Below are 1,153,433 nucleotides of genomic sequence, written 5' to 3'. Positions count from 1 at the left end.
GAATGGATAAAGAAGATGTGGTACATGTATACTATGGAATACTACTCAGCCATAAAAAAAGAATGAAATAATGTCATTTGCAGCAACATGGATGCAGCTAGAGATTATCATACAAAGTGAAGTAAGTCAGACAGAGAAAGACAAATACCATATGATATCACTTATATGTGGAATCTAAAATATGACACAAATGAACCTATCTACAAAACAGAAACTGACTCATAGACATAGAGAACGGTCTTGTGGTTGCCAAGGGGGAGGGGGGAGGGAGACTGATGGACTGGGAGTTTGGGGTTGGTAGATGCAAACTATTACATTTAGAATGGATAAACAACAAGGTCTTAATGTATAGCACAGGGAACTATATCCAATCCTGTGGGATAAACCATAATGGAAAGAATAAAAAAAAGAATGTCTATATGTGTATAACTGAGTCACTTTGCTGTACAGCAGAGATTGGCCCAACATCGTAAATCAACTATACTTCAATAAAGAAAAAAGAAGCATACATATGAACACATTGCTAGCACCCCTTCCAGTGCCTTAGAGAAGCCTGAACAAATGAGGAGCTCAGAATGTTTTTTTGTCACTTGGAATTTTGAAGTCATTCAGATTTAGACGGATCTCTGTCACATGCTACTCTTGTGCATCTATAAAAAGGAAAACATAACAGAAATAAATTCGTTAAGGCATTTCTAAGGAAATAACATATGACAGCTGTCACCCGGTTGATGGAGATTGTAAGACTTTCCTAATTTCAGAGAAATGCGAAAAAGAAAAAGACTCAGTAACACATGGACAATCACCACCCTGCTTAAGAAATGGAACAATTCCCAACACTGCTGAAGCTCTGGGATGTACACCACTCCCCTTTCCCCCTAGAAAGAACCTCTAACCTGCATGCTGTGTTGTTCATTGCTCCTTGTTTTTCTCTTCAGTTATTGCAAATATGTACAATATGTTGCTTGGTCTTGAAGTTCTGTATAAATGGAACTATATCATATGGATTCTTTTCATGTGCTTTATGAACTCAACACTATTTGAGATTCATCGATGCTAATATGCATAGCACATTCATTTCATTGTTTTCACTGTATTGTATAATATCCCACTATATGCTTATACCAGAATTTACCAATTTTTCTGTTGATGGACATTTGGGCTGTGTTTGCTATTGCGAGTTATTTTGCTGCACACGATTTCAGTAGTTTCCTGGAATATGTGTATGTAAGTAAGGTATATACCTAGGAATGGAGTTGCTAAGTCAGATGATGATAGACTTTCCTGTCCTGATTGCCAACAAAAGCTGCTGCACCCCCTCCTACCTTCCCTGATGCGGTATGAGTCCTGTCCTTGCTTAGTCTGTAGACTCTGTGGACTGGACCAAATGTCTGTATTTGGGGATCTACAGGGGGTAGGACAGTGAAAAAGAGGGGACAGATGTGTCTTAGGTTGCTTGGCTGCCATATCAAAATACAATAGACCGAGTGGCTTACAAAATAGACATTTATTTTCTCACAGTCTAGAGGCTGGAATGTCCAACACCAAGGTGCCTATGGATTCAGTTCCTAGGGAAGGCCCTCTTCTTGGCATGCAGTCAGGCAGTCACCTTCTTGCTGTGTCTTCACATGGTGGAGAGAGCACGTGCTCTCTTCACCCTCTAATTTTATAAAGACACTAATCCTATGGGATCAGGGCCCCACCCTTATGGCAGCATTTAACCTTAATTACTTCCATAAAGGCCCTGTTTCCAAATACAGTCACATTAGGGGTTGGGGCTTCAATATATAAATTTGGGGAGGGGAGGAACACAATTCAGTACATCACAGGATAGTACCTCCCAGACCACAGACTGTGACTTTCAGCCATAGCTCTGGGGAAACAAAAGTGACAGCAATTCAGGCAGGATGGAGCATTCCTACTGGCTCTGTGGGCTCTGGTGTGACGCGGGGCTCCACTTGGTTGGAGATCAGGGTCTCAGGCTTCAGCTTTGCTGACATGAGAGTGTCTACACTGAGGTCACTGCTAGGCTGTGGGACATCCAAACAGAAGGCAACAGTTCATTCCGAGATTGTGTGATGGTCTTTTCATTTATTTAAATGTCAGTAAGGAGAGTTGGAGTCTGCTCCCTGGACACCTGTTTAATAGACATCAAAGTGCAATGTCTCATTGGTCTCAGGTGGTCTGGACCTCACAACCTCCAGCACTGCCCCCTCGGCTGCCTCCAGGGTGGCTGCCTCCAGGGTGGCCTCCATGCTGCTCCCTTCCGTAACCTCAGATACAATGTCCACCATCCACCTGTCTACCATGTGTTTCGTAATAGGGCTGGATTTGAAGTTCCTGGCTGTAGAACCAGTTGTAGGTCAGCACCCACACTTATGAGATGTCCTGGACTCCTCAGGGTGGGGCTGGTGCTCTTGTGAGGGGAAGGGAGGAGCTGAGCCTGCCACCTCTGGGGCTGCTCTGGTCTTGTTCTTTTCTTGTCATCTCTCGTGGCTCCACGTCTGGGTCACAACAGGCTGGAGGATGATCTTTCGAGTCGCTTGTCCCCCACTGCCCTGCAGCAACTTACACCCATCAGATAGGGGTTGGGATTTCTCATGCGGACAGGTACGTCCTTCTTGGCCATTCTTCCCATCCAGGCCTCAGCATCGGGCTGGGATACTGCAGCCTTCATCCTGCAAGCATGCATCACGGAGTCCCCTTATGGACCTTTAGCTGTTTCCTCGCTGGCGGGCCCTGCTCCCGGAGTCATCACTCATGTCACCCTCTGGGCAGAGACCGGCAGCCCCTGCTGACGAACTGGAAGCATCTTCTGAGGACGAAGTTTGCAGCACCACTGTGGCCACGTGGGCTTGGCTTCCTCCTTGCTGTCTGCCCTCCCATGGCTGCGTTTCTCTGTCCTGGGGCTACAGACTCGATTGCTTCCACACACACGTGCACCGCGCCTGCTGCAGGGTCTGCGGCCAACCCTTTAGATTTCGTGACGGCAGAGCAGATGGGCTCAAGGGAATCCACTGGGCCTTCCATGAACAGTGTATGGGAGGCATGTTGGATTTGAATCCCTGTGACATTACCGGAAGTGGGGGGCTGGGACAACTCAGGGACCACGGGAGCGCTCCTGATACCTGGTGGATCCTGATCCCCTTTTCCCTGGAACTTTGGCCCTGGGGTCTTCCCATCCTCTGCCGCAGACACAGGCATAACCACTGGCGTCCCCAGCCAGGGTGGCCTGGGAGCTGCTGTGACCCTCCGCTTGTGGCTTCGGGAAATATAGGAGTTTGTGCCAATCAGCGAAGAGGCATCCCATACATCTGAAGGGAGAGACAGCCAGTGGCAAGTGTCAGACGTAGGTCCTGCATATCTTAATAATGGACAGAGAGCCTCACAGACTTCGAGGGAGGTAGCCTGGTCCGCAGTCTCTCCCTCTGGGGCCTGCCCACGTACAGTGTGCTCGTCACAGCCTGGGTCTCGTCAGGCAGCAGCGTGACCTTAAGCAGCAGTTTTGTGGGCTGATGGCTGTGACGCCCAGAGGCATCCTTCGCATAGGCCTGTCCACGTCAGTCACTTCTCTCTTTCTGGGCAGGATCGGGGGTGTCTCTCACACATACTTAAAAACTTCACGGTCTCCCGTGTACCGTTGTGGCCGATTTGCTCCCTGAGGTCTTGAACAAGCCCACTGTGTGGCAGCCACGGGGTGTGTAATAAAATAAGATTCAAGTCTCATGGTCATCTTTTTTCCAAGACAGATGGGCCTCTGGTGTTTGATGCCCCCGGGGTGGAGGGGCCTCAAACCCAGTCCTGGGGAGGGGAGTGACTTTACCTGCCTGTCTCCTCTGGGACCTGTCCCCTGCCACCTGGCCACATTTATCCTCTGCAGCCCTTCGTGACCTGTCACAGTCACAAGCCCCTTTGTCCTTGATCCCCAGCACCCCCGTCTCAGGCAAAGGGCTCCCATCCACCGTATTTCTTGTGCAAATCTTTAGAACGGCATTCAGCAGCTTTCTCCTCCGTCTCCTTAGCTTAGCAATGACTGTCACGCAGTGAATTCTTTGGGGTTTTTTTTGGCCAGGCCGCTTGGCATGTGGGATCTTAGTTCCCCAACCAGGTATCGAACCTGAGCCCCCTTGCATTGGAAGCTCGGAGTCTTAACCACGGGAGTCCTGGGTTGGCCTTTCTACCAGTGGCTGCCTATTCCCCCGCTCCCTTCTGGGGTAGGTGTTTATGACCCCTCGATAAATGATGAATGAACATAATAAAACAGAGCGGCCAGTCCTGAAATTAAATACATTGTATGGATTTCCAAACAGGCAAGTACAAGAAAAATCCCTTCAGGAAGCCCAAGCACCCGTAGATAGAAATGTACCAAAAATCTGCGTTAACAAAACAAAACAATAACAACAAAAAAAAAAATGTGACTCGCACCTAGACATACTTCACGGAGGATTCTCCTTGGATATGTGACCACATAGGATATTACCATGCCTCGGCATGGGTATTTTCTGAGCAAAATGCCTGGTATTAATGACTCCTCAGATTGCTGGAAAAGCTGCAGCTGGCATTAAAATTTGGTGACTGTGAGTCTTTGCCTTATAGGACCCTGAATATAGGAATGGTGTTATTAGTCCATTGTTCTTTCTCTTCCTAGAAGAAATAGATGAGTAGATTCACATGGTGAGCTAATCTCAAAATTTCCTTTTTTTCGAAGACAAAGGCCTGCATAGGAAGATTCACCTGAGTGCTTAAAAGAGCAATTTGAATGAGCTATCATTAAACCTGGGACTCCACAACTGCTACCAAATAATTTGGAAATTTCCTCTTCCAAACATTATTTCTATTTGATCTTTAGGCAGCCATTTTCCCAAGATTGGCCAGTGTGTGATTTCTCAGTGAAAAACAGCACTCAATTCCCCTTCTTTTCTTTCCATTGCCTCTCGTTCCCTGCTTACACGTCTTAAAAAGAAAAAAGAAAAAAAAGGAGAATGTGTTGATGTGTTATCACAGGAGATGATTGCATGGCTGCCAGCCTCTATCAGTTGTGAGACTGGCCGGAAGTTCAGATGATTCAGAGATGGTAGATACAGGAAAAACTAGGTGCTGAGATGGTGTCTACAGTGGAAGCATTTAGAAGTTTTTGGAACCTTGAGGATTATTGAACCCAGTGAGGTATATATTGTGAAAGAAACTTTAGGGGAAAATTCTGGTAACCATGACCATGGGGAGAGCTGTCTTCCCGGTCTTCCCAGAAGGCTATAGCTATTGGATTTCAACAACAATTTTCTAGGAAAAGAAGCAAAATGAAAAGATAGAACAGCTTTTTTTTTTTTCCTCATTCATTACCAGAGAAATGCAAATCAAAACTACAATGAGTTATCACGTCACACGGGTCAGAATGGCCATCATCAAAAAATCTACAAACAATAAATGATGGAGAGGGTGTGGAGAAAAGGGAACCTTCCTACACTGTTGGTGGGAATGTATATTGGTACAGCAACTATGGAGAACAGTATGGAGGTTCCTTAAAAAACTAAAAATAGAGCTACCATATGATCCAGCAATCCCACTCCTGGGCATATATCCAGAGAAAACCATAATTTGAAAAATACATGCGCCCCAATATTCATTGAAGCACTATTTACAATAGTCAGGACATGGAAGCAACCTAAATGTCCATCAACAGAGGAATGGATAAAGAAGATGTGGTACTTATATATATACACAATGGAATATTACTCAGCCATTAAAAAGAATGATATAATGCCATTTGCAGCAACATGGATGGACCTAGAGATTATCACACCAAGTGAAGTAAGTCAGACAGAGAAAGACAAATACCATGTGATATTGCTCATATGTGGAATCTAAAAAAAGGGTACAAATGAACTTATCTACAAAACGGAAATAGAGTTACACGTGTAGAAAAGAAACTTATGGTTACCAGGGGGGAAGGGGAAGGGAGGGATAAATTGGGAGATTGGGATTGACATAGAACAGCTTTTGATAGAACAATATTTCAGCTTCTCCAGGTTTCAGGAGTGTTCACTAATCTTGGTGTAAATAAAAATTCCCTGGAGAGTGTTAAAAATGCAGATTCCAGGTCCCACGCCCAGAGATTCTGGTTCCGTAGGTAAGGGGTAGAGTTTTGGATAACGCTTTCAGGTGATCCTGAAACTGGTGGTGCTTAGACCACAGTTTGTGAAATCCGACCTCAGTGTTTCATTGGGGCTCTACATGGCCTTGAGGAATGGCAGCCATGATGATGAGCATTTTCCATGTCTTTATATAATGTAAAATAGAAAAAGCAGGCACCAAATGGAAATATAGTATTTCTAAAACATCTCCATAAAATGAATCGCCATAAAAATGAAATTAGACGCATTCCGCAGTCAGAATATCATCAGACTCCCGGTGGGTGGTCCTGACATTTGTCCTCCTAACCCATTCCCTACCTGCAGAGCTCTGCTGTGGGCTGCAGGGGATTGAGACCTGCAGACAAACTGCTCCCACCCCTTCCCAGCTGGCTGCCTCACCTGCGGTTCTGATCCTGGGAAGGAAGCGCAGTGGGAGGAGTAGGTGGGGGAGGGGAGACGCTCCTGTTTCCGGATGCTCTGGGCGGGCGCTCCTTCATTGAAGCGACCTCTGCACCCTTCCTCACCCCCAGAGATGTCTCTCCAGGGTTTTAGTACCGGCCCAGGTGGCCTCACCTGGGCTGTTCCAATACTCCGTGGGGCCTCCCCAGCAGGGAGCAAGCTCCTGGGTTCTGACAGCACCACCCTCCCCCCACTCCTTTTGTTCCCCTAGCCCTGGGCATGGTGGGTGATTTCTGCACTTACTAATCTCTGCAATATCTCACCTTCTCCTCTGTGGCTCCTTTAGTTCTATCAGCACTTTAGAACTAGTTTTCTATATTAAATCCCATCCATCTGAAATATCTAGTACAGTTTGTTTTTTCCTGACTGGATCCTAACACAGTGAAATTACGGCCATTTCTTTTCTCCACTGTTTACATTTTCTTTAATATGTCTGAATTACTTTTTTTAATAACAGTTTTATTGAGCTATAAGTCACATACCATAAATACATCATTTTAAAGTATACAATTCAGTAGTTTTTAGTATATTTATAATGCTGTGCAACCATCACCGCTATCCAATTCCAGAACATTTTCATCACCTCAGAAAACCCCACACCTATTAGCACTCATTCCCCATTCATCCTTTTTCTCAGACCCTGGGAACCATTAATCTACTTTCTGTCTTGGTGGATTTGCCTATTCTGGACATTTAATATAAATGGAATCATACATATGTGGCTTTCTGTGTCTGGTGTCTTTCACTTAGCATGTAATGTTTCCAGGTTCATCCATGTTGTAGCATGTATCACTACTTCATTCCTTTTTAAGGCTGAATAAAATTCTATCATAAATATATTATCTTTTGTTTATTCATTCATAAGTTGACAGATATTTCTGTTGTTTACACTTTTTGGCTACTATGATAGAAATCAGGGAGCAGCCCTGTGACCATCTTGTATGCTTTCGGGGCACCGTAGGTCCCTTAGAATCAAAAGAATTACAGGACTTTTTTTGTGATTGGAAAAGTTGAAAAACAAAAAATTTAATAAATTTTCTCTAAAGGAAACTCATAAAGTTCCCTTGAATTTACCATTTCATTAAAACACTTACCCTATGAGTTGGTGTCTTTTAAATGTTATCAGCAATTCTAAATAGAATAGATTTACTCAACTAAACTTTATTCATGGGCATTTGGGGCATTTTCTCTTTAGATATTGCTTCTCTATCCTTGTGCCTGTGTCTTTATTGCCTGCTTGCCAGTAGCCCCAGAGCCTGGGATCATGCTTCTTGCTGAGTTTGGTGGAACACTTGCTGTTATAAACATTTTTGTGAAAGTTTTTGTGTGAATGTGTTTTCAATTCTCTTGGGTGGAATTGTCTAGGAGTGTAATTGCTGGATCATATGGTAACTCTATGTTTAACTTTTTGAAGAACTTACAGTTTTCTAACCCTGCTGCACCATTTCATATTCCCACCAGCAGTGTATAAGGGTTCCAATTTATCCACATCTTCACCAACACTTGTCTATTTGATTATAGCCATCCTAGGGTGTGTAAAGTGGTATTTCATTGTAGTTTTGATTTGCATTTTCTCAGTGACTAATGATGCTGAGTATCTTTTCATGTGCTTATTAGCCATATATATGCATCTTTTTTGAACAACGTCTATTGAAATTCTTTGCTCATTTTTAATTGGGTTATTTGTCTTTTTATTATTGAATTGTAGGGGTTCTATATATAGTCTAATACCACTCCCTTATCAGGTATATGATTTGCAAAAATTTTCTCCCATTCTCTGGGTTGTCTTTTCACTTTCTGGATAGTGTCTTTTGAAGCAAAAAATGTAAAAATTTTAATGATGTTCAGTTTATCTAATTTTTCTTTTCTTGCTTGTGCTTTAGATGTCATGTCTAAGAAACCCTTGTCCAATCCAAAGTCACAAAGATTTACATCTATGTTTTCTTCTAAGAGTTTTATAGCTTTAGTTCTTACATTTAGGTCTATAATTCATTTTGAGTTAATTTTTGTTATAGTATGAGAAAGGAGTCCAACTTCATTCTTCTGCGTGTGGATATCTAGCTATCCCAGCACCATTTTTAAAATATTATTTTATTTATTTATTGGCCATGGGGTTTGTGGGATCTTAGTTCCCCAACCAGGGATTGAACCTGGGCCCTCGGTAGTGAGAGCTTGGAGTCCTAAAAACTGGACCACCAGGGGATTCCCCCAGCACCATTTGTTGAAATGACTATTCTTTCTCCATTAAATTGTTTTGGCATCCTTGTCAAAAATCATATGGCCATAAATGTGAGAGTTTATTTCTGGACTCTCAATTCTATACATCTATGCATATGCCAGCAGTACAGTGTCTGGATAGATAATCTGAATAGGCCTATATTTATTAAATAAATTAAATCAATAACTATAACCTTCCAAAACTTTTCAAAAGAAAGATCCAGGCCCAGATGGGTTCACTGGTGAATTCTACAAAATATTTAAGGAAGAAATTATACCAATTCTCTAGAATCTTTTCCAGAAAATAGAAGCAGAGAGAATACCTCCTCATTCTATGAGCACATCATTATCTTAATACCAAAACCAGACAAAAACATTACAAGAAAGGGAAACTACATTTCAGTATGTCTCATGAATATAGATGTAAGAATTCTCAACAAAATAGTATCAAATTGAATCCAACAATGTGTAAAAATAATTGCACATGATGACCAAGTGGGATTTATTCCAGGCATGCAAACCTAGTCCCTTAATTGATTAGAAAATCAATTAATGTAATCCATCACATTAACAAATAAAAAAGAAAAAGTATATCATGATATCAATAGATGCAGAAAAAGCATTTAACAAAATCTAACACCCGTTCATGATAAAAACTCTTAGCAAACAAGGAATAAGAGGGTAAGTTCCTCCACTTTACAAAGAACATCCACGAAAAGCCACCAGCTAACACCATACCTAATGGTGAAAAACTAGATTCTTTCCCAATAAGATCAGGAACAAGGCAAGGATGCCCACTCTCACCACTTCTATTCAACATCCTACCAAAAGTCCTAGCTAATGCAACAAAATAAGAAAGTCAGCAGACTTTTCTGTAGAAAATGAAAAGCTGATTCTAAAATTCAAATGGAAATGCATATTTTATGCATTTCATGGAATAGCCAAAACAACTTTGAAAAAGAAGAGCAAAGTTAGAATACTAACATTACGTGACTTCAACACTTAATATTAAGGTACAGTAATTAATGCAGTGTGATGCAATTCAGTAGAGAAAGGATGATTGGATATCCATATGCAAAAAAGAATAAGAATGTAGATCTATATCTCACACCCAAAACCAAAATTAACTCAAAATGGATCATTGGCTTAAATATATAACCTAAAATTTTAAAAACTTCTGGAAGAAAACCTAGGACAAAATCTGTGATTTTGTGTTAAGCAACAAGCTCTTATATTCAACACCAAAAACAGGATCTACAAAGGAAAAAATGATACACTAGAAATCATCAAAATTAAGAATTTCTGTTCTTTAGAAGTTACTGTTAAGAGAATGAAAAGATAAACCACAGACTGGGAGAAAATATTTGCAAAATTGTGCATCTGATAAAGGACTTGTATCTGGAATATGTAAAGAACTCTCAAAACTCATTAAGAAAACAAACAACCCAGTGAAAGAATGGGCCAAAAATCTTCACCAAAAAAGATACAAGGATGACAAATAAGCACACATAAGACACTCCAGCAAAAACCACAGTTAAAAGATAGAGAAGATGAAAAGGCAGAGGGCTATGTACCAGATGAAGGAACAAGAAAAAACCCCAGAAAAACAACTAAATGAAGTGGAGATAGGCAACCTTCCAGAAAAAGAATTCAGAATAATGATAGTGAAGATGATCCAGGACCTCGGAATAAGAATGGAGGCAAAGATTGAGAAGATGCAAGAAATGATTAACAAAGACCTAGAAGAATTAAAGAACAAACAAACAGAGATGACCAATACAATAACTGAAATGAAAACTACACTAGAAGGAATCAATAGCAGAATAACTGAGGCAGAAGAACGGATAAGTGACCTGGAAGACAGAATGGTGGAATTCACTGCTGCGGAACAGACTAAAGAAAAAAGAATGAAAAGAAATGAAGACAGCCTAAGAGACCTCTGGGACAACATTAAACGCAACAACATTCGCATTATAGGGGTCCCAGAAGGAGAAGAGAGAGAGGAAGGACCAGAGAAAATATTTGAAGAGATTATAGTCGAAAACTTCCCTAACATGGGAAAGGAAATAGCCACCCAAGTCCAGGAAGCGCAGAGAGTCCCATACAGAATAAACCCAAGGAGAAACACGCCGAGACACATAGTAATCAAAGTGGCAAAAATTAAAGACAAAGAAAAATTATTGAAAGCAGCAAGGGAAAAATGACAAATAACATACAAGGGAACTCCCATAAGGTTAACAGCTGATTTCTCAGCAGAAACTCTGCAAGTCAGAAGGGAGTGGCATGATATACTTAAAGTGATGAAAGGGAAGAACCTACAACCAAGATTACTCTACCCAGCAAGGATCTCATTTAGATTTGATGGAGAAATCAAAAGCTTTACAGACAAGCAAAAGCTAAGAGAATTCAGCACCACCAAACCAGCTCTACAACAAATGCTAAAGGAACTTCTCTAAGTGGGAAACACAAGAGAAGAAAAGGACCTACAAAAACAAACCCAACACAATTAAGAAAATGGTCATAGGAACATACATATCGATAATTACCTTAAACGTGAATGGATTAAATGCCCCAACCAAAAGACATAGACTGGCTGAATGGATACAAAAACAAGACCCATATATATGCTGTCTACAAGAGACCCACTTTAGACCTAGGGACACATACAGACTGAAAGTGAGGGGATGGAAAAAGATATTCCATGCAAATGGAAATCAAAAGAAAGCTGGAGTAGCTATACTCATATCAGATAAAATAGACTTTAAAATAAAGAATGTTACAAGAGACAAGGAAGGACACTACATAATGATCCAGGGATCAATCCAAGAAGAAGATATAACAATTATAAATATATATGCACCCAACATAGGAGCACCTCAATACATAAGGCAACTGCTAACAGCTATAAAAGAGGAAATCGACAGTAACACAATAATAGTGGGGGACTTTAACACTTCACTTACACCAATGGACAGATCATCCAAAATGAAAATAAATAAGGAAACAGAAGCTTTAAATGACACAATAGACCAGATAGATTTAATTGATATATATAGGACATTCCATCCAAAAACAGCAGATTACACGTTCTTCTCAAGTGCGCACAGAACATTCTCCAGGATAGATCACATCTTGGGTCACAAATCAAGCCTCAGTAAATTTAAGAAAATTGAAATCATATCAAGCATCTTTTCTGACCACAACGCGATGAGATTAGAAATGAATTACAGGGAAAAAAACGTAAAAAAGACAAACACATGGAGGCTAAACAATACGTTACTAAATAACCAAGAGATCACTGAAGAAATCAAAGAGGAAATAAAAAAATACCTAGAGTCAAATGACAATGAAAACACGACGACCCAAAACCTATGGAATGCAGCAAAAGCGGTTCTAAGAGGGAAGTTTATAGCTATACAAGCCTACCTAAAGAAACAAGAAAAATCTCAAGTAAACAATCTAGCCTTACACCTAAAGAAACTAGAGAAAGAAGAACAAACAAAACCCAAAGTTAGCAGAAGGAAAGAAATCATAAAGATCAGAGCAGAAATAAATGAAATAGAAACAAAGAAAACAATAGCAAAGATCAATAAAACTAAAAGTTGGTTCTTTGAGAAGACAAACAAAATTGATAAGCCATTAGCCAGACTCATCAAGAAAAAGAGGGAGAGGACTCAAATCAATAAAATCAGAAATGAAAAAGGAGAAGTTACAACAGACACCGCAGAAATACAAAGCATCCTAAGAGACTACCACAAGCAACTCTATGCCAATAAAATGGACAACCTGGAAGAAATGGACAAATTCTTAGAAAGGTATAACCTTCCAAGACTGAACCAGGAAGAAACAGAAAATATGAACAGACCAATCACAAGTCATGAAATTGAAACTGTGATTAAAAATCTTCCAACAAACAAAAGTCCAGGACCAGATGGCTTCACAGGTGAATTCTATCAAACATTTAGAGAAGAGCTAACACCCATCCTTCTCAAACTCTTCCAAAAAATTGCAGAGGAAGGAACACTCCCAAACTCATTCTATGAGGCCACCATCACCCTGATACCAAAACCAGACAAAGACACTACAAAAAAAGAAAATTACAGACCAATATCACTCATGAATATAGATGCAAAAATCCTCAACAAAATACTAGCAAACAGAATCCAACAACACATTAAAAGGATCATACACCACGATCAAGTGGGATTTATCCCAGGGATGCAAGGATTCTTCAATATACGCAAATCAATCAATGTGATACACCATATTAACAAATTGAAGAATAAAAACCATATGATCATCTCAATAGATGCAGAAAAAGCTTTTGACAAAATTCAACACCCATTTCTGATAAAAACTCTCCAGAAAGTGGGCATAGAGGGAACCTACCTCAACATAATAAAGGCCATATATGACAAACCCACAGCAAACATCATTCTCAATGGTGAAAAACTGAAAGCATTTCCTCTAAGATCAGGAACGTGACAAGGATGTCCACTCTCACCACTATTATTCAACATAGTTCTGGAAGTCCTAGCCACGGCAATCAGAGAAGAAAAAGAAATAAAAGGAATACAAATTGGAAAAGAAGAAGTAAAACTGTCACTGTTTGCGGATGACATGATACTATACATAGCGAATCCTAAAACTGCCACCAGAAAACTGCTAGAGCTAATTAATGAATATGGTAAAGTTGCAGGATACAAAATTAATGCACAGAAATCTCTTGCATTCCTATACACTAATGATGAAAAATCTGAAAGAGAAATTATGGAAACACTCCCATTTACCATTGCAACAAAAAGAATAAAATACCTAGGAATAAACCTACCTAGGGAGACAAAAGACCTGTATGCAGAAAACTATAAGACACTGATGAAAGAAATTAAAGATGATACCAACAGATGGAGAGATATACCATGTTCTTGGATTGGAAGAATCAACATTGTGAAAATGAGTATACTACCCAAAGCAATCTACAGATTCAATGCAATCCCTATCAAATTACCAATGGCATTTTTTACGGAGCTAGAACAAATCATCTTAAAATTTGTATGGAGACACAAAAGACCCCGAATAGCCAAAGCAGTCTTGAGGCAAAAAAATGGAGCTGGAGGAATCAGACTCCCTGACTTCAGACTATACTACAAAGCTACAGGAATCAAGACAATATGGTACTGGCACAAAAACAGAAACATAGATCAATGGAACAAGATAGAAAGCCCAGAGATTAACCCACGCACCTATGGTCAACTAATCTATGACAAAGGAGGCAAAGATATACAATGGAGAAAAGACAGTCTCTTCAATAAGTGGTGCTGGGAAAACTGGACAGCTACATGTAAAAGAATGAAATTAGAATACTCCCTAACACCATACACAAAAATAAACTCAAAATGGATTAGAGACCTAAATATAAGACTGGACACTATAAAACTCTTAGAGGAAAACATAGGAAGAACACTCTTTGACATAAATCACAGCAAGATCTTTTTTGATCCACCTCCTAGAGTAATGGAAATAAAAACAAAAATAAACAAGTGGGACCTAATGAAACTTCAAAGCTTTTGCACAGCAAAGGAAACCATAAACAAGACGAAAAGACAACCCTCAGAATGGGAGAAAATATTTGCAAATGAATCAACGGACAAAGGATTAATCTCCAAAATACATAAAGAGCTCATTCAGCTCAATATCAAAGAAACAAACACCCCAATCCAAAAATGGGCAGAAGACCTAAATAGACATTTCTCCAAAGAAGACATACAGACGGCCACAAAGCACATGAAAAGATGCTCAACATCACTAATTATTAGAGAAATGCAAATCAAAACTACAATGAGGTATCACCTCACTCCTGTTAGAATGGGCATCATCAGAAAATCTACAAACAACAAATGCTGGAGAGGGTGTGGAGAAAAGGGAACCCTCTTGCACTGTTGGTGGGAATGTAAATTGATACAGCCACTATGGAGAACAATATGGAGGTTCCTTAAAAAACTAAAAATAGAATTACCATATGACCCAGCAATCTCACTACTGGGCATATACCCAGAGAAAACCGTAATTCAAAAAGACACATGCACCCGAATGTTCATTGCAGCACTATTTACAATAGCCAGCCAGGTCATGGAAGCAACCTAAATGCCCATCAGCAGACGAATGGATAAAGAAGTTGTAGTACATATATACAATGGAATATTACTCAGCCATAAAAAGGAACGAAATTGAGTCATTTGTTGAGACGTGGATGGATCTAGAGACTGTCATACAGAGTGAAGTAAGTCAGAAAGAGAAAAACAAATATCGTATATTAATGCATGTATGTGGAACCTAGAAAAATGGTACAGATGAGCCAGTTTGCAGGGCAGAAGTTGAGACACAGATGTAGAGAATGGACATATGGACACCAAGGGGGGAAAACTGCGGTGAGGTAGGGATGGTGGTGTGCTGAATTGGGCGATTGGGATTGACATGTATACACTGATGTGTATAAAATTGATGCCTAATAAGAACCTGCAGTATAAAAAAACAAACAAAACAACTAATACTAAACTTTCATTGGGTTATTTGTATGGAAATATGTTAATATAAATGTTTCAGACATTACATGAAATTTCTAAAAATCTTAGATTTATATATGTATGGAAATATGTATGGAAATATGTTAATATAAATGTTTCAGACATTACATGAAATTTCTAAAAATCTTAAAAAAAAAAAAAAAAGACACTCCATGTTATTACTCACTAAGGCAGTGAAAATTAAACCATCTAAACCAGTACCTACCTGTAGAGTGACTAAATTTTAAAAGGCTGACCACACCAAGTGTAGACAAGGATGTGAAGAAATTGGATTTCTCATATACTTTTGATGGAAATGTAAAATGGTGCAACCACTTTGGAAAAACACTTCAGCAGTTTCTTAGAAAGTTAAATATCCATCTATCTACCATATGACCTAGCTCTTCCAGTTCTAGGTATTTATCTAAGAGACAAAAAAAAAAAAAAAAAGCATAGGTCCATACAATGATTTGTATACAAATGCTTACAGCAGCTTTATTTTAAATGGCCCCAAACTAGAAACAACCCAAATGTCCATCAAAAAGGAAATAAACAAATAGTTGTATATCCATATGATGGAATTCTACTCAGAAACGAAAGGGATGAACTATTGTTATGTACAACCACATGGATGAATCTCAAGACAATTATGTTTTGAAAGCAGCCAGACCAAAAAAGAATACATAATGTATGATTGTAACTGAGCAGGACCCTATGGGGCCTTCCCAGGACAGGCCCGCTCCCATATCCTCTGCTTTTCCTGGAGGCTAAGGACTGATAATGTGAACTCCTGTGACACCACCCTGTTACCTCACCATCAGCCAGTTAGAGGATTGTGCACGAGCTGATCACATACCCTGCAAGCCCCCTCCCTCACCTTGCCTTTAACAATGTTTTGCTGAAACCCTTCGGGAAACTCGGGGCTTTTTAGGGCATGAGCCACCCATCTCCTTGCATGGCCCTGCAATAAACCTTTCTCTGCTCCAAACTCCAGTGTTTTGGTGTGTTTGGCCTCACTGTGCATCGGGCACACGAACTTGCGCTAACCTGATTCTATTATATAAAATCCTTGAAGATGCAATGTAATCTGTAATGACAGACAGCCTATCTGTTGTGCCTGCAATGGGAAGGTTGTAGAGAGGGGCAAAAGGGATGGATTGTGAGGAAACTTTGGGGTGAAGGGTGTGGTCATGATTTTGATTGTGGTGATGGTTTCACTGGTGCATCCCTATGTCAAAATGTATCCAATTGTACATTTAGATGTGTAGTTTATTGTATGTCAATTATCTGTTTTCAACATTGTATCTCAATAAATCTGACTGTGTTAAAATGTTCTCAGGTCATGGTTGGCGGGTCCATGCTTTCTTTCTGAAGAATGGCTGTGCCGACAGAGGAGCTGGAGCTGCATGTTGCGGGGTTCTCCTCATGCAACTGCCAAGTCCTGCCTAGTCTACCTTCTGAGTTCTTCTGGAACCCCTCTCGCACACCTCAGCATTTCTACTGTCTAGACCCCAATCCAAGCCATCATTATCTCCCTCCTAGATTCCTGAGCAGTCTCCTATGCAATTACTCTAATCTCACTCTCCTCCAATCGATTCTGCATATTGAATTCTTCCTAACACGAAAATTTGATCATTCTCCTATTTAAACCTGTCAATAACCTCTCACCGACTTCTGAATGGAACACATACCCTTTCACAGACCCTACAAGGTTCTGTGGCCAGAAATCCTCACTTCTCTTTATCATGGTGGCTTCTTCGGTCTCTCCAGTACTGCATTCCAGCTACCCATCTGGAATTTGGGGGTTCTTCCCTTCTGGAGGCTTCTCTTTTGCTTCAAATCACACACTTGGGCTCCCTCTGTGCCAAAGAGCTCTGGGAATAATCTGCCACCTCAGCCCAGGTGTGACAATAATCACTTTCCTGGTTTTCCTTTCCCACAATGGTTCTCAATAGTGCCAGACCCGCACCCCTTAGGTTAACAGATATTATGTATGTTCTCTTTCTTATTCTGAAATTCGTTGAAAGATAACATAATTACAAACAATAATTTAAAAATATCAGCATAGTGTCTTAACTATAAAGTAGAATAATCCATTTTCAATATGTGAGTCCTTCAGTATGGCTACACTAGAACATATAATCAAGTAGTCAGGCGATTGTACCAAATTCTAATGAAAAACATTCATTTTTCTTTATTTCTAACATTTGAAAATAAGAGCTAAGTAAATATATTTGTCTATACACAAGTAGAATCACTGCAATTACACAGATATTAATATTGACTAATAGGTATGTTGCCATGGTAACTGAAATATTATGGGCAGAGTGATGATTTTCTAAAATGGTGAACAATTAGGCAAAATTCCAATCAAAACAAAGTACAATCTTCCCTCGATTTTAAAGATAATTGACCTTCTAGAAAATTTATTGTAGTCCTAGAAAAATTCACTTCAAACTGGACAAAAATTTATGCTTAAATTTAAGCAGGTTTTACAGCTACAGGAAAGTCCTACGTTCCTCAACTCCACCCATGGGTGCCATCTGGACTCCTCTCCCCATCTAGTCAGTGAAGTGACCAAAAAATTCTGACTCATTTCTGAGACGTCCCCTAGGGGCTGTCCCTGCCCTCCTTGGAAACTATTGCCTTGTCAAGCTGATACATTCAAAATCAGCTTCACTAATCCTAAGGTCAACAAAAAGGACATTTCTTAAAATGTATGAAAATACTAAGAAAGATGTGGTATTTTCCAAAGCACAGCATCCTTATGTCCTTGGTACAATTTTCCCCAAAACAAACAACCTCCCCCTTTCTTCTACCCACAGGGAAAAGGCTTGTGCTGCATCAATGTTATCAAACTACTTCAAGCAAACAATGATCATGGCTTGTACATAAGAATTAACCCATGGGAAAAGCTAACTCATCTCTACCAGTTTTCTCAACTGTAAAATGGGGGCAAGGACTCCTAAGTTTGTTATAAACAGTCCATGATTTAAATGGTATTATTTTGTTATTTTTTTATTGCTGAGTAATATTCCATTGCATATATGTACCACATCTTCTTTATCCGTTCATCTGTTGATGGACATTTAGGTTGTTTCCGTGTCCTGGCTATTGTAAATAGTGCTGCAATGAACATTGGGGTGCATGTATCTTTTTGAATTATGGTTCTCTCCGGGTATATGCCAGGAGTGGGATTGCTGGGTCACATGGTAGTTCTATTTTTAGTTTTTTAAGGAACCTCCATACTGTTCTCCATAGTGGTTGTACCAATTTACATTCCCACCAACAGTGTAAAAAAAAAAAAGGGTACAAATGAACTTATTTACAAAACGTAAGTAGAGTCACGGATGTAGAAAACAAACTTATGGTTAAAGGGGATGGGGGGTAGGGATAAATTGGGAGATTGGGATTGACATATATACACTACTATATGTAAAATAGATAACTAATAAGAGCCTACTGTATACCACAGGGAACTCTACTCAATAATCTGTGATGGCCTATATGGGAAAAGAATCTAAAAAAAAAAAAAAGAAAAAAGAAAAACGAAAAAAAAGAGTCCATGATTTAATACGTGTAAACTCAGAACAGTGCCAGCACATGGTGGAGGCTCAGTGTGGGCCATCTGTATGATGCCATATTGTAGGGCTTATAGTACCATAAAATAAGGTGAGCTCTTCTTAAACTCAAAGTGGAACATCTCGTGGAAAGTTCTTGGCCTCCCCTTGTCTGACAGGCTTCAAGGGACTGTCTAGAGTCACCTGCTCCAGATAAGATGCCCACTCACCCACAGCTCACCCCAAACTCAAGCAGGACCTAAACTGGCCCAAGAGCTCCACTCCCTGAACCCCTACTCTTATCTTTCACTCAAATATCTCCACTCCAACCATTTCTGACCCATCGACCTGCCTCCTGTTTCTCAGGCTGCTCAAGCTGGAAGGAGGGAGAGAGGGGTTTCACGACCTTTCATCCTGATCTCTCTAGACCCCCCCCCATTTCATCAGACCTGCACCCCACATTCCAGCACTAGCTATATCCCATCCCTTGCCCACATCAGGCCTGGACCGTAGCAGCTAAACATGGCTGTAGAAACACACACAACCAATCCGACATGTCTTGCTTTAAATGTATGACCACACACTTCCTGTGGGTTCCCAGTACTTGATTTCCCTTGTCTATTCATGCTCTCTCTGTCCTAGAGAACAAATTCACACCTTCTCTCTTCTCAAAATCCCAATGCCTTCTCCCTCTCCCCAGCCTGAGAAGATGATTTTGCATTTATTACACCAAGAAAAGCAACCAGGGGCTTCCCTGGTGGCGCAGTGGTTGGGAATCTGCCTGCCAATGCAGGGGACACGGGTTCGAGCCCTGGTCCGGGAAGATCCCACATGCTGCGGAGCAACTGGGCCCGTGAGCCACAACTACTGAGCCTGCGCGTCTGGAGCCTGTGCTCCGCAACAAGAGAGGCCGCGATAGTGAGAGGCCCGCGCACCGCGATGAAGAGTGGCCCCCGCTTGCCGCAACTAGAGAAAGCCCTCGCACAGAAACGAAGACCCAACACAGCCATAAATAAAAACAAAAATAAAAAAAAAAAAAGAAAAGCAACCAGAAGAGAACCTCCCGGGCTCCCGCTGCCAGCGCCATCCATCCACATACACATGGACCCATCATCTCTGCTGTCTTCCTGCCTTGAGATCGTCCTGTCCCAGCTCCCGTGAAAGGGAAGCACCCGCTGTGTGTGGAGTCGCCGCCATCTTTTGTCCACAGCTGGACTTTGTTCCAGCCATCGTTCCTCCTCCCACTCCTGTGCCCACTGTAGACCTCTCCCTCCACAGTGGGGCATTCTCATCAACACATGACAGGCTGACATCTTTCCAATGTCAAAGACAAAGACCCTTCCGTGACCCCACATTGCCCTCCAGCTATAGAAACCTTCTTCAGAGCCGCTCTCCAGCGAAACTCCTAGAGGACTCTATTCATTGTCTCCACCCCCTCCCTCCCATTCGGTTCAACTCACTTCAGTCAGGCTTTTGTTCACCCATTAAATAGGCTTTTGTTGAGGTCACCCTTGACCCCAACTGGAAAATCCAACAGCTCATTCTCTGTGTACTTCTTCCTCTGTTCTCAGTAGATTTGATTGGTTGCTTGCTCCCGCCTCTGGAAACCCTTTCTTGGCTTGGCTACCCCGACCCCCAGGCTCTCCTGATGCTCCCCCCTCACTGGCTGCTCCTATTCAGTCCTCTTGCTGGATCCTTCTCTCTTCCTAAACTCTAAGCTTGGGATTTCACCAGGACTCGGTTCTCAGCTCTCTTCTCTACACTCTCTTCTTGGGTGATCTCAGCTGATGCATGGTTATAACACAAATGCCATATGTCTGTTGAAGTTTTTGGATATGAAACTCTGCCCTTGGACTCTCCTCTGAATCCAGGCTCATGGACCCATGGCCTGGATTCTCAAATCTAACATGAACTAGCCCAGAAGTCTGGCTACCCCACCCCCAGTCTTCCCCTCCAGTGTTCTTATCCTGGTAGCCCTGGGTCCAGCCCCGATGCTTCCACGTCCCTCATATCCCGCGTGGGATCCAGCGTTACATCCTGTCATCCCCTCTCCCCTCCCATCAAGCCACCTTCATGCTCTTCCAGATGCAGCAATGAGCAATGGCCTCATGGACCTCCTCCCTATTCCACTCCTCACTCCATGGTCCATTCTCCCCAGAGAAGAAAGGCTCTTGTCCAACGAGGATGTCAGATCATGTTATTTCTGTCAACCTTCCTGTGGCTCCACCTCATGGTATAGACCAGGCCCCAGAGTCTCCATGTGTTCAGGCCCCTCCCCGACCACCCAGCCGCTCCCCCTTCCTTACGCTCCAGCCACACTGGCCTCTTGCTGGTCTGCGAAAGTGCCAAGCACGATTCTGTCCGGGCTTCTGCATCTGCTGTTTCCTCTGCCTGGAAACCTGGCCCCAGATCTCTGTGGGGGTCACTTCCTCACGTCTTTTGCTCTTGGCTCAGACAGCTCCCCAGAGAAGACTCCTCCGTGGCTCTTTCTAAAGGAAGCAGCCTCCCCCTCCACGTCACTCCTGACCCCCCTTTTCTTGTCTTCATAGAACTTACCTGCCACTGTGATTTGTCGTTCTGTAGGTAATGACGGTCCGTTGTTCCCTGTGTCCCTGAAGCCTAGAGCGGTACTTGGCACGTCACGCTGGTGGAGGATGGGCATCCAAAGTGCCAGTAGCTTTCAAGCTTGGCTGTAGCATGGAAGCCTTTCTCCACTGTCCCACCAAGGCCGCGGATCTGGTTGAGTGGGCTGTGAAGAGCCTCTCAGCTCAGCTCAGCCTTCTCCCGACGCGGCCTCGCTCCTCTCCCCGCCTAAGCCTGGGATCCTGCCTCGCCCAGCTGAAAAGCCTGCAGGAGGCTCTCCTCTGCCTTCTAAGCAGGATGAAATCTGAAAACCCCACACCTGCATTGCCCACTGGTTCTGAAACCCCTTTAAGAGAGGCGCTTCCCCTTCTCCTTTCCTCTCCCCCTGATTTGGTGGCTCATCCTAGGTTCTTGGGGCCACTTCATCTAATTTGCTTACCTTTTCCTCAAAGTCTAACTAAGTTGTATTTGCGAATTCAGTAAAAATAAAGAAACCCCACAAACGGCAATCTCTCTCTCTCTCTCTCTCTCTCTTTCAAATCAGTGTAAGAAATGACACCTGGGGCTTCCCTGGTGGTGCAGTGGTTAGGAATCTGCCTGCCAATGCAGGGGACATGGGTTCAAGCCCTGGTCCGGGAAGATCCCACATGCCGCGGAGCAACTAAGCCCGTGTGCCACAACTACTGAGCCTGCGCTCTAGAGCCCGCGAGCCACAACTACTGAAGCCCGCGTGCCTAGAGCCCGTGCTCCGCAACAAGAGGAGCCACTGCAATGAGAAGCCCGCGCACCACAACGAAGAGTAGCCCCTGCTCACTGCAACTAGAGAAAGCCCACGCACAGCAATGAAGACCCAATGCCGCCAAAAATAAATAAATAAAACAAATAAAATAAAATAAAAAAAAAAAAAGAAATGACACCTACTTCGTTTTTTCCAGGTCAAATTCCATCTGACTTCCGGGTAGAGGGACTTCGACCTCTTTCCTGCACTTGCCCTCCTCAGGTTGGAGGAGAATCCTGAGAGCAGCCGCCGGGGGCCCAGTCCGCAGACCACGGTGGTCATTGTCGTCCTTCTGCTACATGACATTCCTGGTGACCTTGCCCTTCCCGTAGGACAGGTGCTGATGCCCGGCAGAGAGGTCCGCAAACTGACCACAGGTCGGTCCCTGAAATCTCACGGCTGCTTGCAACCCCACAGAGCTATTCTCTGGGGTCTCAGCAGGCAGCCCTCAGCCCTGCTGCATCTGGACACCATGAGCAGTCTCCACGACTCCTGGCATCCACAGCTCAGCATCCCCTTCCCAAGCCCGGGGAAGTTGCCCCTGCACCCCACCCCGGCGCAGTCTCCAGCTTGCAAACTCAGGGTCCCCACCTCTCCTTATTAGCTCCCGCTTCCCAACCAAATATTACCGACCAGGGTTCTCGGCCTCCTTAATCAATAGAAATTGACTAGAGGCCAGACAAGAAATTCAGGCAAGGCTTTACTGGGGCCCCTGCTGCAGCAGCGGGGGCAGCGAGAACAAGCAACAGGGTCCCTGGCTTGCTCCCCTTGCTTGCTCGCTCCCTGAGGGGGGGGGGGCGAGCTTGTTCCTTAATGGGCTGAGGGTAGGGGTGTGTCCAGGCATCTGGCTGGAGGGGTTGGCTGAGGTGGTCTGCCCATCCCTTAGGTGGTGTTGAGTGCAGGGGGCACACGCAGTACCCTGCTTTTGCTCCCGACCCCCTGCTTTTGCTCTGGGGCTCTTCAAAAGTGGTAGTTTGGTTTTTTGGTCTCTTTATATCTTTTGCCCAGAATTTGCCCTAACTGTGCATGCATGCAGCTATTTTTAGTCCCATAGAGTTTCCTTGTATCTTGTAGCTCAAGGAGAGGTGTGTCCAGGTGCAAGCACTGCAGCACTGCAGCAAAGGGTCCCAGGTCCCAGTCTGTCTCACAAACACCACCTGTAGGTTGTCTTTGGTGGAGTTCCTGAAACAGAAAGAAACTGTACCCACTCCCTCCAACGCACCACGGAAAAATTGTACCCAGAACATAGAACACAAACTCAGTTGCCTTCCTGGTGTGTAGAAGTAAAAATTATTTTGAATCTCTTAAAGAATTAATATCTTACCAGATTTTTATTTTAAAAATTATTATTTATTATAAAAAATACTTGTTACATTTTAAAATGTAGACAATATAGAAGAATATGTAGAGAAAAGTAACTTTCCCTCCTCTCCCCTATTCCCTAGACATTAACTGCAAGTAACAGTTTTTTGCATACCTTACATAATGTTTACAATGCAGAGATGAGTGCATATTGTTTAAAGGTAAACCAAGGCACGCTAAAGTTTTCAAGAGTTTCTTTGAGCATATTTCCATTCAAACTGAACAGCACCAGATTTACAGTGGTTAGGAGCGCTCCACCAACAGGAGGAAGGGGAGAGGATTTTATGGAGATGATGCAGAAGCAAAGCAAAGCAAAGCAATTATTTGACTGGCGATAGCTTAAGCAGTTGCCTTGTTTGGGAAAGCCTAGCTGGCTGTTTCTTACTGGTGGTACTTAAGTCGTATTTTCTCAGATTCGAGTGCGTTGATTCTTAGGTTGTGGTTTGCTTACGTAAGCTACCAAGGCATTGGAGCCACCTCAGTCCAATGGCTTAGCTATTGTAGCAAATAAACATGCATGTATCGTAACACACCCGCACACATACTTTAAGGCTTTCTTCACATAACAACAACATGGGTAACTGAGGTTCTCTCAGAAACCCAGGGATCCCTCACCCACCCAGCACCCATCCCTCCCTGATACATACATAATTCTATCCCCTGTCTGGAGCCAGAACACCTGGGGACATATTCCAGCTCAAAAGCTCACTGCCATTGTAAGCTTGGGCAAGCTACTTAGCTTCTCTGGTTCCTCATCAGTAAAATGGGTACAAAAATAATAGTAGCTGCCTCATAAGGGCACTGTTGAGTATTGAATAAATGCTTAGGACTGTCTTTGGCACTTAATAATTCTCTAAGTGTTAGCTGCTTTAATTATTATTTGGATGATTTCCTACCTCTCACCTTATCCTCAAAAGATAGATTTCAAAGATACACTCAACCAATACAATGGAAAATAAGTAAATGAGAAACTGCAGACTAAGGGAATATGAGTGGTAGGGAAATACAAAGAAGCCAGGAGTTGTGTTATTATTTAAAACATACACTGCAGCATCTTACCTAGTTGCCAAAGGCCATTGTTGACGACTTGACTCTGAGCTTCCTAGAAAACAAGGGAAATCCCATCAATTTCAAGATTCACAATGTCTCTAAGGAAAAAACAAGCTATTTGATCAGGGGGAAAATTGACTTCTCTTTGTTTTCAGAGCTAAGAACGATTGCTATGTGATTTAAATTTTCATTTTTCTCCTAGAAAGACTTCAGGGAATGGTGGTGGGGAGAGAATCAGACTGAATTCTGATTCTGATTCTGTTATTTAATTTGTTAAATATTTAACTTAAACTTTTTTGTATTGAAATATAGTTGACTTACAATGTTGTATTAGTTTCAGGTGTACAGCAAAGTGATTCAGTTTTACATACATATATACCCATAATACATACATATTTTTTACAGATTTGTTTCCCTTATAAGTTGTTACAAAATATTGAGTAGAGTTGCCTGTGCTGTACAGTAGGTTCTTGTCAGTTATCTATTTTATATATAGTCCTGTGTATATGTTAATCCCAAACTCCTAATTTATTCCTCCTCCACCCCTCCCCATGTCAATTTAAGTCATACTTTTTTCCTACTGTTTAAAATAAATCCATGTGCAGTTCTCAAGCAAACCTTGGGACCATTGATGTTATATTGGTTAAGAGAAGGCCAGTCTTAGGCTGAGCCTGGCGACCCCATGTTAGGTCTTTAGCAATCAGGCCAAGTATTGATACCTGTGGAAAGACTAGGACTGTGAAAAATCCTAAGTGGCCTGATTACTGAATTCAGGGACTTATTCCTGGCAGGAGACAGGACCATGCACTGCCTAGTAAAGGGAGTTAAAAGGAAAGGAGGACGGACTTCCCTGGCAGTCCAGTGGTTAGGTCTCCACGCTTCCCGTGCAGGGGGCACAGATTCAATCCCTGGTCAGGGAATTAAGACACATGGCGCAGCCAAAAAAAAAAAAGGAAAGGAGGAGAGCAGGGAACAGTGAAGGGTCTGATGTACCTGAGAGTCTGGGTCTGCAGTGGGAAGTGGGAGGTCCTCAGGAAAGGCCTGCCTTGCAGTACCGTTGTGAGAACTTAGCTCTTAGCTTGAGGCCAGCATTTAGGTAAGAATGGTTGAGGTAGGAACCAATAAGCTATTATCTATTTTTCAAACAGCCTGGCGGAAAATGCATCCGAAATTCACCAAAACATCACAGTTCTTTACTTTTATAGGATGTCACAGATTACATACCACAACACTTCTGACAAAAAATTTGTGCGCCAGGTGTTGCCGAAACTCAGCCTCCGTTCACTGGTGCCGACTAGAAATGTGGAGACAGAATTTGGGGTGAAGTAGAAAAGAAGAGCTTTATTGCTTTGCCAGGCAAAGGGGGCCACAGCAGGCTCACGCCCTCAGAACTGCGTATCCCACCCTGGAAGGGGTAGTGAGGAGTCTTATAGCGTTCAAGGAGCAGGGCGTGGTCAGCTCGTGGACACTCTTCTGATTGGCTGGTGGTGAGGTAATCAGGAGTCGGCATCATCAACCTTCTGGTTCCAACCGGTCTGAGGTCTCCGAGCTTGTGGGCAGCAGACAGTTAACATCTTCCACCTGGTAGGGGTTTCACAATCTGCAAAACAGCTCAAGGAACAGGGCTCAGAATATTCTCTATAGTCCTTGAGGAGGAACTAAAGGTCCTTGACTTTAATGGCTAAAGTATTATTATTTTGTCTTGCTTGACTGTTTTCCTTTCTTTCTGCATTTTCTCACTTCTCTGATTAAATTTATTCTTTGAATAAAGTTTTTCTACAGACAAAAGGCAGGCGGAGGACATGGATGGAGGTCTATTCTGGGAAGGCCTCGGAGGGTCCTGCTTGGTTGTAACAAACCGTTCTTGGTCAATCAAACATCCAAAAGAAAAAAGAAAACCCAACCAGGGGTGGGATAAGGAGGGTGGGAGGGAGATGCAAGAGGGAGGGGATATGGGGATATACATATAGATGTAGCTGATTCACTTTGTTATACAGCAGAAACTAACACACCATTGTAAAGCAATTATACTCCAATAAAGATGTTAGAAAAAAAAACAACAACAACAACCAAACGAAAACCAAACAACCAAACTCATAGAAAAAGAGATTTGTGGTTACCAGAGTTGGGGGGTGGGAGTGGGAATTGGATGAAGGGGGTCAAAAGGTACAAACTTCCAGTTATAAGATAAATAAGTACTAGTGATGTAATGTACAACATGATTAATATAACGAACACTGCTGTATGTTTTGTTTCTTTTTATTTATAAATATCTCTTTGAGACCCTGCTTTCCATTATTTTGTGTATATATGCAGAAGTGGCCTTGCTGGGTCATGTGGCAATTCTATGTTTAATTCTTTGAGGACTTGGTATACTGTTTTCTTTTTTTTTTAATTTATTTTTTTATATTTTATTTATTTATTTTTGGCTGCGTTGGGTCTGTTGCTGCGTGCGGGCTTTCTCTAGTTGCAGTGAGCAGGGGCTACTCTTCGTTGAGGTGCGCAGGCTTCTCATTGTGGTGGCTTCTCTTCGTTGCAGAGCACGGGCTCTAGGCGAGCGGGCTTCAGTAGTTGTGGCACATGGGCTCAGTAGTTGTGGCGCACGGGCTTATTTGCTCTGCGGCGTGTGGGATCTTCCCGGACCAGGGCTGGAACCCGTGTCCCCTGCACTGGCAGGCAGATTCTCAACCACTGTGCCACCAGGGAAGTCCCTGTTGTATTTATATATGAATATTGTTTAGAGAGTAAATTCTAAAAGTTCTCTTCACAAGGGAAAAGCTTTTTTTCTCTTTCTTTTGTTTTGTACCTATGAGATGATGGATGTTCACCAAACTTACTGTGACAATTATTTCATGATGTACGTAAGTCAAATCATTATGCTGGACACATAATTGACATACGGTGCTGTATGTCAATTTTATCTCAAACTGGTAGAAAAAATTTGGAGGAGTGAACGATGAATGTAGTTCATCTGGTAAAAGAACCCCTTCAAAGCGGGGGAGTCACAAAGAGGAAAAATAATAGTAGGAACATTGTTGTAGAAAGTAACTGGGATATACTGGTTTGAAGTTGAGCCTCCTGTTGGTGAAGCACCTGGATTGGAGATTTCACACGTCCATGAGAGTGGTGGTCTTCACGATTGAAGTCCTCTGACTTCTAAGTTGATTGAGAGAAAACAGGCATTTATCTTCCTCAAAGTTTCCATTCATAAGGTGCAATTTCTCTCCTTGAATTCAACTAGCTTAATAAGTCAGGTTTATCTGACATGAATGTTAGCACTTGTCGAAATTGGTGACTTCATTGAGGAGGTAATGCCTCCCATGTGTCCTCACTTGATTCTTACTGTGTCTCTGCAAAGTAGGTAGGTATTTATCATATTCTGGGCAAGAGGAAATAATCAGAACTTAAGAAATGTGTGCAAGCTCACACCGTTGGAAAATGAAGGAACGCATGTCTTCCCTAACAGCTGAGAAGTGAGGGCTGGAAGGAGTGTGGACATCTGGGGCTCAGTGATTCTGCCCTGGGAAGAATGCAGACTTCGGTGAGGAAAGACCCCGTCGTGGGTGGAATCCCCAATTATAAACTATCTCAGTGGATCCCAACCGTTTTGAGTACGAGAACATCTCCCTAAAATGAGATTCTGCCAATCCTCTAGCACAGTGAAGATGTAACTGAGGAGATGTCAAATAATCAGGAGTTACTATGACCTCATTACCACTCCTGGAGGAATCTGATTTTTAATATACCTGTATACATTCACAGTGAGTGTCCTGAACGTATTATTTGATGTATGTGGCCACAATGCTTAGAGGCTGGGGCCACAGTTTTTTTATTTTGCTTTCAAAGATTCCACAGACTCCCGCCTTATACCTGCCATGGACCACGTTCCAAATCTCACAGGCTGTAAACCTTTAGGGTGGGAATGAAAGCTTTGGGGGGAAAGAGATGTTAAATGGTTGGTGTAGAAAAGTAGGAACTGTGGGGTCTTGAGGAGCCAGCCTTGGCAAAGACCCCAGACAGCCTTTGAGCCCATATTCAGCCATTGCCACGCCTCACCTTCCCTGCTGACCGAGCTTGTTTGTGCCAACACCCAAATGAGTCATTTGTTCTCATTCTTTATATCACACCACGATGTCGGCACAGCACCCTTCTGTTTATTCAACACTCATGTGAACTCGGTGGTATTATTTCTGTTTTATAGACAAGGAAACAAGATCAGATCAGGAGACAAGGCCAAGCCATTAAATGGCACAACGGGGACTTGAACACATGCCTTATCTGCTACCCTTACCCCTCTTTCATGACCCCATAGCTGACTCAACACCAGGTGAGTAAGAAATGCTGTATTTTGATTCTTTGATTCTCAAACATATCAAGAAGCTACAACTTTTGAAAAGTTTGATAGAATAGTCTGGGAAATACTGATGTCAATTTGCAAAAATATCTAAGCTCTGAAATAATCCCCCCTTCCTTCCTAACCTCATGCATTTTTTTTTCTTATCTCTGGTAGCTGAGTGATTATGTTGGCCAAAACAACAAGAGGATTTTTTAAACGAATGTGCTCCCCAAGAGCTCTCAGTCTTCCACAGTGGATTTGCAGTTTCCTTTGGGCCAGTTGCAAGCCCTTGAAAAATGGGAACTACACTTATAGAACTGGCTGTTTGTCTTCCATTTGCCAGGCAGCAGTGATAGACTGTCTAGCTGCCAAATTTCTGGATCTGTCTGCAATTGCTGCTCATGAGAGCAAGAAAGCTCAGATCGTGCCCTGCCACATCCAACTAGGAACTCTAGTGGATGAGGATTTGAATAAACTCTTTCAAGCCGTGACCATCTGTGAGGGGTAAGGTGATACCCAACACCCATCCCAAGCTACTTCCCCAAAACATGCAGCCAAAACCTCATGACAATCTTCCATCTTTCCAGTGGTCCTCTAGTAGAAGGTTGAAAAGAGTCTGGCCCTACTTGGAACATTTTTATAAGGCACTTACCACCTTATAAATAATAATTATTACTATTATAATTATTATAATATTATAAATTATAATATAACTATAATATAAATAATTATTATAATATTATAAATAATAATTTTTAATATCATTAAATGACTGAAGTTTATATTATGTTACAATAAAAGTTGTTGCACAGTTTTTCTCAAGTCCAGGGAAATCTGAAATTGAATGTTCAGCCTCAGAGAAGATTTTTCAGGGTCATGCTGAGAGACCAGTTCTTTCCAGAAGAGACCAGTTCTTTCCAGAGGTGGTCTAAAGGGCTGCAGGGTGGCCTGGCTCCAAGCACTTCCCTGCCCTTCCCTTTCAGATCTTTCTTTGGGGGGTGTGTTTGCCGCAGGACTTACGTACCTTGCTGGTAAAGTCCACTGCAGAAGCTCCCAAATCCTGCAGGGATATATATGGCTGCAGGCTTTCAAAGAACGGTCCCCAACCAGCAGTATCAGTGCCATCTGGGAACTCGTTCGAAATGCAAATTCCACGCCCACCGAATCAGAAATTATTTTAACAAGCCCACCAGGGGATTCTGACGCACACCAGGGTGAGAACCACTGCTTTAGACACATCATATGCTCAGAGTCTCCACTTTCACTCCCTTCAAGCCTACATTCAGGAAAAGATCTCATGAACTTTCTCTCAAGTGGAAACTGATTAATCATCCCTTCCTCCAGAAGTATCTGCCTTTGACAACAGTAGCTAATGCTTGTTGAGTTCAAGGCACCAGGAGTGCTTTCTGTGTGCTAATTTCTTTCATCCTCACAACAATCTACAAAGGTTCTATTAGCCCATTCTACAGATGAGAAAACTGAAGCACAGAGATATTTAGTAACTTGCTGAAGGTCACACAGCTATTAAGTAGCCTAGCTGGGATTTGAACCCCACCAGTCTGGCTCCACAGCCCATATGCTTAACCTCCACCCTACTTGGCCTCTATTTTTTTTTTAATTTATAGAATTGAATTAGAAATTCTCCACAACATGTACACATCCTTGACATAATAAAATTGATTTCATTGTGCTTTCAAAATTACTGAATATTTTGACCTGCCAGTTTAAGGGTATTGAACACGGTTTTGATGTCTGAGAAAATTTGATTTAAATATAGCTCTGATTTGAAGGGAGAACAATGACAGAAATCACTGGAATGAATTTCTGACCAAGACATTCCACGTGTCAATCAATGGTGGGGAGGTGATTGGGGGAGGGGCACTTCTTTGCCTGCTGAAATCTCTCAAAATATACGGCTGTCTTTTCCTGATCTCAGCCTGGCTATGTGACAACACTTAGAAAAAACAAAACTAGCATTTGAGTGGTTACTCTACAGCAGGCATTTTCACTTCATTTCTTGTTTGATCTTCATAGCAACTCAGTAGAACAGATATTATTAGCTCCAGTTTTCCAAATGAAAAACTGAGATTGCCAGAGTTTAAGTAACCTAATCCAGTTACACAGTTAGCAAGTGACTGAAGCCAAGGGTCTTGATGCACAGCTTTTTTTGTTCTTTGAAAAATGATTGAATTGTGATTCAAATCTTGTTGCAACCCTCTTCTTGCTAGGAAGGTTGCTACACCCTTTTGTGGTGTCACCATCAATGATTATGGTCTGGGGAGGATTCTTCCCCACTTGTCTTACCTGTCCCATTCATGACCAAGGTCCCAGGATCCTGGCATCACCCATGTGAGATGATGATTGAATGTGAAGTGTGTGTTCAAGAGGATGCTAACTGATGCCCAGGTGTGTCACCTTAGCCTCTGGAAGCATCCCGGCAGAGGCGCTAACAAAGGCAATGATCCCAGGGGTTAGAAATAAGAATCTTTGGGACTTCCCTGGCAGCCCAGTGGTTAAAACTTCCACTGCAGGGGGCACAGGTTCGATCCCTGTCAGGGAACTAAGATCCTGCATGCTGCTCGATGTGGCCAAAGTAAATAAATAAATGAGAATCTTTGCCTGGAGCAGCCCTAGTGGGTTTCAGTGCACAAAGGTTGTCTGCTTTTCACTCAGTCAATGCAAGCAGGAGGCTCCCGGTGATGAAATTGTGTCCTGGTTGAAATGTTTTCCTTTGGGAACCAAGTCTGTGGCTTCCTTAGTTCTGGTAACAGATATGCTTTTAGTTGGTACAAACATTAATTTGAAAATTAAAAATAGAAGATTTCAAAGCAATGCGTGACAATATTAACGGTTTTCCTTGGGTGGTAGGCAAACAGGAAACTCTTTATTTACATTTCTGTACTTTGCAAGTTTCATGTAATGAACACATACTGTTCTCATAGTGAGAAGTGACGTATGACAAGTTGAAGATGCCGGTAAGAGGTACATTACTGCTGGACCGTCAGGGACCATCAAGCCCAAGAAACGTCTCCATCTGTGAACTCAGCACCTGGAGGTCATCTTCCCTAAGGCATTCTCATAGTGCTCGCCCAGAGTTCTTCTAGAAGCGTCAAGGTGACACACTTCAGAACCCTATTTCATTAATAAGTCTTTTTCAGCTAAGTCAGCTCCCAAGGCTGTGAGTGGTGACTGGATTTTGCCAAGAACTGGAATCAAAGTGGGCAAATACTGCCCCAGGCACCCTCCACTGCTCTTCCTTTAAAAGATGGAGGGTTTTCTAAAACCCTTACCTTCGCCTCTGCCTGCGGGTACAGCCATCCCACCTGCCAACCCCCCAGGGCCCTGCCCCCCGAGATTGACAGGGTGACCCTGTCTCTGGGAACCAGCTCTATGCTCTGCAACCCCTCAGCTCCAGAGAATGTGAAAACACTCCTGACAGAAGAGACCAGAGTCTGCTCCGTGTTTCTAACAAGGCTGCAGGCTTGTGGCTCACCCTGGAATAAGGAGACCAGAGGTCCGAAGTCTGTTGAGATCCTGATGCAGGGGAAGTGGTGACAGCAAAATGCTGTGTCAAGCAGCATCTCAGAGGCAAGGGAGGCTCCCGACGGGCCCCAGAGCATCTCTCCAGTTTGCTTCATTGGTGGAGGCAGCAGAAGGGAGGGAATTCAGATGTGTCCAGTTGCTGGGGAGGGCTACCAGTGTTTGTTATCTATTCCCTGGCAGACAGAGGAAGGAAACCGGCTGAGCTGGAGGCCTGGATTTTGTTTTTTGTTTTTTGGCCACGCTGCGTGGCATGTGGGACCTTAGTTCCCTGACTTTGGAAACACGGAGTGTAAACCACTGGACCACCGGGGAAGCCCCAGGAGACCTGGTTTCTACAAACTACTGGCGCCACAGTACTCCCGAAAGCCCTGCCGTCGTTACTGACCTGAATCACTCCCCTCAGGGAGAAGCAGTGAAGCCCATGACTGAGGATGTGAAAGGGAAGGCTGGGCGGGGCACAAGAATGCACCTTCACCTGTGTCTTGTGGGGACCCGATTAAGGTCCCACCCGATGCCTTTGCATCCTCTTGCACCTGCAGCGTCATGTTATGGTATCTCCCTGAGCCTACCTCCTTAGGCTGGTAGCTCCCTGATGACAGGATTGTTTATCTCTTTGTTCCCTGTCGGCTCAAATGTTTTTGAAGGACTCTTGCCTGACCTTGTCGATTTCTTTCCTCTAGTCACTTTCTACAAGTCATGTCCCTTTGTGTCCAGAAGGAGCCAGGAGCCAAGAGGAACAAAGCCTCCCAAGCAGGTCGGTATTTCCCACGGCCGCATCCATGGCCACCTGGAGAGGGGCAGGATACTCAGAGTGGACGTGGTGGCGTCTGGCTACATGGCCGCCAAACTGCCCTACCCCTCGGCCCTCATGCCGGAGCTGGCCAGCAACAGGGCTCTGCAAGCCAAGAAGAGCAGGGCGACCAGTGCCCAAGATCAGGTCCAATCCCATCCAGCGGGCTGTGCACAGCCAGAAGGAGCTCAGCAGGACGTGGGCCTTCACGTCCATCACCAGGACGGTGTCCTCCTTCCCCAGCTCATTCCCCACAGACTGATGGAGAAATCAAAGGTCCGGACCTAGGAGTTGTGATTCGGGGGTGATCACACTCTTGGCCATGTTCAGTGTCATACAGCCCCTGTCTCAACGTAGGGTATATGCTATGTTGCAAATGACCATCACTGCACTTTAGAATGTATTTTAGTTACAGGTATGTTTAGATTGAACCTAAGTGGTTACGTATTAGGCACATCCTGTGAGATAATAAACAGGGCAGAAAGATCACTGTGTGCATGCAAGACCAAGAGTCCAAGGATGTCTTGTCCTATTAAGTCATGATTATTCATGCTGGTTATTCAAACTGGGGTAATGGTGGTGGTTACCATGTGTTCCTCTGGAGGAGGCGGCTGGGAAGGGATTGTCTGTCAAAGACCATCTGGACTTGGCCTCCGAACCCTCAAGAGCTGACAGTCGCCTGCATGCTTGCAATGCCTCAATCATTGCCATTACCACCATCTGATATAGGATGTGTAGCCATTTTTCAATTTTGTATGGAACTTGTTTTTTTCTTAATTAAAAAAATTTTATTGAAGTATAGTTGCTTTACAATGCTGTGTTAATGTCTGCTGTACAGCAAAATGATTCAGTTATACATATATATATACATTCTTTTTCATATTCTTTTCCATTATGGTTTATCACAGGATATTGAATAGAGTTCCCTGTGCTCTACAGTAGGACCTTGTTGTTTATCCATTCTATATATAGTAGTTTGCTTCTGCTAATCCCAAACTCCCAAACCGTCTCTCTCCAATCCCCCCCTTGGCAACCACAAGTCTGTTCTCTATGTCTGTGAGTCTGCTTCTGTTTCGTAGATAAGTTCATTTGTGTCATATTTCATATTCCACGTGTAAGTGATATCATATGATATTTGTCTTTCTGTTTCTGACTTACTTCACTTAGTATGATAATCTCTAGGTCCATCCATGTTGCTGCAAATGGTGTTATTTCATTCTTTTTTATGGCTGAGTAATATTCCATGGTATATATGTACCACATCTTCTTTATCCATTCATATATCAATGGACATTTAGATTGCTTCCATGTCTTGGCTATTTTTTCTTTTTTGGCCGCACAACACAGCATGTGGGATCTTAGTTCCCCAACCCGGAATTGAACCTGTGCCCCCTGCAGTGGAAGCACGGAGTCTTTTTTTTTTTTTTTAATTTTTATTTATTTATTTATTATTTTTGGCGGTGTTGGGTCTTCGTTTCTGTGCGAGGGCTTTCTCTAGTTGCGGCGAGTGGGGGTCACTCTTCATCGCGGTGCGCGGGCCTCTCACTATCGCGGCCTCTCTTGTTGCAGAGCACAGGCTCCAGACACGCAGGCTCAGTAGTTGTGGCTCACGGGTCTAGTTGCTCCGCGGCATGTGGGATCTTCCCAGACCAGGGCTCGAACCTGTGTCCCCTGCATTGGCAGGCAGATTCTCAACCGCTGCGCCACCAGGGAAGCCCCCAAGCATGGAGTCTTAACCTCTGGACCACCTGGGAAGTCCCCATGTCTTCGCTATTGTGAATAGTGCTATGAACATAGGGATGCATGTATCTTTTCGAATTATAGTTTTGTCCAGAACTTGGTTTTTAAAGATTTTTCAAATATATAATAAATATGACATGATTTATAAAGACAGCAACCATGTGAAATAGTAGGTATTTTCCTTTTATTGGGTTACTGCTCAACGTCTCACAGTTGAGGACAAAAGATGGGGGGTTGGAAGGAAGACCACATCAAGGTCTTCCGAAACAAAGTCCAGGGTTATTCTTACCAGTGATTCTGTCACTGAAGTTCTCTGTGAAATCTGTTATTGGCTCAAATTTATATAAGAAAAGAGGCAGGGCTTGTCTGGGTTTGTTTTTTGTTTTTTGTTTTTGGAATCTATTAGAATTCATTTTATAATAATAAACGCAGGCTCCTTTGTTGTGTCAGATGATTTTTGAAGCCTCACAAGTATGTGCAAGTCCATTATTGAGCCCCGGGAAATGAGTGACTTAGAATATCAAGATGAGTCATGGTAGGATGGAGGGAAAGAAGGTAAAGATTCAGAAATTGTTACTGTAAGTCAGCCTCAAAATACGGTTCGGATTTTCCCACATTCAACTCCTTGTCCCCAGGATGGATCCTCATTAACTGACTCCTCTAGATCCCCAAGGACTCACTGTCCTCAGGGGATGGACAAGCAGTGCTGGGTCCTCACTGCTCCCTGCGCAGTGATCGTTCTGGTGGAAGGGCAGTGGGCCTGCTCCTGTTGTCTAGGGATTGGCTCTTGAAGCCCAGACAAAGGCCAGAGAGAAGTAAACTCCTCTTGTTCTAAAGAGCTGATCAGTTCGGATCAGACACCTCCCTTGGACTTTCTAAGCTGTGGGTTACCTGCCTTTGCATTTTATTAACTAGTTAGCTGTCTGCTGACACAGTAGACAAGCAGGTTTGCCCCTGTGCCACCCTGAGCAGGGAATTGGAACAGCCTGCATTGCCATCATTCGGTTGCCAAGGAAACACAAGTTTTCCGGGAGTCTAGAAATAGCCAGGCATGGACCCCCATACCTGATGCACTCAAAGAGGGCTGGGTGTCTGGTGAGGGGTCTCTGGCACTTAAGAGGGACTGAGGCTTCTGCTGAGGTGAAGAGACCAGCTCCCAGGGAGCTGTGCAGAAACGCTGCTCACCACAGACCCCCGAGGAGCTCACGTGGGTACCCTTTCTGGAAGAGCCCCAGACCAGGAACTTGTGGCAAGAAAAGCAGCAGAGGACACCAAATTCTGGTCATCAGGCAAAAAGAAGTTTCCCCTTCTTCCTCCATTGTCATTGCCAAACCCGACACAGAAGGGGTGAGGGGCTGTTAAAGGGGAAGGGGTGCTAGTCCAGAGGCAGGACACCTTCCCTGCTTCCCCAATGCACCTCCTCACCCCCGCGCTGGGTACAGAAAGGTGTTATGGGCTGTACTGTGTACCCCCCAAATTCGTATGTTGAAATCCTAATGCCCAGTACCGCAGAATGTGACTGTATTTGAAGACGTAATTAAGAGGTGATCATGTATGACGAGCATCCTTATAAGAAGAGGGTGTTAGGACACAGATACGAGAGGAAGGCCACGTGACAAATCAGGGAGAAGACGAGCCAAGGAGAGCAGCCTCGGAAGAAACCAATCCTGCCAGCTCCTTGATGTCAGACTTCTAGCCCACACTACTGTGAGAAGACAAATTTCTGTTGTGTAAGCCCCCCAGTCTGGGGCACTTTGCTATGGCAGCCCTAGCAAATGAATACAGAGGGCATGAGATTTAAATTAGATAGGCCAGTTGGAATAGACTGGACTTAAATAACTCAGTATATCTAGAAAACATATGAGAGCTGCCTGCTCAGAGATAGGAAAAGGGAATTTGAAAGGGCACAGTTAAAATCAGTAGTTGGGGGACTTCCCTGGTGATCCAGTGGTTAAGACTTCGCCTTCCAATGCAGGGGCTGCAGGTTCAATCTTTGGTCAGGGAGCTAAGATCCCACATGCCTCACGGCCAAAAAACCAAAACAGAAAACAGAAGCAATAATGTAACAAATTCAATACAGACTTTAAAAATGGTCCACATCAAAAAAAAAAATCTTAAAAAAAAAAATTACTCCCCTTTGGCTTTCCTTCCCACAAACACTCCCCACTCTTCTTCACCTGCTTCAGGTCAAGGTGAGTTTTCCCTGGGAAGGTGACAAATGGTAGCTCTTCCCTCAACCACCCCTCCTCCGAGCCTGCAGACATATGGTCTACCAGCCGGCTGCCCAGAGCCCTAGCATCTCTGCAGCTGCTGTGCAGTGAAACCTCTTCTTCTGGACTCTGCTTGATTACAGCAGCCCTCTAAGTTCCATTTCACCAATGTCTGGAAGGCAAAGAATAAGGCTATAAATAAAATAGGTCCTACTGCCTCTTCTTCAGGGTTTCTATTGGTTGTGACTTAATCTCTTGAGGCAAATTGATGGTTTTAATATTAAACTGAAATACCAAGAGTCAACAAAGAGATCATAGAATTGAGCAAAAAAAATAAACCTTTCCAGAAGAGGTATTTTTCCAGCTCTTTGGATGGGGTTTGTTTGGCCCAGGAAAATTTGTTTCTTTCAGGTATTGAGGTAGACAAGATAAATACCTTTATAAAGACTAAGAAAGCCAGAGAGTCTAAACATGGTTGGGGTTTCTTTTGTTGTTTTTCTTTTATTTTTTGTTTTTTTTGGCCACGTTGTGTGGCATGCAGGATCTTAGTTCCCCGCAGTGGAAGTGCAGAACGCTAACCACTGGACCACCAGGGAATTCCCTAAATGTGTTGAATTGGAAAAGAATCTGAAACTCCAAGCAGAGGTTGGGTAGGGTCCCTGCTTAGCCTCCCCCAATTCATCCAGATCCCTCCTTGGCCCCGAATCAGGAATAGCTCTGGCATTCCTTGGCCATGATGAACTCTTGCTTCACTCTGATCTTGCGCTAGGTATACCATCTATACCTAACAAGTCAGGGGCTGAGGGGGTAGCGGTTGTAGCTTTGTAACTTCATGTGCAGCTCAACCTTGTACCCTCATCCCATCTCACTCTTTTTTTTTTTTTCCAGTTCAGTCTAACTTTAATTAAAAACCATCAGTCTTTTAACAACATTCACAAACATTAACTGTCCCAGCACTAGAGGAAAACATAATGGTGACAAGATATTCTAGATGGAGGGACCCTGGGTAGAAGGTGTGATCAAATCATAAATGGCACCATCAATGTATGGAAGGCATGTAATAAGGTCTAAAGGGAAATATCTTATTAATTAAATCATGTATAAATAATGCCTTGATATTGCATTATGATCTGATGCTTTTAATCACTTCAAATGTAGGTTAAAGTGTGATTTTTTAATTATAAAAATAAATCCTACTCAGGACATTTTAAAGGCAGCTAGGATACTCTTCATAATAGATCTAAAAATCACTCTACTTAGGTGTCTAACTTATTTGGTACATTCACTGTTTGTCTTTCATCTTTCATCATTGACTTGAAAGTTGTTTTCTTTCTTCTTATTTTAACCATATTATCCTAAAGGCCCAAAGTTTCAAACTAAAGGACTGATGTAAACAATTTCACGTGTGGTTGGGCAACTCGTTCTGTGAAGACCCAATGCCTTTAAAATATAAAGTGAGGAAAACAATCTCACTCTTGACCCCAGCCAAGGGCTGATTCCGTGTCCCTGGGAGACAGCCCATGGTGGTGAAGAACTGTAGACATTGGAGCCAGTTAAACCTGGGTTTGAATTCTGACTCTGGCATTTAGCGAAAGACCTAGGGGCCAGCACCTCTATCTCACCAGCTGGACCTGCGCGCAGCCCAGTGTCTCATGGAAGTGGGCTAGCTCACCTCATCTTTTGTGGCAGGGTCTACGGAGGGGTCTTAAAATATTCTGTTTCAGAAAATAGGCTTGAGACTTATGGCAAAGGCTTATGAAGGTGAAAATAAAAACCTAATCCTAGAAGTGGGATGTCTAAATGACATTTTAAAAGGAGGACTCTTAAATTTGATGAGAAGCTTGAGAGCCTTCAAAGAGAGAAGGCTGAGTGCAGTGTAGGTTCATGGCATGTATCGTCGGGGCCCCTCCATGCATCCACGCCCCTCAAATATCATTTATAGAGGAGGCACCTGAGAAGGTAAAGGCCTGAGCCTCATAGTTTCTTGAGGAGTCTGGGCTTGGTATGTGGGATCTTTTTTGTTTGTTAGTTTTTTAATTTTATTGAAGCATAGTTGATTTACAATGTTATGTTAACTTCTGCTGTACAGCAAAGTGATTCAGTTATACATATATGTGTGTATATATACATTATATATATATATATATATATATATATATATATATATATATATATATATATATATATATACATTCTTTTTCATATTCTTTTCCATCATGGACTATCACAGGATATTGAATAGAGTTCCCTGTGCTATACAGTAGGACCTTGTGGTTTATCCATCCTGTATATACTAGTTTGCATCTGCTAATCCCAAACTCCCAGTCTATCCCTCCCCTACCCCCTCTCCCCTCTTGGCAACCACAAGTCTGTTCTCTATGTCTGTGACCCTGTTTCTGTTTCATAGATATATTCATTTGTGTCCTATTTTAGATTCCACACATATGTGATATCATATGGTATTTGTCTTTCTCTTTCTGACTTACTTAGCTTAGTATGATAATCTCTAGGTCCATCCATATTGCTGCAGATGGCATTATTTCAGTCTTTTTTTTGGCTGAGTAATATTCCATTGTGTATATATATATATATATATATATATGTATATATGTATATATGTGTGTATATATATATATATATATATATATACATATATACACATATATATATACACACCACATCTTCTTTACCCATTCATCTGTTGGTGGACATTTAGGTTGTTTCCATGTCTTGGCTATTGTAAATAGTGCTGCCATGAACATAGGGGTGTGTGTGTCTTTTCAGATTATAGTTTTGTCTGGATATACGCCCAGGAGTGGGATTGCTGGATCATATTGGAGTTGGTATACATCAACTTAATGCTGTAACTTCAAGCCCTTGGTCAGCAATATAGGAGCAGCTTCCATAGGGCAAGTCCCTTTGGTACCATTTGTGTAACAAAACTCATCTTTGAGATATAATTAGAGCCAACACTCCCTGAGTGCTCACTAGGTACCATCATGCTAAGCCCCTTATGTGGACCATCTCCTCAGTCATCTCAAAAACGACGTGAAGGTGCTGTTATTTTACCATGAAAGTGACCAGCCCACCGTCCCCCAGCCAGAAAGCGGAGTCAGGATCTGAAGCCAGCCAGGCTTCTCCCGGGCTTGTTCTCTCAATGCTCGACAATAACGAGATTGTCGGAACATGATAAAACAACACCAAAACCAGCACATTTTAATCATACATACCCTATTACTTAAAAAATATACCCGATAAGAAATAAGAAATGAAAATATTGTGTCAATGCTACTCTATTTTTTACACAACTGAATATTCTAGTGAATAGAGAGCAAGAGAATTCTCTTTAAATACTGTTCACAGAAAGAAATTTGATGTGTGTTCAAAATAAATGCTCAGTTGCCTCATCTGATCCAGACTCCCTTTGCCGCTGAATTCTGAAAAGAAAAAAGAAAAATGTACAGGTCAGATTGAATCATTATCAGGATGGAGATGAGGCCCAGGGTCATGTTATTATATAACATATTTTAAAATACCTCAATTTGGCATGTCATAAATGCCCATAATTGGTACTCATAAGATGTGTTGCTGTAACTGATCAGGCCATTAGGTCAGCGTGAGAGCTGTGGCCTCAGGGAACATCTTTCCCAGTTTGGCCAGGGCAGCTACGCTCGCCAGCATCTGGACAGCTCTCTCAGGCACCTTGGGCTGCCAGGGCCCCAGTCGCTGCCAGTTGGTCCAGGGGCTCCAGGAGGGAGGCTGGGATGCCTCTGAAGGACAGTGGCTTCATGTCCCTGAGACCACATCAACATGAGAGACAGAGGAGGCCAGAGCTGCCCGTGTGCAGGGACTTGAACTGCCACGGGCCAGAAGCCAAGAAATCTCCCCAGATTTCACCCCCTGGTCTCAGAGCCCCATTGAATGGAGGGAGCAGCCTGGCCTGGTTCCCACTATAGAGAACTTCTCCCCGCCAAGCACGCCAGGGTGGATTTTGCCCCATCACAAGGGCCAGGTGAGAAGTCACAAAAGCTGTGGAGCTTCTGTCCTCTCACAGCCACTGCTGGAGACAACACACCTGCAAAGAGCTGGCATGAAGCAGAGGCTGCATTGTTTGGGACAGTGCCAGGCTGCAGTGGGGTCTCTGTGATGCTGAGAGCAGGAAAGGGAGGGGGCAGAGGAGCCCCTTAGGGGTTTCACATGGCCCCCCTTTCTTGGAACTATCACCCCTCTGGCTGCCTCTCACTCCCCCACGTCAGACAGATAACATTTGTTTGGAGGAGAAGAGCTGCAATGAGGCTGACCTTGGACGATCCTACCAGGTGCTAAGGTCAAGGTTCCTTCCATTCCTTGGCTGAAAAAAAAAAAAAAAGGAGCAGCTTACAGTACTGAGACCAAACTGCCTAAAATCTGTTTCTTGGTTCCAGATCCTTTCCCTACGCCCTAAGGCTCTGTTCTCCTAACTGAGGCATTAGCAGCTTCCCTGCGGGCTCACCTGGGGAGCCCCAGTCACTGCTACTCTGTGGATCCTCTGGGGTAGTGCTCCAGGACCCTTGCTGCTCCTATGGCCCTGACACTGTCCCTCACCCCACCACTCCACCCCTTAGCCTCTGTTTATGTGGCAGGACGATCCCCAAACAGCGCATCACAGGACCTCTCACTCTAAAGACATCATGGAGACCCACTGTTTCTGCAAGTACTTTCCAGAAAACAACCACTAGTAGGGCATGCAGATTTAAAAGGTGTACTTGGGATGTCATGGGGGTTTGGGAAAAGTATGACTGAGCCAAGTTAAACAGGTTGTTTCCTGCAGGACATGGTATGCTCTGTAAAGCTCGGAGAGTGTCAGGTGCAGTGTTTTCGATCGTATTTGATCTTTGCAGAGCATCTCCTCTTAGCACCGATGACCACAGAATGCAGATGGAGAGCACACGTCTAGTCTGATTCGCACGTTTTTCTGATGCAAACACTGAAGATCTAGGGGGTGAAACAGCTAGGGAGTGGTAGATCAAGAATTAAAAGATCATCTGTGACTCTGTGACCTTTGCAAGAAGCTCCAAGTTCCCTGGGGAAAAGGACGCCTAGACTCCTATTTCCACTGTGATCTGAGGCCGTGCGTCCCCGACCTTCAGGCTCTGGAACACGGACTCCGACTTTGGTTGGCCTGCGCGTCTGTCCATCAGCAGGACTCCCGCCTCCCGCCCCTGAGCTCCTCCCAGAGCCCTGGTGTGCGCAGCCTGTGTCCAGCTGGACCTTTTCCTTTCCAAGCATCGAGTCATCCCCTAAGTAAGGGTGAGAAAGTTCCCCTAATGATTCACCAGTTCGCCATGGGGGCCTGGCTGGGCTCATTCTGCAGTAACTCCATAATTGGAGCGGTAGGAGAGAATCGGGGTGAAAAACAGAGAAGCGGAAATATGCTTTACCCTGAAAAGGAAAAGTGGTCTTTCCAAGGTGGCAGTGCGATCCTGCAATATAAAAACACAAACCATTCTGCAACCACGCTGTGCCGAAGATCTTTCAAAGATGTCTATGGTAGTGGTTTTCAAAGTGTGGTCCCCAGACCCAAAACATCAGCGACACCTGGGAACTTGTTAGACATGCAAAATCTCAGGTGCCCACTGAATCTCTGGGGTTGGGGCCCAGCCATCTGAATTTTAACAAGGTCCCAGGTGTTTACGGTGCACGGTCAACTTGGGGAAGCACAGATGCGGCACCCCTCCCCAAGTTTGCACAACTGGCCTGTGGGCCTCTGAGCCAGAAAGCAAATCTCCAGGTGCAGATGGACCCAGGTGACGCATCTGTAAGAACGGAGACGAAATAGTACCGTCCAAGGGCATCGCTCCATGATTCCTTTCTGCTCCAGGACAAGCCCAGGCAAACCCAAAATTAGATGCTCAGCCTCAGAGAATTTTAGGGCATAGTGTGAGACCAGTTCTTTCCAGAAGTGATCTAAAGGGGCTGCAAGGTGGCCTGGCTCCAAGCACTCCCCCCGTCCTTCTCTCTTGAGAAGTAGATCTTTTTTGGGGGGTGGTGCTTGCTCAGGGCTGACATACCTTCTTGGTAAAATCCTCTGCAGCAGCACCGGAATCCTGTGAAGGAATGAGGCCCAGGTTCATTTAATAGGAAACTCATCCCCGAGGCTTGCAGTGTACTGTGATCCTGCCCCTCCCTGATTCCATTCTAAGGTAGCCGGAAGTCAGATGCAAAATGCCTTCCAAGAAAACAGCTAACCATGCAGCCAATTACAATTTTCTGTTCAGGAAGGCAAGTGTGTTTTCTTGGTTGGGTTACCCTTAGGGTCCAGGACAATGTTAAACTTGCTTGTTCTTCCCAACAGCCTCGACTTGAAATTGACTCCTGGTCTAGGCAGATGTCCAAGGATATGCCATTTCAGCTTCTTCAGCTCATCTTTGCTTGTGGATCTGGCCCAATGATGGAGGCAGACTCAACCTGGAAGTCTGACATCAGTATCCAGGCAAACTGTGGCCTGTGCTTAGGATGACCAATGGGTTTCTCAGGAAGTGAGCGATTTTCTGGGGTCTTGGCATTTTCAGAGCTAAACCCAGGAACGTCCTGGGCAAACTGGAATGAGTTGTTCACCCTACTTGGACTCACAGTGTCCAAAACATTGTGTTTGTTTCTTTGTTTTGCTACCACGCAACAAAACCTTGATGGACATTTTGAACAGGTTCAGCTATTATTGAAACTAGTCATTTCTAAACTTAAATTTTTTTAATTAAAATTTGTCTTGTTTTTTTAATTTAATTTTAATTTTATGTTAGAGTATCGTTGATTGACAATGTTGTGTTAGTTTCAGAGCTTTTTTTTTTTTTTTTTTGAGAAACAAAGCTCTGCGATAAGAATAAAAAGGCAGGTGGGACAATGGGAAGCAGAGTATATGATCAAGGCAAGTGTCTACGTCACGAGGAGGAAGAGGAAGGGCCAGGGAAAGTGAAAAAACAACACAAAAACTAAAATGGAAAAAGATGAAGAGCGCAGACGAGGAGACGATGGTCACGGAGTTGGACCACAGCCCCTCTCCCCCATTCCCTGCCCTGCAGCCACTGTGTGGAGCTTGTACGAGGAGAAAACACCAGTGAGCCCCAAGGGGACAACAGGCATTCACCATTTAAGTGAACTTTTAGTGGCGTAAAAATATGGTGGAAGGAAAAAGTACATACGCGCTGCCGAAATCTTTTCATCCTTTGGTTGGCGAGCTTGGCAGCCAGACGCATTAGAGAACGCACAGGAGGAAACTGCGGCAAAGAGGCGGTGAGGGTCAGACAGCGCCGGGCCCAGGCCCAGGGCTATGTGCATTCCTGTCTGCTCACCCCCTTACAAATGGGTTTAATTTTCAGAGTAAAATCCATTTCCGAGCCTAAGCCTGAAATTTTATGATTTCAATAAAGAACCGCTTGCCTTGCTAGCACATTTCATTCCAACACACCACTTAAAAATATTCCCTTAGGGTAAAACAGACTTGTGTCGGCATTAATCCCAAACATTCAGTCCTTCTAGTGTGGAGTGCATCGCCTCAAAGAAGCATCTCCATGAAGATCCTCTCTGGCTCCCCAGGTGTGCTCTCCTTATCTAAGGGGCGAGGTGGAAGGGCAGCATGCATAACCACCGCCCCCATGCATTTTATTTTCCTGTAGGTCTCATCCGTGACTGCCCTCACACACTCAGGCATACATACCCTGTCTCATCTAGGCCTGTGAATCCTCCCTGAGTATATTGGCTCAGAGTAAAAGTTAATTCGTGTCACAGACACGGAGTTTATCTCTTCCCTTCCATTTTCTTTTCTTTTTTTTTTTCTTTTTTAGGCTACAAAGAATTTTTTTTTTATTGAACTATATTTGATTTACAATGTTGTATTAATTTCTGCTGTATACCAAAGTGACAATTATACACATATATATTCTTTTTTTCGTATTCTTTTCCATTATGGTTTATCACAGGATATTGAATATAGTTCCCTGTGCTCTACGGTAGGACCTTGTTGTTTATCCATTCTAATAAATGTAATAGTTTGCATCTGCCAACCCCAAACTCCCACTCCATCCTTCCCCCCTCCCCACACCCCTTGGCAACCACAAGTCTGTTCTCTATGTCTGTGAGTCAGCTTCTGTTTTGTAGATAGGTTCATTTGTGCCATATTTTAGACTCCACATATAAATGATATCATGTGGTATTTGTCTTTCTCTTTTCCCTTCCATTTTTGACCCTTCTCTACTTGCAGTGCCCATGGCCTGTCTTGATACTATTCGCATCCTTACCTGATCCCCACTACTAAATCTATACTACTCTTGTGTCTTTGCCTCAAAGGGAAAAACATTTTGCTTGGTACTTGTTTATTTTAAGGATCTTTCTGAAGACTTGGAAAGCCTTGACTATATAAATAAGTGACTTTCTAATAGTAGAATTTCAATCATTGTGACTGGATTGAAATTCTACTAAAAATTCTATTCTATGACCTTCCCAATATTCTCCAAATCATACCCTGCAGAAATTCACTTCAACAATCTGTTCCTGAGGGTAACTCCAATTTATAATAAGAAAGTTAGAGGTGATGCTTTTTATTCCCACAGCACATACACACTGTGACAGTGACGAAAGATGCACACCCACGGATCACTATTGGGAATGTGGTACTTCACACTTCACAAAGCACTTTTCAGAATTTAAATCACAGAAGGTAATATGGAGCAATGTAAATAGAGCTCAGTCTTTACCAGGCTTCTTGTACATCTGTTTAAGTGCATAATAAAAAGTTATTTCTTACTAATTTTTCCTTTTCTGTATTTATTCTCTAGCTTTTCAGATCTGTCAACCTCCCCCAACCTCTTCCCCAGAGAGGGAGAGAGAGAATCCCTGCAGCCCCAGGAAAAAGCACCTAGAAAGCTATTACCCAGAGTTTCTGGAAGGCCCCTGTTTTTCTACTTATCTGCATATATTAAATGGGAAAGGACAAAGGCGTGCAGAGGAGAGTGACTTTTACAGAAAGATGATTACGATAAAATACTGACCCCAGTTTTAACTGGATGCGTCGGCTCCTGAGTTCTGGAGTAATGAAATAAAAACTAAATAAGAGAAAAAAAAGGTTGATTTTAATTCTAAGCGTCACTTGCTGTAAATGTGGTAGTTGCATGCTCTTGTTACTAGCCTGGTGGTACTCACCCTTTTGTATATGTCTTGATTATCCTGGAAAGAAAATGATGAGGGTAAGTCACATGGAATTTTACTGGGGCAGGTTTCCAGTAGAAGTTACACCGGGGACCTTCCTGATTTACCTGAATATTACGAAATAAATTGGCATTCTAAAAAGAAATCCATTATACAAACTTAATAAGACTATAGTTGATGCAGAATCTTGCTAAAAGGAAAGTTGCCAGCAATATCATTATTTTAAAACTTAATCTTATTTTACCTTTTCAATCTTCAGGGGAAAAACACACTCTATGATGCATTGAAGCAATACCCTAATCAATTCCCAGATAGCCATCTAACTAAGAGGTGGGATAAAATAATGACTGCAACTTTTAATTTGCTGCTGGGCATACCCTATAATTCAGTTGTTTTAGGGTTGGTTCATACTGACCAAATTTTTTCCCTAAAAGCTTTCTACATGAATCTTCACTGTTCTTGCAGGAAGTCCAGCTTTTAATTTCTAAATCCTTGTTAGAACACCACCCTGTTCTGTCTGCATGGATGACAGCCCAGGAAAAGCTATATTGGCAGTATATCCTACTCAAAGAGGTACTGTGAATGATGTTGTAAATATCTGGTTACTATTGATCTCATCTCATTTACATCTAAACATTGTTGAATCAGCTCAAACTCCAATCAAGACAGAAATGAAAGTTGTTAGTAACAACTAATTTTGTTGCTGGGGGTACATCTTCCTGCAGACTTTGGGGAAGGTTTCTGCAGTAACCAATACTTACGTATTCTCTCTTTCTCTCTCTGTTATGCATGTACATGTACACACGTGCATATGGGCACACACACACACACACACACACAAAATAATGAACCAAAATTACTCATAGCAGAGGCTCAGTGGACATTAACTTTCTGTTTCCTTATGATCACCATTTCTAAATCAGCAGAAAGTATTTACTATTTTTACAACTTCCGGTCTCTTTGTCAGCATCTGTTCACAGAAGTGTGTGTGTGTGTTTGTGTGTGTGTGTGTGTGTGTGTGTGTTCTGGACACCTATTGGGCAAATATTTTTGTTATCATGTTCATCAACTTTATACCATTACTTTTCAAGCCAAAAAACCAAAAAATAACAAGGAATTTGAAGATGATTTTCCAGGTGATGAACACCAACTCTCAAGATTTCATATGCACCTTCCTTGCTTTATGTTTTTTTCTTTTTAGAGAAAAAAATATTTTAAAAATTTTATCTATCTGTCTTGGAGACTACTTCCCCAACTAGAATATAAGTTCCATGAGAGCAGGTAGTTTGGTCTGTTTGGGTCACTACTGTATCCCCACGTGACATGTAATTTTATGTATATATGTGATTATGCATATGATATGTATATGTGATTATGATCATTGTAAGAATGCAGATGAACTACCAATATTTTATGGTCATTTGTATTTAGGAGATTCACTCGTTATTTCCTAAAACTGTATTCTTACACACACACTTACACATACACACAGAATTCTCCTGTAGGTAGCAAAAGAGTGTGCTTATTTACAGATATCAATTATGGTGTAAGCAGGTGCACTGTTATAAATAAAAGAATTACCATATGTATATTAATATTTTTACCTTAGGTTGTCTAGAAAGAGTTGCCCAATATGCCAGCTGCTAAAAAATGAGGAAAATGAATCAAAGATAAGTACAAATTCCTTAATCAATAGAATTAAAATTAAAATTAAATTCTAAAGTTGTCTCATTTATGAACGTTGCATTATCTTCTCACACAGTGGCCATGAATTTCAACACAACTCCCAAGATGACTTAAATGAAGCCATGAAAATGAAAACAGTGAGTTTCTGCTGCAGCCAAGAATCTGATCTTAAAATAGTTTTAAGTGAACATTATCCACATGATAGTTTCAAGGCTAAGGCTAAATAAAAATCTCACATTACTGAACAGTGGTGTACCTCAAGCTTCACAATATCCAAGCCATCTGGAGGATCAGCTAAAGGTCGAGGAAATCCTATTGTGAGAAATCATAAAAATCTCTATTAGGAGAAAAGAGGTTGTAGCGTTAACTTTTATTTTTTTTAATATTTATTTATTTATTTATTTATTTATTTATTGGCTGCATCGGGTCTTAGTTGCAGCACGTGGGCTCCTCTGTAGTTGTGGTGCGTGGGCTTAGTTGCCCTGCAGCGTGTGGGATCTTAGTTGCCCGACCAGGGATCAAACCGGTGTCCCCTGCATTGCAAGATGCATTCTTAACCACTGGACCACCAGGAAAGTCCAGCATTAACTTTTAAATCTTTACCATGAAAAGCATACAGCGATTCTATTAATACCATGTTGTTAGAAGGATTGTTAAAGAAAACACTCCTCTACCTACCACTAGCAAATCTGAGATTTGTACCAAAGTTAATTAAATATTGCATGGTTTTTATTTACCAGGAGTTAGCAGCACAAGAGTTAGCAAGTTAGGAGAGAGGGAAAAAATTACCTAGGTAACAACTTAATTTGTATTTTTGAAATGGATCAGGGCCCTATGGTCCTTGCCCCCTCATGGCCTCCTCCTGCCTTTTGTCTGTAGAAAAACTTTAGCCAAAAGATAAGTTTAATCCGAGAAGTGAGAAAATGCAGAAACAAAAGAAAACAGCCCAAAAAGACTAAATAAAAATAGTTTAGTCATTAAGCAAAGTCAAGGACCTTTAGTTCCTTCTCAAAGGCTATAGGTAATATTCTGAGCCATATCCTGTGAGCTGTCTTGTAGATACTAAAACCTCCATCAGGTGGAAGAAGTTAACTACATGATGACCAGACTGTAGCCATGACATAAGCTGCCACAATTCTGAGAACTGGCCTCAAGGAAATGGGAACAACCTAACCCGAGAACTGAAGATTAACTATACTTAAAACAATCAAGATGATGCTGGTCAGACCACCACATGACCAATTTCAAGATGACTGTCAGAGCTGACCGTACTGTTTCTGCAAGTAGCCCCCTCCCTCCATCTATAAAAGCTCTTGCCCACTGATTGTCGGGAGGGGGCTGGGGAGTCGGCCTTTGGACAGGCCTTTGTCCACCCTCCCCGCTCTATTGCCAGCACCTGAAATAAAGGAAGCTTTCCTTTCCACCAACCTTGCCTCTGTATTGGCTTTTGAGTGGTGAGCAGCTGGACCCCACTTTTGGTAACATTTTGATGGAATATATAAGGACAGGCTATCAAGAGATGGTGTCAATAAGTATATGCATCAGAGTCACTCTTGGAACTTTTAAGAAATATGGATACCTGTCTCTCTGCTTCATCAGACTCTTCAGGAATAGGGATATGGGGAAGGTTGCTGCTGGCGTGCAGCTGAACCCCATACCAGTCAACTTTTATCTGACCTAGATGAAGTCTTCATCTCATTTGCATGTCACACAACACTTGGAGGAAAAGCTAATACTGCAACTGAAAGAATCAACTGGATGTGTCAGAACTAAGAAGATGAAATTAAATGGGATAAATATAAGACCCTGACTTTAGATTTTAAAAATCTGAGGGAATATCTGGCTCAAGAGTAGTATTTTTTTAAAAAAATACTGAGTGATATTTTGCTCCCTGCAGTCTCACTATGAGCCAAGGAAAAGCTGAGGCAATCTTGTGCTGGATTCAAAAAATAGTGTCCCAACCTTGAAAGGTAATAGTTCTACTTGAAATGATAGGATTTGTTGTGAGTTAAAGGAACTGAGCACAGTTTTCTTTGGCAAAGGGAAAAATTAGGAAGTGTGGGTTAACTGCCATCAACTATTTTGAGAACGGTCGTAAGAAATATTAATCTTATTCTGTATATACCTAAAGGGCAGAACTAGGGCTAGTGGTTAGAAGTTGCATGTGATCAGATTTCAGCTCAGTGTAAAGAAGTTTGTGATGATTGGAGCTGTTCAAAAATGAAAAGAAATTCAAACCAATCTTATAAGGAATTATTAAGAGGTTCTGTGCTAACAATACAATGATAAATACCGTAGGGACCTTATCCTCAGGGAACAGAAAATTAAATCGGAAAAAGAGGGACGTGGATATAAATATATAGACAGGTAAATAAAAGGTAGTAAGACATTTCCAAAACAAGATTCTATTGGAAACCAGGGGAGGCAGCTACTGGCTGACTTTGGCTGGTAGTGAGTTGGGTGTCACTGAAAGTAATCAACTAGGGAAATCATAGAGGTGATCCCTGCTCTCCTGAGAGTTTAAACTGGATGACCTCCACGTTTCCTTGCAATGCCCAGGCTTTGTGATTACACTACAGGACATGGCAAAACAAGCATGCTATTTGAAATATATTTTCTGTTTGAATATATTTTCAAAGATTTTCTACTCCCTGAAACCAAAATTCTAATGGAAAATTCTAAAATTTTGAAATAATCTGTGTTTCCATCTGGAGCTTCTACCACATCCTGCATCATATAGCGAGCTACCTGGAGATGGGTAACAAATTTCGACTAGGGACCCCATACCCAACCCCTGTTCCCTACAAAAGCACTGATTCTCAGAATTTGGTGAAGAGACACCCACGTCCGGTCAGCACCTCGGACAGCGCCCAAGTCTTGGAAGACAGGGGGCCTCAGCTGCGCTCCCTGGGACTCTCCCCCCGCCGCCCAACCCCCTCACCTTCCCCGCCAGGCCCACAGGAGAAGCTAGGAGAAGATTCCCTTTCCCTGTGCTCGCTCCCACACCGCCCTTCTCCAACTGTTGCTCAATCCTCAGTCTTTGGGACTTGTAAGCTCGTCTCTGCTCTCATCTCTTCAGAATTCCAGGAGCATAAATGGCTAACACGTTGGAGTCGTCCCCCGACTCACATTCCTCACAATTTCAGCGGCACATCCTGGGGCCAGCCTTGGGACAGGAGCTGTTTAAAGGCAGTTCCACAGGGGAAAGTAACCTCCTTTGGTAAAAGGCTGCGGCATCTAGCTCTGTCCATCCTCTCTGATGGAAGCCATTTCCAAAGGGTAGAAATGAGGGTAGGTGAGGGAATCAAGCTAGACTCCCTCCAGGAGTGCCCTGAAAGGTCAAGATCTGTCCCAGTCTTCCTTAGAGCTCAGGCCAGCTGGGGTCTGTTGAAGGGGTCCCCTTACCTGAGGAGGGAATCTGTAGTAGGCAGAAGCAATAAATGGCCAAGATGGACGGGAATTGGGCAAGAAGATGTTTCATCTTCAAAGTGCGGTTTCTCCTTGCTGGCCACAGATGTGTTCTGCTGGGACAGGAGTTGAGCATTTCCCGAAGTTCCACAGGCAGAGACAACACTCGGCCCTGCGTCTGGCCAGCCCAGTGGAGAAGGTGCCTTTATTTGCAACGCCCTGAAGCCCATTGACTGAGCACCAATCAGCTTTGCGCAGGAGGACTCGGCTTTTCTCATAAATGTCACTCTGGGCCCTTATTTGTAGAATTATATCCTCCTGGTGTAGGCATTGTAGAGTCACCTTTTTCAACCCAGCAATAAAAATAAAAACTGGAGAGTCATAATTGTTATTCTATAGTGGTTTCACAAACATTTTTCTGACTCAAAAAAAGGCTTTTTTTCTTTTTTTAATCAAATCACTGGATATAAATCTGTAAACTCTTGGATGATGAAGTCTTGTTTTATAAGAAGCTGTTTATTCTCCACCATTAACAAAGGATGTTTTATAGTCTTTGGTGCATCTGAGAACAAAATCTGGAGTCCTGGATATAACATTAGAAGAAATTCAGAAGTTCAGTTAAGGTTTTTAAAAAATTAATTATGGTTAGAAATTAGACTTCTTATGGTTTCTCCAGATTCATTTCTATGAACAAGTTAAATATTTCAAATTTAATCAGTATTCAAGAAAATATGACAGTGTTTAATAGTAATAACAAAATTACTCCATCTACTGAGGTCCTATTTAGGATTTCACATAGGTTACTTCATGTAATTTTGCAGAAAACTCATAAGGAATGTATTTCTTTCCTAATTTTATGAATGGAGAAATTGAGGCTGGGAGAGATTAAGGAACTTGCCAAAGCCACCAAGCCATCAAGGATGCAGAGAAGGGATTTGGACCCAAGGTCACATCAGTAAGAGTGTGGGATTTTAGTTGATATGTTAATTTTTTCTAAAAAGAGCCTCCTTAAGATTGGATATGAGATAGAAAGAAGAAGGAAAAAGAATGAAGTCAGCTGTCTTGCAAAAAGTGTAACATATACAGCATATGCGTAATAGCTTTAGGATTTTTTCCACCATGCATATCTTTAATTTTTGCCTTTAAGGATTAGGAGAATAATTTTTGGTGGAAGTTGCTCAGAATGGGCTATTTATTTATGACTTAAAATGTGGTATTTTGCCAAAAAATTTCTAATTCATAACAGAGTGAGAAGGTACTGTCTGCAAGCAGAGGGGAGAGGTCTCACCAGAAACAATCTTACTGGGACCTTGATCTCAGACTTCCAGAATCCAAACTAGGAGAAAAGAAATTTCTGTTGTTCAAGCCACCCAGTCTGTGGTCTTTTGTTATGACAGCCCAACCAGACTAACACAAACACAGGGATTCTTAGCTAATTCAGTACAAAAAAAAAAAAAAAAAAGAAATACAAAGTAAAAGGTGGAAACTCTCATTGCTTAAAATGATACAATTATCTATCCCCCAAAATCCAAAGGAATCAACTGACAAATTATCAGAATGAATAAAAGTTACAAAACAGCCAGATTTAAAGAAAACTATTTTCAGGAATAATTTTCTTAGACACGAGCAAAAGCAAATTGAAAAATGTTTATTAGAAAATGTAAATAGCTTTAAAAACTATGAAATATTGAGAACTAAACCAAAGGATAAATATGGACTATATTAAAAAACAAAAGTACAGAACTTTACCAAAGGACATAAAAGAATATGTGAATAAATGAAAAGGTACATCATGATCCTAGACAACATTCACTGTTGTTAAAGTTTCAACTAATGGCAAATTCACCTATAAAGTCAGGATAATCCTTACTAAATTTCCAAAATGACTTTTCATAGAGTTTTAAGACTGATTCTGAAATTAATTTGGGAGAGAAAATATTCTAGAATATGCAAGAAATTTCTTTTAAAAAGAATGATACTTTGTTAATGTAAAAATGTACTATAAAGCAATAGTAATTATGTTGTAGTAGTCATTTTGTTATTGATCCACCAACAGGCAAATAGATCAATGGAAAGAAATAGAGTCTTGAAGCAGACCAGTTTAATACAGAGTCAAGGTGGTATTTCAAATCAGTGCAAAAATAATGAACTACTCAGTAAATGGTGGTTAGGACAACTGGCTATCCATCTGGAAAAAATTCCCTATTTCACACTATAAGTTAAAATAAATTCCAGAGGATTAATGAATTAAATCTAACACACACACACACACACACACACACACACACACACACACACGCACACACTTATATAAAATGCTATATTAGGGAAAAAAAGAGAGTAAATAATTGATTGGAAATTGCTCTTGAGCAAACCCCAGAATAGGGGAGGCTCTACAGTGGAGCTGGATTTGACCGGGATTTAAAAGACAAGTGGAGTTTGCGGAGCAGAGCAGGTAGGTAAGGGCGGTATGAAAGGTACAAAGGTGAGAAAGTGTCAGAGAAAAGTGAAGTTTGGTGCTTCCAGAGATGGGGGACAGAAGTGTGGCTGATAGCTGGAATGGGAGGAGAGATCGGTGTGGCATCTTTTGGGAGGTTGTTGAGACTACAACAAAGATGATGGAGAAGCAGAATGAAGGGCTCAGTGGAAACAGGTTGTCAGTCTGCAGACTCGTAGTGAGCATAGTCAATGAGTCATTTTTATCCGCTTACTCTCCCCATCTGCAAACGCAGCTGCCTACCACCAGACGGCAATCCTCTGATGTTAGAACTTGGCCCCCTCCTGCGGGAAGGGAAGTGAGAAGGGAGAAGAGCACACTGGCTAGCGACTGGGCCGGCGTGGAAAGCTGCGCTGGAAGAGCCTGCTATGCCGATCGGGAGTGGGATGTATTGTGTCAGAATCAGGACGTCCTCAAGGTCTGAAAGCAGGGATGGTGGGATCTGAAGGTGCAGGCATCCTCAGGTGAAAAATAGTAAGGGCCAGACCCCACAGTCTTACCGAGAACAGAGAAGAGGGGGTGGATTCAGACATTTGAACTGGAGAATTGGCAGGAGTTGGGGATGATTGGAGGCTGAAGGAAAGGAAGGAGCTGGAGAGGCCTCCAAGGGGTGAGGTCTTCAACGCAGAGCAGAGCGGCAGCCTTGACTGAGGCTTGGGATGCGGGCTTGGAGGGAGGGCGGTGGGTTGCTGTGTTGGTTACGTGCCTGCGGAGGATACAAACAGAGGGGTCCAGGATGTAGCTGGAAACGAGTGCCTTGTGCTTTAGAAAGAGACTGAACTGTGTGGATTGAATCATCGGGAGCACAGGTGTAGCGGCTGCAATCACTAGAAAAGACGTCGCTTTGGGAGAATGAATGGAGTAAAGGAACCTGAGAGCAGTGGCGAGACATGGGGAATACAAGTGCTCAAGGGCAGGGGCGGAACAGAAGCCAAAAGGGGGTCCAGCGGGAACTGCCAGGGAGAGAGGGACGGTGGATTTAGCATCTAGGATGCCGTGGGTGCGCAGTGTCGTCAGGGGCTGGGGTGGGCATGCGCAGACGCAGAGACCGCAGAGGAGCGCGTGCAGACCAGCCTTCCAAGGACGGAAGGTGAGAGGGCTGCGCACGAGGAAAGCTCCGTAATAAATGAAGGGTGAAGGAGATGGGGACATGCAGGTCGGCAGAGCAGAGGAATTGGTAGAGACAGGGAGATGAAAGGAAATTGAGGAGCCAAAGTCAGGGAGTCATCCAAGGGGACAGAGTCACAAGCCAGGAGGAGGGATCAGTCTCTCACCTCTGAAACAGGAGGGAAGGAGATAAAGGCACACACAGGGCTGGAGGTGTGGGAAGGAATTCGAGCCAGGTCATGTAAAGAAGAGGCTAAGGTACCTAGCTGGAGGCTGGTGGGAAGAAGCAGGAAGTTAGGGCAATTTAGAGGCAAGACCTCACACGCTCCATATTCCCTTTGTTAAATTCTCTTTCCACTTTTTCCTGCTCCATATTTTAAATTTTTAAATATTTTCATAAGACAGGCCTGCTTTATTCTTCACAGTGCTAAGTAATGGAATCCAAGCCCTGACATAATAGATCCTTCTAATTGCTCGTAAGAGAACTCTCAGCTGAAGAAGAAAATGTATCCCTCTCTAACTGAAACAAACTTAACAAGATGAAAACTCAGAGAAATGTTCTTCTACATCATGTAATCATGCTCATCCGTGTTGTTTCTAACACAAGCATCATAAAATATCGGAACTTCAGAGATTGTTGCTACGGCTTCTGCAAATCAGTGTAGCTTCTGTGAAAGTGGTGATCCTAATTGGTCTTGTTTAAAAATGTGTTGCTCTGTTTCACCCCATTTGAGATCTGTTTTCTGAAAGGCATATATATTTGTGAGTCTTTAAGTCAAAAGAGGGCCAGGGGCACTTTGGTCATCTTCCATCTGTGCCAAGGTAAAATAATAACAATGAACCAAACCCTATGATTTTTTTTGTTATCGTAAACAAAGAATTTGAAAGAAAAACTCATGTAAGTTAATGGTAATAGATGCTTGAGAAGCCAGCTGGGAAATGAAAAAGAAATGGCTACGGTCAGAGGGAAGTTTCGAATGGTCATTATGGACAGTCTTCGTGATTGTGGGCTGTTCTTCATGGTTCTGCACAGGCCAAGGAGCAGGAGAGGAAGGTTCTGGAAACTCAAGGAGGTGAGGGGGCTCTGGAACTGAAGGACCTCAGACCTTTGCTGGAGAGTCAGGCCACCTCCAAGAGCCATTTCCTGGACACCAGCTGAGGAAAACCAGCCCCAGGGGAGATTCCTGCCCCCCTGACTGTCTTTGGGAGCCTTTAGCAAGGCTGCCTGGTGCACAGACTGCACTGCTGCCACCTTTGTTTGCAGAGACCAGCTGCCTATCCACCTCGATAAGCTGTCCCTTTTGAGTCACTTTCCCATAGCTGAGAGAAGTTAAACACCCTCCTTGGAAACAGATGTGATCATTAGCTCCGTGGGAACTAAGTGCTATCGTGGTTTGTAACTTCTGAGGGCACATGGGTCTCTCCGGGTATGTGAGGGAAGCCATACATCCTCATCTCTGAAAAATTCACAGCACATCTGGATGCCCAATTTTCATACCATTTCAGGGGTCAGGCACATGGTTCTTTCCACAGTCCTGTTTTTCTATTGTTGTCAAAGTATAATTTACATATAATAAAATACACCCATATTAAGTGTATCCTTGAAGGAATTTTGATAAATATATACACCCAAATAGCCACCGTCAAAATCAAAATCTAGGGGACTTCCCTGGCAGTCCAGTGGTTAAGACTCCAAATTTCCACTGCAGGGGGCACGGGTTTGATCCCTGGTTGCGGAACTAAGATTCCACGTGTTGCGCAGCACGGCCAAAAAAAAAAAAAAAAGTGAAAAAAAAAATCAAAATCTGGAACATTTTCATCACCCCCAAAAGTTCCCTTATGTGACTTCGCAGTTGGTTCCCACACCAAGTCCCAGCCCTAGGCAAGCACTGACCTGTCCACCACTGCAGATTAGTTTTGCCTAATCTAGAATTTCATATAAATGGAATCGTACATTAGGTACTATTTGTGTCTGGCTTCTTCTGTTAAGCATTATCCATGTTGCATGTACCAGTGGTTCATTCCTTTTTATTCCTGAACAGTATTCTTTTGTGTGGATCTAGCACAATTTGTTTATCCATTTACCGTGTGTGTATGTGTGTGTGTGTGTGTGTGTCTATTTTATTATTATTTTTTAATTGAAGTGCAGTTGATTTACAATGTTTCAGGAGTACAGCAAAGTGATTCAGCTATACATGTATATATGTACATATATTCTTTTTCAGATTCTTTTCCATTATAGGCTATTACAAAATATTGACCATAGTTCCCTGTGCTATACAGTAGGTCCTTGTCTACCTATTTTATATGTAGTACTTTGTATCTGTTAATCCCCAATTCCCAATTTATCCCTCCCCACCTTCTCCCTTTGGTAACCATAAGTTTGTTTTCTCTGTCTTCCACAGTCCTTTTTCTTGAACCCCTACCACAAACAAGCACCCACCCTCAGGAGAGGGTTCCTCTGAATGTAGCCCCCAGACCATGTGCTTGAGAAACACCCGGGGTGTGCATGAAAAATACAGGTTCATGGGTCCCCTTCTAGACTCCCAGAATCAGGATTGCTGGGTGTGGCACACAGGACTCTGCACTGAAAACACACTTCACAGAGGGCTCCGCTGCCCTCTGAGTTTGAGAAGCTCTGCCTATGGATTCAGGGGCCCCGGGTTAAGAACCTCAGTTCAAACAAAAGTAGATGATTTCTGGGACTTCCCTGGTGGCACAGTGGTTAAGACTGCGCTCCCAATGCAGGGGGCCCAGGTTTGATCCTGGTCAGGGAACTAGATCCCACATGCATGCCACAACTAAGAGTTTGCATGCCACAACTAAGGAGCCCAGTTGCCACAACTAAGGAGCCCACCTGCCTGCCGCAACTAAGACCCAGTGCAACAAAATAAAGAAATAAGTAAATATTTTTAAAAAAATAGATGATTTCTCTTGTGTACTCAATAGCTCATTCTCAGCCAGTTTTGGGTTCAGAACACACAAAGGTATTTTTATATTGGTTCTGGAAAAATACTGACAAAGACAAATCTTACGCAGAAAATAAATAGATAATAGAGGACTCCCCAGAAGCTGCGTGGAATGCCTGGAGTGATCTGTGCCCCAGCCCGGCTCCATCACAGCTGCTAGCGTCCACATGATCTAAGCACAGCCATCTGCATGTGTAAAAATATCATTTGTGCACTAACCTAAGCAGCCCTGGTGGATAGGAAGTTTCGAGAAAGCTCTGATGACTAGAATTTGTCATTTAGAGAAGCAGAATGCAAACAACCCCTGAGCATTGCTGGCTGCCCTGCTCTGGGAAAGGCATCCTGGCCTTTCCATTTTATGACCCACTATGAATAATTCTCACAATGTTTCATCTCCCTATTACTCAGACGTCACAAGCTCATTTCTTTTCATCCCAAGGCCATATTTTAATACAATGTAGCAATGCTCCTCCTCCGGATTCTGTGTTTTTATTACCCATCATGACACCATGAGAGCGCTGAGGCATAGGTACACTACTGAGGAAGCAATTGGTGCACAGGAAATAGAACGGGGCTGTAACTACACATTTAGTCCTCCTCTGCTCATTTGAGTAACTTTCTTTTTGGAAAGTTTGCTGACCAATTCATGGAGTGACTCAGTTTTCTACAGGAGACAACTACAGAATTATTACAATTATAACTACCCAGCTGTAATATCTGACACCACCATGTTTATCAGAAGGCACACATCCAAGTCCTAAGCTGGTGTCATCCCATTAGGCAATTGTATAGAAAGGCTCTGGGTTGTGTTATGAATCTCTAAAACCTGGAATGTGTCAACAAAAAATAAGGATCTTTTTTTTTTTTTCACTTCATCTCTGAAGCTTTCAGACTTTGGACAAACCAAGATCAAGTTGGCCACTGTTTGACATTGTTTTACATGGACGCTATTAGTTATCATATTCACGGAGACCTTGGTCTTTAGGGGGCCCTCGGTGTGGGAGATGTTACCAATCATGGGGAAAGACGAGTCAACAAATGGAGCTGGGGCAACTGTGTTATCTCATGGCATCCAAATCTCAGGGAGGCCGACATAGAAATGGAATGGAAGGTACACATTGTACTGACATTTTTAAGGGATCTTGAAAGGTTGATGTGACTCCACCTACACTTTCAACCTCCAAGATGATATAAAAGGCAGGCTGTCTTGATTCTGCAGCCTCTGGCACTTTTCTTTCCCCACAGGGCTGCTGAGACCACCAAATATTCAGATGTACTTCCATGACAACAAAGGAAATTTTGGAGAAATATTTCCTTAGCTTCCTGTGATCTTTGCCCTGGTCATTGGTTGGCTCACAAGTAAGCGATAGAGAAAGTAACCCAAGCTAAGTGCAGGTCGTCATCCTCACCAGTCCTCGTGGCCATAACCAGCACTTGTAGTCTAGCTCAGCTTTCTATACGGAAAAAAATTAGATTTATACTTCTTCACACCATATAAAAATAAATTCCAGATGGGAGTGAGATTAGCTAAATGTGAAATTAGATAAATTTTTAAATTGAGAAATTTTAGAACAACTGGAAGAAAGTACACAATACTATTTTATTATTGGGGGAAAGGTGATTTCTTTATAAAGACAGCAGAAATCTCTAGAGAAGATATTGATGTATTATCATAAAAGTGTTAAACTTCTATACGATAAAATATGCTACAAACCAAGGTTAAAGACAAGCCACAATCAGAGAGAACATTTTTATGGCAGATGAAGAATTTATATACAAATATAAATTCATATATGCTATGAATTAATAATAGTTAACAATTAGACAGTGTTTACTATGTGCTGGGCACAGTTCTAAATATATATAAAGGCACATTATCCTAATAATCACCCTACAGCTATAAAGTAATCCTATTATTCATTTTTCATTCTACAGATGGGGAACCTTAGAATTGAAACAGCTTACTCAATATTACACAGCTGGTAAGGATCTGAGTCAAGACCCAGCAAAGGATATGAACAAGCAATTCAGAGAAGAAGAGATATAGTTGTTACCGACCTGGGTTCTCGGCCTCCCTAATCAATAGAAATTGATCAGAGCCTAGACAAGAAATTCAGGCAAGGCTTTATTGGGGTCCCTGCTGCAGCAGGGGGCAGTGAGAGCAAACAGCAGGTTCCCTTGCTGGCTCGATCCCTGATGGGGGGTGAGATTGTTCCTTATACGGGGTGAGGGTAGGGGTGTGTCCAGGGGTCGTGCCAGAGGGTTGGCTTAGGTGTTTTGCCCACCCCTTAGCTGGTGTTGTGTGCAGGGGGCATGCGCAGTACCCTGCTTTTGCTCCAGGCTGTTCAAAAGTGGCAGTTGGGTTTTTTGGTCTCTTTGTATCTTTTGTTCAGAATTTGCACCGACTGCGCATGCATGCAGTTATTTTTAGTCCCATAGAGTTTCTTTGTATTTTGTTGCTCAAGGAGAGGTGTGTCCAGGTGCAAGCATTGCAGCACTGCAGCAAAGGGTCCCAGGTCCCATGTCTCATAGTGACCAGTAGACTAGTTTGAGAGAAGTATGTATTAAAACAATTACACACCATTCACACACATAGGATTGTCGGAAATCTAAAAGTCTGACAATACTAATGTGGCAAAGAAGTGGTGGGCAGGTAAATTAGCACAACCCCTTTGCAAGCAATTCGGAATACCTAGTGAAGATGCTTGGAGTTGGGAGCCCAGGCAGTCAGTGTTGACGGTTCCTAAAGACTACACCGCTCCAGCCCCTCAATTTTTACTGTGGGACCCCTCTCACCTGCTATTGGATTGGGCAAGACCCTCCCCCATTTCAGTGGCGGCTTTCAAACTGGTCCTCTGTACAACTTCGGGTTTCTCCTGTTCTCCAGTTTTTCAGATGCTGCCTGGTTATCTGTCTGTTTCTGTACAGATGCTGTTAACCTATGGGTCTGTGGTTTTTCCCTGCCTACTTGTATTTTTGAGGTTTGTGGCAATGGCTCATCATCTGGTTTTGTTGTCAGTGTTGTCCATGGGTTTTGCTATCTAGTTGCTCTGTTTTTATGCTGATATTTTGAGAAACTGAAAAAACTGTGCTGCCACTACCACCTCCATATTCCTAGAATCTGTTTATGACATAAAGAACTAGAGGTAGCCTAAATGTCCAGCAAAGGGGATCTTTTTCATATACTATGGTACGCCTATAAAATGAAATAGCACGAAGCCATTACCAGTGATACTATGTAGCTCTCCATGTTGTAGCATGTATCAGTACTTCATTCCTTTTTTTTTTTTTTTTTTTTTTGCCAAGTCATATTCCACTGTATGAGCATGCTATATTTGGTTATTCATTCATCATTTGGTGGACAATTTGTGTTGTTTCTACACTTTGGCTATTATAAACAGCGATGTTGTGAACATTCGCATACAAGTTTTTGCATAGATGTATGTTTTTATTTCTCTTGGAATATATACCTGCTAGGTTGACATTTTGAGGAACTGGTAAGAAGTTTTCCAAAACGATTGTACAATTGTATATTCTCACCAGCAATGTGTGAGGGTTGCATTTCTCCACGATTGCCAACACTTGTTATTGTCTTTTTGATTCTAGCCACTCTAGTTGATGTGAGGTGGTATTTCACTGTGATTTTGATGTTCACTTCCCTAGTGATTAAATGATGTTAAGCATCTTTTCATGTGCTTACTGTCCATTTGCATATCTTCTTTGGAGAAACGTCTATTTAGATCCTTTGCCCATTTTTTTTTTAAATTAATTTATTTTTGGCTGTGTTGGGTCTTCGTTTCTGTGCGAGGGCTTTCTCTAGTTGTGGCGAGCGGGGGCCACCCTTCATCGCGGTGCACGGGCCTCTCACTATCGCAGCCTCTCTTGTTGCGGAGCACACGCTCCAGACGCGCAGGCTCAGTAGTTGTGGCTCACGGGCCCAGTTGCTCCACGGCATGTGGGATCTTCCCAGACCAGGGCTCGAACCCGTGTCCCCTGCATTGGCAGGCAGACTCTCAACCACTGCGCCACCAGGGAAGCCCCCTTTGCCCATTTTTAAACTGGGTTATTTGTCTTTTTGTTATGGAATTGTAAGGGTTCTGTATATATTCTAGATACTAGTCCCTTATTAGATATAGGACTTGCAAAAGTTTTTTCCCATTTTGTGGGTTGTCTTTTCACTTTTTTGATAGTATCCTTTGAAGCACAACATTTAAAGTTTTTGATGAAGTCCAATTTATCTATTTTTTTCTTTTGTTGCTTGTGCTCTGGGTGTCATATCTAAGAAACCATAGTCTCACTCAAGGTTACAAAGATTTATGCCTATTTTTCTGCTAGTTTTTTAGTTTTAGCTCTTGCAGTTAGATCTACAATCCATTTTGAGTTAATTTTTCAATATGATGTGATGGAAGTGTCTAAATTCATTCTTTGGCACATGGATATCAGTCATCTCAACACCATTTTTTGAAAAGACTATTCTGTTTTCATTTAATTATCTTAGCAACCTTGTGTTACTGAGTCCAGGCTCGTACTGCTCACTGCATGACAGGCCAATCGATGGAGAGTCCAGTTGTTGAGGCAAGGAATAGCAACTTTATTCGGAAAGCCAACAGACCAAGAGGATGGTGGGCTACTGTCCCAAAGAACCATCTTGCTCGGGTCTGGATGCTAGTTTCTTTTATAAAAGAAAGAGGGGAAGGTGAGGAGGTAAAGTAAAAAAGGCAACAAGTTGTTGCAAATATTTCCTGGTTCTGGCCAGACTCCGGAGGGGGTGTGTTAATTTCTTCTTTTCCACAGGTGGGCCTGGTCAGGATGTTTCCTGTGAACAAAGGAAAACAAAGATATTTTAGCTTAACCTTCAGACATGGGAGACAGGCTTCCTGGAGATGGGCCATTATGCATGCCTTAAGCTATAGGCAACATCCCTTTAGTGAATAACTTGTAGCAAAAGCAATAGAATACAAAGGTTAAAGAAACACGTCCAATATGGAGTCAGGGTTGTTCTTCCCTGTTACACTTGTTGGAAATCATAAACGTGAAGGTTTATTTTTGGACTCTCAATTCTATTCCATTGATCCATATGTCTATTCTTATGCTGGTACCACACTCTCTTCATTACTGTAGCTTTGTAGTAAGTTCTAAGATTGAGAAGTGTTATTCCTCCCTCTTTGATCTTATTTTTCAACATTGTCTTGGCTACTTTGAGTTTCTTGAATTTCCCTGTGAATTTTAGGGTCACATTGGCAATTTCTTCAAAGAAACCAGCTGGAATTTTGATGAGGATTGCAATGAATCTGTAGATCAATTTGGAGAGTACTGCCATCTTAATATTAAGTCTTTGGATACGGGAACATGGGATGTCTCTACATTTATTTAGGTGTTCTTTAATTTCTTTCAAAAATGTTTGTAGTTTTCAGAGCGTAAGTTTTGTACCTCTTTTGTTAAATTTATCTCCAGAATTTTATTCCTTTAGATGCTATTATAAATAGAATTGTTTTCTTAATTCCATTTTTGGATTGTTCATTGCTAGTTTATAAAAATACAATGATTTTTGTATTATATCCTGTAATTCTGTTCAACTAACTTATTAGTTCTTTTTAATAGAATCTGTAGGATTTTCTGTATGCAATATCATCTGAAAATAGAGATAGTTTTACTTCTTCCTTTCCAATATGGATAATTCATTTGTTTTCTCGCCTAACTGTCCTGCCTAGAACCTCCAGCAAAATGTTAGAAGTGATGAAAGTGGACATCCTTGTCTTGGTCCTGATCTCCGGGGAAAGCTTTCAGTCTTTTACCATCAAGTATGATATTATTTGTAGAGTTTTGTAGATGTCATTTATCAGGTCGAGGAAGTTTCCTTCTATTCCTAGTTTATTGCATGTATTTATCAATAAGGGGAGTTGAATTTTGTCAAATGCTTTTTCTGCTTCTATTTACTCATGTGATTTGTCCTTTGTATTCTATTGATATAGTGTAATACATTAATTGATTTTCAGATGTTAAAGCAACCTTCATCCCTGGGATACATCCCACTTGGTCATGTTGTATAATCCTTTATATATGTTACTGGATTCAATTTGCATGTATTTTGTTGAGGGATTTTGTGTCTTTTGTATACAAGATATGGGTCTGTAGTTTTCTTGTGATGTCTATGTCTAGCTTTGGTATCAGGGTAGTATTGGACTCATTGAATGAGTTGAGATGTGTTCCATCCTCTTCTATATTTTGCAAGAGTTTGTGAAGGATTCACATTAATTCTTCTTTAAATGTAGAATTCAACAGTGAAGTCACCTGGGCCTAGTCTTTTCTTTGTAGGAAGTTTTAAAATTACTAATTCAATCTCTTACTTGTTTGTTATAGGTCTATTCAGATTTTCTGTTTCTTCTTGAGTCAATTTTAGGTAGTTTGTGTTTCTCTAGGAATTTGTCCACTTGTCCAGGTTATCTAATTTGTTGGCATACAATTGTTCATAGTATTCATTTATAATCCTTTTTATTTTTGTAAGTTTGTAAGTAATATCCCCCTTTCCATTCTGATTTTAGTAATTTGACTCCTCTCTTTTTTTCTTGGTCAATCTAGAAAAAGATGTATCAATTTTGTTGATTTTTTCAAAGAGCCAATTTTTTGTTTTGTTATTTTCTCTATTGCTTTTCTATTTTTTCTTTCATTTATTACCACGCTAATCTTTATTATTTACTTCTTTTATTCTTGCTTTAAGTTTGCTGTTCTTTTTCTAGTTTCTTAAGGTGAAAGTTTAGGTTAAATTTGAGATCTTTTTTCTTTTTAATGTTCTCATTTATAGCAATAAATTTCTGAATATTCCATAGATCTGCAGATGTTGTGCTTTCATTTTCATTCATTTGTAAGTCTTTTCTAATTCCTTGTGATTTCTTCTTTGGTCCATTCATTATTTTAGGATTTTGTTGTTTAATTTAATATAGTGTATTTCCCAAGTTTCCTGCTGTTACTGATTTCTAATTTAATTCCATTGTGATTAGAGAACATACTTTCTATAATCTCAATCCTTTTAAATTTATCAAGGTTTGTTTTACAGCTTAGCATATAGCATATATATCCTAGAGAATGTTCTGTGTATCCTTGAGAAGGATGTAAGTTCTCCTGGTACTAGGTGACTGTTCTATAGATGTCTGTTAGGTCTGATTTTAACAGATGAGAAAAATGAGATTCAGATGGGATTATTGGATAATTCAGCGTCACATAGCTAGCTGACCACAAAGGTGGAACTTAGAGTTAGTCATGCGAAATTGCCATTCTTGAACATCAGAAACTATTGATTATCAGCTATCTCTTATAGTTCAACCTCAATGAACCTAAGTCTCCTGACTTTCAGTCCAGTGTTCTTATCACTAAACTAGAATATTGTATTAGAATAGGCTGTGCTGTATAAGGCATATGCCCTGAACTCTCCTTGGCTTAACACAATGAATGCTGATGTTTTGCTCATGTTATGCTATGTAGGTACTAAAACTTTCCTCCAGATGGTGACTCCATTCTGTGTGTCTGACTTCTGGAACACCCAGCACATGTCAGGGGAAGAAAACTTGAGGATCAAATGGCATGTTCTTAAGGGTGAACCCTATAGGTGGCTTAGATCAATTCTGTGTACCATTTACTGGCCAGAACCCAGTCACATGGCCCAAACCCAGGTTGTGTGGTCACCTTACTTCTGATATAATTTTCTATCCTTAGCCAATTACATTGGGAAGGTAGTCTAACCTGATAGTGGGATGTGTCTGTGGTCTCTTCCCATCTCATGAGTTCAGCACCTCTTTTGGTTTTCTCATTTTAATAATATTTCAAATATATTTCCAACAATTCAAAATGTAGATCTTAAAAATGCCCCCAACTTAAAATATGAAATAAATCCTTCTGGTAAATCTTTCCAAATGTGAAGCCCTATCATATTTTAGCTAATATAGGAGATATTATTAATAAGACAAAACAGCCCCCGACAAAAACCATAATAAACTCATCAGAGGTTTTCTGAGGGCTACTGCATGGAACCCAGCCTGTTTCACCTGGCTATCTCCTGGTACATAAGACTTTGAACTATACATCCAGCTATAAATTGGAAAGGGAAATCAACATAGGTGGATTTGTATAATCCCTGCCGCCAGCAGCATGTCTACTGAGAAGAGCCCTCTAATTAACTGGACATTTCACAGTTCTAGAACCACATAGAGATGCCTGGCTGGGACCACTACAGCTCATCTTAACCTTGACAAAATCTCATTTCAACCCTGGAAAGCATCTCCCCATATGCCCACCAAGGGAGCCAAATATAATTTTTCAGTGGGCTTCAGAAAAGGAGCTGGGGTATGCACACTGTGTATGCAATTTTCTGTTACCTTTACAGTCCAGGTAGCTGAGAAATGACTTCCAAAACTACTTCTTTTAAAGAAACTCCAAGGAAGCCTGTGAGGGGCTAGTGTCCTCTAGGGACTAGTGTCTACTTGTATATATTGAGATGTGAGTTCAGGAATGGGAGGGCCAGTATTGTGGGAACTGTCTCCTGCCCTGGCTGCTACGGGGAATGCAGGGGCCTCTCTGTGGCACACCTAGGAGTTGAGGAAGAAGGAAGCAAGAAGGAAAACAATGTCAATTTCTAGCACCAACACTAAAGACTCCAAGTCCATACATACTTACCCAAAATGAAGAACTGGAGAGAAATTTACACAATCTTAATACCACAGAATGCTTAGAGGAACTGGCAAATTCCTACTCTCATAGGATGATGGTTCTCCATATAACCCATACCCCCTGTAAGAGGTATCTAGGTTTCTCTAAATGTATCTATTGATTATTCCACCAGTTTGATTCAAACAGATGGAAATAGGTTTTGGTCAACTTGGTTGACCAACTTTGGTTAACTTCTGTCATTCCTCCAGCCTTGACTTTAAAGATATACATTTGGCAATTGTGGAGGCTAAAAGAATTTGGTATATTTTTCTTTTACTTTTAAGAATGAGTGTTTCTTTTAGAACAGCAGTTCTCAAACATTTTGATCTGAGGATCCATCAATACTCTTAAAAATGATCAATGAACCCAAAGAGCTTTTGTTCATCTGAATTATATCTCTCTATACAGACAATATTAGTAACTGAAACTGAGAAATTTAAAACATTTATTTATTAATTCATTGGAAAATAACAATATTCCTATTAAATGTTACTATAAATAACATATTTGAAGGAAAAATAGCTATATTTTCCAAAACAAAAATTCAGCATTACTTACCTTTTTCAAATCTCTTTAATGTCTTGCTTAATAGAAGGCAGCTGGATTCATATACTTTTTCTGCAGTCAATCTGTTGCAGTGTTATTTTGGTCAAAGAATATGAAGAAAATCCTTCCTTGTGCAGATAAGTAGAAAAGGAGGAAGTACTTCAATCATCTTTTCAGATAATTTTTGGTGTTTTTCTTTAATATTACACCCAAACTCAGCAAGTGGTAGTTTCTTAAAGTTTAGTACAACATAGAACCCAAAACCCTATCAATAACTTTTCATACGCTGTGATGTTAAAATTCATCAGCCTGGGGTGTTTCCAACAACCAACTCTAGGATTCTCCAGACACCAACTAAATGTCCTACAATTCTATTCTGATACCACCTGGAGTTACCATCAGTCTCCAAAGCTTTAACAAGGCTCCTCCCGCTGCAGATGCCAGTCACACATGTTGGTCCCCAGGTTACCACTCTTCCAGCTGACTTGACTACAGATCAGACTTCCCACGACTACCCTGTCCTCAGTTTTGATTTTGCTAGAACAGCTGACAGAACTCAGGAAAACAGTTTACTTGCTATGACCAATTTATTACAAAGGATACAACTGGGGAAGAGTCAGATGCAAGAGATGCACAGGGCAAGGTATGGGGGCTGGTACGTGTAGAGCTTCCAAGCCCTCTCCGCACGGTCACCCTCCCAACACCTCGATGTGCTTGCCAACTCAGAAGCTCTCCAAACCCTGTCATTTAGGTGTTTTATGGGGGTTTCATCACATAGTCATGATCGATTATTAACTCAATCTCCAGCCCCTGTCCTCTCCCCAGAGGTTGGGGGAGGTAAGGCTGAAAGTTCCAGGCTTCTAATCAAGGTTTGGTCTTTGTTGTGACCAGTCCTCATCCGAAGCTACCTAGGGGCCCACCCAAAGTCCCCTCATTAAACAAAAGATGCTCTTATCGACCAGGAAATTCCAAGGGATTTAGGAGTTTTGTGTCAAGAACCAGGAACAAAGGCCAAATATTAGAACAAAAGATGCTCCTATCACCTCTATTATTTGAGACATTTAAAAGGTTTTAGACTCTCTGTGTCAAGAACCAGGAAAAGGCCAAATATATATATTTTTATTGTGCCACAATTGGTCTATCAGTATACAATATCAAAAAAAAAAAATGCCCTTCAGCATCACCACTGATTTCATCAGAAAGATCTTTAAATATTGGGATGCTGTCAAACTCATAGTGGCAGATACAGGTTTTCCAACCAAAAGTTTGAATTTTCACTTGAAAACCTGAATTTTATCATCAGCGATAAAAACTATCAGTTGTTTTCCTTGCAGTGACAGGCTCATTTCATTCATTTTGGAGGAAACGTCTGCCAAATCCTCAAGTCTGTGTAATCACAGTTTGTCTGTCAGTTCTTCCTTCCAGTAAAAACGGTGTTCAATGAAAAAAAGCAGCTCAATGTTTTGCATTGCAAACCATGGCCCCAGAGCTTTGGTTCCGGAGAACCACCATACCTAGCAATACTTTTGTGCACTTTCCAACCCATTCCAAAAACTAGGGCTGCTTCAATCTTCAGTGGCACTTTTTGTTTGTGTGTTTGTTTTTACTGCATGTGCACGATGGTGATGAAAATACAATGACTACCAGTTCAGTCTTGTGCCACTGCCTGGATTCACGCTATGTGTCACCAGTTTTACCCACCATTTCTTTTGTACCATCAGAGCAAATGTCTAAATATTGAAGACAACTAGACATAGTAGCAACCTAAATGTCCATCAACAGTTGAATGGATAAAGAAGGTGTGGTATTTTATATATATATATATATATATACATATACGTGTGTATATATATATATACACACATGTATATGTGTGTATATATATATATACACGTATATGTGTATATATACACACACACACACAAACAGAATATTACTCAGTCATAAAAAAGAATGAAATAATGCCATTGGCAGTGATATAGATGGACCTAGAGATCATCATATTAAGTGAAGTCAGTAAGAGAAAGACAAATATCATTTACCACTTAGACATGTAATCTAAACAAAAAATGATATAAGTGAACTTATTTAACTCATTTACAAAACAGAAATAGAGTCACAGACTTCAAGAACGAACTTATGGTTGGGGGAAGGGTTGGGGGGAGAGATAGTTAGGGAGTTTGGGATTGACATGTACACACTGCTATATTTAAAATGGATAACCAACAAGGACCTACTATATAGCACAGGGAACTCTGCTCAATATTATGTACAATCTAAATGGGAAAAGAATTTGAAAAAGAATAGATACATGTGTATGTATAACTGAATCACCTTGCTGTACACCTGAAACTAACAAAACATTGTTAATCAACTATACTCCAATATAAAATTAAAAGGTAAAAAAACCCCAGAAATAGACTCATAGACATAGAAAACAAACTTCTGGGGGACTTCCCTGGTGGTGCAGTGGTTAAGAATCCTGCTGCCAGGGCAGGGGACACGGGTTTGAGCCCTGGGCCGGGAAGATCCCACGTGCTGCAGAGCAACTAAGCCAGTGAGCCACAACTACTGAGCCTGCGCTCTAGAGCCCGTGAGCCGCAACTACTGAGTCCGTGTGCCACAGCTACTGAAACCCGCGTGCCCAGAGCCCATGCTCCACAATAGGAGAGGCCACCACAACGACAAGCCAGAACACCGCAACGAAGAGTAGCCCCTGCTCGCCGCAACTAGAGAAAGCCCGCGCGCAGCAACGAAGACCCAACGCAGCCAAAAATAATTAAATTTAAAAATAAATAAATAAAAATAAAAATGTTTAAAAAAAAGAAAACAAACTTCTGGTTATCAAAGGGGATAGCAGCAGAGACATAAATTAGGAATTTGGGATTAACAAACTACTATATATGAAATAGATAAACAACAAGGACCCACTGTATAGCACAGGGAACTATAATCAATATCTTATAATAATCTGTAATGGGAAAGAATCTGAAAAAGAATATATATATTCAGGTATACATATATAACTGAATCACTTTGTTGTACACCTGAAACTAACACAAACTGGTAAATTAACTATACTTCAATTTTAAAAATGTTTTAAAAAATAGTGAAGACAACTAATGTTCTCGTGTTATTGTGAAAGTGGTTTTGACATCCACTAAACCACTAAAAGGATCCCCTAAAAGGATCTTGGAGATTTTCAGGGGTCCACAGATCACATTTTGAGAACTGCTATTTTAGAAACTATTCTGCTGGTATAAAGACTGAATACTAATACTTTCCTTAAGTTCATTTATAGAAACAAAAAGAAGAACTAGAATAATTTGGAAAAACCCCAACAAAAATATTCAGCTACCTTAGTCACCAATGTGTAAGCCCCTTGAAAGAACCGTATCTTTTAATATTTGAACAGCATCTTAGGAATGCAGTAAATAATAAATAATAATAATGAAAGTAGTTTATGTTTACTGTGATTTTAACTACTGGGGGAGAACTGTGCTATGTACTTCAAATGCATTATCTCCTTTATTCTTTAGTATCAAACTCTGGGGTGAATACTATATAATATCCCTATTTTATAGATGAGGAAATGGGAGCACAGAGAGACAAAAGAACTTGACGGGGTCACGAGCCTTTTGTGGTGGAATAAAGATTTGAACCCACAAGGTCTCATTCCCAGAGCTCGGACTCTTAAACTCTGCATATTATTCAGTGTCACATCTAAGTTCCAAATTTACTTGTTGTGCCCTTCTCGTGTACGTGTGTCCATTCAAACCCCCAGGGAGAAAGCAAATGTCTCTTGTCAACCATAGTGCCCCCAAGAAAGGGCTTAATAAATATCTGAATGTGTGATCAAAAGACGGAGTAAACGGCCCTTAAACCGCCTTGCCATCTTTAAGTCATGGTGCTTAGTAACCACGTTAAAAGTGAAATTCTGAAATGCTGAGCCCCACCGGTATTATATTCACGTCATTAAAGAGGAAACCAACAGGGTAGACCAAAAAAGAAAAAAAAAAAGCTGGTTTCTTGAAAACTTGACAAAAATTATATGTGTTCATGTGCATAAGTGTGTGTACACACGTATCTATATTACCTTGTTTGCTAAGTACATATATATTTAGGTAGTTAACAAACATGTAGGTTAGATCAAAACAAAACTAGTTCACGTTTTCTAGGGCAATAAAACCCCCATCACCTTTGGGAGTGACTCCACCCACTCTACCTTGACAAGGGGGTTACGTCCTCCAGACTGTCAGCCAAGGGTGGGTCTGTGGAAAGGGCCCTGTTGATAGCTCTGTTTTTACCAGGTAGGCTGATTAGGAATGCTGGGAGGTACCCCAAACTCAAGAATTTTGCCTTTTTCCAAGCTTGGATTTTTTTATTTTTCATTTTTCCAAGTTTGGGATTTTTTTTCGTTCTCAAACACCCAACCTGTTTCCTGGATGGAGACCTAGTGGGATTAGGTTTGGCCACAAGTCCCTCTGTCATTTCCCGGGATATAATTTGGTGGGCGTTTTTTTGGAGGGGTGTGGGTGGAAGAGAGGCTCAAGGACCGGGTGATCGGGTTCCTGGGGTCCTTTGGCTCCGCCCCCTCCCACCTCCCCTCGGTCCCGGCGGCGCGCACACGCGGGGGGTGGGGCGGGGGTGGTGGTGTACGGGCGGCGGGGACGCGCACAGCCGGCAGGCTGCGCGCACGGCGGGGACGGCGGCGGGGACGCGCACAGCCGCGCAGGGGCGCGCACGGCGCGGACGGGCGCTAGGGCCGCGTGGGGCGGCGGCGGCGGCCTCGCCCCCCGAGAGGGCGTCGCGCGCTCGCTTTCCTTCTTCCGGCGCTGCCGCCGCCGCCGCCGCCGCCACATCCCGGGCCGGGCGGGCGGCGGCGCCGAGGCCTCCGGGGGGGCGGGCCTCCAGCGCTCCCCGGACGCCGGGACCCCGCGCGCCTCGCCCCCAGGCCCGCGCCGAGCTTCGCCCCTGGGGCCGCGGAAGGGCCCGAGGACCGCGACAGGCTCCGGCTCCTCGGAGGGTGAGCTCGGGGAAGGGCGGGGGACGGGGGGTGAGCGTCACGTACTCCCGGACCCCGACTCCCACAACACCCCGGGTGGACGGGAAAACGGGGGGAAAACCGGCTTCTCTTTGCTAGCGACATCCCAGTGTGTTTTGGCGACTTGAGGGCCTCCCTATTTCGTGGGGTTAAAGAGGAGAACCTTCATCACGTTAATTATGCAATGAGGCGGCGTCCTTGCTGGGGATGCTGTGATCGTGGCATCATTGATATTCGGTGATCCATAGTTCATTTCTTTCATCCTTGCCTGAGAATTTGCATTTGTAATTGGAGGCGGAAAGAGGAAGAAAATGTTCCACTTGGGTGCAGGGAGCAGGCAGACAGAGGCTGGGGAAGAAGGACCATGTGCAGCTTCCCTAAGTGCCCAATTAAGCACGTCTCTGGCGGGTGGGAGGGGAAAGGATGGTTGGAAATGCGTGTGTCCTGCCAGGTAGGATCCCGGGTGCCCTCAGCTCAGATTTGGACAAAAGAGAGGCCTGTTAGAAGTTGGAGGTGGAGGCATAAATTTCTGCACTTCTGGCTGGGAAGATGAACCAGATCTTCCAAAAGCTGCCTTGTTATTTTCCACGTCTGCAAAAGGCAGGAAAGGGCCGGGCACTGAGTGCAAAGCAGCGCAGTCAGGTTCTGGTTAGCTGAGCGGGAGGACTGTCATAAAGGGGTTTTTTGTCTCAAACACCCCAAGTCTGGGGCCTTGGGCCATAAAGAGTTGGTTATTGGTCAGTTTTCACTGCCAGAGTGAGAAATGTCTCAGGTATTCTTAAAACCAGGCAGCTCCGTTTAGCTCCAGGCTTATTCACTCTTTTCATTCACTGGGTTAAGAGGAAGAGACACGAAGAGGGAAATGGTCTTCTCTCTTTTTTCCCATTATAATTAGGGCAAAGTCCATCTTGGGTCCAAATGGGAATTTCAAGATGGAAAGAAAAATCTTTCCATCTTTGCTTTTGACCCTCAAGGATAGAGTCTCCAAAAAATACCTAAGAGAAAAATTCTCTCCTTCCCTGGAATGGAAACTGGAGTTCTTGCAAAACTGAACAAAGAAAAGGAAGAATTAGTTACTATCCTGGGCAATTTGCAATTATATTCAGATCATTTTTCAAATACTTGAGGTTATACAGTAGAATAGAAACGGGGGAGAGAGGTGAATGCAGGACCTGAGAGATCCTAGAAGCCAAGAGAGTGTTTTGTCCTGATACAGGTCTGGAAGAATCTGCATCTTAATCTTTCCGTCTTTGTAACATGACATTGCTTTTCTTTTTAATATTGAGTTCATAAGAGTAAAGGGAAGCATAGCTAGACTGCTCCAAGCATCTCAGACAGCTCGGGCTCTATTGTGTTTTAAATGAGTTGGATGTTTATTTTGCCAGGTAACTCTATTAAATCTGTGATCTCTCTAATTCCATGAGTTTGGCTTGTTTCCAGTTATTCATTCACGATATGACATTTGGCTAGAATTTACCAGGGTGTTAAAGCTTGAAGAAATACAAAACCCAGTGAACATCTTGCATTGAAAGATTTGATCATCTTATACAGGAATCCTTTACCCAATATCAAACATATAAAACAGGTATAATAGGATCTGATTATTTTTGCTCCAAAAAGTATTTCATTTTTTCATACTAAGTTACAGGGAAGAATCTTTTAAATGGCTAGCCCTTTTGGTACGTTTAGAATATTTATTCATCTGCCAAGCCATCCAAAGATAACCCCCCTCTGTAAGAGACCTGGCGTGCGAAATATACTTGAAAAATCAAAGTGGTTAACTGTTTCCCAAGTATAAAGCAAGTTGTGTTCAGTAAGTTGATCTCATAACCTTTAATGGTGCTTATTTGTTTTCTTAATCGTCCCCTACAGAGACAGGAGGAGCCAGGAACCTCCAAGGCAAAGCAGATACTGCAAGGAAATGTGGACCAGGCCTGAGAAGGTACGGAAGGGAGGTTGTGGACACCTCACTAGTTATCTGAGATCCATGTCACATAGCATTCTCCTTTCTTGCTCATATGGAGATTTCCAGAAGCTTAAACTCGTAAATAGGAGCATGTACACGGATTCTTAGAAATGTTTTCTTAACCATGATCATGATAGGAGCACCCGCTTAGGCAGGGGGTTAGGTGAGCTGGGTACCTGCCGAGTGCAGTGCCTGGCTTGCAGCGACCCCCGAAGACGTGTTTGCTGTTCGTCACCATCACTCCTGAGAATCTGTCTTCACCTCCAGTTCATTCCCCAGCTGGCCAGAGTGAGGAGTGGCTTTCCATTCTGGTCACTAAAGGATGAGCAGTTATTCTGAGGTGGTCAATTGTAATGACGACGGCCAAGTAGACAAAGGAAATTTCTGAACTTAGATTGAGAGAAACCCTTACTGTGAATTTAAAGCTCACAGTGATTGTAATAAGACTTTATATATTTTATAAAGGCATACGCAGCATTTTATTTTCTTAAGTGGTGATTTAATAATTTTGTTGATTAGGGAACACATTTTAGTTCAAAATCGAAAGGGCTGGTGGTGGAGGGTCCCCGCTGCTCCAGCCTCAGCTGTCTCTTGTTTCCCTTCTCCCTGTCTGTCCTCCCAGGGTTACCGGGTCCTTGTGCATGACCAGATTCTTTTTGTGAAGTTTCCTTTGGTGTCTGGATAGGTTTTGAATGAATGTTTTAAAAACTGAACGCTGGGCAGGTGATCCTTTCCCCAGGGTACATGGGTGATGGAGGGCGGGGGTCCAGGAGTTTCCAACTCAGTAAAGGGCCCCTGGCAAGGCTCTTCATCTGGGCCACTCCCCCGCCGTCCTGCTCACTCTGCGCGGGAGATGCCAGCCTCCTTGCTGCTTTGGGGATTCTGGGACCAAGCTCTTTGCCAGGTGCTGCGTGATGAGTCCCCTCCCTCTGTTTGAGCATCTTCTCAACATCGTCTCCTCCGAGGTGCCCCTGCCTCCCTTACCCTCCTGTGTTATTAACCGTGTCACTTAGCGCCTGCGTGGTGTGATCCTAGGCGTTAATGGCTCTATCTGTTTATGGCCTGTCTGCCTCTATTAGAAACAAGCACCATGAGAGCAGGGCGGGTAGGTTGCTGTATCCCCAGAGCCAGGAACAGCTCCTGGCTCAGAATAAGCCCTTGGTAAATATGGCTGAACGGATGAATGACATTTGGGGAAAAGCTGTTTTTTGGTTTTTTAAATCTCCTCTCCTTTCTCTGTCTAGTTGTCTGTCCCTCTGTCTCCTTCACATGCAAGGAGTTGAATGGAGGTTAACTCCTCGGTTACCATTACCGATGTCCGCAGGGCCCCTCGTTTTGTTTACTTGTGGATGCCTTTTTAATTCCCTTTCCTCAGTCTCATTTCCTCTCGTCCACCCACATAAGAAATCACTGGAAAGGTCATCCTTTTCTTTCTTTGTGTTTCTGTAGAACGTGTATTTTTGGTTTCAGTGCTTGCGTTTTTAATTTACGTAAACGGCACTGTGTCATATATCTCATTCTATTTTTGCTGTATTTCCTTTGCACCACGGTTGTGAGATTTATCTGTGTGGTTGTGTGCACACTAGACCACGTCTAGGCCAATTGCTTTTAAAAAATTTTTAACTCTGTTTGAAACAGTTAAATGGGCTTATTTGCCACAGGAGGCGTGAATGTGCACAGTAAAAGGAGAACTAGGAGAAAAACAAGTGGAACTAGGCAGGTGGGAGTCAAACTCTTCTGCACAAATTCAGAAGGATTGTGCTCTTGGGTAACAACTCGAACACGGGCAGCTGAGCAAAACGGATGCTTTCAAAAAGCATCTTTTTGAAAGCGCAAGGGAGGCCGAATTTGCACCAAAAGTTGGTAATAGTACCAGAGTCACTGTTAGTCATTACAAACATGTCAAATGTGTGCTGTCTTCCTTACAGTTTAGAGAGAGAGAAGCAGCTTAGGATTTCTTGCATGGTTAGTGGTCTTCCTGCATACCTGACCCTGCTTTCCCCATATGTCCATCAGTTCTTTAACCACCGCTTCTGCCTTGTGGGTTTTCAAAGAGCCAACCTTCTGGCTTAGTTTCAGAGCCTGACGTCTTGGCAGGTGCAAATCCCACGTAACGATCAGGAGTAGGGAAGCTCTGCAAACCGCCAGGGTGCACGCTCAGGTTCACCCCTGTTAGCTGCAAGAGGCACGCTGGGAATTGTCTTGGCTCCTTGAACAAAGGAGAGTTAATTACAGAAAATGTCAGGCTCTTTAAAGGCTGTTTGTCACCTGGCTGCAGGGAGAGCAGTGGCCCTTCCAGAGCCGAGGAGGGAGGACCGTGGGTGCCAGGCCCCAGACTCTCTGCAGACGGAAACAGTGAGCCTCAAGGCTGTCGCCCGTGGACGGGAGGCAGACCCGTGGGGAATGTGCTCAAGGAAGCACTGCAGATGGCAGATGGCGGGCAGGCCGGGAGGCGCTGGGGCTACAGGAATTCGGAATGACTTTCTTTTTGTTGAAAAAAAAAATGGGGCAAATTTTCCTGAGCTTTCCAAGGTCAGCCCAAAATTCTACAGGGGCTGGTTACCTATAGATGGGAGGGCTGGAAAGGAGAGTAAATGGGAACAGTGATGGAGGTCTTTATTCTAATCAGGCCTCTTGAAGCTGTTTATTCAGAGCACATGTAATTCAGATCCTCAGTAGACAGTCTCAGTTGACAGACACCCTTTTGCTACGGGTTTTCCTTCTCATACTGTAAAGAGGTGGTGGGAAGACAGCTGTTAACGCTAAAAGGCCTAGAATCTGCATTTTACCGAGTTCCCCAGGGGGCAGCGGGGGCAGTAAAAGCTGAGGAGGCCTGGGGGCTGGACCAGCAAGCAGCTCAGCCTGGCCGCTCACTGGCATCCTGAGCAGAGCTTTTCAAACTCGCCCAGATTCAGCCTCACAGGTTTGCCTAGATCCTCCTCCACAGGTTTGCATTGTCTCTGCTCAGGTGTTCTTGGGGCCCAGGGTGTTGCTGTAGTTTTCAGAAGCTCCCCAGGTGGTTCCGATACACAGCCAGGACTGGGAGCCACTGCCCTAAACATAAGGTCGGACCCCTTAGCCGACGATCGCAGAGCAGAAACGCTGCCTGGCCAAGTGGACACACCCCTCCGTAGGATTCGTCAGAGCCTAGCCCGTCAGGTACTGTGGCTCTTACTGCTTCATTGGCTGGTTTTCAGAGACCTAGAGGGTGATGTGATGGGGAGCATTTAGCCCCTCTGCTTGGGCCCGATCGGAACACCACCTGCGGCCTGTGGAAGTGAGCCTGGGGCTGGGGCGTGGCTGAGCGGATCGCTGTGCTTGACACCTCTGACTCTGCTGCCAGAGAAGTAGTTTCAAGATGTAAGTCAGATCACCGTATCCCATCCTCGCTCGCCCCCAAGGCGACCGCTCCCCAGGGCCCAGCCTTGTCTGACCACGTCTGCCAGGGCTTCTCCCTGGCCGAGCTCGGGAAGCTTGTCCCTGCGCCTGGGCCCCCGTTTGTGCTGCTCTGCAGCCCGGTGCCTGGGTCTCCGCCCCTCACCCCGTAGGTCTCTGTGCCGCCCCTGCCCTCCCTCTGCCAGGTCGCGGCCCTTGTGCTTTCCTCTCACGGCACCGCGTCCTCTGCCTCATCGTCTTAGGTAGAGTCTTTGGTGGCTGTGGGTCCCCCCGGTAGCCTGCCAGCTCCACAAGGACAAGGAGCGTGTGTGTGTGCGTGTTGGGGGGTGGGTTGGGACTTGGTGCTGTGTCCCTGCGCCTGTTTTGTGGGATGAATGAGGACACCTTTTCGTGATGAGCTTGGTAGATGATCGTTTCTCGGTTATTGTGTCCTTCGAAATATATGCAGGTGCACGTCTCCTCGTGTGTGTGTGTGTGTGTGTGTGTGTGTGTGTGTGTGTATGTGTGTCGGATGTCGCAAGCGTAGAGATAGTGGCCCTGAGGGGTGGGGCTTGTGGAGGGGGCCCGGGCTTCAGTCTCACTGGTTCTGGTCAGCATGGGACTTGGAGAGCAAGTCCTGGTTCGTCTAAATTTTTAACCAGCTTTTACCTTGACAGCTTCTTCACTTGAGTCTGTGTATGATTTGTGTATTTTCTCATTATAGACCACGAGAAAAAATTAAGCGCTTAAAAACGGTCCATCTGTCCACCCGGCCCTACCACCGCATGTGCCCCCCTGAAAAGCATAATAAATAATGCAGTGTTTCCTCGCAGCCCGGGGGAAACTCGCCTCCCCTCTCCCCAGTCTGCCCTGCCTTCATCTGGGCTGGGACGACCAGCCTCCCAAACCCCTGCTGCTTCTATGAGAGGAGTCGTATTTGATGTAGTGAAAGTGTCATCACCCAGATGGAGGGTATCTGGGGAGGGAGGGGAGCAGGGCCAGGCAGGGGCTCCAGCTCATTTGTAACCCTTTATTTCCTTTAAAGACTCAAGTATGTACAGCAGAACTATTAGAACTGAGCATCTGAAAACAAGTATTTGTTATATTATTCTATGTTTTAAATATTAAATCATTTTAAAAACTGAATTAAAAACTAACTAGTGAAGACAGAGATGTATTTCCTAAACACTCAGATACATATTGCCTGTCCATTCACCACATTCTTTCCTGGCTGGAAAAGTATTCACCATCCTTTGCCCCATTTTACAAAGTGGTAAGGAAACTGCTGTTGGTGGTAGTCAGGTAGGAAAAAAATTAAACAGCAGAAATAAAAACACCTGGGTCCGCATATGTAGGTGGTATTTTCTGTATTTTATTGGTTTTTATTATAAAATGGATATATGCTTATTACAATAATGTTTTTAAAATACAGAATTGTACGAAGTAAAAAATGACTCCACTTATCCTCTCAAGATTTTATTCTGTGCATCACACATATGTATGTGTGTTTGCGTGTATATATAATCACATACATTCACATGTATATATATATAATTCTTTTTAACTAATAGGATCATACATTCGATTCTGCAACTTGCCCTTTTTTGTTTACTGATGTATCTTGATACTTTGGAGCTATGTAATTGGCTTACCGCCTTTCAGCATTGTTTTATCTAAAATTTAGAAAAAAATTTTTTTGGACTGCAGCATTATTTCTTTATCCCCTGGTCAGTAGATTGTAGACATAGAACAGTAGTTGTATGTCTATTCAAATGCATGTGAGCGCATGACTTATAAAATAATACAATTTTATTTTCAAGTAATAGTGAGGTCCTAGTAGCTTTGGGTTGTTTTCTAGTCTCAGTTAACGCATGTTAAATATATAAGCACTCACGTGGAGACTGGAGAAATACTTTGAGGTTGAACGGGGGCCTCATACTTTAGAGAGTTTGGACCCTGGGGTGGAGAGTTGGGCCAGGTGTCTTCTAAAGCACCTGCCAGCTCTCCTAAGTCTTCCTGGTAGTTTCTTGGTTGATGTCGTCATCCAGCAATAGCGAAGGTCACCTTGCGGTGCGCTGGGCACTGTGCTGGCCGGGGTGCTCCAGCACGAGCTCACGTGCCACCAGGGGAAGCAGAAGATTCAGGCTGTGGTGGGTGCCGGGAAGGAAGTGAAACTAGGTGAGGACGGAGGGCAAATCAGGGTGGCCAGCAGGGAGGGCTGAGCCTGCGTGTGCCATGGAGCGGGGGGAGCAGGCCCTGCCTGGCCTTTACGGGGCCCAGTGGTTGGTTGGTTGGTTGGTTGGTTTGGCTGCACCGCACGGCTTGTGGGATCTTAGTTCCTCGACCAGGGATTGAACCCGGACCCTGGCAGTGAAAGCGCCGAGTCCTAACCATTGGACCACCAGGGAATTCCCTCCGAGGCCCAGTGACTGGGAGAGCGCTCCACCCACTCCCCACCCCCTGCTACCCGAGCGCAGGCCCCCGCAGTGACCACCACAGGCTGTGTGGCCTGGGCGGGGACCGCAGCAGGGCACCGGGGTCATGGGCAGGCCTGAGTCTGGTCTGCACTCTAAGCGCTGGCCGTATACTCTGCTTCCCAAGAGCTTTTGGCAGGGGCTGGGGTTTACGCACGCGGAGCTTTCCCGATCTGCAGCCCCATCACAATCCCCACGTGTCCCGGGCACCGTCCCTGCGCGGCCCAGGCGGGCCGTGAAGAGGGTGAGAGGCCGGTGGATGCCTTGCAGACGCCCCCCATCTCCTGACCCCGATGCCGTGGCCAGGCTTGGAAGGGGAGAGGGCTCTCTGGATGTTTTAGTGCAGTAGGAGTTTAGCAGAAGTCACTTTAGAAGTGGAACGTTTTGGAAATAAAATTGCCATCTGGAAGAAGAAGCGGGCTGATACATTGTACATTGCAGCCGAGGTGCTTTGGCAGCCTCTGTCTCACAGGGGCCTCCCAACACACTGGTGGGTATGCAGGCAGCTGTTCTGTCTTAATCTAGTAGAGGGCCCAGAGAGCTCTTCTGTGACTAACCCCCAGACACCAACACGGAGAAGAAGGGACCAAATCCTGCCCCTGCCTCATCCCCGCTGCCGGGTGAAAGTAGCTGTTGCTTCTGACTTTAAATGAAAACCCAGGGTTAGGAAGGCAGGCGGAGCTTCACAATAGTGCAGGTCTCACTTTCCAAGCAGCCCAGAGGTAGAAATCCTGCCCCTAAGTCACCTGGCTTCCCGGAGGGCAGATGGTGGGAGCCGCATTTTCATGTCAGGCTGTTTATTCTTTGTCTTCCTACCTTTATCTGGAGGTGAACCAGCTCGGTGGGTAGACTCGAATTAGATCCCTTCAGAAGACTAGCTCGCATTGGAAAGATCGGATCCTTAAATCACAAAACCTCCCAAGTGCAGTGCTGAGCGCTGGCCTGATGCCTGGGTGGCGTCCAGGGGCGAGAAGCCCGGAGGTCGGCAAACCTGCCTGGGGAAAGCTGAGTGCCAGTGCCCGGGGCTCTTCTGTGCCCTGCCCTGCAGGGTAAGGTGTCTGTGTGAGGGGGGCAGCCCCCAGTGACTCCCCTGTGTCTGTGCTCACTCTGCCACAGCACAGTGTGAATCACAAGCCCCGGGCCACTCAGCACCGGGGCCTCTTCCTTAGCCTCAGTCTTCCCGAGAACTGGTGCACAGACACAGATGCCTCTGGGCACATCGTGTACCACCCGCCTGGTGCTTGTCCGCTTTCTCTTTACCCACTCCCCAGCCCACACTGGTCCCTCCGCCCCTCTGTTAGAAAAGGCCTGAAGCCGGGCTTCCTCAGTGACCGGTGGGGATGGACCCCGCCAAGTGTCCCCATCTCGGAAGACCCAGCTCAGCGGACTCGGCCCTGAGGGGCCCTGTGCCCTCTGGGCCGTCTGTGCCTCCCTTGTCTCTAGAAGAGAAAAGCTAGTAGCCTGGGCTGAGGGTCTGGCCTTTCTTTTCTTCTCCTCTTGGGCAGTTCACACTGTTAGGTGAATTTCTAGGTATGTGTCAGTTAAATAGGAAAGTCACCAAGGGTGCCGAGGGACTGACCAATTTCTGTTTATAGAGGGTCTGCTCCAGGCCAGGTGGTCCTTTTGGTGCAGTCTCTCATTTAATCCTCGTGACCATCCTGGAGGGAGGAGGGCCTTGTCTCAGGGACGGAAAGCCACAGCTTAGGGAGGGTAAGTGACTTGCTGAGTCCCAGAGCTAGCTAGCGGTGGGGCACTCCAGGGCTCCGCTTTGTGCCACGTGGCCCCAGACGAGGCGTGGCAGAAGGGGACAGGGAGACTGCAGAGACAGGCCAGCTGCTTCAGGCAGTTAGAGCGGGAGCGGTGTTCCCCTCATTGGGTAGTGTTGCCAGATAAAATGCAGGACACCCAGGTAAACTGGGAATTCAGAGAAACAGCAGATAGCTTTTTAAAGTATAAATGTGTCCCACGCAGTACTGGGGACATAGTTATACTAAATACTAAAAAATGATTTGCTTACCTGAAATTCGAACTTCACGGGGCACCCCGTGTTTTCATGTGTTTAATGTGGCAGCCCTACCAGGGGACCCCGGGAAACATGGTGCGCCTGCCGCGTGGAGACCTGAGAATGCAGGTGCCGGTGTGGGCTGGGCCGCGGGGGGAGCTCCCCGTCGCAGGCCGGAGAACCCCTTGCGGGAGGGAATGCAGGTCGCAGTGAGGGCCTCAGAGGCAAGGATCTGGCGTTGAGGCAGGAGGAAGGCCGACGCCCGGGCCCTCGTGAGTCCTGCCCGCCAGGTGCACGCAGGCTCCGAAACTGTCTGCCGTCAGCGCGCGTGCAACAGACCAGCTCCCTGCTGCCCGGGGTGGGGAGGGATGGACGGGCCCGACAGCCGGCGGACACCAACCCAGCCCAGCATGGCCTCTCTCTCCAAGTGGCTTGGTTTGGCTTCAGGAAGCCCCGTGTTAAAGGTGACACGAAGCACTTTTTTGTCTCTCTTGCAAAGAATCGAGTGCGACTTCCGGTTCTTCAGTGTCCCCTGCAGCAGAGTGTAACCGTGTGACCCGCTGAGGACCCAGGTGTCCCACGTCACTCCCGGACAGCGACAGCCTGAGAAACGCCCGCCCCCGAGGTTCCGCGCAGGCTCTGGCCGGCAAGTGGGCGGAGCCGGGACGCTCCGGGGTTCGTTTCTCGGGTTTCACAGATTCTCTACAGCTCAGTGGGTGTGGCCGCAGCTTGTCAGCGAGTCAGGATTTTAAACCCAGCCTGCTTGGAATCGCCTCAGGATGGCGTCTGCCCTCTGAGGATTACCCAAAGGTCCGGCCCGCGGCAGGCCCCCTCCTGCCCCGGCTTCCAGGCCCTGGCAGGTGCCAGATGCCAGGGACACAGTAGCCTGGGCCAGAAAGAGTCAACAGGCACCTCTGCAGAAGTGAAGTCTTATCACGTGTTCCAAGACCAAACAGAAATGGCTCCTTTCCGGTAAAGTGTTTTGAATTTTATTTAATTATCAACTTGATAAGTTGCTATTAATTAAAAATATGATGTTAAGTTAAATAATAAGTCAAAACACCCTCGGTATCAATAGAAAAATTTTCAGAAATATTTGTATTGAGGCTATTAACTGAAATTGCCCATTCTTTTATTACCTTCTATTTAATTGATTTATTTGTAAGCAGCAGGGCCATTTTGCTTGTGTTTTCCAGGAAGAATCACTGAATGGCTGACATTTGACAACATGCACCACCAGTGGCTTCTGTTGGCCACATGCTTTTGGGTGATTTTCATGTTCATGGTGGCCAGCAAGTTCATCACGCTGACCTTTAAGGACCCTGATGGTAGGTACACCTCCTCATGGAGTGGATTTTGGCGAATTCAGACCTTGCTGTGGTACTGTTCCTGGGTACCTGCTCGGATGAGTGGTGACGCAGAATCAAGTGACTCTGACCCAGAAGGGACTTGGAGGTCATGGCGTCCAAATCCTTGATGTTGCAGAGGTTCGGGAGAGGAGGTGGACGGGGATGAAGGGGTCTTTCCCCTCGCAGTCTGTGGGTTTGGGGACCAGCCCTGCTTGGTGTCGTTGAGAGATGCTGCCTGTGTGCCCGGTGATGCTGCCTGCTGGTGGCCACGTGTTTGAAGGTCACCTTCAGCGCCCCGGAAGGAAGGTGGTCTAAATATATGTGTGTTGGGTTGTCCTCGAGGATTTTTTTTAACTCCCCTTGACCTGATGTAGGCGTTCAGATGAGGACATATTAAGAGCACGCAACCCAGCCTCAGAAGAGCTGCGTCTAGTTCGTGCCCTTGCCCTTTGCTCACCAGGGCCTTAGTATTTTTTCTGTGGAATGGGCGTGCTCCCTGCTCTGACAGCTCCAAGCCCGACCTGGGCACCGTGAGGCCCTGTGAGTGACCTGTGAGGTGCTGGGCACGAGTGAGGAGCTGCAGGGACAGTCATCTTGAACCCTGAGGCCACTCCTTCAGGGGCAGCATGAGGCAAGGCGCACGGGAGATGCTGAAAAGGCTCGTGAGTGGCCTTAGTGTGGCCTGGCACCGCCATCCTGATAGGGAGGAAGCGCACAGCATCTTTGTCCTGCACGAGGCTTGCCATGTCCACCTGCAGGCGGTGGCCCTAGAGGAAGGGAAGTAGAAAAGGATCACACCAGTCGTTTTGCTGATTTACACCCGGGGGCTGCACAGCCCGTGCCGTTTGTGTGGCCAGCGGGCTCCGGGCCCTGCTCGTCCTGGAGAGCCCCCGGGGGTGTCCTCGGCTGTGCTGAGGCTGCCCAGTGCCCCACACCCCCTGCTTCCATCCTCCCCGTAGAGGGGCAAGGTTGGAAGGCAGATCTGCAGGCAGAAGAGAGAGGCGCTGAAATCAGCCCCCAGGGTGGTTCTCAGCGCCGCAGTTGCAGGTCAGTAACGTTATGGGGGTCCGGCTGGCTGTCATCTCAATCCTACCCTCATCTTCCAGGAGCCCGAGAGGCTTTCACAACCCGGGGAGGGTGGAGTCACAGCTGCAGGCATCTGGGGTGGCCAAGAGCATCACGGGGTGTCACGGCTAATCACGGTCACACGGGGGACCAGGGCCGCTGTCAGGACAGCACAGGCCAAGTCTGGGAAGGTTGTTGGAATTTGAGCTGAGGATCTCAGCCCAGCCGTTTGCTGCTGGGCTGCTCCCCACAACAGCTAATGTCACCGATAGTGGAGACCCCTTGTCAAGAGTCAGAGCAGTGGTTCTCGTCCCCAGGGCACTTTATAATCCCGTGGGGACTGTGTATACCTCCTGCTGCCCAGGCCCAGCAGAGACCAGGGGGCAGAATCTCTAGGCGGGGGGCCCAGGTGAGGACCACCAATGGGAACATGGCTGGGAAACTGCACAAGAAACAAAGCTGCAGAGAACATGAAATGGTGTCACTAAGTCTACACATTTCACTCGTGATTCCTTTAATGTCACCTCCTGGTAAGGGAGGCACTTGAAAGGCGAGCCATGAGGTTGAATTGTTTGTGGTTTATTTTATTGAAAAATGAGGAGTGTATGTAATATATTTTATATTCCACACAAAATAATTAAATAAGACGTGTGCCTCTGAGTTTGAATATGATCTGGCAGTAGGGCCTCTGAAGAGCACCTCGCATCTCAGGGGCATCTGATAAACGAGGTGTCGCTGCTGTGATGGGGCAGGTTTTATGCTGAGTGTTTTCAGAAAAGTGTAGAAGCTTGAGAAGGTTCGGGGAAGGGGAGCAGAAAGTGAATGGGTGGAAGGTGACCCTACAGAGAAGGCTGAGAGGCCTTAGGGTGTTAAAATCTGCAGAGAGGGTCTGCTGCTGCCCTAGGGGCTCTCACCAGGGTCTCACCAGTGGCTCCAGCCCCATGAGGCGCGTGGTGGTCCTCGTGCCCTTGGGCGTCCCGCGTAGTTGCTGGGGTCCGTGCGTGGGAGCGTGGTGGTGGGCCGCTCCTGGAGGGAACGTGAGAGCCAGAGCTCACCGGCCAGCTCCCCTTTCCCCCTCGGGCAGCACGGAGGAGCCGGTCTTCAGTGGGGATGCAGTCAGCCCTGCGTCATGCTGTGGACTGAGAGTGAGGACCCTACCCCTAACCCCTAACCCCTGACCCCTAACCCCAAACCCTAACCCTAACTCTTTGTTGTTGGGCTCAAACATAACCCAGCCTTTCTCGACCACACAGATCTTATCTAATTGTCCCCAAGTCCCTGGCTGCGATCATGAAGGTGGGTGTCTGCTGGCTGGGTTCGGGTGCAGGAAGCGAGCTCACATGTATGGCGTCTTGCTGGTCTGGGTGACTGAGCAGGGAGCGGCCCCCCCAGAAGTTCAGGCCTCAGTCCCCTGGAGCACTGTGGCTCAGGCTTCGGCTCCCCTCTGTCTTGAGAGGCAGCTCACCCCCGCAGTGGATCTCGGGCTCCTACAGGAAACCGAGGGAGGTTGGTCAATGTCTGGCCATGAGAGATTTCCTCATGTGGGAATCTATTTTACTCACGTTCAGTGTTTTTGCTTTGGAATCAGAAGCCCACTGTGAACTGCCATCACAAGGAAGTAACTAGCACACAGTGGTGTCCCGTGCGGGGAAGTTCCATCCCTGTAAGCGGGCGGCACATCCATGGTCTCAGTGTTCAGGGAGCTGGGTGCCCGCAGTGTCCACGGGCAGCTCCTTCCAGCGCTGTCCCCTGGGAAGTGGGCTCTGTTCCAGCAGCCAGTTCTCACCTACCTGTTCTTAGTGAGTTCCCTACCACCCAGTGGGTAGGAAGAGCACATTTGTCTTGAGCTGCTGTTTAAAGCCGTGTGTGCGTGCGTGCGTGCGTGTGTGTGTGTGTGTGTGTGTGTGAGAGAGAGAGAGAGAGAGAGTGATGGTCTCTCTTCGGCTCAGCAGTGAAGCCACAGTGAATCCTTCTTTAACAGATTTCAGTGTCGTTTTGAACTAGACTTTGTCATAGGGAAATAAATCCCATTCAGTGGTGGGAATTTGATGGCATGGTGTGTTGAGACTTGAACTCAGAATTGACATCCATGTGAATCTGGTGTGTATGCGTAGATACTGATTTTCTTCCTAATCTTGTGCCTCAGCTCAGCTGCCAGCCGCTTAAGGTCAAAACCTGTGACGCGATGTCTGCACGCCCCCTGCCCAGCGTGTGATGCAGTGGTGACCCTGGGCAGCTGGACACACAGGTTAGGGAGCTGAGGGGATGCAAGCCTGTCTAGAAAAACAAGGCAGTACTGCACGTGGCAAATTTAAAGACATTTTGTAAAACAAATACAATGATGTCTATAAGGAAAGCAGCTCATATGTTATGAAGACAGCTGATGGTACCTACTGAGCAGAATCCTTGGGCCTGAAGCTGGCGTCTCACCCCTGGGGGTCAGGGTGGGGTAGGGATCTGCTCTTTGATCACAGTGGTGACAGCGGCACCCGCTGAAAATACATGGTTGTCAGCAAAGCAGTGGAAAAGCAAAACCAGACCTAAGGTGTGCTGTCAGTTTTATTTGAATCTAGTTGAATTGGGTTCGAGGGGAGTTGGGGAGCAAATACCAGGATGTTCAAGGTAAAAAAAAAAAAAAGAAAAAGTTAAAACTTGGCGGACGAATGGCCAGCACGTGTGGCTGGAAGGTGAGCTGCCCCACAGCTCCCAGAGCCCGTTCTGGATGCTTCCGAGTGTGTGGAATCAGCGCTTTTCAGAAATTCACTGTTACGTCAGTTGTTTAGAATTCAGGCTGCGTTGTCCATCTAAAATGTCAGTAAGGAAGCTTAGGTTTCTGGGAACCCGTGCGGCCTGTGGAAGTGCTGCGCATCGCCGTGCTGGTCAGGGACGTTGGCACCTGAGGTGACCAGACAGGAGTGGGAGGTGCCATTTCCCTGAGCACGTTGGCGCTCGAAGGTGAGGCGGAGGCGGAGGAGGAGGTTGGACGCTGGCCTCTTGGCCCTCGGGGTGCGTTCTGGAGCCTTGGGGCCAAGGGCACTGCTGCCCCGTCTGTCTTCACACGGTGCATGGTGCCTCCCGTCCTCACGGCAGGTGCAGAGCAGCTCCTGTGCGCACCTGTGGTTAGGGCTGCATTTCAACTCAAACACAGGAAAAAGGAAAAAAGATTTCCGTGGGATTCACAGAGGTGTGCGGCCGAGATTTCTACTGGAGTCGGAGAGCTCAGAGGCATGAGAGATGGGTTATTATTATTATTATTATTATTATTTTAATTAATTAATTTTTTTGGCTGTGTTGTGTCTTCGTTTTTCTGTGCGAGGGCTTTCTCTAGTTGCGGCAAGCGGGAGCCACTCTTCATTGCGGTGCGCGGGCCTCTCACTACCGCGGCCTCTCTTGCTGCGGAGCACAGGCTCCAGACGCGCAGGCTCAGTAGCTGTGGCTCACGGGCCTAGTTGCTCCGCGGCATGTGGGATCTTCCCAGACCAGGGCTCGAACCCGTGTCCCCTGCGTTAGCAGGCAGATTCTCAACCACTGCGCCACCAGGGAAGCCGGTTATTATTATTGACGGGGCTCTGGGAGGATGGGTTTCTCCCCTCTGCACTGGGAGGACGTCAGGGTGGGGCTCGTTCGTGGCGGGGCTGGCTGGGGAGCGCGGGTGTTTTAACAGCCAGACTGAAGGCGGGGAGGTTGCAGTGGAGCCTGCGAAGTGTAGGTAGTAATGACCCCAGAGGAGTTGGTTTTGATGTTTCTAACAAAGTGAAATGTGCCTCTGCTTGTGCTTTTTTATGCTGATTTCTGTGCTTTGCTTTGATAACTACTTTTTTATTCAAATTATGTTTCTAGGCTGTGCAAAATTTTGAGAGCAGTGTTTCTTTGATTGTAGAGATCTGACAGTTATCTTCAAATTCTGCCCGAAGGTTTTCCCCCAAATCAGTTTGTTGTAAATGATTACTCTGGTCTAGCGTTTTGTAAGACTCCTCTAGTCTAATTTCAGTTCCCATAAATTTCAAAAATAATGTGTAAGCACTAACTTGACTGCTGACTTGGCTTTTTTTCCCTAATTAAACTTTTAATTTTGAGATTGTTGTAGAGTCATGTGCAGTTGTACATAAGAGAGTCCGATGTACCCTTTACTCTTTTGCCCCAGTGTAACACGTTGCAAAACCACAGTGCAGAGTCACAAGAAGGGTATTGCCAAGGATGCAGTCACGATGTACAACATCTCCATCACCACCAGGATCCCTGCAGTTGCCCTTCTGTAGCCACGCCCACCTCCCTCTCCCCATCCCCCATCCCCCACCCCTGCCCCCTCCCCCCTTGACAACCACTAATCTGTTCTTCTCTCCATCATTTTGTCCTTTCAAGAATGTTATATATGGTATATGACCTTTGGGGATTGGCCTTTTAAATTCAACATGGTCACCTGGAGATGCATCCAATTTATTGTGTGTATCAATAGTTTGTTCCTTTTTAGTGCTGAGCAGTATTCCATGGTACAGATGTACCAGTGTTTGATTAACCATTCACCTGTTGAAGGATAGCTGAGTTGTTTCAGTTTGGGGCTATCATAAATAAAACTGATGTGAACATTCGTGTATAGGTTTTTGTGACATAATTTTTCATTTCTCTGGGGTAAATGCCCAGGAATGCAATTGCTGGGTCATATTGTAGTTGAATGCTTAATTTTTGAAGAAACTGCTGCTTCTAGAGTTTCTGAGAGCTGCTGTACCATTTTATATTCCCACCAACCATGTATTAGTGATTCCTTTTTCTGCATCCTCACTAGCATTTGGAGTTTTCACTGTTTTTTGTTTTAGGCATTTTGATAGGTGTGCAGTGGTATCTCACTGTGGTCTTAATTTGCATTTGCCTGATGACTAATGACGTTGAACATCTTCTCATATGTTCCTTTTCCACCTCTAGATCCTCTTTGGTGAAATGTCTGTTCCTGTTTCGCTCATTTTCTAATGGGATTGTTTACGTTTTTTTTTTTTTACTGTTGCGATTTAAGAGCTCTTTACATATTCTAGATATGCCAGTCCTTGGTCAGACGTGTGGTTTGCAGGTAGCTTCTCCCAATCTGTAGCTTGTCTTTCCATCCTCGTCATAGGGTCTTTGCCGAGCAAAGGTTTTAAATTTCGATGAGATTCAGTTTATCAGTTTTTCCAAAGATTTACTCCTATGCTCTTTAAGACGTTTTATAGTTTTTTGTTTCACATTTAAGTGCTAATCTCGAATAAAGGGTGAGGTTTAGGGAAAGGCTCCTTCTTTGTCTGGGGGCATTCAGTTGCTCGGATACCATTTGTTGAAAAGATGCTTTTGCGCCTTGTCAGCTATCACTTGGGTGTGTTTGTGCGGGTCTCTTCCTGGGGCCTCTGGGCTGTGGCACTGATCGGAGTGTCTGCCCCTCCACGGGGAAGACGTTTTAACCTCTCTATGTCTCCTAGCCTACAGCGCTAAGCAGGAGTTTCTGTTCCTGACCACTGCGCCCGACGCGGGGAGGTCGCTGAGAGAGACGCACTTCCCTGAGGAGCTGAAGGTGGGCACAGCCAGGCCGCGGCACTGACCCCTCTGCCCATTCTTCCCTGGCGTCTCCCTCTCACCTGCTCACCCCTCCGGCCCCAGCGGGTCCCCCATCACAGGGAACAGCCTCCCCTCCCTCCCTGCCCTCGTCAGCTGGTTTCCACTTACTGTCGTGCTCGGCTTTAGAGTCGCTGCTTCTGCACCTTTCCGCTTGTTTTTAGTGTCTGGCCTGGGAGTCACGGTCGGTGGGCCTTGTGCATCGTGGGTGCTCTGGAGTGTTGACTGTGTTGAGTTCCCGCCCAGCCGAGAATGAGCTTTGTGATGGGTGGATTGGGGATGTTGGGCGAGTCGGGAGGAAACCGGGGGAAAAGATCTCTGCCCCCGAGTCCTGGGAATCCTGGAACTTGAGAGTTACGGGGCAGTGAGTCCAGCCTCCGGGCGGTGTGGATGAGAGCACTGAGGGTAGGAAAAAGGCTGATCATCCAGGGTCACGGGGGAGTTAGCAGCAGAGCCCAGGGCCGCTGACCTTCACCCCGTGCTCACCTTCCTTGACACTCTGACTCCAATTTCTCCCCAGGCTCCTTTTGCACGTAAATTCCTAATCGTTCCCCAGCCAAGGTGAGGGGCGCACTCCTGAGACCCCCTTCTCCCCCTGCTGACCCCTGTGCCGGGTCTGGATGGAAGGTTCAGGTTGCCCTCATGCAGGAAGAAATGAGGTGAGGAGAGCCAGCTCTAAAGATGTTTATCAGCCCAGAATTAAACTCAGAGAAGGGACAGTCCTGCCTGTGAGCTGCACGTAAGGTCAACAGAAAGAATCCAGCAAAGTCTAGACAGCACACACCTGTGTTTCTGGCATCACAGCCTTCCCCCCACAGTTCACGTGGATCTTCTCACCTGGTCTCATGACTCCTTAGAGCAGAACCAGTGCTGATGGGCTCCATCACCGGCTCACAGCAGCTAAACCGCTGGTACCACTGACCTGACTGCCAGACAGAGGCCCTCTCCGCACCTGAAGCCGCATGTCAGAGAAACATAATTGTGTGGTCAGCCCTGAGGAAGTGGAATCATGGTTCTGCCTTTTTAAAACCCATACTGAATGACCTAAGGTGTTTTCTTAAATGAATAAACCAGATACACCAATGTACCAGATGATCTTCAAAACGGCCACCGTCTGTGTAGACAGCGGTTTCTTAGGTACAGTCCACATTCTTACACTCAGGTTACATGGAGGGAGAGCGAGGGGGCAGAAGCTGGCCTTCCCTGAAATCGCTGAATGGAGGATATCCTGCCGTTGCCAGGAAATCATGGGCCATTGTGCCATCAGCACAGCGGCAGGCAGACAGCCCACCCGCCCCGCGGTTTGTCCAAGCTGAGGATGAGGAGACAGGGTCAGCCGTCTCTGGCTGCACTGTGGTCCAGCGCATCCACGTAGCCTGAACCCCGGGCCACCGCGGTGACTCATGCCGCCCTCCGTCCTGCTGCTTCTGTGGGGACAGCCCCCAGGCTCCGGCCTCCGTGAGTTAATGCCCGGCACGCCCAGTGCTGCTAATGAAGCCCTTGTGCCCGTTTTGTCTCCATTCCCTGCAGCTGACCGGGAAGGTGCTGCCGGGAGGGCGGCTCGTTCACCCCTTGGTCTATACGCAGCGGCTGGAGCTCGTCAGAAACGTGTGCAGGGAGGACACCCTGAGGAACCTCTCACACACCGCCGTCTCCAGGTTTGTCCTCGACCGGTTATTCGTCTGTGACAAGCACAAGATCCTCTTCTGCCAGACCCCCAAAGTGGGCAACACCCAGTGGAAGAAAGTGCTGATCGTGCTGAACGGTGCGTGCAGCGCCCGGCGGGGTCCGTCCTCGCGGGACCTCAGGGTCTGCGGGGAGGGTGGCCGGGGCCAGGGCGGGGGAGTCGGGGGGGGGGCGGCCGAGAGAGGAGCCCAGGGAGGGCCGGTGACTCACAGACAGTGTGCTGGCGTTTTTCCCGTTCGTGTCCACGTTAGAAGTTGGCGGGGTTCACCCAGGTGCTCCGCACCCACGGTCAGGGCCTCCTGGCTCCCCTGTCTCTGCCTGCCCGGTTGGTCCCGTTGCTTCTCTTCAGTCCCTGCATTGATTCTTACGAGTCACCCACTCTGTCCTGGGAGGTCAGGGCTCCACACTCACTGGGCCGTCCAGCAGCTGTCCTCACAGCTGCCCTCCTGTGCCGAGAAGGACCCGCACCCAGACACCGGTGGGTCTGGGGGCCTCCCCACCTGCAGTCGTCCCCGTCTTACACAGAGCATCCATATGCGGAGGTTTAATCCGCCCGCTTCAGGAAATGTGGTGTTTACTCGGGAACAAATTAGGTCATTGGAAAGCGCCCTCATGCACCACAGGCTTTGATTCCTCACCACTCTTTTCAGACACTGTGTTTGTTTAAACTCCGATTACCCTGAATTGACCCAAGATAATTATGGGCTCTGTCTTAAATTCAGCTTCAAAAGAAACATAGTTCCAATAGACAGCTGTGTGACTCCTGGATCAGGAATCAGACCTCGGAGCCCCATGGGACATGGCCCTGGGCTCTCCGTCCCCCAGCCCCCCAGGCCTGCTGCTGCTCTCAGAGGTGGTGTCAGGGTTGGCTGTCATTTGGCCTCTTCGCTGGTTCGTTGGGGAAGAAAAGGGAGACACCCGCCTCATCTTCTGGTTATAATCAATGCACTTCTTGAGTAATCAGACAGTATGTTGGATTTTTGACATTGGCAAATGAGCTTACAAATCAGATTTAAAACAACAAATGTACAAAAGTCTTACAGATGTGCTATCACTGTATGACGCATCAGACTTTGAAGAAGAAGAACCCGTTGATGAGGGCGGGATAGAAACGGGAGCGGTTCGCCAGGCCATATGATAGGAAAAGGACAGTCCCGGGGCTGCCTTCAGCTGTCCTTAGATGCACCTGCATGGCGACAGGTACCAGAGCAGGTCCAGGTGCAGATCCACAGAGCTGGCTCTTCTGTCGGCCCCTTGAGAACAGATGTGCATCTTGCTTGTTTTATAGCCATCCATCCACTGTACTTAGCACAGGGTTCTGGGTCGGGGCTTAAATATTCTGTGGAGGCTGTGATCACTGCTTAGATGGCCCAACAGAGATCCTTCCCTGCCAGACTCTGAGTTTAACATGGCAGGGTTAACACAAAGATGCACATGAAGGATTGCAGCGGCTTGGGTAGCACCCCAGCACAATGATGCTTTATTTCCATTTGTCTAAGTTGAGAAAAGAGTGAAGCACCTGCCCAACCCTCCAACCCTAGGATGGGCCCCCCAGGTTCCACTCTGCAGCCTGGACCAGGAGCTGTGGCTCTCGGTCCTGCCCTGCCTTCTCCTCAGACACTCCTTGTCCTCCTCTGAGCCGTGCTTCAAATACATCACATCACTCCCACAGCATCAGCCTGACTTGTCCAGCACCAAACATCTTGGCCGCTGCCAGTCTGGGATGCTGTGAGGTTACCTAGGAACCTCTTAGGCCCGGGCGATGTCACGCTGGGAGTGATGGGCCCGAGCCGGGGCTGCGGGCGTGAATCAGCAGTGTGTTGTTGTTTTGGTTTTTTTAAATTAATTTTTATTGGAGTATAGTTGCTTTACAATGTTGTGTTGGTTTCTACTGTAAAGCAAAATGAATTAGCTGTACGTATACATGTATCCCCTCTTTTTTGGATTTCCTTCCCATGTAGGTCACCACAGAGCACTGAGTACAGTTCCCTGTGCTATACAGCAGGTTCTCACTAGTTATCTATTTTATACGTAGTATCAATAGTGTCTGTATGTCAATCCCAATCTCCCAGTTCATCCCACCCACCCCCGCTTTCCCCCTTGGTGTCCATACATTTGATCTCTACCTCTGTGTCTTTATTTCTGCTAGCTGTGGGTTTCATGGTCCCAATTCTCTGGCAGTTTCCCCCAGTTCCAGAGCAGAGTCAGTACTGCAGGTTTTGGGCATTTTGCTTGCAGGCACTGATCTTTCTTTTGTGGCAGATTGAACCCGATTTAGGTGCTCGTTGCTGTAGCCGTTGCTCCCTCCCTCTCCCTCCTCCTAACTCGTCTGTTCCCTCCAGATGGCCTGTGGATCACCAGAAGCTTTCCTTCACTCTCATCCTGCCCGCAGAAGCAGTTGAAATTCAAAGACCTAAACGTGGATACTGGGATGGCCCGTGGGGAACGCGGGCCCGGGCTTCGAGACGGGCATCTGTCTTTAAAGGCCGCATCCCCAACACGCCCTCTCCCTGTTTGCCTCCCAGGAGCCTTTCCTTCCATCGAAGAGATCCCTGAAAGCGTGGTGCACGACCACGAGAAGAACGGCCTCCCGCGTCTCTCTTCCTTCAGCGATGCAGAAATTCAGAAGCGGTAGGAGCAGGGGTGGGGGATGCTGGTAAAACCCCCCAGGCTCGGCTCTGTACTTGGCGTGTTTCCCAGATGGCTCCAAGAGCTACTGGTTTGGGTTGGTGAGAGGCAGCCGGGCATACGCCCAGCGTTCAGTGCATTTAAATTCACGTCTTTGTGAGAACTTCTGAATGTCTTCTCCACCCTAACCTTCATGCAGGCCATTAAAATGAAGGTTGTGTAACTGTCTTATAGAAATGAGTGGTCGTTTTTGTTCTGCTCTGATTTTGTTAAGTTTTATGGAGTTCTTACTGAATATGACCTTCATTTCATAAGAAAGGGATTTAGGTTGCAGGGAAACCCCACTTCATTTTTCATTTTCTCCCAAGGTGTTACGCCTGCCTTCGCGGCAGCTGCCCCTGGGGGGTGGCAGGGTCGGCTGGACCCGGCAGAGGTGGAGAGAGACAGGCCTCACCAACCACAGCAAGAAGGGAGACTGGCATCGGGAAAATTCCTTAGCTGATTGGACAGTTGTCTTGGCAGCTGTGACATGGCCCCATAGATCGAGGTTTAAAAGGAACAGGTACATAATACGCTAGTCAGTGTCAGGGCACCGAATGATCTTTGACCTCCCTTGCTTTTCAGCTACTTGATTTTCATTGCTTCCGGCGTTGGTTACTCACTCTTGCCAACGTGTACAGCCTTAGAAGGCAGGTGTCAAATGCCAGGTCAGAGACCCTCCCGGGGGAGGGCGGTCCTGTCACCCCCCTCAGCAGCGATCCTGCGGGGCTTTGTGAGAGTAGACGCGCTGAGACCTGCAGCGCTGAGAGGGTCTGTGGCCTGGGTGAGCGCACGGAATCACAGCAGTGCCGTCGTCGCTCTGTCACTGTCGGTACAGGCCCTTCACGGGGGTGCCCCTGCGCCGCCACCCCCCCACTGGCAGCTCCCCCAGACCCCCTTCTGCCAGCTGGAGCCTGGAGCCTCACTCTGCCTTTCCTCTTCCCCCCCTACTCTGCCCCCCATTTTCCTTCCCCTGGAAATTTTGAATTGAGTTTTTAAAGATGTACCCTTAGAGTCATTCTCAGCCCTCGGCTGTTCCTAACTCAGTCAGGGTTCCTGCCCTTAACGGTTTTCTGCACAGGAACAAAACTTTTAAACATTCCTGAAGTTTCAAACTACTCAAGTGAAACAAAACATGGGTTAAATAGATGTCTTCACAGCAGCCCCGAGGGTGATGAGTACTGTGGTCTTGGACAGTTAAGGTCTCTGAGCCTCCATTTCCTCACCTGTAAAATGGGTTCATAACAGGATCTGCTTCCAAGGGTGGCTGTGCGGATTAAGTAAGAGCCACATGCAGTGCACTTGGCACAGGGCTCAGCCTGGTGGCTGCCACTGCTCCAGCCGTCACGCTTCACTCTTCCTCACAACCCACAGCCAGCACCACCAGCAGCATCAGGTTAACTTCTTCATCTTCATTTTTTTCCCTTAGCTTGAAGACATACTTCAAGTTTTTTATCGTAAGAGATCCCTTCGAGAGACTGATTTCTGCGTTTAAGGATAAGTTTGTTCACAACCCCCGCTTTGAGCCTTGGTACAGGCACGAGATTGCCCCTGGCATCATCAGGAAGTACAGGAGGAACCGAACGGAGACCAGGGGCATCCAGTTTGAGGACTTCGTGCGCTACCTGGGTGATCCGAACCATAGGTGGCTGGACCTTCAGTTTGGGGACCACATCATCCACTGGGTGACATACGTGGAACTGTGCGCACCCTGCGAGATCAAGTACAGCGTCATCGGTCACCACGAGACCCTGGAGGACGACGCCCCGTACATCTTGAAAGAGGCTGGCATAGACCACCTGGTGTCTTACCCCACCATCCCCCCGGGCATCACCGCGTATAACAGAACCAAAGTCGAGCACTACTTTCTGGGCATCAGCAAACGAGACATCCGGCGCCTCTATGCACGGTTTGAAGGGGACTTTAAACTCTTTGGGTATCAGAAGCCAGATTTTTTGCTAAACTAATGTGTAGGACTGTGAGTTCAAGTATCTTTGTTAGACCAGAGGCTAACCAGGTGGAGATCTGGGCACAGAAATGACACTTTGCTCTGTCACGCTCCCCCTGAACACTCCTCAGTTCCCGTGGACCTGGGTGTGCCTTGGCCAGTGAAGCTGGACCCTGACCGTTATGACCTAGTTTGGACAGAAGGTGCCCGGCGGGCCCTGCCCCCCTCCCCCCCCAGCCCCAGTGCCATCAGGCCTTTGCTCTCCTCAGAGGGGAAAGAGACTAAACATTTGCAGTCGCACAGACGGGAGGAAAAATCATACAGCCTCGAGTCACCTCCCTCGGTTGTCAGACGCCTGCAGCTCCCCCAGACGGTGGGGCGGTCCTGCCCGTCCCCAGGGGATTGTAGACACGGCACCCAGCGCTTTCAGGAGAGATGGAAGAGCCAGTGGTCTGCACACATCCCAGGGGCCGAGATAGGGTCAAATCTGAGTAATTACACCTCTGGGTTTCATCTTGGCGCCACTATAATCACAGAGGCAGACCCTTCTTTCCATGACTGTTTTGTTCTGAGAAGTTCAGGGATGACTCGAGGTCACTCTCAAGTAGTCCATCTCTTCAGAATACATGCCTGTATGCTGCCGGGCCAGACTTCCAGACCTCTGCCTGCCAAGTGATTATCTCATTCAGCCCAAGAGATCCAATTTTGGAAAGTGAGGGGAGTGTACATTTTTCCCACCTGAGGAAGGGAACATCTCTGGGGACCTTAAAGGGAGCCTGGGAAGAGGCAGAGCTGGCCGGGTGCTGGAGCTCAGGCTGCCCTGGACTTGGGCACGTCCACCCTGATGACTGTCTGCCTCTTGTCTCTGATGGTCCCGTGTGGATGGGCACGGGGGGGGTGCCCGTGGGCATGGGGGGGGGTCTCCACCTGTCTCCCCCAAGGCCAGGCCCTCCTGGGGGCCAAAGGCAAGCACAGGCAAACATGCCAGTATTGCCCAATCAGTGCAGCTTACACATTTCAGTCTCCTTGCGTCTCAGCAAAATGCGCACCACGGGACCCATTTCTGATGATGCCGTCGTCCTGGACTGTAAGTTGGATAATCAAGTTCACCAGCAATAAAATCCTGGGCCGAGGCAGCCCCAGTAACGCACCTTCCAGGCTCTGAGGAGCAGCCCACGGCTACCATTTCAGATGCCGTCCGACAGCGAGGCCCCTCGAGATACGGGAGAGTTTCCCCGCGAAAAGTCCCAAGCGCTCAGGCTGCACAGCGCCCAGGAGCCTGGCTTTTCCTCCAGGCAGCCTCCGCCGTCCCTTTCTCAGTGTGACTTCCTGAGTTTGTAAATGTGAAAGTAACATGAAATTAAAAAAATCAACAAACACGTGCCAACCTGACGTGGGCCGCGGTTCCAGGGCAGGTGCTGCGTGGACGCGACGTCCCCGAGGCCTGGCGACGGTGAGGGGCACGCGGGCCTGCGTGATGGCTGCAGGTGAGCCAGCGGTGGAGGAGCGGGGCTCACGTGCCCGCCCGCCACGCCGACGGAGGGGCAGCCTGCGTGGTGGCCTGTCACGCTCTGCTGACACGCAGAGGCTGCAGGATCAGTCGTTCTTCCGTCACGTTTTAGCAGAGTCTTGTTGAAATCATTCTGCACCTGATGCAGGAGTGTCTCTGTGGGGTGGAGCGGAGCTCATTCCCAGGGGAGACACCTGGCGGGGCAGGGGGAGGAGGAGACGGCAGCTAGAAAGGGCGACCCCGCAGGAAATGGGCAGGTGAGCACTCAGAAGTAGTGTCAGCCTGATTCAAAAAGAAACAGAAGAAGCAACTCTGCCTCCAAGAAGCGGTCTTAAGGCAGGGAGGGCAGTTCCTGAATTTGGAAGTTTAATAATATTAGGTTGACTTAATAGGCTTGTGTCTTAGGTCCCTTTTCTCTTACTGGATTTCTTTTCTTCTCACACATTTTAAGTTTCATGGGTCTTACGTTGGAAACCGTTAACAGTGAAATGCCCAGAGCCGAGGCGAGATTTGGTTTCCCTAGTGCTGAGTGCACACAGAGATGGCAGATCCCCACATGCCAGGGGCCCAGGTGGCTGTTTGGGGGGTGGGGGGGAGGGCGGGGAGGGGTCCCGGGAAAAAGAACCGCCGACCGGGGACAGGGTCCCAGAGGGTTACTGGGGGATGTTGGTTTCCCGTCCGCTCACACTCTACCCCTCACCACACCCCACCCCCACTTCCCCACTCATCCCCAGCTTAGCCCATTTAACTGGAACCTCCGGAAGCAGGTAACTGCAGAAAGCGGGACGAGAAGGGGAAAATGATCAAGATGCAGCCAAACTTTGGACAAAGAGCCTTGCCACCTCTTTGATGAAATTTAAATTGTTCTAGGTACTGCTGATGACAGATTTAATCAGTCGATCTAAGAAAGAAATGGAAAATTTTATTTGAGACAAATGGAGGATTATAACCCGGGAAGAGCCTCTCAGAAAACTCCGAGAGCTATTCTGCCCATTAGAAGTCAAAGCACAGTTAACATAAGTTTTTGGAGACAGAGGGCTATACATTAAATGATGTACTGTTGACAGTTTACACAATCCAGATCTTCAGGTACAAAGTGGTGGGTCCTTGTGACCCTTTGCAAGATTAAGAAAGAACGTTGTCATTTAAGGAGCTGTCTTGGTGGTGCTAGGAGAACGTTGCTCTTTATGGCTGAGCAGGTATTTCTGCCGATGGGGAGGTTTGGTCAGTGCCTAATGCAGAGACACAATGCACAGTAGAGGGTAGGGAAGAGGCCAAAGGGCAGAGAAGATTTTTCACGTTTAAGTTTTTCTTGTCTTGCCATAAAATGTGTTATTTCACAGTACCTCTTCCAAGCCCCTTGGACATGCCAAGCGCTGCATCCGTCAGGGTTCTGGGGTTCAGAGCTGAGCAGAACTGCGAGCTTGCGGCGGAGTAGAGGCTGGCAAGTGCTGAACCGGGCCGCCCAGGCCTGGGGGTGGCAGGTACACAGGAAGGACGGGGGAATTGCATGGTTGTTTCCTTGCCCTCAAGCCAATCTCCCTGTCAGTTTATTAGCAGTTATCTTGAAGCTGTCTAAACCAAGACTTGGACAGCAACATCACATCCATCATCTGTATTGTCCTCAAAACTGAGTTGACCTGGTAAGTCTTAACAGGCCTTTTTCAGTCTTATTTCCTATTGTCTGTAATCTGTAAACTCTCAATTGTTGTAACACTGCAAGGACCCAAAATTCTGGACTTTTCCTTTGTGCTTGCCAATTTCAACTAGCCAATCCTCTCTCTCCACCTCCCTCTCTCCCTCTCTCTCTCTCTCTCTCTTTCTCTTTGTCCCTCCCTCCCTCAGAAAGTAGAGAGGAACGGTCAATACATGCTTGCACTTTGCCTCTTTCCCCACAGTCTCTGTTTTCTCTTTATCACTCATATTATCGCAGGTAAGTTTCACTCAATACTGCACTGCAGCATCACATGAGTCTCAATCTTTCCAGCCCACAATATCTATTTTTTAGCCACCCAGCTCCTAACCAGTGAATATGAAATTTGAAAACCACAAATTTTAGGTTTCTGTAACTGCAGCTCCAATATCAGGATAACGATTTCTTTGTTAGATAGGGTAACGTCAGCTTCCCTAACAAACAAAAACCAAGGTTTCAGTGATTAAAGACAATAAAGTGATTATGTCTTGCACACATAACAATCCAGTGGTCTGTTCCTCGTAGGCAGAGAATTTTCCATCTTGTGGCTCCGTTATACCCAAAGGTCATATGGTCCTCTGCTTCCAGGAGGAGGGAGGACCACTGGGGGCATTATTATGAGCCAGTTGTGGAATTGGGACACATGTCTTTCACTGCATCCTTCTGGCACAGAGCAATTTCATGGGAGCTGGGAAATGTAATTCCTGGCTTGACAGACATTTCCTGGTGACAACTCCCAAATTCGTGGTGAATGTTGACAAATCCATAATAATCCTTATGGAAGTATAGTGCTTTACCATTTACAAAGCATTTCAATGTAAATAATGACATGAAGTAGGCCTAAAAGATTTATTATCACTATATCATAAAGGGAGAAATGGCTTCAGAGGAGTTAACTTGCTCAAGGTTGTACAGCTAGACTTCTGGTTTCAGGCCCAGTGTGTAAAAAGGGCTTGGAAGTTGTCGTTCCTATTGTTACAACAAGAAAAACGCTGAGAAAACTGAAAATCAACACCTTTCCTTAATACTCGTCAGAGAATCATGAGATGGGTGAAAACGGAGATTCTCAGCTGAGATCAGCTTACCTGTAGCAGAAACCACCAGAGCCGTGGACCGTAGGATCACTTACGTGGTAATCTTGACAAATTGCTGGAGGTTGAGTGTGAGCTACCAGGCATTCTTATGATGAAGAGTCGAGAAAAATCTCCTCCTGGCTCTGCAGATAGAGGAGAAAGGTAACCATTTTGAACTATGCCCAGAACACCCTCCATAACAAAGGGCTACTTGCTAGAGTGAAAGACTTCACCAGAGCCTTATCCCACATGAGAGATGGGCATTTACCCAATTCCAGCCCCCTCAAGCCTTCCTGTCTCACCTCAGGGGTAAAAAAAATAGAAACACCTGTAAAGGTGACAGCCTGGAGACACAGGCCCACTAAAAGACTGAGATTTAAGGCTACAATTGTAGAATGCCACCCCCTCCCCACGCCTTGCCTCCACAGCACCAGAAATCAAATACAATGACCGTGAGTTACAGCTGGGAGAGCTGCAAGGCACCGACTCTGTTTAAGGAGTAGTTCCTAGGGAAGCCCAGGGACAATAGAGGAGGTAGCAGCAAGGACCCTGGAGGAAGCTGGAGCCTCCAGCACCTATGGGTGCAGCAAACATTACCCACAGCCCAGCCGCTCACAGGTTAACATACATCCTAACACGAAAGGCCTTCTACCTCAGTTCCTATTACCTGATATACATTATGTCTGGATCTTAACCAAAAAATTGCAAGGCATGCTAAAAGACAAAAAAAAAAACAAACCAAAAACAACAACAATATGAAGAGCATCAGAACCAGACTCAGATATGACACAAATGTTGGAATTCTCAGGCAGGGAATTTAAAATAACCAATTAATATGTGGAGAGCTCTAATGGAAAAAGTAGACATCATGAAAGAACAGATAGGTAGTGTAAGCAGAGAGATGGAAACTCTAAGAAAAAAGGAAATGCTAGAAATCCACAGAAGTGTAACAGTGTAATGCCTCTGATGGCTTACCAGTAGACTGGGCACTACATATGAAGCAGTATAGTGTTATTTGAAGGTGGACTCAGATTAGTTATACATGTATATTGTAAACTTGAGGGCAACTGCTAAACAATATAAAAAGAAAATGTAATTGATATTCTAAGAGAAGAGATAAATCATAATCACATAAAAATGTTCAAAACCAGAGGAAAAAAAAGAACAAGCACAATGAATAGAAAAGCTACAAACATATTTATCCAACTGTATAAGTAATAACTATAAATGTGAATGGTCAAAATACACTAATTAAAAGACAGGGATTGCCAGAGTGGATAAAAAAACAAATACCCAGCTACATGTTGTGTACAATAAACCCACGTTGAGTATAAAGATTATACAACTAGCGAGTATCTGAACCAAGCAGACTCTAATGCTTTAACTTCAATCCACTTGTCCTCTTCCCACAGCACATGCCGTCAATGAATTACAGAGGCAAGTACAGTTTCTAGGAAAAGCGGAGCCTTCCCACACCTCCAACGTTTACGTCAAGGGGGATAAACTAGGCCCTCATTCTCCTGAAAAGTCCTTGAGGGCTTGCTGTGATTGCCAACAGAATAGTGGATTAAATAACCTAACTCCTGCTCCCCCTGCAAGGAAGCCTCAGGTCAGTTACCTATTATAGGAAAGAATGTTTTAAATGGATCTATCTCCTCATATCTCCTGCTCTCCTTCACCCCCTACAACTCACTCCCCTCCTCCCACCCAAGACCGAGTGACCCTCAAGGGCAGGGACTGTTTCCATTTATTCCCGTAGCTCCTGAGCCTGAACAAATACTTAATGAATGCTGCCTTGACTTAGCACAGTCATTCTGAGCATGGCGTTTTTCTACAGGAATGCTCGCTGACCCCCTTGGCTACCCATCTATTGCACGCCTGGCACCGCTGCAGCAGCGTTGGACCTCCCTCCTCCCCAGTTGCCAGCATTCACTGGGAGTCAGTCATGAACTAAGCTGCTTCTACGCCACCTCATCCCAAAGACCCATGAGCACCTTTTCTCCTTCCCGCCCTCCCCATCCCATAACGTGAGGACAGGGATGCTAAAAAAGGAACATGTCCACACACAAGCAAGCTGCCGATTTCTCAATGCATGTTCTTCTTGGCTATTTGTTACCTTCTTCCTTAGGAAAAGAACAATAACAATTTGCCCTTTCTTTCATCTCTTAAAATAACTTGAGTGTAAGATAGACTTTAGAGCCTTCTGTACATGATAGCAAAACTGACCTGTGAACATTTGACAGTTGAATTAGTATCAGGTGACACTGCTTTGGAAATAAGAATATGAGAATCTCATCTTGAGCCAGGCAGATCGGCTGCTCCACCTTAAGGTCCGGAGGCCCAGATGAGCTCCTGCAGGTCCAGAGGTTTAAGGAGGAGCGATAGATATACCTCTGAGCTGAACAGGAGGAGCCGGGCACAAGCAGGAAGAAGAAAGGAAGTAGGGCCTCCTGTTCCCACCCTTGTTCCTGGTAATGAGCTCCAGCTGCCTCAGATTAAAGTAGTGCTTTGTGGCTGGTGAGGATACCCCTTAAAAACCATTGCTCGGGGCTTCCCTGGTGGTGCAGTGGTTGAGAGTCTGCCTGCCAATGCAGGGGACACGGGTTCGAGCCCTGGTCTGGGAAGATCCCACATGCCACGAAGCAACTGGGCCCATGAGCCACAATTACTGAGCCTGCGCGTCTGGAGCCTGTGCTCTGCCACAAGAGAGGCCGCGATAGTGAGAGGCCCGCGCACCGCGATGAAGAGTGGCCCCCGCTTGCTGCAACTAGAGAAAGCCCTCTCACAGAAACGAAGACCCAACACACCCATAAAGAAAGAAAGTCTTTCAAAAAAAACCCAAAAAACCATTGCTCAAGGCCTTCACAGAAAACCCTGAAAATCCAGGTGCTGAGGAAGAGTATTCCTTTTACCTTCCTCCTACACCCCCGATACAAGAAATAGATTTGAACCCTTTGGTTCTCTTAGGTAGATACCTCAGCATAGAATTTCTGGGCCACAGATATTTTTTAATGAAAAAAAACCAATGTTATGACTTCAGGGAAGTTTCTAAAAGGCAAAAAAACTAGAACCAACCTCCATGTTACATAGAGAATATAAGTAAAGAGTTGGCCATAAGCAGACTACACTGCAAAATTATTTGGAAACTAGAAGGATGGTAGTAAAAATAGCAGCCATATATTCTCTAGTCTTCAGTTGGTTAGATATTAGGTAATTATGACCAAAAGCTGTAGTCTTCTGAGCCAGGGACCACCCCATAAAAAGGAGTGGTTACCCTGCCCAGACCAGGAGGGCTGGGAAACCCCAGGACATCAGGGGTTTTTTTCTGGAAAGAACTAGCAACCTGTTCCCTTCTCCCCCAGCATATCTGCATGAAACCTCATGATTCATTTTAATTTACTTTCTGATGTTTCACAATTTTGGCATTCCCGTTGATGGTGTCTCTCACTGATCTTAAAAATAGCCAAATATGAAAACACATAAAATTTTGGATAAATCGAAAGTGCTTTCTGAGGAGGGAAGTGTGGAGGACCTCTGACCTGAACTTCCAAGCGTAAGAAGATGGACAGGATGGCAGAAGTGAGAATACCCAGTTTACAGTTGGGAACATCAAAGGTGCACAAGTTAAGGGGGTCCTTGGGCCACTGCTGACTCATAAGCCGTCCGGTTGTAGCAGTTTCTCTGCCAGCTTTGTTCACCAATTTCCTCCAGGGGGCGCTGTCTCCTATTCTAGTGTCCGCTAAACCCAGGTTCCCTTTGTGTACACAGAGAAGCTCACTAAGGTGGTCTTAGAAGCTACAATGAAGACAGTTACAAAGCAGTACTCTTCTGAAATTAGGCCCAGGATGTACATGGTCATATTTTCTCTGCTGAAGAGCAGGTAGAGGATAGGAAATCAAACTAAGTCTACAGAGAGATTGCCAAAAATCTCTGAGCCAGGGAAATGGAAATTTTGTCTATTTTATTAAATCATAAGCTCTAAAAACAAATGGACAGCTTCCCTTCCAGGAGATAATTCTTAGTAAAAGACTGGAACCCCTTGCTTAGGTCTTTGTATGATGTCACCCAATTTTACTCTTGCTGGAACTTGCCTCTGTGATAGTTGGAGCGAATCCAGCCAACTCTGTATGCCTTGTTCTGGGGGGAATGGGGACCTGCTGTGGGCCCAGGGAGGCTGTTGTGTTTGCCAAGGGCTGTCCTCACCAGCAACTGTCAGCCTGAAAACACTCCCTGGGACTTTGGTGGGAGTTTCAGAGAAAGAAATCTTCTCTATTCCCGTCCAACAGCAACGAAACCCAGGTGAACAGCGTTCATTAGCACGTTCTCTATTCCACAACTGCTCAAACTTGCAGGTAAGTTAATTATTCTACAGAAAGGTTTTCCTGCTTAATATTCAGAAAATATAGTAAAATCAAGATATGCAGAAAAAGCTTTGGGTGCGACAGGTTTCTGTGTATGTGCATGCGTGTCTACCTGTACACACATACTGTTAACAAACAAAAATTTAACCGAGTAAAATTTAAAGGTCTAATTGTCTTTATTAAACGATTCATGAACTGGGTAGCATCCCATCTGGCAAGCAGAGAGGAGCTCTGAGGAGATGTACAAAATGGAAGGCTTTTATAAGCAAAAGGAGGAAAAGAGTGGATTGCTTCAGGCTTAGGTAAGCTACCTATGGGGGACAGAAGGGAGCTGTGTGGTAGATTCCCTCACTGGTGCTGACCAGAAATTTCCAAACTGACCAGTTAAGACAGGGGTCCCCAAACCCCGGGCCACGGAACGGTACCAGTCCATGGCCTGTTAGGAACCGGGCCGCACAGCAGGAGGTGAGCGGCGGGTGAGCAAGCGAAGCTTGATCTGTATTTACAGCCGCTCCCCATCACTCGCATTACCGCCTGAGCTCCGCCTCCTGTCAGCATTATGGTGAGTTGTATACTTATTTCATTATATATGACAATGTAATAATAATAGAAATAAAGTGCACAATAAATGTAATGCGCTTGAATCATCCCGAAACCATTCCCCCCCTCCCCCATACTTTCCATGGAAAAATTGTCTTCCGTGAAACTGGTCCCTGGTGCCAAAAAGGTTGGGGACCGTTGGGTTAAGACTATATTCCTGGAGGAGGTTGTAACTGCAATTAGGTTAGGTATTAAGTTTGGTTTGCTGATGTGGGGCTTAGCACAAGTGATTCCATGTTGTTGTTTCTTTGTAACAATACACAGTCCATTTATCTTTATCTATGTGTAACTTAGGTTGATTTCAGTAAGCCTACAGCTTCCATTCTTGGCAAACAGATACAAAATGTATGCTTTATTTCTATGTGACTCACTGGCATTCTCCTTACTTGAGAGCTTTGTGCTCCATACATTGATTTTTTTTGCTCCCGCCGTTATCATGTAGACGCTTCAGTGACAGCCTTCAACCCTTATCGCCTGAGATAATTGTCCTATGCAGGGAAGCCACAACATCCTGTTGATTCTGCCTTCCCCGTATTGATGGAAAATGTCATTTAAAATGTAGGTGGGATTCCGCATGTGAACGCAGTCACCTGGGGAGGCCTTGGTGGGTACAGTCCTTTACAACCACAAGTGAAGGGCAGGAATGTGTATAGTGGCAGAGCCTAAGAAATGGGTAGTAGGCTCCAAAAGAGCTATGAATGCAGATAATGCAGAATGGGTGGGGTTGTTTCATGTCCAGTTTCTTTTTAGCCTACTCACTTGTCTTTTCACCAGATGATTCTGGACAGTGGAAATCAACAGCTAGATGATATATGAAACTAAGTTATATATCTGAGGACTACTTTGTGAAGATTTACCAGGACATGGTGGAAAGGGTTTGTTGAGGGAAATTTCCATTGTAACGCTGCACATGCTCAGTTCAGGGAGTTCCAAGTGGAAAAAGGGCCACAGAGCTTTTGTCTGATCAATAGCCTCATTACCTGTCAGCCAGCAACTCCATTAACACTAATGATGGCTTGTTTCCGCTTTTGGCAACAAGTTCCAAGCTGGTAGAATGACTGATGGTCATTTTCTACAGAAATGCACACCATCGCCTGCCCACTGTGCATCTGTGTCACAGACGGCTGTAATGTTTCCCACAGTTTATCTTTATCCCCATGAATCCTGAAGAGTCTGTGCCTGATTTTTAAAAACTGTCTGACAAAGGCCAGTATATAGGCACAGGGATCAGTGATGTCTCCTACAGTTTCGCTTCACCATCCTGTAGGAATTCCTCATCCATCATTTACCTTGAATGCTTAGAGAGTCCTGCTCATTTGAGCATTACCATGTTTCCTCAATATAAGTGTAGTGTGAGTATAATTGTGAAAATAAGGGACAAGCATACTCAGTGCCCATCAAGGGCTGGCATCAGAGTCTATCAGTTAGTGTGGGGGTTTCCAAATCCAAAATATTTCGTTTTGGTTCCTTCCCTGTCTTGGAATATGATTAATTACCTCATCCTTGTGTGTTCCCTAGTTTTTTTCCTGTGGGAATAATAATATTGGGTGGGCCAAAAAGTGCCTTCGGTTTTTTTAAGTAAAAATAAAGGGCACATTTTTCATTTTCACCAAGAACTTTATTGAACAACGTATTCACCCTTTTGTTCCACTACCTTCTGCCATTTTTCAGGCAACTTCATAATTCCATCTTCCCAAAAGTTTTCATCTTTTTGAGCAAAGAACTGTTCCAGGTGCCTATTACAGTCTTCCAGGAAGTTGAAATTTTTTCCATTAAGAGAATTTTGTAAAGACCGAATTAAATGGGACTCCGAAGGTGCAATGTCTGGTGAATATGGCAGATGAATCAGAACTTCCCAGCCAAGCTGTGACAGTGTTTGCCTGGTCATCAAAGAAACATGCGGTCTTGCGTTATCCTGATGGAAGATTATGCATTTCCTGTTGACTAATTCTGGACGCTTTTCATCGAGTGCCGCTTTCAGTTGGTCTGATTGGGAGCAGTACTTGTTGGAATTAATCGTTTGGTTTTCCTGAAGGAGCTCGTAATAGAGGACTCCCTTCCAATCCCACCATATACATGACATCACCTTCTTTGGATGAAGACCAGCCTTTGGTGTGGTTGGTGGTGGTTCATTTCGCTTGCCCCACGATCTCTTCCGTTCCACATTGTTGTACAGTATCCACTTTTCATCGCCCGTCACAATTTGTTTTAAAAACGGAACGTTTTCATTACGTTTCAGTAGAGAATTGCTGCAGAAATACGGTCAAGAAGGTTTTTTTCACTTACGTGGAACCCAAACATCAAAGCGATTCACACAACAAGCTGGTGCAAATGATTTTCAGCGCTTGATTTGGACGTTCTGAGTATGTCGGCTATCTCCCGCGTGGTATAACGTTGACTGTTTTCAGTTATTGTTTCGATTTGATCGCCGTCAACGTCAACTGGTCAACCCGACCGTGGAGCATCGTCCAGCGAGAAATCTCCAGCACGAATCTTGCAAACCACTCTTGACACGTTCGATCAGCCACAGCACCTTCTCCATACGCTGCACAAGTCTTTTTGTGCATTTCAGTTGCGTTTTTGCCTTTCTTGAAATAATAAAGCATAATATGCCAAGAATGTTCCTTTTTTTCCTTCCATCTTCAATATTAAAATGGCTACACAAAAATTCACCAATTTTGATGTCTTTTCTTAAATGCACGCTGATATGACAGCTGGCACATTCAATCTAAGCAAAATTGTTTTGAATGAAGTTAAAGACAGCTAAGCGCGTCTAGAGTCATCTTACGGGAAAAAAACGAATGAACCTCTTGGCCCACCCAATACAAGCTACCAAGATGGGATGTTATGCTACAAAACCTACTGATGTGTCCTCAAATCTTAGGGTCCAGGAGGTGATACAGGCTAGAAATGTACTTAAGAGCAAAAAGACCTTAGATGCTTTAGTAAATAATAAAGCTCTAGAATTTAATAACGGAAGTAGAATATTTTGGTTTTATTTTTCACTTTGAGGTTGATAAATAAATACCACGAGACCTTCCAAACTACCATTACTCAGTGCCCCTGTCAGAAACAGAAGGATGCTTTGAATACAGCATTATCATTATTCTCATCATCATTACTATCAAAAAATAACCACTCTGGAGTGCTTGTTGTGGAGCGCGGGCTTTAGTAGTTGCAGCACACAGGCTCAGTGGTTGCAGCATGCGAGCCCTTAGAACACACAGGCTTTAGTAGTTGTGGCACATGGGCCCAGTAGTTGTGGCTCATGGGCTCTCGAGCGCAGGCTCAGTAGTTGTGCATGGACTTAGTTGCTCTGCGGCATGTGGGATCTTCCTGGATCCACATGTGGATTGAACCCGTGTCCCCTGCATTGGCAGGCAGAATCTCAACCACTGCGCCACCAGGGAAGTCCCTCTTCTCTCTTTTTATTATTGTCAGTCTCACTAGAGCTTTATCAATGTTAATAATTTTTTTTCAAAGAAACAGCTTTTGGTTTCATTGATTTTTCTCTATTGTTGTCTTATTTTCAATTTCATTGTCTTCTGCTCTGATCTTTATTGTTACCTTCTTTCTGCTTTCCTTGGAGTTATTTTGTTTTTCTTTTTCTAGCTTCTTGAGATAAGAACTTAGATAATTGATTCGAGAACTTTCCTTTTTCCTAATGTAAACATTTTAGTGCTATGAAAGTTCCTCTTGGCACTGCTTTCATTGCCCCCCACATATTTTGATATGTATTTTAATTTATATTCACTTCTAGGTATGTATTTTATATTTTCAGTTCTATATATGTATTTTAAATTTTCTGTGAGACTGCTTCTTTGACCTATCAATTATTTAGAAGTGTATTGTTTAATTTCCACATGTTTAGAAAATTTTCAGTTGTCTTTCTGTTACTGATTCGTGGTTGATTCCATTATGGTCAGAGAGTATATTCTGTATAATTCAATTTATTTTAAATTTGTCAAAGTTTGTTTTATGACTCAGGTTATGGTCTATCTTTGTGAATATTCATGGTTGCTTGAAAAAAATGTGCATTCTGCTGTTACTTGCTGGAGTGTTCTATATATATCAATTATATTTGTTGGTTGATTGTGTTGTTCAGATCATCTGTATCCTTGCTAATTTTAAGTCTAGTAGATGGAGGGAAAGGTTGAAGTCCCCAACCTGTGGATTTGTCAGTTTCTCCTTTTAGCTCAATACATTGCTGCTTCATGTATAATATTTCAAGGCTCTGTTGTTTGGTTGACACACTTTTAGGATTATTATGTCTTTTTGGTGAATTGATCTTTTTATCATTATATAATGCTTGTCTTGGTATCTAGTAATTTTCTATGCGTTAAGTCTACTTTATCACTTATTAATAAAGTCTGCTTTCTAAAAAACTAAATATTTAAATTAAAATAAGTAAATTTTAATAATTTAAATTTAATGACGGTAATGAAATGGGAGGTATCATTAAAACAAATTTTTAAATAATTTTAAACATTAAATTTTTACTTTTTAAATTAATGTTCACATGGTAGATATATTTTTTCCCCTTTATTCCTCAAGGATTATCTCATTAAATGCTGAGTTTGCAGTTGACTTTTTTTTTCTTTCATTGCTTGAAAATAGCCTCCATGGTATTAAATGAGATCCACTGCTATTTTAATTGGTGTTCACCTATAGGTGATGTTTCATTTATCTCTGGCTGCTTTCATGATTTTTTTTCTTTGATTTTAGTTTTCAGAAGTTTAATTATGACATATGTGGCCAGCAGAATGATGACCCCCCAAAGACGTCCAGGCTCTAAACTCCAGTACCTGTGAATATATTACCTTACACAGCAGAAGGGACTTTACAGATGTCATTAGGTTAAGGTCTCTGAAATGGGAAGATTATCTTGGTTCACATGGATGAGTGCAACCAGATTTTCCCAGCTATGCTCAGAGAGAGAGATGTGACACCTGAAGAAGGGTCAGAGAATTGTGACATTGCTGGCTTTGGGGATGGAAGAAGGGCCCATGAGCCAAGAAATGAGCAACCTCTAGAATCTGGAAAAGGCAGAGAACCACACTGTCCCCCAGAATCTCCAGAAAGGAATGCAGCCCTGCTGATTGTACTGGTCTTCTGATTTATAGAACTGTAAGGTAATAAATTTGTATTAAGTTTGTGGTGATTTGCTATGACAGCTATAAAAACTAATACAATGTCTCTTGACGCCATATTCTTTGGGTTCATTTTGTTTGGGGTTCATTCTGTGTCTTAAATCTATAGGATTGTATCTTTCACGAAACTGGCAAGTTTTCAGCCATTATTTCTTTGAGTATTCTTTCAGTCCCACTCTTTCTTTCTTATCTCTTTTTGGGACTCCAGTGATACAAATGTTAGATCTTTTGTTATTTATTACAATGCTGTCCATTCTTTTGAGAATGACACTGTCCATCCTTTTTCCTTTTAAGCCTCTTCTCTCTGTTGCTCAGATTGGGAGAATTTTATTGATCTGCCTTCAAATTCACTAATTTTATCCTCTGTCATTTGCACTATTGAGCCCACCCAGGAAGTTTTAAAAATTTCTGTTGCATTTTTCAGTTCTATAATATCCATTTGGTTCTTTTCAATAACTTCTATTTCATGACTGAGATTTTCTATTTTTTCATTTTTTTAAGAGAGTTTGTAATTGATGTTGAAGACCCTGTGTTAAGGCTGCTTTAAAATCCGTGCCAGATAATTCCACCCTCTAAATCATCTCGGTGTTGGTGTCAGTGGATTGAGGTTCAAGTTGAGATTTTCTTTGTTCTTTCTAGAACAGGTGATTTTTTAAAAATTGTATCCTCAGCATTTTGTCTGTTATTTTAGGAGATCCTGGCTCCTACTAAATCTTTTTTTTGGTGGGAAGCCACCCTGTTTATAGCATGCTGCATCTGACCTATATTTGTGGGCTGTGGTTCCAATAACAGTGTAATTTTCAGAAGCTTCTGGTGCTGTTTTCTTGACCTGAGTGTCTGGCATGCCACCTAAGACGCAGAAGCGGTCCCCCAGGCCCTCCATACTGCTGTCTGTCTCCTGGGGGAGGGAAGGCTCCAGCCCAGCAGAAAAGTAGGGCATTTCCCTTGTTTGCTTATTGTTTGCTGGGCTCCCAATCCATCCCCTTACTGGTGTTGCTGGGCTCACCTGATGGCCTTGTCGGATTGGCTCCCATTAGATGTGGGGGAAGAATTAGCCTACCTGGGCTACCTTCTGTTGCCGGGTCAGGGGTCAAAACATACCAGGTCCAGGCCACTGTCTTCTGGGATGTAAAACACCCCACCAAGTGCTGTTCTTCCCGTCCTGGGTTCCCAGACCAGTTTGTCTTCTTCTTACCACATTTGGAGTATCTCCTTTGGTTGCCTCTTGCATTATTTTCAGGATTTATAGTTGTGCTTAGTGGGTAGGCCCAGGGAAAGATGATTCTGCACCATCTTGTCGGGACTGCAAGGAGATAGTATAGTTTCAATTACAGCTTTTATTCCTTCTTTACAATGCAACAGTGTTTTTTTTTTTTTTTTTTACTACCATCTCTCCTTTTTGTTATTGTTGTTACATATTTAAATTAGACACATATTTTAAATTACACAAGATATTTTTATTTCAGTTCTGTCATATTATTGTACGTTCTATTTTTATTCATAAATCTTTACATAAAATTAAATCGCAATTCTTTTTCATGTTGATGTTTCAATAAGGAGCATTTTCCTGTATTTTTAGGAACAGATTTCAGTGTACAGGGTGGGGATGGACCAGGGTAGCTTTCCTAGCTTCATGGCTTCTTCCTCTGCTGTTACCAGGGAGTTATAAAAAACGACATCTGGCTCCTCTGACCCTTCCGTTTTTCAGTATTGCTGCCCCAGTTCCTACCAGCTCAATCTGAAGTTACTACTGGCAGTTGAACCATTGTCCTAGTAGAAGGGAGAATTTGGTAAAGGTGTAGGCCACTCTTCCATCTTCCCACTGCCCCTCGGTGTGACCCTGTGGCCTTTCTGCTCTCACACCAAATAGGAACCTGTAGACCTCCTCCCATTCTGCCTGTTGTGTTCAGACCCACTTGCAGAGGTTCCCACACAAGTTGGGGTCCATTGCTGGGATCTTCTCTTCCCTCCACATGGCTGCATATCTCATGTGGGACCTGTGAAGGTCCTACTGCTGGCAGATGGTTTGGTCTTCTTGTACATATTTGGGTCTTGTGGAATATCGAGTCACTTAGTCTTTTCTTCTGCTGATTTTTCTTTCTGTCCTGATTTTTCTGTCCATTTTTAGGAGGAGATATAATGGAAAGTTAGAAAATTATGACACCATCATGAGTTCACCCCAACTCCCTTATATTTTCTCCTCAAACTATATTCCTCCTGAACTTAGGCTTGAGTTGGAGTCCTTGACGCTGAGGATTCAAACCTTCCTCCTAGCTCTAGTCCTTCAGACATGGTATTTGTATCGGGCTTTCTAGAGCTTGAATGTGGCCTTTCCAAATAGACTTGATTTGCCCCTTATTCTGGATACTTCACTCATCCATGGAACCCAGCTCTGACAGTGGCCATCCTTTCCAAGGCCAACTTCCCTCTGAGACTCATAGAAGAGAATTCAACCATCAGAGAGCATTTTGTCTATCCTCATTGTTTTATAGATGAAAAACTTAGGCTTACATAAATTAGGGGAAATATCCAAAGTCTGATTTTCTGCAGCAGTATAAACTAATAGACTGGTTTATCTAATCTCTACAAGCAGCTTATGACAGAAAGTCCTGCCCTATTTCCCAATCAGCCTGAACAGAGCCACAGGATCCTCGTGAACATAATGTGCATGGCAGTCACTTCTAGAAGCTTCTGACACCAGTCCAGTGCTCTTCCTAAAACACACTCAGTTCCTGCTCTTAGCCATGGCAACAAATACACTTACCTTCCATCTACATACACCACAATGCTGCCTTGAGTTTTGTTTGTGGTTCACTATGATCCCTAGATCCTTTTCTCTTGTTATCTCAAATAGAAGGAAATTTCCAGTTGTATTTTATTTATTTATTCTATTTTTTATTTTTTTGGCCGTGGCTGTGAAAGCTCGGAATCCTAACCACTAGGCCACCAGGGAACTCCCCCCAGTTGTATTTTAGTTTTTCTTTCTCCTCCTTCTCTTCTTTTTTGTGTGTAATATCTTTCACTTTGTTCTCCAATACCTGTTACTTTTGTTTTCCTGAGCGTTTCTCCCCCGACCATTTTTTAACAATAAGGCAAAAGATTTAGACAAGGACTAATTTAAAACTATAAATGAGTACGAACTTGCCCACCAACATCTGTGAGTAGATCAGCATGTTTTTTTCCCCAAGGCATTTCATAAAATCTTTTTTTTTTAATTAATTAATTCATTTATTTTTGGCTGTGTTGGGTCTTCGTTGCTGCACACGGGCTTTCTCTAGTTGCAGCGAGCGGAGGCTGCTCTACGTTGTGGTGCGCGGGCTTCTCATTGCGGTGGCTTCTCTTGTTGCGGAGCATGGGCTCTAGGCACGCGGGCTTCAGTAGTTGTGGCTCGCGGGCTCTAGAGCGCAGGCTCAGTAGTTGTGGCGCACGGGCTTAGTTGCCCCGCGGCATGTGGGATCTTCCTGGGCCAGGGCTTGAACCTGTGTCCCCTGCATTGGCAGGCAGATTCTCAACCACTGCACCACCAGGGAAGTCCCCATAAAATCTTTTAACAGTATCTGCAGCATGATTTATATGGATCTGAGTGCTTTTGCTACCCACTTGTTTAGCCATAGTATTTATGAAATTGCACATCTTTATGCTTCAGAACCTCTTGTACTGACCATTCAATGGGAAGAGCTTTTTAATGTTATATTAATGCCTCATTCATTTGTAGCCCGTACCTTTCTTGCTCTCACTGCCATTGCACTACGTGCTACATGACTGGATATTCATTTCATTATAAATTTATATTATAAATTATAAATTATAAATTTCATTATAAATGAATGGAACCTGTAAATCTGTAGTAGTATCTGTATATCTGTAGTATCTGTAGTTATTGGAACCTATAAATCTGTAGGGTTATAAAACGTGCTATCTAAAAGTCTTACTTTGTAATCAAAACTTCTCTCAGCATCAGACTTCCTTTTATATGATCAGGTTAGCTGTGAAATATAATTGAGAGGAGTGTGACCTAGGCACCTTTGGGCTAGGAGAAGGCAAGGTCTGCATAGTAAACAAAATTGCAGAAAACGTATAAATACATGGAGAAGACCGATTTCAAAATCAGCTGGGAGAGATGATTCTCACGGTTGTTGTGGATCTTTCTGGCCAGTACAAGGGCCGGAATGGGTTCCTCGTCTTGGACCCATACACCAGAACTCCACCCAAAGACCTGAAAATGACTCCTCTCTAAAAGAGAACGTGTGATTCCACCGCAGGGGGAAGTTCACCCTGCAGCCTCCCCACGTCCAGGAGTGCAGCCCCTTAATCCAAGGTGCAGCCAACCCCAGGCCCTGCCAAGGCCAATGTCATCTGGGGTTGAGGAATGAGGGAATGAATGATACACTGCACTGACTCAGGTGCCAGAGAAGACAGGTGTTTTCCAACCATCCTGCTGATTCCCACAATACTCCTGGAGACACATACTGTGAGCCTCGTTTTATTGCATACTATCAACAAAGTTAAAGGTTTGAAACTGTTAAGGTTTAAGGTGGAACCAGAGTTCAAACTCAGGTCTTCTAATTCCTTATCTCAGACTCTTTTCATGATTCCTCTCTGATGGCATCTTCTCATCCATCCTCCCTGGTACCAAGGGGACAAAGAGCTAACCCCATAGTAATTTATACAACTATATAAGTCTTATAAGTATCATTTATTTTAACTTGCTCTTGTCCCCAGATGTTGCCTGGGTTTAGGGTTTTGTTTCTGGCTTTTGGCTTTTTTGCATAAATCCTTGGTTCACTCTGTTCATTCTTGTTCAGTTTGACCTTGTTTTAGGTGTGTCAGATGAGTGTTGCTGTTTTGAAGTTAGGATTATCCAGAGACCAGGATTTAGGCTTATTTAATCCGTCTCTAGGGCTTACTTGGGTTAGGTGGGCCACCCCACCGCTAAGAGGGACTTGCCCATGTCGAGTCAGAACCCCTGGCCTCGAGGGCGATCCAGTGCCTTCCCCTCCTTGCAGGTGGTGTAACTATATTCCCCTTCACTCCTCCAATTCGGTCTTGCTCATTCGGTCTCCTTTTCACTCCAGAGGAAATGTTGTCCCTGAATGCCCTCAGGTGCCTCTGGCAACTCCCTACTCTTCTGCTCTGGTTAAAATGCATGTTCTGGGTGGGGCCTGAGATCTTTCCTTCCTAATCAGCTCTGGGTGATGCCAGTACCGCCGGCCGTCAGAGCACCCTTTGAGCAGCAAGGTCTGGGAGCTGTGTCCTGCCCGCCCGCCACACAGCAGAGCCTACTCCCAATTATCCAAGTGACTAAGTGGAGGACAGCTAACCAAACGTCATGTGAAAACGAGACCCGAGTCAGCCCTTGATTATCCAGGGACAAATTAACTGTGACAGGTCCGGCAGGAACCTGGATCAGAGGGGCCGATTTCCCCAGCAGGTGCCCCTAATTAGGTTGATAATTAGGCAGCAGTTCATTAGAATGGGTTTCTGACATCACGGTCTGGAAGAAGCAAGCCAGCTGGCTGGGTGTGCAGCCCAGCGAATGGCACTTCTCCGCAGCAGAGGGATGGGGTGGGCGGGGCGAGACCTGAAGCCCAGCTAGCCCAGGCAGCTCTCAGAGGGAGCACTAACCAGGAAGGACAGAACTTACCAGGTCCTTCTGAGCCTCGACAAGAGATAATCTACATGTGGTCCCCAAACGATGCAGAGATGATGAAACTCAATAGAATGATCTTGAAGGTGGGCTTCTGAGGGACCCATGGTGACAAAATAAGAGCTCCTGCCATCTGGCCCTGGGGTGCTCACCCTCTGCTCGGCCCAGACTGTGTGCAGGGGTCAAGCCACTGACCCCTCCTATGGTCACACTGTGTAAACTGAGTGGCCTCTCCTAATCGGGAGCATCCACTGTGATGCCTTAAGTCCCTCTCAAACGGGATGGGATCTTCGTCGGCCTAACATTGCTAATCCTTTTATCTGGCCCTTTATACTCTATATAGCACTTCCACGTACACTAGCTTGTTTGATTCTGAGAACAGCTTTGGAGATTGGGTATTTTACTGGCCATTGCCTCATTTACAGATGAGGGAACTAAAGCCCCAGTTCACATAGTAACAGCCACAGTCAAGACTAGAATCCACGTCTCCTCATTCCCAGGCCAGTCACTGCCCACCACGTCGCATGGGTGGTCCACGGCTCTTGCTGTCCCCTGCAGGGCACTGGAAGAGTCTTCAACTGACCTTGCTGAACGAAGCTCCTGAGGAAAACTTAAAACACCAGTTTCTTTTCTTCTCTTTTGGAATGCCTGGGGGAAGAAACGCTGTTTGCTTTAGTAGTTTGGTAGTAGTTTAGTAGAGCACCCAAACAATGCAGATGACAAAAGCACCATAAAAATAGTTTCATAGGAGGTACATTTCAGGCCATAAAGTTGAACGGAGGGAGATCAGGGTCAAGGAACATTCCAACACCTGGAGGACCACAGGCCCCCACTACAAAGGGGGCTGCCAGTGCCCAAGTCTTAGAGATGAGTACAGAAGGCAGCAGGGCATGCATGGGGTTAAGAGCCGAGAACAACAGTACCAGTTGGCCTGGATTCAAATCTCAGCACTGACCTTTCCTGGGCCAAAACTCTCTCTGCCTCAGTTTCCTCATTTTTATTTTTACCGTAAAATAGGAGAAGAAAGGGGAAGGTTGGGAAACTACTGACTATTTTTAGCGGGGAGGGGCGTGCTCCTTTTTTTTTTTTTAAACATCTTTATCGGAGTACAGTTGCTTTACAATGTTCTGTTAGTTTCTGCTTTATAACAAAGTGAATCAGCTATATGTATACTTATATCCCCATATCCCCTCCCTCTTGCGTCTCCCTCCCACCCTCCCTATCCCACCCCTCTAGGTGGTCCCAAAGCACCGAGCTGAGCTCCCTGTGCTATGCGGCTGCTTCCCACTAGCTAGCTATTTTACATTTGGTAGTGTATATATGTCCATGCCACTCTCTCACTTTGTCCCAGCTTACCCTTCCCCCTCCCCGTGTCCTCAAGTCTATTCTCTATATCAGCATCTTTATTCCTGTCCTGCCCCCAGGTTCATCAGAACCATTTTTTTTTTAGATTCCATATATATGTGTTAGCATACGGTATTTGTTTTTCTCTTTCTGACTTACTTCACTCTGTATGACAGACTCTAGGTCCATCCACCTCACTACAAATAATTCAGTTAGGAAGAGAAAAAATTTATAAACCTGTACACATTCATTGAAAGTATGCACGTGTGTATGTAATTAATCTATACCCTTGTAACTTTTGGTGTTTCCACAATTCTAACTAGATGAAACTCATGATTGAAATGATGATTCCCCTTATGAAATGCCTATATTCACCCTTTGAATAAATACCATGTGTATTAATACATAAACTTTTTAGGGTGACAAATGAGCTTGCTTCCTGCTTGTTAATTAATCTAATCTAAATTAGATTGCCAATAATGCTATTTGCAGGAGATAATTTTTCTGTTCTGTTCTACATTTTGTTTTAATAACACTAACAGTAGAGAAACCATCTCACAGAGGAATGTTGATAAAATTTTTAACTTTAAAAATTTACATTTAAGCGAGCTTCCCTGGTGGCACAGTGGTTAAGAATCTGCCTGCCAATGCAGGGAACACGGGTTCGAGCCCTGGTCCAGGAAGATCCCCCATGCTGCGGAGCAACTAAGCCCGTGCGCCACAACTACTGAGCCTGCGATCTAAAGGCCAAGTGCCACAACTACTGAGTCCACGCACCAAAACTACTGAAGCCTGTGCGCCTAGAGCCCGTGCTCTCAACAAGAGAAGCCACTGCAATGAGAAGCCCGCACACTGCAACAAAGAGTAGCCCTCACTCGCCGCAACTAGACAAAGCCTGCGCGCAGCAACAAAGACCCAATGCAGCCAACAATAAATAAATAAAATAAATAAATTTTTTAAAAAACAATTAAAAAAATTTATATTTTAGGGACTTCCCTGGTGGCACAGTGGTTAAGAATCCGCCTGCCAATGCAGGGGACATGGGTTCAAGCCCTGGTCCGGGAAGATCCCACATGCCGCGGAGCAACTAAGCCCATGCGCCACAACTACTAAAGTTTGCATGCTCTAGGGCCTGCATGCTGCAACTACTGAGCCCATGTGCTGCAGCTACTGAAGCCCAAGCGCCTAGAGCCTGTACTCTGCAACAAGAGAAGCCACCACAATGAGAAGCCCATGCACTGCAACGAAGAGTAGCCCCCACTCGCCGCAACTAGAGAAAAGCCTGTGCGCAGCAACGAAGACCCAACGCAGCCAAAAACAAACAAACAAACAAACAAAATTACATTTTAAAAAACTTTCCATGAATCTAGAATGAAGCAAGTGGTATTGCACTATATTTGCAAAATTAATCTTCAATCCTTCATTGGTAGCCAGTTCCAACAATTTGCCCAGTAAAGTTATAGTTGAATTTTTCTTTTTATAAATTTATTTATTTATTTATTTTTGGCTGTGCTGGGTCTTCGTGGCTGTGCACGGCTTTCTCTAGTTGCAGTGAGCGGGGACTACTCTTCGTTGCGGTGCCTGGGCTTCTCATTGAGGTGGTTTTCTTGTTGCACAGCACACGCTCTAGGGTGCGTGGGCTTCAGTAGTTGTGGCACTCAGGCTCAGTAGCTGTGGCTCGCGGGCTCTAGAGCGCAGGCTCAGTAGTTGTGGCGCATGGGCTTAGTTGCTCCGCAGCATGTGGGATCTTCCCGGACCAGGGCTTGAACCCATGTCCCCTGCATTGGCAGGCGGATTCTTAACCACTGCACCACCAGGGAAGCCCCTATAGTTGAATTTAAATTACCTTTTGATGAAAGTAATTATTCCCACTTTTTGAATATCTTATAAGTTCTTTTGATGAAAAATTACATTCAAAGCATTATATCCAATGTGTAAAGTGTGTAATGGTAGCTTTTTACAGATGTGCAACATCAAGAACATTTCCTAAATAATTGATAATTGTGGTTAAGGCATGGAACACATCCCAACAATCTGTAGACACTCTCTTCCTCCAGGCTTTCTCCGCTCTGCCCTCAATCTTATCTGAAATTGATAAGATTGCTTGAGTGGAAGTATTAAGGTCATTAAAAATACAAAAGTATCAGACAGGGCTTCACTGGTGGCGCAGTGGTTGAGAATCTGCCTGCCAATGCAGGGGACACGGGTTCGAGCCCTGGTCTGGGAAGATCCCACATGCCGCAGAGCAACTAGGCCCGTGAGCCACAACTACTGAGCCTGCGCGTCTGGAGCCCGTGCTCCGCAACAAGAGAGGCCGCGATAGTGAGAGGCCCGTGCACCGTGATGAAGAGTGGCCCCCGCTTGCCGCAACTGGAGAAAGCCCTCGCACAGAAACGAAGACCCAACGCAGCCATAAATAAATAAATAAATAAATAATTTTTTTAAAAAAGTATCAGACAAATAAGCACAATTTACATATCTAAAAACTGGGATCCAACTGGCTTCTTAAAGAGTTTCAGCCCTCTGCATCTGCAGATTCCTCAACCAACTGTAGATGGAAGATATTCAAAAAAAAGAAATTCTACAACATTGTAAATCAACTATACTTCAACTAAAAGAAAAAAGAAAAAAAAGAAATTCTAGAAAGTTCCAAAAAGCAAAACTTGAATTTGCTTCGCACACTGGCAACTATTTACATAGCATTTACATCGTTTTTTAACAACTATTTACATAGTATTTACATTATAATAGGTATTATAAGTAATCTATAGATGATCTAAAATATATGGAGGATGTGCGTAGGTTATATGCAAATACCATAACATTTTATATAAGGGACTCGAGCATCTGCAGATTTCGGCATCCGAGGGGTGTCCTGGAACCAATCTCCTACTGATACAGAGGGACAACTATATTGCAGAAGCTCTAAGCGTTCATTCTGTAGTTCAAACATCTTCAGTAGAACTTTTCCCCTTGACATACCTCCATAGCCAATAATAGTTCTTTGTGATTAGCATTTGTATTTTCACATAATAAAGAGAATAATCTTAGGGACTTCCCTGGTGGCACAGTGGTTAAGACTCCACGCTCCCAATGCGGGGGGCCGGGGTTCGATCCCTGGTCAGAGAACTAGATCCCACAAGCATGCCGTAACGAAGAGTTCGCAAGCCACAACTAAGGAGTCCACCTGCCGCAACTAAGACCCGGTGCAACCAACCAAGCAAACAAAACAAATTTATTTAAAAAAATAAAGAGAATAATCTTGAATTAACACATTTGCGTTTACGCATTTTACAACTTTTGTGACGTCACTAATGACGCTTTAGTTTTTTTTCACAGCAAGAGTTTCTCGATGAAAGAAGCAGTGCGTTATTTTATATCCTGGCACGTGCTTCTTAATCTGGGTGACAATTTCAGGGTGTTTTCCTGTCATTGCACCTTTACTTTCAGATCACACTTTTTCAAGAATCTTTCCTATGAAATCCTTCCCTGTGTTACACTATTTGGAGCTAGCTGTGTTTGTCAGCAACAATGCTGAAATAAGGCATTCGCCTTCATTTGACCATCACGTTCAAATTATACTAAAAAATTGCCTTGTTGCTGATATTTGTGTATTCATCAAGTTGCAAGAAGCAGTGCTTTGCTAGTTTTATTTATTCTGTGAGTTAGTTTTCCATAACGTTTGCTACTTCCTGAATACTTGGAGCTGCATGTCATTCACCTACTTTTTTTTTAATTTTATTTTTTGGCATTTAAAAAAATTGAAGTATGGTTTATTTACAATGTTGTGTTAACTTCTGCTGTACAGCAAAGTAATTCAGTTATACATATATATATATTCTTTTCCATTATGGTTTATCACATATATTAAATATAGTTCACATATATTAAACGTACAGTAGGACCTTGTTTATCCAAGATTCATCTATTTTAAACAAACATCTTTGATACACATTTATATACTTTATTTCAAAGTGTTACTTTATAAGATGCACTTGAAGCACTAATGTTATATGTAACATATTAAACATTTCTTCTGTTAACTTTTTAATTCCATACTCATTCTTTCAAAGAGTTATTTTAGTTTGACTCTTACTTCTCTCTGGTTTACTCATAAATGCCAGTTAGGTTTTGATGACTTTCTTGCTCCGTAACCCAGCACATCACAAACAACAAAGCGGCCTTAGCCTTTTACCATCCGTCATGGCTGCAAACCCAAACTCGGCATGGGAGAAATCACGCTTCCAAGGAACACTAACAATTTTGGTCTTCACTTCTTAACATCACTTAGACCATCATCATTAGGTTTACCTCTGCAGCTGCATTCAGAAAATGTGTGTCTTTACTAGGAAAAAAAAAAAAGGCCAGTGAAGTTTTTTTTCCCATCTGTACATCAAGGTTTAAAATAAATAATAGAGATTTTACTTCTCTCTTTTACCTAACAATGGTCAATCATAGATTTAAAAAATTGACTTCTTGTAATGATTGTGAAACTGGCAAATTATAAAATAACATACGTTTTCTTAGAGTTTTATACACTTTTAGGACACATGTGGCAGATATCACACGTTGTGCTTTTATTCACACACTGCAGGAGCCACAGGCAGCTCACTGGGTGACCTTGACCACAACCCCTCCCGTCTGTACGCTGTTCCCTGAGAGACCCACGGCTCGGAAAGCCCAGACATGTCAAATTGTACTTACTTCAGTCTGTGGACTTACCTCATCATTGGCTGGTAACAAACCGTTGGAGGACCAGCATTTTCCGCTCTGGCACTTTGGGCAGCAATGCTGGGACACCCTGCTCTACTGTTGCACAGTACAGCCAGGTCCAGGGAGGGTGAATGGACAGCAGTTTGTGGCCCTTGGTTTCCAGAAAATACCGCATGGAGGTAACTACCAGAAAAGCAGGGTGGTCTAGGATGCCCAGGGTTATGGCTGCATAGATTTGCAAAGGAGCCTCTGTGTTTCCCAGCGGACTACTGAGCATGCTCGGTGGGGGGAGGGAGCACACAGAGGGGTCCTCCTGACTCAGTGTTTCCAAGCATCCACGTCCTCTGGGGGTTTCGACTGTTACACACAGTAAAATTCTATTTACTCTTAGGAATGTATTATTTAGTCCATTCCCATAGGGGACTATTGGGTTTTTTTTTTTTTAAAGTGATGTTGAAGTACAAAAAATTAATAAGAAGCTTTAAAATTTGTTTCAAGAGGAGCTGCATCAGATCAGTAAGCTGTATTCTCACCAAAATTCTAATAAAGAAAATCAAGAGGTCTAGTATTTCAAAAATCAATGTTAAAAAAGACAAAATAGAGTGACCGTTATCTCTAATTGGCCTTTCATTTACTGGGGGAATGGGAAGAGGGAAACTAGCTACATCTGTAACACTGTTTTTCAGATTAAGGTTCTAATAAAAAGCTGTCTGAAATTGTCTTACCTAGTTGTTTAATAACAAAACATAATTTATAAGCAAAAATCTGTTGATTTTTTTTTAAGGTACAAAATTAAAGAATTCCAGATATTTTGACATAAATGCAGTTTTTGAGTATTTGTATGCCCAAACATGGATTTGGGCTTTGGTTGGGTAATTTTGGAAAAGATCTAAGGAAGTGGGAATTCACTCTAGATTGGATCCTATCAGAAAGCAGGTGCAATTCTATGATTGGATATCCCAGTAAACCTTATTTATAAGGAGGGCAAATCAGAAGATAAAGCTGTACTTGGTAAAGAAGTAGTAGTCTTTCATTTTACTGGGAGAGGGTTAGGCTTAGGCTTAGGCTTAGGATTAGCTGAGAGAGGAAGATGGTTGATATTTTGTGGGTTGCACAGTGACCTTGTTTTTGTTTCACTTTATTGTGGGCTCAAGATGACTTTGTCTGATGTTGGTATTCTATGAGATTGTTTATTCCAACAGGAGAACAACATTAACAACATTAACTAATTGTGAGCATCAGGCCAGCTTTGTAATAATACTTAGGTCTCCCCAAGAGTGTCAGACCAGTTCCTGGAGGTAAGGCACTCCTTTGTTCTTTCTTGTTTTTTCTCTTATGGGTCATGATTTCGTTGTTATATTTGAGACCTATGTAATGAAGTTTCTCTCCCATGCATTTTCCCCCTAGAAGTTCTGTGGTTTTACTTATAAGTCCTTTTTGAGTTAATTTTCAATATGATGCCAGATATCGATCAAAGATTTTCTCTTCCTCCTCCTCCTCCTCCTTCTTTTTCTTTTGTATATAGATATCCAATTATTCCAGCATTGTTTGCTGAAAGTAAATATTATCCTTTCTCTGAATAGCCTTTGTAGAAAATCAACTGCCCATAGATATGTGTGGGTCGATTTTTGGAATCTTTATCCTATTCCATTGACCTACTTGTTTGACACAAAACCCACACTGTCTTGAAGGCTGTAGCTTTATAATGAATCTTAAAGACTTTGTTCTTTTTTCAAAGTTGTTTTTGTATATTTTAGATCCTGTGTATTTTCACGTGAATTTTAAAATCAGCTTGTGAATTTCTACAAAAAGCCATTCTGGGATTTTGATTGACATGGAGTTGAATCCATAGATCAATTTGGGGAGAATTGGCATCTTAACATTGAGTCTTTCAATCCTTGAACACAGTATATCTCTTCATTTGTTTAGGTCTCCTTTGATTTCTCTCAGTGGCGTTTTGTAGTTTTTAGTGTACATGTTTTACACATTTTTATGATATTATAAATGGTATAGTTTCTAAAATTTCAATTTCCACTTTGGCTACTATACAGAAATGCAATTATTCGTTCCATGGGCTAATTAGAGATATGTTATTTAATTTCTAAATAACTGAGGATTTTCTAAATAGTTTTCTGTTATTGATTCCTATTGTCAATCCACTGTGGTCAGAGAACATTGTTTGTATGACTTGATTTCTTGAATCCTTTTAAATGTATTGAGACTTGTTTTGTGGCTCAAATATGTATTGTAATATTGATAACTGTTCTGCATGCACTTGAAAAGAATGCATATTCTGCTGTTATTGGGTGGAATGTTCTACAAGTGTCAAATAGCTCAAGCTGATTGGTAGTAGTATTCAAGTCTTCTGTATCCTTATTGACTTTCAGTATATGTGTTCTATTGATTGTTGGGAGAAGGGTATTAAAATCTCTAAGTGTAATTGTGAATTTACCTATTCCCCCTTACTGTTCTATCAGTTTTTGAGCTTACCTATTTCCTTTTACTGTTCTATCGTTATTTTTCCCCGTACATTTTGAAGCTCCATTATTAGGTACATGCTTGTTTAGGATTGTTATGTCCTCTTGACCAATTGACCCCTTTATCATTATGAAATGGCCATCTTTTCTCCTAGTAATATTCTTGGCTATGAAATCTCCTTGGTCAGATATCAGTGTAGTCACTATCACCTTATTTTGATAAGGGTTAAGATGAAACAACTTTTTGTATCCTTTTACCTTTAACTTATTTGTATCTTCTTATTTAACTTTTACCTTTTACTTATATGTATCTTATTTTTGTTTTGGAAGCAGCGTATATTTGGACCTTCCTTTTATATACAATTTGACAATTTTGCCTTTTAATTATAGTGGTTAGACCATTAATATTTAATTAACATTGATTGATATGGTTGAGTTTCAATCTACCATCTTGCTATTTGTTTTCTATTCATCTCCTCTGTTTTTATTCCCCCTTCTCCTCTTTTTCTTCATTCTTTTGGGTTAATAGACTTTATTTTTGTAGAATAATTTCATTTATCTCCTTTGTTGGACATTCAACTATAAATATTGTGTTATCTACGTGGCTGCTTTAGGGTTTGGAGTATGTATCTTTAGCTCACTACAATATTCCTTCAAGTGACTACACTATCTCACATGCAGTATTAGAACTTTGTAGCCCTCTGTTTTTCCTCTACTGGCCTTTGTGCTATTTCTGTCACGCACTTTATTTCTGCATGTTATAAATCTCACAATACATTGATATTTTTACTTCACACACTTCTTGCTCTCAGCAGGCATACCTCCGATCAGCGTCTCCTTTCTGTTCTCTTGCTAGAAATTTGTCTAAAAGAACAAATAAGATCCGAGATCATAAGGTTTCATAGTCCTTAGTGTAGAGTCTGTTGCAACAATTTTAAGTATTCAAAAGCTGCCCCCCACCCCCCCGGCAGCTTCCCGGTTGTTGGTGGTGAATTTGTTGGATAAGCAACCTTCAAATCCAAGTGAATTGTTACTACATAAAGAGAGTAGATGAAAACCCAAAGAGTGATGAAAAAGAGAGTTTGGACCCATTCAGTAATGAGGAACAGATCAAAACCTAGTTTGACTACAACGGTTGTCAGTCAAAATAGAAAGCTGAGGAGAAAAATCATTCTTGGAAAGGTGGGAGGTGGCGGATGGAGGGGGTGGCAGGGGGATTTGCTCTGCATGTTTATCATGGGACTAGGAGGCTGGCCAAAGTTGTCTCCGTTTCCGTTTTACGAACTCAACTAAAATTTTCTCACCTCACTTAATGAGGCATTTCCCTTCTTCCAAGCCAGATTTGATGGGAGTATTTTATATTTTCTTTAGCCAGTTTTAGATGTAGAAAAACTTCACAAATTTAGAATGAAGACATTTCGACTTGAAATAATGAACAGTACAGATTTTGGAATACTATAATGCATTTTATTGCATTCAAATACATAGCATGAAACAGATGGCGGAGCACTAGGGAGAGAAGAGCAGGTTATGTGTAGTTTTTAACTCCCTCCTTCCAGCAACTTCTCTCTGTAGTACTGCACGGTAGGAGACAGTTTTAGAAATTCTATCTCTACTTTCCTATCAAGGACACAATACAATTTTCCATGTCTCAGATCCTTTCCAGTACTTAGTCTGGTATTTCCTCACATGCTGTGTTAAGAGTTCTGTCTAAATTAGAGCTCTAAAATGTCTCTAACATCTAGAGTTCCGTTAAGAGAAGCTTACTGATAATGGGATCCGATCAGCGCCCACTTCAGGCTTCCTGGTCATTTAACACAATTTCCTAAGTCAAAGCTAGGGTTACAGTGATGTGCTGGATAACGTTCCCTCAGTTCTCTCTGTCTCTTTCTCTTTCTCCAGTTATATTAAAAAATAATTGACATACATCATTATATAGGTTTAAGGCATACAGCATGATGGTTTGATTTACATATATTGTTGAAATGTTTACAATAGGTTCAGCTACCTTCCGTCTTTTCATATAGATGCAAGAAAGAAAGGAAAAAAAGAAAAAACAAATTTTCTCCTTGGATGAGAACTCTTAGGATTTGCTCTCTTAACAACTTTCCCGTATGTGGTACAGCAGTGTTAGCTATAGTCATCATGCTGCACCTTACATCCCTGGTACTTATTTATCGGTTCTCTTTTTAACCACAACCGCAGGTGAGCTTGGCCAGGCCTTGGAGCCAGGCTGGCACTCGGTGCGGGGAGAAGGGGGCACGGCGGGCCGAAGACACCTGCTCCAGGCGCGGGGGCGGCAGCGGACGGCCGAGGAGCTGCGCGGGGCGGGCAGAGAACGCGCGGGACGAGGGCGCGTGGAGACGAGCGCGCACGCAGACGCGCGCGCGGGGTCGCCCGGGGCGAGGAGGGAGAGGGTTTGCGGAGACGCCGAACAGGCAGAGGTCACCGCCTTCTCGCCTGCGGCCCGGCTGCCTAAGCCAGGGGAGCGAGGAGGGCGTTCCCCGCGGGCCGGGGCTCGGCCGCGCCCACCGTGCCCGCCCCGCCCCCGGCCGCCCACGCCGCGTGGGAGACGCGGCCCCACCCCGCGCCCGCCCCCGGCGGTGGTCGCGCAGCCCGCCGCGCACCGTCCACCCACAGACGCGCGTGGCTCTCGGCGAAGACGGCGCCGGTGCTGCAGCCGCTGGGCCCGGGCAGCGAGCATCCTCCCTTCTCCGTTCTTCCCTCCGGCCCTAGTCGCCGCAGCCCCGCGGTGATGAGCCCCGAGCCGGTCCCGCCGCCGCCCCCCTGTCTCGGCTGCGACTGCGGGGAGCCGCTCGCCCAGCGGGTGGAGAAGGGCGACGAGGCCTTCCGCGCGGGCGAGTACGAGACGGCGGCCGAGCTCTTCCGCTCCGCGCTGGCCGGCCTGGCGCGGCCCGACCGCGGCCTGTGCCTGCGGCTGGGGGACGCGCTGGCCCGCGCCGGCCGCCTCCCCGAGGCCCTGGGCGCGTTTCGCGGCGCCGCGCGGCTCGGGGCGCTGCGGCCCGACGAGCTGGGGGAGCTGGCGAGCGGCCTGGCGTGCGTCCCGGGCCCGCGCGAGCGGCGGCCGCCGGTGGGGAAGCCGGGCCGCGCCCCCGGGGAGGCGCCGAGCGGGGGGCCGTCGGCCTTGGTGCCCGCGGCGCCTCGGGACCTGCTGGACTGCCCGCGCTGCCAGCGGCTGCTGCACAAGCCGGTGACGCTGCCGTGCGGGCTCACGGTGTGCAGGCGCTGCGCTGAGCCGGGGCCGGGCCGGCCGCCGGCGCGCCGCGTCAACGTGGTGCTGAGCGGCCTGCTGGAGAAGTGCTTCCCGGCCGAGTGCCGGGCGCGCAGGCTGGCGGGCCAGGTGCGGAGCCTGCAGCGCCAGCAGCAGCCGGAGGCCGCGCTGCTCAGGTGCCACCAGGCCCTGGACCTCGGTAAGCGGGCGCGGGGGCTGGGCCGCCTACACGCTCGCCTGTTGAGGGGCAGGGCCGGGACGGGAGAGCTGGGTTCGGCCGGCGGGGCTCTTTTGCCGTCTGGAGGCGGTGAGGCGAAGAGTAGGGGCCAGTTGCACCTGCGGGCTGTCTTTTCCAGGACCTCCGTGGCCTTCCTGAGCCGCCCTGTGAGGCCAGGACTGCTTTTCACTCTATCTCAGCCGTATAGGAGTGGGAGGGTGGCCAAAGGTTTTCATTCGTCTTGTAGGGAAATGCAAATAGCTAACACCCTCGTGTGTTACAAGAAGGTAACACTCCCGGGCTATCACAAGAAGATAGCCTTGTGATGGGGCAGGGTTTGCTTCGGGGATTCTGCTGGTGCATCCAGGAAGGATGCTCTTACACTCCACTGTTTGGCCCTGACCTCCCTTCTCTCTCAAAGGCCATTAGATGTTGTAATGGTGTGATTAGCTTTTTAGATGGTTGTATACTAACTAGTAGTCTGGTTTATTTTATGTTATCTTTTAAACTAGAGTCTGTGACCAGCACCAAGCCGCTTCCCGCCCAACCACCACCTGTTAAGAATATATAATTTAAAGGAAGCCCAAACTTCGGTCCTGGTCATTGCGTTTGACTCTGAATGAGTATGCTCGATTGACAGTTGTTTGGGGTGGAGAATGTGTGGATGGAGGGTGATTTGTTTTCTGAATTCGCTGGTTTTGAAACAGGGTTGTGTGTGCATGACTTAAACCTCTAGTCAAGAAGACTTGGTTTAATGTTTTGTTACTAAGAGTCTTCTTGTGTGCTCTGGTCATTATGCATTTTATTGTAAACTAGGGTTAAGGTTTTCTCTTTTAGAAGGCACACCTGTATCCAAATTGGGAGAGTCTCTGCTGGAATAGAGCAGTTAAATTGTTGGTACCATATTTGAAACAACATATCTGTACTTTAACAGGCTGTGTATTTTTTAGTTTTCAATTATTTATGTATCAGTATATATGGTGTAGAGCCACACTATTCAGTAGAAATATTATGTAAGCCACATATGTAACTTTACTTTTTCTGTTAACCCATTTAAAAAAGGTGAAAAGTAGCAGGTGAAATTCATCTTAAAAATATTTTTAACTCTATACCTTTAAAATGTGATTTCAACATATATTTAATGTAAAAAAATCCAGATTTTACTTTCTCAGTAAATCTTCGAAATTCATTGTGTATTTTACATTTGCTGCCCACCCCGATTTGGATACTAAATTTTCATGAGAAGTACTTCCTCTATGTTTGGATGTCATAAAATTTAGAGTTGAAAAAGTGGATTCTCATGTTGGTGTCGTTCCAAAGTAACTTAAAAGTTATCCTCTAACTGAAGAGTATCCATTTTTAAAAATTCTATTAATTAAAATAAAAAATAACTCAGTTCCTTTGTTGCCCTAGACCTCTCTCTTGTTTTCACTAGCCGCATGTGTCCAATGGCTACTGTTGTAGACAGCACAAGTACAGAACCTTAAAAAACAATTGCTGGAAATGTAACAGATCACAATACCAACTCTTGGAGAAGATTTAGAAAATGAGGACTCTTGTGTGCTGCTGATGGGTCTGCATAGTTATACCCCTGGTACGTTGTTTGGCAGTATCTGAAAATGTTAATTATGACCTTTGGCCAAGCAGCTTCAATGAGGTACAAGCGTATGTGCACTGAAAAAATGTTTACAAGGGTGTACAAGAGTGTATATACATCATTAGAGATAGCCCTAAAGTAGAACTCAAAAGTCCAAAAAGAACAGAATGAATAAGTAAATATATTATGATGTCTTTATGGAATACTACATAGAAAGAAAATAAGCCAACTTCAGTTACGTACCACAGTGTGGTTGAATCACATACATAATGTTAAGTGAAAGCCGGACTCAAAAGCATTTTTAATACATGATTATATTTATCTGTAAGTCCAAACAGGCAAAATTACTGTGGCATGTTAGAAGCAAGTAAGGGCAGTGATTACCTTGGGGAAGAAAAAGGGGAATGTTATTGTGAGTAAGTGTGGGAGGGACCTGAGTGGTAGTGGTAATGTTCTGTTCCTTGACCTAGAAGATGGATGCACAGGTGTGTTCACTTTGTGACAATTCATTGTATTTTCCATTTATATGTTAGACCTCAATTTAAAAGTTTTAAGAACATGGATTATTGCAGTCAATTCATCATGAGAACTTCATTCAGTATATTCAGTATCCATTTTCCACTCAAAGATTGGAAAAGAAAGCCAAGTTTCCCTAGTTTAAAAATTTATAGAAAACATTTAACTTAGTAATAAATTAGCTCCCCAAAGAGGTTTTGTTATAGTAAAAAGGTTACAAATATTTGGATTTGGGAATGCCTGTGTTTAGACCCAGGGTGACACTTAGTTCTTTTGTGACCCTAGCCAAGGGTGGTAATCATTAATGCTGTTCCCCAAATATTTGTATCTTTATACCCTCTCCAAACAAGTACGATTGCATTCCTTGCCTGCTTGTGGTTGGGTAGAGCCATGTGACTAATTTTGGCCAATAAGTTGCGAGTGGAATTCAAAATAACTATGTTAAAACAGAAATAAACATGTGAAAAGATAACTCAATAGATAACTGTCTATTAAAAAGAACCAAATGGGTATTCTAGACCTGGAAAATACGGTATCTGAAGTTGAGAATTAGACGGATTCGAAAACAGGCTGGACACATCAGAAATCAGGATGGGAACACTCAGGAGCAAGTCGATAGACAATATCCAAGCTGAATCACAGAGGAAAAAAACAGAGCATAAGAGAAATGTGGGACACAGAGAAAAGTTCTAAAATTTGTGGAATACGAGCCCCCGAAGAGGAGAGAGGGAGAAGGGGCAAGTGAAATATTTGAAGGAAAAATGGCTGAGAATTTTCTAGATCTGATGGGAAACTTTAAGTCACTGAACCAAGAGGCTCAGTAAGCCCAACAGGATAAACACAAGCATTCACACAACAAACAAAACGTATCTAAGTATATTACAGTCCAGTTACTGAAAATCAAACATAAAGAGAAATTTAAAAGCACTTAGAGAAGGCAGGATATATTTCCTTCACAGGAGCCAGAATAAGACTGATAGCTGACTTTTCAACAAAATTATTAAAACTAGAAGATAGGGGCTTCCCTGGTGGCGCAGTGGTTGAGAGTCCGCCTGCCAACGCAGGGGACACGGGTTCGAGCCCTGGTCCGGGAAGATCCCACAGGCCGCGGAGCAGCTGGGCCCGTGAGCCACAACTACTGAGCCTGCGCGTCTGGAGCCTGCGCTCCGCAACAAGAGAGGCCGCGATAGTGGGAGGCCTGCGCACCGCGATGCAGAGTGGTCCCCGCTCGCCGCAACTAGAGAAAGCCCTCGCACAGAAACGAAGACCCAACACAGCCATCAATCAATAAATAAATAAACCCAAAAGTTAAAAAAAAAAACAAACAAAAAAAGACTCTGTAGAGGTTGTTGATGGAGAGCAATTAAAAAAAAAAACAAAAAAACTAGAAGATAATGGAGTAACATCTTGAAAGTGATGAAAGGGGGGGAAAAAAAAACCCTACCTGGCATTCTTTACCCAGATGAAAAATATCTGTCAGAAATGAAGCCAAAATTAAGATGCTTTAATCCGGGTAAATAATAGGAAAGATTTTTACTGCCATCACAGTTGCATGAAGTACTGAGGGGAATTCTTCAGGTTAAAGGAAAATGATGCGGCTGGTAGCATGGAACTAAAGGAAGGAATGAAGATCACTATACAGAGTAAATACATGAGTAAATATAAGAGGATATAGATTATTTCAAACTCTTTCCCTCTCCTCGGGACTTCCTGTTCTCTGACACATAACAATATTGAAATTAGGCCAATTAAGAACCCTAAAATGGCCTCTACGTGTTCAAGTGAAAGGACGAGTCATGCATCTCACTTTAAATCAGAAGCTAGAAATATTTAAGCTTAATGAGGAAAGCATGTTGAAAGCTGAGACAGGCCAAAAGCTTGGCCTCTTGTGCCAAACACCTAGCTAAGCTGTGAATGCAAAGGAAAAGTTCTTGAAGGATATTAAAAGAGCTACTTCAGTGAACACATGAATGATAAAAAAGCGAAACAGCCTTATTGCTGATAGGCAGAGCATTATAGTGGTCTGGATAGAACAAACCAGCCACGACGTTGCCTAAAGCCAAAGCCTAATCCAGAGCAAGGCCCTAACTCCTTTTAATTCTATGAAGACTGAGAGAGATGAGGAAGCTGCAGAAGAAAACTCTGAAGCTAGCAGAGTTTGGTTCATGAGGTTTAAGGAAAGAAGCTGTCTCCATAACATAAAAGTGCAAGGTGAAGTGTTGATGTAGAAGCTGCAGCAAGTTATCCAGAAGGTCTAGCCAAGATCATTAGTGAAGGTGGCTACACTAAACAACAGATTTTCAATGTAGGCGAAGTACCCTTCTATTAGAAGGAGATGCCATTTAGGACTTTCATAGCTAGAGAGGAGAAGTCAATGCCTATCTTCAAAGCTTTAAAGGACTGGCTGCCTCTCTTGTTAAGGGCTAATGCAGCTGGTGATTTTAAGTTGAATCCAGTGCTCCTTTACCATTCTGAAAATCCTAGGGCCCTTAAGAATTATGCTACATTTACTCTGCCTGTGGTCTATAAGTGAAACAACAAACTCTGGATGACAGCACATCTGTTTACAACATGGTTTACTGAATATTTTAAGCCCACTGTGGGTACCTACTGCTCAGAAAAAAGATTCCTTTCAGAATATTACTGCTCATTGACAATGCACCTGGTCACCCAAGAGCTCTGATGGAGATGTACAAAGAGATTAATGTTGTTTTCATGCCAGCTAACACAATACCCATTCTGCAGCCCAAGGATCAAGGAGTAATTTCAACTTTCAAGTCTTACTATTTAAGAAATACATTTCGTGAAGCTATAGCTGCCAGATAAAGTGACTCCTCTGATGGATCTGGGCAAAGGAAATTGAAAATCTTCTGGAAAGGACTCACGATTCTAGGTGCTGTTAAGAACATTCGCAATTCATGAGAAGAGGTACAAATGTCAACATTCACAGGAGTTTGGAAGAAGTTGACTCCAACCCTCATGGATGACTTTGAGGGGTTCAAGACTTCATGGAGGAAGTAACTGCAGGTGTGGAGACAGCAAGAGAACTAGAATTAGAAGTGGAACCAGAAGATGTGACTGAATTGCTGCCATCTCAGGATAAAACTAGTAGATGAGTTGCTTTTGCTTTTTAAGGATGAGCAAAGAAGGTGATTTCTTGATATGGAATCTACTCCTGGTGAAGATGCTGTGAAGATTGTTGATAACAAAGGACTTAGACTATTATGTAAACTTAATTTATGAAGCAGCAGCAGGGTTTGAGAAGATTGATGCCAATTTTGAAAGACATTCTGCTGTGGGTAAAATGCTGTCAAACAGCACTGCATGCTACCAAGAAATTGTTTATGAAAGGAGGAGTCAATCATTGTGGCATACTTCACTGTTGTTTTATTTTAAGAAATTGCCACGGACACCCCAGCTTTCAGCAGCCACCACCCTCATCAGCCAGCAGCCATCAACATCAAGGCAAGACCCTCCACCAGCAAAAAGATGATGACTTGCTTAAGGCTCAGATGATGGTTAGCATTTTTTTAACAGTAAAGTATTTTTAAATTAAGGTATACACATTGTTTTTTTTAGATATACTGCTCTTGCACACTTGATAGACTATAATATAGTGTAAACAAAACTCTTATGTGCTCTGGAAACCAAAAAAATGTGTGACTTGCTTTATTGTGATGGTCAGGAACTGAACCCACAACCTCACTGATGTATGCCTGTATGAAAAACTATGGGATGTCATTGCAACAATGCTTAGAGGGAAATTTATTGCTTTAAATGTCTCTACTACAAAAGGAAAGTTGAAAATCAGTGATCTCCAGGCTTCTATTTCAAGATACTAGAGGAAGAAAAGCAAATCGAATCCCAAGGAAGTTAGAAAGGAGGAAATAAAGGTGAGAGCAAACGTCAGTTGTAAGAAAGGAAAAATACAGTCCAATACTTCTTATGAGCATTGGTACGAAAATCCTAAACAAAATATTAGCAAATTGAATCTAGTGATAGACTTAACAATACATCATGATCAAGCAGAATGTTACTTTGTTTATTCATTGTAAATCAACCACATGTACAGAATAAAGGAGAAAAGTCATATGATCTGTGTTAAAATCAGGAAACTAGGAATAAAAGGCAACATTGTTAATATGTTAAAGAATGTCTATAGAAACCATCCTAATTAAATATTGAATGTTTCCCCATTCGCTAGGTGACAGGGTTCACTGTCATCACTGCCACTCAACATTGTACTGAGGATTCTAGTGCGTGTAATGAGGAGAAAATAAAAGAGCATCAAAACTGGAAAAATAAAACAGTTATTATTTGTAGATCGTGTGTGGGAGTACATAAAGACTCCAGAATAATATTTGGACTATTATAAATTATAAGTGAATTATCAAGAGTGTTGAATATTGGGTCAGTATAGAAAGACCAATGATAATTATAAATACTTAGTAAAAAACAAATAGAAAACAGAATTTGAAAACAACCCATTTATTGAACAAAAAATTTCTTGGAATAAATCCTGAAATATCTGAAGGATGTTCACAACCTCTACAACTGAAAATACAAAACATTTCTGGGAGAAATTAAAGTGGACTTAAATAAATGGAAAGATTTTATTTGCATGACTTGCAAGTCTCGGTATCAGTAAGATGTCTGTTCTCTACAGATTGAACTGTAGACTCAATGCAATTTCAATGTCTCAGCCAATGGTTTTGGTGGAAATTAATGAATGACCAAGGCAGTATTGAAGAAAAATAACAGAGCTGGAGAGTTTATGCTATAAAGTATCAAGACTTACCATAATGTTGCAGTGATTAAGAGTTGTATTGGCCCAAGGATAGACACACAGAAACTGACACTTGATTTACTACAAAGATGCCAGTGGAATTCACTGGGGAGAAAAGTATTTTAAATAGTCTGAGTCAGTTGCTTATTCATATGGAAAAAAAATGAACCTGGACACTTATCTCACCTCATACATTGAAATTACAATTAGATTTCTAAAAGAAATCATAGGAGAATATGAACTTGGGACAGGCAATTATTTCTTAAATAAGACACTAAAAGGATGATAAAAGAAAATATAAATTTGATTTGATTAAAATGAAGAACTTTTTGTTCCTTAGAGACCCCCTAAAAGAGTGAAAAGGTGGTGTGTATATGTAATATGTATCTTACTGAGAATGCAAATCCAGAATATTGAAGGAATGCCTATGGTTCAAAAACAAAGTCTGTCCAAATAATAGGCAAAGACTTCAACAGATGCTTTATAAAAGTAGCTCTCAAAAGGGCAATAAACATATGAAAGGGTGCCCAACATAATTAGTGATCAAATGCAAATCGAAAGTAAAATAAGATCTTTCTGTATACCCGCCAGAATGGTTAAAATGAAAGTTTAACCATTTACATGGTTAAACATTTACATAGTTTGGGCAAGTATTTGAAGGAATTGGAACTCTTATGTTGCTGATGGAAATGTCACTTGGTAGAAGTTAAATATGTTTGGGAGTACCTACTAAAGCTAAGCATATATACAACCTCTGACACAGTGTTTCCACTTCTGAGTATATACCGAATAGAAATGAATGTCATGTCCACCAGAAGACACATGCAAGAATGTGTCAGCTTTATTTATTTATTTATTGCTTCTCTTCTTCCATTTATTTTTGAGCAATTCCTCAATAAATTCTCAGTTTTATTAAGCTTAAGGCTTGATGCTTAGAAAATGTGTTGAGATCTATTTAAAATGTTTTAATAGGTTAAATTATGAAGTGCTGGCTTCATAAATGGGTTGTCAAATGCTAGAAGCCAGCAAAGAAAATAGTTTGATTCATTCAGTGTCTGGATGGGAAGTGAATTTTATTGCCTTTGGACTTCTGTAAAAGCAGCCTTTAGAATCTGAGGAGCGGAGGCTTAAATGCATTAGAAAAAGATTAAAAATAAATGTAATGAAATGTGTTTTTCACTCAGGAAACTCAACATCAATTGAGCTAACACAAAGTATAAGCAACAAAATAGTGAAAAAACAGAAAAATTAGTGAAACAGGAAAAATTGAGCTGGGTAACAAGTCAGAAGCTGGTTTATTATAAAACTGGTAAAACAGACACGTTTGGCAAGTGTGATGAAGACAAATGCAAAGCACAAGTAGCATCAAGAATGAAGAAAAGTATAACTGCAGATATAAATACAACAGATTTTAAAATCAATACGAAAAGAACAATTTTAAGGAAACTATAAATTATCAGAATTGATCCAGGAAGAAATAAAAGACTGATATGGACCAAAAACCATAAAAGAAATTGAACTCAGGGATTTTCTTCTGAACAAAGGCACTACTGTCAAGCAAGTTCTAACAAACTTTCAAGGAAGTTTAACTCCCATCTTATTTTATCTATAGCTCATAAAAAAAATTTGGAAAGATTTCCATCTCATTTTGTAGGGTTAGTATAATCTTGATACTGTAATCAGGTAACGCTTGCACAGGAACAAAATGTATAGGCTGGCCTTACATATGTACATAGATGCCCAAACCTTAATTAAATTTCTTAGTAATATTTTGAATCCAGCAGTGTAATAAGAGTTAAGGTCAGGAAGGAAGGCTTATCCAAGGAATGTAAGGATAATTCAACATTAGACAGATCTTTCAATGTGGTTCACTGTATTAACAGGGAGGAGATATACTTACATGTAATAGATGCTTAAAGAGCATTCTATGAAATTTAATACCCGCTTGTTTTAATGCCTTCGTAGGTATGTTTCCCAAGCTCAAACTGTACTTCCAGCAGTGGTTTTGTTTTGTTTGTCTTAGATTTCCAAAAGTCTCCAAGGAAGATTTCTGTATTTTAAAATGCATTCAACCATGCAATTGAGGCGCTTTCATCTAATATTCAGTTGAAAATGATTAATCTGCAGTTATATTTAGTGTATATTGACATACTAAAGGGGCAAATATCATGAGAAGAATCTAAAAGAATTCTATAAACACTTTCCAGGCAATGAAATGCTCAATTTAAAATTATATGCGTGTGGATTGACATCAGTATTCCATAGTACCTGTGTGCCTTTTCAAAGGTGAATATGTAAAATCTCATTACAGATCAGTAAAGGTGAACATTTTCAATCAATTTTGATGACAGGGAACACTGACTTTGAACCTGAATTGAGGAAAATGTTGTCTTCTCTAAGAGAATTCCTTTTTTCTAATTAGTAGACCTATACTACAAAAAAAGAACTAAATTATTATATTTTGAAGTTTGTCAATAAAAAAGGTGTAAAAATTTGTTTTCTCTCTTGTTATATAAATACCTGCATAATATCCTCAAGTTGACCTCTTTCCCTGCAAAGCCTAAAATATTTAATGTCTGGCCTTTTACAGAAAAAGTTGTTCATCTCTGCTCTAGCCAGTCAGTGTCTTTTTTAAAAATTCAGCTTTTTTTGTTTGGCTCCTCCATTCCTGCTGTTACTTTTCCCTTCTCCAACTTTTTTCCTTGTCATACCTTCTCTATGTTATACATTTGTAGCAATAACATAATACCTGTTCCCCATGCCTTGCCTGCACCTTTGACCAGTTAACTCTGTAATAAACAAAGAGGAGATGTGGTAGCCTTCGGAAAGTACTAAGTGGTTACTTTGAGAAAAAGGTCAAGATCAAGGATTTGGAGCAGGCCAAAAATGCGTCTTAAGTGGAGAGATGAGAACACATTTTAGGCGCCCAGAATTTTATCGGTGAACTAAAATGCACACTTCAGCCCTATTTCAAAGACCCTACAGTGAGTATGGGTAGAGTGAACTCTGTCCAGCGGCCTAAAAACATGGCCATGACCGTTCTGCTTTCTTGAGCTCTGGCTTTGTCACGTTTCCATGGTACCCTGCCTAGTCAACAACTTCATACACTGTCATCAGTTCATAGCGAGAGCACTGTTAGCTTCTGTGTAAGCTGTACTTAGGTCCTTAGTAGCATATGAGTACTGTAATTCTCAAGATCTCTTCCGTTTGAAGAATCTAGGGGAAAGGAAGATTTTTTTCCCTTTTTTTCCCACTTACCTGAACATATTATGGGTACGAATCTGCAGCCGCTCAGTTGCATAGAAAAACGAATTATGTTTTACTTTTCTGTTTTTAAGCGTGAATTTCCTTGTGTACTTTCAAGAAAATTATTCTAAATCTTTTCTTTTTAAATACCTAGTTATAACATTAAGATGATTCAGCATCTACTCAATGGAGATTATGTTGTAGCTAGTGTGTGTGTAGCAGTCTGTTTTTTCCTGGTGCGTTTTGAAATCTTACTCATTCTCTTTCTGATTTCCTGAGAAAAGCTATGCAAAATATACTTATCAAACTACTAAACTCTACATATGATTAGAGGAGGTGTTATTTATTTTACCTTTATGTTTGTTTTCTAATTTAATATTTTTAATGACTTAAAGATCATTTTTAAAAAATGCAGTCCGTTTTATTTATTTCCATTCCTCATGCCTTTCAGCTCCTGGTGATAATTCGTTATTGCTGCTGCGAGCAGAGTTGTATTTATCCATGAAGAACTATGAACAGGCTCTGCAGGATGCCAGTGCAGTTTGTCAGAATGAACCTCTCCTACCTAAGGTATTTGTATAGGTTGGCTTTGGAGATAATAAATGTAAATCTATGGGATTTTTAAAAATTCTATTGAAGTATAGTCGATTTACAGTGTTGTGGTAATTTCTGCCATCCAGCAAAGTGATTCAGTTATACGTATATACGTTCTTTTTCATATTCTTTTCCATTATGGTTTGTCACAGGATATTGAACATAGTTACCTGTGTATGGGATTTTCTGAAGAATAAAGTAAGATCATTGTGATTAGTACCTATGGACAGAGTACATTTCCCTCAAATTGTAGATAGTCTAAATGTAGCAATCCACTTCATAATAAACCAACTCAGTTTAAAAGACCAAGTTTCCAACTGGATCTGGATAGGAAACACTAATTTAGATTACTATTAGTAGATGATCAGCTGAATAATATGCCTTAGGCACTGAACAAATATATAAACAAACTAATAGAATTTTATGAATTGGTGAATAAAGAGGAAATGTTTAAAATTACAGTTTAAGTAGGAAGATACTATATTATTATTATAATCATAATAATAATGATTAGCAGTTGGGCCCTAATATGCATGGTGCATATAAATGGTGTTAGTAAAAGGGTGAATGTTTTGTATGTATTTATTTTGCAATAATTTTAATCTCTGTGTCTTGGTTGGAAAGGTCTAATATTACTTCCTCTAGTGACACGAAATAAGGTTTGCTAACCTAATAAGAGTAGCTTAAGTTGTCCTTGAAGAAGATTAAGGAGCCAAAGAATAAAAGTTGTAACTTTTTTCATGAATTTTTGAATTTTAAACCCCTTAAGAGATTTTAAAGTTTTAAAGAACTTGTGATGAGATTAATGCCTATAGCATTCTCTATTATCTAATAAAAATATTCTTTTCTCCTGCCGTATTGCTTTTTTAATCATCTTTGTTTCAGAAACACTGAAGAAACATTAACCCAGGTTAATAGGATGGATGTAGCTTGCCCTTCCTTTCTTCCTTCCATCCATCCATTCATCCAACCAGTCATCCTTTAAAACAAAATGTTTTAATATTAGATTGAGTATTAAGATGGGTGTGGGGATGAGTCCAAGAATGGGAAGCCAACGTTTGTTGGACCAAGCCCGGAAATTTATTTTGTTGCTTGTTTGCTTCACTAAATACATTTCCTACTCATATTTCTGATGCTTTTTCTCTGATCCTTTGATCTTTTATTCTTTTGAGGTAATTTCTATCAGTAGTGATTGAGCCTTAAGGGCTGTGAATTACAAGTCTAGTATTTCTGATTGACAGTAGACCTATGTTGCCCTTTGAAGCTAGATTCTTCTCCACGGTATTGATCTTTGTGCTAACAACCTGGCAGTGTGTGTCTGACAAAAGACAGACTTAATTACTACAAAGTTACATGTCAGGGAGGCAGCAAATGTATCTCTAGCCTTTGGGATTTTGCTTTTATTTTCAGGGTTTACTGTAAATCTGTGAATCTCAGTTCTTGATATGTGTCTAGTGAAGAACAGCTCCAGCAGAAATGCAACCTTGATAATCACTTTAAGATAGTAAAGGACAAAAGTTTATTTCCAGGTTACTATTGCAACTAAAGGAAGTGCCATTGGAAGGTGAATTCAGAGGACTGAAGGGAGAATGAAGTTGGCCAGCTGTGGTTAAGATGAGATGGAAGCTTCAGTTGGGGCTGGTGCAGCAGGTGTTTTACCCAAGCAAAACCATCCTTTCAAGCAAGCAGTTGTGGCTGATATTGAGTCCAAGCTTTTGGTGCAAATAGAGATGGGCCAGTACTAGCCAATGATTTGCCCATATCCATAAATATAACCCAGCAAATGATAAGTTGATGCAGCTGAATCCAGGAAAGTTAACTGCCTACTAAAACAAAACCCAGTAATCCTCAGAAGAATACAACAAAATGCAGAGTTGATACAGCATGTTATGTAAAATGTCCAGTGTTAACCAAAAATACTAGACATGCAAAGAAAGAGGAATTGTTGACTTTTACTCAGGATAAAAGATAGTCAGTAAAAACTGTCTTCCTGTGGGCCCGGAAGTTGCATTTAGCAGAAAAAGACTTCAAAGCAGCTATTATAAGTAAATTTAGAGAATTAAATGAAATTATGTCCAGAAAATTGAAGGAAAGTATGGTGTCTTTGAATTAATAGACAGTCCCAAGGGGGAAATTGAAACTATAAAAAATGGAAATTCTAGAGCTGAAAAATACAAATGGTGAAATAAAAAATTGCTATATAAGCTCAATAGCACATTACACACGGCAAAACAATCTGTGAAATTGAGGATAGAGTGATAGAAATTACACAATCCAAAGAACAGAAACACGAAAGTTTAAAGAAAAATGAATCTTAGAAACATATGGTACAATATATGTGTAATTGGAATCCCAGAAGGAGAAGCTAGAAAATGGCAGAAAAAATTTTGAAGAAATAAGGGCTGAAAGCTTTCCAAATTTAATAGAAAATGTTAATTTCATATCTAAGAAGCTTAATGACCCCAAAGCAAAATAAATACAAATAAATACACTCCCTGACACATCATGACTGCTGCTCATTAATCCAAAGATAAAAGGAAATTCTTGAAAGCACCAAGAGAAAAATGACATGAAGTGAGAAAAACGACATACAGGAAAATAATAAGATTGTTTATGACATATTATCAGAAACTGTGGAAGCCAGTTAACATTGGAATAGCATATTCAAAGTGCCAAAGAAAAAACCTTTCAACCAAGAAGTCTATATCCAGTAAAAATATATTTTTTATATGAAGCTGAAATAAAGACATTTTTAGGAAACATGTCTTTGTTGCCAGCAGATGTGTACTACAAGAAATGCTAAAGGAATTTTTCAAGTCTGAAGGAAAACAGTAAATTGTAACTCAAATATAACGGAAGTGATGAAGTGCACCACAAATAGACCAAAGCAAGAACCAGCTAACTACATGGTGTCTACCTACAGGAATCAATTTTAAATGCAAAGATACAGACTTAAAAGCCTGTAGAAATATACCCTCAGAGGGATTTCACCCCATGGGGAAAGGAGAACAGGAGGACCTCAGCAATCCTTGTCACCACTGTGCACCTCTGCAGCCTTTGCTTCCAAGGACGTTTACTGTCTTCACCAATCCTGAACCCAGATGATGGAGCTGCCCAGGATCCTTCCCCAGGGTCTCCTTCCCAGTGCTGGAGCTCTCACTGTGGTGAGACCTGCTTTCAGGAACCCAAGTTGCTGCTGTGCCCCACTCATGAGGGTTAGGGTGCCACAGGGCCTCACCACCTGTGGGAATCAGAGCTGCCTCTGTGCTGTGCCCTTCCCCCTGGGGCCTAAGTGAGTTAGGGACTATGCATCTGCTACTCTGCCATCACGGGACCATGAAGCTCTTGCTCTGTGCCCCGCCCCCTGGGTCCTCAGTTGGGACTTTGACTCTCTGTCACCAGACTGTGCAGCTGTTGCTCTGTGCTCCATCCCTTCCTCCTCAATTGGGACACCTCTGTGCCCTGTTATCCCTGGGCTTTGCTGCTGCTGCTGCATCTTGCCCCTTCTTGACCCCCTTAAATACAAATCACTGCAGGGAGACCCAGACCCCGGTTCCATGGGTGATGTACACACACTTGCACCTCAGATACTGACTCCATCATCACAGCAAGTGAGCCTGTGTCCCAGGCCACAGGGGCCACAGTAGTTCTGCGTGCCACTGAGCTCGTGACTCCTGCTCTGCTGCTGCTCTGAATGCAAGTGCCTCAGGCCTGGTACCACAGAGGGATCCCCTCAGCTAGAACATCCCCCCACACATAGAAAAGAAGAAGAGGAGGACCCCAGCAGCCCCAGCTGCCACTGCCATTGCAGATACCCATGGGATGCTGGCAGTCTCGTCTGCTGAGTGTCCCCACGGTCTTTGCCAGTGCTGAACTCAGCTGGCAGATCTGCATGGAGATGGTGCCAATGCACCCCTACCCAGTTGGTGCCCTCACAGCCAACTTTAGGTGAATGTGAGTTTAGATGATCCACTGAAGCCAGGTCATGCAGATGGAAAATCAATAAGGAAATAATAGACTTGAACTTGAATAAGGAATAATGGACTACTGGATCAAATGAATCTAGTAGACATATACAGAATATTCCATCAAACAGCAGCAAAATATATGTTCTCAAGGGCACACAACATTCTCCATGATAGATCATATGCTAGGTCACAAAGCAAGTCTTAATAATTTTAAGATGATTGGAATTTTATCCAGTATCTTTTCCAGACACAATGGTATGAAACTAGAAATACATAATAGGAAAGCTAGAAAAGTCACAAATACATAGGAATTAAACAACAGGCTTGTGAACAACCACTGAGTCAAAGAAGAAATCAAAAGGAAGATAAAAAAAAATCCAGAGACGAACCAAAGTGGAAGCACAGCATACCAAAATGTATGGGATGCAGCAAAAGCAGTTCTAACAAGGAAGTTTTAGCAATAAACTTTTACATTAAGAAAAAAGTAAGATCTAAAATAAACAACCTCAGGGACTTCCTTGGTGGCGCAGTGGTTAAGAATCTGCCTGCCGATGCATGAGACACGGGTTCGAGCCCTTGTCCAGGAAGATCCCACATGCCAAAGAGCAACTAAGCCCATGCACCACGACTACTGAGCCTGCGCTCTAGAGCCTGAGAGCCACAACTACTGAGCCTGCGTGCCACAACTACTGAAACCCGCATGCCTAGAGCCCATGCTTCTCAACAAGAGAAGCCACCGCAATGAAGAGTAGCCCCCGCTCACTGCAACTAGAGAAAGCCTGCATGCAGCAACAAAGACCCAACACAGCCAAAAATAAATAAATAAAAATAAATAAATAAAGATACTAATGCTTTAAAAAAATTTAAAAAAACAACAACCTTAAATCTCAAGAACCTAAAGAACAAACGAAGTTAGCAGAAGGAAGTAATAAAGATTAGAGCAGGAATAAATGAAATTGAGACAAGAAAGATAACATAAAAGATGAACAAAACTAAGATTTGGTTTCTTGAAAAGTTAAAATTGACATACCCTTAGCTAGACTAGGGAAAAAAGAGATGACTCAAATAAATAAAATTATGAGTAAAAGAGAAGACATTTGATACCACAAAAATACAAAGGTTCAAAGTGACTACTTTGAACATTTATAAACCAACAAATTAGATAATTTAGAAGAAAGAGGTAAATTCCTAGAAACATACAGCCTACCAAGTCTTGAATCAAGAAGTAATTAGAAAATCTGGAAAGACCAATAACAATCAAGGGGATTGAACCAGTAATGAAAAATCTCCCAGAACAGAAAATCCCAGAACCAGGTGGCTTCACTGATGAATTCTATCAATAATTTAAAGAAGAATTAATGCCAGTCCTTACCAAACTCTTCCAAAAATTGAGGAGGATGGAACACTTCCAAAGTCGTTTTATGAGGTTAGCATTACCCTGATACTGAAGCTAGACAAGGCCACTGCAAGAGAAGAAAAGTATAGGCCAATTATCTCTAATGAACGTAGATGCACAAATTCTCAACAAAATGCCAGCAAACCAAATTAAAGAGTTCACTAAAGGATCACTACAACATGATCAAGTGGGGTTTATCCTTAGGATGCAAGGATGGTTCAACATATGCAAATCAGGCAGTGTGGTACCCCACATAACAGAATGGAGGATAAAAATTATATGGTCATCTTAATAGATGCAGAAAAAGCATCTGACAAAATTCAGCCCCCTTTTATGATATAAACTCTCAACAAATTAAGTATAGAAGGAATGAACCTCAGCATAATAAAGGCTATATATGACAAGCTCACAGCCAAAATCATGTTCAGTGGTGAAAAGTTAGAAGCCTTTTCTCTGTGGTCAGGAGCAAGACAAGTATGCCCTCTCTTTTTTTAAATTAATTTATTTTTATTTTTGGCTGCATTGGGTCTTCGTTGCTGCATTGCATCCATAAACCAAAAACAAAATGCTGTTGGAAAATATTGACCCATATTGCATTTTGTTCATTTCTGTTGTGGGACTTTGTATATTACACTTTGTGTCTGTCCTGTCTGTGTGCTCCCACAAGACTGTATGCTCCTTGAAGACAGGAACATGGTAGTGACCTGTGATTACTGGGTGAGTGAAGGGTGGTAGACAGTTCTCTCTTAGCATGTCCCTTGGAACTGCTTTGGGCTCACATTCCAAGTGTGGACTCCTGTGTTCTGATTGTGTGTTGCACTTGTGGGACATTCAGGTTTGCCCAGTTTCGAAGGCAGTAGAGCTAGAGCCATCCTCGGTGGGTTTGTGTTTATTCTACTTAATGTGCAAATAAAACAGTTCCAGTGATTTTTTTTTTATTTCAGGGTTGTTTGTACAAAAGTATATCATCACACTGTTTTTTCAAATGTATATCTTTGGATGAATCCAGGGACATCACGTGAAAGCTCTGGCTCTTTCTGGACTGGGAAGAAGTAAGGAAGTGTTGAAGGAGTTTCTCTACTGCCTTGCTTTGAATCCTGAATGTAACTCAGTGAAGAAGGAAGTGCAGAAGGTGTGATTTCCTTTCAATGACTTTCTTCTTGAAGTCTTATTTTCAGCCTTTGTGTCCATGCTGAGTAACTGCTACATGTAAAATGAACAAGAAATGTAGTTCTGAATATTCATGACAGTGTGATTTAAAACACACAGTGGTAATGATGAGTTCATGCATTTGATAATGCAGCGTGTTTCATGAGACCGTGTACACATACCTCAATTCTGCTGAAATAATGACACACATTCGTGAGGCAGGGTAGATGTGTGCAGCTGGGGAGGCAAAGTGATTTATCCTAGAGTTTGTAATTCAAGGACTGTAGTTTGTGCAGAAGCCCTGTAAGAGACATCATGATATATGCAAAAGATATCAATTCAGCTACATAGGTTGACTTGAAATTTTCAGCGAAGCTTCACCAACACGGAGCAGAAACACCTGCTCTTTTATGCAAATCTTTAACCCAGTCTTATTGGAGGTCATCGAGTCACACTTGATGTAGGAACCTGCCCTATAAAAAAAAGCCTGTACACAGTAGGTACACAGTCTTAGCATTTCCGATGACGAGGAGTCCTTGTTTTTACATCAACGTTTCCATATTTTAACACTGTTTATTTTCAACTTGTATGGTACACTTACCCTGTAATTTCCACTCTACAGTTGAGTTTTAGTCTCTGGAGCAAGAGAAAAGTTTTTCCTCCTTAATTTAAACCGTCTTAGATATTAGAGAAGAGCTATCATCTTTGCCTTGACTAGTTCTTTGAACCTAACATCCTCTCCCCATAGAACAGGGTTGTCAGGTTTCCTCCTCTGACTGCCTTGCTGTATACCCCGAACTTTAGCCCCTACATCCAGTGGCTGCAGGTGGTGAACTTTTATCTTCCCTGTGTTCACTGGGAGTTTATTTTTAGCCTGATAAAATCACACTGTAGGCTTCTGTTAGAACTGTAGTTAGCCAGAATAGCCAGATTTTTTTTTTTAAATGAGAACTTTCTAGCAATATTTTTTATCCTTTTCTTGTGTAGTTGACTGGTCTTTGTTAATCCTGTTAAATTGTCACTCATTGGTTTTGATCACTGTTTCAACTCGTCAAAATAATATTGAATCTTGAGCTGGCTATTTTTAACGATTCCTGCCTGCTTTGTCTCACCTGCAACTTTCACAAGAATCGTAAAACATATGTTACCCCAACTGATGCTTACAACAGCATCATGAGAAGTTCAGCCCAAGCTCAGAGAGATGAAGCAGATTCACGAAGGTCCCAGGACCGGGATTTAGGTCTTGTGGATTCTTGCCTGTCTGGTGCTTTTGCATGCAGACATGATGTTTTCCCTCCAGCATTTTACGGGTGCTAGGTATCTTCTGTCACAGACGGCGCCAAACAGTGCCAGCCTCCTGATGCCCAAGAGATGTGGTACCCTCCCTGGCAGCCTCCTGCAGCTCTGCTGACCCCTCAGGGCCACTGCCGAGGACACTGACGTCCCTGCTGGGATGCTGGTCCTCACTGCCGCAGAGGTCGTGGGTTCTGGTGCACTCATCTGTCACCTGCAGCACAGTGGGTGGATTCTTTGTTGAGGTTTCAGTGACTCCTTTACACCTCTCTCTTTTTTTTTAATTTATTTATTTATTTTTGCTGTGTTGGGTCTTCGTTTCTGTGCGAGGGCTTTCTCTAGTTGCGCCGAGCGGGGGCCACTCTTCATCACGGTGCGCGGGCCTCTCACTATCGCGGCCTCTCTTGTTGCGGAGCACAGGCTCCAGAGGCGCAGGCTCAGTAGTTGTGGCTCACGGGCCCAGTTGCTCCGCGGCATGTGGGATCCTCCCAGACCAGGGCTCGAACCCGCCAGACCAGGACTCGAACCCGAATCCTCTACACCTCCCTTAAGCCCTTGGATTCAGCTGAGTCCATGCGGTTGGGCAGGACCATCGAGGGGCTGGCCGGCACTTCCCACCACCACCGAAAGCTGGTGAACCAGAATTGCGCCCCTTCACCTTCTCTTCCTCTGAAGTTCTTACTAGTTGACTCTTCTGGTGCTCTTGTAAGTTAAGCAGCCCTCTAGAACTATCTTAATCCTGTGGGTCATCACAGCTTAGGTTCAGTCTGGGACCCCCTGCAACCGATACACCCCACGTTTCTCTCTCATCCCTGAGACATTTAGGGGAGATTTTCTGTAGCAGATATGTAAGGACCAAACTGAAAGAAACTGCAATGCTCATATTTTGTAATTGGTAAGAGTAAGATGGACACGGACTGGGGACTAAAATGCTTAAGATGTTGACTGTGGTTTCAGAAACACTTGAATTTTAAAACATTGGCGGTTGGAATAGGGTAATTATTCTTGTCAATGTTTTAGGCCTGTTTGGCCTCAAAGTTTCCTCTGAGTCTTTCAGGTATATGATGTATTTTTCAAAAGTGTCTTAAAATACATATTTTTCTTCTTGGCAATTTTACAGGTAATGTGTGAGGTGTTTTTCCCTGCTTCAGAAAACGTGCCTCAGCATTTAACATCTTCCATCCAAAGCAGAATGTTGAACACAAGATTAACGGCTCAGTGTCAGAACCACGTAAACAGCCAGCCTCCTGTGGAGGGAGGTGGCAGTGCAGGGAGTTCTAAGGTGGGAAGTGCGTGTGTTTGTCAATATTATCTTGATTAAGCTTTATGTAATTTTGAACATTTACAAGTTACTCACACGGTTGCATTATGTTAGCTACAAGTACTTCTTAAGACCAGTTCTGGCTTCTCAACCTGAGAATTGACACTTTTAAAGGAATTTGATGGAAGTAATGAAAATCACTGAAGATTGAAAGAAACTTTTAGAACATCTCCAAACAACCCACAACATCAGGAGACTTGATATTATTTTGTCTTGGAGAAAAGATAGCAGAGGGATGGTTTGAATATATGAAGATTGGTGTTCAGTTGATCTGTTTCAGGAAGAAATTATCCTTATATTTTACCATGAAAAGTATAAAGTTCATCTTAGAAGTTAATAGATGAAACCAATTATGAGGGAAGAGTATATGCTCTCTTTTTTTCCAGAGATTTCTAAGAAAGGCTACTGCATGATTTTTTTTTCTCTGATGCTATGATCTCTTTAATATTCAAGATTCTTTTTTCCTACTTAACCAGAATCCATCTGAGAAACAGGATGTGTTTAGAAATACCAATTCTTCGGTGTTATATTTTATACTGGGCCTACACTGTGAAGAGGATAAGGAAGTGTTAGAAAGTTTTCTTCCAGCGGCGCTGAGCACTGGTTTAAAGAGACAGTTTCCGAATGATTTGGAGGATGCACATGATGTGAACGCCCCTGGAAAAATTCCCAAGAAAGGTCAGTGAGGCTATTTTGTCACGGAGTGTGTGACCCTAGAGTGATAGAATGTTGGGTGTTACTCAATATACTTTAGAAAAATTTTATATAGGTAGTTTAAAATTAATAATGAAATGAACATATCACCTTCAAGATTGTAGGACAGTTTAAATGTTTACCCCTACAAGCACTTCATAGTCAAGAATAGAGAAGATTTAGGTATAACTTTCACGTTTATTCATGCTTTACAGATAAATTATGGCTGTATACAGTCAGCCCTCAGTATCCACGGATTCAACCAACCACGGATCAAAAATATTCAGGAAAAAAAATTCCAGAAAGTGCCAAAAAGCAAAACTTGCTTTTGCCCTGTGTAGGAACGATTTATCAGTACATAGCATTTACATATATTATTATAAGTATTATAAGTAACCTAGAGATGATTTAATGTACAGGCACACCTCATTTTATTGTGCTTTGCAGATTTTTTTTTTTTTTTTTTTTACAAATTGAAGGTTTGTGGAAAACCTGTGTTGTCAGAAGATGGTTAGCACTTTTGGCAATAAATTATTTTCAGTTAACACATGTACATTGTTTTTTAGACATAATGCTAGTGCACACTTAATGGACTACAGTATAGCATAAACATAACTTTTATATGCACTGAGAAACCAAAAAAAAAATTTGTGTGGTGCAGTTTATTGCAATACTCACTTTATTGCAGTGTACTGGAACTGACCCTGCAATATCTCTGGGCAATGCCTGTACATGGGAAGATGTGCTTAGGTTATATGCAAATACCACACCATTTTACGTAAGGGACTCCAGCCTCAGGGGTCTTGGTATCTGTGGGGATCCTGGAGCCAGTCCCCACGGGGATATGGAGGGACAGCTGTACCTCAAATCCCATCCAGCATGGTTTGTTACATTGGTGTAACATACTTTATCCGGAGGAAATACAGTTACCGCATGCTCTTACCCAGATGTGCAAGTGTTAATTATAGCATTTAACTTTTTCAGAGGCTGATTCCTCACCCCAAAGGAATGTGAGCTCTAACGTAGGAGAAAGTGCAGAGCTCCTGATAGACGTGGCTGATTTTGAGTGTGCCCTTTGCATGAGGTAGGATGACATAGAATCTACGCAACTGTGAAGAATTCAGCCTTTCTGAATTTTGTATCCTAAACGTAACGGGCTTTTTATTGTCAGAGAAATTACATATATCTCGATAACAATTGATTTCTTTTCCAAAAATATGATGAAGGACGTTATAAACGGAAAATGGATATAAGTGATTTCTAGAATTCTTATAAAAAGGTTATTTGAAAATGTCTTCTGGACATTTCTTGCTGAAAACCCAGATGTTTTCTCCAGGTTGCTCTTTGAGCCTGTCACTACGCCCTGTGGACACACGTTTTGCCTAAAATGCCTCGAGCGCTGCCTGGACCATGCCCCACATTGTCCTTTGTGCAAAGAAAAACTCTCAGAAGTAAGTATTTCTTGGGAACTGACAATTCCTGGCACTTTTTTATTCGGTCTCCACCTACTTCCCCATCACATCCAGCTTTAATTCCTCAGTCCGTCAATGCCCTTTCCCAGTCCAGATCAAGTCAACTCTTTGCCTTTTGTGTGCGTCTGTATAAGTAGCATCGCAATGCTAGAGTAAACCCACAAAATAGGGAAGATTAAACTTCACTTTAAATTCATAATCTTAAATCTGAGACCCAAAACCTTATTAGTCATTCTTTTTTTTTTTAATAAATTTACTTATTCATTTATTTGTTTTTGGCTGCGTTGGGTCTTTGTTGCTGAGCGCAGGCTTTCTCTAGTGGCGGCGAGCGGGGGCTACTCTTCATTGCGGTGCGCGGGCTTCTCATTGTGGTGGCTTCTCTTGTTGCAGAGCACGGGCTCTAGGCGTGTGGGCTTCAGTAGTTGTGGCTCACGGGCTCAGTAGTTGTGGTGCACGGGCTTAGTTGCTCCAATTCATGTGGGATCTTCCCGGACCAGGGCTCGAACCCATATTGGCAGGTGTATTCTTAGCCATTGTGCCGCCAGAGAAGTCCTTATTAGTCATTCTTACTGTGCTTTTCTGGTAGCCTCAGCTTTTCACTCTCCAAGGTGGTTCTTTGATATCTCTCTTCTCTCCCACCACCTGCTACTCACTCTCCCTGACATTATGCTACTCATGGAAAGCGTATATGCTAGCAAAATGGGAATTGCCTCTTCCTTCCTCCAAGGGAACCCTTTCTTTTGCGCTTCTCTCATGGTGGGGGGGGGGGCGGGGAAGGGGGGCCAGGGACTCCCCTCCCCCTCCCCCTCCCCTCCCCTCCCCCTTCCCCTCCCTTCCCCTTCCCCCTCCCCTCCCCTCCCCTCCCCCTTCCCCTCCCTTCCCCTCCCCCTCCCCTCCCTTCCCCTCCCCCTCCCTCTCAGGGCCAACCCCCCTGCTCTCACCTCAGTCCCTTTTGTCTTCTGAGACCACTCCCTTCCCCCCACCTCCTTGTTGACCCTTGACTAGGAAGAGAGCTCCTCGTCCTTAAGAATTAATTACCATGTGGTATTATTTAACTTTTTCTTTTGTTCCAGTTGTTGGCAAGCAGAAATTTTCATATAACTACTCTGGCTGAAGAATTAATATTTCGATATTTGTCAGACGAACTGTCTGACAGAAAGAGAATTTATGATGAAGAAATGACGGAGCTTTCAAAGTAAGTCCCCGTGCTCCAGGTACTTGGTGTTGAGTTCAGGCTAAAGAAGAAAATCCTTGTTAATCTCACGGCTTTATCTCATTCTTTTCCCCTGCCTTTGGCAGAGAAATTAGCCTCCAAAAAAATTAATTGCAAAGAGTTTATGTGAATTTAATTGAAAAAGTTTGTAAGAAATATTTCAAAAGTGTGTTTTGACAATATTATATGGTTGCTTTTTGTATCTAAATAAGCAGTGCTGAATTTTTCAGAATTGAAAAGGCACAGGACATAGAAACAGAAGGGAAAAAGGGATTACCACTCAAAATAGGCTTGACAGTTATTTTTTCTCTTTTAAAGTGGTTTAAGTGTTGTGTTGTAGTGACCTGTAAGTATTGAGACCTTATCATTCTTCTACTCTTTTTTTATTTAGAACTCATTACCTTTGACTGCTTTCATCAGGAGTGTTTCTTATTTATTTTTCTTGAGATATAAGTGGCATCTCACGTTGTATTAGTTTCAGATGTACAACATAATGAGTTGATATTTGTGTATATTGTGAAACGATCACCACACTGAGTCTAGTTAACCTCTGTCTCCAGACATAGTTACAAAAATTTTTTTCTTGTGATGAGAGCTTTTGAAGATCTACTCTCTTGGCAACTTTTAAATATGCAGCACAGTGTTATTAACGATAGTCACCATGCTGCACCTTACATCCCTAGGACTTATTTATTTCATAACTGGAACCTTGTGCTGTTTGACCCCCTTCACCCACTTCACCTGCCCCCTCCTCTGGTAACCCTGTCTGTTCTCTGTATCTGTGAGCTTGGTTTTGTTTATTTTTAGATTCCACATATCAATGAGGCCCTACGGTGGTATTTGTCTTTCTCTGTCTGACTTATTTCACTTAGCACAGTGCCCTCAAGGTCATCAGAATGTTTTTATAGTGATCATAAGCGTGGTCTCATCAGATTAAATAAGAGGGCTTGGCAGGGAACCTGGGTCAGCTGAGAACTTTCTCAAGCTGTGGCCCTTGGCTTTCTTTTCCCACCTAAGCCAGAGGCAAACCTGAGGGTAAATGAGAGAGCTGAGGTTGGCTAGCTTTTGCTGTTTCACAGTGACTCTCACTCCCTTCTGTTTCTAACAGCTCCACCTCTAAGTTAACATTTCCCTCACCCTGCAGTCTGACCAGGGATGTGCCCATCTTCGTGTGTGCCATGGCCTTCCCCACCGTGCCCTGTCCGCTCCACGTCTTTGAGCCCCGCTATCGGCTTATGATAAGAAGATGCATGGAAACTGGTACCAAACGGTTTGGCATGTGTTTATCTGCTGAGCACGCAGGGTAAGAATTACCAGTGTTCAAAGAAAGGGTTCTAATTAAATGTATCGTTTGTCATTTTTCTTGAAGAACAACTTAAGGTGATGTTGAAAACCTCTAGTGGCTCCTGTTATGTAACAAAGTATAAGTTCAGGGCCATCCATGATGTGGTCCCACCCTTGGGTTCTAGCCTCATCTCCTACTCCTTTCTTTGGAACATCATACCTACTGGTCCATTGCCACATTATTCGCCCTTCTCTAAAAAAAAGTTCATGTTTTCATGCCTCCATGCTTCCCTCTGCCTGTAATTCTCTTCTAGCTCACCGTTATACAAACAAATCTGGTCCAACCTTTTAGGTCTAAAAATATTGTTACATCCTCCATGAAACCTTTATCCACACAGCCAGAAAACTTTCAGTCTTATAAGAACCCATGGTGCTTGGTTTTTTATCTCTTTTTGTTTTGCATCATTTTTCTAGGGAAGATGTTCCAAATCAGCAGGCAGCTCCCCTCCAAAGACTGCTCTGGGGACCCCGGGTCCTGCCCACGTCTTGGCTTCCTGATCCTCTAGGGCTTTGTCATTACCGCATGGTCCTGATGAGGTCATTACATCCAAATTCTAGCTGGTGGAAGAGGCCCTGGTGCTTGTAGGGGATCCTGGAGAAAAGGGGCCCATATCAGTCACTGCTGCTCACACCTCCGGCAGAGGAGGCTGGGAAATGTAGTCCATCCAGGTGCCCAGGAGGAAGGGGAGAATGGATGTTTAGGGCCATCTGCTAGTTTCCACCGTATATACCTAGGAACATATCTTTCTAAAGATGTATGTAGAACATTTATGGAGAAAATTCTACAACTTTATTGAAAGATATTCAAGAATGGATAGAGATACTGTGTTCATGGGTACATAGACTCAGTGTCATAGAGAGATGTTCTTTTTACCCCAGTTGGTCTATAAATCCAAAGTAGATCCGGTCAGCATCACAAGAGGGTTTTTCATGGAATTGCTCAAGCTGATTTTAGAATCATTATGTTAAAGACCAAGACCATGGTAGTTTTGAAAAACCAGCTGAGCAAGATGGGACAACATCCCTGCAATAAACTTACAAGTCCAAGTAAGTAGACCATTGAAACAGACTGTAGAGATAAGCAGATCCACTCATATTTGGACTCCAAATTTATATGTAATTTTGTGAGAAAAGGCAAAACTCCTCAATAAAAGGTAGTCAGACAATTAGTGGGTAGTCCAAATGGGAAAAAAAAATCTTTTCTCTGCCCTATACTATACACAAAAAATAACACATTTACATTCCCAATGTGAAATGTGAAAAACAAAATATTAAAACATTTAAGAGAGAATATTGGGAACTATCTTTACAACTGGGAACAGGGAGAGATTCTTTTCTTACACAAGATGCTGAGAGCATTAGCATAGAGGAAGAGATGAATAAATTTGAATTATTAAGATTTGATTCATCACAATCAACATAAGCAAAGTGAAAAAACAGTTTCGTAAGTTCCACTTCCACTGGGAACATGGAACATTCAGAAGAGATTTACTACAGGTAAGCTACTGAACCTAAGTTTCCTGAACCCGTCAAAGTGCAGGTTGCTCAGGGTAACCGAGGAGAGACAGGTCCTCCAGGGAGAGAGCAGACAGGAGCCCTGGCTCACTCATGGCCAAGCCCAGGAGAGGGGGAGAGTTCAGCCGATTTTTTGGACAAATTTCTAACGGCCTCATGTGGACAAACATGAGAGCCTCAGTCCCCTGGATGCTGCAGGGTTGGCAGCCGAGTTCCTGGCCACAGACCAGGCGAGATGTTTATCGCAGGAACAGGTTTTGCGGCTGAGACCGACTTTGGAGGAGCTGACATGTGAGCTGGGGCACCGAGGCCTCCTTTGAAGGGGCTCTTCAGGGGGCTCCGTGCGCACTGCAGCTGTGGATAAGACAGACCCTTAGGAAGGAGGGCGCTTTATTGGCGGTCCAGGCAGAGGTGTTAGAACTCTACACAGGTGTGTAACTTGGGCGTCCTCTCTCAGCATTAGTTTGGAGGTGTGTAGTGCAGTTGTTCATTCACTTTAGCGTCAAATACCCTTGGGTTCAGAGCTCGGCTCTGAATCTTCCTGTGGCCCTAGATCAGTTTAATTTTTCTGAGCCTCCGTGTTTCTGTGAGGCTTGGATGAATACGTATGATAAATTGCTCTGTGTAATGCTTGACACATCGTAGGCACGATCGAAACCATTGGACGTGGAAGACAGTTAGAACCGTGACTGGGGGTAGGGTCACGTGGGAGGCTTTTGGAGTGAGGATACGGTGTCCCGGGCAGTGTGTTGGGGACACGTGGAGGACGCATGTGGTGAAGGGAGGGACTGGTCAGGGAGGGCGAGAGTGCTGCGTCAGCGACAGGTCAGCTGGGGCGTGCCAGTGTCACGTGTGACTCCACTGGCCTCGTGTCAGTAGAACGGCAGGGTCTTGAGGTGTGATGGGGAGACAGGGAGATGAAGACAGTGCTTTTTTTTCTTTTTTAAAATTTATTTATTTATTTATTTTTGGCTGCATTGGGTCTTCGTTGCTGTGCGCGGGCTTTCTCTAGTTGCAGCGAGTGGGGGCTACTCTTCGTTGCAGTGCGCAGGCTTCTCATTGCGGTGGCTTCTCCTGTGGAGCGTGGGCTCTAGGCACACGGGCTTCAGTAGTTGTGGTACGTGGGCTCAGTAGTTGTGGCTCACGGGCTCTAGAGCACAGGCTCAGTAGTTGTGGCGCACGGGCTTAGTGGGATCTTCCCGGACCAGGGCCTGAACCCGTGCTCCCTGCATTGGCAGGCGGATTCCCAACCACTGCGCCACCAGGGAAGTCCCAAAGACGGTGCTTGTAGATGCCTTTCCGAGGCAGTTTGTTGGGGAGGGGAACAGCATGGGGGAGGGGAGCAGAGTCTGAGGGGCTGGACGTGGGGACAGTGCGCTAGTGCCCTGGCCAAGGGGGCTGAGGGGCCACATTTCAGGTCCACCTGTCCCCACCCCACTGGTTAGAAGGGCTGAGGCACAAGTGCCCCATCCCCGCCAGCCCTTCTCTTGCCATGTCGCACATCAGTGTGTTTCTCATCGGCTGCTGGTCTCTTGGAGGAAATAACCTTGCTGCTCCGGCGTGGAGATGCTCTTTGTTTCGTTTGGCTTGTTATTCCTTTAAGACCCAGGATTGCATCTGGGGAGAACTGAAGACCCTCCTGCATTTTTTTAAAATTAATTTATTTATTTATGGCTGTGTTGGGTCTTCGTTTCTGTGCGAGGGCTTTCTCTAGTTGCGGCAAGCGGGGGCCACTCTTCATCGCGGTGCGCGGGCCTCTCACTCTCGCGGCCTCTCTTGTTGCGGAGCACGGGCTCCAGATGCGCAGGCTCAGTAGTTGTGGCTCACGGGCCTAGTTGCTCTGCGGCATGTGGGACCCTCCCAGACCAGGGCTCGATCCCGCGTCCCCTGCATTGGCAGGCAGATTCTCAACCACTGCGCCACCAGGGAAGCCCCCCTCCTGCATTTTTAAAGTCAGGGTCGTTTCTCCCGCCTGTCCCGCCAGGATCTCAGAGTACGGCTGCATGCTGGAGATCAAGGACGTCAGGACGTTCCCCGACGGCAGCTCCGTCGTGGATGCCATTGGGATTAGCCGCTTCCGGGTTTTGAGCCACCGTCACAGAGACGGCTACAACACGGCAGACATTGAGTATCTGGAAGATGAAAAGGTGAGTAGTCACACCCACGGTGCCAGCTCTGTCCCCTTGCCAGCTGCTGTTTCTGGTCATCTGTGGGCACCGGGCCTCGTGGGGCAGAGGGCAGAGTGCAGCGAGGTGAGCTGTGAGGTCTTGGGCCCAGGGAGCTGAGTGTGAAGAAGACCGAGTGCGGTGGCTCTCAGGGTCCCTCTTCTATGCTGGTAACACATCTGATGAGAGGGTTTATTGACTATCATTGTGGATAATGACTTTTGGGGGTGTACGTATATATTTTAAAATGGTAGCTTAAATAGCTACAACATGAAATAATTTTAGTATTTTTTAAAAGAAAACTCTCCACTACATATGAATATTTGATTTGTATTATATAAATCAAATTGAGAATGGTCACGTGTGTTATAATCTGATTCCTCAGTTTACCCCAATTTTCATAAATGCTGTTGTTTTATAACCAGGAAGGACCTTAGTGCTTTATTCCCATTTTACAGATGAGAAAATTCTCTCCTAAGGCGGCTGAGCAACTGGCCGAAACTTGCACACAAGAGGCAATGATGAAGCCAGAACAAACCTGGGTCCCCTGGTCCTCAGCCCAGAGCTTCTCCTGCTCAGTGTCCCTACCTAGGACTGAGCCTTGCTGGGCAGTGAGAGGGGCCCTGGGCAGCAGGGCGCATCCGTCTGAAGCCTAAGGGCCTCCCCCTGGCATCAGGCTCAGGCCGTGAATGCACTGTCACTGTAACATATCTATTGGAGTATAATGTGGTGACATGGAATATAATTTTTAAAATGTTATAACTCTTTGACTTGGTAATTCTACTTCTGGGAAACTATCCTGAGGAAATGACAGCCCCTTCTCTCACACACACGCGCAAAACCACTTTTGCGTAAATACTTATATTACTTGTATTATTTTAAAATATATCTTACGTGAATGGATGAGTAAATTATGGCACATCTCCGATATAAGATTGCATGTACTCATTAAAAATGATTCATGTTAACATCGGGTATGTGCTTATATTAAGAGAAACATCTGGATGTTACAGACGGACAGACAGACAGGGTAGGTAGAGCTCCACTGTGTAAAAAAAGTGAAGATTTCTATGTTGAGCATATATCGTGTTTATAAAACACTAATGAATTACTGAAGTGTTAAATGCCGGGAATCCCCTCAGCAGACGTGGCCGCAGTCACTGTGTGATGGACACGCGTGTGATAATGAATTGTTGAAAAGGTTGTCTCTTCTCGTTGATCAGGTGGAAGGTCCAGAGTATGAAGAACTCACCGCACTGCACGATTCAGTTTATCAGCAGTCTGTGTCCTGGTTTGCTTCACTTCAGGATCACATGAAAGAACAGATTTTAAGCCATTTTGGGTTAATGCCCGACAGAGAACCTGAGCCTCAGGTATACTGTCCTTTCTTCTTTTATCATGCAGTTATTTCCTGCCATAATGTGCTGAGACACATTTTGCTGAGGGAAAACTTGGCAGTACCCGCTATGCTATTTACTCCATTATGGTCGCTTATGAACCAGTTCATTTATCAGCAGCCCAAAGAAGCACCTGGTATAGTAGCATGTGCCTTTTGGAGCAAAGGGATTAATGCTTTCTGCTTAATACTACATGAAGGTAATTTCTTTTCTCTCAGAAATCAGTTTATTCTGATCGGCTGTCAGCTTTTGTACTTCTCCCACCAACATGGGAAGATTTAGTAGTGATTTTAGTGTATTGGCAGGAACACTTTATGTTTTGCGTGTAAGATTGCCCTGCACCCAATGAACAGGCGTTGGATAAATGAAGAGAAAATCCCCTAACTCTTGTTAGATCGGAAGCTCTTCTAGCCCTCGATCCCATCATCGTGGGCTTTCTCCCTGCTCTCAGGAGTGCTCTCAGTGACCCTGGTTCTTTAAGTGATGAACGGGCTTCAGGTCTGTGAAGCACTTCTGAGTGCAGATGACTCCACTCCTCCACATTTGGGTGGCACAGCCAGGTGGGCATGGTGTGGGCTTGTGACTGAGAGTGTATGGTGCCTCCTACTGTGCCCGCTCACCTGTCCTGGAGAAAGGGGGGCAGGGCCAGGTCTCAGCAGGTTTAGGGTCAGATGAAATATCTTTTGTATCTTTTCCATCCATTTTTATGTTCTTTTTCTGTCTCTTGGGAGCTTCTGTCTTTTACCCCCACTTGAGTTCTGTCTCTTCCAAACCCAAGACAGTGCTTTCAGCCTCAACTCACCTCTGAGTCCTATCTCACCCTCCACTCTGTTATAACCCCTCCTCCTCCTCTGTTCTGTAGCCTGGTTTCAGAAAGCAAGGTGATTAGACTAACTTGATTGAGGTATGAATCATTCTTTTTTTCTAGGAGTTTTTGCTTATTAACCCAAATTAATCTCTAATTGTAACACATTGCATGATGGGAGTGGCTTAAAAACAACAGAAATTTTTTATTGTACAGTTCTGGAGGTCAGAAATCCGACACAGGTCTCACCAGGCTATGACCAAGGTGATGGCAAGACTTTATTCCTTCCTGGAGGCTCTAAAGGAGAATCCATTTCCTGACCTTTTCTGGCCTCGAAAGGCTGCAGCATTCCTTGCCTCTCACCCGTTTGTCCGTCTTCCAGGCCGGCAGCTTGCACCTCTGACCCCTCTTCCATAGTCTCATCTGCCCCTGACCACAGCCCAGAACAGCTCCCTGCTGGAAGGACCCTTGCGATGAGGCTGAGCCCACCGAGGTGGGAGAGATCCAGCCTAAGCTCTCCATCTCCAGGTCCCTGACTCACTCACACCTGCAGTGTCCCTTCTGCCGTGTAAGCTGCCATAGCCACGGGCTTCAGGAACTGGGGGGTGAACACCTTCAGGAGACCATTAGTCTTCCTACCACAGAGGATTTTAGGTCCTTTGTGGGAGATATTTTTACGCCAAGACCCTTCCCATTAATCATGCTACTCAGTTTCTCCCCACTCTGTAAGATGAGTAGGGAAAGGGAGGGTGTGAATCATACAGAAGGTTGTTTTGTCCAACACTTGTGCCTTCTTCCCTTGGAGAGGAGACGGGTGCCTTCCGCACAGTGACATGGGCTGCCCCGTGTACTTTGGCCTCCATGTTACTCCTAATCTCTCACCCTGAGCTATGGTGAGTCTAGAGCCGCCCTCCCTGGTTCCCAGTTTGGATTCTGAAGTCAAGATGTTAGCAGCAGGGCGCCTTGGATGTCTTGGTTCCAGTACCAGGACTATTGAGAACAACTTTGTGATCAACTTTTGCTTAGAGCTCATTCCAGAAGTGCCCGTTTGGTTATGTGAAATAAAGGCTATCAGGTAGCTTACTAGTTCATATATATGTATATGTATAATTAATAGTAACTATTAATAATATATAATTGATAGTAATTCCTTATATATATATTTAACAATAACTCATATATATAGATGTTTCATATAGAGGTACATTTGTCACTGACTGTATTATAAGGTTTATCTTACTATAACACTCAAACTTGTACACATACTGTTTGCTTTATAAACATTGTGCTGTATATAACGTATTTAAAACTTAAAGAACAGTAACAGAACATTGGAAAGTAGGGGTAAAAATGATAGTCTCCTTTTCTGGCTGGTCCTATGTTCTGAACTAGAGCTTTGAGAGAACAGGGGTGACTAATCCATAGCGTTTCCCTGTGGAAGATGCTTCTCTTGACACATTCTTACTTTTGTGAGTTTCCTCACATTTAAGTGTGTAACATGAAAGGAAGCTTTGTGTTTTGAGGGCTGAATGAATTGTGCAGTAGACCTCAAAGAGAAGTCGGCATTTAATTCTTGCCCACGTGCCTGTGGGTAAACAAAAGACAATTTGGGGGGAACAGGCTTGTACTGTAGGCGCTAATTTTGTGTTGCCCTTTGTTTTGCAGAGTAACCTTCGTGGTCCTGCCTGGTCCTGGTGGACCCTGGCAGTGCTGCCGTTGGAGCGGAAGGCTCAGCTGGCCATGCTCAGCATGATCTCGCTGAAGGAGCGTCTGCTCGCCATTCGGCGAATACTAGCCATCATCACGCGTAAGATGAGCAGTCGGCAAGAGGTGGTTAATAGCCGGGAGAGAAATAATTGATTTCCTCTCTCAGGGTTTCTGGAAGCCCTTGTCTTTTTATGAGGAGTTCCAGGCACGGACGAGTAACATCCATCCATCGTGCTTTGTAAAATGCTTGTTGATAGGGTTACAGAATGGAACACTTAGCACACGTTGACCCCTACTCAAAAGTTGCAAGTCTGTGCCTGGTGGAATCTGACTCTGTACGAGGTTAGCCTGAAATTTGAATGGATCCCACCTAAGAAAATCTCTCTGAACCAGATGCTTTTGGTGTGTAGTTCACTGACAACAGGGGACAGCCCAGATGATTGACAAGTGGTTTAGGTTTTGCAAGAAAGAAGACTCCCTTCCCAGTAAAGTGTCTTGCTCGTCCAGATGGGAACAGCATGCTTTGGAGGGAAATCACATTTTTATCTGGAAGCGTATTTCTCAGAGTATAGGCTAACCAAAAACGTGCTTAGGCTTTGTGTGTCACTGTGAAGTTGTCTGTGAGGTGGAGGGATCAAACAGTTGTCTAGTGGCAGGGCTGAAGTGAGTCCTTACCCAAGGAGTAGTATAGAACCGGTTAGAACTGTGTTTTTGTGTCCTGCAGTAGTTCAGATGTTGTAAATTGCATGTTTTAATTAAATGAATATCAAAATACAAGAAGGGTACCTTGGATGTAGAAAAATCTGAAAACATTATAGTTGATTTGAGGATATGTACTTACACACACACACACACACACACACACACACAAAACAAAGAATGAATAAAGGGAGCTAAAACTGTACATGCATTGGGATGTTCAGAATACAACCAGAGTAGTGCAAAGAACCCCTTGAAAACATAACCCTGTCTCATTAATTCAGTGGATGTGAAGCATTTAGGAAATGTCATCTTTCTACTCAGATTGGCATTAGAAACTAGGCCCATCAGTAAATTTGAGTTCACCATCCATCCACTAATATATGAAGACATTACAAAGCTGCTATGAAATGGGTATCTGTCTACTCCAGGAAAACACATCGGGACAGTATACAAGGAGAGGGAGGCAGGTATGGGATGTAAACATTTAGCAAGTTTTTCTCCAACCCCAACCTGAAAATTATCTTTGTTTGGTTTTTTTTTAATAAGTTTTACAATGATCAGACCAGATGTTGTCTATTAAAAAGCAGTGGTATAAATCCCAACCTCTAGTGCATATTGGTGATGTTAATTGGAATAACCATTTGAACCTGAGATACCGAATCGTTCTTGCTGGCCTAACAGCTGGTGCATTTCGTTGGCTTCTTGGTCTGTGAGGTGGATGTTCTTTTTTTTTTTTTGAAGCTCTCCATTTTTCCTCCCCTCCCCCACATCTTGTGGTTTTGGGTTTTTTTTTAATTAATTAATTAATTTACTCATTTTTGGATGTGTTGGGTCTTCGTTTCTGTGCGAGGGCTCTCTCTAGTTGCGGCAAGCGGGGGCCACTCTTCATCGCGGTGCACGGGCCTCTCACTATCGTGGCCTCTCTTGTTGCGGAGCACAGGCTCCAGACGCACAGGCTCAGTAGTTGTGGCTCACGGGCCCAGTTGCTCCGCGGCATGTGGGATCTTCCCAGACCAGGGCTCGAGCCCATGTCCCCTGCATCGGCAGGCAGACTCTCAACCGCTGCGCCACCAGGGAAGCCCGAGGTGGATGTTCTTAACGAAGAGATGATGAGAACCAGGCTAGAGAATAAATTGCAGCTTTAAGTTTTGCTTTACTTATTCAAGGTATGTGATGTTTTCGTTTTTTTAAATATATTTAATGATACTGAATGTTGGTTTGTCAATCCATCAAGCATTTTAATAGAAAGGCTTTATAATTGTGTTTGTTTTTACATTGTAGGAGTTTTCAGTAGCCAAAACTCAGTTTCATCGTGGGAATGAGCAAACACTATTCTTGTGTAACTTAGAGTCATAAAGAGAAAATTCGAATGTATTTTCCAGTCAGAAAATTTGAATGTATTTTCCAGTGCCTCTCATATTGTGAATCTCAAATCTCATTATGGTATAAAGGCAATTTGGCCAGGTGACTTCTAAAATATTTGATTAATTCATGCATTAACAGTAGTATTCATTACATCCTAACCTGATCATCTGAAAGGAAGCAAAACTGCATCTAGTGTGCCAGAGACCTTTGTTAGAAATGGTTAGTGACAGTGGTTATGCATTGACCATGCTCGGTCTTTCTCTTTTGGAAAAAATCTTTTTCTACCTTAAAACCGTATAATTGCTGTTCCCATGTGAGGGTGTCCAAATCACCACAGTGTGATCATGGTTTCTCCGGGAGCCTTCCTGAAATTAAGTTTCTGTGCTCAGAGTGTTAGGGCTTCCCCATAACAATTGGATGCTATTGCTTTCTAAACCTCACTCTTTAAATATCATAACTTGCATAGTTCTTGAATCATTAAGTTATCTCTTCCTGATGCTTTCTGCCCCTTTCTGAGTCCTCCTCATCCTGAGTGTTCTCGCGTAAAAGCCTGTTCAACAGTGATGATGCAGACGAGAGCAACAAAAGTTTTTATTGTTTCTGTTTTCTGACACCAGAGGGAATGGACCGTGCTCACGCCATGCTCTGCCCCGCATCACACGTCCGCATCCTGCAAAACAGGAGAGGTTGGTACTTCCTGAGCATTTAGATTACATTATTTATCATGAAGTCAAACGAAGGAAACAGTATCCCAAGTCATATTAGGAAGGAAGCTTCCTTTTAGAAAGTTAAAAAAAAAAAAAAGAAAGAAATCCCAGCTCCGGTTTGCTGTAAATGTAGCTAAAGCAGAACAGTCCCCTTTCCCCTCCCCCTTCCTACCTTTCTTCTGTGATAGAGATGTCATTTCTGAGGATTCCTCAGGAAATAATGTAATCTCTCGTGCAAAGTCAGAGCGTTCCAGTTTAATTTTACTGAAAGTGTTCTGACCCTAATGCTCTAGTTACATCAGAATAAAAACAGAATCTATTTAGAGTAATAACAGTGTAGGGGAGTCATTTTTCTTCTTTAAATTTAGCACTGGAAGTACAGTACACTCTGTTAGGTATTTTTCCGTTCACGCTCCTAAGTGGCTTGACTCCGAATTCCATCCCTGCCTGTGTCTTTGAAACGCAGCTGACATCCTGACAGGCAGTATTCTGAAAGCCCAGGAGATTTTGGGGGTATCTTGTTCCCTGTGTGTCCCTGTCTTCTGAATTGAAAGGATATTTTTGTAAGTTCCAAATTAGAACAGTTAAAATTTTTCAGGTTTATCCATGCAACCACCATAAGTTCTAGCCAATTCATGTGCCAAATTTTGGATGTGATCTCATTTTTATAACCAAAATAATGTCTTTTCTTAAACTGCTCCTCCCACCCAAACCAAGAAACCCCAAATGTTTAATAAGTTATATCTCAACTCTTAACATACGTCAGGTCTTACCACGGGACTTTCGAATCATCAAGGAACAAATTTATAGATGGTAAAATTGCTGTGACCCATATTATCATTTTGTCATAAAATTATTTGAAAATTGGCAGTTGATAAAATCAAAATACTCCATTGCCTGACCTAGCTGTATAGTCATTAGGATCTGTAAGCTGCTTTTAAAAATTATTCATCTGTTTTTTCTCCTTCCTTTCTTTTTTTATGTTTTCCCTCACCACTTAAATTACTGTTTAAAACTTCGATGCTGTCTTTCAAATAATAAAAAAAAAGAAATATCAAAGATATGAGGAAGAAAGATAGTAGCTCATTAGGAGGAAAATAAATGTGGGTGGTTTCTTTCTGTGTAAAGCATGAGGTTTTATTTTTCCCAGATATGCCTGTGGAGTCAAGTAGGGAGGTCCCTATCTCCCATTTTAACGTGGGTAGCAGTGGCAACTTGCAGAAAGAAGCTCTTTGTCTTTAGCACCATCCCTACTAAAAGGCCCTGTTCTGATTCTGTGGTTCACCAAAACCTAATTCCCAAGGAAGCTAGATTTGAATGGGTAGGGGGGTGTCTGTGCCAGCCACACAGGGGAAGAATTGAACCCTGAATGTTGCCAAGTATCACCTCCTCTCTACTAGGCCTAGATGCTTAAGTCTAAGCCGTTGACTTCAGTCTCCTAGAAGAAGGTTTTTTCACCCTTAAAATTGCTCACGTTAACTTCACCTATCACTTACCCACTGCTAAAAAAAATTACCAACATCTGCTGGATCCTATAAAGTAGCTTTTAGTAGTGGATCTTAGGTGTATATTCTAGTAGTGCATATTGGAATATTAGGATATTTCAGCAACATAAAATAAAGAAGAAATTACAGTGCCACCATTGTACTTGGCCACGTTGGGAACCGTATCTCTGATTTATGCCTGGGTCTTAATTTGTAACCGTGACTGAGTAACAGTACAGAGAGGTCCATGCCATTGAAAGAAGAGTTTACTGTTATTCACAGTTCTGTTAGAAATGAGAGGCATGGCACTCGGGGCCACTTGGGGAAGCACCCAGCGTCCGGAGGCAGAGACAGGAGTGAAGGGAAGGCATGGGGCATTGTATTTTGGCAAGAAAGGGGAAACAACACGGCTAGTTTGTATAATGTCGGTGGGCTGTGGGCTGCAGGGTGGTCTCTAGTTGTCTGGTACCGGCCCTGGGTGATTCGGGCAGAGGAATATTGCCTCTTGGAGGGTAAGAACCATCAGAGGAGGTGGCTCAGAGTGTGAGCGCTGGATTGTTGGTTTTTGTATGAAAGTCGTGCTCCCTTGTGAGCCCTTTGCTGTCTCTTAAGTATTGGCTACCCCAGGAGGGGCCATCTCTCCCCTGTCAGGGGGACCCCCAAGAAGTCAAAATATCATAAAAATATTTTTTAAAAACATGATTAATACAATTAGTCCTCATGTTTTGACATCACATTAAGGAAACTTGGGGTGATAACAGAGACAATGGAGACATTTAGAGAATAGGGCATAAGTTACCTTAAACAGCATAGAAAGCATTTTTTATGAGAGTAAAATAAAACACAGAGGAACACTGGTGAAGGTATAAGGAGTCCTTGAGGCCGGCTTATAATTAAGTTTCCCATTTATATGGCATTAGCCAAGATCACAGATCTGGAATTTTTTTTTGGGGGGGTGTTCTTTAATAATATTTTGGGAGAGTTGTAAAGTGTGTTAAAAGTATTAGTCTGATAATAATATCTTGGTGTATTTCTTGGGTCAAGATGGCAGGTCGAGCAGTTGTGCTATTGGAGGGTATGATCTGATGGTAATTTAGTAAAGTATATTAGCGGTTAGTGGTGTCAACCTTTTTGGAAAAAAAAAAAAAGATCAGTTCAGCCAGCAAAATTGAGCTTATTCATAAATAGCAGAGGAATTGCAATTTGGGACAAGCAAACTATGGTGAACCACAGGCAAGTTTGGAGAGCAAAGGCAGAGAGTGTTCCTTCATAGAGGAAAGGAGGAAGTTGGGAGGGATTTTTTTTTTTTGAAGTATTCTATTCTATTCTGTTTATTTATTTATGGCTGTGCTAGGTCTTAGTAGAGGCATGCGGGATCTTTAACTGCAGCATGCGGACTTCTTAGTTGAGGCATGCGGACTTCTTAGTTGTGGCATGCAGACTCTTAGTTGCGGCATGTGAACTCTTAGTTGCGGCATGCATGCAGGATCTAGTTCCCCGACGAGGGATCGAACCCGGGCCCCCTGCATTGGGAGTGTGGAGTCTTACCCACTGGACCATGAGGGGAGTCCCAGGAGAGGTTGCTTTGAGCAAAAGTTCATCAGTGGAAAATGAGAGTTTGCAGTGGTGGCGCCTTTTCATTGACTGCAAGCAAGGGCAGCTTGCTGTTGCCAGGCCAAGGGGGCAGTCTTCCTTCTTCCTGCAGTGCTGTTCAAGATGTGATCTTATGGATTCCTAATTCCAATTCTGAGTTAGGGTTCGTTAAAGCATTTTCACAGTGGTATGTGTGTGTAACTGAGGGAAAGGAGTGGTTATGGGGAGAGACACAGGGCAGGAGGTTCTGGTGGAAAGCTGGAGGGCAGTAGTAGGAGAAGGCAGTGGGGAGTGAGCGGTCCTCTCCTAGGGGCTTGAAGGGTTGACTTTGGTAAGACAGCAGATGCTTCCTGAGGAAAGTAATAATCGCCATTAATTTTTGGAATGGTGTACAAATGGTATTGATAGTAACATCTGCCAGATTTCCCTTTAGGCATGGGAGTGTAGGGGGCTATATGTGTTGGCAGAGAGTGAGGAATATATATACCAGGATTATGGGCTAAGCAGACAGCAAGCTGAGAAACATAATAGAATGCATAATTTTGAAGGAAGAAAAGCAAAAATGTCTTGTGTCCAATTTGTACCTTAGGAAAGGCAGTCCGTGGGCGGAGGTCTTAGTGTCCAGGGTGTAAAGTTGTCTCCAGTGGCAGACTTGTGGTCTGAGATGTCATCTGAGCAGTGAGATTCTGGGCCAGGGTGATGTCTAGGATGTGGGATTTGGTATCAGTTTTAAATGGATACCCAGTTGGGTTGATGTGGGTTTCAGCACTTGCTATGTTTGGTTGAAACAATGGCTTACTTAAAGAGTTTGCAAACCAGTGAAAGCTCCCAATTCAGTAGTAATAAGATTGACAGTGAGCAGAATGGTGTGCAGCTGTATCTGGCAGAGTTTTTGTTTTTGTTTTTTGGTGGAAGTTTATGTTTGGTTGGGTCCCATATCATATGAGTGGCTGCCTAGCATGTGGGAATGTCTGTGATTAATGGGTCCTATTAAAAAATAAAATTCAACTGAGTAAATTTGAAGACCTAATTGGCTTTATTAAATGATTCATGGATCAGACAGCATCTCCTCTAGCAAGCAGAGTGATACCCTGGGAAGTTATACAAAATGGAAGGCTTTTATTAAAAAAGAGGGTGGGATGAGGAATACATTAGCAAAAGAAAAATGAAAGTTCATTGGAGAAAAGTAAGGGTTCAGGGTGTTGACGGCTTCTCATTGGCTAACTTGCAGCATTTTCCATTGGCCGGGCTTGTCGCTAGGCAAGGAGAAAATCTCTTCCTGCTGGGGTAGTGGAGATGCAAGGTATGTCTCTTCCTGCTTGAGGTAATTGACAACGAGTGGTAGGGTGTGAGAGCTTCCTCTGCAGGCCTCCCCATCTTCCGATGTTGATTGACATTTTCTTTATTAATTTTCACATTTTCCCCTTTTTAACAAGATCTTTGTCCAGAAGCATTGCTAATCAAAAGTCAGGTTTTCTGAGTTCAGTAGCCTTCATCCCCTGATGCCAGGAAGGACCTCTCCTGAGTGTCATGTCCCATGTTAGATGGACAGTGTGTGGACTGGAAACCACTTCAGGCCCGTTTGAGTAACAAGGAAAGGTAGTAGGGAGAACTCTCGGGTGTTTCTTTTCCAAAGACTATATTTTGTCAAGGTCATAAGCATTGGAGATCATCTTGAAGTGCTGAGCTAGCAACACCTTATTAGGTGTGTCATTTTTAGGGACTGCTGCCTTTACTTGTTAAGCCAGGAGTAAGTCAGTTTTTTAGTGCCTGTGGGGAGAGAATCTCCTAGTTCAAAGAATTATTCTAAATGCCTTGCAAAGATGGATGCTGCTGGTGAGATTTCTTAGTGAGTAGGGACAAATATGATGTAGATAACCATATGACCATGGAGGTGAAGAAAGGACTTTATCTTTCCAGGCCATTGTCAGAGTAAGAAGAGAAAGAGGGTCTCATGTTCAGTTAAAGTGTGAAATATTGATCCATATTTTTGGGGCAGAGGCAGTCTACCTTGTTGACCTAAAACAATAAAACAGCCAGTTATTTTACCAGCAAAATGGGTTTATCGGGGATCAACAAAGAATTGCAATTTGGGACATGCAGTCTGTGGTGAACCACAGGCAAGTCTGGTGAACAAAGGGGCGGAACATTCTTTTATAGAGGAGAAGGGGGTGTTGGGAGGGGCTGTTATAAACAAAGAATCCACTGGAGGAACCTGGAGTTCGAGGTGTAATGGCTTTTCATTGGCTCAGTCATGACAGTGTCTCATTAGCTGGGTTATTGCCAAGGAAGGAGAAATTCTTCCTTCCTCCTGTTGGGTAGTAAAGTAGTCACCTTCCTGTTGGAGATGCAAGGCATGTCTCTTTCTGTTGGGTGTGCAATTGATGTCAAGTGGTAGGACATGAGAGCGCCCCCTTCTGGCGTCACTACTCCATTTTAAATGAGGTTTCTGTTTATTAATTTTCACATTTCCCCCTTTTGATCAAGATCTTTCTCTGAAAGCGTCACTGATCAAGACTCAGGTTTTTTCAGATTTAGTGTCCTTTTGTCCCTCGATGTCAGGAAGGACCTTTCCTGGGTGTTGTGACCCATGTCAGAGGAAAAGTGCACAGATTAGAAACCTATCAAGGTCATATTCAAGTAACAAGGAGGGGTAAGAAGGAGATCTCTTGGGCATTTCCCATCTAAAATTTGTATCTTAGAATAGTGATACAAGTGCGCCCTCAAAACTGAAAGAATTAAACAAGCTCTTTGGGAAGACACAGTGCAGGAATAAACATGAAGCAATAGCTAATGAACTTTTTGCAAAAATAGCAAAACTTCAAAGACTTTTTTTGTTGTTATCTCAGGAGAACTGTTTGGAACCAAGTGTTTTATCAGTAATACAGCCTGTAGGTTGCAAATTCAGAGACCATGAATTTGAATAAGAATAGTCCAGATGAAAGAGAGAGACTGTGAATCCTGAACTTTCTGATGGGGCTAGTCTGGACATCTTGGGAAAGCTGTCTTATCAGATGTCATCTGTTTCAATTCTGGGGAATGTTTACCTTCAAGTCACCAGGTGGTGTGCAGGTCCAGCCAGGGTTTGGTTCTTTTTTTAGATGTGTCATTTGAATCCAAGAGTCTGTTTTCTGGAGTTTTGGCAGTACCAGGGTTGGTTAGTGGTACCTGATACAGGCGTTTCCAGTGAAGTTGAAGAGAGCTTTTCCAGAGGTGTCTTTTTCAGTAGACAAAATCTCCAGGTTGCAAGGTGTTACGCTAAAGGTCCTTGTCTCCCTGGAGCACATTATGAAAAGATTGCTCTATCAGAACATGGTTGTTTTTTTTTGAACATCTTTATTGGATATTGGAGTATAATTGCTTTACAATGGTGTGTTAGTTTCTGCTGTATAACAAAGTGAATTAGCTATACATATACATATATCCCCATGTCTCCTCCCTCTTGCGTTTCCCTCCCACCCTCCCTATCCCACCCCTCTAGGTGGTCACACAGCACCAAGCTGATTTCCCTGTGCTTTGTGGCCGCTTCACACTAGCTATCTATTTTACATTTGGTAGTGTATATATGTCCGTGCCACTCTCTCACTTTGTCCCAGCTTGCCCTTCCCCCTCCCCATGTCCTCAAGTCCATTCTCTACATCTGCGTCTTTATTCCTGTCCTGCCCCTAGGTTCTTCAGAACCAGTTTTTTTTTTCTTTTTTTAGATTCCATATATATGTGTTAGCATACAGTATTGGTTTTTCTCTGTCTGACTTACTTCACTCTGTATGACAGACTGTAGATCCATCCACCTCAATACAAATAACTCAATTTCATTTCTCTTTATGGCTGAGTAATAGACCATTGTATAAATGTGCCAAATCTTCTTTATCCATTCATCTGTCGATGGACATTTAGGTTGGTTCCATGACCTGGCTATTGTAAACAGTGCTGCATTGAACATTGTGGTGCATGTCTCTTTTTGAATTATGGTTTTCTCAGGGTATATGCCCAGTAGTGGGATTGCTGGGTCATATCGTAGTTCTATTTTAGGTTTTCTAAGGAACCTCCATACTGTTCTCCATAGTGGCTGTATCAATTTACATTCCCACCAACAGTGCAAGAGAGTTCCCTTTTCTCCACACTCTCCAGCATTTATTGTTTGTAGATTTTTGATGATGGCCATTCTGACTGGTGTGAGGTGATACCTCATTGTAGTTTTGATTTGCATTTCTCTAGTGATTAGTGATGTTGAGCATCCTTTCATGTTTTTGTTGGCAATCTGTATATCTTCTTTGGTGAAATGTCTATTTAGGTCTTCTGCCCATTTTTGGATTGGGTTGTTTGTTTTTTTGATATTGAGCTGCATGAGCTGCTTGTATATTTTGGAGATTAATCATTTGTCATTTGCTTCATTTGCAAATATTTTCTCCCGTTCTGATGGTTGTCTTTTCGTCTTGTTTATGGTTTCCTTTGCTGTGCAAAAGCTTTTAAGTTTCATTAGGTCCCACTTGTTTATTTTTGTTTTTATTTCCATTTCTCTAGGAGGTGGGTCAAAAAGGATCTTGCTGTGATTTACATCGTAGAGTGTTCTGCCTATGTTTTCCTCTAAGAGTTTTATAGTGTCTGGCCTTACATTTAGGCCTTTAATCCATTTTGAGTTTATTTTTGTGTATGGTGTTAGGGAGTGTTCTAATTTCATACTTTTACATGTAGCTGTCCAGTTTTCCCAGCACCACTTATTGAAGAGGCTGTCTTTTGTCCATTGTATAATCTTGCCTCCTTTGTCAAAAGTAAGGTGACCGTATGTGCGTGGGTTTATCTCTCGGCTTTCTGTCCTGTTCTATTGATCTATATTTCTGTTTTTGTGCCAGTACCATACTGTCTTGATTACTGTAGCTTTTTAGTATTGTCTGAAGTCCGGGAGCCTGATTCCTCCAGCTCCGTTTATCTTTCTCAAGATTGCTTTGGCTATTCAGGGTCTTTTGTGTTTCCATACAAATAGTGAAATTTTTTGTTCCATTTCTGTGAAAAATGCCATTGGTAGTTTGATAGGGATTGCATTGAATCTGTACATTGCTTTGAGTAGTATAGTCATTTTCACAATGCTGATTCTTCCAATCCAAGAACATAGTATATCTCTCCATCTGTTTGTATTATCTTTTAATTTCTTTCATCAGTGTCTTATAGTTTTCTGCATACAGGTCTTTTGTCTCCTTAGGTAGGTTTATTCCTAGGTATTTTATTCTTTTTGTTGCAATGGTAAATGGGAGTGTTTCCTTAATTTCTCTTTCAGGTTTTTCATCATTAGTGTATAGGAATGCAAGAGATTTCTGTGCTTAATTTTGTATCCTGCTACTTTACCAAATTCACTGATTAGCTCTAGTAGTTTTCCGGTAGCATCTTTAGGATTCTCTATGTGTAGTATCATGTCATCTGCACATAGTGACAGCTTTACTTCCTCTTTTCCGATTTGGATTCCTTTTAGTTCTTTTTCTTCTCTGATTGCTGTGGCTAAAACTTCCAAAACTATGTTCAATAATGGTGAGAGTGGACAATCTTGTCTTGTTCCTTATCTTAGAGGAAATGGTTTCAGTTTTTCACCATTGAGAACGATGTTGGCTGTGGGTTTGTCATATATGGCCTTTATTATCTTGAGGTAATTTCCTTCTATGCCTACTTTCTGGAGGGTTTTTTTTATCATAAATAGGTGTTGAATTTTGTCGAAAGCTTTTTCTGCATCTATTGAGATGATCATATGGTTTTTCTCCTTCAATTTGTTAATATGCTTTATCACATTGATTGATTTGTGTATATTGAAGATTGCTTGCATTCCTGGGACAAACCCCACTTGATCATGGTATATGATCCTTTTAATGTGCTGTTGGATTCTGTTTGCTCGTATTTTGTTGAGGATTTTTGCATCTATGTTCATCAGTGATATTGGCCTGTAGTTTTCTTTCTTTGTGACATCTTTGTCTGGTTTTGGTATCAGGGGGATGGTGGCCTCGTAGAATGAGTTTGGGAGTGTTCCTCCCTCTGCTATATTCTGGAAGAGTTTGAGAAGGGTAAGTGTTAGCTCTTCTGTAAATGTTTGATAGAATTCGCCTGTGAAGCCATCTGGTCCTGGGCTTTTGTTTGTTGGAAGATTTTTAATCACAGTCTCAATTTCAGTGCTTGTGATTGGTCTGTTTATATTTTCTGTTTCTTCCTGGTTCAGTCTCAGAAGGTTGTGCTTTTCTAAGAATTTGTCTATTTCTTCCAGGTTGTCCATTTTATTGGCATATAGTTGCTTGTAGTAATCTCTCATGATCCTTTGTATTTCTGCAGTGTCAGTTGTTACTTCTTCTTTTTCATTTCTAATTCTGTGGATTTGAGTCTTCTCCCTTTTTTTTCCTGATGAGTCTGGCTAATGGTTTATCTATTTTGTTTATCTTCTCAAAGAACCAACTTTTAATTTTATTGATCTTTGCTCTCATTTCCTTCATTTCTTTTTCATTTATTTCTGATCTGATCTTTATGATTTCTTTCCTTCTGCTAACTTTGGGGTTTCTTGTTCTTCTTTCTCTAATTGCTTTAGGTGTAAGGTTAGGTTGTTTATTTGAGATGTTTCTTGTTTCTTGAGGTAGGATTGTATTGCTATAAACTTCCCTCTTAGAACTGCTTTTCCTGCATCCCATAGGTTTTGGGTTGTCGTGTTTTCATTGTCATTTGTTTCTAGGTATTTTTTTATTTCCTCTTTGATTTATTCAGTGGTCTCTTGGTTATTTAGTAGTGTATTGTTTAGCCTCCATGTGTTTGTATTTTTTTACAGTTTTTTTCCCTGTAATTGATATCTAGTCTCATAGCCTTGTGGTTGGAAAAGATACTTGATATGATTTTAATTTTCTTAAATTTTCCAAGGCTTGATTTGTGACCCAAGATGTGATCTATCCTGGAGAATGTTCCATGAGCACTTGAGAAGAAAGTGTATTATGTTGTTTTGGATGGAATGTCCTATAAATATCAATTAAGTCCATCTTGTCTAATGTGTCATTTAAAGCTTGTGTTTCCTTTATTTTCATTTTAGATGATCTGTCCATTGGTGAAAGTGGGGTGTTAAAGTCTCCTACTATTATTGTGTTACTATCGATTTCCCCTTTTATGGCTGTTAGCATTTGCGTTATGTATTGAGGTGCTCCTATGTTGGTTGCATATGTATTTACAATTGTTATATCTTCTTCTTGGATTGATCCCTTGATCATTACGTAATGTATTTCCTTGTCTCTTGTAACATTCTTTATTTTAAAGTCTATTTTGTCTGATATGAGAATTGCTACTTCAGCTTTCTTTTGATTTCCATTTGCATGGAATATCTTTTTCCATCCCCTCACTTTCAGTCTGTATGTGTGCCTAGGTCTGAAGTGAGTCTCTTGTAGGCAGCATGTATATGGGTCTTGTTTTTGTATCCATTCAGCCAGTTTATGTCTTTTGGTTGGAGCATTTAATCCATTTACATTTAAGGTAGTTATCGATATGTATGTTCCTATTACCATTTTCTTAATTGTTTTGGGTTTGTTATTGTAGATCTTTTCCTTCTCTTGTGTCTCCTGCCTAGAGAAGTTCCTTTAGCATTTGTTGTAAAGCTGGTTTGGTGGTGCTGAATTCTCTTAGCTTTTGCTTGTCTGTAAAGGTTTTAATTTCTCCTTCGAATCTGAATGAGATCCTTGCTGGGTAGAGTAATCTTTGTTGTAGGTTTTTCCCTTTCATCACTTTAAATATGTCCTGCCACTCCCCTCTGGCTTGCAGAGTTTCTGCTGAAAGATCAGCTGTTAACCGTGTGGGGATTCCCTTGTATGTTATTTGTTGTTTTTCCCTTGCTACTTTTAACATTGTTTCTTTGTATTTAGTTTTTGATAGTTTGATTAATATGTGTCTTGTTTCTCCTTGGATTTATCCTGTATGGGACTCTCTGTGCTTCCTGGACTTGATTGACTATTTCCATTCCCAAATTAGGGAATTTTTCAACTATAATCTCTTCAAATATTTTCTCAGTCCCTTTCTTTTTCTCTTCTCCTGGGACCCCTATAATTCGAACGTTGGTGCGTTTCATGTTGTCCCAGGGGTCTCTGAGACTGTCCTCAATTCTTTTCATTCTTTTTTCTGTATTCTGCTCTGTGGTAGTTATTTCCACTGTTTTATCTTCCAGGTCACTTATCCATTCTTCTGCCTCAGTTATTCTGCTACTGATTGCTTATAGAGAATTTTTTTTTTAATCATCACCTTTTTTGACCAGGATTCTTTATTTATTTATTTATTTATTTATTTATTTATTTATTTATGGCTGTGTTGGGTCTTCGTTTCTGTGCGAGGGCTTTCTCTAGTTGCAGCAAGTGGGGGCCACTCTTCATCGCAGTGCCCGGGCCTCTCATTATCGCGGCCTCTCTTGTTGTGGAGCACAGGCTCCAGACGCGCAGGCTCAGTAATTGTGGCTAACGGGCCTAGCTGCTCCGCAGCATGTGGAATCTTCCCAGACCAGGGCTCGAACCCATGTCCCCTGCATTGGCAGGCAGATTCTCAACCACTGTGCCACCAGGGAAGCCCTAGAGAATTTTTAATTTCATTTTTTGTGGTGTTATCATTGTTTGTTTGCTCTTTAGTTCTTCTAGGTCCTTGTTAAACGTTTCTTGTATTTTCTCCATTCTGTTTCCAAGATTTTGGATCATCTTTACTGTCATTACTCTGAATTCTTTTTCAGGTAGACTTCCTATTTCCTCTTCATTTGTTTGGTCTGTTGGGTTTTTGCCTTGCTCCTTCATCTGCTGTGTGTTTCTCTGTCTTCTCATTTTGCTTAACTTACTGTGTTTGGGGTCTCTTTCTCGCAGGCTGCAGGTTTGTAGTTCCCGTTGTTTTTGGTGTCTGCCCCCAGTGGCTAAGGGTTGGTTCAGTGGGTTGTGTAGGCTTCCTGGTGGAGGGGACTGGTGCCTGTGTTCTGGTGGATGAGGCTGGATCTTGTCTTTCTGGTGGGCACGTCCACGTCTGGTGGTGTATTTTGGGGTGTCTGTGGCCTTATTATGATTTTAGGCAGCCTCTCTGCTAATGGGTGGGGTTGTGTTCCTGTCTTGCTAGTTGTTTGGCGTAGGGTGTCCAGCACTGTAGCTTGCTAGTCGTTGAGTGGAGCTGGGTCTTAACGTTGAGATGGAGATCTCTGGGAGAGCTTTCACCGTTTGATATTACATGGAGCCGGGAGGTCCGAGAGGTCTCTGGTGGACCAGTGTCCTGAACTCGGCTCTCCCACCTCAGAGACACAGCCCTGACACCCGGCTAGAGCACCAAGACCCTGTCAGCCACACTGCTTAGGTCAGGATAGAACGTTAACTTCTCATAATTTTCCAAGTTCCTTATGTCACCTACTCTGTTTAAGGCACTGAGAAATTTTGGAAAGCACAAACTCCTGCCCCCAGTCATTTAGCATTTCTGCCAGCCTGATTATTTTTAATAGAAGAAATTAGGCCTTTACAATATTGACATATATGTCCTTTTAACAGCTGTGGATCAGAAGAGGCAGGGGCCAGTGCATTGGGTATCCTGTGACTGTCTCAAAGGGTGAGAGTTTATGAGTTGCCAAGGCGGTGGATCTGAGATTCAGAAGGACCAAAGGCGATGCTTTTGGCCAAGGTGTTTGGATGGTCTCTACAAATTTTGCCAAATGAGTTTTAATAGTGCTATTAGCACTTTCAACTAACCCTGAAGATTGAGAATGGTGAGCCCAGTGAAAATGTTGTAAAACTGGCCAGACAGCACAGACTTGTTGTAGCACTTGACCTGTAAGATGAATTCCTTCTATAATGAAGCTCGAGAGGGGGTCCCCAGGAAGGGATAATCTTTTATAACAAAATTTTAGCCTTAGAAGCAGTTGTATATCTACAAGGGAAAGCTTCACTCCGGTGAGAAAACATACAGACCATGATTAAAACATTTATATCTATGAGATGGGGGAAGCTGTATGAAATCCATTTGACAAACCTTGGATGGTCCATCAGGCAATTCAAAATGTCCAGGAGTAACGTGAACACGTTTCCCTGGATTGTATTTTGGACATGTGGGACAAGCAAGGTTGGTACGTCTTGTAGCTTTATTATTTTCCCACCAATATTAGTTCATGAGTGCTTTGTCACTGGACCAGTGGTTTAATGCATGTACAGTGGCAAGGAATGCTTATCGGCTATAGATCAAAATGTTTGTGGTTTTGCCTTTGACTAAAGAGTGAGAGTGTATAATTCAGCCTGTTGGGCCAAAGTAGCCAAAGGTAAAGGTGCTGTCTCAGTGACTTCAAGAGAAGTTGTAGTAGCAAATACAGCATGATATTCAACATGTTCATCTTTTAAATAGGAGCCATCAGTAAACCATGAAAAACCTGCACTGGTCAGAGGAGTCTCCTATAAGTTAATATGGAGAGTCAAAAGGTGGTCTTTCAGTGTTAAACAGTCATGAGGAGTTTCATCAGTGAAGAGGGGAGAAGAAAAACAGGATTGAGGTTATCACAACATGAAAGAGTTATGTGAGGAGCAGTTAGCAAAAGGATTTCATAGGTGTTATGAGAATTCAGGAGGGCTTCACTGCATGGGTACAGAGATGGTTAAAGGGGATCCCATGATTCTTTCTTTGGTGGCCTTAACCAGAAGGGCAGTGGCAGGAATGGCTCTGAGGAAAAGGGAATATCCCTGTGCTGTAAGTTACAGCTGTTGGCTATAATACCCTATCGGTTGATGACGGTCCCCATGTTTTTGGATGAGTACTTCAAGGCTGTTCTCTTCCTTCTCACCTACAAAGAGGGAAAAGGAAGCTGATATTGAGGATGTCCAAGGGTAGGTGGTCTCATTAAAGTTTTCTTAAAAGACTTCAAAGCTATGTCATGTTGATCTCCTCTAATGGTGGGATCAGGTTTGCTGCTTTTTAATAAAGCGTATAGAGGCTGGACCACAAGAGAGAAATTTGAAATCCAATTTTGATAGCAGCCAGCTAGCCCAAGAATACCTTGTTAATTGGTGTGGAGTTTTAGGCTTTGGGAAGTTCAGGATGCCATGACTCCTACCTGGATACAAATGTAGTCCTTGTTCTGAGATTGGGTGCCCAAAATATTGAAGTTGAGTTTGGGCAGACTGCAGTTTTTCTTTGGAGACTTTACGTCCCTTAAGCCAAAAGCTTCCACAGGTGGATGCTGTCCTCCTATGAAGAGGTTTGAGAAGGAGAGCCTAGAAACAAATCATCTATACAGTTGACCCTTGAACAGCATGGGTTTGAAGTGCCCGAGTCCACTTATATGTGGATTTTTTTTTTTTTTTATAAATTTATTTATTTATTTATTTTTGCTGTGTTGGGTCTTCGTTTCTGTGCGAGGGCTTTCTCCAGTTGCGGCAAGCGGGGGCCGCTCTTCATCGCGGTGCGCGGGCCTCTTCACTATCGCGGCCTCTCTCGTTGCGGAGCACAGGCTCCAGACGCGCAGGCTCAGTAGTTGTGGCTCACGGGCCCAGTTGCTCCGCGGCATGTGGGATCTTCCCAGACCAGGGCTCGAACCCGTGTCCCCTGCGTTGGCAGGCAGAGTCTCAACCACTGCGCCACCAGGGAAGCCCCTATGTGGATTTTTTTTTTTCAGTAAATACGCACTACAGTGCTACATAACCTGCAGGTGGTTGGATCCATTGACGTGGAACCATGGATATGAAGGGCTGACTGTAAAGTTCTACTCAGATTTTCAAGTGCATGGGGCGTCGGCATCCCTAGCCCCCGCGTTATTCAAGGGTCAACTGTATATCGTAACAGAGTAGAGCCTGCGGAAAACTTTATCTCACCCAAATCAGGTTTCAAGTATTTGTGAAAAGTAAGAGAGACTTTCTGTGAAACCCTGGAGCACTACTGTTCACGTGTATTATTGTCCTTCCTAGGTGAAGGCAGAAAGATAATTGGCTAGTTTTGTCAACTGAAATAACCAAAGTACACACTGCATAACTCAGTTAACAGTGAAAAAGTTTGCTTCCAGTGGAAATGGATGTCAGTTGTGCCTGAGGGTCCGGAACAACAGGGTTCGAGGGATAACAGTGTATTGCTTGGAGAACCTGGGTAAGCCTCTCTCCTTGGCCCTTGGGTTTTCTTACAGGCAAAATAGGAGTGTTATAGGGATCAATGCAAGGGATAATGAGGCCCTGAGCTTTGTAATCTTCTATTATGGGCTTTGTACTTTGAAGGGCTTCTTTACTTACAGGGTATTGACCAATTCCCTAGGGAAAAGTCCTGAGGGCTCTGTCTGAATCTTGATGGGAGGTACACTGTGGATTTTGTCAGTATGAGTTGGAGATTTTCCCTGTAAGTAAGGTGGTAGCTGATGCAGATGATCAGTCTTCAGAATCAGCTTCAGTGCCCTCAGAGACAGAGCAAATAAAAGATGCCTAAGGGTCATTTAATTCACCGGATTGGCTATTTTGATTTCAACCGTGTCAAGTTCTACAGTTATTTTCCCCTTTTGGGAGAAAGAAGTTTCAGGATGATCCTTTTCTAAGAAGTCTAGGCTTAATAAATGAATAGGGGCAGAGGGGCTAAGGCGAAAAGGATGAGTGTCTCTCAGAGAGCCTAAACAAAAGGGATTAGGTTCAGAGACAGGACCCTGTTGATGTTAGAGATCCCCACTATTTGGAGTTCAGGGACTGAAACTAGTTAGTTCATAGAGTGGGGAAGCCAATAGAGAAAATTTAAGAACCCAAGGTCTGCGATAACCAGCCAAACCTAGGAATTCACCGAGCTGTTGCTTAGTAGTGGGTCTAGGAAATCCTGTGTTAGCTGAATTCTTTTTGGCGATAGCTGAATCCTTCAGCGCTTAGACAGTGACCTAAGTAATGAACAGTGTCTGGAGATAATTGTAATTTTTCCTTAGAGACTTTGTGTCCTTTTCAGCTCACGGTTGAAGCAAATACAAGGAGTCTTTTGTGAATGCCTCTTGGGTAGCTGAGCACAGCAGGGGATCTTCTACATACCGTGAAAGGGTTGATTTCCCGGGAACTATAGGGCGCTTATGTCTTGGTGGAGCATTTGGGAGAAATAAGAAGGGGCCCCAGTGAGTCCTCGAGGCGTGAGTGTCCAGGTATATTGCTGATTGTTCCAAGTAAGGGCAGGTAGATATTGGCTTCTGGGGTCTAAGGGCTGTTGAAGAAGGCTGAACAGAGGTCTACGGCAGTGAAGCATTTCAAATCAGGTGGAACCTGTGACAGAGGGTTTTGGATTCAGGACAACTGGAAAAGGGGTTACCTGCAGTTGACCTTTGAACTTCATGGTCTGAACTGCGTGGGTTCACTTTTGTGTGGATTTTCTTTCAGTAAACAGTACTACAGTGCTACACGCTCTGGTTGGTTGCATCTGGGGAAGTGAAACCACGGATGCGGAGGGCGGACTGTGAAGGTATATGCAGATTTCAACTGCACAGGGGTTGGCGCCCCTAATGCCCACGTTGTTCAAGGGTCACCTGTATCTTACTAGTAACTCTCAGGGCATGGACAAATCGCCATCCCCGTCCATTAAGTTTCCAGACCAGTAAGATGGGCGTGTTGCAGGTCTGGTGCAGGGAATGGTTAGCTCCTGGTTGCTTAAGTCTTCTGCTTTGGCTGTACGGCCTTGTATGGTCTCAGGCTTCGATGGATATTGAGGTAACCTAGGGAGAGGTTTAGCTATATCTATCTGAACCTTTATATTAGGTTCCACACTTTTTATTCTTCCAATGTCAGTACTACAAGCAGCCCACAAATGTTTGGGTATGTCAGTTAAATTAGGGGACTTTTGTTGAACTTCTTTCTCTTCTCTGTCTCGGAAACACTACAAGGAACATAAAAGATCAGGTTCAGGTTGGTCAGGAAATTCTAAGGTGAGATTTCCATTGGAAGCAAAACATATTAAACCTTATGATTTGGAAAGGAGATTTCCAGCTGATAGAATGACGGGGGCTGGGTCGCATAGCACAAAGGACGTTTTTTCAGTAAAAGGTCCCAGGGTCATTTATACCAGTTGAGATAAAAATTCTCTGAACTTTATTAGATACCCCCACTATGGAAACCTCCTTTTTACTCCGAGGAATTTGTCGTCCTGTGAGGGTGGGATTTAAAGTAGAAAATGCAGCTCTGGTGTCAACTAAAATTTGGCACGTTTTCCCATTAATTTTAATTTTAGTTTCCCCTTGGAGGTTTATGGGAACTACTGGTAATAGTTTGAGGGCAATCTGTTTTTTTAGTGTCCCAGTTGATTACAGCTGTGACACCAGTCTTTGGACCAACATTTTTCAAAAATTGGACCCTTAGGGAACTGCAATGCAGGTGTTACTTTGCGTCTCTGGCCCTGGAGCTGTTGTATCTGTAAGGCTATTAGTTTGGTGGATTTCTGTTTGCATTGTTGCTCCAGGGTCCTTCCAAAGTGCTCAGCTGTAGTCACTGAGTTTAGACAGGCCTGTGGCCTCCCATCCTATTTCCTGCCTTCTTGTCAATCCATTAATCTCATGAGATAATCCATTTACAAAGAGGGCACCTAGAGCAGGCTGTCTGGGTTATTTATTGTATGGAACCCTGAATGCCAGAAAAGGAGAGCTTCCAGATGGGCTATAAAGTCTGCCACAGTTTTATCTTTCCTTTGTTTGCATGACTGGATAATAGACAAAATCAGTGCAGGCAGGGAAATTCTAGGAATGGCTTGTTAACGGGCAGTTGCTGTTTTGTGAGCCCTTTCTGGTTAAGGATCTCGAATATCATCCTTGGGGTTTTGCCATTTTGTTTCTTTTCTTTTCTTTTTTTGCTGCGCTGGGTCTTTGTTGTGGTGTGCAGGCTCTTGTTGAGGCGCGCAGGCTCTTCGTTGTGGTGTGTGGGCTTCTCTAGTTGTGGCACATGGGCTCTCTAGTTGTGTGCAGGCTCAGTAGTTGTGGCTCACGGGCTCAGTAGTTGTGGCGCATGGGCTTAGTTGCCCCACAGCATGTGGGGTCTTAGTTCCCCAACTAGGGATCGAATCCACATCCCCTGCATTGGAAGGAGGATTCTTAACAACTGGACCACTAGGGATGTCCCGCTGTTTTGTTTCTTGCCTCCATTTTGGGGGCTGCCCCAGGTCCTACCACTCGTGTACAAACCGATAAAGATCTGGCAGTCCAAGGTCACAGGCCCAGACAGTGACTCTAAATTGTTCAAAAAAACTTTCGGGGTTCCTCTCTAGGTTTAGAAAATTCTTTATAGTTCTTTGTTCAGTCTTAGACCAAGGGATGAAGGACGCCTGAGAGGGTTCATCTGCAACCTTGGGTAGTTTTATTTTAAATGGTAATTGTCTGGTAGTCTCTCTGTAGTGAAAAGGTATCTTAGACAGAAAGTTAGTAAAACGTGAGTACTCAGGTGAAAAAGGATGGGGGGGGGGCAGTGAGAGTCACATCAGTCGTCACGTCCGTCCTAGCATCTTTTGTGTTAGCTACCTTTTTTGTCTTTAATTTTTCCTTAGCCTTTTTTTTTTTTGGCTGTGTCGGGTCTTCATTGTGGCATGTGGGATCTTCATTGCGGCATGTGGGATCTTTCACTGAGGTGCATGGGCTTCTCTCTAGTTGTGGCGTGTGGGTTTTCTCTTCTCTAGTTGTGGCGCGTGGGCTCCAGGGCGCATGGGCTCTGTAGTTTGCAGCACGTGGGCTCTCTAGTTGAGGTGTGCGGGCTCAGTTGCCCTGTGGCATGTGGGATCCTAGTTTCCTGACCAGGGATCGAACCCATGTCCCCTGCATTGTAGGATGGATTCTTTACCACTGGACCACCAGGGAGGTCCCCGTTAGCCTTTTGTAATGAGTCTGTTAATGAAGCTATTTTGGAATCTTGAAGTGTTTTGTAATCTTATGCATAGCAATTAAAATAGGTATCCCATTCTGTCTGTCCAGTTTGGGATCCTTTGCTCTCCAATGTATTTCTTTGAACAATCTTGTCTAATTGGAGCATTCCCCATAATGGCCATTGTCATTCTAGGTTGTTTTTAGTAAAATTTTGCCAGCTTGTTAGATAATTGCAACTTCCAGGATTATGGTTGTTAAACATAAAATAATCAGGTGGTAGTATACTCAACTCCCTAGATATAAAGGATCCCCCCTCCCTTTTTTTAGCCAGGCCTTTGGGTTTCCTGGAGCCACGCGAATCTGGAAAGTGGGAAAAGGACTGAACTTGCAGGCCCCGAAGAATGGGGACAGGGACCTGTAGCTGCCACCAGCAGTTCCCGATGTGGAATCTGGGGACAGGGCTGAAGGTTTTGTGGTCTGAAGGGCTGGGGGCTTGGCCCTGAGCAGAACCATCTGCCAACTCAAGTGGCTGCAGGCAGAATCCTCTGCCAGTTCAAGCGGACCCGCCCTGTAAAGGAAAGCCAATTATCAGGAGCTTGAATGCAAGAAGACCCGAGCTCAACCAAGAGGAACTTAACCAGTGGTCCCCAGAAACAGTGAGATAGACAGTAAGCTCAAAGGGTTCATGGTTGCCAAGCTTGTGTTTCTAGGTGTCCCCAAATGCTGTCAGAAGCTCACTTCAATCCCACCACCGCCGCCATCTATGGTCGGGTGTAAGAGCTCCCTCTGCAGGCCTTCTCAACACCAGTTTTAGTTAAGGTTTCCCTTGTTAATTTCACACCTGGGTGCCAAGTCCCACATCAGAGGAGGTACACAGATTGGAAACCATGGAGGCCACATTTAAGTAACAGGGAAGGGGAAGAGGAAGAACGGAGGCATTTCCCACCTGAAGTCTCTATCTTACTAGAGTTGTAAGCTTTGGAGATCACCTTGAAGTACGGAGTCAGCATCACCTTATTGGGTACATCCTTTCTACAGAGGTTTGGCAGGCGCATCAGGTACAAAGCTTAAAAGGGATTATACAAAATAAGGTGAGGAGCAGAATAGTGACCCCGGGTTATATAATAGTGCTAAACTAGGAGCCCAAACCTGAAGGTAGCCAGCTAAAGAGATAAAAGGACCATGGATTGTCAGGTGAAATTTGTCTTAGCCAAAGTGCTTGTTCTCTAATTTTATGTCATTGGGTTTCTACTGCTCCAGAGGAATTTGTCTATGTGCAGCAGGTGGTGTTTGCTATCTCACACACACCTTCTCGTTCGACAAGCAGGTAACAAGGCTATGTGATTGACAAAACTACTTTAGCCAATGAGTGAAGTGATCATTGTTGAGTTTCTATTGCATTAGCAGTGAAATCGGCAAATTTTCCCAATTCCAGAGAGAGATTTCTAACGATTTGTTCCTAGACGTGAAAGCCCACAAAGGGATAAGTGCCCTTTGATGGAGGCAAATCCAGCATCATGTAGACGTACTGGGGTTTCCTGCTTAAGGCGGCGGTAATGAAGTTTTAATTGGGAAGATCAACGGGAGGCTTCTCATTTATTGTGATACTCATGGCGAGACTTAGAAATTCTAGTAAACATCAGCATCCAGCCCGCCAACTGTCTGAATACCTATAGGCCCCTTTAAGGCTTATTTGCCGCAGACAAAGATAGAACCTGGTGGTGCACACAAGACCCCTGCTAGGGTTTGATTATTAATAGTGCCATTTATTGGGATTATTTGGTTGGCCCTTTCAAGCCAAGGGTCAGGGGTGTTTGGGGAACAGTTAGGGAGAAACTGTCCTGTCCTGAGGACTTTGTTCTCGAAGGCCCTACAGAGGGGGATTGTTTTGCTATGGCAAGCAGACCTAAGGTAGTAGTGAGAACAGGGAACTATAAGTGGTATAGATACAATTAAGTGCATTGAATGTTACGGCAGAGGAGGGGTCAAAGCAAGGTACAAACCTGGCTGTAGAGGTTTGACTTGGTAAGAAATACCCAAAGGGCTGTGGGTATAGTTAACGGTCGCATTGGAGATGAAGGAAAAGTTTGCTACGGGGAAGGCTAAAGGGTCACGGCCATCATGGGCAGATTTGGGTTTCTGATGATAGACCCAACAGGCAGAAAGGTTTCCCCCTTTTGCTACGGGTTGGGTAATGGGAATGAGGGCATTGTTTCTCCGGGATAGAGAAGGAGTGTTCCCAGTAAGATTTTAGCTACTGAAGAGGCAGTAGCTTGTCTAAATGGAAAAGCTTCAGTCCAGTGGGAAAACATAAAAATCGTCACCAAGACACATTTGTATCATGAAGTAAGGGTATCTGAATGAAGTCCATTTGTCAAACCCCGAATGGCCCAATAGGCAATTTAAAGTGCCCAGAAGCAGTGAGGACAGGTTTCCCTGGATTGTATTTTGTGCAGGTGGGGCAGGCAAAGTGGGCACTTTCTGCAGCTTTGTTAATGTTTCCCCACCAGTATTGATTCATAAACGCCATCATTTTATCTCTAGACCAGTGGTTTAATGCATGTACAGCGATCAGTAGTGGGGATTTTACAATTTCCGGTGGGACCAGGTTTTTATTTGGTCCAAACCAGAGGTTTTTCTTCTTATCGTACCAATAGTCATTTGACTGCCAGTAATGTTTTTCCTTCTCTGGTCCTGATTGTTGGGTGTCTCTTGTCAGTTTCTCCAGACTGTCATCAGGAGATGAGTTCCCTTGGACTGTGACAGAGGTTTGACTTTTGGACTCTTTGAAGACAGCATTTGTGTGTGTGTGTGTGTGTGTGTGTGTGTGTAAATGTCAGCAAGGTGATTTCCTTTAGCTTCCAGAGTCAAGCTTAGAATGCCTGGGGACCTTAATAATAGCCAAAGCAGCAGATAAGAGTATGGCATCTAATAATTCCTGAACGTAAGGGCCGTCTTAAATTTGATCTCTGCTGGAAGTAAGGAAGCCATGTTGTCTCCATAACATTCCGAAATCGTGAGCCACTCCAAAGTTATATCTACTATTGGAATAAACTTTGAAAGTTTTGCGCTTGGCTAGGATACAGGCCCCTGTGAGTGTGTACAGTTTGGCTTGTTTGGCCGAAACAGCCAAAGGCAAAGGTGCTGCTTCAGTTACTTCAAAAGGAGTTGATATTGCATATCTTGCACAATATCTACCATTTTCATCTTTCCAATGAGAACTATCAGTGAACCATGAAAAGTCAACATTATCCAAAAGAGTTTTCTGTAAATCATCATGGGGGGTGAGAAGGTGATCTGTCAATATTAAGCAATCGTGAGGGTTTTTTCAGTAGAGGTGGGGAGAAGAGAAGCAGGGTTAAAGTTATTACAGCAGGTAAGAGTGATATATAAGGGACAGTTAACAGGAGAATTTCCTAGGAAGTGAGATGGTGTACTGAAAGATGTTGAGTATGATGAGAGTTAAGAGCTTTGACAGCATGTGGCCCAACATGGTTAAGGGTGATCTCATGACTGTTTCCTCAGTGGCCTTTGCAAGAAGGGCAGTAGCAGGTATAGCCCTGAGGCAGGGGAGGGGAGGTATCCCAGGCTATGGGATCTAGTTGTTGGCTGTAATATCCTGTGGGTTTGTGGTGATCCCCTTGCTCTTGGGTGAGTACCCCAAGGACATTCCCTTCTTTTTCATACAAAAAGGAAGAAAGGGAGTTGATCATTGGGATGTCCAAGGGAAGGGGGGTTATTAAACTTTAAGATTTGAAAAGTCATGCCATCTGAATCTTCCCAGAAGATAGGGTTAGGTTTAGTAGTTTTTAACAAGGCATATAAAGGTTGGGCCATAAGGGAAAAGTTTGGGATCCAGTTGCGACAATAGCTTGCCAATCCAGGAAAACCTTGCAGTTGGAGTTTGGTTTTGGGCGTTAGGACGTTCAGGGTGCCATAAAGCCTGTCTGGATCTAAATGCAGTCCTTGCTCTGAGATTAAATGTCCTAAATTTTGAACTTGTGTGAACAAATTGTAGTTTTTCCTTAGAGACTTTGTCACTTTTAGGCTAGGAGTTTAGCCAATAGATGCTGTGTCTTCTTGTGAGGAGACTTGTGAAGGAGAGCAGAGAGATAAGTCATCCACATGTTGTATTAAAGTGAAGCCTGCAGGGAACTTGATATCATCTAGATCAGCCTTTAAAGTTTGTGAGAAATCAGAAGGACTTTCAGTGAAACTCTGGGACATTACTATCCAGGTGTACTGCTGTCCCTCCCAAGTAAAGGTGAAAAGATATTGACTAGCTTTTTTTTTTAAATTTAATTATTTATTTATTTATTTTTGGCTGCGTTGGGTCTTTGTTGCTGCGCGTGGGCTTTCTCTAGTTGCGGCAAGCGGCGCGGGGCTACTCTTTTGTTGCGGTGCACGGGCTTCTCATTGCGGTGGCTTCTCTTGTTGTGGAGCATGGGCTCTAGGCACGTGGGCTTCAGTAGTTGTGGCACATGGGCTCAGTAGTTGTGGCGCATGGGCTTATTTGCTCCGAGGCATGTGGGATCATCCCGGACCAGGGCTCAAACCCACATCCCCTGCATTGGCAGGCAGAATCTTAATCACTGCACCACCAGGGAAGCCCTCTGACTAGCTTTATCTACTGGGATACTAAAGAAAAATAAAGCAAGCACTATATGAATCAATCACAGAAAAAAAATTGCTGTTAGTAGGGATGGTGGCTAATAACGTGTGGGAACTGGGGACAACAGTGTGGCAAGGGATGACAGTACTGTTTATGGCTCAGAGGTCCTGGACAAGCCTCCATCCGTGGCCATTTGGTTTCTTCACAGGTAAAGTAGGAGTGTTGCAGGGACTGGTGCAGGGGATAACAAGGCCCTGGGCCTTAGTCTCATATTATTGGATTAATGCCTTATTCACAGGATACTGATTAATTCTGGGGAGAGGTTTTGAGGGATCTATTTGGATATTAATAGGAGCTGCACTGTGGATTCTACCAGTATCAGTTGAGGATTTTGCCCATAAGGAGGGTGGTAGCTGATCCAATAGGGATATATGATTAGTGTCCTTGGAATTAGCTCTAGTGCCATCAGAGACAGAGCAAATAAAAGATGTTGAAGGGGTATTTGATTCACCTAGTTGGCTATTTTGGTTGCTTCTGTCAAGTTCTAGAATTATTTCCACCTTTTGAGAGAAGGATATTCCAGCAGGATATTTTTCTAAGAAGTCTTGGTCCAATAAATGAATAAGAGCAGAGGAGCTAAGGAGAAAAGAATGGGTATCTCATAGAGGGACTAAGAGAAGGGAATTTAGAGCTGGGAACTTGTTGAGATCTATTGGAGACACCCACTAATTGAACTTTTTAGAACTCTAAAGCAGGAGCTGTTCAATGGTGATGGAGTTGAGCACTGAGAGTGTAGCTCTGGTGTCAGTAAGGACAGGAAGATTCATTCCCAGCCTGGAGAGTGGTTTCTCCAAGTCAATCCCTCCCACGAAGGATTGGGAAAAGCCCCTGTAGTCTCTTGGGAGTCCTGTCACTGGGGATAGGAGGACATTGGAAAGGCTGGCGGGAGGGCTGAAGGTACCTGGAGTGCTTAAGCTTGGAGCAGTGTTTCTTCCAAGGTCCTGGCTTTTCACAGTAATGACAGAGACCCCTTGGAGGACATTTGGTCCTGTTCAAAACATCCCTTGAGACATTTGGTCCATGATTTGTTAAATAATACAAAACGTAAACTTTGTTAAAATTTTATTTATTTTTACTGTAATTCCTGATGAATTTTGGATTTCACATTTATTCTTGTTCTTCCTCGCCATGAAGTTCAGCGGGGCTATTCTTAAGTGGATGAGCACTTGCTGCTCTCATGTATACATCAGCCTGATTGTTGGCTTTATATTAGTTATATATGGTAACAGTTTTGATTATATGACTTTGATTTCGTTGGTATCATTATGAAGTTGGTGGCCATATTTGAGTGTGACCACCAAGAAGCTGGGTGATGACTTGTTCATTGCTTTGCTGTTCATCTTTTAAACTTGAGTAAATCTCCAAATTGAAGGCTGATGTACTACCATCAGCTTTTGAAATGTGCTTTGCCAGCCTTCCACTGCATTGTTCATCCTTTGATCACCATTCAGTCCTGATGTATAAACATTCCAGGTTTCTGGTGGAAATCCTGGAGCTGTGGTCTTCTGCCTCTGTCACACCTTCCACAGACACATACTCTTTCAACATAATCCATTCGGTCATTTTCTTCTGCATTCTCCACAGTGTACTCAAAAGTTCGCTTACATCTTCCAAAGTCATAAATGGAAGTCTCCAAACACAGGTGTGGCTTTCTGTTGTCCTATATTCCTGTGTTAGACCCAAAGAAGATATTTTTTACCACCGTGATTGTGAAAGTGAAACAAACATCCTTTTACTTCTGTAAAGGAGGCCGAAGGGTCTTCTGAGCTCTAGGAGACCCATCTGGAACCATTAACAGTCTTTGTTTGATGGTGAAGTACGCCTTTTGGCATTCTTCAGCCCAATCTAGAGGATCACTCTCTCTCCCTTTACAAAGGTTTGGCAGTGAGCCCCACATTAGGAATCCAGTCACAGAAGAATCCTGCCATACCCAGGAATCCCTGTAATTGTCTCTGAGTTGTTGGTATTACCACCCTCTACAAGGCTTCCCTTTGGTCCAGGAGCAAGGTCCTCTGTCCTTGAGATAATTCAAATCCGAAATATTTAGCATTGGATTGAGAGATTTGGGCCCTTTTCTTTGATATTTTGTATCCTCGATCAGCCAGGAAATGAAGAGACCAAATTGTGTTTTTGTCTGAAGCTTCTTTGGTTTTACTGGTAATCAAAATGTTACCTACATACTGGAGTAAGGTTCCCCCTGTAACTGTAGATCCCTTAGGTCTTGGCTAAGGCTTCCCCCAGAACGGTGGCGGCATCCTTGAATCCTGGGGGAAGCCACAGTCCAGCAATACTGCCATTTCAATTTGGTTCTCTAAGTCATCCCTCCCATTCAAAAGCAAGTAATTCCCGAGATTCAGAATTTAAGGGTGTGCAATAAAAGGCATCTTTTAGGTCCAAAACTGTAAACTAGCAAAAGTGCCCAGGTAAAATGGTAAGCAAGGTGTAGGGATTGGGTACCACTGGGTGAATGTCCTTGAGCACCTGACTTACTGCTCTCAGATCCTGTACAAAGTGATATTATTGGGTCCCCGGCTTCCGGGCCCGTAGGAAGGGGGTGTTGTATGGTGACTGGCAGGGGCAGATGAGGTTATATTCAAGGAAGGCAGATATTACTGGTTGGATTCCCTTTCTGTCCTGTTCCCTTAAGGGATGTTGTCTAAGTTTGGGATCTTAGACCCTGGGCGGAGTTTCACCTGTACAGGTGTTGCCGTCTTTACTCTTCCTGGCTGCCCATCCGCCCAAACGTCCGATTGATCTTACCCTTCTGCGGGGTCTCTTCAGGTGTTCCCAGAGCCTCCATCTTTCCCAGGTGTAGTAACGCCGCTTGAAGTGTGCAAGCTTGTTCCAGGGGTACCTTACTTTCCATCCTTTCTTGGGAGAAAGGGACTCTGGCATTTAGTTTAGTCAGGAGGTCCCATCCCAGCAGAGGTGTATTGCACACTCAGGCATGTATAGGAAACTATGCTTCAAACAGGTTTTTCCCATCTGACATTGCAGTGTTTTCTGGGCTTTTGGAGAGGTTCTCCAAAGACACCAGCGACAGGCACTGTCTCTGAGGAGGCTTTGGCCAGTTCAGAGTTTAGCACTGAGCAGGTAGCTCTGGTATCAACCAAAAAATCAACAAACTTATTTCCCACTGCCGTTTTTACGGGCTCCATATGGGAAATACCACTGGAGCCAGAGGTTCCTCAGGGAGCCCCTGGGCCCCATCATCTGGGGTGTCTGAAGGCCTGGGCGTCCCTTATTTCTCCAGTTCTGTGAGGACGTTCTTTTTCCTGTTTACGGTAGGCGCACTGACGGGGCCCCACAGTGGGGTGACTCTCTTGTTTTGATGCTGAGGCCCTGGGGACCTGACCTTAGGACGGGCTCCTTCTCGAGGTGGCCCTTGCTTGTCCTCAGGTCGTTCCTGGGCCGGTGCTTCAGCCAGGAGGGCAGCCTGTTGTTTCATCTTCCATTCTCCTTCTTTTCTTGGGCCTCATCTCGGCTGTTAAAAACCTCAAAAGCAATCTCAACTAAAGCTGACATAGGCATTCCGAGTACGCCATCCACCCTGTTTATTTATTTATTTATCTATTTATCTATTTATTTATTTGGCTGTGTTGGATCTTAGTTGCGGCACGCGGGCTCCTCGTTGCAGCGCGTGGGCCCTTCGTTGCAGCGTGTGGGCTCTTCGTTGCAGCACATGGGCTTCTCTCTAGTTGTGGTGCTCGGGCCCCAAAGCGCGTGGGCTCAGTAGTTGCGGCATGTGGGATCTTAATTCCCCGACCAGGGATTGAACCCACGTTGCCTGCATTGGAAGGCGGATTCTTAACCACTGGATCACCAGGGAAGTCCCACGCCATCCACTTTCTGCAGTTTTTTCTGGATGTCTGGAGCACTCTGGCTAATAAAAGTCATATTTTATTACCTTTGCTAGGATCTTCTGGATCTATATCAGTCAACTGCCTGTATGTCTCAAAGATTCTCCCCAGGAGTTCTGAAGGGTTTTTGTCGGGTTTGTGCCTCAGTTCCTGAACTTTGTTAAGGCACCCCTGCTTGGAAACCCCTGTCTGCAGTCCTAAGGTAATGAGGTCTCTGTAGTGGTCAAGCTTATTTCTGTCTCCAGGCTTGTTTGGATCCCATCCCTGTTCAGCGAGGGGGACAGCAAGGGCAGCTCCTGCCCTCACTGGCTTGCCTGGAGTGGCCTTGTGAATCCTGTCGGCCTCCTGTCTTGCCTTTCCCATGACCATTCTGCCTTCCTCAGAAGTGGAGCGTGTTAAGGAGGGTCTGAATATCTCCCCAGGTTGGCTTATAGGTAGCACAGCTGGGGGGAAAAGATGTTCCATTTTCTCGACGTCGTCCTGGTGTGCAGGCATATTATTCTTCCAGTTACGCAAGTCAGATATTGACAGCGGGGTGTGGAGGTGTACCAGGCCTTGAGGCTGGCCTGCTGTGTCAGTTCCTCCTATGGGCACTTGCTTTTTTTAAAATCTCTTCAGTGACCCTGTGAGTTAGTGATTATTATTTTTTTCTTTTTCTTTTTTAAAATTTATTTATTTATTTATTTTTGGCTGCATTGGGTCTTCGTTGCTGCGTGCAGGCTTTCTCTAGTTGCGTCAAGCGGGGGCTACTCTTGGTTGCGGTGCGCAGGCTTCTCATTGCGGTGGCTTCTTTTGTTGCAGAGCACGGGCTCTAGGCGCGCAGGCTTCAGTAATTGTGGCACGTGGCCTCAGTAGTTGTGGCTCGCGGGCTCTAGAGCACAGGCTCAGTAGTTGTGGTGCACGGGCTTAGTTGCTCTGTGGCATGTGGGATCTTCCCGGACCAGGGCTCGAACCCGTGTCCCCTGCATTGGCAGGCGGATTCTTGACCACTGCGCCACCAGGGAAGCCTCTCTTTTTCCTTGTCTCGCTCCAGCAGCACAGGGTTCTTTTAGGGTTTCTCCCATTGCACCATGACCATACATTTCTCTTGAATTACCTTATCTTGATATAACATGAAAGACTATACATAAGGAAACTGATGCCATTTTTCTTCCTTTTTTACAAAGTAAGTCTAACTGCAAGATGGCATTGTAGTTCAGAGATCCATTCTCAGGCCACTGCTCCCCCAGTTCTAGAGTATTGCAGCCAGGCAGTGTTACAAAAGAATATCGTCTTTTTCCTTTTCATAGGCTCATAACTGAAAGTGCCCCAGTTTTGGAGAATGCATCTCAACGGGCTGCATTTCGGTGTACCGTTTGCATTTCCCGTTTTAGGGGCTTTTTCCATCTGGCCACAACAAACAGAGGCTCTCTAAGAACCCTGACTGTGTGGTGTTTGCAGGAACTGTGCGTCACCGGTGCCTGGGTTCAGGCAAATATTGGCTTGAAACAAGGTGACTGCTTCACCATGAAAATGAAGGCCTGAAAAGATGTTGTTCCTTTAAAAGGGGACCCCCGTGAAACCATTACATGTCATGAGCAGATGCTCCAATACCCCTGTAAATTTCTTAGTCACTTGGGAACATCCCAAAGGATCAGAGGGAATGGTGCCTCTTTTCTTGGAATCAGAAAACCCTCATGAGGTGAATTCGTAGAGGGAGTTTTGTTACCAGATACAATGAGTCCGTCACATGGGGCGAGTAGCCAGTGAACACACCAAGTGTTTTTGATTAAAGCAGAAGCAGTTAATTACTTGTGACAAGTCAGGAGACAGGGAGATAGCTCTTAAAGCGCTGACTCCCCAAAGAGCTGGACCAAGGGAGTTTCAAGTCTGGGGAGCATGCATATTCATGAAAGGGTAGACGTGATCATTGTAATGAGGCAAAGGTTACTCTAGGTTGCCAAAAACTGTGAGCAAGTAGGTGGTTGGTTGTTTTTTGGTTGTTTGCACTGTTGTATCTTGTTGACTGGAATGCAGTGTAACCTTTTTGGAACATCTGGTGCCTGGAACTTTCTGCAACTTAATGGTTAGTTTCTGCAAAACAAAACTCACTTTGGTTTAACCCCATCCTTTCCCTACTGCTGCCTCACTAACAGTTTGTCGTGATCACTGAGAAACTCAGTCCCCAAATAGCCAATTCAGTTTAAACAAGTTAACAGTAATAGACGATAATACACATCACTCACTCACATTCACAAACCTCACTTCCAGACGAATTTGCTGAGTCAGATTCGAGACCAAATTTAAGCTAACAGTTTCCAGGAGTTTCTAGACCACATTCAAGTTTCCAAGTATCAAGAGCATCTCTGAGAATGATCCTTTCACTTCCTTTCTCTCCTGCCAGTGGGGTCTCCCCCTAATACCAGGGCCCTCCAGCAAGGGTCAATACCAGCGCCCTCTCACTGTTACCGAATCAAGTCGTACGGACCCCTGCTCGGGCCCTAGCCCGATCGAGGCCCTCTGCCTTGGCGGGGAAGGTGCTTTTTCCATTTGGGTTCGTGCAGCCAAAAATGAAACCCAAGGTGAGGTTGAAGCAGCACAAGCTTTATTCAATGGCCAGAGACTGGAGAAGCAGGAACTTAGTTCACAAGTCAACTTCTCACTTTAATGGTGAGTGGGATTTGCTTTCAAGGAAGAAGGGCAGTCGGGGGAGGAGTGAGACCAGTGCTGGGGAGCACTGTGTTAGTTTCCTAGGAAAGAGGCAGAGCTCTCCCGGAAATGGGGTGCCACCCCTTTATTGTTCTTTTCTGGTCTGTGGCTTCTGGTCTTGGCCACCGGTAGGTGTGTCATTTAGTACACTAATGTATCAAGAGTAAAATCAGCATAGAATGAGACTCAGGGTCTGTTGGAGGTCAGATTCATTGCCATCTTGGTTTCAGCTGGTTCTGTCTGGTTTTGTTTCTCTCTTCCTATAGCTTCCTTTCTTTGTGCCCAGACCCTGTGACTTAAAGATACATTAGTTCCTGTTCAAGGGAGGGGTTAGTGAGTTCCTCTTCAAGGGAGGGGTTGGTGGGTTTTGAGCAAGCGTCTGATGGCAACTCTGCTAACATAATGAGGAGAGAAAACAGGTTTCAGACCCCTGTACTGAGACACCCAGAAGAGATCTTTTTCCCGGGCCTTTCTTTCTGCAGAAGTGAACCTGCCATGTGCCAAAGGTTGTGGACACTGTGCCAGGGCAGAGGTTCTGAGGATGCGTCTTCTAGGCAAAGTCGCCTAGGCAGCTGCTGAGACAGGTTGTCTGGACCCCATTCCCGATGCAGGGCCAAGAAGCCATGAGCCATTGTCCAAACAGGATTTAGGGTCCCATCTGGGGTGCCAAAATTTGTATCCGAGTAAGTGGGCTCCTTGCCCGCTGCACAACAGAAAGACCAGATACTGAGGGGACAGTCTTTTGCAGAGAGAGCAGGCTTTACTGCAGGGCATCCAAGCAAGGAGACAGGAGGCAAAGGTCAGATCTGTCTCCTCGATCAGGTTTTGAGTGGGGTATCTATTGTGGACGTAGAGAGCAAGAGGGGGAGGGGGCTCGGAAAATGATTGGCAGGAAGTAAGGTGTAAGTGTCGAGAGTTCTCTACACAGGCACGACTGTCCTTCATGCCTGTTCATGGGTCACGTGTGCAATTGGGGGGGGGTCCATATGTTACCTGTGGTGAATTTTCAGCCAGTGACATCTAACGTTCACTGTCGGTCATTCTAGTTCCTCAGGGCGTCTGCTCACCCGGGCAATGCTCAGTTGAAGGGGCCCTTAGCAAGTTGTTTCCATTCCTGCAGTTTCCCTGGTACTCTGCCGGACAAGCTTGGGGGGCTCAGTAAATCGTTCTGTTTCCATTTTATGGGCCTTGTAAAATACAGGGTGTGGTTTCAGTGCCATCACTGAATAATGTGGTACTGGTACTTCAGTATTGAATATTGTCATAAATTGTATAAATAAGAATTCTTTCATCATCTTGAGCCCTGGAATTGTGCATAAGAAATTGTTTTCCACGTCTGGTTGTGTTATACTCCTCTGGAAATTCAATTCCATGCCACGAAGTTAGGTTTGGAAGTCGATGTCTGTTTTGAATTCTGTTTACTTACCTCGGTAATGAGTTTTGTTCTAACAGGCCCTCTCCATCATGAATGTCATGGGAGTTCTTCTAAGGATCTGCAATAGTGTTGCCCTTGGTTCTTCTTCTGCGTGTCATTTTAACCTATTCAGGGTTTTCCTTAGTTCCCCTCAACACCGACGTTGTGCTGGTGTTTTCCTGTCCCATCTTGAATGATTGTAGTGTTTTCTGAATCCTGAGGAGTTGTACAGACATTGCAGATTTTCCTCTCTTCACAGCGCTGGTACCTTTTACTCCCATCTCTGTTCAAGGAATGGAAATGATAGCAAAGATGTTGACAATGTAGCCTTGGCTTTTCTTTTCGCGAGTATTCTATTTCTGTAATATTCTGCTGAGAAATAAATATGTCATGTTACTAAGCAATAGAAGAAGGTTTTTTTTTTCCCCCCCTTTTATAGCTGTCTGACCAATGGTCATTGGTTTACTGGTAGAGGGAAGCCTTACTAATGTCTTAGGGATTTGACATCTGGGTTCAGCCGGGCTGGATCAGCCAGTCGATAGGTACCAGCCAAGGGTGTGGTGATCCATGCCAATTGGCAGATAAGTCTGGGAGTCACCTCTTCAAATAGCGGCGGATGCTTCTCGTGGGTCTGCCGTGATTGTATCTCTGTAACACATCGATTCAAGGGGAACATTATCCATTAACCCCGGGGACAAGATGGTTGTAGGGAGGTTGATTAGATGCCTGGTATCCCCCCCCCCATGACAGCTGTTACACCCAAACCCTTGGTAGTAGGAGAGCCACACCTGTTCTCACTCCTCCCAAACAGGTGAGATGCTCTATAAAGCGATCATGTCAGTGCGTTTGCTGCCTATTTTACGTAGTACTTTGACCAAGCTCCTCCTTTCAAGCTCCACCGTTACGGAGTGACCCAGCCACATCCACCCACTTGCCCAGTGACTTCCTAACTTATCGACTCATGTATCACGAGATCCCAGCCTCCACTTTTTGTCCTCTGTGCATTTCTCTAGCTGTAGGACTGGGCCTTGGTGGTCCCGCTCTTCTGCAAGACTCGAGTCCTGACCCCATGTGCTGTTACCAGCTAGGCAACCAGGGCAAGAAGGGTTATTATTGGCAATACAGCAACACACATTATTGGACCAGTAAAACACAAGAGTATTTTTATGTATTAATCCTGTAAACCAAAAGGATAAAGAAATGTTACTGGCTGTTTGAACCCAAGGACGTTTCCTAATAAGCCTGAATGTTTTTTGACAGGGCCAAATATCAAGGACCATTTGGTGGGGACCAGTTGTCTCAATGGATGTTTTGGACGGGACCAAATATCCACTAATCATATAATTTGTGATATAAACTTTTAGTATGTAAATTTTGGATTTCCAATTGGATCAAGTTGTGCACCTTTGTTTTAGTGTAGTTACATGTGTATATGTATTGGTGACCTTCAAAATAAAATAGTCAGTGATTTTTATCAGCAAAATTGGGTTTATTCAGTAGTTGATTTCTGGTAGGAGATGCAGTGTGCATCTTTCCCTGTTGGGGCCTGTAATTGATGGTTCTTTCTCCTTGATGATTCTTCTTTTGAGGTCTGTAATTGACAGTGCTTCCCGTAATTGATGTTGGAGTAGTACTGCACGAGCAGCCCTTCTGGCCTCCCGACTCCATTTTAGTGAGGTTTTACTTTTTAAATTTTCACTAAATCTATTTTTATTATATTTGCATTAAAATTATATATATATATATGTACACACATATATATACACACACGTATAGATAGATCTATTTAGTTACCTTTTATTTTCTCCCCTGTGTCTACAGGGATTTTTTTTTTCCTTTTAAAAATTTTTTTCTGTTTCAACCTTTTAGCCTCCTGAAGCCGAGGTTTTTAGTTTCTGTCTGATTGGAGGGAGAGTGGGGTGGAGAAGGAGCCTGGTGCCTTAGGCAGAAGCCTCTCCCTAGGACGGCCGCTGACTGTAGCATCATGTGTCCCCTTTACCCCTTCTTCTTTTAAATTTTTTCAGAATGGCTTGTATCTCTGGGCTGCTAAAAATGTTCCTTACTTTTTCTTTCTTTGTCCCTTGTCTGTCCATGACCCTTTCTTTTCTTTCTTTTTTTTTTTTTTTTTAAGTGGTTTGTGAAGTTTTGTGCTGGAGATTTCTTTTTTTAAATTTTATTTATTTATTTATTCATTTATGGCTGTGTTGGGTCTTCGTTTCTGTGTGAGGGCTTTCTCCAGTTGTGGCAAGCGGGGGCCACTCTTCATCGCGGTGCGCGGGCCTCTCACTATCGCGGCCTCTCTTGTTGCGGAGCACAGGCTCCAGACGCGCAGGCTCAGTAATTGTGGCTCACGGGCCTAGTTGCTCCGCGGCATGTGGGATCTTCCCAGACCAGGGCTCGAACCCGTGTTCCCTGCATTGGCACATTGGCAGGCAGGTTCTCAACCACTGCGCCACCAGGGAAGCCCCTTTCTTTTCTTTTCTCCTTTGGTGTTATAGCCTTGAGTGACCTCCTTCCTGGGGTGTCCCAGTCAGCCTCACAGGGCGTGGTCTTGATCCAGGAAAGCAGTGGTGACAGCATCCTGATTTGGGAGGATGCTTGTAGCACGTTCACAGGTAGCGACACCCACAATGCCCAGACACATCGGCCAGGAGATTTACCATCCCCTGTGAGCTGAGAAACTTCCTTGGGCCTTGGGGGATTGGGGACAAAGTACTCCTTCCCCGTATCCTTTTCTTTCTTTCTTTCTTGTTTTAAATTGAGTTATAGTTTACATAGAACACTGGACCTTGAGCTGCTGGTCTCGGCGGAAGGGGTCTCTTACATCCCGCGGGGTCAGGGACAAGTCGCGACGGCTGCAAGGCAGGCATCAGCAAAGAGCTTTGCCCTGGAGGCAACACTGAAGCCTTTAGGTGCCACAGTTTACTTCAGGAGGCCACCCGTCACTGTGTCACCCTTCAGCACACGGGGGACCAACACCTGGACCCTCTGCCGGGGACACCCTCTGAAAGGGCAGGCCAGTAGGGCCTGTCGCTCACAGGACGGTGGCGAGGGTGACTCGGGTGGGCTGTTGGCTCGGTCGATCAAGCTCAGATTCCAGCACAGACTGTCGGAGGAGGTCATTCCTCACTCCGTTTTGGGAGGAGGCTCTGCCTTGTTAGCCAGTTATCCTGGTCGCCCTCAGGGTCACCAGCCCGGAGACTAGGCTTTCGGGGTGGGGAATCAAACAGGACGCGTAGATCTTACTACATAATCCAGAAGGTGCCAGCGAGGGATTACAATTAACATCATCCTGGGCTACAGCACCTAAGAGTTAAGGGAGGACCACACAAGACTGCCCGCACTTCAGACACCAGCCACACTGCACTTCTGACCGACTGTCTACAAACTGGGGGGTTCTCATGACCTCCTCAGGTTCGACCATATGCTAGAACAACTCAGGGAACTCAGGAAAGCTCTCTACTTAGGGTCAGAGTTTATGCTACAGGATATGAAGTGGGACCAGTCGAAAGAAGAGACCCACAGGGCCAAGTCTGGGAGGGGCCCCAGCGCAGAGCTTGGAGGAGGCTCAAGCTTGAGAACCGCTGCTCTGGCCGGCTGAAACCCCTGCAGCGGGCTCGAAGGGCTAAGAAATGCAGCTTGTTTACTTTCTAAAGCAAACAGACCAACAGAATACCCCAGGACAGAGTAATGAGAAGTATGTTTCTGTGCTGAGTGGACAGGAAATAAACTGCGTACAATCTAGATTTTCTGGTGTCCCACTTCTGCCCCAAACACAGTGTATTGACTGTCTTGTCCCAAAGCCTCACATGTGGAGAATTAAAATAATTTTGGTGGAGAGGGAAAAAAAAGAGTAAGTGAGGACCACAGAGGGTGCAGACCTTTGAGGTCTACTTATAATTCAGGCTGGAAAACCATGGCAGCATATGGCAGACACAGCTGAGTTGTGGCCATGGAGGTGCCAACAGCCAGCTGGGCCTTCAGAGGCAGCGTGTGGGCTATTTGGTGAATCTGTTTAGTAAGTCTAGAGCAGTCACCCTGCTTGCTGTACCAACTGTGCTAAAATATACCCACAGGATTTTAATTTATGGAGGTGACTGAGTGACAGGGAGAGGCCGGTGCCATGCCACCCTGGGCCACAGGGAGAAACACCAGACCCAGTCAGGAGGCTGGAGTGAGGGGAGAGCGTGGGGCAGAGCCTCTATTGTAAAGCCAGGGGATGCAGCGAAGGACTGGCTAGTTTGGATAATGTCGGTGGGCTCTGGGCTGCAGGGTGGTCTCTAGTTGTCTGGTACCGGCCCTGGGTGATTCAGGCAGAGGAATATTGCCTCTTGGAGGGCAAGAGCCATCAGAGGAGGTGCTCAGAGCGTGGGCTCTGGATTGGTTGGTTTTCATGTGAAAGTCATGCTCCCTGGGGGGCCCTTTGCTGTCTCGGAGAACTGGCTGCTACCCCAGGAGGGGCCGTCTCTCCCCAGTCTGGGTGGTCCCCACGATGTCAAAATGTCCCAAAATACGAAAAAACATCATTAAGCAAGCTCATTGTAGCATTCTGGCTACAGCCTCTGTAAGAGGTGTGTACTCTGGAAATGAGTAGGTGTTTTCTGCAGGGGGTGGGCCTGCAGGCGCCCCGCGCTCTGTGGCTGCAGACCCACTGCTGCAGTCAGGCAGCAAAGGCACAGCTCCGCAGAGCAGGGGGCTCCCAGGCCTGTGACAGTCCCCAGGTAGGAAGATCGAGCCTAATCACAGCAGAAGACACTGAGGAAGTTGGCCTGGGACGTCAGGCTAAGTTGGCCTTCAGGACAAAAAGGGAGTTTGCGACTTGGATTATCTCTAACCTTTTACTTCCAGGGATCATTTTAAAACCTTGCATTGGGACCTTCGTTATTTCATATACTCTTCTAATTTGAATGGTTTGGTCACGTTTTTCGCTGGCGTATATTCTCTCTCACACTGCTTACCCACCCCTCCACCCCATACACACAATTGTCCATGGAACTCTGGAAAAAAAACAGGCCAGAGAGTTCTATTTTTGTATATTGCTCTTTCATGCTTGTAGAGGGTGGTGTCATTATAGCATCTTAATTTTATAGTTGGGAAATGATTTTACTAGTTAAGAATTTGATGTGTATTTTTTTTCTCTTTAATTAGAAGGGCAGGTGTGGACATAAGTCAATGGAGATAAACTTAAAAATCATGCTTTTTCCTATTTAGAGATAGGCAGTGTGTCATCACACTCATAGAATGTAGTTGATTCCTCTGGCCTTGCTTTTATTTCCTAAGTTCAAGTCAGGATTAAAGGTGTAATAACAAGATTTGGCATTTCTTGTTGCTTAAGTGAGGCCAAAACTTCAATGTTGTGATGTTTACTTTGTGTATTCTTGTACTGTTTGCTTTCTTTCCTTGGAATTGTATATCTAACGTTTGGTATTTGGAGTAAATAAAAGTGTTGTAAATGTTCTTTAATAAATAATTGCACACAAGTAATAGGGTAGAATGACTGGAAATTAGATCATTGTGTAGGATATTGTATCAATTTTCTGTGGCTGCTCTCCAACCAGTTACCACAAACTTGGTGGTGTTAAACAATAGAAATTTATTATTTTGAAGTTCTTGGGGTTAGAAGTCTGAGATCAAGGTGTCAGCAGGGCTGTGCTTTCTCCAAAGGCCCTATGGAAGAGTTCTTTCCTACCTCTTCTAGCTCCTGGTGGTAGCCAGCAGTCCTTGGCTTGTGGCAGCATAATTCCATCTTTGTCATCATGTGACTGCCTTCACTGCATGTATCTGTGTGTCCAAATCTCCCTCTTCTTGTATAAGGGCACCAATCGTTGGATTTAGGGCCAACCCTAATCCAGCGTGACCTCATCTTAACTTGATTACATCTGCAAAGACCCAGTTTCCAAAGAAGGTCACATTCACAGGTTCTGGTTGGACATGAATTTTGGAGGAACACTATCCAACCCAGTACAGATGTGGAATTACTCCACCTTAATTCAGGAGTAGAAAAATAAGGGAAGTCAGTGGCTTTGCCTTAAAAACAAAAATTACTTCTTAAAATCAGTTCTGTCCAAGGCAGATAAGATTTTATAGGAGCTGAAGCTTGTATAGCGGTTTTTTTTTTTTTTAGGGGTGGGGGTAATGCTTCTTAAGAAAAGGAATGTACAGACACATGAAAGAATGCTCAACATCATTAATCATTAGAGAAATGCAAATCAAAACTACAATGAGATATCATCTCACACCGGTCAGAATGGCCATCATCAAAAAATCTAGAAACAATAAATGCTGGAGAGGGTGTGGAGGAAAGGGAACACTCTTGCACTGTTGGTGGGAATGTAAATTGATACAGGCACTATGGAGAACAGTATGGAGGTTCCTGAAAAAACTACAAATAGAACTACCATACGACCCAGCAATCCCAATACTGGGCATATACCCTGAGAAAACCATAGGTCAAAAAGAGTCATGTACCAAAACGTTCATTGCAGCTCTATTTACAATAGCCAGGACATGGAAGCAACCTAAATGTCCATCGACAGATGAATGGATAAAGAAGATGTGGCACATATATACAATGGAATATTACTCAGCCATAAAAAGAAACGAAATTGAGTTATTTGTAGTGAGGTGGATGGACCTAGAGTCTGTCATACAGAGTGAAGTAAGTCAGAAAGAGAAAAACAAATACAGTATGCTAACACATATATATGGAATCCAAGGAAAAAAAAAAAAGGCCATGAAGAACCTAGTGGCAAGACGGGAATAAAGACACAGACCTACTAGAGAATGGACTTGAGGATATGGGGAGGGGGTGGGGTGAGATGTGACAGGGTAAGAGAGTGTCATGGACATATATACACTACCAAATGTAAAATAGATAACTAGTGGGAAGCAGCCGCATAGCACAGGGAGATCAGCTCGGTGCTTTGTGACCACCTAGAGGGGTGGGATGGGGAGGGTGGGAGGGAGGGAGATGCAAGAGGGAAGAGAAATGGGAACATATTGTATATGTATAACTGATTCACTTTGTTATAAAGCAGAAGCTAACACACCATTGTAAGGCAATTATACTTCAATAAAGATGTTTAAAAAAAAAAATTGATTTTGGTAGATATTAAATTACTAGAGTAATTAGAGTCTACTGGATACATTTAAATAATATGGCATTTTATTCTAAATATTAATAATTACAATATACCAGAAATTTCATTCTTTGCAAGTATTTAAACTTATGATAAAAAAGATGCTAAATTAAGATGTACAAAGGAATAAATAATTTTTAAATTTATGAAAATAAAAAAATAAAAAAGAAAGAAAAGGAATGTAAAATTCCAAATACAGAGTTAGGTATGAAAACGCATATTGATTTAGAATTTTTAAAGAAGTAAATTAAAAAGTTTTAAAGCTGGCATACCACACTCATCACAGAATACTGAAAGCTATTTTTATTAACTGACACCTTTATGATACTTTTCCTTCCTTTTTTTTTTTTTTGTTTGGTTGCATATGCTTTGATCACCTCCTCCTATGACAATTTTGTACTGTATTAGTTTCTTAAGAGATAATGATATTTAAATTCTGTCTCTAGCGTGGTTGTTGAAAAAAATTATAATTTCGAAGTTTCAGTTTTCACCAGTTGTTATTGGTAATGTCATTTAAATTGTTAGGATTGTTGTCAAATTTGGGAAAGCCTAAACTGAGATTCTTTTATATATGAGCTGTAAAATTCAGGCATTTTCCAAGATATCTCATATAGTGGTGACTAATCTTAAATCCTTCATCACTGTCCAGTAGAATTTTCTGTGCTGATGCAAATGTTGTATATTGGAGCTAATATGGTAGCCGCTAACCACAGGTGGTTATTGAGCACTTAAAGTGTGATGAGTGTGGCTAGGAAACGGAATTTTTTATTTAATTCCATTTTAACCCTTGGCTTTTCACCCAGAAACCTGCCCACTCCCAGCCCCGGGGCCAACCTCAGTGCCCTCTTGTGGGCCCCCCTCCAGGCCCAGTGACTGTGTCAGCAGACTAGCGCCTGAGCCAGTGAACTTGGTGAAACCATCTAAGGATGTGGAGGTATGAAAAAAATCTGTCTCCCTCACTCACCTGCGTGAGCTCAGAATGACTGTTGAATCAGCATGTTTAAGAAGGGAAAGGCATGTGGTTCTGGAGGCACACTCCTTTTTATGTTCTCGAGGCTTCTTTCAGCATGAGGTCCCATGTGTCAGTCAGGATAGACCACAATGCTACAGTAACAAGCACACCCCCAAATCTCTTGGTTTTCAGATGGTAAAGGTTTAATTTTTTACTTACATGACATATCTATGCATGGTGGGCACCAGGGATGCATGGCCCAGATCCCCTTCAGTGCGGGACTGGTGGCCTTCTGCTGGAAGAGTGTTTTGCTGTCAGCCCCTTCAGATGACACCTTACACCAAGTCTCATCCCTTCCCAGAGAAACTCACATTCAGTGGTTGATCAAAGTGATACCGTAAAGGGTATGGTCATTTCAGCCCAACATAGGACAACTCCGAAGGGTCCTTTTAGCTCCTGAGCTGCCTGTGAGCCCAGCTGAGGCTGCTGTTGCACCTGCAGTCTGGCTGGACTTCCCCCTTAGCGCATTCCCCCTTCCTGCCTGAGGTGTGAATCTCACAGGTGTTATTCCTAAGGGCACGCTTTAATAAATATCCTGCAGGATGAACGCTTGTCTTAGAATCTGCTTCCCTAGAGCCAACCTGCAGTGGTTTAATACCAGGAGTGGGCCAAGAAATCAAGTGGTAAAGTGGGGTTTTGGAGCTGGATTACTCATCACTTTCTGGCAGTAACTTCCCCATCACTGGCCAGAGGGCCTCTTGCATGAAGTCACCATCTAATGGTTAAAACTTGCACTGGTGGTGAACTGGTATGGTGTACTAGCAGAAGGAAATGCACTAGTTCATGCAGTGTGTCAGGCCTTTGAGAAATGCGTGTAAGTAGTTATAAGGACAGTGGAATTGGGTAGCTATTGCTAAGACTGATCGATGCTCTAGAAAAAGATAAAAAGCTATGAACAATTTATCACCAATCAAAAGCCCTGGGAAATTTTGAATACCCAGGTTCCCCTGAACCTTCTGAAGCTTAGAGATGATGTCAGGGCTCCTTCCTGTAGGGCGAACACCATGGGCCCCTCGGAATCTACCCCCACCTACCCTCCTGGTCACTAAGCTTATAACTGGGGTTAAATCACAATAAAACCCACGCATAGACGTTCTGAGCCTGATCAGGGGTAGGGGAGAGTGCTGTATCCCAAAGGAACGACAAGACCTCGCCCATGTGTACCAGCAGAAGGCAGAAGACTGTGCCTAGGGTGGGATTCTGTAGGTGCTTCATCAAAGGGATTGGAACGTAAAGTTGAGTAAGAGAGAGCTGGTTGGTGTGGGTGCAGTCTCTTGGGACTCCAGATCTAGTTAACACACTGGGAGGACTCCAGGAGATGGGAGAGTGCCCTGGTGAAAGGGGTACCAGAAACCCTAAAATCCAGCCCAGAGCTGCTGTGGGAAAGTGCATTGCAGAACCCAGCCCACTCATGGCCCTCGGGATTGGAGAATTCCAGAGCAAGAGAGGCCACGTGACAGACATAACCGCCAGAAGCAGGTGAGCCGTCACAGTGGAGGGAGGGACGCTGCTGACCCACACATGGTTACAAGGATGGTTATTACAGCAAAGTGTCCCTGGGCAGAATAGATGCACAGCCGCCAAGGGAGCTGCTCAGTCCGTACCACTCAAAGAAATCAAGGAGCTGTGACCAAGAGGTCAAGGGGAGTTACTCCAATAGAAAATTCACATTCCTTTGCCCAGTTTCCATATCCGAGTCCGTTTCAGACTCAGAACCCACTGCCTGAAGAAGAGACCAGCTCCCCAGGAGGAAGGGGACGGTCACACCATGGTAAGTGTCTCTTGGGCCTTCTGCAAAGGTCCCTTCAGCCAGTCGTTCAGCTAACAGTGCACCAGGGGAAGAGGAATATTTCACATTTCGAAGACTCTTGGACATAGGGTCCAGGTCTCTATTGTTATCCAGGCACATGAAACATCATCCTGGCACCCCCTTTAGAGTGGGGTGTGTGCAGTCCTGGTCAGGATCTAGCTGCCTCTGGGTCCATTGGTTCACAGACTCACCAGCCCTGGTGGTCATTTCGCTGGTCCCTGAATGTGTAATCAGAATAGGCCTACTTTAGGGTCTTTGGCCTGAGAGGTAAGAGCTGTCATAGTGGGGAGGGGCAAGCAGAAGCCTCTGAAACTATTCCCCCCTTCCTCAGCCAGATGGTGAATTGAAACAATACTGCATCCCAGTGGGATGGCAGAAGTTAGTGTTAAGTATCAAAAGGATGCAGAGATAGTGGTCCCACCATTTCCCCATTTAATTTACTAGTCTAGCCCTTGCAAAATCCCAGTGGATCCTGGAAAATGAGAGTAGATTCTCCTAAATTCAACTGAGCATTCAGCCGGGTCTCAGTCTGCCATACCAGATGTTATGTCTTTGCCAGGATATATTAACTTACTTGAGGCAAAGGGTGTACAGACATAGATTTAGCAAATGCATTTCCTATGAGAAAAGAGGCAGTTTGCATTCACATGAAATAAATACATACACTTATAGTTTTGTCCCAGGACTAATGTTGACCCTTCTGCCCACCGTCATAATATAGTCTGAAGAGATCTGGATCATCTGGAAGTTCTGCAGAGCATCTGATTAATCCACTGCACCACTTGATACCATCCTAACCAACCTGGATTAGCAAGAAGTGGCTAGTGCATGGAAGGCCCGGGTGGTAAAACATGCATTGCAGAGGGTGGGAGATAAACCCTACGAAGATTCAGGGCCTGCCACCTCAGTGAAGTTTTTCAGGGTCCAGTGGTGAGAGGCATGCAGGAGAAGGATATTCCACCTGAAGGAAAGGACGGATGATTGCATCTTGCACCTCCCACCATGAAGAAAGAAGCACAGCATCTCGTAAGCCTCTTCAGATTTGGGAGGCAGCATGTTACATGTCTGGGGATTCTGCTCCAACCCACATACGAGATAAAACAAAAAACTGCTGACTGGCGGCAGCCCAGGCTGTGGTACAAGGACCCCTGACATTTGGAGCATGTAACCTGGCAGATGTATCGTTGGTGGGAAAGGAGCTGTGTGCTTCTATGGGCAATCACAGCACATACCCCTTTGCCTCTGCAGAGCAAGACTATGCCTCTTCCACTTTTTTTTTAAAATTTTTATTTATTTATTTTTGGCTGTGTTGGGTCTTCGTTTCTGTGCGAGGGCTTTCTCTAGTTGCGGCAAGCGGGGGCCACTCTTCATCGCGGTGCGCGGGCCTCTCACTATCGCGGCCTCTCTTGTTGCGGAGCACAGGCTCCAGACGCGCAGGCTCAGTAGTTGTGGCTCACGGGCCCAGTTGCTCCGCGGCATGTGGGATCTTCCCGGACCAGGGCTCGAACCCGTGTCCCCTGCATTGGCAGGCAGATTCTCAACCACTGCGCCACCAGGGAAGCCCGCCTCTTCCACTTTTATAAAACACTCCTGGTACCCTACGGGGCCCTGGTAGAGACAGGACCCTTGACCATGGGACGTAAAGGGGCTATGCAGCCACAGATGCCCATGATGAGTTGGATTCTGACACCCCCCCCCACGACAAGGCTGGGTGGGCCCACAGGGTCCATTTTAAGATGGAAGTGGTATGTCTACAGTCTCTCATAAGCCAGAGCAGAGGGGCAGCAAACTACACAACTCGTGGCCCGAATCTCTATCATCCACTGTTCTTACTCCAGCGCAGCTCATCAGTTCCTTCCTGTGACTGGGAAGTTGTGTACGACCAGACGAAGGAGGAAGAAAAAGTCCAACTCTAGTTCATGGTCAGGTGGGCTTGGTACCTACGTGGAAGCTGAAAATAGATGGCAGCTGTATACACCCGCAATCAGGGGTGGTCCTGAAACGGTAACAAGGCAAAACATCACACTCTTAAATCTAAGCTCTGCAGGTTGAGACGTCTTGGTTCCCAAAGGTAGACTTGTGCCTGGGAACATGTGAGACTCATTGAATTACAAGCTGCCATCTTCATCTGGGCGTGTCAGAGTCACCAGCAAGCGGGAAGAGTCACCATCCTGATGGGGGTATTGGCCCCGAAGGACGAGGCAGGGCTGCTGCACGCTGGGAGGAGGGGCACATGTGTGAAACCCAGGTGATGCACACGGCTGCCACTTGGTCCTCTCGCTCAGTGTTGATGGTAAGTGAACAAGCAACGACTCCAGCCTGAGAAGGGCATGTAGACCGGCGTTCATACTTCTCAGAGGTGAGGTTCTGAGTCATCACATGGATTAAGCCACTGAGACCAGCAAAGGTGCTAGCTGAGGCGAGGGGAGCCTGGAACGGATGGTCCAGAAGGGAGATAATGTTATCAGCTGTGGCCTTGAGACCAGCAACAGAGGCATCCTATTAACCTCCTTTTAAGTGTCCCCCAGGAAGAGGAGGAGGCCCCGGGAATCTTGAAGGAGCTGCTTCCGGAACATATATGAAGAAGTGTGTCCAAGAGGCATAGATCGGTTTATTGATTATTTCCATCAACAACCTCAGAACTGAAAGATAATTTGTGGTAATTTGTGACAGAACAATAGGAAACTTGTACACTCCAGAAGGGCTGTTTTTCTAGGACCTGGACCACCCCCTTGCCAATCCTCTTCAGCAGGAGGGGGCAGTGACAGCTCTGTCATGAGAAAGAGAGGAACTCTCCCCCACCCCCGGTTCTTCAAACCAAACGTTGCCATGGAGATGCACAGTAGGCTTGACACTGTCAGGGGTCCCTGCTTCACGTGAAACCTCAGAAGCCGACTTTGGAAAACACAGCAAGTGACTGGCCATTGTTTCAGAAAGAAGAAGAAACTGAGAGGCAGCGTAGGAAACAGTAGCAAGTAATAGATTTATTCCTCTTGCAGCAGTAACATCAGACCAGGCTGTGAAGCTGTAGGTCAGATGCTGAGTGCTTGGGCCGTGGCTTCCCTAGGATGCCCACAACACGGGCAGCAGCACAGGAGAGCAGGTCGAGCTGTGTGTCCTCCTCCTCTGTTTCTTCACCACTTCAAGACAGTTTCAGAAATGCACTTTGAGGAAAGGTCTTATATCCAGTAAAACTCTGAGGAGCAAAGACAAGCAATTAGCGATTGGCATAAACACAGCCCTGGCAATAAGTAGCAGTAAGTAGCAGGACCCTTATAAGCTCAGCTTACAACTGAGGGCCACCAGATGGATGCTGTGGCTGCAGCCAGGGCCTTGGAGCCAGAGGAAGGGAGGGGGACGAGGTGGGGGGGGACACCCAGTTTGCACCAGAGCTGATTGTATGGTGCTTTCCTGTGCTTTCTGGCTGCCCACCTCTGGACACAGCTGGGTACACCCTCAACTCCAGCTGCCGTTCACATGAAAGGAGGCTCTGAGAGGCCCCCAGGTCCCTGCCGAGACTGAAACCAACATGAGAATAAAGCTACATCAAAGCAAAATGTAGCACCCAAGTAAGTTGTTACATTACAGGACTGTTTTTAACTCAAACGTGTGGCATTTTGAGCCGTATCTGTGCAAGTTAGTGAGGGGATGCTTGTGGAAGGCAGGGATGGGGGAGGGTTGGACTCTAGCAAGGACCTTCTCTAATTCAGTGGTTCTCAAGGTGTGGGCCTGGACCAGCAGCTTCACACTGCCATCTGGGAGCGTCACTCATCTCAGCTTAATTTACGTCCCCCAGCAGGAAGAGGGAAGGTTTTCTTCTCGCCCAGCAACAGCCTAGCCAATGAGAAACCACAGCAACGCCTAACTCTCGCTCTCCTCCAATGAACTTTCACTCAAAACAGCTCCTCCCAACTTCCCCCTTCTCTTCTATAAAAGAATGCTCCTCTCCTATGTCCCCCAGCCTTGCCCATGGTTCACGATAGTGTGCACGGCCTGAATTGCAATTCCTCTGCTATTCCCGAATAAACTCAATTTTGCCGCCGAAAACACATTGCGTGTACTCTCACTGGCATGTAGCCTAAACAATAAGATGTTTGCCCAAGTTGTTTTACAGGAACTCGGGGTCAGCTGTGTCTAGTTTGAGCTGAGCTGGTTGAGACCGGAGTGGACCACCAAGCCTCCAACTGGACGTGTGCGAGTGTCCACTCAGTGACCTTTTGGTGTCAGAGGGCCCCAAATTCCACCCTCAGATGTGCTAAACACCTCAATTTTCTAAACGTACAGAGGACTGTAGCGTAGTCACACCTGGGCGGAAGGATGGTTACTGCACCTTTTCCCAATCGCCTTTCCCCGTACCCCCAACGCCCCTCATGTCTCAGACCTGCCCCACTGCTTTATACTTTATCCCATAAGCACCCTTTGCTTTCGGGGCCTGTTCTCCCTTCTCCTCCCTTGGCTGCCTCGTGGATAAACCCTCTCTTTGTTGCAAACCTCCGGGTCTCACCGTTTGGGCTGGCTGCCTGTGGAGCAGGATGAACCTGGTTGGGTAACAGAACTGGGACCTGAAGACAGGACAGGTCTAACGCCAGAACCCATAGGCTGAGATGATGGAGCTCCTGAATGGTGCTGCTGTCTCAGCAACCTGTGTCAGCCTCCTGGATTTCAATTGTCTATACTTTTTATTTCCCTGCCCCGGGCTCTTCAAAGGCAGGGACCCAGTCTTAATTCATCTCCCCAGTATGTGCACAGAGCTCCACTTTAGGCTCTCCTAGATATTTGGTGTCTCAATGAATAAAGGAAGAAACAGAAGAACAGGAAAGGGAGGGGAGGACAGGATGGGGGGAATGTGGGAGGAACAAGTATTTTGGAGAAGTTCCTTCTAAAGGACGGGGTGTTTTGCGCCATCTGCGGTACTGCAAAGGACTGAGGCTCAGGGGTGTGAGCCGTGGGCAGGGCGCCCCATCAGGGGCTCAGCAGATCTTAGCTGAGATCCCAGGACAAATGGCTTCAGGAGAACAAAGCACAATCGCCCTTGCACAGGCATTAGTGGAGGAGCAGAGCGCTTCCATAGGCCCACTCTCGGCATTTCTCCTCCTCATCCGAAATTCTAGGCAGAGGTGGACTTCCGTTTATGGGAGAGGCAAGCGGGATAATTCTGGCTATAAATGCAGCTCCCTTCTCCCACTGATCTATATCATGTATGCCATAATTTCTGGTTGATCTTCGATGGGCAGCCTGTCACACACTCCAGTTTTAAATTCCTCTTTCCTTGAGCCATTTTGCCAACTAGTTAATACTTGAAAGTATCTTATGCTTAAAAATACTTGAGAGCTCCAGTCAAAGGAACCCTGGAGTGAGTTCTTTTATGAAGCCAAGAGCCTTTTTACAAAGCAAAAGGATTTTTCTGTTTTACACGTTTAAATGATTTTTTAAAAATTCTGACCCAACTGTACAAATAGTACAAGATGACGCTTTGATGGGATGTTAAACCGAAACAGCCCGGAGTCACGTGGAAGTTTCACCTGTGGCTATAAAGTCAGCAGCAGGTCAGAAAAAGGATGAAGGGTCTCCATGAAATGCACCCGGCAAACTTGCTTATTTTGAAACAGGCCGTTCTATTTAATGCTTCCCCACCATAGAAATGGCAGCAGTAGTCTCCTCCTCCTCAAAAAGTGTTTGGTGTTGTTTCTCTCTATTTACAATCAAGAATCGTTATAACTATGCCAAGGGAGCAGGTTTGAAAGGTAGCCCTTGGGGCAAAATACATGGCTGAGTCCTGTGATTCTTCCCCTTCGAGTGGTGCTAGAGTGTTAAGACCATGGAATTTGGAGTCAGATCTAGGTTCAGTTTTTGTTTCCATCACTCACTAGTTGTAGGGCAGGTAACAACCTCACTAAGCTTCATTTTTCTCACCTGTGAAATGGGAATAAGAAACTCTTATCTGTGGGGGAAAAAAAAAAAAAAAGAAACTCTTATCTGGCAGGATTGTTACGAGAATGGATGAGACAGTGCATGTAAACACAGCAAGCACTGAAGAAATAGAAGCTATTATCATCACCACTAGTTACAGATGAGGCTTCTTTCTTTTTTCTGCCTGGAACTCAGAAGCAATGGGTGGAGCTCTAGCAACCCCATTGGGATCATGATGTAACTTTGTGAATAGAAGTCATGCTTCAGGACTGATGAAGCAGAAGGCAGAAGAGTTGGGGTCTCAGATGACATCGTGGAGCCCTGGATCGTAGCAGTCCTGGGCCACCTACTTCTGAGGGACTTTAGGTTGTATGAGAGAAAACACCCCCTACCTTGTTTAAGCCATCACGACTTGACACATGTTAGTAGCAGCCGTATGCAACTCCTTGCCAGATGGCTTTAAGGAGAGACCTCCCAAAACGTGTGGCCCTCACTTTCATTTCTAAAATAAAGGAGGGGCTCAGATAAACCCTCTGGACTTTCCCCTCTCACATAACAGGCTCCTATTTCGACCTCCTGAGTCTGGGGGTTACACCAGAGCAGAGTTTCCTTGGCTTCACCTGTTTGCCTTGATCTTTTTGCTTAGTTGCAGCAGCCTGGTTTGGGGGTGGGGCAGGGGATGGGGAGGAATGGGGCAGGTGGAGGGGCCAGTAGAAGGGAGCAGAAGACCTGAGGTTAGCTCAAGATTAGATCAAGACCTTGAGGTCCTCATCAGCGTGTTGCTGTGCCCCCAACACTGCCTACAGGGGGGCGCCCTCAGCCCACTTCCTGAGCTAAGGGTTGTCATGGTCAGCATACCAGGAGGATATTTGTTCCCACAAGCTCAGCCGACCTCTTCCCAGTCAGAGCTGCTTCGGTTGCCTCTCCTCCTCAGCGGGATGAAAGCAAAACGTCTAACAAAAGACATCAGTCTCTCGTGATTTTTTTAAATGAGGAGCTACAGCAGCAAGCAGCCGTATTGGGAAATGGCCACAGGGGGTCGCTGCGCGCCCGCTAATGAAGGGATGGACGCCAGCCGGTGGGGAAGGGGAGACTTTCCAGGAGGGTTCGGATTTGAGGAAGGAGCTGCCCGTGGAAGGGATGGAAGATGTTCCTTTCTGCACAGCTGAGTCCCCCACTGCAGCCGAGAGGGAAGAGCCTTAGTGTTGTCTTTGACCCCGAAACCAGGCTTGCAGAATATTACTGTTATTGTTTTCATCGTTACAGGATTTTGGAATTCTCAGGTAATCTTTTCTGGCTCACAGCTGATGAAAGCTATAGATCCTCTCTCTAAAAAGGTCAAACACCCGCTACGACGATAAATCAAGGCCAAAGCCTGGGGCCCAGAGGGTCCTGGTGGTAAGTTAAGCGTCTAGCTCCCCTGGCTGGGTGGGTGGTAAGAGAACTTCAGGTTTGAATCCCACTCTGGCGGGGTGACCTGCTTTACTTATTGGGCACTTGCTTTGCTTACTTATAAAATGGGAACTCTGAGTTCCGCCTTGGTCGGGAGTTAATGTGGATACAGCACACGGAGGGCCGTCAGCAGGTGGCCACGTGCCTCCCAGGTTGGAAGCACAGGAAGGAGAGGCCTGGGGAGAAGCCAGTGGGGTGGGCTGGGATGTTGTTACCAAAAGTGGGGTCCAGCGGCTCGACGCGCAAAAGCCAATAAGGTGGCAAGGTTGGTGGAAAGGAAAGTTTGCTTTATTCCGGAGGCCGGCAACTGGGGATGGGGTGTGGAGGAGTCGGGGGAAAGGCCGACTCCCCCCACTGATAATCAGCGGGCAAGAGCTTTTATAGGCGGAGGGAGGGTGCTACATGCAGAAACGGCACAGTCAGCTCTGACAGTCATCTTGAAATTGGTCACGCGGTGGTCTGATCAGCGTCGTCATCTTGATTGTTTTAGGTACAGTTAGTCTTCAGTTCCAGGGTCGGTTTGTTCCCATTTCTTTGAGGCTGGTTCTCAGAATTGCGGCAGCTTGTGTCATGGCTACAGTCTGGTCATCATGTGGTTCACTTCTTCCACCTGGAAAGGGTTTTAGTATCTATAAGACAGCTCACAGGATATGGCTCAGAATATCATCCATAGCTTCTAAGGAGGAACTAAAGGTCCTTGACTTTGCTTAATGACTCAACTGTTATTTTTGTCTCGTTGGACTGTTTGCCTTTGTTTCTGCGCTTTCTCACTTCTCTAGTTAAACTCATTCTTTGGCTGAAGTTTTTCCACAGACAGAAGGCAGGCGGAGGACGTGGGCAAGGACCACGGAGTCCTGCTCCGTTTCAGTGTGAGCTTGGAGGTGTTTGCGCTTGGCCGGGAGAGGCAGGTGGAGCACACCCCAGATCTCAGGGGAGCTGGAGAGCTCTCTGGGTGGTGCGGATGCACGGGGTGTAGACCAGTGGCTCTCAAACTTTAATAAGCTCGAAAGCACTGAAGGCCATTGAAACACAGATCGCTGGGTCGGCGGACCCTGAATACCGTGCAGTTGTAACCAGCTCTTTCAGGATCCCCAGCAGGGTGCCTGGACTCGCTGCTTTTCAGTGGTTGGTCTGAAGGCAGGGATGAACTTCAGAATTTCTGGTCGGTTTGGAATTGTGCCTTAGGATGTGTCTGGCACACCGTCTTCCTGTTCCTTTATTTGTGTCCCCAAAAGATTTCATTTGACCAAAGGGTTCCCCGGCTTTAAAACATTGGAATATCATTGGTCTAAACCAATGGTTCTCAAAGTACGTTCCCCGGATCTGTGACATCAGCGTCACCTGGGAACTTGTCACACAGCCAATGTCTTGGGCCCCACCCCGGACCTGCAGATCAGAAACTTGGGTGGGAACCAGCAAGCTGGGGTTTAACAAGCCCCGCAGGTGATTCTGATGTGATTGAAAGCCTGAGAGCGCTGGTCTAAAGGAAGCGTGGGCCCGGTGCTCGGGCTTCGGCCATTCTCCCGTTGGCACATTTGCTCCTAGCATCCTTCTCCTTAGCGGCCCTTTCCTCTTTGGCATCCCCATCCCCTAGCTTTCTCACCTCCCCTCATCAGACTCCAGGTGTCTAAAGATGCTCGCCCCTCTCTCTGCTCCCTGAGCTGGCACCTTGCAGTAGATAGTGAAGGGCTCACCAAGTACACTAACTTCTACCGGTCCCATAAAGGGAGTAATGAAGTTTCTGCCCAGATTTCCACTTGCAAAAATGCATGCTTCCTTAAGAAAAAGAGAAAGTAAGAATCCCAGGGCCAGATGGGGATGCTGGGATATTTTGTGGCCTTTGGGCACCCCTCAGATGGCTAATGATGATGGTCACCACTGGTTGAGAGAGTACAATAGTGTTACTGAGTCCGAGCTCGTACTGCTTGCCGCACAACAGGCTGATAAATCAAGAGACGAGTTGCTGGGGCAAAGAATAGCGACTTTATTCGGAAAGCTGGCATGCTGAGAAGATGGTGGACTCCTACCCCTAAGAACCATCTTGCCTGAGTTAGCATTCAGTCTTCTTTTATACTAACGGGGAGACAGTAAAGTCAAACATTTCCTGGGTCCTGTCAGACTCCATAGGGGACCTGTTACTTTCTTCCATCCCGCAGTCATTCACAGGTGGGCCTGGTCAGGGTGTTTCCTGTGAGCTAAACAAAGGTATTTTTAGCTTAATGCTCATTACTTGGGAGGCAGGGTTCCCAGAGATGGACCATGATGTATAATTTAAGCTTATAAGCAACGTCCCTTTAGTGATTAACTTCTAGCAAAAGCAATAAAATACAAAGGTCAACGTAAAAGAAACACATCCAATATGGAGTCAGATTTATTCTTCCCTATTACAGTAGCAGCCTTTGCACCCAGCCAGGGTGACCCCTGCCCCACACTGCCCCCCCCCACCCCCCAGCTGTCTTCCCACCAGGCTGCTGGGTCCCTAGGAGACAGGGCTAATAGGACAGCTTGTTTGAACTGAGCAGGTCTACACCCCTTAAATTGTCGAGGCACTCCTATCGAGTGGGCATCCTCCCCAGATTCTCAGACTGAGGAAGGAGTCCATGTAAGTTCTGATTTTCCCTATTGCTTCAGGAGGCAGAAGCTGTGGCGAGTCAGATCAGGGGCTTGGCTGTTTCTCTTGGCATCAGACGGCTTCTTGGTTTCTTCTGTGACATAGGGATGAGAGCAGTACCTGTTTTCCAGATAAGGCACTCAGCACAGAACCAGGTGTCCTGCTATTACCATGGAAACCAGGAAGCCAGAGCATCCATCCTTCCTGGACAGCCTCGTGCGGGCACCCCACTCGGGGCCGTGGGTGCCCCCAGCCCAGGCAGAGCTCGGAGTCTCATCACCCCTTGGGGTCCTTGTCTGTGAGCAGAAGCCAAGGGAGGAAAGCCCCTCCGCTCCCCCGAGCAAGTCATAGTGGGTGGATGTTTCCAGCCTCCGCAGGCCTTGGGGTGGACCCTTCTGGAGCCCACCCTTGTCTCCCTGCGGCTGAGCTCGAGTGGGCAGTGGGTCCCTGGGCATGTGGGGCTGGGCCGCCGCTCACAGCTCAGCGTCACCTTACTTGGCTAAGCCCAGGAGGAAGCAGGCATCGGCCGTGGCACCTCCTGTGGACTCTGTCCAGTGACAGCCATCCTTCTGGCTTTGTGTCCTGGGATCTCAGGGCCGAGAAGCCTGGATGAGGGGGGAGGGGAGTGGCAGCCAAGGGTGGGGGGAGTTGAGTCACGGTTCTGTGCAGGGCGGGCCCTGACCACCCGGCATGATCCCAGGCCTTGGGGAGGGAGGCACTCTAGGTGCCTCCATCCACAATTTCATGTCATTCTGCCAGCAATCCAGGGGAAAGAGTGGGTGAAAATCAGTGACATCTGGGATCCCCAAAAGGCCATCCCTGGCTGCTGAGCTCCAGTCTGTGCAGCCTCGGGTGTTGCACCCTCCCTGCCAGCCACGTCCTTGACCTGGTGACACTGCAGGGGACATCCGATCAGCTGGTCCAGTGCAGAGCTTCTAGCGGGGGCAGAATGTCTCAGCTCCACTCTGGAGACAAAGCTCTGGTTTTGTTTGCACCGCCCACGTGGAGTGGAGGCCACTGGGCCTCTGTTTGCCCCTCTGGATCTATCTCTTTCATCCCCGGGGCCCAGAGTGGTGCCTCACCAGAACAATGTGGGGTGCCAACAGTCACCCCAGAGCCAGAGAAAGGCCACGCAGGCAGCAAGGAAGAGGGTGTTAGCCCCGCATCTGCACCAGAGCCGTCCTGGTTGTCTTCCCGGTTTCCCCAGCCTCACGGCCACGTGGGTGGAAGGACGTGTGAGAAGGAAAGGCAGCCTCTCTCCCTGCAGGGGAACTGGTCCTGGGCCCCTGCAGGCACAGTCAGCATGGGTCTAGGGGTAGAGGAGGGGGCGGGAGCACAGCCAGAGCTCCTGGAGGAGGGTGCAGGGTGTGCTTTTCTGGAATGTGCAATAGTTAATTTATCTAATCTATATTGGTGGCATTCGAGTTCTAATTTTTAGCTATCATCAACTACATGAAAAAATACCCCATACCTATACCTTTGTATATTTGTCCAATCACCTACTTAGGATAAATTCCCATTAAAATGGAAACCCCATGTGAAGAAGAGAGAGCCTTAAAAATCTTGGTCATCTTTTTATCTTCAGTGTCTATAGTATCTGGCATATAACACAATCTCAATATATATTTGTTGATTAAATAAAATTTTTTGAAGTGGAATTTTTTTTAAAAATAGCTCATATTTTGTGGGGTGATAGGGATTTAATGCATTTACTATTTGAAGTGCTTCACGTAGATGAGGGTAATTATTTTTTTTATAAATGTATTTATTTTTATGTATTTATTTTTGGCTGCATTGGGTCTTCGTGGCGGTGCGTGGGCTTCTCCCTGCGGTGGCTTCTCTTGTGGTGGAGCACGGGATCTAGGCGGGCAGGCTTCAGTAGTTGTGGCACACGGGCTTAGTTGCTCCGCGGCATGTGGGATCTTCCCGACCAGGGCTCGAACCCGTGTCCCCTGCATTGGCAGGTGGATTCTTAACCACTGTGCCACCAGGGAAGCCCCTGAAGTGGAATTTTTGGGTCAGAGAATATGCATATTTTATATTTTAACATACATTGTCAAATTGTATATAGAAAAATTATACAAATATAACCCCATCAACAGTATCTGGAGATACCTGTTTTTCTTTGCTCTTGCCAGCCCCATCCACCGGTGGACGGGACCCAGTGGATGCCAAGTTCTAACCGGTCCGATGAGGAGCCGGGGAGAGGATGGGAGATTCCTTCCTCCCCTGAGCCTAGAGAAAGGAGAGAGCCCCCCACCGGAGTACCCTGTGTGCAGTAGGTGCCCCATACACACTGGACCCACACTGCTCCCCTACCCATGGCCCCCGGGGCCTGGGTCAGCTTTTCCTGCTGGGTGGTTTCTCAGGACTCTGCTTCCTCTGGCCGTGAAAAGGTACCTGTCTTTAGCGTCAGTGTGTGTGTGCAGCAGCTCTCCTCAGTCGGGTCTCCTCAGATGCTCGGCCGGGAAGAGCTCACGTTAGAGCCGGGAGAGGAAGCGGGCTCAGCAGCCCCGGTGTAGACACAGGTTTGGAAGGACCTGGGCCCCAGGAGGTGTGGGAGCAGAAGGAATGCCTGTGCCTGGTGGAAGAAGTGGCACCCAGCCTCCTGGGTATCTGACCCATAGGAGTGTAGTTGATCCAGGAAAAGCAGGTTTTGCACACATTTTTGTGATCTGATGAATTTCTACCTTCAAAAGGCCCTAAATCTAAAACCCAAGATGCAATAAGAGAAAATAAGCCCCAACGCCACGGGAAGTGATTTTGAACTTATTCAGAATGTCCCCCTCCCCCGAGGAGCCTTCCCTGGTTTACCCCTCAGTACTTCCTTGCTCCCAGCTCCTCAGCCCCTCGGGCCACAGTCCCAGCCACACTCTAAGCTCACAGTGGCCACATCTAGGGTGCCGAGGACGGGCCTGAGCACTTTGCAGGTGCTTCCCCACAGGTGGGTGTGGTCGGTAGGAGGGGGCACCAGCCCTGAGAGGTTGTGCAACGGGAGTGGCTCAGCTCAGGATCTGAGCCCGTACGGCTGCCTTTTCCTTTTCTCATCTCTTCCCTGGCGTTCGCCTGTCAGGAGCTGTGAGGGTTAATTTCATGTGTCACTTTGGCTGGGTCATGTTGTCCAAACATTATTCTGGGTGAGTCACTGAGGGTGTTTCTGGACAAGATTAACATTTGATTGGTGGACGGTGAGTAGAGCAGGTGGCCCTCCATCCTGTGCGGGGGCCTCATCCAATCAGCTGCTGGCCCGAATAGAACAAAAGACGACCTTCCCGCAGTAAAAGAGACGCCTCTCACCTGAGGTCTTCAGACGAGAACATGCGCTCCTCCTGGTTCCATGCAGCTTCCAGCCTTTGGACTTGGCCTGGGACAGTGGGTCTGCAGATTTTAGTCGTGCCCACCTCCATGATCACGTGAGCCAGTTCTTCATAATAAACCTCTTTCTCTTTATATAGATACACATCCTATTCGTTCTGTTTCTCTGGAGAGCCCTGACTAATAGAGGAGCCTTTCGTAGATGCTATACTTTGGGCAGCCCAGGGCACTCAGTGTAGCACCCAACCCCTGGGGGCAACAAAAGCATTTTTGAAGCCAGGGGTCCCTGTGTAATGGACCCTCACCCCCGAGAAGGGCATTCGCTCCTCCCTGACCCCTGCGGGGCTGTGGGAGGAGGTATAGGCCCAGCGAGTGGGCAGGGTGGTGGGGTGAGCAGAGCCAGGACTGCAGGACAAGAGTGATTGACCAGCGTCAGGTCAAAGCAGAGAGAATGTCAGCCTGTGGCCCCCCAGTGGGCCCTAGACTGGATGCCAATCCTTGTCGCTTTTGGCCAAAGCAGAGGGCAGGCTGCGTGGCGTGGGACCCGGGGGAAGCAGCAGACCTGGGTGTCCCAAAGGTAAGTCCCAGCGTGCACCTGGGGGAGGGGGCCGGGGGCTGTAGGAGCCGTTCATCACAGAAGTAGCGACTTAGGTGATAATAAACAGCAGACTGATCTTTGTTTGGATTTTGTTATTGTTTTTAAATTCTCCGCAGACAGTGTACGTTTTATGGCTGGCACCAGGGCCGCCACTCCCACTACCCTTGGCGGGAAACCCTTAGACTATCAGGATCATTGAAGCAAAGTGTTTAGTTTGGTTGTTATTATTTTGGTTATTTTTAAAGCCTGGATTCTCTTGGCTGTAGGGAAACGTTCCCTTAGAACGACTGAAATACAATGTCAGCCCCAGTGCAAGTCCTGGGTAGTCCAGTGGTCATATTTTTAAAAAGTAGAAAGAAACAAGCAAAATAAATGTTAACAAAATACTTTATTTAACCTAATATGTTAATTCAATATGTAATCTGTAGAAAATTACGAATAAGTTATTTCACTTTTGTGTGTGTGTTTGTGTGTGTGTCTTTGAAATCCAGTGTGGATTTTAAACGCAGCACCCATCTCCGTTGGGACCCACCACCCTTCCTGGGCTCAATAGCCACGTGTGTGGTGTGGCTTCTAACGAGACAAGCCCTATAGCCTTGACCCATCGGTAAAATGAATCTCCATCAAGCTGGTGGCCACTCAGAACACCTTAGCACTAGATGTTCTGTTTGCTTGGTTTTGTTTTTTAATAGGATGCATGGATGTGCCATTTAGCTCTAAATATTGATAACACGTGGCCAATTTCCCCAGGGGAGCAAATTCTCCTTATTTCAAAAGCACAAACAGAACTCTGACCTCCTAAGGTGGAGTAGTAAATGCTGAGAGAAGGGGAGCTTTCTCTACTGTATCTCGATGTCCATAATCAAAAGGCAGGATTTTGCTCCCAGCAAAGTAGCATGAGCGGGAGGGGAGGGAAGAGGGGGAGGCCGGTGGAGGGGGTCTTATGGAGCCGGCCTTCCTCACCAATGGCTCGGCCGCTGGCAGGTGCCTCTCGGCTTTTCTACGTCTATGGTTGCACCGTTCAATTTTCAAGCACACACCGCTTCATTCTGCTAAAGGAACTGGCCTTAAGGTCGGCACTGGAACGAGGGCTTTAATAGATCCTTGGGGTTGAGGTTCTACAGGGATAAGCAGCGCTTTCACAAGATGGGTCCAAGCCAGCTGAGCCGCTGGGCAGCCGTGACACGTGACCTCAGGTCTCCTTCATAGCTAGAGGTGAGATCTGACCTCGTGGGACAACCGCCCCCTTGCCCCCCAAGACCCACATTCTGGAGAGCAAGGGCTCTGCTTGCTCAGCCCTCCCACCTGGAGGACCCTCCCATCTGAGGACCTGCCCTGACTCGGGGAGGACAGACGAGGTCAGCCGTGGAACCACGTGGCCAGAGTCCTCCCCACGGTTCTCTACCCTCCTGCCCAGGTGAAATATGAAAAGGGGGACACAAGAGTGTCCAGTAATCATTTTCCTGGCCACTTTGTGCCCCCCAAACCCTGGCCTGGGAATCTCCTTCTGAGATGTGGATAGAAGGCGGGAGTGGAGGTAGGATCCTGAGGGTCCCAGCTGGACTTCTCCCCCGAGGGTCCAGGTAGCACACCCTCACCCAGGTAGCCTCTGCGGGCAGGTGAATGAAGCCTGAGCTCCCACTCAGCCGACTCTGCTGATTGCTTCTCCATGGACCCTCTGCCACCACGATGCCCGCCCCTTACGTCTGGGCATCGTCACTTCATGGCAGCCCTGGAAGCAGCTGCAAACTGCCCGGAACCCTGGACCTGGGCGCGGGTGTTATATTCTTGAGGAAAGAGGCAGGTGAGGTTCAGATGATCACCCGATCAGGTAATCACACAGGATACATGCCTCTGTGCCTGGTTCTTCCACTCACTACAATCTGCGATTCATTCATGTCGTTCTGTGCCCAGGGCTTCCTGCCCTTTCAGTTGCTGGTGGTATTCCATTGTATGAATATATATATATGCGTTGAGGAATATACTTAAGATCAATGTACTTTGTGTAATTACTGTATTTGTATTTTCCTTCAGTGTAAAAAGTTTTAAAATGCACCCCAGGAATGTGTACCACCCTGTACAAAGTCTGGCAGCTGCACACAGCTGAAATGAGTTCTCACACTACTCTTTACTGTAAAACCTATATAGCCAATTGATTCACACAGACTTTTTAAAAAATTAATTAATTAATTTCTTTTTATTTTTGGCTGCGTTGGGTCTTCGTTGCTGCGCACGGGCTTTCTCTAGTGGCGGCGAGCAGGGGCTACTCTTCGTTGCGGTGCGTGGGCTTCTCATTGCGGTGGCTTCTCTTGTTGTGGAGCACGGGCTCTAGGCGCACGGGCTTCAGTAGTTGTGGCTCGCGGGCTCAGTAGTTGTGGCTCACGGGCTTCAGTAGTTGTGGCATGCGGGCTCTAGAGCACAGGCTCAGTAGTTGTGGCACACGGGCTTAGTTGCTCCGCGGCATGTGGGATATTCCCAGACCAGGGCTCAAACCCGTGTCCCCTGCATTGGCAGGCAGATTCTTAACCCCTGTGCCACCAGGGAAGCCCTCGCACAGACTTTTAAAAATGTTCTTCTAGAAGTCTTATACCCTTAGCCATCCTATGGTCAGATCTCAACAATGATTTGAGAAATGGAGTGGTTTCAGTGCTTTGCATGATTCTTGTTCTTGCTATTTTCTGTGTCTGTTTTCATCTTGCTTGCATTTACAAAGCTTAACTGATTACTCTGTCATTTGATATTTGAGGGATTAGGATCTGAAAAACAAATCTACATTGTTAGTGAAATTCATGAGACCATTTGAGGATTAACAAAACTTTCTGTTCGTGATTTTGTTATTTAAGTTTAGAAATGACATAGATTTTAAATTAAATACCTTATTTTTCAGTTTATACCTGTAACTTCAGTGCGATTTGCTATTTATTACAAAATCTGTTGTCGGTACTATCAGTCTTTATAATCTTATCCCCAAGAACAGGGTCGCAAAACCAGACCACAAAGAAATGGCGCGACACTCTCTCGTTTGGCAGAGAACTCAGTCGAATCACGTTGTAAATGACGAAAGCTTCACCATAAACGTCTATTGTTCATAAGACAGAGCGAACCAACGAAGATGTGAGTCACTCATCTGTCAATGATGTAAGCAAGTTCTTTGCCAAATTAGATAATAGTTTACAAATACTGGAAGAACATTTGCTCAGTTTTTGAGCTATTTGCAGTGTAATTGTTACAGGCATAGCACTCTTAAATTTAATCTGCATTATTAACATGTTCGCCGGTATGTTCTCAAGTCTAGACAAGCATCCAAATAATAAGTCAAGCCCTGGTGTGCAGTATTTGCCAATTTCCTTTGTGTAAATACTCCCGGCACAGTCTATTTCAAGCTACTGACATGTCGTCATAAAGAAGTGACACCTAGGCTCATTTTTGAAGGTCAAGTCTGGGTGAACTGGATGTCTGAAGGAGGGGATGTTCCAGGCAGAGGGAAAAGCATGAGAAAATGCATGGGGGCTCCAGTGGCGCCTGAAGGACCACGTGAGACCGTGGAAGACTTTGTCTACCCAGGAGAATTGATAGTAATGAGAGCTGATATTCGTTGAATGAACACACTGTGCCTGTTTCTGAGCTAGGCATCATCTCATTTCATCCTCCTCAGAATCCTATGAAATAGGACTTCGTATTACCCCCTTTTACACATTAGGAAACTGTATGGCTTAGAGCAGTTGAATGACGCACCTAAAGTCACACAGTAAATGGTAGAGCTGGGATTTGAACCTAGATTAGTCTGACGCCAGAACTCTACCTACAGCCTCTTAAAGGACTCTCCTTTCTTATGGAAATCCAGACAGAAAGTGACAAGGCCTGAGCCAAGGCTGGCTATGTGGGGCGAGAGAGAGGAGGGAAGCAGTAAAGTGGAGACTGGGACAAGATCTCATAAGCAGCTGGGTGTGGGAGGTGAGGAAATATGTCAATGGAACTTTTAACGTGAACAGTTGAGTGATTGTTGTTGCCATTAACCAAGGCAAGGAATAGACTAGAAGGAGGGGTTTGGACCAAGCGGGTTTGGATATGCCAAGTGGAAGGCAGGCTGAGGCATCCAGGTGGAGAATTCTAGGAGGCATCAGAGACACGGCCCTACTTGTGGTTGCCAAGGGGGAGGGGGGATGGGGGAGGATTGGAGTGGGAGTTTGGGGTTAGCAGATGCAAACTTTTACATATAGGATGGGTAAACAACAAGGTCCTACCGTAGAGCACAGGGACCTCTATTCAATATCCTGGGATAAACCATAATGGGAAAGAATATGAAAAAGAATATATATATGTATAACTGAATCACTTTGCCGTACACTAGAAACGAACACAATATTGTTTCCAATCAACTATGCTTCAATAAAATAAATTTTAAAAAAAAGAAACATGGTCCCGGACATCACGGGGGAACCTGGCCTGTTGGTCCAGGTGTGGACGTCATAAACCTGTGGGTGGTGGTCTCACCTGTGTGCATGTGAAATCAGTCAGCGGGGTGACAGCATTTGGCTTCAGTCAACCAGACACTAAGAGCCAACAGGGAAGGAGGGTCTTCATGTTTGGAGGTGTTCCCACTTGGTCAAGCGTTCCTGGAAGGCTGGTTTTGATTACTGCAGATTCTAGTCAATAGGAAGGAAGCAATCCTTCTAAAACTTGCTGCAATACCTTATTTTCAGAGATAAGCCATCTGTTACCTTCCACTGGGAGGCCCCGCTTGAATGGAGAGCCATCCCTGCAGACCCCAGGCTGGGGCTGCCCTGCCAGGACTAGACCAGGAAGCTGCTTTCCTGGAGACCCCATCCTGCTCTCTTTGGGTGAAGGAAGGCAGGGGGAACAGGGGACTTTTGACCCTGCTGACTGAGAAAAAGAGAGGCTGCCAATCCCTGAAAGCTCTCTGCTGGCCACGAAGCTCAGCGAGAAGAGCAGGTGTTTTCATTCACAGGAGAGTAAGAACCTGCTGTGGTGCCTGCAAGATGCAGATTCCTGGGTGCCTCCAAAAGTTCAGATTCACTAGGTCTGGGGCAGGGCTCAGGAATCTGCATTGTAATGACTCCCTGTATCAGGGTTCTCCTGTATCAGGAATTTTGACTAAATGTCTGGACACCCCATGGGCCAGGCAGGCTGGCATAAAATCATCCCTCACCTACCCCAGGTGAGGTGGGCTGAGGCCGGGCAGGCCTGAGAGGACCACGCTGGGAGCAGGGAAGATAGAAACCGGGAAGGAGTTTGAAGACAGGCCAGCTGAAAGCCAGGGAAGGGTCGCATCCTCAGAACCTTGGGGGGTTCAGAAAGGAGGGAGGCTCAGCTGTGTCAGGGAACCTGGGTCAGGCAGGGCTGCAGAGGACCTCGCCCACAGAAGGTCACTGAAGACCTGGGTCAGAGCAGCCTTTGTGGAGTGGTGGGCGGGCCGGCTGCGCTGGATGGAAGCTGGACCGAGGATGCGGAGGGGGCCAGCGGGTGGAGGTTGCACAGGCCAGCCGTGAAGGCGGGAGAGGCAAGGCAGAGGCTGGTTCCATCACCGTGCATCCATTGGAGGTGAGCCTGGGGCCCGGCTCCCCGGCTACGATGGGTGTGGGTCTCCCCTTTCTGCAGGTCTTGGGGACTCATTTTTCCTCCAACACCTCGGGGATCTGTCTTCTCCAGGCCTGGCTGCGGAGTGGGGTGTGGGCCCCCGGGCACTCTCTCCCTTCTGCTGACCCCAAAACATGTATGCAGGTCTCTTCTGCTTCCGAAACTGCTGTGAGAATCCCTGAGACAAGAGTCAGGGTTACAGAAAGCACAAATGTGGGCACTTTGCAAAGATTCCTAATTTTTGCAGGTTCTTGTAGTTCCTAACTGCTTCTGGGGATGGCAGGTGGAAAGGTGACAGGACCTAGGGCCAGGCTTTTGAAATGAAATGTTGCACAACACAGAAAAGTATCTAGAATATATTCCACACCATTGACCCCACTGGCAACTGTCTCAAATTCTAACAGGTTTCCATGTGTGATTCATATTTATTTATCTTTTTTTTAATTCTTTTTTCTTTTCTTTTTTTTTTCATATTTATTTTTAAGAAATGGGAAATGGTAAGAGATAGAGTAGACTTTTAAGTGCTGGTGTATCCTCCCTCCAAAGCCTGTGTGTGCACACGTGCATACAAACACAGATGCACACGCACACACACACGAGACAGCGAGCGCTAGGATCTCAACTCCTCTCGCCTGGCAGAATCCCCACCGTGCAGCCTCCCAGGACCATTGAATGCGGGGCTCCTTGGAGGAACTAAACAACTAAAAAGGAATCTCAGTCACTCACTTCATCCTTGAACTTGGGAACATCCTTTGCACTGTTTCCTGTTCCTCAGTAAAACAAAGTCATCTCAGTAAAACAAAGTCATCTTAACCGAGTCATCAAAGTCATCTTACCCGGGCCACCCTTCCCACTGTCCTGTCCATGCTGAGCTGCTGTGCTCACTCTACAGATGCTCTGTATTGCGTGACTGTGCCTTGGTTTACAGATCTGTCCCCCTCTGATATCCATTTAGGTTCTTTCCTAAATGAAAGCTCCAGTTCACATCGTTTACCAGCACTGGGCGTTGTGGGACATTTTCCATGTCAGGCAGTTGGATGTGATTGAAACACATCAGTCGAAATTGATTGAAATACGGTGCCTCATTGCGGGTTTTTTGCAACTCTGTCCTGGGAGTTTTTTAATTTTAATTTATGTTACTTTATTTTTTAAAAATTTTATTGGAGCACAGTTGATTTACAATGTTGTGTTAGTTTCAGGTGTACAGCAAGGTGAATCAGTTATACATATACATATACTCACTCTTTTTTAGATTCTTTTCCCATATAGGTCATTACAGAGTACTGAGTAGAGTTCCCTGTGCTATACAGTAGGTCCTTATTATCTATTTTATATATAGTAGTGTGTATATGTCAAACCCAGTCTCCCAATTTATCACTCCCCCCCTTTTCTCCCCTGGTAACCATAGATTGTTTTCTACATCTGTGACTCTGTTTCTGTTTTGTAAATAAGTTCATTTGTACCATTTTTTTAGATTCCACGCGTAAGCGATATCATACGATGTTTGTCCTTCTCTGACTTACTTCACTCAGTATGACAACCTCTAGGTCCATCCATGTTGCTGAAAATGGCATTATTTCATTCTTTTTAATGGCTGAGTAATATTCCATTGTATATATATATATATATGTACCACATCTTCTTTATCCATTCCTCTGTTGATGGACATTTAGGTTGCTTCCATGTCTTGGCTATTGTAAATAGTGCTGCAATGAACGTTGGGGTGTATGTATCTTTTCGAGTTAGAGTTTTCTCTGGACATGTGCCCAGGAGTGGGATTGCTGGATTATATGGTAGCTGTTTTTAGTTTTTTAAGGAACCTCCATAGTGTTCTCCATAGTGGCTGCACAATTTACATTCCCACCAACAGTGTAGGAGGGTTCCCTTTTCTTCACATCCTCTCCAGCATTTATTGTTTTTAGATTTTTTGATGATGGCCATTCTGACAGGTGTGAGGTGATACCTCACTATAGTTTAGATTTGCATTTCTCTAATGATTAGTGATGTTGAGCCATCTTTTCGATGGCTTTTTGGCCATTGATCCTGGAGTTTTAAAAATTTTTTATTGAAATATAGTTGATTTACAATGTTGTTAGTTTCAGGTTTACGGTAAAGCAATTCAGTTATACATGTATATATACATATATGCCTCACTGTGGTTTTAATTTGCATCCCCTGCTTCTGGCGAGGCTGAGGATCCTTTCTTATGTCATTGGTCATTCTGCTTTCTTGATAGGGTCGTTTCTTCATGTGAGACAGTGTCTGTGGACCATGTTTATATTCCCACTGCTGGGAAGGAGGGATTAAAGACACTGGCTGAGGGTGATGCAAAGGTCCTGGGGAAGCAAGAGGGGATGGGACCCAGACACGGGGATGATTAGACTCAGATTGGAGAGGGGACGGGTCCTCTGACAGGAAGGGAAGAAGGACTGACCATTCATCAGGTAGAGGTGGCTGATGGAATGTCGAGGAAGCTCATGCCGCAGGGCCTTTGGTTTCCCCATTGGGGTGGTGGCAGGCACGTGAGGGAGGCCGTGGGCCTGGAGAACGATGCTCTGGGGAACAAGTAACCAGACCGTGTAAGAGAACCATCAGGTGGCTTTGAAGGGCCTGTGGAGGGTTTGCCTGGACCAGCCCTTGGCCGTCGAGCACTCCTGGAGCACGTGCCAGCTGCCCTGGATGGGGGTGGTTGATCTGGGGGCTACCGGCTCTGACACGGAACAAACGAGGGTGTGACCACCAACTGGGATGGGGTGCTTTTAGGCTTTGAGGTGCATCTCTGCCCCTGACATGGTCTAGAGATGTTCAGGAATCTTCAAATGGCAACGTCTCACTGGCAGAATGACCCCAGCAAAGGGAACCTTCGGTGAAGGTGTGAACAAACTCAGTAGCCAGAGGAATTTGTTCAGTCACCTAGTCCTTTTACCGGAAATTATCTTCAGGCGTTCTAACAGTCCATGGCTAATCTTGACTTTAGTCACAGTAATTCCACTGAATAGTTGTGTTTTGAAAGTGAAAAGTTATATCCTCAGTTTGTGTTCATATCAAACTCCTGGTATTCATTTCCTGAATGGCTCCCATAACCAATCACCCTGAAATGGGTGGCCTGAAACAACGGGAATTTATTCTCTCATAATTCTGGAAACCAGAAGTCCAAAACTAAGGTGTCACGGGGCCGGGGTCCACCTGGAGGCCGTAGGAGGAAATCTCTTCTTTGCCTCTTCCAGCTTCTGGTGGGGTTGTCGGAGTTTCTTGATCCGTGGCTGTACCTCCATCTTCACGGGGCCTTCTCCTCTGTGTGTCTCTTATAAGACACTTGACATTGGATTTAGGGCCCCCTTAGGTAAACCAGGATGATCTCATCGTAAGGTCCTGAAATTAATTTATCTGCAAAGAACCTTTTTCTAAATAAGGTCACATTCACAGGTTCTGGGGATTACAATGTGGACATATCCTTGGCGGGGGGTGGGGGGGCACTCTACTACTTGCTCAGGCAAACCTTCTAGAAAGCAGATGAAACCTTGAGCATCTAAGATGTGTGGCTCAGAGACCCCTGCAGAGGAAGGGCCCTAGGGGTCCTGGAGCAGACCTCATCCAGGCCCATTGCACAGAGGAGAATACTGAGGCCCAGAGGGGAAGTGGCAAAGCCCAAGATAGACTGGCGAGACTTCCTCTCCTCAGACACAAATCCTTGTACCTAGACAACATCCCCTCACCCTTTCTGCAAACAGCAAACTTTGTTTGAATGTCTTCTCTTCAATCCAGAAGTCATGGCCATGAGCAGACTCAATGGTACTTACTCAGGGCAGAATATAGGGAGCAGTAACCTTTTGATTTTGGCTGAAGCTCTTAATGCTTCTTGGCTTGTGTAAATGACCGTCCTTTTCTTAAATTGATGCCTGGAATCCATATGATTTTTCTTAAGGAGCACAACTGATTTTAAATGTCACCTGTTGTAAACCTCCCTGGCTAACCTGCAGTATATTTCAGAACAAACGTTTATTTATCATTGTGAGGTTTTTGTGGAGGGAGATGGGGCGGGTGTGTGACAAGCTGGAGGAAGGGCCTGTGTTCGAAATCATCCCTGATCTTTTAACTATTAAACTGTGTGACCTGGGCCACTTAGCTAACCCCTCTGAAACTCTTCTTCTCCACCTATGAAACGGGTCGATGACCCCCCAGCGCTCAGAGTTGGCTTGAGGATTAGTGAAAAGTTGGTTGTGAAAGCACCTGGCACGTGGTTCCTACTCAACACATAACTCTGAGCTTTGCCTTTTAAAGGAAAGGTGCTTACAATCTAGAAAGGAAGGGGAGACACAGAACTTAAAGTAACAGCTAACACGTGTGTGAGACCCGGCTCCAAGCGCCTCACGTGTATTTACTCATTTCATCTTCTTAACGACCCTACGGGGCATGCGCTGTTACCACTCTCATTTCACAGAGGGGCAAAGGGAGGTTTAGTGCAGGGAAATGACCTGCCTGAGGTCGCAGAGCCCTCCACGCCAGAGCTGGGGTTTGCTGGGGTGAGAATCTTCCAGAGGCTTGATGCTGCCTCCCCAGATTTTCAGAAGGGATGTACCAAGGCAGGGGAAAGGAGTTCAGGGTGGATTTGCAGGTTCAGAGAGAGGGCACCTACGGCTGGAAACATGCAGAAGGGCTCCAGGACGCCGATGGCACTGAAAGGGTTGCGCTGGATTTGAACAGACGTGGGCTTCTCAGGTGTCTGCCCAGGGGGGCGGCCTGCTCTCCTCACCTCACAGCGGCTCGTCCAGAGCTTCGGGAAGGGCAGCCGGCCCCTCTCCAGCAGGGGTGGAGACACTGCAGGCTGGCCGGACTTCAGGGGCCAAGGAAACGCTGCTGACCTTCGAGTCTTCTTCCCCAGGTAGGGTGACAGTAGTTCTGGTCCAAATCGTTACACTCTAGGGTGTTGTTAACCATTCATCCAGGACAGGAGGTGTCAGCCAGGGCTGTCCCAGCAAACTGGGTCATGCAGTCACGCTGTCACTGAGCAGCCAGCTGCCTGGGCCTTCAGGACACATGCAACCAGCCCAGCACGGTCCCTGACGGGGTTCAGGGCGGGTTTGGGTGGTAGGGCTCAGGTAAAGGCGTCCTGACCAAACAGAACGTGAAAGGCAGGACCATCTCTCGAAGCCCCGGGGTGGGGGGAAGGGGATGGGGAGGGGGAGGAGCCAGCTAGAGACGGAAACATCTCACTTGCCTGGACACGCCTGGACCACACACCCTGCAGCCCCCGCTGCATTCTGGGAACAGAGAAGAAGCTTAAACTTCCCACCCAGAAGGGACTTTCTCGCTCATGAAAGGAAGACACCACTGGAGTTGTTATTTGAGTAACTTGGGCAAGAAAACACAGCGTCTGCTCCAGTCACTAGAATTACCCGGTCAAAAATAGCCTCGAGGGTGGTTTTTCTTCTTTTCCCCAAGCCAGCCTTTGAGAGGGTTTGTGGTGCGTCCCACGTAACCACGTGTCCCAGAACTCTCAGTCCCCCTTCTTATTCTCCCCGGGGAGCGGAGGGGCCCTGGGGGGAGATGGGGGCCCATGCCCAGACACCCCCCCTCCTTGTCCCGCCCCTGCAGGAGGCCCTGCCTGCAGGAGGGGATTACGACTCACCTGGTCCCTGAGGGGAGAAGCAGACACAAAGCAGGGCCCTAAGGATACGGGGTGAAGACAGGTTAATTGGGTTGGAACACAGGGAGGGGTTGCTGCCGGGCTGCACAGGCAGCTCGGGAGGGGCAACAAGGGGAATGAGGACGAACGTCCCCTCTCCCCGCCGGGGCCCTGGCCAGGGGTGCTGTGGAACCGGCCGCTGCCTCGGTGAAGGACTGCAGGCGGGCAGCGTCCCACAGCTGCAGGGTTTGCGAGGCGGAGGAGGAGCAAGACCAGGGACCCTGCAGTGACGACCCAGGCCTCCCCCTGCGTCCTCGCCCCCGGCTCCACGCCGTGTCACCCAGGCCTTCCGGGGACCACGCTGCGGTGTGGCTAACAGACAAGTGCCAAGCTTCTCTCCGGAGCAGAACCTACCCACTTACCAGTGGCATCCCACGAATTTGCTTTGCCTCCAAGGGAATAATTAACTAGTGTTCGTATGATATCAGAGAATTGCTAGTTATGGCGATGGCGAATGTAGCCATGCGGGAACTTGTGGAGCTATGGTTAGTGATGGCAGAGAAGGCAAATATTTGGCTGTTTGGTGCTGCACTCAGGTTCTCTGGAGGAGACGAGAGGTGAGGCTTGGCCCTGAGCCAGGCTTGGAGCCCCGGACCCAGGACTCTGCTCCCTCCTGCGAGTGTGGGGTGGGCTGGCAAGTTCAAGGCAGTATGAGGACCCAGGACAGCAGGGGGGCTCGTGTCACCGGGCCGACTGCCCCAGGGACTGGGTGTTGCCTGTTCCCACCCCAAGCTCACACACTCACACACTTACACATGTACACACACACACACACACTCATGCTCACATATTATCCTCGCACACACACCCATACATAATATCAAGTTTACACACCACATTCACACAGTTCATTCACAGACACACACTCACTCTCAATGACACACATACGCCTGGTCTCACGCACACTCTCACAATCCACACACACGGCTCTCACATGCTCACACACACTCCTGTATACACACACAACACACACACAAACACGCACAAACACACTTTAATCCCAATTAGAGCTCTCTTCTTGGTTCCAGAAAGAAGGTAGTCACGTTAGTGTCTTGGGCTCAGATGGCCTCGGCTTAGATCCTGAGCCCCCCTTATTACCTTGAGAGAATAAAGTCCTCACCTTCCACGTTCTCTGGGCTTGGAGAGGAGGACCAACCTCCAGGGGGCGACAGAGAGAACGTTAGCAGTGCCTGGCTTAGTAAATTCTGCTAAGATACTTCAACTTCAGCAAATGTTGGTGGAAACAGTACTTGCAAATGACTGCAAAGAAAAAAATGTCAAGTGAATGCATATCTTATCCGGTAAATAATGTGTGATGTGCAGAGGGTGCTGTGCGGTGTGGAGCCTCAGAAACCTGTGAGGAACCACATGCCCTGCTGCCGTCAGTGTACAAGGTGCTTCTCGTGTGCGCTCAGTGTTGGAAACCACTGTGAGTTTAGATCCAGAATTACAGATCCTGCTGCCCAACCAGGCACCCAGATCTTGGGTTCTAATACCAACCAGGCACCCAGATCTTGGGTTCTAATACCAACCTCAACTAAAAGGAACCAGGGCTTGTTGAAGAAGTGGTTGATTCCAGGGCTGGGGCAGGAAAGGTACAAGGTGAGACTGGAGCATCTTACAGTGTCAGAGAATAAGGGAGTGCTCCAAGAACACAGTGATGGGGGCAGGTCAAAGGGACAGAGGAGCCAAATGCAAGCACTCTCTGGTGGCGAAAGCTGGAACAATTTGAGCAATAAAATATTGGACTGTAAGCAGCATATAAAATAAATATCCATGAGTCCATTCTGACGTGAATAAATGATAAATAAATAAACAAACGGGGGATTACAGACAAGTGTCTCATACAGAAGAATTCCTAATAATTTATGTGCACACTTCTCTCTCAAGGAGGCAGAACATAACTCCCCAGTCCTTAAGTGTGGGCTACGCATAATGACTTCCAAAGAGTATGGTATGAAAAGAGGGGGAAAAGAGTAACTTTACAGTGGAGAAAGCTGGCAAACCCAGCCTCAGCCAGGTGGTCGAGGTCAGTAGCAACAGTAATAAGTCATGTACCCTTGATTGGTAACCACTTCTGGGGTCTTCCTCCCCAAAACCCATTACCCCAGTTTAACCATGAGAAAAATATCAAACAAACACAAAATGAAGGACAGTCCAAAAAATACCTGAACAGTAATCCTCAGACCTGCCAAAGTCATCAAAAACAAGGAAAGTCTGAGAAACTGTGGCAAGTCTAGAGAAACGTAAGGAGACATGATGACTAAAGATAACATGGTGTCATAGGTGGGATCCTGGGCCACACATTCTTTGCTCTTCCACTGAAATATGGAATTTAATTCTTCTCCCCTTGAATCTGAGCTAGCCTCATTTGACCTATAGAATGTGGTAGAAGTGACTCTCTGGGTCTTCTGAGCCTAGGTCCTCAGAAGCCTTTAATTTTCTCCCAGACCTTCCAGAACACTTGTTCAGGAGAAGGGCAGATGCCAAGTAAGAAGTCCAACCTCCCCAAGACCACCACGCTGTGAGGAAGCCCAAGCGAGCCTCGTGGATTAGAGTTGCAGTCAGTCCCCCGCTGTTCTGGCCAGCCCAGCAGATTCCAGACATGTGATTAAAGACTCCTTTTGATGGTTCCAGCTCCAGCCACTATCTGACTGTAACTGCATGAGAAACTCTAAGTGAGAACCACCTGTATGAGCCCAGTCAGCCCACAGAATTCCGAAAAATAACTGGGTACAGGGAGTGGCAGAGAGTTCCAGGCAGAGGAACAGCATGTGCAAAGTCCAAGACTGTTTCCTTAGACTTTCTTTAGAGAATGAGGCTTCTAAAAACAGCTTAGAACCAGCTCTTTGGACCAGATGTAGTACTTGGCCTCACACACTGGACAGATATAGAGGGATATTGAATCCATCCATGGACGGACTGGGGAGAGGGGTGATTCATACACCCCTTGAGACTGTAGCTAAGTTAGCTTGGGTTTGGGTGCATTACATTTCTCCTGGGATTTAAAAGGAGTCTGAGAACTCTTTCTAAGAACTGGGGTAGTGTTTTAGATTTTTAAAATGGTGTTTTCTAAGCCGACCATAATTATGCTGAGAACTAAAAAGACACACCCCTAGTTGGGTATAAAGTAGATTCTTTAAAAGAATCAAGGGAAACAATAGCATTTGGTTTAAGAAGTGTGGATTTTCCCCTTCTTCTATGTTGACTTAGTTTGTAAAAATAAGCATCTCCCCCTTGAGTTCTAAGAGTCTGTAGGGTTGGAATGCATTTGGTAAGACTAAATGTGAAATAAAAACCAAAACCTAGGAATTCCCTGGCGGTCCAATGGTTAGGACTCAGCGCTTCCACTGCAGGGGGCACAGGTTCATTCCCTGGTTGGGGAACTAAGATCCTGCAAGTGGCCGCATGGTGTGGCCAAAAAACAAACCAACCAACCAACCCCCAAATCCAGAGGAAGCTGAGAGAACTCTGGGGTCGCTGGCCTCTCCCTGGGTCCAGAGTGCATTAAAAGGCCCTGGCTGTGCATGAGCCTGTCCGGGGCCTGGGGGGTGAGGTTGAGGCCCCCAAGCCTCCCTGGAGCAAACGAATGAAGGTGGGTTTTGGACTGAGGCCCTCTGAGTACTCAGCCCCCTTGGTCTCCAGCTGGCGCTCTATAGCCACCATCCTCTTCTACCTTGGAAAGAGCCTGGTGACCGTCCCCGCCACCCCCCAGGCCTTCAGAGAGTCAGCCCCTACAGAGACACCCTCCGCCGACCCTCCCTCGCCAGGCAGTTAGGAAGCTCCACGTGGAGCTTTCTAGAAGTGAGAGGGAGATGGGGGTAGGAAAGCATCCCGCCTCCTTCAGGCCAGGTCCCTGACTGGGTTTTTCTCTTATTGAAGTAAAATAATTCACATCTTACGCTCTTCCTAGCCAACAGAACTAGAATATTTATAGAAGTGTCAGGCCTGTCCAGCTTTGCTTTCCGCTCCCCGCCCGTCCCATATTCTAACGCCTGCACAAGGCTGTCTCCAGAGCCAGAGGGGAGTGGCCGACCGCCTGGCGGATCCCCAGCTTTTGGATTCCCTTTTATCCCACCTCAAGTTGTTTCCAACAGGTCACATTCTCCTGGGCCCCAGAGGCCCACGTGCCACCAGGAGGGCTACCTCTGTCTCTTTGTAGCTCACAGGACTTTGGGCAGGAAGTACTGAGACAGTGAGTCCACAGTGCTGCCTGGAGGGGGGTGATCTGAGGACAAGAAGAGAGAGGACAGATTGTCCCTGCTCCCTGGGGGGAATCCCTCTTAGCTCAGACCCCAGCTGGGAAGCCACTCTTCTCTGCAAAGAGGCAGAGGATGAATCTGGAGTCTTGGCAACAGATCAGCTGGGGAGCAAGGGGTCTGAGACCAGGAGACCCAGTGGCCCAGGCTGTACAGGCTACAGGGGCACCACTGCGGGGCACTCCACACGGGGGGAGGCACTTTGCAGAGTCCCGGGGGGAACCAAGCCTTCTCTGCAGTCCCCCCAATAAAACCTCCGGGGCTGAGCTCTGAACCCGATCCTAGAAATGGTGTCCCAGTGCAAACTTTGCAGAACAGGCAAAGTCCAGAGAAGAGAAAATGCAGAAGCCGAGGGATCTGGCTCAGCACAGAGCAGAGACCGTCTCTTCTCCATGTGCCATTAAAAATGGTCTCACTTTTGGCGGTGCGGAGAATTGAAATTAATGTCAGAATCTGTTTCTATTACCTGGAGATAGTTTGGTGCGTTTATGCTCAAGTTAACTGTATGATAAATTGCCTTTTGTCCTCATTCTACAGCAAGGACCAGCTCTTCCTTTGATTGTCTTTATGGACCTTCATGTTCATGGAAGGTCTTCTGGGGTTTGTCACAAATATATTTCGGGTTCGGGTGCCCAGAGCACCAAAATGAGCCACAGTCATGCTTACAGAAGTTGTGTTAAGAAGTTGCCTTCCTGTCTGGTTCTCCAGCTAATCCACATGTGTAGTTGGAAGCGTTGAGAAGCAGCCTGTCTCCATTGGTTTCCTCACAAAGGACATCCTGAGACAAGGTCTGATGTGACTGGTTTATTCAGGGATAAATAAACAGACAAACAAACAGATAAATAAACTGGGTGGTCCCAGGGAGCAGACAGGGGAGAGACGTGTTATCCAGCTGGACACCGCAAAGGGTCACTGGATGTTGCTCCTTGGAGCTCTGAAGAATCTTCTGGAGTAAAGACGCAGAACCCTCTACCTGAGCATTGAAGTGGGGAGCACTGACTCCCCTGCCATCCTCACAGGTGTTAACTCTGCACTTGCGGGTGATGTGTGTGTGAGACATTTCCCCCGGGCATCGCATCTCACCATCAGAAGACCCGAAACGGGTGTGGTGAGACAGGAATCCAGGTGTTCACACCTGTGTGAAGCTGGTTGCAACCTGCAGCGACCTGGTCCCCAGGATAGTGGCTGAAACAAGAGGTGAGGCCGACAGGAGCTGAGGTGATGCACCAAAGGTGCCCCCCACCCAGGCGTGGCCCACGCGGCGTGGGGTCAATGGTTGGTACTCAGACCACGCTTCTCTGGAGAGAGCGTGTTGCACGTAAATGGAACTAGATGACCCTGTAGACCAGTCCACAAACAACTCAAGCCGCATCTGGATGCACTGCTCCGGGGAAAACAACCACACCATCAAGGCGCTCTCCGCGGAGGACGACAGAAAAACCATCACACTGAGGAAAATCGTGTTTGGGAAGTCCATCTTGAAAGCTAGTGCTTGAGGAAAACGGGTTTCCTTGGAGAAATCAGATGAGTAGTTAGAGGTTCATGGAGATTGAAAGGCACTTCTGGGTACTTTCCAGAGCTTTCGAAACATAGAGCATCGGAGTGTCATTGCACCTATCTCCACGGCAAAGGCGAGCATGTCTCTTCCCAGGTGGACCTGCATCCCCAGCACCACTTTTTTTCTTTAATTTATTTATTTATTTATTTTTGGCTGTGCTGGGTCTTTGTTGCTGTGCACAGGCTTTCTCTAGTTGCGGCGAGCGGGGGCTATTCTTCGTTGCGGTGTGCAGGCTTCTCATTGCGGTGGCTTCTCTTGTTGCGGACCATGGGCTCTAGTCACGTGGGCTTCAGTAGTTGCGGCACCTGGGCTCAGTAGTTGTGCCTTGTGGGCTCTAGAGCGCGGGCTCAGTAGTTGTGGCGCATGGGCTTAGTTGCTCCGCGGCATGTGGGATCTTCCTGGACCAGGGCTCGAACCCATGTCCCCTGCATTGGCAGGTGGATTCTTAGCCACTGCGCCATGAGGGAAGCCCCCCAGCACCACTTTTACATCATTCATCCCTAATTCTGGTTCACATTTGGCTCCCAAATGGAAGGGAAAGAAGGTTAGGAGGTGTGTACAGAGTTTCCTGGAGAAACTCCAATGAGTTTCAAGAGAATAAGGAAGAGCAAGAGGTTAGAGAGAATATGGGTGGGCGTGTGAGAGGGATTGTCTCTAGTGGAATTAACTCATTCTCTACACGTAAATGTTTACCATAAGTGCCCGGCATACAAACAAGTTCTGTTCCGAGAGCACGCTTGTAAGTCTAATTTGTTCATAAGTCCAACAGAGTTAGCCTAGGTACCCAACTAACACAATCGGCTATATAGTACTGTATTGTAATAGGTTGATAATACTTTTCACACAAATAATACATAAAAAGCAAACAGAAAATAAAGAAAACACTTTTAATCTTACAGTACAGTACCTTGAAAAGTACAGTACAGTACCAGCTACATCACCACTGCTTTTACGGTTGCTTCCAGACATCCTGGGCTTGAAATAAAGACACTGTACTACTGTACCCTATACAGTACTGTACAGTAAAGTACACCAAAGCACAACCACTTGTAGAAGATGAATGCACGTGACAGTGTACACCAGGCACGTGAACTAACTTATGTGACTGGACATGCGAACGCACGTTTGCATCTTTGAAAGCTCACAACTTGAAGGTTCATATGTAGGGGACTTCCTGTATTGGATACTTGAAGACAGAAGGACCATGGCGGGAGGCCGGGAGTGGGGGGAGGCACGTGCCTTATACTGACCGTCTTCTCAGCAGGAAGCAGGGCAGCATGAGGGAGCCAGCTGCGGCACTGCACTAGGGGATGCCGTGGACCCAGGAGGGCTGAGTGGCTGCCTGGCAGATGGAACCAGCACGGAGTGGGGATGGCGGGGGGCACGGGTAGGTACGGTTCATGCAAACGGAAACACGTGTTTCCTAGGGTGAAGGTGCAGGACATGGGGATCCCAAAGGTGAACAAACTTGCATTAAAAAAAAAAGTGTTTTGCTAATATCTCACTCCAATGCAGAAGAAGCTTCGAGTGTTTCCTGGAGTCTAGATGATAGCCCTGCAATGTTCTCGCAGGTAAAGATTTGTCTAAAATGCTCAGAGGAGGCTGTCATAGATTTTGATGCATATTTCATAGTTAGTTTCTGGCATACCGCTTGATCTCACGATCAGATTTATGAAAACGCAGTATTTATTGTACCATATCCATGTTTTAGTAAACGTGGTTACATTGCAAGGAAGAGAGAGGTCGTGGCCGCAGCCTCAGTGACCAAGCTGGAGCTGAGTGTCCAAGATGCAAGGATGGGACCCAATGTGGTTGGCCTGGCTCTGTCAATAATTGCCCTCTTGGGTTTGTAACCTTGGGGTCACCCTGCCTTGGGGAAGCCCCTGCGTCTTCTGACTCTGCAGGAAAAGAACAGCTCTCTCCCCTTTCCGCCCGGGCAGGCAGCAGACCAAACTGAGTATTAATAACACGTTCAGAGACGGGCCTCAATCTTATCTGAGCCCGAAAGGAGTCAGGCTCATTATGCTGTCTGCCACCCTCAACTTATCTAAGGAAACACACAGCACGGATTCATCCTTCAGTCCCAGCTCCCCAGCGAACCTTCGCTCCTTGGAAACCTGAGAACGTTTGCTTCAAACATGGCCCTCTGGGCCAGGCATCAGATGGGCTTGGCTCCCCCCTGACCTCCCCAAGTCTGGGAGGCGGGGGTCCCGGCAGCCGGAGTAACTCTACCCCTGCACAATCCAGCTTCTTTTCTTTTCCTGGACAAGATTTATAAGGCAGAGTGTAGTCTTACCACAGACATTCCCAGGAGAGGCCCTGAGCTCCTGCATCACGACGGCCCCGTTCAGCTCCCTGCAAGTTCACGTTAAGATGGGTTTTTAGATAAAGTGGGATTGATACTTAAGGCAAATCGAATTTGCACGTGGTTGAGAAACCACCTTCCACAAGTCGATGGATTGTGCTAACCCTTTCGAGGGAGGGGAACAGGGAGAGGGGTGCTTTGTCTACCCCCAGGCTTTGTGCAGGGGCAGGCATGGGCTTGGAGTCAGAAACAAACCAGATTGGAGTCCGGGCTACCTCCCTTGCTGGCTGTGTGACTTGGGGCCGGTTACTTAGCCTCTCTGTGCACAGCTTCCTTACCTGGATAAGGAGGGTGACCACAGCCTCACAGGGTTGTTGTGAGATAATGATTATGAAGCACAGTCCCGGGCACAGAGAAAGAGGTCATTACAGGTTAGCTATTATCACGAGGTCATTTCCTTAATCCATTTAAGCCACGGAGCCAACGGCTTTGCTGTTGTTGTTTGATACAGGGCATAATTGACGAGTGGCCAGTGTCCCCTGCAGAGAGGCCACCACCCAGGAAATGAGTGGAGGGACCGAGAATCAGACCCCGGGCTGTGACCCATTCCCACCTGATGCTACGTCCCAGTGGTCCAGGTACTTGCCGGCTAAGGATGTCGGGGATGACGGAGCGCTAAGCGACACCGAATAAGAAATTACATTGTGCACAATGCATGGTCCCTGCATTTGGGGGGGCTGGAGGCATTTCCACACAGGGGCCACAAATGCCATGGGTGCAGGTGTGTCCCCTTTCCACAGTGGGATGTGACAACGTGCTCCGTCTGTAGTGAATGCCCTTATATTTACCTGGCGATGTCAGTTCCAGACAGCCTGGGCCTGGCTGCCGATCTGAATAGTAATCAGCTTCTCATGTCTCCCTGTCTTTACGAGAAGCCAGGACACTAATAGCCTCCCCGGGGAGGGGCTGCAGCCTTGCCGAGTGAGCGTCTGCACCAACGCGCAGCCTCACGCGTCCTCATAGGCGGCAGCCGGGGATGAAAAGGATTTTTCAGCTAGGCTGACGGTTTCATTTAAAAAGCAAAATAGAGTAAACACTTGTTTCTGTTGGCCACAGCAGAGTGACGTTTGTACTTTCAAACAATTACTCAAAAGTACTTTCTAATGGAACCTCCATTTTATTTTGTTTGTTTTTAAAGTCTAAATGTTTCAAGTCTCTTGATTTGCCATTCGGTACCCCCAAGAAATCATGACCACAGCCCTATACCCCACTCGAGTCTTCTATACACAAATGGGGTTGCGTTGGAAGAGCCCCCTACGTGTGCAGGCACCCAGAGAAAGGACGTGGGCTGTTATAAGAATGGTTTTCTTTTAATGTTCTTGAAATTGGACCCAGCCATTCTTTCATTCGGTATTTACTTGCTCTGTGCACGGTTGGATGGACTGAGGTCCTGCCCTTGGGGGCTTCCATCCAAGGCAAGAGTCTGGAAGCTTCAGCCCAAGGATTGTTTGCGTCGTTCCTGCTGCCCAGACCGCGCTGTTCAGCCCTCCCTGTTGCCTCTGCAACCCCCACTCCAGGTTGTGCTGGGAATGCAAGGCAGGAGAGAAGGTGCAATGCCCAGCGAGGAGCTGGTAGCGGGTAGGTCCCCCTGTCCCCAACTCAGAAGCTTGGGCCTCCCTGTGGACGTCCAGCCTGCACCATGCCTGTCACCCAACCCCTGGGAGGACACAGATAATTGCTGGAGAGGTTTCCATTGCCACAGCTAAATTTATTCCATCAGAGTTTTTTCTTTGCTTAAGTCTAATTGGTGCAGTCATTATGTCAGAGTGAATGTTGTTATTTTAGTCAAAAGCGGTAAACTAGAGAAGACATTCTGTATTACAGCTTTCCTCCCCGTCCTAGGGCTAGGATCCTTAGGAAAGAGCCAACGAGACCTATGTCCTGTTGCCACCAACCCAGACCTTCCAGGGCCCTCAGAGAACAAATAGAAAACTGGCCTGCTGGGTTTGACCCAAATAATCTTAAACAAGGTGGTGAATCTCCATGTGTATAGACTACGTCTGTGTAGATAGAAAAAAATAGCTCTGCACTGCTTTCCTTCTAGGATGTGTTATCCTATCCTGCGGGATTCCTCACCCTCCAGGATGCTGGACACAATAACGGGGGAAGTGTGTGTGTTTGTTGAATGAATGAATGAATGAATATGCAGAGTCCATGCGTGTGACACTGTGCCATGTTGCATGAGGCAAATTGAAAACCACCTCTACCTCTGGTGAGCTCGTGTCCTGACTGTCTGTGGGTGTTGGGTGACAGTTACCAGTGATGAGAAAAAAACCCAAAATGGAATTCATGTTTATGCTTTCACCTAGCAAAATGCATATCAGATGACAGAAAAATCAGAATGTCTGTAGGTAAAATTACAGTGCAAAGTTTTATAAAGTCATCAAGGTAAATCCTATTTTGCAAAATTGCCACAAAATTGTGAATGTTCTCATGGCCCTAATTCAGAACACGTTCCTTAAACAAAGAACATCTTGGTTTGATTCCATTTGTTTTGAAGCCCATATTGTATGGATTTTTTCTTCAGTGTGTTATAGATATCTAAGGATAGTAAGTGAAAACTTAGATCATTTTTCAAATGCACAGATTTCCAGTCGACAGTTATACAGAGGACTAAAACACGTAATCAGCATGCATATAATCTAATTCTCCTCTAATATTTAGGACTTTATGCTTAGGGTATCCGCTCTCTGTTTTTTTGTGTGTGTGCATATTTACAATCTGTCAATTAAGACACAAATATCTCCTGCAGGTGACACAACACTGCCCTCGATATGTAGATGGTTCTTGGAAGGTTTCCTGAGAAGTGAGGGAAATATCACGGAAAGTCCATCATCCTATTTTAGGCTGAAAGCATGTAACTCTGACTTTGCTGTATTTTAATGTGTAGCCTTACACTGAGAACTGTGGTAAACAGTCCAGGTTTCTCTTTGTAGAATGTTGAAAATGAGCTGTTGTATTTGTTTGCTAGGACTGCCGGAACAAAGTACCACAAACAGGGTGGCTTAAACAACAGAAATGTGTTATCTCCCAGTCTGGAGGCTGGAGGTCCGAGATCAAGGTGTTGGCAGAGTTGCTTCCTTCTGGGGGGTGTGAGGGAAGGGTCTGCTCCAGGCCTCTCTACTTGGCTTGAAGATGGCCATCTTCATGTTCACATGGCCTTCCCCTTGTACCTGTGTCTGTGTTCAAATTTCCCCTTTTTATAAGGACACCAGTCATCTTGGATTAAGGCGCACTCTATTCTGCTATGACATCTTAATGAATTACATCAGCAATGATCATATTTCCAAATGAGCTCATATTCTGGCGTACTGGTGGTTAGGACTTTAACCTGTAAATTTGAGGGGGACACACTTCAACCTGTAACAGCTATGGAGGAGTCTGCCCCCCCATCCTCCTTCTCCCTGTTCCCCCCTCTGCCTCTTCCCAAGCCTGTCCCCAAGGGGGACTGAAACACCCTTAGAGACCTGTCCTTTTGCATCTTGGAGATGACTTGGTTTTCAGGGATCTCACCTGATTGCAGTCATGCCCAGGAGGGGTAGTGACATACCTATTTCAGTTAACTCTCTAGCACCGTGGACCTCCACCTGTGTGCCACAAATCTGCTCTGCCAAATTCCGATCAGTGCGTGAATTGTTACAGACCTTCAGCCTGTCACCCTCCCATGCTCAGAGACGTTGGATATGTGGGACCACAGATGGGGTGAGAGCTGGTGTACCTTGCAGCGAGTCAGAGACGAGAGGCAGGGTGTCGGGTCAGGCTGGCACGCTCCACTGCCGAGCGCGTGACAGCAACAGTCGGAGCTTGGAGCAGGGATGGTCCCACTCACACAGGGGATGCAGGGCCGAGACCTGAATGACCGCAGATGCTCTTTTAGGCAACGTGACATTGTAGGCGTGATGGCTTTGCAATTATTGCTGAGGTTTCTTATTGATTTTGGAATATCTTTTGAGGTTAACCTTCTAATGTATTCAAAAGGGCATCACAAACAGAGACAGAAGACAGCCTGCTTTTGGCATGTCAAGCTTTCTGTCTGGAAGGGACAGGAGACATCCCTGGAAAGAACTAAAGGCAAAAATGAAAGGCGGCAATATCAGAGGGAGGGGAGTTGGGCAGAGCTGGGTTTGAACCCTGCCCCCGTCTCTTTCTGGCTGGGTGACTTTGAACAAGCTGTCTGACCTTTCTGACCACCTGCTGGCCCCTCATCTGTTCAATGCACATCACAGTGCCTGCCTCGGGGAGCTCTCATGAGGGTCAGGGTGCCCACAAAATGCATTGTAATGGCTCCAGTATCGTTGGTGACTTCATCTTTCTCCCTGGGCCCAGCCCCGCCCGGCAGGAAAGGCATAAGCCCTGAAAGACTGTCTCAAGTTAACGCGATGGCTCGTCTTTGCCACAAAAGCTGCTCTCAGGGTGAGAATGGGCCTGGAACTGTCCCCCACCTGCCCCCTCTTTGCTCCCTGGGCTCCTGACCAGCTGCTGAGTTCTGCACGCACAGCCGGGACGGCGCAGCTTCCTGAGCAGCGGGGAGGCCTCGGGCAGGAAGGGGAAATGAGGGTGGCCACGGCTGCGCACACCTGGGCTGGATCAATGGCCACGTTGTGGAGCAGGCCCCCCGGGGCTCTGGGGCTGGGTGTCCGTCATCGCCTGTTGGGGCCCTGGTTTGTTTTTCGAACACTTGTTCATGTGATCTGCACCTCCAGTAACTCATCTGTAACTGCCCTCCCTCCCGACAGTCCCCGTCACCACTCGTGTTTTCTTCTTCCTGATACATTTCTCCCCGTCTGTCTGTCTGTCCGTCTGTCCGTCTCTTTCTGATTTTCTTCAGTCAAGTATAGATGGGGAAGCGGAGGCCTGGGATGAATGAAACTACTGGAGTGGGAAAGGCTACCTAGGTTATTCTAGGCTAACTCAGTGTTGGGTGGCCAGCTCTCACTGCCCCGGTCCTAGCAGATGTGATGGTGCCTGCCATGGCCAGCAGAAATCACTCACCTGTACTCCGCTTACCCACCCGCTGAGCCCAACTCAACCAGTCCTTAAAAAGGACACCTCATCCACCTGCAAGTTACAGATAAGAAAACCGAGACTTCAAGAGACTTAAAAATTCCTCACTCGAAACCCACAACCAACTGTAACTCTTGATGCGATGTGGAGCTCTAAATGAACCTGCCACGTGGCCTTGGCCGTACCTCCCCTTGTTTATTCTCACAGGAGATCCGTGTCCTGACGCCTCTGTGAAGTATCTCTTCATACGCTCAGGTGTTTACGAACGTCATGAATAACTCCTGCGAATATTCACTGGATGGAAATGTGTTTCAGAACAACACTAGGATGGGTCCTACCTTTGTTTTCATTTCTTTTTTAAAAATTTTTATTGAAGTATAGTTGATTTACAGTGTTGTGTTAATTTCTGCTGTACAGCAAAGCATGTCAATTATACATATATATTCTTCTTCATATTCTTTTCCATTATGGTTTATCACAGGATATCGAATCTAGTTCCCTGTGCTATACAGTAGGACCTTGTTGTTTATCTTTTTTTATTTTCTGATTAAATGATGCAAAGTTACTTAAAATTCCAAACCTTCCAGGAATGTACATCATTTCACTTCTAGAGATGCAGAGCCAAATATTGGTGCCTAATTCTCCACCTTCTTTTTTTGCACTGATATTAACTCTACTATTGTTGCTATTGATTATTTTGGATGTGGACTCATACCATAGAAGCTCCTCTGAGCTTGCATTTTTCACTTTCCACATCAAGACAAAGAGGTCTAACTCATTCTTAAGACATGTATAGTATTCCACCGTGTGAAGGTCCCAACGTTTATTTAATCTTCCTCAGAGTTCATCTGGGTTACTTCTATATTACAAAGCCACAAGGAACATTCTTGAGTCTTTGAGCACTTATAGAAGGGTTTTGGAGCCCTTAAATCTTAAAAGTAGAAATACCAGCTCAAAAGGTATGACCTTGAAACATTTCAGTAGATATTGCAAGTCAAAAAGGTGTACTGATTTACATGCTCACCAGCCACGGACCTGAGCATCCGTTTATTTCTTACACCCTCACCGATGCTGATTCTCAGTGGCCCATTTTTGGCTTCACCAATCTGATCAATGAAACAATATGTCATTGTAGTTTAATGTGCATGTTTTATCTCCTGAGGAAAGCTGTGCCAGTGGCTTCCCAGGCTTGGGCTGGTTCCTCCTCCTGGCCAGTCTGCTTCTCGACTCTTTTCTCACCCCTTTACGTTTATGTGATTGGGAAATGCCCACCAATTTTAGTGGGCACCTCAGCAGAGCCTAACCAGAAAGACAAACCAGCTTCAAAGTGGCATGGACATATATACACTACCAAACATAAAATAGATAGCTAGTGGGAAGCAGCCGCATAGCACAGGGAGAGCTGCTCGGTGCTTTGTGACCACCTAGAGGGGTGGGATAGGGATGGTGGGAGGGAGAGAGATGCAAGAGGGAAGAGATATGGGAACATATGTATATGTATAACTGATTCACTTTGTTATCAAGCAGAAACTAACACACCATTGTAAAGCAATTATACTCCAATAAAGATGTTAAAAATAAAAAATTCATGCCCTAAGTTCAGAGCAGAGATTGTGACGTTTAGACCTGAGGTACCAGCACACGATTCCAGCAAAGAGTCAGTGCACCGTCATCAAATCTCATCACCAAGACACTTTCTGGCTGTCTTGATATAACAGAATGATGGCAAAGGGGATGCCAGCACTCAAGGGTGGTTCTGTTTCATAGGAAGGTGGCTTTTCTCCAGCCAGTCAGGCAACCTTCTCGACAAGCTTTCAGAGGGTGATGTCCCACTGAAAGTCAGATTTTGGGGACAAAGGTGTGGCCATGGAGTCTCAGCCCTGCTACCTGCTGCCACCTCCATCCTTTCCGATCTGTTTCCCCTGTTTCCAGCGATTTCTCATCTCAGCCCAAGGCATGTGCTGGTTGATTGTTTCCTTTGTCGCTTACCTCCCCACTAAGATTGTAAAATTCTTGGGGGCAGAGACCAGATCTTATCCTCCTTTGCTGCCCACCCAACTCCAACAAGGCTCACCCGTGGTGGGCGTGGATGTGTCTGGTGCTGCCCTGGGTTTGAAGGGCTCCGGTGAGCACTGTCCAGATTCCCCAGGGGGTTTGACCGCTCCCCTTACCCCTCCTCCCCGCCCTGGCTCCAATTTAACCTCACCTAATGAGGCCTGGAAATGAGCCAGTTCCAGAAGTAGCCAGAAACCTGACTTGTCCAGGTGGCCCTCAGACCACCCCCAAAGCCAGCCTGGACCTCTGTCCCCAAGTGAAACTTCTCATAAAACATGTGCTATGTTTCTCCTCTCAGACACACGCTCCTGCAATTAACTTGTCACCACCATCCTCAACAGGGTCCCTGCCTGATGGAAGGCAAAACTATACCTACTCATGTACCCATAGCTGATTTTTTAAAAGAGAAAAATGCTTCCATTTGCAGCACTATGTATATTTCTTTAATTTCTGAAGATTAGTGTTTGAGTACCATGTTGCTTTCACAGTACTTGGCCTAAACGTAATCAAGCTTGCTTTAGGTAAGCGTCACACCTCCCAAGTGTGAATAATATAACTCATTCAACCCCACTTATAAAAAGAGGAAACATGCAAAGCTCATTAGAGGTTCTCAGGCATTCTCTCAGGAATTAATTGCCAGATTTTATACCCCATTAGAGCCTTTTCATCTCTCTTTAGGAGCCATTCCTAAAATCTAGACTTTATTAACACTTTTGGACACATTTGCTCTCTGACACCTTCTATGAAAGGAAAAATTCCTTTCCTTAAATTTTCCTACCTGCAGAAGAATATGGTGGATATAATATGAATGAAAACTTGCAGAGGGCTGTGATCTGGGAGGAGAGATTACGTTACAAATGACCAAAAAATGATTGAGGGGTCAGGAAATGGAATGGTCAGGCACGCTGGAATAACTCAGCCTGGGAAAGAAAGACACTGATGAGTGACTTAGAAAAAGAGAGCTAAGTTCTCTTCATTGTAAACCTTTCAAACTTTTAAAAATTGGTGAGCATTTCCATGCAGTTCTATGTATATTTTAAATTTCCCTTTGAAACTTCCTTTTTGACCAATGGATTTTTTAGAAATATATTGTTTAATTTCCAAGTGTTTAGAGATTTTCCTGCATTCTTTTTTTTTTTTTTTATAAAGTTACCATTTAAAAAAATTTATTTATTTTTGCTGCGTTGGGTCTTCGTTGCTGCGCACGGGCTTTCTCTAGTTGCGGTGTGCGGGCTTCTCATTGTGGTGGCTTCTCTTGTTGTGGAGCACGGGCTCTAGGCTTGCGGGCTTCAGTAGTTGTGGCACGTGGGCTCAGTAGTTGTGGCTCGCGGGCTCTAGAGCGCAGGTTCAGTAGTTGTGGTGCGCAGGCTTAGTTGCTCCGCGGCATGTGGGATCTTCCCAGACCAGGGATCTAACCTGTGTCCCCTGCTTTGGCAGGCGGACTCTCAACCACAGCGCCACCAGGGAAGTCCCTCCTGCATTCTTCATCTTACTGAGGTCTAAAAATTGATTCCATTATGGTCAGAGAACATAATCTTTATGATTTCAATGCCTTTACATTTTTTGAGATTGTTTTATGGCCTAGGATATGGTAGGTCTTGATGAATGTGTCATGAGCACTTACAAAAAAATGTATTCTGCCCTTGTGGGTGAAGTAATCTGTATGTGTCAATTAGGTCCTGTTGGTGGACTGCATTGTTTAGATCTTATCTATTCTTGCTGATTTTTTTTCTAGAAATTCTCTCAGGTGCTGAGAGGAGGCTGTTGAAGTCCCCAGCTATAACTGTGGATTTGTCTATTTTCCCTTCCAACTCTATTGTTTTGTTTCATGGATTTTTAGGCTCTGTTATTTGGTGTGTACCTACTTAGGAACATTATTTTTTCCTGGTGGATTGATCCTTTTATTATTATGTAATTCCCTCTTGACCCCTGGTGAATTTCTTTGCTCTAAAATCTACTTTATCAGATATTAATATAGCTACTTCTGCTTATGTATTATTAAAGTTTGCATGTTATACCTCTCTCAATACTTTTGCTTCCAACCTACCTATGTCACTGAATTTAGTGAGTTTCTTGTAAGTAGCATATAGTTGAAATTTTTTTTTAATTGAAGTATAGTTGATTTACAGTGTTCTGTTAATTTCTGCTGTACAGCAAAGTGATTCAGTTATGTATACATACATTGATTTTTTAAAAAATTCTTTTCCATTATGGTTTATCACAGGATATTAAATATAGTTCCCTGTGAGTTGAAACTTTTTTTACTCCCCTAAAGCAATCTCTGCCTTTTTAAAAATTGAAGTATATTTGACTTACAATGTTATATTTTAGGTGTACAACATAGTGATTCAGTATTTTCATAGATTATACTCCATTTAAAGTTATTATAAAATATTGGCTATACTCCCTATGCTGTACAATATATCTTTGTAGCTTATTTATTTTATACACAGTAGTTTTTACCTCTTAATCCTCTACCCCTATCCTGCCCATCCCCCCTTCCCTCTCCCCACTGATAACCACTAGTTAGTGTGTTCTCTGTGTCTTTTTCTGTTTTGTTATATTCATTCATTTGTTTTACTTTTTAGATTCCACATATAAGTGATAACATACAGTATTTGTCTTTCTCTGACATTTCACTAAGCATAATACCCTCTAGGTCCATCCATGTTGTTGCAAATAGCAGAATTTAATTCTTTTTCATAGCTGAGTAATATTCCATTGTGTGTGTGTGTGCGTGTGTGTGTGTGTGTATGTGTGTACACACACACACCCACACACATCTTTTTTATCCATTCGTCTGTTGATGGACACTTAGGTTGCTTCTATATCTTGCCTGTTGTAAATAGTGCTGCTAAGAACATTGGAGTCCATGTATCTTTTTCAATTAGTGTTTTCGTTTTCTTCAGATATGTACCCAGAGGTGGTATTGCTGGATCATATGATAGTTCTATTTTTAGTTTTTTGAGGAAACTTGGTACTGTTTTTGGAATAGAATAGCGGTTGTACCAATTTCCATTCACACCAACAGTGTACTAGGGTTTCTTTTTCTCCATATCCTCACCAACGTTTGTTATTTGCAGACTTTTTGATGATAGCAATTCTGACAGGTGTGAGGTGATATCTCATTGTGGTTTTGATTTGCATTTCTCTGATGATTAGCGATGCTGAACATCTTTTCATGTGCCTATTGGCCATCTGTATGTCTTATTTGGAAAAATAATTATTCAGCTCTTCTGCCCATTTTTTTTTTAAACAGGGAACATTTTTATTTATTTATTTTTACTTATTTTTTAAAACCTTGGTTTTATTTTTTTTTTAATTAATTAATTTTATTTATTTATGTTTGGCTGTGCTGCGTCTTCGTTGCTGCGTGCAGGCTTTCTCTCGTTGCAGCAAGCGGGGGCTACTCTTCGTTGCAGTGCACGGGCTTCTCCTTGTGGTGGCTTCTCTTGTAGTGGAGCATGGGCTCTAGGCACGTGGGCTCAGTAGTTGTGGCACGTGGGCTCAGTAGTTGTGGCTCACAGGCTCTAGAGCACAAGCTTAGTCGTTGTGGCGCACGGGCTTAGTTGCTCCGCGGCATGTGGGATCTTCCCGGACCAGGGATCGAACCTGTGTCCCCTGCATTAGCAGGTGGATTCCCAACCACTGCGCCACCAGGGAAGCCCTATTTTTTTTTTTATACAGCAGGTTCTTATTAGTTATCTATTCTATACATGTTAGCGTATATATGTCCATCCCAATCTCTCCCAGTTCATCCCACCACCACCCCACCACCCCCACTTTCCCCCCTTGGTGTCCATACATTTGTTCTCTACGTCTGTGTCTCTCTTTCTGCCGTGCAGACCGGTTCGTCTGTACCATTTTTCTAGATTCCACATATATGCGTTAATATATGATATTTGTTTTTCTCTTTCTGACTTATTTCACTCTGTATGACAGTCTCTAGGTCCAGGCACGTCTCTACAAACGACCCAGTTTTGTTCCTTTTTATGGCTGAGTAATATTCCATTGTATATATGTGCCACATCTTCTTTATCCATTTGTCTGTCAATGATTCTGCCCATTTTTTAATTTTTTTTTTTTAAATATTGAGTTATATGAGCTGTTTACGTGTTTTGGGTATTAGCCCCTTATTGATCCTATCATTTGCAAGTATTTTCTCCCATTCAGTAGTTTTTTTGTTTGTTTGTTTTGTTTTGTTGATAATTTCCTTTGCTGCACAAAACCTTTTAAATTTAATTATACTATTTATATTTAAACATTGATATGTTAGAGCTAAGTCTGCCATTTTATTATTTGTTTCTTTCCTGTGTTTCTCATTTGTCTGTTTCTTTTTCCTTGTCTTCCTACAGGAAAGACCCAAATTTTAGAATGCAATTTTTATTTGCTTTTAGTGTTTTTGAGTGTATCGCTTTGAATAACCTTTTTAGTGATTGCTCTGGCAGATGTGACTCACCACAGTCTACTCTTATCAGCGTTTTACCACTTGAAGGACCTTACTTCCACTGAAGTCCCTTCATCTCCCCACATTGACTTAAGCATCGGATGGTGTAATTTTTGTTTCCGTAGTTAAATACGATTTATGAAACTCATAAGGAAAAGGATAGTCTATTGTATGTACCCATAAATGTTCTCTTTCCATGGTTTCTTCCTTCCTGATGCTCCAAAATGCTTTCTTTTATTATTACCTTTCTGTCTGAAGAACTTGTTTTAGCCATTTGCTAAGGGTAGGTCTGCTAACTGCAGATTTTGTGTTTGTTGTCTGACAGTATGTTTATTTCCCCTTTATTCCTGAAGGACAGTTTTGCCAGATATAGAATTTGTGGATTAGCAGTTCTTTTCCTTCAGCTCTTGAAGAATATGCCACTTCCTTCTGATATCTCTGGTTTTAGGTGATGAGAAACCCACTGTCACACAAATCGGTGTCCTCCTATAGGTAATGTATCAGTTCCCTCTGACTGCTTTCAAGAGTTTGTTCTTCTTCTTTATTTTCAGAAGTCTGTTAATTATGATGTGTCTTGGCATGGATTTCGTTGGATTTATCATGTTTGGGATTCACTCAGCTTCTTGAATTTGCAGGTTCATGTCCTTTGCCACATTTGGGAAGTTTTCAGCTATTATTTCTTTGAATCCTCTTTCAGCCACAGTCTCTTTCTGTGTCCTCTGGGACTCTGATATAACAAATGTTGGATCTTTTGTTATTGTCACACAGGTCCTTGAAGCTCTATTTTTTGTGTTCTTTTGTTTTACTTCAGTTTGTTTTCTTTCTCTTCTTCAGACTGGGTGAAATCTATTAATAATTCCTCAAGTTTACAAATTCTGTCCTCTTCCATCTCCACTCTACTATTGAGCCCATCCAATACTTTTTAAAAAAAATTCCAGGTATTGGGTTTTTCAGTTCTACAGCTTCCCATTGGTTCTTTTTTTAAATATATATATATATATATATAACTTGTATTTCTTTGCTGAGATTTAACATTTTTTTTCATTTGTGTCAACAGAATTTGTAATTGATTGTTGAAGCATTTCTATAATGACTGCTTTAAAATCCTTGTCAAATAATCCCTATGTCTGATTCATTTCAGTATTGGCATTAGTGGATTGCCTTTTTTCACTTGAGTTGTGGTTTTTCTGCTTCTTGGTATGACTGGTGATTTTTTATTGTATCCTGGACATTTTAGCTATAATGTTAGCAGACTGTCTTTTTAGGTTGAGCACCCAGGCTACTTTTGTGAGCTATGGTTACAAAAACAATTACATTTCGCAGACTTCACGGTGCTATTTTGATTTGCTTGTTTTATCTGGTGCTGAGGCTCCCACCGGTCCTTCCTCATGCTGCCACAGCGGGTGGAGGGAATTCCTCTAGGCTGCTGCCTCTAGATGAGGGAAGGGACGCTGCAGGGCCTGGAAATAAAGAGTGATTCTTGTGCAGGATCCCCCGTGCCTTTGGGGGCAGAGAGCACTTCCTGGGACAGGTGCTTTTTGTGGCAGGTTCCCTCTTGCTGATTCCACCCTGCCACCTGCTGTCTCTTAAGCCTTTGTCAGGAGACAAAGAGGCTTCCTGGGCTCGGGACTTCCTATGGCAAGATCTGCCTTGCCTGGACTGTGCAGTCTCCTGGTGTCTCTCAGTGGAGGAGGAGGGTCTCAAGCCAGTAGGAAAGGAGAACACTTCCCTTTGCCATGTTTTTTCGGCAGGGTTCCTGATCCATCCCTTTTGGGGGCAGGACTCCTGTTCTATCCAGGGGAGGAATGAGCCTACCTGGGCTATTTTTTTTAAAATTTATTTTATTTTATTTATTTTTGGCTGCATTGGGTCTTCATTGCTGCATGCGGGTTTTCTCTAGTTGTGGTGAGCGGGGGCTGCTCTTCATTGCGGTGCGCGGGCCTCTCATTGTGGTGGCTTCTCTTGTTGCGGAACACGGGCTCTAGGCACGCGGGCTTCAGTAGTTGTGGCTCACGGGCTCTAGAGCGCAGGCTCAGTAGTTGTGGCGCACGGGCTTAGCTGCTCCATGGCATGTGGAACCTTCCGGGACCAGGGCTCGAACCCGTGTCCCCTTCGTTGACAGATGGATTCTTAACCACTGTGCCACAGGAAGCCCTACCTGGGCTATTTTCTATTGCAAAGTTGGGGGTTGGAAAATAAGGGAACTGTGTCACTTTCATCTCGTGGTGGAGGGTTGGAAAAAACAACACAGCCATGATGCCTTGTTGTTTCTCCAGTTTCAGCCTCTTTGTTTTCCTCTTTCCACCTCTCAGAGCTCTCCTTGGTTGCCTCTTACATTAAAGCAAAAATATTTGGGACTTAGTGCCAGACAAAGAGTTCTTAGACTTGACACCAAAAACACAATCCAGTTGGTAATTTGGGCCTCATCAAAATTAAAGCTTTTTGTTCTATGAAAGACCCTGTGAAGAGGATGAAAAGACAAGCTACAGACTGTAAGAAAAGTAATATTCTAAACCACATATCTGATGAAGCAATAGTATCTCAAAACTCAATAGTATCAACATTGTGAGAAGACAAGCCACAGCCTGGGAGAAAACATTTGCAAAAGTCACATCTGAGAAAGGACTGTTATTCAAAATATACAAATAACTCTTAAAACTCAACAAACAAACAACCCAAATAAAAATTGTCAAAGACCTGAACAGACACTTCACTAAAGAACACATACAGATGGCACAAAAGCATACTAAGAGATGCTTCACATCGTATGTCATTTGGGAATTGCAAATTAAAACACCAATGAGACACCACTACATACCTATTAGAATGGCCAAAATCCAAATCATTGTCAACACCAAATTCTGGTGAAAAGGTGGGATGACAGAATTCATTCATTGCTGGTGGGAATGCAAATGGTACAGCCACCTTGGAAGACAGTCTGAAAAAACTCAACATACTTTTACTCTATATTCCAGCAACCTTGCTCCTTGGGATTTACTCAAATGAATTGGAAACTTACGTCTGTACAAAAACCTGCACGTGGATGTTTATAGCAGCTTTATTCATAGTCACACAGACTTGGAAGCCACCAAGGTATACTTCAATAGGTGAATGGATAAATAAACTCTGATACAGCCAGACGATGGAATGTTATTCAGTGCAAAAAAGAAATGAGCTACCAAGTCATGAAAAGACATGAAGGATCCTTAATGCATATTACTAAGTGAAAGAAACCAATCTGAAAAGGCTACATGTATGATTCCAATTACATGACATTCTGGAAAAGGTGAAACTGTGGAGACACTAAAATGATTAGTGGTTGCCAGGGGTTAAGGGGGAGATAAGGATGAATAAACAGAACACAGAGAATTTTTAGGGCAGTAAAATTATTCTCTATTACACTACAATGGTCGGTACATGTCATTATACATGTGCCCAAACCTATAGAATACACAACACTGAGAGTGAACCTAATGTGAACTATGGGCTTTGGCTGGTGATGCATCAGTGTAGGTTCACGGGTGGTAGTAAATGTACCACCGTGGCGGGGCGTGTTGATAGTGGGGAGGCTGTGCATATGTGGGGACATGTACTTTCTGCTCAGTTTTGCTGTGAACCTAAAACTGCTCTGAAAATAAAGCCTATTTTGAGAAAAACCTCGACAGTAAAACAATAGCAACAACTCAATCAGAAAATGGGTGAAAGACACAAACGGACATTTCACCAAAAGGTATACAAGTGGCAAATAAACACATGAAAAGATGTTTAGCATCATTGACTTTAAGGAAAATGCAAATTAAAATGATTACAAACTGATCAGAATCGCTAAAATGAAAAAATAGTGACAGTACCCAGTGCTGGTATGGATGTGGAGAAACTAGATCACTCACACATTGCTGGTGAGGATGTAAAATGGTCCAGCCATTCTGGAACATCGTTTGGCAGTTTCTTATAAAACTCAACATGCAATTACCATACGACCAAGCAGTTGTGCTCTTGGGCATTTGTCCCAGATAAATGAAAACTGAAGTTCATAGAAGAAACTGCATAGATGTTTGTAGCAGCTTTATTTGTAATAGCCAAGAACTGGAAACAACCCAAATGTCCTTCAATGGTTAAACAAACTGTGGTGCATCCACGGCATTGGAATACTAGCCAGCAATAAATAGGATCCAAGAATTGACACATGCAGCTATTTGGATGAATCCCTTGGATGGATGGGTCTAGAGGGAATTATGCTGAGTGGAAAAAAAAGCCAATCCCCAAAGCTTACACACTATATAATTCCATTTATATAATTTTGTTGACATGAAAAAATATAGAAACGGAAAACAGGTTAGTGGTTGCTAGAGGTTAGGGACAGACGGGGTCAGGAGAAGGAAGTGGGTGTCTCTAAAAGGTGAACAGAGGGATCCTTGTGGTGAGGGACCCTTTCTGTGTCTTGATTGCAGTGGTGAAAGCATGAACCTACCCAGGCAATAAAATTGCATAGAACTCAACACACACACCCACACACACGAGTGCAAGTAAAACTGGGGTGATGTGAATAAGATCGGTGGATTGTGTCAACCTCGGTCGCTATGCCGGTTGTGGAGTTGTACTATAGTACTGCAAAACGTTACCGCCGGGGGACACTGGGTGAAGCTGTCTCTCTGAGTTATTCTGAATCTACAGCTATTTCAGAAGTTTCAAATTGTTTTTAAAAAAAGCCAGGGAGCCATTCGCTTCTTTGGATGAACTGAAACTCAGCCCTGCCTGTGCAGGAGCCCATGTGTGCAACAGAGGATAAAGCCTCTGGTTTAGGGTTTATGATTTGGGAGTTCCATGCGCCTAACCGGCAACTCTGCTGTCTCTCTTGAATCCTCCTGGGTTCCGAGCGGTAGGTGGTGAGGACACTAGATGCAGCCCCTCTTGGTCACTCCTCCTCCTCCAAGTACCACTGATTCCAACTCTCCGCACACACAGCTATGGTGCTAGTGAGACTTTCCCAAAAAGAGAGAACTTGTTAAAGGTGAGGTTTTCCTATAGGTAATACTTCCCTGTTGTTGTTTGTTTTGATGAGAAAAACAGATGCGTTGTGGTAAAAAATAGTTTATATATTAATATTCATTAATAGATATGAAATGTTAGGACTTATTAAAAATGCTAACAATTCTTTATGGTTAAAAATTAAGCATAAAGCCTCTAACATGATAAACTTGAATAATTGTGTGTAGTACTAATGGAGGTTAGCAGTAGGGAAGGCATAGTGAAATCTTTATGGTAAGTCCCCTACATACGAACCTTCAAGTTGCGAGCTTTCAAAGATGTGAACATGCGTTCGTGTGTCTAATCACGACGTAAGTTAGTTCACGTGTCTGGCGTACATTGTCACGTGCGTGCATCCTCTACAAGTGGTTGTGCTTTTGTGTACTTTACTGTGCAGTACTGTATAGAGTACAGTAGTACAGTATCTTTATTTCAAGCCCAGGATGTCCAGAAGCAACTATAAAAACAGCAGTGAGGTAGCTGGTACTACTGTACTTTTCAAGGTGCTGTACTGTCAGATTAAAGATGTTTTCTTTATTTTTTGTGTTTGTTTGCTTTTTATGTATTATTTGTGTGAAAAGTATTATAAACCTATTACAGTACAGTACTACGTAGCTGATTGTGTTAGTTGGGTACCTAGGCTAACTTTGTTGGACTTAGGAACAAATAGGACTTACAGATGCGCTCTCGGAACGGAACTCATTTGTATGTAGGGGACTTACTGTATTGTTATTTGTAACTTAGAAGAGCTCAGCCAAAGCATTATCTGATGAGAAGCTTAATTAAACCTTTGGAAATACAAATAGAAAATATCAAGACAGTAATTCTGTGCAGAAGTCAAAGTTCTCCCAGTTCCCAGAGGAACTCTGTGGACCTCTTGCACTCTTTATGTAGATAACCTGGTGTCTTCCCCAGGGCTGATTTTTTTAAAAAATTAGTATCATGTTATGTTATAAACATTTCTCCAAGACAGTAAAACCCTTAACATCATTTTAGTAGCTTTATAATATTCAGTGGGGTAGATATATCATCATTTTCTTAACCATGAGACATGTAAATTACCTGATATATATATATACACACACACATCATGGTACATATATATATACACATATCTCCATGGTATTTATTATTGTCTTATGTGATATTCCCAGCAGAATTACCAGAAGAAAAAGAATGAACATCTTGATGTAATATGATGCATTTTGGTCCAAAAAAATTTTTTTCCAAAGGTGTTGTGTAAATTTACATCCCCTAGAAGAGAGTTCACCACCAGAAAGCCTTTCTAGAATCTGGTGATGTACATTTAAAGAGAAACATGTGCTAATTTAATAACGGGAAAATGGTATCCCGTAGTTCTTTTAAATTGCTTTTTCTTGGTTGCTAGGTGGTAATACTTTCCCCCTGTGGGTCTGTTAACAATTTGAAGTCCTTTTTGAAAATTGTTCATGTCCTTTGAGTAATACCTATGAGTGATTCCATCAATTTTACTGACTATGTCAAATTCCATTGAGAAGTGAAACTGTAATTTACTTAATCATTTTTTTGCTATTGGACACATTGTTTCTGAATTCTACTCTTATAAACTAATTCTTTTATTCACATAGAAGATGTTAAAATGTGTTCTTTGTGTCAGTTACTGTTTATGTAGCAGTGAACCAGTCAGACAAAGGAATTTGCTTCCAAAGGGATTTGCTTTCCCCTGTAGGTAGGGGAGACAGACTCTAAACAGATAAGCATATGATATGTCAGTAGGACTGAAGTGCTAGGAAGGGTGAGGGGAGTAGAGGGGGTGGGTCGCTGGAGTCTATGCTATTTGACAGAGAGTGTTCAGAGAGGGTCTGACCAATAAAAGGCCAGGAAGAAGTAAGGGAGCAAGCCAGGCAGATATCTGGCAGAAAGTATTCTGGGCAGAGGGTAGAGCAAGTGCAAAGGCCCCGAGGCATGTATTAGAGAAAGGACCTGGAGGCCAGCATGGCTGATATGCAGCGAGTTAGGAGGAAATGAGGGGATATGAGGTCATAGTGATTGCCAGCAACCAGATGTTACTGTACGTGAGATGGAAAGTTAGTGCAAGACTTGGGGCATGTAAGTGGAAGGATACAGATGATTATGGCTTATATATATTTTAAAGGACCACTCTGGCTACTTGCATAGAGAATAGATTATAGAGGGGCACAAAGGGAAACAGGGAGAGACCAGCTGGGCCGTTGAAATATTCCTGGTAAGGTGATAGTGTAGGTGGTAAAAAAAAAAAAAAAAAAGGTTGGATTTTAGACATAGTCTGAAGAATTGGGTGGTGGGTTGAGTGTGCACGTGAGAGAAAGGAAGCCAAGGATGACTCAAAGGTTGTTTGGCTTAAAGTACCATTCATTTAGAATAGAAAAACGTCTGTCTGCCCCAGGGTTCTGTTTGGATGTAGTGAGTTTGAGATGATGCTTAGTCTGCAGGTGGATGTCACGTGGGCAGTTGACTATGAATCTGCCTCTCCTGGGAGAGGCCTGGGCTGGAGGTGTGAATTCCACGGTCATGAGCAATTAGGAGTAGTGAAACCTCATAGGGAGTGGGTGTAGAGAGAGAGGGCCAGAGATCTGAGAACTGAGCTCTGGGCACTCCAGGTTGGATTGGTAAAGAGGAACCAGCCAAAGAATCTGAAGAGGCGCCTTGAGGTAGGAGGAGAGAGGATGGTTCCTGGAAACCAGGTAAAGAAAGAGTTTCAAGGAAGACAAGGCGAGTAAGATGAGGGCTGGGAACTGAGAGCTGGGTTTGGTGTGGGGACGTCAGCAGAGACCTTAACTAGAGCTCTCAGTGGCGTGGTTAGAATGAAGTTGAGGATGGAGTGAACTGATCTTTTTAAAAGGAAAGGTAATCATTCTCCGGACATTGAATTTTGTTTATTTCTCTACTGGGGAAAAGAAGGAGAAAAAGTTTCCCTTGAAGCTGCCTAATCAACATGGTGGCCTTGGCTTCACTCAGCCAGTTAAACTGATCCAGAAGAAACTCTGTTACAGGGTCAACCAGGTCTTTAGGTACAAGTGGTAGCTGCTTGGGTGATGGGATGCCAAGCAGTGTGAAAGGTGTCCTTACTCAACCCCAATCCCTTCAGTGAACAAATAGAAAACTTCTGCCTTTGTGTAGCTTTGTGTAGCTCTCTAGCAGAGAGAAAGACCCTAATGGAATTCATACATAAAATGCAAAGAAAATAGAGGTTTTAGGGGGTAGGGATGGAGATTAAATTTTAAAGAGTAGTCAAGAACAACCTCACTGCTTGTTTTTTTTTTCCTTTTTTTTAAACTGAAGTGTAGTTGATTTATAATGTGTTAATTTCTGCTGTACAGCTAAGTGATTCACTTATACATATACACATTCTTTTTCATATTCTTTTCCATTATGGTTTATCACAGGATATTGAATAGAGTTCCCTGCGCTCTACGGTAGGACCTTGTTGTTTATCCATCCCATATATACTAGTTTGCATCTGCTAATCCCAGACTCCCCGTCCATCCCTCCCCCACCCACCCTCCCCCTTGGCAGCCACAAGGCTGAAAAGCAACCTCACTTCGAATGTGATGTTTGGGTGAATACCTGGAGACAGTAAAGGGGTGAACCTGTGACTCTCTAGGGGAAGACTGTTCCAGGCAGAGGGAAGAGCAAATGCACAGGTGTGTTTAAGGAGACTACTGACACGGAAGCAGGTGGACAGACAGAGTACAGATATGAGAGCAGAAAGACAGGTGAGAAGCCACATCAGGGAGGGCGTTATAGGTCACAGTAGAGACTGGCTTCTATTCTGAGTGAGAATGGAAGCTGTTGGACTAATTTTAGCAGAGGAGTGACATGATCTAACTCATGTTTTAACAAGAGCACTGTGGCCCTGGGGTGAGGGTAGACCATGGTGGGTGAGGTGGAAGCTGGGAGAGCAGCTGGAGGTCCTGGAGCCACCTAGGCACGAGGTGATGGTGGCCTGGTCCAGGAAGGAAGCTCCACAGCCGTTCACTCCCCTTGTGGGGTTCTCATTCAACCCTTGCAGACTCCTTGGAGGAGGCGACCTCGAATATACCTTAGAGACAAGGGGAGTCTGATTAATGGGAGCAGTTTGACAAGCTCTCCTCTCAGGAATAAGAGAACGAATGAAAAATAAGAGCCTATGGGTTCCATGCAGGAAGGAAGCCAATAACTGTGGTCCAAGAATGACTGTGAGAACTCGGTTGGATTTCTTGAGTCTATCCAGTTCTCCATATGTATTACTTTTGCACATTAATTCCATTTCTAGGTAATGGTCATCAATAACAATGAAAATGCCTCTCAGATACAGCAAGAAATGAAGTCTGGGAAACTAACTTCCTTGTAGCCAGGCGGAAGTGGAAAAGAAATCACAGGAAACTGGGTCCATAGTGGCAACTCTGAAGGACTCTGGTCCTATGGGGTGAGGGAGGTTGTTGTTGATAATAACTCTCCAGAGGCCTCTGAGCTATCCAAGAGATAGAGGAAGAGAAAACAAGAGCTGTTGGTTCTTTTTTTTTTGGATGCATTTCCTGGGGGCTGACTCTAAGAAGCCATGTAATGTCAGCCAGCCTTCTCTAGCTTTAGAGGAGAGCTACAGGCATCTCAGTTAACACCTGCCACATTTTGTGCTGGACCGCAGAATGATGGAGATTTACTTCCATCATGCTTTTGCTCACTCACAAGCCTGCATTTTGGACCAAATAGCTCAGGAAATTAAACTGGCTCAAGAAAAGTTTCTAGATGCTGCGGCCACAATCTCCTTGCTTGGAAGAAGAAAAAGGACTCAGCTACAAGTGTCAACTCTGTAACGTTTCTGAGATTGTTCACTTTACGGTGACTTGATTCTGTTAAGAGCTCCCTGTCGTGATCTGAACGCGGGTTGGAAAAGAATTTCCAGACACAAGGCAGAATGAAAAGAAGATAGAATTTATTAAAGGGAAGGGTCGCTGCCAGAACAGCGGGCCAACTTCCTGATAGCCAGGGAGAGTCGACCCTGAGCAAGGGTTACTGGTCTGTTTTTATAGCCAGGGAACAAAGGAACCTGCGAGTCATCTGCTGATTGGGCAGGGTATGTATACTTGCAGTGTGCAGAGCGTGAGAAGAACGGGACAAATACCTTTCTTTGTATGGGACGGGAAAGGGACAGGGCATGCTGCTTGGGAGGGCTCTGGGACATTGTAATGGTCGCAGAGTGACAGAGTGATAGAAGTCCTGTAACTCTTTGTTCCGGCAATGTTGGCCCTTTGAGTTTATCTTGTTCTTTGTTCTTGGAACACCACATTCCGCAGTTGAGAGAGAGAGAGAAAAAAAAAAAAATAGAAAATCTGAATAGACCTATAACAAGTAGAGAGATTGAATTAGTAATAATAATAATAAACACTGGGAAAAACCCAGTCCCAAATGGCTTCACTGGTGAATTCTACCAAACATTTGAAGAATTACAAGCTCTTTTAAAAAGCAGAAAAGGAGGGAACACTTCTCAACTCATCCTATGAGGGCTGTATAACCCTAATCCACAAATCAAAGACATGACAAGAAAAGAAAGCTATAGACCAATATGTCTTATGAATACAGACGTAAAAATCCTCAACAAAATACTAGCAAATCAAATCCAGGAACATATAAAATGGATTATACACCATGACCAAGTGGGGCTCAACCTAGGAATACAAGGTTGATTTATCATCCAAAATGTGATCGATGTAATACACCGTATTAATAGAATAAAAGACAAAACCCACGTGATCATGTCAGTAGAGGTGAGGAATACATTTGACAAAATTCAACACATCTATCATAAAAACATTCAACCAGAATTAGAAGGAAACGTCCTCAACCTGGTAAAGGGCGTCCACGAGAAACCTTCAGTGAACACCACACTTACAAGTAAGGCTGGATGCTCTCACCCTAAGATGGGAACAAGACGAGTCTGTCACTTTCACCACTTCTATTCAGCATTGTCCTGGAGGTTCTAGCCAGGGCAATTAGGCAAGAGAAAGAAATAAGAGGCATCAGACTGGAAAGGAAGAAGTAAAACATGTCTCTTTGCAGATGACGTGATGGTGTATATAGAAAACCCTAAGGAATCCACTCAAAGACCCAGGAAAGCCAATGGAGGAGTTCTGCAAGATTGCAGATAAAAGATCAAGATGTAAAAAGCAGTTATTTCTATACACTTGCAATGAACAACCGGAAAACAAAATTCAGAAAACAATACCATTTACAATAGCATCTGAAAGAAGAGCCTCCTACCATATTCTCGGCGTTTGGGTATTAACATCAAGGTGAGGAGCCTGGGTCAGGACTATCGCTGCAAGTGAGCCCAGGAAGGTGATTATTCCTGACAGGTTTGTGGAGGGGCAGGTTCAGAGATTGGTGAAAGTTACCTTGGGTTCTTGTGGAAAACGACTCCTTTCAGAGCACACCCCTGCCACACATGGGGCGTCCTTAACTATCCGCAAGCAGACAGGTTGTGGAGTCCCCAAAGCCAGTGTTTCCAATGACAAATAGGATTCCCTGTTGGTGGAATTTGGGGAATCCAATACACCTCCCTATCCCCAAATCAGCCCCTCACTTCCTCACTCATAGAACTTTGCAATTCAGATTAAAGTCTTGGTTCCTGCAAGAGACATTTACACTTTAGTATGAATGAATTAAAATCCATTTCATGCCATATGTGGAGATAAAAACAGAGATTGAATACCTCTCAGGACCAGAAGCTAAACTGGAAAGCCAATCATAATAAAAAAATAAATTAAAAAAAAAAAGAACTTTACTTTTTTTTTTTTTAAAGTCTTTATTGAATTTGTTACAATATTGCTTCTGTTTTATGTTTTGGTTTTTTGGCCGCACGCATGTGGGATCTTAGCTCCGTGACCAGGGATTGAACCTGCACCCCCTGCATTGAAGGCAAGGTCTTAACCACTGGACCGCCAGGGAAGTCCCAAAAAGAACTTTTCTTGATTCTCAGTGTCGACTTTCCCCCTTCTACTAGTGAAGCAAAAGTAGAGGAAGATGCCTTATCCTCGGATAAAGTTTTATAGTTGATAAAGCACATGCATGACCTTATTTGGTCTTTATAGTAAATAACTCATGAAGTAAGCATGAATGTGATGCCCATTTTTCAAGAGAAGCAAGTAGAACATAAAGATAAGGACCACCCCAGGCCACCCTGCTATTAGACGGCAGAGCCAGAATTTCAGCCTAGGTCTCTGAACTCCAAATCATGTGTTCTTTCAACTATGCTAATGTGGACGGAGCCTATTCTGTCCCCTTTTCCACAGACAGAGAGTTTAAATCTCAGCTAGTACCCTTTAAAGCGACACAATAATTCTTTACAAATAATTTCAAAAGAGTTTCTTAGATCAACTGAAAAATGAAGGGAAGAAAAATGACAAGCACTCTTTTTTATAAATTCATCACTACAATACTTCAGCTCATTTTTTTGCCCCCAAACACCCCATCCTGTAAAGGATACGTAGAAGTGCGGGGCCGTGAGCCTGTGTTTGAGAATTTACTGTTTTAATTCAGGCCCTTGATGCAGCAGCCATGTTCTGACAAATAAATCAAGGCGCGTTTCAGAATTGGCCCTTGCTGGGTGGGGGGAGGGAAGCTTTGATTGAATTACTATAAACCCTAGGAGAAATGCTAATGATGTTAGCATCCGTGAGGCTAGGAGTCAACAGGAATCTGCCTGGCCCAGGAGTACCTGTGTCAGTGGCCTGAAAGTGGGTCAGGGTTTTTTTTTGAAGATAAACATTCTTATATTTCCACGTTAAACGCTATGTAGGTCATTGCCTACCTAAGGGCTCTCCGTTGATATTGAAGCTGTGAGAATCAGAGTTTCTGTCACACAGGGGTTTGGTGGCTTACAAGTGGCTGCCTTTGTTGCAGGGGGAGGGGGGTGGGATGGAAGAGAAAGGAGGGAAGGGCAAACCTGTCCCAGGTCCTCCCCTGGGGGAGTGGCAGTCTTGGGAGATGCTCAGAGAAGTACAGACGCCCCCGCCAACCCACAGTGGGGCACTTTGGTAAAACAGGGACCTCCCAGGACTCTAGGAGGAAACACGAACCACACCCCCACGTCAGGAGGCCTTGGTCACATCCATCCTGTTCCTCTGGCTGGTAGGGGGCCTCCTGGGCCCAGGAGCAGGTCCCCAGGGAGCCTAGAGCGGTGTCCATCGAGTTTGGGGGTGCTGCTGAGGGATGACCCAGCGCTGTGTTTGTTCAGCCATGTGATTTGGCATCTCTGCGCCTCGGAGCCCTGAGGCGAAACCTGGAATCCTCCAACCTAGGTAGGACTCTGGCAGTGAGGACGCCAGAGGGGCTGAAGGATGTCACCGCCACACCTGCTCATTAGTCTTTCTGTGATCTTGGGGTTTCCCGCCTGCTTCTATTAAAACATTCCAGTTAGAGATTTCTTCTGGGAAAGAAAGGAATGTGTGTGTGTGCGTTACATTTTTATTGAAGCATCTGGATGTTTTTTAAAGATACACCTTAAAGGAGTCAGACTGCCAAGGAGTGGAAAAGAACAATCGTATAAAGTGGTTTTGGCCACGTGATGTCATTTCCCTGGGCCTCAATTTCTTCACCAGTAAAAGGAAGAAGGTTTAGGCTGGTTGATGGCATATCTGGGGGATTCCCTGAAGACCCTCTTCTGCGTAGGAAAGCCTGGGGCGTGAGGAGGGCACAGGGAGAATGGCCAAGACCTTGGCTGAGGCTGTGTGGATGATCACAGTGAGGGCTCTGCATCCAAGTGGGGCATCTGAACTCCCAGCTGCCAGGAGGGTATTTCACCAACACCATCTCCAAAGGGAGTGCTTGGTTCTCGGCACCTGATTGCCCTTCCCAGATAGTGCCCGGGACCCAGCTTTCAAAGTGAATATATCTAACACTGGTGAGCAGCAAGTCAGGGGGACCTGAGTTTGCATTCAGGCTCACCCACCGACTGTATGGGGACATCGGGCAACTTACTTAATTTCTCTGAGCATCTCAAAATCTCTTTATCAGTAAAACGGGAACAATGATTTTGTAGATCCTGCTTTACGGGTTTGTTGTGATGGTTAAGTTCATGGGAACGTTCTAAGCAGCAGGTCTGGTGTACAGAAGTTTTTGCGATGAATGATTATCACAAGAGTGACAGGCCTACATCTGGCACATCTTGACTTTGGCCCTGTATGAAGGTCACTGCCTTCAAATATCCGCAGGCCCGTTATATGGCAGAACCGTGAAAGCCCATCTGTATGGCTTCAGAGAAAGAATATGATCACGGGCTAGAGAATTCCTCAGCTGAGTGTTCGCTCAGCATGGGGAAGAAGTTATATCAACAGTGTTTAGTTGTGAAAAGCCCAGGAGGAGGAGGAGGACTCGTAGTCGAGAGAGCCATGGTGGACCATGAGGGACCAACCAGATCCCCGTCAAGACTTGCTCCCCCAGGTGCTGGAGTGCTGCTGAAGACGGGCCCTGGCTGTCAGCCCTCTTCTGGAATAACTGCTCAGTGCGGGGGTAAAAAGGCCCAGGTCTGTCCACTCACCTGGCTTGGGACACCTCTGAATGGTCCTGCCTGCTGCAGGGCCCCCGTGGGATTGGCCAAGGCCTTCACGGAGTCTGCAGTGCAGCCCGGCTTCTCACCTGGCTCAGTCCTGCTTCCTTCCCCTCCCTTTCCTTCCACAGAGGAGCACAGGGGAGCCCTGATGGAGGGGGTGGGATGGGAGGGAGTCAGACAAAAAGAGGAGGTTGGGGGCTTCCCTGGTGGCGCAGTGGTTGAGAATCTGCCTGCCAATGCAGGGGACACCGGTTCGAGCCCTGGTCCGGGAAGATCCCACATGCCACGGAGCAACTAGTCCCGTGAGCCACAACTACTGAGCCTGCGCGTCTGGAGCCTGTGCTCCGCAACAAGAGAGGCCGCGACGGTGAGAGGCCCGCGCACCGCGATGAAGAGTGGCCCCCGCTTGCCGCAACTAGAGAAAGCCCTCGCACAGAAACGAAGACCCAACACAGCCATAAAATAAATAAATAAATAAATAAATAAATAAGTAATGAAAAAAAAAATGCTACCCACGGTGTCACCGTTTAAAAAAAAAAAAAAAAAAAAAAAAGAGGAGGTTGGACTGAATGACCTTTGAGGCGTCCTGGGCCTGTGCTGTTAAGCCTGCACCTCACAGCCCCAGGGAGTCTGGGCTGCTCACTAATACGGCAGGTTCCTGAGCTCTCCCTTGGCCCCAGCTGGACCCACTGAACCAGACCCGCTGGACTTCATTTAGAACAAGCTCCAGAATGATCCTTCTAACCGCTGAGGGAGAACAACATCCTTAGAGGGTGGGCCTTGTCCTCTTGGCTCCAGCAACAGGTACAATAAGGCAAAAAGTTCCAAGTCATCTGAGGCCAGCGTGGGATTTGGTGGATGCTTTTCTGCATAAAGGAAGAGGACACAGACCAGCCTGGACATAGTAAGTCTTTCACAGGTGCACCCACCGCCTGTCTGCTCTCAGGCAAGCATGCCGTCCTCACACCCTCACAGTGAAATGACCTCCAGGTTAGAACGGTTTCGCTTTTCGTATTTCCCTCCAGACCTTTTACTCCAAATAGATTTTTTTTCGAAGAGATAATTTACATAGGTTCTACCAAAAAACATGGGGTTCAGAGATTATTTGCAACTTTCAAACGCAATTAGCAAAGGATGTTGATTCCCGTCCAAAGAAGGAAAACCTTCTAATCAACGATTAAATGTTTATAGGTCACCTTATTATTAATTTATTTCCTCAGGAACTCAGGAAAGCACCCAAATTTTATCGCCGAGTTAGTCATTCGGTTCTCAGCCTGGCCACACAAAGTAAGTATGAATCATATCAGTAACGTGTGCAGTGAAATTCGAATCTCGGTTTTACTGTTCTCTTAGTCTCCACTTGAGCTGGCCTCCAGCCTTGTACCCAAACACTTTCTCTCTGATCAGCCTTTGCGTCAACGGGACCATAGTCGGGGCGGCCTCAGAGAAAAGAGCGTGCTTTGGAGCTCACCGAGCTTCGTGGACGTCCCAGCTGCAGCACTGGGTAGCTCTGTGACCTCGGGCAAGCTGCTGCACCTCTCTGAGCCTCACCTCCCTCACCTGTAAAATACGGGTAAACCAACTCCTGCTCTGGCAGACGTCTTAACATCTCATGGGGCTTCTAGCATGGAAGCTCCTAGCATGTAAAGGGCTGCACAAATGGCGGCTATTTCCCATCTTCCAGCGGGATTAGCTGGCCCTGGGTACACAGCAGGCAGCTGGCTACATCTCCTGCTCACAACTGGAGGTACATTTAAACACCAAGAGCAGGGGGAGGATGGGGAGGGTGTGAAGATACTCACCACTTAGCCTGGGAGGCAGAAACAGAATGACAAATGACAGTGCAAGGAAGCAAACGCTAAGCACCAAATGAATGGCCAAGATGAGTATTCCAGGATCAACGTTCCGAAAGTACAAGACCTGGGAGGCGCAGTATGGCTTTCCACGATGGTGGTACCCAACCTCGGCTACACAGCAGCGTCATTTGAGGAACTGAAGCCAAGGGCCCATGCCTGAGTCCCGCTCCCAGGGCCTCTGATTTAATTGTCTTGGTGTAGAATCCAGACATCTGTACTTCCCGAGATTTTCCCCTTGATTCCAATGTGTGCCAGGTGGGGATTCTCTGTGCCAGGGAGCAAGGCCTGAAAAAGGCAGGACATGTTTACCCCAGACATTTGAACAGCGCTTTTTTGTTCTAGGCGCTTTCACCTACATGGTTTCAAGAGACCCAGGCAGGTGGGGGGACGGGGCGGAGTCAGAGCCAAGGCCAGAAGGACAGTGATGTTTCCATCCCCGAAGAATACGAGGGCTGCACTTGGGCTCCGTGCTCTGAACGCTGTCATTTCCCCCCGTAGCACTTCTTTCTTAAAGAGAAAAGGTTGTCCCTTCAAACACATAAATGGCCCATAGTAATGGCAGAAGTGCAGCCAAGTGTCTGGAGCTTGTGCAGTGCTCTTAACCAAGTCCAAGCTTGTACTGCTTGCTGAATGACAGGCCAGTAAATCGAGAGACGACTTGTTGGGACAAGGAATAGTGCCTTTATTCGGAAAGCCAGCACACTGAGAAGAGGGTGGACTCGTGTCCCAAAGAACCATCTTGCCTGAGTTAGAATTCAGGCTTCCTTTATGCTCAAAGGGGAGGGAGTAAACTCAAGCACTTCCTGGTTTTGGTCTGCCTCCAGAGGGGATGTGTTACTTTCTTCCTTCCTGCAGCCGTTCACAGGTGGACCTGGTCAGGATGTCTCCTGCAAGCTAAACAAAGGTATTTTAGCTTAATGCTCATTACCTGGGAGGCAGGCTTCCCAGAGATGGACCATTATGTATAATTTAAGCTTATAGGCAACGTCCCTTTAGTGATTAACTTAGAATACAAAGGTTCTTCCCTATTACAGTCTGAGGGCGCCCCCTCCCAAACAAGTGACACAAAACTACAACTACAAAAAAGTCTTAGGCTTTGTTGACTTTAGGCTAGATGGGCCACTGGGGTGGGGTACGTGTATAGTCTCTCATCTGGTTAACTAGCTGTGGCCAAGGTCCCATGGCTAGTAACCCGTAGAACTGGCACTGGAATCCAGGTCTAACCCCATAACCTCTCAGCTACTATTGGAAACCCTGGTGTCTGCCCTATCTAGATTCATTAAAATGTTCTTATTTGAGGGTATCCCTGGTGGCGCAGTGGTTAAGAATCCGCCTGCCAATGCAGAGGACACGGTTCAAGCCCTGGTCCGAGAAGATCCCACATGTGGTGGAGCAACTAAGCTCGTGCGCCACAACTACTGAGCCCTCGCGCTCTAGAGCCCACGAGCCACAACTGCTGAAGCCCACGTGCCTAGAGCCCTTGCTCCCAGCAAGAGAAGCCACCGCAATGAGAAGCCCGCGCACCACAACGAAGAGAAGCCACCGCAATGAGAAGCCCGCGCAGCACAACGAAGAGTAGCCCCCGCTCGCCGCAACTAGAGAAGGCCTGCATGCAGCAACGAAGACCCAAGGCAGCCAAAAAGAACAAAAAAACAAAAAAAAGTTCTTATTTGAGTGTTGGTCCCGTGGTGGAAATTATTGCTTGCTCACAGTATTTCATGTGAAGCTCCCCGAGCAGAGTCCTGAGTAGTAGATTCTATTTCCATCCCAGGTTCTGTCCCAGGCAGACGTGTTTCCCAGGACGGCTGCCAGGACCCTCCCCGCACAGGGCCAAGCCCCGTCTCCACGCTGAAGCCCTCCCTTAGAGAGCGGTCCAGGAAAAGGTCCACGTTGTGAGAGGGAGACCTCAGTGTGGCTTACTGCTGCCTTCGGCCAAGCCGGGACATTTACGGGCTGGCCCTGCCAGATAAGCTTCAGGGATTGAAAAAGCTGAGAACTGGAACTAAGTCCTTTCGGGGAGGCAAGAAGCCAATGAAGATGCTGCTGCTGGGGACGGGGGAGCCCGAGGCGCCGCCTGAAGAGCCCGCCCCGGGCTGGGGATGGGGGGAGAGGGAGTCCAGTGCGAGGGGGGCAGGGCCAGGGGGACGCCCCCTCCTCAGATCACAGGCTGCCCGGCCCCGCACCTCAGCCTTTCAGCCTGTGACACCCTTTGCGTCCCTGTGGAGCAGAATCTCCTGCTTCAGGGTCTGTGGGTCAGGAGGGCAGCCCCCGGCCCGCTCACTGCCACACCCTTCGTGTGACCTTCAGCGGTGCCGCTGAGCTCTTTTGCTCCAGGTGTTTCCACTGAAAAACGGGAGCTGCTTACAGCTTCCTTGCAGGGTGTTTGTGATGATGACAGAGGAAGCGTGCGAGAGACCGGGCCTGGAGAGAGGTCTCAGGAACGCGCAGCTACACTCGCAACTGGCTTTTTATCAGTAGAGAACGATAGGTCTTTACTACTTTTTAATGAGTAAGGAGTAAGACGGCTTACTCTTGCAGTGAGATAGACCCTGCAGACCTCAGGGTAGAGATGGGGACATTTGCCCCTCCCTGAATCCCCGCAGTCCCTAGAGCAGAGTGCCCTGAAGGTAGTCTCAATGGTCAAGAAAGAAAGGTTTACAGACTGGCTTGGAGCCAGGAGTGTGCATGCTCAGAGCTTGCAGTGCCTGGAGTGGGGGCTGACTTCACCGAGCATGTGTTGCTGCTGGCTTGTAGTGAAACCCGTGACCGTGATACCGGGAGTGGCCCCCGGTGTGGGCTGGGGCAGAAGACACACCTCCCAGGCCAAGCCACACTAGAGCAGTCACGGGTGAGGCTTGAGAAAACCTTCTCTGTTGAAAGGATTCTTGGGGCTTCCCTGGGGGTGCAGTGGTTAAGAATCCACCTGCCAATGCAGGGGACGTGGGTTCGAGCCCTGGTCCGGGAAGACCCCACATGCCTCGGAGCAACTAAGCCCGTGCGCCACAACTACTGAGCCCACGAGCCACAACTACTGAGCCCGCATGCTGCAACTAGTGAAGCCCGTGCTCCTAGAGCCTGTGCTCCACGACAAGAGAAGCCACCTCAATAAGAAGCCCGTGCACTGCAACGAAGAGTAGTCCCCGCTCGCTGCAACTAGAGAAAGCCCGCGCGCAGCCACGAAGACCCAACATCAGCCTAAATGAATAAATTAATTAATTAGTTAATTAAAGAGGGAAAAAAATTTTTTTAAAGAATTAAAAAAAAAAAAAAAAAAAAGGGAAAGGATTCTTTTTGGTACCTCATTACCGGTGGTTCTGCTGAGAGGTGTGTGACCTGCAGGGCTCGGAGCTGGGAGGGCCGGAGTCCAGGCCTGGCTCTGCTGCTGGCCAAGCGTGTGACCTGGAGATGGCACTCCCCTCACTGAGGTCCCAGAGGCCTCGTTAACTGAATGGAGGCGAGGCCTGGATGATCTCCAAGCTGCTCACGCACTGGATTTTACCTATTGCAAAAGTCCAGGAAAATGCATCTAATAAACTAACTTCAGTTCTATTATCAAACAATAAATGTAGTCAATGGATGGATAAATCAATCGACCAGGTATTTATAGAGGACCCGTTAAGGGTCTAGTGTGGCTCTAAACACTTCAGGGCAAGAGACAGGCTGCCTGCAGTGGGGCTCTTGGCCGCTAACCCTACAGCACCTCTAACCCTACAGTGGACATTGTTCCACCCACTGCAGTGGCCTCTCCAAGTTCTATTGCCCACATGTTTATTTGAAGGCCTGTCATGCACACTGATCTTGGTTTCTAAATGCCATTCTCCAATACAAGGAACCGGGGCCCCTGGGAAAAATGCCTGATTCCAGCGCTGAGGCAGGAAAGTACAAGATGGGCCTGGATCTCTTTGTTATGCCAGAAAGTAAGGAAGTGCACAAAGAATGATGGGGACGTGTTAAAAAGGACTCAGAAGTTAGGAGCCAGCATGAAAGTGTTCCCACTGACCAAGTCTGGGACAATTTGAACATCAAAATAAATAAGGACAGTCATAGATCTTAAACCACTAAAATAATAGGAATCCATGTGTCCACACTGACATACAAACACACATGCAAACATACTTAGGTACCCACACACATGCAGGAAGAGGGGAAGCAGAATGCCAGCTAATAAAAGTAAAAAGAATGATGGAATTGACAGAGCCACCAATTTGCAAAAATCCTGGCAACAGCTGAATCAGGCAAAGATCGTCAGTTTTTCTAAAATTATTGGGTGAAGATTTGGTGAAGAACAGGTTATAACAATAATTACAAAGGGAAAATTGGTAAATTTACTACAGATGAGAAACCTAGTAGACTCTACTTTCACCAAACGATTAGAGTTCACATCATCAATAACGGGACAAACTGACATCAGGCGCTGGTCCCCTGAGAAGAACAGCATCAATGTTAACACCTTATTGACCAGAGACGTATTAATAGGTCTTTTGCTACCTGAACGTTATTGATCGGAGACGTTTCAATACATTTTTAGAGACTGATACAATTAACATCACCGTGTGAAGTTGTTAGAGCTTAAAATTGATCAAGGTTCATTGTACAGCTTATGATTGTCGTTATCATTCACATTTTGCTCCATTAGGTTTTTGTTCCAACCTCGTGTATATGTAAAATTTTCAAAAATGATGCATCACAAAATTTTGAGTGAAGAATTTTTTGGTGAATTTTATGCAGATACTCTCTCTGGTTGTCCAAGCGGCATATATACTAGTGTCTCAGAAGATGATAGTTCTTCAGAATATAGTTCTGATTCAGACGATGTGAATATTAGACCAACAAAAAGACAAAAAAACCTTAGTGATTGATTCTGATATGGAAAGTGAAAATGAAACTCATGATGGTGGAGAACGCTCCTTTACTTCTACAGAAGAGTGAAGACAACATTTCATGAAAATTAGAAGCCTTCATAGGTGTGTCAGGTGTAACTATTGAATGTAATAACCCGCAAAGTGTTAGTGAAATAACAGAATTAATTTTTGGTAGTGACTTTTCTCGAATTGGTCACTTCTCAAACAAACTTGTATCACCACAGAATGAAAAATCATATAAAAAGTATGATAAGGCTTTAAAATGGACTGAGGTAACCAATAGTGACATGAAGAAGTTTCTTGGATTAATAATTTTGATGGGACAAATAAAGTCACACTGGAGGGACTTCCCTGGTGGCGCAGTGGTTGAGAGTCCGCCTGTCAATGCAGGGGACACAGGTTAGATCCCTGGTCTGGAAAGATCCCACATGCCGCGGAGCAACTAAGCCTGTGCACCACAACTACTGAGCCTGCATTCTAGAGCCCGCGAGCCACGACTACTGAGCGCACGTGCTGCAGCTACTGAAGCCTGCGTGCTCTAGAGCCCATGCTCTGCAACAAGAGAAGCCACTGCAATGAGGAGCCCGTGCACCACAACGAAGAGTAGCCCCCGCTCACCGCAACTAGAGAAAGCCCCTGCGCAGCAACGAAGACCCAATGCAGCCAGAAATAAATAAATAAATAAATAAATAAATAAATAAATAAATAAATAAATAAATAAATAAATGTATTAAAAGAAAGAAAGAAAGAAAGTCTCACTGTAAAGAATATTGGTCGACTGATCCCTGACTTGAAACCCCTGTCTTTCCAAAGATTATGACGAGAAGAAGGTTCGAACAAATAATGACATTTCTTCACTTTAACGGTAACTCCGAAACTCCACTTCCTGCAGACAGATTTCAAAAGTTAAACGTCTTTTGGATTATTTTCTACGAAAATTTCAATTGATCTATATACCCAAACAAGAGCTATCACTTGATGAGGCAATGATAAAGTGGAGAGGATGACTCAGACTCAAAATCTATAATCCCAGAAAACTTACAAAGTATGGAATTTTGGTCAGCATGGTTAGCAAAAGCGAAACTGGATATCTATGCAACCTTGAGATTTACACAGATGAAGGAAAGGAACTGCAAGAAACAATGTTATTGGTCCTACAACCTTATCTCGGTTCATGGCACCATATTTACCAAGACGATTATTACAACACCGTGTCCACATCTGAAATATTGTTGAAAAGTAAAACCAGAGTTTGTGGGACTCTAAGAGAGATCGTGGTCTACCAAACCAATTGAAGGAGAAATCTAAAAATCTACAGAGGGGAAAAATGACATTCTTACGGAAGGGAGAAGTGATTCTTCTTATATGGAAAGACAAGAGGCTAGTCCGCATGGTGACAACTATTCATGGCGCCTCCATAGCACCTACAGGAAAGGAAGACAGGAGGACTGGTCATCAGATAACTAAACCCACTTGCATATTAGAGTATAACAAACATATGAAAGGAGTTGATCAATGTGATCAATATCTGGCAAACTTCAACATCCTCTGGAAAACTCGAAAATGGTATAAGAAAGTGGGTTTCTATTTGAGTAACTGCAGTTTATTCAATGGGTTTAAATTTTATTATAGCCTTAATGCACAGAATAAAATGACTTACATGCAATTTTTGCTAGCAGTAGCTAGAGAATGGGTAAGTGACCATTCTGGGGAATGTAGTGGTAGTCCTGCACCTGGTCCTTCTTGTGGAGTTTCTAAAAGAGCCTCCCCACAAAGATCTACCTTGTCGATTATCAGGTAAAATAAAAGAACATATTCTAGGGGAATTAATACCCACAGGACTAAAAAAAGTGCTGCCAGAAAGTGTAGAGTCTGCTCTTTCCAGGGGAAAGCACAGTGAAACACGGTATGTTTGTAATAGATGTTCTGTTCCCCTGCACAGAGGTGCCTGCTATACTGCCTATCATGCTCTAACGTAATATTAGAATGCTTTAGTAAGACATGTACGAAGTTTCAAATAAATACATTAAGTGCAAAAGAAGTTGTTGATATTTACTCAAAAATATTCACTTTCATAACAAATCGCCGGCCACAGGCGTTAGTTTCTGCAGAAATCCCCCGGTCAATTATGTGTTAAATTTCCTCATTTTGGTAACTGTATGTTATGGCAGGAAGACACATAAGGTGTCCCCCATGAACCTCACCCCCCCTTGGTGTTCTCACCTTGTATGATCCTCTCCCTCTGAGACTGGGCAGGACCAGTGTCCTTTTTCTTTCTTTTTTTTAAATTGAGGTATAGTTGATTTATAATTTCAGTTCACTCACGCTGGGACCCAGCTTTGTCCATCAGTGAGCCGGCACTAGCCCCTGGGTCCCTGGGGGCTCTGCAGCCAGCCACCTGGCTCCACCCACCAGCAGCCAGCAGCCTTCCTACAAGGCAGAGCCTGACAATGACGAACTGGACCTGGGTGCCAGCCACACCTACCAGACCACACATAGTAGTCAGCCCGCCGCAACAGAAGGACCCACGCGGCCCACATAGGAGGTACCCCTAGAGCATATAGCTCTCGTGACCAGAGGGGAGCGTGCTGCTGGGACACATAGGACATCTCCTACAAAAGGCCACTTCTCCAAGGTCAGGAAATGTAACCAACCTACCACATACCTAGAAATAAAAATAGTTAATTAGGTAAAATGAGGCGACAGAGGAACATGCTTCAAACGACGGCACGAGATAAAACCCCAGAAGAAGAACAGAGTGAAGTGGAGATAAGCAACCTACCCAAGAAGAAGTTCAAGATAACAATCGTAAAGATGATCAAAGAACTTGGGAGAAGAACGGATGCCCAGAGTGAGAAGTTAGAAGTGTTTAACAAAGAGTTAGAAAATATAAAGACCTATGGCCTTTTTCTAACCCACAGAATATGGTAAAGAGGCTGGAAGGGCTTGATTACATATCCACCATGATGCGACTGCATCATGTAAAATTGTAGCCCCACCTCGCTGGAGTCTCTCAGGCTCTTGTCGGTTTCGAAGAAGCAAGCTGCTATGGTTTTGAAAAACATGCTTTTGACTTAATCATCTCCTATCCTTTCCTGCAGTTGAGGGAAGTTACTCTTATCCTGATCTCCTATTTTCTGACATGTTGAACTCGGGTTTGCCTTGACTCTCCATTTGTGTTCATGTGGGTCGTGGGTTGAAAAGTTCATCCGAGGCATCATGGTGCAACTGGAACACCTCGCTATTGCAGCATCCCCAATTCATTGTTTTTAAACTCATGATTTCTGTAAAGAGTCAGTTGGATTTTGCAGGGATTAGGCTACTTAGTGCCATGACCTGTAATTGCGGCGACGCATCAGGCCACCTACTGGCTCAAGTCTCCTGGGGGGAAGCCGTCCTCTGCCAGACTTGCTCTGCATGGCCCCAAACCCCAATCAGAGTATTTTGGATCATCTGTTGATGCAAATTTTGCTCTTGCCAGCTTCTAATATGAAAGCCACGTTGGGGAATTCTCTGGCGGTCCAGTGGTTAGGACTTGGCACTTTCACTGCCGTGGGCCTGGGTTCAGTCCCTGGTTGGGGAACTAAGATCCTGCAAGACACGCAGCGTGGCAAAAAAAAAAAAAAAAAAAAAAAAAAAAGCCATATTGGTAAGGTGATGACAGTAACAGCAGAGGTCTTTTGAAACAGCTGCGAAGTGAAAGTCTAAAGAGGAACCTTGTTATCATTGGAATTGAGGCAGAAGGGGCTGGAACCCAGCCTGGAGTTTCCTGACCAGTGAACAGAAGGTCATAGGCACACATCTGCCTCTCAGTAGGACGCGGTATAGTCAAATAACTTCGTGAAGATGGCAGCTGGGGAAGGAGAGACTCCGGAGAGCCAGAGGGGCCAGGATTTGTGGTAAATTAGCTCCCCCAGGATTACCTGTGCCTTGGCGTGTCCATCTGCAAATGGGCCTCTTTCCTAGAAAGGGAATAAAGATGGACCAAGGCGTTTGTGCTGTTCCCAGGTCATTCAGAGCAGAGAAAGCTGGGCGACGTGGCCCAGCCTCACCCCTGCTCTTTGGCCGGTGCCATGTCCACCCAGCAGCAGCTGTGGGTCTAGAACAGCAGGCCTTCAGGGTCCCCGAGAAAGGGTCATTGCCCTTTTAGCCCATTATGAGCCTATGGCTGGTCGTGCTTTTCTCATGGAAAGAATTCCTTTATTCCCGATGCCCCAGTGTTCTGATAACTTTCAGTACGTGGTCCTTTCTTTTCCTGGACAGACGATGGCATCATAACACTTCTGCAGGAAACAAAGCCCCAGCAGCATCTTCCCTTGTTTAATTGAATCCAACATTCTGGAAGGGCCTGAGGTTTTGCCTTTGAGTCCTGGGTGAAGCAGATGAATGCCATCCTTTCTGTGTTTTCTAAAAGAGAGACAGGAAAATCTTGCATTTATGCTAAGAAGTATTCCCACCTCATCGAAATTCAGGCTTGAACTATCCACCCTGAACACGTCCAGAAGCCCTTTCTCTAATTTTGGAAGCAGTGATCTCGGGAGAGAAGTTTTCCATCTGTCTCCTTATGACGCTAAGCTGTTAGTGCTGTTTATTATTTATTACATTTTCCACTTTATGTGAAACTCTGATTTTCTTTTTTGCTGGGTATTAAGAATTCAATCGGGTTGGTATAAAAATAGGGTTGGCATCCGCTCCTGCAGACTGATTTTTCGAATAGCATATTTCAGGGGAGGTTTGTATTTATTTATTCCCGAACTGCTTTCATTCTCAGCTGGTACTTGATGACTACTCTGGCTGTCTACACTCGTGCTGTGTCGTATCAGAGACGTCTGACTGACGAACGTGCTCAGTCAGCAGTAAAGAGATAGGTCTTCCAAGGCTCTGCACACGTGGCTGGGGGGCTGGGCTCTCTGCCCCCAGAGGGGAGAAGATGACACGGGCGCTTGGCCACATACAGATGAGTGGCAGGGCGGGGGGTCTCACGTTCACAGCAAACCCACAGCCTCAAAGGGGGCAGTCTGTGGCATGTGCTTTTAAAAACAAGCACATTGGGACTTCCCTCGCGGTCCAGTAGTTAAGACTTCGCTTTCCAATGCAGGGGGTACGGGTTTGATCCCTGGGCAGGGAGCTAAGATCTCACATGCCTTGAGGCCAAAAAAAAACAAAAAAAACCCCACCAAAACATAAAACAGAAGCAATATTGTAACAAATTCCATAAAGATTTTAAAAATGGTCCACACCAAAAAAATCTAAAAAAACAAACAAACACATTAACAGGCTAAACAACTGACTTTAGAGACGTCTCCTGGTCCTCCAGGGCAGCCAGGGCTGTGGCAATGATGTGTGCTATCAGATGAGGCTGCCCAGGCCAAGGTGGAGAAGGGAGATGTGTTTCTCAGACCTGGGGTCTCCAGCTGGCCAGCGCCCCAGAGGGGATCCTGTCCCTCCAGCCGGGTGGGGACACAGCTGAGAGCTGCCAGGGGTCCTGCACACCTCAGTCACACACTGACAGACAGCTCAGGAGCCGGAGGAAGGAACGGGAACCACGGTGCCAGCATTCTTGCAGTTAACGCTTTATTATTCACTCCCACAAACGAGGGAGTCCTCTCCGCCGCAATCCCTGGCCGCCCATCTCATGCTAGCAGAGGCTCAGGGGCGGTGAAATAGCCATCTCATGCTAGCAGAGGCTCAGGGGCGGTGAAATAGCTGTGAAGAAGGCTTATTTCATTGCAGCCGAGTTGAATCATTTTCCACCCAGCATCTTGTTTATAGAAATATCCTATCAGACACGGAAAGGAAAAGATTGGTATCTTTTGCGTCGTAATTAAAGTATCGTTTTTCTCCGTAAAACATTATCTAGATTATCCCCCCAAAAATTGTCATTTACAATAGTGAGTATAAATGTAACATTACCAGCGAAAATAGTATAGAAAACATTACTTACTGGACCATCTCCCCACAGTTCTTTTGATGTCCTAGTTGGAAATAAACAGACTTATCTTTGCTGTCATCCAATGCTGTCTTTAATTTAATGGAGATGTTTTAAGATAAAATCTCTATCCAATTCCATATTGTATCATATTAACACACACAATTAGTAATGCTTTATCCGTTATGAAGAAAGATGATGACTGCTTTTGAGCTAAATTACCTTTATTATGGTAGCACAGGCTGGAAACCACAAAATATTTACCCAGTGTATGTTCATTCTTATTTAATTTTAACACTGATTTTATCAACCAAATTAACCAATGAATTTTATTAAAGGGAACGTTATCATAGAAGAGCTTCCCATACTGCATTCCATCTGCTTTAATTTATATAATTTTGGTAGTTTCATTTCATTTTTAATTAAGAGGAACACGTGGGAAATTGAACATTGGGGTCTAATTTTAGCAGAATTTGGAATCGTTAGACCTATGTTCTTGTTAATATAAAGATTGTCAGCGTTGGGACTGCAGGGCCTGAGTCTGTTCACTTGAACCCTCACAAAGGATGTTCAATGAAAACGATGATGTGGTGATGGTGGACACATTGCTACAACCTTGAAACTCCGGAAGACAACCCATGGCGAGGAAAAATAAACTCACCATGGTGATTTTACACTGAAGGAAGCCAAGCAGTTCCTTTCTATACTTTAAGAAATACAACTTGCAGTATAAAGGAGGAGAATGTTAGGCATGAAACACCATACAATTCAGGTTGGGAGCGTGCATCCCAGCAATATGTAAACAAACCTTGCTTCCTTTGGCTCTGGAACTGCCCTGGGTCCCAGGATTCTCTGATTCTCCTTGTGGGTGTGTAGACAGATGGGAGAGATGGCAAGAAAAGAAGAGCTTGTATTGAGGAGTTTCTTGACCTTCTTGAGCTAGAATTTTCTTTCTTTCTTTTTTTGTAACCATTCCTTAAATTGAAGTATGGTTAATTTATGATGTTGTGTTAGTTTCAGGTGTACAGCAGAGTGATTCAGTTTTATACATACATACATATATATATATATACACACACATACACGTATATATTCTTTTTCATATTCTTTTCCATTATAGGTTATTACAAGGTATCTAATATAGTTCCCTGCACTATACAGTAGGTCCTTGTTGTTTACCTATTTTATATACAGTAGTGTGTATATGTTAATCCCAAACTCCTAATTTATCTCCCCTCCCGCCCCCACTACCCCCTTTGGTAACCATAAATTTGTTTTCTATGTCTGTCTGTTTCTTTTAAATTTATTTTATTGAAGTATAGTTGCTTTACAATGTTGTGTTAATTTCTGCTGTACAGCCAAGCAGTTACACGGTATATGTACAGTTATACATATATATATTCTTTTTCATATTCATTTCCATTATGGTTTATTACAGGATATTGAATATAGCTCCCTGTGCTCTATAGTACTAGGATCTTCTTAATCTAAACTTTCCTGACCATTCCCCCACCCCCCAAAAATATCAAGTGTAGTAGCAGCGTGTCAGTGGGAGTCAGTACATCCTGGGGGTAGCATTGCAATTGGAAGATACAAGCTCAAATCTTGGCGGACTTGAGAATTTGAATTATGCTAAATTTTTTATTTACTCTTTGGAAACCTCCTGGGAGACAGAACTTATGCCCACTTTAATTGCTTTCTTGGGGGGAAAACCAGAGTGATTGATCTGTTTGAGAGGTGCATCTTGGTGCAGAGTCAGTGAGCAGAGAGGTGGTGCCACTGGTGTCGTCGCAGCCACTTCACTTGTGCCCCAGTCCACAAGTGCTGGGGCAGGGCAGCTGGCTGTCTCAAAACTGCTTCACATGGATCTCATGGTAACTGTGCAAAAAAATAGGCCCCATACGATGGGCCAGGCCCTTGGCATTGGCCCAAACTGGCCAGTTCTACCACGAAAGTTTGTGGGTTTATGTAAGAATCACTCTCAGGGAGATTGTGATTAAAGTATATTAAAAAGAGTGTGTGTGCATTTCCCATCATTGGCATCTCATGTCCTATGGCTGAAAGGCTATTGATCAGGACACCTGGCTCCTTCTGTTCTCAATGTGGAAATCTTGTGTGACCTGGAGCAAGTCACTTGATTTCTCTAAGCCTTGGTTTCTTATCTATAAAACGGGGAAATACCTGCCTAATCCGTAAAGTGTAACAAATAACATGTGTTCAACTAATGCTCAGGATCCTCTAAAGAGAGTGAGAGAAGAACATTGTTTTTAAATAGTTAAAAACATTACACAGGCAAACTGTCACTGTCGTTATTTTCTTTCTACTGAAATCTGAGTTATTTTTCATTCCCACTAAGCCAAAAAAATCTGAACATATTACTGAAAAATAGGTTAGAAAATGTCCATGGATGAAAGGAAATGATTTCCAATTGCAAAAAACCCAAAAGGATGTCTCTGACAACCCAGGTCTAGCTTGGATGCTCAGGGCATTACTGATCTTATAAACATGAAAGTAACCAAAGGATATTTTATCAAATTGGAAACAAATAATTTGTATCTATGTTCTTGCCAATATTCAAGTAGCAATTTGCCAGTAGTAGTCGCAATAGTAGTGTCATTGTTTCCATTGAGTTATGATAGCCACTGAAAGCCAAGGTTGTAATGGACAGCCTTACAAAACTTTATAGCAGGCTTAAATAAAAGTAGAATGTATCAAAAGCATCTCTACACCTCACTTAAACTAGTACTTCCCAGCTATGGAAGTCTCATAAAATTCAGAACCTGGCAATTTATACTTAATCTCTATAAAGACCATGTGTTGGGGAGACCCACGCCCCCACCCCTGTGAGATGGCAACTAGACATCAATATTTTCTGCTGTATAAAATGGCTTGTCAGGAGTACACATATCAATTTGACCCCAAGGGAGAGGAGGTGAGAGCAAATCAACTAGAGTGAGCCATTTACATTCTTTATTTCTAAAGATGAATCCTCCATTTATTTTCATCTTCTAATCAGGCACTTGCCAAATATATATAAATCTAATTTTCTATCTCTGTAGCCTATGTGTCTCCTTACTTTGATAGGCCTTGTTTTTAGGAAGTAGCAGTGTTTTAAAATTACATATTAAACAGGAAAAAAAAATCAGTCTGCATATAATTAGTGAATATAAGCAGATTATTTGCAATCAACATCTACTTAATGCCTTATTACCCTAATGGAAGTTATTGTAAGTGATGATAAAATTGTCAGAAAGAAGTTATGCTAAGTGATGATAAAATTGGCATTATTAAGTAGTAAAAACCTTTTACCTTCTGCTTGGATTAAAAAAAAAGGAATCTCTATGCAAATTCATCCCTAATGAGAGACTCTGAAGGGCCCATTGATGGCCTTTGGGCCAATGAAGGTACTATGGATTGAATGATTGTGTCCCCACCCTCGCCCAAATTCATATGTTGAAGCCCTAATCCTCAATGTGATGGTATGTAGAAGTGGAGCCTTTGGTAGGGAATTGGGACATGAGGATGGAGACTTTGTGATGGGATTGGTGCCCTTGTAAGGAGAGACAGGAGAAAGATGATATCCTTCTCTTTTGCCATTGTGAGGACACAGCAAGAAGGTGGCCATCTGCAAGCCAGAGAAAGAGCCCTCATCAGGAAATGAATTGGCCGGCACCTTTATGGTGGACTTCCAGCCTCCAGAACTGTGAGAAATAATTGTCTGTTGTTTAAGCTGCTATTTGTTACAGTTTCCTGAGCTAAGACAGAAGGAAAGACAGCAGCTCTTACCCACAACCAGAGGAGATGTCGAAGGGCAGAGGTGAGACGGACAGGTGGAAAAGCTCTCATCCTGTTGTCGGAACACTTTGCTTGGCTTTGCCCACCTGGTGCCTTTCTCTCTGTTCCTAATCTGTGGGCTTTGCTGTTGATCTGTGACTCCCAGGCGTGATGTTGGGGAAGGAATCTGACATGAAATGATCATTCTATAGGCAGAAGTTAGACAAAAGCAATGGTGGGTGTGCACCCTGGGAAGGAGGGAGAGTCCTGGCCAGGAGAGAGGGCTTCCCTGCCTCCAGAGAGGAACCAGGAGTGGGCAACAACTGAGGAATTGCCCTTTCTGGGCCGGGTGACTCACTCACACCCATCTGGTACCCACGTGACTCCTTCGTCTCTTTTTATTAGCACTTACTGGATATACCGAAGGGGAAAATAAATAAATACGGATTTCTAAGTTAGTGTAACTGACTCTGGCTTCTCCCCTAAAAGCCCTGATGCTATCTTCATGTCAGCAGGAATGAGGTTGATGAGGCAGAAGCGAATGTGTTTTCAGGGATGAAAAGAACAGCAAGTCACTGGAGAAGGGCATGCGGGTGAGTCTTTGGCCTGCAGCTCCTGGCTTATGAGGCTCCTTAAAGAAGGAGCAGTATGTTTTGAAACATCTTCTGCACTAGGATATAATCTCTGGGGCCTGAGAGGTGCTCAGCAAGTCAATACTAGTGGGATAAAGGCATATGTGATGATCACTAGCACCCTGATTTGAAAAGAAGTGAGGAAACCAATTATCCCCCTACTTCCAAACTTCTCCTCTTTATATCACTCTTATTCCTGCCCCTATCTTTGGAGAGGCTGGCGTTTGGAAGCTCTGGTCATTTTCATTCTTTTTCCCCTGCCCATCACATTCCATTGGTTGGCAAATCTGGCCCTTTCTGATCTACAGTGCTCTTTTTATTTCCTCCCTGTGTCTGGCCCTCTGGCCTCATTAGCTACTCCAGCCTCCTTACAGGCCTCCCTGCCTCCACAATGTACCCCACAGTCCAGGCCAGATCCACCTCCCTCCCATACAGCTGCGATCACTTCCTCTCTGCTCAGGAGGTGGCAGAGGTTCCCTGATGTCTGCAGAATAAAGTCCAGGTTGCTCATGTGGGCACAGAGACCCTGCATTCTGAAGCTCAAACTCACTTCCTCAGCCTGGCCTTTTCTGGGTACATGACATTTTGGTGGGGCTTCTTTGAAGCCAGGGATATTTGGCATGGCTGTTTTAAAATATAGCTTTTATTACTATTCAGGTATGGGAGGCCAACAGATTAGGAGACCCACTGAAAAGATAGTTTGTTACTCACAGTTCCCAAGAGGAGGGGGCACGCCATGCCAGCCAGGGCCACAGGGGAAGCACCAGCGTGGGTCAGGAGGCAGAGAGAGGGAGGGGAGAATGTGGGCTGGGCGGGTAACAGTCTTTGCGGTGGTTCCTGCAGGAAGGAACAGACCAGGCAGGGAAAGCTGGGGAAGCAAGTTTAGGATTGACGAGTTTGAATAATTTCAGCAGGCTCTGGGACTTAGGGGCTGTCCCTCGTTGTCTGATACCCTGCCTTGGGGTGATTAGGGCAGGGGAGTAGTGGCCCTCAGTGTAAGAGCCTGAAGAGGAGGCAGTTGGAGTGTGGGATCTGGATGGGTTGGTTTGCATATGAAAGGCGAGCTCACAGGCTTTAGGAATTGGCAAGCCCTGGGGAGGGGCCTTCTCTCTCGACTTATCCACTCCCCAAGGTGTCAGAGCATCAGGAACACAGAAAATAAAAAACATAACTAATACAATGGTCTAACAAAGAACCCCAAATTATTAAGCTATTGCAAAATGCCTAGAATTGTCAGCCTCGCCCTGTTACTGGGCGGTTCCCGTTCCTAAGACCCACTCCAATGCAGAACTCCCCTCCATCCACTTCTACCCCCAGTTCCAGACTTACTCGTAATTTGCAGAACTCCCCTCCAATGCAGAACTCCCCTCCATCCATTTCTACCCCCAGTTCCAGACTTACTCGTAATTTGCTAGAAAATGCTCAACAACTGATGGGATGTTAGACTTGGCTTTTCCTGTTTGCTGCGCAGGGAATCACTGATCCTCACGTCGAGATACCCCACACCTCCATCTCTGCGCCGACAGCCACTTCTGTGTCTGAAAGCCTGTCGTGGTCCATTTCCTTCACAATTGGCTATTAAGAATCCAAACCAGTCATCTGTTCAGCTAGGTATTTGCCATTTGCCAATTCACAGTGCTTAAAATAGTCTTCCAAACTATTTTGTTAATTTTTAATGGGCTCTGTCTGTGCGCCCAGACGCCAGTTCCAGAGTGCACCCACTCTCCTCAGCCTCCTGATTATTGAAGAGCTTGGCCAAGCCCCCAAAGGCTTTTTTTCCAACCCATAGACTTTTACTCCAGCTTTAAAATAACATAAATTCCACCTGATTACTCACTTCCCTACTTTGTTCACACGTAGTCATTAATCAGTTTTATTAAAAATGATGACTGACCCAAGTTGCCATCACATGTGAAAATAGTTACCTTCAGGATTTGCTTGAGAAAATCCTCTTTGGAATATCTTAAAATTTTTGTTTTTTTAATGAACAAAATGATGAGAGTGGGAGATTGCCATTTCTCTTAACTTTTTCAAAATCTTTCTTAAAAGGGACGTATCACTCCATCTTCTTAATCTATTTTACTGCATTTTAGTAGCTTTTACAAAACTTCCTAAACACGTATATGAAACAGAGGTCAAGCATACTTATGACAAACTTTAATTAAAGTCTATTCTCTAATCTGACATTTAAGTGAATTAGTAGATATAAAAAATGTCTTTACGATTGAGTGTTCTCCCCAAAATCTCTTTTGTGACTCAGGTTGTAAAAAACTCTCAAACTATAATTTTGCTCCCTGCCGTTCATCGTGATGGTGATTTTAGTGCTCTCTGGATTTCTAGTCTGTGTATAGATGCGTATGTAGGAATAAAGGACATCCAACTTGGAGTAGTTAATTGCAGTTAATCCCATAGGACCCAATCATTGCACAAAACATGTGGCATCAGCTAATGTCGAATTTGCTTATTACTGAAGATAGTCAGTGTGGAACAGAGCTTGCTTGAGTGGATAATATTGATAATTTTGGACACGTGCTAAATATCTTACCTAGATTTTCTCATTTAATTTTCAGAATGACCCTATGAGGTAGCTACTCTGATGATCCCCTTTTGACAAATAAAAAGCTGAGCCAAGGCTAGGCGAGCCTGGGCACCTTGCCCAGCAACAGAGCCTGGTCCCCTGACTCTGCCTGGGACTGAGGGTCCCCTCCACTGGACCACCTCCCTCGCCACGTAGAGACTCAGTCACCCTCCTTTCCTCACTGCAGCCACATGCACGCTGGCCAGAGGGCACAGCTAACCATCACGATATGCCCTTGAAGAAAATAAAAGAATTCCTTACAAGATGCCCTGGAGATTTGAGGAATACGTGTTGGCAGCCCTATAGACCAGGGACTGCAGGACTTCAACTGTCTCCGTGTAGACTGGAAGCTCCCCGGGGGCAGGACCTGTGTGACTTTTCCTTTCATTATGCCCACCAGCCGTCAGCCTGGTGCTGGCCACATGGCAGCGCTCAGCTGAGCAAGACCTCGGCTTTGGGGACAGAGCTCCCGCCTGGGAGTTCACACGGGAGTCAGAATGTCCAGTTTTGACTCTTGGCTACTCTTTGCCGGGTGACGTTAGCCAAGTCCCCTAACCTCTTTGAATCTTAGCTTTCTCATCTCTAAAGATAGGGATGAAATCTGCTCCCTGTGGCAGTTGTGACAACAAGTGAGAAAATTATCGTGAAGGTGTTTTGTAAACTGTAATTACTACAAATATAAGCAATTTAGCAAGTTCCAGTTGAATTGTGACACACTTATGCCTTGGCTTTCCAGGCATCTTTGCCGTCCCAGGGACCCCAGTTTCTGAGTCCATTTTGGACAGATGCCCTGGGAAGGGTAGGAATAAAGGTGGGTATAGTTGGAATGTAGGAACTTCACTCCAAAGCTCCTCACAACCAAGTAATTCTGCTGGCCGTACTCCAAGGTGGCTGGAACCACAAACTCCAACATTAACTGTCATTGCTACGCAGCCCGTGCTGTCCACTTCTCATGACCAGATGACGCAAGTCCTGCTCTGATCCCCATGTAGTGGTGCAAGGACCAAAGCGCACAGAGGCTGGAGGGTCCCTCAAGGTCAAGGAGCAAGGAAGAGGCAGAGGCAGGCTGTTGACCAGTGCGTCTGACCACCCAGCTGTGGACGGCCTGTCTCTACTCTCTGAGAGCCTGAGAAGTTCTGTAGGGCTAGGAGAGCTGTGTATCCCGCCCGTGGGGCCGAGTTACGTGCGGGGTTTGGAATGTCACAGATGCTACTGGTCATTAAAAAGCACATCTTCCTCTGCACTCACGGGCTCCTCACAAGCCCTCACTTAAGTCAGCGGAACAGAGAGAAATGTCACTCTTTTCCTCTGACTGACCTTTCTGGAAGATGGATGGGTCCAGGCCAGGCCCTGGAAAGTTGATACCCTGGAGGTATTTGCGAGGGCAAGTGTCAGCGCCTCAGTGGACAGGGAAGGCTGGCCTGGCCCGAGAGAGGGGAGGGGAGGGAAGAGGGGGCTGGACGGGGTGGTGTTTGGTTTGGAGTTTTTTTGGTTTGTTTCTTCCTTTATTTATAAATTAAAGTATAGTTGATTTACAATGTTTCAGGTATAGAGCAAAGTGATTCAGATATATATATATATATATATATATATATATATAATATATATATATATATATATATAAAATATATATATAATATATATATATATTCTTTTTCAGATTCTTTCCGTTATAGGTTATTACAAGATATTGACTATAGTTCCCTGTGCTAAACAACAGGTCTGTGTTGATTATTTATTTTAGATATGGCAGGGTGTATATGTTAATCTCAAGCTCTTCATTTATCCCTCCCCACCTTTCCCGTTTGGTAACTGTAAGTTTGTTTTCGAAGTCCGTGAGTTTGTTTCTGTTTTGTAAATAAGGTCACTGGTATCATTTTTTAAGATTCCACGTGTAAGTGATATCATATGATATTTGTCTTTGTCTGTCTGGCTGACGTCACTTAGTATGATCATCTCTAGGTCCGTCCACGTTGCTGCGAATGGTTTTTGTTTTTTATTGAGGTGAAATTCACAGAACAGAAGATGACCCACTTCAGAGGGGCAGTTAGCGCATTCACAATGGTGTGCAACCATCGCCACCCTCTACTTCCAAAGCGTCTTCATCACCCCCAAGGGAGACCTTGTGGAGGAAGGTTTTGATGTCGTGAGCAGGGAAGTACACGATAGAACTCCCCAAACGCGTCCCAACCTCAGCCTCCAGGCGGGTTGGATTACGATGCTTTTGTGTAAGTGGATTCCAGTGGGGGACCCAAGAGGAGTCTGGGTCTGACCCCCCATCAGGGCAGAGGACGTGGGAGACACAGAGGGTAGGGTCCAGAGTGAGAGTGAATCTGGGGGTGTTCAGGAGTCAGCAGGGGGCTGCTGGGGACTCGGGAAGCCGAGGTTCCCTCAACTCCAAGGTTAGCGAGGCCGCAGCTGGCATCTGGGTTACATCAGCGATTTGCCGAAAAGGCAGCGCCTCAAACAGGCACAGAACATCTCTAGGACATAAAATGCCTTCCTCAGAGCTGTACCCACTGTACCTTGCATCACAGAAGCCACTGTGCTTCAGACAGCCGCCGTAAATTGTCCATGAAGCGGAGGCTTCTTTCCTATTGGCTCTGGAATCCTCTCCAAGGCGTGGCCCCATCTCTGGCTGTTTCTGCCTTGGCCTGATAATGGTGCAAAGCCAGCCAGAAGGGAAGAGGGGAGGGGAGCCTGGAGCTCCTGGCCCTGCTGGCAGTGGCCCCCTTGGGAAGCCAGGGTCTCCGGCTTCCTGGAGCCACAGACAGTACCAGCGACGGAGCAGCCGGCCTCCTTCCCCAGCCGGGCTGAGGCTGAGCCCCCGAGCCCCTCCCCCACTGCTCCTGCTGCCGGCCCCCCTCCCTCCTGTCTGGAGTCTCAGCCACATTTTTCATTTCCCTTCTGGTGCATTTCTGGTATTTCTTAGTTGCTTTACCGAAAAATCACTTTGAAGAACATCTCTATTCTTGAAAGCAAAGCATACCTATGTCCTCCTGAGCTCAAATTGTATTTTACTGAGGATTCCCTTATACTGTGATTATTTAATGGACAATCTGCCCTGCTGGGAACGGCAGCAAATATAACTATTGACAGGAAAGAAAAAAAAAAAAAAGATGCACTTTCTGAGACACATTTGGCAAAGTAAAGCCAGCTTCTTACAAGAAAAGAATGTAATGAATTTTTCTCTATTTTTAGTCATGCATAAATCCCTTTAATACGGTTGAGCTCAAAATTCCATATTTGTCTTGGTCTGAAGTGAAATCTACAGGATAAGCTTAAAGGACCGCGTATTTGTCCACCACTGTGTATTGAGGTTCCCCAAGTGGAGCACAGGTTTCCTGGACCCTGGGTGTCATGGTGATGCTGAAAACTCGGCCTCTTGTGTACCGGTGCTGAACTGAATCTCGGAGACAGAGTTTTGGGTGAAGTAGAAAAGAAGAGCTTTATTGCTTTGCCAGGCAAAGGGGGCCACAGCGGACTCATGCCTCTCAAAACTGTGTGTTCCAACCCGCGAGGATTTGGTGAGGAGTTTTATAGCAATGGTTCAAGGGTGGCCGGGCTCGCTGATAAGGACCAAGGTGTGTGCAGGGCCTGACCTCCTTTTATCTGGACTCAGGTGGTATCTTGAAGAACTTCCCTCTGGAACATCTTCCATTTGTTGGGGGTTTTAGTTCTGCAGAAGAGCTTAAAGATACTGTTATGCGTACCCCTGGAGGGGGACCCAGGACCCTGCCGCAAGGCTGCACTGTTGTCTTCTGACTGCTCCTCCCTTGTCTCTGCATCCCCTCCCTTCCCGGATGAGCAGCTGTTTGAAAGGCTTCTGTGCCCAGGAGCCCCACAGGGTTCTGCTCGGTTTCACTCGCAACCCTAGAACTGGGGCCCTCAAACTCAGGTAGGATGGGAAAGAAAGGGCTTTCCCTCAGCTTCCCTGGGAGCACACTGGATGGGGACAGAGTGCCCACGGAGGGCCTGGGAACACCAGTTTTGATGTCCAGTCAGCATGGATGGGAGGGGATGCCTTTGAACTTGGCCCCTAGGGCATTTAAATGAAGGCCCAAGCGGCAGGGGAGAGGAGGTGACTACTGAAATAAAAAATGAAGAGAAAGAAAAGCTGTAGTCCTAGGGTCACTGTAAGTCTCTAAGTCTCCTTATTGAAGGAGTTAAATTTTTTCTGTTAGTCACAGTTAGATGGCGAGTGCCTGCCTGACCCAAGGGGTGCGGCCCGGCTTACGTGGAGGGAAGGAGCGGGGCCTGACACTGATCATCAAAGGCGACTGAGTGGACTTCGCTAACAAGGGAAGTCAAGACCACGAAACCTAGAGCCGCGCAAGGGACACACGATATCGCTGGTCCCACAGGGGCCAGAGACACTGGGGCGGGGACAAGTGAACAAGGAGGAGGGGTGCTCCTGACTTAGGAGGTAGACGTCCCCGGAGGACACACGTGTGAGGGTGCACAACCCTGGCGGGACTCTGAAGGGACTGCGCGTGTGCATTGGGGGGGAGGCGGGAGTGGCCGCCTAAGGACCCAGGGGGCCGCACCCCCTCGACCACGCCTTCCCGGGGGCTGTGGTTTCAGAGCCTCACCCACACCTTCTTACATCAGGCAATCCCCCTGGAATGGAAGCCCAGCTTTGCAGCACAGGTTCCTGCAGTCCAGAGGACTCACCCGTCCTTACCACGTGCCAGCTCTAGTGGGTAACGTGTTCAGAACATCTCAGACCCTGGAGGTACAGGCATCACTGTCTAGGGAGTGCGCCCACAGCTCACCTCCTCTGACACCCACCAAACCCAAACCTGCTGCTGTCACTGCAGTGAATGCGCTGCTGCTGAACGGCCCCACCCTCTCCCCTCCCCTCCCCTCCAAGGACCAAACCAGACTGTAGCCCTGAGTGCTTGGCAAAGAGCCAGAAAGGCAGGCGAGTGGTACTGCGCTTTTGTATGATGCTCTGTGCTTCCTCAAGCGCCAGAACAAGTTCGCATTTGTTCCCTGTCGACCTTCAATGAGGCAATGAGGCAGAGGTGTTCATCTTTGTTTACTCACTGAGAAATCAAGCCACAAGAGGCTCAGCCACTTGCCGGGGGTCAAACGCCCTGAACTAGAGCACAGGCCCCCAACTCCCCCTCTGCCCACCCTAACCACTGGGATGTAGACATCCTGTTGGAATGATTTTAAAAATATCCTTTTGAAATGGACACATAACTCACTTTTTTTTTAAATCTCCATAAAGTTTAAGGTTACAACATACAGAGGACATTTTCCATGAGGCTGACCAGTATTGACAGCACAAATCAGTGGAGGGCTGGAAATCCATCAGCTTTCTGGGTCAAAACACTTAGTATAAGCTCCCATTAAAGCCTTTTGAAGAGGACCTTTGCTACCTTCCAGATCTTTAACTGCCTTTTGTCTCCTCCCTGAGCTTTAAGGTATAAGCAGCCCTACCCTGAGCTCCCTCCACTTGGTCGCCAGGTGTGTCTGCGATGGAGCCATTGCTGGGAACCTACACGACATCTGGCCTCTGGGTTTTCCTTAGGGAGACAACAAAATGCACAACTTTGTCTCGGTCTCATTTTTCAGCCAGATGTTTTGGTCCGTGTAGAGCAGACATGGAGTTTGAGAGATTTGTAACTGGATCACAGGGAAGAGTCTGCTCCAAAGATTTCATTCTAAACTTGCACAGTCCACCTCCATTTTTATTCCCTTAAGGGCAGAAATTGATTGCCTGCTCTTCTTCCTGTAATAGATGGAGGAACCTAATCCTTCACAAATGTTCCTTCTTTTATATGAGCAAAGAGAAGGACCAAGCAGAGCCAAATCTCACTTTTTAAGGGAATTAAAATTTGAGATGAGGACACTAAGGCAAGTTTTCTGTTTAATTCAGAGCTACAGGGAAATCTAGATTGATCACAGAAGTAATTTCCAACCTTCCCTATTGTATTGAAAACAAAACATGCTACAGACGCCATTGCCAACGCCTGAACTCCAGCTAATGTGTTTGGTAATTGAAGAAACAAAACAAAACCCCCCAAACTCCTGAGTATTTTTGTTTAGATTTTTATTCCCAAGGCCAGTTATTTAAGTGGAGAACTTCTGCCTTAGTGAATGACTGGGGTTTACAAAGGGTCGCTGACTCAGCAAACACATTTACCTGTGATAATAACTGCGAACAAGGCAGAAACATCCAGACATATAAAAATAATCAACAAATAACCAAACCAAAGAGACCAAGAACAGCAAAAAAAAAAACTAAAATAAATGAAACAAAATATCATGAAAACAATATTTTCCCTCCTGACTTTATCCTCAGCTCACAAGGGACCTCTTCTTGGAAAATCTCTGCACCAGGTGTTTTCTGTTTGCCCTCCATCCAGATCCCTTCTCTCTCCTCCTCTGCCCTGTTCTGTGCCCTGGGAGGCTGACCTCTGCAGAACATGTCGCCTGGCACCCTGCCCATGCAATTCCTGGTGAGATTCAGCCAATGAGAGAGACTGCCAGGAGGTTGGAGGGCAGGAGGAAGGAGAGAGAGTTCGGGGTATTTCGTCCTTACTTGCTCCATGTATTGGTGTTTCCTGAAAACTGGGTTCACCTCTTGGTGGGTGTCGAGCCAATAGACACAACCAATCCAAAGATGGGGAGAAGGAAGGATTTATTACTTGCGACAAGTAAGGAGAACACCGGGGATCTTTCCCAAAGCAGTGTCTGCCCTAACAGCAAAAATGGGAAAGTTTTAAGCTAAGGTACATGCATATTCATGAAGGGGCTTGAGCAGAGAACTCAACATAGAATTAGGGCAAAGGTCGACAGAGTCCAAACTTCAGTTGATTGAAGTCAAGAGGGTCAACATCATCCTTCCATCCTCCACCAGGGGATGGAGGGGGGCTTAGTTCTTGCAGAACTCAGAGACTGTATCCGATTGTTATGTATATTCCTTGAGCAGGAACTAGGACTCAGTTTTATTGCTGAACTATTGTTTCTTGACTGCTTTTCCTCTGTCCCTGTGTTCCCTCACTTCCCTTAAGATCATTGATTACTGAGTCCTGTTCAAGGGCAAGCATTGTAGTCAGGCTTAGGTCACAAAATGGCTTAGATCAAAATGGCTTTTCTTATGTCAAGAAAACTATGCCTGGTTCTTTTTCTCTGGAGACCCCCTGCCCTATCTGCTTACATTGGTGCCAGGTTTCTCCTTTTGAACAGGCCCCTAGAACTCCAGCTCTTCTTTGCTCCAATGGTACCATTTCCTCTTCTTGCCCCTCAGCCCTTGGAGAACAATGGCTTCCAGTGTTGCAACAACAGTGTTCCTGAACTCAGGTTTGGCTGCTCACTGCTTGAAAGCCAATACTCGAGAGACTGTGTTGGTTGGAAAGGAAAGGCTGCTTTATTCAGGAGGCTGGCAACCTGGGGAGAAGGTGGACTCGTGTCCAAAAACCAACTCTGAAGATTCTGCTCGACCATGAAAGTTTTTAAAGAGAGAATCATTTGGGGAGGGGGTCAGAGTCTTCATTCTCTTCCGCTGTGTGCAGACTTTCTTCTGATTGGCTGGTGGTGAGGTGACAGGGCAGTGCTCCAGGAATCTGGTGCTCAGCCAGAAGTTACCATCCTCCACCTGGGTGGGGGTCTTAGTTCCTATAGAAGAACTCAAAGGTATCGTTACGTATAGTCCTTGAGGAGGAACCAGGACCCTACCCCATCACTGCACTATTGTCCTTTGGCTGCTTTTCCCTTGTTTCTTATTCCCTCCCTTCCCTGGTAAGCAACTTTTGAATCTGTCCTTTGGAATTCAGGGAAGGTCAAGGAAGCTGAATAAAGCCTATTTCCTACAAACAAGAAAAGGGGGACACAGAATGGATTTGTACTAGGAGGGCCCCACAAGGTCCTGCTTTGTTTCAACAGACCCTTCTTTGTTTCTTTCCCTGCCCACAGCTCTGTGACTGGTCTCTTCACTAAACTCTTCAGTTGAACCGTCTGGCATGATTTCTGTTTCCTGCTGGGACCCAGACATAGATTCTCTGGACCGCTGAAGATTAATTAGTCAACTACACGCCAGGGCCCCTCTACCTTCTTCTCTGATACAATTTATCACCTCCACTGTAATCTTCATATTTCTGTTGGTTTCCCTGTTAGACTATGAGCTCACTGAGGTTCAAGGCTGACTTCTTTACCTCCCACCTCCAGCCCTGAGCACACTATCAGACCTAAAATGGGCAGTCAGTTGATACTGCTTGAATGAACATGTAATTGCAGGTTAAACAAATAGGGTCTAAATGCTCTTCTGAGACAAACACTAGGCTCTTTACTTTTCACTTTCATCTGTACGTTCATTAAGCACCTGCCGCTTGCCAGGCCCTGGGCCAGGTGATGGGGCCAGAACCATGAACAAGACAGACACACTCATGGCCTTTAAGGCAGTTCTAATCTAAGGGAGTATTGAGGGAGCCAACAGGAAGATGGGTGGTTACAATAGTGTGTGATAGTGCTTTGACTAGGGCAGGGAAGAGGGCTTTGTAAACATCCCCCCAAAAATCAATCCAAATTAGGAGTGGGCTGGCAGGGGAAGTCTAAGCCAAGACTGTCAACCTCAAATGGCTGCAGGGCCAAGCAGGCTAGAAAAATGAGTTAATCCAGCCAGGTGGGGGCTGAATGAACTAGAGAGAGCATGCCTTATTTACCTACAGTGGGCCACTGCCCTCGGCTTAAGTGAATGGTGTCCTGTGACCATGGGAGACCAGTGTCCCCAATTTTCAAGAACTATTAAAAAGCTGGGTTTTTATTTTTAAATGTCCAGAACTAATCCAAAAATATAAAAACACTAAGGGAAACAAACAAAATGTATCAGTAGACCAGATGCTGCCTGCTTCCCACTCCTGGCCTAAACTACTGCTCAAAAGAATGAGACAGAGTTAGCCAGGTAAAGTCTCTGTGTATGTGTGTGTGTGTGTGTGTGTGTGTGTGTGCACGTGTGTGCATATTGGGCCTGGGGGTAGGTGCTTCAGTGGAAAAATGGTTCCAGGTAAAAAGAACAGCATGAGAAGATACCCAAAACAAAGGCAGAGTCTGGCAGGCTGAGAAATTTAGTGTAGCTGAAGAAGAGAATGGGAGAGAGACATGGCAATGGATGAGGCTGGGTAGGCAGGGCCAGACGATGGAGGGTCTCATAGGCTTGGGGTGGTGGGCACTGCTGATTACCTTGCCACTAGCCATCCTTCTTTACTACTGGAATCTCTATGTTGTTTAGCTGCTAGGCAGCATGTGGTTGAGAGGAGAGACGCCCCTCCTTTCTTGCATATATCTTCTCTGCTCATGTGCATACCCCATTGGACTTTGCTTGTAAAACACGAGTTCAAAGAATTACTAAGAATTTAAAGATGGTGAGAGCAGAGCATTAAATCCCAAGCCTGGGATCCATTTGAGAGTAGGGTTCCAAGAGACCTCACAGCTGGCACCCATGAAGCAGCACGCCTGGAGCCCAGGGCCTCAGGCTGAGGTTCACAGCAAGGCGAGCTGGGTGCTAATGGGGAGCGGAGCCCAGGGGTAGGTCTCTAGGCGGCTACCTAGATTCTAATTATTGACTTAAGCAACTTTATAATTACATTTACAGCAAATTTATGTTTTTATGTACTTCTACCAATCTATATGTATTATATTTTCCAATTATAAAAATTTAAGTAAATGATGAAGATAAATTCACTGTGAGTCTAATGAATTTTCTAGATTTCCCTCTTCTGGGAACTTTCTCTTTGCTTCCATGATTGTTTTGGGTGTTTCTACCTTATCATTCCCTTCTCACTTCTCAGGAGTAATTCAGACTTTGAAGTCCCAGATGGCATACTTCTCCACGATCCTGCCCACAATAAGGAAACCCAGAGTAGTATTCAGGGATGAATTAAAGGGTTAACCTTTTCCAAAAGTGTTATGTCAAGACCAAGGAAGAAACATATCACACATCAGAGAGCACAACCAAATCTCTTCTGCATACAAGCAATGTCCATTCTGCCCCCTCATGGCCAAAAAAGACCCTCAGGGTTTCTTCCATAGAGGCCTTTTCTTTTTCAATGAAAGACCAGAAGAGCTCCCGCTCCTGGAATAACAGGATCCGCAGACACCCTAACCGCAGGATTGCGCATCTCCACCTCCCTCCCGCTGGTGTGAACCCGCTGTGCCTCCTCCAGCTGTTGGGACAGTACTATTATTTGTGCCCTGAGGGTCTAGGATGAAAAGGGCTCTCGTCTCATTGAATGGGTAGGCTGTGTATTCCTTGCCCACCTGAGTTGTGAAATGGTAATTTCCAAACGAGGGGGCTAGACTACAGCAGAGTCTTCATATCAAACGATCCATGTGCAAAACATAACATCGTTATTCACAAAAGCCGAAAAGCAACCAAAGGGTCCTTCCACAGAGGAATGACTGAACGAGATGTGGTCTATACATACGATGGACTGTTATTAAGCCCTAAACAGTAATGAAATTCTGACACGTGCTACAATGTGGATGAACTTTGAAGACATTACGCTAAGTGAAATAAGTCAGTCACAAGAGGACAAACACCGTACGAATCCACTTATACAAGATCCTAGAGTAGTCAAACTCAGAGAGACAGAAAGTTGAATAATGGGAGCTGTGGTTGGGCGGAAGTGGGGAGTTACTGTTTAATAGGTACAGAGGTTCAGGTGGGCAAGATGAAAAAGTTCTGGAGGTGGATGGTGATCACTGCACAACGATGTGAATGTGTACTTAAAAATGGTTAAAGTGGCAACATTCATTTATACTTACCATGATAAAAATCTATATCTCATTAAACCTATTTAAACTCTACTAATAATTATAAAATAATAATTTTAAGTGATAAGAAAGCATTTGGCCCGTGTTAATTGACAGCATTTTTCTTTGTCCTTTTTCAGTGGTATGTAAAATCATAGTAGATCTTTCAGTCACGGACATCCTAGATTTGTGAAATATGGCCATACGCCTTCCTTTACCTCCTCCCTCCATATAAGAAAGGCCCATTTGACAGGTTCAAACGGAACCTGTTTGAAGAGGAAAAGTTGTACCATCTTCACCTCTGATCAGTTGTTAGAATTTGTTCCGTGTCCAGCATTGTTCTAAAACCTGGGATTAGAGGCCTAATTCTTGACCTCAGTGAATATATAGCTTCTTGGTCAGGTAAAAATTATGTAGAATGCTTAGGAAGAATTGTGAGCGCTAGAGCAGGAGTTTTTTTTTTTTTAAGTGGTTCTTAGAGGCCAAGAAGTTAGGGGAGGAAACAATGCAAAGGGGCCAGAGGAAACTTCTTGGTGTGATGAGAATATTCTGTATGTTGTGACTGTGATTATGTGATTATAGTCAAAACTCATCAGATGGCGCATTGTATGTAAATTATACCTAAATAAATAAATAACCCAAAGAGAAGAAGGAAGGGAGGGAGGGAGGGAGGGAGGGAGGGAGGAAGGAAGGGAGGGAGGGAGGGAGGAAGGAAGGAAGGAAGGAAGGAAGGAAGGAAGGAAGGAAGGAAACAAACAAAGGATCTGGAGAGCAGAGTTCTTGGTCTAAACTCTGCACCGTGCAAGTCATTTTGCTTCTCTTGCCTCATCTGTGAAATGAGATACTTGAGTTAAAGCTCTGAGGTTCCTTATTACTTCTTTGCACCCTTGGAAATATAGAGACAAAATACAAAGTAAGGCAGCAAAGAATGGAGCAGAGCTAGTGCTTGTGCAAACCCCACCCCCGCCCCAGATGGGTCTCTTTTCTTCCTGGGCAGGCAGCTCAGCTACATTTCCCTGGCAGATAAGTAGGGCCAGGTGATTCTGGCTGAGGAAAGATGGTCAGAAACAACTAGGTGTGCCCCTCTCAGGCCCGCCCCTGGAACATCCAGTGGGATCCTCCACGCTCTTTGCCCTTCCATGCTGCCCTTGGAGGCCACGGGTTGAAGACAGCTGTGCCATGAGGAAAGGTCCTTCATTCCTGGGTCACCCTTCGGAGAAGTGCTGCCCGACCCACGTGGCCTGTGACATGGGCAAGAATTGCATCATCGTTGTTTTAGGCTGCTCAGATTTTGTTTTGTTTTGTTTATCTGAATAATTAGCCCACACTGAATAAAACAGAAAGCAAAGTATGAGTTCAATTCTTCAGATATAGGAAAGATCAGAGGAGAGATGGCTGAAGGCACAGACAAAATGGGAAAGGGTGACATTCCAGCCCTGGCAGGAGCATAAGGACGCAGAATTTGGAGATTTGGTTGTAGTTTGTTCTCAGAGCTGGAGAGAAACGTTCGATGTAATAATCCACCTCCTTGTCTTACTGCCCCAACACAGACCTAAAGACCTCCATCATCCAATAGTATCACCAGAAAATATGCAAATGACTCAGTGGATCTGGCAACATGGTAACAAATCGTCATCACCTTAAAGAAGCCAAGGCCACACACAGCCTGGGTGTATTCACTTTGCAGGAGTTAACAGCGCTCACCTGAGATCAATCTTCAATAATACAAGCCCGCAAACCCAGCCCTAGAAGAGGAGGTAAAGCGGACGAGGGTGGATGGGGTCTCAGAGGTGCGTCTTGGAGGGTTCCCCCAGGAAGGAGGTGAGGACGAACTCGTGGACCCCCACTTGGCAGTTAACAGGTCACAATAGTGCCGGGGAGGGGAAGCCACACCCACCAAGCCCTGCTGGGAGGTCCCACCACCCCAAAGCTGGGTCCCTGGGTTCATCCCGGGGCACCAGGTAGGATGTGGGTGAGGAGACAGAGAGGGAGGGAGGGAGGAGAAGAGGGAGGGAAAGCTAGTCAAGAAGAATTGACTTGACTTGGTAGAGGGAAACTTGTTAAGAATCCTAGGGGCAAAATCTCCCTAAGGGTTCAGAAGAAAATATCCAACAGGTCAGCTGGCCTCTTCTCTGTGACTAATTGAGCTCCTTGCATGAATAAAAAGGGTCAACATTCAGCCAGAAAGCAAAACAGGGTGTTGTTTCCCTTAATCTACATACAAGCCTCTGAATTCCTGCAGCCTCTGCGAGGGATTTCAGCTACAGAAGCAAGGCTTTTCGAGCACTTTATTGTAACCTCACGCCCAGAGACAACGGTGAGAAGGAACAACTCTTGCACAGGTGAGCAATGATTTGCAATGATTGGCGAGAGTGGAAAACGGAATAAGGGCGGTTGGGGCCAGGCTGTTGCATGGGGCTGGCAAACGGCTCCCTCGCTGGCTCCCTCGCTGGCTCCCAGCCCAGGGCCTTTGCACTTGCTATTCCCTTTGCCTCGAATACGTTTCCCCACACATGTTTGCAGGGACAGTTCTCTCCCTCCCTTCCACTCAAATGTTCCCTTCAAAAGGTCAGAGGTGGCCACCATTAGCAAAACAGCGCCTCCTCCTCACTCCCCCAGGAAACCCCATGTCCTTTTCTGCTTTAATCTTCCTTCAATGCATTATTTTCCCTGTCTGATGTTAAATTATATACTTATTTATCTGTCTCCTATGAGGGCATATCCTTTGTTGCATTTTCTGCTGTGTCCCCAGGGCCTAGGAGAGGTACCTGGGACATGGCAGGCTTCAACAAATACTTATTTGCTGAGCAATCTTGCTTGCTAACTCACAGCAGTAGCTAGCGGCCGCTGGGAGGGCTGTGCTGAGAAAGATTTGAGCATCGGCATATAGTAATCAACAATGACTGGTATTTTGCCCAGCGTGGGGAAGCAGAGCCAGAGGGTAGGTTGGCACCGCTGCTGCCTAGTATTGGGGTTGAAAACGGTGCTGGGTTTGTACTTTCCTAACGTATTAGCCAATAAGTCAGTATTCTGGGTTTATGGGTGGAACGAATGTCACAGTGAAGATCTGCTGGGGGAAGAGATTCCAGCTGGCAAGGCACACAGGTCAGGGCAGAGCGGGGCTGTCATGGGATTTAGCCTGGAGCTGGAAGGCTGTGGTCGCAGGAAGCCGGAGATCTGGGCGAGGGAGGCCCTGGGCATTTGGAGCAGGAGGAGGCTGCGTGGGGAGGCGGGGCTTGTTTGAGAAACTGCCCAGGGTCAGGGAAGGAAGCCTGAGACACAGAGGGGCTGGTCTATCCATTGCCACCCCCTGGTCTCTATGGCATCCTCACGTCCCCCAGAGCTGTCCCACCACCTTGCTGGTTCAGAGCAGAGCTATGAAGAGTTCACGAAAGAGGAGTGAGCAGGGAAGAAATAAGCCCACAGATGAATGTCACTAGACTATAGCCTTTTAACACTCCTTACATTTGGACTCCTTAAATACAGCAGGGTCACGGAGTATTCTTGTGTAGTCTCTCGGGTCCTTAAGCAAAACGACAAAAAGGAAACCTCCATCTCCTTTTTAGGTTGGTGAATTGGTCAAGCAATGTCAGGACTCTTTTTCATTGTTTTTTAATTTTTATTGGGGTAGAGTTGATTTACAATGTTGTGTTAGTTTCAGGTGTACAGCAAAGTGAATCAGTTATACATATACATATATCTGCTCTTTTTTAGATTCTATTCCCATATAGGCCATTACAGAGTACTCAGTTCCCTGTGCTATACAGTAGGTCCTTATTAGTTATCCATTTTATATATAGTAGTGTGTATATGTCATTCCCAATCTCCAAATTTATCCCTCGGCGCCCCCTTACCCCCTGGTAACCGTAAGTTTGTTTTCTGCCTCTGTAACTCTATTTCTGTTCTGTAGATAAGTTCATTTGTACCCTTTTTTTTAGATTCCACGTACAAGCGATACCATATTTCATCATATGTTTAATGCTAAGTTAACTGTGAGCTCTTAAGCAATTGTCCTCAGTGCCATGCCAGGCCCAGTACAATACTGCCGGTTTCCCAGGGCCAAGCTGCTCCCTCTCTGTCTCTCTCTCCAAAGCAAAATAAAAGAACATCACTGAGCATCTTGGAACCACATTGCCCAGTTTCTGGGATAGGACACAGAATCGATGGGCCCATCTTTATTTTTCCCTACAAGATGTGTTCTTGTGTAATAATCTCCTTCCCATTTCCTAGAGTGTCTTCCAGCAAACGATGGCAAACATAATATAAACACCACTTGCGGAAGAGATGGTCTTTTATTAGTTCTTAGAAAGGCCTTCATTTCCTTCCAGGCTCATCGCTCTAACTGGGAACCCGCTGATGGTGGGGAGTGAAGGAAATAGATCAGAACAGTAAACACCAGGTTTTCGAAATATGGTTATGCTTCTAATGGTAAAGTAATTATAAGCTGGGACCTTAAAGCATGCTTCCGTTTACCCCCAAGAAGAATTGTACTATTACAGCGTGATGCTAGATTAAGACTGGAGTTTTAAATGATTGAATTGTGTCTCTCTTGAAGTGGTGCCGCTTTGTCTCTAGAGATCGGGAGAAAATAAAATTTCATTTCATATTTAGAATATTTTTTACCTGAGGAGCTATTTGGACTTCATAACTGATTTCTCATGCGGAAGAGATGTGTAAACGTCAGGAAATTAGGCAGAGTTCCGTGTTAGTGATTGCCACTTGGGAGGATGTAATCAGCCACAACAACCAGAGTTTTGGTTCTGGTACACAGGTTCTTTTTACGCAAATGGAATTTTACACAAATGATCTCAAATCCCAGGCTATTCATTTCTCGATTGTTTATCGACTCACTCTTAAGCAAGAATTGAGTTCAAAAGCATCCTGGTTACAGACCATCCATACAGTCCGTGCCACCTGCATACCCCTTTCTGCCTGAGTGTGGCTTTGTTGATGCCCCTTGAGATGATCACCCATTAGGATTTATTTTTGCCAATCTACATGCCTCAGCCCAGACTGGGCAGATCATTAGCGGGTGTGAAGGGAGGCTCGGGGAATGAGTGCCCTCCAGCACTTGTCATGTCACTGTGTGACTGTTGCCTGGTCTGATAAAGCAGAAAGAGCAAGCAAGGGGTGTTTTCTCCTGCCAAGGACGCTGAACTCACAGAAAATGAGACAGCACACGGGGCCGAGGCAGTCAGATCTCACCAGAGAGACTGGGATAAATGTGTTTCCCCTGTTGCTCAAGGAAAAGATTCCAGCGGATAGCAGGGGGCCAAGGGACAGAGAAAGCTAAAGGCATGATGGGAATGACCCTCTGAGGCCGCATGGTGAAGAGGTGGGAGAGCCGATGGCAATCAACCAATTACTACGAAGACGTCCAAGGCGCTGGCTGTGCACACTGAGTTTTCGAATCTCTTGCAGAATGAAAGGCTAGCCCAGTGTGTACCGTCTGACAGATGCAGGTGGTACATGTGGGCGTCTTCTGGGCCTTGACTGATCTGTCCTCTCCCAGGCCTGCACCTGGAGAGCAACCCTGCAGGTCAGAAAGGTTGGACCTCCTGGAAGATTTCCACAATCCCTGGAGGCCTGTCCCTTCCAGGGGGAGTTCTCCCTCCACCCAGCTGTGCCTGCATTTCCCCTCAGTGGGCTAGGGGATCCCTTCGCCCCCTCTCCTCCACTCAACAACAAAGCAAGACCATCTCAGGATGCCTGGGAAGAAAGCCACTGCTTAATGAAAAAACAAGTGAGGGCCTCTCTACCTATCAGCAACTGTTGTTTGATAGTTATTAATGGATGCCAGAGACAACATGTAAAAGTTATCCTGGTGACTTTGTTAAAACAAAGTAAAATTGGTCAAAGTCCACAGAGGTACATTTATTCCTTTTAAATAGCATACTTTTAAGGATGACCAACCATCCTGGTTAGTTCCTGGCCAAACTGGGATGATTGGTCACCCTACTTCTAGTTAATATCACAGTAGCTGGTTAGGTTATTGAAAGATAAACTACTGAGTGTTTCAGACCTGGATAGCAAAAATCTAACAGGTGATTCACTCCCTTAGCTTTATCTACAAAAGTGAAAGCATTAAGAAAACCCAATGACTCGGGAGTCAGGAGCTTGAATCCTGGCACCCCACCTACAGACTGTATGAACTTGGGCAAGTTGTCACTCCTTCCCTCTGCGCCTCGGTTACTTTATAAAATGGAGATGTTAGAGCATATCTCGGCGGGTTATCTGAATTCAGTGAGCTAATACATGTGTGATATTGTGATTTATAAGAAGAAATATATATTTGGTCATCGTCCTTTTTCTGGCACAGAGATCCTAAGACCTTTGGAATTTCTTGTGATGCAAGCAATAAAGGTGTCTTTTGTTATGTTAATGAGGTACAATTTGGACTGAACCTAAGGATGGGGGCTCGTTACCAGGGGAGCCAACCCTGTGCTTGGAGTATTGGAACTTTCAGTCCCACTCCCTGGTCTCTGGGGAGGGGAGAGGGGCTGGAGGTTGAGTTCGGTCACCAATGGCCAGTGCGTTAATCAGTCATGCTTGTATAATGAAACCTCCATGAAAACCCACAAGGATGGGTTCGGAGAGGTTCTGGGTTGGTGAACACGTGGAGATGAGGGGAGAGAGTGGTCCCAGAGAGGGCATGCGAGCCCCGCACCCCTTCCCCATCCCTTGCCCTAGGGCATCTCTTCCCTCTGACTGTTCTGGAGTTACATCCTTTTATAATAAACTGGTGATCTAGTAAGTAAAATGGTTCTCCGAGTGCTGTGAGCTGCTCTAGCAAATTAGTCAGTCCCGAGGAGGCGTTTGTTGGAACCTCTGGCTTGCAGCCAGTCGGTCAGAAGCACAGGCGACAACCTGGGCCTGGGATGGGTGTCTGAAGTCGGGGTGGTCCTGTGAGACTGGGCCGTTAGCCTGTGGAACCTGAGGCCGTCTCCACGTAGATAGTGTCAGAATTGAGTTGAACTGAAGGATACCCAGCTGGTGTTCAGAGAATTGCTTGCTTGGTGGTGGTGGTGGGGAAACCCCGCCACACACACACACACACACACACACGCACACGCACACACACACACACACACACACACACACACACACAATGTTATACACCACACTCCTAGTGAGCTGTGGTCTCCAGCTCATCCCAGGGAGCGTGGCGGACTGTTTCCACCATTTCCACACGAATTTAAAGGTAGGCTTTTTCCTAGTGAATCTTTAGGAAGGAAAAAAAATGACACTTATAAAAGGTAATTATATGTGGTTTTCTTCACTGTCACATTACAAATATTAATTACATAAAAGATTATTTCAAATATCAAAACTTTGACGTGCACACTGGTCAGTTACTTTATTCAGCATATAATCAAAATTGCATTTTGTCTCTGAGACTTTACAGTTTACAGAATACTTCCTGACAGGTCATTTTATTTATTGAGGAACTTCTATGTGCAATTTGGTGCTGTGAGATTGTCAGACCTTGGAGAGAGAGCGAGAGTCAGGGGGCAGGGACAGGTGTGTGCTGAGGGGCACACAATGTGAAATATTTGGGGCCAGGCAGAGGCCAAGACATAGCGGCCGGAAGTGGAAGGGACAGAGGCTGACCTGGCTCAGGAAGTACAGCTGGTGGTCGGGCATCGTGGTGGGCTGGGTACAGTGGTTCTAGTTGTAGAAACAATTAGCTCTAAGTGACCAATCAGGCAGCCGAGGGGAAGCAGAGGGAGGCTGAGTCCTAGTTCCCAGACATTTGCCCACGGCGTCTAGAGCGGGAGATGTGGGCCCCTGTAGCCAAGGAGCTGGAGACGGAGGTGGTGAGAGGTAGGCAGGGTCTAAGAGCCAGGTGGGCTGGATCTCAGGGCAGGACACTAGTCATAAAGGGAAGCCAAGGATGGATAGGACCACAGAAAGAAGCTCTAGGCCAGATAGGAGGTAGGGGATGTGCAGGTTGGGTGGAGACCTCTGGTTCTTCAGGTCCTTGTCTGATTGGAAGGAAGGGAGATGCAAACGATGGCAATGGCATTGGGGCTGCAGTCCCATCTACCTTACCTCAGACCCAAGCATCCCCAGATTGGGGCAGGAAACTGTCAATCTATACATCAGTTAGGGACCTGTCAGGACACAGAGAGCACATGCAAACTGGGTAGCTGGATGATTTAATAAAGGAGCTATTTATAAAGATCTGTGCAGAGTATAGGGAAATCAACAGAAGCCAGAGCAGAAGTACTAGAAATAGTCAGTTCCACCCTTAAGCCTGAGCAGAACCCAGGGAAAGCAGTGTTATGTGGAAAGGGCTGCCTGATAGAATATGTGGCCTTCCATGGAGGGGTACACCCAAGCCAAGGCAACGCAGTATGCAGGGGGTTGGCAGGAAAATACCTCCACCTCACCCTTCTCCCACCTCCGATACCTTTTTGGTACCTCTCACTGGCCACATCAACCAGAAGGCAGAAGGCAGGTACGGCTGTTAGTGTAGTCTGTACAGGCCAGCCTCCCCGGGCACAGAGTGGGCAGAAGAAGGGTGCAGAGTAGATCTGGAGGGGCAATGGGAAGTAACCAGAAGACTTCACCCTCTTTGTCTCTTAGCTTCCTCACTGTTTTTTATTTGAGGAATAATTGGTATCCTCAACCAAGGGCACATATAGTCCTCTTGGTGATGGTATCAGGGCCAATTTAGCCACACTCCCTCCAAAATCAAAAGCATTAGCACAGCTAGTAAATTTCATATGAGGACAGAAAACAAGGGTAACAGCAATTCATCAACAGACGCACAGATGCTACAGTCCCCATTTTCGTAGCTGGTCACAGACCTAAGTTATAACATAGCTTTCTCCCCCCACCATGCATTCCATGTGCCCCCTTCCCTCTGCCAGCATCTTGGCTGGACGGCGGATGGGGGCAGCGTCGACAAGATCTTCATTTCTGCAAAATCTGATTCCTTGGTGGTCTTGCCTTGATCAGTTGACAGTTTCTCTTTTGTCCAGAGCTACTGGGCAAGTGAGGAGGACAAGGCACCGCAGGGCATCTCCTGGATTGCAGACATAATTCTTCTTGCCCCCGTTCTGTAGCGGTTACCCAACCTCCCTTTTGGTGATCAGAACCCCAGACAACACAGTGACCCCTTTCTTCTACTGGTTCAATGACAAGAGGAGGCCAAAACGACCAGAAGACCTTCCAACAGAGCAGAACCATGACTGTGGCCCCAGGGGAAGTCTTCCTCCCTTGAATACTATTAACTCTAAACCGTCTGGAACCAAAATTGTGGAAACAGAAAGTACAAATTCCTTCAGGTGTTGTCTGGTGTATCAGTGAGAGAAGCCACTTCTACCTCCAATCCTTGGTTTCCCAAATTCTGGAGGTGATGGTACCATATACTAGCAGCTGGTTTAAGGTTTATACTTCATCCTGAACGTGTCTGGGCCTTCAGCGGGCCATTGCACCATTCTATCAAGACAGCTCTAGCTAGGTAATGGGACATAGGGGAGACCAGTGAATTCTGGGCCATGATCCCATAGTCCCAATTTCTTTGCCCTGAAACGTGTCCTCTAGTTGTAGAACATCTTGTATGGGATACCACAATGTCAGATAAAATATTCTCTAGGGCCACAGATGGTGACACACACCTGAAGTGCTTCAAGTGAGGAAGCTAAATCTTTCCCTAGAACTACAAATGCCTGCCACTTCATGATATAGGTGGTTTAACACAATCAGTTTGCCGCCAAGGCTGATCCACTCTTAATACCCCACAGTCATTCCCTTTTCTCTTAAAGCCTCATTTTTTCCTAAGAAACCCAACTTTACTGCGTATCAGCTCAACTACAAATTGAGAACAAAGTCAGTCCATATGACTTTTTCAAACCAGACTTGAGACAGTGGAAGATAACATTGACCATTCTTGTATTTCTGCTGGTGTCCAGACGCTGGGGCTTGCCCTCACATCCCCATCCTGGTAGAACGATGGAACAGGCATGAAGACTCCCCACTCGGACGAGTCACCGTCTTGTGTGTCCTTTTGCAGTTCATGATCTTAAGGTTTCCCCAAGCCACCTGAGAGACTGAAGTAACTTGGCTCTGTTGAAGCCTGGAAATAAAAACGTCCTTGAGAAGCGTTTGTGAAATCTCTCTTACTGGAATGTGGATTAAAAAGACTTGCTGTGGTACGCTGCTAAATCTTTACAAATGTTTAAGATAAAGCGCAAATGAGAAAAACATGTTCAGTGAGTCTTTCTGGTTTGGGCTAAACTGTGTTCTTAATTCTCTTCTACTGAAATGTGTTATGATCAGGGAGAATGACCGCAGGCCAGATGGTGAAACCATTGTCCTTTTGTAGTTGGGGTGACTTCCCCTCGAAGCGCTATGCTGTTTCTTTCTGACTCGGTCTCATTTTCTCTCTCTCTCTCCCACCTCACTCATGACACAGAAGTCAATATTTGGGGTACTTTTATTTAGTAACATTACAGTGACCATGAGTCACTAACACAGTGTTTTGGACCACTGGCAAACTTTTTAGATGGAAGTGGAAACTTGGGTGGGCTAAGGTTCTTACTAATTAAGATAGCTGAAAAGAAACATAAAAAATGGCAATGAGAAGAAAGTAGATTGTGTGGGGAAAAAACTGGACTTCTATGATTTTGTAGTATTTTTTAAAAATTATTATTTATTTATTTATTTATTTTTGGCTGTGTTGGGTCTTTGTGTGCGAGGGCTTTCTCCAGTTGCGGCAAGCGGGGGCCACTCTTCATCGCAGTGCGCGGGCCTCTCACTATCGTGGCCTCTCTTGTTGCGGAGCACAGGCTCCAGACGCGAAGGCTCAGTAGTTGTGGCTCACGGGCCCAGTTGCTCCACGGCATGTGGGATCTTCCCAGACCAGGGCTCGAACCCGTGTCCCCTGCATTGGCAGGCATATTCTCAACCACTGCGCCACCAGGGAAGCCCTGTAGTATTTTTAAGTAAAATTATTCTGGAAGTATAACATACATACAGAAAATGATACAAATCATAAGTAGCTCAAGGAATTTTCCCCAAATGAATCATGTGTAACCACTACCCAGATCAAGAAACAATATTGCCACCCCCTCGGAAGCCCTATTTGTGTCTGCTTTCATCATTTTATTACTATTACCCCTAAGGGTAACCACTATCAAGGCTTTTATCCGCAGCAGTTTGTCTAGAATTATACGTATGCACACGTTTGTGAACTGGTTCTCTCACGCAAAATTGTGTTTGTGAAATGTATTCATGTTATTGCATGCAGAGTAACACATTCATTGCTAGTGGTCTGGAGCAGGGACAGGCAGATTACCCCATCCTGTCCTTGTATGGCCCACCAGCTAAGAATGGCTTTTGCATTTATAAAGAATCATAAAAAAACAAACAAACACACACACAAGAATATGCAGCAGAGACAACATGTGGCCTGTAAAACCTAAAATATTTACTCACTACCCCTTGACAGAGAAAGTTTGCTGAACCCTGCTGTAGAGAATTGTGTTGTGTGACTATACCACAATTTATTGTTTTATTCTACTGCCAAGGGGTATTTGGGTGGTTTTCAGTTTTTATCTATCATGAAGCGTGCAATGCTTGCATGTGCGTTTTGGTGTCTATGTGTACACATTTCTGTTGGGGATCTACCCAGAGGTAGAATTAGTGGAGTATAAGGTATGAAGATATTCAGTGTTAGTAAATACTGCCAAACAGTTGTACAAATTTACACACTCATCAGCAGTGATTGGGAATTCTAGTTGTTCCACATCCTTGCCAATACTTGGTGTCACCCATCTTTTTAATTTTGGTCATTTCAGTGTATGTGTAGTGGTATCTCCTTGTGGTTTTGGTTTGTATTCACCTGATGCCTCATGGCACACGTACTTTTTCATGTGTTTATTGAACATTTGCGTATTCCTTTTGTGACATAGCTGCTCACATGTTTTGTCCAAGGTTTGTCTGTATTTGTCTTATTGATTGGTAAGAGTATCAAATTATTTGTTAGATAGGATTGCAAATACCTTGTTCTACTCAGTGATTTGTACCTTAACTCCCCAATGGTATCCTTCGATGAACAGAAATTCTTGATTTTAATAGTCTAACTTACCAGTTTTCCTTTTTGGTCAGTGCTTTTTATATCCTATTTAAGAAGTCTTGGCCTACCCTCATGTCACACAGGTATTCTCCAATGTTTTCTTCTAGAAGTGTTATTGTTTACTTTTCACATTTAGATCTACAGTTCATCTAGAATAGGTTTCTTTGTATGGTGTGAGGTAGATGTCAAGATTCATTTTTGTCTCCTATAGTATCTAATTGGTCCAGCACTGCTTTTGGGAAAAAAAAGGATGATTTCTCTACTCTACTACAGTGTCACCTTCATCATGAATCAGTTGCAGTATATGTGCAGATCTGGTTTGCACTTACGAAGGTGTTTCGTAGGAATTCATCTATGGATGAGTAAGAACTTCAGCTTTCTCCTTTAAGAGTGTCTTGACACTTCTTGGCCCTTTCCGTTCCCATATAAATTCATTGAATTGAAGAGGAAAAATGAGATTTTTATAGTATAAAAAGCAAATATGATATATCCCTCCATTTATTTAGGTCCTCTTTAACTTCTCTGTATGCTATGTTGTAATTTTCAATGCAGAAGAATTACAGTTGACCCTTGAACAACACAGGTTTGAACTGCATGGGTCTACTTATTTGCAGATTCTTTTCAATAGTAAATACTACAGTGCTGCTTGGTCTGAGGTTGGTTGAATCCTCTCATGCAGAACCGCAGATTTGGAGCAACTGCTGATATAGGGGGCCGACTATATGTTATATGCAGATTTTGCACTGTTGAAATGACAAAATTATACAGTAGAAGGGAATAGTTGTTGCCAGAGGTTAGAGATAGGAGCAGGGGTTAGTAGTAAGGAGGAGGCAGCTGTGGGTATGTAAGGGTAACATGAGGGCTCTTTGCAATTGAACTGTTCTGTATCTTGATTGTGGTGGTGGTCATGGAAATCCACCCATGTGATGAAATCCCATAGAACTCAACACACACACACATGCACACATACACACAAACAAGTGCCTGTAAAACTTAAGAAATCTTAATAAGATCAGTAGATTGTATCAGTGTCAATTTCTCAGCTATGATCTTTACAATACACTAGTTAAACTTTTTTAGTAAAGGCATTGAGAATTTGGACAAAAATGAGGACAGTAGAGTGAGAAAGGAAGCAGTGTACGTAACACACAGATAACAAAGGATGATAACCTGGGAAAATTTTTTCTTAAAAATTTAACTAGAGCGTCGTCAGTTTTATTGATGTTCTCAAAAACTAGTTTTTTGTTTCATTAATATTTCCCTATTGTTTTTCTATTTCACTGATTTCTGCTTTGATCTTTATTATTTCCTTTCTTCTGATTACTTTAAGTTTCATTAGCTCCTCTTATTTTTGTTTCTTAAGGTTTAGTCTTTGAAAATTTTTTCTTTTCTAATATAGGTGTTCAGTGCTATAAATTTCCTTTTAAATATAGCTTTAGCTGCATCTCAAACATTTTTGATATGTTATGTTTTCATTTTCATTCAGTGCAAAATACTTTCTCATTTTGTGTATTTTTTCTGAGATCCGTAGGTTATTTGGAAATCTCTTATTAATTTCCAAATATTTGAGGATTTCCTAGGGATTTTTATTACTTATTTCTAATTTAATGCCATTCTAGAGAGCATACTTTGGATGACTTCATCCCTTTTTACATTATTGAGAATAGTTTTATGACCTGGAACATGGCTTATCTTGGTAAACGTTCCATGTGCTCTTGAAAAAAATATGCATTCTGCTGTTTTTGGGTGGAGTGTTCTTTGATGTAAATTAGGTCAGCTACATTGATAGGGTTGTTCAAATCTTCTGTATTAATTTTGATTCTCTGTATACTTGTTTTCTCAATTGTGAATAGATGGGTGGTGAAATCGTCTTCCATAATTGTGGATTTCTCTGTTTCTCCTTGCAGTTCTTTCAATTTTTACTTTATATATTTTGAAGATCTGTTTTAGAAACATAAATATTAGAATTGTATGTCCTTTTGATTAATTTATCTGTTTATCATTATAAGTGACCCTCTTGGTCCTTGGTAGTGTTTTTGCTCTGAAATTGACTCCATCTGATTTTAATATACCAATCCAAGCTTTCTTTTGACTAGTATTAGCATGGTTTATCCTTTTCCGTTCTTTTACTTTTAACCTCTTTGTGTCTTTACATTTCAATTAGATTCTTGTAAGCAACATATACTTGGGTCTTGATTTTTTTTCATCCCATTTGACAATCTTTGCCTTTTTAATTGAGGTGTTTAGGTGGTATACATACATCTTCTTTATCCATTCATCTGTTGATGGACACTTGGGTTGCCTCCATATCTTGGCAGTTGTAAATAATGCTGCTAGGAACACTGGGTTCAAATTAGTGGGGGTTTTTTTTGGATAAGTACCTAGCAGTGGAATTGATGGGTCATATGGTAGCTCTATTATTAGTTTTTTGAGAACCCTCCATACTGTTTTCCACAGTGGCTGCACCAATTTCCATTCCCACCAACAGTGTAGGAGGGTTCCCTTTTCTCCACATCCTCGCCAACATTTGTTGTTTGTTTTCTTTTTGATGATAGACATTCTATCACAGATGTGAGGCGATATCTCACTGTGATTTTGATTTGCATTTCCTTGCTGATTAGCAATGTTGGCCATCTGCCTTTCCTGGAAAAAAGTCTGTTCTGTTCTTCTGCCCATTTTTTAATTGAGTTCTTTGTTTTTTTGGTGCTGAGTTGTATGAGCTATTTATATATGTTGGATATTAATCCCTTATTGGTCATATCATTTGCAAATATTGATATTTTCTCCCATTCAGTAGGTTGTCTTTTCATTTTATTGATGATTTCCTTTGTTATGCAAAAGCCTTTTAGTTTAATTAGGTCCCATTTGTTTGGTTTTGCTTTTTTTTTCTTTTACTTTAGGAGATAGATTTTTTTTTTAATTGCTGTTATTTTTGTCAAAGAGTGTTCTACCTAAAATTTCAGTTATATTTTTAATTTCTAGAATTTCCCTTTAATATATTAGAATTTTCTATTGAAATTCTTCACCATATCATCTACTCTTACAAACTCATTCATCCTATATGTGAATGCGTATAGTAACTGAAATATCTTGATCACCTTTGTTTCTATTTTTATTGCCTATTTTTCTCTTGACCTTCTTTTATATATACTTGATGTTTTAATTAAATGTCAAACATCATGTATGAAAACTGAGGAGACTGAGGATTTTTGTTCTCCCTTCAGAGAGGATTAATGTTATCTCTGATAGATAGCTCAAATATGGGCAGTTTACCTTAATCCTTGGTTCAAAGCTATGTTATAGACTTTGCAAGACTGAATCTATATTTAATTCAAGACTACATTTAGTATGTACTCCAGACCCTCAGCTGAGAGCATGGGTGTTTACTAGAGCTTAGAGGGTGCCAGACTCACAATGTTTATCTTCCCAGATACACAAGACCACTAAAACCTCAGCATTATTTTCCAGCTGGTTTTGTAGAGGTTTCTGAGCCTTTTGTATTGCACAAATTAAGAATCAGGAAGTGCCTCAAGGGAAAAACTGCTATGGAGTGTCAGGCTCACTTTCCTGAACTTCTCTTCCTTCTACATACTGGGCCCTTCAAGTCTTGGCCACCTTGGCAACCCCAAACTCCTCTTTTGCCTTTGCATCCCTGTGAGATTAGCAAAACTCTTCTGGCTTATCTGATTCTTGAAAACCTTCTTCTGCCCAGTTCAACCTTACTCTCTCTGTATCAGGTATCAGCAAATGTCCTAAGAGGAAGAATGGAATGAAGATGGTTGCGTTCTCAATGGGTTTCCATTTTCTTGAGAGCTTTGGCCCCTCAGAGGCTGGCATTTGTCCCAGCATCTCCCTAGTGCCCTCAAACAAATTTACTGTGTATTTACTTTTCTACTTCTTTTCAGTTGAAGCATTCATCTACTACAAATCACTCCATCATAGCCTAGAGAGAAATACTCTCTGGGATTTTAATAAAAAACAAGTTTGAATTGTGCACATGCAGATGCCAAAGATTCTATACTATTTTTCATTTGACTCTAGTTGGTCACGCTTACTAGTACTAGTGTTCATGAGTCTTCTCATGATATTTTCTGTTGTGCTCATAGTAATGAAATAACTAATTGCGGTAGTAATAACAGTGGTGGTGTCAATGGAAGAGTAACGTTTTGAGATGTTAAACTTTCCAATATTTCCACCTTTTGCTTTTACCCCTTTTACAAAGAGTTTGTTCTGTGTCCATTGTCCCATGTGAAAATATGACAGAATGGAGAGTGAAGAGGCCTATGAGTCTCTGACTTCGGTGTTCCAAAAGCCTAGGCCTTTAGGACAACTTAGAGAATGTGTGGCCTCAACAAAACTCTTGAGAGAAACAGGGTGGAGAGAGTAGAGGTCTCGCTGCTCCAAGACAAGAACATAATTCCCCACAGTTGATGGTGATAGAAAGTGACGGGAGAGAGAGAGCCGTGGTATAGCAGATGCCATTGGTGCCCTGCCCCAACCCTCTGGCCCCAACTAACCACCTTAGAATATGCCCGTCTGTCATCCAACTGCCACGGCCTACACTTCTATGCCTGAGGATTTTCTCTGGCTCCCAAATCTCATTTTGCCTTCATCTTTGGCAGACTGAAAGTATCCAATGACTAGTATCTCCAGCAAACAACTTTCAACCAACGACAGATAGGAGTCGGTATATAAATACTCCAGTCCCCAACCTGACTTGTGTGTTCTACATGGGTTGCTATGTCATTTCGCCAGAAGGTTAAGTCCCAGTTAACCACAGTGGCTTGATAATTCCTTCTTCTGGCTGCTTCCCTTCCCTGTCTCTCTCCCCAACTCTCCTACTGGTGTTTTCTTCATCTCCCGAAGAAACCATTTGCACTAGAATCCTTATCTCGAGAGCCTACTTCTGGGGGACTCTAGCTAAGACAGGGCTTAGACTGGTGCAAATGCTCCAGGACCTGGTTCCCAGACAGTAGCCAGAGGGGACAACAGGACTCCAGAGATGAAAGGCCGAGGATTCAGGGGGACTGTGGGCCATGAGGCATGGTCAGCCTCGCAGAATGTTTGTTGAAGGAGCATTAAATTAAGAAGAATCTTCTGCACTAGTGAGTGGTCTGTTTCCTAGTTGGGTAGATAGTAGTAAGCTACGTTTTGAAAGTTAAGTAAATGACTCACCAGCTAAAAACAAGTACTTTTATCTGCAAGGGTAGCCTGGCCTAAGCTTTTTATCAGGATGAAGTGTTCTGTTCCTTTTGCCCTTATTTGCCCCGTATCAACCATCAGAATGTTCAAAAACAGGGAAATTATTCTGAATGTATAGAAGCAAATGGATTTTAGTGATTATTCTAGATGCCATTCATCTCAGATCTTCTGAAAGTTTTCAAAAAGGAGCCAGAAGTAATTCTGTTTTTCAGATTTGTCTTAAGTCATTCAAAGTCTGATACAAAATGGAGTGATTTCCCTCTTAATTCCCTGTCTAAAACTTCCATTTTGCTCATTAAACATTGTCAATCCAGTGAGATTATGAAACTGGTGATTCAGTTAAGGCTTGAAAACTTAGATATGGCCTCTTGGCTTCAAAATACCAGAAAACATTTCCTAGCAATTGAAATGTTCATGATTGCCAGCTGACTCAATACATTCACTCAGGCTGTATAGGTGGCATTTTTCTGCGTGTGTATATGTATACACAAATTTGTCCCCAATACACACACGTGTTCAGTTTACTCCTCACTCCATTTCTTCTCTCTTCAAAGTAGAAGGAGACTTTCTTCGGCATTCCTTTAGAAGGGAAACGGCAGGAGATCACAGTAACCCAGTACTAATCATCCAGATCACTCCAGTTATGACATAATACAGGAAACACAAGTTGTACAACTAGAAGATCCATAACAAGTTGAGCACCTTTAAAGCTTGTTATCAGTCAAACATTCCTCTTCACTTACCATCAGAATCTACTGAGTCAAGAAATCAACATGTTTTTGGTCAGCAAGACAGATATTTTTATTGGTCCCTCTATGTCCAATTTCTCTCTTCCCACTCTGTGTCCTGAGAAGCTGAATTCTATAAAGGTAATCAGTGGGCTCCCTTGCTCTCGGGATTCCATTTGGGTTTGGCTAGTGGGTGTCTCTGGTAGGAGACCAGAAGACGGTAGAAGAGTGATGTCAGGGTAATTAATCTCCAGGTCCCTCTCAGCTGGGTCACTGCAAATGGCTTGTGTCCTTCTACGTAAATCACCGCTCCTTCGAAACATCCCTGCCTGCCAGCTACAGATATGCTCCCTGGGTCACAGGAGGCGGTTTGAGGAATGGAGGAGGCTGGTAATGGCTTCCTGATGTTGCTAACCCAGATATCCTTCAGCATCCTTTACTGGTTTCCCCTAACCCTGTCCAACAACATTTTAAAACTTTTTTTTGTATTAAACTCTCCTCAATTATAGCATATGAGTGAGTATGCCATCTGTTTCCTGCGGGGACCAAGACTGATACAGTTTGTCCCTCCTCGTTTGTCAGACGTTAAGCAGAACAAGACAATGCAATGCCGTGGATTTGCGATGCAAGTCAATTGCAAAGTGAAATTATACATTTTGCAAAAGACGGTAAGATTTCATGAAGCAGATAAAAATGGTGTTGGAGAGCTCTTCGAATCACATGTAAAACTATTATCTAATGCAGTTTAGCAGAATTTCTCTAGTTAAAAATTGAAGAGAAAATCCACGCTTAGGCATTTCAAAAGAGAGTGATTTTAATGTCAAGGATTAAGAGAGGCATTAGGGGCTTCCCTGGTGGCGCAGTGGTTGAGAATCTGCCTGCCGATGCAGGGGACATGGGTTCGAGCCCTGGTCTGGGAGGATCCCACATGCCGCGGAGCAGCTAGGCCCGTGAGCCACAACTACTGAGCCTGCGCGTCTGGAGCCTGTGCTCCGCAACAAGAGAGGCCGCGATAGTGAGAGGCCCGTGCACCGCGATGAAGAGTGGCCCCCGCTTGCCACAACTAGAGAAAGCCCTCGCAGAGAAACGAAGACCCAACACAGTAAAAAAATAAATAAAATAAAATTAATAAAGAGAGGCATTAGGCAAACATATAAATCCTTTGCTGCTGCTGCTGTTGCTTCTTTTTTTTTTTTCGAGACACTTTCTTTATGCTTGTGTCATAAAACTATCTGACGTGAAGGATGTCCTTATATGCCATCCTACTCTTATTTTAGGAATATTGCACCCAAAAGCCACCTAAAGAATACTCAGTTTATTTCTTGTTTGTCTTAAGAATTAGCATGTAATTACAATTATAACCTACACTTTAATAAATGTAAGATAAACTTACTTTCATAATTTTTCACTTTATTTTTAAAGATTAAGTCATAGTCAAACTTCTTATCTCTCTACTGAGTATCAAGTTTTGGTCCCCAGTTGAAGTGGATTCACTCAAAGTGGCTTTTTCCCAATGACCTTTGGCTAAGAGGACCTTCTGAACGTCCTTGGAGGAACTGCCGAAGGCCACTGGGGGAGAAGAGACTGTCTGTTCCTTAGGAGATTTCTGAGGGCATCCCTTTGGATTTGGGGTTGGCCTCCGGAATCACACAGCTTGGGGTTCAGATTCCAGCTTCAACTCTGCTAGCCCTTTGGCCTTGGCCGGGCCCTCAGTCTTGGGAATCCCATCCCCAGTCACATCGTTGAAGCACTTAGCCCAGGTTTCTAGCACGGGGTAAACACTCAGTTACGATCAGCTCCCAGCAGAATTACTGAAATTATTGTGCAGTTAGTAGTTCTATTTAATAGGCTGCTCTGTTAAACATTATATCCGTTTACTAAAATTAAAACAGTAAATATTGCTTATGTTTCTACCAGTTTCAAAATGACAAGGTTTAGAGAATAAAAAAGGCAATGGAATTGAAACAGGATCTCTACCTTTCAAAGAAAAGAATCCATAATTTATATAGAAATATCAAAACAAGAGAAGTAGCAAGAAATATCAAAAAAGAGAAGCCTGAAAAATAACAGAAGAAAAGACAATTAAATTAATTAAGACAATAAAAGTAAATAGGGGAAAAATCCTTTTCTAAAGGGCAAATACCAGCTGAAACATAAACTCTAACTAAGCTACTAGACTCCTAATAGATAAATCAAAATGACAAAGAAATATAAAAATGAAAAGAATAAATAAAGACTCTCAGGAATATGCAAAACGTAAAGGATGCAGGGGGGACAGTATTTATAGTCATACAAAGTTAAATTCAATGTAAAATGCATTGTAATTATAATGAGAAATGGAATAATTTTATAAATTAGTATAAAGTATAATCAATAACAAAATGAAAGCAAGCAGGAACATTTATGTGCCCCCAAACATAGCGTCAAAATATAGAAAGCAAAATTGTAAGACAAAGAGTAACTAACAAACCCCAAATGCAGGGATATAGCAACACACGTGTATCAGCCAAGGGCCTACTGAGTATGAAAATAATAACCCCCTCTTAGCTTCCATACCTTAGAACAGAGTTTCCCAACCAACCAATAAGCACTCTTGGGCCATAGGACCTCGTAAGTCCTTAAGTTGTATAAGGAGCTTAGGGATGCTGAAAACTTCAGTTTGGTCACCCCCAGCCTTGCGCAGCTTTTCCTGGTACTTCTCAGAGAACTGCTTAAACAGACTGTCTGACCGCATGGCCTGCAGTCCCTGAGACCAGAGAGAGAGAGTAGGATAAGGGACATCCCTCTCTGCCGCTGCCGCCCAGTACACTGAGCTTGGCAAGGAAGTGTCTGCCACCTGGGCATCTGATTTGGTAGCCACCTGAAGAGAGGTTCCTGTCCTGGGGCAGGTAAGTCCAGGTAGGGGGACAGAGGGGCAAGTTACACAGCAAGCATGTGGCTGGGAGTTAGGGAGTTCGAGCTGGTACCTGGCCAAGCCTCAGGCCTACATCTCTGTCGTGTGATTTGGATGCTTTGTGGCAGGCAGCTGTGCCTGTCTTTTTAAAAAATTTTTATTGGAGTATAGTTGATTTACAATGTTGTGTTCATTTCAGGTGTACTGCAAAGTGATTCAGTTATACATACATATATATCTATATTTTTTCTGATTTTTTTTCCCTTATAGGTTTTTACAAAATATTGAGTAGAGTTCCCTGTGCTCTACAGCAGGTCCTTGTTGGTTATGTATTTTGTATATAGTAGTGTGTTTATATCCCAAACTCCTAATTTATCCCTCTCCCCAGCCCCCCGCCACCTTTTGGATATGCCTTTCAATGCTAGCAGCACCGTGACTCGTCTGACAATGTATGTGCAAACTGAAAATGAGAGTTTCCTCACTATTTAAAAATATTCCTATAAAGTTTCATTTGATACAAAAATCCATTTGCATTTCACAATTTATTTCACCAATACAACTTTCAGATGTAAGGTGTCAGATGCTTTAAATACCATTTTCACTGTTGTAGAAGTTTTTGTGGTTATTTATAAAGTTTAAATTTGTCTTACCTATAAAGGAAACTTGTGTCAATAGCAACAATGAAAGACTGACAGAAATTATTCTTTAAAAGTCTCGTTTAGGAATTATATGCCGCATAGAACAAGAGAATAAAAAAGAGTGTTTCATGAAAGTTAAAAAAAATGCAATGATTACACTTAACCAGTGGGAGAACTGATACTTCAGTATTTATTCTAAAATATTTTTTCCTAAAGTAATACTTCAAATATATGAGGCCAAGAATATATATACATATATATGTATACATATATATATATATATACACATATATATGTATGTATAACTGAATCACTGTGCTGTACACCTGAAACTGACATGACATTGTAAATCAACTATACTTCAATTTAAAAAATAAGTAAATAAATACAATTTTTTAAAGAAGAGAAAACAGAATAAAATGAATGAGATAGACCTACACAGAATATCAGTTAGCCTTCTGGATTGAAAGCTACATGCCTGCTTTGAAGCCAGGGACACCATTTAAAATTTATTTTGGTCATGCAGTGTAGTTAAACCTACATGGTATCAATTGAATGATTTTTTTTCCCACTGGCATGCTTTAGTAACATGTATGAAGTCTTCTCACTGTCCCATTCCTGTGCTTTCAGCATCTCATTTATATGCAAATTCTCGTGTATGCAACTTATTCTCTGGTAAACGGTGCCAGTGGATTGAGTGGCTCTGTAATTACGTTCCATCCCCATCTACCCTATTTGTTTCTTATTTTCTCCCTGCCACAGTCCCTGCTTCGTGTTCCAGTCATGAATTACTGAGCAGCTCCCGCAGCAATTTTTCTTGTGTGTGATGGGATGCATACCTCCCTCCCCTTGATCTGTTACCCATTTACCTGTACTTTCTAAACCCAATGCCTGAGACTTGTTCCTTCTTCCTTTTGATTGCTTCCTTTGTTATTTCCTTTTAATCTGGAAGTCTTTGGTTCTAATAGAGATAAGTCGTTCCACTAACTATCTTGGCCCCTTCCCTCTCCTCCCTCAGTGTGCTTTATGCGCTACTGAAATTTACTACTACCAGTAAAATGATTTTATATACGTGTGTGTGTTTGGGGCTGCTCAGGAAAATTTCATGTGGGATGGTCATGCCAGGAATAAACATTATGCTTACAGATTTACATATAAATATAAACACAATATGTAGACTTGTTTTTACACATACGTACAAAGGTATGTGAATAAAGTGTGTATGTGTGTGTGTGGAGAGTCTACATGGGCCCTGGAACAGTAATACTTGTGTTTGACCCCTAGATCTATCATTGATGATTTGTGTGACCTTGGGCAATTTCTTAAACTTCTCTACTTCATGTGCCACACTGGTAAAAACAAGGATAAGAATAGTATCTATTTCACAGGGTTTTTGGAGGATTAAATAAATAAATACATACAAAGTGCTTCTTGGGGCATTGTAAGCATAAATGCAATAAATGTCAGCTATTTTTCATTATCACACAGGACAAACAATAGATATAGACATACGCAAAGAGGTATCAATTAGATTAGATCCTTCTGTTCACTCAGCCAAAATTCACAGCACCTGCTGAGTGCAAGCGGCCTCGCTAGAGTGCTCAGAGGGGTGTGGAGATGGGGAAACTCTCACCTGTGCATCTGTGATCCTGCACAGTCCTCCTGGGTGAGGACCGAGACGAGCCTCCTCCCTCTGTACCTAGTCTCCATACCTAATCTGGCAACCTGGCGAAGGAGGCTGCCCACACCCACTGTGTGGTTGGGAATGATGGTAAAGCCCCAGCTGGCACTAACCAGCCCATCCTCACCCATTGACCACCTGAGCTGTTCCGTTTGCCCAGCAGGGAATTGCAGGATTCCCAGACACACCTTCGCATCCCACCTTCACGGAGAGGCTTCCTCATGCAGCCCCTCGTGGTCCAGCGCGTGCTGCCCTCATGGGCTTGTTTCCTGGTCCCGGCAGACAGGACCAGGCGTGTTTCCTGTGCTCTCGTTCACAACTGTGGGGCATCAGGATGTAGGATGCATCACTTCCCTGCAGGGAGGGCTCGAGAACTTTGCCAAGTACACAGGCAATTGGCTCAGGGGAACAACAGCTCCACAAACACAGCCCTTCCCCGGGGCAGAGGTAAAGCCCTAACTTTCTCCTCCTGGAGAAGCAGGGGGTGGTGGTGGTGGTGTTTGGGGTCGGGCATCCTGCCGCTGACCCGCTGGGTGCAGAGCATTTGCCCCATCTCTTCCGTCATCCTCGCTCATCACTTCCTGCTCCCAGCTCCAAACACACCCGGCAGTATCACTTTCACAAAGGGCTTTGCAGTTTGCAGCCTGCTTTGGAAACTGCCCCGTACTTATGGGAGGATGTGCCCTGTGCTTCCCAATTTATAGATGAGGAAACTGCAGCTCTGAGATATTATAACTTGCTCCAGGTTGCACAGGAGGGCAAGGTTAACACATGACAGAACTTGGGCTCATAATTGGTTTCACCCAGCTGCAGCGTAATGACCTTTTCATTCATGGACTCCCTCAAATCCTTATGGAGGACCTACGATGTGCCCAGGTCACGCAGAGACAGGCGTGGACAGGGCTGGCGCCACCCCAACCTTGCAAAGCCTCCAGCCTCCAGGAGAAGATGCACAACGAAGTAACTGACTGTAACTGAGTGTAATGGGTGTTGTAGCAGAAGAAGTACTTTCATTAAACGTGGTGCCAGGGACCTCCCTGGCCGTCCAGCGATTAGGACTCTGCCCTTTCACTGCTGAGGGCCTGGGTTCAATCTCTGGTGGGGGAACTAAGATCCCGCAAGCCGTACAGCACAGCTGGAAAAACAAACAAACAAACATCGTGCCAGATGTTTTACCAGAGGATGGAAATAAATCTGAATGAAGGCATCTGTGACTAGCCCCACCTCCAGGGACTTGTTTTTTGTGTTTTTTAAAAAATAATCATAATTATTATTTTTATTGATAGTTATCGATTTTTTATTTTATTATTTATCATTTTATTATTTTTTCCTTCTAGTTAATTTACAATGCTGTGTTAGTTTCTGGTGTATGGCAAAGTGATGCAGTTATACATATATGGGTATTCTTTTTCATATTCTTTTCCATTATAGTTTATTACAAGGCAGTGAATATAGTTCCCTGTGCTCTACAGTAGGTCCTTGTTGTTGGTCTATTTTATATATAGTAGTTTGGACTTGTTGCTGCTCACATCCCAGGCCCGGAGTGGGGATGTCTGTACGGGGAACACAGGGATGCTGGCCGAGAGGGGCAGGCAGTCTCCCCCCGGGTGCCCCCTGCCAGGGCTGGCACTTGGGGAGCTCATACAAAAGCACGGTGACAAGATACAGCCCAGAGCGTTCAGCACCCTGCCGGTGGTGGGTTATTGCTGGGTGGGCGAGCAGTGGGAAGTGAACGGAAAAGGGAATGAAGGAGGCCTGGCTGGGGATGTTCGCACAGACCCACCCTCAACAGCTGGCAGAAAATGCGTTCTCTGACCTGCTGCAAGTGTACACTAAAGGATTAACCTGTTCTTTGTGTTTTTTGTTTTTAATGAAGGGATTCTGCCTTATCAGGAGTAGGTCTCCTTGGTATGAAATTGATGCATTTTATAAGGAGTTTTCTGAATAGTAAGGTAAACAAACAAAATAGCCATAACGATAATCCCCACCACTTACCAAATACTCTTTACATCCTGTTCAGACACGATGTGGTTGAGTTTATGCCATCACTCTGTGTCGTGGGTGTTGCATAGATGAGGAAGCTGAAGTTAAGTTACGTGCTCAAGGGGCCAGAGCCAGTAAATGGCAGAGGCAGGATTCAAACCCAAGTCCTTCAGATGTCAGATCCCACCCTCTTAACCACCAAATTGCCCATCGTACCATCCAGCACAGAGGCAAATGCTACAGTGGCAGTGCACAGGCATAATGAATTCTGCCTCAGAGAGGAGTAACAAGGAAGGGTTTTTAGCATCCACGGGGTCTCGTCAGATAGCCATTGGAAAGAAAGACATCCCCCAAAGAGGAAATGACATGGGAAAGGACAGAGTGGTCTAGCGTAGCCTGGGTCCTCAGAAAATCACCAGTGGTTTGATGGTCCTGGGTAGTGAAGAAGGAGGTAAGTCATGAGAGTGGCAGAGATGGTGCCAGAAAGAGCAGAGACTACTGCATCAAGCACCTTTCCCACCCAGCAATGGGACTTGGGGATTTTCCTGGAAGGGATGGGGAGCCATTGAAGGGTGTGAGGTCTGGGAGGGGGGTGAGGAGAGTATCATGTTATCATTTTTGCAGTCTTGACAAAGAAAATGTGGAAGCAGTTGGGAATATACTCTGGAGCCTGTCCCCTGGGAGATGTGTCAGGCAGCCAGGTGTGTCCACCTGTCTGATCATACACCTTCCTTGGTGAAGAAATCGTCACAACATATTCCCAGTAGGTGTGTGATTATTCACAAATGATCACAGTACAATGTTATTCATGCATTATGTGCATTAAAACATGACTGTGGGGCTTCCCTGGTGGCGCAGTGGTTGAGAGTCTGCCTGCCAATGCAGGGGACATGGGTTCGAGCCCTGGTCTGGGAGGGTCCCACATGCCGCGGAGCGACTAGGCCCGTGAGCCACAATTACTGAGCCTGCGCATCTGGAGCCTGTGCTCCGCAACAAGAGAGGCCGCGATAGTGAGAGGCCCGCGCACCGCGATGAAGAGGGGCCCCCGCTTGCCGCAGCTAGAGAAAGCCCTCGCACAGAAACGAAGACCCAACACAGCCATAAATAAATAAATAAATAAATATATATTTTTTTTAAAAAAAAACAAAAAAACCATGACTGTGGTCAGTGCCACTGGGTGGTACCCGTCAAAATGGTTAATGGTAGATTTCATGTTGTGAGGCTTAACCTCATAAAAACAAACAAGTAAGTGTGAGTAGATATTCTAGTCTTCCCCTTCCACACCACAGCAAATTGCTTGCACATGGGGTGCACGTGTCCCTTTGATGTCGAGGTCTGGAGGAAGGGCATGGCTGTGGGAAAGGAAAAGAGAGAGAGGATTTGAGGTGTGGTTTAAGAGGTAGAATTGATAGAGCTCGATGTTTGGAGGTTGAGGAGTGTGTGGGAAAGGGCAGAAGGCAGAAAGATGCCTCATTTCTGGTTTGGATATAGGAAAAAAAAAATTTTCCCTTTTTTGGGGACTTGGTGTGGCCAGTCCTGGGATCATTTCCCAGGGGTTGGCATAGGATTGGGTGGGGAGTTTCTAGGCATGTCCAGAAGTGAATCCAGCCTGTGGGTATGGATGGATGGTCCTGTTTAGATGAGGAAACTGAGAGTCTAGTCTGAAAAAGCCTTACTAGCCAAGGGCCAAACAAGAGGTCAGAAGGAGGCAAACTCAGGAGTGGGAATCAAAGGGCAAGCTGGGAACAAGGCAGGAAGGGTTTCACAGGCCACATGGAAAGTGATGCAGGCCAGGGGAGGGGGGGTGTCTTCCCGACCAGGGTTTCATTCTGGACCATGGAACCTGATACCCAGGAGATGCCCGGGGGGAAGCAGCAGACACTTGGGAATAGATGGATGTGGGCTTGGGTAGCAGCATCTGGAGTGCAGAAGAGGCTGCTCGGGAGAACATGAGCCACTGGGCTGAGAACAGAGCCCTGGGGAAGATCAACATTTAAGATGCCGGCAGAGGAGTGGAAGCCTGACAATGAGAGAAATCACCTGACCAAAACCAGGAGAGTTCGGAGTCACAGGGCCAAGGGGAAATTTCCAGAAGGAAAGAAGTGGTCACAGGTGTCAAACACTACAGGGGGACAAATAAGACAGGAACTGAAAAAGTGTCCATTGGCTAAGCTCCCTGGTGACGTTAGCGAAAGTAATTCTGGAGATGAGTGGAGTGGGGAGGGGCAGCGGGGAGGCAAGGTCATGGAGCAGGGAGCCCTACTGGTGGATGGAGATGAGAAGGTAAAATCCCTTCAAGCAGAGCAGGCTTGGGTTGTCTGACTTCTCATCTAAGGCTCTTTCTCCTCTCCCAGTGCAGCTTGGCCCTAGAAAGTTCTAGAAGTCTTATTACAGTCCAGAGGCAGGATGAGGCTTTTGGTTCTGATCTCTTGGATTTCCAGGCAGTTTGGGAGAACCAGCAGAGTTTCGGACAAGTCAAGTAGCCCATCAAAGTCAGTGTACCTGATGATAAGAATATATTTAAGGGATTCAGAAACTTTCCTGGGATTCTTTTAAAGAGTTTGCACAGAGTTAGGGAGAGAAGCAGAGCAACAGAAAACTTCTCTTTGGCCTCCCTGACCACATTCTTCTGGTTTGTGTCAGGTGGTCCCCCAGAGTGGGGTGAAGGCCGCTGCTTCCAGCCTTCTGGTAGACCTCGCCCTGCTGCGGGTGAGAGGCGGCAAGCTGAGTGCCTGGTGGGGAAACGCCATTGGCTGGGTTAGTCACTCGCCTCCACACTTTCACATCCTCTATCAACACCTGCACACTTCAGTGGTGACCACACGCGCTCTTCCTGTTTATACGGAAAGTGCCATTCAGAAAGCTTGCCAGGGAGAAGGGAGCTGCACCCTCAGCCTCCAAAGAAAGACGTTGCACAACTTATTTGGGAGAGGAAGAAAAGGAGCCTGTGAGTTGAGAGGTAAGGTCAAGCCAAAGATCATCTGGGCCCTCCGGGCTGCCTTGGGTGGAAAAGAAGTGACCCTTCCTTTGTACCCTTCAGGGGGTGACTCAGAGGAGCCTGACCCAAGCTCCTCAGGGCCGGGCAATGGGGACTCTCAGTCTGCTCCACAGAGAGAACCCAGGCTCGGGTGAGTGGCCGGACCAATTGGGGAGGCAGATTTGGAAGGTGGTCCAGAAAGGTCACAGCATTCACGTGGGGATAGCTTGTAAAGAATGCACAACCCGGGTCTGAGCATGTGCACACACAGTTGCGATGGTGGCTGGCCCTGTAGGCCTCTCGAAGAGTGTGTCTGAACTCCATTTAGGCCATTGGCTACACCGCACATAAAGAGCCCATGATATATATGGTCACAGACTGGACCCCAGTGCATGGCTCCGGTGAGTGATCTCAGAGGCCTGGGCACAGGAAGGAGAGAGTATGCAGGGCTCACCCTGAGGCCACCGCCGCTCCTGCAGAAGTGGCTTAGGACACACGGCCTCCTCGTCGGCAGGGGCTGACAGCACTATTCGTATTCCTTGCACAGCACATTATGTCTGTATGTGTGTGTGCATGTGTGCACACACATCATGCACATATACATGCTACATTATGTGTATAGACAGGCATGCACACGTGATACATAAAGACCCATATATAATACAAAATAGCAATAGTGACCATATTTTTGAAACTAGAGAGTTAATGGTATGACAAGAGATTTTTTTTTTCCTAAAATGTGAATTCCTTGCTATTCAAGTTTTACAAATATAAAAGTGAAATCATATTTGGATATGTATTTTATAACCCTTTTTATTCAAAGGGGTGAAAGTCCCAGGGGATGGGAACTGTTCAGGTAGTCTGGGACCTGATATTGCAGCAAGAATTAACTAAAGGCCAGATGTTAACTCACACCCACATCAGCAAAGAGGTAGCAGTACGCTTATTCTTTGAGTCTTGAGTGTACACACTGAATCCTCAATTAAAAAAAAAACAAAAATTATGGTCTCCGCTTTTGCCCAAAGTATTGGCTCTTGGTGCAAAGTTAAGGAAGAGCGCCTTCCCTTACGTAAGGCTGTCAAGGTTTCCCATCTCACTGAAGTGAGATTATTAGAGTAAAAGTAGCACAAAGACTCAACATTCTGAGGTTTTGGTTTTGTTTCTGTCACTGCTGTTCCCTTGCTCTGGACGTTACCTGCACTTCGTGTTCAGATATGCCATGCATATTTTTATTTATTTTGCATTTGGAAAATGGAAAACATGTCCATTGCTTATTGGCTAGACCTCTAGGTTCAAGTCCCAACTCTAACACTTCCTGTGACTTTGGGCAAGTCACTACACCTGCATCTGGGGTTCCGGTATCTGTAAAATGGGTACAACAATAGTCTCTACCTCTTAAATTAGGGTTAGATGAGCTAATACATGTAAAGTGCTTAGAAGAGTGGTACATTGAAAGGGCCCCATAAGTGTTAGCGGCCATTATTATTGTTATTGTTGTCATCATTTTTTGTGCAATTAAGCTGTCAGATTTGAAGGGAAATGGTAGGAGGCAAAGATTAAAGGTGGGAAGTGGGGCTATGTAGATGGGTGTTGGGGAGACACATAAGAGGTCAGAGCCATGACACCAACATGCAGTCCTTTACGCTGCAGAGGTGTCGTGAACAGGAGATGGGAAAGGAGCAGGGGTGCCCCTGAGCTCTTACACATGTTGTACGTCCATGTGCACAGCAATCAAAGGCAGATACGTGTAACCGTGACATCCGAGTGATGGTAAATGGCCTGTGTTTAGTGCCTCTCATGTGGAAAGCATGTGCTCGCGTGTTACATGCCTTCTCTCGTGTCTTGCATCAGATCCCTTGTGTGATGGTGCCTATTTTAGAAGAAAGCTGAGAGCTGGTCTAAGCGTGCGGAGCTGGGGTCTAACTATCTCCAGACTCTGCTCCTAGCCCCTTGCGTCGCCTCTACAATCTGAGCTAAGTGGTAATGGAATGTGCCAGATGAGGAAGCTGAGTTTCAGGAAGTTAAGAAACAAGTTCAAAGTCACACTGAGAATTAAAGGTGTGGCGGGGAGCTGGATGCTGACCCCTGATTTCCAGACCCTCTATTCTGCTCTGCAGTTCAGAGGAAGAACCCCTAGGCTTGCACTCTGCCTCCTGAGGTTGACAGCCGTGGGACTCCTTCAATAAGTCACTTTATCTTCCACGCTTTGGTTTCTTTATCTGTAAAGTGGGTAAAATGAACTGCCCTACGTAGTTTACAAGGTTTTATGAGATTTCAGTGAAGCTACATATGCAAAATGCTATTATATTGAAGTCCAGTTGACTTACAGTGTTTCAGGTATACGGCAAAGTGATTCAGTTATCTGTCTATCTATCTATATTCTTTTTCGGATTCTTTTCTATTATAGCTAATCACAAGATATTGAATATAGTTTGCTGTGCTATACAGTAGATCCTTGTTGTTTATCTGTTTTATATATGGTAATGTGTGTCTGTTAATCCCAAACTTCTAATTTATCCCTCCCCCCTTTCCTCTCTGGTAACCATAAGTGGTTTTCTATGTACGTGAGTCTGTTTCTGTTTTGGAAATAAGTTCATTTGTATCATTTTTTTTTTAGATTCCACATATAAGTCTTATCATGATATTTGTCTTTCTCTGTCTCACTTACTTCACTTAGTATGATAACCTCTAGGTCCATCCATGTTGCTGCAAATGACATTATTTCATTTTCTTTATGGCTGAGTAGTATTCCATTGTATATATACCCCACATCCTCTTTATCCATTCCTCTGTTGATAGACACTTAGGTTGCTTCCATGCCTTGGCTATTGTAAATAGAGCTGCTATGAACATAGGGGTGCATGTATCTTTTCATATTAGAGTTTTCATCTTTTCTGGATATATGCCCAGGAGTGGGATTGCTGGATCATATGGTAATTCTATAGCTATTATATATTTCTGATTGTAAGAAATATGTAAGAAAAAATGTTGAAAGTGACTCTCAGTAAAGGCAAGTTAAAAAGGAAAGGAAAAGTACAAATGATGTTGGTTCTTCATGGCATGTCATTAAGGATGACTTAACTTATTCTTTCAAATGACTGCCTTGCACTGCCTGGTACTGATATTCTATAATTCGTTTAACCAGTCTCATATATGGAAAATTAGTTTATTTCCATTTTTAAATAGTCCAAATTAAACTGCAGTGATTGTTCTACAAATCCTTTAGTGCCATCATTTTGTCAGTGTTTTAAATTTTCACAAACCTGATAAGCAAATGGTGTTACCCCATTGGTTTTCTTTTCTTGATTATTAGTGAGTTGATTCCCAATGTTTTAAGACATAGCTTTGTAAAAGACTAAACACATTATCTCTCGTCTAGCAAACAGTCAAAATACGTGTTCCTTTTAAAGTGAAATAGTCCCATTTTTCTCATGATTAAAATACGAGCAGGTATTTGTGTACAAATATAATATAAACCTATTAAAAAGCACCTTGCACAAATATTTCTCTTTATAGCTTTTATCGGTGCTAAAATGGGGGGTTATCATGAATACAAGACAACCAGACTCCTGTAATAACTAATAAACATGACAATTTGATTTATCACTGTTCCTCTACTGTAGCCCATTGACAGATTTTTTTTCTTTCTGGAAAAATTACCAGGATTTAAAGCTCTATCATATGGCACTTAATTCCATCTACAATATGTTACCAATTAGATTCTGCTTAAACTACCATCAGCTGGCAGACCATGGAACGCGTTAAGTGGGATGACAGTCAGATAACTAGTAAGACACTTTGTAGCAGCTTTCTCATGGCCAAGGAGCAATGCTGAGACAATGGATAATAAGAGAGAATGGGCAAATAGAGCATTTTCTGTTCCCCATCCTGAAAAAAGAAAGTGTTTCAAGTTCTCCTAAAAACGTACAAGTTTGTGTTTGAGTTGATAGTTACATCAATTGCTATTTGCTACCCCTATTCTGCCCCTCCATTCTGCTGCCCCCTTTGATGATAAAAAGGCATTCTACTCCCTAATCCTAACATGGTGATGCCTAACCTCATCTCAGTGGTCCTGTCCCGTTTAGTGATGTGTTTTAAGATTTCACCTTTCTCCCAAGCCCTGGATGTTGACCACAGTAAGAGAGAATTCTTGTGAAGTGGAATGAGCCTCGTTTTCTTATTTTTCTCTGGGAATTTGGCCTCATCAGACCGTGCTCGTGTTGCAAGGGAAAGAAACCACATGGAGCTGTGCTGAACAAAAAGACCATCTTTTGGAACAATCTGGGGGGCTGACCAGGCTTAATGAGCAGCAAGCAAGGAGATATGAAGTCCAGGCAGCCAGAACCAGTAAGAACACCATTAAGCACCACAGCAGTGGAAATGGGGGCACAGGCTGGGCCACGTAATGTGGTCACCACTGTAACAGATATGACCTCAGCTGTTCCCACATTGGGGCATCACTTATGTAAAATACAGGATCCCAGAAAGAAGGGAGAGAGTGAAGAGCTGCGTCTAGGTCACGTGCCTGTCCCCAGGGAAAGGTCAGATCCATCCATGTGACTTCAAGCTATGCCTAGGGAGGCCTCCCCCAAAGGAAGACTGGAGCGGTAATAGGAAGGTGCGGACGGTTGGAAGGTGACGGCGAAAAGCGACGCGTGTCTTCCACATGGTTCCTGCCCAGCAGTCTCTGAGTGGAGGCTGGTTGGTTATCACTGGGAGAGATCAGCCTTTGATGGTTGTTTGTACAGATAGATGTACACAAGGGAGAATCAGGAAACTGAGCCCCCGCTGCTTCCTGAATCCTTGTCCTGGTCGCTTTGCTTCTGCAGCTGGGAGTAGAGTAGGAGACCAAGGGATTTTCCTAAGGACCCGAGCAAGAAGACGGACCTTCCTTGTAAATCAGAGGAATCGGTGCTGTCTCCATAGCTCCTACCCGTGTCGAGCATTTCAGGGTTGTTTTTTGAGTCCCCCAGTGTAGATATTACACACTCCTTTTACATACGGAGGACAGAGACTCCAAGAGGTTAAGTGACCTGCTCGCCTAGGTCATACAGTTAGACATGGGGCTCAAACCCAGGCTCCCCAGCTCTGAAACCTTCCACTCCAGCCGGCCTTAGGGCGACCCTGAGTCTACGCTGCACAGAAGCAGCACATGTGCTAATATTTGAATGAAATCATTTTCTTCCAGGACACCACTGTGTGTGTGTGTGTGTGTGCATGCCCCACACACACATAACCAGTAAGGATTCTAAGAGGAAAGTTAGGGGTTCAGAGGGAAAGCATCCCATATGTTATAACTTTGCCTGGGCTGTCCCTGTTTCTAAAGACCGTGACAATATTTTTTGAAGCAAAGATCAAAGGACATATGGTCTTGACTCAAGGGTTAACAAAGGGAAAAATATTTGAAATTGGGACTCTCTGGGACAATTTGAGATGTATGGCTACAATCACTCCCAGAGCACCTGGGAATCATGGAGTTCTTTGGGAAACACTTTGAAATACTAAAACATTAAATCCCATTCTCCAAACTAGGGATGATTTTATCAACAGAAATGGGGACAGTCTTATACATTGTCTCTATGATTCCAAAGCTGGGAGGCCTCATGCCCATGACAATAGCAAACGTATTGAAATCTGTTTGCATCACCTGTAAAATCATTAGAAATAATAAAAGAATTCTTCATACAAAAATGAATAGATTTCTTACAGCAAAAATAGCCAGTAAGAAGGGATATAATTCACAAAAGCCACTGCAATGTAAATATCTAGAAAAGAACTTAAGAGGAAACACATGAGACCTTTACGAAAAAAAAAAATCTACTTAGGGATGTAAAGCATGTAAATGGAAACACACCAAAAAAGAGGAGAAATATGTATATGTATAGCTGATTCATTTTGCTATACAGTAGAAACCAACACAACAATGTAAAGCAACTATACTCCCATAAAAATTAAATTAAAAAAATTTTTTAAATGGAAACACATGGCATATGGAAACTAGATAAGTAAATATGAATTCTCACCAACCTAATTTGTATGCAAAAAGTGTGTAAAATAAAATTTCCAATGCATTGGGCGGAGGGGAACTTGATAAAATTCCAATCGAAAATTCTAAAGAATAACAAGGATATTTTTGAAGAAAAGGTGGAGGCAGACATGGTGCTTGCCTTTTCAACTATGAAAGTTTCAGTGGTCATATCGTTCCAGATGGATAAACAGATGAATGGGAGAGAAGAGAAAGTACACACACACACACACATTCATGCACATGCAAATGTAGTGTGTGAAAAAAAGCACCTTTTGGAATCAGTAATAGCAAGAATGAGGGCCGTCATATCGAGAATGAATGGTCAGTCCTCATTTAGCTTGATTCTTCAGCAGCTTTGACACAGTAAACTCTTCCTTCCTTCTTGAAATACCTTCTTTTCTGCCTCCAGAACATGCTTCTCTTCCTTCTCATCCTATCTCACTGGTCTTCTGTTCAGGTTCCTTTTCCAACTCTTCCCTGTGTCTAGATGCTAGAGTGCCCAGGGCTCAGTCCGCCAGCATCTCTGCTCTATCTGCATTCACTGCCCAGGTGATCTGGTCCAGTATGACCACTGAAACACTAACGATGTACAGAATGACTTCTCCTAGCCTCGACCTGTTTTCTGACCAGACACCCCACTGTCCAACCCCACTCGGCATCTCCACTTGAATGTGTGTTCAGCCTCACAGTCTTAGCACGTCCAAAACAGAATTCCTGATTTCTCCAACTCCAGTTCTGCTCCTCCCGTGGTTTCCTCACATGTCAGCACAAGATCCCTTCATTCTTCCAGGGTCAGGCCAGCCCCCTGAAGCCATCCTTCACTTCTTTCTTTCACAGCCCACATCTAATCCATCAGTAGATCCCATTCACATGTCATTTGAAATATATCCAGAGTTGAATCCCTTCTCAGCACTCAACCTCCTGGGTCTCTCACCTGCTCTGCAAACTGGTCTCCTTCCCACATGCTCCTTCTTCATCCTGTTCTCGGCACAGACCCAGAGGCATTCTTGTAAAACTGGAGTCAAATCATATCATTGCTCAAAACCCTCCAATGGCCTCCTTACCTCAGTATTCCAGTTATTTATTGCTGCATAACCAAGTACCCCAAAATATGGTGGCTTAAAACAAACTTTCAGTTTTGCTCAAGATCCCATGGGTCAGTTTAGTTTTGGCGGGGCTGGAGGACCCCTTCTAAGGTGGCTTCTTCCCTCACATCCTGGCATCTTGTGACTGCTCATCTTCCAGGGCTCTCCATGTGGCTTGGACAGAATGCTGGTCTTGAGGTTTGTGCACTTCTTCCATTGTGATTGTCTCTAGGAGGCAGGAAGAGGAAGCTGCCACAAGAGGCAGGGGCTGGGACAGCATCCTTTCTGCTACATTTTGTTGGCCAAAGCAATCAGCAGGCCTGCCCAGATTCGAAGAGGTTGAGAGTCTCCTGACGGGGGCAGGGCAATGTCGTGATGCAGAAAAACACACGGGATGTTCCTGTGGCCATCTTTGGGAAACGCAGTCCGCTCTACTCAACCATTAGCAAAATCCAAAGTGCTTACCATGACCTGTCAGGTCCTACAGGGTCTGACTCCTGCCACCCCTCACTTCTAGTACCCTTTCCCCTCATTAGTGGTACGACTTCACCTAGCATGGCCTCTTTGCTATGATTTGAACAAACCAAGTGTAATCCCACCTCATGGTCTAGTGCCTGTGGTTCCCTCTGCCTGGCATGCCCTTCCCGGGGTGCACGGGTCACCTCTCACCTCCTTCAGGTCTCTACCCAAATGTTACAATGTCAGAGAGACCTTTCTTGACAACTCTTGACTAAGAAAGCCATTCCAACCCCTTCTTGTCCGTTGTATTTAGCACCATCTTACTATTAATTGCTTAGTTGTCATTATCTGCCGCTTCCCATTAGAATGTAATGTATCACGAGGACCTAGAAAAATGTCTATTCATTGAAGGTTCTGGATAAATATTTGTTGAATAAATGAATGATTGGACAAGTACCTTTTCATTAAATGATATTGGGACACTGTCTAACAGCTGGGGTGGTGGGGAGGAGAGGAAAGTTAGATGCATACCTAATACATTAAACCAAAATAAGTTCTAGAAAGATTTTAAAGTATTATAATAAACCTTGAAAATTCAGGTGAAGATTAAATAATCTTGGGGTGAGAAAGGTTTCTGTAAGCCTGATACTAAATAAATGAAGTATAAATAAAAACACAGATTTGACTCTGTCAAAAACACCACACAAACAATGAAAAGATGAACAGCAAACTTGGACAAATACTTCAATATAAAAATGAGCACAGACAATCCTTAATATAGAGAGAGCTCTGTCCAATAAATTCAGAAAAGGAAAATATATAAAAGCCTAATAAGCGTTTCAGAATAAAAATTCCACCAGCTGTGTGGTTGCAGGCAAGCTACCCAGTTCTGTAAAAGGGGAAGCCATGTGGATTCAATGAGCAAATATATGTACCTTTCTTAGAAAAGTGTCTGGCATATAATGGTGCTTAATAAACATTAGCTTTTAATATTATTATCTCCTAATGCCATGCATGACACATAGATGGGGTTTTAAATGTTCAGTCATTATTTCATCCGTCCATCTATCCATCCATCCATCCATCCATCCATTCATCCATCCATTCATCTACCCATTCATCCATTCATGCATTCATCCATTTGTTCATCCATCCATTCATCTATCCATCCATCCATCCATCCATCCATTAATTCCCTGGGGTGCAAGTGTTGCACCACTTCACAGGCTGCACTCTGCCTTCTTCCCACATTGACTCATAAATATAATGAAGAGAAGGTGCTGCAGGAGCCCTTTAATTCTTGAGAAATCTATTTAAAAAGGCAGCCTTTCCCAGAAAAACTTCTCTTACATCACATCAATAATACCAACCTGAAAATCATACTCATCTGAGTAGTTTAAGGGCTGAGAAAGCACTCAGGGACACACTGAAAGGACACTTCCTCAGTTTGGTGAACAGTGTAATGAAGTGTGGCCGTGGGGTCTGAGTTTCACAGGAGTGGTGGGCTGCCCTCTTCTTAAAGGAACAGGGATGTTGGGGAACAGAGTTGTCGAGTCCATCTTTTTGTTTTTTAAATAGCATGTTTACCATCTGGGGTCTGAGAAACTCTGGACTGAGAGCGTTGCTGTGAAATGGCTGGCCATTGATGGTATGAGCTTGTTAGTCAATCTTTCTTGTCGTCTGGCCTGCGGTTATATCTTTGTACTTCAGGAGATGCTAGACAATCTTTGTTTGGCAATAAAGAGTGAGCGCGTAGCCTTCTTGACTGGCAGACGCCCTTCTGCCCTCTCCACTTGGCACTTTTGCAGTCCTGACGGCGCCTCGGTCAGGTTGTCCTATGGGGCAGCACATGCTTGAGGAAGCTGCCAGCAGCCCAGCAATCTCATCACCCCAACTGCATCAGTGATTTTGCTTACACGCCTCCTAAAAGAGCTCCAGAAAACTCTGTACTCTGAGGCTTCCTAGAAATCACTATTTGAAACTATTGATGGGCAAGGCTTTTATTTCCGAGGTGATGAACACGCCACTCACTGTAAGAAGGTTTGTGTGGGCAGCCATCTGCACAGGGGCACATAGCCGAGTGTGTGATTAGGGGCTAAAATCCAGCCTACGCTCCGTTCGCCCGGAGGAAGGGACACCTTTCCTTCAGTTCTCACAGTGGCACCAGCATCTCACCAAGCCCTGCACCCATGGGGCTGGACCCTTAGGAGCAGGTGTCTCTCATGCATGTACCCAGGCCAGGCCTGGGTGAGGGCAGTGTTTGGTGTGGCAGCAGTCAGTGGTGCCAGGGAGGTGGGAACAGAGAGCTGGCATGGAGCCTTGCCCACACTGCAGGCTTGGGCACATCAGTTTTAGGAAGGATGACATCTGCAAACTGAGGATCTGACCATGGATTCCATTAACACTGAATGTATCGGTGAGCTTCTAGAAACTTCTTTGTGCGCCCTATCCAAGTTGGGAGACTACATCTTAATCACTCGTGCTACATGCTCTTAACTGACAGGGAGCTCCTGAAAGTGTAACGTCCACAATACGGCTCCCTTAGGACACAGATTCCGGCCAGTGACACATGGCCATGACCCACCTGCTCCTCATGGACAGCACAAGTCATAAGAGGCAGAACCACAAAGAGGCCAAGTGTAAAGGCTTTGATGAGTGTACAGTCTCGACTCAAATCCCAGCTGTACCTCCCAAAATAAAAGGATATTAATGATCACTCATCTTGTACTTTGCTGTATGACCGTGGGCAAATTACTTTCTTTTTATTCTTTCTAATTTCATTGGAATATAGTTGATTTACAATGTTGTGTAAGTTTCAGGTGTACAACAAAGTGATTCAGTTATACATATACATATATTCATTCTTTTTTATAGATTGTTTTCCCATATAGGTTATCACAGAGTATTGAGTAGAGTTCCCTTTGCTATACAGTAGGTCCTTGTTGATTATCTATCTCATATACAGTAGTGTGTGTATGTTCATCCCAAGCTCCTGATTTATCTCTCCCACCCACATTTCCACTTTGGTAACCATAAGTTTGTTTTCGACATCTGTAAGTCTGTTTCTGTTTTGTAAATAAGCTCATTTGTATCATTTTTAAAAATTAGATTGCACATATGGGTGATATCATATGATATTTGTTTTTCTCTCTGACTTACTTCACTCTGTATGACAGTCTCTAGGTCCATCCACGTCTCTACAAATGACCCAATTTCGTTCTTTTTATGGCTGAGTAATATTCCATTGTACATATGTACCACATCTTCTTTATCCATTCCTCTGTCAATGGACATTTAGGTTGCTTCCATGTCTTGGCTATTGTAAGTAGTGCTGCAACGAACATTGGGGTGCATGTATCTTTTCAGATTATGGTTTTCTCCAGATATATGTCCAGGAGTGGGCTTGCTGGATCATATGATAGTCCTGTTTTTAGTTTTTTAAGGAACCTCCATACTGTTCTCCATAGTGGTTGTACCAGTTTAAATTCCCACCAACAGTGTAGGAGGGTTCCCTTTTCTCCACACCCTCTCCAGCATTTATTTTTTGTAGACTTTTTGATGGTGGCCATTCTGACCGGCAAATGACTTTCCTTTCTGAGCCTCAGTCTATGCTTCAGTTAAAATAGGGATGATAACACATCTGGGTTTTTGTGAGGACTTAATGAGGTTGTATGCAACACATCAAGCACTCAGTAAAAAGCAGCTTTTTTATTATTTAGACACTGGACCCACATCAGCTTTAACATGTCTATTACTTGAAGAACAAGTAAACGAGACATGTTGGGAAGAGGATTCATTCCTCAGGTTGGTGGAGCATTTTGTGAATAACAATGGTAATTTTCTTAATGGCTCTGAGTAACCTGGAAAAGAGCATGCATCTAGCACAGGCCTTGTTGGTTTCCCGGAGAGTAAATTGCCCATTGGAATGGCCTGACCATTACTTGCTCATAATGTCAACTGTTTTAACATACACATCCACTTAGTGATAGCACATTTGCCAGGAAAACTACGAAGCTGATGTTTTTGCCTAAATAGCCAATCTTTTTTGGTCTTGAATAAAGTGTCAAATATATGATTTAGATTTTATGTTCAGCTGATTGTTTACATCAGAAAGCATCAATCCAGAGTAATTGGCAAGTGGGTACACATTTAAATGATATGATGATATCCCTGCCACATTTTCCTGTGATTTGAGGGGAGAAAATCATTAGGGATTCTTGTTTTAGAATCTCATCAAAATAGATCCTTTGAGTAGCTGCATAGCACAGGGAGATCCGCTCGGGGCTTTGTGACCACCTAGAGGGGTTGGATAGGGAGGGTGGGAGGGAGACGCAAGAGGGAGGGGATATGGGGATGTATGTAAATGTATAGCTGATTCACTTTGTTATACAGCAGAAACTAGCACACCATTGTAAAGCAGTTATACTCCAATAAAGATGTTAACTAAACCGAAGGATCTATTTTTTTTTTTAAGTGGTTGCCACTGCTCAGTTTGTCCATAGTGACACTGTAGCTGGAATCGGGGAGCTCTGACCCCTTAGCTTGTCTTCCGTTCAGCTGTTCTCTTTGCTGCCACAGCCCACACATTCCTGGCTGGACCAAGCAGACGAGCAGCTTGGGTTAGCCCAGGCGACAGATAGACTGGAGGTGCCTGACCATTGACCCCTGACCTCTGACCCAACTCCAGAAATGTGTCCATAGGAAGGATAAACAAATTAAATATCTCAGTGTTGAGACCTTAGAGGTCATCTCTTCTAACCATACTCTCCTTTTCCAACACATTGTGATAAGTAGCCATTCATTCTCTTTAACTACCTCTGACAATGGAAACCTCACAGCTCCTTGATACGGCCATTCCTTTTTTCCCAAAGAGTTTCAATTACTTGAAAATCCTTCCTTTCAAAGCAAAATCAGCCTCTTTGTAATTTTGGCCCTTGTTTCCCATTTTGCCTTCTGGTGTCACAGGGAATAGAGAAAAGAATATGAGATTGACTTAGGCAGACAGATCATAGTTCTCTGTATTCAAAGCATCCTTTGGGCCCAATAACAATAACCATCGTTTATTCATCTCCAGTGGCATGGGTTGGAAGAGGCAGGCTCTGGAAAACTCATTGCTTGAACTCCGAAATTAACCTTTCATAAGTGGGTCACTCTGGTTGTCCTTAACTAACCACTAAAAACATCGCAATCCTCTGGAGAGTTTTTCCCATGAGAGTGGGCAAGGGGAGGGGAGAGAGAGAGAGAATGAGTGAGAGAGAGAACTAGGGGTAGTATTGTTCGTACCTGTGATAAAGAGTCCCCAGCTGAGAACGTGAGCTAGCAAGAGAGGGTCAAAGATCTACCTGCTCCGTGACTGTTTGCTGACTAATGCTGACTCCTGCCTGAACTGCACCCCATCCTGAAAGTTCTCTACACCTCTGGGTAACTCACCAGCGTCAAGTTGGGAGCAGGGACCGCCTTGGGGCTGCTCCTGTCCGGCCTTGTTTATTCAGACGTTCAGAACATTTGTGCAGCGGGAGTGTAGTGCAACGGTTGAAGCTCAGAGTCAGGCCAAGTGGGTCCTGGGGTCAGGGAGTCAGAAAGAAGTGCCCACCAGAAATCAAAGACCCCCCCCACCCGCAGTGTGGTTCTGGCTCTGCACACCAACCAGCCGTGTGGCCCTGGGCAAGTGTCCTCAACCTTTCTGAACCTGGTATTCCTTACCCATCATCACTAAACACCTGGCTGGGTGCATCAGGTACTTTTTCTCTGACTTGATGAACTGTGATTGCAGACTTACCTCCTACAGAGGTTGGAGATGCAGCACTGGTGTGCCACCACCAGGATCGCCAGCAATATCCATATAATCTCCCAGAGCAGCCTGACAGCTCATTGAAGCAAATTTATATGCACCAGCACTGTTTTCATCTTTGACTTTAAACAACCTTAATTAATAATACTCTCCTTTCTCAGTGTGTCAACAGAACTCCACCTTTTCATTTGCAGAGAAATTAAATAAATATCAAAATAAAATATTCAATTATTGGAACCCAAAATGAGAAAATATAATTGATTTGAGAGGCTTTTGCTACAAAAATTCCCTGGGGCCACTGACTACATCTTATTTAAAAAAATAAAAATCACAGACATATATTTCTACATTTCTTATGTAATAATTTTGAGTTTCTCGGGGGGAAAATAGTATTATGGAAGGAGAAATAATTATGACAAGTGTTAAAGATTAGTGAGCCAGATTCCCCCGACGTGCAACCAACATCCTGGGAGTAAGTTAAGTGCCTTAGAAAGCACCGAGGAGCCTTGTCACTGAGTGAATTACGGCTTCAGTGCACTAACGAGGACGCTGGTGGATTGGAAGTGTTCATTCAGTTTCCCAGAGCACCAAGCCTAATCCCTGGGCAGCATTTGTGCTCTGTGAGAATCTGGATCTGTGTTCATCCACATCTATTTCTGTCTTCCAAGAATAGGCACTTCTTTAGGGTAGAGCTCACATCTGCACAGCGCTCCTTGGCGTCTGGCCCAGCCCCAGGCTCCGGAGAGCCCAGTAAACACGCCTCCAGCTTCTTGAATGGAGTGCCCTTTGCTGCTGATCAATGCCTTGACGGCCCTGGGACAGTTCCTCTGCCTCCCTGCTGAAACGGTTTCCCAGTGTCCTGACAAGTACCGTCACCTTGGTGATGAGGACATATAGCCATTTCCCTCAGCGTTCTCCGGTCATCTGGTTAGATGTCTGCAATAAGCACACAATGTATGGAATAAGTGGACCATATTCAATTCAGTTATCTAAAAGAGAAAACACTTTCTTCTTTGGTAGCTCAAAGTTATCAGATACTGAAAAGCAAATCCGCAAGCCGGGTCCCTTTCTGATAGGTCAAGAACAGAGCTATTTGGAAACTCTGGTCCCAAGTGCATGCCCAGAGCCAGAAGTTCCCAGCCTCACGGTGATAATGAAATACAGACAAGTCACATGTCATTTCTTGAGTAAATCCCAGCATCCTAAATGTGGCCGACAAAGCCCTCTTAGACTTGGGCCCTTCTCTTCCCCAGACTCACAGGGAACTTCCCTACCACACCCCACTCTGCCCCAGCCACTGGGGTCTTCCTTCTGCCTGAAACCTCACATGTGTTTCCCAGCCTGGAGCTCTCTTCCCTCACCTGACGGGATCTTGCTCAGGTTCCTCTTATTGGTCACGTCCCCCAGGAAACCACCGCTATGCACGGCCTGCTCCATTCTTCTGATAATTATTTTTACAATTATCATTTTGTTCATCAAATATCTGCTAACCATTCACTGTTGGGAAGGGACAGCCTCTGGCTCTCCCTCTCCCCACTTCCAGCACCACTTCCCAGAGTCACTTTCTTTTCCTTCACCATTTATCAAATAGGTGTGCCAGGTACTAGGTACCAAGGATACGACATCAGACAAATGAGACAGACAAGGACCCGATTCTAAGAGGTTGTTTCCATTTTCAATTCTTCTGCTTTTGCCTCCATATAGACAACATGATTATCACTCTATATTTTTCAGTTGAAGTATAGCTGATTTACAATGTTGTGTTAGTTTCAGGTGTACAGCAAAGTGATTCAGTTATATATACATATATATATATTTCAGATTCTTTTCCCTTACAGGTTATTACAAAACATTGAGTGTAGTTCCCTCTATGGTTAAAACTTATTAATAAAAGATATTATTTACAGGCTCCTCAATGTGAAAGGAGAGGATTTATCTCAATACCACCACCCCTCTCCTCCCAGAACACTGGACATATCCAGTGTTTGACATTTATATTATTATGTTTGTTCTTCCTGTGTTTATATTTGTAATTTGAAGTATTATACTAAATCTGTATTTCTCATTTCATCAACTTTTTTTTTTTTTAACGTTATTTATTTATTTATTTGTTTGTTCTTGGCTGTGTTAGGTCTTCGTTTCTGTGCGAGGGCTTTCTCTAGTTGCAGCGAGCGGGGGCCGCTCTTCATCGTGGCCATTTCATCCACTTTTGATGATATTATCTCTCTGATTCCTCACTTTAGAAAAAAGTGAAGGTGCCCCTGCCCTTTTCTCCACCTTCCACGTCCCACTTTGTGAGATAAACATTGACTGTACCCCTGGTCCTGTAGTTGCAGCCAAGTCTCCATGGCTCATCCATCCACTGACCAAGTCACTTAAAATAAGTCTAACGTCATAACCCCGGGGCCAGTCAAGAGAGGATGTTCCCAGAATCAAGGGTCAATGGATCTTCTCTCTCTTTGTTTTTATCCTCCAATATAGCCACACTTTAGTTTGCGTCATGTGTGAATTATGGTTTTATTATGCATTCAGCTGTATTATACATTCCTCACCCTACCACCGATCCCTGGAGTTTCCACTGATCCCTGGCTGCTGTTGTTTTTCTTGCATTATTTGCCCTTGTGGTTAATATTCCCAAGCCTGTCTTTTCTATTCAGTCCCCCTTTTCTCCCGGAGAACTCCATCCCTGATCTCCCCACCATCCTCCTGCTCAAATCTGTACTGTTTACCCTCCCTCTAAGCCTGCCGTGCAATTGCCATGTTGCAAATTTTTTCCACTGCTACCAGGGGTCTGGATTAGAGCCACAGACTCCTAGACCACACAATATCCTTCTTATTCTACCCTGTGTTTTTCTAGGTATATCTCCAAATACCTTTAAAGGAAAGGATGTATAGGAGATAAACTTTCTGAGATGTTTTTGTCTGAAAATATCATTGCTTTGCCTTCATGCTTGACTGATACCTGGCTGGGCATAGAAGCCTTTAGGTAAAGTTTCTTTGTATCTTTGGTACTCTGACACATCAAAGGTGTATCTAGGTATAGCTCTCTTTTCTTTAATTGTTCTGGGCATTCAGAAAGTTCTTTTAATTCTGAAGAATTTTGTCCTTAAGCTTTGGACAATTTTCTTCAACTATTTTTTTAATAATTTTTTCATCTCCAACCCTGTATGTGAAATCTTCTAGACTGATCTTCTCTCTCATAGTTTTTAAGTTTTTGTCTTTTTCTCCCTACATTCTAAGAGAGTAGAGAGAGTCTTTGGGCTTATTTTCTAGTCTTTCTTTAGTTAAAATTTTTTTCAACCAGTATTATCTTTTCAATCTGCAAATACTGTCTTTTATTCTCTAATTGTTTCTTTTTCTTAGCATTTTGTTCTCATTTTAAGGATATTATTATGTTTTCTCCAACATCTTCTTGGCATATTAATTAGAGTGTTTTTAATGTTGTCTTCTGTTCCCTAATTGTCTTTCCTTTTTCTAATTTTTCTGGGTCAGTTTTTGTTTCCTTTGGTCTTTCTTTTTTATATCACAGTTCTCCTTGTATTCCTGTTGATTCTTAGTTTTGCATTTCCATTTCAGGGAGAAGGAAAAAGTGTGTGTATTTCATGTGTTTATTGTCAGCAGGTCTATTTTCTGTCTGGATCTCTCTCCTTTAAAACCGTGAGTGGGATGGAAGGGGTGCGTCTGCTAGGAAGCTTTGCTTGAGGACAGCAAGATGGTGAGCAACAATCCTCCTGAAAATTTCTAAATGCTGAAATGATGAAGGCTTTCTTCTAGTACACCAAGCTATTAATGCCATTTTACAAAGAGGAAACTGAAGCTCAGAGACATGCCTGTGGTTAAATAGCTAGTAAGTGATAAAGCCAAAATCTGAACTGCCGTTTGCTAGATGAACACTTTTATTCTCATTCCACAAAACCAAATAAATTTCAATGTAAATGGAAAAATCATGTTGTATGACTAAAAGCTCTATCTTTTCTGTAAGTGTACTCTTTCACATGCTCTATAGTTAAAGCTTCCACCTTGATGGTCATATCTTGAGCACAGGGGACGCTGCACCTTTCCATTCATGTAACAAGCCATCTTTTCCTCTTAAGCAATTAATCTACACTCTGCTATTAAAGAAAATGAGATAATTAAATTTCACTCACACTCAGAAGGCATCTAAGCAGAATTAACAGTTTCAGAGGAGCTATGAGCTGAGGAACTAGAGGGAATAATTTATTCCTGGGTTGGGCAGGCCATGAGACAGTAGAAATTTCTTAAATTATTTTTAGTGGATGTTAAGAAAGCCACATGCTTCCTAATTCTAAGGTTTTGTCCTGATTCTGAAGGTCACTACTACTTCACTTTTTAAAAATCCACTTTTTGGAAAAATATGTTGACAACAAATAATGACTTAGTTATTTTAAAAATTACTCTAAAAATTCAAAAATGAACATGTTTGGATCACCTAGATATACCAGACACCCTGAAATTAAACCATGAATTTGTTTCTATTTTTTTAATAGATAAAATCCTTCTATTAAACATCAGAGATTCTCATGTTGGGTGAGGACAATCACAACATATGTCACCCAATGCTTTTTAAAAAAATTTTGTTGAAGTATAGTTGATTTACAATGCTGTGTTAATTTCAGCTGTACAGCAAAGCGATTCCGTTGTACATATATATATTCTTTTTCATATTCTTTTCCATCGTGGCTTATCCCAGGATACTGAATATAGTTCCCTGTGCTATACAGTAGGATCTTGTTGTTTATCCATTCTATATATACTAGTTTGCATCTGCTAATCCCAAACTCTCAATCCATCCCTCCCCCACACACCCTCCCCCTTGGCAACCACAAGTCTGTTCTCTGTGGCTGTGAGTCTGTTTCTGATTTGTTGATAAGTTCATTTGTGTCATATTTTAGATTCCACATAGAAGTGATATCATATGGTATTTGTCTTTCTCTGACTTACTTCACTTAGTATGATAATCTCTAGTTGCATCCATGTTGCTGCAAATGGAATTATTTCATTCTTTTTTAGGGCTGAGTAGTATTCCATTGTATACGTGTACCACCTCTTCTTTATCCATTCATCTGTTGATGGACATTTAGGTTGCTTTCGTGTCTTGGCTATTGTAAATAGTGCTGTGCTGCAATAAACATAAGGGTGCATATATCTTTTAGAATTATAGTTTTGTCTGGATATATGTCCAGGAGTGGGATTGCTGGATCATATGGAAACTCTATTTTTAGTTTTTTGAGGAACCTCCATATTGTTCTCCATAGTGGCTGCACCACATGAATTGGTTTTTTTTTTTTTTTAATTTTTATTTATTTATTTGTCTATTTTTGGCTGTGTTGGGTCTTCGTTTCTGTGCGAGGGCTTTCTCTAGTTGCGGTGAGCGGGGGCCACTCTTCATCGCGGTGCGCGGGCCTCTCACTGTCGCCGCCTCTCTTGTTGCGGAGCACAAGCTCCAGACGCGCAGGCTCAGTAGTTGTGGCTCACGGGCTTAGTTGCTCCGCGGCATGTGGGATCTTCCCAGACCAGGGCCCAAACCCGTGTCCCCTGCATTGGCAGGCAGATTCTCAACCACTGCGCCACCAGGGAAGCCCCATGAATTGGTTTTTTAATTCAACATTCCCCACACCTTCCTGGGTGGTGGTAATAGATGTTCCATGAAAAATGCATTCCCAGGTCAAAAAAGTTTGATCAACTCTGGGTTAAATGAAGTTAATTTTCCTTTGTAGCTGTTCTTCTCAGAGCCTTTCATTGCTAATAGGCATTGGGAAAAGCACACATTGGGAAATACTTAATTTAGAAAACACACAATTTGAGAGACATTTACTTAGTTTATTAAAGAGCCATTTTGCTTTGCTTTCCTCTGCAGAGACATGTTCTCAATTATTCCATCTTGGGCCACATCTCTGGCCATGTAGCTTTTCATTCCCAAGGCATATTCAGTCTTTATTTGGGTTGGGTAACCTTGCTCCTACATTCACCTTCATCCTTTGCATTTGGGCTATGACCACCTCTTAGTTTCACAACCCCACATCCTTGAAGATGCCGTATGTTAATGCCTTAATTTCCTCATCTGCAAAATATTAACCCACAAACACATTAGGCGTTAGTGAGACATGAGAAAGAAAGATTATAGCCTACCTATGACCTGAAGGTGATAGTAAAGCATTTGAAATAAAGTTCCTGCTTGTGGAGAGTTCTCTCAGGATGGATCATCTCAGCCTTTAGTAGATGATGTACCCTTGTGATAAATAACCAGATCGAAAATAAACAAAGACTCAAGCTCTGGGATAGCCACACATGTACCAACAAGGAAGGTTAGAGGAGGATTGCAGTTGTGTAATACGGAGAAGGGCAGTGTGCGCCAGTAACTCTCATCAAGGTCCACCAGTCTCTTGAACAAGGATTTCCCCAGTTCGTGGCCAGATGCCATGTTTGTTATGACTTTGACTGACATCTCCTCCTCCAACTGTCCTCTTGGCAGCACTGCCCACCTTCTGTCTGAGTGAGAACTTCAAAGTCATCCTCACCCCTTGACTTTCCTCTCTGAGTTGAAGGAACCACTTTTCCAATGGCCAAACCCATCCTTTAAGATCTAGCTCAAAGCCTGGATCGGCTCTGGCACTTTCTAAACAAAGGTATCCACCCAACCAGCATTCTTTGAGGACTTAGTGGTCCAGGCCTTATCCAGGATTGATGACTGGCAGGATACAGAGCAAACCTATGGGAACTTCATTTATTTATCTTCACTTGGGAAGCCAGTGTTATAGCCTGTATGACCACCCTTCCCTCATCTCCACCATCTTTGGAACACGTGTCATAGACCATTTCACCTTCACACCTGCACCTTGATATTAGCAGTTCCTGAGTCTACTTCTATCCATACTTAGACTCGTCGGATTAGGTTAAAAGGCTGAGGTGAAGTAAAGGACTCTTCAATCTCATGAGAATCTTCTGAAGCTACCTTTTAATTGTCTCAAAAAGTTAAGGGGGAAGTTTATCTCCTCCCTGCAGGTAAGTGGGGGTAGCCAGAACTATTTGGGTAGATGGGGTCCTCACCCTTCAGGCTTCAGGCTTCTGGTTGGATAAGTATTCACAGGGCAAATACAAAACCTTGTATAAGTAGGCAAGGCAGCAGGACAACTAAACAATTTTATTCTTACTATAATTTCATTTCACCTCTGTAAAGGATCCTCAGGTGCAGTGATTTCTGTGGAAAGCCTTGGGCTGGGCTGTTAGAATCCTTAATGAGGGTAAATTCTGTAACCTGGTTACCCACTAAATGTTTCTAGTCAGACGTCTTGTGGAAACACAATTTCCAGTTGGGCCAAGAGGGTTAATGTTTCACAGGCTTATACAGTTGATCCTTGAACAATGCAAGGGTTAGGGGTACCAACTTCCTTGGAGTCAAAAATCCATGTTTAACTTATCACTGGTGCTCCATATCCACAGTTCTGAGTCAGCCAACCACCCATCATGTACTACTGGAGTATCCACTATTGAAAAAAAATCTACGTTTAAGTGGACACACCAATTCAAACCCATGTTGTTCAAGGGTCAACAGTACTTTCAGTAGTGTTACCTCTCATTTTGCACATTGGAGGCTTCTCTAAGAAGCTTTGTCCCAGGATCTGCTAATGTCTCCTCTTATGGTTTATTTATTGAACATGACCACTTACATGACCAGATGCTCTCCCTTTGCTGCCAGACTCCTCTCACACTGTTCTGATGGATTGGTTTGGATGTTTGCTAACCTATTTGTTTTAATTAGATCCTCAGTCTCTGTTCTCATCAGGATAGTCTTTAAAAGCACAATCTACCAAAGTGGACCTACAGTATAGTACAGGGAACCATACTCAATATGGTTGTAATAACCTATAAGGGAAAAGAATCTGAAAAAGAAAAAATATATATCATATACATACATATATACAATATATTATACATACATATATATGTATGTATAACTGAACCACTTTGCTGTACACCTGAAACTAACACAATATTGTAAATCAACTATGCTTCAATAAAAAAAATTACGAGATTTCGTTTTTCCTAATGTAAGTATTTAAGGGTATGCATTCCTCTTAAGTACTACTATATTCCTCATGTTTTAACACATGACATTTATATTATCATTCACTGTAAACACATTCTAATATCATTGTGATATTTTTCTCATTTCCTCACTGCTTAGAAAGTACTCCTATGCTTTCTTTTTTTTTTTTTTTAACATCTTTATTGGAGTATAATTGGTTTACATTGTTGTGTTAGTTTCTGCTGCATAACAAAGTGAATCAGCTATACGTATACTTATATCCCCATATCCCGTCCCTCTGCGTTTCCCTCCCACCCTCCCTATCGCACCCCTCTAGGTGGTCACAAAGCACCGAGCTGATCTCCCTGTGCTATGCAGCTGCTTCCCACTAGCTGTTTTACATTTGGTAGTGTATATATGTCAATGCCACTCTCTTCCTTCGTCCCAGCTTACCATCCCCCCTCCCCATGTCTTCAAGTCCATTCTCTACATCTGCATCTTTATTCCTGTCCTGCTCATAGGTTCTTCAGAACCATTTTTTTTAAGATTCCATATATATGTGTTAGCATACGGTATTTGTTTTTCTCTTTCTGACTTACTTCACTCCGTATGACAGATTTTAGGTCCATCCACCTCACTACAAATAACTCAATTTCGTTTCTTTTTATGGCTGAGTAATATTCTTTGTATATATGTGCCACATCTTCTTCATCCATTCATCTGTTGATGGACACTTAGGTTGCTTCCATGTCCTGACTATTGTAAATAGTGCTGCAATGAACATTGTGGTACATGACTATTTTTGAGTTATGGTTTTCTCATGGTATATGCCCAGGAGTGGGATTGCTGGGTCACATGGTAGTTCTATTTTTCGTTTTTTAAGGAACCTCCATACTGTTCTCCACAGTGGCTGTATCAATTTACATTCCCACCAACAGTGCAAGAGGGTTCCCTTTTCTCCACACCCTCTCCAACATTTATCGTTTGTAGATTTTGTGATGATGGCCATTCTGACTGGTGTGAGGTGATAATTCATTGTAGTTTTGATTAGCATTTCTCTAATGATTAGTGATGTTGAGCATCCTTTCATGTGTTTGTTGGCAATCTGTATATCTTCTTTGGAGAAATGTCCATTTAGGTCTTCTTCCCATTTTTGGATTGGGTTGTTTGTTTTTTGATATTGAGCTTCATGAGCTGCTTGTATATTTTGGAGATTAATCCTTTGTCAGTTGTTTTGTTTGCAAATATTTTCTCTCATTCTGAGGGTTGTCTTTTCATCTTGTTTATGGTTTCCTTTGCTGTGCAAAAGCTTTTAAGTTTCATTAGGGCCCATTTGTTTATTTTTGTTTTTATTTCCATTTCTCTAGGAAGTGGGTCAAAAAGGATCTTGCTGTGATTTATGTCACAGAGTGTTCTGCCTATGTTTTCCTCTAAGAGTTTCATAGTGTCTGGCCTTACATTTAGATCTTTAATCCATTTTGAGTTTATTTTTGTGTATGGTGTTAGGAAGTGTTCTAATTTCATTCTTTTACATGCAGCTGTCCAGTTTTCCCAGCACCACTTATTGAAGAGGCTGTCTTTTCTCCATTGTATATTCCTGCCTCCTTTATCAAAGATAAGGTAACCATATATGCGTGGGTTTATCTCTGGGCTTTTTATCCTGTTCCATTGATCTATATTTCTATTTTTGTGCCACTACCATTACTGTCTTCATTACTGTAGCTTTGTAGTATAGTCTGAAGTCCGGGAGCCTGATTCCTCTAGCTCCATTTTTCTTTCTCAAGATTCCTTTAGCTATTCAGGGTCTTTTGTGTTTCCATACACATTGTGAAATTTTTGTTCTAGTTCTGTGGAAAATGCCATTGGTAGTTTGATAGGGTTTGCATTGACTCTGTAGATTGCTTTGGGTAGTATAGTCATTTTCACAATGTTGATTCTTCCAATCCAAGAACATGGTATATCTCTCCATCTGTTTGTATTATCTTTAATTTCTTTCATCAGTGTCTTATAGTTTTCTGCATACAGGTCTTTTGTCTCCTTAGGTAGGTTTATTTCTAGGTATTTTATTCTTTTTGTTGCAATGGTGAATAGGAGTGTTTCCTTAATTTTTCTTACAGATTTTTCATCATTAGTGTATAGGAACGCAAGAGATTTCTGTGCATTAATTTTGTATCCTGCTACTTTACCAAATTCACTGATTAGCTCTAGTAGTTTTCTGGTAGCATCTTTAGGATTCTCCACGTATAGTATCACGTCATCTGCAAACAGTGACAGTTTTACTTCTTCTTTTCCAATTTGGGTTCCTTTTATTTCTTTTTCTTCTCTGATTGCTGTGGCTAAAACTTCCAAAACTCTGTTGAATTATAGTGGTGAGAGTGGACAACATTGTCTTGATCCTGATCTTAGTGGAAATGGTTTCAGTTTTTCAGTATTGATAATGATGTTGGCTGTGGGTTTGTCATATATGGCCTTTATTATGTTGAGGTAAGTTCCCTCTATGCCTACTTTCTGGAGGGTTTTTATCATAAATGGGTGTTGAGTTTTGTCAAAAGCTTTCTCTGCATCTATTGAGGTGATCATATGGTTTTTATCCTTCAATTTGTTAATATGGTGTATCACATCGATTGATTTGTGTATACTGAAGAATCCTTGCATTTCTGGGATAAACCCCACTTGGTCATGGTGTATGATCCTTCTAATGTGCTGTTGGATTCTGTTTGCTAGTATTTTGTTGAGGATTTTTGTATCTATGTTCATCAGTGATATTGGCCTCTAGTTTTCTTTTTTTGTGACGTCTTTGGTTTTGGTATCAGGGTGGTGGTGGCCTCACAGAATGAGTTTGGGAGTGTTCCTCCCTCTGCTATATTTTGGAAGAGTTTGAGAAGGATAGGTGTTAGCTCTTCTCTAAATGTTTGATAGAATTTGCCTGTGAAGCCATCTGGTCCTGGGCTTTTGTTTGTTGGAAGATTTTTAATCACAGTTTCAATTTCAGTGCTTGTGATTGGTCTGTTTATATTTTCTATTTCTTCCTGGTTCAGTCTCGGAAGGTTGTCCTTTTCTAAGAAGTTGTCCATTTCTTCCAGGTTGTCCTTTTTATTGGCATATATTTACTTGTCGTAATCTCTCATGATCCTTTGTATTTCTGCAGCGTCAGTTGTTACTTCTCCTTTTTCATTTCTAATTCTATTGATTTGCGTCTTCTCCCTTTTTTCCTTGATGAGTCTGGCTAATGGTTGTTTATCTTCTCAAAGAACCAGCTTTTAGTTTTATTGATCTTTGCTATCGTTTCCTTCATTTCTTTTTCATTTATTTCTGATCTGATCTTTATGATTTCTTTCCTTCTGCTAACTTTGGGGTATTTTGTTCTTCTTTCTCTAATTGCTTTTGGTGTAAGTTTGGGTTGTTTATTTGAGATGTTTCTTGTTTCTTGAGGTAGGATTGTATTGCTATAAACTTCCGTCTTAAAATTGCTTTTGCTGCATCCCATAGGTTTTGGGTCATCGTGCTCTCATTGACATTTGTTTCTAGGTATTTTTTGATTTCCTTTTTAATTTCTTCAGTGATCTCTTGGTTAGTTAGTAGCATATTGTTTAGCCGCCATGTGTTTGTATTTTTTATAGTTTTTTTCCTGTAATTGATATCTAGCCTCATAGCACTGTGGTCAGAAAAGATACTTGATACGATTTCAATTTTCTTAAATTTACCAAGGCTTGATTTGTGACCCAAGATATGGTCTATCCTGGAGAATGTTCCATGAGCACTTGAGAAGAAAGTGTATTCTGTTGTTTTTGGATGGAATGTCTTATAAATATCAATTAACTCCATCTTGTTTAGTGTGTCATTTAAAGCTGTGTTTCCTTATTTATTTTCATTTTGATCTGTCCATTGGTGAAAGCGGGGTGTTAAAGTCCCCTACTATTATTGTGTTACTGTTGATTTCCCCTTTTATGGATGTTAGCATTTGCCTTATGTATTGAGTTGCTCCTATGTTGGTTGCATAAATATTTACAATTGTTATATCTTCTTGGATTGATCCCTTGATCATTATGTAGTGTCCTTCTTTGTCTCTTGTAATAGTCTTTATTTTAAAGTCTCTTTTGTCTGATATGAGGATTGCTACTCTAGCTTTCTTTTGATTTCCATTTGTATGGAATATCTTTTTCCATCCCCTCACTTTCAGTCTGTATGTGTCCCTAGGTCTGAAGTGGGTCTCTTGTAGGCAGCATATATATGGGTCTTGTTTTTGTATCCATTCAGCCAGTCTATGTCTTTTGGTTGGAGCATTTAATCCATTTACATTTAAGGTGGTTATCAATATGTATGTTCCTATTACTATTTTCTTAATTGTTTTGGGTTTGTTATTGTAGGTCTTTTCCTTCTCTTGTGCTTCCTGCCTAAAGAAGTTCCTTTAGCATTTGTTGTAAAGCTGGTTTGGTGGTGCTGAATTCTCTTAGCTTTTACTTGTCTGTAAAGCTTTTAATTTCTCCATTGAATCTGAATGAGATCCTTGCTTGGTAGAGTAATCTTGGTTGTAGGTTTTTCCCTTTCATCACTTTAAATATATCCTGCTACCCCCTTCTGGCTTGCAGAGTTTCTGCTGAAGGATCAGCTCTTAGCCTTATGGGGATTCCCTTGTATGTTATTTGTTGCTTTTAATATTTTTTCTTTGTATTCAATTTTTGATAGTTAATATGTGTCTTGGTGTGTTTCTCCTTGGATTTATCCTGTATGGGACTCTCTGTGTTTCCTGGACTTGATTGACTCTTTCCTTATCCATATTAGGGAAGTTTTCAACTATAATCTCTTCAAATATTTTCTCAGTCCCTTTCTTTTCTCTTCTTCTTCTTGGACCCCTATAATTCGAATGTTGTTGCAGTTAATATTGTCCCAGAGGTCTCTGAGACTGTCCTCAATTCTTTTCAGTCTTTTTTCTTTATTCTTCTCTGTGGTAGTTATTTCCACTATTTTATCTTCAAGGTCACTTATCCGTTCTTCTGCCTCAGTTATTCTGCTATTGATTTCTTCTAGAGAATTTAAAATTTCATTTATTGTGTTGTTCATCATTGTTTGCTCTTTAGTTCTTCTAATTCCTTGTTAAACGTTTCTTTTATTTTCTCCATTCTATTTCTGAGATTTTCGATCATCTTTAATATCATTACTCTGAATTCTTTTTCAGGTAGACTGCCTATTTCCTCTTCATTTGTTTGGTCTGGTGGGTTTTTACCTTGCTCCTTCATCTGCTGCATATTTCTCTGTCTTCTCATTTTGCTTAACTTACTGTGTTTGGGGTCTCCTTTTCGCAGGCTGCAGGTTTGTAGTTCCCATTGTTTTTGGTGTCTGCCCCCAGTGGGTAAAGTTGGTTCAGTGGGTTGTGTAGGCTTCCTGGTGGAGGGGACTGGTGACTGTGTTCTGGTGGATGAGGCTGGATTTTGTCTTTCTGGTGGGCAGGGCCACGTCCGGTGGTGTGTTTTGGGGTGTCTGTGAACTTATTATGATTTTAGGCAGCCTCTCTGCTAATGGGTGGGGTTGTGTTCCCATCTTGCTAGTTGTTTGGCATGGGGTGTCCAGCATTGGAGCTTGCTGGTCGTTGAGTGGAGCTGGGTCTTAGCATTGAGATGGAGATCTCTGGACAGCTCTCGCTGATTGATATTTTGTGGGGCTGGGTGGTCTCTGGTGGTCCAATGTCCTGAACTTGGCTCTCCCACCTCAGAGGCTGTGGTCTGACAGCTGGCTGGAGCACCAAGCCATGTCAGCCAAACGGCTCAGAACAAAAGGGAGAAAAAAAAAGAAAGAAAGAACAATAAATACATAAAATAAAGTTATTACAATAGAAAAATTTTTAAATGTTATTAAAATTAAAAAGTAATAAAAAAAGAAGCGAGCAACCAAACCAATAAACAAATCCACCAATGATAACAAGTACTAAAATCTAAACTAAGATAAACATAAAACCAGAAACAAATCAGATGCAGAAAGCAAACCCCAAGTCTACAGTTGCTCCCAACGTCCACTGTCTCAATTTTGGGATGATTTGTTGTCTATTCACATGTTCCACAGATGCAGGGTACATCAAATTGATTGTGGAGATTTAATCCGCTGCTTCTGGGGCTGCTGGGAGAGATTTCCCTTTCTCTTCTTTGTTCGCACAGCTCCTGGGGTCCAGCTTTGGATTTGGCCCTGCCTCTGCGTGTAGGTCACCTGAGGGCGTCTGTTCCCGCTCGGACAGGACGGGTTTAAAGGAGCAGCTGATTCGGGGGCTTTGGCTCACTCAGGCCGGGGGGAGGGAGGGGTACGGATGTGGGGCGAGCCTGTGGCGGCAGAGGCGTCGTGACGTTGCAGCAGCCCGAGGCGCGCCATGTGTTCTACTAGGGAAGTTGTCCCTGGATCACGGGACCCTGGCAGTGGCAGGCTGCACAGGCTTCCGGGAGGGGCGGTGTGGGGAGTGACCTGTGCTTGCACACAGGCTTCTTGGTGGCGGCAGCAGCAGCCTTAGCGTCTCATGCCTGTCTCTGGGTTCCGTACTGATAGCCGCAGCTCGCGCCCGTCTCTGGATCTCATTTAGGAGGTGCTCTGAATCCCCTCTCCTCGCGCACCCCGGAACAATGGTCTCTTGCCTCTTAGGCAGTTCCAGACTTTTTCCTGGACTTCTTCCCCACTAGCTGTGGTGCACTAGGTGCCTTCCGGCTGTGTTCACGCAGACAACCCCAGTCCTCTCCCTGGGATCCGACCTCCGAAGCCCGAGCCTCAGCTCCCAGCCCCCGCCCGCCCCAGTGGGTGAGCAGACAAGCCTCTCAGGCTGGTGATTGCTGGTCGGCACTGATCCTCTGCGCGGGAATCTCTCCGTTTTGCCCTCTGCACACCTGTTGCTGCACTCTCCTCCGTGGCTCTGAAGCTTCCCCCCGCCACCCCCCATCTCCGCCAGTGAAGGGGCTTCCTAGTGTGTGGGAACTTTTCCTCCTTCACAACTCCCTCCCAGAGTGGCAGGTCCTGTCCCTGTTCTTTTGTCTCTGTTTTTTCTTTTTTCTTTTACCCTACCCAGGTACGTGGTGAGTTTCTTGCCTTTTGGGAAGTCTGATGTCTTCTGCCAGCGTTCAGTAGGTGTTCTGTAGGAGTTGTTCCACATGTAGATGTGTTTTCGATGTATTTGTGGGGAGGAAGGTGATCTCCACATCTTATTCCTCCACCATCTTTTTTTTTTTTTTTTTTTTTTATGTGGGATCTTCCTGGACCAGGGCGCGAACCTGTGTCCCCTGCATTAGCAGGTGGATTCTTAACCACTGCGCCACCAGGGAAGCCCTCCTCCACCATCTTGAAGGTCCTCTCCCCAAGGGCATGCTATGCTTTCTTTCTGCTTATCTCCTTGTTATTGGTTTGTAACTTTATTCCATTGGTGAAGTTCATAGTCACAGTTTGAAACATTCCATATGTACTTGAAAAATAAAGGTTTATTATCCAAAAATAAAAACACCATCTACCCCATTCTAACAGAGCAATTCTGCAGAATAACTACAGACCTATTAATCTTCTGGTCATTTCTTCTAAACTTCACAACAGCTTCCTCTATGATAAACTGAGTCTGAGTTTCTCAGTCTAATATTCTACACGGATAGCACACAGACTCCAGCAGGTTTTTTTTTGTTTTTTTTTTCAAATTAATTAATTAATTTATTTATTTATTTTTGGCTGTGTTGGGTCTTCATCTCTGTGCGAGGGCTTTCTCTAGTTGCGGTAAGCGGGGGCCACTCTTCATCGCGGTGCGCGGGCCTCTCACTGTCGCGGCCTCTCTTGTTGCGGAGCACAGGCTCCAGACGCGCAGGCTCAGTAGCTGTGGCTCACGGGCTTAGTTGCTCTGCGGCATGTGGGATCTTCCCAGACCAGGGCTTGAACCCGTGTCCCCTGCATTGGCAGGCAGACTCTCAACCACTGCGCCACCAGGGAAGCCCCTCCAGGAGTTTTTGACAGGAGCCCCGTTGCTGGTTTGTGGCCTCGTGTTAAATACTCTGCCCCCCTGTAAACCACATTTCCTCCCCCGTCAAACAGGGGTAATGACAATGCCTACCTCATTCAGTTGTTCTGTGCATCCAGTGAGAGCATGTGTGCACGTTGCCTGCTGCATTGTAAACACTCATTACTTGTCAGCAACTATCAAGCATGTGATGAACTATTGTTAAACACTCTCATTGTTTTTCAAAGTCTGCCAAGAATAACATAACACTGTTTGCTACTTTTATTGACTTTTTCACAAGATTTTGTTCTGGGGTTAAGAATAGGTTAGGAATTAAGCAGCATGAGGTCAATGAAGACTCCTAGTTATTGATGTTTAAATGAACCTGCTTTCAAGTGCCCAACAGGCAGAATTGGCAGGAATAGTCTCCTGAAGAGTGGATAGTCTCTCGATGTATAAAACAGGGCCAAGTGGTTTAAAGTGGGGCTAGAACAATGGGGTCCCTGAGGGTAATCATAGGGACTTTTGCTAATGTACCTTTGGTCTTACCTGTGGGTGAAGAGGGAGCTAGTAGAGACATTAAAACAACTGGAGCAATTGTAGAAAATTAGACACATAACCAGGAATCTCACACATCTCTGCATGGAGGTATGCTTTAATGCTACATGTAGGCAAAGCCAGATTTGCCTTAATTGGAGTTTGTAATTGACCCCAGAGTGCAAGGAAGTATTCCACTGGGTCCCTGAGTTCTACAGCATAAACATTGCTGAGATTTGAGTATGGAAAAATTACAAAGCAAGTATTGCCAGGACCCCAGAGACATGACCTAAGAGTTCCTTTCTGAAATACAACACCAGAAAAAAAAATCCCATAACTATAACCATCTTAAATCTAAAATAGTTACATTTGGCTCATGTTATTAAATATTTAAATAATTCATATTGAATAAGACTAGTTGCCATTTGATGGGTCCTTACAGTAGATGCCAACTCTGTGTTATATCTTTGCAGTATTATTCTATTTATTTGTCAACAAAGGAGCTGTAATCGTCATTCACATTTTACCCATGAGAGGAGTGAGAATCAGGAAGTTTAATTACATTGCTGAAAATCCCATTGCTAATAGAAGCAAAACAAAGATTTGAACCAGATTTGCTGGATCCAAATCCTGTGCTCTTAACTAATACACAGGATAGTTCACAGCCACCCTGTGAAGGTCATTGTCAGAGCAAATTACCCAAATCCAAGCAAAACTTTGTTTTTCATAGCACATATGCATCTATTCAGTGCATCTAAAGAAGTTTTTGAATAATTAGGAGATCTAAAAGTTAAGTGAAGAATTGCAGAGCCAAGCTCCAGAAGAGAACAGAAATTAAAGGAAGTGAGTTTGGTGTCTAGGACTACTTCTGTCTGGGGATCAATATTGAAGGCAGTGGTCAAGAGGCCAACACAAGCTGTTGGCAGCCCTCTGGGGCTCAGGTGATGACAAAAGTCCACAAAGGAAAAACTAAGCATAAGTAATCCACATTATTTGGATTGGAATCTTGAGGAGTGCACCCCAAAAGAAATGGGGACTTGAAAGTAGATATGCCCCTAAAGGTTTTTCATTATTGTTTAAAATTTCCCTAACCTGTGAAATTATATAAACGTAATCATGAATTGTGAATGAGCCTAAGAACCTGGCAGAAATGGATGTACTTCTCTGGAGAAAGATAATATCACCGTAGGCCTCAAATTAGTTCTGAAAATTATTTTGCAAATACAGTGTCCATCACATAAAAAAAAAAAAAACGTGATAGAAGGAGGTAAGACAATATGAATGACATGCTGTCAGCAGAAAAAATAGACAGTAGAAGTATACTCATAGGGGCTCCAGATAAAGAAGTCGTTAGATACAAACTTTAAGATAACTATGCTTACATGTCTAAATTGAAAAAAAGATAAGATTGAGAATTTTAGAAGATGAGAAACTACAAAAATGAATCAGATGGAAACTCTAGAATCAAAAAACATGATATTCCAAATTAAGAGCTCAGTAAATGGCTTTAACAGATTACATACAGCTCAAGAAAGAATTGGTTAGCTGGAAAGTATATTAGAAGAAAATATTCAGAAAGAAGATTTAAAAGACAAAAAATTAAAATTTTAAAAGACAGAGTAAAACAGAAGACAGTGAGAAATTCTAATGTGCATGAAATTGGAATCTCAGAAGAAAAGGAAAGAGAGAATGAGTCAAAATCAATAACTAAAGGCTATTGAGATAAAGGCTAAGAACTTACCAAAACTGCTAAAAGATATCAAACTCAGATGAGAAGCCCTAAGAACCTCAAGTAGGGTAAAGAAAAAGGAACCTGCATCCTAGGCACATCGTAGTAAAACTGCTGAAAGCAAAAGCAAAAAAGAAAATCTTAAAGACAGCCAGAGGAAAAACAGGCTTTACCTTCAAAGGAATAACAATATAATTGACAGCTGACTTTTAAACAGACAAGATAGAAGCCAGAAGATAATGATATAATATCTTTAAATTGCTGGGGAAAATCCTGTGAACCTAGAATTGTAAACCTAGCAAAATATCCTTCAGTAATAAAGGTTGATCAAGATGGTGATATAGGAGGCTACTCTTCTCCACCAAATGTACAGCTATACACAGAGCAATTACCTCTGAAGGAAATGTAGAAACTGTCTGAGAGACTCCTACATATCAGGCAAATGAGGAAATAACCACATTGAAGTGGGTAGGAAATGCCAAGACACACTCTTTCTGTAAACCCCACCCCTGGCACAGCATCATACAGTCTGGTGGGAACTCCAAACTCTTGGCTTCTCGCTAAGGAGCAAGCGGTTTGAACCCCAAATTTAGCACCCCAACTTTTAAGACTCCCACCCAAAGGACAGATCCCTCAAACACCTAGCTCTGAAAACCAATTGATCTTGTGTCCATGGAACCCAAATGAATATGGCAAATGAAGAGGTTATTAATGGGCACACAAGCACTCACTGTAGCTAATCACCCAAGGACTCAGCACAGATGGAGCAGGGAAAATCACCCATCTACCAGTCTTTGCCTGAAGGGGTCCGTCTGCTGAAGCTTTTTCCTCTAAGATCAGCAATAAGACAAGAATGCCCACTCTTACCACTTTCATTCAACTGGAAGTCCTAGCCAGAGCAATTAGGTGAGAGAAAGAAATAAAAGACATATAAATTGGAAAGAAAGAAGTAAAACAGTCTCTGTTTGCAGATGGCATGATCCTATATGAAGATAACCCTAAGGACTCTACCAAAAAAACTATTATAAATAAAAAACAAATGTAGAAAAGTTGCAGGGTACAAAATCAACACACAAAATTCTTTTGCATTTCTTTATGCTAACCATGAGCTAGCAGAAAGAGAAATTAAGAAAATAATTCCCCTTAGAATCCCAACCAGAAGAATAAAATACCTAGGAATAAATTTAACCAAGGAGTTGAAAGTCTTATACACTGAAAACTATAAGACATTGTTGAAAGAAATTGAAGAAGACACAATAAATGGAAAGATATACTTGCTCATGGATTAGAAGAATTAACATTGTTAAAATGTCCATATTACCTAAAGTAATCTACAGACAATGTAATCTCTATCAAAATCCCAAGTACGTTTTTTCAAAGAAATAGAATAAAAAATTCTAGAATTTATAGGGAATCACAGAAGACCCTGAATAGCCAAAGCAATCCTGAGGAAAAAAAAAAATCTGGAGATATCACACTCCCTGATTTCCAACTATATTACAAAGCCACTGTAATCAAAACAGCATGGTATTACCAGAAAAACAGAAAAATAGAACAGAAATTAGAGCCTAGAAATAAATCCACACATATATGGACAATTAATTTATGACAAGGAAGCAAAGAATATAGAGAATATAGAGATATTCTCTATTAGAGATAGTTTCTTCAATAAATGATGTTTGGGAAAACTGGACAGCCACATGCAAAAAGAAGAAACTAGACCACTATCTCACACCATACACAAAAATCAACTGAACATGTATTAAAGACTTGAATGTAAGACCTGAAACCACAGAACTCCTAGAAGAAAACATAGGTGGTATGTTCTTTGACACTGGCCTTAGCAATATTTTTCTATCTATGTCTCCTCAGGCAAAAATCATCATTAGAGATTAAGAGGGACACATCATCCTTTTAATAAGCTCAATTCACCAGGATGATATAACTATTCTAAATTTTTATGCACTTAATAAACATGACCTCAAAATATGTAAAGCAAAACTTGAATTATAAGAAATAAGTAAATTCTTAATTATAGTGGGAAATGTTAACATATCTCTTAGATATGACTGAACGACAGACAAAATATCAGTAAGGATAAAGAGCTTTGAACAATAATATTAGAAAACATGACATATATGTATATATATACACACACATATATATATATGTATGTGTGTGTGTGTATACATATATATATAATACCATAGCAACAGTAGCAGAGTACACATATTTTTCTAGCACACGGGAAGTATTTACGAAATTGAGCATATGTAGGACCAGAGAGTAAGTCTCAAAAATTTCAAAAGATCAAAATGATAGAGTATTTTCTGCAATCACAGTGCAATTGAACTACAAGCCAACTTCAAAAGGATAACTAGATAATCCTACATGTTTGGAAATAAAGAAATATGCTTCTAAATGACTACTATGTTAAAGAAGGAATCACAATGGAAATTAGAAAATACTCTGAACTAAATGATAATGAAAATTCTATACATCAAAACTTATAGAATGCAGCTAAAGTTGTGCTTACGTGAAAAAGTGTAGCACTAAATGCATATATTAGAAAAGAAGAAAGGCCAAATATCAGAGCCAAGCACCCAGCTCAAGAAATTAGGAAGAAAACAACAAATCAAAATAAAATAAATTAGAATGAAGGAAATGATGAGGATGAGAGCAGAAATGAATGAAGCAGAAAACAGACAATAGAAGGAACCAAAAAAGACAAAAGGTAGTTCTTTGAAAATACTAATGAAATTGATAAAGTGCTGGTGATATTGGTTTAAAAAGAGAGAGAGAGGGAGAGAAGCTATAAATATGCAGTGTAAGGAATGAAAAGGGGAATAACTACGGAGCCTGCAGCTACTAAGAAGATAGTAAGTAAGTAAACATCATGACTTATGCCACTCAACTTGATATTTTTCATGACTTGGATATCGTTGTAGAAGCCATCAACTTACCAAAATTGTCAGAAAATAGACTTAAAACTATTAAAAATCAAATCCATAATTAAAATTTTTCCTTCAAAGAAAAGTCTAGGCTCAGATGACTTTACTGGTGAATGCCACTAAATTCTTAAAGAAGAAATCATTCCAAGATTACACAAACTCTCCCAGAAAATAAAAAGAAAAAGAGGTAAATGTCCCCAATTCATTTTCAAGGGCTTTCTTAGCAAAAGCTAACAAGATTACTTCAAAATAGGAAAATTCTACTCACTTATTCACGACCATTGGTGCAGAAATTCCCCTCCCCCGCAAAAAAATAGCATATTGAATCTATAGCAAGTAATGCATTACAACTGAGTTGTGTTTATTCCATGAATACAAGGCTGGTTTGAGTTTTGAAAATCAATCAATCTAATTCACTACATTAACCATTAACAGAAAAAAAAACCAGTCAGATAATAGAATCAGCTCAACAGGCCACAGAAAACATTTTATAAAATTCAGCTACAATTCACGATTTCAACAAACAACAACAAAATTTAATAGCTATAAGGTTAACAAACTAGGAATAGATGGGAAATTCCTTAATCTGATAAAGGATCTACCAAAAATCCCTAGTTTTGAAATCAGGAATAAGACAAGGATGCCCACCATTACTGCTTCTACTCAGTATTGTAGTTAAAGTTCTAGCTGGTAATTTAAGAAAAGAAATAAAGGTGTAAGGATCGCAGAGGCTGGGAAAAAGCAGCCCTTAATCACATGATGATGTTGTTGAATTATTGTGTACATAGGAAATAAAAATAAAGCTACAGACAAATTATTAGAATGAATAGGTTAGTTTAATCAAACACCTAGAGGGGAAAAAAATCTAGCAAATGATATGCAAGATCTGTATGCAGATGAATATGAAACGTTATTGGTATAAGTAAAGGGAAATCTAAATAATCAGGGGAACATAGCGTGCTCAGGTATCAGAAGACAATATCTTTGATGTATTAGTTCTCCAAACTGATCTATATATTCAAAGCAATTTCTGTTGAAATTGAAACTAAGAGGTTTTCTTTGTGCACGTGTGTGTGTGTGTGTGTGTGTGTGTGTGTGTGTGTGTAATTTGACAAGCTGATTCTAAAGCGATAATGAAAAACAAAGGACTAGGAATAGAAGATTATCTGAAGGAAGAACAAGGTAGGAGTAACTGCCTCTACCAGCCGTCAAAGTTTATTATAAAGCTACAGTTATTCAAAGTGTGAAACTGACCCAAGAAGAGACAAAGAGACCAATGAAAATGACAGGGTTACCAAAGAAAAAGACTTGGACCAGGGCCAGAAGAGACACCTAACCTTGGCCACTTGTCTGATGGCTTCCCCTGAGTCAGAGGCTCTTCAAACTCACTTCACACCAATCACATCAGTATCTTGCTTGGGGGAGGGGGGCGGGCGGTGCAGGTAGGCAACTGGAACTTTTCCCCCAGTTCACTCTAATCTGCAGATGGGTTTGAAAACCACCTCTCCCAACACTTGCGTGCGCACACAGACACACACAGACACACACCTCTTTCTCCCTAAGCTTGGATGAGCAAGGCAGTTTTTATTTAAAACTCATTAGGAGGATGGAGAACGCGATTATGTCATATCCCCAAAATTTTGAAATCCATTTAGATTTTCTGTCTTTCCCCCAAATTCTACTCCCTTAAGCTGCGACCCCTTCCCCCTCTAGCCACACTCTTTATGCCTTCCTGTACTCCTGTTATTATTATTATTTTATTTTGGAGAACCATTTCTCCCTTCCCTCAGTTTCCCTAACCTACATCTCTATCATCACCTTGCCTAGCAAGCAAAGGCCTTTGTGAGGACTCACTCTTAGAAATTGAAGGTACTTTTAATTTAAGGTTTTCGCCATCGCATATTGCTGTGCGTGGCTTGCATCGTCTTCCTCTGTGTGTATTTTCAGTAGTGGCGCAGACTGTGAGAACGCGGGGCTGCGCTCCCCACGTGCTGCTCAAGCAGCCCCTGCGATGCGGGCTGCCTGACACGCACCCTGTGAGTGAAGGTGTGCCCCATAGCACCAATAGCTCAGCAGCCCCGGCTTCGTGGGCTGTGACCTCAGCAGTCACACAGGGCCCCACATGGAGAAGGGTCTGCGCTTGGGTTAATGCTCTGCTGTCATCATCTTGAAATTCTTAATCATTTGTGAATGAGGGGCTCCACGTTCTCAGTTTGCTCTGGGCCCTGCAGACAATGCGGTCAGCCCTGTGCCGAGGAAAGGGCTTGCTCAATTTTACAGCAAAAAAAAAAAAAAAAGAAAGAAAAGAAAAACCTCTGGGCCAAGTGCTCTGTGCAATACTTTCTCTGGCTTCTCAGAAACCATTTCCTCTTTTCGACTCTCGGCTATCCCCCTGGGTTTAGCAGCTGGGTCTACACTTGCTGCCTTACTGAATCGCTGATGTTCATTTCCTGCCCACTTCCCATGTTTTCACAGCAGCCGAACGGGGCTCTTCACCACCTGGCCCCAATCTCTTGCCCTGGCCTTGTGCCTTTTTCTTCTCCCCCTCCTCCTGCCTCTGCTCCCACCCTGAACATGACTCACTGACTGCTTCAGCCCTCCTCCCCGAGGCAACACTTTGACCACACAGAACCTGCTCTGTCACCACAACAGGATGTGCTTCTTGCCTTTGTGCCCCATCGTGTGCTCTTCCTTTTGCCTGGAATGCTCTTCCATCACTGCCACCCATAGTCACTTTGGCTTTCATTCCCTTAGGCCCAGCGCAAATGTTAGCTTCTGCATTAAGAGAGCCTGAGACAGAAGTCATCATCTGCTCCCTCTTGCTCCTGTAGCTTTGAGGACACCCCTCTGTCATAGCAGGTGACACGGCGTGGCATACAGACCTCTCCCATCCTCTCCCACCCACCTTATTCTGGATAAGTCAGTTCTTGACTTAGAATACAAGTCAGTCATTCTTTCTAGAAAGATCTCCCTGAGTACTTGCTCTTCCCTAGTCATAGCACCAATCGTATTATAACACAATCTCTCCTTATTTCTTAACCCGCTGCTTGGCATGTACTAGATGCTCAATAATGTTTGTTCAGTTAAAAAAAAAAGTCTGAAATGATTTATGTGCTCATTGAGAGTATTGTCTTGGGTCCTGAGCCCAAGCCCTGGGCTTGGTTAAGTAACCCCATCCTTGACTTGAGGTTGCGCTCTTCAGGGGAGGGTGACAGGGTGTGGGGATCTGGGCTGCCACTCGCTCGGGCCCAAGATGATGATTCTCCCTTTCTGTTGTAATAAACCTCATCTGGTGTCTAGAGAGTGACAGAAAGTAGTGCTAAATTCATGAAAATGTAACTGTCTGTGCCAAGTGTATAGAATTATATTAAGCATCACAGGAGAGTTGGAACTTTGGAAAAACACTGGGAACTAGCTCTCGCAAGAGCTGCTGTCTTGACGTCAGGGTGGGAACTAGCTCTTGCAAGGGCTGCTGTCTTGACGTCAGGGTGGGAACTAGCTCTTGCAAGGGCTGCTGTCTTGACGTCAGGTGGGCCTGGCCCTGAGGCCTTGGTGCTTTCATCAGGCCTCCTTCCTGGCCTCATTCTTACCCATCTCCCATGATCTTGGGCCCCATTTTGCACCTCTCATTGTGTACCGACTTCCTGGAAAACCAGCAGGGAGGTCGCTTTCTTTTGAGGAGGTTCCTGCCTCCGTATCTTGTGCTGGGCATTTTCCTTCTTGTGGCTCCACCTGCTTTTTGAAGCTCCCTGCTTCCAAGAAACCAACCATCAGTTGGAAGAAGATGGGGTTTCTCTCACCCCCGTCCACGCCCTCCTTTTAAGAGACTGGCTCCCCTTCTCTGTAAAGGATTCCCCACCCAGCAAGGAATTCTCTCTGCCAATGGTGTCAAGGAGATTACTTGAGCTCGTTAAATCTCAATGTATTGAGGACCAAGAGAAGTTCAGGGGAACTGAGCTGTAATTGAGTGTTTACTGTAAGCTAGTGATACGCTAGGAAGTTACAGGGAAATCAATTTGGGATTCATAAATATAAAGAAGGATGTTGTTCCAGGCAGAGCTAAGCTCCATTAAAAATGGAATAGGAAGCCTTTTGAGAGAGTGCTCTACCTATCATTAGAAGTGTTCATGAGTGGGCTGAACATACCAGGGCTAATATAGAGGGAATTCCTGCCTGGGGAGGAGGTTGGCGAGAGAGAGGCTCCATGGTTTCTCCCGACTTTCAAGCTTCTACTATTTCATTATAGGGTTCTAACCTTGTAATACAGTTTATATTTCAAAATACTGTTCTTAATTAGTTGTTTTTTTAAACTCCTTCTGAAGTGAATCAGCTTCATACAGTGGTAATTAGCTTATTGGTAGAAACAATGGCAGAGCCTGAAACATGCATATTTTTTTGTATATGTGGCAAGGACAAAAGAAAGCCTGACTCTTATTGTTCCTGCACTATTTTCCAGAAATGAGATCTTCTAGTATCCCTGTGAGGATGTAACAGTAACTTAACGAGGTTAATAAATAACATGAAAATAAAGAAACAATTATTAATATGGAATATTAAAAAAATGCTGGAGCTGGATTAATCAGCCTTCAGACAATTGAGCATGGGTTTCTTGTTAATTGCTCTTCTTGCAACTGGAGTGAACCCAGAAGGCAAGATTATATTTAAGAGAGAAAACATAGGCTTTGCCTATGGGGGCACATAGTCTGGGACATCTGATAGACCTCACCGTATGTGGCCACGTGCAGGGCACACTGGAGGGAACATGACTTCATTATGAGTTAGGTGTAATAATCAAAACATGATTATAGTGGCTCAGCCAAATAGGGTCTTGCTTTGCCCCCAAAAGTCCTGAGCTAGGTAGGTGGTTCAAAGATGGTACGACTGTGTGAAGAAACCATCAAAGACATAGCCTCCCTTTAACTTCACATCTGCCGATTTTATTTTGTGGGTTTTGCCCTCAGGGTCCAAGATGGCTGCTCCACCTCAGGCCTTCAGTTGCATTCCGGAAAAAAAGAAGAAAGAAGTAACCTAGAGGAAAAAATGTTGCCCATTCCAGGAAAGTGAAACTTTCCAAGAAATTCCAGCTGACTTAAGCTTATGTCTCATTGGCCTGAGCTGTGTTCCATGCCCAGTTCTTGCTGAAATAGAGACTAGAAAATATAATTATTTCAGCTGGGCTCATCACATCCCCAAACTTAGGTTTTGTTAGTAGAGAAGAGGGCAGATAGATATTGGGTAGGCAACCAGCAGTGACTGACATAATGTGTTTGTCCCAAGCTCCCGATGAGGTACCCTGCTCTCTCTGTGTCTTCTATTTCTAGATGGGAGCACATCCACCATGAACTCTGAGGTTTGGAGATGCTGTTACCTGATAGACTTTGGGAGGAACTTATACTGCTGTCCTTGGCCCATCAGTGTTTAACCATCAGGATATAATTTGGAAATTTCTCTGTCTTCAGGAAGTGAGCCAGAACTGGTCCACTTGCAACCTCAGTGTCCTTCAGGGGCTCTGTGGGGATCATTAGCTCCATGCGTGAAATCTCTCTGATGCCACAGAGAAAAGAGTCTGACATGCCAGTCACGTCGTGACTTCCTTCCCTCATTTCCCCTCAGACCTACGCTGCATCTCCTCCTACTGGATGCATTGGTCTTGCTGTCTGTTAACACCTAACTGAATCACTTTGCCGTACACCTGAAACTATCACAACATTGTTAATCAACTATACTCCAATATAAAATAAAAATTAAAAAAAAAAACACCTAACATAACAGCAAGCGCTCCTGTTTGGAACAGACCAACACCTTGAGATTTGTTTAAGCCAAGGAGGAGGTCATACCTTTAAACAAGAACAGATTTATGGCTCTCCTGACGTCCTCCAGAGATTCCTGTCTGGCAGTGCTCAGGAAAGAACAACTGAAGACTGAACTCCAACATTTTAGAACTGCCAGAGACCGAAACTGACAGAGACAAAAATATCCAACACAGCCTTGGTGGCTAGATCCAATCTCTGATCTGTCCTTCTTTGGTTTGTGACACATTTCTTTTCTTTAGTTTACTCATCTATAAAAGAAAAACAATGGTAACATACCTCATGTGGTTTTACGAGGAATAAACAAAGTTGATAGTTAGAACAGTACCCAGTACATCATAATGTAGAAATGTTGGCTATCATTATGATTAGTTATCTCCTATTCTTAAAGGTTTAGAGTCCTTGCGTCTTGCATGATGGCCAGTGTACATCTCAAGAAGCACAGCAAAGAGCCAGTGGGAATATTAAGTTTTAAGTCAGGATGGTTGGTTCTTGTTACTAGCACCAAGGGCTCTTCTCATATCACAAATAATGGGATTATCCCCCAAGTAGGTCAGCATGGCACGAAATACATGATCTGTGATAGGAATTACTTTTCTGATCCACTTTTATGAATCGCCTATGCCTTTTCTGCCTGCTTTTTCATTTTCAGTACAAGTGCTTTGTTTCTTTCCTTTTTCAAAATGTGGTGAGCTTCACACACTAGTCTTTTGTAGCAGATGTATAAGGAGCAACTAACATCAAAGACATATATGCATAGAATTCTTCTACCAAATCAACTATTTTTTAAAAAAAGGACTCTTTAATTGGACAATACTTTAATTCTCTAAACAATGTTATGGTAGTTGACCACATTTTGAAATTATCTTTGTCTTGTTTGGTAGTTGAATGGCATGAAAAATTTCCCTCTGCTTCCTTACCCTCTCCCAAGGGTCATTTTCCCCACTCTTTTCTCTGCCCTGCCTGGCCTCTGACCTGCCCAGCTCTGCTGTTTCTACAGACTTCTGAATCTAATTAATGTCTTAGTAGCTATATAAGTGAATTATGTAGGCAGGAGGACGTTGGAAACTTTGAAAAAGGTACATTCCTTAGGGAAAACATGGTTTTGTAAAAAAAAAAAAAAAGACTCCTCACAGAGGGGGTGGAATGCCAGTAAAACATAAACCATCAGTAACATTGTTATACTCACTAAATATCTGTTGCCTGATGAGCAGATACAACCTTAGGAGTGTCTCTTTTGACATCTGGGCAATAATCAGTGATTATGGAATCCAGCTGAGGGGACAGAGGACAGATAGTCCAAATATGCCACCATTGCAAATTGGCCTCAGCCATACAACTGGGGTATGGGCACCCCTCCTTCTCCCCTCCCTTTTCAAGCCAGTTCACAACCATGCTTGGGGAGTTATGTCCTTGGATGATCTCACAAATGACCCTGGCGGAACATTCTCAAACTCTCCAGAATGTGGGCAGGCAAGGGGGAGGGGCCAGAGTGCTGAAGTTCTCCGCCAGAGGATACTGCCAGAGAGCCCAAGGCAGAGATGGTCCCTATGCCCCACGTTTCCATGGAAACATAGGAGGAGTGATGACAGCCAGCACAGCCACACCATCTGCTCAGGACCTGGTGAATGATGAAAAAAATAGAAAAAGAAAGGCACCTTAGATCCCGGGCTAGAACCACTCTCAGAGAGCAGTGGAGAGGAAAGAGCTGAAGACTCTTGAACTCCTAGGTGGATTAAAACCCGTGCTGTCCTGGGGCTTGACATGTTAGCATGTCATTTGCAAGCAGAAAGCCTAGAGGGCTGATCCTGCAATCCCTAGATACAATTATGAACACCCAAGAAGCCTCAGGAAGGAGAAGCAGACTGCATGCTGCCCGCAGTCTTGCTGGAACAGGAGGGAGGGTGTGGTGACAAACAGTGCTGGCGGAGGTGGAGCAGGGCTCCCATCACCTTCCAGCAGGACCACCTGCACAGCTGTCTTTTGGCCAGGCATATCCTTCCAGGGGAATGGTGGGATTGTAAAAGGAAAATTCCCACTTGGTCACAAAAGACCTCTGAGTTGCAGCCAGGTCTTCAGAATAAGGCCTGAATTAATAAAGCCATGTAAGGTCTCTCTTCTCTCAATTCGTATCCACAGGGAGATCTTAGCTGGATGCCACAGATTTGCTTCTGGGTCTATTTAGGAGGTTTCCAATTCCAGGCTGGCAGAATGTGAGTGGGGCCCTAGCTAAGTGCACTTGTATATCTGCCTCAGACTGAGTAGGATTCATTTCTTAGTCCCTTTCCTTCATAGATGTAGCCTAAACAAACAAAGCTGACCTAGGAAGCCCAGCAGCCCCTCTGGTTTAGCTGACTCCCCCAGAGGCTCTCCAGAGCTGGGCACTTTCGTTCAGCTTTCTGTAGTATTGCCTTATTTATCCCCGGAGGGAGACAAGTCCCTCCAGCCTGAAGGCCTTTACTATGCACAGAAGCTACATCAGTTTCACAGGAAACACCAGTTTTTATTTTCATTTTTAACTCAGGTTGTCTCTTACTCCTTTAGCAAGAAAAAGAAAAATCCTCTCTTTTAGTTCTGGCCTTTGAATCCCAGGAAGTCCAATCCTCTTTTTTTTTTTTTTTGTGGTGCTTTTTATTAAGGATTTAAAATTTCGACATCTAGATTAACTGCTTGTTTTGGTATGTGTAGGGGCTGGAGGATAATGGGAACATCTTAATAAACCAGATAAATAATAATAATAAAAAGATCACCCTATAAAAGCTCTCATTAATTATTCTACATTTTACCTGTAAATGGTATTAGTTTAAATTTCTTCCCATGACAACTTAGCAAAAATGGTATCTACAATATTATTTGGATTTCTTCAAAAGGCCTTATTCTCCAACTGGAGACTATACACAAAAACTGAAAATAATTCCCTTACCTTTTTTTTAGAAATTCACGTTCTTTTATTTATTTATTTATTTAATTTATGACTGTGTTGGGTCTTCGTTTCTGTGCGAGGGCTTTCTCTAGTTGTGGCAAGTGGGGACCACTCTTCATCGCGGTGCGCGGGCCTCTCACCATCGCGACCCCTCTTGTTGCGGAGCACAGGCTCCAGACGCGCAGGCTCAGTAATTGTGGCTCACGGGCCCAGTTGCTCCGTGGCATGTGGGATCTTCCCAGACCAGGGCTCGAACCCGTGTCCCCTGCATTGGCAGGCAGATTCTCAACCACTGCGCCACCAGGGAAGCCCAAAAACTGAAAATAAAAGTATTCATGTAACTTCCCCTACGTTAGAGGCCCCGAACTGAAAATATGAGCTATTCCTGAAGAAAAAAATGTTTATTACCCACAGTGAAATTGCTTTAGGCTCGAGTATACTCATGCATTAACAAGAGGCACCGTGTTTACATTCAAATAGAAATCTACCCATTCCTACATGGCTTTGGGGGTGAGGCCTCTTATGAGCCAACCACTCTGCCAGCTCTGTAGCCCCAGGGCTTTCTCCCTTTCCTTTTCCAGGATGATCTATTTATCCTCAGCCTCCACGGTGAGGGCAAACCTGTATCCTGAGCTTAGGCCCAGGATGGGAGTCCCAGTAAACATGGTTCTGTTTGTTCTTCAGCCTTCCCGCGTTGTATAAACAGATGTGGTGGAAAGGGAAGGAAAGCCAGATCTCTGTGAGGGGGTGGGAGGTCTCCTTTCTGGAGAGGCTTCCCGGCCGGCAGCCCTGAGCACAGGGCCAGGACGCCTGTCTTGTTGGGGGAGTGGAACTTGCAGTTCTTCCGGAGAGGGGCTGTTCCTCTAGCTCTCCTTCACCCTCCGCTCCCCAATCCTTTGCTCCTGGGAACACTGGATGCCTCAGCCGTCTCACTTTTGCCAGAGCAAGCATTTGCAGCAAGGCTTATGCTAAGGAGACGTTAAGACAGATTTCCTCCCCACCCCCAAGTCTCTCCAAATACACCATAGACTGGGATTTGGGAAGACAGTCCTTCACACCTGTGCTTTCTCCTGTATCAACATTCCCTTTGTTCTTCTGTAGCCTTGTTACTACCTTCAGCTAATGAGGGAGGTTTTTAGGGGCTGGGAGTTGCCAGCTTGTAAAACAACAACTCCTTTCCCTCAGACGGTGTTGAGGCAAATTCCCTTCCGTCAAACTCTGCCTTAATTTACTGTTTTATCTCTTGCACATTAGTTATGGATGCTAATAAAGGAAGGACTGCTTCAGAGCTGGGGGAACAAAGTGGGGGGGACTGAGTGTTTTGTAATCCAACCCCAAATAGGAAAGAATTCTTGTTGGTCTTTTCTTCTCCTACATGTGCTCCAGACTTAGTTTGTTAATCCTCATTCAGAGGTCAGGGAGGTGAGGAGGGTAATTCGTAGGCTTGCCCCAGATGGAGGGATCCTGTGACTTCTACCCAAGGATCTAGATTTCTGGCAGCCCCAGGCAGTGGTTCTTCCTGCCTAGAATGAACAAAGGGGAGAGCACCAGGAAGGCCTCCCTATGGCAGGGACTTGGGGTTGGGTGCAAGGGATGGGATATTACACTGCCCTGTACTGCTCTCTCCAGGAAGTCCTTGGTATCCTGAGCCACGCTGCCAGAGCTGTGGCCAAGAGGACAAGGGAGTCAGGGGACAAAAGAGGGGTTCTGGGTTTTGGCTCAGCACTTACACAAGCAAGGGAGGGGGAAATGATCTTTAAACTCACGGAAGTAGTCATAATAAGAACTTAATTTTTAGGAGCCACAGTGACACTCTTTCATCCTTCTAGCAGACAATACGCCGCTCTCTAGACTTCCAGATAGGGCTGGAAGTTTGCATTCTACCCCCAGAGGCCTGTCACCCTTTCCTGAAAGAAACAGAAAGGAGGTGGGTTTCCAGGGTCCGGCCAGCTGGAGGACAGGAGGGGGGGGGACCCCCACTGTAGGCCAAACTGGAGGTCCCGTCAGAAGAGGTTTCGTCCCTGATCCCCTTGATTTCACTTAACTTACTGGCTCCAGATATTTTAAACGGTTTGTTTACGGCGCTGCTGCAGGCTGCACCGCCAACTCTCCTCGCGCCGGGGGCGACAGGGGCATCTCCCAGCACCCACCCAGGTCGGCAGCCGCCTCACCGCCCGTCCCGCGGGGGCGCCTGGCCGCTCAGGAGAAGCCCGGGGCCCCCAAGAAGTGCGTGCACCCGGGAGAGGCCGGGCGGGGCCGGGGCAGAAGATGCGGCAGGCCGGGCGGGCTCCGCATCCCGGCCCTCTGCGCCGCCGCCCGACCCTCGCCCCCGCTCGCCCGACCGCGCTGGGCGCCCCCGGGAGGCCAGGGGCGGCGGAGGGGGGACGCGGGGGTCGCGGCGGGCGGGGCGGCGAGGCCTGCGAGCGGCCGGGACCCGGGGAGCGGCGCGGGGAGTGCAGGGGCGCGCGGGGCGGGCGCGGCGCGGGGCTCACGGCGCGCGCGCGTCTCGGCCTCGCCCGCGCACACGCGCCTCCCCGAGGAGAAAGGCGGGCGGGCGCGGAGCGGCGCGGCGGCGGCGGCTGCAGCGGGCCGGGCCGCCGCGAGGGCGGGAGGAGGGGCGGGCGCGGGGGGTGGGGGGGGCGAGGCGGCGGCGGCGGCGGCGATCTCGCCGCTCTCTGCGGAGTGTGCCTGCGCGAGCCGGCGAGCGGGTGAGTGCGCCGGTCGCCGCCAGCAGCCCGGCCGGCCCAGAGGCGGGGAGGGGGGCGCCGGGAGCCCCGAGCCGGGAGCGGGCAGCGGGCGGGCGGGCGGCGGCCGCTCCGGAGCGGCCGGGATGCACCTTGAGCGGCGCCTTTCGTTGCAGCGCGCGGGCGGCCCGAGCCTCGGCGGCGGCGGCGACGACGGCGGCGGCGGCGGCGCTGACACCTCCCACCATGGACAGCTTCGACTTAGCCCTGCTCCAGGAATGGGACCTCGAGTCGCTGTGGTGAGTCCCCGTGCCGGCCGGGCGGGCGCGAGCCAGCGAGCGAGAGAGCCGCGGGGGGCGACCGCGGCGGCCCGCGCGCCCTCACCTGGGCGGGGGGCTCGGGCGACCGGCCGCCGTGGGGGCGGGGTGGGTCGGGGGCGCCCGCCGCGCCGGCTCCTTCCCGCCTCCCCCGGGGGGTGGTCCGGCCGCCCGCCCGTCTTCTCGCCCCCCTTTCCCGTCCCCTCCCCCCGGTGCTGCCCGCCCTAGCCCGGGGGCCGGTGATCTGGAGAGCCGGGGGCAGAGCGCAGCCGTGGAGAGAAAAGGAACCGATTTCTAGAACGTGTCACTAGTGCCGGGGGATCCACCCCTCGGCCCCCCGGCCCCTCTCACCTCCCTTCTCTCCATTCGCGCCCCCCCCTCTTCTCCGAGGGCCGCCGGTTCACACCAGCGACCCTCTGGAGTTGTGGCCGCTGCGAAGTGCCCTTAGCGGATGCTCCAGCCTCCTGCCTGTCTGCGTCGGGTCTTGGCGGCCGCGTCCTTTCTGTCTCTCCCACTCGAGATGGAAAGTGCACCCGAGGGCAGGGGGCGAGTGCTTCTCCGTGCGGGAATTGTGAGGCCCTGGCCCTGGGAGACGCGTTTCCTCGAGGTTCGCAATCCCTTTGAGCCCTTTCTTCACAGCCCGCCTGGCCACGGTTACACTCCTGTCCCCGCTCCAGCCCACCGGCGCCCCGTGTATCCCTTTATTCCGCGCTCAAAGCTCGCAGCCTGGGGAGCGGGAGGCTGTGGAAGAGCCCTCGGGGTTCTGTGGGCCGGGGTTCCCATATTGAGGAGCTACTGTAGGTAAAGCGCCGCTGGAAGCAGTTTAATTCTAGTTGCGGGTGTGTTAAAAATCCCATTGGCTGTTTCCACGTCCCTCTTATCCACCCCCCGCCCCAATCTCCTAAATGTTTCCAACCAGCCCTATTCAGGTGGTAAAATTACCGCCTGCATATTCCTGGAGGAACTTGTGTTATGTTTAATATTTACGGGAATGAACATCTGTGGAACAAGCATATTAACTGCATTCTGTTCTGCCCCTGGTAATCGCTTATTGTAGAGCTGAGGTTTGGTCCCCCCCCCCCCCTTTTATTGAATTCAGTAAAGAGTTCACATGTGTCTAAAACTGCAAGTGGTGTGCACATGAATATGCAGTGGGCAGTTTTAAAGCTAAACTGCCTTTTGATTTACAGATCGTATATAATATGTGGAAATGTGTATATTTTCCATGCTGCAGGCTTCCAGTGACTGATCTGTCTAAAGCCAGGTGTAACTAACTAAACTGGACACAAAGCTAGTGCATTATCGAGCAGTTTCTTATAAAAGATCCCAGGATGAGTAAGTACAGCTTGCTCTGCATAATGCTGGTGCCTATAAAATACACAAGGATGGGCCCTAATGTAATAAAACTTTTATATATTACACTGGAAACTTCAAAGAGCCAGTGTAGAAAGAATATGAAACATGTTATTACTCTATAAAAGTCGCTAATTACTGTGTTGTTGCTGCTGGGGTTATTTCAGCCTTTTATTTACAGATACCTATGACTTTACAGGTTTACACTTAGAAATGTTGGTTTCTGGCACAAATTCAGTAGGCTTGCAGGTAGAAACTGTGCTTTAAAATTGACTTTTGCTTTTAAAAGTCACATTTTCAGTCAAAAGGAAGAACTTTTTGTTTTGGCAGGTTTTTAGGCTGCTTGTCTGCTTGCTGACTCAAAACTGAAGGCCTCATGACTTTTACGAGTGATATTTTGAAATTATCAGCCGTAATCTGTGGCTTTCCCAGCACAGGCCTGAGCTGTCTTTCCCTCTGCATCTTTAGTTCCCAGCTGAGTTACCTGGAGCACAGTTACATAATAAATGCCTGTTGAATTGACTTGAAATTTACATTAGCTACGTACTTTTATTATTTAAAAAAAAATTTTAAAAAAGCGTTTTTAAAAAGCTACTGTACGTGCAGTCAGATTTTAATCAATCCATCGATTTGTCTTTGGCTTATGAAACTGTGCAGGATTTCTTGCTTACAATATAGTAGGACAGTTTGGCTTGACTGAGGGAGTGTTTCTAGTTTGCAGATGTAGAATTTATATCTTCTAAGAGCTTATATATGTCTCATCAGTTAAAGATAACCCAAACTCTTTGAGTATGCATTTCTAACCTGGACATTCTCTCAGTCATGGATGAATTTTTTGGATGGTATTTTCTAACTCAATTTTATGGTTGACTTTATACGTTTTTAAGTTTATGGCTTGTTTTTAAGCTTACAGGTGACCCCAAATAACTAACATTTGAGTGCTTTCTGTGGGTCAAACATTTCCATATCCATTGTTTTCTTATTTGAATCTCATAACAATCCCAGAAGTGGTAAGTGGTAGTAGTCCCATTTTACAGACAAGGAAATGGAGGCTTTGAACTGTAAAATGGCTTTACTGCGACCATAAAACAAATGACAGCGGAATTTTTAAACTAACATTTACCAAACATTTAGCCAGACACTGTTCTAAGTACAATGCATGTACTTTAGAATGTTTTAACTCTGTTCTAGTACATTACATGTCTTAGTTCATTTAATCTTCAGAGCAACCTTAGGAAACAAGCAATAACTATTGTTATTCCCATTTTACAGATTGGGAAATTGAGGGTGGGGAAGATCAGGTGACCTGCCCAAGGTCACACATCTAGAAGTGGAGAAGCCATATTCAAACCTAGCATTAATTTCAAAACTCAGTTTTCTGACTTCAAATCCAGCGTATTTTCTATAGTATTGCAGATGTATTCCCAGTTTATGAGAGCAGCTCCGAAATTAATTACAAAACAAAACCTTGATGGACTGGAAATTAAGGTTCTGCTAAAATATAAAAGAAAGAGAAGGTCAGAGCCCTTAATTATATTAATTTAAAATTAAAGATTTGAAAACAATACCACGATTTAGGAAATTACGTCTGCTGCCCTACTTGAATTAACTTCTAAAATGTATATAAATTTAAAATAGAAACTACTAAAAACTTCTTTCTTTAATCCCTTTTAGAAAAACACTTTTCTTTGAGGGGGGGAAGGTACAGATGAATGGCAAAGGAAAATGGTATTTTAACAAACAATTTTTTCTCATTGGTGGGCATCGTTTTCCAAAAAAACAAATTGCAGTTTGTTAGTTGTGACTGTGGCTTTGAATCTGAGCTAGCTTAGTCTAGTGGTCACTGGAAGTGTCCCCAAATGACTGTATAGACAATATGAAGAGAAAAGCTCAGTACTATTGAATTTAATCTTCTCTGCTTCCTTGCACACACCCTTACCCCTCCTTCCTTGCCCTCCAGAAACTCCCATACTTATTTTTCAAGGTGGAGGGGGAGATTTTGAGCCTGAATTATCCAGATGGCTGTTTCAACTTTTCTTTTCAGCCACGCCTTAAAATTGAGAGGGGTTGCCCTAATTCCCACCTCTAGTTCCACTTCCCATTTCTGGTTTGAAGTACGAAGGAAGAATTTGGACCAAGGTGGAGGCATTCATTCTATACCCGGCTCCCTAGTTTCATTCGGTAGAGCCGAATCCCTGAAGAGCTGGGGGGATTCAGTAAGTTTACAGGGGCGGGTGACCAGAGGAGCAGAACCCCTTCTCAGACTCCTCCTCTATCCCCTTGGCTCCTCTTCCTGTTCTCCACCAGCTTTTGATCAGCTGCTGGGCATGTGCGCCCTTCCTCAGGGCCTTTAAAATAATGACCATCCCTTTGAACAGGGTAACAGTTGCTTTCATTTATTCACTTAACAAATTTTATTGATCATCTCTTAAATACAAGACCTCATGCTGGTTGCCACAGGGGATACAGAGAAGAGTAAACCATAGGTTGTGCGTGTTATTGTCTAGTGGGGATAAGACAAGGACACAAGTATAAAAACGTTTCGGCACTGGTAATTCAGAAGTGAAAAAGACCATATTTGGGACTGGGGTGGGTGGTGGAGGAGAGAAAGTGGAAAAATCGAGTTTAAAAAAAAAAAAGGCTTCCGTGGAAAAGGTGGCCTTTGAACTAAGCCTTGGAAGATGAATGGGATTTTTTACAGACGGTGGGGGTGGGGTATTGAGAGGACATAGCGGCATCTTGGGCAAAGAAAGAACTGGAACAAAGGCTTTCATGGTGTCTCTGAAAGATCCTTTTATGAATCATGGTGGAATTACCTATACCAAATATTTTAAAGATGCAGAACTTTGTAATCATGAGGTGGTTTCAGTGAATGAGAAAAGCTTTCCACAGTGAACTTGGTCAAAATTGTATTTAATCTCCCTTAAATATAGACACATGTTAGTTACTGGGGAGAAAGTCTGTTGAAATAAAATAGTAAATATTCAGATCCCTCTCTACTACTCCCCCGCCCCATCGCCCCATAGCTTCACATAGCCCAGAATCCATTTACTTTTGTTCCAGGAGGCATTATACTTTATATTCTTTCAAAGTGGAACCTTTGAAGTTGTAATAAGTGGATTGTATCATACTCACCAATTTGTTCAATTCAGTAAGCATTCATAGAGCATTAGGCATCCCTCTAGGTTAGGTACCAGAGAGCAGTAGCTTTCAAACGTTTTATACCATGACTCACAGTAACAACTATGTTTAACATTGCAACCCACCACATCATTTGTGTGCACACATACTCATAACTGAAACAAGTGTCATGAAATAACACTTATCCATATTATGGGAAATGTACTTTGATATTTTCTGTTCTATTTTTTTAAAACTTCCCCATCGATGGATTGAAACCTGTAGTTTAGGGGAAAAAAGAAACTTACTGTAGCGATGCATAGGAAACGGAGCGTTTGCGAGGAACTTGTAGGAGAATAAGCCGTCCACATCCATATCTGCTGTACAAAGCTGACGCTGCCCATTTGAGGGGGAGGAGGGCGCATCCTGTTGGGAGGGGAAGAGACCTTTAGGGCTGAGGGGCCTGTGGAACGCCTCTTGGAGAAGTGGACTTTCAGAAAGAGAAAATAAAAAGGAGGAAAGTCCATGTGGAGCGAAGGCCGTGACTAGAAATAAGGAGGAAATAAAGCGTGGAGCTCGTTGGGTGAAGATGAAGTTATTAACTAACTCAGGGGGAAGATGTACTGCACTCCTGTGGGGGGAAGGGGAGCCAGGTGGAGGCACTAACAACTTCGTCTCCAGTAGTGCCTGCTGACCCCACTTGGTTCTCTGCAAGTCAATCGCCTTCTTCCAGACCTCCTTAGGCTCCCCGGGGTAGAGTCAGGCAACTACCCGGATCCCTGATCTTGACCCTTATTAGCCCTTCCCTCCAGCCCCAACAAAGCAAACATTTTAAGGTCTACCCCTATCCCTTTCGTCAGCCCATAGGGGTGAAAGCAGTTTCCCAGAACACGGAGCACAGGAGAGACGCACCTGGGGCCCATCACCTTCGCTGGGCGTGGCCTGAGCGCCGGGCGTCCTGGAGCCCATAGGTCTAGCCCCGTTGGCCCCGCTCGTTCTCATTGGCCCGAAGTGGTGGACTGGTTGGCTGCGGTGGCCATCATTGGCCGAGAGCCCCAGAACACGCCCAGGGCGTGGCGAAGGGCTTCCCCAGGTGCAGGGGTGAGAAAGTTTCCAGCAGAGTGGCTTCCAGGGTCGGGGCTGGAGGGCTGCCTCCGGGAAGGGGCTGATGGCCGTCGTGGAAGAGGTAGGGAGGTGTGGATGGGAAGCAGTGGAATGCTGGGGGCCGGGAGCTGAGGGGTGCATCCACTTGTGGTACTGTGGGTGGTGTGTTTTGGAAAAAGCTGGCGGGGGATTTGTTAATTCAGGGCCTCGAAGTTGAGGGCTCAACCTCTCAAGCTCGGTGTCAGGATAACGGAGGATGGGCGCTGGATGTGCAGATGAGTTTTAACCAAGTGCCTTTTGATGACGATGAACATGAGTATTGTGTGTGGGGAAATAATTCTTTCCTGTGTTCCAGAGTCTCTTTTGTGAAAATGTAGGAGGCTTATAAAATGCTGAAAATCTATTTCGGGAGAATGTCCCTGTGAACCAGAATGGGTCTAATCTATGCCACTTTAAATTTAGCAACTTGAACAAGGCCCTTTGGCATAATATTGGTTAAAGTAACAGTCAAATTAAGAAAAAAAAACCTCTGAAAATGAAATGCAAGATTTTTTTTTTCCTGTGTAAATGGAATTTTCAACCTGGAATAAGTTTGCCTGTTTAAATTTTCTTTATTTTGGGAATAAAGCCTTGGGGGGCAAAATCAAGGACATAAAAGACAATTTTAAATATCATTTAATGGTAACATAATGTTTCCTTGTTTAGTTTCAAAGTGAAATCCATAAAACTTACTTTCAGTGTTGCCTGTTTTCATTTGTTTGGGAATTTAATTGAGGTTTCTGAATTCAGTTGGCTCCAGCCTCCCTTTCTGTTTGGCCCTGGGCAGCTCACCATCTTTCTCATTCCCTATTCTCAGTCTTGGCTTAATCACTTATAAAACAACAGCACTTATACTGGCCTACCTCATAAGGTTGTGATGTTAAGTAATGAAAGTGTCAATTGCTTTGTGAATGCCAAATGCAGTTCTTTTATACCCTTTGCTTCCTTCAAAACGTCTCTTTATCATAAACAAGGAAGGATACAGAAAGGTCACGTTGGGTCAGGTCATCCATCTGGTGTGGAGTTCTGTTCCTGGTAATGGGACCCAGGGACATTCTTGAGTAGAGGCTGGTAGTTTTTCCTAGTTGTACGTCATAGTTGAGCAGACAAATACGTCCTTACTTATGGTTGTACTAGTAACAAATGTAGATATATTAACCATTACATAATCTTTGATGTTTCACCAAGAATGTATTGAATTACCACCCATTACATCAAATGACTTCATTTGGCTCTGTGGGTCTCATTAAATTGTCAGGCTAATCATAATTTAGCTTCAACAGAAACAAAATAACACAGTTATACCAGGATGAGAGGATACCACACTATCCAAGAAACTTAATGGGTTTAGTCTATGGAAACTAACACCTGGGGATGTGATGGAGGCCCCCCGAGTGTTTCCAGGTGTTTCGCTGGGTTTGTCCAAGGATATAAGTAAATCAGTGGGTGTGAGGTTATCTAACAGTGGTGTGACAAGGCTGTCTCAGAGGGTAACAATGACCTGTCTGTAGGAGGCTGTAGACCCCCTGCCGGGGACTTTGTAGAAAGAGCTTTCCAGAGTAAGTGGACCAACAGCAAGAAGTGATTTCTGAGTCCTTCCAGCTTCAGGATTCTATGATCATCCCCATCACAGGGGAGCAGGAATCAAAGAGAGCCAAAGTCATTAATTGTATTCACTTGTGTATTTTTCCCCTCTGCAGTTTCTCCACTCACATGTGGAGAAAGGCGTGGAGGGTACTTAGGCTTCTTCACGTAATTTCTTCTCAGGAGGCTCCTTGTTAGCCGAGGTAAACAACGGTGACTGTAATTTGGAGACCCCGCTATCATAGCAACTCAGTTTAGAGTTACATGCTTAACTTGAGCTGAAATAATTTTATTTTTCCTTTTTTTTTTTTATGACAGGAAATTAGTTTCCAGAAATCCTCTGGAGTGCTGCAATAGGAGTCTGTTAGTCTTAGTTAAATTTTTCTTGTCATACCTGCATTTTTTTTTTCTCTTTTTTTTTTAAACATCTTTATTGAAGTATAATTGCCTTACAATGGTGTGTTAGCTTCTGCTTTATAACAAAGTGAATCAGTTATACATATACAATATGTTCCCATTTCTCTTCCCTCTTGCATCTCCCTCCCTCCCACCCTCCCCATTCCACCCCTCTAGGTGGTCACAAAGCACCGAGCTGATCTCCCTGTGCTATGCGGCTGCTTCCCACTAGTTATCTATTTTACATTTGGTAGTGTATATATGTCCATGACACTCTCTTACCCTGTCACATCTCACCCCACCCCCTCCCCATATCCTCAAGTCCATTCTCTAGTAGGTCTGTGTCTTTATTCCCGTCTTGCCACTAGGTTCTTCATGGCCTTTTTTTTTTTTTTTCCTTAGATTCCGTATATATGTGTTAGCATACTGTATTTGTTTTTCTCTTTCTGACTTACTTCACTCTGTATGACAGACTCTAACTCCATCCACCTCATTACAAATACCTCCATTTCATTTCTTTTTATGGCTGAGTAATATTCCATTGTATATATGTGCCACATCTTCTTTATCCATTCATCTGTCGATGGACACTTAGGTTGCTTCCATGTCCTGGCTATTGTAAATAGAGCTGCAATGAACATTTTGGTACATGACTCTTTTAGACCTATGGTTTTCTCAGGGTATATGCCCAGTATTGGGATTGCTGGGTCGTATGGTAGTTCTATTTGTAGTTTTTTCAGGAACCTCCATACTGTTCTCCATAGTGGCTGTATCAACCTGCATTTTTTACCTGAGTTACGAGGTGACAGACCAAATTTTCCGGCAATGTTCATTGAAATGTTAATTAGTTACCTGGCAGTTTAGATAGAAAAAGGCTTTACTCTAGTGGGTCATCACCAATTCTGGGAAATAATCTGTCTGTTTTGTGTTCAAATGTCAAAATATATTTGTTTCTCTTTAAAATGTATCTTGAGAGGAAGAAAAGACTTAGGGCTTAGAAAACAGTTTTGAAAACAAAGGTCCATATGCTTACCTAGCACTCAGGCCAGCGTTTCTCAAACTTTAACGTGCATCCAGGTAACTTAGGGATCTTGATAAAATATAGATTCTGATTTAATAGGTGCAGGGTAGGGCTATGATTCTGCATTTTTAACCAGCTCCCAGGTATAACTGCTGGTCCATAGGCCAAACCTTGAGTAGCAAGAGTTAAAAGGATAAAAATTCCTTTGAGAAGAAGCTCTTTAAAAATTCTGCATCATCTTCTTTTTATTTTGAGGAGGCTTTGTATAATAACATTACAATTCCACAGTGCCAGGAGGTTACATTTAGATGCAGCATTTATTTTATTTTTGTGAGTCTTTCTAATACAATTTTGATGAGTGAGGGGGTGGTTAATTGTATCCTAGTGGGGATATAGTGGGAAATAAACATAAAAACCTAAGTAAACAAAGTTTGTAATAAATAGGCTAATCACTTTTTATAGCTTTACAGTTCTTGTCAGCCCTTCAGAGACGGAGTCCTTCTTCTTCAGGAGCCAATGCTGAGAGTAACTGGATTCAGAGTCTTAGAAACACTCTGGATTTGTCGGGAATCTCACAAGCGCTCCTGTAGGTGCCCAGGACTCAGACCAAAAGTTCCCGTTCTCTTTGGCAGGGAACCTGGGGGTAGGGTGGGGCAGGGAGGTGGCAGTGATGGGAGAGGGGGGTAACTATTTTGCAGAATTACTGCACTACCCTGTGGCCATAGCTGCAAATTGCAACTTTCGCAGTGTCCTAAAAGAAATTGCAGCTCAGCTCCTGGTGGAACCCATGGTGGGCTCAGAGCCTCCGATGGGGACCTTCTCTCCCAGCACTGCCGGCCACCTCTCCCTCTTCCCCACCACAGAGTGCCCCGAGTCCCTCAGGTGGTCAGACTTAGCTGCAGTTTCCACGTTTAATTTCCATTTCTACTTCATTAGAAGAATAAGTGCAGATGGGACTGATTGTGTGAGTAAATACAGCACGGTTGACTTTGTGCTGTGAGATTGGCGGGAAGTTTATTTATCTTCTTAATGAGGGTTTGTGTGTGTGTGTGCGCACACACACACACACACATTTCCATTCTCTGAGATAGGCATGGAAGACTGTGGCTGATAAGAGCAAGATAGGTTGGACTTACACAATTGTGACCATTTCAGATTGGGAAAACAGAGCTGACTTTTAAGGAACGATAGTGACTCCTTTAAATCTTGCAGTCTTAGGACACATGTGAACCCACAGAGGAAGTGTTCGCAATAGCTTTTTAGCCTGTTGTTTGGTGCAGTACTTTGCATTTGTGCTTTTAGTGGCTGTGATATTGCCTTCTACCTCATAATCCATTATGTTATCTGACTAATTGTGTTTAACCATTTCGTGAAATAGGTGATGTTGCATTCCATGTAACTTTTCTATCTGGGAACAGGTGAGAGGGAAACTCTTGCCCTCAAGCATGGAGATAGATCAGACCCATTGTAAGGAAAGCATGTGTTTGGTTATTGCTTTGGTTTGTACTCGTATCATCAAATTAATGTATTTTCTCTCACACTGGAGAAAACACTATTTATTGACTCTCAGTAATGATACAAATAACGGAATAGTCAGGTGATTTGCACAACTTTCCCCCAAAGGGGTCTCTCAGAGTTAGTGGTTTTCTCTGTTGGGTCCTAAGAAGGCACACCCAAGAGTTCCTTCAGAACAAAAAAGCAACTGCTGGCCATCAGCTAAATTCTAAACTTCGTTATTCAGAATTGGGGCTTGACTAAGGAGATAGGCTGTCAATGTGGCCCAGCTTGCTCCCTTTCATAGCCCATTGGTGTCATTTCTCAGAGTTGCTGAGGAGGAAAGTGCTGTTGGAGGTGGAGGGCTTTACCTCAGGCTGAGGGGCAGGTGTCTCCACTGGCCATGGACTCTGCAGTTCACTGAAATAGAGGCTCTGGGTCCGGAATGGGTTGGTCCCTCCACCTTGTGAAATGTGCTGTTTAGCCACTCTCCTGGTCCATAGCAGTGGTGGAAATGAGGATTCCCTGGATGAGAGGGTGTAGCTTTAGAGACCCTCGGAACAAAATATGTTAAGCTGTCTGTCCTCCTGAGGAAGCAGGCTGCAGCATCAGTGGTGATGGGGGAAGCATACTACTTCAGCTAACATCCGTTTGCAGCAGCCTTCCCTCTTTGGTGGAAAATCCAGTGGTTTATACTGTATTACTCTGGTATACCAGTTGTAAGGCTGGCTGTGTAGGTCCAGGATGAAGCCTTCACCTGGCTCCCGTTGTTTGGGCTCAGGTTGCGGTGAGGCAGGAAGGCCCATGCTATTCCTGAGCGCCCCGATCATTTGGAGCTCAGGACAGATGTTGCTTGCAGGGCTGAGTCCTTCTCAGAAGAATGTCCGTGTGCCGGGGCGGGAGGGGCTGGGGTTGCCGCTCAGCTGGAGCCACGTGGACTCTCCCATTTGTGTTTTTTTCACTAAAGATAGATCCTTCCCTAGAATATGGCTTGGCTTCTGAGAGCTAAATCTTTTGGGTGACTTTCCTTTAGAGTGTGTGTTTGTTTTTCAGTAAGTAGAGTATTAAACTTATTATTCTCATTGATACCTGAGAAAAGCATAAATGTATATCTATACTTATATATATAATAATTACTTATAGATAGTATATTTAATATTATAATTTATATATAATATATATAAATAATAAGTATGTAAACTTATTATTCTCAGTGATACCTGAGAGAAGTATCTTATGGGAAAGCGGTGAATTTTACCTACCACCTGGCCCTCCCCGCAACCGCTGCAACTTGAATTAAAACTCCAAGGCTGAGTTAACAAGTTCTGAGTATGGAAATTAAATATTTATCATCAAAAAAGGGAGGAAGTATGGTATTTTCGTTTCTAATATTTAGGTAGAAAATTAGTTACGTAAATTAATTTCTGTTCTTTCCTTTACTGTTACCCCTCAGCAGGACAAAAATAATATTTTAGTGTCCTGAAATATTATATACAATAATGTAACACTGTATGGATGCCTTAAGCTGCTTTTCATAACCCTCCTTCTCTAGATTTATAGGTTTTTGGGTTGAGATGAGCAACTACTTATTAAGCCAGACACAGAAGTCAATGCCACATTTTTAGCCTTCGGTGTCTGTGTATGTAAGGCTCAGATTCTTTCAAATAACCTCAGTAGGTTTTTTACCTGCTCTAATAGGGAATCCTGTGGAGTACATAAAAGGGTACCCTATCCATTGTGGAGTTTTAGGGAAGATTTCCTGGGGAACGTGACATTCGATTTGAGTTTCAAAGGGTGAGCAGGAGTTAGGCTAGGAGTCGGGGAGCAGGTTGTGTGCCAGGTGCAACAATGTAAGCAAGGGCAAAGAGGTGCAAAATAGCATGTTGTGACAGTAGCAGCGACAAACACAGGTAGGTTGTGGGTCTGAAGCATTCCAGGTAGGCAGCAGCAGGAGAGGCGTTTGGGGTGTGGAGGGCCTCACGTGGCATTCCGAGGAGCTTGGACATTTTCCCTTAGGTGATGGCCTGCCGTTTGAGCAGGGGAACAAAATGGTCACACTTGCATTTTATTATTTATTTATTTATTTATTTATTTATTTATGGCTGTGTTGGGTCTTTTTTTCTGTGCGAGGGCTTTCTCTAGTTGAGGCGAGTGGGGGCCACTCTTCATCACGGCGTGTGGGCCTCTCACTGTCGCGGCCTCTCCTGTTGTGGAGCACGGGCTCCAGACGCGCAGGCTCAGCAGTTGTGGCTCACGGACCCAGTTGCTCCGCAGCATGTGGGATCTTCCCAGACCAGGGCTCGAACCCGTGTCCCCTGCATTGGCAGGCAGATTCTCAACCACTGCGCCACCAGGGAAGCCCCCCACACTTGCATTTTATTATTTCTAGAAGGCATTTGACATGGGTGAGTCTGGTGGCTGTGATGGGCCACGTCTGGAGGATCAGGTCAGGCAGGGAGGATGGAGGGTAGGGGATGACTAGAAAAGTGTGTAGGGCAGAGGTCCCCAACCTTTTGGGCCCCAGGGACCGGTTTCATGGAAGACAATTTTTTCACGGACCGGGGAGGCGGGGGAATGGTTTTGGGATGATTCAAGCGCATTACATTTATTGTGCACTTTATTTCTATTACTGTTACATTGTAGTATATAATGAAATACGTATACAACTCACCGTAATGCTGACAGGAGGCGGAGCTCAGGCGGTAATGCGAGCGATGGGGAGCGGCTGTAAATACAGATGAAGCTTCGCTCGCTCACCCGCCGCTCACCTCCTGCTGTGCGGCCCGGGTCCTAACAGGGGTCTGCGGCGCCGGGCTTGGGGACCCCTGGTGTAGGAGATTACATTGGAAAACTTGCCGACTGGTTGGGGGAATGATGGAGGGTGAGGGGCCAAAGGTGCTTTCAGGCTGTTGAGGTTGTGTGATGAGGTGAGGAGTTTAGGAGGAGGAGCAAGCCGACTGGGGAAGGGTGGAGTGTTTAGATTTTACAGCGTTCCATTTGGAACGCCTGTGGGCCGTGCAGGTAGAGTTGCCGGCAGGAAGTTTGCTGTATGGTAGTGACCTTTAGGAAGAAGGAAGGGACAGAAATAAAGATTTGGGAGTTGTCAGCATATGTAGTGACAGCCATGAGATTGGACAAGATGATCCAGGAAGAGTGAGGAGGGAGCACATAGGCTGAGGAGCCACAGGGGCAGTGGGAGGGAACGCAGCCCGTGCAGAGAGGTGGGAGCCAGAAGAGAGTGGGGGCCACAGTCGACTGCTTTATTTTTTATTTTATTGAAGTATAGTTGATTTCCAGTGTTGTGTTAATTTCTGCTGTACAGCAAAGGGATTCAGTTATATCAGTACACATATATATGTATATATATATGTGTGTGTGTGTATATCTATATATATACTTTTTCCTTCTGGTTTATTACAGGATGTTGAATATAGTTCTCTGGGCTATGCAGTAAGACCTCCTTTTTTTCCCCACTGTGTATATACTAGTTTGCGTCTGCTGACCCCAGACTCCCAGTCTGTCCCTCCCCACCCACTCCCCACCATGGTCAGCTGCTTTAGAGGACTCTGGTTGAGGAGGTGTGGGGACAGGGCAGTGGGAGTGAAAGAGACTGAATGCTCTCACTGTGGAGGGGAGGGAGGGGGTGAGCTCAGGGAGGAAGGTCTCAGAGAAGGGCGTGGGCTGGCCGGGCCCAGGAGGAGAGGAAGAATGCAAGGTGGTTCCAGATGTCCAAACGTGGGGGGCAGCGGAGACTTTAAAAATCCCTATGAGAAATGGGAGTTTCAGAGAATGGAACCATGAGAAGAGGATAGTATCAAATATTAGACTTGAAACAGTAAATTATAAGTGTTTCATAGGTATTTTTGAAAAACTGACTAAGCCATGTTAGCGTAGACCTGTGTCACATCCTCTGTCTGTAATTTAATTAGAGTGTTTTTAGAAATAATTTTGATTCAGAAGGAATTGGATGAGGCTACGTTGTCAGGAAAAAATTAGTGGCCTTTTCTCATTGTGGACTGTTGAAAATGGATTTTTTAAAATGTTTTCAAACACACAAGACTGACAGAGTCAGGTGCCCCAGAATGTTGCTCTGACATTTAACGGCAGGATCTCCTTAGAAGGGCACTCAGCCCATTTGGCCTCAGAGTTTCTTGTATATCACAAAGTGTAGTGAGTCCTTTACATGTACTATATCTCATTTAATCTTCCTAACCTGTGAGGCGGGTTCTGTTATTCCCCATTTTATAGAGAAGGAAACAAAGGTATAGAGTACCTTGCCCAAAGTCCCACAGCCAGTGCAGGCAGAGCTGGGGTTTTAGCCCAGGCGGTCTGGCTCCAGAGTCCTTCCCTGTGGCCACCATCCTATCAGAAGTATCTTGGTGTCTCTCAGTAACAGAATTATAGGGCATGGGTTCTGAGGTCCCTTCCAATCTTAAAATATTTGTGATTTATACATATATGCATATATGTGTGTGTGTGTGTGTGGTCTCCAACAGGTGCAACAGGTACAATGTTTACTGTCAGCTTTTTAATTTGGAATGAATAATACACTGTGTCCAAGTTATTGTGTATTCCAGACTAGTGGAATTCTAATCGAACAGGCTTTCCTGTGCAAGGATTGTCTGCAATTCATTGTCATTATAGGTACTACTCTTTTTGTCAGTATTTCAAATGTATAAAAATTTTGTATCCTCATAAAACCACTAATTTGACAAGTTTTATGGATGAAGAAAATGGTTGCAACTGTTCACCACAGCTGGTCCAGTCTACCCCAACACCTAAATGTAACTTTATTAATAACAATAATGATGGTGCAGCACTCAAATTAGTAAAACTACCATATGAAAATAATCTGAAATTGTTTGCGAGGTGATTCTTTTTCATGCAGATTTTCTTGCAGTTTCTTCTTACTTTCTACATAAAGACAAACTGTCTCTTCTAGCTATGTGACGACTACTATAAGAAGTGTTACTTGGATGACATGGAAGGAGTAAAGAGGCTTAATTTGTGTCACGAGATATTTGGGTGAAGTAACAGTAATAGATTCTTGGCTTAAGGAATTGTGACATGTTGAAAGAGATGACAAAAATAACTTTAAATGTCTTCTTTAAAAATCCTTGAATAAGACAATTTAAATATTAAGGAAAAAAATCTGCCTGGCTGACGAAATTCTAGAACGATGCCATTTGATACCGGGAAGGGCAGGGGGTTTGGAGCCAGCATGCAATGGGTCCTGACTGCCGTATACTAGGGGCGCTACCTTAGACTAGTAGCCTAACCTCTCTGTTTCCTAACCTCAGTTTCTTCATGTATAAAATGGAGGTAATAATGCCTGTGCCACTGACTTGCTATGCAGATTAAATGAGATAATATGCATAAATAGCCCAGCACATAGTAGGTCCTCAAAAAGTGGTAACTTTATTATTAATTCTTTTTTCCCTTCTCATGGTTACTTAATGTTTTGATTAGCAGTTGTATTCAATGACTGTATCCATTCTGTGGCTGAAAAGATATTTAGAAGCATGTATGAGTCAGTGTTTCAGTTTGTACCTTTAAAAAAAATTTTTTTAGCTGATCTTTTTTTCCCCAAAGGTGTGGGCTTGTGTTTATTTAATGACTGCAGAACACAGGTATAGAAGATGGTCTCTAATACTTTCTTCTCTTGAGAGCAAGGATTCCTTCTTGTGACTCCACAGGGCTAACATAATGAGCCCTGTGCATTGTAGCTGTGAAGAATTACCTGTTTTTAAAATTTATTCTGTGTGTTTTAATTAAAATAGAAAACAGTTAAAACCAGAACTTCAAAATTGGTGAAGCAATTAGACATAGGAGCAGTGAGTTTTGATAGCCCAAATGGCAAAATTTCTATTCCTTCTTTTCCGTCAGAACCAAACTGAGGTCATTATATTATTTCAGATGGATGACTATACCTTGACCTCATATCTGTACTTTGGTCCATACCCATATGCTTGCTCCCCAGTCTCTGGACATAGAATGACCCCAGATTCTCCAGTGGGATGACAGCTCCTTGTGGTCTTGGTACAGTGACCCTACGTCATGTAGTTATCGTATTTATAGACTTCCGATTTGGCTGCTTTCTGTTCTCTTGATTCCCTTCTTCTCTCATCTATGCATTAATTGCTGATACAGAACACAGGATAGCTTTGCATCAAATTGCTTGATTCTGGCAAACCTGGAGCTGAGTCATTACATATTTCTTTCATACTGAAATGTGAAATCAGCCTCCCCTAGGGGTTGTTTATGACATCTGTTAGGTTTATCTACCTACAGATAAGTTAAAATGGTGAAGTGGGTTAAATGTTATGGTTGCAGTTTGTATCAGCCAGCTTTTGTCAGGTGATGCTGTAGTAACAAAACACCCCCCAGATCTCAGTGGCTTACAGTTGCAAAGTGTAGTTGTCCATGTTATGTGGCAGTTGAAGGTCAGCTGTGCTCTAGTGTCTTTTTCATTCTCAGACCCAGGCTGACAGAGGGCACTATTTTGAAATATGCCATCCTCTTGGTGGAGGGGACAAAAGAGCTTTTGCTGGGTGTGGCATATGTCATACGGCTCCCATTTCACTGGCTTTAATAAGTCATAAGCTCAAGACTTATATTAGTAGGGAGGGAAACTATCCTTCTTTTCCAAAGCAGTACTGCAAGTCACATGCCAACCAGCAGGGATGCGTATCCTCTTAAAGGGAGGGCAATGAAAAATTGAAAACAGTGATACAGTCTGCCGTGTACTTAACTAGTGTGTGTATGTGTGTGTGTATATGTATATGTGTGTGTGTGTATATATACACACACACACACACACACACACACACACATATAATCAGTGTTTTTAGGTTAAAGAAAAATAACAAGATTTAAAAAAGCTTACAGAACTGTCTGGTCGCATATTCTTTTATAATATATATTATAGAAGATTTCTGTCTTTTGGCCTGTGGTTTTCTTTTTACTGGAATTTATCACCTCTTGAATTTTCACTGCAAAAAAAGGGACAGATGAAGAACCTTGGTGAAATGTTTTCATCCAAAGGACCAAAGCTTCTGTGTGATAGGCTTACAAGATTAGAGAAATTGTTTTTAAAAGTATGTGTTTATTTAACATTTCATATATAAATAATTTGCCTTCACCATGTAGAAAAGAATACTATTATTCAGTTATTATGTCCTGATTCTTAAATTAATAACTTGACTTTGCTTATCACTGATTAGAAGCAAATTGTGAATGAGGAGCAAAATCCATATACATTGGAAGGGAATCAGGCAGTAAACTATCTGCTTTACAGAAAAAAAAGTCTCGTTAATGTTTTCTTTAGCTGAAGCTTTACGTATAACTTGAGCCTGGTTTTGATGTTTGAAAAAAATTTAAGCAACAAAAGAAGATGAGTGAACCTACAAATACATAGGGAACGATAATTAACCATTGATGTGAATTAATGAATGTGTGTTTATTGAGGTCCTAGGGTAGATGGTGTGAAAGGAATTTCCTGGAACTTAGCAGGACCTCTCAGAGCTTGGTCTTACCCCGAGCCCACTTTATTCCTCACAGATTTTGGAGTAGGCAGGGTCTGTATTCAAATCTTCAGAAAAGAACTTTCTGAAACATAGGACGGTTTTCCTTTCTGTGTGTGTTTGGTTTATGTTATGTAAGGAGCATGCTCAATATTATTGGAATAAGATACCCCTTCTATGTTAATTCTAATGAAATTGAAGAAAGAAAGAGTCCACACCCATATTGTGAAGTGCTTAATGGTATTTAAAATCTCTGGGAGACTGGGCCAAAGTGAAAATATAAACTTAATAAGTGAAAATGTAGTCATTACTTTGTATGAGCATCAAGATGCAATATTTTGAACTGATTACAACTGCTATGTAGTACTTTGAAGAAGACCCATTAGAAGAGAATTAAAGCTTAAGCCCATTAGTGCTCTGTAACGGGCCTAGCAGATGATCTTTTGTTGCTTCAAAATCTTTTCTAATTCTCATCACTTAACCTTCTTGGCTATATGAGCAAAAGTATCTATCCCTTCACATTTTCTAGAAGTGTGTGTATACCAGGAAACATTTCTCTTAAGTATCATAGATCGTTTAAAAAGCCAAAGTAAATCCTGAACTTTATATGTCTACATCTCAGGCTGAGATGAATGAAAATAAAAGAGCAACCTTTTTAGTTGCTAAAAATTATTTAGTGATGGAAACATGGATCACTGATATTTTTACTTTATTATTTTTTTTGTATGTTGATATTTTTCCTGCAACCTTGCTGAATGTATTCATTAATCCTAATAGTTGTGTAGCGGTGTGTACATGCGTGTGTGTGCGTGTGTTCCTTCAGAGTTTGTGTATGCAAGATCAGCTCACCTGCAGATAGAGATAGTTTTGCTTTTTTCTTTCCAATCTGGATGCCTTTTATTTCTTTTTCTTGCTTGATTGGTCTGTTGGAACCCCCAGTACAATGTTGAATAGCAGTGGTGAGAGTGGATATCCTTGACTTGTTCCCGATCTTAAGGGGAAAGCTTTCAGTCATGTACTATTAAGTATGATGCTGTCTGTGGGTTTTCATAGATGCCTTTTGTCAGGTTGAGGAAGTTCCTTTCTATTCCTAGTTTGCTGAGTGTTAGTATCATGAAAGAGTGTTTGATTTTGTCAGAGGCTTTTTCTGCATCTATTGAGCTGATCCTGTGAGTTTTGTCCTTTATTCTGTTAATGTGATTTATTGCATTGACTGGTTTTTGTATGTTCAACCAACCTTGCATTCCCAGAATATCTCACTTGGTTATGGTGTATAATTCTTTTGTACATTGCTGGATTCATTTTGCTAGTATTTTATTGCATGATTTAAAAAAAAAAACAGAAATTTTCTCTTTATTCTTTATTATTAGAAGCTCATGAATACTGGGGAGAAAAATGAAGGTACATGACTTCCTAATGGAAATATGGAAGCTTCCTTTCTGCTCATACTCTTGATGACTGTCCTTTAAGTGATAATCAGATTTCAAAATATGCCTACCTGAGGACTCAAGTTCAGAAACTTTGACGTGACGGTTATCTAAAGAACTTTACCTTGAAACTTGCTTAAGAAATTCCCACATAATGTTATTTCTTACATGACACATTCAGATTTTAGGTCCTGACCTTGTGAAAATCATCACTCAATTTTTTTTTTTTTTTTTTTTTTTTAAGAATCCAGCTCTAAGCAAGTGAGTTTTCTTTTTCTTTTTTTTTTAAAATTAATTAATTAATTAATTTATGGCTGTGTTGGGTCTTCGTTTCTGTGCGAGGGCTTTCTCTAGTTATGGCAAGCGGGGGCCACTCTTCATCGCGGTGTGCGGGCCTCTCACTATCGCGGCCTCTCTTGTTGCGGAGCACAGGCTCCAGATGCGCAGGCTCAGTAGTTGTGGCTCACGGGCCCAGTTGCTCCGCGGCATGTGGGACCTTGCCAGACCAGGGCTCGAACCTGTGTCCCCTGCATTGGCAGGCAGATTCTCAACCACTGCACCACCAGGGAAGCCCACTCAGTTTTTTTTTAAGCTTAGTTTTCTAATCAGGAAACAGGAATACGAGGAGCAAGTGAAACATGGTATGTGAATGTGCTCTTAAAATGTTATGTGGTGCTAAGATAGAATTATTTATATTCATATAAGTATGTAAATATAATTATTTAGCACAGGGTTCACAACCTCAAATACCTTTAAGGACCATGAAGACCCAGTAATTGTCTGAAACAATCACACAGTTGGATGTGATGGGGCCTGTGGCTAGCTGGAAGCTCTGCCACCTTGTTTCAGTGCCTTCAGATTCAAAGTAAAACAAACAAGATAACGTGAAGAAAACAAACCAACCTCCCACCGACCTGGCCAGACATCACACATCTTCCTCCTCTGTGGGACCCCTGATGTAGGGAGTCAGCGACAGAGTATGAATCCTGGGCATCTGGTTTCAGCCCCACCATGGAGAAAGTTCGTAACCTCTCCGTTTCATTTGCTCATTTATAAAAATGCAGATAACGTGCCCCTTGCCTGCTCCAAGGGCTGTTGTGAGAGACTGAAACGGCATAACGTGTGAAAATGACCTGAAAACTATCTAGCCTATATAAATGTGAGGAATATTGTTGATTCTCTGCTTCTATAAATCTTAGCTTTCCAATGAAGATACTTTTCTTGTTAAGAAGAATCCATAGCCAGACATTGGAAAACTCCAAAAGGCCCGGTAGAAAAGTCCCCTTTCAATAGAATGAGCTTGGTGTAATAGATGCAAAGCCCATTTGATATATTTACTGGACTTACCTGCATTATCGTGTTGTCATTGCAGTAAAAAGAACCATGGTCTTGTTTTTCTCACCATTACTTTCTCTTAGACATGTGGATTCTTTTGACAGTACAGCAGTATGGTTCATAATTCTCACAAAGCAGAGATGGTATCTGTAAGGATTTTCTGTGGTTTCCTTAACAAATAAACAGAAAGTCAGAACTTATGCTTTCTTAGTATTCTAGTATTTGAGAGAGAGAGTTCCACAGTTTTATGACAGCAGTGAATCAAGTGCTGACATCTTGAAGCTTCTGTAGGAGGCTCTTTTGGAGCAAAAGATGTAACTCGTAGATCAGCATCTGCACAAGCTTTGCCAAGTCGCCCGGCCACGGCAGTGTCTGTCTCTTCAGTCGGCAGGGCATAGTCATAGGGACTCATGGTTGTGTTTATTAAGCTCCTACTATGCATGGGACACTCAGAAGAGGTAATGGGGCCTCTGCACTGAAGAAGCATGAAGTCTGGTTGGAGAGAAACCAGTATCCATGATGTAGCTCTAGAAGCTGGACTGTGAGCTCTGTCTGACTTGAGACTTGGAGATCATCTCTCTAGCCCAGTTCCCTCTTTTTACAGCGGAGAAAACCGTGCCTGTAACAAAATGTTCATATCTGTGGCGTAGTCCAGGGATTCTCAAGTCTTGCTGCCTCCCAGAATCACGTAGGGATTCAGAGTCTCTGGGGTGGGTGACCAGAGATTTATACTGGGGTACAAAAGACCCACAGTCTTGGGCGATTCTGGCGTAGCCAGTTTGCTTAATGGATTTGGGAATGGGAACAGTCAGGCCGTGAGTGGTTTTGGAGTTTAGGGTATAGCAATCTCAGTGAAAGGCCAAAGAGCCTGATGGAGGATTTGCTCGTTTGTGAAGGGGGGGCTGGGATCTTCTGGGATAGGGGAGCTATAAGGGGGGAGGGTGTGGAGATTGGGAGTGGCCTGAATAAGGTGGGGAGAAAGATGTTTACATCACGCGAGCCTCTGGGATAGCAAGGGGCTGAAGGGGATTTGCTTTGACAAAGAGCTGTGATATCCTGAAGACATTCTGATGTCACTTTAACTTTGTGTGTGTAAGGTTTTAAGAAAGTATTTGATTGCATTACAAGTAATTCTGCAAACCTGAATTCATTGTATTTGACTAAGCATAATTTTTTTCTAGTTATCATTAGTGTCATGGTTAATACAGTTGTCCTTTGGTATCCGTGGGGGATTGGTTCCAGGACCCCTGAGGATGCCTAAATCCACGGATGCTCAAATCCTTCTATAAAAATGGCATAGTGGGTCGGCCTCCATATCTGTGAGTTCCATGTCCACGGATCCCAGGTTGGTTGAATGTGTGTCTGCGGAACCCGTAGATACAGAAGATGGCCTGTATCTTCGATGCCTTCCCCAAACTGGTTTTAGACTGACACTGATAATTTTGTGTGCTTAGTTGCTGTATTTCTTGGCAATAAAGTAATTGATATGCAGTGTGCTAATAAACATCTGCATAAAGAAGTGTACTATGGACAGTGAAAACATGAGCATTTATAAACTGTCCTTTGTTGAAAATCATTTTATTTCCTCAAAGTGAGACATCTTGATGACATTTTAAATATTAACTAAGATACATGATATCGGACAATATCTATACAAATCCTTCATAATAAATTAATGTATCTAACCAGTGTGTATAGTAAGAACCAATTTCCTTCTTTTGTAGAAAATCTGTCCACTTTATATTTATGTATATTTTATAGCCATGTTCATTTCACTGTCAAAATGTTGAGCATATATATATATGTTTCGTACTGAAACAATTCCCCCTGGTGCGTGAGTTGGTGGAGGGCAGGAATCCCATAGTGATGCTGGAGAGCACGGCTCCAGACCATCTGAGTTCTGCCCACCCCCCCCCCCCCCCCCCCGCCCCCGACCCCGTGCTGCTGCTTGCTGGCCATGAAGGACTGTTTTGTCAACCGTGAACTCTTAAAAAGAATTATACCCACCGCAACGGATTGCTGTCAGGGTTAAATGAGTTAATACGCGTAAAGTGCTTTGAGGTTATCCATTTAAGGCCCCTCATTGTACACATCGACGAATCTGGGGCTTATTCTAAGAGCTTGCTCAAGGTCGCTAGGCAGTGAGAACCTGGACCAGAACCCAGACCACCTGATTCCCAGGTGAGGAGAGAAAAGAAAAGAGTCAATAGGGAGGGTGGGAGGGAGGGAGACGCAGAGGGAAGAGATATGGGGATATATGTATACGTATAGCTGATTCACTTTGTTATACAGCAGAAACTAACACACCATTGTAAAGCAATTATACTCCAATAAAGATGTTAAAAAAAAAAAAGTCAGTTCTCTCTGCAGCACTCTCTTCATTGTCTGTCACTTGGTCTGACTCCCTCCCTCCGTCCCTCCCTCCCTCCTTCCTCTCCTCCACCCCCATCTCTCTCTTTCTATCTCTCCCCTGTCCCATCTCTCTCTCTGCATGCTTGTCCCCCTCTCCCCACATCTCTCTCACCAATCCCATTCTTCCTCTGTTAGCCTTGTAACCTGGAGGTTAGGGAACCCCCTCCTATCTTATGTGCAGTTTTCTTTCTTTCTTTTCTTTTCTCTGAGAAGAGCACCTACAGCTTTCATCAGACTCCCAAAGGCATCCGTGACCCCACTTCCCTGAGGGTGGGTGTGGCTCTGCAGCAGCCCTTTTCCATCGTGAGCAGAAGCTGAGTGAGCAGAAGCTGAGTGAGCAGAAGCTGAGTGGCGCTCGCAGAAGTAGAGGAACTACCTTCCTGTTAGTGGTTCCAGCTGCAGAGGAGAGGGTGAGCGCTAAGGGGGAGGCTTGGCCAAGCTGTCCTGCTGGGTAAGAGTGATTGTATCGTGAAGACATGGCCGAATCTCTTCTGAACTGTCTAAACAAGCCGGAGGCTTGGAGTTACACAGCTGGGGCACAGGGACAACGCGGGCCATAGAAAGTAAGCCAGAAAGAACGCCTATGGGGCCCTTGCGTCATCCGTCGTTTCCTTAGGGCACGATGGGAGTCAGGTGCCTTCGATTTGCCGTAATTGCAAACGAGCTGATTACGTAGACTTTTTCATAGTGAGGCCTAACTCCTTAAAGAAAAATGCTGATGTTCCGTGATTAAAAGAAAATTAAGGGGACCAATGCTGTGTCTAAGGACTCAGGGATTCAAATGCATTGTTATAAGAGCCATTTTATAAGATTGCATATTACACTGTTTCCTAAGGGCTTTTCAAGTATTAATTGTAGCCTGAGTTATCCTGAAGGTCGCTTACTTAAAGTCATGACCAAATAGCTTCCCGTGTCACCTTGAGATCTATAATGTGGCCCTCGATTTTTTCCTCCACGATGCAGTATTCAGATTTGTCACACAACAGCTTTAACATAACTGACGGCGATGCACTCTTTGTTGCCGTGGTGAGATCAAGGACTTTTTAATATAGTCTAGCTGGACACCAAGCGTACAGAAGCGATCCATTTCTCCCCCCAGCAGTTGGGTGGAAGACAGTTCATGTTGGGGGCGTTGAGTTAAGTATGGAGGGCCTTATCAGGATGACATTCTTTTGCCAAGTATGTGTGATAAAGCCAGGGTCAGACTTCGGAATTCGGACACGGTCTATATTTAGAATCCCGAAACCACCATGGGGCGGTCATTGTGCCAGCCGCTGTCCAGTCACAGCCCTGATAAAGTGACATAATTTAGGCTTCTAGGACAGTGGTGCCCTGTCTCTTCTGAAGTGTGTTTGTTCACTCATTCATTGGTTCATATTTCAACATGTCTCAATTTTTCCTGACATTGTGTTTACTTACAGGACATTTTTAGAAGGATCTGAATAATTTTTGATGAGAAAAACTCATAATGAAAAATTAAAGAAAACATTAGAGCTTTTATACATTGGCTAAACCTTCCTAAAGAGCTTTTCAAGGAAGCAGATATTAAAAATTACCGAATTAAGGAAAGAAATGTCAATAGGAACTTTAAAGTAATTAAAAAAAAAAAAAAAAACCCACATGTACACAAGAGTTTTCTGTGTGATTCCATCTCAGTTTTACCCCCAGTAGAAATAATTTCTTTACAGAGGTTGCCTGTTGACTGTTACGGGAGAGCTTTTGGTCCATGAGAGGCCAAATGTGGGCTTACGTCTGGCCATGCCTCTGGTTAGCATCTGATTTTTTATTTCTGTATCTATAAAGTGGGGATCCTGATACTGTCCTGTCTTATGAGAATTAAATGAGTGAATGCTGACAGTTAACCCAGGAAAGAACCTTACACTCAGCACTCAGTACATCATAACTTTTCCCCCAAAGATTCAGTGCATCCAGAGGAACAGAGGGTGAGCCACAGTCGGTTGCTGTGGCCCTGTATCCTCTTCAGAGTTCCCCCTGCCCTCCTTTCCTCTGGGCATCTAGAACGTGCGTGGGTGTGGGCACGCAGCTCCTAGGCCAGGTGAGGGAGGAGAGTGAGGGCAGTGGAGAGTCTGAGAGGCAGAGCAAAGCATGGATTCCCCAGAACCTGTCTGTGCGGGGAGCTCACTGGGTGAGCAGGTGGGGGGTTTCTTGCACTTCCAGCTCTGTTTGACAGGGCTCCCAGGGACTTTCTTTCTTGTTGTCAGATCTGAATGAAGGGGAGAGAATTACTTTTAAGAATCCACTTGCTGAAGTTTGGAAACCACCTCATGGTTAGAGAGAAGACAGTTCTCTGTTTTCGTCTGTATCAGGATGTTTTCTTACATTTCACTGTAATCACCCTACTTCCTGAGGATCGTTTACCTGGTTGCCCTTGAGGGTGGTGGGCTTGGCTCCTCCCCCAGAGAAACACTCAGGAGCATAATGTCTTGCCGGTGTTGCTGTCTGATTGCTCTTCAGGCCATTTTGCTGGTTTGGGAGCCCCATTTTTCCATGACCTCCGTGTGGCTCCCAGGTCCTACTGTTATGTAGCTTTTTAGCCACCTCCTTAATCTTGATGACAAGCTTCTGGGTACCTCCCCACCCACCTCTGCTCCTGACCCAGCAAAGGTCCCACCTCTGGTTTCCAGCCTTACCTTGACCATCATCCCCAGTTTCCACCCCCTCCAGAGGCATTCTCTTTTGGCTTTGCTTCCGTTTGTCCCCAGAAGAGGACAACAGTGCCCTTTGGCCCTGAAGTAGAGATCTGGCTGAGAAACCTCCAAAATGTACAGATTCTTAATCTTTATCTATAATTGATCATGTAGCCCAAACGTTTTTTTTTTCCTTCAAGAAGGTCTGAGGCCAACTGGTTAGTACTTGGTGCATGCCTGTGCTTTTTTTCCCCAGAGTCTTACCTCTCTCTCTCTCTCCTTTTTTTTCTTATATAACCTTCCCTCTCTCATTTCTTTCCTCCTCCCTCCCCTACCTCCCCTTCTTTATGAGCTGGGATGGTTGGCCTCTGGTCTCCGGGTTTCAGAGCAATGATATACAAGAAGGGTGGCCCATCTACATAGAGCTTTTTTTTTTTTTTTTTTTTTTTTTTTACATAGAGCTTTTTAAAGCTAAGGCCCTGTATAAAAATGTAAAGGAAAAGAAAACCTTCAATATGAACTACAGTCATGTTTTAATTAGAAGTCATATATTCTTTGACAGAGCTGAACAAACTTGCAGTAAACATCCGTGTAATACTATGCAAATAGCAATAAAAAAAATAAGAGCTACTCATCACTAACAGCATCTCATCCATATTCTCTCTAGTCTTCACAATAACCTACTCCGGCCAGCAGATGAGGAAACCAAGACACAGTTGGGTCGAAGCCCAGTTATGACGTTGGACATAACGCCATTCCGATTTTAAAGCAAAGCATGTTCTCTCTCTGTCTCTATCTTTTAGAGGATATCACAGCTCTGAAACTTTTTTTTTTTTTTTTGTAAATTGTGGTTCTGATTCTTGGTCAGTCTGCTGTGTCTGAGTGCTGGAGGATTGGGAGGAGAGGGGCATGGTATTTTATATACTGTGTGAGTAGCATCAGCAAGCACGTGGTTAGTTAAGAGCAAGGAGAAGTGAGACCAGGATGTCCTGTGTTCACAGCCGGGAGCTCAAGGAACACCCAACTTCAGGGAGGCTGACTTCTTAATCTCTTTTTACGATGAATCTGGTAACACCCCGTCCACCCAGCGCTCAGACACAGCGTCGGCAAATAAGCTGTGGTCCCAGCTGCAAATAAGCTTCAAACCAAGGAGCAAACACTGGTACAGGAACTAGACCAGCAGGAAAAGTTTAGATTATATCTGCAAGTGTTTATGAAGCTGGGGACTTCGAGTTCTGTTGAAGGGCTAGAGGAAAGCACAGTTTGTATTGCAAACTCTTGTGTTCTGGAGGGTCTCCCCATCTCTGAGGGCTGAGCAGGGACCATGCATGCCAGTGGAATTCAATTTGTACCGATGGTGCACCTGTTACAAAATAAGGGGCGGCAGACAAGAAGAGTGTGGCAGACAGTGTCTGCCCTGAGGAGTCAGCAATGTAGTTGAAAAACTTGAAATCTGCTAGTTTGCTAGTTTCTAGTTGGTTACTTAAAAAAAATTTATTGGAATATAGTTGGTTTACAGTGTTGTGCTAGTTTCAGGTGTACAGCAAAGTGAATCAGTTATACATATCCATATATCCCCTCTTTTTCAGATTCTTTTCCCTTATAGGTTATTACAGAATACTGAGTAGAGTTCCCTGTGCTATACAGTAGGTCCTTGTTGGTTGTCTATTTTATATATAGTGGTGTGTATATGTTAATCCCCAGCTCCTAATTTATCCCTCCCTCCATGTTTCCCCTTTGGTAACCGTAAGTTTGTTTTTGAAATCTGTGAGTCTGTCTCTGTTTTGTAAATAAGTTCATTTATATCATTTTAAAAATTAGATTCCACATGTGAGTGATATCATGTGATATTTGTTTTTCTCTGTCTGACTGACTTCACTTAGTATGGTAATCTCTATGTCCATCCATGTTGCTGCAAATGGCATTATTTTGTTCTTTTTTTTAATGGCTGAGTAATATTCCATTGTATATATGTACCACATCTTCTTTACCCATTCCTCTGTCGATGGACACTTAGGTTTCTTCCATGTCTTGGCTATTTCATTAAATAGTGCTGCAGTGAACATTGGGGTGCATGTACCTTTTCAAATTATGGTTTTCTCCAGATACATGCCCAGGAGATTTAAGTACACTCTCTGTACCTAACAGTTAACTTCATTTGACATAATATTATTCTTAATTTGATTGTTTAATCTTTTCACTGGGAAATGTTTGCAAGTCCACTTAACCCAGTTCAGTCTGCAGCACAGTGAGCCTGTGCCCTGTGTCATCATTTACGCCACTGATTAAAAATAAGACTTGATGCTGCAGCCGGGAGCAGGGCCCTCTGAGACATCGTTTGGTTTGCGCTTCTGGGTCAAGATCACGTCATATGTACATACTCCTGTCGAGAGAATTCTCTGACTCAATGAAAGATGGAACTAATGGTCTCTAAGTCTCTTCCAGCTCTAAACAGATGAGTTTGGTTCAAAATAATAAAAACAAGCCTTGTAAAAGCTGTGAGTTTGAGGTGCTAAAAACTCTATCCAGTATGTTTTTTAAAATTTATTTTATTGACGTGTAGTTGGTTTACAATGTTGTATTGTTTTGCTGTACAGCAAGGTGATTCCATTATACATATATATTCTTTTTCATATTCTTTTCCATTATGGTTTATCACAGGATATTACATAAAGTTCCCTTTGCTATACAGTAGGACCTTGTTGTTTATCCATTTTATATATAATATTTTGCATCTGCTAATCCCAGACTCCCAATCCATCCCTCCCCCTTCTCTCCTCCCCCTTGGCAACCACCGTTCTGTTCTCTATGTTTGAGTCTATTTCTGTTTCATAGATAAGTTCATTTGTGTCATATTTTAGGTTCCACATATAAGTTCTTTCGAGTATTTTGGATAGTATTTGTAGAACCTACAGCTTGACAAACCTGTACATTGATTTACAATATCTTCTACGTGCCAGCAGAAGCTGAATGCACCTGGCTTTAAGATGAAGGCTTTGGTGACTTAGTACACCTCGTCCTAGCCCGTGACCTGACACTGTGATGTGCACTGAAGTTCTCTGAGCCAGTCTGTGCTATTTCCTAGTGAGAATGTGCAAAACATGTACATTTTACTAATTGAAATGGTTATTTCAGAGAAATTTGCCAAGGGAATAACTTAGGGAAGGAAGACTGTGTTTCTGAGGGACAGAGTTGTTGACAGTGCAAGCAGGAGCCAGGAAATTTGGAGAACTGGGTTAGAATATCAGCCAGAGTCACCAACTGACTGGGTGTCCATGGGCATTCCTTGAACCTCTCTAGTTCTTATTTTCCTCTTGGATAAAATTGGAGGTTTGGCTTAAATTGTCTATCCAGCCTTAAGAATTCTGCAATGCTGGGTAGTCTTCAAGGAAAGGAAATGTTTCCTCGTTGGTTTCTGTTAATGGAACAGATAATCTCAGGAGTGGAGGTGGTTGAGAATAGAGTTGGGAGACTAACCCCTTGCTTCCCAAAACTCCTAGGTCAGATTAGATCAGGAGGGAGGCGGTAACATGCTGAATTAGTTTCCCTATTGCGTCGGGAGCAAATTCCCACAAACCGAGCAGCTTGAAACAGCACACATCTGTTTACAGTTCTGAAGGTCAGAGGGCTGAAACAGGTTTCACAGGGCTAAGATCAAGGTGTCGGGAGGCCTTCCTTCTGGAGGCTCAGGGAGAATCTGTCACCTTGCTTTTTCCAGCTGCTTGAGGCTTTTCACAGTGCTTGACTCGTGGTGTCTTCCTTCACCTTCAAAGCCAGCAGCTGGGGGGCTTCCCTGGTGGTCCAGTGGTAAAGAATCTGCCTTCCAATGCAGGGGACGCGGGTTTGATCCCTGGTCGGGGAACTAAGATCCCACATGCCACGGGGCAACTAAGCCCGCGCGCCACAACTACTGAGCTCACGCGCCTCAACGAGAGAGCCCGCGTGCTGCAAACTAGAGAGTCCGTGCGCCACAACTAGAGAGAGAAAACCCACACGCCACAGCTAGAGGGAAGCCCGGGCGCTGCAGCTAGAGAAGCCTGCCTGCCGCAACTAAGACCCGATGCAGCCAAAAAAATAAAGAAAAATAAATAAATAAAATAAACATTTAAAAGCCAGCAGCCGCCCCATGCCGACCCCTGCTTCTCCGACCCCCCCTTCTTCCTTCTTCTAAGGACCTTTGTGTTTAGGTTGGGTCCACTGAGATAATCCAGGAAAATCTCCCCAGCTCGAGATCCTTTTTTACCCTTCTGCAGAGCCCATTTTGCCACAGGAGGTAACATATTCACAGGTTCCTGGGGTTAGGAGGTGGGCATTTTGGGGCCCATGATCTCACCTCCCACACACCCCTGACGTTGATGAGCTTGCACTGGCCCAGGAGACCAGGCTTCCCTCCCGCGAAGGAAATATTGCTAGCAGATTAAATCATCTTTAGCGGTCATGAGGGAGCTACAGCTGCACTGTTCCAGCCTCTTGGGCCACGGCAGGAAGTTTATTAAAAGGAAAAAGGGGAGAAAATGGGAAGAGAATTACACTGTCGGGAGGCAGTTATAGCAACTCCAATGGCGTCAAAGGCAAGGCCTCCAGAAGGAGCGTCTGCTACATACTCTGATTCAGTCATGCAGAGAAAAGGACAAATGAGTTCCGAGGGCCAGGACCACAGATACTTTGAGGCTTGTCTCCTAGGAAATTTGATGTGAGATAGGAGCTTTTAGGTTCTCTGGGAGTTCAGCTGCAGTGGCCACCTTGCACTTCATGTTGAGGTCACTTTTACTTTTACTTTTGTATTTACTTTCTGGTGGCGAGGCTTTTTTTTTTTTCTTTTTAAAGCACTGGGAAATTATCGAATCCTCTATGGGAAAGAAATTCCTGTATTCAGTCCGAAGGTGACACCGACAGTGTTGATAGTTCCCTGCAGCAGAAGCCATGGCGAATTTGTGTTCTTCATGTCTCGGGGGTGACATTTTAATTGTCACCGCATTAGATAAGAACTTATCTCCATTTGTAGTTAGAGGTGTAATTGAGGATGAGGCAGAGTTCCCGAGAACAAACTAGCGACCCTGAAGCCACATCTTTTTCCCCATAAACTCCAGCCACTTTGCATCTGTGTCAATCAGAAGAAACTCAGTTGGTTCCAGAAGAAATTCTGTTTCTTCAGTCCATTCTTACTTTCTCATTTGCTTTGATGGAGGCATGCCAACCGGCCTCCAGACCAGATTAATGCCCCCCCCCCACCCGCACCATGAGTGGTGGGGAAGCACCAACTGAGGTCTTAAGAAAGATTCTGGGCGGTGTGGGTGTATCCAGTTAGCCAGGTGGTACTGGGGCTCCATGACCCGGACCCCAAGGCATTCTGATAGCCCAGCGCCTCCCAGGCCCGAAACGTCTTACGGAAGAGGGATGCCCAGAGAAGCTAGCAGTGGGTCAGCTAGAACATGTCTTCTGTGTTTGCTGTCATCTGAAACATCATCAGACAGATGCACGCTGGGAATTTGGCCAGAACCTATAAGCAAAAGTGAAAGCTGGAAACATTTATAAAATACCCGAATTTGAGATTTTCCCTAATTAAAGGGAAACTTCCTTAGTTATTTTCCCAATTAACAGGGGTTTTTTTTGTTTTTTGTTTTTTTGCTACTGTTGTTGCTATGTCTAGAAATAGGATTATTCTGGTCTAACAATTTCTAGGAAATGTAGCTGCTTGTTCTCCAAGCTCTGTCTTGGCTGTGCTCCATGGAAGGGTGTTTCCAGCAAAGCATCTTGACAGGGTGTCCTGAGACAGAGAGACGAACAGCCCAGACAGTCCTCTGCTGCTCTTACTGTATGTCGCTTCCCTTCAGGTCTCAGGGCTCTAATATAAAGAAGAAGTGCCCCCCCCCCCTCACTGGAGGGGCATGACTGTGGCCCCAGACTTGGTTGTTGTGCTTCTTGAGGACTTGTTTCCTAAGTGATCATGGTGTTTCCGAAGAGGGTTTTGGAAGAGGTGGATGGGGAGACAGGGTTGGTTGCCATGGTTTACCTGGGAGCCTTGACATTGAACTTCATCCAAGGCCAGCTTCTGTGTGCCTGCCAAATGGGTCTTCTCTGAACTAGTCTCATCCCCCGCCAAGAACATGAGGAGTTAGCTCAGGTCATTCTTGTGAAAGCAAAGTATACTCCCTAGAGCCGAGAGCTCTCTGCCCTGCGTTTCCTTTCTAGAGGGGTTATATTTATAGCTCATTGTCATATAATTAAGTGCTCTATTTACTGGCGGGAGTTAAGATCCTATAATGGTCCTTTTGAACATTTAAATTAGAAATGTTTTAACCTATTCAGGCATCCTGCTGCCTCTGCTTACCTTTTTCTCTACCAGCGCTTACAGGGGGGTTTCAGTGTGCCTCCGAGTGGCAGTGACTGTTTCCAAAATATTCCTTCATTCTCTGAGGGCAGAGTTGGTGTGATCAGGGTAAACAAGGTCAGTAGGCAGTCTCCCGGGCCTTTGTCCTTTAGTTCTTCCTGGTCGTTTAGCCTTGGGAAGGACCTCTGTAGCCTCATATTGGATGCTGTTAAAAGCATGTCGCCTCTTTGGTACCCCTCCGATTGAGAAGTCAGAGACGAATCGGGCTTTAACTTCTCACCAGGTAAAATGAGATAAAAGCATCTGCTAAAGCAGAGAACACTGTGAACAAGTTGCTGGGATGTGTTGACCTCCTTCAAGAGACAAATCTACTAACCAGCCACTTTTCAAGTCATCTTTGTCTTCATGTGGGGTTGACCCCGCTGCGGATCAACTGTAAAAATATTGTTTAGCAAAACTATCCTTATACGTACATGTAAGCGCCAGGCATGTTATCGTGATAATATTAACATAGCTGCCTTCCTAGAGACTGCTGCTCGGGAGGCCAGACGGTGGGATAGGAAATTCAGGCTTGGCCTTGCTGGGCCTCTGCTGTGGGGAGAGGATGGGGAGCGTAAAGGGTGAGAGCGCGCTGGGTCGGGGGTGGGGTGGGGTGGGGCTTTGACAGGTGCAGGAGGAGAGCCGGGAGGCAGAAAAGTCCAGAAGCCCAGGAGGTGGGATGTTTCCAGGGTGAGGGGCAGCAGAGTCATCAGCTTACTCAGATCTGGAAGGTGGGTGTTGGGTTGGGCGGCCATGCCTGAGACACTGACAGAGCCACACGAGGAAACCAGGGCTCGGAGCCATTCAGTGTCTGATCCGTGGCCGAGCCAGGAGGGTCCTGGTAGTGGTCCTCCTTCTGGAATTTTCCGCTCAGTCTCCTTCGTATTCATGAAGACTGGCTCCTCAGATACGACTTGTTCACAGTATCCCACTGTATATATGTTCTCATTTTATATAATTTAAGTATTTCTCATTTCATTTGTCTCTTTATTAGATATATATCATAGGTGGAGTAAAATGCTGCTTTCTGCACGTTAAGCTGGTTACTTACAAGTTTAAATTTAGATATAACACTTTAAGTGTTAAAAGAAAAAAACCCGAAAAACCCTGATTTCCGTGAAGCGGCCATCTGAAAGCTCTTGACAGCAGCCTTTGAATTGTAGACGGCCACTATGATTCTTTTAATTTTTAACTTCTGTGATACATGAACTTGCCTTTATTGTAGAAGAGGTTAGTGTCTTGCGTATCTGGCTCTATGTTGTATAGTATTTGACCAAATAACACGTTTTGTTGACCTTACGGGTGAATAGAGACAGCGCACGGCTAGAGCTGCTGTGACAAAGTGCTGCAGACCGGAAGGCTTTAACCACAGAAATTTATGGCCTCACCTTGTGGGCAGGGCTTCTTAGGGCTGAGAGGGACAGTCTGTTCATGCCTCTCTCCTAGTTTCTCCTGGTTTGCTGGCAACACTTAGTGTCCTTGGCTTGTGGACGCCTCACCCCCATCTCTACTTTCATATTGACCTGGAGTTCTCCCTGTGTGTAGGTCTGTGTCCAAATTTCCCCTTGTTGTAAGGACATCAGTCATAATGAAGTAGGGGCCCACCCTACTCTGGCATGACCTCATCTTGACTGATTATATTTGCAAAGACCCTGTTTCCAGATAAGGTCATGTTCTGAGGTCCTTGGGGTTAGGGCTTCAGTTGTATGAATTTTGGGGGACACAGTTCAATCCATAACAGACTACAGCAGAGTAAGATTCTCCAAGACTGGGGATTCTGTCTTCAACATTCAGACTTAAAGTGTTGGACGTTATCTTGTACTTCATTGAAAAATGACATTTCACTGAAGTCCAACAGTACGTTATTCATATTTAAATCAGCCAAGTCATTTAATATGGGAACAGATATAAGGAACAAAAGGACTCAGTTAAAGTAAGAGTGGTGGCAGGAAAGAAGAAAATGAAGATCAAATGGCAAAGATAAAGAAAACACAAATATGAGACAGCCATGATAGTTTATTTGGGGAACATGTTTCAGATGGAATTTTCTGGGTGCGGAAAATCTGTGAAGTGTTCCAAGCACACTTTATTGTAATAAGACCCAACAGGTCAATATTTGTGATATGGAGGATTCTTAGCATTCATGGCATTAATCCCACGCTTAAGAAAAACAAAGGTGCAACTCTCAGGATGACTTTGGAGGTGTTTCAGTTCGTTGTTAACACCTCCTCTCCTGGTCTGAGAAGGGCACCGTCCCAGGGATTGCAGCGTTTGTCGGCAGGAGGGGCCCCTCACAGTGTGGCCCAGCCAGCATCCTGCCCCAGCCCTGCTCAGGACTGCCCCCTCCACGGCTCCTGCTCCCCACGGGTCCACAGCGTGTTCCCTTGAAGGCCAGCGGGTCACTTGGAGGACATCCCCTGCACATGGACACAGGGAGGCCAAAATGTCTCATTCTGTGGTTAAAATAGAAGTGATTTTTTAGCCATCCCATCTCGTAGACTAGAAAGCTCCAATTTTTAGCAACTCTTCTCTGGTCTGTACTTAGTAACAGGCATCAGAAGGCATAAAAATACATGATAAATGCTGTTTAGTTGAGCAAACTGGATTTACAGACTGTCCTACCTGCAGACAACCACACCTGCTGGGCAGTGGGTGCCTTGAATCTGTACTCATCGAGGCTCTGAGACGGGGAGAGTGTCTCCACAGGAAACAGGCAGCTGATTTGCAGAGAGAAAAAGGAAAATCATGTCACAGCCACGGTGTCTTAGAAAAAGGCCCAGCCCATTTACTGCGTCGTTGGGTATTTATGGAAAGTTCTGCTGAAAGCCTTCTGACACCCATGCAAGCGCCAGCCCCCTTGAAAGAAGACCCTGATATGGAACCACATCATTGATCCAGTTTAGGCTGGAGCCAAAGCTTGGAGCTTTCTTTCTTTAGAGGAGGGGCCTCACAGAATCATAGTCCCTCCCTCCACATATGTTTCAAGGGTCGATAAGTGTGTTCTCTGTTGCACTGGGACTGTTCCTTCAAACCTAAGTCCATATTTGTAGAGTGTGGCCTTATGGAGTCCTTTCATTCATAGATGGTCTAGTGTACATCTCACAGTACATGTTTTGTACACTGTTCACATAAAAACTTGGAATGTAGAGCTTTGAACCCCTCCTATATCTTTTATACTTTCATTGAAAGATATCTCTGACTTTTCTCCTGTCAGTCATTTTTGTTTTTAAAAACGTTTTCAATTTTATATGATGACAGTTCTGGAATTTAAAAGCTTTTGCACACATTCTGTTTCTTTTTAGAAAAAGGTCATATACTATTAGACCACCGTCGTTAAGAATGAATTTACATTAGTAAATTGCAGTATGTTTCAAGTCCAGTGTTTCAATGCTATAACTTCTAAAATGTAAAGTCCTTTTAAACAAATATTGGAGCACCTACACTCTGCTGGGCAAGAGTATATCTATAATTTTATTATGTACTCTTGTATGTTATAAAATGTTCATTTCTATCAGTAACTTTAAGACAGAAAGTCAGAAACAACATATTCAATTTTAAGGAAAACCTCATTTATTAAAATTAAAAACGATCAAACAGGTACACTAGAGATTGTGATTTGCGATACGAAAAGACTTTGCCAAAAACCGTCCTCAGGGCATTAAGGATAATTACTTCATTCAACAAATCTTGACTGAGCATCTACACTGAGTCGGACGCTTCAATGCTGTGGCACAGAGCTTCTCAGGGGCCACAGAAGTGGGCACAGAGCTTCTCAGGGGCCACGGTCAATTAGGATCAGGCAGAAATGAAGATAATGCGTTTCTAAAATTACCATGTATGGAACAAGGTGAAAATATAACTGCTGATTAGAAGTCAATATATCACTTTTCAAGAACACAGCTGTAGAGTGATGAACTGTGTAGTCATTCAGGGGAAGCAGAGGACAAACATAAATGAAAGGCAGGGATTCTATCTCAGTCACGAACAGGAAAGTGGACCCAGGGCATCAAACGACTGCTCTAAAAAGTGGTGTATCTTCTGAAAATGCTCAGATTTCTGCTTAACAACAGTTCCAGCAACTATGATTTCACATCTGTTAGTCAGCCGGTTTTAATCTGCAGAAGGTGAAGTGATTGACAGTTTCTTGTTCTCATGTACAGATCAGCTGCTTGCAGTTTAACCTTTAGGTGTGCTTAAATGACCATGCTTTACCACTTTTTTTTTTTTTTTGTATAAAACCACCCAAACAGAGACAGTCTAATAACTTGCAACGAGGGATGCAGAAATCCAGGAGACATTTTTTCACTCGATATAAATTGCTCCAATTACCTCCTTTCTTCCTTTCTGTCTGGGGGTATTTTAACTTTCACCCTAGAGTCTAGAGGCAACTTTACAATTAAAGAATGGGAGCCATTTGCGGCAATAGAAACGTCAGAACGGCATGATTCTTCCACTTCAACCCTTGCAGGATTTTAAAGGAGTGAGTGTGACTGCCTCATAAAGGGAAGAAGAGAAATGGGGTCTTTTATCTTTTACCTATGTGGGAATAAATAAGAGTTTTCAACTTTGTACAGAATTTATAGCTTAAGCTTCTAATTGTTATAAAAGAGCAAAAATTCACAGGCTTTATGTAGTACTGCATTCGACTTTTACATGCATCTCTATGTGAAATTAATTTAAGGTAATACTCACACGGGTAAAGCATTTTTTTCAACTGATTCAAATACTCTTGCATCAGATTTCATCCATGTTGCCTGAAGGATGGGGAAACGGGCTAAAAAAAGGAGATGGCTAAACATTCACTCTACGTAAGCCATACTGTCCTCATTTTTAGTCAATGAACGCTCTTAAGCTTGATCTTGTACTACAGAGAACACATTTTTTTAAGGGACTGTGCATGTTGACTAGATATAGGCGCTATGCTAAGTGTTTTACATTTGTCATCCTTTTTAAATATCTTTATGACTCATGTAGGCAAAAACTAACATTAATCCTATTTCACAAATGAAGGTGTAGGCTAAAAAAGTTTATCCCTGGCTCTCCAAATTGGGACGCTTTTTAAAAACAGAGATTCTTGGACCTACTTCTGGAGCGCAGGATTTAGAAGTTCTAGAGTATAGATGGGAGTATCTTTATGGTTAAGTTGTTTCCCGAGTTCGTTCTACTAAACACCCAGGTTTGGAGGCCACACTTGGTTGGAAGAGCCACCTCGTGTCACACAGTTACGAGATGGTAGCACCAAGACTGGACTCGGGCCTCTGTGACCTCAGGGCTCATCCTCTGGAGGTGACCGTCGTGGGGCCTGAGCAGAGACATTTGAAAACCACCATCAAATCCTAGCATTTGAAGGAATCCGTGCTTTGATCGTGTCTGGCGTCTTTCTCCCTGTGGGAGTGTCCTCCAGACACCCTTGATGGTGGGCGTCTGAGCCTCCAGTTTGCTGGTGGCCCTTGCGGTGGGGGAGAGCTTCTGATTGTTAGCAAGCTCGCTCGGCCCTGGGCATGCATATTCCTATCTGTCAGTTACTGGGTTTGCCTTCTAGAGCTATCCAGGGTAAATCCAGTCCTCCTTCGGCACGACAGCCTTTGTGCTATTCAAAGCATCCCAGCTTCTCCCTTCTGAGGCTTTCCTACTCTGGGCTAAGTGTGTCCGGTGCCAGGTCTGAAACCCCCGCCAAAGAAATCCCACCACAACCCCCGCAAACAACCAAGGGATCAACCACAGAAGCTCCCCAGCTTGATGGGAAGGGTGTGTGGTGTGTCTCTTTCTCCCCAGGATGGGATCATCTCTCTCTCTCTTTTTTTTTTAAATTAGTTTTTATTGGAGTATAGTTGATTTACAATGTTGTGTTACTTTCAGGTGTACAGTAAAGTGAATCAGTTATACATATATCCACTCTTTTTTAGATTCTGTTCCCATATAGGTCATCACAGAGTATTGAGTAGAGTTCCCTGTGCTGTACAGTAGGTCCTTATTAGTTATCTGTTTTATATATAGTCGTGTGTATATGTCAATCCCAATCTCCCAATTTATCCCTTCCCCCTCTTTCCCCCTTGGTAACCATAAGTTTGTTTTCTACATCTGTGACCCTATTTCTCTTTTGTAAATAGGTTCATTTATACCATTTTTTTTTTTTAAGATTCCACATATAAGCGATATCATCTGATATTTGTCTTTCTCTGTCTGACTAACATCACTCATTTCTTAGCTTCCCCAGACCCACAGTTAATTTTCTTTTCTTCTTTATCACTCAGCTCTGTATCAGAATTTGGACACTTGGTCGTTGTTTATAACACAAATCTGAATCTGGCTTGTCAAAAGCGATCACTCACATTCCAGGGCAGAGATAGGCAGGATTTAAAAGAACGAAACTGGGGGTGTTAAGAGAGAAGTTAGCTGTGCCGAAGCAGCAGGCATCTCAGGTCCACGTGGCCTGCGGTCTCATGGCCTCTGCAGCACCAGGCCAACCGTTCCAGAAGAACAGACTGTTCCTGACCAGCTCCTCCATTGGAGGAAAAGCAAACATATTTTTCTCCTACATTAAACCCTTCAGCCCTTTGTGTTTAAACTCTTTCCCATCTTGTTTGAACTATTTTTTTTTTGGAACAAACATTTATTGTAGGCCATGTAAATAACAGCTAACACTCTGTTTGTGTTGACTTTTCTCTAACTCTTCTGAGCTGTCTGTCATTTAGTTAGCTGGGAGTTGGGAGACCTGAATTCATGTCTCTCTACCTTGTTACCAATTTAGAGTTTAGACAAGTCTTTTAATTCTCCGGGCCAAAGTTCTTTTGCTAAATAGGGTTAATAAGTATCCTTGCCCTACCTTGTGAGGAGGGGTGCTAAAAATATTGTCTACCCAGAGTCTTGAGATATCTAGAGAAATGGGTTACATAAAACAGTGTAATGCTGTTGTGAATATTTAGTTGCCATTGTTCTTAATGCCACTGTTGGCTTATCCATGGAGTTTAGACTCTTTTTCTAGCGGGCTATTTTGTTTCTTATTTTGCTGTGGCTCTTAGTTTAAACAGGGTGGAGTTGTCAGAAATATTTACCAGAAAATTCTGACCTTGCAGGGAACAGACAGATCACTCAGAAACAACTCTCTTAATTGATCTCAGATGAGCTTGAAGAAGGGCGTGTGTGCACGCATACACGCATACTCGGGTCTGTGTGCTGGCTCCATTTGTACTCAGGAAGGAAACAGATAAGAGACTGCTTCCCCTGCAGGTTATCCAGCTCTTTCCTTGGCTGTAGACTGGACTCTAAGAAGTAAACTCTTTATACATCTCCCAGGGGGCGGGGGATTTATGATTATCCGTCTGGCTTTTTGAGCAGCGTGACTTTTAACTAAGCGAAAGTATGAACAGATCTTCAAGTTTCCTGGTTGAGAGGGAAAGAATTATGGGTAGGAGGGTTTAGGTGAAGATACAAGTCAACGAACTGTAGTTGCCCATGATCATGAGCAGTATTGCCTTCAGGGAATATGTCCCCCTGGAGTTGAAGATATGAATAAAAGTGTTATCTTTCTCCAGGTTCCATTTGTCGAAGCTCTCAGACCGTCATCAGGTTTTCTGAAGATCTGTCCCCTGTTTTCCCCTCTGTAAAACATCCATATCAGACAGTATTTTCTCAGACAGCTTTCTTTGCAGAGATGCTGTGGGGATTAGTTAATAGATCACTAGCAAATGCTTTGAAAATCAAATGGTACTTCAGACATGATAAACATTTTTTGGTCCTCATTTGGAGTGAGTAGAAAAGATCTCTCATTTCTTCCAAGTAATTTTAAGAAGATGGAAGAGGGAATGTTCTTCCTCTTGCAGTGATGCACTGCTTAGGTCATCATGTATTAACATGTAGTCATTATAAGTGGAGAAATAAATGAGCCCTCACTGGGTCTGCTAGAACTTTCTACTACAGACCATTACAAACACACTTCAGTCTAATCAACATCTAGTAACTGTATGTACAAGGTGCTGATTAGAATATTTAACTGTGCAATAAGAGTTAATAAAATACGTCTAAGAAATGGAAAATAAGATTAGAAGTGGCATTTTAGACCTTATTCAGTGGCATGGGACAGAAAAGGGTGTGGAAAGCAAGTTGGGCTCATTTCCTGTGTCTATTTGCCACTGGCTCATTCGTTACTAAACGTCTGTACATATTTGGATAGCACCCCTTCCCCCCAAATATTCTACTCTCAGTTTGAGTCAGTACTATTTTGTCATTTTATGATATGTGGAAATTTCAGAATTCACTCTCAGAATAAATAATAAATGAATTATAATTATAATTCATTGATTTCTTGCTGGCTTTTTTTCTTGTAAGACAAATTGCATTGATTTCCTGCTTCCTTCCCCTCAAAAGTGACTAACCCCCAAAATATCTGGAGGTGTGTTTTTTTTGTTTTTTTTTAAACTACAAGTGAACTCCTGTTTAACAATATTGACTACAAATGTGCTGCATGGGAATTTCACCACTGTATAATTCCCTTCGTCATTTCTTCTCTTGCTTAACCAGTGTATATAATCACTGATTTATAAGTGTGAGCTGTAATAATGTCAGCTGTCTGCTGACATGATTGGAGAACTTATTATGAAATGAAGTTAATTTTCTATCTTCTTTTCTTGGGAACTCTTTTACACTTAATTTTAAGCAGGTAAGTGACATAAAAGACCAAGTCACTTGAAGATAACACATTAAGAAATTGCTGATTGATGAGCTTATGCTTATCTAATTTTGTTTTAAAAAGACCTCAATATATCTTTTGAGACTAGATTTTTGAGTGGAAGAACAAAAATACTCTAGGATAGGTGGATAAGATACCAGAAAAAGGAAAATTGAAGGGCTCTGACTATATGTTGTTCTCTCCCCCAAAATTATTTTAATATTTAATCCTGGAATTCATGTTTTAGTCATGGTTGTCAGTTGTGGAAAATGTTATTTGGATTAATAGGGTTTTTTTTGGTTTGTTTTTTAATTTTATTTATTTTTGGCTGCATTGGGTCTTCGCTGCCGTGCACGGGCTTTCTCAAGTTGCGGTGAGTGGGGGCTACTCTTCGTTGAGGTGTGCGGGCTTCTCATTGCGGTGACTTCTCTTGTTGTGGAGCATGGGCTCCAGGCACGTGGGCTTCAGTAGTTGTGGCACGTGGGCTCAGTAGCTGTGGCTCGCGGGCTCTAGAGCGCAGGCTCAGTAGTTGTGGCACACGGGCTTAGTTGCTCCGCGGCATGTGGGATCTTCCTGGACCAGGCCTTGAACCTGTGTCCCCTGCATTGGCAGGCGGATTCTTAACCACTGCGCCACCAGGGAAGCCTGGCTTAATAGTTTTAATTAAAATAAATGTTTGTGTTTGAGGCAAAAACAGTTTATGTTGTAAGAGGAAACAACAACATTTTAGGCATCTCTTTTTTTGCTGGATTTTCTTTTAGAGATAATGATCTTTTGGGCTGCTTTCCATAAATATGCATATCATACTCGTGTTTCTGTTTAAACGCATGCATGAGTAAGAAGCAGTGAATTTGATTAACTCTATTAACCATAAATAATGAAGTGGACTCTTTTACATTAACCCTTATTTTATTGTGTATCAGCCTTTAGACATTTGGCTATCTGGACAAGCAATCATTTATATCCTTTTAAAAAATATTTATTGCATCTTTGACTAATTGCTTCTTATCCAGCTTAAAGCCTTTTGCAGGGGTGCCATTTGTTAAAACACAGCCAGAAGCAGGCAGAGCGGTGTCATTTTTCAAAAATTTAGTGTCACTTTTATGGACAAATAACACTTGTAAATGATGGATAATAGCCAGCAGGATGCCACATGGTATGAAACGTGCATGAATTATATTTTCTGGGAGTTAAGAGGTTAACTTGTCTATGAACTAATTGAGGAGCTTTATGGTAGATGCGAAATGCTGTGTGCACATTATCGGCAAGACTTAAACCAGCTGAAAAGGGGATTTTCCTTCCCTTGGGTATTTTTCATTATCTCATCCTCTTTTCTGGCTAGCTGATGTATAAAGAGAGCATCTCGTCGTAATGCATCTATAGGATTTATCAAAGAGTAGACGCTATTCACAACGAGTTGGCAGGTGAATACGTTGCTTATTAGAAGTGGAAGTGGAGGTGAGTGCAGGCATCAAAATTATCCTGCACAATGATTATTTTTGTATTTACACAGGCCACATGTATCAAGCCACCTGTGGTTTCCATCTGTGGAAAAACAAATGGTGGGAGATAGTCTTGATTTCTTCTGCAGCTTGCACTATAGAAGTAACAAGAATTTAACACACACTTTGCATTGAGGAAGGCTAACTCACGAGTCTGATTTTATATGCTTTTACACTGGGCGTTTGGGTTAGTAGAAAACACGCTGTCTAAAATTGGTAGCAGTTGGAATGGATGATCAAGTATACGTATAGCTGATTCACTTCGTTGTACAGCAGAAACTAACACAACATTGTAAAACAATTATACTCCAATAAAAAAAAAATAGGTTAATAAACACTTGAGAAACTTCGTTCATCCAGAGGTAAGACTTTTCCTGCTCGAGGCATGGTTGTGGGCAACCATCCTTGTTATGGGAGAGGAGGTGTGTTTGGTGCCTTTTTCATTTCCCCCCTGTGTTCTAACTGCCGTTTCTCATTGGGTTTGTGTTGGGAAAGAAAAGGAGTTGAGGAAAGGAAGGTAATTTAATTGTGAGAAATACAGAGGATTTCTTACCTGACCGGTCTGGTCAAAAGCTGGCTCTGTATTTTCTGGGCTAAGCTGCCATCTTCTCTTTATCTTGGGTGCTTTTCAATTTTAGTACAATATGTCTAGGTTGGATTTCTTTTTATTTACCCCGATTAGTGTATCTGTGGATTCATGTCTTATCACCTCTGGGAAAGTCTCAGTTATTATCTCCTTGAATACGTATTCCCTTTCCTCCATCCTTTCTGTTCTTTTCTTCAGGACTGTGATTAGGCTTATTTTAGACCCTTCTCATCGTATTCTCCATATCAGCTGATGTCTCTCTTGTATTTTCACCTCCTGGTCTCTCTGAATCGCCTTTCAGGTCATCTTTTTCAGCTCTTCCTTCCTCATTGATTCTTTTTCAGCTTTGACTAATATGCTGTATAATCTTGCTAGTGATTTTAAAAATTTCAGTAATTACTGTTTTTATTTTTAAATGTTTTACTTGGTTCTTTTAAAATCCGTCTCATCATTTTTAAAAACTGTGATAAAATACACATAAAATGTACCATCTTAACATGTGCTAAGTGTACAGTTCAGTTAGTGCTAAGTACATTCATGTTGTTGTGCAGCCCGTCTCCAGAATTCTTTCCATCTTGCAAAACTGCAACTGCCCAGTCATTTTTGATAGTAACTTGTCACTTGCTTATTTTTGCGATTCTGTCTTTTGCTTCTATAATACTTCATATGTAGTTACTTTCTAGTCTGTGCCCGGTAGTTGAAACATCTGAAGTGCATGGTTATCTAAATCTGTTGTTTGTCATTTCTTCTGCCTCTCGCTCATGGCGTTGCTTTGTTTCCACGTGTATTTAGGAAGCCTTGATTGCTAGCTTATATTTGGTTGATCTTAATCTATAGAAAAGCCCGTGGGGCCTAAAGCATGCTTTCCTAGGAGGATGTTTGCTTTTGCTTCTGCAGGTAGCCATGGGTGCTGCTGTCCTGAGACCAATTTCACCCCCTTCTCAGTGCCCCAGTGGAACCCAGCCGTTTCCCTTTAGCTTTCCTACCGAGCCCAGACTTAACGCCCTACCTAAGGCTGCCTAGAAAGCAACGCTGTACCTCATAGGACCTTCCCCTTTTTTTGTGCTCACTGCCCAGGGTTTTTTGTTCATTTGTTTGCTTTTACCTTTGTGCCCCTTGGCAATTTTTCTTGCTTCTTCTGAGCCCAACGGACTATAATTGTTATTTATTCAGGATCTGATTGTTTTACTGGTAGACTCCCAGAGTAGCTAGTCTACCTACTTTGGGAAGCCTTAGCTGATTTTAAAGCCACTTTCACTTACGTGTTCTTTTGGCTCCCCTGCTGGGCCAGCATCCTTGCTGGGACAGCCTTTTCCTTCAGCTGCGCCCAAGTTTCTCACGGATTCTGATTTTTACAGAGGTCTGCTCCGTCCAGACCCTGTTGGGGGTCACTTCATCCCCTGGAAAAAGCCTCAGGGTGACCTCCGGCCATCATGCCCACCATAAATTCTATGTTTGGCTCCCCAGGTTGAGGCCCCTTTGTTCCACTTTGGAGTGGGTATGAGGGTGCAGGTATTGCTGAGCAGTCGATCTGGCCTTCAGGTGGGGGTCAGCTTCCCATCCAGTAGGCCCCCCGGCTCTAGGGAAACCCCATCAACGGCTGTGCTTTTGTGCTTGGAGCTTCTCTGATGAGACTTGAAGTGAGAGTGGACGCTCCACCCGACCTTGCTACCTCCAACCGAACCCCAGTGGCGGCAGTGGTGATAATCACAGCACAGCTTTTTTTCCTCAAAAGAAATAGGAAATTCTCTCCTGACCTCCTTTTTTTTTTCTTTTTTTTTACTTAGAGTGGGCAGAGGGTATAAAAACTCATGAAATAGTTGTGGTACATTAACCTTGAAAAGTTCCTCTGAGAAGCCTGACACCTCACTTTGGAACTATGTATATACCTGTTGTGACTTGGGAGCTCGTTGGAAACTTGGAGTTTAATAACTGTCCATATGAACATATACAGACTGTGTCACCTCCTCTCTCACAGGATAGCTTTTCTACTTCCTCTCACCTCCCATTGTTTGTTAAGCATCCTCTAGAACGGAATGGATTTCCGACTTTTCTCCGCGAGCCGGTTGGTTCACTTTTTTGTTACCTTGTAGAAAGTACCTCTTACCCACTGAGATTCTGAGACCCAAGAAGAATGAGCAGTGAGCCCTCAGAACCCCTACAGGGTCACTACCAAACAGGACAGAGCAGTACATGCTCATTTGGCATGTTTTATTTTTTTTAAATGTCCTGACAGATTAACCCCATTAAAAACTACGATTATGTTTATATAGCTCCGCCCACCAAGGAAGTGGAGTTTAGCTCCCCATCCCTGGAGTGTGGGCTGCTTTCTGTGACTTTACTCCAAAGAGCAGTTTATGGTGAGGGTGGGGGGAATAAATTTGCGGTGGAGAAACCTGGTGGTTGCTTCCTCAGCCAGGCCATCAGGGTCAGTGTCAGCAGTGGTAAGTCATGTGATAGCACATGTGCTTGATGAGACGTGAGAAGAAGAGCACTTCACCTCTGTGGTCTTCTCCTAAAAACCCGTCATGTCAGTCTGAGGATGAGAAAGGCATCAGTAGAACCCAAATTGAGGGACATTCTACAAAATGCCTGACTGGTATGCCTCAAAACTGTCAAGGTCATCAAAAACAAGGAAAGTCTGAGAAACAGTCCCAGACCAGAAGCGGTGAAGGAGCTGTGACTACAAACTGTAATGTGATGGGATCCTGGAAGAGAAAAAAGATGTCGGGGGGAAAAGTCATGAAATTAAAAGTGTGGCATTTAGGTAATAGCAGTGTACCAGTGTTGGTTCCTTTGTTGTGCCAGGTGTACACAGTAATGTAAGATGTGAACAGTAGGGTCAGCTGGGTGATGGAGAATACAAGCGACTCTCTGTACTAGCTGTCTAGCTTTTTTTTTTTTTACATCTAAAACTATTGTAAAACAAGTGTATTTCAATCAAAAATTTAAAATAAATATAATTAAACAAACATAGGTATTTCAACAATTTTCCTAATAGCTCTGAGAAATATTCTACGTGTGGCTTATCTGTACTTCAACCAAACCTTTGACCACCTTCTAGAAGAGATGGGAAATTGTGGAGGAAATGTGGCACCCTTACGTGGACAGCATTTAGTGCCGCGGTTAAGGGCACAGTCTTTGGAGCCAAACCAACTGGGTTTGAAGCCCAGTTTCATTCCTTGTAGCTATGTGACCTCAGGCAAATGAACACTCCTGTGCCTCAGTATCCCCATCTGTAAGATTTCTATCCCACACTGGGAGATTGTGAGGACTAATGAGGAAACACACAGAAAGCTTACCCGGTGGGTACCACGCCCCTGCGTGACACCAGGACTTTCACTGTTTCATCCAACATTTTTACTACCTATCAAATGACGATAACGGTGACAAGTGGGTGAGTAACAGGATGGCAGGCAGGTTAGAATGACATTATCTGTTCTCAGAGGCCAGCGTTGAAGTGAACAAGGACGGAGCGTGTGTTTCCCACTTTGTTTGGTAATAACATCATCAGCTGTGTCTCCTGGACCCTCTGGGTGCTCTTTAAATATTGATGAATGGATCAGATGAATACATTTAGTTGTGTGTGTTTTGTGTTTGTGGTCATGCAGAACTTAATTTATTTATGATTTTAAGGAAACACATCGTATGGCTGGGGTCATAAAGCATGTCCTGTGGATGCTGCTGTGTTTCATGCCAGAAAAGCTTTCATTGTCCTCTTCAAAGACACTTGCAGGGCATCAGGGCCAGATCCGGGGCCATCTCCTTGCAGTCCTGACATCTGGCTTGTTGGCTGACTCTTCAGCCAGAGGGGAGCCTTGATGTGGCCTCTGGATCAAAATTAGCTCTCGTTTTCTCATTGCCCTTCTGTTAACTTGCCTTGGTTTAAAAGAACGGACATACACTTCAAAAAAAAAATAGCTTTATTGAGATATAACTCACATACCATACAACTCATCCACATAAAGTGTATTCACACTGTGCAGTCCTCACCACAGTCAATTTTGGACCATTTTCATGACCCCCAGAAGAAATCCTGTACCCTGTAGCTATCACCCCCCAAATTCCCCACTACCCCCACCCCTAGAAAAATCACGAATCTACTTCTTGTCTCTACAGCTTTGCCTGTTCTATCCCTTTCATATAAATGGAATTACATAATGTGTGGCCATTTGTGTTTGATTTATTTTGCTTAGCATAACATTTTTAGGGTTTATCCAAGTTGTAGCACTTATCAGTACTTAATTCCTTTTTATTGCTGAGTAGTATTCCATTGAATGTATAGACCACATTTTATTTATCCCTTCATCTATTGATGAACATTTGAGTTGTTCGCACTTTTTGGCTGTTACAGAAATGCTGCTTTGAGCATTTGTATACAGGTTTTTGTGTGCATATGTATTCTCAGTTTTCTTGGGTGTGTTTCTAAAAGGGGAATTGGTGGTCCAGATGTTGTAACGCTATGTTTGACTGGTTGAGGAGCTGCCAGACTGTTTTCCAAAGTGGCTGTGTCATTGTATATCCCGCCAGTAGTGTATGAGGGCTCTAATTCCTCCATATGCTTGCCAACGATTGTTATGATCTGTCTTTTTGATTATAGGTGTCCTAGTGCTTGTGAAGTGGTAGCTCACTGTGTTGTGATTGGCATTTCCCTAACGACTAAGGATGTTGAACACTTTTTCCATGTGCTTATTGGCCATTTAAATATCTTCTTTGGAGAAAAGTCTGTACAGATTCTTTCCCCATTTTAAAATAGGTTATTTTTCTTTTTGTGAGTTGCAAGAATTCTTTGTAATTCTGGATATAAGTCCCTTAATCAGACATATGATTTGCAAATAATTTCTCTCATTCAGCGTGTCTTTGAAACACACAAGGTTTTCATGTTGATGAAATCTACTTTGTTTTTTGTTGTTGTTACTTATACTTTTGGTGTCATATCTAAGAAAGCTTTGCTAATCAAGGTCATGAAGGTTTACTCCTGTGTTTTCTAAGATTTTTAAAATAGTTGTAGCTCTTACATTTAGGTCTGTGATCTATTTTGAGTTAATTTTGGCATGAGGAAGAGATCTCTTGCTTTCCCTCTGGATGGGGGCGGGGGCTGTCTGTAGTTTTGGTTTGAGTTAGGAGACCAGCTTCGATAAAAAGCCTGGGGTGCTGAGTCTATAATGAGCTTCTGTGGGCAGAAACATTGTACATGTGTTGTTGCATTTTTGTTGCTGGGAGAAAAGTGTATTCTGTATGAGCCCTCATGGGAGGGAGAGAGGATAGGAAGCCTTGGCGTGGATTCCTCCAGACTCCCCTCTATCTTTCCCTTGTGATCCAGCTTTGTATCCTTACTGCATGGCTGTAATACATCTAGTTATGAGTGTAACTCTACTGAGTCCATGTCCTTTCAGCAAATATCTGAACGTGGTGGTGGTCCTAGGGCTCCCCAACACAGGGTCCAGTTTCATTCTCTTGCACGTGGATATCCAGTTGTTCTAGTATCATTTGTTGAAAGAAGACATATAGTTTCAAAGAGAAATTTAACTTCTGAAAGCTCAAGCTCAAGGACACCAAATGTCTTAATACAAGGTCATACATGTAACAAGTATGTGGACTAAGGTAGCCTGTTTGTCAGTTCTTTGCCTGCTATAACAGAAGTACCATAGACTGAGTGGCTTAAACAAGAGACGTTTATCCCTCACAATTCTGAAGGTTGGGAAGTCCAAGATCAGGTGCCAGCTGATTCCTCTTCCTGGTTTGTGGATGGGTGTCTTCTTGCTGTATCCTCACTTGGTGGGGAGAGAGAGGGCTCTGGTCTCTTCCTCTTCTTATAAGGGCTCTAATCCCATCATAGAAGCCCCACCCTCATGACCTCAGCTAATCCTTATCACCTCCCAAAGGGCCCACCTCCAAATACTATCCCACTGGGGATTAGAGTTTCACCATATGCATTTGGAGGGGTGGTGGGGCACAAACATGCAGTCCATAGCAGGACCCCATCTTCTAAATTCAGGACCAACTCTGGGCCACTTCATGGTGTTTACTCACTTTCTCTCTGGTACACAGGATGTGTCAAAATGATACATTTCCTGAGTTTGCTGGATGTATATAATTCCTTGTAATTCCCTGCTTCAGGCTACCTGCCTTGTGTCTGTTTTGTACATCTTGTGTAAAAAGCAGCCTTGGATATCTGACTTTCATCATCCAAATTGCTGGTTAAAGGTCAGCTATCCACTTAATCAACAAGGCTTATAGATTTCTCTAAAATGCAAGTAAATCTTACTCTTTTGCTTTTTTCATGGAGGCTTTTTGTTTTTCAACTGCGTCTAAAACCAGGCTTGGATTGTCTTCATAAGAAAATAGCATCGTATGTCTGAAAGAGCATGAACTTTGGGTACAGGAGAACTGGGGTGAACTCTCTTCCTGCCATTTACCAATTCTGCACCCATCGAGTCCTCTGAGCCTCTCTCTCCAGCAGAATTGTTGAGAGGGATACAAGAGATAACATTTACGAAATGCCTAGTATGTCATTTCCTGGCATACGGTAGTTCACTCAGTAAGGGGTTGCTAGTTTTGTAGTTGATGCTGAAACCCCAGGTATCACTCATTTTTTTCCTGTGTGGGGCTTTTTCTAATACCCTTACTTGAATATGCCTTCAGACAGTCTTTTTCTCTGGTCTCTTGTACATGTGTTGTTGCATTTTTGTTGCAATGTAGTCATTGCGTTTTCTAGTTGGTGTGATTTACTCTCCATACTTGGGAGTTGAAATCTCCCAAGTTTTGGGGGTGTGTTCCCAAGGGAACCATGCAGGAGAGTCATTTATCCTGATTCCAGGGAATAGTGATGCTGAGGGATTCGTGGAATATACGTTTGCATTCCTGCCAGAGCAGCTCATGTCAGGTAGGTTATAATGCAGGTTGCTTTTTGGCCAGGGGAGGAACTTCCTCTGAGGAGCCCACCTTTCCAGGGAAGACATAGACTTCTTCAACGAGATGGGAGAGACTTTACAAGATCGTGGGGAGGTAGAGTTGAGGGAATGAATATCTCTGATAATGATGCTCTTAATAGTAGGTCACACTGAGCATTTACTCTGTGACATGAGTGCTGTGCTAAGTGCTGAAATCAGGTGGGTAGGCATTTAATAGGTATGAAGATTCCATTGAGTCGAGAGTTAGAGACTGAGTGGCTTAGGCTAAGGTCACACAGCTAGTAAATGGCAGATCCAGGAAGTGAACCCAGCTTGGCTATAGAGGCTTCACACTCTTTTTCTTGAGTGGGTGAGAGACCTGGGAAGCCAGCAAGTCTATGAAACGCTGTCTGCCTCCATTTCTTCTGCTTTTTTCCCGGGAACCGGCTGTTCAGACTGGATACTTTTCAGAGTGAAGAGACTGTATTACCATTTACCTCAGGGCCAAAGATAGATACCTGACTGCCCTAGGCAGCCCAGGAGGCATGGCCACCTGCACAGAGAGGTTTTAGAACAATTGTATTTGGAGCCAAGAGAGAGAACACACAGCCTTATTTAGAACAGATGGTGTGGTGCAAACAGATGTCACAGAGAGAGCAGAACTGCTTGACTCCTATTTTGACTTTATCATATTTATCAGGAAAAATGATCTTGAAATGGAAAGGGTAGAATAAACATGGTTTGGAGAAATTAAAGCCCAGGATAGAAGAGATAATGAGAGTTGCTAAAAATGCATTTAGGTCTCCTGGGCACTGAAAGAACCTGCAGATATGATTGTGGAGACACTTTAGATAATATTTTGTGAATCAAGGAGAATAGGGATGCCTGGAGATTGCTTGGAGATTGCAAATGATTTCAGTGAACATGTCCCGGTTTTCAATGGGGGAAAAGTATCGTTTAGAAACTACAGATGGGTAAGCTTAAGTCAGTTTCTGATGAAATTCTAGAAGCAATCTTAAACAGATGTTGGTGAACATCTAAAAAAGCAGCAGTGATTACTGGCAGAGAAAAAGGATTGTCGAAGAACAAGTTTGTTCCTGATGGGATTATTAGTTTGATACAGGAAGGGAATGTCAGATGAAGAGTGAATATTGATCTCACCAAGCCATTTGAGAGTCCCTCGTGACATGGCAAGTCAGAGAAATGTGAGCTGGGTGACAACACAATTTGATGAGTTTATATTTGGTGCAAGAACCCTTTTAAAACTGGGTGAGGAATGGATTAATTGGCATACTGTGGCCTGTGGGCCAAATACAGCTCACTGCTTGTTTTTGTAAATAAAGTTTTATTGGAACACAGTCAAAACACTCATTTATGTGTTGTCTACGGCTGCTTTCATGCTGCAAGAGCAGAGCTGAGCAGCTGCCTCAGGGACCAGATGGCCCACACAGCCTAAGATATTTGTTATCTGGCTGTTTACGGAAAAAGATTGCTGACCCCTGGCCTGGACAGAACCCTGGTTTTCAGGCCAGCTGCACATCAGAATCACTGAAGAAGTTCTGATTAATGCCTGAACTCCTCCCCTCCCAGCTGAATAAGAATCTCTGAGGTTGAGCCTGGCATTTATGTTGAAGAGTCCCAGGTGACTGTAATGTGCTGTCGGGGCTGGTGGCCTCTGGCCAGGAGGCGGGATGGAATGGGGAGTGCTGTGGAGGCCTGAAGCCACCTCCTGTTTCCTGTTGGAGCTGAAGATGTTAATCCAGTCTCTGGATGACAGGGAGGGGAGGGGCTGAGCTGGTCCTCTAGACGACAAGGTAATAATTCCACAATTTGTGCTCCTAAGGTAACAAAATGATGTTGGTTATCATAATCAATGTGAAGTCCTGCCCTTCCGCACTAACTCTCCCCTGCAGAACAGAATTTTGGGTGGTGATTTCACCTCACTGTGATTCATGTGAAGATGGGCTAAGGGTTCACTACAGACTCAATGTTACTAACATTATGATATAACCAGGAAAATCAAAATGAAACAAAACTAACAGTAACAACCAAGGCAATCTCAGCCTGTGTTAATAACATAGTTGTAATGGAAAACAAGGATTAAAAGGTTCCCTATATGTGCTTTGCTCAGGTCAGATCACACCTGTAAGATACAAGGTCCTTATGCTGAGAATAAGGCTGATTCAGCTTTGCATTCTCACTCAGGGGTGGAACTTCCCAAGTACCACCCTCCTTAAGCAGGGCGAGCTGCTGTGAGAGGCAAGGCAGTCTCCTCCCTGGGAGGTGTGCAAGCAGAGATTGGATGACCATTAGGCATGGTTTAGAAACGCAGATACCCTTGGTGATTGTAATAGGCAGGGTTCTGCAGAGAAACAGAACCAAGAGGATGTGTGTGTGTTTACATATATGAAGAGATTTATTGTAAGGGATTGGCTCACGTGATTACAGGGGCCAGCAAGTCCCAAGCTCTGCAGGGTCAGTCAGCAAACCGGAGACCCAGAGGAGACAGTGATTTCTAGTTTGAGTCCTAAGGCCAGTGAGCAAGAGGGGCTGATGGTATAAGTTCCAGTCTGAAGGCCTGCAGGTTCAAGACCCAGGAAGGGTCCATATTTCATTTCGAGTCCGAAGGCAGGAAAAAGCCCCTGTGCCAGCTTGAGGGTAGTCAGGCAGAAAGAATTCTCTTTTCCTCTGGGGAGGTCAGGCTTTGCTTTGTCCTATCCGGGCCTTCGTTGGATCGGATGAAGCCCACCCACATTGGGGAGAACAGTCTGCTTTACTCAGGCTGTTAGCTCAAATGTTGGTCCAATCCAGAAACACCTCCCAGACACGCCCAGCATAATGTTTGCCCACATGTCTGGGCGCCCAATGGCCTCATCAGGTTGACACATAAAATCAACCATCACAATGACCACCTAGTGCACCATCCTCATTTCATGGATGAGAAGACAGTCTCAGAGGATGTGAGGTGCCCAAGGTGCCCCAGTGGCCAAGGGAGCCCTGCACTCTTCCTGCCAGACTGTCCAGTGGATGGAGAGGGCATGCCGATGACCGCATGACTGCTGATGACTGCTGGAGGGTCCTCTCCAGTCCTCAGGGTTAGACTGACTCTGTTAGACATGGAAGCAGTAGTGCCCAGGAATGAGAGGCCTTCAGCAGGACAAAGCACTGCAGCCACTGGAAAGCACAGCGCTTGATTTGAGGAACCAATCCATCAACTAGATACGGAGGCAGTCAGTGTACACCCAGGTGACAGCCATGGGCTCATGTACTTGGATTTCATACATAAACACCCTTCAGGCCTCTTCACGGAGCTGCAAGTGCTAGTTAATCCTTTAATGCTGTCACGAGCATGAGGAAGAGGGATCTTCGGGCAGGACTCATGCCGGCATGCAGAATTAGGTGAGTGCAAGGCCGCCAGCAGGAGCTCCACTGGGGGCTTCCCTGTGTGTTCTGGGCACATGGCCTCCTCTTGTTGAATCAGCAGATGATATGGCCAGAAATGTGCAAGACCCTCAAGGGGAAACTTGCTGTAGGGTACTGCTCCTGACAGCCATCATAAAGGCTAGGCACTTACCTTGTGTCCGAGACGCTTCTAGGTGCTTCACGTGCATTATTTTTTCCTAGTCCCAAACCAGCTGTGCTCACTCCACATTGTTATTCCCATTCCACAGATGAGGAGACAGAGCTCCGGGTACTGCTGCTTCATTTTTTTTTTTTAAATAAATTTATTTATTTATGGCTGTGTTGGGTCTTTGTTGCTGCGTGCGGGCTTTCTCTAGTTGCAGCGCGCGGGGGCTACTCTTCTTTGTGGCGCGCGGGCTTCTCATTGCGGTGGCTTCTCTTGTTGTGGACCATGGGCTCTAGGCACGCGGGCTTCAGTAGTTGTGGCATGTGGGCTCAGTAGTTGTGGCTTGCGGGCTCTAGAGCACAGGCTCAGTAGTTGTGGCGAATGGGCTTAGTTGCTCCACGGCATGTGAGATCTTCCCGGACCAGGGCTCGAACCCACATCCCCTGCATTGGCAGGCGGATTCTTAACCACTGCACCACCAGGGAGGTCCATGCTTCTTCATTTTGGAGGAAAGTTATTTGAACCGAAAGCCTAGCTGCGTTTGTAATGGAATGCCCCTGCGTGCATCCACTCCGCTGGCCCTGAGCCCATCTGGTTTTAGGACCATTAATACAGTTATTCAGAAGACTGTGCACAGAGTCAGCTCTCAGTGACTGTCCAACAGCAAAATGTGAAACTCCACAAACATGCCGCCACCGAGCACTGTTCAGGCGTTGTCGAAATAAAGTCAACAGGCTGACTTTTGAGTGAAATGTAATTTTTCAACTGCCAGCAAGAGGAAGATAATTGATGAAAACAGGTAAACATGAGTGATTACCTGTTGTTGTAAATTACGGCAGCTTCCCTTCATCCTTACCCAGGAGACTTAAAAGCGATGCAAAGAAGCCTCTTGGTGTAAATTTCCCCTCTTGTCACATTGCCCCACCCCTTTTAATGGAAGCCCTCCTCTTGGGGAAGTCAGGAATTCGTGGCTTAAACTTTCTCGTTATGGCGAGTGTGTTAAACAAATCACGGGTGAGAGGCTTGCGCGTTGCAGGTGCCCAGGTACCCGAGGGAGCGGGAGCAGGTGCCACCATCCCTCTCCAGCCCCCGCAGGAGACGGAGTCGAGCATGATGGTGAGTGGACCTAGCACGCTTTGAGGAGTGTTCTGTCTGGATGTACAAGTACGTTATTTGTCGGTTTTAAGCCATAAGAATTGGTAAATGGACCTACCGAGTTGAATGACAATCACTAGACCCAGCTCCTGCACTTGGACTAGAGTGGGGCAGGAAGTGGAGACAGTCGGGAAGTTTGGTGTTACCACGGGGACCTTATGGATCCAGGCCAAACAAGTGTAGTGCCGGAAGGCAGGACAGAGCTCTGGGTGCTCGCCACACAAGCTGGGCATGACTCCCCCACTGCCCTTCCCTAGATCCATTCGTGGAGGGGAGAGAGAAGATGTGGAGCTCCTTCTGCCATTTTCCTTCAGACCTTCACAGGTTACTTAAGTTTCGTGAATTTCCTTGAACACCGATAGCAATCTTGGTCTTATTCTTTACCCTGTAAAGAAGTTTTAATACTGAAATTTTAAAAAGAAGCAGAGTGGCATGGCTGCTCATGCCAGGATTAAGGATCTTCAGTAAAACACATGTAATTCATATGGGAGCTACACAAACAAACATGAAAATAGCGCGGGAATGAGGGAAGGAAAGGCAGACTCTATGCAGCGATGATGTTAGATGTCTGTTTACCTGCCGCCTCTGCAGGCCCCCTCCCCCCTGATTGAACATCCTAAGGCCCTTTGAAGATGCATTTGCGTTTTTGTTGAATGCGTCTCAGGTCTTGAAGACTCACAGCCTGGAGAAGTGTTGATTGCATTTAAGGGTCCATTACTTAGGTAAACCAACTAATGTAACTGATCTTGGCTGCAGTTGATCAGATCTCTCCCACAGTGTTGGAAAGATTGTAATCTAATTACTCCAGTTCCTGGTTTCTAAGGTGAAGGTTACATTTGGCTGAAACTTACCTGCTTCAGCAGCGTCTCCTTAAGGGGTTGTTCCTTCCTGAAGCTCACATGCCAGTGTGTGTTGTACATATGTAAACCAGGAGGTGAACACACATGCAGACACATACACAGTCTATGCCTGTCAGGCACCCTGGGTTTTAACTTTGACTCTGTATAAACAGGTCAAAAATGGGAGTCAGGTTAGTTTTTTTCCTCTTAACTTTGTACAGCCTGGCAAAGAGGGGTGGGAAGATGCTGCAGCCCCATCAGGTTCACTCTTGGCTTCCCTTATCTCTCCTACAAGCCTTGCCTCATTCCAGTTCTTTCCTTTTCTGGAGGTGGGAGAGTCCAGCAACTTTTCAGTTTTGGAATGTGCCAGTGCCGTAGGTTTGGAGACTGTGGTGAAAGGCTGCAGAGCTGCAGATTTACCCAGGCATCATGACTTAATTCGCTCTTTACCAGCAGCCCTCTGCACCTTCCTCAGAGACATCACAGGGGCTCAGCTTGGGTTTTCCCACTCTTTTTCGAAACACCTTTTGACTTCCCTCGTTAGGCCTGTTCTCAGGGAGTAACAGAGAGCGTGTGTGTGCTCTTTTGTCTGGGCGGGGAGGACTGGAGGACTGACGCGTCTTCTTGTGGGCCCTGCGACAGAGGGACCGGCCCCCGCTGGCCGTGAATCCACATCAGTCCAAGTGCCCCGGGCATCCCCCAGAGGAGATGGTCAGCATCACCAGCTGTACGGGGCTTAGTGGGTGTGGTCCAGAGCAGGTTGGGGATACTCATCCGGCACTGCTTGGGGATGAGTGGGCAACACTCTGCCCTTTAGTGTTCTGAGGGGTTTCTCTTGGTTGGGCAAGATCTCCATGTACCAATGTTTACTTTTGCTTATTAAGAATACAAGTGTAGAATATGGTGTCATGGAACTTAGAGTGAGTGTCTTGAAATTAGACAACACACCCTCTTTAGATACAGCTTTTCTAACAGAATCAAATACCGGATCTCCTCTTGGGCTGTGGGATGCATGATTCTTCTTTTTTTTTAAATTTTATTGGAGTATAGTTGATTTACAATGATGTATTAGTTTCAGGTGTACAGCAAAGTGAAACAGTTATACATATATATATCTACTCTTTTTTAGATTTTTTTCCTATATAAGTCATTACAGAGTATTGAGTAGAGTTCCCTGTGCTATACAGTAGGTCCTTATTAGTTATCTATTTTATATATAGTAGTGTGTGTATGTCAGTCCCAAACTCCCAATTTATCCCTACCCCCCCCCCCCCCCTTATCCCCTGATAACCATAAGTTTGTTTTCTACATCTGTGACTCTATTTCTGTTTTGTAGATAAGTTCATTTGTACCCTTTCACTCAGGATGGATGCATGAATCTTCTTGGGAAATGTCTTGGCTGCTTTGTAGCATGGATTCTTTCTGGGGTCCGAAAATGTAAGGTGATTAGACTGTGTTTCATAGGATAGTTGTGAGTCTATATATTGAAACATGACTGTGAAGCCACTTCCAAGGGTACCTGCTACTTTAATGGGTCTAATAATCATGCTGAAAAGCTTACACTCAAAGAAGTGCAATAACAGTTCTTGAATAAAGTCTGCATGTAAGAAGTTGTAGGAAGAATGTTTCTAATTTGGCCTCCCACTCAGCCCATTGGGTTAGCTATACTTTCCCAACCTTTGATTTCAGGTTTATAGAAAAGCGAAAAGATGTTGCGATGAGCTTTACCCCCTGATCCGCCCCCTGCCATTTTGCTACATTTCCTTCCCAGCTCTCACTTTGTTTTCTGTGTATTTCCAAGAAGGTTGCCCATCATGACAATTCATCCTGAACTACTTCAGGTGTGTCTCTGAAGAATTGGTTTATTCTGTTACACAATCTATTATCATTAAAACATCAGGGAAATTTAACCTTGATATGATAATATTATCTAGTGCACAGCCTGCATTCGGGTGGCCCTACTTGTCCCAGTAATTTTCTATACGGCTGTTTTTTGGTTTTTTTTAAATCCATGATCCAGTCAAGGATCACATATTGTATTTAGTTGTCCCATTTCTTTAGTCTCTTTTAAATCTAGACTACTCCCTCGGCTTTTTCAAAGTCTTTTGTGGTGTTGACCGTTTGGAAAAGTCCAGGCTAGTTCTTGTGGAGTGTCCTGCAGTCTGTATCTGTTCAATTGTTTCCTGTTACAAGATTGAAGAAAGCCACCTGGGGAGAGCTGCTTCCTGAACATATTTCTCCACTCTAAAAGCAATTCCTTCTGTGATTAAGAGCCTTTGGGGTGGTCTTTTGAGACCAGGTGAATATCCTATTCTCCAACAATCTTTCCCAGGAGTTTTAATATCTACGGAGGGTCTTTTTGTGAATCAATTATTCCGTTGGTAGTAACTGTGCCCCAATATTTGGAAGGAGAAATGTCAATTATACTTCGGGTGCCAGAGAAATGACTCTAGGGAGAAAAAGCCATATCCTTTTTATTAAAAACAAAAGGAATTTGCTTTTTGTATACTTAAAATATACAGATGAAATTTGTGAGTGTGGCTATCAGTAAGTAGAAGCCTATGTTAATTTTGAATGCAGGTTTTAAATTTTTGAGCCTATAAATTTCAAAATTTTGGACACCGCATCTTAAAATTTGCATTAAAAATTTTAGAGTCGAAGTCTTGCTATTGGTAATTATTGCAGTGTTTGGAACGGAAGTGGGAAAATGCCCTGAGTTCATGAGTGAAAGACCTCTGTAGAGACATGTCACTCTGTAGGCGTATCATCCAAGGAATTTATCAAACTCTGAGTGAATCTGTTGTATTTTTTAAGCAGTTCTCTTTTGAGAAATTGCTTGTGATAAATGGGTTTCACTAATTAAATCATACACTTCCATAGTACATTACATACAAAACTAGACTAGGAAATAAATATCATTAAAGTAAACATGCCCTTCTAATTAGTAATTGTTTCTGCCATTTTAAGCAAATTCCAGAGTCACAGAGAGCTGCTCCACTGTAAACCTAATAATGAAGCTTGTGATAACAGGTGTAAATTAACACAATGGAAAACATTTACACTGTAACATGCTAAATTAAAAATGACATTAACAAGTCTCATTTTCAAATCCTCTATAATTAACATTTGTTCAGCCCTGAGAGGAATAAGAACAGTACAACGGTAGATGTCTTGATTTACAGCTTACCGTATTTATCATGGCTTTATCTTTATTAAATTGTAAACAACAGAGACGAGTTGCTTCTTAAAATATGTCACGTTTATGTAATCTTAGTTCTGACAAATGGTGAAATGTGATATTTACTGGTGTCATTACTGTGGGTAATGGGCAGGTGTGCCCTGGCAGGGCTCTGGTCGGGGGTAGAGACAGACGTGAAAGATTGAGAGCAGGTTGAAGGGGGAGATATGCAGGTATGAGGGTAATAATATCCACGGCATGATAAAATATTCAGATTCCCTCAAGTGTTTCCCCTCTAGGCACATACCTGCCTCCAAGTGCTCCAAATCAATGTTTGTTTCTGCAAATAAATATTATCTTAAAGGCTTTCTTTTATGCCGCTTGTTAATATAAGCGGGAAACCAGAGCACAAGAGGAAACAGCTTTGCAGCTTAATTTGTCACAAAGGACATGAGGTTTTACTCCTTACAGAGAATTTCATCAGTACACTAATGATAGAATGAAGAACTTAAGTGTTATGGCCCTGATAAACATGGGCTTAGATCTTACAGTTGATTTTTTTTAACTCAAGATTTTCATCATTCTGAATTTTAAAAAAATTGTCAAGGTTGTGTACCGTGGATTATTTTTGAGTTGGTTTTTAAATTCTCAGTTTATTTCATTTAGGTGGTTTTGGGGTTTATCCTAGAGGTAGAGAATGGAAGGGTTTATAAGGACGGGATCTGTGCTGTGTCCTTGTTAAGCCTGGCACGTAGCAGGTACTCAGTAATACCTGGAGAATTCTAGACTCAGTCTCTACTAAGTTCTGGAGCTTACAGTCTTGTTGGGAGGTGGCATTGCTCTACATCCTCAGATCTTCTGGGGCTCCAGCTGGCCAGCTCACCCTGCAGATCTTAGGACTTGTTGGCCTCCGTAATTGCACGCGCCAATTCATTATAGTCTCTTTATACACACACACATACACATACACATACACATACACATACCCTGTTAGTTCTGTTTCTTTGGAGAAACCTAATACACCAACAAAGCAGGATTGTAGAGTAGGTTAGAAATTATCAATACATATGAAGATATATACATACACACACACATATATAGGATTGTAGAGTAGGTTAGAAATTGTATTTGAATATATATACATACACACATATACCCAGAATAATAAATATCGGTACCCTTGAGGGGAAGATTTCAGGCAGTTCTTAGCAGAATACCTGAGAACTCCATAATGATCTCTGTACTTCTTATTGGGAAGTAAGTTTGTCTGCAGTTGCTGGGCTGTTCTCTGTTTGTCTTAGAGGCAGAACAAAAATATTGGTGAAAACGTGACTGCTGCTGGTGGATGGGAGCTGCCGGTGGATGGGAGCTCCTGCCATTCAGCTGCTGCATAGCTCATCAGTGGCCAGCTTTTCTGAGGGCATTTCACATCTTTTCTGGCTACCACCGGCCACTTGATTAAAGGAAAGAGCCAATTCCTCCACCTCCCCCCATGCTCGCCCCCCACCCATTGCCCTGGCTGGTTTCTTCCCCTTCCTTTGAGACCCGCTCTCTGACAGCCCTCAGTTTTAGGAGGGAGGATGGCTGGTTAGGCTGGGGAGGTGCTTGGGAGTCTCTGGGCTGAGGCTCTTTCTCCCAAAGCAGATGGTCACCCTGTACTTGTCCCCCTTCCCTCCAGACCCTTCCTACCAGTCTCTTCAGATCTGCTTCACGGCTTAATGTAATGGGACCTGCCGGACAGTGAAGCAGCAGCGGAATAGGGTATGTGGGCCTCTGAATGGATGGTACTGTGATCTTTTTCCTCTTTGGCATATTTATGGGTTATTTTTGAAGGAATATAAACATATCAACTTCCCCCAAACTAAATCTCAGGGATCAACCAAAATTGAATGCTGTGATAAACATCCATCGGCCAGTGAACCAGCAAACAGCCGGCCAACCCACAGAGGGAAAAATGAGATAGTATGGCTTTCTATTTATTGCTTTGGGGATTTGACTCTTTTCGCGGTTGGCTACCGCATCGACTCAGGACAGGGAACTGCTGTGGTGTGTTGAGAATGAAAAAAAATCTTGAAAAATGACATTGAGATTCACTGCACTCTGTAACTCATATAGATAGATGTAAAGGAGGAGAGAGAAGCGGTAATTCTGCATAAATTCAGTATTTTCATCGAGATTTTCTTTGTACCATCCCCAATATTTGTGTCTTGGAGGACAGTGGCAAATGAAAACAGAAAGCTATTTCACTGGAAACGTGTCACTGTCTATGAATATACAGATATTGTTCCTGCCAGGAAATGAATGTTTATGAGGCGTCTTCCATGAGAGAGGATTCTTCGAGGTGCGGGGAGAGGGCAGACGTGGAAGATGCGTTCCTGCCCTCCAGGCGCTGACCGAGTGAGGGAGAGCCCAGCCGTCTCAAGGCGCAGTAAGGTGGAGAGGAAGGGCAGGGCGGCCATGTGCCCACGGTCACGGCTCCTGGCTGGGTTCATGTGGCCTCGTGGCCGGATGGGAAGGAAGCAGTGCCACGAGATGTCATTACCAGAGGCGAGATACTCAGGTGTGAGCTGTCTAGTTATGAAAGCCCAGGGCACACAGGCTTTCCAGGGGCCCGCCAGTGTTACAGATACTGGAAAAATAATCTTGGCAGCAAATTTAAACTCGCATGAGCTCCATCAGGAGCTGCAAGTGTAGAAAAGGAGTCTAGGCTTTCTTAAAAAATTAAAACACAAAACCCCTCAATAACTACTACAGAAGCCCTTTGGAATCATTATTTCAAGCCAGATCATCATGCTAGTTTCACAAGAGGGTGTGACAATGAATGCACATGAAGAGAATCTTTTAAAAGCTCATACTTAAGGCAAAAGGTCACACACCTTATGGTTTGGTAGATGGCAATAGTAAAAACAACCGCTCTTTGTTGTACGTATTGGTTAAAAAAAATGTTTTATTTTCTGGTATCCTGCATCGTGAAACCCTTTTTGAACGCAGATTTTTTTTTTTTCCTTCATCTCTGTTCCATTTCTCTGAAAATAAAAACCTCAAGTGCAGTGAAGCAATTTTACATCTTTTTCAATATCACGTTCTCCCCATAATTGTATGGGATTCATTTTGCACGGCCCCAGACCAAAGCCTTCCCATCCCTGTCATCCCGTGCAGGAGAACCCCGTGTCCTGCACGGGCCACCGAGCCCGGTGATGACACGGTGTTGCTGTTGGAGGAGATGCCAGCCCAGGGGACCGGGAACACGCACGACACACCACGCCGTGCCACCTGCCCTTCTCATTGGAGGCTGAGGCCACAGGTTTTCTTCCAAGCCAAATCCATTTATTCTTTTGAAAGAAGCATCTGGCTTTCTTTCTTTGGCAGCTCCACAGAAGTTCTCGTGGTTGTTTGAGAGCTTCTCCTGCACTTATCACATGGTTTAGATTTTGAAAGGGTTCCTGGCATCCTAATGTCCCAGTTTCTGGGCACGAGGAACGTGAAAAAGCTGGAGTCTGTTTGCATGTGCGAAGCCTCTTTGAAATTTGTGAGGTTAAATGAAAAAAGTCCTCCCTACTTAAAAAAAAAATTCTTTCGGGTTTTGTCATCCCTACGTTCATAGACGATTTTTCTCCTGCTTAATTTCAACATCTGCATGTCCCATATTTATGCTAGAGAGAAAGAGCAGTAGGGATTATAGAGAAGTGGTCTTTACAACTTCGCTGAGAAGGCTACAGTAACATTTCAGGGTGTTCTTAGTTTACGTATTTCAAAATTCAGTGATATTTATTGAGCAACTCTGATGTTCCAGGCCGTAGGTACCATACCAGGCACCACGTGTGTTAGCTCAGGCTGTCATGACAAATACACCAGAGTCCGGGTGGCTTAAGCAACAGACATTTATTTCCCACAGTTGTGGAGGCTGGAAGTCCAAGATGAAGGTGTCAGCAGATTTGGTTTCTGATACAAGCCCTCTTCCTGGCTTGCAGAAGCCTGCCTCTGGCTGTGTCCTCATGTGGCAGAGAGAGGGAGAGAGATGTTGGTTTCTCTTCCTCTTCTTATCAGGACACTCATCCCATCAGGGGGCCCTACCCTCATGACCTCACCTAAACCTAATTACCTTCCCAAGGCCTCCACCTCCAAATACATCACATCAAAGGAGGTTCTGGACTTCAAAGCCCAAATCTGGGGGGAGACACAAATATTCAGTCCATAGCACTGTGTTAGAAAGTTCACCAGGTTCTTCATCATCAAACCTCAGAACACCTTCCCAGCCCAGGCCACTCCCATTTCTGTGTGACCGTCCTTATTTTTATTAAATAATTTGTTCCAGTTGGATACATTCAGCTCACTCTGATGGTTTAATCACAATTTCGTATGCAACTGCTAACTTCTTTAAAAATGTTTTTTGTTCTTGGTCCATTTGTTTCTTCATCATTAGAGAGCTTCAGGGGTGTGGGTCGTCATGTCTGTAACTTGCTTTATCCATCTTCTAGCACAGCATTTATTTATGTAACAAACACCTATTTTGAACCTACTGCGTGCCAGGCACTGTTTTAGAAATTGCACGGAGAGCAAACAGCTTTCCTGTTGGAGCCTCCATTTTAGTGGGCCAGATAATCAACAGACAGCAAATTTCAGCTTGAAATAGATTTATACTACAGAGAAAATAAAATGGGTGATAGGGGACATGGTAGTGACTGCAGGTGTAGGGCATTGCTCATTAGGGTGGCCGGGGAAGCCCTACTCGTGAGGTGACATTTGACCCGAGATCTGAGAAGTTAACCCCACAAAGGTTTGGGGAAAAGCTTTTCAAACAAGGGAAGCAACAAGGACAGCGGCCTTTCTCTTCGCTCACCACAGGACAAAGAACAAGCAGAGAAGTCCAGCCAGCCAGGGGCAGAATGAGCCACGGTAGGGCTGGGCCGGGGGCCTGGAGAGGTGGTGGAATGGGGAGGGGGTGGCATGAGATGGGATCCGAGAGCGACCACAGGCTGGAGCTTTGCAAGCAATGATGAGGAGTGTGGCATTTATTCTAAATGCAGAGGGAAACCAGGGGAGGGTTAAATGCGGGAGAAAAAAAAGAGGATTTTATTAACATTGCAGGTTTATTCCGTAAACATCATGATGATTGTAGTATTGACAGTCTGTATGCAATTACATGTAATAACATCCTGTGTCCTTGCTATGATGCGAGCACCCCTTCTGTGTGTTTGGTTGGAAGTGAAAAGATACCTTATGCAAACTTAATAAATGAATTATATCTCTGTGTTTCTAACAGTTTAGTATTCATCACTTGGAGAAGCTATATACGTTTTTACCCCTGTGTGGGCATAAATTGTTCATTTGAGCGGGACATGCCAATTTTAGCTAAAGTCTCCCCTTAATTGTGATTGTATATCCCTTGTGGCTACATGTCAAAATATGACATACCAGCGTAGGCCAACCTGGACCTAATGAACAGGAAACTATGGAATTTATATGATTTGGGGGCACATGGGGCTTTCCTAATGCCAATTCCAAGGGTAAGTGGCATGGAGGTTATTGGATTAATTGGAGAAGCCTAAACTCTGGCTTCAGCTGCCTGCCTGTCATCTGAACACAGAACATTGAAGGTGAGTTGATTTGGCACTCCATAATTAAAATTGCAACACTTCTTTTACTGTTAACAGAATATTTTGCTTAGCATTACACTGTCTTGTAGATAAGCATTGACAGTGCCTGACATATATAATCCTTACTTACGAGTGACGTGTTTTCCAAGATGTGTTTCAAAAACACTCTCCTTCCTGAAGTCCAGGTGTGGTTGAAGCCATACATGTCCAATAAGCCATACATGTGCAATAAGGCCTGTTTCATAGCTTCTGTATATTCCAGGTGTGGTTGAAGCCATACATGTGCAATAAGGCCTGTTTCATAGCTTCTGTATGGACCTGTCTGCTGCTCTGGTGGAACTGGAGGTTGCCACAGGCTTAGGAGGCTTGTACGGAACTTTTCTGTGGACATGATATTGGTGAAACCATCAATCCCACGTGACTTTCATCGTCCTGAGACAGTGCATTTGCATATATTTTTAGCTCAGTGTGGCTGTGTTTGGAAGACCCAGAGACCTGGATTGGCTCAACTTTCCAGGTGACGAAGAGGGAGGCTGTCACCCGGACGACAGGGCTGACCTACCAGGATGATGGGGCCCTTGGCCTGAAGAGCTGGTGTTGGGTCTATACACTCCTCACCTCTGGGGAGTAAAAGAAATGAAGACTGAGAGGTCCTCAACTGGTCATCCAGACCCTTTCACTACCATTCAGAGAATCCACTGCATAAACAAACACTCCTAACACGTTCAGATTTAATTCAGATGTGCTTTCAAATTCTTAAAGTTGCTGACTTTATTTTTTTAAATTAAGTAATTATTTTTGGCTGTGTTGGGTCTTCGTTGCTGTAGGCGGGCTTCCTCTAGTTGCAGCGAGCGGGGGCTACTCTTCTTGCGGTGCGTGGGCTTCTCATTCTCTTGTTGCGGAGCATGGGCTCTAGGCGCACAGGCTCAGTAGTTGTGGTGCACGGGCTTAGTTGCTCCGCAGCGTGTGGGATCTTCCCGGACCAGGGATCGAAGCCGTGAGCCCTGCGTTGGCAGGCGGATTCTTAACCACTGCACCACCAGGGAAGCCCCACTGATTTTTCAATAAGCTCAATAATAAAATTTAATGGTAGTGGAGACAAATTTCAACTCCCAAAAGAACCTGTGTTACAGATTTTAATGTTGTGCTATTAGCACCAGTTTTTCTTTCACTGATAACTATTACACTACTTTTCTACTTGAATTACTCTTTTATAGGGCGTGAGCAATTTCTCATTTTGTCTTTCCAAAAATGTAAAGAGTATGTGGAGTGTCAGCATTATTAGCTTGCCTTGTCGATAAAGACACTGATTGTTTCTCTAAGGTAGATGTCTGGCAAGTTGTAGAGCTGAGTCCCCACCCCCCCCCCCCAGATGTGCAGACCTTAAGTTCTGTGCTTCTCCTGCCTTTCTACGCCACCTTTCAGTTTTTGAGAAGAAATTGCTAAATTTCTTCAAAGTCAAGAAAGTGTAACTCTTTCCAGGGTAGAAGGAGATGTGGAATAGTAAATATTCATCTAGAGCATTTCAAGATTCCTTTTGCACTGGTTTAGTAGGAAGGTCAGGGTGATCAAGAAGGAGACTGTCCTCTTCAGGATTAAGAGCTATTTGTGTTGACATTGAAGTATATCTTTTTTAGAATTCGTAGACTAGAATTGGGTAAGATTTAGTTCTTTCCGTGTTCTGTTGACTCAAGGACACGTGGAAATATGGTCGTAATAGAGGGAACGTGAAGAGACAGTTACAAGTTTTTTTTATATGACTGTTTTTCTTATTTTGTACTGAAAACGCTCTCACTTTTCCTTTTACTTAAAAAATCCTAATAAAAGGGGAAAATCACGAGGTTAGGAACGTTGCCGCAGGATGCGACAGACTGCTGCCAGAACACGGGTCTGCTTGACTGTTGTCAAAGGTACATCTCCCAATTGATGGAGGTTTTCATCCTTTAGTCTCACATCCTTGTTTTTTTCCTTCGAGGGTTTAGCCAAGGAGGGCTCTGTCTGCTCAGGGACATCTTCCCATCATTGTTCAGTCCAACTTCCCAGCCAGTCTAACAAAACAACACTTCCGTAAGTCCTGAAACCATGTTTTCAAACACTGCTTTCACTTGTGATGGTCCATGAGAGAATGCTTTAAAGAAAAGGCAGGCCTGCAAGCATCAGGTGAAGGGGGACAGGTGCCCCAGCTCTGCATGCTGTCACCAGGCAGGGGCCACAGACCTGGCGATGCTAACGCCAGTTTTTGTTACTACCTCATCATCTGCTCATATCAGGGGTTCATGGTGGGCCTCTGATGGGATTGATAAGGATGTAATGGCTAGAAAAGGGGTCCCTTCCCTTGTTTTCCCTCTGCCCTTACTGACAGGAGGGAGGCCTCCAGCAGCATTTGGACCCTTTGAAAAAACTCAGTGCTGTATACGGGCTGCATTAGTGAAATGATTGCATCTCAGCCGGATTGGACTCTTTTCTTGGAGTAAAGGAACGTTAGTCATTGAGGTGGAACTCTTTCTTTGTGTGGAGCACTTACCAGGGACTCGGGAGAAATGGAATTCCAAGTAATTTGTCATGTTTTCTTTCTTTAGGTAGATTACAGACTAATGGGGAGGCTATGAGCAATAATTACCATAGTCCTTCATAGCACTGGGCAAACAGGGTCCAAATGACTACAAGTTTAGAAAGGTCCCCCAGAGAAGATGAGGATGGAAGAGCCTACGGAGGAGGTCAGCAGAGTGGGGTCAAAGGGGCGGAAGCTCCCTGTGAAGGAGTGACGAGGGTCATGAGGAAGGAGGAAGGTTATGGGTCATGAGGGTGGGTGCAATTCCAGGTAGAAAGCATGGCAGGTAGGGTTGTTGGGTTTGAAGTGGCCAGTGGTGTTGAGGCAGATGCTTGCTGTATTGGAGATTTTGAAGACATAGAATAGTTAAGAGGAAAACTCAGTTTCACAACATGTATTCAGTACCCTTTTGAACTAGCCACTGAGTTGGGTTCTGGGAGAGCAAAGATGAGTGCCTGCCCCAGAACTCAGTCTGGCCGGGGAGAGGAGGATGAAAGCGATCTGTACTGGATGTGAGCCCCAGGCACCTGTAGCAGGCAGTTAGTTATGGGAGAGACTGGCCTCTAGAGGAGAGGAGGAACTTCCAGCAGAGCCCACCGTGAGTGGGACGTGGGGAGGAGACACAAAAGAGGAATTTCAAGCTAAGTAACAGAGGCGTGTGCACCTAAAGGAACCCAATGCATGGGGGAGCAGTCTGGTCTTTCTAGGACATGGACACATGCAGCAGAGTAACTTAGCTAGAGGTCAGGAGGCCCCGTATAGTTTTGAATCTTGCATTTTCACTAATATTGTGAGGATTTATCATTAAATATTATGATATTTTGCTTGAAAACATTCATAATACTCAGTTACGTGAAGGCACCATAACTTATTTAACCCTTCTTCTGTTAGATAGACATTGAGATTTTTTTCTCTTAATATTTTAGCTGTTACATGAACATCAGCTGTGGTGACCATTCTTGTACAGAAGTCATTGCAAATATCACTGATAATTCCTCTAGTAAAAATTCTTAAAAATGGAATTCCTGTTTGGAGGATATGAGCTTTGATACAGTTTTTGATATATTGCCAAACTTCCCTTCAGAAATGCTTGACCTGTTTAGCTACCAGCAGGAGCGAGTGAGACCTCCTGCTGCCCTGTACCATTGTCTGGATTGAGGATTATACTTTTAGTTCTTTGCCTGTTTGGTTGGGAAAAATGGTATTTCTTCATTATTTTTTTCTTTTTCCCTTTTTTTTAAAATTACTGGTGATCTGCATTTTTAACATGTTCAGTTATTTTTATTTCTCTGTCTTTATTTTTTATTTTTGCAATTTCCTGTTCATGTCCTTAACTCACGTTATCTGATATTTTTAAACCATTTTCTTCATTTCTAACATCTCTTTGTGTATATATGTAATAATACTATTACCCCTTTTCTTACATGTTTTATATCCTTTCCCCAATTTATCTTCAGTCTTTTAATTTTGTGGGACTTTTATGATGTATATAAATGTATAATTTTTGCATGGTCAAGTGTTTTTTTCTTTCATTGCTTTAATGATGAAGAATGCCAGCCCCTTCCAACATCAGTTAAGTATTTACCTATATTTTCTTCTTGTTTTTATAGCTTCATTAAAAAATTATTCTTTAATCTGTTGGGATTTATTTTTGAATATGTTACGAGATAGGCTAAAAATATTTTCCCTAAATACTTTACCTGTTATCCCAAAACCGAAAAGCGGGTGTACTGAAAAATCCTCTTTTCTTCAAGGATTTGTAATGATACGAAGTTGAGTTTTTAAAAAGTCGGTAAGATAATAATGACCTCGGCTGTGTGTGGGCCAATCCTAGGGTTATTTTTTTTTTTAATTATTTTTTTTTAAATTTATTTATTTATTTATGACTGTGTTGTGTCTTCGTTTCTGTGCGAGGGCTTTCTCTAGTTGTGGCAAGCGGGGGCCACTCTTCATCGCGGTGCGCGGGCCTCTCACTATCGCGGCCTCTCCTGTTGCGGAGCACAGGCTCCAGACGCGCAGGCTCAGCAATTGTGGCTCACAGGCCCAGTTGCTCTGCGGCATGTGGGATCTTCCCAGACCAGGGCTCGAACCCATGTCCCCTGCATTGACAGGCGGATTCTTAACCACTGCACCACCAGGGAAGCCCCCAATCCTAGGGTTATTAAATAAAAGGAACTGAATGTGATAGGTAAACGGCAAGCACTTCAAACCTAGGGCATCATGAGGATGGTGATACCATCTGTGTTAAGTGGGGAATTCATGAGGGGAGACGCTTGTCAGCAAAGAGTTTGCACGTTTTCTTCAGCACCTTATTTTCTCAGAGCCTGGCACACGCTTTCAGTTTTGGTTAGAACCGTATCAGCGGTCTTTCTTGGTAGGTTGAACGTCTTTGCAAGCCAAGAGGTGGATTACGTGTTTCAAGGGACAGAGGAGAAATCTGGGCTTTTGGAGGCCATTTTATTTTTATTCATAATTGTTCCGTCCTTGAAGTGCCCTCCCTGCTGCCACCATACCCCTTCCAAGAACACTTCTTTACTTAGAACTTACCTATATAAACTTCATCACCTTTGCACAACTTACCTTTATGGTTAACAGATTCCTTTTGTACCTGTTGGTTCACCTGGCCTCACGACAATCCAATGTAGAAGGCCTGCAGGTGTTTTGATGTCCTTGTTTTTAAAGATTTGGAAACTTGTGCCCGAGGACATTAGGGGCTTAAGATCACACAAAGAAGATATGTTCTCTTGTTCTTTCATTGAACAAACACTCATTGGGGGCCCATCGTATGCTGGGCACTGTTAGATACTGAGGATACATAGATGAAAGGGAGGTCTTTTTATAAAAAATTTACTTTATTCAAGTATAATTGATTTACAATGTTGTGTTAATTGCTGCTGTACAGAAAAGTGATTCAGTTATACATATATATACATTCTTGTTCATATACTCTTCCATTATGGTTTATCAAGGATATTGAATTGAGTTCCCTGTGCTATACAGTAGGACCTTGTGGTCTATCCATCCTATATATAATAGTTTGCATCTGCTAATCCCAAACTCCCAATCCTTCCCTCCCTTACTCCCCTCCCTCTTGGCAGCCACAAGTCTGTGCTCTATGTCTGTGATTCTGTTTCTGTTTTGTAGATAAGTTTACCTGTGTCATATTTTAGATTCCACATATAGGGGATATTCTATGATATATGTCTTCCTCTGTCTGACTTACTTCACTTAGTATGATCATCTCTAGGTCCATCCATGTTGCTGCAAATGGCATTTATTTCTTTCAGAAAGGGAGGTCTTGCTCTTCAAGTACTTAAGAAAAGGAAAAGGCAGCACTGGAACTAAAACCCAGATCCTGTGACTCTAAGCTGTGGTCTTCCTGCTGCACCTTATTTTCTGGTACATGGACCCATAAGCTTTGTGGCTGAGACTGGCCAAAAAAGTGCTTAGTTCACTTCATTTGTCGGGACTTGGTGGTCATCCTTAGTTGACTGAAGAGCCATCGTCCTCTGCAGCAGTCATTTCATTCATAATTGGTATGTCTGGTTACTGCTTTGACTAAATGTGATTCATTCATACTTGGAGGCTCCTAGCACACCAGCAGCATTGGATTGAAGGAGGTTGACTAATTCAGTGAGGATTTCTTTAGCATAGCTTGATGTAGGTGCTGATACTTGGGTGAAATATGCCTCTTCAGCATCATTGTTTTGACAGAGTTGGTATAAAGAAAGGGTGGCTCTTGGCGTGCGCATCCTCAAAGCAGGTTCCACTTTGTATAGGCATGTGGTTCCGTGGGTGCCCAAAGACTAAAGTTTGAATGGAGGAAGCTGAATAGAGGAAGTTGACCTTGGCCGTAGTGAAGAGAGCCATGGTTGGCCCTGAGGCATGTATTGCTCATGATTTGATGCCTTGGAACAGTGTGCTGCCTTGTTGGTGACCTTGAGGATGCCCAGGTGGGGCACGTGGTGATCCCCCCCGGGGAATGGACACTGGGACAAGGAAGGAACTGACTCCTTTCCTGGATCAGACTTCACTTTTTAGAGCCAGGCCTTGGTACTTGACAATAACCATCCATTAAAATTAAAAAAAAAAATAACATGAGGCAATTAGTATGGGTGACATTTAATACGTCATGCATGGTGAACTTGAGTGACCTTGATGAAATGAGGGAACTTGGGTAATAATTAGATCAGTATATTATGTTGCTATCTACCTTAGTTGCCCATATATACCTCTTTAGGATTCTTTGTAGGCACTAGATCAAAAGCCAGACACCTGTATTTCTTGGTTCTTTGTCGTGTAAAGTGTAATTTAGAGTCACTCAGACTCTTTGTTTTAAAGAGAAATGTTTTTTTCATTGATGCTCTGATATAAATGGGCCAGCATGATCACCCCTCTGGAAAGTTTAGTGTCCACAGATAAAAACAAAAAGGAAAATTAGGATTCAGTGGACTTTCACGGTAATGGGAAAAGCTAGTTGTTCTAATGATTTTATTTATTTATTGTTTTGAATTCTGAACTGAAAAGGGTGTATTTGAAAACTGAAGATGAGAGTAAGTCTGTTGGACTGATTTTTGTCGCTTTAGCTTTAATTTCTGTATTTAGTTCTTTTTTTTGCATTTAAGTCTATATTTATATGTATGTTAATTCTTTTGTTTTCTGTGTATGTTAATTCTATTTTATATGTGTATATTTTATATGTAATGCCATTTTATATTTCCATTTCATCTTACATTGTTATTCAGTGTACTTTTATGTGTTCTAATAAAATCATTGTTTCTATATGTGTTTTCTGATTGACAAGTTGAAGAAGGAAATTGATTTTTTTTCTTGGTCGTAAAACTAAGTATAGAGTCATACCGGAAAGCTTTTGGAAAACAAATAGAACAATCCCTTTGTCAATGTGAATATTTCAGTTTTTCAAGCTACTTGCATGACTAGAGTGATAAACAGTCTTAGGACAAGCATTTGATATTGATTTGCTAGTCTCAAGTAACAGGTTACTGCTTCACTTCTTATTGAGAATTGAATCAAAATAATTCTGTGCTCTAAATAATACGTATCTCGAGAATTCCCGTGCATGATTTACGTGCTGCAGTGTAGCAAGAATAAATAATGAAGAGTCATACAACTCTAGATAAAGGTTGTATATTATTACTACATAATTTTATTATATAGTAAATCTTAATTTGGGATACACAAAAAGCTGTTGTAGAGGTTCTTAAAAAATTTTAGAGGCACATTGTGTTATAAAAATTTGCATCTTTTTTTATTAATCCAGACGAATTCTTAGCCATATGGCCTTTATTGTCCAATAAAAATCGCAAGTGGGAAATACTGTTGCTTACAAAACATAGACTGTTTTGCAAGTCAGAATTGATTATCATTCAAAGCTGATATTAGAAACAGAATTCTATATTGTTTCTTCTTCTCAAAATTAAAATATGAAGTTATAATTAGGTACTCTGTGTTTCATATAAAAGTCAGATAGTATTTTTTTGCATATTTTAAATTTATTTCCAGAATTTACCATCTGGTAAATGGTTTGAGTTAATTTTAGAGAGTTGCAAGTAACTGAGATGTTTCATATGGATTTGACGATTCATGTAGCCCACATTTGTGTGTGTGAGTGTGTATGCGGTAGGCTTGTCATAGCTCAGATGTTTAAAATAAATCCATTTAATCTTAAATCTTTTTCTTCTAACCTCTCCTCGTAGAGGAGGAGTTTTAGGGCCGTGGAAAAAAATTTTTTTAATAATGAAGTTTTATTTCTTGCTCATGCTAGATGTTCATAACGTGTCAGTGTGAGTGTCTGCTCTCGGTGACATTGACCTCACTCAGGGACCCAGGTGAAGGGAAACTCCTTTTTCTTTTTTTGGGGGGGGCTGCGTTGGGTCTTCGTTGCTGCGCATGGGCTTTCTCTAGTTGCAGGGAGCGGGGGCTACTCTTCGTTGCGGTGTGCGGGCTTCTCATGGTGGTGGCTTCTCTTGTTGCGGAGCACAGGCTCTAGGCGTGTGGGCTTCAGTAGTTGTGGCTCGCGGGCTCCAGAGCGCAGGCTCAGTAGTTATGGCTCATGGGCTTAGTTGCTCCATGGCATGTGGGATCTCCCTAGACCAGGGATCGAACCCGTGTCCCCTGCATTGGCAGGCGGATTCTTAACCACTGTACCAGCAGGGAAGTCCCAAGGAAACTCCATTTTTATGCTTCCATATTTGGCAATGGAGGAAATAACAGACGTGACATATACAAGGATATACATACTTATTCCCAAACTAGCTCCCAAACAATTGCGTGTGGAATTGTGTGGAAATTAGCAAGCCGATTCCAAATATGTATGAAAAATACAAAGGGTTAATATACCAAGACAGTCTTGAAGAAGAAAAAGATTGTAGGACTAACTCTACTGGATAGTAAGATTTTATTGTAAAGCTCTAATAATTAAGACATATTTTGTTGGCACAGGGGTGGGCAGATGGACAGATGAAATTGAAATGAGAACCCAGGAACAGAACCACACATATATAAAGACAATTTTTGGCAAAGGTTGGGACTGCAGAGCATTGGGAAAATAATGGTCTTTTCAAATAATAGCGCTGGGTCATTTGGATCACCATATGAAAAAAAATTAAACTTGATCCATACATTTCATCAACATCAATTTCAGGTTTTTTGTTTGTTTTCTGAACTGAACTTGGTTTCACACATAGTATGAGATAGGGCTCAAGTTCAGTTCATTGAGTTGATTAGATCATGGACAGAGTGTAGATCCGTTGATTAAGTTTAGTAGAACGTCTACGTCTCCAGAGCATCAGAAATCGCTCTCGGGCATCTTTCTAGTCATTATCTTTTCCTTTCTCCCCAGGGATAACCATTATTTTGAACTCCCAACACTACAGTTTACTTGTGTTTTGTACATCATACAAATGAATTATATAGTGGAATTATATAGTACATCTTCTCTGTATTGCTGCTTTCACTCAGTATTATGTTTGTGAGATTTATTTATGTTGTTGCGTATACCTGTAGTTCTTAAGGAGTGTAGAGTTATGCGTCACCTCCCTAAAGGTAGGGTAGCTACGTAAATTATTTGTAGTCATTCTGCATGGGAGATTTATTTATTTATTCATTCAGTTATTTGTTTATATAAATATGGACTCACAGATATCTCTTTTATACTTTGGGCTATAATCCAGTACTATAGTTTTTTGCTGAAATTGCTCCAGCTTCGGCTGTTGGAAACCCTTTCAGTTGACTTCTGTATCCTTTTGACATATGCCCATCATTGTGTTGTTGTAGTTATTGTTTTGAGCACTTTTCTTGCTTTCTGGTACTACACGTTGCTTCACACCTGTCTTGTATATTTCATGCCTCAGTCCGAGAATCAGCTGTTTCTCCCGGAAGCCCTGGTTTCCTTTATTGGAGAATGGTGTTAGAAACCAAGATCTGGCTTATTTCCCTTAGTATAATGTCCTCAAGGTCCATCCATGTTGTATGTGTTAGTTTGCTAGGTTTGCATGACAAAATATCACGGACTGAGGGGCTTAAACAACAGAAATTTAGTTTCTCACAGTCCTGGAGGCTGGAAGTCAAGGTTAAAGTGTCTGCAGGTTTGGTTTCTTCTGAGGCCGGCCTCCTTGGCTTGCAGAGGACAAGCTCTTGCTAGCTTTTCCTGTGGTCTTTTCATGTACAGGCCTTCCTGATTTCTCCTTTGTGTGTCCAAATTTCCTCTTTCTATAATAAGGATACCAGTCAGATTGGATTAGGACCCATTCTAATGACCTCATTTTAACTTAATCACCTCTTTAAAGGCCTGATCTCCAAACACAGTCACATTCTGAGGTACTAGGGGATAACGCTTCAATATGTGAATTTTGGGGGGACACAGTTCAGCCCATAACGTTGTAGCATGTGTCAGAATTTCCTTCCTGTTAAGGCTGAGTAATATATTCCACTGTACGTATAGACTACAGTTTGTTTATCCAGTAACTCACTGTTTGGGTTATTTCCACCTCTTGGGTGTTGTGAATAGTGCTGCTGTGAACACGGATGTACAGATATCTCTTGGAGACCGTCTTTCAAATCTTATAGGTATATACCCAGAAGTAGAACTGTTGGATCATATTGTAATTCTAGTTTTAATTTCTTGAGGAAGCGCCATACTCTTTTGTATGGCAGTTGTACCACCGTTTTATATTCCCACCAACAGTGTGTGCAGGGTTCCAGTTTTTCCATATCCTTGCCAACACTTGTTATTTTTGGGTTTTTTTGAGAATACCCATCCTAATATGTATGAAGAATAACAGATATTTAATATACAGCATCAAACATACTAAGTAAAAGCAAAGGAAAAAGAAAGTTTTATTTTTTCTGTTTCTCAGAAATAACCAGTGTTAATGTCTTGGTATTCTCTTAGATTTTTTATATATGTATGCGTGTATATGCGCACACACACACATACACACATATGCTTATGTATAAATTTAACAAAACTTTAATCACATTGCTTATATAATTTTTATCCTGTTTTTCATTTAATATTACATTATGAGCATTTCCTATGTCATTAAATATTATTGAAACACATGAGTTTAATGGCTACAACATACAAAATAGTTTCATTATTTTCTGATTATTGCTCACAAGGTTGCTTCTTGTTCCCCCTGTTATGTACAATCTCTGATGAAAATTTCATCTGCATGTATCTCTGCATTTCTGACAATTTTGTTTGGCCAGATTCCTAGAAGGGGGTTAGCAATGTAAACAGTTCTCTTTAAAGTTTCTGAATATATACTACAAAATGCACAATTGTTTCCAGCCACGTGGGGGACACCACAGTCACCCAACACTTACCGGGATGGAATATTACCTTTCCAACTTGTTTTTTAAAATCTTTTCCAATTGAGTACATTAAAAAAATGATTTCACTTTGATTTAGTTTGCACTTCTTTAATTATTAGCGAAGATGTGCAGTTTTCACATATTTATCTTTTCTTTTGTGAATTTAATATGCCTGGTAAATACTTGACATGGCTAGGAAATGGCACATTGGATTTGCAGAATTACCAATATTTTTATAGATGCTGTTAGAGATGCGATTAGTCACAGCCTTTAATGTTTAAGAAAATGTGATATGTCTAATATTAATATTAAGAGATGGTGTTGCATTTATTGATGATAATTTTGTTGCTCTATAAGACTTGTAAAAACTAGTCAGAGACAAACTGCTTGAAACATAAATATTGGAAACAAAGGAAACGCACATAATCTGAAGAAACATTCATTTTTATCTAAAATTCTAACTTGAAAAATTAATATCATAAATAATATTTCTCAAATAGCAAACAAAGTTTGATTAGATGAAAGATAAGGAGACAGTTTCACACAAAAACTGGAAAGAGTACTGGGGAAATTATAAGGTAGGAGAGAGTTGGAGGGCAATGGACAGTTAATAAATCTGTAGGCAGGAGAGTAGGGTTCAGAGTTCCTGGGGGATGTTGGCAGTTCAACAAACCCTTTTTGATGTAAATTGTTATCCCATTGTAAATCCAAAGTCCCATATGCCCCTGCACTCGGGTCCATAGTCTTGAGGTTCTGTATGTCTTGGAAGAAGCAGACAAGTTGAGTTCCCTAAAGGGAAGTTCCCAGAGCTGCTATCAGATGACCTGGTGTCTTCTGAATTATCCTTGGGAATCATGCAGGTAATTTGTCTGAGGCCCAGATGATACTGGAGCAGGTGCAGTGAGAAATTAGATGCTCTCTGGGTGAATACAGTGATTTTTTTTTTTTTTTTTCCTGGCATGCCTAAGTACAGGGGAAATACTGAGAGATTCAGAAAGTTCCTGCTGGATGTAGAGTTCGGTTGGATTAAAGTCTGTAGCTGAGGTGTGGAGAGTTGGTTTAGTTCATCCTTGGGGAGGGGGTAGGTAGGAGAGAAGGAGAGTGGAGAAAATAGGCCTGGCCTGGTAGGGAGAGCCAGGATCCTGGTATAGTGTAGCACGTGACTTACTAATCATTGCCTTAATTTTACATTTTGCATGTTTATAGATACTTCAGAAGGGGAAGAACAAATTAAAACTTAATATTTCTAAAATATAATGCTTTTTATTCAAAAAGTAATATGTGGCTATAAAATATCCAAGAAAGACAGAAGAGTATAAATTCTTTCCCATCCTCACCACTCCATCATTCATCTCAGAGATAACTATTTAAACATTTTTATGTATCCATAAACACACGCACGTTATTTTATGTCAAAGAGATTATATCATCCTTCCCTCTACAACTTATTCTTTTCACTTTATATGTCTTGGATGTTTTCCATGTCTGTACATTTAGATCCACACCATCCAGTAGCTACATACTCTTCCATTGTATGAAGTACTGTAATTGGTTAACCAGTCTCCTAGGAATGATATTCCACTGGTTTTAAATTTGTATTTGTTTTGTAATTAATAATTTGTTTTGCGGTGATATCCTAAATATGAATAGTATATTCCTAAGTAGGAGATGCCTGGGTCAAAGTCAGCATTTAGTGACGGCCTGCTCAGGCCACCTACCTGAGATGGATGAGGGGTGGTATTTCTTTCTGCATTATGGGTGTTTTAATCACCTTCCATCCAGCTATTCGTGGTACTTCACGTTGGCAGAACACGTTCACATTTCCAAACACCCCGTTCACTTCTTACTGATCAGTGTGCGGATTGGTTTTGTTTACCGTGCCTGAGCCGAAGGCCTGCAGCTCGGATTAGCTCCCAACTACCGCCCCTGGGTCTTCTCCCTCCTGGCCCAGTGGTGATGCCTTTGAATGTAGAGGAGAGTCCTTGGAAGTTATGGGCCCAGTGGGAGGAGATAGTCTTGTCTAATGGGAGGCTTTGCTATGTCTTTTCTATAATTCCAAGCCAACTCTGAGTCATTTTCTTCTTATTTAAGAAAGCTTCAAGTTCAGTAATTTTCTAGGATGTTTCCCGCGGAGATGTTACAGCATCTTCTGTAAATGCATGTAGATTTTTCATTGCAAAAGGACATCATGACACTTCATGTCTCTCTGTGCAAATCTGAAAGAAAAAATTACGTGGTAAAGCCTAGCTTCATCAGCGCCTTGAGGTTGCTGCTTTCAGGATGTACCTGAAAGGCATTTGTGTGTACAAGCACGCGCTTTACCGTCCCGGGAAGACCAGACAAATCCACTCCCAGTATTGCTTTTCCTCCTCGGCTTCAGTGAAGGTGGGGTTAGTGAAGAAGAAAGTTGGTGATTCATGCATCCATCTGTTCCTGTATTCGTTCAACAAACGGTCATTGAATGTCTCCCGTGAGCCAGGCTTTGTTCTCAGCTAATTCTGAGGGGTGCGGACATTCATAAATTTATCCTAATATCACAGAGCTACTTACGTTACCGGTGACATTGGGCTTCCTCTGTTGTGTACGGGCATATGTGGGAAACATAAAAAGAGACAGAAAGAGCAAGAGCTGAGGGAAGAGGAAAGCAGAGGAGGAGGAGGACGTGACGTTTAAGAGGACATGAAGCAAACGTGTTGTCAGAACAGACTTAGTGAGTGTCCCCTTTGAAGCGTTTCTTAAAGAATCGTGAGAGTTATCATGTGTAAGCAGCCCCGTAATATATAATATTCTGAAAGTTCTAGGGAATCAAATAAAATAGTTTTATGATAGATTGCATGTCTAGTTGGAATGGGGAAACGTGTAAGTGATACAGCAGCCATGGGAGGACCCCTTGGTTTTCTGACACTGTGTTTATATGGATATTTAGAATCAATCATCTTTAGTGTCACTAGCACAGAATGAATTATAGAAATGTAGAGTTCAAATAATTCATAATTCTCAACATCTTCCTCTAAGTCAAGCATAATTGACTACAGAATTTTCACCCTGGGAAGATGGAGAAACGTCCTCAGGAGTCTGTGTCAAGGTGTGGGCCACAGACTAGCCGGCACTTTGTATATAGTGAGCATTAACGGAACATTTTTTGAATAAAAATATATTATTTTTAAAACTTAAATTGTCTTTAATATTCAGAACTTATGCAGAACTTAGAATTTTGATTCTAACAGTTATTGTTTAGAATAACGTTTCCATTTTCTAAGTCCTACTTTTTCGTTGAAGAAAGGTCTTTATCTGTAAAATGAGCATAGGATCTGTTCATGACACACAGATTTTATTTCATTATGTATATTCATTTACTAAAATGTTGTGTTTTGCATAAATAAGGGGTACATAACAGGTTTGTAGAGAGGGATAAATATGAAAACAAATACAACTTTCTTTATAAACTCTCCAGCACCAGACAGTTGCCCAATATTGGCATTATTATGATTCTCATTATTGTATTCTACAACCATAAAGAATATTTTAGGATCCAGGATCTGAGTGGATTTTCATTCTGTTTGTTCAAATCGTGGAATATGTATAGGCCACATTTTGATAAGGAAGGAGAAAGAAGATTAAACAACCACTGAGCATCTATTTTTAAAGCATTGTGCTCATTGCCACCTCTGTGCTAGGCAGTATTCTAGGTGCTGGAAATACAGAAAGTACACATAGGCCCTCTGCTTGTGGAACTAACCATTTAATGGAGGATTCAGATAATTAGTACAAGAAATGTGATGTGGAGGAGACCGTAGGTTTCTATGTAGGAGTTATGAAGGGCCCCCTGGGTCTGTTGGGGGCGTCAGGGAATGTTTCTGAGAGGGAAACCCCGCTAAGCTGAGACCTCCAGGGGTCGGGAGGAGGGGGCCAGGTGGAGAGCCGAGGTGCTGAAGGCACAGAGAATAACACACACCTGGGCTCAGAGATTGGGGGAATTGAGGGCTGACAGTGGGGAGAGAACAGGGGCCAGGTCCTGCCAGGCTGTGGATGCCAGAGTTGGATTCTGTCCAAGGGCAGGGTGGGACCCGAGCGGTGACATGATCAAATCTCTGTTTCAGAAGCCCCACTCTGGCTTGACTCTGGAGGAGCCGTTGGACTGGGGCAGGAAGAACAGCTGGGGGACCCTTTGGGAGGCACTGCCACCGTCTGGAGAGAGCCCAGGGTGGCCTGGACTGAGGAGCGGGCGGTGGAAGAGAGAGCTGGACCAATCTGAGTGACCTTGACAGTGCTGGGGACTGATTGGAGATGAGGGGCCGTGGCATGGGAAACGATGGAGCCAAGCTGATTCCCGCCTTTCTGGCCCGAGCAACGAGGTGGCTAGTGGTGCTGATGTGGGCAAACAGAATGGAGGCGGAGGCCGAGGCCGGGGTGGGAGGCGGAGGTGCGCTCGGGAGACCGACTCTGTGTGTCTGTGGGAAACCTGACTTGGGGAGACCATGTGGATGGTTGGATAGTTGGGTCTGGAGCGGAGAAGAGAGACGTGGGTGCCCCTTGGAGCCTTGCACGTGTCATCAACGTGAAAATGGCACCTGCAGGCAAGGAATGCACGACATCACCCAGGAAGAGGCCAGGCCTGGAGCCTGGAGTGACAGCACATTTTGCAGGAGCGGCGCAGGAAGAGAAACAGGCAGGCACGCTCGGGAGTAGCGCGAGAGGCAGGAGGAAAACAAGCTTGCAGCCCCACAGCCTGGGGAGAGAGCTCATGGAGGTGGCATTGGCCGTGCGGGGGGCTGGGCAGTGAGGAGTGTCCGTGGAGGCCCCGCGAGGAGGTGGGGGACCTTGCTGTGAACGCAGATCACATGGGTTTCGGAAAACGAGGCATTGGTGAGAGAGCAGCTCTGCAGAAATCTGTGTCTCATAAAGAGCAACAGCCCGAGGAGGGCAGGGGGTCAGGGAAGGCGCCTCATTTTCTTTCCTTCCTTTTTTCTTTTTTAAAGCTGACGGACTTGAAGGGGTTTATTTGCTGTGGAGAAAAAGCCAGTGGAGACCCAGATGGTGACCAAATAGGGGGAAGCGCATCTGTGGGGAGGTGGAGGGTGGATGGAAGGTGGGGAGTAAACGGAAGGGGCTTCAGAGCCCAGGGGGGCGGGTCCTCGTGGCGAGGAGGAAGGATTGGCCCTGAGGGAGGAGAAGGGGAGGCCCGGGGTCCAGGTGAGGCGGGCGGAGGACAGGACGTTGAGGGGGCCTCTGCCTGGGGGCTTCTGTTCCTCAGTGACCGAGGAAGGGAGCCCTGGGCCTCACACTCCAGTCCTGCTTCCCTGGGGACCATGGAGGCGCCATCCTCGGGGGGAGTCTGCATTCCCTTTCAGTCCTGAGGATCACTACTGTCTTATTTCCCTCTTTGCCGCATGCTTTACCCACCGAGACTTCTGGCCGAGCTGGATAAAGTGCCTTGTACCAAAAGAAGCCATTCTCATCGTCAAAGCAGGGCCTCCTTCCCTCCCAGATGATGGTTGAGTCCGTTTTGGTAGTTTCTACCTGTGTTGTCCACATGGAAGATCCTCACGGTTGGCCCGTCTGCTCAGATGTGGGAAGGTGTTTGAGGCCGTGCCTGTCCCTTTAACACCCTCTCCGTAAGGGGAGCTCTCTTTGCTTTCATCCTAGCCTGGGGCTCATTTTGTACCTAAGGAGCCCAAGCTGACTCTTACCTGCCTTCGGAGATTCCCCTTCAGCAGGTCAGTCTGTATCTCGGTCATGGTTCTGGGAGGAAACGAAGTTGAGGAGTCGGGCTCAGGAAGAGCCGGAGCCATGAGTTCATGGCTGGTGTTTGGGGTCGCAGGGCTTTCCTCGTCGAGGAGCCTGACCCATCGGAAACGTCAGGAAGTTATACAAGGGGACTCGGCCACCCTTCTGCCCCCCAACGTGGGCACCACGCGCATGACCCTGAGGGGCCGCGCAGGGGTGCTTTGGGAGAGCATCCTGGTTACAACATAGGCACGCTGGAAAATAGGACCCATCCTGTGTACGGCTTTAAAACCCTAGGAGCTGAAGTTTAGCAACTGACGCGGTAAAGTGAAAATGAAATTTCACTGAGCATTTAGTGGAGGAAAAGTAATTTATTGGCTCTACCATGAAAAGCCCTGGGAGTAGGCGTCCTTCTCACCCTGGACGCCAGTGATGGGTGTGCTGCTCTGTGCTGCGGGCTGCAAGTGGGCTCTTTGGAATAGCATAGTAGGGACTTCGCAGGTGGGTCTCATTTGGTCATGTTACTGCTTTTGTGAGGCTCTGCTGTGTCTTTATATTCTACCAAGGAGAAGATGGTAAATCAGGGTAATTGCTTCATCCCAAGGCACTTTTATATTGTAAAGCAAAGAGGTCCTGTTAAGAAACTCAAATTAACTTCGGCTGTTGATACTATATGGAGAGCCTCTTTGAAAGCTGCTTGTCACACAGCCTGGCGGTTTATCACGGAACAATTCCATTAGAACCTGACACTTGTTCTCAAGGCACCAAGACTTAGGATCCCTCAGGAAAAGCATTTAACCCTTGGCAATGCAAAGCTGTCATTTATCTGTCATCTCTCTAAAAACTCACTGGAGCATGTTTACGAGAGAGATTTGGAGCCGTCATCATTTCCACTGAATTAGAAATAGATTTGGGCTTCAGTAAATAGTCAAGAAACAGTAAAGTGTCCAGGCCCATACTGCAGAAGTGGCCTGGCTCTGCTAGTTCCATTATAAAATGCACTTACCGTGGTATTCCATAATTCTCAAGGAGCTCACTGAACAGAATTCAGCGACTGGAGTATTAGTTAATTGCTAGTGCTGACTCATTTGAATTGCTTATCCCAGTTCTATTTTATAGGCTTTAGAAGAATTGTTAAGGTTCATGTATATCCACCAAGGAGGCTTAGCAGACCTTAGAAGAATGAACTGAAATTGTCACGATCTGAAAATTAACACCCTTCTGCCTGGCATTTACAAACAAAGGATGGGGGTACCATTTGTCAAGGCCCGTCAGTGAGCAGGTTCCCCAGGGAGCCAGGCCAGCAGAGTCGAAGAATTCAGTCTCCGGTGCCAGACTGCCTGGCTTCAGACCCAGGCATTGTCTCTCACTGGCTGTGGGCATTGGACAAGTTAGTTAACCTCAGGGCCTCTCGTTTCTTCATGGGTGGACGGGGAAATGTCTCTTGGGGTTTTAAAGACTCTTAAATGAAATAATGCACGTGAAGTCCTTCGTACAGTGGCTGCATATAGTAATAAAGGGAAATTGGCATTAGCAAAATTTAATATGGGCCTGATGGGTCTGAGATGATGGTATAGATCATCCAAAAAGGCTAGTTTTCGTTGGAATATATACCCGCTAAATTTTCCTGTGGGCGTCTGTTACTTTATGACTCCCTTCAATTTCCTAGTTTCACAAAAGCTGTGGTACAGGAGAAGTGATTATGGCACAAACCAGCCTCAATTCTGTTCGCATTCTTGTAGAACAGATCGGCAGCCCTAAGGCAGAGATCTGTAAATGCTCTGAGTTTCAAGATTGAATTAAGATTGCGACAGCCTTTGCGTTCAGAGACAAACGAGTAAGGTTGGGCTGACCTTTTCAAGATGGTGGAAGTAATCAAGGGGGCGATGCTTCCAAAGCTTGTGGTGAGCCAGAGGCATAAAGCTGTTGGGGGAAAACCGAGTGAACAGGCATGGGAACTGGAATTCGGTGACTCAAAGCGAAAAGCCTGGTGTAAGTGAGCAGGGTCCTAGTAATGTTCTTTAGGATGTAAGGGTTCGTCGTATGCGCTGCTGGCCAGTCCTCACTCCCCAGCAGGTCTTTAACCACCAGCCTCACCACCACCACTGCTGTCACCACGACCACAGTCACCATCATCGCCACCGTCACCATCACCACCACCACCACCACCACCACCACCACCATCACCAGCACCATAGCTACCACAGCTCGGGGGCTTGATGGACCCCAGTTGGGAGCGTCCTTGCTTCCTCACCAGTCTCTGTCTCCAGCCCCGTCCTCTCAGCCTGACTTGCCTCTATCACCCACTCCCTCCCTGACCACCCTTCTGCCCCCCAGTCCACTGGCTCTGACTGCAGACCAAGGAAGGAATTTGCGAGTAAACTTCAGCAACCTTGCTTTTCCCCGATTTAAGGAAGGATCACTGGTCTTTTAGTACTTGCTTCATAAATAACAGGAGATGTTAATTAGCTTGACCCGTTAAATCTAAAGCAGTTGTCGTCATTTTGGAGCGTGTGATCACGTTTCCTTAATGATGCACAGTTGCTGATGTTACCGCCCGGAAAAACAGGAGCGTGTCTGCGGAACATTCTTCCCTTCTTCGCTGGGTGCCTCCTCTTCTTCCCGTTGGCCCTTGTGACCTCAGCCCTCACCCTGGGGGCGGGTGAGCACGGCATCCATCCCAGGACTGTCAGCAGATTGTCTCCTCTGTGGTCCAGCTGATCGCGGCCCGCCCTGATGCAAACTGCAAGGAAAGGGCGAGTGAGTCTGGGAGTCTCCTTTCATTCTCCCCTGCGTCCATCCTTCACTTATGCACTCCCAGCCGAGCCTGCTTTCAGGAAGGGATCAGGTAAACTTATTCACGGTGAGGTAGTTTAGCAGTGGAGCAGACCAAAGAAATGAAGCTTTGAATGTGGAATTCCAAGTGGCTAAAGAAGTAAGATGGTGTAGTGAGGGCAAAGGTCACCTCCTCTGAATACTCTCAAAGGCCACTTAATAGTAATTTATGCATCTTGTGCTTCTGAGTCCTCCCTCTTCCCTTCCCTCTCCTCCACCTGCCCCTTTCTCAAGACCCAGCTCAAAGGAGCTCTCTTGCAGGACGCAATCCTGGCTCCTTCTGCATGCCGGACCACAGGATGTTAACATTCTCTGCTTAGAAGGGCCCCTTCCTCTCCTCGCCCTGGTCCCCTAGACTGTTAGCTTCTCAGCAGCAGGATAGGCTGGTTGCAGCCCTAATGATCTTCCCAGTATCTGACACAAGGGCATTCGGGAGGCATTCAGAAATGCTTTTGGACTAAAGTGAATTGTAGTTCTGCTATTTGAGGAGGACAGTAGTTTTTAAACATGGAGAACATGATAACTTTATCCAAAAGATAGGTGAAAGGTTTCTCATTCTCTTTTTTGTTTTTTTATTGGAGTATAGTTGTTTTACAATGTTGTGTTAGTTTCTGCTGTACAGTGAAGTGAGTCAGCTATATGTATACATATGTCCCCTCCCTCTTGGACCTCCCCCCGCAATCCCACCCATCTAGGTCACCACGGAGCACCGAGCTGAGCTCCCTGTGCTGTACAGCAGGTTCCCACTAGCTAGCTATTTTACACATGGTAGTGCATTTATGTCAAACCTAACCTCCCAATTCATCCCACCCTCCCCTTCCCCCGCTGTGTCCACACGTCCATTCTCTACATCTCCGTCTCTATTCCTGCCCCGTAAATAGGTTCATCTCATTCTCTTCTCCTTGAATTCACTCGTTTCCTAGATCCCAACCCTGGAGATACACCAGTAGGTAGAATAATGGGGTTTTTTTTGTTTGTTTGTTTGTTTGTTTTTGGTTTGTTTTTTTAAGGATGAAACACTTTGATGATTCCAGTCAAGGGGTGCAATGAACCACATATACCCTTGGCTGAAAGCCTTTGTCATGGGAAATGCAGTTTGTTTGAAGCGAGTGGTCAGATTTGAACGGGCTGCACGTGATTCAGTGCAGGAAGGAGGACGGCAGAGTCTCTCTCTGGCCAGTGGATCTGCTGGGTCAGATCTGGGGCTCAGTTGCAGAGGCCGCTGTGCCAACTCCAGTGCCTTCCCTCCAGGAGGGCAGCTTGGGCACAGATTGGAGTTGGCTGATGCCTGGGTCGGATCCGGTGAAAGTGATGACACTGTCAGCCCTAGCAGGCTTACTCTGTAGAATCTGTAATTTCTTTATTCACTCACCCGTCCTCCATTCCTCTATTCTGTAGTACATGGATATCCTTTTCGTATGGGTGCTGTGGAAAGAGACTGATTTTTGTTTTTCGTTGTTTTGGGAGTATAAAAATAACAGCCCAGCCTTTGTTCCAGAATTCTTCTTTTACTTCTGTCTGAAGGAGAGAGGACGTCCCTTTGTTTCACTCGCCCTGCTTAGCTTTGCTGTGGCTCACATTCACAACTGATGGACACTGGGCTTGTAGACACCAGGGTTTAGGAAGTGTGGCCACTTCTTGGCTCTTAGGTAGGTCCTGTCTCCTGGATGGACCTGAAGAAAGTACTTTGGACATTGCTGTTCCTTCCACATGATGTCTTCTTCACGACATTGTTTTGATGATCAAACTCTTATCCTAAGTTCCTCGATCTTTAAAAAAGTTAACCTAGGAGTATCTACCAGCTTTGTCTTTCTTCAAGGGACATTGTAAGGATAACGAAGAGACATAGATGTGAAATGTTTTGAGCTCAGTGGAAGGGAGAAGACTTGAGGCTCAAAGGTATTACTGTTATTTAGTTCCATCAGTTCACCTGGTGCAGTGGAGTTAAAGTGCTTGGATGTTTTTCCCCCACTTTAAAAAAATTTGAGTTTTTTTTTACACATCTTAACATTGAAGTACTGCTGTGCCCCCTTCCCCCAGCGCCAGACTCGTTCACAGGAACGGTTCTGACCAGTCCTTTCGGGCCGCACTGTCGTTGTGACAGGGGGAGGAAGTGGCTGTCCCACCTTTGAGAGAAAAAAAAAACCTGCTCACAGCTCAGCTTTCCCAAGTAAAATGGCCATGGCGCCTGCAGTGGGCGAGAGTCCATTTGTTTCTTTTTTACCAAACGGCAGAATCCCCGGTTTCAGAATGTGGAATCACATTTTCTGGGAATGCTATACATCTGCAATAAATAATAAATAGTCTCGTAGCAGTTGGCTGCCTCTACTTTCATGCAAAACAAATGAATACATTTGGTGACATCCATTTGAAGAGTGTGATTCTTGTAATTGTCACAGAAAGAAGGAACCACCTCACAGACGATAGAGATTTTACCGTCTGCTAGTAACAAAGGAACATAACTCATAACACGAGGCTCTTACTGAGTTTAATGGATGTATTAGCATGCCAGGAATTGGAATTCTCTACTACAACCATCCCCAGGGAAGCTGACCTGACTCGCAGCACGTCAGGGAGAAGGTTCCTTTGCTTGTAGAGCAAATGGCCTGGCGCTCATATTGCTGGGATGGCAGAAGAGGGAAGAGGGCTGAGTTTTAATGGTGTAGGCGTGCTCCAGGATTGTGACAACCTGCCCAGACCTCACTTGTGATCAGTGGAACGGCGGACTCGCTGTCGAGAAGGTACTGTCTTTATGAGTCAGAAAAGGTAAAAGTTCAGACGCTTGGGGAGAGATGATGGCTGGCAAGTCCAGGCTTTCTCTCCCAGTGACATTTGCTTTGTGCAGGTGACATTTTAGCTTCCTGGGCCTGACGTGACGGGTTGGGGGTTGTGGTTCTTGTTCAGGATAAGGAGTGGGTGGGTTCCTGTTAGGAGGTGCTGAATGCTCAGTGGAAGCGGCAGAGCTGAGAAACCCGAGGAAAGGCAGTCAAGAAGTCTTGCCTCTTGTGCAGGGTTTCCTTTGCCCTCCTCTGGACAAGGGGGACGGTCGTCATCTTCGGTCATTCCGGTTTCAGCTGATGGTGTGGAGGGCACGGCCTGGCACAGGCATCGTGGTGGTCCCATGAGAGGTGGCCAGTGCGTTTCTGTTAGTAGCTCATGTGGAGGTGGTCCTGAGGGTGTTCAGTCCTCCTCGTATCAGAGGCCATAGGCTGGGCGTGCCAGCGGGACCTCATTAGAGAACTTTACCCAGCGGTGGTCTGCATCCGGGAGTGCTTTTGGTTGTCTTCCAGCTTAAAGGGGTTGGGAAATGAGGCAGGTTTACTTAAGGAGTGCTTCCCCCTCACCTCCGTCTTCTCCATATTTGGAAGTGATCCTTGACCTTGGAAATGCTGTGAGTCGGATACCTGCCTCATTGATGTGGGCTTGTATCCTAATGCCTCTGTCTTAAACATCCAAGTCACGTTGCAAAGTAGGTAGGGTTTCGAAATGTATCTTCATTGCTACACTCTGCATTGTTCCTGACCTTTTCTTCACATGTCCCGTGCCCTTTGGACCCTGATGTCTTGTGCCCTTTCTCCCTGGCCTTTGGGAAAAAGCTGACAAACTCGTGCGCACTAAGGTGCTGAGGGCTGATCAGGTGTAAAGTGTTTTCCCTTCTTGTGGTGTCTACATTTCTTGCAGGGGTGAAGACATCTTAAACCAGAGGAGTGACTCTCTAGTTGTGGAATTTCAGTCGTCAGCCAGCAGATGCAGGAGGTATTATATTGGGTATGGGGGCTTCTCAGAAGCCTGGAAATCATCCTAAATGACCACCTGCTCCATGTTACATCAGGCCACTTCGTGCATCACACCAGTCTTGTGTGTTTGGTTGGCTTGACCTGGCTGAGGACAGCAAGCATGTCTGTGGGAGCATCTGTGCCTGGAGTTGCACACAGTAGGTGCTTCACGATAGGTACAGTAGGTGCTGTACCTATCGGAGAGGAGGAGAAGTACGATGCATGCAATGCAAGCTTGTTTTTCTGATTGCAATTGCTGGTTTTGGTCCAGAAATTAGCCAGTTCATAGAAAACCCGCAGTGCCTCTCTTGGCTACAGCCCACTTCATGCCCATCCACAGCATGAGTTGTGTATCCTCAGAACGGTCTCCATTTGAAATCCATGGAATGTTCACGAAAGCTGGGGTTTCATATTGCAGAAGCATATTGCCCTGCAAGCAGGGCAGGACAGTTGTACCCTGTCCTTTGAATCTGAAGCCTGGCTCTGTGATTGAGTGTCATTCCCATCTCGTGCCTCCCTTATGCCAGTCACTGTCACCACGGCCACCCCGGAGAGTTTCCAGTGACTGTGGGGTTGGAGCGGTGAGCCTCGCCGTTGGGAGGCTGGGGCTGCAGCCTCCCTTTACATGAAGGTCACTGCTTGGACTCCCAAATCGAATAACTTTGGGTAATGTCCTAAGGCTGAATTAAAATGCTAATAGGCTACATGTTCTGGGTATTTTAACCTTCCCTGATCTGAAATTTAAATGAAATGCCTTAGGTGCTCTCAGAGTCTTGCCAGAAGCATGTTTAGCATCACCCCTTAGACAGTGAATTTAAAATATACCCTGGCCACGCGGGCAGAGCTAGGAAGATATGCAATATTTATTTTATGATCATTTTATTTGCGTCCTCTACAGCAACATGACACAAGTATGCTCTTTTACTCGAGATAGCAATTTACCTGAAACATAACAAAACAAAACCCCAAACCTCACTATTTTTTAAGTTTCTTTGAACCTGCAGATTCTCTCCTTATCAACAACATTTAATAGCAGTACATTGGATTTGGGGCACCTGAAGCTATCCCAAAGCCCTTTTGTACATTTCCTTCACATTTAAACCTTGTAACAACACCATGAAGACATTGGGCTGCAGAGAGATTGCATGGCGTTTTCGTCATCATATCACTGGTTATGGCAGGACCACGGTCAGGACGTGGCTGTCCTGGCTCCCAGCTCCAGCCTCTGCCCACTAGATCAAGCTTGAGCTCTAAGCAAAGTGATGACAAGCTCGCTTAAACTAAATGCGTCTGCTTGAAATGCACACGGTGCTCATTTGGAGGACATGGCAGTTCCTCACAAGGGGTAGTGTTAGTTCCATTGTCTACACTGGGGCCAGATTTCTCTGTCTACTGAGCTGAAAAGACAAGTCTATCTCCTTCTGTCCCTTAAGTCACTTCCTTATTATTAGTTGAATTAGCCTTTTTGTTTTTTCCTTACTAGGAGGAAGGAACACTGTTTTTTCCTCAAGTCCTTCTAGTTATCTGGTTTCTGGTCACTTTGTCATTATATCTTGGGAGAATGGATATTAATTTTCTGGCGCAAAAAGGCTGAGTTCCTTGATGGCATACCATGTTTCAATTTCCGTCCTCTCTCTCGTTGCCTACCCCCCTTCCTCTTAGCACATTTTTCATAGTGAGGAAGAGGGATCGTGTGAAATATATCAGAAGGAAGGATGGATTCAGTAGGAGTTTGAGGACTTGACTGATTAGCAGAGATCAGAAGGAGGCTCATAACCGTGAAAACCACTGCAGCATGGAGTTTTAACAGCTCTTTGGGGACCTAGTTAATGAAAGAATCACTACAGAAACACAGCCATGCAAAAAAAAAAAAAAAGAAAGAAAAGAGAAGGAGCATTTCCATATAACACTCTGGGGCCATGTCATAAGAGGAAATACGCTCATAATTTCTATTTACACATCTCTGTAATTACCTTCTGCTTGAAGACTATTTTCAGTCTTCTCCTGTCAAAGTTGCTTAGATATTTCCTCTTTCACACATCAGGCAGAGAGGTCTAGTACTGGTTGCAGCTTGTCCTAAGGACTTTTTTTTCCTCCCGAAGAATGGAATTCTCAGACACCCGAGCCATACTGCTTGATTAGACTGGCTTTCATCTGATCCATGTTCCCGTTACCATTGCCATTTGCCCGTGAATCAGACCTCTGCATTCAGGTGAATGTTGCATTGAGCATTACCTTTAACTTTTTCGTGTGTGGTTGTTCTCTCTTCTTTTTCCCTGATGCAGTGTCTATGAACCAGATAGAAACGTGTTACGGAGGAAAGAACGAGAAAGAAGAAATCAGGAAACTCAGCAGGATGATGGCGCGTTTAATTCAAGTTACTCCCTCTTTAGTGAACCCTACAAGGTAGATGGTTTTCACTTGTTCATCTCCACCCCTCATCCCTCCCTCTAACCCCGACGGCAGTCTTGACTACGGGAATTGGCCAACCAAACTTCAGACAGCTCAGCCCCTAAGGGTGGGGTCTTCTCCCACGAATTTTGATGCCTCTTTCACATGTCTTTACTGGCTAGTCCCTCAATGGAATATAACTTTTGTTTAAGATGGAGATCTGCGTGCTGTGACTTTTATCAATAATTGACTTCATCTCTGCATCTTTGCAAACATTGAGTTTGCAAAGTCAATGCCATTTGTTGTGTTTCCTAAGCTATTAGGAAACAACCACTAAAAAGAGGTTGGGTTACATATTTGTCACACACAGATCATGCTAGGAGCAGGGTACTTGATAGGGCTCATAAGAAAGGAAATGTTGGATTGTTTCTCATTTATACCAAAGGCCAGAAATATAACTTTGCTTGCAAAATGAAGTAGCTCCCCAGATTTCATTCCTATTTCAGGCTGCTTGGAACCTGGGGATGGTTCAGGCCGAGGGCTTCCTGCAGACTGAACCCCACACTCACTGTAAGCTTCTCTCTGATTTCTTTTGCCCGTCCCTCTGGGTTTCTAACAAGAATAATTCTATATTTAGAAATTGGAAGCAAAATAATTTGAGGCAAATCTGAATTTTCAAGGAAAGCTTGCAGTGGGATGAAAAAGAAAAAGGAAAAGAAAATCTAGTCTTGGAAAGACTTAATCCAGACCAGGTTGTGAAGTTGCAATCGTAAATTTCCTGATTTCCTTGGCTGTGGCACAGTACCAAGGAGAGATGCTTCATTCATGCCCTCTGAGGCCATTAGCTGCAGTCCAGTCCTAGTGAGATACAGAGTGTTGACAGACGTCTTCAGAGACGCTGACCATTTTGATGGAATCTCTGAGCTCTCATTCTGAATGTGGCAACCCTGGCTCTTCTAGCAGTGAAGGCGCCTCTCCATCATTTCCCGTGTTTCCATTGTCTGTAACAGGAGTATGGATGTTATGTTCTTCTTTTTCCAGACTAACAAGGGGGATGAGCTCTCCAACCGGCTCCAGAACACTTTAGGCAATTACGATGAAATGAAAGACTTTTTAACGGATAGATCGAATCAGAGTCATCTCGTTGGCGTTCCCAAACCTGGGGTTCCTCAGGCTCCCGTGAACAAGATTGACGAGCATTTTGTTGCAGATTCGAGAGCCCAGACCCAGCCTGCATCCGTCTGCAGCACCACGTCCTCCACCCCAGCAGTGGTCCCTGGGCAGCAGAGTAAGAGGGGCACCGTGGGCTGGCAGAAGGCCGGGCACCCACCGTCCGATGGCCAACAGAGAGCAAGTAAGCACGGACACAGGACGCTTGATTTGAACAGATCTGCTCACCCAGAGAACCATAATAAAAACCCTAACCCCTGTGTCTCGAGCCCCTCATCCTCATCTTCCTCTTCTTCTTCTTCTTCCAAATCAGCACAACAGGGCTCTCTCAGGACCTTGCTTGGAGATGGTGTTGGCAGACAGCAGCCGCGGACCAAACAGGTGTGCAACGTCGAGGTGGGTCTTCAGACCCAGGACAGGCCACCTGCTATGGGAGCCAAGCACAGCGGCAGTGGCCACTGTGTTCAGAACTTTCCTCCATCCCTGGCTTCAAAACCTAGCCTCGTCCAGCAGAAACCGACTGCCTATGTGCGACCGATGGATGGCCAAGATCAGGCTCCCGATGAGTCTCCGAAGCTGAAGTCGTCCACAGAGACCAGCGTGCACTGTGCGTCATACAGGGGAGCCTCGGGCACCAAGCCAGAGTCCGCCAGAGCCAAGGCCAAGCTTTCCAAGTTCAGCATCCCCAAACAAGGAGAGGTGAGTCTCTTCTCACCACCACTTACACGCATCCGAGTAGTTTCAAGGGACGACCTGACTAGTTGTAAATTCCATTCCCATGCATCTTTATTTCAGTGTGTGACTGATGTCATGTGGGATTTGTAGCCATCAATATGGAAGGATGGACACATCCATAATGATTTCTTAAAATCTCAAATTGATTATAATCAGAATATTTTTAAGTACCAACAAATGCTGTTGTGGTGTGTCTGTGTTAGTTCAGGAAGGAATGCCTCCGTCAGTATAGTTCAAGGGTTTTTTTTTTTGTGCACAAGCCAATGTTGTCAGAGATTTTATACACTGGAATAAAAGCATGTCAAAGCTTTTAGTATGTAAAGAGGTTAATTTTTGTGTAAAAGAGTTCAGAAATTCAACGTTTTTGTCAGTTTTGAAATGTTTCAGGACAAACATCACAAGGTAGACCTCATCATGAGTTTTAAAGTAATTGTTAAATGATTCAGTATTGAATATGGTGATTATTCAGATGTTTCAGGTGTCCCATCCATGTTAAAATATTTGAGATCCGGGTTGGTTGTTGCTAATCAAGTGAGAATTCTCCTTGTCCTGTAAAAATGATCTTAGGTTATACGAAGAGAGTGAAATATTTTAGTTCAGAATCTTCTGGTTTACATTTTGAGTTTATTCTAAGGTGTTTTTTCACTGCATTACAAAATACATAGGATGGATGTATGGACTGTTAGACTTCAAAACAAGTAAATTACAATCACAGAGGTAGCAAAGAGGCTGCGGTCACTTGAACAGTACATCTGGATGGAAAATGAGGTTTTGTTTGAGAAAAGCACATCTCGTACTCTATTCCAAATTGATGACAGTTGTCCAGAGCACGTGAAGAAAAAATATGACTGCACATTTGTTTTGTTTTGTTTTGTTTTGCTGTGATATGGTATACCAACTAAAATACAACGTGAGCTCCAGAACATTGTACTTAGGAACTGTTCACTTTTTTTTTTTTTTTTGATATATTCTTTTCTAAAGATGGAATAACAGTGTGGCCAGAATATTCTTTGTATCTTAATTTGATCTAGTAACCAAACGAAACAAATGATTTGACATTTCTCATTGCCTGTCCAACAAGGCTGAGCTTTACCCATTTCTGAGCTCTCATCTCAGAAAGCGCCCGGCACCCATTGGGAGATCAATGTATTCCCCTTAGAGAAGACACATTTATTACTCTGAGATGTTTACACAGGTTCTCATGAGGAAATTAAGTGACGTGTATACCGGTAACTTCTTTTGATTATTCATTTATGATGGATCCCAAAAATTGTTAATTAGGAATTAATGGAAGCAAAACGTAAGTTCTGCAAGCATTTATGTTTTTAAAAGTTTGTAGGAAACACATGTAGTTACCCTCTGACAGAACTGAATTCGTCAAGCTCTTGATTTTTGTTTTCCTCATCAAATAGCCTGTACCAGCCAATAAAGCATGACTCATTTTTGAACAGAGGTGACTTGTAACCACCAGGATTCCCTTTATAATTTTAATCCCCAGTGATTCCTTGTTAAAATGATTTTTATGTACCAAAGAAACTCCAAGTTTATTAGGTAACAATTTATTTACTTTGGAACCTGATGAGTTGATAAAGCTCTGGTGGAAAGCCCGTTTTTGACAACCAGGGCAGCCTTATGTGGTTAACTCTACAGTTTCATTAGGCTTTTGGGTATGTCCTTGATCACGTGGACACTTCCAGGATGCCCTTTCAGGACCCTCGATTGCAAATGATACCCTGTACAGGTGTTGGGTAATCACAGAAAGAGGGAAATGCCTGAGATAGAGGGTCATGCTGAGAGAAATTAGAGGTTTTATACAGTAAGTGTTTCATTTCCCTCCATGACATTGAACTCTCCTAACATTCTGTCAATACGAGGTATATTTCAAAGAGGCCAATCATACATTGATAGAAAAGAAGTAAGAAGAAGTGTTGTTTGTGGAACAAAGTTATAGTTGGTGGGGTGGTGGTGGTGGTTTGTTTTTTTTTTTTTTTTTTGGTGGGGGAGGGTATACAGTCCTTATTTTAGCCCAAAGCTTTGCATATTATGGACACTCTGGTAATTTGAATCTTGTAAATCTTGTGTGTTCAAACAGTCCACAATTATAATAACAACATGCCTCTTTCCCAGTGGGCAACAGGGTGCTACCTGGAAGTTTGAAAGTTATGCTTCCTAGCCTTCAGACTCAAAGGGTTTGTTGGTTGGTTGGTTGGTTTCTTTACAGTACCCAAGGGATTAAGAAATAACCTTTTGCAGATGTATCATGCAGTATTTATAGGACGTTTCTATAAAGCCACAATCATAATAGAAATGGAAGAATTTTATCAACTAATTGGATTTGAGGGAATATTTGCTTTTATTTTTTTGGAGGGTTTAAGACAGTGTGGCAAACTGTTTAAAAAAATGTTGATGCCTATATATTTTTTAAACAGATACCACCTCTATGAAAATGTCCTTTCATTAGTACTGACATTGATTTCCACTGAGAGAGGGAACGTGTGTTTTAGGAAAATTGACAGAGGAGATGACTTGAAGGGAACTTACATTACCTGACTACACTTTTTCAGGATGTTAGCTGGAGAGCAAGACTTAAGACAGTGTGAAGAATTTGGGGGCTAAAAGGAAGCATTGGGTAAAAACGACATGAAGACAAGGGAAGTGAAAATATAGCTGTATGACACTGGATAGGGTTGTTCCCCATAAGAAAATCAAATCAATGGCTAGGTGTAATGTGGTGTGAGAAATTAAAAAAAAAAAAATTGAAGATGTGATCTCTGCCTCCAAGAAATTTACATGAATTGAATAAATTAGACTCCAGCACTTCACTTTTAATTTGCAATTTCTCTCACAGTCCAGACAAAATTTAAAATTGGGCTTCTAAAAATAAAAAATAAATAAAATTGGGCTTCTCGGCCTAAGAGAATTCCCTCACCTTCATAGCCCTTATAGTAGAGAAAGATTCTCTGCTATTTTTTTAAATTGAGAATTTGTGAATCTCTCTTGTCTGATTTTGCACTTGGTAAATCCTTCATTCTTTCCAACACGTGCACTCTGTCAGCTGCTGTGGCGAATCATTTGTTATCATTCTTTCATCTTCAATAATAGGTAATTAGTGTAGAGAAATTCAGTGCAATTTGATGTGGAAGTGAAGGCCCTCAAGGGAATTCCTTAACTGATACACCTGCCTCTTGGCTGGCTTTCCCCAGCTCAGTTTTGTGTTAATGAAAAACATAATTTTGTTTTTGTAGCTGAGTCTTTCATTCCTGACGTCACCCCTCATTAAGTGAGCCTTCCGTGGCCTGCCACTTGGAAGGGTGACTCCTGTTAGGTAGGAGACGGGGGCCTTAAGGAATGGCTGAAGCAGGCATTCTAGAACGTTCCAGGGCAGGGCACACTGAATCTTGTTTCCAGTTGAAGTGAATTATTTTTTGTCTCACACACACACAATTAATATTTAGCCCTTAACGTGTGGCATATAATTTACTGTTAACCTAGAGGGGCAGATATAGGTTGTGGGACCCAACATTTATACCGTCTTGGGGGTCCTGTTTAGGAAATAAAGAATACGGAAATATTTTACACTTGAAATATTTCTTTTAATATGTGGAAATTTATTTATTTTGGCTGCGTTGGGTCTTCATTGCTGCGCATGGGCTTTCTCTAGTTGCGGCGAGGGGGGGCTACTCTTCGTTGCATTGCACGGGCTTCTCATTGCGTTGGCTTCTCTTGTTGCGGAGCACGGGCTCTAGGCGCGCGGGCTTCAGTAGTTGTGGCACGTGGGCTCAGTAGTTGCGGCTCACAGGCTCTAGAGCGCAGGCTCAGTAGTTGTGGCGCACAGGCTTAGTTGCTCCGTGGCATGTGGGATCTTCCTGAACTGGGGCTCGAACCTGTGTCCCCTGCATTGGCAGGTGGATTCTTAACCACAGAGCCACCAGGGAAGTCCCCACACTTGAAATGTTTACAAAAACATAGAGAAACACATTTTTAGGGCCCCTCTTGGGACCTTGGAGGAACCTTGGCTCCAGAGCCCCTGAAGCTTATGCATCATTAGTTTCACAGTGCCTGTCTTTGGCTCATGGACTAGTAAGACGTTGTTATTTGAAATAGGATAAGAAATTATCTCAAATGGTAATTTTAGATGGGAAAAGAGTGCTTTATATGAGTCTCAAATTTGTTAGAAATAAAAAATACATATTTATATGCTAGGTGCTATAGGCAAGGCAGAAATGGGGTAATGCTATAAAAAGAGCCTAATAATGCAGTGCCGTGGAGATAAAATATGGGTCTCAGCCTATGAAATCAGTTCGTTTGGCACATTACAGCTTCAGCAGTGGCGTTCTGAAACACACGTGTTTTAGTTCCTGTTTGCTATTAATTTAATAAACGGCAGTGACTTAAACTGCTCTTGCAGAGCACTTGAAGAGCTGGGAAAAGTAGGCCTTTGCAAAGCCGGGGAAGGAAGGAAACCAGTGACTGCCGCCCCTCCCTGTAGCTTAGTCAGTGAAGGGGAAAGAGGCACCTACATTTGAATATCAATTAATAGACTGTATGTTAGGAGTTTTCGTAGGGGTTGACAGTTCATCCACAAGAACACAGTGACCATTTTTGGTTGATCAAATTTCTGTTTGTTAAAAGAAGTCGTTATATGGTTTAAGATGTATTGATTAATCATAGCATTTTCATGATGGGCATTTTAAAATCACCATTTATACCACGAATAAAGAGCAGAAAGGTGAAGCACTGTGATTTCATAAAATAGCTTTTCTAGAAAAGCAATTAACTGATTTTTTTGAAGTTCACAGAAGAGAAATGAGGTAGGCTTCCTATGTCCTGTCACTCTCGGTTACCTTTGTATGAAAGTGGATTTCTTCCAAATGAAAGTTGGCACCAGCCTGTCAAAGGAAAAAGGCATCTGCAAAGAAATGTGTACATTACATATGCATGCCAGTCTAAATTTCTTAATTACGTTTGAGCTGTTGTTTTCAAATCCAAGGGTGCTCTCTGATTGCTCCCTGATGGAATGAGGGTCCCTGTCTGTTCTGGTCTCATCGTCACCATCACCATGGCCTCCTTCACAGTGTGGCTTAGCAGTGGCATCGATGGTTACTCTCTGTGTGTCTTCCTCTCCACAAAATGAGCATCTTCCACGCACTCAGCCAGGATGCGGAGAACTGGTACCGCTTGGACTTAGAAGTGAAGACTCACAATTTTGATCTCAGATATGGGATGAAAGCACTTGTTTTCCATCTTAATTTTACTTTTTAAAAAAAAACTTTTTATTTATTTATTTTTTGGCTGTGTTGGGTCTTCGTTTCCATGCGAGGGCTCTCTCTAGCTGCGGCAGGCGGGGGCCACTCTTCATCGCGGCGCGCGGGCCTCTCACCGTCGCGGCCTCTCTCGTGGCGGAGCACAGGCTCCAGACGCGCAGGCTCAGTAGTTGTGGCTCGCGGGCCCGGCTGCTCCGCGGCACGTGGGATCCTCCCAGACCAGGGCTCAAGCCCACGTGCCCTGCATTGGCAGGCAGATTCTCAACCACTGTGCCACCAGGGAAGCCCTGTTTTCCATCTTATGCGTGGGTCATGCTGTAGGCCAGAGCGAAGGCTGGCAAGTGGAAATGTTTCCGTAGTTGTTGGTGCTCTTACGCTTGGTCACTGGGGCCCTAAAAGGTAAAGCACTCAAATCACTTAAGAGTAACTTCGGTTGCTACGATCTTTTATTGAAACCGATGAAGAAAGCCTATTAAAATTTGTCCTGTGGTGAGAAGAAGGTGCCGGTGGCTTTTTCCGTCCCCCGCTTTCCCCACTGGCTCCGTTAGATTCACGTTATAAAGCTGAGTCTTCCCGCCTTGAGGTGGGAAGCTGCTCGCAGCAGTGGAGGCGTTGTGGGCGGGACCCAGATGGAGGTGGTTGGCAAGCCCCACTTCACTTTCCCCGTGTATTTTCTCTGTTCTCATAAAGCTTCCTGTCCCAGAAAGCATGTAGATGGATGACAGGGCTGTTTTCCCCTAAACTGCAACCTTGTGGGTGTTATTCCAGACCTGGGGCTAATTGAGAGCTTGAGGCTTGTGAGTTTGGAGCCACTTGAAAGGATGATGTGTGGTCCGGCATCTCCCCCGCCCTAGAGAAAGGGTCACTCCACAGTCCAGTGAGGAAAGCCTCTTCTTTTGAGTTTCATCCTTTCTTGGTCAGAAGGCACACGCAGGCTGGCGCGGAGCTCCGTGGAATGGCCAGGGCTCTGGACGCCTGCAAAGACTGGCTTCCCATCCTGGTTCTGTCGTTTGTTAGCTGTGTGGCCGGGAGCCAGGGGTTGAACTTCGCCTCCGTTTCCTTCCTTGTGAAGTGGAGAGAATGATAATATCTGCTTGACAGAGTTAACCGGAGGGAGGAGTAGATGAGATAAAGTATGTAATGTGCTTTAGCACAGTGATATCACGGTAAGCATTCAAAAAATACTGGCTACATTATTCTTATTTGAAATGCCCCTGAAACAACAAAAGCAAACAAGATATACGAATGAGGGTATTATTAGCAGTGGTTTTGCATGTGTGTGTGTGTGTGTGTGTGTGCGCGTGTGTGTGTGTGTGTGTATGTGTGAGTTGGAGAGACAGAGGCCCCATGATGAGAGGTGGGAGGAGAAAGAAAAATAAAACTCTGCAAGTTCTTTTGTGTTTATTTTGTTAAAAGTAACTGCGGTCCTGAAGACTGAGATTATCCTGGATTAATACAGCAAAGCCTGAGTGACACGACTCTCCCTTATTTAACAGTTAGCCCCCTCCTGAGACTTTATTGCCAAGTCTGGGATGGAATTTCTCCTTCTGTGTATTCGGCTTTGCTGAGCTATTATTATCTGCCGTGGACCACATCATACTTGAGCTTTATTTCCAGTTAAATGAAATAGAAAATGAACAAGACTGGGGCTGAGAAGAAAACATTAACATTTTCAGGTAGCAAGTATTTAGAATGACTCATTGAAATAGATCTCTTTGAAGGCACAGAGTATTAAATAGCATGTTTAATTGGGCTGAGTGGCAACATCGCTTACCCACGTGAGGAAGCTGCGTTAGTGATACCTCTGTAGTAGATGGGGTGCCCTGCTCTTTTTTTAAAAATTTATTTATTTATTTATTTATTTATTTATTTATTTTTGGCTGTGTTGGGTCTTCGTTTCCGTGCGAGGGCTCTCTCTAGCCGCGGCAAGCGGGGGCCGCTCTTCATCGCGGTGCGCGGGCCTCTCACTATCGCGGCCTCTCTCGTTGCGGAGCACAGGCTCCAGACGCGCAGGCTCAGTAGTTGTGGCTCACGGGCCCGGCTGCTCCGCGGCACGTGGGATCCTCCCAGACCAGGGCTCGAACCCGTGTCCCCTGCATTGGCAGGCAGATTCTCAACCACTGCGCCACCAGGGAAGCCCTGTCCTGCTCTTCACATGCTCCATCCGGGGCTGCACCAGGGGACCAGCGGCCTGCTGGCCACCCCTGGACGTGGCAGTTTTCTATTTTGACCCAAGGTCAGCCTTCAGGGCCAGCAGACACTTTCACAGATTGGTTGGCTTAGTACAGCAGAAATGAATTGTCTCACAGTTCTGGAGGCTAGAAGCCCAAAATCAAGGCGTCAGCAGACTTGGTTTCCTTTGAGGGTCATGAGGAAGGATCTAGTCCAGGCCTCTTTCCTTGGCTTGTAGATGGTAATCTTCTCCTTGTGTGTTCAGGGTGTGAAACCTCTACCTGTGTCTGTCCCATTTTCCCCTTTTGGTAAGGTCATCGGTTATATTGGATTAGAGCCCACACTAAGTACCTCCTTTTAACTCAGTTACCTTTGTAAAGACCCTATTTCCATTTAGAATTTAAAATTGGGGGGATCACAGTTCAATGCAACAGTGCCCATTGATGGCATTTTTATGACTATTTGATAAGTTAATAATGTACAGTGCTTAGAACAGTGGCGGGCACATAGTAGACACTCAAGACATCCACACTAATGGTAACAACTATAATTATTATTATACTTATTTATAGTAGCTCTGGCTGCCTCACATTTCCCTTCTGATATGCCCAACCCTAGATGGTCTGAGAGCTCAGAATCCGGGAATTGAGGCGAGGTGGATGAAGTTCACTAGAATTGGAGTGCCTTGTGAGGGCAAGGATTTCTGTTTTGTTTTGACTGCTTTGCTTAGGAAAGCATCCCTGACTATGCCTGGCGCATAGTTTGTGCTTAGTTAGGTATTTGTTGAATCAGTAGATTAATTTAAGGACGTGGGTGAAGGAAGTCACTCCCTTCCAACCCCTGACCTCCTCTCGCTGGGGCCTCAGTAATTTCTGCCCAACCTTTTATGGGAAGAGAGGAGGCCGCCACTTCCAACAAGTAATTTATAGCCGCTGTTCCGAAGGGAAATGGGAACCATACTTACTGATGTATGTAAACACAGCCCAAGTGAAATAAACCACAGAGCTATATGCTGGCCTCGGAAACAAAAGCTGAAGCAGGCTGGGCCTCTTTCTCCCTGTTCTCCTTTGTTTGGTTTCCGTGAGCAGAAGCCCTGGCTGGGGGGCAACACGTGTGGCGGGCCGTGTATGCGATGCTTCTGGTTTCCGGCCACGTGATGTGAGCTGTGGCGAAAAGACGTGGGAATGAGCAGGGCAATGGGGGCTGTAGGGAAGAGCCTGCGTCTTCAAACTTTCTGCCACATGAATTAAGTTTTCATGGACTTGAAAGAGCCTGGAATACTTGGGCTTCTTGGAGGCCCCCTTGATTCCAGTGGGTGCTGATTCCCAGAATGTCCCTTGGCCCTTTCCCTCTATGTCTCTTTCTGTGCTTCGCTGATCCTGTTTCTGTCACGATCGCTATTCCAGTTACTCGTGGTAAGGCACTGGTTCATAATTTACACACACGTAATACACATAGTTATCCAGAGCTCTGTTTATTTGTCGTCTTCCAGACACATCCTTCGGAAATAGTGCCGGTTACGTAGCGTTCAGGTCCACGTAGCCCTTGGTCAGTGCAGTGAATGGTTGACCTGTTTAAATGTGTGACAGAAGGATAAACAGTGGAAAACAGAAAAGTGTACACATTCACCTATTTACCAGCCCCTCGGCTCCCCTTCCCTTTGATTCTCGGATGTCTTGAAAGTCTCAGAGGGAGAGCGTTGGTGACGAAAGGTCTCCCCCAAAGCCCTGTGGCATGTCTGATTCCTCTCTGTGTCAGCCCCATACAGGCGCATCCTGTCTGTGTCCAAACTCCACAGCCAAGAGGCAGCTCACAGCCTCCTGGGGGGCCTTCCCATGTTTGGATGCTCTCACCTTTCCTATGTTGACCTGCAAATCCACCTCTCTGTAACATATGCTTCTTAGTTTTTTTCGTTTGCTTGTTTGTTTCTTTTGCCGCTCCATGCTGGTTGCACGGTGGCCTGTGGGGTCTTAGTTGCCCGACCAGGGATTGAACCCGCGCCCTTGGCAGCGAAAGCACAGAGTCCTAACCACTGGACCACCAGGGAATTCCCTCATGCTTCTTAGCTTTCGTTGTGCCCACTGGGATTTCAAATCGCTGTCTATTTCTGTTGTGTTTTACTATTAACTCCTGTAGGTTAAGTCCTCACCGTGCCCCTCTGGACGGTACACCACGCGGGGTCATGCCACCCTTTCCCGATAGACATTGAAGTCCATTTAAGCGTGAGTTTTCAGAGTAGCCTTCCTTGCTTCATCATAGACCATCTAAATCACTTCTTTATAACCTTTTGTAAGTGGTGATAAGTAGTAAAGGAAAAGGAAAAAGCAGAGCAGAGTAAAGGGGGCCGGGGATGCACATGGGGTCAGAGGGTAGGGATTGGGTTGCAGGGTTAGAAAGGGTGGTTAGCGTAATGCTCACTGAGCGAGTGAGATTTGAGCAAGAAGGTGAGGGAGTTCGCCAGCAAGACAGATGGAGAAAGTGGCAGGTAGAGTAGGGTGGGCGTTTTGAGCCAAGGCCAAGCCCCTTGCCCTGGAATAGCAGCGAGGCGTGCGCTGAAGTGGAGTTTGCGGCGAGGACGGGGACGGGAGGAGAAGCCCCACCATCTGAGCCTTTTTGGCCCAATAAGGACTTGCTTGGGCTTTACCGTGAGTGAGAATGGGGAGCCATTGGTGGGTTTTGAGCACAAGTGTTGTGATCTGACTTAGGTGTTACAAGGATCAGTCTGGTGGTCATATTAAGAGCAGATTGTAACCGTACAGGGGTAGAAGCGGGAGCTCAGTCGGCAGATTGCTGCCCTGATCTAGGGGAGAGCTGATAGTGGTTAGGACCAAGGTGGTAGGAAAGATAATGAGAAGATTGGATTCTGGATCTACATTGAAGGAGAGCCGGTAAGGTTTTCTGACAGCTCGGATGACAGATGGAGAGGAACTGAGGTCAGATTTTGACCTGAGCAACTGAAAGGAAGTTGCTGTCACCTGAGATGGGAAAAGCTGTATGGGAAGCAGGGTTTGGGGGGAAGAGCAGGAGTTTACTGGGCTTATTGAGTTTGGGGTGTCTCTTAGTCATCCAAGTGGAGGTGGTAAGTGGGCACACAAATTGCAGTGACAATTCTGGAGTTTGGTAGGGAAGGAAATCTATATCTGGGCCAGAGATGGAGATTTGGGAGTTTCCCACATACACGTGGTATCTAACGCCTTGAGGCTGGATGAGGTCTCTCCCAGGGCGTGAGTGTGGCTCAAGAAGAGGGCTGAGCCCTGGTGCAGTCCTACGTCAAGGGCTTGATGGGTAGAGGGAACCTGCAAAGGAGACGGAGAAAAAGGGATCAGTAGGCAGGAAGGAAACAGAGTGCAGTGTCCAGAAGCCACAAGGAAAGAGGGTGTCAAGACAGGGAGGGAATGATCCCCCAGTGTAAATTTTGCTGATGTTGTATTTAGTAACATGGAGGAAATGTTTTGGGACCAAAGCCTGTTTGGGTTGAAGAGAGAATCAAGCAGAGGAATTGACACATTACATATAGACAACTGTCTCCAGAAGTTTTGCTGTAAAGGTCAGCAGAGATTTTGAAAGTAGCATGTCTTCACTGTAAAAATTTGGATGAAATTGAAAACATAAAGGAGAAAAAAAATCACTTGTAATCCTACAATCTGGAAATGATCATAATTAACATTTTGGTATAGATCCTTCTGGTCTTTTCCTATACTTCCAGCATCTTTATGGAATTGGAATGAATCTATTATATACGGTCATTATCCCATTCATTTTTCTAACATACCATAACCACTTTATCATGTCATTGAACGGTCTTTGGCAACATTCAGTGCTGTTTTTTGCATCTTACTTAGTTGAGAGATTTCAGTGATTTTTATCCTGTGGAGGTACCATAATTTACTTACATAATCCTTCTGTTGGGCATTTAAGCTGTTTTCAGTTTTGTTTTTTTTTTTTCACTATTGTAAATTCGTCTGCAATGAATGGCCTTATAAATAAATTTTGTGTTGATATAATATTTCCCAAGAAAAAATTCTTAGACATCTAATTTGTAATTCTAAAGGAACAAAACCTTATCGTATATAATCTTTGTAAATTTTCTGTTCATGTCCTTTACCCATTTTTCTGTTGAAGTATTTGTATTTTTTCTTACTGAGAAAGAGTTCTTTAAAGTTGACCTTTCCTAAATATATTGTAAGGAATTTTTAGTCTTTTGATTAACATTGTTTATAGTAGCGAAATTACATTTTGTATCTTTCTTCCTGTGATGGCTTCCTTTGTATTGGGTTAGAAAAACCCAAACGAACTTTTTGGCCAACCCATGTTTTAAAGGCTATTTCCATAGGTATATTGAAGAGTTAAATCTAACCTATGAAACCATGAAAGAACTAGATGAAAAGTTACCTATCTGGAATTTATTTTGCTATAAAGTAAGGCTTTACTTATTTTTTCAAATAGTCAAATTCCAGTATAACTGATTAATTAGTATATCTTTTCTTTATAATTTCAGTAAGAAAAGAGATAAATGGTCCATCTTTATGGAATTGTGATATAGCTATAGGTAGGGATCTTATGATACAATTTCTTATGAAACTGGAAATTTTAAGTCAACATGTCCAGCCTTTCTCAAGTCCTACCACTTTGACAGTCTGCTTCAACCATCAAAGAACTTCCTTTCTTCTAAATTCCTATCATGTCCACATGTGTTGTGTTACCATATATTATTATTTACTTTTCTTTGTGTCCATCTGATCTCAGAAATATCTTGCTAAGTACCTTGAGGTCAGGCTTCCTTCCTGTTTATCTTTGCCTCAACATCTGGAATAGGATTCTGTTTGATCTAGTACAGAATTATTTTGTTCCTGAGTTCTAGACATTGAGTTTGTTTCTGCACCTGATAGAGACACACCTACTTTCATTGGTTTGAATGATGTTTGGTGACTCAGTGACAGAAATAAAGACTAGAATGAAGTTCAGACATAGCATATAATCCGACCCAGCCTTTATCTCCATCTGCTTACCAGTGATCTTGCTGTATCCTAATAAGCATGTCATTTTCTATCACACTTTTCTCTCTTTGCTTATGCTTGGAGTGTTATCCTTTCCTAGTCTGCCTGCCAAATTCCTTTTTTCAAGGCCAGTTCCTCTTATAACATACAACAATAATACTTGGAAATTAGAAAGTCACCACCTAGAATTGAGAATTGTTGACCTATTGGCATATTTACTTTCCACCTTATTCTTGATATTTTTCTGTTTCATTACTTATTGCTTTTATTAATCAGTTACATGCTCATTTAAACAATTTAAATAATGAAGAACAATGAAATTTAAAAACCAAATCAGGGGACTTCCCTGGTGGTCCAGTGGTAAAGAAGTCTCCTTATAATGCAGGGGCCACGGGTTCGATCCCTGGTCAGGGAACTAAGATCCCACATGCCGCGGGGCAACTAAGCCCCCGCTCCACAACTACTGAACTTGCGTGCCTCAACTAGAGCCCGAGTGCCACAAACTACAGAGCCCATGCACTCTGGAGCCCACACCACAACTAGAGAGAAGCCTGCGCACTTTGACAAAGAGCCCGCGCACCCCAATGAAGATCCTGCATGCCTCAGTGATGATCCCGTGTGCCGCGGCTAGGACCCAACGCAGCGAAAAATAAAATAAATAAGTAAATAAAAAAATCTTAAAAAGAAATAAAAGCCAACTCGAATCCTACCATCCAGAAAAAAAATCACAAACATAAGATGAACTTCACTCCAGACAACATTCTTTCTCTTTCTTCCTGTCTTTATATTTCTTTGGATTCATCAGACGTGGAGCTGCTCTTGAGCTTTGATGTACATTCTGGTATACCCATCCTGTTATTTCATGTAGATGTTTCATTCTTTCTGCTCAAATACCTGAATAATTTCTTCTTTAAAATTCTGCAGCTTAATGAAAATGTTTCAGTACTGAGCATTTCCTGAAACATGGAGTGCTCTTTCAGTCTTTCAAGATTAGTTCACTCTTCTAGTTCAGGGAATTTTTTTTTTAATATATTAAGTGTTTGCACATGTTTTTCACACATACTGGTTTTGATTTGCCTTTGAATTGAATTATCCTTATGTTGAGTCATATTGGTCTTTTTTTTTTCAGATCTTTTAGTTCCTTTCTAATTGCTTTGATCTGTATTTTTTCACCTGCACTCACTATTATTTTCCTAAGCCTCTTCTTCATGTCAGCGATTCAGTTTGGGGTGTACCTTCTGTTTCTTACTGCCTCTGATTTTTTTTCCATAGTTGTATCACATGATCATTTATTTTTGGAAAAAAAAAATATATATATATATATATATATATACACCCCAATGATTATTTGTCATTTTTTTCTAAGAATTTACAAAATTTTAATTCTCATTTCTGTTGTATTAATTGTAAGATTAATTTATTGTTATAATTCAGGGTTTTATTTTTTCATGAAAAAGTTATAAATCAAACTCTCCTTCACTTAGACTATTAAATTTTCATTTTTCCTTTGAATGGGCATTTTCTAGTTACACAATCCTCAGGAAAAGAAGCATTTCTATTATAAATTAATTAGAGCAGAGTGCTGCTTCACATGACAGATTCCAAAAACAGTGGCGTAGAAAACAAGACAAAAGTTAATTTTTCTTTCATTTTAAATCTGAGACGGTGTGAGGCTTCTGTTCTGTGATATCCTGTTATGGACTCGGGCTCCTTTTCTCCTGTTGGTCTATGACCAGTAGGAGTGTTAGGCTCATCCACGTGATCCAAGATGGTCCACGTTCCTTTCCAGCCTGGGAAGAGAGAAGGGAAAGCGGAGCGCATCCTGCCCTTTCACGGTTCAACTTGGAAGGAGCACAAACCACTTTCTTTCATATCCCATTGGGCAGAATTAGTCACCCGGCTCTCTTAGTTTCAGAGAAGGCTGAGGAAAGCATCCAGTCTTTATGCGGGTCACCATGTGCCCAGAGAAAATTTTTATCATTACGGAAGAAGACACGAATAGATTTGGAGAAAAACAAGCAGTCTGTGCCGTATAGTACTTATTACTGTATATCAGTGGTCGGTTGCTTGTTTAAAGGTTTGTCTCTCATGGTTTCCATGAGCCCTTCAAAGGAAAGAATTATTTCCCCATTCTGACTTCCCTAGTGCCTGAGTCCAACGTATAATAGGTGTTCGTTCAGTAGTTTTTGTTGAATTGTTGCTTTGGAATTAAAATGACACAGTCTATGTAATTTGTTGAATTTCTGGAAGAATGGGATCTATAAATTCATAAAGTGTTTTAGGACATTATAGAAATTTTTGACAAATAGAGAAAGGCTCCCTATTATATTATTATATATGATGATTACCCCTGAAATCAATGATATTACAAAGTATATAAGTTTGATTGAAGTAAGTATAAATATAGCCAGTAATATAGGTTCTTCTTATTCAATATGAAAATTTCTTGGAATAATAAGTGGATTCCTATCTAAATTCATGAGTTCTCTTATGACATTTGGGTTAAGCCTAAAATGGATTAATCTTTTTCTGATAAAGTTTCATAAGCTGTGATTTCTCTGGTGACCACATTTAATTAGATATTAAATAAAACTGCTTATCTTTATACCAACAGGTTTTATGACTGCATTTTTTTCCTGAGCTGTATTTCATAGATTAAGTAGCTAGCAGAAGTAAAAAAAAATAACATAAAATATTTAGTAGACCACAATATCCTTAGATTAGAAATTAAAATATGCCTACTTTTAAAATGGAAAATAAATATTTAAGCTTAAATTTAAAGAATAGAAGTAGGTAAGATAGTCTAAATATGTACATTCCAGTGGGAAAAAAATTCATTTTGCTTTTCCAGGTACTGTTTTTTCCCCTAGAAATTGAGTATGCTTCTTTTAAGTGGAAAATTCCATTTAACCTGCAAAGGCTGAAACATTTTGTGATAAGGTTGTGAAGGTTTTAATTAAAAACTTGAGTTTTATTTTTTTATTTTTTCAATACCACATGGCGTGGTAAGATTCTTCAACTCAAATATACTGACATTCTGACTCAGCTTTTTCCCCTCTGCCCAAGCGTTGGAATGGAGAGGAGAGCCTTGCAGGCCTTGTGAATGTTGAACAGCCAAGATTAATTTAATCTGCTGTTTTAGTGAATGGAACACCACAGAGATGGATCTGGAAACACCAGATGACCTTTTGTACAGATCAGAGCAAGAGAGTTTCTGAGTTGCCTGCAGAACTAAGATCCAAAACCGAAGGAAGATCACCAATTGTCAGATTGCCTAAAGGCATAAAGTCTGTAAAGGGATTAATTTTTCTCAGTTCTGTTTCCTAGAGCACAGTGAAGTTTTAGAAGAGACTCTTTCACCCTCCAGAAATTTCTTCAGTTCCATCAAATTGGAAATGAAAAGACTGTTTCCTTTCTCTGTTAATCCCTCTCCTCCCCAGTAAACTTCAAGTGAAGACTATGTAGGGATAGGTGAGTTAGGGTAACCTCCCTGGGAGAAAAAGTGATGGCTCAGCTGAGTATGTGAGGGCTGCGGTGAGTTGGGTTCATCTGAGTTCTTGGTTCGAGTTTCTGGCATGTATCTCAGGGGCCTTGGTGGTTAAACAGCATCCAACATGTATCGTGTTCTCACTGGAACTTGATGTCTTGGAATCATCTAGGGTTCTTCTTTATTTATACCATATCTTGTTGGTTGATCTTTCCAAAAAACTCTCATATTCTTCCAGATCTTTGTGCTACCTTCCTATTTACTTCACTCTCATACTAGCTTTTCCAGCTTTTGAATATTCATCTGGTCAGCCTCTCTTTAATAAGCCCTGAACAGCATTATCTGATTAATCTCCTAAAGATCCAGTTTCACCTCTTTCTTCCCCACCTCAAAATCTTGGCAAGCTCCCCTCTTCCCTGTGGGTTATAGAACAGGCATTTCATGGACAAATTTAAGTTGTTTAAGATAATTTAATTCCATAATTCCTTTAAAAATTTAGAAAATTGTGGTAAAAAAAACCACATAGCATAAAATTTACCATCTTAACCATCTTTAAGTGTACAGCTCAGTTGTGTTAAGTGCATTCCCATTGCAGTGCAACAGTATTTCATAACTCTTGAGGGGTTTTATCCCCCCCTTCTCTGAAGAGAGTTGTAAATCTTGTTATATCTCACACAGGTTTTTTTTTTTTTTTTTAACAAATGCATTGAATGTTCTCCATCTTTCTTTTTTTTTTTTAATTTTATTTATTTATTTATTTATCTATTTACGGCTGTGTTGGGTCTTCGTTTCTGTGCGAGGGCTTTCTCCAGTTGCGGCAAGCAGGGGCCACTCTTCATCGCGGTGCGCGGGCCTCTTACTATCGCAGCCTCTCTTGTTGCGGAGCACAGGCTCCAGACGCGCAGGCTCAGTAATCGTGGCTCACAGGCCCAGTTGCTCCGCGGCGTGTGGGATCTTCCCGGACCAGGGCTCGAACCCGTGTGCCCTGCATTGGCAGGCAGATTCTCAACCACTGCGCCACCAGAGAAGCCCTTACACAGGTTTTAAAGTATTCTTTACTTAAATGCTTAAGAACTTAATGCCAGTCCGTTGAAATCATTGTACGCAATTAAGTGGTGGCTACTGGACTCTTCCTGGAGCTCAGTTATGATCGTGCTGCTCCCTCTTCCTTTCCCTGGTGTTTCCTCGGTGAGTAAGGACTGTGCCTCACTCGTGTTAGGTACTTGGGAACTGTTTGTTGAGTGGCTGTGTGGGATGGTAAGACCCCTGTTGATGTAGGATATTGCTTTTTTTTTTCACTGCCCTCCCAAGAAGTCAGGCTAATGCCATGATGTTATGATGAAACACAATTCAGCTACATCAAGAAAAAAACTCGTTAATATTGTTAACACTCTAAGATCAGCAATTAAAACTAAAAGGAGAACATGTGAAAGCAGCAAAATGCTTTTCTAATATCTGTGAATAATCTTATTCAAGTGAATTATTTGATTTTACTTGCTTTCTCACATGCCTTAGAAATAAGTAAAATGAAAGAGAACATCATATTTTGAACTGATTTTCAACCTTCTCATTTCATAGGATTAAAAAATAGATGGTTTTGATTAAAATTCACAGATGGACTTCTCAGTCTCCTTTCCAGACCTGGGCCCCAGATTCATTCTTTTTCCTTTTTTAAATCATTATTGGGTTAGTCGCCAACGAGACTAACCAGCGGCAAGACTTTGGTCAGTTCTCTTAATTGCTCTGGGCTTCAGGTATACTAAATTAGACCCTATTCTGTTCCAAACCTATTTTCGTTCCTTTTCATGATATACCAATGACATGGTATAATAAAATATAATATACAACCTTGTCTGCCTCTGCACTATATTTCTGTTTTGGATAATGTAAAATAGAACCTTTTACATTGCAATAAAACTTTAAGATTACAATAAATGACAATGAAACCCCCTAGGATTAAAATATCAAAAAAAGTTGCATAAAGCTGATTAATTAATTTTGTACTTTATACATTGCAGTGTTGATATTCTGGATTCTGTACTATTTTCGCCCTACAAGTTTTCCCATGAGGGTAGGGGGAGGAGTTTATCCATCCGATGACTTCATATATCATCTGTACGATTATAACATGTATCTCTAGTCTCGACCTTCCTTCTACACTGAAGAGCCATATTTCTAACTGCTTCTTGATGTGCCCTTATGGATGTTTTTGTAGACACCCCCGATTTAAAATGACCAGCACTGCTCATACTGCCTTCCGCAGAGGGCTTTTCATCCGAAATTCTGTGTCTTGATTAAAAGAGGGCCTTTCCTCTGGGCTCTAAGCTAGAACCTTTGAAGCCATTGTCATTTGCTGTTTCCATCATTCACCTCTACTCTGTCGTTAATTCCTTTTAATTTTATGTAAGAAAGGCTCTTGAGTGGGATCCCTCATCCTTGGGTTTTATCACCTCTTGGCTTCTTGCCATTTATCTCTTCCAAGTGTAGTTTAGCCTCCACATCACTACCAGACGTGTACTGATTTAAAAATTAAAAAAACTTTTTTTTTTTTTTCTAATGAAGAGGAAATAGAAAGGAAAACACGAGTCTGATCATGTTACATTCTGGCTCCAGCAGCTCCTTTTGTTCCTCACTGTTCTAGAGCAGCTTTCAGCATCCCACAGGTGTCTTCCACGTTGGGAGGGTTATCAGTAGTTCTGTGAAAATGATGTTTAAGTTACACCGGATTTTACTCCCATATTTCTCAGCCTCTTATACCAAATGTGGATTGTGAATCTCTGAAAGGAGACTATTGGAAGCAGCATTTTCTAAGCACCCTTGACCACAACACTAGTTTGGTTGTTGTTTTGTTTTTGTTTTCTGCACAGCAACTTATGGAATGCGTATTCTGAGAAACATATGCTAGAAAATACTAACCTAGGAGATAAAAATCCAGATACTTGGACCTTCACCATCTCACCTCACCTGCCCCTCTGGCTCACACCTCAGGACCCTGAGCCAGGTCCACTCCTCTTTAGCCACTCAGAACTTGACTCTGTCCCCCAACACACCACGTGCTCTCATGCCTCTGTGTTTTACGGTGAATTGTTCCCTACCTGAAATCTGCTGCATCCACTCACCCTTACCCCATCGGGCACCCGTCACTAAACCTCTCTACCATCTCCTCTGTGAAACCTCTACTCCTCATGGAATGAGCTACTTTCTTTGTTACTTCACAGCACTTCTCGTCCCTCCATTTTTATCCATCCATCCATCCACCCATCCATTTATGTAGCTGTCGCTTTTACTAATCTGTGAGCTCCCAGTCAGGCTGGCAACCTGTCTTATTCATCTTTGTGTCCTGGGCACTGAGTACGGTGCTTACCATTGCAGGTGCTCCACAAATTAATGTCCAGTTAAAAAAGAAGCTTAAAAACATAGTGATTTTTTTCCCCCACAAAGGACTCATAGTGTTTTGTAAGCAAGCATTATCCCAGGCTGGAGATTGAGAAAATAACATACTTTATATCTTACTTCTTGTCAGAATTCTGGCCAGACATTAAATTCTTAAACACCAGAGAATACATTTTCAAAAGCTATGGGTAGCTCAGGATTAAAAGCATGTGTATAAAACCTCCGTTTGGGGTAGCAGACAGTTAGCAGGGAAGTGTCCCCACTCTAAGAGTAAATAGGAATTTGAAATCTATAATTTCATTAAGGATACAGATCTAGTTTTCTTAAATTTTGGCTACAAAAGAGTTCTTTAAAGCAAGTAAGTGCCCATAGTCTGGTATAAGCCAAAGTCCAAGTAATGTCGCTTATCCCGGCTGAAGTTGAGAATAAATTAAAATGAAACCTTGTCCTTGTCCTGGGTCCCCGGCTGTATCTCACAATGGCATGAACACGGGAGGGTCTGTGGATGGACCTAAACTAACGTTAGCTCCGAGATATCCCTGTCTGTGGGATCATTGCACGTGAAGGCAAAACCAAATGCTGAGTTATTTCAGTTCATTGCAACAGACACCAGTTTGTGGAGAGTTTCGCTGTGCTGGGTACAGGTTCTCTTGGGTTTTCCCTAATCAATGTGGACCCCAGAGAGATTCGCGCAGAGATTATGGATGAAGTGTCCCATATCCCTTTCTTTTAGGTTTAATGGTTTGACATGAATTACGGGGTAGGATCAAGCTATCAGAAGAGAAGTCAGCCTTTGCAACAATGTTGAAATAGATGAACAAACATAATGAGAGGGGTCAGTGAGACCCTCCTCTCAGGGTAAAGAAAGCCTCTTTATGCCTTTGACCCCTGGTTCATGCATTGATGGTCACCATTTGAGAAGTGCAGCTGTGAAGCCACTTAAAGTGTGTGTGATTATGTTTGTAACCATAAGCCTTTTTGTTCATCAAAGACCCAACTGGGAGGAGAGAACGTGCAAAACAACCACCCTATCAGCACCACGACTTATTTAGTAAGCTTCCCCAGGCCTGCTCCTGTCTTAATGCTTATTTACAGCATTAATGTCAGCTTCTGAAATTGCAATTCCAAATGAAAACTCCACCACTCTTTAACCCACCAAACATTACTGAACTGCACGATATTTTGAACTGTTACTGAACTACTGGATATTTTGGCGGTGGTAGTGTTTTAAATCTAATTTTAAGTATTCGGACTCTTAGAAATAAGTCAACTTGTGTTGGCATTATCTTATCTTTTCTACCTTTCTCTTAGCTTCTTTACATCGGTGGCTCTCCGTAAGGATTATTGTTCCTTGGGCAAAATAGTGTGATAACACCCCATTGAAAAAATGCGCTTAGAACCACATTTTACTGAAAATGACACGTTTAGAACTGCTTCTTTGCTTTAAATTGTAGCGGTGCTAATGAAATACACAATAGAAAGTTATTTAACATCCACACCTTTTGTAGGGGGGTGGTAATCGATTTAACCTATTAAATAAGAAGCTGTCCTAGGACATTTAAGTGACCGAGTATGGCCAACTTAGTCACTCAGGAAGTAAAACTTACGACTCGATAAAGATTGTTAATCAGGATTCTATTGTAACAGCGTCAGGAAGTTTGTGGTCACTGGATAGACTGGGTCATGTGAAGAGGTCCTGGCTCAAATTGGTGAGCAGCTCATTGAGAATCATGAACTTTAGTGCATGCCTTGACTATCTTTTTCATTTAAGCTTATTATTATTTTTTTACTTCTTATGGAAGTACCATTTATATAATGGAAAAGTGATCCTAAGTATACAGCTTGAAGAAGTTTTACAAATGGCACACATCTGTGTCACCCTCACCCAGATTAAGAAACGGAGCATTACCAGGCCCCTAGAAGCCCTCTTACGCCCCCTCACAGGACCTACCCTACCCACCCGTGGTTGACCACTATCCTGACTTTAACAGCAAAATGATTTTTGCCCATTTTTGTACATTATATGATTGGCTGCTTTTGTTCAGCCTTTTGTGTGTGAGTCGTTCATGTTGTGCAAATTGTAGATTTCTCTTTGCAGCAGCGTGGCATTCCATTAATTTGTCCTTACCTACCCATTTTTATTACAATTTTATCATTTCATTAGTTTTATTTATCTGATTTAACAGCACACCAGTTTACCTTTAAAAAGGTCAAATGCTATTCGTTTTACTGCACGTGCTGTGCAGTCTTTTAAAACGTGGATAAATGAGGCAGCCATAAATGGAGCCAATTTTATGAGTAAAAGAAGCTGGTAGCACATTTTCATTATTTGAAAGAGGTCATGTCTGTCCATGGCAGTCCATCGCAATGCTGAATATGTAAAAAGAAAGTGAATTTGGGAGAATGCCAAAATAAATTTAGTTGCAAGATGATGACAGAAATATAGTTGTACTTAAGGTTTGAACATTGGCTTACGCTTTCTCTTTGGATGATATTTTTAACAGACTATTTTAAAGCAGAAAAGGTGAATTCGGTTTGGTTACCCAGTACAAAATTTCCAGTATGTAAATGGCTCACATCTGTGTATTTGTTTTGCTGTAGACAGAACCAGCAAGAGTTTAGTGATGAAATCTGTTCTTAATCATGAGAGCAGCTGTTGCAGTGGTAGCCATTTTTTTTTTTTTCTCCTCCTGATGTGAAGTTGCCTGATTTACTCATTTTTGCCTGCACTTTTCAGGGTTGCTAGTGCAGAAAAGAGCCCCTTTGTGAGAGGTTGCAATTTGTTTTCTGTATGAGAGCCAGTGCGAATGGGCTCAATGTGCACAGCAGGGTGGTTTTATCTGTCTTGCTCATGCCCTGCAAGCTGTCCTTACCTCTGCTCAGCACCAGAGACCCATAAAACCACCCAACAAATGAGGGGCCTGTTAAGTGCTCTGGCAAGAATCTCAGGCAGCAAGCAGTTCTTGTGAATTAACTGGGTCCTTCTGATGGGGCGGGGTGGTGGTAGGGCTGGAAGATACCGAACTAGAACATACGGTGTTAAGAAACTATTTTGTTTTTAGGTTTGTAGATTTATTAACATACCCTTTTCCATTTCTAGTCAGTTAATTTTTACATCCATAGGGCTAAAGCATATTTCTGATCCTGTGGGTTACCAAAACAAAGCAAAAACAGATTCAGATAATCTTTCAGGTTATTTCTAAGCAATCTTAATTCTCGGCCCAGGCCTTCACAGGAGGGGCCGATATTTAATTTTTCTAGGTATTTCATGGCATACTGAAATAAGGACTTTGGATGAAACAGGATATGGAAGCTGTGTGAAGGGGATCTTTCATTGTGAAAAGTTTCTACGCAGGGCTGAATTCAAAAGCTTCATACATCTCTTTTGTGTACAGAAATCAGTGAATTGTTTAGTCGGAAGTGATTGATCCCCTATGTGAATCTTCGGTACAATGTGGCTTTGTTCACTATCCACATTATTTCAACTCTTGCCACAATCACTTGAAGCCTGACGTTTTAAAAAATAAAGGCAACTTATAATACATGATAAAGTTAAAAAAAAAAAAGCCAATTACAAAAGTGCAAAAAACAGAGCTAAGCCTTGACAAACTGGGAGAAAAATGCTTTTATAAATAGGATTATTTTATGTAAAAGGAGAAAGAATTTTTCTTTCTCATGCTTGAAAACCAGGGTTTTATAAGCTCTGTGAAGTGGATTTTTTCTGAAATTAGTGAAAGTAAAACTAATGTTGTTTAGATGAATTTTCCTGCCCAGTTGGCGCTTTCTGGAGCCGTGTAGTACAACCATTGCATATAAACCTTTGGAGTTGAGTACTCAGTATTCTAACCCAGAGGAAGCTGCTTGCCTGGCAGTGTTATTCCCTTTCTGATTTTAATTAAACACAAACCAGTGCAGAACAATTATCTGTAATTCAGTCCATTAAAGCCTCTTTAAACAAGGGATTCAGGGAGAAGTGAGTTTTTCTCACCCACATTGTCCAGATAATTATGTTTCTGCCTTCTGGCCCTTCTGAGGTCAATTAGATAAAAAGATTCCAGTCCTGGTTCTCTGCAGCCTCTCCCCTCAGCTGGCCAACCACACCAGACCCTTGAAGGTCAAAACACTTGATTTTGTCAAGCATTTGATATTATTTCAGGATATATTAATAATATTATAGTAACAACAGAGACATTTGAAAATAATTCACGAGTAATCCACAAAAAAATGCATTGCATCATCTTGGACGAAGGCAAAAACAGAGAGGTGATGCAGAGCTGTGGGAATCGTCCTCTGTATGAACGATTGAAAAGTTATAAACCATTCAAAGCAGAATGGAGGAAATGGGCCAGGTGAACAGCAGGCTCCATTCAAGCTGCGCATTGTCCGCCATTGGGATGGATGGCTTGGCGTCCTGTTCAAGGAACACTGCGAATTAATCTCACACCTGTACCAGGCTCATCTGATTAAGCAGAGATTAGATTTCCTCTAATATATTTCTAATCTCTTATGGTTGAATTCTAATCAGCCACAGGCGTATGAATAATTCTTTAAGGGGCTGAGACTTCTGTCTTTATTAAGGATTTGTGGATTGTCCCATGTATGAATGAGTACTTAACATATTGTGACAAAGACAATGTCCTGTCCGTCAGGGAGATTACCTGTATGTGGCAATTACCTGAGTGATTGTGGGTGAGTGAACCTATCTCATAAAGCCCAGTCTGTTCTGTTTCCTCCACTGTTAAATCCTCCCGTGCTTTAATTAGGAAGTATTTTTTTCTGTCCTTTCTGATTTTCTATATTATATTTGATTTTAGCTCTCTTCTTGATTGCCTGGCTTTCAGTTGCATTTTGAGTTAAATGCTCTGTGTTTAACGTTTTCCGCACATTTCTAGTGAATTTAGTATCCTGGGTCCACACATCAGACCCAGAGAGTCCTAAGGAATATTTCCCGTCGTTAACTTGCCAGGATGAGACTCAGGAATTCAGGTAGCTCAGTGAGTGTGGTTGCTCAAGTTGGGGTGCTTCTTTCTGTTCTGTTTATGTTCCTCGGCTTCCTTAGAACTCTAGCCTGCATTCTGAAGGATGAGAGTTTTGTCCTAGACAGCCTTTGCTTGCTGGTGTGTGGTTCCTGTGGCTTGAGGGAGAGCATAGTGTAGGGACAAAACCTTTGGGCATTTCTGGGTCCTGATGTCGTGAACGGCAAAAGAGCAATGGAGATTACTGGCATTTTTTGTCTTCGGATAGTTGTCAGTTGAAAGCTCTCTTTTTCAAAAGGTTCAAGTGGTTTTTTTTTTTTAAATTTATTTATTTAATTTATTTATTTTTGGCTGTGTTGTGTCTTCGTTACTGTGCGTGGGCTGTCTCTAGTTGTGGTGAGCGGGGGCTACTCTTCTTTACGGTGCGTGGGCTTCTCATTGCAGTGGCTTCTTTTGTTGCAGAGTACGGGCTCTAGGCATGCAGGCTTCAGTAGTTGTGGCTTGTGGGCTTCAGTAGTTGTGGCACGTGGGCTTCAGTAGTTGTGGCTCGTGGGCTCTAGAGCACAGGTTCCGTAGTTGTGGCGCACGGGCTTAGTTGCTCTGCAGCATGTGGGACCTTCCCGGACCAGGGCTCGAACCCATGTCCCCTGCATTGGCAGGCGGATTCTTAACCACTGCGCCACCAGGCAAGCCCCTCAAGTGGTTTTATATTTTAGGTGGTTAACAGCCAGTGGACAAGTCCAGAACATCAAATGCATCTGATTATTATCAATGGAGTCATTTCCAACGACACCTTGAAGTTCATACGAGAAATGACACAGATACAAATTCCTATTCCTTTGAGTTTTTAAAACATGATCTCAGATTTAAAGGCAAATGACAAACCTGGGAAAATTTTGCAATCTGTTAATATCCCTAGCATATAAAGGACTCTTAAATGCCAATTAGAAACAAAACAGTGCTGTAAAAGAAAAATGGGCAAAGGTCCTGAGCAGCCGTTCACAAAAGAAGGTACGCAGCTGTCCAAAAAACCATATGGAAAAACGCAAATGAAAATATCAGTACCATAGCATGTTACCTATCAAATTGGCAATAATTCAAAGACTGTGAAGGATTGGAAGCAGACGTTCTTGTCATATCCTTATAGAGGTTTAAATTGTTAATTTTCTGCAGAGCGATTTGGAGCATGAGTGAAGAAATTTAGGATATTACCTACAGGAATGTGTGTCATAGTTTCATTTAACACGTCAAAGAATAGGAAAAAATTCCTATGCCTTATGTGGCATTAAAATACGATTTTGAAGATCACTTATATCATGGGAAAATTTTATGATATGTGAACCGAAAAATAAGTGTATGAAACAGCATACAGGGGATGATCTCAATTTTATAAATACAGTCTATTACTAGAGATCATTTTGGTTGGTGGCATTATAGATTTTTTTTTTTTTTTACCCTTTTCCACTTTGTTCTCACAATGAATACAAATAACTTTTACAATTAGAAACAATTCATAGAATTTTAAAATAACTGTGTTACTTAAACTGACTATAATTAGACTGACTATAAAAGCATGTTGTGCCAGCGCATATTTTGGTAAATAAAATACCATGACCGAAAGACATTTTTTATAGAAATGATCTGGATAAAAGGAAATTGATACAAGTAATTGTTGCCCAGGGAGTATTAAATAAGAAAACAGCTGGTCCCATGGGTCAACAAACCTGGCTTTAATGGAATCAGGAAAAGAAAAGCAATTGTCACAAATCAAATCCTTTCATAGATTGTGTCTATTATTCCTTTGATATCTAAAAGTTGCCACATATTAGGAAAGAGAAATTATTGCCTTTCTTCGTGTCCTTCCGGTACCGTTGTTTCCGAGATGTGCCCTGTCTCTAATTGCCACCTCATGCACGTTTGTGCCTGAAGATCATTATATCTGCAGTTAGAGGAAAGAAAACATTGACATTATGTCTGGTAGGGCTTATCTTGTGTCTTCTGTCCTGGCACAAGGGCCAAGTGTGCCTGACAGCCCTCGAGGCTGAAACGAGATTGCAGAACAGCAGGGGAAGGCAAACAGCACAATATGTAGTTCCATAAGTGACATTACAACCATGAATATGAAACTCACAATCCTCCATTAAGTTAAGCAGTTGCTAGGGTTGAATAGTGTGCTGTAACCATAATGGGGCCATAAGCCCAAGGAGATTGTCATGAGTTTTTATATTATAAAAAAATAGGCCAGAAACATATGTAATTAAGGGCACCTGATTATGGTAAGAAGTGTAGTAGTTGAAAACTGCAGATAGTGAGAAACGTGGACAGTAAGATACTCAGAACAGCGTTTGCATATCTGCATTGCTTTGCTTTACAGAATTCAAATTCCGAGTGATGCTCAGAGTTCAAATAGTGGATTTGCAGCAGGAAAGAAAATGTTTAATATAGAGATAGCAGAACTAGGGAGTGATTTATTTTTGTAAGTAAAGAACAGAAAAAAGAAACCTAAAAAAATACTGACTTTTTTTTCTCTGTCGTACTCTGAATGGTCCCTTTTCACGGCTGATGAGACTGCCCTCAGAATCTGTTCTCACGCAGCCTCAGCTCCACAGCTGCTCTGAGCATGTGACCAGCCAGCAGACTCCTCCCACACAGCACCGCTTACTAAAAGGAGCTGGTTCTCAGGCACAGACTTTGGCCTTGAGAAAATGCAATCCAATTCAGTGTACATGCGTGCGGAACACCTAGTGTGTGCAGGGCCCTGCAGGGCCTCGGGGTGACTCGAAGATAACTTAGTCCGAGTCTTTGTCTTGGAGGACACGAGTGAGGTAGACAAATGTGTTTGTTAATAAAATATTCCCTACTTACACCCTTCCAGATTTTGGACAGACTTAAACCCTCTTCCTTCCCTCCCTGAGTTCATCTTTTGCAGTTGGGGCACGCTTGCTTGGTCCTTACGCGCCCACTCTTGATCCCATTAGCGGTTCATCTCTTTCCTGCCGTGTCATGGGTGCACATGGCGCGGTGGCCCCCTCTAGGAGAAGGAGGAGGATGTCCCCATAGTCTGGATGAGATTTCCACCTGCTGTGTTGGCTGCTGGGCCTGTGTGCTCGGGGAGAAGTCAAGTCACTTTCACCTTCATATTATTCTCATCCATGCTTTGACTTTTTTATTAAGTAAGTAATGTTGGTTACAATAAGTAGTGTTGGTTAACATCACCATATTACCAATATTAATAAAATCATAATGTGAGCATTTTCTAAATAGTTTTCCATATTGAGCGTGTCAGCCTCCTTTGGTTTCTGCTGGGTATTTAGCTCTACCATAGTCAACCACACAAGTCCACGCATTTACCCTATCGATATTTTCCCATGGATCAGAGCTCGGTGGGGATTCTTCACTTGTAAAGTGTCCTCAGACATGTTTTTCAGATTATTCTGTTGCTGAAAAAGGGGAGACGGCACTAGCCTTCTAGGAATGCTTCTCCTGAACTTGAGATTCGGTGGTCAGGACCGTGGAAAGCTGAGAGTGGGATCTATCCAGGCTCACGCAGTAACCTTCTGATTTTTTTTTTTTAGAAAAGGAGACTCTGTTGGCAAGATGGCAGGATGTGGGGTCTTCATTCCCAGTTTCGCACGTTAGCTGATTTGAGGGCTCCTTGCTGTGGGATCAGAAAAAATCCAGAGTGCGGGCAAGTGACAGTTCACACCTCACCTGAAGCAAATAAAAAAACATACAAAATGTAAAAAACAAAAAAAACAAAAAAACCCCAACAACCTCTGTCGCCATCCCCAACCCTAAACCTGAAGACACATGCACTATAGCTGTCTTTGGACTTTACTGCCCAGGTGAATGTCCTGCATTTAGATCTTTGTGTGACGTTTCACAGACTTGTGTGAAGGGGCACATACGGACAAGAGGAAGAGGCAGATTTCAGTTCAGCTCTTTCTCTTGTTTAGAGCAAGACAGCTTTTGGATGGTTTGATTGGAGTTAATGGTTCCCTCTTCTGTAGGCGCTCTGGCTGGAGCTGGGTGACCAGCTGGGAGCTGTGATCGAGGGGCAAGCATTGCAGACAAGGGTTGACCAGATGTTTCCCAGGATCCCTGAACAGCTCAGCATCTCTGAGCCTATGAGGATGGGCCGATCGGAGGTGGAGGGAGCTGAGCTTCCAGATCTTTAAGTGTCCCCTTGGTGTCCCCTTTGGGATCCACATGAAGACTTTTGAGGCCAGTCTGAAGGTTTAAGGCTGTAGACGTCTCCTCCATTCTAAGTGGGGACAGGATTGTCCAGCAAAAAGGAAGGCAGAGACCAGCCCAGTCTTAGAGATGGTTGTTTCAGAAGTAGAGCTAGGCTATTACCTCTTGCCAAGAGAAGAAAAAATATGTGCTGCAAAGTTAAAATACGGATGTAAACAAAACTGGCATTCATGCAAATTTCTACTACAATACCTGAGATCTACTTCTGTTTTTCTTGAAAACTTAGGGTCTCCGAGTGTTTGGTGGGGGACTAGGGGTGAAATTAGGGAGCAGAGCTCTCCCCACTGTTGGATACCCCCTTCCCAGCCTCAGACAGAAGCAGGCCTCAAGTTACATTGTGGCAGTGGTGGCTAGCTGAGAGATGGCCGGTGTGTGGGATTTATTGATTGGCTGCTGCTCAGCCCTGGTTAGAGAGGTGCCTCTGGACATCCAGGGCTAGTGTTCGAACTTCTGGTACACCAGCCATAGCCTTAGATTTACAGGCCAAGAAGGGACCACTGGTGGCGAAATTCATCCTCCTGACTTCAGGCAGGAGCACATCCAAGCCATCCCAGACTTTTAAGAATCAGTCCTATTTATAAAGTCTTCAAAAACAATCCTTCAATCTCTCAGTTTAATGTTATGAACTCTTTATGTCAGGAAATTTAACTTTAGAGTGAAACTCAGATTCCTCATAGTTTAGTTCAAAGACCATTTCCTGCGGCTGTCGTCCTCCCTCTGAGTACCCTTCATGTATTTGAAAACCAATATTAAATTGGCTTTCAGCTTTCTCTTCTCCCCAAGTGGAATAATTTCAGTTCCAGTCACTTGAATTCAGAAGAAAAAGCTTGCTAGGAAAATTCAAGTCAAGTAACTATAAGCCCTTCTTTTAAAGGTAAAAAACTAGGATAGAGAGGGGAGCAAAAAGGAAAAGAAATGGTTTCTCTGCTGACAATATCCAATCTGAAATTCAGCCTACCTGGAATGAAGTAAAAAGTTGTATATTACATTTTCATCACTGCAGAATTAATCAATTCCTTCCCGTTCCCCTTCCAAGCAGAGCTGGAGTTGACTTTTCTTTGTAGGTCTTAGGGATTTCCTTTGCGAATTTAAAAGCAGTTGGGCGAATCAAAGAGATTTAGGAGCTATTGAGAGAAACAAGATTCCAGAGTAAGGATTCCTTACTTTTGCCAAAACCTCAGCTCTCTCTGGAACAGAAGTTATTCATCTTTGGGGAAAGTCATAGATCCATGTGAAAATCTGATAAAAGCTGAGAACCCTTTCCTAGAAAAATATGTGTATGTACATACAGGAACTATTCCGTACAATTTTGTTGAGTCCCTGGACTTCAAATTGTAATCACCAAACCTATTTTAATAGGCTGCATTTTAATCAGAGGTGAAAATGAATCATTTTGCATAAAACTCTTCATTTATGACCAGAAAGAAAAAAGTGAATGTTTCTTTTTATAAAACGGTAAAGTAAAACAGATTCCTATTGAGGTATGAGTTCTCGGGGACATAATTGGATATTTAATTTAATTTAAATTGAAAATGCTTTTTTCATTTCTAAGGTATTCCCACCAGAAATCCATAATACCTAATAGAATTTGATTTTGAATAAGAGTCGATGTTAACCTCTTCCTTACAATGCAGTGTGGGCTGTGTACAGAAGCCCTGGGTGGGCACCAGGATAATAGGTTCTTCTCCTGCTTCTGCCCTTGGCTGGTTGTATGGACATGGGTCTATCGGTCATCTTCTTGGGTCTTCTTACCTGTAAAATACTGCTTTCAAAATCTGTTTCTTGGCCTCATTTTTCTATATTTTAGTTTTCCATCTCCCTGGCTGTGCTTTTCCTGAATTCAGTGAGATGTTCCTTGACACAACACTTTTATAATCAAGTAGGGCGGCTTGGCAAAAAAGAGTGAAGGAAAAGGTATAATCAGATGTTGGCACAAAGGGCTGTGGCCACAAATGCTCATCAAAGCACGTGTGTCACTCATCCCACCTCAGCCAACTGGGCTCCAAACTTTGTGCAGTAAAATGGAAACTCATATGCTTCTCACTCTCAGCCCAGGAGCATACTTTAAGGACACAGAGTATATAAGAATCCAGATTTCTTAAACGATTTTCTCCATTTCAGTCTCACTAATTAGCAAAATGCCAAAATAAATGACTTGGTTTACAGATAACTAGTTTACACGTATATTTCCACGATCAGTGTTGGCACCCATCGATCGATTTGAAATCAGAAGACTTCTCTGCTGTCATCGTTCGTATTTTAGAAGCAGGTTTATCTTATCCAAGTAAGATTGTTCAGTCCAGATAGTTGGGTAATTTAGATAGATTGTTGATTTTTTTCTCCTTTGAGTGATACTGAAGAATACCCAATTCTACCCCCAATTCATGGGGGTTAAAATGAGAAATCAATGATTCAGTGGGTCTGGGTGGGTTCGGACTTCAAACCCCACATGTTGTGCGTGCTTCCTAGCCTAATTGCTGTCAAGAGAAAAGACCCGAAGAGTTTGGTAAAACTGAAAATCAAGTAGGTGAATGTGAGTCCCAGATTAAGGATGCCTTCCAGGTTGGCAGGCTTCTTGGTTGGCTCACATACTGCTGGTTATTTTAAGTTCCAAACGAAGCAGACAATCTTCACATCCCCTTAGTGGTTGAAGCTGTGTATTTCAGGAAGCACATTATTAATGACCTTGAATTGCAACCTGCTGACAGGACTGCTTCGTGTCACCACAGCATCACAGGGCTGCATCGTGGTATACATTTCCCGCACCATCGCTGGCCCTGGTACAGTTTCTTACGTGTGTCATATCACAGCTTGGAAGGTAATGTGTCCATAGTCTCCATCGGCACCAAAGGGTGGATGGGGAGAAGGGGTTCAAACAGATGCCCTTCATTAGCTTTTCAGCTGTGCAGTGTGATGACCAGTGTCCGCCTTTGCATCATTTTATGCTCAACAAGAGACCCTTCACTGTTGCGGGGGCAGTGACGACAAATCATTTTCCTTTTTCATTGGTCAGAGAGACAAAAGGTAGTCAGACCTGGTAGAGGCAGGTTTTAGATAAATGTCCCAGCGCCCTGGCAGTGAAGGCGAGCAGGTTGTCTTTGGATCAGGGCTGCGATTACTCCTGCTTTTAGCCGAGTGCCTTTCATCACTGCAATTAGTTTCTTGTCTGCGAGTGTTTCAATACAGAATCAGTGGTTGTCATGCAGTCAGTGTCAGAATCTCTCAACACCGTGCTCACTTTTGTGCTTGAGTACACTTATTGACGCGCACACAGGTGTTAAATTAGATTGGTTTCAAGGCATTGTACCAAGTCGCCAGGCGCCAACTAATCCTCCTCTTGCTAAGGTTTCTGAAGTCTGGGTTACAGGAAGATGAGGAATCATCAGACAGTGTTAATCAAATAGGAATTTTAAAGATTCACTTAATTTTAAAAATTTCCATCACATTTCACCTAAGAGGGGGAAAAAAAAACAACCTTTGGTAGAAAGTAGGCATTTAGGTAACACGTATACATTTTACATGACAATGCACTTGACTTTCATTTACCTCTGTCGTATTAACATAATTTGTACATATTCAACATCTAAACTCCCTTAAGCCCCAGCTTAGAAAATCACAGGTGAAATTGTTCTTCAGGAGTTACGTTTAAATGCAAATTAGAAAGGCAGCCTCAGAAATTCATGAGCCTTTCTGCTCCCTGGGGCCTCTCGGTGCTCTGGCTCCTGGCTCAGTAGGGCTTGTCTTTCTGAAATGGCTCATTAAGGCCTGCATTCCAGAAGAGGAAGCTCCCCTGCCACCGAAGCCCCCCCACCACACAAGCAGGCCACAGCAAAGGGCCAGCTCAAGAGCCAAAGGGCAAGGTAATTAAAACAATAGCTGCAGAGACAGACTGGGAATAGAAGACCTGTACCTGTAGCAATAGTTTTCCATTAAAGGTCTCATTTAAAAAAATTTTTTTATTTATTATTTTTTTGGCTGCGTTGGGTCTTCATTGCTGTGCACAGGGTTTCTCTAGTTGCAGCAAGCGGGGGCTACTCTTCGTTGCGGTGTGCGGGCTTCTCATTGCGGTGGCTTCTCTTGTTGCGGAGCACGGGCTCTAGGCACGCGGGCTTCAGTAGTTGCAACACACAGGCTCAGTAGTTGTGGCGCGTGGGCTTAGTTGCTCCACGGCATGTGGGATCTTCCTGGACCAGGGATCAAACATGTGTCTTCTGCATTGGCAGGTGGATTCTTAACCACTGCGCCACCAGGGAAGTCCAAAGGTGTCATTTTTTAAAAAACTCCACCTAGATAGGGGAAAACATTGAGGATTAGAGTTAGGCAATTAGGGCTGAGACAGTGCGGTTTTGTACACCCACTTCCAAACAATGAGAGTTATTCTGATGGACCCGAATGCGTGATTCTAATTCTGTGCAGCGCAGGCTCGGGGTATCAAACTTAGCAGATATGTGGGTCCATTTTAAGTGATCTTTCCCCCTCTGTGCATAAAATTGAATAAGAGAAAACCCTCTGTCCTGGCTGTTAGTCTGAATCTATGGGTAAAAATTATTCAGGAACTCTTCTGAATTGATGTAGGTCATGGGAAAGTGAGGCCAGGAGAACAGACGAGCTCGTTGGCCCCCATTTTCCACCTTGCTTAAAGCAGTTTCAATAGACACAGGCCCTGAGGGCGTATGTTTCCCCCTCCTCTTATCAAATCTTAACAAACAGGTATTTTTCTGGTGGGCAGGTGGGCTGCTCTGTGGCTGCATGTGCGCCATGATCATGCACAGGTCAGCAAGAGCCAAGTGCTAGCAGCGAATGCTAAGAAGAACAACCATGTCTACAATGAACCCTCCGTACAGAGCTGCTAAGGGTCATGGGAGTGTAAGTGTTTGGAAATTATACAAGGTCTTCAGGAAAAAAATGAAAGCGATCATGTGTTGTTTTAGGGTCCATTTCTGATCGGGTTAAGTGTGTCAAAAAGAGTGCTTTTCCACAAAATGAAATCACCAGAAAAGAGCTCATGTGTCCGTATGTACTTAACCCTTTCTTTTTTTTGGGGGGGGGGGGGAGCCTCATTGTGTGGCTTGCGGGATCTTAGTTCCCCAACCAGGGATCGAACCCGTATCCCCTGCAGTGGGAGCATGGCATCTTAACCACTGGACCACCAGGGAAGTCCCTGTACTTAACCCTTAATAGGTGTGGAGGCATTGCTTTGTTATGAAGATGCCAGGCTTCACAAAGGAATGAAGAAGCAATGCAGTATTTCTCCTGAGCAGAAGTGAAGACAGAGCTAAGGCTGAAAGGTGGCCTCCACCTCCGGGAGCTGGGGGAGGGTGGTGAGAAGGAGTTGGGAACACGCCCTTGCCCGCTGGCCTCGACTGACTGCCTCCTTCAGGTCCCCAACCACATGCACTTACTCTACATTCTTTCCAGCCTGTTAGGAATTCTTCCTTTCACTTCTCAGGGTCTGCAGTTACCTTCATCACTTTCCGGTTCATTGCCCGCCTCCTCAATCTATTAAGGACCCTGTCTGTCTTGTTTACTGCCGTATCGCGGGCTCCTATAGCAGGGCCTCGCATCCAGAAAGGCCCCCTAACTAGTCGTTGAGTTAATGAAAATACCATCCATCATGAAAAGAAAGTTAACCAGAATATTCCATGAAACTTGCCTGGTGTCCCTGTTCGTCTTTATCTGAGCCCCCTTCCCCCACGTGATTTCTATGAAATGATAGGAAAGGACTTGGCCTGAGGCTTCCCTGACTCCAGAATTAACCAACTATAGCAGCTATGGATGTAAACCTTCTCTTGGACCTGCTTCTGCCCAGATCTTCTTGCTGAACAGATCTTATGGCCTCCCTGAGGCCTCTAGGAACTGAGGAAGGACACTTGGGTGACTGGGAAGCCAGCCCGTGTCTCCTGAGCCTGGCACACTCCTGTGGCCTTTGCACTAGACCCTCACTGGCCCCTGCTCCAGGGTTGGAGATCTGTGCTGGTTGATATCCAGTATTAGAGTTCCATGCTGTCAGTGCACAGTGGATTTATGAGAACCACTGTCCTCTGGCAGATGGTCAGCTGGCCCTAAACAGGAAGATTTCTGCGCCCCCTGGGAAAGACATTGGCTTGAAGTGGATATGACTTGTTTCACCTGCTAATGGATCTAGGATTCTTCTGTCTTTACAATGCATAGACATGTCAAATTTTTTTGGTTTTCCTGCTCATGATTTAGACACTGGAAATCATCCAAATTGGTTTTTTTTTCCACCATAAAGTTTTGTTAACTGGGCCTTAAGATATGTTTCCAGATCAATCATACTGAGCTGAAACCTCCAACTAATACACTGACTTTTGTTGCTCATTTTTTGGTTTGGCCCTGGGCCTGGCTCCCCAGTGTAGGGCTGGATGATGAGTTATTATTGAAACCGAAATGGCCTTCATTTCAGTATGATTTTGTGATCATATTACCCTGCTTAGAGTTTTCAGCACAAGATGGGTCCAGCACCACATGCTCGGTCACCAGTGGACTCCGCAGTGTGGGTTACACAAAATAAATTTCAGACATTTTTTTTTTTAAATGTATGTATATTTTCACGGAGCTTTCAGCCTCGAGGGGAGACATGGCCTTTACGTTTAGGAGTGGTGGGTTGTGGTTTTGGATTCGTTGGAGATAATTTTGATTGGAGAGAAAAGGTTAGGTAGTGGAGGGATTGAAAGTCAGCCGGAAGAGTTTGGATATTTTCCTGAGCAGCCTGGGGGCCATTATCAGTATAGGAAATGGGAAGAAATATTGTGGGTGTTAAACCTTAGGGAGGTTGTTGTGGGGGCATCAGAATGGAGGGAGGGGGAGAAAGGGGGAGTGTTAATTAGGAAACTGTTGCGGGAAGCAAGTGCTAGAGGATGCAGGTCTGGGCTGAGAGGGTGAGAAGGAGGGACATGGATGGGAAGAATGAAGCTGTGAGATGCCTCGAAGGGGAGCTGCAGGGCCTAGAGATGCACCTGGAGATGCGGTGAAGGGAGGACCCAGGAGAGAAGGGGTTGATCCTGTGACTTAACAACAGAAAGGGCTGCTTAGAGCAGTGGGGGAGGTAGGAGAATTGATAGGACGCTACTTTAGGGATTTATAGCATCCTGTCGGTGTAAAAACCATTGGACCATTGCAACAACCCCCGGGACCAGGCAGGAAAGATATTTTGTCTCTCCTATTGTCGATGTAGATGTTCAGAAAGCTTAGACCATGCAAGGCACATGGGTAATAAAAGTGGAGATACTGGCATGGAGCCTCAGTTCTCTGGGACCTGGTCCAGAATGTGATAAATTCTCATCTGAAGATGTTGAATTTGAGTTCATGGCAGAAAATCCAAGTGGAATTCTGAGAAAGCATTTGGAGATGTCAGGTTGGTGCTTGAGACAGAAGTCTGAGAAATGATCATTCAATCGATGAAACAGTAATTGAGTCTCTCGGGGAAGGAGATTTAGAGAAAGAAGAGTTGAAGGCTCAGAAGTCAGCCTTGGGAACCCTGCATCATTCGGGCGCAGCCGACGACCCTGAAGGGAATAGCTGGAGGAGCCCGAGAAGAAGCATGTGGAGTGTCTTGGAGGTGGAGGAAGGGTAGCATGTCAGGAGGGTGAGGGGAGGGACAGGGGTCACCATTGTAGATGCCTTGAGAGGCTAGGAAGAGGGCTCATTTCCATGGCAGAAGAAGGTCCTTGTTGACTTGTGAGAGTAGTAAACATAGGAAGATAGTTTGGTAAGAAGCTAAGCCAGGTGGTGAAAGGTTTCAAAGTGAGTGGATGGGCGATGATGAAATAGAGATTTTGATTCTAAGCCAGGTTTAGTTATGAAGAATGGCGGGGGGGTGTGGTTTCTAGAAAAGCAACAGGATCAGTCAGTGGGTTTTCAGGCTGTAGAAGACTGCTGTTGGAAGGGGAGAGGAGGAAGTGTTGGCAGAGGAGAGAGTCAAGGTGACGGACAGGAGACAAGGAGGGATGCTCTCTGGGTCACAGGTGGAGGGTTACTTGAGAGAAGGTGGAAACCCTTCTTCCTTCAGGACTGCGAGAAGGTGACTGCAGAGGATTGTCAGTTAAGAGTAAATGCCCCAGAGAAAAACTATGGACACATCTTTTCATGTCTGCGCCTTTGCCACTTTTTTCCTTTTCAGCCCTTATTGAAAATGTCTTTACCTCTCATAGAGAAGAGGCACCATTTATAGGCTATTAGGTAGTAATGTGTTTCTTCTCGGTCCAAAGGGCTGTACAAAAACTGAGAGCGAGGTAGACAGTACCTGTGAATGTTCTGTATTTCTTGGGAGGAAAATGTTATATAAATGTATAGTGCTATTGTGATAATTCTGTATAAAATTTCAAAGGTCCCGATTATAAAAGATTACAACAAATAGATATTCAGGCTTAAAAATACTAACGTTATTTTATTTGGTAGGGATTTATTAATTTTTAAAAATAGATCTAGGTGACCTGGTAGAAATGGTACGGATTTTTCAGGTTTAGAGTTTAAGCTGGACCCTCCCCCATAAAAGGTGGAGTTGTCCAAACGTGGATCTTTCCACCAAGTAGTACATTTCGTTCAAGGTAGACTGAGGTAACTAGTCACCAAAAGAGAAAATGAATGTCAGTACCACGTGTGAGCGTGTTGAAGGGAGTGGAGTGACCCCGTGGCCTGACCTCCCTGGGGAGTCTGGAGGGGAGATGCCACCTGCACGCCTGAGGAGCCCATCTTCTCACCTTTGTACCTGAGGAGTGCCAGCTCCTGACCTCCGTACCCCGGCAAAGGGGAGAGCAGAAATCAGAAAGCTGCCACCACACTGCCTTCCTTCTGTGGGCCTCAGGAAGACAGCAAGTTTACTCCGTCTAACTCCAGACCCTGTGTCACCTCCCTTTTGCTTCATTTTTACCTCATCTCACGTATGACCCTACGTCTGTGAGTCTCTTCTTTTGCAATAGCGCAGTGCTAAATTCTGGTACATAATTAAGAGGATATTGCGTCAGCTGCCTTAGGAGCGGGCAACAAAGAGGTAAAGGGAAGTAAAGTTGAAAAAGGAAGGGTAATGGGAAATGGTACAAATTCTCCAGCCTGCCAGAAGGTAGCGGGGCTCCCCATGGGTATTTATGACAAACCAAACCTCCTCTAGGCCTCTTGTCTCTCACTGCTCACTCCACGTTTTACCCATCACTCAGATACGTTGAGGGCATTCCCACTCCTTGTTTCTCGATGTCACCGCATGCTAAATCATGCCAGGCCCATGGAAGCCATCGCATCTCCAAGTTGTACCAAAGCAGAAATGTCAACTAAATTATCTTTAATGAAATCATTTGCTTTTTTTAATCATAGAGTCAACCAAAGGGGGAAAAAAAAGATTCACTTTAATTGCAGGCACTTGGAATGCCCAGCCTGGGGTTAAATATCCTTTCATCTTGCATGATTGTGAGAGACAGAGCAGGCATTCTTAATTCCGTAAATGCTTATGGTTTGGGGATAATTAAATTGGGTTAGAAAAGCAAAATGAAGGAAATCCGTGGTTGAAAGGAAAATGGAATCTCCATCAGTTAAGGGAAAAAGGAGGTTTTAAAAACGGATGGAAATGAAGTTGATTGCTTGCCAAGTTTCACGCGCAAGACACTGAAACTTAGGAGGGAAGAAGAAATTGTGATCAAACCAAGGTTATGTAGGCACAAAGGAAGGAAGACTTAGTTCTTATTGGGGGGGATCAGGATGGGGGCTTCTCAGCTGAGTGGGCCTTGAGAAGATGATGAGGGCAAGGACATGTGAAGTTAAGGGAATACGAGGGAAATTCACAGATGCAAAGTGCAGGCACATAGTGTTGTGTTCAGGGAACACGGAATGATCTACTGTGTTTTGGACTTCATTCCTTAGAAAATGGTGAGATACTGAAGCAGCATTGAATGTATCAAGCTCTGTTATAAGGGATAGAGTCCTGCGTCTGTGTGAGGGACAGATTGTATAATCAAATACAGAAGTCAACGGGACCAGTTAGAAAAGGATTGCAATAGTCCAGGCGCACACCGGTGATGGCTTGAACTAGGCAGTGTCATCGAATGGAATGCGGAGGAATAATCCAGAGAGATCCAGTTTGCCAATTTCTGCATTGTAGACACTCCCACCAAAGCTGATTTGGGCCTACCAGGATGGTGTCACTCACTATGTGGAGTTGAGAAGAGGGGTACCAATCAGAGCACGAGCCGGTTGGAGCCGGCTTCAGCACACTGCTGTGTCCAGTGGGTTGTGGAGAAGGATACTAGGTCCGGTTTGGAATGGTTCAAATGTCATGCATCAGTGGGCCATCCATGTGGAAAGAGTCTCGCAGGCATTGGAAACTTATAGCTGGCACTCAGGAGAAAGGGCAGGGGAGGGATGGAGATTGAAGTCAACAGCATCACAGGGGGAGGAAGGGAGGATTTATGGAAGCGGACTTAGAACTGAACCCAGGGGACACCTGTGTGTAAGGGGTGAGATGTGGAAAAAAATAAATGGAAGTGAAGGACTGGGAAAGAGAAAGTAGGGGTGGGGGCAGAGGGGGGGAGAATCAGGAGACGACAGCATAGCAGCATCCAAGACAGCAAAGGGTCCAAGCAGCAGAATGATGTCATCAGGAGGGTAGGATGTTTTGACTCCAATTTATGAACATAACATTTTAATCAGAATCAGCCCAGCATGAATTAATTTTCATGAAGTTCCTGAGGGAACATCACTAAGCCAATTTAATTCCTTCCCATAATCAATTTTCCATAGAGCGCTGTTAATCTGTTTCCAATTTTTCTCATTTTCATATTTATCTTAATGAAATTATTTAAATCAGGATCAATGATTTTCTTCATAAATAACATTATAAAGATTTATCAATAACTTTAAAAAATCTCGATTGAATTTTACTGATGATATCCTTTGTCGCTTATTTTCTTCTGAGGCCATGATTTCTGAGTCCAGTTTCCCTGGATCTTTTTTTTTTTTTTTTTCCATTAATAACAGATGATCTGTTAAGCAGTATTTCATCAGTATAAATTTTAGTCTCTGGCCATTATAGCCGTGTATGTTTTACTTTGTCTTTAAATACAAACCCAGTAAGCCCATCTAAAAAAGCTGCTTTCTCTTACCAGTTCACCTGGGCCCAGGGCCTTAGGAGACCAGGTGGAAGCCTAATGGAGAAAGATGAAATGGTTTGGAAAGGTCTTTGTTTAGTCTTCCATATCATAAATGCGATAGAAGTAATTAATAAAAGTCTTAAAGTCTGATATTGGCAGATAGTGATTTCATTGCCTCTAGTATTATAACAGTTGTAAAATCTTAAATCATAGTGCTTTAAAATAATCAAAAACACCAAATTATTTCACTTGCTAGTCAAAACAATGATAAAAATCTCACGTATATTTCTGTTTGCCATGTGACAAGTGTGTTAATATAGTCAAAGAACAAAGCACTGTATCGAATTTGGTTTTGTTGGCAGAAGGATGACTAGTAAGTTCAAAAAGATCAGACTGGACCCCAAGACAAACAGAGGGAATGACCATGGCTGTGAAAGTCAACCCAGCTTCTAAGAGGCTGTTCGTGGTTGGTGCCATTTCAGTGGTGAAGTTACCACCGCCCATGGGCTGCGTCTTGGGCACAGAAAGCTGATTGTGCCACCAGACTCTTAAGCCTGCACTCACATAAAGTAAACGAACAAGATGTGTGAAACTAGAATGTCAGTTTAGTCACTAAAGTGGGAAAAGGACTACAGATTTGGGAAGGAATATAGGATTGAGATCTGGCTGGCTTAGAAGAAAAAAAGCAAAACGTAGACATGTGTGTGCAACAATAACTTCCAGCTAGTTGTCATCAAATACAGGTTTACTATGGATCTCTAAATATTGTGATTTATCTGCCATGCACCCTAGGAAGGAGAATAGGACTGGAATATTTGAAGTCCAATAAGTACAATTCTGGGCTTCCATCCCAATGGTGTGAATGCCTTACTGACAAGGATATTAGTGATAGATTTGACCAAGGCTGCTTCTTCCCTGGAAAGGGCTGGGATGGTCACTTCAACCACGCTCCTGAGCCATATGGCATTTCTTTAGGTAGATAGCTTCAGTCAGATTCTAGTCTAGTCTTGTAGGTCTAGCATTCATAGTAATTTTTTGAAAATGTATTTTTCTGTTTCATCTTGCATTCACTTTGTGTCATTAATAGAAGTTGAAGTCTCAAAGGACAATCTCCAACCCTAGTTTTGGAGGAATCTAACCCCTAAGAACCAACAACCATGGCACTCAGTCTTCCGTAATATGGGATCACTTAGAGATGAATGATTGAGTTGAATTACATTCAGCACCCACAGAAGTTTTAATTACACATTTTATTTTGAGATCATTGTAGATTCACATGCAGTTTTCAGAAATAATACAGAAAGACCCCATGTACCCTTTACCTATTGCCTCCAGGTGGTAACATCTTGCAACACTGGTAAAATATCACAGGCAGGATATTGACATTGGCACAGTCAAGATCAGAGGAATTCCATCCACCACAAAGATCCTTCATGTTGGTCTTGCATCCCAGAAATAAAGCCCACTTGGTCATGGTGCTTAATGCTTTTTATACACTGCTAGATTTGATTTGCTGAAATTTTATTGAGGTTTTTTGTATCTAATACTTGAGATCTTTCCTCTTTTCTAATGTAGACATTTTAGTACTATAAATTTCCCTCTCAGCACTGCCTTAGCTGCATGCCCTGTCTCTTGATATGTTATATTTTCATATACATTCAGTTCTGTGGATTTGTTATTTCCTTTAAGATTTCTTCTTTGACCCATGAATTGTTGAGAACTATGTTGTGTAATTTCCAAGGGTTTGGAGATTATCCTCTTGTCTTTTTGTTACTGATTTCTAGTATGATTTCATTATGGTCTGTGTATGTTTTCAATTCTCTTAAATTGGTTGAGGTTTGTTTTATGGCAAAGGAAATGCTCTACCTTGATGAATATTCCATGGGCATGAAAAAAAGTGAGTTCTGCTGTCACTGAGTGGAGTTTTCTATATATGTCAATGAGATCTGTGTTGTTCATTTCTTCCAAATTCTTCTTGATGTTCTGTTTAGTAGTTCTAACTATTGCTGGAAGTGGGGTGTTTAAATTCTCAGCTGCAGTTGTGTTTTCATCTGTTTCTCCTTTTAGCTCAATCAGTTTTTGTTTCATGCATTTTGAGGTTGTTTGTTGCATATACTTTCCGGATTGTTATGCCTTCCCAGCAGAGTGTTTGTTTTATAGTTATATAACATTTCTCTTTGTTTCTGGTTTTTTATCCTTTGTCTTATGTCTGCCTTATCTGATGTTTAATATAGTCACTTCTGCCCTTTTTTTTTTGATTGATGTTTGTATGGTATATCTTTTTCCATCCTCTTATTTCAGTTTACCTATGGTGTTGTATATGAAGTTTTTTGTAGAGAGCATATTGTTAGCTCATGTTACTTTATCCACTCTGACAATCTCTTTTAATTGGTTTATTTAGACTATTTACATTTAAGTAATTATTGACACATTTGGGCTTAAGTCTTCCGTTTTATTATTTGCTTTCTGATTTGTTTTCGCTGTTTCTCTGTTTCTCTTATCTTTTCTGTGGGTTATGTGAAGAATTTTTAAAGTATTCTCTGTTGATTTATTTATAATTTTTTTGGAGTATACCTCTTCGTATAGTTTTCTTTGTGATAGCTCTAGGTATTACAATACACATACAAAACTTATAGTCTACCAGTGTCAATAAACTACCGGCATCAGTGGTACACCATTTTGATGGAAATGTAGAAACCATGCTACATTTGGGTATCTTTGGCCTTCCTGCTCTTCAAATATTGGGTTGGCCAAAAAGGTCTTTTGGGTTTTTCTGTAATATCTTACGGAAAAACCTGAACGAACTTTTTGGCCAACCCTAAATATAGTTTTAGGTATTTCCTCTATACGTGTCTCACACCATGACAGATGGTGTAATAATTTTTGCTTCAACCATTAATTTTGCCCATTCTGATGTTCTTTTTTTTCTGAAGTTCCGAACTTTCTTCTTTTGTTTCCTTCTCTGTTTAGAGAACTTCCTTAAGCCATTTTTTAAAAATTAATTTTTATTGGAGTATAGTTACTTTACAATGTTGTGTTAGTTTCTGCTGTACAACAAAGTGAATCAGCTATACGTATAGATATACCTTAAGCCATTTTTAAGGGTAGATTTACTGGCACAGATTTCTTAGTTTTCCTTCATTTGAGAATGTTTTTATTTCCCCTTTCATTTCTGAAGGATATTGTCACCAGATATGGAATTCATAGTTGACAGTTTTTTCTTCCAATATTTGAAAAATGTTGTGCTTTTTCCTCCTGGTCACCAAGGTTTCAGATGAGAAATCTATTTTCATATGAATTATTATTCCCTTATAAATAGGGTACCCTTTTCCTCTGTGCACTTTCAAGAGTTTTTCTTTGTCTTTAGTTTTCAGAAATTTAATTATGATGTGTCTTGTGGATTTCTTTGATTTCATCTTATTTAGAATTCTCTCAGTTTCTTGAATCTGCGAGCTATATCTTTTACCAAATTCAAAAAGTTTTCAGCCATTATTTTTTAATACTTTTTAAAATCCATATTCTTCCCTCACCTTCTGGCATTCTGATGTTAAAGAATATGAGGTCTTTTGTTATGGCTCTCAGGTCTGTGAGGCTGTGTTCATTTTTGTTTCAGCCTATTTTCTCTCTGTTGTTCATATTGAGTAAATTCTATTCATATGTCTTCAAGTTCCTTGATTTTATCCTCTGTCAACCCCACTTGACTATTGAGCTTATTCAGTGAGTTTATATCCAAAAAAGTATTTTATTATACAATTTCATTTTTATAACTTTTTTATAACTTTTAATTTTTTGTTGAGATTTTGTTTTTCATTTATCTCAAGAGATTTTATTGCATGTTTATAAGATTGTTGAAGCAGTTTCTTGATAACTGCTCTAAAGTCCTTGTCAGATACTTCTAGCATCTGATCATCTCAGTGTTGGCCTCAGTTGATTTTTCTCGTTCAACTTGTGCTTTTCCTGGTTCTTAGTATGATGGGTAATTTAAAAATTTTATCCTGGACATTCTGATGATTGTATTAAGAGTCTCTTTTTTTGAGGTTTAGCACCCAGGCTACTTTTGTGGACTGTGTTACAAGCACATTTGATGTTCCGAGCCTTTGCAGTGCTATTTTGGTCAGCTTGGTTTATCTTGCTCCCTGGTGCTCCTTGAGGGGAAGGAAGGAGTTTCTCCAGGCTGGGTCCCCTGATGCCTTTAGGTTGGGGAAGGGAGTATCTGGCCTGTGGGGAGGACAGGGATGGAGAATGTTTCCCTGGTCAGGTGCTCATTGTGGTGGATTCCCCCTTTCATGGTGTGTCTGGGTAAGGAGGGCAGTCTCAGGCCTGGCAGGTAGAACACTTCTCCTGGCCATTTTTTGTGGGTGGGGCATGTGATCCATTCCCCCTTACCAGTTCTGCCTTATCTGGTGTTGTAGGTTAAGACTCTTATTCAATTTGCAAAAGGAATGAGTCTACCTGGGCTGCCTTCTGTTCGTACGGGTTGTGAGTTAGGAAACACCAGGTCTGGGACACCTTCTTCTGTTCAGTCCTAAGATGCTGTCAGTCTGTGGACTGCGGGACCTAGGATCCCAGCCAATTCACCTTACCCTGGACACCATTTAGACTTTTCCTTTGGCTGCCCTTTGTGTTATTTCCAGGGTTCATTGCTGTGCTTAGCAGGAACAGGAAGAAATGAGTTGACAGCATCCGTGTTCAGAACTGAGGTCCACAGGTTAGTCCACACAAATGTCTGAGACCCAGTTTGAATAGTCTGTGAAAAACCCAGAGACATATAATCCACCTAAGCTCTGTGCATCAAATGGACTGGCCAGTTGGGAATAAAGAACTAAAGAAAATGGCAAAAGTGAAACCACAGATGTCTCAAAGCAAGACATGATTAATTGCCAAGTGAGTGATATGGACCAGAAACCCTGGGGGCTCCGAGGTGGGGAAGATAAATATATCTCCTGATCTGATCTGAACAATTAATAACCATGGTTGTTCAGTGGTCACGATGCCCATAGGATATGATCTTCCGATGAAAGAGGTTTCTAGCTGGTAATGTGAAAACAGCAGCTAGAAAGTAACATCTTAATACAAGACACCTCTCCCCGGAATCATCCAGTCCCTGCTTTACCATATACTGAGGGAGTGGGAAGCAGGGCAGGGAGAGGTCAGTGGGAGATGGGCAATGGGGAAAACTTCGGGAGAATGGCTTTTATAATGCCTGCACGTGGTGACCAGAACCCTGAAGGCAGTGATTGAAAGGCTCAAAAGGTGTCTGGCTGACTCAGTGGGATCTGCAGTTTTGAGAAAACAGGTAGCAAGCCCACCATGTGCACAGGCATGTGACGGTGGGGAAAGCCAGAAGCACAGGGCTGTGTGAAAGTAGGTCATGGGCTTGGAAGCTATTATCAGTGCAGCTCAGAGCACACAGCACGGCGTGATGGTGGCTGGCAGAAGGTGGAGGCCAGATCCCGAATTAGCCTATCCGAGTGCTCAGGGGGGCACCTGGAAGGCCCACCGCTTTGATGTGTGCTGCTGCTGGTACCTACTCCACTTTGGAACCTGCCGGTGTCCCTGCCCCAGGTGCTCCAAGCACCTGGTCCTGTTTGCAGGGTCCCCGGACTAGGTAGGGTGTAGGCACAAAGGAGAGGAGAGAGATAAGGAAGAGATTTAAAAAAATAATTTGACGTAGATGGCAAGCCTGATTTTTTTTTTTTAAATAAAAGATTTGCAATATGAAGCTCAGTGCTTGATAGAAGGAAAAATATTGGGGGGGGGTTATTATAAGGGTGATAACATTTAGCATATTGTTAATAAAGTGCCACATTCCAGTAGGATATCCTGAGTTAGTCCGTATGGTGCTAAGGGTTTTTTTCAGTAAACATAAAAAATGATTGTAAATAGTGATATTAGATGCCACATTAGAATGACCTTGTAGTTACCTTGTAATAGTTAAGAATGTGTGAAAATACATATGGTCAGCAATTTCTAGTTGAGTCTGAAAATCACAGCCGAGAAATCTGCACTATTATTATTGTTGTTGTTTATATGCAGTTAGACATTTAAACGTGGGTCCTGGGGGGAATGATCACTCTGGTGTCCATCAAGGAAAGAAGAGGGTTTGCCCTTTTAAAGCCTGCATGTTCACGTTTCATTTAGTGCAAAATCTGGGTTGTGCCACTCCATTGGTATCATGGATAATTTTAAGAAGCAAATAAACAACTAAACGCATAATTTTATTTTGGCTTACTCTGCATAAGTTTAAGATCTGTTTACTTTGTTCAACAATAAACTGTTAATCACAAACCATGTGCCAGGGACTGTTCTAGTGAACAAAGCACACAAGAACCCCTGGCCGTGTTTGTTCCATCTACGTCCTTGGAAAATATCTGTGGTCTTGTGATGGGGTGTGGACGCGATGAGGTGTGGGAGGGAGAGGCCATGAACTCTGTGTGTCGACAGGAGGCTAATACGGAATTTAGGAATTTAAAACGGGGCCCATAGTATAAGCATGTGTTCAACAAGAGTGGGCTGTGTTGGCAAACAGAAAGGGGAAAAAATCTAGGACTGATTTTGGGAGGAAAAATGCCAATGAGCTCATTTGTCTTTATCCTGGACACTGTTTTTAAAAACATAATTTCATTTTTCTGTTCAATTCAGCAGTCCACTATTGAGTATTTACAAAGTGCTGGGCTAAAAAGTATTACCTAGAACCGAGGGCTTGTGAGGAAGAATGTTTGTTCTCCATTTTCCTAACTCTCAAATAAGAATATTTTTGTAATGTGATTAAAAATTCTCTTTAAATACAAATATGCCTGGGAAATATGTATTTACACATCAATCTTCCATTACTTTCCTCATCATACTATATTTTCCAGGCAAAAATGGACTCTTCCCTCCACCCTCATACATTTTATTCTCCACGTCCAACCTTTGTTCGTCCTATTCCTGATAATGTCCTTATTTCTTACCTTCTTCTGAGAAAAATTGGGCTGTCAGCTTCATCCATCCCTCCAAAACATCCTCTAGTGAAACACCATCTTTTCCCCCTACAAGGGCACTTGGTGCTTCCTCACACCTGCCTTGTGTTGTTACTAGTTATTTGTAACCTCCCCGACCTGCGTTGATTGCAAGTCCCTGTCCCAGAGGACAGAGACTGTTTCTGACCAGTATTCATGCGTTCCTCCCAGCATCATCCACATGGAAGTTCCTCAGTAAATATTTATTGAATTGTATTGTAGAGCAAACCTTCAAATATTTTGAAGATAATTATTCTGTTCCACCAATTTTCCAGGCCCTCCATCTGCAGTTGTTCTTAAGACTCATTTCCAAAGCCTTTGTCTTTCTGTTTGCTCTTGTTTGGATATTGTCCTTATAGCATGTCTAGAACTGAAAACTGTTCTTCCTGTGGCCAAGTACAGCGTGACAACCAATTTCCTCCTTCTGGGGGAAGAAACCACCCACCAGTCTGAGAGACATGTTGCTTTAATTATCGTGGGCAAATCAAGTCAACCAGGAATTCTTTGAGCGCCTAATGGCCGTGAACCGCGCTCCTGGGCCTGTGGCCAGGCCAGCCCAGGTCTGCGTCTAACCTGCTGCCATTCACCTTTGGAAGGCTCACCCGCCTCCCTTGCTTTAGACATTGAGAATACAGCAAGCAGAGCATCACAGCCCGTTGTTTCCATACACTGAGCGGACTTTCCTCTGAAACAGATTGAATGTGCACTTTATCTTCCAGGAATCTTAAGAGTTTGCTTCTTTTTTGCTCCTTACGTATGCTTCCTCTGAAAGACCTCTCGGACCTGGAGGATCCAGTCCGTCCTGCTAACACTCCATCCTTGGAGACAGTGTTGCCTTGTGAACACATGGTTGGGGCCGACAACCAGGAAGCTGGTGTTTCTGCGACCCTGGGCTGTATCTTTTGCACTCTGTAAAGAAACACTGGCTCACTTCTGTTTTCTCCTCTCTCCCTCCTTGCACATCCCACACACATACATAAATGAATTTTCTGATGTGACAGGCTGCGGAGATAAATTTAAGGGAACTGTCACGCTGGATTGTTGTCCTTTGATTTTCATCTCTTTCTGCCGGCCACTCGGAGGTGCTTAGCACGACTCCCTTCCTGTAAAGGAGTGACGCATTTAAAAAATAACTCTGGAATGCCCTCCCAAATTCTTAGAAGTCAACCTTTAATTAAGTAAGGTATCCAGCAGGTCTCTACCGAGTGATGCAGGGACGCGTACGAACACACGCACACACACACACGGACCGTGAACCTGAGGGGCCTGTGCAGTTCGTGCATTGGAGACCCCTGTTCAGATCTCTCGGGCAAGGGAAGGCGTGTTGTCTTTTGGTCCCAGGGCTCGAACATGGGGCCTGGTATTAATGAGCACCATGCTCAGCCCTTTCTGCTGAACTTTCCATAAGTTGTAACTTTGGTGGGTAGGTGCTTATAATATTTTGCTTTATACTTAAGCTACTTTTACACTGTGGTTCTTAGGGCACGGAGCTCCTCTTTCCTCTTCATTCAAAGGCAACAGGCGGTGAATTATCATATAATATCAATGAGTTCCTTATTCCTATTCTACTTTCTATTCCTCTCTCAGAAAGTCCTTGCGGAGATTGCCTATCACCACACTCTGGCTATAATCTATCACCTATTGTTCCGTGATGCTGAAATGTTCTGTCATGAATAGGGATGGATAATGGGCACAAGTGCTCCTGAAATTTCTTTAGTGGCATATAATAATGAGTGGTCAAAATTAGACATCTTTAAGGACTGTTGCCAAGTCATTTCAGTTTATTTTCATGTAAAAACAAGGCATTGCAGGAGAGGGATAACTTTTTGTGTTCATGTAAAAACAGGTCCTCAAACCATAACTTGCTTATGAAAACTAGATGCAGGCTCCATGTCAATCAGCTTAAGCTAAACTCTGCAGCAGTAACAAACAACCCCCGGTTGAGTGGCTTCCGATACAGTGGTTTACATTCCAGGTCTGTCATGGTTCCATTTCAGTTTTGCTTCAAGAAACATTCATTCCCAGGCTCCAGCTTCTTCTTAACATTAGTGCAGGAGGGCCCTGGCGCTTGCTAACGCTGTCTTCCGGGTCTTCCTGCTCTGGCCCTGGCCTCACACTCAGCTCTTCTCTCAATAGACACACATCAGTCAACTCTTCCTTTAATGAAGGGGTCCCCAGCACCCCCCCCCCCCGGGCTGCACAGCAGGAGGTGAGCGGCAGGCAAGTGAGCGAAGCCTCATCTACCACTCCCCATCCTTCCCTCGCACCCTGGCCCCCCGTCCGTGGAAAAATTGTCTTCCACAAAACCAATCCCTGGTGCCAAAAAGGTTGGGGACCGCTGCTTTAGTGTCCCTGTAGTATTATCTTCACTTGTGCCAAGGGTATCTTTGGACTAATACAGTATATATTTTAAAAGCATCTTTTGTGCCCCCCCCCCAAAAAAACAAAGTATATGAAGAGGAAAAATTAAATGCAATTGGATTCTTAAAGGCTGTTTTATGTATACATACATACGCATATAGAATTCTCAAATTTGCTGTGTCTATTTTTACTAAAACCATCTTCATTTTTGAGTGGTTACAAAATCTGTCAGTATAAAAACATTTGAAATCCTAGCCTCCCCCACCATCCCCTGCAATAGTGTAGAGAAGTTTATGTTTACAGCTGCCTATATATAGGGAGAATTCTCTGGACTCTCTGAATATGCTGTAAAAAAGACCAAAAAGGGGCATCTTTATACCCTTTTAAAAACTGAATGCTTCCCACTAGGACACTGGAATGGTTTTATGAAATTCTGTCCTACTTCCTTAAATAATAAAGAAACAAATGTATAAAAAAGTTAGCATGATAATCGTTAGTAAAAATATATTCTTCTGCCAGTCTTCCTTCAGAATATTGTTTTTGCATTAAAATTTAATTTTTTCTTAATATTAAACTAGGCTCAGCCTTGGCTCTCAGAGCATTAGACATTTCTAATGAGGGCAGAAGTCTGTCTTGGGGGCACCAGAAATATGACAAGTGCAGCAGAGTCCTAACTGTGTCAAAATTCGTTTCTACTTGTTTATAACACACATCTTTGCATTTATGGCAGTGTTTCCTATTAACATGGTCCACCATCATAAGTATTTTTTGGAGGCAATTCTCAATGAAAATGTCTTGAATTCACAGTAGTAAAGTGTCACAGAAGAAACTTAACAGCTTTCTATAACTTTAATAACTTTCTAATTGCTGCCTTGGAGTAATTATGTCTAGAGGACAGAATACTGTATATATTTTATTATCCATCAGTTTCTTTTTTAATGGGAGTTCTGTGCTTTGTACAAGTCAATTATTTTTTGATAGTTTCTGTAATTAATGTTTAATTATATTTTATCATCCTCACTTTACTATATCACCTTGGTGATAATCAAAGCATTTCTAAACACTGTAGTTCCTTAGAGTGTTTTATGTGTGTATACTATTACCTTGTTAACATGTCCAAAAGTTTTAGGAGGTATTTATCTAGCTAGAGATAGATAGATAGATATCTCACCATTTACTAGAAAATACTTGAAATCCATCTTCTCTATACTTACAAATTGGAAAAGCCCTAAAATGTGAATAAAAATAGGAAAAAAACCTTAAGCAATACCTTCTGTGTGTAATTGTCAGAATGGCAAATTGTTAATTAAGTAGATTTTCTTTTCTTTCTTTTTTTTTTTTTTTTTTTGTACCACGGGATTTTAATTTCCCTGCATTTGTATAATGCTAAATGTATATGAAAAGATGTCACTCACCCTCTGTCAGAAGGACTTTTTCTTTGAGGGTTTTGGTTTGTGTGCAATAGAGGTAAAGAATCTGTATCACTTCATCACTCCATTCATGCACATTCACAAAAAGTCCCTGGAATTAATATACAAGGCAAGTTAAGCCATGACCTTGGGCGTGCAGTCAAACCCACAAGACACAGTCTGGGTTCTTACAAATTGTTTGTTACATCTCTCTGACGTCCCCGTCGGTCATGTGGGTGAGAGCTGCATCTCTCCTGCTGTGGACCATTTTCAGAGGCAGCCAGGATTGTGGGAGCAGGCGCTGCGGGAGAGATACCAACTCCTTACTTGGGTCCTTCCCACGCCGTTCTGTCCCCCTCTCTCGTGTGCATTCATCTCACTGTGTTGGTTCTGCAGTTGTTGCCATCCCTCACTTTGTCTCTCACTTTCACAATTTCCTGCCTATTTGCAACAACTGGCATTCCCCCTCCCTTCCATATGAAACACAGCCCCAGAAAGGGTATTATAAAATAACTTTCTCAGTTCACTGGTTAGCCGCTTCTGTACAGGATGGCATAGTACATTTTGGTCAAGTTGAGAAGTTACAGCTGCTATTCCTGATCCTCAGTCTTCGAAGGTTTGTAGTTTGGACGTGGAAGGATTTAAAATGAACCACAGTGTGTTTTTATTTAAATGGCATGTCCTCTTCTAGGTATTTGCAAGTTGAACAGATGGTCATTTTTCTGAAGAAGGAAAGAGAAGTAGCTGTAGGAATCTGTTTTAGATGCTTCCTCAAAGGTATCTTGCCTATAATTATTCCAAAAATGTTGTGAGTTAGGGAGTATTGTGTCCATTTTTTACAGTGGAGGAAAGGCTAAAGATATTAGATAGTCAATCCAGAGTCATAGAGCCGCCAGAAGGCACAGGTGGCATTGAATGTGTGTCCCTACTACTCTGTCACCAAATTATACAGCCTGTCAATGTGAGGGCACCTTAGTAGTTCCCACAATACAGACCCCTTTTCAGATTTCAGGGCCCAGGCAATGCCGATGATCTCTGTATCCTAAGGCCTGCTGTTAGTTTAGCCCTAGAGGGTGCTTGAAGTTCCCAGTAATGACTAACACTCGTGCTTCCTGGGTACCGGACACTGTGTTCAGCACGTTTACTACATTTTCTTACTTAGTCCTCTTACTGACTTTATGGAGTTCAGCACCGTTATTACCTCCATTTTACAGGTAAGGAAACTGAAGCCCAAAGAGGTTAAACAAGTCACCCGAGGTCACATAGTAAGTTAGAGAACCAGGATTTGCACCCAGCTGGCTGTTCTCAACACCCACATTCCCAGCCACTAGGGTCCATGGGCCTTGGATTAGTCAGTCCTTTGAGTGAGAAACAGAAGGGCCCTGGCAAAGGGAAGTGTGTCGAAGGAGAGGACTTCTGTCTTTGCACCCTTTCCAATCATAAATAATACAGTTCAGATAAGGTTTTTATGTTAGGTAGCTATTTTCCTAATAAAGCTTAGAAATAATAACATACAGGATTGGAAAATGAGAGAAGGAGGAAAAGCAAGACATTGGAGCACAGGTCAAGATGAGCATCTTCAGGATGGGGGCAATGGGACAGAGGGAACCAGGTGAGGGTTTGGGTGCTTAGAAAGCCCAGGACTTTTCTGAAGTGGAAGAGGAGAAACTGAACTCTGCTGGTACCTGTTGTCTCTAAACAGGACAAGTTAGCATCTCACTTTAATTCCTCTGGACAGTCATTCTCAGAGAATTCAGTCATTCCAGGTGTGCAGAGAAAATCAAGTCATTGTAATATGACAATATTTACAAAGGAACTGACCATTTATAACCTTAATTCCTCCTCAAATATCTCTTTACTGACCTTGTGTCTGTCCGTCCTATCTGTCTGTCACTAAGAGGTTGTAAACGCCTGACAGTAAATTGCAAATACAGTGCAGTTTGGAAATGGGCTGTGCACATCTTACCAAAATATGGGATTTCATCATGCCAATGAAAGTGATGGACAACTACTCAAATCATAGGCAGAGCCGTGGGCGAATGAGCATTTGGCAGAGTTAGAGAAGGTTAGTAATGAGAGAAAAAAATCAACCAAGAGGATGGCCTGGTAGATATTTTGAAAAGGAGAGAAATCCTTGGAAGAACCACAGACACTCTCAATTATTTTTGCAAAAGAATCCTCTTTATGGCTCAAAACTCAGAAGGATGTTCTCAAGGACAGGCATTCCATTTTTGTCAGAAAAATTATTTTGAAGAATAGTTATGCCTTGATTCATGCTTTGCTCAAGACAAAGTGGGTATTACAATTAGAATATTAAAATGTTGAACTGTAAGATAAATTTTCTCTCTTAGTTTTTAGACTAAATAAAAACTTATGTCACCACGTGGTGTAGACCCTTAGCGTCTATTGTTGGTGGCTTAATTTTCCTTAGCACCTTTTTGGCACAAAGTTGGATAATAAGGATGCCTGTGCACACAGGCACATATGTTTGAATGTAGGTATATATATATTCTTATTATTATCTAATTTCTTGAGCATTAGTTCTCTATCTGCAAATTAGATTTTATTTGCTGTCCCAACAGGAAGTATGTCTCTAATTTCTCAGGAGTACCATAGAACTGGGAGGGCAAGAAACATATAAATGAGACACAATTTTAAGTTAGCAGACCGATATGTAAGTTTGATTCTCCTGTTGTGATTATGCATTTGGTGTTTAAGAAATGTTTGCTAAATGGATGGATACATTCTCCATTATGAGTTTAAAATGGTTAAATTTTTTTTAACCTTAATCTCTTTTAATTTTGTAAGAGAAAATGATTTCGTGGATATGACAATTCATTGAAAACACACACTGAAAAAAACCCACTAAATTTTTATTTGACCATATTATTTTCATTATTACTAGTAGTAATGAATGACTGTGATCATTCATTCAAAGAAGAAACAATTAGTTGTCTCCCATACCCTAGGCACTGGAGTACAGAATACTGTGACTTTATATCTCTTTTACCAAAGAGAATATTCAGATTCAACACATTTCCATTCTTTCCTTCCTGGAATATCTGTCACATATTCACTCCACACCCACTTTCCTTTAACTTGTTTCCCTCTTACTTTTTGACGGGTTAAAAAGCAAAAACAAAAACCTAGAAACCTAACCACAGATGTAGAAATACTTGGCGACAGAAGGAATGGAGAGAGAATTCACTTACTCTTACGTTACATTTGATGTTACTGCACAATTAGTCGTGTAGTTCTTTGTCCAAACTGAATTGATGCAGTTGCACATGTAATTAAGATTTAGCTATAAAATCACTTTGTTAGTAATGCTTTCTTTGTCTCTTATAAAATCAAATTGCTAATATTAGAGATTTGATTGTTAAAGTTTCTCTGTAATGGCTAGGGAAAATATAAAAAGGGGAGTGTTTTTTAAAGTACTTGGGAAGAGTGAAAAATATCACTTCATGGTTATTGTGTAAAAAGACATTTTATTCCATTTTTTGGTAATTGAAGTGTTATTTTAAGAGCTGTAGAAGACATACCTAGACGTCTATGAGTGTTTTAGGATGTTCATACACCAAGTGGAGTTTACATCCTTCCCCCAAAGTTTATCTTTCCTCCTGTCTTTAGGGGAACTAAAAGGAAACATCTTTTACTTGCAATGCAAACAGTTAAATAAATAAAATCATTTCGATACATGAATGTGACAGCAATGAGATATCCAAAGTGGGTATGTTAAGTACTTTTACATGCATTATTTCACTTAATTCTTGACAGCTCCATCGGTTTGGTCATATTATTTTCCCATTTTACACATGAGAAATCCGAAACCCAAGTAACTTGGTCAAGGTCACCTTGAAAAGGACCTCTGTTTTTTTCCAACTAAAACTTTATTTGGAGCAATTAAATTGAGGACACATCCAGAGGTTTCCCACCCATTTTTTCCCCCCAGAATTCATCTCCCTCTAGTTGAGAGGATTAGGTGTTGTCATGAGTTAACCCTAGGAAAACACGGTTTTGAGGGGGTTTTTGGTATGTCTCTTTTTTTGTTTTGTTTGTTTTCGACCCAGTGGTTTTCATTCTCAGATGTTTTCCTACATGGACTGCTGGTTTGGGATAAGGGGATGGTAGCTCTGCCCTGGATTTCCTGGGCTGTGTCTTTAGGACTTTCATTCTTTCTCAGGATTAGGCAGGGAGGCCCCTTTGGAGACAGCAGGAGAAGCTCATTTGCAGGGGTATGTGTTCTTTCAACAAGGCCCTTGTTCTCCACTGTTGTCGTTCATCATCCTTCTCCCTTTGAGTTTTTCTCTTCCACCTGAAACACGATTGAATAGAACAGCAAGAAAAATGCATGCTATTTGCATACAAATCCCAGCAAGGCCCTCAGATTGGGCTGCAGAAGCTGAGACATGTAAGGGAGCAAGTATTGATAGATGGGACCGGGGCACCAGGGGGAGTTGTTGCAGGATTTAAGTGAGAGAGTCTCTGAGACCTGGAGGTGCAAAGGGGTGAGTGCTGTAGGATCTGAACGCCGCAGGCAGGGAGCCATCAGGCCTTCCTCAAGGAAGGAGGTAGACACGGGCAGTCACAACCTCATCCAGAGAGCTCGGAGCTCCGAGGGCCCCAGACTGAGGACCTGTACGGTGACATCTCCTTCGTGCCGACCAGCGCGGGGGAGGGAGGTCAGCCAGCCCGAGTGAGAGGCTCCTGCGTTGCAGAGGACTGGAAAAGTAATTTGGTTTTATTGCTCTTACATCGAGCATCGTGACCTTCTTTGCGTAAAGGAGTTCCGCCACTCACTGTGTATGGCCTCAATCTGGATGCCTGCTCTTGGCTGAAGGATACTCCATGCCGACTCCCTGCTCACCCTTCCCGGGTTTATTCTCCACCAGCCCCTTCACTGGTTCCACGCAGTGAAAAAACTGAATGTCTCAGTATTCCCCGCGCACCCCCAGGCCACGCTTCTCACCTCTCTGGAGCTGCTTTCCAACCTCCCATCGCCCAGCTGCTCCTAAAGGCTTTCCTCTTGATCTCCCTGGTCAGACGCAACCTCCACTTCCAGTGAAAGCTCCACACAGTTTGCCTACATATACCTATTTTTTTTTCATTTATATTCCATGAACTTGCTTAGATGTGCTGCTTATTTTTCCAGTCTGTTATAGTACTTAATACAGGGCTTGGCACATAATAGGTATTGAATAAATATTTATCTAATGACTGAATAAATCAAATAAGACATTCATTCACACGAGGGGAACAAAATGTTGCCAAATAGAAGCCCATCAGTGACATGTCTTAATAAGGATCCTTTTCTCTAGGATGCAGGCAAGGCCCTGTGGGTGATACACAAATGAAAAGGCATAGTCACTGCTTACAGGTTGGCGATCAGTTACTCATTTGATTATAATTAGGGATTAAAGCTGCGTGAGATTCTCCCGTCTCCTAAATAGGTTATGAATGACCCTTCCACACACGCAATCTTGGTATTGTCATTTCTTTAACAAACTATTTTACCCAAGTATCAAAAAATGTAAACCTTGACCTAATTCCTATTCATCTATTACTGATTTCTAAATAGGGCTGCCCGCATTAATTCTGGATAACTATCAATCTGCAAGGGAAGTGTCATGTCTGAGTTTGAGGCGTGTTAGGGAGAAATTCTGGAGACATTGGTGCCTCTTGAACCCTCAGCAGGATGTCAGAGCCTCCCTCTGGACCATCACTGTATTTTGGGATCACTGTCCTTCCCTCTGTTGTATGGCAGGAGAGAAACGCCTCTTCGTGGTAAGGGCTGTGTCTCTCAGCGCCTAGAAGGCTTCACAGGGCACACATGTGATGCATTTAGAAAATCACTAAAATAGGTAACTGAAGAATTTCTCTCTGTCCAAAATTTGGTTAACTGGCTTTGCGCAAACATAGTCATTTATACTAATCATTCAGCACGTGTATTTTTTTTTTTTTTTACTTTTATTGAAGTATAGTTGATTTACAATGCTGTATTAATTTCTGCTGTACAGCAAAGTGATTCAGTTATACATATACACACATTCTTTTTCATATTCTTTTCCATTATGGTTTATCACAGGATATTGAATATAGTTCCCTGTGTTCTACAGTTGGACCTTGTTTATCCATCCTATATATAATAGTTTGCCTCCAGCACGTGTATTTTGAATGCTATCCAGGCCTGTGCCGATGTGGGGCAGAGCCCTCTATCACATCCCTCACACTTTTCCTGAGAAGCGCCGAGTGGTTGGTAAGATTTTTGTTTACAGCCTTTGCTTTCGAACCCCAGGCATCTTCCAAATGCAGGGGTTACTTTCAGGGGACATGGCTTCTCTAGTGATTACTTATCCCAGAGTTTAGAACTGAGCCGTCTGTAATATACCTGTGAACTAGGCTTTAGAGTCAGCAAGAAGCTGATTGAAGGAATCGTTGTTTGCATAACCCGGGTCACAAGTAGTTTCCCCAGTGAGGGTGAGACTGATGGCGTGGGCCTCATTTTTCCCGGCTAGACAGCATAGGACAGAAATTGAGCAAATGGAAAACAGAAACCATTCCCAGTAGCCTTCATGAGGAGGAGGAAGGGCTGGACCTGACCCCCCGTGATGAGGACCACTGGGATGCCTGGGTGGGCGGTCTGACCTCACAGGTGAGAAGGTGTGATGGGAACCAAGAAGACTTGTGTTTTCTGACCTCGGCTCTTCACCCATATCGGGAAACGGAGAGGGGGTCATATCTGCCACCAGTCTTCAAGGAGAATGTAGACACTTTCCTCAGAGTTCCACTAGGCTAGTGGTTTTATCTGGTCAAAGAACTGTTTTCTTGCTGCTTGTTTTGCTAACTAGACATGTAGATAGACTTCCGCATTTGTGTCTTCTGCATCCGTATATTAACGTGATTCTGATGATGTCTGAACAGAGGGAGAAAGAGACACTTGATTTGGAAGAGTAGAAATGCCAAAGGAATTTTCCGTAAAAGGATACCAGCTCTTAGAAATCACATTTGTCTCCCAGAACCAGCTAAAGGCCATTCTTTGATCGCTGGTTCCTCTGTGCTTGGTTTGTATCTCTGCATCAGCCCTCATCGTTCTGTATTCTGAGTTAACCTCTGTATATTCACTCATCTCTGAGGACGAGGTCCTCTTGGGAGGAGGGGGTCACGTCTTGCCTTTGTTCCTCTGGCATTGGTGCAGTGCCTGCACGTAGTGGGTGTCTGTTATCTGTGGGATGCCTAAATGGGCAAACCACATTAATGAGCATATGTCACAGATTCACAAACTCCTTAGGACCCAGTTTTCTCTAAGTCTGTCTAAAATAACCCAACAGGTAGCCTCTTAAGGTCCATTTCTTTTCTTAGTTGAATGTAAAATAACATATATTTAAAGCTGTGATTATTATATTTTAGCTTGAAAAAGAAATCTCTTTCTGGATTTGGGTCCTGTGAGCCATTGACTATATGTCAGCCCAGATAGAGCGGAGCTCCTTGGGAGTTCTGTCGCTCACTGCCTTGTCTTATCCTCCTTTGAACCACCAGGGCCAAGTGTGGTTCGTAGCACGTTAGTACTGCAAAATGCAAAAAGCAAAAGTAGTAGATAGAGCATGTTGACTTTTCCCTAGAATGTGAACTTCTTGACCTGCAGTGAAAGAAGGGCTAGTTCTTGCTATGTTGTCTTTGGTGCTAGAGCCCCTGGCAGATGGCGTAATTTGATCGGGATGAGTCACCAATGAGTCTGCTTGGCCTTAAGTTGAGTTTTTGTCGAATCAGTCCTACTTCCGTTATTAGGAGATCCCTAAAAATATGGATGTTATTCCTGATTAGGGCAACAGCTAATACATTTAATAGCTTTAATTTTCAATGAGAAATATTCACATTGTGACAACATGCAAAGAATATAATCAACTCCAACTCAAGATAATCAACCCCAATGCTAGTTTTGGCCATTAGAACAAAGTTAATGCGGGTTAGGTTGAAAGCCAGCGTTCAGTCTAATGTTGATGAACATGTAGGCAAAAATTGCAAATAGAGACTTCAATGGGAAAAATGATCTACTGGTCCCAGTTTTAAATAAAGTACTAATCTGAGAGAAACAAACAAGAAAGCAAGCACCAGAAGACTCCGCAAGACGGTCATTAGCTCCATTATTACATGGGAGGCTGTGAACAGTCAGCGGAGGGGTAATAGGAAACTGATGAGAAATTATTATTCCACATTGGGCTTCTTTTTTACCCAAGTTGAATTCATTAGAAATAGATCACCAGGTAATAATCTGACAGTTATTGAGGGCAGTAAATCTGTGAAAGGAAAGAAAGGATCTTCACTAAAATGAAGAAAAACCCTTTCACTCGATAATCTCTCATTTTTTTCCAGAGGAAAAGAGCTCTTTTGGGCTTGAGAAGAGGACAGTGTCACATTTTCTCTTAATGATCAAAGAATCATTGTACGTATAATAACATCATCATCCAGTGAAAATCGGATATATCACCTGTGAATCTTGTAAAGTCAGTGGACTAGTGTGTTTCTTAGATTTCCCAAGGTTCAAATAATGGTGAACTAAACCAGAAGCATCAGGCTATCACCCTCTTCTTGGTATTTGTCCTGGAGCCACGGAAGGGTCCTCGGGACTGCAGACTGTTCCTGGGTCCTCCCCCAGGACTCGGTCAAGATTTTGGAGTAAGGGGCCTGAGTTGTATTCGTTTCCCTTGCTGTGCGCTGTCTGCAGCTTTGAGGTCCTGGGGGCTGTTTCTCTTCCACACAGGCGTGGCATATGGTCAGGGAAGATGCAGTTGACCCTTTTGGTCAGCGGTCCCTGGCAAACTTTGAACAGGGATGGGACTTTAGTGAACTTTTGAATGACTGTTGAATTGGGAACAGGCTGGGTCTTAGTCACGACAATCACTTTTGCGATGGAGATGCTGCCAAAAAATATTGTCCTCCAACACAGAAGGGGAAGGATGGGTTTCTTCTGTTTTTTCTGCGAGTCTCATGTGACTGTTTCCCAGGGAAGGAATATATGTTGGGAGTGAGACACAGATGGTGGTGTCACTGAGCCAGGTGAGCGGTGGGATGGGACGGGGAGGGTGGTGTGGAGCAGGGATTCAGTCGCTGTGCCCCTTCTCTGCTGGGAATCCCTTTGCTGTAGAGAGGAGGGGGTGGTGGTTGCAGCCAAGGCCAACTTGGAAAACTTCCTTGGCTTCTCCCTTCCCCCCAGTCAGGGCTCAGGGTTTCTCTGTGAGTTAGTACCATCCTCCAGCATGCTAAGCTTATAACTGCCCCAGGACCTTTGCATTTGCTCTGCCTCTGCCAGGAATGTTCCTCCCCTACCTCTTCACAGGGCTGTTTTTTGTTTTTGTTTTTGTTTTTTTCCTCTCTGTTCAGGATCTCAGTTTATATGTTACCTTTATAGAGAGGCTCCTTCTGGCCACCGTATCTAAAATAGCCCCCCAGCAGTCCCTCTATCACATCACCCTTATTTTCTGAAACTGCCTTGTTCATTAATTTTTTCTCTTTATTATTTTTGTTTTCCTCCCTTGCTCTTCCCCATGCCATCTGGAATATAAACTCATTGTCATGTGATGCTAGGAGAGCAACTAGCACTTAGCAAGTGCTTAGAAGACATCTTCTGAATAGATGAATAATGAGCATCTTACTGTAATATAACATGTACTCCACTGCTTACCTGAATGTTTCCCCCAGTAGACTATTAGCTCCTGAGGGCATGGACTGCATCTCACCCATCTTTGTATCTTCAGCACTTGGCACACCGTAGGCACTCAGTAAGTGCTGAATGATTGACTAGAGGAAAACGAGTGACCACAGGTACCTGGGAGATAAACTATGTGGATCTTAAAAGATTGATGGGTTGATTGATCTCAACAGGCTGTTTAGCCATGATGTCATCAGTGCCTGAGGCTCATTTTTGTGTTACTGTCCTTAGTGTGTAGCTTCTTTCCTCCAAGTTACTTCATTGTCACAATGTAGTTATTACTGCAGCTCCAGCCATCACATCACTGTTCTTGATAGGAAGGAGGAAGAAGGGGGATGAACAGAAGGGAGACTACCAGCTGAGCAAGCCTCCACTTAAGAAACTTTCTCAGAGTCCCTAACAGATAACTTCTTCCATGTCATTGAAAGGAATTTAGTCACATGAATAGTCTCGGCAGAAATTGGGAAATGCGGTTTGTAAAGTGGGTACATTGCCTTGTCCAACAAAATTTGGGTGCTGTTAGTAAAGAGGAAGGGGAGAATGGATAGTGACATGCAGCTAGCAGTCTCTGCCACCATGTGTAATTGAAATTATGTACAATCGAGAGGTTTACTGCACATAGCATGCTAGGCGGCTCATATAACATAACAATAGCATGGTAACTTGTTAGACTGCCCATAAGACGTCTACCCACGGAAATCTTTTGGGCAGAGCCTCTCATGGCAGGAATGGCTGCTTAGTCTTCTAAGGAATTCCTGGCAGTCCCTGTGAATTTAGAGCAGCACTGAGCAGGTTTCTTTTGCTCTGACTGCTGGAGAAACTCCCCTGATGGTTGCGTCCATACCCTGATGACCGGCCCTCAGCAGGACCCTCCTTCTTGGCGGGGCTTGCCTGTCCTGGTTTGCTCTTGATAGCAGCAGAAGCTCATTTCCCCATCCAGGGCTTCAGAGTGACATTCTGGGAATGCTTGTTCTCTACCACCGGGTCTTCAGCCTCTGCAGACCTTTTCTGATTCCCTTTACGATGGACCTAGCAATCTGGAAAACGAAGAGGGAGTGAGAAGCGGGTGGTCAGGAAACATAGGTGAAAATACGACAGACAGAAAGCATAACAAAATGGAATTACCTCCTGGTTTTAGTTCTAGTTTGCTTTCTGAAAGCAAATTATCTGGGAAGATAATTTGGAAAACTGGAAAATTCTATCAACTTCAGAGAGATAGTTTTCTAATTACTTAATTGGTAAAAAAATATTTTATAATCACAGAGGAAAGCCCATATGACAGATTAAATGGAATAGCATACACATACCCTGTGAGCAGTCAGTGCAAATGTACACAGAAACTCTGGTGCATCAGGTCTCCTGATTTAAGATTATAGCATGAGTCCTTTGGCACGTCAGACGTATATACATTTGGAGGTAAACTTTAATGAGAAATCTGAGATCTCAGTGTTTGTGGAGGGGTATTTTTTCCCTAAATTAGCTTTTAGTTCAGTACAGTGGCGCACATCTGACTGTAATCTCAGTGCTACAGGCCCCATCAGCACAACACAGTCAACGTACAAGTCCTAAATATAAAGCTTTTATGTACTCTTAACAACTTAAATTTATCTCAATAGAAAATTGACAATAGAGTAATTAGCAAAGTTGTTCTTATTAATGCCATAGACAGATAATGAAAGACATGTAGATTTCACTTTTTTTCTATTTCAAGTGTTTCATTAATCTAGCAGAAGTAGGCAGAATATCAAATGTTTCTGGAAGCTTAGTTTTAACAAATAGCTATATTTGTCCCTGTCTGGAGTTAAGAAATATTAAAGAAAATTATTAGTTTCTACTTTAATATATCATAGCCTTTCCAAAGCTGCATGTAGTTGGATGTTTCTGGGTAATTCATTCCAATTTGTTGCAAACACTTAAATGCTCCTTAGATACAGTGTCGATCTAAACAGGAAGGAACTACTGTGTAGGAAAGGGGGGCTTAGGTGTTCTTTAACCGAGTGAAAATGAGGGCCAACAGAGGCCTTCTTCTCTTCTAAATCAAAGAATTTAGTCATTGTGCTTATGTGAGTAGGTGAGTTAAATATAAAGACCTTTGCGCATGATGTGATCAGGAACGTTAAATGTTACTGAAGGGCATCTTAATTAAACATTTGTATTTATTTTCTGACAGAACAGAAACAACCAGGTGTGGGTTAAATAACTCATCCTCTTGACATTCTGCCCGTGTTTTAAGGGAACCAAGACAAACAGGACGATCCTTGCAGAAAAAGTTAATCAGGATGGAATCTTGCTTGTGGTATTGATCCCTTGCATGTCTCACCTTCCTTGGCCATAAAGTAATAATAAAAGAATAACATTTGTATTAGGGTCCTCCAGAGACACAGAACCAATAGGGTGTGTGCATATGTGTTTGTGCATATGTACATATACATAGACATACATATGCATACATATATAAAGAGTAAGAGTGTATATATAATAAGAATGTATACACACATACACACACACATACTGTGCAAAGTAATGCACAGTATATATACAGAGAGAGAGAGAGATTGAGATTCATATTAAGGGATTGACTCCACGATTGTGGGAACTGATGACCAGGCTAAAATTTGCAAGGCAGGCTGGAGACCCAGAGAAGAGTGGGTGTTGCAGTCTGTCTGGCTGTAAAGGCAGTTTGGAGGCAGAATTCCTTCTTCCTCAGGGATCTCAGTCTTTTTAAGGCCTTCAACTGATTGAATGAGGCCCACCCACACTATGGAGGGTCATTTGCTTTACTCAGAGTCTCTGGATTTAAGTGCCAATCTTATCTAAAAGTACCTTCACAGCAATATCTAGCTCCATTTGGTGTTTGACCAAATATCTAGGTACCCCATGGCCGAGCCAAGTTGACACATAAAATTAGCATCATCATCATCATCATCACTATCATCGTTATTTACTATATGCCATTTGCTATTTTAAGCACTTTACATGTATTAACTCACTGGATCCTCATTGCAGCCACATCAGATACATACTCTTACTGTACCCATTTTACAGATGACAGAATTGCAATCAGTGAGGCCAGATAACGTGCCCACAGTTCTACAGCTAATCTAACTTGGTTGTGCATATCTGTCTTGCCTATAAATTTTCCTTGAAGACACGGCAGATATTGTTCTCCTTTTGTAAGGGCTCAGTAACTGTTTACTGAATGAATGATAATGGTGACCATTTGGGGAGCAGTTACTGTGTATTGGGAAACACTCGAAGCTTCAAGATAATTCAAGTGGGTCGGTATTTTAACTGATGGTGACACTGAGGCTCTTAGAAGCTGGGAACCTGAACAAAGGGAGCTCTGGATGATGGAACCAGGATCCACACTCTGGTGGTTTTGATCCTAAAACATCTATTAATATTCATCAGGTATGGAAAGGCTAAAGCCAGTATTAAAGTATAGATGATGCTGGAAGTACCTAAGTGACTGATACTTTCTTTTTCTAACCTTTTCCATCTAATCCAGGGGCCATGTGTTCTGGGTATTCTAGGACAGTCTCCCCAGTTATGACCGCACTCTCATAAATACTCTCATGTTTGTTAGACCATGTGTCACTAGACTTCGGATCCTTAAATAAAGGCTTACTGTTCTCAAATCTTTTCTGTTAAGAACCCTTCTGTTCATTTAAATTATATGTCCTTTATACCTGCATCTCCTTTTTATGCTCCTGTGTATCTTTGTGAATTACCTTTTTCCTTTGTCTCCCTGCCTGTCAGACCAGCACTTCGCGGTTCTTATGTCTGTCCACCATGAAATACATTGCATTTTCCTCCTCTTTTCTTCCTGAATGTAAATAATCCTTTTAGAATGTAACTTTCGGAGTTTGCGGCCCATAAAATAGTCATAGATGTCCTTGGATCATACCTGAGTGTCTGAGGGCTCCACTTACTGAGATGTTCTGATTGCGGAGGATGCCACACACAGATGCAACTCGGGCTCGTGTCTGGACTGAGGGCAGAAAGTGTGCGCCAATAATTGTTGAAGGAAGAAACTCTTTTCTTTTCTTTTTTTTTTTTTTAATAAATTTATTTATTTATTTATTTATTTTTGGCTGTGTTGGGTCTTCATTTCTGTGCGAGGGCTTTCTCCAGTTGCGGCGAGCGGGGGCCACTCTTCATCGCAGTGCGCAGGCCTCTCACTGTCGCGGCCTGTCCCGTTGCGGAGCACAGGCTCCATACGCGCAGGCTCAGTAGTTGTGGCTCACGGGCTTAGTTGCTCCGCGGCATGTGGGATCTTCCCAGACCAGGGCTCGAACCCGTGTCCCCTGCATTGGCAGGCAGATTCTTAACCACTGCGCCACCAGGGAAGCCCAGAAACTCTTTTCTTGATGAAGGTCATTAGTACCTTAAATAGTGTTTGCCTTTCCGACAAGTGTGTTTGCACTTTGTAAGTCCAGTGATTTCTCCCCGTGAGCCAGCATCTTCAAACAAAACGAATGCACCCTGATTCCTTTTCCCTTCTCTGGGACTTCTGAATTTGAGGTTAGATTTGGTTCCTTTAATATTGTGGAACTTCTCCTTAGTGTTCTCAAAAAATTAGAACATGAAGTTACAGGCTATAAACTGCGTAAGCACAGGCCCAAATGGCATTTCCTCCCGTCTGTGTAGGAATGTTCGTGGATTTGACAGATAACAGGAATGCCTTGATTCTGTAATCCTCCTGGTAGCTGCTTGAACATCTCTCAGAAACTCAGCTGGCTTCCTTGTCACTTCAGTTCCTGGGTGGTCTCTTTAGGGTAAAACCCATCATCAAAGCAGGCCAGGTGCTGGCACTCAGCATATGAAGCCGTCAGGAAGTGATCCTCTAGATTTCCTGGGGACTCCTGCCCACATAGCAACACCAGGCCATGGTAGCTGCGGTGCCTCAGGTGAGGGATTAGCTGAGCCTCGTGTGGTGAGCTCATGCTAATCCTTCTGTACCAGCGAACTTACATCCTCTAATTAATACCCAGCTAATACCCAACTTCGTTTCCCAAAAGGCTGTAGTCTCTGAACGATAATAGCAAGGAAGAAGTAGAAGGGGGGGAAAAAAAAGAAAAACACAGGAGTGTTGGGTTACACTTCCTTTTCCTTCCAAGCATCTTGGAAAATTCTCTTTCTCTCTAGCTCTCTCCCTGGACATTCATCTATATATCTATCGATCTGTCAGTTTACCCATCTATCGATCAACCTATCTATCTATATATGCGCCAAGATCAGCCAATGAGTATGTGTGTTTTTCCTCTTCTGATTTTGGAGGCCATTTTTACTTTTTGTTTGAATTCATTTTCTTACTTCCCACCTCCTTCCCTTTCTTCCTTTTGCTTCTGTTGATGGAGAATGAGTAACTGGATTATTTACCAGGAAGGCTGTTAATTCGAAGTCGGATTGTTTCAAGCAAATGTTCTCAGCTCCTTCCTCCATGTTGTTCAACACTCTGATACCTTACTTTCTGATAACCTTCAGAGGAATGGAAAAAATTGAAGTGTATTCAAATCGTGAGTGTTTTCAAAATAGAGTGGTGGGAGAGTTTGGGGACAGACTGTAGGCTTTTCCATATGGGGCTGTTTGTAGGGTCCTAGAAGCACCCATGCGGTGGTGCTAACACCTCTGAAAGTTCTCAGCCATCAAATGGAACATAAGATCACCACCCTCGTGCGGGCGGGATGGCCTGCCATTCTCTCATTTCCAAACATCTCTGGAAATGTTTGAGTTTCCTTCTTTCTAAATTGTAGCCACGAGGGTAGTGAGAATATGTGTCTCTTCTCAGTCGGGCTCATGGTACTTTATTATCCTCAGTACTTAATTCTTTTAAAGAAGTTCCTTAAAGAAAATATCTGCTTCCTTCTCTCCCATTTGAGTTATAAACTGCTTATTCAATATTTGTACGGTGAATGAATGAATGACCGAGGGGGAGAAGTCTGTCTGGCTAAGTACAGTAAGAAGGAGTTTTCCAGAAAGCACAGCCCGCCTCTAATATGCCAGGTTGGGAATGACAAATAGGTTATATTTCGTGTTGCAGTGGCAGCTTATTGGTGGTGGTGGGTGCCAGGAACACTGTGTTGAGAGGGATTCTGAGGTGTCTCCAAGGTTCTGGAGGAAAGAATGCCACCCGTGCTGGAGGGGGCGTTTGCCTTCCCTGTGCCAAAGCTAAACATTAGGTGACCTCCCTTTTTCAGACATAAAGATGTCAGGTTTTTAAGAGGGGTGTAAACACACCTCTCTCTTCCTGTCCTGGATTCAGAACTAATTGAGGAATAAAACATAAGCAGCGGATGTAGCTGGAAATCTCAGCTGATAGGGCGGATAAGAGAAGGTGGTCTTTGATGTGTCTCTCTTCTCCTCGGAATTAAACATTCCAATCCCAGTGGGCTCAGGTGATGCTGGAAACCGCAGCTTCTCCTGAGAGGCCGGGTGAAGCTTCCTGCCTGGTGCGAGAGCAGAACGAATGCACCAGAAGGACCTGGCGCTGCTCCCTCTCCCTTAGGCAGTAATAGGAAGAGGTCGCCCTGCCTGAGGCTGGAAGTGCTGCTTCCCAGCTGGTCCTTTCTGAGCACTGGAGGGCAAGCTTGCTCCCCTGTGGGTCAGAGAGAAGAGGGGAACTCTAACAGGGTAACCATTTGTATGTAAACGTCTGTTGTTAACACAAGTTGTCTAGAAAGTCAACAGGATCTACTCTCTCGCTGTCCCTGGACCAGCGCAGCCCTCACTGTTGGGCTAAGCTCATGGCATCTCTGCCCCATCCCGCGGGCGGAGGTTTGTCAGGACTTTCCTCCTCTGACCTTCCCCTGCTGCTCTGCCCCGCTGAGAGGTGATCTGCTTTCATGGTCTTGGGCTGCCGCTGAGGCCCTTATGGACACATGTGCAGCACCTCTGAGGTCCTCTAGGTCCCTCTGTTGTTTTAGGGAATTGCCTTTGTAGCTCTTTATGTGCTGGGTCACAGAGGAGCCTTCTCAGGAACGTTTTTGACATTCAGCACTTCATGAAAACTCACATAACTTCTGTTCACCTTCTAGACCTGGAAATGTGCAGTTGATAGGTCAGTGTCAAAATGTCCAACCATGGGACTAAAAGAGAACCGTAGGCTTCATCTAGACCTCACTGTCTCCTCCAGTGAAGTGGTGGGGAGAAGCATCAGGAACCAGAAGCCCAGCTTCTGACGGGGAGACTTCATACAAGGCTTCCGCTCCTCACTCTGTTGTGTCATATGTAAGGCCCCTTTCAATTCCGCGTGCTGTCATTCTAAACCATTCCAGAGGCGTGATTGGCTACCCTAGAGATGCTGGTGCTTCCTCCCCAAGCCTGGAGTACCCACGGGGCATTGTGCGTAGGTCACAGATTCAAGGAAGGTCGTGATGCTCAGCTGGGTTGACGCTAGTATTAAAGCCTGTCTCCCTCCTGGGGCTATCCTATTCCTAACGCCTCCAGCCATCTTTAGTTGTCTGCTCTACCAGCTCTCAAGGCTCATGTTTAAGAGTCTTTCAAATGCTTACCCTAAATACCACCACCTCTAGTTTAAGCTCATTGCTTTCTTGATGGGTCCTCAAAGGAACTTTCTCCAACTCATCCCCAAGCCTTTAGTTTTTAGAATGTTGTGTTTGTTTAAAAGAGATCTCAGGTGAAATGCATCACCAGTGGTGCAGGGCTGAGAATTTCCACACCACCTTCTTCTTTCCATTACACTCCTTTCTGGAAATATACATCTGTTCTGATTATGAACATATATATTTATTATCTGACAAGCAAATCTGGTTTGCCTTTCTATGAAATTACTTCATTGCAGTGCAACTCTTAGGAGCATATTTAACGTCAATAAGAAAAAAAAAACCCACATTATTGAAACTGTATATTATGATCACGAATAGAACAAGAAGATCTGTGTAGCACGATGGAAAAGTTAATTGGAAAATATGATTAACTCAGAAGTCCACAGGGTCCCATGGAGACTGTTTCCCTTGCTGCCTCTCTGTGTAGCCCTTTAAACTCTTGAAGATGCATTCTCTGATCCTAAGATATGCAACTGACATTGAAGAGTGTATTGTACATGCCAGACATGGATGAATTCGAGAAGCCGTCCCTACCCTCCTAGTTCTTCCAGTTTAGCCGGGCAGACAGAGTTTGTAAGGTGGCACAGTGTCCCATGTACAGTACTTTCCGTGAGCAGGGGAAGTCAGCGCCATTCGACAGGCCCCTTGCACAGTTTGCAGGCAGTGCTCTGGCGCATGTGGTGTGGGAAAGGCTGTTAATACATGGGATGCCTGTGGAGTGCAACATTCTCTTAGCAGTGGCTGCTACTTGCCCCACAAAACTGGAGAGTGCTCTGTTACCAGATCTTTTTTTTAATCAGCATAAAATCCGGAATGAGGAGAAATATCTTCTGAAATGCTCTTTCTCAAAGAGAAAAATGAGCAGAGTCAGCTGTATCGTCTATGCACTGATTGTAGTGCTAAATTAGGGAAGATAAATGCACCTAATTTATAGTTACAAAGACTGCGCTGTTTAACATCTCGTTTCCCATGGACTGAAGAGGGTACATAGCAAACCTCACGATGCAAATTACTTATAGTGTGTTTCTATAAATCAAACAACGACAAAAGTATCACAGTGATCTCTAAACAGTGCCCATAAATAACAGTGGCTTTAATTACGCACTCAGTGAAATGAAAAAAGCAAAGAATCCATGGGAGGTCTTCCAGCACCTCAACCAGCCCTCAAAGCTGGGGTCCTTCTGGGCTGGTACCCAGAAAGGTCCAGTCTATTCTTGGCTGTGAATTCAATACCTTGCCCTCCCTTCAAAAGGAACTGTACCCTGTGGCTTCCCTTGGTGGCCACCCTGAGAGTTCTTTGCGGACAGAGCATGCAGACTGCTTTGCTTGACATCCCAGCGAGTGGCTTGAGCTCAACAACTATTCAGTGAATGGAGACTCTGAGCACCTGACCCATCACACTCAGGGCATGAAGCCAGCAAAAGTAATGAGATGGGAGGACGCCACTGTATTTATTTCATCATTTTGTTGACTTGTTATAAAGCACACGATCCTGGGGTCATGATAATCCTTGCTTATTCAGTGTCTTAAAACTATGAACCATTGACAAGATTATGAAATTTAAGGAGAAAAAAAAGCAGACTCATTCAGTAACTTTAAACTCTCTTTTATATGAATTTCAATTCCAAGTCTTAAACTCATGGTGGTTAGAACTTGAGTATGCAAAAGTGTAGGCAAGTTACTAAATCCCACCCAGATGTGCTGTGAGGGCAATTATAAGCATGCACCTCTCAGGTCTCATGAAGGCCTCCCAGACATGAGGCTAGAGAGAACATAGATTGAGAAACGTAGATTGGAGAATGTAGACTGAGAAACGTAGATTGGAAAATACATACGTTTGAGCTTGTGTTTTGAAGCTAACTTCCAGGGTCCCAGTGGGGAACTTAGCCCATTAATGGCTGGTGCTTTAAAGAAACATAGAAGCCCCTCAGCTAGTCTTCCCCTCCCCCCATGGATCTGCCCATGGATCTATGTAGCAGGTACAAGCATTAATCAACACTTTTGAACCCCGGTCACAGATCACCTTTGATCAGAAGCCTTGTTGGTCCTAGCGTGTGGAAATGTAGGAGTTAAGTAAAAGAGAGAAAGCGGGAGAGAGGGAGGGAAGGAGGGGGAGAGAAAGCCAGATGAAGGGATGGAAGGAGATGGGGAGCCTAGCTCGCCTGCCACAGAATTTTCTTCTCCTGTCTCAAAACAAGTTCCTGGCACATTCAGGTGACTGCATGGTATCCGTGGCTGGGGTCAGGGCTCAGTCTGGACCCTGAGACTGGGGACTGGCATGCAGGGGCCCTGTTGAAGACACAGCTGACAGCGCAGCTGACCTTGAACTTTGAACCCAAATTACTGAGTGTGCTTCCTGGGGACCAGCTGTTTGTTTACCTCTGCTTGTCCGCCTTGTTAACAGATTGCAGTCCTTGGAAGAAGAATGATTTTTATTTCATTCTTCAGATATGAATTCTTCTTTTATCCTTTCCTGGCAGGGTTTGGGTAAACTGAGCTCATCCTGTCAACCTCAACTGTGCGTTGAACACTCTCTCAGCCCAGAGTCAGCATTTCCTTTAAGTTTAGATAGATGCTGGTGTGTAGGTCTGTGGCAGTCATTGTAGAATCCTGAAAATAGTTTATCTGCGTAAATATCCCAGGATTTTCTGCTTTTCTTGAATTTGAAACATATGAAGAAGTCAGTCAGATGCTCATTAAAAAAAAATAAAAATTCTCTGTGTATGATAGTACATTTCCTTCTGGTTCTCCTTCACTGAACATGTCAAAGTCTATTTTGAAGTGATTCTCATTCTCAGATATTTGTTGGCATTCCAGCCTCTTCAGTTGTTTAGAAATGCTATTTTAAAGCTATTTTGGTTGTAAAATGTTATACTGAAAACACATTTATTTTAAAAGTTTTGAATTGCTTTTTATTTTATTGCACTGTGTACTTGAATCGAAATCAAGTGCGGGCAGTGCCTTGTGATATCAGAAAGTGCTTTGTTTGAAGAGGGCATTTTACTGTAAGAAGGCATGCTTTTGATTAAAGTGGTTTTTCAGATGATTAATACAAGTTCTAGGGAACAAGAAACTAGATTCATTTAAAAAAAAATAACTGAGGTCAACATAAAGTTAAAGTTATATCAAAGGAGGTAGGCAGTCGGACTTAATGATACAATGAAGGAATATATACTTTTTTCTTGAACTGAGTCTGTCCATGGACTTAATTAATTTCAATTATGTGACATAATTGGTTGTGAGTTTTCTCATACTTAGCAGAGTTCTTACTTCCATTTACCCATGCCATTTCTTAAACATAGGCCAAAATATCTTTTTTTTCTTAACATCTTTATTGGAGTATAATTGCTTTACAGTGATGTGTTAGTTTCTGCTTTATGACAAAGTGAATCAGCTGTACATATACATATATCCCCACATCTCTTCCCTCTTGCGTCTCCCTCCCTCCCACCCTCCCTATCCCACCCCTCTAGGTGGTCACAAAGCACCGAGCTGATCTCCCTGTGCTATGCGGCTGCTTCCCACTAGCTATCTATTTTACGTTTGGTAGTGTATATGTGTCCATGCCACTCTCTCACTTCATCCCAGCTTACCCTTCCCCCTCCCCGTGTCCTCACGTCCATTCTCTACATCTGCGTCTTTATTCCCGTCTTGCCCCTAGGTTCTTCATGACCATTTTTTTTTTAGATTCCACGCATATGTGTTAGCATACGGTATTTGTTTTTCTCTCATAAAAAGAAACGAAGTTGAGTTATTTGTAGTGAGGTGGATGGACCTAGAGTCTGTCATACAGAGTGAAGTAAGTCAGAAAGCCCAAAATATCTTAAACTGATCTAAAATATATTTTGTATTTTTTTAAAAAGGTGGCTTTAATCTATAGCATTTAATCCAAGTCAGGAAGGTTTGGTTTCTGTGGTGTTTATATGATTTGTACGTAGCACACTGCTGTGCCATGTGTTTTGTGATCTGAGTTTTATAGTCAGAGGCTGTTGCACCTGAGAGAGTTGATCTGAACTCACTCCCAACGAATTTGACAGATCCCTTAGTGGTGGGATGATAAAATTCTTTCTTCAGGTGAATTGAGGTTGGACCATCACAAGCCACAGAGGGGTATTACTTTATTATCCAGCAAATCGCCAAGTCCTGCCAGAGGACCTGTGTCTTGTTTTCTGGCTTCTTTCTATGTTTCCTATTGAAGAACGCTTAGAACTGGCCTTATTTACCTGAAGTGATATGATAAAAAGAGTGACTTCACTTAGTTTATGCAGATACACTAAGCTTTTGAAGCAAGTTTCTTTTATCAGTCAGTGGCTTTTAATAAAGTTCCTCTGGATACTGGCAAACAAAGTCCGTTTGTTCTAGTTTTGTAAATATAATTAGGTGAATACATTCTATGAAGATGACCTATAAATATCACTTGCAAATATCTATGTGGACAAAGAGCTTTAGGGAACTTGTGTTTAAGGAAGAATCCCCGGCTTCATGTTGTGTGTATTAAAAAGATTGACATAATGCTGTTCTGCCACCGTTTTGAGGTTTTTGTGAAGTTGCTTAGCCTGAAACGTTCATTTCCTTTCCCGTATTAGTACATCTGTCCCACAATAGCCTAATGGACCCTGAAGCATGAAATAGCCTCTCATGTGCTCTGTGCTACCTCCATGTACATTCATGGTTCTCTGATCAGGACATTTCATATTTTGAAGGTTTGGAACCTGGGGAGGCTCTGGGGCTGGATTGCTTCCAGCTCAATCCAACTCAAAAGTTTCTAATTTGGAAACTTTGGAAAATCGTTTACTCACTTCTAAGCCAGTGTCCGTCTGCACAAGAAGAGGCATAATGAGAAGTAGGGAGATGAGAGGTGCAGTTTTCAGCCCCTTTCCTTCAAGGCAGCAGGCGTCCACCGCGTTCAAGAGAGTCCAGTACCACCTTGCACATCACTTTACACCCCGAGTGTGGGAGCCCCCAGGAGCTGGTCGGAGACTCGGTAGAAACTGACCTAGGTCGGCATATCCGCTAAGATGCTTTTTTCTAGAGGTTTTGGAGATTTACATTTGTGGGCAACATCCTGATTGGTTTGACTTCAGAACTTTTATTTTATTTGAAAAAGTATTTAACGTGTTAATATAAGCAGAGGAGAGAAATCAGGTTTCGAGCGGGAGATCGATGGAAGCATGGTTCAGTGTGTATGGTGTGTTTGAAGCAAGTTGTTGCATAATAAAAGCACAGGCCATTTTTCATCCTCTGCAACCCTGTAGGGGCGTCAGGCTTGCCCCTTTGTGCAGGTCCTGCATGTCTGAAGGGCTTTGCGCATCCTCTGGAGCCGTTAGACTCAAAGTCGGTCTGTGGGATGAACATTGTACTTAATCAAAACTGTGCTTGAGACACGCTCAACCTCCCCCGAAGATGAGTTTATGCCTGTTCTAACATACCCAGACCTCCCCCTGTGTATGGGTAACAGGTGTGCATAAATTAGTCATGTGGGAAGTGCGTGGTTGGGGTGTAGGGACTTTGTTGTATGAAAAATATGGATCTTTAAACAGTAGAACCCAACTCAGTGCGGGGAAATGAGAAGCATAAAGAACTTGCACCTGAACGTGGACCAGTAGGTCCCTGTTCTCACTTCAGACGTGCTCTGGGCACGCGTGCTCATTGTAGAGACACGGCCGGTGGAATCAGTAGATGCTTCAGTGACTGTCGTGCTCTTGCACCCATGCGTTTGCACTTTCCTCCTTGGCTCTTACTAGCTCTCTCCGTTTCTTTTCCAGGCGTAGATATTTGGATTCTGGTATTGAACTTACTGGTTTATGTTACAACTGGGACCCCACGGCGGGGTGCCCCATGAGGATGAAGGGCTGTGAATTATTCATTTCTGTATCCTCAACTCTTCACACAGCTGAATTGGGGCTCAATAAATGTTACCAAAATGTGTGTATGATGACTTCATTTTCCTGTGAGCAGCCTTTGCAGATATTAATTAAAATGTCTGCATAGACTGCACAGCTGCCTATAGCATAAAAGGGACATCAGCTTACCCACCAGCGTTATCAGTTCCTGATCCATGGTTGTGAGATCTTGGATGATACCCTGTTAATAAACAGCTTCCTGGGAATGGAAGCTCAGCTGCTGGGTCTTAGAACAATATGGGCTGTTGAACTGAACAAACATTTACTGTGTCCTTTTGTGTGCTGAGCTGATGTCAGGGTCTTCCGCCATGTTCTGTGTGTGCCCTCTACCTGCACTTGACCTCTGAACTGCTCCATCTACCAGGACAGTCTCAGCAAAGGCAGGCACCCTGGGGAAGCCCAAAAAGGAAGGTCATAGGTAGTGGAAGGCTGAGATCTCAGCACACTCTTTCTTCATTTTTGAGTCATCTTTTCATCTGCCCAAGACTAATTGCAGGGCGTCCATTCCACAGACTTTGATTGGGTACCTACTGTGTGCCAGGCACTGTGCCGTCTGCTGAGAACACGTTTGACATTAATGTGTGGTCCTTGACCTCAAGGAGATCCAAAGCAATAGATGTAAATTCCAAGATCTGCTCTGTGGCAATGAAATTTATTCCTTGGAAGGGATTGCATTCATCAATAATAATAAGCACATTCTGTAGGAAAATCTCACTGCTGAGCTTGAAAAAATAAAGATTGATCATCCATGCCAAGACTGAAGTAAATGTTAATGAGTCAGTAGGAGCAAAAGGAAAAAAAAAAATTGTTGTAATAATAATGATGATGATGATTATAATAATAATAACGAAAATCGTAATAAAAACCTTAGTCATTTGCATTTGATGCTGTAGTTCTAAAATAGAAATTCCCTTTTGGAGTGTGCGGCATGGAAAAAATTAAGTTGATGAAATGACATTTAGGTTTTATGTGTCGTCTTAATAGCTTCTAAATCTGAAACATAGCATGTGATAGAGTGTCCTCATAATGTTGCTGTTTTTGCCAGATCAGTGCTGAGTTTCTAGCAAAAGCAAAGATGAAGTGAGGTTTGAGTTTACATGTAATGTGACAGATGGAAGAGCGGTGATAATCATGAGGAGAGGGATTTTCACTCCCTCCCTTTCCTGATAACCACAGTCCTCTCACGTGTTCTAGACTGAAATGAGAAGGTCAGGGGTACAGCTCTTGTTGAGTGAGCCCTGATGCTCTCAGGGTGCCGTGCTGAGCATTGTGGGAAGAATAGACAGGAATAGACGGAGACCACACGCGCCTTACACGTAAACCGTAGATCATCGCAGGGTCACGGGCGAGCCATGACAGGGATGCGGGCTGGGATGGGAGTAGGAAGGTCCGTTTCTTTGGGGGCTCTAGGAAAGCAACCCACAGGAGGTGACCTGCAAGTAGAACCTTGAAGGCTGTGTGAGATGGTGTTAGCTGAAGAGGGAGGAAATGCATTGTTGACTGTGTGTGTGTGTGTGTGTGGGCGCGTGCATGAGTGTGTTCTTTCCTAAAGCACTTAACCCCCTGAGGCAGGGACCAGGTCTCAGTCCCCGAAGAAATTCCCTCAATCCCCGATCTGATGTAGGGCACAAAAGTTTGTTCAGTAGTACTTATGGGAGGGCCAGGGCCGGGAAGCTTGCGGGGAGCGGGGAGGGACGTTACAGCAAACTAGGAGGAGCGGCTTGAGTTGGATAAATGAAAGATACTCCTTCTTTTGAGGACCCTCTCTGGCAGGCTGATTAACACAGGAGCCCCCTCCCCACAGACCTCACCTCCGCCACCTGCGCTAATCCTCTCCTGCTCATTCCACAGTCAGAAAGCAGAGAGGTTTCTTAAAGTGGGACTTTCCTACCCTTTACATATGATTTTTATTCTTGACCTTGGTTTAATTGTCATGGTAAGAGTTGCAGCATTAAAAATGTATTCTATGTTGTGAAGGCAGAGACACAACACACACACATTTAACATATTTAGTACAGTACATGTATACTGGGGTAGATCAGAGCATCTTCTTTTTCCTTTTTTTTTTTTTTTTTTTAGCTATGTAAATCTCAGAAACCAAGGAGGCAGAAATTTTCTATTTGGGGAGTGTGTTTTTCCCAAAGCAAAGTTGAATTTTTATTGGAAAAGAGCTGTGGGACAAGTCCTTTCAAAATACATCTGATTCAAATGATGTACGCAGACGGCGTCGTAGGTATGCTTCACACCATTGAACTGCTGTTGTCACTTTGTGCTTTATCTCTTTTGAATGGATTCGTTGGACCTCACTCTCCACTCAGCTAGAATTCAGAAGATCCTCGTCATCTTTAATTGTTCCTTTTGCAAAAATACAAATCAGCTCCTAAGTTTATAGAACTTGTAATTATGGCTCTTGAGAATACTTGGGTAGAATGTGAAATAAAGTACTTTTTGATTCTTAAGCCCAAAGCGTATTTCTTTCCTGCTATTCTATATGCTTTTCAGTATTGAAAGCTTATATCTAGAACTTGACCATCTGAACTCTGGTAAGCATCACAAATACAGTTCAGACCAAAGTCCTTACTGATACTTTGTACACACAATCCAGTAACTCCTTAAGAAGCCGTTGAACTTGGAGCAGTGCGGCATTTGGTCTGAAGAGAGGGCAACTGTGAGAAGATACGGGTGGATCAAAGTTGAACAGAACCCAATTCCGCCTTATCTTCAAACTTCCCCTGTGTTACCGCATCTGGCGTGGAGCGAAGTTACTGCCATGTGTAACTCCCACGGGGTGAGCAACAGAGTTTGCTTAAAATACATTGTGTCTGGCGTGGTGGTTTCAAACTCTCCCAAAGGTAGGGTTGCAGGGGTAGAGCTCTCTGTTCTTTTCCAACGTTTGTAAAATGTGAAGCCTTTATGAGGCTGATGCTCTGGATGGGCGTATTGGGAATGCATGGCACATCCATCAATATAGTAAGATCAGAGAAGCCTTTCAGGGAGGCTCGGCAGAGCCCTCGCTGAAAGCTCCAAAAGGCTGAGCAAAAAATATATATATATATATATACCACCATTCCATGAGAAGTGGCCAAAGGACGGGAACTATGAAATAGGCTTATTTCAGCCCCAGAGGTAGGAAGGAGTCCAGGCATAAAGGGAAAAAAGCATGTTAAATTGAGAACTTAACAATGGCTCTTAACTTCTTAGGAACTGTGTTACCATTCTCTTAATCGGGGTATAATTTGCACACAGTGAAATGTTCAGTTATTAAGTGTGCCTTTCAATCAGTTAAGGTAAATGCAAAGGCTAAGGGCATCTTCCTCATGCGTCTGTCCGATCAGTTCCCTGGTCCCCAGAAGCAAGCCTTGATTCTTGATTTGATTTCCATCACCATAGGTTGACTCTGACCCACTTTAGAATTTTGTAGAAATGGGATCATACAGTATGTACCTTTTATTTCTGGCTGCTTTTTACCCAGCATAATGTTTCTGAGAGTCATCCATATTGTTGCCTGTATCAGTAGTTGTTTGTTGTTTTTTTTTTTTCCATTGATAATGAAAAATCCACTGTATGAATGTATCACAGTAGATTGATCTCTTGATGGAAATCTGAGCTATTTCTAGGCTTGGGTTACTATGAATAAAGCAGCTATGGACACTGTAGTTCAGAGCTTTTTGTAGGCATATGGTTTGATTTCTTTTGTATAAATACCTAGTAATTGACTTGTTGGGTTGTAGAAAAGATTGTGTTTAACTTTTTAAACTGCAAGAGATTTCCAAAGTGACTGTACCTTTTTATACTTGATCAGCGATATTGAAGAGTTTTGGTATTCCACATCCTCTTCAACATTTGGTGGTGGTAGACTTTTTCATTTAATCACTCTAGTGGGTGAGTTGGTATCTCATTGTGTTTTTAATTTGCATTTCCCAGATGGAAATAATAATGAACACTTTTTCATATGCTTATTGGCCTTTCGCTTATCTTCGTTTATGGAGTACCTCCTCAGGTCTTTTGCCTGTCTTCTAGTGTGTTGTTATTATTATTGTTTATTAGGGATCAAAGTATTTTTATGTACTAGATACAAATCAGTTTTTGGATATCTGCATTGCAGATGTTTTCTCCCATTCTGCAGCTTACGTGTTCATTCTCTCGATGGTACTTTTTTACGAACAGACATTTTAAATTTTGATGAAATCCGATTTTTTTCTTTTATGTTTTATTCTTTTCTGTACTCTCTCTAAAATCTTTGCTTACTTCAACATCATGAATTATTAGTCTATACTTTGTTCTAATGGCTTTTGAAAAACTGATTTTGAAATCATTTTAGATTTACAGAGGAGTTGCAAAAGATAGTACACTGAGTGCCTGCATACCCTTCACCCAGCTGTCCCTGATGTTAACATCTTACATGAGCATGGTACAATGATCAAAACCAAGAAATTGGCATCAGTACAATATATTTAGTAAATTTAAGTAAAAGGTCCTTGTGGTGTTCCAGGATCCCATCCAGGACACCATGATGCATTTAGTTGTCATGACTCCTTAATGTTCTCTGGTTTGTGACAATTCCTCAGTCTTTCCTTATATTTTATGACCTTGACATTTTGGAGACTACTCCAGAAGTTTTGTAAATACCCCTCAATTTGGGTTTATCTGAAATTTTTCTCATGATTAGGCTGAGGTTTTGGATGACTTGAGACAATGAACGCTACAGAGGTGATGTACCCTTCTCATTGTTTCCAATAGTTTTTATTGCTGTCGTTTTAGCTCTTATGTTTAGGTCTATGATTGTCTCAAATTTTATTTTTGTGTATATTCTTTTGAGAGAACCCTGCTGGGATCTTGGCTGGAATTGTTTTGAGTCTTTAGATCAACTTGAGAAGAATTGACATCTTAACAATATTAAGTTTTTCAATTCATGCATTCATGGTGTGTCTTTCCATTTATTTAGGTCATCCTTAGTTTCTCTCAGCGATGTTTTAGAGTTTTGGTATAAAGATCTGACATGTCTTTTGTTACATGTATTCCTAGGTATTTGGTACTTTTTATACTTTTATAAGTAACACTTTTAGTGATTTTTATTGCTAATATATTGACTTTATATCCTGTGACATTGCTGAGTTCATTTGTCAGGTCTAGTAGTTTTCTTGTAGATTTATTCAGACTTATGTACACAGTATGTCATCACTGAATAAAGAAACTTTTGCTTCTTCCTTTCCAATCTGTATGACTTTATTTCTCTTGCTTGTCTGATTGCACTGGCTAGGACCTCCGTAAAACGTTGAATAGAGGTGGAAAGAGTCGACATTTTTTCTTATTCCCAGCCTGAGGGGGAAACATTTAATATTTCCCTGTTTAGTGTTGTTAGCTGTAGTTCTGTTTGTTTGTTTGTTTGTTTTTGTGTTTTGTTTTGTTTTTTTGGTGTCCATTACAGGCTGAGGAAGTTCTCCTCTTTCTAGTTTGCTGAAAGTTTTTCACGTAAATGGGTGTTGTAACACAAATGGGTTATGTTTTGGACATAAGTGGATGTGTCATGTGCTTTCTCAGCATCTACTGAAATGATCATATGAATTTTCCCCTTTAATTTGTTAATACAGTGAACTACATTAACTGATTTCCAACCTTTAATCCCTGGATTAAACTCTACATGGTTATAGTATATTATCCTTCTTTGTATATTTCCAGATGGTTTGATAATATTTGGTTAAAGATTTTTTATATTGTTGTTCATGAGGGATTTTGATCTGTAATGTTCTTTCCTTATCTTTGGTTTTGATACCAAGATTATAATGACTTCATAAGATGAGTTGGGAAATATTCTCTTCCTTATTTTCTAAAAGATTGTGTGTGACAGGTATTATCTGTGATTAATTTTTGAAAGAATTTAACACTAGAAACATTTAGTCCTAGAGTTTCATTCTGGGAAGTTGTTTAATTACAAATTCAATTTCTTTAACAGATACAACATTATTCAGATTTTCTATGTCCTTTTATGTCACTTTTGGTAAGTTGTATCTTTCAAGGAATTTTTCTATTTCATCCAGGTTGTCAAATTTATTGGCATAAAATTATTAATGATACACCCTCATTAGGCTCTTAATTTTTGTATAATTTGTAGTTATGGTCACTGTTTTATTCTTAATATTGATAATTTCTGTTTTCTCTGTCTTCATCTTGATCAGTATTGCTGGGTGGTTATCAATTTTATCAATCTTTTTAAAGAACTGACTTCTGGCTTTGTTGATTCTTTTTCTGTTTGTCAGTTTTCCATTTCATTAATATCCTCTTATTTTTATTATTTTCTGTCTTTTGCTTCAGGTTTAATTTGGGAAACTGTATTACTTTTAACATTCTCCTTAATGGAATTACTAATTAGTAAGGAGAAAAAAGAGATTAATTAGTATGAAAAATTTTTAATAGGGAATACTTCTTTTATGAAAAATATTACAGTTAAGTTGAACTTAATATGAGTTTTCTAAATATGAGCAAAGTTCACCTATTAGATGTCTACTAAAATACTCTGAACAAGCATGGCTGCCCTGGTCTTGATGGCAGCTGCCCACAGGATTGGATTAGTTCATAGACTGAACCACAACCCTTTCTAGAATTGGAAAAGTAATGCCTCCTGAAAGATATATACAAGAGGGCATACAACAGATTTTCTTCACACAATTAAATTCATTTGAAACATGAAAATTATACATCTAGTTTTAATTGATGTGTTCAACCGTGGGCATTGATGTGAGAAATATGGTAATTACGCTTAAGAGATAAACATTAATAGTTTTATGCTCATGAATCATCCATAAAAGGATTAGGTGCCCCCAGTGTTTTTCATCCATGTCCTTTATGGGGGAGAACATTAACAGTGGAGGGAAATGATTCTAGACTACCACTAAGAATGAATGATTATTGTCTATATTCATAAAAATCAGATGGTAACTTAAGGTATACCATAAAGCAATAACAATAATGATAAGGATTAATAACACTTCCTGCTTTTCAAAGCGTGATAACCAGGCTTTTTCATGCCCCAGATGAAAAGTACCTTTTTTATGGGGCCATAGGGGGGATATAGAAGTTTTGTGCAAAAGTGGTTTTGGATGACAAAGAAGGGACTAAGCCTCCAAGTTTAGACTTCATATGGAACTTTGCTACTAAATGTTATTGCTGCTGTTCTTTTTCATAATAAGCTTTGAAAACAAGACTGAAATGTATATAAAGTTGGCCCTTGGAGGCTGCTTCTCTTAGGTTTTGGTTTCAAGTGATGCTTGTACTTATCCTTCATGCCACACTGGCACATCACTTCTATAAGGTAGCCTTTAGGTCAGCATTTTCTATGGCCGTTGTTTAATGCTTATTTGGGATATGCGTGTTCATCTCACCTCATAAATATTTCTGGTCAGAATGAATGAATGCAGCAATCCAAAGTTGTTAAAGAGTTAAAGATAGGAGCATTTAATATTACAAGCACTGATGCTCGCACACATGCTTTTCTGATAGTGGCACCATCTTTGTGGAAGGCAGGAGTGGAACACGGTGTGTGGTGACTTGGTCAGTAATCCTGATCCCCAGAGTGTCTAAAGAACTAGGAATTGGTTAATGGAGATGTTCGTTACTAGATTTTTTTTTTTAACATCTTTATTGTAGTATAATTGCTTTACAGTGGTGTGTTAGTTTCTGCTGTATAACAAAGTGAATCAGCTATACATATACATATATCCCCATATCTCCTTCCTCTTCCATCTCCCTCCCACCTTCCCTATCCCACCGCCCCCCACCACCCCGCCAAGGTGATCACAAAGCACTGAACTGACCTCCCTGTGCTATGCGGCTGCTTCCCACTAGCTATCTGTTTTACATTTAGTAGTGTATGTATGTCCATGCAACTCTCTCACTTTGTCCCAGCTTACCCTTCCCCCTCCCCCCTCCCCGTATCCTCAAGTCCATACTGTATGTCTGCGTCTTTATTCCTAACCTGTGCCTAGGTTCATAAGAACCTTTTTTTTTAGATTCCATATATATGTGTTAGCATACAGTATTTGTTTTTCTCTTTCTGACTTACTTCACTCTGTATGACAGACTCTAAGTCCATCCAACTCACTACAAATACCTCTATTTCATTTCTTTTTATGGCTGAGTAATATTCCATTGTATATATGTGCCACATCTTCTTTATCCATTCATCCGATGATGGACACTTAGGTTGCTTCCATGTCCTGGCTATTGTAAATAGAGCTGCAGTGAACATTGTGGTACATGACTCTTTTTGAATTATGGTTTTCTCAGGGCATGTACCCAGTAGTGGGATTGCTGGGTCGTGTGGTAGTTCTATTTTTAGTTTTTTAAGGAACCTCCATACTGTTCTCCATAGTGGCTGTATCAATTTACATTCCCACCAACAGTGCAAGAGAGTTCCATTTTCTCTATACCCTCTCCAGCATTTGTTGTTTGTAGATTTTCTGATGATGCCCATTCTAACTGGTGCGAGGTGATACCTCATTGTAGTTTTGATTTTCACTTCTCTAATGATTAGTGATGTTGAACATCCTTTCGTGTGTTTGTTGGCAATCTGTATGTCTAATTTGGAGAAATGTCTATTTAGATCTTCTGCCCATTTTTGGATTGGGTTGTTTATTTTTTTTGATATTGAGCTGCGTGAGCTGCTTGTAAATTTTGGAGATTAATCCTTTGTCAGTTGCTTCATTTGCAAATATTTTCTCCCATTCTGAGGGTTGTCTTTTCGCCTTGTTTATGGTTTCCTTTGCTGTGCAAAAGCTTTTAAGTTTCATTAGGTCCCACTTGTTTATTTTTGTTTTTATTTCCATTTCTCTAAGAAGAGGGTCAAAAAGGATCTTGCTGTGATATATGTCAAAGAGTGTTCTGCCTGTGTTTTCCTCTAAGAGTTTTATAGTGTCTGGCCTTACATTTAGGTCTTTAATCCATTTTGAGTTTCTTTTTGTGTATGGTGTTAAGGAGTGTTCTAATTTCATTCTTTACAATGTAGCTGTCCAGTTTTCCCAGCAACACTTATTGAAGGGCTGTCTTTTCTCCATTGTATATTCTTGCCTCCTTTATCAAAGATAAGGTGACCATATGTGCGTGGGTTTATCTCTGGGCTTTCTATCCTGTTCCATTGATCTATATTTCTGTTTTTGTGCCAGTACCATACTGTCTTGATTACTGTAGCTTTGTAGTATAGTCTGAAGTCTGGGAGCCTGGTTCCTCCAGCTCCATTATTCTTTCTCAAGATTGATTTGGCTACTCGGGGTCTTTTGTGTTTCCATACAAAGTGTGAAATTTTTTGTTCTAGTTCTGTGAAAAATGCCATTGGTAGTTTGATATGGATTGTATTGACTCTGTAGATTGCTTTGGGTAGTATACTCATTTTCACAATGTTGATTCTTCCAATCCAGGAACGTGGTATATCTCTCCATCTGTTTGTATCATCTTTAATTTCTCTCATCAGTGTCTTATAGTTTTCTGCATACAGGTTTTTGTCTCCTTAGGTAGGTTTATTCCTAGGTAGTTTATTCTTTTTGTTGCATTGTAAATGGGAGAGCTTCCTTAATTTCTCTTGCAGATTTTTCATCATTAGTGTATAGGAATGCAAGAGATTTCTGTGCATTAATTTTGTATCCTGCTACTTTACCAAATTCATTGATTAGCTCTAGTAGTTTTCTGATAGCATCTTTCGGATTCTCTCTGTATAGTATCATGTCATCTGCAAACAGTGACAGCTTTACTTCTTCTTTTCTGATTTGGATTCCTTTTATTTCTTTTTCTTCTCTGCTGTGGCAAAAACTTCCAGAACTATGTTGAGTAATAGTGGTGAGAGTGGGCAACCTTGTCTTGTTCCTGATGTTAGTGGAAACAGTTTCAGTTTTTCACCATTGAGAATGATGTTGGCTGTGGGTTTTTCATATATGGCCTTTATTATGTGGAGGTAAGTTCCCTCTATGCCTACTTTCTGGAGAGTTTTTATGATAAATGGGTGTTGAATTTTGTCAGAAGCTTTTTCTGTATCTATTGAGATGATCATATGGTTTTTCTTCTTCAGTTGTTAATATGGTGTATCACATTGATTGATTTGCGTATATTGAAGAATCCTTGCATTCCTGGGATAAACCCCACTTGATCATGGTGTATGATCCTTTTAATGTGCTGTTGGATTCTGTTTGCTAGTATTTTGTTGAGGATTTTTGCATCTATGTCCACCAGAGATACTGGCCTGTAGTTTTCTTTTTTTGTGACATCTTAGTCTGGTTTTAGTATCAGGGTGATGGCGGCCTCATAAAATGAGTTTGGGAGTGTTCCTCCCTCAACTATATTTCGGAAGAGTTTGAGAAGGATAGGTGTTAGCTCTTCTGTAAATGTTTGATAGAATTCACCTGTGAAGCCATCTGGTCCAGGGCTTTCGTTTGTTGGAAGATTTTTAATCACAGTTTCAATTTCAGTACTTGTGTTTGGTCTGCTTATATTTTCTATTTCTTCCTGGTTCAGTCTCGGAAGGTTGTGCTTTTCTAAAAATTTGTCCATTTCTTCCAGGTTGTCCATTTTATTGTCATATAGTTGCTTGTAGTAATCTCTCATGATCCTTAGTATTTCTGCAGTGTTAGTTGTAACTTCTCCTTTTTCATTTCTAATTCTGTTGATTTGTGTCTTCTCCCTTTTTTTCTTGGTGAGTCTGGCTAATGGTTTATCAATTTTGTTTATCTTCTCAAAGAACCAGCTTTTAGTTTTATTGATCTTTGCTATTGTTTCCTTCATTTCTTATTCATTTATTTCTGATCTGATCTTTATGATTTCTTTCCTTCTGCTAACTTTGAGGTTTTTCTGTTCTTCTTTCTCTAATTGCTTTAGGTGTAAGGTTAGGTTGTTTATTTGAGATGTTTCTTGTTTGTTCAGGTACGATTGTATTGCTATAAACTTCCCTCTTAGAACTGCTTTTGCTGCATCCCATAGGTATTGGGTCATCAAGTTTTCATTGTCATTTGTTTCTAGGTATGTTTTGATTTCCTCTTTGATATCTTCAGTGATTTCTTGTTTATTAAGTAGCGTGTTGTTTAGCCTGCATGTGTTTATATTTTTTACAGATTTTTTCCTGTAATTGATATCTAGTCTCGTAGCATTGTGGTTGGAAAAGATACTAGATACGATTTCAATTTTCTTAAATTTCCCAAGGCTTGATTTGTGACCCAGGATATGATCTATCCTGGAGAATGTTCCATGAGCACTTGAGAAGAATTCTCAAGTGTATTCTGTTGTTTTGGGATGGAATGTCCTATGAATATCAATTAAGTCCACCTTGTTCAATGTATCATTTAAAGCTTGTGTTTCCTTATTTCATTTTCATTTTGGCTGATCTGTACATTGGTGAAAGTGGGGTGTTAAAGTCCCCTATTATGTGTGTGTTACTGTCAATTTCCCCTTTTATGGCTGTTAACATTTGCCTTATGTATTGAGGTGCTCCTATGTTGGGTGCATAAATATTTACAATTGTTGTATCTTCTTCTTGGATTGATCCCTTGATCATTATATAGTGTCCTTTTTGTCTCTTGTAATAGTCTTTATTTTAAAGTCTATATTGTCTGATATGAGAATTGCTACTGCAGCTTTCTTTTGATTTCCATTTGTATGGAATATCTTTTTCCATCCCCTCACTTTCAGTCTGTATGTGTCTCTAGGTCTGAAGTAGGTCTCTTGTAGACAGCATATATACAGGTCTTGGTTTTGTATCCATTCAGCCAGTCTCTGTCTTTTGGTTGGAGCATTTAATCCATTTACATTTAAAGTAGTTATCGATATGTATGTTCCTATTACCATTTTCTTAATTGTTTCAGGTTTGTTATTGTAGGTCTTTTCCTTCTCTTGTGTTTCCTGCCTAGAGAAGTTCCTGTAGCATTTGTTGTAAAGCTGGTTTGGTGGTGCTGAATTCTCTTAGCTTTTGCTTGTCTGTAAAGGTTTTAATTTCTCTGTCGAATCTGAATGAGATCCTTGCTGGGTAGAGTAATCTTGATTGTAGGTTTTTCCCTGTCATCGCATTAAAAATGTCCTGCCACTCCCTTCTGTCTTGCAGAGTTTCTGCTGAAAGATCAGCTGTTAGCCTTATGGGGATTCCCTTGTATGTTATTTGTTGCTTTTCCCTTGCTGCTTTTAATATTTTAATATTTTTTCTTTGTATTTAATTTTTGATAGTGTGATTAATATGTGTCTTGGCGTGTTTCTCCTTGGGTTTATCCTGTATGGGACTCTCTGTGCTTCGTGGATTTGATTGACTATTTCCTTTCCCATTTTAGGGAAGTCTTCAAGTATAATCTCTTCAAATATTTTTTCAGTCCCTTTTTGTTTTCTCTTCTTCCTTTGTAATTCGAATGTTGGTGCGTTTAATGTTGTCCCAGAGGTCTCTGAGACTGTCCTCAATTCTTTTCATTCTTTTTTCCTTGTTCTGTGGTAGTTATTTCCACTATTTTATCTTCCAGGTCACTTATCTGTTCTTCTGCTCAGTTATTCTGCTATTGATTGATTCTTTCTAGAGAATTTTTAATTTCATTTATTGTGTTGTTCATCATTGTTTGTTTGCCGTTTATTTCTTCTAAGCCCTTGTTAAACGTTTCTTGTATTTTTTCTATTCTATTTCCAAGGTTTTGGATCATCTTTACTATCATTACTCTCAATTCTTTTTCGGGTAGACTGCCTATTTCCTCTTCATTTGTTTGGTCTGGTGGGTTTTTACCTTGCTTCTTCATCTGCTGTGTATTTCTCTGCCTTCTCCTTTTGCTTAACTTACTGTGTTTGGGGTCTCCTCTTCACAGGCTGCAGGTTTGTAGTTCCCATTGTTTTTGGTGTCTACCCCAGTGGGTAAGGTTGGTTCAGTGGGTTGTGTAGGCGTCCTGGTGGAGGGGACTAGTTGCCTGTATTCTGGTGGATGAGGATGGATCTTGTCCTTCTGGCGGGCAGGACCGCGTCTGGTGGTGTGCTTTGGGGTGTCTGTGACCGCATTATAATTTTAGGCAGCCTCTCTGCTAATGAGTGGGGTTGTGTTCCTGTCTTGCTAGTTGTTTGGCATAGGGTGTCCAGCTCTGTAGCTTGCTGGTAGTTGAATAGAGCTGGGTCTTAGCGTTGGGATGGAGATCTCTGGGAGAGCTTTTGCTGTTTGATATTATGTGGGGCTGGGAGGTCTCTGGTGGTCCAATGTCCTGAACTTGGTTCTCCAACCTCAGAGGCTCAGGGTTGACACCCGGCTGGAGCACCAAGACCCTGTCAGCCACATGGCTCAGAAGAAAAGGGAGGAAAAAAAAGAAAAAAGGAAAGAAAGAGAAAAATAAAGTTATTAAAATAAAAAACTATCATTAAAAAATTTTATATTAAAAATTAATTTAAAAAAAAGTAAGAAGAGAGCAACCAAACCAAAAAACAAATCCACCAATGATAACAAGTGCTAACAGCTATAGTAAAAAAAAAAACAAACAAAAAACAAAAAACGTACAGACAACCCTAGGACAAATGGTAAAAGCAAAGCTATACAGACAAAATCACCCAAAGAAGCATACACATACACACTCACACACACACACACACACACACACACACACATACACACAAATATATATATATACAAAAAAAAGGAAGGCAGCAACCAAATCAATAAACAAAGCTACCAGTGATAATATGCTCTAAATACTAAACTAAGATAAACATAAAACCAGGAACAAATTAGATGCAGAAAGTAAATCCCAAGTCTACAGTTGCTTCCTAAGTCTGCCACCTCAATTTTGGGATGATTTGTTGTCTATTCAGGTATTCCACAGATGCAGGGTACATGAGGTTGATTGTGGGGATTTAATCCGCTGCTCCTGAGGCTGCTGGGAGAGATTTCCCATTCTGTTCTTTGTTCGCACAGCTCCTGGGGTCCAGCTTTGGATTTGGCCCTGCCTCTGCGTGTAGGTCACCTGAGGGCGTCTGTTCCCGCTCAGACAGGACGGGTTTAAAGGAGCAGCTGATTCGGGGGCTTTGGCTCACTCAGGCCGGGGGGAGGGAGGGGTACGGATGTGGGGAGAGCCTGTGGCGGCAGAGGCGTTGTGACGTTGCAGCAGCCCGAGGCGCGCCATGTGTTCTACTAGGGAAGTTGTCCCTGGATCACGGGACCCTGGCAGTGGCAGGCTGCACAGGCTTCCGGGAGGGGCGGTGTGGGGAGTGACCTGTGCTTGCACACAGGCTTCTTGGTGGCGGCAGCAGCAGCCTTAGCGTCTCATGCCTGTCTCTGGGTTCTGCACTGATAGCCGCAGCTCGCGCCCATCTCTGTATCTCATTTAGGAGGTGCTCTGAATCCCCTCTCCTCGCGCACCCCGGAACAATGGTCTCTTGCCTCTTAGGCAGTTCCAGACTTTTTCCTGGACTTCTTCCCCACTAGCTGTGGTGCACTAGGTGCCTTCCGGCTGTGTTCACACAGACAACCCCAGTCCTCTCCCTGGGATCCGACCTCCGAAGCCCGAGCCTCAGCTCCCAGCCCCCGCCCGCCCCGGCGGGTGAGCAGACAAGCCTCTCGGGCTGGTGAGTGCTGGTCAGCAGCGATCTCTCCGCTTTGCCCTCCGCACCCCTGTTGCTGAGCTCTCCTCCGTGGCTCTGAAGCTTCCCCCCTCCGCCACCCCCCGTCTCCGCCAGTGACGGGGCTTCCTAGTGTGTGGAAACTTCTCCTCCTTCACAGCTCCTTCCCAGAGCAGGTCCCGTCCCTATTCTGTTGTCTCTGTTGTTTCTTTTTTCTTTTGCCCTACCCAGGTACGTGGGGAGTTTCTTGCATTTTGGGAAGTCTGAGGTCTTCTGCCAGTGTTCAGTAGGTGTTCTGTAGGAGCAGTTCCACATGTAGATGTATTTCTGATGTACTTGTGGGGAGGAAGGTGATCTCCACGTCTTACTCCTTCCGCCATCTTGAAGGTCTCTCCCTCAGTAGATTTTTAAGAGCATGAAATGCGATGTAGTAGTAGTCTAATTTAAATTTTGTTAAATGGCCCGGGATATTCCCGGAATGTTTCAAACTTTGCCTTTTCCTCATTGTCTCCAAAGCTAGATGAAGATGCTCTGAAAACTTTATGCCTTGTGAATCACCATGCTCATCATCAGAAGATACCCAGCAATGTAAAGGGCAAGCCAGAAAAAAAAAAGAAAGAAAGAACAAGACTCTGTATCTTATTTTGTTAACTGCAATTAGAATATACTTTTCAAATAATAGGGGAGAATTGCTTGGTTGAAGGAACAGTAAATTACTTATTCCCTTTTGAAAACTACACTGAAAGAGAGAAAAGCTGGTTTTCTTCTTTCCTCCTTTTTTGTATCAGAATTGATTTGCACTAGCATATTACTATTCAGTTCTGTAAGAATTTGTTAGGATTTTTTCTCTTCCTAGACTTTTTATTTCTGTAGTATTTTCATATAATGTCCAAGTAATAAATAGCCAACAGAAATTTTTTCGTGCTTTTTGTGGAGCAGATAATGCAGTTTCTTTGTACATAGCAAACTACTGTCATCATTTACTTTCCTTACTAGGTAATGTTGTGTCTTGTGTAGAAATATATATTAGCTGGTACAGAATTCTGGCTACCATTAATGAGATAGATACCCATTGCTATCACATATAATCAGAGTCTTGTAAATTCTGACACTTTTTGGTTATTTTTTAATATCAGAAAATCTGACGGTGTATTTAGTAATTTGTCATATAATCACTGAATTTTTATGATATATGATTATATGACAAACTCTTTAGGGGGTGCAGGAAAAGTAATATATGGTCCCTTCCCCTGAAGACCTTAGCGTCTAGCCAAGAGAGACAAGGCTGGAACACAGGAAACAAGGGTAGAACTCAAGCAAGACAGGGTATAATTGTGCGCTCCTTGTAAGCGTGTCAAGCAGGGCAAGGATTGTGAGTATTCGGAGGGTCTTGTGTTTGCTTCTCCCAAATCCACTCCTCTGCCCCCAACCACTTATTGCCAAGGAAGCTCACCTCTGAGAACTGCATCAGGCTCTCCTGCCCTTTGGCTTCCAGTTGAGCTCAGCCAATGGGGAGATCAGAGGGAGGGAGAAGAGTGAGGTCCCATCTCCTCCCCTCCCCGCCCACCTCCTCTTTGCTAAGGGGGCTCCAGCCCTTCAGGCCAAGGAGTAGTCACTACTTCCTTGTGTTCCTAACCTCAGGCCTGTGGTTCCCTGTCCACTACAATGGGGCAGGCAGTAGTCCCTCTGTTAAACTCTCATCTGCCTGGTCCTAACTTACCCAGTCTGCCAGCACCCTGCCTATACAGTGGGCTCCAGGAGTTAGGGCAGGTTGTATGAAGGTAAGCTCATGCCAGGCCTTGGAGGTCAGGGGTCTGAGAAACAGGGAGCAGGATGAACAGAGCAGAGACATGCAGAGGTGCAGATCTTCTAGAAATCTCTGGCAGTTCTGGTCTTCAGGAGGTGGCATCAGGGAATCCCTGGCATTAAGGGTCAGGCGCTCACTTGTGCAGGTGTCTTTGCCTTCTGGCCTTGAAGGACGAGGTTCTCTCACAGTCTCCCCCTGAAGTGCAGATTTGAGGTGACTGGAATTGATGACCCAGGGAGTTGCTGCATTTGAAGTGGAGCTCATCATTCCCTGAGGGAGCCTTGCCAGGGTGAGTCTGCTAAGGGCACGATTGGAGAGTGGGATTTCCAAGGACCGAGGTGTCACTAGCTTCCTCCAAGTCTGTGCTTAAGCTGTTCTGGGCATCCTGCAGGCTCTTGCAAAAGTCTTGCTCTGAGCTTGTTCCAAAAGCATGGACATTTTTGTACCTCCCTTCTCTGTCTCTGCAAATCCTTCTCTCTTTCTCTCTACCTCTCATTCTAAGTTCATTTTTTCAATAGACATTAGATGCCTGCTGTGTGCCAAGTCCCATTTTGGGTGCTGGATATATAGCAGAGGACAAGGGATGTAGAGCCCCTTACCTCCCAGGGCTTATTTCTAATGAAGGAGAGTATTATATGCCTAACTACATAAATAAATGAGAGAGTTTCAGAGTAGTGGGTACTGTGATAAAAATAAAGTGAGGGGATGGAGTGATGGGCTAGGAAGGAAGGGAGGGATCATGGTTGGGGTGGTTAAAGAAAACTTTTGAAGAGATAATGTTTCAGCAGAGAAGTGTATGCAGAGGATTCAGATAAGGGAAGAGTATACTTAAGCAGAGAATTTTTCTTATAAACTAAACTCGAGTTTAGGGCAGCTCAACTTTGAAAAGCTGTTGTAAAGAGAGAGGGATGGTTTGGTGACCACATCAAGAATGGCTGCAAATATGAAGCAGAAGTAGATGCTGTAGAAGTGAAATCAGGTGAAAGTGTGAGGTAAGAGGCAAATTAAACTAAATCCTGAGTAGCAAAGACATCTGGCAGTAAGAAAAACAAGGAAGAATGCAAAAGACAGAACTAAAGTTGCAGGGGAAATGAATAGGGAAAACAGGAAAGGCCAGCTGTTAAACTGCTCTGTTTATGTAGAGGGAAGTGACTGGATAGAGATGTTAATGGTTCTGCTTCTGGGATGAGACACAAATCCATGGAGCCATGTATATTCCAAACTACCCAGTTTTTAGCCTATGATATATCTGAAATATACAAAACACTAAGTTAGCAGGATTCTCTTATCAGTGTGGTTCTAGATCTTATTTATAGGAAAGTAGGAGGAGCAGTTTGGTTGGAAGAGAAAATCAAGGGATTTATCATATAACTATGTTTTTATATAAGTGACATTATTTTTCCTTAAATGTAAATTATAGAAAAATAAATATAACAAACCTTAAAAAAAACTTTGAAATGTTGAATATCAGGTTGCTTTTGCTGCTTTTTTCTAGTTTTATCACCACAGGCTATATTAGCATCTTAAGATGAGCTTAAGATACTTTTTAACTTGAAAAAAAAAATTGAAATACTGAAAAGTACATAGAATAATATAGTAAACACCTGGATACATGCTATCCAGAAATAACTAATTCATTTTGGTTATTCTTTATGAAAGAAATAAAATATTATAATAATTTATGGGGCTACATAATTTGAGAAAGGGAAAAATGAAAATGTAGGACCCCATGTTAAAAAAATTATTAAGAATTTCACTAAATAACTTAACGGTCATATTTCCCATATGTGTTTTAAATTGCATAAATGATACTGAACTGTCCATGACATTGTCTAACTTGCCTTTTTCGCTTGACATGATTTCAACATCTATCCCTATTGGTCCATGTGGTTCTATGTTTTTTTTCATTTTAACTACTGTTAGAAGTTAATATATAGCATTTTAATTAACCTGTTCCATTATTAAGTGAATATTTTTCATCTTTCCATATCTGTATAATTTTAAGACACTCACTTTGAAATAATTTCATCCTTAAAAGTTGCAAGAAGAGTCAAGGAATTCCCTTACGCCTTTCACTCAGATTCCCCAAACATTAACCACATTTCTTTATTTTTCTCTTTTACTCTCCTCCCCTCCCTTTCCCTTCCCTCCCCTCCTCTTCCCTTCCCTTTGCTTCTCCTCACTTTGCTTCCTGTATGTGTGTATAATATAAAATACATTGGCATATGTACATACAATTTTTTTTGGACATTTGATAATAAGTTGCAGACATGATGCTTATTTATTCCTAAATACTTTGGTGTATATTTCCCCCAAAAGAAAGAACATTCTCTTATTATAACCACAGTACAGTGATCAAAATTAGGGATTTAAAATTAATACAATGCTATAATCTCCAGACCTTATTTTTAATTTCTCAAATTGTCCTAATGATGTCTCTCTTTCTTTTTCTGGTCCAGGATCCACTTTAAGATCATTTAGTTGACATGTCTTTTTAGGCTCCTTTAATAGGCATCAGTTCCTCAGTTCCTTTTGTCTTTCCTGACCTCGACATTTGAGGACCAGAGGCCCAGTCTTTTATAGACTGTTCATCAATTTAGGTTTGTTTAATGTTTTCCAATGATTAGATTCAAGTTTTGTGTTCTTGGTAGGAATGCCATCGTAGGGGTGCTGTTCATCCTCAAAACATCACGTCCAGAGGTCCTTGATGTCAATTTCTCCTGTTACTGGTGGTGTGAACATCACCACTTGGTTAAGGTGGTATCTATCAGGTTTCTCCACTGGAATTATTAATGAGTAGTATCAATAAGTATCTTTGAGACCATGTCAACACCTTATTTATCATCAAGCTTTCACTCAATAGTTTTAGCGTCCATTGATAATTCTTGCCTGAATCAGTTATTATAGTGGTGCTTGCCAGATGGTGGTTTTCCAATTGCATAATTACCACTACATTTATTAGTTGGCATTCCTCTGTAAGGAAGAGCTTCCTTTCTACTTTATTTAACCAATATGAATTCATGGATTTTTCTTTTATTCAGTGGTTTATAACTGATTATTCATATTATTTCAGTGCTCAAATTATCCTAGATTTGGGCAGTGGGATTCCCTTCAAGCTGACTTTTTTACATCTGACATATCCTCATTATTCCTCATTATTACTTTTTCTGGTACAGCACAATGTTCAAGGATCATTTTGTAATTCCCCAACCCCAGAAATGGAATCAGCCATTTCTCCAGGCAGCCCTGGTTTTGTTTATTGCAGAAATGGTTTTTAGAAACCAAGATCTGGGCACTGTGTGTACTCATTGCTACTAGGCCCTTCGACAAAGCTACTAGATGATATATCTGTCTATCTGTATAATAATACTATATTAAAACAGATATATAAAATATACATATATACATATACATACACACATCTGTAACTACTTCATTATCTAACATCTATCATCCATCTTATTTATCTACCTTTCTATCTAACAAAAATTAGGGTTCATACTGATACCTCTAATTCCAATCCAATTCCACAAAGATAATTCTAGTCGTCTCTCTTTCTGTATTCATAGCTCCCTTTTCTGACAGGGAGAAACCTTGTTCTTATTATCCACAATATATTTACTTTTTTGTTCAGTATTAGAATGCACACACACACACATATACACACAAAGATTCACATAGATAACACATACACCTGTGAGAAAAAAAGACTACCAGGAGTTCAGTATTTGTTTAACGTAATTATTTAAGTAACACCTTGAAACTTCTTAGTGGCTAAAATACCCATCATGATTTATTTTGCTCATGGATGTGTGATGTTGGCAGAGCAAAAATCAATCCCTAGTACAGAAACCATAAACTAGGAATTTGTTTCCCTGTGTTATCATTTGGGGATGTATGACCTGTGAGTATTTGCCCTTCAGTAAATGTATTGTTTCCTGATTAAATGCGTAGCCCCAGGTCTCTTCCGTACCCTAGTGATTTCTGATTTTCAGGGGATCATTTGGTGAGAAACACAACTACATTTATTCAGGTTAAAAATATGACCTTTTGAAAGTCTGTGTGATTGGAAGCTACCCTAATGAAGAAAAGTCTTCATAATCAGTGGTGCAGAGAAGTAATTTACAGGGTCTTAATGGGAACATACAGCAGAGTTATAAATATGAAGACATATTGTAATCAGTCACGTGGTATTTGCAAGCACGCATGCCTCGTGTGACTTTTGGCTAATAATTTTTGCCCATGCAAATTAGCAAGCGACATTTATGGACCGTGTTTGTCATCAAGCATAAAACTGTAGTTAAATACAGTACAGAACTATTGATCGTTAGTTTCCTGGGCAAACATTCTCCCGTGGGTCACGGTAGGTTTCTGCCGTAAGCCTCTCATAATGCTAGGTTCTTACATTAATAAATAGAGCAGCCTTCCTTTTACAGGCTAATCACGTGGAGAAACCAGGGTTCCCTATTCCTTAGATTCCTTAGTAACGTGAATGTAGCCTTGCCCTCTTTGGTGCTGAAGAGCAATATATTATCCCACTGATCTCTGAGTTACTTCCACGTGCCACAGAATGCTGTGTCTGAGGCTCCTATCCTTGATGCAGGTGAACTGTTCCTCTCTTTTTTTTTTTTTTTTTTTTGGCTGTGTTGGGTCTTCGTTTCTGTGTGAGGGCTTTTTTTCTCTAGTTGTGGCAAGCGGGGGCCACTCTTCATCGCGGTGCGTGGGCCTCTAACTATCGCAGCCTCTCTTGTTGCGGAGCACAGGCTCCAGACGCGCAGGCGCAGTAGCTGTGGCTCATGGGCCTAGTTGCTCTGCGACATGTGGGATCTTCCCAGACCAGGGCTCGAACCCATGTCCCCTGCATTAGCAGGCAGACTCTCAACCACTGCGCCACCAGGGAAGCCCCTGTTCCTCTCTTTCATTGGGGCGCATTCCCTTGCCAGTCATTATTTTGTGCTTGTAAGTTCTGGCAACTCAACAAGACAGTCCTGGTGAATCAACAGAGAAGTTAACCTTTACCATCCAGAACTTTTAAACGTGTTAAATTGTTTTCAAGTACCCAGTGCTTCTTGGAATTTCACATCCCAGCCCTGACAATGTGGGGTTCTTCACCGCCTAGCCCAGGTGTTGGGTTTTGCCTTTGTGGTGCACATTTCCCAGGCACACAGGTCTCCTCTTCCAGCCCCTTGTCTGCCATAACTCAGTTCACCCCATTCAGGTACCACTCAGCATCCTTTCAGGTGGATGATGGCAGGTATGATAGCTGCTGCCAGGTATAGCAGCTTATTTTTTTTTAAGGAACATTTTGCATTAATACATAATACATCACTTACGATCTGTTTTTATATGTAGTTTAAGTGTTGATCTGTAAATTTCAGTATGAATCTTGGGGCACAGGAAACCCCTAATGACTACTCAACCTTCCTGCTTGGAATTTTGCCATGTCAGTACTAGCTGCCAGACCCAAATCCTTTGTCCTGCCTGTCTGAGTGAACATAAAAAGAGCAAGCCTTGAAACGGGCATAAACGTTTGACGAAAACAGTTTCATCTCTTGAGGTAGTCTGTAATTTCCAATTTCTACTGAGTTTTTGAGAGTATTCTTTTTCTTATAAAAAATTTTTTTGTACTAAATCTTGATACGTTCTCAGGCTTATAAAAAGTAACACACAGAAATGATAGATCAATGGTTGAAGGAGATTGGCATGTGATAGCCACACACAAAATCACCTAGACCCTTGATGCCACACCTCCTGCAATCCACTGTCAAAGACAAAGCATCAGACTGCTGGCAGAATAAATGGACTAATATGCTCCACTCCAGGAAGCCCAGAGCCCAGCAGCTCTGACTCAGACGCTGCACTGGGTTATTATACTGTGCACACAAATCAAAAGCTTTTTAAAAATCCCTTTCTTAACATTTCTTAACATTTATGTAAAAGCATTCTTTTTAAGATTTTTTCAGTTAAACTTCACCAATCATCAGAGTAGCCTTGGATAAAGAGGAAGGAATTGTAGAGTCCCTAATCATTATTTGGAGACATATGTGATGTTAGCTCTAATTAAGTGGTTTGCTCTGCCAAACAGCAAAGTCATTCAGAGCTCCTGAAATGATCATATTTAACTTAGTCTGCCAAACCACAATGCTACTCATAGGTCTCTTATTCAGAGATGGGTATAAGGTAACTTACCAAAATGCATACAATCATTAGTAAGTAAAAGTAGCCTCTAAATTGACTCTGAGATTTCTAGCAACCAAAGTGAGAAGGGAAACTTGAGGGGCTTCAAGGGTCATTTGACCTTAAATATGAACTCAGTCACTTAGGAGAAGCAGAGACTTTCCTCACATTGTGGTCCAAGAGACGTTATTCCTATATATTCTCGTAGACAGTGATACAGACGACAAGATTGTTTATAACGTCCTTGCAATAACTATAAATTTTCATCTAGATGTTTTTGTGTCACCCCTTTGTGCATATAGTGATCCAAATGCTAAAATATGGTACAGTGGTGGTAGGGGATGAGTTACTGCTGCTTTACCTCTTCCCTGTCTAGATCTTCCTTTAATGCTTTAATACAGTATCCAAATGCTACTACATAATACAGTATTTTAAATGATTAATCAAGTATAGTTTTAAAAAATATGCTTGGGAATGAAAGCAATTGAACAATAAAATTGTTAACTAACAATACTTAGTGAATAAATAATGAGAGGATAGTTTTTTATCATTGCCTGAACAGAAGTATGTTTATTTCCAAATCAAGCATTGAGTGCTTTTCTCCTGAATAATCATCTTAATGCAATTAATATTTAGCGGGTAGTCTCTGTGGCAGAGCATAGCATTGCGGTTGTGTTCCTTTTAATCCAGATCAGCACATTTTATTTTCTGAAGTTCATCTCAGATTGAACGTATTGCTGCTGCTGTACATGAAAAGATCATTTTTAAACATCTTTTGATCAGCGACATAAGTGAAGGATTGAGAGTTAAGTTCAGTGGCGCATAGATGACTTCTTATTGGTTTTAGACTGGTAAGCAGGAGGTACAATGGCCAACACAGATTCAAAATTATTATGGGAAATGGGAGAAAATGGGCAAGTACAGGCCACATGAATAGAAACAAGGGTCAGGTAGGCAGACAGATAAGCTGTAAGCATCACGTGGTCATAAGTCCAGTCCTCATTCGTTTGACTTAAGATGGAGAGGAAGGAACCAGGTCCCTCTCTGCGTAGAAGGAGGAGAATGAACAGTTGAGCTGTAGTAGTGTAAGGATGGATATAGTAAACCGAAGGCTGAAGGTGGTTGGTAAATATTTGTTTCCTATTAAAAGCAGCATTCCTCAACAATTCAGAATCTCTTATTAGAAGGCTGAATCCAATGTTAGCTACTTAGGATGAGAAAGAATGAATAGTAAAAGCTCCACAGGCAAGCAAATGAAGTAATTGCCAGACTGGGTGCATGATTCACAGTGAAGCATTCAGGGAGTGTGGGTTACTTAACCTGAAGAGAAGAATAGGCTTTTCTAAACCAGTGTCTAAGGAGTAATATTTTGGTACTACTAGAAATACTTCACTATAATCTTGCACAAAGAATGACTGAGTTTTGCATGAACTTGTTAATTACGTAAAATAGTAAAATTGTACACAGTGCAACAGAACTGGGCTAGTGTTAGGCAGATTACACAGATTTTACCTAATTTTAACATCTTTTTATCAACGACATGATAAACACATGAGTGACTTCAAGTATATAAGTAGGATATCCTTGAAGGATATGCTTCCATTAAGGAAAAAGGAGCCCTAAGTTACAAAAGGAGAAATAGAATTAAATGCTTGCAATTAAGGGGTTAGGGGAGGTTGATATTCAAGAATATGGTGCGTCAAATATTTGCCTGGCATGTAGTATATGACTTGAGGGCCCTGCACAGTATTGGCACATAACAGCCCCTTAACCATTAGTAAGTATTGCAAAGAGTTGGCTTATGCAGTTTTGGGGAATGGCTAGGCAAGTACAAATTCATAGGGCAGGCCATCAGGAAGAGCAGGCTGGGAACTCTTGGGCAGATGCTAATGCTGTAACCCCCCAGTGGAACTGGTGGCATTTGTTCTTCTTCAGGGAAACCTCACTTCTTCTCTTAAGGCCTTTCAACTGATTAGGTCAGGCCCACCTAGATTATCCAGGCCAATGTTCTTTGTATAAAGTCGGCTGACTGTGGATGTTAACAGCATCTACAGAATACCTTCACACCTAGATGACTGTTTGATTGAGAAACTGGGGCCTGCAGCCTAGCCGAGCTGACACATACAGCTGACCATCCCAAATAGACAGGAGTAGGGTTATGTTTGGGGCTGACATAAAGCACCCACTTGGTAGTCGCAGAGTGTAGGTCTGAAGCCCAGCTCCGCCGTGTCCTCCTGGTTCTGTGCCTGCCAAGGATGCTTCTTAACGTCTCTTGGCTTTAGTTTCCTCACCTATAACATGGGGTTTGTGGAGTTCTTAGGCCAATCACATGAATAAATGGTGTGATTAAAGAACACAGTTAAAGGCTTCAGATGCAAATTAGAGCATTTTATATTCACATTGTTTGGAATGCCATCCAGAAATGTAAGAATGCCTAAAAATCAACTGGATGGAGTAGTAGGGAAGAAGTCGGAGTATTCTGGGGCTGGGACTTTAAAAAGTTTTTCTTCTTATGTCTCCAGACACACATTAGTCAGGCCTGGTTTTAATATTTTTTTATTGTGCACCACAAAGATTATCAGCTTATTTATCCAACACAGAGAATTGGGAATAAAAAAAAAAAACAGTGAATGGGCCTGTTTCTCTGATGGCAGTGGAAGGCATGATACATGACAACATCTGTAGGAATACCAAATGGAGTCATTAGGATCTACGCCACTGGTGTGAGTACCAACTGAATCTGTAATGTGGACCTCTTCACATAATCTATTACTTGGGATGTGAGGAAGTAAAGCGCTTAATTTTTTCTGTTGGTTTATTGCAGCCCTTAACAAGCATGGCTGGTAGGAAGTAGACAGTTAAATTAAACTCATGAATATCTGTTATAGTTTTTAAACTATAAAATGGCAACAAAAGCCTTATACTGCTGTTTGTGTCAATGCCGTGGAATACATGAAGCATCTCTCTCGTGGGTCTGAGCCAGGAATAAACACGCCGAGAGCAAAGGGAACAATTCACTGGGGCCATTCCTCCTTGGCACTTTACAATAATCGACATCTGAGATGGTAAGAGAAGAAGCAATAACTGACGAGAGGATCTTGATTTCTGAGAGGGAGAGAGAGAGGGAGGGAGGGAGGGCGGGAGGGCAGAGGGGCAGGCATGAAGCATTTTGTGCATGAACGTGAGGCAGGTGTGCCGAGCACTGACTTTGCCCTTACGTGTGGAGGGTTTCCAAGACTAAGAGGGCTCTTATGTAAGTTTCAGTGGCAGCTTTTCCCCAAAGGAGCAGAGTTAGGCTGGCAGGAACTTGAACAAGCATCTTCAGGGCAACTCCTTGAAGACTTGGGTGCCAGCAGGGAGAAGGAACGGCAGAACTTGCTGGATGGCACGCCATCGTCAGATGCCCTGCAGAGTCGTAGGCAGCACAGTTCCATCCCTCGAACGTGGGCCACGGGGGAGCGTGGTTTATGGGCTGCCCCAGTGTGGAGACCACAGTGGTAGAGAGAGTGGGAGGAGCAAATGCAGGAGAGTGACAGCCCAGAGGGGGAAGCCAGGGGGCGTGGAGGGAAAGGGAAGAAGCCAGGGGGGGCAGCAGCAAAGAGGAGAGTGGAGGAAAGGGAAGGCAGGCCGGTGGGGCACCAGCTACCTGGGCATCATGCTGGAGCAGCCGACCAGCATGGCCGCAGGCAGGGATGCAGGCACTAGGGGTGTGGGGAGGCCTGGAATTCTAGACCCTAAAAGGCACCTAGGAAAGAGGACCAACCAGATTATGTTAGTGATCCAGACAGTCTTGTAGAACTGGCCACGGTCATTTGGGACCTTCTTTCCCCCTCCAAAGCGGAAAGAGGGATACCTGGGGAGTCCAGCGGAGGAGGCCAAGGCAAAGTTGATTGCTGAAGAAACAAAATGGTGAAAAAGATAGGGAAACATTGCTACTGGTGTTGCTTGCACTGAAAATGTATCAATAAAAAAGAAAGCCCTCTCGTAACTGAAAACTCTACAAGGCCGCTAAAACAGAGCATGAAAGAATTGGGTTGGCCAAAAAGTTCATTTGGGTTTTTCTGTAACAGCGTATGGAAGACCCCAAATGAACTTTTTGGCCAACCCAATATTTCCGATTTCAGGGCCTGAGACTGCTGTATCAACCAGTGTTTGCCTGCCAAGATATTGAGAGAAAAGGGTGTAAAATAAATTAATGCAAAATCAAACGAAAAGGGCCCCAAGCCAGAGTGTATTTTTGGATAGGACCTCTTCCCTGTCCTCTCAATTTTACCAAGTGGAATTCTTTTATAAATACTGTCCTATGCAACCTTTAGAAATGAAGGATTTGACATTTAATGGGAGATGTGCATTTTATTGTGAAGATAGAACACGGTGACCTTGCTCTGTTATTCTCCAGAGTCCAGACCCTGTTTTGCATTGTGTATTGAGTACAGAGGAGACAGAGTTACTTCAGACCTAGTGGACCTGGCATTTATACATGAAGATCAAGGCTTGGGAAAGCCGTAGCTTCCATTGCCGGTGGACCATCAGATGGCAGAACTATCAGAGATGACATTACCAATGTCTGGTTTCATACTCGTGAGCCCGTGAAGGCAGAACAAGTGGGAGGAAAAGGGAAGTTTTCAGACGAAGGACGAAATTCGTAAAGAAGGTGTGTAAAGTGATTAACTAAAACGTAGCCAATTTAAGCAACAAATGAGAAGTTATGGAACTCTCTTCATTTATAAAAGTGCTCTCTGCTGGGAATATCTTAAAAGGATGTCAGCTAACCTAAAAGAAATATACTAGGGGAAGAACTGTTCATGAAATACATTGAGGGGGTTTGTGATCGGCAGCGTCAGCAAGTCGTCAGCAGTTGTGAAATAGGGCATCTTCCCATTCTTATTGACAGCATTCAAGACATAATCTAAGGGACTTGCCTGGTGGCGCAGTGGTTAAGAATCCGCCTGCCAGTGTAGGGGACACGGGTTCGAGCCCTGGTCCGGGAAGATCCCACATGCCGCAGAGCACCTAAGCCCATGCGCCACAACTACTGAGCCTGCGCTCTAGAGCCTGCAAGCCACAATTACTGAAGCCTGTGCGCCTAGAGCCCGTGCTCCGCAACAAGAGAAGCCACCGCAATGAGAAGCCTGCGCACCGCAACGAAGAGTAGCCCCCGCTTGCTGCAGCTAGAGAAAGCCTGTGTGCAGCAGCGAAGACCCAACGCAGCCAAAAGTAGAAATAAATGAATTTATATATTAAAAAAAGACATAATCTAAGGCGTGTTTGGTCACATTAAGATAACCCAGACCTTTGAGATAAGTCTGATATAAGTAATGAGCTTAAAGTAAAATTCAGAGGACAGTGTGTTGCAAACTATGTCAGAATGGCATAGCAAGGTGATCATTTTAAAATCTAGTTAAAAAAAAATCTCATCAAATTTGTAGATGATTTTACTTGCATATTTTAAACCTGATTGTTATCTATTTATGGAAGTTTATAAAGAGTTATCATTCGAATTTCCTGAGCTACAATTTAAAAGAAGAGACAATAAAACAACTGTTACTCTTTAAAACCTTTAAAACCTTTGATCAGTGCCCATCATTTCTATAATTTTCCTATATGCAAGATATTTATTTCTCTATGTTTTAAATGTTATTACTTTTTCCTTCCCTCAAGAAATATTTATAGAATGTTTACTATTGCCAGGCACTATTCCAAATGCTGGAGATAAAGCAGAAAGGACTTGATTCCTGTATATCATTGATTTCAAAATGCACATTTTCTCACATTTTAACATCTCTGAAATTAGCGTGTGTCTCACAATCTATTATGTGTCATGATATGGTTGACAGAAGTTTTTCTTTCTCAATGGAACACAGCATTGTGGTCCATCTCACAATTGACAGCATCTTACAATTGTCGAAATAGAGTGTAATGATACAATTACAATTATACATATATATGTTGGTGTGCCTAAGAAGCTATTTCATATTTATTTATGAAGAAAATTGAGATAATTCTTCCAAGAAACTCATTTTTGTGCCTCTGAGGGAAAAAAAACCGGCTTCACTCCAGAATGCTCTGTGTGTTCTTGGTAGTTGTAAATTGAGAGAAAAAAAATTTTTTTAATTAGTAGATAAAATAGGATTCAGAAGGATGTAAATACTAAACTTTCCGATATTTCTTCCTTCATTATGCATGAGAGGCTTTTAAGATCGCTTAATCATCTCAGTGTTTGTATTATATAGGATGTTGGTAATGGGTATCTAAATATCTTACATTACTGGTTTTTTCCTTCATGTTTTATTCTGTGACAAAAATCGATTTAATTACTTTGTAATATTGCTATAAGTAAATCCAATTATGAAAGTCTGGATTATTCAAAGTTAAATTAGAAGGTGATTCTTCCCTTTGAACATGGAATTACCATAGAATTTGCTCAAATGGGACATTTAAAATCAACTTTGATTCACAGAAATTCAGGTTGCGTGCAGTTTTCAAAGGATGCCTGTCATGTAAAATGAGGTACACCTGCATTGATGAGGTACACCTGCATTGTTGAGCTGAGTCAACAGAATTCAGCTAACTCTACTCAAACACATAGTATGCTGCATATGTGTATATTTAAACATTATTCAGAAAAGTCACCCCCTGGGAATTAGAATTTATCACTTATTGATTTTAAATAAATATTCTATTTCTCTGACTGTAAAAAGAGAAATATTTCCTCCATTGTATATGCAGAACAAGTCAGTACTAATTGTAGCATGTGACTTCAAGATTTTAAGAATTTATAGGGCTATAAATTATTTATACTGTTTATTAAAGTTTATACTCTTTTAAGTGCATGAGTTTATAGTTTAAACAGTCATGAGCGAATATAGTTCCAGATACATGTAAAGTCTTTATTTTATGAACAGTATTAATGGCCACCACATACAGAGTTTTGTAGGAGCACCCAGGAGAGACCTCCCTTTCAAATTTCAGGAGAAAATTTCCTCCAAGCAGAGACGTAGGTGATGCACAGGGACAGCGGGAAACACATTTACAAAACCTAGATGTGTAGGTGAGACTGAACGAGGCTGGAAGGAGGAATTGTGAAAGGAATTGAGCAGGTACATCTGGGCCAGATCATGAAATGCCCTCTTAGCTGTGAGGAGCAGTTGGCCTTTGCTTCTAAGGGCACAGCCATCAAAGTGTCTCCAGTAGGGGAAAGACGTGATGAGATGGTGCTTTGGAAACATCACTACGGCTGCAGTGAGAGAACCCACTGGAGTCGGACAGGATGCTGGGACACGTGCCGGGAGGCAACTGCTGCAGTCAGATTAGAAGGAATGGAAGCTGGAGCAGACTAGATACTGCAGGGATGGAGAGGAGTGTGCAGAGATCAGAGGTCTTCAGGAAGAGTTTGTAATGCATCAGTTGTGGGGTAAAATGAGGGCAGAAATTGAGGCTGACTACCGTGTCCCCAGATTGGGCAGCCAGAAGGATGGCAGTGCCATTCCTTGAGGAAGTGAATACATGAAGGAAAGCAGGTTAGGGCAGGGGACCAAGATGAACCAAGTGGAGATGTTCCATTGGCCATAGAGTCAGCAGGGTTTTGTAGCACCTGTTGGAGACTGGGAGAAGTCTGGATGGAGAAACACAGGTGGCTTCACGGCCCATGCACCAGGACAGAGCCCATTCTGCTGGATTACGTTTAGATTTTCTCCAGCTGGGCTACATAACTCATGTGTAGACGGTGTCCTGGGAGAGGAAGAGAAGCCTTCACTGATTTGTCGTAATGCATTGGGAAGGCAAGTCCAGGATGCCTCACAAGGACTTGGGAGGGCAGAGTTGGGAGGGCAGAGAAGAGAGAAGAAAGCCCCCATCCAAGAAAACCTTCCCTATTTCTTTAGTGCCATCACACCAGGGAGATTTACTACAGTAAATTCATAGCTGGATGGCATGCGTGCACACACCCATGCATACACACACCCATGCATACACACACATGCGTGCGTACTCACACATGCATGCACACACGCATCCTGTTCCTTCAAATGACAAGGAGGGATGCTGCCATTGGATGGGGGCGTGCATTTCTGTAAGCCTGGGGCTAATCCTCTACTTTCAGCTCGTTAGGAGATGGAAACTGAAGAGCATTGTACACTCTGCGGACTTTCTAGTGACCTGCCATCACGAGAATGTGCCAGACCTATTTCGTGGAGAGCGTCCAAGGCTTCCAGACAGCCTCTCATCGAGGGCCTTTCCCCCTTTGACTGTACCCATGGCTACCACTCTGTTCCTGCCTGGGGTAGCTTTCGCAGCTGTTAGAACCACACTGCCAACATCCTGTGACCCTTAGAGAACCCCAGGCCTGGTCTGGCCACCCAGACACTTGCTGTCAGTAAATAGCATTGTATGCGGTGCCCACTGTGTCGTACTGGGCATTGCACCAGCCCCCCCGGGAGAGATGCTCCTTTTAGCTGCCTCACCAAATGCTGAACAGGCTTTTCTCCAACAGGACCATGAAAAGTGTCTTTTTAGGCAGGGGTCTTTAAAGGCAACCGTGGTCTGTGTGAAGGAAAGGAGAAAAATCAGGCATTGCTGAAGGGGTCTCGGTAGTTAATGAGGAGAGAACCAGAGCAGGCTTGAATCTGAGAGATTTGGATTGGAAAAATTTTAAAGTTGGAGAGCCCTTTCCGAGATCACCTAAACCAAGTTCATGATCATTTAGCAGTCTATGCGTCCTGAGAGCCGTGCGTCTCCCTGGGGGATGGGGATTTGACTGAAGTCATGATTGGGCTGAAATGACTGTATCAACATGTGTACTTTCATCATCATCATTTTGTTCCATCACAAGATGGTCATGCTGTCTTCACACAATTGCAATAAAATCTTCTGGCCAGTGTAAGTTCTCATGGTAAGCTATAGCCTCTTCACAGGGTTCCCACTTTTCCTGCACTTGAATTAAAATTCCTTAGGAGCCTTAATATCCTCTTAAAGCCACCGTGGTGTGGTTTCCCCATGGCCTTGCATTGAAATCTTCATGGGATCATTGTGGTGCAGTTAAGTGGTTACTGGTACAGCCTGGTTTCACAGTAAAGCCCTAAAAAGCCGTCAGAGTGTGCCCCATTCTGTTTTTTTTTTTTTAATATATAAATAAGCTCTGCCGTTTCCAAACATACCTTCAAAATATCCAGAGACATTTCTCTACCTTAGAGACTCTAGTAGTTACTTTCTGATTAAATGGGAAAACAAAACCAAACAAAACTTTGTTTTCCTTGCATTTCTGTTTCATGAGGACTTGACTTGTGGCCCCTATTCTTCCTGGCCCTGTGGCTCAAAATTTCACTTGGTGGGCCCATGTGGATGTTGGAGAGCAGATGAAAACGGATGTTTCTATGTAGGGAGCCATTATTAAAACTGCTAAAATGTTAAGCCAATTGTGTGTCTTTCAGAAAGCAGAATTGTCTGTTCTTTCTTCCTTCCACTCCTTATGTCAGCAATATTTCTTTCATGATAACATTTATTTATCAAAGTTTATGCTACTTTGACTTTTTATAAAATACCAGTGAAGATAAATGGATCGATTGACCCCAGCAGCAGTTTATTTATCCCTTTAGTCACACTTCAGTGGCAAAATCAATAACCTTCTGAAATATTTGATATTACAGCGCTTCCAGTAAATAGTGACATTCCTGAGCAATGTGCAAGGGGAACTAAAATTTACTATCAACTTAGATTTTTTAGTACCAGTATTGATTTTCCTGGCAACGCTTGTGAATTTTTATTTATCTGTAGCTGAGCAAGTGACCTTTGTTTCAGAAAACTGCAGTTTCAATTTGCCAAGATTAGGGGAGTTGGAAGGACATGTGTATATTAATGAACGTGGGGTGAAAGACAGAAAAGAAACCATGAAGAGGGCTTTTTTTGTTTTCAGTACTCAACCTTCTGCGTTCTTTTTTGTGTTGCCAAACCCAGACATTCCAAAGCCACAGGACTTTACTTAAAGACAACCTCGTGCCCAGCCCTGTGAGACGGGTTCTAGAGGAACCCATTCTAGAGGTATTTGAACTGGCCTTGGATTTGAAGGTGTGAGGTTAGCCTACGCAGAGACATGAGAGAAGAGGAGGAGCTGAGAACAGGAAGCAGGAAGGGGGCTGGGATGCCGGTGAAGGAAGAGTTAGGGACGAGAAGGGAGGGGTGCAGCCCCGCTGGAGCAGGGGCAGCAATGGACTTGACATTGGCCAACAGGAGGGTGCCCGTCAGCAGGACCTTGGATTTTAGGCCTGGAGGCAGTGGGAGCTGTTGTAGAACTTTAAGCTGAGATGAAAATGTATTTTTTTCCCCATCACACGTGTTGTTTATTATTAAGATTGGGGAAAGAAATGTGAAAAATTTGCACACTCTGTTCCAGGATTCAAAACATAATGAAGTCGTTTCAATTTCCTAAAAGTAAAACTGTGATTTGGAGGGCCCACATGTTTAATAGATATAGCAAATTCAGAAAAATATACAAATCATGACTGTATAGCTTGCTAAAATTTTACTAAGTAAACAAACCCGTGTAATCAGCACCCAGATCTAAAAATAGGACAGAACCTATAACCTCGACGCTGCCTTCATGCCCTCCCCAAAGGTAACCATTATTCTGTTACCATTAATTATTTTTCTAATTTGGAAATACAGACTGTGCTCTCTTTTTATCTTGCTTCTTTAGCTGACATTAGGTATGTAAGATTCATCACGTTGTCACGTGTAGTGGTAATTAATGCATTTTCCCTGCTTTTAATATTCCAAAAATGTATTATTGAAAGCTTGGTCTGGAAGTAGGAGATGGGCAGCGTAGACATGGAAGAGGCGTCAAGGGAATGAAGCTGCAGGTCCGAGGCAACATTTGGGGGTTGAAAGTGTTGGCATGAGCAAGCGCAAGCGCAGGACTGAGGGTAAGACAAGTGATAGGATTCCCCCGGGGAGAAGAGGAGACGGGAAAAGAGAAGGTGTCCAAGATGCAGTTGCTTGCGGAGGTGCTCTTCCCGATCATCAGCTTGCTCTTGAGGTTGGAGATGACGGTTTTCTCCCGTGTGGGGTCATGGAGCCCTGTGGTGTGTCGCAAGCCAGGGCTTTGGAATCTGAGCGTGGTGCGAGAATGCCGGCCTAGAGCCGCCCTCTGTGCCTCCGTGTCCTCGTATGCGTGAAGATTAAATGAGATGATTCAGTGGCAGCACTGAGCACCATGCTGGGCACAGGGTAGATGCTCGATACATGTGAATAGTTGTTACTTTGAAGTTACATATGGGAAACTATTACGTCTCAGGAAAGCTGAAACAAAAGCTAAGGGGGGGGTAGCTAGTGGGAAGCAGCCACATAGCACAGGGAGATCAGCTCGGTGCTTGGTGACCACCTAGAGGGGTGGGATAGGGAGGGTGGGAGGGAGATGCAAGAGGGAGGAGATACGGGGATATACGTATATGTATAGCTGATTCACTTTGTTATAAAGCAGAAACTAACACACCATTGTAAAGCAATTATACTCCAATAAAGATGTTAAAAAGAAAAAAAAGCTAAGGGGGGAGGGGAGGTGGGAACAGGGGGTGGAGTTTGCTTTTTAAGACAAAATAAATGACTAAAAATTAAATCAAGTATATATGCTTACAGTCTAATTAGTCTTTTATTCGTTGCTGAAATACATTCTTATTCAGTAGTTCTCTACCCCACGTGTAGATGAACTGTTTTGCAAGTACAACCTATAATTTTTAAAGAAATGATTTACTTTTGTTTGTTATTTGTCACTGTTTTTTCAATTGTACTGTGAAGTTTTATTCAAAAATGGAAAAATGGTTGGTCACTTTATCTGCCAAAGTTAAATGAAACAGATATTTCTTTAAAAATCAATAGAAAGGTGAATTCAGCTAATTTACCACAATAGGTATGACCACCATTTTAGGACAACAGAGATCAACATTTTACATGGGGGTGACAGCACAGATTTCTCTCTGCAACCACACTTCTTAGTTAACAGGATGGGAGAGAATCCACTTTTGTCTGGGTTCTGCTTATAACTTTATAATGTCCTCAGTGGGAATTGCAGAGAGGGTTGGAAATAGAAAAGTCTTAAGACTTGTTGACCCAGCTTATCAGATAAGTTCTCCAGGATATTTCAAAAGTTATTTATTTGAGAGGCTTTGTTTTCTTCTTATCATTTCACGATTGATGTGTTTTTATCAAACTGGCAGATCATCATTCTGCTTTGCGGTTCAGGGGCTCTTAAATGAGTCATATTCATTTGCTATGTCTATATCACTCTTTTTTTCAACTAAATATTTCAATTCAGTGTTTACTGACATTTGCCAACTATGTGTTCATCCCTAGTCTGGACAAATAAAAAGGCATAAGATGTGTAAAACTATAAAATGGGGATATAACAAAGTAAATGAGTAAAGACTAAAAGGAGTGGTATAGACAGTCAGCACTCCAGACGTGGAAGGAACTTAGAAATGGGCCCTGAATCATCAGAAAAGGCTTCACAAAGGGAAAGAAGGTGGGCTCTGAGGAGGCAGGTGAGTGTGGACAGCGGGACTCAAATTCATCCCGGAGTTTCTCATGAGAATCTGTTGGAATGGCTTGTGGGGGTGGGCGGGCAGGGAGGGAGGCAGGAACAGGGGTGGAGTTTGCTTTTTAAGACACAATAAATCAGTTGCACGTGACTAAAAATTATATTAAGTATGCATGCTTACAGTCCAATTTGTCTTTTATTCGTTGCTGAAATAAAAATTCTGAAATGCAGTTTAAATGCTGGTCTTTGTTGTCCTAAAATGGTGATCATACCCATGGTAAATTAGTTGAACTCACCGTTCTATTGATTTTGTAAGAAATATCTGTTTCATTTAACTTTGGCAGATAAAGTGACCAACCACTTTTCCATTTTTGAATAAACCTTCACAGTACAATTGAAAAAATAATGAAAAGAAATAAAAAAGCAAAGTAAATCATTTCTGGGACTTCCCTGGTGGCGCAGTGGTTAGGAATCCACCTGCCAATGCGGGGGACACGGGTACGAGCCCTGGTCCGGGAAGATCCCACATGCCGCGGAGCAACTAAGCCCGTGTGCCACAACTACTGAACCTGCGCTCTAGAGCCCGCGTGCCACAACTACTGAGCCCGCGTGCCACAACTACTGGAGCCTGTGCTCTGCAACAGAGAAATCACCGCAATGAGAAGCCCGCACACCGCAACGAAGAGTAGTCCCCGCTCGACACAAATAGAGAAAGCCCGCATGCAGCAATGAAGCAATGCAGCCAAAAACAAATAAATAAATAAATAAAATTTTATATATATATATATATATATATATATATATATAAAAAGTAAATCATTTCTTTAAAATTTTTGGGTTGTACTTGTAAAACAGTTCATTTACACCTGGGGTAGAGAACTATTGAATAAGAATGTATTTTTGACAGGGAAAAAAATGACCAAATGAAACATCTTGACTAGCAAATTTAAAGCACCTTGACTTAATTCTGATTCACTTCAGGTGGAAACTTCTGGCAGGTTCGTGGGTCAAGCTTTGTGCAAAAAGCATCAAGTACTGACCCAGGAAAATTATTCTAGAACCAGAGACGCCTGCAAAAGTAGCAGGAGTGGCATTGTGGGAAGGTGGCTACAGCAGGAAGTAGGTCAGCATGGGCTTTTGTCTGTTTCTGAAATTTGGGGATAATAGGTGAGCACTTTAGATGATGTTGATGGGAAGTTCCCTGAACTGATAATAACAGTTTCATATAAACTTATAATATCATATACGTGCTGTATTTATTATATAACCAACTTGGGCCTTCCTACCTGTTTATTCAAGAAACTTAAGGTGAACAGTTTTCTTGAGTTTTCTGTGGCCAGATGATTTCTCAATTTAGATTTAGTTTTTTTTAAAAAAAAGAAGGGAAGGATGAGGAGGAAGAAGAGGAGGGAGAGGTGGAGAAAAAAGAAAAAGAAAAGAGACAGCCTTTTTACAGTATAGAAACAGCTACTAAGGGTGTACAGATATGGTTTGTTATTTTAATCAATTTGCTTTAAATCATTTCCACCAAGTCCCTGATGTGCTGCTCTTTCTTTTTCATCAGCACAGACAGAGAACACAGCCCAGACCTTTATTGGAGGGGGCACCAAGGCGAGTGGGTTCTTCATGCCAGTGTCAGAGGTCAGGCTTTACTGGGGATGAGGGTCCTCTCAGCAGTGAGCTGAGTGTCCTCTGTAAAACTGACTTCAAGGGTTATGTGAATAGGTGCAATTAAATAATATATAAGTGAAGGCTGTGATCCTTATTCCACAAGAATATCTTTGTGCTTTAGCCTATGTGAATTTCAACATGTCATATTTTTAAAATCAAAGACATGTTTCTACACTGTGTTCTTGAAATACAGTTCAGCTTCAAAAACACATTTAAATTTTTTAAATTTATTTTTATATCAGTTTTCTTCTCAAGTGTGGGGAAGTACTCTGTTGGTGGAATTGTAAACTGGCATTGTCTTTTCAGAGTGCAATTTGGCAATATCTGCCAGAATTTGAAAGTACAAGCCCTTTAGGCTGGCAGTTTCATGCCTAAGAACATTTCCAGCAGAAATACCCACACATGGGCATCAAGAACTAGTAATCGAGAAAAAACTGTCAACAACCTGAATGCCTTCCTCCTGTAGGGAAGAAGTTAAATTGTGGTATAAAAATATTGTGGATTATCATATGTCAGTTACACAAAAATGATACAAATCCACATATGCTGAATATAGCAAATCTATGTATCTATCTGTAATTGACGAAAGAACTTCAGAAATGTTAAAAAGCAGTTGGAAAACCAATATATAGCCTGATCCTACTTTTATTTTTAAATAGTGACACACAACACTATTAATAATTGGTTATTTGGGGAGAGAGGTGCAGACTGGTGCAAAAGTAAAGGGGATTTACGTTTTTAAATCTAAGTACTTTCGTGCGTTGTGAAGTTTTTTAAAAGCATGTGCTTTTATGTATTATGCAATTAAGCTTTAAAAAAATATTTTCATGGCATTCATCAGAAACATTGCCAAACAATCGAAATGCTAAGTACCAGACATGGTCCTTCTTTCTTTCCTTTTTATGCTCCTTCCTTCTTAAATAAGTAATTTTTCAAGTTTAAATAATATTAAAAAAAAACTATACAATAAAATTCCTCTCCCACCTTTGTCCTTATTTCTCCTGTTCCATCCCCCAGCCCTCTGATAGCTGTATTTATTATCTTGTGTCTCCTTCTAAAGTTTTCTTTAAGCAGATGCAATCACATAGGAATAAATATTCTCCTTATTTGTTTTTGTCCTCCTTTTTTTCCCCTCTCTCTTTTTTTTTTTTTTTTTTTTTTTTTTTACAAAAGATGCCATATGAGTGTGCTTTTTCCCTTCCTTGTTTTTCTTTTTTTCTCACTCACCAATTTGACTTGGGCATCTCTCTCTAGAAGTTTCCTCATCGCCTTATGCAGCTGCATGACGTTTCATTGTATGGGTGGGTTATGACTTTTCTCAGCACTTTATATGGAACATCTCAATTAGTCATGTTATTAGCCCTTTTTATAGATAAGGACCCTCTATAGTTCAGAGAGGAAGAGGCTTACAAATGAGAAAGTGGCAGAACACGGTATAAACTCAGATAGTCTAAACCTAGATTTAGTTTTGAGTCCCTTAAATACTAATAGATAAAAAAAGTTCAAGTCAAAATCTGAAGATAATGATAAAAGTAATTAGTTTCTAGATCTTTCTGCCTCATTCCTCTGTCTTAATTTATGAAATCAAATAGTGTTCATCGATGCTCTTCCTCAGCCCATAAAGCTGTCAGTGTTCCTCTGCTCAGGCTGCTGTGACAAAATGCCAGAGACACAGACAGGTGGTTTAAACCACAGACGTTTATATCCACAAGTTTCTGGAGGCTAGAAGACCTAGATTAGGGTGTTTGTTTGCATGGTTGGGTTTTGGTGAGGGCCCTCTTCCTGGCTCGTAGACTGTCTCCTTCTCACTGTGTCCTCACGTGGTGAAGGGAGGGCAAGCAAGCTCTTTGTTGTCTCTTCTTAAAAGGGCACTAATCCTATGATGAGGGCCCCACCCTCATGACCTCATCTAACCCTAATTACCTCCCAAAGGCCCTACTTCCAAATATCATCACATCAGGCGTTAGGGCTTTGAAATATAAACTTGGGGGGAGACAAACATTCAGTCCATAGCACCGTCCAAAAAGAGACTGTCAAAGTCCAGTCAGTCAGTAACATTTATTAAATACTTGCTTTGTGTAGCATACTCTGAAGTGCTTCAGATATATTCTTAAGAGAAATTTTTCCTGTTGTTAGAGGTGTTGAGAAGGTCTGATCATCTTCGTCCTGAAAAGAAAGCTAGACCGTACCAGGGAGCAGACAGGCCCAGCCATGGATAACAAAATGGTTTACTTGGATTTAAAAAAAAAAAATTGAGGGGGAGGGCCAAAGCTGGTTCACTCTATGATGTCTGTCCAGATGGTGACAGTGGCATTTCTCTTCTTCATGGTTCACAGAACGGTCTGTGTAAGCCTCAGGGTGATGAGAATTAGGTGACCATGTCCTTTTTCTTGCCCATGATGGAACATCACTCCCTCCTGCCCTCCCCCCCAAATCCACACCTTCCCTCTGTGCTGTTCTAGGATGAGAGGTCGTAGTGTTGAATGCTGAGCCCCACAGCATTGGAGGTAATCCGACAGTTATTCTCCATGTTATTGATCTCACAGATTCTCTTCCGTGCTCAGTTTGTTGATGTGGATGTGTTACCGACCAGGGTTCTTGGACTCCTTAATCAATAGTAATTGATAAGAGGCCAGATAAGAAATTCAGGCAAGGCTTTATTGTAACTCATGCTGCAGCAGGAGGGAATGAAAACGAGTAACAGATTCCCTTGCTCGCCTCCCTGAGGAGGGGAGGGAAAGCTGGTCCGTTATATGGGGTGAGGGTTAGGGTGGGTCCAGGGGTCAGGCCGGAGGGGTGGCTTAGGTGGTCTGCCCACCCCCTTGGTGGTGCTGTGTGCAGGGATCATGTGCAGGACCCTGCTTTTGCTCCCGACAACTCAGAAGTGGCAGTTGGGTTTTTAGTCTATTTGTATCTTGTTCATAATTTGCCCCAACTGTGCAGGCGTGCAGTTATTGTTAGTCCCTTATAGTTTCTTTGTGGTTTGTTCCTCAAGGAGATGTTTGTCCAGGTGCAAGCACTGCAGCAAAGGGTCCCGGGTCCCAGGTCCCAGCCTGTCTCAGATGGAAGGAACACACAGGCTTTAGGAAGAATTGGGTGGGAAAGGAGGATGACAAATGCTGACTAAACAAACGGGGAACAGATCATGGCACTTAGGCTCTGTTGTCTCCTTATTGTGACATCCGAATAATGTTTTATTAGGACCTGTGAATCCAGGAGTCCCTCCAAGGAGACTTACATGAATAACATCAAATAATATAGAATTTCCTTTTCCACATTCTAAAACAATTTATATTTGAGAACGTGTCTACTTTGATAATAGTATCCTAGTTTTAAGTTGTCTAGACTAATGTATTATACCCTAAATTTGTGTTAAATTGCCCAGGTAGCCCTAAAAGGAGAACTTGTTCTGAGTCTCAGGAGAATTGACTTCCAGACCTTGTTGGTGCTCTTGACAGATATTCCTGAAACTCCATGTGAAATCTGCCCTGTATTTGAATATTCTCACCTTCTTTATAACCATGGGATCATAACACTGCAACATTATAGGTACCAAGTGCTGCAGTGAACATCTGAGGTGTGATAAAACATTGGTAGTTACACCAGATCCTTAGAGAAATAAGAAATAGGCAAGTAATTTAAAATGTTTTCGAGTTACCAAGACATGGCTTTAGAGAAGCCTTCTCAGGGAGAAGGCAGGAACCATTTTCTTCAGGCAGACAGTGTTGAAATAAAATTCCAAACAGAGAGGAGAGTGGCTTAAGAAAAGTGATCCCAAAGAACCTAGATCATCGAATTAAGATAATTACTGTATGAAAATCACTAAGTGTGAATGTCAACCTCTAATGTTCTTCAGGTAATTCTATAAATAAAAGGGGAACAATACAGAACAGCAGTTGGCAAACTTTTTTCTGTGAAGGTCCGGATAATAAATATTTAACGCTTTGTGGATCATCTGGTCTTTGCTGCAGACACTCAACTCTGCCGTGGTAGAGTAGCATGAAAGCAGCCATGGACAGTACATAAATGAATGAGTATGCTTGTGTTCCAATAAAACTTTATTTGTACAAACAGGTGGTGGGCCGGATTTGACCCATGAATCATAGTTTGTGATACAGAAGACCAGTTAAAAGAGTGAAGCTATATTGTGTTTTCAATCTCTTAGTCTCATAACTATTTAAAATCACGCTAGACATCATAATGTATACTGTACAGTGAGATTTGTCCCATAACTGTACATGTATTTTTCTGACTCCCAGTAGGTGATGTTCTGAAACTTATGAGAATATGATTGCATTTTGGAGGCACTGATTTAGTGCTGAACCTGACCACGGAGTTTTTTAATTTATAGTTTTTTAAATCTAGCAACCAGTACACATACACAACTTGCAGGTTCCAAGGGTCTTTCTGTTTAAACTTTATATTGTATCTTGTTTTCAGTGACTTTTACAGGTACAGCCCTTCTTGCTAGGGAACTGAAGTTCTGATAGTTAAAAACAGATTTTAAAAGTTAAAAACAACATCAACAATCACTGAGCGTTTACCATGCGCCAGGCATTATTGTAAATGTTTAAATTTAGTTATAGCAGCAACCCTATATGTTAGGAGAGGTAATCTTCATTTTGCATATGGGAAAACTGAGGTTAAGTAAATCACCCAATGTCTCTGTTACCAAGATTCAAATCTGGCAGCCTGGCCCCAGAGCCTGTCTGTCTCAATGGCTGCCCTGATCACCTCCATTTAAATTGAGCCTATAAATACTATTATTAGCAGCTTATTAAAGTAGACTCTTCCATTCTGAGAATCACGCCCTTTCACAAAGAGATATGTATGTTTTTAGTATAGAGTAAAAGACTTGAAAGGTCAGAGACCTTTCGGTCTGCTATAATTCAAGTCACAGAATTCAGAAGTAAGGAGAATAAGGGCCAGCCCAGGACAGGAACCTGCCCAGGTAGCCAGGGAATGACGGCACTAAAAGGAGAACTTGGTCTCCTGACTCCTAGATCTGGTCGGTGCTCTCGACAGACATTCCAGAAACTGCATTTGGCACCTCCCTGTATTTTGAATACTCTCTCCTCCTATGTAATAGTTGGCAGCGTCTCCTACAGCACTGAAGGTGTCAAATCCTGCACAGGCAGTGAGCAGAGCCCTTGGCCCGTTCCTTCAGGGACCTCTGAAGCCACCCTCCAAGCTGGTGTGATGGACATGGGAATATGAGATGAGGGAGCCCAGATTTGGGAGCAGGCCAACTCAGGCAGGGCCTTTTAGAACTCCAGGCCATCAGGCCTGCTTCTTTTGGAGGTCCCCCCAACCCCGTCCTATCGAACCTATTAAAATACACCCACATCCTACATTGAATATGACATTTTGGTTTTTTATTTTAATATTTTAAAAATTTTGAAAGAGCCTTTGTAATTTTGCTTTTGAAGTTTGAATGTAATTCATTTAATTTACAATTGCTTTCTGTGTAATCATCAGGCAAACTCAGGAATTCATGGGAAGTGAAAAAACACTAAGCTATACAATTATTTTCAAGTGTAATGGATTTTTTAAATGAATACTAAATACGTATAACAATAAAAATGACCTCATGTTTCTGGACATTTAATTAAACATTTATTAATTTTGACATGATAGCTTTCTCTTTTTATTTTGGAGCCCATATATTTTCCTTCTTCAGGTCCCAAATATTTGTGTGGGACCTTAAAATCTGGTTGACTTTATTAAGCCCAGTGCCTGAGAGATAGAATGGTCCCAGACCTGGATAGGAATCCTGGCTCCACCACCTGCAAGCTGTGTGACATTGGGAAAGGTACTTTCAAACTCTGAACCTCAGTGTCTTCGTCTGTAAAATGGGGCTAATATGCCTCCCCCAATGAGATCACATATGCTTTCTTGGTGTTGGGTGAGACATTCACTTCCGACTGTCCTCCATTTGTCCCAGGGATCAGGGTGGGAGGTTCAGTAGCCCTCCCAGCCCACACCTGAAGCAGGAGTGAGAGAGGTCTTTCTTCCCCAGCCTCAGCATCCCAAAAGCTGGTTGGGACTTTGGCTGCCTTTGCTGCAGGCTGCGACATTCTTGCCTGTCTGCTGCTCCTTCCCTCCTGGATTAGTTACATCTTTTTATTCTCCATTTCTGATGCTTTGACATCTTGGGGCCTGGCTGACCCTGGAGGGACTGCCCCTCCCAGGGCTGGCTGATTGCTGGGAATGCACCTTTCATATACAAACTAATCCAGGGTCCACACCCTCAGCTACCTCCTTTTTCAGGCTACGGTCCCCCTGCCCTAATCACCCCAGGTACCAGACAATTAGGGACAGCCTCTGTGCCCCAGAGCCCACTGAGATTACTCAAATTAGCTAATCCTAAACCTGACTATCCTGCCTCGCCCATTCCTTGCCTTGGAAACCACACTGAAGGCTCTTGCCCACATTTCCCCCTCGCTCTCTCTGTCTCCTGACCAGCCCTGGTGAGTCCCTGTGTGGCCCCCATGGTGTGATGTGTCCCCTCCTCTTGGGATCTGTGAGTAACAAACTACATTTTCAATGGCAGTTGTCTTCTGATCTGTTGTCTCCTGTCACCTTACCTGAATAATAATAAAACCTACGCTGAAAAGACACCAGCCCTGGGGAAGGCAGGCCCCAGTGAGCAAGGAAATGAACTCCCAGTCTGCATGGGTCCCATGATGGAGGTGGGGAAGGTCCAGCCAACAGGCCCTTGATCCTGCACCTGGTAGGCCCAGGGCATGCAGAGGTCCCTTCTACCCAGACAGAATCGGAACGCACCAAAGCCTGTCTCGGACACCCCTGCTGCTTGAAGGATGTGCGAGGGAGGGGCAGCAAGCGTCAGCTTGTGAGGACATGGTGGTTGTAAGAAAGCGCCAGATTCATAGCAGTCACACGCGCCCTCCAGCTTCAGGTCTGCCGCCCACTGTGACTGACCGTGAACATTCATCTTCCTGGCCAGGCATCGTGACAGCCCGAAGACAGGGCTTGCTTTGTTTGGGTCTCAATTAAAAATGAGGCGCCAATGCAAGTAACTTAATCAAGTGTTAAAAGTTTATCTTTTCTGCTTCCTCTTCATTCTTTTTTTGCATTTCGGATTAATTTTCCATTGAAAATCAATACTAAAAATAAATGATTAGAAGCAAAACATGTAAATGTATAAAGCTAGTTAGGAAAACCGTGAGCATATACGTAATGGCAAACCTATCAGTCCCCTAAATTGTGTAAAACTCGGAAAGTACTACCTGGGTGCTGCCTTTTTGGGTGGGAGTGGCCCCAGCAGTTTTCCAGGATGTTCACAGGACACTGGGGTCTGAGCCCGTGTTCCCATGCCTTTTCTCCTCACACTAACACAGAATATCTAGTAGGGGTCCAGGGAGGCCGCTCTGAGAATAAGTCCAAACTAGAAGCCCAGCTCATTCGGAACTTGCCAGTGGACAAGCAGAAGGATACTTGTGTTTTTCGGTGGATGAGGCAGGGGTGAATTTACCATTAAATTAATCACGCTTAAATTTCAGGGCTTCTGGATTGCATTGTCCTCTTACAAGGCCCTGTACCTAATTTTGTATTCTTAACTTTGCATTTTTTTTTTAAGAGGTAGCTTCTAGGGCCCCCAAAACCCATGTCTGCCCCTGAGAAAAGGGTATGTGGGTGTTATGTGTTGTTTTCACTCCTTTCATATAAATCTGGCATGATTAGAGCACATGTTAAGACAAGTGTCAACATCATTCATAAATAATGGCACCGGTACTGCTGCTAATAAATGTACTTCAAATATGTTATTCATAACATCTTAAAGGACTTGTATTAAAACCTTTTGCTTTTCTTTGCAAGATTCAGATCTGTTTGAAATCTTTGTAGACTATAAAAAAAAAAGGAAAGAATTGATAAATCAGTGTTTTTAATTCTAGGCAATACATCTGTCCTTCTTCTAGGTTTTAAACCTAAACATGAATTTTTAAAGGCACGAGGCACACAGTTGCATTATAATTTTTATGACAGTCAAATTAATTCTTTCATCTAGCACTTGAAACCAACAGAGATTGACAGTCCTATTTTCTTGCTTTAATGATGTGAACCTCATTGAAAATGAAGATTCTGGATGGTTAACTGGTGCGGAGACTGCTATTGATTTAACTGTCTTGTTGGCTTCGTTGTTCAGCCCTCATTGGCCTCTTGGGCAGAGGGAGGCCCAACAATAGCATTGCTGACATTTCCTTGAAAAGATGCAATGCTTTGACAAAGACAGCTGCACAGCTTCAAAAAAGATACAGTTTGGATGTACATGCTTTAGTCTTTTCAGAAGTTACAAGTGATGGATTACAATACACAAAAGAGATGTCTTGAAGTTATATCGGGTTAAATGTCCATCTGAAATACTCAAGAATAAAAGTCATTGCAGGATGGCGATTTTCAAAATTCACACCACTTATACAATTTTTAAAAAGAAATTGGCAAAGTAGGAAGCAATAACGGAAAAGCTAATAAATTTATCTACAAGCACTAGAGTAATTATAACATTTAATTTAAATAAACATTCCTAGTCTTGTAACTGTGAAATCCTGAATGTCATTTTGAATATGATACAGAAAATGAAATGCTATTTTAAAATGGCAAAGTTCAAGCATTATACATATGCTAAAGCTTCTATTTAATTGACAGTTTTTATTCACATGAAATTTTATATAATGTCCTCGATGTCTGTGCTTGATAGACGAGATCTCTTTAATTTATCCCAATACTTCCATTATCTACTCTCTTATTCGTTCTCAAAACATCAGTGATGTTTTACTGTATTTAATTTTTGAGTTCCCGTCCCAATACGTTACTGGGGATATACTTTTTCATCCCTTACTTTGGAATTATCTAACGTATTCACATTAGGTTCATTACTAAAACATTCCGTGCAGAGTTTTGACTGTGTATCACAGTGTTCGTGAAGTTATTAATATAACAATTGCTGAATTTGGTTACAAATAGTAAGTGCAGAGAGGTAGCTCTTAGAATCATGTGTGCTCATGGATATTTAGTAACTTGCCTGTTTGGAGTTGGACAGACCCAGGCTGAAGCCTGTCTCCATCCCTCGTGGTGGGGTGATCTGGACCAAGTTACCTGCCCTGTCAGGCCTCATTAACTCACCTGTGAATGGGGGGAAATAATACCTATCTCATAGGGATGTGATGAACGATTAATCCCATGATGTATGGAAAGAGTTCAGCACAGTGTCTTTTACTACTACTCAATACTTGACAGCTGTATAATAGCTTTAATAATAAGGACAACAGTAATAAAAATTGTATACTTAGCGAATGCTACCCATGTTCCAGATACTGTATTATGAACAGGGACTTTTAAAAAAATGACAGAATAATTCTTAACATTGAAGCGATTATATTTTTGGGGAAAGCACATATATTTAATGCTTTATTATTAATTGTAATATAATATAATAACCGAGTTGTTGTTAATACACACTATGATAGTTTGTGAGCAGGGATAACGTGTTGCTTAAAATAAATCAACTTCATCAAGGAAGCAGATGCTTAATTAACAAGCGCAGCGTTACCTTACCCTGAATAATCAGTTATAAAAAGGCTCAGAGTCCTGGATGAATTTATTGTCTTTCTTACCCAAAGAGGAGCCTAATAACAAAGGTTTTCTTCACTCTGATTTTGTGTTTCCAGGACATATTGTCAGGAAATAGTGTGTTTTTACCCCTTCTGGACTCAGACAGGTTCTCTGACTTGGGGCTGCGTTTGCTAGTGGCTTAGACCTCTTACGTTGTGTTTCTAGAGATGGAGGCTAAATTGAACATGGGCGGTGAGGGGGTGGGGGGTGGGGCAGGTGACCAGATTAGCTCAGCTGTCTTCCATCTGCACACCTGCGTCTTTTAGGAGCTCCGCCCCACCGAAGCCAGGAGGTGCCTGCCACCTGTGGGGAGAAACCAATGGTTCCACCCTTTCAAACACCAACAGGTGATAAGGGTTTCGGTAGATGAGCTAGTTCAACCATCCCATTAAAGGAAGTTGAGAGACAATGAGTGACAACATTTTACAAATTAGGACTTGAAATTTAATTGAGAGAAATTTACTATTTCCTAAAGTTGAAGTCCCTATATTTTAAAGATTATTTTTCTAAATTGAAGTCCTTTTAAAAAGAAAATCTTTAAGAAAACAGCCCAAATTAATATAGTAAAATTTCTTCATGAATACTGTTGCTCTTTTTCCCGTCAAGAAATCTACAAATCACATGTTATAATATAATGGAATTTCTTCTGCAGCATCATTTTGATGTAATATATGTCTGCCTTATTGTCATTGAGGTTTTTTTCAGTTTGGCTAATAAAATTTCTTCCATGGAGTGTGGTATACAGACCCTTTTTTAAAGGACCTTAATCCAATGGACTTGAAGTTAAAATAGTCCAAAAGCAATTAGAAATTCTCCTGATGGCAAACTTGCATGCTTTGCGTTTGCCTGGCAGGGAGGGGACCGCAGGCCTGACATCGTAGGAACATGTCCCTCCTGTGTTAAGGAGGCTGTCTGACCTTGCATGTCCCTCCTTTGTTCCGGAAAAAACATTTTTCTTTAATGACTCTAGTGTATTAATTTTCATTTAGCCGTGGGGATCTTGGAGCATCCATGTGTCAGGGTAGGATGAGACCAGTCTGAAGAAAGGATTCCCTAGCAAGACCTGGCCCGGGGTCAGATGAGCATTCTCCCAACTTGGGAATGTGTGGGTGGAAAGTTAATGATAAGACCGAGCTAGCATGCGGCTGAGCACCCATCTTAGCGTCATGTAAACCTTTTTGAAGTGGGAAAGAGATAATAAATGTGAAAGGCACAATATAACTGAACAAAACATGAACAGGGTTGGATATCAGGCAGAGAGGCATGTTTAAAGGAGATTTTTAAATGTATTTTGAGGATTTAAAAAAGAACTGCCCACCTGGTTCAGGCCTCGTTCCCCCTCACCCGGATTCATCACCAAGAGTAAACTGGATCAATAAACTTTCGCTGTCTACATGTCCCCTGTTCCAGTATCTCCTGGCACGTCTCCAGACAGTAGGGGAATGAAGTAAAACTAGTTAATAACAGGTGAGCCTCCCTTACTTATACTGTAGCAACAGAAGGGATACGGAGAAACCCAGATTCCAAGGCTGGCCCTGTCAGTATGATCTGCCCAGAAGTGAGATCTGCCCTCCAAATGACCTTGCTAAATGGCCCCAGTGAGTAGGTGAATTTCTCTCGCAGCCAGGAAGGGCAGATCCACCACCACCAAGTCAGTGATCACTGAAAAAGGACCCCAAAGTGTTCCGTACCTTTTACTGCCTCTGAAAATTACAAGGAGCCAAGGATGAAATTTTCAGGGCTTAAAAGGCCCCTGCACCCTCATCCCAGAAACCAGCAACTACTAGGCACAAACACAAATTTAGAACATAGAGTATCTCTCTGAGACTCATTTTTCCTCAAATTGAAGATGGGAACAGGAAAATAGTTTGGAGATGATTACATTTTCATTTAGTCCTTACTCTGGGTAAGGCACTAGGTTATAGGTAGGCTATATGCATTTCAGTACCAGTCACAATTCCTGCCATTAGAGAGTGTTCAGAAGGAAATGCCCAAATGAGCCAGACAGGAAAGCTTAGTGTGGGGCTGCCCTGGGATCTGTGGGCTATAGATTTATCCTCTGGGTGACAGGGAGCCGTTCAAAGTTGGTAAGCATGAAGAGCTAAGTGGTGAGTGCTGCGTTTTCAGATTATCCTAATAGTAGAGGATAGAGTTGTTTGGAAGGGGTGGGTGACAGACAAGCTTGTAGGGCATCATTTCTGGCTAAAGAATCCCCAAATGTGGGAAGACACATGGATTGTTCCAGGGAATACCCTTGATAGAGGGAAGAACTGGGGTTGGAGGATGGTGAGAGAAGCAAATACGGTGAACCCAGCGGTCCTTACACCAGAATGGCTCGCCTCTGGGCCCTGGCTTGTGGTCTTCACGGTGAAAGTTGGCAGACGGTATAGCATACTCTGCTTTCAGTAAACATCTGACTTTGAAAATCTAGATTAGTGAACAAGCAAATAAAGGAACAATTATTTGCTTTTCAAGATGGTTCCCTGCTTCGGGAGGAACTGTAGTAAGAATTACTTTGTAGACCAAGCCCTCCACATGTGTTTAAAACTTGACGTCTGTTCCTCTGATATCCCACACATTGGGTTAAAAAAAGGAACATTTATCCTGACTACACACAGACCTCATCTCCTCATTGGGCTTGTTAAATAAATCAGTATAATCCCTGTGTGGTGATTACCTCGCGGAATAATCAAGCTGAGTTGTGTCTTCTTGATAAACCAGACCCCTTCAATGAAGAGTAAAATCCCAACCATTGTGAATGTAGCAAACTTTTATTAACTGCAGTGCTTCTTTCTTCCTGAAATGTATAATCATTCCCTCTAGCCTGTTTTTATTTTTCCATATGCCTAAAACGAAATTTTAGTCCCTTCCTGACTCAGTCGATGGCTGTCTTTTGATTTTAGATTTAGGATGTTTCGGTTGAGAAGGAAAAAGCAGCCACCTTGAGGGTGAGAATGGGCACCTGATAAAAGAAAGGGCATGCTATTTTCCTTCTCTCCATGAAATCATGGTTTGCCAAAAGAAAAAAGACCTTTTGTGAAATGTGGTAGTTCTCTTCCAAATGAAATTGAAGGGTCACTCCAAAGATTAATGATTCTGAGATGTTAATTCAGAGGAGAATTTATTTTTAAAAGCTGGATTTATTCTGAGCCAGAGGATTCTGAGTTCAGCTGGGGGACTAATGAAGCATGTATTTTATTTTGTGGAGTTCCTAGTGGGACTGTCAGTCATTTATAAAGGGGCCTGTTTGCAGGAATTTTAGATCTGGTTAAAACTCTATGCATTCAGGCTGTGAGATCCTTCTTCACTGGGAATTTTCTCAGAAAACATTTACGGAGGAGCTTATTTCTTTTATACTTGAAAGGTTTTGTGTGTGCGCGTTCTGTGTTTTTAAGAAGGTACCATATTGGTGTGAATTTATGTTATTGACAGGTTGCAAAGGTTAAAAGGCACATTCTCCACAGTAGGGAACCTTCCCGTTCCTGGATTTGGACATTGTTTTTCCTGCCTGGGGTCAAAAATAAACTAATTTATTGATATCCTAACCAATTATCTTCCCAGACTGTAGATAAGGCTTAAATCCCACTTTAAAATACGTCTGTCGATGTATACTTTCTTAGACTTAAATGTCTGTGTAGAATCATACCTTGTTTTTCTTTGTCAGGAGTAACGAACGTTCACTTTATCGCTCAAACTGTATCCCTTCCCCATCTTGTCCCTTTTCCACCAGGACTTGTTAAGGCCCCATGGACACATGGCATTAACTTCCCCCTCCCTCATTAGTGCAGTTCTTAGATCATAAACCAATCCATAGGCCCATCAAAACGTGCATTATTAGGAAATTGATGGGCAAAAGTGAAATGGCCACGGCTTGAGCTCAGACGACAGTCTCTTTATGTGGCCAACTGTCGTGTTGACAGTCTTGAGCCTTGCGTTGAATTCAGCTCCATCACGTTATAAAGAAAATTCTCTGGGACTTCCCTGGTGGCGCAGTGGTTGGGAGTCCACCTGCCAATGCAGGGGACACAGGTTCGATCCCTGGTCTGGGAGGATCCAACATGCCGCAGAGCAACTAAGCCTGCGAGCCACAGCTACTGAGCCCGCGTGCCACAGCTACTGAGCCCGCATGCCACAACTACTGAGCCCACACACCTAGAGCCCATGCTCCACAACAAGAGAAGCCACTGCAATGAGAAGCACGCACACCGCAATGAAGAGTAACCCCGCTTGCCGCAACTAGAGAAAGCCCGCACACAGCAACGAAGACCCAATGCATCAAAAAAAAAAAGAAAGAAAGAAAATTCTCCATTAAGAGTAACCCACAGGTTGTTCAGTGGAATATGCGGACCTTACTGTGAGCCCCTATTTGTCATGATGCGCTCGTTCATCAGCCAAACCTTCAGAAGGGGATAGTGCTCAGCCAGAGGGGTGCCATCACTGGGCATGGCCACTAGGTATGGAAGCTTCTCAGATGCAACAATCCCCATGAACCAGACGGGCTTTGGGGGTGCCCCTCAAGCCAGGCCAGCAGTTGGTTCCTAGCCACTGCAAGAGCCCAGGCTTTCCTATGACGCTGCTTACCAGCTTACTTCTTTCCCAGCTGGATGGCTTCAAGCCGTCCCCCTGGGCTATCTCTTCAGCATTCTGACCTCATAAAATAGAAAGTCTCTAGAATACCTAGCTTGGTTAACGATAATTTATTCTGCAGATTGGGGCTGTAGAAACCCCCTTGCACAGATTAATGGCTGCTCCCTGGACATCAGGTAAACCTCAGCAGGGCAATTATCTGTATCTTCGTTTTTATATACGTTCACTCACGCACACAGAGCTGAGAGCTGGATAGACCGAGCTGAGCTCTCCTGTAAGCAGGGACAGCCAAAGAATGATTTATAAGTTGCAGAAAGAGAGGATAGGCTGGGGGCGTGGGGAGGGGCAGCCAGGGAGAGAGAGACAGACAGACAGAGAGAGACAGAGAGAGGCAAATGAGGACCAATCATGCCAAAATGAGACATGACTCGCTGCTGTTTTCCTTTCCCAGTGTATTTTTTCCTGGATGCCTCCCGAGCAGTGCTGTTCCGTCACTCCTGTTGTGTGTGTGCTCATGCATAAATTCAGGTCAAGTACAAAAAACCCTGATTTCTCTATTCATCATAGGAACGCGTAACGTTCTTATCAATACGTAACAAGAAATTGCAACTAATTTGGCTCATGACCTTATTCTTTTATCATTAATGGTTGAAATGGTGTTTGCCTAGCCATTAATGCATTCGGTTCAGTAAACTCAAGCTGTTTGAAATTTTCACTAATCCTTGCCCATTGAGTGCTTCCCTAGACCAAATCACTTATGAATAAAACAATAAAGCAAATGCTTGCACAGGTTTCTTAAGATTTTTCCAGATCAGACCTAATTTACAGGGCACAGCATTTTAAAATGAGATTTGGGATTTTTGTGGTTTTTTTGAAATCACAGATTCCAAAGTACTGGAGAATGAATGAACTGTTTACTGAAAATATGAATTACATGAACTTAACCCCATAAAGTGTTCAAGTATTGAGGGTTTTTTTTCCCCCCCATGAAAAAATGAATCAGTATATAAGAATAAAAGTAGAAAAATGGTTTAACACTGAGCACAGAGATGCTTTTCAAATGAATCCGTCTTTGCTATTTAATTTACATTTTGAGGGGTCATTAGGATGATGAATGACACGGCTGGAGAATAAAACACACTTCCTGAACAAAAGACAATCTCTGTAGCCTAATAACATTTTATGCCAGCACTTACATTTGTCAGAAGTGGATGCTATTTATCCCTATGATTATTTAAAAATCATTTTTATTGTCCTTTGTTCTGTGTCCTCTTCGGGGAATTTTAATTCAGAGTTTGACACCTACTTATTAACTTCAGTGAAGTATGGAGTACAAAGGCCTCTACTCTATAAAGAATTCTACACAGCCATGTTTCTGTCGCCTGCAGCTGTACACAAATTAGCTCAGTTTGGATTTGTTTCGATCAGAAATAGAAAGCCTGTTGGGATAGCTTGTAACCTTTGCTTCCTTGAGGAGGCAAGTGCTCCCTCCGTCTGAACCAAGCAGGAGTGGCGGAGTCGACAGAAGGGGAATTTTCCTAATTATGCTGCAGCCCTTCTGCATAAATGCGTTACTTCCATTTCCCTTGCCTCCTCCAACTGCTTCCCCCCGCCAACGACACTCTTGTCATCTGTTGCCACATACTGATGCCTCTTCTCTCCTCTCCCAGCCTCCACGTCGACTCCCACACCCTCACTCTTCTTCCAGATTGCTTCTTCCCGAGCCATCTGTTTCCCGGGCTGTGTATCTTCCCATCTCCTCCATGGGCTAGGTTTGTTTCCAGGGTGGGTAGCACCCTTTGGAGATTGAGTGGGAGTCCTAGAGGCATGATGAGGTCCCCGCCAGGAACCCTGGAGCGAGGGATTCTCCATGCGGCGCGGCCACGAACCCTCCCCCACTGCGTGGGATGCGGCCGCAGCATCCTTCCACCCGCGCACAGCCTCGCTTCGAGCCTTGATTGCCACACACCACCCCGGAATGCCAACTCATTTTTCCTTGTGACTCATCTTGGAGGTTTTTATAAAGGGCAAGTGTCTGGTCTTTCCCAAGAGGAAAAACAGCCCTGACGCAGTGAGTCAGAGCCTCGGAGGGAGCCGTGTCCTGGGAGGTGGCTCGGCAGCCCCCGCGGGGCCCTCCCAGGGCGCGTGACACAGAACCAGGCTGTGTGCAGCGCGCTCCCACCCACTTTCATATGATGTGCGAGGGCTTCATCATAATCTCATTCCTCCATCTAGACTCACGCCTGCCTGCTTCAGGTGACCTTACGTTTTCCAGTCGACTGGAAATAAAACAACCAGCAACAAAAGCTCAAAGGTGACTTCTTGGAAAGTAAAATCCTGATACTAATTTTAAATCTCTCTTATCAAATTATCTTGGCTGTTGAGACACTTCAAATCGATATTCTGCAGGGAATCCAGCTTTGAGTTATGGAACTGGCTTCATTAGCAATTTAATGAACATACAACCATCTTACCACTGTCATTGTTATTTTTAAATGATATTAATAAGGGAAACTATTTCTCTTTGGTCCTTAAATATTTTAATTTTTTTAATGAAAGCTACAATGATAATTGATGACAGCTAATACCTAAAAGGGTAGCTATTTTATCTATTCCCACTGACACTAATAATAATCAAAAAGGGCACTAAAAACTCAAGGAAACTTAAGATCAGCATTTTCATATTTGGGACAGGAACACACAGATGTGGCCTTGGGCACATTGGCAAGACCAGATTGCTTGTGAACCTGGCCACATATGAAATAATGACCAATTTCTTTTGCTTCTTTTTGCAAAATAAACATCAGTTGTTTATTCCCAGTTGACTCTGAGCAAACTTTCCAGAAGCTAGAATTGCCTTCACAGAGAACCTCTGACTGTTTTCCTAACATGGGGTAATAATAATAGAGAAATTTTACAGAGGGGGCTCTGTGCACCTCTAGGAAATGGAAGAAAAACTGATACGCACTCTGTAGTTTCTATGTAATGCTTCATTGGTATTGTTAATATTGTTGTTATCTAGACATTTATGGAGTTACTAGGAGGTTGGTGAGCATGGCTCAAAAGATATAAACATGGCCCCTGTTCACAAAGCTGAATTTAAATAGCTTGGAGATGGATGGTATAAACATAAAAATTCAGGTAAAGGAAACAATTTCAAGAAAGGAATTCCATGAATCTGCAGAACTCATTACCGACTGCATAGGGAAGTCACTGACTTTTTTTCAAAAGCGTAAATAGTAAGTATCTTTGTTAAAGAACACAATCTGGAAAACAGTTTTAGAACTGCATGCTCTGTGTTTCCCTCACCATGACCAGCTCTGGGATTATTTTTTTCAGCCCTATGAGTTATTATTTCATTGCTTCTACCCATCAGATTCCTGGGCTGCTCTGAGTGCAGACTTCATGCAAACAAAGAAAACCTGATATCTTCTCTAAAGTGAGCTGATTTTTTGGACTTCAAGTTGTCTAGTTTTTTTTCTTCCTCTGCCCATGTTTAATTCAGATATTTGCAAGATATTCCATAGACTTAAAGAATCAAGATGTGTAAAAAGGATTACTGCTTAAAACTGGTATATTGACAGGATGCTATTAAAAAAGGAGTGCAAAAACAAAACCTGTTAGCAGGCATCAGGAATCACCCATCTTTTACTTGCGAGACTTGACATTACCAAATCAAGAGTTTAGTGATAGCTTTCGTAAGTAATTGATTGAAATGTCTTACAGGCGCTTAAATTTACACTTATTATTGACTATTTTTAGATTGTATCAATTTTCATAAAAGGATGACCCCAGAGAACATGAGAATCGGAAGAAATAGTGTTTACTGACAGAACAGAAATTTGTTTAGTTTCTACTAAAATCTACTTATTATAAAGTTGTTACCGAGTCCAAGCTCGGGCAGCTCGCGGCACCATAGTAAATCGAGAGATGAGGTGGTGGGGCAAAGCATAGTGACTTTATTCGGAAAGCCAGCAGACTGTGAAGATGGTGGACTAGTGTCCCAAAGAACCACCTTACCCGAGTTAGAATTCAGGCTTCTTTCATACTAACAGGGCAGCGGGGGTGTGGTTGGTTGTTGCAGACTTCTTGGTGCGGGAATCCTTTGTTCTTGCAGCTGTCCACCTGGCCGTCTGGTCACAGTGTTCCTGTAAACCTCCAATAAGTCAATTGTTATTCTCTGTTCTGTAACTTTTTATCTCTATGTGAATGCAAAAGTGTTACACGTCTAAAGGTCAGAGCATTGAGAAGGGGTTATCCTGTATATTTCAGGATATAGACAACATTATTCTGCAAAAGGTGCAGAGCCAGCATGACTAAGCACAGGCAACAGAGGTTTAATGGAAGAGATTCAATTTGGAGTCCCGTTTGTTCTTCTCTGTTACAAAGTAACATATTAAAGGAAGAAATCATGAGACTTTGAATTGATTTGGAAGGCTCTGAGTGATTAAAAATCCATCATGAATGGGTAAAGCACTCTTAGTGTCCCAATAAATAGATGATTACAGGATGGCATTTTCCCTGACTCTGAAGTACAAAAAGGTAAATAAATAACAGTTGAGATTTTTATAGATTATACTCCATATAAAGTTATTATAAAAAATTGGCTATATTCCCAGTGCTGTACATTGCATCCTTATAATTTATTTATTGTATACCTAGTACTTTGTATATCTTAATCCCTTTCACCTATCTTGCCCCTTCTGTTGTATACATGAAACTAATATTGTGAGTCAACAATACTTCAGTTAAAAAATAAGAATATATTTGCATAAAAAAATTGAGATCGTCTAATCACAAAGGGAAGAACATTCCATGGCAAGAACTCTTCCTCCTAGAAGTTATCATTAAAAGCCACTTAAGCCACTTAAAATTCAACCAAAAGAATTTTGTTCCAAGGTCAAATTGCCCTGCCTTGCTTTTTCTTCTCAGCTTAAGCTAAGCTCCTGTTGACCTGGAGAATATTGCCATAGAGGTTACACAGACTTCCTCTTCCTGCTTTCTGTTTTCTCCTACATATTACTAGAAAATGGCATTGTATTGGATGTTTGTTTCAACATAGAACTTAACTGTTAGGTACTTTTGCAATGCTTACTGCTAAATAATCGAGGTAAGCTGACTAACAGCATCATGTCTGTGGAACTGAGCAGTGTTGAGGCTGTGATAGAATAATAGTGTGGTTTGATGTGACTCATCCATTCATTCAGCACACATCTTGGAAGTGCCTTCTTTATGTCTTTCTTACCACTTTATCTCCAGCATCTAGATAGTGTCTGGCACACAGTAAGACTCAGTGAATATTTGTTGAATGAATGAAGAGCACACTCTTTTGTGAATTACACTGTTTTTGCATAGAAGGAAATTAATACCTAATATCTGGATGATGGTGTCTAGTGTCTGTGTTAGCAATGTTTATGCTAGTGGCAAACAAAAGGTACAGTTGGCTTCTAAACAAAGTAGTATAATGTGCTTGTAAAAAAAAGTTTTCTATGTCACTTAATATTTTCATTGCGTTCCAAATACAGTCATGTGGGCTTCATGTGTTTCATGAACATGCCATGAACATAGAATATTGGTCTTTAATAAAGTGCCTAGGACAGTCTTATCATAAAGGAGGTCCCCTGTCTGTAGTGCCAACAATTGTAATGGCTTCCACCACCCTTGGGCTCTCAGTGTCTTTCTTCACATTTCCAGTAGTTCCCTTTCTCATTTCTCATAGCGGTAGTTCCCACCTGTTAGGACTGCCCTATGCCCGCATCACGGCATGTGACGGACATTTCTACCTGATGTTCACTGACATCCCAAACAGAGCTCATTGTCTTCCTTCCACCCTGTGTACCAATTTCATCTCCTCCTAAACACCCCCATCTCAGTGCCGTCACTGTTCTATCCTGACCACTCCAATTCATCTTTCATTCTTTTGCCGCTATAAAATCTAAATTTGATTTTATTTTCCTGCTGAAAAATTTTCAATAAATGCCCATTATAACTGAGATTCCCATTGTAACTGATTCAGATGGCAGAGAAGTTGGAGAAAAAGAGTACCAGGCTGAGAGTCTACCGCAATGAGAAGCCCGTGCACCGCAACAAAGAGTAGCCCCTGCTCGCCGCAACTAGAGAAAGCCTGCGCAGCAATGAAGACCCAGTGCAGCCAAAAATTAATTAATTAATTAATTAATTAATTAATTAAAGAAAAAAAAAAGAAAATACCTCCTGGAGATGGAGTAGACTTGACATTGTTGAAGTAGATGCGACAGTAAGACAGCAAGTGGCTTTATAGGGTGGACATAGGCGGTGAGGCGGATGGAAGAAGTTTAGGAACAAAGATCAAGAGTTCAGTTTTAGACATTTTGAGATTTCCGTGAGATAGTCCAGGGGATGTGCCAGGTAGACAGTTGGATAAGTGAGCCTGGAATTCAACAATAGATCCAGGCTGGAGGTACACATTTGGGAATTAACTTACAAATGATGTTTGAAGCCACAGGGGTGCAGGGCATGACCAAAGGCATGGGTGTGATCGGGAGGTGAAGAAGGCGCCGGTGAGCCCTTTGTAACCATCAGGAAAATTAGGTGATGGGGGAGGAGCTGGCAAAGGAAAGTGAGAGTCCGGGAGAAACCGGAAGTCACCAAAGCCGTGGAAGCCCAGAGAATAGAGTCAATGAAGGAGGCGGGGCCTGCCCTGCTTAGAATGACAGGAAAGATAAAGACTGAAAAAGCCTATTGGATTTGGCAATGTAGAGATCATGAGTGGCTTTAGCATGAGCCATTTTTGTGCAGTGATGGGGCAGGAGCTGGACTGAAGTCATTTGAGAAGAGTTAATGTCACAGAGCGCCTGGGAGACTGTATCCACCAAGTATCCCACCAGGCTGCAGAGAGTATCTGGGTGTGATCAGGGAGGTCCTAAGCCTTCCAGATTCTAGACCTCTTTAGATTCAGAAACTCTCCCATTCATTCATTCATGCATATAGTATCATTCAGTCAATAATAGTGATAATAATTGTACTTAAAAAATAAAACAGGGGAATGGGTTTAGGGAGTGAGTTGCGTTGGGAGAGAGGGAGCTCATTTAAATCAGGTGGTCAGACAAGGCCCCTGGGGCTGTGATGTCTGAGCGGAGACCTGCCTCTCAGAGGACCAGCTCTGGGGGAGCACGGCCTGGGGAGCACAGCCCAGGGGAGCACCGTTTTGAGGCCTGGAGAACGTCCGGGCGAAAGGCCGCAGACAGGACAGATCTGGGCCTGTTTGAGGGTCGGGGAAGAGGTGCTCTGGCCGCAGTGCTCTGAGCAGGACAGGAGGGTGGTGTTTCAGGATGAGGCCGAGGAGGTACACACGGAGCACGCGGCCTGGGAGCAAGGGCATCAGTAAGCGCTCACAGCAGAAGCACAAATGTATTGTCATAAAAATTCATACAGGTGTGTATTTTACTCCGTCATGTGTCTGTGTCTGCCTTAATTTAAAGAAAATCATATTCGTACCATGAAGAAAAAAAAAAAAACCCAAATCATTTTCCTATCTTGTTTGCTGCAGGGACAAATGTGTTTGTCCCGTGTGTGTCACATTTTGAAAGCCAAGCTGAGGTGCGAGAGCTGACATGGCCCATCAGGTCCAGTTTCCAGGCAATCCCTCATCTCTCTTGCTGTCACAATATTTTGAGAACCCGGACACACGCAAAGACACAAATGTAAACGTCAGCTATTTTTCCCCCGTGCTCTGAGGGATTCACAGGCAACCCCTGAGCGAGGTGCTCGGGACACGCAGAGGCAGGGCGTGGATGTGCTCAGGCCATACAGGGGAAAGGCAACAATTAGAGCTTTTTAAACAGAGATCTCATCGTTGGGGCGTTTGAAGGACTCCCTGACCCGCTGAACTTTTTTTTTTTTTTTTTTTTAATAAATTTATTTATTTATTTATTTATTTAATTTATTTATTTTTGGCTGTGTTGGGTCTTTGTTTCTGTGCGAGGGCTTTCTCTAGTTGCGGCAAGTGGGGGCCACTCTTAATCGCGGTGCGCGGACCTCTCATTGTCGCGGCCTCTCTTGTTGCGGAGCACAGGCTCCAGACGCGCAGGCTCAGTAATTGTGGCTCACGGGCCTAGTTGCTCCGCGGCATGTGGGATCTTGCCAGACCAGGGCTCGAACCCATGTCCCCTGCATTGGCAGGCAGATTCTCAACCACTGCGCCACCAGGGAAGCCCCCGCTGATCTTTTTAAAACGATCTCAGGGAAATACTCAACTGAGAACTTTTTCAGTGCAAATGACTGATGAATGTTCTCCGTTTTATTAAATCACTGAGATGGTTATTTTGATCGTACCTGCATGAGTCAGGGCTCTCAAGTGATCCCTACTCCCCTTTTAGCCAATCCTTACATGGCACCTACCATTGGCCAGCTTTGTTCTTTGGTCTTTGGGTGGTTTATTCTGTGTAGTTGTCACAACAACCCTGTGGATAGGTCCTATGAATTATCTCCATTCTATAGATAGGAAAACTGAGTCAGAGAGAGGTGAAGTTCTTGCCATGTGGTCTCTGAAGTTGCCGCGACCCTTACAGTGGGTCCCCAAGGTCAAAACTCTCTTCATACTAATATAGAACTGTTATTTGGTTTTTTTTTTCCCACTGTGTTGACTTTTCACTTGGTGTAAAAACATTGGAGAGTAAAATTGCGTGTCCTTAGAATGAATCAAAGCAGTGCCCCTGCATTCTCCACAGCCACGAACTCACAGTTAAAAAACAAACAAAAAACCCTGCCAGCTTCACTTAAGAATGTCCTTGATGAAAAAGCAAAAATTATTAGTTTTGTTAGATTTCAACAGCTGAGGGCATGTCTTTCTAATACTCTATAAGTGGGAAATATGTGTAAGACACTTGTGCCTCTCCGGGTAGGATGGTTGGTGAGAAAAACCACTTAGTGGCACAAAAGTAAAATGTGACACGATTTTACTTTAGAGAATGGCCGAGAGACACGCGATGATTCTCAGACTTGGGTATTTGGCAGACACCTTCTTGAAAGTGAATGAAGTGAAATTGTCACTTCAAGGAAAACAATTGACAGTGTTTTGTTGCTAATGATAAAATTTGAGCTTGTGAGTAAAAATTAGAATTTTAGAAAACTTGTATCTCCCACTTAGGAGCTTGACAACTACGTTAACTTAAACACTTAAAAGGCTTTTTTGATGAGACTGGTGGTGATGGAAACAAATATGATTTTTTGATGTACTATAATGAAATGTGTTAGCATATGGAAGATGTGTGTAACTCAACCAACCAATATTTTCCAAATTACCAATGCATCATGTTCCATAATAATGCATGTGTAGGAGATTGTTCAAAGTGCCAGATAGACCAATGGATTTTAATGCAGCGGAGTTGCAATGAAAACTTCATTGCTATGATTTCAGAGTTCACCTAACAACTAACCTTTATCATTTCTCAAAACATTGTTGCCATGTGTAATAAAAATAGTCACAACATTGCCTTCAATTAATTGTTGAGTGAGAGTCAACCTTGAAGAAAAATCTGCAGGGACTTCCCTGGTGGCGCAGTGGTGAAGAATCCGCCTGCCAATGCAGGGGACATGGGTTTGAGCCATGGTCCAGGAAGATCCCACATGCCACTGAGCAACTAAGCCCGTGCGCCACAACTACTGAAGCCCACGAGCCTAGATCCCATGCTCTGCAACAAGAGAAGCCACCGCAATGAGAAGCCCGCGCACCGCAACGAAGAGTAGCGCCCACTCGCCGCAACTAGAGAAAGCCCGCACGCAGCAACGAAGACCCAATGCAGCCAAAAATAAGTAAATATATTTTTTAAAAAAAGAGAAACATCTGCAAAATAAGCCAATTTTCGGAGCCTTTCCTTATCCTTAAGGTAAACAGTAATTTTATTCAACTTATCCAGGTTTTTAATCTGTTTTCATGGTGGGTCGTAGAGAACTCATTGAGGTGAGAAGTAGAACAGAGCATAGTGTCATGATGTAAATAAACAATAATAGTAATAATAGCTAATGTTTATTGAGAGTGAGCGGGCACCGTGTGCCAGGCACTTTGCTGTGCACCTGAGACTGACAGATTCTCCGTGAGGCAGGTAGTCTTACGTTCCTCGTTTTATAGGTGAAGAAACAGACACAAAGTGGTTACCTAACTATCAAGTGACAGAGCCAGCATTCAAACTCAGGCCACGGGCTTCCTGAGGCCACATTTTTAATTACATGTTATGGAATATAACCCAATTGGAGGGACAGAGTGGGTTCTTTATGTAACTGATAATTTTTCACATACTGCTTCCTATAGTTGCTAATTGATGTTTTTTCCTGCAAAAAGCTTTATTGTTCCCACTCTTCCCACCACTTAGGGGAGAAGGCTTGCAGGGTGGTTAAAAAGCTCCCTCAAAGGCCCAGGAGGCTCCTAGTCATGGAGGGCCAGCCTTTCTCGGGGGTCCTAGCCCGGCCCACCTGGGGGCCTGCCAGCTGCGGAGGATAGTCAGGTGGTCACCCTCTCCTCGTCTAGGAAGTGGCTCTTCCGGAAGTCACAGGGATGGGCTCTGTGTGGGCAGATCCAGCAGGGCTGGTGCAGGTTCTTGGAAGGGCCAGGATGCCAGGGTGCCGCCCCCCTCATCGTGGCCAGCTCTGTGTGCGCGGGGAGAGTAGGCACCTCCCGCTCCCCTCTGGCAGCTGGGGAAGTGCCCACACCCCTCGGGCCACGCCATCAGGGTGGAAGTCTAGGTTCAGAGGGAGGAGATATAATATAGGAGATGAACGCAGATCGATCAGGTGACTTGGCATGACCTCACCCTGGGAGGAGTAATTCTGTTGGATCTGGGAGCTCATGGCTGGACAATGACAAGATGCCAACCAGAAGCAGAGGATGCCCAAGAAGGTGGTCCGGAGGCTGAGGCTGGGGAGGAGCTTGGAGGGGGTTTGGAGGCTGCTCGGCTCTGTTAGGTACAGACAGTGGTACTGAAGTGAGAGACACCTGCAGGACCACTGGGCTCACAGTCTAATTCATTTTCTAAAAGCTTTCTAGCGGGGTCCCTGCGGATATGCTGAGACATCACCAGTGCACGGTCCCGGCTGATGTCACCTCCACTAGCTCCTCTGTGCCTGGCTCACTTGCACGCAGTGAATCCCCTAGTGCAGGTTCCCTGTTATCCAGCCAATCTCTCACTGAACGTACACATTCCTGCTCTTTCTGAGTTTTCAGGAACAGCATGAAAGTAACTCACAGATAAGAGCAGAATTTTGAGTTCATCCACTAGTGACAGAATTTTTAAGAGCGTATAACTCTCCCTTCTGAATCCTCCCATAGAAGTGACCCTTCGCGACAGGGTTCTGTCGTTATGCGTTGGCTTCAACTGCTGTCTGGCACATCAGTGTCTGCACTGTGGTGCCCCCCTGGGTAACACAGGGTAAGCTGTGTTACTCTGATATCCCTTGAAAGGACACACGGTGGTGGACCTGCTGGGCTGGGGATTACAGACACATTTGAATACTTCTTGTTCAGCATTTCTTATGATTCAGTAAAGTCAGTCCCAACACTTCCTGGGGACAGATGTCATCATTTCCAAGATTGTATTAGTGATATTTTAAACTGTGGGTTCTCTGCAGTAGAAAGCCTATCCCAGTCGTATTTAATTCCCTCCCGTCTGCCCACACCCACGCTCTAGCCCTGCACCTGACACATGGGCATAGTGGGTGCTGAGTAAATGTTTATTGAGCCAGTGCCTTCTTTTTATGGAATGGCTTTGCTGAGACTGAAGAAGTCCTATAATTTTATTAGCCAAATAAATTCTGTTGGGTATTTTCTGGGGAGATTGCTGATCTCATCCATTCCAAATCCTGGGCATTTGTTAAATGTATTGACTACAGCCCTCTCTGTACTGGCTCCCACAGGGAAGGGGGGCACTTTGCTGGGGATCTGTTTGGTGAGACTCCTGAGCTGGTTGGGGCCAGGGGTGGGTAGCTGGGGCCACCTCTAAGTCCAGAAGGAGGAATTTGTATTCAGGATCAGACTGTTGGATCTTGTGATAGCTTCCTTTCTTCTTCCTACAAAGAGAACACGGCGTCCACCCAGAGAATAGTAACTTTATCCTCTTTGCCTCTTTGATGTTGTTCAGAGGATCAGAGATGCTACTGATTAAAATGCTCAAGTCACAGGGTCATCCCAGACAGACTCATTGTCCTCAGAACTCTTCTTCCCTCGCTCATTGCCTTTCTGCTTCCATACTGAAACTCCCAGCCCCTCTCCAGAACTTTCCTAACAAGATAAAAGACCCCTCCTCCAAGACCCTCCTGCTTCAGGACGCACACACCCTCAGGGTACCACCTGTCAGACCTCCACCGCCCCCCCTCCCCGCCTGCCCTGCTGTCTCCCCTTCTGGCCTGACATTGAATTTCAGTAGGTTCCAGCTAATGTCAAGTCTATTTCCGATGCTGTGCCCTCTCTGTGAACTATGAAGACAAGATTAGCAGATACAATCAGCTGCTTTAAGAGCAAAAAAAAAAAATTCACAAGGACTCGATTTTAATTATTGCCCTGTTATTACTACTTGGAGGAATGTTGGCTTTTGTGATAGTCTATCTCTGAAGCAGGAAGAGAGTGGGAAATGTGTAGACATCAGAATACAGGATTTTTTTTTTCTTCCTAAGGAAGGAAACCCAGCATCCTTTCAGAAGCTGCGAAAGCCTTCTCATGATCTGGTAGATCCCATCTGTGCGTTTTTTGGTGACATGCTTCAAGTACACAAGCTGCAGTCAAAAGACCTAAAAAAAAGAAAGAAAGAAAGAAAGAAAGAGACACGTGGGTGTTAATGAGCGGGCCCCAGTTTGACAGCTGTTGGGATAGCTAATCTCTCTCTCCACGTGCCCACCTGTCCCAGGGGCATGATTAGCAAACTCACACTTCCTGGGGGGGAGTCTAGCATTCGGAGGTGTCACCCCAGCGGATGTATCTCAGTGTTGTGTGTGAGGTTGCTCTGCCCTGCCCCCAGCACTGTCCTGTTGGAAACCACAGTGAAATTGATGGAAGAGATGGTGAGCCCCTCATCTCTGTTTTCACTCCTGGGGGTTGGAGGGGGCCGGGCACTTTGTTGGAAAGAGCAAGGCATTATCAAAGGACATTCTGAGCATGAGATATAAGTCATCTGCAATTCTGCCTTATCTAGGGAGGTTATCAAATGACCTTCTCTAGAGGCCCTTTGAAAAAGGGGGCTGCCAGCCATCTTTTTGGAAATGCAGGCCCCAGGGACACTGTGATGGATTCTTTAGCTGCTGGTGGCTTCTCCCAGTCCTGTGGTACTAGTAAGTTACTCTAGCCTTGCTGTGGTGATGAATTTTCCTATAGGCTGACTTCAACCTCATCTGCTGTAATGTAGCCTGGAACTCCCTACTTTCTCTTTGGTTTTTCTCCTGTTATCAGTTCCTTTCAGACCTACCATGACAATTTCCAATCAATGTGACCCACTTTTGGGAGTGACCATGACTGTCAGAATTCTTCCTAAAAAGAGATTCAGAGAAGCAGATACTCCCTCTAATATTAGGGAAGCTACTTCGTCAGCTTTCATTTTCTCACCTTTCGGCCTTCTGTTTTAGTTATCGGGCTTGGTTAAAGTAGTATTGGGAGAAGAATTGCTGTAACTTCCATTAAGTGTTTTTACATCTGTGTTAGTCTTGGGGGGCTCTCAGCATCTGAACGTCCTGATAGAATCCCCTGCCTCCTGAGGCAGAGCCCATCTCTAGAAGCTGAAAATGCCAGATACTCCAGCCTCCCTTGAAGCTGGGGCTTAAGCTCGTTCGTGATCCAGGCTCTGCCAGTTTGATTCAAAATTGGAATTGTGGTCCAAGGATGTAGGGAATGTATGGAATCCATACCAGTGAGGTTGAGGACAATGGTGACAGTTCCCTCTGGTTTCCAGGCTGCTGGTTTCTGGCTGCACCGTCCAGTACCCACCATCCAGTGCCCCCTGATGGGGATGGCGTCCACCACACACAGAGCGGCGTCTTCCCCAGACCAGCCCCATCATGCACGCTGGGCAGCTTCTCTGACTGTAAGGTCTTCAAGCCTAGCTTTGCAGGGCTCCTGGAGTGTCTATGAGAAACCCAGTATTCTCTTTAATAAATGCCATTTCGAATTAAGCTTGCCAGTGTTGGTTTCTGTTGCTTTCTACTGAGAACTATGTTGAATTAGTTAGCCTGTCTCTTAGAATGTGGAAGAACTGAAAAAGAGAAATATACAGTGTAACTCATAGTTGATCATAAAACACTCTGAATTAGGGAGCTTACAATTCATCTATCCTGTGTCCAAACAGTCTAAGGCTGAAATGTAGCCTCCAGGTTTGGCCTTAAGATCTTCAGGGACTCTGCACTCACTGTAGAGCCTAGGTTATTTCTATAAAGATCCAAGTATTGGGAAAATTTCCCTTATCTTGCAATTCTGCTACCTAGCACAATGCCTGACACATAGTAGAAGCTCAACAAATATTTGTTGAGTGAATGATTAAACTGTAATGCCCATCATTGGCTCTAATTTCACCCATAATAGCCCCATAGAATAACTCCAGTCTCTTATTTATGTCATAACCCTTCAAAAATGTGAGGGCATTATAATATCCTTGACTTTTCACATCCCCTGAGTGAGCATTTTCCGTGACTTCATGTGTTCCTCTTCTTTGGGCACCTTCCTCATGAATGGCATCCAGAACGTGGCACAGTGCATTATATTTGGTCCGTAATAGGGTTGTCCTTTTTTTTCCTGCATAATTAATGAAATTATTTTTTGGTCAACTTTGCTTCGTTTTTTTTTTTTTTAAACATCTTTATTGGAGTATAATTGCTTTACAATGGTGTGTTAGTTTCTGCTTTATAACAAAGTGAATCAGTTATACATATACATATGTTCCCATATCTCTTCCCTCTTGCATCTCCCTCCCTCCACCCTCCCTATCCCACCCCTCTAGGTGGTCACAAAGCACCGAGCTGATCTCCCTGTGCTATTTGCTTCGTTTTTGATTCCCACCTGTAACTCCTAAGTCATATACACATGAGGCTGCTTAAGCTCCAGCTCATATGTTCTTGGAGTTGTATCTTTGGGCCTAAATATAATACTCATTTATCTCTACTAAATTCCATTCTGTTGGAATGGCCCATCCAGCTTAATGAGATCTTTCTGAATCTAATTCTGTCATCAAACATATGGAGTATGTGTGGCTAAAATAAGCAGTGTGACAGCCAGGACCTTCTGTGCTCATGTAAATAATTCTTTGGTTTACTCTTTAGTCACTCTTTGTTTCCAGAGTTCATTGCTCATGGGCCAAAGCTGCCCACTTTTTTCCCTTGAAGGCTTCCAAAGAGTCTACCCAGAGAAGCTCTCCCTTTTCCACTGGTTAGCATGGTCCCCGTTGCTGTCTCTCTCGGCACCTGGGGGCTAGGCGACGGCAATCGGAGCTCTGACACTGTGTCCTTAGAGCATTTTATCTACCCATAGCTCATGGTCACTACTGTTCAGCATGTCACATAGCTGTTGCTTGAGGTCTGGTTCCCCTTCAGCCCCCTTGTGTTCTCAGCAGTGTTGTCAGATTGACTCTCAGAATCTCTTCTTTCTGTTTAATGCTAAGAAGTTTCCTAGAGGACACTAATTAAAATGCCTAAGAAGCAACATGTGACCTTCATGTCACCTCCATGTCTCCAGCTGCAAAGAAGGCATAACTCTTTGCCCTTTTGTTTGGGGTTTTGTGGGGTGTTGATGGTGCTGAATCTGTCTATCACGCTCCCGAAGAACGTGTCAGCACTGACTCATGTTCAGGTTCATGTTCCATGAACACATTGGGTCGTGAAGCAGAATTCAGGCAAACTTCCTAGTTGCCTTTCCTTGATGAAGCTCTGGTTGCTTGCAGGTCTCCTTGGCATTGCCCAGCATGGGGACTCAGGCTTCTCCTTGCCCCTTGGAGGTCCATTACCAGCAGAGCGGTCATGGTGTCTGGAAAGTGGGCAGCCTTTGGATAGCTGGTCACATAGCTAATCGAATGGCTGATCATAAGGAGTTTTCATGACATTCGTAGCCTATTAACTTGAGAGGCTCTTTCAAAGGATTGGTTTCATAGTTATACCAGTCTACGGATCTGTGTTTGTGCTTTTAAAAATGTGTAGAGTAGATTGATCAAAACAGAAGCTATCATGGAACTCTGCTTTACTCCAGCCACAATGGAGACAATATTTTTCAGACAGTTTTGCCCGTCCTGGCCTCATCATCATGGAAAAGGCTAAGGGGACTTTTAAAGACATGTGCGGATTTCTGTCGGCGGACAAACTTGTCAAGACCCCAGAATCCAACTCCAAATGATATCACACGTCTTGGGTAAAAGTGACAGACCCAGAGTAGAGACCTTGATCTTATCCCCTTTTTTCTGTCTGGGTTATGCAACCATCATCAGATTCTTTGTATCATCAATCAAGGAAAAGCGAGTGGGTGAGATTAGGAAGTAGCTAGACTAGTCAGATGTTACAGTAGTAGTGAACTGTCTGTCGGGACCATGGCAACAACCGCCTTCCTCAGCTTGCTTTAGGAAGGTGATTCGGAGGAATTGAAGTACCAGGTAGATAGATGATGTCTACTGCATCTTCCTGGTACCCTCATGGTTTGGAAGTTCTTCATGATGTCTCTCTTTTATCCCCTTCTCTGTCATTTCCAATGCAGAGAGTTTGCTCCACCCTTGTGAAAGAAGCAACATCTTTGTGGCATGTGGATTTCAGGTGGAAATTGATCATGAACCTGTCATGTTTTTTTCATACAGCACTTCCATGCTCATCTGGCTTGGAGCTGCTCAGTTTGGATGCTGTCAGCTGACTCATATGCTCTGGCCACACTAGTCCCAATAACTTCTGGATCACCTTGTTAAGAAAGGGTCTGCTGTGTGGATAAATTAGTCTCCACTAAATAATATTTTTGTATCTTGGGATCAAAGCATAATAACATACATTAATAGCTGAGTTTTAGAAGTGATCTCTATAACATTGCATGTAAGAAACATAAATCAGTGGAGGAATTCAGATATTTTCCAGTGTCTCTAAATCATACTTATATTTATTTAAGATACTTTATTTGGTAGCTAACGGATTAGGGTTGGGGCGATGTGAATTCTATTCTGAAATTTTTTTAAAGTGGAGACAAAATAAATAGAACAGTCTGACTCTGATGTTTATATAGTTTAAATCAGTCATCAGCTGACTTCATAGCCTATGAGAAAGTAGTATATTAACACTGAAATAGTCATCTTCATAGCACAAAAGTGTTACTTTTACTCTGAAATAGTTATCCTTTTAACACAAGATAAATTTTTACCTTTTTTGTCTGAAATAGGCAATTTTACCTTTTTGTCTGAAAAAGGAGCAGAAGCTCCTTTGTGAATGACAAAAACATCCACCTTTTAAAAACCTTACTTCTTCTCAACCTCTGTTATTACCTCCAAAAATCAATGACCACAGCAAATGAACAGCAGAGTCTTTATTGAGCAAGGTGGATGGATTAGTTTTGAATTTCTGTGGTTCCATTTCCTTTGTAGGAAAAACATCTGTTGAGATATTTTATTGAGTGTTTCCATTTAAAACTATATTTTAATTAAAAAAATCCTTGTAATATTCATTGGCCAAAAGAGCATCGTTAGATGATAGAAGTGGTTAGAGTAGAGCACAGTGTAATGACTACAGGGCCCTTTTTAATTGCCATCAGAACTACTTAAAAGAAGGACAGAAAGAGGAAACCTTTGGTATCTGGCACAGAAATTTAATTTAGAACAGAAAACTGAGTAAGTTTTATCACAATCTCATTTAGTTCCTTTTGTGATGCCTTAGCCTTTTGCACACTGACACACCAGATAGGTTTCAAAGATTCCTTTTATGCTTGCAAAATGCAGTTTTTCACTCGGCTCTCACACCGGGCAAAGAGCATAAAGAATGATTTGAGACTGTGGACATTCCCGGCCTAAGTACTTCAGGCCAGTGTCAGGACCGCACCATGGTACCCTGGTCCAGACTCATGATGCTGGGTGTTAACCATAAACACGACTGGCGATGCCGAAATGTTAGCTGAGGGAGTCCTGGGGAGGATAGAGGAAGCCTTCAGAAACTAGGCAGTGAAGAAAAAAAATGGACCATTGTGAGGAACAAAACATCTTTCAGAATCTGTGACAGTCCCTCACTTTAAGAGAACAGGGGAGCTTAAAAAAAAAGGCGGCAGATGGGAAGTGTGGACAAGAAAATAAGTCATTGAAGAATTTATGAGCAACTTGCAAAGTTTCCTTGAAAATTGTAATAAACAGGTAGTAAAACTCTAAGGAAAAGCAAGGGAATGAGAAGCACACCATTTGGGATGGTGAGGGAGAGTTATGAGGTAAGTGAGAAGCACAGTGGACCGAAAAATGTATCATAATTCTGTATCTGGAGCTGTTTGGCTACACAAATGTGTATTTTACTATTATTCTTTAAAATGTGCATATGCATTATGGACACACTTTTGTATGTATGATACATTTTGAAGTAAAACATTTAAGAAAACAGAACGAGGAGTGGTTAAGTACAAAGGAGCCCAACTAAAGATTTCTAACAGTGCCAAGAATACACTTGAGGATTTGGAAGTAATAATAACGACTTCACATCTTGACTTTGGATGAACCAGGCTCTGTTCAACCACTTTTAAATGTAATAATTCATGTTGTTCACAGGCCTCTGTAATATGTTATTACCATGGCCACTTATACAGTGAGGGAAACTGAGACCACACAGGGTGACTGGGTGCAAATCCAGGCACTTTGGCTCCCAAGCCCAGGCTCTTGGCCTCTTTTCTGTACCACCTACATAGTCATAAAGAGCCTAAATAAAATTTGCATTAGCTCTTAGATAGAAAAGATCAAATTGTCTTTTTAAAAAAGTTTATTGAGGTGTAGTTGATTTACAATGTTGTGTTTAATTTCTGCTGTACAGCAAAGCGACTCAGTTAACAACCATATATTCTTTTCATATTCTTTTCCATTATGGTTTATCACAGGATGTTGAATATAGTTCCCTGTGCTATACAGTAGGACCTTGTTGTTTACCCATTCTATATGTAATAGTTTGCATCTGCTAATCCCAAACTCCCAATCCATCCCTCCCCCCACCCACTCTCCCCCTTGACAACCACAAGTCTGTTCTCTATGTCTGTGAGTCTGTTTCTGTTTCGTAGGTATGGTCATTTGTGTCATATTTTAGACTCCACATATAAGTGATATCATATGGTATTTATCTTTCTGTTTCTGACTTCACTTAGTATGATAATCTCTAGGTCCATCCATGTTGCTGCAAATGGCATTATTTCATTCTTTTTTATGGCTGAGTAATATTCCATTGTATGTACTACATCTTCTTTATTCATCCATTGATGGACATTTAGGTTGTTTCCATGTCTTGGCTATTGTAAATAGTGCTGCTATGAACATAGGGGTGCATGTATCTTTTCGAATTATAATTTTGTCTGAGTATATGCCCAGGAGAGGGATTGCTGGATCATATGGTAGTTCTATTTTTAGTTTTTTGAGGACCTCCATACTGTTCTCCATAGTGGCTGTATCAATTTACATTCCCACCAACAATATAAGAGGATTCTCTTTTCTCCACACCCTCTCCAACATTTATAATTTGTAAACTTTTAAACAATGGTCATTCTATAGCTGATTCACTTTGCTGTACAGCAGAAACTAATACAACATTATAAAGCAACTATACTCCAATAAAAATTAATTTAAAAAATTTTAAAATGATGGTCATTCTGACCGGTGTGAGGCAGTACCTCATTGTAGTTTTGGTTTGCATTTCTCTAATAATTAGTGACGATGAGCAACTTTTTATCTGTATGTCTCAAATTGTCTTTTGGTTCGAAGCTACAGATGAAACAAATCAGCGGCAACATTGATTTGGGAGCAGTTGACCAAAATCCATCGTTTAACTGGCAAATTGCTGAAAACCTGGTTGGCTACCAGTTGAGTTCTTTCCATCAGAAACTCAATGAATTGACATTTGTGAGTCATTTCCATACGAGGCCAGCCAGTGAACTCACTCCATTAAAGGAGAGAGTCACTGAGTGCAAAATACACTTTGAGGGGTGGGGAGTGTGGTTTCTGTAGGGAAAGTATCTGACTAACCCAAAAACCACAGTTTTGAGAGAAGATATAAATTTGTTAATAGAGAGAAGCCATTGAAAAATTAATTTAGGACTTCCCTGGTGGCGCAGTGGTTAAGAATCTGCCTGCCATTGCAGGGGACACGGGTTCGAGCCCTGGTCCAGGAAGATCCCACATGCCGCGGAGCAACTAAGCCCGTGCGCCACAACTACTGAGCCTGCGCTCTAGAGCCCGTGAGCCACAACTACTGAGCCCGCACACCTAGAGCCTCTGCTCCGCAAAAAGAGAAGCCACTGCAATGAGAAACCCGTGCACCGCAATGAAGAGTAGCCCCTGCTCACCACAACTAGAGAAAAGCCCTTGCACAGCAACGAACACCCAATGCAGCCAAAAATAAATAAATGAATAAATAAATAAATTTATTTCAAGAAAAAGAAAGAAAAATTAATTTAGATTATCAAAAGGCCTTTAAAAATACTCTCTACCAAGGTTACTAAAAAAAAAAGAAAACTGAGCTTTCATGTGATTAAAAGTGGAGGGAAGAAAAAGCAATATTTTGAAGTAGGTAGAAAATGAACATATAGGAAACAAAAATAAAGGGTAAGCAGATATATTTCTGGATGATGATAATCATTTAAATCCTCTAGGACTAGCCTAGGTATTAGCTGGGGATCTGGTTAGTTACCATATTCATAGTATTCAAGTGTTTCACAAACTTGGCTGTAATATAAGAATTTCCCAGGGAGCTTGTTAAAAATGTAAATTCCTGGATCCTACCCTAGAGACTCTGAGTCAGTAAGTCTGGAGCTGGCCCAGTAATTGGTAATTTCAACAAAAGTTCTAGATGATCGTGCTGTGGATGGCTCCTGACCAGGCTCAAAAAAAAAAAGCCCGTACTAAAAATGATGTGATTCTAGAAGACAAGGTGCAGAGTGGCATGTTTGCAGATAACTCCCAACTCTTCTGAAGAACAACGTGGTAAGGAAAAATCACAGGAAAATCTTCAAAGACTGAGTGGGCAGAAAAGAGAAACATTAGCATTACCGTAGGCAAGTGTAAGGTCATGCCAGTAGAGGAAAGCAACCCAATCTTGATTTAACACTGTACTTAGAACGTGGGAAACTCAGAGCTATTTTATTCTGGAGATTATTCCAGAATGTAATTTAACATAGACATATTCGTAAAGGATGAAACCTCACATTTTTTTTATTTTAAAACATTTTTATTGACTTTATTTTTTCAGAGCTGTTTAAAGTTTACAGGAAAATTGAGGGGAAAGCACAGAGATTTACCATATAATCCCAGCACCTACACATTCAAAACGTACCCCGTTATCAACATCCCCCACCAGAGTGGGACATTTGTTACGGTTGGTAACCCTACATGAACACATCGTAATCCCATAAACCCAAAGCCCATAGTTTACATTACGGTTCCCTGTTGGTGTTATGGCACCTCACATTAACAAGTGTATCAGTCAGATCCTGCTGAGGAACAAACCACCCCAAAATTCAGTGACTTAAAGCAATAATCACTTATTCTTGCTCCTATATCCAGCCTAGGCTACAACTGGCTGCACTGAGCTTTATGTTGAAAGTTGGGTTCAGATCTGTTCTACAAATTAATCTTCCTTCAGCCACATACTACCTGGGATGTGTCTTTTCATGGGGAAGGGCAAGGCACGCAGACCGAGCACATTTTTAGCCTCAGTTTGCCTCACGTCCACTGGCCAAAGCAAGTCACTTGGCCAGCCAAAATCAAGGGATAGGGAAGAATATTCCACCCACAGTGGAAGGGGAAGGGAAGTGAATATTTTCTGAACAACAATCCAAAATAGTGCAGTGGAGATATTATTCTTTAGTTTAAAATCAGGGGAAAAAATGCTATCATTGAGATCCCCACAGGGTCAAGGTTGAGTTATGAGGAAAATTCACCCAAATTAAAGATGTGCTGGCAGAAATGTGACAATAGATGCAAGGGCTTTGAGAGGAACATAAAAAAGAATGATTAATTATTTTTAGGATCATCCAGGAAGGTTGTATTGAATAGGGTTTGTAGGATGGATGGGATCTTACACCATCAGAAACAAAGTCGATATGATCCAAGCTGGGATTCATGTGTGTATATGTTCTAATGTTACATTTCTATATCTTAATGTTTATCGTACTTAAAAATCACAACATATAAATATCACCTTAGTTTACGTTGCTAATGAGCGGTTGATAGAATGACTTGGAAAAACCTGTAAATTCTTGGAAATAAAGCAAGCACAGTAAAATTAAAAAGTTCCGTAGTTCAAAATCCAAGAATGCAATGATTATATTAAACATTTTCCAAATGTTAAAAAAACCCTAAATAATACAGAATCATTTGATAATCAGCATAGTTATTTTGGCTTAAAAATTATTCAGTCTTATAAACAAACTGTGACAATTGATCACAATTAATGCAAATAAGTAAGATGCAGTATTATGTACTGATTTGCTCAGTTGTGCCTGTAAATGAGTGACACAATTACAGGAACAGTTTGCAAATGAGCTCCCAAACATAGATACCAATTATGATTATTCATTTATTTACAATCAAAGAAGATGAGTTTCACAGATTTTCCCCTTTGAGAAAATAAATATTCATTTGGGCAATCTTCTTGAAATCTATGTACATACGTCCCTCTCCAAATAATTTAATAATAAGTAAAGATAAAAATTAGAGTCCTATTAGTCTCTGTGGTTCTTTCTAGGAAAAGGCTGATGAATTTAAAGAGAGGGACTCTACAAAAGCAGAACGCATTAATTTCTAGTAGAATTTCAATACGAGAGGAAGAAAGAGTTTAATAGTTCCGTCCTTCATGTTCATGTCAGCACAACAGCTGAGTCATCGTTTGAGGCTTGCCTAAAAGCCTACCCTTCCTCCAGTGTACTATCTCCAAAATCCTTTGAAAAATATTAATCGCATTAAGGCATGCTTATGTATAATTTAATACCCAATTAATCAAAAGTCTCATGTTCCTGGGCTTAAGATGAGATCTGTATGGTACCACATTTTCTAAAGTCACTAACTTAAGAAAGGACTGGGTGCCAGAAGACTTTTTGATGTTTGAAACTTAAAACGTAATTTCTCAAAGAAATAACGTTGTGAATAGTGGTTTAGTTTCAGAATAGTCCACAAGAATCAATTTATTGTGCACTATTGTGAAAATAATACTAATGTAATATTTCTATCCTCCTGTTAAAACTTATTCTCATTTTGCTGATTTTTGAGGCATAATTTATATATGATAAAATCCACTACTTTTAAATGGAAAATTCAATGAATTTTGATAATTTCAACATCTGTGTCATCTCACCATTGACATTTGTGATCTTTTCCCATGTGAGTTGGGATTTTCCTAGTTCTTTGTATGTGCCGTAATTTTGGATGGCATCTTGAACATTTTGAACGTTATGCCGTAAGACTCCTATTCTCGTTTAAATTGTGCGGAGAATGTTGATATTTTGTTTTAGGGGGCAGTCACCCTGGGAAGATTCAGGCTTTAAGCTCTGATGCACTTTCTGTGAGTTTTAGTTTCAACATCAGTTCTGTTTTCAGATCATTTGTGTGCTGGTTAGACCACTCCTGTGGTCTAAATTTATCGCGCCCTATTGCCAAGATAATACTAATGTAATGTTCCACTTGGAGGTGAGCCCAGGAGATCATAAAAAAACTTTATGAGGTTGATTTTTCAACCTTTTCCCTCTCTGTGCTCTCCCTAGAACTTTCTAGTTCCCTGGGTCTCCTCTTTTTACACATCCTGCCAGAAATCTGTGATTTTATCTCACTCTGTTACATGTTCCTGCAACTCTACCTGGCATGCATGGAATCCATTTCAGTGCGGTAAGGGACAGTGGTGGCTCTTGCTGGTTCAGTCATTTGTTTATACCAGTATGGAATCATGGATATTCATTTTACACTTTGAGTTATAAGCCAGTACTACTATATTTTATCGTTTTAGCTTTGGTCATTGGTAACTCTTTCACGTGGCTCCTGTGTCCCTTTGACATACCCCATCATTGTGTTTTTGCCTATGTTTTATTGAGTTGTGTGTCTTCTTATTATTGAGTTGTAGGAGTTCTTTATTCTGGTTATGAGTCTTCTATTGTATATATGTTTTGCAAATATTGTTTTCCCAGACTGTGGATTCTCTTTTTTTTTTCCCTTGGTAACAGCTTTATGGAGATATAACTCAGACACCATACAATTCACTCATTAAAAGCCTTCAGTAATTTTTAGCATATTCACAGAGTTATACAACCATTATCACAGTCAGTTTTTTTAACATTTCATCACCCCCCAAAGAAACCCTCTACCCTTTATCTCTTCATTTTTTACAATGTCTTGAAGAAGAAAGACTTTTCATTTTAACAGTCACATTTATTTTTCTCTCTTGTGGTTTGTGATTTTTGTGTATTATTTAAGAAATATTTGCCTAACCCAAAGTCATTAAGATTTTCACCTGTGTTCTCTTCTAGAAATTTTGTATTTTAGTGCTTATATTTAGATCTAAGATCCAGTTTGAGACAACTTAATTATGTGGTACGAGGCAAGGTTCAAGGTTCACCTGCTTTCATATGGATATTCAATTGTTCTAGCACCATTTTTGAAAAGATTATCTTTTCCTTATTGAATTATGTTTTGACAAATTACCTTCGTCAAAAACAAATTAACCATTTATATTCAAGTCTATTTCTTAAACTTCATTAAAAATTTTTGTTAAAATTATAAAATGCCTAGAAACATACACCCTACCAAGACTGAATCATGAAGAAATAAGTCTGAACAGACCAATTACTAGTAGGGAGATTGAATCAGTAATCAAAAATCTCCCAATAAAGAAAAGATGGCTTGACTTCTACCAAACATTAAAGAGGAATTAATACCAATCCTTCTCCAATTCTGCAAATTGAAGAGGGAGGCACACTTTCAGACTCATTTTATAAGGCAGCATTTCCCTAATACCAAAGCCAGACAAAGATACTACAAGAAAAGGAAATTACCGACCAGTACCCATGATAAGCAAGTCCTCAACAAAATATTAGCAAACCAAATTCAACAGTACGTTAAAAGGATCAAATATCATGATCAACTGGGATTTATCCCTGGTTCAGCATACACAGATCAATATATACAATATACCACATTAACAAATGAAGGATAAAAATAATATCATCTCAATAGATGTAGAAAAAAGCATTTGACAGAATTCAACATCCTTTTATGATAAAAAAGCTTTCAACAAATTGGGTATATAAGGACTGTACCTCAAGGTAATGAAGGCCATATAGGACTAGCCCACTGCTAATATCATACTCCGTGGTAGAAAGCTGACCTTTTTTCCTCTAAGATCAGGAACAAGATCACTTCTATTCAGTGTAGTACAGGAAGTCTTAACCAGAGCAGTTAGGCAAGAAAAAGAAATATATTTCCAATTCTGGCATGCAAAACCTTGCCATCCTTATTGTAAGGATTCCCTGCTGAGTAGAGAGGAAAGAGGGCAAGTTCTATCTACAAGCAACTATATTCTACTCATAAATCTTTAACTGTTTCAAAAATAAAATACCACTCTAGGCCAGAGGTTTACCAAGTGTCCTGAATTAGGGAACAAAAGGCAAAAGGGGTAGGAGGTTGTGAGCTGTAACTAATTCATACGTGTTTGTGTGAATTTGGTGTATGGATTTTTTCTGTGATAAGTTTGTAACTACAACTGCTTATCATTGACTTGTTTTGCCCAAGTTGTTGTTGTGGTTATTTATTCTCTTTATTTTATTACCCTTTGGCTACATGAGATTTAAAGAGTTACTAAAGACAGTCAAGACTGCTAATAAGTCAGGAAATAAAATCATCAGACAAAAGCAAAAGACAGATGAATGTGAAATAAAAGTTTTGGGAAAGAGTTTTATGAGACCACATGGCTTTCTGTACTTAACACTAATGCCTGTGGCCATATGTATCAATAACTCCTTTGCTGGCTGACTTGTAGACATAACTAAAGAGCAATGTACCTTTGCAGATTTTTGGAAATCACTGACTACATGCACATCTATTTCTTGTACAGTTTTTGCATTTGGTGAGGTTACAGTTACAACTTCATTTCTATCACTACGTTTAGAGAACTTAAGTGACAGATGTTCCTACTGTCTGACTTCCTTTGAGTTCTTCCTAAATTATTCATCAACTTGTTTAAATATGCTTTGTTATTTTTTTTTAGAAGTCTTGTAGATACAAAAACAACTTTAGCATTTAAAGTGTATGCACCACCCAGCAATTCCACTACTGGGCATATACCCTGAGAAAACCATAGTTCAAAAAGAGTCATGTACCACAATGTTCATTGTAGCTCTATTTACAATAGCCAGGACATGGAAGCAACCTAAGTGTCCATCGACAGATGAATGGATAAAGAAGATGTGGCACGTATATACAATGGAATATTACTCAGCCATAAGAAGAAACGAAATTGAGTTATTTGTAGTGAGGTGGATGGACCTAGAGACTGTCATACAGAGTGAAGTAAGTCAGAGAGAAAAACAAATACCGTATGCTAACACATATATATGGAATCTAAAAAAAGAAAAGGTTCTGAAGAACCTAGGGGCAGGACAGGAATAAAGATACAGATGTAGAGAACGGACTTGAGGACACGGGAATGGGGAAGGGTAAGCTGGGACGAAGTGAGAGAGTAGCGTTGACATATATACACTACCAAATGTAAAATAGATAGCTAGTGGGAAGCAGCAGCATAGCACAGGGAGATCAGCTCGGTGCTTTGTGTCCACCTAGAGTGGTGGGATAGGGAGGGTGAGAGGGAGACGCAAGAGGGAGGGGATATGGGGATATATATATATGTACAGCTGATTCACTTTGTTATAAAGCAGAAACTAGCACACCATTGTAAAGCAATTATGCTCCAATAAAGATGTTAAAAATAAATAAATGAATAAAATAAAATGTATGCACCAGACCCTGACCTTTTGAGGTAATATAGGCATATCTCAGAGATATTGCAGTTTCGGTTCCAGACCACTGCAATGAAGCAAATATCACAATAAAGCGAGTCATACGATTTTTTTGGTTTACCAGTGTGTATAAAAGTTGTTACACTATTCAGTAGTCTGTTAAGTTTGTGATAGCATTATTTCTAAAATAAAAAAATAGTATATACCTTAATTTAAAAATACTTTCTTGCTAAAGAATACTAATCATCATCTGAGCCTTTAGCAAGTTGTAATCTTTTGCAATGGTAACATCAAAGATCACTGATCAACATAACAAATATAATAATGAAAAAGTTTGAAATATTGTGAGAATTACCAAAATATGACACAGAGACATAAAGTGCACAAATGCTGTTGGAAAAATGGGGTCCATAAAAAAATGGTGTCCATTTGCTCGACTCAGGGTTGCCACAAACCTTCAATTTGTAAAAAACCACAATATCTGTAAAGCGCAGTGAAGTGATGTGCGGTAAAACGAGGTATGCCTATACTGATTTTTACATATGAATTAACGCTGCTATCCAGTCATCAAGAATTGGGCTCCCACTGTATCCCCAAGATACTGTGTGAAACTATTAAGTTGAATGAAACTCGTTTTTTAATTCATTTGAAGCCCCAAGGATTTCTGTTATAAATTTATAATTCTCTAGGCCTTTATAAATTTTGTAATTTTTACCAACCATTGGAATTGGCTTGTGAGATGAATTATGAACTATAATCTAACCAATGGACTTCAGGCTGCTTTTCCATCTCACGGGTTGAACTATTTATCACAAACCCTTTGCTTGATTTGATCGACACACATCTCTGCAGTGCTGGTCAACCACTGTATTATGTGCAACTGGCGTATCCTTGGGCAGGTGCTGGAAAGCTTTCTCTAACTAAAACTCCACTTCTCTGATTGAGATAAAGTCACTTCTCTGGTGGTGGCTGCTTTGGGTTATGTAGTAGGACATATCATCTATTACTGACAGTGTAAATGATGGTTTTGTAGATGTCATTTAAAAAGTTAGGTTGAAATTTAAGTCTCTGACTTATTGTGGGGGACAGGTTAGGTTTTGCTGATGTTAATCTTCTAACTCCTTTCTCAAGAACATCACTGGCAGTATTCACTCAGTGTCCACCATTTGCTCCTGGTTTTCCCAGCTCTGTGACTGTCATTCTGTCTTCTGCCTCTGGAAGAATTTTCTGTAGACCACTATCTCTGTTCCTTAGAGTTTAATTTAAGGCACTTCTCCAGGAATCTCTTTTTGATGAGACAAGGGAGCTAGCTCTACCCTAAACATACATTGCTCATTTCTTAAGCTTGCAAAGTCAACTCAGGTTGCTCCACACCAACATCTGAATACTGATGTATTGCATGGAACGGTAGTTGAGAACGCAGACTTGGCCTGCAAAGTTGGGTTTGAACTATGGCCCTGCCCCAGGCTAGCCATATGATATTGAGGAAGTTTTCTTTTTCAAAATGTGGTAAAATGGTATCCACTTTGTAAAATTGTGATGATTGGATTATATGATGACTATAAAGCACTCAGCACAGCGCCTGGAAAGTTAAGGTACTCAGTGAAGTTGGCAATTATTACTGAGACTGTGAGATCAATATGGATAGACCAATAGACCTGAAACAAGATGTTTGTCAAGTTATATGTAGTCACCTCCACGTCCCTTTTTCTGGAACAGCTGACTTTAATCTTCCTCACTACATTATCTACTGTTTCAGAAAGGGTGAAATGCATATTATTATTCTAGTTATAATTCAAGAAGCTGTAAACACCAAGGAATTCAACAGAAAAAAAGAAACCTGTTTTAGAAACTATTGGGTTGAAGTAGAAAATGCAGGCAGGGTGATTTTTTTTTTTCTGTAACCTGCTGTAGGGCCATATGGTTGCTGAATGTGTTGATGCTGGGTTTAAGATTCCTGAGTATTTTAAACTTGACATGTTATTTTTTTAATGATTTCAAACATCATTTCTTTCAGGGCCTTTTCCCAGTGTTGCCATCATATTGAACAGATGGCGCGGCGGCATGTACATTTGCATTCTGCAATTCTGCCATGTTATTTGCAAATTTTCTTAGCACAAGCCTGTGATTCTTTCTCTACCTTTTCAGTATGGCTGCAATGAAATGGTAAATAAATTCTTCCCCAGAGCATCGAGGATATGGTGGAAATTGGGATCGTGTATTGCTTCTTCTTTTTAATTTTATGTGATTATATTTTTGGGGTTTTATACCTACTGTTACTAGTACATTCTGTCATTTCAAACTGGCCCTTTCATCCAAAGGACTAATAGTCCTCATTATACCTTTATGATATGAATAAAAATCGGGTGGTATTAGTGCTGAGAGGAACCTTAATGATCACATGACACCCTTTCACGTCGCCCTGTTGACTTTTCTAGTTGCTACCTGAAATTGTCCTGTTTGTTTGTTGTCTGGTTTTGCCAAAGGATGGAATAAGCTCCGTGAGAGCTTGGACCCTGTCTGTTTCGTTGGTCCCCAATGATCACCTGTGAACGAACGAATGAGTGAATGAAGTCATTAATAAGGGACCTTCTAGGCAATATACAGTATGATTCCAACTCTGTGACATTCTAGAAAAAGAAAACTATGGAGATAGTAAAAAGATCAGTGGTTCATGTTGAGGGGTGAATAGGCAGAGTACAGAGTATTTTTTAGGGCAATGAAAATACTCTATATGATATTATAATTATGAATATACATCATTATACATTTGTCCAAACCCATAGAATGTACAACACCAAGTGTGAACCATAAGGTAAACTATCGACTTAGGGTGATTATGGCGGGTCAATGTAGGTTCATACTTGGTAAAAAATGTACCATTCTAGTGAATGATATTGATAATGGTGGAAGCTATCCATGTGTGGGGTAAGGGGGTATATGGGAAATCTTTTTACCTTTCTCTCAATTTTATTTTAAACCTAAAATTGCTCTAAAAAATAAGGTCTTAAATAAAAACAAATAATAATAATAAAATAAAGGACCTTCTAGGTACTAGAATTCTTTCACCAGCAGAACATGAGTTCCCTGAACATAATTGCTTTTCTAATCTTTTTACCTTTATTTTACTCAGATCTGTTTGCAAAAGGGTTTGTCCAGGAGTGATGTCTTCATAGTCTTCCTTGTTTTTTATGATTTTTTTAAAAAATAATAAATGACTTTTTAATAAAAATGACTGTGTGGATATAAATAGACAGTCCCTCAAGAGACTTTTTTTTTTTTTTTTTTTTTTACTTGGAGGGCATAGTGGGATTAGTGCCAACATCAAGACATCTATCTTCCTGCTTCACAGATTGAAAAGACACAGGATGCAGGAGAGGCTGTATTGATCAGAGCTGGTTCCTTTTAAAGGCATGTGATGATGAAAAGTAAGCCCCCCCAATATCTCTATTAAGGTCCTTTGATTTTTCTCTTTTTAAATGAGGTCTGGTGGGAATTCCCTGGCGGTCCAGTGGTTAGGAACTCGGCGCTTTCACTGCCGGGGCCCAGGTTCAATCCCTGGTCGGGGAACTGAGCTCCTGCAAGCTGTGCGGCGCAGCCAAAAAAATAAAAATTAAAAAAAATCTAAATGAGGTCTGCTAGGGCACCTGCGCAACTCAGAGGGGGTTCACGCAGCGGGCCGTACTGTCTGACCACTGGCTTACTGTGCACAGGGATCTGGGTTTGCCCTGATCATTGCTGTGCCCGGCCCATGACCTGCACTAAATGTCTCCGTGACTTCAGGCTAGGAACCTGTCTAAGATTTGTTCAGTCTGAGCCTTGCACATAGAACAAATAGAAGAAACATTTAATATTGACAGTTACACAGTGCTGGGTCTAGAAAAGGGCCGTCAGCTCTAATTATTGCCAGGTGTTGGCGGGTTCTTTGTCGGTACAGTAACAGATTCTGTCTGTCAGCTCAGAGGTACAGTGAGAGGTGAAGAGACACTTTGATGGCTTCAGCCATGTGTCTATAAAGTGATTTTGGCTTCACCAAGTCGGTCTTTATAGATATTAAAGTTTCTGTGAAAAGGGGCAGGAGCTCCATCTCTGCTGAATGAAAACTTTGGTTTATCTAAAGCCGGAATTACAAAAGTGAGGGTCTTTGTACCGTGGGTTTATGTTTTCCCACTTCTGAGCCTAGATTTTGCCACTGGGAGCCTCCAACGGTGCTCAGGGTAGAAGATAAAGTTCTGTAGGAGGTCAGCTCCAGCCCAAATGCAGGAAATAACCTGCATGGGAAAAGAACTTGAAAAAGAATAGATATATGTATATGTGTAACTGAGTCGTTTTGCTGTACACCTGAAACTAACACAATATTGTAAATCAACTGTGCTCCAATATAAAGTAAAAATTAAAAAAAAAATTTTTTTCCTGGCCTTCACAATACACACAGTATTTTTTCGTGGAACATTTATGCAGGTAAGCTTTGAGAACCAAGAAGAGAATGTAAAAGTCAGCTGCTAGATTTGAGTCTTTACCAACCACAGTAGGATTCGTTATGTCCAGTGAAGGTATATGGATTCGCTATATACTTCCTTTCTCACTTTGGAAAACAATCTCACCTGTCTTAGCATGAAGCTTTATTTATGATGTATTTTCTAAGGCACGGCTTTGCATTATAGGGTTAAGTGTATAATAAATGCTACCTAAGTGTAGTATTTTCCTCAGTAATGAGTTTAACCCTTTGTTTGCTGCAACCTGTAACCATGTAACCTTCCTCTCTGTGAAGGTGAATACTAATTATCATTATAAACAGTTCTTCTCATTATGTTCCTATGGATGGCATCTTTTATAGCTTGCTAATTAGAAGCATGCAGAACTCAAGTGCTTAAAGTTAAATAATGTCAACAGGGTTGTAATAGATTTTCATGTTGAATATTTTTATTGATTAATTGTTCATTAAAATCTCTACCCAATTAATCTACTTAATTTATTGGATACTGTAATAATTCTTATTCCGTACTCATAGATTAGTACTTTAAAAATATTCTTTTTGTTCTCTTTGCGGGCTTTCTTCGCAAATAGCTCATATAGACTTACAGTACTATAACTAAACTAGAAGATATAGAAATTTACCGTGCATTAAAAAAAAAGTAAAAAAACAAACAAACACAAGGTCCTACTATATAGCACAGGAAACTATATTCAATATCCTGTGATAAACCATAATGGAAAAGAATATGAAAAAGAATATATATATATATATATATATATATATATATATGTAGAACCGAATCACTTTGCTGTACAGCAGAAATTAACACATTATAAATCAACTATACTTCAATAAAATTTTTTTAAAGTGAAAAAAAATTTACCTTGCAACATTTTATTAATTGAAAATTGGTTGGCAACGACCAAAATTATAGTCTTAAAGTTAGCAAGAATCTCACCCTTAGAAGTGTGAGTTAATAACTAACTTCCACTCAGAGAGTCACTTAATTTCTGGTTGAACACGTAGTTAATTATACCCATTTTCTGTTTGAATGGTTCTTCGAAAAAGAACTTTCAGAATGCTAAAATGACTCCTGTACTTGACCCCATTGGTCCAAACTCCAGTGTCTGGAGTGACCCAGAATTACTATAAACCCTTTTCCATGACAGTGGCCTTGAAATATGGCAGATGTCCAGTGTGGCCCATTCCACTCTTCTCCTTCCCCTGACAGTGTATCTCCACTTTCTTCAACTCTTCCTCAAGTGCTCTGATGCTTCGTCAGTCCTGTCATCCTTTTCTAGACTCCAGGAGCTTTCAGCTCAGCAACAAAGGGAAACGCTGAACACACAAGTATTACTAAGAGTAATGAGGTTCTCGTAGTGGAAGGAAGAAGTGCTGCAGGTATAATGATAGAGAGGGAGGTTGGGGAGGGAGCTAACCCAGGCCAGGCCGTAAACTCTCTGTTGCTTGCAGAGATAGCGTGCCCGTGAGATGAACGGATTTCGTACGTAATGCCCCATCCCACAGTCCCAGTGCCCTTGCTCTGTTCGAGTTTCTCCCCTCAACATTTTACCTTCTAGGATACTGTATGATTTATTTGATTATCATTTTACTGCCTCCTTTCAGTAGAATCTAAACTCCACAAGGGCAGGAATTTTTGTCTGTTATATTCAGTTGTGAATCCCTAGCATCTAGAACATGCTGGACACAGAGTAAGCTCAATAAGTACTTATTGAACAACACTTACCCTTAGATACAACTATTCAGAGTTAGCTACGAGTCCATCTAACCATATTAACAACCAGTTCATACATTTCCAGATCACCTACTGGGAGATCTTATAAGTCCTTGACAGATACCTTACAGAAATCCAGATACATTATGTTTAAGACCAGAGGAGGGACTTCCCTGTTGGTCCAGTGGTTAAGACTTGCACGGCAGGGGCTGGGGGTTTGATCCCTCATCAGGGAACTAAGATCCTGCATGCCTTGCAGTGCGGCCAAAAAAAAAAAAGACCAGAGGAAATTGGAGACAGAACATCATCTGGTCTTTGGGAACTCATGGTGGACCCTAGTAATCATTGCTTTCTTTTCTAAGTACTAAAATATTCTCTATGTAACTCTAAAATAAAATCATTGTGCCTATTTACTGATCAGCTGTCATGTGGAAGGCACCCTCCTGAACGCCTCTTACACGTTGCCTCATTTCGTCCTCACATTTATTAGGTACTATCATTATCCTGTTTTATGGATGAGAAAGATGATGTCTAGAGAAGTTAGGTAACTTCCCCTGGGGGACACATATGACAAAAGCAGAACTGGATTTTCAAAAGTCCATGTTTCTGGATACTGCACTGTACAGCCTCCGGCGTGACTGTTGGAACCTTGGGCAAACCTAAAAGTCTGTAGTTTGGGGATCCTGCCTTAGGAAGAGCTAGAGCTTTAGCCTTTTCCTGATGTAATTTCCTTCAGTGCTCTTAGTGATTTTTTTTTTTTCTGGGGCTGCCATGTAAAGTAACATAAAATGCTTTTAGCATTCTCTTAGTGTTTCCACCTAACCAGGGTGTGAAACCCTCTTAATCTGTCTACTCCTCACTTTGAGGATGGTTCTTGGTGTGAAGTCAGAAGCACGGTAGAAGTCGAGTCATGCCTTTTTCTGTCATCGCTCATGTTGTACCATTTCTCACCCCACCATCTACCCCAGTGGTCACCAACCTTTTCTTTTTTTTTTTTTTATTCATTAATTTATTTATTTTTGGCTGCACTGGGTCTTCATTGCTGCGTGCGGGCTTTCTCTAGTTGCGACGAGTCGGGGCTACTCTTCATTGCGGTGCGTGGGCTTCTCATTGTGGTGGCTTCTCTTGTTGCGGAGCACGGGCTCTAGGCGTGTGGGCTTCAGTAGTTGTGGCACGTGGGCTCAGTAATTGTGGCTTGTGGGCTCTACAGTGCAGGCTCAGTAGTTGTGGCACACGGGCTTAGTTGCTCCGCGGCATGTGGGATCTTCCCGGACCAGGGCCTGAACCCATGTCCCCTGCATTGGCAGGCGGATTCTTAACCACTGCGCCACCAGGGAAGCCCTCCAACTCTTCTTTGTACTTGGAAGGTCTTACACATGGTGCTAGGTGGCATTGAAGAGGGGATGCCTGCATTCTGTGTAGATGGCATCTTGCCATAATAATTGCAGCATAGTTAAAATGGGGTGTTTATTTATTATTAAACTTTTTGCTTTGTAAAGATTTTGTTTTTCTCCCTTTGGCTTATAACGGCAAGGGGTTTTGTGATCTAGTGAGGGAATGAAGACATAGAGAGGTTGTCTTCTCATTGGGCCCCTCACAGGCCTTGGAGTAGGGATAGAAAGCAGCTCAGCCCCCTCTGTAGTAGGGACACAGGAGCTGACATGTCTGTTCTCTTCCTGGGTGGCCCAGCAAGAGTTACCAGAGGATGGCTTTGTCTGGTGATGTTTTACATGGAAACCCAAGGGTCAGCCAGCACTCCCAGGGGCCTTCCAAGACCTACCCTGATAGAGGAAAGGGAAAATGTGTGGATTCATATCCCTGTTCGGCCCCAAGTTCCCTGGTTCCACAGGCCAATGGACTCACTCTGCTTTACACCATGACACACATACAGGTTTTGAAGCAACTGAGCATTTTGTGGCAGTGGAAGGGAAAAGATAAAATCCATTATGACAGCTTTCCTCCCAATAGACTGCAAAGGTCTTCCAAGACTAACAGTAAAGCTACACCAGCAGACTCAAGAATGAAAATGCTGTAAATGTGTGCACAAATTAAAAAAAGGAAAAAAGAAGAAAATCTTTAAGTATGGCGTTGTAGATAGATTTATTTTAAAATATGAAACTTTGAGTATTAAAAACTCACCAGCCAATCAAAATGCGTGCCTGTTTCTCATGTTTTCCTATGCTACCTGCTCCCACCTCTCAGATGATCCTTCTCCCCTGCACCCCAGCTGATTTCAGCTGGATTTCTTTATTCAGCATGTATTTATAGCATATCTCCTACTAGAGCATACATAGAAACAGTTGATGTCAGGCATACACAGAATGAACTCTATTCTGGGGGCCAGATGACCTGAGACCTTTTTGGAAAGGTGAAATGATAATAGGGAGAAAGACTCATGAAGGACATAACATATTAAGCGTTACTTGTGAATTGCTGCTTTCTTTCTTTTAGCAAAATGCTTAAATAAAAATAACAGAATGTGCCAAATAGAATATTGTCGAATATGTAGCCCCACTTTTGCCATTTCCAACAGTCATTTCAAATCATGGCTAAAAGAGAATTGATTTTCTGTCTTACTATAGGACATAAATCAGAGCAGCCCTAAGTACCTTTAATTGGTTAATTTCTTCAGGCCCATTGGATTACTCTCTCCATCTTGCAAGTTTTTGTGTTCAGAATTTCATGATTAGAAAAGAAAACCATGTTCTGACTATAAATAATAATCAAACGTGTTTTTCTTGTACATTTCGCTCCATCATTTAAGGGGAAAAAAACGATATATTATAGGGATGCCCTATCAGTAAGCCTTCTGCTGCCTACAAATAACATATTATGTGTTGTTAGATTAGGTTGACCCTTGAACAGTCAAAAATCCACATACTGCTATCTCTGCCTCAAAAACAAATGAATTGATAAATGACTCACCCAAGCGCAGGAAACAGTTTGGATAGAATCAAGACTCAGATCCTAGTTCTTTTGATTCACATATGGTGATCTCTAATTGAACACACACTTTCCCCCATACTTGGTTAATTTAAAGATCTGTGAAATGAAAATACAGGTACTATATTTGTTGGAAAAAATAGACATGTAAGTGGTTCAAACCCATGTTATTCAAGGGTCAGCGATATGTAGGTGGGCTGCAGGATGAGATTCAGGAAAATGTTAAAAAGGAAATGGTACATTTTAGAAGTCTCACTGAAGTCTGCCTGACATGTGAGGGTTAAGTAACTTCAGCATTGTCACTCTTGCCTGAGCCTGTGTTAAAAGTAATGACCGCAGTTTTAGATGAGAGAACACAGAGTAAAGAACACAGAAATCTTGAAGTGTTCTTGTCAATTTCAGACTACAAGTGGGACGTGCATGTTTGTGGTTCCTGTTATGTGGATTCTGTACCCAGCTTTGACAGGACAGTGTGGAAGGTGGCCCCGGTATACAGCACTGGGTACTCTATTGAGACATGACCCCCTGGAAAAGCACTCAGTATCAATTAGTGCTCAGGATGTAAAAACACTGTCTCTGGTTTTAATCTCTTTATGCCATCAATAGATGTTTGACAAGGTCAGTGCATTGACAGACCACTTAACTTTCTGAAAAGCAAGTGTACTTTTAACTGCAAGCTCTGATTGAGATCACTAATTTTCATTCTAAAAATAATAACATGATTAAAAGATCTTGTCCTATGGCTAGCAATCTGACAAAAAATCGATTACTAACTCTTTAATAATATTGCCTGTTGATAGAAGGCTAATACTTGTTCCCTAATTTACAAATACCAATGTGCAGATTAGGGAAGCCAGATGATTTTCTAATGGTTTCTGTATTAATGGGTATGTGCTTAACTTCAATGGAGTAAATAAATGTTGATATTTTAAGAATTTGTTTTTAAGGTAACTCTGGTAATTTCTTTTGATAAAGCAAAGACATTTGTACAACCAGCCATATTCAAGTGTAAGACTTTAATTTTTTAAATAGTCTTTTAATTTTTTTTAGTATATTGGCCATTTACTGTTCATTCAACAAACATCTTCAAGCGCTTACTATGTTGTACCAGTACTCTGCTAGGAAGTGGTCATAAATGAGAAATACCATATCCACTGTAAAATCTACTAATACAAGTAAATGATACTCATCAACATTTTTCTCATTTTGTTCTTTTCAGTTCAGTATGGTATTTATTACTAGAGTAAAATCATAAAGTTAATGTGAAGGGGAGTAGGGAGAAACCACTTAATGGGTACAGTGTTTTACTTTGGGATGATGGAGATGTTTTGGAACTAGATAGAGGTGATTATGACTCACAACACTGTGAATGTACTAAATGCCACTAAATTGTACACTTTAAAAATGGTTGGTTTTCTGTTGCATGACATTCACCTCAATTTTTTTGAATATACTTCGCAGTTTTTTCCTCTTGATACATTTATTTGACTTTGTATTCTATATTAGAGTTGGAAGGTATTTGAGAAGCCTGGCTCTGTCCCTTTCAGGCATTGTTTGGTATCTTTCAGTAGAATTCTGAAGACTTTTCTTATAGGTCTTAAACATGTCTTGTTAATGTTATTCCTCATTTATTTTTCTTGATAGTGTGGGTGGGATTTTTTTCATATTTTTAAAGTGTTTATTGCTGCTGCACAGAAGAGCTATTGAGCTTTGACTGTTCATAGCCAACCACTTTTTAAACCTCCCTTTTAATACAGTAACAATGGAGTCTTTTGGATTTTTCTAGGTATATGATCAAAAAAATCTGCTGAGATCAAAAAAACACTGAGATGATCACAGTTTTACGTAATTTCCCTAGTGATACAATACTTCAAAGAGGCCCTAATATTAAATATTAAACTATTTTTGCATTCCTGGGACAAATCCCACTAAGTTCCCACTAATTCTTATAACATTTTATTGAATCATATTTACTAATAATCTTTTGAGGATTTTACATTTATTTTCATAAGGAGATTGATTTAGTCTGTTATGTGAGGTTTTTATATTAATTTAATAAAATAAATCATATAGCTTCCCATTACCTTCTACTCTGGAAGAGAAAATATGTGAGAGTTAGTTCTTCCTTGAAAGTTTGAAATACTTCACTGTAAAACTATTCGGCTTAAAGCCTTATTTGAAGATAATTTTTAATTTAATCTGCATTCTCAGATTTATAGGCCTAATTTCATTTTTCTTTATGTCTTATGTCAGTTTTTTCCAGAAAGTTGCCAACTTCATCAAAATTTTTCATTTATTAGTATTGTGTTCTATATTAATGTTAACCTCAATACTTTCTTATGATTATAAGCGCTTCCATATGTTTTATCCCCTTCATATATCAAATTATTTTATGTTTATTTGAGCTTTCTTTTTATTGAACAGATTTTTAAGTGACTTTCCATTATTGTTTTGGGTAATGTGTTTTATTTTTGTTTCTAAGAAATTATATTGTGGCTTTATAAATTCTGACTTTTTGCTTTATAAATATTTCATTGGTTTTCTCTCTTTGTTATTTTCTTTCTTTGGTATGCCTCTTTGATTTTAAATTTTCAATTGCTTAGCACATTCATTTTTTTTAAAAAAATAATGAAAGTTTTTAGTGTATGAATTTACCTCTAAGAATATCTTTGGGAGCATCCCATAATTTTGTTTTGCAGTATTTTTATATTATTTTCCTGTAAATATGAAGTTATTTATAGTTGATTTTTATAGTGATTTTTTTTATTCCAAGAGCTCTAGGAGATTTTATGTCTACCCTGTTTTAATTCATAGCTTAAGTGTTTTGATAACTTGTAACTAAAGAGTCTGGGCTATAAAACAACTGCTTTTTGGAATTTTTTGAAGCTCTTTTGCAGCTCAGTATATAACCACTTCAGTAGCTATTTCATGTGTGCTTGAAAAATTGGGGTTTCCTCATAATAGTCTAAGTTCGTTATATCTTTCAGTTTGTCCTTATTTAATTTTATTTTCAAGTCCTCTATCCCTCTTATATAGTTGGGATCTTGTTTTGGTATCCTTTGTCTATTAGGAAAAATAGGGGTGGATTAAAGATGTCCAACCATAATAATTCTATTTTTTTCCTTTTTCTTAGCATACCTTATTTTGATGCTCTATTAATGCCCTATTTTTTCCTCATTCTGTGTTGTGCTCTCCAACTCTTTTTTTTTTTTTTGCTATGAACTGTCCTTTAGTTGAAAATAATATCACCACTCTCTGCTGTCATTTTGTTTGCATTCTTATGATATACTTTTATACACCTTTCCTTCTCTATTATTCTTTTTTTTTTTTTTTCTCAGTGTATAAATGTCTAAGTGATGGTGACAGTAATTCTGAGGGAAAAAACTGGATGTGAGCAACAGAGCAACAGGTGAACCAATTGTCTGACCACATTCGGGAGATCAGGCGTGGGGACCCAAAAGGGATGAGGCCAGTCTCCAGCTCCGGCGATCGGGAGCAGAGTGTAGCCTCAAAAGGGGAAGTGGGCACTTCCCTGGCGGTCCAGGGGTTAAGACTCTGCACTTCCAATGCAGGGGGCACTGGTTCAATCCCTGGTCGGGGAGCTAAGATCCCACATGCTGGTGAGTGTGGTGCAAAAAAAAAAAAAAAAAAGCCGTGCAGGCATGGTCATTCCTAAAAAAAATAGCACTTGTAAAAAAAAAACAAAAAGAAAGAAAAGAAGGGGGAAGAGTTAGATGGGCATAAGACTTGCTGAAGAGAGAACTGGCTGGCACTCTCCTGACCTCCGGTGACCCTGGCCTCAGGTGAGGCTGGCGCCACAGTCAGTGGATGGAGCTTCACGTAGACTTGCGATTCAAGCTTAGATCCTCGCCCAGTGCTTTGGTGGCACTGATGGGACACCTAATTTCTTTGTACCTCAATTTTTCTCTATATCAGAAGTAGTAAGACTTATTTAAAAATACTTCTGTGGAAGTATTCAAGAGTGTGCATGTGATAAACAATGTCTAAATGTTTGAGGACCTTTCGAGTGCTTGCAGACAAACAAGGGTTACTGTGACTTTAAAACAGTATTATTTTAGAATGAAAGTTCCGCCCTCAATGTGTCTGATGAAGAGTTAAACTATTTTTGAAAATAGGATATGTGCGGCTTCATCTCCTCCATAGTGAAATGACATTTCCCACTGATTGGATCGAGCCTTTTCTCCTTAAGTTTGGCTGGCTTCTTCCAGTGCTGTGTGCGTGGCATGGTAATTAGGGGCTTAGGTTCTCAGTGATAGGTTGCTCCTGGCTATTTCTTGAGCTATACTTACCCACAGCTCCGTTCCTCACACTGCGCTGGCAGAGCGTGTGGTGTGTATTTTTAAGTGGTAAGATTTGAGGAAAGCAGTTCCATGGAGAAAGGAACGTGATCGACAAGGCTTGTAGAGAAGGAGAATCAGCTGGGGTTGCTCGCTTTTAATTGAAGTTTAGTTGGAGGTTCAATGAGGTGAGGCTGTTATGACAGATTTCAAAATGTAATGATAGGAAAAGGGGGTGGGTTCATCCAAGTCGGAGTAAATACAGCTCAGTAACCCAGCGTGAAGCAACAGCTACAAACCCTCACAAAATGCACAGTAATTAAAATTGGCGTTGCACAGCCCTCCTCAGTGGGTACCTTTCCAAGGAAAGCAATGACTTTATTGTGAAAAAATATAAACACAAATTTGGAGATGTAAATTACATGCATGTTTTAATCTTGTTCATAAACACTGAAAGCTTTTAAAATGTAAATATAATCAAAGTGCACAACTGCAGCTGAAACCAGATTTGATAAGGATTTTGAGAAAGAAAGAAGGTGAAAGGCCCTGCAATCTCCCCGACCCTCACACCCTGCCCATCCCAACCCTACCTACCCATCTCCCCCCCACCCCACCTTTGTGGATTCGGAAAAGAAGAGGTAGAATTCTGCCCTCCAGTTTCTGAGGACACAAATCCTTGTCTCTAATTTGTCAACATCACAGAAGAGATGGTTAGTATTAACCTTTTCTCTCCACTTCCTCTCCTGCCTTAACCCTTTTGGTCTGTGCGTGTGGTGTGTGAGGTTAATGAGTATGATCCAGAGTGACTAAGCATTGGATAATTTGCAGCATGGGAACGAAGGAGGAAATTTATCCAAACACTATCCAGATTCTTCTATTTCCATACTTTAAGCCCGAGAGTGACCTCAAGTAGAGCCAGTTCTAAAGGTTGAGCTTGGAGAAATAGCATTAGATAGTAGAAAATTGACTGCAGTGGTGTTGAAGAAATGTGTGTGGGTTCTACCTTGACTGTCCTTTGCTGCCAAAAATGATTTTGGACAAGACTCTTCACTTCACTGGGCCACAGTTTCTCCATCTGTTGAAGTCATTGAATTGGGTAAAATGAGCTCTAAGGTTCCTTCCATTTCAACCTTTCTGTAATATTGTGCCTCATGGATCCACTCCAATCTAAATGGGGCCTGGGAAATTCAACCCCAATGTGGTACCCTTCCCCAGGTGGCCCCAGGAGTCAGAAATGTTCCAGACGAGGGCCAAGATTTTCCTCTGCCAAAGCTCCTCCACTCTGTAATTTAAAGCCAGGACTCCCTGAGACTTTTGTAGGAAGTCTTTTGTCCTGGCCTCAGTTCTGCACATGCTCAGCTGGGCAAGGGGCCCTCCCAGGAGGGAATGACCTGATGTCTGGCCAGACCATCAAAGTTCACGGTTGGAGTTGCCATCGAGATGACCCAGTGTAATAATTCTGCATATTTCATCTACATTGATGAGGGAAGTATTTAGCAGGGCTTTTATATTCTGTTCCTCTCTCAGTGTGTTCCCTTTTCAGAGTAGGATAGTGGAAATTTATAGGATTATGGGGAGAGATACTAAGGGCCACCTGTCATTGATATAAATCATTTCAAATGAAATTATAGTGCGGTATTCAGGGGAAGCTTAGTTTCAAGGAACCAAACATATCAAGAGTCTTTGTAGTAGGTTGTGAACCTGGGTGAGTCCACGGAGAGCATGAAGTCAAGTTTTCCTTGATTGATTGTTTTAAGGTGGAAAATAAAAAGTAATTGAGAATTTAGCATTTGCTCTCCCAATATATTACATGGTAGGAAAGGGTTGGGATTTGGAAATAGGGTAAGAGAAATGGTTGTGGGTATGAAGATTCGTTTTCCAATTTGACCACTGATTCCCACCTGAGCTCTGAAGGAGGTCATTTCAAAGGACCATTGAGCCCTGGCCTGGCTGAGGCTTCACCACACAGCCTTTGTGATGGTTGCCTCTGGCTGCCCTGGAAAGGAAACAGGGTTTGGGCTGGTTCCAAAAAGAGCTCTCTGATCTAATTTGATTGGAGTAGCAGAATGGTGAAATTTCCAGAGCAGTCCCGGGATAAGGCATTGGGAACAGAAGTTGGGGGTGTATTAGATGTATGTTGCCAAACTGGAACTTTTGGGAAAACAGGAGAAGGGATGAATATAGGAAAGAGGAATGAAATATTAGTAAAAAGCTTTGGGTCTTCTAATCTTATCACGATATTTAACACTGTTTTTCTTGTTTTATAAGGATAGACGTATATGTTATGTTCATGCACTGTTAGCAATGGTTGTGCTTTACACATTTCGTTATTGATTTTTTTAATGATGAGACTAGAAAGGAGTAATTTATACAAAGATAATGTTCCTGTTTTAACTAAAACATCAAATAATCCATAAGGAAATAAACTTCACCTAAAAGTTCTCAAACTGTTGAATTAAAGTCCTAACTATAAAAACCAAAACTATAAAACTCGTAAAAGAACACATGGGTAAATCTTTATAACCTTGGATTTGGCAATGACTTCTTAGACACGACACCAAGAGCAAAGCAATAAAGAGAAAAATAGGTAAATTGGACTTCATCAAATTAAAAATTTTGTGCATCCATGAACACTATCAAGAGGGTGAGAATACATTCCGAAGAATGGGTAAAAATATGTGCAAATCATGTATCTGATAAGGTCCTAGTATCCAAAATATATAAAGAACTCTTAAAACAAAACAATAAAAAGTTAACAAACCCAATTTAAAAGTGGGCAAAAGACATTTCTCCAAAGAAGATACACAAATGGCCAAAATGCACATGAGAAGATGCTCAACATCATTAGTCCTTAGGAAGATGCAGATTAAAGTCTCAACACAATACCATTTTACACCCATTAGGATGGCTATTATACAAAACACAACAAAACCAGAAAATAACAAGCGTTGGTTAAGATGTGGAGGAAGTAGAACCTTCATACGTTGCTAGTAGGAATATAAAATGGTACAGCCAGTATGGAAAACAATTTGGCAGTTCCTCAAAAAGCTAAGCATAGAATTGCCATATGATCCACCAATTCAACATGTAGTTCTATACCCAAAAGACGTGAAAACAGGTATTCAAACAAAAACTTGTGTACAGATGTTTATAGAAGTGCTATCACAACAGCCAAAGTGGAAAAACCAAAATGTCCATCAACTGGATGAACAAATGTGGTCTGTCCATAACAATAGAATGTTACTCAGCCACAAAAAGGAATAGAGTACTGACATAGATTACAACGTGGATGAACCTTGAAAACATTATCCTAAGTGAAACCAGCCAGACACAAAAGGCCACATGTTATATGATTCATTTATATGAAATATTTAGAATAGAAAAATCCATAGTAACAGAAAGTAGATTAGTGGTTACCCGGAGCTGGGGAGAGGGAGGAATGGGGACTTCCTGCTTAAGGGGCATGGGATCTCCATTCAGGGTGATGAAAATGTTCTTGAACTAGATAGTGGTGACGTTCTGAATGTATTTAAGGCCAGTAAATTTTACACTTTAAAATGGTTACAATAGTAAAGATTATGTTTTGTGTATTTTACCACAATAAAAAAAAAAAGTTTCCAAACTATATAAACATCATAGAAACTCTGGTAATTTGACAAACAAATGAGCTCAGGTTTGCTGAGGAAATGCATATATTTCAGGCACAGCCTTTGGGACTGGGGAAAGCTTCTGGAAGAGAAAATGTACATGACTGAGGACGAGTCCTGTTTCCTGGTCCAGACTCGCTGTTCTGTGGCCTGGGGCAAGTCATGTAAACTCTCTGAGCCTCAGTTGGGAGCCTTGGACAAACCTTCTGTTGCTGGGTAGGAAAAATCTCAATCGCTTGTGGGACCTTTTCAAGCCTCAAGCACTTGCATTCACCTTGGCCTCTTACCCGGTGTGAAGGGTGGAATATTTCTGATGGAATGTTCTACTCCCAGGAAGAGCGGGTGGGGGACACACACAGGGGTCTGGGAGTGTGAAAGTACACTTTCTGGTGGAGCCTTTGTAATACTGAGAAGTCCTGGAGCTGGTTGTGATAGCGCTCACATTCCTGGGAAGGGCAGGAGGTAGATTCATTCATTCCTTCCTGTGCCGCGCACTGGCAGATATTCACACTGAAAGACACAGAGCCCCTGAGTGGGTGGAGGGTCTGCCCTAGAGGGAGGAGAGATCGTTCCAGAGTCCGTCTGTGAACGGCAGTTGTGGTGAGTGTGCTGAAGAGGAAGTAAATGCTGCGTGGATGAGTATTCCAGGGCTAGGGATGGTGCTTTGAGGAAGTCACGGTTGACCTGCCTCTGAAGGGTGACTTGGAATGAACCAGGAAGGTGCAGATCAGCATTCCTGGGGGAGAGAGAACCGTGAGGAGGAAGGAGAGCAGAGTGGGCTTGGGGAAGACATCGCGAAGAAAGCCTCATGCTGGGAGGTCGTGCTGAGTCGTGGTCAATGTCATTGAACTAAAAGGCCAGGGAAGTATTTTGCTGAGACCACAGTAGGCACTTCTACCAGCAAATGCTGCTTTCACGTCCCCACAAAACTACCTCCTGTGCTCTGGGAGTGTGTTACCAGCAGTAACCACACAGCATCTCTGAAACTTAAAATGGTCCCCAGAGTTGGCTGTGACCCGAAGCCACCGTTCCTCGGAGCCTATACCATCTCCCCAGCACAGGGCAGCGTGGGTTACAGAACCAGTGGCTCTGGAGTGTGACACCCAGCCTACCCTGGGAGTGCTGGGAGAATGTGTCTCCTTTTGGTCTTTTGGGTTTTGGCCCATCACCCAGTAAACCTAGGCCCTGAGGATGGTAGAACTACCAAGAGTTTCACTTGTATTCGGCAGGACCATTGCATGTATTTGGGGGGTGGACCGGATCCATCTTTGTGGTGTAGGCCACATTTCCTTCCACACTTTGATGGAACCCAAGCTGAATGGAGCTCATACCTGCCAGTCATGGGCTGTACTCCTGGGAGCCTTCCCTGCTTAGAGTTGACGTGGTTGGAGGGCCCAGCGCTGCAACTCTGGGGCCCAGCACTGCAACTCAGGACCCGGCCGCCCCGTCCACGGTGCAGCAGTGCGGGAAGGGAGGGTGCTCACAGGCTTGATTGGAGTTGTCCTATTAAGGAAAGGAGCTTGTTACAGTGGAGGATTCCTGGACTGAATGTCAATATTATGACATAGTATGAGTGTGTTTCGTGTTTGGTAATTGCAATCATTGTTGCTTTTGTTGTGGTCATCCATGTACAATGCTTGGTGTCAGTCTATTTATCTCTTGTAAAAATAAAATACAGTGTGTGTGTGTGTGTGTGTGAAAAAAAAAAAAAAAGGAAAGGAGCTTATCTGTAAGTCCTACTTTAGGCAAGGGCCACTGTCCAAACTCTATTAAATTTGGAAGCTTATGTGTCATTTTTTCTCTGTAACCATAAGTCTATTCTATCTGGCTTAATGTTTTTTCCCCTTTGCTTGCAGGAGAGTAGATCTGGAGAAACCAACAGCTGTGTTGAAGAAATAATTCGGGTAAGGATATTCTTTTACAAATCTTACTAACTGGTTGACATAGATTCCAAATGGAAGGAGGTGCAGCTGCAGTGTCAAAGCGAGCCCATTGTTCATGTGTTGTTTGATCTTTACCCTTTCTGAGAGTAATCACCTAAGTTGCCTAAACAATAGTACTTTACAAAACAACTTCTAAAGCTTCCTTTAGAAACCTAGGAGCTACACCTTAATCTGGTCCCTTTGCACAGGCTGAGGTGACACTGTATTAGAGGGATCAGCTGGAAGACAGAACAACAGAGTTGAGATGAAAAATATGATTGTGTTCACATTTGGATGCCCCCATTTATCACCCTACTATTTAAAAGCATCTTTCAATAGTCTGTGCTTTCCAGTCAGGCAGGGGTTGCCTGGTTATTTTTCTCCCAAACTTAATTAGAATCAGAAGCACTCTGACGAAGAGGTGATGCTCAGCGTTGAAAATTTATTTCCATATTGTTATGCGTGTTATTATTTTGCCTGTTACTCTCTGTAAGCCTGTCCTTTTCATCACCATCATCTCACGTGCATGGCCTCTGTTGAACTAGTTTCATGCGCAGATGCACTTAGGCTGGGCTGTTCTGCCATATTAGTGTTCTCCTGAGTATCCAAACTTGTAATCAGGATGTCCTCTTCAACCTATATTTTGTCTTCAATCATATTTTTCATCGGAATAACCTAATAATTTAAAGCTCTCAGAAAGCTGATATTACACTGGGCAAAACACCAAGGCGAATCAGACCAGATGGTGTGGCAATTCTCTATAAAGAAAAAGAAAAACTTTATTTTAATAGGTTTTTAACTTTTGGGCATCCTACACACTTTTTCTTGAATTGCTAGTGAATTACAGTAATATGGTTATGTGGTTTAAAATTTTACATTAACCATCAAATTGTTTTCAGCGGAAGGATTTTTATTTCTTCCTGGAAAGCATTATTTCATAAACAAATTTTTTCACTCTCAAATTGATTAAAATAATTCATTGAAGTTTGATTTGATGAATTCGTAATGATTTTTGTTTTTCTGGCAGAGATTTATATAGAAAACAGTTGTCAAAGTGTGGTAGCTTCATTTCTGGCATTTAAGTATATGTTGAATAAAATACCTGTTGTATTTTACATCTAAATGATCTCTATCTTGGGGCCTTGTTTCAGGTTAAACACAGATAGTGTAAAATGCAGATGTACTTTTCCTATTTTTCTCTTTTAACATACTTTGATGTTTGGGGTCCCAGTATTCAATGTTCAAGCCATCTTCCTTTGATTGGTTTTGGTGTTTATATCTGCAAAATGATAATACCACAACACACCAATCCCCTCTTTGGTTTCTCTGTTTATGTTTAAAAAATCCTACCCCTTCTCATCCTTTCTTATCTTTTCTGAGGATATGGAAGAACTCTGTTATTTGACCCTTCTGTTCTCTATTCTAAGCAGGGCTTGAAGTTTATAAAGAGTTTGAGTATTTCTCATACCAAAATGATATACTTTAGAGAAGCAGTCCACAACTTTTTCGGCACCAGGGACTGGTTTTGTGGAAGACATTTTTCCACGGGGGTGGGGAGGATGGTTTCAGGATGATTCAAGCACATTACATTTACTGTGCACTTTATTTCTATTATTATTACATAGTAACATATAATGAAATAATTATACAACTCACCGTAATGCTGACAGGAGGCGGAGCTCAGGCGGTAACGCGGGCGATGGGGAGCGGCTATAAATACAGATGAAGCTTCGCTCGCTCACCCGCCACTCACCTCCTGCTATGTGGCCCGGTTCCTAACAGCCAAGGAGCGGTGCCAGTCTGTGGCCCGGGGGTTGGGGACCCCTGCTTTAGATAGTGAAAAATTCACTTCAAATAAAACTGAATGGTGTAGTCAAGAGTTTTTTTTTTTTTAATTTATTTAATTTATTTATTTATTTATTTTTGGCTGCATTGGGTTTTCATTGCTGTGCGCGGGCTTTCTCTAGTTGTGGCGAGCAGGGGCTACTCTTCATTGTGGTGAGCAGGCTTCTCATTGTGGTTGCTTCTCTTGTTGTGGAGTACGGGCTCTAGGCACGCGGGCTCAGTAGTTGTGGCACACGGGCTTAGTTGCTCCACGGCATGTGGGATCTTCCTGGACCAGGGCTTGAACCCATGTCCCCTGCATTGGCAGGCGGATTCTTAACCACTGAGCCATCAGGGAAGCCCAAGAGTTTAAAGCATTATTTATTTTTTTCTTAAGAGAGCTGATGAGAGCCTGGCACCCCAGCCCCACTCTCCTACCTTCCCATGATACTGACCCCTAATCCATCACACCACGGGTGCCGCCCCTGCCCACCTTGAATCAGGCGTGGAGCAAGAGGGAAAGCCTGGACCAATGAGAGAATTGATTTATGTGTACGTGCAGGGTCAAGGGTAGGGGGGATGCTGCCTTCATCGGAAGACAGCTGAGCTCTGAGTTCCACACTTCCCAGAGCTTGTGAGGAGTGTTCCAAAGAGGAGATGGTATAGACTGGGAAGTGATGGTGGTACTGGTGCTGTCGTGTGAGCATCTTTCTCTCCCCTCACGTGGCAGTCTCAGGTGTTAGTAGTGGCCTAACTTCAGGAGCTCCTAGAGGATCATGTGTGTGTTCCCAGTTTTGCCTGGAATGTTTTTCTGGCTGTCACCTGCCTCTCACACCAGGCAGCCCCAGGATCGTCTTCCCCTCTTATCCTAAGCATCTCCTCTACTGCAAACACAAGCGCAGGGCACCTTCTCAGTTACAGCCTGTTGGATTTGTTGTGTATCTGTCACACATCAGTATTCTTCCCACACGGTGGCCCTAATGTTTGGAATTTAGAATTCACGATTTTGTGGAATGAATAAATAAATGAGTGAGTGAGTAAAAGAATCCTGCAAAGGAGAATGATGAGTATCATTGTGATGGCTCACAGATTCCCTTTGCTATAAATCACGGACAAGATGTATTGGCTTTTTTAGTGCTCGGTTCCTGTGAATCATCTTTGTGGAGCCCAATTTTCCTTACCAGTGGTCTCTCCCCTTGGAATCAGCTCAGGTAAACCTGATGTCGTCAAGGTCACCAGAGGTACTTAACTGCTTGCAGCCATCTCGTTTTAAAAAGGCTCTCTCTTGTTGTGGAGGAAGATCAGGGTCATGAAAAATACCTTAAAATAATGAAAATGGAGATGGTCATTGGACAAGTGTTTGTATGCCCTTTCCATGTGGGAGGTACTGGAAACAGCGGTGGGTCAGAGAGACATGACCTCTGGCCCTTTGGGAACCGACAATGTGCTGGAAGAGATAGATACTAAGTTTTTTTTTTTAATCTCATAAATAAATGTATAATGTGAATTGTGGTAAATACTCAGGGTTTTATGAGCGCTTACTGTAGGGTACTTTACTGAATTTGGGGTCAAGAACTACTTCCCTGAGGAAGCAGCCTTTGAACTAAGAGCTGGAGGGTGAGTAGGAAAGCAACCTAAGGAAAATGGTGAAGATTCCAAGCAGAGGGAATGAAGAGCTCGGCTTGTTAAAGACCCGGGAAGGAAAGAGAAGGCCCGCGTGGCTGGAGAGCAGGTGGGAAAAGCCAGGCAGGAGAGGCCAGTCGTGTTGTGCTTTCCCAGCCACATTCAAGAGGCTCTAAGCACAGGGGAGCCGGTGAAGGATTGGAGCTGGGAGTGACGTGATCAGATTGGCAGTGTAGATGCACCGTTCTGGCTGCTGTGAGGAGTGGCTTGAGGGGAAGAAGGAAGAGGAATGGGAGGCTGATGCAGGTTCCAAGTGAGGGATGCTTGGTGGAGACATGGGAAGATGGAGGGAGATGCTGTGTTGGGTGGGGGAGAAGAGGACATCCTCTGTTAATTTTTAGACGTGCTGAGTTTGAGGTGCCTTTGTGATGTTCAAGTAGACGAGGGGAATGTAGAGAAACTCAGAACAGAGGTCTGAGCTGCAGGCCAGCATTTTGGATGAATTAGCACATTGGTAGTAAAACCATGGAAATGGGTACATTTGCCTGGAGAGGGACTTGAGGCCAAGAAGCAATGAGAGCCTAAATTCCACCATTTCAGGGGCAGGGAAGAGAGGAATATCCACTGGCAAACGAACATGAGAGGGAGTGACTAGAGAAAATTGTGACCGTGAAAAGTCACAGAATCCAAGGAAAGAGAGTTTCCATTCAACAGGGCGCAGAATTCCTGAGAGGACACGAAAAGATGAGGATCGAAAGCCACCCAATGGATTGGACAACAAAAAGGTCATTGGTGACCTTATGGAGAGCTGTTTCTGTGGAGGAGAGGGGGGCAGGGTCCAGACTGGAGAAAACTGAGAGGATGGAGTCCCTGAGTTTAGAGACCTCTTGTGAGGAGAGGCTGTGGTTTTCATTCCATTTATTTCCATTCCATTTATTTCCATTCCATTTATTTCCTACACAGTCACGACCACCAGTGAGGATAGGCTAACATTTATTGAGCACTTACTATATCTGGGACACTCTTCCAAGCTTCTTGCATGTGTTTTCTCATTGGACCATCACAACTGCCTTCTGTGTAGTTGGGAACTATTATCATCCCCATTTTACAGAGGAAGAAAGTGAGGCGAGGGGAGGTTAAACACAACTGGCCAAGGGCACACAGCTACCACATGGTAGAGCTGGGATTTTAACCAGCACCCCCTCTCTCTTACCTGCTGTGCTGTCTTATTAAAGGAGGAAGCCCCCCCGCCAGCTCATTCATGAAACCACTCAGGCATTTTGCTGTGAAAGGGAGGTTTCCGGTTCCCATGTGTGTATGATCTGAAAGTGCCCGATCACACGTGTGTGCACTTGAACTCACGGAGGTTTTATGGCCGTCAGCAATCTCACCACCTTTGAACTTCTTTTTCCTCCCCCCTCTCATTTTTGCTGAGGTGACTGTTTTCAAGTCATTTGAATATTACATTATGTTCTCCAGTATAATTATTTTTTATCCTCACTCAGAGAATTTCAATCCTGGGACCTAGTAAATCTGTGTATTACTGCAAAATTCATTTAGGAGATGGGCACCAAGGGCTGGGAGCCCTCATCGCTGACATATGTTTGTAACACAGTTTTCTAAGTTACACTGTATTTCATCCCTAAAGGCTCCAGTGCTGTAATACTTAGGTGCTTTTCCTAGCATTATCCATTAACGTAGAATGGCATTAACATTTGTTCAGCAAATAAAATCTGTTTACAACTTAATGGGGTTGTACAGGGCTGGAATCTAGAATGCACAGATTTTATGCCACACGGCTCTAGATGGCGTTTATTGCCGGGCATTCCTCATAACGTAGGGAGCCTTTGTCATAAGAGACCAGTGTTTGAGATCTGGTTTGGATTTAAAGGATGAATTTAGAGACAATCTCAGTGCAACATCTGAGCAGATTATCTTCTTGGCTTTCATCTTTAGTCACTAATTTAATTCCAATTTCCTGTGAGATATTCATGGCGAATATTTACGTAGAGTTGCCCTTCTGTTGACATGAAAGGAGTACCTGGGACTTGTTTAAATTCTGGAGACCCAAACCAATTTCCTGACGCTATAACTGAACAGATTTCCAGCAGACAGAGGGAACTCCTTTTCCTTGGTTTTCTAGAAACTAAGGAGCCTCCTAGGCAAGATTTCCAGTTGTGATGCTGGGAGATCTGTGAGCGAGGAAAGAGTTGAGATTACCATCACATGCAACGCACATCATCATGGCCCCCTCACGTGTTCAGACCCTGGATGGTGAGCCAAGAGAAGCCTTGTGCTTAAATGTCTACATGCTCCGTAACCCACATGAAAATATATTAGCCACTCGGAGAAAATAGAGAACAAAGGGACAACTTGTTTTAAGTGATCTGTTTGGGTCGTTCGCAGAGCTGGACCTAGGTCAAATCTCCCGTTTCAGACCAGACAGGCGTTTCCTGCCTCATGTTGTGTGTTTTTTTGTTTTTTTTTTTTATAAATTATCTCATTTGTTTCAAGTAGTAAAGATTTTATTCATGACAAAATGAAGCCCACAAATGGCAAAATCAATCCGCGTATAAATGTAGAGGAGCCCGTTTATATATCCCATTACTTGTCATACTAAAATCGAATCAAAGCAAAAGTAAACCTCCTGGAGGTCTAGAGAAATTCACCAAGCAAAAGCTACATGTTTTATCCAAGGTAAATGAGTTTCACTTGGTAGTGTTTTGTTTTGATTTTTCTTTTTGCAGTTGGCCACTTTCATGGATAGAGACAGCAGTAACACAATTTATATCTTATTTTACATCTGTAGGTGCATTTTTACTAGATGTTATTATATTTGTCCTTTTGGCTGAAACCAAAAGCCCTACTTAAATGACTCCATTTCTCTGCCAGGGGCATCCTGGTGCCTGTAAGGGGTATGCAGCAGCTTGCTGCTTGTTTCAGGGCCATTTGGCTACACTTTGTAGGCTTTGTGATGACTCTGGAGGTATCCAGTTTCTAACAGAGGTGGGACGAGAATACTGTAATTCAGAATCTGTTCCGAGCCCAGAGGATTTGGGGTGATGGCCAAAGGGACCGTGAAGGTCTGGAAGTTCCCATTGGGAGTGAATGGCTTTGCCTTTCTGTTTTTACCTGTCTCCTTCTGATGCACACAGTTAGACATCACAGAGGCATTTACAGAACCAGGGGTGTGGAAGACCAAGGGGATGTTAGCAGCCCAAGCAGCATATATTCTGTGGGAATATACTCTCTGCCCTCATAGTCAAGGGTGAGTTCTGATACCGCAGTCAATATCTTTGCATGGGTGTTTGTCAATATCTTACTGTGAAGGTGGGGACTGGAAGACAAGAGGAGGTCCACACATAGTGTTAACAACAGCTGGATGCCACAGGCCGTCACGGAGCTCATGGTGCCATGTACCTCCTGCTGTGCCCAGGCTGGGACAAGGGAAGCATGTCAGTAGCCAGACTGCACCATGGCCGGGGTTTCCAGCAAGGTCAAAGGCACACCTTCCCCATTTCTCGTGAAGAAACTTGGAGAACTTCAGCACTACATTAGAGGACTGAGGCATTAAATATACTTGATTTTTAAAGTTTTCTGTTGCTCTAGCCTTGCAAGGCACATCCACTGAGCAAAGAGATAGTGAGACTGGGCTCAAGACAGAGTCAGATTCTTGGAGGTCCTCTGCAGAGCCACACGTGCTCTGGCCCCAGTGGTGTTCCAGCCTCATCTCTCACCCCTGCCCACCTCTCACTCTGTACATGGCTTCTGCAGGAGCGGCACCACAGCCCTCTCCCTCACCTCCGGGCTTCACTCATGCTCTTCCCTAACCCCAGAGCACGCTCTGTCTGCCCCTGACCCCGAACACCCGACTGTTTCTTGCATATCTTACAAGCCTCACTTAAGATGTCACTCCCTCCAGGAAGCCTTCCTGATTGCCAGAGTCTGAGTTAGATGCTCTTGTTCTGTATCCCCCCCCAAGTACCCTTTACTTTTATCATAGCACTTATTGTACTGCGTCATAATTGTCTTTCTTAAGCCCCATTAGGCTCTTACCATCCATCTCCAGGAGCTATCAAACTGCCTGGCATGTAATGGGTGTTTAATTAATGCTGAATAAATGGATGAGGAATAATGAATGAATGCCTTTGACCTTTTGCTCAGTGTCTGTTTTTCCTCTCTACCCTGTTGTCCTTCCAATCCTCCAACAAAAAAAGATTGAGGTGCTGTCCCCCTGAAACATAAGCTCTCCAAGGACGGCCAAGATTGTTGGGTTACCTGGGAGCACTAGAACATTCTACATTTCGCACAAATTCAAGAGAGATGAGAGTTCACCTAATAACTCCTGAGGGTTGGAAGTGAAAAGGCATTCCCAGCTACTCCTGGTATCCACGCCAGAAAAGCTCAGACCTTTTGTATCTGCCACTTGTAGTCTGATTATCTTTCATGAAACTGAGTTTTCCATTTTGATAGCTAATGAATGTGATGTACAAGTTGAAGAAATCAAGATAATAAATTTGCAGGGATAATTTGGTTAATTACCATATTGCTGCTCGTGTAATCGAGGGAGGGAAGTCAAAGCTATTTCCACTGCTAATATGCTCCATGTAAAGTAGTTCTTGGAACAATTACCCAAAGTTATCAACTCAAGACATACATTTTTAAATTGTACTTATTATCATGAAAACCACACACGGTGTTCTCTTTTTTCAAATGGAGGGTTGTGAAATTACACAGATTTGCTGCAAATTACTATTGTACACATACAGGAAAGTTAAAAATAATTTCTAAGATCAAAAATGATAATTTGAGGATTGACAAGATACAGGCCTTGAAAAATTAGAACATCTATCTAGATATTAATCATATCTTTTAAGTAAGACATAATTACCTGTAGTTCTTACACTTATAATTATTTAGATCATTATAATGGAAAAAAACTTAGAAACCTGATTATTCTTTTGCCATTTCACTTATATGCTGTTTTATAAATTCTGATATATTTGGTTTATAGTTATGCAGTTTGTATGTTTTTAATGGTTGTTGGATGCAATGAGATGTAAGTATTTTAAAAATGTAGGGGTTGAAACTCAGGACATTTTTTATGACTTTTAGAACATGTGCCCGTATTTATCTACAGGTGGTTTTGTTCTGATTTTGAAAGCTGTCCACACACAAAGCCCGCAATTTCAGAATGGGTAATCCAGTTTTGGCATTCTTTAGGCTCCTAAATTAACTGTTTTTTGCACATGAGACATTTTCCCATTTGCACATGGCTCCATTCCTGGGCCCACGTGTAGCCCAGAAGTTCTGGAGAATCGCTATGCTTGGCCTGCTTCCTGAACACCTTTAGTTCTGCTGATAAATTAGGAAATGTACACCTCTTCCTGTCTCTCCAGATACAGTAGTCCTCTTTTATCCAAAGTTGCAGTTACCCATGGTCAACTGAGGTCTGAAAATGTTAAATAGAAAATTCCAGAAATAATTCATAAGTTTTAAATCATATGCTATTCTGAGCAGAGTGATGAAATCTTGTGCCATCTTGCTCCATCCCACCTGGGATGTGAACCATCTCTTTGTCCAGCGTATCCCATGCATCTCGGTATCTATCTCGGTACTGTGTTCAAGTGGCTCTTATTTTACTTAATAATGGCCCCAAAGTGCAAGAGTAGTGATGCTGGCAGTTCTGCTATTCTCTGACTGTGCCTAATTTATAAACTAAACTTTATCCTAGGTATGTATATATAGGAAAAAACAATGTGTATAGGGTTTGGTGCTACTTGTGGTTTCAGGCACCCACTGGGGGTCTTAGAACATATACCGCATGGATAAGGGGGGATTGCAGTATTGGGCTGGAAAATAATGTCATATCCTGACACTAGCTGATTTATTTATTACAGCTTCTCCCTCTCTCTTTCCTCCCACTAAAAAGGTGTACCTATTTATGCAAAAGTGTATCTTTCTCTCTCCCCTGAATTTCCTAAAAAGTTACAGGCGTTGTAACCCATGGACAGTTTCCTGTTTATTATTACAACTTTTTCATTACAATGTTTTCATTTTAATGCCTTATTTTTTATTGTAATCCTAAATAATGAGAGGTCTGTGGTTCTGTAGAATTAAAAATACTAAAAATTTTATATTCTACACCTTTTTTTAAAAAGAAAGTATTTTTCTATGAACATTGATTAGGCTTCTGAAACGTGATTAAAAATCCTAAGATCAGCATGCTTATTATTGACATATTATGCATTAATTTAAAACTCTATGCCTCAGCTACTTGTAAATATCTTTTTAGTAATCTCAAATATAGATTTATTTTTGCATATAAAGTACATATTTTCTAAAAGTCACCCTGGGATTCTATATTAATTTAACAGTATCGATATATTTATATCTGCATACTTACTTTACGAATCATTTTAGCCTTCCCTTCTCTGGCAATAACTTGTGATCTCACAGTATTTTTGGTCAGTTTTTAAACATATTTTTGAATTCAGTTTAACAGTGTCTATCTGGGTGGGGGAGAGGGAATGATAGGCTTTTATTTATTTTTCTTATTTTTTTGCAATTTTGGAAGATATTTTATTTTATATAATTAAAGAGTACTTTTTTTGGTAAACATACTATTTTTAATAAAATATAATCTATAAGGGCAAACATGAATTAAGGATATGATAAAATAGTGATTAAGATAAATCCTACTGTTTCCTTTGTAGAATATAGATTATTATAAGTGGTTACTTTTTATTTTCCAACTTGGCAACAGTTTAGTACGATAAGCCCAAGAGACAAGTTAATATATTCAAGATATATTAATATCTGAGTTTGAATATGTAAAGTATTTTTTAAAAGTAATATTATAAAAATGAAAGTCCTTGAGCATATTGCTGACAGGACAGGCTTTTAAAAATAGAACCTTTTAAGTTAGCTAAAAATGTTGGTACAGCTTCTGAAAAATGACCGTATCCCCCAAAACCTACCCAGGCTGCTTCTCTGGAAACCAAATGACAGTCTTTTACCCAGCTTCAAACAGGAAAGCCATTTGAAAACTCAGCTGCAGATAAACTAGAGAGAAAGAGGAAAAGGGAGAAAGAAAATCCGGCCATGATACGTGAAGAAGATGGTGTCGCGAGAGGTTCCCTCCAGTGAGAGTAAAACCTCCCCTCTGGGCTGCAAAATGAGCGTTGATCATTCTGACTTTTTCACTTTCTATTTCCTTGGTTTTTTCAATGAAGTCTCTCACTCAGCCCTCCACCCGCACCCCAACCGCAGACTCTGGAAAGAGGCAAGAAATGAACACTGAGTTCTTTTGGACGTTCGCTGGTTATTGTTGTATGAAATCAGGAGATCACTGTGACATGAATACAGACTCAAGAGCAGATTCCCAACAGGTTCAAAACAGTGTAGATGGTGATGGGGGAGAGGGGGGGACTCACGGTAACTGGAGTCATCTAGAAAGATCATCAGCAACCCTTGGATAGTTGAAATGATTAATCACTGCAGCACAAAAGAGCACAAAAGGAGATTTGTTAAGAATAAGCGGGGGACAGAGTGCTACCTCCAGGGGTGACAGGCCTGTCTGCTTAATAATGTATTTTTAAAGTGTATGCCACATCAAAAGCCAAGCACGTGCAAATGGAGGAAAATGGAAAGAAAAAGCAGTGGGCAGAATACTTAGTGCATTAGAACAAATGTTTCCGAGATCAGATTGGCAATAATTTTGATTGGAGCAGTTTTTAAATGCATTCTTCTGCCCCACCCAACCTCCCACCCCCAGGGTCTTAGCAGCACTGGGAAAATTCACAGTCTCTAGAAGGATGTGTGCTGGACCTTTTATCACTAAAAACGATAACGAGCCCATCAAAGCAATATTATGTGTTAGCCCCCCTTTCTTTGAGGTGCAGGGGGATCTGAATAGTCTCCTTGGACTAGAGCAAGCTCCATGAATTAACGCAACAGAAGCAATAATGATAGCATGGCTTAACACGCATTGATGGCTTTCTGTGCCCTCAATGTCTGTTACCTCCTTTAATCCTCACTCTAACTCTAGATGATGTCATCCTCATCTTCCAGAGCAGGAAACTGAGATAAGGGGAGGGGAACACATAGTAAATAAGAGACATGGTTAAGGTTTAAACTCCAGAGTCCAGAGCCTAAGTTCATAAACCAGATAGAGTGATTTTCTTAAAAGGCTGAATATTTTCAGTACATAAGACTAGGCAAATTCTTCTTGTGGGGATGCATCAGGACTCTTGTGTTTGTACCACCTCTTTCTCACGGCCTCGAGGATAGGAAAGGATGCTCATGGCTGCAGTTGTTGCTTTAGAAGCCGCACAGCGTCTCTGAGGAGTTAGACTGAGCGTTGATGCCTGCGGTGTGGCATAAGGGGTGCACAGTGAACACAGAAGTACCTTTGATAATTCCTTACAAATTGGTCTTGAGCGTGTATTCACGTGTAACCTAGTTACTGGTAGTACATCTTGAAGTGCCAGTTTCTTCTGCATCAGCCTGTGTTTTTGCTGCCTTCCATAAAGCTCCATGTTACTGACACCACCTGCTCATATTACCCTTCGTAAGAGCCCCAAGAGTCAACACTGTCCTCCTGCCCAGGAGAGGGGTGGGTGCAAATGTAGAGCCAGAGGCACCGAGAGGTCCAGGTGGCCGCAGCCCGCACCCCTGACTGCACAGGTGTGAATTTTCACTGCAGCTGGAGTTCTTGCATCAGACACTCTGTTCGACAACGGCTCTGCCGCTGACCAGCTTGGTAGCATTGAGTCAATAGAGATTTCAATACAGTGCACAGTTTGCAAAGAAGAAAGCTATTGTTCTTGCTCATTATTTGATATGGCTGTAACATCTGTTGCCAGATAAATTTGTGGATACAAACATCTTCGTGAGTCAACATGCCTAACCAAATGTTTTCATTCATCAAACGCAGTTCTGGAGGTAAACCAATCTTGCAAATCTGTGATTGAAATCAACCTTTTATTTTGGAACTGATGACTGTTAGCTGCCATTATTCTCATTAGGATAATCAAGTATTTTCAAACTCGTTGGAGATGAGGTTCACTTAAGGAAATCTCAGTCTATAAAATCCGGTTGTAGAATATTTGCGAGATTAGCTCTTTATTGCTAAGAAATCATTGTTTTGCTAAAGGACTCCTGCCTACAGGAAAGGATTAACCCAGGATTAATAGCAAATTCCCCTAGATATGTAGATATCTAGAATCTAGATATCTGCTTACAGCTTTTTTTACAACTTAGCATTACTAGAAAACAAGAGTGTTGGAATCACTTTGAGTTTGATTTGACAAACGATAAAATATAAAGACAGTGCTTCCTTGGAATAAAAATGAAAGCCAGTGGGACATTATAAATCACTTTACAAAAATATCATTTTTTTTTTTTTGTACAACTGTTCAGGTGCGCACACTAAGCAAAGCAGCTGCAAAGGGAATAAGTGCAGACTACACCCCCTGGTGGAACATTGTTTGATAGGTGGTTGATGGCATTTTATCTCTTTAAGTACAGTTGAAGTGCTTATTTAAATTTCCTTGCCTTCTTAATTATTGTAAACTACGTTCATTTATGTCAATTTATGCCTGTTAGTTGCTTTTACAAGTGTATGGTTATACCAAGTATGCCTAATTATGAATCAGATTACCCAGGCAAAGTAGTTTTTATAATATATGTTGTGGTCTACTATGTTTCTCAAGACTCCCTTTGAGAGCTCACAAAGGATTAAAAATTATGCATAGCTTCTAACTTATAGGAGTATTTTCACATTGAAATAAACTTGGTAGATTGCTTGGAACAGCTGTCTTGCTTATTGGCAAATGACATAGAACCCTCCTACTTAAATATAAATCCTTCCCACGTTAAGACTTATCCAACTGAGGAGAGCAGAGTAAGACTCAGAAATCTGCTTGGGCTTGGAAGGACAGTGAATTAAAATAGTGGAAGTCTTCAGAGAGGTAGGTTGAGAAAACCCCCAGCTTCCACATAGAGCCTTAAAAGAATACACAAGAAGGGAAATGGGTTGATATTCCTGTGCCATGTATGAAGGATTATATCTTTTCAATATTGTGTTTTTCATTGACATACAGATTTAATTTCAATTAGAATGAGATTGCCTACATTTCTGTATGATTTTGTAGCACCCAGCAGTATTCTCAGTAGGTACTTGAATGATTTATTGAAAATCTAACTTCATGAAAAAACTGACTCATTCAATTTTTAAAGACATCTTACATATCCTTTCAAGTATGGGACTTATTACTTGTTAATTATTTATATTCAACACCTTGAGTTATTACTATAAAAAAGTCAGTGAACCCTAGCATCCAACAATGAGTAAGAGCTGGAATTTTACGTGTAGAAAATTCATGTCTTCATGGGAACTCAAAGGCATCTAAAATTATAAACTGTTTTTACATCTGTTAGGAATCCACTCTTGAGTGAATTAGGAGTTTATAATGACACCTGTGTTTACTTGAAAATGAAGAATTGGGCATGCATATTCAGCTTAGTCAGTAGTGAGTTTTCTTTTTTTTTTTAATTGGGGTGTAGTTGTTTTACAATCTTGTGTTAGTTTCTACTGTACAGCGAAGTGAGTCAGCCATATGTATACATATATCTCCTCTTTTTTGGATTTCCTTCCCATTTAGGTCACCCCAGAGCACTGAGTAGAGTTCCCTGTGCTATACAGCAGGTTCTCATTAGTTATCTATTTTATACATAGTAGTGTATATATATATATATATATATATATATATATATATATATACACACATGTAGTAGTGTGTGTGTGTATATATATATATATATATATATATATAGTCAATCCCAGTCTCCTTTAATGGATTTTCTTCTCCTCCTGTGGCAGCAGTAACATGTGGTTGACCCAGGCTGGTTGTGTGGCTCAAAGGAGATAAAGGATTGCACACAACTTGGTAAAGTGCTATTGAAAACAGCAGTGTTTCAGCTCAGAGCTACAGAAGGTAGAGAGCTGGAGAGAACACCAGTTCCACTCTTACAAGAGGAGAAAAAAGCCAGAGAAAGAGCAAATTAGCTACTTTTATTAAACCCATGAAAGAACTGAGGTCACAAGGCAAACAACCTGAAATATGAAGGGAGACAGGCACCTTCAGGGAGAAACAGGACTTGAGCATTTGCTTGTAAGGGACACCAGCCAAGGCTGTGTAAACCAGTTAGAAGAAACGTGTATGATTGGCAAAGGTGAACATGGGTTCACAGGAGGGCACCACAAGCACAGGGGAGTTTGCACTCTTTTGCAGGCTTTTCTTCCCCCAGGAGCTCATAGGGAAGACCTGGGAGCAGGCTGGGAAGCCTCACCTGTGGTGTTGGCCAGGGGAAGGGAATTGCAGCCACTGCCGAACTTCCACCCAGACCCATCTCCTCTATCTTTCCTACTGATCAGAAACCTTAATCTGTAGGAAGAAGGGCACAAAACTGCAGCCTGAGAGCCCTGGTGGGTCCCCCTATAGCTGGAGGAGAGGAATGGCAACCATCACCCAAACAAAGCACACCCTTCTCCCCTGTCATTCCTTAATCTTCAGGGGGAAGGGCAACCAGAATGCATCCTGAAGTCCCTGTGGGAAACCCACTGTATCGGCAGAGTCTGGGGTTTTTTATTTTTAGAAAAAGCAAAAAGCTCTACCCCTAGGGAAGGGTCAGGAATATGTACTCCCTAACATTACATTACATCTGGAGGAAAGCTACACCACCAAGACTCATGTTCACAGTGCCCAGCTAACACCAAGGCTTAATAAAAACATCAGAGACCATCTTCTTTCCCCAGCTCTCCAACCACTGCACAGACTAGCACTGAGTAAAAAGAACAGTGGGATACAACTGGGAGAGCTATGCAAAGAGAAGACCCAAAGCCAAGTGGGGAGACTCATAGCCCAGCAGAGAGCAAATTCACATCCAGCCCGACCCCTCATTAGATTAACACAAACCTCTACACTGAAGACCTAACAGAAGGAAAGGCATTCTCATCTCCAGGAATAGAACATACTTCCCTCAGAATCTACTGTCTTATACAACATGTTTGGTGTTCAACAGAAAATTAGGAGACCTATAAAAAGGCAAGAAAAAGCACAATCTGAAGGGACAAAGCAATCATCAGAACCAGACACAGATATTAGAACTATCAGACACAGAACTTAACTGGCTACAATTAACATATTGATGGCTCTTAAGGAAAAGGCAGACAGCATGCAAGATCACACAGATAATTTCACTAGGGTGATGGAAACTATAAGAGATGACCACATGAAAAAAATTGATAAATGAAAAAGAGATGAAGAATGTCTGTAATGGGCTCATCAGTAGGCTGGGCACAGTTGAAGAAAGAATCCAGAGCATGAAGATAAGTCAACAGAAATTACTCAAACTGAAAACAAAGAGATAACAGCGTAAAACAACAACAACAACAACAACAAAAAGAACAGAGCATCCAAGACTGGTTGGATAATATTAAATGGTCAAGCACATGTAACTGAAATTCCAGAAGGAGGAAAAACAAAGAGAACAGGGCAGAAGAAATAATGGCCAAGAATTTTCCAAAATTAGTGACAGACACCAAACCACATATCCCAGAAACTCAAGCTCAGAGAATACTTAGCAAGATAAATACCAACACACACACATGCACACAATCACACACACACCCTAATGTATATCACATTCAAACTGCTGAAAACCATAGACAAAGAGACAATCTTGAAGTCAACCAGAGGAAAAAAAGACACTTTACCAACAGAGGGACCAGGATAAGAATGAGACTTTTCGTTGGTAACCGGGCAAGCAATAAGACAACAGAATAAATCTTTAAAGTGTGAAACAGGGGGAAAAAAAAAAAAAATCCTCGACCCAGAATTCTTAACAAAAATATTCTTCAAAAGCTAAAGAGAAATAGTTTTCCAGGCAAATAAAAGCCGTGGGAATTCATTATCAGATCAACTGGACAAGAAATGGTAAAGGAAGTTCTTTAGGCAGAAGTAATATGATGTAGTCAAAAACTCAGATCTTCACACACCAAAATAAGAGTATCAGAAATGGAATAGATAAAGTAGAACAGGCCCAACAGCATGTAGTAAATGCTAAAGCCTGGCCTTACACCGAGTTCCTTTATTTACTGATTAAAAGGCAACCATTACGTACTATTTCACAGATAGGGAGCTTGAGCTTGGAAAGATGAAGAAGTTATGGTGGTTAGGGTTGTACAAGAATGCAAATATACTTAAGGCCACCGAACCATGTACGTAAGAATGGTAAATTTTACATCGTGTGTTTTACCTCAGTAAGCGACTGTTATATCCAAGAAGTGCTCCATGGCATGCAAACATACAGCAATGTTTTCCCTCTCATCTTCTCTCTTTTTAAATTTAATTTAATTTATTTATTTATTCTTGGCTGTGTTGGGCGCGTGGGCTTTCTCCAGTTGCGGCGAGGGGGGGCTGCTCTTCGTTGTGGTGCACGGGCTTCTCACGGCAATGGCTTCTCTTGTTGCGGAGCGCAGGCTCTAGGCACGTGGGCTTCAGTAGTTGTGGCTTGCGGGCTTTAGAGTGCAGGCTCAGTAGTTGTGGCGCACGTGCTTAGTTGCTCCGCGGCATGTGAGGTCTTCCCGGACCAGGGCTCGAACCCGTGTCCCCTGCATCGGCAGGCGGATTCTTAACCACTGCGCCCCCAGGGAAGTCCCTCATTTTCTCTTGAAACCCTTTTCACGAGCTACTTCTCTCCCTGCTGCTGAATGAAATCTCAGTAGCTCCCATGGCTTTTCCAGATACTACTCGATGATTTTAAAGTTCTCTAGTCACTCTTAGTGACAAAATGTTTCACTTCAATAATTAAAATGCCCAGTCACAAGGCATCATCAAAGCTCTGAACTTCATTTAAAGTTAAAGATTTCTTTCCCCCAACTTGGGTTTCCTACAAGCTGGAATCCTTGGAAGGAAGGAGGGGTATGGCTGTTCCTTCTCTATTTCACTGGCTTGTGCTTTTCTTTTTTTCAGTTGAGGTTTCTGGTTCCACTAGAGTTAGGGTGACAGAAGAGCGTTGAGGGGCAAAAGAAGTCACACTTGCTGGTCCTTGTGAGCTGGCACTGGTGCTCTTTTGGGTTGGTGGGTCTCTCTCTCTCTCTCTCTCTCTCTAGGAGAGAAAGAATATTCTTTCTCTCACAGGGTTCTTTAATGGTTCCAAATAGATTTTCCTGACTGTAAACGTCCACCTGTAGCTGCTTCGATGAGGGTGATGCCCTTCTTCTAGTCTAAACGACCTCACTTCTTTGCCTGTTCTTGCCCCAACCTGGCTTCTGCATCCAATGGTATATTTAGTCTCTGTAGATGGGAGTGGAGTCCATAGCCAACACAGCCCTCTGTGCTGCCACCCTGGCCCCTCAAGTCAGCCAACGCCCCTGTGGAGTTTCTCAGGCTTGTGTTAGGTATTCCCAAACTCCCAGAGCAAATATAAAGTCCCCTGAGGGCGATTGGGGTATGTGTGGGTGTGGGATGGGGGCTGTTTAAAAGCCCTCTTACTTGATCTTGAGGGGAGGAAAAACCATCTCCCTTCCCCTCCCTCACTTCAGATGGGGGAGGCAAATGTATCAGTATTACGGCTACTTTCTTCAACGAAATTCTCTTTCGGGGCCTCGGATGAGTATCGAGCAAAAGGTCATAAAAGGCTTTTTTGAGCCCCTGGATGTGAGCTCTGCCCTGCCTAGGTGCGCCTCCCTTTGATTATATGGCATCTGTTGTTTGTTCTAAATCAAAAGACAAAGAACAAGTTCCATTGTCACATCCCGTTCAGTAGTACTCAGTTTTAGCATGATCAGGACGTACATGCTTAAATAGAAGGTACACTTAGTAGAAGGTTTGCCATTGTGTTCTGCGTTACCGTAGTATATACCATCTAGGTTACAAATAAAACTCTTCGAGGAAAACATAGGCAGAACACTCTGTGACATAAATCACAGCAAGATCCTTTTTGATCCACCTCCTGGAGAAATGGAAATAAAAACAAAAATAAACAAATGGGACCTAATGAAACTTAAAAGCTTTTGCACAGCAAAGGAAACCATAAAACAAGACGAAAAGACAACCCTCAGAATGGGAGAAATTTTTGCAAACGAAGCAACTGACAAAGGATTAATCTCCAAAATATACAAGCAGCTCATGCAGCTCAATATCAAAAAAACAAACAACCCAATCCAAAAATGGGCAGAAGACCTAAATAGACATTTCTCCAACGAAGATATACAGATTGCCAACAAACACATGAAAAGATGCTCAACATCACTAATCATTAGAGAAATGCAAATCAAAACTACAATGAGGTATCACCTCGCACCAGTCAAAATGGCCATGATAAAAAAATCTACAAACAATAAATGCTGGAGAAGGTGTGGAGAAAAGGGAACCCTCTTGCACTGTTGATGGGAATGTAAACTGATATAGCCACTATGGAGAACAGTATGGAGGTTCCTTAAAAAATAAAAATAAGACTACCATATGACCTAGCAATCCCACTACTGGGCACATACCCTGAGAAAACCATAATTCAAAAAGAGTCCTGTACCACAATGTTCATTGCAGCTCTATTTACAATAGCCAGGACATGGAAGCAACCTAAGTGTCCATCGACAGATGAATGGATAAAGAAGATGTGGCACATACATACAATGGAATATTACTCAGCCATAAAAAGAAATGGAATTGAGTTATTTGTAGTGAGGTGGATGGACCTAGAGTCTGTCATACAGAGTGAAGTAAGTCAGAAAGAGAAAAACAAGTACTGTATGCTAACACATATATATAGAATCTAAAAAAAAAACATGGTTCTGACGAACCTAGGGGCAGGACAGGACTGAAGACGTAGAGAATGGACTTGAGGACACGGGGAGGGGGGAAGGGTAAGCTGGGACGAAATGAGAGAGTAGCATTGACATATATACACTACCAAATGTAAAATAGATAGCTAGTGGGAAGCAGCTGCATAGCACAGGGAGATCAGCTCAGTGCTTTGTGACCACCTAGAGGGGTGGGATAGGGAGGGTGGGAGGGAGACCCAAGAGGGAGTGGATATGGGGATATATGTGTGCATATAGCTGATTCACTTTGTTATACAGCAGAAACTAACACAACACTGTAAAGCAATTATACTCCAGTAAAGATGTTAATAAATAAATAAATATAAATACAAAAAACAAAAACAAAAAACACAGTTAAGAAAACCTCACATCTCAGAGACAAGGCTTTAGCTGGGTAGAAATAAGTAAATATGTTTATTTTCCTTTAATTTCCTCACATTCTCCGCCTTCTTAATCCTTTCCTGTTTTCCCTTTGCCTTTTTAAAAATTTTTGCAATGAATTTGACCTCAGACAAGAACTCCCTGAGCCAACATCTGCATGATGGTCCTACTGCCCAGGCCTTTTTAAATAGCACAGGTCAGAATCTGGTTTCATAACTTCAAGAGGATCAGCCAGAGGACAAAATTCTTATTGAGTCAGTTCTCTTTTAATTTAGTAAATGTTTCTTATCCTGTGTTTCCCAGTACTACTTGAAGAGCTATTTTTAAAAGATCAGTTTAGCTTGTGGATAAAAGTAGTACAACAATCTACTTACACAAACAGTATCTTTGTTTAAAATGAGCACATTTCAGTGTGATTGAATTGGGATTGGAAGTAGTGCAGCTGATCTTTTTTTTTTTTAATTTTATTTTATATTGCAGTATAGTTGATTTACAGTGTTGTGTTAGTTTCAGGTGTACAGCAAAGTGATTCAGTTATACATGTACATATATCTATTCTTTTTCAGATTATTTTCCCATATATGTTGTACAAAATATTGAGTAGAGTTCTCTGTGCTATACACTAGGTCCTTGTTGGTTATATGTTTTATACATGGTAATGTGTATATGTTAATCCCAAACTCCTGATTTATCCTGGGCTGATCTTTAGTGATATCTTGGGGGCGACTCCACAGCCCACTTCCCCACTCCTTTACAAAGCCTGCCAACCACGGCTGTCACTATAGACAGATTAGCATGTACCTAACGGTGTCCTTGAAAAACTTGCTGTTAAGAGCTCTGTTATCACATAGCCTGAAAATGTTAAAGAAGGGAAGCACAGACTTTAAAAAATATGTCTTTTTTTTATGAGGTCAAACCCTTCATTTTGACACTTAATAAATAAAATGCCCACGTTGCAAGAAATGGGATAATGGATTGTAAAAAGACATAATCAGCAGTGACTAAATAATTAAGGGAATTGAAATGCAGAGTCATTTGGGGATGCATTAATAATAACACGATTTGTTCCATATGCTAAGGAATTCTGTTTTTAGAAAATCAGTCATCACACATGTTCCATGGCAAAAAGGAAAAAAAAAATTAATGTTGACTAATAGGAATTGTAATTAGATGTTCTGCTTTTAAACAGCTGAATAAAAGATGAAATCATATAGAAAGTATATTTAGATACAAGTCAGAAAGTAAACTGATTATTATTCATAGGGCTGTTAATAGGAACTGGAATTTATACATCTAGTGGGAATTGTATTAGGTAATTAAGAAAGGGAGTCACACTAGGCTTCCTTTATGCATTCACATTTACGTATCTTCTTATACCAGTGACTCTCGTTTTTCTCATCCTCCACCAACTTAACCGTCAGAGTCACGTCTTGTGGTGACCAGTGAGCATTTGGGGGTTCTGGGGCCTGGCAGGTCTTACCTCCAGAGGATGCTGCATTGGGACACCGCTCAGTCATCGTGTCCCCTGAGCCTTTGTTGGGCATCACCAGCAGGCAAGCATGACTTTTAAGCTTCTGTTAGTTTTCTACCTTCAGAGGTTTCTTTAAAGATCCCTGGAAGGGACTTCCCTGGTGGCACAGTGGTTAAAAATCCGCCTGCCAATGCAGGTCACACGGGTTCGAGCCCTGGTCCGGGAAGATCCCACATGTCGCAGAGCAACTAAGCCCGTGCGCCACAACTACTGAAGCCCACGCGCCTAGAGCCCGTGCTCTGCAACAAGAGAAACCACCACAATGAGAAGCCCGCGCACCGCAACGAAGAGTAGCCCCCGCTCACCGCAACTAGAGAAAGCCCGCGTGCAGCAATGAAGACCCAACGCAGCCAAAAATAAATAAATAGATTTATTTATTTATTTTAAAAAATAAAATAAAGATCCCTGGAAAAATGCCTCATTTCTAGTGGCCACTGTAGGTGGCCTCCAAATAGGGAGAGTGGGAGATCGTGGGACCCTGGAGCGGCCACGTTTCACAGATGAGCAGCACATTTCTTTGGTGGGATGCAAGAATCAGTCCCTTTCTTTATTTTTTTAAAGTACGACATCAGAACCGATCTGTGAGATCGTGGTTAGAATGAACCGGTTTCTGATCTTGGATTCTCCATGCAAACGATGTGCCTTTTTGGAGAATAAAATAACCCAGAATGGCAAGCGGGAGTGCCAGATTTCAACAGAACTCCTCCACCTCCCTGGTTATCTGTGTCCATGTGCGCGATTGTTAGTGGGCACAGCAGGCTGAAGCCGTCCTACAGCTGCATTCTCTTATTAACACACAAAACACTGAACCATGAAGCAAGCGGTTCCTTTCAGCTCTGGGTGTGAAGTGCACACATCGCTCTGCGGCTCCTCAGCCCTGCGGTGACGCTGGCTGTTGAAGCAGCCCTTGCTGTCCTCTTGCTCCATCATTAACGCCAGTGTCCACCGCGAGGACCAGGGATTAGCCCCGGGGTGAGGGGGAGAGACTCTCAGCTCTGCAAGAGGCATACTTTGTGTTCCTTATAAAGTTTCTGAACAACCCCGCACCTGGGTTTCCTTTCGTAGAATACAAGTAAGGTCTCTCACTGCTTCTTTGGGTGGTAGATGTTGATATGACACATAACATCAGGGTTCTGCGGTGTGAGTGGGAGAGAAAACACTGGACTGGAATTCTGCCTACCTGGGTTTGAATCTGCTGTTTCTGTGGCTTTAAGAAAAAAAAAAAAAATCCCTCTGTGCCTCAGTTTACTCATCTATAAATCAGAAATAACAATAATTTCCTTACCTGTCCTGCGAAGTAGTGAGGATCTAATAAGAAATATATATGTCCAAGTGCTTTACAAGCTATAAATCGTGTTATAAATGGCCAGGGTTGTTTCTGATTGTAGTTAATAGTTATGTATTACCTTCCTTAGAACACAAAGTTCTCAAGGCAAAAGACAGTCTTACGCAGGTCGCCGGACTGTACCCATAGAATTCATACCCCATCATTAATAGACAAAAAATGATGATAGACAAAAAATTAATTATATGCAGATACACACTGTAGTAGGCAGAGTAATTCCCTCCCCCAAGGATGTCCATGTCCTAATCCCCAGAACATGTGACTATGTTAGGTTACATGGCAAAGGGAAATTAAGGGTACAAATGGAATTAGGTTGCTAGGCAGCTGACCTTGGGGGGACGGGGTGGAGATTATTTTAGACTATCTGAGTGGGTCCAACGTAATTACAAAGGTCCTTATAAGTGGAAGAGAGCGGCCAAAGAGAGAGAACCAGAGAGCTGGGGGAATGAGGACTTGCCCGACCTTGCTGGCTTTGAAGATGGAGGGAGGGGCCGTGAACCAAGAAAAGCTGGGAGCCTCTAGAAGCTGGGAGGGGCAAGGAACAGATTCTCCACTGGAGTGTCCAGAACAGAACACAGCCCTGCAGACATCTTGATTTTAGCCAATTCTGGACTTCTGGGTTTCTGACCTGTAGGATCATAAATGTGTGTGGTTTTAAGCCACTAAGTTTGAGGTGATTTGTTACAGCAGCAATAAAATAAATAATAAAAACCAACACATACATGCGCACCAATTTTGACGAAAGTAGGTAGATGCGATTTTTCAAATACTGATCCTAAAATACCCCAAGGCCAAGACTGCATATGACCACAATTGCCTGGAGGAAGTAAGAGTCTAATGCTTTTTACTTGAGCCTGGTTTGCCCACGTATTTGTACTAATCCTGTCCTTCGCTTTAGCTTTATTTCCTAGCTTAAGTAAGCAATAAGTTTATTGCTATGTGCCCTGTGGGTATTCCATAAATACTTCTTGACTGCCTGACAGTGTAAGTGTTGTAATTATTTCCTAGACGAGGAAGGCGGTGAGGTGAGAAAGGCCAGGTAAGAGGAGGGAATTGTCTGGGATTGCATAGTAACCAGAGGATGCCCAGCTGCCTTTGAGCAGTCTTCACCTACGATCGCTGCCCTTCCCACTAAACAACTCATTCCACTCCAGATTAGCTCCAGGGATAACAGACCTTTTTGCTCATCTTGGGCTTTTTTATAGTTACCAGTGTTGAGTCTATCTCCAGAGGATCATGAGTAAAAAATCACTGGTCAATCGGCCTGTTTGGGAAGCCTTGAAATTCATGAGTGCATAAAGTTCATCTTATACATAGTTATTGAGCACTTACTATATTCCAGCACAAGTGTTGAAGCTAGCACTGTGAATCAGACAGATTCATTCCCCCAAAGATTTCATGAAACGGAGTGTCCTTTGTCCCACAAGTTGTCCATCAATGCCTACTGGAGGTCTCCTGAACAAAATGCCCTGTTCAGTAGAAAATATTTTTTTAATGTAACACGTGGCCCTAAACTAAGGAGTGAATGATCCCACGTAACAGTGAATAGGTAACTTGCAAAAATCATGGAAGCATGCAAGTTAACAAATGTGCGCACAAATACACTGCCCCCGTGATGTAAGGCTTATCAGGAAGGTTTGGGTTTTGTTTGTTTCTATGCTTCTTTTGAGGAAATAAGTTCCTCCTTAGCTCCCTGGTACTAAGTAGCAGCAATCCCAGAACATTCCCCACAGCTGGACATCAGTCACTGCCAACTGAGGCAAAGGTGCTTGGGGGCTCTGACGTTAGATCCTGGTTTGAATTCCAGCTTTACGACCGACTAGCTGAGTGATTCTGGGTAAATTACCTAATCTCACTGAGCCGATTTTCTGCTTCTATTAAATGGACTCAACATCATAGGAGGATGAAAGGAGACAATATATGCAAGGCCCCAGCTCGGGGCAGACCTGTCCCCCCCTTCCCACCGGCGGGAGCAGCTGCGTTAGGAGTGCGATCCCAGGTGGCCACGAAGAGCTCGGTACCTCAGGAGCTGCCTCTTCTCCACCAGCCTCTCAGCTGAAGCTCTGCTGTCACGTTCCCTTCCTGTCACACCTTCACTCCCACACCCAAGGACAGACCTTGGAACCTCAAAAGTTTTCCACTTTCCAGAAACTTCCTTCATATTCCAAAGAAAAATTCTAAAACGCATCAAGAAACACCAATACTTCACTTCATTGTCTATTTTCCCTTTAAAACCCACACAAGAGGGCTTCCCTGGTGGCGCAGTAGTTGAGAATCTGCCTGCCAATGCAGGGGACACAGGTTCGAGCCCTGGTCCGGGAAGATCCCACATGCCGTGGAGCAACTAAGCCCGTGCGTCACACGGGCCTGCGAGCCACAACTACTGAAGCCCGTGCTCTGCAACAAGAGAAGCCACTGCAGTGAGAAGCCCGTGCACCGCAACGAAGAGCAGCCCCCGCTCGCTGCAACTAGAGAAAGCCCGCACGCAACAACGAAGACCCAAGCAGCCAAAAATAAATAAAATAAATTAAAAAAAAAACAAAAAACCCCACAAGACCACTTCTTGCCCTGTTCTCTTACCTTTTATAGGTGAACTCCAGTGTTTTGATTCATTACCTTTGCTATCTATTGAGTTCTCCGGCCCAGGCAATGAACCCATGAGCTTAGAATGGAAACAGAAAAACCCCTGCCTTTTCTGTAGCTGCTCCTTCACCAGTAGTCATTAAGTAAATTCAGTGTTTTAATGCACTAACAAAAACACATGATTGTTTAACAGAGTATATTATGGAAAATGGCAGTGTTAATAGTCTCCGTGGTGTTCTAGTTGGGGAAAAGTACATTATAACCTTGCCAAGGCAGGGGGCTGTTTTTGTACGTGAAAATAAGTTACTGACATTGTATATCTTTTATATCTTGTTGCTAGGCAACATACAAGATTGTGGTTATTGCAAATGTGTCCGCTTTGTTGTTTAAAAAAAAAAAACCCACTTCTTAATTCTGTTAAATTAGACCCATTATTGATTCTGTGGTCTTTCCTGAGTTTATTGACTGAGGTTCATCCATTAGCTCGGGGTGGGAGGGGGGAGGGAGAGGCAGGTTTGAGTTTGTAACTAGAACACATACATTAATACTAATCATTAGCTCTCTTGTTCATCACTCTTTGTTTTCATACAGAGACAGGTAGAGTTCTGGTACCCAGGGATGCGGTATTCAAAGAACGGGAGTAAGACGGGGACAGAATCTGCCAGTGAATGAAATAATCACAGATATTTTCTAGAATAAGCTTCCTGTCACCTATGGTCCTGAGGCACCAGAATATTTCTTTGTTTTCTTCCTCCTGAAGTGTGACTCTTGTTTCTGCCTCTGTTTACTTGGTCTGATGGGCTATATCAGAACTCGGGAGTGGTATTTAGAGGAGGTGGAGAGTGTAAGGAAATGTGACTATTGATTTCCCATGAAATAGAGTTCTTCTGGCCTCTCTTTACCCACTCGTCCCAGGTTCCTGCTAACTGGCAGCTGCTGTGATTGCCTCCTCTTCACCCTGTCGGTAAGGGAGGGATTCCTGCCCTACGGTGATGGGGATGCTGAGCGCGGGCCTCCCGACGCTGGGCAGAGGCGATGGACAGCAGGTTATTGGTCACATTCATCCTCAGCCGGGGGAGGGGCACCCAGAGCACAGAGTGAAGCAGCAGGGGCTGTAGGAGGCAGGCTCTGGAGTAACAAGGGGACGGGCGACCCCACAGGGGTGAGCTTGGCTTGCTCAGCTAATTCGGCAGGCTGGCAGGGAGCTAGACACCTTCCTCAGGGATGAGCAGGAGCTGCACCTGGTCCCTGGCTAAGGAGGGTTGTTGGCTAGGAGACCTCAGCCACGGGGACGGAGTGGGTGGGGGCTTGTGGTTAGGCCAGGCGAGGCCCTCCTGGTTTCACCAGATGTCAAGGGAGCACATAGTACTGAATCTCAACCTTAGTCCTTCCATCACAGAGACAGATGATCAGATTGGTTCTTCAGACTTCAGGGCAAAAAAACCCCAAACCAAAACAAAACAAAAAAACAGGGACCAAGGAGTTGAATTTACAGTTTGGGGTTGATCAGGAAGACCTTTCTACCAGCTGAGATACCAGAAAACTAAAGGGTCTATTTGGGGAGGTCACAGCTTCCCATCCTAGGAAGAACAGAAACTGGGTATGTTGGCAGGGGTTCCTGCCTTAGGTTCATGGCTAGTCCTTCCAAGACCTGGGATTCTGTGAACTTATAGGAAAGAACCAGCAGACCAGGTAGCAACCCATACACCAAGCCATTTTCTCTCACCTGTTCTGTGCTCTATCCCCTTCCACCCAGGATCTTAATTTCTTCTATGACTGATGATGGTGCAAGAAATAGCCCTAGAGGTACCAGTAGCCCCACCCAAACAAAGCAAGGAGTGGTTGGGGGTTAGGCTAAGATTTATGCCACCTTCTCAGTCCTTCTCCAAAAGCCTCAGCTGAGCTTTGAGCCCTTACACGTGACTTTGATAAATTCCTGAGGTCATGATCAACTCCATGATCTGTGATAAACCAGGAGGTTTCCATGGACTACCACATCCCGTCAACATGTCCCTTTCTTCAGAAATGATGAAAGATTATTAAAAACAAGAAACCCACTCGAACGTATTGTACCACAGATTATAAAAGACAGCCATGTAAGGATTCAGCATTCAACATGGAATGCTTGTTACTATTTGCCAGACAGTACGCTGGGCCCCGACCTACTAATTTGTTTCCCAGCGAAAACACACTAAGAACAATGCTTGCAAATTTTTACCCTGGAATAAGCGTGGGTGCTTAGGGATGGGTGTGTGTAGAGGGAATGGAATTCCTGAGGTTAGTGGATCTGATATTTTAGGTTCTGGGACAGTGGAATTGTTCTGAGTTACTTGCTCTATCATATGAAGTTCAACTTGGATTACCTGCATCAAATCTGCAGTGGTTATAGCCTAGGGAGCTGGGTCCCTCGTGCAGTGCGCTGAATTTGTCACGGGGAGGCCTGTCCTCCTCCACACACCCTGGGTCTTGACACACACTCTCTTCACAGAGCTGAGCACATGCACTGCTGTTTGCTTGTGTCTGCCCTGTTCCTGGAGCATGAACTCCATGAGGGCAGGGGCTGTTGTTTCCTGCTGTTTGTTGCATCTTTCGTGCCCAGCACGTGCTTCTCATAGAGTAAACAGAAGCTCAAGAAATGTTGATGGGAGTAATTAACTAATGAATTGAACATTAACCTGCTGCCAATGAATTCACAAGATGAGCAGTGATGGAACAGTCTGCTGAAACAGGGACACTCTGGAGACAAGGCTGATCAGATCTGACAGATGCAGACCTTATTTATTATGGCCATATATGTGATGTGATGCAAAATATCAAGGTTTAGCCTATGGTTTACTGTAACCGTTCTGCTAATGTTTTTCTGCCATCTCTCTGCGGCATACTCTTGTATTTCGTACTTGTGTTTCCTTTTTTGCCCAAGAACAAGTTGTCATTTGAGAATGATCTTTAGGAATATTTGCAAGTTAAACTGTTGGGCTTTGAAAGACGTGCTGGTTACGTGTGTTGTCAAGAGACGCACATTCTGTGTTCCCATGAAAAGGGCAGGCAAATGTTCCTTCATCGTGTGTGCGTTTGTGTGTACGTGTGTGTAGAAGACTCCTGCAGGCATTCAGTGCGTGTGAGAAATGTTTCCTGCACTGAATGATTGCCTTCCTAGAACTCACATTCTGAAGAAGTGGCAGACATAAACATAATTATGAGATAACGGGATAGCGCTGTATTATTAAGTATGTACAAAGTGTTATGGGCCTGAAGAGGACTAGGGATTTTTTCCTGCACAGAAAGTAATCAACTGCTGTGTTGATTTGGATCAGAAAAATCAGTAATTGATTGCTGGTTTAGATTATGAGGATTATTTCCTTAGGCACCAAATTAGGACTTATTAGATTTTTTAAAAGTTTTTATTGAAGCTCTTACTGCCCATATTCTCTCTGTGTTTTATTTATTGGCTTATGTGTCTGTCTGAACAACGTAAATCTGGAGAACACATCTGATCCCTCTTTTCATCTCCAGCATCTAGCATAGTTGAATTATCATCATAATACCACTGATACAGTACACTTCTAACTTTTAAAAAATTTTTATTCAAGTTGAAATTAAATGAATAGAGGTAGATTTTTTCTTATTAAGAAGCATATATATAATCAACATTTATTTTTAAAAGTAACGTTGTACCTTTGAGACCAAGCGTAGACTTTTTTGGCAGAATCGGTAACACTGTTTCTTGGATTCACCAGAACACCAGCTGGGTAATGACTTTCATACTTAGTCATCACTACTTATTATTTGCAGTTAGTTGCATTAGGGAAACTTTCAGTTTGTCTAGGGGAATAGGTTAATAATGCAGTCAGACCTCTAGAACTGCCTTTTTGGCTTTCTCTTGCATCCAAATGCTGAACTCTTGAAGGTTTTTACCATTTTAATAAAATTAAAATCTATTAACATTTTTGAAAGTAGTCAACCCGTCAAGTGAAATAACTGGTTACTGGATTCTAAATTGTGTTTGCAGTTAAAATGATTTTTAGAAGGCTTAAGTAGTGAACTTCGAGAGTCACCTACTCCATACATGCATTATTCATTTAAAAAAATAATTTCCATAACTTTTTAAACTTGGTAATTACATGTTTTAATTACATAATTACACATTCTAATTATGCAGTTAAATCCGATTACAGTAATTATGTAATTATATAATTGATACATAATACACATGCAAAAACCTGTATAAGCATGTATTTAACAAAGGAGGAAATAGTTCTGAGGGAGGTAGTCATGGGAAGAGCCGCAAAAGGATTGACTTACAGAAAATAAAGGAACTTGGCTAATTAATGACTTGAAATACTATAGAGAGTACTGACGCTCCAGCGTGTGTGTTCACAAGGTCTACGTTTATGGTCAGAGGGAATGCATGAACTGAAGAGCTGGAACTCAGGGGTATGAGTAAGATGAGAGATCCCACAACGAGGTGTGAAGATAGGGACATAGTTGGTGAAAACTTTTCAACAGAGCGACCTTCTCCATCCAGGGGGTCCTGAAGGAAAGAAGCACAGGTTCTGTGCTCCAGTGGGAGGGGTGGGAGTCTCCTGCTGGGTCCGTGGCTGCCTTACTTAGCAGCCATTGGCTTCATTTTCCTGACCTGAAATATCCACAATCACCAGAATCTATGACACTGAAGACCAGGTTAATGAAAACATGAGAAAATACCTTCTAGCACATTTGGAAGAAGGTTGGAGAAGAAAGTTAGCTTATAAAATGACAAGAAGTAATTGAAAATTACTTTAAAATTTTCTGAAAATTTTCTCAAAAATTATTTGGCTTGTTTTGATGAAAGAGATCCTGCTTGGAGCTTACAGAAAGGATGACATGTATGAAGTCTAAATTGCTTAGAACTGGGAGGAAATAGGAAATATTATTTTCGCATTCCTTCACTGAGGTATAATTGTTATACGATAATCTGCACGTGTTTAGAATGGCAGCTTGATAAGTTTTCATGTCAGTTTATACCCGTGAAAGCATCACCACAATCAAGGTAATGAGCATATCCATCACTCCCCATATTTTTCTCAGACCCCTTCGTCATTCATTCCTCTTACTCTTCTCAACATGCCCTGCCTATCCCCAGGCCACCACTGATCTGCTTTCTGTCATTATGGGGGAGTTTGCATTCTTTTTAGAGTTTTATATAAGTGGAATCATACAGTATGTACTCTTTCTTGTTTGGCTTCTTTTACTCTACATAATTATTTTGAGATTCAACCATCTTTTTGCTTGTATCAATAATTCATTCTTTTTTTTTTTTTATTGTTGAGCAGTATTCCAGTGTATGGATGTACTGTATTTATTCATTGACTTTCAAAGGACATTTGAGTTGTTTCTGTTTCTTGGCTGTTAGAAATGAATCTGTTGTAAACATTTGTGCACATGTTTACAACACACAAAATGTCTTTTTGTAGAATTATGATTTTTTTTTTCCCCTCTGGAGTACAGATTCAGGAGTAGGATGTTTGGATCAAATTGTAGAAGTAGGTTTAACTTTTTAGAAAACCTACCCAACTGTCCTCCTAAGCACTTATACCATTTTTTATTCCCACCACCAGTATATGAGTGTTTTGGTTCCTCCACATCCTTTCCAACACTTGGTCTTTTTAATTCTAAACATTCTGATGTGTGTAATGGTATCTCATTGTGGTCTTACTTTATGTTGCCTTAATGACTAATTACGTTGAGCATCTTTTCAGGTACTTATTTTCCATCTATATATCTTCTTTGCTGAAGTGTTTAAAACGTTTGCCCTTTTCTATTGCACTGGGTTTTATTATTAATTTTTTGAAAGTTCTTTTTTTTAAAATTTTATTTATTTATTTATTTATTTTGGCTGCGTTGGGTCTTTGTTGCTGTGCGCGGGCTTTCTCTAGTTGCAGTGAGCAGGGGCTATTCGTCGTTGTGGTGCGCGGGCTTCTCACTGCGGTGGCTTCTCTTGTTGCAGAGCACAGGCTCTAGGCGCCCGGGCTTCTGGAGTTGTGGCTCGTGGGCTCTGGAGCGCAGGCTCAGTAGTTGTGGTGCACGGGCTTAGTTGCTCCGTGGCAAGTGGGATCTTCCCGGACCAGGGATCGAACCCTTGTCCCCTGCATTGGCAGGCGGATTCGTAACCACTGCGCCACCAGGGAAGCCTGAAAGTTCCTTATATATATTTTATATACATACAAGTCTTGTATACTTTGAAGATACATACTTTGCAAATATTTTCTGTCAGTATGGGGCTTGTCTTTACATTCTCTTTAACAGTGTCTTTCGAAGATTCACATTGTTAGGGTTTTTTTTTTCATTTTATTTTATTTTTTTTACATCTTTATTGGAGTATAATTGCTTTACAATGGTGTGTTCGTTTCTGCTTTATAACAAAGTGGATCAGCTGTATATATATGTATATCCCCATATCTCCTCCCTCTTGCGTCTCCCTCCCACCCTCCCTATCCCACCCCTCTAGCTGGTCACAAAGCACCGAGCTGATCTCCCTGTGCTATGCAGCTGCTTCCCACTAGCTGTCTATTTTACATTTGGTAGTATATATAAGTCCATGCCACTCTCTCACTTCGTCCCAGCTTACCCTTCCCACCCCCATGTCCTCAAGTCCATTCTCTACATCTGCATCTTTATTCCTGTCCTGTCCCTAGGTTCTTCAGAACCATTTTTCTTTTTTTAGATTCCATATATATGTGTTAGCATACGGTATTTGTTTTTCTCTTTCTGACTTACTTCACTCTGTATGACAGACTGTAGGTCCATCCACCTCACTACAAACAACTCAATTTCATTTCTTTCTATGGCTGAGTAACATTCCATTGTATATATGTGCCACATCTTCTTTACCCATTCATCTGTCGATGGACACTTAGGTTGCTTCCATGTCCTGGCTATTGTAAACAGAGCTGCAGTGAACATTGTGGTACATGTCTCTTTTTGAATTATGGTTTTCTCAGGGTATATGCCCAGTAGTGGGATTGCTGGGTCGTATGGTAGTTCTATTTTTAGTTTTTTAAGGAACCTCCATACTGTTCTCCATAGTGGCTATATCAGTTTACATTCCCATCAACAGTGCAAGAGGGCTCCCTTTTCTCCACACCTTCTCCAGCATTTATCGTTTGTAGATTTTTTGATGATGGCCATTGTGACTGGTGTGAGGTGATATGTCATTGTAGTTTTGATTTGCATTTCTCTAATGATTAGTGATGTTGAGCATCCTTTCATGTGTTTGTTGGCAATCTGTATATCTTCTTTGGAGAAATGTCTATTTACGTCTTCTGCCCATTTTTGGACTGGGTTGTTTCTTTTTTTGATATTGAGCTGCATGAGCTGCTTGTATATTTTGGAGATTAATCCTTTGTCAGTTGCTTCATTTGCAAATATTTTCTCCCATTCTGAGGGTTGTCTTTTCATATTGTTTATGGTTTCCTTTGCTGTGCAAAAGCTTTTAAGTTTCATTAGGTCCCATTTGTTTATTTTTGTTTTTATTTCCATTTCTCTAGGAGGTGGGTTCAAAAGGATCTTGCTGTGATTTATGTCATAGAGTGTTCTGCCTATTTTTTCAACTAAGAGTTTTATAGTGTCTGGCCTTACATTTAGGTCTTTAATCCATTTTGAGTTTATTTTTGTGTATGGTGTTAGGGAGTGTTCAAATTTCATTCTTTTACATGTAGCTGTCCAGTTTTCCCAGCACCACTTATTGAAGAGGCTGTCTTTTCTCCGTTGTATATTCTTGCGTCCTTTATCAAAAATAAGGTGACCGTATGTGCGTGGGCTTATCTCTGGGCTTTCTATCCTGTTCCATTGATCTATATTTCTGTTTTTGTGCCAGTACCATACTGTCTTGATTACTGTAGCTTTGTAGTATAGTCTGAAGCCAGGGAGCCTGATTCCTTCAGCTCCGTTTTTCTTTCTCAAGATTGCTTTGGCTATTCGGGGTCTTTTGTGTTTCCATATAAATTGTGAAATTTTTTAATCTAGTTCTGTGGAAAATGCCATTGGTAGTTTGATAGGGATTGCATTGAATCTGTAGATTGCTTTGGGTAGCATAGTCATTTTCACAGTGTTGATTCTTCCAATCCAAGAACATGGTATATCTCTCCATCTGTTTGTATCATCTTTAATTTCTTTCATCAGTGTCTTATAGTTTTCTGCATACAGGTCTTTTGTCTCCTTAGGTAGGTTTATTCCTAGGTATTTTATTCTTTTTGTTGTGGTGGTAAGTAGGAGTGTTTCCTAAATTTCTCTTTCAGATTTTTCATCATTAGTGTATAGGAGTGCAAGAGATTTCTCTGCATTAATTTAGTATCCTGCTACTTTACCACATTTACTAATTAGTTCTAGTAGTTTTCTGGTAGCATCTTTAGGATTCTCTATGTATAGTATCATGTCATCTGCAAGCAGTGACAGCTTTACTTCTTCTTTTCCGATTTGGATTCCTTTTATTTCTTTTTCTTCTCTGATTGCTGTGGCTAAAACTTCCAAAACTATGTTGAATAATAGTGGTGAGAGTGGACAACCTTGTCTTGTTCCTGATCTTAGAGGAAATGGTTTCAGTTTTTCACCATTGAGAACGATGCTGGCTGTGGATTTGCCATATATGGCCTTTATTATGTTGCAGTAAGTTCCCTCTATGCCTACTTTCTGGAGAGTTTTTATAATAAGTGGGTGTTGAATTTTGTCAAAAGCTTTTTCTGCATCTATTGAGATGATCATATGGTTTTTCTCCTTCAGTTTGTTAATATGGTTTATCACATGGATTGATTCGCATATATTGAAGAATCCTTGCATTCCTGGGAAAAACCCCACTTGATGATGGTGTATGATCCTTTTAATGTGCTGTTGGATTCTGTTTTCTAGTATTCTGTTGAGGATTTTTGCATCTATGTTCATCAGTGATATTGGCCTATAGTTTTCTTTTTTTGTGACATCTTTGTCTGGTTTTGGTATCAGGATGATGGTGGCCTCGTAGAATGAGTTTTGGAGTGTTCCTGCCTCTGCTATATTTTGGAAGAGTTTGAGAAGGATAGGTGTTAACTCTTCTGTAAATGTGTTAGCTCTTCTGTAAATGTTTGATAGAATTTGCCTGTGAAGCCATCTGGTCCTGGGCTTTTGTTTGTTGGAAGATTTATAATCACAGTTTCAATTTCAGTGCTTGTGATTGGTCTGTTTATATTTTCTATTTCTTCCTGGTTCAGTCTCGGAAGGTTGTGCATATCTAAGAATTTGTCCATTTCTTCCAGGTTGTCCATTTTATTGGCATATAGTTGCTTGTAGTAATCTCTCATGATCCTTTCTATTTCTGCAGTGTCAGTTGTTACTTCTCCTTTTTCATTTGTAATTCTATTGATTTGTGTCTTCTCCCTTTTTTTCTTGATGAGTCTGGCTAATGGTTTATCAATTTTGTTTGTCTTCTCAGAGAACCAGCTTTTAGTTTTATTGATCTTTGCTATCATTTCCTTCATTTCTTTTTCATTTATTGCTGATCTGATCTTTATGTTGTCTTTCCTTCTGCTAACTTTGAGGTTTTTCTGTTCTTCTTTCTCTGATTGCTTTAGGTGTAAGGTTAAGTTGTTTATTTGAGATGTTTCTTGTTTCTTGAGATAGGATTGTATTTCCATAAACTTCCCTCTTAGAACTGCTTTTGCTGCATCCCATAGGTTTTGGGTCGTTGTGTTTTCATTGTCATTTGTTTCTAGGACTTTTTTGATTTCCTCTTTGATTTCTTCAGTGATCTCTATTAAGTAGTGTATTGTTTAGCCTCCATGTGTTTATATTTTTTACAGATTTTTTCCTGTAATTGATATCTAGTCTCATAGCATTGTGGTCGGAAAAGATACTTGATATGACTTCAATTTTCTTAAATTTCCCTAGGCTTGATTTATGACCCAAGATATGATCTATCCTGGAGAATGTTCCATGAGCACTTGAGAAGAAAGTGTACCCTGTTGTTTTTGGATAGAATGTCTTATAAATATCAATTAAGTCCATCTTGTTTAATATATCATTTAAAGCTTGTGTTTCCTTATTTCTTTTCATTTTGGATGATCTGTCCATTGGTGAAAGTGGGGTGTTAAAGTCCCCTACTATGATTGTGTTACTGTCGATTTTCCCTTTTATGGCTGTTAGCATTTGCCTTATGTATTGAGGTGCTCCTTTGTTGGGTGTATAGATATTTACAATTGTTATATTTTCTTCTTGGATTGATCCCTTGATCATTATGTAGTGTCCTTCTTTGTCTCTTGTAATTATGTTTATTTTAAGTCTGTTTTATCTGATATGAGCATTGCTACTCCAGCTTTCTTTTGATTTCCATTTGCATGGAATATCTTCCATCCCCTCACTTTCAGCCTGTATGTGTCCCTAGGTCTGAAGTGGGTCTCTTGTAGACAGCATATATATGGGTCTTGTTTTTGTATCCATTCAGCCAGTCTCTGTCTTTTGGGGGAGTGTTTAATCCATTTACATTTAAGGTAAGTGTCGATATGTGTGTTCCTATTACCATTTTCTTAATTGTTTTGGGTTTGTTATTGTAGGTCTTTTCCTTCTCTTGTGTTTCCTGCCTAGAGAAGTTCCTTTAGCATTTGTTGTAAAGCTGGTTTGGTGGTGCTGAATTCTCTTAGCTTTTGCTTGTCTGTAAAGTTTTAATTTCTTCATTGAATCTGAATGAGATTCTTGCTGGGTAGAGTAATCTTGGTTGTAGGTTTTTCCCTTTCATGACTTTAAGTATGTCCTGCCATCCCTTCTGTCTTGCAGAGTTTCTGCTGAAAGATCAGCTGTTAACCTTATGGGGATTCCCTTGTATGTTATTTGTTGTTTTTCCCTTGCTGTTTTTAAATTTTTTTCTTTGTATTTAATTTTTGATAGTTTGATTAATATGTGTCTTCATGTGTTTCTCCTTGGATTTATCCTGTATGGGACTCTGTGCTTCCTGGAGTTTATTGACCCTTTCCTTATCCATATTAGGGAAGTTTTCAACTATAATTTCTTCAACTATTTTCTCAGTCCCTTTATTTTTCTCTTCTTCTTCTGGGACCCCTATAATTTGAATGTTGGTGCATTTAGTGTTGTCCCAGAGGTCTCTAAGACTGTCCTCTATTCTTTTCATTCCTTTTTGTTTATTCTGCTCTGTAGTAGTTATTTCCACTACTTTATCTTCCAGGTCACTTATCCGTTCTTCTGCTTCAGTTATTCTGCTGTTGATTCCTTCTAGAGAATTTTAAATTTCATTTATTGTTTCGTTCATCATTGTTTGCTCTTTAGTTCTTCTTGGTCCTTGTTAAACGTTTCTTGTGTTTTCCCCATTCTATTTGCCAGATTTTGGATCATCTTTACTATCATTACTCTGAATTCTTTTTCAGGTAGACTGCCTATTTCCTCTTCATTTGTTTTATCTGGTGCGTTTTTACCTTGCTCCTTCATCTTTTGTGTGTTTCTCTGTCTTCTCATTTTGCTTAACTTACTGTGTTTGGGATTTGCTTTTTGCAGACTGAGGGTTCATACGTCCCATTGTTTTTGGTGTCTGCCCCCAGTGGCTAAGGATGGTTCATTGGGTTGTGTAGGCCTCCTGGTGGAGGGGAGTAGTGCCTGTGTTCTGGTGGATGAGGCTGGGTCTTGTCTTTCTGGTGGGCAGGGCCGTGTATGGTGGTGTGTTTTGGGGTGTCTCTGACCTTATTATGATTTTAGGTAGCCTCTCTGCTAATGAGTGGGGTTGTGTTCCTGTCTTGCTAGTTGTTTGGCATGGGGTGTCCAGCACTGGAGCTTGCTGGTCATTGAGTGGAGCTCAGTCTTGGCGTTGAGATGGAGATCTCTGGGAGAGCTTTTGCCATTTGATATTATGAGGAGCCAGGAGGTCTCTGGTGGACCAGTGTCCTGAACTCGGCTCTCTCCCACCTCAGAGACACAGGCCTGACACTCAGCCAGAGCACCAAGACCCTGTCAGCCACACGGCTCAGAAGAAAAGGGAGAAAAAGAAAGAGAGAAAGAAAGAAAAGAAAAAGAAATAAAGTTATTAAAATAAAAAAAAATTTTAATTATTAAAAATATAAAAAATTTAAAAGTAATAAAAAAAAGAAAAAGAAAGAACGAAGTGAGCAACCAAACCAAAAAACAAATCCACCAATGATAACAAGCACCAAAAACTATAAAAAACAAAAAGAAAAAAACGGACAGACAGAAGCCTAGAACAAATGGTAAAAACAAAGCTATACAGACAAAATCCCACAAAGAAGCATACACAGAGACACTAACAAAAAGAGAAAAAGGAAAAATATATGTGTATCTCTATATAAAAAAAAAGGAAGAGAGCAACCAAATCAATAAACAAATCTACCAATGATAATACACTCTAAATACTAAACTAAGATAAACATAAAACCAGAAACAAATTAGATGCAGAAAGTAAATCCCAAGTCTACAGTTGCTTCCAATGTCCGCCACCTCAGTTCTGGGATGATTGGTTGTCTATTCAGGTATTCCACAGACACAGGGTACATCAAGTTGATTGTGGAGATTTAATCCGCTGCTCCTGAGGCTGCTGGGAGAGATTTCCTTTCTCTTCTTTGTTCGCACAGCTCCTGGGGTTCAGCTTTGGATTTGGCGCCGCCTCTGCGTGTAGGTCGCCTGAGGGCGTCTGTTCCCGCTCAGACAGGATGGGGTTAAAGGAGCAGCTGATTCGGGGTCTCTGGCTCACTCAGGCCGGGGGGAGGGAGGAGTACAGAATGCGGGGCGAGCCTGCGGCAGTAGAGGCCGGTGTGACGTTGCAACAGCCTGAGGCGTGCCGTGTGTTCTCCCGGGGAAGTTGTCTCTGGATCACGGGGCCCTGGCAGTGGCGGGCTGCACCGGCTCCCGGGAGGGGCGGTGTGGAGAGTGTCCTGTTCTTGCACACAGGCTTCTTGGTGGTGGCAGCAGCAGCCTTAGCGTCTCATGCCCATATCTGGGGTCCACGCTGATAGCCGCGGCTCACGCCTGTCTCTGGAGCTCGTTTAGGCAGTGGTCTGAAGCCCCTCTCCTCACGCACCCCGAAACAATGGTCTCTTGCCTCTTAGGCAGTTCCAGACCTTTTCCCGGACTCCCTCCTGGCTAGCTGTGGTGCACTAGCCCTCTTCAGGCTGTGTCCACACAGCCAACCCCAGTCCTCCCCCTGGGATCTGACCTCCGAAGCTAGAGCCTCAGCTCCCAGCCCCTGCCCGCCCCAGCGGGTGAGCAGAGAAGCCTCTCGGGCTGGTGAGTGCTGATCAGCACCGATCCTCTGTCCGGGAATCTCTCCACTTTGCCCTCTGCACCCCTGTTGCTGTGCTCTCCTCCGTGGATCCGAAGCTTCTCCCCGCCACCCCCCGTCTCTGCCAGTGAAGGGCTTCCTAGCATGTGGAAACTTTTCCTCCTTCAGAGCTCCCTCCCTGAGGTGCAGGTCCCATCCCTTTTCTTTTGTCTCTGTTTTTTCTTTTTTCTTTTGCCCTACCCAGGTACGTGGGGAGTTTCTTGCCTTTTGGGAAGTATAAGGTCTTCTGCCAACGTTCAGTAGGTGTTCTGTAGGAGTTGTTCCACATGTAGAGGTATTTCTGATGTATTTGTGGGGAGGAAGGTGATCTCCACGTCTTACTCCTCTGCCATCTTGAAGGTCTCCCTGACATTGTTAGTTTTTAAGAATAATTTTGATGAAGATCAATTTATCAGTTTTTTCTTTATGCATCATGTTTTAGCTGTCATAGTTACAAAATCTTTCCCTAATCCAAGGTCAAAAGATTTTTTTCCCTATGTTTTCTTTGAAAAGTTTTGCAGCTTTACAGTTTCACATTTGGGTTTAAAGGTCCACTTTAAAGTATGGATGGAAGTTCAGTTTTTGCACATGTGTATACAATTGTTCTAACACCCAATTATTGAAAATTCTTTCCTTTCTCTATTGAATTGCCTTTGCACTTTTGCTAAAAATCAGTTGTCCATCTATGTGTATTTCTGGATTCTCTATTTTGTTCCTATCTCTCAGTCTTTACACCAGTATCCCACTGTCTTCGTCACTGTAGCTTTATAATGAGATTTTCTATCACATAGTGTTAGTTCTTCAATTTTGTTCTTGTTTTTCAAAGTTTTGTTATTTTAACACCGTTGCATTTCCTTGTCAATTTTAGAATGAGCTTGTCAATTTCTACCAAAAAAAATAAAAAATAAAATGCTTGCTGGGATTTTTATTGGGATTGTATTGAATCTACTGATCAAGTTGGAGAGAATTCACATCTTGACAGTATTGATTCTTCCAAACGATGATGACAGTATTCATCTCCATTTATTTAAATCTCTTTTAATTTCTGTCTGCAATGTTTTGCAGTTTTTAGTGTATAGGACTTGAACATTTTTTATCAGATTTGTCCCTAAGTATTTTGCTATTGTAAACGGCATTTGTTTTTTAATTTCAATTTCTGTTTATTAGTTGCTAGCATGTAGGTACATATTGATCTTTGTTTATTGATCTTATATCCTGCAACATTGTAAAACTAACTTATTAATTTTTGTAGATTCCACTGGATTGTCTATATAGACCATCATGTCATAGAGTGGTTTAAGGCTGCATTCTGATTTTCTTCCTACTTATTCTGTCTGTTACTAAGTGAAGGATATTGAAATATGGCTATAATTATGGGTTTGTCTATTTCTTCTGGCCATTGTATCCATTTTTTCTTCATGCATTTTGAAACTCTGTTATTAGGTGTGTAGTCATTTAGGTTGTAATGTCCTATGGATGGATGGATTCCTTAAACATTATGATATAACCCTCTTTTCCCTGGTTGCTCTGAGATATACTTTGATATTAATATAACCTCTCTAGCTTTCTTTTGACTAATGTTAGCATGTAATATCTATTTCCATCATTTTGTTTTAATCTGTTTTTTTTATATTTAAAGTATGTTTCTTATAAGCAGCATATAATAGGTCTTGATTTTTTATGCACTCTCACCATTTCTGTCTCTCAGTTGGGATTTGAGGATGTTTTCATTACATGTTATTATTGATATGCATAGGACTGAGTCTATTGTCTTGCTATCTGTTTTCTACTCATTCTTTTTTGTTTGTTTTGCTTCCCTCTTTTTCTGCCTTCTTTTGTATTGTTTCATTATTGTATTTTATCTTATTTGTTGTCTTACTAACTGTAACTCTGCTTAGTTATTTCAGTGGTTGCTTTAGGGTTTGTAGCAGAATTCTTTAACTTATCACAGTCTACTTTCAAGTGATATTATGGCACTTCATGTACAGTATAAGAACTTTTCAACAGGATACTTTCATTTCCCAGTCACCTTTATGCTATTGTTGTTACATGTTTTCCTGATACATGTTATAGACTCCACATCAATTATTGTTTTTGTTTAAACAATCAATTATATTTATAACACATTTAATAATAAAATATATTTTTATATTATTACCTCTGAAGTTACCATTTCCAGTTCTCTTTAGTCCTTTGGGTATGTCCGTATTTCCATCTGTTATTTTCCTTCTGCCTACAGGAGTTCTTTAACATTTCTTGTAGTGAAGATCTGCTGGTTATGAATTCTTTCAGCTTCTGTATGTCTTAAAATGTCTTTATTTTACCTCAGTTTTTCACAGGTATTTTTGCTGGTTATGTATTACTAAGTTAGTATTTATTTTCTTTCCACATTTTAAAGATGTGGCTCTACCATTGTCTCACTGGCATTGTTTCCAACAGCAACCAAAAAAATCTGCTGTAATCCTTATCTGAATTTCATTTTATTCTGGCTGCTTTTAATATTTTCTCCTTATCACTGATTTTTGAGCAATTTGACTATACTGTGTCCTGGTATAGCTTTCTTCATGTTTCCTGTGCTTAGAGTTCATTGAGTTTCTTGAATGTATGAATTTATGATTTTCATCAAATTTGAATTTTTTTCATTATTTCTGCAAACATATTTTCTATCCCCCTCATCCCTTTCTTCTTTAGGGACTCCAGTTTCATGTACATTAGGACACACATGAAGTTATCCTACAGTTCACTGATAATCTTATTATTATTTTTTTTTTTACCATTTTTTCCCTCTGTGTTTCATTTTGTGTAGTTTCTATTGCTATGTCTTCAAGTTCATGAATCTTTTCTTCTGGAATCTCTAGTCTGCCATTATTTGCATTCACTGTATATTTTCATCACACACTGTAGTTTTTATCTGCAGAAGTTTGATTTGGGTCTTCTCTATGTCTTCTGTGTCTCTTTAACTTTGGGGACATGTAGATTACACTTATAATAACTAATATCCTTATCTGCTAACTTTAACACCTGTGTCAGTTCTGAGTTGATTTTGACATGTGTTCTCCTCCTTATGGGTTGCATTTTCTTGCTTCCTTGTAGGTCTAGTAATCTTCAGTTGGATATCAGATGGTGAGAATTCTGCCTTTTTGTATTTCTATGAATCTTCTTGAGCTTTCTTCTAGGGTGCAGTTAAGTTACTTGGAAACAATGTGATCATTCTGGGTCTTGCTTTTGCAATTTGTTAGGTGAGAACAGGGTAGCATTGAGTCTATGGCTAATTATTGCCCACAGCTGAGACAAGATTCTTTTGAGTGCTGTATCCAGTGCCCCATTAATGATGAGGTTTTCCACTCTAGCTAGTGAAAACAATGACTGTTTCTGGCTTTGTGTGAGCACCTGGTGTTTTCTTTCTACTCCTTTCAGATGATTCTTTCCCCAGCCTCAAGTTGTTTCCTCACACGCTTGGGCTACTCAGGATTGTGCCAAGCACTCTAGGGAGACCTTCTGCAGATCTCAGGGTTCTCTCTATTGCAACAGTCTCCTCTCTGGCACCCTGTCCTACAAACTCTAGTCACCTTGTCCTCCCAGACTCATCTCAGGCTGGTCACTGGGCTCTACCTGGGCTATCCTCTAGATACCATAGTCTGGAAACTCTCTTAATGCAGGAAGCTGGGGTAATGAACAGCTCTACCTCACTTCTTTTCAATCTCCCAGGAATCAGTGTTGTTGATTGCCTAATGTCGAGTATCTTGAAAATCTTTGTTTTATGTTCTTGAAAATCTTTGTTTTACGTATTTGTCCCAGTTGGGAAACCCTGAATTATAATAAATTTTCATAAAAGGAAAAAAAAAATCATGACAGTGTTAAACTGTAGAGTTTTTTTGTTATTGTTCTGTTTTGTTTTGTCTAGCTGTGTTGGGTCTTCGTTGCTGCGCGCAGGCTTTCTCTAGTTGAGGCGAGCGGGGCCTCCTCTTAGTTGTGGTGCACGGGCTTCTCATTGCGGTCCCTTCTCTTGTGGAGCACAGGCTCTAGTTGCATGGGCTTTAGTAGTTGTGGCATGTGGGCTCAGTAATTGTGGCTCGCGGGCTCTAGAGTGCAGTCTCAGTAGTTGTGGCGCATGGGCTTAGTTGCTCCGTGGCATGTGGGATCTTCCCGGACCAGAGGTCGAACCCTTGTCCCCTGCATTGGCAGGCAGATTCTTAACGACTACACTGCCAGGGAAGCCTCCTAAGCTGGAGAGTTTTATATCAAGTAATGCGATTGCGGGCACAATGTGTTTATATATGTCAGTTGCAGTGGGTACTACAGTAGGATATTAAATATAGCTCCGTGGGAAAATTGCTGGTATTTTCCCAACTTTGAAACTTATCAAACCTCGGCAGGTTTGCTTAGATCATAAACTACGACGAACCTCTATACTGAGACTTGCAGATTTTAAAATCCTGATTTTCTGAACAGATTTTGACTATTGTTGAGAGTCTAAGATTAAGTAGAATGATTTGTGTTGAGGCCTTTGAGTTTCTTTAGCTTCAAAGGGTAATATGAAATAAAACTGTAGGTATTCAACAGTCTCCTAAGTTGCCTTGATCACTTTTCCTTTATCCAGTTTTTCACAAATCGTGCTTCTAGATTAATTTTTCTAAGTCATATTTCTTGATTTTGCACTCACTTCCTCAAAAGCCTGCCTCATAAGAGGAGGCAACATGTAAACAAATTAATGCAGTGCCATGAAGTACATGCCAAATAAGGTTGAGTCCTCTGTAGATATAGAGGAAGATAGTGTTTTAACCACCTGGAGGGCAGAAGAGGAGTTTACTAGGTGGACAAGAGACGAGAGGTATCAGAAGCAAAGGAAAGAGCACTGTGAAGATATTAAAGCTTAAGGAATAAAAGTTGTTGGAAAAAGAGGTGGGTAAATGTAATGAAAGCCCAGAAGCTAAGCCAAGATATATGACATTGGCGGAGGGTTACAGTTTTCCTGTGATCATCCTCCTTTATTTCTATTATTACAGTACTCACTTTTGATTAGCGTTTTAGCACTACCAAAATATCCCAGTGTAGACAATAAATCACATCGTCAGCTTTGAAAGGTGTTAAGCTCGAGAGTAGCATCATCATGCTTGTATTTTTGAATGATTAATTACTCTGGTTCCTCTGATGAAGTGATAATGGCATAAAATTTGTCCTTCCATCGGAAATAACTAGAAAACTGCACAAAATACATGAAATAACTATTTTCAGACATTGGAAAACAGTCAGTACAGATTTGTGATTCTATAAGAAGGAAAAACAAATTAGGTGCCGACTGAAACCACTTCAGATTTATACTCAGAAGTGCTTTCCAGTCTGCAGTATGGAGAGGTGGCTTCAAGCAGAACCTAGAAGCCTCGCCAAGATGAGAGGAGAGAATAGTGTTTGGAGAGGCCTAGGAAACTGGAATTTGCAAGGCAGAATACAAAAATGGAGGCATTCAGAGAAGGAGTTTCAGAAATCTGCCTGGAAAGCCCCTTGAGTCTTTGGCTGAATACTAATCCTTGCATATATAACGTGAAACTCCACAGGCCATGCAAATAAAGATTTCCATGGAGCTGTAAACTGAACAGTTCCCAGGGCTCACATAAGGCAGAGATATATTTGAACTCTCACAAGCCATAATGGAGGGAAAAAAAAAAAACACAACAGACCATTAGTAGAGACACGAGAAGAGTCATGCCTTAGTAATAAGGATAAAATATCTGCAGAGTAAAGGCTACTTTGGACACACCCTAACAGACTTTAAAATTAAGCCTTGTAAAGATAAACCTTATTCACTAGTAACAAATTTCACCAATCTTTGAAGAAAGAAAAAAGGTTAAAACAATTATCATTATAACATTCATGATGTTAAGCATTCATTCCAATTTTTTAGACATAAAAAGAAGCAAAATGTGACCTATAATAACAGGAAAATTGTTCAATCCCCAGAAAATGATCATCCCCAGAAAATTGATCATCCCCAGAAATGAAAAAAATTTTGAAATGATCAGATAAAGGCTTTCCAACAGCTAATATAAATGCTCTTGAAGATTTAAAGGAAAGACTAACACAATAAGGAAAGAAATTGATGATATGAAAATGGAACTTCTGAAGCTAAAAGTATACTATTTGAAGTTTAAAATTCACTGAATGGACTTAACCATTAAATTGAGGCTTCAGAAAATAAAAATCAATTAAGCTGAAGACATCACCATGGAAACTATCCAAAATGAAGCATAAGGGGGAAAAAGGATTGCAAAAGCAAAAGAACAGAGCCTCGGTGCTCTGTGTCACAGTATCTACGTGGCTATTGTAGGTGTACCTGGCAATGCCAGAAGGAGAGAAAAGGAGAAAAATGCAGAAAAAATATTTTGAAGAAATAATGGCCTAAAGTCTTCCATATTTGCTGAAAACTATAAACCTGCAGATCCAGGAAGTTCAGGAAACCCTAAGTAGGATACATACAAAGAACACACAATCAAAGTAGATCATACTCAAAACGCTAAAAATGAGTAACGGAAAATTTTTAAGCAGATAGAGAATAAAAAGGAACACTATACAAAAGGGAACAAACAAAAACATAACTACAGTCTTACTGTCAGAAATAATACAAACAACAACACGATGGCGTTTTTAAAGTGTTGAAAGAAAAAAAATCAACCTAGAAATAAATATCTAATGAAAATATCTTTCAGAAATGCACACAAAGAAGACTTTTTCAAATAAACAAAAGGTGAGAGAATTCATTGCCAGCATGTTGGACTGAAGAAATTTTAAAGAAATTTCTTCAGGCTTAAGAAAAATAATGCCAGAGGGAAACTTGGAGCTACATGAAAGAATGAAGAGCTCCATGAATGGTAAATACAAAATTGAATACAAAATATAAAATATTTTTCCTAATTTACTTTCATGTTAAAGATAACTGGCAATCTAAAATGAAAGATAGAGGAGATTGGTTCAAAATGGCGGAGTAGAAGGACGTGCACTCACTCCCTTTTGCGAGAGCCCTGGAATCACAACTAACTGCTGAACAGTCATCGACAGGAAGACATTAGAACTCACCAAAAAAATACCCCACATCCAAAGGCAAAGGAGAAGCTGCGATGAGATGGTAGGAGAGATGCAATCACCGTAAAATCAAATCCCATAACTGCTGGGTGGGTGACTCACAAACTGCAGAACAAGTATACCACGGAAGTCCACCCACTGGAGTGAAGGTTCTGAGCCCCACGTCAGGCTTCCCAACCTGGGGGTCCAGCAACGGGAGGAGGAATTCCCTGAGAATCAGACTTTGAAGGCTAGCGGGATTTGATTGCAGGACTTCGACAGGACTGGGGGAAACTGAGATTGTACTCTTTGAGGCCCCACACAAACTAGTGTGCGCATCAGGTCCCAGGGGAAGGAGCAGTGACCCCATAGGAGAATAAACCAGACCTACCTGCTAGTGTTGGAGGGTCTCCTGCAGAGGCGGGGGCTGGCTGTGGTTCAACGCAGGGACAAGGACTCTGGCAGCAGAAGTTCTGGGAAGTACTCCTTGGCGTGAGCCCCCGCAGAGTCTGCCATTAGCCCCACCAAAGAGCCTGGAGGCACCAGTGCTGGGTCACCTCAAGCCAAACAACCACCAGGGAGGGAACCCAGCCCCACCAATCTGCAGACAAGCGGATTAAAGTTTTACTGAGCTCTGCCCACCCACCGGAACAACACCACCAGTCCCTCCCATCAGGAAGCTTACACAAACCTCTTAGATAGCCTCATCCACCAGAGGGTAGACAGCAGAAGCAAGAAGAACTACAGTCCTGCAGCCTGTGGAAAGAAAACCACATTCACAGAAAAATAGACAAAATGAAAAGGCAGAGGACTATGTAACAGATGAAGGAACACGATAAAATCCCAGAAAAACAAATAAATGAAGTTGAGATAGGCAACCTTCCAGAAAAAGAATTCAGAATAATGATAGTGAAGATGGTCCAGGACCTCAGAAAAAGAATGGAGGCAAAGATCAAGAAGATGCAAGAAATGTTTAACAAAGACCAGAAGAATTAAAGAATAAACAAACAGAGATGAACAACACAATAACTGAAATGAAAAATACACTAGAAGGCATCAATAGCAGAATAACAGAGGCAGAAGAACGGATAAACACCCTGGAAGAAAGAATGGTGGAAGTTACTGCCTCGGGACAGAATAAAGAGAAAAAGAATGAAAAGAAATGAAGACAGCCTAAGAAACCTCTAGGACAACATTAAACACACCAACATTCTCATTATAGGGGTCCCAGAAGGAGAAGAGAGAGAGAAAGGACCCGAGAAAATATTTGAAGAGATTACAGTCGAAAACTTCCCGAACATGGGAAAGGAAACAGTCACCCAAGTCCAGGAAGCACAGAGAGTCCCAGGCAGGATAAACCTAAGGAGAGACACACCAAGAAACATAGTAATCAAATTGACAAAAATTAAAGACAAAGAAAATTTATTAAAAGCAACAAGGGAAAAATGACAAATAACATACAAGAGAAGTCCCATAAGGTTAACAGCTGGTTTCTCAGCAGAAACTCTGCAAGCCAGAAGGGAGTGGCACGATACATTTAGAGTGATGAAAGGGAAGAACCTACAACCAAGATTATTCTACCCAGTAAAGATCTCATTCAGATTTGATGGAGAAATCAAAAGCTTAACAGACAAGCAAAAGCTAAGAGAACTCAGCGCCACCAAACCAGCTCTACAACAAATGCTAAAGGAACTTCTCTAAGTGGGAAACACAAGAGGAGAAAAGAACCTACAAAAACAAATGCAAAACAATTAAGAAAATGGTCATAGGAACATACATATCGATAATTACCTTAAATGTGAATGGATTAACTACTCCAACCAAAAGACACAGGCTCACTGAATGGATACAGGAATAAGACCCATATATTTGCTGTATACAAGAGACCCACTTCAGACTTAGGGACACATACAGAGTGAAAGTGAGGGGATGGAAAAAGATATTTCATGCAAATGGAAATCAAAAGAAAACTGGAGTAGCAATACTCATACCATATAAAACAGACTTTAAAATAGAGAATGTTACAAGAGACAAAGAAAGTGCTACATAATGATCAAGGGATCAATCCAAGAAGAAGATATAACAATGATAAATATATATGCATCCAGCGTAGTAGCACCTCAATACATAAGGCAAATGCTAACAGCTATAAAAGAAGAAATCGATGGTAACACAGTAATAGTGGGGAATGTTTAACACCTCACTTACGCCAATGGACAGATCATCCAGACAGAAAATTAATAAGGAAACACAAGCTTTAAATGACACAATAGACCAGATAGATTTAATTGATATTTATAGGACATTCCATCCGAAAACAGCAGATTACACTTTCTTCTCAAGTGCACATGGAACATTCTCCAGGATAGATCACATCTTGGGTCACAAAGCAAGCCTCGGTAAATTTAAGAAAACTGAAGTCATATCAACCATCTTTTCTGACCACAACGCTATAAGATTAGAAATCAGTTACAGGGGAAAAAAACGTAAAAAGCACAAACACATGGAAGCTAAACAATATGTTACTAAATAACCAAGAGATCACTGAAGAAATCAAAGTGGAAATCAGAAAATACCTAGAGACAGATGACAACGAAAAGACGACAATCCAAAACCTACGGGATGCAGCAAAAGCAGTTCTGAGAGCAAAGTTTATAGCAATACAATCCTACCTCAAGAAACAAGAAAAATCTCAAACAATCTAACCTTACACCTAAAGGAACTAGAGAAAGAAGAACAAACAAACCCAAAGTTAGTAGAAGGAAAGAAATCATAAAGATCAGAGCAGATATAAGTGAAATAGAAACAAAGAAAACAATAGCAAATATCAATAAAACTAAAAGCTGGTTCTTTGAGAAGATAAACAAAATTGATAAACCTTTAGCCAGAGTCATCAAGAAAAAGAGGGAGAGGACTCAAATCAATAAAATTAGAAATGAAAAAGGAGAAGTTAAAACAGACACCACAGAAATAAAAAGCATCATAAGAGTCTACTACAAGCAACTCTGTGCCAATAAAATGGACAACCTGGAAGAAATAGACAAATTCTTAGCAAGGTATAGCCTTTGAAGACTGAACCAGCAAGAAATAGAAAATATGAACAGACCAATCACGAGTAATGAAATTAAAACTGTGATTAAAAATCTTCCAACAAACAAAATCCCAGGACCAGATGGCTTCACAGGTGAATTCTATCAAACATTTAGAGAAGAGCTAACATTCATCCTTCTCAAACTCTTACAAAAACTTGCAGAGGAAGGAACACTCCCAAACTCATTCTGTGAGGCCACCATCACCCTGATACCAAAACCAGACAAAGATACTACAAAAAAAGCAAATTACAGACCAATATCACTGATGAATATAGATGCAAAAGTGCTCAAAAAAAATACTAGCAAACAGAATCCAACAGCACATAAAAAACGATCATACACCATGATCAAGTGGGATTTATCCCAGGGATGCAAGATTTCTTCAATATATGCAAATCAATCAATGTGATACACCATATTAACAAATTGAAGAATAAAAGCCATATGATCATCTCAATAGATGCAGAAAAAGCTTTCGACAAAATTCAACACCCATTTATGATAAAAACTCTCCAGAAAGTGGGCATAGAGGGAACCTGCCTCAACATAATAAAGGCCATTTATGACAAACCCACAGCAAACATCATTCTCAATGGTGAAAAACTGAAAGCATTTCCTCTAAGATCAGGAACAAGACAAGGATGTCCACTTTTGCCACTGTAATTCAGCATAGTTTTGGAAGTCCTAACCATGGCAATCAGAGAAGAAAAAAATAAAAGTAATACAAATTGGAAAAGAAGAAATAAAACTGTCACTGTTTGCAGATTACATGATTCTATACATGGATAATGCTAAAGGCGCCACCAGAAAACTACTAGAGCTAATCAATGAATTTGGTAAAGTAGCAGGATACAAAATTAATGCACAGAAATCTCTTGCATTCCTATACACTAACAACGAAAGATCAGAAAGAGAAATTAAGAAAACAATCCCATTCACCATTGCAACAAAAAGAATAAAATACCTAGGAGTAAACCTACCTAAGGAGGTAAAAGACCTGTACTCAGAAAACTATAAGACACTGATGAAAGAAATCACAGATGGCACAAACAGATGGAGAGATATACCATGTTCTTGGATTGGAAGAATCAATATTGTGAAAATGACTATACTACCCAAAGCAATCTACAGATACACTGCAATTCCTATCAAATTACCAATGGCATTTTTTACAGAACTAGAACAAAAGATCTTAAAATGTGTATGGAGACACAGAGGACCCCGAATAGCCAAAGCAATCTTGAGGGAAAAAAATGGAGCTGGAGGAATCAGACTCCCTGACTTCAGACTATACTACAAAGCTACAGTAATCAAGACAGTATGGTACTGGCACAAAAACAGAAATATAGATCAATGGAACAGGATAGAAAGCCCAAAGAGAAACCCACGCACTTGTGGTCAAGTAATCTATGACAAAGGAGGCAAGGATACACAATGGAGAAAAGACAGTCTCTTCAGTAAGTGGTGCTGGGAAAACTGGACAGGTACATGTACAAGAATGAAACTAGAACACTCCCTAACAACATACACAAAAATAAACTCAAAATGGATTAAAGACCTAAATGTAAGACTGGACACTATAAAACTCTTAGAGGAAAACATGGAAAGAACACTCCATGACATAAATCACAGCAAGATCTTTTTTGACCCACCTCCTAGAGTAATGGAAATAAAAACAAAAATAACAAATGGGACGTAATGAAACTTCAAAGCTTTTGCACAGCAAAGGAAACTGTAAATAAGACAAGAAGACAACCCTCAGAATGGGAGAAAATATTTGCAAACGAATCAACGAACAAAGGATTAATCTCCAAAATCTATAAACAGCTCATGCAGCTCAATATTAAGAAAAACAAACAATCCAATCGAAAAATGTGCAGAATACATACCAGATGGCCAAGAGGCACATGCAAGGCTGCTCAGCATCACTAATTATTAGAGTAGTGCCAATGAAAACTTCAATGAGGTATCACCTCACAACGGCTAGAATGGGCATCATCAGAAAATCTACAAACAACAAACGCAGGAGTGGGTGTGGAGGAAAGGGAACCCTCTTGCACTGTTGGTGGGAATGTAAATTGATGCAGCCACTATGGAGAACAGTATGGATGTTCCTTAAACAAAAAATAGAATTACCATATGACCCAGCAGTCCCACTACTGGGCATACACCCAGAGAAAACCATAATTCAAAAAGACACATGCACCCCCAATGTTCATTGTAGCACTATTTACAATAGCCAGGTCATGGAAGCAACCTAAATGCCCACTGACAGACGAATGGATAAAGAAGATGTGGTACATATATACAATGGGGTATTATTCAGCCATAAAATGGAATGAAATTGGGTCATTTGTAGAGACGTGGATGGACCTAGAGACTGTCATGCAGAGTGAAGTAAGTCTGAAAGAGAAAAACAAATATCGTATATTAACGCATAAACGTGGAATCTAGATAAATGGTACATATGAAGCAGTTTGCAAGGCAGAAATAGAGACATAGATGTAGAGAACAAACGTATGGACACCAAGGGGGAAAGTGGAGGGGGTGGGAGGGTAGGATGAACTGGGAGATTGGGATTGACATATATACACTAATATGTATAAAATAGATAACTACTAAGAACCTGCTGTATAAAAAATAAATAAAATAAAATTCAGAAAATAAAAATAAAACCAAAGATAGACATTTATTCAAGTGTTTATAGCATATGTAAAAGTAGAATGAAAGATAACAACAGTACAAAGAACTGAAGAGGGAAATAGAGGTTACCGTTGTAAAGCTCTTACATTGGAAATAGAGTGGTATACTACTTTACGACAGACCATAATAAAAATACACATTGTAAACTGAAGAGCAGCATCTTAAAAGTAAACAGAAGTATAGCAAATAAGCCAATAATGGAGAAAAAAAATACAAGAAAGATTCAATTAATACAAAAGAAGGCAGGAAAAGAGCAGAAAAAGAACAAAGAACAGACAGGGCACATAGAAAACAACTACCAAGATAGTAAACTTAAACCAAAGCTCAATGTAACGTACACTTAACATTAAATTAATGTAGTTTCATAATTACATTAAATGAAATGGTCTAAATACTCTAATGAAAAGACCAAGATTTTTTAAATGGATATAATCAAGGCAGAAATCAACTATATTCTGTCTGCATGCTTTAAATATAAAGACAGAGATAGACAAAGTGAAAGGATGAAAAATATATTCAAATATTAATCTAAAGAAAGACTGAGGGTCTATATTAATATCAGCCAAAGTAGAATTCAGAAGAGATAATATTGCCAGGAATGTAGTGTATGTTTTAATGTGATAAAGATTGCATAATAAGTTATGAAAAGTGCATAACAACCTCAAACATGTATCTATTTAATAAAAGAGCTTACATTACATGATGCAAAAACTGGTAGAATTGCCATGAGAAATCGACAAATTCACAGTTTTAGTTGTAAATTTCAAAACTTTTTTCTCATTATTTGATAGAACAAGCAGACAGAAAATTAGTACGATTATAGAAGACCTTAAAACATGAACAACCAACTTAACCTAATTGACACTGTGTCCAGTAGTACTACACCCAATAGATTAATTAGTTAACCTTGTAGAATACTACACCCAGGAGTTCTACACTCAGTTGTCTTTGTCAGCGTACACGGGGCATTTGGTAAAATAAAACATATTCTTGTCTGTAAAACAAATCTCAATAAATTTAGAAGCATTGAGTAATATAGAGTATATTCTCTGGCTAAAACGAACTTAATTCAGAAACCAAAAACAAAAAGATATCTGGAAAACTCCCAAATGTTAGAATGTTAAGCAACACATTCTGAATAACCTATGCGCCAAAGAATAAATTCACAAGAGAAATCAGAATGTATGTTGAGTCTAATGAAGATGTAACATATAAAAATCTGTGGGATGCAGCTAGAGCAGTGTTACAGGAAGCTTCATAGCTTTCAATGTTTATATTAGAAAAGAAAAAAATTAATGTTTCCAACTTAAGAATTTAGAGTTCTAAGCGGGCTAGTAAGTAAAAAGAGAAAACACAAATTACATCAGCCGTCAAAGAGAGGACATCAGCACAGATTTTACAGTCACTAAAAGAATAATAAGGGGCTATTATGAGCCACTTCATGCTGATATATGAGATGTTCAAATTTATTTAAAGATAAAAATTACCAAATCAGACACCAGAAAAAAAAAAAAAATAGAAATCTGCGTAGTCCAACCTTTGTTATAGAAATTCAATTTATAATTCCCCCAAGAAAATTCCAGTCTTTGCTCATAAATTTTACTAATCCACTGCAGAAGAAATAATATTAATCATGTCCAAAATTACTCAGAAAACAAAAGAGGAGGAAACTTTGCCCAAATACTTATGTGAGACCAGTATTACCTGATATCAGAACAAGACAAAGAAAACTATAGACTAGCACCCTTCATTTATATAGACTCAAAAATCCTTCACAGAATTTTAGTAAATTAAATCCAGAAATACATAAGAAAGTTTATTCTATTACCAAGTAAATTATCCCAGGAATGTAAGAAGGGTTTAACGTACAAAAATCAATAAATGTAACTTTCCACATTAACAAAGGAGAAAACCATATCATTTCAGATGCAAAAAAAGCATTGAACAAAATTGAATATAAACTCTCAGCAAAGTAGAGATATAAGAGAACTTCAGCTTGATAAAGGGCATTCTCAAAAAGCGTATAGAAACATTATACTTAATGATAAAGGAACAGATGTGTCCCTTCTAAGATAATGAATAAGGCAAGCATATACACTCTTGCCAGTGTCTTTATACAAGTAATGACCAATACAAAAATGAAATAAAATAGTCCATTCACAATAGCATCAAAATTGTAAAGTAGTTATTGATAAATTTAGCAGAATACATGCAAAATTATACTCTGAAAGTTATAGAAAATTACTAAGGGAAATTAAAGAAAGCCTAAATGGGGAGCTAAACCATAGTGTTTAGGGAAGCAGACATTGACATAGACAGAAATGCAAGCATAACAGAGTCTAGTAGAGGACCCACATATACAGTCAGTTCTCAGTACTCATGGTATTTATGTTCTATGTTGCCATGAATTCTGAATTCCAAAATATAAACCTAGGGGGAATAACAATAAAAGGTTCCCGCCAGCCTCTCCGGTCACAACATTTTCATCAACCCATCAATACACAACCTTGATTTATGTGTGTTTCTGTTTAAAGGCACCTTATTTAATATATATTGTTGGTTCATTAGCATTGAACTCATGGTCAACACTCTAACTCAGACCTGAATGAAGCTCATCTCCATAAGACACATCACAGCTTTCTTGTGATGTACTTTTCTTAGGAGCACTAGACAGCACTTCAGCACTATGCTTGGGGGCTATAAACAGTGAAATCACCGACAAAAAGTACAGAAATGCGAACACTATGGCAGTGCATATACTGTGATAAGGACACTTGTTTATAGTATGAGAGCTGAAAGAAGACGGCAGAGCGTCGTTGCCTTGTTGGACCTCAGCGGGAACATGCACGTTAAGCATTTCAGTTGTTCATCCTTCTGGGCAAGTCCATGAAAGACCACTATGATATTGTGATTTATAATAAGAAATATATATTGGGTCTTTGTCCCTGTTGCTGACCTACCACTCCTCAAACCCTTAGGATTTCCTGGGTGATAAGAGAGAGAAAGATTTCTTTTGTTTTTCGTAACAGACCTCTTTCAACCACGTCCGAGTTTATGTTAGAGGTGATTTTTGCTGAAGCCCCTAAATAATCTAAAGATGGAGGCTAGTTGCCAGTAGAACCAACCATGTGATTAGAAGGTTGGAACTTTCAGCCTTACCTCCTGACCACCAGGGAGGGGCAAGGGGCTAAAAGTTGAATTAATCACCAATGGCCAATGGTTTAATCAATCATGCCTACAGAATGAAGCCTCCAGAAAACCCCAAAAGGATGGGGTTCAGGGAGCTTCCAGGTTGGTGAACAAGAACTCATTCCTGTGCTGGGAGAGCAAACTCCTCTTCAGGATCTTCTGGACCTCCCCCTGTGTATCTTCATCTGGCTATTCATTGGTATCCATTCGTTTGTGGCTCTTGATTCGTGGACATGTTTTCATTTATCTTGGGTAAATACCTAGGAGTAGAATTGCTGGGTTGTGTGTTTATCAGCCTTGGCACTCTTGACATTTGGGGCCAGAGAATTCTTTGTTGTGGGGGCCTGTTCTGTGCCTCGTAGGATGTTTAGAAGCACCCCTGGCCTCTACCCACTAGATGCCAGTAACATCCCCTCAGTTGTGACAACCAAAAAATACCTCCAGACCTTGCCCCTGGTTGAAAACCACTCTAGAATTTGGTAGCCACTTAGTGGAGATGGATAATAAACTTCTGCAAGCAAACAGTGCTCAGTGAAGGAAACATTTATTTTTTTAATTTTTTTAAAATTTATTTATTTTTGGCTGTGTTGGGTCTTCGTTTCTGTGCGAAGGCTTTCTCTAGTTGCGGCAAGCGGGGGCCACTCTTCATCGCGGTGCGCGGGCCTCTCTCTATCGCGGCCTCTCTTGTTGCGGAGCACAGGCTCCAGACGCGCAGGCTCAGTAGTTGTGGCTCACGGGCCCATTTGCTCCGCGGCATGTGGGATCTTCCCAGACCAGGGCTGGAACCCGTGTCCCCTGCATTGGCAGGCAGACTCTCAACCACTGCGCCACCAGGGAAGCCCAGTGAAGGGAACATTTTATCCTCAGATGCATGAGTATTTCTCAGAGTTCCTTTACCAGGGAGAAGCAGATCTTAGGTGTCTCATTCTGTCACGGAAGATTCTGTTTAGTGCATTTCATTCAAAAATTCCAAAGCATTAGGCCCATTGTGTCTGGATATTGAAAAGCATATGGTAATGTGCTTATTAATAGGTTTTTAGCCGTTTTGTTTCGGGCACCACTGTTGGACACCATGGTTACCATGTTTACCTGGCTCTTAGTCAATTTCAGCCAGTTCTTGTGACACTTCATTTACTGTATTGGCTTTTCACACAGTTCAAGACTCTGATGTTGCTGTCACATTTCTTCTCTTATCTGTGCTGTGTACACATTTTTGGACAAGAAACGTTAGCTTGCAGTATTTTCCAAAGCAGGTTGGTAAATGCTTGAGTAATCATTTTGTTGGAAGAATTCATCACAGGCGAGAGAGTTTCGCATGGGAATGTATGTGTTTTCTGATGAGCAATCGCTTTGCATTTATTTTTGCAGGAGCTGCCACCAAGAGTCTAATTTTAGATGTCATCACTAGGGTCCATGTGTGTGTAATTTTGACAGAATCTACGTTCCTCTCATTGTCGAAATTAGTTGAATGATTCTGTAATTGGCTTTAAAATGCAAAGAAGATCATTCTGTAGCTATATCTTAATTTGCAGAGCTTGTGCTTCTGCCACTGATGTTTATTTTTCCTGACAAGACTTTAAAACGTGTGGGCAGGACTCAGCACCGTCACTTTCCCATAGAGGCAGCCTGAGTCCTTGGGCAGTTCCTCTCCAGCTTCTCCCCCATGACCCATTCTCAGTGCTGATTTGCAGCATTTCCAAAATGAGTCTTCCCTGATGCCAGAGGCAAGAAAAGGCATGCTGCCACCCACTGCTTGGTAATCCCAGCTGTTATCAGAGAGGCCTGATGGAAGTTCCAGGAGAGGGCAGTCATGGTCACACTTCCATGATTTCCAGGGTCTAGAATTGAGTCCTCAACAATTTCTTACTCAAACTACGGACGTTAAGCTTTATACAGAGCATTTCATAGGTGTTATCTAATTTTTTTTAATCTAGTGTTGTCTTCTATGAGAAGTATCATACCAAATCTGGGAGGCATCTTACAGAGACTAGAACAGACTCAGAGGATGGCTAGCCCCGGATCACAGAGCTGGTTCAGAACCGAGCGAATTCAAAGCCCATCCTCTGAGTAAAGCCCAGGATTTTTTTTTTCCTGCTCTGCCAAAACTATCTCCATCCAAATTAGAAACCCAGACTAATGGTCTCCAATCAGAAATGTTTAGACTTTCAGAGCAGCAGCCCCAATCAGGACTCTCCAGGGTACCCCGTCATAGGGAATTCATAATTAGTTGGCCAAGTGATGTGATTCTGAAACATAAATTTGTGACCTGTCTGGGGGGAGGGGGTGGGCCGGAGCTAGTCAGGGGAAGCGTGTTGCCTTGAAGCCCTCTAAAGCAAAGAGCCAAACCATGAGGTTTTCTTAGAAAGCAAAACACACCACTGTGCACTTGCATGAGTTTGAAACGAAGGGGTTGCAGGTATCCAGAGAAAACAGCTTCCAGGGAATACCTAGATTGCCATTTTTGCCTATTTCCTACCCTCTGTGCTTTAGCCTGGCACTCACTGGCCTCTGATTTAAAGAGTTTGAGTTTGCAGGCAGTTTGCTAATTATGACTCAACGAGGCCCTTCTGGCTCCTCTTGGAGCGGGGTGGGTGAGAGCCAGCCACCGCCATGGCCTCCCATGGCCATTTGTGATTTAGAGCAAGATCTTTGAGGGAAGTATAACTGCCTGAATTACTGCTCTTTCATAGGTTTTTAAATGAGGATGTAAAGGCCAAGGGCATTTTTTCCCATTTAATACTATTGAATCCGTCGTTAACCCTCTCGCTGAACACTGGCTGATTTTAATGATACCCTCAAGGGCTGATCCTGCTGCTTGACTGTGTTAATATTGTTGTATATATAGACACAATAAATAATGCTTAGCTAAGATGGTATGAGAAGCATTGTTGTGTGTATCAATAAAAGTAGTCGTGCTAATGAGACCAAGTGTCAGGAACAGATGTCATGGTGGGAATCCAGCCATTGGAGCTAAAAGTACGGGAAAGGACAAAGCTCCACGGCACGTTGAATCTGTCACTAAAGTCAGCCTGAATCCTCTAAATATGTCATAGCAAGTTGGCATAAAAGGATTAATTTGGAGTCATCATTTATATTTTTACTATCTTACTTTGTAGCGCTACGGCATCAAAACCACAGATGCTTTCCACTATCTGTTCTATTTACTGACTCCAGCACCCCTGATTTCTTGGCAGCGTCAGAGACTCACCTGCCTGATTCTTTTCCACATTACAGAGTTACACTCATGTTTTTATCACACAGGACCAGGAAACAGGGTGTGGGAAATCTTGATTTTTTTTTTTTTTAAACATTTGTGGTTTTGAAGGTGAAACATTATTTTTTTATCTGACTATCCAATATTATATCCTTCACTTTATGACTACTTTATTCTTTAATAATAATTTCAACGGATAAAGAAGACGTGGTACATATATACAATGAAATATTACTCAGCCATAAAAAAGGCTGAAATAATGCTATTTGCAGCAACATAGATGGACCTAGAGATGATCATACTAAGTGAAGTAAGACAGAGAAAGACAAATATCATATGATACCGCTTACATGTGGGATCTAAAAAAATGATACAAATGAACTTGTTTACAAAACAAATAGACTCACAGACAAAGAAAACAAACTTATGGTTATCAAAGAGGAAAGGCGGGGGAGGGATAAATTAGGTTGGGATTAACATATACACACTACTATATATAAAATAGATAACAAGGACCTACTGTAGAGCACAGGAAACTATACTCAGTATCTTGTCATAACCTATAATGGAAAAGAATCTAAATATATATGTACACATATGCACATGTATGTATAACTGAATCACTTTGCTGTATACCTGAAACTAACACAACATTGTAAATCAACTATATATCAATAAATTTTTTTAAAAATTTTGAAAAAGAAAGCATCTACCCTGAAAAAAAATTTTTCAATGGCCACAACTAATATTTAAAGACATACAAGGAGCTCATATGCTAATAGTGGCTTTAGTGCTCGTGTCTTTTTTGAGTCTCCCATTGGCCCCTCGAGTCAAGTACTGTCATCAGTCCCTATTTACAGATGAGGAAATTGGACTTGAGAGGTTAGATAACTTTCCAAAGGGTACAGAGCAAATGCAGCAGAGCTAAGATTCACACCCACCCATGGTCACGTTATAGAGCTCAGACTCTTCCCCTCCTGCAGTTCGTATGCAAAACACACCAGGCATTGTGCCGGGTGAATGTCACATGTCACTCAATGGAATTCAAAGAACAGGAACTCAATGAATATCTGTGGAATGGAGACAAGAGAATATGTAGACAAGTGTATTGCCCTAGGTGAACTCCACATCTTAAATAGCTTCTTAAATAACTGAAAAGTTTGTACTTGACTCCAACTCCCAGAATTTCTTGAGTGTATGGAAATAGTTGAAAGTTTTCTGAAGCGTTCTAAACTCTTCCATATCATGGAAGAAGGTAGAGCAGAGAAACCTTTCATCTACAATATTTCTTACAACTTTTAGCTTAAGTATCTATCAGAAACCCAAAGTGAAAGAGAAGTCCCCCTTTTATTGCCCTTAGAGAACTTCTGATAAGATTCAGTTGTAAAGAGAGAAGAGGAATAAGGAGAGAGTAAAGCTTTATTCTTTTTAAGCTAGTCTTTCTGTCTTTGGCAGTTGTAACCTTTCCAGGTAATTGTTGGAGATTTGGATATAATTTTTGAACTAGCGCTATCCTTTGAAAGGCGGGTAGAATCCACCTCCGTGCTATTATTTGAGATTTAGAAATGACCCCTTACTATGAGTGAGCACTAAGGTAGTGATATATAATTTCATTACTCATAGACTCCATTACTGTAATTCCCTATTCTCTGTTTTCCTCTCTTCCTATTATACAGGTCCACATAGATTAGAGCTTGGGATGGCTTAGTCAGAGTTTGATTAGGAACAGACAAGCCGATTCAGGCTGACCTGCAGCACCTCTAACTCATTCTTCTGCTTCTTTCCCCCTGTGTGTCCTCTTGGCTGCCAGGACACAAGCAAGGATATAAATGAGGATAAAGTAAAGAAAACCTCAGAGGGTCCCAGCATCACCTCTATGCATACACACCAAACAAGACACAAACAGTTTAAGATACTGTAGTTAGGATTCCCTCAACGACTTCAGAGCTAAAGTTAAAGACTGAGGAAACACGCAAAAGAGAGTACGGAAAGCACATTTGCAAAGAGGGAAACTAATACAACCGTCTTATAGGATCATTATGAATTTTTATACTCTAATAACTTAGCACGTACTCATGATAGAAACAGCCTCTAAAGGTAATTGAAAGAGTATGGACTAAATTTTAGGGCAGTACAATTACATGGGCATAGTCTCACTTCAGATCCCGAAATAAAAAGCGGCTAAGAGGATTGAAGTTCACGTTATTCAGTAGAAGAAAACTGCTGTCATGTTTAATGCCATGTAGAGCCTGCTCGCCACATGCTGACAGCCTAAGATTTTAAAGTTGAGAAACAGAATATCTTAGTCCTGCACAAAGCTTTCTACTGTCCCAATATCATACTCGTATGTCATGTGCACAAATAGAATTTCCTAGTGTGTGCAGCTCTATTGGCCGGCCCATTTGCCTTCCGTCCAGCCTTTGCTCTGAGTCTGTTCGTGGCCCCTGTAGGGATGGAAGTCCCAGGCCTTGCATCTGTCATTCCTGTTCTGTGATGTGCACCATGGTCCTTGGTGTGAGTCCTGCATCTGTCAGACTTGGGGCCTGCTGAGGCTAAACAGGGTATTACTACACTGATGTGCACGTGCACACACTAAGCCCAAAGAGCACCCCTGACTACAGACCTGAGGCAGCTCCGTGATGAAGTCTTATTTCCAGGCGGTGAGGCGTCGGAGAGGACAAAGTCCTGGGAACTTAGGCTCTGTGGGCCTGGTTCTGATCAAGATACTGCCTCCAGTTTCTCTGGACTAGATCCAGTTCTCTGAGGGGCCTGGGGCTTAAATAAGTCCCTCGCTAATCATTCAGGCCAGAGCAGCTGGCGAGGTAAGTCCATGCTTCTCAGCCAGACATAGGAGGAGGTTTCCTTGAGTGTTTGCTTTGGTGCTATGGGGGACGCCTGGGTGCATCTAAAAAGTAGATCAGAGTGAATGCAGATGCCCAAGGTACTTGCAGTGGGTGATGTCTGACTGACAAAGTACAGTCTCTGAGCTTAGCACAGAGTGGGTGCTCCAAAGAGAGCTCTGACTGGCTGCGCTAGTCAGGCACAGAAGACCCTCCCGACTCGCTTTCCCTTTCCACGAGGGCGCCGTGTCTATCAGAGCAAGAATAGAATACCTTAGAAAAGTGGTTGGTTTTAGAGCTTCAGAGTGGTCTCTTGACCATTCTTTCCTTTTCTGGAGGAAAGGTTCTGCAAATGACGGCTTCCACGTCATAAAGTGGGCCTGGATTCTAGAAAGATAGGCTAAACGCTTTGTTACAGATGATTTGAATGAAGATGTTGTTTGTTTGAGAAAAGAGCACACATTTTGTCAGTGACCAAGCTGGACTTAGTCCTTAGGACCACGTGGGGTTGAAGTGAACCCTCTTAGGTTGTCTAATCCTTGCTGTCCCATGGCGTCTTTCCTTAGTAGATACTGCGTGCCCTCGAGAAACAGAGGCCTGCGTGACACGTGAGGCCTGAGGTTAGGTGGATTCTCTCACAACGCAGGGCAGCTTGGCTCCTGGCACAAAACTGCAGGGTTGACATTTATAGCCCGCCCAGCATCCCTGGGCATGGACGACACGTAAGCCCCCTCAGAGCGCACGGACTCCAGGGGAGGCAGTGGTATGCAACAAACAGTATTTCAGGATCTCCACGGTTGGGGCCAAGGGTGGAGGGAATTTCCATCCCCTCAAGTTTGGAGGAAGATATTAAGAGTATTTAGGAGGTGCGGGTTGGCAACGAATGGCAATGACCCTTTCCTGCCGTTTTGAAGTTGGGTAAATAGTGAAGTTTTCTCATTGAAATCTCTGCTCATTGTCTGTTTTCCTCCTGTGAGGGACGGATTTTATCCACCACTGTCTCTCTTTTTTTTTTCCCCCTTGTATTTATTTATTTATTTTTGGCTGCATTGAGTCTTCGTTGCTGCGCACGGGCTTTCTCTAGTTGCTTCTCTTTCTGTGGAGCATGGGCTCTAGGCGCGCAGGCTTCAGTAGTTGTGGCACACAGGCTTAGTTGCTCCGTGGCATGTGGGATCTTCCCGGACCAGGGCTCGAACCCGGCTCCCCTGCATTGGCAGGCAGATTCTTAACCACTGCGCCACCAGGGAAGTCCCTCCACCACTGTCTTCTGTAAAAGAGATACCAAGAGAAGAGAAGGCCAACCTGGGCTCAAGGCTCCACGCAGCCATTCACTCTCTCTGTCCCCCACTTAACTCCCTGAAACCCGAAGCACTTGCCTAAAAGCAGCAAAGCAAGACGGACTTTTGGATGTTGAAAATGATTTGTCTGGCAAATATTCAAATTTAAGAAAATAGACCCTCTACACACTCGTGGGCCAGAATAAGCATTTGTGTCTTTTTTGCTTCTGGATCTCTAAATGTCATTAGTTTAAAGTATTGATATTTTGGGTCTTTTTATAGGGCTTTGGAGCACTAATTTTACCTTCAGAAGCCTCGTCTCTGAGTTCGCCGTGCGTGGGGTGTGTGTGCATATGTGTGTGTGTGTGTGTGTGTGTGTGTGCGTGTGTGTATGTGTGTGCACATTGGGGCAGGAGTATTTGTCCACAAACCTAACTACCAGTTTGAACGGTCAAACATCGGGAGAGACCTGATCAGGCCTTGGATGTTACACCGAAAGTAAAGCCCAGGAGGAATTGAGCGGATGCATTTGAAGCTGGATCTCTTGAGAACAATCACTGCAGGTCAAGGTTTAAAAAGTTTCGGGAGCAGCTTTCAATGGATTAACTCGGAAAACCTTGGCGGGGTCAGTGTGGGCCCCTCATGCTACGGCGACAGCAAAGGTCATGGCTCAGGCAGGATGTCCCCTGAGTGTTCGGTGGGGACATTGTACTGCCTTTTAATATTCTAATGCTGACCTTACCCTTTTTGAGTTCTGTTTCTTCCTCTCTCTCTCTCTCTCTCTCTCTCCCCCCTCCTTCCTTCTGTCTCTCTCCCTCTCGCTGGCAGAATTAGTGCCTTTAAAAAGAATAGCAACATAAACCTGGAATCCTGCTTCTTTATTTTATAATGTTCACTAGCATTTACAGATGTTTGGGCTACGGGGCTTTTGGTAACGTCTGCATTAAGCATTTCAGGTGCACTCTGTTTACAGTTATTACAATGTGAGGACCCTAAATCCCAAAGACAACAGTCTTCATGCCCAAGGGGAAACGGAAAGTCAAAACATTGGCCAGAATAATTTAAAGAAGAGAAAGAAAAAAAAAACTTTCCTTTTAGGTTTCTGAAGCAGGAGTTTTTTGGGGGTGTGTTTGTGTGTTTGATTATCTGGAATGAAGTCTCCCAGATAATAAAGCTCACCATGAGCTTAAATGACACGTCGGCTCACAGTATCCATCTCAGCATTTCTCTGTCCTCGCGTCAAAGACAACGCATTGTATTTCCAGTTTACAGAAAAGAGAATTATAAAATATCTTTTACGTATGTTTGGATTTTATTAAGTTCAAATCACTCTCTATATTCTGCTATACTTAGTTAAGCTGCTAACAAATGCAAATGCCCTTTTGATATGATATTTCTTCACCCCACTTCTTTGCTTTTTTTCTTTTTCCCTTTCATCCATTCATTCATTGAACAAGTGTGTCCAGTGCCTCTTTCATATGCCAGCACGGTCTTCTAGGCCTCAAAACAGGAGTCAGCAAACTTTCTCTGTCAAGGGCCAGGTGGTGAATATTTTAGGCTTTGTGGGTCGTATGGTCTCTGTTGCAACTACTCAGCTCTGCTCTCGTAGCACAAAAGCAGCCAGAGAGAACCATAGTGAATAATGGGGTATAGCCGTGTCCCAATAAAACTTTATTTACAAAATCAAGTGACAGGACACTTTGATCTGGAGGCCGTTGTATACTGACCCCTGCTCCGTGATAGAACAATGACCTAAACAGAGAAAGATCTCTGTTTTCCTGAAGTTTACATATTAGTGGAGGGAAACAAGAAACAAATGAACCAGTGAATATATAAATGTCAAGTGGTCATAGATGCTAAGAGGGAAAATTAGGCAGCGTGAGAGTATGGAGAGTGAGTGGGCAAGTGTTATTTGAGACAAGGCGCGGGCAGGAGGGCCTCTCTATTGAAGTGACAGTTGAGCAGAGACCTCACCGAGGAGGGGGTGAGTGGTGTTGCTGTCATGGAGTGGAGCGGATGGGCTAAGGGAACAGCAAGCACAAAGGTCCTGAGGCAGGAGCTTGTTTGGAGAAATAGCAAGGAGACCATTGCAGGTAAACTACAGGGAGTAACACGAGGATAATGGGAACTGAGTCAGAGAGGGAACCAGAGGCCAGATTGTATGGGACCTTTCAGACTTTCGTAAGGCTCTTGGGTTTTATTCTGTGTAAGACAGGGCGCCGTTGGAAGGTTTTCAGCAGAGGAGTGACATGATTGGTTTTGTGTTCTTAGGCTTGGGGTTACGGTTAGACCTGTGGTAGAAATCAAGAGCTCAGTTTTAAATGTACTAAGTCTGGGGTACTCTTCAGATATCAAAGTGGAGGCAAATGGGAAGCAGTTAGATACATGAATTTGGAATTCCAGGTAAAGATGTAGGTTATCAGGATAAACTCGGCTGAGATGAGATCGCCTAGAACATAAGTCTGTTTGGAAGAGTAGTGGTTGAGGGCTGAGCCCAGGGTCACACAATCCTCTTGCAAAGGAAACCAGAAGGAGTGGCTGTTAAGGAAGAAAAACTAAGAGAAGGTGATTCCTTGGCCAAGTGCAGTGCGATTTGTGGAGGAGAGAATTCTCACCTGAAATAAAGACTGCTGAGAGGTCCAGTAAGATGGAGATTGAGAATCAGAGCTGGATACTGGGTCAGCTCAGTATGACTGGAATTGGGAGATTAAGGAGAGGGCATGGAGCCAGAGAGTAGGAGTTAACTCCAAGGAGTTTTGTTATAAAGGGAGCAGAAAACGGGATCCTTGTTCAAGTGTGCTGTGAGGTCAAGGGAGAGTGTTTGGAGATGGGAGATAAATCCTGCTGTTGCTATAGCGATAGGATGATACATAGAGAGGAATTATGAGCAGATGACCTTTAAATGCTTCAGCGGCTTCGCATGTTGGGATCCTAGTTTTAATGAGATGTGTTCCTTACCTTTTCTTATAACGATACTGCGGCCATCTTTTCAGTAGAATTTTTAAAACTTTCTGTTTATCGGTGGTTGAATATATAGACTGGAAATGAGAAGATCCGAATCCTGGACCCAGCTCCACCATTTGCCTTTGTTGTATCCTTGGGCAAGTTTCTAAGTTTCAGTTTCTTCACTTGTAAAATGAAGGTTAATAATAATCACTGTGTGGTCACTTGACCAGGGTTTTTTGTTTGTGAAAATTCCATGAAAATGGAATTACCACACTGGTATATCATGCTATAAGCATAATGATCATATTCCTGCTGTTATTAAGAATTATTGTTTAGGCATTTACCCCAAGAATTCAAAATTGATTCAACATATGAAAATCAAATAATACACCATAACTAATAGAATAAATGATTTTTTAAAACCTGTGATTATCTCAGTAGATACAAAAATAAAGCATTTGACAAAACTAACACCCTTTCATGATAAAAACACTCAACAAACTAGGAACAGAGGTGAACTTCTTCAACCAGTAAAAATACATCTATGGAAAACCTACAGCTAACATCATATTTAATGGTGAGAGACTGAAAACTTTTCCCGAAGGTCAGGAACTAGACAAGAATGTCTGCTTTCACTGCTCCATTCAACATTGTACTAGAAGTACTATCTAGGGCAATTAGGAAAGAAAAAAGAAAAGAAAAGACATCCAGATTGGAAAGGAATAAGTAAAACTATTTCTATTCACTGAAAACATCATGTTTTATATAGAAAGCCCTAAAGAACCCCCCCCACACACACACATACACAAAACTATTATAACTAATAAACAAGGAGCAGCATTGCAGGATACAAGATCAATATACAAAAATAATTGGACAATCTGAAAGTGAAATTAAGAAAAAAAGTCCATTTGCAATAGCATCAAAAAAATAAAATTAGGAATAAATTTAACCAAGGAAGTGCAATACTTGTACACTGAAAACTAGAAGACAATGTTGAAAGAAATTCAAGGCCTAAATAAATATAAAGATATCCTGTGTTCATGGATTGGAAGAATAATATTAAGATGGCAGTACTCCTCCAAATTGACCTACAGATTCAGTGCAATCCCCATCAAAATTCCAACTGCCTTTTTTGCAGAAGTGGACAAGCTGATCTTAAAATTCATATGGAGATATAACAGACCTCCAAAGCCCAAAAAATACCTTGAAAAGAACAAAGTTGAAGGACTCACACTTCATGATTTCAAAACTTACTACAAAGCAACAGTAATCAAGGTGTTGTGGCACTGGGATTAGGATAGACATACAGATTAATGGAATAGAATTAAGAGTTCAAAATTAAACCCATCATTTTATGGTCAGTTGATCTTTGACAAGGATGCCAAGCCCATTCAATGGGAAGAGAGGAGTCTTTTCAATAAATGGTGCTGGGACAACTGGATGACCACATGCAAAAGACTGAAGTCAGTTACCTCACCCCATATATAAAAATTAACTCACGATGGATTAAAGACCTGAATTTTAGAGCTAAAACTATAAAAATCTTAGAAGAAAACGTAGGTCTGAATATTTGTGATCTCTGATTAGGCAATTACTTCTTAAATATTACATGAAAAGTACAAGCAACAAAAAGGAAAAATAGCTATATTAGCCCTTATCGAAATCTAAACGTTTTGTAATTCAAAGGACACTATCAAGAAAGTGAAAAAACAACCCACAGAATGGAAGAAAATATTTGCAAATTGTATGTCTAAAAAGGATCTATTATCCAGAATTTATAAAAGCACTCTTAGAATTCAACAATACAAAAACAACTAAAAAAAAAATGGGCAAAGGATTTAAATAGACATTTCTCCAAAGAAGATTACAAATGATTGGTCAATAAGCACATGAAAAGGTGCTTATCGTTAGTCATTAGGAGAATGCAGATCAAAACTCCAATGAGATACCACTTCACACCACTAGGGTAACTAAAAATAAAACAAGTATTGGCGATGTATAGAAATTGGAACCTTTATACGTCGCTGGTGGGACTATAAAATGGTGCAGGGGCTGTGGAGAACTGTTGGCAGTTCCTCAAAAAGTTAAACACAAAAGTAACCAGCGACCCAGCAGTTCCACTCTGAGGTATATATCCAAGAAAATTAAAAACGTATGTTCACACAAAAACTTGTACATGAATGTTTATAGCAGCATTATCCATAATAGCCAAAAAGTTGAAACAACCCAAATGTTTATCAACTGATGAGTAGATAAACAAATTGTGGTACAGTGAAGTATTTTTTGGCCATAAATAGGAATGAAGTACTGACTGACATAGGCTACAACATGGATGAACCTTGGAAACATTATGCTAAGTGAAAGAAGCCAGACACAAAAGGCCAAACACTGTATGATTCCATTTCTATGAAATGTCCAGAATAGGTAAATCCATAGAGACAGAAAGTAGACAGTAGTTGCCAAGGGATAGGAGGAGAGTGAAACTGGAAGGTACAGGGTTTCTTTTGAGGATGATGGAAATGTTCTAGAATTAGAGATGGATGAAGATTGTACAACATGGTGAATAACTAAAAACCCCCTGAGTTGTGCATTTTAAAATGGGTAAAATGATGACGTTTATAGTATGTGAATTTTACCTCAATTTTTAGAAAGTTGTTTTGTAGTTCCTAGTAAAAATAACACAATGGCCATTTTAGGCTCTGAGGTGCCAGAAAAATCCAACTGTAGAATATGCTTTCTTGCAGGGGTCCCCAACCCCCGGGCCGCACGGCAGGAGGTGAGTGGTGGGCGAGTGAGCGAAGCTTCATCTGCCGCTCCCCATCACTCCCCATCGCTCCCATTACCGCCTGAACCATCCCCCACCATCCCCCCCACCCCACCCACCGTGCGTGGCAGAACTGTCTTCCACGAACCCGGTCCCTGGTACCAAAAAGGGTGGGGACCGCTGCTTTACTGGGAAGTGGCCAGGTTCTCCATGATAGGCATCTCCTTAGCACATACCCACTCATCCACACACGTTCACACACACAGGCCCAAGGGTCTTTCCTTTCCTGCTATTCTCTTCATTGTGAAGGTAGACCGTTTGGATCAAAAATAACAAAAAGAGCTTTCACATAGGAAATATAGTGAAGTTCTGTGATGCAGGCCTATTACCCTAACATATGTGGCCAATGTAGTCTTTTTTTTTGGCTGTGTTGGGTCTTCGTTTCTGTGCAAGGGCTTTCTCCATTTGTGGCAAGCGGGGGCCACTCTTCATCGCGGTGCGCGGGCCTCTCACTATTGCGGCCTTTCTTGTTGCGGAGCACAGGCTCCAGACGCGCAGGCTCAGTAGTTGTGGCTCACGGGCCCATTTGCTCCGCGGCATGTGGGATCTTCCCAGACCAGGGCTCGAACCCGTGTGCCCTGCATTGGCAGGCGAATTCTTAATCACTGCGCCACCAGGGAAGCCCCTCCCATTATCTTTTTCTTTCCCCAAAGCCTATCTAAATTTCAAGTTCTGGGAGTCATGAATGAACATGTTTGTCTGTGGCCATTGGAATTGAAAGTGACTGAGGATCTTAACATTGTCACAGCTGAACATCTGGAGGTCCACCTGTACCCTTCCATCAACGAGAGTCCAATGAGCATTTTTCTCAGAGCCCCTTTTTCTCATCACTAAATTTAAGATGATCCCAAAGGAGGGACTATACTTTTTTAAATGTCATTTTTCTCCCAATTATGAGATGTGTTGTGTTCATTTAAAGGTGCTACTGAATTTAGAATAATTTTTTTAGTCATTTCACAGTCAACATATCCTAAGAACCACAAGCCCACAAAATTTTGACTTCAGAAAGGTATCCTTGTATTGAAATGTTTGAGGAGGAACCACTTAAATAGAGATGACTCTTCTAAGCTCCTTATTTCTATATTTCTACGTAGGGGGAGGTGGCGGCAGAGGACACACCCATGTTTAATACACACAGAGATGCCCTCACAAAACACGCTTGATAGATGGATACGTAGATACATAGACAGATGGGCATCCGTATGGATCCCACGGATGTTCACGTAAAAGGCAAGATGGACGTGGGAGCAGGAGAGAGACAGGCTGCGGTCCTGCCCCAGCTGGTTATTGCTGAGAGTTGGGGGAGCCGTGCTGGAGTATATATGTGTACGTGATACCTCTGCCGCTTTCTACACCTGCTCTTCACCCCGTCTCCTCCACCTTCCATCCCAGCGACTGCCTGTCTCAGATACCCACTGCTTCACCCCTTCCTTAGATCAACGGTCCCATCCCTTCAATCCCCGAACAAATACAGGCGAGCTCAGTGCCAGTACTGTGGTGAGCCACAGGGAACGGCCTTGGACCTGTGGGAGGAAGAAGAGGAGGAGACCAGAGGCCGGGGAAGGGGAAGCGTGCCCCGAGCATCAAGCAGAGGGAGCGTCTGGCAGCTCTGACCCATGAAGCAGGTACCGGCATCCCTCTGCTTTTGGTGCTGCAGAGACTGCTCTGCCTCGGGCCCTCAGGCCTGGGACAAGCCAACTGAAACCGGTCTTTACTACACAGTCAGACCTGCAGGGACCAGCCCGTAGGCACATGCAGGCTGCCCATTTGAACTGCCAGTGCCGGCACTAATTTTCCCAGGTTTGGGGTTTGGGTTTTGTAAAGTAACCCTGGGGCCTGCTTCGGGAACGCTGGACCTCTCCTCTGGGCAGCCCGGGGAGCCGCTGAAGGTGGCTGACTTCTCCCTGGCAGAGACCGGCTCTCCGGGGCATTTTTGTGTCCGCAGAAAGGAAAGGAACAGAGTAGAAGGCCTGCCAGGTGCTGGAGGTGTTGAGCTAGCATCCTTAGGAGTTACAATGAGGCAGTTTAAGAGAGTTGTAATGAGGAGCCTTGTACTTAAATCTGGGAGAGAAGTGTAGAAGGCCAGGCAGTGGGATGCTTAACCCAGCACTGCAAAGCAAGGGCACGGCCATCCAGGGCAGTGTCTCCCCTGGCAGACCACTCCCAGGACTCAGCGTTTGAGCCGGGGACCCAGCGTGGTCAGTCTGCAGACGCCCACGGTCCAGGGCTCGCTGCTCTGCACAGCTGGCCTCGGACTCACCCCCAGCCGCTGTCTGCTGTCAGCTGCTTTAAGGCCCACAGAGAGGAGTTGCAGGGGTTTGGGCCTGGCGTCAGGACAAGGCTTTTGGAGGAATAGAGATTTCCTCGGTGCAGAAAGCACTGCAGATGCCTGGTGGCACTTTCCCCAGACATGCCTGGGAAGGAAGCAGGCAAATGAGAGGACCTGTGTAGGAACTCAGCACGGAGGCAGGAGGCTCTCAGTAGATGCTAGTTTAAAACCAAGCACCTAAGCCACAACTGACTCGAAAGCCTGAATTTTTTTTTTTTTTTCCCAGAAACACATAGACCCCTTATCAGAGGCCCCTTGCTTGGGGCCAGAGATTATTTTAAGGCCAGGACTCCCCCTTTACCATCACACCCCCAGCCTTACCAACAGTCTCTCTGGAAATACCTAGTTCTCTGCAAGTAGCTATGCCTATAAAGTTGTACTAGTGCAAAGTAGATTCCTCCTGAAGAGTCAGACTCTCCATGTTTCAGAGACTGAGCAGCAACGCAGGGCCTGCGTCCCGTCTGGAAGCGTCCATCGTGGAACCTGGGAGATCCTCACTCTGCTCTGCAGCTGCGTCCAGGGCTTGGTCAGTAGCAGAAGGCATCTGCTGAGGGCGGTGGGGACAGTGTCAGCAGCCGGTCCCCCTGGGTGGGAACCGGGCTGCGCCTTCCCGCGGAGGTGGGCACAGAGCCAGGGTGGCTCAGAGGTGGGTGGAGGTGTCGCTCCTTCACTTCCTGGTTGTGTGACCTTGGGCAAGTCCTTTAACCTCTCCAGTCCTCAGTTTCCTCATCTGTAAATTGGACAGTGGTGCTTACCTCGCGGTTGTTCTGAGGATTGCCGGAGCCGTGAAGAGGGAGCCCTGCGCGAGCGTCTAGTACTCTGGGCCTTTGAAAACATATTAGGCGTCCGTGCTCTGATCAGTGGTAGCCCAAGGAACTGAATCAGCTAGTCTCACACTTGAATTGATTTTTTTTTTTTGAATTGTGATTTTTTTTTTTATTAATTAATTTTATTTATGGCTGTGTTGGGTCCTCGTTTCTGTGCGAGGGCCTTCTCCAGTTGCGGCAAGCGGGGGCCACTCCTCATCGCGGTGCGCGGGCCTCTCACCATCGCGACCCCTCTTGTTGCGGAGCACAGGCTCCAGACGCGCAGGCTCAGTAATTGTGGCTCACGGGCCCAGTTGCTCCGCGGCATGTGGGATCTTCCCAGACCAGGGCTGGAACCCGTGTCCCCTGCATTGGCAGGCAGACTCCCAACCACTGCGCCACCGGGGAAGCCCTTGAATTGTGATTTTAAATGTGAAATTTCCAGTTAAAGGTGACTTGGTGATTACACTGGTCGTCCCCCTTATTGTTTAATCTTCACACATCAACTCAGATATTTTCCCTCTTCCTCGAAGCCCAACATATCCTCTGTCTTAAAGTCTTATCCTCAGTAAGGAAAGAGCAAGCGTCCTTTAAGCAAGGCTGCTCTGCTCATTTTTAGGCTCTTGCGCTTTTTTGAAATTATTTGGTCATTGATTCTAAACATCTCTCAAGTCCTCTAGCCCCTGTGATCTAAAATACATAATGTTGCCCTAAACTACATGCCATTTTGTGCTGTTCACTAACTGATGTTGTATTCATCATGTCTCCACTTCTAACCGCGATTCTCCTGAGGGGAAGGACTGCGGTTTGGATTTCTTCTGTATGGTCAGAAGCTGGGGAAAGACTGTATGAAGCCCCCGCGTGCATTTGAATAAATCAGGCAGGTTGATATGCAGTTTTTGTTTGATTCACTCACATGCAGACTGACCAGGTCCACGCCTCCCTGCAGTAACGAAAGGAGAATCCAGGAGAGTGAAGGGGGCTCTCTGTGTCCTGCTGGTGCCCGGGCAGGGCAGGGATCCAGGAGTTAGGGTGGGAGCGCCCCATCAAGTCATCGTTCCGGGCCTGGGGCACCACGTGCTCTTCAAACTGCCTTCGAAGAAACCTGTTCTGAGATCAGAAGTGGGCCCAGCAGACTCTGTCCTCTAAAAGCAATTCCTCACTCTGAGGCCGAAACATCTGATGTTTCCTAGAGCCTGCCACTTCCTCCTTCCTAGCCAATTGTAATTGTATTTCTCATCACTTTAAAAGGCCACCTTCTTTTCCACTGTCTCCCCATCCAGACTGTCTGGCACACTGTTGCCAAGTTGCTCTGCCTAAAGCAGCACCTGGCACGTGTGACCCTCCATGTTCAAACCCTCGCTGCCCACCCACTGCCAGCCCCTACCCTCCACGTCTCGATGTGGCATTCAAAGCCCCGTGTGGACCACACCCATTACCCTTCTCAGCTCTCTACTCATCCCCTCACCCCGGCTCAGACTGTCCCTCCAGCCTGTTCCTGGGGTCCCCCAAATCTCACCTTCTGTTACAAATTCTGGGTGATAGATCCATGCAGCCCTGACCACGCCGGCTTACGGTGAGCACTGCATCATTGCCTGGCCCTGAATGGGGAGTTTGACAGCCATGCCTGAGAGACCATTCTGCTCCTGCCTAGCATGTGTTTGTGGATTCCTGTCTCCGCAGCTGCCCTGTAAGCTCCCTTACGGCAGAGTCCATGATTCCTGTTCTCTGTGCCCCGTGACACGCTCAGCCCATTCCCCCCGCAGCCCCCGAAGCCACCTGTCCCTTGACTTCCAGAGACGGTGTTCATGATGCGCCTGGTAGTCTTGTTTCTACCCGAGGCAGGGCTGCTGTGGATGCCTCAGAGCTGAGCCTCTCCAGTTTGGTCCGAGTCTGCCGTGGAGCCCCACACAGAGCTGCTGGCTGTGCCGACAGGAATAATACAAGATGTTTCAGCGGGTTTTTTTCGTGGTTGTACCAGCAGCCCTCCGTCCGAGAGCCTGGAACCCACTGCTGGAAGAGGGAGAGAGCACACTTCCTCGGGCCAGTTCCTCTCCATTGTAATTAGGAAGTTGGCTTGTTTGAAGCATAGCTTCACAGGTGCAGGATTCATCCTCGACAGGTGATTATTATGTTTTGATTTGTATCATCACTTATAAAACAGAATGGAGAGATTTCAGACCATAAAGCATATTCTGCTGCACATGAGATATTAGTGTTAAAAATTCGCCAGTGTTGCTAAATATTTACCCGATACTAGGTTTCTACCTTCTGCCAACCTGAAGCATTTTCTTGGCAAACGTACTTCGTGGAACTCTGGAAGTCTCTCTGCCTTACTCATACATAAATACAACCATCTGTCCGTACTAGGTAAACAGACTGACCTCTATTCTCCTTTTTTTAACTTTTGTTTTAATTTCTTGAAATTTGTCCAAAATAATCCTGACTCTGCTGTTGATTCTTTGTTAGGAGCCAAAAAGACACAATTATAAGGAACTCCAGAAACATCTAGTGCATTCCTTTTTTGCCCAGTGTTATCTGAAACCCCTCTGAGAATTGTAATTTGCAAGTTCCCCACACTTTCCTTCCTCCTGAGAGGTCATTATTCAGTTTCGTGTGTCTCCTACCGTTACATTATTTTATTGTTCTCCTAGAGATGCTTGGAATTTGTTAGGCATCAAATTTATTTCAAAGTCCGTATTTGCACAGAACCAAGCTAGTGTTCTACCACAACCGTAAGAAAGACGAGATCAGTTGGTGTCTATTTAGTTCCTATTTTGTGTTTAGTTGCTAGGTTCATTTTTAAAAGAAATAGTCCCACTTGGTGTATTTTTAATGCATTCAAAGGGATCACTCATTGTTCCTCACAAAGTTATTTTGAGAAGCCAAATACTCATTCTAGTGATGTCACCTCTGAGGCATTCCTAGAGCTGTACTTTGTTTCTGAGGATGAAGTGGATGAGCTCTGAGGGACCAACATCCTGAGTTGAGTTTTGACTCACAACAGCTCTCCTTAGCTTACTCACTCGCTTTATTGAGGTTTGACTCTGAATGACTTCTGACTGTCTCTGAATTCAGATCCACTCTTAACACTGAAACTCCCCACCCTTCATCCCCCGGGAATTCAAAGGCCTGTGATGTAGAGCAGTTAGTTCCCAAAGAGGAATTTCAGAAAGATCTTGAGCTTTCACCGTTGGAAAGAAAGACTCATCTGCCCAACAGTGACAACACAAGATGTCTCTCCTGGCAAAGGTCATAGCAACAGCCTCAGGACCGCATCGCACCTCGTTTGCTTAAGTAACCGTTCTCTGAGTACCTGCCATGGGCACTGCACTAAGATAGACCCCGGGGAACAAAAGAGGGGCCTCTGCCTTCAGAAGGCTTAACGGTGGTCTCAGTAGGTGTTGATTGAGTGTTATAAACGGTTAGCGCTCTAGACAGCCAAAGAAAGGAAAGGTTAAGCAAAGGAGGCCGTGAGCAGACATTCCTGAACCATTTGGGTCATGAACTAAGATGTGATGGGAGGGTAGCATGTGGTCAGGGGTGTGATGGCAGAGGTCAGACACCTGAGCAGACTGCAAGGGGGATGCACGAGCCTCCTTCCTGTGGGCAGCAGTGGGAACCCAGCTTGCCTGAACCCCAGGCTCCTGGGAGGGGCATCGGGACATGTCCAGTCAGACAGGCCAGAGGCACCTGGAATTTAAAAAATGTATGCTTCCCCCAGTATTTCAGGGCCCCCAGAGACAGAATAGCTCTGTGTAAAAAAGTAGAAATAGCACTGGACTCAGAATGAGGAGATTGAGTCTAGTCCCAGAGCCACGGGGAACCATGGAATCTGGGGGCGAAGGCCACCGTAGCAAGCGACGTTCCTGTTTTTCAAATGAGAGGACTCGGCCCAGAGAAGTTATCTGCCCAAGGCCACACGGTCGTTCTGGGACTTGGCTAGAATGTGAAACCGGGGCTTCTGCGTCCTTCAGTATTCCTTCAGTTTGTCAAATCGTGACAAGAACATTTAGCTGGGGTCGGGTGCCGTCAGGGCCATGCTGATGAGTGTCTGGACCCTTCGTCAGAAACGTGCTACTCCTTCCTTAAGTCCAAAGCGTCTCTATCATCCCAGTACTGCTCTGCCACTCACCATCTGCAGGCACAGTTGGGCGATCTCTGGCTCTCCTTTTTTTACAACTGTATGGAGGCATAATTTACATATCAAAAAACTCACTCGTGGGCTTCCCTGGTGGCGCAGTGGTTGAGAATGCCTGCCAGTGCAGGGGGTACGGGTTCGAGCCCTGGTCTGGGAAGATCCCACATGCCGCAGAGCAACTAGGCCCGTGAGCCACAACTACTGAGCCTGCGCGTCTGGAGCCTGTGCTCCGCAACAAGAGAGGCCGCAATGGTGAGAGGCCCGCGCACCGCGATGAAGAGTGGCCCCCGCTTGCCACAACTAGAGAAAGCCCTCGCACAGAAACGAAGACCCAACACAGCCATAAATAAATTAATTAATTAATTAAAAAAAAAAAACTCACTCGTTTCAAGTGTGCAATTCAGTGATATGGAGTAGATTTATAGATATGTGCAACCATCACCATAACATAGTTTTAGAAGATTTCATCAACTTGGTAGGATCGCTCATACGCATGGTGTAGAAGACATTCACACACACACACACATGCACTCTCACTGACATAACACTCCCCCACATACACAGTCACTCACACATCCTGACGGTTCAACTGGAATATTAATATCCTGCCCTATTTAGGCTTTTATTACAACACGGATTTTTAGCAATCCGGTTTCAACATTTAGAAAAGTTTGCTGCTCTACAATAAAACTTGCCTGCCGCATACTTTGGTGAGTATATTGAATACTTTTCAAGAATAAAATTATGTAGCTCAACTTTTCTTCTCAAGAGTTGCTTTTGCTTCCAAGTTTCCTTATTCATATTTATTTTAGGAATTCTGTCCGTAGAGATGTGATATGGAAAATATATTTGTGGGACAGCCTAACAGGTGGGACAGAGAGCTGATTTCCCAAATACCCAGAGCACTCTTTAAACAACAATAAAAATATATGTACATTCTGATATCAAAGTGGTCCAGGATATAAATAGGTATTCTGGGAATAGGAAAGGAATATGTCTAATAAATATGCTCTGTAATGATTAGAGATGCAGTTCAAGCAACAGTTCAAGCAAGTTTTTTTCCTATAAAATTGGCAATGAGGTAAAATGATTTTTTAATTGAGATATAATGAACAAATAAAATTATAATACATTTAAAGTGTACAACATGATGATTTGATATAGGTATACATTGTGAAAGGATTCGCACCATTGAGATAATTAGGTAATTAACACATCCATTGCCTCACATACTTACCTTTTTTTTTTTTTTTGGTGATAACACTTAAGTTCTACTCAGCAAATTTCAATTATACAATACAGTATAATTATTACAACTATAAGTGCATTATTACCAGCTATACATTAGATCCTCAGACTTGAATGATCTTATGACTGAAAGTTTGTACCCTTTTACCAACCTCTCCCTATTTACCCCACCCCCCAGCCCCAGGCAACCACTATTCTACTTTGTTTCTCCACATAAAGTGATGCCACACAGTATTTGTCTTTACTGTCTGACCTATTTCACTTAGCAGAACGTCCTCAGGGTCCATCCATGTTGTTGAAAATGGCAGGATTTTCTTCTTTTTTAAAAATATTCGTATATATCACATTTTGGTTTTCCATTTATCTGTCAGTGGACACTTAGGTTCTTTGCATACCTTGGCTATTATGAAGAATGCTGCGGTGAACTTGGGAGTGCAGATATTTCTTTGAGATAATGATTAGTTTCCTTTGGCTATATACCCAGAAGTGGGATTGCTGGCTCATATGGTAGTTCTGTAATAGGAGCAGGGTGCCGCGCGGCTCTTAGAGCACGACAGTTTTCGCAAGACCCTGTGCGCAGCGGTAAGAAGTCCCGCTCCACCCGTGGTCGGCCTGATGGTGGTCCTTGCGGCAGAGAGTGCGGTGAGAGCCGATGGTGGCCTTCTCCGCGGGGCCCTCCAGGCCTCGGGGCCGGTGGGTGAGCTGGGGGGAGGGGGCCGGGGACAGGCTGAGGGCTGTGTCCCCCAGAGCTCCAGGGCCCTCACCCCAGCCGCCCACTGGCCGGGCCCAGGCCTTGAGGCAGCAGCGAACCCCTCCCCCATCCCCGCCTCCGCGACTTCATGGCGGCGGCCGTCTCCGTGGGTCGCAGTCCCTGGAGGCCTCGGCAACAGGAGTGTATGGACACAGCCATGAAGGTAGCAGCTTCAACTAGCTTCAGTCTCTCCGTTCAAGTTTCAAACCTTGGTCCAGCTTAGATCAGTTGTCCACCGCTAGGAGGTGGCCAGAGGTCAGGGTTAAATCGCAAGGACCTTGCACGTCGTGACCACAGGTCCACCTCTGTGGCGGGGCTGTTCTCAAAGAAGGGCAATTGTGGTGAGCTGGGCATTCACCTGATTGGTATTTGCTACAACATGTGCTCCTGTTGATGCTCTACAAATGATCCTCTCCAGTTTAAATGAAAAGCTTGAGGGCCGACGGGGTGCCGCGTGCCTGGCTCCCTCAGTGATGACGGCTGGGCGGGGTCTGGGGACCTGGCCCCAAGGGCGCCACCAGCTGAGATCTGTCTACTCGGCGGAGCCTGGGCATTGGCGGGAGGACCCAGACGGGGCGCTGGATGGACACTCCCGGGCAGGGTAAGCGGCCTGCACGGGCTCCTCTGAGCAGGACCTGGACCTCGGAGGGCGGAAGTTGAGCCTTGGGACCTTGCCCTTTCTTGTCAGAATAGAGAAAGACATTTGTTTTTGGGGGAGATTTAGGGCAACATCATGACCTGACCGAGACCCGACCTCAAGAACAAAGGATCGGACACCAAGAAGTCAGCAACAACTAACCACGCCCCTCCCTCACCTTTCCTACAAAAGGGCTTTGCTGAAAGCTCTCAGGGGGTTCAGGGTTTTTAAGGCATGAGCCACCCGTCTCCTTGCATGGCCCTGCAATAAACCTTTCTCTGCTGCAAACTCCGACATTTTGGTATTGTTTGGCCTCACTGTGCGTGGGCACACGGACTTGCGTTCGATAACAGTTCTATTTTTAATTTCTTGAGGAACCTCCACACTGTTCTCCATAGTAGCTGTACCAGTTTACATTCCCACCAAAAGTGAACAAGGGTTCCTTTATTCCCCACATCCTTGCCAGCATTTGTCTTATCTTTTTGATAATAGATATCTGAATAAATACGCGGTATGCGTGGTTTTGATTTGCATTTCTCTTATGACTAGTGATGTTGAGTACCTTTTCATGTACCTGTTGGCCATTTGTGTGTCTTCTTTGGAAGATGTCTTTTCAGGTCCTTTGCTCACTTTTTATTCGGGTTATTTGGCTTTTTGCTATTGAGTTGTATAAGTTCCTTGTCTGTTTTGGATATTAACCCTTTATCAGATATCGGTTTGCAAATCTCCTGTTCCATAGGTTGCCTTTTCATTTTGTTGATGTTCCCTTTGCTGTGCAGAAGCTTTTAAGTCTGATATCCCACTTGCTTCCTTACTTTATTTGCCTTTGCTTTTGGTGTCAAACCCAAAAACTCATTGACAACACCAATGTCAAGGAGCTTATGCCCTGTATCTTCTTCTAGGAGTTTTATAGTATCAGATCTTACCTTCAAGTCTTTAATCCATTTTGACTTGATATTTTATATGATGAAGATAGGGGACCAGTTTCATTTGTTTGCAAGTGGATATTCAGTTTTCCCAGCACCATTTCTTAAAGATACTATTCTTTTCTCATGGTATATTCTTGGCTCCTTTCTCAAAAATTAATTGGCAATATAAGCCTCAGGGTTTAATACTGAGCTCTAATCCTATTCCAATGATCTCTGTCTGTTTTTAATGCCAGTACCATACTGTTTTAATTACCACGGCTTTGGAATATAGTTTGAAATCAGGAAGTGTGATACCTCTGGCTTTGATCATCTTTCTTACGATTGCTTTGGCTATTCAGGGTCATTTGTGATTCTGTACAAATTTTGCAATTGCTTTATTCTATCTCTGTGAAAAATGCCATTGGAATTTTGATAGGGATTGCATTGATAGCATAATATGGATATTTTAACAAATTAATTCTTACAGTCCGTGAACACAGGATATCTTTCCATTTATTTGTGTCTTCAATTTCTTTCATCGCTGTTTTAGAGTTTTCAGTATACAGATCTTTTACTTCCTTGGTTAAATTTATTCCTAAGTAATACATTCTATTTGATGCCATTGTAAATAGAATTATTTTCTTAATTTCTGTTTCTAATAGTTTGTCATTACTGTATGGAAATGCAACTGATTTGTATATACTGATTTTGTATTCAATTTTACTGAATTCATTGATTAGTTCTAACATATTTTTGATGGAGTCTTGAGCGTTTTCTATATATAATGCCATGTCATCTGCAAACAGAGATAATTTTACTTTTTCCTTTGCAATTTAGGTGCTTTTTTCCCCTTTTTCTAGCCTAACTGCTCTGGGTAGGACTTCCAGTACTGTGCTGAACAAAAGGGGCTGGAGTAGGCACCATTTTCTTGTTCATGATCTTAGAGAAAAGCCTTCAGTCTTTCACCATTGAACATGATGTTAGGTGAGGGCTTCTCATATCTGGCCTTTATTATGTTGAGGTAAAGTCTTCTATACCCAATTTATTGAGAGTTTTTATCATAAATGGATGTTGAATTTTGTTAAATGCATTTTTCTGCATCTATTAAGATGATCATATAGTTTTTATCCTTCATTTTGTTAACATCATATAGCACATTTATTAATTTGTGTTTGTTGAATCATCCTTGCATCCCTGGAATAAATCCCACTTGATCATGGTGTATGATCCTTTTAATGTGCTGTTGAGTTCAGTTTGCTAGTATTTGTTGAAGACTTTTGCATCTATGTTAATCAGGGCTATCAGCCTGTAGTTTTCTTGTGATGTCCGTGTCTGGTTTTGTTATCAGGGTAATGCTGGCCTCGTAAAATGAGTCTGGAAGTGTGTCTTCTTCAGGTTTTTGGAAAAGTTTGAGAAGGATTCATACTAATTTTTCTTTAAATATCTGGTAGAATTCACCAGTGAAGCCATATCCTCTTGATGAATTGATTCCTTCATCATTATGTAATGAGCTTCTTTGTCTCTTGTTAACATTTTTGGTTAACATCTATTTTGTCTGACCTAAGTGTATTTAACCCTGCTTTCTTTTAGTTTTTGTTTGTGTGGAATACCTTTTTCCATCTCTTTACTTTTAGCCTGTGTGTCCTTAAAGCTGAAGTGAGTGTCTTGTAGGTAGCGTACAGTTGGGTTTGTTTTTTTATCCATTCAGTCAATCTCTGTCTTTTGATTTGAGAATTTAGTCCATTTACATTTAAAATAATTATTGATAGGTATGGACTTACTGTTGTAATTTGCTCCACTGTTTTCTGGCTGTTTTTTAGTTCCTTTTTTCCTTTTTTCCTCTCTTGTTCTCGTCCTTTGTGATTTGAAGAGTTTCTGTAATGATATGCTTTGATTCCTTTATTGTTTTTGCTTCTACTATAGGTTTTTGCTTTGTGGTTACCATGAGGCTTATACAAAACATCTTATAGGTATAACAGTCTATTTTAAGCTGATAACATCTTAACTGAGAACGCATACAAAAGCTCTACATTTTTACACTCCCTCTCCCACATTTTATGTTTTTGATGTCACAAGTTAAATCTTTTTATATTGTATATCCATTAACTAATTATAGTTATTTTAAGTAATTTTGTCTTTCAACCTTTGTACTAGAGTTATAAGTAATTTATCACCATTTTAATACCCACCATCATTATAATATTAAGAGAATTACAAATTTAACTATGTATTTACCCTTACCAGTCACTTTTATACTTTCATGTGTTTTTTGTTACTATTGTAATTTGCATCCTTTTACTTCAGCTCATAGAAGTCCCTTTAACATTTGTTGTAAGGCTGATCTAGTGGTAATAAACTCCTTCAGCTTTTGTTTGACTGGAAAACTTTTTATATTTCCTTCCGTTCTGAAGGACAGCCTGGCTGGGTAGACTATTCTTGGGTATCATCCTACTCCCTTCTAGACTGCAAGGTTTCTGCTGAAAAAATCTGCTCATAGTCCTATAAGGGTTCCCTTGTGCATAACGAGTTGCTTTTCTCTTGCTGCTTTTAAGATTCTCTCCTTGTCCTCAACTTTTGACAATTTAATTATAATGCATCTCAGTATGAGTCTCTTTAGATTCATCTTATTTGGTACTGTTTGGGATTCCTGGATCTGGATGTCTGTGTTTCCCCAGGTTTGGGAAGTTTTCAGCCATTATTTCTCTGAATAAGCTTTCTGCCTCTTTCTCTCTTTCCTCTCCTCTTGGGACCCCCACAACGCACATATTGTTCTATTTGATGGTGTCCCATAACTTCCTTAAGATAGCTTCACTTTTTTTTCAATCTTTTTCTTCTTTTTCCTCCTCTTGTTGGATGAATTCCACTGCCCTTTCTTCTAGTTCACTGATCCTTTCTTCCATTTGATCTAGTCTGTTTTTGAATCCCTCTATTGAACTTTTCAGTTCAGTTATTACATTCTTCAGGTCTCTGATTTCTCTTTCATACTTTTTAATATTTGCTGTCTCTCTATTGAAATATTCACTTTGTTCATGCACTGATCTAACCTCGGTGAGCATCTTTATGACTGTTATTTTGAACTGTCTGTTGGGTAAATCCTCTTTCATTAACATTGGTTTCTGGAGATTTATCAATAGCTTGTTCTTTTGTTTGGAACGTATTCCCATGTGTCTTTGTTTTCTGATGCATCCTTTGTTGATTTCTGCACACTAGATAGAAGAGCCACTTCTCTCAGTCTTGACAGACTTGTCTTGTGTAGATGAACCTCATCAATCAGCCTGGGTGAAGCTCCTGGTTATCTTTCAAATCTTTGTGATTGTCCAAGCTGCTGTCTTTGTTTTTAGTGGCTCCCAGTAGTTGGGAGTGTGCCAACACCTGTCAGTGTCCCAAAGGGGAGATTTATAGTACCTAGATGCAAGCTGATCAGAAACTGGACTCTCTGGCAGCAACTGGGAAAGTATGCAGTTGAACCCCTTCCGGGGAGAAACGTGAAACTGGGTGTTTTTACCTGCTGCCTCTGCACTGAGCCAGGTGTGTAGCCATGGGAGTGTTCCTGTGCTTCTTAACAACTGCTTCTGTAGTCCTATTTTCTGTAGTCCTGTGGGACTCATGAATACAGGCCCCACTGGTTATCATAGCTGGGTGATTTGGGGGCCTATCCCTCAGGTGGCATCCTTAAAAGTTGGAGTGCTAGATGTGTGGTCTGTGTTCCAAATGGTTCACTCTCAAGGAGAAGCTGGGGGTTGGGGAGCTCCTTCCCAAGTCTGTGGTGCTATGCCAGGGGTGGGCTTTATGGCAGCAGTGTGTCTCAGCCTTTCCCACCTATTTTGATATGGGCATTTTCTCTGTTGGCTGATGTGTAGGAGTCACTCATCTAGTTTCTGAATTTCTCTCAAAGGAAATTACTCCATGTGTAGTGTATATTCAGTGAGTCCATGAGAGGACAGAAATTGAGGAGGCTCCTGTGTCACCATATTGGTCCAGAAGCCACTTCAAATATGATTTTTAAAAGAGTATTAGTAAAGGTGTTTAGGAACAGGGACTCTTATATTCTGTTGGAGAGATGTAAATTAATAGACCATTTTTGGAGAACAATTTGACATTATATTAAAATTTAAAATACTTAATACCATTTGACTTAGAAATTCTATACCAGGGGTTAATCCTATGGAGGAAATTCAGAACCATAAAGAAAATCAATGTACAAGGATTTTTGCCGAAGCATGGTAGTGGTAATGAAAAAATAGCCACAACTTAATTCTCCATCACTTGATTAAACTATAGTACTTCCAGGCAATGCAATGGTCTATGCAGCCTTTAAAAAGTATATATTATTTTGACCCTAACTCCTCTTTTCTTGAAGACCTGTGAAGTTTTGAGGGAAAACATTTTAATCTTTTGCTTCTCCTCTTTAAGGATATTTTAACCTCATGGTTTAAAAAAAAAAAAAATTTCTCCAGGGCTAACCAGCTTTCCTCCAGCCTCTGGATTTGGCTGTCCATATCTGGAGTACTTCAGTAGACATTTTCCATCTCCTATAAAGTCATCCTGCTTTTCATATTCATCCTTAAGACTGGGAAACATCTGGCTGGACTTGAGCAGTGCCATCCAGTGATTTATAAATCACCTCTCAAACTGAGAAGAAATATTTGGGTAAACTTAATAGACAGAAACCTTGTATCCAGAAGGAAGTTAGCTGGGAAAGGGCTTGAAGGAGAGAAAGATGTGTGCCTTCAGCAGGGTTGGGTCCACAGCAGCGCAGAAGCTGAGACTTTCATTCCTTCTGGTGAACCAGAAATCCTGCCACACCAGGGACTTTTGTCTCAGCCCCAGTGGCTTTCAGGGTCTGTTTATGTCCAGGCTGGCCTACCTTGCTGTGTGCCCTGCCTGGATGCTAACACAGTAGCTTTCCTCCTTTACGTCCCATTTCCCCATTGCCTCCTTCAGCTCATCTGAGATGAGCTCTCAGGCCAGCGTACCAGCTAGACGGCCCTCGCTGTTGCCCCGGGAGAAGTCTGTAGGCACAAAGGCAAAGCATCTAAACTCTTTGGGACCCAAAACCAGCTTTTGGAAAGAGGATGCATCCTGCTTACTCGTAATTGTTCCATTTAGGAAAAATACCAGACACTGAGATAGCATCCCCCCTTCCCTCTGTATGCATGATACTTTAGTGGCAAAGGGCATTAGGGAAGCACATTATTGTTTAATAAGCACACTTTCATTATGCCTTCTATTTGACTATGAATAATTAACCAGTTAAATATTAAGTAATTCACTGAGTGGAACAGATTAAAAAACAAACTCATAAATGTCTTCTGTATTCATCCCCTCTTTTCACAAGGTCCAAGCCAAAAGCTGGAACACTAATTATAAAGGTAGTGACACAGCAATAATCACCTTCTATGGAGCACCTACTTTGTGCCAGACCCTATGCTAGGTACCTTGTGTATTTATCGCTAACCCTTTCAGTAATCCTGCGAGATAGGATTATTAACACCAGTTTACAGATGAGGACGCCAATAGTCAGAAAAGGAAACTTGCCCAAGGTCATTCTGCTGGTTCATGGCAGGGCCAGTATTAGGCAAAGTTGGCCAGTATTAAACTCCAACTCCAAGCCTGTTCTGTTCCACCATTCTGCTTCCCTGTAATTGAAACATGGGTTTCATCAAATGCACATTTCCAGGTTGTCTGTGTGTGGAAAGCAGTTCAGTAATGTGTTAAGTGGAAAGCATGGCCAAGAATGTAATTATGACCTCCACTCCTTCTAGCCTCCATAGTCTTCCTTTCTGTCCCAAATTATAGCATCTTTCCCCTTAGATGCCTATGAAAGAGCAGTGATTATTGCAAACCACAGCTAGTTCAAAGATTAATTACAACCTTTATGTCTTTACCAGGGCAAATTTCTGAGTGTTTGCACTACCACTAAGAGGTGTTGTGTAGATCAGAAATAAGGTGACAGTGGCATCATTAATAACATGACCTTTTTTACAAGCTGGTCAGAAATTTGACTCACTTCTTGTAAATGTAGACTTAGCATGATTTATTCTCAGAAATGATACGGGAAAATACCAGCCCAAGATTCAGAATTTGGGAAAACCTCTTAATGCCCCTCAAATGCTTTAGTCTTTTCTTTAAAGCATCTTTTAAAATTTAAGATTAGACCAATGAGTGCTTCTTATCGGGAGCACGGGGTTTGTAGGAGTGTAGGAAACTAGCAGGTGCCTGTGTGTTGCAGAAGGAATTCAGGGGTGAAGTTGTCACCTGGGTTTAACAAGAGTCATTAAGTCCCTGCAGCTGTACCCTCAACATCAAAACCATCTCCTTTACATTCTGAGAACCCAGTGTAGAGTCCACTACTTTTAACATTTTAATACAACGTTCTGTTCTAGAAAAAAATCCCCAAATTAAAGCATGGGAATGATAGTACACTTTAAATATATTCATTTTAAATGAATAAGCTTCATTTAAAATGAATCTTAGAGATGTGTGGTTTTTATTGTTCCAAAAGGTCCCAAGTACATAGATAGAAGAGGGAAAGCACTTAACACAGAGGGACAAGAGAATAAGACAGATCATGTCCATCTTCCTTCTCCTAAAGAAAACTAGAAAACAACAACACTGCATCCAGAACAAGAAGTCTTCAGAAAAGTCCAAAATGAAGAAATCCAGCATGAGATAATTTTTTTTAAGAGTGACAGTTATATCGACTTCAGTCAAGGATCTTATCCTTTCCATGAAGAGTCCAGAGTTTGCAGGGACCACTGAAGTCAGGGAGGTGAGAGGTCCGGGTCTCCAGCAAACGGGACTGATTTCCTTACAATGAATCACACTCTTTACAACGTGAGGGAAATAAGGAAAGGCCAGACACAGCACGGCCTCAGCTTTGTGAGAACTGGAAATCGTACGGACGATTTGTAGGAGCGAATGGGCAGCACAGGTCTTAAGGTGACCTTGGAGTTTCTGGTTTGAAGGTTTGCTTTGTATTTGTCAGCACCCAATGCTTGCCTTCCTGCCGTAAGCCCCTGGAGTCGTATTGTTGTCTCATGCGTGTGTTCTCCAGTCTGCAAAACCTGATTTGAAAGCTGCTTCTCGGTTTGATTCCAGTCATCTTTACCTATGTGGTGCACCCTCCATTGTATCCATTGGTGATTAACCTCATTGAGAGCAGAGGGAGGAGAGCGACAAGTTAAACAGCTTGGGTGTTGCAGTGAATTAGAGTAGTCAGTGTTCCAATCAGAGATTCTCTCACCCAGCGGGATGCGTGTGACCAGAAAATACACATACAGCAACTGGGAATCCCCTTCTCAGGCCAATTTTAGTTCAGATTGGACGTATGCCTGGGTTTTCAGTTAAAGAAACAAGATTTCATTGTGATTTTGGGTAACCCTATTTTTACAGATTTCCATTGGTTATTTGCATGTTTTTAATTATAGCAGCCTAAGCGTTACTAAGAAAAATAGGTTTTTACGGAGTCACAGACATAGAGAACAGACTTGTGGTTGCCAAAGGGGAAGGAGAGTAGGGGGAGGGATGGATTGGGAGTTTGGGATTAGCAGATGCCAAACTATTATATAGAGAATGGATAAACAACAGGGTCCTATGTAGAGCACAGGGAACTACATTCAATATCCTGTGATAAACCATAGTGGAAAAGTATATGAAAAAGAATGTATGTATATGTGTAACTGAATCACTTCGCTGCATGGCAGAAATTAACATAACACTGTAAATCAACTATACTTCAATAAAATAATTTTTTTTAAAAAAAGGAAAAATAGGTTTTTAAAAATCTTAGTGAAGAAAATATTTTTATTTGTCAGCAGCTACTGTTTTTCCAAAAGCTTTCCATCAATGGTTGTGAATGCACTATACTTACTGTTATTTTCAAAGTGTAGGTCCCTCTACTGTAGTAACAGAATGAGGATGTTTTTACATTTTTGTGGATTTAGGGGCCAAATTAGACATTTTGACTGTGACCTCCTTGTTCGAAGCCCAAGTCTGCCTAGGCTTCAAGTCTGACCTGGAGTCTGTGTTTATAGTCCGGGAGCGGATTGACAGTTAGAATGTACTTTCTGGTTCTGTCAGGGGAGGAGTATTTTTCTCCCACTGTATCTCGCCCGAGAGGTGGTACTCTGCCTCCCAGGTACAGGCCTGCAGGAGTGTTTTCCTTTCGCCAGATACGGTGCTCCTGTTAGCCTTGAAAAAGGATATGCAGTGTAATAAAAATTACCACGTTCTGTTGTTGGCGACATTTATCTGATAGGAGTGTCATAACATGAACAATACGTGTGAAAGAACTACAGTGCTGAGTGATGGTTCTGAGATGGAAACCAAAAATAAAATAATGCTCTGATCTGCAGTCGCCACTGCCACACATAATAATCAACTCTGGCGTTTTGCATTTGACAGGATTAATTCAGTGTTTTATTTTGAAAAGAGTTTCTGAGCACAGAGCATTCTGGAGTTTACTGTGGTCATGGGCCAGGCCAGTGGAGGTGGACCCCGAGTTGGCAGTGGTTGTGGAGACATTGCTGAGAGAGAGAAGGAAGTAATTTAATCTCTCTCCATCCTGGCGGCAGTCGTATGTGTTTGGTGGGACAAGTATAATTTATTGTCGCCATCATTTAACAGGCGAGAAAAGAGAATCCCAGAGAGGTTAAATGAATGATTAAATGATCCTATTATTTTACCCATCGTGTAGGCCTTTGAGGAGTTACGAGAGAGTGATAAGACACGATCCCTTCCCTCAAAGAGGTTATCATCTAGTAGGGGTCAAAAAATTTACAATCTAATACCAGTAACCCATACAACGAAAACTGACAGCCCCAGGGTAGCCTGTAAACATTAAAGTGGCACAAATCGTGGGATAGGGAGAGGGGGGTGGGCAGCCCTCACTGAGGACAGCACTGGTCAGTGACCTGATTCAGAGAGAGGCCAGGGGTGAGAAAAAATGGAGAAGTAAGTGAAGTTGGAATCCCATGAAAGGAAAACTGAACGATGTCAGGACAGGAAAATCTCGGGCAGGGCAGGAAGCAAACCCATTGGTTTTGGAAGAGGAATGTAATAGGAACGTAGCAGACCAGTAACACTGCAGTGGTCCTTGATGGCGCCCTGTGACAGAGCATCCTTAGTGTTTGGATCAGGGTCACTGGAAGCCACGTGGCATGGTAGCTATTTCAGGTAAAACACCTCTGCGGCTGTGACCAAGGTAGAATGCACTGGGGAAACGGTAGCCAGGGAGAGAGACCAGGGGAAGTGTTTCTCTATTCACTGAATCTAACAGGAAAGTTAGCATGCAGTTTAAATTTGTTCTCGTTCCATCTTTTTGCCAACTCAGTATACTTTGCAGCTCTTCATAACTGCATGTTTTGAACTCTAAGATTAGATTTCAGGCTAAAATTCAACTTTTGTTTCTTCTCTTTTTTGTTAACAAAGAGCTACGGTGCTCAGTGAACGGATACCATAATCATCCGGCCCTTTGTCCTGAGACAGGCTGATGCAGGTGACATCAGAGCAAGTGGGTAGCTACACGGGGTGGAGGTGGGGTGCAAAATGAGGACACGAGGGTCTGCTCACCTTGAAGCTGTGGATTCTTGGGGCTTGTGGTCAGTCTTGCTGTTCAATAGACAGGCAAATGGAAACAGGCTCGTGTACCCCGTGGCCTTCTGAAGATGGTATATGGAGGAGAGAGAAAGCTGGACAGTTAATGAAAGACAGTATTCTATACCCCTATCATTTAACCTTATCTGTTCTTTCATTTAGGACAAAAGTGAGTGTATTTGCTATAAAAAGACTTGGCATTTTAAGCCTATTTAAGAAATAAGAAGATACTCTGAAATATGTCCCTTGAGTAACTTAGACATTTGCTTAGGGAGCTTAACACAGTAAGGCTGTGTTAAGACAGATGTATGGATTTTTTTTTTTTTTTTTTTTTTACTGAATTATAGTTGATTTACAATGTTGTGTTTCAGGTGTGATTTACAAAGTGATTCAGTTGTACATACATATATATTATATATCCTTTTTCAGAGTCTTTTCCATTACAGGTTATTACAAAATATTGAATACAGTTCCCTGTGCTATACAGTAGGTCCCTGTTGTTTATTTTATTGATACATATATAGGAGTGTGTATCTGCTAATCCCAAGCTCCTGATTTGTCCCTCTCCCCCTCTCTTCCCTTTGGTAACCATAAGTTTGTTTTCTATGTCTGTGAGTCTGTTTCTGTTTTGTAAATAAGTTCATTTGTATCATTTTTTTAGATTCTTAATCCTGTCAGTTGGCTAAGGAATGTAGACTCAAAACTGAGGACCTCCCAGTGCTGGGAAATAGGATGTGCCCTCGTTTCTAAGTGACAAGAAAATCAAAAAGAAAGAAAGGCAGACAGATCCAAGCAGTGGCAGGGAAGTTTACGCGATCAGAAGGTAGCTACCCAGACTTTGGAGTAATTAGCTTCAAACATTATATTTCTCTTCCTGTCTTACCTGTGGTCCAGGAAGTGGGTAAAGGACAGCCGAGTGGAGGGAAGAGGAGCAAAGCAGTGATGAGGGGATGGTTGAGGTTAGGTGGTCAGGAGCACTGACGGGGGTGGGGACCAGTGGATGCGGTGGTGTGGGATCCATGGCCTAGCAATGACATAGCATCCTTTCCCTGTGAAGAAAATAATCCAAAGCAAACTAAGTGAAGTTTTAGCAGCTATGAAAAATTTTACCTTTGCTTTTATTTTAAATCACTGCCAGAAATAAGGTACAAATTAAATACGTTTTTAAAAATCAGATCTTCCCTCACTGACTGCTGTTATTATGTCAGAGATCTGCTCTGATGAGAAAACTTAAGGACGTCTTTTCCAGGATAAAGTACAAATCATACTTAAGAATCATAATAGTCTCTTTAAATAACTTTCAGTTTTAGTAATATATAGTTTGTATTAATTATTACTAGCTTAATTACAGATTACATTTGTACAATACTTCATTCTTTTATAAAAACACTTTCCCAGATACTCTGTCATCTCAGATTCCCAACATCTGAAACACAGAGAGAAATTCTATTTCTCATTTTAGAGAGAATTCTGAAACTCAGCTTGGTATTAATCAGCTGGTTTTTATTGAATGATTAAACACAAGGGAACCATGCTCATATATATGAGCTCTCATTTAATCATTTAGTCCTCATGATTAAACCATGATATAGTTAACACCTACATTTCCTCTGGTTCAGAGATGATGCCACAAACTGAGATCTGATTGATTCCGGAGTCTTTGGTTTGAAATCACTACAATTGGCTGAAGAGGTGACTTACCTAAGCTCACTGAGCTAGTAAGTGATGGAAGAGGAAATAAAAATTGTCTATTTTCCCTTAATTTTCCCATGTAACCCTAATAGAGAATTTTAATACGATGAATAATCAGTCTTAAAAACTCATTGCACAGTAAATAAAAACAAATATATTTAAATGGTTGCTGTAAATAATTCTTATGTTTTGGGAAATTTTAATAGATTTAATTGTTTTAAGTGAGCTGTCTTTACTATTCCTTTGTGTATTTAATAGTACTCATTAGATGGAAAAATCACCTGGAAATACTTAGCTATAATTAAAGTAATGTTAGCAAGCAATTTTGCACTGAAATATAGGCGTTCAGTTCAATTCAACAAGTTAATTTTGGGCAAGGTGCTTTATTTAGTCTACACAAAGATGAGTAGACAGTATCCCTCTTGGAAGAAATGTTCAGTCCTTCTTTAGAGGACTGTTCTTGAAAGAGATTATTAGGATTCCTAAGCATGATTTTTATTCTACATTGGGGGAAGGGTATCAGAAGAGGAGGAAATGGTTGAATGCAGATTGAGGTATATACTCATAAAACTACAACACAAAAAGGAATGTAACAGTTACTGTGAAAAAGAAAGGAAAAGAAAGTGCCTTGGAGGAGGATGAAAAGGGAGCTCTCATATCATATTGGAATAGAAGGGGAATCAGCAGAGGCTTCAAGACAGATGTGATATTTGAGATGAGCCTTCATGGATGGCTAGAAATCCAAAAGGCACATGGCGATAGGGCATTCACACACAAAGGGGATGCTGTAAGTAAAAGCAGAGACGGTGGTTTGTCTTACACGTAGTGTGTGTAGTTTAACAAAAAGGCACAAGGCTGAAAACTAGGACCTTGTTGTAGAAGGTCTTGAATGCAGTAGAGTAAAAAACGAATACCGGACTGGTACTAACACGATAGATTGTGCAAGTATCAGTGGTGGCAGTTAATCTTTTTGAGTTTTGACTTCCTCACCTGCAATATGGAGATGATAATAATCACATTAAGGGTTGGGTGTCAATGAGAAAACTTGTGTGGAACTAGTACTCTGAAAACCATAAAACACAACCAGTGGCATCATCACCATCGTTATTGCTGTGTACGTGATGGTATATGAAGATTGTAGAGCAGGGGAGCTTTTTGTTTGGATCTGCGCTTAAGGAGAGTTAAGTTGGCAGGGATGTGTAGGCTTTATTAATAATGGAAAAAAGAGAACCATCAGAAACCATTAACGTGAGGAGATGGGTTCAAGATGGCGGAGTACAAGGACGTGTGCTCACTCCCGCTTGCGAGAGCACTGCAATCACAACTAACTGCTGAACAGTCATCGACAGGAAGACACTGGAACTCACCAAAAGAGATACCCCACATCCAAAGACAAAGGAGAAGCCACAGTGAGATGGTAGGAGGGGCACAATCACAATCAAATCAAATCCCATGACTGTTGGGTGGGTGACTCACAAACTGGAGAACACTTATACCACAGAAGTCCACCCACTGGAGTGAAGGTTCTGAGCCCCACGTCAGGCTTCCCAACCTGGGGGTCCGGCAACAGGAGGAGGAATTCCTAGAGAATCAGACTTTGAAGGCTAGCGGGATTTTATTGCAGGACGTCGACAGGACTGGGGGAAACAGAGACTCCACTCTTGGAGGGCACACACAAAGTAGTGTGCACATCAGGTCCCAGGGGTAGGAGCAATGACCCCATACCTGCTAGTGTTGGACCTACCTGCTAGTGTTGGAGGGACTGGTGCAGAGGCGGGGGGCGGCTGTGGCTCACCACAGGGACAAGGACACTGGGAGCAGAAGTTCTGGGAAGTACTCCTTGGCGTGAGCCCCCCCAGAGTCTGCCATTAGCCCCACCAAAGAGCCTGGAGGCACCAGTGCTGGGTCGCCTCAAGCCAAACAACCAACAGGGAGGGAACCCAGCCCCACCAATCTGCAGACAAGCGGATTAAAGTTTTACTGAGCTCTGCCCACCGGAACAACACCCAGCTCTATGCACCACCAGTCCTCCCATCAGGAAGCTTGCACAAACCTCTTAGATAGCCTCATCCACCAGAGGGTAGACAGTAGAAGCAAGAAGAACTACAGTGCTACAGCCTGTGGAACGAAAACCACATTCACAGAAAAATGGACAAAATGAAAAGGCAGAGGACTATGTACCAGATAAAGGAACAAGATAAAACCCCAGAAAAACAACTAAATGAAGTGGAGATGGGCAACCTTCCAGAAAAAGAATTTAGAATAATGATAGTGAAGATGATCCAGGACCTCAGAAAAAGAATGGAGGCAAAGATCGAGAAGATGCAAGAAATGTTTAACACGGACTTCTCTGGTGGTGCAAGGGTTAATAATCCACCTGCCAATGCAGGGGACATGGGTTCGATCCCTGGTCTGGGAAGATCCCACATGCCACGGGGCAACTAAGCTCGTGCACCACAACTACTGAGCCTGCACTCTAGAGCCCGCAAACCACAACTACTGAGCCTGAATGCCACAATGACTGAAGCCCACATGCCTAGAGCCCGTGCTCCACAACAAGAGAAGCCACTGCAATGAGAAGCCTGTGCACCGCAGCAAAGAGTATCCTCCGCTCAACACAACTAGAGAAAGCCCGCGCACAGCAATGAAGACCCAATGTAGCCAAAAATAAATAAATAAATAAATTATTTATTTATTTAAAAAAAAAAAAAAGAAATGTTTAACAAGGATGTAGAAGAATTAAAAGAACAAACACCTGGAAGAATTAAAGAACAAACACCTAGAAGAATTAAAGAACAAACAAACAGAGATGAACAATACAATAACTGAAATGAAAAATACACTAAAAGTAATCAATAGCAGAATAACTGAGGCAGAAGAACGGATAAGCGATCTGGAAGAAAGAATGGTGGAATTCACTGCCGTGGGACAGAATAAAGAAAAAAAGAATGAAAAAAAATGAAGACAGCCTATGAGACCTCTGGGACAACATTAAACTCACCAACATACTCATATAGGGGTCCCAGAAGGAGAAGAGAGAGAGAAAGGACCTGAGAAAATATTTGAAGAGATTATAGTTGAAAACTTCCCTAACATGGGAAAGGAAATAGCCACCCAAGTCCAGGAAGTGCAGAGAGTCCCAGGCAGGATAAACCCAAAGAGAAACAGACAGACACACATAGTAATCAAACTGACAAAAATTAAAGACAAAGGAAAATTATTAAAAGCAGCAAGGGGAAACGACAAATAACATACAAGGGAAGTCCCATAAGATTAACAGCTGATTTCTCAGCAGAAACTCTACAAGCCAGAAGGGAGTGGCACGATATATTTAAAGTGATGAAAGGGAAAAACCTACAACCAAGATTACTCTACCCAGTAAGGATCTCATTCAGATTCAACGGAGAAATCAAAAGCTTAACAGACAAGCAAAAGCTAAGAGAATTCAGCACCACCAAACCAGCTCTACAACAAATGCTAAAGGAACTTCTCTAAGTGGGAAACACAAGAGAAGAAAAGGACCTACAAAAACAAACCCAAAACAATTAAGAAATTGGTCATAGGAACATACATATCGATAATTACCTTAAATATGAATGGATTAACTGCTCCAACCAAAAGACACAGGCTCACCGTGAGTGGATACAGAAACAAGACCCGTATATATGCTGTCTACAAGACACCCATTTCAGACCTAGGGACACATACAGACTGAAAGTGAGGGGATTGAAAAAGATATTCCATGTCAGTGGAAATCAAAGGAAGCTGGAGAAGCAATACTCATATCAGATAAAATAGACTTTAAAGTAAAGAATGTTACAAGAGACAAGGAAGGACACTACATATGATCAATGGATCAATCCAAGAAGAAGATATAACAATGTTAAATATATCTGCACCCAACATAGGAGCACCTCAGTACATAAGGCAAATGCTAACAGCTATAAAAGAGGAAATCGATAGTAACACAATAATAGTGGGGGACTTTAACACCTCACTTACACCACTGGTCAGATCATGCAGACAGAAAATTAATCAGGAAACACAAGCTTTAAATGACACAATAGATCAGATATATTTAATTAATATTTATAGGACATTCCGTCCGAAAACAGCAGATTACACTTTCTTCTCAAGTGCACACAGAACATTCTCCAGGATAGATCACATCTTGGGTCACAAATCAAGCCTCGGTAAATTTAAGAAAATTGAAATCACATCAAGCATCTTTTCCATCCACAGCACTGTGAGATTAGAAATCAGTTACAGGGGGAAAATGTAAAAAACATAAATACACGGAGGCTAAACAATATGTTACTAAATAGCCAAGAGACCTCTGAAGAAATCAAAGAGGAAGTAAAAAAATATGTAGAGATAAGTGACAATGAAAACACGACGATCCAAAACCTATGGGATGCAGCAAAAGCAGTTCTGAGAGCAAAGTTTATAGCAATACAATCCTACCTCAAGAAACAAGAGAAATCTCAAACAAACATTCTAACCTTACACCTAAAGGAACTAGAGAAAGAAGAACAAACAAAACCCAAAGTTAGTAGAAGGAAAGAAATCATAAAGATCAGAGCAGAAATAAATGAAATAGAAACAAAGAAAACAATAGCAAAGATCAATAAAACTACAAGCTAGTTCTTTGAGAGGATAAACAAAATTGATAAACCTTTAGCTAGACTCATCAAAAAAAAGAGGGAGAGGACTCAAATCAATAAAATTAGCAATGAAAAAGGAGAAGTTACAACAGACACCACAGAAATACAAAGCATCGTAAGAGACTACTACAAGCAACTCTATGCCAATAAAATGGACAACCTGGAAAAAGTGGACACATTCCTAGAAAGGTATTACCTTCTAAGACTGAACCAGGAAGAAATAGAAAATATGAACAGACCAATCACAATTAATGAAGTTGAAACAGTGATTAAAAATCTTCCAACAAACAAAAGTCCAGAACCAGAGGGCTTCACAAGTGAATTCTATCAAACATTTAGAGAAGAGCTAACACCCATCCTTCTCAAACTCTTCCAAAAACTTGCAGAGGAAGGAACACTCCCAAACTCATTCTATGAGACCACCATCACCCTGATACCAAAACCAGAAAAAGATAGTACAAAAAAAAGAAAATTACAGACCAATATCACTGATGAATATAGATGCAAAAATCCTCAACAAAATACTAGCAGACAGAATCCAACAACACGTTAAAAGGATCACACACCATGATCAAATGGGATTTATCCCAGGGATGCAAGGATTCTTCAATATATGCAAATCAATCAATGTGATACATCATAATAACAAATAGAAGAATAAAAACCATGTGGTCATCTCAGTAGATGCAGAAAAAGATTTTGACAAAATTCAACACCCATTTATGATAAAAAAAACTCTCCAGAAAGTGAGCATAGAGAGAACCTACCTCCACATAATAAAGGCCGTATATGACAAACCCACAGCAAACATCATTCTCAGTGGTGGAAAACTGAAAACATTTCCTCTCAGATCAGGAAGAAGACAAGGATGTCCACTTTCACCACTGTTATTCAACATAGTTTTGCAAGTCCTAACCATGGCAATCAGAGAAGAAAAAGAAATAAAAGGAATACAAATTGGAAAAGAAGAAGTGAAACTGTCACTGTTTACAGATGACATGGTACTGTACATTGATAATCCTAAAGATCCCACCAGAAACTACTAGAACTAATCAATGAATTTGGTAAAGTTGCAGGATACAAAATTAATGCACAGAAATCTCTTGCATTCCTATGCACTAACAACGAAAGATCAGAAAGAGAAATTAAGAAAACAATCCCATTCCCCATTGCAACAAAAGGAATAAAATACTTAGGAATAACCCTACCTAAGGAGGTAAAAGACCTGTACTCAGAAAACTATACGACACTGATGAGAGAAATCAAAGATGACACAAACAGCTGGAGAGATATACCATGTTCTTGGATTGGAAGAATCAATATTGTGAAAATGACTATACTGCCCAAAGCAATCTACAGATTCAGTGTAATCCCTATCAAATTACCAATGGCATTTTTTACAGAACTAGAACAAAAGATCTTAAAATTTGTATGGAGACACAGAGGACCCCGAATAGCCAAAGCAATCTCGAGGGAAAAAAATGGAGCTGGAAGAATCAGACTCCCTGCTTTCAGACTATACTACAAAGCTACAGTAATCAAGACAGTATGGTACTGGCACAAAAATAGAAATATAGATCAATGGAACAGGATAGAAAGCCCAGAGATAAACCCACGCACCTGTGGTCAAGTAATCTATGACAAAGGAGGCAAGGATACACAATGGAGAAAAGACAGTCTCTTCAATAAGTGGTGCTGGGAAAACTGGTCAGCTACGTGTAATAGAATGAAATTAGAACACTCCCTAACACCATACACAAAAATAAACTCAAAATGGATTAAAGACCTAAATGTAAGACGGAACACTATAAAACTCTTAGAAGAAAACAAAGGAAGAACACTCTTTGACATAAGTCACACCAAGATCTTTTTTGACCCAGCTCCTAGAGTAATGGAAATAAAAACAAAAATAAACAAATGGGACCTAATGAAACTTAAAAGCTTTTGCACAGCAAAGGAAACTATAAACAAGACGAAAAGACAACCCTCAGAATGGGAGAAAATGTTTGCAAACAAATCAAGAAAGGGTTAATCTCCAAAATATGTAAACAGCTTATGCAGCTCAATATTAAAAAAACAACCCAATCAAAAAATGGGCCTACGACCTAAATAGACATTTCTCCAAAGGAGACATACAGATGGCCAAGAGGCACATGAAAAGCTGCTCAACATCACTAATTAATAGAGAAGTGCCAATCAAAACTACAGTGAAGTATCACCTCACACTGGCTAGAATGGGCATCATAAGAAAATCTACAAACAACAAATACTGGAGTGGGTGTGGAGAAGAGGGAACCCTCCTGCACTGTTGGTGGGAATGTAAATTGATGCAGCCACTATGGAGAACAGTATGGATGTTCCTTAAACAAAAAATAGAATTACCATATGACCCAGCAGTCCCACTATTGGGCATACACCCAGAGAAAACCATAATTCAAAAAGACACATGCACCCCAATGTTCATTGCAGCACTATTTACAATAGCCAGGTCATGGAAGCAACCTAAATGCCCATCAACAGATGAATGGATAAAGAAGATGTGGTACATATATACAATGGGGTATTAACTCAGCCATAAAAAGGGATGAAATTGGGTCTTTTGTAGAGTCGCGGATGGACCTAGGGACTGTCCTATAGAGTGAAGTAAGTCAGAAAGAGAGAAACAAATATCGTATATTAACACATATATGTAGAATCTAGAAAAATGGTACAGATGTGAACCGGTTTGCAAGGCAGAAATAGAGACACAGATGTAGAGAACAAAGCATATGGACACCAAGGGTGGAAAGTGGCGGTGGGGTGTGGTAAGAAGAATTGGGAAATGGGGATTGACATATATACACTAATATGTATAAAATAGATAACTAATAAGAACCTGCTGTATAAAACAATAAATAAATTAAATAAAATTTAACATATAGAGAAAAGAAACCATTAATGTCCTCCGGTTAAAAATAATGAAGGTGTGATTAGGGTGGTAGTTCAGGTAACCAGAAAGAAAGGTAGAGACATTGCAGAGATACTAATTCAAAAACGTACTGAGCACCACCTGTCTTCCTGGACACAAATTCAGCAGTGCTGCTTAGCATCCTTCTAAGGACTATGTACCAGATGAAGGAACAAGATAACAGGGACAGATACAGGACAGAACAGGCAGGTACTTGGGGAGCAGAGGAGCGAGGGTCATAGAGGGACACTGGTTCTTCCTTTGCTTTCCATTGGAGAAACCTTGGTAACATCAGGATGGAGAAGGGACCCCTCGAGTGCCTAGGAGTTTGACCACCCAATGGCACATGTGTCATGGTAGGTGAGAGGTGATATAGGGTCAGTAAATCCTTCCCTGTTGGGTTTGAACACACACTGTCCTTGCTCTCCGTGTGGGTCCACGCTCTCTCTGGTGCTGGGGGAAGAGTTACTCAAGAAGAGAAGGCACAAGAGCAGCCTCAAGAAACTCTCCCTTCAGACACCTCACAGAATCCCTTTTCAACCTCCCACCCCACAACCAAGGGAAGTGAGAAATTGTCTTCACCTAAAGAGAGAATTTCTTACTTTTCTCAAAGTGGATCAACTCCTGCCTCTGTACTTGCTTAGATTTGGAAGTGGAAAGAATCAAGAAATAGGCTTCAGAACTGATTCGTAAATTCCAAGTCACTTTCCTGGTAATCAGTAATGGATTTGATTTAATTCCACACTTATTTAGTGAATGCAGGTATCTTCCAGGAGAAGGAACTGGAGAAAAATACTGGACGTGAATGCAACAAACCCCTCCCCACCTTGCTCTCTCTCACAGTTTAGTGAGAGTGTATGTCAAAAAGCACATGAAGTATTACATGCTGAGCCTAAGTTGTGTTCTTAATACTGTTTTAAAACTCACAGCACTCTCTCTTTATTTCATACGTATAATTGGTTTTTTCACTTCTCCGTGAATGACATTTTTATGAAGACCAAAATGATGTGTGGGACCTATTGGAAACTTACACTGATAGGAGTTTCTAATAAAATAAATAGTTCCCCTAATAATGATCCCTAATGTTAATAGTACTTTTTGTTCATTACTTCAGAAACTTCCTGTAAATTTTGTGGGAAGCAGCTCCCTTTGTATGGCATTTTCCATAGAACTTTTACTACTGGGTTGTCCCTTTACTTAGGAGTGTAAATGAAATGAAAATAGGACAGGCTTGTAGATCTTTTTAAGGTATAAAGGGTTGATGGCAATAGCCATTGAACCAAGAATTGGTAAGATTAGGGAAAGAAATTATAAAAGTGGGTTTTAAATCCTTTTTTAAAAAAATCGCTTTCATTTCTATTCATCTCTTGTTCATTCCTTATCCTGTCTATGCCTTATTAAGGCAGACTTGTGAAACTGCTTTGTATGCTACTGAGTTTAAATACTGTCTGTATTACAGTGTTGTTTCTTTTTCCCTCCCTTTAGGAGATGACCTGGCTTCCACCACTTTCAGCTATTCCAGCACCTGGAAAAGTGGAACCTAGCAAATTTCCATTTCCAAATAAGGTGAGATCCTGCGTCGCCCAGGTTGAATAGGCTTTACTCACACAGAGATTTTTAGTGGACAGTGGGTTTTCCCTTGATTGTCTTTTCCTCTGTAAATATTCCTGCTACAGGCACATGGATCTGATTTTCAACAGTTTGCAAGCATAGGTCTGTTCATTCCAAGGGAGGAAATCAAACTTGCAGTCCTACCTACCTCCACTTCCATACTTCCTGCAAAATATGATGAATATTACAATTATCATGTTATCTAAAAACACTTGTGAAGTTGAAATGCATCTTACAATCATTTTATACATCCAGAGTGATTGTATGTCTTGTTTTTTCCTGAAAAGCTGTTATTAAATTAATGTTGTATTTTAAAATCAATGTCTTAGAACTGAGGACATTAAGTATATAATTTCTCGGTTATCTTTTATAAAGCTGAAAATATTTTCTAGGACTTTAAAAAAAAATGATTTCCATATTTTCTAAGAACCAGCATACACAAAATATCAGCTACAAAATATATTTAAATTATACATGAGTCTAATAAGTTTTGATTTTTCTTAACCATCCAACCAACACGTAATTACATATTCATTATAAAGATGAAATTATGCACATAGAAGAAGTAAAATATGAAAGTTTCTCATGCCCTTGTCCAGATTTTACTTCCCTACCCACTGATTACTATCAAGAGTTTGGTGTATACCATTTCAGTCATTTTCCCCATGCGTTATATACACATATGTGCTATGCAGTTTTTTAAGAATCCTAAATGGTATAGTACTAAAAGTACTTTTTCTAAGAGTTGACTTTTTTCCAGATACACACAGTACGTAAATATCATTGCTAAATATTAACATCGCAACGTTCTAAATTATTGAAATAATTGTTCATTATTATCACAATGGTAAATTCCATTCTAAGAGTCGGTTTTTATTTCCCTTAACAAGGTGTATTTAGAGGTCTTCCCAAGTGAATATGTAGAGATTTTCTTACTTTTTCTTAACAGCAGCAAAATATCTCATAGTATGAATTTGCTGTAATTTATTTGCTCAAGCTCCTTTAATGGACATTGAGACTGTTAATGGTTTGCTGTTAACACAAACACTATTACAACACACAGTTTTTGTAAGTGCCTCTGTGTGTCCCTTTTATTCAATGTCTCTTGTCCAGACACCTAGAACAGGAACTGGGGTGCTGGAGGCATCAGAAGCCTTATTTACCCTTGACTATGTTTCAAGAGTATTTTTTTATGAATCTTTGCCAATGTTTAATATCATCTGGTTTTTTCTCATTGTGTCTGTAGTATGGATGAAAAACTGTTATTTCGTTAATTTGCACTTCTCCAGTAATTTCTGAGTTTGAGCATTGACTGTTTTTCCTTTGCAAATTGCCCATTCATGTCCATTGCCACTTAAAAAAAATGATTTGTAGGAATTCCTTATATCTTACTCATTTGCCCGTTCTATATGCTGCAACTATTTTCTTGCAACCTTACTTATGTACCTTTTATACTAGCAAAGTGTTTAATTTTCATGTCGGAGAAAAAAGATCTTTCCTGGACCAACATTCTAACAACGTTCTCTATTTTATTGTAATTCTTTTATAATTTTTGTTTTTAGGTTTAAAAAAAATTTTGTTTGCATTGGTGTGTCATAGGATTCTAGCCTTTTCATTGGTTGAGTAAATTATGATAACACTATCAACAAATTAGCCCATCTTCCCCCCACTGGTTTGAAATACCACGTACGTCAACAACTGAAAGTCTCATAAATACACAGTTTTCTTTCAGGACTGTCTATTCTATTCTTTTGATATATTCATCTCATTCTTTCCCAATAACTCATTGTTTAAGTCAGAGGTCAAATAACTTTTTATTTAAAGGATCAGATAGTAAATGGTTTAGGCTTTGCAGACAATATCTGAATGAATGAATGTGACTATGTTCAAATAAAACTTTATTTATAGAAGCACAATTAGTAAAGAAGTCTTACAACTCAATAATAGAAAGAGAACTCGTTTTAAGAATAATAGGCAAAGGATTTAAATAGACATTTCTCCAAAGGTGATCTACAGATAGCTAATAAGCATATGAAAAGACACTATTGCTATCATTTAGGAAATGCAGATCAGAACTACTATGAGATACTCCTTCACACCTACTTAAAGGGCTAAAATCAAAGACAGACAATACCCAGTGTTTGCTAGAGTGTGGAAAAGTTGGAACCCTGATGTCAGTTGCTGGTGGGATCTTAAATGGTGCAGCCTCTTTGAAAAAGTTTCAACATTTCCTCAAAGGTTAAACATTGCATTATAGTATGACCCAGCAATTCCACGCCTAGGTATATCCCCAAGAAAATTGAAAACACACATCTGCAAAAAATCTTTTACATGCATGTTCACAGCAGCATTGTTCATAACAGCCAAAAAGTGGAAGCAATACAAATGTCCATCAACTGATGAACAGATAAACAAAAGTGATATATCTTTATACTGAAATATTATGCAGGCATAAAAAGGAATGAAGCACTGATACATGATTCAACATGGATGAACCTTGAAAATATGCTGAGCAAAGGTGAAAGACCAGTCACAAATGACAACATTTTATATGATTTCGTATGTTTGAAATGTCCAGAAGAGGCAAATACAGAGAGACAGAAAATAGATTAGTGGTTGCTTACAGCTTTTAGGGGTAGGGAGAGAGGGTGGAGTGACAGCTAAAGGATAAAAGCTTTCTTTCTGAAGTGATGAAAATGTCCCAAAGTCCCTTAATAAGAATGATTCCAATGTGTTATTATTAAATATAATAATTTCTTATTCTGTGTCCAGCTGAGGGTACTTCCTTCTATTTTTCTAGCTTTCTGAATATTTTAAAGGTTTGAATTTTCTTTCCATTTAAAAAAATTAAGGTATAATTTACAAACAGGCACTTCCCTGGTGGCACAGTGGTTAAGAATCCACCTGCCAATGCAGGGGACATGGGTTCGAGCCCTGGTCCAGGAAGATCCCACATGCCTCGGAGCAACTAAGCCCATGCACCACAACTACCGAAGCCTGCATGCCTAGAGCCCATGATGAACAACAAGAGAAGCCACCACAATGAGAAGCCTGCACACCGCAACGAAGAGTAGCCCCTGCTCGCCACAACTAGAGAAAGCCTGCACGCAGCAATGAAGACCCAATGCGGCCAAAAAAAAAAAAAAAAAATAGGTGACTTTACAGAGTGTGGGGAGATTACATGATTTTAATACTGCTTTTCTTTCAAAAAGTTCACAATAAGTGCTGGTAATTTATCTTGTATCAGACTTCCCTGGCAGTCCAGTGGCTGAGACTCCGTGCTCCCAATGCAGGAGGCCCAGGTTTGATCCCTGGTCGGGGAACTAGATCCCACATGCTGCAACTAAGAGTTCACAAGCCGCAACTAAAAGATCCCACAACTAAGACCTGGCACAGACAAATAAATAAATTAATTTTAAAAAAAAATTATCTTGTATCAATGAAATAAGACTTCATTAGTGTCATTTCTACTCTAACGAATCACCATAAACTTAGTGACTCACGACAACATAAATTTATTATCTTACAACTCTGGAAGACAGAAGTCTGAAATCAGTTTCACGGAGCTAAAATTGAGGTGTCATCAGGGCTACGTTTCTTCTGAATGTTTTAGGGAAGAATTTGTTCTCTTGTCTTTCTCGGCTTCTAGAGGCTGCCCTTCTTACTTAGCTTGTGGCCCTCATCATGCTGACCTCTGACCTCCTTGCCACATCTTCTCTGACTCTCCTGCCTCCTCTTTTCCCTTATAAGGAACTTTGTGATGATACTGGGCCCACCTGGATAATCCAGGATAATCTCCCATCTCAAAATAGTTAATTGAATCACATCTGCAAAGTCCCTTTTGCCACGAGAGGTAACATATTCACAGGGCCTGGGAATTAAGATACAAACATCTTCGGAGGAGCCCTGATTGTGCCTACTGCAAAGACATCACTATTTCTCACCCATAGTGCACCTCTTTTAACCTGTGTCTCAACTATTTAGTATTCTGACAGCTGGAGGCTTGCAGTTCATTAATTAGACTATTAATGTTTGAGATGATCACAGTTGCTAGTATGTAGGAGCTAGAATTGTTTATGGAATTTGCAGGGCAGAATCTCCAAAATGACTAATAAATAATGAAATTAAGCCCTTACTGAGATTAAAGGGGCAGTTTGACCTCACAAAGTCAATTTAAATGTGCTTTCTGAGTTACCAGTACCACTAAATTAATTAGCTACATACTTCCGAGAATTTCCCCAATTTGTCCGGGTATTGAAGGACACAATATATAATAAAGTCAGTTGATACTGAACTTGGATTTTTTTTCTATTCTCTGAAGGCTTAATTTAGAGTCACAATTTCCTAGACAAACACTACCAGACGTGCCTGCCTTATTCTTCAAATCTCAAAAGTTATTGAATTTGGTAAAGAAAAGAATACATGCCATTATGAGGTATTTCAACCAAGAAAAAAAAATGAATTTGCTTTGTCCTTTTCCCTCGATTTCTGTAGCAGTCTCATAAGTTCTGAAATGCAAATAGAGAACTAAAATTGTAGAACTTTTTCCATACTCAGAAGGCATCTGTGCGGATCTAATGGCATTTCACAAGCATTTCATGTAGCAATGAATGCCAGATCTGATGGGATCAGACCTGGTTTGAAACTATTCTTGCTGATCAGTTTCTAAAGCATTAGGCAGAAGAGTTCTAGCATGATTACAGAAATGAGAATCCTATTGCCTTCCTCTTTATATGGTACAAGGAGAATGAAAGCCAGCAAGTGTGAAGGAAAGTGCTTTGAAGTTGGGAAGTTTATGATATGTCTCCCTCTTTGGGTTCCTAGCATGCTTCAGAAATGACCACAAAATGCTTGGGCTAAAACTTTATGTTTACTTCATTACCTCAAAGAAAACATTTAAATTTACTGTCATTTATATTATTTCAATTGTTTTGAGCTTTAGAGAAAAGAAAGAGGTGGGGAAGAAGGAAGACCAAACCACATCAAGTGGTGCTTTTTCCTAGAGTAATTAGCTTTATGTGGAGGTCTGAAAATCAAAGAAGATATATTTCCATTTCTTGCCTTTTGTAATTCTAATGATGTATTGACAGACAAGCAAGAGGAGATATGAGTACAGCAGTCCTCAGATGGTTCCGAAAAGCCATTTTTTTTTAAAGGAATTCCTTTATTTTTATTATTATTTTTTATTTATTTATTTATTTTTGGCTGTGTTGGGTCTTCGTTTCTGTGCAAGGGCTTTCTCTAGTTGCGGCAAGCGGGGGCCACTCTTCATCGCGGTGCGTGGGCCTCTCACTATCACGGCCTCTCTTGTTGCGGAGCACAAGCTCCAGACGCGCAGGCTCTGTAGTTGTGGCTCACGGGCCTAGTTGCTCCGCGGCATGTGGGATCTTCCCAGACCAGGGCTCGAACCCGTGTCCCCTGCATTGGCAGGCAGATTCTCAACCACTGCGCCACCAGGGAAGCCCCGAAAAGCCATTTTTAAGGAGTGTTCTCACAGGATAAAGACTGCCCTCCATCAGCAACATGGCTTAAGAACAACTATATTTTATTGGTTTAAGGTGCATATTTTTTTCACATTTTAAGATCCCCCAAGTCAGGATTTGTTTTACAGCTGATAGCATTTTACAATTAATTGGCAGCCATTTTCTTCCATAGTAATACGTGAAGTAATGCAGCCTTATACAGTTTCGTTACGTTTGATGAAATATGGTATTTATTATAGTGCTTCCTTGAATGGCTTTCTCAGCTACCAGTGTGCTTGGTTGTTTCTGCCTTCAGTACAATGATTTGTAAAACTTTACTTCCCAGCTAAATACCACCTTTGAAGAAGTTTTGGGATTCCTGTGTACCCAACAATAGATTAGGTGTTGGGAATGCAGGATTTAAAAAAGGAGAACAAGTTTCCAACTGCAGATATTCTTCTAAGTAACTAAGAAGTGGTTCTCCTCTTTGTGCATGTGACCGTCAGAATGACACACACTTGCTGAGTGAATGTGGGAAACTGAAAGCAGTAGAGTAACCTCAGAAATGCCCTGTTAGGGATTACAGGCAACTTTTTCTTATACTTTCCTATTTTTCTGAATTTTTTTTTTTTATAAATAAATGTTACTTTTTGTTGTTTAAATAGCAAATGCTACTTAACAGGATGGAGCCATCCTTGGGTCAAGACAATTAATCATAGTAGCGTTCTTTTTATTATATTTATTATCTAGTTGTATACTTTAATATGTACAGTTTATGTTACATCGTGTATACCTTGATAAAGCTTTTTTTTTAAGGAGTCGTAGTTGAAAAGACAATTTCTGTAATGGAAATTTGACACAGTGTGGTGTAAACATAAAGAAAGCAAATAAGTCCTTCTGAGATTCAGGAATATTTCAAAGAACAGGTAACCCTTGAGCTTTTTTGTTCTGAGCCTGGAAGGAAGAGTGAAGTTTGCCAGGCAGAAAACAGAAAATGGCAGGACACACATCCCAGGGATGAGGACAGGCTATCCAGGCTTGAAGCACTCCCACACAGCAGTGGTGAAATGCCTTTCAGCCCTGGGTTCTCATAATTTGCATACACATCACCTCCTCTGCTGACTCACTGGGCTCCCAGGCCCGGAAGGCAAGGGCTTTGTACCCTCACTTCTGTAACCCTTGAGGACCCAACAGAGAACCTAGCAGGCCTCCTTGAATGCTCCCAGAGGAGGCTGAAATGACAGTGAGCAGATGTGTTGAGCCACGCCCACCAGGCATCTACTCAGGGGCGATGTTCACAAAGGGAGAGAAGGCCTTTGAGACAGAAGCTGTAGGTGTAAGGGTGTCTGTCTGGATGGGGCAGCAGGAGACACAGAAGCGGAAAGGGCTTCAGTGCCTGGGGCTTGTGGCCCTCTGCTCTGAACCCAGCCTGGCTCTGGCTCGGTGAAGGATGAAGGATCTGCACACTCTGTGCGGCCCCCAGGGTTTTGCAGCCAGCTGGGCAGGGCAGTAGTCCTTCGTGGGCCCTGTCTCAATTCATTCATTCTTTTATAACTCTCCTGTATATTTCATATTAAATAGGACTTTTACAAGGAAAGAGGATGTGAATTCCCAAGACAAAATTTAGCATTTCACTTTAATGGAAATAAAATCAGGTTCAATCACTGTTTACCTGATCAGTAACTGAACTCAGATACCACATGGTACTGGCTTTCTGCCATTTCAGATAAGTGGAAATCTGTAATAATCTTTCTATCCACCAATGTGAGATTGACAGCAGTTGTTCAGTGGAGTGTCCCTGCTGGGATGGTTGCCAGCCTCGTCTGCAGAAAGGTGGTGAGAGTGAAGGTACATTCAAAGGGAAGTGGGTTAGATTAAAAGTCAGTAATATAGGACACTTCCCTGGTGGTGCAGGCGGTTAAGAATCCGCCTGCCAGTGCAGGGCACACGGGTTCAATCCCTGGTCTGGGAAGATCCCACATGCCGTGGAGCAACTAAGCCCGTGCGTCACAACTACTGAGCCTGCGCTCGTCCCAACTACTGAGCCCACATGCCACAACTACTGAAGCCCACGTGCCACAACTACTGAGCCCACGTGCCACAACTACTGAAGCCCACGTGCCACAACTACTGAGCCCACGTGCCTAGAGCCCGTGCTCCACAGCAAGAGAAGCCACTGCAGTGAGAAGCCCATGCACCGCAACGAAGAGTAGCCCCTGCTTGCCTCAACTAGAGAAAGCCCGTGTGCAGCAACGAAGACCCAGTGCAACCAAAAATGGATTAATTAATTAATTTTAAAAAAAAGGATTAAAAAGAAGGACTCAAACAAGTACATGTGCGTGTGTGCATGGTTACCAGGTACTGAGGAGAGGGGGAAATGGGGAAACACTGTTGAAAGGGTAAGGAATTTTACTTTGGAATGATAGAAATATTTTGCAACCTGATAGGGGTGGTGGTTTAGTACATTGTGACTGTATGAAATGCCACTGAATTGTTCAATTCAAAGTGGTTAATTTTATGTTATGTGAGTTTCACCTCAATAAACAAAAGTCTGTAATACAACATAGAAGTGATTGTGAGCTCTATTACCAGAACTGCTTAACAAACATGTAAATGTTTCTCATTACGGTAGCTGGTAGAGATTATGATCCGTGATTAGGTTCTGAATGACCAGTAATACATCTCATATTCAACTTACATTTTGAAAGTCAAAATAAGAAAATTAATTGATATTTCTTGTTTTTCTTTTTTCTTTTCTTTTTTTTTTTTTTTTTTTAGGACTCTCAGCTCACTTCCTCGGGACACAGTAATCCAAGTAAGAAAAGTTTCTCACTATAGCTTCATATGTGGGGTGGAGCGGGTGAGGAGGGGAGATGCATGCAATAGATAGTAGGTTTAAAAGAATTTCACTAAAAGACAAAATCAAGTGGGGAAAGGAGGGCCATTTGTTTAAGTGCTACCCAAAATGGATAAGATGCGTGGTGACCTTGAATGCTCCTCTCTCTTTTTATTCAAGGGAAGGAGGGCCAAAACATAAAATGGTGAATTTCAAACCAACCCTAGGAGGAAGGAACACCATCCTTTCTTATAGTTGGCCTCTGGTATGTGTGAGGGGAAAAATTTTTTAAGGCAGCTAATGAGTTACCTAAATTGAAAGAAAATAGGTCGGTAAAGAGATCAGAAGACCTCATGATAAATGTCCTTAGAATCCATGAAGAAACCATGCCCTCTTCCAGGGAGAAACAGACTAAAGGGTCCAGGAAGGAATTTCGTTACTGAACGCAGTGTCTAATAAAACATGTGGGCTTCATCATCGAAGAGAGAATATCAGTGCATGAAGTATTGTTTTAATTCTCTTCTTTGGCACTGTTAATTGGTATTAATGTTTTCTTGGGCATTAAATATGCATAAGCTACCCCATTCATGTCGTGAAAGCACACCCACGAAGACTGGGCTTTGTTAGTCTCCTGACCATCCAGTCGGCTGAGAGCATCCCTTGCAAATTTCAAAGCTATGTTGGAACATGAAAATCACTCTGAGCCAGTAGATGTGTCTTAGGAACTGAGGCTCACCTACTGAGCATCTGTAAGGGCAGGAGGCTTATGGAGAAAAGACATCCAGACAGATGCATTGGGAAGCCCCAGACTTTTAATGCACAGCTAGAGAAAGGTCATAGGCAATATCCCTTAGTTATCCCACCCTCTGTTGGAATTTGCTGTGAGCATTAGCACCAGGGAAGAGGTGAAATGCCAAGGGACTTGAAATCTATAGAAACTAATAAATGTAATAGTAAGGAAAGGAATCAGGAGATGCATGGTTAGGTCCACGAGGTGTGCAGGCATCAGCATCAAATGCCAAAGGCTAGAGCGTACGGAAGAATTGCCATTGCTTTCCTCACCATTTCTTTCCATTTGAATTTAAACAGTTCAGGGTAAAGGGAGGAGAAAATAGATATGATAGAATAAATGTACCTTCTCTCAGCTTGGAGTCTTTGACATAAAGAAGAACAAAGGAAACAGCTGTTCAGTCCCGTCTGTGTTCAGTCTCTTCTTTATGTATGCTATTTTATTTAATCCTAACCATAGCTGTGTGAAGTAGGCATTACATCTCCATTCTGCACATGATGAAAATGAGATTCTGCAGTTAATAACTAACCCATTACCTTGACCCCCAAAATGTTGCTTCTGTCCCTTCAGTGTGAGATTGAATTCTTGTCCAAGATTTCTGTTTGCATCTGGCATATTTTTACAGCATGCCATAACTTTCACTCACTGATACTACAATTGAGATTATGTAAAAGCAGACCTATCTTCTGTGGAATTGTGAGCGGCATTGCATGGTGTGGTATAAATCCCTCTGGCATTTCATCATCTAAGGACATTTGTAATTGGTTTTCTCTTTTCTAGGGGTAAGGGGATTTTTTTTTCAAATAAATCCCCCCCCCTCAAAACCAAGCACATCTATAAAAAGGTAATATCACTATTTAAAAATCGTAGTGATGTGGGGTATATATATACAATGGAATACTACTCAGCCATAAAAAAGAATGAAATAATGCCATTTGCAGCAACATGGATGGACCTAGAGATGATCATACAAAGTGAAATAAGTCAGACAAATATCATATGATATCACTTACGTGTGGAATCTAAAATATGACACAAATGAACTTACTTACAAAACAGAAACAGATTCACAGACATAGAGAACAAACTTATGGTTACCAAAGGGGAAAGGGGGGATAAATTAGGAGTTTGGTATTAGCAGATACAAACTACTATATATAAAATAGTTAAACAACTAGGTCCTACTGTATAGCACAGGGAACTATATTCAATATCTTGTAATGAACCATAATGGAAAATAAAAAAATAAAAATAAAAATCAAGAGTGTCCTCTGTAGATTATAGCACACTGGAAATTTTAGGAGAGCTGGTCCCACCAGCATTTCCCGTGCTGTTTCTTGTATTTGGTTTGGAATCATTACGGTTTTGGGAATCATGACTCCAGTAAATATGTAGAAAATAGGAAAAAACTGTACTTCAGAGAAACAAAATGTGTATTGATGGACTGACCTTCCCCACTTTAGGTCAGTCATTTTTATCTTTTTGAAATTAGAAAAACTAAATTGCATAGGTACTAAGAGAAAAGAGTGTATAAATTAAACAGAAAATTATTTTTTAATCCAAATCTTTTTAAAGAGAGCTACTTTAGCCAGTTTGCTGATTACCAATTAATTTAATTTAATATTATAAAATAGAAGCTAATTAAGTATTGAGAAACTTAAATATTAAAACAGGTGATGTATGTCTACAGTTTTTTAAAAGTGTGAGACTGTCCTGTTCAGGTGGCAGCCTGAGCATAAGCACTTCTTCCCCTCCCTTCAGAGTCTCCATTGAACTCACCATAAAGCAACAGTGATGGAAATAAATCCGTAACAGCCCTGAGAACCAGAAATTCAGCTGAGTGTCTGGAGAATGGAGACTGGATAGGACCCTACTGCTGGATAGATAATCCTGGGCAGGGAAGGTCATGACCGAGAAAAAGAAAAAAGGAAAATAATGAACCAAACAGGAACCAGCTGTGGTGGTAGAGGGAATGTCCTTGGGAGCGCCAGGAGAGACTTGATTTCCTCTCAACCCCAACAGAGAAGAGGCGCGTGGGCTGTGCATAGTGATGGGAACATGGCCATTCTTCCACGCATTACTCCTCCACCACTATCCTAGCGGGTTTTCATACAGAGCTTTCAGTCTGGCTTTCCTCCCTCAAAAAAACCAAACTACAAAAAAAAAATAGTAATATTTGCTGAGAAAATGGACAGCTAACTAGAACTTCTAGCTGGGAGCTAGTACCTAAGAGAGAAGCAGAATAGATTCTGAGATAATACCAGACCTTAAACATAGATATCTCTGATGTGTGGAGGGAGAGCCAACTTTTCTCAAGAAGGAAATAAACCGAAATGCTATATGTACACCCAGAGTAAAGTACTTCCTATCTTTGTTGGGGAGTGAGAGGGCAGTCAGGGCTCCCAGCTTGTCTTGAGGCCTCTTTTCTCCTAACCCTAAATGAAACCTTCCAGTTAACATACCCTGTCCACTTAGAAAGAGCCCTAAATCAGCCCTTCCCTACAAGGGAGACGTATGTTAGCAAAATGGATCAGTATACTAATATGGGAAATCCATGCTGGTACCTTTGTTAACCAGCCTGTTATCATTCAAAGATGTGAATACATAGCCCAGGAGCACCAAAGAGAAGGACTGACCCAGAGGAAATGTACTTAATTCAAGGAACAGAAGAAAAAAATTTCAAACGTAATTACAGTCTTCAGAAGGGTTTGAAATTATTTGCATCAAATAAAAAGACCAGATTGGTATGAAAAAGAAGCAGTTACAGAACAAATGAGCACTCCGGAATTAAAAATAGGGTTGACACAATTTAAAAATTTAATAGATAATAGCTGAAGTCTGAAGTCTGGAATATAAGATTGAAAACATTTTTTTTTCTGAATATAAAGCAAAAGTCAGATGGAAAATATGAAAGGAAGTTAAGTTACATGGAAGATTAGTTAGGGTGGAAAGGTCAAATCCAGCTAGTAGGAATACCAGTAAAAGAAAATGGATAAGAATAAATAATAATAGAAATAGAATTCCTAAGGAAATGAGCACTCATTGTCAAAAACTCTTATGCACAATGAAACAAGAGCAAGGAAAAAGAACAGACAGCAGAGAATTAGACCTCCAAGGACTTCAGATATTGGAATTACCAAGCCCAGGATATAAAGTAAGAGGACTTACTTTAATTTACAGAAATGAGAGAATTGAAAATATGATAAAGAACAAAAACATTTGAAAATGTACTAACCAGAACCTCTAGAAGTTAGAAAATAATAACAGAAATTAAAATTTCTTTGGTCAGGTTTAACAGCAGATTACACATAGGTAAAGGAAAAGTAATGAATCAGGAAACTGAACTTAAGAAATTTTCTAGAATGCAGCCTAGAGAGATAGAAATGGAAAATATGAAAAGGAAGTTAACAAACCTGGAGTATAAAGTGAGAAGGCCTAACATATATTTAACTAGAATTCCAGAAAAAGATAAGGGAACAGAGGGAATATTAAAGGAGATGATGGCTGAAAATATTCCAGAATTGAAAGACACTAACCCATAGATTCAAGAAACCCAATGAATCTTAAGCAGGATAAATAAAAAGACGTCCACCCTAGACATATTATAGTTAAACTGCAAGCCACACAGGTAAAGAAAAAATTCTTAAAATACCCTTAATAACTTCAAAGAAGTAACAATTAAACTTCCAGTTGACTTCTCAACAGCAGCCATGTATCTGGAAATTGACAAGGTGATTCTCAAATTTACTTGATAGAACAAGGGACCAAAAATAACTCAGACACTCCTTAAGAAGAACCAGGTTGGAGCCTTGCCTTACTAATATTATTATATGAATGAATGAATGAGTGAATGAATGAATAAATGTTTTAGCTAAGTAATGAAGATAATAATAAATTGAGCAATGAAACAGATATAAAGGACCCAGAAACAGACCACAGATATATGAAAACTAGATTCGTGTTAGAGCTAACAATGTAGATCAATGGGGAAAGAATGGGCTTCTTAATAGATAGTACCAGAATAATTGGTTATCTATAGGGAAAAAAAGGAAACTAACTCCTACCTGACATCATATACAGAAACTATTCCAGGTATTTGTAGAAGACGTAAATGTGAACAGTAAAATTATACACTTTCAAAAGGTAATAGAGAACATCTTTCTGATGTATTTCTTAAGTAGAACACCAAAAAAGTGTCAAATAAAGGAAAATGGCAGATTTTTATGAGGAGATCCTGCACAGCAGTGAGGGTGAATGAACCAAAGCTATGCACATCACACTGGCTGAATCTAAAAGTCATATCATTGAATGACAGAAGTAATCCCAGAAGAATGCCTACACTATGATTGCATTCATATGAAATTTAAAATCAGGAAAAACTAAAGACTTTTATTTACAAATTCATGGTGGCAAAAAAACTGTCAAGAAAAGGAGAATGATTAACACAAAAATCCATTGCTAGCTAGCTTGGCTGGAATAGGACACAAGCCCAGGAGGCTTCTGGGTTATTTCTTGTCAATGTCCCATTTCTGGGCCTGGAAGGTGTTTTTATAGTTAACTCATTTTACTTTTTAAAAACTGTATGTAAACATTTTTGTACACATTACATGCATGCTCTATTGAATTTCTCTTTAGGAAAAGCATAGCCTTTGCTTGAGACAAATGAACCTGTGCCATGATGAGATAGAAGAATGAGAATCCATTTGACATAAATACTGGGAACCCTTGCCTTCATTCAAGTGTAGTGGCGGTCCCTCTGTACAGGTCCAGTCCCTCTTCTGTTCCTTAGAGACTAATATTTATGTTGTTATAATATTGTAAATTCCGTTATTCATGTATAATTTTTCTCATGGCCTACGGGCAATTCCCAAAATTAAATTATTGATTAAATTAATATTAATGAGGATGACTCATTAATAGTTACTGAACAGAATATAAATATTTTAAATCTTGGCTATGCAAGAGGAAAGGTATAGCTGTGCATAGTGGGATGTGAGTTGCCTCACTTTGCATAGTATAAAAGAAAAGGTACTGTCAGAAGTTGTTTAGTCAAAAACTGGTTAAGTTTATTCAAAGTTAAAATACCCACTAGACACTAAAGTATAATAGAACTAACAAAAATTTTAAGCAGAAGGGAGGTGGTAGTATAAGTATATTAAATATCTTATCTCTCATTTTTCATATCAGAAATTATTACGTACTGTCTGAAGTTGATTCATCTAGAAATAAGCATATTACTTAGCTTAATAGTTGCAGGGCTAACAGGACTAATGACGAAAGTAAGCAGAGTCGTTACCTTTTCTCTACTGTTCAGTTTTCTTTTCTTTACCGTGAGCACAGATTACTTTTACTATAAAGTGGTAGCACAGCAAAACTTGCCTTCGAAGCAGAATGCAGCCTAGGTCTATTTTGATTTCCTTTTCATAGCGCTACTTATGGTACTCCAGCAGTGCAGTCATTTTCAGTTGAAGGGGTGTGAATTAGATATTATCTATGTTTCCAGACAGACTACTCGACATAAAAGTCCTTGGTAGATTTATAGGATTAAACGTGTAGCTACTGTAATTTTTTAAGTGACCTATTGGAGGCATCAAGCTGTTTCATACCTTAACTTGTATACCATCTCAGTGGTATGTGTACCTTTCTCCTCTTTTCCCACTGTAGCGTGGGACACTGCATTAATGATAGGTCATCAGACAGAAGACATATACTGAGCATGTAATATATGTTTGGTACTGTGGAAGACTCAGGTAGACAAATATGGGGTGTCAAGTTGAAAGTATACATGTAATATACATATACACACACATATGTATTTATATGTGAGTATGAATATATACATTTTCTTTCTATGGCTCATTTTTTTCTCTCTTTCTCTCTTTAATTATATTTCTGCCTACAAAATGACCACACTGCACCTGAGCCTATCTCTTATGCCCAGTGTCTTAAAGATCAGTGCAGGTTCCTTCCCTAGGAGAGCAGTGTTGAATCTATCATGAAAACAGCTGCAATAATCAGGACGAACCCCCAACACTCCTCATTGGCGGCGGAAAGGAAACATCTCCTGAGCACCCAACTGAAAAATCCCTTACTGAGAATTTCTTCCAGTTCGCATTCATCATTTTCCCTCGGGTCCTGATAAAGAGCCTGTGATTCTCCATGGCTTGTGCACATAGACACTTCAAGTTAACGTCAGAAATTACATCACCTAAAATTTCCAGATATCGGGGAGAATTTTGTGTTTCGTTCTTTCTGAAGGGCAAACATAGTTTTACTTCCTGACTCCATCCTGCGTTTACTTTTCCCCAAAAAGGTTAATTCATGATCAGCTGAGAGCACTCATTCCCCGACTGTTCATAAATGCCCAGTTTGGCTCCACTGCGTCCTTCCTGTTTGCCAGAACCTGTTCTGTTTTCCCTGTTGCCACAACATAAGTGCTGCTAAGAGCAGAGATAATCAGCTGCAGCTTTGCCCCTCTGCCGATCCGGCTCCCGATTCCTGCAGCCCCCAGATCCCATGTGCAATAAGGCCTCTGTCCTCTCAGCCCACGGGTTATCTGGCAGCATTGTTGGTCAAGGTAAAACATATTTATTCAGACATCCAAACAACGTCTTCATGTATCATATTGATTTCCTTTTCTTTAATGACATAAGTTGTTTAGAAATGTTTACTGTTGCCTGGGCTTCTGAGCCTGCTGCTTACATTGCTGATGGTGATTGGATGTGGGGTAACTTCTGGCAGCTACAGACCAGGGAACGTAACCAATTTCTCCAAATTAAAGGGAAAAAAAAAGATCGCTGTGTTTGAGAAAAATTAAACCTCCATTTAGTTTTATCTTAGGTAATGCAGGTGTTACAACTCTGTACTTCAGGATTCTGGCAGGAATTGTGGTTTCTCATTGGAAAAGTGATTTTGGAAAGAACTAAGCTTATTTTCTAGCACAAAAGCCAGTTGACAAGGTCTTGCATGTCTCCTAAGTGAGTTTACAACAAACCTGGCCTGGAAGACAAAATATATTATGAACATACAAGCTTTAAAGCAAGTTTATTAATTCTCTGCCTCTATTTTTACTTCAGCATGGTTTCCCACGTACTGGGACTCCGTCAGTGTTTGCTATTGAGGCAGTTAAAATAGATGTTGTGACTTTTTCACAAGGTGACTGTCCCTCACGGATGCCCCGGCAGTGTGTAGACACACATTAGCACAGAGTGACATCTGAGATAGATGTATGCACTATATATCACTGTCTTCTTTCTCTCACAACCGTTTTGTTTGAAAGAACAAAAAGGAAAAGAAATTATAAAGTTTACTTTTGAGTTCAGTTTGGACAATATCTTCAGAATGTGTTCATCATGTAATTTAGGGGGTCATTCCCAAGCCTCGGTGTCAGTAAGCTAATGGCTACAGCTGACAAAAGGGGCTTGGTACAGGACATAGGCCTGAAGCCCTAAACAGCAGACTGAGGGATTCTGTGAGGTCTCCAGGCCTGACTTGAAAGAGCAAAGCAAAGCAAGTTGCCACCATCAGGCCCATCTCTTGCAACTCATAACCTTCTCTGGGGTATGTTAAACTATTAGCACTACATAACCAGCCTAACTAACCACAGCTAACTCACAATGGCAGTCATGACCCTTCCTCCATCCCCTAGCCTCAAGAAAATAAAAAGAAGTGCCTTACAATACAAGGATGTATGGTTTCAAACCATCAATGGTCGAGGATCTAAGAATTACATTATGTCAATTGCAAGAGGAATTTGCCCTTTAAAACTACAAAAAACGAACTGGTTCCAGGCTCCCTTCATTAAAACCCATTCAATCCTCGGTGACCACAGATGGCAGAAACATTTCTTTAACTAGTCTCTCAGATGGCCAGGAAGGATTTCTGATTTATATCTTATTCTGCATTAACAGGGTGACCCCAGAACCTGCTGCTGGGGCTCTCTGTGGGGTGTAATTCTTGGGAATCTTGTAAGCTAGGGTGCAACCTCAGTATTGTGTAAAATTCTCTCCTCCAAGTTCTTTTGCCACCTGACCTGGTTTAGCTTGTGTTAGCAGAAGGGATCAGGATTCAAAACGCCTTGCATCTAGAATGCTAATGGGGTTTATTTCCTTAAGTTTTCTGTAAAAGAAGTAGAAGGAAACAGGTTCCATCTGTAAGGTATTCATCTTTTGGCAGGGTCTCCAGTCTGAACCTCTGGTTGTTTGCAAACAGCTCCTTAGTACCTATTCACAGATCCTTGCCCGGGCCATTGTATTACAAAGAAGAAATTATTTTGCAAATCCAGTTCTTGGACAATAAAAAAGATGTTTTAAAAACCTCCTGCTGCACATTTTGAATGATTGTTAGTAGGAGTGTGGAAATATATTGAATCTCTCTTAAATCTTACAGGCTGTTAACACTCACATGTTGGTATTTTCTTCCTTTTTAAGAGAAAGGTGATGCTGAGACAGGGAGTCCAGACAATGGCACATCGAATACATCGTAAGTCTGTTTCCTGTTTCTATCCCGAGATGACTGTTCTTTAATATGCTTATAATATGAAACAGCGCAAATATCTTGTTATAGTAACAATAATAATGGAAAGAAGCCTGTGGTTCTCTTTCTCATGATAATGTGGTTTTAAATGCTTTTGGGTGCAGATGCATTTTGAGGTCTTTCTTATGCTTTAGCCCAGTAAGAGTCATCTTGCAAACACAAGGCTCCTCTTCAGAAAGTACAAATGTAGTGAGATTTGACGGTATTACTTTGGCAGGGGGAGGGGAGGAAAGCTTTTGGAATTTGCTTGGCAACTTCCATCACCGTCATAAATAATTAGAGAACTTTTCACACATACTAGGAGATAGTCTGTCCTGCACACCTGGGAAGTACCAGTGTCATTTTAAAGCCTGCCCTTTGCAACCACACCTCTGAATTATGTGAAATATACAATTATAGATACCTCTGGACCCTCAAGGGTTGGTTCATATTTTTGAGTTAATAAACACAGTTTTAAAAAGATAAGAAAAGGCTCTTTTAAAACATGTTCTTCACTCTACGTTTTGTCTTTTTCCTCTCAATACTCAAGCAATCCAAAAAATGTTTTGACGATTAATTCGATGCCAAATTTATACGCCAAAGTTTACATAATTCACAAGCTAACAAATTATTTTCGCTCCATAGGAATTAGTAACAGGTTTACTCCTTAAAAATCATTATTTTTTATCATTTCTGAGGAGTTAAATGTGTTTTCTTATTATAAGACAGTTTTGTGCATGTATCTATATTTGGACCAGTGGTCTTATTACTAAGCATTTAAAGTGCTATTCATTAGAAATGACAGCTTACGACATAACATTATTGAGTGTATTTGTCCAAGATCTGTTTCTCAATCCAGGAAGAGCCTTTGGCTTACATAGGATGGCTATTTGTTTCGTAAAGGTTATGATTACATGTTTCTTAAGATGTTACCCTAAAAGTTCAAAATAGTTCCATTATCATGATTTCTAATGATATAATGAATGTGACTGGTTTTAAATGGTTAAAATATTACTAATTTTTAAATTTTTGATTGTAAAATATAGTAGGAGAAGGGTTTTAATGCCATCTGGAGGCATTCTAGAGAACTGAAACGGGTAGAATCATTTAAATATGTAGTTCTTTTGAGCAGTGTTTGAGACTAGATAAGAATTTATGCAACTAGAATGTCAACTATTTGGGAGTAAGTTATATTTTTTATAAATAATTTTATAAAAGTGTTAATTACTGTAGAAACAACAATTTTTCAAATTCTCATTAACAGATCATCTTAAAAACAGGCAAAGGAGCATACAAAATATTTTGGAAAGCTGCTAGCATCCTGCATTTACTTTTTTCAAATTTAAAATCACATTCAGTGGACTCCGATTTTGTTAATACAGTTTGATGTGCCGCTAAAGTTCTCCTCCCCTTATACATCTCCGAAAAGTCCATTCTCTAAAAGAATTGGTTTCCATAATTCATTACCTTATCAAAATAAATATGTTGTCCGAGGAATTATTTTTAAACCCTCTGGAGATTTGTGAACAGTGAAAGTTTGAAGCATCACCCCACATTCTTGTCTCTTTGAGCAAAGCATACTTAGTCATCCATCTCATATCCTGCCTCTTGAACTAGAAATAGCAGAAATAAAGCCTGAGGCTGCAAGTATCCCTCTTAAAAGTGGAGAATTCTAAACTTGATCCTCCCAAAGAACCTTCTAACCGTGGTCTGTTATAATTAGGCAAGAGGAGCAGCTCATTATGAATAAAGGGCAGGGACTCAGGATGCCTTAGACTTGGGTAGCATTTTACAGTCTCTGTGTGGTATCCTATCTGAGCTTTATCTATGCAGACAGATAGGAAAGACAATATCCTTATTTCATATATAAGGAATCTAAGGATCAGAAAAGTCATTCAACTTAAGTGAAAAAATTGGGACACACATCTTTGGATATTGAGCTTTCTTGGCCATTTACCATACTGAGGGGTCACTGGATCTTAGGAGACAAAACAAAGTCATGAGTCAGAACCAAGGAGAAAAATGGGGACCCATTTATTTGTTAAGTGGTAAGTGTATTAGTTTGCTAGGGCTGCTGTAACAAAGTAGCATAGACTGGGTCCCTTAAACAACAGAAATTTATTGTCTCAATTCTGGAGGCTAGAAGCCCAAGATCAGTCATTAGGGTTTGTTTCTTCTGTGAAAGAAGGATCAATTCCAGACCTTGTTCGTTGTTTTGTAGATAAACATCTTCTCCCTGTGTTTCTTCACATCATCTTCCTTCTCTGCATGTCTCTGTGTCCAAATTTCCCCTTTTTATAAAAATACTAGTTATGTCGGATTATGGCCCACCCTAATGTTCTCATTTTAACTTGATTACCCCGTGAAGATGCTATCTCAAAATAAAATCACATTCTGAAGTACTGGAGGTTAGGACTTCAACATATGGATTTTGAGAGGACACTCAACATTAAGGGTCAGAGCAATCAAAATGATTTAGAAGCCAGGTCAGGAGAATCAGGAATATACAGATGCCAGAAGATGGAACAAGGTGATGAAACAGACCAAAAATTATGAGCTCCATGGAAACCAAAGAGGTGAAGGGGAGCTGAAAACTGTAAATAACATACACACAGGCACTAGGAAAGATACCTCTTCCACATTTGTGGTTTGGTGGGACAGACTTGGCTTCAGTAATGCCTATTCATCCCTCTGTCTGTATAGTTACATGATCTGTGAGTCATTTAAAGCCATTTTTTGGTTTTAAATTGTAGTATAAAATTGAGAGTATCCAGACAGCTCATTTTCTGAAAAAGCATCTTTCCTCACTAGCCTCTTTTAAAAATGAGAGATTAACATTATTTGCAATGGCCAAGACATGGAAGCAACCTAAGGGTTCACTGATGGATGAATGGATAAAGAAAATGTGGTATCTGTATGCAGTGGAATATTATTCAGCCATAGAGGGAAATCCTGCTACTTGCGACAACATGGATTGACCTTGAGGGCATCATCCTAAGTGAAATAAGTCAGACAGAGAAAAACAAATACCATATGACCTCATTTGTATGTAACATCTTAAAAAAAAAAAAAAAAAAGAGCTCATAGATACAGAGAACAGATTGGTAGCCTCCAGAGGCTGGGGGTGGGGAGGGGCAAAATGGGTGAAGGTGGTCAAAATGTACAGACTTCTAGTTATAAAATAAATAAGTCCTGGGGATGTAATATACATCATGGTGACTATAGTTAATAATACTGTATTAAACATGAAGGTTGCTAAGAGTAAATCTTAAAAGCTCTCATCACGAGAAAAAAAATTTGTAACTATGTGTAACTGTGGAATCATTATGTTGTACACCTGATGCTAATAAATAAATAAATAAAAAAAAGCAGGAGGTTAATCATGATACATTTTAGATAGCAATTGCCTGGTAAGAAAGAGTAGTCTGGGTAACACCTGAGGATCCCTTCAGGATATATTATTTAATGGTCCAATGCGTATTCATAAAGATGAGAGGTGCAATTTATTCTTCACACACACACACACACACACACACACAAATTAAAAATTTTGTGATAGAGTTCCAGTTGTCTCAATGATAGAGAAGCTTATATTGGATTAACTCTCCTGCAGATAACTATTAAAAACTCTGGATGAAATATTTTTTAAAAAGCAAAACTATTTGAAGACACTAGAGGCTGATCAAAAGAAGGCAGAAATGTTGGCAATTTGATCCTTGAGAGAAAGAATTGGAATGCATGAGACCTACATTTATACAGCTTCTCTCCTGAGGGCACTCCCCATTCCACAAAGAGTAACTACAACTCAAGGCCACAGTCATATATTCTTGAAGTGTATGAGGATGGAGTTCAAGGCTGCCAGAGTGGCTGGGATTTAAGGGAAGAAATTCCAGAAAGGAGGCAGCCATAGAGAAGAGAGTTCCACTTCTGTATATAAATTCTCCTCCATGCTTGGGTGACTTCTAAACTGCATAGGTATGGGAGAAGGGCCAATGAGCCCAGTGGAAAACAATAGCTAGAGAGCTGAAAAGCTGAGCAGAGATTTCAGTAGCTGCTTACTGCCTACAAAGATTGCCTGTAGAGTTTGGAATTTGAATCTCACCCAAGTTATAGGGACTTGGCAAACACTTAGGTTTTTGTCTGAACCCTCAGAAAGGCCTCGCCTTAAGAATAAAGGATTCATCCTAAAACTAAGGGCAAAACCAAAGTAGATCATAACAAAGTGTAATCCTAAGCATTCACAAGTTCAGCTAGTAATTAGTCTGAAACAAAAAATATTAACACTCTTTAAAGGAATAAAACAGATCTAGAGCCTCTATTACATGTCATTCATAATATTTATTATCTAATCAAAAATTAACAGGTATGTATAGAAATAGGAAATTGTTATCCATAATCAAGAAAAAAAGTAATTGCTATAATAGAATTTGAAGTAACCTAAATGTTGGAATTTTCAGACAATAACTTTAAAGCAGGTGTTAAAACATATTCAAGAATATAAAGGAAAACATGGTCATAATAATTGAAAGAAGAAGACTGTCAGCAGGGAAATGGAAATGATTAAGAAGAACCAAGTGAAAATTCTGGAACTGAAAAGTGAAATATTTGAAACGAAAATTTCACTGGATAGCCTTTGTGAAGAATGGAAATGACCAAATAAAGGGTAAGTAAACTTAAAGTCAGATCAATAAGCATTATCCAATATGAAGAAGAGTGAGAATGAAGATTAAAAACAATAAACAGAACCTCAGTGAATTATAGGACAATATCAAGTAGTATAATATACATGTAATTGGGGTCTGAGAAGGAGAGGACAGAAAAAACAGATCAGAAAAAATATTCAAAGAAATAATGGCTGAAAGCATCCCAAACTGGCTGAACACATTAACTTACAAATGCAAGAAGCTCAACAAATCCTAAGCAGGATAAGTGAAAATAAAACCACACCTTGAAAAGTTACAGTAAAATTGCTAAAACCTATATTAAAGATAAAGAGAAAAATCCTGAACATTGCCAGAGTTAAATGACATATTATGTAAAAGGTAACAGTGATGTAGTTAACCAAAGGATTCCCACCACCAACTACGGAGGCTAGAATATAATGCAAAGACATCTTTAAAGTGCTGGAAGACAAAATAAAAACAATAAATTAAAAATAAATAAATAACTTTATCAAGCTAGAATTCTAAATCTAGCAAAAATATCCATCAAAACAAGGTGAAATAAAGATGTTTTTGGTTTTTCAAAATCTGAGAGAATTTATTTCCAGAAGGCCTGCACTACAATCAGTGATAAAGTAAATTTGTCAGGCTGGAGGGGAATAATATCGGGGAAGTTCAGACCTACACGAAGGAACTATTTACAGGAAATGATAAATATATATGTAAATATAAAAGATTATGTAATGTAAAAAACAAGATACTCTTTTATGGGGCTTATGATGTATGTAGATGTAAAATGTATGACAAAAATACCACAAAGGATAAGAGAGGGCAAATGGAATTGCATGACTCTAAGATTCTTACATTTTATGTGAAGTGATATAATATTAAATCCAAGTAGACTGGCAATAAGTTAAGGATGCATAGTATAATAACCAGAAAAACCACAAAAAAAAAAAAAAATACCAAAAAAAGCATAAATGTCATTGGAGGGATTAAAATAAAATACCAAAATAAATTAGATTTGAAAGACTGCCTACTGTCTATAAGATATACAATTTAAATATAAAAACACAATAGGTTGAAGCCAGAAGAGGAAAAGATAGACTGCGTAAACAGTAAGCATAAGAAAGCTAGTGTGACACTATTAAACTACCAAACAGACTTCTAGACAAAGAGTATTAGAAGAGGTAAAGAGAACATTTTATCATGTTAAAAAGGTCAGTTAATGAGGAAAACAGACCAGTCATAAATATGTACGTATTTACTAAGAGATCATCAAAATATATGAAACAAAAACTGACAGAACAACAATAATAGAGATTTTTAACATCCATTTCTTCAGTAATCAGTAGAAAAATTAAACAAAATATTAGGAAGTATATAGAATATTTGAACATTATCAACCACTTTGCTAATTGACATTTATAAAACACTACACCCAACACCCAACTGGTGCAAGATATGCAATCTTATCAAGTACACATGAAGCAAGACCTTATTGTGCACAATAAAAGACATATCGATAAATTCCATATGATTAAAATCTTGCAGAATGTGTTCTGTGATCACAGCATGGTTATATTATAAGTCAATAGCAATGAAATTCTAGAAAATGCCTAATATTTGAAGGTTAAATAACATTTCTAAATAGTTTTTGAGTTAGAATAAATCACAAAGGAAATTAGAAAATAATTTTAACTGAATGAAAATGCATGTACAGCTTATGAAAATTTATAGGCTTTGCTAAAACAATACACACAACAAAAAAGAAATGTATAGCTTTACATGACTAGAAAAGAACAAAGTTGAACATCAGTAATTTATGTTTCCACTTTACGAAACTAGAAAGGAAGAATAAATTAAACCCAAATCATTAGGAAGAAGTACATAATAAAGATAGGAATAAAAATTTTTAAGCAATAGAGAAAATTAATAAAGCCAAAATTTAGTTCTTTTAAAAATTTAGTAAAATTAACAAAACACTAAAGTCTAATCAAGGAAGAGAGGAGGGAAACATAAATCACCAACATCAGCAAAGAAAGAGTGGGTATCACTGTATAGCCTACAGAAGTTTAAACAATAGTAACTGGATATTATGAACTACTTTCTGCTAATTTATTTGACAACTTAGATGAAATAGTCAATTTCCTTGAAAAATACAGTTACCATAAGTAACTTACCATAACTGCCACATGAAGAAATACAATATCTGAATGACCCTATTGCTGTTAAAGAAATTGAATTTGTAATCAGAACTTTTCCACAAAGAAAATTCCTCCAGAGCCAGGTGGTTTCACTGGTAACTTCCATCAAAACTTAAATAAGAAATGTTTTTACCAATGAAACACCGACAAATGAACTGCTAGTCTTATACAAACTCCTTCAGAAAATAGAAGAGGAAGAAAAACTACCCAATTCATTGTATAAGGCCAGTATAACCTTGATACCACAATCTGACATAATCCTTATAAGAAAAGAAAATTGTAATCCAATATCTCTTATAAACACTAAAAAATCCTTAACAAAATATTAGCATACATGTTCCAGTGATATATGAAAAGGAGATTATTCATTATAACTAAGTAGGGTTTATCACAGGAATGATGGTTGGCTTAATGTTAGAAGAAAAATTAACGTAATCCACCATATTAATAGAATGAAAGAGAAAAACCATATGATCCTCTAAATAAATGAAGGCAAAGTGTTTGATGTGATTCAACACCCATCCATGATTTTTAAAACTCTCAGCAAACTAGTACAAGAAGGGAACTTATTTAATCTGACAAAGGGCGTCTACCCTCAAACCTACTGCTAACATCATATTTAATGGTGAAATACCGAACACTTTCCTCCTAAGATCAAGAACATAGCAGTAATGTCTGCATTTATCACTTCTATTCAGTGTTGTAGTTCTAGTCAGTACAATAAGGCAAGAAAAAGAAATAACAGGCATAAAGATTGAAAAATCTTTGGGAAAAATCTTTATGAATGATCGTTTATAGAGAAAATCCTAAGAAATTTAATAAACAACTACTGGAACCAATAAGTGAATTTAGCAGGGTCAGTTTACAAAAATCAGTTGTGTTTCTAATAGCAGTAAACAATTGCAAAATGAAATTTAAAAAGCAGTCCCATTTACAATGATATAAAATACTTAATAAATTTAGCAAAAGACATATAAGACTTATACACTGAAAGCTATTAAACCTTGATGAGAGAAATTTTAGACTTAAATGGAGAGATGTTCATAAATTGGAAGGCTCATAATGTTAATATGTCAGTTCTTCTCATAATGAGAAGAGATACAACAATCTCAATGTATACAATGAGATACAACACAGTGTTGATCAGAAGGCCAACAGGGCACTTTTCCAGAAAATGACAAGTTGATTCTAAAATTTTTATAGAAAAGCAAGGATCCTAGGTCGCCAAAACAGTCTTGAAGAAGAGGAGGGTTGGAGGCCTTACAGTACCTGATTTCAAGGCTTACTGTAAAACTAAAGTAATTAAGGTAGTGTGGCATTGACATGGACAGACAAATAAATCAGTGGAACAAAACAGAGTCTAGAAATAGACCCACACATGTATGGTCAACTGATTTTTGACAAAGACAAGTCTTCAACAAATGGTGCTGGAGGAACTCCTGGGGGAAAATCTGAATCTCACTCAGGACACAATTGCGATGGATCACAGACTTCCATATAAAGGCCAAAACTATAAAGCTTCTAAAGGAAAACATTGGACAATATCTTCACAACCTGCAGTGATTTCTTACAGAAATCACAAAACCACAGAAAAGAAAAGAAAACCCCGATGAACTGGATTTCATCAAAATTCAAAACATCTGGTCATCAAAATGACAAGGCAAGACACAAACTGGGAGAATATACTTGCAGTACATATATCTGACAAATACTTTGTATCCAGAATGTATAAGGAACTCTGACAATTCAATAACAAAATGATAAAGACACAAATTTTTTAAATGGGCAAAGCCTCGAACAGACAAAGAAGATATACAAATGTCCAGTAAGGAATTGAAAACGTGCGTTTTACTAATAATATTCATCTTCAGGGAAATGCAGATTAAAGCCGCAATGAGATACCACTATACACCCACTAGAGTGACTAAAATTGAAAAGACCAACACCACCAAATAGTCAGGAGATATGAAGCAATTGGAACCCTAGTGCATTGCTGATGGGAGCATAAAATGGCATAACCATTTTAAAAAACTGTTCCTTTTACACACATTTATTGCATTCCCCAGCAATTAGGCACACACTTATTACTAGATCCAGCAATTCCATTTGTAATTATTAGCATGGGAAAAAAGAGAAACATATGTCCTTTAAAAGATTAGTACAAGAATTTTAATAGCAGCTTTATTCTTGATAGTCGAAAACTGGAAACAACCCCAATATACATCAGCTGGTAAATGGATAAACAATCTCGGTATACTGGAATACTTTCCAATATATTGGAAACATAATGGAATACTTTTAATAAAAAACAAATTCCCCAACTTGATCTATAGATTCAATGCAATCTGAATCAAAATTCCAGCAAGGTATTTTGTGGATATCAACAAACTGATTTTAAAGTCTCAGTGGAAAAACAAAAGACATAGAATAGCCAATACAGTATTGAAGGAGAAGAACAAAGTTGGAGGACTGACTCTACCCGACTTCAAGACTTACTATAAAGCTACGGTGTTGGTGAAAGAATAGATAAGTAGATCAGTGGAACAGAATAGAGAGCCCAGAAATAGACCCACATAAATACAGTCAACTGATCTTTGACAAAGGATCAAGGACAATACAATGGACAAAGATGGTCTTTTCAACAAATGGTGGTAGAACACTGCATATCCACATGCAAAAAAATGAATCTAGACACAGACCTTACACCCCTCACTAAAATTAACCCAAAATGGATCACAGACCTAAATGTAAAACACAAAACTATAAAACTCCTAAAAGATAATGTAGAAGAAAACCTACATGACCTTGACTATGGTGATGACTTTTTAGAGCAAGTGACTAAGGTAGTGCCTGCAGAGGAAGAGCAGACTGAGATCCTGTTAGATTGTCATCTTCACTAGGAAAGTTCTAGGAATAAGGAGCAAATGGAGATTTCCAAGATACAACGAAGACCGCAATTTCGCAGGGTCACTGTGCTTGCTTAATCCAGGTTTGCCCACCACTGGCAAATCCACGCTTAAGTCAGAGGTCAAAAGCATAGGTTTGTAGAAAACTCCTAACAGAGGACCTGTCCGCATTTGAACAAAGTAACTATTACTTTAAAGAATAAATGAAGATTCAAAAATGACCTTCATAAATTAAGGAAATTGGATTAAACACAAATAGTTAAACTTCTAGAAGAAAAAGAAATTAACAAAATGAAGCAGAAGGAAATGGTCTACCAGGTGTGCACATTGTGCAGTAAAAGACTTGGAAACTGCTATAAGCTCAAACTGAATTAGAGCAACCCATGAAATCTTATTTCTCCCAAGTTAATGTAGTAGTTGGAAGTAATATATGGAAAGTGCCCATTACCTAGTAGGCACTCAGTAAATACTTATTACTGCTATTTAATAGGATTCATGATTTAGAAAAGATAGAAAACAACCCTATCTCTGCAGTTGGTACAGATCAGAGCTTAATGAGAATTTTCATCTCTCCTTTAAAAAAGGTGACATGCTTAGAAAGGGTTAAGTTTACAAAGGTCTTCTAGTGAAGCCGGAGCTGTGAAGAAGAAGGCAGAGTGGTCAGTCTTCTCCAGAAATGTCAGTCGGAATGAGCTCTTCTCCCAGCCTTCAGACAATAGGACCAGAGGCCAGCAGTGCATGGCTTTACCTCTCCCCAAAGGAGAATGCATAGCCAGGAAGCGGCTGGAGAATTCACCTCCACCACTGACTTCTAATTTTAAATGTCTTGGAAGACTTGGATATCACTGACTGATGGAACAGAGTGGGTCTAGGTGATGCCCAAATCTCCTTTCCAGGTGTCTGATGTGCACCTGTGAGTCATTTACAAAGGTGAAAGGTGAAGTGTGTTTATATCAATGAAAAGTATTTACCTCCATCAGTTCAGGCTGCTGTAACAAACCACTATAGACTAGGTGGCTTATAAACAGCAGAAATTTCTCTCTCATAGTTTTGGAGCCTAGGAAGTCTCGGATCAAGGTGCTGGCAGATTCAGTGTCTGGCCCACTTCCTGGTTTGCAGATGGCCATCTTCTCGCTGTGTCCTCACATGGCAAAGAGTGGAGAGGGGAGAAGCAAGTTCTTTCGTGTCTCTTCTTATAAGGGCATTAATCCCATTCGTGACGGTTCTACCCTCATGACTAATTACCTCCCAAAGACCCAGCTCCTAATACCATCATGATGGGGGGTTAGAATTTCAACATATAAGTTTGGGGGGAGGGGAACACAAACATTCAGTCCATAGTTATTTATTAAAAATATCTTATGCCCATTGTAGAATTATCTTAGAAAATGTTAAATATGGAGGAAAAATATACAGAGGAACAATAATGTGCTAAACATATAAAGAAACCTATCACTTATGCATGTGCTTTTAATAATAAGATTATACAAACTGATCATATAATAGGTTTTGGAATTTGAGAGATCAAAGTCGACTTGAGAACTGTTACCAAAAGATTTTTTTTTTTTCAGAGAAGTTTAAAACCTTCCTGATATTTATTTTGGCCATAGCGATGCGTGTCTAAAATGATGAACTCTGACTGTTCTTTTAGCCCACGAGGTACCTCCCCCAGAGACTTCCTTTCCGTATCTGTTTAAGTAATTTGCCAGGCTCCTGTCTGCTAGGAAAATGAGAAATCTAGTATAGACACTTGGCCTAGAGAAAATTGGCCAGATCCCATTTCTCCAACTCTTAGACACTAAGAATAAAAAATAACGTAGGAAGGGTCTCTAGGGCTCCTTGGACCCCCTTGTTATGTAGATGAATAAATTAGACCGAAGGCCTTTGAGAGGTATGGCTTGTCCAGTGGATAAGGAGGGAAGGCGTTGACCCAGCCTTCAAAGACCAACAAGTCCAGCTGGGGCTGGGCACCATTGCTGAAGGAAAAGAGAGGTGAGGAGGCTGTCAGTTTTACCTGAAAAGGAAATTAGATGTTGCTGTTGTGTTGGTTATACCGTCAGATTAAAACAGCAAACAAATCCAGGAATGTAGATTGGAAATTATGCCATCACAGAACAAGACTGCAAACCTTATCTTCCATGTTCATACACCAGACTGGAAGGCCCATGGTCCCAGAGGTCCCATAGAAGAAAATTCTTCAGCAAAACTAGGAAGTCTGTTCCCCTCTCTTGTTTTGTTTCCCTAGACTGATGCTTTCTCTTTCCTCTACACCTGGGCTCCATCCAAACATACCTCTCCTCAAGGTGTCATCTAGGTCAGCGTTTCTCAAGCTTTTTTGGGGGTAATTTAAAGGGTTTTAATTTTAATTGTGATAAAATATGCATAGCATAAAATGTATAGTCTTAACCATCTCTAAGTGTGCAGTTCAGGGGCATTAAGTACATTCACATTGTTGTGGCTACCATCACCATGAAGTATTCCCAGAACTCTTGATCTTCTCAAACTGAAACTCTGTCCCCATTAATAGGCCAAATTAATAAATTGCCATAGCTAGTAACTCTCCATTTCCTCCTCTCTCCAGCCCCTGGCAACCACTACTCTGCTTTCTGTCTCTCTAATTTTGACTACTCTAGGAACCTCATATAAGTGGAATCAGACAGTATTTGTCCTTTCGTGTCTGGCTTATTTCACTTAGCATTATGTTTTCAAGGTTCATCCATGTCGTAGCAGGTGTCAGAATTTCCTTCCTCTTTAAAAAGGCATTTTCTTTCTTTTTAAAACTGAATAATATTCCATTGTGTGTATAGACGTTTTCTTTATCCATTCATCCATCAATGGACATTTGAGTTGCTTCTACCTTTTGGCTGTTGTGAATTACACTGCTATGAACATGAGTATACAAATATCCCTTCAAGTTCCAGCTTTCATTCTTTGGAGTACACACCCATCTCAAATTTTCAAACATAACCTACCCAGTCAGCCATATGTCACATCCTATGAGAGTGTATGGTTCAAACAACAGTGTCACAAAACAGGACCCACCATGACGCTGACATTTTCTTTTTTTTGTTAATATTTTTTAAATGCAGGTCAAACTACACAAATTCATTTTTGGTCAACCCATGTTCACGAAACACACTAGAGGTTACTGACCAACTAACGAGATAGTTTGTGCCACGGGAGTGAGGAACGAAAAGGAAACCACCTGTAGGGGCCCTGCAGTGTTTCTAACCCCGGCTTGGTCACCTGATGGAGATGATTTCTTCTGTCCTCCCAATAGCCTGGAAAGGAAGTTCTTCTTTCCTATTTTACAGATGAGGAAATCACGGCTGAAAGAGTATAAGAAGCTTGTCCAAAGATTTGCCTCCATTGAGTCTGTCGCCTCTCCCATCTGCCACGGGCCATCTCTCTGGCCCACACTGCCTGGCAGGCTAGTTTATAGGGCGCCTGGCAGGACTCCCCTCAGAGAACCCAAGGCATTCTATTAGGGCCAAGGAAAGCTTTAGCTCAAGGGAGTGACAACTCAGAAAATTTCAGGACCCATTCACAGGCTCAAGAAGTAGGTATTTGGGGTGTATGCCATGCAGGAAGGGTTAGTTTTCACCAACCCCTAACTAGACCACAGAAGCAACTGCTTCCTTCACTTAATGATTCAGGTGGACAGTATCTGAAAGTGAGTTTGGCACCTTTGCAAAGAGCTCTTTCAGTCCAAAGAGACATTCACTAATAAACTGGAGCTCCTCTGTATTCAGTGTGACTGTAGCAGATGGCAGGGTTTTCTGAGTCACTCTGGCCAAGGGAGACTGTGGTAAATCAATAAATATTACCATATGTATTGATTGCAGTGTGTAATCAATAAATATTGCCTGACATTAACGGCTGATTATGCTTCCTCCAAGTGTATTCTTTCATAAAGCTGCTTCACACTCTTGTGTTGAAGCCTGGCCCAGCATTTAGAACATAATACTTATTCAGTAAAAGATTATTAATATGAGTAAATGAATGAATGCAGGATAACACAGAGGATGGTTGGAATATATCCGCTGTGCATTTCGTGTATCTTCTTTCAGAAATACCGTTAGCTTGATCTGTGCTTTCTTTTCTATGGATTTTAATTAGATATAAATCTGCAAAATGCAGAGCTTGTATATTTACAAACTGAGTTCTCCCCCGTCCCTCCCACCCCCAGATCACAGATTCTCTTTGCACCCCTATGCCTCTAATGCTGGTCCCTTCTCAGGCAGCCTGGTACCAAAATGATACTCCCCACGCATTCAATGTCTATCTTGTGCCAGGCGCTCTGCCGGACACGTTGTCTTATTTCAGTCTCACAACAATCCAGCGAGGTGACATTACTACGCCTCATATTACAGAAGGGATCATGGAGGTCTCAGTGAGTGAGACCTCACAGTTGGCAGTGGCAGAGCTGAGATCCCAGCTGGGTCAGAGCCACTTGGAGGCGCTGCCTTAGGTCTGGTGCGGAGGGCGCACGAACTAGAAGAGACACTAAGGAAGAAATCCTGTTTCTGAGCAGAGGGCGGGCATCTCCCTTCAAGCCCTGAATATCTGCTCTCCTTCCATAGTGTCGAGAGAATTGCAGCCCACAGAGCCTGTGAGGAAGCTTGCGGAAGGAGACAGGAGGAAGGCTGGTTACAGGCGATGAGTCAGGGTGGTATTTCTGCCCGGTGATGGAGGTCTTGGAAGTAGCAGAGGCTGGAGTCGGGAATTGATCTGACAGTCCGAGTACCTGGCAGCAGTCAAAGAGCAGCTCCCCAGCCCCGGCCCACCTGCTCACCTCAAAGGGCCTTCTGCTGTTGGCAGAGTGTATTTTGGTAAAGCAGTGCTCACATGATCCCCCCAAAAGCATGTAAAATATTTAAGCCTCTGCCCTCAGGGTTCTGCCACAGAGAATTCCATGTCCACTCTGAGCTTCTTAAGTGACTGAAATATACAAAGGGGCAGAGGCTGTAGGAATAACGGGCAGATGACCAAACATTCACACACATGCACGCACTCACCCTTCTGTGTTAAGAAGGCCATTCCTGCTTTAAAAATGAGGGCTCCGTGGGATTTAAAGCATCTCTTCCGAATAGCACCAGTGTCGGTATATCACGATGAAGAGGTAGCAAATACTAACTCTAAGCCAGACTGTGTACTAAATGCTTTCTAAAAATAGGAGAGCTGTATAATATAACAGTAATGCAGGGACAGCCAGTGTAAACGGAACACAGGATCACCCTGCAGATGAATCAATTCTTTGAATCCTCATAGCAACTGGGAAACGTCGACAGCATTAGAACCTCCCTTTTTATAGATAAAGAAACCGAGGCTCCAAGAGCTCACACAGGTGGTGTGGCCCAGCCAGGATATTCCCCTACAGGTGTCTGACTCGAAAGCCCCCTTTCTTCAATGCCGCCTTAAACTGCAGACACGTGCGCTGCACCGTCGTGTGGATCTAAGCAGTGCTGGGCTCAAAACACAGACAAATAAAGTTCCGAGTGGCCAGATGGCAGGAAACCCAGCGACTGGAGACTATTTCATTTGAAAGTCTGTTTAACACTAAAGCTAGAGGATTGAGTTAGATGAATTGGCTTGTAGGGATGGGGGAGAGAGTATTATTAATTTGCTTTTGGAGTTTTGGCAAGTAAGGAAAATAATAAGCAGGGTGAGACAAGAAAAACAAGCACTAGTTGGGAAGAACTGGTAATCGTGTAGCCTCACTTCTTGAAACAGGATGATGTTGCTTTCACTTAACCCCAGAAGCAGATTACTCTGAAAACAGAGGATTTTTTAATGGTTAAATACGTAAAATAGCATTGTTTTTAATTTTGAAAAAAATAGATATTATCCATTTGACCACAAGAAAAAAAAATCTTTTTTCTCATGAGCCAATTGTAAAAATGGAGACATTCTCTAATTTTGTGAGTTTTGTTTTCCTATTGACAGTTTTGACTAGGTCGTATGACTCTCGCTCCTTAAATTTACTGAGCATTTATTATGTGCTAGGCACTATTCTAAGCATTTTACTCATATTATTCTCACAGCTCTCTGGGATGGTTATCCCCATTTACTGATAAGGGAAATGATGCACTGAGAGGGTAAGTAACTGGCCCAGAGTCACACAGCTAGTGTGTGACAGAGCTGGGATTTGAACTCATTTTGCCTCCTGAGCCCGTGCTTTTAACTACGCTTCTATACAGCCTGCATTTCAGCTATTAGACTTCAAATTACTTCCAAATACTGAATATTAATGTGTCTCTGAACAAGAGAACAGCATTCCTGAATTGTGTGATACCCCTGGGTATATTCAAGATGTTGAAAAATACACTTGAATTAATAATTAGCATAATTAAGATTTTAATCTTATCTTTAAATGTCTGTAGCATATCATTATTTTTATCTTCCCCTTAAAATGTCCAAGAGGTGATCATTTCATTACATTTTGAAGTACGTTTGAATTCTGTTGTTTTTTTAATAATACTGTTACCAATCATGCTACACAGCCTCAGAGTAAGAATGGCAGAGAGTTCAGTGCCTTTGAAAGTACTAAATTTGAGACTCAAATTTTGAAGAAAAGTGAGCCATTAAAACTTGAATATTTGTACGGTTTTTGTGGCTTGGACTAAAATCCCATGTTTCCTGAGGGACCGATTTTGCAAGTTCTGGATTCGGGTGGTGCTGGGTTAGCCCTGAAACCCTGGCTGGACTTCTTCAGTATCAAGATGTGATATCCTCTGTGGAGCTTTTAGTAAAACTTGATTGATCAAAAATAAATTGAAGTCATGCCACAGAAAATGTTACACCTAGACCAAAAGCATTCAGGAGGACGGGAATGGAAATGTCTCTTCTTCCAGTTGTTGTAAATAGATGTCTTTGTTGTTTCATGTCCCTCTGTTTAACCTCCAAAGTAGGACTGCCAGATTAAATACCAGACACCCAGTTCCGTTTGAATTTCAGATGAACAAGGAATAGTTTTTGAGTGTAAGTATGTCTCATGCAGTATTTGGGACATACACTAAAAAAAACGTTTTTTACCCGAAATTTGAATTTCACTGGCGATCCTGTATTTTTTTTTAATTAATTAATTAATTTTTTTATTTTTGGCTGTGTCGGGTCTTTGTTGCTGCGCTCGGGCTTTCTCTAGTTGCAGCGAGCGGGGGCTACTCTTCGTCGCAGTGCGCGGGCTTCTCATTGCGGTGGCTTCTCTTGTTGCGGAGCACAGGCTCCAGGCACGCGCGCTTCAGTAGTTGGGGCATGTGGGCTCAGTAGCTGTGGCTTGCGGGCTCTAGAGTGCAGGCTCAGTAGTTGTGGCGCACGGGCTTAGTTGCTCTGTTGCATGTGGGATCTTCCCAGACCAAGGCTTGAACCTGTGTCCCCTGCACTGGCAGGCGGGTTCTTAACCACTGCGCCACCAGGGAGCCCCGGGATTCTGTATTTTTATTTGCTAACTCCAGCAACCCTGCCAAATCTCACATAGACTGTAGGTCCAAGTGGACTATCTTTTAAATCCATGATTTATCAAAGAATAGAAGAGAGACGGGGTGAAGAAGGGAGAGAAAAGAGAAGGGAGAGGAGATAAAGTAATAGGAGGAGAAAGAAAGTAAGAATGAATTCGGGCAATCCGCCAAGCAAAATAACTAACATTTTGCAAGAAAGAAATTCTAAAACAGGTCATAGGATGGAAAAAGTCTGTTTCACAGACTCTTTGGCCTGAACATTGGCCAAAAAAAAAAAAAAAAAAAAAGGCATCCTATTAACATCTGAATACCAAAGCTCATCCAGGAATGGAAAGATTTGGAATTTGAAGGTTCTTAGCTTTCAGCTTGGTTAGAATACCCCAATTCTTTATTAATTGCAAGGAGGATTTTGTTTTTTCAGTGAGATGCTTCGGTAATTCGATATCAAAGAAAGCTAACTAATTTCCGTTTATGTTACTAAGATGTATCTGAAACTTCGCGGGTCGTATTTTGTTTGCTTGCCTTGTGCTGACATGCAAAAAACTATCAGATGCCTGATAGGAGGAGAATTTACCTCTGTTTAAAAATCACACAGTTCTGCTGTGAAGCATGAAGATGGATTTTTTTTTTAAGTGAAAAAATATTAACTGACAGCTCAAGACAGGTTTTTTTCTTTAATCTCTAACCAGACAAATTACTATAAGCAAGAACCCTCTTGCCTTAATCCTGGACACGTCACAGATGTGACAGTGTTCTGTAGGAGATGGCTTTTTAACTGTGGATGAGGGAAAATAACCTTTGGAATTTTTAGGATGTTATTACAAGAAAGTTTACTAGTTTTTGACTTACTAAGCCGCAGCTGGAGCCAGCCTTCATCGGGGTAAGAATATTTTCATGCTGCTATTATATCGTTCGTATTTCAAGTGTAGGATTATTACATTGGGGGGAATATGGCCTTTGAGGCTTGTACTGTCTGTTGAGAATGCAAATGTGAATGTCCTATAAAAAGAGAGAGAAACTGCTTCCGTCTGTGCCGTAAACTTAAAGGCTCCAACAGATGAGGTACTGGGGCTGCTGGAGCAGGAATTGGATCACACCACCATTTTGGATAAAAGAAAATGTTGTATTTCTCTGGGAGGCATTAAAAGAGCTGGGCTTGCAGCCTCCCTCAAAGCCAAACAATTATGTGTCAGGCTCTCATTTCTGTAGTTGTTGTTGTATTGTTGCTGCTGCTTAAAAAAAAAAAAGAAAAATCGACAGAAGAGGGCAAGGAATTTTCAGACCAAATTAATTATGAATCTGCTTGATCAGATTTTCTTTCAAATTAATGAAACATGAACCATCATTGCTCTTTCTACCACCTTGTCTCCTCCATTCTGCATCTTACTGTTTCTTTCATAAGGTACAGTGTGTCGTTATTTCAGAGAAAGAACAATGTTATTCTATATGCTTTCCCTTAAAGAGACTTCAAAAAATTTCAGTGTCTCTCCAAAGAGCAGAGATGACCTCCCCACCAGCCTGGCTGCCTGTGGAAATGCACTGAGAAGCCACAGTGAATCATATCAGTCCACCTGTGACAGCCAGGCTAGGAGCAGGTGCTGTTTCGATAGGAAAAATGTCCAAAGGAAATTGCCAGGTGATATCAACAACAGAGAACCCATCTGTATGGCGACTTCAGTATCCTTTCCAACCAGGTTGCTTTTTCAGTCCCATTTCTTCACTGTGTTTCTTAACCCGGGTGCACATCAGATCACCTGGGGAGCTTTTAAAAATATTAATAGCTGTGCTCTGCAGAGTCAACGTCTGCCCCCCGTGATTTTGATACACGTCTTTGGTTGAAAACATACTAGGAGGTCTCAAACCCAGCTAACCATCAGAATCACTGAGGAGGCTTTAAAATTCAGGTTCCTGGGCTCCCTCCGCCAGAAATTCTTATTCAGTGTGGCTGGGTTGAGGCCTAGGAATCTGTATTTTTTTAAGTTTCCCAATTAGTGTTGCTGATTAGTCAGATTTGGAAACCCCCTTTGCCCCAACCGAATTACATAAATTTCATTGAGAAAAGCATTTTGGGTTAAAAAGAAAATTAATCATGTGTACAGAGCCTTTGGAACAGCATCCTACACTTTCATTCTTTTCACCTTAAATTTTTCCCTAGCTTCGTGCCTCCCTGCTTCTCTCCCATCACGGAGGAAGAAACGCCTGCTCCTTTTCCCCTCTGGTTCCCTGACCTCATCTCCTCCCTCCATCCTTCTCCAGGCCCGGCTTGTTCTTTCCTTAGGTACTCTTCCTCCGACAGCCTACTCCTATTTTCCCAAACTAAACAAAATACCCACACCCGTCAACCATTGTATCCGCTGAGCTCTTGAGCTCGTCCTCTCTCTCCCAGTCCTTGAACCTCTTGTGGGCCAGGCTTTCTGGCCACCTGTCCACTGCATCTGGTTTCGGGCATCTGTACACGTGGGCCACCATGATCTATTTGTCATCGGGCCAAACCAGTGGCCCTTTCCCAGTCCTTAACTTCCTTGACGCCTTGGCAGCCTGTGACCTGTCAGTCATGCCCTCTTTGAACCGTCTACTCTTTGTCTGCCATCTGACAGCACTCCCTTGGTTGTTTTGTTTTGTTTTTTACCAGGGTTCAATCTTTGGTCTGTTTCTTTTTCTCTGCATCCTCCTCATGGTGAGCTCATCCACTCCTGCAGCTTTCACTCTCATCTCTGTCCAGGAGCCTACCAAACTGAGATCCCTAAGTGTGATGTCTTCCTTGAGCTCCTAACCAGTCTTTACAGCCAGCCACTGAGGCCTTAGATCTTACATGTTCAGAATCTCACATTCCTCTCCACCCTCCCCCCAGCTCTTTCTCTTATTCACCTACTTTTTTTAGTGCTGCCTCACAGACTCAAAACCATGGACTTTCTCTCCTTCCTTAGCTCCAGAGCCCAATCACTTGCTGTATCCTATCACATTCTATTTTTGCAGCCTCTCCTACATAATTCTATTCCTTTACATCTCCATGGCCACACCTTTGTTCAGGCCTTCCCTGCTTCATTCCCAGCCCTCTATAGAAGCCTGATCTCCCTGTTACCCGTTTCTTCATTCCAACTATATGATTAATGTATCTAGAGTACAGTTCTGATCATGCCAAAATGTGAGTGAGCCAGGTATTAGCACACTGACCTAGGAACATAATACATTCCATGATACAGAACTGTATGCTTTAATCCACTAACTAGATGATCCCAGGGCTAGAAAAGCAATAAAGGGCAAGAAACATGATTAGTTGCTTGTTGGTTTTAATTTCCAGAATTCAGAGATAGTATAGGAACCAAATTCTGAAAGTGGAGTGGCTGTCCATGGTGGGATCCACACCTTCTGAGACAAGTACTTCATTTTACCCAATTACAGCCACAGATACGATACTATATTATTGATACGGACCATCTGCCTAGGGCTTTTAGACAGATGTTCAGACATCTGAGGTCTGAACTATAGTGGATGGTTATATTCTTATGTTTCTTTAAACTGCATTCATGGGCATAAGGGAGGGTATGTTATGTGGGGTACCTGCAAGCCCGTTGCCTGTACAAATAGGGTATTACTAGTACAAGAATGGCTTGAGACCTCAAGGTCATACCTGAAGTTCAGGAACCACAGGGCTTTATATTTTGGACCCGACCTTCTAAAACTCTATTCTAATCCCAGGTGAACTGTTGCAGTTTTCATAATGGAGAGGTTAAAGGGACTTAAATGGAGGTAACTTTTCTATACTTCAAAGTGGATACCATTAGGCTGTGATAAGTTATCTATGTGTATGGCATTACCTAAAGCAACCCCTAAGGAATCTATACAAAGCAACATACTCAAAAACACTATAAATAAATTAAAACAGAGCTCTGAGAAAGGTACTAGTAAGCCATATGAAGGCCAAAAAAAAGAGGAATAAGAAGCAGAAGGAAAAAAAAAGTATACAATGGATAATATGGCAGACTTATACCCTAATATTATCAATAATTACATTCAACGTAAATGGTCTAAATACAGCAACTAAAAGATAGAAATTGGTAGAGTGGATTTTTTTTTAATGACCCAACTATTTACTGTCTACAAGAAACTCACTTCAAACATAATGACATGGGTAGGTTAAAAGTAAAAATGTCAGAAAATACATCATGCAAAAAGTAATTAAAAAATCAAGAGTGGCTATATTAATATTAAAAAGTAGATTTTACAGCAAATAAAATTACTAGGGACAAAGAGGGAAATTACATAAAGATAAAAGGATCAACCCAGCAAGAAGATATACCAATCAGAAACGTGTGTGGAGAAACAACAGCGCTTAAAAATAAATGAATCAAAAACTGATAGACCTGAAAAGATAAATAGACAAATCCACAATTATAGTTAGGGACTTCAAAACCCTACTTTCAGCAATTAATAGACTACTAGACAGGAAATCAGCAAGGATATAGATGAACTGAAAATACCATCAAACAGGATCTAATTGATATTAATAGAACACTTAACCCAACAACAGTAGAATACACATTCTTTTCAATCTCCCATGAAACATTCACCAAGATGAGCCTTGTTGTGGGACATAAAACAAACCCTAACAAATTTAAAAGAATTGAAATCATATACAGTATGTTCTCTCACCATAACAGAATCAAACTAAAAATCAGTAATGGAAAGATAACAGGAAAATTTCCAAACACTTGGAAGTTAAACAGCACACTTCTAAATAACCCATAGGTCAAAAAGGAAATTTATAATATACGTAGAAAGAAATGACAACACAGCAAAAAAAAAAGAGACAGCACAGCATATCAAAATTTGTGGGATACAGCTAACAGCACCAAGATGGAAATTTACAGCACTAAATGCTTACATTATACTTGAGTAAAGATCTGAAATCAGTTAGCTAAATCCTACTTCAAGAAACTAGAAAAAACAGAGCAAAATAAAGCCAAGGCAAACAGAAAAAAGGAAATAATACAGCTAAGAGCAGAAATCAGTGAAATCGAAAACATGAAAACAATAGAGAAATTAATAAACAAAAAGCTGATTCTTTGAAGAAATTAATAAAGTTCTAGCAAAGTTGAAGATAACAAGAGAGAAAACACAAATCAAGAGTGAATCGAGGGATAACACTATAGACCCTGCAGATGTCAAAAGGATAAGGTAATGCTATGAACAACTGTACACACATAAAGTTGATGACTTATGTGAAATGGACCAATTCCTTTAAAACAACAAATTACCAAAACTCAGCCAAGTTGAAATACTTAACCTGAATAGCCCTGTAATTATTAAAGAAATTTACTTTGTAGTTTAAAAGTTCCTTCCCCCCCCAAAAAAAAAATCTCTAGGCACTGATGGTTTCACTGCAGAATTTTACCATATATTTAAAGAAGAATTAACATTAATTTTATACAATCTCTTCCAGAAAAAAAAGGAGGGAACACTTCCCAAATCATATGAGACCATTTTCCTGATGCCAAAACCAGACAAAGACAAAACAAAAAAGAAAATAACAGACCAATATCCCCCCATGAACTTAGACATTAAAAAAAAAGTTCAAGAAAGTTCAAGTTGAATCTTACAATGTATAAAAAGACCATTTATTCCAGGTGTGCATGGCTGGTTCAGTATTTGAAAATCAACCATTGTAATCTACTATAGCAACAGGCTAAAGAAGAAAAGGCATATGATCATATCAATTGATGCAGAAAAGGCATTTGACAAAATTTAACACACATGCATTATAAAAACTCTCAGTACACTAGGAATAGAGGGGAACTTCCTCAACCTTGTAAAGAACATCTGCAAAACACAGCTAACAGCTAACATCATACTTAATAGTGAAAGAGTGGATGCTTTCCCTCTAAGATTGAAAGCAAGATAAGGATGTTCACTGTCACCACTCTGATTCAGTGTCGTACTGGAAGTTCTAGCCACTGCAACATGGCAAGAAAAAGAAATATAAGGCATACATGTTGGAAAAGAAGAAATAAAACTGTCTCTAATTGAAGACAACATACTTGACTATATAGAAAATCCCAAAGAATCTACCAAATAGAACTAATAAACAAGTTCTGAAGTATTATAGGATAGAAGATCAACACACAAAAATCAGTTGGATTTCTATATGCTGACAAGTAGAAACCAAATTTAAAAATTCAATACCATTTATAGTTGCTTCAAAGAAAATGAAATACTGAGGTGTAAATCTAACAAAACATGTACAGGGGCTCTATGATGAAAATTATAAAATGCTGATGCCCAAATGCCTAAAATGTTCCCATGAGATACCTACAAATGTGTCTCTATCAGCACCATGGGGAAGTCTGTCCTAGCAGAAGAGTGCTAACTCTGATCTATAGTGAGCCTTGGAAATTGCTGGGTAAATATGTAAAAGATTAAGTGCTTAAATGGATAAAAATTATTGGCAGCATGGATACTGATATAAAAGTTTTCCACTGTCTCAATATCAAAAGCCCAAGAATGCCAGATTCCCAAAATGAGTCAGAGTGCTTGGATTGTTTTGCATGAATGCAGCTAGCCAGGATCAACACCCTTGGAGTAGAGCTTGAGGTAGAATTTCCAAATCCTACAAACATTATGGTGACAGCCACCCAGCATCCGAACGCTGGGCAGTCCAAGGCATGAGTCACAGGCAGATTCTTGGACAGTCAGCAATGAAGAGATGCCCAGCTTGGCCCCAGCACTCCATCGTTAGTGGTGTCAGAAGACACGTAGCCATGGTGTGGGGAAATGAGCTAAAAAAAAACTAATAAGCTGCTAAAATAGTAGTCCAAAGGCAAGGAGGAGAGATGCCTGGCTAGAGATTGTTGTTGCTTAGATTAGATGAGTTTTCAAGCTGGAAAGAAGTTTAAAGATTGTCTGGTTCTTGGAACTTTGGATTAGGTACAGGAACAGCATAGCACTCTGCCATTGCCCAATCCTGCAGATGATACACACTTGGAATTCTATTTTGAACAGGCTGGGAATATACAGAGAAGTTTTAGAGAAAAAAAAAAAAACAAACCAGATATAGAACATTATAGATGAGAGTTTGTGATACAGGCAGTAGATATATTAGCAGCATGCAAATTCAGTCAGGTATTTGTTTACTACTGTATTTATGTACATTAAAAAAATGTTTTTCAAAGCACTTTCGATTCTACTATATCACATTGTCTTCAACAACAACTTATAAAGAAGGCAGAATTGGGTTCTTTATTCCCATTATAAAGAAGCCACCGGAAAGTTTATGGCTAAATAGTTAACATCAGAACCAGGAGAAGTCAGATCCTCAGATCTTCCGGTCCTCAGCTCTGGACACCTGGCAGAGCTGTCAGACCCTGAAAACAGTTACTGGGACCTGGGTCCTTACTAGGACCTATTTTTCTCTTCTTTTCATCCCAAGGGCCTTTCTTCCAGAAGAGAATACCTTGCTTATTTAAAACAAAAATAGCCTTTACAGTAGAAGTATGTCCAGAAACCTAACTTGTCATCTTAGTCACTGCTTTCTTACTACATTTTCTCTGTAGACCTGAAACTTGCATGTTTTATTTCTCTGAAAAAAAAACTCTGAGCTCTTAACAGTTGGTCTTTGAGTTGGAAAGTCTTTTTCAAGGTAGAATATCCACAATCCCAAACACACACACATATGCACGCACCACTCCCCACATCCAGGTCAGGAATGGGCAGAAGGCCATCTCATGCCACAGGCAGGGCCACCTAGCTAAGTAGGTGGCAGGACCCCACTTCGCACTGAGAATTCTCAAGTCTGCAGGAACCTGATCTGAACTCTTGTGAAATGCCCTCTCACCAGCTTTCCGTTCCTTCTTCTAAATAGTTTCTGCTTAGGAAGAGCCAGGTGGGCTTTATTTCCTTGGGATGGGAAGAAAAGTTGAGTTGAGAGACCTGATGCTTTCAAATCTTCATGGCATGGCAGGGATCTCGGAAGAAATAGATGGTGGAAGAGGAGAACAAAGGTAGCAGAGAGGCTGGCCAGCTCCTTCTCCACGGCTGTCAGTAATCCCACCAGAACATAGAAATCACATGCTGTGTCATAAGATGTGCAGACTTTTCGTTAGTCCAAGTTCTGGGCTTCCAGAGACTGTGTGTCCAGTGCAGAAGAAGGAAGAACAATATGGAACAGTAATAAGCATGACTTGATTCTCTTTCTCTTGTAGAAAACAAAGTGGAGGTAGATATAACTGTGCAGGTTGCTGACACTCTGGATTCTTAGACCTTTTCTATGAAATGCAACTAAAAGTTTACATAACAACAGCACAGGATAAACTTGGCTTGAAATTGCATAGTCTTTGGCTGAGATGCAGTGATTTTAGCTTCCTGCATGTAAACCACCCGAGCCTTGATTCTATAAGATGATGGGATGCCGGTGAGAGGGCGTTGGAGGAAAATGAAGGGATATCAGTGAAACTTTTTATAGCTTTTCCGAACAGCCAAGATTTTAGGTGATCGTATGTCAAATTGACTTCTCAGGCAATTCGTCTGAGAATTTAATCTACACCCCTCACCAAAAAAAAAAAAAATCGGTTTTGTTTGAATGGGTTTGGATGGCTAGCTGCTTTGGGGGCCGTCAGTCCGTGAGGAGTGGGTGCCTCCTTGGGAAAGCTGAGCAAGTATTAGGATGATTCATGTTTAGTAAGTGCCCTGTGGGCATGGTTTGGGGTGTCTCCACACACACGAGTAATCTTTTCACAGATTCTGGAGAGTTCTTTAGCCAGATAAAACGACTCTGTGATGGATCTTTATTTTTGCAGATATTTTATTTCGACTTCTTCATCAGCTCCCTTATTTTATGGCATTCAAGCGCTTATAAGTGCTCACAAAGTCTCAGGATTAATCATTACAAATGAAATCCCATCTCTTACCAATAAAAAAAAAGTGAAAATGTAGGGCTGTGTTGTTAGTTTGAGAAATCTGTTTATTACGGTTGTTGGAACTAAACATGTTCATTTATAGTGAAAAAAAGTGGGGGCAGAGATAACCCTACCTACTCCATCCTGTGTAGCTACAGGCAGGCATGTAAAATCAGAGTTTTTACAGGAAAACCCGCATCCCAGATTTTCCCTTGCAGTCTCAGGACAGACTTCCAGCCTCTCTCAAAAGATCTAGCTGGAGAAGAACATGTTTATGCTCATAGATGCGGGCACCTGGTCTAAATCCCCTCGTTGTTGGGAGGCTAATGAATTACCTGAGTCAGTTTGTCCAGAGCTGTAAGCATTCAGTCTACGAGGGTCCCACCTGGGAGACTCACCCAACAAAGAGCTGAGGGTGGGACCTGAGCCCCCCAAGGCCCCACTGGGGAATCTAGGGCTGCACTGCCCAGTCCGGGAGCCACCAGGCACAGGCGGCTGTCGAGGTGTGGAGAGTCTGGACCGAGATGGCTGTTAGTGTAAGATACACACCGGATTTCAAATGCTTCATACCAAGGGAACAAAAAGTAAAAGGTCTCATTAGTAACTTTTTATTGATTACATGACAATATTTAGGGTGTATTGGCTCAAATAAAATATATTATTAAAAGCACACCATTTCTTTTTACTTTTTTAGCACAACTACTAGAAATCTTTTAATTACCTAGGTGGCTCGCATGATATTTCTATTAGGCAGCGCTGTTGTAGATAGAGAACGGACCGGCACGTGGGGTGGCCAAGGGGGGGACTTACGGAAAACAGTGCAAACAGTTTCAGAGTGGATGGCTAGGCGTTCCTGTTCTTGCAGGCCCTTGGCTGCCCCACCGGCTTCTTCTCCCCGGCTTCGTGGCGTAGCTTCAGCATCTATCCCGCACCAGCCTGCTGGGCCCCCTCCTCGCCCTCTGCCCATCTCTGGGATTGCCCCACAGTCCAGACACCCTGCCTTTCATGGAGCTGAGCAGTTCCTCTGTCTGACCCCTCCCCGGACTCCTCTCCAGGCGATCAGCAAAACGTAAGAGTCTTTGGTCAGCAAGACCCATCCTCCTTAGAAGGCTTTCCTTAAAATATCAACCCACAATCTCTCTCCCTCAATTCATAAATTGTGAAAGCTCTGAACGCCTGAAGTTTTTAAGAACTCATTTGGTAGAACTGACTGAAAGTGATATGTAGCTTTGATGCCACTTCCCGTGATTGTCTGTTCATTAGACTGCCCAGACCCTGCCTGGCGTGGTGTATGGTGTGTGGTGTAGGCATCAGTTTGCCTTCCTAAAATACAAAAGTTGTGAATCCCAAAACACATCCAGACCTGAGGGTTTCAGGTAAGGACTGTGGACCTGAAGCAATTTTTCCCTCCCTTGAAACCTGGCTTGGCTCTCCCTGTCTTCCATCAAGTCTACCTTAAAGATCATCTTTCTGAAAGATGGATCTAAGCAGGTCATTGTCCTGCTTTTAGTCCTCTGAAGGATGCCCACAGCCTCCAGGACCAGGTTCCAGCACCTTCACAGGTGTCCAGGCTCCTCATCAGCTGGTATTTATCACCTGCTACAGGCTTGGTCCTCAGACAGGGACTGAGGGGACTCAAAAGACACTTGAAATACAGTCTCTGACCTCAAAGCAGGAGAGGTGAAGCCCCAGGAACCACGGTGAACAGCAGAGGATTAAGCGCACAGGTGAATGAAACTGGCTCCAAGTGCAGGCAGAATAAGAGAAGCAAGAGGGCAGAGCAGCCAGCACAGGCTCCCAGGTCCGGGGCATGCGGAAGAGGCAGGCGGGGCTGGGCAGGTGCAGGATGGAGGTGAGGGGGCAGGAGAGGGAAGGAAAGGGGGTGCAGTTTTCCGGTCCCTCACCTGGATGTCTGTCCTCTCCATATACTTAATGAGGCTCGGCCTGTTGCCTGCCTTTCCAGGAGGCCCAGGGGACACCCTAAGGATGCCGCCTTCTAGAATTAAATGAGTTCCCTGTGTTTTGTCATTTGAACTGATTCCTTAGAGCCACATCACCAGACGTTGAAGTTCGTTACTTCCATCCCTGTGTCAGTTAAGAAAGCTGATTGGAGTGTACTGAGCCCAAGTTTAATCTGCCAACTAGATTTCCTGCCCTCCCTCACTCCTGGTTTACATGTCAAGTTGCCAGAAGAGTTAGTGGTGGCTCTTTCGTACCCTGCAATTAGGTTCCTATTTATTGAAGCCCTGCTGTATACAGGGCTCTGAGCCTACACTGATACAAGCCCTCATATTTATTCTGTGCTGTAAAATTTGCAGAATACTTTTGTCTACATTCTCTTATTCAATTCCCCAATAATCCTTTAAAGTTGAGAGGATATGTACTATTCATTCTCAATTTACACTGAGAAGTGGAGACCTGAAAAGGCTGAATAATTTACTCAGGGCCGTAGCGCTAGTTAGTGACAAAGTTAGAAGTCAAAAATTAACTCCAGACCCAGCACTGTTTCCCATACAGGTGTCAGCCACTTCCTGTTCATGCCGTACATATTGTGAGTACGCGTGTTGGACATTTGAAGGTCATTGAGCAGGTATGGAGGCCTGCCCACTGCTAGCCCAGAAATGTGACTTTTCTTATTATTTGCCGAAGCAATGTTGGCAACATTCAGCCTCTTTCCCTAATGCATCTTGACAGTTAGGCTAAAAATCTAAATGATACCCCAGACTTGTGAAGGAAAGGTTGACCCAACCATGCGAAATGGCAGAATGGAGCCGGGGAGGCAGCAAATAAATTATGAGAAGCGGTAGCACAAACGACCCAGGGTGCTGGCTCAGTGAAAAGAGCTGCTGTCTTGTAGGGATATGAAAGGGGGATGCAAGGCTTTGGTAGATAAATCCCCGAGATATGAAATTGCAGTATATCTCATAACCAAGTGACAAACTTTTTTTTATTAGTTTTTATTGGAGTATAGTTGCTTTACAATGTTGTGTTAGCTTCTGCTGTACAGCAAAGTGAATCAGCTATACATATACATATATCCCCTCTTTTTTAGATCTCCTTCCCATTTAGGTCACCACAGAGCATTGAATAGAGTTCCCTGTGCTACACAGGAGGTTCTCCTTATCTATTTTATACATAGTATCAATAGTGTATATACGTCAGTCCCAATCTCCCATTTCGTCCCACCCCCCAGCCTTGGCAACTGTAAGTTTGTTTTCTACATCTGTGACTCTATTTCTGCTTTGCCAGTAAGCGATATTATACAATATTTGTTTTTCTCTTCCTGACTTACTTCACTCAACAGTCTCTAGGTCCATCCACATCTCTGCAAATGGCACTATTTCGTTCCTTTTTACGGCTTGATGATGTTTTATTCCTGGGAGTACAGAAGCCTTAGTTCAACATAGCGTTTTTCAAATACACCATCCTGAGAGAGTATTTTATTTTCTCCTTTACAGAGGAGGAAATGGACAGTCAGTATCACCACCAGATCGCCCAGCTGGTAAAGAACACTAGCAAGTAGAGCTGGAAACTCACCCACTCACACTCAGAGCCCCCGACTTCCTCTGGGCTGCCAATGTGACTGTCTGCCCAGGGCCCACACTGACGCCACAGGCACCCCTCTCTTTACACCTGCTGCCTGACCAGTGTGGTAAGAGTAGCCAAACGGGTCATCCTTCAGAACTTGACCTTGAGGCCACAAAATCCTTTGAAAGCCTAAAGTACCCATCTCTCATTTCTTGGCTGGAGAGTTCTGAAAGGCATGTACTTACACAGTGAAAAGGCTAGAGATCTTATGTAGGATACCTTAACACTGGAAATAATGATGGGAAAAGAAAGAAGTGTTTTGAGTGCTTTACTTATTACCAACCTGAATATAAATAAGGCACCGAAAATCGCTGGCTTTCATGTTCATTCTTTAAAAAAAAAAAAATAGTGGCTTTATTTTTGAGTAATAAGGGAAAGGTAGAAGGAAGTACTTGGTGTCACAGGATTAAAAAAAAAAGTCATTTCCCTGTTGTCAAGGAACGAGCAATAAACCTAGGACTTATAAAGTGCAGGATCCAGGAGGCAATGCCATTTCTGTAATATCCACTCACTCTTTAATTTTTCTTTGGTTGAAGTCACCCTGGCTTCTAAAAAAAAAAAAAAAAAAAGCATAAGTGTTTTCCTTTAATAGAAAAAATTTAGGATTACCGTAATTCCCAGGTAAGAAATCTTTCCATATGAAAATTAGATTTGGGCACAGCTGGTTTTCGCAATATCTGAGAGTAGAAGGAAGGTTTATTTCCAAGAATCTGACTGAAATATACACAAAGAAAAATAAAATTTTCTTCCAGAATCACATTTAAAGATACCCATTTGGGGTAATAATCTTAACGTTCCTATCAATTAATACTGACTTGAGTTGAAGTTAGAATGGAATGCTCATCTCGACATCATTTTATCCCCCTTCTCTTATTCCATCACCCGGCTCTTTGCTCTGTAACCACACAGCAGTCTGTTCCTTTCCATTTGGTTCAGTTGGGAATCTGTTCATTTGTTAAGTTCCTCCTCTGCTGGAGGCCCCACCCTCAGCACTGGACGTGACAAAATAAATCTGGGAAAATGGCACGGCCCCTGCTCAAATGACATTGACCCTGCGGGAGTGGGGTGGAACAGAGAGTGGTGTATCCAGAGGGGCTCAGAGCCCCACGTGAGAGCAGCAGCTCCAGCCTCAGGAAGCTTTGACGTTGAGTCTCCTCACGCTGCATTTAACCTGGTACCCAACCACCTGACTGGTCCAAAGGACGCCAGAGGAGTTTCATGCATCATCTCGGTCCTTCAGAGTCTAGAGGAGGACGGAGACCCCTGGCGCCCAGCCAAGGCATTGGGTCCATGATGGGGCTCAGAGAAGAGCGGAGATCAGAGTAGGTGGATTTTCTGGTGGGCTTCCTAGAGGAGCGGTTCTGGGGATGGACATACTCCAAGGTGTGTATGATTCAAATTGCAGAGGAAGGAGGCCAGGCTGCAGGTGAGGACGCAGCGCCCGGCACTGCAGGATCTGGCTTGCTGCTTCTCCTCTCCTCTCTTCGGAAACTCCTCCGGGGCCTTCATCAGCCCACCCTCCTGCTGCTGCCTGTGCCTCCCAGGCACAGCCCTCACCTCCAACCACCAGAAACTGATAACCTTTGCCCAACCCTTGCTGCTGTTAATAAGACAGTTGAGCAAGAATAAAGAACAGTGCTGCTGAAGAAGGGACCAGGACCAAGGGACCAGCAGAAGTCACTGTCCTATTCCCCTGACCACAGGGGCCGCCCGGGCTGATGGGTGACCTCTGCAGAGGCCAACACCAGATGTAGCAGCTGGAGCTTTTTTGTGCCTTGGGCCTCAGTCCTGCCGGGGAAAGAGTTAACAGTGCTCTGGATTTGGCAGGAGGCGGCCTCAGCCCAGACGGGGAGGACATGGGCCAGGGAAGCAGCAGCTGCACCCTCCGTGGCCTTCAGCAAAGCTGTTCTGACCTTGCCACTCCGGCCAGCTCAGCCAGAGCCTTGGGGGATGATCACCAGTCACTGCTCCCAAGGAGAAGGCGAGAAGGCTCTTCCGAAACATCCTTAAAGGAGTCTGAATTTTAGATAACATTAATTCCATGTTAATTACTAAGTTAATTTCATGAACTTAGCCCTTCCTTGGGCCCTGATCCCTAAGACAATATCCTCCTGAAACATGACCTCTCTCAGAATGAATTTCTACCTTTTATCCAACAGCCCTTGTTCTGGGGAGCGTTTCCCTTAAGTTCCGTTTTCTCCGAACCTTGCAGGACTGTCCCGCGTGCGCGGTCACAGTGCTATTTCCCTGTGGAGGATGGAGTGGCTGGTGAGACATCTGAGGCCCCTGCCCTCCTGCACAGGCTCTCCTCTGCAGAAAGGGTTGGGATGCCAGCAGCAATCGCAGTTTGTCAACCACCGGCCTCCATCGTCACCAAAGCCTCTCAAATCCCTTTCCAGAGGATTTCTCTGGTGCACGAGCTCATTCACGGCCCGAGTCCTTTTGACTGTGGTTTTGGGTGAAGGTCTTTGGGGAAGGCAGCTCAGAGGAAGCAGGGAAACGCTCTGGTTTGGACACGGTGGGGGGACTGGGGGCAAGGGCACAAGAGTGTTGCATCACCAGATGCTCCAAAATGACACCCTGCCCCGGACCACAGGCCGCAGGAGTTCCGAGGGCACACGCGTCTCAGGTGGAGCTTTGTGATGGTGTCTGTATCTTTCGTGAAGATCATTTGGGTGCAGATATATTGAAAGATCCCACACGGAGCTCTCAGAGTACCCGTGAGACTAAATCTCCCGGGAACCCAGACTCAGCTGGGAGGACGGAGCAGTGACGGGTCACAGTCTGGGTTGGAGAGCAGCCTTGGGAATCCAGCAGGTTGAGATTTCTCTGAAACAGGGAGTGCAGTGCAGGTGAGAGGGAGGAAAATCTGGTTAAGATGGTCTGGTGAGGAGGGAGAAAGGGCAGTGAGGGGGCTCTCACAGGGCTCGGTAGCACCTGCTTGGCCTCAGCTTTCTGAGGGCCTGGTCCTCTGGGCCGCAGACAAGGTCAGGGCAAAGTAGGGGTGAGTCCTGTTAACACCTGCCTTTGTGCCTGCCTCCTGGGCACCACAGCCTGGACATTCAGCTGGAAACACACCCAGTTTGCTTGACACCGCACAGCGGCCAGCGTCTGCATCTTTCCCCGATCAACCCTCCTGGCCCTCCCAGCTCCTGCCTCTCCACCAAGAACCGAAAGGAAGTGCACCACACCTGCGGAGAAACCCTTCAAAACACAAATGAATTTTCCTTTTTTTTTAAAAAAAAAAAAAGGATATTGTAGTAGGATACCTCAACCAAAATATATTTGTCAAATGCCAAACTCTTACTTGGAAAAGATCTGGATAAAAAGTAGCATACGCTATCTCGTCATCTCCTACAGGAGCTCCGACAGCAGCATGTGGGCGTCCAGTCTTGCAACTTTTATTGCATAAGCGGCGACACAGCCGGAGGAGGCCCGGGGTTCTCAGCAGTTTCTGTGTGAGCTCTTCCCATTGTTGGTCTGACTCTACAGCAGACAGATGTGCACTTTTTGAAGTAAAAGGCAGTGAGCTTTAAAATGTATAATTGTTATCAAGTTTTTTTTTTAATAAGCTTTTATATAACTTAATTGGAGCTCATTGTTTTTCAGCTCGCTAAAGGTATGTAGGTATACTGTAAGTGTATTCCACCCCATTTGGGGTCAAGGATCAAGTTTTTCTGTGCACAGTTACAGGTCTTGTCTCTTATTTTGAAGGGGTGGGTACTTATGTTTTTTCAGTTATACACATACCTGTGCCCCCAGGCACTGGTGACACAGAAAGGAGTGAGGCCAGACATTTCCCTCAAGGAGCCCATGATTCAGGTAGGTGAGACAGACTTGAAGACAAATACTTACAATATAGGGTGGCAAATGCACTGATAGACATGTGTACAGAAGAGGGTAATTAGTTAAGGTCACTGAGCGTCAAGGTGTGCCCTCTGGGGTGGCCTTTGAAAGGTAATAGATGAGAACAGGGAGCAGAAAGAAGGGCACTTAAGGCAGGAGGAGAAGCCCTGGCTGACATTCAGAGAAGCAGAACCATAAATAGTTTGCGTTGTTCCAGAACTGAGTTCAAGGGCTAGGACGGGGGGCAACTGCAGTGAGCTGAGGCCAGGCCGTGGGGAGGCTTGTGTGCCTTAGGAAGCAGCAGGCACCATGAACTTAGATTTTAGATGGGCTGAAGCAAGGTGGGAAATAGAATCTGGAGGAAGGACTGGAGAGAGGAGGGAGTGAATAAGCTATCACAGTGAGAACTGGAGTGTGGGAAGGGGTGAGGGTATGATAAGGGATAAAGAAAGATGGGTTCAAGAGAAAGCTGAAGAAATTGGACAGACACCTCTAGGAGTTTTGTTGTCCGTAAGGAGGAGAGAAGGGAAGTCAGAAACCATGTGCAGGTGACCAGGTGGATACAGAATTCAGCAGTGAGCGTTGGATTTTAGGTGGGGAGGTAGTGGGACCTGGTTTGGGGCACATCAAGGTGGAAGCACGTCCAAGTGGAGATGAACTTATTTGCTCAACAAACATTTACTGTGTGGTTATTCTATGCCAGGCATTTGACTAGATTCTCAAGATGCCCATTGACATAAAATGTGGGCTCTAGCCTCTGGGAAACCACAGTACAGAGATGCACTTGGCCCTTTAGAGCTGGCAGTAGGAGGACAAAGTCATGGTGGTCTCCTTGGGAGCAGATGAAGAGATGAGAGGGTGCAGAAGACCAGAGAACTGAGGGCAGGATCCTAGGATAGCATCAGCTTCTGAGCAGTGGCCAGAAGAGGTGGATTCATCCAAGGTAGTTTGAAGTCAAAGATAAAGAGACCCTTGAGAGGCCAGAGAGCCGTGCAAGGAACATTGCAAAGAAGGAGTGTCACATAAATGTCACATAAATCAGTGACCAAGAAAGACAAAGAAACAAAGATGTCCATTTGATTCAGCAATTCAATGTCCCCGATACCCTTAGTCGGTATGCGTGCATGTGCAGTTATCTGCCATTTGGGAAAAAATTCTACTCTTGCTGGTCAAGAATGTGAATGCTTTGTTAGGACTTGCAGTGTCTGGCCAGAATTTAACCACTTTGCACAGGTAATGACAAGCCTTTGATTTGTGCCTGTTGCTACCACTGGCAACACGTTGCAACTCCACCCCTTAGCTGTATCTATAGACTTCAGTCTAGTACTTTTTTTTAATCTTTACATACTTTTCCCCTTCCTTTATGGGCTTTGGTTCTGTTACTTTATTTTGATTGAAGTATAGTTGATGTACAATATTATATAAGTTACAGGTGTACAACATAGTGATTCACAATTTTGAAAGGTTATATTCCATTTACGCTTATTATAAAATATTTGCTATATTCCCCATGTTGTACAATGTATTCGTGTAGCTTATTTTATACCTAAGAGTTTGTAGGTGACTAAGAAACAGCTGACTACTATTGGATTCTAATGTAGAAAGTAAATATACAAGAGTCCCTACTGATATAAATAAATGAGTAAATAAATAAATGGGGGCAACTATGTCCCCCGTACATAGTCCCCCCAAATGTCCCGTACAGAATTTTCTAAATAATTCACGTACGTACTGCCCCCTCAAGGAGGTGGAACATAACTCCCCATCCTTAAGTGTGGGCTGTCTTAATGGCTTCCACGTGCAGCCTGGAAGGGGCAAGAAGAGTAAGGTCTCAGCACAGGAGCCAGACCAGTACAGCCTCAGCCCGGTGATAAGTCACGTGCGTAACAAGCACCCGCGATGATGGGATGAGAAGGCCCCTTCAGCTCTGGGGCCCTTCACCTCCTCCCCCAAACCATAACCTCAGTCTCATCATGAGAAAAACATCAAACAGCTCCATGAAGGATCCTTCCACAAAATACATTGCCAACACTCCGCAAAATGGTCAAGGTCATCAAAAACAAGGCACGTCTGAGAAACTCACAGCCGCAAATAGGAGCCTAGGGAGACGTGACAACCGAGTGATCCCATCCTGGACAGAAGAAGGTCAGGTGAAAACTAAAGAAATTGGGACGAAGTGTGGACTTTGGTTAATAATAACATCTCGATACCGGTTTATTAGTTGTGATAAATGGATCACACTGATGGAAGATCTTAACAGCGGGGGAAACTGGGTCCTGAGCTTCCAAGAACTCCCTGTATTATCTTGGTACCATTTCTGTAAATCTAAAACTAGTATAAAAGTTTGTTTAAAAATAACAGTGGCTGAGTATCACTGGCCTGAGTTTTCCCGCTGAGCCCCGTGCTTTCATGCACTGTTGGCTGGACCTCACCCAGGAGAGACCGCCACCTCTCCCTTCTGCAGGCCGGTGAGAGCCGGCCTCGTGGCTTGAAGTTCGTCCCTGCTGAATTCACAGAACGCTCCCTCTGTTCTTCTTGACTTGAAGTTACGTGTCTCTCCCATCACCCACCTAGTTAATCCGAGGATCCAGTACTCCTCCTACCGCACCCGGCCCCTTGCTGTACGGGAGCAAGGTGTTCCCCGGCCTGAGACTAGCCGATTCAAATCAACAAATACTCACAAAGTACCTCCTGTGGCCCATTTAGCTGCTTACTATTAAAAACGGCCATGTGAGTCGTAGTGATGAAAATGCAGCAGAAGCCAGGGGTGAATTTCTGGTAGGAAGATATCTTTGGGCCATATAGAAAGTGACATTCCTTCTGTTTGTTCTGAGTTTCATGTCACATCCTTACTACATCAGAGGAATCTAGGAGCAATCTTTCAGAGATCCCGGGACAGTTTGTTGTCTGGATAAGAAAATCCTGTAAGCCTGAGCTCCTTTATCAGACTGGAGCTCTGTGAGGCTGGGGACCATTTCTTATTTGTCCTGGTCTGCCCATCCGCTAGCACAGTGCCTGACACATGTAGGCTACCAATAAAATTTTACTTAAATAATTAATATCACTACAGGCGATGTAGGCTGCCGCTATGCTGTTATTCCAGAACAAGATGGGCTCCCGGTTATAGGGGCACGTTAAGGGCAGTGCTGCCTGGACCAGGTTAGACACTGTCTCATCTCTGTCAGGCCTTCACCAGGGCTCCTGGTCAAGAATGCCCACTCTTTTCTGCGTTAACTGTGCAGTAAGGCTGGTTGAAAGTAAAATGGTCCATCCAAGGGCCTGACACTGTACCTGAAAACTTCTACTATTACTTTCACACCTTCAGGATCTTTTTTGATGTTATTTGGGGAGGTTTTTGTTGTTTTCTATTTTTCTGTTTCTTCTCTTTTTAACTGTGAGAAGTCATCACAGATCACAAGTGCCTGGGAAACTGTTAGAAGGGGTGCATTCTGGCCAACCTGCACCATGCAGTGTGTCTAGCTCACAGCCAGTTCCAAGGGTGTGGGCTACAGAGGAAGATTATTTTAGCAGGTAAGCAGGAAAGGAGACCCATTCTAGACCATGGTTAGGGGCCAGGCAGGGGCAGGGGTGCTCCAGTGCCCGTGTAAGAAAGGAATCTGGATGAAAGCATAGCCCTGGAGTGGGGGGAGCACCTCTGAAAAGGGAGGGGTTTTCAAAGATAAGTGTCACCTACTTCACAGTGTTGCCTAGTGTTGATCCAGAGATCAATTGACTTTCTGCCATTTTAATGAAAAACTATGTACCAAGAGTCTTGACTCATCTAAAATCGGAAAATCAAGAAGTCTGCATTGGTCACGGATCCCGTCTCTTTTCAGCCCTCCTCTCCTGTCCTCCATCAATGAATAGACCCAATTAGGCAGGATTTAGCCATGAGTTCCAGTATAGTAACTAAATTTATCATGATTAGTACTGATTATTTCCTTAAGCAGCAAGTAGAAATGCACTCTTTTGAAGTCAAATTCTGTCTCAAAAGTATGCACTCGCACTTAAAATTTTTCATTGAATTATTTTTCTTTGCACTTGAGATTCCCTCCTGCCAACTGAAAAGCAAGCGCAGGCGGACCTCGGAGATACTCTAGGTTGGCTTCCAGACTACAGCATTAGAACAAATACGTAGTAAAGCGAGTCACACAAATTTTTTGGTTTTACAGTACATATAAAAATTATGTTTGCACTATGTTGTAGTCTGTTAAGTGTGCAATAGCATTATGTCTAAAAAAACAATGTACATACCTTAATTTAAAAATACTTTATTGCTAAAAAATGCTAACCATCCTCTGAGCCTTCAGTGAATCAGAGCAGTAAAACATCAAAGATTACTAATCACAGGTCACCATAACAAATATAATAATAATGAAAAAGTTTGAAATATTACAAGAATTACCAAAATGTGACACAGAAACATGAAGTGAGAAAATGCTGTTGGAAAAATGGCACCGATAGACTTGATTAACACAGGGTTGCCGCAAACATTCAATTTGTAAAAATCACAATTATCTGCAAAGCACAGTAAAGTGAAGTGCAATAAAACAAGGTCTGCTGTAGATGAATACATAAAAAGTTGGATAGGCAGCAAACAACTTGATTCTGCAAGTTTACTCTTCTTTATTTAAACCCAAAATACACCTGATCTAAAACCATGAGGAAATGCTAAAGCTTTCTGGCAGAGTGGCCTTGACCAATGCTGGTGTTAGTTTGTGGTATAAAGCAAAGTGATTTGGTTACACATATATATATTCTCTTTCTTATTCTTTCCCATTATGGTTTATTACAGGAAATTGAATATAGTTCCCTGTGCTATACAGTAGGACTTTGTTCTTTCTCCATTCCATATATAATAGTTTGTATCTGCTAATCCCAAACTCCTAATCTATCCCTCCCTCACCTCCGTCCCCTTGGCAACTACAAGTCTGTTCTCTCTGTCTGTGAGTCTGTTTCTGTTTTGTAAATAAGTTCATTTGTGTCATGTTTTAGATTCTACATATAAGTGATATCATATGGTATTTGTCTTTCTCTTTCTGACTTACTTCACTTAGTATGATCATCTCTAGGTCCATCTGTGTTGCTGTAAGTGGCATTATTTCATTCTCTTTTGGTTTTTTTTGACTATGCCACCTGAAAATTAGAACATTTCATATACTGACCTAATTTTCAAACCTATTCACTGTAAAAAAGAAAAAGTGGTGAATTAGTCTTGGTGGTGTGTGTGTGTGTGTGTATATATATATATGTGTGTGTGTGTGTGTGTGTATATATGTGTATATATACATATATACATATATATATATGAGATCTTTAAAAAATTTTTATTAGAGTATGGTTGCTTTACAATGTTTTGTTTCTGCTGTACAGCAAAGTGAATCAGCTATACATACACATATATCCCCTCTGAGATTTCTTTTTTAATTGAGGTTATCTGACTTACCTATTCAGACCATCTGGATTAGTTTTATAGTGAATAGTTCTAGAAGCATCAGAGATAACATGCAAAGTACTACAAAAATGGTAGCATTAAAGGTGAATTCATGGAACTGCCTCGGTTTGAGGATCAAATACCAATCTCCCAGTTCAATGAATAGCTAATAGGATGCTTTTTCTTTAACATGGAACATAAATGGCTTTTCCTTCTCTTTACATTTAAGTGATCCGCTTATTATGTTTGTGGCAGAGAGGGTGAGTGGATTCATATAGAAGCCTTCGTCTAGGCATAGGCAGCCGAAAGTCCTGAGGGCATATGTTCCAGAGATGGACAGCATGGAGGTGGAGTGCTGGCTGGATCCCTGCAGTATCCGGTTCTGGCTTGGTTCTGCCCATAATCACAGGAGCCAGAATGGTCATCTTGGTCCACACAGCATAGGAGGTTAACATTCCATAAGTCTCAAATGACCTATGGATACCCTGAACAGAGAGGCAGTGGCTTCTTTCCCTCAAGACTTAATGGGAATGGAGTATTACTCAGCCTTAAAAAGAAACAAAATTGAGTTATTTGTAGTGAGGTGGATGGGCCTAGAGTCTGTCATACAGAGTGAAGTAAGTCAGAAAGATAAAAACAAGTACCGTATGCTAACACATATATATGGAATCTTAAAAAAAAAAAATGGTTATGAAGAACCTAGGGACAGGACAGGAATAAAGACGCAGACGTAGAGAATGGACTTGAGGACACAGGGAGGGGGAAGGGTAAGCTGGGACGAAGTGAGAGAGAGAGCGGCATAGACATATATACACTACCGAACGTAAAATAGATAGCTAGTGGGAAGCAGCCGCATAGCACAGGGAGATCAGCTCGATGCTTTGTGACCACCTAGAGGGGTGGGATAGGGAGGGTGGGAGGGAGCCGCAAAAGGGAGGGGATATGGAGATATATGTATATGTATGGCTGATTCACTTTGTTATAAAGTAGAAACTAACACACCATTGTGAAGCAATTATACTCCAATAAAGATGTTTAAGAAAGAAAAGAAAAAAAAAGACTTAACGGGGCAGGAACAACTCAATGAACTAAAGTGGAGAAAGCTTTAATTAGAGAAACTTAGGAACCGTTGACTTCCAAGGTGGAACAGGTACTTCTCCCCCTCCAGTTAGTACTGAGTTAGCTTGGATAGTGGACTTTGTCCTTCACATGACTCTGTACCCTGGGAAGGACATTGGGGAACTAATATTGAAGACTATACAGGTGTTTCAAAGACTGGAGAATAAAACCTATGAGGAAAGAATAAAAGGGGCCAGGATTGTCTGACAAGGAAAGAAGATGGGGGTCTGTACTCCCACTTTTTATCACTTCACTAGGCTTACTTATCTGTCTTTCCCTTCAATAAACAGTGAGCCAAGTGAAGGCAAAGACTTTTCAACCTTCTATCTCGAGCATCTAGAATGTACCTGGTTCACTGGTGGTGGTCAATAAATTAAGAAGTTTATGTTCTCTGTTAGAAAAAACTAAATGGACTTAAGTTATAGCCTGGTGATTGTTACGAGATGGAATGGGTAGTAAAATTCCAATACTAATGTTGAATATTGAGTAATTCCTATGTATCAGCCACCGTATAAAATGCTTTATGCATTTTCCCCCATATAATTCCCACATTCCTTGGGAGTAAACACTCTTATTTGTCTACTTTAAAGATGAGGAAACGGAGAGAGCAACTCTGAGTTCTTTGCACAAGGACACACAGCTAGTATGTGGCAGAGCCAGGATATGAATCCATCAATCAGGCTTTCTGACTGCAGAGCTCAGGCTCTTAATTACTATACATACCAGTCAGAATTCAATCTGGAAAAGAGAAACCACTCTAGGTGTTTTAATAGGAGGGCACTTAACATAGGGCATGAATGCCTTCCAAGTCCTTCAGGAGGGCTAGGGAATCTAAGGTCAGGGGGCCAACAGGAAATCAGTGATTAGTTCAGGAAATCAGTAAATGCCAGAATTGTAGAGAACTGCTAACAGACATCTCAGCATCTACAGGTTTTATTCCCAGAAGGATGCCTGGAAGCCTCTGGCAGAACCTCACACCTGCCACCTGCTGAAGCTTATACACCTGCTTCCACTGCCCCGGTACAACGATGGCTTCTGTTACCCTTCAGCCTTCCAAACCCTATGTGGGTGCCTCTCATTGGCAACATCTAGCTCAGAACCCTGCAGGCAGGCACGTAGGAAATGTAGTTCCCAGTCCTCTAGCCCCTGTGAAACAAGGCAGTGCTCCAAGGGAGAAATGATGCTGAGATGTCCACAGATAACCTTGCATACTGTGCTGCACTGTCTTGAAGAAACCTTGGGGACTTCTCCAGAGAACTTGGAAGGCAGGATAGCCTATGGTATCTTTTGTGTTTCCTCCCAGAGGCTAAAGAACAGGCCAGAAAATGATCTCAGATGCCCTAGCACTGCCTATGATTTCTGAAAACAATCACTGAAGAATTCTGAAACACGGAATGATAACTCCTTAACTCATTAGTAAGGATGGGTTTGTGCCTTACCCTAGGTACTCAGGAAATAACGCCCCTCCCCTGGAAGCATTCATATTCAAATGGAAGGCGGGGGAAAGGTGGAGGCTGTTGAGTTGTTACACAATCTTAATACAACGCACTAATTCTGTACAAAGGCAGATAAGATGTGGAGAATTCTATTCTGTGGATTGCAGATGGTTTTAATGAGAAGGCGAAAGTTCACTTGGAATCAGGCAGTGGTTTTCAACCCTGGCTGAATAGTAGATTCGTCTGGGATGCTTGTCAAAAATACCGTTGCCTATGCCCAATCTAGGACCAATTAAATTAGCGTCTCTGGGAAGGAGGCCCACGAATCAGTGTTTAAACACCACGGGTAATGCTGACCTCACCATTGAGAAACCCCTCGGAGGCTTTACGGTTTCCAGTGTGCTTTCACTTTTATTGTCTCATTTGTGTCTCAACTGTCATACCATTTTATTAGCGGACAAACTAAAACTCAGAGTTCGGGACTTGATCCAGGGAACAGAGCTATTCAAGATATTCAGCTCTGCAGACTATCCAGTTCACTCTGTTGTGTAGTGGTTCCTACGCTTTGCTGTAAATCAGAATCACCTAGGGAGCTTTTAAAACTCTGGATGCCCAGATCACACCCCAAATCTATTCCATCAGAATATGGGGGTGGGGTAGGAGCCAGGCATCAATATTTTTCAAAGTTCCCAAGTTATTCCAGTGTGCAGTAAAGTTTAGAAACCACCATGTTAGGGCCATACTCAGGAAACGTGTGACATGGGCGTAGCTCAACATGTGTGCATTTGCTTATTTGGAGATTATGCTTGGTTCTCTTTCCTAACCCTAACAGTTTATCTGTTCAATTAAATCTCTTAATTAGGGGCTGTCTCAGGAAACAACTTGTCAATAACGATAGCCACAGACATGCAGAAACTGGTATTGTGCCCGCCGTATGTATGACCCTTCTAGATTCAATATATTCTTCTTGTCAAAAGTTATGAATGAAATAAGCAAAGCATTAGTTAGCCAACAGAATTGGCAACCGCTTTACTGGTTTACTGGCCGTTAACATTTGACCTCACAGACTGGAGCCTAATCTCTGCAGGTCTCCTTTCTCATTCCCCTCAGGGGAGGTACACAGTTCCCTTCAGAGAGGTTCATGTAAAGAAATGCCCATGGTCAAGTCTGTGCAAAGATTCCCAGTCAAGGTCCCCCAACCTCTCTTCCAGTTCTGCCGAAAAAGGACCATGTTCTTTCACACTCTGTACTTGAATTCATCACGCCTTAGAAACGGAGTCCTCTAACACCAAGAACATTAGTTCAGAAGCTAATTTTCTAGAAGTCCTTGTAACGAACAAAGAGAGGAATTTTAAAACCATCTTTGAGGAGCGAGCCTTCCCTATTAAAGCACTCTTTCTAGAGTCCAGCTTGTTTTTTTTTTTTTTTTTGATAGAAATGATCAAGTCCGTCCAGCCCTCTTTCCCTGTAATTCTTTTAGGAGGAAGCAACTTTCAAGTCAGTTCGGAGAAAGCTACTTTACAACCGTGGCCTGCAGTGCCCTGAATGAAAAAGGTGGAACATCTTTATACTTTCACAATCACACCAACTGTGTGTGGTGCTTACAGCTTTCTGGGTGGAAAGAGTCCTGAGATGCTCAGGGAAACTGGGCCCAGCATTCCATTTCTCCCAGACAAAGAGTTCCCTCCAGGCTGCTCAGATCCCCTATCTAGTCCCCTTGGAACTGTAATTCCAAGTAAAAAGAACAACGAGCACACTTTTTAAAATAGACAACTAAAAAAAAAAATAAGCAAAAAACAAAACCAAAAAAAAAAAACCTGGGATATTTCAAATAACTTTAGTGAGATGTGTCTTTACTACATCCAACAGAAGTGGGGACGTGATAAATGAGAGCAAAAAGTGGACAGACTTCCCTTGCCAAGTGGTCAGCGTTTTACAAGGTGTATTTGCAAGGCTGCCCCTGTTCTGTTTTCCGAGGCCATGGCTCCTAAACGCATGGCCCTGAGCCTACCCCTCTGTGGGCCACCTGCAGCTGTGCGCTGGTTTCTGCCTTACAGCTGTTTTGTAAGACATCATGGCGTGCCATGCCATGAGCAGATAGCATCATCAGAATTGGGAGCAAGACGGGTCGTTGACACGTTCAACTGGCTCAGAAACAGGCCTCTGGAATCCCTGTCTCCACCAGGAATCGTCATTGGGGGTGTGCGGTTGCAATCAGTTCTGACCAGCCTTCCCTTTTTCCCGCTCAGCTCCTCCACACTCTAAGTTACCAGGGCCTTTACCTTCACAGGCTTGTCCAGTGCACCCTGTGAGGCAGGAATTGTAGAGAAGACTGACCCCTGCAAGAGGCAAAGGAGAGCTGTGGGGAGGCGGGGACACGACACCTTCTGGAGTTGGGAACACCCCTCACCTTCTGCAGAAGCTCTGAGCCCGTGTTGTCCAGTCCAGCAGCCACTGGCCGCACGTGGCTACTGAGCCCTTGAAATGTGTATGTTTTCACCTTGAAATGCTATGTTGGCTTAAATATATTGAATATATTGTAATTTTACCTGCTTTTACTTTTTCTTAATGTGGCTATTAGAACATTTTAATGACCTGTTAGGCTTGCGTTATACCTCTGTGAGACAGTTTGAATGATGGCTGTTCATGCTTTTAGCTCAAGCAATTGGGAGTGACCTTGAAAAGGGACACACTAAATATTTACTACCATCCAGTGGCATACCAGTTACTTATTGATGCCAACAAATTATCCCCAAACTTAGTGGCATTTGTTATCTCATGGTTTCTGTAGGTCAGGAATCTGAGCATGGCTTAGCTGGGTCCCCCGGCTAAGGGTCTCTGGAGAGGCTGCCATCAAGGTGTCAGCTGGGGCTGCAGTCACTTCAAAGCCTGACTAGGGAAAGATCCATTTCCAAGCTCACATCGCGTGACTGTTGGCCAGACTCAGTTCCTTCCAGTGATTGGTCTGAGAGCCTCATTCCCTCCTTGGCCATTGGCCAGAGGTCCCCTGAGCTCCCGGCCATGGGGATTTCTCCGTACAGCAGCTCCCAACGTGGCAGCTTTCATCATCCAAGCAAACCAGCCAAAGAGTATGCATGCCAGCTGGTGGACATCACCCAGTCTCACGAGTGACACCCCATCACTTTGCCCTACTCTGTTCACTGGAAGGAGGTCACTAGGTCCAGCCACACTCAGGGTGGGGAGGACACAGTACCAGGAGGCTGGGATTGTTGGGAGTGTCTTAGAGCTGCCTGCTGCAGCCAGATAACAAGGGTCCCGTTAACCTTACATCCGTCCACCAATGCCGTGTACTGACTGTAAGGGGTCCAAAGTGCTGTGTTCCCATTTGCTGGTTAATGCATAAAGAAACTCGGACATCATCTATAAGAAACTACAGACAGTGGTGACTTTGTGGGAAAGAGTGGGAAGTGAGCAGGTAGAGACAGGACGGGAGGTAGACATTTCCCTGGATTTTTTCTTTGGTCGGGGGGTGGCATTGGAACCCTGTGTGTATATCACTTTTCCAAAAGAAAAGAACATCATGGGAGTGCAGGATATAACCTACCTCCATCCCCAGGCATGCCAGGCTCGGGGGTCACCTTCCCCGACTCCATCTGACTTCTTTAGGAGTCTGAAGCCAGCACGGGTCCTTCCTCCTCCTCTGCTCGAGGGCCCATCCCACCGCATAACAATCACTGGGTTACTTGTCTCTGTCCCCTGCTAACCCGACGCTCTGAGGGCAGGCACAGAGCCTTTGGAGCTTGTATTCAGTGAGTCAGGCTCAGTTGGTTGAATGAATGAGCTCTTTTCCTTAGCAGATTTGGGGGTGAGAGGAGGGGGTCCCTGGTCCTCTCTGGGGTCCTACCCTGTGGGCCAGGGCAAACTGGGAGAGATCTGGGGAGGAGTACACATCCTCAGGGCCCCAGGCCCCCCACCCATCCACCCAGACCACGGGCCCCAATATGCCGTCAGAGGTGGCTCAAGGGACCATATCACAGGCTCTCAGCTTTCAGTAGCTGACTAGAGATGTAATAAACCTCTGCGGGCAGGAGGTGATGGCCTAGCCCAGTGCTTCTCAAAATGTGGCCTTTGGCCGGCAGCCTCTGCATCACCTGGGGACTTACTATACATGCAAATTTGGGGGCCCCTTACCCACCCCTGGAGGTGGGCCCAGCCACCGGTGTCTTAACAAGCCCTCAGGCGATGATACTTCTGCTCTAGTCTGAGAACCACTGGCCCAGCTTTGACTCCCAGGGTGCCTGTGGAGGGAGCTTCCTGCTTCCCCGGGGGCTGGAGGTCAGGGCAGGTGGCCTGCTAAGGCCGCTTTTCTCTGTAAACGTTCTCCCACCGCACCTCCGAGTCCTGGGGCAGTCCACCTGCCCCAGAGGACTGATCTGATGAGGAACTCCTCGGTACACTTGGCCGCTAGCGTCTCGTTTTCAGTTACTTGGAAGAATGTTTTGTGACTTCATGCTTTTCTAAATGTGCCTTCGTGGTGGAGCTCGGGGACACATTGTTCCTTAGACAGAATGAAGGATCCTGCAGACACAGAGCGTTTGAGAGGATGTATACTTCTGGTGTGTGTGGACCAGAGCCTAGAGGACTCGACGAAGGCTCGTTGGGGGCTCAGCAAATTGCTCTGTTGCTCTGCTCATCATTTAGCATATATGTCATCTGACTTTATTTGCAGATGCTGTTAGGAGAAAAGAAAAAGATGAATCTAGTTTTTTTAACTACCCAAAAGCTGTTGGATGTGGGTTTGGGGTCACATTTCACTGTAATAAGGAAGCGTCTAGAAAATACCTTAGAGACAATTGATTAGTTTGTAACAGAGGAAAGAACACTTGCCTGGTCTCAAGCCCAGTTGGGGAACTGGCACCATCTCCCAGTCCAGTCCTCGTGGCCACCTGGTGCAGGAGCACCGGGGTCCAGTCTGATTATTGCCTTTGTTCCTGGTCCCCGGGAAGCTGCTCTGTTACTATAGATTCACAGGCTGTTGCCTGAGGGCGAGGCTCTGTCCTACACACCATATCACATGCGAAATGTTTCCAGATGTAGTCAAACACTCTATGTAGCACTTTACCATCTAAAAGCACTGCCATGTCCATTTTCTGTTGAATTTTTAGAACAGCGATGGGAAATGTCTTACCTGACATACGAGGAAGTAAGTGCTCAAAGAAGTAACCAGACTTCACCCCAGGCTCCTGACCCCAGTGTGGATCTTGACTCAGATTCCAACCTGTCAGTTTTACTTTTATGAGTCGTATCAGCTCAGATCCAGGGAACCCTCTAAATCTCCAACAATCTAACTGGACTTTCCACCCATTGGTAAAGGCAGAGAGTCAGAATTCAGAGCCACAAGAGGCTGTAGAGGTCATTTTATCCCAGCTTCATTTTAGAGATGTGGAAATAATATCCAGAGTGAGTGAACAGTTTGTCCAAGTTTACAGAGCTGGTTATGGACTGAACTCAGACTCAATGCTGGCCAGCCTCATTCCACCACTCCACACTCTAGTACCACGGACTGTGTCTTTTTTTTTTTTTTTTTTAAATAAATTTATTTTATTTATTTATTTTTGGCTGTGTTGGGTCTTCATTGCTGTGCGCAGGCTTTCTCTAGTTGCAGTGAGCAGAGGCTACTCTTCGTTGCAGTGCACGGGCTTCTCATTGCAGTGGCTTCTCTTGTTTCAGAGCACAGGCTCTAGATGCGTGGGCTTCAGTAGTTGTGGCACGTTGGCTCAGTAGTTGTGGCTCACGGGCTCTAGAGTGCAGAGTTCAGTAGTTGTGGCACACGGGCTTAGTTGCTCCGTGGCATGTGGGATCTTCCCAGACCAGGGCTCGAACCCATGTCCCTTACACTGGCAGGCAGATTCTTAACCACTGCACCACCAGGGAAGCCCCCGTGTCCTTTTATTAGTGTTGATTTTCACTTCCTTTGATTTCCATTTATTCTATATTAATATACTAGATATGGGACTATTTGGAAAGGCAGTTGCTTGATTGAGATTTTGAAGACACATGTTCATCCCGTATCTCACCAAGGTTTGACAGGTTTCCTGAATGAGGTTGGCTTTTGCGAGGGTCTTGAGTAGCAGGAAATGAGATGCTGTCCCCCAGGGAAAACAGGCCTGTGTCAAGGTCGCAGGTGGGCTCATCGTATAAGTGGAAGAAAAGGACCATTGGAACCTATTGTCCTTAAACAGAAGAGCTACAGGACACCTTCGCCCCAGGGTGAACATGGCAGAATCAGAAGATCACTTGTGGTTTCATTGACAGCTAGAACCAATCCTAGGAAGAGGGGGTCCAGGAAGAAGATGTGTGTGAACAGAAACTATCTCCCTATGCTCCACATTGCCTCAAAAGATGTAGATAGGCAATCCGGGTAGGAAAGCATCAGAGCTGGAAACCCTGAGGTCATCTAGACCACCCTTTGTCTCGTTCCTGATTTCTACATTGGCTTCCAGACTAAGTTCCTTCATTTGTGCCTTGGATGCACTACATCACCAACCCCAGGCTGAGCCTGTCCTAGCCGTGCTGCTTCCCAGTTAACTGGGGAATGGCGCGAGCTAAATTCTTCTGAACGAATGTGGAGAGGAAGGTGGTCAACTGTTTTTGAAAATAAGCCCAGGCAGGTGGTAGCACTGACCCTGACAGAGCAGTGGACTTCAAAAACAATGAAATGAGTTTTATGACTTCTCCTCCTGTGTTCCAAGCAGTGGGGAGGATGGCTTGGGGGATTCCTTCAGAGGGGTGGACTTGCATAACGAATAGGTTTATCATGCGCGGCTAATTGTTAGAATAGATATTTGCGTATATGAATACGGTTTTTTTTTAGTAGTACTATCATTTAATCATTGGGTTGTTGTGAGGTTTAAATGAGATGCACTATAGAAAATGTCTTTTTTTTTAACATCTTTATTGGAGTATAATTGCTTTACATCGTTGTGTTAGTTTCTGCTGTATATCAAAGTGAATCAGCTATACGTATACTTATATCCCCATATCCCCTCCCTGTTGAGTCTCCCTTCCACCCTCCCTATCCTACCCCTGTAGGTGGTCACAAAGCACCGAGCTGATCTCCCTGTGCTATGCGGCTGCTTCCCACTAGCTATCTGTTTTACATTTGGTAGTGTATACACGTCGATGCCACTCTCTCACTTCATCCCAGCTTACGCTGCCCCCTCTTCGTGTCCTTAAGTCCATTCTCTATGTCTGCGTCTTTATTCCTGTCCTGCCCCTAGGTTCTTCAGAACCTTTTTTTTTTTTTTTTAGATTCCATATATATGTGTTAGCATACGGTATTTGTTTTTATCTTTCTGACTTACTTCACTCCGTATGACAGACTCTAGGCCCATCCACCTCACTACAAATAACTCAATTTCGTTTCTTTTTATGGCTGAGTAATATTCCATTGTATATATGTGCCACATCTTCTTTATCCATTCTGCATATATGAATATGTTTGATGGGGATTCGTAAACATTTGCCTTTGGCTTTAAATCTCAAATAGGTGGAGGTCGTAGAAGCACCGGCTATAGAAACAAATCTGCAAACCAAACAGCCCAGTTAAAAGTCAGATTTTCAAGAAGCCATTAAGACATAGCAAAATGAAATGAACTTTAAAGGACTAAAGGATTCAGATCTGATAAGGGCCCCAAATGACAAGTAATTCCAGGGAAACCCTATTAATTAAAAACTGCTGCTCTGTGAAATGACTGCCATTACATTTGAAGGTATTTAATGTGCCAGTTTGCAATACCTGTGTAAGATACAGATGAGCCCTAGAAGCAGCTGGCCATCTGTTATGGGTAGGCTACTATTTCTGCTTCCTGAGAAATTGTGGAACTCAAAAATATAAGCACCAGGGACTTCCCTGGTGGTGCAGTGGCTAAGAATTTGCCTGCCAATGCAGGGGACATGGGTTCGAGCCCTGGTCCAGGAAGATCCCACATGCTGCAGAGCAACTAAGCCCGTGTGCCACAACTACTGAGCCTGCGCTCTAGAGCCCACATGCCACAGCTACTGAGCCCGCGTGCCACAACTACTGAAGCCCGCGTGCCGAGAGCCTGTGCTCCACAACAAGAGAAACCACTGCAGTGAGAAGCCCGTGCACCGCGGCGAAGAGTAGCCCCTGCTCGCCACAACTAGAGAAAGCCTGTGCACAGCAACGAAGACGCAACGCAGCCAAAAATAAATTTTTTTAAAAAATATATATATAAAAGCACTAGCTACAACGTAAAGTTGTCTACTGCTCAATTAAAAAATAGTACACACAGGGAAGCTACCATCATCAAATATTAAAGTTGCAAGGGTTGTATTGAATTCCTCCCTTTTCTGAGGGCCTTACCTTCAGATGAGGCGACTGGGTTCCGTGAGAGTTCGTTAGGCCAGACCTTGAAAATTTTAAGGCACTTAAAAATGGCTAAAATGGCAATGCTGATTTGAATGTAATGTGTGAGAAGAACCAGCCCTGGGAGACAGTATGCTTTCCGAAGATAGGTGCCCACCACTGAAAGAACGCAGTAGAAAATTGACTGTGTAGGTGATTGGGAGTTTGAATGCCGGTTCTACTGTTGGTGGTGAGGCAGTGTTTTCATTCATCCTTCACTTCCAGAAACAGAGAGGTTCACCTGAGGTGGCCCTTGGCAAACCACAGATGGAAATGTTTGTACTGGGTTCCCCGATCTGAGCTCAGAGGCAAACCTCCACACACCCTTTCATCTACACAGTTCCCATGGGACCCTCTGTCCCTGCGTGAAAGCATAAGAGCCTTCAGCCCGTGGCTCAGACCTTTTGACCCTTTGTACCAGGTGTTCAGGGGGCATGTTGTAATTTTCCTGGGACAGTAATTTTAAGAAACTGTTGTCTACACAGTTCACCAGTGAGAAATGGATAGAATCTGAATCACCTAATTGCATGTTCAAAAAAAAAAAATCCTGCCTTGGTCCTGTCAGGGTCCCACTGTGAAGTCAGCTGTCTGGTCAGACCCCACTGTGAAGTTGCCACCAGGCACTGACCGGAAGTGCTCTGGACACAATGTAACAACAACTCAGGTGCTCAGGGCACGAAGTCCAGGTTTCTCTGTAGCTCTGGCTGCACCTCTGCTCTCTGGCCTTCATTCGCAGAGTTTGATTTTATTATCTATTTTATTTCAGTGTCCCCTGTTGTCATCAGGCTGTGGGTACTCCAGGCTGTGTGGCCGACCACAGGCTCCCAGGATACGTCCCCTGTGCACTCAGGCTGGTGGGCATGTTTTCTGTCCTCTGCAGGCATGAACTCACATCAGATCAATCAACCATGGCAGCAGTTATATCCTAAAATATATCCCCCTCTGCAACCTCTAGAAAACGTCATCTTTTCTTCTCAAGATGGCCTGAAACTAGAGCAAATGGCTTAGTTTTAAGGCATCGTTACAGAAACATCTTCTGTCCCAAACTGTTTACGCATGCAAGTTTCTTAAATGCTCCAAGGCATGGCCCTCCGAGGTAAAAGAGGAATACTAATGAAAAATGAACATGTGTTGAATGTTGCTTCCACACAAGGTTCTATGCTAAGCACTTTCCAAGGACTGTGTAATGATTTCCCTGGAAAACCCACTGAGGCAGGGCTAGCTGAGTGGCACAGCCAGGATTCCTCCTAGGCAGTCTGACTCCAGAGTCTGTGCTCAGACCCCCGAGGTCTGCTGCCCCGGCAGCGCCCACCTCGAGGTAGGGTTGAATGAGGTCATGTTGGACAGGAGCTGGGACACCTAGGAGGGTGCTGCGGGGACACGAAGGGGCCGGGGGGCCGAGGGACATGGAAGGAGCGTGGCTCTGGGTGGGTGGGCGTCACCATCGGGAGGAAGGCCTGGTGGTGCTCAGATGGGGGGGGTGTGTAGGGATGCAGAGGTGCGTCAGGGTGCCCTGCGAGTCAGTGTGATGCGGAAGCACGGGCCCTGCACTTATGTGCTGATGGCCCATCCCAGTCTCCATCCTCAGCGCTTCGGGGCATCAGAGTCGTGGCCTTCCTTCCTTTTTCAGAAGCAGAGTCAGGGATGGTATCCTGACTGGTATGGTATCCTCCGTCTCTGCCCTGTGTCCTAACCAACACTTACTTTGCATTTTCTTTCACTCTTGGTTTAAAACTTTTGTTATTATTATTCTTGTTCAATTTACTTACGCCAGTGTGATTCCTTTTGAAAACAGACAGATGATAAACATGTTGTCAAGCAGGTGGGATCAGATTTGGGGGCAGACTGCTCCGATGGTGCCATTTGTGTGCTTCGATGGCGGCAGACACGGCCTTCACCAAATGAGGACAGCTCTCAGGCTCTTTTTTTTTTTTTAATTTATTAATTTATTTATTTATTTTCGGCCGTGTTGGGTCTTCGTTTCTGTGCGAGGGCTTTCTCCAGTTGCGGCGAGCGGGGGCCACTCTTCATCGTGGTGCGCGGGCCTCTCACTGTCGCGGCCTCTCCTGTTGCGGAGCGCAGGCTCCAGATGCGCAGGCTCAGTAGTTGTGGCTCACGGGCCTAGTTGCTCCGCGGCATGTGGGATCTTCCCAGACCAGGGCCCGAACCCGCGTCCCCCACATTGGCAGGCAGATTCTCAACCACTGCGCCACCAGGGAAGCCCTCTCGGGCTCTTCAGTGGTCCCAGCTCTTCCGTGTTCTTCTCTAACTTCACATCTTCTTCAGCTCCTCCTCAGGCTCTCTAAGAAGCCACTCTGGTTTTCCCAGCATTAAGAGGGGCAAGCGCTGTGCTTTGGAGGTTGAGTCACAGGGACTCCGCTGTGACCAGAAGGATGCAGAAGGGCCGGGCGTGTTCTTGGGTGGCCTTGAGACTGAGTCGTCTCAGCGCATGCCTGTTGGGGTCTGGGGCGCCGGGCGGTGGTGACCGTCTGTTCCAGGAATGCGGTCCCTCGTGCTGGTAGCAGCAGGCTGGCAGGATTACTGTGCGATGTGAATGAGCTGTCAGACTCTCGGTGTTCCCATTTTTCCAAGACATTCTGAAGTTTATTGGAGTCTAACTTCTCTCGAAGCCTCTCTTGAATATAGAATATTTTTACATTTGATCCTTTGTTTTTGGATCTCAGACCAGAAACACACTTAATCTTTTTTTTTTTTTTTTTTTTTTTAACATAAGAGAGGTAAATTCAGTGATAATTTCTATTCCCAAAGCGAGGTGGATCTCTGACTGCTTTTCTTCTGGAAAGGATGACAAGGGAGCTGAGTCTCACTATAGAAATGACAAAACCATGGCCCAGAGGTGTGACTCTCCCAGGATCAGGGGTGTGACTCTCCCAGGATCAGGGGTGTGAAAGGCAGCCTGAGAGTCAACCAGACACATGTTCATGTGTTGACGCATTTAGCGTGCACCTAGAATAAACAAAACAAGTTCCACTCCCTACCTTTAAAGGAACCCCACACAGGGCTTTTACTGTGCCAGCTTCATGTGGTAACCGAGTCACAAGACGGGTGTGCAGCCAAGCTAAGGTCCCTTGCTTTGGGGCATTTAGGGGCATCTTGCTCTGGTTGGCCATGGCCTTCAAATCTGTCCACACTGTTGCCCATACGCAGATGAAACTCCTCAGTCACCCTTGACGTGACTTCCATCTAACTGGGGGTCATTAACAACGATTGTGTGTCCTTCCCTCCCCCTTCCCATCCCCCGATGGGACCACCCACACTTTGAACACCCAGTGTGTACAGGGCAGTCCTTGAGAGTAAACCAAATCGCAGTTGGCAGCTGACCCCAAAAGAGGGAGTGAGGAGTGGGGGTAAGAAACTGTCCTGACTTCTCTGGTCCTTTTCATCAGAAACGTATTTGTACCTTTGGGTAGGAAAATCATCTTGGGGGGACCTCCCTGGTGGCGCAGTGGTTAAGAATCCGCCTGCCAATGCAGAGGACACGGGTTCGAGCCCTGGTCCGGGAGGATCCCACATGCCGCGGAGCAGCTAAGCCCACGAGCCACAACTACTGAGCCCACGAGCCACAACTACTGAAGCCCGTGCGCTTAGAGCCTGTGCCCCGCAACAAGAGGAAACACCGCAATGAGAAGCCCGCGCACTGCAACGAAGAGTAGCCCCCGCTCGCCACAACTAGAGAAAGCCCATGCGCAGCAACGAAGACCCAATGCAGCCAAACAAAAAAACAAAATAAAATCGTCTTGGGGTAGCTGCCCAGACCAGCCAACCAACTGGTACTGTACTCTGTGCCGTCACCGTGCTGGTCAGTAGTGTCCCAGGACAAAAGAAACACCGTCCTCTCCTAGATTCTCCCCCAACAGCACTCTAATATAATAAGTCACCAGTATCTCTTCTCTTCGAAGCCCAGGTTCAAGTTTGTGAGGTCAAGGGAAATGAGTGACGTGCCACACAGACATAAAGGGCGGTCGAGGTGCAGCTGTGCAGTCTTTGCCAGTGTTTGGCTTGCTTACTTCTGGTTTGAATAATAAAAGAAGGATACCACTTGCTACTGGTAGAATAGCTGTAGCCAGGGGGGATTTGGTGTCCTAATGGTTATGGCTTAAATGGTACACCAAGAATTGCTTTAAAATTTCACAACTGTGCTCTTTAAAACAAATACAGGAGTTGTTTTACTTTAGGAAATAGGGGGCAAATTTATTTTGCAGGCTCTCGGATGCTAAAGGAGGACTGGACCTTGGAGAGATCCAGCACAACCCTTCATTTTACAAAGAGGGAAATGGGGCTGGGGGCGGGGCCGTTTACTGATTTGCCCCAAACACACAGCTGTGAGAGGCAGAAGTGGGCCCACGCCCTGCCCTGGCAGATCTTTACCCCAAGCTCACCCCAAAAGTCACTGAAATTACTTATAAAAATATTCAGAGGAATGTATCTACAGTAGGCCTATAATTGGCTTTTGTAGGAAACAACACATTTTAGGGGTCAGTCTTTGGACTTGGAAGGTGATTTCAGAGAAGACAACGAGGCCTTCAAGCACAGGGACTCAGTGGCCTCCAGACTGATCCCTGGAGCCCCAGGGTCCATCCAGAGACGGACTCTTCCCCTCACTCCAGACAGAAGAGCTCTGCATTCATCTGTGCGTAGAACACGCTTCTGAGTGAGACTTCTTTTGAAATGACTTCATCTGAAAACTATTATTCTACAAAGAAATAAATCAGCAATGCTGATAAGAATACAATTTCATCATCGTCAGAAATAATGTTTGAAATTTTCTTTCTTTTTTTAATTTAATTTTTTTTTAATATATCCTCTCTCTTTTTTTAATTTCATATTGGAGTATAGTTGATTTACAGTGTAGTGTTAGTTTCAGGTGTACAGCAAAGTGATTCAGTTATACATATACAGTTATACATACCCATATATTCATTCTTTTTCAAGAAAAGCTTTTTCATTCTTTTTTTTTTTTAACTTCTAACTCTTACAGACCCAAAAGTAAGCTTCCCCGCTGCAGCTGTCATGACGCAGCTGAGGGACCCAGGGGGCGCTGGGGAGTTCCTCCCCAGAGTCTTTGCAGAAAGTTTCCTCCTATTTGGTTTTCCTCATCCGGTAGGATGTTCAGGCAGCTGTCTTTTCCAGATCTTTGATGGGGGAAGACCCAGCAGCTGCTCTGAGAACTTGAGTTTGTGGTTTTCTAGCTCTCGGCAGGGTTCTGCCCGCTCTCTCCTTCTGCTTCCCACGAATGGTGATGGAGATGTAGCTCAGCACCCGCCACATGGAAAACACTGGACAAATAATTGTGGAATTACAACTTCACAAGCAAAAGCACCTATTTGACTCTGTTCGTTTAAAACCTCATATTCTTGAAGTAGCTCATCAAACGTCCTTTGGCTGTTGTGAGGGTTTATTTTCATGATGTGGCAGTTTGTAATTTCCTAAGTGCATCAGAGGAAAAGGGCTCAAAAGGAAACATTTTTTTTTAAATTAGGAAATCTAATACGCTCATTACTGAAACATTGCTCTAATGCAGGTATTTTGGTGCTAAATTCTCTTGAATTTGCTAAGTATCTGTACCTCTTTGTTCCCTCTTTCAGAATGCTAGAAGATGACCTTAAGCTAAGTAGCGATGAAGAGGAGAATGAACAGGTAAGATTTTCCTTGATGTTGCGGTTCTCTGAATGTGATACGATGATGCCAATCTGGTAGACTGTCCTGGGTATTAACTGAGTCATGCAAATGCTCAATTGTGATGCTCTAGGACACTGGGTATCCTCTGCTGATTACGAGATTCTGTGCCATTGGGCCAGTCTGTTCAAATATCTTGGCTTTAATTTCCCTTAAAACTGTAATTCTGTGATCTTCATGGCATCGAAGCCAACAGCAGCTATTTATAAGGACGCCGCCTGGGATCAGGCTTCAGTGTGAGATAGAGCTTTCTTTTTGGAAAGGTTACTGGCTTTCTGGAGATCAAATGTGTGAGCTTCACCTCATCAGCATGCAACAAGCATGCTTTAGCATTAAATATTGAGAAGTCTTATACAGATATTATTAACATCGAGCGGAAGCAAAGGTAGAGGTGAGCTAAAACGATGAATAAAAAATAATCGCGCTCAGAATATCCTGTTTGTCTTAAGTGATAAATGTGCTTGAAATGTTCTCCCCTGGTGTTGATTTATCAGCTCAAGACATCAGTCAGGGGTTTATAAATACTCTTCTGATCAGTCAGTTAAGGTGAAAAAATACCCAATTAACATTCATCACTCTCACTTCTGCATTTCAGGAAATGTTTGTATTTTAAAACAAGTTTGAAAACATGAAAAGACAGATTTTCCTCCACTTCTGTTTCCTTTGTCCCATCACCTGTTTTGTATCGTGTCAAGGTGGGATAAACGTGATAGGTATAAAGACAATTCAGAGAGGTTTTCTGTGTCATTTTTACACGTGATACACGACATGTATACTGTTCAGTTGATCTTGGAATGGTGAATTTTATACAGAGGTATCATGGAATGCCAGGCAGGTGTTGCAGCTGTCTAGACATGCAAATGCACATAATGTACCAAGAGAGCATGCAGAGGTGAGATCAAAGGAAATTTCCGGGAAGAGCATCTGAGCCAGATATGACTGTGAGATCACAGAAAAGCTTGCTCACCTTGTAAGAGAAGGTGAGGCATCAAAGAAGGGACTGGGTATGAGATAGAACTCAATGCAGTTTGAAACTAGATTGGCCAGCTGAGAAAAGCCCAAGTGAAGAAAGTTTGAGCAAGGAGGGCCACTCGGGCTTTTTTAGAGATTGACTGATCTGTTTCTAGGTGCATGAAGCAGGCCCGTCAGACATCCACAACCCAGCAATCTTGGCAGATCTGGGGAACAATTTCACCCCTCATGTTGGTTCCTCGTCTTTGTGTCTACAAGCAAATGATTTCATCTCTTGTGTTTTTTTTCCCCAGTGGAGGTCCAGATAGGATTGGACCTATGTTTGCTGTGGATTAAGTCACAGCAAACATGTAGAGTGTGTATACTTGATACTGGAAAAGGGATTTACAGACTGTTTCATTCAGCGAGACTTTCTTAATTTGGAAAGAATTTCCTGAATTATCTCCAGGAAATGTTTCCACTGAAAACACAATTTAAAAAAATTAGTTATCAAGGATGAACTAGACACATTCTCTAAGGCAGTGAGAACCTTTAGTTTACTCATTTTGCTTCCTTAACTACTCCTTTTCAGTCTGTAGCTGTGGAAAATATTGTACTGTGAATCTACCAGTCACATCCTTCTTGCTTTCGGTCCGCACGTATGTACACCTTCCTGTCTTTTACAATGAAAGCAGCTGACAGAATGAGTGACTTTCATACCCTAATCCTCCCTTGTAATTAAGACTCCAGAGAGTGGTTTTGTATGTGGCAGTTTAGTGATTGCTCTAACACTGATTATATTAAGTTATCCTTTATATATCCTATATATACCCTGACCTAATCACAAAATTGTAAATCCCATGCTTTTAAAAAACACTAATGACATAGAATTTTTTTTCTCTTCAAGACCAAACTATGATTGCACCCCAAAAGAGCGGAGCCTGTGCATATACACAGCACATATACACGCTCTGCATTTCTCTGGCATTGAGAGATAATTAAGCATCTAACAAAAATTATTTTTTCAGATCTAATCAGAGTCTGTCCCTTAACCCAAAATCTTTCAAAAATGTACTGTATATTTCCCTGCCTCAATAAATGTAGTGTACTAAAATCCTTGTCCTTTTCTAACATGACACCTGGTTGTCTTTGTGACTGTCGGTCACCAGCCTGTGTAGCCACTGTGATAAAGGAACATCCACAAGAGCATCGAGTTGCTACACCTGTTTGCTCTTCCTAAAGTAGCCTCATACACTCATGCATTTGCATATTCCTGTCTTGATGTTCCTTTATCATTGCCTTTGTGCTCTCAAAATAAGAGACAGGCTAGTTTAGTGAGTGAGCACCAGCTCAGCAGCCCTGCTCCCTGGGTTCAAATCCCTGCTCTGCTACCCAGTAGCTCTGCAACCTTGACCCAGTCACTGAACTGCTCTGTGCTCTGGTGTCACCATTTGTAAAATTGGAATTAACGTTAGATCCCTGCAGCCTGCCACTTCCTCACAACTTGTGCTCACCCACAATCTTCATGTCACCAGATCCAGTGGGCTTTTTTCTTCTTTATTAGTCAACTTACAATGGAATATACCAGGCATAGAGAAAAGTTACACGTTACCTAAGAATACAACTTGATGAATATTCATAAGCCACACTCACCCATGTAGCCAGCACCCAGATCAAGACACAGACATGACCAGCCTCTTGGGTCTCCCACATCCCCTTCGGGGCAGCCTCCTCCAAAAGAATAACCACTCTCCTGATTTCTAACACTGTAGGGTAATTGTGCTTGTCTTTGAAGCACAATTACATCAATAGGATCATGAGTGCACGCTGCTGTGTCTGGCTTCTGTCGCTCAGCATTTTGTTTGTGAGACTCATGCATGATATTGCATGTAAGTGAAGTTTATTCATTTCCATTGCTGGATCCTATTCCATTATGTGCATATACTGTAATTTGCTTACCTGTCCTACTGCTGACGGACACGAGGGTGTTTAGGGCTATTGGAATAGTGCTGTTACTAACCTTCTTGTACAGGTCTTTGGGGAGTGTATGGGAACATTCCTATTGGTCTGGCCCCAAGAGTAGAAGTGCTATAGGATGTTCAATTTGAGTAGACTATCCCAAACCATTTTCCCAAAATGGTTGTACCTTCTGACACTCCCACCAGCAATATAAGAGAATTCCCATTGCTCTACATTTTCCTCACATGCTTGTCTTTTTATATTCATGAGGAATATTGTTCCTAAGGTTTCTTTCTTTGTATCGTCTTTGTCTGGTTTTGACATTAGGACAAATAATGTGAATTATTATTCACATTATTATTATTATTATATATAATATTATTATATTATTATTATTCACATTATTATTATTATTATTATGTGAATTGCGAAGTGTTCCTTGCTCTTCTCTTTCTTGAAGAGATTGTATAACATTAATGTTAATTCTTCTTTAAATGTTTGTCAGAATTTTCCAGGGAAGCCATGTGGGCCTGGAGACTTTTAGAAACTTACAAATTCTATTTCCTTAATTGTGAAAGGACTATTCAGATTATTTCACATTGGGTAGGTTATGGTAGTACGTGCTCTTCAAGTAATTAATCCATCACGTCATTTACGTTGTCATATGTGTAGAGTTGTGTTCCTTCATTGTCCTTTTGATGTCTGGATCTACAGTGATAGCCCCCGTTTCATTCTTGATACAGATCTTCTTTTTTTCTTTGTCAGTCTTACTAGAGGTTTATCAATTTTATTGCTCTTTTCAAAGAACTAGCTTTTTGTTTCATTGATAGTCTCTGTCAGTTTTTCTTTTTTCAGTTTCATTGATATCTTTATTATTTCCCTCCTCCTGCTTGCTTTGGGTTCATTTTGTTCTTTTTTTTTCTAGTTTCTTGAGGGAGCTTAGATTCCTGATTTGAGATTTGTCCTCTTTTATTTTATTTTTTTACTTTTGAAAACTGATTTATTTTGATTTCTTTTTTTTTAACATCTTTATTGGAGTATAATTGCTTTACAATGGTGTGTTAGTTTCTGCTTTATAACAAAGTGAATCAGCTATACATATACATATATCCCCATATCTCTTCCCTCTTGTGTCTCCCTCCCTCCCACCCTCCCTATCCCACCCCTTTAGGTGGTCACAAAGCACCGAGCTGATCTCCCTGTGCTATGCGGCTGCTTCCCACTAGCTATCTATTTGACATTTGGTAGTATATATATGTCCATGCCACGCTCTCACTTTGTCCCAGCTTACCCTTCCCCCTCCCCGTGTCCTCAAGTCCATTCTGTAGTAGGTCTGCGTCTTTATTCCTGTCCTGCCCCTAGGTTCTTCATGACATTTTTTTTTTTTTAAGATTCCATATATATGTGTTAGCATACTGTATTTATTTTTCTCTTTCTGACTTACTTCACTCTGTATGACAGACTCTAGGTCCATCCACCTCACTACAAATAACTCAATTTCGTTTCCTTTTATGGCTGAGTAATATTCCATTGTATATATGTGCCACATCTTCTTTATCCATTCATCTGTCGACGGACACTTAGGTTGCTTCCATGTCCTGGCTATTGTAAATAGAGCTTCAGTGAACATTGTGGTACATGAATCTTTTTGAATTATGGTTTTCTCAGGGTATGTGCCCATTCCTCTTTTATAATATAAGCATTTAGTGCTATACATTTCACTCTCATCACTGCTGTAGCCACATCTCACAATTTTTGTATGTTGTATTTTCATTGTCATTCAGTTCAGTGAGACGTCATCCTCTTTGATGCTTTTAGAAGTGTGTTGTTTTATTTCCAAGTGTTTCAAGATTCCCTGTGATCTTACTTGTATTGATTTCTAGTTTGGTTCCATTGTGGTCTAAGTACACATCCTGTATGATTTCCATTTTTATAAATGCATTGAGTATTTTTTATGGCCCAAGATATGATCTATGTTGGTATATGTTTTATGTGTATTCTGCTGATGTTGGGTGGAGTGTTCTATAAATGTCAGTTAGAACCTGTTGGTTGATGTTGTTGAGATACTCTATATCCTTGCTGACTTTCTGTCTAGTTGCTCTATCGATTGTTGGGAGAGGAGTGTTGAAGTCTCCAACTGTAATTGTGGATTTGTCTATTTGTCCTTTCCATTCTATCAGTTTTTGCTTCACATATTTTACAGCTGTTATTTTGTGCACACACATTTGGGATTGCTACGTCTTCTTGGTGGATTGACCTTTTATAATTATGTATGTTCCACTCTGGTAATCTTCTTTGCTCTGAAGTCTACTTTATCCTATATCAGTGTAGCCACTGTTAGTTTCTTTTCATTAATGTTTGCATAATATAACTTTTTCCACATTCTTTTACTTTCACCCTACCTATATTTGAAGTGAGTTTCTTACAGACAGCATATCCACTTTGCCAATTTCTATCTTTTAATTGATGTATTTGGACCATTTACCTTTAATGTAATTATTAGTTGATAATTAAACTGATCAACTAATATTAATGTAATGTTACATTAATGATAATTATGTTAGGGCTTAAGTCAACCACTTTATTTTTCATCTTCTGTTTGTCCTCTTTGTTTTTTCATTTTTCTGTTTTCTTTTTCCTGAATTCCTGTAGCTTCCTTGAACATTTTGTAGAATTTCATTTCTGTTTATCTATAGTATTTTTGAGTGTATCTCTTTGTATAGCTTTTTTTAGTGGCATTTCTGGTATTGCATTATATATATATAACTCACAGCAGTTCACTGGTGATGACATTTTATGAGTTTTCTCCCTGAGTATCCTATAACTACCTCCATCACAGAATTGATAATATGTGGATAATATGAGATTTAGTTATCTGTCTTCCTGATTTCTTGAGTGAGTGACCTGAATCTGATGCTGTGTCTTATTCATCTTTACTTCCCTATTGCGTACCATGCTGACTGGCATCTAACCAGGGAAGCCTCATCTTCCTGTAACCAGATGCACGCAACTACCTTTGTCTTCACTCATCGTCTCCCTTCCCCCCTATTACAAGAGGACACTGCCTTCCTCTTATCAAAAGTTTGTCCCATTTCCTCTCAGTTGCTTGGGGACTTACTCCTTTGACTCTTTTCTGCCCCTCCTCTCCACCAGAACCACTCACTGGGTCACCAGTGACTGCAGTGGGTCTGCAGAGCACATGTACCAGGCTCTTTTCAGTCCTTTGTCTCACCAGAAGAGTTACAGCATTGAAAACTGTTAATTACCCCACTTTTATTGAGTTGTCGAATACCATTACCCTCCTGGTTTGTTTCTTGCCCCTCTGGCTGTGTCTTCTCAGACTCCTTTGCTGACTGCTCCTCCTGCAGCCAGTCTTGAATGTTGGAATCTTTTAGCATTTCTGATTTTTCTTCTCCACGTCCTCTCTGTCTCTCTGTCTGTCTCTCTGTCTCTCTCTGGATGATCTCATCAATTCCCATGACCTTCAATTTTTATATACTTACAATTTCTAAAATTATATCCTCAGCTCAGAACTCTCTTCTTAACCACAGACCTATTTGACTTTTCCACTTGGATGTCTCACAAGCATTTCAAATCCAATTTGTGCCAAACTGGAGTTCTGGTCTTTGCCACCCCTCTACCTATCCACACACAAATATGTTCCTTTTGTGACTGTTACCATTTCTAAACCTAGAACTGCCAAGCGCCCAGTTGTTAAAGTCTAGAAACATCGGGCTCATCCTTGACAACTCCCTATTCCTCACTCAAATGTTAATTTTATCTCTAAGCCCTATAAATTCACAAATATTAGTCTATCCACCTCTTTCCATCCTGGCTAGTCTAAACCAATCCAGTAGAAATCAGCATATTTCTCTTCTCCCCCCTCTATAATACAACTTCCTCACAGGGATCCTTTGAAAAAGATCAAGTCAGAGCATCAAAATCAGATCAAGTCATTCCTTGGTCTAAAATCTTAAATGGGTTCCCATTTCACTTGGGGTACAATCCAGAGCCTGTAGTGTGGCCGACAGTACTCTACACAGCTGGCTTCACTCAAGGCTTCCCCTTCACTTCACACTGACATGGTTCATGGTACTTCCACCCCATGGGTCTTCTTTCAGCTCCTCCAACAAGCCAAACTCAGCTGCCTCAGGGCCTCCATAGGCCTCTCTTCCCTGATTTTTGCCCCATTAATACCTACTCATCTTGGAGGTGCAGCATAAATTTCACTTCATCAGGGAGTCTCCAGTTATCTAACTTGGACCCCCGGTTAGTCCGTGTCACAATAACCTAACCTTTCTTCTTAGGTCTCATCATAATTTTAGTTGTGTAGTACGTTTAGTTTTTTAATTTATTTATTTATGGCTGTGTTGTGTCTTTGTTTCTGTGCAAGGGCTTTCTCTAGTTGTGGCAAGCGGGGGCCACTCTTCATCACGGTGCGTGGGCCCCTCACTATCGCGGCCTCTCTTGTTGCGGAGCACAGGCTCCAGATGCGCATGCTCAGTAATTGTGGCCCACGGGCCCAGCCGCTCCGCGGCATGTGGGATCCTCCCAGACCAGGGCTCGAACCCGTGTCCCCTGCACTGGCAGGCAGACTCTCAACCACTGCGCCAGCAGAGAAGCCCCACGTTTACTTTTTTAAGTATCTCAACCAACCAGACTGGAAATTTCCTGAGGGCAGGAACTGTATCTGGCACAGCAGAGGTGCTGGATACTTGCTGAATGGATGCATGAATGATGCATAATGTTGTTGAATTGAGAGTATTTCCTCCTGTCTGTTGTCCAGTATCAAAGATGACTTTGGGTCTCCCTTTTTTTTTTTTTTTTTTATTAAACACTGTGATTTTTTTTCAAATTAGTCCTATCCAAAGATCAAAAGTGTTGACAAAGAAGAAAAAAACATAGACCCAAGGACAAAAATTGTCTGTAGATAAATATACAAATCACCTACCTATTTAGGAGAAAAGCATTTATCCAATCTCTGTAGAAATGTCAATAGTCACTACTTAAATATGCTTCATGCCAAGCCATATTGAGGTTATAACTTTCCAGAAGTTATCTCAAACAGAAGCTTCCAAAACCAAGAGAGTGCATTTCTTCACAGCCTTCCCTTTCAAAAACTGTAGCATTTTGACTGTCACCTCTAGAGCTAGGATTGTGACCAGGTTTAGAAAATGTGGAGGTTTAATGGAAATGGAGTCGTATTCTCATGTTTGCTCCTATAATTTTCATACTTGATGAGGTTCAAACTAGAAACAGGACAAATGATTTGAGAATCAGATTTTGTGTCTGAGTAAATGAAGGAAGGGCACAAGATATGTGTGGCAGTTTGTTTGATCTCCAGTTAAAACCCGTGGCTCTTGGTTTTGACAATTCTAGACGCCAGTGTTTCTTTGGAAGAAAGTGAAGGAGTTAGACGATTTAAGACAAAATGATTCCTGAAGGTACTAAGTACTCAGCCATTTTAAAAATGGATTTGGAAGGGAGAAATGAATTATATTGCCTATCTTCCCATTTAGTAAAAAAAAAAAAAAAGTTCTGGGACTTCACTGGCGGCCCAGTGGTAAGTCGCCATGCTTCCACTGCAGGGGGCACGGGTTGGATCCCTGGTCGGGATACTAAGATCCCGCATGCCACCTGGCACAGCCAAAAAAATTAAATAAATAAATAAATAAATAAAAGGCAGATTTAAGGTTATTAAAAAAAAAATGAGTTCTGCCTCTCAAGTGAGGAGGGTAAGCTTGGGAGGTTGGACACAGCAAATATCTAGATGAAATGATTACAGCTAAGGCATGAGGACAGGGCCACGTGAATAAGACACTCAACAAGGAGCAGCTAAGATCGTGTCAACTGCACACAGTCTTGCAGAGATGACAGATACATAAGCGCCGGGAAGTAAGGAGCAGGGATCCAAACTGAATGTCTGTGTATGTGCCTGCAGCTTCCAGTAATTACATTATCCACACATATTAGGCAGTCTTTTCATTTTAATTATATAACTACATTTTTCTCTTTAAATGAGCATGGTTTATCCACTTAAACTGACAGTTTTAATTTTACAGGCAGTGATCATGGGATATAATCTGTAGAGGGAAATTTTCCTACTGGCATCATTTACTTCTCACAATGAAGAAAAGTTACCTTTTAATCCCCAATCAATATTTGGAGAGCACACAATTCATTTAATAGATATCCAGGTAATTAGCATAAATCTGCAAGTTAAAGAGCCACTTCTTTTCTTATTCTTAATGCATGGAGTACTAATCATGTCTCTCAGAAAGAATCTCGGTCCTCTTAGAGTGACTCTAAAGCTTCGCTCATCAAGGTGTCAGGATTATAGGTGGTGAGATTGCTCTGAGCACTGAATTGCAGTTCTTAACTGCCTTTTGTTAACGTTGGTTTCTTAAGAAGAAGCACAAGGAACATTCCCATCTCAGTTTTCTGCTGTTGACCGTAGAGGTCACTGCATAAGTAACATCAGCTCTGGGTGTAATATTAAAAGCAGATTGCCAATTGTAATGGCCGCTGTTCATTTTTTTCCTTGTTCCTTTTGAATATGACAATTGCATAACAGAAAGCAGAGCTTTTCAGAAGAACCTCTGAAGCCATCAGCAGTGCGTGTCCATCCGTCACCAGATGTATTAGCTGAATGATATGCAGATGTGAAATAAAAATATAGGAGATTTTTGCAGCCCAGCTCCACTTCCCTGGGTGTATTTTTCTTCTCGGAATCAGCTTGGTTGATGCTGAAGTTCTTGGCCTGTGAAAATTTATTACCCACAGAGTCAATCTGCATTCAGGCGGCCAAGTCTGAATAAATAGAGTCATTGTGCTTGTCTGGGATTTGTGGCCAGAGTTCATCCAGTCAGCTTGACATTCACATCCCAGGAGATTCATAAAAGCCAACACCCTGGTATGTGCTCTTGAATCCTGCCAAAATTGTGTAGAATTATATAAACAGGAGTTGAAGCAGTAATCAGGACCAGGTTTGAGGGGTGAGCTCCAAAATCAAGTTTCTCCTACATTAGAAATGAACTATATCGTAGATGGGATTTGTAGCCAACAAGAGCTAAAACATTTTTCCAAAGGAGTCATTCTGAGAAGAATCTTGTGTACCTACTAAATGTAAAATATTGTGCAAGACGCTGGCTTTGTTGGTCTTGATGAATTACACATTCGTAATATTCATTATGATAATTTAACCTCAAAAATGTAAAGTACTTTTTAAATGCTGGGAAATGCCCTGTTCTCAATGACTATACAAAAAAGTATATATTACATATATTAAACCTAACAGCAAAAATAGAAAAAAAAAGAGTTTATGTTTGTTTTAATTTTTAGTCCTGCATTAATGTTGAACCTAAGCTACCTATCCAGTTTAATTATACTGACAAGTTGGTTTCTTTCTAATATGGAAACAGCACAATAACGCTTATTGAAAACTATCAGATCTTTGTCATCTGTATGTGAAATAATCATAATTCAAACCTTCAGGTACAGTCAGTGAAACACGAATGTTCAACAGGAGGTTTTTGTCTCCTTGTTTATTTGTTTGTTTAACAGCCCTAAAGCTTACTTAAGTAATATTTTATAAATAAAATTTTACTGTCACCAGAGGCAAATGCAAAACTCTTTTAAGAAGGCCAGTTTTATTACATCATGCCACTCTTTATAAACATTTGTGAGAAGCACAAGCATTCATGGAGATACACAAAAAAGTAGTTGTCTTTTTTTATGTTAATCAACTGTCATTTCCAAAATTGAAATGGTCAGCAAACCTAAATGTCACAGAGCACGGATATACAACGGCTCACAACCCCATCTCCTCACTTTTTTTCTCAGACCTCCTCTGGGGACCTGAGATTGATGGAGGTTTAGTTGTGTCCACCCAGCTTGGATCATAGGATGTGACTAATTTCAATCTGAGGACCCTCAGTGGATATCTGGAAAATGACAATATTACATAAAAATTAAGAGATGATCCACTAAATTTGGGCAAACATGCAATTAACACAAAGACAGAGAATCATGGCTTTGTTAAGTTGAAGAATTCAGAGGAAGCTACATTCTGGAAACTAAGCCAAGCTTTTTTAACGGTGCATATCAGTACCACCAAAGTAGACTCCATTCAGAAAACAGAAGAAGGGCCATGTACCATTATTGGATAGGCATGCTCTTCTCAAATACAACTGCCAGCCGGGTTGCTGGTTGGCAGAGGAAGTGGAAATCTCCCTCCGGAGGACACTGCTATTTAACTCAGAGGAATAGCCCTTTGTCCTGTGACTTTTATGGGGGTTTTTTCTTCAATAGCTTTTGCAGAATTGTAACCATTCAAGACTGGATGCTCCTTGGAGTCTGTGCTATCACTCATATCCAGGCTTGGGGGCTTTCATATAGGAAAGGATTTACCTGCAGTCATTCAGGTGTCTGGTCCAGATATGCACTCGGAAAGTTTTGTTTGTGTTTGTGTTTTTCCAAATCTTCTCCAAGTGGGGCCGGTTATCTCAGAAGCACAGATTTTCTCAGGAGACTATCTTAACCTCTTGTTTCTACTGGAGCAAAATCATTTGCAGGAATTCAGTGCCCCTGGGCACTTGCAGTTCCATCCTGACCAGATCTTTAGCCAGCAAGTTGTGCCGAGTGAAACAAGAAGCAGACCAGGGACTTTCCTGGTGGTCCAGTGGTTAAGACTCCGCGCTTCCACTGCAAGGGGCATGGGTTCGATCCCTGGTCACAGAACTAAGATCTTGCATGCCACGCGGTGCAGCCAAGAAGGAAAAAAAACAAAGAAGTAGACCAGACGGTTTCTGAAATGTCACCAGACATGGTCCTCTTCACATAGAAAAGTGCTAGAGTGTGGGTTAGCCAGAATCTCTCTCTGTGGAGATCTGATTCAGCAACATGTTTCTGGGTACCTCTCCTTTCTACCTGGACTTCATTCTTAGAAGTCCAAGGCAGTTGAAGGAAGAGGGTGTGATTACATGTTATGTGTGAAAACATTTTCAGGTATAAACCATCAAGCAGTGGTCACTTGAGAGGTGAAAATCCTAATACCAATAATAAAACAATCAGTATTGCTTCAGCTGTTCTCTTATGTTATATAATTGGTTTGCAAACTGCAATTATGAGACTCTTACCTAACCATGACAAACCTATTTTTACCTTCAAATATTGCTACTTTGTCTGACTAAAAGAGATGTTTTGCGAAAACAGAAAGCCAGACTTAGATTTTGGTTCTTCATGCACAGGTTGCATTATTTTAACAAAACTATCAAAATAGTTATGTTACTTGCATCTTGTCTTCAAGCAAAAACAAAGTAACATTTGTATTCCACAACCTGGGCTCTGGTTGCATTAGTAAGAACCAACCACCTACTGAGGCAGTGACGTTGACAATGTAAACACAGAACAAAGCGGGTCTCTGGATAACATCTATTTAGCTGCTGAATTAAACCAACCGCTAACCTAATAAACTGCTGGAATTAAAAAAAAAAAGAAAGAAAGAAAAAGTAAATGGGACTCCACCAAAGCATCGTATGAAGGTAAAGTAAGGATTCTATTAAAAGCTCCAAAAGGCATTCGGCAAACCCACCAAAGTGGGGAGTGAGCAATCCCCGTGTCCACCTGCTCTGCCAAAGATAAGAGTTATTACTGGGCCATCATCATCTTGGCTGTGCTCAGAGTCTGGCCTGTACTGAAATAGCACTGTGAGAAGAGTTGCAGGAGTGTATGGCTGACCAAAGCCCTGAGGAGCAGGCCAGAAAGCCAGGCAGCCACGTAGAAGCTGCGGGGCCTGGATTGCATCACCCTGCACGCTCCAACTTTAGCCTCCCATTCCCAAGAACCAGGAATTGCAATCCATGCACTACCTGTAGCGTGTCTCCAGGCAGCTCAGCTATCATTAGTTGGTTCTTCTTGCTTGCTTTCAACGTGAAGTTGACAAGCACGTGCACGCACACACACGCACGGGCGCGCACGCACACACACGGACTCATTCACATGGAAGGTGTTACTGCCTTGCCAGCGCTCTGTCCCAGAATCCAAAAGCTGCTGCCATTCTCACAGATCTGAGAGTTGACAGCCGAGCTTGGATCTTTCACCTTCATCCAACAGCACCAGACCTGACTCAGACAGGCACTTCCTTTACATGTGTAGTCCCGTCATAGTGAGCCCTGGAGGTAAAAAGAATTCTTCCCCGGGAGTTTCGGGCAAGCTCTAAATGACCCATATGCTTCTGCCTATAAACCGCTTGAGGAATCAAGATTAGTCTCAAAAACCTAAAGCCGTCCTGTCTTCTTTGCAGACATCTAAGAGATGACTCCTTGCTGCTTCTGCATTAGCATACCCAGAGGAAGCTTGCCCCCGTGTCTGTTTACGTCTGCTCAGTATCCCATCAGTCGTCTTGGCTGGGATTGGCAGAATCCAAAATGTATCTGGTCCCCTTCCCTTCAGTCTCTGCCCTGAATAGTCCACAGTCCGGCAGAGGCAGGACTGGGGTGCTCTGTGGTACTTCACTGGCCTGGTTCCCTTACTTACCGACTCTGACCATGAGCAAGCCAACTCCACTAAACCTCTGTTCCAATATCTTAATGTCAGTAGACAAAAATGCTAAAGTAGATTAATAGAAAATATTTTAAAAACAAACCACCCAATCAAAACATGGGCAGAAGATCTAAATAGACATTTCTCCAAAGAACACATACAGATGGCCAAGAGGCCCATGAAAAGATGCTCATCGTTGCTCATTATTAGAGAAATGAAAGTCAAAACTACAATGAGGTATCAGCTCACCTTACCCTGGTCAGAATGACCATCGTTAAAAAATCTACAAATAATAAATGCTGAAGAGGGTGTGGAGAAAAGGGAACCATCCTACACTGTTGGTGCGAATGTACATTGGTGTAACCACTATGGAGAACAATATGGAGGTTCCTTAAAAAACTAAAAATAGAGTTACCATATATCCAGCAATCCCACTCCTGAACATATATCTGGAAAAGGTGAAAACTCTTAATTCGAAAAGATATATTCTCCCCAGTGTTCATAGCAACACTATTTACAACAGCCAAGACATGGAAGCAACTTAAGTGTCCATCAGCAGATGAATGGATAAAGACGATGTGGTACATATATACAATGGAATACTACTCAGACATAAAAAAGACTGAAATAACGCCATTTGCAGCAACATGAGTGGACCTAGAGATTATCATACTGAGTGAAGTAAATCAGACAAAGACAAATATTATATGATATCATTTATATGTGGAATCTAAAAAATAATACAAATGAGTTATTTACAAAACAGAAACAGACTCACAAACATAGGAAACAATCCTGTGGTTACCAAAGAGTAAGGGGGGAAAGAGAAATTAGTAGTATGGGATTAACAGATACTCACCACTATGTGTAAAATAGATGGGCTTCCCTGGTGGCACAGTGGTTAAGAATCCGCCTGCCAATGCAGGGGACACATGTTCGAGCCCTGGTCCAGGAAGATCCCACATGCCACGGAGCAACTAAGCCCACGTGCCACAACTACTGAGCCTGCGCTCTAGAGCCCACGTGCCACAACTAGTGAAGCCCGCGTGCCTAGAGCCCGTGCTCCGCAACGAGAAGCCACTGCAGTGAGAAGCCCACGCACCGCAACGAAGAGGAGCCCCCGCTCACTGCAACTAGAGAAAGCCTACACGCAGCAACAAAGACCCAACGCAGCCAAAAAGAAAATTAATTAATTAAAAAAAATTAAATTAAATAGATGAACAACAAGGATATACTGTATAGCACAGGGAACTGTATTCAATATCTTGTAATAACCTACAATGAAAAGGAATCTGAAAAATATATATATACATGTGTGTATATATTTATATATACATATATGGCTGAATCACTTTGCTGTGCACCTGAAACTAACACAATGTTGTAAATCACCTATACTTCAATTTAAAAAAGAAAGTATTTTATATTACAATAAATAGATATTAGTGTAAAACCATTAAGCTGTACATTTTAACATCTTCCCCCCTCCCTCCCTCCTCTTCCCCTTCTCCCCAGAAATGTTCTTTATTTACATTGCTGGAACTTTTTTTAGGCTTATAGGTAATAAAAGGAGAGGAGTACAGGAAGAAGCCAGAAAATTGATTTATCTAAGCAAAGGCAAGGAGCTAATGATAGAAGAATAGATCTAGAAGTCAGAGGAGGAAGTGAGAATGGTGAGCTGGCAATTTAGGGGAGAGAGTAAGGAGGGGGGAAGGAGGCAGAGAGAGGAGAAGAAAGATTAGTAATTTACCACCTGCCCAGCAGGGGTCACATAGAGTAAAATAGTTCCTTATATAGTACCTCCATAGAAGCTTTTACTGAAAAATGCCACAAGGAAAAAAGTGAATTTCTTATAAGGAAGCAGGTACATAGAGTGCCATTTTTATTTTTAACAAAATAATAGTTCAGCAAAGATTTGTCAGATCCTCTTATCTAAAAGGGTAATTGGCAATTGAAGGGTGATGCCTGTTTAAAAGCAAAAGACTGCCTTGTTCATTTCTTTAAAAAAAAATATTTTTTTAAAAAAAATTGTAATTGTACTAACAGAAGCTCGAATAAACTTTAGAATCTGTTAAAGACTAAAGCCCGGTTGTCCCATCCTCTAACACAAATCGTTTTTGGAATGAGACCAAATTGAATGAATGAATGAGATAAAAGCGAATCCATCATCCCTCAGGGATTCAGGAAGGGCACCATTTATGGCTTGGTCACCTAGTGACATTATATTCATCAAGCATTTATGTGCCTTGTGCTATTGGTTAGACCTTGTACCAAACATTGTTCAGTCATGTAACTGGTACCCACTTCCTCTTCTCAAGAAGCTGGTATCTAGCCTCCCTAAGTCCAGTCCTTTATGGGGTAAATATTCCAGATGACCAGGTAGAAGAAGCTACTTGCCATGGGACAGTGATGCCACAGCTCTTGAAGCACAAGTTGCTCCCCAGGACCTGGCCTGGGGCTGAATGTCACCCAGCTCACTTCTCCCTCCCAGCACCCACACTAATAGCCTCATGCACGGCCATGGATCTTCCTGCCACCACCCGCCCACTTCAGACTGACCTCTTAACCACCTCCACACCAGCCACCCCTGGTGCACAGACAGCCTCCAGGAATCCACGGGGATCCTCTGACCCATCGTGTTGCCCCCATGGCAGTCAGTATGGCCCATCACTCAGGGTGCCTCATACCATCCAGACCCTCAGTGGGGCCCCCGCCTGCTGGGAGGACTCTGACATCAGTCACTGTGGGTGAGGGACAGCCCCCGGGGCATGTACTCACACCATCCCCACACCTTCCCTTCTTTCTCCTAGCTCATAGCGGCTGCCCCCAAGTTTTCTGTTTTGATGGCAAAAGCCTCCAGGGCCTGGAAGCAGAAGGGGCCACATGGTAGATGTCACCAACTATTCATAGTGTTATCTCTAGAATAAAATGTCCTGGAAATGCCCAGTGAAGACAAGAGTGCCTCCCTTAATAATCCCTCTCAGTAGATTTGAGTTGCCAAATTTGGACATCCCCCAACCTCAAATAATGCCCCCAAATCAGTCAATTGGAACCGGAATCCGAATTATGAGATAATGTTATCCAGCAAACCATCTGGTGTCATTGACCTTAATCAGCACTTCCCATAGGATATACTAGGTACTAATAAATGTCTGTTATTGTCTTTATCAAATTTCTGGTAGACATATGCAAATCTAAGCCACACAGTTAAAATAAAACAACCATCAAAATTTCTCTAAAGAGAAATGTGTACCCTAGTTTTTCAAGATAGTAAAATAGAGAAAGAATGTACAGCTAAGGGGGAAAAAAATGTATTTCAACAAAGCTCTGAAATTGGAGCCATGGCAGTTAGTAACATTTGTTATCACCGGAAGTTACCTACTCACATCCTACTGGCAAATCACACGGCAGGTGCTGTCCGTCAGCAGGAAGCTCTTTCCGGTGGAAGGAGGATGAGCTGGGATCTCTGCCTTCAGTGATCTTCAAGAAACTTGAATTTTTAGCCAAGACTAAAATTTCCGTGAAGCAGATGGCAAGCTCCCCAGGAAAGAATAGAACCCAGCGCTAAGCCATGTTCTAGACCAGGAGCTCTGGGAGCAGAGGGTCAGCAAGAACTTGAGTGGTCGAGGCAAGCTTCATGAAAAGGACCTTGGGTTGTAGGCAGACTCTAAAGAGAAAGAGGACGAACTGGAGAGAGAACAGGAGAAGCGCTGGCTTGATTTAAAGGGACACCAAGGGCTTCCCTGGTGGCGCAGTGGTTAAGAATCTGCCTGCCAATGCAGGGGACACGGGTTCGAGCCCTGGTCTGGGAAGATCCCACATGCCACGGAGCAGCTAGGCCCATGAGCCACAACTACTGAGCCTGCGCGTCTGGAGCTTGTGCTCTGCAACAAGAGAGGCTACGGCAGTGAAAGGCCCGCGCACCGCGATGAAGAGTGGCCCCCGCTTGCCACAGCTAGAGAAAGCCCTCGCACAGAAACGAAGACCCAACACAGCAAAAATAAATAAATTAATTAATTAATTTTTTTAAAAAAGAAAAATACTGGAAAATTATGTTTAAAGACGAAAACTAAAACATTTATTTAAAATAAAATAAAATAAATTAAAAAAATAAAATAAAGAGACACCAAGAGTCGCAGTGATTTGTCCACAGCTGACCCCTGTTCAGCTGTTTGCTTTCATTATTGGCAGGTTCCTCAGCCCCTGAATTTCTGTCCTCTCATCCTGATCTTGTTTATATTTGTAGAGTCATCTTTATTAGAATGACCATACATTGTGCCCCAAAAAAGCAGGGTTTTCTCCCCTTGTCCCTGACTCCCACCTGGTTAGCACCCCCTTTCACTCTCAGAACTGTTCTTATTTGGATGATAAATTATATTGTCCTCCCTGACTCTGCCTGACCCCTGTAGAGTACTGGATAAGGTCAAAGTCCACTGAACAAAATGCTTCCTAGACAGCATTTCTAGGAATCCGAAAACGCAAAGTACTCATGACTGAGAAAAAAAAAAAAAAAAAGACCAGAAATAGACTCTTTCCTTTGTCTTACAGATGTTGCTAAATGGGTTGTAAAGCACCAAATGGAAGCTCACAACATAAAAAGTTAAGACACTCATCAACTGGGACCAAAATGAAAAACAACAGCATAAAAGTTAAGTTAAGGAAACATAAAATATGCTAACAGAGGTAGAAGGAAATTAAACAGGGAAATAAGTTAATAAATAACAAGTCTTAACTTGAAGAAGAATGACAAGAAAAAAGTAAGGCCTTACCAGCCAGAATTCCTAGAAAGACAGGTGTGTCCATATAAATTTCACAGCCTTCTTCCAATAACAGCAAAACACAAATGAACTAAGATTAGCTGTGATAGTATTTATTCAGGTAATTAAATGTGGACAGTGTCCTAACACAGGTGAAGCAATGTGATTACAATCACTGCTGCAGTGATACCTCCTTGACTGTCAGTGTCATAAACCTGATACTGTGTAGCAGAGATGGAGGTCAGTCCCACATGGAGTGCAGAAACAAAGGTGTGTTCTAACCAGCTGTATCCTGGACCTTCTTCTCTTAGAACAATAGCAAAATGTAGATCCAGAAAAGTCAAGCCATCTATCTTCTTCTTATGACTGTCGTTTGTCAAAAACATATGGATGGGGGCTTCCCTGGTGGCGCAGTGGTTGAGAATCTGCCTGCTAATGCAGGGGACACGGGTTCGAGCCCTGGTCTGGGAAGATCCCACATGCCGCGGAGCAGCTGGGCCCATGAGCCACAACTACTGAGCCTGCGCGTCTGGAGCCTGTGCTCCGCAACAAGAGAGGCCGCGATAGTGAGAGGCCCGCGCACCGCGATGAAGAGTGGCCCCCGCTTGCTGCAATTAGAGGAAGCCCTCGCACAGAAACGAAGATCCAACACAGCCATAAATAAATAAATAAAAATAAAGCTTATTAAAAAAAACAAAACAAAACTGGGCTTTGTGCCCAGGAACCTGAACCAACTAAGCCAATCAGTGGCCAGATTTTAAAAAAAAACAAAAAAACATATGGCTGTTGTGTACTTAATTGTCACTTAACAGCTTTAATCTCATAAATCCAACCGTCTGTTTAACATCTGCACTTGACTTCCCATAAACAACTTGAACTTCACACACCCAAACTTTTTTGGGGGGCAAGGGAGAGATCATAGCATTTTGGAAATACAGTTTTTAAAGGTTACTTTCCACTTACAGTTATTACAAAATATTGGCTATATTCCCCCCCATGTTATACAGTACATCCTTGAGCCTATCTTATACCCAGTACTTTGTACCTCACACTTCCCCACCCCTGTAATGCCCCTTCCCCCACCACTGGTAACCACTAGTTTGTTCTATATCTGTGAGTCTGTTTCATTTTTGTTATAGTCACTAGTTTCTTGTATTTTTTAGATTCCACATATAAGTGAGATCATACAGTATTTGTCTTTCTGTGTCTGGCTTACTTCGCTAAGCATTAATGCCCTCCAAGTCCATCCATGTTGCTGCAAATGGCAAAATTCTTCTCTTTTTTATGGCTGAGTAGTATTCCATTGTATATACATAACACATCTTCTTTATCCATTCATCTGTTGATGGCCACTTAGGTTGTTTCTATGTCTTGGCTGTTGTAAATAATGCACCTGTGAACACTGGGGTGTATGTGTCTTTTCAAATTAGAGTTTTTTACACACCCAAACCTAAACTCTGCCTTTGTCTTCTCCTGCACCCGTCTTGCCCATCAGTGGCTCTCGATCTGTACAAGGTGCTCAAGCCAGGAACCTGGGACTCATTCCTGACGCCTCCCCCACTTCCCACGTTCAATCAATCACCAATTCCTTCAACCCTACCTCCAAAATGTAGCACGAACTTTCTCCATCTCCACCGCTACCGTGCACTTCTCTCTCCTGGATCACTGCAAGTGACCTTCAACTTTGTCCCTTCCTGCCCCAATCCATTCAACACACAAAGGCCAGAAGGGAATTTGAAAAGTGTAAGTCAGGGCTTCCCTGGTGGCACAGTGGTTAAGAATCCACCTGCCAATGCAGGGGACACGGGTTCGAGCCCTGGTCCGGGAGGATCCCACATGCCGTGGAGCAGCTGGGCCCGTGCACCACAGCTGCAGAGCCTGCGCTCTAGAGCCCAAGAGCCACAACTGCTGAGCCCCCGTGCTACAACTACTGAAGCCCGCATACCTAGAGCCTGTGCTCTACAACAAGAGAAGCCCCCACAATGAGAAGCCCGTGCACCACAATAAAGAGTAGCCCCTGCTCGCCACAACTAAAGCCCACGCGCAGCAAGGAAGACCCAATGTAGCCATAAATAAATAAATGAATGAATGAATAAAGAAAGAAAGAAAGAAAGAAAGAAAAGAAAAGTGTGAGTCATATTGCCTCACTCCCTACTCTTTTTTTTTTAATTATATAGATTCACCAGAAGTTGCAAAGAATGTACAGGCAGGTCCCATATATCAGGGGTCCACGGCCTGTTATGAACCAGGCCGCGCAGCAGGAGGTGAGCGGCGGGCAAGCAAGCACACCTTCATCTGCCGCTCCCCATCACTGCCCATCGCTCATATTACCACCTGAACCATCCCCCCCCGCCCCCAATCCTTGGAAAAATTGTCTTCCATGAAACCAGTCCCTGGTGCCAGGAAGGTTGGGGACCGCTGCCATATATCCTTTGCCCAGCTTCCCCTCATGTAAACTTTTCAGTGACTTCTTATTGCTGTGCATAATGTCCAAAATCCTTAACTTGACCTCCAAAGCCCTTGGGACCTGCCGCTGTCCCCACTGCTCACTGACCTCCCCGACAGCAACCTTCCTGTAGTTCCTCCACTGACCAGAGATCTAGGCCTGCCTCGGGCCTCTGCTCCCAAACACTTTTCCCTTCCTTCCTTCCCCATTCCTACTTCTCTCATTCAGTAGCTCTTCTTTGCCCTCCTTGTGACAGCTTTGTTATCCCTTCCTTAGTGAACCTTCCTTGAGCACTCATTCCAAATGAGGTCCCTTCACATTCTGGTTCACAGCGCCTGTCCTCTTTGGTCATAGCCCTTGTCTAGATCCAGGATCTAGAATGCTTGTGTGTGTTTAACTTTTCATGTCTGGCTCACGTGTAGACTCCAAGTACAATGTGGCAAAAGCTTTGTCTGTTTTTTTGTTGTTGGTTTTTTTTTTAAGTATTTGTTTATTTATTTATTTATGGCTGTGTTGGGTCTTCGTTTCTGTGCGAGGGCTTCCTCCAGTTGCGGCGAGCGGGGGCCACTCTTCATCGCGGTGTGCGGGCCTCTCACTGTCGCGGCCTCTCTTGTTGCGGAGCACAGGCTCAGTAGTTGTGGCTCGCGGGCTCTAGAGCGCAGGCTCAGTAGTTGTGGCACACGGGCTTAGTTGCTCCGCGGCATGTGGGATCTTCCCAGACCAGGGCTCGAACCCGTGTGCCCTGCATTGGCAGGCAGATTCTCAACCACTGCGCCACCAGGGAAGCCTGCTTTGTCCGTTTTGACTGTCACCCAAGCAGAGCCCAGCCCCTGCACTTGATAGGTACAGCAGATGGCTTTATGGAGCTGTCCACGTGGTATTTCTGTTTCTATCAAGTAAGAAAGAAACTGGATTATGCTAAGACCCCTCTGAATTCTAGCCTCTTCCCTTTGCTTTCTCCCCCTCCAATATCCATGAACTTGTTCTACGCTCGACCCAGTTACAGTAAGGGCACTTAATTTCCTCTTTGATTTCCCCTCAATAACAGATTGTGACTGGTAATTCATTTAGCGTATGTTGAAACCTGCAAGTCTACTGATTAGGTTCCCAAGCACCCAGCTTGCTGTAATAAAGACAGAGAAAAGATGTCATCTCTCAAAGAGAACCTGGAAAATAATTATTTCTGGCAGAAAACTTGTTTTGTCTCACAGACTTACCCTTCAGAGTCATTCATGAATGAGTAATGAACTCAGGAAAGATCAGTGACGCATTGTCTTAAGGCTCTCAATCTATTTTGCTGAGAACTGAATAAAAAGAAAGTTACGTGAGGAGATGATGATTTAGAAAGAGAAATATGGTTGCTGTAACGTACAAGTCTTGAAAGAAGGAAATTGGGCAATTCATCTAGTTTTCTATGAGTAGTTTTTCAGGTTTCAATCATGAGTCACCTAAGTAATTTTTTTCTCTGCTATTTAATTCCAGTGTTTATTTATTTTATTATTTTCCAACAGTAAAATAAAATAGTGTGCAACAGCCAAAGTTTATTTTAAGAGAGGAGCCAGTAAGAAAAAGTTGGTGGTCTTTGCTTTGGTATATAACATACAATTTTAATGCCGTAAGTTTTTTTTTTTTTTCCTCAAGGAGTTATTTAAAACATTTAATATATTCTCGTCTCCTTTTTGATGGATAAGTCCTCCTCTGTAAAGTTTTGAATGATGTAGAATAACAACAAATTAAATAGAGCAATCAAAAGCAGGCATTAAAAATAATAGTGCAGGCAGTCGTGTGGCAGATTGAAGAGTGAGGGTCACAGAAAGACATTGCTTGGTGACTGGCTAGATGCATGATGTCTAAGCCCAGAAGGACCTTTTGGTCCCAGCATCGTGTCCATCTGCTAAAGGAAAGCAGCCCCTGTTCCCAGCTTCCAACTCAGCTTACATTAGAGGACTCACCAACGTCAGTCCTATGGAGTTATTCTCAGCAGGTACCACCACCTGGGATGCATCAATTCGCAGGCATTCTAGTGATGGTTGGGCATCTCAGTTTCTTGTTTTGGGTTTGTTTTGCTTTGCTTTTGCTTCTTAAATCATCTTCTTATAGACTGCACATCAACAAGCGCTGTGTTTCCTTATCAGAAAAGTCAGCGGGAAGTCTTTGCAGGCAGGAGAGAAGAGAATCAATAGACTTTAAAAAAAATTGACATCCAGGGCTGGGCGAAAATTCAGATGCCATGTGAGAGATTCCTGTTGACCTTTTAGTCACATCTCCTGATTTTTGTCATTCCAGGAGTCTGTCTCCAGTGCCTCCTGCTGAGATGATAAGAGACTGTGCTGATAATACGTGCCATCTTTCCTTTGGGGGGTTCCAAATACTTTTTGTATATTTAGCCAAACATATTGTATATTTACCAGAGAGTGAAGTTCTTTTCAAGGATAACTGCCGAAAATGGAAAGCCATCTTGCTGAGGGAGGGAGAACCCTTTAGGAGATGAACCTGGGAACAATGACAGCTGCCTGTCACCTGCTGGGTGCTTTTTGTGAACGTGCTCCTGAGGTGGCCCTCGGGAGAGCGCAGACAAAGGAGAGAGAGGAGAGGGCAGGGAGTGCTGTCCAGGCCTTCCTCGGCTTCTCACCTCTTCCCCCTGCCACATTCAACTCCCTCAGGTGTCCCCGCAAAGAGAAAACACTGTAGTTATTCTTCTTTTCTATCTTGAACGAATAATGTGACACTAGAATGCCAGGTCACTTGGGCTGTCATTCCCTGGAATCCAGGGAGGAGGGAGGGGACCCCTGTCCCTTGGATTGTCCACAGTAGCCTGGACCTTGACTGGCTCCCTCAGCCTCCATTTGGGGAAGGAAAGGGTAGTTTGGAAACTGAGGCCTGGGTCGAGGACCAGACTCCAGGTCCATAATATAAATGAAAGGCAGAACCTGTCCCAGAATGTAAGACTCTCAATTCCCTGTTCAACAGATTTTATGCTTTTTCCTAACTCACTGTGGTTGCGTCTCTTGTGGAATTATCTAAGTTTCTCTTACTAATTTATTTTCCATTCCTGGTGCCAGGCCCAGGAGCTCATGTTCCCTGGGTTCTTTCTTTCAGATCTGCCTTTCATTGCTACTTTGCTGCAGCGTCTCCCCAGAGGGACCCTTGTCATTTGAAGGGGACAGTTCCTGATTGTACAAGGGGACCTTCCTGACGTTTGAAAAGTGTTAACGTCCCTGGGGCCAGGCACTAAATGCCAGTAGTGATCCCCTCATGAGTGTGACATGCAGAAACACCCCGACTCAATTCCAGACGCTCCTGGGGTTGGGGGGAGGGTAGCCCAGGTGAGAACCACTGCCAGGGGCTCGGACAGGCCCTTTCTCCACCGTCTAGTGCAGGACCACCGGTGCCTCTTCTCGCCTGACCACATTTCAGTGGGAAGGATCCCCTAAGTGATTCATTCGTTGATGTTTACTCTGCAGATATTTCCAGAGCACCTGCTAACAGCTCCACACCCTGTTTGAGGAGCTGTAGATCCACCAGCCATTAGTCACCACTCATGTCTGCCCCTTCCTAGCTCTGTCCTACCTTCATCTTTTTATTTGCATGTTATGCAAATGTCTGCCAGTCATCCCTGGACCTCTATTCTGACTCCCTACCTGGGGACTCATCTTGTCCAGGACAATGACCACTTCTGCTTTTGCTTTTTTCCTCCTGAGACCCCAGAGCAATCATCTTCATGTAGTAGGAATTCAGTAGGTGTTGGTCTGACTGCCTGATCCAAGGATATGCAACTATCACCAAGGGTATATTTCTTTTCTGTAATAGAGATAATGGTTCTGATGTGACATTTTTTCTAATCTGAAGATTCTATTTTGTCCGCCACCCACTTGTGATGAGGAATAGCATGGGAAACATTGGTGTCCCTGGTAAACAGTAAATTTGACATACGTCGTGTCCAAGGTGAAGATGGACTGTGGACACTCCTTATTTCCTGCATGCACCCTGAGGAAGCCTTGGTCTTCGAGGCCATGCTTTGATCCCCTCCCAATTATGACTTCTCAGTCAGAGAAGTCTTTTTCTGCCTTCCGTAGATTCAGAGTCCTCGGCGGCATAAGGCAAACAGACAAAAAAATAGGACAGACAGACGAAAGGAAAGTGAGTGCAAAACTGGGAGAATCTGAGGGAGGCTTTCTTATTTCCTTTTTTCTTTTAATTTTTATATTATGGAAAATTTCAAACACACAAAAATTCCCAGAAAACTGTACTATTCCCCCAGTGTTCTTGTCACCTAGCTTCAACAGTTATCAACCCAAGTCCATCTCATTTCATTTATATGCCTACCTACCCTCTCTTCCCTCCAATTGTATTATTTTAAATCCCAGCATCGTGTAATTGTATTCATAAATATTTCAATATGAATCTCTAAAAGACTCTCTATAAAAACATTGCCACAGTTATGTTACTGTGTCTAAAACATAGCAACGATCTCCTAATATCATCACATAGCCAGTCAGTGTTCCAATATCCAATTGTGATGCTTTTATCAATAAATCTGAAAACCAGGTCCAAAATTATACCTTCATAAGAAAAGAAGCTGCAAAGGAACCAAAACAGATCTTTTCCTTACAGGAAAGTAGAATAAAGCAATGGTAAAAGTGAATTCCGGAAGTAAAAATGACATAGGTCCGATCAGTACCACGTCTCCTGAGACGTGTCCAACCTCACCTGTGGAGTATGTCCAGTCTCCTCAAGCTCGCCCCCTGGTGGCAGGTGTGACCCATGGGGGCTTCCCGTAACTCTTCAGAAATGTTCGTTTCCTAACACGAGAGGATTCTCTACTGTGTTACTAGTAGTTTCATATTTGGCCACCTGGCAGAAGTGTGGGTGACACAGGGTTTCTTTTTAAGTATTGATCGAGCACGTAATTTTAAAGTCAGAATATTAAATAAACATCTCTGCCCTTTCTTCCAGCAGGCAGCCCAGAGAACGGCTCTCCACGCTCTGTCTGACAGGTACATTTTGTCATTTTTATGAACTATAAATTGCTTTATGAAACATTGAGCCCTATTTACTGTGGCATATAATTCATAATCGGATTTTGTCCCTAAAGTATCTGTGAACTGGGATGTTAAACATTTTGCATGCTTCAATTTGTCATACATGTGTGGAGTTTATTACTGCAAAAATCGCCGTGCTGTATTTCATAGAAAGTATGAAGAATCCCTTGTTGTACAATGAAACAGGAGACAAGAAACTTGGAGGGAAAGTCCTGAATGGTGCAGTAAATTCTGAACTTTGGAACTGGTTGAGATCTAAGCTCATTTTTCAACAATAAGTACTTCATTTATTCTGGGATGTTTTCTTCAGACTTTTTTCCCACATCATTTCCCTGAGAGCTATCTGTCTTCTGATGAGATTCTCTCTCGAAATTTACTTTATGCATGGAACCCAGTTCATGGTGCTGCATGCCTGACTTTTTACTCCTTGCTCTGGCTTGTTTTTTCTAACTTGTGTTATTGAATGAGATATGTAAAGCTAATCAGTAAACGTATTCCAGCTGTATTTCACGTCTTCCTTTGCCTGTAAGACTGTTCGAAAATATTTGAATGGGGATATATAAAGTTACTTTCTAGAATAGACCAGACCATCTCTTGGTTTGGGTTGGTTTTTGATTTCTCATTTGCCAAAAAGTGTGTGTGTGTGTGTGTGTGTGTGTGTGTGTGTGTTTTAAAGAACCATCAGGAGGTAAAGATGAAGCTTTGTTTTCTCTCCACAAGTGAGGTTCTCACAGGGCTGGAAACAGCCGAAGGAGCTGTTCACCTCAGCGGGCTGGCAGGCCTCTCGGCATTGTCTAGCTACCACTACCCCCCTCCCTTCCTTCCCAGTTCTTTTCTGTGGAATGAGCAATAATTGACTGTGTAAACCAGCTCAGTTCAATGCTTCTCCAAGGTAAAACCTGTCACTTAGGCGAATTATCTGTGCTCATGGGTGAAAAGCGTTTTCTCGATGGTGGCAGGCGGAGCCCAAGTGTTTTGATTCCAATTGAAAAGCCTTCCCCATGACAACCACACAAGCCTGTGGGCTCTAAGAGTGGCTGCCACGTGATCTTCTGGGGTTGCTTCTGGGATTTTCGCAAAAGCTGATAACTGTACTGCTTCTGAGTCTGTTGGTAGAAAGAAGAGAGACTCTGGATCAAAACACACTTAAAATCTGACACATTAATTCTTTTCCTCTACATATTTCTTCTTTCCCTTTGACTTTTCTTCTTCCGTGATTCCTTCAACAAAATGCATTGAGAAGCAAGAGAAAGCCCTCAGTTGGCAATATTATGCCTCTGCCAATGGTGACGAGGTTTCTTTTTGGGGTGATAAAAATGGTGTAAAATTAGATTATGGTGAAGACTTCACAACCCAGTAAATATACTAAAAACAATTGAATTGCATGCTTTAAATGGGTGAGCTTTATGGTATATAAATTACATTTCAATGTGTGTGTGTAATATACACAACGTGTGTGTAAATGTAATATAAATTACATTTCAGTGCTACATATCTAGACACAAAATATCTTTATAGCCTTTGGTAGAATGAATCAAGAACCATTTTTAAAAACATGGACTCCCCTTGAAGACATGATTGTAGGTACAAAGACAAGTCATCAGAAACTAGGACTGGTATATTCTAAGGCTTCTCCCCAAAAGATACATGACTTTGTCCTGGGTAGAAAATGTGCATAGATTTTCATGATGAGCAATGCTATTACCTTTGACATTTTCTGATCTCCTCTCAAAAACCCCTCCTGAAGCCCAATAATTAATTGACTAGTAAGTTAGTATCTTAGCCCTTGTTCTTATATAACCACTTAATGCAGATACTGTGAGGAAAAAAAAGTTCATTCCCTAGAAACAGAAAAACAGAGGTTCCCATTGTCACTGCTCTTCTAACGAATTTCCCTGTCTTCAGACATAACTGAGCATTTCCCTCTAACTCTAACAGTTTTTCTGTTCACAATGGGAGGAACTCAGCACCTTTCAAAGTAATGGGCTGACTTTGCCTACTATTCTAGCAATGCATTTGTGTAAAGCTACTTCTCTGTGCTTTTCCTGTTTTATGTTTTCCATTAATGCAGGACCACATGAGTATTTCCAAGAGTGAGAAGTCTCTGTAATTGTTGGGCGATACAATTAAGAACCCTTCTTCAAAATAAGGACTTGTAACACCTACTGAATTAATTGGATTCATGTTTTCTAGTTTCTTAAATTAGAGAATGCTAACTTAACACATGACAGATGTCATTTTCTATCACATTATCTATTCTGTTGAATAAACTAGTCTTTTCTAGAAAATGAGGGATGTGGCTTTGGGTCCAACCACCATATGACTTGCCTAAAATTCTGTCTGTCCCAAGAACCACCTCAGGTTGGGGAGGGAATTGAGTAAAAATTCCCGTCCAGGTTGTGCCCTTCCCAAGGTAGAGATCTAACCCCAGTATCTCTGGCTACTTACAGCCTGGTGGTGATCTATTATACATTCATTAACGCATACTCTTCTGGTTTCCTAATCTCTTTTTTCAGCCCGTTATCACCTCTTGATATAAAATTCCATAATGATTAGGCAGCAATTTTGTTTCTGTCTGAGAAAAAGAAAGAGCACTTTTCAGGCCTTCAAAGTTGCTTCCTGAGTTCTGCGATTCTGGAGTTGGACAGAAAGCCCATGCTGGCTTGAGTCAGGCTACCATGTGACGCTGAGGTGTCCCACTGGCTTGCTCCTCTCTGGGCCCATGTCACTTCCATTTAGCCTTATAACTGCCTATGTACCTGGTGAACACAGGACGTGTGATCCAGGAGGAGAGCTGTTTTGTCTCAAGATGTACAGCTTGATGATGAAATGGGATTCACTTGACTGGGATGGTAGGGGGGATGTGAGTTTACACTGTAGGAAGCCAGTTGTCCTCTGCTTCCCCGTAAGAAAGCCTACCTTCGAGGCTTGGGGACCTGGCCTGATGGGACTAGATACAGGGAAAAGGGGTGTCGTTTCCCTCTATGAGGGCAGATAGAAATCTCATCCCCGTGGAGTGTCAGAGGGTAGAGGATATCCAGACATCTTCTGAAGGTCAGTCTTGTCTATCTTTTCATTGCTCCAGCTTCCTGGTTTCCAGGGGCATTCCAGCAGAAATCCAGCATCTGACAGTTGAGATTGTAATGCTTTCAAGTTCAGTGAGTCCTCAGTAGTCAATACACAACCTTGATCAATTAAAACTCTGATACTGCCATTACTAAAATATAAAAAGCATCTGTGGTCACTCCCATAGAAAACCTTTTGTTTCTTTGACTTTGTCTGAGTGATGGGCTTAGTTGATGGTTCAGCCAAAATAGCCCAAACGCTCCACAAATCCAAACAGTATCTCAACAGCGAGGCAAATGTGGGCTTTGGCCCAACTCACCCGTGCCACCTGCAGCAATGGGAAGGATGTGTGAAGGTAGGATGGTGGCTTGGGTTTTATTCTTTGCTACTGCTGCCTGTAGAATTTTTCATCCATCTGTTTTATGCCATTGAGAGGCAGCTGGCCTACCAGAGGCCTGCCAGTGCCCCAAGTAATGAAAAAGCAGGACACCAGGGCAGGAAGAGGTGGCAAAATTCTCAGCAAGGAAAACCAGTCAATTACAAGAAAACCTCCCTTTGCAGAAGGGCATACTCCTTTTTTTATTTTTTATTTTTGGTGGAAAGTAAAATTTGCTTTATTTTGGATGCCGGCAACTGGAGGGAGGTGCAGACGCGTGTCCAAAGGCCGACTCACCCCCCCTGACAACCAGCGGGCAAGAGCTTTCATAGGCAGAGGGAGGGTGCTACACGCAGAAACAGCACAGGCAGCTCTGACCGTCATCGAGAAATTGGTCATTGGTGGTCTGACCAGCACCATCTTGATTGTTTTAGGTACAGTTAACCTTCAGTTCCCGGGTCGGTTTGTTCCCATTTCCTTGAGGCCAATTCTCGGAATTGTGGCAGCTTATGTCATGGCTACAGCTTGGTCATCATGTAGTTAACTTCTTCCACCTGGTGAGGGTTTCAGTATGTGTAAGACAGCTCACAGGATATGGCTCAGAATATTATCCAGAGCCCTTGAGAGGGAAATAAATGTCCTTGACTTTGCTTACTGACTAAACTGTTATCGTTTTGTCCTGTTTGACTGCTTTTCTTTGCTTCTACATTTTCTCACGGCTCTGATTAAACTTATTCTTTGGCTGAAGTTTTTACGCAGACAAAAGACAGGAGGATATGGGGGTGGGGGAAGGACCATAGGGTCCTGTTTCATTTCACTCCCCATTGCCCTCTCCCCTGGCAAATGCCAAACCACTTTCTCTCTGTGAATTTGCCTCTTTGGGGTATTTCATGTAAATGGAATCCTACGAAATACACTCTTGTGTTTGGCTTCTTTCACTGAGCATGTTTTCAAGGTTTATCTGTGTTGTAGCATGTATTAGTACTTCATTCCTTTTTTGGGGGGGGGGATGTCTTATCAATTGTCAAATTAATTTATTCTAAATTGCCAGTGTAATTTTTTTTTGGAATTTTATTTTATTTTTTTATACAGCAGGTTCTTATTAGTTATCCATTTTATACATATTAGTGTTTACATGTCAATCCCAATCTCCCAATTCACCCCACCATCACGCCCCCCCCCCCCCCGCCACTTTCCCCCTTGGTGTCCATACATTTGTTCTCCACATCTGTGTCTCAATTTCTGCCCTGCAAACCAGTTCATCTGTACCATTTTTCTAGGTTCCACATATATGTGTTAATATACGTTATTTGTTTTTCTCTTTCTGACTTAACTTCACTCTGTATGACAGTCTCTAGATTCATCCACGTCTCTACAAATGACCCAGTTTCATCCCTTTTTATGGCTGAGTAATATTCCATTGTGTATATGTACCACATCTTTATCCATTCGTCTGTCGATGGGCATTTAGGTTGCTTCCCTGACATGGCTATTGTAAATAGTGCTGCAATGAACGTTGGGGTGCATGTGTCTTTTTGAATTATGGTTTTCTCTGGGTGTATGCCCAGTAGTGGGATTTCTGGGTCATATGGTAATTCTATTTTTACTTTTTTAAGGAACCTCCGTGCTGTTCTCCATAGTGACTATATCAATTTACATTCCCACCAGCAGTGCAAGAGGGTTCCGTTTTCTCCACACCCTCTCCAGCATTTGTTGTTTGTAGATTTTCTGATGATGCCCATTCTAACTGGTGTGAGGTGATATCTCATTGTAGTTTTTTTTTTTTTCTCATTGTAGTTTTGATTTGCATTTCTCTAATAATTAGTGATGTTGAGCAGCTTTCCATGTGCTTTTTGGCTATCTGTATGTCTTCTTTGGAGAAATGTCTATTTAGGTCTTCTGCCCATTTTTTGATTGGGTTGTTTGTTTTTTTAATATTGAGCTGCATGAGCTGTTTATATATTTTGGAGATTAATCCTTTGTCCATTGATTGGTTTGCAAATACTTTCTCCCATTCTGAGGGTTGCCTTTTTGTCTTGTTTGTAGTTTCCTTTGCTTTGCAAAAGGTTTTAAGTTTCATTAGGTCCCATTTGTTTATTTTTGGTTCTATTTCCATTACTCTAGGAGGTGGATCAAAAAAGATCTTGCTGTGATTTATGTCAGAGAGTGTTCTTCCTATGTTTTCCTCTAAGAGTTTTATAGTTTCCAGTCTTACATTTAGGTCTCGAATCCATTTTGAGTTTATTTTTGTGTATGGTGTTAAGGAGTGTTCTAATTTCATTCTTTTACGTGTAGCTGTCCAGTTTTCCCAGCACCACTTATTGCAGAGGCTGTCTTTTCTCCATTGTATATCCTTGCCTCCTTTGTCATACATTAGTTGACCATGGGTACGTGGGTTTATCTCTGGGCTTTCTATCCGGTTCCATTGATCTATATTTCTGTTTTTGTGCCAGTACCATATTGTCTTGATTCCTGTAGCTTTGTAGTATAGTCTGAAGTCAGGGAGTCTGATTCCTCCATCTCCGTTTTTTTCCCTCAAGACTGCTTTGGCTATTCGGGGTCTTCTGTGTCTCCATACAAATTTTAAGATTTTTTGTTCTAGTTCTGTAAAAACTGCCATTGGTAATTTGAATCTGTAGATTGCTTTGGGTTGTATAGTCATTTTTACAATATTTATTCTTCCAATCCAAGAACATGGTATATCTCTCCATCTGTTTGTATCATCTTTAATTTCTTTCATCAATGTCTTGTAGTTTTCTGCATACAGGTCTTTTGTCTCCCTAGGTAGGTTTATTCCTAGGTATTTTATTCTTTTTGTTGCAACAGTAAATGGGAGTGTTTCCTTAATTTCTGTTTCAGATTTTTCATAATTAGTGTATAGGAATGCAAGAGATTTCTGTGCATTAATTTTGCATCCTGCTACGTTACCAAATTCCCTGATTAGCTCTAGTAGTTTTCTGGTAGCATCTTTAGGATTCTCTATGTATACTATCATGTCATCTGCAAACAGTGACAGTTTTACTTCTTCTTTTCCAATTTGTATTCCTTTTATTTCTTTTTTCTTCTCTGATTGTCATGTCTAGGACTTCCAAAACTATGTTGAATAGTAGTGGTGAGAGTGGACATCCTTGTCTGTTCCTAATCTAAGAGGAAATGCTTTCAGTTCTTCACCATTGAGAATGAGGTTTGCTGTGGGTTTGTCATATGTGGCCTTTATTATGTTGAGATAGGTTCCCTCTATGCCCACTTTCTGGAGAGTTTTTATCATAAATGGGTGTTGAATTTTGTCAAAAGCTTTTTCTGCACCTATTGAGATGATCATATGGTTCTTATTCTTCAATTTGTTAATATGGTTTATCACATTGATTGATTTGCGTATATTGAAGAATCCTTGCATCCCTGGGATAAATCCCACTTGATCGTGGTGTATGATCCTTTTAATGTGTTGTTGGCTTCTGTTTGCTAGTATTTTGTTGAGGATTTCTGCATCTATATTCATCAGTCATATTGGTCTGTAATTTGCTTTTTTTGTAGTATCTTTGTCTGGTTTTGGTATCAGGGTGATGGTGGCCTCATAGAATGAGTTTGGGAGTGTTCCTTCCTCTGCAGTTTTTTGGAAGAGTTTGAGAAGGATGGGTGTTAGCTCTTCTCTAAATGTTTGATAGAATTTACCTGTGAAGCCATCTGGTCCTGGGCTTTTGTTTGTTGGAAGATTTTTTTTTATTTATTTTTTATTTTTTTACTTATTTATTTATGGCTGTGTTGGGTCTTCGTTTCTGTGCGAGGGCTCCCTCTAGTTGCGGCAAGCGGGGGCCACTCTTCATCGCGGTGCGTGGGCCTCTCACTATCGCGGCCTCTCTTGTTACGGAGCACAGGCTCCAGAGGCGCAGGCTCAACAATTGTGGCTCACGGGCCCAGTTGCTCCGAGGCATGTGGGATCCTCCCAGACCAGGGCTCGAACCCATGTCCCCTGCATTGGCAGGCAGACTCTCAACCACTGCACCACCAGGGAAGCCCTGTTGGAAGATTTTTAATCACAGTTTCAATTTCATTACTTGTGATTGGTCTGTTCATATTTTCTATTTTTTCCTGGTTCAGTCTTGGAAGGTTATACCTTTCTAAGAATTTGTCCATTTCTTCCAGGTTGTCCATTTTATTGGCATAGAGTTGCTTGTAGTAGTCTCTTAGGATGCTTTGTGTTTCTGCAGTGTCTGTTGTAACTTCTCCTTTTTCATTTCTAATTTTATTGATTTGAGTCCTCTCTCTCTTTTTCTTGATGAGTCTAGCTAAAGGTTTATCAATATTGTTTATCTTCTCAAAGAACCAGCTTTTGGTTTTATTGATCTTTGCTATTGTTTTCTTTATTTCTATTTCATTGATTTCTGCTCTGATCTTTATGATTTCTATCCTTCTGTTAACTTTGGGTTTTGTTTGTTCTTCTTTCTCTAGTTCCTGTAGGTGTAAGGTTAGATTGTTTATTTGAGATGTTTGTTGTTTCTTGAGGTAGGCTTGTATTGTTATAAACTTCCCTCTTTGACCTGCTTTTGCTGCACCCCATAGGTTTTGAATCGTCATGTTTTCATTGTCATTTGTCTCTAGGTATTTTTTGATTTCCTCTTTGATTTCTTCAGTGCTCTCTTGGTTATTTAGTAATGTATTGTTTAGCCTCCATGTGTTTGTGTTTTTTACGTTTTTTTCCCTGTAATTGATTTCTTATCTCATAGCGTAGTGGTCAGAAAAGATGCTTGATATGATTTCAATTTTCTTAAATGTACTGACGCTTGATTTGTGACCCAAGATGTGGTCTATCCTGGAGAATGTTTCATGTGCACTTGAGAAGAAAGTGTAATCTGCTGTTTTTGGGTGGGATGTCCTATAAATGTCAATTAAATCTATCTGGGCTTTAAAGTATTTCAAACAATTGGTTAATATTTTTAAAACTAGAAGGAGATTCTTTGATATGCAACAAAAATTTTACTGTTTGTATATATTACTGTTAACTTTCCATTAAATTTGATATGTTTCCATGTCATTTTTTATACCCATATTTTGTGGAGAATACCTAATTTTTGTTATCTTTAGTTAATCATGGTTTTATATTAACCCATCTTTAAAATAACAATTTTTTATGTCAAATGCAATGTATGACTATTATATTTGGATAGAACATTAAAAAGTAGTTAACCTAAAAAAAAAAAAAAAAATCTATCTGGTCTATTGTGACATTTAAAGCTTGTGTGGCCTTATTAATTTTCTGTTTGGATGATCTGTCCATTGGTGTAAGTGAGGTGTTAAAGTCCCCCACTATGATTGTGTTACTGTCGATTTCCTCTTTTATAGCTGTTAGCAGTTGCCTTATGTATTGAGGTGCTCCTATGTTGGGTGCATATATATTTAACACTGTTAGATCTTCTTCTTGGATTGATCCCTTGATCATTATGTAGTGTCCTTCCTTGTCTCTTGGAACATTCTTTATTTTAAAGTCTATTTTATCTGATATGAGTATTGCTACTCCAGCTTTCTTTTGATTTCCATTTGCATGGAATATCTTTTTCCATCCCCTCACTTTCAGTCTGTATGTGTCCCTAGGTCTGAAGTGGGTCTCTTGTAGACAACATATATATGGGTCCTGTTTTTGTATCCATTCAGCGAGCCTGTGTCTTTTGGTTGGAGCAGTTAATGCATTCATATTTAGGGTAATTATCGATATGTATGTTCCTATGACCATTTTCTTAATTGTTTTGGGTTTGTTTTTGTAGGTCCTTTTCTTCTCTTGTGTTTCCCACTTAGAGAAGCTCCTTTAGCATTTGTTGTAGAGCTGGTTTGGTGGTGCTGAATTCTCTTAGCTTTTGCTTGTCTGTAAAGCTTTTGATTTCTCCGTCGAATCTGAATGAGATCCTTAGCGGGTAGAGTAATCTTGGTTGTAGGTTCTTCCCCTTTCATCACTTTAAATATGTCATGCCACTCCCTTCTGGCTTGTAGAGTTTCTGCTGAGAAATCAGCTGTTAACCTTATGTGGGAGTTCCCTTGTATGTTATTTGTCATTTTCCCTTGCTGCTTTCAGTAATTTTTCTTTGTCTTTAATTTTTGCCAATTTGATTACTATGTGTCTCAGCGTGTTTCTCCTTGGGTTTATCCTGTATGGGACTCTCTGTGCTTCCTGGACTTGGGTGGCTATTTCCTTTCCCATGTTACGGGAGTTTTTGACTATAATCTCTTCAAATATTTTCTCTGGTCCTTTCTCTCTCTCTTCTCCTTCTGGGACCCCTATAATGCGAACGTTGTTGCGTTTAATGTTGTCCCAGAGGACTCTTAGGCTGTCTTCATTTCTTTTCATTCTTTTTTCTTTATTCTGCTTCACAGCAGTGAATTCCACCATTCTGTCTTCCAGGTCACTTATCCGTTTTTCTGCCTCAGTTATTCTGCTATTGATTCCTTCTAGTGTATTTTTCATTTCAGTTATTGTATTGTTCATCTCTGTTTGCTTGTTCTTTAATTCTTCTAGGTCTTTGTTAAACATTTCTTGCATCTTCTCGCTCTTTGCCTCCATTCTTTTTCCGAGGTCCTGGATCATCTTCGCTATCATTATTCTGAATTCTTTTTCTGGAAGGTTGCCTATCTCCACTTCATTTAGTTGTTTTTCTGGGGTTTTGTCTTGTTCCTTCATCTGGTACATAGCCCTCTGCCTTTTCATCATGTCTATCTTTCTATGAATGTGGTTTTCGTTCCACAGGCTGCAGGATTGTAGTTCTTCTTGCTTCTGCTGTCTGCCCTCTGGTGGATGAGGCTGTCTAAGAGGCTTGTGCAAGTTTCCTGATGGGAGGGACTGGTGGTGGGTAGAGCTGGCTGTTGCTCTGGTGGGCAGAGCTCAGTAAAACTTTAATCCGCTTGACTGCTGATGGGTGGGGCTGAGTTCCCTCCCTGTTGGTTGGCCTGAGGCAACCCAACACTGGAGCCCACCCGAGCTCTTTGGTGGGGCTAATGGCAGACTCTGGGAGGGCTCACGCCAAGGAGTACTTCCCAGAACTTCTGCTGTCAGTGTCCTTGTCCTCATGGTGAGACACAGTCACCTCCCGCCTCTGCAGGAGACCCTCCAACACTAGCAGGTAGGTCTGGTTCAGTGTCCTGTGGAGTCACTGCTCCTTCCCCTGGGTCCTGATGCGCACACTACTTTGTGTGTGCCCTCCAAGAGTGGGGTCTCTGTTTCCCCCAGTCCTGTTGAAGTCCTGCAGTCAAATCCCGCTAGCCTTCAAAGTCTGATTCTCTAGGAATTCCTCCTCCCATTGCTGGACCCCCAGGTTGGGAAGCGTGATGTGGGGCTCAGAACCTTCACTCCAGTGGGTGGACTTCTGTGGTATAAGTGTTCTCCAGTTTGTGAGTCACCCACCCAGCGGTTATGGGAGTTGATTTTATTGTGATTGCGCCCCTCCTACCGTCTCATTGCGTCTTCTCCTTTGCCTTTGGATGTGGGGTACCTTTTTTGGTGAGTTCCAGCGCCTTCCTGTTGATGATTGTTCAGCAGTTAGTTGTGGTTCCGGTGCTCTCGCAAGAGGGAGTGAGGGCACGTCCTTCTACTCCGCCATCTTGAAGCAATCTCTCCCATTCTCCTTATTCACTCCTTAGGATGTGCCTCTCAAGTGTCTCTTCTTTGTACATATTATTGTACTAGATGGGGTAGAGAGAGGCAGAGAAGAACTGGGATAAATGGGCTTTGAGGGTCGTTTCTAAGGGTGTGTCTTTGGTATCGACACTGCCGCATCACAAGTAATGTGGAGAATATGCAAAGTGCTGTTAGGAGAAGGCAGGATATGTGTGCAGCATGTGAAGTGCCTTTGAAAACCATTAACTTCCCTTCCCAAGTAGTAAATAGTAGATAACTGTGATCAAAAAAAGGGTTCATGTGATTTATCAAGCTGAGCGACTGTGCATCTGCAGAAGAGCTGGAGGTCAATCTTGAAATCCAGGGCAAGAGGAGCACTAGGCAATTGCCAGGACTAAGAAGTTAATCATTCCCTTGGACCGCTTCCATCTGTCTCAGAGCGACGGAACTGCTGCAGAGCGAGCAGGGATGCTTTATAGCCAGTGATCAGGAATTAATATTTTCTGTGAAACCTCCAGCATCGTTTTCAGTAACGTGGGTTTTATAAAAATGGAGCATAATTTCATATGAATAAATCACATTCGGCTAGGAAGATGAGAAGCTGGGAAAAAAAAATTGTGCTTGACTTTAAAAGAAAAAAAAAAAAAGGAACGAGCAAGAAAGCCAACATGAAAACAGTTGTTGAAGCCATGGCACTGGGAGGGTGCAAATGGCCGTGTGGTTAAATTGTACATATAATCATCTTCTGAAATGTCAGCCTATGACTCCAGAAATGGCTACATTTTTACAGCCTTGGAGATGCATCACCAGATTGTAACCTGTCTGCCCATCTGGCAATATCTCAGGTCCAAGATCCATTTATATTGGAATCCAAACAACTGCCATTGATTTATTCATTTGTGCCACGAGGCTTTATTGATCGTGTCCTGTGTGCACAGCGGGCGCTGGGCTGGGGCAGGTGGACGGTGGTAAGAAGCAGCCAGCCCTCTGCTCGTGGCCTCCCCGACCGCGGCTTTGCAAAGAGAAAGGCCTTGTTAGCTGCATGCATCTGCTCACCTCAATTTTTTTTTTAATTTTATTTATTTATTTATTTGTTTATTTATTTATGGCTGTGTTGGGTCTTCGTTTCTGTGCAAGGGCCCTCTCCAGTTGCGGCAAGTGGGGGCCACTCTTCATCGCGGTGCGTGGGCCTCTCATTATCGCAGCCTCTCTTGTTGCGGAGCACAGGCTCCAGACGCGCAGGCTCAGCAGTTGTGGCTCACGGGCCCAGTTGCTCCGCGGCATGTGGGATATTCCCAGACCAGGGCTCGAACCCGTGTCCCCTGCATTGGCAGGCAGACTCTCAACCACTGCGCCACCAGGGAAGCCCATGCTCACCACAGTTTTGCCCTTCCTCAAATAAACCTCACCCATCAAATCTCCTCTTCCCATTAGGGAGAATATAATGAAATTAAGTAAGTGAGGAATCATGTAAAATGAAGTGGTCACCTCCATATGAGTGTGATCTGTGTCTGGAAGCAGGGCTGGTAATGAATGGTCCCACGACCCACGGGGAGGGCAGGGTAGGCATCTGATGTCAGGGAGGGGGCTTTGCATTCAGCCTCATCTTCCTGACCTGTCGCCAAGTGGACCAGCTTCAGCCAAGCCAAGGGAACGTGCTGGGAGTGGCCACCAGCACCGAAGGGTGTCCTTCCAGGTCACATTTTACATACTGTCCCTGAAGTCTGAAGAAGAAAGTCACAGTTGCCAGGCACTGGTAACGGTTGGCCTCGTCTCTAAGGGTCCAGAAAGGGGGCTTGGGGGACTTTTAAGAAAGTTTCACATTTCCCACTTGGAAGATGACAAGGTAGCAGGAGGACATGTATCAGCCCCACCTTCGAGACCCACAATGGTCTCCAGTCTCTCCAGTGCAGGGGCTTCTGATGATGAAGCCTTTTTGGTAAAACTTTTTTAAAGAGCTTTAGAGTTTAGAAGCCCTATCTCATTGGCTATCTCATTTTGTGATCCCACAATAACCCTATGAGATAGAAAGGACCCATTTTACAGATAAGAAAACTGAGCCTGTGACAGGTGATGGACTCACCGCAGGTCACAAGGTAGCAAGTGGCAGAGCTGGGACTAGGCTCCAGGTCCTCTGACTCGTGTGGAGTAGAATTCTCTCATCCCCATCACGCAGCAAGGAAACAGGCTTGGATGGGGTCAGAGGCAGGTGGCTCAGGCCACGTTTTATATTGTAACAAATAGCTTAGTCTGCACTACTACTTTGTTTCTACTAATAATTATAATAATCCGTACATTTCTTGCCTAGCTGTCTTTTTATCCCTAGCACCTAGCACAGTTCCTGGCAGTTAGGAGGTACAATAAGTTATTTGATGAATGAAAGAAAACAATGAACAAATGAATGAGTGAATCAGAACCCATGTTTTGTGGTTAAGCAATGGCAAATTTGGGCTTAAAATAGAAAATAGTTTTCTGAAACTATGGCTGTCCACCATTGCAGCAAACCATCTCAGGAGGCAGAGTTTGATGGTCAGGGACTTAAAAGAAAAAAAAAAAACCCTTCAAAAGATTGAAAGCATCCAGTGCGATTCAATTAGAGTGAAATTAAATTCTTAGAAATCAGTAACCAGAGAAAACTGTAGGATGCCTTAGAGAAGTTTCCAGCCCGGAGATGATCCCTGGCTGCTCCCTGTCTCCCCCTCCCCACTCCTCATTGCTGTGCTTCCCACTGTGGACACGATTTAAGATGCTCTCTCATATTATCTCCACCAATTATTCATGTTTCTTTTTATCCTTCCTTCATTTGATGCACATTTATAGTACGGACCCCCTACAATGGGTAAGGCGTCACGTCAGTCTCTGTGGTAGACACGAAAATGCTTTACCCATGCATCCCAGTCTCCAGGAGTTTACGGGTGGTAGCGGAAACATGCGCAGATCTACTGCGTGTATTAAATGTCAACGTGTACTTGTGTGGTCCTGGGCCTTGTTAGTACAGCAGTCGCGTGTAGGTACACCACCAAGCATTTCACATGCATCACTTATCATTAATCCTCACGATAACCCACTCAGCCAGGAAGGAGGAATTCAATATTAGGGCCTTAAAGAGATGAACATTTATTTCATTTCATTTTCCAATTACCCTCCCTAGAATCCTAGTGAATCTGGATTTACAGAGACACGTAACTGACCCACAGTCTTATGGCTGTAAAGCTGCCGCGTGGCCTGTCTGACTCTAGCTGATGCTCTTAGCAACTTCAGAAACATCCTCCCACCCCATCAAGTTATAAAGAGATCATTGTCCCCAGGGGGATGCAGGTAGAACCGAAGCCCTCTCAGAGCAGAGCAAGGGGCGCGGGGAGGGGGCATTTGAAGTAGCGTGTGAAGGAGGGGAGCATCAGGGGACCCAAGAGTGGAAAGGGGAAGAACGGCTTTCTCTGCAGACAGAACGAGCGCCCTGAGCAAGGCAAGGCTGGGGGGTCAACAGGGGGCAGCAGGCCCTTCGTTCCTCTGGGGTGTGGGCATCCAGAGGGATAGGGGTCTGGGAGCCAGCTCTCCACACCCCCCACCCACCCAGTGCAGGAGGCAGGGGAGCCGGGCTTCCCTCAAACGTGGGACCAAGCCTCATCTTCCACGGAAACCTTAACTAACCAACTACCCTGAGTCCTACAATCCTGTTCCATCAGTACCTCATGGAATTGCTGACATAGGCCTGCTTCTGCCTTCGGCTCACTTTATGTGTTTATGTGTATTCTCAACAACGGGTGGAGTACAGGAGCCACATCGTGAATATTAGGTAATTCTGTATACAGAATGACTGCTCAGATGTAAGCTATTGTATATAGGACAGATAAACAAGGTCCTACTGTATAGCACAGGGAAATATATTCAATATCCTATTATAAACCATAATGGAAAAGAGTGTAAAAAAAGCATGTGTAATATATATGGAATATGATGAACCTAGGGGCAGGACAGGAATAAAGACACAGACGTAGAGAATGGACTTGAGGACACGGGGAGGGGGAAGGGTAAGCTAGGACGAAGTGAGAGAGTGGCATGGACATATATACGCTACCAAATGTCAAATAGATAGCTAGTGGGAAGCAGCCGCATAGCACAGGGAGATCAGCTCGGTGCTTTGGGACCACCTAGAGGGGTGGGATAGGGAGGGTGGGAGGGAGACGCAAGAGGGAGGGGATATGGGGATATATGTATACATATAGCTGATTCACTTTGTTATAGAGCAGAAACTAACACACCATTGTAAAGCAATTATACTCCAATAAAGATGTTTAAAAAAAAAAAGCATGTGTATATGTATATGTATAACTGAATCACTTTGCTGTACAGGAGAAATTAACACAACATTATAAATCACCTATACTTCAACTAAAAAAAAAGAAAAGAAAGAATGCTCAATGATGACTTACTCAATGCCTTTCAAACATGAAAGACCAAGAATTCAAATTATGCCACTCATCTCTACTGCCATGATAAGGAGGGGGAAAAAATACCAAACCTCTGGCCCAGCTTTCCCTAATCTCTTCTCTTTTTTACAAGACATCATGAAGCAAGCACGGGATTTTGAATCCTTGAGCTTGGGCTGGAACTTACTTTGGGCAAAGTATTTATCCATCTGAGTCTGAACTCTCACAATTGCATAAACAGAATGGTGATAATGTCCTCCTTGTTAGGCTTATGGACAGATTAAATGAGGCGATAAATAGAAAAAGTGCTTTGTTAATCTATCCATACGATAGTAATTACTCTATTGCATCACTAAGAAAATCCACTCATCAAGGTACCATGAGGTACTCTTTAAGTCCTGCCAGGAAGCTTAAAAACAAAGAGGAAAATATGACAGAGTGGATTTAATTTATGAAACCATGAATAACTAATAGTATGGAGCATGTTTTTACCTTGACATTATAGAAAAATAAATATCAACAAAGCCCAAGAACTATCCCTTACTATTGCTCGTTCCATCCCTACTTTGTAATAGGTTCTAATCTAGCCTGTTCTCCCATCAAAGCCCTAACTGTGGGTCTCTGGGTCCTGGGTAAGTTCACCTCGACCCCTGAGGAGGCAGCAACCCGTGTCTCCTACATCAGCATCCTACTTCACTCACCTGGAAAAGTCATCCTGGGTCATTTCCGGACACCTTTTCCAGCTGATCCCTGAAGAATTGGATTCATCTTATTATTTTCAAAGTAAATCATCCTTATTTCAAAAGCAAACAGTGACTCTCAGATAACATGGGGGATCCCTGGTAGAAATCTGTTTGGGGGCCCTGTAAAGAGAGAAGAACACTAACCGAGCCTCTGTGTGAGCTCTCTTCTCTAACGGGGCCAGCGGTACCCATGGACATTTACAAAAGTGGACACACTCTCCTTACTGCTTCTTCTTAGCTGCCACCTAAGTGTCCCCGACCGCCCTTCGGTGACTGTTAGCCCAGCTGACTGCATTAGCGTCGTAAGCAAACGTAGGCTACTGAATCTAAAACTCAGCTTTTAAAAAGTTCCCCTAAGTACTGGGCTTCCCTGGTGGCGCAGTGGTTGAGAATCCACCTCCTAGTGCAGGGGACATGGGTTCGATCCCTGGTCCCGGAAGATCCCACATGCCACGGAGCAACTAAGCCCGTGCGCCACAACTACTGAGCCTGCGCTCTAGATCTAGCCAGCGAGCCACAACTACTGAGCCTGCGAGCCACAACTACTGAGCCTGTGAGCCACAACTACTGAGCCCGCATGACACAACTACTGAAGCCCACGCACCTAGAGCCCGCGCTCTGCAACAACCACAATGAGAAGCCTGCTCACCACAACGAAGACCCAATGCAGCCTAAAATAAATAAATAAAATAAATAAATTTATTAAAAAAAAAAAAGTCCCCCTAAGTACTAATTCCCACCATAAAACTTAATGGCTCCAGAGAAGACATTGAATTCTATCAGGTAAATAACACACATTTTAAAAGGTCCCAAACATGTATTTTACACAATAGAACAGAGCAGCCTGGAAGAAACTGTTAACAGTCTTTTGAGTAAATGAATAACAAGTTGCATGAAGCCACTAATTACCTGTTAAGATGGTTTAGTGGGGTGGGGATGCCTGCAGGTTCTTGTGGACCTGCTGCCTGAGGTCTGGGCGAGGAGGCTGCAGCCCTGAGGGACCTCTGGGTGAAAGGAAGTGTTAACCCTTTTAGTCAATGCCCACAGTTGCCAGGAACCTAAAGGAGCAGATGGGGTGATGCGAGCTGGGCATACTTAGCGGGGTTTAACCTATTTCAAAAAGAATGAAAATAAACGGTTTACTATGGGATTATGTGAAATCATCTGTGTGAGACTTTTGAAAATTGTAAAGCACTATTGAATGTAAAGAATCTTTCATTCACTAAAAAAGGAAAAGAAATTTAAGGAATGGTAGTGGTGACAGCTGCACAACCATGTGAATATATTTAATGCCACCGAATTTTTCACTTAAAAATGGGTAAAATCATAAATTTTGTATGTATATTTGCCACAATAAAAAAGAAAAAATGAGTACATCTCTGCACATACTACTATCCCCAGGTCTTCAGGATGGTCCCTTCTCCCAAACGTCTAGAGTGGGAAGCAGGCATCTCTCTCCCAGGTTTGAGATGCTAAGATTCCAGCCTGGAGATTTCTTCCTTCCTTCCTTCTCTCTTAGCAGAGGTGCCTCTGGTATCCTGTGCTGGGCAGACCCACCGTCCCTCCCCTGCTCTTGTTACTGACTCAGATCCTTGGACTCTTTAATCAATAGAAGTTGATAAGATGACAGACAAGAAATTCAGGCAGGGCTTCACTGGTACTCAGTGCTGCAGCACAAGGGAGCGAAAACAAGTAACAGGTGCCCTTGCTCACTCCCCGAGGAGAGGGGACGAGCTGGTCTGTTAAGTGGGGTGAAAGTAGAGGTGGATCTGTGGATGGGGCCGGAGGGGGCGCTTAGGTGGCCTGCCCACCCCCTTGGTGGTGTCACGTACAGGGATCATGCGCAGGACCCTGCTTTTGCTCCCGACAGCTCAGAAGTGGCACTTGATTAGTGGCCTTTTGGTATCTTACTGTTCATAACTGCCCTGACTGTGCATGCGTGCAGTTGTTTTTAGTCCCTTATAGTTCCTTTGTATTCTGTTCTGGAGGAGATGTTTGTCCAGGTGCAAGCACTGCAGCCAAGGGTCCCAGGTCCCAGCCCACCTCCCTCCTATCGCCAGGGATCTGTGGCTGCAGAAGAGCTAAGCTCATCGTCCACACCGCCTGGTTTAACCAGCCTCAGGAAAGGGACCAGAGGAACAAGACACCCCATGGATGGAGTGACCTAACAGTTAGGACCATCCCTTAGGTTACTAGCTTGGACCCGTTGCCATCCACACGGTGTTCCTCTCTTCTGGACTCGTTCCTTCAGACTAAGTTGATAGTGCTGCCGGTGGTAAAATATTTAAATAACAGAACTGGAAGTTGTTTTTGCTGGAAGGCTTTGTCTCTGTGTGTTACCCCTTTTGAACACTGTGTTGCATCACTTCTAGACGAAGGACGATGGTACCGTGTATGTCTGATGTTTGTTGTTCACTTAAGTTTTAATGCATCCCCCCAAATTTTTTTTTTAATTAATTTATTTATTTATTTATTTTTGGCTGTGTTGGGTCTTCATTTGTGTGCGAGGGCTTTCTCTAGTTGCGGCGAGCGGGGGCCACTCTTCATCACGGTGCGCGGGCCTCTCACTATTGCGGCCTCTCTTGTTGCGGAGCACAGGCTCCAGACGCGCAGGCTCAGTAGTTGTGGCTCACGGGCCCAGTTGCTCCGCGGCATGTGGGATCCTCCCAGATCAGGGCTCGAACCCAAGTCCCCCACATTGGCAGGTGGACTCTCAACCACTGCACCACCAGGGATGCCCCCCCCCAAATTTTTAATGTATCCAATACATGAGACATCTCCAAGTTAAAATTAAGAGAAATAAAAGACTGTGTAATGAGCATAGTTTTCAATATTTCTCAATACTGCCTATTCCTTTTTAAAAATATGTATTGCTGGAGACACTACTTTGGAAAAGATCCCTGGTGTTCTCCTTACTTGCTGCAAGTAGTAAATCTTTCCTTTTCTTAAAAAGAAATATATATACACACACACACACGTATTTATATATATATATATATATATATATATATATAAACATATTTGTATATATATCTGAAGTGGAATTATGCCTGTACTTTCTTGAATAACTACTTAGATTGAATTAAGCACTTGCTGTGCTGCACTGAATGTGTTGATGATTGGTTATTAGTGGTCAGTTCTATTCAAATATTTAAAGTGATTACACATGAAGATATAATGCAGTCTCCCCCGCCTCCCCCCTTTTTAAACTTTGCATTCACACTGACTCAAATCTGGGAAATTGAACTGAACGTAAAAGAAACCCAAGAGCAACCAATCATATAGTTTACAGAAAAAATTCACAGAAGGTGCATATTTAATACCCACGTATATTTCTTAACACACTGAGGCCACTGTCTGTAGCTCTTTCACTGGTGTCTGTGCCTTTAATAAATGGAGGGCAGCTGGAGAAACATTTGTAGTGGGGTGGGTAGTTTTAAAACGAATAGATTAGTGGTGTTTTTTGTTTTGTTTTGTTTTGTTTAAAACCAAACTACTTAGCTGCTTTTGATGAAAGTTTATTTAAATCGTGACACCACAACTGTTTCTTGTTTTGTTTTGTTTTTAATCTCCTTTTAGTGGGGAAAACTAGCCAAAGCCCTGGAGCCTTCTTTCTCTGCTTTAAGAGCCTTTCAGGCCAGCACCTCTCCATCCCCCTTATTCCCTCCCAGACAGTCCCACCCAGGCCGGTTCGCTCGGGATGCTGAGCCCGCTGGAGTGAGCTGCCCATTCTGCTGCTAACTCTGGGCACGGGGCCTGCCCCTCCGCCTCCGACCCCTCACCGCTTGCCTCCTGTGACTCAGGCCTCTGGCGTCCCCCAGAGGCAGCCTTGGGCCAGCATTGGCCGGCTTGCCCGCTGGCTCTACTGACTGCGTTTTGGAGCCTGATGAGCTCCCCTGCTGGTGTTGAAAGGTTAACGTGCCCCCCCTGGAGGGGAGCAGGCTGACCTTTCCCGTGCTGGCTACTGGGCCAGCTGCCATACCGGATCCTCCCGTTGGCCGGCAGAACACGGCGCCCACCTCTGCCCTCATCAGCCGGCATCGGAGCCCGGCCATCTGCATCCCTGTTATTCGGGGTCTACCACCTAACCTGAGCAGATTCCTGAACCTTGCCTCCCCTCCCTGTAATTCTCCGTGGCCTTGAGTTTCACTATTCACGCTGCGCGGTACCCATTGCTCCTCCCGTCCTGAGAGACAGCGTTCGGTATGTCAACGCTCATTAATTAATTAGAGGTCAGTTGGGTTAAATGTTGAAACCACACCAACTCCTTGGGAAGGGAAAGGCCATGGCCGCTTTTCCCATCTCACAGACCAGGTCCGCCTGCTTGCTGGCCCCGCTCCGCTAACTGGATGGGGCCCCCAGAAGCCCAGCCCAGGCCTGGAGTCCAGAGGCCCCACTTGACCTCCCTGTGGCCCCATTTGTCCTGCTCATGGCCAGGGAACCTCTTTAGGCCATGGTTCCTCATCTTAAAGTGAAGATATAAGCCCTGTTCAGCCAGCCCAATCCTGGTGCCAGGGGGAGGGAAGGCGGATAGAATGCGTGAAGGCCCTGTCAGCCATGGACGCTACACAGGCACAGAGAACTGGGGTATTTATTAGTTTTTGCAGGGCTGTGTGAAGGAGGTCCCGTTTTCTTTGAGTCATTGCTCAGCCACTGAACTGTTTAATAGAATTCTGAAAGGACAGCCAAGTGGGCCTTTGGTGTGGTTGGAAGACGAGCACAAAGCTGAATGATACCCCAGCCCTCTGACAGGGGCCTGTGGTCTTCAGGGTCACCCCCAGGCCTCCAAGAGTCCCATGGCCACCACACCCTGTCCTGTGCTGGGACTTGATGTCATAATCCCACTTCATCCCCCCAACTGCCCTCTGGGGTAGGTGTCACTGTCCCTACTTTCCACACTGGGAAACTGAGGCCTGGAGGATGGAGTCATGTGCCCAGGGTGGCTGGAGCCCAGGTTTTGGGCAGCAGTGTGGCCTTGCAGACAGAGCAGGTGGTGAAGGGCCTCATCCTTGCTCTGCCTACGGAATCCCCTTGAAACAGGACAAAACCCAGCCTGCCGCGGCCTTGCACTCACGACACAGGCCTGAGCACCGCGTGCAGGGCCACGAGCTGCCCTTTCCCGTGTGTCAGAGCGGAGGCACGTTTAATCACGTTTCATCTTTGTCCGCTTCACGTTTGAATGTAAAACAGGAATGACCACACGCCCACGAAGGATCCTGCTGGGGGCTTGTGTGTTAGGACAGACCTCATCCAGTTCTGTTCTCTCCAAGAAAGTACTTCTAGGGATCTCAGCCTTCCTTCTGTGCTCTGTGCTTAAAATAGAAGATGGCAGAAAACTTGAAAAGCGCTATGGTCGTGCTTAGATGGATTTATACGATGAGGAAAGGACAGCCAAGCCAGCATGACTGCCTAAGACTTATATTTCTTGAAGATTTTTTTTCCTTCCAACTGGCTGGAGAAATATTAGCTATTCACTAACATTTCAAAACGAAGGCCACATTTTGCTCACATCCCTACAGCAACTCTGTGCCCCTGTGAGTCTTTAAAATGTGAACCTGCCCGTATGTTGTTCCTTTGCTCACCGGTCAACCTGACTTCCTTGCCTCAGTCAAGTGAGGTGAAGCCTCTGGATAGTGGAGACCACAGGAGCTCTCTCTGGGTGTCAGAAGGGGTGTCACACCCACAATGGCTCAATTTCCAAAATATACAAACAGTGCATACAACTAAATAACAAAAAAAACAAACAACCCAATCAAAAAATGGGCAGAAGATCTAAATAGACAATTCTCCAAGGAAGACATACAGATGGCTAACAGCCACATGAAAAGAGGCTCAACATCACTAATTATTAGAGAAATGCAAATCAAAACTACCATGAGGTATCACCTCACACTGGTCAGAATGGCCATCATTTAAAAGTCTACACAGGGGGCTTCCCTGGTGGTGCAGTGGTTAAGAATCGGCCTGCCAATGCAGGGGACATGGGTTTGAGCCCTGGTCCGGGAAGATCCCACATGCTGCGGAGCAGCTAAGCCCGTGCGCCACAACTACTGAGCCTGCGCTCTAGAGCCCGCGAGCCACAACTACTGAGCCTGCATGCTGCAACTACTGAAGCCCACGCGCCTGGAGCCTGTGCTCCGCAACGAGAGAAGCCACTGCAGTGAGAAGCCTGTGCACTGCAACAAAGAGCAGCCCCCACTCGCCGCAACTAGAGAAAGCCCACACACAGCAACGAAGACCCAATGCAGCCAAAAATAAAAACAAATAAATAAATTTTAAAAATAAATAAATAAAAAATAAAAGTCTACACAGGAATTCCTTGGCCATCCAGTGGTTAGGACTTGGCGCTTTCACTGCCGAGGACCCAGGTTCAATCCCTGGTGGGGGAACTAAGATCCCACAAACCATGTGGCTCAGCCAACAGAAAAATAAATAAATAAAATAAAAGTTTACAAATAATAAATGCTATAGAGGGTGAGGAGAAAAGGGAACCCTCCTACAGTCTTGGTGGGAATGTAAACTGGTGCAGCCACTATAGAGAACAATATGGAAGTTCCTTTAAAAACTATAAAAATAGTATGATCTTGCATACCGTATGATCTTGCAATCCTACTCCTCAGCATATATCCGGAGAAAACTCTTAATTCGAAAAGACACATGCACCCCTATGTTCACAGCAGCACTATTTACAATAGCCAAGACATGGAAGCAACCTATATGTCCATTGACAGATGAATGGATAAAGAAGATGTGGTACGTATATACACACTGGAATATTACTCAGCCATAAAAAAGAATGAAATAATGCCATTTGCAGCAACATGGATGGACCTAGAGATTATCATACTAAGTGAAGTAAGTCAGAGAAAGACAAGTACCATATGATATCATTTATATGTGGAGTCTAAAATATGACACAAATGAACTTACATACAGAACAGAAACAGACTCACAGACAGAACAGACTTGCGGTTACCAAAGAGGAAAGTGGGTGGGGGAGGGATAAGTTAGGAGTTTGGGATTGACAAATGCAAGGTACTGTATATAAAATAGATTAACCACAAGGTCCTACTTGTATAGCACAGGGAACTATATTCAATATCTTGTAATAAACTATAATGGAAAAGAATAAAAAAAGAAGAGATGTCACAGCAGGAGCTCAACTAACAGCACTCCTCGGGTCCCCTTCAAGCCCAGGCACTGTTACAGACTCATTTTGTGAGTCGAGGCACAGGAGTTTTAGTTCCCCTACCCCTGCACACATGCTACTCCTTCTGCCTGGAACAGGGTCTTTCCTCCCCTGTCCTCCCCTCCAACATGCCTGGCTACCCCTATCCGTGCTTCAAGTCACAGCTGAAACAGCCGGTCCCCCATTAGGCCTTCGTGCCTTTGCCGTCCGCCCCCAGAGCACTTGCCTCTTGTGTGGCCCTCATCACTATGGTAATGAGCTGCTGAAATGCCTGCCTCACCCTGCCCGTATATTGCTCCTTTGGGCACGGGTCATCCATCATTCCCGAGCTCCTTGCCTTAGTCAAGTGAGAGGAAGACCCTTGGTAGTGGAGACCACACAGGCTCCTTCTGGGCATCAGAAGGGATGTCACACCGACAAGGGCTTAATTTCTCCTCTGTAAAGTGGAGAGAGTAATGCTTGCTCTGTCCATCTCAAGCCATTGTTGTCAGGCTTTGGGAGATTATTTTTGCAAGAGAACTATGTTTAAAAAGGCTGATTACAGATGGCCCACTTTTTAGTAGTAGAGTTGCTGCAAAAAAAGAAGAAGCAACTTGAATAGCTCTTACCTTTGATGAGGAATGAAAGGTAACTTCAAAACACCCCATTCCCTCCTTTACTCTTAACCCTTTATACCCCAACCTAGGGATGGCTGTGGCTTTTCTCCAGTAGTAATTAATAAGTTACACAATGGCAATGGTGGTAAATATAATATAAAAGCAATCACTGGAGTGGCAATCTTAATTCAAAATTACTTTACACAGGACTCCAACTTATTTTTTTCTTGTTTGTTGAATCTATAACGTGAACTAAAGACACAATTACTTCAAGGGGTTTACAGCAAACATGACATTAAATATAATGATTTTAAAGTTGTATCATAAATTGAATATATCCAAAATCAATATAGAGATGCTGTTGACATCCAGTTGCTCTTCTGGAAAGGTTAACTGAGATGTCCCAATTACTAAAATCATAGAGTCATTATAGTAATAGTTATATTATAATCTGTTATTAAAATACCATTAGATATTTCACAACTAGAATCCTTCCTCATAGCACTGCCTCTTAACAGTAGGATGGTGTTGGCTGAAGAATACCTTAACAGTGGTTTCCTCTTTTTCCATACTTGGAATAGAACCTGAATAATACCCACTGTAAAGCCTTGAGAATGTTTTAGTTTGTGTAGATTTGGTCAAAGTTCTAAAACAATAAATCTGTAGGGACTTCCCTGGTGGCGCAGTGGTTAAGAATCCGCCTGCCAATGCAGGGCACACGGGTTCGAGCCCTGGTCCGGGAAGATCCCACATGCCTTGGAGCACCTAAGCCCGTGCACCATAACTACTGAGCCTGCACTCTAGAGCCTGTGCGCCACAACTACTGAAGCCCACACGCTCTAGGGCCCACGTGCCGCAACTACTGAACCCGCATGCTGCAACTACTGAAGCCCATGCACCTAGAGCCCACGCTCTGCAACAAAAGAAGCCACCGCAATGAGAAGCCCGTGCACCACAACGAAGAGTAATCCCCGTTCGCCACAACTAGAGAAAGCCCGCACGCAGCAACGAAGACCCAACGCAGCCAAAAAAAAAATAAAAAATCTGTAAATTAGGAAACATTAAAACAGTATAATTGGTAATTTTATTTCTTTATTTGGGGCACCTAGTAGACTGGACATGGGATGCTTGGAATATTAGATACTCAGGATAAAGAACAGTCTTTATACAATCTTTGATATAATCTCTCTTCCCGTAAATATGCTGGATCACCAAGCATAAAAACAACTGAGTTTCTATGTTGCCATCCTAATCTTGAGCCATTCTTATGTTCATTAAATCCAACTTTCCCATGAGGTGGTTTCCTGTATCATCATACTGCAGGCTGTGCATCTGTATTTTTGTTGTTGTTGTTAAAGAGTTCATCAGGATTAAGAACTGATTCATCTGTTTTATTTCTCATTAACTGCATTAGTATCTGTCCTTTATTATTTTTAACTTTTTATTGAATGAAAGATTTTTTTCAGTTCTATAATGCTTTACAGTTTTCAAAAATTTCACACACATGATTTCATATAATCCCATAATAACCCTTTTTTTCTGCCCCCTGCTCCTACATTACCCTTCCCCCCTTCCCTGTCCCCACTGGTAACCACTAATTTGTTCGCTATTCTATGCATCTGCCTTTTGTTTGGGTCTCTAAAGCTTTACTCATAATCCATATTGACCTACATAATAAATCTTTACACGTAAATGGAGAATGTTTGTCCCAACCAAAAGTTATCGTATAAAATACCCCAATCCAAAATAAAATGACAGGTATAAAAATAGATCCAGTTAGAGATGTGGATTATTTGAAGCACACAGCTAACTAGCTGTGTGAGTATAGCATAGTAGTTAACTGCACTGCCTTTGTTATCCGCCCAGCCAGGTTCAAATGCCCACTCTTCTCCTAATCAGAATGTGAATTTCGACAAGCCTAAATTTTCTTTGTGTTTACTATGCAGTAAATAGTAGTGCTTGGGGACGCCAACTTATTTAAAATCCTGTCTCTACAGAGCCTCCTTGAGCTTCCAAAACTGTCACCACCTTGATTACCTGGAGATAATCTGCAAAATTTTCTTCCACCTTTGCAACTCAGGAATGCCAGCAGCTAGGTAGCAGGTAGATGACAGGGAAGAACTGTGCCCCCTCCAAAGACTGTCAGGCTGCCCTGCTGCAAAGCCCTGCACGCTGGGCTTCTGCGCCCCCAGGCCCCGTAGATGTGAGGGCACAGAAGCAGCACTTCCGGCGTGACTCCCCAGGCTGAGTATAGCGGCAGTCACCGTGGGGCCCAGCAGGTGCCTCTGCCCCAGCGTAATGACAGGCAGTGCCTCCCTCACTCTTAAAAGTGTCCCAATTTAAACTACCAGGAGTTAGCACCTCACACCCATTAGGATGGCTACTATCAAAAAAAAAAACCAGAAAACATCAAGTTTTGGCGAGGATGTGGAGAAACTGGAAAAACGTGTGCACTGTTGGTGGGAATGTAAGATGATGCGGCCATTATAGGAAAAAAATATGACAGTTCCTCAAAAAATGAAAAATAGAATTACCGTGTGATCCAGCAGTTCCACTTTTGGATATATATCCCAAAGAATTGAAAGGAGGATCTCCAAGAGATGATTTGCAGACCCACGTTCATAGCAGCGTTATTCACAATAGCCAAGCAGTAGAAGCAACCCAGGCATCCATAGATGGATGAATGGATTAAAAAAAAAGTGGTCTCTACATGCAGTGGGATATTATTCAGCCTTAAAAAGAGAAGGAAATTCTGACATGTGCTACATAATATACTTTGAGGACATTATGCTAAGTGAAATAAGCCGGTTCCAAAAAGATAAAAACTGTGTAATTCCCCTTGTATGAAGTATGTAGAGCCGGCAAATCCAGACAGAAAGTAGCATGGTGGGCGTCAGGGGCTGCAGGAGGGGAGATTGGGGAGTTAGTGTGTAATGGGTATGGAGTTTCTGGTTTGTAAGATGGAAAGAGTTTTGGAGATAGAGAGTGGTGATGGTCGCAAAGCAATGTGAATATACTTAATGCTACTGAACTGTACGATTAAAAATGGCTAAGATAGCGAATTTTATTCTATGTGTATTTTACCACAATTTTTTTTAAAAAAGCTAAATGTCCTGGTTTAGACCGTAAATTATATGTCCACCCTAATTATAACTAATTTTGAATATGTGTCAGTCAGTGTTAGGAAACATTTTCAATCTAAGCCATTTATTTCTAACTATGGAATAAAAAGCTCCTGTTACAAAGGCAGATGGGGAAGAGTTTAAAGGACATTTGTTTGGAGTGGGTGGCGTGATAGGCAAGAGTTCACACAAGAATCAGGCCCCCAGTGAGGGGGAACCCAACTGAATCCTTTCACTGACTCGGGGCTGCAGTTCTTTGAGAAAGAAGGCTCCCTGCGTTTCTAGAATGCTGGTAGGAGGGCCGAGGGAGAGGCTCCCACGTCCAGGCCCCTCCCGGGAGCCTTCACTCCTGGACTGAGCCTTCCACCACGGCCTGCAACAGCTCGCATGCCTTACTCGTCTTCCAGACTTAGCTCGTGGCTGCTTCCTCCTGAAATGCCCTCCTCCATCTCAGCTCCACTGTCCCTTTTGAAACCCTGGGTCCGCTAACAGGTCAGCCCCTCCACGAGGTGAGCCCAGGACCCATCAGGCTTCTCCCTTTCCTCCAAGGTACGGGCCCTTCTGCTGTGTCATCACTGTGTTAAAGCATCCCCATCCATTCTCCCCAGGACTGTCATCCTTCTTCCACTGGCCTCACATCCTTCATTAGCTGATAAACTTCTGGAGGGAAGTATGAAGATGGTGTCTTAAAGTCTTCTCTTTGGTTCCATGACAGGTGTTTGAACACCAGCAGTGGATAGCTACTGTAGACCATTTCCCATTTGCTATCACCATTGTCGTGACTTCAGTTACTGTTTAACGCGTCGGCGTGTTAACCTTCCCCTTTTCGAGCTTCGTGCGATGCATCCCCATGGTAGCTATGGTGTTATTTTTATCTCTGAGCTTTCTGAGGAAGATCATCTGTTGGAAGTCTAGAACCCTTGTCGAGGCAGAGCTTCTCCAGGAAACTTGGATCTTGATGAGCTCGCCGCTTGCAATGGTCATGTTTCTGAGGAGCTGGATGGCTTGCCCCCATGAGCGGACCCCAAAGAGGAGTCTGGAGTAAAACTTGGTGTGTGCCATCAACCTCACCTACCTCTCCATCCTCCCTACCTATTCTAAAAAGGGTAAGCTGCGTCCAGGGCAGTAGGAAGGTCTAATAGGGTCTAAAGGAATAGAGTTGCTTTCCAAGGGAAGTTTCTACCTTGTCTGTAGTATGAGAATGAAAATTTCTCAAGCCTGAGCTTGGGAAGTCGGCTCTAGGTTTACAGATCCCACTTTCTTTCAGTGAAACACCCCAAAGAGGGCATGTCTTTATTTTTTATTTTTTATTTTTTTCAAGTTTAAATCCACAAGCATTTATTTACAATTCTGAAAACTTCCACATAATTAAAAATGGACATTAGTAAATTACCATTTGGATAAAGAAAAGATACAAGTTGCACAACATAGTTTACAAACTTACAATTAGGCACATTCAATTTGGTGCTAAATCATAAAATATTCTTTTGCAATTTATGAAAAATATCCAATAGGCATGTAATGGCCAAAAAGTACAAATGATACAAATATCTATAGACATGACAATGTACAAATTGTGACATAAATCTATCAGAAACTAGAAAATCTATGTTGGTCTTATAGTTCCAGCTTGCTAAAAGATACAGGCTTTGGGTGGGAACACAAAAAAACCCAGACCTGGCCATAACAGGGTTTCCAGAAAGTATGGCAACTAGCAAAGAGTAGGCCTCTGGATGGGAGTGGGTCCAACATGAGATAAAACAATGCCTTAATGGGTATGTAGTAGAGGGCATGTCTTTATTAACTCCAGATTATCACCAAGCCTGTTCTGTTGAATAAAATAACATTTTCCAATGTCTGTTGTCCAAATGCAGCAGCACACAGCTCAGGGCAGGTGGTTCCTGGCCATGGGGATGCACTAAAGGCCCTTTGATATGGGCCATCTCTCCACCTGCTCTGGTACATTTCTTTTTATAGAAGTTCTAATCTATTCATATGGCCACCTTAAGATTCTAAATTAGCTGGCAGTGTTGCAGTTGTAAACAAGTTTTGTTTCACTGGGAAAGTGATTACATAAGGCTCACTTTTCATCCCTTTCAGCTCATTCAAAAGCTTTAAAAGGCACCATTCTATCCCTGAATTTTGTGACTTTGAAATAGACCATATCTTATCATCCTTTTATCTTCTGACTGTTCCTCCATCAAAATGTCTGTTGTATTACATTGCTCTTAAAATACAGCTTTGGCAACCTGAAATATGAACTCCCAGGTCCCCAAACTTCCCAATCTGTGATTAGTTGTAATTAATCCTCTCACATGGCATTCCATCTTGGATCCTGTCAAGTAACCCAGAAGGCACTTTGCAAAACTTCAAGCAGGAAATCCCTGCACGTTATTTAATGGTGATGCTGTTTGCCAGATGTCATGCATCTTCCTTCAGTAATTCATCCACAAACATTCCAGGAGCGTTTCTTCGCTGCTTGGCACCGAACATTTCTACATTGGATGGATAAGAAAGATCACAAACCTAAGATTGCCAGATTTAGCAAATAAAAATACAGAAATGACTTTGGTATAAGTATGTCCCTAATATTGCAAATTATTCATTGTTTATCTGAAATTCAAATTTCACGGGTTGCCTTGTATTTTATCTGGCAAACCTACAGATGCCATATTTTGATTGAAAGACCATTAAAAAAGTATTCTGTGAAAGTATTTGATCTTTGTTGGAAATTACATCAGAAAGTGTCAAGATCTTAGAGGGCCATCTGTATATAAACAGTCAATGCAGCTTAAATCAAAATTCTATCTCACTCTCCTAGAGAGCTTCCTTGAAAACGAATTTTCTCTCTTTTCCGACAATAGCATAAGCATCTCACTCCCAATTGGACAGTGCTCAAGGATTCTTTCTGATTTTTCATCCTATTATGTATCTTTGTGCATGTGGAGTGTGTGTCTTCCTTGTAGCGAGTGTTGGCCTGTTTGGAAATTCAAGTGAGGGTTGGTACCATTTACAGGTCAAAGCCATCTGGCTGAACTCTTGCCCCTCCACCCCCGTCCCCACCCACCATCCATGTCCCGATGGAAAACATCAGGCTTCACTTTCTACGAGGCCCAGGCCACTGCCTCAGCACCATGCTGACCTTTTGGTGCCATTTCTAATTTATATTTTGCTGAGTTATTTGCGCCAAGGAATGTCTGTTTCGATAAAGTGGAAGCTTTTTTTTTTGCCGCCACTGAGGCGAATTCCTGACCTGTTTCCACATCTGCGAGGAGACCAAGGAGATTTGTGTGTTGACCTCAAAAAACAGCCGGTGGTGGTCGCGGAGCACCACCTCCCAGCACGTGGCCGTCAGGCTGCGAGGTTCTCATTAACGGGACTGCGTGTGGGTGACACTTTCTTTCAAGCTCTGTGTCTTAAGCACTGTTATTCCCTCAGTTATCACATCACATTAATTATTCATTGACTACCTTTTTTCCAGATGTAATTAATGAGATAAGTTACACAATGGCAATGGTAGTAAATATTATAACATAAAAGCAATTACTGAAGTGGCAATTTTAATTCGAGATTATTTTAATTACATGGGACTCCAACTTATTGAAAATCCTGTCTCCACAGAGCCTCCTTTGAGCTTCCAAAGCTGTCACCACCTTGGTTACCTGAAGATAGTCTGCAAAATTTTCTTCCACCTTTACAGTAGCGAGCAAGTAGGGGCATCCGAGCAGATAGGTAACTGGGTAGATTATAAGCAGGAACTGGACCTCCACCCACCCCAGGAGCCAGGAAGACAGCCCGTGTGTTGGGCATTTTGTTTCAGAGGAGGACGAAGGTAGAAGAAAGCTGGTAGAAGAAAGCTGCTCTGGGCAGGACCAGCTTCATGGGCCGCTGACCCATGTGGTCATACAGCCCCATGCTCAGAGGGTCCACACTCAGTTTAATGCTCCGCAGTTGTCCTCTTGAAATTCTCAAGAGTTTGATCCTTGAATCTGTGTTTTGTAAGCGAAGTCCAATGGGACGACAGAGCATGCGGCAGGGGCTTGGAGCCTTGGCTCGTGGGTAGACACTCCTTCCTGCGACGAGTTCTCAGACGTCTGCATCCCTGCCTGGTGCCTTGGTCCCATCTAGTGCTCTCCTCTCCAGCCTGCATGGTAACTGCTGCCATCCTGCACCCCCAGCAGGGCATGGACACACCTGGGGTCAGGGTAGGGTAGCACGCCCAGGGCACCGCAAAGCCCTTTCCGCTCCAAGCTGGCAGCACCGGGGTCTTCAATGGGCAGCTCTTCGGGGGCAAGCCTCCTCCCCCAACCTGATCCAGGTGCCTCATGCGTCCTGATGCAAAGCTCACAATACCCTCGGAGGCTACCCCATGCCCATGTTGGTTTGGGGCAGTGGGCCTATGGGAAGGGGAGACTCCTGGCTCAATTTCACAACCCCCCAGCCAGGGTACCACCTGATAAGACCCCCCCAATGCCTGTGAGGGATTATACTCACCCCACAAGTATCCTAGGGCTCAGAGAGCATGGCATGAAATAGCAAATAAAAAATGTGGTAGCACACTGAGAGACCACGGAAGAAAGAAGGGCTCTATATCTTAGTGCTTGTAATGACACTTGTTTCCCTGCCTTCTGAATAAGAGGTCCACATACTCATTTTGCAGTGAGCCCTGCAAATTATGTGTCAGGTCCTGGCTCCAGGGCTTAGGGAAGCCGGGCCACTGCCCTTATTTAGCATCAGGAAAGGCCTGTCTTTTAAGGTCTTAAGATCCCCATGGAGTGCATTCTCTCAGGTGACACTCTGAGGTCCCAAAGGCATTTTGCTCCTTGGAATCATGCGAGGCACACACTGCCAGCCGTGCTCTGACATCTGGCTACAGACCTTCCCCCTGCCCTCTCTTCCTCCTGTTATCAAAACTCTCCTGTGAATCCCCTCGCTCCTTTTTTCCTCACTGGGAAAAGAAAAGTGAGACTACCTTTGAAGCAGAGTGATTCTGATCAAGGAGACAAACGGGTTTGAAGCGGGAGCTCCCTGCAGGCAGGGACTGTCCCCCCGGGACAAGGTGCAGTCCCCCTGCCTTTGCCCAGAGCCTGCTGGGGCCTTGACTGCCTTTCCTGACTCCATCCTGGTGTCCAGTGAAAGAACAAGCTGCAGCTCTGCAGGCCTGGCTCGTCCCCAGCTGATGCACAGGACCATTCAGACCCTCCCGGGAGAAATCATCACATCAGGCTGGGCCTGGGCTGAAAGTTTGGCCTGTGGCACGATGCTTGGTGATTCTTTTCCTTTTAGCAGGCGGCTCATTTGTGAAGCAGGATTGCTCACATTCTCCACCATGGTGGAGCTGGGGAGTCACAGGACCCAGTCTAACTTGGCACCATACTCAGGAATAATAAAGCAAATAAAATTATATTGCCCACATTCTAGATTATTTTGCTCCCCCTCCCTTTTCTTACCTCCCCCCCGCTCTTCTGTTCTCCCTCTTTGCTCAGCCTGCCCATAAAGCACCTTTCCATGTTCAGCAAACCGTAAAGAAACAAAGGCCTGGCCCGAACGTGTCTTTCCTTGACCAGAATGTCCTCGTGGTCATTTCCCTCTCACAGGTTCGGCTATTCCCGGCCTCTGTGCATGGGGGTTGCTTTCAACCATGAGGTCTCACCAAGTGTTCTCTTGGGGGCGCAGCCTCTGAAGGGTGTGTTCGCAGGGGCCACACTGGTTGGAGGGGACCCTCCCCTCCCTGACTCATTTGCCCCCCTGTCTAGCCGCGCCCGCACCGAGACTCCTGGTCCAGTGTTTTTCTCAAGTGTCCCACTCAGAATAGTCTTTACTCTTTTAAATTACATAGGATGTTGGCTTATAGAACTTCACTTGGTCCAGGAAATCAGTCAATCCCAGTCTATTTTTCCAGCTCTTTTCATCATCACCCGTGTGCCTAAATAGAAGGGCTAGACTGCGCGGAATCCAGCTTCGTGGGAGGGGCCATCGTGTCCACGTGGTCCTGGAGAACGAGGATACCTGAGGGCAGGTGCGTGGGCGTGAACTGCGCATGCGCGAGCCCGCAGGCCTCAGGCTCCAGGGTTCCCGGGACCTGGTTCGCTGTCCAGACTATCGAGGAAGAGGCTGGATCACAGGCGCGGGCTCCTGGGACCTAAATTAATTAATTAATTAAAGGGCTACTTGGTACTGGACTCTGTAAACTAGAAAGAAGGTTAAATGATTCCACCCCCTGGTCTGAGCCTGTTTTGCTTCACCCTACACACCCGCCCTGGTGGGTCTCCATCTCCTGGTCGGCCTTGGCTTCGTGCCATTATTCCACCCCCTTGCCCTGAGGCTTGCTTCGCCTCTCATCTCCCAGAGAAATCCTGCCTGTGGTCAGGGCCCAGCTTAGCTCTCACTTCCTCCGTGGACTCCTACCTGAAAACGCTAGCCCTCCTTATTCTCCTGGTCTCTAAATTCTTAGGACTAGGAATTTTATCGCAGAATTTAGCACTTAGCATACACTGTCTTCTTTGGAACTTTGTTCTAGGCCCTCCAAATTTGAGGGCGTGGATTGGCACGGCGCTTCTTTCCCCCAGGACGCTCAGAAGAGTGCCGGGCAGGTGAAGTGCAAAGCTACAGCGCAAGGAAGGAGCCGGGCAAATTCTAAATGGCAGAGAAACCCCCATTGACCTAAAACTACGTGAAGATGCTCTGGATGTGACTGGCTTCAGGCAGATAGTGCCTCCAGCTCATCCATGAAGTCAACACGTGGCAAGATAAGACATCTCCAGCCCCCAGGCACAGCGCCTGACGAATCAGAGGCTCAGTGCATGGTTGTCAAAAGAATGTCTGCGATTACCTGGGCTTGTAGAGGGAGCAGAGCTAAGCATTTGGCATATGCTCCGCTGTTACGCAGTAACCTCCGTGCACAGCCAGGAAGAAAACACAGGACAGCATGTGACAGTCCAATCGGGACTAACTAGCAGTAACAAGTCATCGTGACTTTTGGCTCCAATGTTCTCTGGTTTTCTCTTGGCTTCCCCACGGCTTATCACCCTGAATGGGGGAAAGGAAATGAATTGCATAGAAATGAACATACCTTCTAGTTAGAAATTTTGGTATTAGGCATTTCTAGGGATAAGTAACTAAAAGGAGGGTCACTGGGTTTTTAATGACAAAGAATATTAGTAGTGCGAGGGACCTCAGCAGTCATGTGGTCCAAGCCCATGTCTTAATAGATGGGGAGGTGGAGACCTTCAGGGAATGACTACAACCCAGGTGTGAAGGTTTCCAGGCTGCCTCACTCTCCTTGAACCTCAGCTGGGCTGACCCATCAAGCTCATCTCGATGGTCGTATAGCAGGTAGCTGGGAAGTTGGGTTTGTGGCATGTGTCCAGGATCTCCTGGATGGAGCAGGCTGTATGATGGCCTGCCCAAGAGGCACCCTTCACTTCCTTACAGAGAGGATCCCCTATTCGGTTCACCCCACCCTGAGCTGCAAGTTCTTCAGGGGAGGTTGGTTAGGCTCCAGTCCTAAGAAAGGACTATCGATTGGTCCAAGCCAGTCTTCGTGGTCTTATCACCCTTGCTGTGGAACTGGTTTAGTCGTGGTCCTGTGACACAGCGCAAGCCCAGCGAGACATGAGGGGTAGTCTGTGTAATGAGGGAAATAAGACAGGACCATTGCTTTCTCTGGACATGGTCAGCTATGAGTGATGACCGTGGCAGCTCTCTGAGGGCCGTGAGGAGCGTCAGCCTGCAGGCAAGCCAAGGATGGCAGTGAGAGAAGATGGAAAGAACCTGGGTCCTTGATGCGGCCTCAGAGCCTGTGAATTAGCCAATCCTGGAAACGCCCCTCCCTGGGGCTTCTCCTGTGAGGCCTGCGTGTCCTTCCTTACTATGTTTTCGCTTATCACATAGCCTTTCAGAAGGCCCTTCTGCGCAGCACTTCCCGCAGAAACACCTGAACGATACTTCACACATTTGCCCTGAGAGTCCTTATCTGAGGAGCGAACCCAGCCTGGTTACGGCAGCTCGCAGGATCGCAGCTTGAGCGGGTACGGCCTCAGGTCTGTGTCTCAGATGCTGTCATTTGGTTTCCGTAAACTTGTACTCATCATCCTGAAGTCCTGTATCCCTTGGTGAGATGCCAGTTAAACACCACATCGTGCCGACATTCAGAAGCTCACTTTACTTGCTTTAAACACAGGAGCAAAATGGAATTGGTTTATTCCGACGGAGGTGAGGTTAGGAGGAGTGTTTTCAAGAGCCTGACACAATTCCAGGTGCCACCAGTCTCTCTGAGCCCCGCCAGCCTCCCTTGGGAGCTGCCTTTGACCTTGTTCAAGGCCATAGCCGTCTGGAGCTCTGCACTAAAACAGCCAGGTTTATGGAAATAGGAGACTTCTAAGAAGTAGTGTTGGAAAGCTCATTTGCTGAGTCATTTTGGACATTCCTTTTCTGGGGAGACAGAGGAGCTAATCTCCCGGGTTTTTTCCTGATCAGACATTTTATAATCCCATGGAATGACCAGATGGGTGAAGTGAGTTAAGAACGCCAGTAAACTGGAGGAATTCCTGTTTGTTTGGGCTGCCATGTTGGAAGAAGTATTAGAGTTCTTAAAAATTAAAGACCAGTATTAACCTTATGTATTGAGCACTTGCGATATGCTTGGCACTGTGCTAAGAACATTACAAGCATGTTCTCATTTGGTCCACCTAGCAGCCCTGTGAGGTCAGCACTGTTATTACCTCGTTAATCCAGTGAGGCAGCTGAGTCTCAGAGAGGTTAAGTAACTTCCCCAAGGTCACACAGCCAGCAAGCAGAAGAGGTCAGATGTCCATCTGGGTCTGTCCATCTGATTGATTCTAAAGCTTACCCAACATTCTGCCTCACGTGGTAAAAATTCTCCAAATGTGGCCGAGGCCAGAAAGGCTGATAATTTATCTCACTTGCTGGGAAAGTCTGGCTCTTCAGAGAGTACAGGTTAGCGTTAGGAGCCTAAGATCTGGGTTGCAGCCTCTCTCCTCCACTAACTAGGTGTGCAGCCTTGAGTAGGTCACTTAATCTCTCTGTTTTGCCTTCTGTAAAGTAGACATAATGACTTTGCTACTTTATAGGTTTATCGTGAGGCTCAGAGGAAGGACTTGAAAAGAAAATGCTTTGAAAAATGTTAACGAACCATATAAATTCAAGCACTTATTACTATTAAAAGTAAAGTAAGGACAAGAAATCAGATTAATTGGACTACATCCAAATTAAAGTGTTTTTGCTGCAAACAATATCATCAAGAAAGGGAAAAGACAGCCCACACACAGGAGAAAATATTTTCAAATTGTATATCTGACAAGGGACTTTTATTTAGATTATATAAAGAACTATTATAATTCATTAATGAAAAATTTTTGAAGGGAAAAAGACTTAAATAGACATCGTCCAAAGAAGACACACACATGGCCAATAAGTACATGAAAAGATGTTCAATATCTTGAGACAAATGCACATCAAAGTCACAATGAGCTCCTACTCCACACCTACCACTATGGCTAGAATCATAAAGATAGACAGTAACAGGTGTTGGCAGGCATGTAGAGAAATTAGAACCCTCACACACGCCTGGTGGGAATGCAGAATGGAACAACTGCTTTGGAAAGCCGTCTGACAGTTCCTCAGAAGATTAAACATAGATGGGACTTCCCTGGTGGTCCAGTGGGTAAGGCTCCGTGCTCCCGGCGCAGGGGGCCCGGGTTTGATCATTCAGAGCCTTCAGTCCAGAGAAGATAGTTGGGTGGAGAATGTTCTCCGACAAGCCTTTACTTTAAAATAAGTTAATTAAATATTATTTTAGAAACAAAAAAATATCAACAGGTCCAGGACTATTTGGAAACCAATGAATATTTGTACATTATTGTATTTTTCCTTTATTTGTGAAATGTCTTCCTCTTTGGTTGAGTCACATGTGGGTCTTTAGTCAGCTGAAAGTAAAACTTTGTTCCAAATATGACCCAGAACTCCAAGCAATAATTTTTTTTCTCTCGGTTCATCTGCAAGAGAAAATTCTTCACCCATCCCTGAAAAGAAAATCAGGTAAATCCAATAGCAGGGCTGACCCCAGAGCAGAAGAACTGACATTCCTTAGCAAGTATTATTAGTTAGGCAGTAATGCTGTAACCTCAGGAATCCTAAAAGAATGTTTTGGTGCTGTTCAAACAGAGTTCCCAAACCATGGCACCCATCTAAGCTAAGGAAGCAGAGCACCAGACAGCTGGTTAAGAATTAATGGCGGGACTTCTCTGGTGGTGCAGTGATTAAGAATCTGTCTGCCGGTGCAGGGGACACAGATTCAATCCCTGGTCCGGGAAGATCCCACATGCAGTGGAGTAATTAAGCCCGTGCGCCACAACTACTGAGCCTGAGCTCTAGAGCCTGCGAGCCACAACTACTGAGTGCACCGCAACTACTGAAGCGCATGGGCCTAGAGCTTGTGCTCCGTAACAAGAGAAGCCACCGCGATGAGAAGCCCGTGCATTGCAACGAAGAGGAGCCCCCGCTCGCCGCAACTACAGAAGGCCTGCATGCAGCAACGAAGACCCAATGCAGCCAAAAATAAATAAAATTTAAAAAAAAAAAGAATTAATGGCTTACTGTCATTTGTAACATTTGATGTCATAAAGGTCAGAAATCTGGAACATGGCAAGGGCCCCATGAGGTGACATCTGTGCTCTCTGGTGTTTGAAATTGATGATCAAGCCTTATGTTCCAAAGCCTTTCATAAAATTGGAATTTGGGCATTAGTTCTTCATTCCTTGATAGAACTATGTAAATGGCCCCATTGACCGATGAGGAGGATTTCTGGTTTCTTTGGCTTGTAACACAAAGTATTCCGTATGCTACCACAGGATCAGCTTTGAAATATGAGGCATGATTTATGTCCAAGTTTATAGACCTCCTATATTACTGAATTTCTCTCCTGCTAAATGTGGCAAGTTCTGTTGACTTTTATCTTCCCCTAAGACCAGCAGAAATTTTCAGAGACCTTAGGATATGTGCCATGCTGAGTAAGTCTTCTTTATGGCCTTAATCCCTTCCCCAAGCCATTCCCTACTCCCATCCTAGTTCCCTGCCCCTTTCTTCTCACCTTTAACAGGTTGTCTTACCTGAGCCCTTGGATTCCCCCTTCAGGCTGAAGCCACCATCCTGCCTGAAGTGTTTACATAGGCTAAACTATATCCCCCATGCTTATTTTTGGACCTAAACATCATGTTTATCCTTCTTAATTGTCATCTTGTACTGAAGAGCAATCTTCTAAATAACTATTTGATTAAAGGAAGATTTAAAACTACTACAACAATCTATTTAGAAAGTAAAGAAATGAAAAACACAGCATAATAAGGATGATCACCTGCAACCATAGGAATGTTCAAAGGCAAAATGAGAGTTCCCAGAGCTTCCGTTATTAAAAAAGAATGAAAATAGCCAAGATAGGGACTCCCCTGGTGGTACAGTGGTTAAGACTCCACGCTCCCAATGCAGGGGGCCCACGTTTGATCCCTGGTCAGGGAACTAGATCCCACGTGCCACACTAAGAGTTTGTATGCCGCAACTAAAAGATCCCATGTGCCGCAGCTAATACCCAGTGCAGCCAAATAAATAAATAAATATTTTTTTTAAATAGCCAAGATGAACAACTCAAGAAGTTCAAGAAGTTTATAAAAGTATTATAAAGTAATCCTGAAAAATGTAGAAGGAAGCAAGGCCAGAAAATAGTCCAATTATTATATAGATCAAGAGCTGTTTCTTTGAAAATAAAATAAAATAGACAAACCCTTGGCAAATATAATAAAAAAAAAGGGAAGAGAAAACAAAATTTAGAGTAAATACAATTTTTTATTTTAAGAGACTATTATATAAATTTTGTAAAATAAACTTGAAAATATAAATTAAATAGAATTTTTTGAAAAAAAATTAACAGAATTGACAAGAGAAGAAATGGACAAACCAAGAAATAAATTGTAAAATAAACTGAAGGACTGCCGTTCTAAAAGACTTTATGACTAGGTGTTATTACTGGTGATAAGTTCTAAACTTTCAAGGAACAGATAATTCTCATACTATATAAGCTTTTCTTATAGATAGAACACTATGAAAGGTAAAACACTATCCAATATATTCTTTTAAGCTAAAACCACCATGATGCAAAACCTGCCAAAAGTTGCCCCCAAATATAAAATAGATCAATGTAAATATATGTCAAGTTCACCTATAAACATAGATCTTCCCAAAATGCTAACTAAAATAGTAGCAAGCTAAATTCAATAATATAGTAGTAGAATCATCTTCCACAATGAAATAGACATTTAAAAGGTACCATATGTTCTGTCAGTGAAAAAATGAAGAACTGGAAAAAATAGGAAAGTTCAAAAAATATTTATCCTTGTAGTTCAACCATCGGAAAATATCCACAGTTAACATTTGAGTATATATCCTTACAGTGTTTTTTTCCTCTGTATAAATTTTTAATGTAATTACGATCATGCTACTTTGTAGCCAGCAGACTGTCAGGGAAAGACCATGTACAGATATCCTGTGAGGTTAGATTAGGTCCTCCACTAATTTGGCAAAGAATTCAGAAACACAGCTGAGACAAAGCTGGAATGGGTGTACCCCAGGTGCCCTTGGATGTTGTAACAGAGTACTTACACCTCAATCCTTTTATGCTTGGACCTCACATATCCAGTCAAGAAGACTTAAACAGTCTGTGTTCTTAATAATCCCATGTCAGAGCCTGTTTACAGACAGTGGGACCCTCTGATTCTTAAGCAAAACCCTGAGTCAGCGAAACCCCATGCTCTGTCCCAGGGAAAAAGCAGGGTTTAACACTTAGGTAGTCCTGATCCATTTCTCTGCCCTCGGATGACTGGCATACTGGAAAGCCCATTGCTTCACAAATAAAGAGTGAGAATTTTTCACAACAGTAAATATTCTGCTCTAATATGTTTATAATGACTACATAGTACTGAAAAGTATTCTCATAAGGGTGTTTAATCCCCTAGTGTTGGGCATTTTGGTTGTTTACAAATCCTTTCCTATTGCAAATAACATAAGAGCCTATATCCTTGTAGGTAAATGTTTTTAAACATACCTGAGGGTAAATTTCTGGAAGTAGAATCTCAGCTCTGTCCCTTATTAGGATCCTTATTGTCCCTACCTAGAAGGAGACAGAATAATACCTACCCTATAAGAAGGAGACCAAGGCATAAAGTAACAACTACAAAAATCCTGAGGGTCTCTGGTCTTGAGGGAGGTATTGTCCGTTGTCCTGAGTTGCTATTTTGTGTTGGGATATGACTGTTGTCCTCCCCTGGGGTCTGAGTGCTCCATTCTGATTTATTTGTAGAACTTTTCTTTGTTTGATTTTGTAGATTAATGAAAAATGTGCAGTTTTTGCATTGTCAACAAGTGGTGTTGTAACTTGCATTACAGTTTCTCATAGCTGATTTCATCTACTTTTTATAATTCTGTATGGTTTCTGACAGTTACACTTTTCTCCTGGGAGAAGCTGACTCCTCTGTCCCAAGCTCTGCCTGGCTGAGTGTCTATCAAGTCCCTCCCCTCTCTCTCTCTCTCTGTCACACACACACACACACAAGCTATGACTCTGCGGTACCTGGCAGCAAGTGAATTCTCAGCAAAGGTCACACCAGTATCATCCCTTACCCCCATGCCATTTACCCTGAACATAAATTTAAAGAACCACCCACCTTTTTATCCTTAACATTTTTAGAACCGCACTTATTTGAGTCATTTTCTCACAAGGCTATCTATATACATGTTCTTTCTAGCTTTGGTACACAGACTTTTAAAATCAGAGCTTAATTTCCACAATAATGGTTTTTAACTAAATTAAGTAATGCCTAATTTGACTGGGTGATAAAATGGGCAGTGACTATAGAAGAGACCTGCTTGGTTGTTTCATTCATCAGCTTTTGATACAGTTAATCAGAGCTGGAGGTTGGAAGTACTGAGAGGGGGTTCCTTTCCACTTGATAAATTTTTTAAAAATTTTTAGTGGAGTATAGTTCCTTTACAATGTTGTGTTAGTTTCCGGTGTACAGTAAATTGATTCAGTTATACGTATACATATATCCCCTCTTTTTTAGATTCTTTTCCCATATAGGCCATTACAGAGTATTGGGTAGAGTTTCCTGTGCTATACAGTAGGTCCTTATTAGTTATCTATTTTATATATAGTAGTGTGTATATGTCCATTCCAGTCTCCCAATTTATCCCTCCTCCCCCTTATCCCCCGGTAACCATAGGTTTGTTTTCTACCTCTGTGACTCTGTTTCTGTTTTGTAAATAAGTTCATTGTATCATTTTTTTTTAGATTCCATATATAAGCAATATCATATGATATTTGTCTTTCTCTGTCTAACTTCACTCAGTATGAAAATCTCTAGGTCCATCCATGTTGCTGCAAATGGCATTATTTCATTCTTTTTTATGGCTGAGTAATATTCTATTATATATATGTACCTCATCTTCTTCATCCATTCCTCTGTTGATGGACATTTAGCTTGCTTCCATGTCCTGACTATTGTAAATAGTGCTGCAGTGAACATTGGGGTGCATGTGTCTTTTCGAATTATGGTTTTCTCCAGATATATGCCCAGGAGTGGGATTGCTGGATCATATGGTAGCTCTATTTTTAGTTTTTTAAGGAACCTTCATACTGTTCTCCACAGTGGCTGTACCCATTTACATTCCCACCAACAGTGTAGGAGGGTTCCTTTTTCTCCACACCCTCTCCAGCATTTATTGTTTGTAGATTTTTTGATGATGGCCATTCTGACTGGTGTGAGGTGAAACCTCATTGTAGCTTTCATTTGTATTTCTCTAATAATTAGTGATGTTGAGCATCTTTTCATGTGCTTTTTGGCCATCTGTATGTCTTCTTTGGAGAAATGTCTATTTAGATCTTCCACCCATTTTTTGAGTGGGTTGTTTGATATTGAGCTGCATGAGCTGTTTGTATATTTTGGAGATTAATCCCTTGTCAGTTGCTTCATTTGCAAATATTTTCTCCCATTCTGAGGGTTGTCTTTTCGTTTTGTTTATAGTTTCCTTTGCTGTGCAAAAGCTTTTAAGTTTAATTAGGTCCCATTTGTTTATTTTTGTTTTTATTCTCATTACTCTAGGAGGTGGATCAAAAAGATGTTGCTGTGATTTATGTCAAAGAGTGTTCTGCCTATGTTTCCCTCTAATAGTTCTATAGTATCTGGCCTTACATTTGGGTCTTTAATCCATTTTGACTTTATTTTTGTGTTTGGTGTTCGGGAGTGTTCTAATTTCATTTGTTTACATGTAGCTGTCCAGTTTTCCCAGCACTGCTTATTGAAGAGACTGTCTTTTATCCATTGTATATCCTTGCCTCCTTTGTCATAGATTAGGTGACCATAGGAGCGTGGGTTTATCTCTGGGCTTTCTATCCTGTTCCATTCTATATTTCTGTTTTTGTGTCCATACCATACTGTTTTGATTACTGTAGCTTTGTAGTATAGTCTAAAATCAGCTCCGTTTTTCTTTCTCAAGACTACTATGGCTATTCGTGGTCTTTTGTGTTTCCACACAAATTGTAAAATTTTTTGTTTTAATTCTGTGAAAAATGCCATTGGTAATTTGATAGGGATTGCATTGACTCTGTAGATTGCTTTGGGTAGTATAGTCATTTTTACAATATTGATTTTTCCAATCCAAGAACATGGTATATCTCTCCATCTGTTTGTGACATCTTTGATTTCTTTCATCATTATCTTACAGTTTTCTGAGTACAGGTCTTTTGGCTCCTTAGGTAGGTTTATTTCTGGGTATTTTATTCTTTCTGATGCATTGGTAAATGGATTGTTTCCTTAATTTCTCTTTCTGATATTTCACTGTTAGTGTATAGGAATGCAAGAGATTTCTGTGTATTAATTTTGTATCCTGCACCTTTACCAAGTTCATTGATGAGCTCTAGCAGTTTTCTGGTAGCATCTTTAGGATTTTCTATGTATAGTGTCATGTCATCTGCAAACAGTGACAGCTTTACTTCTTCTTTTCCAATTTGAGTTCCTTTTATTTCTTTTTCTTCTCTGATTGCCAAGGTCGGGAATTCCAAAACTATGTTGAATAATAGTGGTGAGAGTGGGCATCCTTGTCTTGTTCCTGATCTTAGAGGAAAAGCTTTCAGTTTTTCACCGTTGCGAATGATGTTTGCTGTGGGTTTATAATATATGGGCTTTATTGTGTTTAGGTAGGTTCCCTCTATGCCCACTTTCTGGAGAGTTTTTATCATAAATGAGTGTTGAATTGTGTCAAAAGCGTTTTCTGCATCTATTGCGATGATCATATGGTTTTTATTCTTCAATTTGTTGATGTGGTGTATCACATCGGTTGACTTGCGTATATTGAAGAATCCTTGCATCCCTGGGATAAATCCCCCTTGATCATGTTGTATGATTCTTTTTAATGTGTTGTTGGATTCAGTTTGCTAGTATTTTGTTGAGGATTTTTGCATCTATGTTCATCAGTGATATTGGCCTGTAATTTTCTTTTTTTGTTATATCTTTGTCTGGTTTTGGTATCAGGGCGATAGTGGCCTCGTAGAATGAGCTTGGGAGTGTTCCTTCCTCTGCAATTTTTTTGGAAGACTTTCCGAAGGGTAGGTGTTAACTCTTCTCTAAATGTTTAATAGAATTTGCCTGTGAAGCCATTTGGTCCTAGGCTTTTGTTAGTTGGAAGAGTTTTAATCATAGTTCAATTTCAGTACTTGCGATTGGTTTGTTCATATTTTCTCTTTCTTCCTGGTTCAGTCTTGGAAGGTTGTACCTTTCTAAGAATTTGTCCATTCCTTCTAGGTTGTCCATTTTATTGGCATATATAGTTGCTTGTAGTAGTCTCTAATGATCCTTTGTATTTCTGAGGTGTCCGTTGTAACTTCTCCTTTTTAATTTCTAATTTTATTGATTTGAGTCCTCTTCCTTTTTTTCTTAGTGAGTCTGACTAAAGGCTTATCAATTTTGTTTATCTTCTCAAAGAACCAGCTTTTAGTTTCATTGATCTTTGCTATTGTTTTCTTTGTCTCTATTTCAGTCATTTCTGCTCTGATCTTTATGATTCCTTTCCTTCTACTAACTTTGGGTTTTGTTTGTTCTTCTTTCTCTAGTTGCTTTAAGTGTAAGGTTAGGTTGTTTATTTGAGGTTTTTCTTATTGAATCAGTAATTTTTTTTTAAATTTTAGATGTTTAAGTAAGTGGACTGGGAGAATAAGTGTATTTGGCTAACCTCTTGTTTGTCCCTGCTAACCTGAATCCCTGAGAGAGGCGAAACTCCTGGTTGTGGTCTTTTTGTGTCTCTTCTAAATGGAACCATCTTAGGCTTTCAGAAGGTGTAAGAGTAAGGCATAGATTAGCGAGTCTCAAACTGGTACCCCACAGGCCTCATCTGACCTACAGATGTGTCTCATTGCAAAAAATAAAATGAAACTTTTCATTGTTAAAAATTCTCAAATTAGTTACTAGCGTTTTAAAATCAGGAGATTTGATATAAACATCAGGATTTGGGGCTTCCTCTGAAAAATAAAATTGAAGGATTTGGTAACACTGGCTCTCATTTCCACGTGGCAGAGATTTGCTGGCCTGGGGAAGCAGTAGACCAGTCAGGACTATCCAGCTTGACACTTTCCCACTGGGGAGCCAAGGGTCCACTGTCTTGATCATCGTGTGTTAGGCATTTGTTTCTCTTCTAACTGGACACTTCACTCATTTATGCTACTTGCCTGACCCCTATAGGTTTTGGATTTTCAACCAGTGATGTAGATAGTAGCTCTCTAAGTCATCTCTTTTATGAAATCTTTGGCAGCCCCAAGGCAACAGAAAAACTACATATGTGAATATATGAACATCTCATAGGCTATTTCATAGTATAATAAAATGCATTGACTTACTTTGTCAAGAATCATTTTTCTTTCATTCATTCAGTTGATAGTTGTTGAGAACCTATTCATGCTGCACCCCCTGCTAGCACTGGGGATACAAGGATAAAGTAGATAATTCCTATCCTTAGTATGGTAAGGGCTACAAAAGAAAAATAGGTGATGTGCTAAGGGGCTCAGGGGAGGAAATATTAACTATGCCTGGGGGAATTGAGGAAAACTTTACAGAATAGGGTAATATTGCAACCAAGTCCTGAAGAGTGAGTTGGAGGTACCCAGAAGAAGAAAGGGAGAGATGGCTTCGTAGCATAGAAAATAGCGCACGCAAAGGCACGCAGATTGTCAAAACGGTGAGAAATTTATTATAGACAAGGTTTGGGGGTGCACCCTATGAGGTGTGGCTGAAGATTTGATTGAGGCCAGACCATGAAGAGCTTCAAAAACTATGTTTAATAGAAGACTTGTTCCTGGGGGTATCACAGGGCTAACAAAAACTTTTAGTACAAGACCAACAGTCCTATCAGCGAACCTCCTTGTGCCAGCTTTCCATTTTCATGTCTCATTATGTGATTATAATTTTAGATCAGTTAAGATCAATAGAGATGCCAACAATAAAGGAACACCATTGCCAGGGCACCGATTACAGTTTAGAAATCAAGCATGTGTTGAGTTCATCCGGAGTGTTGAATGGGAAGGAGCTGGGACCTCTTCTAAATTATTAACCTTTCGTCCATCCCAGTGGCGTGCCCACAGGCTATTGGGCATCACGACCATCCACACGGTGCCCACCAGGCACAGAGCCTGCCACCAAGTTCCTTGTTAGTTCAAAGCTCGTGCACAACTTTGGATATTTACCCAGACCCCACAATATACTTGGCAGGAGCACCCATGGCTGTAAGATCCAGGCATGTAGGTTCCAGATCTCTTCTTTTACTGTCTGTATTCAGATTCAGCCCAGGCCAGATTCGGAAAAGAATGTGTCACTGCAGCCAAAGGAGGGGACACAGCAAGCAGATCATTTAGAATAAAGCTGGGACTCTCCCAAACGTGTATTTGGTCTTGGCCACTCACAAAACCAGCAAAACATTTCATGAAATCAAAATACGAAAAGTAAATAAACCATCCAGGGGAGAACTGGGCTTATATAGCAGATGAAATTTAGGGTACATTTAAAGACATTCTGTGCAAGGAAGAGGTGTTAACATTGGAAAAGCACAAGAGGGGCTGAAATCCCCTTAAGTGTTTTTTTTTTTTATTAGAAAAGAGAGATTGTAACCTTTTTGAAAGGTTAAATCCTTTTTCCTTTAACTCATTAACCTAGTGATAGACTTTTTTCTATTGATTCTTTAATTTAGTAATCACAGGTGAATACCTATTATGCCCCAGGCACTGTGCTAAGTTTGGTGACATAAAGGCTTTTATTCCATGACCTCAATAATGTTTTCATGCCCACATGTTTTCAGTGGCACCATGTTCCTGAAATAGCAGAGGGTCCAAGAACTCTCCTAAAAATTGGCCAATGCTGTGTCATCATGTCAATCAATCCATGTTATCATTTCAGAATAAAGTTGCTTTTTTAATTAAGTTGAAAGAATTGTTAGCGTCTTTGGTATGGAAACATGACAGCTAGTAAGCACACCAAACTTTGCAGTTTGCAATTTTAAATATATAAAGCTTAAAGTCTTCTTTCAGGAGGGTCTGTCTGATGTGTCTTCTTCCATCTTCTTGATTCCATGACTCCAAAGAGCCTCCCTGGCTTAACTGAGCCCATCCTTCTCTTAGTTCTTATCTGCAGTAATGACCATCCCTGGCTTCTTTGTTCTGCCACCCTGGCTGCTACAGCTCCCCCAGCAGAGGCAAAGCAACTGCACGCGTTCATGGCAAGAGCAGTCATTGTGCTGAGTCCTGAATGACCAGCTGTCCCCCAGAGACCCACAAAAAGGCTAGTTAATGGAGCAGGCTTTCTGGAGGTAGGGCTAGTTACCTCGATCCCACGACTGGAGCCACCAGAGCCCTTGCACACGAGCCTGCCCCCCATCCTTGACGTGGATTGCTTCCAGCGACACTGTCTCCACCGGGACCATTGAAACATGAATGTATTCGGCCCTGACTCCAGAGGACTGGGGGCTCACAGCGCTTCAAAGCAAAGCAGGAAGAAAACCTGAAATTCTTGGCTCTCCCCACGGTTTCAAAAACAAATAATAATTACGCCAGTAAAACTGTCGTTTTAAGTCAATTTCCTAATTTAAGGAAGGAAAACATAAAACTCTAAGGCTTTTCTGCCAATCTAATTCAGATCAGAGACTCTGTCTCGCTGGGCTAGTGGGTCTCATTACGATAGGACAGCAGTCAGAAAAGGAAGGTGGCACAGGAACTGTTTAATGGACATTTTCCCAGAAATTAAAGTGCAGCTTTTCAAAAGACAGTCACTTTGCGGTGCAAGCCCCAGGGAACCGCACACACGTTGCTGCCTCTGCCTCAAACACAGCAACCAGGTGCACACAGCAGCGGCCTCAGCGGCCTTTGTTGTCGGAATGAAAGCGGGAGAATGTACCGCTTGGTGCTCGAAGCCTTTGACCATCATATAAAACCAATCAAAATGCTCTTTATTTCTCTTAATTTCCTAGTCTTCAGCAAATGTCATTCCAGAGTGTGGCAGGGAGACAGATCTCTTTCCTCCACCATGTGTTGTTTGGCTCTGGGGAGTTTTTACGTTTTGGTTGGTTTGTTTGGGTTGGGGTGGGTTTTTTGTCTGTTTTGTTTTTCCCCAGTGTTTGGGGGACTTACTGGCACACGGTTAACATGGATCCCAGCCATTCGTGTTCAGTCACAATCTAATAGCCTTTTTTTTTTTTTTAATGACTCCATTGATAGTAGCCATTTCGACTCAGCCGCCAGGAAAGATGGATTTTAGTTCATAAGGGAAGAAAGAAATATTACAACACTTTGATCACTAACCGTCCCTTCCCAGCCTCTGTAAAAAGATCCAGGATCCCTCACTCAACACCAGAACAAACAGCAGGCTGGAAAAGGAATTGTTGCAGCTCAGGCAAGGCGTAAAGGTGCAGATGTTGTCTGACGTTGAAGAATTTTGTCAGACAGTAGGTATGGACCATGACATTGGCAGAAGAAATAAAAACCACTAGGGAAGGTTATGTTCAAACTCCATTTTTCCCTAAGCCTGCAGTTCAAAACAGTGCTCTGACTTTCAGGTACATCCTGTAAGATAGTTTCTTGTCTTATCATTCCTCTGGGAGAAGCAAGGTTCCAGTGAGTTTTAAACACCGCCCCCCGCTCCCTGTCCCAACACTGAGGATTTATGAGACTCTGTCCTTGAGCAAAGCATTTGTCAAAGATTTAAGGTGCGGGTGAAAAGGGTCCTTTACCTTGTCCTGGCTGCTTTGCACTTGAGACCATAAACTCTGACAAGCTCCCTCAGCCCTGGGCCTTCACTCGCATTCATCCTGTTGAAGCAGTGGTCCCAGCTGGAAGGGGCAAGCAGATATTTGCTGACTCAACATTTAAAAAGTGGTCACTGCATTTTCTGGGTTTAGAGTTTGACCTCGAAAAAACAGTCAGGTGTGTTTCAGTGCAATTAATAAAGGACTTTGAAGATGTTGACTATTATGTGAGTATTGAAACTTTCTTTTTGGCTCACTGTTTGGGTGGATGTGTGTGATTTGCATTTTTGTGGTTAATTAATTACCATGAGAAGTGTCCATGTTTCCTGTTCTCTTTGAGTCTATAATTTGAGTATGTAACTTTCTGGCAAATTTCAGCAGGGATATGGACATCGAGTATAATTCAAAATAGTATTGCTATTAGCCACTGTACTGGGGTTGAATTTTAAAGTCTAGAATATTTTAAAATGTGTGAGTGAGGGATCTTCAGTTCTTTAATAAAGGGCTCAAAGGAAAATTACTGTTTATACAGCAAGCCGGCTCCTGTAAAGACTACAGGACTCGACTCTGTGGGCAGGAAGAGGTGGGAAGCAAGACAACTTTGTCGGCCCCGCCATCTCCGGAACCTTCCAGCAGGCCGTGAGAGCACAGAGCAGGACACTGTGCCCTTCCTCACAGCCCACTTCCTAAAATAAAGCAAACAGACATTTTCGTTCTTTACAAAATATTTCAAGCATTTTAGATTTCCTTGCCTTTTTGTCAGTGATTTGAATCGGGAATGCATTTGAAAAGCCATTCCCAGAAATAGGAGCAAAAGAGAAACAGTCCTTCTGCAATTACACCACCTTCCCCTCTAAAATGATCACACAAACTAGTCACACTGACGAGTGCCTGATTACCAAGTGGCACCGACTTTCACTCCCAGTTTAATTTCTGTGCATCCATTGTTTTAACTGTGAGGCTGCTTTGACCTTGACGGTGGCTCTGGAGCTTCAGGTGACGCTGACAGATGCGCAGGCTGGTGGAACAACAGCTCGCTCGGTGGTGTATGCGTGTTTGCTCACTCGGCTTTCCTTCCCTCTCCTTCCCGGGGCCCCGTGGGCTGGCAGTGCCGGGCTCCCGCAGGCCAACTGCAGGCCCTCCGTGCCCTCCAGCAAGGGCAGCAGCAGCGGTAGCAGCAGCAGCGGGAGCAGCTCCTCCAGCGACTCGGAGAGCAGCTCGGGATCTGACTCAGAGAGCGAGAGCAGCTCCAGCGAGAGTGAGGGCAGCAAGCCTCCCCACTACTCCAGCCCGGAGGTAAGGACACGCTGGCCTCTGAGCGCCTCCCCTGCCTGCTTCTCCCCAACCCGGTGAGCGAAGTCAGTCTTCCTCCGAGTGTGGTTCTCACACCTCCTGCTCCTCCAGCCTCAGTGCTATGATGCTGGCCTGCGAGCCACCGTGACCTCTCTAGGCCACCACCTCCTGGCAGCCTGCCAGGGTTGGTTTAGGCTCATTTCCCCCAGCCCCTCCTCACAGTGCTCCTGATCACAGAGCTTCCTTTGAAGTCTAGAAACTTCATCTCTTATGGTCCAAAATTCTCTATCTTGACTTCCAGAACTTTCCAAGTATGCTGTAAACATCACTGACTGGAAATAACCTGAGGATCGGGTCTCCCTAAGGGTCAGCCGAGGCAATAAGCAGACAGGGCAGCTCCCCGCCTGGAAGTGTGAGCCCCCATAAATCACGGGGAAAGGAGTTTTGTGGATTAGACATGGTTAGAATCTTACCTTTTTTCAGTTCATCACAGATTAGGAGAACAAGGACTATAAATATGAATAAAACCTCCTTTGTTTTCTTTGTGAAAATATGAAAAGGAAAATTAGCATCAACTTACAAATACTAATGAAAACTTTTATAGCTATGATGAGTATCTGTGTGGAAGATTTAGGTGCCTCGTATAAAAATATTATAAGGTCCCAATAAAAGCCATTGCTACTTCTACTTTAAAGGGGAAAAAGGGGGAAATTTAATAGTAATTCAGAGCATGGATTCTTGAGAGACAGCTGAGAGCACACTTCTCTAGTCCCTGGATCTGTAAGGGTAGACTTTGATTTCTAAAGAGGGAATAAAATATGCTTCTTCTTGAGTGTATAAACATTTGATGTTACTGTGGCTCATAGGATTTAACTTTTTACCTACAACCTTCTGTACCACTCTGGGCCCAAATTTCTAAATATGCTCTAAAATGAAACCAAACCCACATATGCAAACCTTGGTGGTAAGAGGTTTTTTTTTGTGTTTTTTTTTTGCCGCACCACAATGCGTGTGGATCTTAGTTCCCTGACCAGGGATCGAACCTGTGACCCCTGCAGTGGAAGTGTGGAGTCTTAACCACTGGACCCCCAGGGAAGTCCCCAGGAGCACCTTTAAAGGCCAGCAAGACCCATGTTTCCAGCTTGTGTACCTGTGTCTCTGTCTCTCTCCGTCTCTCTCCCTTTCCCTGTCTATCTTTCTATCCCTATCTCCCTATTTAAGGGGAAGGCCCTTAGCAACATTAACCTATAAAAGCCATATGTTGATATAATCCTGACTTTTCCCAGAAGCTAAATTATTTTTCCTTCTTCATCATTTCATTCATTCATCCATTCATTCACTCATTTAGTGTTCTTTCAACGAAGATCTATTGAGTCTCTGCCACAGATACGATGCTTGGCCCTGAGAGACAGCAGTGATCTGACAGAGAAGGTTCCTGTCTTCACGGAGCTGATATTCTAATAGGAATAATTTGAAACAAACAAAAATACAGGAGTTAAATAAAACAGAGGCGTTAACCGGGCTTCTTCAGAGCCAGCTTTATGCTCTAATTTGTTGAAAAACTCCAGAATATTTAGTAGAAAGAACTGGGTTCCAGGGACATCGCAAGAGCCAAGGGGGACAGTGGCGGTGGATTAAAAGCGTTAGGGTCTGTGAATGTTACCTCTACCCCAGGCTCTTTGTGACTTTGAAGGTTAAATTCAGGAAAGTTGAGTCTCATTTGCATGCTGAAATGTGACTCCTCGAATTTCTAGGTGAGGCTGAAAGCAGCCTCGGAGAAGTACAGCTATAAAGGGCTTTAAGCAGATTCTCTCTAAATGTCACTGAGATAATTACAAAGACTTGAGCTCTTTGGTGATGAAAGGAAGCACTTGCCGTTTCTTGTTTCTTCCAGCAGCTACCAGAGGCCCCTAGCTGAGGAGGAGGAGGGGAGTCAGCTAACCCAGGCCTCAAAGTTTAAGTTGCCTGAGGCCACATGTAGCTTTCAACTCCTGGCTTCTCTATGCAGGGGGAGTGCAGGAGTGACAAGAGATGTAGCCACACTGCAGGTGACTTCTTTCTGCTGGAAGGGAATGTATTCCTTGGAATAAAAGTAAGGTTTCTTTTAACATTTTTCCCAAGGTGACTAGAGACACACGCCCTTCAGAAATACAATGAGGGAATTCCCTGGTGATCCAGTGGTTAGGACTCCGCATTTTCACTGCCAAAGGCGTGGGTGTGATCCCTGGTCGGGGAGCTAAGATCCCAGAAGCCGTGTGGCATGGCCAAAAATTTAAAAAAAAAAAAAAAATTAGAAAAGAAATACAGTGAGTTTGCAGAATGAAAGTCGCAAAGAGGGGAAGCATTACCTGCCGAGTCTCCAAGGCATCTCTGCTTTCTTCTGGCCGAGCTGGCCCAGGACCCCTTAAAGAGAGCAGTGAGACCCCTTTTCCTTTCCCCCCACAGGACAATCCAGCTCTTTATAGCCACACACCTCACATTCTGTTGTGAAGACCTGTTTACGCTGCTTTGCAGCAGAACATTTGTGGCCCTCCTTTCCTTCCTGGAAATACCCTGATGTGAAAGCAGGAGACCCTCATGATATCCCAAGACACCTGCATTCTCCCCCTCAACGTCCAGCACTGGACACCCACTTGGCTCTCCTGAGTTTCATCGAGCTGTTGTTTACGCCCGTGGCTATAGAAAGCCACTGCATTTCACATGAATCACCATAGTATAACCCCTTGTCTGCAAGCTAGCACGGAAGAGACCCCGAAAACAGTATTTCCATCACTGCAGACCCCCTCTCTATGGCCTGACGTTTGCTTGCTTGTCCTCAGCCTAATTGTTTTCATTTGAGTTGTATCTTCCCTTTCACGCCCGAGCTTCACAGTGGGGAGCGCCTTGCCCTTCAGTTAGCACGTTTACACCAGCACACAGAGCTCCTTAGACTGGTGTCCCCCAAGTAAAGGATGCTGCAGGGACAAGAGCCTGGTCACAGGATTTTGAGGAGATCCAGAATAAAGTAGGTTTCACCGGTTTCTTTACCGTAGGGCATCATTCATCACTTAATTTTGCTCATGTAAACGGTGTTCTCCATTGTGGCATTTTCCAAATGTATCTGACCATGGAAACCTTTCTTTACGGGATATATGAACTCAAAGCACATTTCGGAAAATGCTGCCCTAGATTGTTCTTGAAAATCAGCAGGTACACGGTACAAGTTATTCATTGATTCAGCAGGCTTCTCCTTAATTAGGCATCTGTGGGGTATGTGGCAGTGGGTGCTCTGAAGGGTATAGATGAAGTGGAGACTAAAGTACACGGTGGAGAGCTTATACACTAATCAGAGGGAAGATTGATCAGAGAGGAGAGTCCTGGATGGAAATACAAAGCAGCAAGCCAGGAAACAATCAAATGCACTGGGCAGAAACCCTGATGGACAGCTCAGGAAGTGGACCAGAGCCAGCAGCGTGGCAGGAAAGGGACCCCAAGCCCTGAGTTCACCCGCCTCCCCTGCCACCTAATTCTTGGCTGTTTGAGCTTCCTTGGCCACAGTTGTTTCATCCCCGAAATGGCGGATAATCCCATGCCGTCTAATCTGTGACGTTGTTCTGAGGAATAAGTGATACAAATGGAGTGACAGCTCATTGTGAGTCATTATTATTACTAGGAGCAGAGTCATAGCATGCTGTCCCCCTAACCTATTACGGGTCCTGCGAGGGATACAAAGAAGCAGAGACCTGGCCCCTGCTGGAAAGCAGTGTTTGGCTTTGTTGAAGACACAAGATTTATATACATGAAACGGCTGTGGACATCAAAAGATGCTGCAGTTAAGGATAACAGAAGGCCACAGGTATTATTTGGAGAGTTAGTGGTGTCTCCAAAAATCAATCTAATTCTATCATTTTAGGTTGAAGACTGACATTGCTCAAAAGAAACGAGGTCCCTCTTTCGTGAGGCTCCACCAGAGAGTAGTGGGAGACTGGCAAAGCAGCAGGGGAGAGAATCTGGTCTTTAAGCCCAGACAAATGTGGGTTTAGCCTTGGTGGTGCCTGGTAGCTCTGCAGCTTTGGACATTTCACTTAACCTCTCTGAGCCCCATCTGCAAACTAGGGGCGACAGTATTTCTTACCTGTATGGATTCAGTTAGATGATACATGTAAAGTGGAAGCACATTGTACGTGTTCTGGCGAGGAAAGATGGCTGTTAGATGATGGATGCCCGAGGAATTTGGATTTTTGTTTGAGGGGCAAGAGGCGGTCCTTGGAGATCCTTTGAGAAAGAGAATGTGATTTAGTGATGTGTTGAAAATGGTCCTTCAGCCTCAGTTCTCCAGCTGTGGAGAGCAGAAAAAAGTGACCCTAGAACACATCAGGCAGTGGGCCCACACCCAAGTTCTTCAATTCTCCCTTCACTGTGAAGGCTCCCTCCAGGAAGTTTTAGTGGGAGCCTCCCTGTGAGCCGCTGTGTTTTGGCTCCAGGCACGCGTCTGTGTTCTCCCACATAAGAGATGTGAGCTGTGGGGGGCTCAGGATGCTGGGGATGAGGGCGAGCTAGTGTGAGACGTGGTGGGGGGGCCAGTGGGAGTGGCAGGCTCTGCCATAAATGGTCCACCCTCTCCCCGTGTGTGTCGCCTTCTGCAAGGCCGCATCAGCATCCATTCATATTACTGGGCCCCATTTATCTGGGGAAGCTGAGGCACAGAAGTCACTGACTCGCCGGTGGTCCGAGAGAAATGGGGTGGGGAGGAGACAGCCTCGGAGCCATAGATGTGTTTGCCACCAAAGTAGGCTTCAACCACACCCAGCTAATCTCAGGGCAGGCGAGAGCTTCCCTTCGGCGAAGAAGAGGTCCTGCTGCCCTGCTTCCGCTCTTGCATCGCTGTTGCAGGATGGACCAGGTCAGGTGTGCTCTGCAGGTTCCATTGTTCCCTATCTCTGGAGAAGCCGAATTAAAGCGAGGTCAGAGTTTACACAGGACGACTCAGAGGTGCAAAAAAAGATGTATCATTTTGTTCTTTTGCCTCTTGCTTGGGAGCCCTGGTCGTTTGGGTGGCATGAAAGCAAACAAAGCAGAAAGTTAAGTCAGAGACCAGACTCTCTATCAGGGTCATGAGAGATTCCCCCTCCACACCTGTATCCCAGGGGAAGGCTCCCCATCCTCAGGGTGCCAAGGAAAGGTCCTGGAATCCCCATGCTGGCCTCCACTGAAATGTCTCTAGTCATTCCCAGTCCCTGGACACCCTGCGCTGTGGTTCCCTGAAGTGTAGACAGTCTCATCTGTTTTGGGGGAACCAGCAGGATGTCCACGGTCCCTGCCACAGCTCCAGTGCCTGGTGCCCACAATCTGTGGCCACTTCATCTTGGCCCCAGGCCCTGCTGGCCCATTAAAGGCTTCCCATCTCCCTAAGCTGTGCCCCAGACGCCTCCAGACTCAGCCAGGACCCTTGGGTCTAATATACTGCCCTCCCCTCTCTCCCCTCCCCCAAGAGCCTTGCTGCATGAGGCTATGCCCCAAGTTCTGCTCTTAATACCGACCTCACTGTTGAAAACCAAATCTTGATACATGAAAGCAAGCTTTGGGGAATTATTATGTTAAAACACAGTGGTTTTCTCCTACAAGGGCGCCTGACTTGCTCTGGGCTTTAACCAACCAAGTTTGAAATGCAAAGCTAAGCCGATTCTTTATTTTAGGCTGGTATCTAGTCTGCCCCTGGATCATCAGAAGCCATGAATTCGTAGGGTAGAGACCATAGGGAAGGAAAAATACATCACCTTAATCACTTCAAAACTTTTCCCCATTTCACATATATTCACAAATTGATAATACTCTAGCTAAAGTTCTATACTTATCAATATACCTCTTTTCTATTAATAATCACAGATGCTGGAAAAATGGACTTTTATTAGAAATCAACATTTACTCCCTGTAAAAGCATCAGTTCTTAACCTTTGAATAAGACATAGCTGCCTAGAGATGCGAATGAAAGCTATGTCCCTCTCCCCGAAAAATGCGTCTACATAACATTTCACATTCTGTTATAGGGCATTCACTGACCTCCCCCCCGCCACGACTCCCCACCACCGCCCCTGCCCCCCCGGAGCCAATCTATGGGCCAGAGTTTAAAACCTGAAATGTCCAGGATTTGCTTTAAGGTAGCAAAACTGCTTGCAGGAAAGGTTTCCATTGTCACCTCCTCATCTGAAATATTTCGGGCAAAGTGTGATGGATGTAGGTTGAGGATGGAAGAACCAAGTCCAGCCATCAAAGTGCACAGGGCACACACAGGTAGTTCTTTGGGAGTTTAGTTTCCACTGAGTCCCCTTTTCTAATTCCCCCCCTCCCCCCATATTTTAAGTCTCACAAAAAATGAGTGCTTTAAAACTCAGGGTCTCCAAACTACACCCCAGTTAACGTTTGTGGACTCTCAAGTTTATGTATGTCTGTATAGATATAAAAAAGTATACATTGTATAACCCTCAGAAATGTTGGAAATGGGTCCTAATGAAGCACAGTGCATCCCCTTATTTTCCAAATAGGCCTCAAACTGCTGCACTGGCATTTCAGTGCCGGGGCCCAGGAAGCGGACAGCATCTCTGCACCTCGTGTGCCCATGGATGCCGCACACCCCTACAGCTTCCACGCTCCTTGTGTTTCCAGCCCATCCATTTTCTGCCCTAAGTCCAGAGGAGAACGGCCAGGCCCCTTTTAAGTGAGCCCGTCATAAAAGATACTTGTTTGTTGCCGGTTTTCTGCTTTTAGGCCGAACCAGCGTCCTCTAACAAGTGGCAGCTGGATAAATGGCTAAACAAAGTTAATCCCCACAAGCCTCCTATCCTGATCCAAAATGAAAGCCACGGGCCGGAGAGCAATCAATACTACACCCCGGTGAAGGACGAAGCGCCAGACTGCGGGAAGCTTCCCGACAACGTCTGCCCGACCAGCCTGAGAGACAAGGACATCAAGAGCGCCTGCAAGGAGGAGCAGAGGCCGAGGACCGCGAACAAGGCCCCGGGGAGCAAAGGGGTGAAGCAGAAGTCCCCGCCCGCGGCCGTGGCCGTGGCCGTGACCGCCGCCAACGCCCCGCCGCCCACGGTGGCCGGTGCGCCCGCCGAGAGCGCGCCCGCGCCTGCCCGGAGGTCCGCGGGCAAGAAACCCACCCGGCGCACCGAGAGGACCTCGGCTGGCGACAATGGCCACCGGCCCGAGGAGCCCGCAGCCGCGGACGCGCTGGGGGCGAGCGCGGGGATCCCCCCGGAGCCCCCCAAGCCCCGGCCCTGCGGCAACAGTAGGACCAGCCACCGCAAGGAGCTGCGCTCGGCCGTAACCTGCGAGAAGCGCCGCACGCGGGGGCTGAGCCGGATCGTCCCCAAATCCAAGGAGTTCATCGAGACGGAGTCGTCCTCGTCGTCCTCCTCCTCGGACTCGGACCTGGAGTCGGAACAGGAGGACTTCCCTCTGTCCAAGGCCACTGCCGCCTCCGGGAGCGACCCGAGGCTGAAGGAGGCTGCCAACAGCATAAGCGGGGGCGGCCCCCGGGCCCCTGTGGGCTCTATCAACGCCAGGACCACCAGCGACATCGCCAAGGAGCTGGAGGAGCAGTTCTACACACTGGTCCCCTTTGGCCGCAATGAACTTCTCTCCCCGTTGAAGGACAGTGACGAGGTCAGGTCACTCTGGGTCAAGATTGACCTGACCCTTCTGTCCAGGATCCCAGAACACCTGCCGCAGGAGCCGGGGGTCTTGAGCGCTCCCGCGGCCAAGGACACTGAAAGCGCGCCCCCGAGCCACGCATCCGATGCGCCCGCAGAAAAGGCTTTGCCAAAATCCAAGAGGAAACGCAAGGTAGGCCTGGAAACCCGAGGGGCTGAGGGCAGGGCGGGAGGGAGGGCTCTCCCTGAACTTGTGGGCAGCAGGTCTGCTGGTCTAGACTGTTCGCGGAGCAGGAGTTTTATGTGTCTTTCCTCAACAGACGTTCATAGAGCACTTTATATATGCCAGATACCTTTGTAAGTACTTGACATGCATTAACTCACTTAAATCCTTAGAACTGCCCAATGAGGGAAGTATCCTTATTATTGCCATGTTATAGATAATTAAGGCCTGTCTCACTGCATGTGGAAGTAGGCGAACAGGAAATCTTCCCTGAATGTGTGCAAAGGCAAGCTGGAGGCTGGGCCTATGAGAAAAGCTAAACACGGGTGAACCCCATTCTTTGCTGGAAGGGGTGGGATCATTCATTGACTTTAGAAGCCAACAGCCTCATAGAGTTTAGTAAGGCTGTGACTGGGGTGAGGCGTGAATCTGGAAGTGCCTAGTGGGTACCGTGGACGACGGGGCCCCGGGAGGGGACACCAGCCTGGTGCATCAGAGCCAGTGGCTGTGCTCCCGTGGCATTGATCAGGAGAACTTTGTGGTGGAGACGGGCTGGGAACAGGGCCCTCAGGAGGAGGGACTTTTGAGTAATCAGAGGGTCAGGGATGAGGTGGCGCCAAAGGAGGGAAGCAAGCTGAACAAAGGCGGGTTGAACAAAGTGAGACAGGCAGCTCAAGTACTCAGAGAGCAGGACGTTTGTCAGGAGGCAGACCCAAATGCTCGGCCGTTTGGCCGTTTTTGAAGATTTTTGAGCACAGGAATAATTTAATCATAATTTAAAACCAATTTTGAGGATTTTTATCCCCTCCTGTTACTGCATCTTCAAAAGTAACTTGGACCACAGTGGAAAACACAATGTGTGACAAACCAAAGATTGTAGTCATCGTGGATGGTCCCAAATTTAGGACAAAATCATTCACAACAGTTAACACGTATATATGTCCCCATGAGGGATGCTGTTTTTGTACATATTAAATCGTTTATAAAGTCCTTACAACTTTATGAGGCAAATATTATCGTCATGCCCTTTTTACAGATGAGGAAACTGAGGCTCAGAGTTCCTAAAGGGACTTGCCCCAGGTTTACATAGGTGAGAAAGGGCCGAGCCAGGAATGAAGCCCGGGTCTGTGGCTCCAGGGTCTCCCAATGAGAAGTCAACATGCGGTTTGTGCAGTATTTTCCCCACAGGACCCCTGCTCAGAGGGCTCTGTACTTGGAGTTTAATGCTTGCAGTTGCCATTTTGGACTTATTCATTTTATCTTTGAATTTGTGTTTAGTAAGTGAAGTGCGATGGGGCGATAGAGCCTGCGCGGTTCCACCTCCTGCCCATTTCCCAGGACAGGTTCTGCCTGCCCCGTGGCCCCTTCGCACTCCTAGCCCTGTGCAGCCTCCCCACCCGCATCCCCATCCAGGGGCCAAGGCACAGGCATAACGAGGGTCGGGGTCAGGATGGGCATCTCCCCACCCCCAATCCCAGTACTGAGGGGTCCTCCAGGGGAGACTGCAATCCGCAAGGGGTTGCCAGTTGGCCTTGGGGAAGGGGAAATGCCTAACTGGACTTCCTCACCCCTTGACCCATGGCTTCCACAACTGGCTGGCGGGGGAGACCCTTCACTGGTGGGCTGCTCACAAGCGCCCTGTCGCAGGCCCAGGCCCCCCGGTACTTGGGAGTGTCTACGCATGCCCCCCAGGTATCCCCAGGCCTCAAGGAGCACAATATGAAATAGCAAATAAACACACCATGACAGGTCAAGAGAGAGACTTAGAAAGACACGAAAGACAAGAAAATGTTTCCGACTTTAGTACTTTATAATGTTACTCTTTAGCTGCTTTTTTTGTGTGTGTGAGGTATAATGTAATGATTTGATATTGGTTTATAAGTATTGCAAAATGATGACCACAATAAGTCCAGTTAACGTCCATCGCTATCCATAGTTACAAATTTCTTTTCCTCCTGGTGAGAACTTTCAAGATCTCCTCTCCTAGCTACTGTCAAATATGCACTACAGTATTATTAACTATAGTCACCATGCTGTATGTTACATTACATCCCCATGGCTTATTCATTTTATAACCAGAAATTTGTACCTTTTGACCTCCTTCATCCATTTTGTACTCCCCCCAACCCCAAGCAATCAGCAGCCTGACAACATAAGCTGGGAGGAGGTTTGGTTTTTGTTTTTAGATTCCGCATGTAAGTGGGATCGTAAGGTATTTGTCTTTCTCTGTCCGACTTATTTCACTTATCATAATCCCCTCTAGGTCCATCCATGTTGTTGCAAATGGCAGACTTCCTTCTTCTGTTGTACATACATATATGCCGCAGTACCCTTATCCATCTGTCTAGCCATGGACATTTGTTTCCTTGTCTTGGCCATTGTAAATAATGCTGCAGTGAACATGGGGGTGCAGATATCTTTTCAAATGAGTGTTTTCGTTTTCTTTGGATAAATACCCAGAAGTGGGATTGCTGGATCATGTGGTAGTTCTATTTTAATTTTTTGAGCAACCTGCATCCTGTTTCCACAGTGGCTGCAGCAATTTACATTCCCACCAACAGTGCACAAGGGTTCCCTTTGCTCCACATCCTCACAGACTTATTAGTTTTAGTTTTTTTGATAATAGCCATCCTGAAAGGTATGAGGTGATATCTCATGGTGGTTTTGATTTGCATTTCTCTGATGATTAGTGATGTTGAGCATCTTTTCATATACCTGTTGGCCATCCATATGTCTTCTTTAGAAAATGTCTAATCAGATCCTCTGCCCATTTTTAAACTGGATTTTTTTTGTTTGTTTCTTTGCTGTTGAATTGTATGAGTTCTTTATATATTTTGGGTATTAATCCCTTCTCAGATATACGATTTAGAAATATTTTCTCCGATTCAGTAGGTTGCTTTTTCATTTTGTTGATGGTTCCCTTTGCTGTGCAGAAACCTTTTAGTTTAATGTAGTCCCACTTGTTTATTTTTTGCCTTTGTTGCCTTTGTTTTTGGTGTTAAATCCAAAAAAATCATCACCAAGACTGACATCAAGCATCTTTTCCTGCTTTTTGAACAAGGCTCCCAGCATTTTCATTTTGCACTGAACCCCGTAAATCACGCAGTCAGCCCTGGCCTCCTGGGTGACCTTCCCTTCTGTGGACTTCAGTTTCTTTGTTTGTAAAATGGTGACATCTTTGCAGGGGTGTTGTCAGATTCAGATGATATAATGCAGTAATGCGGGTTAGCTCACTACAAACCTACCCTCTTCCCTTCTGTTTTCCTCTACATACCCTGCCCTCCCCCTTACTCGTTGGATTGATTTGTCCATCAGTCCCCAGGTGATTAATTGATTAATGAGTGAATCAGTCAGTCATCTGGAGATGGATGGATAAATGGACAGGCTGATGGAAAGAGAGAGAGAGAGGTATTTCAGAGATAGAAATTGATAAACATACAGACAGATTGGAAATATATATAGCTGTATAGGTATATGTAGATAGAGAGATGTGCAAAAACATATACATGTATATTCCATGATATTCTGTATTTAAATAATTTTATTATTCATGGACTTTTTAATTTTAACTTACAAAACTTCATTTACACTAAGCCTGACACTCAGCTCTCCTCATAAAATCTACTGAATCATCATTAAACTCGCACAGAGAAGTGAAAGAACATTTTCACAGCACTCTTTACTCAGTATCTGGGGTGTGAAGCCCTCAGTTTTGGGTGCTGGAGATGGGACACCACAGACCTGGCTGCCCAGGGTGCAGAGTCTAGCCCTGCCAGAGCCCTGGAGGCCAGAACTGGGGGTTCAGAGCTTTGGCTTGGACCCTCATTGGGGGCACAGTTTCAGTGTGAGCTGCTGAGGTCCTTGCAATAGAGGCTGTGTAACAATCCCAGCTAGAGAGAGAAGGTCAAAATTTCTCTATCTTTAGTGCCGGTGCTTGTCTCCTGGAAAGCTCTGCTGAGGGCCCTGAATGTGCCTGTACTGTGTTGCTGCGATCTCACCAAAAATGGAATTTGGTTGAGTGCCTGTGCATCACACCCTAGTACACGCCTAGGTTAAATACAATCGTGGAAAACAAGAATCCAGTCAAACTACTGTTTTATAAAAATATCCTTTGAGGCCATGAGTTTCAAAAGAAAGGTCCGAGCTTGTCACTGCCCTTACAACATTAAGCCCAGGATAGGTCGCTATGCCTTGTTTGGGTACCAAGAAGTGCCAAAGGGAGGGACGCTGAAGCTCTGGCGGGACCCCAGAACAGGTCTTCTCTGGAGGGTGGAATCTGCCTGTTGGTAAAGAAACGTTCATCGGTCACAATGGTCCCTCCCGAATTTTGATCTTCGTGTCATGCTGTTTCCTCTCAGTAAGCTGACAGATTTCTTCCTTGTTCACGGGGTAGCTGATGGGGAACCCAGGCCAGGGCCGAGAGTGCTGCAGCCACATTGGTGCTCAGGGTGTTGTCCGGAGAAGCCCAGTGAGCTGGGTGGTGATGGGAGCTCGCTGTGATCCCTTGAAATCGGAAGCTGATTGGTTTTTGCTTCTTTCCGTGCAGTGTGACAACGAAGAAGACTACAGGGAGATCAAGAAGGCTCAGGGAGAGAAGGAGAGCTCTTCACGACTCACTGCCTCTGCCAACAGTACTTTGTCCGCAAACCATTGCAACGTGAATGTCAACAGGTACTCACGCTCCCAGGAAGGCAGAGGCAGCTGGAGGCGTGTCTGGGTCTGAGAGGCACATGCCTACTGGGGGAGAGTCGGATTTTTGAATGACTGCTCTGCTCTGGGTCTCCATGTTACCTACCAAGCCTCTTGGGCTCCTTCATCAATAGAAATTGAGAAGAGACCAGACAAGAAATTCAGACAAGGCTTTACTGGGGCTCATGCTGTAGCACGAGGGAACAAAGACAAGTAACAGATTCCCTTGCTCGCTGTCTGATGGGGGGCAAGCTGATTCCTTAAATGGGGTGAGGGTGGGGTGGGGCCAGGGGTCAGACTGGAGGGGTGGCTTAGGTGATCTGCTCACCCCCTTGTTGGCGTTGAGTGCAGGGTGCATGTGCAGTAACCTACCTTTGCTCCTGACACCCTGCTTTTTTGCTCCCGACTCCTCAGAAGTGGCAGTTGGGTTTTTGGTCTTTTTGTATCTTGTTCATAATTTGTTCCAACTGCCCCGTGCATGCAGTTATTTTTAGTCCCTTGTAGTTTCTTTGTATTTTGTGGCTCAAGGAGATGTTTGTCCAGGTGCAAGCACTGCAGCAGAGGGTCCCAGGTCCCAGCCTGTCTCATGCAGACTCGCTTCCCTTGGTTTAACCCAAGACTAACCAGTGTGCCTGGACGTGTGCTTCTTGTCACAGCTCCAGGTGCGCTGGAAGTACATCTTTATAACAAAAGACCAGTTACTAGTTGCACACAGTTCTAGCCTTTCAAAAACACACCCTCCACTCTGAAAACTTACAAACTGAATTAATAGCCAGTAAACCCGTGGGAACACTAAGCTAGTTACACAAATGAAAAATATAAACTTGAGCAGAATCTCCATATGACACACCTAAAGGCGTTGGGCGTAGACTGAATTTGCGGTGATAGACAGGATCCGGGTCTCCAAGGCGAAACAGCCACCCAGTCTCTCCTGTCAAGGGGTTCCAGAGAGACCCACATGGCACTGAATCCCCTCTGTGACAAAGGCTTCCTAGCAAAGCAAGGTCCCAGATATTTATTATAAGTGAGCAGCTTATCATCAGTCATAGAAAAGTCCTTTCCATTTAGAAATAGCACAGCTCAGAAACCACTTTATCCTCTGCTAAGACACTCCTCACTCTCCCTGACTGTGTACATAGAATTTTTAAGGGGAGATTAATGTTTCAGCGCAACACATAAAAATGTAAACTGAAAGGTTAGGAGAAGATGTAGAGTGGTACTAAAACCCGGAGAGGAAATTGGAGAGCGAGGGTGCCTGAGCACAGGCCCACTGCAGTGTTAGAATCACCTGGGGAAGAAGGGCGAGGGCCCTTGAGGGTCTGAGCGAGACAGAGCAGCACACACAAGCTGGCCGAGCCCACAGTCCTCTGTGCCAAGCAGATGGTATCCCAAAATATTGAGGAAACATGAATGGGGAAAATAGGGCTCAAAAATGTCTCTTTAAATGTGTGATAGAGTTATATATGTGCTTCTTTGTTAATGCCTTAAATAACCTTTCTAGCAGATCTAGTTAAGACCCTAATTTCTAGTAGTGATGAGTGTAAACCATATTTCAAGATGTCTGCAACAACTGATAAGGCATGAAAATATCTGTGATTTCCACTGGTGACACAATCACAGGTATTGCAAGCAGTACTCCTGCTAAACCACGACTCTGGTTTCTTGCCTTCGTTCATAATTAAAGGAAATGTTCAGTTTCAGTGAGGGGTTAAGGAAAGTGAAGATGCGACTTCTTTTCCATGCAAGTGCAGGGACCCCAGGATACAAGCTCTTGCTCTAGAGCTTTTGCTGGCAGAGTCTCCTGGCTCTGATAGTTTCACTTATGTTAAGTAAGGACTCGATGCATGTGAAAGTGCTTTGAGTTTTTCTTGGAAAGGTGGCCTGTGTACCTCTGGAATTGTGATTACCACTGTTAAGCTTTACCTGTGTAATAAGACAATCCTACATATATGGTGATTGCCCATCCCAAAGATGCGATCCCAAGAACGTTTCAAAGTTACTTTGGTCAACTTGAATAGATAAACTTATAATGATGAAGAAGAAATAATCATACGTTCATGACAATATTTAATGTAATAATTTAGTTTTCTGCAAACATTTAAAATCATGTAGTATGTAAAATAATTGAGACTTAGAAATAAGACTTTTTCACTCACATGTCAAGAAACAATTATATTCAGACGGTTCATATCCGTCTTCAACATCAGTGTTTTCATCTTCACTGGCTGAGCCACTTTTGACTCGTCCAAGGCAGTTTTCGAGAACACACCTTCTCACTGCTAAGTTGTTGGATGCACAGTACTTTTTGAACCAGAAAGCTGTCATCAGAAATTCTCTCCCTACACAGATCTGTTTGCATAACATTAAGAACCTTGGCTTCTCATTTGTTCTAGAGGCCTGTGTTTGTAATTTCTACGCTGTGACCACCAACTAAGGAAATTGCTTAAAAATAAAAAGTGACTTTAATGGCTTGTTTGCAGTGGTAGTCAACACATGCAATTAAGAAGTCACAACTACGGGAATAATGACTAAATCTTTGTTAAATGAATTTATTTTAACTGACTCTACCAGGTGACTTCTAGAAGCATCCCAAATTAGCAATGATTGAGTTTATTTGAGGCTAATGTGTCTTCCCCCAATTTTTGTTTCAAAGTAAAGTAACGGAGAGAGCCCTATCAACATAATATACATTGCAAAGACTCAAATATGACTCCCTTCTCTGATGGTCTTTGGCAGCGGGGGGATTTATATTCAGGCATAGACAATAGTTTGGAAGGTAAAATAAGGAGCTAGGAATCAGAAAATGTCATTTCTAATGACAGTTTTCTATTCTTTGTTTATTCTGATCAGTGCCTGGCTACCTAACAATTAGAAGGTGGGTTCATGCTTGGTTATTCTGTGATTCTGTTATTCTCCATATAATAATTAGTACAAGCTCAGGTGTTAGCAAAAGTCCTTTTGGAAGTGGAGATCTCGTGTATAATTTGAGTTTCCCGTTACCTGCTGTTTACACTTGTTAGGAAAACAGTAAGTTGTTTGTCGTGTATTTTGAGATCCTTGGATGAAAAACTTGGGAAATGAAGTTATTATTATGCTTAGTCATTTAACTCCAGAATTACTATTTTTTTCTGGGAGGACGAGTAAAGAAACAATGAACGAAATTTGTTTATTGTTTGTTATGGTCCTAATGCCATAAAATCGTTTCCTGGCATAATAATGCCAATAAACGTCTTCCTACCAGCAGGTTTTAAATGGGAGGGTCACATATAAAACATTTACCTTGCCATGTGCTGAGTGTGTGACATTCCATTACTGTGATTTCCTTTTACAGCTTGGCCATCCCAATAAATAAAAATGAAAAAATGCTCCGGTCACCCACCTCACCCCTCTCCGACGCATCTAAACACAAATACTCCGGCGAGGACCTGACTTCCCCCAGCAGATCCAACAGCAATGGTTTGTTCACTTCCGCCTCCTCCAACAAAAAGCATAAGGCTGAGAACCAGCTGCAGACCCATGGTGGAGACCTCACGGTACGCTGACACTCTTCTGCCCCAATTAAAACACGAGTGAAAATGAGCACACCCCTCTACTCTGCCTCTAGCCTAGCACAGTCCGAACACAAGCTTTTTTTTTTTTTTTTAATTGCAACTTCAGGAAAAGCTCTTGCTTTATTATTCCAAATAAATTTTCCCAGGTAAAATAAATGTCCGATAGTTTCTGGTATGTGGGAAGATAATGTTTGTTAAAGTCCCAAGGAGGCCTTATTGACAGAAAGCTTGGCTGTATAAACAGCACAAGTTGAGAAAAGGTTTAATCTCCAAACCTATTAGACTGGATGACGTAAGATCAGTAACAACCACCTTGCGGCATTGCAGGAGGTCTCATTCCCATCGGAGGTCGAGGAGGCCCACCTTGGTAAGGGGGCCCCATTGGCGGTCCCTGCCCACATGGCGGCGTAGCAGCAGGAAGGTAACCTGGCGTGCCTTGAGGAAGACCACCGTACTGACCGTGAGGCGGCATTGGGGGTCTCATTCCTTGTTGCTGTGGGATGCCTGGCTGCGGAGGCATCATACCTCCATTTGGTCCAACGGGTGGATTACCAATGGGAGCCTGTCCTGGCCGAGGAAGATTACATTGATACGTGGTGACCAGTGAGGTCCCGCAAAGCAGCCCTAAATGCTGGTCTGGGAAGACCTGGCAAAGCAGCTGCTCTTCGCCTCTTGCACAGGCAGCTGCCGAAGAAATGGAGGAGGCATTTTAAGCCTCTTCTGCTTAGGAACACTCTTTGGAGGACTTCATTTCCCATCCTGAAAAGAATTAGCCCTAACGTAACTCTCCCAGGACAAAGTAAATTGGAAGTTTTGGACCAACCAATCTTTATATTTGAAAAGATTTCTTGCCCTGGGGCAGAGCTAAATCTGGGACTGGAGCCCAAGGCCAAAGTTGCAGGGCTCCCCGCTGCCCTCAGTGGCCAATGTGGGACAGCTGCCACCACCCCTCTTCCAGTGACTTTGTCAAGGGTGATTCCAACACCCTGTATTCCCCTGGGAACCTGGGTTCACCTCTAGCCTCATAGCTTAGTCACCATGTGACCTTGGGTCAGTTGCTTAATCTCTTGAACCTGTTTCATTTGCAAGACGGTGGTGTAAGATTTAAATGAGGCAGAACCGTCTAAAGAACCCAACCCCTATGGACCCCTGTGCAGCTAACACTGCATGTAAGTTCCTCTTTCCTGCCACCCTCCATCTAACAGCGGGCGGCCCTGGACCGTGCATCCTCTAGATACATTATTTAATGCCAAACTCTCCCCGCTGTGCCTCTCAAAAGCAGTGGGGCTTTGTGAGGCAGGGAGAAATGAGACTTGGCAAATTTCTTTCTGCAAAGAAAGTGTGGGAAGGCAGCATTTCATGCTTTATCCCATGAATTAAAGAGGCAAAAGAAGTTGGTAGATGGTCCGGCAAGAGCCTAAATCTTACTGAACCATCAGGAAATTAACCCCTTTATGCACCCTCATTTGGGAGCAATTATCTTTAGTTCTAGGATACACGAATCTGAGAAGACCATATTAGAAAAAACAAATAAAAAGCTAACAATTCCAATTTTAAACCAAACACAACTTTTCTTTGCCCCTAGATCCTTCAATCACAAGCAGCTATGATGTGCAGAGAATCGTAAACCAATTATAGACTTTATTGAGGCATTCTTTCACTGAACAGGTGTTTATCAAGGAAGTATTTATTGTGTCCCAGGCACTTTGCTACATAACAGAGATGCATTGATGATCTAATGGGTTCAGTCTCTGCCTGCAGGATAGCTTACAGTCTGGCTGGGGAGAGTCACTTAGAGCAGGGCTCACACACATCCGTAATTTACTACCCTGCATGCCAGAAAGGAAACGCCTAGAGTCCTGGAGGCTCTCGTAACAAGGAGGCTTGATCTACGCATAAAATCGGTCCATATTTAAAGAAGCATTGATATACGCTCCACTTTAATTATTTCAGAGGAATCCATTTGAATTTCCGAACTAAAAAAGGGGTGTTTTATGATCCAGACCTTCAACACACCATAGGTGCTCTCTATAATGTCTGTATCTCCAGAAAAAAGGATGTTTCAGTTTTTCCCCAGATCAAGAGTGTTCCTTCTTAAAACACATTTTAAATCATTTCTAGTGATTGCCTTTGGCTCTTCCTGTTCTTCATAGACAGCTGATGAGAACCAGTCACTTGTGACCTGAGTGACCTCTTTTGTGAGGGATGATTATAGCTCAGCGGTTCTGAGAGCTTGGGTCCTGGACCGGCATCACCTGGAACTTGTTAGGAATGCATGTTCTCAGGCTCTTCCCCAGACGTACTGAGTCAAAGATGCTGGCGGTGAGGCCCAGCTGGCTGTGTGTTAATGGTGATTCTGATGCAGTCCATTTGGAGAACCATGGGTCTAGCCAACTGGGAAGAGTAGGAGCCTGAATCCTAAGCCCCCAGCCTCCACGCACAATAGCCATCTGAGCTTGGGCGAGTTCAGGATCTGGATCTGCCTGAGTGGGCACACTGAGAGTTCCCTTTTGATGTCGTGGGAATGACATTCGACGACGTATGTAAAAGCCTCCAGCTTGAGACCTGTAATGCAAGTATTTCTTCTTCTTTATTTCAACAAAGAAAGCACCATCAGCTCTAACCTAGGACACAGAACACAAGCGATTCTAACAGGTTGCTCCTTCAGCCAGGTGGCCAGTTTCTCAAATACAGGTGTGTTTGTTTGTTGTTTAGAAAGCGGCTCACAACAATTCTGAGAACAACGTTCTCCACAAGTCACGGCCACAGACAGAGCCATGGTCTCCAGGCTCCAACGGCCACAGGGACTGCAAGAGGCAGAAACTCATCTTCGATGACATGTAAGTGTGGACTCTTGGTTGATATGGTGAGGCCAGATCAGTGGGAGCAGGGAGATGGTTTAATATGCGTCTCATTCACAGTGTGGCCATTTCTGTCATGTGATCTGATCTGTTAAATGTCACCCTCTCGAAGGGAATTGCACCTTCACTCCAAGTGTACCCCTGAGTCCTGGGGGGCTTCTGAGTGAATGGAACAACCAGTGCTAACAGGGTTGTATCCAGGATGTCAGAAAACTAAGCTAAATGGCATCAATGAGTCATATTTCTAAGCCCCTGCATTTGGGGTTGTATGCTACCAGAAAGAGAAGCATTTTTTGTTTTTGTACATCAGAACAGGCAAAGAATAATAGTGATTCACTCCTGAAAGCTTTTTTTTCTCTAAAATGCTGTAGTCTTTATAAAAGTGTAAACAGTTCTTATACAGGAGAAAATATCCTGTCATCCATCTCCCAATCCTAACACTGAAACCCAAGTATTAGTTCCGTTCCCGGCATCAATTTAAGAGGAGGAGAAACAAAAGAAAATGAATAAATGTAACATCCTGGAATGCTCTGGAGATGCTGAAAATGACAAATGAGAAATGATAACATGATACTGAAAATTATTTAGGCTCTTGGGGAAAAAATATGTGTCAAGGACAAGCCTGGAAGGCGGCAGGGATGGTTTCAAGAGTTCGGCTTGAATCCTCCTTTCAATTTTAGCTGTTCACCAAGCGTACAGTGTGTGTCTGTTTGAGGCACGCCCTTAAATCCCTGGAGAAGCGGGCGCCAGTGAGAGAACACCCTGCTCTCTGACTGTTGACAGTCTGGCTGAGGGGACAGACTGTAAGCCACGAACCTCACCCAAAGTCAGAAAATAAAATGGTGCTGAATGTGTCTGAGTCCCAGCTTCCTAATCAGAAAAAGTGATTGTCATGACAGGCTCTTCCGAGATCCAGTGAGATGGTCTCTCCTGAGCGTGATCACCTGGAGAATTGAAAGCTCGGCACAGTGGTGATGACTTTTCCACCCTCATCTCCCTCCCGTCCTACTTTCCAATCCTAACTTCACCCAGAGTATAGACACCATCAGTTGATTCACCTCCGAGAAACAAGAATACCGAACTGTAGTCCTCAAGCCCTGCTTGGACTTCCTTAAGCTACTTAGGGCACAGACTTTGAGGGTTGAAAGCCAAATCCACATTTTTTTGTTTCTTTATTGAACACGTTCCCAGATCATTGGATTTACGAAAGTGTAAGGGTGGCCCAGGAGGACGTGTGTTTTTCTCCTCTTCCCGTGGCTGCCGCAGCTGCACTCAACCCCAAGCACGCTCTCTCCTGGCCCTCAGCATCTCCGCTTCCCCTCCTCGCCGCTGCCCTGGGCATCAAGGGAGGTGGTAATTAATCCCCGGGGTGGGGGGCGTGTAATGGGAGTACAATCAGGCGGTCAACTCCATATATAATTAGGGTTTGGTGGTGTAAATTGTTCCAGGGAGCTTTAACCGTTTGCAAAAACAGGAGATTAGAATTGTGTTTAATGACAGTGTGGAAATTTGCATTCAGAAGATATAGCAATCTTTTGATTTTCATCTTAATTAAAGATGCTCTTCCTAATATTAAGAAGCAAATTGAAGACAAAGTAGTTATATGGATGGGTCAGCCTCCATATCGTTCAGGCTGCAACCCAGTTCTTTGAGGAATTAAAAACAATTATACTTGTCTTACAAATCAAGTCTTTATAAGAATGGAAACGGGGCTTTAGACATCACTCAAAGCCCACCTGTCATTTTTACCAGTCCCAAAACTGCCCTTATTCATCTCAAGAAGCTTGCAGAGGGGGAGGGATGGAGTGGGAGTTTGGGGTTAGTAGATGCAAACGATTATGTATAGAATGGATAAACAACAAGGTCCTACTGTATAGCAAAGGGGACTAGATTCAATGTCCTGAGATAAACCATAATGGAAAAGAATATAAATAAGAATGTAAATATATATATGTATAACTGTGTCACTTTGCTGTACAGCAGAAATTAACACAACATTGTAAATCAACTATACTTCAATAAAAAATAAATTTAAAAGGAAAAAGAAAGTTGCAGGTATTATAGAAGATCTGGACTCAGGGAGCAAAAAAAAAAAAAAAAGAAGGAGAAGCAGTCATAATCCTACAACATGATCAAGCACACATGCATTTGACAGTAAGGTACCCAAAGCATCAGATGTATCAAGGGCATGGTGTTTAAACACACACATGTATGGGAAATTAAAATGTAAGGAATTTTCCAGTGTATGGACCAGAAAGCTAAGTCTGAAACAGCAACAACTAAATGGTCATACTTCTACCTGCAGTGTCTTGGACTGTTTACAAGAGGAAATGTTTCTCAATCTACTGAGACTGCAACTAATATAATTTTGTCCCTATCTGTATCAACCAAGAGGCTGTTATCATTCGTTCTTCCCATTAGCAATGTGTGTAATTTTTCTGGCTGACAGCTACAATACAATGCTTCTCCCTTTATGGATAAAGATACAATAGAATAAAAAAGCACTCTTTCATATCCATCATAGAGAGAGAGACATCTTCCAGTTGCCACGTGTCCCAATTGATTTGAAATCCATGACAGTAAGAGAAACATGCAACTCAAACAACCGCTTAACCACTGAACTGAGAAAGTCGTGGGAAGATTCTTCAAGCTTGAAAAGCAAAAACAGGCATTGTCTCTTCATTGGAACAATAAAAATATGTCCGTTAAGAGATCACTGGGGGGACTTCCCTGGTGGCACAGTGGTTAAGACTCCACGCGCCCAATGCAGAGGGCCCAGGTTTGATCCCTGGTCAGGGAACTAGATCCCACATGCATGCCGCAACTTTGAGTTCACATGCCACAACTGAGGAGCCCGCCTGCCACAACTAAGACCGGTGCAACCAAATAAATAAATAAATACTTTAAAAAATAATGATAATAGTGAAAAAGAGATCACTGGGCTAGGAAGTCACCTAAAAGTATGTAAAGTGTCTCCCAGGTTCAGTTGGTGTGTCCTGAGGTCCAGGGGTAGGAGCAAGGGTATATGACTGATTCATTCTCAGTTATTAATTGAGGGAAGATGGAGGCACAAGGGTGGCCTCTCCAGGAAGCTTCCCTGGGACCACAAACTTAGCTGCCTCCTGCTCCCTCTCTGCTCTGCACCAGCTTCAAGGACCATGACCTGGCTCCTGTCATTTTCCTTGACTTCTCCTCACTAGAGTGTCAACAGGCAGTGACATGACCAAAGAGAGGCCACCAGAAGGAAAGAAAGAACTAGAGAATTAGCAGTGGAATGATTTAGAGTTGATGGACATCCAGTTGTAGCGCTCCAATGAGTAACAGATGCCATCCTGTCATGTAACTTTTAAAGCCACATCACCGTAGCTTTTGTTTATAAAGTAAACTCATCCTTTTGTATTATAAATACTCGATAACGGTTGAATAAACATGCGATTCAGACAACAGCCACGGGAGTCCAGTGGGCACTCAAATAACAACTGTTGAATGACCCCAGCTGAATTAGAATAACATTCCCAGGGGGTAATGCCTGCATCTTTTTTTCTTTCTCTTTCTGTGAATGTAAGGAATCTACTACGTGCAAGTCAATTTAAATTCACGGGCTTCCAGGCCCTTTTCCTAGGTTACTTGCCCGTTCAACAGGCACCAGTTGGTGCCTTCAGGATGTAGATGGAACTGAACCGAATAATTTGTTTTAAAACTGTGATCCAGGTCAGCCTGTCCTGCACGCTCACCCCTGACGTTTAGCCGTGCACCGCTTTCTCTCCTCGAGAGCCCTGATTTTAAGGTGACACTGGTGTAATTACCAAACTTTTGTTTAAAAAAAAATCTGTAAGGATTTATGTCCATGAGTGACAGCACTTAATTCAGCTCAAAGCCTAGAAACGGATCTTATTAGTGCAGAGCCGTGAGCTGTAAATTACTTGGTGTCATAATTAGTGACAGGGGAGTTCTTGGCGGTGGAAAATCCATTGAACAACTGTGTCACGAAGTCCTCAGTACAGGCGTCGGAGCAGAGCTGAGTGGTGAAATGCTTGGCCCCTCTTCCCACGTGCCATATTGCTGTGCCGGGGAGCCAGAGAACCCCGGGTGCCAGCCCTGCCTGCTGTTTCCAGAAGGATGTGCTGTCTCTTGCCCACATTTCACAAGGAAGAGTCAGTCACGATCATCACATTCAGCCACACCACCAGACGTCCCATCTGTCCCCGTGGCACCAATACCAGGAGCCCAACTACTTAAACCTCCCTACGCTGAGAAAAGACCCCCTCGCCAGGCGGTGCTGAAGCCCTGGCCTGTGAGATGTGGCTGGCGGGGCAGGAAGAGGGAGTCGGCATTTGTGATATAAGGGTGCTCAGCAGCCGCATAAAAAGGGTTAAAACCCTTTAAAAAATTAAAACCCTCATAAAAAGGGTTTTAATTTTATAGAGGGTGGAAGATTCCTGTATGTGAAAGGCCAGATGACTGAGTGAGAGGACACCAACTGAAATCCCTGAGTAGGTGATGTTACATCAAGGCAAGGCGCGCCCACGGAGGGCCTGCTGTGGCCGTGCTTCCTCTCCCGAGGGGCTCCCCTTCCCAGTCGCTTCAAAGCTGGACCCCACCTTTCCTGATATACCATTCATGTGCCTTTCTGTTCTTCATATGGAATTTTTTCCCTTATGAAACCCCTCTCAGCCAGGTTTTTATTTTTTCTAACCAAAACAGAAAGAAAGGAAAAAAAAAAGGACTTGGCTGGGGGTGTTGGGAGGGCAGGAGTTGGGGACAAGGCCTTTTAGATCTCCCTGATTGAAATCTGAGCTCTCTGATCATTTTAAGGGCTTGTAAAATGACTTTATCTTTTTTGTTTAATTTTCTTTTTTATCAGTCGTTTTTTCTACAGTTATCATGGTTTATTTTATTTTATTTACTTATTTTTGGCTGCGTTGGGTCTTCGTTGTTGCACGTGGGCTTTCTCTAGTTGCGGCGAGCAGGGGCTACTCTTCCTTGTGGTGCATGGGCTTCTCAATGCAGTGGCTTGTCTTGTTGCGGTGCACGGGCTGTAGGCGCGCGGGCTTCAGTAGTTGTGGCGCTCAGGCTCAGTAGTTGTGGCTCGCGGGCTCTAGAGCACAGGCTCAGTAGTTGTGGCGCACGGGCTTAGTTGCTCCACGGCATGTGGGATCTTCCCGGACCAGGGCTCGAACCCGTGTCCCCTGCATCGGCAGGTGGATTCTTAACCACTGCACCACCAGGGAAGCCCTTTTTTAATTTTTGATTTTATATTGGAGTATAGTTGGTTTACAATGGTGTGTTAGTTTCAGGTGTACAGCAAAGTGATTGAGTTATACATATTCATATATCCTTTTTCAGATTCTTTTCCCATGTAGGTTATTACAGAGTAATGAGTAGAGTCCCCTGTGCTCTACAGTAGGTCCTTATCGATTATCTATTGTATATATAGGAGTGTGTATCTGCTAATCCCAAGCTCCTAATTTATCCCTCCCCCACCCCCTTTCCCCCTTGGTAACCATAAGTTTGTTTCCTAAGTCTGTGAGTCTGTTTCTGTTTTGTAAATAAGTTCATTTGTTAAATATCACACCCAGAGAAGAACAACAATCAAATTGATGCATCTCCATTTCGATAGAAAGTTGCTTATGATCACGTGACAAAAACCTGCCATTTAGCCTGTGTCCTGAAAAGCACACGCCGTTTTCTATGTGTGGCCGAGAGAGGAGTCACCTGCAAGAGCCTGTGGCCTGTAGGAGGCACAATGAGTGATTGCTTATGTTTCTGAGAAGCCAGGGACTCAGGGGGTCCCAGCCAACATCAAGGGTGTAGAAACAAAAGCTACATTCGAATCCTTGCTGCCGAAAAGCAGTCTTCCTGCTTCCTTCGGGAAGCACTCATAAAGCCAACGGCAGCACCGGGGTCCCTGGCTGTGCAGTGCCCTCATCAACAGCATTCACTTACTCAGTGCATGAAAAACAATTACCTCACTTCTTACACGTTCTTCTTGGTAAAGAAAGTACCTCACAGCTTGGGCCACAGTAACACCTCGGGGACTTATTAAATGACAAGCTGACAGGCTATCAGATGACGAATTCATTTGGTGTGCAGTTGCCTAGTTGTCTGATTTGGATTTCAACTTCCCTAAGAAAATGATCCCCACTTCTGCTATGCCAAGGAACCCGTTTGTTCAGACACGTTGAGTTCGCCATCTCTGCCAGTTTTCACAAAACAGCCTGGTTCTGCTGAGGAGGTGCATTTCACAGAGGTAGGACTCACAGAAAGCAGCCTGCCAGCCTCTCCGTGGGAGAGCGTTCAACGCCATCTCAGCCACAAAGGAGAACAGAGAGCGAGGTTGCTCTAATACGCTGGTGCCAGAAGAAATTTTAGGGTAGCTCAGCCCCCGCCGCTGCTTAGAACTAAGGTGGCTCCGTGTGTAGGTGGGGGCAGTGGGAGGTGACGAGGACGCATTCCCTCTGGATCAAGTGCTCCCATTTTTTTTGCTGCTGAGAGCTCTTACAACAAAGATACACGTCGCTCGGCTTTGGCTTTTGGATCACTCAAGCCCAGTTTCTGAAGAGCCCCAGAGACACGGTTAGTTACATGCATGATGTTGAACTGTACTTTTCTTAGGGTTGCTCATGTATGATCATCAAATACCATCGCTGTGAGAAACGATGTGAAGAACGTTATGATCACAATGAAAAGCAAAACTCTAAGTTTTCCATGTGAAAGAGAAGAAAGAACATTCGATGAAAAATCAGTTTGAACGCTGCGATCATTAGATTCATTTTAGTGCCTGTGCCATGTTATATTCTGTAACTGCCACAATGGTGAGAGCAATTTTACTCTCCTGCTGACTTGAAGGTCACCATCGGAGTGATGCCTTCATGACAGCACGTGTCCACTGCCTTGCCGGACAATCTGGGTGACATCCCATCATCCCATTGCCTTGATAATGATCTGATCTAGGAGTGTGGCTCTAGAAATCACCTGAGAGGAAAAAAAACGGACCAATCATCAGGCAATCTTCAGTGACTCGGTGTAATAGGCCCTCCATTAGAGGCAAAGATGAGAATTCTCATGTGATCCTAAACAGGCCCTGATAGTACATGTCTTCAGCATCTCAGGTTAATGTTTTAGCTGCTGTGATATAGTCAGAAAATAGATGTGTTACTTATCCACCTACACTATTGTGAGAGTTTGTGACTCAGTCTCCATCTCAGGTTTAAAGAATACATTTACATGCTGCAGGTAAAGACAGCATTGATTAAGGTACCCGTATTAGGAATTAGGTGCCACTGCCACCCCAGGGGTAACTAAGGAGGCTAGCAGATGCCTTTGCTTATTACCAAAGTGATTCTTTCATGAAAACGAAATGCATTTGAAAAAATGACGATCCGCTAGTGACAAGGTCTACAAAAAACAGGGCAAGAGAAAAATGACCAAATTCCTATACTGGAGTGTGGGACAGATAATGATGTGGAGAATTTCAGGTTGCCATGGAGATGTTCTCTGGCTCATTGGCTTCGAGGCTGCACCCCATCAGAAGTCAACTCTCTCTCTCTCTTCGAAACTCAAAATATGAATGCAAGGGGGGGTTCATTTCTCTTCTGCCATGTACCTAAAACTACAGGGTGGGGAAGATCAAAGAGGTCTACAACAGGGCCTCCGCTGAAAATGGTCCAGCTGCAAAATTGCATACATGCAATGACTGTAGCCCAGGACAGCTCAGAAGGTAATCAAATGCCTGGAAGTGAAGTGTAAACAAGAAGTGGTATCTGAGATCAGGAAAGACATAGCTGAGCATGGACCAAGATTACCAAGAAGGCCTTATGGCCTAAGAATTTGAGGGACAGGTAACGTCTGGCTCGTCATAAGCACTTAATGAATGAGCAGAGGGGTGAGTGTTCCAGGAAGGACGGAAAGGATGAGCAGAGCTTCTGAGACAGTGATGGCATGCCAGCCAGACAGTGAGGACGCCGCTCTGGCTGCGGTTGAGGGACTTGGTGGGTGAGTGGTATGGTTGAGAGGGTTAGGCAAGATTATTGGAGACCTGAACTGCGATTGGATCTCATAGACCCTGGAGATGGATTTTAGGTCTGTGAGTAGGATGGTGATATAATGAAAGCCATGTTTTACAAACATTGGTCAAGGGTTAAAGCTCAGAATAGATTGGATGGGTGTGAAACTAGAGGCCTGGAGAGGTGATGAAAGCCTAGACTTGGTGGCTATGGTCACTGGGGAAAGAAAGGGATGTTTACAAGGGAGCATTCATAGCATGTGATAACAGTGGGGGAGAGATGGATGGAGATGCCTGAACTCTTGTCCTGAACAAATAGGCTCCAGGACCCCATCTGAAGCTCAGGAGTCAGATCTGGGTTTGGGCAGAGGTAGGTCTGGTCTTCGGCTTTGGGGCATTCAGCAAAAGGACAAACGAAAGGTATTGCAGAGGATTTTTAAGGCATGAAACTCTTCTGTATGATACTATAATGGTGGATACGTGTCACTATACATTTCTCAAAATCCACAGAATGTGCAACGCCAAGAGTGAACCCCAATGTAAACTGTGGACTTTGGGTGATGATGGTATGTCAGTTTAGGTTTATCGATTGTAACAAATGTGCTGCTCTGGTGGGGATGTTGGTACTGAGGGAGGCTTTGCACATGCAGAAGCGCGAGGTACACAGGAACTTTTCGTACTTTCCACTTCATTTTGCTCTGAGCCTGCAACTGCTCAGAAAAATTAAGTCAGTCCATTAAACAACAAAAATAAGAACAAAAATAATGTAAATAGCCACAGTCGGCATCAGAGACCCCATAGATAGCTAGTATGTGTTCAAAGGTCAATATGTGGACCAAGAAGAATAAACCATCGTGAAAGTCAACGAAAACGCCATTCAAATGGAAGAAGCGTGAACATTGAGGAAATAAACTAGAGCAAGAAGAGCCGGTCAGAGCAGGGCCTTCCTTTGAAGGAAACCTCAGGCCTCACCCACCAATGAAGACCCATCATGATGAATGAAAGAGTCCAGGCCTGCGTGGCAGGAAAAATGGTGAAGGGCTCATGATCGAGAGACAGAGTTTCATTATGCACATTAGGGAAATCCTGCAGCCATGTTCCTCATTTCTTTGTTGGAAAAGTTAAAAATTCCCAGCATGTTACCACAGTACTGACAATATTTTATGCGGAAGAAGAGACAGAAAACCAAGGTCTTTTTCTTGCTTCTGTGATTTGTGACCCAAAACTAAGTATTTGCTTTGATCCTGGTTTGTTTATTTGTTTGATTGATTGATTAAAACCATTCAACTGAGGATTATAGTTTTAGATGGTAATGTCATTGACATGGTATGTGTGATTTTTCTAAGCCTTTTGACCCCTTAGGATAAAAGGATGCTCTGACTACCTAATATTGCATTGGGGAAAAGACCCCTCAGCTGAAAGAAGGCAGTCCAAAATAAGTGTGTTAAATACGTTAAACAGTTCATGATTAATATTACTGCTTACATCTTATCTCCCATTCAGGGGGTCCTGGCTTATGGTGGGTACATGAATAGGTCAAGTTTACTGATTATATAAAGACCCACAATGCAAAACAAGTTTATGCTGATGGTACCTAAAGTATGTAGATTTAAAAAAAATCTATCCAATGAAGCATTTAAAGTTACTGTCTGCTGAGTAGTTTAGTGTAACTTTGGGTCATGTCACACACTCAGATCCATCTCTGGATGAATTCCCTTCATCTCCAGCAGAGTCAGCGCTGGCCAGGGTTATTGTTTTTTTTTTTTGTTTTTTGTTTTCTTTAGTAATCTTTTTATTTATTTATTTATTTATTGGCTGTGTTGGGTCTTCGTTTCTGTGCGAGGGCTTTCTCCAGTTGCGGCAATCGGGGGCCACTCTTCATCGCGGTGCGCGGGCCTCTCACTATTGCGGCCCCTCTTGTTGCGGAGCACAGGCTCCAGACGCGCAGGCTCAGTAGTTGTGGCTCACGGGCCCAGTTTCTCCGCGGCATGTGGGATCTTCCCAGACCAGGGCTCGAACCCGTGTCCCCTGCATTAGCAGGCAGACTCTCAACCACTGCGCCACCAGGGAAGCCCCAGGGTTATTGTTTTAATAATGCCCATGTCTGGTGTTAATGTTTACCAGAATTAGAGAGAATACATGCCATGTTTGCATTGTGACAAGGAAGATATCATTTTACAATTAACTTTATTACAACTGGAATGTAATCATACAGCATTACCTCTTTTCATTTTTCATTGCAAAGCTTTAAAATAACTAGATACAGAGATACAAGCAATTTTAGGTACCATTTATGCATACAAACAACACTGATTTTCATAAGGGTACAGAAATATACTCACCTGTACATATCCATACAATTATTATGAGGTATCTCTGCCATCTTTACATTAAAGAGGGATTGTTTTGTGTAAACAACCTGTGAAATAAGATTTTGCACTTGTTTGCTTAACCATGCAATAAAAAATCTGATTCACAAATTAGGTACTGGGGATCCATGTTAAAAACCACTGTAAATGTATATATTTATCTGCATATATTGAGTGTGTTTTGAATTGTTAACTTAAGAGAAATATAATCGTAGTCTTTTACATATAGGCTATAGTAGTTCGGAAATGCAAAAAAAAAAAAAAAAAAAACTTGATTCCATCGTAAGAAGAGTCTTGAAATTGTGCTTCAAGTGTGAGCAAAGGAAAGAATATTTTCAAAAGATCTTGCACGTGCCCAGTAATGACGTTTCGTATCACTCTCTCCTCGTAGGCCACGCAGTGCAGATTATTTTATGCAAGAAGCTAAGCGAATGAAGCATAAAGCAGATGCAATGGTAAGACCTTTTCTCTCCAGATCCGTTCCTCCAAATGACGTTTGTACCACAGCTTCATCACTGGGGCAGCATAGCTGGGGTCATTACAAAATCTATTACAAGGATGGCTGGGTCTGTTCAAGGCAAAAATGTTTATATAATCCAGTGCTCATCGCCCAGTAAATTATGACCTCGACCAATAATGTCTGACTGGGAGGAAGCCCTGGATAAACTAAGATTTCAGTTTAGACCTAAAGTTTGAATAGGAACCAGAGGCAATGGAGTCAGTGGGTGGTAATAGTTTTTTTCCTTAAAAAAAAAAAAAAAAAACCCAAGTTTGCATATTTCTCCCTTGTTGGCCTGGCCAACGCTTGGCTTGGTCCCAGGATCAAATCCCTTTTCAAAAAGACTTGTGTTCTTCATATGTACCTGCCAAAATGAATGTTTCCTATGAATCTGGACAACCCAGAAACTATTACACTGCACGTAAGACCCTGAAGTTGTATGATTTGATGTTTTCAGAGAGTAACTTTTCTGACTTGGATAATCTATTTGAGAAAGCTTAAAGCCTTCAGGCAAGAGTTAGAAAACTTCTGGTGTTTTCTAAGAGAGATCATATGGTTGTTCTGTCAGAAGATCTCATCCAAAGGGAGTCTTTCCTGTCTAGTAATTCTAGTTCTGCTCCCCTCCAGTGCTCATAAGTGAAATCAGGGCGCTGGAGGTGAATAAGGCATTTCAGATGACCTTCAGAGTATTATTCCAGGGTTGCAGATGCCTAAACCATAACTGTACCCCACCCCCCAACGCTACTGATGTTACCCACCAAGCATTTCTTTATATGAAGCTCACTGCCTAGGTCCACTGGTGTACAGAGAAATAACCACGGGGTATCAGAAAATACAGAAGGGAAATAGGAGGTAGAGTTTTGTCCTCACAATCCCACAGTCTGATGGAGAGTTCTGGTCACCCGAAGAAACCGATGCATGGTCACATTGAATTTTAAAGCAGAATGAAATTTCCTGCCTGAATCATCCAAGGTTTACCAGGCTTCCTCAGTCAGTGTCATCTTGCCCAACCTGGCCTTTCCCAGCGATACTCTGCTCCAGCCATGTTGGCCCCCTGCCGCCTCTAAGCACACCTGACTCGTGCCAGCTGGCAGGTCTTTGCACCTGCGGAACCTCACACTCACACACTCACAACATCTCACACATACACACTCGCACTCGCACGCACACCCACACCTTCAGTGTCCTCCTAACAAATTCAGCCAAATCATACTGTTCCTTCCCAGTTTCCTCCCCAGCCTCCCTGTAGCCCCATCACTTGCTCCCTTCCTGCCCTGTCTTTGGCATTGGACTGCTTGCTTTGCATTCGGTTAGTTAATCACAGACTGCCTTGCACTTTGAGCTCTCTTGTGAGTGCACATTTTTTCTCTCCACGTATATGTTCCTGGAAGGAGCTTTTGTGTGTCAGGTACAGACCACACAGAATCAGGTGCTTTAGCAAATACTTACTGAAAGAAATGACTTCCTTAATCTGAAAGCACTGCCAAGAAATATTGCTCTATAGCCTCTTAGGGTTATAAGCTGTTTAAAATTTTGACTTGCTAATGCGGGAGAATTCTGCTCTACATTTCCCTTTCCTGAGGTATCATGAATAATGAGAGGTTTTTTTAGAGGCAAGACTTAGATCAGTAGTTAAGAGTATCTGTGTGATTCTGTTTTGATTGATGAATGAATGTTTGAAAACTGGGGAGATGATGCAATTCAAATTTAGAGTGTGCCATCATGCACCGAGAGGAAGAACGCATGGAACCATGCACGCACCTGATGTGTACGTTTAGATGTATGAGAACCTAAGAACGTAAAGCTGATGCTTCGTTATCCTCACTGATATGGGTAAAGATTAACATAAATGTAGGTACCTCCTATAATCCCAGAAGGTCATTTTTTATTAATTTTCAACGTTGTGTCCTTCAAGCTGAAATCATGCCTTGAGCTTTACCTCCTCTCCCTTTCTCTCCTCACCCTCACCCTTAGGGTGACGTTCTACCTGCTAACGAAACAACTAAAAAATACATACTTAAAGGAAGGCATGGAGATGTAAATGTCAGAAATAGTGTAAAAGATAATAATGAAGGCCTTAAACCATCAAAGTGAGAATATACCCCAAAAGTGTGAAAACCCTTACATGGAGTCAGGCCTATGAACGTAGATATATATTTAGCACGGCAGTGAGGACCAAGGAGCGAAGTTGACAAACCATTAGGAGTTGGAAAGAGGGCAACAGAAATTAAAGCAACCGTGAAGTTCTGCACAATTCTGATTGGCAGTTGTGATGTGGATTTGGTATAATTCTGTATAACCTTTTTACTCACTTACCCTAAACCAGTAGCAATTTGCGAGAATACCTAGAGAAGGTATTACCCTGTTTCTGTCTTCTCTCAGCTCCATTCACAGGAGTTTGGAACTTCAAAGTCGGGTTTCTCAAAGTGTATAGATTATGTGACAACGCTGTTTGAAAAACTATTCCTAAGGAAGACACTGTATTAACTCTCTTGATCAGGTGGAAAAGTTTGGAAAGGCTCTGAACTATGCCGAAGCAGCCTTGTCATTCATTGAGTGTGGAAATGCAATGGAGCAGGGCCCAATGGAATCCAAATCTCCTTATACAATGTATTCAGAAACAGTTGAGCTCATCAGGTAAGCGCTGCGTTTTCTTGCTTGGGGGCAGGGGTTGGGGGTGGAGGGAGGAATGTATGTAAGTGCTGTGAACACAGAAAAGAATGTCAGCCTGCACTGTCAGCTACCAAGAACCAGTGTTCATCCCCCAGATAAGAACGGACAATCTTGCAAGACGTTTTTGCAGAGCCTGCCTCCTTCGCTCTCTGTGTGAGTGCTGGGGGGTGGCGGCAGCTCCTCTAACCCCACTGGCTGCAGAAATTAAGCTGAATCTGAGGGAGATGTGAGATGTCTACTTCACCCAGCTGGGAGGTGGCAGAATTTGAATTCACTTCATCTCCATGCTGCTTTTTTTTTGTTAATCTGATCCAGATTCATATAATCTAAATCCTAACTTCATCAGTAAATGATTCAGGAGTATTTAATGAAAGGAAAGAAGATTCAGGGGGATTTTAGGAAAGGAAATCCATCCTACGACGCACTATCTGAAAAGGTGCTGGCGTTGTTCTGGTCTAAGACTTGGACGTGCGCACCATCCCCGGCCTGGGTTAAGACCTGTAGTGTGAACAGAAGCAGGGTTTCTTACAGGGGCACAGCAAGGACCTGGGTGGGAGACTCTTTGTCTTCCATGATGGCAACATGGAAAGGCACATCCTTAATGTCTCTTTAATGAACCATTAAGGGAATTTCATCCATTAACACTACTGAGAACCTTCATCATATGTTTTATGTCTTTAGCTGGTTCAGCTGCTTGGGATAATGTCTAATACCCATTATATGAAATAATCCTTCCCAAAACTAACTTTAAGAGACTTTTCTAATTCTGGAATTCTAGGCAACCTAAGAGTAAATATGGTTTACCATGTCTCACCATTCCAGATGGAAGATTTCTAGTCATCCTAAATTTAACCTTCTTGGTATGCATTGGCCCAGGTTTGCTCCTTGGTATTTTACACTACTCTCCTTCAGGAAATAGGAAAGGATGACAGCCTTTGACTTTGTCATCCCAGTATCAAGAACACATCATCTTCAAAAAGCACTTCTCAAGAATGTTTTGAAAGTTAACACTGTCCAACCATTTTTCTCATTAAAATATTTCTATTACACCAATGTATTGGTGATTCCTTCATACTGTTTTCTTACATGGTACAGCATTTTGGGCAGTGAAGAAAAGAAATTGCCATAGTAAAAAAAAAAAAAAAATTACTTTAAGAGATCCTAGATTCTCACATTTCTTCCTCAGAATAAGGCACAGACTCAGATGCCCACAGGCAGGCAGGGAAGAATATGGGTGGAAGTGGACAGGCACAAAGCCATAGTGTGTTCTAGAATGTGAGTGCCTCAGACAGAAGGATGTTTTTGGGTTTTGTTTGATCTGTTCGTTAATGTGGTCATAATCCCTGGGAAAGATCTTAGAACATAGTATGTACTCAGTGAATATTTGAGGAATGAACAAATAAGCAAGTCACAGGGCCTCTGGTGAACTGCATAGCCTGCCTAAAGGCATTCAAACTTTAAAAAAACAAACAAATAAATCCAAACAACGATAAAAGCCTGATGTCAAATAAACTGGAGGTCCTGATGTGCACACCCGCTCTACACCAGAGATGGGACCTTGCGTGGGTGGAAAACACAATCCCTTTTCTAAATGATTGAATAGAATCCCTTAAACTACTCCAAAAACTAAGATAAAAAAGAGTTTTTCTTATCTGAGTTAGAAAACAGCATTAATATACCACTTGAATCTGCATGTTGCCCACCAGGTTTGAGACTCCCCTCCCCCACTGAGAGACACTCGGGAGCTGGGAGCACTCCCAAGGGGGATCATGCCACAGGTACCCAGCTTAGGATGTGCTCTTCGTCCCAGTAGGCAAGAGAATTCCTTTCTCCACCAAAGGACGCCAAGTGACTGGGGGACACTGGCCGGTGGAACCCTGCCACCACAAATCAAAATTGCACCACAAAGCCTCTGAAAATTAAATTGTAAATGGAACCACAGCCCACAGAAGTAGGTTATGACTTGCCTGCTAAACCTAAACAGGGTGACTTCCTTTTAAAAGAAAAGATTTAAACAGGACCCAGGGTCTCCTAACATAATAGCCAAGATGTCCAAGATACAATAGAAACTCACTCATCATACCAAGAAACAAGAAAACCACAACTGAGATGAGAAAAGACAATCAGTTGACACCAATAACCAGGATGAATCAGATGTTGGAATTATCTGACAAGGATTTTAAAGCAGCCATCATAAAAATGCTTCAACAAATAATTACAAATTCTCTTGAAACAAACAAAAAATTAAAGTCTCAGCAAAGAAATAGAAGTTGTTTTGAAAAAGAACCAAATGGAAATTAAAGAACTGAGAAATATAACAAATAAAAATCTCACTGGAGGGGCTCAGTAGTAGAGTAGAGATGACAGAGGATAGAATCAATGAACTTGAGAACAGAAAATAGAATTTACCCCCCAATCAGAGCAACAGAAAGAAAACAGACTGAAAAAAAAAAAAAAAAGAAAGAGCTTCAAGCACAATGACAGTAGAACCTCCATGTCATTATTGGAGTCCCAGAAGGAGAGGGAGAGAATGGAACTGAAAGATATTTTGAAGAAGTAATGGCTGAAACTTGCCAAATTTGGCAAAAGGCATAAACCTACAGATTCAAGAAGTGGAGAAAAACCCAAACAGCATAAACAGCCAAAGCAATGTATGCCAAGACATGTCAAAACTACATTTCTGAAAACTAAAAACAAAGGAAAAAAAAAATCCTGAAAGCAACGAGAGGAATGACACATTACCCATAGGGGGACACCAATCCAGATAACAGCTGACTTCTTATCTGAAACCATGGAAGCCGGAAGGGAGTGGCGCAACATTTTTTAAATGCTGAAAGAAAAAAACTGTCAAACTGTGAACTCTAGATTCAGTGAGACTTCATTTTTCAGGAATAAAGGGGAAATAAAAACATTCTCAGACTAAGGAAAACGAAAAGTCTTTGTTTCTAACAGACCTACCTTTAAAGGTTGGCTAAAGGAAGTTTCTCAAACAGAAAGGAAGTGACAAAAGAAGGAATCTTGGACCAACAGGAGGGAAGGAAAAACAATGTAAGAGCAGAACTATGGGTACATGCAATAAACTGTCCTCCTCAAGAGTTTTATAAATCATAGTCGATGATTGAAACAAAAATTATACCACCATGTGATGCTCAAGACAGTGTTATTTAAAAGCAGTGACATGGGGCTTCCCTGGTGGCGCAGTGGTTGAGAATCTGCCTGCCAATGCAGGGGACACGGGTTCAAGCCCTGGTCTGGGAAGATCCCACATGCCGCGGAGCAACTAGGCCCGTGAGCCACAACTACTGAGCCTGCGCGTCTGGAGCCTGTGCTCCGCAACAAGAGAGGCCGCGACAGTGAGAGGCCCGCGCACGGCGATGAAGAGTGGCCCCCGCTTGCAGCAACTAGAGAAAGCCCTCGCACAGAAACGAAGACCCAATACAGCCAAAAATAAAATAAATAAATAAATAAATTTATTTAAAAAAAAAAAGCAGTGACATGGAAGTAAGGTTTCAACTCTTCAAGCAAAGTAGAAAATATTGATACCAATAAATTGATGAGTCACATATGTATCTTGTAATACCTGGAGAAACCACTATGAAAACTAAGCAAAGAGATACACTCAAAAACACTACAAGGGACTTCTCTGGTGGCGCGGTAATTAAGAATCCACCTGCCAATGCAGGGGACACGGCTTCAAGCCCTGGTCTGGGAAGATCCCACATGCAGCAGAGCAACTAAGCCCGTGTGCCACAACTACTGAGCCTGCGCTCTAGAGCCCGTGAGCCACAACTGCTGAGCCTGCGTGCCACAACTACTGAAGCCCGCACGCCTAGAGCCCGTGCTCCGCAACAAGAGAAGCCACTGCAGTGAGAAGCCCACGCACTGCAGCGAAGACCCAACGCAGCCAAAAATAAATAAATTAAAAAAAAAAAACACTACAAGTCTGCATGCTGTGGAGATAGTGTAATAAGAGTATCATTTCTTGAGCAATTTGCAATAAGCCAGCCCACTATGCCAAGAACTTTACAAACACTCTCTCACTTAATCCTCACAGCAATGCTATGGGATCAGCAGTACTCATCTTACTTTATAAATAAGGAAATGGAGGCTTAAAGCTGTTAATTTGTCTAAGTTCTCACAACTATAAGGACTTGAACCCAGGACTCCCTGACCATTCCATATACTGCCTCAGCTCTGTCCAAGAGTCTGCAAGTAACTTGGTATATTATTGGAGAAAGGAACGGCCATAGACCTCTGGTTCAGAGAAATAAGTGAGATTGAGTAAAGTTCATCAAATCTACTAGTTATGCATCCAGGACAGTCATACTACTGTCAAAGTAAGAGTTCCATAACAATAAAAAAAGGAATAAATCCAAGCATTCATCTGAGTACAAGGAATAAAAATTTTTCTGGAGATTGGCCTGGAAGGATTGACCTTTGCTCCCATCTTGTCAGCCACTCAGCCATAAATCAGAATTTGTAAAAATGGATGTGTCACCATATACGTGGATAATGCTCGAACTGATACCACTCTTGACCATCTGTAGCGTTTGGACTGGTATCGTTAAAGAGCAGGAAGTTGCTAGATGGTCATAAAAGCCATTTTCTAGTCATGACAATCATGTCGTGCTTAGAGAAAATGGGGCAGGCCTCAGCTGGCTTCTAAGAAAGAACTGTCAGCAAGCACTATGAAAAACTAAGTATTGAGCAGAGAGACCTTCCATCCTAGAAGATGTTCCATTGTTAATAAGAAAGCTTTAATTTTTTTGTTTTTCTTTCCTTTTTTTTTTTTAAGATATGCTATGAGACTAAAAACCCACTCAGGCCCCAATGCCACACCAGAGGATAAACAGCTGGCTGCATTATGGTAAGTGCATCACATCAGCTTAAAATAGCCTCCCCAGCCTCCTACATCTTCACTGGCAAACCAGGTGCTGAAATGCATGATGGTTTCCTAGCGCTTCTGACCCACCAAACCAAAGGCAGTTCTCATGGTGGCCAGGGAGAGCCTGCACCCTGCTGTCCTATGCGTGAGGTGAATTCACAGTGATTGAAAACCAACAGGTCCATGACACAAGGACCCATTTTTCTGTGTGTGTGTGTGTGTGTGTGTGTCTTAAAATCAGGTAAGTCTGTGTTTTAATCATTTGAATGTGAATTGTGCCAAATGTAATCTCTTGTGTTTAACATTTTAGAGGCAATCAAAATAATTCATCTGTCTCTTTACATGTGGGATTAGTAGAACTGAATCAAGATGATGCATTCAAGTTCTCAACACATTAAACTGAGGAGCAGTTCATTCCACTTTGATAATAAAAGCAATATTTAAATGGTAATCAACACGTAATAGGGTTTTTTTTCTATAATGATGACAATGATAATGATTATAATAATAATTTTCCCCATGACGTCTCCTTAGCACTCCCTCAAATCACAGGACCCCTCTCTGTTGGTTCCTCCTGTGATGGAGAGCCAAAATGTCTTTTTCTCTGATGGTTCATACTCCACTTTAGGACCTGATCTGCAAGTTGGAGAATCGAATCTCAAAATAATATAACAACAACAACAGCAACATACACAAAAGAGAGGGTCTGCAGTAGTTTTGCATCATCACGTCCTCTGGGGTTTGGTGTGCTAAGAAGAGACTCTTGGTCAACGGTGTATTGTACAACACAGGGAATACAGCCAATATTTTGTAATAACTGTAAATGGAAAGTAACCTTTAAAACTTGTATTAAAATAAAAAATAAATTGAAAAATTAAAATTGAAAAAAAATTTTTAAGAGACTACTATGTTGTATTTGGTATGTTGGTATTCTAGTATGTCAACACCAGATCTGAGTTAGCAAATAATTAGGAGTGGAAAGCACCAAGGAAAAGTGGATATGGTGAGGACAGGGGGAGGGAGAAGGGTAAGCTGGGACGAAGTGAGAGAGTAACACTGACATATATATACTACCAAATGTAAAATAGATAGCTAGTGGGAAGCAGCCGCATAGCACAGGGAGATCAGCTCGGTGCTTTATGACCACCTAGAGGGGTGGGATAGGGAAGGTGGGAGGGAGACGCAAGAGGGAGGGGATATGGGGATATATGTATATGTATAGCTGATTCACTTTGTTATAAAGCAGAAACTAACACAATATTGTAAAGCAATTATACTCCAATAAAGATGTTAAAAAAAAAAAAAGTGGGTATGGCTCAGGAAATGCTTTCTGTGCTCTTTTCAAACTTTAAGTTCCTTATTAGGATTAATAAATTAACAATGATTAGTTAATATTATATAAAATAGAATACTAGTATGTAAATAACAAATATATAAACTGTAACATAAAATAGTGACTACTCCCAGTATTGTTTTTATAAAATACATTCATATCCGTTACTTTATTTGAACTAATTATAGTCTAGTACAGTGGTAGTGAAGGGAATAAAAACAGGTGGAAGGGCTGGCTATTCTTTTAGCAAAGCCGCTGCCCGAAGTCCAGGGTGTCAAGGCAAATCAGAATAAGGTAGTTGTGCCCTGAAATGCACCCAGTAAGCAGTGAGAGCTGTGTGCTAGAGCTTCCTCCCTCCTCTCATGGAGAGAGACTGTCTCCTAGTGGTGGAAGAAGAAAATGACAAGCCCCTCAGTCCCAACAAAGAAGCAATAAAGCTGCTTTATGTCTTCATATTTATATTCTTTAGTTATATATATTCTTCATGTATTCATATTTCTTTATATGAAGTGATATACTTATGGAGTAACTCCTTGAAATTTTGAGTTAACATTGAACAAATAGGAAGGTCAGATGTCTACCGTGCTATAGACCTTGAGTGCATCTGGAACAGCAAGATTGTTTTTAAGTCTTGTTAGCTCAGGGCCCACTCATACTTTCGGGGCCTATTTCTCTTTTTCTGCTGCAGTTACCGATGCCTGGCTCTCCTGTACTGGCGGATGTTTCGACTCAAAAGGGATCACGCTGTAAAGTATTCAAAAGCACTTATCGACTATTTCAAGGTACTGTCTGGCTAACAGGCAACATGTTGTACCCAGTTGTCTCCCTGTCAAGGACATTTTCAAGGTGGAATCCATTGCTTTGGGGATAATACAGGAGCTGATATCCACACGAACCCCATTTATGACATACTCGTGGTGTTCAGGGCTCAGAGGATGGCCTTGAGGGCCCATCTAATTTATCCCTCTGCCTGTGTCCAAGTATTTTTATAGCCTCTAGAGAAGGAAGATCCCGTTACCTATCCCAGTGTCCTAGCAAATCCATCTTTATAGCTAACATAAATTGCTCATGTTCACTTAGAACTTCTTCCTCTGAGAAGTAACTCCTTAGAACTTCCTCTTAGCTATCTCCAGTAGCTAATTTAATTTTTCATAAAGGTGTTATTTTAAATGGTAAGAAATGGCTTGTTAGAACCCAGAGGCGCTAGAACAGTAGCAATGTGCACGTATAAGGATAGAATTGCAAACTGTGCTAATAACTTTTACCTATCTCAGGGAATGAAGTCATTTTCACTGGGAGAGTGAAAAAAAGGGGGAAAAAAAGACCAGAAAGCCTCTGATGTACTGTTGTGAATAATTCATCTGAGATTTCTGGGCCTCTTCGCTGCCCATTTGACTGTAGAAACAAGAAATTACGCCATTTCTACCTCCACCGGCTGTTTGTCAGATACACAACCATCATTTTCGATCTTTAATCCCCAAGCTCCACTTCTTGGAGATGATCTCAGATGAGCCGGCTGTGCTGGGCATTCCGCGGGCGATGTCCACCCAGCGTGCTGTCTCCTTCCTGGTCATGCATGCAGTGACCAGGTGCTAAGCCATTGTCTTGGTCCACTGACGGTCGTCAGTCATAATGACAAGTACTGACGCTAAGCCTTTCCCTTTACTTTGGGCGCCTAAGGTCAAGATAAGTAGTTTTCAAAAATTTAGAATCCACGAGCTAATACTAAAGAGAGTTATTACAGTCAAGCAAAACGCTTGAATAAAGAAGGAATCTGAACTCGGTAAGCCACAGAGGTTACAGCAGAACTTTTAAGGGATCCAAGATGTTCTTAATGTCTGTAAGCAGTCCATGAAACTGTACAGAATGAATAGAGAATACAGCTTAAATGTCAGAGCTTCTCCCCTAGAAGGTATTGGTAGATACCCTAAATCAAAGGCTATTTAAATACTACTTCAAGTTCAGAGATTATGAAACCTTTAGGAAACAAGGATAATTGGTCCATAAAAAATGAGTTTTACCAGTACAGTTGGCTCTGAAAAAAAGGCCTTTGTCCCCACCCATGTTTTTTTTAATAGTCACAAGACTTTAGTGGTAGTGGAAGAGGCCTGAAGGCAATTTTGCAAAATTCTCACATGTAAGGCCATTTCTTACCATTTTGATAACACCTCCACTAAAAACTAAAAATCAGTCACCACTTCATAAAGTTCTTTTTAACCAAAAGAAACACTTTGTCTCTGGGGAACCAGGCTGAGGCTATTTTCTTGTCTCTAGAAGGGAAAATTCAATATTATAAAGTCCATTTTCTCCTTGACAGTCTCATAGACTTATGTCCAAGAAGGCATTATTGGGCTCTCAGGGAGGAAATCTATCAGTACATTTAGAAGCTTTCCTTGCCAAAGGCAAAAATGTCTTTTAAATGCCTGATGCAAACAACTGGCTCATGCAACGTATCCTATATCAGACTTTTAAATAAATCAGAATTTTTGAATTCACTATTGTTAAGGAAATACGTTTTAATCTGTTCTTTTAGAAACATTCAAGAGCAACTTCCTTTAAGAGAAATACTTTTAAGCTTCATAAGTTAAAATGGTAACAGCTGATGTCTCATATATTTTCAGGCATTAAATATATGTCGACAGTTTCTGCAAATATGCCCTACGTTTAAAAATAAGATATTCTCATTGTGTCAGTGGGAGGGGGCAGCTGCCTCCCACTATCTTCCAGAGAGGAAGCCAATAGCCTAGTAATTAAAAACTCCCCAGATCCAATTTCTGTGAATCTGCATTTTATCTACAATGTCAGCCATTACTTCTCTCAACGGTCACCTGAGAACATGTTATTGTGGGCTGTTTAAACTGAAGCAGATGGTACTCACTGTCAATGTTTTCATTTTCCTGCAGAACTCATCTAAAGCTGCCCAAGCCCCATCTCCGTGGGGGGCCAGTGGAAAGTAAGTTCATTTTTCCAAAGTGAAGGTGATAAATGAGATGTTGCATGACGCTGGGTAAGGTGCTCCTCTGCTTGCAGTGCCCTGAGGGGCTGCCCTACAAACCTCTCCCCCTTGTTTTCCTATGCTCTCCCCCTTCCAGGAGCACTGGCACCCCATCCCCCATGTCTCCCAACCCCTCCCCCACCAGCTCCGTGGGCTCTCAGGGGAGCCTCTCCAATGGGAACGCCCTGTCCCCGTCAACCATCGTCAGCATCCCACAGCGCATCCACCAGATGGCAGCCAACCACGTCAGCATCACCAACAGCATTCTGCACAGCTATGACTACTGGGAGATGGCGGACAACCTGGCCAAGGAGAACAGAGGTGTGTGCGCCTCTGGGGAGCACGTGCGTAGTTCAGCCACAGCTCAGGGAGACACCCTGATCCTTGGGCATCAGTGGGCGAAGAAGAAATAGTAGAAGCTGTCACCTACTGTGTGAATTTGCCTGACTTCTCGCCCTCACTCAGGGCCTCCCGTGCCTTTACCTACCTTTATGTTTCCTGTGGGAAAGATCAGAGATAGAGATGGAGATAGAGATGATATAGGTACCAATGTTTATGTTTCCTGTGGGAAAGATCAGAGATAGAGATGGAGATAGAGATGATATAGGTACCAATGATACAGATACAAATTATATAGATACACACACACACGTTTTTTTCCTTCGGACAGTGAGCTCCTTAAAGGTAGGGATTCCATTTTATTCAACTCTGTATTCCTAAGACCTGCGTAGTGCCTAGAACACAGTTGGGGGTCTGAAATACTGGATGAATTAATTAACTGATGAGTAGGAGTGTTACTAGCTATTGAAGTGATAGCTGCTTACAACTGAAAAAAAACGTGTTTTATGGGTAAGCTGCATTACTTTTTAAATAATGTTTGTTTTTACTGATTACAAAAGGAATGCATGTTTACTGTGGCTAAATTTGTAAAGTACAAAAAAAATGTAGAGAAAAAAATTTTTAATCATCTGTAATCTTGTCACTAAGAAATAACTACTATTAACATTCTATTGAAAAAAAAAAACTTTTGAAATTTCTTCTCGTTTTCTCCAAATATGCATGATTTTTACCAAAATAAGATCATAGTATATATACAGTTTTACATCCTGTCTTTTCTTCATCTTACATTATATCAGGCATTTTCTCATGTCACTAACTCGTTCAGAAACACCTTTTATGATGACTCTATAATACTTTCAAAATAGAGGTATGCAATCATAAGTATCATGATTTCTCAAACCATTCCCCTGTTGTTGGACATTTGTGTTACTTCCAATTTTTTCCCACTGTTACAAATAACATTATGATAAATATCCTCATGTCAATTGTTGTTCATATTTCTGATTACTGTCATAGGAGGGAGTTATAGAATGTGGAGGTCAACAGGTATAGATTCTTTTAAGATATGTATTGGTATATGTTATTAACTTTCTCGCATAAGATTATACCAATTTACTACTCTTTCTCCAGTGCTTTGTGAGAGTGTAAATCTGAGCTATCAAACCATTAAATGCAAATTTTGTTCCCATGGTAACATGTGCCTCTGAGGCTAAGATCAGGATGTCCACGATGAAATAAGGAACCAATGGCACAGATAGGCCTGAGTACGTGAAATTGATAATGAAACCAGACAGGACACAACAGTAGTGCGGCGGTGATGCACCCCGAAAATCCAGTGGGGTGCCAAGGAGGTCAGTGCCAGGGGCTGAGGCCAGCAGGCTCACCAAAGGAGCTGGCCCGGAACAGGGTTTTGAAAAGCAAATAGTAGCTGAGTGGCTGAGATGGAGTGGGGTGGATGTCACAAGTGGATGAAACAGAAGGGACAAATGGACAAATGTCCGCGGCCAGTTTGGGAGAGCCCGAGCAGGCCAGGCTCCAGATGGTACTGCCAGCTGCTGCCAGACGTCCCTCAGCAGAGCTGCACATCCAGTGCAAAGTCCGCATGGCTTCCCCAGACCTGCCCCTCCTCCCCTGTTCTTCTCCTGACCTCCTGCCGCACTGTCCTCCCGGCCACCTGGACCCTGGCTCTTCTCGGAGCCTCCCCAGCCGGACCTCATTCAGCACGTACGAGAGCACCTTTGAAAGAATACTCCCAGCCTCTTACTTTCAAGGAGTGCTGTTCAGTGGTCCAGTTGGGGCAGCCTGGCAGCCACGTGAATTGATTCGTCTCTATGAGCCACCAAACCGTGATCTCTGCGATGGCAGAGCCTACACATTCTTCATCTCGGTGTACTCCCTGCCTCTGCCCTCCTGCACCTAGCGTAGTGCCTCGGCAGTAATAAATGTTTAAGGCAAGGACAAACCCAGAGAATGTCCAAGGACTAGAAGGTGACCTCAGTAGAGGTGTTTCAGAACCCATCTGTGAACAAGGACCTACAGCATAGCACAGGGAACTCACTGTACTCAATATTTTGTAATAACCTATAAGGGGAAAGAATCTGAAAAAGAATAGATATATAACTGAATCCTGAAACTAACACGACATTGTAAATCAACTATACTTCAGTAAAATAAAAATAAAAGACAATTTAAACAAGCTGGATGCTCCAAAAAAAAAAAAAAGAGGGACTTCCCTGGCAGTCCAGCGGTTAAGACTCCGTGCTTCCACTGCAGGGGGACCGGGTTTAATCCCTGGTCAGGGAACTAAGATCCCGCATGCCGCATGGTGTGGCCAAATAAATAAATATTAAATTTTTTTAAAAAAAGGAAAGAAAAACCCATCTCTGATTTGTCTCCAGGAGCCTGGAGCCTCCTCCATTGGACTCCCACCCTCCACCCACAGGGGCTCAGCACGTAGCACAGCTGAGGACAGTATAAGGGATGACAGAGCTGCAGGCCAAGTTCAGGGTGGGACACATTACTGCAGAAGGAGAATGCAGCCTGAGGAAGTACATTTTCTTTGCTCTTTGGCTAAATAAATGCCATTCATTTGGGTTTCGTTTGGTTTGGCCATGCCATGTTTCCTTTGTTTATTCAGAATTATTTCAGTAAAATACATACATATTTTTCCTCTCTGTCTATATACATGTATATATTTTAAACATGAAGAGTTAAATCTGTTAAAATCAATGTACTTACAAAATGACATGTAAAACACACAGCATCCATTAAATTCAATATTGTAAGTGTCATTCGTTTGAATTAGAAGTCGCCAGTTGAGGGATTATTGGGATATAGGTGAGCTCTCGGGGGCTTTATTTTGTTAGGTTGAGCGCATGTCAAGTGATGGGACAGAGAAGGCTTGGTTTATAAAGAGGACCAAGTGTGTGTCCCTCTAACGACCCTCTCTGTCCCCTAGAATTCTTCAATGACCTGGACCTGCTCATGGGGCCAGTCACCCTGCACAGCAGCATGGAGCACCTGGTCCAGTACTCCCAGCAGGGCCTGCACTGGCTGCGGAACAGCACCCACCTGACATAGGGACCCCGCCTTCGGGCTGGAGGGCACTCTTGTCTTCACGGACGGCTCAACATTTCTGGACACTGTGCTCCTGAAGTTCCCAGCCACAGCATTTCTCAAACGGCGGTGAATATTTTCTCAGCATCGAACAATGGTCTTTTCTCCCAGGGCATGTGTGTTTGTATGTGTGGGTGTAGAAAAGCTGCCTGTGTAAGCGTGTAAGATACACAGCTCTTTAGAACACGTTTTCTTTGTCTAGTTTCCATACTCCCAGGCTAGACAAAGTGATCAGACGTTTCTGATTAGAGAAAACACACTTACACACACACACACACACACACACATACACACACACACACACTTTCTAGTTCAAAGCTAAACCGTGACTTCTTAGAACATTCAGCGAAAATCTCATGGGTTAGTGAACCAGGTGCAATACAGCACACCAAAAGCTTGACTGCCAGTTAAGATGATCTTAGTTCTTATACTTTTGATTACTTTCAGTATTAATATACTCTCCCCCAATTATTATTTTTTTGATTGTGTGTGTTAATGGGTAATTGAATAATGAAAATAAGTCAGTTATTTTTGTGCTGGACGTTTACTAGATTGCATGTTACCAAATACCCTGCCTTTTGTCTAGTACCTGCCCCCTCCAGCCAACTTTACCGTCAACTAAACGTGTTAGAAAGCAAGTGAATTGACTCCCACGGGCCTTCCCTGCCCTGCCCCCCAAAACAGTATGACCATGACGCTGAGATCTGGTAAAACCTCAGTGTCTTTGAAACTTCACCAACATGAAAGCAGCAACAACTGCTTCTGGGGGCTCAGTGAGTAACTGAAATCTTCTGCACACGCCAGGAGCCCGCCCGGCACATGTGTTTCTTCTTCCTGCCACTGTGACCCAGGGGCTGTGGAGCCACATGGTGTCTGTTGGCCAATATTTTTCTAGTCTTTTCTTTCCATGATAGCTTTCTTACCAGTTTTCTTGGCCAGATGAGGACATTGCCTAGGATGTCCCTTCACTTGGATCTGTATCTGTTGCTTATCAGGTCGAGAACTATTTGCTATCATGATTCTATCTAATCCTCTCACTCCTGGAGAAAGTGCCACTGCGGGCCTTGAATGCATTTTGATCTGGGCGATGTGTTTCAGGCTTTGATTAGCAAGCTGCTTACTCTACAGATTAAGTTATTCCTGCAAGGATCGCGGTTCTGTCTGGGGTAGCAACGACCAGTCTGGTATGTTTCCGTCTTGCCCTTGATTCTTTACTTTTTTTTTTTTTAATTAAGTTTACATTTTAGTTTTTTTGACATCTTTGTTTACAGTTTTTGTCTGAAATTTATTTCTTTTATTGTCTCTCGTCATACCCTAGATTTGGTCTTCTTATTAAATATATTTGGATATAAAAATATTGGTTAAAAAAAAAAAGAAAAACTCCTGGAAAAGAGGATATACTTCCTATACTTTAAAAACAAAAATAATGACCTTGAGGCCTCTCACTTGACAAAATTGCCCCAAGACGGCCTGAGAAAGGTGATGTGATGTGTGGAACAATCCATTTTTCAAGGTGATGGTAACACGAAACGTTTATAACAGATACTGATGGTCTTATTGGTTTGGTTGCAATGTTAATATCTTTGTCAGCCTGATCTGTAGGTGGGAAATAAGATTGCTGTCATTCCCTAGCTCTAAGCACTGATTTAAAACCTTACAAATGATTGAATAGCTTTGGTGATTTGAAATTCATTTAAATGAACAAGTGAAGGCTTTGTGCAATTTGCATTTGATGTTGGCCTTCAAGCATCTGGAAATATTAACAGTACTTCTTTTTTACATTTATTCAACTGAGGTGCTTCTGACATTCCTTTCACTAATTGTTGCTAGAGTGCCCAATCCCACTGGAGTCTAACTTAAGAAATTTTGAAAAAAAATTTTTTTTTTTTGGAAGACTGAGGCTTAGTTGTACTCACTCCTGCTGAATTCTGATGAAATGTTCAGACTCTCACATAAAGGGATGGCCCCCAGGGCCCATGGTGCATCCCTAGGGTGCTTTTCTGGTCTTGCCCACCTTTCAGTCTCAGACCTCGTGGTGGTGTTCATGTGATGTGCTCACCTGTGAAACCCATTTAAACACACAGGTGGCCTCTGGCTAGTTGTGCCAGCAGCACCACATCAGCACTCGGTGAGCCACGTTTCCAACAAAACGTGAAACTGGTCATTTGGGGGCCATCACAGCACGCCATTCTCAGTGTCTTTTGTTTCATTGGTAGAGCATGTTGGGGGGGGCAGTGGTGGCAGTGGTTTTTCCTTGCTTTGGCATTGATGCTTTTGATAAGGAAGCATCTTCTGATTGTTGCTGGTTTCTTTTAGTTAGCTTTGTTCAAAGTAGAAATATCTTTCTTGTGTTTTCTGGTTATGAAAGTCATACATGCTCATGGTAGAAATTTGAACAATACAGAGAAGTATAAAGTAGGAAGTATTCAGTCCCATTCCCCAGAGACAACACTGCTCATCCTTTTCCTGTATATCCTTCTAGAGAGTCTCCCATTTGAAGGTAGAATGTCTATCATCATTTTTTTCTATTTGAAGACATTATTTCATCAGAAGTTCAGTACAAGTTCAACTGGCCTTATCCCTCCATGACCTGAACGGACCTGGATCACAATTGTTAGAGTTATCTTTGAAAGAGAGGAACCCAAATATATTCCTGATCAAAATGTGGGATTTGTTACCATTCGACACAGATCAGACTAATGTGCAGAATTGTGCTTGGAAAGAGAGGTTCGGTTAAAACACATTTCTGGAAACTTTCAAATCACAAAGGGGAACTCGGACCCACTGTCTAAAGAGGAATGTACTGGAAAAAAAAATCTGAAGAGTTGACAAATTGTGTACTAGATTGAACACATGGAATCAATGCAATGAGCCTTCTGCACTAAAACGTACCCTCGTATCTGCAACAATGATGTGTGTATTATATAACAGTGATGTGTACATTTCTGACATCCCATACATAATACACAGTTTGTATAAATGCATACGTTTAAAAATATATATGTACAATACAGCTAACATAAAACTGTAGTACGCCTGAAGGATATGACTAGTGCCTAATATTGAGTATAAGTCACTACGTGTTCAAATCACCTCAGAAGTGCAGTAATTGTTATCAAATTAATCAGTGCAGCCAACCTTATTTATGAACCACATCTTTGAAACTGTGCAGTAGTATATACATATATATTTTTAAATAACATTTTTCACAGTTTTCCAGAGTTACTGTTGAAATCTGTATCACCAAAAAAAAAAAAAAAAAAAGCAAGATTTTTTTAAATGATGTAGACACTCTTCAGACCCAGTAATCTGTGTGTGATTTCCTGTCTGTAGATACCCAAGACACTCTAGCAGTCACCAGCCTTAATGCATGTACAGGATATTATTGTGACTTAATTTATCTGCAATTTTTAATCCATGTGAAATTGGAATTTATAAACTGACTTGGATTAACTATGTCTGCCTTTCTAAGGTTGCAAATGTTACATTAAATGATTTATGTTGTAAATGAGAGGCATTGAGTTGTACGTAAAAAAAAAAAAATGTCCACCAATTTCTGTGAATATTTTTACAAGGAAACTTCAGAATCAAAAATATATTCAAATAAGCATTCTGGTCCCCAGTTCATAATCTCTTTAGAATGGACCTTGTTGTTTCACAAAATTTTTTTTTTTTTTTTTTTGGCTGCACCGTGCAGCATGCGGGATCTTAGCTCCCTGACCAGGGATCGAACCTGTGTCCCCTGCAGTGGAAGAGCAGAGTCCTAACCACTGAACCTCCAGGGAATTCCCCATAAAATTTTTAAATGGAGCTTCCACAAATTATCGTCACTAAGTCTGATATTTTTCATGGGGGTAAATAGTATGTTTTCCTTTATTGTAAGTATCGTTTACTATTTGTCTTTCCCATTTCCCAGCATATTTACACACGCACATGCATGTGTGAGAACACACCCCCCAGTGTCCCAGAAAACGCTGCATAGGAAGCTTGAGGGGTTTATTTTGATCACTTTACTGATGCCTGTCCAACCAGTAGCCCTGGGACACTGTTTGACTCAACATTCCATAATGACAGAAGTTAATCACCTGACTTGTGTCCACCTGGTTTTTCCATCTCTAACCAACATGGTGGAATAATGTTGGCAATATTTGGTTGAGTGAAATGAGAGAATTTTGAACTAACGAAGACAGAAATATTAGACCTGTGGCTTTTCATGATGTACCCCCCCGATGTGGGAGGGGTTTTTGTTAACCTCATTTTTTTTACTCTTCTCTCCCTCCTTTTTCATTCCCCTTCTCCCCAAACTAAACTAAACAAAGAAGCAGAAACAGCCACAGAAACAAAACAGTTACTTCACTTTACCCAGCCTATATCCTTAGATTCAAATACGACAGCAGAACCCTAGCTCCGGTCACCATGGAGACCTCCTCATCCCAAAGATGACCTGGACGGGGTCCTTGGCTTTGCTTGCTCCAGAGACCACTGAGCTTAATACTCTTTCAGAGGTGGTTTGGGCTAAGAAACGCCCAATAGTCTTTCAAGAACTGTCTTTCCCTTATGCAGCTTTGCCTACTACTCAGCTGAAGTCTGTTCCCATCAGAATCCTATTTTTAAGAAGTAACCCATTTTCGATGAAACCTGGATCAAGTGGAGTCTTGAAATACTTTTTTTTTAAATGAAAGTGAAAAAAAAAAAAAAACCAACAACATAAACTGCATTTCCAACAAATTGGAGCCAGAGTTTATTTCCTTGTCTTCCCATTCCCAGAAGAGCACAGTTTTTCAATATTACAGCTTCCTGACAGCACAAGAAATGCTCAGACTTGAGATTTGTGTTCTCTTTGTCCAAACTGCATTCTTCTGTATATGTCATCAGGCGGGTCCATTTGTTTGCTTGGCATGAGGAAAATGATAAAACTCTGTTCTCAAACGAATTACATCTGACCACGGTTTTGGTTTTTATTTTGTTTAATTGGCACTCTGAGGCAGCAGGGGGTGAATTTGGGATCGGCTACAAGGGGATTTAGACTCACAGCTCTGACTCAAGTAATGGGAATCAAGGGATTAAATCCCTCTGTGTTACTTTGAAAATCCACGTCGTATAGCCAATTTTAAACACATTGATCTAAGGGATGAATTACTAATTGCCAGTCAACACAAGGATCAGCATTTGTCTTCAAGCACCAGGAAGTAACGATGAGACCTGAAAAGCTGAATCAAGGACTTGTTTTTCCACTCGTTTCTAACACAGGAAAAGCTCATCAGAAAATATTTATATCCAACTATGATGTAAGATAGTACCAATGTTTAGGATTTTCAAACAGTGCTCTTTGGTTATAAAAATAATCACCATTTTCTAGTTTCCGTATTGTTTTCCAGTGCTTTTTCAGTTTTTCGTAAAAAAAAAAACTGATTTTTTTCCCCAGTATTTATCATGTCTTTACTTCTAGATGCCCAAATGAGCAAAGAAAATACTTACCCCTGAGGAATGTGCATTACTTGACTGTACAGCATCTACCCACAGTAGCCAAACGTATGTATTCTTTTTAAAGCAGCGGTCCCCAACCTTTTTGGCACGAGGGCCCGGTTTTGTGGAAGATGGTGTTTCCACGGATGGTGGCGGGATGCGGGGAGATGGTCCAGGCGGTAACGCGAGCGATGGAGAGCGGCAGATGCAGCTTCCCTCGCTCGCCCGCCGCTCACCTCCTGCTGTGCGGCCAGGTTCCTAACGGGCCACAGACCAGTACCGGTCCGCGACCTGGGGGTTGGGGACCCCTGTTTTAAAGAACATTCTTTGAGTCTCCTCTGTTACCTTCATCTACAGCGTGAGTGATCACGAAGCCTGAAATAGAGCCACGTAGTTGAGGTGTCAAAAATCCTAAGCACCTAACACACCCATCTTTAGGGATAGAATGCTTTCCTAGCATTACCAGCTCTCTCTGGGGCCTATTTGTGGGGTGAAATGGCAGTATTAACACTTTTCCTTTGAATAATTTGCAAACTGACTATTGATCCCCTGACGTTCCCAGGGCTGCCAGCTCAACCCAAAATGTCCTTCTCTGAGAGCTGGCTTGATTTTTTTGTTCCTTTGGTGTTTTTCCTTCTAAGTTCTATAAGTCAGATTCTGTATCTTGACTATTTCGAAGAACAGTTACTAGAGACAGTGGGGGCTTTCAGGAGACAAAGATTCAATATTAGAACTCGCCGACATTGGGGATGAGAAGTCTGGGAAGTAAGCGGGCTGCCTGGACTCTCTCCTCCTTTGCCTGCTCCCCCCGGTTCTTTTTTTTTTGGCTGTGTTGGGTCTTCATTTCTGTGCGAGGGCTTTCTCTAGTTGCGGCGAGCAGGGGCCACTCTTCATCGCGGTGCGCGGGCCTCTCACTATCGCGGCCTCTCTTGTTGCGGAGCACAGGCTCCAGACGCGCAGGCTCAGTAGTTGTGGCTCACGGGCCTAGTTGCTCTGCGGCATGTGGGATCTTCCCAGACCAGGGCTCGAACCCATGTCCCCTGCGTTGGCAGGCAGATTCTCAACCACTGCGCCACCAGGGAAGCCCTGCCCCCGGTTCTTAAATAAAGCCCCTCTCCACGCTTGCTTTTCGTCCATCTGAAATGTAACGCAGAGCATCAACTGACCACCCCCCCTCCCCCCCGAGAGAGTGGGAGGATCACCCGGTTGGGGCAGCATTTTGAGATCCCCAGTTGTCACCCACAGCTGGAGTTAAGTGTCGCTGTCAGAACAGAGGCTCCGGAAACCCACTGCCTCTGCAGGCACCACGGTGCAAAGGTGGGTGATGGGGGAGATGACACTTTGTCCCAGCTCTGACCCGTTTCTAGGGGACCAAGAGGATGACAACGGGGTCGCCGCAGGCCCCTCCATGGGACCCCTCAGGCTTCGCTGTTACCGCTTTGAGTCCATCCTGCCAGCAGTGAGGGAGCTGGGGCAGGGTGTCCTGGCCTGGCCAGGAGCAGCAGGGCTGCTAGGTACCCTGCAGTCAGTGGTACAGTCGCACCCTCCGCTTCCTCGTCCCGTCCTGGTCTTACGGAAGCAGTGGGTATCCAGATGGAAAGCGGAAGAGGGAACACTGGGTCCAAGCTTCCAGTGGGTGCCTCTTCCATGAGAACATAGCCTGCCTCGAGAACACCGGGCTTCAAACATCCTTGTCAAGCCAGATGCCCATAGCACAGTTGCATTACCTGTGCTCTCCTGGATTTCCTTTGAATGCCGGGAAGCTGACTTCTCTTCCTGTGAATCCTGTGCCTCTGATGGTAATTTTTTGTTTGTTTGGGGCCGGCGGACAGAGGACAGCTGCTCTGGGAGGTCTGTCCCTGAGAAAGGAGATCTGTCATAAGGGACTTGGGTATGTCATGGGCTTCAGGAAAGAGGAAACCCCTCCTGAGGAAGGGATGGATTTTTTTTCTGTAGTGGGTTAGATAATTGCCTCAACATGATCGCTTAATTGTAGGCTAAACCTTAGGGTCCCAGGAGAAAGAAAATCAACCTGAGAACTGAGTGATTTTGTGATGCCGAGCTAGAGGGTGACCGTTCTAGCCCCAAACATCAGGACAGAGACGAAATCTGACCATTGACCTGAGTGTTTCACACCACTGAGGTCACGACCTAAATGTTGGATCAAGTTTTTTAGCTTTTACTTAATATTTATATTATTTAGACACAGGGGCTTCCTTGTGTCCCTAAATCAGTGCTTTGAGCTTAACCAAAATAATCATGGAACACTCATTCAAAAGGGCCTCTTTTCATATTCACTGGAAACCCCCTTTCCTTTAGGACAACAGCTGAAGGTCCGGAAAGATCCAGCCTGATTTAAGCCCGCATCAATACCGATACACTTTCCACGGGAGCACAACACCTTATGGGGTAAACTCTGGGTATTTAGGTTAAAAATTCTAGGGTGGCAACAGAAGGTGTATTAGCATGAGGAGGTGGAGATACTCCAGCTAGATACTCAGATTTCATCTTAGGCAGGATATTAAGGAACAGACACGCCTACTACAGCACAATAGCTGCTTACTGCTGAGGTTCTGTGGAATCAAGTTCAAAGTCACTCCCACGTAGTTTGCCTCAGTTGGAGCAGGAATTTTAATTCCACCATTTTCCTTTTGCTGTGTCATCTTGGATGTTTATTCATGGAGCTGGCAAGTCTAATTCAATATTCTGATATCAATGGCCTAGTGTGTCACATCAAACACCATTTCAAATTCTGCATCTCGGTCTTGGGAAAGCTGCCAGCAAATTAGAATCCTGCTCATCCCCCTTGAGACGTTGCCAGCAATCCGGTTGAAGCAGCCACTGAACCAAATTAAAGGGCCTTCACTTCTCCTCTTACAGGAATTGGTCTTACCACTGTCTCAACAATTGAAGAGGATTTTAAGTCAGACAATTCTGTACAGTAATTTATGCTGTAAAAAGTGTACATGTTGTAGCATTGATTATAAAGTGCTGTATTTACCAAGGTCCAATACCATTTCCATTTTTGTCTAGTTGTTCACTATTAAAAGAGTTTAAGTTCATTTTTGTTGTGTGATACTCATTTGGGGCTTCTCGTGAGAACATTTGATATGGTGAGAAAGTCCAGGATCTGTGTGGATTGTCACTATTTTAATCCAAGTAGTCGTAATGGTCTGTTAAGCGTCACCGTGACAAACCCTACTCCTGATGAAATCGTGTGATGCTCTTACCTGCGTCTTTAAGAATGTGATCAAAATCTTAACCCAAGGAATTAATAAAGAACAGTGGCTTTAGTAAGGAACACTTCCCTCCAGCTTTTCTTCTCAAAATGCGTGAATGCTTTTTCCAAGGAAATTCCAGTGGACTCTCACTAAGTACCCCAGAGCTCTTCTTCCAGAAGAGGGGCCTCAACTCCCAGGCTGCTTCTACGATGTCTGCCTGCCTGGAGCCTAAAGTTGCTCTACTTTGCTGGTTGCTCAGATCTGCTTAAGGAAGTGCAAATGTTAACTCCCCTTTCTCTGTCTCCCTCTTGTATTAAGAAAAAAAAGAAATTACTCCCACACAGCTGTATTTATCATATTACAAATAAACAGAAGTCCACGTTCAAATCGTGAATAATTCAATAGTGAATTATTTGGGCAAGATATTAGGAAGGAGTGGAGAAGTACAACTAATATTAAGGATTTGTCTAGGGGGATCTTGTATTTTGTCTGAGTTTAAATTGACATGTACAAGGATGATGGAATCATCGACCATTTATTTGACTGTTTGGAGATTTTGCTGTGTCTGTAAGTCACATGAAACTCGTGCCGCATAGTTCTGGACTGGGGAAGTGTCTTACTGTACTGTAACAGAATGAGCCTTAAGGATTTATAAAAGTAAGCACTTTTATATTTGAAGGTAAATGCTAACGCATCAGTGAAATTACTTTTTTAATGTCTTAATAAACCTTGAAATCCACATCACTCTGTCTCAAAAACATCCTACTGTCTCTTCCTAGAACTTCTTATGCGTAAAATGTTCTTTCTCTTGGGTTACACGATTTTGTTTTAAATATAATCCACTAGTCACAAACTATCTTTTCCTCTACAAAAGTCTGAATCCCTCTGAGCTAGGAGGATGGATGACAGCATTTTAAGGAAAGGGGCACCGATCTCAGAATGCTTTTGGCAGGAGAGGTTAAGTGTCACTTTGGAGTGAAAAAGAAATAAAGCAATCTGTGATAGAACCTGGAATTTTCTTGCTAAGAGAATTTTTGATTGTTGTTTATTGTTTGTTTGCATGTCAGAGCTTTGTTTATTATAAAGCAGTGCATAAATGGAAGCTGTTAAATGACATAGTTCAAACACAAACAGCCGATGAACATTGAAAACAGTCCATGCTAAGACTGATGTAAGCCTGCATGTCTTTTCCCCTTATCTCTTTTGTGTTTAACTTTTTGAGGAACTTTCAAACCGTTCTCCACAGGAGCGGCACTGTTATACGTTCCCACCAGCAACGTATGTGAGTTCAAATTTCTCCACGTCCTCATCAACACTTGTTATTGTCTTTTTTTATTGCTAACTATTCTACTGAGTGTGAGTGGTATTAGATTGTGGTTTTGATTTGCATTTCCCTAATGACTAATGATATTGAGGTGCTTATTGGCCATTTTAAAATCTTCCTTGGAGAAACGTCTATTGAATCATTTACCCATTTTTAAAAGGTTATTTGTCTTTTGCCTGTTGAGTTGTAAGGGGTTTTTTTTGTGTGTGTGTACTGGATACGAGTCCCTTATCAGATATAGGATTTGCAAATATTTTCTTCCATTCTGTGGTCATTTTTTCATTTTCTTGATAGTGTCCTTTTGAGTACAAAAGTTTTTAATTTTGATGAGGTCCAATTTATCTATTTGAAATTTGTCTCTTGCACCTTCATCGTGTCTTATATAAGAAGTGTTGCCTAACCCAAGGTCATGAAGATTTATTTCCTCCTATATTTTCCTCAAATAGTTTTAAAGTTTTAGCTCTAAAATTTAGATGCAGGATCCACTTTACGATGATTTTTGTGTATAGCATGAGAAAGGGGTCCAGCTTCATTCTTTTGCATGTGGATATACAATTGTCTCAGCACCCTTCGTTAAAAAGACTATTCTCACCCCCCACTGAATTGTCTTGTCACCCTTGTCCAAAAACAATTGACTGTGCCCTATGGCAGCACCACACTGTCTTAATTACCGTAACTTTGTAGTGATTTTTAAAATGAGAAAGTGTGAGTCCTCCAACTTTGTTCTTCTTTTGCAAGTTGTTTTGGGCTTAAAGTGGTTTTTTAATTAACCATCAATTATGTATTAGATTTCCTATAAATGAACTTGTTTCAAGCAGGTGACATCTAGCCCAGTTTATAAACAAATAATGTGTGCCTTAGTAGCATGGCTGAAAGAACTGTATGGGAAGTGCAGAATGGGTTCATGAACCAGCCAAGTCCCTGCACATTCTCAGTCCCTGTTCTCCAAGAGACACCGCCCATTCCAGGGTTCTTGGGCTAGTATTTGGGTGTCCCCCACCAAGCTGGAGCATGTGATATATGTAATATGTGTTTCTGTAGGTACGATAGAAATATAAAGTTGGTCCAGTTAGTCTGTGCTTCCCGAGTCCAGCAGCCTCTTTCTGCCCCAGTGCTCCGTGTTCAGATGCTCCAGCGCCCAGTGTGGACCTGGCACCTTGGCCATTCTGTCCCATTCAAAAGACAACACCTGGGTCAGTCTGCCTGAGGTCACCAGATTTCCCAGCGCTTGACAGGCAGCCTTGACCCCCGCACCTCTTTGGGACTTTTCGTCTCACCATGTTTCAAGTCTTTCTGGCCACTTTTGCTGATCTTTCTGGAGTCGAACAGATTCTCCTGTGATCGTCAAGGATGTAGATTTTACTTCATTGCTAGTATATGGGAACATAGAACAGACAGAATGAATTAATGCAGAAGGAACACTCAGAAAGTGACTTTATACTTCCTACCTGCAACACCCACCCACCATTGCCTGCTCCAGCCCCCTCTAGAGGGTCAGTTCTTCTGAGACCCTTGCATGAAACCTAGGGTTGAGCCCATAACTTTGCCAGGCACCCTCAGATAAGAAAAAGTCCTGTGGTCATCTCATCCAAAAGTTATCTCATTTTCGACCTTAAAGGGCCTGGCCTGTGCATTATTCAGACTCCATCTGAAGCTGAAGCTTTTCCCTCCCCAGCTTCTGGTGGAAAGCGGGCAGTTAGCAAAGGGATATGGTTGGCCTCTTCACTGTCCTTGCCTGTTGTTCCTTCGCGATTCCAGCTCCTCCAGCCTGAAGCAGGGGGAGGGAGGCTCTTCTTTCACTGGCCCGGATGTACCTTACGCTGGTTTCCTTGCCTGGTGCTGACTCTGTCTTGGGCGTCCTTGAGGGGTCTTTGGAAGGAAACCCCTCTGTTCTTTCCACTCCCTCACTCCCATTACGGAGATCTACCACCAGCCGCAACCCTGCCGGCACCTTGATCTTGGACTTCCAGCCTCCAGAACTGTGAGGAAATGGATTTCTGTTGTTCAAGCCACTCAGACTGTGGCATGTTGTGAAGGCCGCCCTGGGAGACTAGTAAATGGCCTTTCCTCGTGTGTGGGTGCCTGGCAAGACCCCCAGCCTCTCCTGCTGAGGCCTCCTCATCCCTCTCGGACAGGTCTTGGCAGGACTGTGGTCAGGCTCTCAGACAAGCCCAGAGCAGACCTCTTGGGCAGATGGATCCACGTCATCCCCTTTGACCCCAGTGTGACAGACAGCGGCCACGTCCACACGTGGCACCTTCCCTGCTGCCGTGGGCAGCTTTGACCGGCACACCTGTGAGTGTGAGAAGTCACGGTACTCCCCAGACTGCAGGCAGGTGGATTCAGCCTTCCGCGAGGCCCTCTCATTGAACCCGAGGTGATGGAGAGGTGCCTGGAATCAGGGTGGGGCTCACAGCACACTGGCGACTCTTTCTCTCCCGAATTCCCAGTCCTTCCCATGGCCTCTCCACCTTCTTTTATGGGCCTGCGGTGGGTCTGACCGCGGGTCTCTGACGTCTGCACTGGAAGTCCTGCGTAGTGGGTCTCACCTCACTTTGGGATGTGGGAGTAGTTGGCATCTATTGTCTTGGGGACTCCTCAAAAAAGAGAGAAAATGAGTCCTATCTTAACATCCTGTTAGACTACAATGAAGACCTGGGTGGTTTGGATCAGGGTCTAATGAGACCTTGGGGGTTGCTTCAGGCAACCCCAAGGCAGAGAGCAGAGCCCGGGCCTAGCCGGGGGCACTCACACGGGCTGGCAGCCCTTCAGCTCCCCTTGGTCACCTCCCTTGGGGAGGCCACAGCCACCGCCGGCATGGGGGGGTGCCTTTCCCTTGGTCTCCGCAGGCTGAGGGCCTGGGGTGGAAATCGGCCATGTTTCTTTTTAACTTCCCAGGTGTGGTATTACTTTCCAGCTCCTGAGCCCAGGTCCCTGCCTTTCACACCTCTGCCCTCCCAGCGGGGGGACCTACTGCCTGCTTCTCGACCTTCAGGGTAGAGAGGTGGCAGCGCCTCTGTGTGACCCAAGTGATTACCCTCCCAGGATCCTCCCAGGGTTCTTGACCTCCAAGCTCATCGCATCCTAGAGCAGGCCTCTATCTTTTCAGTTTTGCACTACCTCAGAACTGTGGTTTTCTCTTCATGGTGATCTTTCAAAGATGCCTCAAAGTTCCTGGACCTTTTAAGGCAGCGCTTCTAGTCTTTTAGTGCCGTTTGTGGTTGATGATGATGATGAGCCCAGGAATATGTGGCTGGGTTTCGACCACCTGCACTTCCTGAGCCTTCTCCAGCCCGGACCTGTACCCACTGCCCACTTTTTCTCCAGACCCCTGGGTCCCACCAGGCCCAGCCTCCTCGGCCTCACGACTAACAGAGGACTGGTTATGATAAGGCTTAGGCACCTGAGAGGGGACAGGGAGACTCTTCTGAACCCAAACACCTGTGGGGACAGCCACCCTGCCTACATCAGAATGAGAACCTAATGGCAATGGCATGAACCGTGGGCTTCTAATACTTCCTTATCTGAAGCACGGAGACAGGCATCCAGGGAAGGCAGGGGGTGGGGGACAGACCTCTAGGCAAAGGGGTCTTTGGGGAGGTGCTGAACATGGGGCCAGGAGGGGGAATCCTTTTGCCAGAACTGCTCTTTCGCCAACAAATACTCCTAGAGCCCTACATCCGTTGATAAAACTCCTAGTTTCATCTCTTTGATCTTTCCATTTCAGGGCTGTATGAAAACCTCCCACACATATTGGTTCATTCTCTCCTTTTTTGTCCTACATTTTTGTCTTACGTGTTTTGAAGCTATATTTTAGATGTTTAAACACTCATGGCTGATATATCTTCTTGACAGTTTATTCCTTTTATCTATATGAAATATCCTTCATTGCCCTCCTAAGCTTCTGCCTCAAATTCTTTTTTGTCCCATGTTATATTTCTAAAGCACAATATATTTTATAGGCAAATATAATAATTTATGTTAGCTTGCCTGTATCTTTTTCCAGCCCAGGATCTTTTATTACCCTATGTGGTTTTGCTTTAGATTTGTCTCTCACTTGTGGTTATAACCAGCATATAGCTGAACTTAGGGTTTACCCACTATGAGCATCTCCTTATTTTTAATGGATGAATTTAACAGAGCCAGACTGGATGTGGTTACTGATATGCTTCGATTTTCCTGCCATCTCACCATGTGTTCATTTGCCACACTTTTCTGTAGTTTCTTTCTCTTCTCTTTTCTATCTTTTGTTGGATGGATCAAGTTTTATTTATTCTGCCTTTTCCTGTTGTCTTGAGGACCCCTCAGAAAAGAGAGAAAAGGAGTCCGATTTTAACATCCTGTTAAATTAGAACGAAGACCTGGGGCGTGACTGCTGATGGGCACAGGAGTTCTTTTTGGGTGATGAAAATGTCCTGGAATTAGATCCTGGGGATGGTTGCACAACACTCTGAAAACACTAAAATCCACTGAATCGTACACTTTCAAAGGATGAGCTTTGTGGTATGTGACTTACAGCTCGGAGTTTAAAATATTGACTTCCATTTGTTTTGTTGCTTCTTGTGTCAGACTCCTTGAGTTAATTCTTCTTTCAGATCAGATCTGAGATGTCAAATTTTGGGATCCTTGCATGTCTGAAAATATCTCACTTTGAGCCCTCACACTTGTGTCATAGTTTCACTTGTGGAATGCTAATTCCAAAGGATTTTCCTCAGTAGTTTGAAGCTATTTCTCCAGTTTCTTCTTGTATCCAATGTTATCTTTGTAGTTATATAGTCCATCCCCTCCCTCCCCTCCTACTCTCAGAAGCATTTAGAGTTTTCTCTTTATGCATGATGTCAGAAATTGCACTGTGGCATTACTGATAAGAGTCTTTCCTTCTGTTTGTCCTTCATGCTGCTCAGCTGTCTCTGGGGCCCCTACCTGCCCTCAGTCTGGGACACTGTCTTCCATTCCTGCCTGAATGTCCTTTCCCCTTGGTGCTCTCTGTTCTCATCTTCTGAAGATCTGTTAGGTGGCTGTTGGTAACTTTGGAGTTTGTCTTCCCATTCTTTTGACCAGTGTCTATCCTTTCTGTCTCCTTGTCCATTTTTGCTCTTCGGAGAGAATTCCTCGGCTCAGCCTTTCAACTGACTCTCTTATCAGCTTCAGTGCTCTGGACCATTTACCGAGAATTTTATTTCAATCATCAAATTTTTCATTTCTAAGCTCTCTAAAACATCCTCTTTTATGGGTGCAATATCATTTTATTTCACTCTGAGGATTCTAATTATATATGTGCCAATTTTTTGTTCTGTTTGGTCTATTACCTCTGCTTCTTTGGATGTAAACTTTTCCACTCATTGAGGTTGGAACCTCTCTTTCATGACTTTTTCAAACGGTTAGGGGTCATTGGCTGCCTGCTGAACTTCACATTTGAGTTTTCAGCCTTTCCGCCAGTGCTCTTCCTATTTACTGCATCTGGTCTCCTGAATTTAGAGAGCACCCCATCCCTCCTGGGTGTTGCCAGGGCCCCACCTGGCCTCCCCATCATGACCATCTGAACCCAGTGCGCCATACTGGGGAACTGAGACCACTACTGCCTGCTTCTCGACCTTCAGGGTAGAGAGGTGGCAGCGCCTCCGTGTGACCCAAGTGATTACCCTCCCAGGATCCTCCCAGTGTTCTTGACCTCCAAGCTCATTGCATCCTGGAGCAGGCCTCTATCTTTTCAGTTTTGCACAACCTCAGAACTGTGGTATTCTCTTCATGGTGATCCCTCCATCCTTCACAGTTGCCTCAAAGTTCCTGGACCTTTTAAGGCACTGCTTCTAGTTTTTCAGTGCAGTTTGTGGATGATGATGGTGATGATGGTGATGACTGTGATGATGTTGATGTTGATGATGATGGTGGTGGTGATGGTGATGATGGTGATGACTGTGATGATGGTGATGTTGATGATGATGGTGGTGGTGATGGTGATGATGGTGATGGTGGTGATGGTGATGGTGATGATGATTATATCTCTTTGACCATCTTGATCCTCTCTTCTTTAGTAAAATCAAGTTCTAATGTTTCCCAGTGGCAGGAGCATTTCCGTACTGGGATTGGGCTTGATGCAGCTCAGGCTTCCTTACTGGTGGTTCTGTATGTTGGTGGTCTGCATTCCTTCCTCTTCTATCTAACTTGTTTTTCTGAGATTGCCTTGGACTTCTGGACTCCACGTTGCTGGGATCTCACTGAGGCTGCACCCCCACTGGCGGCCACGTCCTTAGCGAGCCAGCTCTAGTTATCCTGGCCTTTCTGGTTCCATTGCTGCTCTGCCCTTTGAAGAACCCCTTTGCTGTTCAGTCCTGCTGCTGCCTCTCCATGCCTCTGGTCAGTATATCCAGTGGGACCCCTGGCAGGTCTCTCCTCCCTACTGGCTCTTTTTGGCTTTTTTTTTTTTTTTTTTTTTTTTTTATTTATTTATTTATTTATGGCTGTGTTGGGTCTTCGTTTCTGTGCGAGGGCTTTCTCTAGTTGCGGCGAGCAGGGGCCACTCTTCATCGCGGTGCGCGGGCCTCTCACTATCGCAGCCTCTCTTGTTGCGGAGCACAGGCTCCAGACGCGCAGGCTCAGTAGTTGTGGCTCACGGGCCTAGTTGCTCTGCGGCATGTGGGATCTTCCCAGACCAGGGCTTGAACCCGTGTCCCCTGCATCGGCAGGCAGATTCTCAACCACTGCACCATCAGGGAAGCCCTCTTTTTGGCTTTTGTTGCTTCTGCCACACTCGTAAGCTAGTATAAGGTGGCTTCTTGGAACCCACTCCTAATTTCACCTTAAAAATGCTCCCTGGAGGTAGAAATGTCTTCTCCATCACAGACCATGTTGAGACCATTTCTACTCTGGCCTTCAGAGAGCCACACTCAGAAGCCGGGCAGTTTTAATCCACTGCTGGTCAACACAGCACTTCCCAGGCTGGGTGTAAATCAGGGACCTAGCCCAGGAAGAATAACATAACAGGTATCAGTGCTGAGACGGAAGAGCTGGACCGACACCAAGGGGACTTGACCATGAGTTGCCCAGACACTGAGATGTGTCTTCTGACTCAGGGTAGCTCAGAGTCTAGAGCCTGGGATGGGTGGCCTGCAGGTGGAGGTCACATGGCCGCAGCCATGGGAAGAAAGAGGGTGAGGGGTAGAGGCAAGTAAAGTGGTTCCATCCTTTCCACCAGAATGATTCTTACAGAGCCTGCTGACCTGGAGGGCAGTTCCACATTCAGCCACTGTGCCCCTATGGAGCCATCATTTAGCCCAGGACATTTCTAATGCGGGACTTGGAGACATCTCAGTGGCAGCTGATGTCATCTCAGAGCAGGTAAGTAAGCAAGGTAAGTAAGGCAAGACCACGGAAAGGGTCCAGGGTGCTGAATGCACAGGTGGACACGTGAGCCTGGACAGGGGACCTTCCCCTTGGGGAGGTGGAGGCAGGCGACAGCCAGGTAGCGTGATTCACGGAGCATTCGGAAGACTGCTCCACCTCCCTAGGTGACTGACAACTCCTGGATGTCCATCTCCAGGCTCTTCTTTGCAAAATGCCCATATCCCCGCGAGGCGTCTCACAGGAAATCCCTGACACATCCATGACACCTCATCACACTGTTTCCCCTTAATTAGCAGGAGGAGACTATGGAGAGGTAGGGGTGCCAGGGAGGTCCAGAGAGGCCCAGTGGAGAGGAGGGGAGATGCCCAGCGGAGGGGGAAGGCCCGCAGTCCAATCCGATCACTGCACCAGCACTTGCCGCCTAACAGGTCATTTACCTGAGGTCATTTGCCTTTACAGGGGGACCGTGATCCCAGGGAAGACGGACTCTGTGTGAACACTCGTGATCTGTCCTCCCCATGCAGGCAGTGCTGGGATCTAAGAGGAAACTCCCCAGTGGGTGAGCGTCACTGCCTTCCTGGGAGAGTTCAATATGTTCATCTTGGGCTTGAGGTTGATATTATGATTTAGTGGAACACGGCTTTAGAATGTCTTTGCCTTCATTTCATGTAAATTAAGTTGCCGGTGCATGTGGGAATGTGTGTGTCTCTATTCCCAAGGGGAGTTGGAGAATTCATTACTTATTGTCTAGGAAGTGCTCTGTAGATAAAAAGCTCTCTGGGAATGCGAGGTATTATTATTAGGTGCCTTCGATCTGTAAGTCATCTTGAATGGGTTGTTTTGTTTTATTCTGTTTTGCTTTTGTATGAAAATGATAGCTTCAAACCCTAAGTTCAGCGATGGCCAAAACACATGCCAAAGAACACATGCAAGACGGAATACAGGTTTTTCAATGGTTTTGATTTATTCCCTCCAAGGGTGTGGGAGGCTTTAAGAATTCCAGCCAAATAATCTGATGTCCAGGGGATGGTTCCAGGGATCATACTGCCTGTGACCTTGAAAAAGTGCACTAACTTCTCTGGGTCATGGTCTCCACATCTGAGAGGTCGTCCGGTTGGACGAGATGATCGCTTTTCTCTCTTCCTTTGTTGGCATTTTGTGTAATACATCTATGCACACATGTCTGCCATTGACTGAGCCCTCCCAACATGTGGGACACGGTGCTAAGGGCTCCATACCTTGTCTGAAACCAGAGCCGTCAACTTCTCCATGGTTACACAGCTAAGGGGAAGTGCTGTCGGCCACTCTCCTCCCCTCTGCTCACAGTGCTTCACATGGTTCCAGAACACAAAGAAAAAGCAGGAAAGCAGTTATGGGTTCTACTCATTCTCTTTTCTGTAGCCATATAACCTAACCTCAAACTGGTCAGGAAATAGGAGGTGCTAGAGGATTTCATCAGTTCTATTCCCATTTCCTTCTCTTTGGGGTCCCAGCCTCCTTCCCTCCTACTTAGGGTAATAGGAGAGACCTGCTGACTGTCATACACACCTGATTCCTAGCGGGAGGGGAAGGGAGGGAGGGAGGGGGGAGGGGAAGGCAAGGAAGGAGGGAAAGGAAAGGGAGGCAGGGGAGGGTGGGAGGAAGGGAAGAAGAGAGAACCAGAGTTGAATAATCTATATATCTGTCTAATTTCTTTTAATTCATATGAATTCATTAAGGTTAGGGGGAGTGGGCCATAGGCTGTACTCAGATGAATGTCAGAGGTCAAAATACCTTTCCCACTTTCAAGGAAGCCCCTCCCATAGGTTATACTAGCCTTACAGTCTGACAGTCTGACAGGTAGCAGGGTCTGAATCTTTGCCCATTTATCCTTTCTCACTGAATTGACACTTTATATCTATCTTTCTATGAGAGACCCATTCTGAAAATGTACATATTTGGTCTGAAAATCTCCAGATATTTGCTGTGGATTGAAAATTCTGCATCTGAGGTCAACAACTGGGAAGTAGAAGAGGTGGTATCTGTAACCCAGAATGTGTATAAGTTACGATGCAGGGAGGACTCTGAACAGGAAGAGAAGTCACAGGAACACAAACTCACAGATGTAGGCTTTTGCATGAGGAATGGTGATCCAGGACCCTCCCAGACTTTGGGAAGTCCTGTGGACCGTCCTGACCTCCAAAACCAATGTGAAGGGCTGTGGTGAGCTGTGCAGGTGGCCTGCAAAGTGTGCAGAGAGTCTGGCTTTCATTGTTGAGTGAACGAATGAATGAATTTAGAGGTAATTCCTACCCTCCACATTCTTAATATCTAGAAAAATAGTATTTCTTTCTTACTGTGATGAGCTGTTCATGGTTTGTTAATTCATGAACCCAGCACAAAAAAATAAGACTTTCCGACAGCCTGTATTCGCTCCAAACATGAAAAGGGGGAAAGCAAACCAAGACATAAATGATTGAGCATTGGTATACTATGGTCAAAGGGAACCCTGATCAGTGTACGTTAGGTCAAAAGCTGTCTTCTCGTTTGGACCTTGCAAAGTAAAGAGTCAGCCCTGGGGAGCTGTCTTGTGAATTATAGGATGTTTAGTGATATCCTTGACCTCTACCCACTAGATGATGCCAGTAGCACCCCTCTCCAAGTGGTGACAATGAAAACTGTCTCCAGATGTTACCAGGTGTCTCCTGAGGGGCACAGTCTCCCCCCACTGAGAACTACTGCTTTGGAAGAAAATCCAAAGTCTTTGATATATAAAGACCCTTAGTGATCTGGTCTTTTCCTGTCTTATCTCAGCCTACTCCCTTGTCCCCATAGAGGGCTCCAGTCATGCTGAGCCTACTTGAGGTCTTTGGACTAAGCCCCACAATAGTGCTTCCATGCCTTTGTACACCTTCTTCCCACTTCCTAGACCACCTTTCTCCAAATGCACTCAGCCAGTCCCTTATTACCTTTCAAAACTCAGACAGGCATCATCCAGACCACCCACCACCACCCCCAAATACAACCTTCCTTTACTTCTCTCCCTCCTGCCTTGGACCCTGGAAGCACCTTGTTCAGAGCTCTACCACCACCACCACCACCCCCAATTCCTGCACTCCCTAGTAGAAACCTCTGTGCAGACTTTTACGGCATTAGAGTGTGAGCTGGTCTGCGAGGTCAGGATGGGACTCTGTCTTTTCTCTCTTTGTCTGCAGTACCTGGCACAATTCCTAGCACAGAGTAGATGCTAGCTGAGTAAATGAGCGTGAGAGGAGGGAGAGCTGGAGGGAGAGATGAAGGGAAGCAGGGAAGGGGGGAGAAGGAAGGAGAGAAAGGAGAAAGGCTGTTAGAGATTTTTCTAATGTTACAGGAGTAGTAAATGTTGCTCTCTGTGTTCAGTTTTTATTTCTAGAAGCCCATTAACTCAGCCATAAAAGTAAATGCTGGTCCCTCATTAAAACCATATAATATATATATATATATATATATATATATATATATATATATATATATATATATATATATACATACATATATATATATATATATATATATATATATATACATATATATATGTGTGTATATATATATATGTGTGTGTATATATATATATATATATATATATATATATATATATATATCAATAAAGCGAGGCCCTTAGCACGTACATCAGTTGCTGGGCTATTATTTCTTTTTAATCTCAGGCAAAGTACTTTACCCTTTCTCTGATCATTACTACTTATTCCAAATCATCCTTGTTCAAACACTGGCCTTTCTCAGGGGTCCCTCCTTGCTGGCTGTGTTGAGTTTGCTCTGCCCATAGATTCACCCTTTGCTCTCAGACCATTCAAGTTTACTCATTCCATTCTAACCTGCTCTAGCCGTCTGCTGGCTCCATCAATGAAGGGATTGACATCCCTGTGAAGGCTGCAAACAGAGTTCCCCTTCCTCTGTCCTGCCCGCCAGATCATGAAGGAGAAAGTACCCAGGAAGCTCCTAGAAGTGGCTAAGCTGATGCATTTCTGAGCCGAAAACAGGCAGTTAATCCCCTAGCTTCCTTGAAGCTGGGGGTCATTTTCCTATTGGAAGTGTAGTACAAAATAATATGAAAATATATTCAGGCCCTATATTTTGGATGGAAAAGACACCATGAATAAGCCAATTTTTAAAAAACTAAGCAAAGGGTATATAGAAAATCAGCTGAGGGCCTCAGATGAATGAAATATTTCCTCTTCTGCTGGAATAGTACTTCTTGAGATATTTGCCAGTTGTTTTCCCACTTTCTAAATTATCACCTCCTGTGCCTTAGAATTCAAGCATTTGAGATAGCCTCATCCACCAGAGGGCAGACAGCAGAAGCAAGAAGAACTACAATCCTGCAGCCTGTGGAACGAAAACCACATTCACAGAAAGCTAGACAATATGAAAAGGCAGAGGACTACGTACCAGATGAAGGAACAAGATAAAACCCCAGAAAAACAACTACGTGAAGTGGAGATAGGCAACCTTCCAGAAAAAGAATTCAGAATAACGATAGTGAAGATGATCCAGGACCTCGGAAAAAGAATGGAGGCAAAGATCAAGAAGATGCAAGAAATGTTTAACAAACACCTAGAAGAATTAAAGAACAAACACCTAGAAGAATTAGAGAACAAACAAACAGAGATGAACAATACAATAACTGAAATGAAAAATACACTAGAAGGAACCAATAGCAGAGTAACTGAGGCAGAAGAACGAATAAGTGACCTGGAAGACACAATGGTGGAATTCACTGCTGTGGAACAGAATAAAGAAAAAAGAATGAAAAGAAATGAAGACAGCCTAAGAGACCTCTGGGACAACATTAAATGGACCAACATTAGCATTATAGGGGTCCCAGAAGGGGAAGAGAGAGAGAAAGGACCCGAGAAAATATTTGAAGAGATCATAGTCGAAAACTTCCCTAACATGGGAAAGGAAATAGCCACCCAAGTCCAGGAAGTGCAGAGAGTCCCAGGCAGGATAAACCCAAGGAGAAACGCACCGAGACACATAATAATCAAATTGACAAAAATTAAAGATGAAGAAAAATTATTAAAAGCAGCAAGGGAAAAATGACAAATAACATACAGAGGAAGTCCCATAAAGTTAACAGCTGATTTCTCAGCAGAAACTCTACAAGCCAGAAGGGAGTGGCATGATATATTTAAAGTGATGAAAGGGAAGAAGCTACAACAAAGATTACCCGCTAAAGATCTCATTCAGATTCAAGGGAGAAATCAAAAGCTTTACAGACAAGCAAAAGCTAAGAGAATTCAGCACCACCAAACCAGCTCTACAACAAATGCTAAAGGAACTTCTCTAAGTGGGAAACACAAGAGAAGAAAAGGACCTACAAAAACAAACCCAAAACAATTAAGAAAATGGTCATAGGAACATACATATCGATAATTACCTTAAACGTGAATGGATTAAATGCTCCAACCAAAAGGCACAGGCTCGCTGAATGGATACAAAAACAAGAACTATATACATGCTGTCTGCAAGAGACCCACTTCAGACCTAGGGACACATACAGACTGGAAGTGAGGGGGATGGAAAAAGATATTCCATGCAAATGGAAATCAAAAGAAAGGTGGAGTAGCAATACTCATATCAGATAAAATAGACTTTAAAATAAAGAATGTTACAAGAGACAAGGAAGGACACTACATAATGATCAATCCAAGAAGAAGATATAACAATGATAAATATATATGCACCAAACATAGGAGCACCTCAATACATAAGGCAAATGCTAACAGCTATGAAAGAGGGAATTGACAGTAACACAATCATAGTGGGGGACTTTAACCCCTCAGTTACACCAATGGACAGATCATCCAGAGAGAAAATTAATAAGGAAACACAAGCTTTGAATGACACGAGATCAGATAGATTTAATTGATATTTATAGGACATTCCATCAGAAAACAGCAGATTACACTTTCTTCTCAGGTGCACATGGAACATTCTCCAGGATGGATCATATCTTGGGTCACAAATCAAACCTTGGTAAATTTAAGAAAATTGAAATCATATCAAGCATCTTTTCTGACCACAAAGCTATGAGATTAGAAATAAATTACAGGGAAAAAAAAGGTAAAAAACACAAACACATGGAGGCTAAACAATACACTACTAAATAACCAAGAGATCACTGAAGAAATCAAAGAGGAAATCAAAAAATACCTAGAGACAAATGACAACAAAAACACGATGATCCAAAACCTATGGGATGCAGCAAAAGCAGTTCTAAGAGGGAAGTTTATAGCAATATAATCCTACCTCAAGAAACGAAAATCTCAAATAAGCAATCTAACCTTACACCTAAAGGAAGTAGAGAAAGACGAACAAACAAAACCCAAAGCTAGTAGAAGGAAAGAAATCATAAAGATCAGAGCAGAAATAAATAGAAACAAAGAAAACAATAGCAAATATCAATAAAACTAAAAGCTGGTTCTTTGAGAAGATAAAATGGATAAACCTGTAGCCAGACTCATCCAAAAAAAGAGGGATAACACTCAAATCAATAAAATTAGAAATGAGAAAGGAGAAGTTACAACAGACACCACAGAAATACAAAGCATCATAAGAGACTACTACAAGCAACTCTATGCCAGTAAAATGGACAACCTGGAAAAAGTGGACACATTCTTAGAAAGGTATTACCTTCCAAGACTGATCCAGGAAGAAATAGAAAATATGAACAGACCAATCACAAGTAATGAAATTGAAACTGTGATTAAAAATCTTCCAACAAACAAAAGTCCAGGACCAGATGGCTTCACAGGTGAATTCTATCAAACATTTAGAGAAGAGCTAACACCCATCCTTCTCAAACTCTTCCAAAAAATTGCAGGGGAAGGAATACTCCCAAATTCATTCTATGAGACCACCATCACCCTGATACCAAAACCAGACAAAGATACTACAAGAAAAGAAAATTACAGATCAATATCACTGATGAATATAGATGCAAAAATCCTCAACAAAATACTAGCAAACAGAATCCAACAACACATTAGAAGGATCACACACCATGATCAAGTGGGATTTATCCCAGGGATGCAAGGATTCTCCAATATATGCAAATCAATGTGATATACCATATTAACAAATTGAAGAATAAAAACCATATAATCATCTCAATAGATGCAGAAAAAGCTTTTGACAAAATTCAACACCCATTTATGATAAAAACTCTCCAGAAAGTGGGCATAGAGGGAACCTGCCTCAACATAATAAAGACCATATACAACAAACCCACAGCAAACATCATTCTCAGTGGAAAAAAATTGAAAGCATTTCCTCCAAGATCAGGGACAGACAAGGATGTCTACTCTCACCACTGTTATTCAACATAGTTTTGGAAGTCCTAGCCATGGCAATTAGAGAAGAAAAAAAAAAAAAGGAATCCAAATTGGAAAAGAAGAAGTAAAACTGTCACTGTTTTGCAGATGACATGATACTATACATAGAGAATCCTAAAGATGCCACAGAAAACTGCTAGAGCTAATCAATGAATCTGGTATATTTGCAGGATTCAAAATTAATGCGTGGAAATCTCTTGCATTCCTATACACTAACAACAAAGGATCAGAAAGAGAAATTAAGGAAACAACCCCATTCACCATTGCAAGAACAACAACAAAAAAATACCTAGGAATAAACCTACCTAAGGAGGTAAAAGACCTGTATGGAGAAAACTATAAGACACTGATGAAAGAAATCAAAGATGACACAAACAGATGGAGAGGTATACCATGTTCTTGGATTGGAAGAATCAATGTTGTGAAAATGACTATACTACCCAAAGCAATCTACAGATTCAATGCAATCCCTATCAAATTACCAATGGCATTTTTTTACAGAACTAGAACAAAAAATCTTAAAATGTGTATGGAGACACAAAAGACCCCGAATAGCCAAAGCAGTCTTGAGGGAAAAAAAACGGAGATGGAGGAATCAGACTCCCTGACTTCAGACTACAGTACAAAGCTCCAGTAAGCAAGACAATATGGTACTGGCACAAAAACAGAAATGTAGATCAATGGAACAGGACAGAAAGCCCAGAGATAAACCCACGCACCTACGGTCAAGTAATCTATGACAAAGGAGGCAAGGATATACAATGGAGAAAAGACAGTCTCTTCAATAAGTGGTGCTGGGAAAACTGGACATGTAAAAGCTACATGTAAAAGAATGAAATTAGAACACTCCCTAACTCCATACACAAAAATAAACTCAAAATGGATTAAAGACCTAAATGTAAGACTGGACACTATAAAACTCTTAGAGGAAAATATAGGAAGAACACTGACATAAATCACAGCAAGATCTTTTTTGATCCACCTCCTAGAGTAATGGAAGTAAAAACAAAAGTAAAAAAATGGGACCTAATGAAAATTAAAAGCTTTTGGACAGCAAAGGAAACTATAAACAAGACGAAAAGACAACCCTCAGAATGGAAGGAAGTATTTGCAAACAAATCAATAGACAAAGGATTAATCTCCCAAATATATAAACAGCTCATGCAGCTCAATATTAAAAAAACAAACAACCCAATCAAAAAATGGGCAGAAGACCTAAATAGACATTTCTCCAAAGAAGATACACAGTTGGCCAAGAGGCACATGAAAAGCTGCTCAACGTCACTGATTATTAGAGAAGTGCAAATCAAAACTACAGTGAGGTATCACCTCACACCGGCTAGAATGGGCATCGTCAGAAAATATACAAACAACAAATGCTGGAGAAGGTGTGGAGAAAAGAGAACCCTCTTGCACTGTTGGTGGGAATGTAAATTGATACAGCCACTATGGAGAACAGTATGGAGGTTCCTTAAAAAACTAAAAATAGAATTACCATATGACCCAGAAATCCTACTACTGGGCATATACCCAGAGAAAACCATAATTCAAAAAGACACATGCACCCCAGTGTTCATTGCAGCGCTGTTTACAATAGCCAGGTCATGGAAGCAACCTAAATGCCCATCAACAGACGAATGGATATAGAAGATGTGGTACATATATACAATGGAATATTACTCAGCCATAAAAAGGAATGAAATTGGGTCATTTGTAGAGACGTGGATGGACCTAGAGACTGTCTTACAGAGTGAAGTAAGTCAGAAAGAGAAAAACAAATTATCGTATATTAACGCATATATGTGGAATCTAGAAAAATGGTACAGATGAACGGGTTTGCAAGGCAGAAATAGAGACACAGATGTAGAGAAGAAACATATGGACACCAAGGGGGGAAAGTGGGGTTGGGGAGGGGGGCGGGTGGTGGTGGTGAGATGAATTGGGAGATTGGGATTGACATATATACGCTAATATGTATAAAATAGATAACTAATAAGAACCTGTTGTATAAATTAAAAAAAAGAATTCAAGCATTCAAGGCTATTCTGTGCTCATTGTCTTATGGGAAGAATTTGTCAAGCAAAAAAGGGTGGGGAGGGGAAAGGTGTGGAACTGAATACTTGAAATGAGGCTAGTCTGGATTGAGGTGTGTGTAAGTAAAACATACCCTCAAGATTTTGAAGATTTAACAATAAAAAAAAAAACCTATCCCATGAACAATGTTTTATTGATTATATGTTGAAATGATAATATTTTTGATACATTGGGTTAAAATATTATTAAAACTAATTTGACCTGCTTCTTTTTACTGTTTAAATGTGGCTTCTAGAAAAATTTAAATTATATATGTGAGAGTTTTTATCATGAATGGATGTTGAATTTTGTCAAATGCTTTTTCTGCATCTATTGAGATGATCATGCGGTTTTTGACTTTTCTTTTGTCAATGGGGTGTATTACACTGATTGATTTGCATGTGTTGAACCATCCTTGTGAACTTGGGATGAATCCCACTTGGTAGTGGTGTATGATCTTTTAATGTGTTGTTGGATTCAGTTTGCTAATATTTCGTTGAGAATTTTTCCATCTATATTCAGCAAAGGTATTGGCCTGTAATTTTCTCTTTTGGTGGTGTCTTTGGTTTTGGTATCAGGGTGATGGTGGCTTCATAGAATGTCTTTGGGAGTGTTCCCTCCTCTTCAGTCTTTTGGAAGAGTTTGAGAAGGATCAGTATAAGTTCTTTTTTGTATATTAGGTAGAAATTGCCTGTGAAGCCATCTGATCATGGACTTTTGTTTGTAGGGAGTTTTTTAATTACGGATTCTATTTCACTTCTAGTGATTGGTCTGTTCAATTATCTATTTCTTCATGATTCAGTTTTGGTGGGCTGTATATTTCTAGAAAGTTGTCTGTTCCTTCTAGGTTGTCAAATTTGTTGGCCTATAATTGTTCATTGTATTCTCTTATGTTTTTTTGTATTTCTGTGGTATCTGTTGAGATTTCTCCTTTTTCATTTCTTATTTTGTTTATTTGGGTTCTCTCTGTTTTCTTCTTGGTGAGCCTGCCCAGAGGTTTGTCAATTTTGTTTACCCTTTCAAAGAACCAGCTCTTGGTTTTACTGATTTTTTTCTACTGTTTTTTTAATCTCTATTTTATTTATTTCCTCCTTGATCCTTATTATTTCCTTCCTTCTGCTGACTTTAGGTGTTGTTTGTTCTTCTTTTTCTAATCCTTTTAGGTGGTATGTTACGTTGTTTACTTGAGATTTTTCTTGTTTTTTGAGGATGGCCTGTATCGCTATGAACTTCCCTCTAAGAACTGCTTTAGATGCATCCCATAGACTTTGTATCATTGTGGTTTCATTGACGTTTGTCTCAAGGTATTTTTAAATTTCCTTTTTGATTTCCTCGTTGACCCATTGGCTTTTTAGCAGAAAAGCCTGCTAGTCTTTGTTTAGTCTCAGTGTACTCTTTTTTTTTTTTTCTCATTTCTTTTCCTGTGGTTGATTTCTAGTTTCATGCCACTGTGGTCAGAGAAGATGCTTGAAATAATTTCTGTGCTCTTAAATTTGTTGAAGTTAGTTTTATGCCCTAGTATGTGGTCAATCCTAGAGAATGTTCTGTGTGCACTTGAAAAGAATGTGTATTCTGGTTTTTTTTAATGTAATGTCCTGAAAAGTCTACAAATAACAAATGCTGGAGAGGATGTGGAGAAAAGGAAACCATCCTGCACTGTTGGTGGGAATGTAAGTTGGTACAGCCATTATGGAAAACAGTATGGAGGTTCGTTCAAAAACTAAAAATAGAACTACTATATGATCCAGCAATCCCACTCCTGGGCATATACCTGGACAAAACTATAATTCAAAAAGACACATACACCCCTATGTTCATAGCAGCACTATTCACAATAGCCAAGACATGGAAACAACCTAAGTCAGAAAGAGAAAGACAAATACCATACAATATCACTTATATGTGGAAACTAAAATATGTCACAAATGAACCTATCTAAAAAACAGAAACAGACTCACAGACATAGAGAACAGACTTGTGGTTGCCAAGGGGAAGAGGGGAGGGAGAGGGGTGGACTGGGAGCTTGGAGTTAGTAGATGCAAACTATTACATTTAGAATGGATAAATAACAAGCTCCTACTGTATAGCAAGGGGAACTATATCCAATCTCCTGTGATAAATCACAATAGGAAAGAATTTTAAAAAAGAATATGTATGTGTATAGCTGAGTCACTTTGCTGTACAGCAGAAATTATCACAACATTGTAAATCAACCATACTTCAATTAAAATAATTTTTAAAAATCCATCACCATGGGCTTCCCTGGTGGCGTGGCGGTTGGGAATCCGCCTGCCAGTCCAGGGGACACGGGTTCGAGCCCTGGTCCGGGAGGATCCCACATGCCGTGGAGCAACTAAGCCCATGTGCCACAGCTACTGGCCCTGCGCTCTGGAGCCCGTGTGCCACAACTACTGAGCCCGCGTGCCTAGAGCCCATGCTCCACAACAGGGGAGGCCTCCATGGTGAGAGGCCCGCGCACCGGAATGAAGAGTAGCCTCCACTCGCTACAACTAGAGAGGGCCTGCACGCATCAACGGGGACCCAAAGCAGTCAAAAATAAATTAATTAATTTAAAAAAAAATCCATCACCATAAAAAAATTATACATGTGGCTTGCATTATATTTTCTCTGGACAGTGCTATCCTCGAGAAAAGGATAAAGGCAAGGACCTTCAGATGTTCAGCCAACAGCAGCGTCCTCCTTCATCTGCATGTGTCCAATATTCTTTAGCTCAAAACTAACATTTTTGATATATGAGTGATCACACGAAGTCTTTTATTACTTCTTTATTATTTATGTAATACATTTAAGGTTTTATTTCATGCATTTGGGAACAGCGTAAATGGATAAAATGTTGGATGATGGAAGTCTGAAACATATCCAGTTATTTTACATTAATTCTTAATGGAAATAATTCCATTTTTCCAGTCTTTTGACTGAAAGTTGCGTTTTCTTTTAATGTGATATGTATATTGTGGCTTCTCTATTTTAACTCTCTAATTGTCTTAAAATTAAGTTAAAACAGAGTCTTCCAGTTTGGACAAGATGCCATAGACTCATCTCTCCTTGCTCCCCCACCTAAGTACAACTATAAACCCTGGAGATGATGCGAGATGCAACCAAAGGAGAGGTCTGCAAGGTGGAAAGAGGAAGGAGAGCTTTTTAGAGACCCAGGAATGGATGACCAACATAGCAGTAGGGTGTCTCCCAACTAACCACCCAACAGAAGGCCACTCAGGCCTGGTCTCTCCCGACTCTGAACCTAGCAACAGATGGTGACTCAAGTAGGCTCATTCCTCCATGATGAAACAGCAATCCCTCCACCAACACCAAATAAACCCACAGTAATGGCAAGGGGTCCTGCCACAAGTGCCTAACCTGGTGGTACTGTCCTTCCCTGTGGTCCTGAGACTCCACTCCCCACCAAAAGACAGGAAACCACCATATATGGAGCTACCCACTAAAAAAATCCTACCACAGGAAGCACCCAGCCTGCTAAACTTCTTTGTTTAGCCTAAGACTTACCCAGAGATCCCAGTGACCCCATAGGGGAGAATTCCACTGCAGCAAGCTTCTTGGACAATCTAAATACATGGAAGAACATACTATGTTCATGGACTAGAAGACTCAACATTGTAAAGATGTTAGTTTCCCCCATATTGATCTATATAGGTTTCATGTAATTCCAAAAAAACAACAACAAAAATCCCAGCAAGGATTTTTGTAGACATAAACAAGTTTTCTAAAATCTACATGAAAAGGCACAGACTATAGAGTAGCTAAAATCATCTTGACAAAGAAGAATGCAGTGGGAGGAATCATTATATCTAATATGAAGGCTTACTTTATAGCTAGAGCAATCAACACAGTGTGGTACTAGCAAGGGAGAGACATATGGAACAATGGATCAAAATTTAGAGCCTGGAAATATACCCATACAAATACACTCAACTGATGTTTTAAAATTTATTTATTTATTTATTTATTTTTGGCTGCATTGGGTCTTTGTTGCTGCGCACAGGCTTTCTTTAGTTGCGGCGAGCGGGGACTACTCTTCATTCTGGTGCACAAGCTTCTCATTGCGGTGGCTTCTCTTGTTGTGGAGCATGGGCTCTAGGCACGCGGGCTTCAGTAGTTGTGGCTTGTGGGCTCTAGAGTGCAGACTCAGTAGCTGTGGCACCCGGGCTTAGTTGCTCCGCGGCATGTGGGATCTTCCCGGACCAGGGCTCGAACCCGTGTCCCCTGCATTGGCAGGTGGATTCTCAACCAGTGCGCCACCAGGGAAGCCCTACTCAACTGATTTTTAACAAAGATGAAAAAGCAATTCCATAGAGGAAGGATAGCCTTTTCAACCAACAGCACTGGAGCAATTGGCTATCCACAGGCAAAATAAAGAAAATAAACTTCAACCTAAACCTTACTCTTTATACAAAAATTAATTTGAAATGAATTATGGACTTAAATGTAAAATGAAAAACTAGAAATCTTTCTGGAGCAAACATTGGAGAAAATCTTTGGGATCTAGAGCTTTGTAAAGAGTTCTTATATTTGACACCAAAAATACAATCCATAAGAGGAAAAACTGATAAATTGGACCTCATCAGATTTAAAACTTTTGCTCTGCAAAAGCCTCTATTAAGAGGAATAAAAGGACAAGCTACAAAATGGGAGAAGATATTTGCAAAGGACACATCTGACAATGGATTAGTATCTAGAATATATAAAGATCTTGAAACTTAACAGTTGAAAAAATCCAGTCAAACAATGGGCAAAAGACACAAATACATTTCACTGAAGGGAAATGTGTAGCAAATAAGACCATGAAAAGAAGTTTATCATTAGCCATCAAAGAAATGCAGATTAAAATCACAACAATATACCGCTACACACCTATCAGAGTGGCTAAAATCGTACCCAACACAAAAGCACCTAAATAATGACAGCAGCAAATGTGGGCAAGGATGTGGAGAAAGTGCATCACTCATGCATTGTTTGTGGTGATGTAAAATGGTGCAGTCACTCTGCCAAATATTTGGCAGTTTCTTATAAAACTAAACATGCAACTACCATACGTCTCAGCAATTGCACTCGGGTGTTTATTCCAGATAAATGAAAACTTACGTTTATACAAAAACCTGTACAAAGGGACTTCCCTGGTGGCGCAGTGGTTAAGAATCCGCCTGCCAATTCAGGAGACACAGGTTCGATCCCTGGTCCAGGAGGATCCCACATGCCGCGGAGCAACTACTGAAGCCCATGTGCCTAGAGCCTGTGTTCCACAACAAGAGAAGCCACTGCAGTGAGAAGCCCACGCACCTCAATGAAGAGTAGCCCCCACTCGCTGCAACTAGAGAAAGCCCGAGCACAGCAGCAGAGACCCAACACAGCCCAATAAATAAATAAATAAAGATTAATTAATTTTTAAAAACCTGTACATGAATGCTCATACCAGCTTTGTTTGTAATAGCCAAAAACCTGGAAGCCCAACCTAGATGTCCTTCAATGGGTGAATGAGTTAAAAAGGAATACTATTCAGCAATAAAAAATGAACAAACTATCAATACCTGCTACAACTGAATGAATCTCCAGAGGATTGTGCTAAGTGAAAAAAACCAATCTCAAAAGGTTGCATGATTCCGTTTATATAACATTTCTCTAACACATAAAACACAATTTTAGAAGCAGAGAACAGATTATTGGTTGCAGTGGGTAGGAGCTTGGGGGAAAGGGAGTGGAGGGAGGTGGATGTGGTGTTTAAGGGACAACAGGAGGGGTTGTTGCAGTGATGGAACTGTTCTGTACCTTGACTGTTGGTGGTAAATACATGAACCTACACAAAGTATAAAATTGTACACACATTCACTCAAATGAGTACAAGTAATACCGGGGAGACATCTGAACAAATTGGTGGATCGTCAATATCCTTGTGAAATTGTACCTCAATTTCCAAGGTGCTACCATTGGGGGAAACTGGATAAAGGATACATGGGATCTCTCTGTATGACTTCTTACAAGGGCATGGGAATCTACTCTTTCCTCAATTAAAAAAAAACTTTAATGAAAATAATGGGATACATTTTACTCAATCAGGACATCTTAAAGTACAGCAAATGGATGAGAACACTTTGGAAACTATAACACAAGACTTTCATGCTAAAACAAAACAAAAAAACTGGACTTTGATTCAATCTTGCAAATAGTAAAAGAAAAAATCCAAAGAGTCTTCATCAGCAGACTAATCAGCACATTTAGACAATATCCTGGTTTAGCTCCTGATATCATTTCTAATGCCCTGTCCACCCTTCTTTGTTGGTGATTTAAAGGTAGAAATTGCAGATACGGTACATTTAAAAATTGGTTTGCAAATTACCCCCTTACATGTACTTTAACATTTGGCTGAACATTTTGAAGAGGCTCTAGAAACCCAAAAGAAAAACAAACTAAGCACATCATGTTACAATTAAAGCAATTAAATCCACCCTCCTCTCCCTCAAGAGACAATAAAAACTTACCCTTTGATAAAGACACTTGCCAGTACTGTAAAAAAAAAAAAAAAAAAAGGGTGGGGGGCACTGGAAAAATATCTACCCCATCTGAACTAAAATGAAAGAGAGCTACGCTGCCCCTTTGTTATTCTAAACAGGAACAATGAAGGGACTCTGAGGGATATTGTAGTGCCCAATTTCCAATGATTCCTCTAAATCAACAAGGAGAATTATCTTTAATAATAGAATAAGAAAAGCAAATCTTTCCTTTAGAGATGAATGCTACTCTGTCATTGTAAATTCTACCACAACGTCTACCCATCTTCCTCAGATTCATTAAACTATTTAGGAATTTCAAACAGTGCTCAAACTCTTCCCATTACCCAGCCTGTGACTGTAACTCTCGGCCCCTCAGTAGTCAACATGCATTTCTTCTCTTTGATACCATACCAGGAAATTTTATTGGCAAGGATGTTTTATGTAAATGGAACTGTGCACTCAAATGTTCCTTGGACTATTGCTAGAAACACCCAAAGACTCTCCCATGCATAATTCTTTAATAGTGCAATTTAGATGGCACTTTTCCTGTACCTAAAAATCTAACCCAATCTCAATTTGAGCACTTATGTGAGGTCCCTAATTTTCTCTGGGACAACAGTTCTCCTGAAGAATTCTGGAAACCAAACCCATCAACATAGAAATTGACTTTTCTAAACCCTTCCCTGTTCTTGCTCAATACCATATAAAGCCTGAAGCTAAGGAAGGATTGAGACCCAGTATAAAAGATTTTGTAAAACAGGGATTTATTATTCCTTGCATCAGCTCTTGTAAAACTCCAGGACTGCCTGGTAAAAAGCCTCATGGGCATAGATTCTGATTTATGCAAGACTGTGGTACCGTAAATGAGATTGTGATTCCTCTTTTCCCAATGGTCCTTAACCCCAATTCTATTTTGTCTTCAGTACTACTCAAAACCACCCACTTTGCTGTGATGGACTTATGTTCTTTAGCATCCTACTAGATCCAGGCAGTCAATATTTATTTCCCTTCTCATGGGAAAATAAACAATATACCTGGACTGTTTTGCCTCGGGAATTTACTGAAGCTCTCCTCTTATCTCTCTCAGAGTCTTAATTGGGACCTTAAAGATTTGAGATTTCCTTGTGATTTTGTTCTAATCTAATATGTAGATGATCTTTTACTATGTTCAAAAAATGAGCAACGCTTTGAGATTGATTTTCTTTTTTTAATATATTTATTTTTTGGCTGTGTTGGGTCTTCGTTTCTGTGCGAGGGCTTTCTCTAGTTGTGGCAAGCGGGGGCCACTCTTCATCGCGGTGCACGGGCCTCTCACTGTCGTGGCCTCTCTTGTTGCGGAGCACAGGTTCCAGACGCGCAGGCTCAGCAGTTGCGGCTCACGGGCCTAGTTGCTCCGTGGCATGTGGGATCTTCCCAGACCAGGGCTTGAACCCGTGTCCCCTGCATTAGCAGGCAGATTCTCAACCACTGCGCCACCAGGGAAGCCCTGAGATTGATTTTTGTGTATTTATTAAAGACCTTAGTTCAGAGGAGACACAAACCCTTCAAAGAAATTACAATTTTGCAACACAACAAGTTCATTATTTATGGCAGACAATATCAGAAGAAGGCAACTCTCTCAATACATTAAAAATGACAAACTATTCAGAATTTTCCAAGGCCAACTATTTAAAGTACAACTTGGAGGATTCCTAGGATGACTGTATCTTGCAGGCATTGGATGTCAAACTTGTCTAATATTGAATCTCCTTTTCATGAACTAAATCCTCAGACCTTGAACCTCGACTAGGAAGATAAGTAAACTTTCTGAAACCTAAGAACAGGTCTGCAAGAACCCCCAAACCTGGGTTGCCTGATTATCATAAACCCTTTTCATTCATGGAAGGTCTGAACACCAGGAATGTTGACTCAACTACCTGGCAGTCATCAGAGGCCCATTGCTTATTTTAGTCTTTGATTAGATCTGGCAGCTAAGACAAAGTTACCTCATCTAAGAACTATAGCAGCAGGTCAAAGCTTTGGAAGTTTCAACTGGCTTAGTTCTTGGGTCACCACTAAATTTAATGGCTCTCCGTGGACAGACTCTTTTGTGGATGGAAAGTAGTCAGTGTTTCTCAACTCGTTGCCTGACATCCGATGAAATATTTATTCTTTCTCTTTCAATATCACTATCTGTTGCTGCAACACATGAAACCCAACCTCTCCCCTTCCTTTACCTAAAGGAGAACTTCATGATTATTTAAGTGTGTCTAGGGGTATTATCTATGTCTCCTACCAATTTATTACAGATTCCCTGGATAACCCGGACCTGATTTTATTGGTGGATGGTTCCTACTTAAAAACAGAAACTTGAAATTATCAAGCAGGTTATGCTACCACAAAACCGAATTCACCTTTGGAAGATAAACCACTCCCCAAGATCAAATCAGCTCAGATGTAATTGCCCTCACCTGGTTCTACCAACTGGAAAAGAATAAAAGGGCAACTAGTTATACTGATAGTGGATATATTTTTAAGAGTAGTCACTGACTTCAGAATGCTTCAGAAATACTTGCTTACATCGACAGGATCCCCTATAAAAACTAGACGACAAGTTAAAGAACTTTTAATGCTTTGCTTTTACTTATGGAAATAGCTATAATAAAAGTGGAAGGTCATTCAAAACGCAAAGACTTTGAATCTCCCCGTAATGCTCTAGCTGACCACTATGCTAAAAAAAAAAAGAGCAACATTAACCAAGATAATTGCTCATGTAATCACACGGAAAAGAGCGGCCTTGGAGAAATTCAAAGAGGCAATTATTATATAGCTGATTCACTTTGTTACACAGCAGCAACTAACACAACGATGTAAAGCAATTATACTCCAATAAAGATGTTAAAAAAAAAAAGAGGCAATTATTAACTATCAGAGACAAGCCCCGATTCAGAAAAAGTAAGTGGAAGGAATTAGGATGCTCACTGCATGTGGATAATATTTGGCACTCTCAGGATGGCCAAAAAAATTGGCACTCTCTCTGGTTGTGCCAAAAAGAATTTAAATGAAGTTTAGCAAAAATGCTTATGATATTATACATAATAGCAAAAATCACTTGCCAGGAGTGTTAGACTACCATTAGTGGGATAATTGTATAGGTATGCTGAGATGTTTCCAAAATACATCACACCAGCCAGGGACACAATCCTGGCAAAACTCTGGGGATCAGGTGTGGACAGGAACCAAACCTCAGGGACCCTTTAAACACTCTGTATAGACTTTCTATAAATGCCTCCTACCTGGGTTATGAATACATCCTGGTTATTGACTATTTGTTCTCAGAGCAGATTGAAGCTTCTTCTCAGAGAGCTACTGCTCTAACCATGGTAAAAAAAGAAAAAGAAAGAAAGAAGGAAAGGAGAGAAAGAGACAGAGGGAGGGAGGGAGGAAGGAGGGAGAGAAGGAAAGAAGGAGGGAGAGAAGGAAAGAAGGAGGGAGAGAAGGAAAGAAGGAGGGAAGGGAGAAAGGAAGGAGGGAGGAAGGAAGGAGGGAAGGGAGGAAGGGAGGGAGGAAGGAAGGAGGGAGGAAGGAAGGAGGGAGGAAGGAAGGAAGGAAGGAAAGAAGAGAGAGAAAAGAAGAAAATAAAGAAAAAAGAAAATTGCCTGCTTTCGTTTTTCCAACTTGAGGAGTTTCCACTTCTCTAGTGAGAGGGACATTCATTTTACTGGTATTTTTACTAAAGAACTCCATAAAGTTTTGTCTTCTACTGTGAAACTAATCATCCACAATCCTCATAAAAGATAGAACTAGTGGAATTCAAAACAAAATTAGCAAAGCTCTCAGAAACCTTTAACTCCCATAGCCTAAAGTATTACCATTAGCTGTAATGTCTAGAAAATGAAACCTACAGATTCTCTCTTTATGAATAACAGATTGCCTCATATGCCTGGGAATTTCACCCCCAATCTTAGATTCTATCTGTTGTGCATTGAACTATGTCCCCTAAAAATATATCTTCAAGTCCTAACCCCCAATACCTACTATAAATGTGACCTAATTTGGAAAAAGAATCTTCATAGATGCAATCAAATTAAGATGAGGTCACGCTAGATTATAGTGAGCCCTAATCCAAGCACAGGTGTCCTTATATAAAGAGGAAAAATTGGACATAGAGACACACAGGGAGAAGGTCATATGATATAGAGACAGAAATTGGAGTGATGTTTCTACAAGCTAAGGAACACCAAGGATTGTCAGCAATCACCGGAAGCTAGGAAGAGACAAGGAAAGAGTCTTCCCTAGAGCCTTCAGAAAGAGCATGGCTCTACCTACAACTTGATTTCAGGCTTCTAGTTTCAAGAACTGTAGAGAATAAATTTCAGTTGGTTTTGGCCACCCATTTTGTGGTACTTGTTATGGCGGCCCTAGGAAACTAATATACTAGTATTCTTACAAGCAGATATGATTAATTATTGCAAAGGACTCATAGGTACTTCCAGATTTAACATCAACAAGTAAGAGCTGCATTTCCAAAACACCCCCCACCCCCCCACCCAAAAAGCCTCTGCAAGGTCTGTGACCTGGAGATTTTGTCTGGAAAAGGCACCAGAGAAAAACCGCCCTTGAGCCTCAGTGGAAAGGACCATGTTAGTTACCGTTTACAACACAGCAGTAAAACTCCAAGGTATTGGCTCTTGGATTCGTGTTTCCCAGATCCAGAGATATACATCACTTCCTCCTGAATGCTGGATATCCATTCCATCTGAGACCTTATACTGAGGATTTTTGGGAATCATCCAGAAGTTGCCAACTTCAGAGATGGATGGTGTCCACTCAAGAGGATGGGACAAATAATAGACCTCAGAAATGGACAGCTTCCACTCAAGATGATGGACCAAGGTGAATTTTCATATTCTTCAACAATTTTCTGATTTCCTTTCACGCTACTATCCAATGTGGCCGGTTATCCACTTTAACACCTTCCAAAACACTGATTTAATCCCTTTTATCTTCACTCTTTTATTTCTAACTCCCTGTGTTCTCCTACCCCTTACAGAAAAGCAAAACTCTCTTATATGTTTTTCCCAGACCATAGCTGCTACTCTGAATCCAGTGGGTTGGTGGATCTGTAAGCCCTTAACTGACCTGTTGACAAACATGTAATAGCTATTCCTTTGCATTTTTCAGAAGGAAAATTCCCTTTAAAAGATTCCTTCTGGCACTTGAGTTTCCCTTGCATCATTAATCCCAACCTCCAATCTTGCAAAAATTGAACTTTGACCTTCCATCCATGAAATGTTTCTGCTGAGATCATTACAGTCCTATTAGCAAAGCCTAGTCAACCAGGAATAGGCACTAATATTAGGGCTATCCTGATCACGAGAGTTTGTTCTTTTCAGGGATACTTCAGCCTGCCTTACAGGAACTATTTAATTTCACTCAAGGAATGTGTCCATGCTAAGGTACACAGTAGCGGCTCAATCCTAGTATAATGAGTGATACTTAGACTCCCAATTTTCTCTGTGCTCCACTAGGATACAACTTCTTAAATGGACATCAAGCTTATCCCTCTGTACCACACACTCACCAATCCTGTCTATTCAGAGTAGTTGATGGAGATGCCCAGGTATTTAGAACACCATCCTTCTACTGGATCCTATTTCCTTGAGAAGGATACCCAGAAACCTTCAAAATGAAGCAAGCACAAATGACTGGGGAGAACTTCCAGAGGGATTACCATAATGGGGATAATACAGTTAGAAAAGTGGTTTGAAACTTGTCTCTACCTTTAGCAGAAGTCATAAATGACACGACTTCTGATCCAGAAACCCAAAGAGCTAGTCTAAACTCAGTATCTAGAGTTATCTTGGAAAATCATACAGCCCTTGATTTCCTCCTAACCAACCAAGGGGGAGTTTGTGCCCTAGCATATACTTTGGCTGCACCTATATAAACACTGCAGGGTAAATAGAACAGTTTTGAGTAAGCTAAAGGAAAAAGGCACCTGGCTCTCTTGAACAGACTCTGGTGGATTACAGGACACACTTTCATTGACTGGGTTTCATAATCTAGGCCCTTGGCTTCAAGTCCAATGACAAAGACTAATAGTCATTCTGCTTCTGATAATTGCCTGTGTTGCAATTGGCTGATGTATTCTGTCCAGAATCCTAAATACATCTGGGAAACCACTGTCACATCAGAATTTCAACAACTCATCCTACAACAGAAAGAGAAGGAAAGAGTAACCTTTGATCAACCACAGACTACGTTCGAAGCACACTTTTCTGATCATAATCAACAAAATCTGGGCAATGGTAGAAATGTGGATGTCATGATTGATGTCCGGTGGCCTGACTTCATCCGCCCTTGGCCAAAAGGGAATGAGAAATAAAGAAAAAAGAGCAGCCCGTGACATTCAGAAGCTGGCCTGACACAGCGAGGAGTATTAGTCTTCTAGTAGATATAAACAATCTCACAGAATCCCATTCTCAGACAAGGTCACTCTGAGACCATGATGAAATGAGACAAAGCAAGGCCACTTCATAATCTTGCTTAAGTATGGAAAAAATAAGCCTACTCTGCCACTCAAGAAGTACCAAACACCATCTTTCTCAGCCAAACAAGTGGCAGCTGCTTCTTTACCAATTACAACTTTATCTTCCTTCTGGTCTCCTCTCCCCACAGGTAAGATTTATTGAGACAAGCAATCATAGAATTACCCCCGCTTCTGACATCCAATCTAGAGTATACCCCCAATTCCTTAAACCCTCTTCCAAATCACCCACCTAAAGCCAAGTCTTATAGTAGATTCTTCCTCACACTCTGACTGAGAGAGTCCCCCCACCCCCATACTGCGTGTTCTCCACAGTGAGTAATAAAACCCAGCTTGCTAACTACAGGTGTGTCCCCAGTGGTGTTTGGCTGGAGAGCATTGACAAATTCATCATAGGGTGAGTCATAACAAAGGTGATGTCTTAGGAAGAATCATCTGAAACTAACATGTGGGAAGGGCCAGAGAAAGGGATGGGGTAATTGTTTAGGAAGCAGTCGTGCTTGTCTAAGAGGGAAGGGATGAGGGATTGTCCTAAGACTACAGTCATGGGAATAAAGATGGAGAGACAAGGGATACTTGGGAGAAGAGTTGGTGGGAACTGAGTAATTATCATTCATTTATGCAGGCAACCAATGCCTGCAGGACACAGACAACCAAATCCCTCTTCTCAGAGAGGTCATACTCCAGTGAGGGTGGCGTGATGGAGACCGTTTGGGCTTGTGATAAGAAAGGAGACACACAACAGAGTAGGGGATGTGATGGAAAGTGGACAGAAGGAGCGGTGGCGGCAACTCGGGCAGGCTGTTGATGGAAGGTCACTGTGCGGTGGTAAGTGATGAGCTGGGACCTGAATGGCAAGCAGGAGCCGGTCAAACAGAGAGCGTACAAGGAGCATTTCGGGCAGAGGAACAGATAAGGGAAAGAGCCAGAGGTGAAGTTGAGGAAAAGGCACAAAGTTTGGTTGCAGAGTGGTGGGCAAAGGACAGAGTGTGACAAAGTGACATTGGCAAGGAAGCAGGGCCAGTGAGCACAGGGTCTTGGAGGCCAAAATAAGAATTTTGCTAAAGAGGGGGAAGCAAATTGCACAGATGCTGTTCACCCCAGAAGCCCCTTTCCTCGCAATTTTCTTCTTCCTGCTGCCCTTCCTGAGTTTCCTTCTGGGCATCTGGGCTTTCTGAGAAGTGGTGTTCTAGTCCCAGGGCATTGATGAGCCACCTTCCTACCTCCTCCTGGCTCGTAAGTGGGGCAACTTCCTAGCCTCTGACTCAGCATTTGAAATTATTTCCCCTGCAGGAATTTTCGAATACTCCTTACTAAAAATCACTGTGTATAGAACAGCCCAGGCATCAGCTTTACATCATCATTACAGCAATGAACCTCCAGAAATGCCCAAAGTTTGGTGACGGATGACTAAGCTTGTGTCTAAAAATGAGACCAAATTGCGCTTTTCAAAATTCCAATTACTTTTCCATAGCTTCCTGCTTGGCCATTTCCCCACAATAGATTTTGTATTTGCCTAGACTACTGTATATTCTGATTTCATCTTTCAGTTGTTGATTGTTTTCCCTTCAAGGTAACTGTGCTTTCTTCCTACTTTGGAATCTTTCTTCACATCGATTGGGGGTTTTTTTTCCCATAATTTTTTTTCAAGTTTTATCTGTATCTCTGCTTCTTTGCTGAACACCTTTGAGACAATAATATCTGAGCTTGGTGCTTTGCTTAGCTGAAACGCATTCTGCCTGTTAATCATTTCTACCATCACCACCCTTTCACTCAGTCTCCTGAGTATCAGCTGTGGTTCCTAGATTTTGGCAATTCTTCACTCTCTCCCACTGTGAGTAATGAAATTGTCTTTTCAAAAATCTAGTCTTTCTTTATTCCTTTTGTACTCTGAGCCCCCTTTTCCCCCATGTGAAAATATTTGATGTCTTGTATATGTGGTTTAAAAGCTGATGATTATGAATGCTGCTTGCAATATTGAGCCTCTTGATTTTTTTAATCTTTCCCTGATTAAATTCATATAATGATTAATTCTGCTTGTCTTTTATAATCCCCTTATCTTTATTCTGACTTCCTCATGTCTTAAAAAAAAAAGACAGAAACAAAAGCCCTCTCTATTGTTCTTTCTATCCTTAATTGAATATATTTCTTAACCATTTTAGCTTTTTAAAATTAAATGAATTATTCTGAATATTTTGGACTGCATAATACAACCATCATTCCAATTCATTTTATTCGATTTTTAAACCTTTAAAATTAAAGTTTTCCAAACTTATGGTTACCCAAGGGTGGAGGGGAAGGATAAATTGGGAGTTAGGGATGAACATACACACACTACTATATTTAAAATAATCAACAAAAACCTACTGGATAGCACAGGGAACTCTACTCAATATTCTGTAATAACCTATATGGGAAAAGAATCTGAAAAAGAATGGATATGTGTATATGTATAACTAAATCACTTTGCTATACACCTGAAACTAAAACAACATTGTAAATCAACTATACTCCACCATAAAATAAAACTTTTCAAAAAATTAAGGTTTTTATAGGATGTTAGAACTAGGGAGAACATTGTTTATTACAGACCTCTCATTGTACAGACCAGGAATTTGAGGTTTAGAGAAGTTAAACTATTTGTCCAAAATTAAGCAGCTCACTAACGCAGGTGAAACCTGGTCCCTGACTGCTTGCCCAGTGATGTTTCTACAACAGAACCGCGTCTCCATGTAAAGTGGCATTTGCGTTTGAATACCATCAGCCTAGGTCATCATTTTCACACGTGGATTAATCGTTTTTCCTTCAGTATTTGTATTTGGAACATCTACAAAAGGGAAATCTTCCAATAAAATCAAGAAACAGACTCCATCCTTCAAGGTCCCTGCAGGTCCCTGGACTCATTGTTGACAAGAGCCGGCAGGAAAAGTCCCTGTGCTTTATTTTCAGTTTTCCTGCTGATTTGGTATGTAACTTTGGTTGTATTTTCCCCTTGGGCTTTCCTAATATGTTGGATTCTAGTTATAGACAGACCCTAAGAAAGACCTCGTCTAAGACAGTCCAAAAACGAGATATATAGCATCATTTAGGACATTAACTTTGGGGAAGTGCGCTTACTTTTAATCCAGAAATGTGACCCTCCTGTCTCTCATGCTAGTTAAGAGTACATTTCTCATCCTCTCCCACGAAGCCCAAGATCCACAGCAATTTATAATGTTCCTTGGGTTTGCTGACTATTCTAATGAAGGGAAAAGGGGAGTGCTGATAAATTGAGCCTATGTTCTTATGCTGCTTTCTCCGTATGGTGGGACATGGTGAGTCCCTGAGATCAAGTTCTGCTAAAGTCCCACGAATAGTCTGAGGTCATGGGAATTTGCTGGCCTCCCAGGAAAGTTGAGTTGAGAGCTAAGTTGGTCCTAAGCCCTGGCCTTGGTTCTTTATGATGATGCTTTATCTCTCCCAGGAAAGTTGGATCAACCTTGCAGATCAGTGAAACACAGATCTTTAATCTTTTTTAAGTATCCTTGGCTGTAAGTTACTGAAACCAATTTGAGTCAACTCACACTGGATAGAGAAATCCACTGCGAGGACACAGGCCTATGTCACAGAGCTCAGGGCAGGGATGGGACTGATCTAACAAGGCCTGGAAAAACCCTGAGAGGGAGCCCAGCAAGAGTTCTCTCTACCTGTGGCTGCTTGGCTCCAGGAATCATCTATAAGAATCCACAAGAAGAGGCTTCCTGGCCTCCACCCTATAAATTCCCCAGAGCTCCTGAGATGGTGTGTGACATGAGGATACCCCCACTCTGTTCTGATTCCAAATTCCCTCGGAATTCCCGCCCAGCTGAGGCCTAAGATAAATGGAGGTGGAATGCAATTACATTTGTATGGTTCTTTGTGACTTCCTACTCTAACCCGAGAATAAATGTTCATAAGGCCACACCCTCAAATTCAAACATACACACAGACCCCACACACTCACACATGCTCACATTGTCTAAGGAAACACTCCTTGTAGTTTTAAATGGTTATGGCATGCTTTTTCCTGGCTGGTGACTGGTGGGAGTGTTCCCAGGCAATTCATAAATAAAATACATTGCCTCATGCACGAGAAGAAGATTTAGAGAAAGGGAGAGGAGGAAAGCAGGAAGAAAAATCTATCACTCAGATAGATTATTGATCGATCTCAGTCAGAATACACACGCTCTGAAACATCTGATACAAGCATCAGGAAAGAACAACTGACCTGAGCAAACCAGAAAAATAATCGTTTGTTAATTTTAAAAATAATCAAACAAGGAGACTTCCTGTTAAACTCTGGATTGAGAACACATTATCCCTTTCCAAATCTCACAAAAATGACCATAAAGAGATTTTTTTAATTTTATTTTTTTATTGAAGTAGAGTTGATTTACAGTGTTGTGTTAGTTTCAGATGTACAGCAAAGTGATTCAGTTATATATCCAAATACTGTTTTTCAGGTTCTTTTCCATCACAGGTAATTATATGGTATTGAATATAGTTCCTTGTGCTATACAGTAGGACCTTTTTGTTTATCTATTTTATATATAGTGGTGTGTATCTGTTAATCTCAAACTCCTAATTTATCCCTCCCTGCCATTTCTGCTTTGGTAACCATTGGTTGTTTTCTATGTGAGTCTGTTTCTGTTTTGTAAATAAGTTCATTTGTATCTTTTTTTTTTTTTTAGATTCCACATGTAAGTGATATCATACGATATTAGTCTTTCTCTGACTTACTTTGCTCAGTATGATAATCTCAGGTCCATTCATGTTGCTGCAAACGGCATCATTTCATTCTTTTTTATGGCTGAGTAGTATTCCATTGTATATATGCAATCAAACAAGGAAAAATTATTAGAGAAATAAAAATTGTAAATGAAGAATTAAAATATCTATGAAATTATTTTCATATTATGTATTTTTTATTATTTTCATATTATGTGTTTTTCTTATGAAAAACACAAGAAAATCAATGAAAAGCACCAATACAAATAATAGCCATTTTAATATGGTAGAATATAAAATTAATATACAAAAATCAACAGCCTTCATATAAACAATAACCAATATAAAAAGACATAATAAATAAGAAGACTCTATTTACTATAGCAATAAAAATACAAAAACAAAATACGTAAGAATAGGGAATTCCCAGACTTCCCTGGCAGTCCAGTGATTAAGACTCTATGCTGATCCCTGGTCTGGGAACTAAGATCCCCGCATGCTGTGCAATGCAGCCAAAAAAAAAAAAAAAAAAAAAGTAATAATAGACCATTAGAAATGTGCATAAAATTTTGGGAAACTTCTGAAAGATTCAAATATGACAACGAATAAATGGAAGGATGTCCCATGTCCTTGGAGAGGATGACTCACTATCAAAAATTCTCCCCAAGTTTATGTATGCCTAATGAGAGCCTAATAAAAATGTCAAGTCCCTCCACCCAGAACTACACAAGTTGATCTTAGAATAGAAAAATTAGCAAGCAAGAATAGCTAAGAAAACCTGGGGGGTGGGGTGGGGAAGAAGGGTAATAGTGGTAGCCTTACTAGATTTAAAAAAAAAAAACTTTAAATAACTAATGGAGGTGTGGTAGGTGCGAACTTGAAGGGGACAAATCTGGGACCATTTGTGCATCTAAAAAAAAAAAAAAAAAGAATATAATCAATCTCAAGATTACAATAAGTAAATTAAAACTTAGGAGTTCATTAGAATTTTTCAAGAAGAGGTGGAGAAACAGGAAGAAAAAGCTTATTTACCACAATTAGAGGTAACTATTCAGACAATACTTTTCTATGAAAATTAGTAATTATAGGGAAAGAATGAAGCATTTGCCCTCCTTTTTAGGGAGAAATGATAGTTTATCCCCAGTTGATAAGGGACAGTTCTTCTTTGAAGAAAAATGCTAGCTAATAAATGTGGAAGGAATGACGGAAGTAGAAAGTCACTCCTTTGCAACCCAGTGAAAAAGTTGATTCAGTTCAGGATCATCAATGGATGCTGAAACCACTAGGTGAAAAGATTGTTGAAGAGAATACTCACTTGGTAAAAGGTACTACTCTGTGGCATGCATAGGGGAAAATGTAGTTTTACAACATAGAGATCTGGCTGTCACCACCCAGCCAAGTGATTTAACTTAGTATCACTAGTAGTGGGACAACCTCTACCTCTTGGTATAATGGAATATGAGGTACATAGCAATATGTATGAATGGTTCTTGCCAATGTGGAATGGGAAATGAGGGTGGCAGTACCCAATCCGATCCCACAGTTTGAGAAGTTTTACACTGCCCAGTGGGCACAAAGTTCCCATTAGTAAGTAACAATGGTTATTTAAGAATGGTATCAAACCACTATTTTTGCCTTCACTTTATGTGTATTATTTTTTTTCAAATGGCTACTAAGTTGTTATGTCACAAATACTAAGTTGTTTGGCTCTACATACTTAATAAACAAAACTACTAGGTGTTTCATGCTGTGAAAAAAAAAAATCACTAAGTTCCATGATCCATCAGTGTGATTCCTCCCTTGCATATGTCTTCGACTTCTTTGCCCTTTTCTTCTTTCATTATACTTGCTTTGCAAAACCCCTACCCTGCTCAAATCCAACCCCCTGCCTCCTCTTGGCCTGCCCCTGGGCACCTGGACGATTACAAGTCCTCCTGACTGCTTCCCAAAACTATTTTCCATGCAGCAGAGTAACTTTCTAAAGTCACCTTATCCCTTAAAACCCTTTAATTGTTCACTGCCTTCAGGATAGAGTCAAAACCCATTCATATACTTTCTGGGGCCCTTCATGCTCTGACCCTTTCTTACCTCTCCAACCTCCTTTTTCAGCACACCCCCCACCCCCTGCCCATGCCCCTCTGTACTTCGCACTTCGAAGTCTCTGGAATGTTCCCTGTTCTCCATCCCTTTTCTGCCTTTACAGATGTTGCTCCTTCCATGGGCAGTGGTACCCCACTGGTCTCCTAGTCCTTACTGAGATGTCATTCTCTCTAGGAAGCCTCCCGGACACCCTTCCTGTGTGCTCCATAGAACACTCTCTGGAAGCAGCCCTGAGCCTGTATGGCAGGCGCGTGGTATTTATTTGCTTCCCTCACTACACTGGAAACTTTTTGAGGGTGGGACGTGCATTTTGTTCACTGTTGACGTGACAGTGACCGGCATTGCAGAATGCTCATCATAACTAATTATTGAATCATCCTGAATTATGGGAACTATGTTGTTGAAATATGTTGGATTTGTTCCAGGACCCCCATGGATACCCAAATCCCCAGATGCTCAAGTCCCTTATATAAAATAGTGTGGTACAGTCAGGCTAATGTATCCAGGGTTCTGCATCAGTGGATTCAGCCAATTACAGATGGAATCCTGCCCTTATGGAGGGCCGACAGTATATATACCTGTCCGTGGACTTTCTTTACTCTGGAAAGACAGATACTGTTTTTAGAAGAATTAAGTCTTGGTAAGCCAATGCTGGTTCCAATTTCCTTTCTAAGTTTCTGTGGGCTTGTGCTCATTCTCGTTATTATTTCGTCTTTCAGCATAAATTGCCTTATAACATAAAAGCATATATTGCCTTGTAACAGTCATCAAGATCACTCTTTCCTAAGAGCAAAGCACGAGTTACAGTGTGTATTTCACCCAAGGGACTTGAGTACAAATCTGTTTTTTAGTGGTTTCATGTTCCTTTTTTTTTCTGTTTTTGGTATTCGAGAGATTAGATGTGGATCTTTCCGACAAAAGTTTACTGCTGGATACGGAGGTTAAAAGATAACAGATCCATGTCCTTACCCAGGGCTGTCCCTGCAAGGGTCACGGGTCTGCACTTTCATAGGATCTTGAGATGTCAGTAATATTAGACGTTTCAAAAATGATTTTTAATAAAGTTCAGAAAAGAGGAATAAGGTGCAGTGCCCCCAAAGTTCTCCCCCATGTGTGGGAGTCCAGAGTAGACATCTCAGCTGCTTTACCCAAAGGTCAGGCCAACTCCCCTTAGACTGGGAAAGACAGTCCTCATGAGAATAAATGGAAGTAAATGAATGAATGAATGAATGTAGGTGACTGGATAAAATTGAAATAGAAGGGTCTTCAGGCATTGTGGAATATATTATGGGATAGCATAACAGAATATTCTAGAATGGGCGAAAAGAAAACTTTAGCAAAGATTCTGGGGTTTGTATACATTTTATTTATGTATTCTTTATCTCTCTTTTTATCCTATTGTATCTAGAGAGCAACCTGATTTTTTTTTTCCCTTATCGGAGCCTGCCTACTAATTTGCACTAAAACGCAGTTAATACCGTCTTACTATATTCTGTAAAGGTGTTGCCAAGGTCAGTTAGCTCAGCGTCTGTGTTTCTTTCTTGAGAAAATACAGAAAACAACAACAACAACAAGAACCTTTGACTCAAATAGGAGAGAGTGCGAAAAAATTGAAATACAACGGTATTTTTTCCAGTAGAGTCCACAGATCGTTCTTCAATTTGAAAATCGAGTTTTGCCATTTCATGTTAGTGGAATACTGACATTTAGAGAGATGGATTAAAAAAACATAATTAGTAAGGGGCTGCCACAGTTTTTCTGTGGCATCTCAGCAGATGATACCCTGATGTTGCAGCTGGCAACTGTTTGTGAGTCTATTGAAATGACGCCGTTTGTATTAAATTACGACGTTTCAGAAAAGCATGCAACGTGATTTTGTAGGGTTAGAGACAAGAATACTGAGGTTGAAGTGCATTTATAGAAGCTTCTAAAGTGGCAAAAACGAAGGGGCTCGAAAAAAGAAACAAAGTCATTTGAATATTCTCTGAATTACCAATAAACAAGCCTCAGCTCTGCAAAATCAGTTTTGAAAAGAGTACTAATTGTTTCCTAAGCACTTGAAAACTCTTAAAGTCTCTCAGGTAAGGGAAAAAAGGGGAAAAGTGTCGAGCCTTTGCAGGGAGGTTCGCTTCATGTTTGTGCATTACAACAATAAAGACTATTATAATAGCGACGTGGGATCTCCGGGCAAACCGACATTGTCAAGAGGGGGAAAATGGTCCTTAAGGAACAATTGTCTTTAGCCAGAAGGCCCTCAATTAAAATTGCATTTAAGCACACATAATGATGGTTTTTTGTTTGTTTTTACAGTAGTAGCAAATTGCTTTCGCGTGTTATCCCAGTGCTGCATGTGGGATGGGACACCTGCCGCAGGTTTACGAATATCCAGGTGCAATGCAGGGCGGGACTCATCGCGCAGGGAATGGTGTTCGCGCCCCAGCGGGAGCTGGCAACGCTTAAACCCCGCGGCGCAGCATTCATTCCCACTAACCTCTGTGGGCCTTGATTCCCGGTCGCCCCCTGACACAGCAAAGTGTCAGTTCACGTGTGTCCCTTCCTCCACTAGATGTCACTGTAAATCAACCTCTCGTGGCGGGGGACCTGGGTGTTTTACGGATCGTCCAGGGTTACTAAGCATGGTCAGTCCCTGAACTAGTGTCCTCCCGGACTGGGGAGTGCAGCGCCGGGCGGGGACTCGGAGAGACGAGGACAGCGCATCAACCCCCGCGGGAGGCGCGCAGGTCTCGGGGTGCAGGGCGGGCGGCGCGCTCCTCTCCGCCCCCGCGAGCGAGACGGTCACGTGCCGCGGAGGCGCTGACCCCCGCGGGCGGGCCTGGGAGGGGCGCCGCGCCCGTGGTTCGGGGTCGCCCGAGGCTAGGCGCGAGGCGGGCGCTTGCGCAGCGCGGTGCGGAGTGCGAGCCGGGGCCGGGACCGCCGCGGGCGGGGAAGGGCGGGGAGGAGCCTGGGAGCGCGCCGGCCGCCGGAGGGGGAGGGGCGGGGCGGAGCCGCGGCGCGCGCGCCCGTCGGAGGGGGAGGGACAGAGCAGCCACTGGGCGCGCTCAGGGCGGCCGCTGCGAGCGTGGGGCGAGCGTGGACCGCGGCGCGGCGGTGCGACTCCTTCCCCGGCCCTCCTCCCCGCCCCAGGCGAGGGCACCGTGCGGCGGCGGCGGCGCCGGGGCCAGCGGGGCCGGAGGAGGCGGCCGTGCCCGGGCATGGTGGTCTGGGGCAACGCGGAAGGTGAGCGACCCCCGGGCCGGCGGCGGGGGTGGGGGCGGGGTGGGACCGGCCTCGCGTCGCCGGGCGGCGGCCCGAGCGCGGGCGGCCTGAGGCGGGGCGGGGGCGGCGCGCCGGCCCGGCCCCCGCGGCCCTTGGTCTCGCGGCCTGGGCGGCCCGCGGCGCCCGGAGCGCGGCCGCTGCCGGGTTATGTAACGCGTGACCTCCCCTTCCCCCTCCGCCATGGCGCGGCCGGCCCGCCGCCCGCTCTCGGCCGCCCGCTGAGGCGCCGCGCCGACGACTCCCGCCCGCGGCCCTGCCCGCCGCGCCCCGCCGGCGGACGCCTCGCCGGCCTCGCTCGGACCGCGCCATTCATTCGTGCGCGCGGGCTGCCGGCCGGGGCCACGCGCTGGATGCTCCGCCCGTCCTCCCGCCGCGGCGTCTTCCCCGTGACCCCGCATCTCCCCCCCCCGCCCCCAACCTTGCCCCGCGTAGGATCCCGGCATCGGTGTCGGACTATCCGAAGGCAATTTTTACTCACTTATTTTTTCCTTGTTACTTATCTGTTGCCTTGATAGGCAGAGCTCCTTTCCCCAACTGTCCTGGCAAGTGCCCCTTTCCCACTTCACTCCTTGTGAAAATGATTCAGCACCTGTGCAGACGGAAAGGGGCATTTCCTTATATGTTTCCCTGCTCTTTCTACCGAAACCCAGTTTGTAAAGAAATACCTTAGTGTATCACTCATTAGTTGACCCCCCCCCCCCACCCCCCTGATTTAAAAAAAAAAATTGCAGGTGGTGTAAGCCTGCTGTTTCTATCTTCTACATCTTTTCAGGTCACGTCCAGCATAGAAATGGTATCATTTAAGTGAAAATAACGAGACTAGCACATAGCATCAAAGGGCTTGTAACTAACTGGTAAGGACTTGATGTAACGATTCTTAATTCTGTCTGTCTCCCCGGCCTCTCCACTATCGTCTTCCAGAATTAGCCATTTCCTCTTTAGGGTAGGACATAGGATAACCTTGGTTCTTCCTGTGGACTTCGCGGTAACCCGTCCTGTGGGGTACCGTTTACCTGCTTTCCACACTTCCATCTCAGCTTTCCTACGTAGCCTTGTCTTAGCCGGAGCAGATGCTTCGGGCGTGTAGTTCCCTCCCTGAACTTCTAGACTCTTGGAAGCGCACTTAGCGTCCCTCTTTTTCCAGTGATCCTTCCCTGGTCTAGAAGGATCTCCATTCAATTCTTAGGCTGTTTATTTGCCACTTCTCATGTGTTATGATGATTATCTTTTTATCCGTATCCTCTTTTTCTCTATCTCCAGGTCTTTTGTGGGCAGAATCTGTGCCAAACTTGTCGTAGAACATTACTCCTATTTCATGGTAAACAATACGTATTTAAGTTTTTCTTTTTTTTTTAAAGGCAGGAATCACTCTTTTAGGATTAATTTCTTTGAAACCTCAAGTAGTAAATACGTTTTCAGAATAATGTGTTTGAATATGTAAGATCACTCCATTTTCTCCAACCCCAACTGCAAAACTCAGATTCTGTGTAAGAGAAAGAAACCCATCCCCACCAGCAACAAGCTAGTCACTAATAAGAGAGACTACATGTAATGTATATTTTATAGTCCTTTCTTTGATAGCTGCTGTAGTAGAAAGATAAGAACTTCAGAGTTAGATGTAGATTAAAATTCTAGCTCTACCCATTATTAACTGTGTGTCCTTGGACAATTTAAGTTACTAATATCTCTGATTTTTTTCTCATTTGTATAACGAAGATATTTCCTACCTTGGGTAACTGAGGATTAAATGAGCTCTTAAATGTAAGGCATCTAGTGAGTCCCTGGTACGCAATGGTGCTCCGTAAATACAAATTCCCTTTGGTATACCTTTGTATTGCAGTTCACAGTCTAGAATGAGCTGAGATGTGCTGAGACAAAGCGTGAGAAGAGAGCTAATCACAAGAGCTGATAGGTACCTCTTCTTGTCTCCAAATAAATGAACAAGCCCTAAACTAAAGAGCAGTAAAGCTCTTTCTGCTTCTCAAGAATGTATGAGTGTATGTGACATATTATAATAAATCCTGGAGTATATTAAATAGAACATTTATAAATGAAGGAAATACCTTTTAATCTTACTTTCCTCCTATAACAGCTCCCACTAAAGCATTAACGTGGATATTAAAAAGAATCTATGGGAGATGAGGAAGGAGGAATATTAAAAAAGTCTTTTTCAGGGGCAATTAGGTTGCATGCTGTCCTTTTAGTATCTCATCTACTTATAAACAGTACGTGAATCCTAGTCTGAGTTCAAGTATGTCTCCCTTAGACTGTTGGCAGCAGTGCCTTCCCCGGTGTCCCTATTTCTGTCGCTCCCTTCCCGACTGAGCCCCACATAACAATCAGAGTGATCTTTTTAAAGACATAAATCATATTGTCACTCTCTTGGTGAAAAGCCTCCAAAAGCTTCCTGTTAGCCTTAGAATTGAATCAGAACTTTTTGCCGTTTCTCGAACAAACCAAACTGTTCTTCTCTCAGGGGTGTTATGCTTGTTGTTCTTTTAGTTGGGCCACCTCTTCCTCCTGGTGGTTATCTTGCTCAGATGTCATCACGTCAGAGTGATCTCTTCTCTGATCCCTACAATAGAAGCCAGCCCCTCTCTCTGTCACTTTTGATTCATTTTGCTTTATTTCTCTTCATAGCATTTATTACGAGGCAGAGATACACTCTTCACTTACTTACCCGTTTCTCCCATAAGACTTGTTTGTTCCAAAGCCTCTCCCCCACTGGAGGGCAGAGGCCTTGTCTGACTTGTTCATGGCTCTGTCTCTGGTGCTTAGAAGGGTGCTTGGCACATAGTAGGTTCTCAATAAAATTTGTTAAGTGAATTAAGTGAACGAGTGGTGTAGTTGATTTAAACATTAGTTCTGGAGTCAGACAGCCAGGGTCAGAATCCTGGCTCCTGCCATTTACTGATTGTGTGCCCTTGGGCTAGTTAATATCTTTTGGTGCCTTAGTTTGCTCATCTGTAAGATGGGACAATAATACCTACTTTATACAATTACGGTAAGAAATAATTGAGTTAATGTATATAAAGTTCTTAGAATAGGGTTATTTCACAGTTTTGAAAACCAGTACTTGAAATTAGCTTGGAGTATTCACTTAGGACTTTGTGTTTTTGTGTGAGATTAAAAATGCAAGCATTGAATTTTATCTTTATTACTTTCACTGAATTTTTCTGGCTACCAAAGTTATATTTATGGAACTCCTTTTTAAAATAAATACATTTTGTGGATGTCTAGAACGGATTAAAAAATAAACTGCTAAGAATGGTGACTGGTATTTGGTCTTAATGTGTAAGTCAGATTTTTATTCTTAGATCTGTGGAAGATGCTAGGAGTGATTATCTCAACAGCCGCCCACTGGAGTGGCTTTTATATATTTCCCTTTGAAGTTCAGCTAGAGATGTAATTGTGCTGATGAAAGGACTTGCTGGAGGCTGAAGACAGGAAAATCCTTGAGATACAGTTGAAGTATGAGTCCTGTAGTAGTTGGGAAAGGAAAGATGTTTTACCATCTTTAGTGTGTTCAATTTCTGCCTTCTTTCATTATGGGTTCCCCACCCCCAAACTGTATTCGTAGAAACTAAGCTGCTTGTGGTGATTGCCCTTGCGTAATACCAGTTATTTTTACTTAGTCCACTTGTTCTTAGTAAAATGCCTCTTTGTAGGAACATTGTTTTATTTCATTTCTCAGTCTGAACTTTAGTCAATAGGATCCTAAACTTTGGGCCTTAAACCTAAAAAAAAGAAAATCAAAATACTGCTCTGTGTAACATTTGTTACAAAGTTTAATAATAATTGCTAAATCATTAATATTTACTGTGTGTCAGGCTCTTTGCTTAGTGCAGGGTCTCATTTAATCTTCACAACCGCCGGGTCAGGTGGACACAGTTTTAAAGAAACAGATTTAGAGAGGTGATGCTACTTGGGCAGGTCACACAGGTGAGAAGGAAGCCAGGATTTCAGTCTGCTTCCACCTGATCCCATAACCCAAGGTCACAACCACTTTGCTATGAGGCAGGTAGCAACAAGGTTTCTGTTTGGAAACTTGTGTTGTGTTTCATCAGGTTATTTGTATGTGTTGTTCTTGACTACTGGCAGTTTTATCGTTTTATGACTGCTTTTTTCTTTTCCTTTTCTTTCTTGTTTTTTTTGTTTTTTTGGCTCTTAACTACTACAGATCTTCCACAACTTACAATGGGATTACTTTCCAGTAAACCCATCATAAGTTAAAAATGTTGTAAGTAAAAATGCATTTAATACACCTAACCTACTGGACATCATAGGTTAGACTAGCCTACCTTAAACGTGCTCAGAACACTTACATTAGCCTATAGTTGGGCAAAATCAAGTGAGACAAAGCCTATTTTATAATAAAGTGTTGAACATCTCGTGTAACTTATTTAATACTCTACTGAAAGTGAAATACAGAATGGTTGTAAGTGTATCAGTGGTTCCTCCTCCGGATCGCGTGGCTGACTGGGAGCTGTGGCGCTTCCCCTTCCCAGCATCACAAGAGAGTACTGTACCGGTATCTCTGGCTCCAGAAAAGATCAAAAGTCAAAGCGTGGTTTCTGTTGAACGTGTATCACTTTGGCACCACCATAAAGCCGAAAAATTGTAAATCGAAGCATCATAAGTTAGGGACCATCTCTACTATACTTAAATGTCTGTATTTTTTATGAGTGTGAAACATTTTAATAGGTTGATGACGTGCAAAATCATTTTTTCCTTATTAAATCATTAAAAATAAGTCAGCATCATGTGTGTCGTGGTAGGTCAGCCCTGTAATTAGTTTGAAAAGGTTTTGCATAAAATAGATGTGATGCCTCAGATTTAGGAAAACATGAATGTCTTTAAATTTGGTTAAGGCTAAAAGAAATTTCAGGTAGCAAGTAAATGCATGTGTTTCTGCTGATCATGGAGCCAGTCTTTATTATTTTTGTGTTTAGTAAGTAAGGAAGGGCTCATTGGTGTGGAGCTTTTTTACACAATGGTAAGTTTTAATGATTTTTGACATCTACTTGTGACACTTTAAAAATTTGAAGGATATCTAAATTATGAGTTGTTGACTTCTCAACACTTAAGTAGATTCAGAATGCCAGTGCTAGGATGAACCCTATAGATTCTGTAGGCCATGCCCCTGTATTTTCCTGGAGGAAAAATGAGACCCAGAGAATCATCTGATGATCGAGGAGAAACAGGACCAGAATCTAGGGTTTTGTGGGGTGGGTTTGTTTGTTTTAATACTTTAAAGCCATTTTTTTCTCTGCTACACTAAACTGCCCCCTTCATCCTGCAGGGTAAGACCAGTGTATGCTTAGTATCTTATGTTCAAGAGGTTAGAGAATTGAGCAATATATTCATGTAAACTTGTGATTTAAAGTCATGAGGTTTTTTTTTTTTTTTTAATCATTGGCTTTAAAGTAATAGAAACGATTCTATAATGTAGTTAGAAATTATGCTTTTTCATTCATGTAGGCAAGTAACTGTCTTATGCGCATAAGATGGTTTGACAAGCTTTTTAAAGACCTGATCTTTAAAGATCAGATCTTGTGGCTTTATCCTTAAATTAAAAGATTAGTTAGGGATGGGCAAAAAAGTTGGTTGTGATGTGAACCGTTTTTACTTGAGCCCAGTATCTGAGTAACCAAAATGTTGTCTATTGCTTTCAATCATGCCTGATCAGAACCAAGACTAAAATGAGCTCTTGGGAAGTTTAGTCAGAAAATAGTAGCTGAATTTTACGTTTTCTAAACTCCATCATTTCTACACTTGAGATTGCTAATATGTTTTTATCATTTAGGCACTACTCTTAGTTACGTAATTGAAATTATGATTTAGATTCCTTACTCTTAAATGCTTTTCATCAAATTTCTCAATTTTATCTTATAATAAGCTGTATTTCTAGATGACTTACTGGCTATTTTAAGCCTTTTTTATATAAATTTTTAAATTTATTTGTTTGTTTATTTTTGGCTGCGTTGGGTCTTCGTTACTGCATGCAGTCTTCTCTAGTTGTGGTGAGCGGGGCTACTCTTTGTTGCGGTGCGTGGGCTTCTCGTTGTGGTGGCTTCTCGTTGTGGTGGCTTCTCGTTGTGGAGCACGGGCTCTAGGCGTGCGGGCTTCAGTAGTTGTGGCACACAGGCTCAGTAGTTGTGGCTCGCGGGCTTAACTACTCCAAGGCATGTGGGATCTTCTGAGACCAGGGATCAAACCCATGTCCCCTGAATTGGCAGATTCTTAACCACTGCACCACCAGGAAAGTCCCTATTTTAAGCCTTTTTAAAAATTTAAGCTAGACGATCCTGAATTTAAAAAATATTTTAACAATTTCTTTAACGTTTTTGAGAGCATAACCAAAAAAGTCCCTTACTTTTTCTAATGCTTTATGCCTTAAAAAGTGCTTTCGCTTGACTTTTTCTCATTCAGCTGCCATAGAGTCCTGAGAAGAGAGGTAGGGCAGTATCTCCTATTTTATAGGCACAGTGTGATTCTGGCATTAACCACCCAGTGTTAGGACAGACGTCACAGGTTAAGGGCACAGTCCACCAGACTCCCCTTACTTCAGGTGCCAGCTGCAGGCTCCAGGGCTTCCAGGCCACCTGCACTTCTCACCAACTGGCCACATAATTTGGAGTTCCCACAGCCCCCTCAGATTTTATAATTCATTAGAATGACTCACAGAACTCAGGAATGGGCTGTACTTAGAATTATCATTTTATTATAAGGGATACAAACCAGAACCTGCCAAAGGAAGAGATACGCAAAGAGAGGTCTGGGAGGGTCCCAAACATGATGCTTCCATGTGCTCAGGACACATCATCCTCCTGCATCGGTTTATGATTACCAACCAGGGAAGTTCACCCAAGCCTCAGGGTCCAGGGTTTTTATTACATTGGCACGATTGATTGAGTCATGGGCCACGAGGTCGAATTTCATCTCCAGACCCCTTCCTTTTCCAGGAGGTCAGGCTGATAGCATGTGGCTCAAAGCCAACCCTCTGATCACTTGGTTGGCCTTTCCAGCATGGCTAGCCCCATCTTGAAATGAGGGGCCTACTGGGAGTCACCTGTTAATAAAAGATGTGTCCTAGGGGTCCACCATGGATAACAAGGAGACTCCTATCAGTTGTGAAATTCCAAGGGTTTAGAGTCTCCCAGGAACCAGGGACAAAGGCCAGCCACACTGTTCATTAGAGAACAGTAGCTGAAGAGGTGAGAACAGATGCACAATTGTTACAGTTCAAACTAGAACACACCTCTGTAGTAGTAGCTCGGAGATCTCCAGTATACTAAAAATTAGAGCAAGTTGCATTTGAATATATTTATGTATGTAGAAAGATTGCCTTCTGTTGAAAATTATAGCATTTTTTTTTATCGGTATAATAGTATTTGAAACGTGGGTTGATGTTCATTTGAGTGAAATATCTTATTTACATAAATTGTGTTGTAGGTAGGGTTATAAACTACATACTTTTTGGTATTTTTTTAAAAGCACAATAATTTTGGCTCAAAAAGTTTGATTTTGGTGTTTCTTTTTGAGCTTGTAATTTTAGGCTTAGGTTATTACTACTGTTAACTGAAAGGAAATCTAAACTTAATGAAGGTGGAGGTGTTGATAATGTTTTTGTTGTCAGAGCTGTAAAAATGTTGTAGTAACTTAGTTGCCACTTTGAATTTTAGATCTTGAGTTGAAGTTACTAGCTGTTCAAGTTTAATAATGTTTTTTTTGCATATTGTTTATGCCCAGTAGAAAATCTTACTTCTGATTGTCACTTAAAGGTTATTACATTCTCTTGGAGCTCACTGAATGTTTCTCAGAAATAGCGTCTATTAATTCAGGCATAGAGTGCTAAATAAGGATGACTTCTAAGTGTTGAAGAATGTAGCATCTCCTTAAAATGTCATAGCATCCTAAAAAGTAGTGGGGTTTTTTTTATTGTTGTTGTTTTTAATATATGATAGGGGGTTCTTGGCATGAAGCAAGGGAAGAGAGGCCAGAAGGTAATGCAGTGGCAGTTTCTTCAACATTCTACTCTATTTTCACTTGCAGTTACATTTACCATAAGGATTTGTGAGAAAAGAGATTCGTGACAGATGGAACTGATAGCAGATCTAGAGAAGAGTGAGTTTGACCATATTTTTTGAATTGCAGTTACTCAGAAGGAGTTGTTTTTAGTTGTATGCCACCATGTATGCCGGTTTACCTTGTGAGTTTGGAAACCTAATGCATTGTGTGGATGGAATACATGAGATGAGGACTCCTGCCGAGACAGGTTAATAAATCTTGGTGCAGATGAGGCTCGGGAGCCAGAACCTTTCCCACCTGTGTGCAGCCGTCCCATGAATGAGAACCGCTGCTCAGGATACAGCCCCCTCTTCTTTGATGTTACCTCCTTTATTCTCCAGCTGAGTTCTGTCCCTGTTTACTTCTGTTGTGGCCTTTGGGATCTTTGATTTATTGCAACCTTGAACTTTTCTACAGATAACCCTTTGGCTTTCCTGTGAGACTGTGCTGTCTCTCCTTAGTGAAGATCACTGGCTTCTTACTCCTTCTTGTAGACTCTTTTTTTTTATCATATCATCTCCAGAATATTCTTTTCTTTTTCTCTGTAGCCTGATCCCTACTTTTGGACATGCTGACTTTGAGATGCATGTGGGACATCCTGGTGGAGATACTTAATGAGCAATAGGAGTTCATGAAGGTGAGGGAAGGTGTTGGGAAGCCAGTTCATCTTGCCGCACCCTGGAAAGCCAGAGAAGGAGGTTCTTTGTACTTTATTAAAACGGTGTCTTCATTTTCTTTCCCATCTATGGAAATCTGTAATTACAGGGAAGAAAATTATTAGTGATTCTTTTAGAACGCCTCCTTCCGCTTGTTTTCAAATGACTGATTTTGTTAGATCAGTCATTTGCAGCTGGGGAGGGGTGCGTATTTTCATTGTTATGAATAACCAAGAGAATAAGAGAGAAATTTGTTATATTAAATTGTTTGGGATAGAACATTTGCTTTTAATAAGATCAGCTTCAAACTGGGACATTACAGATGTTTGTTATGCATTTTCAGTTTTAATACAGGTTTCCCCTGCTACCTGAAAGTAGAGTGTTCCTGTGAAACCTTTCTTAAGCCGAAATGGCCAAAAGCAAAGAAACCATTACCGCAGGGCTCATCTAGCTAACGGATGCACAGAATAAACCAAGATAAAGCACAGATGCTCACAGACAGTGACACAGTCCCAAACCATGGGGGCTTGATGCTGAGATGCTGAGCAAGGTTCCCGGGCAAGGACTGGGCGGTACCAAGGTGCTCGGGGTGCACGCTCCCTCTGCAGCAGGCTGCTGTGTAAGACAGGCTGAATGCTGTTTTTGCTTTGCCCTTTTTGTTTTGTAAAAGTGAAAATCTTCTTGGGGTTTCTTTTGGTTAGCGGAAACAGGTACTAATGTAGGTCTTTCGTAAGAGCGAAGTGGTGCAAAGTAAGCTTTTGAAAAGTGGGGGATGCCTGTGTATCCAGACATTTTTCCTAAGTATCTTATTGCTTGTCTCCCCTTTTATTTCTGTGTCGTTTATTGAAATAACTGTCTCTAAGTCATAGTATGAAAACAGTGAAATGCACTTAACGTTCATTAGGGTGCAGGCTAACCAGGTACCAGGGTGCAAGGCTGTGACAGAGACTTGAGAGCGCAGTGATGCAGAGAGTGATGAAGTAGTTCTCTCCCCTGTGATGGGGGTGGCGGTTCACAGCTGATGAACTACTGCTTGTTTTAGGTCATTCGGGGGCCCAGGTTCCTTCTGTTTGCTTAGCCATCTGCTAGCGTATTGTCCTTATTTTCTTGGTTGAAGCCAAGTTACCTCACAGCTGCATTCCAAAAAAAGTAAACAACTTCCTTTACGGATAGATGGCACAGATTTTTGTATACGTTACTCTGCTCACATCTCATTGGCCAGAACTTAATCACGTGGCCACTCCTGATTTAAAGGAGCTGAGGAAATGTAACCTCTTGGCAACCCGGCTCCCCACTAAGAGGGGTTGGAAGAGGTGTTCTTTTCCTAAAAGAAAGGGAGACTGAACACTGGGGGACAGTTGTCATTCTGCCACTCCAGAGTTTGGGGATCCCCAAGACCACCCTCACGTTCAGTAATTCACTAGAAGGACTCAGAACTCTTGAAAGCCGTTGTGCTCGTGGTTATGATTTATTACAGTGAAAGGTTACAGGTTAAAAGCAGCCAAAGGCATGGGGCACACAGGAGAGGTCCACGTGTGGAACTTTGAGTTGTCCTCACCACAGGAATCTGGGATGGAGGTGACTTCTGTTAATGACAACTGACAATGCCCATGAAGTATTGCCAACCAGGGGAGCTCACCTAAGCCTTAGTGTCCAGGGTTTTTATTGGAGTTTGGTCAAATAGATGAGGTTGACCTTCCGTCTCCAGCCTCTCAGAAGGTTGGTAGTGCATGGTCCGAAGCCTCCACCGTAAATCACGAATCATGTTGTTAGACTATCTGGAGTGACTCTTAGCCCCTAGATAAACAGACATTTGTCAGGCAGGGCATTCCAAGAGCAAAGGCCAGACCCCTCTTTGAGCAGGGTTAATTCTTTACTGTATAGCCATGTCTGTGCATAGCCTTTGATTTTTTTTTGACAGAGTAGCATAATACGTGTACTTTTATCTTAAAAGCCTTTTTAAAAAATGGATAGATATATAGAATCATACATTTAAAAAACTGCAAGAGACTAGAGTTTGTCAGGTCCACCTCTGTACACAAATGAAAGAACTAATAAGGTCTGACTGCTTAAAAGGTCAGTTAAAGCTGGTAGTGTCTCTGGGTCTCTACTTCTCATGAATATGGACATGTACAGTTGGGGTCTAGATGCAAGCTGTTTGTTGGACCTGGTTTCCTCCTTAGTCCTTCTGTCACATGTATGGCAGCTACTGTTTCTGACCCAGACAGGTGCTAGGGTCGAAGCATCTGTTTTGTTGAATTGTATTAGGCTAGTTCAATTCAGTAGGAGTGTTCTTTTCAGAAGTTTATTATACTGATAGCATTGTTCGTTTCTCCACTGAAGATTTGGAGACATAGGTTTGTACAAGATAAGTGTGATTTTGTACCACAAACCGGCCGTGCTGCCTTATCAGATATTTTATCTTAGCTCTTCTGTGTGCAAAATAGCTAGTATTTGGCCTGCCTACTCCATGGATGTGTTGTCAAGATAAATAGGATATGTAAGGACCCCTTGGAAAAATAAAAGCACTATGGAAATGTAAGATATAGTGGTGTGTTGAAATTTTTAAAATTTAAATGTTAAAAATTTAAGGAGTACTGAAAAAAAGGAAATGTAAAGTGTCAGTCAACAGGTGAACTTTTTAAAAGAAGGTGGGAATATGGTAATTTTCCCTTCCCTTTTCTGTTTCCTGTATTTTCTCAGTTTTCTGCGGTAAACATACAGTGCTTTTATAAATCGAGAAGGAAAAACTATTTTTGAAAAGGAACACTTAGCAAGACTGAATACTGAAAACACGACAAAGCAGTGTATAAACACAAATCATAAATTTGGAGGATAATAGAGAATGCCTCAAGAAAAGATAGATCAGACTCAGTTCTAGAAAAGGCTTATGTACCCACACATATAAGTTGTTGTTTAGAGACTGCTGTGTATATTGTAGCCCCTTTTATTTGGTGGGTTAAAGTTCTTTGAAGTCTGTGTTTGTTTGGTGTTGATCAAAATGGTATTATATAGTACAGGAATTGTTTAACTGTGCATAAAAAAATTGGTAGTAGGAAAATGCTTCAGTATACTGAAGGTGAAGAGACCAGGTTAAAAAAAAATTTTTTTAAGGGTTCTACTAGACTAGGAATACTATTTGGTCTAAATATCTTGACATTTTATTTTTATATGTTTTTCAAAGGTATTTTAAATACATGAAATACATGCTGTATTACGATATAAACTGTCAGAGCGGTTTAGAATTTCTAAAAGCCAGTATATGGTGAAGACAAAAGATTGTTACAAAGGCATAATAATGCCCTTTACACAGGTGTCTGACTGTTGTTTTTAATACCTTGGTGAAAGTCTCTTCAAAGTCAAAACCTGACTAGTATGTAGGTGGGTCTAGAAGAAGGTTCTGCTTCCCTGGGTTTTGAAATTCAAGAATCTCCATTGTGCTCTAATAACTTCAGTGGTCTGAGAACTATAGCCTTAGACAATGATGGTCTCTAAGGTTGAACCAAAACAAAACCTCAAAACAGCTGTTTATCTGGTGTTGAAGCCTTTAGCATTTAAGGACAGATGAGAGCCCAGTGGAGCAGCTTTGTTAAACTTTGTCAGTGACTGTGTCCTAGCACTTCGTTTACTTTGTCAGTCACTCGTGAGGACGATACTTGGCCCTAGTAAATCAGTTTTGCGCATGGCCTCCCACTGCCCTCCCCAGGAAAAAATCCGAGATGTGCTATACAAGTGTCCTGGAGAAGAACAGCCTCCTTCTGAGCTTTGTGTCGTAAGTGGACATCCCGGTTACCCCCTTCCTTGCAGCTGGCCAGTCCCTGTGAACCCAGTTGCCAGTGTCAGAGTCCTTTTTTTAAACTTTCTTTGCTTGTTTTTAAAAACATATTTTAAAAAGTTTTAATTGTGGTAAAATACATATAACATACAGTTTACCATCTTGACCATTTTTAAGTGTGCCACTCAGTGGCATTAAGTACGTTCACATTGTTGTGTAACCAGCCCCACCATCTGTCTTCCCAGAATGCTTTTCACCTTGCATAACTGAAACTGTACCCATTAAACAGTAGCTCCCTGTCCTCCCAGCCCCTGACAGCCACCATTCTGCTTTCTGTCTCTATGAATCTGACCACTCTAGATACCTTGTATAGGTGGAATAATATGGCATTTGTCTTTTTGTGACTGGCTTATTTCACTTAGCATAATGCCCTCAAGGTCCATCCATGTTGCAGCATTTGTTGGAATTACCTTCCTTTTTTTTTTTTTTTTTTTTGAATTTTTGAATTTTATTTTATTTATTTTTTTAATACTACCTTCCTTTTTAAGGCTGAATAATGTTCCACTTTATGTATATACCACACTTTGTCTATCCATTCATCCATCAGTGGACACTTGGGTTGCTTCTATCTTTTGGCATTTGAGAATAATGCTGCTGTGAACATGGGTGTACAAATATCCTGAGACCTTGCTTTCAAGCCTTTTGGGTATGTACCCAGAAGTGAAATTGCTGGATCATATGGCAGTGCTATTTCTAATTTTTTGAGGAACCACCATAGCATTTTCCATAATGGCTACACCATTTTACATTCCCACCAACAGTGCACAAGAGTTCCAGTTTTTTTACATGCACGTTAACACTTATTTTCTGTTTTTTTTTTTTTTTTTTGATTGTAGCCATCCTAATGGGTATGAGATGGTATCTCATTGTGCTTTCAGTTTGCATTTCTCTGATGGTTAGTGATGTTAAGCATCTTTTCATATGCTTAATGGCCATTTGTACATTTTCTTTAAAGAGATGTCTATTTAAATTTTTTGTCCATTTTTTAATCAGTATATATTTTATTGTTAAGCTGTAGCACTTCTTTATATATTCTGGATATTAGTCCCTTTTCAGGTAGATGTTTTAAAATATTTTCTCTCATTCTGTGAGTTGCCTTTTGCTCAGTTGATTGTGCCTTCTTGAGGCACATTTTAAAATTTTGGTATAGTCCAATTTATTTTTTTCTTTTGTTGCCTGTGCTTTGGTGTCATCCAAGAAATCATTGCCAAATCCAATGTCATGAAGCTTTCTCCTGTGTTTTCTTCTAAGAGCTTCATAGTTTTAGGTCTTACATTTAGGTCTTTGATCCGTTTTCAGTTAATTTTTGTATATGGTGTACGATAAGGGTCCAACTTTATTCTTTTGCCTGTGGATATCCAGTTTTCCCAACTTCATTTGTCAAAAAGACGGTGCTTTCCCCCATTGAATGGTCCTAGAGAAGTCCTTTTAAATACACAGGTCCCTGGGATGGGTCATACCTTAAGCCAGTTAGTAAGCAGTTTCTTAATTGTTAGCAGAGAATTGACAGCTAACTAAGGTAGAGAAGGAGTCCCTGAAGAAGGAAAAAAGAGGTGTTGAGCAGTGATGTGGTGGGAGCTGCAAGTAAACTTGCTGTATTGTGGCCTTGCCTGGTGATGGTCTGCGTGGCTGCGCACTGATTTCTCTGCATTTGTGTCGCATTCGTGGATGAGTGTGCTACCATGATACGCACATTCATTCTTCCAGTGTGTATTCATTTCTGTATTCCAGTTCATTCAGCAACTATTTCTTTTTTTTCCTCATAATTTTTTTTCTTGTTTACTTGTATTTTTTTTAACATTTTGAAGAGTGTGGCCCATTTTATTTATTTATTTATTTTTTAACATCTTTGTTGGAGTATAATCGCTTTACAATGGTGTGTTAGTTTCTGCTTTATAACAAAGTGAATCAGCTATACATATACATACATCCCCATATCTCCTCCCTCTTGCGTCTCCCTCCCTCCCACCCTCCCTATCCCACCCGTCTAGGTGGTCACAAAGCACCGAGCTGATCTCCCTGTGCTATGCGGCTGCTTCCCACTAGCTATCTATTTTACGTTTGGTAGTGTATATATGTCCATGCCACTCTCTCACTTCATCCCAGCTTCCCCTTCCCCATCCCCGTGTCCTCAAGTCCATTCTCTACATCTGCGTCTTTATTCCTGTCCTGCTCCTAGGTTCTTCAGAAACTTTTTTTTTTTTTTTAGATTCCATATATAGGTGTTTGCATACGGTATTTGTTTTTCTCTTTCTGACTTACTTCACTCTGTATGACAGACTCTAGGTCCACCCACCTCACTACAAATAATTCAATTTCGTTTCTTTTTATGGCTGAGTGATATTCCATTGTATATATGTGCTGCATCTTCTTTATCCATTCATCTGTCGATGGACACTTAGGTTGCTTCCATGTCCTGGCTATTGTAAATAGAGCTGCAATGAACATTGGGGTGCATGTATCTTTTTGAATTATGGTTTTCTCAGGGTATATGCCCAGGAGTGCGATTGCTGGGTCACATGGTAGTTCTATTTTCAGTTTTTTAAGGAACCTCCATACTGTTCTCCATAGTGGCTGTATCAATTTACATTCCCACCAACAGTCAGCAACTAGTTCTTAAGTAACTGTTAAATGAAGATAAGATAAACCCATACATGTACATATGGCTAGATGAATGAGACTGAATAAAAGCCTCTGTTTCATTACTGAATTAGTAGTCAATATACTTGAGAGTTATGAATATGAAAGCAACAGATTAACACTGGCGAATATGTATTTGGGCATTTTTGTGTATGTAGTGGGAATTTTTCTGCTGTGTGGTGAACTGTTTAGAACCTTACAGTGTTAATAATTCTATAACAAATAGATAAATAGCACTTTTGCATGAAAATGATTTCTCTTGGTGACTAGTATCATTCTGTGGGGAGATATTAAAATCCACCAGTAATCATAGTACAGAAGACAGAATGAAGTTCTTTTTAGTGGGATTTGACTAGCCTCTTAGGATGCACATTGGAAGTCCAGAGTGAACTGGTGACAGCGCGCGCCAGCAGATATGAAATTGAGTTGGGGGAAAGTGTGCATCAGTAATTTCCATATAGTTTTTAGTAAGCAGGATCTTCCTGACACTCTTCATAGCGTTTTGAACATGGCTGTGGAAAGCATGAGAGAGTCAGGAAATCTTTTGCATTGTGGGCACCCAGGGCCCCTGGGCTCACAGGGCTGCTCTCCTGTTTGCCTTGCACTTGCCTCCTCTGGCAGCTGCTGTTCTGTGTAGACATGGGGGGCGGGGTGGGACTGCACTGATGCCTCTCATGTGGTGTCTTTCTAATTTCATTACTTGAGGCCTAATAGGTGCATTTAGCTTAGAACCTTTCAAGGGCTGGGACATATCCAGCCCATTTTGTAGAGTCACATATAGGAACAGAGAACAGAGCCGAAGTCTTTAGACTTAGTTTTGGTTTCAATCTTTTTTTTTTTTTAATTAATTAATTTATGGCTGCATCGGGTCTTAGTTGCAGCACACAGCATCTTTAGTTGCAGCGCGCAGGCTCTTTGTTGCCGTGCGCGGGCTCCAGAGCGCGTGGGCTCAGTAGTTGCGTTGCACGGCGTCTCTAGTTGCCCCACGGCATGTGGGATCTTAGTTCCCTGACCAGGGATCGAACCGGCGTCCCGTGCATTGCAAGATGATTCTTAACCACTGGACTGCCTGGGAAGTCCCTCAGTCTATTTCAATTTGAGCTTTTTCTTTTAAGACTATCTTAATCAGACCCCAAGTAATCTGAAACTTATAAAAGCAGGGTTGCTAAAGTTGCAGTGGGTTTAGGGAGTGGAACCGTCCCTGCTTGCTGTTTTTACCCCCAACTCTTGTTTCCTCCCGCACATCCACCCTGACTACAGTTCACGGCCCCGTGGGATTCCGAGGAGCACTAACGAGACTTTGTTTTATAGCTGAGGAGTCCAGGGTGCTGTTGGACTCATCCAAGATCATGTAGCCAAGCAGCGTGGTTGGGCTGGCATTAGAGCCCAGGTCTTGAGTCACTGAATCTATTGTGTTGTAGACCACAGATAGCTTATTTAATAAAATAACAAGGTTTGTATTTTATAGTCTTCAAAGGGTTTCCACATAGGCGGTCTCATTTGATTTTCACTCTGTGGCCTAGCAGGGTAGATTAGTATAATAGTAGCTAATGTTTATTCAGGGACTACCCTAAATGCTAGGAATCAGGGTACTTTTGCATACATGAATTCATTCTTTATCCATTTTTTTAAACTAATTTTTTAAAACCCAGAAATTGGCTTCTACATTAATGCTTGGGTAAGACGAGGTTAGTAGGTTATTTTAGGTTGTGAATTACAGTCTCTGAAATGTTTATCACTTTCCTCAAGGCCATCATGCACTGTGGAACTAGACTGGGAACCCAGTCTGCAAGAGTTTCATCTGAAAACTAGAAGGCAATTTTTATTTGCAAGTCTGGCTTGATAATTGGATGGCTTGTTGTTAAAGGGCATTCTCTTCTTTGTGAGCAGGGTTAGTCAAGAGGATACATTGTAATTCAGAACGTTGTGTAGGGTTAGGGTTACAACCCTAACCCTAACTGAACTACCTAGCATCTGCTGTTGGACAGAAGAAAGTTACACAACTGATCTCATCCAACAATGACAGGGCTGATTAATTGCTACTCCTAATATTCAGCGAAGACCAGTTTTACAGTTAGGTTTTTACCCCTAATCCATTGTCATAGGCCATCTTAATCTATATATAGATTATTTAAATGAATTTGATAGGACAGGCTGCCTTAAATCTCTGGGATACATTTTTTTAAAAAGTATAAATAAATAAATAAATAAAACATGTAGAACATCAAAGTTGTTACATAATCAAATTTCTGAAATTGAAGTACATTACTGAAGTATGTGAATATAGTAGTTTTCATTTTTTATGTTTAGTTTCTGAAAATAGTTCTTCAGTGTGTCTTGTGTAGAGCACCAAGGGGAACTCTAGTAATCAACTACCCAAACGTCTGATACTGAGAGACCCGGATAAGATAGTAATTGAGACTCAGAGAGATGGAGATTTACCAGAGATCAGTGAAGCCAGTTAGAGGCAGAGCCTGGATTAGAAATAAGTCCCTCACCCCTAGTCTTTTATTCATAATCTTTTGATTCACGTATGCTGTGTATTATGCTACAAACAATAACAGATTGATTGTCATTGTAGTTTTATTCAGTCCGTTTTTAACATTGATTTATCCAGATATTTATTGTTTTCCTTGTGGGTTTTTTTCTGTGTTTTTGATCGTTCATCCAAGAGAATTTTCCTTCTATCTAAGGGATATCCTTTAGAATTTCCTTTAGACAAGTTTGCTGGTGGCATTAACCTCTTTTTATTTGCCTGGAAGTGCCTTTATTTCATCTTTCTTGACTGAATATTTCTCTGGGTTTAGAATTCTAAGTTAGTAATCATCTTCTTTCAGCACTGTTGTCTTCTGGCTCTGTTGTTTCTGTTGAAAAGACAGCTGTCTGTTTAGTTGCTGCTCCTTTGAGTATTTTGAATGGAATCTCTGATTTTCCTACCCATGGCAGCTTTTAAGATTTTTTTTTCTGTCTTCAGTTTTTCATAGTTTTACTATTATATGTCTAGATATAGATTCTGTTTTTTCCTGTTTGGGGCTCATTGGGCTTCTTGAATTTGTGGCTCGATATCTTTAATCAGTTTTAGACTGTTTTAGTCATTATTTCTTTAAATATAACTTCTATTTTTCTTCTTTTTCCCTCCAATTTATTTAAATTAGACTTTCTCGAGTATCCCCTGTGTCTCTTCTCCTCCCATCCATATTCTCCATCCTTTTGTGCTTTATCTGGACATTTTCTTCTGACTTATTCCAGTTATGCTTTTATTTGGTTTTATCTATTTATTAAGTTCTTAATTTCTAATATTGTATCTTTCAATTCTAGAGTTACCGTTTAGTTACTTCTAATATTTTCCAGTTCTTTACTGATATTCTGAAATTTGTCTTTTCCCTCTTTGAGCAGGGTAAGCTTGATTAATGTAAAGTCTACCTTAAATTCTGTATCTGGAGTCTCTGTAGGTCTGTTTGTTGGTTTTTTTTTTTCTTCTGTTGGTTCATGTGATCATTTCTTTGTGTGCCTGGTGATTTTTATTTGTGTACCAGATACTATATTTGCAAACTCATTTGTAGAAATATATGAAGTTTAGGAAGTTGTCTCATCCTCAGAGGATCCACATTTCCTTCTGCCAGGTGCTGTGGGGCACTCATGGGGCAGCCTGGGGTCACCTGCATCTGCTTTCGGAGACTGAGATGACCTGGGGCAGGATACTCTGGTTGGCCTGCCTCCAGTTTACTCTGATCCTGGGGTCCTACGCCCAGCTGTGAGAGCTCTGTCCTAGGAAGAGAGCCCTAGCTGTTGTTGCCTTAGCTCTGTGTTTGTTCTCAGCCACTCCTTGAGAATTGCCAGATGCCTCAGAGGGAAAGGGTCTCCCAGTTAGGGGAGGTGATGTGAGGTGGCAGGTCTCCTCTGTCATCTGCTGAATCTTGGCTCAGTGATTTTTCATTATTTGCTAGGCCTTCTGTGTCTTGAGGCAGTTTTTTAAAACTATGTTTTGTCTGGCTTTCCTCCTCCTCAGTGGGAGGGTAGGTCCAAATTACCTAGTTCACTGTTTGTTATGGGATTTTCTCAAAAGTAGAATTTGAATGTGTAAAATGAAATATGTTTATTTCTTTTTTCCTTTTCTTGATGTTAATTGAATCCTGGACCAATAGGAGTTTGCTGTACATAGGTCAAATTATATTCTTTGAAATTTGATGAAATTACATCTTCAGTCCTTCATTCCTTTCACTTTTCAAAACTTTAAACATTTGTCTGGGATAGCTGTTTTACTTTGGAATGGGGGAAGGACCTTTAAAACTTTTTTTAAAAAATGATTTTGTTTCATAGTGGTTTACACTCATTAAACTATCGATAAAGATTTTCATATTGGCCTTTTGCAACAGGTACCTGGTAGATCTTAAATAAATGAGGCTTTTAAGTAGATGGCCAGATGAATTAAACTTTTTAAATGTATTTTGTTCTTTAATTTATGTTCATTTAGCAGATTAATAGTTGCAGATAATTTTTGTGAGTATGCATTCTTTTTTTTTTTAAGTTCTTTTTTTTTTATAAATTTATTTTATTTTTGGCTGTGTTGGGTCTTCGTTTCTGTGCGAGGCCTTTCTCTAGTTGCGGCGAGCGGGGGCCACTCTTCATCGCGGTGCGCGGGCCTCTCACTATCGCGGCCTCTCTTGTTGCGGAGCACAGGCTCCAGACGCGCAGGCTCAGTAGTTCTGGCTCACGGGCCCACTTGCTCCGTGGCATGTGGGATCTTCCCAGACCAGGGCTCGAACCCGTGTCCCCTGCATTGGCAGGCAGATTCTCAACCACTGTGCCACCAGGGAAGCCCCTGTGAGTATGCATTCTTAATGTACAGTGGCCAGAACTCCCACACTCTTTACTTGTAAGAGCAGATGTGTGGAGTCAGAGTTTATATGAAGTCAAGAACTGTGTGTTAACACATTTCCCAGACTCCTTTAAGATAAGGGAGAAAAGTCTTGAGGGACTGGACAAAGTGAGCCTCTTGAAATCAGAAGAAGTATTGAACAGCACTGATGGCAGTCCCGTGACTCAGGGTGAACACATTGGGTGGCCATGCCCTTACCTTCGTCAAACTTAAAAAGGCAAAACAAAGCAAAGCAGCCCTTCTCTCCTCCAGCATCCACAGCGCCTGATCAGGGTTAATCACTTTGCCTCCTGCTCTCAACCCTTTCCACCTGCCCCTTGTCTCTCTGTTGGACTCAACTCTGACTCTCTCTGCATGATCTTTCAGTCACCTATTAAGAGTAGACAGTAAAAAATTCATAATTAATATAAAGTCAGCAAGGAGAAATTATAAATCCTGTATATACTAAGAATAGAAATATTTGAAAGAAAATATCTGCTGATGTGTGTGGATGAAGTGTGGCTATCTTAAGGTGTTATTCAATAAAAGATTTTTTTAAAGCGTATCAAAGCCAGTTTATCTTGGATGATGTATAAGGCTTCTCCAGTGGTGTATGGTAACCCTTTGATATTAACCTATATAATTACTAGAAGAAAAATACTTAAATGGAGATCATATTAATTTTGTGAAGAATAATGCAGTCATGTCCCAATATGTAGCCATTTGGGTTAGAAGAATTTGACTTTACAAGGAATTTCATATAATGCCTGCTTTGATTTATACCTTGCTCACCACTAAGCGAGCTGACACTTGAGATGAGCCATTTTGGTGTCTTCATGGTATATAGTTGGTCATGTGTTGCCTTAAGGAGAATGCCATATTTACTAATTTATCATTGGTGATAGTCTTTCTGCGTCATGTCCCCTAGTTGCTTTGATTGACTTCTTTTAGGATCTTTGCATGATAGATGAATTACACTATGACTGTACTCTTAAGTGTGCAGTATGTAATAACAAAGACAGAATTTAAGAACCATATTATAGGGCAGTGCATGAAGGAAAATGTTTTCTTAGGTTCCATTAACACTAATTAATGTTAACAAGTAAGCACAGTATGTTAGTTGGATTTGGTGATGTTTTATGTAGGAAGGTGTTAGGATTGATGCTCAGAAATGCATAAAAGTTTTTCCTGTTAAAATTAAAATTTAAAATAGTTATAATTAAAACCTGATACTTACCTACCTGTAAGGAGTTTTGGGGGGAACAAATTTCACTTTTGAAGCCAGAGAATGATATGCTTTGGAAAAAGTTTCCTCAGTATGATATTTTGAACTTTTATGAATTGAACATTTGAATTTATTTTAATTTCTCATTTTTCTTGATATTGAAATAAGATATCAATTAGTAGTACCTTTTGTTGTGAAATTGATGTATTTCTTTCTTCCCCTAATACAGAAGCTCCACCATGAGACGAGGTGGATGGAGGAAGCGAGCTGAGGATGACTGGGAAAAATGGGTGTGTTTTAAAAGAATAAAAACAATTACATTGAACTGTCTAGGTAGTTTTCATTCTTCTTTTAGTTTATAATGTGGTGGAAGGCGTTTTCTAAATTGTAAATCACTTTAGACACCAACTCTTTGTGTTTTCACAATGTATTGAAAGCTTAAACTTTGAGAAATTTTGTCCTGAGGCAGTAAATGTTCTGGTGCACAGAATTTATTGTATGATAACTTTATTGCAACATTGCTAATAATACTGAAAAACAGTAAAACGTAGATATCCAGTAATAGGGGATTATCTCTCTGCCGCGGAACAGTATACACCCATCATTTAGCTGTATACTTCTTAACCTGGCAAGACGGCCTTAACCGAAAGGGTGTATTATAAAGGACTGTTACTACATATGATCCTATTTGTGTAAAACCTCTGTGTTCTGAGACACAGAAATAACTTTGAAAGTAAGATCCCAAAATGTTAGCAATGAATTGGGATCACAGCTAATTTAAATTTTCTTAAAAAAGTTTTTGACAGCATGTAGTATTTGAATAATCAAAAACAAGTCATTTCCATTTTGGAAAAAAATATATACCACTTCTAGACACCTACAGCTTTATTTTAAAGACCTTATTGATAAAGTAAAATTGATAGAGTCTTGATCGATTAACCTTAATTATTTCGATGTTCAGGAAAGGTGTGGCTGAATTCATAGAGTTGTAAAGGTCTTTAGCAAAAATAATAATGTTTCTATTTCTTCTTGAGGTTGGTGTTATGAATATTAGTAGTACTACCAAATAGATTGATTAGATCCAGAGTTTAGCCGCTGAATCATTTATTGTATTCTTATCTACATGTATGGACGACTTTACTGGTTTGTCAAACTGCTTCATTTTACTTGAGTTTATTAACATTAAGCTTCCCATACACAGAAGATAGTAGAAGCCAGTCAAAATATATTCTTACTGACCACTTGTCAAATTTTTCATTGATTTAAGCTTTGGTATAACTTTTGCTTGATTTTGTAGATAAGAACAATATTTTGTGGCATTACACTTACTGACCTTGACTTACCTTTTCCCTCTTTTAACGTAACTAACTTTTACCATTGTAACCATGTGATAGAATTATTAAACATTGAGTTGACAGAGGGAAAAGTCTCCCTTGACCTGCCTGTTCTGTTGCCTTGCATCATGGTTCATGCTTACCGTCATCTCTTATGTCATCCTTATACCTTGGTTACTGGCACAGAATAAGGACTTTTTATTATTAATTTTTAAATATAAATCTCTTTCTAAAAAGGGGAGGGTGGGAAGAAAAATAGAACTTTTGTGATCAGTTTACCTTTTCTTTAATTCTAGGGTGGGTACGTGGCTGCCAAGGTCCAGAAATTGGAGCAACAGTTTCGATCAGATGCTGCTGTGCAGAAGGGTGGAGCGTCATCTGCAATCTTCAGTGGAGTCGCCATCTATGTTAATGGATATACAGGTTGAGTGCCTTTTAGTTTTTAGGTGCCCCGTTTTGGCATGTAGTTTTATTAGCGTGGGGAGCGATGTGTTTTAGATTCTGTTTTTAATTATTTATCTTGTATATAAAAAAGGTGAAGGTAAAACCCTCTGCTTAGATACCATCCTCCTTCAGCTTTCCTTTCCCTCCTCCTGTGCCTGCCACTGCCTTACTTTAAATTTTTCCAAAGCACATAGTTCCTTAAAGTCAGGTGAGGTTTGGAATGGAAAATTATGATCCTCCTGCTGAAACAACTCATCACACATGTGGGGCTTGTAAACTGGGGGCTTCAGTAGAGGGGCATCTGCTAGGGCCGCTTCATTGGCGAATCTTCACCTGTAATTACCCGGAGGTCCTTTTGGGCTGGTGGAGGAGGGGGTGGACTGTGTGTGCCAGATTTCCCAGACTCTTGCTAGGGAAGGGTGCAGACCCAGCCGCCGGCGTCCTGGTGGCCAGGAGGGAAGGAGAGGGCCAGGAATCTCACCGTTCAGGGAGTAGAGTGCCGTGTAACCTCCCTGCTGTGTTCTTTGCTCCTCTCCATCCCTTCTCGCCTCCTGCTGGGCCTGTTGTCATCGAGTCCAGTGTCTGGAAGGGACAGGATAGTTTTTCACTGTGAGTTGGAGAGGAGTTCTGGAATTCTAATTCACAGTTTCAGCCGTGGGCTTCCTGTTTTACATCCTGTTCACAAACCCACTCTTGGAGGTGCCCGGTGCCTCTGTTTTCATGAGTTTCTCTTGGTTTCACTGGCACCAAGCAGTGTCTTCTGGGTCTCCACACAGCCAGCCCGTCTTGCAGATCTTACCTTTCTCTGATCTGCCCCGTCAGTTATCACTTGTCTGTTGGCTGTCAGATTTTACTGCCAAAGTTTTCTTTTTATTCTCTTGAGGATTCCTCTCCTCTTAAGATCATCTTCTTGTGATTTTTGAGGTGAATGGCTATAAATATTTGTGTTGGTCGGTTACGTTTTTTCCTCCCCGCTTCTCAGTCAGCTGATACCCGCTCGTTTTTAGGGTCTCCGTTTAGCACTCCCCCTCGGGTGTCTGATTGTCTTGCTACCGGCGGGGGTGACTTCTCAAGGTTCTGTGGGGCTTCGGCTCCTTGTATTTATTCACATCTTGGCATTTATTAGATCTTATTGTAGTTGCCTGTTTACTAGACAAGGGCAAGAGCTTCATTTCCACATGTTCATTACCATTGTGTCCTTGGTGCCTCTACAGTGATGGGTATAACCACTCAGGGGGTACTTGTTGATTAAAGTTAAGTTTTAATTTAGCTGATACAGTCGCCTGGTTGAGTTTTAGGAGGCGTGATCGACAATTTAGTCTAAGAATGTTATCTCAAAACGAATGATGGTGCGACTTTGGGAAAACTCACATGCACCTTTTCTACTTAGGCATCTTAGAACGTTCAAGCTCCACAGACCTTCCTGAGATGCATTATAAAAGATTAAAGATGTTAACTAAAAAGAAATAAACATTGCTCGTTACATCAGCAAGTTTTGGAAGTCCCCAATTTACAAGGGCACCCTTATTTACGTAAGAGGAAGACAAAAAGATTCTCTGTGTGAGGGAGAAAAAAATGAATATTGTAGTAATCATTACCGTGGTTGAGAATCTGGAATTCTAATTTACTTTCATCACTAATTTTTATGTGACTGTAAGACATTTTCTCTTTTGGACCTATTATCGTCCCTATCCTTTTCTTTAAGATAGAGATAATATTAATTTTTATTCTTGTTATTGTTAGGATTACATTATAATTCTTTAAGTAAAGTTCCTTTATGTTGAATTTCATAAGGACATGCAAGTTGTGGTGATACAATTTTTTAGAAAAATTTTCACTTTTTGTGACTACTTTTGAAGGTTTATAGATAAAACAGAATCTAACAGTCTCTGTGATAAATCAGCAAGAAAAGAACAGTGCTTTAGATGCAGTGAGACAAGTAGGGAATACTGTGTTGTTGTTGGTTCTTAATCTTGCTCCTCATAGACTTTAACTGATGTTCCAAGTTTTCTTAATTCCTTTAAAGCTCCTAGTTCTGCCATCTGAACTTCTCTGTGGTAACCCACATCCCTTCCAACACAGTTAGCTTTGAACTTGAGTTTAGAGATAAGATTCCCCCATTTCTGGATACTCTGCCTCCGTTAACCCATTCTCTCATCTCTCTTTTTCTCCCAAACAGCATCTTTTCCTTTCGAAGGTTAATAACTTCTTTGCCTTCCATCTCATTTTTTTAATTAAAAAAAAATTTGACTGTAGAATCACATGCAGAAAAAATAGAGACCATGAACCTTTGCCCAGTTTCCCCCAGTGTAACATCTTACAGAGCGGGGGTCCCCAAATTCCGGGGCCCCAGACCGATACCCGTCCGCAGCCTGTTAGGAACCGGGCCGCACAGCAGGAGGTGAGCGGCCGGTGTGCGAGCGAAGCTACGTCTGCCGCTCCCCATCTCTCGCGTTACCGCCTGGACCACCCCCCAGCCCCCCCCACCCCCCCCCCCCCACCCCTCCGGGGAAAAACTGTCTTCCACAAACCGGTCCCTGGTGCCAGAAAGGTTGGGGACCACCGCTCTAGAAGATGGTGCTGTGTCAACCAGGAAACCGACATTGATACGGTCAAGACACAACGTTTTCACACAAGATCCTTCCTGCCTCCCTTGTGGAGCCATACCGACTCCCCTTCGCTCTCAGCCTGGCAGCTACTAGTCTGGCCTCCATTCCTGTACTTTTTTCATTTCAAGAATGTTACATACATAGAACATATAGTATATAACTTCCTGGGATTGGCTTTTTTACTCAGTATAATACGCTGGAGAGTCATCCAAGTTGTTGTGTGCATCAGTAGTTTTTTCCTTTTTATCCCACGGTATGGGTGTTCCACAGTTGAACCATTCACCCATTTAAGAACTTCTGGGCTATTTCCTCTTTTTGGCTCTGAACCCTTGTGTACAGGTTTTTTTTTTTTTTTTTAAAGATTTATTTTATTGATTAATTGATTGATTGATTGATTGCTATGTTGGGTCTTCGTTTCTGTGCTAGGGCTTTCTCTAGTTGCGGCAAGTGGGGGCCACTCTTCATCACGGTGCGCGGGCCTCCCACTACCGTGGCCTCTCTTGTTGCGGAGCACAGGCTCCAGACGCGCAAGCTCAGTAGTTGTGGCTCACGGGCTCAGTCGCTCCGCGGCATGTGGGATCTTCCCAGACCAGGGCTCGAACCCGCGTCCCCTGCATTAGCAGGCAGACTCTCAACCACTGCGCCACCAGGGAAGCCCCTTGTGTACAGGTTTTTGTGTGAACATAAAGAGTGCGATTGCTGGGTTATATAGTAGTTGGCATGTTTCGTTTTTTTCTAAGAAACTGCAAAACTGTTTCCCAAGTGGCTGTATTACTTACATTCCCACTAGCAATTTATGAGTGATCCAGTTTCTGTGTCCTTGCCCGCATTTAGTGATTTTTATTTTAAAAATTTAATAGGTATGTAGTAATATCGGTTTTAATTTGTATTCCAGTTGCTCCACATCCTCACCAGCATTTTGTACAGACAGGTTGGTTTTTTTGTTTGTTTTAATTTCGGTATTCTAATACATGTGTAGTGGTATCTCGTGGTGGTTTTAATTTGCATTTGCCTGATGGCTAAAGATGTTGAACATCCTTTCCTGTATTTATCTGCCACCTGTAGATCCTCTTCAGTGAAACGTCTGTACATGTCCTTTGCCTGTTTTCCAGTTGGATTGTTTGGTTTTTTACTGTTGAATTTCGAGAGTTCTTTGTATAATTCTAGATACTACTCCTTGTCAGATATGTGGTTTGCAAATATTATCTCCCAGTCTGTGGTTTGTCTTTCACCCTCTTCACATGGTCTTTTGCAGAACAAAAGTTTTTAATTTTGTTGGGGTCCAGTTTATCAATCTTTCCTTTTATGGATTGTGCTTTCAAGTCAAAAGTCTTTGCTTAGTACTAGATCCCAAAGATTTTCTCCTATTTTTTTCTAAAAATTTCATAAGTTTATGTTTAATATGTAAGTTCATGGTCCATTTGAATATTTTTGTTTGTTTGTGGCCTGTGGATATCCACTTGCTAGCACCATTTGTTGAGAAGGCCATTCTTCCTCCATTGGATTACTTGTGTACTTTGCTCAAAAGTCAGTTGGGCATACTTGGGTGGGTATGTTTCTGGGTTCCATGTTCTATTCCATTGACATATGTGTCTTTTCAGCAGTACCACGTGGTCTTGATTACTGTACCTCTGTACTATATAGTAAGCCATAATACTGAGTAGAGTGATCATTGCCATTTTATTCTTCTTTGGAAAGGTTGTTTTAGCTATTTTCTAGGGCCTGTGCTTTTCCACATAAATTTTAGAAGAAGCTTTTCTGTGTCTACAAAATAGATACCTTGCTGAGATTTTGATAGGAATTACATTAATCCTATAGCTCAATTTAGGGAGAATTATAAACATCTTTACTCTGTTAAGTTTTCCAATCTTCGGACCTTTCATCCCATTTTACCCTATGTTAATTAATTCAACGAATATATCTTGTATGCTGCTTGTGTGTTAGGTACTATGTTTGAACAGAGATGACAGTGATGGAGAACGTGGATTTTGTGACAAAAAAAGTTATCTCTGGGCATTAGACATGAACAGAGCCAAGTGGGTGGCAACGTAGAAGTAATTGCCTTTGAGGGTTAGCGTGATTACTTCATAGAAGAACTGACTTTTTGAACTGGTCTTGGATAAGTAAGGTGTTTTTTAGACGAGAATGGGGAAAGGCATTCTTGTCCTGACCGTAACCTCCGTTTTCACCTTTATATCCTCTAATTCAGGTCAACAGGATTGTTCTGATGTTTTAGATTCGTCTTTGTACTTTCTCTTTCCTGTGCTGCTGTTCGTGCTCTCGCTCTGATGAAAAGCTCCTTCCCTCACTTCTGCGAACTGGAATCATGTTCATCCCTTAAGACCCAGTTAAATTAGATTTGCCTCCTTCCTGAAACCGGTCCACAGGATATACATTTCATAGCTTTATTGCTAGAAACATTTACTTTTGACACCTGAGTTTTGTCTTGTATTGCCAGGTCTTATTTATGTACTGAGTTTTGGGGAGTCAGAAAGCCCGTTCGGTGTGGTGACCCTGGCCAGATGTGGATCAGAGAGAACACTGCGGGGCCTCCAGTTGGCTCCTCCTCCTCCAGGTCTTCACCCCTCAGAGCTCTGTCAGATGTTGCCTTCTCCAGGAGACTTTCCCTGACCAGCCTTATGTAAAATACATGTATCTTGCCACCCAGTTGCTTTCTAATCCCTTACCCAGCTTCATTTCTCTTCATAGAATTTATTTGCTCCTGAACTGGTATTTATCTGACTTACTTTCTGTCTGCCCAGTGAAATAAGAGTGCTGTGGAGCACAGCTGAGAGTACCAGGGCCTAGAAGCCTGCCCGGCACATTGTAAGATTCTCAATAAATATTAGTTGAGCCTACGAATGAATAGCAGAGTTTTGTGTTTGTACATCAGAATGTTAAAATGTGTTCACTCATATGCTAATTCAACTCAGTTTTCTTAAATGGGTAGTTTTTAAATAAGAAATGGGCCACACTCTAGGCTTAACTGAATTGTAATCTCTGGGAAATAGGCCCTGGGCATGTTTATTTTGGTGAAAGCTCTCCGGGTGAGCTAGTGCTTCAAGTCTAGGGAGCTGTAATTGCTCTTCTGTGGAGTTGGATCAGGACAGTGAATATGGAAAGAGGCGTTCTGGTAATTTTCTGCTTTTTTCAGTAGGTGGGTAAGAGACCAGGTCTGGTGACTTAGGCACTGCTGAAGTTTGTGGAAAAGCAGGGCAGGCCTGGGTATGATTTGCAAAATAAATCAAGGGAATATACAAGTATAACAGACTTATATCTGAAGTGGTAGGGATTTGTTTGAAAACTTAACCTTAACATTGATAATTTTCTGAGCATGTGAATATGGTGATTTAGGAAAAGAGTCCATTTAATGCTCTAATCTAATTTTTTGAAATGGATACCTTCCAGGAATTATTTTCTATGGATATATACATAGTATCTCCTCCTGTTACCTGCGAGACTGATGGTGTGAATCCAGGGATGTAGGAATTTAACCTCCTACATGGGAGAGACTTACTGTATTAATTTCTACCACCCCCTGTAATTTTGCCAGTGTCTGATAGGTATTTGCACCTATTAGGTACTCAAAAATGTGTTCTTTAGGCTTTTGAGACTTTGCTTTGGTTTTTACTTGGTTGAGTGTATGTGGCTTTTAGTTGAATTTTGTAAGTCTGATGTACTTAGGGAGGAGAGAGGAAAAGAGAGTAAGCATGGCTACTGGAGAAAGAGTATTGTCCAGGGGTCAGAAGACAAAGGGGTCTGCACAATAGCTAGGTGATTGTGCACAAGTCTTCTAATTTTCCTCTATTTCCTCATCAGTAAACTATGCTAAATTACCTTTATAATTTATAGGATTGTGAGACTCAAATGAAATAATGAAAGATATTAACTACTGTAAGACCAAAGGAGGTATAAGCAGCCATTGGCTTACTTCTTTCTAGCATATATGTGACACAGCCACATTAATCAAGTTCTTTGGACATGCAGGATGAAATGGTACAGAGGATGACTGCTTTCTCAATAGAGATCTATCAAGGAAAGCTTTTGCACAAGATTTTAAAACTTTGTTTATGGAATGTGTTTTAACCAGATGAGCAAAACTTTGATAAGCTGTGCCCAGAGACGTCACAGTGGTCTTTCAGTGGCTGTTCTGATGTTATGTGATGGCGTTTGCTGTGGTGGAATTTCACATGTGGAGCTTTAGGCCTAAGTCGTGGTCCAGTGTTTAATATGTGCCTTTTACCTTTTCTGTGCTTACCTGTCTCTTACTTTCTGTGGTTGGTTTTAGTTAATGCTAAAATTTGATTGCATACAGAATATTCTCAAAGAATGTTCTGTAAAATTAACAGTAGGAGTGTTATGGACTGTGGGTGTTAACGGATTTGCAAAGCTTTCTTTCCAAGATACCTGTTAAGTTTTTAAAACTGCACAGTCCTATTCAGCGAGAAACACAGTTTAAGTAAAAATTATTTTCTTGTTGATCAGATGTTCTTTGATGTATCTTGTGCTTTGTCAAGAAAGGATACATGTAACATAGAAAGGAAAGGTGTATACGTTGTTCAACCTATAAGATGCATTTTAGAACCTGTTTTTAGATTTATTAAAACTTGAAAATGTTGCCGTGTTACAGTCCTCTTTTATCTGAAGTTGGTCTCCTTTATAAAAACCTCATTCAGGATGCTGAGGAGCTAAGAATTTTGGGTTAAAAGGATGTTTCATTGGGATTTTGATTTGCATGTCTCTAATGATTAGTGATGTTGAGCATCTTTTCATATGTTGGTTGGCCATATGTATATCATCTTTAAAGAAATGTGTATTCAGGTCCTTTGCCCATTTTTAAATTGGGTTATTTTGTTGTTGTTGAGTTGAAATACTTCTTTATATATTCTAACTATTAACCCCTTATTAGATAGATGATTTGCAAATATTGTCTCCAGTTCCACAGGTTGCTTTTTTACTTCTGTTGATTGTGTCCTTTGATGCACAGAAGTTTTGAATTTTAACGTAGTCTAACTTAATCTGTTTTTCTTTTTGTTGCCTGTGCTTTTGGTGTCATATCTAAGAAGTCATTTCCAAATCCAATGTCATGAAGCTTTTCCCCTGTGTTTTCTTTTAAGAGTTTTATAGTTTTAGGTCTTAACATTTAGGTCTTTAGTCCATTGAGTTAATTTTTGTGTATGGTATCAGATAAGGGTCCAACTTCATTCTTTTGCATGTGGATATCCAGCAAATGTGTTTTTTAATGACCTTTTCCCCCCACTGATGTTGTCTGTTCTGTCACTACATAATCAACATTTGAACATTGTACCATGACATTTTTGGTCTTCATTTGGTGAAGATGCATCACTTGCACCTTAAGTTTGTTTCTGTTCTTTTCATTAGCACATGACATTTAAAGCAGTCCCTGACAGCACCAGTACCTTCATAAACAAAACCTGCGCAATGAAATCACGGTTATCCAAATTATCCAGAATATGCTTGTTTTTTGTTTTTGGTAAGAATAACATTGAAATGACAATAATCATCTCACAGAGAACTTGTGATGCCAAGACTCTGTTGTTGAATTCCAATCTTGGAATCACCAGTGGTGAGCATTAAGTGAGATAAAGTATGGAAAGTACATGAGTGGAATAGGTGCTAAATTAATGTTAATTTTCTTTCCTCAGTTCTTTTTACCTGCTTATGATTATAAAGCAGTAAATGACAGTTTTCTTTTGTTCTACAAAGAGGTGGATGTTTTTTAATAAAATTGATATATATATCGGTGCTACTAGAATGACAGTGTCTACTGACTATTTTTTTGGCTGCGTTGGGCCTTCGTTGCTGCACGTGGGCTTTCTCTAGTTGCGGCGAGCGGGGGCTACTCTTCGTCACCGTGTGCAGGCTTCTCATTGCGGTGGCTTCTCTTGTTGCAGAGCACAGGCTCTCTAGGTGCACGGGCTTCAATAGTTGTGCCACACGGGCTCAGTAGTTGTGGCGCGCGGGCTTAGTTGCTCCTCGGCATGTGGGATCTTCCTGGACAGGGATTGAACCCCCCGTGTCCCCTGCATTGGCAGGTGGATTCTTAACCACTGAGCCACCAGGGGAGTCCCCTTTGTCTGGTTTTGGTATCAGGATGATGGTGGCCTCATAAAATGAGTTCAGAAGTGGTTTTCCCTCCGCAACTTTTTGGAATGGTTTCAGAAGGATAGGTGTTAACTCTTCTTTAATTGTTTGGTAGAATTCACCTGTGAAGCCATCTGGTCCCGGACTTTTGCTTGTGGGGAGTTTTTAAATTACTGATTCAATTTCAATACTGGTAATTGGTCTGTTCATATTTTCTATTTCTTCCTGGTTCAGTCTTGGGAGATTGTTCCTTTCTAAGAATTTGTCCATTTCTTCTAGGTTGTTCATTTATTGGTATATAGTTGCTCGTAGTAGTCTCTTAGGATCCTTTGTATTTCTGTGGTGTTGGTTGTAACGTCTCCTTTTCATTTCTGATTTTATCGATTTGGGCCCTCTCCCTTTTTTTCTTGATGAGTCTGGCTAGAGGTTTATCAGTTTTGTTTATCAGCAAATGCTTTAATCTTAGGGAGAGAAAGTAAGTAACAGTTTAGTAGATTCCTGACTGGCCAGATGTTCGGTTTCCACTATTGTATGTGAAGTCATTATGATGCTCTAGTTTAGTTTCTGTGATTCCCTAGCCCCTGAAAACCTTCAATTATGAATTTTGAATTACTTTTATTTGAAAGTTGTTTTCATTTCTCTTTCCAGTGCGCTATCCAGTTTAGTAGCCACTAGCCACGTGTGTTAATAAGCGTTTGAAATGTGACTAGTCTAAATAGAGGTGTGTTGTAAATGCAAAATATATACTGTATTCTGGAGACTTAGTTTGAGAAAAAGAGTGTGAGATACCCCAATTTTATATATTGATTACATGCTGAAATGATAATATTTTGGATTTATTGAGTTAAATAAAAACATTAAAATTAATTTTTTACTATTTTTAATGAGGCAATTAGAAAAATTTATATATGTGACGTGCATATGTAGTTAACATATTTTTACTGAGCAGCTCCAGTAGGTGCAGTGAGTAACAACAGATGAATTCTACACTGTAAGAATTTAACAAGAAGTAATCAAACCTGGCATGTCTGTATGTGCTTTGTTAGCTTTCTTTCTTCTTCATTTTTTAAATATATTTTATTGAAGTATAGTTGATATACAATGTTGTTTTAATTTTTCCTATACAGCGAAGTGACTCAGTTGTATATATTCTTTTCCATTTTGGTTTATCACAGGATATTGAATACGGTTTCCTATGCTATATAGTGGGACCTTGTTGTTTATTCATCCTGTATATACTAGCTTGCAATTGCAAGCTCCCAATCTTTCCTTCCCCAACCCCCCTCCCCCTTGGCAACAACAAGTCTGTCCTCTTATGTCTGTGAGTTTGTTTCTGTTTTTAAGATATGTTCATTTGTGTCGTGTTTTAAATTCCACATAAAGCGATATTATATGATATTTATCTTTCTCTTTCTGATTTACTTTGCTTAGTATGATAATCTCTAGGTCCATCCATGTTGCTGCAAATGGCATTATTTCATTCTTTTTTATGGTTGAGTAATATTCCTCCGTGTGTGTGTGTGTATACCACATCTTCTTTATCCGTTCATCAGTTGATGGACATTTAGGTTGTTTCCATGTCTTGGCTTTGTAAATAGTGCTGCTCTGAACATAGAGGTGCATGTGTCTTTTTGAATTAAAGTTTTGTCTGGGTATGTGCCCAGGAGTGGGATTGCTGGATCATATGGCAACTCTATGTTTAGTTTTTTGAGGAACCTCCATACTGTTCTCCATAGTGGCTGCACCAATTTACATTCCCACCAACAATGTAAGAGGGTTCTCTTTTCTCCACATCCTCTCTAGCATTTATTGTTTGTAGACTTTTTGATGATGGCCATTCTGACTGGTGTTAGGTGGTACCTCATGGTAGTTTTGATTTTCATTTCTCTAATAATTAGTGATGATGAGCATCTTTTCATGTGCCTGTTGGCCATCTCTATGTCTTCTTTGGAGAAATGAAAACTACAGGCCAATATCTTTAATGAATATAAACGCAAAAATTCTCAACAAAATATTAGCAAACCGAATCCAACAGCACAGCAGATCAGATACCATGACCAAGTTGGATTCATCACAGGGTCACAAGGATGGTTCACCATACACAAATCAGTCAGTCGATGTGATACACCCCATTAACAAAAGAAGAGTCAAAAACCACATGATCATCTCAATAGATGCAGAAAAAGCATTTGATAAAATTCAACATCTGTTCATGATCAGAACTCTTACCAAAATCGGTATAGAGGGAACATATTTTTTCTTCTAAAGACCAAAACTCACTGAATTAGATTGTTATTATAATAAAAGTACTTATTTAAATACTTGGACCTGTATTATTTGTGTTTAAAGAAAATCTGTTGCTTGAATAACAAAGTAGATACACAAGCCTCCTGTGGAGGCCACCCCCAGCCTCACCCCCAGGTACAGCTGTTGCTAGGAGAAGTGTGGTACAGAGTTTCCCTTAGGTTAATAGATGAAAGAAACAGGGAAGCTGTGGAAAATCATTAGTTTCATGTGATACTAGTAATGCCTGTCATAACATAACTTTAGTGAGTCAGACATTTTTTTATGGGAAAGCATAAACCACATTGATTCTTGTTTAAGATATTTTTCTATAGTTTTATTAAGAATAAAATAATTTGAAACAAAATTGGGGAAAAAAAAGAGTGCTTCTTGGTCTGCAATTCTTACTTTGTTTTGGTTAACTTTATTTTTTGGCTTTGATGCAAGTTTGTATTAGGAAACTGAATCTTATTTTTTTATTTTATTTATTTATTTATTAAAAAAATTTTTTTTAAGGCAATCATCTTTTTACACATTTTGAAAGAAACATTTATTTATTTATTTATGGCTGTGTTGGGTTTTCGTTGCTGCACGCGGGCTTTCTCTAGTTGCAGCGAGCGGGGGCTACTCTTCGTTGTGGTGTGCAGGCTTCTCATTGAGGTGGCTTCTCTTGTGTGGAGCACGGGCTCTAGGTTTGCGGGCTCAGTAGTTGTGGCTCGCGGGCTCTAGAGCGCAGGCTCAGTAGTTGTGGCACACGGGCTTAGTTGCTCTGCGGCATGTGGGATGAACGGGCTTGAACGGGCTTGAACCCGTGTCCCCTGCATTGGCAGGCGGATTCTTAACCACTGTGCCACCAGGGAAACCCTTATATTTTTTAAATAAAAGTTTAAATTATTAAGCTTCACAGGAGTAAAGTCTAATAAGCTCTACAGTAAGTCTGCTCATAGTAAGTATTTTTAAATATAAGATAAAAATGTCAAGGTCAGTATAGCTAAATGTCAAAATTTTTTAAATATTTGCTCTATTATCAGTATTTAATTCATTACTCGAGGTGTCTGTCTGCTTTTCTGGGCATTGCTTGGCAGTAGATGTTTTTGTGTTGGTTGACTGTGCCTTTAGCAGCCAGGAGAGTCGGATGTGCTAAGGCAAAATAGCTCTATCACTTTGTGATTTTCCTCCCAACTTGTTTACTGGCAACACAGCCAAGGAGAAAGTATACCAGTGATACGTTCTTTAAATCATCCTGTTTAAGGGATTGTTCAGCTAGGGCTCTACTTTCTTAATGTAAAACTTGTAACATGTTTTATTATTAATTTTACAGATCCATCTGCTGAGGAATTGAGAAAGCTAATGATGTTGCATGGAGGCCAATATCATGTGTATTATTCCAGATCCAAAACAACACACATCATTGCCACAAATCTTCCTAATGCCAAAATTAAAGAGTTAAAGGGAGAAAAAGTAATTCGACCAGAATGGATTGTGGAAAGGTAAGTTTAATTTTTAATTAAATCAGTGAGTTTTAAAAATTGGAATACTTTTTCTTTTATAGACGCTTATCTAACTTGCATTGCCTCTTAAGGGTGAAGAGTAATCCAGGTCTTAAAAAACACCACTGTGCTCCTTAGCCTCGCGTGATGATTCAGGTGGCCTGGGGTTTGACATTAGTGTTCTTGCAACCTCAGCTCCCAGGAATTAGGGGAGATGACTCAAGTGAGCGGCAGGAAGCAGCGATGGGAGGGGTTGACAAAGCATGCTGTTCACTGAGCAAATATTTGTGCACCTGTTCCGAGTAGGCAGTGTTCTGTGTACTTGGGAAATACATCAGTGAGCTAAGCAGAGTCCCTCTCCTACCTCTTGGAGCTTACATTTTATAAGGGGAAACAGATAATAAACAGTATATGAGTAAATTTATGTCATGTGTTAAAAGTCAGTACGTGCTGTGGGGGAGAAAAGAAGATGAGGATAACGTGGACCCGGAACACTAGGAGTGGGCGGCAGTTTGCAGTATTATTAGTACCTGTTTTTCGGTTAGTATGGCTCCTTGGCTGTTGTTTTGGAATTGGTGTGTTGTAAATCAGTGCTGGCCATTCATACTAACTTCCTAAGGTTAAATATGTCGTCTAGAGCCTTGGTGATGAGCCAGAACTTGAGTGATTCATATATAATATATACGAGTGATTGCTAGATTTATGAACGTTAAAAGTGAAAGTATTAAAATCATAATTTTATGACTAGATTGTAATCAGTATATGAGAGAATGGTCAGATTGTATAATGGAGTGTTAATGAAACAAACTTAGAAATTATTTTTTTTTAAGTCAGCTGCCGAGCTTTTTTCTTATCCTATGTTTCATTAATTCTGACACCTTCCATTAATCTATTCAGTAGATTTCGAATTGTTAGGTTTCGGGACTTCCCTGGCGGTCCAGTGGTTAAGATTCCATGCTCCCAGTGCCTGGAGTGTGGTTCCGATCCCTGATTGGGGAACTAAGAACCCACATGCCACGTGGCGCGACCGAAAATTTTTTTTAAAAATAAGTAAATCGAACAGCAGCATAGATTCATGAGAGTCAGTGTGTTATAGTGGAAAGGCTGGGCTTGGGCTCTGGAGACATACCTGGGTTCACATCCCAACTCAGCAATTCAGGGTCCCTGTGATCTTGTGTAATGGGAATAGTTATGCAGCCATTCTGAACCTTGTTTCCTCATTTGTAAAAGAAGGCTGCTGTCTACCCGCTATGGTTATGTGACAACTAGAAATAATTTGTGCAAACTACCTAGCACAATGCCTTGTGCGTTGCAGAGGCATAATATGTAAGAAGCTACTGCTGTTATTTTATTTTTATTCTATAAACATCACCGAGTATCAGAAAATAAATTCCAAAAGGTCAAAAGTGCATTTGTCTTCCGGAAAGCCAAATTATTCTTATAGATTAGGGTTTTTTAAGCCTTGGCAGATTAAGTTGAAGGTCCATCCCTAGAACTTCTTTGTGCTATGTTCCCAGGACCCAGCCACTGTCCATTCATTATATAGGATTAATGAACCTAGCTTTTAGCTGTGTGTCTTCTTAAAAATAAATTGTGAAGTTTTCCGTATCAGAAGTTAGTATCATTCCAGAGTTTAACTGTGTGTTGTCACTTAAAGACAATCCTTTCATTGTGCCGGGGCAAGAATTTTGATCTGGGGATATTAGTTTGGCTTTGGAGGGGATGGGGGAGATCCATGGGCAAGGAAAGTGGTGGTGAAAAGAGCTCTTGCTGGGTGGGACTTGACTTGCTTAGAAAATGGTGGTCTTCATTACAGCTGTTTCTTTATACCTGCTCTTCTTTTTTGTGCTGAATGCTGCTAGAGAGATAATACAATAAAAAATGCACCTGAGACAGTTACAAGTTATAAAATACACCTTAATGGATTTTATTTTAGTTTGAAGTCAGGCTTAATTATCTGTTTTTAAATAACTGAAGTGACTTTGGAATCATGGTTATATGACGTAGTTGCTTTATGTTTTATATGAGAAGGCAGGGCTAAGACGGTTAACTGATTTGCTCAAGAATGACAGAATTCAGAACCCAGATTTTCTGACTTATATTTGGGTCTGCTCTTTGCCATTTAATTAAGTTGTTATGGGTGAGTTGGCCCGTGTGGAAATGGTTCAGTCTGGGCTATACCCTAATATATGAAAAAAGTGCCCAGTGTCTACGATGTCATAAGCATGGGCTCCTCCACGTTAAATCACAGTGCTGTTTTCTTTCACACTCTAATCCCAGTCTTGTTCATCTTTTCTCCTTCTCAGCAGTGTTTTTATTAATGAGATTTTATTATACTTAAAAATTTGAACATCATATCAGCTGTTTAATGGATGATACATGATATTCTCTTCTATAATTAGTTTTCCTGTTTTTAGCTTGAGCAGTTTGAAAAGCGACTACCACTCATAAGTGTGCAGGATGATTACTTTGCTTTGATTAGAATTCCCTGGTGTCTGTGTAGGTGCCATTAAACCCGAGTTAATATAGGCATGATTATGGGGTCATGACTTCCGAGAGGCAGGGGGAGTCCTTCAATGAGAAGCCTGTGTGCGTTAGTTTAAGGTCTGAGATTATGTCACTGAAGGCTTTGCTTTGTAAATCTTATGTTTGTATATAGTACAGTATAGTATAAGTTAGTGATTTTCAAATTTTTCTCTTAATCCTTTTCTTCAGACAATTTTACGTTGAAATTTGAAGTGTGAAGTAGTTACAGAAGCTGCTGTGGCTCACCTCACTGCCTCATCGGGCCCGAGCACAGTTGAAAACATGGTCCTAAGTTATTCCGAGTCCATTTTGTTCTCGTTGTTCATTTTGTGTTGAGTCTTCTGTGGCGTGGGAACCTGCCTCCTCTAGTTGGATTCTCACGGGCTCTGCTGTGAGATGAGAGGGTCCAGTTGTTGCCAACTCGGGTCTTCTCGTGGGGGGTGACTGGCTCCCAGTCAGTGTGTCCTTTCTTTCTAAGCTCCCACCTGTAATGTTAGCACGTTTGTCACGTACTTGTGATGCTCTGAAGATCTCATACTTGGTATGGACTAAAACTTTGTTTCTAATTACACTCAGTGTCAATATTAGAGTGCTTATTCAACTCAAATAAAAGTTGGTTGCAATTTTATCTCATGATTTATTTCATCCCCCTTATGTTTTTTTTTTGTGTCTTGCCTCAGTTTATTCCTCGTAGAAAATGTGTGTGATTCTAGTTTCTGGTATAGATTTGACTTAAAAAAAATTAATCTTGAGTCGTTTACTTTTTTCTCTCACAGCACTACAGAATTCTTCTCAAATTATTTTTACTTGGCCAACTAACCAGTACACATTTCAGTCTCCCTGCCACCCCATGATTTGTTGTAGGTAATATTTATTAGAAAATAGAGTCCTGGTCTTCACGAGCTGAAGAATGAATATGAATAGCCTAACTCTCTCAGTATCTGTAGTAAAAAATAAAAAGCAATCTGGGCCCTGAAGGATAAAGGGCAAAAAGTTATATACATATGTTCATAGCTGTTATTTCCTTTCCTGAGCTTGTGGGATCTTGGTGAGTGGTTGGTAAGTTTGGGTAATGGGAGAGGTGGTGGCAAAGGGAATTTTAATTTTGAATGCGTAAAGAATAATGTTTGCTTAATGGTAGAATAATAGGCAAAAACAGCTCAGTTTGTCCTTAGCACATTATTACATCCTTTCTTGCCTTAAATCCACTTCTGAATGAGGAAGAAGGATAGATGCGTGAATGGATGGGCAGATGGGTATACAGTGTCAGATGTGGTTTTTCTAATAGAGAACGACTGGGATGTTGACTGGAACCATACAGACATTTGACGTGCAGAATTGCTTCGTCTAAAGAAGATGCTGTTGCTACAGTTACAATACAAAGTTTGGAATAGAAATGTAGTGACTTTTCTTGTATCTTAATTTTTGCAAAATCTCCCAGACTCTGTTTGCAACTGACAGTGTAAATTCATTTTCAGCATAGGAAACAGGAAATGATTTAGAGAACAAAGTTCTGCTTTAGATAACTTTACTGGGGCTGTAGGACAAGCCAAGAGTTAAAACTTCTCAAAGTAAGTGAATATCTCACATGCAGTGAGTATGTGCCTGATGCATTGTATAGAATGTAAGCTCTTTCATATGTATCAGAATCTATTTTCAGTGTACATGGGAAGAAGGCTCAGTATATAAAGAAGCCATGTAGTAATATCTTTTGGTAAAGTGAAGCTCCATTTGGTTTTGAAATATGGGCTTTGATATTTGGCTCCGTTGTTTTTGGGGGTTTTTTTGGTACGAAGAATGGTAGAAAATATAGAATACAACTCCTCTGTGCTTAGGATAAGCAGTGAAATTAGAAAATGTTAGAAATGAATCCCTGAGAGACTTTGTAAAAGAAGATCTTTTAAAAATATACCTTCAGATAATGTTTCTCTCCATATATCTGTAGATGGGTAAATGGATAAGCAGGGATAGTTAAGAATGTACACAGATGTGTAGTGGTTTGGGCTTGAAATTAAAAGAATTTCTTGTCTAACGTTACTATAGCGCACTGGGCTTTTAGTTTCTTTTACTGGGCATCTCTGAGGATGTCTGATTAGAGACCTGCAGTATTTAAATTGGCTCTTATTTTATATCAGTCTCCACGGACTTAGTTATGTAAGCCTTAAGTTCTGCTGGGTGACATGGCGGTTGTTAGGAGTCGTGTACGATCAGTGTAGACCACAGAGAGCACCTGTAGCATCTGGGTCACCCAGCAAGCTGTCAGTAGGATGGGGGAAGCCAGCATGATAATGGGGCGTGTCCTGGCTTCACTGCACGTTGGTCTTACTTCAGATGCGCAGCTGGCATTATTGAGCACAGTTTCAGTCTCCACGTACCCCTTAGTTACAGCTGTGCTGTGTGTCGTGAAGGAGGCAGAAGGCTAAGGTTAGGGGTAAGTCCCTCTGCTTCTGAGGGTGGGAGAGCAGGCGAGATAGGTAATAACTAAGAAGACAAAGGTCCATAGCCAGGCAGTTAAGACCAGTTGCTAAAGGAAGTGAAGTTAGCTTGATAAAGAATAAAGTAAAATTCACTGTGCTGTACACCTGAAACTAACACAACATTGTATGTAAATCAACTGCACTCCAATAAAAATTTTTTTAAAAGAATAAAGTAAATTAATAAACAGTCTAATTTTAGGATTTTAATTCTAGTATTTGAATGTAATCTGTAATCTTGATAAAACTAACTTTTAGCCTGATGGTACATTTATTTAGGTAAATGAAAATTGAAGTGTGTTGTCACTAGTATGTTCTCAACTGTCATAAATTAGTAGTTTAGCATATTTAGTAATTCCACCTGAAGTTGAAGGTACTTTAGGTAGGATTGTATATTGATATAATTACATAAAGGACATAGTCTATAATATGGTATAGTTTCATTTTTAGGGTATATCATCGGTATGTTTTTCTGTATTCACAATTGTTGACTTAATATTTTAAATTGGTTTTGTTTGTTTTAAACCAATTCAGTCTTTTTTTTTTTTTAAGTTCTGTGGAGTGTGCTTTGAGAAAATAATGTCAAAACTCTTGGATTTGTCAGATAATAAGAAAAGTATTTTACTGTATTATTTTTTTTCTAAATAATTAAAGTATGGCTTTCTTAATATATATTTTAGGTTTAAAGGCACACATGTGCTTTGAAATATTTCCTGATACTTAAGGAGCCTGTTTTAAAGTTTGGATGTTAGCCTAAGCATATTAGTTGGCTGTTTTAAAATTTGAGTTGAAAATGGTATTTTTAAAGATACAGTAACCGTATGTGTAACTCAGTTTATTAGAAAGCAAAACTCAGTTTAATCAAATCAGTCTTAGTTCTGAAGTATAATAGGCATTGGGGAGTGTCAGTTAATCTAGTATTATAATACTGCTGTTCCCCTGGTTTTTATAGGTGGTGTTTGATGCATATATAGTGAGCATTTGGAAGACGATATAGATATATATGATAGCTTCTGCTCTCTCAGAGTTCTGTCTTCAAGTGGCCTTGTCTCTATCACTCTTACACACATAAGATAGTGTAAATTATTTGTTAATCTTAAAGTTGAGATTCTTTATTTTGTCCTTTTATTTTACAGTTTTTCACATTTAATAGACAGACTAACATGAATCTTGGAAACTGGGAATCCTCATCCAGTTCCCTTATTCTGGAAAAATTTAATATGTGAGATAGGATTTGAGAAAATCTTGATGATTCTGTGTGAATTTTTGGGGGGAAAGATTGTGGTTAAATATTAAAGTCATGACGATTACAATATTGACTAGTCCAACTTCGTGCTTGAAGTTTTTCTCATCCTACTCTGTAGTCTATTTTCTTTTCCTCAACATGAGACCGTTGGCTACTAGTTTTTAAAATTTCAGACGTGTCTTTTCATGGGCAGGTCTCATTCTTAAGTGTTTAATAAGTAAGATTGTATTAGGACCACTAAAACAAAGGGAGAAGGAATAAACTAGAAAAAGAGATGGCATGTTGTTGGTGAAATATTCCTGTCATTGAGAACATTCATTTTTTGTGAAGCTCCTTTTCCCCAAGTATTAAACTCTTAAATTGGTGTTACTTTTTTGTTTTAGCATCAAAGCTGGACGACTCCTGTCCTACATTCCGTATCAGCTGTACAGCAAGCAGTCCTCCACGCAGAAAGGTCTCAACTTTAATCCTGTGTGCAAACCTGAGGACCCTGGACCAGGTCCCAGCAGCATCACCAAACAGCTCAACGACAGGGTGTAAGTTTGTCTAGGTTGGGGAGACTACAGAGCTGGTTTTTCGCAGTGAGAATGGCCCCTGCTCTGCTGAAGAGAGAAACAAATATAAAAACTGGCTATTCGTCTGTATTAATCCTGTTGAAGTACAGGGGTGCGTGTCTTACCTAAAAATTATTTTTATCATGACAGTTTCATAAATAAAATGTAAACAAGAAAGCTTTTCCACTCTCATTAGATTCCCGTGTTAAACCAATGGATCTTAAATTATTAGAAGTAAAATGTTCCATGGATTTTCATGGCAGTAATTATTTTTGACACAAGTAATTTGCTATAGAATATTGCTTTCTCGAAAACTGAACTAACTACTCCAGCTACACTTTTGCTGTGTGCCACTGCATAGAAAGACAGGTAGTGAAAATGTTAACATTTCTAGGTTATTTTTGAAAAATTCTAAATCAGTAACAATTCTAAATAGGTAAATATTTTATATCAATTAAAATTTAGTTGATGACCCTCAAGGTTATAGAGTTAGAGGTGAATCTAGACTTTATTCCATGTGTCTGATTTTAAAAAATATTTTGACTTAAGCTTTAATTGCAGTAATCCTGGGTAAGTTGGCTTCACAGTTAATTGGTGTGTTGCCTTAACTTGTGTATCAGGTAGTAGTTCATTATCATGGTTCATTATCAGTAGCCTTCTCCTTATTTATTAAATTGTTTGCTTTGGGAGTTTGATAACATTTTTTCCGAAAGACCAGGAGTCGAATTAACTTGGGATGATCCAGTGTCACTACCTTCTGTAGTTTTGTTGTCGTTTGTTCTTTAACTTATAGGTTCACTTATAAGTGTATTCAGTTGTTTTTCACGTTACCTAAAACATTTGATTTTGTTTTTTTATTACCGTCAAGGTGTACAAGTAATATCAGAAAACCTTCTGAATATACAACTTCATTTTTTTCTTACTTCACTAATAAAAGAAAATATATATGTGTGTGTTTTTGAAATTCTTCTTTGTGTTGACTTTAGGAAGAATTTACCTATTAGATTTAAATTATTGATCCATTTATGCTGTTGCCTAGTAAATGTGTATCCACTCGTGATATATTTCTAGTACAGCTACTTATATAAATGGCCGTTTGTCTGGGCCGAAACACCGCAGTGCAGAAAGGATGGGCAGGAGCAGTGTGTTTCTTGCCAATGTGTGCGTTTCTGTTGCGTGTGTTGCTAGTAAAAAACCTTAATATTTATGACACAGAAAACTAGATTTAAGACTTTTCTGACTTCACTTTTGTTGCTTTCTGTGTTCTTTATTTTTGGCATGTTCAGTGCATTGTATAAATTTCTTTGAAATTCCTTTATGTGACTTTTTGCTCCCTCGCTCTCTATCTCAAGGGCCAGACTTTCTCTGACATGTATCAAATGAGGTTTTCTTTCCTTCCTCTCTTAATCGTTTTCCCGTCGGTCATCTTTTCCTCTTTCACTGGTGGGATCATCTGTGAGGATAGGACCTACTCAGATTCGGCTGTCAGATTGCATGAGATGGTCAGCCAGAGCCAGAGCCAAGCCAGAAACGGGTGGTGCTGTTTCGCATCCAGCTCACGCGTGGTTCTCAGTGCAGTCAGGCTGTCCTGACTAATATACCCAGTTGGTATTAGGAGCAGGAACTTTAGATTAAACCTGGTAATGCCGTGGTAATCTCACCTGTGCCTTGGTGCTGCATGTGGCACCCTCATGTGGAGCCTGAACTGTAATTGGACTAATGCTGTGGACTTTTCTAAGTAGAATGAATTACTGCTTTGTAATTCAGATTTTTGTTTTTGTTACTTAGAGATGATTCTTTTGAATGCAAATGAATCTTGTCTCTATTACAGAGCATTACCAGACATCTAGAAGAGCCAGGATGTGGATTTAACATAACATTTGTCATAGTTAACTGCATTTATAAACCTGTCATCAGGACACTTGGTCCAGATTGCCTTGGACCTACCACCCTGGCATCTAAATAATGCTTTTCTTAGAAATGAAATGGTAATAATTCCCTTGTCAATAGGGTGAACATCCTCATTTTTCTAGGTATGAATTTTATTGAATTAGCCATACACATTGACCTGACTTTTTTTTTACTTTTTATCTACTTGTGCAACAGTTTGACCCCATTAATGGATTAGTGAATATAGTCTGTCAGTCATTTTCTGGGGGAAAATAACGAGCCTCAGGATTGTAGCAATATTGGATTTAATGTGTTGAACAGTGCCTTACATAAAGCTGAAAGTAAAAATAGGAATAAGATTTCCAATAAGGTTTCTTACCCGTTTTTACGGGAATTATTCATATTGTATTAATTTAGCAAATACTTACTGACTCCCTAGTAAATGCCGGACACTGTGCTACAAACTGGGTATTTAAAGCTTACAGATTACAGTTAATTTACAGTGGGAAAAATAATTGAAAACAGTTTCTTGGATTTTTCTTCAATCTGAAAAAGATCCTATTCTATTTTCTTCTCTGTGAGTGTCTGAAATTTTAAAAAAAACCAAAAACCTGAAAGGCTGTTAATGGGCTAGAATTTTCCTAGTTACCTTGCTCCTTCAGGTTAGCAAAGAATTATCTTTTATTAGAAGAGCAATCATGAAAAAAAATTTGTGGCTTAATCATTCAGATTTGGTGGAGGGAATATTAAAGTGTGTACCACTAAGACAGTGTTTAAATGGAAAATTGTTTTAGCCTGAAAGTCAGTCATCATTCATTTAAACAATTTTTTTTTCCTGCTTTAGAAATCACATAATTAAGAAGATTGAGACGGAAAATGAAGTCAAAGTCAATGGAGTGAACAGTTGGAATGAAGAAGATGCAGATAATGACTTGGGTTTTGTGGAGCCGGAGCCCTTCTTCCCAGGAAGGAAACAGAACGGAATTCCGCATCCCAGAGATGGCAGTGCCGTTTGTAACGGACACACTCATAGCTCTAACGGTGCCTTAAAGACACAGGACTGCTTGGTGCCCAGGGGCAGCGGTGTTGCCAGCAGGCTGTCCCCCGACCCTGCCCACGAGGAGGAAGCAGCCGAGAGGAGCGGTGGCGGCTTCAGAGACTGCGCTGTGCAGCAGTCCCAGCAAAGCACCAGAAGCACAGATGCTCTGCGGAATCCACACAGAACTAATTCCTTCTCCCCGTCACCTTTGCACAGCAACACTCGAGTCAATGGTGCTCACCACTCCACTGTTCAGGGGCCTTCAAGCACAAAGAGCACTTCTTCAGTCCCTTCACCGAGCAAGGCGGCACCCTCTGTGCCACCCAGACCTTGCAGCTTCATCTCGGACTTCTACTCTCGCTCGAGACTGCACCACATTTCCACGTGGAAGTGCGAGTTGACTGAGTTTGTCAGTACCCTGCAGAGACAAAGTAGTGGTATCTTTCCAGGAAGGGAAAAGTTAAAAAAAATGAAAGCAGGCAGGTCTGCATTTGTTGTAACTGACCCAGGTAGATACTTACTAAAAATTGTTTTCTTAAGAAACAATCATGCTTGATCATTTTGTTCTTAATCTGTCACTGGTATTCTGGTCAATACTAAGGTCTTGTAACGTGGAAGTCTTTAGGAATAGCAATTTATGTAAGTAACAGTGAGTATAACAGATGACAGAAAGCTTTCTTACTAAATATTTTCTACAAAATTAGATTTGAGTGTGGCTAAGTGAGCATTTTTTAGGTAATTTAGATAGTAATGAGGTTGGGATTCTGAACATTCATTCTTCCTGTAGACCTTATCAGTTATTGAAGTTTTGAACTGTAAAATATAACATTTTATATTCAGTGCTTAAACTCCTGTAAGAATGAATTGGTTTGGTAAGAGTAACTGTTAATTTTTAAAAGCTTGCATCATAATGATTTTTCAGTAATTAAATAACTTTGACATAATAGCTATTATAATTATAGTGGTAAGCTTTTAGTGAGATTAAGTATTTTCACATATAAGTAGGTTGGTTAATTGTATTTTGTTTTTTAAATAGTTTTCTTGTCATCAAAAACAAACAAAACCAACAATAACAGGCTGTATTTCTGTGCCTGTCATTATAAATTAGTATCTGGTTTGAGGTTTTAGTTGCTTTTAATGGATTACATGGGTTCCCCCTGGGGCGGGATCTCAGAGATTATCTAGTATTACCCTTTAATTTATAGCTGTGGAAACTGAGGTGCAGAGAGAAGCTCGTGGTTCTCTCACAATGTGATAGAACCTCTCCATGTGGGTTTTTTCTGTTATGTTTTGCTGTGTTTGATGTATTCCAAATGCTTTTTGTTATTTATGAGATATTTCAAAATAATGTTATAGGTATTAGGTTTTCCTTTTATCATGCCTTGGCCTTGTTACCTAAAGGTCGTTTAATTTTGAAAGCTTCAAAGAGCTGTTATGAATCAGTTCTATGAATGGGAATAAGATGAGGGATTTTTATATTGTTTGAAGGCATTCAGTAGGCATTTAGTATATGCATTCTGTATGACTTGAATCTTTAAAACCATTATTTTGAGTTGTTTACATTATGTGTGTATAATACTTTTATACAGCAGACTTATAATTGTTAAGATTGATTTTATAGATGATTTCTCGAGGGAACATAGAGGGTAGCAAGGAAGTCCCTGGCTTTGGAGTTAGGTAATAGCCTGAGTCCACATCCTGGCTCTGCCACTCTTATGATGCAGAGCATGTGAGTTCACCTCTCTGAGTCTCAGTTTCCTGTCAGCACACAAGTGATAGTACAGGAAGATAGTAGGAACAAAGGTCCGGTGCCCTGCACCTAGTGAGAACAAGGTAAACTCTTTCACAGTCACAATTTGGTAAATAGAGTTGTCTCAACATTTTGGGGAGTAAATGTTAAGTTTTTGGAAGCCTATTATGAAGATTAACCTCAGTACTGTTATTCTTAAATCTAGCAGAGGAAAATTCCTTTATGAGATCATCACTTTTTACAAGTGTGGTGGCTTATGGGGCTCTGAAATTAGACTGCCTGGGATTGAATTCCAGCTCAGCCTCTTACTGGCTGTATGACTCAAGTTATTAATCTGCAAAATGGGGATAATAAGCTTACTTCTTTCATAGTGTTGTTGTGAGAATTTAAATAAATTAATACATGTAAACCTCTTACAACAGTGCCTGACACCTACTTACAGAGCACTCGATAACAGGAGCAGTTTTTACCGCTGTCTTATCAAGGAATGTTGTTACTGCATAGAATAGTAATCATCTAAAGTAACTTAGGTCCATGGAACTAAATATATGAAAACATCTTTATACATTTTTATAAACCATTCAGCCCACAGGAAATAACTTGGAGATAAGCATTTAGACAGACTTTTAATTAGAGACTTGTTAGAATATAGACTAGGAAAACATGATGTCTTCACAATTGATTTTAAATTCCGTTTGGAAACTAAATTTGTATCTCTGAATTATTTTTAGAGCCAAAGAAACTGAAATTTGATTTCTCTTGAGGTGATAGAAGTAATCTGTTATAGAATCTGTATTTTTTTTGAAACTTTATTCTGCTTGTAAGCATTTAAAAATTAATTTCTAAAATTAACTAGACCTGATTTTTTTTTTAAATATTAAAAACTAGTTTGGGGTTTGAACATTCTCTTTTTCCTTCTAGGAAATATGTCAGTATTGAGTTCACCCAGACATCAGAGCTGTATAATGCATGTTGATATGGATTGCTTCTTTGTATCAGTGGGTATACGAAATAGACCAGATCTCAAAGGTCTGTATTCTTGTTTATGTATTAAGAAAACTGATATACTGTTATAAACATTTATTCTAAGGAAGGAAACAAAATTTTTAAGAAATATTTATTCTAATTTTCCTTGGCAAAATCACAAAATATTCTTTAAGAAATATTTATTCTAATTTTCCTTAGCAAGATCAATTCCTACTTCCAAATTTTCTGGACTCCATTATCAAGAAAGAGAGGGAAATTAGAAAAGTTTTTGCCTCCCTGTAGAGACCAGGCCTTTAGGGAAGAATATTCCTCTTCAGCTGAACATCTAAGGCTAATGTAGATAGGGACCTGCTTTGGGCATTTTCTATATTTTTATCTATATTTATTATTACTTTGTCAATAAATGGAAATTTTATGGTAGCATATGTCTTTGCAACTTGGGTCACTATGCTTTCTCTTGAATGAATAACTTGATTAACTGTCCTGATGCTAGGGAACATTCCCACTTTTTGGTTGTAGGATAATTTTGTATTATTGAATATTGCTAAAATATGTTGTCATCTGTGCAGTCTTTGTTTTAATGGAAATTTTAGGTATTTGTGACCTAGTCAATACTTTTGAAAATATTTATTCTCGATTTTTGAGAGTTCTCTCTATGTCCGAAAGAGATAGCTATTAGTACTGTCTTCTGAGAGTGAGTTTTTCCCTAAAGGAAAGCATAGAAACTGCTGGGGTTAATACTAGGGCTTTATTTTTATCACGGGCAGTTGCTGCTTCAGCTCTGATAGGAGTGTTTAGACTGTAAAGAGTTGATTTTAGCCCATGAGTGACTTTTTAATGCTTTTTTTTTTTTTTTGTCCTCACAACAAATGCATTCAGTGAAATATATGCGTGTGTGTGTGTATATATATATATATATATATATACACTATATATATATATATATACTCTCTCTCTATATATATATATACACACTATATATATATATATACTATATATATATAGTGTGTGTATATATATATATATATATATATATATATACATGGATTATCCATGCTATTGCTTTACAAAGTTAGAGTTATCTTGTAACTTAACACATACACATATAAGGAAATGACGCATGAAAGATTTTATAACTAAACCAAAAATTTCGGGACTATATATACTCACCTTTGATTATATAGTAGGTCAGATTGTGATTCCTCTACATATACATTTAATTAGTTTTTTTTCTTGCTGCTAAAATAAAGATTAGTTTAGATGTTACCTTACTTTTCTGATACCAGAAATATTAAAAATCTAGATACAGTTAGTTTTTCTTTCTCTTCCCACCCTGCCAGTCTGAATCTAGGATCTGAGTTGCCTGTTTTCTACTGTAAGAAACCAGACAAAAACCACAGAAAGCTATGATAGTGTTGCTTTTAAGTTGAATAAATGCATCAAAATTGTCATAAATAGTTTACTTTTGGGGGATACAGAGAAACTTATCAATAGATGACTTTTGCATAGCGACTGATAATCTTCAAAGATTTTGGCTCTTTTAGGGATTAATGCCTACGTAAAGCTAAAGAGAGATGTCATATTTCTTAAGTGTTAGTGTTCCTGTACTTAGCTTTTATTCTTTCCTTACAGGAAGGCCGGTGGCTGTCACAAGTAACAGAGGCACTGGGAGGGCACCTCTGCGCCCTGGCGCTAACCCCCAGTTGGAGTGGCAGTGGTACCAGAATAAAATCCTGACAGGCAAAGCAGGTACAGATAACGAGCCCTCTTTGAAGTCATAGTGCTCCTGTTGAAGACTTCTGGATTTTGCTTTGGTATTGTTGTTACAGAAATAAAAGCAGAGTTGAAATAATTAGCTTTTTCATTCAAGGGTTTTAAGGGTGTCAGTGACATCTTAAAGCAAAATCCGAACGCGGTACAAATGAGTGGTTTATAGTTACACTTTGTTGAATTGGATAACGATACTTTCCTGGGAAAGAGAGTGAAGAATGTTTTAAAAGGTGTGATTAGTTTGCTTTTTATAAATTTAGATTGGGGATGAAAATCATGGACATCGTTCTGTGGAAGCCTCTCGACTTGAAAGTTAATTACTTGTTGTTTGGTCACGGATCCCAGTAAGGGCACTAAAGTTTGTGTTGCTGAAGATGTGTATGAGCCAGTGGAGTGAGAAACAGTAAGGCTTTAATTTACTGGAATAAGAAGATAAATGCCAGCAGTCATTCCCCATATCTTTGTTGAACCTATTTCATATGAGAAACTTTTTTCTTGCCTCTCTGGCTCTTAAATTTTGGCTGTTAATAAACAAAAATCATAAATTATACTGATCACAGTACTGTTAAGGTTTTCATGTTTCTCCCCACCCCCCGCCCCATTAAATTCCCTGAGAAATATTTGCTTAGAAGTGAAATTATTTGGCATTGATCAGTTTCCTCATGGATGTCTGGAAAGCCAAAATTTTTTTAAATTAGTTTTTCAAAAAAATGTTAATCAGGAAATAGAAATTAGATATGCAGTAGAATGGAAGGCACGCAGTTAAATTTCGTCCCAATTATTTCAGGTCTCTAGTTTTCAGTTATAAAACTTTGGGCTTATTTTAGAAATGCTCTTAATGAAATTAAGACAAAAGGAAATCCAGTGGACATCTCTGAGAACCTTTTCGGGATTACTTTCCTCTTGCTGGTTGTGGTCATCTGTTTACATGCTATAGGTACAAAGGAAAATAATTATAGATACATCTTTATGCTTCACGTGTACCTGTATTCTGCAGATTTCCTAAAGCTTTTCCCGGTCATTAAATCTTTTAAGAGAATTTTTAGGATTCTAGCGTTTTGTGTGAAGTGAGTAGATGTTGAGGTTAGGGAATACTGAGCTTGCTGAGATTTAGTTATATTATGGTATTCGACAATATGGGTAGTTTCTTAAGTATTAGTAGTTTGGTTTTGTGGTAGGTTGGTTTTTCTTTTTGTCTTTTCTGTGTGGTATTATTTTAAAGATGAAATCTAAAATTCTGGAAAACAAATAAGTAGCTTAAGGGAATGCACAATACTTGTCACGCATTGGGCACTCAGTAAAAATATTGAATGAACATTAAAGAGGGAAGAATAATACCCTGTGTATACCGTTCATAGCATCTCTCGTTACTCGGTGCTCAGAGCTCCTCCCATGGATAGAATCTTGTGTTTGCACACGTGTCCTTACCTTACAGTCTACATCTACACATTCCTTAGCGCAGCAGAGAGCTGGTCCTCTTATGTCTTTCCTCGCATCACAAATGATCTGACCATAAACAGTTTATAAACAGAATTCTGGCATTGGTTACTTAATTGTGTTCATCAGTGTAGCCACTGGGTTTTCATAACATTGTAATGACCTTTTATAACTCACATTTGCTCTGCCTCTAAGTGTGAGTTGTAAACCAGAAGGTTAATATTAGGAGAAGTATTGAAATTTCACTTGCCATTGAAAACTGTCAAAAATAGATTTTCCTGTCACTAGAAAAAGTGAATATGATACTTTGTATTTTATGCTCGCTCTTTAACTTGATATCATTCACTTTTATGTACCTCCTAAGCCTTTTGACCCATTAGGATCTTACCAAAATATTTGCTACATATAACATGAATAGATTGTCCTTTATTACAAAGTTTGGTTGCAGCTAGGCTTATACTTGGAACTTGTTTTTTCCATGCTTTTGTTCCTCTTTCCTTGTTATTCTCTGATCTTTCTTCCTCTGGCTCCTATTATTAGATATGACACCAAATTTTAAAATATTGAGGATCAGTTTAGGAATTAGAATCTTTGCCTTCTGTACAGTAGCTTTTTAAAAAAATTCAGTTCTAATGTTTTGGCTTGTACGTCTAGGCAAAGTATTAGAACAAATAGCATCTTTAGCCCTTTATCGCAACTTAGTTTCTTACTTGTCATATTCAGGGACTCTTTGTCTAATCAGACCGGCGTAACCAGGGCTCTCCATCCCTGGCTTCTTTGGCAGCTGCTTCCTGAGCGGTACTTAGCAGCGAGCCTTCTCATTGACGATCTTGAATTTGGAATCCGTTTATACTCAGAGTTTCATGGTTGGGACCTTTTCTCCCTTCCTGAATTCCAGAATGCAGACGTCTCCTATCCCTTCAACAACTTCAGTGTTCGTTCTAAAGAACAACAGTTTTTAAAATCGTGTTAGTCATAGATTTATTCTCAGCGATTTCTTTTTCACAGACTTGGGTCCTGGCCTCTGATTTCTCCAACCGTCCCTCCACATTCTCCATGTGCCCGTCTAGTTTGTCGAGCTTTGATGAGCAGTTCTCTACTTTGCCCTCCAGTGAGGACAGTGTGTCCCTGCATTTCCCTGAATCTCCCATGAAGCAACTCACTCCGCTCGTGGAGGGACCACGCACCCTGCCGCGCTGTGGACCAGGTCAGCCCGCCCAGAGGAGAGAACACGAGGTGCCACCCCAGGCAGGGCGTTGGGAGCAGGGACCACAGGCACTGTTCTCACCACAAGCATGACTTTTCCGTGATTTTCAAAACAAGTTCTTAGGTTGTTTAGCCCTTCGAATATAAGTCACCTAACTCCCCATAACTCACAAGGCATAACTCACGGGTGCCCCTTTGAAAGGCAGCTGGTTGTGGCTGTTCAGGCTTCAGCTCTTCTTTTTTGGTTTAGGAGTAGCCCCTGTTGAACTGTGATACTGACAGCCCCAAAATTCTTACAGATTTTGAGCTTAGAATAATGGACTATTAAAGCTGATATTTAGCCTTCCAAAACCCTTCAGAACACTGGGCTGTCTGCTCTGTGTTCTGTCTTTAATTTGTCCTAGGACAGCGTATGTTAGTCACAAGGTATCAGAAATCATGGCTCAGATTGTACACACTGCTGTTTTTATTTTGGATGCAAGTGGAATTTGACCCCATTAATATGCCAATCCTCAGAGTTTGATTTGCACTTAGACTTCGTGTGTATGGGTGCCAGAATCCAGAATTGCTTGTGTGGGTTTCATAGTTGGGTGAAAGATGATGATTACTGAGGTCAAACCAGGAAGGGTTGTTAACAGCTCGTAAAGCCGGACACTCTGCCATGTTTACCTGCTGGTGCTTTACTTGGCTGATTTTTTTTGTGGAACATTATGTCTCTGAAATAAATAGATAAATACTGGGTTTGTTAGTTACGTGTTGCTACACTGTACTCTAAGTAGGTTTGTCTAGAATTAGCTGAAGTGCTATCTTAGTCTTATTTTACTGATTGTTCAGAATAGTAGAACTATGACTGAGAATAGATGTTTTTAAAGCATATTCTTCTTGGAACTCAGTAGTATCCCAAGAGATATAACTGAAGTTGTGTTTTAATCTGTTTCTCACTTGCTGGTGATGTTACGTGACGTGCAGTCAGTAGGCTTTCTAGACTGAGTGCCTTAATATTCTTGCGTGAATCTGTAAATTTGGTTTGGATATTAAGACTTATTTGTGAGCTCTACTCTTTAGGCTAGAGTTGTAGTCTATAAAGCAATTGATAGTCTCATCTCATTTGAATGTTTTTAATTGCACATGCATTGTTAAGCCAAAAGTAGAATTTCCTGAAAGGGGGGATAATATTGTGAAGCTCTTTTACCTGATGTGTGTTCAAAAGAAAAAGCTTAGATTTAGGATGGAACTTTTTATGGCATATGACCTTTTAAATTATTTTTTGATCAAATGACTTGTAGGAATTTGATGTTTGTTGAAAATGTTGTTAATTAGCTTTAAGTTTTGCAGATAGTTTTTAAGAAACAGCAAGAACATTCAGAGAAATTTATTATATTTCCCACTAACTGTTTCCCGTTCCAGAGAGCTGTGTCATCCTTTCGAGGCTGTAGGAGGGGGTTTATCTTCCTGACCACTTTTCATCCTTGTCCATCTCAACAGACTTAAAGGGATATTTTATACTTATCTTTTGGTATATGTTTTTTAAAACTATTGTTAAAACAGAACTCTTTCGATTTATTATAAGTTTTTGTCTGACTGCTGGTGAAGAATATACTGGAAGCAAACCATTTTAGAGTTATAGATTTTCTTTTATTAAATAAGGGGATAAATGGCAATGGAGATAACTATATTTGGAATTTATTGAACATTTATATATGAAAGGAATGGTAAACAAATTTCTTGAATGAAAGTTAAGGAAAATCAGTTTTTAACACACAATCATTAAATTTTATTTTTAAAGCAGAAATACCAGATTCATCAACGTGGGAGAATCAAGATTCCGCACAGACAAATGGAATTGATTCTGTTTTGTCAAAGGCTGAAATCGCATCTTGTAGTTATGAAGCCAGGTATGTAGAAATTAAGGGTGTTGTAATACTTAATGAATAATTAATTTACTTAATCATTTTTATATAATCTTCTGAAGTGGATTTAGACATGCTGGTGGTCAAGCCTATGACTTAAATGTTAGAAACGTGTAACGGAAAGAAATCTTTCTAGCCTTAATCCCTTCAGTTTCCTTTTCTTTCCCTTCACAAATGCTAGATAACTTTAAATAAATACCTTAGTGTCCTGATGAACCAATGGGTCCTATGGTTGGAAACCAAAAGAAGCTGGACATTGTCATTTTTAAACCATTGTCTTTTGAAGTATAGAATTAAAGAATTAGATATTTATGGATGGGAGAGGGCCTTAATGTCATCTACTTTGATCGTTCCCTTTTAGCACCAGGAAAAATCCCTTGTTATTTAAACCTCCTAATACTTGGTATTTTTTCTTTAAGTTATGTTAAAACTTGATTGCCTGTTAAGTTATAACTAAACAGTTCCATAATGGCATGACTAATCATCTCCTCGCTTAAAGTTGCAGTGTTGTCAACCTGTTAGCACTAATCCTAATTACAACCAGCTGTTTCAGTACTAGAAGAAACAGACATATATATCATATGTTCCTCATACTTTAAAAAAATTAATCGTTTTTTAAAAATCGATTATTATAGTTGTAAAAATGGAGTAATAATGAAGTGATTTAATTTAAAAGAGTATTCTTTATTTTTTCTTTCTTGATAACTGAACACAAACATTTTTACCTTTATAGCACAGCAAGCATTTATTTACACATTGTTGGCAAGTGTTAAAGTATTTACTAATTACAGAGTCAAGTCACATCAGCTACATTTTTCAGCCTTTTTTTTTTTTTTAGATAGTGTCTTTATGGCTTAGTCATTCATACTTTTAAAAAATTGAGATATAATTGACATGTAACATTAATGGCATACAACAACTTGATATATATATAACATTTTTCAGTCTTGATTTGAAGTTGGGGTTATTCAAGCAAGTCCAGTCTGAACAAACAGTATCTCTACGCAACATCATCTTACCAGAGTGGTTTGCTTAAATCTTGCCAATTATTTTATAAAAAGGATATTTAAGAAAAAAGGATTATATTCAAACATGCATAATTATTTAAAAATTTTTTAATATAAATTTATTTATTTATTTTTGGCTGTGTTGGGTCTTTGTTGCTGTGTGCAGGCTTTCTCTAGTTGCGGCAAGCGGGGGCTACTCTTTGTTGTGGTGCACGGGCTTCTCATTGCGGTGGCTTCTCTTGTTGCAGAGCATGGGCTCTAGGCGTGTGGGCTTCAGTAGTTGTGGCACACGGGCTCAGTAGTTGTGGCTCGCGGGCTCTGGAGCGCAGGCTCAGTAGTTGTGGCACACAGGCTTAGTTGCTCGGTGGCATGTGGGATCTTCCTGGACCAGGGCTCGAACCCTTGTCCCCTGCATTAGCAGGTGGATTCTTAACCACTGCGCCACCAGGGAAGTCCGTAAAATATTTTAAATTATTTTCTGTTTATGACTTGTCAGACTTTTACTCCTGAACTAACTTTGCCTTTCTCATTGACAGAATTATGTTTTAATCTTTTTCATTGTTAGTTGATAATGTAGCCAAGGAATTGAACCTTACTTTAATGAAAAAGATACGTCAGATCTAAATACATTTTGCATTATTATGTTTTTATTAGCACAGGCAGTTGAGAGCTGATTTTACGCTGTGCTCAGTAGGCTAGTCTTTTCCCCCTGCTGAGTTACAGGCAGTGTGCTTATGATGACTGGGCATCTCGTCCCGTATCTGGAGGGTGTGATGAAACCCAGAAACACATGCTCAGTCTTTGGATTTTGCTGTTGGCGAAACGGAAGTGCCGCCTTTCTGTACTGCCTCTGCAGGATCTCCCTTCTCTCCCGGCGGCCCAGGTTGGACGCTGGCTGGAGAGTGAGCACCAAGGCCACCTCAAAGTTAGAAGCATTGCCAGCTCCTGGTGGCTTTCGAGTCCAGTAGCCACAGATGTGTCTGGGCTCCGGGCCTCTGTTGGTGTTTGGATAGTGCCTTTGTATTGTACCACAGATGGCGATTGTCAAGCTGAATGTGTTACAGAATAATTGGGGTGACGATATATGAGGGCCAAATGCTGTGTAGCAAGCCATTTAAGTGTTGCTTAGAGAGTGAGTAAATGTTTATTTTAAGGAGATGCAGAAAGTGATGAAAATGAATTTGTGTTAGTTGGCGAAGAAAAACATGAAACCCACAGCAATGGGTTTTTTGTCCTTTAATTGTAATATTTCATTTTCTAGAAGGCTATTCCTAATGAAGGTCTCTTGAATACCCTTTTTTTTTTTTTTTGTGGCTACCTAATAGTTATATTTTCCTTAAGTGAGAAGGTTTTTTTAAAAATAAGTATCACAGTTGGATCAGAGAAACGTTTCTGGGCTTGGCATGGGGACTGTATTGTGGGCGCGTTCATCCCAGCTTTAGGCACTGGTGAGCTTTCAGTAGACGCAGACTTTATAATAATGGGGTCAGCAAAGGATGGAGCGTGAACATGAGATGGTAGAAGTCACAGGAAGGTAGAATGTATATATGTAGGTCAGAATATATTCACACTTTCCATAGAGAACTAGCTTTATGCATCTAAGTTAGAAGGTGGATAATGTAGACGGATAGGTAATGATATACAAATATCCTAGAATCATAAATTTTTAAGAGCAAATCATTTCTAAACCTCTGTTTTCACGTGCTTTTGTAAGGACACTTTACAATCCTTAATTAGTGGTATGGATGTCCTTCGGTATATTGAATTGACAGTGACAGTGATTTACTGGTTACTTTTTTTCAATATTGTCTAATGCGACACCAAATACTGTTGTCTGAGCATATAGCACGTGGAAGAAGGAGTGTGCTGCCTTCACTTTAAACCTGGGAGTAAACTGTTTCTGCAGCTTATGAAGTACTGGTAGTCTTTCCTGCCTGAGACTCCATATGAGAGGAATAAATGTCACTGTAGTGAAGTTATTTCAAGCTGTTTTGTAGTTGTCTTTACTCATTTATCTTATTTTATTTTATTTATTTATCTTATTTTATTGTTTTGGCTGTGCTGCATGGCTTGTGGGATCTTAGTTCCCCAACCAGGGATTGAACCTGGGCCCTTGGCAGTGAGAGTGATGAGTCCTAACCACTGGACCGCCAGGGAATTCCTACTCATTTATTTTATATGAAACAAGTCTGATTTCCCAACCACCAGGTCTTTTGCTTCCCTTAGTTATGGGAAGCCTCTGAGGTTTACCCTTTTTTTGTTCCTAACTTCCTTAGTGTCTAGTGATCCCTAAACATTTCTCTGTGAGATGTAGGTATGCATGAGTACATAAGTTGATGTATTATATTTTTCTAAGTAATATGTCCCTGAAATTTTTTGTGTAAGTGAAAAATTTGAAAATGAATTTATTGTAAATATAAGAGTATTGTGCTTACAGGAATTATGTAAGACATTGCTTTAAAAATGAATAATTACCTTTAATTTGTAAGTTTAGCTTTTTTACATGCTGAACCTATATGTATCTAGCATTACTGGAACGTTTTAGCGTGTTTCTGCACTTCTCTGTAGACTTGTAAACTCCTTTGCACACACTTCCCTGCCTTATGAACCAGGTCTGTCACCTTGAATCCGTCCTCTCCTAGGCCAGTGCAGGTCACCCTCATGGATGTCATGGGATACGCTTTATTCACATAGTGCCCGAGACATAAATTTTTGTTAAATGAATGAAAGCATTATTTTCTTTACCATGATTTGTTAATCATCTCTTCTTTTACTGTCATTTTCCCCTCTTATTAGCTATTTCTCATCTACTCTGGGCTTTGCAGTCTGATGATCTATTATTGTTTTTATATACATTAAAAATGCATGTCATTTTGCATTTCTTTCATCTGAATGGCTTGGCGGAGTCTTTTCCTTCTTGGCTCTCACTGGTGGTCTGGGGTGGGCAGGCGCCACAGGCCTCTGTGCCACAGGGCACACCTCCGTACTAAGTGAGCACTGAGTAAATATTTATTGGGTGGATGTATAAAGTAACCATTTGATGTGTTTACACCTATGAGTATGTAATCTGAGGAAACATTGCTTATTATTATCTGCTTGTGTTTTTACTGTAAGATTCTTTTTCGATTCATTGCATAGTAGTAACATGGAATTGTACTCATTATGTATAATTCCATAATTACAGTTTTGTGCTGAATGCTCCAAATTACCACAGGTAAGTGGGGCGTGGAGACACGCAAAAGATTTGAAATTTACCGTTTTCAATTAGGTCCCTCAAAGTTCTGGAACCCTGGCCCCTGCCCAGAGTGATGTCCCACCATGTCCAATGCTGTTGGCATCTCAGCCACTGTGGAGCCACCGCAGGAGCTTGGAATTGGTCAATTGGGAATTGGGTGGTAATAGGATGAGTACACTGTGTCTGTCTGTCGCATAGCGCTGTTTTGTGTGGTTCTGCTGTTTATATTCTTTGTCTTTGGGGGATTGAGCCCTGGCCGAACAGGGCCACGTGTGAGGGGAAGCAGACCGTTTTGACAGCACGCTCCTGCTCTGCGGTGGTTGTGGTATCACCGGCGTGTGGTATGCTGGCATCTCTGCACAGGCGCCAGAGGTCTGAGTCTCAGGAGACGTCTTCACAGAGGCAGGAGCCAAACCTGGCCTTTGAATAACGTACTTGGGCACATCTGCACATGTCACTTACACGCATCCGACAATCTTGTCAGTTTCCTTTTGGGGGAAAACAAACCTGTTAGTTGTCTTAATGCTTGTTTTTTACCCCTCATGAGAATGGAGTTAAATGAAAATTGTGTATCAGTGGCTTGGGGAGATACTATCAGTATTTGATACTTGATTTGGCATTTAAAAATTCCTAGTCTAACCTCCACTGTATTTTGTTCTTTCTCTAGACAAGTTGGCATTAGGAATGGAATGTTTTTCGGGCAAGCGAAACAACTTTGTCCCAATCTTCAGGCTGTCCCCTATGATTTTCACGCGTATAAGGAAGTTGCACGAACAATGTATGAGACACTGGCCAGGTACAGTGTGTGCTGCGCTCACTCTCCTGTCTGTTCCTTTACTGCTTTTACCTAATGTTGAAGAGAGTACAGTTTGCCCAGGCCTGTCGGGGTCACTTTTGCTGGACGCTCCTCTCTTCCGGGAACCCGCTCCTCTGGCTTCTGGTGTCATGGCCCCTCTCCTTCCCACGAGCACCTCCAGGAACATGGCTCAGGCCTCAGGGACGTGTTTGCACGGCTGGGGTTGTTCAGCTGCTCCCTGGTGGTGATGTCAATCTGATTCTCTGCCTGCAGGACTTCTCGTCAGCGGTTCCAGGTTTCCCTCCGTGGAACCAGACAGCTGAAGGATTGGAGTTTTTAACCTGGTTATTCTCTTTTATTACATTTGAATTATGGTTTTGTTTAAAATGAGAACTATACGTTAACAAGTAGAGACTGTCAAACCCTGTGTCCTCTAAAATCATTAGGGATTCCAGAAGATAGTTTTTATAAAAGGTTCTAGCAGTGCAGTTGGCGCTTGCACAACTTGGGGTGGTGAGGTGCTGTCCTCCACGCGGTGGAGGGCCACGTGTCGCTGCAGCTGCCCTCTGTGCCCGCGGCTCCTCTTGTGTCCACGATCGCGTAGCGCTCCAGTGTTCACTGCTGACAAAATCCAGGTATACGTGGTCCCGTGCAGTCCAAACCAGTGTTGTTCAAGGGTCAACTGTAGCTTCGAGGTGGGTCATTAGTTGGCTTGAGAAAAAGAGATTAATTTTTAGAATATTTACAGTGTAGATATATTGAATGTTAATTCAAAACTCAAAATTTTAAATAAGTATATGTCAGGCCCTGTATGCCCTACAGCTGGAGTTGGCATATTTTCTCCATAAAAGGCCGGATAAGGTCGTTGTCCCAGCTGCTCAGCCCTGCCGTGGACAGTGGCAGCAGTCACAGACGAGGTGCGGGGTTGGCTCTGCTCCCTTCAGTCTGTATTCACCAAAACAGGTCTCTAGACAGCAGACCAGGGTCCGCCAACCCTTGGGCTGTGTTGATGTTCTAAGGGAGGTTCTTGCCTCTATCTTCACTTCTTCCTCTCCTTTCTTACGCGTTATTTTGAACACCTGTTTATGGAGTATCTACCGAGTGCAAACCATTGTTGATGCTGCCAATCCTATGAGAGTGGAGTCAGAGCCAGGCTCTGCCTTTGAGGAGTTTACTTCAGCAGGAGAGAGAAACGCAGAGGGGCAGGTGAAGTTATCTGGCATCAGTCTGTGGACTTAGGGCTGAATGATAAGCCAGTTACAATCACAGCTGTCCTGAAGACCCCAGTGTGGGAATGTCAGTGTGACCAAGTGGAGAGCGTGCTTTTCAAGTCCTGTCCCAAAGCTGCGGTCAGTAGCAGCACCGCGTGTGGGCTGAGCTGGGTGCTGCCGTGTTCTGGTTACGGAGGCCCTGGAGCGGGCAGCCGGCCTGAACCTCAGATCAGGGGGTTTGGTGGACGCTGTCATATAATTTTAGTGGGTGGAGACATTGTTAGTGGCACGTGGCTGTTCTTTGGGGAAAAAAATTCCTTGTTCTCCTTCCACCTTTGGAAATCCTGCCTCTGCTTCATATTCTCCACGCCTCAGGGCAGCTTTCATATCAGGAATACCCTTCTGCTCTTGCAGATTTCTCTCTGGAGTTAAGCCTAACAAAACACTCATTTCTTAAATGATTGTTGATAGTAATTAATCTGATTCATAACCTACAGTCAGGTGTAGTGAGAGGCGAGGCCTGGCCCTCCTGGTACTTTACCAGGTGGATTACTGAAGATACATTTCTGGTCCTGAGGCCTCTGCTGGCCTTGTGGTCCACATATTTAATTAGCATCAGAGCCACATGGTGATTCTTCTCTTCCTCTCCCTCTTCTATGGAGAAGTGAAACAGTCCTCTGTGTGAGTAGATCATGACCAAACAACAACAACAATCAAAACTCAAAGCACTTCCACGTGCAGGGAGTGCTGCTGGTGTCCTTCTGGACAGGCATCTGGGTGACTGGCCATCATACCCTACTGTATCCTGGGCGCTTTTGTTTAGGAGACTGTCAATTGCTTGTTCGATTTGTGGGATCTTTCTATTCCTCAAGGATTGTGGTAAATCGTGTTTGAACATTTTTGAAATTAAATGTTGTGACAATTCCAATTCACTTACTACTTTTCAACTATTCAGAGGTTTACAGCGGTATTCTCAGTATAGAGAAATTGAAATGGTCATTTCTGTTGTATATTTGGTAGTTAATATGGAAAAAGAGAAAACATTGATTAACTTTGCAGTTAAAAGTTAAGTGACTAAATAGGGGCACTTGGGCCAGTTCAGTTAAAATGCTAATAGTTTTAGCATTTTAAGTCTTGTAAGGAGATGTCAAAGAAAGATACCATAGGAAGCCTGTTTTGCCACATGTGGCTGCTTGATGTTAAGCTGTGGCTGTGATTCGTTGCCTTTGCTCTGTGTTGGCAGCTACACACACAGCATCGAAGCTGTCAGCTGTGATGAAGCTCTGGTAGACATCACTGAAATCCTCGCAGAGACCAGACTCACTCCTGATGAATTTGCAAATGCCGTCCGCATGGAAATCAAAGACCAGACTAAATGCGCTGCCTCTGTGGGAATCGGTTAGTAGCCAGCGTATCTTGTACTACTCATTTTCCTCAAAGCAGTGCTCTGGGGTCGTTGAATACCACTTGATTTTTAGGAGTGATGTTTAGGTTTCGTTTTTATCGCCGTACCGCATAGGTCTCCCACTTCTGAAACAGTTCTCAGCATGGCTCACAGTTAGGCAAGGCGTGAGATGAAAGTGTTGGAAACGTAAGTAAATGATTGATAACATCTTTGGAATAAACAAGTTGGAATATTTCTTGTTGTTCAAAAAAAAATGGGGAATATTGGATGCAGTGTATGTCAACAGTATTTCTTTCAAGTGAACAGAGGCGGTATTTAAGGCAGTGCAGTGTGAGTGGGGTTTGGAGTTCCGTGTTGTTGCGTCTTGTGGTAACTCAGTTACTTTCTGAAGCTTCCTGGACCGCTCAGCCAGCCCTGTCTTCACTCTCTCTCAGGGCCAGAAGTTGCTGTTATTGACTCAACCACCCACCCCACCCCCCCCCACCCCCCACCCCGTTATCCCCTCCCCCCAACCCTGATCTGTTTTGTCTCTAAGCCCAGTGTTTGCTTCCTCAGCCCTTCCCGTTATCGGTCCTCCTCTTGTCGACTCTCCCAGCTGTGTGCTCTGGAGCCCCCTCTGTCACGCTGAGCTTCCCCGTGTCCCTCCTGTCTGAACGAGCCCAGTGCCTCTACCCATAGGAGATCTTTACTGCGTACCTGTCCCGAGAGGAGGGCAGGGCGTGCAGCCCCACGCAGGGCCTCGTGCCGGAGCACCACATGCAGGTCTGGAGGCAGAAGCGGGAGTGAGGGGAGATCCTAGGCCAGAGCCTCTCTTGGGGTTTGTGAGTGAGTTTGATTAGGAGATGGTTGGGGTGTCTGGCGTGGGTGTGAGAGCCGCACTCCCAGGAACTTGCTTGCTCTCTTTAGGAATTAACCAGCCCTGGGAGGGCAGGCACTCCCCGTCAGAGGGATTTTTAAGATGTCAGAACGTCATAAGCTGCAGAACATACAGAGCATGATGAACACGTTAACAGCATCCCTCCGGTTACGAGCAGGCCGCCCTTTGGCTCCCTGGTGTGTGGCCTGCACACCCTTCTCAGCATTCGTTTAGGACTTGCCTTCTGGAGTCCACTGTCAGGCACAGGTTTAGTTCTTTGTTGTAAATTGTATTTATTTTAAATTTACAAGTGGGATGATATGAATATGTCCTTTTAAGTTCAAGCACATAATTAAGACAAAAATCCCAAATGATGTTTCCACTTCTCAGCCCTCTTTTCTTCAGAACTCACCACTTTTATCATTTTAGTGTGCCTTTCCAGTACTTTTTCTCTTCATGAATATCTATACATTTACCCTAGGAAAACACACCATTTTTAATGTAAGTAAAACTAAGATAGGTGCTTTATAGAAGTCTTCTGTAATTCGTGGAGATTTTATTATTTACACAGAAGTTCATCTGACCCCATTTAGGTATTTCTCAGATGCCTGATACCTTCTCGGGCTCCAGTAGCCTTCTCTCTGCTCTGCGTTAGTTGTCTGTGTCCATTCACACACCTTGGACCTCGCTGTCACTGTCTGTCTGCTTTTTTAAGGCGCTCATACCCTCAATTTCTCCTCCACATGTTCTGATCATACAGTGAGACATCTGGTTCTTTGGGCTTTTCCCTCCCAAGTCCAATGGCATTTCTTTGGCCTTATTTCTACCCAGCGTGGATCCATTGGTTGGTAAAATGAGGGACTTCCCGGGTGGTCCAGTGGTTAGGACTTTGCGCTTCCACTGCAGGGGGCCCGGGTTCAATCCCTGGTCAGGGAACTAAGATCCCGCAAGCCACGTGGCACGGCCAAAAACAAACAAACAGATAAACATTGGTTGGTAAAATGAACTGATTGCCGATCATTGCCCACAATTCCTATAAACCTCCAATCTTAGATTAGGACTGTTTTCTCTATTCCTTTACCTGGGTAGGAGATGTTGAAATGTCACGTGCTTTGGAACAGAAGGTAACATCTGTCCAGGAACCATGCTGGTTATAATCTTGTAATACTTAACAGAATTCTGCCAGTTGTGTACTGTGCTTGAAATGATCAAAGTTGCACATTATTTTCATTCTCTTTAGAAATTTGATAGGTAACCTGTCTGTAGATGTCTTTGTTAAGAAATTTTGAAAATAATTGTGAATATTTCTTGAATGACTTCTTTCTTTCTTTCCTTTTTAAAAAAAAAATTTATAGGTTCTAATATTCTCCTGGCTAGAATGGCAACTAGGAAAGCAAAACCAGATGGCCAGTACCACTTAAAACCAGAAGAAGTAGATGATTTTATCAGAGGTCAGCTAGTTACTAATCTACCAGGTAAATACAGATCGTTTCTTTTTAACTTTTATTTATTGTAAGTATTCATTAGTGCTTTTCATAGATGTATAACGTTTCTTTCTTTTTTAAAAAATGAATTAAAATTTTTTAATCTTTTATTGAGTGCCATGGGAAACAAAATTTAGAACTCCACAATGAATATCCTTTCAGTTGATTTGTCAGAACCTTAATATAACATTTTAGTTTTGCCTCTCATGTGTTTTACTTTAAGTATTTAAGTATTTCTCAAGTACCAAGATCAAGGAATTCTAAGAAGTCATATTTAAAAGAATATGATGAAATTGACTTTTGGTTCTTTAAATAAATCAAAATTGAAATAGTGTACTTCTAGACCCAAGATAAAGTTTTGAAAATCGATTCCCCTATTTTACAAAATTGTCCTTCCAAACTAGTGATACTTTTCTGAGTTTACTAAACAAATAGTTTTAAAAGTAGAAAATGTATAAACCATATTAGGAAGAAGAAAACCTAAAATGAAGTATTGTATTTTGTTAACTCAGGTTGAAGTAAAATGTCCAAAAAGGCATACCTTTCTCACCTAATGGGCAGGATGGTTAGTTATCTTACTTTCTTGTGTAGTGTGGCTAGCTAACCCAGCATGTAAAAATCTCTCCTTGGAGAAATCAAGTATAATTCATTGTAACTGGAAAATGGTTGCCCTTTGGGGCCTTGAACAGATGTAATTTTTGTGTGTAGGGCAGTTCATTTCACAATTATTAAATATTTAGACTTGCTTTCTATGGTAGGTACCTCTTTTTAAGAAATTTCTCTAAGCCATATAGTAATCCAGGATACCATTTCAGATCATCCTCTCCTGTTTTTGTAAAGCAGCCTGCGTTAGCTTCACAAAGCTCCCCGGTGTTTGTGGTGGGAAAGTTCAAGAGAGTATACTTTTGGTGAAAGGTTTTTTTTTATTCATTTGTTGTTAAAAGTTTTAACACTTTTAACAGTGGATTTAGTGGTGTTTTTAGATGCATGTTCTTAAACCTAAGAAAAGTATATCTGAACTAACTTAGCAATTTTTTTATAGGCCAAAAATATTAAATGACCCAAATGCCATTTTATGATGGGTTAGTTCTGAAGCCTCCTGACTCCCTAGTAAATAACGTCCAAGAATGTGGTAGTATCAGAAATGTGAAATATGACATTTTGATGGTCAGTTTGAGGTTAAATTTGAAGAGTAATTAACCTTATAAAATCATGCTAGCAAATTACCTTACTAGACAACACAATTTAGGAGTTTTAATAACATGTCCTATTGCAGCTTTATGTAAGAAGGAACCAGTGTATTTAAAGTGCGTGTGAAATTTGCGTTCAAAGTTATCATTACTTTGGCATCTTTATTAGTTTGCTAAGGCTGCCATAACAAAATACCGTAGACTGCGTGGCTTAAACAACAGCAGTTTATTTCCTCAAGATCCTGGGGACTCGAGGTCCATGAGTGAGCTGCCAGCGTGCTGGGTTTCCTCTGAGGTCTCTCTCCGTGGCGTGTAGGTGACCGTCTTCTCCCTGTGTCTTCACATGGTGTTTTCTCTTTGTGTGTCTGTGTCCTGATCTCTTCTTATAGGGACACCAGTGCTATTGGATTAGGGCCCACCTATATGACCTCTTGTTACCTTAATTACCTTTACGAAGGACCTTTCTCCAGTTAGTCACATTCTGAGGTACTGGGAATTAAGATTTCAGCATAGGTATCTTGAAGAGACACAGTTCCGTCCACAGCGCCATCTTTATACTGCATCATTTTTGTAAGTGTTTTTTGTTTGTTTGGTTTGGTTTTTTTTACACAGAAACAGAGAGGTTTTAGTTTTAGTTCCTTGACCTAGTCATCTTACCTTTCACCTTCATTTGCTTCCTGGCTGGAAGGACTTTACTCTTTGAAGGGCACGTGTGGATTTACGTGTCCTGGTTGAGTTCTTAGGCACAGCCTTGAAGTTCCTAAGAGAACCGTGAAATCTGGGGGAGGCGGGGGCGGCCAGGATCGGCTTCCTCTGGCGATCCACCCGCTCCTCTCGCCGCCAGAGCCAGCTGGTAGCCTGTGGCCGCCCAGAATTGTTCGAGAGATCTTCATGTGTAAGACCATTGACTTTTATAAAAATCCCCAAATTTATTGTCAGGAAGATCTAGAACATTTCAGTATGTAAAACGTCAGCCTTTTCTGTTGTTACTCCTGCCCTGAGATGGTAACCCGCCTCAAGTACAAGCTGTCCCTTTGAAAAAAGGTTCCACATGCATGCGGGAACGCTGTGTGGTGGAGGGGCCCACCCAGTAGTAAGTTGTGAGAATTCTTACAAGAAGGAAACTTGTTCATCTTTGTTAAAAATTTGTCGTCTCCCAGAGATAGTTGAAGATGAATACATGGTGACTATTAACACTTTGTGGCGCATGCTTTGAGTAAGTCCTGCTCTGTAACCAATAACCAGAAGCGGGTCCACGCTAAACGCGCCTCCCCCCTTGTCCCCCGCCAGCTCCCTCTGTCCCTGTGTGCCCTGACCGGTGACTGAGCACACGGCGTGCCTGGCACACAGCACACGATCATTACAGCCGCGTAAAAGGGGAACACACGCTAGTGAGTTTATGAAGGCGCCACAGAGTAATGACTGCATGTTGTGCTAGCATATAAATTACCCAGCGAGATCTGTTTAGCTAATGAAAGAAAGGACTGTCCCCAACAACTGTTTCAATGCGGTAACTCTTTCCACTGTTTCTGTGGCTCTTTGCAAGGCTTTCCACCCTGGCTTGTAGGACCTTCTGCCCCTTGTCCGTCCTTTGCTGGGTGTGTGCACCCACTCTGAGGTTTCCGTCTCTTTCTTCTCGTGTCAGATAAGCACCGCGGCCGTGTAGGTGTACATGACCATCTACACTGTCCTGATACAGGAGCCACTAGCCAAGTGAAGCTAGAAAATTTTAGGTTAAATTAATTAAAGTTAAATAAAATTAAAATTCATCTTCCCCGTTGTACTGCCCACATTGCAGTCAGTGCTCAGTAACCACATGGGGCGGGTGCCTCCTGAACTGGGCAGCACAGAAGAGAACGGTTCCATCACCACAGAAAGTTCTGTTGAACGGTGCTAACTTAGATGGCAAAGGTTGATGCTTTGGAACTTGACTTTTCTGCGTCTCTGGACTGTCAAGGTCCGGGTGCCGGGAGGAGGCGTTCCTGGCTGTTCTTAGCCTGGGCTCGTGGTTCCCCTTCAAGGACAGATGCCACGTCTTCGTCCAGTGGCTTGACTGGCCGCTTCCACAGCTGCATTTTTCTTCTCTCCTTCTCAGAACCTTGGTTCTACGCTAGCACATTTTCCTTCATGTTTCCCTTTCTAGGTGGCTGCACTCAACTTGACTCTCAAGACCCTGTTACTTCCTCCTTAGAGGGGCCTCCTTTCCGTAAAAACGCTCACACGAAGCAATCAAACTAGCACCCATTCGGGGTCTTGGTGCTGATTCCAAGCTAACTTTTCCCCCCTGTGCAAACGTCATAGGGGTTAGAGGTAGACCATCCATGCCTCCTTCCCCCACTCAACTTCAGGCCATTCCATTCCATTAGATGAGCTTGTAATGGAGAGGAACCTCTCTTCTTCCGTAGAGGGACAGTTCAATTAGATTAGGTTGATCGTGGTTAACTTGGTGATATTTAATGTAATAGCCTTTCTTTTGTACCTCTTAGTGAATAATAATTGTGTTCTGGTATACTCAAGAGACTCTCAAAAACTATAGGTTTTCCCCCTGCCCATCCCAATACACACAGTTAATGCAGGATTATTGCCTCTTGCTGATTTTGCAAATCAGGGAGAACAGATCAGCTGCCCAGATGTGTCAGGGAAAGATCATGATCACATCTTGAGGGTGGGGAGTTGGGGCAACGATGGGACGGAAAAAAATAGAGACAGAAAGCCTTCCCTGAACACGAACAGCTGCATATAGAGTGTCTGTCTCTCTGGCTTTGGCCACCCTCGTATCTGATTTGTCCCTTCGTTGGGTTCCTCCTCCCCATCTTGAAAAATACTCCAATAGGTTTCACTTAGAATTTTGTCTTTTTGTGAATGGTCTTCCTCTGGAGGGTTCTCTTGTTGTTAACTCAGACTCTGCTATTCTTGCTTGTTCTCTGTTCTGACTTGAACTTGAAAATGGCACAAATGGGGTACAGCACCCTTAACACCTTTCATCTGACTTCCATTAGGGGACAGATTTTCTTGGGTTAAACTTGTCTCGCCCACCTCTGTGGTCATAGACCTTTTGTAAAGTTGACCACCTCCCTCCTAACCGTGTGTCTGCGTAACTGCTCCAAGAGGTTCTCCTGGCAGAACCTGGACGAGAATGCTCCTCCCCCCACCAGGGCCACTCAGAGAACTGGAGCCAGAAGTGACAATAACGGTGACAGGTAGGCGACCCCAGACTCCACTCTGAGCTCCCTGGTAACATCCTACAGAAGGCCAGACCGCAGTCTTCCTCACTGATGGACAATACTGATCTCATGGTGTGGAGACCATTTTAATAAGAGTTTTAGTTCCCCCAGGTTACTCTTAAATCGCTTTCCCAGACTTGTGTACCTTCGTTAAGCTTTTGGGTACATGGGGAGCAGCAGAGCTCATGAGCATCCTTTGGGCGAGGCTCCAACCTTGCATCTTGCAGACGGTGACGAGGGGCTGCTGCACGCTGGCCCAGCTGCGGGACACTGACTGCCCTTCCAGGGAGATAATCTTTGTTGGTAAAAGACATCTGTCTGTCTTCCCCTCGCTGCTACTTTGCTCAGGAAACTTCATCCCCACGTCACTTGTGCCACTTTGTCCAGTATGAGAGCAAGTGACGTGTGGGCTTGGACCTCTGTCGTGACTTCTTGTTCTAGTTCCCATTCAGAGAAAATGTGGCTGAACCATTGAGAAGTTTGGTCCTTGCCAAAATCATAGTAGAATCCCTAACATTCCTGAGTCTCCTAGTATGTCTGTAAGTCATACTATAGACTAGCTTACATGAGTCTGTAACTTAGTTGATTTTGTAAATAAGATAGAAAACTTTTTAATCAGTAATAAATAAAAATCACATTTTTTGGAGAACTTACTTAGTCATACACATTTGAAAAGTTCTGGTTCACCTATAGGTAGAGTCCAAATTGAGAAGTAGCTCCTAGAAATAACTTTACTAGTATGATTTGCACCAACCAAAAAAAAAATTCTTAATCTATGAGATGCTTCAGTTATGTCACTTCAGAATTTTAAGGGAGATTATTTTAAATTAGTTGTTTGTGCATGAATAGTTATTTCATAAATGCTCAATTGTTTTTAATAGCTTATATGCAGAATTAAAGAACTGTCCCTTTCCTAGGAGTTGGACGCTCAATGGAATCCAAGTTGACATCTTTGGGAATTAGAACTTGTGGAGACTTGCAATATATGACCATGGCAAAACTCCAAAAAGAATTTGGTCCCAAAACAGGTCAGATGCTTTATAGGTTCTGCCGTGGTTTGGACGATAGACCAGTTCGAACTGAAAAGGAAAGAAAATCTGTTTCAGCTGAGATCAACTATGGAATAAGGTTTACCCAGGTACTGCTCTCTTCACAGGTTTTACCTTATAATTCTTTATATTTTCACATAGTCCTTTCTCTCTCCAACTAGACCATAGACTCTTGATGCTTGAAATTAAGTCTTAAAACTCTTGCCTTTCCCAGAACTGGCAGAATGTTTGTTTTTAAGTAGACAAGAGCAGGGCACTAAATCATACACGTTTAATATTGAAAGCTAATCTACTTGAGAAGAATTGTTAGGCATGTAGGAAAATAACATGGAGGGTATTTTTTTTTGTTTGCCTTTCTGTAGCCAAAAGAAGCAGAAGCTTTTCTTCTGAGTCTTTCAGAAGAAATCCAACGGCGACTTGAAGCTGCTGGCGTGAAGGGTAAACGCCTGACTCTCAAAATCATGGTACGAAAGCCGGGGGCCCCTGTAGAAACTGCGAAATTTGGAGGCCATGGAATTTGTGATAACATCACCAGGTAAGCTTATCTTAAAAAGGATATTGGATATTGATGTTTCAGTGCAGGTTATTACAATTAATGGAAAATGAAAAAAACTGAGGAAGAGTATGAATAAAAATCTGCAAAACGCTGATGTTCCTGGACATTCTGCGGAGCCAGGTCTCAGCCCAAGGCTGTCAGAACTACGCTGACTTGCCAGGTTCCAGGCCAGCCTGTCTGTGTGTCCCTGACCGGGCAGACTGTTCTTGGGGTCTTGAGGCTGTCGAGTTTAGTGCAGGGACAGAAAGGGAGGCGGTTGTGGACTTGGCGGAAGGGTCCTGCAGGGAAACGTCAGTGTAATAATTCAGAAAACGATTTCAATGAGACATTTACTTCATTTAGGGAGGTGTAATTTCTCTTCGTGAAAAGATTAATCAGATTATGGTAGTCTCTGGAAACTGGTAGAAGGCATTTTTAAAACCCTATTTTTTTTAATGTGAGGGCCACTAATATAAAACTTCATGTAAGATTTGTGACCAATATGAAAATACCTAATTTTGTATGCCATTTTATACTACACAGGACACTGTATCTTAAAGCTTTGGTTGATTGACAGATAAATTAAAATACAGTGTAGTAGTTTCCTCTTGCTGTCTGTGCATTTTTAAATATCTTATAGTTTCTTAGAACTGTATATTGTGATGCATTCAGCAGTACCTAGGGGCTCACTCTGTCTAAGCAGAATAAGAAAATCAGCCTTCATTTAATCCTTTTTGGAAAACCCAGATATTCCAAAAATCTAATTACAGCATTAAGAAAAACTGGGATTTTAACTGTACTTTATTTCCCCCAATTCAAGGATAATATTCATTCGGCTTTTTTGGTAAGCACATATCTGCTTGCTGTTATTGGTATTTGTTCATTTTTGTCCTAAACATTTTAAAAAGTTTTATTTTGAAAATTTTAAACATGTAAGTAGAGAAAACAGTGTAATGAACCCCATGTACCCATCACCTGATCTCCACAATTGCTGGTGGGCACCTGGCACCATCCTTCCTCTCCTTCCCCCCAGTTATTTTGCAGCAAATCTCAGATACAGTATCATTTCTTCCACAGATATTTCAGTGTTTATCTCTAACAAGACTTTTGTTTGGTAAACACAGGACAGTTCAAAAATCTGCCTGCATTGCTGGCAATAAAGTATACATTTTGCCATGCCCTTAAAATAAATATCTTTGGATGAGACATGATAAGGCGTAAACAGCACGTGATTAATTGAAACAAGTGTAATTTTATAAATGTAGTAAGATGTAGACCAATTGTAAGCCATTAATTTAAGCCTAACACTTTGGTGGTATTGTAACTGCATAAGAAATGCTTTAGGTGAGAGCTTATGAAATATTATAATACTGATCCTGTATTTCCTCTAATTCAGGGGTTGGCAAACTACTTCCTGTGGGCCAAATCCAGCCTGTGGCCTGTTTTTACATGATTCATGGGAGCTAAGAATGATTTTTATATAAAAGATTGTAAAAAATGAAGAATAGGTGAAAGAGACAACAGAGTACAAGCTATTTTCCATCTGGCCCTTCCCAGAAGCCGTTTGGACCCGTGCTGTAGTCAAACTGAAGTCCTGTGTGGTTTAGTAAACTCAGAAGTGTATAATAATTCTGTAATCTCTTGTAATTGGCCTTAATCAAAAGCTGCATGGCAATCATGTGACTCACAGGCACATTTTGATACTGTCATCGAAACGACAAAATTTAAGTTGGATCAGTCAAAGAGCCACGTGTAGATTGAGATCTGTGGCTTGATTATCACTTGGGAAAATTTTTCTTATAACAGTTTTCCTTTTGGGAAAAGAATTATTCTTGGAGTTCTTTTCTGTATATGTGTTTTTAATTTGAATTGTGTGTGTATATATATAATATATATATGTATGTGTTTATGTGTGTGTGTATATATATATATATATATATATATATGTAAATGTGATAAACGAAATTGAAAAGGTCAAATACAGCCTCCAGTCCTTTGCACCTCTCGCCAGCTCTGAGCACCACACTTTTCAACCTTTTTGTGGTTTCTTCTGATATTTACATCCATATTTCTAGATATATACCTCGTTTGCCTGACTTGCTTCTGTAGAAGAGGGTTTTCTCCCTTCTCTCCTCCACTGCCTGTTGCTCTTCTCCCCAGATGCGTTTCTTTCCTGTGCCCCCAGTCGGGTCGGTGGGTTTTGGTTCAGTCACTCTCCACTGTCCCATTATTATGACCTGTACATACTGTACATAGCTGGTCCATAGTGTCCACTAGGATCACATTTTCTTTCCTCTTGAATATGTTTTTCCTGGAGTTAACTGAGTATCTCGTTTTGCTTGCTTTTTTGTGAATTTGCCACTGAGTTTATCCCCGAACTCCCTTCCACTGTGACTGTGTTTTAACACATCAGCAAGTCTGTTACTGGTTTGATCTCTTTTCTTGGAGGCCTTTCTCTTGGGGCCCCCAACCTGCTACTCCGGTCTGAATTCGTTTATTTTAAGACTTGCTGAAAAGTTGGAGTCGTGGGGTGCCCCTTCTCTGCGTTGGATCCCTGTTTTCCTAGATCCCTGATCTCCTCGTATCCTGAGAAGGAATTCATGGGTGTAAACCTGTCTGTCCTCACGCTCAGTGGTGTGCTGACTTAAAGGTTATAAACATATCTTAGAAATCATTTTTCCTCAGACATTTAAAGGCTCCATTGTTGTCATCTTTTTCGGGGTTACTATTGAGAAGTTCACTGCTCTTCTAATTGCCTGTTCTTTATAGGAGATCTGCTCTTTCTGGAACTTTCAGGATCTTCTCTTTATCACAGGTGTTCTGGGATGGTATTGGTTTGTCTTCGTGCCAGGTACTTTGCCAGTATTCAATTTTTCATTTCTATCAATACTAACATTTTACATTGGAGTTTTAAAATTTATTCTTTGGACATTAAGTATTTATAGTATCTCTTACTTCACAGATACAGAGTTCTCTCTAACCTCTTAAATGTTCTTCAAGTCCCAGTGTCAGTCTGTTTCTCTGAGTTCCTTTTTTCCCGTTTTGGTTGCTGTCTTTTATATCAGAGATTTTCTTCAAGCATTTATCTATCTGATAGTTCTTGGCTGTTCATACGTGAACTGCTGAAATGTTGTGGGAGCCTCTGCACTCTTAGTGGGACACGCAGACCAGGGGGCTTCACTCTGGGAGGGCGGCTGGAGGGGCTTGGTCTTTGGTTACCTCAACCAGCTGGCAGCATCTGCGGTTCTTCCTGTGAGATGTTCCACTCAGGGGCTGGGTGAGAAGATGGACCGGTGGCAGCTAGTGTTCCGGTTACTCGGGAGGAGAGGGGTCTGGGTGGGAAGGGGTGTACTGTGCTGCTTCCGGGCGAGGGGCCTCGCTCTTCCTCTGCTGTGCCTGACCACCCGTAGCTTCTCTGTGTCAACATTCCCATCTCTGGGAAGCCGTCCGGGAAGGAGGATGGCCAGCTGTGAGAGCCTGCTTCCCATGTATTCTCTCCCCTTCCTGTCAGGCACACCTGACACCTCTAATTGCTGAGCTCTTCTGAGGTTCTGTAGCATAAACTGGCTTATCTCAAAGTTGGTGCCTTGCTTTAGGCATTTAGCAGGCATTTGAGTATTCTAAATTATGGCTGACATTTTTCCTCTCCTCTTGTCTTCTGTCCCTTTTCTATCTTTTAAGAGTTTACACCTTTCAAAAATAATTTCAAGTCCATTTAGTGTTGTTTTGGAAAGAAATGAAGATAAACACGTGTTTAAACCACTATGGTCCACTACAAATCTTGCTTTTAAGTTACTCTCTATTTATCTGTGTGAAATAAATTTAAGGTAATCATTAGGAAACAAACCAATGGAAATTTTTTGCAAATGATTTCCTTAAAGAAATAGGTACTTTCCATAGATAAATACATAATGTATTCATAGTACTGAAAAAAGAGAGTAAATGTAGTCTTGGGCACCTGATATTGCTGGCACATTCTCTGGTCCCCCTTGAGTTCTTACAGGTGTAAAAATTGCATATTGTAGTCTCTCTGGATTTTAGACACGGCGCCACCATACTTCCTTCCTCAGAGGTGTGCACACGTTTCTGCATCCGCACGCCCGTGTACTGGGCATATTCACATGTGGAAAATAGCGTCAGGAGAATCTGGGAAATTCATCTTTCTCTTCTGAATATTAACCGTACCTCAACATAGATAATCTTGCAACCTAAAACATCTCTGGGAATCTAAAACATTGTACTTACTGCTCAGGCTTTAGTTGCAACATAATAAGCTTATATTTGAATATACATTAACTGAAGTACATTTCTTTAAAACATTTTTCTCAACTTATTTTTGGTTGACCAGCTCTCTGAAAGTCCCAATGTTCTTGATTTTTCTTTTCCCACTTGTTGCCAATGTAATTAATTTAGCATTATTGGCTTCCTTGAAGGAAGACTATCTCCTACTTTTTTAAGGATCATATTTAATACTTATTTAAACTTTTTGATAACTTGCTTTACAACTTTAACTCTTTAAGCCGTTCCATACTACTGAGGTACCAGGGAATACATACAGAACGTAGCTTTTGTTCCTTTAAAAAAGTTAGTTCTGTCACTTACAGGACTGTGACTCTTGACCAGGCAACGGATAGAGCAAAAGTAATTGCAAAGGCTGCACTAAACATGTTTCATACGATGAAACTCAACATATCGGACATGAGAGGGGTGAGTAGTAACATTTTAAAGCAGGATTTTCTGGAATGTTTTTCTTATTTGAGGGTTGATTGGAGGGTGGTCATGGTGCGGTTTAGGGGGTTTATATGCAGCTTTTTCAGCTCCACTGATGTAATATAAGAAGAGAAACTGAAAAATGACTTTCTCACCTGAGCTGGTCTCCTTATTTAAGAATTCACATTTGTTCTGAAATCTGTTTTCTGCTTAGAATAGTAAGTTTCATATCTTGAATTTTTATAGTGCCTTTCTTTTAAACCACCAAAGACCTATCTTAACGTGTGGTATTTGCTTCCTGCTCTGGTTCCCGCAGAAGGAGACGGGGCTGGGGGGAGTGTGAAGCTGCAAATGTTTCCTGACCTTTAAGGTTCTTTTTCATCAGAAGTTTGTTCTGATGTCTGATACAGATGATGATCTAGAAGGGAGAGTTTACCATGGGCACGTGAGGATGCATGATCAGTGAGAGGGCATCAAAAATGTAAAAGCCTTCATTTTCTTAAAGATTAACCTTTGTAGGTTGTGTGTGAGTAAAGGATAGTTACTCGCTTGGTATGGGTGTTGTGGAAGGATTAAAAAGTCACTAAGCCAACAGTGATGAAACTCCTCCCTGGAGTACTGTCATGGGCAGGGAGTGGTGCTTATCTGTGCGGATGCCTGCCGCATACCCACTGCCCACCCCACCCCCAAGCCCGGTTTTTATTGACAAAAATGATAGGTAAAGTAAGGTTGCAAGTAGACTGTCCCCTAGTTAAGTTTTGTTCAAGTTTTATTTTAAAAACTTAATTGGGAATTCTCTGGCGGTCCAGTGGTTAGGACTCGGCGCTTTCACTGCCGTGGGCCCAGGTTCGATCCCTGGTCAGGGAACTAAGATCCCACAAGCCGCACGGCGTGGCCAAAAATAAATAAACACAAAAACTCAATTGATGAGAACTTAAGTGGGTACAGTATTCCACTTTTTTGGAGTTCCTGATTTTGAAGAGATTATGTTTGGGTAGATTAGATACTGTAAAATTGAGAGTAGCTAGTATAGCTAGTATAGAAGTCGTTTTTGTAATAAATTGTATAAAAGGCTGTTTGAATTTACCTTTTTTTCCTAGAAACCTATTTTATTCTGGTTCTAGGTTGGAATTCATGTGAATCAGTTAGTTCCGACTAATCCAAACCCTTCTGCGTGTCCCAGTCGCCCAGCAGTTCAGTCAAGCCACTGTCCTGGTGGGTCACACTCTGTCCTTGACCTCCTCCAAGTTCAGAAAGCTAAGAAGCCCACAGAAGAGGAGCACAAGGAAGGTCAGTGGTGGTCAGCATGGTTCTCGTTTTGGAGCTTATACCGTCAGGAGTGTGAAGTTAGTGTACAGGTCCGTCCAGCCTTGCTCCCTGTGACTCTCAGAAACACGCTGACATTCTGAATTATGATGAATCAGTAATAAAGCTTTATCTGTAATGGATTAAAGTGCTCCCTCCCCCCCTCCCCCCCCCCCCCGCCCCCGCAATGAAGAGACTATTTTATGTCATTTCCTGTATTTTCAGTATTTCTGGCTGCTATGGATCTGGAAATTTCATCTGCCTCTAAAACTTGCACTTTCTTGCCATCTCTTTCTTCACATCTGACATCAAGCATCAGTCCTGTTACTACTAGCAAAGCTGAGTCCTCAGGGAAGTGGAATGGTCTACATTCTCCCATCGGTTTAAAATCAAGACTTAACCTGAGTATAGAGGTCCCATCACCTTCCCAGGTATGTATTTAATAAGTTGTAAATACGTTGTCAGTGTAAAAGTAGTTTTACAGTAGGAATGATGTTTTTAAGTTATCAGTACAGCCAAGAAAGGGAGAAAGGGCAGCTTGACAGGGTGGATCGTGGTGTTAGTTCCAAATGGGAAACAAGTTCAGGGCAAGATTGTGCTTTTGCAGAGATTTGCAACTCTGGCAGGTTGTAAAACATGGATGAGAAAGCCCGTTCTGTGAACTGCCACGGTCAGCAGCCTCTGGGCCTCCCTCACGGTTGTGATCACGTGGACACAGCTCTGTTCAACAGCACGGCTTTGCTGCTCATTAGTAGAGGCCTTTTGTCAGAGGTTTCTCTTGCAGCACTTGCAAACAGTTCTCTCCATAGGGTGAATGATTTTCCTAACACAAGCTATTAATTCCATTGGTGTGGTCTGTAAACGTGGTATGCTGTTGGCATTTTTGCTTCTTGGAAACTTTACATAGCACTTTAAGCTCTGTTGGGCAAAATCAGTTTTCTTTGTTCCCCTAAGTGGTGGGATGTGCTGGCTGTGAGGCCAGGGAAAGGGGCGGTTGGGAAATGCTCGCACTGGGTCCCTGGTGCTGGTGAGTTACCCCGAAATAGTGGCTCCTAGCGAGGTAAGACTGGCCTACCAGCATATGGAATTACTTGTTTTCAAAGGGATGGATAGGCAGAGGATTCTAGTGTGTAGGCTGGAGAGTTGAGCTTCTAGAATCCCTTTTTCCTAGCTTGCTGCTCAGACGAATATAATTTATATTTGGGGGCAGATAGTCTCCTGTCTGAAAGGTAAACCTCTGACCCAGGACTCTACTTCATCCCAGAAATGGACATGCGCCTTAGACACTGGCCACTTCCCCTGGGCAAAGTTTAAGATTTGAGCTTGACAAGGGCCCGCCTGTCTGGTTCAGTGACGAGACATGGCTGAGCTGACCCTGGGGTGCCGGCCAGGGGCCTGCCCTTGTCATCTCGAGTCCACGCATGACCAGCCAGGCATCAGTGGCAAAAGACCAAGATGTTTCAAAAACGTGCTGCTTTGGGGGTGGCTTTCCTAGCCTGATAAAACCTGCACCTTGCGTTCACCATCCGTGATGTTGCAGTGGAAGTGAAAGTGGTGCGTTGACTCTGGAAATGCATTGTCCCAGCATCTGTCTGGTGTCTTAACAGCTAGACCAGTCTGTCTTGGAAGCGCTTCCACCTGATCTCCGGGAGCAGGTGGAGCAAGTGTGTGCTGTGCAGCAAGGAGAGCTGCCTGGCGACAGGAGGAGAGAACCAGCAAATGGCTACAGCACAGGAATGTTGCCACAGCCAGTTGGGACAGTTTTGTTACAAATACCAGAACCTCAAGAATCTAACAGCGATGGGGGAATTAATGTAATAGCCCTTCCAGCATTTTCACAGGTGAGTTGAATTGAGGCCCTTCTACCATAGCGTGAATATCCTCGGCCATCTGGCTTCCAGCTCAGGGCACTTCTCTTTTCCTTTTCTCCTTTGCCCCTTGACCTCCCAGTGGCTGACTCCGTCCCTTGTGGGGAGGAGGGATGGCCCGTCTCCACATCACCTGCGGGACACAAACTGACAGAGCAGCCAAGTATGGACAACAGGGGGCAGCGAAGAGGGAGGCTATGGGGTGTGGGTGCTTACAGCTTCCACCCCAAAGACAGAAACACTCTGCTGTTTCATTGGCCTGAGAAGACCCTGGGGCACACTCGAGTACCAGGGTGAAGATGTGTAACCGTACACTAGGGACAGTAACACAACCAGAGTTTGATGTTTAAGAAGAACGTCACATATGCACCCGTTCTCTTGCGTTGTGCTTCTCATTTCCTACTAACTAGTGCTTCTTGCCCTGGTTGTTCTGCACAGTGTTTTCGTTTTGTTTTTTTTTTTAATTAAGTCAATTCACATTCAATGCTGTATTCCTTATTCTCACCCTATAACCTTGTGAGGATTTAATGAGCTTTGACGTTGAGGACCTAATTCATACAGATCAGAAAAGTATGATTTGAAATAGTCTATTTCGTGAAAAATATAAACCAGCTGCCTATATATATAGAGGCAGCTCAGGTTTGACTTCGAACTTTCTCTTTTCCACCAGGTGGACCCTGAGGTGTTTGCGGCCCTTCCTGCAGAGCTTCAAAAGGAGCTGAAAGCAGCCTACGATCAAAGACAAAGGCAGGGAGAAAGCACCCCTCACCCGCAGCAGGCCAGCACATCCGGTAAGCTTTGCAAGTGACACGTAACAGAAGTGAAGATGTGAGAAATGAAATTGTTTGATTGTTGTGGTATATATATGATGGCCAGAGTCTTTAAGCTGTTAGTCATGTTCAGTGCTCTTCACATCAGGGGAACAGAACTAGTACGCAGTACAGGTTAAGTGCTGTCAGAGTCCTAGGTGGATTTATATCTGTAGCTTCTTGACTTAAAAGTCTGAACAAGCTATTACCCAGAAATCTTTTGAATTGATTATCTGTCAAGCCAGTTGTCCTTTGAGACCGATCCTTCAGAGGATGCAGGTTTAAAGCCCAGAATCTGAAGGTTTCTGAACATGCGTCACAAATACCACATTTAAAATGAAAACAGAATACTGCCTGCTGAACTGCTGGAAGTAATTCGCCTGTTGAGTTTTCACTGACTGCTGCGAGCCCCGTATAGACTAGCAGGTCCCAAACATTACCAGTAAGTGGCTGAGCAACCCTAGGAATCACGGGGCCACCGTCACTTGCCGCCTCCCTCAGGGAGGCCTGTGCTGCGTGCGTGCGTGCGTGTGTGTGTGTGTTCAGGGCTGCTCTTGGGAGGAGGAAGGGGCCCGTCCTGCTCTCCAGGCATGTTGTGTTGAGGATCTTATGTCCATCTTCTTTTAGTGCCAAAGAACCCGCTACTGCAGCTAAAACCAGCAGCAGTGAAAGAAAAGAAAAGAAACAAGAAAAAAAGCTCCATCAGTCCCCCCAAAAAGATTCAGAGCCCTCTGAAGAACATGCTGCTTAACAGTCCTGCAAAAACTCTGCCAGGGGCCTGTGGCAGTCCCCAGAAGTTAATTGATGGGTTTCTAAAACATGAAGGTCCTGCCTCTGAGAAACCTCTGGTAATTTCTTTCATCCTTTTTAAACTTTGACCTTCTCCTTCATCAGATGTTTATGTACTCGATGTTATGTAAATATAGCACTTTCTATCATTTGTTTTCTTAACAGGGAGAACTCTCTGCTTCCACTTCAGGTGTTGCTGGCCGTTCTGGTTTGCAGCCTGAGCCGTCTGGGTGTGTTAGACCCCCAGCGCCCAACCTAGCTGGAGCTGTGGAATTCAGTGATGTGAAGACCTTGCTCAAAGAATGGATAACTACAATTTCAGGTTGGCCTGGCTGGTACCGAGATGTGATGTCCTCTGACTACAGAACATGAACTCAGCTCTATAGAGGAACTATTTTCCTAACTCTAATGAGCGTAAACCAGCCACCCCCCAACCTTCTGACCTCTGGGGGCGGCTCGGAAAGGTTCCTTACCACAGCCCACTCGTGTGGCAGCTCTGAGTCACTACTGTGTAGCACGTAGTTTCCTTGATCCCTGCAGACCTCTGCCTTTCTCCTTCAAAAGCATAAGGTGGTCCTCATTTGAGATTTCTCCCCTCTCTAGATCCAATGGAAGAAGACATTCTGCAAGTTGTGAAATACTGTACTGATCTAATAGAGGAAAAAGATTTGGAAAAACTGGACCTAGTTATAAAATACATGAAAAGGTAACTATTCAGTGCTTTTACCCAAAGGGAAAAAAACGGCATGTCTGTCACCACAGCTACTGGAGGGAGGTGAGGCGCTGAGCGAGTCGTGCCCTTTCTGGCCATCAGTTGTTACGTTGTTAACTGTGCTCTTCAGCATTACTGAAAAGGGAAGCCCTGTATTTTGAATGCCAGAGAAAGAAGTACCATAACACTGGGGAGTTAAAAAAGGGTCAAAACGAGGCTTCCCAAGGTTTATATAGTTTAAACCACAGAAGTACGTTTTTGAGTGTATTTATATACAGACGTTAAAACCCTTAAACCCTAAATATCAATATATATATATGTTAAACAGATTCTTGAAGGAATCGGTCTCTCCTGATCGCTTGTCTCTCCTCACCTGCAGGTTGATGCAGCAGTCGGTGGAGTCGGTTTGGAATATGGCATTTGACTTTATTCTTGACAATGTTCAGGTGGTTTTACAACAGACTTACGGAAGCACATTAAAAGTTACATGAACATTATTACCAGGGAGCCTGCTGCTCTCCGCTACCTGTGCCATAAGTGCTTGTGAGGTATTTGCAAAGTGCATGACAGTAATGCTCTGAGTTTTATAATTTTAAATTTCTTTTTAAGCCAAGTGTTTTTGTACATTTCTTTTCAATAAGTGCCAAATTTGTCAGTATTGCATGTAAATAACTGTGTTTGTTAATTCTTTTACTGTAGCATAGGTTCTATTTACAAAATGTTTGTTTATAAAGTTTTATGGATTTTTACAGTGAAGTGTTTACAGTTGTTTATTAAAGAACTGTATGTATATTTTGTACAGGCTCCTTTTTGTGAATCCTTTAGGAAGCAAATCCTGAACTATTATGGCTGGACCGTTTACAAGCTTCATGCTAAGCTTTGAAATGCCTGAGGGGGCCCAGACTGGTGTTCTACTTTTTCCAAGCAAGGGTAAAGCAAGCTTCCAAATACTCACTCTGATCACTCCTGACCCAAAGCATGAACACAGGAACATGTTAAGAAAAATCTTCTTTACTTCTTTCAAGTGGAGGAATTTACATATTTTGAATTAGCACACACACACACACAATTGAGGATTTAAGTTTTTCCTGGGAAAAATTATGTCCCCCAGATGGTTTAGCGGTTTTGTCTGTCTTTGCCTCTACTGGCCCTTGAGAAACGTCAATAATCATTAATGAAGAATGGTCCAGATTTTCAAAATGCATATAAAAGTTTTTTTCTATGCTATATGTTATGCCATAACACTTTAAAAATATAGTTTATGCCAGTGAATACTCAGGAACATTTTCTTCCAACACCCTACACTGACTTCATTCAACACTGTGCTATAAATAGGTGGTAGTCAGATATTAGGGATCTGCCAGAAGAATTACTCTGATGCTAATAGATCTCTTACCTCAGGGACCCACTTCCCACATTCTTCAGGAAAACCATAACAAACTAGCTACAATCAATCAGATTACTAATATGAAGAAACGAAGAAACCATTATGATGTCTCTGTAACAATTTAGTGTCTACACTAAGTCCAAACAGGTTGGAATCAACACCCTACTGATTGTCTCATCAGAAAATGTATGCATGATAGAATTTGCTAGGACAAAATAGACCAAGATTGATTGATGTATAAGAATTCCTAATGTTAACATGTGCTAGTACACAAGGTATGACTGATGATGATAGTTTAGTTAATAAAATAGTTTGAGAGAACGAGCTACACGGGGATGGAGACTCACAGAAGAGCAGCTACACTGACTGACAGACATGAAGCCTAGCAGAGCTCGCGGGTCAATGTCTGGGTTCTTTATTGGAGTTCAGAACTGTGCTGATTGATTGATTACAGTGGACTCTCATGACCACACAAGCAGTAAATAGCAGCCAGTTATGCTTTACACCATGGTTTCACACAAAAGCAGATAAATATCAGAATGCCTAATTTTCTAGTTTAAAAAATTCCTAAGGGCGTATGGCAGAAGAACGCATGGGGGAAAGAAAAAGAAAACCACCACTGTGGGAAGGATATACATAAATATTTCTTACCTCAAAAAAGTCCCAAGAATCAGAAAATCTGCAGAAGCTTGGTTAATCAAATACTGCAGTACTGATTTAATCAGTATAAAATTGAAAGAGCTTTAGATCTGTAATAAAAATCCAAATTTGGGGAAGGGCAACCTTTAAAACAGCAGCCAGTAGAGGAGGACTGGGCAAGGCGTGGACGAGTGAGCAGGCACGCCGGAGCTGTGGGGACGTGTAATCGACCACTGTCAAACCAGTGTAAGTTTCTTGGTTTCTCATGGAAAACATCTTATACACCTATTTTCTTCCTTCTATGCTTAGCTCGTCAGTTTTCAGATAGGTCCATTCCATTGTCTGCCTTGTTTTCTTGGTAGTATGACAACACCATTTTGCATTTACTCCAATTCCTGACCCGTGTGGAAAAGTCAGATGATCTCAAACACTTTCTTCAGCTCCACAATTAACTGCCAGTCACTCTTCTGCATTTCGTCTCTGAACCAGTCTTTGAGGGCGTCGATGGACTGCCGGCTGATCTGTAAGGCCCAAGGCACAGAGTGAACAACACAATGTAACAAACAAGTGCCAAAGAAGAGCACGTGGCCCCAGAGTTTGTTACCAGATGCTGCTCGGCACAAAGAAAGCTCAGGCAGAAACTGCCAAAGCAGAGCCTGCCTGCCTGCATTTTCTGGGAGCAGAATGCCAGCACCACATCTGTTTGTTGGGGATCTGACCTGGAAGTCCTAGCGGGCACTCTGTCAGGAGGCCAGGCTACAGGCCAAGCCCTAACGAAGAATCCAGTCCCATCAGATTCTAAACGTAAGCCCTCAGCTCCTGAGTAAAAGGCCATCAGAAGAGCCGACGGCCCCCTTTCTTCAAAGGGGCCACTTTTGCTGAGCGAAGATACTTACCTTACTGACGATAATATCTGTAGCTTCAAAATGTCTTCCGTACATTTTGGGAGATTCACCAGGGATGGGTTCTATTTTGACACAGACTTCCTGTCCTTTTTTTGCAACATCCACTTGTTTATGGTTTACTTCAATACTTGTTACTATTCCAATGTCAACAAACTGTAAAGTAAGAACAGAAACTGCAACGTGGGCAGAGGAATCGTGGCAGTCACAGGTGCCCGAACTGGACAGCTGACGTCACTGGAGCGAATGAGCCAGCTGCAAAGCCTGGGCCCTGGGCCCCTCTATCAATCACCTTGGTCTCTGGGTCTCTCCGCAGTGTGATTTTTCTCACTGGAGAACTGGGGGTGACACCACCCCACCCCGTCTGCCTTCACAAGATGGCTGTGAGGACAAAAGGAGGTCGCTCGTGTGCTTTGGGACACGTGGAAAGTGTTCTGTCCATCCGACGTGTTTCCACCCTGCCCTTCCACGTGACAGCTGCCAGAGTAAGAGAGACCAGCAGGCACAGAAGTTCTAAGTCAGAAATGAGCTTGGGGTGACGGGGACGGCGGCACAGAGGCAGGGACCCGTCGTGTGGGCCCCGGCGGCCGTGCTGCTCACCTCAGTCACAGTCTGGGGAAGGCAACAACAACATCATCCCCCCCTTGCTGCCTGTCTTGTGAAGAGACACAGGGCAGTGAGAGTAAAGACAGGTAATCTGGTTTGGCCGAAGCCACACAGGAGATCACTGCTGCCAGAAAGTGTCCTAGCTTAGCCACTGGCAGAGAAGCATGACTCCCAGGAGCAGTGAGTCACAGCACTCGGAGGACGTCAGGTGCCGTCTCCCACTAAAGGAACCAAGTCTGGGGCAGGGAAAGTCCTAGATGAGCCTGGAGCACCTTACTGCACCACAGAGGAAGAAAGGGCCCCAAGTGCTATGTGCAAGGACACAAGGCAGCTTGAACGGGCTCCCAATGATCAAACGCTGGATAACTGGGGTATCAAGAAAAAATGGCATGTATAAGATACCTAATGAAAAGGCTGGCGGGGAGAAGGTTCTTTAGAGAAGCGCGTGGGAGGGGGGATCACAATACTGCCACCATCCATGTCATAACTACTCAGGCGAGGACTGTCAGTGGTGGTTAAAGCCGCTGGGAAGTTCACAGGGACTCTCAGTGCCCCCAGGTGACCGAGTCATTACAAAGGGTGAAGACTGATGGCGATGCTGAGCCGACAGCGCCTTCTCTGATCACCCAAGTCTGCGCTGCGACAGTGACAACCCGTGTGACAGTGCAGAGGCACGCAGGAGCACCTGCGTGCACAGTACCCTTCCCAATCATTCTAACTTGCATCTAGTCACAAGGGGACAGGCAGACAAATGCAAGCTGAGAAATCATCTGTGAAACTGTTCTGGACTCTTCTTTAAAAAGAATGGCAGACTGTTCATAATTGAGACTAAAACACTAATAACCAAATGCAGTGCACCTCAAAGGAACCCTGGGCCAGGTCAGCAAGCAGCATTACTAAAGACATTTGGGACAACTGGTAAAAAGTGAATGTGAACTGTGAATTACAGGATTTTATTGAATTAATGTTATTTTTTCTTAGCTATGATGCTAATCTAGAGGAAAGACGTGAGTGTCCGTTATACTATTTTTTAAGCTTTCCCCCAGACTCAAAACATCAAAAACTTTTGAAGGGCAATAATTCTGCAACTTTCATTACCTGAAGCACTGACACCGGGTGCTTGAGAATCAATACTGATCAAGGAACACTGACACCGAGTTTGTATAAATTACAGGAGGTGACAAGCTCTGCTTGATTTAAGTTTTTTATCACTCTTGGACTCCCAGAACTGCTTTAAGAGATGACACACTTTCTAAAAAGTACAACCAGAACTTACATTTTTGCTAGGCACGCACATGGGTGTCCCCTGCTTCACCTGGCCTGCTTCCACAGTCACGCCCATCACTATCGGATCTCGAGAATTGAAAATAAACTGAGGGAGAATTTTTATCTTGCAGGGAAATACTGCTATGTGTCTAAAAGGAAAAAAGAAAACCCAAGAATTTTTAAGCTTACAGAATCACTTCGAAGCATAAAAAAGCAAATACAGGTGAATACGAGGCTTCCTCTCCCCTCAGCTGAGAGCAGCAGGAAGGCCGCACATCGGCGCTCAGAGGTCCCTGGGGTGCTGCACCCTCTCTTCATTCTCTTCCCTCCCCTCAAAGCAGCTGCATCACAGGAGCACACTGGGCCCAGACCAAAGGCTGAGCCCCGCCCCTGAAGATGGAGCTTGGGTGCCTCGGTGGAATCCACCATCAGGTGTGTCCTGGGGCCCGTGTGAGGCCTATTCTGAGGACCACACAGGCATCACACCACATCCTCCTTTTCTCTACCGCGTTCCCAAATCAGTTGATCCAAAAGGACACTATTTCTCTGCTTATCAAGCATATGCTTAGAATGCTTTAATGGTTTCTAGCATTTTCTTAATCAAACTTCAGTCTTTCCCCTTCAGGTTTCATGATCTGAATAGAGCACACCTCAATCTAAATCCCAGCATTTACCAGACAGTCTACTTTTAAAATGTACCTCAGACTGAGCCGTCCCTCCCTCTGGTCACGCTGGTCTGAGCCTCCACCACGTCCTGCCCCCCACGTCCTGGGGGCCTCCTGACAGGCTCCAACCAGCAGCCCCCTAAACCCCGCCCGTGGCCTATGGGGTCCTACAGGACATGGGTGCTGCCAACTTCCCTACCGCAGCTCCTGCCACTCTCCCCGAGGGTCACTGTGGCTGCCTCCACCTCTGAACGCGGCCCTGCTGGCCGGTGTTGTCCTTCCACCTGACACCTCCCGGGTGTCTGGGCGGCTCACTTCACTCTCCCCAGCTGAGCTGCCTCCCCGCCACACTATTAACCACAGCTCTCCTCGCCTTATCTAGGCCCTGCCCTGCTTCATCCTGCGCTTATCCCAACTTCTCGTGTTCTTCGCTTGTCTTCCCCTGAGCTCCGAGAGGTAGGGACCTGGTCAGGTCCATTGACAGGGGATCCCCAGCACCACGGGCTCTGTCATTGCACGAGGAATGACACCTGCCAGGGAATGCCTCGCCTCCTTTCGTTTTCTAATTTTCCACACTCTCATGGTGTTACCTCCATTCCATGCAACCCCAGATGAGGAACTCCAGCAAGATAAAGTCCCCAGAGGTAGCAACTACTCACCCATTAACGCAACCTAGGTCTGCCAAGTTGAAAATTAAAAACTAAGCAGAAGGGGCTTCCCTGGTGGCGCAGTGGTTGAGAATCTGCCTGCTAATGCAGGGGACACGGGTTCGAGCCCTGGTCTGGGAAGATCCCACATGCCGCGGAGCAACTGGGCCCGTGAGCCACAATTACTGAGCCTGCCCATCTGGAGCCTGTGCTCCGCAACAAGGGAGGCCACGATAGTGAGAGGCCCGCGCACCGCGATGAAGAGTGGCCCCCGCTAGAGGAAGCCCTCGCACAGAAACGAAGATCCAACACAGCCAAAATAAATAAATAAATAAATAATAATTTTAAAAAAAAAACAAAACACTAAGCAGAAATGTTACAGAGAGGATTGGTTCACACACTGCTAGAGTGTCTCAGGTGGGCCAAATCTGTGGCGTATAACACACCACCTGAGGATGCAGCCTCCGGGAGACGAGCGAGTGCCACGCTTCTGTTGTCTACACACCTGGCTGGTATTTGGTAATCCTCAAATAATCAACTTTATTACCAAAGATCCAAAGTAGGTAAAAATCACCGACTTACTTAAATTCTTCTTGTTTCTGTTTCTTGTAGTCTTGTCTATATTTCGTAAAGGCATCAAATAAATGATAAATAATTTCTGCACTAAAAATTCTAACTCCTAAACTGTCAGCCATTTCTTGCGCATCCCGTTCAATTCTCACATCAAAGGCCAAAATTACTGCATACCTAAAAGGTTAAAACACATCAAAGATCATTCAATGAAATACAGACCATGTCATAACAGTTCTACTAAAATAAAATAGATAGGTAACAGAAAAGCCTTTACAGCAGAAGAGAAATTACTTACTGAGGATCATGTTCCAACATCACCGAAGCCTTCATAACATCTTTCTTATGGACGGGACCAATGTTAATTCCTGCATACTGTAAAAAGGGAGTTTCCTAGTTTAACTGCCTGTGTTGGGTAACAGGAGGAACAGCACCATAAACAATGCCTACCACTGACTCTCGTGGAGTTGGGTACCATTACTTACGGGCACTTCTGATGTTTTCAGAAATTCAAGTAGAGCTTCCAGAGATCCCAGTGTAGATGCCTGGACATAGACTCCTTTCTCTTCTAATTTGATAGCATTTAGTGTCTGCTTTAACTCATGGATCAGTTCATCCTTGAAAAGAAATTACATTTGACAAGGTTATAAATACATCTCTATCTCAGTAGCCTAGAATTAAACTGTTTCTCTTTTTGATTAGGTGTTCATCTGAAAATAAGAGACCAAGGCTTAGGACGGGCAAGGCATAGCAGAACCTGTACAGGAAAGGAAGGAGAGATTTGGGGGCCATAACTAAGCTGTATCCCACTTCACCTCTATGTTAGGTTTACTAATGTCAAAGTATGTTTAACCTCTGCACCACTTGGCAGAGTAGATAGATGGGTGAATGAAATGACATGATAAATAAGAATCTTCTAAAAGTTAAAAAGTACTACATGAATGTAATATGTTATAGTAGCCCAAAGGTTATTTAATGATGAAATACCCTAATCTCAGCAGCCCTTTACTCCATCATCGCTCCTTTGAAGGTGAAGAGATTTTGACCAGAAATAAGTAAAACAACCATGTCGATGCCATTAAAGATGCACAAGTCCACCCATACTCAAGACTGGCCGCAGGGATGCCTGCCCTGTTCTCACAGGCCCTAAGGGGGCCCATTCCCTGGCGACAGGGACTGGGTGCTGCCTAAAGAATAATGGTCCCAGCACAGGAGAAGAGCCATGTGGTGGCAACAGTGGTATCTTCTCTTTGGCAAGAGAATAAATATGTCTCAATGTTTGCTTTTGTGAAACTCCACTGGGCTCATGTGTGCCATCTGTTCCTGAAAATAGGCAGACAGGCTTTAAAATGACTCCTAAAACCTAGTAAGAGATTTTTTTAGTTCCATCTATATAGCTGAGTATCTTAAAAAAAAAAAAAAAAAGGAATAAACTTCTAGCTTCTGTTTCATTTTTTATTTAAATAAAATGTTCTAACTTGAATATATATAAATTATCATTTATGCCAATTCATGATTATACAAACTGAAGTAATTTAAAAGCATCAACTGTTTGTTAAGAGACCACCAGATGAGTCTTCACAAAGACAAATATGCCCATTTTATTCATCATTCTTAGCATGTGCTCTACTGACACAAGGTACAACTCAAAACAGCTTTGGAGGAAAAAATAAAATAACTTACTTTAAGAATTGGGATTTCATCTTCTTTATAAGCCACGAGGAGGGGTAAACCAGCCAATGTTTTTTCCAGGTCTTTTCCAAGAATCTTTACCCCCTGAGCTGCTTCTACTTCTTTATGCTTTTCATATTGGTTCTACAGAGATCAAAACATTTGTTATCACGTTTATTTGAAAAGTGGTTAGTGGTAGAAGACGATGTAAGACGATACTGTCATGACCTTGGGACAGGGAAAGATTTCTCTAAACTGGATACAAAAAGCAGTAAGCGCGAATGAAAGACTGATAAATTCAACATTAAAGTTAAATAATTCTGTTTCTCAAGATACTACAGAATGAGTAAAAAGACAAGTCACAGAGCAGAAGGGGCATACAAACCAGGAACATACTAGTAACTAGCTACCAGTGTAGGACGAAAACAATGTATTTTGATTTTTCTGAGAAACTTAGTAGGTAAACAAGGACTTTCACACATCTCTACTCTGATGGATGGTCCCTCCTGTATGAAGACACCTAAAATAAAACCAGTGAAGGGTGTGTGCTGTGTATTAAGCCAGGTGGCTCTTGAAGTGAAGAAACCACCTCAGTAGAATTTTTAAACACTGTGCAAGTCCCCAGGTGCCAACACTTACCACCCTGACTTACCTTTACTCTTAACTCCTTCATAGGAGGAGGTAATAGGAGGCCTCGAATCTGAGTGACAATGGGCCCTTCTACTCCGGGAACAATAATTGTATCTCCTTCCTTCAAACGCCCGTTGATCAATATTACATCTATAGTGGTGCCCATTCCTGGGAGAGCCTTAACCTAAGAGACATTATTGCAAAGGGAGTGAAATATAGGCTACAATGCACCATGTTGAGATTAAATCTAAATTAGTAAACATCCCCAACCAAGAACCCTGTTTGGGGGTGGGGGTAATAAACTGAAAAGCTGACCAGTACCTCCATCACCTGTGCTCTCAGCTCTTCACAGTGTGCAAGTCTCTTACTCAACATGGTCTGAGTTAACTCGACAAGAAGGTAGATCAGACTTCCCATGCCATCACCAGTATGTGCAGAGGTAGGTACCAAGGACACAAAAGTGCGGGGATCTTTATTCTCATAAAACAAAGCTGCGTTCAACCCCTAGAGACATAAAAAGCAAAGTCATTCCCACAGGCCAAGTGGTGGAAGGAGGTCTCCAGAACAGAAATGACTAACTAGAAGCTGGATGAATAATGGCTCTTCATTCTGAAAATTCCTCAAAAACACTTAGATCATGTATATCCTGGAGGTATTAACCATATCACAGAAAAGTAGTTTCTTTCCAAGTCAATTTCGTTTTTAAAAGTTAAACAATCAGACTACAAAGAGAGGTCTTGAAATAAAGATTTTAAAAGGAAAAGGGAGAAGGGAAAAGAATGAAAATGCTAATTGCCATTAATAGGGGAACAGAACCAGTATTAATGAAAATAGTGACTTAATTATAAAGACAATGTAAAAGAAGAAAAAATATTCTATGATATAGTCTCTTCGTAAAGAAGGGAAAGCTTTCTTACCTGCTGTGCAAATTCCACAATAATAGCCTTTGCTCGCTCCTCAAATTCATCTTTTGTGTTCTTTTTCTGCTTCTTTAAAGTAGTAGCCACATCAGAGTCGGGGCTCTTTTTCCAATCATACAACCTATCAATCTGGAAAAGTATTTTTCATAAGAAACATCTCTAAAGCATTCACAACACTCAGGAAGTTAATTAAGGTTAATTTAAAAGCTCCAGGAAATTCCAAATGTGTATCACACATATCTGGAAGAGTGTGTATTACTTTCATTGTACCAAAAGCCCCTCACAGTCTGCTTAACTGCATCCCCTCTTAAATGTGAAGTACCATACTGCCTACCAGCCTCCAACCAGTTCATGAGAGGCTGCCATTTCTTGCAAAAGACGAAAAACTGTAATTATCCTAGGAACATTAACATATGTTGGAATTCCAAAATGGTTATGTTAAGTAGTAGGCAGGAAAAAGGATTAATTACAGCCAAGTACCATCACCAGGAAAATGACATGAAAAATACAGAAAGTAGAAAATAATCTATTTCCCTTTACTTTTCAAATGGGTATAAAGAAGATTATTTAAGAGTAAAAACAAACAAAAAGGCATAATATGTTGGCTCAGTCTAGGGTGATAATATAAAGAAGTAGACCAATCTGAATGCTATCAAAAAGGAAAATCAGTAAGTAGAAATAGACCCAGAAATGACAATGATGATATATAATTAGCATACAAGGGCCTTAAAATAGTTATTATAAATATACTCAATGACTTTAAAGGAAAAACATGTAACTTGTAGAGCTAAAAAAAAAAAAAAATATTATATATATATATATATGAAATGAAAAAAAAAAATCACTGGATGAGCTGAAGCAAATTACATATTGCCAAAGACCAGCAACCTTGAAGATAAAGCAAATAAAAACTATCCCAACCAAAGCACGTAGAGAAAAAAGGATGGAGAAAAGAAAAAAACTTCAGTCACTATGAGACAATATTAAGAGAAGTAAAGTCCTAGAATTCTATCAAACACTTAAACAAGAAAAGAGTAAGAAAAGAGAGCAGAAAAATAACTGCACAAGTAATGACCAAGAACTTTCTAAGAAAGTCAAACTCAAGTGGGATAAATATAAAGAAAACTATTATATAATCTCACTGACAAAACTCTTAAAGAAAAAGTCTTTTTAAAAGCAATCAAAAAATCCCCCATTACATACTGGGGAACAAAGAATGAGTAGCGATAAAAGCCAGAAAATGAAGATGATGAAGGAAAAAAATAAACCTAGAATTCTATATCAAGTAAAACTATTCAGAAAATATTTCTACCTAAATGGTAAATAAAAACACAGTATGTCTAAGCAGTGCTTTTAAGCATACCTTTAAATGCTTATATTAGAAAAGAAAAAAATATCTGAAATCAATCATCTAAGCTTCCATCTTAAGAGACTGGAAAAAGAACAATGAAGACAAATGTAAGTAGAAAGAAATGATAGAAATTAACCCTGAAATCAATGAAATACAAAACAGACAAACAACAGAGAATATCAATAAAACCAAAAGCTGGTTCTTTGAAAGACATAAATTTCTATACTGACAAAAGTAAAAAACCTAAATAAACTAAACTTACTTAAATTCCATGCTGATGGTGCTTTACTAGTGAATGATATCAAACACTTAAAGAATAATATCATTTCTACACAAACCCTTTCAGAAAACAGAGGAGGAAATACTTCTCATCTTAGGAGGCCATTACTCTGATAGCAAAACCAGACAAAAGATATTAAAATAAATCTACATACCAAAATCACTCATGAAAATCTTCCCCCCCAAAAATTTGCAAATCAAATCCAGCAATATATGAAAAATATATCATGACCAAGTGGGATTTGTTCCAGTAACACAAGGTTGGTTTAACATTTAAGAAATCAATAGTAAAGAACAAATGGTGCTGGAACAACTGGACGTCCACAGGCAAAACACTGAATATAGACACAGACCTTACACCCTTCACAAAAAAATTAACTCAGAATCGATCACCTAAGTGTAAAACACCAAACTCTAAAACTCTTAGAAGATAAGAGGAGAAAACCCAGATGACCTTGGCCACGGTGATGACTGCTATCTATACAACACCAAAGGCATGATCCATGAAAGAACTGATGAGCTGGACTTAATTAAAATTAAAACCTTTTGTTCTGTGAAAGAGAGTCAAGAGAGTGATATTACAAAGCACAGACTAGAAGAAAATACTGGCAAAAAAACACATCTGGATAAAGGAATGGTATCTAAAATATACAAATAACTCTCAAAATTCAACAGTAAGTAAACTAAGAATCCAATTTGAAAATGGGCCAAAATGCTTAACAAAAAACACCTCACCAAAAAAGATATAAAGATGGCAAATACATACATGAAAAGATGTTTCGCATCTTATGTCACCAGTAAGATACGAATTAAAACAAGATACCACTATACATCTATCAGAATGGCCAAAATCCAAAGCATTTACAACAGCAAATGCTGGCAAGGATGTGGAGCTACGGGAACTCTCATTCAGTGCCGGTGGAAATACAACAAGGTACAGCCACTTTGGAAGACAGTTTGGCAGTTTCTTACAAAACTAAACACTCTTACCATACGGCCCAGCCATCATGCTCCTTGTTATTTACCCAGGAGTTGAAAACTTATGTGCACACAAAAACCTGCACACAAATGTCTACAGCAGCTTTATTCATAATTGTCAAGACTTGGAAACAACTAAGATGTCCTTCAGTGGGTGAATGGATAAATAAACAGGTTCATCTAGGCAATGGGATTATCATTCAGTGCTAAAAGAAATGAACTATCAAGCCACAAAAAGACATGGAAGAAACTTTAATCCATATTACTAAGTGAAAGAAGAAAATCTGAAAAGGCTACATACATACTGTAGGATTCCAACTATATGACTACTCTGGAAAGGGCAAAACTATGGAGACAGTAGAAAAATCAGTGGTTGCCAGGGGGTGGGAGGTGGGGGGATGAATAGGCAGAGCACAGAGGATTTTTAGGGCAGTGAAAAGGCTGTATAATTCTATAATGGTGGATACATATTATGATACATTTGTCCAAACCCACAGGATGCACCACACCAGGAGTAAATTCTAAGGTAAACTACGGACTTTGAGTGTGTCAGTATAGGTTCATCAACTGTAGCAAATGTACCACTTGGGTGGGGTATATTGATAATGGGAAAAGCTATGCATGTGTGAGGGCAGGGGGTATATCAGAAATCTCTGTACTTTCCCCTTAATTTCTCTGTGAATTTAAAACTGCTCTAAAAAATGAAGACATGTTTTTTAAGTAGCAACAAACTTCTCACACCCTCAACAACATGGATGAAATCACAGAAACATAATGTTAAATGTAAAAAGCCAGACACAAAAGAACATATTCTGTCAAATTTGATTTACATGAAGTTCAAGAAACAGGCAAAACTAACCCATGGGCACAAAATTTGGAACAGTGGTTGCTATGAGGGGCTGCGGATTGACTGGAATGGGGCATACAGGTACTTCTTGGGTGATGCAAAGTTTGATATCTTAATTTGGGCTGTGTAACAAGGATGTACATACATTTATCAAAACTCAATTTCACACTTAAGTTCCGTGCATTTCACTGTATATAAATTTTACCTCAATTTTAAAAATAAGGATATACCAAATTTACAGAAAGAATAAAAATATTTATGTCACAGCTTTTCCACCTGATAATAATAATTAACCTGTTTTGAACCCTTACTTTGATCAGATACTAGTCTTACCACTTGACATGTTTTATCGCCTCTAATTCTTACAAAAATCCAGTAATGCTCTGTTTTGCAGGCAAAAAGAGGCTAATTAAGGACAGTTTGAAGTGCCAAAGCCAGGATATGAACCCAAGATTCAAACCCGGGAAGCCAAGCTCTTAACCACCATCCCACTCTGCTAACTCAGAGCTCCTAGGATGTGGTTTCTCTGGAGACAATAACGAAACTAGAAAGAGCAAGTGACTAAGGTAGTGCCTGCAGAGGAAGAGCAGACTGAGATCCTGTTAGACTGTCATCTTCACTAGAAACGTTCTAGGAGTAAAGAGCAAATGGAGATTTCCAAGATACAATGAAGACCGCAATCTGGCAGGGTCACCGTGCTTGCTTAATCCAGATTTGCCCACCACTGGCAAATCCACGCTCAAGTCAGAGGTCAAAAGCATAGGCTTGTAGAAAACTCCTAAGGGAGGACCTTGTCTGTGTTTGAACAAAGTAACTATAACTTTAGAAAATAAATGAAGATTCGAACATGACCTTCATAAATTAGAGAAACTGGATTAAACACAAACAGTTAAACTCCTAGAAGAAAACAAAATTAACAAAATGAAGTGAAAGGAAATGATCTACTAGGTGTGTATAATAGAAGACTTGGAAACTTATAAGCTCAAACTGAATTAGAGCAACTCATGAAATCTCTCTCCAAAGTTAATACAATAGTTGGAAGTAATATATGCCAAGTGCCCATTACCTACTAGGCACTCAGTAAATTCTTGTTATTGCTATTTAACAGGATTCATGACTTAGAATGGAGAGAAAACAACCCTATCTCTGCAACTGGTACAGATCAGAGCTTAATGAGAATTGTCATCTCTCCTTTAAAAAAAAGTGACAAACTTAGAAAGGGTTCAGTTTACAAAGGTCTTCTAGTGAAGCTGTGGCTGTGAAGAAGCCTTAGTGGTCAGTCTCCTCTAGATTTGTCCAAACCCATAGAGTATACAACACCAAGAGTGAACCCCAATGTAAACGATGAACTTTGGGTGATAATGATGTGTCCAAAGGAGGTTCATCAGTTGTAACAAATGTACCTCTTTGGTGGAGGACGTTGAGAACGGAGGGGGTTGTGCATGTGTGAAGACAGGAGTATACCGGAAATCTCTGTACCTTCCCCTCAGTTTTGCTGTGAACCTTAAAGTGCTCTAAAAACAATAAAGTCCTGATAACAAAGAGTAAAGCCCCTCACCCCCACTGCAACAGCAATTCACACTGTTACTGAATAAAGGAGAAAAGCCACATAAGCATTATCAAGAGGTGCAGAATGAGCATCTGACAAAAATCAACAACCATTCAAGACTTAAAAGAAAAAATACTAAGCAACCTAGGAATAGAAGGGAAATTCCTCAGCTTAATAAAGTGCATTTACATCTGACATCATACTTAATGGTAAGTATGGAGAAGAAGCAAGGATGTCTGTCACCACTTTTATTCGACATTGTTCTAGAAGGTCTAGTTAGTGCAATAAGGAAGAAAAAAATTTATAAATTGATAAATTGATAAAGGATACAGATAAGGGAAAAAGTGTAACAGTTTTTATTTGCAGATAACATAATCATGTATATAGAAACTCCCGCATGAGCTACAAAAGCTACTAGGCCTAATCAGTGAATTTAAAACGTCACAAGATAATAAAACTGTAGCATATTGTCAAGACAAAGTAAAGTAAATGTAGAGACAGACATCATGTTCACTGATCGGAAGACTCAATTTTGTTAAAATGTCCATTCTCCCATAATTTATCTACAAATACAACCCCAATGAAAATCCCAGAAGGCTTCCCGGAAGGAAGAAACTAACAAGCTGATTCTCAACTTTATATGGAAATTAAAGGACCCTGAAATAACCAAAACAATTTTGAGAAATAAAAAGTTGAAGAACTTAACCACCACCTGCTTTCACGACGTTACTATGAAACTGCAATAATCAAGACAGGGTAGCAGTGGCATAAGGATGGACATATAGGTCAATGGAAGAGAAGAGAAATACTAAGAACAAACATGTATCTACATGGTCAATTAATTTTCAACAAAGACTGCAAAGTAATTCAATGGGGAAAAGAATAATCTTTTCACAAGGGGTTTTTGAAGTAGATATACATTTGGAAAAAAGTTAACCTTGACCCTACCTTGCACCATGCACAAAACTAACTTAAAAACATCATAAATCTAAATGTTGAATATCTAGAAACACTGGAGAAATTTTTCATGACCTTGGGGTGGGAAAAGATTACTTATATAGAACACAAGCAACAAATTATTAAAAAAAAAAACTTCTCATAAATTGATTTTGCTAAAATTAGAAATTTCTGCTGCTGTTCCAAAAACCTCATTAAGAAAATGAAAAACTAAGTCCTTGACTATAAGAATATATCTGCAATACACATAACCGACAAAGGACTTCTACTGACAATATAAAGAACTCTTAAAACTGAATTAAGGGGGGAGGAGAGAAGATGGCGGAAGAGTAAGACGCGGAGATCACCTTCCTTCCCACAGATACAGTAGAAATACATCTACACGTGGAACTGCTCCTACAGAACACCCACTGAACGCTGGCAGAAAACGTCCGACCTCCAAAAAGGCAAGAAACTCCCCCCATACTTGGGTAGGGCAAAAGAAAAAAGAAATAACAGAGACAAAAGAATAGGGACGGCACCTGCACCAGTGGGAGGGAGCTGTGAAGGAGGAAAGATTTCCACGCACTAGGAAGCCCCTTCGCGGGCAGAGACTGCGGGTGGCAGAGGGGGGAAGCTTCGGAGCCACGGAGGAGAGCGCAGCCACAGGGGTGCGGAGGGCAAAGCGGAGAGGCTCCCGCACGGAGGAGCGGTGCCGACCAGCACTCACCAGCCCGAGAGGCTTGTCTGCTCCCCCGCCGGGGCGGGCGGGGGCTGGGAGCTGAGGCTCGGGCTTCGGTCGGATCGCAGGGAGAGGACTGGGGTTGGCGGCGTGAACACAGCCTGAAGGGGTTAGCGCACCACAGCTAGCCGGGAGGGAGTCCGACTAAAAGTCTGCAGCTGCCGAAGAGGCAAGAGACTTTTTCTTCCCTCTTTGTTTCCTGGTGCGCGAGGAGAGGGGATTCAGAGCGCCACCTAAACGAACTTCAGAGACGGGCGCGAGCCGCAGCTAACAGCGCGGATCCCACAGCAACAGGGGCGCAGAGGAAAAAGCGGAGAGACTCCCGCACAGAGGCTCGGCGCCGAGCAGCGCTCACCAGCCCGAGAGGCTTGTCTGCTCCCCCGCCGGGGCAGGCGGGGCTGGGAGCTGAGGCTCGGGCTTCGGTCGGATCACAGGGAGAGGACTGGGGCTGGCGGCGTGAACACAGCCTGAAGGGGTTAGCACACCACAGCTGGCTGGGAGGGAGACCGGGAAAAAGTCTGCAGCTGCCGAAGAGGCAAGAGACTTTTTCTTGCCTCTTTGTTTCGCTGCGCGCAAGGAGAGGGGATTCAGAGCGCCGCCTAAACGAACTCCAGAGAAGGGCGCGAGCCGCGGCGATCAGCGCGGACCCCAGAGACGGGCGTGAGACGCTGGGGCTGCTGCTGCCGCCTCCAAAAAGCCTGTGTGTGAGCACAGGTCACTCTCCACACCGCCCCTCCCGGGAGCCGGTGCAGCCCGCCACTGCCAGGGTCCCGTGATCCCCGGACAAATTCCCCGGGAGAACGCACTGCGCGCCTCACGCTGCTGCAACATCACGCCGGCCTCTGCCGCCGCAGGCTCGCCCCGCCTCCTCCGTACCCCTCCCTCCCCGCGGCCTGAGTGAGCCAGCGCCCCCGAAGCAGCTGCTCCTTTAACCCCGTTCTGTCTGGGCAGGGAATAGACGCCCTCAGGCGACCTACACGCAGAGGCGGGTCCAAATCCAAAGCTGAACCCCAGGAGCTGTGCGAACAGGGAAGAGAAGGGGAAATCTCTCCCAGCAGCCTCAGAAGCAGCGGATTAAAACTCCACAAACAACTTGATGTGCCTGCATCTGTTGAATACCTGAATAGACAACGAATCATCCCAAATTCAGGAGGTGGACTTTGGGAGCAGGATATATTAATTTTTCCCCTGTTCCTTTTTTTTTGTGAGTGTATATGTATATGCTTCTGGGTGAGATTTTGTCTGTATAGCTTTGCTTTACAATAGCTTTATTTTACTTCACTATATTATAGCCTCTATCTTTCTTTCTTTCTTTCTATTTTTTCTCCCTTTTACTCTGAGCCGTGTGGACGAAAAGGCTCTTGGTGCTCCAGCCAGGCATCAGGGCCGTGCCTCTGAGGTGGGAGAGCCAACTTCAGGACACTGGTCCACAAGAGACCTCCCAGCTCCACGTAATACCAAACGGCAAAACTCTCTCAGAGATCTCCATCTCAACATCAAGACCCAGCATCACTCAATGACCAGCAAGCTACAGTGCTGAACACCCTATGCCAAACAACTAGCAAGACAGGAACACAGCCCCATCCATTAGCAGAGAGGCTGCCTAAAATCATAATAAGGCCACAGACACCCCAAAATACACCACCAGACGTGGATGTGCCCACCAGAAAGACAAGATCCAGCCTCATCCACCAGAGCTCAGGCACTAGTTCCCTACACCAGGAAGCCTACACAACCCACTGAACCAACCTTAGCCACTGGGGACAGATACCAAAAACAACGGGAACTACAAACCTGTAGTCTGTGAAAAGGAGACCCCAAACACAGTAAGATAAGCAAAATGAGACGACAGAAAAACACACAGCAGATGAAGGAGCAGGGTCAAAACACACCAGACTTAACAAATGAAGAGGAAATAGGTAGTCTACCTGAAAAAGAATTCAGAATAATGATAGTAAGGATGATCCAAAATCTTGGAAATAGAATAGACAAAATGCAAGAAACATTTAACAAGGACGTAGAAGAACTAAAGAGGAACCAAGCAATGATGAAAAACACAATAAATGAAATTAAAAATACTCTAGATGGGATCAATAGCAGAATAACTGAGGCAGAAGAAAGGATAAGTGACCTGGAAGATAAAATGGTGGAAATAACTACTACAGAGCAGGATAAAGAAAAAAGAATGAAAAGAACTGAGGACAGTCTCAGAGACCTCTGGGACAACATTAAACGCACCAACATTCGAATTATAGGGGTCCCAGAAGAAGAAGAGAAAAAGAAAGGGACTGAGAAAATATTTGAAGAGATTATAGTTGAAAACTTCCCTAATATGGGAAAGGAAATAGTTAATCAAGTCCTGGAAGCACAGAGAGTCCCATACAGGATAAACCCAAGGAGAAACACTCCAAGACACATATTAATCAAACTGTCAAAAATTAAATATAAGGAAAACATATTAAAGGCAGCAAGGGAAAAAAAACAAATAACACACAAGGGAATCCCCATAAGGTTAACATCTGATCTTTCAGCAGAAACTCTGCAAGCCAGAAGGGAGTGGCAGGATATACTTAAAGTGATGAAGGAGAAAAACCTACAACCAAGATTAATCTACCCAGCAAGGATCTCATTCAGATTCGATGGAGAAATTAAAACCTTTACAGACAAGCAAAAGCTGAGAGAGTTCAGCACCACCAAACCAGCTTTACAACAAATGCTAAAGGAACTTCTCTAGGCAAGAAACACAAGAGAAGGAAAACACCTACAATAACAAACCCAAAACATTTAAGAAAATGGGAATAGGAACATACATATCGATAATTACCTTGAATGTAAATGGATTAAATGCTCCCACCAAAAGACACAGGCTGGCTGAATGGATACAAAAACAAGACCCATATATATGCTGTCTACAAGAGACCCACTTCAGACCTAGAGACACATACAGACTGAAAGCGAGGGGATGGAAAAAGATATTCCATGCAAATGGAAATCAAAAGAAAGCTGGAGTAGCAATTCTCATATCAGACAAAATAGACTTTAAAATAAAGACTATTACAAGAGACAAAGAAGGACACTATATAATGATCAAGGGATCGATCCAAGAGGAAGCTATAACAATTGTAAATATTTATGCACCCAACATAGGAGCACCTCAATACATAAGGCAAATACTAACAGCCATAAAAGGGGAAATCGACAGCAACACAATCATAGTAGGGGACTTTAACACCCCACTTTCACCAATGGACAGATCATCCAAAATGAAAATAAATAAGGAAACACAAGCTTTAAATGATACATTAAACAAGATGGACTTAATTGATATTTATAGGACATTCTACCCAAAAACAACAGAATACACATTTTTCTCAAGTGCTCATGGAACATTCTCCAGGATAGATCATATCTTGGGTCATAAATCAAGCCTTGGTAAATTTAAGAAAATTGAAATCGTATCAAGTATCTTTTCCGACCACAACGCTATGAGACTAGATATCAATTACAGGAAAAGATCTGTAAAAAATACAAACACATGGAGGCTACACAATACACTACTTAATAACGAAGTGATTACTGAAGAAATCAAAGGGGAAATCAAAAAATACCTAGAAACAAATGACAATGGAGATACGACGACCCAAAACCTATGGGACGCAGCAAAAGCAGTGCTAAGAGGGAAGTTTATAGCAATACAAGCCTACCTCAAGAAACAGGAAACATCTCGAATAAACAACCTAACCTTGCACCTGAAGCAATTAGAGAAAGAAGAACAAAAAAACCCCAAAGCCAGCAGAAGGAAAGAAATTATAAAGATCAGGTCAGAAATAAATGAAAAAGAAATGAAGGAAACAATAGCAAAAATCAATGAAACTAAAAGCTGGTTCTTTGAGAAGATAAACAAAATTGATAAACCATTAGCCAGACTCATCAAGAGAAAAAGGGAGAAGACTCAGATCAATAGAATTAGAAATGAAAAAGGAGAAGTAACCACTGACACTGCAGAAATACAAAAGATCATGAGAGATTACTACAAGCAACTCTATGCCAATAAAATGGACAACCTGGAAGAAATGGACAGATTCTTAGAAATGCACAAACTGCCGAGACTGAACCAGGAAGAAATAGAAAATATGAACAGACCAATCACAAGCACTGAAATTGAAACTGTGATTAAAAACCTTCCAACAAACAAAAGCCCAGGACCAGATGGCTTCACAGGTGAATTCTATCAAACATTTAGAGACGAGCTAACACCCACCCTTCTCAAACTCTTCCAAAATATTGCAGAGGGAGGAACACTCCCAAACTCATTCTACGAGGCCACCATCACCCTGATACCAAAACCAGACAAAGATGTCACAAAGAAAGAAAACTACAGGCCAATATCACTGATGAACATAGATGCAAAAATCCTCAACAAAATACTAGCAAACAGAATCCAACAGCACATTAAAAGGATCATACACCATGATCAAGTGGGGTTTATCCCAGGAATGCAAGGATTCTTCAATATACGCAAATCAATCAATGTGATACACCATATTAACAAATTGAAGGAGAAAAACCATATGATCATCTCAATAGATGCAGAGAAAGCTTTCGACAAAATTCAACACCCATTTATGATAAAAGCCCTGCAGAAAGTAGGCATAGAGGGAACTTTCCTCAACATAATAAAGGCCATATATGACAAACCCACAGCCAACATTGTCCTCAATGGTGAAAAACTGAAACCATTTCCACTAAGATCAGGAACAAGACAAGGTTGCCCACTCTCACCACTATTATTCAACATAGTTTTGGAAGTGTTAGCCACAGCAATCAGAGAAGACAAAGAAATAAAAGGAATCCAAATCGGAAAAGAAGAAGTAAAGCTGTCACTGTTTGCAGATGACATGATACTATACGTAGAGAATCCTAAAGATGCTACCAGAAAACTACTAGAGCTAATCAATGAATTTGGTAAAGTAGCAGGATACACAATTAATACACAGAAATCTCTTGCATTTCTATACACTAATGACGAAAAATCTGAAAGTGAAATTAAGAAAACACTCCCATTTACCATTGCAACAAAAAGAATAAAATATCTAGGAATAAACCTACCTAAGGAGACAAAAGACCTGTATGCAGAAAATTATAAGACACTGATGAAAGAAATTAAAGATGATACAAATAGATGGAGAGATATACCATGTTCCTGGATTGGAAGAATCAACATTGTGAAAATGACTCTACTACCCAAAGCAATCTACAGATTCAATGCAATCCCTATCAAACTACCACTGGCATTTTTCACAGAACTAGAACAAAAAATTTCACAATTTGTATGGAAACACAAAAGACCCCGAATAGCCAAAGCAATCTTGAGAACGAAAAATGGAGCTGGGGGAATCAGGCTCCCTGACTTCAGACTATATTACAAAGCTTCAGTAATCAAGACAGTTTGGTACTGGCACAAAAACAGAAATATAGATCAATGGAACAGGATAGAAAGCCCAGAGATAAACCCACACACATATGGTCACCTTATCTTTGATAAAGGAGGCAAGCATATACAGTGGAGAAAAGACAGCCTCTTCAATAAGTGGTGCTGGGAAAATTGGACAGGTACATGTAAAAGTATGAAATTAGAACACTCCCTGACACCATGCACAAAAATAAACTCAAAATGGATTAAAGACCTAAGTGTAAGGGCAGACACTATCAAACTCTTAGAGGAAAACATAGGCAGAACACTCCAGGACATAAATCACAGCAAGATTCTTTTTGACCCAGCTCCCAGAGAAATGGAAATAAGAACACAAATAAACAAATGGGACCTAATGAAACTTAAAAGCTTTTGCACAGCAAAGGAAACCATAAACAAGACCAAAAGACAACCCTCAGAATGGGAGAAAATATTTGCAAATGAAGCAACTGACAAAGGATTAATCTCCAAGATTTACAAGCAGCTCATGCAGCTCAATAACAAAAAAACCAACAACCCAATCCAAAAATGGGCAGAAGACCTAAATAGACATTTCTCCAAAGAAGATATACAGATGGCCTACAGACACATGAAAGAATGCTCAACATCATTAATCATTAGAGAAATGCAAATCAAAACTACAATGAGATATCATCTCACACCGGTCAGAATGGCCATCATCAAAAAATCTAGAAACAATAAATGCTGGAGAGGGTGTGGAGGAAAGGGAACACTCTTGCACTGTTGGTGGGAATGTAAATTGATACAGCCACTATGGAGAACAGTATGGAGGTTCCTGAAAAAACTACAAATAGAACTACCATACGACCCAGCAATCCCAATACTGGGCATATACCCTGAGAAAACCATAGGTCAAAAAGAGTCATGTACCAAAATGTTCATTGCAGCTCTATTTACAATAGCCAGGACATGGAAGCAACCTAAATGTCCATCGACAGATGAATGGATAAAGAAGATGTGGCACATATATACAATGGAATATTACTCAGCCATAAAAAGAAATGAAATGGAGGTATTTGTAATGAGGTGGATGGAGTTAGAGTCTGTCATACAGAGTGAAGTAAGTCAGAAAGAGAAAAACAAATACAGTATGCTAACACATATATACGGAATCTAAGGAAAAAAAAAAAAAAAAAAAGGCCATGAAGAACCTAGTGGCAAGACGGGAATAAAGACACAGACCTACTAGAGAATGGACTTGAGGATATGGGGAGGGGGTGGGGTGAGATGTGACAGGGTAAGAGAGTGTCATGGACATATATACACTACCAAATGTAAAATAGATAACTAGTGGGAAGCAGCCGCATAGCACAGGGAGATCAGCTCGGTGCTTTGTGACCACCTGGAGGGGTGGGATAGGGAGGGTGGGAGGGAGGGAGATGCAAGAGGGAAGAGAAATGGGAACATATTGTATATGTATAACTGATTCACTTTGTTATAAAGCAGAAGCTAACACACCATTGTAAGGCAATTATACTTCAATAAAGATGTTTAAAAAAAAAAAACTGAATTAAGACAACTAACAATTGAATAAAAATGAGCAAAGGATTTTGAATAGATACTTCAGAGAGACAGAGAGAGAGAGAGAGATGGAACAAGTACATGAAAAGATGTTTGATGCCAGTCATCATGGGAATGCAAATGAAACCAGTATACTTTGGCACTACACACTCATTAGAATGACTTACAGGTAGGGTTAAGTGTTGGCAATAATGTGCAGAAACTGGAACTCTTCCAAATTGTGGGTTAAAAAATGTAAAATGGTACAATCTCTTTGGGAAAATGTGTCATTTTCTCATAAAGTTGAACATATACCTACCATATGACCCAGCAATTCTATTCCTAAATATTTACTAAAAGTAAAGGAAAATAAACGTCTACACAAAGACTCGTGTAAAAATGTTTACCAGCTGCTTCACTAATAACCTAAAATTGTAATCAATCCAAGAATCCTTCAACAGGTAAATGGATCAAGTGTTAAGATGCATTAGCCAGATGATGAAATATTACTGAACAATAAAAAGGAAAAACCTATGACCTATGCAACACGGATAAATCTGTATTAACGTGAGTAGTGAAAAATGCCAGACTCAAAAGATTATACACTGTATAATTCCATTAATATGAAATTATAAAACAGGCAAAACTAGTCTATGGTGGCAGAAAGAAGGCTGGTGTGTTTGGGGGTGCAAAAGGGGCACGCTGACTGTAAAAGAACATGAGGGAACATTCTGGGAATATGGAGGTAAGTCTATATTCTGAATGATGGTGGTTAAATGTGCGTATAATTTTGTCAACATACATTGAACTGTACACTTAGCATAAGTGCATTTTCTTACATGAAAGTTATACATTTTTTTAACCACAAAAAAAATAAGAAGCATATTTTCACAACTTAATTTTTCAGAAGGAGAGCTTACCTTATTGAGTGCAACAATGAAGGGACATTTTTTAGATTTCAAAAGGTTGATAGATTCAATTGTCTGGGGCTCCAAACCATGCATAATATCAACAACTAAAATGGCAATATCACAAAGAGAGCTTCCTCTGTTTCTCAGATTACTGTTGGAAAAGAAAAAGATGCATAAATAGAAATATTGCAATTAATACTTTTATTTTAAAAAACTTAAAATTTTAATTTCTTTGTAAAACCTAAACAAAAAAGAACAAAATGAAGTACATGCATTAAATTCAAGTGCCATTAGCCCTTAACTTGCCAAATGCTTATCTGACAGTGAATTGACATCAGTTGGAATGACTTAGTTCCAGAAGTTACTCCATTATTTCTGCCAATTTTACTGACCAAGTTTTTTGCGCTAAGGAACATGGCCAAGAGGTAACAGGACAAAATTCCACCTGTAATGGGTTTCATAGGAGATAGACCAGGTATGTATTAGGATTTGCTCTTTCAAAGTGGAAAAGACTTCTCTCTACAAAAAACAAGTATCCAAATAAAGTACTACTAAATCAGTGAGGCACAGATGAGGATTGGCAGTTACAGGGACCACAGATCTCAAAACAGTACCCCAAGACTAGTGACTAGTTAGAACTCCTCACTCACTGAACTTTGAGACTTAATGGTTTCAAGCAGTTTGCCTGATGACAAAAGACACAAATCATTCTTACCTGAAAGACTCATGCCCCGGCGTGTCAATAATCAGCATTCCTGGAATCCGTACATTCTCTCTATCAAACTAGAAAAGGTGGGGGAAAGTGGAGAGCTTAACAAAGCCAAAACAATGAAAGCTTCTTTACAAAACAATTATTCTGCCATGAAAACTTCAACATCACTTCCTTTTCCAAATGAACTGTTTTAAAATAGTGTGTCAACCAGCAAAACACAACAGTTAATATTTTCATTAATATCAAAAGGAATTTTTCAGAAAAAAAACTGAAATGAGAAAATATTCCCCTTGTTAAAGTTATATAACTATGATGTAGTCTAAATCTGAACAGATTATTAGTAAGTGACAAATGACAGAGTAGTCATCCGAGAGTGATTATTTATAAAAAGCTGACACAGAAGAAGAGGTTCTCCGTATTTGGAAAATGTTATCTGGTCCAATTTTAAAGCAATTCTAAACTCTGAAAAATATCTCAAAGCATGTTTTAAAGAAAATTTACCACATCAACTTAAAATATTAAAGAATAAGTTCATACCCTGCTTTATTCAAGTACTATCCTCAACACTTGATTTTCTGGACAAAAGCACACAAATGAATGGAAACAACATTGCAACAAGCCAGATATGGACGTCCTCCTTTAATCTAAAGAGTAGCACTGACCAACAAATCTCTTTCACACATACACACACAAAAAACTTTTTTCTGTGCTTATCTATACTTCTGTCAATCTTCAAATGATTTTCCAAAATCTTATCCAGTGATCTAGGTCAAAATGATTCAAATGCAAAACATTTCAATTTTGCATTCTGGTGGTCTTAGATCAAAATTCACCATAATTATTTCCACTTCGCTGTCTGGAATACAAACAATATAATTACAATTGCCATATAAAGGTTATCCTGAGAACTTTCATACAGGCCTAATAAAAATCATGCTTTTTAACTATGTGCTAAAATAACACCAGATTTAGAGCCGGGAAACTGGTGGAATAAGCTGTTATAAACTCTCCAGTGACTAACACAGAGAAGTAACAGATAGAAACAACCAAAATAAAATTTAAATTACAAATTCAGAAATCTGTAATTCAAGAAAACTGTCCTAAAATAAAGATTTTAAACTACATACTGAAATGGAACACCATGTAACTGGAAAACTGACCCAGAACAACCAAAAGCAAGATGCAAAAAGACTACATAACTTATACGAGGATGAAAACCAGCTTGTAATCAAACTTGCAATGCTTTATGTGAGAAGAAATTGGAGTAACAGTCAAGATACTTAAGGAAAGAAAATGTGAACCAAGGATTTTACATGTAGCCAACTAACTTTCCAGGATGAAGGCCACAAAGTAACTCTTAAATATTCAAAAAACTCAAGTAATATTATTCCCATTACTCCTTCTTCAGCAATCTACCAGAAAACAAGCTGCATAAAACAATTTCAAACACACAAAACAAAAACTGAGTGACAAGCTCACAGACCCTTTCTATACACAGAACTGAGACTAAATAAGGAATGAAGAGAGATACCAGCATGTAATAATGTGCTATGTGTTACATCAGACAGCACGATGTAACCAAACACAAATAAGACTACTAGAACTGTATCAAAAAGACTCAGGAGCCCATCACTGGGCAAAAATGGAACTATCTCAGCACAATAATAACTGAAATGGATTAAAACATGGTAAATAGGGACTTCCCTGGTTGGGCAGTGGTTAAGAATCCGCCTGCCAATGCAGGGGGCACAGGTTCAAGCCCTGGTCCAGGAAGATCCCACAAGCCGTGGAGCAACTAAACCCATGCACCACAACTCCTGAGCCTGTGCTCTAAAGCCCGCGAGCCACAACTACTGAAGCCCACACGCCTAGAGTCCGTGCTCCACAACAAGAGAAGCCACTGCAATAAGAAGCCCGGGTACCGCAACAAAGAGTAGCTCCAGCTCGCCGCAACTAGAGAAAGCCCGTGAGTAGCAATGAAGACCCAACGCAGCCAAAAATTTAAAAAAAATAGAAAAATAAGAAAAAACACAGTAAATATGTTGAAATCCATGAGTTTATAATAATATAATAGCAAACCAAACCAATCACTCTTTATTTTAAGAGCTGGTAAATAAAGGTGAAGGATCAGGCATTAATTCTGCCTTTCCTCCACATCCCATCACTCAATGACCAAATAGTAGATGAGGACTCTATAGAAGTAATCAGATAATGGGATTGTAATATCAACATTTAGAGATTACTTAACTTCATAATAGTGACTGCCTCTTGGAGCAAGAGGGAAGGAGGACTCCTACAACATTTCATGTTTTATGTCTTTAAAAAAGAGATCTGAAGGGCAAGATGGCGTCTGTTAATTATGAATGGTGAGCATTATGGGTCTGTTGTACCATTCTGTTCTTTTATCTGTGTTTGAAATAATTTATACCTTAATTTTTGTCAGAGATTAAAACACATGAAATACAGTGTACTTACATTTTTAATCATCTTCGTTTGTTCATTAATAGCTTCAAGAGGAACATTGGTGGCACCAATTTGCTGCGTAATACCACCTGCTTCACCATCTTGTACATGCGTGTGACGGAGCTGGGATAAGATGGCAGATTCAGATTCAAATTTCAAAATGCAAAAAGAAGCAAAAGCAATAAGAAAACAGCAACTTGTAAACGGAACTGCCCATGTGTGCTATGGTTTCTATTAGCTTTTTATAAGGTATCATTCACTTATTCAAAAAGTTATATATCAATGCACAAATTTTCTTACTTTATCTAGAATTTTTGTCTTCCCTGTGTCCACATGTCCAAGTACACAAATAACAGGAGCTCTCAGCTTCTCTGTATTTATGTTTTTACTATGTTCAAGTCTCCGTTTCTAGGAATAAAAAAAAAAACACAAAATTAAATACTATTTCAAACCCTCAGTACCATCTTCCTTTAAATTATTTTGCCTTTGCAAGGGAATGCCACAACCTGCATACAAGTTGTTTTGCTGCTTTAACTACATGTAACTGCATTTTACAATGTGAACTTTACAACCTTTGGACAAGGAGACACCTGTTTATAATAGATTTCTGAGCAGCACTGCTAATTATGAATAAGAATGGTGTAAAGTGTTGGCTCAAACTTTCTGAACACTTTTGTACATAGTTAATTTAATGGAATATAATGAATAGAAAAAGGAATTGATCGTTTTGTCAAACTTAGTATATAGTACAACCTCTAACTTACGTGGAGGTTTACATAAAAAGAGGTATATGCTAGCATTCCAACACTTTCATTAGAACTTAAGAATTGTTAAAAATTTTAAAGCAATATATTTCAAAACTGTATCCAGTGTACAAATGCTATGTCTTTTCAATTAGGACATGGTTACTGCAAGCTTCAGCCTAACACATCCAAATGACACTTCCTACCTTCCTAAGTAACCACTAAGCATGAGAAAGCCTGTCCTTGAACTACATGTATTTACTGTAGCGTTTACTTCTAAATACTTCAGCTTTCTGAGAACCAAACAAAACACAAGCTAGCAGTTCCGCTTTAAAATGACAGCCTTTGAAGTACAGTAAAGCTGGCATTCAAATGAAATAACACTTTCACAAAAAGTCTGAAGCAATGCCATTTACAAAACTATCACTATTTTCCATCTAAAAAACCACTTTTGTACGAACTCTTTCATTTCTACCACTAGACACTGATTCTTTCTATAGAAACTGTAATGAAAAAACATTTTGGAATGTCAAAAGTGAGACGCAAGTATTTACTAGCGAAGAGTAGTACACAACAGCTTCACAACATGTACGACTCAAAAGCAAACGGGACCTTAGTTAGAACTTGATATGGTTGAAAACTGCCTTTCTCTCCCATACTTGATGAAGTGCTGAAATTTTCTGGAGGGCAATGTAGTATATACAGACCATGACTCAGAAATTCTACCTCTAAGTATTTGCTCTGAAGCAATGACAAGTATACAGAGATGCAGGTGTACAACAGTTTGCTCACTGGAGTATTTATCATAGCAAGAATCAGTAACCACTTAATCTTCTTTAGTGGAGGATTTCTTTTTTTTTTTTTAAACTTTGGGTTTATTTATTTATTTATTTATGGCTGTGTTGGGTCTTCGTTTCTGTGCGAGGGCTTTCTCTAGTTGCGGCAAGTGGGGGCCACTCTTCATCGCGGTGCGCGGGCCTCTCATTATCGCGGCCTCTCTTGTTGCGGAGCACAGGCTCCAGACGCACAGGCTCAGTAATTGTGGCTCACAGGCCTAGTTACTCTGCGGCATGTGGGATCTTCCCAGACCAGGGCTCGAACCCGTGTCCCCTGCATTGGCAGGCAGATTCTCAACCACTGCGCCACCAGGGAAGCCCCAGTGGAGGATTTCTTAATGAGTGTTTCCAAAACCCCAGGGCTGATACCTATCTGGTTGCATAGAATCATATAGGTATCCTATCCACAATGGAGAGTCTTACTTAGGAAGTCTGTGGTGAATGTCAGAAAATTACAGTATATAGCAAGGTTTCAAAACCATGACGTGTGTTACAGACGGAACTGTATCTCTTCCAAATTTATACACTGAAGTCCAAACCCCCAATGTGACTTATTTGGAGATAAGGCCTTTAAGGAGGTAATGGAAAGGTTAAATGAGGTCCTAAGGGTGGGGCCCTAATCCAATAGAGCTGGTGTCCTTATAAGAGAAAATCAAAAATCTTTCTCAACACTTACAGGGGAAAGGCCATGTCAGGACTCGGTAATAAGGCAGTCACCTGCAAGTAAGGAAAAGAGTCCTCACCAGAAAACAGCCCTGCTAGCTCTTGAATCTTGAACTTCTATCCTCAAAAACTGTCAGAAAATAAATTTCTGTCGTTTAAGCCTCCCAGTTTGCAGTATTTTGTCGTGGCAGCCCAAGCAGTTGGATACAAAGTTAAATTAGGATCCTTCTACAAAATGGAATACAGTATGGAGCTGTTAAAAGGTGTTGTGAGGCAGGACTTCTTAAATGATGGAATGAGGAGGCTCATCAAGTCCTCTCCCTAAAAAGAAAAGATAAAACTAGACAAAATAGTCTAAACAGCCACTTAAAGACTCTAGAAATTGGCCAACAACATATAACAAATTGAGAAACATTTAATTCAAGAAAATCTACTGACCATCAGTGAGAGCAACTGTGGAGTTTCAGACTGGAGTTGCTCCATCACACTCCTCTCACTCCCACAGCTCCATGGGGCAGAAGTGATATGAGAGAGGGACAGGGGATTTCACACTGTAGGGCACTGCCAAAACCAGGAGTGACCCCAATGGCAAACAAAGAGATAAAACTAAAATCACAACTAGACTAAGGTCTTGATACTGGTGAGACAAGAGATAACCAGGAAGATCAGTCAAACATTTAACAGGGAGGTCTGTGGAACAAGACCAACAAACCAGGCTTTGATAAGATACTACTAATCTCCAGTGGTCCAGAAGGCTGTGCCCCTTACAAGGTTGTCAGAAGAGACCAAAGAGGTCCTTGGTGAGTTACTCATTCCTGGCTCAATGAGAGGCCTTGTGAAAACCACTGGGGACTAGAAAACTACCAGATCCACTGGCAAATGGTGGAAGCCTTACTGGCTCAAAGTGTTTGAGCACAACCACTGACAAACCACAGCTGATACTAAGACACTGACCCAGGGCAAGCCCTAGGAAGCCAGGCTTAAAAATAAAAACAAGAACTTAAAAAACAAAAACAAACAAACAAACAAAAACAAAGAAAACAAAACTGAGAAGAGGCATCAGCAGTTGCAATACAATAGAAGCCAAAGACATAACAGAATTAGTCCACCTGATTCACTAGGCAAATAAATTTAAAAAAAAAACAAACCCAAACTACCACATTTGTAGGAGCCAACAGAATCCATCTCTGAGAGACCCAGATTTTGGACTTAGCAGACAAAGACTCAAAAACAGGGAACCATGTTGAAAGAAAAGTGTGATGATGACTCATCAAAAGAGGACATCAATAAATAGAAAAAAAATTATTATTAAAAAAAAAAAAACTTGAACATTTTGGAGTTAAAAAGTTCAGTAACAAATTTAAAAATTCACTGAAGGGGCTCAACAGTAGCTATAACCTGGCAGAAGAAAGAATCAAAGAACTTAAAGATAGATTAACAGAAACTAAACAGGAATGAAGAAAAATGGACAGAGCCCTGAGAGATCTGCAGGATACCCTCAAGTGCACCAGTGGAGTTCCAGAAGGAGAGGAGACAGAGAAATAGGCAGAAAGAATATTTGAAGAAATAATGGCAGAAAATGTTCAAAATTTGACAAAAAACATCAATCTACACAACTAAAAAACTCAAAAAACTCCAAGTAGGATAAATACAAAATATAGCCACACCAAGACACACCCTAGTTAAATTGTTAAAAGCCAAGATCAAAAAGAAAATCTTGACAGCAAGAGAAAAATCACTCACTGTGTAGAAGGGAACCCAAATAAGAGTAACAGCTTAATTTTCATCATAAGCAATGGAGACCAGAGGCAATGAAGTAACATATTCAAAGGACTAAACAAGAGAAAAAAATTGTCATGCAAGAATTCCGCATGCAGCAATATTATCTTTAAAAATGAAGGTAAAATAAAGAATTCCCAGACTTAAAAAGACTAAGAGAATTCACTGCTGGAAGATTAGCATGATGAGAAATATCACAGAAAGTTTATCAGGGTGAAATGAAGTGACACCAGATGGTAACTAAAAGCCACATGAAGAAAAAAGGGGTGATGGTAAAAGATGATTATATAGGTAAATATAAAAGACAGTAAAAATTACCTTTTTCTATTTTCTTCTCTTAAAGGCTGATTTAAAAGATAACTTCAAAAATAATTCTAAAGTTGTATGCTTGATCTTATAACAGATAAAGATGTAACAAATATTACAAAGACAGAACAAAGGCAAGGCGAGGGAGGTACTGGAGCTATACTGTAGCAAAGAAATGACACCAGCAGAAACCCAAATTCATAGGAAGAAATAAGGAATACTAGAAACGCTAATATTTAGGCTAATATTAAAGACTATCAATATATTTTTCTCCTTTCTTCTCTGAATTCCTTTAAAAGATATAAGACCAAATAAGACATTAATAGCACCACTGTTTTATTGGGTTTGTAACATTTATAAACATAATATATGTAACAATAATACATAATATATGTAACAATAATAGCATAAAGGAAGAAGAAAGAAATGGATCTATATTGGAACAAAATCTTTTTTAAACTAGAATTAAGCTACTAGTAATAGAAAATAGGAAGTTAAGATACATATTGTAATGCCTAGAGTAACCATGAAGAAAATAACTTAAAAAAAGAGAAAAAGACACAAGAGACATGCAATATGTAGAAAACAAATAGCAAAATGAGAGAAGAAAATTCAATCACATCTATGACAACTTTTTTTTTCTTTTTTCCTTTTCCTTTTTTTTTTTTTTTTTTTGCCACACCAAGTGGCTTGTGAGATCTTAGTCCCCCAACCAGGGATTTAACCCAGGCCCTCAGCAGTGAAAGTGCAAAGTCCTAACCACTGGACCGGTGGGGAATTCCCCATAATAACTTTAAATGTGAATCAATTAAATGCCCTTAAAGGCACATTGTGTGAATGGATGAAATAGCAAGATTAAAGCACATGCTGTCAGCAAGAGACACTTTATAGAGTCAAAGACACAGACATAAACTGAAAGCATTAAGACTGAAAACATACCGTGCAAATGGTAACTATAAGAGAGATTCATGGCTATGTTAATAACAGACAAAAAATGTTATTAGAGACAAGAGAGACATATCTATATCCTCAAGAAGGTATAACAAGTATAAACACATACAAACCTAACAGAGACCCAAAATACATGAAGAAAAAACTGAAAACATTGAGGGGAGAAATAAAATTCAACAATAAATTTGGGAACTTCAATAGCCCACTCTCAATAATGGATAGAAAAACTATACATAAAATGAGCAAATGTATAGAAAATTTGAACAGAAGTATCAACAAAACCAACCTAACTAACAGCAGACCCACCAACAGCAGAATCCACATTCTTCCTAAGTACACAAGAAATTCTCCAGAAGAGACCATATGTTAGAAGATAAAACAGGTCAATTATTTTAGAATGACAGAAACTATACAAAGTATGTTCTCTGACCACAATGGTCAGAATTTAGAATTAACAGAAGGAAAATAAGGAAAATCCACAAATATTTGCAAATTGTAACAATACACTTCTAAATAATTCATGATCAAAGAAGAAATAGTAAAAGCGAGATTAGAAAATCTGAGTTGAATGAAAACCAAAACACGTCAGAATTTGTGGGATGCAGCTAAAGCAGTACCTTAGAGGCAAATCTGTAACTGTAAATGCCTATATGATGTGGAGAAAAAAAGAATGGTCTCAAATCAATTATCTAAGTTGTCACCTTAAGAAATTATCAAAAGAAGAGGAAACTAAACCCAAACTAAAAAGAAAATAATAAAGAATAAAGAATCAACTAAAAAGAGAACAAACAAAAATAAAGAAAAATCAATGAACCCAAAAGTTGGTTTGAGATGCTCAAGAAGATGGAAAACCTTTAGCCAGACAGACCAAGAAAAAAAAAACAAAGAGGAGACAAAGATCACCAAAATTAGAATCAAAAGAGGAGACACCACTACTGACCTTACAGAAACTTAAAGGACTGTAAAAGGATGCTATGAACAATTTTATGCTCACAACTTAGATGAAAAACAATAATCAGAAACTCAAAAATTACTGATAATGACTCAAGATGAAAAAGAAAATGACGATACAATAAACTGAATTAGTAATTTTAAAATCCTCCCCCCAAAAATGCTTTATTGATGAATCCCAACAAACATTCAAAACAGGAAATAATATAATCCTTCACAAACTCTTGCAGAAAGTAGAGAAGGATGGAACACTTCCCAACTAATCCTACGAGGTTAATATTAATCTGAAATCAAAGCCAGAGAAACACATCTTAAGAAAAGAAAGTTACTGATCCATATCCTCATAGGTATAGATCACAAATTCCTCAACAAAATATTACAAATGACATCCAGTACCATATAAAAAGGATTATATACCATGATCAAGTGGGATTTATTCCAGGAATGCAAGGTTGGTTGAATACCAATTAACATAATACATCATATATTAGTTAAAAAAAAGGGAAAAACCCATCTCAATAAATATACAAAAAGCATCTATCATCCACTCACCAAAAGAAACTCACCACAAACTAGGAAAAGAAGGGATTTTCATCAAACTGACAAAGGACATCTGTGAAAAACCCACCGCTAATATCATAGTTAATGGTGAAAATCTGAACATTTTCCCCCAAAATACTGGGAACAAGGCAAGTATGTCTGTTCTTACCACTTCTATTCAACAATATATTGGTCTAGCCAGGGAAATAGGGCAAAAAAAGAGAAATAAGCAGCAGTAAGAATGGAAAGGAAGAATTAAATTGTCTTTGATAGATGACATGACACTGATTACAGAAAGTCCTAAGCAATCCATGAAAAATTACTGGAATAAAAAAATTTCAGTATAGTTGCAGGATACAAGATCTATAAAATCAACTGCACCTTTATACTAACAATGGAAGATTAAATAAAGTGACTCCATTCACAAAAGCATCAAAAACAATAAATATACTTGGCAATAAATTTAACAAAAGAATCATAAATCCTGTACTCTGAAAACTACAAAACACTGCTGGATGAAGTTTTAAGAGAGATAAATAAATGGAGAGATAGCCTTTTTCCATGGATTGGAAGATTTAATATTAATAAGATGGTAATTCTCCATAAAATTGATCTACAGATTCAATGCAATCTCTATCAAAGTCTGAGTAGACTTTTTGCAGAAACTGCTGACCCTAAAATCTGTATGGAAAAGCAAGTGACCTAGGATAGTCAAAACTATCTGAAAGCAAGAATAATGTTGGAAGACTTACATTTCCCAATTTCAAAACTTACCATAAAACTACAGTAACTGAAAACAGTATGGTACTGACATAAGAACAGATATACAAATGAATGAAACAGAACTCAAACGTCGAAAAATAAACTCTCACATTTCTGATCACTTGATTTGTCAAAGATGACAAGACAACACAATGGGGGAAGAGTAGTCTTTTAAACAAATGATGCTGGTTAAATTCCTTAAAAAATGATGTTAGTCCCTTACATCACACCATACAAAAAAATTCTCTTAACAAAGACTTAAAGATACAAGAACAAAAAGTATAAATTTTTAAGAAGAAAACACAGGGCAAAATATTCATGATCTTGGGTTAGGCAAAGATTTCTTCAATACAACACCAGAGGCATGCTCTAGTAAAAGAAAAATTTAATAAACTGGATGTTACCAAAATTAAAAATTTATGCACTTCAAAAGAAACTATTAAAAAATGAAAGGAACTCTTACAACTCAATAATAAAAAGACAAATTCCAAAATTTAAAAACAGACAAAAATTTGAATAGATGTTTCAACAATGAAGATTATAGGAATGGCCAATAAACATCAAAGATATGCTCAACATCATGGAAATGCAAATTAAAACTGCAATAAGATATACTACTTCACATCCTTTATAACGGTTATAATGGAAAAGCAGACAATAACAAGTATTAGTGAGGATGTAGAGAAACTAGAACCCTCAACTGATAAAAATCTTCAGTTGCAAAGCCACTCTGAAAAATAGTTCAGTAGTTTCTGAAAAAGTTAAACACAAATTTACCATATGATTCAGCAATTTCACTCCTAGGAACATATCCAAAAGACATAAAAACATGCTTCCATGCAAAGATTCATATGAGAATGTTTATAACAGTACTACTTATAATAGCCAAAAAAGTGGAAACTCAAATGTCCTTCAGCTGGTGAATGGACAGTAATAAAATGTGGTATATTTATGCAACAAAACACTATTTGTCAGTAAAAAGGAACAAAGTACTGATAGAGCAACAACACAGATGAATAGGCTTAAGTGAAATAAGCCAGACACAAAAGACTACATATTATATGATTGCATTTATAATGAAGTTTCCAGAGAAGACAGCTCTCTAGAGACAGAAAAACAGATTAGTAGTTGCATAGGGCTAGGAATGGGGAATGACTGCAAACTGGCACAAGGAGTTTTTCTGGGGTGATGAAAATATTCTAAAGTTGAGTTGTGGTGATGGTTGCACAACTCTGTAAATTTACAAAATGTCACTGAATTATACACTTAAAATGCGTCAATTTTATGGTACATAAATCATATCTCAACCAAGCTGTTTAAAAATTGTTGAGCTGAAGAGGCCCATAGCATATTGTTACGTGGAAAATAATATGCATCCACAAAATTTATTATCTAATTTTTAATGAATTTTTTTTTTAACATGAGGCTCATAAACAGATTCATTAACAAGGGTAGCTCTTGTTATCTCACTGGGGAGTGAGATACTGGGGGAACTTTTACTTTCTGATTACACCCATTCTGTTTGTTTTTAAATCATCAAACACAGTACACAAACTGTCTCTCTTACACATAGGTATACAACAAGGGAGTTGGCCTGAGTAGGTGCTGTGGGGAAGAAGCAGAGACACATGCAGGAGAAGGGAGGGGATCTAGTGGGTGGAGGCCAGAGATACTGCTCAACATCCTAAAATGAAGAGGACAGTGCCTCACAGCAGAGAATTATTCAGCCCAAAAATGTCAACAGTGCTGGGGTTGATAAACCCCAGTTTACAATAATAGACTTTGTTAGTCCTTTAGAGATTCAGAAAATCTATTCCTATCTAGACTTTACAGAAGGAAAAGGCAAATACTGATATATAGGTATTAAAACAAAAATTAAAAACTAGAATTACATATGAAAAGATTAAGAAAAAGAAAGCTAAGAACAGTTTTTAGCTTTAAAATAGTTTAGCATCCTCAAAGCAAACTAAAGTAGTTTTTAGTGTATTATTTATGCTAAGCTGACATAACTAAAGAAAACTTTCTCTTGAAGCCTAGTAGAAGTAGTAGTAGAAGTCTACCTCATTAAGTAGGTCAAACAGTAAGCCAGCTAGGCATGTGAACTTGACTAAATATTGATAGAAGCCTCATTAACCCACCAGATTTAAACAACTAAAGGGATCAGATGCCTCAGAATGACTAACCTAAATACATAAGGCAAAAACTCAACTAGAGGGCATAAGCTCAGAATACCCCTGTATACCGATAAACCATCACTCAAAGAGCACATTAAAATTTGGAGGAACAAAGAAAAAAATGATGAAGCAGTCACCATTCTGTCTTAGGTAAGAGTGAGGTCCTTGGGTTAGACCCCGTTAAAGACCTATTATGTCGCCACAAAAACTGGACAAAGATACCACTCTGAGACTGTATTTTTAAAAGTGATCCTCAATAAAAGCCTTTAGTTGTATAGTTTTAATGATCACAGAGGAGTGGGGAGGAAAGGAGGAAAGAGAAGAGGAAAAATAAATACCTCGATCCTCCGTTTTGCTTTGTCATAAGCCCGTTCTTCTTTAGTTCGATCATCATCAGAGTCATACTCAGATTCTGAGCTCACTTCTTTACTTGGCTTTTTATCTAATGTTTTCCCCGCATCCTTCTCATCTGACACCTTTTCATCTTCTTCATCGCCTTCACTGCCTTCACTGTCTCCTTCTTCTTCCTCTTCTTCTTCACTCTCTTCGTCATCCTCCTCCTCCTCCTCTTCCTCCTCTTCCTCTTCAGGGTTTTCTTTTACTTCTATATGCACCGTGTTTCCCACTTTCAGGAAAAGAGATTTTGAAATAAATGAAAGTTAAAAATGGGATTTCTATCAAGATAGAGACCTTAAAGGAAAAATAATACTGAACATGTACTAAGTAAGGCAGTAACATTTTAATACAGCATTAATTCCAAATTAATGTTTTCATACATCATAAATGCAAAGTGTTTGTCTACATTGCTACAATGAAGACTGCCATTTAACAGTAAAAACGTAATGCATTAACCATACTTAAGCTAATAAACAAGAAAAGCATTACTAAGCCAGGATACAAGAGAGGACAGAAACCCAGGGAGGTGGACACGATGCCTAGTACTTTCTTCCCCGTGGGGTCATTTGCCGATCCTGGAGGAGGCAGCTGAAAAGCTATGAAGCTCGTAGTGGCTCCTCAAAGCTTAGGGGTCCAGGCACTGGGAGTTCAGGCCTACCAAGGATTTCCACAGGGCGAGGGAGATGGACACTGGGTAATACCCTTATCGTGGGGTGAAATCCTGAAAAACTGTATCGTAGCAGTAAGGATAAACGAGAAGTAAACAGGGCCTCCCCATTATTGGCATATCACCTCCAGATTCTCTAAATTCCACATGTGGAATAAGATAACTCTATGTTGCTAGTTCACTCAGACTCCTGGTAGATGTACATATAAATTCTCTCTGGAGGAAGAAAACACCAACCTTGACATCAAATTATTTCTACAGTTGCAAACAATTGAGGAGAAAATTAATGAACCAGAACACAGATCAGAAGAAACAATCTACAATGAACCATGGAGACTCAATAGGTAAAAAATACAGAAAAGAGGAAAAGATACAGTGATAGAGTAAGAAGGTCTATCATAGGCTTAACTAATATCCCTGAGAAGAAATAGTGGCTCATAACACTGCAAAACTGATAAAAACATATAGGCAGATTAAATAAAAAGAAAACAAACCTAGCCACATTATAATAAAACTGATGAAAACGAAAGACACATGAAAAATTTAGGCTGGTACCTGACTTTTTTTTTTTTTTTTAATAAATTTATTTATTTATTTATTTATTTATTTTTGGCTGTGTTGGGTCTTCGTTTCTGTGCGAGGGCTTTCTCTAGTTGGGGCAAGCAGGGGCCACTCTTCATCGCGGTGCACGGGCCTCTCACTGTCGCGGCCTCTCCCGTTGCGGAGCACAGGCTTCCAGACGCGCAGGCTCAGTAATTGTGGCTCACGGACCCAGCTGCTCCGCGGCATGTGGGATCTTCCCAGACCAGGGCTCGAACCCGTGTCCCCTGCACTGGCAGGCAGATTCTCAACCACTGCGCCACCAGAGGAGCCCTAGGCTGGTACCTGACTTTTAAACAGAAACAATAAAAGCCAAGACAAGGGACTAATATCTTCAAAGTATTAATAAAATTACGACTAAGAATTCCTCATTCAGTATGTCACCTTCAAGAATGAAGATGAGAGAAAGATATTTTCAGAAAAGCAAAAATGGAATGTCTCAGTAACAGATTCATACTGAAGGAAATTCTAAAAGGTATTCTTTAGGCTGGAAGAAATGATCCCAAATAAAGGTCAGAGGTGCAGGAAAAAATGAAGCATAACAAAAGCTAAGAATGTGGGTAAACTTAAAATATATACTGACTGCTTTTTAAAAAAAGCTATTATGGGGTTTAAAACAGAGAATTAAAATTAATGAGCACAATGGTATATAAATTGAGAATTGGTTAAATGTTGTTTATGTATTCTTTGGTCTTCACACTGCCTGCAAAGAAGGTAATAGTAGACAGTGATAGTTCAAAGATCCACATTAGGCCCAGTCGGAGGGCCGAGGATTGGTGGTCCGGGTTGGGCAGAGAGGGGGAAGGCAGGGTGCAGCCGTTGTGCAGCGTAGTCCCCCAACCTGCTGCCAGCTCTGTAGCCTGTCAGGCCCCAGCACTGTCTGCTGATCTCGGGCTGGAGCCATGGGGGTGCCTGGGGGAGGTTTAACACTAAGGGTATTCCCTATCGTGGCTTTTAAAGGTCTTCCATTTTCTCAGATTGCTTTCTTTTCATCCCTCCGTGCTGTTCCCGCACCCCTGGAAAGGACCTACCTTTCAAGGTCCCCCTCAAGTGTCCCCCTCTAGAAGTCTTTTACAGCCCCTTCCTCGCCCCTCATCCAACACACTTAGGTGTCTCCTTTGGGCCCCACAGAAATGTCTGAACACCGCTGTTAGGGCTTCGCTCCTTCAACAACAAAATGTGTTTATTGGCGCCTGTTATTTGCCAGGCACTGTTTTTTAATTTCTGCATTAGTTTCTGTCTCTCATCAGATTTGAGGGCAGGAGCCATGTCATTATGGAATCCGTAGAGGGAAAGGGGAAGAGGCAGGCTTTGGAATCAGGCCCAGGCGGCTCCAGATGCAGCTCCACCACTTAAGGACAGCTGCCTACCCTCTGACAACTTTCCTAACCCCCTCAGCCCCTCTCAGCTTTTGTGAGGATTTAAAAGGCATCTATCAGGAAGGGGTGGGCACTTACACAGAGCAGTTGCCCACCCATCCATTTATTCTTGCACAAATCCTTGTTTGGGGTGTCTAGTGTGCAAAGCACTGCCACAGGCATTGCAGGGAACAGAGAAATCAAGTCCTCATCTTCTAGTGGGGGCTGACATGAGAGGAGGTGATAAGGACTGGGAGGAGGAATACTGGGTGAGAAGATGGAGAAAAAGGGAAAAAAAAAAAAAAAAAAAAAAGATCCACATTAAAACTCTCTAGAGTAACCACTAAAAGTAAGCAGAAAATTACAAAACTTCCAAGCTCATGAAAGGAGAAAAAAATTCAAATAATCCAAAAGATGGTTAGAAAGGAGAGAAAAAGAAACAGAATAAGAAGAACTTAATAAGATGATAAATATAAAATCAATATACTTTATTAACTCTATCAAATGTTAGATGTAATGGGCTAAGTACTCTAGGTAAAATATAAAAATTGACAAACTAGATTTAAAACCTCAACTATATGCTGTTTAAGGATGTAGAAAGTGTAATAAAGACAGAAGAAGATCATGTAAATTAAAGCTGGTATAGCTATCAATATCAGATAAGGTAGACTTTAAGGCAAAAGACATCGCTAGAAATAAAACGATAAAACAGTTAATTCATCAGAAAGATATAAAATTACATTCATCTAATAATATAGCACCAAAATATATAAAGCAAAAATTAATATAACTCATGGAGAAATAGACAATCTACAAGCACGATGGGAGATTTGAACACACAACTCTCAGTGAGAGAGAGAAAAAGCACACCAGAAAAAAAACTCAGAACAGAACATAAGAGGTGAACAAAATGATCAGCAAACTTAACTAAATATAGGTAACAAGTCACCCAACGAATGCAGAATATAAACTCTTTCCAATCACATATGAAACATTTATAATAATTTACAACCCAACAAATGGTTGGTTAAGTCAACATATTTCAAAGGATAGAACCATGTATTTTTCTGATCACAATGAAGTAACAAAGATACGTAAAGTCCTCATTTTCATAAATTAAGAAATATACTTCTGGGGCTTCCTTGGTGGCGCAGTGGTTGAGAATCTGCCTGCCAATGCAGGGGACACGGGTTCGAGCCCTGGTCTGGGAAGATCCCACATGCCGCGGAGCAACTAGGCCCATGAGCCACAACTACTGAGCCTGCGCGTCTGGAGCCTGTGCTCCGCAACAAGAGAGGCCGCGATAGTGAGAGGCCCACGCACCGCGATGAAGAGTGGCCCCCGCTCGCCGCAACTAGAGAAAGCCCTCGCACAGAAACGAAGACCCAACACAGCCAAAAATAAATAAATAAATAAATAAAATAAGTTAAAAAATATATATATAGAAAATCTCTCATGTTTAAAAAATATATATATACTTCTAAATAAATCACAGGTAAAAGTTAATATATCAAAATAGAGATTTTAAAATATCAACATATCAGACCTTACAGAATTTGGCTAAAGCCAGGCTTAAAGAAAAATATGTAGTTTTGAGAAACGACTGAAAAAACAGAGCCAAATATTCATTTCAAAAAGTTAGCAAAAAGCCAGCAAATTAATCCCTAAAAAAGAAGACAGGAAGAAATGACAAAAACACTTTTTATTCATAGTGATTAGGAACTAAACTATTCATTTGTATTATCTTTGTATTATCTTTTAAGTTCAAGAGGTTTTTTTGGTAGGTTAGCTTTAATAACTTATCCCCATTTTTAACATTATCACTCTGGGAAAAAATGTATTCTAAAGCCTATGCAACTATCTTACAAATGACTTTCTGAAAAACCATTTATTAATAAAATCAGGATCCATATGAAGACTTAGGAACCATGGCAATGGAGAGAGCAAGACTGGTCTCTGTCCCCAGGAATGTTCATACAGCGTTCGTCATCGGGAGACTATTTCTTTAAATGTATACACACCTCCAATAACCACTGGACTTATCAATGTGTGCTTATGAGCTACTCACCTGTTTCTCTCTCCTCATCACTAGCCATAGCTTCCCAATCATCCAATCCAGCATCCTCAGTTTCTTCTTCCTCTTCTGTAAATAAAATTTCCATTAAAGACACAGAATATATCTAGACACATAAGATTGCTTTTAGAAAAAAAAATTATGTAGAAAATTATCCTGACATAAAAAAAGAAATGTTTTAGTTATGCAAAAAGTACGTACACAATTTCATTACCTTTGGAACTAGTTTTCAATATACCTAGCATGTTAAATCCTCTACTATTACTAAATGCTTCACAATTTCCTCGTGTTTTGAATACACTATATTAAACTTAACGCACATTTCATATTTGAGGTAATTAAAATATTGGCAACTCATTGAAATGTTCCTTTAGATCTTGAAAAGGGTAAATGATGGCATTCAGTTCTTGAGGATAAAAGAAATTTCACATATATCTTCTTTCTGATCTTCAACCTATACTTTATATGTAAGAATGTACTGTTTATTTTGCTTTAACCTCTACAAATATATATAAATACAACTTAAATTACATAGTTGGAGGTACAAATCTACACTTCTATTCCAGTTGAAAATAAGAACAGTACGTTGTGCTTACAACCCAAAAAATAGCCAGAAAGATATAATTTTGAATTTATAGACTTTAAACTCTCATTAACAAAAATTACTCTTTTTACTGAAATCTAATCAAGCAAAATTATTCTCAAATGAAAGGAAGATGAGATTGGGACACTGTAGTATTTGTTTCCCTGTCATAATTACTATTTGCCAACAAGTTTGGATATGCCTTCTTGAGGAGGAAATGAGTCAGAAACACATACCCCTAACTCCTCCTAAATTAGCAATTCTTTCTAGTGCTACAAATATCACCTAAAATAGGGAACTGCTGTTAAGTCTATCAATGTGAATTTCTCTAATCTCATCCTGTTAAGCTGAGGTGTGCCCAGGAAAATGATCCTTTTTATATTGAGAATAGGAGGGGAAGAAGAATAGGATCAGTAATACCTTTCATCAGCGTGGGTCAGTCTTAACATTCTCTAAAGCTGCTCCCATTCCTGTCTTTAAACACTGGAGATTCTCCTGATTTTATGAAACATACATTCAGCCAGCCTCTGGCTCTCCTAGCAACAGCTATCTCATGAATTAGAACAATGTTTATCTTAAAGAAAAAAAAAAATCCAGAGATTTTCTCCAATCTCAGAACACACATACAAAATGAGTAAGTTGAATCCCCTTACTAATTTAGTAAAGAGAAGCTGACCTCTCAAGATTTTAAAATGCCAATTTTTATGACTCTTAATGAAAGTTCTAATTAAAAATGCTTCCAATTTGCTTCCAAAGGATTAAATAAAGAACTTTAGTTCTTCTTGGTACCGCTTAAGAATTCTGACCCATAAATAAAAACATCAGAGAAAATCCAAATACCTCTCTCTATCCTCTCTACAAAACATTTTACCAACACTATTGTAAAGAACAAAAGTGATTCAAGTCTCACCTCTACACTTTTTTCAGTGGAAATGAAATGATTTAGAGAAAAGAAAGAACTATGAAGAAGGTCATCTTGCCAGACATTTGGTTTCCCCAAACTAACGATAACCAAGACAACTTATGACACATCAGTGATATTTAATAGGAATTAATTAGTCAACACTACTGACCTGGTTCAACAGGAGGTGGTGTCTCTTCTTTTTCAGGTACTCCTTGTTCCACAACTTCTACAGCAGCACTTAATTCCACTGGTTCACATACTGAAAACAGGAACAGAAACCAAGTTAACAATACTTTTCAGTGCATAATTTGTTAGGATACTCTGTTAAGTACTGAATAAAAACCAGTAGTACAACCTAAATTCTTTAGCAAGTTTAGAAAACATTTAAATATCAGCTATGCGTTGTTGTTTTTTTAAACAGGAAACTAGTTTTTCTTTCTGCTCAAGAATAGAATGTAAAATTACAGAAGGTTGAGAAGGAAACAGAAAACATAAGAATGATAGTTGTGCTTTTCAGAGTTAAGAACAGTTATTCATAGCATAGGATCCAGATTCTTCAAACAAAAGCACTTTCCCAGTAACCTGTCATTTGAATCAGTTGAGAATGATAATAACAAGAAACAAGGTATAGGAAGTAAGTTTCAGTTACAATTCTGATTTGTTCATTTCTTTTTAAGACTTCTGTCTTGCAGGTTATGGGGGAAAAGGCAAACAAAATTGTTTCTAAGTCACAGGCTATTTTGTATGCAAACCTTTATTTTCCAGCTGCTGTGGTGTTTTTTTCTTCTTTTTATCTTCATAAATTGGCCTTTTCTTTGGCAAAGAGTCTTTTGATGGCACTTCAACACCTGAGGGATAAAAATGGAAAATTTCAGGGTTTATACTACTTGTCACCTAAGAAATACTACTTAAGAAGATAACATTTTATTCACCTCAGAGATACATACCCTAAAATATAAATGAACATTCATAGAAAACCCTCTTTTTTAATGTAAAGTATTTTAAAATTTATATACGTTTAAATTCCATTTTTTTGGTGTCCAGTTCTATGACTTTTGACAAATGCATGTAGTTACACAACCACCATCATAATGAAGATGCAGAACAGTTCCATCACCCTGTGCTGCTCTGGGAAGTTAAACCCTATTCACATCCTTATGCCCCTGGCAGCTACTGATCTGTTCTCCAACCCAAAACATGTGCTCTTTCCAGAAAGTCACAGAAATAAAACTTTACAGTCTGGCTATCATCATAATGGATCTGAGTCATCCTCGTTGCTATATGTACCAGTACTTCATTTCTTTTTATTGCCGAATAGTATTCCATTGTATGGATGTACCACAGTTCCTTGATTCGACAGACAGCTGAAGGACATTTGAGTTCTAGTTTTTGACAATTATGAATAAAGCTGTTAGGAACATGTGCATGCAGATTTTTCTGTGAACATTTCTCTGGGGTAAATACTGTGGAGTGGGAATGATGGGACATTAAGATAAATATGTACAGTTGACTCTTGAACAACATGGGGGTCAGGGCTGCCAACTCTCCTCGCAGCCGAAAATCTGCATATACCTTATAGTCAGCCCTCCGTATACATGTTTCCTCCATATTCATGGTTCCACATCCTCGGATTCAACCAATCACAAATCGTGTAGTTACTGTAGTATTTATTATTGGAAAAAAATCCACCTATAAGTAAACCCACACTGTTCAAACCCGTGTTGTTCAAGGGTCAACTGTATTTAAATTTGTAAGAAACTGCCAACTGTTTTCTAAAGTGGCTTTACAATTCTGCATTCCCACCAGTAATATATGAGAGTTCCAACTGCTCTTACCAGCATTTGGTAAAGACAGATGCTGGGTTCTTTTAAATTTACATATTCTAATAAATGTGTAGTGATATCCCATAGTGGTCTTAATTTGAATTTCCCTAATGATGTTGAGCATTCTTTCCATGTGCTTATATTGAATAGTTTCTTGGTGAAGTGTCTCTTCAAACTTTGGCCCATTTTTAAATAGGATTGTTTTTCTCATTGTTGAGTTTCGAGTTATCTTTATATATATTTTTATACACACACACACACACACACACACACAGTTATCACGTGTGACTTTCAGGTACTGTCTTTGAATTCTCTCAATGGTGTCTTTTACACAGCAAAAGTTTTTAACTGGATTTCCTCAATTTTATATTTTTTTCCTTTTATGGATTATGCTTTTGAAGTTGTAACTAAGCACTCCCTGCCTAACACAAACTCACAAAGATTTTCTCCTATGTTTTCCTCTAAAAGTTTTTTAGTCGTATATTTTATATGTAGATCTACAATCCATTTTGAGTTAAATTTTATATAACGATTGAGATTTAGGACTAAGTTTTTTTGTTTTGAGGTGTTTTTTTTACACAATAAATGTCTAATTGTTCCACTATCACTTGTTGCAAACATCATATTTTTATCTACTGAATTGTCTTTTCCTATGACAGAAAAAAAACCCTGACCATACGTAGACTCTATTCTGTTCTATTGATCTATTTGTCTATCCTTTTGCCAGTATCACACTGTACTGATTACTGTTTTTACAGTTAGTCTTGAAATCGGATATTGTGAGTCCTCCAAGGTTTGTTCTTTTTCAAAAATACTTTGGCCATTCTAACTCCTTTATCTTTTCATACACATTCTAGAAATAGCTTATAGATATCCACAAAATATTCTGCTGCAATTTTGATTGAGATTGTACTGAATCTACAAATCAGTTTAGGAGAACTGGTATCTTAACAACATCAAATCTTCCAATCCATGAATGCAACATCTCTCCATTTACACAGGTCTTTGATTATTTTCGTCAGTGTTTTATAGTTTTCAGCATATAGATTCCACAAATACTAAGTGTTTCAATTACTTTTATGGGGGGGTACTGTAAATGGTACCATTAATTTTTTATTTTTACTGTTAATTGCAAGCATATAGAAATACAGTTGATATTTGCATACTAGCCTTATCTATCATCTTGTTAACCTCACTTATTAAGCTGTAGGATTTTGTGGGGGGTAGATTCCATGGGATTTTCTATGTAGACAATTGTCATCTGTGAATAGACAGGTTTACTTCTTCCTTCCAGTCTGCATGCCTTTCTCTTTTTGCCTAATTGCCTGAGTTAGGACATTCCAGTGTAATGTGGAATGATTGTGATGAGAGTGGATATCCTTGCCTTAATCACAATATTAGTGTTTATTAGTATTCAGTCATTCACCAGTAACTGCAAATTGTTGTATGTTTTTTGTAAATGTCTTATATCAGGGAAGGAAGTTCCCTTCTATTCTCAGTTTGTGAATTTTTATTATATATAAATGGTGAATTTTGTCAAATGATTCTTCTCCATCTATTGAGATGATCATGTAGATTTTCTTCTTTTGTCTATTAATATGGTGAACTATTTATTGATTTTTAAATACTGAACCAACCCTGCATTACCAGGATAAAACCCACTTGGTCATAATAGATTATCCCTAAATATAAATATACATAATTATACGCACATAAACATAAATATTTATATAGTTGACCCTTGAATAACACAGGTTTGAACTACACAGATACTTATACTCAGATTTTTTTCACTAAATACGTATTATAGTACTAGAAGATCCACTGCTGGTTCAATATGTGGATGCAGAACTGTGGATACAGAGGGCCGACTAGAAAATTATACACAGGTTTGTGCCTGCATGGGGAGTTGCCCCTAACCCCTAGATTGTACAAGGGTCAATTGTATTGCTGGAATCAAATTGCTAATATTTTGTGGAAAAATTCTGCATCTTTGTTCATGAGGGATATTGGTCTACAGTTTTCCTTTCTCGTAAAGTCTTTGTCTCACTATGATATAAGGGCATGCTGTCCTCATAAAATGAGTTGGGTAGTTCTGGAAGATAATGTTCATAACTAGCAATATTTCTTCCCTAAATATTTGTTAGAATTCCCAAGTGAAATCATAGAGGCCTGGAGTTTTCCTTGTTGGAAAATTTTTTTTAACTTAGATAAAATGTAAATAGATATAGCAGTATATTTTTTAAATAGATATAGGACTACCCAGGTTATGTATTTCTTTGCATGTTGGTAGTCTGTGTCTTTTAGGGGAATGTGTACTTGCTATATGCTTAGTAGTTACAGGCTAAAGGCTATGGAACAGACTGAAAAGGTAACCTGCTACACAATTCAGCGTAATTATCTGAAAATATCTGCAGATACCCTCTCTAAGAACACCTTTTGAGCTCAATGAATAAGTTTTATATTATTCTAGGTAATGAATGTGGTAAATAATATTTACCTAACAAGGTGGCTTTCAAAGATATGGTGAGACGTAGCATGTAGTATCTTTTCAATGAATGCACTTGTGGAGGGCCGTTAATGTCAGGCTAAGAAGTTTGGACATTTTTATTAACAGACAATAGGGAACCCATAAGAGGGCAAAAACTGGGCAACACTATGAAGAATAAGAAAAGAGACTAGGGCCAGAGATGCCACTTGAGAGACCATCTCTTCCAAGCCTGTCCTAAAGATTGATGCCAAGTTCACAATTTTAAATAATTTTCATCTAATCTTGTAAATACAAGTCAAACTACTCCATAAAACAGCATTTCTGAGATTGGCAAATTACTCCCTACGTGGTCCGATCCCAATTTCTCCAAGAGTTCTTCCAGCCTGTCAGATAGCCACCAGTCAAATCTGATATTTGGGTGCTAGTTGTACTCAAATTTGTTCTTTACTTTTGTTTTTTAAAAAGCTATATCCCCAACTGAGAATAAGACTTTCTGAAATCTAAGTACTGTGTTTCTCTACATTTACTGCTCCCAGCTGACCATATAATGCATAACAAAGAGCTGGTCACACAGATCAATTAAATCTTAGTTCTAGGACCTTGGACAAGCTGTTAAAGTTTTCTGAGTCTCCATTTTTTCATCTATATGATGGGAATGAAGATATTTACGAGGAAATAACGTCAAAGGTAACATCAGGTACATATTAAATACATAATAGATGGTAGCTCTTACTTTAATTACACCGTAAGCACCAAAATTACTATAATATAAAAATCTGTGGAATGTAGGGACAGGACATTAAGAGAGGTCCCAAAATATTCTTCTCAAAGGAGCAAAGACACTATTTTAAATCATCTTACCTGTCAAAAACATAATTGATTAAATGTTCAGATTATGGTCTCTGAACTAAAAGGAACCAAGGTTCCTTGGGTAAACAGTTGATTTCAAGGTCTAGAGGAGAAAATGTGCAAGATGAACCTGAGATATCTCGTGGTGTTAGAAAGCAAGGAAGAGGTCCAAGAATACTGTAGTCAAGTGAAAAAGTCACAGGGACCAACGTGAATGACTTCCTGCTAGCCAAAGATGGTATAATTTGAGTATCAAAAACATAAATGACTTTAGGAGATGAAAATGTATCAATTATATAAAACTCCATTAAGATAAAATGATATACATGCAAAACAAAATTAAATTCACTGGTCACCTTTGGAGGTTAAGGGGACACCAATTTATTATTTTGCTAATTAGTAAAGAAAGGGAAAGAATTAAGCATATATCCTGGTTTTCCTGCATGAACTGTATTTCAGGGAAAGCTTTTCTTTAGAGAAAGATTCTAGCTAATAAATGCAGAAAGAACGACAGACTATCACAATTCTGCAATTCCTAACGAAGTACTGGATATAGGCAATGATCACCAATTGGAATTAAAATTATTAGATGAAAAGTCAATGAAGAACTTTTCTAATGGACAAGGCTGCCAATAGCTAAACTCACTGATCAATCTTGACATCACCAGAAGGCAAGCAGATCACATGCCTCCTCACGTGAGGCACTAGGTGGTAAAGCACCACTAAGAAGTAGCCAAACTGCTAGATCTAAAAAATTACAAGGTATAGAGAAATAAGTTAGCCAACACCAGGAGAATGCAAATAGACAAATCCAGAATAGGAGAAATTCTAGGAAAAAAATCCAGTATCTTCAACAAATAAATCCATGCCAAAAATAGGGGTGGTACTGGTATCAGTGAGAGACAGACATTATCAACCAAATACAACACATGAATCTAATCTGGATCCTGATTTGAACAAATCAATTATAAAAGACATTTTGGAGATAAGTGGAAAAAACTAGACATGGACAAAATCAAGATATCAAGGAACTTTGCTTAATATAATAATACATACTACACTTATATTAAAAAGTAAAATGTCCTTATCTGTTAGAGATACATACTAAAGTAAAATGTGAGTAAAATAATAATGGCATCTGGAATTCACTTTAAAATACTCTAGGGGAAAAAACTGGGTGGAGGGGGGACAAAACAAGAATGGTAAATGGTGATAATTGTTGAAACTGAGTGATGTCTACATGGGGACTCATTTTACTACTTTGTATTTTCATTTACAGACGTACTATCATTTACACACAAATTTTTATCACAGTATAGACGTCATCTCCCTAAATAATGAAATTATCTCACCTATTCCTTACATTATTATTGGACTTTTTCACAGCATTTTCATAGAATTCTCCTTCTGATTCAATTCTCCTTTTGACCATTATAGAGATATAACTGCATGAGAGAAGTTCCTAGAGCATTCAGTTAATTAAGAACACCACCTACCCTGAGCTTGTAGAAGTTTAAGGGTAGCTTCGGCTCTGGCTCTGGCTTCTCTCTGGGATTTAGTTAAAAGTTTCCCTTCTTTTTTCAAGCGTTCTTTTCTTTCCTTTTCTTTTTGCTTTTTCCTTTCTCTTTTTTCTTGTTCCAATCTTTCCTATAAAAGAATATGTATCAGACAGAAATTGTATTAGCTTAATGAATTACAAAATTTAAACATAAACAACCCAAATTTCTAACAAAGCTCTTGAGATACATGCAAGGTATTATGTTAGGAGCTTCCAAATGAAAGTACTTTAAATGTTGTACATAATGAGTATTAATTAGTATCATATGACAGTAGACTATGTGTTGGCAATGATGCCCAAGCAACTCCTGTCTGTACCTGAGGAAATAAGGTAGGATTTTCTCTACCTCTTCATCTTATTATTTATATCTGAACAATAGTGTAACTGAATTACCATGCAACTAAGAAATTTTTAGAATTAGAAAGCTAGAGGTATTTTATGAGAAGCGGATTTAAGTAAAACACAAAGTCAAAGTCAGCAACTTCACAATGACATACCTCTTCTTTACGCTTGGCTTCCAACTCTTCAAGCCGTTTTATCCGTTCTTCCTCTTCTCTCTTCTGTCTTTCCTCTTCTTCTTTAAGCTTAGCCAGAGCTTCTTGCATAGCCTTAACTGTGGCTTTGCTAGGTCCTTTTTTCTTCTCTTTTTCTTTTTCTTCCTTTTCTCCTTTCTTTTTCTTCTTATCTTTTTTCTTTTTGTCTCCTTCATTGTCATCTACCAAAAAAGAAGAGAGGCAAAGAATATTTTTAAAAGTTGTTTCCTACGGCAATGGTAAGCAAACCCCAGAATGCAGGAACCATAATGGGCCAGGGCTGATGCCAGCAGCAGGCTAAGGGCTTTGGGTATCAAGGCCTCCTGAGCACTTGAGTAACCAGAAGAGCTCCGAACAACCCAGCTGGCCTCCTTAGAAGCTTACAATGCTGGTGCTACTCTGAGTTGTCCTGAGGGATTCAAGAAGACAGGAGGACCCTGTCATCAGGGAGAAGATATACAGTACCTAATGTATCTTCTTAATCCATGGTGTCTGAATTCCTAAATTCTGTAGCTAGTTTTGCTTCTGTAAGATGGGGATGATAAGAATGATGCCTACCTTAAGGGGATAGACATTAGAAGAATAACATACAAAAATATAAATATATTCCAAGGACTCTATAGCATTATGCTAAAGAATGAAAGATTATGAAGCTACTTTCTTGATGGTTCTCCTCAAACATGTCCAGACAGTAAAAATCTGAGTGGTTAAAAAGCTGTGTCGGGCTTCCCTGGTGGCGCAGTGATTAGAAATCTGCCTGTCAACGCAGGGGACATGGGTTCGTGCCCTGGTCTGGGAAGATCCCACATGCCGCAGAGCGGCTAGGCCCATGAGCCACAACTACTGAGCCTGTGCGTCTGGAGCCTGTGCTCCGCAACGGGAGAGGCCGCGACAGTGAGAGGCCCGCGCACTGCGATGAAGAGTGGTCCCTGCTCGCCGCAACTGGAGAAAGCCCCTGCAGAGAAACGAAGACCCAACACAGCCAAAAAATAAATAAATTAAATAAATAAATTTAAAAAAAAAAAAGCTATGTCAATTTTCCCATTAAAAGTTTGCTAGTCTAAAGAAAAATTATATAAATCATTTGATCTTTGTTTTCATTCTGAATAAGGGGGAAATTTAACTAGAAAGCTTCTTTTTTGCTAATTGGTTCTAGTACAAAAACATGCCTCAGTATTGGTTAAAAGATGTTAACTAATTTCAGCATGTTACTTTTCCATTTCATAGATTGAATTAGGTTTTTTTTTTTTTATGAGGTTAGACCTCTTTTTTTTTTTAATTTATTTATGGCTGTGTTGGGTCTTCGTTTCTGTGCGAGGGCTTTCTCTAGTTGTGGCAAGCGGGGGCCACTCTTCATCGCGGTGTGCGGGCCTCTCACTATCGCGGCCTCTCTTGTTGCGGAGCACAGGCTCCAGACGCGCAGGCTCAGTAATTGTGGCTCACAGGCCCAGGTGCTCCGTGGCATGTGGGGTCTTCCCAGACCAGGGCTCGAACCCGTGGTCCCCTGCATTGGCAGGCAGATTCTCAACCACTGCGCCACCAGGGAAGCCCCGAATTAGGTTTTTAAAAACAGGAAAGAATTCAGATATTATCTCACACTGAGGTATCAAAAGGAAGAATAAATTTTTCATTAGGCAACTTCCAGTCTTCATCAGCAGCAAAAAATTGTTTTCCACAGTGAAATTCCGTAAAAATCCTAGTTTGTGCACAAATCATTTGAAAGATATTTTATACTACATACATAAATGTGTAACAATGAAAATCAATTAAAAGAGTACTTAGACCTAATTTTTTTAAGTTTCTTACAATTTAGTACCTTTATAACCAAGGACAAACAACAAAATGACTTTGGAGCATAACGATCAAAACTTAGGCTGATTATGAATCCAAGCCTTTTGCCCTTTCCTCGATATTATTACCAACCTTCAGCAGCTGTGCGAGCCTCTCCTTTCTCTTCAGAGGCAGGAGGTGCTCCAGAATCAAGAGTCACTTTGGATTTTACAGCTTCCTCTTCAGATTTCCTTTGAGATTCTTTTGGTTTACTCTGATCCTTTTTACCAGATTCTAGCTCTTCTTTTTCTTTCAGCTTCCGCAGTTTTGCCTTTTCTTCATCCCGCTTTTTTCTCTCACGCTCTTTCTTTTCTGCCTTCTTTTGAGCCATTGTCTTAATTTTGAAGGAGTCGTCATCTTCATTCCCACTCTCTACATTAGGCCCTGGCTTATTTTTCTGATTTTTTTTCTGTCCTTTCCTGGACTGCAAAAATTCATCTGATTCATCACTACTTTCACCAGAAGAAGGTACTCTCATACAATCTTTAATTCTTTTACTGTTATCCTCATCCTCTTCTGACCCATCCCGCTTCTTATTTGATTTTTGAGCTTTCCCTTTAGGTTTTTTGGAGAGTTTACTAAAATCATCATCATCATCACTCCCAGAGTCCATTTCCACTTTGGGTTTTGCAGTCTTTTTTGATTTTGAATCTTTATCTTCCAATTCTTCACTATCATTATCTTCAAAACTTTGTTTTTTGCCTTTCTGTCCTTTCTTTTTTTTATCTTGTTTTGAGGTGGATTCATCTTCATTACTTTCTGTTGGCTAAAAAATTTCCATTGTTAGAAATAGTAACAGAGTTATACTTTATTTTTTTTAATAATTGAAACTCAAAGTCATGTACTTCGTTAAGTACACATGGAAAAATTATCAAAATAATTTTAAAATAAGGTCGTTTTTACAAGAATATAAAACTCAAGCAAGTACCAGAAGCTAGCCTAGGCCTCAGGCACATCTCATATTCACTGTAAATTTCAGAATCCAGGTGCTCTGAAGCAAACACTAATCACCAGTCCACATTTACTACCTTCTTCAAATGGCATAAAAAGCCTAAGGGGAAAATTGAAAGAAAAAATATCCATCCCTCTCTCATTACTCTGAGGCTTATCCAATTTCAAAGGATGGAAAGGAAGTATCAGTAATATAGAAAACTGCAGGTAGAGTTGGGAAATGTTATATTTCCAAATGTACCAATTTTATAAACAGACAACATATCACAAAATACCTTTAGATTCCCAAATAAAGCATCTTTGTATCTGTGAAAGGTTTTAAACTGCATTATTGATTCCCTAAAAACTGTTTTCCCCCTTTGGCATCAAATTTTATGGAAACTTTAAACTAACACATATATGTTGCTCAGAAGTTTCCAAAAGCAGTCCCTAAAACTGGAGCTAGGAAGAAGCATAAACAGGTAACAACAATCTGTGTTTCACCTTTGCTGTAGCAGTTTCTCTGTCGGCTTTGATGCCTTGAGCTTCCCAAGACAATTCTTCCAGTTCTTTCAGGATATCATCTTCACTAGAAATGGATTAAAACGTATATTTTGAGGTACTGAATTAGTTTAATAAGTAAATCTAGTACCAAAGCTAATAAAAATCAAATATATTTAAAATATACTTACTCAAAATCTTGCTTTTTTTTCTCCTTTTTCTTTTTCCCCTTTGCCTTTTGAGGTTCCTGTTCCTTGGCAGCACCAGCTCCTTCTATTTCTGCAGCCAAGGCATCAAGATCAATGTCATCCTTGGCACTTAAATGAAAACAAAGAAGACCTAAATGTCATTCCAGAGCAAAATAATCTGTCACATTCACTTACAGAGAATTTTTTTTTCACTTTAGCCTTTTTCATGCATTAGCAACCCACTGAGAAAAATCACTTGGCAAGTTCTTTCATGACAACACTTGAGTTATAACTACTCATAAGCCTCTCCGTATCTGCTTCAATAAAGTTTGAGTTACACTCAAACCCAGAAAGAGTTATAATGAACAGCTCCAGGAAGAAAATCTAGGTAATCAAGAAAAGGAAATTCATGCTTGTATTCAAGTAACCCTAAAAAAGAAAAAGAAAGAAAGGAAAAGAAAAGGAAATTCACTTTTGTTGATACCAAAGTTTTTTTGTGAGTGTCTGAATAGAATTATTTATAAAATGAAGAGAAGTTAAAAGAGAAAAAGATTCTTATTATTTCATTATCAATAACACCTAAATCTTTGGAAACCTGTGCATTTTTACTTGGAATGGCAAAAATTTTAGAGCTGAAAGGAACTTTCATCTAGTCTATTATCTCATTTTACCAAAGGGAAAACAAGATGCACAAAGTTTGAATGCTTTCAGCAAAACATCACCACACATCCAAATCTAAATAAATCAGGAATGATTCAGTAAATAAAACACCCCAAAATCCAGAACCAAACCTGCTCACAATCTTTTTACATTCCTGGTTTCGTTTCTGGTTCCATCCCACAATGTTCTCCATCTACCAATATTACTTGGAATAATAAACCAAACTAAGTTCCAGTTAAAACCTACAGAAAACAAAGGAGGTCAGTCTGAGATGTACAAGTAGAAAAGGTGTATGAATTCAAATAAATGATACAATCAGAAAACAAAGACCTCACGCAACATGGCCTCCACTGGTGGATGCCTTGTTGTGAAGATGCTTCACTTCAGTAAAGATAATTCCTAATATGATAAATATAAAGATTATGTAACAAGACACTGAGGACACAGAATTTATCCTCAAGGAGCTTCACAGAAGAGAGAGAGAGAGCAAATGAGTAAAAAACCAGGAATTGCAAAATGCTAAGTGCCATGAATTAAAGGAATTTAATGCTTTTATAGGTGACCAGAATTGAAATGTGCTTTTCTCCTACATTTTTGACAGTGTATTTGAGGGGGATCATAGAACACTGAACCACTGTACTGGTGGTGACTTCCCAAAGCACCAAATCCAGAATGAGAAAGTCAGACACTTCCTAGCAAAGGAGAAACCTAGACCCAAGTTACTGAAGGAGAAAAAGGAGTTAACCAGGCAAAGAGGGTGCATATATCAGACACAATGAGCACAAAAACCTAAAGGTAATAACATGCATGGTGCCTCAGGAGGACTCATAAAAAGGTATCTGAATCAACTGAGAAGCGTTTTGTAGGTTATTGATTTCTTGAGCCCACTCAAGCTCTAGGGAACCAGAAACTGGGGGTGGAAGCGAGGCAGTGTATTTTTAGCAATCTTTCCAGGTCAGATTTGAATGGTTTTTCTTTTTTTATAAATGAAGAAACTGAGGCACAGAGAACTTGTCCAGGATCACACAAGGCAGAGATGGGATTTGAACCCAGGAAGTTCTGATTCCGAAGTCAAAGACAGTAACCCTGCTGGCATAATCAAATTTGCATTTTAGAAAGCTACCTCTGGTATAAATGATAGGGTAGAATCCCAACTAGTTAGGAAGCAGGAAAAGGTAGGAAGCTTTTCTAGCTAATTGGGATGACAAACACACATCTGACTTGCAGCAGTGGCAGGCAAGATGAAGATATATGAGTCAGATAAATACTAAGGAGATCAATCAGCAACACAAATGACCAACTGGTTGTATATAGAAAGGGGGAGGGAAGAATCAAGGATGATGCTCAGGTCTCATCAGGTAACAGAAACCTAAGTCTGGCCCAGCATCAACCATCCGGCCCAGCAGCATGAGATCAACCAGTACCATCTCCAAAGGCAGCTCTGCCAATATTCCACACTACAGCAGCTTCCGAGATAGGGTGACAAGGGAAGGTGGTTAATGATCGATGCTTGGCACCTTACCTCCAAAAACTTGCCAGCCCTCATCTGACTACATTCATCTCATCAAAATAGTTTGTGATTGCCTATACTGCCACAGTATTCATTAACAAACATTTCCAGAATAACAAAACATCGGACTACATCTGTATGCTGCTGAGTTTGAAAAGCTCTTCTGGCTAGTAATAGATATTAACAGTTTCTGAGTGCTTACTGTTCATCAGGCATTGTGCTGACCAATCACCAGACATACTATATGTCATTTAATCCTCATAACAACTCTATTAAATTAAGCTTAAAGATGATGATACTTTATAAAAGGCATCCAGCTAGAAAGTTACATACCAGGAACTCAAGCCCAAATCTGACACCAAAATTGTATTGACTTCCTAGAAAATGGGAAATACAGTAATCAAGTTTCCGAAAATTATTTGACACAGGTACAAAATATATCAATGATATAACAACATGCTTAACAGTCTTTACCTACCATGGTTTCTAAAGTGTTCTTTCAATGTGTACTGAACTTCCTACCCCTGATGCAAGAGAATGTCCTAAAATGTCAATCATATTACAAAAGGACATGAAAGTGACACATAACATCAGTTATTTAACTTGAGACTTTAAACTATACTCTACCTACATTTCAGCCCTACTTTTCTACCCACCCATTACATACTACTGCTTAAAGATTTCAGTAAACCAAGAGTCAAATCTACAATCCAATCATGCTGATAATGAAAGCTTTAAAACCTTTAAGGAATGTGTAAGAGTATTTTTATGTAGGTACATCCTTCTGCAGATCATTTCCCCTTTATCAAAGCTACAGTATTCTTACTAATATTTGCCCTTCCAGCCCCAATCCTTTATTCTAAACTTACTGCAGACTTCCGGAAATAAAAGGCAATTTTCTATGGTATTCAACTCAGTGTTTTCATAGGCCACATTCCTCCATCATCAGGACAGAAAAAATGTTATAACTTAATGGCCTTTAAAAAATGAAGCCATTGGGACTTCCCTGGTGGCGCAGTAGTTACAAATCTGCCTGCCAATGCAGGGGACATGGGTTTGATCCCTGGTCCGAGAAGATCCCACATGCCACGGAGCAACTAAGCCCGTGTGCCACAACTACTGAGCCTGCGCTCTAGAGCCCGCACATCACAACTACTGAAGCCCACACGCCTAGAGCCCATGCTCCGCAGCAAGAGAAGCCACCGCAGTGAGAAGCCGGTGCACCGCAACCAAGAGCAGCCCCTGCTCGCCGCAACTAAAGAAAGCCCGTGCGCAGCAACAAAGACCCAATGCAGCCAAAAATAAAAATTAATTTTTTTAAAATGAAGCTGTTAAAAATATTGCATAGGTAGTTTTTTTAAGAAACAGCCAAACTACTGTCTAAAGTGGCTTCACCATTTAATATTCACACCAACAATGAATGGAGATGTGTATTTTTTCCACATCCAGTATTTAGTATTTTTCCACATTCAGCTGGTATTTAGCATTATGGCTACTTTTCCTTTAAGCTGTTCTAATAGATGTGTGGTGATATCAAGGTCTTCCTTTTCATTTCCTTAAAGGCTAGTGAAGTTAAACATTTTTTCGTGTACTTTGCCATTCATATACATTCCGTGAAATGTGTCTTCATATCTTTTACCCTTTTCTAATTGGATTTTCTTTTAATGTTGAGTTTTGAGAACTCTTTATATGCCCTTTATATGAGTCATCAGTCAGATATGTGGTTTACCTATACTTTCTTCCAATTTGTAGCTTGTCTTTTCATCCACTTAACAGGGTTTTTCAACCAGAGCAAAAATTTTGAATTTTCATGAGGTACCATTTATCAAGTTTTTTTCTTTATGCTTTTGGTGTCATGAAAAAGAACTTTGCACCAACTCATAGGTCCTGAAGATTTTTAACTATGTTATATTACAAAAGTTGGGTATTTTAATGTTTTGTATTTTGATCTTTTGCCCATGGTTATCCAACTGCTCCAGCAACATTTCAACTATCCATCCTATATACATAAAATTGCTTTTGCACCTTTGTCAAAATCCACTTGGCCATACTTGTACGGGGCTATTGCTAAGTCCTCTATTCTGCTCTATTGATTTATGTCTTTCCCTCTGACACTAATAAACTGTCATGATTAAGGTAGCTATACAAAAAGTCTTGAAATCAAAGTGATTCCTTTTATTCTTCATTATCAGAATTGTTTTATCTATTATTAATTCCTTCAAACTTTTCAAATAAATTTTAGAATATTCTTGTGTGAATTCACAAAAAGAATCTTGCTGTAATTTTTTTTAATTTTTATTCTTTTTTTTTTTTTAATTTTTGGCTGCGTTGGGTCTTTGTTGCTGTGCACGGGCTTTCTCTAGCTGCGGTGAGCAGGGGCTACTCTTCGTTGTGGTCCATGGGCTTCTCATTGCCGTGGCTTCTCTCGTTGCAGAGCACGGGCTCTAGGTGCGCGGGCTTCAGTAGTTGTGGAGCACGGGTTCAGCAGCTGTGGCACACGGGCTTAGTTGCTCCACGGCATGTGGGAACTTCCCAGACCAGGGCTTGAACCCGTGTCCCCTGCATTGGCAGGCGGATTCTTAACCGCTGCGCAACCAGGGAAGTCCGTCTTGCTGTAATTTTAATAGCAATTGCATTAACTGTATGTGAATTTAAAGAAAACCAACATCTTTATTGAGTTTTCCAATCCATGAACACCATATTTCTCCATTTATTTAGATCTTTGATTTCTTTCACCAGTGTTTTGCGATTTTCACAAAATTCGTATTTAATTTTTAAAGTAATCTGAAGTAGTATTTTTAATTTCTGTTTCTACGTACTCATTCCTAATATACAAAAATGTGACTGAATTTTTTTATGTTGATCTGGTATACTGCAACCTTGTTGAACCCACTTATTAGTTCTTTGCACTAAGCAAGGAGTTATGATTTGAAATTAAAAGTACAACCCACCCCCCCCCCCAAAAAAACTAGACTTCATCAAAATTTAGAATATTTGCTGTGCAAAAGACCATATGAAGGGAATTAAAAAAAACAAGCCACAAAGTGGAAGAAAATATCTGCAAACTACATATCTGAAAAAAAAAAAACTAGTATCTAGACTATGTAAAGAACTCTCAAAACACATCAGTAAAAACCCAAACAATCCAATTAGAAACTGGACAAAAGGCATGAAAAAACATTTCACTAAAGAGTATTTACAGATGGCAAATAAAGGATGTTCCACATCAACAGCCATTTGGGAAATGCAAATTAAAATCACAATGGGACATCACTACACCATCAGAATGTCCTCTCCCCAAACAACACTGATAATAACCAGTGTTTGTTGCAGATGAAGAGGACCTGGATCACGCACACATTGCTAGTGAAAACGTAAGCTGGTACAGCCACTCTGGAAAACAGTCTATCATTTTCCTGGAAAACTAAAAATGTACTTACCATATGACTCAGCAATTGCACTCATGCACATTTATCCCAGGGTAACAAAAAATTGATCTCATGCAGAAACTTGTAGACAAATGCTTGTAGCAGCTTCATTTGCAACAGCCAAAAACTGGAAACAACCCACATGTCCTTCACGATGGGTGAATGGTTAAATAAACTGTGGTTCATCCCCATTCCACGGAATACTATTCAGCAATAAAATGGAATGAACTATTGATACATGCAACAACTTGGATGGATCGCAAGAAAATCAGACTGACTGGAAAGAAGCCAATTCCCAGAGGTTTATATACATACATGATTCCACTTATAAAATTTTTTATTTTCAAAAATTCATATAGGTATAGAAAAGATTCATGGTTACTAGGGTTTAGTGAGGGGAGGTGCACAGAAAGGAGATGATTATGGTTACAAATGAACAACATGAGAGATCCTTGCAATGATGGTCTGCATTTTGACGGCGGTAGTAAATATACAAATCTGCACATGTGGTAATACTGTATAACACTAATCACAAACATACACGTGTGCTAGTGCAAGTGAAACTGGGAAAACCTGAATACGATCAGTGAATTGTATCGGCATCAATATCCAAGTTGTGATACTGTACAGTTTTACAAGATGTTATCATTAGAGGAAACCGAATAAAAGACACAGAAATCCCTCTGTATTAATTCTTACAACTGCATGCGAATCTATAATAATCTTAAAAGTTTAATTAACAAAACTGAACACTGTTTAAAGGAGAAGGCAAACCTCATACTGAGAAAAAAAATTTTTGCAATACATATATCTGATGAAAGATTTGTCTATAATATATTAAAAAAATCTCTGTGACCCAACATTAAGGAACACAATTTTTAAATGGGCAAATGATTTCAACACTTAACCAAATGAGATACAATGATGGGAAATAAACACATGACAAGATGGTCAGTATCACTAACTAATAAGGAAATGTAAACAAAATCACAATGAGATGCCACCACACAGCCACCAGAATGACTAAAATGAAGGGCTGATAATACTAAGTGTTGAGAGAGGATGTGGAGCAACTGGAACACACCTCTAGAGGGAATGCAAAACTGGCACAGCCACTTTGGAAGAGACAGTTTGGCAGTTTCTTCAAGTTAAACATACACACTTACCATATGACCCAGCAATCCCACTCCCAGGTATTTACCTAAGAGAAACGAAAACATATGTCCACACAAAGACTTGTACTCAAATGTTCACAGAAGCTTTATTCATAATCACAAGAAGCTGGGAAAAAAAAAACACTAAATATCCAATTACCAGATAATTCATAAACAAATTGTCATCTACCCACACAAAAGGATACTACTCAATGATAAAAGTAAAGAACTAATGTTACACACACCAACATGGATGAATCTCAAAAGAGATTATTTTAAGTGAAACCCAGCCAGCCAATAAAGGCTACATTCTCTATGATTCTAGTTATACGAATTTTTAGAAAAGTGAAAACTACAGTGACCCGCCACAAAACACAAAAGCTACAGTGATTTTTGGCCAGAAAGGACTGCCTACAAAGGGTCATGAGGGAACTTTTTGGGTTAATGGAAACATTCAGTATCATGATTGTGGTGAAAGAAGCACAACTGTATAATTTATCAAAACTTATTAACTCCACACTTTAACTTTGTGTATTTTATGTCAATTACACCTCAAAGAAGAGAATTTAAATTTCTAGGGATACTATAAAAATGGATGAGAAGTTACAGAATGGATTTATCAGTTTACTGAAAACAGTTAAGGTTAAAATTATATATACCTAATATAAGTCATTTTACCCATTTTTATAAGTTATGAAAATAAGAATCAACATATAATATTTTTATAATACCTCAATTTTTATTAACACAATGTAGTATGTAACTAAAATGACGTTACTGTGAAGGAATCTTTTAAAAACATGGTATTTCTTTATTAATTGTATGTAAAAGGCATGTGATCAACTTTGGTGCTTGGCTTTTTGGAATAGTCAAATAAAAATCATATATAAAAATAAAAAATGAGACACTTCACTTTGAGATCAATACACTAAAGCCTTTTAAATATACATAACAAAAAAAAAGTTCACTGTAAAGAAGTAAAAGAAAAATTAACTTGTTTGCAAATCTCCTCTCAGTTCTGAACTTGGCAAATTTCATTTATTAATGACAGACATTTTCCACTAAAAAGTTGTCTGATTTAAGTTCTACAAGAACATAGGAAATCCAACGCTTTCCCAAATTATTCCACAATTCAAAATCTCCAAGCTTCCTAGGATTCTCTCCTACCAACCCCTCTTCTCCAATGTCTCTTTATTTTTACCCTCTGAGGAGGTCTTACATCCTGGCTCAAAATTTCTCTGACACTGAGAGGTAGGGGTCTATGCCCCTCCCCTTTAATATGAGACTGTGTCACTGTTTACTCAACAGAATATATGGCAGAAATGATGTTACAGTTTCTAAGCCCAGGCCTTCTACTTCTGGGCTCTTGAGACATTCACTGCCAAGCTAATGAGGATGTCCAGGCCACATAGAGAGGCCAAGGATAGGTGTTCCAGCTGACGTGCCAACCAACAGCGACTATCAACCACCAGAAGTGAGTGATGTGCAAGCGATGTAGCCTTTAAGATGACTCCATCACAGTCATCATTTACCTGCAACCACATGGAGACCTCCAAGCAAGACCAATCTTGAGCTCAGTCAACCCTCAGAACCAAGAGAGAGGATGATTTTTGTTGTCTTAAACAACTAAGTTTGGGATGACCTGTTATGATACAATAATAACTGAAGCACTCACATATTTCTTTCTGTTCCTAATGGATACCAGGGCCTACAGAAGTAGAAACCACACCAGTCCTTCTTCTCTCCCCACCCCCAACTTGACCAAAAAAAATTAAAAAATTTTTCATAATCTCTAAGTACTGAGGGAAGAAATGGTGATATCTAACCCTTTTCACTTTACTTTGGTTTCTGCTCCTCCCCTGAAACAGGCTCAATAAGAGCAAACAAGAGGAAAAACATAAGGAGGAATCCCATTCTTTACTCCTAACTCTATCCCAGCAGTGCCAGTAGCAATAAAGGAAACAGGGAAATCTAGTCCTGCCTTCGCCATAAGATGCCTTTTAGCATCTCTTTTCCTCCAACCTCCATCTCTTCTTACCCAGCACTCCTTGACAACAGTTACATATACAAACAGGAAAAACAAAAGAGGGAAAAGCCCAGCAGTCATTGCTCCTCACTAGCTCTCACCATTTGCACAACCCAACAGTTCTCACTCCCCACTCCCTCAATGGAGTTCTATCTTAAGCACCACAACCCATTAATAAATTCAGAGGTACCCAATCATGCCTTTAAAAAAAAAAAAGCCCTCCGAGCTTAAAATTTCCTTATGAACTGGGCCTTGACGTCTTTAAAAGGGATGTGAAACCATACTGCGTTGTACAATGCAAGCAAACAGAATGTATCTTATTACCTTCCATAAAATTCAGCCTAGTTCTCCACTTTCTAAATACCTCATAGTTGAAGCGGTAAGAATACAAAAGCAAGTATAAGCATCATCTTATAGACCTCCAAATATACATAATCTAAGTTCACACATTTTTATGGATTCCAATGTGTTTAACTATAAAATCAGTTTAGGGCAGCTTTTTCCAACCAGAGCGTGTACCCTCAAAGGGGGCAGGTGAGATGGGTTAGGAGGGGGAAACGCAGGGTTGTGGGTAATTTCAGAAGACTGAAAATTCTCCCCAGTAACTTTTATCTGTTTAATTTGTTTTAATTTTAATATGATAATAGATTTAAGATGAACATTCCATGAATCATATGGATAGACACTTTATCACAGTTCACTGTCACAGAATGTCAACCAAAGCTTTTGTTTACAAACCTCCACTAAGTTGTTTCACATTGACGAAAAAGATCAGAAGCAGACTTAATATGTAAATTAAACATTTTAGCCAAGAGAAGGTGCTATAAAACAAAGGTGAAAATCATTAGTTCATACTGAAAAAGATTAGAAAAATTGAGTTCTTACTAGTATATGCATGCTGAACTCAAAAGAAGTCCATTATAGGAGGCAATACTTTCACAATAAAATGGTGATTTAGATCCTGCTACTCAAAAGAATAATTCCAAGATAAGCAGCATTAGTATCACCTTGTTAGAAATGCAAAATCTTAGGTCCCACCCAAGACTTACTACATCAAAATCCCCATTTCAACAAGACCCACAGGTGAATCACACGCACATTAAAATATGAGAAGCACTGGTTTAGAATCAATAAAACACTATCATTCACATCAATGCTGCAAATTTGAACTTCAAAAATTTTTATATTTGTTACTGTTTGATATAAGTGTATTTAGGGTTTCGTAACTGCATAAGAGGTAAGTTTATACTTAGTTTTGGGCCTGAAGAGAGAGAGAGAGAGAGAGAGAGAGACAGAGACAGAGAGAGAGAGAGAGAGAGAGAGATAAGCAATATTGATAACCTAAGTCAACATTCTCAATTAACACCTTAAGGACACAAGTTATGTTCTAAATTAATTGATTAAATTGAGCACTTCCGGCACTCACAGATAGTGAACTCATAATCTTTGTATTCCGTACAAGTAACTCTGGTCCTTAATACTGTTAAAGGATTCTTCCCACCTAATTTCCTTTTGTAACACCTGGCATAACCAAACAAATATTAATAAAATTTTGATGCAGGTAACTACTCTCAGGAGAGGGTACTTCTCACTTGCTGAACAACACCATCATTAGAATGGTCTGGCTGCACCTGTGTGCAGGCAATAGCTAGGCAACTGAAGATCTTGGATACTCTTTATCATCAACCCTTGCTACTCAAGAGACAGAAACATACAGCACACTGCCATTCCTTCCAATCTGGCTTGCTCTCCTGATGGCAGATTTAATTAGAAAGGGATCTGGAAGACATATGTAATAACTTTAGGAGGCAAATTTGAAATCTCAAGGGTAGCATTCCCATACTTAACCTAAACTTCACATTCTCCCTTCATCTCCTCACTGTATTATCTGTGCATATGCCAATTTGCTATATTAAAATGTAATCTCCTTTGAGAACAGAAAACTCCTTTTTGTGTGCTCAATTCACCTCCCTTTTTTAAATATTTATTTATTTATTTATTTATTTTTGGCTGCACTGGGCCCTCGTTGCTGCACACGGGCTTTCTCTAGCTATGGTGAGCGGGGGCTACTCCTCACTGCAGTGCGCGCGGGCTTCTTATTGCGGTGGCCTCTCCCGCTGTGGAGCACGAGCTCTAGGCGCACGGGCCTCAGTAGTTGTGGCACACAGGCTCAGTAGTTGTGGCACACGGGCCCAGTCGCTCTGCGGCATGTGGGATCTTCCCGGACCAGGGTTTGAACCCATGTCCCCTACACTGGCAGGCAGATTCCCAACGACTGCACCACCAGGGAAGTCCCCACCTCCCTACCTTTTACAACTAACAACCAGCAGGGAATGTAACACATTCTTAACAGGCACTATTAAAGAAAAAGCCCTATTTTAGAATGGCAACCACAATTTTCATACAATTAGAAAGGCTCACCAGTTTCATCACTGAGGCTTAATAAAAACCTTGTCTACCACCATAACAATTACTATATTTTGATCGTAGTAAAACTACCAAATTAAATTTTCTGAAATAATAAATTCAAACACCAGTTTAAAAATCCCACTGAGAGAAAACTACAACTACATTTTATTTACCTAACACAGACAAGGATCCTTTGTATGTGAATTTTCCAAATGAATGGAAACGTATCATTCTTTTAAATTTATATTTAAAATGTAAATCTTTCTTATAATTGATTATGTAACCTCCTGAAATATTTACAAATGTCTGGGGTTGTTTCAATATAATGGGGAGAGGGAAGAGGAGAGTGGGTAGGATGCAGATGAAACAAGGTTATCTGTGAATCAGTAATATCTGAAACCAGGTGATTGACAGGTGTGTTCACTAAACTATTCTGCTTCTGTATACGTTCGAAATTTTTTATTTAAGAAAATTTACACTATAGTAACCAAAACAATGTGGTACTGGTATAAGGATAAACATCAAAAGAATAAAACTGTCCAGAAATAAATCCATTCACCCATGGTCAATTGATTTGACAGTGGTGCCAAAACCAATCAATAGGGGAAGAAATAGTCTCTTCAACAAATGGTGCTGGGACTATATCTCCACACGTAAAAGAATGAAGTTTTGGACCCCTACCCCACACTATATACAAAAATTAACTCAAAATGGGTTATAACCTAAATGTTAGAGCTAAAACAATAAAACTCTTAAGAAGAAAACATAGGTGAATCTTCACAGCCTGGCATGACTTAACAGTAGATTTTTAGATACAATACCCAAAGCACAAGCAACAGTAACAAAAATTAAGTGAGCTGGATTGTATCAAAATTTTAAAACTTTTGTAAAAATGATACTATGTCAAGACAGTGAAAAGACAACCCACATAATGGGAGAAAATATTTACAAATCATGTACCCTGTAAGGATCAAGTATCCTGAATATATAAAGAACTCTTAAAACTCAAGCGAAACAAGCTAATTTAAAAACGAGTAAAGGACTTGCACAGACCTTTGTCCAAAGATATACAAATGACCAATGAGTACATAAAAAGATGTTCAACATCATTAGTAACCAGGGACATGCCAATCAAAACAATGAGACCAATCACTAGGATGACTATTAACGGGAAAAAAAAAAAAAAAAAGGAACAGAATTGTTGGCAAAGATATGAAGAAATCAGAACCCTTGTACATTCTGGTGGTGCTGTAAAATGGTGCAGCCGCTGTAAAAAAGCTTGGTGGTTCCTCAAAAAGTTAAACATAGGATGATCTACCACTTCCACTCCTAGGTATATACTATACTCAAAAGAACTGAAAACTGGTACTCAAACATCTAGACACAAATGTTCATAGCAGCACTTTTCACAATAGCCAAAAGGTGGAAACAACTGAAACATCCATCATCGGATGAATGGATAAACATTATGAGGTATACATACACAGTGGAATATTATTCAGCCATAAAAACAAAATGAAGTACTGATACATTCTACACATAGATGAACCTCGAAAACGTGCAAAATGAAAGAACCCACACACAAGAGGTTATACATGGTATGATTCCATTTATATGAAATATCCAGAATAGGTAAATCAAAAGACACAGTATATTAGTGGTTGCTAAGGGCTCAGAGGAGGACAGAAAGGGAAAGTAACTGCTTAATGGATACAGGAACTCCTTTGGGGGTGATGAAAATGTTTTGGAACTAGACAGAGAAGACTGCACAACACTGTGAATGTACTAAATCTCACAGAATTGTACATTTAAAATGGTTACTTTTATGTTATATGAATTTAGTCTCAAAAAAATTTCACAAAACTGATTACGTGTTTCATACCAACCTGAATGGGAGTAAACTAATATAATTTAGCACTTCAGTCATCATTCAGGAGTGACAAGTTTGTAGGCCTGCAAAAGCATTTTGTTCTTAAACCAAACAACAGCACAGAATGCAACTGCTACTTACAAGTCTCTCTAATAATTCCCCTCCATTCTAATTACCAATAGTCTGAGATAACCAAGTCCTGAAAATTCTAAGTTCAGAGTGAGAACGTGAAAAGAAGACTTACACAGACAAAAAAAAAAAAAAAAAGAATAACTTTAGCCAGATACCTATAATGAAAGTGTAACTTTTAAACATTATGAGCCACACCACAATGAAATGCAGGGTGAACCTCCTCTGCAACCTGGTTTGAAAAGCCATTGTGGAGTTGGAAATCTGAAATATGAACTGGATATTAAATATAAGAGAATTTGTGTTAATTGCACTAGGTGGGATAAGGGTATTATGGTTACATAAGGAAACATTTAGAGAGAAAATGTCAAGATGTCTATAAAATAAAATACATAAAGCAAAAACGAGGACAAAATACTAGTAATGATTAAATCTAGGTGATGAGTATATGAGTTCATTATACTATTCCTTCAACTTTTCTGTGTGCTTGAAATTTTTATAATAAAAAATTAAAATTTTAAACTTTAATCCCAACATTTCATTTTTTAAGACTTATTAGCTACTAACATGTCTGAAAGAGAAAATCACTTTTCATAGTCATTTTGTTCTCTTAAATTCTTAAGAGAACAATGGATAATCCAGTAAGTATGTGCCTTTTTCCCCCCCAAGGTTCATTCCTGACAAGTAATGCCTTTAAGTAACATCCAATCTTAAGTAAAAGGTCACTGACCTGAAGTGGCGGATTACAAAACAAAATACCAGACACCAGTACTACTGTCCTTGTACTGTTTTACAGGGCTTTAAATATTGACTTTGTATATGCAAGGTAAAATTTTAAGTCAAACCACTTAAAAAAAAAATAGAAATAGCATGTATAAACTCTAACCCAAGATAAGAAGGGGGAAAAATAGAAACAAAGCATTGCAGAATTGGCACAAATAAAAAACAAACCAGGATGGCTGAAATAAGATCAAATATATCATAAATCACAAGCAATGTGTAAGTAACTTTAAACTCTTAAAGATGTTATCCAATTGATTTAGTAAGAATTCAATTTTATGCAGTTTATCCAAAGACCTCAAACAAGTACATAGAAAAGTTAAAAGTTAAAAAAAAAAAATTAAATCCTCAACAAAACACTAGCAAACCAAATCCAAGAACATATAACAAGGATTGCACACCATGACCAACTGGGATATATCCCAGGATTGCAAAGTTGGTTCAACATATGAAAATTGATTAATGTAATCCACCATGTATAAATAGTATAAGACACAAAAACCACATAATCATCTCACGGATGAAGAGACAGCAATGTAACAAAATCCAACACCCATTCACGGTGGGGAGGGGCGGGGGGAAACACACCTAACACACTTAATGCGAAAAACTGAAAGCTTCCCCCCCACCCCATGATCAGAAACAAGACAAGAATGTCCATTCACCCCATTCAATACAACACTGTACAGCAGGATCTAGCCAGAGCTTAAGGTAAAATGAAGAAATAAAAACCATTTAGACTGGAAAAGAAGGAGAAAACTATCTGAACTTGCAGTGGCAGGACCACGTACATAGAAAATCCTAAGGAATCCACATACACAACAAAAAAACATTCACGCTAATATGAATTCAGTAAGATTGCAGAACAGAAGATCAATATATAAAAATCAACTGTATTTAAACTGTGCACTAGCAATAAACAATCTGAAAATGAAATTAAAAAATAATTCCACTTATGATAGCATAAAAAAAATTAAATGTCTCAGAATAATTTTTTAAGAGTTGCAAATGTTGTACTCTGAGAACTACAAAAATCATTGAAAGAAAACCTGAAGACCTAAATAAGTGGAAAGACATTCCATGTTCATGGATCTCAAGGCATAACATTGACAATACTCCCAAAATTGATCTACAGAAGAAATCCAATCTCAATCAAAATCCCAGCTGCCCCTTTTTTCTTTTTTTTTTTTGCAGTAACCGAGAGAATCTAATTGTAAAATCTGTATGGAAATGCAAGGAACCCAAAATAGCCAAAACAATCTCAAAAAAGAACAAAGAGAAATCACACTTCACAATTTCAAAACTTAATACCAAAGCTGTAGTAATCAAGACAGTGTGATACCGCCATCAGGACAGACATACAGATCAATGGAACAGAACTGAGAGTCCAGAAATAAAATCCTACACATATGGTCAATTGATTTGATCAAGGAATTAGAGGAGTAATAGTCTTTTTTTTTTAAAATGGTGCTGGGACAATTGAATATCCACACGCGAAGAATGAAGGTGGACCCCCACCTCAGACAGTATAAAAAAAATTAACCCTAAATGGCTCAAAGGTCTAAGTGTAAGAATTAAAACTGTAAAGCTACTAGAAGAAAACATAGTAAATCTTCATGACTTTAGATTTGGTGATGATTTCTTAGATCTGACATCAAAAGCACAAGCAACCAAAGAAAAAAATAGATAAATCAGACTTTTTAGAAACTTTTGTTCTACAAACGACACCACCAAGAAAGTGAAACAACAACCTCCTATGGGAGAAAATAATGACAGCCCACAGAATGGGAGAAAATATTTGCAAAGCATATCTGATAAAGGATTTGTATCTAGAGTATATAAAGAACTTATTCCTCAATAATAAAGAACTCAACTTCAAAATGGGCAAAGGATCTGAATAGAGAGTTCTTCAAACAAGACATACAAATGTCCAATGAACACATGAAAAGACACTCAACATCTTAAGCCATCATGAAGTGCAGACCAAAAGTCACAATAAGATACCACTTCACACCTACTAGAATGGCTATAATCAAAACGTCAGATGATAACGAGTGTTGAGGAGGATGTAGAGAAACTGAAACTCCAACGCACTGTTGGTTGGAATATAAAATGGAGCAGCAGCTTTGGCAGTTCCCGGAAAAAAGGTTAAACTACTTGGCAGTTCCTAAAAAAGTTAAAACATAGAGTTACTCTACGACCCAGCAATTTCACTCCCAAAGAACTGAAAACACAAGTCCACACAGAAACTTACACACAGGTTTTTTTTAGCAGTATTATTCATAGCAGCCGAAAAGTGGAACAACCTTGAATCCACTAACTGATGTATGGACGGGTAAATAAAATGTGGCACACCCATACAACGAATTCTTAGGACATGTGATTCTAGACTCACAAAAAATTCCAACTACTACACTATCGTCAATCACATCTATTAGTTTCACCAGAGCTCAGTACCTGAAACCTAATGACACCAATTTAATTAACACAGTACTTATTGTATCTTCAGAGACTGTTTATATAAGTTTACAGTATGAAGAAAGTTTCAAAAACAGAAAAACCAAACACTATTTTAAATCTCAATAGAAAGTATCTTTCTATCACCAAAGGGAGATTTGAAAACCAATGATTCTAAACAATGACTGCTACCTGGGTGAAAAGTAGGGATTCCTCTGAAAAAATGTACCTGAAATTTTATATACCATGTCTGAAATGGGAAGGAATGAAACATTAAATCATCACTGTTTTCACTTTAAACAGACAGGCTATGAGACAGGCAGTTACTCAACTAAGGTTAAGTGAGAACATTTTTTTAAAGAAATTCTGGCACTGATTGACCTATGGACAACGGCTGTCATTCTTCTATTCTCCCTCCTTTGTTAAACTGTTCCTCTTTAACAGTTGCTTCACCAGTAAAGATCCTTTGGAAAGTCTACATTTTGGAATAGCAGGATTTCTTAAATCAGCTAGTACAGCACAGTTACAAAAAAAAAAAAAAAAAAACCACAGGTTCTGGAGTCTGGTTTGGCATAACAGCTGAGAGGCTCTAAGCCTCAAGCACATTATTATGCTAAATCTGTTTCCTCTTCTATATGTTATAAAGTAGTTCTTTTATCTTTATACCTCTCCCTTCCTCCAGATTCTCAAACTGGTTACAGCATAGTTATTTCTTCTACACTAAGTGTCTTCATTATTAAAGTTACGTAAATACTGTGATTACTGCTAGAGCAAGTAGTATACTGCGATTATTTCAATAGTTCAAAATACCTGATTTGAAACTTCTTAACAGTACATATTTGACACAAGGCATAAGTTAGAAAGGGAGGGAAAAAGGAGTCATTTGTGTGTCACTAACTAAAACATTTGAATGCTGCTGTAATGTGTTTAATTTTTCTCCCTGGTCTCCCCCTCTGTTATATATTATCACAAACTAATAACCAAATCGCAATTAAGGCCTCATCCTTTAATAACACCTACTTTTAATAATAAGAGAGAGTTAAGTTGGTCAGACCATCTTGAAAAAAAGTTTTCCTACATTAACAGCAACCAAAACTATAAGATACCTAGGAATAAACCAAACAAGAAATATCCTAAAGGTTCAACCGAAGAAAATAATAAAGTTTTACTGATAATTAACCAAATAAAGAAGCATGTCATGTTACTAATTTGTTCATCACTATATTTCAGCACCTAGAACAACAGCTGGCACTTAACTGCTTAAACAGACCATATATTTCCTGAAGGGAATGATTCAATACCATAAAGACGTAAGTGTACCAAATAATCTAAAAACTTAATGGGACTCCCAATTAAAATCAGTCCCAAAAGACGTTTAATAGATCTTGATAAACTCACCCGTTACATAAAAAAATCAAAAAAATCGTAAGTGGGTAAAATATCAAGAGCATGAACATACCCACAAATGTCTTAAGTTGTCCTCTGAGTGCTTCTCAAACATTCTAAGCACCTGTTGGACAAACATGAATGGAAGTCGAAAGGCTTGGGAAATGTCTCACAAATGCCTAAATCTGGTTTAGGAATCCCTAAATAAACAGTTCTCAGAGTAGTTCCCCCCAACACAATTCAGGGGGTCTAAACTAATTCAAGGGGTCAAAACCATTTTCAACATAGTACTATGAGGCTATTAGCCTCGTTTTCATTCTCATTTCCTCACAACTGTACAGTGGTGTTTTCCAGAGGCCACACGATGTGTGATATTGCTACAGATTGAATGCACAAGCAGACAAGAATCAAGCTATCTTCTACTAAGACAGATAGTAAACGTTTACAAAATGTTTACCACCACTCTTTCCATAAATTTTTTGAAAGTGATTATTTAAGCGTTATTTATGTTAATGTGATGTTATTTTTACTTTTAAATCAATATATTTAAAGAACTTTTCAGTTTTAATTTGTAATATGGTAAGTATTGATAGACATAACCCACATAAACAAAAGCCTTTTGGGTTCCTTAGTAATTTTAGAGTGTAAAGGGGTCCTAGGACCAAAAAGTTTGAGAACTGCTTTTCTAACCTAAGCAGACACTCAGTTCCTCAGTTAAACAATGCTTTGCCCAACGTATAGATCAACCGCCAGATTGGAATAAACTTAGAAGGCTAAGTAAAGCGCAACTAGTGGGCAAGTAACATCAAAAGTAGCTACATCAGCTCCCCAGAGATCACCAGTAGAGAAGGCAGAAGAGGTTTCTATAAGCTAACAAGTTTATCATCTGCTTTCTTATCCATTTATAGCTAGGACTTCTTATTCATTCATAGCTAGGACTTATTCATTTATAAACTAGGACTTCTTCCCGTCCTTCCACATATTGATTACCTAAAGTATCAATGTAGGAACAAGGTAAGCCAAGAGAACTCTCAGGTTATACATCTTCTTTTCTTTTTTGATCTAATGTATGCAGATAGTTTATTATTAATTCAAATATATTCAAATGAGAAATAAATTCCTTTGTTGAACTAGACTATTTGAACTATTTGCCACTTGGACTACTTCCTCTCTAGGACGCTTTAGAGTACCTGCTATGCTCACAGCTCCTCTGGACAGGTTCCTTAAGCAGATCACCATGCTTTCTATCACAAGAGAGGGACCCGATACCCTGATCATACCTGGCTAGGATGAATGTCTGACACCAGGACAAAAATCTAAAACGTAGGCAGCTGTCTCAGAGATAGCCAGAACTCCCCCAAAAGGAGGAATTTTGCCAGGAATGATAGGAGCATTATGTGTAGTTAAAAACAAAGAGCTACTATACTAGCTCACCACCAGCATAGAGAATCATAGCTGAAGATACCTGTACTCAATCCTGAAAGACCTCCTAATTCCTGAATGACATCCCCACCTTCATGTCTGACTGTGAGATAGGTGAAATAATGATCTTCCTTCCCTCTTATCCTTTGTGAGGGGGTGTAGCTGTATTAATCCCATTTATTAAGGTAACATACCACATTCCTTACAACCTGAAAAATATAACTACCACACTTGGGGGATTAAAAAAAAGGATCAGAATGAAGAATTGGAGGCTAACTGTGAAAAACTAGATAAGCAGGATCATTTTTTCTCTGCACACATCAATAAGAGAACATTCATCGTGTTGTATAAATGGAAATGGTAAGACATCGCTACAGCACACAAGATCCCATAAGATATGGTCCCATTATGTAAGCTGATGACTGGGAAGGTTATAGGAAGAAATGAAAATATTGGCCTTATATTTTGTCTATATGATCCGTGAATACTGAATCCTACCCCAGTCAACTGAAAAAGGCAGGAAAACTTGCCGAACACCTATCAAAATCTCATTCTCAGAATTTCACAAGCTGAAACAAGATTCTAGAACTCAATGTTTAAACAAAGGTCAGTCACTGATAAAACAAAACATATGTAATCCGAATAAAATTACTCAGATTAGATAGTAAAATCTAAATTTAAATGAACACTGAGTGGCTAAGAATTTAAAATAACAATATAAGGATTAAAACACTCAAGTATTTTATGTTCTTTCCAATAACTGAGAAGTGGCTCAATGCCTTAACTTGATAGCTAATAAGCAGCTGCTCATTTCTCACCCAGTTCTTCCTGAGCAGAAACACGTCTGGCTGAGGACAGCTCGGAAGGGAAGGAGAGGTGGGAGGAGTCCACGAAGCATTAAAAAACAAACAAAAAAACTTGATATTGGCTTATGAGAAAATGTGTTTTTCCATTACACTGCCACCATTTTTCCTTCAACACGAGCCGAAAAGTAAACACTGCAGATTTAGTCGGAGAGGGAAAAAACCCAGTAGCATTCCTTCTATACTATCAAACCAATCATTGAACAGGCTCTAGTGTTTGCAATTTAAACTTTATGTCATCCATGAAAATCTTTATGAATTAGCAAAAGACGTTCACTTTTCTCTAAAAATACACGCACAAAAATAAATCTCTCCTCTGAATAGCTTTTTTCCAACGTGAAAGAGCTTGAAAAATAAAAACTGTATCTAAAATAACATATACATAAATTTTTTTTAATTTTTATTTTATTATTTATTTATTTATTTTTGGCTGTGTTGGGTCTTCGTTTCTGTGCGAGGGCCTTCTCCAGTTGCGGCAAGCGGGGGCCACTCTTCATCGCGGTGCACGGGCCTCTTCACTATCACGGCCTCTCTTGTTGCGGAGCGCAGGCTCCAGACGCGCAGACTCAGTAATTGTGGCTCACGGGCCCAGCCGCTCCGCGGCATGTGGGATCTTCCCAGACCAGGGCTCGAACCCGTGTCCCCTGCATTAGCAGGCACACTCTCAACCACTGCGCCACCAGGGAAGCCCAGTGATTTCTTAAATATTATCAGTTGTCTAGTCAGTTTTCTAATTTCACTGATTCTAATTAAAATTAGGTTTTGTGGTTTTTTTTTTTTTCGTTTTGTGTTTTACAATTGGTTTGTTTGGATCAGGATTACAGAAGTTTGTTCTTTAGATTGAAAAATATTTATGTTGGGGGCTTCCCTGGTGGCGCAGTGGTTGAGAATCTGCCTGCCAATGCAGGGGACACGGGTTCGTGCTCTGGTCTGGGACGATCCCACATGCCGCGGAGCCACTAGGCCCGTGCGTCACAACTACTGAGCCTGCGCGTCTGGAGCCTGTGCTCCACAACAAGAGAGGCCCGCGCACCGCGATGAAGAGTGGCCTCCGCTTGCCACAACTAGAGAAAGCCCTCATACAGAAACGAAGACCCAACACAGCCAAAAATAAATAAATAAATAAATTTATCAAAAAGAAAAAAAAAGACAGAAAATTTATTAAAAAAAAAAAAAGAAATCACTGCTAGTATTCCTTAGGCTTAACGATGACATTGTGGTTGTGTTTTATGTTGTGTTCCTGTGGGGTTTTTTTCCCTCAAGTATTTATCTTTCAGATACACCTGAAGGATTTACACATGAAAGGATTTTGAGAGTTGCTTTACCATATCTAGCAGAGATGAAACAGGGCCAGTCATGTGACAACAATGGTCGAAGCTGGGTAACTGGTACAGGAAGCTTTATTACACTCATCTCTATTTCTTGTATAAGGTCGAAGAAAAAAAGTATCCTAGGCACCAAAACATCCTGTCAAAAGCATAGAAATTTCTCTCCCACTAAATCACCCCAGAATTCTGCTTCTTTCTTCTTATTTATCTGCTTTGATTAACAATAAGTTCTATTCTTGAAACCAATTAACTTCCTCCAATAGACCTGTAACTGAAATACAAGACTCACCTTGGTGTCTTTTTAACGCCATTCATCAGAAAGGTGAAGGCCAGTGAGGACACAACCCAGGATTCCAACTCACAACTGGTAATCTGATTTTAACTTCAAGACCACATATCCGTTTTGAGTCAAAATGAGCTATCACAGGTTGTTTCTGTCTTTTGAATGTCTCTTACTATCCCCAGTATTTGAACTAAGTTTGCTAAGTAGTACAGAAAGGCGAAAAGTAACAAATGTTGTTCACTCCCAGGAAGTACAACCCTTTCAATGAAAAGGGGTAAAGAACTCAACCGAATATGACACCCAGAAATGTTCCAATAATCTCGGGGTACGCAACTCTACATACACCCTTACGCTCCCTCGCCCCAGAAGTCTTTTAAGTGGTTAGAAAAGACCGACCCTGGTTGGTTTGTTTCATCTCCTCCTCCTTTCTTAGGGGAGGTGCTAGAGAGCAAAGAAATGACCAAAAGGCCGGAAGAAGGAACGCGAAAAGCATGGAGTCCTGACAATCAGCCCTTAAGTAATTGAAAGCTGTACCTAAATTAAATGAAGTTAAGAGGGAGCTTGCTGCTACGCTCCTCCCAGTAACTCCAACGCACCTGAGCGGCTCCGAGAGTGGGAACACCTGGCCGGAGACACAGCAGATCCCAACTCCCTCTCTCGCCAAGAATTCAAAGGTACAAAGACATAAAAAGAACTCTTCCTGACCCCCAGCAAGAGTAGCGCCACGAAAACAACTCCCAACCTCCGGGCCACGCTGGCTGAGCCGCCCCCGGCCCCGCGAGGCCGCGAGCCCTGCCCCGCGGGGCCTCGAACCCCAAACGACTGCCCCGTTCCTCAGGCCGGACACCCCTTCTCCCGGACCGGGCGAAGAGCGGCAAAGGGACGGAGTCTCGGCTGGGAACCCGCCCGCCGCGGAGGCCCTCCGCGCCCGCCTGGAACTGGGGTCTCGCGCCCGCGCCACCCACTGTGGGCCCCAGCCGGTGCCCCGCGGGGCCGCTCTCAAACCTCGACCCCGGTCCACCGCGCGCCCACGGGACCCGCGCCACCCCCTCAGCCGCGCCGGCCGCCGCCGTTGGGACCCCGACACTGGCTACCTGTCTTCGCTCTTGTTTTTCTGCTTCTTTCCCATCGTGTGTCAGCGGCGCTCGCAGCCCCAGCCCCTCTATTCGGTCTCTCACAGACCCACTGTCCCCCGGCCGACTTCGGTCTCCGCTCGGCTCCGTCCCCCGCCGCGCGCTGCCGCCTCTCACACCCGGCTCTCCACAGACCCGCGCACTGGGACAGGGCACATATGGTGTGAGCTCCGAGTGCGCAAGCGCATCGCCCCGCCGCCTCGGCGTGTGGACGCAGGGCGCGGCTCATGGAGAGCTGCGCCTCGGGTAGAGCGTCTCCAGTTGACCCGCCCGCCAGGCAGGAGCCCGAGCGCCCCCTTCCCGCAAGCGTCAGCCGTGCACCGACGCCCGTGCGGTTTCCAGATTCTAGAACCCGGAGGTGGACAATGAGGCTGAAAATTCCACCGTCAGCCTTCTCCCTGTGGGGAACGCAGACTTGGGGAATCGGATCTCAGTTCAGGAGTAGACTTTCGGTTTCCCTTCCACCTTTAACCTCTGTCCCTTTGTACTCGCAGCTGCGTGAAGTTCAGTAAAGAACCACAATGAACCCCTGGTGAACTGTCTAGGTGTTCCCAAGGGAGATAGAGAAATCCAGCACATGAGTCCATGACTTACCAAAAAAAAAGCCAAACAAACCAGAAATCATAAAACAAGGACACACCCATTAATTCTGCAAAATAGATCATAATCTTTACATTCAAAGCGAGAGCAAGTTCTAAAAATGTGTGTCAGGGAAGTCGCGAGGAAACCTACTAGGGTTGTGAAAGTGTTCTATATACGGATCTGGACGATGACACTACGAGTATTAACTATGTAAAAACTATGGCGTATAAGTTATATTTCAACTTTTTTTTAAAAGGGGGAAATGTTCAATAAACAGAATGGAAACGAAATTGGAGTATCACTCCTGAACAAGACAGTAGCTATTTCATTTCTGATGTAACATTATGTCAGAGCCTGAGACCGTCAACTCCAGGCTGAGCACTAAGAAACTACAATCTCCAGCATACTTCGCTCCCTCGCTCTCTGGGCTGTTTACACGGAGGGAGGGAGAGGTTGGGCCACCTCGGTTCCGGGCGGTGGGGCGGGGGAAGGGTGGGGGAGGAGCGCACGCGCAGAAGCGCTCACCGAACGCACGTCCCCTCCCTTCCCCCCCTCCACTTCCTGGGGCGTCGCAGATTGTATCGCGTGAGAGCCGCGGCCAATGAGGAGGCGGAAGTGACGGCCGCTTCGCAGGCCCACGCAGCTGCTACGAGGCTGACGCCGGAGTGGATTGCTTTTCTGGAGAAGCTGGTTCCTCACTTCTCAGGTATCACCGAGAGCTCAGGTGAGGCAGAGAGTGGTGTGAAAAAGCCGGCCATGCATCTCGGTGCTAATGGACACCCGGCTGCTCAGCCTCCTGCCTGGCCGGGGGAGGGGCGCGGCTCGGGCGAGGGTGGGCGCGCCGCGGAGGAAGCATTGGCGCATGCGCCCCGGGAGGCGGTGAAGCCGGGACCACCTCAACTCTGCCCTCATTTGTCTTCGGGGGCGCAGGGAGTGGCGAGGGTGCTTTTGGGAAGCGGCTGGCGTGCAGTTAAGGGTGAGGCCCCCTGGTTGTTCTGGCGGGTGCATGCCGGGGAATCAAGGAAATGGTTAGGTAATTTGAGGACAAGTCCCTGCCCACCATTCAGTTGAACTGGAAAAAAGAAGCTTGTTTGGAGAATGAAGTTCTCAGGATCTCTGCACCATCTCCTTTCCCCCTTTCTGAATGCGGTGACCAGCACCACCTGCCCCCAGAGCAGCCCTTGTTAATCGTTTCTCCTCCCAGTTATCGAAGAATTGAATTCTGAGCTTAGCCTGTAAACCTCCAGGGATAAGCAACCGCTACGCCCCTGGTAAAGAACAGGGTCTGACATGCAAGTCAATGTTTAATGTCGAGTTTTCTGCCTCATCCGGCCCCAGTCCTGAGAGTCACAGCGTTACGTTTTTCTTGGGAGGTAGGGAGTGTGAAATTCATTTGCTACATTTGAAATACAGCTCCTTTAAAATTTTATAGCGTTTATGAGGAAGTTAACATTTTGGGTTTTTTTAAACCCGGAAATACTTTTGAAACTTAACGATAATTTGAACAAAAGCTACGCACATGTTCCTTCAACAGTTGACAAACATTTTTTGTGCATCTGCAGTGTTCTCAGCACTGCTAGCTCCAGGAATACAAAGGTGAAATCGAGTATGCTTTTTTTTAATTTATTTATTTTTGGCTGCGTTTGGTCTTCGTTGCTGCATGCAGGGTTTCTCTAGTCGCGGCGAGCGGGGGCTACTCTTCGTTGCGGGGCATGGGTTTCTCACTGCGGTGGCTTCTCTTGTTGCGGAGCACGGGCTCTAGGCACGCAGGCTTCAGTAGTTGTAGTACGTGGGCTCCAGAGCGCAGGCTCAGTAGTTGTGGCGCACGGGCTTAGTTGCTCCGCGGCATGTGGGATCTTCCCGGACCAGGGGTCCAACCATGTCCCCTGCATTGGCAGGTGGATTCTTAACCACTGCGCCACCAGGGAGGTCCCGAGTATGCTTTTCAGCTTCTTTTCATGTGTAAAAAAATGGAATCAGAAGCGAAGTTTGCAAGAAGACTATTTCTCTTCACTTCAACATTTATAGAGGGTTTGGTGGGCCAGGCTGCGTGTCTGAAGCTGGGTGAATAAGCTCACAAGTTTATTCAGATTTTTGAAAGTGCTTCAGTAGTGGTTGCAGGTGTATCACATAACTAATTGAGATGCAACAGCCTCCTGCTTTGACAGGCAAAATATAAACTGAAATTCAGGGGTACCCATAAAACATTTGATATTCTACCAGCAACAATAATATATTTCTTTTAAAATATGTAGTTGAAATAGATAACAAGGACCTACTGTATAGCACAGGGAACTCAATATTTGGTAATAACTTCAATGGGAAAAGAATTTGAAAAAGGATACATGTATATGTATAAATGAATGGCTTTGCTGTACACCTGAAATTACCATTATAAATCAACTATGTGCCAATATAAAATAAATATGTTATTGAGAGAGATCTTCCTTTCTAATCTGAATTAGATTCTATTTTTTTTAATATTTATTTATTTATTTATGGCTGTGTTAGGTCTTAGTAGTTGCAACATGCGGGATCTTTCGTTGTGGCATGCGGGCTCTTCACTGCGGCACAGGCTTCTCTCTAGTTGTGGCGCTCAGGCTCCAGAGCATGCGGGCTTTGTAGTTTGCGGCACACAGACTGTCTAGTTGAGGCGTGTAGGCTCAGTAGTTGCGACTCGAGGGCTTAGTTGCCCCGCAGCATGTGGGATCTTAGTTCCTCGACCAGGGATCGAACCCGCATCCCCTGCATTGGGAGTTGGTTTCTTTACCACTGGACCACCAGGGAAGTCCCTAGATTCTATTTTTAAACTCTTATCTTACATAGAGGATTGATGGAAAAATCAATATTCTTTTTAATATTTGTAGTGTTATATTGTTTGACCTCAAAGTTAAGAACACTGAGTGTCAGTAAATCAATACCAGTATCAATCTTTGTGGCCTCATAGACTTTATTAGGTAATGGGAGAACAGGAATGGAAACTAAAGCTTAGGAAACATCAGGCAGAGTTCTTTACATAAGTTGTAATGAGCTCTCTTCAGAGTTAAACGCAAATCATTTAGTCAGAGGTGAAAGATATGTCTTTTGCTCAACCCTGCTCTATGTTGAAGCAAAGTTTGGTGTGTATATGTGTGTGTAAAACCTCACTGCAGTTAAACTTTATCATGTTCACAGTCATTCCTGCTTTTCTTCCCTTTTCCTTTGGTAAAGAACACTGTCAGTATACAGCACTAGGTTTAATTTCATCTTTCATTTCTTTCTGGTCTGGCGATGGTCTTACAGATTTGTCTTTGCTTTAGGATAGTAAAACACAGACTAAATCAAAAGCACCTAAACTTTGGTCTAAATCGTTTTTGAGTAGTGTGACTATGATCCATTGAAAATTAAATTTTAAAACATTTAAATAAAAATTCTTAACATGATGTGCTTGGTTGTCAGCAGAACACTTTGTGGACTACAAATTATATACTTGCTAACATTTTTCAAACTAAGAGGAAACTGTCTTATTTTTTTCTCTGACTTTGTAAACCTTCTCCCCAGCATCAAGGCTGAACTGTACCATTTAGAAAAATGGAAGCGAATGCATCTGTTGAAATGTTTTCAAAAGTCCTAGAGAATCAGTTGCTTCAGACCACCAAACAAGTGGAAGAACAGCTGGATTCGGAAATTCAGAAACTGGATCAGATGGATGAGGATGAATTGGAACGCCTCAAAGAAAAGAGACTCGAGGCCCTGAGGAAAGCTCAGCAGCAGAAACAAGTAACCTCTCTGCCCTGCTTTCTGAAATTGCTCTAACAGTATGCTTCTAACAACTTATCTATACCCGTGCTGCAGTAGTCACTTGTAGTTTGTAGGGTGGTTTGACCTCAAAGTACCTAATGCCGTTAAAAATTTGCCCAGAAAAAAGATTAGTTTTAAAGACACATTCAGAATTAGCCTTATCAGTATATTAATCCACAGTCAAGTACAAGAAACACGTGCCCAGGATAATCTTCCGAGCTCAGATTTGTGTGGTTGAGGAGAGAGTGGACGAGGAAGAACACTGAGAGGAAGAGGGGTCAGTGGGTTCCCTTCCAGGTGGAGTTATGAGAAAGCCTGTCATAACTTAGCTGTGCTCAAAGCAAATGCGTCATTAAGGAGTGTATGTGAGAGTTTAAACTCTCTGTGGAAGCTTTACCAAAGAAATAAGGAGAAAAATATCAGGGCCTCCAGTAGGTCTCAGCTCAGTGTAAGCCAACACGAAATGTATAGATACCAAAACTAGTGACGCAGTCTCGGCTGTGTTAGTGTAAGTCCAGAGATGGCACTCCTGCCCCTTTCTAGTTGGACCACTTCTGGAAGACTGTTCAGAGGAGGACAGCCAGAAGACGAAGTCTAGAAGTCATTTCATATGAGGAAGTTAAAAGCAAATGGAAATGTTCAGTGTGAAGCAGGGAGGACATAGGCGATGTAGGATATCTGAAGGGCTGACGTGAAGGGGATTAGAATTTCTCTTTCTCATCTGAGGTCCAAGCTGGGATCCACAGCCCATTGTTCTGGATATACTGTGATTCAGTGTGAGAAGACTTTTCTAAGAACAGAGAGTACATATACAAATACTTTTTAAGCACACCTGCCAGACACAGTTGTAGTTATTTTCACGTTGTCCATTCACAGTAACTCAGTGAGATAGTTGCTTTATGATCTCCACGTTACAAATGAGGAAAGTGAGACTCAGAAAGGTTATTACAATTCACAGCCTGATAAGTGGTAGAGCAGTGATTCAAGCCCATGCCTTCTGCCTGCAAGTCCAGTCCTCGCTTTTATTAAAACCAGCTCCTGAGAAAGGAAACAAGCTTCCAGTTGAGGGGACCAGCTTCCTGCCACAGGAAAGGTTCAAGAAGCTGAAATGTCTGTGTGACATGGATGATAAGGGTTGATTTATTGATTTGGGGAGTTGGATTAGGTGACTTGCGGGATCTTTGTTTCTGGACACCACGTGAAGACAAACACCTTTTTCTTCCCAGGATACTACCCATTGGTGGCCAGTACAGAGGAGGTTTGCTGTCTCTGAGTTAGTCATCAAAAGCAAACAGGGCTCCTGAGCTTCAGAGCTGCAGTACCCGCCCCCTCCCCAAAGACGGATTGGCTTTATCTCACAAGCATTATTTTTTAAAGCTACATAGTAACTTGGATCAAATGCTTCTGATTTTAATAGTTTCAGTGCAAAGAAATTAAGTAGACGGTTACATTCTAAGTCTCTTTATAGTCTAAATTTTTACTTTCGAAGTTCTAAGAAAACGTATGTTTTAAGTTACCAAGAGAGGTAATCATCTTAAATATGAGCCATGCTGTGGAGATAGTCATGGCCCACAGACTGTATTTGCACTGACACTAGCAACATAGGAAAGTACATCACCGAAAGGAATTCATTTCTCTCTAAGATAAAATCAGGTTGATTACAAAATATTATAGTGATTTGGACATAAAATATAAAGTGATATTGAAAAAGATATTTCAAATGTGTGATATTTCCCTTTTCTCCAAATCAGGAATGGCTTTCAAAAGGACATGGGGAATACAGAGAAATCCCTAGTGAGAGAGACTTTTTTCAAGAAGTCAAGGAGAGTAAAAAAGTGGTTTGCCATTTCTACAGAGACTCCACATTGAGGTAATTTGTTTCCCTCAGTGACTGTTCTTGAACATGATGAGATTGTTGAATAGAGATGCACTGACTTAATAGAGAAATTAAGAAAAATATAAAAGGAAGTAATTCCTAAGTTGTCTCTTTGTACTAGAATTATATTAAAGTTAAGCAATCATTAAAGATTAACTTAAAAACCAGTAACATACAAAAGTACAAATTATAGAAGATCAGTATTTCCATAGAAATGGCTGTTTCCTGAACTATATTTTCACTAGCTAATTTTTAAAACATCTTAGAAATGAACATTTTAATTTTTTTATCAATGCCAAAAGAATTCTACTTTTTTCCCTACTATTATGATACAGCCACAGTGTTGTAAATGGGGCCAACACCTGAACATGAGCTTTGAATTCAGTCACTTCTCAACTTGCAATTCACTGGGAGACAGTGGCTTGACCAAGCCTTTCACCTGAAGCAGAGTTGGGGCTACCAGGCATGGCGGGAAGGAGAATAAAGTGATTTCTATTAGACGAACCCAGATCTGCCAACCTCATTTTGGAGGCAGATCCCTCAAAGTGAAAATAGCCCCAGAAGAGGTTATATCTTAAACCAGAGGACTCAAGCCTTTTTTTTTTTTTAGCCCCCAAATTTGAATACTTGCCAACATTTAAATGTTGGCAACTAATCAGATTTTAGAATTTTTTTTTTAAGTATCAGATAACTTGATAACAGACCTAGAATTGTATGAAAGCAATTCACTGATGCCGAGTAGCTCCTGCCCCCCTTAGACACACACTCCAATGCAGAGTCTGTTATTCCCTGGGATCCCAGCCCCGCCCTCTTCTCGCATTTCCATAGCCTGCCTGGCCCTTGTCTTTGCCTCATCACCCAACAACCTGGCTATTAGTTAACACCTTTCAGGGACTGATTGCCTGGGATTTATTGACTAAGAAAATAAAGATGAAAGAAAATAACTGAGATGATGAAATCTCCTATAAGGGAAAGTGGGAAAGGGATTAGGAAGGTAAATAGAAGATTGGTATTATTTGTCCACTTATTTATTAGATGTCTCTGCCCACTAGATTGTTAGTTTTGTGAAGGCAGAGGGTTTGCCTTTGTGTCGTGGCCCACTGTGCTCTGGGTTCCTAGCCATAGAGCAGCATTGACTACACATAGTAGGTACTCAGTAAGTATACTTGATGGATTTATAAACAATGCAGCACCAGCAGTACTTACCTTAAAACAGAACTGGAAAGTCAAGATTGAGATGAGGTGAGAGAGATATATAGATAAGTAGATATCAAAGTTTCTAGCACATAGTACGCTAGATACTTCATGTTGTATAAAATCCTGGAGCATTCACAATCACCGTTTGAGGTAAGTACATATAATTCCTATGCTTCATGCATGGACACCAAGACTTGGAGAGATTAAGTGACCTACCTAATGTCACTCAGCTACTAAATGATAAAAGAGGATTTGAACCCAGGTTTTAAGCCTAATGCTGTTTCAACTACACCATAACTACTACTTCTGGATTTTTAAAAAATGGACTAATTGACAAGTGGGACACAGACCTATTTAAAATAGATTCCGTATTACTCCAGTAAAACAATGGAGTTGATTTTTGTACAAATCTTCAAGAACGTATTTCTCAGAATGATTTGTCACTTGTTTGGAACTTCATTCAAAAACGGCTTATTCCCCTACCATTTTTCACTAAAATCCCGTTGCTGCACTACGTGGATGATATATAAAAAGAGTCACTCAGAGGTGATGATGCATCAAGGTTATAAGAAACTCCGTGGACCCAAACCTAACTCAGGAAAAACTATACCAAGAAGTACCCAAAAAGCCTGCTAGTAAAACCAGCTACGAAGCATTCGGTGTCTTAGCCATCGAAAGCAGTAGCTCTCAAACTTTGCTGGGCGTGAGAATCACTTGCATGTTTCTCAGCTCAACTCCCAGAGAATTTTGATTCATTTGCGTATTTTAAAAGTTGACCGTAATAATCACCTCTGGGTAAGAACTACTTCTCAAAAGGTTATTACAGTAGTCTTTCAGAAACACTAGAGGGTTGGCCAGTTTAAAATATAATTTAAAGAAAATATCGCTTTCCACTTTCCTTTTCATTCAGGTGGCTTAATAAAGGTTACTGCTGGTAATTTTCATTTCTTTAGAACCGTAATGACCATATTTGTAGCCCTTAACCTTGATATGCTTCTCATTAACAGAGTTGCACAGTTGGAAGGGTTCCTTCTCGGTGACACCATTCAGTCTTTTCTTAGTGACTTCCGAATATGGCACCACACGTTCATTTCTAATTCTGAGATCTATTTTCCGAGTTCTGTCAAGTTCAGATTTGTCACCTGTGAGATGCCAGGAAACATGCATAAGGGAAATGACAATTTTTTATTCTTAACCATGAACATGACAACTTTGTGAACCACTTAAGGCATAAGTTGAATACTTCGTTTTTTATAAGTATCATTAAGGGAGACCTGAGTTTCTAGAATACGATATCATGAGATGTAGAAAAAGGGATACCTAACCTATGAAATGGAAGTGAGGTCATCTGATAGACGCATAGGTTGGCTGCCAAATTATGAGATTCAGAAAAACTGAAAACTTAGATGTGCCTTAATATTTATTTTGAAAAAGAAATCTGTTGTTTTTAGCTTTTGATTTTCTATGTGTTGTTATTTATAGGTGTCAAATACTAGACAGACATTTGGTGATATTGTCCAAGAAACATCTTGAGACCAAATTTTTGAAGCTGAATGTGGAAAAAGCACCTTTCCTTTGTGAGAGACTGCATATCAAAGTCATTCCCACGCTAGCACTGGTGAAAGATGGAAAAACACAAGATTTTATTGTTGGATTTTCTGACCTAGGAAATACAGATGACTTCACCACAGAAACTTTAGAATGGAGGCTGGGTTGTTCTGATATTCTCAATTACAGGTAACTTTTAGTAAACTATCAAATTATTAATTCACATATCCAGTTGATTTTTTAGAGAATTTTTTTATGTTAACATTTATTTTATGGAACTAAGATCTTTAAGCTGAGTTGTAGAAAAGTTTTCACAAAGGAAAGGCATATTTCTTAAAGTGTACATTAGCATGATCTTACAGCAAAATCAGAGTTATAAATAAAATTGATCTTGGATCTTGGAGTCCATCTAACTATAAAAGTTTTCAAACTAACAGATCCTATGGAACCTAATTCTCTGTTAATCTGGAAACCCAAAATGACACTCCAGAAGAATTGACTCCTTCCTGATTTAAACGAGATTAATCAAATTGATAATGACTTACATTAAAAATCTAATGTTTGAAAGTAGATATTCCTGTATCACTTGTAGGATCTGATAAAATGTATAAAATCTCATCTCTATGCTTAGCTTAAATTACTTACTCTGGGAAACAGTCTCAGAAAACGATCTGTTGATAAAATCCAACTTCCATTTTCCACTTACCTCTTTGTCCACTTCTCTAGACAAATAATTTATCTAATTCCACAAATCAGAGCATATCATCTTATCTTTTGTGCCTGTGTTTGATTTGCAAAAATAACAGGTAAAATTTTCCAGTTATTCCAGTCAGAGTGCCTTTTGATAAGTAGGAAGGTCTCCCATCTTTTTACTTCCCTTCCTCCTTTATCACTGAATCTCTCCTCCACATGCATAAATCATTCCTACATTGTAGTGATTGATTTTGGAGTTTTAGGTTTTATTTTCTTAATATTAAGTAAAATGTTAATATTAAATAAAATTATTTTGAAGTGATTTCAAACTTTAAATAAGTTGGAAACTAGTACAAAGAATTCTTGAATTCTTGTATATCATTCACCCATGTCCCTCAGTTTTCAACATTTTATATTTGCTTTATCGTTCTCTTTCTAGATATATATAAACTTTTTTTCAGAACCATTTGATTGGACATTGTAGATATATTGTCCCTTTACTCCTAAATATTTCTGTGTGCATTTCCTAAGAACAGGAACATTCTTACACAACCACAGTACAACTTATTAAAACATAAAATACATAGTTTACAGACCTTATTCAAATTTCACCATTGTCCCAATAATGTCCTCCATACTGGAAAAATGGGTTCCGTGTACTTACTATGTATTTTTAGTTTCCATTAACCTGTAGCAACTTGTTCCCCTCCTTTGTTTTTCAGTACTTTCACATTTTTGAAGAGTACAAGCTAGTTATTTTATAGAGCATCTCCCAGTTTGTTTCAAAATTAGATTCAGATTCTGCATGTTTTCCACAGGTACATTATGGAAGTGATGTTGTATTCTTTCTTCTCACTGTACCATATCAGGAGATATGTGATGGTTTGTCTCATTGCTGGTGGTGGTAACTGTGCACTGGTTAACCAGTTGTCCACCAAGCCAACTGGTGATTTAAGGAAGAACTTTTCCAGACCCCACATTAATTTACTTCTTCATTTATCTGTATTAGAATGGGCTGTGGATTCTTTTATTCAGTGGGTTATAGTCTGTTGCTGTTATTATTTACTTTGAAGCTCAGACTGCCTCAGATTTGGCAAGTGAGAGCCTTTCATACTGGCTTCTGTGTCCTTTTGACACGTCCCCATAATTCTTTGAGCACTTTCTTTCTGGTGCACGTAAGGTCTTTTAGGGGGCCTCGTGTTATACTCTCCATAGGAATTGGCTTTTTCTCCGAGACACCATGGTTCCTTTCAGTGGCAAGTGATTATTTCAAAAACCAAGATCTAGCTGCTAGGAATATTTCCAGATATTTTCGAAATATTTTTCAGGCATCATGAAAAGAGTTCCATACTAATTCTGGGTTAATGATAATGAATTCCATGAGTTTTGTTGATGTCTATAGAGATCTAAGCATTAAAAGATGTTAAATAGAATCAAATCAGTCATAACAGGCTATCAAAAATAGAGCATGGTTTTCCTGTGTCATTCTCAGGAAAGAATCTAATACAGATTCAGCATACCCAAAACAGATAAAAATAACTGATTTCCTTCTATGCTTTTTCAGTCAATTTTGTTGGTGCATCCCGTGAAATGTTAATCAGTAATTAATGATAAGAAAATAAAACGCTGATCTAAAGCATTTAGTAGTACATAGTAAGCTTTAAAACTATTAACTATCAGTGTAAATAATATACCTCTTCCTTGACACCAACATTTTAAAGAAAGTTTTACTCTATTCCTTGTGTTATAGTGAGGATAGATTTTTGTGCAGTTTAGTATACCAGCTGTACTAAATCATACAGAATAAGTGTTTTTTAAATTTGCTTTCTTTTTAGTGGAAATTTAATGGAGCCACCATTTCAGAGCCAAAAGAAATTTGGAACAAACTTCACAAAGCTGGAAAAGAAAACTATTCGAGGAAAGAAATATGATTCTGACTCTGATGATGATTAATTCTTTGTAAATCGTCTTTTTATTTTTCCTGACTTCAGAATTAGATGTGTTTTCTATATTCTGTTGATTTCAGTACATTCGTCTCCTAATGGTCACATTCTAGAGTTTTATGCAGTTGCATCACATTGAAAAACATGTGTGATATTTTCTTTGTGGAGCTCGTGTTTAAGTTGAGGAAAACTTCTGAGTTCTAAAATTATCTGAGGAGGGTCTGGATTCTCTATTTTTGAGATTGGTTTTATCACAATATGATTCTTACATTTTTATACCATTCACAATTGTGTTTTTAATCTACTGGATTGGAAATAGAAATTCAGCACACTATTCCAGGACTAATTCTTACCCAGCATTATTTACTTTATAAAGAGGTCAAGTAACATTTACTGGTGTAACAGACAGCACTTGTAAATGATTAGAAACACTCTTTACTTCTGGAATATATTTAAGTAACTATTAAAGAACTGTATTTATTCTGTATGCTGCATGGTGTTGTTGAATCAACTGATGGCAACAGAAAGCTTTTTCAGGTTGTGAACATACTGCCTTATTTAAAGGGTCTTGATTGCTTGTATTTTAAGACATGTATTAAACAATCGAAGCACTTTCGAAATGGCAACATGAGACCTACAGACCCCTCAGTGAAACAATCATAACTGGGAAATATTTTTTTAGAAATTAAAGTCTCTGGAAATTGTCATAAGAGCATACAGCAAACAGAAACATTTATCCAAGAAAATACTCAATCTTGGTAAGAATAGTGAGTCTCTGTGGTATTTGAACCATGACCCTGCACCCTTCCTCCCCTCGTCTCCCAGTCTTGGCCTACAATGTATCCCTAGGAGGAGCAGACTGCTAGCATCTCTCATTCCCCCAACGTCTGTGTTGCAGAAGCTCTGTTCCAATCAGCAGTAGCAAAGAGGTCTGAGGCTTCCTTCCTCCACCCAGTCCCCACTTGTAGCACAGAATATCTACCCCAGGAATACTGTTTTCTAATCACTGTTGCCCTGGCGTACTCATAAACTGGAGCAATAGTGACTAGGGTGGAGGTTCCATGGAAGGAGGGGCAAGCAGAGAAGATCAGGGGCTACCACCCACTGCTCTACTTACAGACTATTCCTAGCAAAGCCAGCTACTCTCCCCATCCCCAGTGCTGGGGGAGTAGCACAGAGGTTCTGCCCAGTGGGAGAAGCAGGCTGTAAAAACAGCTTCCATAGCATTCCCTAAAGGGACTGACTTTATTTAGAACAGAGTGAGAGCAGTTGAAGCATAAGGATGCTGCTGCAGACAGAGGAGCTTTCGGGTGGGGTTGGGGGTGAAGTAAGAGGAGCCTGGGATCTCCAGGATAGCAAAACAAGCAGAAAGGAAGGCCAGTGAGAATTCCAACACAGAACGAAAGAGGCAGTTCAGAGTAGCCCTACGGTTGGGACAAACCTCAACAACTACAAAAACCTAAATTCAATTAGATTGAACTGTGTGGCAATTTATGTCCCAGGGCATTGTCAAATAATAGACAGGTCCGCCATCAATTAGTGGATGTTAATAGCACAGCGTGATAACAATGGAGACAGACCAACTAGAACTCTTACAGGGACGGCAGGGAAAGAAACAGCAAGAGAGCCCTGCTAAAACTACCATCCTCGGGGTTGAAGGGAGGCGTCAGGGACACTGCGTATGCCCAGGTGACGTACTGCAACATCAGAGGCCATAGAATTCAGGGTAAGTGGACTTAGCCAAAATGGTCCAGCTAAGTCACTAACCATAAAAGCAAACCAGCCCTGGAGGAGAAGGGACTATGAGTCTCCAGAACTGCTGTATTATGTAAAATGTCCAGTTTTGAACCAAAAAAATAAGATCTACAAATAAAACAGGAAAATGTGACTCATACATGGTGGAGGAAAAAGCAATAAAAAAAAAAAATTTGCCTTTGAGTGGGTCCAGGTATTGGAAGCAGACAGAAACCTCAAAGCATCTAAATATATATACATACATACACAAATACACATACTAAAACCACGCTGAAGGTAAAGGGAGGTATGATAATATTCCCTCAAAGAATATTAATGGAGATAGATAGAAATTATTTTTAAAGACCCAAATGGAGATCTCTGGACTTAAAAAGTATAATAACTGCAATGAAAGATTCATTAGAGGGACTCAACAGTAGCTTTGCAGTAGAAAGAAAGCCAACGTGGGGATTAATCAATATAGATAATGCAATCAGAAGAACAGGAAAAAGGAATAAAAGAAAAACAGCTTCAGAGAAACATGGAACATCAACATATATGTCATGGAAGTGCCACAAGGAGAGGAGAAACGAGTAGAAAAGTTATTAGAAGAAACAATGCCTAAAACTCTCAAATTTGATGAAAAGCATTAATCCAAGAAGGTCAGGTTCTGAAAATAAAAGGATCCACACCCGTACATACCAGAATAAAAATGTTAAAAGACAGAAGAATCTTGGAAACAAACCACTCATCATGTATAAGGAAACCACATTAACAGTTGACTTATCAGAAACAATGAGGACCTAAGGCAGTGGAAGGACATGCAAACTGCTAAAAGGAAAAAACTCAACCAAAGAGTTTATATCTAACAAAACAGTCTTTCAGAAATGGAGGCAAAATGACACACAAGATTTTAAGAATTCATTCCCAGGAAACCCACCTTACAAGAAATGCCAAAAGATGTTTTTCCGTCTGAAAGGAAGTGAGATCCCACAATTATTCAAACCCTTACCAAAAAACAATGCCAATTAAAATGTAAGAAATTATAAAAGACATTGTAACGACTTATTTTCCCTTCTTTCAGCTGATATAAAAGCAATTGTATAAAACAATATATATATAATTGTGGTGTTGCACCTATAACATATGGAAATGTGTATTTGCATATAACACCATAAAGCAGGTGGGAGCAAATATTTCATACTTCAATAATGAAACAACAGAAAGCTAATAAATTGTGAATTAAAAGGTTAATTTAAAAAATCTAACTATATTCAGCTACTTTAAAACAAAATTATAGAAAGTATTATATGTTTAACATATAGCGAGGCAATGTGTGTAACAAAGGGAAGAAGTGATAGAGCTTTATAGGAGTAACATTTCATTAGAATTAAATTGCTATACAGCTAAAGTAGATTCTGACAAGATGCATACTGTAAGTCCTAGAGTATCCACTAAGCAAATAATTCCCAAAATATACAGAAAAATATTAAAGAACAAAATATTACACTAGAAAATATTCACTTAAAGAAACCAGAAAAAGGAGAACAAAGGAACAAAGAAGATGTAACATATATAGAAGACAAAAAGGTAAAAGGACATGTAAACCCAACCATATACGTAGTAACAATACATGTGAGTGAATTATTACTCATGCCTAACAATGATTAGGCCAAGGTTGTCAGACTGGATAACAAAAACAAGACAACTATATTGTGTCCACAGGAGACACACTTTAAAATCAAAGGTAAAACTACAATGAAAAAGCTATACCATGCAAGCACCAGTCAGAGAACTGGAGTAGCTAAACTAAAAGACTTGAAGATAAAAGCTTATTACAGATAAAGAGGGTAATTTTATAATAGAAAAGAACCTGTCAAGAAACTATAACAACGTCAACATCTGTGTACCTCACAACAGAACTCATGTTCTTGACAATTCTGTATTTTGCTGCAAGAATTCTGAAGCAGAACTTGATAGAACTGAGGGGAAAATAAGACTATTCAGCAATACTAGTCAGAGACATGACCCTGCCTCCCCTTTAAATAATGAATAGAAAAACTAGTTAGGAGATCCACAGGGAAATAAGACTTGAACAGCGCTATAAACCAACTACACTTAACACATCTATAGAACCTTCACACAATAGACAAGTCTCAAGATCACATGGAACATTCTCCAAGATAGACCATATGTCAGACCATAAAAAAGCCTCAATAAACTGAAAAAATATTAAAGTCGTAAAAGGTATGTTCTCTGACCACAATGGAATGAAATAAAGACAAAACTGAGAAATTCAAAAATATGTAGAATTTAATGAACTCTTAAATAACCAATGGGGCAAAGGGAAAGTTCACAAGATAAATTAGGAAATCCTTTGGGCTATATGAAGATAAAAATGCAACATAACAAAACTTATGGGCTGCCACTAAAGCACCATTTACAGGGAAATTAATAGCAGTAAACACCTATATTAAGATAAAAAGATCTCAAGTCAATGACCTTCCACCTTAAAATACTGGTAAATGGGAAATTTATAGTAGTAAACATTTTAAAAAGAGGGAGACTTCCAGTTTCTGGTCCAGCATGTAAGAAGCTTGGAAGTCACCATTCCATCCTAACAAGTAAAAAGCTGAACAAACAGAAAAATCAACAACTCTTCTTATATCCATAAGAGAAGTTAGGTCACAGGGAAAACCACTGTTCCTAAAATTAGACCAACAGATAATACAGAGAATTACAATTTACTGGAGCAGCAATCTCCTTGGGAACCAGTGCCAGGGTAGGGAAACCTCAACTATAGTTTGATGAATTTCTGGAGGCTCAGTGTGGACAAGTCAGAGTTAAAACCTCCAGGGGAACTCATTCATCAGGGAAGGGGAGACCCTACACTGGTGAGTGTTAACCTCCTGGATCTCTATCAGATTCTCAGAGTGAATGTCAAAGAAAAATCCCTTCATGGCTCTGTCAGGGGGAAGGGAAGAGGAACCATTTTGAAATATGCCAGAGCATTCTGTTCTCCTTAATAAGGTCTGGCCTTCAGACCAAAGCCTAACTGCCCTGGGGAAGGGAAATACCCAACCCTAGTCCTGATTTACCATCCTGTCCTACCTAAGAGGTGAGGAGAAAAAAAGCATGAGTGAAGTTCACAGTCCAGAAGCACAGGCTCACTGGAAGTCAGAGATGTAATCATAGGAATAAAACGTTTTTGCTCCTCCCAAACCTTATCACACTACTAAAGCCTGTTTACAACAGTTCCTCTTACCCAGTACACCATGCTCAACTATCAAGAAAAAATTAAATGACAACAGTAAAAAGCAAAAAAAACCCCACAATTTTAAGAGAGAGCAAGCATAAAACCCAGACTCAGATATCACAGGGTGTCAGAATTATTAACTAGGATTTTTAAAACCATGATTATTATGCTAAGGGCTCTAATGGATAAAGTAGACAGCATACAAGAACAGGTGGGCAATGTAAGCAGAGATACCTAAAGTTTAGGAAAGAACAAAATAGATACTAGAGATCAAAAACACTGTAACACAGATAAAGAATACCTCTGATGGACTTATTAGTAGACTAGTAGACATGGATGAGGAAAGAATATCTGAGCTTAATGATATTGCAATAGAAACCCCCAAAACTGAAAAAGAGGGAAAAAAGGGGAGGGGGCCTAAAAAAAATAAGCAGAATATCCAAGAACTGTGGGACACCTATAAAAGGTGTAACATAAGCATGGTGGGAATACCAGAAGGAGAAAAGAGAAAGGAACAGAAGAAATATTTGAAACAATAGTGACTGAAATTTTCCCAAAAATTGATATCAGATACCAAACCATGGATCCAGGAAATCTCAGAGAACACCAAGAAGGAAAAATGCCAGACAAAAAAACCCACAAAAACTTTCACTGAGACTTATCATTTTCAAACTACGGAAAAATCAAAGAGAGAGAAAAAAATCCTGAAGGAAACCAGAAGGAAAAAATACCTTTCACTCTTCTGTAGGTAAGTTAAGAATTACAGACCTCTCCTCAGTAACCATGTGAACAAGAAGAGAACATAGTGAAATGAAAATGTTGAGAGAAAAAAGCCCACAAACCTAAAATGCTGTACCCTGTGGCATTACCCTTCAAAAGTGAAGGAGAGATAAAGGCCTTTTTGGACAAACAGAATTGAGGAAATATGTTGCCAGTAGACCTGCCTTGCAATAAATGTTAAAAGTTCTTTAGAGTGAAAGAAAATAATGTAGGACAGAAAATTGGATCCAAATAAGGAAAGAAGATCAGAGAAGGAATATGTAAAATAAAGACTTTTTTTTCTTAACTGATCTAAAGATGACAGTTTGTTCATAATAATAAGAGCAATGCCTTATTCGTCTATGTATGCTTTTGTGTGTACACACATATGCTTGTGTATGCTTATGTGTAAGTGAAACGAATGACAGCAATGATGCAAGGGATAGAAGAGAGGAATTAGGATTATTTTGTTATTATAAGGTATTTACAGTACTTGTGAAGCAGTACAGTGTTATTTGAAATTGGATTTGGGATTAGTTGTAAACATATATTGCAAACTCTACAGCAAACTCTTAAAAAAAAGTATAACTAATATGCTAAGAAAGAGAAAATGGAATCATAAATGTTCAATTAAAGCCACAAATGACAGAAAAAATGTGGAAGACAAAAATAGGGACAAAGAACAAGAAAAATAGAAAAACAAATATTATATCTATTAACCCAACTATATCAATAGTCACTTTAAAGATTAGTGGTATACATATGCTGATTAACAGAGATTGTAAGACTGGAGTTTTACAAAAGACCCAACTGTGTTGTCTACAAGAAACCCACTTTAAATATAAAGACACATATAGATTAAATGTTAATCTTTAAAAAGATATACCATTCTAACACTAATCATAAAGAAACTGAGACTAGCTATATTAATTTCAGGCAGAGCTGACTTCAGAGCAAGGAAAGTTGTCAAAGATAAAAAGGAGACTTACATAATCTAAGACATGACAATATAATTTGCATGTGCATTGAAACATCAGAATATGTGAGGCAAAAAATCAGACAGAACTGCAAGGAGAAATAAGTGAATCCACTATTATCATTGGCGACTTTAACACTCCTCTATCAGAAATGGAAAGATCCAGCAGGCAGAAAAATCAGTAAGGACATAGTTGAACTCAACAGCACCATCAATCAATTAAGTATCATTGATATCTATAAACTACTTGATTGAACAACAGCAGATTACACACTCTTCTCACATGGAACATTCACCAAGGTAGAACACATTCTGGGCCATAAAATACACCTTAACAAATTTAAAAAATAGAGATCATATAAATGTCTGCTCTCAGACTACAGTGGAATCAAACTAGAAATTAATAACAAAAAGATAGCTGGAAAATCCCCAAACAGAGATTAAACAACACATTCTTAATAACACATGAGTCAAAGAAGTCTCAAGAGAAATGTTTAAATATTTTCACTAAATGAAAATGAAAATACAACTTATCAAAATTTATGGGATGCACTACTATATATAAAATAGGTAACCAATAAGAGCCTACTGTATAGCACAGGGAACTCTACTCAATACTCTGTAATGACCTCTATGGGAAAAGAATCTAAAAAAGAGAGGATATATGTATAAGTATAAATGATTCACTTTGCTGTACAACAGAAACTAACACAACTTTTTAAATCAACTATACGCCAATAAAAATTAATTTAAAAAAATGTATGGGATGCAGCAAAGGCAGTGCTTAAAAGGAAACTTATAGCACTGAATGCATGTATTAGAAAAGAAGGTCTAAATAAATCATCCACCTTAGGAAAGTTGGACAAGAGAAAATTAAATCCAAACAAGCAGGAAAAAAAGAAATAATAATTATTAGAGCAGAAATCAATGAAACTGGAAGTAGGTAATCAATAGAGAGAAATCAACCAAACCAAAAGCTGGCTCTTAGAAAATATCAACAAATTTGATAAACCTCTAGTCAGGCTAAGAAAAAAAGAAAGGACACAAACTATTTTACAGAAATGAAAGAGGAAACATCACTACAGAGCGTGGACATTAAAAGGATAATACAGAAATAATATGAACAAATCTGTGCCTACAAATTTGATAACCTAGGTGAAATGGACCAATTCCTTGAAAGACACAATCTGCTAAAACTCACACAAGAAATAGATAAATCTCAAAATGCCTCTTTCTATTGTATTATAAAATCAACAACTACTAATCTTCCAAAACAGAAAGCACCAGACACAGATGGGTTCACAGGTGAATTTCAGCAAACATTTAAGGAAGAAGTTACACTAATTCTCTACAATCTTTTTCAGAGGATGGAATCAGAGAGAATATTTCCTAACTCATACTATGAGACCAGCATTACCTTAATGCCAAAAAAAAAGACAGTACAAGAAAGCGACAGACCAATATCTGTCATGAACATAGATGCAGAAATTCCCAACAAAATATTAGCAAAGCAATCCAGCAGTGTATTAAAATAATCATACAGCACAACCAAGTGAGATTTATCCCAGGTATGCAAGACTGTTTCAATATTCAAAAATCAATGTAATCACAGGCTAAAGAATTATAATCACATAATGATATCAATGGATATAGCAGAAAATGCATTTGACAAAATCCAACACCATTCATGATAAAAACTCTCAGGGAACAGATTAGAGGGGAATTTCCTCAATTTGATAAAAAATATCTACAAAAACCTACAGCTAATATACCTAATGGGAAGAAGTTTGAAGTTTTCACATTAAGATCAAGAACAAGGTAAAGATGTCTGCCCCTCTCACCTTTGCTTTTCAACATCATATTGGAAGTCCTAGCAAATGCAGAAAGAAAAGAAAATATATACAGGTTGAGAAGGAAGATTGTTTATTTGTAGATGACATAATTGTCTGTGTAGAAAATCTGGAAGAATTGACAAAAACAAACAAGCAAATGAACAAAATAAAAAACCCTCCTGGAACTAATAAAAGTTTATAGCAAAGTGCAGGATACAAGGTTAATACACAAAAGTCTATTGCCTTCCTATATACCAGCAATGAACAAGTAAAATTTGCAATTAAAGACATATAACCATTTACATTAGCGCTCAATGAAATAGACAAAGCTAATAAGATATGTACAAGATTTGAGGAAAACTATAAAACGGATGAAAGATATCAAAAAGAACTAAATAAATGGAGAGATATTCCATGTTCAGGATAGGGAGACTCAATACTGTTAAGATATTAGTTGATATATAGATTTATAGGTTCAACTTGATTCACGGATTCATGAATTTAATCCATAAATTCAACACAATCCAAATCAAAATCCCAAAAACTTATTTTGTGGATATTGACAAACTAATTCTCAAGTTTATATGAAGAGGAAAAAGGCTCAGAATAGCCAACACAATGTTGAAGGAGAACAAAG

General features: G+C 42.3%; 7 protein-coding genes across 21 annotated transcripts; 5 read left to right on the top strand and 2 right to left on the bottom strand.

Moving 5' to 3' along the window:
* Positions 1-41,634: 41,634 nt before the first annotated feature.
* NMS (neuromedin S) lies at positions 41,635-51,669 on the bottom strand. The gene is made up of 9 exons (XM_068565112.1): positions 51,594-51,669; positions 48,445-48,500; positions 48,107-48,145; positions 46,497-46,520; positions 46,346-46,399; positions 44,501-44,575; positions 43,373-43,408; positions 42,743-42,784; positions 41,635-41,673 (listed from the first exon to the last, which is right to left on the bottom strand). Exons 1-9 carry the CDS (start codon positions 51,667-51,669, stop codon positions 41,635-41,637), a joined length of 441 nt encoding a protein of 146 aa, XP_068421213.1.
* Positions 51,670-72,276: 20,607 nt separating this feature from the next.
* CHST10 (carbohydrate sulfotransferase 10) lies at positions 72,277-97,947 on the top strand. Of its 5 annotated transcripts, none has more exons than XM_068564034.1 (8): positions 72,277-72,441; positions 74,332-74,401; positions 82,776-83,248; positions 83,473-83,604; positions 90,135-90,226; positions 91,798-92,032; positions 94,296-94,584; positions 96,050-97,947. In XM_068564034.1, exons 4-8 carry the CDS (start codon positions 83,505-83,507, stop codon positions 96,585-96,587), a joined length of 1,254 nt encoding a protein of 417 aa, XP_068420135.1. In that variant the 5' UTR covers positions 72,277-72,441; positions 74,332-74,401; positions 82,776-83,248; positions 83,473-83,504; the 3' UTR covers positions 96,588-97,947. The 5 variants fall into 5 exon arrangements, with proteins under 5 accessions (XP_068420135.1, XP_068420136.1, XP_068420137.1 ...); XM_068564036.1 differs by having other exon boundaries at positions 72,281-72,441; positions 94,479-94,584; XM_068564035.1 differs by lacking the exon at positions 82,776-83,248.
* Positions 97,948-127,763: 29,816 nt separating this feature from the next.
* LONRF2 (LON peptidase N-terminal domain and ring finger 2) lies at positions 127,764-161,553 on the top strand. The gene is made up of 12 exons (XM_068564349.1): positions 127,764-128,567; positions 139,182-139,300; positions 145,698-145,820; positions 148,251-148,412; positions 148,928-149,129; positions 150,129-150,228; positions 150,481-150,595; positions 151,690-151,811; positions 152,974-153,132; positions 156,673-156,835; positions 158,077-158,226; positions 160,721-161,553. The coding sequence occupies exons 1-12, from the start codon at positions 127,892-127,894 to the stop codon at positions 160,913-160,915; spliced, it is 2,286 nt and encodes a 761-aa protein (XP_068420450.1). The 5' UTR covers positions 127,764-127,891; the 3' UTR covers positions 160,916-161,553.
* Positions 161,554-369,239: 207,686 nt separating this feature from the next.
* Positions 369,240-928,086, top strand: AFF3 (ALF transcription elongation factor 3). 3 transcript variants are annotated; one of them, XM_068564631.1, is made up of 23 exons: positions 369,240-369,292; positions 459,135-459,255; positions 460,282-460,594; positions 460,724-461,109; positions 631,764-631,811; positions 730,640-730,720; positions 739,006-739,042; positions 748,283-748,334; positions 764,186-764,239; positions 803,908-803,959; positions 829,610-829,650; positions 879,272-879,458; positions 886,200-887,282; positions 891,859-891,983; positions 895,333-895,534; positions 898,268-898,392; positions 909,179-909,242; positions 911,787-911,923; positions 916,755-916,826; positions 918,866-918,959; positions 921,081-921,130; positions 921,270-921,493; positions 924,471-928,086. In XM_068564631.1, exons 1-23 carry the CDS (start codon positions 369,240-369,242, stop codon positions 924,590-924,592), a joined length of 3,723 nt encoding a protein of 1,240 aa, XP_068420732.1. In that variant the 3' UTR covers positions 924,593-928,086. The 3 variants fall into 3 exon arrangements, with proteins under 3 accessions (XP_068420732.1, XP_068420733.1, XP_068420734.1); XM_068564633.1 differs by lacking the exon at positions 369,240-369,292 and adding an exon at positions 459,747-459,810 and having other exon boundaries at positions 459,188-459,255; XM_068564632.1 differs by lacking the exon at positions 764,186-764,239.
* Positions 928,087-974,369: 46,283 nt separating this feature from the next.
* Positions 974,370-1,055,839, top strand: REV1 (REV1 DNA directed polymerase). Of its 7 annotated transcripts, none has more exons than XM_068564992.1 (23): positions 974,370-974,565; positions 996,118-996,178; positions 997,519-997,645; positions 1,009,985-1,010,153; positions 1,016,783-1,016,935; positions 1,019,688-1,020,391; positions 1,022,554-1,022,661; positions 1,024,252-1,024,368; positions 1,028,822-1,028,927; positions 1,033,852-1,033,980; positions 1,036,435-1,036,589; positions 1,038,808-1,038,927; positions 1,044,268-1,044,488; positions 1,044,762-1,044,934; positions 1,049,539-1,049,641; positions 1,050,769-1,050,934; positions 1,051,175-1,051,380; positions 1,052,557-1,052,790; positions 1,053,488-1,053,608; positions 1,054,254-1,054,474; positions 1,054,581-1,054,737; positions 1,055,019-1,055,121; positions 1,055,507-1,055,839. In XM_068564992.1, exons 2-23 carry the CDS (start codon positions 996,128-996,130, stop codon positions 1,055,616-1,055,618), a joined length of 3,756 nt encoding a protein of 1,251 aa, XP_068421093.1. In that variant the 5' UTR covers positions 974,370-974,565; positions 996,118-996,127; the 3' UTR covers positions 1,055,619-1,055,839. The 7 variants fall into 7 exon arrangements, with proteins under 7 accessions (XP_068421093.1, XP_068421092.1, XP_068421094.1 ...); XM_068564991.1 differs by having other exon boundaries at positions 1,028,819-1,028,927; XM_068564994.1 differs by lacking the exons at positions 974,370-974,565; positions 996,118-996,178 and adding an exon at positions 996,205-996,221 and having other exon boundaries at positions 1,028,819-1,028,927.
* Positions 1,055,840-1,056,906: 1,067 nt separating this feature from the next.
* EIF5B (eukaryotic translation initiation factor 5B) lies at positions 1,056,907-1,132,797 on the bottom strand. Its single transcript, XM_068564998.1, has 24 exons — positions 1,132,582-1,132,797; positions 1,109,786-1,109,911; positions 1,109,598-1,109,682; positions 1,108,257-1,108,929; positions 1,106,298-1,106,515; positions 1,105,739-1,105,889; positions 1,099,832-1,099,927; positions 1,099,249-1,099,338; positions 1,097,587-1,097,661; positions 1,092,836-1,093,122; positions 1,083,093-1,083,200; positions 1,082,805-1,082,915; positions 1,080,333-1,080,400; positions 1,079,627-1,079,768; positions 1,065,028-1,065,159; positions 1,064,432-1,064,614; positions 1,064,133-1,064,294; positions 1,063,493-1,063,624; positions 1,062,295-1,062,426; positions 1,062,108-1,062,184; positions 1,061,822-1,061,986; positions 1,059,938-1,060,076; positions 1,058,050-1,058,211; positions 1,056,907-1,057,674 (listed from the first exon to the last, which is right to left on the bottom strand). The coding sequence occupies exons 1-24, from the start codon at positions 1,132,614-1,132,616 to the stop codon at positions 1,057,567-1,057,569; spliced, it is 3,657 nt and encodes a 1,218-aa protein (XP_068421099.1). The 5' UTR covers positions 1,132,617-1,132,797; the 3' UTR covers positions 1,056,907-1,057,566.
* A 995-nt stretch (positions 1,132,798-1,133,792) lies between these two features.
* On the top strand, positions 1,133,793-1,144,726 carry TXNDC9 (thioredoxin domain containing 9). 3 transcript variants are annotated; one of them, XM_068565066.1, is made up of 5 exons: positions 1,133,793-1,133,926; positions 1,136,743-1,136,961; positions 1,138,734-1,138,852; positions 1,141,538-1,141,792; positions 1,144,132-1,144,726. In XM_068565066.1, exons 2-5 carry the CDS (start codon positions 1,136,773-1,136,775, stop codon positions 1,144,247-1,144,249), a joined length of 681 nt encoding a protein of 226 aa, XP_068421167.1. In that variant the 5' UTR covers positions 1,133,793-1,133,926; positions 1,136,743-1,136,772; the 3' UTR covers positions 1,144,250-1,144,726. The 3 variants fall into 3 exon arrangements, with proteins under 3 accessions (XP_068421167.1, XP_068421168.1, XP_068421169.1); XM_068565067.1 differs by having other exon boundaries at positions 1,133,802-1,133,908; XM_068565068.1 differs by lacking the exon at positions 1,133,793-1,133,926 and adding an exon at positions 1,134,075-1,134,178.
* Positions 1,144,727-1,153,433: the final 8,707 nt, after the last annotated feature.

Source organism: Eschrichtius robustus, chromosome 15 (assembly GCF_028021215.1).
Source record: "Eschrichtius robustus isolate mEscRob2 chromosome 15, mEscRob2.pri, whole genome shotgun sequence".
Classification (NCBI taxonomy): Eukaryota; Metazoa; Chordata; class Mammalia; order Artiodactyla; family Eschrichtiidae; genus Eschrichtius; species Eschrichtius robustus.
This window is presented reverse-complemented; position numbering and strand designations above follow the sequence as displayed.

Coding starts and splice junctions, on each gene's coding strand:
- NMS (XM_068565112.1), bottom strand. CDS start 51,669: ATGAAACATCTTCTTGCCCAATTCCCGTCCATCTTGGCCATTTATTGC. Junction 48,501..51,593: donor ACTACAGATTCCCTCCTCAG/GTAAGGGGACCC, acceptor TTCTCACAATAG/GATTTCCTCGACCTTTAGCT. Junction 48,146..48,444: donor TGGATATTGTGAAGCTTGAG/GTACACCACTGT, acceptor CTCATTTTTTAG/CAGCTGGCATATTGGGCAAC.
- CHST10 (XM_068564035.1), top strand. CDS start 83,505: ATGCACCACCAGTGGCTTCTGTTGGCCACATGCTTTTGGGTGATTTTC. Junction 92,033..94,295: donor AGTGCTGATCGTGCTGAACG/GTGCGTGCAGCG, acceptor TGTTCCCTCCAG/ATGGCCTGTGGATCACCAGA. Junction 94,585..96,049: donor GATGCAGAAATTCAGAAGCG/GTAGGAGCAGGG, acceptor TTTTTCCCTTAG/CTTGAAGACATACTTCAAGT.
- LONRF2 (XM_068564349.1), top strand. CDS start 127,892: ATGAGCCCCGAGCCGGTCCCGCCGCCGCCCCCCTGTCTCGGCTGCGAC. Junction 128,568..139,181: donor CCACCAGGCCCTGGACCTCG/GTAAGCGGGCGC, acceptor CATGCCTTTCAG/CTCCTGGTGATAATTCGTTA. Junction 149,130..150,128: donor TGGAAAAATTCCCAAGAAAG/GTCAGTGAGGCT, acceptor TAACTTTTTCAG/AGGCTGATTCCTCACCCCAA.
- AFF3 (XM_068564631.1), top strand. CDS start 369,240: ATGGACAGCTTCGACTTAGCCCTGCTCCAGGAATGGGACCTCGAGTCG. Junction 829,651..879,271: donor CTCCACGCTCTGTCTGACAG/GTACATTTTGTC, acceptor GTGGGCTGGCAG/TGCCGGGCTCCCGCAGGCCA. Junction 921,494..924,470: donor CCTGGCCAAGGAGAACAGAG/GTGTGTGCGCCT, acceptor TCTGTCCCCTAG/AATTCTTCAATGACCTGGAC.
- REV1 (XM_068564991.1), top strand. CDS start 996,128: ATGAGACGAGGTGGATGGAGGAAGCGAGCTGAGGATGACTGGGAAAAA. Junction 1,016,936..1,019,687: donor AAACAGCTCAACGACAGGGT/GTAAGTTTGTCT, acceptor TTCCTGCTTTAG/AAATCACATAATTAAGAAGA. Junction 1,022,662..1,024,251: donor AAATAGACCAGATCTCAAAG/GTCTGTATTCTT, acceptor CTTTCCTTACAG/GAAGGCCGGTGGCTGTCACA.
- EIF5B (XM_068564998.1), bottom strand. CDS start 1,132,616: ATGGGAAAGAAGCAGAAAAACAAGAGCGAAGACAG. Junction 1,065,160..1,079,626: donor TCATTGTTGCACTCAATAAG/GTAAGCTCTCCT, acceptor ATACTTTTCCAG/ATTGATAGGTTGTATGATTG. Junction 1,061,987..1,062,107: donor ATGTTGGAACATGATCCTCA/GTAAGTAATTTC, acceptor TTAACCTTTTAG/GTATGCAGTAATTTTGGCCT.
- TXNDC9 (XM_068565066.1), top strand. CDS start 1,136,773: ATGGAAGCGAATGCATCTGTTGAAATGTTTTCAAAAGTCCTAGAGAAT. Junction 1,136,962..1,138,733: donor AAGCTCAGCAGCAGAAACAA/GTAACCTCTCTG, acceptor TCTCCAAATCAG/GAATGGCTTTCAAAAGGACA. Junction 1,141,793..1,144,131: donor TCTGATATTCTCAATTACAG/GTAACTTTTAGT, acceptor CTTTCTTTTTAG/TGGAAATTTAATGGAGCCAC.